This window comes from Orcinus orca, chromosome 1 (genome assembly GCF_937001465.1).
Source record: "Orcinus orca chromosome 1, mOrcOrc1.1, whole genome shotgun sequence".
Classification (NCBI taxonomy): Eukaryota; Metazoa; Chordata; class Mammalia; order Artiodactyla; family Delphinidae; genus Orcinus; species Orcinus orca.
The window spans coordinates 204,450,349-205,598,756 of NC_064559.1; the positions used below are offsets into that span (position 1 = coordinate 204,450,349).

General features: G+C 47.3%; 19 protein-coding genes, 5 long non-coding RNA genes, 2 other non-coding genes and 1 pseudogene across 106 annotated transcripts; 14 read left to right on the plus strand and 13 right to left on the minus strand.

Annotated features, from left to right (window-relative positions):
* The first annotated feature begins 13,048 nt into the window (after positions 1–13,048).
* Positions 13,049–17,142, plus strand: LOC125965099 (uncharacterized). 2 transcript variants are annotated; one of them, XR_007478601.1, is made up of 3 exons: positions 13,049–13,106; positions 13,209–13,391; positions 16,782–17,142. It is a non-coding gene; the product is annotated as an uncharacterized LOC125965099 (long non-coding RNA). The 2 variants fall into 2 exon arrangements; XR_007478602.1 differs by lacking the exon at positions 16,782–17,142 and adding an exon at positions 15,341–15,375.
* Positions 17,143–20,271: 3,129 nt separating this feature from the next.
* On the plus strand, positions 20,272–175,315 carry CASZ1 (castor zinc finger 1). Of its 22 annotated transcripts, XM_049712482.1 has the most exons (23): positions 26,798–26,955; positions 59,743–59,897; positions 108,513–108,564; positions 110,649–110,736; positions 120,755–120,793; positions 148,423–148,899; positions 151,862–152,696; positions 154,100–154,168; positions 156,088–156,178; positions 156,739–157,023; positions 157,968–158,140; positions 158,398–159,245; positions 161,691–161,826; positions 162,065–162,128; positions 163,453–163,607; positions 163,750–163,872; positions 164,833–165,171; positions 166,694–166,892; positions 167,680–167,851; positions 169,671–169,822; positions 169,994–170,135; positions 170,747–171,031; positions 172,835–175,315. In XM_049712482.1, the coding sequence occupies exons 5-23, from the start codon at positions 120,778–120,780 to the stop codon at positions 173,941–173,943; spliced, it is 5,670 nt and encodes a 1,889-aa protein (XP_049568439.1). In that variant the 5' UTR covers positions 26,798–26,955; positions 59,743–59,897; positions 108,513–108,564; positions 110,649–110,736; positions 120,755–120,777; the 3' UTR covers positions 173,944–175,315. The 22 variants fall into 22 exon arrangements, with proteins under 22 accessions (XP_049568406.1, XP_049568439.1, XP_049568384.1 ...); XM_049712449.1 differs by lacking the exons at positions 26,798–26,955; positions 110,649–110,736 and adding an exon at positions 20,272–20,407; XM_049712427.1 differs by lacking the exon at positions 110,649–110,736.
* A 278-nt stretch (positions 175,316–175,593) lies between these two features.
* PEX14 (peroxisomal biogenesis factor 14) lies at positions 175,594–316,035 on the minus strand. 7 transcript variants are annotated; one of them, XM_004272381.4, is made up of 9 exons: positions 315,941–316,034; positions 302,363–302,410; positions 267,664–267,748; positions 210,050–210,178; positions 193,211–193,296; positions 189,804–189,906; positions 188,544–188,641; positions 185,207–185,298; positions 175,594–183,447 (listed from the first exon to the last, which is right to left on the minus strand). In XM_004272381.4, the coding sequence occupies exons 1-9, from the start codon at positions 315,974–315,976 to the stop codon at positions 183,000–183,002; spliced, it is 1,125 nt and encodes a 374-aa protein (XP_004272429.1). In that variant the 5' UTR covers positions 315,977–316,034; the 3' UTR covers positions 175,594–182,999. The 7 variants fall into 7 exon arrangements, with proteins under 7 accessions (XP_004272429.1, XP_033288810.1, XP_033288808.1 ...); XM_033432919.2 differs by lacking the exon at positions 210,050–210,178 and having other exon boundaries at positions 315,941–316,035; XM_033432917.2 differs by lacking the exon at positions 302,363–302,410 and having other exon boundaries at positions 315,941–316,000.
* Positions 308,828–309,320, plus strand: LOC105748126 (60S ribosomal protein L32-like). The gene is given in 2 exon segments (XM_049716378.1): positions 308,828–309,168; positions 309,170–309,320. Coding segments are annotated over 2 exon segments (435 nt in total). The 3' UTR covers positions 309,264–309,320.
* A 1,226-nt stretch (positions 316,036–317,261) lies between the features above and the next one.
* LOC101282327 (40S ribosomal protein S4, X isoform-like) lies at positions 317,262–318,096 on the plus strand. Its single transcript, XM_004272380.3, has one exon. The coding sequence runs from the start codon at positions 317,295–317,297 to the stop codon at positions 318,084–318,086; it is 792 nt and encodes a 263-aa protein (XP_004272428.1). The 5' UTR covers positions 317,262–317,294; the 3' UTR covers positions 318,087–318,096.
* A 602-nt stretch (positions 318,097–318,698) lies between these two features.
* On the plus strand, positions 318,699–330,885 carry DFFA (DNA fragmentation factor subunit alpha). 2 transcript variants are annotated; one of them, XR_007478556.1, is made up of 6 exons: positions 318,699–318,894; positions 321,115–321,276; positions 323,108–323,250; positions 327,914–328,103; positions 328,324–328,863; positions 329,415–329,475. XR_007478556.1 is itself a non-coding variant. In XM_004272379.4 (6 exons), the coding sequence occupies exons 1-6, from the start codon at positions 318,756–318,758 to the stop codon at positions 329,625–329,627; spliced, it is 996 nt and encodes a 331-aa protein (XP_004272427.1). In that variant the 5' UTR covers positions 318,700–318,755; the 3' UTR covers positions 329,628–330,885. The 2 variants fall into 2 exon arrangements, 1 of the variants encoding a protein (XP_004272427.1); XM_004272379.4 differs by having other exon boundaries at positions 318,700–318,894; positions 328,324–328,472; positions 329,415–330,885.
* On the minus strand, positions 329,971–330,039 carry LOC117202402 (small nucleolar RNA SNORD77). The gene has a single exon (XR_004484741.1). It is a non-coding gene; the product is annotated as a small nucleolar RNA SNORD77 (small nucleolar RNA).
* Positions 330,886–336,205: 5,320 nt separating the features above from the next.
* Positions 336,206–337,844, minus strand: CORT (cortistatin; the record flags this gene model as incomplete). The annotated part of the gene is given in 4 exon segments (XM_049698213.1): positions 336,206–336,456; positions 336,459–336,489; positions 337,511–337,576; positions 337,578–337,844. Coding segments are annotated over 4 exon segments (549 nt in total), but the record flags the coding sequence as incomplete, so codon positions are not given.
* A 3,204-nt stretch (positions 337,845–341,048) lies between these two features.
* Positions 341,049–353,744, minus strand: CENPS (centromere protein S). Of its 4 annotated transcripts, XM_049712845.1 has the most exons (6): positions 353,104–353,431; positions 350,549–350,672; positions 349,733–349,766; positions 345,021–345,087; positions 343,189–343,362; positions 341,049–341,528 (listed from the first exon to the last, which is right to left on the minus strand). In XM_049712845.1, exons 1-5 carry the CDS (start codon positions 353,206–353,208, stop codon positions 343,222–343,224), a joined length of 471 nt encoding a protein of 156 aa, XP_049568802.1. In that variant the 5' UTR covers positions 353,209–353,431; the 3' UTR covers positions 341,049–341,528; positions 343,189–343,221. The 4 variants fall into 4 exon arrangements, with proteins under 4 accessions (XP_049568802.1, XP_004272426.2, XP_033288805.1 ...); XM_004272378.3 differs by lacking the exons at positions 341,049–341,528; positions 353,104–353,431 and adding an exon at positions 353,595–353,744 and having other exon boundaries at positions 342,932–343,362; XM_033432914.2 differs by lacking the exon at positions 341,049–341,528 and having other exon boundaries at positions 342,932–343,362; positions 353,027–353,420.
* On the plus strand, positions 353,417–372,821 carry LOC117202353 (uncharacterized). 2 transcript variants are annotated; one of them, XR_004484667.2, is made up of 4 exons: positions 353,417–353,600; positions 361,179–361,297; positions 372,434–372,612; positions 372,700–372,821. It is a non-coding gene; the product is annotated as an uncharacterized LOC117202353 (long non-coding RNA). The 2 variants fall into 2 exon arrangements; XR_007478596.1 differs by having other exon boundaries at positions 372,434–372,750.
* PGD (phosphogluconate dehydrogenase) lies at positions 361,338–376,686 on the minus strand. The gene is made up of 13 exons (XM_004272377.4): positions 376,542–376,686; positions 375,847–375,922; positions 374,969–375,148; positions 372,744–372,809; positions 372,041–372,159; positions 370,265–370,334; positions 367,278–367,412; positions 365,503–365,692; positions 363,146–363,276; positions 362,758–362,891; positions 362,238–362,337; positions 361,972–362,094; positions 361,338–361,874 (listed from the first exon to the last, which is right to left on the minus strand). Exons 1-13 carry the CDS (start codon positions 376,547–376,549, stop codon positions 361,755–361,757), a joined length of 1,452 nt encoding a protein of 483 aa, XP_004272425.1. The 5' UTR covers positions 376,550–376,686; the 3' UTR covers positions 361,338–361,754.
* Positions 376,687–387,321: 10,635 nt separating this feature from the next.
* KIF1B (kinesin family member 1B) lies at positions 387,322–535,668 on the minus strand. Of its 14 annotated transcripts, XM_049712534.1 has the most exons (51): positions 535,368–535,655; positions 520,296–520,476; positions 497,434–497,510; positions 496,511–496,690; positions 494,201–494,266; positions 490,494–490,672; positions 489,801–489,912; positions 486,380–486,457; positions 485,467–485,532; positions 484,745–484,762; positions 480,488–480,563; positions 476,420–476,498; positions 475,502–475,644; positions 474,383–474,424; positions 471,180–471,391; positions 461,702–461,781; positions 460,554–460,629; positions 457,215–457,294; positions 456,598–456,704; positions 455,728–455,811; positions 455,330–455,510; positions 455,132–455,204; positions 434,787–434,880; positions 433,514–433,662; positions 431,948–432,126; positions 431,655–431,792; positions 430,231–430,479; positions 422,768–422,886; positions 421,700–421,785; positions 421,225–421,354; positions 420,887–421,049; positions 418,122–418,212; positions 416,234–416,352; positions 415,521–415,576; positions 413,288–413,396; positions 411,834–411,900; positions 410,816–410,900; positions 408,033–408,138; positions 404,657–404,683; positions 401,406–401,520; positions 400,513–400,646; positions 399,002–399,063; positions 397,451–397,596; positions 397,025–397,264; positions 395,827–395,898; positions 394,689–394,810; positions 393,086–393,235; positions 392,539–392,731; positions 392,213–392,331; positions 391,609–391,651; positions 387,322–390,443 (listed from the first exon to the last, which is right to left on the minus strand). In XM_049712534.1, exons 2-50 carry the CDS (start codon positions 520,399–520,401, stop codon positions 391,609–391,611), a joined length of 5,478 nt encoding a protein of 1,825 aa, XP_049568491.1. In that variant the 5' UTR covers positions 520,402–520,476; positions 535,368–535,655; the 3' UTR covers positions 387,322–390,443. The 14 variants fall into 14 exon arrangements, with proteins under 14 accessions (XP_049568491.1, XP_033288793.1, XP_033288789.1 ...); XM_033432902.2 differs by having other exon boundaries at positions 387,322–391,651; positions 471,180–471,313; XM_033432898.2 differs by having other exon boundaries at positions 387,322–391,651.
* On the plus strand, positions 397,937–921,048 carry CLSTN1 (calsyntenin 1). 7 transcript variants are annotated; one of them, XM_049712594.1, is made up of 20 exons: positions 397,937–398,032; positions 879,413–879,470; positions 882,453–882,575; positions 894,197–894,226; positions 895,395–895,590; positions 896,930–897,138; positions 900,221–900,370; positions 900,484–900,669; positions 903,456–903,704; positions 904,044–904,165; positions 909,355–909,517; positions 913,139–913,195; positions 914,473–914,630; positions 915,693–915,841; positions 916,135–916,361; positions 916,847–917,017; positions 917,359–917,504; positions 918,546–918,681; positions 918,975–919,159; positions 919,492–921,048. In XM_049712594.1, the coding sequence occupies exons 1-20, from the start codon at positions 397,952–397,954 to the stop codon at positions 919,687–919,689; spliced, it is 2,994 nt and encodes a 997-aa protein (XP_049568551.1). In that variant the 5' UTR covers positions 397,937–397,951; the 3' UTR covers positions 919,690–921,048. The 7 variants fall into 7 exon arrangements, with proteins under 7 accessions (XP_049568551.1, XP_033288768.1, XP_049568557.1 ...); XM_033432877.2 differs by lacking the exons at positions 397,937–398,032; positions 879,413–879,470 and adding an exon at positions 843,476–843,808; XM_033432875.2 differs by lacking the exons at positions 397,937–398,032; positions 879,413–879,470 and adding an exon at positions 880,220–880,265.
* Positions 518,795–518,896, plus strand: LOC117202399 (U6 spliceosomal RNA). The gene has a single exon (XR_004484738.1). It is a non-coding gene; the product is annotated as a U6 spliceosomal RNA (small nuclear RNA).
* On the plus strand, positions 527,369–527,752 carry LOC117202351 (small nuclear ribonucleoprotein G-like). The gene has a single exon (XM_033432915.2). It carries the CDS (start codon positions 527,418–527,420, stop codon positions 527,604–527,606), a length of 189 nt encoding a protein of 62 aa, XP_033288806.1. The 5' UTR covers positions 527,369–527,417; the 3' UTR covers positions 527,607–527,752.
* UBE4B (ubiquitination factor E4B) lies at positions 560,511–671,782 on the minus strand. 4 transcript variants are annotated; one of them, XM_004272372.4, is made up of 29 exons: positions 671,069–671,738; positions 642,275–642,461; positions 635,830–635,965; positions 629,265–629,352; positions 628,065–628,209; positions 626,145–626,373; positions 625,264–625,680; positions 624,405–624,548; positions 617,509–617,650; positions 615,905–616,005; positions 614,799–614,913; positions 610,956–611,039; positions 608,325–608,381; positions 607,640–607,756; positions 607,447–607,545; positions 606,962–607,075; positions 604,917–605,115; positions 600,805–600,943; positions 592,645–592,744; positions 591,255–591,382; positions 586,816–586,914; positions 585,872–586,107; positions 579,842–579,968; positions 578,046–578,190; positions 573,840–573,974; positions 571,178–571,369; positions 563,358–563,532; positions 562,264–562,410; positions 560,511–561,931 (listed from the first exon to the last, which is right to left on the minus strand). In XM_004272372.4, exons 1-29 carry the CDS (start codon positions 671,090–671,092, stop codon positions 561,870–561,872), a joined length of 4,083 nt encoding a protein of 1,360 aa, XP_004272420.2. In that variant the 5' UTR covers positions 671,093–671,738; the 3' UTR covers positions 560,511–561,869. The 4 variants fall into 4 exon arrangements, with proteins under 4 accessions (XP_004272420.2, XP_049568536.1, XP_004272421.1 ...); XM_049712579.1 differs by lacking the exons at positions 642,275–642,461; positions 671,069–671,738 and adding an exon at positions 631,073–631,282 and having other exon boundaries at positions 635,830–635,968; XM_004272373.4 differs by lacking the exons at positions 624,405–624,548; positions 625,264–625,680 and having other exon boundaries at positions 671,069–671,782.
* LOC125965100 (uncharacterized) lies at positions 671,778–674,288 on the plus strand. Its single transcript, XR_007478603.1, has 2 exons — positions 671,778–672,052; positions 672,188–674,288. It is a non-coding gene; the product is annotated as an uncharacterized LOC125965100 (long non-coding RNA).
* Positions 691,800–710,331, minus strand: RBP7 (retinol binding protein 7). Of its 2 annotated transcripts, none has more exons than XM_004272371.3 (4): positions 710,180–710,331; positions 698,720–698,898; positions 698,503–698,604; positions 691,800–692,060 (listed from the first exon to the last, which is right to left on the minus strand). In XM_004272371.3, the coding sequence occupies exons 1-4, from the start codon at positions 710,250–710,252 to the stop codon at positions 692,010–692,012; spliced, it is 405 nt and encodes a 134-aa protein (XP_004272419.1). In that variant the 5' UTR covers positions 710,253–710,331; the 3' UTR covers positions 691,800–692,009. The 2 variants fall into 2 exon arrangements, with proteins under 2 accessions (XP_004272419.1, XP_049568790.1); XM_049712833.1 differs by lacking the exon at positions 710,180–710,331 and adding an exon at positions 709,401–710,160.
* On the minus strand, positions 716,870–739,088 carry NMNAT1 (nicotinamide nucleotide adenylyltransferase 1). Of its 2 annotated transcripts, none has more exons than XM_033432888.2 (6): positions 736,404–739,088; positions 735,924–736,046; positions 725,308–725,478; positions 723,074–723,257; positions 721,420–721,565; positions 716,870–720,691 (listed from the first exon to the last, which is right to left on the minus strand). In XM_033432888.2, exons 3-6 carry the CDS (start codon positions 725,420–725,422, stop codon positions 720,291–720,293), a joined length of 846 nt encoding a protein of 281 aa, XP_033288779.1. In that variant the 5' UTR covers positions 725,423–725,478; positions 735,924–736,046; positions 736,404–739,088; the 3' UTR covers positions 716,870–720,290. The 2 variants fall into 2 exon arrangements, with proteins under 2 accessions (XP_033288779.1, XP_049568690.1); XM_049712733.1 differs by having other exon boundaries at positions 736,346–739,088.
* On the plus strand, positions 744,471–765,231 carry LZIC (leucine zipper and CTNNBIP1 domain containing). Of its 4 annotated transcripts, XR_007478579.1 has the most exons (10): positions 744,485–744,688; positions 744,999–745,158; positions 749,109–749,213; positions 750,283–750,418; positions 750,753–750,851; positions 751,910–751,975; positions 752,505–752,603; positions 752,997–753,078; positions 753,573–753,755; positions 754,449–754,755. XR_007478579.1 is itself a non-coding variant. In XM_049712794.1 (9 exons), exons 3-9 carry the CDS (start codon positions 749,113–749,115, stop codon positions 765,208–765,210), a joined length of 618 nt encoding a protein of 205 aa, XP_049568751.1. In that variant the 5' UTR covers positions 744,471–744,688; positions 744,999–745,158; positions 749,109–749,112; the 3' UTR covers positions 765,211–765,231. The 4 variants fall into 4 exon arrangements, 3 of the variants coding, with proteins under 3 accessions (XP_049568751.1, XP_049568743.1, XP_033288786.1); XM_049712794.1 differs by lacking the exons at positions 753,573–753,755; positions 754,449–754,755 and adding an exon at positions 765,176–765,231 and having other exon boundaries at positions 744,471–744,688; XM_049712786.1 differs by lacking the exon at positions 754,449–754,755 and having other exon boundaries at positions 753,573–753,980.
* Positions 770,034–823,179, plus strand: CTNNBIP1 (catenin beta interacting protein 1). Of its 11 annotated transcripts, none has more exons than XM_049712814.1 (7): positions 770,237–770,419; positions 771,676–771,768; positions 785,031–785,200; positions 793,369–793,453; positions 804,587–804,705; positions 805,266–805,356; positions 820,782–823,179. In XM_049712814.1, exons 5-7 carry the CDS (start codon positions 804,610–804,612, stop codon positions 821,180–821,182), a joined length of 588 nt encoding a protein of 195 aa, XP_049568771.1. In that variant the 5' UTR covers positions 770,237–770,419; positions 771,676–771,768; positions 785,031–785,200; positions 793,369–793,453; positions 804,587–804,609; the 3' UTR covers positions 821,183–823,179. The 11 variants fall into 11 exon arrangements, with proteins under 11 accessions (XP_049568775.1, XP_004272417.1, XP_049568771.1 ...); XM_049712815.1 differs by lacking the exon at positions 771,676–771,768 and adding an exon at positions 792,575–792,805; XM_049712816.1 differs by lacking the exon at positions 785,031–785,200.
* LOC125965098 (uncharacterized) lies at positions 841,100–843,445 on the minus strand. Its single transcript, XR_007478600.1, has 2 exons — positions 842,943–843,445; positions 841,100–842,074 (listed from the first exon to the last, which is right to left on the minus strand). It is a non-coding gene; the product is annotated as an uncharacterized LOC125965098 (long non-coding RNA).
* PIK3CD (phosphatidylinositol-4,5-bisphosphate 3-kinase catalytic subunit delta) lies at positions 919,996–970,808 on the minus strand. 6 transcript variants are annotated; one of them, XM_004272367.4, is made up of 24 exons: positions 970,669–970,808; positions 948,675–948,793; positions 935,404–935,576; positions 932,534–932,762; positions 932,203–932,432; positions 931,606–931,785; positions 931,141–931,290; positions 930,583–930,672; positions 929,351–929,572; positions 928,539–928,635; positions 928,305–928,435; positions 927,763–927,813; positions 927,514–927,681; positions 927,301–927,422; positions 926,960–927,103; positions 926,685–926,784; positions 926,360–926,538; positions 926,153–926,265; positions 925,849–925,927; positions 925,137–925,304; positions 924,428–924,551; positions 924,085–924,230; positions 923,781–923,913; positions 919,996–923,130 (listed from the first exon to the last, which is right to left on the minus strand). In XM_004272367.4, exons 3-24 carry the CDS (start codon positions 935,542–935,544, stop codon positions 922,993–922,995), a joined length of 3,135 nt encoding a protein of 1,044 aa, XP_004272415.1. In that variant the 5' UTR covers positions 935,545–935,576; positions 948,675–948,793; positions 970,669–970,808; the 3' UTR covers positions 919,996–922,992. The 6 variants fall into 6 exon arrangements, with proteins under 6 accessions (XP_004272415.1, XP_033288765.1, XP_012389465.1 ...); XM_033432874.2 differs by lacking the exon at positions 927,763–927,813; XM_012534011.3 differs by having other exon boundaries at positions 927,514–927,813.
* An 18,698-nt stretch (positions 970,809–989,506) lies between these two features.
* On the plus strand, positions 989,507–993,709 carry LOC117202390 (uncharacterized). Its single transcript, XR_004484730.2, has 3 exons — positions 989,507–990,029; positions 991,220–991,407; positions 992,582–993,709. It is a non-coding gene; the product is annotated as an uncharacterized LOC117202390 (long non-coding RNA).
* A 17,238-nt stretch (positions 993,710–1,010,947) lies between these two features.
* Positions 1,010,948–1,035,489, minus strand: TMEM201 (transmembrane protein 201). Of its 4 annotated transcripts, none has more exons than XM_004272365.4 (11): positions 1,035,225–1,035,489; positions 1,028,270–1,028,390; positions 1,027,415–1,027,609; positions 1,026,012–1,026,188; positions 1,024,510–1,024,862; positions 1,023,822–1,024,025; positions 1,018,251–1,018,483; positions 1,016,098–1,016,169; positions 1,015,121–1,015,420; positions 1,014,172–1,014,309; positions 1,010,948–1,013,020 (listed from the first exon to the last, which is right to left on the minus strand). In XM_004272365.4, exons 1-11 carry the CDS (start codon positions 1,035,335–1,035,337, stop codon positions 1,012,923–1,012,925), a joined length of 2,004 nt encoding a protein of 667 aa, XP_004272413.1. In that variant the 5' UTR covers positions 1,035,338–1,035,489; the 3' UTR covers positions 1,010,948–1,012,922. The 4 variants fall into 4 exon arrangements, with proteins under 4 accessions (XP_004272413.1, XP_049568589.1, XP_049568591.1 ...); XM_049712632.1 differs by lacking the exon at positions 1,035,225–1,035,489 and adding an exon at positions 1,029,125–1,035,190; XM_049712634.1 differs by lacking the exons at positions 1,010,948–1,013,020; positions 1,014,172–1,014,309; positions 1,035,225–1,035,489 and adding exons at positions 1,014,325–1,014,505; positions 1,029,125–1,035,191.
* A 3,260-nt stretch (positions 1,035,490–1,038,749) lies between these two features.
* On the minus strand, positions 1,038,750–1,069,500 carry SLC25A33 (solute carrier family 25 member 33). Of its 3 annotated transcripts, XM_033432869.2 has the most exons (8): positions 1,069,197–1,069,500; positions 1,060,034–1,060,213; positions 1,057,673–1,057,792; positions 1,048,118–1,048,195; positions 1,045,877–1,045,977; positions 1,043,850–1,043,916; positions 1,040,655–1,040,935; positions 1,038,750–1,039,246 (listed from the first exon to the last, which is right to left on the minus strand). In XM_033432869.2, exons 1-8 carry the CDS (start codon positions 1,069,250–1,069,252, stop codon positions 1,039,044–1,039,046), a joined length of 1,086 nt encoding a protein of 361 aa, XP_033288760.1. In that variant the 5' UTR covers positions 1,069,253–1,069,500; the 3' UTR covers positions 1,038,750–1,039,043. The 3 variants fall into 3 exon arrangements, with proteins under 3 accessions (XP_033288760.1, XP_004272412.1, XP_049568666.1); XM_004272364.3 differs by lacking the exon at positions 1,057,673–1,057,792 and having other exon boundaries at positions 1,069,197–1,069,497; XM_049712709.1 differs by lacking the exons at positions 1,057,673–1,057,792; positions 1,060,034–1,060,213; positions 1,069,197–1,069,500 and adding an exon at positions 1,048,778–1,049,210.
* A 47,444-nt stretch (positions 1,069,501–1,116,944) lies between these two features.
* On the plus strand, positions 1,116,945–1,121,039 carry LOC101283159 (developmental pluripotency-associated protein 2-like; annotated as a pseudogene).
* Positions 1,121,040–1,148,408: the final 27,369 nt, after the last annotated feature.

The following is a 1,148,408-nucleotide window of genomic DNA, read 5'->3' on the forward strand; positions in this document are numbered from 1 at the left end:
ATGGAGGGGAGCAGAGGGGAACTGGGTGCTCCGGGGACAGATGCTGGGGGAGTCCCTGGCTGGGGTCCTCGGAAGTGGCATTCTTGGGGTCACTGAAACTTGAGAGGGGAAGAGAACAGCCGCGGAGTAGGGCAGCAGCATCTGGGAGGAGAGACTCTTACAGAGGGGAGGACCAGGGAGGAGAGAAGAAAGGGGGCAGGGAGGGACCGTTTGCAGCCAGAAGCCTGCGTCTGTGAGCGGGGCTGGTGGAATGAAAGATGGTGGTGGGCTCTGAAAATGTGTGTGTCAGCAGTGGGCAGACCCCACCAACACTTAGAGCTGCCAGGCAGGGAGGCGCTTTCAGGGCGAGTGGAGAGAGGGCCAAATAGCTGGGCCGAGCGATAAATCTCTGCAGAACCTACTCACGCCCCGAGAGCCCCGTCTCCTCCAGCCACCCCCAGGGGGCCGGGGATCTGGGGGCCCCCTCCGTCCGTCATTCTTCATCATCCCCTTGCCGTCACTGTCTCCCCAGGAACGTCCTTCATCCGGCCCGCAGGATTCATGTCACCCCATGGAGCGTGGGCTCCGTGCCACTGTACACTTCGGAGAATCATTAGCAGAAATCATTAGCTAGAATACAGCCTCCCCCATAAATCTCCCCTGCACCTGGATCGTTTGTCCTGCCTAATTTCCATCTCCCGAACTTTATGATTTGTCCCTTGTTTGATGAGCGCTTTTCCCATCAATTGTGCCGTAAGTGCTTGCAGAGAAAGACCCCCTGCACTGACCCCATCTCAGACGGACGGGCTTGGGCTCCCTGCCCTGCGTGCTGGGTGGAGCCCCCCCTCCCCAGCCCCCTCCTTGGCTCGTCCCTCAAAGGGCAGCTTAAAGATGCTGCGCCCGCAGCCTCCCTCAGAGATGCGAGGCAGAGCTGGGCCCAGAGTGTGGCTGGGATGATGAAGGGATAAAGGAGGTGGGAAGGGCCTGTGGCTGGCTGGTGTCGAGGGGAAAGAGTCCTGGGATAGGAGTCAAGAGGCTCGCATTTTCATCTCTGCCCTCAACTCGCTGTGTGACCTCAAGTATGTTGCGTTCCCCTCTCTGAGCCTCAGTTTCTTCATCTGACACATGAGGATAATGCTGCCCATCTTTCATGGTTATGGGGAGGGTGGAGGTCATTCATTCATTCATTCATTTGCTGATTATTCTCTCACTTGTGCTTTCACACATTCAAAAATCGTTCAGAAAGTTCATCCACTGTGGAAGCACTCATTGGACCCCTGCTGTGTACCAGGCCGCTCTGAGCGTGGACAGGATCAGCAAGAGCCTCACGAGCTGGCAGAGCTGGAAGAATCTTGATGGCTGAGAACCAGGGCCTTTGTGTCCAGGAGATGTGGGTTTTGAACCCTGGCTCTGATGCTGACTAGCTGTGTGACCTTGGGCAAGTCACTGGACCTCTCTGAGTCTCAATTCCCTCATCTGTAAAAAGGGGGTGAAATGAGTGACCGTATGGAGAGCACCTAACACACAGCACATGCTTGACACACGACGCCTGTTGCCATTGTTGTTGTGTTGCTATGAGGACATAGAGAGAGACAGCGGCTTTCCTAAGGCACGGAGGGAACTGGGAAATGCGAATGAGAGGATTTAGAGAAGTGTGAGGAAGGGACAGAAGCACGGGGCCAAGGGCTTTTGCCTGGGGAGGGAGTATTTCCTGCCTTACCTCATTGCCCAACTGATGCATTTAGAAATGTCAGATGAACCCCAGGAAAGGGGCTGAGAGGAGGTTAGACTGGAACTCAAATTTTTGCACCCTACAAAGAAGTCTGATCTCAGGGACTGTTCTCAGGAGGCCTTGGGGTCCCAAGGAGCTGCCTGCTCCCCAGGCTGGGGTGAAGATGTGGAGTCTGGGAAATTGAGAAACCCAGCCGGCGGTGCCTTCCCAAGGCAGATCTACAGATCTGGACGGCTTCCTGGCTGTGACGAGTGTACGTTTCAGTTTGGGGACACAGAGTTCAACCGTCCGCCCATGGGAGGGTGCTGGTAGTTCCATCAGGACCCATGGCAGGGGTGGGCCCTCTGGAGACAAAGCCGGTGAAGGGAGCACCTAGGACTGGTCCCCACCTGGAGGGCAGGGGAAGGCCCGGTCAGCACAGTGGTCACTGCTCCCGGCATTTGCCGGGATGCCCTTAACTCTCACTGTGGGTGGCGAGGGAGCCTAATGGTTGGGTGTATAAGTCATGTGGCCTCAGGAGAGTTGCTTAAACTCTCTGAGCCTCAGTTTCCGCCTTAAAAAAAAGGGATAATAATCTCACAGACTTCATAAGGTGGTTAGAAGATTATAAACCTCTTAGTTGGGCACCTGGCACATAGTAGGTGGTCAGTAAATGATGGTTATTGTCATCAGCCCATGTTGTGACCCTCTCTTTTGCTTTATCACCTTCTTACAAAATTACAAAGGGCAGGATTTTTATGCCCATTTTAAAGGTAGAGAAACTGAGGCCCAAAGTGGCTCAGAACGCACGTGATTTCAAGCAGCTGGTCGGTGGTAACATTGGGACTAGAACCCAGGCTTCCAGGGCATACGGTATCTGCCGCAATGTGTGAATTCCCAGGAGCTGAAAACAAAGAGCAGGGATTCAGACTCATCAACACACTCCCACAGGGGTGACTCACCTGGGAGAGGAGAGCCGGGATCTGCCCCAGCACATTTCTGCCCCCTGGCCTGACAGCAGCAGCCCTGCTGACCCGAGGGCCCGGGAAATGGGGGCTCAGAGGAGGAGGGGGTGGAAGGGGCCACACCACTTCCACCCACCTTGGCAGACCAGACCGTAGGGGCTTAGGTCGGCTGCTTCCTTCAGCCCAAGGGTCCCTGATGCTCTGAGGGCCTGAGCCCCAAAGGACACCCAGGGCAGTGCCCTCGCCCTGAGGGCAGGAGAGTGGAGCTGGGGGTGGGAGTGGGGCGTGGGTCTGAGGCGCCACAGGCTGGGAAGCAGCTTGCAGATTTTACAGGTCACATTATCTTTTATGGACATCCTAAAAAGAATGTCAGGCACTAGAGGGTTTTTTCCCTCTCCTCTCTCTCTCTCCCTCCTCTGATCACTGCACTCACCACTGCAGGATTTTTATTGCCGGCCTGGCCCCAAGGAGCTGGGCAGCCCACTAGTACCAGCTGAGCTCCGGGTCCGGGGCAAAGTTGGTTATCTCTTCCTGGAGTGGGTGGCTGGCTTCCAGGGCTTACGGTGGCATGGCTGGTGGTAACAGCACGCTCCCTCCCGCTTCAGACTGGAAAGGGCCCGTGCTTCCCCCGTCTAGCTAGGGCATCAACTAGACTTCCAAGTAGTCTCTCCCCGACTTCCCTCCACTTGTTTCTGCCCACAGGAGAATTCAGTCCACGGGGTGGGGCGCTAATTTGCCCTCGGCATCAGCTCTCTGGCTCTGCTTATCCCAGATTCAGGGGTGGAAGGCAGGGGCTTGGGTCCCCATGCAGGCCCTGCCTCCCTTCACCCTCTGCCAGATGGCTCAGTTTCTCCTTGGCCCCATCATTAATTGATCTTGACCCCAGAAAGAAGCCCAGCCCTTGAGGTCCCCAGAAACCAGCTATTGGGCCCAGAAGTCCTGCCGGGGCAGCCTCACCTCCCACACCTTTAAAATGGGTCGGATCCTTCAGCGCTCACTACCCCAAGGGCATTGTGTTTGGGGTTTTGGTTCCTTGCACTGGAGGAAAAAACACCATTCTGGAAGTGACAGGGAGAGGTCTAGAAGACAAGGGTATGTGTGTGGTGGGGCCAGGAGAAGGGCATTCATGGGCTCTTTGAGCCCATATGGAATGGTGGTTAGAAGCATTGATTTTGGGGTCCCAGTCCCACAACCTGCCATCTCTGAGCCACGATTTCCTCATCTATAAAATGGGGGTGATTATAATAGTCCATACGTCATAAGGTTGTTGGGGGGAAGTTACTGGGTTCACAGGGCCTGGCACATAGTACGTGCTCGATAAATGCTAATGGTCATAATTAGTGTGATTATTAATCAAGTCTGGGTACATCTGAGCTGCTGCTCTCTGTCTCTGGGGACTCCAGGCAAAGGGGACATGGGCTGACACGGCAGCGAGAGGCACTGAGGTGACACAGCAGGAAGAACTTCAGGCCATGATACCAGCAGCGAAGGGGACGGGGCGTGACGGCTGTTTCCTCCAAAACGGTTAAGAAAGAGAGACTCACCAAGACAGCAAGTACCGCCCAGGAAAATTAGGCAGCGGGCCTAATGAAAACCAGGCAGCGGGCCAAGTAAGAAAAGTGACCTTCCTCCTGTGTCCCCTTCCTCTCCCCTCTGAGCCTGGGGTGAGGTGGGGCAGGGTCTTTGCCTTCAGCTGGGTCTCAGGCTGGAGGTACCACTAGGACAGATGCTGAGGGGGGGGACGGGGACGTGGGGGGGGCAGGAAGACTGTGGGAAGATGGGATGGGACCAGATGAAGCTGGTCAACCAAATCTGGCCTTAGAGTCTGACAGGTTTTTGGGGCTCCTGGGACCCTAGAGAAACTCTAACACAAGCCCATCATTTTACCCACAAGGAAACGAAGACCCAGACTGGGGAGGAGGCTTGCACAGCAGGCAGGATCAGAGCCTGCCTTGACTCCGGCCTCCCTGGCTCTGGGCTTGGCCGGAGGAACTTAGCCCCAGTCCTTTGGACACCTGGCTTTCTCAGGCTGGGATAGCTCCATCATGGGGCACAAAGTCTCAAACCTTCTCCCCCAAAGTGCTGCTAAGGGCAGCCCCTCACCAGGGTTGCCTTGTGGTAAACCCTGGGACCCCCCCCCCTCAGTTTACAGAAGTATGATGTGCTATCCCATAATGGATCTGTGTTGCTTAAATAAAAGATAATTCTCTCCCCACCCCCCTCCTGCCAAATTTAAGAAAGAAATTGACATATTGAGATGACGTGCCAGGTTTATCCTGCGGCTTCACCTCCCCCCAACACAGGGCAATATCTCCCCCAGCTAGAGAAACTCAGGGTTCACTGATCCACTCTGGCCGCCAGCCCCTTGAGGACAGAATTTTGTCAGTTCTGTTCACTGCTGTGTCACCAGCACCCACAACAGTGCTTGGCACATAGTAGGTGCTCAATAAATAGGTGTTGCCTGAATGAATAAGCAAGGCTGTCCGGGGAGGCCTGCCGGAGGCAGTTACGTTCCAGCTGAAATCTGAGGAGGTGGAGAGAAAAGAGACAAGCCCTCAGGTCAGCGTGTGTGAAGGTCTTGAGTGAAGAGCCCAGAGTTTTTGAAGAGCAGAGATGATGCAAATGTGGCTGGAGTGTGCTGAGTGGGATGCAGTGAGGTGGAGGCTGTTCAACCCAGTCCCTCTCCTTCCTAGCTGTGACCTTGCACAAACTGTTGGTCCTCTCTGAGCCTCAGTTCCCTGACCTGTCAAATGGGATAATAAAAGGAGCTACCTCTGGGCTTCCCTGGTGGCGCAGTGGTTGAGAGTCCACCTCCCGATGCCGGGGATGCGGGTTCGTACCCCGGTCCGGGAAGATCCCACATGCTGCGGAGTGGCTGGGCCCGTGAGCCGTGGCCGCTGAGCCTGCGTGTCCGGAGCCTGTGCTCCGCAACGCGAGAGGCCACAGCAGTGAGAGGCCCGCGTACCGCAAAAAAAAAAAAAAAAAAGGAGCTACCTCATCAGGACTTGGGAGGACCCAGGGATCTATGCACAGGGCCAGCCCATGGCCAGGCCTGAATCCTCAGTGGCTCTAATAATAATAATTTAAAATTAAATTAATAATTAACAATAATAATAATTCCAACTACCACCAAGAAGCTCTGTTTTTCATTTTACACCATGCCCCACACCCCATCTCAAACCCAGGCTAAGCTGTAGCCTGGTGGGGTGCCCCCTTCTCACCCCTGCCCCGCCTGAAGGTCGGGCCTCCCCAAGGTTATCTCTGTTTTTCTCTGGATTCTGTGAAGTCGCACAGGTCACACTCCGGGGCTGAAAAGTGTTGCTTTTTATAGCCTTCCCTGATGGCAAGGAATGCCAGTGGGGCCCGTCCTGGGGAGTCCTGGTTCCTGGGCCGAGCTACTTCAGGGGGCTGGGGGCCCCGCAGCCATGCCGGCCTGACACCCCAGTGCTCTGAAGCCCTTCTAGGCCAGGCCCCCACCCCTGCCAGGTCACAGGGCCAGGGATGCTGTCCAAGAAGGTGGAAGTGCCCTGAACAGAGAGCCAGGACTCCCTGATTGCAACTCTGGTCTTGGGCAGGCCACTATCTGGCTCTAAAATTAACTTTCCCCACCTGTAAAATGGGACTATCAGGCCTTGCGTGCCTCCCATGGTGGTGAAGGGTGGGGAAGCTTTGGGGAGAATGGGGCAGAGGGTCAGCAGGTCCCAGGGCCAGGGCCCTGTGAGGGCAGGAGGGAGAGGCAGAGACCAGGGGAAAGGGAGGCAAAACAGTTACCATTTCAAAGGAGCTGGCGGGAGGACGGAGGAGTGATTCGGTGTGGCAGGCACTCCACCTCCTTCACCTCATGTAATCCTGAGCCTTGGAGGGGGCACAGCGATCAACATGACACATGGGAAAAGCGAGGCTGGCACGGCTGAAGTTGTTGGCCCAAGGTCACCTGGCTTATAAGTGGCAGAGGTGGGTCCGCACTCACATCTGTCCCTCCCTTTGGTCACTTCAGCAGGCCGCCCCTGGTGACAGCTGGCAGCAGAGAGGACCAGGTGCAGGACCGTGTCCCCACATGGGAGCCCCCAGCTTGCAGCGTTCCTGCCCCCTTGCTCCGCCAGGTCGCTCCTCTCCAGTCTCTGCATCCCCGCCTCTCCCAGGGCCCCCCCTGAGGAAGGGGCTTGGCTGCGGGGTCCTGGCCAGTGCCCCAAGAGCAGCTGAGGGCTTGCTCAGCAAGACCAATGCTGCCCTTTGCTTCTCCCCCACCCCTTCACCCCCGCCTCTGCCTCCTGCTCCTTCCTTTTAATCTGGTTCTTATCAAGGATGATAGCATTCAGCAATAATAAAACCCGGGTCCACTTTCTAACAGCTGATTGCCCCCACACCCTGATTCAGCGATAGGAAGCCTGTGTCTTGTGCTGGCCCAAGGAGACCTCCACGAAGCAACCACCCTGCCCCTAACCCATGCGACGTCTGCAGGGCACTTTGATCACTCCTGCCGCTGGCCGACTCCCTGGGTATCTTCTGGAGAGAGGATGCAGCCTCCCATCTCTTCAAGAATCTCAAAGTTGCTTCCTTTTCACCAGGACCCGCAGAGCGGGCTCTAGACCAACCTGCGGTGTCCATCTGTCCATCCCTCTTTCCAAAACACAGCACGTAACAGCTACCCTTATTGAGCACCTACTTTGTGCTAGGTTCTGTGGCAGTGTTTTTAGACATTTTCTCAAGGAATCATGAATAATAGGTATTATCCTTAATCCTGTTTTACTCAGCTATGAGCAAACTGAGGCTCAGAGAAGTCAAGTCCCTTGCCCCAGGTCACACAGCGGGTTAGGGGCTGAGTCAAGATTCAAACTCAAGACTACTGGACTCCAGGGTCCACACTATCAAGTGCCTTGCCTCCTGCCTCCTGTCTGTGCCCTGCCAGGTGCAGAGCACCTGCCAGGCAGCATCCTGTCCTCACACAACTTGGGGGGCCCTGCCCCAAGGGAAAGAGACCCGGGACCCTGCTCCTTTCCTCTCTGCCCTGAGGTCTGAGCTGGCAGGGCTGTGGGTAGGGGTTCCTGCTGTAGCCCAAGCCTGGGCCAGCTGCCAGGGCTGGGCTGGGGTGCCTGCACCCCATGAGGACCTTTGTCCCTTTAATAGGTCCTCCTTGGTACAGGACGTCCCAGGGTGGAGGGTGCATTCTGAGTGCCAGGCTTGGGCAAGCCCTGCCCAGGGCACTCCCCATGTTCTGGGGCTGGGGGCAGGGCACCCACGTCTTTGACTACAGGCATTGGTCTCCCTGCGCACAAGAACCGGGACTCCCAGTCGCCACCAGCCAGAGCAGGACTTAGGGGGTCCCAGGAATGGTGGTTACCAGATGGGCAGCCTGGATCTTTCTGAAATGAAATTCATAGACAGAACCCTCGCCCCCCAGGTTTGTGTGGTTGCCCCATCTGCCCCCACCCTGCTTTCAACTCCACACCCCTGCTCCTCCTACCTCTATCCTAGCCCCCAACATGCCTGGAAATTATCCCCCCTCCTCCCTGCCAACTTTTGAGCCTCCACGGTCTTCAAGGCCCTGCTCCTGACACCTCCCCCAGGAAGTCCTCTCTGACTGCTGCAGCTCACAGTAATCTCCCTTTCCCACCTGGAATTCACAAAGCCCTTATGTATAGGACACACACCAGCCTTCAGTTCTCTTCAATCCACACTGACTGAGCCCCTACCGTGCACCAAGCCCTGTGCTATACTTGACTGGGTGCAGGGGGAGAAAAACTTGTTAACACACAGTCCTGGCCTTGTGGGTGCACTCAGGCCTGTGGTGGGGGGATCACATCATACATTCCTGTAACACTTTGCTAAATAGCATGATCGCCCTGCCCGTGCCCCCCAGGTCCCCAGTTCTCTAGTCCCCAGGGGTGCAGGCTCCCCAAGCTTAGCCCTGGCAGCAGCCCAGAGTAGGTGCCCAATAGATACTGGCTGGATAAAGAATGAATGAATGAGCCAGTACCTGTGGGCTCACCTCATTTCCTCCCCTGGATGCTAAGCTGCTTGAGGGCAGGGACCAGGTGGTCTCACACTCAGGAATAGCAAGGGTTTCTGGAAGCTTAGAGGAGGGACATGTGACCAAGACTACAGCAGGTGGTCAGGAAAATGCTGTCTCATTTGAGACCTGACAACAGAGGGGTAGGGGCAGGGACCAGGCCAAAAGAGCATTCCCGAAAATGCCACGCCACAAGCAAAGGCCAGGGCCAAGACCACATGGCACTTTCGAGGGAAAGCAGAAGGCCAGTGTGTTGGGGCAGGGAGAGCCGAAGAGGAGAGAGCAGAGGGTGGCAGGGTCACACCTGGAGGGACCTTGTGAGTCACAGGAAGGAGTCTGGACCCCTGATGGCCTCAAATTCACTGCTACGTGGACAGCAGGTGGGCAGGACCAGCCTGGGGCCAGTGCCCTTTTAGGAGGCAGTTGCAGAATTCCAGGGGAGCCTGAGGGTGCCCAGATATACTGTTCCTCCTTCCTCAGCTCAGGGAGTCTGGGGCTCCCAGATCTTAGCCTCTGGGGACCGTTGGGGTTCATTCGGTCTTATCTTCAGTTGGGAACACTGAGGCCCAGAGCTGGGGAGAGCCTTGCCTGAGTTTGAGAACAAGCTGGGGTGAGAATCCAGGGCCCGGGTCTCAAGGCAGGGAGACCCCTCCCCACCATGGAGCAGGGAAGGGTGAGCCACCTAAGAAGGCAGGGGTCCACTGGGAGATACCTGCTCAGGTCACAGGCAGACAGTCTTGAGTGGTCCTGGCAAGACCAGAGCATTTAGAATGGTCCAGAACTCAGGGCTGAGGATGAAAAGAATCCTTCCAAACGGCAGGGGTTAGGCAGCAGCTGGAGGTCCAGGTTCTAGTATGATACAGGATCCTGAGCCTACAGAGCCCCCAGTCCTGGGGGGACCCCTGCCTGAGTCCTGAAGTAAGAAGGTTATTACTCTAACTGCAGGTGGTGACAGCAATGGCCACCCTCTGTCAAACAGCTCCTATGTGCCCGGCATTATTTCATTGAGCCCTCATGATAACCCTGTGAGGAGGTTGTGTTATTGCCCCATCTTACAGATGAAGAAACAGAGGCACAGACCAGTGATGTCATTCATGTGACAGCTGTGAGTCAGAGACTGGGGATATGAATCCAAGAGGCCTGACCCCAGAACCATCTCTTAATGCTGGAGGGTCAGCCCTGGTTATGCCCAGTAGAGAGTCAGGATTGGGTTCAAGACTGCTATTATGTGACCTTGAGCCACTGAACCTGCCTCTCCGAATCTGAGTTTCCTTTCCTCACTTCGCAGGACCTGAGGATGAGGACGAGAAGACCTCAAGTGGTTGCCGTGAGGACACAGGAGGTGTCTCATTTAAAGTGCCTGAAACACAGAGTGGGCTCGGGGAGCACCAGCCCTGGCCCTGCCTGGCCTCCGTTGGTTGCCTGCACCCCTCCCCAGGCACATTCAGTCTCTGCCCCACGCCCATCTGCGTGCCAAGCTGCCAGCCTTGGCAGGCGAACCAGGCCTGCCTCCTGTCCTCCTCCTCCTGTGCATCGTGGGGAAAGAGCTGGGCCCCTCCTGTGGGGCTGCCCTGGTGGGGGCTGGCCTCCTCCTCGATGGGGTTGGGGGAAAGGAGGTACCTGCACAAAAGGCAGCCACACTCTCTGAGGGCCCAAGAGTTCTGGAGAAAGGGGCAAAGCCCCCCTGCCCTCATTTCTCCAGCCCACTTCCTCAGCCCTTGATAAAGGTGTTTAATGAGCAAACACATGTTTGAAGAGAAGGCTCATTTCTGGGAAGAATCTGGTTCCCCCGAGATGCCAAACAGAAATTCTCTCTCTCACGTCCTCTGATTGGCCTTGGTTTTGATGTTGGTTCAGGTGAGTGCTCTGAACCTCAACTTCCCCATCTGTAAAATGGGAATGAGACTTCCTTCCTGGAGAGTTGGAAGGCTCCAATAAAAGCACCGTAATGCGATAGCTATTTTAACCTAACCAAATATTCTCCTGTCTCATTCAGCTCACAGTCCAAAGTCTCCCCTTTAGAGCACCTGGAGAAACTGAAGACCAACCCCAAGTTCCTGGGGGGTGGAAATGGGGAACAGAAGCCAGGTGTCCCAACTCTTGCTTCTGCCTGTCCTTGAGGTGACAGTGCCGAGATACCATCTCCCCTCCCAAGGGCCCAGAGGAATTTGGAAGGCAAAAAAAAACAACAAGTCCCAGGCCAATGTTTTTCATTTTTGTCCTGAACAATGCCGTTTCTGCCGTTTCTGATTGTTAAGCAAATATTGCAGGAGGCGGGCCCCAGAGCTGACGCAGGCTGGGATATTATCAGAGCTACAGCCCCAAGGCCCAGGGCCCTGACACCCACAGATTCTGCCTAGGACTCCAGGTGCCACTTTTGGCCCTTCCCGAGCCTAGCCACCTCTGAGGAGGGGGCTTCAGGGTCTGGGGTCCGAGGGAGTCCTGACTAGAGAGAAGGCTTTATGGAGAGCTGTTCTGTCCAGCACTGCCAGTTCTCCCCTCCCCCTCTCCAACCTCTGTAGGGCACAGGGGGTTTGACTGACTGTCCCAGTTTACTCTGGACTGTGGGGTTTCTCATGACCAGGGACTTTCAGTGCTAAAACTGAGACAGTCTCGAGTGAACCAGGATGATCGGTCACACTACAGGGTCAACGAATTGAGAGTCAAGTGGGCAGATTCCTTAAACGACGATGATGCTAACAATATCTGCTTGGACTACTCCCACCATTTACTGAGTGATTACTATGTGCCTGACACCCCACACAAGGTGCTTGACGTGTATCACCTCACGTATCTCCACAAACAGACCTGTGGAAAACTGTGAGTCCCATTGTACAGCTGAGAAAACTGAGTTGCAGGAGGTCACGCAGCTGTGAAGTGGCAGAATAGGGAGTCAAACCCAGCCTGGTTCCAAAGCCCTAGCTTTCAGTTACCCTCTGCCCCATGAGGTAGATGGACCTTGGCCAGCCACAGATGGTAAGACCAGGGTCAAGAGAGGTGGGGAGAGCCCAGCCTCAAGCTGGTGTTCCCTCAGTGAAGCCAGCTGTAGCGTGCCTCTGCCCATCAGTATCGGAAGGCCCGTTTGCCCCTTGGCCTAGCCCGGGAAGACACATTACAGCTGGCCTGGGGGGAAGAAGATGCCCCATTCTTGTCTCAGGGGCCCCAGAAACTGCCCCCAGTGCAGGAGGTCAGTGCCGCCCCTGAAACTTGGCCTTGTCTTGAGAGTCTGTTGCTGCATCCGACAACCCCAGGCTTGCTCACCATGGGACAGTCTCTTCCAGAGTCCCGGCTGAGTCAGGGTCCCAGAACTCCAGCCCCCGCAGGTTTCTGAGGACTGGAAGGCAGGGGTCAGCGCTGGACTGGACTTCGTTCTCACCAGAGGCCGGGCCTGGGACTTCCTGGGCAGCCCCCTCCTCTCTGTCCCCCTGTGCCTGGCTGATGCCTTGGTCTCCGTGGCAGGGAGGGCGCCGGGGCTCTGGGGGTCTGTTTGAGGTTTCCTCCAGCGGCTGGTGGCAGCGGGTACAGCTCACTAATTAATTAGCGCTTAAGTACTTAGCATCCTCCTGCATCGTGTCAAACGAGGATTTGAGTCTTAATTCCCCGTGTAGGTAACGGTGGGAATGTGTCGGGGAGAGCGGCCGGGACTTAGAGGAAACGCTTCCCCTGGCTTGGATGCTGGCTGGGAGCACTCATGATGCAGAGGGAAAAGACACCCACGGGGGCAGAGCTCCTGGACCCCCATACCTTCATCCACCCCTCACCTTATCCACCGTGGCATAGAGGGGTAACACACACAGACCCTGCAGCCACGCTGCTTGGGTTCACCTCCCAGCCCCCCCACCTACTACGTGTGTGCCCCTGAGGGAGTGACTTAATCCCCTTGAGTCTTGGTTTGCGTGTATGAAGGTGATGAAGGTGGTGACTACCCATCGGATTGCTGCAGACAGTAAACAAGCTAACTGGAATTCTGAAGAACGCAGCTGGCAGGTGGTAGGGCCCCCCCCCCCCATTAATAGGAACTATTTTCTTTCATTTATTCACTCGGTCATGCTTTTGTTTATCCCACAGACATTTATCAAGTGTCTACTATGTACCTGTCGGGCACAGGCCCAGGTGCTGGGGGACACAGAGCTGTCTTTCCACCTCTCTGACCACCTATGACATGGGGATGATGACAGACCCTGTCTATGAGGCTTAAATGAGACGCTGAAGGTCAAAGGCTGAGCCCCACCCACCTGTGGCTATTAGTGGGAGGGGCAGCAGCTGCCCCAGCAGAACGGGGCTGGGGACTGCAGAGCACACAGGATGGCACCCCCTCCTTGGCTCATGGCCCAGCATCGCTCACAGGACCCCCCTGGAAATGTGGCTCCACCTTTTGGCTGCCCAGGTCATACCCGAATGGAGGGCTCCCCCATTCAGTGCTAAGACTCAGGGACACCAGGTGAGGCTCTGAATGGGTCCTTGAAGGGGGAGCCACAGGGCAGGTAAGACCAAATCTTATTCTTCTTTTTCTAACACTTTTGGCCTGTTCACACTCCCTCAGCATCACCTGGAAAAGCTGGGCCCCAGAAATGGGCGGTTTCCACTGTTGCTGTCACAGAAGGGGCATTGGCGGGGTCTCCGGCGTGAGGCCCCTCTAATGATGGGCCTGCATGGGGCATCTCAGCCCCGCAGAGTGCCAGTTGACCATTCAAGGGTGCCGGAGGAGGCCCCAGGCCACACTTGTGTAAGTAAAAGTTATCTTCTAGGGATGGGGAGGAAGGGGTGGGGGGTAAGGCAGAGTAGAGGAATGGTAGAGGAAAGTGCTAGAAATTGAGTCTGAGGTTTTTAGACTGGCCACAGTCTAAAATGTGCTCTGCTCTGTGACCTGAAGAAAGCCACACAACCTCTCTGAGTTTTGATCTTCTCATGTGAAATGAGAATAACAATCCTGCAGGAGACAGCATCTCCAGCTGAGCGCTCTGTGAATTGGCATCAGGTCATAAAACTTCAGGGATTGTGTTATTTAGGTACCAGAATTGGCTAATGGTTCTACAGAAACCTTTTTCCATGGCAGAAACCTTTACAGGCAGAGCCTCAAATTCAGCCGTACCATCTATGGTCCTCATACCGAGTTTTGCCTGTAATAAAAATAATACGTGCCATTTATGCAGAGCCTACGATGTGCCAGGCTCTGTGCTAAGCGTGGGCATTCCTTAAGTCTCATCAACTCCTCACAATAGACCCACAAGCTGGGCACTCTTACCCCTTCTTACAGATGAGGGATCTGAGGATCAGCTTGGTTAAGTCACTTGCCTAAGATCTCCCAGCTAGTAAGTGGTAAAGCCAAGATTCAAACCCAAGTCAGCTGCACTTGACAGTCAGCAAACATTTGTTGAGTCAACAAATGAACAAATGCATGCATGTTTACAGAAAAATAGTTGGTTAGGGGAGAATGGATAGGATCTTCCTTTTTAGTGAAGCTATAAAGGCAGGGGCAGTGAGGAAAGAGTCCCCCATGGTTTTTGTCTGTCTTGAGCTATTACCTATTATTGCACAGAGCCCCTGAAGTATAAAAGAGATGGAAAAAAAAATCCCAGCCCAGAAGGAAGAGAGCAGCTCTAAGGACAATTTGAGTATTCACTGGTCTCTGTAGAGCGGCAGCTACACGCCAGGGACTCGGATGGGAACTAGGGATGCAGCCCTGGAGGGACCAGACATTGTCCTGCCTTCATGGTTCTTATGGCAACTGGCAATGGAGCCAGACTCGAGGGCCGTGTGGAAGATAACACAACTGGGACAGCAGATGGGGGGCTTGGGGGCAAACTAGGTCTCACCGCCTTTCTAAGCCTATTCTCCTCTGCGAAATGAAGAGCTTGAGAACTAGGGTGTTGTCTAATCACCTGGCCTTGCTTACATATTGAGACCCAGAGCCTGAAAGAAATGAGGTGGAGACAATAAAAAGCAGGAGGTTGGAAGAATGAAAGTCATACTAAAGTCTACAATCTGCTCCTGGACCCAAATGATAGCTCACGTCCAACGAGCACCCACCAGGAGCTGGGAACTGTGCTGAGACCTTCAACTATGTTATCGCACCTGATCCTCGCAACAACACTCAATAATTGAAAAGCTGAGGCTCAGAGAGGTCCCCTTGCCCAAGGTCAAACTTTCTAGTAAGTGGCAGAGTTGGGATTCAGACCCCAGGGTGTGTGACCGCAGAGGAGAAATGGCCAGTGTGAGCTCTACTTCCCCGAGTGAGCCTAGTCCTTGGGTTGCAAAAGCTCCCTGCAGTCTGACATCATACAGGGTGGTGGCACGGGACAAGTAGGGAGAGGGCAGGGGAAAGTTCCCAGCCTGGTAGCTGGCTTTCTATCTGCAAGGCTGCCTTAGCATGGGTGGCCCCATCCTTGAGACAACTGGAAGGAAGGAGAGAGGCTGAAATAGAAGAGCTTGGGAAACTCACTGTGCTCCAGGTTAATGACAGCTTGGAAAACCTCTCTGAAGGTTCCTGGCAATGTCCCTGTGGGAGCCAGCTCATGTATTTTAAGAAAACAAAAATCATTAAAGCAGTTAGGACTGTGGAGCGGCCATAAATGAAAAATATTGGTGGTTCGACAGTGTATCCCTAACAGCTGCAGAGTTCCTCTTGACGAGCCAGAACCCTGTCCAAGAAGTAAATCATTCTGTTTTCCCCAGATGGCTCTCCCTGAACCCATCTAGGATGTCTACCCCGAAGTTTTAAGTTGCCCACCTAGCTTGGGACCGACCGAGACTGTGGCCGCACCTAGCCAGGAAAGGACAGAGTATGGGCAGAGTTATGGAGGGAGCTGGGTCCCAGTTGGTAGCCGGAATGGGTGCCCAAGAGATCCAGCCCCAAGTCTTCCCTTCCTTTGCTTGGCAGCAGTCATAACCATACACCAAAAACACCTCACTTACTAGACATCCTGGTGGTAAATCTGTTACTTTGGCGCCTACCTGGCACTCAGTGGGTGCTTGTTGGTGGCAGGAACAAGTAAATGGTTTGGGCCATAGGCATGGCACCTGTCCCTTTGTCTGATGGGTGTTTTGTTTGCTTCCCTTTGCCCTGGTTCCCCACAGCAAAGAAGGTGCTATCACCCAGCCAATCTTTTCTTCCGCTTCCTTCTTCCTTTGGTGAGCCAACGAGAGGATCAGGAGAGAGGGGATTTAAAAGTGTTGGGGACCACCCCTGCCTCCCCGCCAGCCCGGGCCTGGACCCGGCCCAGACAGAGGGTCTGAGGCTGGAGGGAGGGTTACCAAGGTCCTAGCATAGCCCCCAGCCCCACATCCAGGGTGACTTCCAACAAAGCACCTGACCCCTCGCCACCTCCCCCTTCCCAGCTGGGAGACAGGGAGGGTGACATTGAACGCGGACTCTGGGGCGTCCTAAGGGTTAACTAATTAATGGTCGGAAAGTGCTTTGAAAAAATAAAGTGCTGGATAATGGGAAGGGCAATTATGTTGGGAGAAACTCCTAATTTGGCTGGAATTGATGTTAATGATAAAGTATCTGAAACATGTAGCACGCAAGCGTGATTGTATTTTATGTGACAGAGAGACACTCACACGCAGGGGACACGGAGAGCAGTTAATTTGGTTAAATAAAGTGAAAGATAAAAGGAACGCAGACGCCACGGAACTTGCTGTCTATCTGGACTTGGTGTAACACTTTGGAATTGGATCGGGCCCTTTGGCTCCTACTTATTTGTTTGTGATTGAAATAAATGGGGAAGTGCAGGGTTTATGGCTCAAAAAGAGCCCATGGAAAGCAGGCTCTGATTAGGAGGCCCCGAGCAGGCACAGGTTGCGTTCCCGGAAAGGAGCCAAGGTCTCCGACAGAGTCAAGGTGGGTGAGGATTGTTCCCACCGCACCCCGTCCTGCAGGCAGAAGCCTCGCCCACCGGAGCTGGGGGGAACTTAGAGGGCGGCTAGCGTAGCTCTCTCACCTTCCAGAGGGAGAAATTGAGACCTGGAAGAGGGAGAGGGAGTATTCATCGATACAGGAGTCAACGTTTATGGAGCACTTCTGTTTGCTGGGCCCTGTGATAAGGTGTTATGATCTCGTTTGATCCTCAAGGTAACCCTATAAGGTGGTACCATTTTCATCCCCATCTTACAGAGGAAGAAACGGATGCTCAGAGAAATAAAGCAACGTGCCCAAGGTCACACAGCCAGGAAGTGGTAGAGTAGGGAGTCGCAGGCAGCCTCAATCCGGGAGTGAAGCTCTGTGATTGTGACTTTTGGGCTAATCAAGCGCTCTCCACGTTCATGACTCTGCTCTCCTCGACTCCATCTGCTGAAGCAGGGAACCAGGACGAGGAAGTGGGCAGACTTCTGCCTCCATCCAGCAAGGACTGAGTGATGGGGCCTGCTGGCCTAGGACCCTCTTGGGAGGGTTTGAGCCATAGTTTGGGGCCTGAGAAGACAGCATGAGGTTGCCAGAGGGAAAAACAGGAACCTTGGTTTCTGGAAGGTCTGTGAGGTCCCCGCAGGTCCAGATTAGTATTCAGTATTTATAATATTTCCATAATGGTAAAACAAAAGAAAACAAGCAGAGAGAATGCATTTTTAATCACCAATCATTTCTCTTTGTTTGTTGTGAATGAACAGCGAGGTGAAATAGTATTCCATAATCACCCCATTCAAATTTTCCTCCCCACAAAGCACCGAGAAATCTCTAAATAAAATAAATAAACAAGCTAAGACCTTAAAATAAATCCCAGAGGGCAGAGTGCTACGTGTGGGTGATCACAGCTTCGGCAGACAAGAGCTCAGAGGTGGGGAAGGGATGACAAAGGGACAGGGGCCTTGTCAGTTACCTGCAATCAGAGGCCCAGGTCTAGGGGACCCACAGCAGGTTAAGCAAAGCAGATCAGGGGCTTCCCTGGTGGCACAGTGGTTAAGAATCCGCCTGCCAATGCAGGGGACACGGGTTCGAGCCCTGGTCTGGGAAGATCCCACATGCCGTGGAGCAACTAAGCCCGTGCGCCACAACTTCTGAGCCTGCACTCTAGAGCCCGTGAGTCACAACTCCTGAGCCCACGTACCACAACTACTGAAGCCTGCGCACCTAGAGCGTGTGCTCCGCAGCAAGAGAAGCCACCGCGATGAGAAGCCTGTGCACTGCAACGAAGAGTAGCCCCCGGCTCACTGCAACTAGAGAAAGCCCGTGTGCAGCAACGAAGACCCAACACAGTCAAAAAAATTAAAAAAAAAAAAAAAAAAAAGCAGATCAATGGTTTGAAGATCCGCACAGTGGAGTGGAGCTGGGACAGACTCCCCATCCTTCATCTCTTTGTCCTTATTATTCCTGAATCTTCTGGGCCTCATCCTCTTGCTGTAAACCACGGGAACTCCTGTCCCCTGCCCCCCTGGAACTTTACAACCTTCCATTCAAAAGGCTACCCATCCAGGGAATCTTCTCTGTACAGTGTCCACCTGCCCTCGGAGCTAGTTCGACCCTCTCAATTGATAGAGGAAGAAACCATAGCAAAGAGAGAATAGAAGGGACATACCCAAGGCCTTCCAGTAAGCTAGTGACAGAGCTGGACCTGGAACTCCAGGAGCTTGACTCCCTGTCAGGTCACCCTCATCTACCTGCACTTATCTCTAGGTGTCTTTGAGAAGTCTCCTATGTCACGAAAATTTTCTTCATGGGCTGTTCCCAATATTTTGTTGCACGCATCTCAGCATCTCCAGACCGTCAGGTTCTAGCAAGGTGCCTGGCACATGGGGCACTCATTCAGATGTTTGTTGGATATATGGATGGATGACTGGATGGGTGGATGGTTGGTTGGATGGATGGATGGGTGGGTGGGTGGATGGATGGATGGATGGAAGTTTGGATGGATGGACAGAAATTCGGAGGGATAGATGATTGGATGGATGCATGGATGGATAGATGAACAAATAAGAGGCTAAAGCTGATTGGTCCCCTCACTGGCCATTAGCTCTCACTAGATAGACAATGCTTATCATAGTGTAGTCTAGTTAATATCCGGGGTCCTGATGCCTTGAAATTATGTCTCCAACAATCCCCTGAAGGACCCAGGAAAAGAATCACCTTCTAACAAGCCAGAGCCCTTTCAGGTAGAATTTTGAGACAAAGCTCAAGGGCCAGGCAGACCCCCACTTTCAAGTGAGTCACGTGGTGGTAAAGAGCATTGGCCTGGGGTCGGGGGACCCAGGCTCTGCTCCCACTCTGCCACTAATTTGCTGCATGGTCATGGGTGAGTAAGTGACTTTCTCTCTCTGGGCCCCACTCTGAAATGTTCTCTGTTAAATGTTCTGGGCTCTGTGGACAAGTCAGCCAGAGCTTGGAAGAGCTCTACCTCTGGAGATCCTGTTTTGTAGCCTGCGCAGCCCCTCTCCCTCTGTTCCTAAGCCTTCCATGTTTAGGAGCACTGCTCAGCCCTCTCCGGCCTTTTCCCTGCTGGGGCAGTTGAAATGGGGGTAGCTCAAAGCATCAGGATATTCTCCAAGCCTGGCTGGTTATTCTGGCCATGGCCAAGCCTTACACTCCCTCTGAATCCTATTGAAAAAATAATAAAAAGGTAATAACTTTATCGTTACTGAACATTGGTTTGTCTTTTCTTTTTTTTTTTTAAGCCATGACCATAAATAACCAGCGCATTACCCTTCAGAGTGGACACACACATCTACAAAGGACCTGCCTCCCTGTATAGGCTGGGTCTCCCCCTGGTACACACCACACAACCACACACACACACACATCACACACGTAGATACTGCTCGTTCGCTTGACATTTTCTAAGCATCCCGCTAGATGCTGGGACTAATAATAACAATGGTTATTATGTGTGAATCCAGGCTAAGTGCTTTGCGTAAATGATCTCAATTAATTCTTCACTGTGAGGTAGATACTTATCTTGTTGCCATTTTAGAGACAGAGACACTGAGGCTGAGGGGGGTCAGGAACTTGCTCAAGGTCGTACAGCTAGTAAGTACCAGAGCTGGGACTTGAACCCATGTGACCCAATTAGAAATCCAGGCTCCAATATGCCAATTATTTAAACATAGATTTAAAAACCACACACACACATAATCTACTAAGATACATATAAAACAGTATGATTAGTGCTGTGACAGAGGAAACGGGGGCTGCGGGAACCCACATGGAAGCATCTAACCCAGTTTGGGGCAGAAGGACTTCAGGGAAGGCTCCCTGGAGGAGGTGATACTTGCTTTGGTCTTAATGGGTGAGTGGGAGGAGGACAAGTAAAGAAGGGGAAGAAAGGCCTTCTGGGAACAGCCTGGATGAAGGCCTGGAGGGGAGACCCAGCAGGGTATGTTTGGAGCTCTAAGCAGCTCCGTGTGGCTGGGGCAGAGGGTGTGTAAAGGTGTGACAGAGGGAGCGTTGAGAGGTGAGGCTGGAGAGCTGGGCAGGGCTGTCGCTCTCATCCGGGCCAGGTTGGCACAGCGGGACAGCCCTCCCCCACCCACAGTCAGCTACCTGGCACGCCTGTCCGTGTGACACGAGGGCCCCTCATCAGCAAAACAGCTCTTTCCTGCCTCCCCGGCCAGCCCCGCCCTCTGTGAGACACGGTGCCATGGGCGGCGGCCAGCACCTGCGCAGGTGCCAGTCGGGAGCCAGCATGGCCACTTCCGGAGTCTCACGGCGGGTTCCTTCTGCTCGTGGCCTGGCCACGCCAACCTCAGGCGGGATTGCATCCTGGGACAGAGCAGCACGGCCATGACTAGTCCAGTTTGCTTCTGCCCTCAGAGGTCTGTGCTGATTTCAGATCTGGGAGAGGTGGGAGGAAGGAGGAAGGGGCTGGGGCTGAGATATGGCCCCACGTGGTACGTGGCAGGAACCACCAGGCTCCGGGAGTGTGGCTTGTGCTCTGAGGACAGGTGGTCCCGTTGACTTCTCCATCACTTGGTTTCCCTTGTTCCACAGGGCTCTGGTGCCAGGCCTGCCCCTCCCTGACAGGCATGGGAGGGGGTAGGTATCGCCCATGGATCTTTTTTTTTTAAGAGATGATGTCAGCCGTCAGCCCTGCCCCTCACCTGGCTGTACTTCTCTGTATTCAGGTGTCTGCTGACAGCATGGGCATAATCTTCCAGTGTGCAAATAGAGCGCAGCTATACCTGCATAGACCCAGACCCTCCTTTAAAGGGATACGTGTCCCACAAATGTGTGCGCGCGTGCGCGCGAGCACACACACACACACACACACACACACACACACACACTCCCATACAGATAAAATCAGACACATACCTCACCACTTGCCATGAAAGACACTCCTATCCAAACACATCCTTAAATCTCCCAGGCAGACTTCTGGGGTGGGCTCAAAAAGATGTGCCTGGTGGATCTCACTTAGATTCATTCTTTTAATTTTTCAAGTCCAACTCAAACCCAAATACAGCACTCTCAGATTGTGGGTGTTTTGAAATTTTCTGCATTATATTTATATTTGTATGTTTCTGTGTTTCCTGAACTGTTAGCATTGAATGCGAATTACCCTTTTTTCCCCCCAGAAATGTAAAGCTATTTAAGAAATAGAGATGTTCAGAGGATATTAAAGCTGAAAGGGATAGAGAAGTCAGAGACTCTGGGATTAGGGAACATTCCCTAAAAGGAAAAAATTAGTCACCTGCAATTCTTTCTCGTTACCAGGTAAGGGTAAACATACATACCAAAAAAGTGAATTAATTAGAACCAACTCGAAAAAGGAAAAGGTTGAACCAGAGAGCAAAACAGCCTGTCCCTTGACAGGAGCTGGGTGAGAGCTCAGACAGGGAAATGAAAGGAGGTACAAAGTATGGATCCTGAACTCGGAAAACAGGTAGTGTTTATGGCATAGAAATCCCTAAGGCTCCTCTGTCCAGAGAGGTTTCTGGAAGGTGTGGGTGGAGAGGTAGGAGGGGGCAGGAGCTCATCCCGGTTGAGGCTGAAAGACGAAGATAGACCCCACCCCTCTGCCCCCAGGAGCTGAGCAGATGCCCTAGAAGCCTGGGCTCAAGTAGACGTTCTCGAAGCCCCCCAAGAATCTGTAACAGGGCTCTGCTCTCCACTCCAGCTCCCGGCTCCTAAGCATCTGTCCTTCTCATCTCTGCCCGAGGTGGTAGGTCTGAACAAGGCCGCTCAAACCTTGAAACAGCCCCTGCTTGTGGCCAGCAGGGTTCTAATAAGGATTCATTACTGGAATCACAGACTCTTTCACCCATTAAATTAACAGGGGTTTAAAAAAAAAAGAGTGAGAATGCCGAAGACTGGAGAGATGGGGCTGACTCACACACAGCTGGTCAGAGGGCAAGTTCATACACCTTCTGGGGAGGGGGCACTCTGGCAACGGGAGTCAAAGCTCTGAAATGCACGCTCGCTCTTTGACTCACAATTCCACTTTAAGGAATGTGCGTGATTATTTAGGGACAAGGATATTCATTAGCGCTCTTTATCATAATGAAATGAATTGGAAATGAGTTCGATGTTCAAAATTTCCAATAGTGGGGGACTGGTTAAGTAAATGGTGGTCAAGCTCTACCATGGGTCCACAAAACATCACGTTGCAGAAGAGTGTTTAATGACGTGAGAAAACCATGCTACGTACACATAGCCAGCCGGTTTAAAAAAACCCCAGAATGTTCAATGTGCTGACTTTATAAAACAAAGCAAAAAACAAACAAAGACCCTAGACTGGAAATACAACAAAATATCAACAGTGATTATCCATGGGTGGTGGGATTACAGACGATTAAAATATTTTCCTCCTGTTTATCTGTATTTTCTGAATTTTTTACAATAAACACGTATTATATATATTGTCAGAAACAAATAATCATGTACTTTGCAAAAAGAATGAGGGAATTTGGGGGTGGAAGGGCTTGTCAAATCTGTCAACTTGGATGGGATTTGGGAAAAAGCCCCTCTCTCATACTCCCTTCCCAGGACTCCCAAGGGAGACATATTAAAAAAAAAATGCACTCAGCTTTTTTTATTTTTAATTACAACTTGCCCAGTAATCACCATAATCACTTATCTTGGGCATTTGTTTAATTATTCAGTCACTAATAGTCACTGTGATGCCAGAACCATGAGAGGCCCAGTGAACTCGAAAAACACAGACCTCACCCAAGGAGGACCTCAAACCCAGGAGCAGCTTCGGAAAAAGGGAAACAAGTACATAGTCTGTAATTTTTAAATTTAAAAATAGTGATTGTTTGCCAGCACTGATTGAGTGCTTCATGTGTATAAAGCCTGGTGCTTGGTTCTGTGATTTCTTTGATTCCTTTTGTCTTTTATTAGATTGAAATAAGATTTATGGTTAAAAAGCAGATTTGTTCTACTTCCTTCCTCCTCCTCTCCCAATGCACTCACATTCAAGTTTCATCTCAGAGTAAAGGTAAAAATGCTTGTTGCACTCGGGTAAGCTGGGAAGTGAGGCTTTGGTCACCTCCCCATCCCTGCAACTGGTCCTGGGGGTAAAAAGCATCAGCTCTGGAGTCAGTCTAGTTCAGCCTTGGGAAAGTTATTCTCTGTGCCTTGGTTTCCTCATCCGTATAATGGGTATATTCATAACAGTAACCACCTGGTACAGTTGTTGTGATGATCTAATCAGATAATACGTACAAGTGTTTAGCGTGCTGCCTGGCACATAATAACCACTCGGTAAATAACAGCTATTGACGTACGATTAGGTGTTGCTTTCCATCACTGTAGAGGACCAGAAACCAAAAAACTGTGACCAGGAAGCCGAGCTGTGATTACTTTCAAGGCTGTCCCAGTCACACAGACTGAGACAGACTTAAATTTATTTGTTCAAAATCAATCATTGAGAGGCTCCTGGGTGCCAGGCACTGTGCTTGGCTCCTCGGCTCCCGCGACAAAGGCACAGACCCTAAGGCTCACAGTCTAGTGGGGAGGGACTTCCCTGGAGTCTTAGAAATGGGAGAGGCTCTTCATCACATGCAGCCCACCCGCAGGTAGGGGGCTAGAAGGATGGCCTCCATAGGGTCCTTAGTTGACCCCACCTCCCCTCCTGCCTGTGCAGCCTCCTCTGTTGAGGCACAAGTCACCAGAGCCATCTACTTCCCCACTGTCAACCCCTGGCCAAAAGCCAGGGAGTGGAAAACGCGGCAAAGCCACCATTTCAACTTGGCAACTCCTGGCGACTCCCAGGTCGTACCAGCTCCTCCTCCCTCCCCCAAACTTTGTCCTAGACACTTTCTACTCATTCTCCTACAGCTTACGTCCCTCAAGGGCAGGGACCGCAGAGGCTTATCTTGATTCACCCCAGAGAGCAAGGGCTTACTAGGTGCCAGGCTGAGGTGTGGAGGACACGAGGGGACACAGAACAAAGTCCCTGTCTCCAAGGAGCTCCCATTGTAGCAGGGGCAGCTGGACAGGAAATACGGAAACAAATGAATAAGCAAAATCTTTGTAGACGCTCAAACAGGGTAAAGTGAGAGAGAAAGGCTGGGAAGCTACTTTAGGGAGAAAGCCTCCCTGAGGAGGCGACATGCGAGCAGAGGCCTGAATGATGCAAGGAAGCAGCCGAAAGAAGGGCATTCTGGGCAGAGGGGACAAGTGCAAAGGCCCTGAGGTAGGGACAGGCTTGGTGATTTCCAGGACAGCAAGAAGCTAGTGTGTCGGGACAATGTGACCGAGGGGAGGGTAGAGGGAGGTGAGGTCCAAGGGCAGGCAGTGGTCAGATCTTGCTGACCATGGGAAAGAGTTTGTATTTTATTTTAGGGAGAGCTCAGGAAATGCTAAAATGAAGCAAATGAGGAAAAGACCATCTGATTTCAGTCCCTGCAAAGCGAGTTGGGTGTGGGGAACAAGGCACTAGAGGCTTTCGAGGCTGGGGCTACTTTTTGGGTGTGGTGCTTTCTCCCAGCCTTTTGCTTAGTTTTCGTTTTTTTTTGGGGGGGGGTGGTGGTTGGGAAAGGAAGAGGAGGCCTCCCTTCTCACCTCATGCCATCCCAGACTTGCCACTGTTTCCAGCTTCCCCCACCCCAGATGTGTTTTCTTCACAGGAGGTAGAAAGTCTCCTTGGCGGGGGTCGGGGGAGGATTGTGAAGCATCTGAGAAAAAATGGAGGGAAGAATAAATGTTTTAATGAAAGTGTGATGGGTGAGATGCAGCTGTTGGGGTGTGTGTGGGGGGGGCAGAGCCTTATAGTGGGAAAGGGGGGAGGGGAGAGACCAGCAAACTCCTCTACCAGCTTCTCAGAGGCAAGGCCTATTGGTTCTCTTTTTTTTTTTAAAGATTTAATTTTATTTATTTTTGGCTGTGTTGGGTCTTTGTTGCTGTGCGCGGGCTTTCTCTAGTTGCAGCGAGCAGGGGCTGCTCTTCGTTGTGGTACACGGGCTTCTCACTGCAGTGGCTTCTCTTGTTGCAGAGCACGGGCTGTAGAGCGCAGGCCCAGTAGTTGTGGCACACGGGCTTAGTTTTTCCACGGCATGTGAGATCTTCCCGGACCAGGGCTCGAACCCGTGTCCCCTGCATTGGCAGGCGGACTCTTAACCACTGCGCCACCAGGGAAGTCCCTTTTGGTTCATTTTTGTCTCCCCAGCCCCGGTGAGGATGTGCTCTTCACTGGAGCTCGGCAAATGCCTGGGGAATGAATGAATGAGTACAGGACTGTTGCTGGAGAAAAAACGGACAGAAGAGGAGAAGGAAGGGAGAGAGGGCAGGAAGAAATGAGGAGAGGGAACACTGGATGTCCCAAGGAGCGACGACAATTACTGGCATTTATCGATCACTGTCTTGGCCCAGGCACTTTTCCTGCATTAACTCATTTTAGCCTCTCAACACACCCGGGCAGTAGTACAATTATTATCCCCATTTTACTATTGAGGCAACCGACACACAGAGGGGTCAAATGCCTTACTCAAGGTTACCCAGCTGGTAAGTGGCTGGGGTCTGACCCCTAAGCCCAAGCTGTTAATCACGTCTTTACACTGTCCCAGGCGTGGAATGAGCCCAGAATCAAAAGTTAGAACACCGCTTCTCAGGTCATTACCCCTCACTAGTCCTGAGAGGCTTTGCTGAAACCTTGCAGATTAGGCCCCAAAGTCTACCAGCCTGCAACAGTGCTTACCAGCCTGTGGCATTTCCTCCGAGTTTAATGCATTCTGTTGAACACTTCTCAAAGCTGCTGGTCATACTTTCAATTTTTATTCATTTATTCAACGAGTCATTTAGCTATTTGTTTACTAGTGTGGTCAATTTCTCCTTATCTCATCATCAGAGTGTTTCCTCCTTGCTTTCAAGTCTATTTCCATTCTGTCCTTGTTCAGAAGGGAAAACAGGTACAGTGATTGGTCAGTCCTGGGATGGGCACTGGCCAGGCTGAGGAAGCCAGGACCAGAGCCATCGCTGCTGACCTCCAGGCTCAGCCTGGCGTGGCCACCTCAAACCTCCTGGGAGGTGGGCAGGGTGGGCAAAGGGAGAAAAGGGAGGTTGATCTCCAATGGAGTATGAAGGTCCCCCCTCAAAGAGGCCTTCTTTATCACCCGGGCAGGGGAAATTAGCTCTCCCAAGATACCCTTTATCCTATTGCCTTGTTTTATTTTCTTCATGATCCTTTCACTCTCTGAAATAATATTATTCTTTTGTTTTAATGTTCATTATCTGTACCCCCCCACCCCCCCGCCCCACGGCCCGAGGTTCATTCTTCATTGTTCACTTAAGGATTTATTTCTTGCACAATGGACTGAATGAAAAACTCCCTTGCAAAGAATAAGTGCAAAGCGGATATCAAAACAGTGAGGACATCACGTTCTTTTGGGTTCGACAGTTCTAACATTCTAACTTGCAGGAAAGAGCTAGTTCTTCAGAGGAAAAGTGGGAAGCAGACGGGCTCTCGGGGTTCAGAACAGGTGAAAAGTAACCCACTCCCGTCTCTCCTCTCTTGTCCCCCCCCGCCTTTGCTCCACTCATTCCGGGGTGGAGAAAGCTTCTCCAGCTGCAAAACGGAGCCGCGCGCTCAGATCTGCTCCGCAGGCCGCGTCTCGCCGCGCGCGCCCGCCGAGCTCCGCCGGGCGGTGGGTGGGAAGAAACCGGGAGGGGAAGGTCTGGGGGTGTGAGGGTGGAGCGGAGCCCGGCCCCGCGATCCGGCCCGGGTTTTGCTTGCCACCCACTCGCCCGCTCGGCCGCGGAGAATTCCTTAATCACAGCGGGCGAGAGCAGAGACTGGGAGCGAAAAATCCGGGATCCGGCAACTTTGGGTAGCGCATGCGCGCCCGCGGCGCTCCATCCCAAACACACACACATTTTTCCCCCGGACTTGGAAAGTCACCCAAAGCCGCCCCAAGTGCAGGTAAGAGACTCGGCGCTCCCTCCGCCGCGGCCCCCCCCACGCCCCTCAGCTCCGCGGGCCTCCCGGGGTGCTTCCCCGCCTCGCCCCCTGTCCGGGTGCAGCCCCCCCACCCCCGAGGCTGCCGGTTGCAGCCGGGAGCGGGCGAGCGAGCGAGCGAGAGAGCCAGCCAGCCAGCCAGCCAGCCTGCGAGCGGCGGCTGCCACCCAACTCCGGCCGTGCGGGAGGCAGGGGGCACGGAGGGCTGGCACCCGGGAGCGGGGCGGCGCGTCGCCCGCTGCGGCCAGGGAATGCCCAGCGCGCGGCTCCGGGGAAGGGGAGGGCTGCTGCTCCTGGGGGTCACTTACTCCAACTGAGGGGGCGGCGGGGTAAGGGAGAAGAGGGGGAGGTGCCAGGCGCGAGTGCAGGACTTTGCAAATAGGGTGGGGGCGCCCCCCGCGCTGCGGGCTCCGGGGGGGGCAGGTGCTCGCCAATACCCAGTAATCACTCCTTCCCCCTACGCTCCCCCCCTCAACCTCCCGAGCTGCAGGGGTTCGTGCGCTCTCCAGGGCAGAGAAGGAGGCAGGGGTGAGGGGCGCCTGGGGTGACTTTGCAAGACTTTGCTCAAGGGAAGGGGGTGGGTGGGGAACCCCTCCAGCCGACTCTTGTGCCCCAGTACGAGGGTGTAGGTGCTACCGGCAGAGGTAGGCAGTGTTCACTTAGGCGCGGGGTGCCAGGGGGTGCCTCCTGGTGGGAAAACGAAGGCAAAGGTTGCTTGGCTGGGGGGAGCGGCGCCCCCTTTTTCATTTGTGCCTGGGAAGTTTGTCTCAAGTGCGCTGCTCCGGGCGCGGCAAGTGGAACTCCTCACTGCCCCCCCCACCCCCACCCCAGCCTCTCCGGGTGCAGGGCTGGCAGTGCTGGGCACAGGGAGCCGGGATGCCGGCTCAGGGCCGTGTGACTGTCGGCCGGAGCCCGCCTGAGTCCCGGGAAAAGTTCGGGGGAGTTGCCGCGGTTGTCGTGTGCTCTGGGAGAGAAGTTGCGCCCGGGGACGTGGGATGCCCGGCTGGCGGGCCGGTGGGCGGGTGGAGCCGTGCACTCTCAGGGGGCTCGGTCGAGGTGGGCGAGGGTCTGGTGGGGTCTGTGCCCCCAAGGGTGGGCTGAGGGTGACCCCGGGGCTCAACAGTTGGGGAAAGGGAGCCCTGAATCCAGGGCGCACGGCTAAAATAGGCACCAGGCGGAGGACAGAGAATGGTAGCTTGTGGGAACACGGAGGGGCACCGAAGGGGAGAGGGCCGGGCTGCCTGGTCACTTGGGGTCGAGTTTCAGGGCACAGGAGCGCGTGGTGGCTGGTGGAGGAGTGTCGGGGAGCGGGGCTCCAGGGGGCGCACGGGAATGGGGGATCGACCGGACCGACAGTCCCGGGGCAGGGGGCCGAGTTGTGCGCCCGGGGTGAGCCGGCCGGGCGGAGCGGCGGCCGGTTTATTTTTACTCGGTGGCATTTGCAGAATGTGCAGCTGATGGCCGTCGGCCGCCAGGAAGTTTTACTTTCTGTTCTTTCTCTCTTTCCGAAGCCAGCGCGGCCGGCAGCGGACCGGCTGGGGAGCCGGGCCTGGGAGGGGAGGGGGCGGCCCTGGGTTGGCAAGGTATGGGCAGGGGCGCACTGGGGCGGCGGGCGGGGGCTGGCCGGGCGAGGGCGGCGGGCGGGCTCTGGGCCGCTGCAGCTTTTGGGCGAATGTCTGTCCCCAGCGTTGGAAGCTCCTCGGCGAGGGGAACAGGTGTATGCGCCGTCAATCACGGCGGGAGGGACACTTTGGGGGCGTAGATTAAGATAATAATAATAGATTTTTCTCTAGGGGGTGGGCGCAGATTCTTCCTACAAGTCATCCCCGACCCGGGTCCGGAGTTGGGGGAGGAATGGAGTGCCGAGGGAGGCAGGGGGACGCTTCACCCTTCCACACAAGTTTCTTTCTCCTGACCCGGCTTCAGCTTGGGAAGCGGGCCTTGGGTGCGGCGAGGACCTCCCTCCAGTCACGCTGGGGAGGGGGCGGGCGCGTGTGCGGTGTGTATGATTTGTCCACCAGCAAAGCAGCAAAAACACCCCTCCAACGTGCCTGGAGCTCCCCCAAACCCGGCTGGATCAAGGGGCAACCCGGGGTTATGCGTCGCTGCCCGGGCGGAGCCTGGGGCCACGACCCTCAGAGCGTGTGGTTGTCCCGCCAACACCCCGTACACTCAAAGAGATGGGGGCGGCGAGGGGGAAAAAGCCAGGATAATCGCCGGGCAAAGTTGGTAAATTTAGGGCGTCTCTAAGCTGGTACAGACGCGCGATGAGCGCGCGCGAGGAGACTGGAAAACAGATCGCCGGGTAAATTAGTGCGCCTGCCCGCCTACCCACCCCACGGCGCGCGCGCCCGCTCGCGCACACACACACACACACACACACGCTACACACATGCACCACACACACACACACACACACACACACACACACACACACACACACACACGTCGCCGTCCTAAAGGGAGCTGTCCGGGCTGAGCAGGAGCAGCTGCGCCGGGCGTGGTGAGGGGGGTAGTTGGTCCCCGGGGGCTGCGCCCGGGCTGCGCTCCACGTGCCCAGAGGGGGCGCTGGGCCGTTCGGCGCCCGAGCGCAAAGCTCCGGGTTTGCGCCCTGGTGGCGGCGAGGCGGTGCGTCCCGGGCGGGCGTCGCGTCCCGCGCCATCTCCGGCGACTTGCACTGCCTCCGCTGACGCCCAGCTGCTTTCCCACTTCCCAAACTTCGGCATTATGGTTTTCACCTCACTCGAGTTCTGAGACCCTCTCCAGGGCAGGGTGGGGAACTTTTCCCTTCCCGGCAGCGGCCACGGCCTCTCTGCCCGGAATCCGGCGAACTGGAGAAATTGACTCCCCCCACCTCCATCTTGTTAGCCACCTTAGAGGCGGTTAACGAGAGTTTATGGGGAATATTGTTGAACTTCAGTAATCAGGTTTCCAGCGATCTTATGCCTCCTGTTTAATTTATTAGACTAGTTATTTATTCTGTTGATGATAATCTGTTGCTGGTTTCTATGGAGATGTTAAACTGATCTCTTTCAGAAATCAAACTCCATATGCACTAAAACGTTTAAAGGGGCAGTATCTCTCTCCTTTTTCTTTTTCCCTGACTTTTGTTTTGTTTTGTTTTCTAGACTTTGCACCTTGCAGACACTTTGCGTCTTTCTCTGAGTCTCGGTGCATTTTATTTCCTTCTTACGAAGGAGAGAAGCCCGGAGACTCACGCTTTGTGGCAAGTACAGCTTATTATGGCTAGAAGAAAGCCAAGGCTTTGATCCCTAAGTTGCATCATCATTTAAAACAGATCATTTCACCACCACCCCCTTCTCCCCCATAATATAAGAGCAAAATTCTTTCAAGATCAAAGAGTTCAATCTAAAAAAAAAACAACAACAAACTGTTGTGAAAAAAAAGGAAGTCAGTCAAATGTGAACCTCTCCTATATATCTGCTCCCCTTGTGTTTAAAGAATTTTTTGCATAAGAAATACAAAACTTGTAGCTCAGCTAATTTTTCATACTTATTAATAGTTTATCTTGCCCCCCCACACACTTTTTTTAATTTAAAAAGAAGTTCAAAGTTAGATTTCTCTGCCTGCGGGGGTTGAGGTATATTTGCTTCTCTTTTAGATCCTGACCATCTGTTTTTGGAAAATTAGCCTCTGGGAAGAGGGGAAAAGGAGTTTTTACTCAAACCTAATGGAGTGCTTTAAATTTTTTAAAAATATTCTCACCCAAATATTTTAAAGTCTCAATTTTTCTACTTTTTAGAGGAATATCAGTAACCTCTGGTGTATGAGAGCATATCAACTTTTCATCCTTTTCCCTCTTCTCCTCTCCTCAGGTATTTTTCTGTAGACTTGTGACTTTGAGGGGGTGGGTACAGTGAATTAAGAAAGTAAAAAAAAAAAATTATCTTGGTTTGTGACACTCTGAAAAATTGCAAACCCACTCTGAACTCAGATATTTATCACGCTGACAGATATGATACAAAGCGATTGCATTTCCTAATGATCCTCTGGGACTGAGTTGTAGGTAAAACCATTTAATGCATTTTTAATATTAAAGTAAGGCCTGGGTTCCATTTTCTTGGAGGTGGGGGAGTGGATGTCCCTCTCTGGAACTGATGCTTTCTGAGTGTACTGTTTTGTTTTTCAGCTAGAGCCCACCACCTCCCACCCCTTCACATTTCCACTTACTTTGGGGAGGGATGAGCCGCACACAGGGCATTTGGCTTTTATAAATAAATTTGTATCTGGCCAGAAGATCCAATGCTAAATAAGAGCACACTTAAAAAAAAATAAAAAATAAATAAAAGAAAAAAACAAACCTCAGACTCCACCCCTGCTCTAGGAAATAAAACAGAGGCAATACTTGACTTTTTTTCTCCTTCTGCCGTCCTGGTTCTCTTTTATATTATTTTATTTTGGAAGAGGGTGGAGTGGTTGTTGCTTCTCAGCTCAGAGGAGAGAGGACCCGTTCCTGTTATTTCCCTCTCTGCTGTATTTTAAAAACGTGTTTGATTTGGATTGCAAACAGAACAGGCTTACCGGTAGAAAAGAGCACTGTGGCTTTAAACTCACGAGTTTGCATATTCTCCTTGTATCTTTCCCCTTTGCTAATTATTGTGTTGTTTTCAGAGCAAATATGTCATATCCATGGCGACCGGGCAGGTTTATTGTCTTTCTGAAGCAATAGCTCACATAAGTAATTAATGACTTTCTTTTTTTTCCTCTGGCTTAGGTTAAACAGATCATTCAAGGAAAGTCATATCTCTCTTCTCTCTTCTCTCTCTCTCTCTCTCTCTCTTTCTCTCTCTCTCTTTTTTAGCCCAGTGACATAAGAACATGAGTTAGAACAAGAAAATACTTTAACCAAGAAGTCAACAGCTTATTTTCCCCCATTTCTTTTAAAAGCTAAAGTGTCAGCTTTCAGACATATGAGGCTGTCATTCTTGCAGCCGAGAGCAGTGCAGTCCACGCGTGGGTTGGAAATCCATTTGAAGGTTGTACAGCAGGGGAAGTGCTGGCATGGGGGGAGTAACCTGAAGGAATTTGTTTTTGAGGTGGGGGGGAGGCGCTCCAAAATGAGTATTTCTCCTGTATTTAGCGGAATTTAATTAAATTGTGTACAGGAAGGAATTAATGAGTCGGTAGTAATGTCGTCGTCGTAGTCGTCGCCCCCCCCCACCCGCCCCCTTTTCCCAGTCTGGTTAATTGGAAAGACAGAGTTTTTCTTTTCAATTCACCTTGAACTTCAGCTTTCTCCAGCCTTTGTTTCAAGTGCTTTTTCCTAGAAAAGTACCTTTTGGAATCCCTTCTGGTTAGTGTTTCCAGTATTATAGTGGGGGGTTGTTTTTTCCCCTTAGACCTACACCTCAGAGCTGGTTTCTGCTTCTCAGGAATCAACAGCTATGATGGTTGATTATGACTTGGATTTTTAAACTTTTTTCTTTTTTTGGGGGGGGCAGCTTTTGAGGATGTAAAATGATATAGATGGCCCATCTCTCTTCTGTATCAGGGAGGGTAGAAGCAATGTTTTCCTTTAAAAAAAAAATCACCATTTATGTTCCACCCTTTTCAAATGGACCTTTTGCTAATAAGCCTTATGATGTCACCGGGTAACTTTAGAAATATCCTACGTGTCCAGCTGATATTCTCCAGCAGCCCCGCAACAGACATGCGTTAATTAGGCACATTTATATGCTGTTGCCCCTCTTTTTGAAATTTCAGGTGTAACCAAGGGTTTGTGTGTGTCCTTAAGAAAGGGGAATGAAATAAAGAGAAAAGCATTTATATTATATTTATACCTGGACACAATGAAAAAGGATAGTTCCCCCATCTGAAGTAAGTTAAAAAAGGCTGTGAGTCAACTGAATGAATCTTTAGGCTTTTGGCATTAAAAATAAAAATATAAAGCAGAAGAGAGATTTATTTGGTATCTGGTTTCTGAAGAGGAGAAGAGAAGGCCAGGCAAGTCTGATGCCGAGACTCCAGCGGACTTGTAATTGAGCCCGTAACCTCTTGATGTCTATATCAGAAAAACAGACACGAGCAGAGGGAACGGAGGAGAGGCAAACAAGCCTTGTAGAGGAGGGAGCTCAGGGGGAGATTCACAGAGAGAGAGAGAGAGAGAGATTTAATTTATAGACATTTTAAAAACCGTAATTTCATTAGGATCTGTTCTTCCCCTTCTCTGAAGGGCAGCCCGGCAGACCGATAAGGCCAGTCCCTCTGCCGGGATGCGTGGTGTGTGGGTGGGCGTGAACGTGGGCATCCTTTTCAGTTCCGAGGGAGCGTTTGTTTCCCTTCTGCCTACTTTCTGCTGGCTTCCTCATTTTGGAATTAAAAAATCCCAAATCGCCAAAAGTTAGCCGTGGCTTCTGGCTGCCTGGTGGTCTCCCCTGTGGGTGCCGCGCCGCTCCATGAGCGGGTCTGTCTGCTGCCTGGCCTTTGGCATCAGTGCGTCTTCCTTCTGTTGCCAGGTGTCCCGTGGTTCCAGCCACGTGAGACCACTGGAGAGGGTGGGCACCCCCATCGCTGCCCCCTTCAACTTCACCAAGTTAAGTTGCTGTGGTTCGGAGGCCGCGGTGTCGGGGGAGCCGGGGGGAAGCTAAAGCCTGTCGTAAATTCTGCAAAAATTAATCAACCATTTAAGAGCTGCCCGTTAACAAGGGTGTACAGGCAGGCCGGGCCTTCTCCTGTTCCCCCTGTTCAAAGTCCAGCAGAGCCAGGGTGGCCGGGACGGTGGGAAGGGAAGGGGGAGTTTGTGTTTTGTTTTTGTTTTTTTTATCTGAATAATTGAGAACAACTGGAGAGAGGGATTTGTTGAATATAAATCCTCAAGTGCCCTTGTTCCATATTGTTGGAATTTTTTTTTTTTCCTTTTGGTCTAGATTTGTCCTGTGTGTCTTTGGTGGAAAAGATACGTACAGAAAGAGAGCAAAGGAGGGGGATGGGGGGGAGAGAGAGAGAAAGAGAGGGAAGGATGGAGAAGAGAGAGAGGGAGACGTGTGGCTCCTTCGGAACTCATTATCATTCTTAATAAGTCTTAAGGAATAAGGGAGAGCATTGAGTGTAAATGCTGGGTAATCCTAACACTTCTCAAGGTGAGAGGAGTCTTGAGGACACAGAGAAAAGAGAGCGCAGAGGAGGGGGTGGGAGGGGGCCCAAGCAGCCCTGGGGGAGCGGCAGGCCCAGGGTCTGGGGGGCTCTGCAGGAGGCCTGGAAGCTGGGGTTGGGGACACCCAGAGGAGCCCCAGTGAGATGGTGTCAGAGATGACACTGGGGATCTCCAGGAGAGGGTGACTTGCTGGGACAAGGAGCAGGGGTGATGGGAACCTCTACCCTGGGCCCGCCCTGCTTTGGGTTGGGGTGGAGGCCAGGGGCCACAGGGCCTTTGCTCCGTCCTGGGCACGGTCTCCCCAGCCAGCTCAGCCCCTGCCCCCTGGCCTCGGGTTCCCGGAGGAGGCCCTGGGGTCTTGTCCTGCTCGTTCTGGCTCCCTTGCATTGTCTGCTCTGGGAAGCGGGAGGGACAGAGCAGCGGCCAGAGCTCAGCTCCGGACACTAGGTGGCTTAGAGGATCTTCGAGGTTTTCCAAGACGAGCAGCCACTGGCTTCCTCTCTCCTCCCCGTTGGTGGGCTCCGCTGTGCCCGTCCTCTGCCGGCTCAGGGCAGCCCTGGCTGACTGGCAGGAGGGCGAGTGGGCACGGGCCCAGGGGTCATGGCATGGCTCCTGCGGCCGGCGGTCCCAATGAGCAGCTTCCAGGCAAGGTGAGGAGGAGGCCAGGGGCAGCTTCCGTGGGGGGAAGGCAGCCGGTCAGGGCCACTTACAGGAGGGCCAGTTGGAGCTCAGCTCTGTGTTCTCTGCCACTTGGGCATGAGGCACTGCTGAGCCCATGGTGGGGGTGGAGGGCAGTCTCTGCTTCTTCCCCTTTTGAGTTCGTGTGCCCCCTTGGAGAATCCTCTTAATAAAAAAATCTCATAAGCATAAATACTGCTCATACTTGGAGGGGTTTCACAGGTCTTATAAACCCAACCAAGGACCCTCTAGGGTCCCTTGCTCTGGTGGACTTCTTTCCAATTCTCCAGGACTATAGTGGGGAGGGGGGCAGCGATGAGGCAAAATCAGTTCTCACCGCCACTACCACCGCTGCCGGCCTCAGTACCTGGCGAGCAGAGCCACGTCAAACTGTGACACCCACTGGGCCCCCGCAGGTGGATCAGGGCCAATGCTTAGGCGCCCATCTGAAGCACCACGCCTGATAGGTAGTTGCCCTTCTCTGGGCCAAAGGCCACCTCCCCCTCATCCGGCTGGCATTGTCTCGGGTTCCTGGGGTGTTTGAAGGGTCTTAGCCAAGGTCACGTCAGAACCACTGATTGTTTTCTCTAGGGACAGTGGTGGGCAGGGAGACACAATTCCGGTTTGACTTACTGTAGTCAGGTTTTGTGTGTGTGTGTGTGTGTTTAAACTCTTTTGGAGAGTAACTTCTGGGGAGCATGCAGAAGCGGGTGCGTGGGAGTTAGAGATGAAGGCTGATGACTGAGCTGGTGAAGCCTAGAGGGAGAGCAGGACGGGTTAATGGCGGGTGGATTCTGCTTTTCTGCTGTTTAAAAGCAGTAATGACCAAATTGCGTGCCCTGCGTGTGCCTTGCTGACGAGATTTACCGAAAGGAAGCTGCGCTGCCTCCCTGCTGCTGGTCTCGGGGGGGTGGGTAAGCCTGTGTATGTGTGTGTGTGTGTGTGTGTGTGTGTGTGTGTGTGTGTGTGTAAATGAGAAGACGGGTGGGGGAATTAGCTCTGCCAGGCTGGCACCCTTCCCCAGCACTAATTGCTGGCAGAGTACCCACGGGGGCTGTGCCAGCGTCTCCAGCTCTGCCCGCCCCCCTCGACCCCGGGGAGCTCAGCTGTACAGCTCGCTATGTGAGGGCCATTTCCGGGCCCACTAGTCCTGGAGGCTTCTTTGGGAATTTCAGGGAAATCTGATCCTTGGTGGGTGGGGTGACCATGGGCCAAGCCCCGGCATCCCTGGTCTGGCATGAGGGGACAGGGTAAGACTTAGGTGGTCCAGAGCTCCCCTGAGGTCTAGTTGTAAGCACCAGGAGACACCATTCCAGTTCTGATTCTGCAGTAAATCATCGTGTGGCCTTGGGCAAGTCATTTGACCTCTCTGAGCCTCAGTTTCTTCTCTTATCAAATGGCCTCTGACACTATTGCCCTCACAGGGTTGCCCTGACCGTCGGCTGGGCTTGTAGCTGTGAAAGTCCTTTGACATAATTAAGCGTGATGAAGAATTTATCATGGTCTCGTTGTCAAGTGCAGGGTGCCCCCCATGTCAGATGAGCCCGTTTTATATAATATGGTATTAGTCTCAAAGGGGACGCCTATGAATTCCATTCCAGAAAGCTTTGAGCCTGGATGTTGTGTGGTGCTGGGGTTGCATTTTTGTACCAGGTTGTGGGTTGATTCTTTTTTTGGGGGGGAGGGTGGTAAATAAGTTGTGTAATTCAGTCTTTAGAAAATGAACAGTTAAATGTATCAACCTGGATGAATCTCAAAAACACAATATTAAGCCCCAAAACAAGTCACAGAAATCGCTGGGAGCTTGGGGCTGAGTTGGGGGTGGGTGTTGCTTTTCAGGCAGTATGGGGGAGCCCATTCAGGATGTGCGGTGTGCTTAGCTGTTTTGAGCCATGGATTCAGTGAGGAGCTGTGTATATGGTAGATTACGCATTCTGGAGCCAGCTAGCTGGGGGGTCAAAGTTGTGCCCTTACATCGGTTACTTAACTAGCCTGTGCCTCAGTTTTCTCACCTGTAAAATGGGGATAACAGGACCTACCTCCTGGGGTTGGTGTGAGGATTAGATACGGTACGACGTGTAAAGTGTCTTCCAGACCCAGGTAGGGGTGAGTGTGGTCGTATCTGCTGCCCTCCAGGGAGTGCTGTGGATGGGAGCATGGGGCAGCCGCTCTCTATGTATCTGGGGGCTGGGACCCTGGTAGGGGTGGTGCACGATGGTGTTGGTTGGAAATTCTGAATTTTGTGTTTTACCTCTCTGGGCTGCCGTGGTATTTTTGGTGATGAATCAGAAGGGGATGAGAAGTAAGACTGTGCCCACTTTCAGAGTCAGAGCCCAAGTGGGGCAGGGGCCATTGGTCTCTCTTTTCCACTGTGGCCAGATTGGCTGTTCCTGGAGCTTGAGGGGTAGGGTGGGGGCAGACCCTGGGAACTCACTCCGGGTGCCGGTGGCCTCCACCTGTGTTCCTGTGGCCTGGGAGCCTAGTGCTGAAATCCGGGGGTCCCCGGGGTCCGTGAGTATGCAGAGGCTCTGCTGTGGTGGAGACATGTGGCTGGCAGAGGGTTAAGAGCTGCTGCTGGAGTCGGCCTGAGCCCGGTGTGAATTTTGTTTCTCTCAACTGGGCAAATGAATTCCTTTAATTCTTTGTTTGCATGTCTGTAAAATGGGAGTTGGAATTCCTGCCTTGTGAGAATTAGGTGAGAGGATAGTGATTGTAGCTGCCACGTGCTGAGGGTTGACGTCAAGCTTTCTTTCATGAACCGAGCTTAGCCCGGCGAGCAGCACACAGTAGGGACCACACAGTAGGGACCATGGGATAAGGATCAGATGATTAACAGACCAGCCTTGGGCCAAGCCTCAGGTGTGTCCCTGGATGACCTGGAGCTAACTGGAGTGCAGGAGGGCCTAGCCAGGGTAGCTGGGCAGGGGCGTCATGTGGATGGAGCCAAGGTTTAAGCCCACCCTTGGGTGATTCTGCTCTGGGGGGCACTCCCCAGGCATGAGTGGCAGTGGGGAGGGAAGGGCCCGGAGCAGAAACAGAGGAGGCCTGGCGGCAGTGACCTAAGGAGGCAAGGGCATGGGGGCTGTGAAGCAGGGAGCACTGGAGGGGCGAGGGGCACTTATGGAAGATGAGGTGTATGAAACTCCATGGGCCTCTCCCATTTCACTGTGCTATGCCCAAACACCCCGGTTCTTGTTTCACTATCTGAGATCTGGGAGCAGGTTAATTTCCATGACGAACTCCAGGCCACGTGCTCCGAGGATTTATCTAATTAAACTGATGCTTTTTTCTAAGAAAGAAAGAAAGGAGGAGAGGGAGGGAGAAAAGAAAGATAGGAAGAAAGCAAGGATGGGAGGGAGGGAGGAAAGGAGAGAGGGAAAAGAAATGGAGGAACAGAAGGAAGGAATGAGAGGGAGGGAAGAAGGGGAGGAAGGAAGGAAAGATAAGAAGGAAAGAAGGAAAGGAGGGAGGGAGACAGATTAGCTGGAGGCAGACCGGTGGTTTTTGAAAGGCCATGACAGAGTGGAGGAGGTACTTGGTGTTTATGGTGGGGGTCTTCCTGGTGGGCCAGGTTTCTGTCTTCGGTTACTTTTCATTTATTTCCAGCATAGCTCTTGGGCTGGGAAGGAAAGGGCTAGCTAGAGGGATTCTGGATGTGTACTGTTCACTACAGTAGCCACTAGCCCATGTGGCAATTTAGATTAAGTTAAATGAAAAATTCAGTTCTTCGGGAATTCACTGGAGGTCCAGCGGTTAGGATTCCGGGCTCTCACTGCCGAGGTCCCATGTTCCATCCCTGGTCGGGGGAACTAAAATCCCACAAGCCACGCGGCGTAGCCAAAAACAAAAATTCAGCTCTTCCACGAGCTAGCCACATTTCAAGTCCTCCACAGCATGCAGCACAGAGAAGGAACATTTCCGTCTCATAAAGTTCTATTGGACAGAAGGGTGCTTCCCTCAGAGCCTGGGCTAAACGGATGAGCCCCCAAGGGACAGCGATGGAGGTTGGTGATGGGCTGCTGGGATGTACCCACGTGTCAAAGGGACCTCCCTGTCTGGAGCCAAGGCCTCTGTCGTGCTGGGGCTGCCTTCTGTATAGATTCCACGCATGTTTCCTCTCTCCCAGGGCAGGTGGGGCTAGAGTTCAGCAGAACAGGGTTAAAATCCTTCTCCCACTTACTGTCTTTGTGACCTTGGGCAGGGGTCTTAACTCTCTGACCCTGTGGAATTGGGCTAACGGTGGATAGTACCCGTCTCATTGGGTCCTTGCGATCGTTAACTGAGCTGATGGGTGTCAGCACTTAGTCTAGTGCTGGGCACATAGCGAGCACTTGAGAAATGGGGACCACTCTTGTTATAATCATTATAATTATAGTTGTTGATATTATTTTCGTAATGATTATTGAATAGCTTTTGTGGCTGCTAAGTTCTTAGGGACACTGCTTGACCAAATGCTGATTTCTCCATAATCAACACTTTAAATGAGCCCCCTCCCAGACCCCTTTCTTCTGAGATCCCAGTTTGGATCCCTTCTTTCCATCTCTCCCCATCCCTCCTTTTTCCGGCACAAGGAAGAGCTGAAACTGCCCCAGAATTAACTCTTGCAGGCCTTTGTATTATACTTGTGAGTTAGACCCCCTACCCCTTCCAACACATGTATAAGCGTGCCCGTGTGTGTGTGTGTGTAACACACACACACACACACTCTTCTCCATGGGCCAAACTACAGTAAAAAAAAATAGTTCTGGGGGGAAAATAGGGGAGAGCAGATGTGGCCCTGACAGGGCTAGCTGGGTTGTTTGCGGGTGGAGGTGGGGTTGGTGGCCTCTGGGAGGGACGTGTGTGTTTATTCCTGGACATTGCCCAGTGCCCTGTGTGCTAATGTGGATCTGAAAAGTCCCCTGCATTGTGCAGGCTCCTTTCCCCGTGAAAAGGCAATTGAGTCAGTGAGTTCCGAATGGATTGGAGCTGACAGTAAATGAAAATCTGGCAGTGGGTAGAAAACAAGCTCCCCCGCCCGTACCCCCCACCTAACACACACTCGCTCTGCCCTCCCTAAACTCCCAGTGCTTGTTTGGTTTTGAGAGGGGGTTTGAAAATAATTGTGATTCCTTTTGGTGTGTATCAACATCATCAGCCGGGGTTCTGCTGCAGCCTCCTGCCCCCTTCTCCAGGGATGGCCTAGCCCTCTCCCCCAGGTTGCTGTAACCCCACCCCACCCCAAACTCCCCTTCGCCTCCGTGGCTCCGCCAGCGATCCCGAACGAGTTAAGGGCTGAATCAACTCTAGACCCAGCTGTACATTTCACTCTGGGTTCCTGAATGAAGCGATGTGCTGTGCTCAGCACGATTGGAGACTGTCTGCCTCGGGTGGCCCACCCGGCCCCCACCCTGCTGGGCTCCACCAGCTTCCATGGACCTGCTGCTGGCAGCTGGGAAGCCGGTGGCCCATGCTGCAGGGATCTTGTCTGGTGCCCTCCCCACGGCCAGCCTCCCATCAGAGACGTGCTTTAATTTGAAAAGAAAAGGTGCACCATTTGGAGTTGGCATCATCCCTGGTTTGCAAGGGAGGCTTGCGATTTTGAGGGTTCGTACGTGCCATGGGCCCTGCCCCCCCATATTTTCCGTCTCCACCATGTCCACACCGGTACATCAGCCAAAAGATATTTATTTCTACCTGGCTCTTGCCAATGGTCCCATGTCCCTAGACCCCCCACCCCCCTGCCGATTAAACGTTACCAAGAGCGCCAGGGAGGAAAATACTGCCGCCTCGCAAGGGCTCCTCCAGTCACCCCATATTTGTAAAATGGCATCTCTTTAGCCTGTCTTCTCTCGGTGGAGGTGTGGCATCTCTCCTCTTCCTGGGGGGCAAGAGGCAAGGAGAAGCACTCATTCTGGCAGAATTCCAGCCTGCTCTTTGGGGTGTATGTATCCCCCCATGGCTGGGGATGCCCCTCAGGAGCCCCCTTCTGGAAAAGGCCTGGTGGAGTGTCGTTACTTTAGCAGCTGTGCTGGGAGAGGCCCCCATGCGGAGGCACCAGAGAACGGTGGTCAGATGCACAGGTTCAGATCCCTAGTCCCTCATTTATTAGTGCTGTGACTTCAGGCGCCTCCCTAAAGGCTAGTGCCTATAGTATGGTGTTCCTACAAGGATGAAATGAAATAATGCCGGTAAGGCCCTTGTCACAAGGCCTGGCACATGGTGACAAAGGGGGGCTATTATTGCTACTATTATGGTTACTGCTCCATCCTCCCCATCTGTCATCAGGAAGGCAGGAGGGGGGAGGGCTCAGGCCTGTCCCTGTGTTCGGGCTCCAGGACACCCTAGGCCAGGCTGGAGCCGCGGCCCAGTGGCTGTGGCCCCTGGAATTTTGCTGAAGCATGCTTGCCAAACCAGCAAACCAAACGTGTTGGTCCAGTACGGAGCCCTGGAGGAAGCAGGGAGGAGGCTTGCCATGCCCAGGGCTGGACTCTTGGATCCGAAAGGTGGCAGCCCCTGGGCTGGCCTGGCCTGCCTGGCCCAGGGAGGAACGGCCTCCCAGACACTGGCACCATCTTGCTTCTCTTTGGCCTCTCCTCAGAGTTGGGAGCGTGGCCCCTGCTCTCCCCCAGGTGCAGGTGGCCTTTGCAGCCTGGCACCTGTTCCTGGAGGGCGGCTGCCAGCAAAGGTGCAAACCCGGGGATCACCCTCTGTGTCCTCTGGGTCCTTTGCACGAGGCCTGTTTGCTCCCAGAGGGACTCGCCTGGGCAGTCCTGGGGGAGGGGGTCAGAGAGGGGCTCGTCCTCTCATCCCAGAGCCCCCTTCCTCGCCCTCCAGGTGTGAGTCACAGGAGAGCCAGGACCAGCATCCTCAGATCTGTGTGCTGGGACCTTGCTGGGGGATGGGGCAAGGGGAGACACGTGAAAGGATGAAGGATGTGGAGGGAGTTGGGCAGGAGGTAAAGCGTCCTGCTTTTGTCTCCAAGGGTCAGCAAGCAAGCTGAGTTGGTTTTACATTTTCATTTTATTAAAAGAGGAAGGAAATAGACATTTACCGAGCACCAACTATGTGTCAGATGCTGTGCTGTGACTTTCTGTGGGATTGAAGGACACAGGCAGCTAGTGGTCCGATCCCCATTGTCCCAATCAGGAAATAAGACTCAGAGAGGTTAAGTAATTTACCTGAGTTCACCCTGCTGGTTAAAGGAGAATCGGAGTTTGAATGCAGGTTGATATGACTCTGACACGCATGCTTTTCTCCTTACACTGGGAAAATACAACCATTATTTTAAATGGTTTTTGAAAATACATGAAAGGAAAAAAATTCACCCATAATGGAACTATGGTAACACCACTTCATTTAGTATTTAGTGTTTTTCCTTCCTGTGTTTTTTTCCTTTGGTGACTGTATGTGTGTGTGTGTGTGTGTGTGTGTGTGTGTGTGTGTGTATGTATGTCATATACATTTTGCATAATTATAATCATAAGAGAATATCATTTGGGTTGAGACCCAGGGTGAGATGGGAGGGTCTCCTGAGCTGGGGCCGCTGGAGAGTGATTGATTCTCGGCAAAATGGAAACCTGGTTTTGGCCCGGAGCCATCTTTTCGGTAATGAGGTTCCTGAAGTTGCACTGGAGAAAGCAAACTGGGTGAATGGGGTGGTGAAAAAGGCCCCAGTATTCCCTCCTGGGTTGGTTTTGCTCAGTTAAGCGGTAGAATTTTCCTTTTAACTCACTTCCTTCTTGCTTTTGACAAATGGGAATATTTGTACCATTTTCCCGAATGACCTCCTCTCCTTGGGGTAATGAGAAAATGAAAGTCTCTGCTAAGTGCTTTGAGATATTCAGATATAAAAATGGAGAGCCGAGTGTTGTCATGGGCCTTTTGCTGCCAGGGCGCTTTATAAAGAGGAAGAGCAGTTTGGGCGTGGGTGGGGGTGAAGGTCAGCGTGGGGATGAAGGCCATTGCTAGAAGCAGCATCTCTCTGGGCCCGGGGGCCCGGGCGTTCAGGGCCCCGCACAGGATGGGCAGGGTTTCAGTGGAGCTCCCTCCACCTTCCTCCAGGTACACACTCCAAGTCCAGGCCCCCACGGTCAAGGTGATCTGGATCACTCAGGCAAAGCCCCCACCTTGGTTCGAATCATGTGGATAAATGATCCAGTTCAAGGAGAGGTCTTCCCCGGCCCTCTTCTCCCCATCTCGCCTCATAGCGTCAGCCCAAGAATAACACGGCAGAAGAAATACTGTCACCTATGCAAGTAATGATCCTGCAGATGATTTCAAAACGTGGAAAAATGTTTATTGAGTGAGTGAAAAAACAAAACAACGCATTGAAGGCCAAGTATTGTGAACGCCATGATAGAAACTATATAAAAATCGCAAATGCGTATGGACAAAGCTTGCAAGGTAATCCTTCGAAATGAAGATGATAGAGTGAGGGTGATGGGACGACGATGATTTGTTTTTTATTTCACAACATTTTCTTTAAATTCCCCCCATGACTAAAACCCAACAAAGCCAACGTGTCGGCCCAGTAGGGGGCCCAGTAGGGAGCCCTGGGGAGGGCGAGGGGGCGGGACAGAGCCAGGCAAGAGGACGCCTGCACCCACGGCTGTGCCAGCCACAGAAACCTATGAGATCTCCAGAAGCCGAGGCGTATCGGTGACTCAGACCTTCGTGTTATGCTGTTCAACAATAGCTTTTGTCCTTTGCCCAAAACCCTAGGCCAGTGTATTAAAAAAATATATATATATAAAATTATGAGATAGTTTGTACTTTCCTTACCAGCCTGTGCCAGCTTCGGGTGCTTTATTTATTCAAGGTGGGGAGGCAGGGAAGGCGGGGTGGGGTGGGGGGCAGACAAAAAGGAAAAGAAAAACAAGGTAGAACTCGGACAAGGCCCAAGAAACGTTTGAGCCTCAGCAACAAACTTTCTTTTGTTTCCCCAGTGGGGAGAAAAAAATAAGGAGGAAAAAATGCAGAGGACCAGTTTGAACCGAATAAAACGTCTCACGTTTTGTGCGTGGGGTTGCCTCTTGTAGGGGGTTTTGCCTTTTGTTTGTGGAACATGAAAGCTACTTCGTGACACTCATCTCTGGGCTAGAACTTGATGGGGGTGGGAGTGGAGGGACCCAGGCAGAAAGGGCTGGAGCAAGGACAGCCAGGTTGGGCTCTGGTGAACATGAACATTTCACTTGGCTGTTCTAGCCAGTCCTGCCCAACTGCCAACAACCTTTGCCCTCACTTCCGGTTGGGTTTAAAAGAAGGTTCCGACCTCCTGGTGTCCCAGAAGCAACTCAGTGCTAGTATTCAGAATTTCATGTGAATCAGGGGTGAGGACAAGTTTGCCTTGTACCAGTTTGGACCAGAATGTTCCTCCCAGTGTCCATTGGAAGACATTTTAAGAATAAGATTTAGGAAGAAAGACCTCGGGAGGAGAGAGTTGGGAATGGGTGTGTGTGTGTGTGTAGTTGTGTGTGTGTGAATGATTGTACGTGCGGTTGCATGTGTTGTACATGTGTAAAATTGTGTGTGAGTGATTGTATATGGTTGTGTGTAAGATTGTGTGAGTGATTTGTGTGAATGGTTGTGTGAAATTTTATGAATGTGTGTGACTGTGTATGTGAGATGGATTGTGTGTGAGAGAGATTGAATGATCGTGTAAGTAATTATATGTGCGGTTGTGTGATTGTGATATGATTGTGGGTGATTGTGATTGTGTGTACGTGTGTCCCCTTTAGTCTTAATCACTTTTTCCCCCAGGAGTAATAGCCAGGCCAGGTAAAGTTTATGGGGGCTTACATCTATTTTTTCCCATATTACCTTTTCCCCATTCCCCAAACCAGTTGTCCTAGTGAACCTCTCAGGCAGCCCGGACCCTGGGCTGATTGGCAATTCTTTCTTCAGAATTAGTTCAAAGGATTTTGTAGGAATAATCCAGGGTCTTTGGCAACAGGGTGACCAGTAAGAGAAGGAGGCTTGTGGGTTAAAGGCAGAGTCACAGCGGTCTGAGGTGGCCTGGCCTGGAACTCAGATGCCCCAGTCTGAGACCCTGATGAGGATCCCAGCGCTGTCGGCCTTATTCCAGGGCTCCCGTCTGCCCTTGCCGAGGCCACCTCGGAAGCGGATTTGCTGTCAAACCTCCGAGGCTACGTGGGCTTTAATGTGACTTCCTGATCTTTCGGTCCCTGTGACCATTCCCGAGAAGGCAGCACAGGGATGACTGTGTTTGTTTTACAGATGAAGAAACTGAGGCCCAGAGAGGGGAGGTACCTTGTCTAAGATCACACAGCTAGTCAGTGACAGATTTGGAACCAGGACTGAGTCTTTGTGCCACTTGGAAACTTGGTCATCTCTCCCGATGGCTCAGGGCAAGACTGACCAGTCCCCAAGGACAAGGAATCCTGCTTGCGTCCACTTACGGGAAACAAAGGGACCCTCCTGGTGGGTCAGACGCTCTGTGGCTGTGGTTGGGTGACTGGTCTTCTGGTTTCAGGGACTGTCTCTGCTGAGGAACGTGTGCTGGACGGTGAGACAGGATGAGGGGGTTCTAGCCCCACCTCTGTCACCCACAAGCAGCCACTTCCCAAGACCTCAGCTTTGCAGTCTATGGCTAGAGTAAGAGCCTGGACCCAGCGGTTCCTCGCCCCTTCCTACTTTTGGACGGCGGAGCTTCCTGCCACGATCCAGAGTCCCCAGCTGCGCCATGCAGCAAACCGCCTCCCACAACCTGTCCAACCAGAGATGCCAGTTTTCCCAGGGCTCCCGTGAGCTAGCTCCCTGCCCCTTTCTTGTGCCGGGGACAGTCTTTACAGGAGCATCAAGCAATGCCCCTGGCCCATGCCCTGTGCACCTGCTTACTTAACTGCATGTCTGAATGTGGCTCGTGTCAGAGCCCTTTGGTTTGAGTACTCAGAGGCCGAGACGTGCGAAAATTAAGAGCGGGGGAGAGAAGTGGTACCCTGTGACAAGAGGCAGCTGTGGTGAAAGGGGCAGGCGCCATGCCCGGGGTGAGCACCATCTGGGCGGGAGGCCTGGCTTCCAGCTGTGGTGGCTCCGGAAGGGCAGAGCCTGGGAGGGATGATTTTGAAGCCACTACTATGGAGATTAAGGGGATGAGAATGTAAATCTCAAGTAAAAAGGTAATTGAATGTAATAGCAAACACTGCTCGCTCTATGTTAATTTTAGCTCTTCCCCTGGATACAAGGCGCTGTATTAGTGTTTTATTACCATTTTGTTTGCACTAATAAAATAGTAAAATTTATTTCAAGGAAGTTGAAGGATGGTTTTACAATGCAAATTTGAAGAAATTGGACTTTTCATTTATGCCTCTGCTATTTTATACCCTGACGGGTGTAAATTAGCTACAGGGACCGAGCAGACCCCACTGATGGTGACTTGGGAGGCGGGAGCCCCGGCAGAGGTTCCAGACTAGCTTAGGGCGTAAAGCAGAATGCCCCGCAGAGAGGCTGGGGGGACATGGGGGGTATGACTGGGGGGGACGGGGTGGTGGGTGAGGGTGTGTCAGGCATGAGTGACAATGGTTGTCAGCAGACACGTCACACACTGAGCCTGCAGGGAGACACACGTGGCCTCAGACCTCAGGGCTGTGTCTTTCCTCTGTGCCCTTTGGCCCCCTTCCTGTCTTGACATTGAGCCTCAGTTAACCTGGTGAACCCCCAAGGGGTACTGAGCAACTTCTTTCCTCTGCTACTCAAAAGGAGGGGTAGTCCAGTCCCCACAACACCCTTTTTGAAGGGGCTGCAGGTTTAGGGGAGCCATGGGAATGTGAAAGAAAGACACTGAGCCTAAAAAGAGCCAGGGAAAGGGACCCAGGCCAGACATCAGTCTAGCAGAGACTCCCCGGCACAGTCCCCTTCTCCATTCTTCTTTCTGACCTGGGCATACTTGAGAAACTGGACGAAGGATGTTTTCAATAAGCCAGCATTTCTTCAAGTTGGACCAAATGGTAGTGTCCATGAACAAAAAAGGCTAGAGGACTGAATTTTTTTAAAAAAAAAAACAAGTTGTCTGAATTTTAGGGAACTGGATAATAGCACAGGAAGGTGGAGAAGGGAAGGAAAGGGATGATGAGAGAGATTCATTTTGAGTTTTGGGTAGAGAATTCAGGTTGGTTCTTGTTTTATCCAAACCGGTTTGTTTATCTCTGAAAAATTATCAGCAGCAATGGCCCAAAGCGCTGCATTGGGGGACCAGCTTCCAAAGGGTAGGGATCCGAACAAGTGTTCTAATGTCTGGCGAGGGCTGTAGCTTGTATTGCCCTGGGTTCTCTGGCTGGCTGCCTGGTGCGGGGGAAACGGCGAGCCAGTGACACTGGTTCCCAGCCCCAGCCCTAGGTCTTGTGGGGTTTTTCTCTATGTGTTTTCGCTCCTTGTTCGAGAGTGATGTGTGTGTGTGTGTCTGTGTGTGTGTGTCTGTGTGTGTGTGCGCGCATGAATGCGCATGTGTGTTTAATGCAAAGATTCAAACTGTTGATACTGGCAAGGCCAGAGTTGAAAAACTGGAGCGGAAATGGCGGCAGAAGACACTTGAGGCTTCCCTTGACTGCAGGTGGTGTGAGCTCTGGGTGTTAGCATTTGGCTCTTGGACTGCAGGGAACTTGGCACTGGGGCAGGGGAGGGTGGGCACAGGCTCCCAGCCTCTCCTGGTGGCTCCTCGAGGGCCTGCAGGCTCGCATTTGGAGCAGAGGGGTCTGCACTGACTTGGGTGGTGGGAAGTGTCTGAGGGTCAGGCCGGCCTCCAGCAGCAGGGCCAGCGTTCCGTGTGATTGTGTTTGGAGTAGAAAAGTTCTCCATCTGGGGCTCTTGGATCAAGGTGCTATGGAAGGCATTTCTTGGGGTCATGGGGTTTAGAGGATATTCAGAAGGCAAGGGACTCCAAACCTGGACCCATAACAGGCCAGGAACCTCTTCCTTCCCGCTGCTGGGAACACGGGAGGCCCTGTGGTTCTGAGGGGGCAGAGAGGGAGGGCCAGTGCTGGTGGAGATGGCCAGGACAGCTTTGAGAGTGTTGCTGAAAGAAACCAGAGATGAAAACATTTAAAAGTGGTGCATCTTTTAGCTTTGGAAATGGTTCCCGATTCTCTGAGAGCAGGGAGAGTGCATCAGGCAGGGGGGTTACACTTCAGGTAGATTTCAATCCAAAACTGTAATTACATCAAGGAGCAGATGGAAATGGGAAAAGAGGATTAGTGGCGTGGCCTGGTGGGCCTGGTGGTAGGGGTGGCAGGCTTGACCTCTGTGCTTGGATCACAGCAAAGGTGGTTTGCCCCGGACGACCCCGGGGAACAGCCTGGCTACCTCTTCTCTTCTGGTCTACTCTTCACTCTCCCTGAGCCATCTCTGGAGAGCCGGGTCCCCTCTGAGTAGCTCAGGGCTGCTTCCCACCCTCCCTGCTTCTTCTCAATGCCTGTTGTCACGTGTCAGCTCCAGCCTGGAGTAGAAGGAAGCGCCATTCTGATTGATGTGACATTCTTTTCGGCATGGGGTATATGTGTGCGTGTGCTGGGGAGGGGGTGACCCTAAAGGATACCAGCGGATTGCTCTCATGGGTGGCCAGTGAACCCTGGAAGCTAGGCCCCCACTTGCTGCTTTGTCCTGTTTGGTTTGGAGGAGCCTGTGGCCTGGGTTTCTCCTTTAGGTGGGAGAAAAGGCTGCCAGAACTCTTAGGTCTTTGACCCACAAGGCTCTGACTCTGCCTCTCATCCTGCTGAGCCCCCTGGGGTGTGACGGTGGCATTCCCAAGTACTGTGAACCCCCAGCTCACCTTTCTCTTCTCCCTGCCCCCCTGCCTTGCACCTGTCAGCTGTTTCATTGACTGTCTGGCTTGGCTGCCATCCATCCTATCCTCCCAGGCCAGCTCCTCCCTCCCTCCACCCCTCAGGCCTACACTGCCCCCCTTCCTGTCTCTGCCCACGTCTGTCTCTACCTGCCCGTCGCCGGCACACCTGAGAATCCGAGGCTGCCTAACGGAGTGTGGGGATGCTTCAGGGTGTTTACCAGACAGCCGGGATAAGGTATTAAATCCTGTTGCTGTCTTCCCAGGGCCAGGTTCCTCAGATGGTTTTCCAAATTCCTAATCTCAGTGCCCACATCCCTGCCCGGCCCCTGTTTGATGGGAGCCTTCCTTTCCGATTGAAGCTGAACCGAACAGGATCTGTCGTGAGGTTGGGTCTGGGTTCCCACCGGGGCGTGATGACATGGAGGTCCAGCCCCTTCCTCCCTGGAGGAAGGAGGTTCTTCCTTCCTCTCCTCCCTCCTTTCTTTGGGAATCTTAGGGAGTAGGAGTCAGGATTCTGCCACCAGGTGTTCTAGAGCCTTCTTGAGTGCCCCCCTCCCCTACCAGTGTGGTCATGAGGCAGGAGCAGGTAAATGACAGCCCTTCCTGAGCCCAGCGTTACAGTTCTTCCTGCTCGAAATAAAAATAGCCAGGGTGGGGTTTTGCCCACGGTACTGAACACCCTGACTTGCCCCAGAAGAGAGTCTGCAAAGCAAACCTGTTTCTCCACGGTGTCTCTGCGCTGTTTTGGGAGTGCTAAGAAGGAGGCGTGCTCCTGTCCGGTGCTCTGGGTGGACACCTGTCCTCATTAAGCTGGCCTGGCCTCTGGGGTGACAGGAGGGCTCAAATGTGCCCCAGTGAACAGCGACACTGAGGCTCCCCGTGGTATCCACTTGTGATGATGGGCAGAAGCAGCTTCCGGGGGTCTTCCCTTCTCTAGGACATCTGAGGCTTGTCTACCCTTCCTGGGATGGAGCAGGGAACTCTGTCCCCATCCTCAGCCTTCTCTCCCAGAAATTAGACCGAAAGAGGCAAATTAGCCTCCTTCACTGCCCCCTATCCCCCAAGCTGGGAACTTTCTGTGAGGGGTAGAGCACCCTTCAGGGGGTGCTTGGGACTGGTGGATGTGTCCTTGCTCTGAGCTGCCATGTGACCTGGACAGACCTTTCTAGTTTCGGCTTCTTTTTCTCTGGCGCTGTGTTCCCTCTTCCTTTTCCCTCCCGTGCCACCTCTCCTCCTTGCTCCAGGCAACCAGAGGTCTCTTGGGTTTCACAACACCGGGAGCTTCCCTCTCTCTCCAGGTCTCTATTCCTGCTCAGGCTCCAGGTGGCCGGCGACTCCACCCTCTTCCTGTTGCCTTGGCACTCAGCACTGCACTGGGCTTTCTTCCGTCTCCCTTCCCGAGCTTAGGGCACTGACAGGAGCAGAGGGATCTCTGGGACCCAGCAGAGCGGGGTTTGGCAGCAGTGAAGCAGGGCTGGGGCCAGAGCAAGGGGCACAGCGGCAGACTTCGCGCTGGGTCCTCAGCTAGGAGCCTATCAAGGCTTCTTCCGTGCTCATACAAGCCGGGGCTCCTGTAAGAGTCCCGGGTGCCAGGGTTCCTGGTGTTATTTCAGGGTATTCTTTTTCTAATATGTGTTGGGCAAGGACTAAGAAGTGGAGTAGAAAAAAAGGAGGGCAAAGAAAATCTGGAAGATGACATTTGCCACGAGGATGAGAAGGAGGAGGAGGGGTGGGGGAAGAGGTGAAATTAATTCATTAGCAAAACGTGTTTACTGGTTTTGCTTAGGCACCTCCATTTTAAAAGTCTACGTTTACAATAAGTCGCTAATTAAAATACAAAATTAAGCACCAGCTATGGTTTTTTTTCCCCTTACACTTTAACTGCATGATCTTTTGTGATGTAATTTCTGGAAACACCCAGTGTGCCTCACAGGGCTGACTGTTTGATAAACTAGAAGCACCTGAAACCAACCCCCCAAAATAAATATATAAATCCAGGGGGAACCTAAGGTAGATTGGAAATGACAGAGAACTGCAGACAGCACGGAACCAAAAATCCATAATAATAATAATAATAAAAACCTTCTAAGTAAGGACATTTATCCTGCCTACCCCGAAACCAGAACAATCTGTGCATCTCAGGGAAAATAAAAAGCTGAAATGGAAACCAGATCAAGTGGGGTAATGGCTCCCTGTCCCCCACCCTCCAGGTTAGGGCTATGGAAAAAAAGCAAAAACAACTCAGAATCCTCCCTGATTCCATTTCTAGCTGGGCTCAGTACTTGCTGGGCCTTTTTCTTTCATCATGGACTTTTCAAGGGGAGTTTCTTTTTTTTAAAAATAAATTTATTTATTTATTTTTGGTTGTGTTGGGTGTTCGTTGCTGCACACGCGCTTTCTCTGGTTGCGGTGAGTGGGGGCTACTCTTCGCTGCAGTATGCGGGCTTCTCATTGTGGTGGCTTCTCTTGTTGCGGAGCCCAGGCTCTAGGTGTGCAGGCTTCAGTAGTTGTGGTGCGCGGGCTCAGTAGTTGTGGCTCGTGGGCTCCAGAGCGCAGGCTCAGTAGTTGTGGCTCACAGGCTTAGTTGCTCCGCAGCATGTGGGATCTTCCTGGACCGGGGCTCGAACCCATGTCCCCTGCATTGGCAGGCGGATTCTAAACCACTGCGCCATCAGGGAAATCCCAAAGGGAATTTCTTCATCCCCCTTGTTCTGAACCAAGATGCAGTTCTAAGAGTGGGTGAATGGGGGCAATGACTGTCCCCCCTTGGGAAAAACAAGCGTCTCCGTGCCCACCGAGGGCAGACAGCATGTCCCAGGCTTGGTTGCTGGCCGAGCTCCTGGCTGTTCTAGAAGGTAGTGGGAAAGGGTGGTCCATGGTAAGAATGGTGTGTGTTGCCTTTTGCAGACAGCCCCATGGCCTGCTGCCTTCTTTAAGATGCAGACCTGGGTCATGATTGCAAAACTGCTGAGAAACCTGTCAGGAACTGACTCCAGGGTGGGGCTGGAAGGAAACTGGATCCCACTGGCAGCCTGGCTGCTGGAGGATCCTAGGCCCAGCATTGTCTGTGGGCCCGAGACCTCCTGAGTACCGGGCATCTGGGCAATAGGAGGGTCAGGGACAGAGGGGACCTGCGACCACACTGCCTTCTCCTTTCTCTGATCAAAAGCTAGAGGCCCAGCTGGCCAGGGGCCCCAGGAATCCCTTCATAAACTTCCCTCCTGGGGAGAAAGGATTTGCCTCTTTTTAAGGTCTTTTTTTAAAAAACTTGTTTTTCCTGATTGTAAGTCATGCTCATGGCTCATTGGAAAATACAAAAAACTGTGAAGAAAATAATTTTTAAACATGTAGTGTAGTTAAAAGTACAGGTTAGGTGAACAGAGTGACCTGGGTTTGAGCCCCAGCTTTGTCCCCCAGCGCTGTGACTCTGGGTAAGTTACTTAACATTGCTCAACCTCAGTTTCTTCATCTATAAAGTGGGGATAACGATCGTATGTATCTTGGAGGGTGGTGAGGATTCAGTGTGATGACCCATATGAAATATTGAGCACTGAGCCTGACACACAGCATACTTGAACAATTAACTATTTCTGTTATTGTAGTTAATAATGATTGTTCTACTGCCTTGGATAATAGGCTTTTAAATTTTTTATTAAGAATTTTTTTTTACATCGATGAAATTCTCTCTCTAAACCTGTGCTGTCCAATACAGTAGCCTCTAGGCACATGTGGCCATTTAAACTAAAATTAAAGAAAATTAAAAATTCAGCTCCACAGTCACACCTGCCACATTTCGAGTGCTGCATAGCCACACACGGCCAGTGGCTACCGTACTGGATAGCGTCGAAAGTTCTACTGGACAGCATTCTAAACGATAGAGTCATACGAGTTCTGTCTCCCCAGCTTCCTGCTTTCTGTACCTGTCTGTTAATGGCTGCATAGTGGTCCACGATATGGCTGAGTCACACTTCTTATTGGTTTCAGTCTTTGTTCCTGGGATGTTGGAGCATCCTCTGGGCTCTGATTGGGCCCTCTGGGGTCGCCCCTTCCGGCACTGGTGATGTGCCGCTCTCTGATTGGTGTCAGGCAGAAAGGCATTCTGGGAGGAGCAGGGCCTCACCTGCTGATTGGCTCCCAGTGGTGGCGCCAGGGCAAGGGGCGGGGCTCTGTTTTCCCCCAGTGGGCCCTGTCAGAGCAGGAGGGGGCTGCCCCCCTCAGCCCCCCGTGCGTCCCCTCAGGCTGGCTCATCCACACCCTTCACCTCACAGGGCAGAGACCAGGGAGAGGAGGGACGTGCTCGAGGTAGTAATAAGGAGTAATCATGATCCGTCGCCACTGACTCGAGGGTCCCAGGTGTTCCTAGGAGCACCCCCTGGGAACCCCCCAGGAGCGGGTGGCCTTTCTTGGTGGGGAGCGAATGCCATGGTCGGAGCTGGCCTGGCTCCTTGAGGCCGGTGCAGACCTCCAGGTCCTGGTGAGGGTCTTCAGGCTTCTGGAAGGGCCCTGACTGAAGAGGGTTGGGAGATTCGAGGGTGGGAGTGCCAGGGTCCCAGGTGGGGGGCAGCTCCAGAAAGACCCTGGAATGGTGGGTGACCATCCTGTGACTGGGGTTCGTAGAGTGAGCGTCGGGGTGCCGGGGTGCTGCCGGGGTGGTGGCCCAAGCCTCTCCTCCGGCTGGGTGGTTCACGGGCAAGGTGGCCAAGGGCAGACCTCTGGGTGAGGGGCTGTGGGCAGGGCCAGCTGGATAAGTAATCCCCGGGGCAGTGGGCAAGACAGATAGGGAGAGCCGAAACCGGACCTGCTGATGTGGCCCTTTCTGCTTGCAGCGGATCATAAAATATGGCTCAGATTTTCATTACGGGCTCTATCGATTATCTTCTGGGACGGATGAATTATAGAGAACATTAAAGTTTTTTAAAAAAGCAAGGGAGAGAGGAAATATCTGAATGAATTTGGGTGGTCGATGGCAGAAAGGGCTGAGCCACCAAGCCTGTGTGGCCTCTGTCTCCGAGCAGGGTGAGAGCCAGACAGCTCAGGGTAGGCAGCCTCTGACAGCAGCTCGCAGCCTCCCAGGCCTCCTGGGCCTCCGTGGGCCCGGCCTTGCAACAGGGGAGGCCTAGGCTCTCCTTGCCTGTGCCCTGTCCCCTCCAGGAATCTGCCTAAGTTCTTAGAAGGCAGACGCTTGGGTTGTTCACAGGTTTCTGACCCAGAAGTAGGACCTTTCCCAGGCTTTGGGCCTTCAGTGATGGGAGGTGGGCCCCAAACTCTGCTGCTTCCCCTCCAGGGCCTCCTGATTCTGGAGAGCATCTTTTGTCTCCTGGGGTCAGGACTGGGACAGGATCTCCTGAGGAATGTGGATACCTGAGCCTGTTGGCCATCTCAGCTTTCCCCTACTTCATGTTCCTTCCATCAGCAGTCACTGGCTTGGAAGATTTTCGTTTTCCTTTGTAAGCTTGGGAAAAACGCATCTGGGTTGCACTGCTGTGCATCTAAGTCCAGTCTGGAAAAAGAACCTCCTGGAAGCTCATCATTCCTCCCTTGCTTCCTCCCCACCCGCTTCCCTCTCCCTCTCCTTGCCGAGCAGCATGTTGCTCAGGTGTCGGACAGGCCTGGGTTCAAATCACTTCCCGGTGTGTGACCTTGGGTGGGTCACATCCCTCTCTGAGTCTTAGTTCCTCAACTGTCCAATTGGGATAATAAACTATCACATTGGATTCTTGTGATGATTACATGCATTAATGTATTAAGGTCCTTGGTACACAGCACTTAATAAATGTGAACTATTATTATTTTCCTCCTCTACAGGGGCAGAGGCTGGAAACCTTTCCCCCATTCTCTTCCTTTAGCCCTTTTGATTGATTTTATTTATTAAGTACTTACAGCACATACTATGTACCAGTTACTTTTCTCAGCATGCTACACATAATACATTATTTTATCCTCATAACCGTATGTAGGAGGCACTATTATTATCTCCATTTTATTGATGGGGAGACTGAGGCACAGAGAAGTTACAGTAGTCTGCCCAGGGTCACACAGCTTGTAAATGGCGGCTCATACCTGGCAGCCTGGCTCCCAAGCTCGTACACTAAACCACTAAACCACTGCTGTCCCAGTGATCTGGCGGGGTGGCATGTGTGTGCACACGAGTGTGTGTGTGCACACTTGAGTTCCAGCAGCCCTGCCCTGGTGATGGTCTCTGGCTGACCCTACTTCCTGACCCTCTGTACTAGACGTGGTTCCCTCAGCTCCTCAGTGACCCCAGCATTTGGGGGGGCCCTGTTCTGGGTGGAGCTTATGACCCCACGCCCACACTGCCCCCCTCCCCCTGGCTTTACCTAGGCTACTGTGAAAAGGTGGTGGTTTCCATGGATATCCGTCTGCCTCTGGTGACACGCCCTTTTTTGTATAACTCTCTTCCCTAGAGTTGATTGTTTTTGGCTCACAGCTCTAGAAACTCATCCAACAATTAAAAAGGGTGAGGGGTGGGGCAAAAAGGAGACAGACAGTAACTGTGGAGTGAGTGACACACAGGAGGGGCCTCTGGTGTGTGGGTTCCCTCTCTGGCCCCTGTCGGCAGCAGGACAGCACCGTAAGTGCAGACAGCCACATAACCAGCTGGCCCGGAGTTCCGCTGGCGGAGTTCTGAGAATTCACAACTCTACATGTTTCTTTCCATTGGAGCTGTGTTCTTGCCCCCTTGATTCCTCCCTCAGGAATCTAAAGGGGCCCATTCCCGGAGCCACGGTGGCCATCTCCAGAGGCCACTTGAAGCCATGAGATGCCAGCTTGGACCAATTTGAATATTTGCTGCCCTCGCTTTCGTTGTGTATGTGTTTGCCCTGTTTGTGTACCATCAAATACCTGCTGCGTTGGGCGTACCCATCGTAGGCTGTGTGAGATCACAGATGAAAAATGCAGTGAAAAACACTTTCGTGCCACAACACATCATGTAGGATTTTTGTATTAAGATGTGGTTTTTTTATTGTTGTTTTTTTTTTTCCCTTTTCCATACAGCCCTGAAGTTGGGCAATGTGCACGTCTGCGCTTTTGTTTTCACTCCAGGTGGTTTATGAAATCTGCTCATTAGGGCTCTGTCCTCTCCCCGCCCAGCCTGATCTTCTATCCCTTTATCCTCTCGGATGTAGATCTTCTCCTGCCACCACCACCCCCCACCGGGTCTTCTCGCCTTTGGGGAGATGATGGGTGCCACCCCGCCCCTCCCTCCCCCCATTGCACATTCATCCAGTGAAAAGCAGGGGATCTTGTGGCCCTGCTTCTCAGTCCTGCATCTTTGAGGCAGGTGTTCATTGCAGTAGGAGGTACCACTTTGGGGGAGGTAGCCGAAATCTCTGTGTACCGCCCCCCCCAGGTAAAGCCCCTTAGCTTACCCTTTGTCTGGAGAGAAGAAATAGAAGTTGTCCCGTGCCCACAGGGCCTCCTGACTTAGAGTGGCCCTCTCCCGACTGGCCGCTTGTCCTTATCCCATCAGGTGACAGCGCTGGGTGGCTCAGCCCCTTCTTTCGCCAGGAGGTCACGCCCACAGCTGGGACCCTGTTTACCAGGTGGATCCAGGGGTTCCTCCTGCGCACCAGGCGCGTCACCATAGGCCTCACCTCCCTCCAACCTGCTGCCCAGCCGGAAGCAAGTGCCTAAGCCTGGCCTTTGCCTTCCCTCTGGCTGTGATCTCTGAGTGCTTTTGCGTGGCTCTGAAGGATTTGATGGAGACCTGTTTGGAGGTCAGGAGAACTGAGATTCAGGAGGGGAAACAGCATGAGGTGTGGGTGGGTGCTGAGGTCATGGGTGGGGACGAAGAGGAACATTCAAGTGAGGTGGGCCTTGGAGTCCGTCAGCCCGAGTCCAGGCCTGGGCCCAGCACTTGCGAGCTGTGTGACCTTTGGCAAGTCCCTTCGTATCTCTGTGCCTGCCCTCCCTAATCTAGCCACAGGGATCATAATCCTTCCTACTTCGTGTTGTAAAGATTCCATGAGATCATACAGCACTCAGCATGCTGCTCGGCGAACAGAAGGCGTCCGGAAAAAGAATATCATTGCTTCTCACATAGGCCTATTGGCAGAGGGTGTGCCCTCCACTCCCAGCAGGTTCTCTGGCACATAGTAGGTGCTCAGTCAATCCTTACTGGGATCAGCTGGAGAAGGGTCAAGTAACCAAGCGGTCTCCTAGAACCTGAAAGTTATTAATTCATGGCGTTGATGGAGGAGTCGGGAGAGCCCAGGACACAGGTTGGGGCTTAGGGAAACTAAACAGAAGGGAGCGTGAAAATAGGTGATGAAGTTTTCTGTCAGAGGAGAGGGATGAAGCTGAGCCAGGCCCATCTGATTCTGACATGAAATCAGGAACTAGTTCAGTTTCACGAACACTTGCGCAGCACACCGTGGGCCAGCTGTTGTGCTAAATGCCGGGGATGCAACGATAATTAAGACCTGGTCTCTGCCCTTGAGGAGTCAAAAATCAATGGTGGAGACAGACTTGTGAACAAATGACTTTAGTCCAGTATGGATTTAAATGCCACAGGGAAGGCTGCATGAGGAGTAGAGGGGCATATGGGCCTGCTTGGGGTAGATTCTGGAAGGTTACCTTGAAGAGACTTGGAAGAAGAGGGTGCTGCTAGTCGAGAGCGTTTCTGGAGCACTCTTAGCGCCTTTCACGTCTCTTGTTGATCCCCCATGTCTGCTAGGCAGGAGGGAAGAAGGTGTTATCTCCACTGGACGGGCGAGGAGATGGGCCCTGGGGAGAGTACATGGCTTGTCCCAGGGCCTACAGTGACTTAAGCGGCAGAACTGGGACTCAGACCCCTATCTTCAGTGTTACTTCCGTGCCTGCGCCTGGCTTCTCACCCCTTCGCCCTGGAGCTGCTGGCCAGAGAGCTCCGTCCTTTGGGCTGTGCACCTGCTGACCAGGATTCTTGCTGCTGCCGTGGCCCTGGGGCCTGTGCTGTGGGAGGGCCCTGTCCACGGCAGGCCCTGTGGCCTGCGCCCTGGTTTGGTAACTGGGTCAGGCTGCTTGGTTGGGGACAGTCCTGGAGCAAGGCCGCACCCTGGCAGGGCTGGAGGGTGGCAGGAGTGAGGAGGATGGAGGAAAAGGAGGCCTGGCCGCACCCTTTATTCAGTTGTCCTTGATGCCAAAGCTGAGAAGGTCCCTCTGCCTTGGGCAGGCCCCTCGTCAGCTGGCGGAGGCCGGACAAGGGCCCCACCAGGGTCTGGAAGACTCTCTTCCCCTGTAACTGGAACCCCCTTCTGAACCAGTCATGTTCACCATTTATGTGTGGTCAGACTCTGGTCTTTCTAGCTCTTTGCCTTTTCTCTGGGGAAACGTGTGTGCCTGGACAGGGAGGAGTGTCAGCCGGCGGTATAAGCAGCTGGCTGTCAGGTAGGGTAGCGGTCATTCTGTGGGATGTGGGAGTGGAGCGCCCCGCCCCCGGCAGAAGTGTGTTCTGGGGGTGAGGATCTGTAGGTGATCACCCCTTCCTCCAGCTCAGAGATGTTTGGTCGGTGGGTGGGCTGCCCCGGGCATTAGGGATTCTGGACCAACAGTCAGGGGAGGGTCAGAGCCCAGAGGAATGAGTCTCCCAGTGGCCCTGAAGTTCCCATTAAAATGTTTTTTCCTCTTTTTTAAAGAAAAAAATATTCCCAAACTGGAAAACAAAGGAAATCCACTTCCCCCAAATCACACGAAACTCACATTAGGGGCCTGGCGGGAATCCATGGAAACCAGGAAACCCGCTGTTAACCCTGTGTGGTGCTAAGGGGTGGGGTGGGACCTGGGCTGCTCCAAGCCCGGGACCACTGTCGCAGGCCCTCCCCGATGCTTCTCCCAGGGAGCTGGTCTCGGTGGCACTGCCCAGAGCGGAGGTAGGGTGGAGCTGATGCTGGAAGCTCTGGCCTTCGAAGCACCAGCTCCCCCTTCCACTCATGGCCCAACCATGGGAGGCAAGAGAGGAGGGGTTCATGCACTCCAGGGAGGCCCCAGGGGATCCAGGGGCTGGGCCAAGTGGGAGAACCTGCCAGGCAGCTGCCCACACCGTGCCACACTGTGGAATCAGGGCCGAGCCCACTCACGGGCTTTGGGAATACACAGGCCAGGCGCTGTGGGTACTGCAGTGCCCCGGCAGAGGGGGAAGGAAAGGACTGGCGTTTCAGCCGCCACCTTCCCTCATGCCAGCCTTGTACACAGGGTGGGTGTGAGAGCAGACGGACAGCGCCCTTGGGGTTCCTGCAACCCACTCTCACATCCGTGAGGCTGGGACTCCAGGCCTGGGAGGTTGTGTGCCGAGTTTGGTGGCGGTGTGTCTGTGTTTGCACGCACGTGGGCTAATTTTTCTAAAAAGGCTGAAAATATTTACAGGTTTGAAGTTGAAACGCAAACAGGAAAAGCCCTTTAAAAAGTGAGTGTGGTGGATATTCAAAACAGGAATCACCATGGAAACACCACAATATTTGCTTAAATTGACACAAAGGTTGCCGGTAGCAGGGCACCAACTTTCTTTGGCCACGTTTTTTTGGCTCGACACCTATCAGAATGGAATCTCACCCTCTTTTCTTTTTTATGAGATGTAAGGGCACAGCACCAGAGTGGGGAGGGGGAAGGAAAGAGAAGTAGCCAAAATCACCGTCCTGGTAGCTGCAGGGACACCTGTTGATTCCATTTTTAGAGACTTCCCATAAGGCCATCAGGGGGTCATGGGAGCAGCTGGGAGCTGGTGGAGGGAAGGTCTGGAGGGAGCAGGAGGTTGGGGAGGCCAAGGGTTACTTTGGTTGCGTGGGTCTGATCTGGTTTCCAGTGTCAGCTTGATTCATTGTCAGGCTGACCTTTCACCTCAGGTGCCAAATCTAGGGTGTGATCACTCTGTTGTTACCTGGGGTGGCACCGGATTGGCCTATTTTTGTTCCTACCTGTTTGATTCTTTTATTAGGTGCGACGACTGCATAGCAGTTGGCTAATAATTGTGCAAAGGGTGCATTTGTTGTAGGGTCAGGCATGGCACGTACCACGGCAATGCCATCTGCAGATTGGTAGGCAAGGTCCAAGAATCTCTTACCTCGCTGGCCTGTTGCCGGGCAAGGTGTCTGAACCTTACCCTCCATTGTCCTTCTCTCTGAGTAGCTGTGTGGGTCTCAGTTGTAGCCTAATAATCTGTTTTCCTTTCTCCTTTTGGTAGGTAAACAGACCTCGCCGAGTGAAGGCAAAGACCCTCTCCAGCCCACCTGCCTTTCCCGCTGTGACGGCGTCGACCCGTCCTGTAGAAGGGGGTCCTGCAACTCTTGTGGCGTGTGTTGGAATGGACTTCGGACCCCGGCTTCTTGGGATGCAAAGGTAGCTGCTCCCCACTCCCAAGATGCCACTGGGAAACGTGGGCGGGAGCTGTGATTGACCAGGTCAGGGCTTCCTTCTTAGGGGAGGGACTGCGTAGGCCTTTCTCAGCGGTGGTAGCTTAGCCACCCCAAGTGAAAGTGAGAATTTGCAAGTTCGAGAAAAGAGCCGGGGCCTAGGAACAGGATATCTGCATTTGGGCCCTGGCTCTGTGGTCGATTCACTGCTTTTTCCCCTCTGGACCTCTGTTTTCCCACCTGTAAAATAAAGAGGTTGGAATAACTGACCCTGAAGAATCCTCCCAGCGTTACCATTGTATGACATTGAGCGGGGCCAGCAGTGTGCAGGTTCTCCGGGTGAGGCCTGTGCCCTGGCAGACACTGCTCCTGGAGCTACGTGTCAGGTCATTTCTGCACACCACCTCTGGGAACGGTAAGTCCAGCCTGTCTGTGTGTGCAGCGGCTCCTGCTCTGCTGTGAGCTCATGCATGACTTGCTGGGGCTCTCCTGGGGGCCCGCCAGCCCAGGCAGGACCCTCCTTAGAGAAGAGGCCACAGGTATCTTTTGACCCCGGCTCAGAAGTAGCCCTTGCTTAAGGCAAGTGCTTACACCTGGGGTGGGTAGCCTGTAGGGCTGGTACTGTCAGATATTTACCTACAGGTGTCAAACTTGGCAGTTCTTGGGGTGGAGGGTTGACACACAGCATGTGACTTACCATGTATTGATCATTAGTCAGTATTCTCTCAAGATCCGGAGGGAACCAGCCCAGAGGGGTTGGGTGTTGGTAAAGTTGACAGCGTCTTAGGGTGGGGGCTGAGGCTGAGGGCCGAGAGCGTGGCTGGGAGGGCAGGGCTGGGGGCTGCTTCTCTTGCGTGTGCCAGGCTGGAGTCTGCGGCCCCGCCTCACCCGCCTGTGCTCTCCCTCCCGTGCTCTCCCTCCATGGGCGCCAAGGGCAGACGTGTCCTGCCCCTCCCTCCAGTGGCCAAGTGCTGCAACTCTGGACTTTGAACTCGCAGGGAGGAAGCACTTGCAGAGATGTGTGCCTTGCTGCCCACTGGGGTGTGAGTGGTCCCCAGAGCTGCAGGCCTGGTCGTTTGGGGCCATGCCACCTCGGGAACTAGCAGAAGCCCTGGGTAAGGCCTAGAGATTTGCAAATCAGATGTAAATGTGGCGTTTGGTTGTGGTGGTGGAGCAACCACGTGTCTGAGACTCTTCTTCCTGGTGTCCAGAATGCGATCACCCTCCAGGAACTGGTCCATCCACATTTAAGATGTACGGCTGTTGTCCCCTGATGGCGATGGGGCCATGTAGGCTGTTGGTTGTGCAGCCCTCTGGCCGGGTCAGCACCGGCACCTGTACTTCTCTGCTCCTTCCCGGGCTCTTCTTGCTCCACCCTACTTCCCTGATGATCATGCGTCTTGGGATGGCAAGCCCACGCGTCTTTGAGCCTCTGGATGATCTCCCCAGCTCCCTGTACCCCGTGCGTGAGCAGGTTGCCAGAGTGCCTGTGGAGCCCCTTTCCAGGGGGCAGTGTTTGCTGGTTCTGTCCTCAGCGGCAGGCTTTTTGTTTTCTTCATTCCCTCGGCAAAACACGCCCATTAGTTTTTCCCTTTCTGAAGTTTCCACTCATGGTTGACTCCCAGGGGCCGTGCCAGCTGGGATTTGCACCCGGCATGGGGTATGGGCTCCCTGAGTCCTCTGGGACTCCTGCATCCTGACACCGGCCGTCTTGGGCTTGATAATGAAGCTTGGGAACTCAGAGGGCTCCAAGTGGGAATGTCATGGCCGAGCCCCTTCTCACTCACCCGGCCCTTTGGTCACAGGCTAGGATCCTGTGTGGCAGGGGTGACCCGTGGTCTCAGAGGTGGCCTGCCTCACCACACCAGAGTGTGGGCTTGGGGTAAGTCTGTGCTCAGGCCTGGTCTGCAGGCCTGATCCTGTCTGACTCAGATTCTCCCCACTTCTGGCTATGCCACAGAAGATCTGGTTCTGTTTATTCAATAGTTATGGAGGGCCTGGTGTCTTCCGATCACTAGGGATAGAGTGATAAGACGACCGGCTCTCATGGAGTTCTGGTTGGGTAAGCAGACAAAAAACCAACCCACAGAAAACAACAAGGAAATCATTAGTGCGGAATGGAAATGGATGCGGTGGTGGGAAGTGACTGGGCAGTCAGAGGAGGCTCCTTTGAGGAGGCGACAGTTAGCTGAGATGGAAGGATAGGAAGTGGATAGCCATCCGAAGAGCGGTGGAATATTTCAGCAGGGGAGAACTAGTCTGGAGGAGCTGAGGCTGAGAGCTCAGGGAGCTCAGGGGACAGAGAGAGGCCCCAGTGCTGGGAGGTGGATGGGGTGGGGCTGGGGTATGTAGGACATGATGTGCCAGGGGAAGTTGGGACTTTATTCTTTGGGTGACAGGCAGCTGCTGGAGGGTTTCAAGCAGGGAGGTGAAGTGATCTGATTTTGTTTTAAAAAGATGGCTGGGGCTGCCGTGGTGAGAACGGATTGGCGGCGGCACGGGCAGAAATGAGGAGGCAGCCGCCTGAGTGGGAGTCTGAATTCAGCCACTGGGTTAAATTCTGCGATGGGGCTTTTGGTGATTTTAGGAACCAAGTGGAACCTTTCTCTTCGCCCTGGGAATGTCCCACAGACAGGTTTTTGTTGTTGTTGTTCCTTTCCTCCATTTGACATCAGTAAAAGTGGCTGAGACAGAAGGGGGAAATGGGGAGAAGGGGGCAGGGTCCATGTGTGTTTAAAGGGAAAGTAAAGTGGTCTTGCTGATGGATTGAATGGGGGAAGAAGAGACAAGACCCCAGGGTGACTCTTGCCTTCCAGGCCCCCGATGCCTGGCCCTGCGTCTCCTCTCTCACCTGACAGTGCCAAGGGGAGAAGCACCACCCCGGGCGCTGTGCTGGTTGCTAAGAAAGCTTGCTGGAGGGCATTAGGCGCCCCTGGGTCAGCACCATGTGGAGGGAAGGCCCAAGGCCTGCTTGCACCTAGCACCGATTTCAGCAGGGACTTTCCAGCTCACTGTCCTTCTGGCCCTAAGATGCTGCACTGAAGACTGTTTCGTGCCTTTGCTCCACGGGTTCTGTGCTGGGTCTGAGGTTGGGCCTAGAAGCTCGTGTAGTTCCTCTCACTGTGGCTTTAAATATGATCTCTGTGCCTGGATGCACAGAACCTCAGCTGATCAGCTTTAAGAGCTGAAAAATGGGTTTGTCTAAGACCCCCTCACTTCCAGACGGCCAGCATAGTCTCCAGCCCCAGCTCATGGGCAGGGGTCCTGGCCGTCTCTCCACATGGAAAGTCTTTCCACAGTTCACAGTGTGAATTGCCGTAGGTACCTCATCAGACTTGACCTAGGCCACTGTCCCTTTTTCCAGGGTTCCTGAGCTGAGGCTCCACTCTCCTGGGTCCTGGTATCATCTGCTTGGGCCAGGACAAGGCAGGCAGTCCCAGCAGCGATGCTGTAACAGCCAAGCCATCCCCGACCCCCCTGGGTGGGTGCTGCGTAGCCCAGACAGCAACCAGAGCCTGGCTGGAGTGAGTGTGAAGCTGTCCCGGCCGGCTGTGGAGGCCCCAGTGAGGACTTGCCCATGCTGGCAACATATTCACAGCGATATGGGCCAGCTCAGCCCTCCAGGAAAGCTCTGGAGGCCTGACCTCCGGGGGGAGTGACAGGAGGGAGCAGAAGGGCAGGCTGGCGATGACGTCGTGCGGGGGGTGATGGGGATGTCCCAGACGCGCAGCTGGTGCCTCTGGCTCTAAGGGGGTGTCAACCAGTCTTCCTGGGTGTGTCTGCCGGCATCAAAACACTGGGCTGAGCCGTGGGGGAGGGTGCGTCTGGGTGGGCAGGCGTGTGTGTCCGTGCATGCATGGGAGGCTCTTCTGCTTTCTGCCTCCATGGCCTGCACTAGATCCGTGGCCTTCACTCCTAACTGGACTGGACAGTTCTAACTCCGTCCTCCAGGGCTTTGATCTGGTGTGGGGCCGGCCGCTCCAGAGCCTGAAGCTGGGGTGGAGGCGTGGAGGGGCGGCATCTGGAGAGGGCGGTGCTGGCTGAGGGGAGCGAGGGCCCCTGTCCTCCACCCCCCCGCCAGGTGACACCCTGGATCAGTGGACTCCAAGGTCATAGCCACTTTGTACTGGGCAGAGACGTGATGGGGAGATGGTGTGGGAAGAGTTACCGATCCTTCCAGCTTCTAATCTGGGTGAGGATTCTGCCTGGTGTTGCCGACATCCCTGCCTTGGGCCTCCTTCCCCAGGTCTCCATTGTGCCTCCCGCCTTCCTAGCAGCGTTGGAAGCCTCTGGGTTCCACCAGGCACAGACCCAAGGGGTGAGGGATTGGGCAAGGCTGGCAGCGCCTGCCCGCCTGGAGCTACCCAGGGTGATGCGCTCGCTCCGAAGGGGACAGCGGCCCATGGCTTTGGGAGGGTTAACATCTCGTGGACGAGGGGAGAAGCACTCTGCCCTGCCTCCGTCCTGTGACCTTGGAGCCTCCGCAGGAAGAACACGCTGGCGTTGGAGAAGCGACGGCAGGTTTTGCACACGAGGGGAGTCCCAGTGGCTGGGAACGCGTCGTCTTCTCTTGCAGATCTTCAGGTTCCCCCGTTCTGTCTTCTCCCAGTTTCCCTGGCCTCTCTGATTCTAGAATCCACCCAGGTATAGTCCTGGTCCGGGAGAAAGTCCTTCAGCCCAGAGGATACCACGCTGAGGCATGAGGCCGCCCCCCTGGGCCTCCCCACACCGTCAGCTGCTGGTTCTCTATTAAATCAGCCTTGGGGATGGTCCCCACCTTCTGCTCACCACCCAGTTTAGTCTGGTTTCTTGGCGCTTCAGGAGTAGGAGCCTTTTCTGACCCTGAGCCGCCTTCTGGTAGCCTGCGCTTGGGACCCCTGCGGCCCTGGGCGGTTGAGGGGAGGGAAGGTGTAATTAATCACTAGTTTCTTCTCCAGAAATGCTAATCGGGAAAAGCAATTAAAAGTAACTTTTTTCCCTTAGTAATCTGTGTTGAGAGCTGGTAATGAAGTTTAGGGCCGTTGTGACTCAAATATTTCAGCTTCACCGACTCAAGTCAAAACAATCCAAGCCTTGGAGTTTGCCAGCAGCAGAGCTGGGGCCGGGCAGCAGCTGGGAGCCCTGGTGTTCCCCCTTGTCACCGTCGTCCCACCCCGTGCTGTTTCCCGGGCAGAGAGAGTAGCAGTCCCAGCTGGTAGGGCAGGGTTGGGGTGGCAAGGAGTGGGTCCCCTAGGACATCCCTGGGAGGCCCAGAACGTGGAAATGCATCTAGGGGATGCTAGGACCAGGATGCAAGTAACACTTGGTGTGCTGCAGAGCCAGGGAAGGGTGGGCTCGAATAGCATTGTGGGGGAAAGGTGGGTGTCTGGGGAGCCCACTGAGGTCGGCCAGGGCTCAGCCACATGGGACTCAGAGCCAGAAGAGGTGGTGGTCCAGATCCTGACCTCTAACCTCCAGGCATTCGTTTTTCGTTTTCGTCTGTCAAGCATTACTGATGCTTGATGACACTACAAACCGGGTTGGAACTGCAGCAGTGAACCAACAAGGCAAGAATTCCTGCCCTTGTGGCATTAGCATTTTCGTGGAAGGAGGCAAATGATAAATGAGTTAAAGAAATAAAGTAGATGTTGGATGGGACGTGTGTCGGGGAGAAAATTGAAGCACGTTTGGGGGATAGAATAGAATAGGGAGTGTGCGTGGCGGTGGATGGCTCGTCAGCTTAGGTGTGGCATCTGGGGAGGGCGTCCCTGGGATGGTGACATTTGGGTAAGGACAGAAGGAAGTGAGGGAGCGAGCCACCCTAATTAATATCTGGGAGAAGAGGGTTCCTGTTGGGGAACAGCAAGTGTGAGCTCCCAGAGGCGAGAGCACCCCTGGCACGTTGGAGGACAGCAGGGAGGCTGGTGTGGCTGGAGTCGGGGAGATGTCGTGTGAGGTCAAGGGGGTCGGGCGGGGTGGCCCCCAGATCCTGCAGGCCTTGGAGCCATCGTGAGAACTCAGGCTTCTGCCCTGAGTGGAATGAGAAGCTTTTTGAAGAATTCTGAGTGACATGATCCGCTTGGGCACAAGCTCTTTATTAAAAAGCAAGACCACTGTGGCTGGCTGCTGCTCCCATGGGCCGCCTGCGCCCCTGTCCAGGTGCGTCTGCACGAACCCCCGAGCCCCCTCCGAGGTGCTCTCCTGAGCGGACGTGAGGAGCGCAGAGGGGCTGTCAGCAATCGCCTGCCCCAGCCCCGCCGGCCGCCACAGCCCCACCTCGGGGAGCAGTTCAGAAACGGGGTCTTGTCGCTTTAAGCCGCCCCCGGCCCGGCTTCCCTGGCCTGCTTTATCTGAAGTCCAAGCGTGTGTTGTTCCAGGACCGATCTGCTTTAGCTAATTAATAATCTGACAGGAGCCACCCAGGGGATTAGCCGCTGAGCCGAGCTCCACCAAGCCCCAGCAAACGAGTCCGGTACTCCTTGGGGACATGGAGGTGACTTTGGGGGGTGCAGGGAGAGGGGACCCCCACAGGTGAGCCATGGTGTTGGGCAGTGCAGTAGTGACCAGTGAAGGGAGAGGGCGGGTGGGGGACAGTTCTGCACAGGGCCCCTTGAAAGGAGACTGCTGTCTCGAGACGGGGGGGGGGCGGTCTCTGCCCCCTCGCTTCCAGTCCTGCTTGCCCACCAGAAACCGACCCCACCGGCCAGGTGCCACCTGCTGAGGAGTGGGAGAGCATTGCCCGATTTAGCGAATAAAAATACAGGATGCCCGGGGAGATCTGAGTTTCAGACAAACAGCAAATCATTTTCAGTGTAAGTATGTTCCATTTTCAGTGTAAGTATGTTCCATGTTCCATGTTTTGGACATACTTACACTAAAAAACGTATTCGCCGTTTATCTGAAATTCAGCGTTTGCCAGTGGTCCTGCGTTTTCTCAGGCAACTCTGAGCACCTAGGGCCAGAGGCTGTGGGACTCCCTCCCTGGAACAGCCTGGAGCTCCCTCTGGAAGAGGCAGAGCCCTTGGGGGGCTGCTTGGGGGCTTGGCAAGCAGGGTGGGGCTGTGGCACAACGACCCCCTCACCACGGCACTGGGAGAGGAGGCTGGAGCGAAGGTCAGCCACCTGCCAAAATCTCCAACCTCTGTTTGGGCCCAGGTGGCCCTTGACTGAGTGGAGTCCAAGTTCCCTCCAAAGGCACTGTGGTCCCCGGGCTGGGGAGCAAGTCCCAGGGCCACTTCCACCCGGTGAGGCTGGCGTCTGGGATCAGTCCGTGGCGTCTCCTGAGGTCGAGGCCTGAAGTCCCTGGGGTCGTCTGGGTTAGGTGGTCATCCGCTAACGGCATCTGCTCTGAGCCCAGGGAGAGGACGGAGGGATGGCTCCCTGTGTGGGAGGGGGCCAGGCCAGGTCAGGCACGAGGTCAGGGACAACAGCCTGCTCTGCAGGACCACCTCCATGTTGTGAGGCCTCGCGGCACTGACCAGAAATACCCGTCTGCCCACGTCTCTGAGCTACCTTCAAGGCTGCCAAGCAGCCCCTTGCCAGCTTCTTAGGGAGGGTGTGCTATCCACTGGAACTAGGCTGCCTGGGATGTCATTCCAGGGGTGGGGAGGGGTCTTTATTGGAAAATGTGATGGCATCCTTACTGCTCCCTCTCATGACCTCTCTCACCCGGGCTCCATTCCCACGGGTCAGAGAAGTCAGGGCAGCGAGAGGGGCCTGCTGCCAGCTGGTGGTAGTCCAGCCTCCTGCAGCCAAGGGGCCTGATGCCCAGGTGGGCACTGCCCCTGAGGTGCGAGCTCTGGCTCCCTCTGTGTTCTCTGGAAGTTAACAGCATCCTGTGTAGGGAGGTCTCTTCTCCCCCAGCCCCGGGCTGCCCTCCTCCCAGCCTTTCCCGGCACAGCCAGCTGGCGAGTCTTGTGGTGGGAGCAGAAGGGGGCTAGGGGTGCCGAGCCAGGGGGAACCTCTTCCGCTTCCCGAGCTCTCAGCCTCTTCCCCAGCGTGCCCCGCGGTTTGGCCCTGTTTCGCAAGCCGTCTGCTGCCCATGCTGCCTCTGACCGACATCGTTAGCATGGGTATTTATATTTCATTAACGACATTAAGCCCAAATGGCATTAAAAGCAAAGCTGGTGATAAATAGCTTATTAATAAACAGGGAGTGCTCCGTGCTGCCTGGCCTCTCCCAGCCCTGCATTAACCCTTGCTGCCCCAGATAAAGATGCTTCACCCCAAAGATCGTCCCTGTGAAGATGGGCCCGGAAGAGCCGGTCACCTGTCTGCGTTCTCCTGACAGCTCTGAGGTCAGTGCCTCATGGATCCTGGGCGGGCCAGTCTTGGGTCACTCGGGCTCACGAAACCTGGCCAGACCCCTCACAGCTTCTGATCAAATCATCATTACCCTGTCCTCACTAGTTTCGATTCTGGGCATAAAAAATTCAGGGAATGTGGCTTTCTGGGCTGTAAGCTCAGATCTTCCCCATTACTTTGTAGCGCTGTCTGAAAGGAAGCTTATAGAATATTTCGAATCAAAAAGAGTGATGCTTATGAAAATAACAACAACATCCATGATCTCAGTGAACGTGTCCTGAGCATAACTGCGAGCAGGCCTTCTGCCCATCACACCACACGCACCAGCTCCCGGCCACCCCGAGGGTCGTCCAGCTCAGGCTCATTTTTTACGTGGGAAAACCGACGCCCAGAAAAGTGAAGCAGGGTCACCAGCTAGAGCCCACGTCACACAACTGCTGGCACCGGGGCACAGGCTGCCGAGCGATGCTGGGCTCCAGTCACTGTGCAGTCTTCCCCGAAGCAGGACCTGTTGCAGAGGGCCATCCCGCCTCCTGGGCCTCGGACCTTCCAGGGCTTCCCAGCTGCGGCTCCAGCCTTGCTTGACTCCAACTCCTTGCCCTTGGGACCCCACTGCTCTGTTACTCTGCACCCCTGCCTGGGCGCAGTGTGCCTGCACAGGCTGGCCGTCTAGAGGGCACAGCCATGCACCTTGCAGGCCACCACCCCTCCTAGGACCTAGAGGTGCCAACAGAAAGCCAGTGGTGTGTCCGTGGTGCTGTAGAGGCCCCAGTAGGCTTCTGCTTCTGGTTGGAGCAGCTTCTATGCGATGCCCTCCTGCGGGGAGGGGGCACCGGCCAGGCCTTATTTGTTTGGGGTTTTAAGTTGGAGTCTCTTGGATGTAGAGCCATCTCTTAACATTTCCAAGAAATAGGGGCAGACTCAGCCCGGGGTCCCACCCGCACCGATCCCACCTCAGCTCCCTAACTGAACTGACTGAAGGCAGGAGGAGAAACTGGAACCTGTCTGAACTTCGGCCCCACCTAGAACTCTCAGTCCCGCGAGCCTGAACCAGGGTTCTCACGTCCTCCCTGCCCATCTGGGGCTGTCTGGGCCCAGGCCTGGCAGAAGGGGAGAAGGGGCTCTCTCGGGGTTTTGCAGCATAGAAGGGAAAGATGGAGGGGAGCCTGAGGGGAAGATGCCGCATGGTTCCAAGGGGAGGATGGCGGTAGAGGGCGCGTCGCTGGGACCATCTGGTTGTGTCTGGTGAGCACCTGGGGAGGATGGAGAGCTAATTAATTATCAGGACTCCTGCAGCCTCTGCCAGGGGCCTGGACTGCTGCTCTCCACACATTCCCAAGCTGGGAAGGAAGTTGGTGAGCAGAAGCCACAGGGCTTCTCATCCCAGAGGAATCCCACTTATCCCAACGGCTGGAAGTCTGACCACCCGCCGCAGAGCAAAGCAAGCAGGAGGGGAGCGGGCAGGGAGGCCCTTCCTGACTGACACGATAACTGGGACTGCCTCGGAAGGTCGGGTTCACTCCTGCTTCTCCTCCTGGGAAGACCTTCCAGCTTGCTGTGGCCGTGCAGGCCTCGGACATCCCAGCAGGGCATGGCAGGTGGCTGGGAATGGGGTCATGCTTGTCACCTACATTACACTTGGCGTACATTAAACCAGCGCCCAGAGAACCCAGTACAGAGCAACAGGGGAAAAGAGGTCAGCCAGGCCTGCCCCTGCCTAGATCTAGTGGTCAGACAGGAGAACTCGTTGGGAGAAATGTGTGATGGAGAGAGACAGACTTTGGAACCAGGCCGACCTGAGTTGCAGTCAGGCCCACCGTTCTGTAGATGTGTGGCCGTCACTTCACCACGCTTAGCCTCAGCGTCCTCCCCTGTAAAATGGGCACGGTAGTACCTTCTTTGCAGGAATGTCATCTCTAGAGTGCCTGTGACAGGGCCTGGGACCCTTAGATGCTGAATGAGGGATAGCTGCCCCCCTATTGCTGTTAGACCTACTCCTAATCTGTTGTGTTAAAGTTCTGTTTGAGAAAGGGGAGAGGAAATGGCTATAGAATACAGTGTATAATACAGCAGGGCATGGCCTGCCACTCTGACTGGGAGGCCAGTCCACTCAATGGGGATTCTGGAGTCTGTCCTCCTGTGCTCGGCTTGGAAGGGGCAGGAACAGAGGAGAGCCTGTGAAAGGGGAGCACAGTGTACCCCACTCTCAGCGAGTGCCCGTTCTAAAGGGGAGCCACATGTGGGTGTGACACTGGTTCCAGGCAGCTGTGGGGAGCAGGACAGGGGCCTTCAGCGTGGTTGCCCCTGCTGCCTCTGATGCCAGCTGTGGTGAAGCAGGGTCTCCCTCTCCCCCACTTGATCGTGCCCACTTGTAGTGCACTGGGCTTTGGTCGTGAGCCCACTTCACCATCCTGCCACCGTGAGAAGGCAAGGATCGGGACGCCAGCATCTGCTCCCTCCTTCACGTGGGCTGGGGTGTGTTCTCCTGGGCTCCTTCGCAGACTCTGGGTGGAATGCCTCCCTTCTGACACTGGGGCCTGGCCTTTGTTATGACATTAGTGGAGGCCACTGCTTCCGCCACATCTGGCACATGCTGGTCTTGGCACTTAGCAAGTTCCTCCCACATGTGGGATTTGATTGGCCCACTGGGTTCTGTCTGTATGAGAGGCAAGAGCATGGACAGGCCGCGACCTTCCCAAGCACAGCGTATCCTTTTCTTCCCAGCCCCACCCTTAGTCGAAGGTCACCTGTGTTCTTCAAAGGCCAGAGGCCGGACAGGGACTTGGGAGGGGGTCACGGAGTGGCTGGTGCCTCCTTGCTTTCCTTGCCTTGGTGGAGTGGCACAGCGGCCGGGGGTTTCGGTCACATGCCACCTGTCACCCAGAGGATTTCTGAGAGCGCACCTCTGGTTAGGAGGGTCCCTGCGGGGAGAAGCCTGCTTCGCCCACAGGATCTCAGAGCCACCCAACTCCACACGGGCCCAGGAGAGGGGCTGGGGAGGGGGTCGCAGCCTGAAGAGAGCTCCAGGGAGTGGGGAAAGTGCTGCTGAGTGGGAGGGTTGGTCCGTGGCCAAGGAGCTGGGCCTTGTGTCTTGATGGGCAGATCTTTGAGTGGGTCAAAGTCCACTCCAGACCCAAAGCTTTCTCCTTTCCTTGCTCCCTTGACTGCAGGGCTGGTAGAAACAGCTCACCTTCCCCTTGGCCCATGGCGCTCTGACCCCAGGCCAGGCTCCGTGGGCTGGAGCATAGGGAGGCCCTGGGAGAAGGACCCCAGACCTGGGCTGGCCCTTGCTTGGGGTGTACGGTGCCCTCTTGGCTCTGTGCCAGCCGCCACGGTGGGCAGTGCCCGCCTAGCACGCTGATGCCCGTCACAGGCAATGGTAGCCTTCATCTGAAGCCACTGGACTTGAGGGGAGGGAGGAGACCACATGCATATTCCTTCCTCGGGGAGCTTTCGCCTACTTTCATTTTCTTTTCGCCACTATTTTTTCTTGGGGTCTAATTAAAGACTTGGAGCCACTTACAGCCTGCGGTTGGCTTTTATTTGGGTCCTTGGCAATTACCTCCTGCCCTAAAATAAGTTTCGATGGAGCAGGGGTAGGAGTTATCTTTTTAGCCAAGTTCTCAGCTTTAATTTTGCCGTGTGTATGTGTGTATGCGCATGTGTGTGTGACGGAGTGTAAAGAGGCCTTTCCTTCGTCCCCTTTTCCAAATCCTGCCTCCTACCCCTCCTTCTCACTGTCCCCATCTCAAGTGTCCTGCGGCCAAGGCTGAGCCTGGACAGCAGGAACAGTATGTCCTCAGCATCGCCCTGCCTGGAGGCAGCACTGTGACAACAGGCAGGTCAGCTGCTGACTCTGTCCCAGTTTCTTCACCTGTGAACGGGGACAGCCGGGCTGGGCCCGCCAGAGGCTCCCCTGCTGTGCTGCTCTGGAAGGAGACCTCTTGCCACAGTGGAGTAGGTCATCCCTGGGGTGTGGGAAGCAACCACCAACGCCAACAGGCCGTGCTTTCCCCTGCCGGTCAGCACGCCGTGTATTTGGATAGCAGCGTGTAATCGTGTTCCCCAAGCTCTCTCCCCGCTTTACCCTCCTTGTCCTCCCGGCCACCCTGAGAGCAGCGTGATCACCCCCACTTTATAGACGAGGCTCCCTGCAACCAGAGATAATTAGTGGCTTTTCTGATGTCACTTGGCTTATAGGGGATAGAGCCTTGGGATTCAAACCCAGGTCCTCTGATCTTCCAAAACCCACCAGCTGCATAACCAGCTGCATAATCTGCGGGACCCAGTGCAAAATAAAAATGCAGGGCCCCTCTTTCTAAAATTAAGAATTTTACGATGGCAGCTGTAGGACATTGAACCAAGCACGTGCCCTTCTGAGCGTGGGGCCCTGTGTGACTGCGTGGATTGCCCACCCAGCAAGCTGGCCCTGCCCGCACCCCCTTGAATCCCCTTCACCTGTTTGCCTCTGTTCCCACCTGCCTGGTGAGGGGGCAGGGAAGTTACATAGGGGCCACCTGTGTTCTGTTTCCCTGGCCTCTGTGGCTTTTCCCTGCAGATGCAGTGCTCAGGTCCTCCCCGGTCTGGGCCTGTTGAGGAAGCACTGTACCTTAGCATGATACAGGCTTTCTGGGCTTCCCTGAGCCTCTTAGGGTCCTCTAGGCCTATTTAGGGCCGCCTGAGACTTTAGGTCAGTCAGAGGTGAGGAAATCAAAAAAAAGGACAAAGAGGATTTGGCAAGAACTCTCCTGGGGTGGAGGGTACAGATTTGGGGGGATCAATCCTTCCAGTCCCACTCAGGAATTCTACAAGGTCTACAAGGTCTCTGTCAAACTTAAGCGTCAGGTGACCTGCCGAAGTATCCAGGTCATGCAGGGTTCTAATTGCTGTGTATGGGGTAGAAGGTCAGGCAGCCATCCTTGGGCTAACCTTCCTAGCTGGCTGTTGGGGACTTGGAGTAGCCTCGGAATCTTGTGGGGTTCACAGAAGTTTCCCAACAATGGGTGGCTTGATGGAGCAAATGGCTGGGCGTGTGTCCATGGGTACACTGGCATATGTCTGCGTTCTGGTGAGGACACAGCTCTCTGTGTGCTGGACAGCTATTTAAATAAGAGCTGTCAGGCTCTTGCCAGCTTCCCTGGAAGGAGCAGCCTTTGCCTGCCCATCTCGGGACCACGGACCTTGTCAGTGCATGCCTGCCCTTCGTCTGTCCTGCTAAGAAGGAGAAGAAGCCTGGGTACCAAAGTCCTGGAGCTAATAGCACCCGACCCCCGGCTCTCCCTGCTCTTCTGCTTCCTTCTAGATTCTAGACCTTGGGTGAACTTCAGGATGAAATGTGTCCTAAAAGCCACAGCAGCTGTTTTTATAAGGGGGGGGGGATCAACTTTATCTAAAATGGGGGGGACGGGTGGGGGTGGGAATCCCATAGGCAGAAGTTCTGAGGCGCTTTGATCATAGGAGGGAGAGAGTGCCCGAGTTTCCAAGGACTGATTAGATGGCATGCCAAGTGTATTAAATTTTGCAGACATTTTAACAGCAATATGCTAGATAGTTGGGTGTCCCCTGAGGCAGCTGGATTTTTTATATCCTTCACAGAAGGTCGGAACCCTCTTCTGCCTGCCTCCGCCCTCCACCCCATGCTCCGTGCTTCTGTCTCCCTCTCACCCTCCCTTTCTTCGACAATTTTCCTTACTTCTTGCTCTCTGCTCATAGAGAAACGAAATGACACCTCTGGTCCCTGCCCAACAGAGGGCATTCCATCCCTCCTGCCCTCCTGTCAGGAGATAGGGGGTCTCCAGGGCAGGGGGTGGGTACGAATGGGGGACCTGATTTCTATTTTTTTCTTCCCTTTCCCCTTCCTTCTCCCATTTTGGAGACGGTCATAAGACCTTCTCCCTCCCTGCTTATTTTTATAGGAAAAAAAAGGCAGGAAAAGAATCCATCTGGCATATGAATAATTGAAATGGCTCAACTCTGTTCCTGTTGCTGCTGTTTCTTCTCAGCTCCCCCGGCCCCCAGCCCATCCCCCTGAGTGCGGGTCTCTGAGCAGAGGGTGTGCGGGCATTCTTAGAAGGTTCTCGGCAGAGGCCCGGGGCCCTCCTTAATCTCAAACCCTTTCTCCCCGTGAATCTCTAGGTGTGGGTGGGGGGCATTTGGACATGGGGTTGATTTTCCTTCTCGTGCGGACAGCCGGCCCCTGGCTAGAGTCTCTCCAAATACCACTCTAACTAGAATGGTTCCTTCGGCCCTTGGGCCTCAAGGGACAGCTTCCCCTGACCCTGATTTCCCCGAGGGTCCTCCTGGATTGTCCGGTTCCAAGCTCCTTTCCCCCGGTCCCCACCCCTGTGCCCTCGGCTTCAGCAGCCTGGGGGCTCCTGTTTGGGGCACTCAGGCCTCTGCGGGGCTCACTGCACCGCCGTCTTAGCACTGCCTCCAGGGGGCTGCTGCCAGCCCGCACACCGCGGCGCGAGCTCTAGCAGCTTGCTCAGAGGTCTCGAGCCCTCGCCCACCCACTCCCCTTCCTCTCCCGCCCCTCACCCTGCCCAGCCAAGGGCTTTCGCATTCTTCACTCTGTCTAACACAGCCTTTGGGTCCGGAGCCGCGAGAGCCAGAGATTTTTAAACTTCTTTCCACCGAGTTGGAAAGTTGGGAGAGTTGGGAGAAAGCACAGTGGTCGTAGGTTGGGGCAGGGGCAGGGGTGGGCAGGTAACGGACTCAGCCTGGCTAGAATCGGCTGCCCATTCCCCTTGCGGAGGCCGGACCAGCCGCACACAGAGCCACCATGTCCGGCCCGAGAATCCACTGTCTCTTTAAAACCATGTAGAGGAAGAACTTTAATGCATTAATTCTAGATGAAGATGGGTCTCCAGATGACAGGCTGATCCACGTTATTCCCCATAAGACAACTTCCCCTCTCTCCCCCTCCCCCTCCCACCTTCCCGCCCCCTCTGCCCAGCGCTTTGTCGTCATCCATGGCTTGTGGACGCTCACCCGGGGAATATGTGCATTACGTTCGAAAAGTCAGTACTTCTGTGTGTCTGTTTGGGACCTTATGTTTGTGTCACGTGTGAGGTATTGACGTGCAGCCGTGGGTCCTGTGGTTGTAAAGTGCTGTGAGCGAGTACGTATGCATTTCCGAATGGCCCTGGGGGGTGGGGGGAACGTGTGGGTCACTGCAAAGTGGTACGGGGCGTGGGGGGGGGGTCCCTTTCCCCGGAGCTTTCTGGGTCAGGCACATTAAGGCTCATAAAATGCCTCCGCAGAAAAAGGGTGTGAGCAGCACCGAAAACATTGGAGCTTTTCTGGGTTTGTAAAAAAAAAAAAAAAAAAAAAACAACTACCCACTAAGCAAAAAATAATGCAGATGAAATTCAAATCAGATTTGTTAATATATAACTATAGATGTGTGTGTGCATGTGTGTATATATGTCATTTATAAAGACTCCTACACATGTTGTAAAAGCTGCAAAATGTCTGGCATTCCAGGGCCTGGTACGAATAATTAGATATTTATATCCGATAAAACTGGTTTGATGGGGAAATCGTTTGCCTCCGTGCGGATTCTCAGTTGAGGACGAGTTTCGGTGGTTGGGTTTGGTTTTTTCCCCCCGACAGTAAAACCAGGCATTTGGCACCAACAAGTGTATTTCCCGTAAATACCTAAATCTCTCTTTTTCCACCGTGGGCTCTGCTAGATGAGCCCTGTCCTGCCAGCCCAGCACTGCTCTCCTCTCCTGCCTTTGCATTTTCGCTGGAGAAACGTGTGTGCGAAGCCCCCTCCCGTCACCCTGAGCCCGAGCTCCAGGCCTCGGATCGGGGAGTCAGAGCTTGTGCCCCTTGTGTCTGTCCCAAGTCCCCACCCTCCACCCACTGCCAGCCTCGGGGCCCACGCCAGCGGGTCTTCTCTCTTCTTGTCTTTGCCCTTTTTCCTCTGAACAGTTCCGTGGAGCGGGGCATCTGCTCTCGTTCCTTAAGGCCCAACCTAAGTACTTTTCTGATTTCTTTGATTACCTTCTACCCCCAGTTTTCAATTTGTCTCCCCGCTTGCCTGAGATCTGCTTGACCTCCTGGCCACTGCCTGCAGGGCCTCTACCGCAGTGTGGGTCGGCCCTGGGGAGCCAGTCTGCCTCCCTGCCCGGCTCGGGGAGACCCCCACCCCACCCTTGTTTCTCTTCCATCTGTTTCACAGTCGGGAACAGATGGAGCCAGAAGGAGCCGTGGATGGCTGTGCCCGCCCTCTCCCATTCTACGGATGGGGAGCTGAAGCCCCGAGTGGGGCAGCTGGGGTTCCTCATGCGTGGTAGAGGGCAAACTGGGGTGGGAGGCGCCGCCCCCTGACTTTCAGCTCGTGCTGGGAGTGTGGATGACACAGACCTCACCCTGCCCCTCGGCAACCGTTTCTCTGAGACTTGGACCAGTGGTCGCACCTCTCTGAGCCTTGCTTCTCTGTATTTGTGACTTGGAATTGGTCATTCTCGTCTGTACAGTCGCTGAGAAGAGTAAACGAACCAACACATGACAAGCTCCTAGGCCCTTCCCCATAAGTTGGTGGTGGTCGGTGTTTACCCTGATTGTAAAACGGCAACTCGCTGTGACCCAGGGCTGAGCCTCGCCCACGAAGGCGACACCCACGTGGCAGGATTGCCTTTGCCCTGCCCCTTTCTCCCTGTGAGAGGCCTGTCACCCTTTTGGGAGGAGCCCGGCTGGGATCAGAGCACCTTGCAGCTTCCCGGAGGTCAGGCCCTGAGTAACTTCAGCCAGGAAGGAAAGGCCGGGAACAGTGGAGGCAAAATGCATGTGCTGGAGTACTGAGGTCTAATCAGGAACTGTAACCCCAAAGAGAGGGCCCTGGGGAAGGGGAGGGGTGGACTGCAGCGCAGCTCAAGGGCTGGTGCCATTGTTCTGACAAAGGCCCTTCAGATCCAAGATCTGAAGTCTCCTGAAGGGTCTGTGGGAGGACAGAGTGGCCAAGAATGCTGGGAGAAGGGGGAATGGGCCCAGTGGGGGTGGGGGGCGCCCTCTGGAAAAGGTCTGTTAGCCCAAGTGGGAGCAGTGAGCTTAATTACAGAGCGGCGAATGCAGTGAAAATAGACAGCCCTCAATGTGCGGCTGGGGCTGCTGAGCTGGGCCACCCTGGCCACGCCAGCCACGCGCCCCCCCCAACTCCCCCCCCACCCCACTCTGGGGCCCGCCTGCCCTCCTGCACCCTCACCAAGGGCACTGTCCTCCCAGGCGGTTCAGGCCCCGGGGAGGATGTTCCCGCCAGTGGCACACACAGAACGGCCCCACGTGCTTCATCTGCACCCGCTCCAGAGAGCAGGAGTGACCGACCAGAAGCACACCCAACCAGATCGCACGCGTGCATCTCCCGCAGCTGTAGGTTTAACACACACTTTACACAGAGGGGATCGGCGCCTGGCCTGAAAATAAAAGCGCCCTTCAAAAGACTCTTGGGTGTCCTGTTTTTTTGTTGTTTTGTTCTGTCTTTCTTTCCTCTTTCCCCAAAATTAAAAAAGAAAAGAAAAAGAAAAACTCAACGAGAGGCAGAGCCTGAGCTTCCTATGACTGGCTCTCAGAGAAGCCAGTCAAATCTCCCCTTGTTGAGAACATTTTGACAGCATAAAATAGCTGCCGGAATGTGACTTTAGTGAAAAGTAAAAAAAAAAGAAAAAAAAAAAAAATCCTTCCTTCATGCATATGGAGTTTTTTGGAAAAAAAAATGGTATTTTAATGCTTTCTATTAAATTGGGACTAAAAGTGGTGTCTTAATTTGCATGCATTAGCATATTTGCATATAGATCACTGAAATGGTAGAAGAGAGAAGAGCCTTTAAATGAAAATTCTTTTAAAGGCACAGGCCTGCCTCCCTCTTCATCTCCCCCTGGGATTTATGCCTGATCTTTTCTTCTCACCTCCCACCCCACCCTCTGTGTCCTTGCTGTGAATGGACATGGACGGGAGAGTCAAGGCCCTAGTCTCTGGAGCCGGCTCAGGGCGGAGTCGAGGGGCTGAAGACAGCCCTGGTCCTTGGTCACCCCATGGCCTTGCAGCTCCCAGGGCAGGTAGGACCCCATGCAGGCCTGGCTGGGCTCCCTTGTGTCATGGCAGTGGCTCTGGAGGAGGGGCCTGTGTTCACAGCCAGCAGGCAGGTGGCCTCGTGCCCTTGGTCCTCTGCCAGCCATTGTCCTTCCTCCTCTCTTACCCCTCCCCAGGCCATGTTGATGCTGTACCAGCCTGCCAAGGGGCACTGTCCTGCTAGCCACTGGCCTGAGCCCTTGGCCACCTGGCACCAAAGGAAGGTCTGTGGGTACTCCTTCTGGCATCTTCCCCTGTGTCGGCTCTTGGGACTGAGACCTTCCCCATCCCCTTCCCACCTTCCTCAGCTGGAAGGCCCATTCACTTATCTCTGGTTCAAATGTCACCTCCTCAGAGGTTGCTGAGGTAGCCCCACCTCTCTCCTCTGTAACTCTATTACATCCCTTGTTTTATTGTCCTCTAGAACTCTTTAGTTGTTTAGCTATTTGTCTGGCCCCCTGAAGGCAGGGCATTTGGGTGGCTTTGCCTCTTTCACAGCTGTACACCTGGGACAATGTCTGGCACATGGTGGGGTTTAGGAACTAGTTGTTAAATGAGTGAGGGGGGCGGGGGCAGGACCCCTGTCAGGGCTGAGGCTGCCGCTGGAGTCACTGTCTGGCTGGACACAGTGCCCCCAGGTACTGAGCCCCAGCCTGCTTGGGATGCCCTCAGCCTGGCAGGAGGAGTGGAGGCCAGGAACTGGTCAGCGCCTTCCAGTCTGATCTGAGGCCCTAAAAGAGAGTGCGGCAGCTCACTCTTGTTCCTTTGGATGGTAGGTTGGAGCCAGGCCTGGCCCTGGAGGACAGGAGGCCAGGGTGGCTTGTATGTAACTTCCAGCCCAGGGGAACAGGGGTCCCCTTGTGGCAGCCTCAGGAACCCCAACGCTACAGCCAATGGAACTCCCTCTCTGGCACCCTTCCCCCAGGTGTAAGGCATTGGAGGCCCCCAGAAATTTCCGGGTGAGCAAAGGAGAGCCCCAGTATTCTGTAACGACGTCGCCTTTGCCAGCTGGCCCTGGTCTGGGGGGCAGGGTCCTAAGGAAACCCCATCTCTCTCTGCGTTGCGCAGGGGCCAGCCAGGGAAGTGAGGTCTGGCCGCTGGGCTCTGCACATCTCTACTTCACCGCCCTGGTCGGCTGGGCTTTCTGAAAGGCCCCTCCAGGCTGACGGCAGCCTCGGGCTCCATGCCCAGCCCAAGCAGGGAGGGACTAGGAGGGTGAGGGGGACGCCCAGGCTTGGAGCGGGGCTGTGCCTCTACCGCTAATGAAAATCGGAAACCAATTGAGCAGGACAAGGTGCCCAGCCAGCAGGTTGTGGGAACAAGGGGCCTAATGGATGTGGCTCGGGGGGAGCGGCGGGGGGGCGGTGTGGAGCGGATGCCTCATTGATTGCCCAGTGGCTATATTTATCCACCTTGGGTCTGTGGCCCCAGCAGCTGGATGGTGCAGGGATAAATAAATGGCCACTAAAATATTCATGAGCTGCACATGCACATCCGTGGTCAGGGGGACCACCAAGGGCCTTCTCTTCCTTCCTTCGCCCCATCTGCAGAAGCCTTTCAGGAAATTCCTCCCACCTGGGCCAGGTGAAGTGTGGCACAGCCCTGCTGGGCACTCAGCTGGCCCAGGGACCCTGAGGGAGCGCCTCCTACCCTGGGCTGGCTGCCGCTGCATACTGGCCCCTGCCTTTCCTTTGTCCCCACGTTTGCTCCCGTGCTCCCATGTCCCTGTCCCTTAGTGATGTATTGGGCATGTTGGGCCTTGCTGTTTGCTTGACACTCTGTGTCTCCACTAGGCCGTGTAGTCCTCAGGGACAAGTTTGTGGTTCATTGGTCCCTATCTCCCACATGGCCTGGCAAGGTGCCTGACACAGCCTTGAGAAGGCATTGCACAGGATGGGTAACAACTCAGAGGTGGCTTTGAATCTCAGCTCTGCCCTGTCTTCAAAAGTGACTTAACTTCCCTGGGACTCAGTTCCCTCATCTGCAAAATGGGACTAATAACAGAGTTGCTGGTGCTTCCTAAGTGTGGGCCTGGGACTGCCTGCATCAGATTCCCTGGTGGGGCAGGTTAAGAACTTGGATCCTGGGTCCCTCCAGATCCAGAACCAGAATCTCCGAAGCAGGGGCCTGAGGCCTCTACAGGTTTAGGGACCTTCTCCGGTGATTCGCTGCTCACTAAAGTTTGTAACTCCTGTTCTATTGCCTCACGATACCTGTGTCCGGGTAGCAAGCGGGGTTCTCCTCTGTGTTCTCCAGAACCCGAGAAATGGGGCCAGGAGCGTGAGGAGAGAGGCATGCTTCTGAAGCATTTACTGACCGGGGCTTCTGGTGAGGCTGCCTGGCCTGACCAAGCTGAATTTGGTCCAGTAGTGCTCCATGTCAGGGCCTAGAAGTGCTGCCAGCACTGCCCATCAGCGATGGGTGGCTGGGACCAGGGCAAGGGCATTTGGGGCACGTTCCACTTTCCAGCTGTGGCCTCTTCAGTATTCCCATGACTTGGGCAGGGTAGTGCCAGGCAGAGCCCCAGAGGGCCCAGGCATAGTGCTCTGTGGGGTCTCTTTCGCCTTTGGCTCTCTGCAATTCTTCCCCATTCAAGGAAGGCAGGTTCACAGTGACTTGCCCCTGGCTAGGAGGGAGTGAGGTCAGTAGTGTAGTTGCCTATCAGAGCTGGCTAGCCAGAAAAGCTCATCCTTCAGCCAGATGTGCCTGCCGCCACCTGAGGCCGTAAGCTGCTGCCCCTGGATACCCTGGGCACCTACAATGCACCCTGCCCACCTGGTGCAGCCCTGACCATGTGCTGTTTGCCTGTCATGGGGCAGGGGGCCTGTCCCCTGGTAGGCAGATGCCTGTGACTCAGAAACCATTTGACCCCATTTAACTGAAGAGAGCAGGGTTAAGCCGGCCATCTGTGGTGGGTTCTCTGAGGGCTCAGGGTACAGAAGCCGGGAGTCATTTGGGATGGGTGAAGGTAGAACTTCTGTCCCTGGCGCTAAGCTAAGAGGCGCCAGCCGCCGTCCCTCCTTCTTACGTGCCCACCCCCTCCCCCATCCGAAGTTTGATCCAAACAGAAGCAAACTTTGGGGACAGCCCTGGCGCTGCGTGGAGCCAGCTGCGCCTGAGAGTGGCAGCGGGAACAGAGGGAGGCAGCCCCGGCAGCCCTGGTGCCTGACTCCGCTGGTCCCCCGTCCCCTCCAAGAGCTCCCCATCCGCGCCCGAGCTTGCAGGCGCCTCTCTCGTCAGCTCAGAATGCAGCTTGGGGCCCGTGGCGGCTCAACCTTTCTCTCTCCCAGAGCCCCGGTCTAATCAACCCCTATAATTTATGCAGAAAATATGATTTATATTTAATTTCACCACACTTGCATTGTTAATTTGAGATGTAATTAACCCGTCGCCATGACAACTAATTTTGTGATGCCGTAAATTACCGCCGTCTTTTCATCAAAATTCAGTTACTTTGGCTCCTGTGTGCAATGTACTGATGCAATTAGGTTGCTAAGGGCAACTCAAAAGTGTTCAATTTCTTTTGTGCAACTGCAATGGGGTAGAAGCTCCCTTGCGTCCTCCCAGGGTCCCGTTGGCCGTGGGGCGGGGAGTTGGGGGTATGTGGCCCGCCCTGGAGGAATGCCCTTGGAAAGCCGGACTGGGTGGGCGCCTGCTGCCCCCCACTTCTTCCCCTCCCATCCTCTTCTCTCCTGTAATTATTTTTAAACAGTGACCCCTGGACACATGCTCCCCTTGCCCCCCACAGGACCCCAGGGCAGGCAAAGGGCCTCCCCTCCAAGACCCGGACCCTCTCTCTTACACTTTCCTGTCCCAAGCATTCTGGTGCTCCCGTTAGAAAAAGAGAGAAAACCACCTCGTCTTTCTTTTCTCCTGATGTCTAACTTGTTTATATAGGTCTTCCCTCTCTCTCTCTCTCTCTCTCTCTCTCTTTTTTCTTTATTTAAAACAAAAACCCTCTGTGTTGCTTTTGTCACGTTAATTCCCATTTTGCCAACACCAGGGGCCCAGGCAGACGAGTTACCAAGGAACACAAAATTTTAATTAGTGTATTTTAATCATTCAGGCTTTCCTAGCTAATCCACATGCCCTAGAGAATTCCCGAGATGCAGCTCTGCCCTGCTTTACCATTTATTGTTGAGTCTATTATAATTACTGTTAGCAGGTGGGGACTGGGAGATGTTTATTATGAGTTTTTCATCTTTAGTATAATTACCGAAAAAAAACAAAATAAAAAGATGTCGTTGTATTTTGTTTCCTAGAATTTTTTTTTCCAGGGGAGGGCATGGCCATGGGATTTCTTCCCCTGCTTCTTCCCAGGCAGGTGACTTGGAGTTTCTGTGCTGGAAGATACTCCTCAAGATCAGCACTGAGCCATGCTCAGCACCCCACAGGCTCAGGAGAGGTGGGCAGCGCCGCCTCTGCCTGTCATCTGCTGGACTAGGCTCTGGGGGTGGCCCTCCCCCTCTTCCCTATATATGTGGAGAGGGTCAGGGCTGAGGCTTATAGGGCCGGGGTCTATCAGTGCTCCTGCATTGCGCTGGCAGCTCCACCTAGTACGGGCTGGTCTGACCAGGGTGGACCTGTCAGGAGTGAGAATATAGCTTTGCATGGTTATAAATACAACATTTATTGAGTATTTAGTACGTGCCAGGCCCCATGTCATGCTCTTTACCTGCATTATTTTACTTAATCCCTCAGCAACCCTATGAGGCAGATACTAATAACATCTCTGATTTATAGAGGAGGGGGCCAACGTCAGGATCACAGAGCTAAGAAGTAGGATTCAAACCCAAGTCTGTCCCCGGAGCCCAGGCTCCGACTGCCTATACTTTACTGTCTCTTCTACTAGGTCCTCCAGATGCCACCTCTTCCCAGCAGCCTTCCCAGATTGCCCAAGACTGAGTTAGCATTCTCTCTCTGTGTTCCCACAGCTTCACAGTCCTAGCACCTCTCCCACTGTCCCCAGTTACTTCTCTAAGAGCAGAGACTAGTGAGGGCGGAGGGCTTCTGCCATCAACCTTGATGGACCCCTAGCATGTAATTTGGTGCCTGTACAAAGCCGGCTCTCAGTGCAGTCTGTGGGGTAGGAAGGCGTGCAGGTGTGTCTGGTAGGGTGCTGCACCCTGGGCCTCCACTTGGGGTGTCAGGTGGTAGGGACTCGATGTAGACATTCGGCTGGTTGGACGTCCAGAGATGCCCTCTTAGGTGCTGCCCTCAGCAGAAGCCACAGGGCCTGGGGGTCCCTGAGCTTCAACTCCCAGGAGGAAGGGATGACCTGGGGCCCCAGGTCAAGTCTGAGTGCTGTTCTGGGGACTCTGTGCACGAGATGAAAACACATAGCTTCCGCTTTCGCCTCCCCAGCCCTGGGGTCCTAGGCGTCCCTGGGAAGCCTGGCCTGCCCTTTCTTTTCTTTCTCCTCTTCAAGATAGTTTTCAAATGTCTTCCCCTCTCAGTGATGATTTTGAAGTTTTCCTGGAAAATTCCACATCTCTGCACTAGAGCCAAGCTTGGGGCTGAGGACCACTGGTTTTCCCAGGCAGAACAGAGCAAAGTGAGTTGGAGCTGGCCTTTGCTCATTTCCAGCCTGGTTGCCCACAGGGACCAGTGGGGGAAGATAATTAACATGTCCCTGGGAAGGGGCCCAGAGCATCCTGTGAATTGCACACTGGTGGCAAGAATCCCTGTTCGGCTCTAAATTCTTGGGCATCCCCTCCACCAGCTCCTCTTTACGTTCTGACGGGGCAGTGGGGCTCAGGCCCCCGTTACCTCTCCTACCTCCCTGGGCTGCCACCCCACGGGGTTAGGCCCTCTCAAGCCAAGGGCGAAACTGGCCGCCTCCTCTCACTCTCCCTCTGCTCCTCCAGGGCCTCTGGGTGGTTCCTTCAACATTTGCCAGTACCGTTTCACCCTGCCTCAGCCTTTGCCTTCTCCAGTCACCATCCTGCCCGCTCTTATATCTCTCGCCATAGGGTGTGATGTGTAATTCTCCTCAAATGTCCTGGCAGTGCTGAGCAGGCAGCCCTCACCCAGTCCAAGGCCAACTGCGAGGGCAGAGACTTATCCCTGCCGAGCCCTGCTCCACAGAGCCCAACAGTGGCGTACTCTCTGCCCTGTTTCTCCCTTTTCCCACTGCCCCAAGCCAGTGGTTCTCAAACTGTGGGTCCAGCACCCCTTTACACTCTTAAAAAGTACTGAGGATCCCAAATATGTGGGTTATTGCGATCGATACTTTCCATATTAGAAATTAAAACCCAGAAATTAAAAAAAAACGTATTTATCAATATTAATTCATTTAAAGGTAGTGAAATAACAAGGACTTGCAGCATAGGGAACTATATTCAGTATCTTGTAATAACCTATAATGGAAAAGAATCTGAAAAAGAATATATGTGTAGGGGCTTCCCTGGTGGCGCAGTGGTTGAGAGTCTGCCTGCCGATGCAGGGGACACGGGTTCGTGCCCTGGTCCGGGAAGATCCCACAAGCCGCGAAGCGGCTGGGCCCGTGAGCCATGGCCGCTGAGCCTGCGCGTCTGGAGCCTGTGCTCCGCAACGAGAGAGGCCACAACAGTGAGAGGCCCGCGTACCGAAAAAAAAAAAAGAATATATGTGTATATATGTGTGTGTGTGTGTGTGTGTGTGTGTGTATGTGTGTATATATATATAGCTGAATCACTTTGCCATACACCTGAAACTAACACAACGTTGTAAATTATACTTGAATTTTTTTTTTTAAATGTATTATTTTTATTTTTGGCTGCTTTGGGCCTTCGTTGCTGTGCGCGGGCTTTCTCTGGTTGCGGCGAGCGGGGGCTACTCTTCATTGCAGTGCGCAGGCTCTCATTGCAGTGGCTTCTCTTATTGCGGAGCACGGGCTCTAGGGGCACGGGCTTCAGTAGTTGTGGCTCGCAAGCGCTAGAGCGCAGGCTCAGTAGTTGTGGCGCACAGGCTTAGTTGCTCCGCGGCATGTGGGATCTTCCCAGGCCAGAGCTCGAACCCATGTCCCCTGCACTGGCAGGCAGATTCTTAACCACTGCGCCACCAGGGAAGCCCTATACTTGAATTTTTTTAGTGGTAAAAGAAAAGATAACAGTGATAAATCCATTACATGTTAACATTAAGAATATATTTTCATGAGAATATCTGCATTTTCCAAAACAAAATTTTAGTGAGAAGAGTGGCATCGCTTTATATATTTGCAAGTTTCTTTAATGTCTGATGTAACGGAGGACAGCTGGACTCTCAGATGTGCTTCTGCATTCAGTCCTTGCTGATGTATTGTCTACATCAGCCTATGAAGAAAATCCAGTTTCCCACAGCTGTGTAGTTGGATAAGAGAGGACTATTTTAATAGTCTTTGCAGATAATTGTGGATATTCTCCTTTGATACTACGCTAAAGCTCGCCAAGCGATAGTTTCTCAAAGGTTAGCTACAAGGTGGGATCTGAAACCACCTCAGTGAACTTTGTGTACTCTTACGTGAAAACCCATTGGTCTGTCTTGCACTTTGAATGAATCATTCCCGCATGCATGATGTTTTGTAACCTCTTGCATGGGTCATTTGGAAAATACTGGTTCACTGAGGAAAGCAGATCTTCCACATGTTGACACGTTTCATTACACAACATTTAAAAAAAAATGACGTTCATTACTGTCATCACCTGTCTCATCAGAAAAGTTGTTCAGTTTTAAGACACCGTCAGAGTCACAGTGGCAAATATTTTCCCAAAAGTCTGATTCTCACTTGAAAGCTCAGCTTAGCACCGGCAACAAATATTGTCAGTTTTTTACCCCCGCGAAGTGACAGTCTTACTATGTTCACTTTTGAGAAGATGTCTGCTGAATACTCACATCTGAAAAACCGTAGTTTTTCTGTCAGTTGCTCCTTCGAGTAAAGATAGGCTCTGTGAAGAGAGCAGCTAGTTCACCTCAGCCCAGTCACCCAAGTGCTTTCCTGGAGGCAAGCGTTAGACTGTGGGATGCAGCACGAGTGCTTTATGTGTATTTCCCTTTTCATCCCTCAGAATATTAAAAAGACACGTACTCAGGGGTCAGGATTTCATAAAAATTAACAATTTTTATAGCTTCATCAAGAACATTCTTAAGTGAATATGGCTTTTTTTTTTTTTTAAACTGGAAGTGTATGGCACTGAAGAACGCGGTGATTGCCATTGCTGCGCTGTGATCTGTGCTAGGGTGCCAGCCGTTTAACCCACCATCAATGCCAATGTCACCACAGCAGAAAAGGCAAATTGCATCTTAGTAGTATTACGAAAGGGTCTCGGGAACCCCAGAGGCCCGCAGACCACACTTTGAGGACCGCTACACTCTCTCCCTCTCTCTCTCTCTGGTCAGGGCCGGAGAAAAGCCTTTGCTCTGGTATTTGGTCTCTGTCCTCAGAAAGGCTAAGTTCTTGGCCTCGTTCAGCACCTCCTTCTGGCTGCTCTGGCCTCTGTCTGGGTGCAGGGCCCGTCAGGAGCTGCCATGGGGCGAGACAGCAGTGGGGTCCTTCCTCATGGGCGGCCTGGGAGAGGGGCAGGAACCAGCCGGCAGCCCGTTTCTGTGGACACCAGCCTCCTCCTGGCCCGTGGCCTGAGTCTCTCCTGCAGAGCCTTGTCCTCCCCCAGAAAACCCTCCCGCAGCCTCTGGCTCCATCAGGGCTCGGCCTGTCCTGAGCTTGGGCTCTGCGGGCCCCCGCCCCGCACGGCCCAGTTTCCTGTCGGCCACCTGCCTTCACGCCCAGGGCCGCGGAGGGGCAGGAGCCAGAGGCGGGCCTGCCGCCTCCCTCTGCTTCCCCACTCCGCTCCCCCAGCTGCCTCCCGGCCCCCCAGCATGGCAGCCTGTCCAAGACACTGGGTGTTGTCCCCTCGATCCGGGCACCCTGAGAGTGAGAGAAAATAGCTGTCCGGTGAGCGGTGGGGGAAGGCCTCTTGTTTTCACCTCTCAGCGGCTGGTTTCCCAACTTTCCCATCCCAGCTCCCGAGGAACAAAGGGCCTCCGGCCCCAGTGTGCTGGGCCGGGCCCAGCGAGGGGACTCACCAGCTACTCTTTATTGAGTCTTCAAGCGCCGGCCAGGCACTCCATTAAAAAGCCATTCCCCTTTGTGCTGCCCGGCCCCCAGCTGTCCCCCCTCTCATGTGACGGTCGGTCACAGTTGTAAAACAACAACACACAGAGTTGGCAACTAACGAGGCTTTTTTTCAAGCCAGGGTCTCCATGGCAACCCCTGTCAATCACCCCTCAGGAGCGCTTTAACCTGACCAAGAGGGGGAAATAAAAAATAAAAAATAAAAAAAAGCCAAGAAAGAAAGACTGGGAAAGAGAGCGAGAGGCCAGTAGACAACTGGGGAGGGAAACAATTCAGAAAGTTTCTGGGGTTTGCTTCATCAATTGGAGCACAAATGAAAATTTAATCAGTCGGATGGGATTGTCCCAGCGACCGGAGGGAAAGGATGTTCATTTTAATTTTTACATATAGTTTGCACGTTGCAACTCATTTTGCGAAGGCTTCTGGCGTTTTCCTGTGGTCCATAAAATGATGGAACGTGGTTGTCTGCGGGCAGAGTGGGAGGGAGGGAAGTCCTATGGGCTGTTATAGTGAATAGATGGTACCATGGGCCCAAACCCAGAGATGCCCAGTTCATGGCCTCAAGCCAGCGGGGAGAGCCATTCAGAGCCTGGCTGGAGTCCAGTAGAGTGTCTGAGTCCTTCCATGTGCAGCCCGCTGCCAGTGGGGATGGCCCGCAGTATGTGGTGGGCATGGTGCCAAGGGGACATTTGAGGGCCCCCATGCACCATGCCATGCGGGGCAGGAGTGGACATACCCCCGTGACGTGTCAGGGGGAGCCCAGAGTGACAGGCGATGGCGGGACCCCTTGTTCTTCATATGATGCCGTGCCAGCAGATGCCCACTCTGTGGGCACGTGGCATCCCGCCAGGGGTGAGTTCAACCTTCCACATGTTGGCATGGTGCCGGGGGCATGGAAAGCCTGAGCGTACCCCCCACCCCCTGGCACTCATACATGGTGTCTGGCCGCTAGCCAGAGGCTCCACAGGTTCTGAGGTCTGCACGGTCTGGGCATGGGCACGGTCTGGGCATGGCAGCGGGCAACCTGGCAGCTGCTGCCGGGCTCTCCTGAGAGCTCGGATCAGGAAGGAGGTGAAGGCCAGCTTCTCGGCCCAGCCCTCATTGCTCAGAGCTGCGGGCACCTGAAATTGAGAGCTCAGGCTCCTTTTCTCCATGGAAGCGTCGGGGGGACAGAGTTCCCATCATGGTTCACAGCACCTTGGGGGAGGTTTGTCTCACTCATGGAGTCAAGGAATCCGACTTGAGGCCTCAGGGGAGTAAGGAAGGGGACCCTAGAGCAGAACCTTTCAGAGAGCAGGCACTGGGATTGCGTCATCCCGGGCACTGTTGGGCCATGCTGCATCCCCAGGCCCTGGGGATAAAGGGGCTGAGATTCTTGAGTCTGTGAGTTTCTGGGAGGGTGGATTTTCTTCTGGGCTTCCAAGGCCTTGCATGAACCTGACACCCAGAATAGCAAACGGCAGGTAGTTGTGAATGGATAGATGGACGGATGACCCAGCCAGAGTAGGCATTTCCCCGGGCCACTTCCTGTCCTGAGGGCTGTAGACCAGGCTTGAAAGACATGGGGTCGTGGTCTTGCAGCCACTTCTCTGCCTTACACCCCGGTTGCCCAGCTTTGCCTGGCCCAGAGGTGCTGCTGGCCCCTCCCTCTCTCTGCCCGTGCTCTTCCGCTCCGCCCTCCCTGACGGGCCTCAGGCTTGACGTTGGCTCCCACAGGTGTCCCCGCTGCCCTCACTCAGCCCTCAGTCCTTCTCACTCGCGTGCTCGGAGGCTCTGTTCACTTCCAAAGCGAGTCAAGTCAAAACCTTTCCAGTGACGCTCCAGTCCTCCTCCCGGCCATCTACTCTCTCCTTTGTCCCTGCTTCGATGGCGGAGAAGCTGGCCTGAAGCCCCATCCGGTGCCGTTTAACGTGACATCTCAGTGGGTTGGCAGGGGCTGACTAACCCCCAGAACCCTTTGGCCCCAAGATGAGGAGAAGGCCAAGGACAGCCCCTGGTTTCAGGGCAGCCCTGTGCAGCCTCTCTGTGGCCTCCCTTCAGAGCCCTGGATCCCTGCTGGAGTGAGGACCCTCCAGGGACTGGAACGGCCTTGGCCGGGGCCCCATCTCTGCATCTCCTTCCCTGGGTGCTCTGGAAGCTCCTGCAGGAAAGGAATGCTAACACTCTGCTGCTGTAGTAAGCTGGCACGGTACCCAGGCCGGGGCCACTTAGTGCCAGAGCCTAGTAAAGACGCTGGCGAGGGCTTCGCTCCCCACGCCCGGAGTTTCCTCTGTCCAGATTGGCGTGCGGCCTTCAGCCGAGCCCAAGGCAGCACAGGGAAGAGGCGGCATCCTCGGCAGGCCCCAGCCTGGCCAGCCCGGAGGACCACACCGCCTCCCTCTAGCTCCAGCCAGAAGGACCACGATGGCAGTAAATATTCTGTAGCATTTTGTGAAAGGAGAAACAGGGTGTGAGGCGAGCCAGGGACCTGACTTCACCTCTCTGAGCCTCATTTCCTCCTAAGTAAAATGAGGATAAGAATAGTATATCTTCTTTACATGGTTTCTGTTACCGTTTAATGCCTGGGACAGGGTAAGTCCTCAAAAAATGTTAACAATTAATATGATTAGTATTAGTAGTCGTGGTGATAGTAGCTACCCCATAGGTGGGGGGTTTTGGGGTTTTTTTCTTTTAAGTTTACACATTTATTTATTCATTAATTTATTTGGTCGCTCCGGGTCTTAGTTGTGGCAGGTGGGCTCCTTAGTTGTAGCACACGAACTCTTAGTTGCGGCATGCATGTGGGATCTAGTTCCCCGACCAGGCATCAAACCGGGGCCCCCTGCGTTGGGAGCTCGGATTCTTATCCACTGCACCACCAGGAAGTCCCCCATAGGTGGTTTTGAGGTGTCAGTGAGACGATGCATGTACAGCACTGCATACATTGCCTGACATACGGTGAGCGCTCAGCAAATGTCAGCTGTCGTCGTTATTATTACTATTATCATTATTATTTCCTGGCGCGCTGAGGTGGAGCCTCACGCATGCCCTGAGCCTGCTGTTGCTACTGAGGGACCTGGGGATGCTGCCCTCTGCTGAGTCCTGCCTGTCCTTCTAGAATGTTCAGCAGGCCCCCTTGCCGCCACATTTACTCTCCAGCACCTGCCCTGGCTGTCTTACAGGCCCCCTGCCATCCCCTCCCCGCCCCATTGTCACTGTCACTCACGGGTCCAGGATTCCCCAGGCACCGCCCTTTTGGGGCTTCCTGGCAGAATGGGGTCCCCGGAACACTGCTTTTGCCTCCTACCCCAGCCTGGCCTCCCCCAGGCCTGGAATCGGACTGGCTATTGTAACATAGTAGCTGAATGAACTCCAGTTTCAAAGGTTAATATCAAAATCTGGAGTGGATTACCTAAAAATTACTTACAACACCATTAAAATTCTGAACTCTTTTTGTTGTGGCTATAAATTAATTTAAAATGTCAGGTTTTTTGAGAAATCCAATAAGAAATTGAGCCAACAGAGCAATCTGCAAACTGTCTGGCAAAGAGGAAAGTGTGTCTCTTCAATCGACAAGGAAAAATATGGAGCTTAACTGGAACCATATGGCTTAGGACTTGAGAGAAATCTGCTGGAGAGGGAGGGCGGGAGGGGGAGAAGGGAGGTGGGAGCTCAGCTGACAGCCACACACATGCAGCGCGAGGCCAGAGGGGAGCAGGGCCAGCGCTGCGGCGTTGGCGCGGCTGAGGGGCCTGGCAGGCGCCTGGCACACGGCCTACTTGGCCGTCCCCGTCCGCGGTCACCAGGCTGCCCCGGGCGGCGACTTGGTCCGTCCACCGTCTTAACACTTTCTCGCTGTGTCCATCCAGGGCTCCCTGGCCAGTTGGGAATCCAACTCCTTCCCCTGGGGGAGCCCAAGCCCCCTCCTTCCAGGGGAGCACGGGCATCAATGCCCCTGCCTGGGACAGCTACCTGCGTGTCTGAGGGGGCCGCCTCCCCTCAGCCCTCGGTGGGCTTCCTCCTGCCAACATGTGGTCCCCATTACTCCTGACTTCCCCCAGATTTACAACACATTAAGTAATTTGTAGGTTATTTCAACTTCAGTCTGCTAAAGTTGAGAAAATCAAAATTAAATTCAAACCACAAGGGAACTTCAAAGAAAGAGGAAGAGGAGGACGAAAAGCACACTCGAGTGCGTTCTCTTTCTCAGGTCCCGTGTGTCCCCTAATGTCATCCTTGGGGGCCTGCCTTCCTCTGTGCCTCCCCTCTCCCTACCAGAGGCCCCCACCTCTGGATTAGGGCAGTGTCCCAGATTGCCCCTCTGAGTGAGGGTGCAGAAGGCCAGGGGCGGCTGGAGGAGAAGCACCTCTAACTTGTAGCGCTCTCTCTGCTCCCGCTGCCCGAGCCCCCGCCCCTGCTGGTGGGGATAATCCGGAGCACCAAGGCCTGTCTGTTCCCTTTTCTGACCCATTTTGGGGGGAATCTACACCAGTGCTCTTCCAGCTCCCTGTGTGCCTGGGACAGCTGACAGCTGGTAGGTACCACCTGGCCCCCTTGGTTTAATAGCTCAGGTTACCTTATTTTGCTTTCTACCCTTTAAAACAGCCTTGTAAATAAGCAAACACTCAGTGCCAAGCACCTTCGGCACCTCGCCAGGCTGGTAAATATTTTAGTAGTGACTTGGTAACAGTTGTGCTCACTTTGATTTCCTCAGAAAGGTTCTTGGTGCTGGGGAGGGGCTGCGGCTCTGGGGTGTGATTGGCTGGTTATTTATAGTCCGGTGCTGACCACGTGGCCTTTGCTCTAACCCTGTGGATTGTATGCTGGGGTATTTTTAAAGCCGGTGTGGCGTTAGCTGGTGTGGCGTTGACGTTACACCCCTTTCCGCAAAGATGGGGGAACTCTTCCAGCTCTCTGAAAGTACCCCATGGAGAAAGAGCTCCGAGGTCCTGGATTTGGGAAACAGATTCTAGATGTGTCCCCACCCAGAACTGGAATGAACAGAGAGACTTGGGCAGGTGCAGGGTTGGGTGTGAGTTGGGGGCTGAGCCATGCTCACGTGGCTTGGACTTGGGGAGAACCCCAGGGTCCAGGGGAAGGAGGGCTTTGGAGTTGGGGTGCATGACGCTGAGGCAGCGCCCCCTGAGATGGCCCGAGTAAAGATGACTGTGAGAGCAGCCAGGTTGTGGGAGGGAATTAGGTGGCAATGCATCAGTGGGATGTGTTCTCTAGGCATCTGGTCCTGGAGGAGCCGTACCACGGGGAAGGAGGGCCAAGGAAGACTGAAGGAGGTAGAGAGCCTCCGATATGATGCCCTGGGGTCTGGGCCTTCCCTCTAAGCTGTGAAGGGGCCCCTGCAAAGCGCAGGGCCTCTCTGCCCAGTGCTAGGAAGCTGGTCTCACCCCACCCGACCTTGCTCACCACGCCTCCCATAGCCCGGGCTGCCCTGTGCTGCCCCAGGCTGGCACCAGGGGGAGGAGGAGGTAGTGGAGCGGGGGCGGGCATCTGGCTTTGATGGGCCACTGAGAGCCACAGCCACTTACTCCTCCGCTTTACGGGAGGTTTAGTGTACAGATGGGTTGGTTTTAAAGGGGCTCAAAATCATGGCACGCTGGGACCATCTCAATGTTCCCTGAACCCCAGTGCCCCATAGGTTGTGCTTGTGAGTGCCCACAGGTGGGCACAAGCTAAGTAGGAGTGCCTGCTCTCATTGGCTAACGGTGGCGAGGAAGGCTGAGGAAAATGGGTACTTCCGGGTTGCGTAAGACAGGCTCAGTGTTCCATGAGGACCCGTCTTCTGGTCCCACCCTGGGGGCGGGGCCTTCACACCTGGAGCTTACAGCCGGAGCACCGTTCAGCTGGCCAGCCAACCTGCTGCCACTCCCCAGCTGCCCACCCTTCCCCCTTTGGCTCCTGGCGCCATGATGCTCGCCTCCCGTCTGCACCCACACACACCCCATTGGTGCTCAGCCGCTGTGGGCGCGAGTCAGGTGAGCGGCAGACGGAGTGGTAGACCTGGCTCACCTCCTTCCCGGCGGGACTGGTGCCAGGGCTGCAGTCTTCCCGGAAGGCTTCCAAGCTCCCCCACATGGCATCCTGTTGAGCCTGTTCCTGGGGTGCGGGGGCAGGCCTTCTGGGGGGAGAGTGTCTGCCCTGTGCTGCCCTGGCGCCAGCTCTCCCTGGAGGCCGTGGTGGAGTTGCCAGAGGGAGACAGCTGGGCCAGGGCAGGAGATTGGGGACATCTGAGATGGGAGTCAGTGGGATGAGACCACCTTCCTGCCACCACCATGGCCCTGCTGGTGGCAGCCTCTGGCCCCTGGGCTGATGTGCACTGGTGTTCACTAGATCGCTGTTGCTTCGCTGACCTTCAGTGACTTTTCCTGAAAGATGCAGAGCCCTCACTGTGCCCTCAGCTGGGCCCAGCACCTACAGAGGAGCTCAGGGACCCCCGTGGCTCCTTGGCCTTGCCACACTGGTTCCCCAGCCCCCAGTTTTCAGTGTCTGGAATCTCTGGGGAGTTCCACAGGGGAGACAGGGAGGTAGAGAGGCCTTCTTTGAGCACCCAGAATGTTTGTGCTCAAGTGGTAAGGGATCAGCCTTCTAAGATACTAGGGCCCTAAGTCTGTGCCTTCCAGTCTCCTCTTGTCCGCTGGCCCCTGTGTAGAAAAGAAAGCTGCTTTAGCAAATCTTCTTCTGCCCCTCGGCCTTGAGTTTGGAGCTGTGTGGCACCCAGAACCCTCCTGTCCTAGGCCCAGTATCTTGAGCAAAACATATCTTTTCCAGTTCCCCCTTGGCTTTTGGGAACAAAGATATCCATCAACACTCACTCCCCTCCCCTCTCTCCCTAAAGGAGACCCCGTGGTCCTACTGAGGGTTCTGAGCTGCTCAGGGAGATGAGGCTGTGACAGTTGACCCACCCACTTCAGGGCAGTCATGGGGCCTGGGGGTGACATGCAGGTATCTGCCCAGCTGCAGTTGGTCCCTGGTCGTCTTCAAACATGTCCATAGAGTCCCTATGTCGTCTTAAGGAGAGGATGCCATGCCATGCCTCAGTTTCCCCAGGTGGCTTCTCTCAACAAGTGCTGCAAGGACCTCAAGGTGAAAGAGCAGGAGAAGGGAAGGAAGAGGCAGTGGGGGGCAGTAACCAACAGCACCCAGAGAGGCCTTCTCTCCTTCCTGGTGGGCCTCCACCTCCTAGCAGGTAGGAGCAGGCGGCAAAAAAGCAGTTGACCTGGAACGGGGCAGGAAGGTGTGTGAGCTGAGGCCTCCCCCAGCCTATCACATCCAGTGGAGACCAGGCCTCTTCCCTTCCGGTCTGAACATCGGCGCCTAAGTGGTGAAGTGCGTTGCAGGAAGGGAGATGAACTGGCAAGTTCTGTAGATGGTCGGGACCACCCGTGTGGGACCAAAACCAGTCAGAGCCTCCACCCTCATTGGCCCCAGAAACAGTTCTGGTGGGAGGGGCCACGCCTCCAGGTAGCTGGTCGCCCTGTTTCTCCTTGATGCCTCGTGGGTGAGTCCTGGTTTCAGGCTCCCTGAGAGCTGGGGATGGAGGAGATCATAGGAAAATGATGATATGTGACAATCAGTCACAGCAATTAGTGTTTTGGTTAACAGGCCTTTTTTGTTTTCTCTCACCCAGACAGAATGTCACAAATAAATCCTCTCCTGCATTTGCATATTAATTGGATCGGAGACGTCAAGCATCTTTCATTAAAGAAAATGATCTGCATATTTGGAGACATAAAATAGTTATTTTGATGGGTTTTTTTCCCTAAGATCAGGGGGTGGGGGAGGTAGGTGATGGGAGCAGTAGAAATTGAGGTAGAGTGAAGGCAAAGCCAGCCAGCCCTTCCATCTGGAGTTAACCCTGTGCAGCCTGGAGTTGATGGGCCAAGCTTGGGCAGAAGATCATTTATATGTAAATAAATCCAGGAGCCAGGGGCCCCCAGGCATCGAGTGGTTGCCCAGGGCCCAGGAGCCCAGCTTGGCCCTTGTACTAAAGGGGTCCCCACCGGCGTTGTGGGTGACGAGACGGGCTGCAGCCCCCACTGCTGTCCTGCAGGGAGTGGTCCAGTGCCCACCTGTGTCCTGGAGCTCTGGCTGGCTTTGCCCAGCTCTCCATCCCTCCTCTCTCAGCTTGACCCCTGGGTCAGCCCACTCTTCCCGCCTCCTGCTCTTCCTTTCCCCTCGGCTTACCCATCTGTGCCTACTTTCTGCACAGTCTCTGACCTTGGACTTCCCTGTGCCCTTCTCAGTCTTTGCCAGCCGTCATCCCTTTCCCCAGATGGAAGGTTTTCTGGGGGCAGCAGACACAAAGCCTGGAGTCATTATCACACACACTCGAAATAACCCAGAAAGCTGCTGGGCCCATATTAGGGCATGAGTCCCCATGGAAAGCTGAGTGAACGTATACTTTTGATAGGCAAATGTGACTGTCACAGGTCATCCTGGTTTCCCCTGCTGCCTTGAACTCTAGGCCCTCGTCGGCTGCTCTAGCCCGTGTGCCGGGCAAGGCCTCTTCTAGACATTTCTGAGCTTCCTCAGTCTCTCTGCCATCACCAGCTCCAAAGGCACAATCCCAGCTGCTGTATCCCAGTTAGAGGGGTGTTTAGGTGATGATGGTGATGATGGTGACGATGATGATGACAACTGCCACCACTTTTTGCGCATAGAAAATGTGTAGACACTTTGCTAAGAGCTTTGCACTCATTGTGTCCCCAGATGCTCACCCCAGTCTTCCGAGATCGGCACTATCTTTGCATACATTTGATGGATAAGGAAACTCGACCTCAGGGAGGCCAGATGACGTGCCTATCAATGTCCAGCGGGGTTCAGAACTTGCAGTCAGAGCCAAGCTCTTCACACCAGATTGCGGGGTCTCCGGCCATGGGGACCAGCGGGGGTCTGGCTCCTGGTTTGGTGGAAGCCAGCTATCGTTCTTGGCCATAAAGTCAGAGGACTTGCATTGAGACTCTCTCTGCACTTCTGCCTCCTCTCACCCCGCCAAGAAGCCCTGCCCATGTTCCCAAGATTTGCCTTTCCCTGAGGGGCGGGGAGCTGACTCCAGTGTGTTCTGTGGGCTGTTGGACGCTGGAGGTGCCCCTTCCAGGCCTGCCAGAATCCCCCGTGCTCTTTGTGCGCAGTTTGGCTTAGAATTTTGGTTCCAGTGCTGCTCCTTGCCTTGCAGCGCCACAGGCTCCTGGATGCATAGGGATTGGGCTGTACCCTAGGGCATGGCCCAAGTCCCTGGCTGAGCTGTGCATCTGCTCACCTGTGCCCACCCCCTTCCCCTGCCCCATGCCTTGCGGGTGGACCACCTCCTGCCTTGGGGTGGGCCTGGGCATTCCGTGGAAACTTGTTGGCTTGGTGCTACTGCCCCACAGCGCCATCACCTTGAACTTCAGGGTCCTTTCTCTTCTGTCACCTTCTTCCAGTAGCCACGGCACTTGGGCAGGAACACTTCCCGGGTCTAAGGGGAGAGCAGAAGCGTATGGTCAAAAGGAGTTTTCATTCAAAATGAATCAGTTTGGATTCCAGCCTGGCTGTGTTTCTAGCTGTGCACCTTGGGCAGGTCATCTCCCTTCTGTGAACCTCAGTTTCTTCCCTTGCAAAAAGGGGGCAGTCATTCCTGTGGGCAGGGTCTGAGAAGTGATCTGGCTCATCTATGTTGAGTTCCCAGCTGCCGGCCTGGGATAGAATAGGCCCCCGCAAATGCCAGCTGAGGGGCGTGTGACTCCCCAGGGAGTCAGGACTCTGGAAGGGTCTCCCGGGCTGGGGGACGGAGGTGACTGTTTCCCAAAGCATCTGACAGCTTGACCCCAGCGTGTTCCTTCCCATTCTCTGGACCTCGGCGACTTTGGCTGCATGTGCTTCTTGCAGGGGTGGTGGGAGGCCTAGTTGGTCCTCAAATTGGGGTCCTTGGAGAAGGTGCCCCAGGTGCCCTCATTGGGAAGCACACGGACAAGCCGGGCATTTATAGAGTGTGGGAGGGTCCTTGGGCAGCTGTACCTGTTTAATGCCAAGAAGCCAAGTTGGTTTAATATGATTGTAGCTGCTGCTTTGATAAATCAAAATAATTAAAAATAATCAATTTGATTCCTCAACCAACAGGCTGTGTGTGGGCCCAGGGGCTGGACTGACGAGCTAGGGCCGGGGATGGGGGAGGGGGCACCGGGACACAGGAAGGCCTGTCTTTGTATGGGGAGGTGGGCATGAGCTCTGCAATCAATTAAGGAAAGAGTCTTTCAGCAGAGCTGTTGGCCAGCCTGGGCTGGAGCCTCAGCTGGGCCTGCCGCTGGCTCTGTGGCCTCAGGCCAACCTCGATTTCCTCATCTGTCAAATGGGGTGATAGTTCCGCCCACCTTGCAGGGCCATGTGAGGAGTCAGGGCTTTGCTGAACCCGTGGTCAAGCGTGATGGGAACATCGGTCGGCCCCGGGCTGTGTGGGCATCAGGTGGCCCCTCTTGGCCCCGTCCTTGTACCCCGTGTGGATACTGCAGTGGCTGAAGCCACCAGACGTGTTCACAGCAGTGAGCAGCCCTGTAGGCCCAGCAGTTTACTGGGGGCTCCTCCTGCAGCTGCCGGGTGTTGTCCTAACACAGGACTGTGCTGTCTGTGAGGACATCCCCTGTTGCAGGGCGTGTCTACTGATTGCTCCCTCTGGTTCCGAGCTGGGGCAGGAAGCACATGCCACCTCCCTGTGGACCTGAACCCCTGGTCAGGGTGCCGGCGGCTCCGACGTGGGTGGGTGGGAGTTGGAGAGGGCAGCCCGCCCCTTGGCTTCCCCCACTCCCCACATCCTCCAGAGCCGTATTTGGTGTCTCATCCACAAGAGCCTGAGCAGCTGGAAATCTGAACCGAGTGGAGGGGGCAGGGGCTGGTGGGAAGGGAGGGACAGGGTGTCTGTCTCTTTAAATGCACTTTGTGTCCGTGTGATAAGGAATTTGACGGCTTTATCAGAAATACCAAAGCTTTATTTAGCAGGGTGAGGCTCACACCACTCAGCTCCACACAATCTGCTGATAAATTGCAAAAAAGAAAAAAACCCAACATCTCACCAACACCCAGCACAGCAAGAAAGGAAAGACGAGGCAGAAGGAAGGGCAGGAAAGCAGAGTTGGGAGTTCGGGGGGATTGTGGAGTTGTCGGGAGCGGGGCGGGTGCACTGAAACTGCAGGGACTTCCTTGAAAGGACTGATAGGCAGGCCGTCTTCTACTCTCCACCGGTGACCTTTGTAGATTTTTCTGTTATTAAGTAAAAAAGACGATAATTATTTTCAATCTTCTAGAGAAAGGGCTGATTACAGAGACGTGGCATTTATCTCCTGCTCCTGTCCCTCCAGCAGCCCAGCTCACCCAAGGCTCTAGGTGAATCCTTCAGGCTTCCAGGCTGGCTGTGCTGGTGAGGGCAGGGCCAGCCTTGGGATGGGTGGGGGGGGATGTTAGGCAGGGTGCAGGAGGGACCATCAGGGAGCGAGGGGCTGCCCCTCATTGCAGCTCTGAGGAAGGTGATCCCCACTCCGTACCGCATGGCCGTGGCCGAGGAAGCCGGGGAGGGGAGGGCGTGAGACAGCCTGTGTAGGACAGAACTCCATGCCCAGGGTGAGGTCTCCACCCGGGTCACCCAGGGGAAGCCGAGGAGCTGTGGCATGGCCCTGCCTACCTGCCACATTCCAGGACTTTCCTGCCAGTTGGGCGGCTCTGGGGGAGCGCCCCTACCCTGGCCACTCCAGCTTTCTTTTGCCTCTGGAGGGTCAACAGAATAGGAGAACGACATTCCCATTTCTGTTGTCCGCCTTGAGCCTTCTCTTTGCACCCCGTGTGTGTCTTCCTGCCCCCGCTCTGTCTGGAGGAGCCCCATCCCCTGATCTGGCCTCTGGTCAGCGAACAGGCTCAAGTGCCCCAGCCCTTGCTGTTCCCCTTGACTGTCCACACTGCTCCCCGTGCCCTCTGTTCCCCGGGAGTCTTTGGATGTGAACCAAACAAACTTAAGCTCACGGTCCCCCATCCACGCCCCTCTGAACGTGCTGTAAGGTTTTGCCTCCTCCGGCCAGCTTGCGCATATGATTTCCTCTGGAAACCAAGCCAGGCGTCAGCGCTCTGGGCCCACCCGAGAGCCGTGTGGAAGGGAAGCTGGGTGTTGGGCGTGGTGAGCAGTGGAGAAGGAGGCCCCTCTGCTTCCCCAGCGTCCTGGGGGCCTGCCCTCTGGCTGGCTGCACACGAGGGCTTCTCCTGGCCCAGCTGCCGGGCTCCCGTGCTCCTCACCGCTTTCAGATGGCTCCGCAGCCCGGCAGAGCCGGGGGCTTGGCGTCCTCACCGCAGGCCCTGCCCATGCCATGTTCAGGGCTGCTCCTGCTGTCCTCCTCCCCCCAGTGTTCCTCTTGGGGCCCCCCAGGCTCTGTTGAGGAAGGGAGGTCTCTGCCCAGAGGGGTGTCCCCGAGCACGGCCGAAGGGCCAAGGCTTTCCAGAACCCCTGAGCTGACCCCTCAAACAGGATGGAAGCTGGGCAAGGCCAGCGAATGCGTCAGGGGCAGTTAGGGTGACCCAAAGTCACCGAAGGGTGAGCAGAGTTTGAGAATAACTTTGCACCCTCTCCCGAGCCAGGGAGGTCTGAGCCTGTGCGCTCCCTAGAGGTGGCGAACCAGAGGGAGCGCCAGCCAAGGTGAGGCCAGCAGGCCTAGCGCTAGCGCTAGCGGCAGGTCAGCCTCACAGGAATTCCTTGGCTTTAGATAGTGGAGCAACAGGCTTAGCCCAGCTGCTCAGAGAGGGGAAATTCTGGGCGGAGAAACAGGGGAGCTTGGAGGAGAGGGTGGAGGCTGAGCTGGCCAGGGAAGGGCAGAGGGTGGAGGAAGCTGCAAAAAGGCAGCAACTGGGAGACAGACAGGAGGAGTAAATGGAAGTGACAGGGTCAGGCCAGACCTTTGTCCTGCAGCCTGATTAGAGAGTCTGCCCTGGATTTCTGAAACTTTGGGATGTTGTCGGACAAACTGGAGCTTAATTCTGTCAGAGCGCTGGGGAGATTAGAATTGACATCCTGGGAGCACATTCCTGGCTGGGCAGAAATCCAGCCCCCGCTGGGAAAAACCTGTGAAAGCATGGCCAGCCCAGTGGTGGTGGCAGGGGGTGCCCGTCGGCCCTAGTGGCCACTCCAGGCTCGTGGGTCGGAGCCAGGAGCCTTTGGAAGACTGGGCTGTGTCACTGGAAAGCTCTGGCCTAGTGGAAAGAATGGAGGCCCGGCAGAGCCACCTCTGAGTCTAAATCCTGGTTCTGGGCCTTTTCCTAGCTGTGTTGCCTTGGGAAGAAAGCTTCACTTTGTTGAGCCTCAGTTTTCTTGTCTGTAGAATGGGCCCACTAAGTGCCTTCTGGGTCCACTAAACCTTCCTTTCCTTTGAAGTGGGAGGCATAACCTTAGAGAGCCGAGAGGGATGGGTCAGACTTTTTCTTTTCTTTCTTTGTTTTTTTTGGCCTCGCTGCGTGGCTTGCGGGATCTTAGTTTCCTGACCAGGGACTGAACCCAGGCCCATGGCAGTGAAAGCGCCAAGTCCTAACCACTGGACCACCAGGGAATTCCCGGGCCAGACTTTTCTTCACGCTCCGCCGCAGCAGAGCCAGGGCCTGCTGTAGCACGATGAAGACTTCCCTCGCTGAGCTGCCTTTGCTGGTCAGGCAAACCCAGGGAGTGTCATCCCGACAGACTGCTCCAGCTCAGCATGTGGAAGCTTCCTGCCCCTTCACCAAGGGGGTCCCTTCCAGCAACCAGCCCACGTCAGCCATGAGAAGCCCGCAGGAATCCTTGGAGATGGCCGCATCCCTCTCGGAGAGTTCCCAGGAATCCCTGCTGAAGCTAAGTGAGCCCAAGGAAGCAACACAGGCCTGCTCCCCACCCCAAGAGACCAGCTTGGGGGACTGGAGTGAGGGCCTAGCATCGGAGCCCCAGAGCAGGCTGTTTCGAGAAGAACAGAGTACCCCTCCCCACTTCCCTCCTGATTCTAATGGCTTTCAAATATTGGTAAATATTTTGTCTAACGCAGGCTCTCATGGCAGAGAGCAAAGCTGTCTGCAGTTCAGGACCTACAAATTATTTATTAAAGATCTGAGATGCGGTGCAATTATGTGGAAAGAACCCAAAAAATTAAATAAATAAGTAACAAAATAAATAAATAACAACCATACTGGCCTCTTGAAGGCTTGGGGAGCTGCATACATGATTGCCGTCTTGATGAAATCCCCCCGGATGTAATGAGCTGATTTTCTGCTGTTAATATTGCATCTGCTGATGAAGGATTCGTTAGGATAATGGAACGAAGCTAAAATATAAATGACTCCCTGTCAAGAAGCAGCTTTTGTTTGTTGATCTCCTGACAGTTCCCGGGCCAAGGCAGGGGTTTCTGTGCGCACATGCATTCGGGAGCAGCTAGGAGGGCAGGCTGAGGGCTGGGAGGGCTGTCCCAGGGGCCTGGCTCCCTGGTTATCCTCAGCTTTTCCTGCAAGGTGGAACTCCCCGTCCTTGGGGAGCCTGAGAGCCCTGTGGGTAGGGAAGTCATTGACTCAGACCCTCTTTCCCCACGTGGGGGGCAGCGTGTTGCACTACGATGCCGGGCAGCAGCACAAGTTGTCTGGGGAGCCTGGCGGAGAGATGGGTGGAGTGGGCCGTGCGTGTTGGGATTCACACGCGAGAGGAGCCAAGCCGTGTGTGCGCAGAGGAACGGCCGCGCTGGGGAGACGGCATCGTGGGCTCTTGAGTGACGTGTGCCCCCGTCTCTGGAGGCACCCTAGCCTTCCCATGTTGTCTTTTTCTTCAGCGCATCTGTGAGGCCTAGGAACGCCTCGGGCGGGAGCGAATGCTGTTCTTGAGGACAGGAAGGAGAGGGGATCCGTCTGAAATTAGGGTGATTCACCTTCCGCCCCCTTGCTTGGCTCGTCTAATATTCATGCTGAGCTGCCACTTGGGAATAGCCTTCTGCTCGCCTGCTGCTGCTGCCTCTTCTCCTTCTTCTCCTTCTTCAGCTATATCACTTTACTTTATTGTGGTAAAATGCACATAACATAAAATTTACTGCTGTAACCATTGGAAACTGTACAATTCGGTGGCATTAAGTACATCCACAGTGTTGTGCAACCATCACCGATATCTGGTTCCAGAAGTTTTTCATCACCCCGAACAGAAACTCTGTACCCATTAGAAGTCCCTCCCTATTTCCCCCGTCCCCTGACAACCGCTAATCTGTGCTCCGTCTCTATGGCTTTGCCTATGCTGAATGTTTCATGTAAAGGGAATCGTATAATATGTGGTCTTTTGCATCTGCCTTCTTTCACTCAGCATAATGTTTTCAAGGTTCATCCGTGTTGTAACCCATATGAGAACTCCGTTCCTTTTCACGGCCGAATAATATTCCATTTTGTGGGGACCCCGTGTTGTTTATCCGTTCATCTGCGTTGTGTTCACCTTTTGGCTGTTGTGAGTGGAGTTGCTGCGCACATTCGTGTACAAGTTTTTGTTTGAGTCCCTGTTTTCCAATCTTTCGGGTATATACCTAGGAGTGGAATTGCTGGACCTCTCCCCAGTTTATTAAAGGCAGGGCCCCTGAAAGCTAGTAACAGGTAATATTTGTTGAGCACTTACTGTGTGACAGACCACAGTGCTGTGTGTTATTTCAGCGGGTCTTCACAACAACTGCAGAACGGAAGCTCCGTGAGGACTGTCTCTGGTTACCAGTGTTCTCCAGGTCTAGGACAGTACCCAGCATATAGTAGGTGTTCAAGGAAAATTACTGAATGAAATGCATTTGAGGTGGGGCTCATACCGCCCCCTCTTCAGTTGAAGAAGCTGAGGCCAAGAGAGGTTAAGCAGCCTGCCCCGGCAGACACCATGGAGAGTAAGTGGCAGAGGCAGGATTCAGACCTGGGTCTCACCTCCTCTGCAGTTCCTCATGTAAGCTCTGTATTTTCTCTTCCCCGGGCCTAGCACAGTGTCATGCGCACGGGACATACTCAGTGTGCGTCCTGACGATCACTGTGGAGCAGGGACGGGGAGCGATCTAAGCCAATGACATGGAGGAGGGCTGGGGAGGGCCCAGAGGAGGTGTTGTCCTTCCGTACATCTGTCTGATGGAACGCGCCGTCTGTCCAAGGAGGCACTGCCTCACCCACACCGAGCCCTGAGCTGCAAAGACCGCATTGGACGCACTGCTCCCAGCACCCCAGAGAAACCTTCTTGCCGACATCTTCGCCAGATCTGTTCCTCACCTTGACCTCCGAGGCCCTTAGACGGGGAAGAGCAAACCCAGCTGCTCACTTGGACCCCTCTTCCTGGGGACAGGATGGGTCCCACCAGGAAGATCTGAGCCACCTCCACCTGGAGTGGTCAGGCAGGGCCTCTGGGAGATGGAGGAGTTTCTTCCCCCTGTGGGGGCTCAGGAAAGGTGGGGAGGCTGGCCCTTCTCCTGCAGCCCAGAGAGAGTAAGGCACGGCCTCCCATCACAGTCCTAGCCCATGGCAGGGCCTGTCTCAGTTTCTGAGACGGGAAAAGAGAGAGGGCAAGCCAGGTGTGAGGACCACCCAGGGCAGCATCCAGTAAAGGCACTAAGGGCCTGGGCAGGGAAGGTGTGAGACCGAGAGAGCAAGCTAGAGGTGTTGGACCAGCAGAGGCTTCAGCCCCTGCAGGATGGGCGGGTCAGCTGGGTACCTCTCTGAGCCAGGACTTTCGAGAACAAGGTGGGAAAACCCCTTTCCTGCCCCCAAACTACTAGATCCTTCCTCTTGAGCCTATACAGGGTTTTAAGGAGTCTGGCCAAATTTCAGCCCAGACTGTGTTTGCAGACCACTGCCCGCCTCCTCAGAGCCAATCCGGAGGCCTGGCGCTGACCCCAGCTGTCCCCGGCCTGCGGGCGGCTGTTGGGCTCCTTCCCCTACATGGACAGACAACCTGCCCTGGCCGCCTCGGCCCCTCATTGTCTGCTAACCACTGTGTAGAAGTTTGGGGCTTCCTTTGACCTTTCCGTTGTGCCTGGTTATGCGGCGGCCACCGGGCTGACACGCTGGCCCTGGCGTCGTTGCCGGGGCAACAGCGCAGACCCTGCCCGTGGCCCTGAGCCCTCAGCACTTTCATTCTCTTTCTTTCTTTCCTCCTCTCTCTCCCTCTCCCTCTCTCTCTCTTTCTCTGTCTTTCTCCTTCTCACTCTCTCTCTTTTTTTTTTCTTCACTCTTTTAGCATGGTTTTCCTAAAAAGTTTTTTAATCAATCAAATTTGAGGCAGAAAATAGGTTTTGTCACGCCTGGTCCCGGGGTGGTTTGGCTCTCACTCAGGCTCCTGACAGCTCCTCAATGCAGGACGGAGGCCAAACAGAATATTTCTCGGGGAAAGTGCCCGTTTCCATGACACTGCCCCTTGTTGTCTGTGCTGCCCCCTCCTCAAGCTGCCCGCTGACACGGCCTCAGCCCTGTGAAAGGGCCCGGCCTGGAGACGGACGGGGTGTGTGCGGGTGCCGGAGGGGGCAGGAGACGGCATGGGGGGGCGGGGTAGATGGGCCGCGACAGCTGCCCCGAGCCTCCCCTCTGTGGCCTGCGAGGGCTGGGGAGCAGGTAGGGGCGGCAGGGCTGAGGAGCCTGGCTCGGTGCTGCGTAATCAGCTGAACCTCATAAATATGGAGCCGGGGAGCCCAGGGTGAGACGCGCGGAAGCCACATCCCGGATGGTCGGTGGCTCCAGCCAGAGGGGACTGCAGGCGGATGAGGCCTCTTCGGGTCCTGGTACGCTGGTCACAGCAGCCTCTTCACCCTTCCCTCTCCCCCTTCCCTCCTCGCCAGCCTTTCCCTCCACCACCACCCCCCCGCCCCGCGGCAGCCCCCTCCCTACCATCTTTGGCGCCCTTCCTGCCCTCCCTCACCTCCAGCACCTCCTGTGCCTCTGGTCCCCTCCAGCTCCCAGGCCCACAGTGCCCCACTCCGAGCTCCCTGCAGGCCCTCCGCGGCTTCCCTCTCTGCCCCGCTTTCCCTCTCCTCCTTCCCACGTCGCCCTTCCACCCTCTCCCCTCTCTTCTACTCTTCTTGTTCTCTTTTATAATTAATGATTAGTTTTAATTGGTTTGCTTAGGCAGCCTGACAGCAAATGAACAGAAGCCAGCCCAGGGCTGCCAGGCTCGGGTGAGAGACCACTGCACTTCCGAACCGGAACCGGCCGGGGGAAGGCAAGGGCAAGGCTGACCTGCAGACTCTGCCTCAGGCCCCGGCTGTCAGCGGGTGGGTCAGGCCACACCTGGGCTGGCGCAGTGGCCAATGGGAAGAAGGCGGGAGGCTCTTCACACACAGTCCGGGCTCTGGTCTGTCAGCTTTCTCTGCGTGCTTTGTTCTTAACTCTCCTCCTCATGTCCCCTCCATGTTCTCACTTATGTAAGACATTGTCCACATCTTCCGAGATTAGGGGCAGGTAAAAGGAGAGCAGGGACCCTGTCTTTAGACTGGGACAGGGCTTAATTCCGATCCCTCCCTGTGGACCTATGGGGTTAGCAGCTGGACACGTCTGGGCCAAGATCTTGCTTTGTCACATGGACAGGAGGGAGCAGGTAACAAGGCCCGTTGTCACTGTCACCTCAGCTGCCTGCCTACAGTCAGCTGCCACAGCCTGGAAGCCAAACAGACCCGGTTCTGTTTCTGATTTACCGTGTACCTCTGCATAGAGCTCAACCTCTTGGTCCTCAGTTTTCTGGTCAGAATACTTAGGTTGAAGAACATTGGATGAGTGCAGGATGGGTGGATGGGTGGACAGCTGGCGGAGAGTGGCTATGTTGGCCAGGATCCCTGAGCACGTTACTTCTGTTTCTTAGCCTGGAAGGGTTGCACTTAACTTCAGCCTTCCTAAGTGTTGGGGCTCCTGGTCTCCTCCGTGTTTCCCCCCCCAGCCTTGCAGAATCCTTCCTTAACTGCAGCAGCTTTCTGAGTCTCTGCCAGGCCCTGGGTGTGCCCAGTCACTCACTCACACAGGCCAGAACCAAAGAGCAGGAACAGTGAGAGGCAGAGAGTGACAGGGGAAGATGCCCGGGCAGGACGGAGAGAGAAAGTTGAACTTCTCAGGTCCCCACGGGGGCTCCAGAATCCACCCAGTGTCCCAGATCCCACCCAGAGACAGCCTCCCTGCTCCCGCCTGCCAGGCCGCCTGCCCCGGGGCCAGGTGAGGGGCAGGACCCCAGTTCACGTCCTGGTCCCCGCACGGTAAGCATCTCCGCCCTCCCCCTCCCTCCTCCACCCCCAGCCAACTCCTGGAAAGTTTCCTCCCAGATTGTTCTGTGTGATCAGATCTGCAAGTTGCTCTCTAAGCTTCTTGTCACATTTTGACTTAATGAAGTGCAACTGCTGAGGGATTTGGGTTCAGCGCTCCGGTCTCCCGCGCTCCCTTGTTGTCAGAAAACAGGGGTGGTTGGGGACGGCAACACCGCGCGGCGAGTCGTTATCATTCCGGTCAGTCTGTTTAACACAAAATTAAACAAAGAACTAATTAGTGCCTCATGAATTAATAAATGCACAGTTGCTGGGGAGGATGGGAGGGGAGAAAAAGGTGGTGGAAGGGAGATACTGGAGTTGTGGAGTTGGGGGGCTTTGGAGGTTCAAGGGAGGCTGGCCGGGGTGCCTTGAGAGATCTCAGGCGGGCGGGTGTGGGATGGACTGGACAGCGATGACGCCCCGCTGGGCCCCTGGGCGGGCTGGCTGGGCTGTGAGCTCTGACAGCCAAGCCTGCCCAGCGCCTCTCAGCGGAGGCCCAGGGTCTCTCTCCCTTGCCCCGTGGCCCAGCGCTGCTTGGCCTCCACTTCATCCAGCTCTCCTCTCCGACTGCTTGTTTTTTCCACTCTTCCCACCTCGGCCCCCTCTTCCATCTCAGCAGGGCTCCCCTTTCCTCTCTGCTGCCCCCTCTCTCTCTCCGCCCAGCTCTCTGCAGAATCTTAGCTTCCTACCATCTGGGTCAGATGGGCATCAGAGGCCCGTGGGGTCACCCCCCCAACTGCTCGATGCCCACCAGAGCCCGGTGTCCGGCAGGGTGGGCTCTGCCTCAGTGGGCACCCTCCGCCCAGGCAGCCCAGCAAAGGCAGCGAAAGCTGGCAGAGGACCCAGCCCTCCTTAGGAGGATGCGTCAAGTACAATTAGCATTATCTGTCTAAATATGTCCTGGGAACGGGAGGGCGGGTGGCGGGACTGGGTGGCATTCCCGGAGCCCCGTACAAGGTCACCTCACCTCTCACAATCCCCCCAATCTGATTTGGGGATTACACAGCCTAAGGAAATTGGTGTTATTCCTCTTGCATCATTGATAAGCCACAAAGGAGGGAGTAGGGAGAAAAAAACCCTAATAAGCAGAAAACCCTTCCCGAGTATGGGTGGAGCTCTGAAGGCCCACGGGGTGGGAGCGGGGCGGGCTTGGGCAAGGGCAGGTGGGCCCAGGTCAGCAGGCAGAGGGCTCCTTGGGTTTTCTGTCCACACGAGGCGTCTGTCCCATTTGAACCTAGCTCCCCAGACTCACGTGCCGGGCAGGAGGGCCTGGGCCTGGCAAGCTGGGCTGAGTCCTGTGTTGGCTAAAGTCCCCCTACCTTGCTGGGCCCTTTTCCCTCTCCCTACATGGGCCCCCAGCATGGCTTGTGACTCATCAGTAGGACCCCAGGGTGGAGGGTGCTGTCTGCAGCCTATTCCTGGGAGTTGAGGCTTCCTGGTGCCCTGGCCCCTGGTCCACCCTTGCCCCTCAGTCACCCATATGCTGTAGATTTTCAGGGGCCAAGGGAAGAGAGGGAGGGATGGGTGCGGCTCTATCCTGTCATTGTCCCCAGGCCCTGCTGCTCAGCCATTGCCGCTCCAGGGGAGCACCCCGACCCGCACACCCGCATCTCTGCCCCCATGGAGGTGTGTGCAGTGTGCTCTGACTTTTCTCTCTTTGGTTAGGGGTGCCCTGAGGACCATATTTCCACTGTGATCAGCCCCTGCTGCTTTCTGAATTTTTTCAAATTTTGGTCGGCACGTCCTTTCAGATGGGCCAAGATCAGTGCCCACTCCGCGCATCTGAATTTTTGACACCCTTGGCCACCCTGGAGCATCAGCCCCTTGGCCTGGGGGTGGCAGGGAGCCCTTGGGCACACACTGGGGAGTTGTACACGTCCTGCCTTGAAAGGCTAAGAGGCTCTTCTCTGTCCCTCCCCAGGATGAAGTGACGCCCCCACTGCGAGAGAGGAGCCTCTAGGACCCGCTACAAGGTAAGGCCTGAGCCCTTCCCTGATCCGTGGGTCCTTCCCCCCAGTGGTGACCACGCGCCTGGCACACGTGTCAACCTGGGCTGGGCCCAGTCGTGCCGAGCCCCCAGGGTGGGTCTGGAAGATGGAGACAGGGAATTGGAACCACACTGCCCATCTGAACCTGGCAGGAAAAGATGACCCCGGTAGAAGGGTCTCAGATTCGTTCTTAGGCTGGAAATGGGCTGGGGACCCATGGATCGCTGACTCTGGGCGTGGAATGTGTTCAAGGCAGCGTGAGGCAAAGGGGCATCTGTGGTGCCAGGGCTCAGCCGCCCGGCAGTGCCGTGCCCAGCTCTCCGCAGTGCTGTCTGCCCCCTGTGGCTGCTGCCAGCTCTCCCTGGAAGCTCTGCTTGTAGCTCGTGCTTGGGGAACCGCGTGGACTTGAAAGCCCTAGAAGTCCTGTCTCCTGGGAAGCTGCCGGCCCCGTGGCCTCCTCCTTCTTCCGTGGGAGGCTGGCAGGGAGAAGGCCCCGGGTCCTGAGCCCAGATCAGGCTGCTGCCCTTCCCTTCCCCAGGCACTGGGCTCCCCTGGCCTGGCCGGGCCTTCACAGGCTGTCTCAGTTCTCCGGTGGCTCGAGGAACCTCGGGGCCACCGGGCCTCGGCCCCAGGCAGCGCCGTGTCAGAGGTGACCGGTGGAACGCCAGTGTTATGTAAATAGCGGGGCCTACCCGGCGGGCGAGCTGGCTGGCTGCAGCCATCCATCATCCGTGCTCGGCGGGGCGGGGGACAGACACGGCACCGTGCGCCTGGCTCCAAACCTGTTTGTTTTCCCTTTGTCTCACGCATTTCGGGGGCCCGGCTGTGACCGGCTCTGGGTTTTGTCCTGCTGGCCCCCTCCCCCGGGAGGACGGGGGAGGGGAGGAGATTCGCGAGGCTCCCACCGCGGCATCCCTTTCGGACTTCAAAGGCTCCCCCAGCATTGTCTGTGCCGGCGGGCAGTGGCCCTGAAAACGTGATCAGAGGCGGCCGGTGTAGGGCAGGCCCGGCCCGCGCCCTGCGCTCTCACTGGGGCCTGTGGATTCCTCCCTTTGCCGCCAGCACCACCCTGGTTACAGCTCTGCTCCCCGGGCCTCTCTCCTCGCCTTTCTCTCCCCTGGCATCCCTTCTGGCCAGCCCGACCCTGCTGCTGCCCCACTCCCGTCCTCTCTTAGCCAGAGCTCAACACCTCTCTCCTGGCATCAAGACTCCTAGCATGTTGAGAGCTTCAACTCTCCGCCCCTTCATATCATCCCTGAGACTCTGAAGCACCGTGGAGGGCTTAGGATGCTGGGAGCTGGGATGGACCAGTTCCTGGACATCTGTTTCCCATCCAGTTCTTGTTCTCTTTCCCTTCTTTTTCTCCACCCTCTGCTGGTAATGAGAACCTGATTTCCTCCTGAGCCCTCTGCCCAGCCCTTCCTTCCACTTCTTGGCAAGGTTCAGATTGGCTACTTCTGTCCTGAAAGTCAGCCCCAAGTGCTTCCATTCTCTGGAGCAAGGCTTGGCAAAGTATGACCAGAGGGCCAAATTTGGCCCACTGCCTGTTTTTGTAAATAAAGTTTTATTGGAACACAGCCACATCCACTCATCTGCATATCAATTATGGCTGCTTTCACTCTATGATGGCAGAGGTGAGTAGCTACAACAGAGCACGTTTGGCCTGAAAAGCCTAGAATATTTATCTGGCCCTTTATAGGAAAAGTTTATTGTCTCTCCCTCTGGGGTTTCTGACTCCTGCCCTCTGCTCTTTTTTTTTTTTCCAGTGGTAAAATATACACACCATGAAATTTACCATTGTAACCATTTTTAAGTGTGCAGTTCCCTAGCATTAAGTACGTTCACAGTGCTGTGCAACCATCATCCTGCTCTGTGCTCGTGTCTTGCTCTGAGGGGCCCGGGCAGTTGTCAGGGAGCCCTGTCCCTGAGGTTGCGGGGCTGCTTGCAGTCCTGGTCCCTTTGGGGCTGCCCTTTCTCTCTCTACTCCTTGTAGGACCCCATCTCCTGCTCAGTCCCACCTACCTAGAAGTCCCGGCTTGTCCTCTCCTTGACAGCCACTGTTTCCTCAGATCTCTTGCTCCCGGCATCCAGGAGCCTTGTGTCTCCATCCTGTAGCCTTCAGCAAGTTCTCAGATCCGCAGTTTCCTCTTCTGCAAGGTGAGCAGAATATCTACTTTGCAGGGTTACTGGGACAAGCGAGTGAGTGAATGGGGCCGAAGGTGGCTAGCCCGGGGCCTGACAGGTAGGCAGCGCCTGCGTTCCCTCCTTCCTTCATTCCTGTTCACCTGCCAGAGCCTGGGTCTCCACCATGCATGTAGGAGCCAGCAGTCATCCCTAAGCAGGTTCCATGCAGTCCCCCACCCCTGCCCCGGGACCACTGAGTCCCTCACCTTGGAGAAGCTGAGGCTCCTCGCTTGACCGAGGGCCGTGGAAGAAAATGCCGCACGGGTGGTGGACTGGGAGTCACTGGAGTTCTCAGGTCGGTCCCGGGTCCTCCATGTCTGCTGCAGGGCCCTGGGAAGTCGCATAACCTCTCGAGCACCAGTTTCTCTATCTGTAAAACGGAGCCCTGACTACCACGCTCTCTGCTTTGTAGGCTTGTTGCAAGTACGAGCTAGGATGCATAGGGGAAAGCTGTGGGGTCTGCTGAGAGCAGAGCAAGCCAAGGGAAGAGTCTGGGTCTGAACTTGGGCCCATTCTGGGGCAATTGGGACCCACTCTGCAGTTCTGTGGAGAAGGCCCTGGACGTTACATGGTGGGCACACGCTCAGTACAGGGGCAGGGACCAAGGCTGCACATTACTAGCGCTGTGAGCTAATCTGGGAGCCAGGCTCCAAGCCCTAGAGGAAAGGCTGGCAGGGAGGGGGGAGGGGGGAGCGGGGAGCGGGAAGGAAATTGAAGCTGTGCAGCAGTCAGAGGTCTGAGACGAGCTGGGAGCCGGGTCCCCGCACAGCTCACTAGTTGCCCTTTCCTGCTGCTTCTGCTGCCGTCTCTCTTACTGTCCTCTTTTCGCGGGCTCCTGGCCTTTTGTAGATCTGTTTTCCCCTCCAAGCCTTCTCTCTGCATCCCATTAGTTTCTCTTCCTCTTCACCTTCCCACCGCCGTACTGCCACCCCCAACTCCACGGCGCTCTTTCTTTCTCCCTCTCTCTCCTTTTCATCTACTCCGAAGGCTTTCCTTTACTTCCTTGTCACCCTAATTGATTGCATTAACCTTTCAGCGTATTGGATTTCCTCGGCATCGTGCAGAGAGCCCTGCGCAATATGCTTATAATCTGAGCCATAATGGACAGTTTGCAGTCAACAAGCCCCTTCTCCCATCTCTGCCATCGCTCCCGTTGACATCTCTCTTGCCCAGGCCACCATGGCCACTTCCCCTGCCAGCAGGGGTGGGGCAGTGGAACAGGGCTGGGAGGAAGCAGGCAGAGCTTGGACCCACCAGTGGATTCCCGGCCTCTCCCCTCCTGGCTCTGCCCTTGGCCCTGCCTCTGTTTTTGCAAGCCCCCCAGGTCCTTGCCTTGTGAGTCTCTCTTCTCCTGGGACTCTCCGCCCGATGAGTGGCTGATGGAGCCAGCTTGGATTCAGCGAATAAGAGAGTCCCCTGTTTCCACCAAATGGTCCTCAGAGGAAACCTCGCTTTCCCGGGAGGCTTTAGGGAAGGGTGATGGTGACCACTTCCGGAGGTGGAGAGTAGCTGCGAGGAAGAGTCTGAGATCTCTGGGCTTGCCTGGCCCCTGAGCTAACCAGAGGCCTCTTTGGATCTTCTGGAAGCTGGGCCCACTCCTGGAAAGGTGTGGGAGTACAGAGGAGACAGAAAGAAGGGGATCTGCTGAAGGCAAGGGAAGAGAGACAAAGACCCTGCTGGGGCTGGCCTGGGTGCTCAGGGCAGCAGCGGCCCCTCCCACTGGGCGAGGAAGCAGACTCGTGGCCACATTTGGGCCCTGTCTCCTACACTGGTCCCAGGATTGTGTGATTGGGATCCTTGGTGGGCGATGTCTCAGTCTCTGTTTCTCATCTGATGCTTGTCAGTAGCTTTGAGCAGACCCCCCCTGGCTTTATCAAAGGAAGAGAGACGTGATCCTGGCAACAGGGCTGTAAGCCAGAGAGAGACCTCTACAGGGCAGGAGGGCTTGGCCTGACAGGAGACTGGCACAGGAGAGGGGAGGAAATGAGAGCTGGCTTCTCAGGTTGGTAAGAATGGGCTCCCTCTGGTGAGTTCCCAGATGGGCACCTGCTCGTCCAGCATCAGGCAGAGGAGCCAGCCCATGCCAGCTGCCTGGTCCTGGGATCTCAGTGAGTCCTGGCCCCGGAGGTCCTGGCCAGGGCTGCCAGCCCTCAGACCTGCAGCCCAGTCAGCTGAGTCTTCATTCATAACGGGATGGACATCAGGTTGAATACATTAGTGTCGGTCAGGCCAGAGGAGCGGGATGGAAGCCCCCCTTAGCCCTGGTGGTACTTCTTCTCTCCCGTACTGCTCTCTCTCTCCGCCCTCTGCACATCATCTTCTCCTTCTGACCAACCCCCCTCCTCCCATCGCTCCATCACTCCGAAGGGCAGGCTTTGGCAAGAGGGGGCCAGACCTAGGTTCTTCCCATCCTCTCCCAGTGATTTTGGGGGTGGGCAGAGGGCGCAGCAGGGAGAAACGAAGCAGCGAATTAAAGTTTGGTGATTGTCAGTGTCAGGAGAAGCTAAATAACCCTGTAACTAGTATGAAGGTGAATTCACGGTCTGCTGCACATGGAAAATATGAGTGCTCTGTGAGACGGGGAGAGTGAGCACAGAGTCGGCCTGCCACGGTGGGCAGCCTTCTCTCCAGGGACGTGGGCGGGGAGGCAGGAGGAGGGCCGTGCACTCTCCCATCCCTGCCAGGGAGCAGTCGCCCAGGAGCCTCGACCAAGTACTGGGGGCGGGCAGCTCAGCTGCTTGACAACCCGCTGGCCCGGCCCCAAGGCCCCAGGTAGACATTTGTAAGCCCCAGCAGTGTGAGTACATGGATACCAGCCCAGGCCCCAGGATGCCAGCCCATCCTCCGCGATCCATGTGAGTGACTGCTCGTGGATCCTTACTGAGCGTTACTCTGTGCCAGGCTATGAGCTCTGTCTGCCCTTATGACAGCTCGATGCAGTAAGTGCTGTTATCGTTCCCCCTTTTTATCCCCACTTTTTTATAACCACTTTATTGAGACATAATTCACATACCAAGTGTACAGTTCAGTGGTTTTCAGTATATTCCCAAGGTTGTGCCACCACCACCACTATCTAATTTTAGACTCTCTCCATCACCCCAGAAGGAAAGCCCGTACTCATTAGCAGTCACTCTCCATTCTCCCCTACCCTCAGCCCTCGGCAATCACTAATTATTATTGACTTTGATGCTGAGAAAATGGAGGCTCAGAGAGGGTCAGTGACTTGATTGAGGTTGCACAGCTGGTGAGAGATAGAGCTAGGGTTTGAACCCAGGTAGTGGGACTGCAGTGCCTGTGCTCCGTGAGGGACTGCCCGATGTCCTGGCTGCCTACCCCCACCACGTGCCCTACCAGATGTTTCTTACAGCATGGGCTCAGGCGTGTATGAGCACCATCCCGACACGTAGGCCCAGGTGGCAACACGCGTCTCTCTCCCCAGGTGTACTTGGGATTCCACATAGAAAAAGTCACACGCCTCAGAAGGACAGCCCACCTCCCCTCTTCCGCAGCCAAGCTCCTGGAAGGGAGGGCTGCCACACGAACTCGCAGCAGCAGGGGAGCCCAAGTGGCCAATGAGACCTAGGTGGTTTGGAGCTTTAAGATGAAAAATCCCCATTATCTCCTGTAGCTGATAATTGTAACTGAAATAAAATGCCAACATAACATTCCAGAAAAGGTCCCTGCCCAGGTTGGGGCCACAGGCTGGGCCGTGCCGCTGGGGGCAATGCAATGAGCTCAGTTCCCCGCATCACACTTGCTCTGTTTTTCCTTCTCTCTCTTTCCTTCTGTCTTTTTCTCACTCCCTCTGCTTCTGTCCTGTTTCTTCTCGCCTTTTTTCCCCCTGCCTGCCTCTTTCTTCTTCACATGTCCACTTTCTCACCCCAAAACTTTAACAAAACAAAACAAAACAAAACAACTATTTGTGACCACACTCTTGCACTTGCAAAATTTGGGAATTAATGTGAAACTGTTACTGCCTCTGATAAGAGATAAATACAAGGATGAGAGACAAAGGGAAAGGTAGAGAATGAGTCTGTTGGATTTGGTTTGGGGTTTTTTCCTCCTTCTTCTCTCTCCCTCCAAAGCGGAGGATCCGGCCGGGCCAGTTTGGATATTTATTAAGAAAAAGCCAAAGATAATTAACTTTTTTGTTTTTGTTTTGTTTGCGGGTGCCTCCCCTGCTGGCACTCCTGACTGCCTGGCAAATTAAACCTGCTCCCTGCTCCCTGGGTGCTGGGCTGCTGGCAGCTTGGCTGCTGGCAGCTCAGCCCCTGGCTGCCCTGAAACTGCCGGGCCCAGCGGCTGCCCACCCAGCCACCCACCTTGGGTTTCAGATCTAGGGTCCCTTTATGCTACCACCGGTGCCACCTCCCCAGGCTCTTCTGACTCCTAGAGCAGGCTTTAGAGTGGGGTAAGTGGCCTGCGGGTGCGGGTGCGGGGGGGGGGGGTGAGAGAGGAGGGGCTACCGTTGGGGTTATGGCCAGCACTTCCCTAAAAGGAGATGGGGGCAAAAGAGTGAGCTCTCCCGCGGGGCAAGGGTATTCCTTCTGGCCAGTTCAGCCGGTCAGCTTCCCAGAAGAGGGTAAGAACAAGGAATGAGCTAGAAGTACAGGGAGAGGCCAAATTTGGGCCATGTCCATCCCCAGCTCTTCTCTCAGGAGGCTGGTACACAGCCAGGACCCATGGCTCCTGGGAATGCTCTGGAGAAGGCTCGGGGCCACGGAACCCTCCCATGATGTCTGGCCACCCTCAACATCGGGTTCCGTCCTACTCCCACCTCTGACCCAGCCCAGGCCATCTGGGGGCCCGGCTGGGTGGTCAGAGAGCCAGCCACTGAGTAAGAAGCCGGCTGCCTCTGGTCTGCTGCTCTGAGGCCAAGCTGTGACCTGGGCCCGAGCCATGTCCACGGGCCAAGAAGGTAGCAGTTATAGACCTCACTCTCCGTGGGGTTCAAAGTTGAGGGCATCTTAGGAGCCAGGACAGCCAGTGAGGACGCGAGTCCTCTCTAGGGGCCAGCCCAGCTCCAGCTGCTTGGGGTTGGAGGTGTGCTTTGCCCCTCTGTTAAATTAATATGCCTCAGCCCCTCCCCTGACAGGCCCTCTCCTCTCCCCCTGGCTTCATCCTCAACCTGGCAAGGAGGCAGCGGTGTGCTGTCCCTCCAGGTGGGGAACCTGCTTTGGAGCTGGGCACAGAGAGTAGGGCATTTTCTGAGGATTTTGCTGGCTCCCCCTTTTTTTTCTCTGAAATATAAGGATGTGCAATTTTTTTGGTTTCAATTTAGCATTGGAGAATTTTATAATTTAGTAATTAAAATCTCTGATAGGCTTTAGAAATTGCGGCTAATTGAATTTAATGGGAAGATGATTTTCAATTTTATTTGATTACCGGGACCCCTGGCATCGGTATTTATGGGAAAAAAATGGGAAATGTGCTGTGTGGGCTAAGATGGCATAATTGAATTAGGGATAATCGGATTTCTCCGTCATGAATTTCACTATAATTTTCCTATAATTTTCCATTAGATATCTAGTTTACAAATATTCACAAAGAAATGAAGCTCTTTCGGAATGGAGATTGCTGGCTAACAGGATTACGGCGCTGAGCGTGCGGCCGTGCCAGCCCCTAGACCGCCATAATGCAATCCCTGTATCTGCCTTACGCTTAGCTCGAGCCTGGCCTCAGCCCCTCGCTCTGCCACCCACTTTGCTGTGCCTCTCTGCTCTTTGTTTCCTCTTCATCCCCGTTTACCCCCTGCCCCGATACCCACCCATCCGGGGCCCATGACCTCTCGTGCCCTACTGGCAGGCTATCCCATCCCCGCGCCATGGCATCTGGGCTCTGCCCTCCATGCCCACCATCCTTCCCATCCACAGTTTGCTCACTCAAGGCTCCCCCTGACCCCTCCCGCCGCCCGCCTGGGGAGTGCGCTCACACGCAGGCACACAGACTCCCCGCAGGTGCGAACATGCTTGCTCACATGTACCCGCAGTCGTCTGGCCAAGGCTCCTGTGTCCTGGCCTAGTCGCCTCAGAGGGAACCAGTTTATTGGGATCCTGGGGTGGGGTGCAGGAACAAAAGGAGCTTTGTTCAAGTTTATGTGAAAGTTACAAATTCAAAATGAGAGCAGATAAAGCATGAGATACCTGGTGTGTAAATAGGCTGGTGAGTGAGAAGGCCCCGGGCTCGGGAGGGAGAGAGACTGAGTGGGCAAACTGGGGATGCGAGGGCGCCGGGAGCCAGTGAGGGAAGGTTGTCCTGGGACAGCTGACAGGTTCCCCTGGACCCGTGTGAGGGGCCCGGTGGGTGGCATTGCTGGGCAGGGCTCCACGTTTCCCGTTGGAGGTGGGGTGTGAGAGGAGGAGCTGGTGGCTCTGGGCCCAGGGCCTCGAGACCAGGAGGAATTGTGGCACTGGGCTTTCCATTCCCCAGGCCCGAGGCACAGAAACCGTGGCCTGGCCTCAGGGTCGAAGAGGTGTTACCACATCAGGGCTCTCAAGGCAAAATGGGCCATAGACTCAGAGGTGGCAGGGTTCTGGGCCTTGGTATGAGTACGCACACGGAGAGAAAGAGAAATCGGGGGACCCCTCCATGACACGGCCTCAGCCTTCTCAAATCTCAAATCATAACATGCTAAGATGGCCTCATTTTCTGTGCCTCTCAGGAAGGCCCCTCGCTCGTGGGCAGAGCCTCTGAAGCCTGCAGTGGCTGACTGTGGCCATCGTCTTGGCAGAACTGAGGCTCTCCGGGCGGCTCACACCTCCCTCTACCACTGGCTGCGCTCGGCGAGCCCCTCTCGCCCGCCCTGCCTGTTCCGCCTTCCGTCCGGCTCTCTCAGTTCTATCCCTTCAGCCATTCCTCTCCAGCCTTTGTCCACCAGAGGCCCCCAAGTTATTGTGCAGCCAATCCTGTTGGTCCTGCGTGAGTGACTGGAAGGCATGCTCTCCCGTGCCCTGACCACCATCAGCAGAAGCCCAGAAGGACATTCAGAGGGAGCCCCTAGGCCGTGTGGGTCACATATGCAGGGAGCTCCCCATACGTGCACATTTCAGATGCACCCAGAAATCACCCTTCTACCCCTAGGTCTTCAGGCTTCCTTCTACATCCCAGTTGCTCAGATGGGGAAGCAGACACTTCAGGATTGGGATTTGGGTTTGACTGACTGCTGTTACAACCCAAAGCTGTAAGCCTTGCTTTGGGGAGTCATGGGTGGGAGAACCCAGCGGCATGTGTGTACCCCAGAGCAGTCCTGAACACTGCAGGGCCCTCTCTGAGATCCCACCTGGGGAGAAGCTCATGGTCCTTGCTGCCTGGTTGCTCGGTGCCAGCAGTTTTTGTACCAGCCTCTGGGGAGCACAGGGCTTGGTTTGTTTAAGGAGCTCTGCTCCCTTGTTCAGGGTTTTAGGACTGGGGGACACTCAGAGCTCCTGGGCCTCTCCAGCTACTCGTCCTCCATAGGCATGGGGCAGGTCTGAAGGGTAGAGGGTTGTGTGACAACCAGGAATGGGGGTTGCCAAGAAGGCAACAGGGAGAGCAGTCGAATGGGGGAGGGATGTTAATCTCCCTGTGAGGCCATTTGGAACTAAAGTGCAATTTAAAAAGTAAATAAGTAAATAAAGGGAGAAGAAAAATAAGGGGAAAGTGGGAAAAAGAGTAGATTGTTAACTCCCTTACTTGCCCCAAGGCCTCCCTGGGCCCTTCCCTTTGCAAAAGAGAAATATTGCAAAAATAGTCCAGTGCCATTTTGCTTAATGCTGCCAGAAGACCAGAGAAAAGAAAACCTGGGTTCTGGTCTCCTCCCCTCATTGAAGGCAGTGTGGCCTCCCCTGAAACAGGAGAGGGGAGGAAGGCAGCAGGGTGGCTGCAGAAGGGACAGACGGAGAGCTGGGGACAGTGAGATCCAGGTACTTCAGAAGCAAAACTGCCCACCTTCCTACTCGCCTGCCTCTTTCCTTGCCTCCTACCCAGTGGTTAACTTAGATGACTAAAATTTAAGGAATCTCAACATATCTGGCTGCAGCAGGGACATCTGGGGACCGAAAGATACACCTAAGTGCTTTCTCTGAGGGGAAAGGAGGGCAAGGAGAGAAGTTGCCCTGGTCCAGCGATGAACTGGCAGACAGGAAATGCGGCGATGTCAGAAGGGGCAGGTGGCAGGACGCTGGCTCCTTGGTTGAGGGTGTCTGTGCCCTGTCTGCCACGGCCCCGCATGGGAGGTGGCAGAGGCAAGAGGGCCGGTTGGCAGCCCAAGTGACAGCGCGGATCCGTGGTGGCGGCCCTCGGAGGACAGGCGGCCAAGGCAGGGTGAGGGAGGAAGGAGGTGCCGTCCCCACTGCGGGGCTGGGGGCGGAACTGCGGGGCAGCGGGAGGAGGAAGGCCTGGAGAGCAGTGATGTGGCGCGGAGCCGGGGTCCACCCGGAATCGGCGTGGGGGCGGGGGAGCCAGGGCTCATTTAAAGGCGAAGCCAAACCAAAGTGGCGCAGCCCTGGGGGTTCCCGCACTCGTGAAGCCTGCGGCGGGCACGGTGTGCGGAACAGCGCGAGGCCGATGCGAGTGTTCCCCGGGACACCCAGGCCCAAAGCCCCAGAGTCTTTCCTCTTCAGAGCTAAAAAACACCACCGCCAACAGCAACAGGAAGAGATTCAGGGATGGGGAGGAAACGAAACGCCTGGTACCAGCACCCAGAGCCCGGGGGGCGTACCAGGGCGCGCGGCTCGGTGGGCGCGACCCCGCGGCGCTCACACCTGCGCCCGCCGGCGCGGAAAAGTTTGCTCGGCTGCGCGCGCCGCGAGCCTTCGGCCGGCCGGCGCCGGGGAGTGAGTCCGCGCGGCCGCCATCGAGTCGCGCTCGGCGGGGCCGGAGCGCCGAGGAGAGCGTGCGAGCGCGCGCCCGCCCGCGGCGTCCGGCCAGAGTTGGCGCGGGGGAGCGAGCGCGGGCCGCAGGGTCCTCTCGGACCGCCGCGTCCCCCTCCCGCCTCCCCTCCCTCCAGTACCCGGGCGCCGAGTCCCCGCCTCCCTCCTCCGAAGTCTAAGGTTTGGGCAATCGCTGAGCCAATAAGGCTGGCCGCCCGGGCCGGTGCGCTGAGGCCGCGCGCACGAGCGTGAGGGAGCGGGCGCGGGGCGAGGGCGCGCGTGTGAGGAGCGCGCGCGCGCGCGCGAGGGGACGGGCGGAGGCGCGCCTGTAGGAGCGGGCGCGGGGCGGGCGAGCGCGAGCCCATTCACTCCAGCCTCCCGCGGGCGGGCGCGCGCGCGGGCGGGCCGAGCTCTGCTCTTTCACCTGCCGGGGCGGTGCGGGCTGGGCCGCGAGGAGGCGGTACCGCGGCCGCCCTGCCAATCACCTCGGCGCCTGGCAGCGCCCCCGGCCGCTCCCGCCCGCCCGCCCGCCTGCCCGCTCCCTCCTGCCAAACTGTTACCCTGAGTGTTACCGTCAGGAGCAATGACATCAGGGCTTTAAAACAACTTGTTATTCGGGGAGTAATCAGTCGCAATTAGGCATTAATTAAGTATTATGAAAGTTGATTATTTAAGTGAATTCGGCTTTCGACTCTCCGACTATGGTGAGTACCGGAGTGGGGCGGGGAGGGCAGGGGGCGCCGCCGCGGGGCTCCGACCCTGGCGCGGGGGCGGGGGCGGCGGGAGCGGGGCCGGGCGCGGGCAGGGGCGCCCCTCGGCCTCGGGGGCCGGCCGGGTCCCCCGACCCGGGCCGCGTCTATAAATAGTTTCTCTTTTAGTTTAATAAACTCGAGAGCAGAGAGGAGCTGCTTTGACTGTGCAGTGCCGGAGCGCCAGAGAGAGAGGGGCGGGAGGGAGAAACTTTCGCTCTCCCTCCGGGTCTCCCTTCTCATTTCTCCCCCAGGCCCGGGGACTTGACCGCCCCTCGATGGGGGAAGGGTGCGGAGAGCGGAGGGGGAAAGCTGGGGTGGGTAGTGGGGGGCACTGCGAGAGACTAAACAGATTTCTTTTCTTTCCTCTTCTTTTTTTGGCGTTCCTCGAAGAGTTTGGGACCAAAGAGAGGAGAATGGATCTTGGTACAGGTACCGGCCGGTGGGAACCAGGGGTGGCTCTTTCACTTTTCTTTCGGTTCTTTTACGGAAGTTATTATTTTTAGCCCAATGAGGTAGCAGCTGAGCGGGGCGCGGGGGGGTGCTGGTCTGGAGAGGGTCCGGTGCGGGCTGCGCTTCTTGCCTGGGTTTCTGGATCGTGAGGCTTCCGATGATATTATTGTTATTATTTGTTACTTGCTTAGGGACTGTGACTAATTTGATGCTTGTCATTGTGAAAGAAACTGGGGGAGAGGGAGCTGGGGGGCACACAGAGAGAGGATTTAGGGGGTTTTCGTGGGGTTTTTGTTTTTTGCTCTCCGTGTTTTTTGAACGGCTGCGTGTTTTTTCTGTTTCTTTTTTTTTTTCCTTCTCCAGCAAAGATCTCTGTGTATCTGGCTGTGGGGTGTGTGTTTTTATTTTTTTAGTGGGGGATGGTTTAGTTTTTGAAAGCAGCGTCCTGTTGGGAAAGGCGGTTAGTCTGGTTTCGGGGCGACTCTCTCAAGGTAAAGGAATTTAATTTATGTGGGACGAGGCTGTGTCGGGTGATCAAGCTGCTTATTATGGCCAATGAGTATTTTTCACCTGAGAATCCGTGGGATGAGGCGGCTGTTATCAGTTCAAAGTGAGGGCCCAGGACTCTCTCCCATCCCCCTTAGCCCCTACCTTGGGAGAGGGTAGACCAGACAAACTACTGAATTTGGACGTATGGGTTTTGGGGGGCCTAGCATGGCGCCGAGGTTAGGGTTCCACATAGCATAGTGCTGGCCTGGAGCAGAGTTTATGCTGAGATTTTGGTGTGTTATTGGTTTTAATCTAATTGTATTCAACATTTCTCTTCTCTTCCTATCTGAGGTTCCAGTCTGAGCCCAGAGTGAGGTTTACTTTACGTTCTTCAGGCTTTCCCTTAGCCCTCTGTACTGAAATGGAATTTTGACCAGGCCCCTCATCCTAGGCTGACAAGAGCGCTGTCTTCTTGCTAAATGTCTTTAAAAGAAGTCAGTGATAAACAGGTTCATAATTCATTGAGATTGATCTCTGAACCCTTCTGTTTCATTTATAGAAGGTGGTATGGGTGACTGTTAGAGTGGTTGTTTATAATGGCCCAAGTTCATGGCATTGCCCCTTGGGATCCATGGGCTGACATTTGACCTCCTGAAGTCAAAAGGGAGTGGGCAGAGAGGGCAGGAGGCAGCACTAGGGGGCCCAGGATGGGTGACAGGACATGGCAGCGGCTTTGGGAAGGAGAGAAGTGTGTTTGTTGGGGAAGGAATATTAATACTATGTCCAGCCAGGTGTGATCTTGGAGAATTTGATGTGGAGGTCCTGGGGACCTCTGTGCCGAGGAAAGATGCAACAACCCCTGCTGGACAAAGTGATTAAGGTGTCTAAGGCCACTGCTGCCACCCTGCCCCTCCCTGCCCTTCACTCCCACAGAGAGGCAGCCCCCCCCACCTCTAATCAGGTGTCTCATCGCCTCCCTCTCAGGCCCCACCCCCTTTCTTCAGAAATGCACCCCCCCCATCCCAGCTAAAAGCAGACTTTATAGATGGGCCGGTGGTGGTAATGCACCACCCCCTACCTGGGACAGGTGAGCCTCTGCTTGTGGGCAGGCACAGGGGACCTAGGCATTACTTGGCTGGAAGTCAGGCCCTCAGCTTCCTCCTTCTAACCCAGATGCCAACTGGAGCTGGAGTCCACCCTCCTGCCCTATTCCCACCTGCTGTTGGGGCACGACTCCAAAGCCCTTCTGTAGGGTATCCCCGACCGGAGAGAGGGCCTCCTGGGCCTGCAGGTGGCAGAACCTCTTGTAGCATCTCTCCCAGCACTTACTTCTCCCAGCCCTCTAGGGACAGGCTCTGGAAACTTTTCCTAGAAGTTAGAAGGGCCCCTGTGGTCAGCTCTGGTCCCTCCCGTAGCTGGAGCAGGGCCCTCCCAGCAGGACCCAGGCCTGGACTCTGGCCGCTCAGTGAGAGGAGGTCCAGGGTGTCAAAGTTCTGACTGTTTCCTGGAGAAGTCATCTGGTGATACCATCTCAGCTTTTTCTTTGAACTTGAAAGTTTCCCTTAATCTCAGAACTTCAGAAGAAAAGCACTTTTTCCCCTCTTCACAAAAAAAGGGAAGCAGGTGGGAGCTCTGAGATCCCCCTCTGCGCCTGTCTCTGGGCTCACTGCATGCTCATCTTTCCTCAACCTCTGGGATGTACTTCTGCACACAGCCAGGGCCAGGGGCCTCGTTTCTGGCCTGGACTCATTGCTGATGTGATGAGGGGCTCTCTTCTTTTGGGGGACCACAGGCAGCTTCTGCCGAGGACCTCTCTAGCACAGCACAAGGCTGGAGACACAGGGCCCAAAGGGTTGCTGGTACCAGGGGACCCAGTAAGCGTTGGGTCGTGGGTTAACATCACTCCGGGTCTAGGTTCTGAAGCATTACAGCCATAAGCAGTTCAGTGGTGGGAGAACCAGGGCTTCTCAGGAGGGGACAGCAGAACCTCAAGACCCTCAGGGGCCATGTGGACCCCTTTTCTTCCACCATAGTTCGGCCAAGGGCTGGATCAGTCTGGAGGTCTTGAGCAATAAAAAATGCCGATGTCGTCCTCATTCACCAGGCCCCGAGATGACAGCAAATTTACATTTTTTAATTAAACTAGCAGCCAGTTTTTATGAGAGGGGGTTGGGTTATGCAAATCAAATGGTTGTGTACGGAAGATTAGGAGAGTTTGGGAATAAATTCCACAAATGCTAATAAAAAAAAAAAAGGAAAGAGAAAGAAAGGGAGGGAGGGAGGAGAGAGAGGAAGAGAGGAGGACATAGTTCCATTAGGCCCTTTTAGAGTGATTTCCCTGGGGGAGGGAGTCAGGAGGGGGAAGGGAGGAGGCAGGAAGCTTTCAGACACAGGTAAATCCATGCTGCAGTTGGGAAGCTCCCCAGGATTAGGCCCCGCTAGGCTGATTCCTAGGCCCTGAAAAAAGCTGGAGGCCAGGGTGAGAAATGGCTTCGAAACAGCAGTAGAGCTTTGAAAAGGAACTTGCCCTTGATTCTTGAGGATCTGGTCGTAATTGCCCCCACTCTCCCTAGGGAGGTCTTGAGGAGAGGGGGAGGGGCCGTCCAGGGCTAGAGCTGTCCATCAGAGGATCCAGGGTAGGCTCTGCCAGGTAAAGGGCCAAACAGGCAAGAGAGCAAGTTCAAAGGGCTGACCAGGGACCACAGGGGGAGCCATGAGGGGCACCACTGCCCACTTGGCGCTGTGGCTGTAGCTGTGTTGTCAGGGTGAGTCAGGGGGAGGGATCAGTGCTGCTTACTGAGCCAGGCCTGCTTCTTTTTCCCTGGGATATGCTCTGCTGGGACTCCAGGCCTGGACCCCCTTACACTGCATACAGACCAACCCCACCCCCCGCACCCCACATTGTATCCTGGCCCCAGCCTCGGCTGTGGACGAGGCCAGGAATGATGGGGTCAAGGGAGCTGAGACATGTTGTCTTAGTAGCCTGGTTCTTGGAGTGGGATGTCCACATGATGGCCACGTGCTTCGCGGACACAACAGTCTCGAGGAGGGGAGAGGAAAGGCCGCAGACTTCTTCCAGGCAGTAGCTGACCCCAGAGAGCAAAGAATTTGCCTTCCCCAACCCAAAGTTGCTGCTCTGAGTGTCAGCCCACCTCCAGACCCTCAGGACTGCTGTGAGCCACCGGTTCAAGGCCAGGGCCTTGCCAGGAGTGGAGGCTTCTGGGAACCTTGCTGGCTCTGGTCACACTGGGGCCTGGGAAGGTTCTTGTGCTGTTTCTGGAGGAAGAGAGTCCATGCTGAGTTTGGGCCAGAGCAGGTTGTCCTCAGTTTTTCTTCCTCGAGCCTTTACTTGGCCAGGTACACCCACTCAACCAGTCTAAGCTGGGGCCAGTCCCTACGGTCAGGTTGGGCACTGGTTTTGCCAGTCTGCTGCAGGGGGTAGGTGCTTCGGTGCCGTCTTGGCAGGAAGGAGGAGTCGGAGCCAAGGACAGGATGGGCCGTCTCCGAACTTGCGAGCTTCCTGGTACCGTTCAGAGGCCGGCTGTGACGTTTGGGGGGCATGAGCGTTGGCTGACCTTTAAGGTCTCTGGTTGTCCGGCTCCCAACCTGATTTTACCGAGAGGGTTCAGTGGGGCATCTTGGGGGACGGGTTGAGTGGACGAGGTGAGAAGCACACGTTTGGACCTTCTCTTTGGAACAAAGCATTCGAGACAGGCAGCTCTGGTTTGTGAAGTGGCCCCTTGACCCAGCCCTGGCACTGGTTATAAGATACAGGAGCAAAACTCTGGATATAAGGCCTGCAGTAGCCATTCTCCAACAGGAGGCAGAGGCAGCGAGGGCAGGTCTGAAAGATCCCTAGAGGGACCCAGGGATAGACCTCTCCTGTCTAAGAAGGGCACTGGGTCCAGTTAGTCAGACCTCTCCGAGGGCTTCGCCGTCACTGCTGGTGTTCCCCCATCCCCCAGAGCCAGGGCATCGGGCTGAGTTGCAGCTTGGGTTTTACGATGGCAAAATAAAATAAATGGAGACACCTTTGGAGGGCTGGGTCACGGCGGCAGCATCTCCTCATTAAAGCTGCTGCCCCTGGCTCAAGTCCCTGGGCAGAGGATTGGGTGGGACCCAGGAGGCTGTGGGCCCAGGCTTCTCCTCTTCCTGGACCCTGCCGGGTTAGTGATGCACCTGCCCCCTCTGTCAGCCTCCTCTGCCTGGCCCACCGTTCTTAGAAGAGTCAGGCCATTTCTTTACCCCTGTTCCCCACCCTCGCTCTCCCACCCCAGGCCCCAAGGCTTGTCCTTTACACTGCCCTCCCTGAGCTGTTGCTTTTTTTTTTTTTTTTTGCGGTACGCAGGCCTCTCACTGCTGTGGCCTCTCCCGTTGCGGAGCACAGGCTCCGGACGCGCAGGCTCAGCGGCCGTGGCTCACGGGCCCAGCCGCTCCATGGCATGTGGGATCCTCCCAGACCGGGGCACAAACCCGCGTCCCCTGCATCGGCAGGCGGACTCTCAACCACTGCGTCACCAGGGAAGCCCCGCTGAGCTAGTTTTTAAACCCTGACCGCCCGGGCTGCTACCCCATCTCCTCTTGCCCCTCCTTTTCCTTCTCCTCCTCCTCCTCTTCAGGGGGGAAGGAAGTTGGTCTGTAGTAATGACAGCCTGTGGGTCCCCAAGGCAAGCAGCAGCTGTTCTGGGGTAGCTGGGCCAGAGTACAGCAGGAAGAGCAAGGAGCCAGGGAACAGGAGGAGGGCTGGTGGTCCCAGCGAGCGGAGGGGAGGAGGCTGCTTCTCTGGGATTGATTGGAAAAAGTGGCAACTTGGTGGTCCAGCGTTCACCCCTCTGGCTGCCTGACCACAGCATAGCATCCTCATACCCCAGACTCATCAGGACATATCGTGCCCTGAAGGGGAGGAAATCCCATGCAAGTAGTGAGGTCTGCAATTCAGTAAGCACTGGGGAGCACCCGCTGTAGGAGCTGCAGAAATGAAGGCCGCCTGGTCCTTCCCAAGTTTCTGGGGTCTGTCTGGTGGAGGGAGACAGGTGCGTTTATCTGTCGCACCAGGTGGGCGTGCTGGGGCCGAGAGCCCAGGGAGCTTTGTGAAGGAGTGGCCTTTGAACTTGACAAAGGATGGGAGGTATTGGGACAGATAGAGATAGACAAATGATGTTTCCTGTATCACCCACACCTTCTAGACTTCCACCAGCCTCTTCTCTCTACTGCCTTGTACTCCTCTCCTTCCTCCACCCCACAGCCCACCGCCCCTGGCTGCTTCCCATTGTGCAACCACAGTTTTCTGCCTCTTCTGGCCCAGGCCGCCCAGCTCCCTAAAGCCAGACCCTCCTGCCTACCTTCTTGCCCCTCCCCCTTTGCCACCTCACACCCAGTTGGCCCTGGAAAGAGACAAGAGATCAGAGGTTGGCTGGGGGCCTGCTGCTCTGAGCACCTGGTTATACCCATGACATTGGTGTGTCAGGGCGGCACTCAGGCTTCTGTACCCTGACCCAAGAGACCAAGGCCGGGAACCCTGCTTTCTTCTGCTACCGCTTTTTGTAATGGTGACCATATTAGAGTTAGCTCTGTGTTCACGTCTCCTCCGAGTGTGCGGTACAGAGCTGGTCTCGCGCCTTCCCACTGTGAGTGCTGGTGGAATTGATTGATTCATGGGCCTCTTCGCCAACTCCTCTCCAGCTTCTTAGTGGGGGCAGCAGGAGGCAGGCAGGAAACATTTGGTGATTCCCTTGGGACCTGGGCTTTTGCTCCTCGAGAGCTTTCTACGCCTGGTTTACAGGAAGGAGTGGGGCTGGGGTGAGGGATGACACGAAGGGGGAAAGTGGGCATAAGGATGAAGGTAGGCGTGAGTGGTTGGTGGGGGCCCCATTAGCTGCTAACCATGACCGGGTTTGGGGGCGGGGGGGTCTTGCCGTGAGGTCACACTTGCACACGCAGCCTCCTGCCCTGGAGGGGACGGGGGCAGTAGCCAGTGGGTGGTCCAGGACGTCGCTGTATCTCCTCCCGTGCCCGTCTCCCCACAGCAGACCTCGCTATGGCATGCTCCTCCTTTCTAGGTCCTGCTCACACTCCCAGGACCCCTCCAGCCGGGTACCCGCAGTGCAGGGAGTAAGGCCAGAGGAAGGGTGGCTCGTGCTGAGGCCTACCCCACGCTGCCAGGGCTTTGGGTCTCTGCCCCCTAGCATGGTGTTTGGGCTGCTCCTGAGCGGGCTGTGGGGTCTGTTCTTAGAGCTTCCCACGGGCTGCCTCCTGGGGGCTCTTCTGGACTCGCCGTCCTGGCCAGTGCCAAGGGGCCAAGGCAGAAGTGACGAGGGCCCCCTTGCAGCCTTCTGACCGGAGGCTTGCTGACAGCAGGTTGGTCCAGGATGTGGCTTCGGAGCCACACAGACACGTTGTGTGGCTCCAAAGACCAGGGATTCCCAGAGGAAAGCTTCCCGAGTTGGACCTTGACGTACGTTGGCCTTTTAGTATAGGGCTTTCTCCATGAACTAAGGGGCCCCTGGAGGTGGGGGGGGGGGGAGGGGAATATGCTGCGTGAGAGCAGGAGATGCATCGGGTGGGGGACTCCAGCCCAGTGAGAGAGCAGGAGGCATCCAGGAAGCCAGCAGGGAGTGAATTCTAGAACTTTGTGTCATCAGGAAGTGCATCTTCTCCTTGGCATCGCTCTTCCCTCCCTCGAGGCCCGTGCTGCCCTCCTTGCCACCCCTCAGCCAAAGAGCTCGAGGCCCAAGGCCAGCCGGGAGGGCTGCCTGGGAGATAGGGGAGCCTGGGGAGGGGTAGACCAGGTGTCCCACTGCCCGGCAGGGGGCACCCCACTGCATCTGCCCCAGTTCCAGGGACGGGGCCGTTGGTCCGGGGTCTGGTCCAAGCCTTCTGGCCAAGGGTGAGGGGAGGAGGAGCCTGCCCTCCCCACCCCCAGAGGTTCCTTGGCTGAGTTTGTTTTGCCAGGGTGACCTGTTTAATCATCTCATTTTCTGGTGCCCGTTTATTCCTTGTTTCCACGGTTACGGCCCCATTAAGGGGAGAAGCAATAAGGCAGTGAGTCAAACAGGTAATAAAAACATTAAAGCCCATGTGCACAGAGGAAGGGCGGGCGGGTGGGAAGGGGGCTCAGCGAGGTGAGACGGCCCAGAGAGAAGCAGAGGTAAGAGGCCGCCCGGCCTCGTCCTCCAGAGGCCACTGAGAGAGCTCCTGGCAGGAGGAAACAGAGGGCCGCTCCCCACGCCCCTGCCTCTGGGCTGCGCCCTTTGGGGGCCAAGACCCAGTACGAGCTTAGAGCCATCCCCAGCCCTTGGTCCCCTGGCAACAGGCTGTATGTTGGGAAGTAAAACAGGAAGGAGAAAAGTGAGAGCGACAAAAGCCTCCGCCAGGACTCTGGCCGGCTGGTTGTGTGACCTGTTCGCAGCCTCACACTGTGCGGGTGGGGGATGATTTCTGACACTGTTTCCAGCTCTAGAACTTTTTTCTGCCAACTTTATCAGAAAGCATATTTGTGGTGAGTGCTGCTAACAGGGCCAGTCTGGTGAGTAAATATTCCTGGTGTGGACAGCCCTGTGACCTTGAGAGGGAAGAGCTTGGCAGGGGGGCCAAGGGCATGTAGGGCGAAGAGGCCAAGTGGTCCCAGTGCTGGGTTGGGGGCCTTCCGAGGACGGGTAAGGGGGCCACCGGGGCTAGGTTTGTCCCCAGCAGCACGGGGAGCGACACTTAGCTCAGGCTGAGCAGGGTGACTCTCCCGTCGGGGCTGGGCCTGGAGCCCGTGGTGTTGCTCCCGGGGAGGACTGGCTGGCAGGTTCTCCTGTGGCTCCGTGAAGAGGCTGCCCTCTCTCCCTCCCTCTTGGAAGTGGAAGCTGAAAGGAAAGTCAGCCTCTGGCCCGGCCCCTCTGAGCCCAGGGCCACGTGCCTTGGGAGCCTCCTGAGCGTCCCTGCCCTTGAGGTTGACAAGTGAGCAGACTGGGTCAGTGGGGCTGACCGGAGGGGAGAGGGAGAGGCTGGCCAGGAAAAGCGGGGTCAGGTAGGAGCAGCGGGGCATGTAGGTACCTGAGCCACCTCCCCCGCCTGGTGGCTGAGAGGATGGCTCGGGGCCACCCTGTGGCCGGCGAGGACCGTCTTTCTTCTTCTCTCGGGTGTGTTGATCCTTTGCAAACTTGCAGAGGTCTGTGTATCCAGTTATTAATTTCAAAGTTGATTTCTGACTGGACAGGGAGAGAAGAAGGTCTGGGGAATGGGGGAAACCCTCTGGCTGGGAAGTGAGTCTTGGGAACAGGCCTAAATGAGTTAATATTCCGATCAAACAATTAAAAATAGAAAATGCTCCCACGGCACCAGCTGCTGAGGCTTTTCAGCGACTGTCACCAGTAGGTTCACGGGGCAGGTGGTGCCAGAGAGGAGTGTTTTCACAAACAGCAAATATCAGAGATGACGGTGTGCCCCCCACTTCCCTCCCAGGACCCAGGACAGTTGTTTAGGGGCTCCCAGTTCTCCTTGAACTCCCCTCCGGGGCCGGGAGCCAGGGGTCTGTGCAGCTTCAGGGCTGCCCTTCTCCTCTCCAGGGCCCGGCCGTGGCGGTGAAGTCATCACCAGATGCCTGGGTAATTGCTTTAAGAATCTAACTTAAAATAAGATGAAAACTTATATTCCTGGGTAAGGAGTAATTTCCCATCGAATAGTAAATTAATGAAAGGATTATACCAGCGGGCCTGGCCGGGAGGCCGTGCTCATCTGATAAATCCAAGTGGCTTGGACAGAACAGTTCTGGCCCAGGGGGCTCCCCTGGACCTCAGGCGAGGCCCTGCTTCCTGGCTCCTCTGGGGCTCTGGCCTGCTGAGTTGAGAGGACATGTTCCATGTATGCTCAGGGTCCCCTTCAATGACGGGGACCAGCTTTTCAAATCCCCAAAGTGGGAGGGGCTCCAGTCTGACCTCCCACCCCATGTGGGCAGTGCACCCAGGAGGTGGAGCGCTTCTCTTGACACCCAAGAAGGAGGGGCTTCGGGAGCAGTTTCCAGCTGTCACTCCATGTGGTCAGCAATGTAGTGACTGCCCGCCCTGGTTTGCCCAGGACTGGAAAGACCCATGGCCCGTGAACCCCCTCAAGCCTGGAGGCAGAAGGATGGGCTTATTGATGCAGCCCCTCCCTCAGGGTCCTGGCGAGCCCGAGCACCTGAACTAGAATAGTCTCAGCCCAGGATGGGTTACTTAACAACTGGCACCACCGAAAACCGCCTGGCTCCGGCTCCGTGGGCTGCGTTCAGCCAGGTGCATGTGGACTCGAGCGGGTGTGCACACACACCTCCCCAGGCACGACAGGCCACTGCCTGAAAACCTCTGCTGGGCATAGGAGAGGCCTTGCAGCTGAGGCCCCACTCCTCCCGACCCTGTTAACACTGAGCCCCCTCCCCCCGTAGTGGAAGGGGTGCAACATGCAGAATCATGACGGCAGAAACCCCGTGAGTTCACCCAGTGCCCTCCTTCCAAGAGACTCCAGGCACACCACACCTACTATCCATTTCTTCTCATCAATTCCCTCGGAGAAAGACACAGGGAGTTGTCCCGTTTCACCAGTGGGGAAACAGGAGGCCCAGAGACACTTAGGGATTTGTTCCCAAATGCAGGGAGACAGACCCAGAGTAGGGCTTCCCCAAGGACCGTTCCAGTGGCAGCGTGGAGTGGAGGCCACTTTCAGCCCTGGTTATTGACTGTGCTGCCTGGCCCACATCCCCGTCTCTGGGCTCCACCTATATCCCAGCTGTAAACATGTGGACGCATCCCCGGGCCTTCCCTGCGAGGTAAAAGGCAATTGTTGATGCAAATGCATTTTGAACTTTCTGGAGGGAGCCTCCTCTAAAAGCGTTCATTATTGCCTACCTCCTGAGAAAGGGGTGCTCCCGTCTGTTCGCAGGGAAGTAGCAAAGGGGAGTTGAAAAACATTCTGACTTGTTTCTGTAGAAATGGGAATGAATGGACTGGACAAAGCGTTCTTCAGGAAGAAAGTCTGAATGGACGGGCATTCTCCTGGGATGCATGTTTGTCAGATATGTTTCTGTGTAAGCATGGATTTTGTTGGAAGGAAAGATCGGGAGACCCTTGCAGCTCAGCTCACCACTGGCCCTCACTGCTTCTAGAAGTAACGGGGCTACCTGGGGAACTGTACAGGATCAACTTGCCGCTCTGCAGACAGCTAGCTGTCCCTGCATGGGGTTTGCGTCTGGGGGCTGTGTTGAGTTTGTGTAGGTGTCACCTGAGAGAGGACCAGCCCTTTGCCTGGTGTTAACCACACCATGCTTTCAGGGGTGGGGAACAGCCAGGTGTTCTTGGGAAGACACGTGCTGCTTGAGTGGCTTACTCCACCCTCCCACCCCAGAGGGAGGAATTATGGGGCAGTAGGACTGAGAATTCCTAGTCTAAACAACCTAGCAAAGCGTGCTCCGAGAGAGCGCCAAGCCAGAACCACAGATGGTGTGATCCAGGGTTGTAACGGGAAGGACGGTGGCTTTGAATGTTAGATGTTATGTGACAGTTGCTGTCCAAGCAGACAGATCGGTGAATTCCAGGCTGCAGGGATTCTGAGCGGGCCCTCCTTTATTTATCTTCTCTTCCACCCGAGGTGGGGGGACAGGAGTGGATTAGACAGAAAGGACAGGCAGCCCTAGAAAGGCAGGTGGAAGGAGCACGAGAAAGGTAGTCAGCCTGGGAGCACCCTGGCTCTGGCCACTTGAAACATACCATCCCGGGCCAGAGGTCCTAGCCCCTTGCTAGGACCATATGGGTCCCTTTCCTTGGCCTGCCTGATAGGAAGGGTCACTCTGGGGCTCCTGGGAGACCTTCAGATGGATGGCAAATGGAGCTCCTCCCTTGAGACGGAGGCGGGACCAAGAAGGAGATGGGGATGTTTTCTGTTTCCGGGTCCCTTGGGGGCCCAGGGGCAGATTGAGACCAGGCTCCTTGCAGGGAAGGTGTTAACAAACAGCAGGTGATTAAACATGACAAGCGGTGACATTTCTGTGCAGGGTTCTCAGTCCCGGCAATGCCAAGAATGAAGCTATAAACCCTGACATTTTGTGTTATGCACTGAGAGGTTTTTAATAGACCTTTCTCCCTCTTACCCAGTCAACTTCTCTTCCCCTCCCTCGCCTCCCCTCACTGTACCTGCTGCTCCCACAGAAACCTCCTGCCTCCCCATCCAGCCTGGCCTCCTGGAGCCTGCCTGGGCCCTCTGGCTCTGGGTGTCTCTGCAGGTCTCTGGCCTCTCCCTCCACTCGTCCTCAGGGCCCTTTCCCTGACTGCTGGGCTGGGCATTCACTGCCCTCCAAGTCTCTCCGTTTTCTTTGATCTTTCCTGTTGCCCCGTGCCCCCTCCCCCATCCTTCACTCCCTCACCTCCTTTTTTTGGGTCCTGATCTCACAGCCTCACCCTCTGCTGCGGCTGTCCCAGTTGTCTGCAATGGCAGGTGGCTGTCCCCGTGCCCTCTGTGTGTTAACATTTTCAGACGGACTTGATAGTGGGGGGAAGGGAGATCGTGGGGCTTGGGATGGGATTTTTCCCCCATCTTTTTTTCAATTTCCTTTTCTCCTTTTTTGGGACAGAGACAGGAGTAGCGGGAGAGAATTGCACTGTACTACAAACAGTTGCTGGATTTATTCAGCAAGGGCCTGGCCGGCAACAGTTGTTCCTCTCCCAGAGAAATGTGGGAACAACTGGGGCCTCTTTTGTTCTCCAGGCAGAGCCCTGCGAAGGGCATTTGGAGGTGAGCCTGAGGCCCAAGAGGGCCAAAGACCCAAGAGAAGGGGTTTCAGACTCAGTCCCACCCAGTCCTACCCTCGCAGATAGGAAAGGTCCTGGAGCTCCACAGGGCTTGGTAGAGAAGTCAGGCCACACCCCCAATCCCAGCTCTACCCCTTATGAACTTGAGAAGCACTTAGTTTTCTGTATCCGTTCAGTAAATATTTATTGGGTCAGGTGCTGTGCTAAAACAGTGGTCCCCTCCCGCAGATCTTGCAGTTTAGCTAAACAGAGGGGTCATTAACCAAGTTATATTACAGAAGTGCCATCTAAGGGAGCAGGGTGTGATGAGAGGGCAGAGGAAGGGGGCCCTGCAGTTTGCAGGGCTTCCCAGAAGAAGTAAAATTTCAACCGGGACCCCTGAGGGATGCATAGGAGGAGGGGTAGCCAGGCCCAAGTCGAAGGAGTGTTTCCTGAGTTGAAGGAGTGAGTGGGGCGAGAGGCAGGTGCTCCCGCGCCACAGGTGCTGGCTGGCAGGCCGGAGATGGGGGGGAACCTCACCACCCCACTGTGGCTGTGCCCCTTCGAGCTCTGGGCAGCTGACCCGGAACTTGCTCTGCCAGCCACCCTTCTACCAACTGGGCTGTCTGTGCCAGGCATGGTGCATCAGGGGCAGAGCCAGAAGTCAGCTCAGCTCTGCCCCAGGGGGAGGGAGAGTGACCAGGAAGTGTGTAAGTGCCCCCGAGGTCTGGGGCTGCTCCTGCCTTTCCTGGGCTCCCTAGCCTACTCTGCTGAGGACTCACGGAAGAGAGGGCAGGAGAGAGGATGCAGCCCTGCGTGGAGGGAAGAGTGGCTGGAGGAACAGGAGCCCAGCGGAGCCGCCCCCCTTTCCTTCTGCACCTGCTGGCCTCCCAGGCAGAGCCTGGGCCTGGACACCAGGAAGCCTTCCTGGAACTCACAGTTGGCCTCCCCTCTGTGCCCTCAGTGGCGTGGGGAATGCTTTGGAGCTGGTGTGTCTTCCCCATCAGAATCTGAGCTCCCTGATACCTGAAACCGTTCTCTCTGGATCCCTAGGGCCAGCGGGGACAGTGCCCATAAGGTACTTGGGATGTATTTGAGAAACTCAACTGACCCAGGAAGAGGAGGACTTGGGTTAAATAACCCTTAGGGCAAGATCCGCGAGGAGCCTGCAGACTGACCGTGGGTCCCTGGTGTCCAGGAAGACTGGCTCCAGGTTCAGGTCCAGGTTCAGCTACCTCACCCAAGCCCAGAATCCTTCAGCCATAGCGATGGGGCAGCCCTAAAGCCTGCTGCCTGGAAGGGCCTCACTGAGAGCTTCCAGAGTCAGACCCAGGACACCCCACCTCCATGCGGGTCCCCTGAGAGGGAGGACCAGGTTGGCTTCCTGTTCCCATAGAGGGTCTAGGGCAGGTTTCAGCCATAAATCCCCTTCCTCACCCCATCCCAGTCCTGCCTTCCTGCCAGACTTGGCCTGAGTCCCACATGCTACCCCTTGTCATCCAATTCCCAGCGTCCAGCCAGGATCCTGCGAAGGGCCCAGAGGCCCAGGCTCTCTTGGCCCTCAGCATCTCAGAGGGAGGGGGCGTGCCGAAAGGGGAGGCGAGGGGAGTCCCAGAGCCCGGACTTGGCCCTCTGCCCCTGTAGATCCGGAGCCAGGTTTTACTGTAATCCTTACATCCTGTTGCAGATCCTTAATCAGCTGGAGCCCAGGTTGGGCTGGACCCTGTGGTGACACTCAGGGCTGTAGCCTGGAAAACCTGAAGTGGAGCTTCCGGACTTGAGGTTGGGGGCTGTGAGGAGGAGGCGGAGGGAGAGAAGGGAGCTGGTGCAGGCACAGGATGTGGACAGAGCCCAGGCCTGCCACCCACCCGACCCAGGCTGGGGGTGGAGGAGCAGAGCAGCTGTTGCAGGCTGGGAATCGGGGATACGGGAGGATGAGCAGGGGCCCACATGGGGCCCCCTGGAGAACACGGGAGTCTGTGGGGGCCGCCATGTTGCCTGTTAGCACCATGGAGACAGCTGGCCCTGGAGTCGCTCTGATAGTGAGCAGGGCCTTAGCCAGGAAACAGCAGAGAGGTGACCCTGGATGATGTTGGTTCCAGGTGTCTTTACCTACTGGGCCTAAGTCCAAGGCTAGAAGTGGTCCTGCTCTGCTGGGAGCTCTGCCTCGTGAGGAGGGATGAGGCAGAGAGCCCAGGAGAACTGTCTGCCCTGGGTTGGGAGCAGCAGAGGCCCCTTAGCAGGGTAGCAGGATCCCAGGATCGTCCCTCCTTTTGCCAGGGGCAGCCCAACCCTGGCAGTCCAGCCCAGCTCTGCAGTCCCTGCATGAATCAGGGGAAGAGTTGGGGGCAGCGGGGGAGTGTACCCCTTCTAGACCTCACCCTCTTTCAGCCCAAGGAGCAAGGATGGAGGAGAATGAGGGGAAATGCACAGGTCAGAGATAGCCGTGGAGCGGAAGCCAGGAGTGGGCTGGCTGGCAGCGGGCGGGCACATGGGCGTCTGTCCTGCCAGGGGCCCAGGCTGGCTATGCAGACAGCCTCTTTTCTATATGGAAATGAAGAATTTAGGCTAATGGAGCTCAACCATCTCTAATTTTGCGATGGCAGGAGGATTTTGATTGAAAGTAATTAAGCAAGCTAGCTGTAAAATTAATTAAAGCAAAAGGGGGGGATTTTTTATTGGATTGGATAGCGATATAGCGTCTGTCAGGCGGGGGACGGATGGGGGTGACCTGAATCCTCTGCCCTCCCCCCTCCCACTCGGGACGTTTATGTCACTTTAATCTCCTTACAGCGGCTGCTGTGCATTTGTTTGAAATAATCAAGGAAATATGGTCAGAAATTGTCAGCTTTCAGATCTAATTTACCTGACGGCCCCTGCGCGAGCCGGCATGGCCCAGGGAGTGAGCGTGCGTGAGCGGGTGGGAGAGCCCGCGTGGGCACAGAGGACACGGGGCCCCCCTTCCCCCGGGCTCAGGCCCCCTCTGAGGGTGAGGGAAGGTGCTTCCTGGCCTGTGGGAAGCCCCGCCCTGGAATGGGCCCCGTCCCCCACCCACCTGCTGCCTCCCCCCTTGAGCCGTAGCCAGCTTTGGGTTTAGGGACTATAGGATCAGGGAGGTGACAGTAATTCCTTACTCCAGATGGCTGACAACTGCTAAACCCCTCCACCAGGGCCACAGTTTTAAAAATACTCCTAAATTAGGCCCCTCATGTCATCGTCATTGGCCTCAGCAAGGGGATTGTGGAGATGGGCTGTAGGGAGGGTGGGGTAGCAGTGTCATCCATGGCACCTCTCTGCCACCTGCTGCCATCCCCGCCTTCTTTCCTGGGGCTCCTGGAGGCTGTGCTTACCTACCCGGGGCCTGCCTCTCCCAGGCCCTTCCTCTAATCCCAGAATAGCGCTTGCCCTGTCTTCCCTTCAGGGCACAGCTCCCAAGCTCTGGGGGTCTCAGTCCCTGAAAGAGGAAGCCCCTCCCGCCAGCACCGGAGCGCCCTCCATGTGCCCAGGCTCTCCCTCCCACATGGTCAGCCCCGCACGTGTCCTACTCATTTCCGGGGGTAAGCCAGGTCATAGAGCCAGATGCCACCTGTGCTTCCCTGGGAGAGTTGAGGAGCCTGAGTCCCAGGCCCTGCACCCTCGGGGTGCTGGTTCAGAACCATTTGGGGTCCTTGCCCAGGTGGGCAAATGTGGGGCTTGAGGCCTCGCCAGCAGGGAATCCATGGGGTGTTTGGGGCTGATGGGCCCTGGAGCGGCCTCCAAGGTCACAGAAAATTCCCTTTTAAGACACAGACGTGGAGCAATTTGATCTGCTGGTCATGACAGGGCCTAGGTCAGGAAATGGGCCTCTGGATTTGCTTGGTCCTGACGTGTGAGTGACCTGGGCTTTCAACAAGCCTCTCAACCTCTCGGGCCTCAAACCCCTTCCAGTTCTAAAGTTCTGTACGGATCTAGGACAGCCACCACCCTGACAGCTGCCACCCGCAGGAGCTCCTTGTCCAGCCAGAGCTCCTTGCCATGCCATGGGGGTAGGGGAGAAGTTGGGGGTTCTGGAAACAGCAGATTAGGATGAGCAGCCTGCTCCCAGTTTGCCCACCTTAGAGCATACCAGTTAGAAGGCCTCTGTCCCCACCTGCCCTCCTTGGGGCCCCGCCTTCCGCCAGTCCTTCTCCCAACCCCCAGCACACCTTCCCTGCCCACCCCCCCAACCTTGGGCACCGTGCGGCTCAGTCAGCCTCCTCTGGCGAGGGCGTTGGAGCTCCTGTCGTTCTCCTTCGCAGCCTGGCTCCCGAGCAGAGCAGCTGGGTGCTTGGGAAGCATCGCCTGCCCCTTTCCTGAGCTCTCTCCGCCTGACCCTCTACCCTCCCCTCACCAAGGGTCCCTTATCTTGGGGCAGGGGGTGGAGCCCCAAAGAGCTCTGCCTGGAAAAGAGGGGAAGGAAAGCTGCTGGCTCTTCTCTATGTCTTTGAAGCAAAGTTTGTGCCCAGATCCCAGGTCCTTGGGGCCTTGTGCTCCCCTGGCCGGCTCTGCCTGCAGGGGCCTTGCTGTGAGGCAGTGGCATGGGCGGGCACCATGGAGGCCCAGCCAAAGCGAGTTCCTGCCCTCTGTGCCCACCAGCTGCCCAGGAACCAGATCCTAGGAGACACAAGGTTAGAGAGAGCCTCTGGCCTCAGCCCAGCGTCTCACCTCCACGCGTGGCTTGCAGCTGCTCACGTCAGCCCCTGCAGCTGTGATGTGGAGGAAAGAGCAGGGGGACCTGTGCCAGGGATCTGGTGGGGCTGCTTGCCTGGGCCAGGGGCTGGCTTCTGGACTTGACACTGGGCCAGGCTGCCAACGGCAGGCACCAGGGTAGAGGGAGGCTACGGCAGAACTAGGATCCCCAGGCAGGCCCGGGCAGGTTGGCACTGAGAGAGATGGGAGAAGGCCAAGAGGAAGGTGGAGGGCACCGGCATGGTCCTCGCGGTGTCCCTGTGTCACACCCTTTGCTCTGCCCTACTTGGGAGAACCTGAGTTGGGGATGCTATACTGAAAAAACACTTTTGGGAACTAATGTTCTGTGGTGAGGAGAGAACACTGACTGATTTTACAGAGGCTCTCCTTGGAGAGGAAGGACAGGCGAGGGCAGCAAGGCTGGCCATGGCTTCTGGGTTGCAAGGTCAGAGGACGGCCCTGGGAGAGCACCCCACCAACGTAGCCTATGACAGCTGGGGCCCAGGGAGTCTGGGAGAAGGAAGAAGTGAGAGGGCAGCTTGGGGAGCTGATAAGTCTAAGGCCAGCCCGGCGGTACCTTGGTGCCCATCACCTGGCTGGCGTGAGATAAAACACGTGCATTGTTTTGCCACTAAGCATTCCTGCTGTCCCTTCTTCTCTAGCCCCCAAGGCTTTGAGGGAAATGTACTGAGCGCACTGGCCTCGTCCAGGTGGAGCCCCTCCTTTCCCCGACGCTCCTCCCGGCCTCCCCCCACCCCTCCCCACCCCCCCACACCCAGTCCAGGTGTCTGAGCCTCTGGGTAGAACTTGTGCAGGGAGAACAGGAGAGGCGAAGGATGAGTGGCCTGGCCTGCTAGTTGCAGGGCATCCTGGCCTTAGGCCAGCCCCCCGGGCTCGGCTCCCTGTGGACCTTTGCAAAGGAGGACTCCACCAGTGGGGCCCACCTTGGCCTAGTGAGCTGGATGCTTCCCCCCTTCAGGTGGGGGCCAGCATTGGTTGGGCCATCTGCTCTCCCCCTCCCAGAGGATAGAGGGGCAGTCTTGTCCCCTGAGTCCCAACTCATGCTTATTAGTAGGGGCCAGTGGCTTGAGGAGAGTCCTCAGGGGTGTACACTGCACTGCCCCGGCCACGGGAGCAGGGAGAGGTACTTGCCCCACTGGGAGAGAAGCCCGGAGTGGCTGGCGTCCAGGCCCAGGAACCATTAACCGCAGGGTCTAGTGATGCCCATGGTGCCTGGGTACCCAGTGCCTCCCCCAGTCAGGTCCATGCCGGAGTTGGCTGGATGTGACCAGGGCACTGGGCTCCCAGAAGGTGCCTGGGGCCAAGCTAGACTCTGACATCGCAGAGCCTCCGCAACCTGGCTCGGCGGGCTTCCTGCCAGTGTCAGACCTCCTCTCCTGCTTCCACCGTGCCCACCCTGCTACCCCGGATCCCAGTGGGGCTGGTGGCCCCGTACAGACTCCAGAAGGGCTTCCCGGACCTCATCCCCTCCTTCCCGTCTGCCCTCAGTTTCTCACCCTCTAGGCCTGGAGTCTCCCCGACCCAATGCTGGCCCGGTCCTCCGTGCCCCCTGGCTTCTCAGTCGCATTTTGCTGCCAGCGCAGGGCACTGAAAAACTGCTGGCACTGCCAAAAACCCTGTGTGCGCTATGACTCCCCAAACATCCCTTTATTTTTATTGTTCTGTTAATTACTGTTTAAACTTTAATAAGTCACTTCATCAGGAGGGGGGACCTGCCGTGAGCTTTTCTGTGCAAACACGGGCCCGGGAGTGACTCGGGTGTAATATAACCCTTTATGCGATGTGGGAATGTTTAGATTGTAACAGAAACTTGTTATTTTAATGACAGTTGTGGGGGGGGGGGCTGTGCACTAAAGAGGAGGAGGGTGGGCGCAGCTCTGTTCCGCTTGCGTCCCACGAGGGCTGGGGGTGGCCTGGCCTTACCTGGGTGCTCCCGTGCTGCTGCCGCTGAGCGTCTAGGACACCTGGGCTGCCCACATTCAGGCTCCGGGAGAGGCTCCAGGGTGGCTCCAGGGTGAGAGAGGCTCGGGGGCTCCAGGGTGGGAGGGCCCAAGGAGAAAGTAGGGCTTTGTGGCAGGTGGGGAAGCAGGAGGATGCTGAGGGTCCCCAGATCCCTGGACGAAGGCAGGGCTGTGCAGGGCTGGACCAGCGCTTCCTGCTACCGAGGCGGGGACCCTGTCCACAGTCCCCATCCAGTGTGGTGGCAGGCACCATGCTGCACGGCTCTGGGCCAGACATGTCACCCCGTGTCCTCCTTTCAACAGCCCCGCATCTCAGGTGAGCACACCGATGTCCGGGGCAGGGATGTGACTGGCTTAAAGTGGGAGGCTTTTTAGAGGGCGGCCAAGTTCCTAATGTCAGTTTGTCTTATTTGGAAGCTGCCAAAGTCCAGCCGCCCAGGCGTGGCCTCAGCGGGCCGGGCGCTGTCCCGTAGTGGCAGGGAAGGGCCCACCTGGGAACCAGGGTCATCCCCCTCAGCCCTGGGACAGGGCTCACCCCTCAGGCCCCTCCACCTACCCCCCCAGCCCTCTCAGGAGGAGGGTGTACGAGGTGAAGGGGACATGGAAATAAGGATTGTCCCCAAGTCTGGGCACGGACCCTCTTCCTCACAAGGGCTTGGCTCCGTCTCAGGGCGGTAGGGGCTCGAGTCCAGGGTTGGGGTGATGGTGGCCAGGCCACCCCCTCTCGCTCTGGTGCCCCCGATCCTTTACACCCAGAGGCACTCCTGCCCCAGACCCACTTGCAAGGCAGGTGACCCCTGGAGAGGGATCCTTTCCCCAGCACCCGTGGGTCTCCTGCACGGACCCCAGGCCATCTGGGCCCAGTTTCCTACTTCATCTTCATTTGGTCCCTCTGTCTGACCATCCATCCACAGAGCTGAGCTCCTGCTCCGCGACAGCACTGGGTGGCAGAAATGACGAGTCCTGTGCTTGCCCTCAAGGGCCCACGCCTGTCTGGGGTTAGTGAAGGGGTGTCGGGGGAGAGCATGACCCAGGGGGCCTGGCCCCTGCCCAAGGCCGGGTGCTCCCAGGGCTCCGTCTGGTCCCTCCTCTCCCTCTTTGGCTGCATCCCACGAGGGCCCCTCCGCGCCTCCTTCCGGGCAGGGCCAGAGGTTCAGGGTCCCACTCCCTCACGCTGGAGACGGCAGCAGCCCCCCAGATGGCAGCGGCAGCGTGGGCCACGAATCGCTGAGGTTTTCCTTTTCCGAGCAGCGCGTTTCCCTAAATTGTCTTTGACTGCGTGCATGGGTAATGAAAGTTTATGCCCTTGTTAGAAGGACAGGCGGCCAGTTCCAGTTAGAACTGGGGCTCTCTGACGGCCAGCCTCCCCTCCAGCCCCCTCCCCCGAAGGAGAGAGAGCGCGAGCACAAGTGTGCGTGCGCGCACACCCTCCTCCCTGGTGGATAAGAAGGCTGTTACGGGATGGGAGAGGGGACGGGGGAAAAAAGAAAAAAAATTTTCCGTATTTGTGTAAGTTGCTTTAAAAGCATTTTATCATGTCATAAAAAAGGGAAAGTACTCTCAGAAATTGATCCTCTCCGCCAGCCCATTGGACAGAAGGACGTTGGGATGTTAATGGCCATCCTGCTCCAGGGTGGCTTATTAAAAAATTTATACATAAATGCTTAAAATTGCATAAATTATTTAAAAAAAAACCAACAAAGTGAGCAATCTGAATTCCCTCTTTTCCTCCCCTTCGCTCGGTCCCCCTGCTGTGTCCCCCCTTTTCCAGCCCCTCATTGCCCGCGCCCCATCCGCTCCCCAGGGTGTCCCCCCTTTCCTCCGCTTCCCACTACACCCCCAACACCGTCCGCCCTGCCCTCCTCCGGGGTTTCCCTGCCTCACCCACAAATTAGTGAAACAGCCAGCCCACCACCGAACACTCACATGCACACGCACTAATAAAAGCACCACTAATAATGGCCCAAATCGCGGAATTAAATATTAAGGCCAGAGGAGGCGGACGTGGAGCGGAGCTGCCGCCACCGTAGCCGAACTTGGAGCTGATGAGTGTGTCTCTCGCAGGCGTGGAATGTCACCCACACATCCTGGAGACTGGAGTGGGGAGTTTTATGATGGTTTTTCATTGATTTGTTTCCCCAGCGCAGCTGCCGACCTCTATTGAGGGACAAACATAATCAGCACTGACGCAAATTAGATGGTTATTCGTTTTGAAAATTGACAGAAAAACAATAAAAAAGATGAAATGCTCCCAAATCAATAGATATAATGAAATTCAAATAATCCGAGAGATGAGGTCTCCATGGCAACTGATAATGTGGAAAAGAAAACAATTTAATAAAGGACAGACACACTTTGAAAACAGATTGGGCCCAGGGAGGGGGGCGGGCTGGCGGGCGGAGGGCTGGAGCGCGGCTGGCGAGTGAAGGATCACTGTCCGTCCCAAGGACACCCGCCATAATTAAGCGAGGCTTTCGGCCCCAGAAAGTGCAGATTCAGGTTTTAATACACAAAATTATTTCAGGAGCAGTGAATCGGAAAGTCGTTTGTAATGACCTTCCTGAGAGGCCCGGGCGCAGGGCATGTTGGAGGCTGGGCAGCCGGCCGGCTGAGTTATGGCATATTTGTGTTTTTATAGTGCGGAGGGGAGGGGGTGGGGGGGAGGGGGGGAGAAGGTTAAACAGTATTTACAGCTCAGTTGTTTTCAGAGAGGAAAGAGAAATAGAGTTCATGGGGAGATGCAGTGGGCAGGCGGGCGGGTGAGCCGGGGAGGCCTCGGGGCGAGGCAGGAGAGGAGGTGGGCCTGGGCAGGTCTGCCACCCTCGGGCTGCCTGGCCTGGCCTTGGGGCCAGGCACCCCCAGGGGGATGCCAGGAGAGGCCGAGGGGCACCCAGGAGTGGCCTCTCCACCCCAGTTCCTAGTGGGGCCTTCTAGGACCAGGGCCTCTCTGGGGACGGGGTGAGAGCCTGTGTCCAAGCTCTGTGTGCCTCCAGCCACACCCACTCAAAGAGAAGGTGAGGCATTCCTGAGGCCGCTGCGGAAAGGTCGCCTTGCCTGGGCACCTCCAGGGCTCTGCACGGCAGCCGGCTGCTCCTCTGGACGGCGCTGCCCTTCTGGAGTCCTGTGCTGTGTGTCTGGGGTGCGCCCAGCCTTGGGCACGGCGGGCGAGGACCTGTCAGCGGCCTGCAGCTGACAGCCTCCCTGCCCCGTCCTTGGGCTCCACCTCCCTGCCCCCGGCGCACAGAAGGGGAAAGCCTGGTCCCTTGGGGTTTGGCAGAGGCAGGGGCCACAGAAGGGGAGGGGACCCTGCAGAGCCCCCTTGCCGCCCTCCAGAGCTGCTTGCCTGGGCAGGGCAGCTCAGGCACGGAGAGCCCGGCCCCGGGGGTTCACCCCTCCCTCAGGCTGTGTCCCCTTCAGGCTGCAGGAGCCACATTTGTGCGTTGTTATCATGACACACACAGCACAGCCGGTTTCCGGGCCGCTCTTCGTGTGCACGTGTGAGTATAATATGATTGTACAAATACAGAGACGCCCGAGCGTGTGTGCGTGCGCACGGTCTGTGTGTGCGTGTGCGTGCGTGTGTGTGTTTTAAATCTCCCCGGGGCGGTAACTCTTCTTCTCTCCCCTTCCTGTTTGGCTGTGACCTGGGGGAGATTGATGGCCAGCCTGTGCGGTGGATGCTAACAGTTCCTCTGATTTATAGAGTTACTTACGCTAAGTGAGGCCACTTAGACGCGTCTGGATAGTAAACCTTTTAACTGGACTAAAAAATCATAATAAATAAATAAACAAAGTGGGGCGAGGAGGGCCCCCAGCGGCTGGGCCCCCCGCTTCCCGACTTGGAGCTGTTGGGGACCAGGGGACCCAGCTGAGAGCCCTGAGGGGCAGTGGCCACTCCTCCCACCTGCAAAAACCAGGCATGGGATCGGGCCCAAGAGGGAAGGACACCCTTCTCCTCGGGGACAGGTCCTGGCTGGGGAGATGGGGTGGGAGCTGTTAAGATGGAGATGGGCTGTGTGGAGGGGGGGCCCTGAGGGAGCTCGTGGGGAGCAGGGCCGGAGCAGATGTCTCTAGGAACCCTTCCTTGCTTCCCAGACTCGCTGCTCCCGTGGCACCGAGACTTTTCACCGCAGTGATCACGCTTGTAATGACTTGAACGTCTGCCCCCTCGTCTAAACTGAACAGTCCGTCATGGCAGGAACCGGGACAGTCCGCCTGCTCATTTCATATCCTCAGAATTCAGCCCAGAGCCTGAACATGGGCGCAGCACCCCAGCACTGGGGCTTGTGGCCTGTCAGGTTCAAGTTCTTAGGGGCTGCAGGGAAGCTCCAACATTGCTGCCACCCTCGCTGGGAGGCTGTGGGAGGCATGTGTGGGGTCTCAGATGGTGAGACATCGGAGCCCAGCGGGAGTCCGGCTCTGGCACACCCTCTGGGTGACCGTGACAGTTGACAACCTCTGTGAGCTCTGCTTTCTCACCCGGAAACAGGGATAGGACAGCGGCCGTACGGGGACGCTGGGGGACCACTGAGGCGATGCTCTGAGTTGCCCAGCACTGGGCAACTTTAAACAGCTGGCTCAGAGGGTGCCAGCTGCCATGTTGCTCTAGGCAGTGTGGGCCAGGGCGGCCACCAGAGTGACCCAGCGGTGCCCACGGCCCCCGAGCCGCCTGGCAGCAGGCAGGAGGGCCCAGACCACCCCAACCCGAGGGGACGGGTGCCTGGCCCCTGCCTCACCACTTCTTGATATACAGCGGGCATTAGGCTGCCCAAAGGGGACACTGCATCCTTAGGAAGAAATATGTCCTCATTTTTCTTAAACACCGTTTCCACTGAGTGAAATGTTTAGAAGGGACACGCAGGGAGAACTTTATTTCCTACCAGGGAGTTCAGAGCCACCAGGCAGAGCCTATAAAGCACCCGGAGCCTGGTAGCTGACAGTCCGCCCGGCCCCAAAACACATTACTCACTGGTGGGGAGGGGCTGCCAGGCCTGCCCAGCCCCTGGGGACTAACCCCCACCCCCAAGGCAGGACAAGTGACTCTGAGGTACCCAGCCATGGGCAGTGGGCACTGGAGCCTCTGGTCCCCTTGAGCCAGGGCTGCCCAGGGCAGGGGAGGACCTGGCCCTGACCAGGCGAGGAAGTGGCCGTTCCAGCCACCCCCGTAGTCCCCAGGGATCAGGGATGAGGGGCCCAGGTGCAGCTACAGGATCCCCCCCCCTCCCTTGGAACTGGCAGGAGCCCCGGCCTTCCCCAGCCTTTGGAGGGAGTGATGAGATTCCTGCCATAGCGGGCCCTTCTCCCGAGGCCCTCCCTTCATTCGATTTCTGAAGCTGGCTGATTTACATATTTATAAATATCAGTAAATTATTTATTGTAGCAATCTGCTGCACCATTTTACCCATCACAGTTAACACTTTAGGGGGCTCCGTGTTATGGGAACCGGCAGTGAGGGTGAGGAGGAGGTGGGCAAGGAGGCCTGGGACTTCCTGGAGCCTTTGTGGGGACATGGTGGCGGCCCCGCACCTTGCTGAGCCCTGACCTTCATGAGCTCGGGCTCTGGAGTGTCTTCACGGCTCCAGGATCAGTCTCCTCCTCTGTCAGATGGGACGACGACAGTACCTGCCTCACGGGATCATAGTGAGAGGTCGTGAGCCAGCGTCCAACAGGCACAGGGACAGTCCAGTTCTCGCCCCTCCCTTTCTCCACCCTGAGCAGGACCCACTCAGCTTGGAGACAGAGCTGCCTGCCTGGGGGCTTGTTGCGTTTGGAGCCCTGGGAGGGGAGGCTCAGACTGTGGGAGCCGGCGAGGGGCCATTTGTTGCTGAGTAGGCAGCCTGCCCGCGGCCCAGCCCTGCAGCCTCTCCTGTCCCCTCCGCCTCTTCTGGGCCAGGTGTGGTTTCCTGGTCTAGGGGTCTCGTGCCCAGATGTGGCACCGCACTTGCCTGTTTGTCCCCTCCCAGGGCTCAGCTGCCTTTCCCCAGGTCCTTGACTGTCAGGCCCTGTGCTTGGCACAGACAAGCACCCTCTCTCATCTTACAGTCCTGCAGCCCTTTTCACGGGGAGAAAGCTCGACCAGGGCCCAGGGCTAGCGAGGGGCCGGAGCCAGGCCGTGAACTCACGACTGTCTGACCCCAAAAGCCAGGCCATACAGTGGTGCTGTGCCACCTCCCAGGGCTCGCCCTGGCCCACCCGGCATCACTGGGGCCCAAGGCAGGAGGCTGGGGGAGCCCTGGGCTGGCTGCCTGCGTGCAGATACTGACCCACTCCTCTCCCCAGGCCTGGCTGGGATCCCTGCAGCCGCCCCGCCCCTCGCCTCCTCTCTGGAGCCCGGCCCTGGGTGAGCAGTGCGGCAGCCCCCGCGCCTTCCCACCCTCCGGCCCAAGCCTGCCTCCTGGGCAGTATTGTTCCCAGAGGAAGTGTCCAGTGTAAATAGAGCAGCGGGCAGGCTGGTGGCGGGAAGGAGATGAAAGGGGCAGTGACAGGGCCGGGGACGGATGGCTTCCTCCCATTGAGGCCTGGCCACGGCGTTTATATTTTAGGGAAGAAAGTCAAGGGAATGTTTACATGGACGGGAGCCTGGGGTCAGACCACGAGGGGGGTAGTCTGCAGGTCCCAGGGCCCTGATGGAGGGGGAGGGGAGAAGGCCCCACAGGGTGGGCCAGAAGACGGGCGGGCAGGCACCTTGGACCTCAGCTCTTACACACACACCCCAGCTCGCAGCCCCAGACTCACACGCATCTGCACTTTGGAGTAAGGCCTGCTTCTGCCTCCTGCCCTGCACCCCAGGCCCACACCCCTTCTCCACCGCCACCCCTGGGACCAGCAGTAGAGTCAGAGGGAGGGCAACATCTGGAAGGCAGGTGGGCTGGGGCAGAGCAGCAGCTGGAGGGCAGGTGTAGGGGGCATGGGCGGAGCAAAGGGGCCTGCGGGCGGGGGGTGGGCCCTGGGTGCACAGCTGCATCGCAGCTGGCGGGGGCCCGTGAGGGACTGAGGCAGGCACACAGCCGAGATCAGGAGCGGGTGGGCGAGGCTGGGTGGGCCCAAGTGCCAGGAGGCTCCAGGATGGGTGGGGGCCCAGGGAGGGGGTGTCACCAGCAGCAAGTGCAGCCCTGGGAGCTTCTGCTTCCCTCTTCCTTGGGATAAATATTTATAGATTCATTTGCCGTCTGCCATACACACTTGGCTACTTACCTCCCGGTAAAAATAGAGCAGGCTCCCCACTCCCACCCTTCCCTTCTCCACCAGGGCCGGGGACAAAGGGGGCCAGGTGAGGCCAGCTCCCCATAGGCCTGCTGGAGGAAACTCGGTGTCACGGAGCCTGGCGGCTGGCCCTGAGGCCGGGTGGGATGGCACGATGAGGGGCCCCATCGCTGAGCTTTGAGAAGGAACCCATGACGATGCTTGGAGTTTTGGGTGTGGGCAGCACAGACTTGGAGATGCGGACACACGTGGGTAGCGTGGGCATCCAGCTAGGGGTGAGGGTGGGGCCCAGCAGAGCCAGGGCTGCAGGACTGGGGGAGCTGGGCTGGGCTGGGCTGGGATCCCTGGGCAGCTGGCTTCGAGTCAAGGGTCTGGGGCAGCTGGGCATCGTCCGTATCGGGGGGCAGCCATCTGTGTGTACAAGCCAAGTCTGCTTGTAGATGAGGTCCTGGCACAGGCGTGGCCGTCCCCGTCTGAGTAAGCCTCTCAGTGCGTTCCAGGCATGTGGGTTTTTAGGGTCTCGATCCGTTATAGTGAAGCCCCTTCTGACCATGGATCTGGGAGCAGAGTCCCCTTGCTCAGCCTTCTGACCTGTGTGGAGACTTGAGGGCCGCACGGAGGAGCCCTGCCTTGGGAGCATTCAGTGGGGCTCCCTGTGCACAGAGGGGGTGTAAGCCATGACTGTCTGCCATGGCCGCCGCCCGCCCCTGGTACCCCCTCGGGGTCTGGCGCACAGTAGGAGCTCACTGCGTGGATGGGTGGACAGACAGGATATACAAATAAACAGGTGGAGGTGTGTCCACTTCTGTTGGCCTTTGTGGCGGGTCCCAGGCTGTATGGTTAGTGGTCTTGCCATTTACCCCCCAGGACCCTGGGCGCCCCCGCTCAGCAGCCGTGAGGGAGGTGGCTAGCGCTGGGGCAGCCTAGTTAACAGTTCCCGGCCAGTTGCGTCGGGCTGTCGTGTTGAGGGATTAGGCCCCGTAACTGCAGCCTCTGGGCTTCCTGCTGGGGTTCTGAGGAATCCCAACCTGTCCCAGCTTCTCAGGGCTGGAAAGTGGACCTCGTGGGGCCAGCCAGGCCTTCCAGGGCAGCAGGAGCTGGCCGAGGCGGAGAAGGCGGAGCCAGGTCCTGTGGCATGTCTGTCCTGCCTCCTGGGGCCAAACAAGGGGAGGAAATGCTTCCAGAAGCCAGGTGCTGGGAAGAAGACTGCTCCTTGCGTTTAAAGAGTCATTCGTTCATTCATTCGTTTGCTCGTTTACAGAATATTCCTGAACCCCCTAGTATGCGCCAGGCTCTGAGGATAGAGCTCACGGTCTAGTGAGGGGACAAACACACCCTGGCCTTGGGACGGGGCGGTGGAACTGTCACTGGGGAGAGAGAGACCTCTGGCTTGGGGGATGCGGGGGCAGGGCGTCCGCCCCGGCTGTCGAGGTGGGTGGCCGGGCCTGGCACACACGCCTCTGACCCTTCTCCTCCATCCCTGCAGCTGAAGGCACCCGGTGCCCCGACCCGCCTGCAGGCAAGCCCGCGATGGCGGCCAAACGCAAAGGCGGCCTGAAGCTCAACGCCATCTGCGCCAAGCTGAGCCGCCAGGTGGTGGTGGAGAAGGGAGCGGAGGCCGAGGACAGCCCACTGCGGCCCCGGGACAAAGTGCGCAGTGGCCCTGAGGCGGGGGTGGCCCGGGCCCCCCGCAGCGAAGAGGACAAGAGGCGGGCGGTGATCGAGAAGTGGGTGAACGGGGAATACAGCGAGGAGCCGGCACCCACGCCCGTGCTGGGGCGGACTGCCCGGGAGGGTCTGGAGCTGCCACCCGAGGGCGTCTACATGGTGCAGCCCCAGGGCTGCAGCGACGAGGAAGACCACGGCGAGGAGCCCCCCAAGGGTGGCGGCGTCGTGGAGGAGAAGGACTCGGACGGGGCAGCCTCCAAGGATGATAGTGGCCCCAGTGCCAAGCAGGCTTCAGGTGGGTGTCTAAGCCCCGGACGGGACATAAGCCCACGAGGAGGGCGGCCCGGCGGGGAAGGAGTGGTTTGTGTGTCCACAGAGCGTGCCCTCTTCCCTCAGGGGCAGCAGGGGTGAGGAGGGAAGGGCCTGAGAAGGCAGCTTCCCAGACGTGTGAGCCGGGCTGGGGTGGGCTGCCGAACACACAGTGGGTCTTCAGGAAGCAGTGGATGGACGGATGGACTGGTGGACAGGCAGACGGATGGATGGAGGGACGGATGGACGGACGGCGTGTGGGTAGACGACTGTCCACACGCACCTGCGTAGGGAGGAGCCTACTGGGGGGCGCAGTACCTGGACATGCATGTGGGGAGCGACACCCAGCCGGCACATCCCGTTACACCCACCTGCCCCAGACGCGGTCCCCTGGCTGACGTCTCTCCCACGAGATGGCTAAGAGCTGGCCTTTCTGGTGTCTGCTTGGCCTTAGATGAGGAGCTCCTTCTGCTCTGGGGAGGGAGGGTGTCTCTGCTAGGACCGGAACTCTGGGCCTGGGGTCTTTTTTCAGCTCCCCAGCCTCATTCCCAGGCTGTGCCTGTGTCCCGAGCCTTCCCTGCCCGCTTCCCGATCCCCTTCCCCTGAAGCGAGGGGCGCATCTCCTCCCCACGCGGGGAGCCCTGCGCAGCCACATAATTATGCATATAAGATATAAACAGAGCTGTTTAATTATCCTTCGCCACATCAGTGACAGAGTAATTAACAAACATTGCAAGATCAATGAGGAAAAGTGTGACCTTCAGTTTCCTCTGATAGGAAAAGCCCTTGCCGTTCCCAGACGCAAGGTGATTGCGCTGGGCCTGAGGAGAGGGGAGGGACAGGGACAAGGGCCACTGTCCCTTCAGCGCCCCAGCACCTCCCGGGGGAGCAGAGAGCTAGGATGGCAGGAGGCAGGGCTAGAACTGCCAGTGGCCTCGTGGCTGCAGGCCTCGCCCCTCGGGTTTGAGGCCCAGTGGGACTGCAGGGTGACACCCAGGGTGGCCTGCTCAGCCCGGGCACTGGAGCCAGGCAGCCGGAGCCCAGGCTGCCCACCATGGGCTTGGGAATGCAGGCCTCTGGGCTGCCCCTGGGACCCCTGCCTGGCCCCCTCCCTGCTCTAAGCCGCCTGCCCTTCAGAGCCTTCTGTTTCTCTGCCATATATAGTGAGGGCTCAGCTGCCTCCAGCTATTTTTAGCCCCTTTCCCTGGTCCCTGAGCCACTGAATCTAGCAGCCAGGGCCCACTCCTCCCAGACTGGGTCCCCAACCCCAAGTAGCTTGAGGTCAGGACAGCAGCCCACCGGCCACCCCGCCCAGAGGAACAGCTGTCCGTCGGTTCCTTGAGTCGCTCTGCCCACCTTGTGTGCCAGGTGCTGCCTGTGACTGTCCTGTCTCCGCACCTGGCGCGTCCCGGTCCCCGCAGGACTACCCTCCTGCCTGTCCTCCCAGGAGCTCAGAGGCTCTTTCTACATGCTGCTAGCTTCTCTCTTGGGCCAGAGCCCAGCCCCGCTCTCAGACCACTTCCAGGTGTGGTTGGGAGGAAAGCCCTCCTCGGCTGCCCTGCTGGGTCCTGGTCCTCCCACCCCTGCTTCGGCCACGCCTTCCCCTGGCCGTGCTTTTAGGACCCCCAGCCTGGGGTCCTGCCGCTCTGTGTGCCTGGGTGTGCAGGCTCAGACATGAGTGGAGAGAACACGCATGTGCCCTGGGGCCCAGGTGAGTCCCACCCACCTGTGTGCACCCACTTCTGATTCAGGGGGTAGCACATAGTCGGTGTTCAGCGAGTGTTCTGTGCAGGAATGCGTGTGCTGGGGAGTCGCAGGCCTATTGTGGAGGAAGTTTGTGTGTGGAAGGAGTTCGTCTCCAGTGAACAGCGCCAGGCAGAACAGGGTCGTCTTGCCCCTGCCATCCTGAGACTCCTCTTGGGGAGCTGACTGTGGAGTGGGGAGTGGTTTGTGTGCACGTGTGTGTGTGTGGGCGGGGAAGGTCGCTAGGGCTGCGAGCTTGAGTGTGCACGTGTGCGTGCATGTCCCTGTGGGGAGGTTGCTTCGGGGGATTCTCCGTGTGCCCCACTGTGGACACAGTGGGGCGATAGATGGGCCAGACTCAGCCACTGCCTCTACGGCCTTGACTCTCCTCGGTGGCCCACCCTCGTGCGTGAGCACAAGTGACCAGAAGGTGGCAGGGAGGTTTGAAGGACTGTACGTCATAAGTCTTGGCTGGGGTGGGCGGGCCCTGAGGGAGTCTGAGTGAACACATCCGCAGGCTCTCTGCCCGTCGGCCCTGTCGTCTGGGGCCATCAGCAGCCTGGGGGGCCGGGAAGGGCCAAGAGGACAGGTCCTGAGGAGGCTTGGGGCGAGCCTCTCATCCTCCCAGGGATAAGGGGCCGCCTGTGTGTCCATTTGTGGGGGCCAGGGAGGGTCCTCCAGGCAGGCTCAGCCAGGCCTACCCCTGACCCCATCCCCAGTGGCTCCCTCAGCCCCTGGGGTCCCTCCTGACTGCCCAGCCCCTGGCTCACAGCCCTACCTGTCCCCAGCCCCCATTCCCACCCCCACCCTGGGAGGCAGGTTGGGATCTGGCCTTACTTCCAGTAAAATGACTTCTCCTTCATATTAGGCCAAGGCAAGAGAGCGGAGACATTTATGAAACTTTGTTTAATGTACTGAAAAGCCATCGGCCAGAACATTTAGGAAATTGATTTTCCTGGCATTGATGAACTCGTTTTATTTTACCCCAGTATTAATTACTTTTTTTTTAAACAAATTAATTTAAGAGTCGTAAAACCTAACAAGTGAGCCAAATGTCCATAGATCATGTCCCGCTCCACCCTTCCCCAGGCCGGCCCCCTCCCTCTGTGGGCAGGGCGGCGGCGGTGGGGGGCGGGGGGCGGGTCCTGTCCCTGGGCTACCCTGCTCCCTCCCAGAGGTGACGGCCCCTCTCCTCCCTGCCACAGGAGAGGCCTCCTCGCTGCGGGACTACGCGGCCTCCACCATGACCGAGTTCCTTGGCATGTTTGGCTATGATGACCAGAACACGAGGGACGAGCTGGCCGGGAAGATCAGCTTCGAGAAGCTGCATGCGGGCTCCACGCCAGAGGCGGCCACCTCCTCCGCGCTGCCCGCCTCCGAGGACGCCCTCAGCAAGCGGGCGCGGTTCTCCAAGTATGAGGAGTACATCCGCAAGCTCAAGGCCGGCGAGCAGCTGTCCTGGCCGGCCCACGGTACCACAGCCGAGGGGCGGGCCAGCAAGGAGGCCCTGGGCTCCCTGCCTGGCCTGCGGCTGCCCAGTAGCACCGCACACCTGGAGACCAAGGCCACCATCCTGCCCCTGCCCTCACACAGCAGTGTCCCCATGCAGGGCCTGGTGGCCCGTGCCTCCAAGTACGACTTCTTCATCCAGAAACTGAAGACGGGTGAGAACCTGCGGCCCCAGAACGGGAGCGCCTACAAGAAGCCGTCTAAGTACGACCTGGAGAACGTCAAGTACCTGCACCTCTTCAAACCCGGGGAGGGCAGCCCCGACATGGGAGGGGCCATCGCCTTCAAGACGGGCAAGGTGGGGCGCCCCTCCAAGTACGACGTCCGGGCCATCCAGAAGCCGGGCCCCGCCAAGGTTCCGCCCACCCCCAGCCTGGCTCCTGCACCCCTCGCCAGCGTGCCCACTGCTCCCAGTGCCCCCGGGCCAGGCCCTGAGCCACCTGCCTCCCTGCCTTTCAACACTCCCGAGTACCTGAAGTCAACCTTCTCCAAAACAGACTCCATCACCACGGGGACCGTCTCCACTGTCAAGTAAGGCGTGCACCACCCTCACTGCCAGCCCTGCACCCGGGACTGGAGTGGCCCGGAGGCCCACTTCCTGCCTCCGAAGCTCACACTTATGGACACACACACCCACACCTTATGCACATCCACTGTGCACCCAGATTCTCACACACATGCTTCCGCACACGCGTGCACGCGCACACACACACGCACACGCTCCTCTGCCTACATAATCGCTCAGGCTCAGTTCATGCACCCGCACACTATACATCTTGCTGTGCGCACACACGCTCTCACAGCGGGTACAGGCACACCTTGTTTTATTGCGCTTCGAAGATATTGCGTATTTTTACAGATTGAAGGTTTGTGGCAACCCTGCACTGTCGGATGACGGTCAGCAGTTTTTAGCAATAAAGCGTTTTTTATTTAAGGCATATGCATTGCTTTTTCAGACATAATGCTATTACACACTTAACAGACTACAGTGTAGTGTAAACGTAACTTTTCTATGCTCTGGGAAACCAAAAAAATTCGTGTGACTCGCTTTATTGCGATATTCACTTTATGGCGGTGGTCTGGAAGTGAACCTGCAGTATCTCCAGGGTCTGCCTGTACTTCTGTGCACGTGCTCATCTGCTAACACACATGCCACAGGCTACTGTAACCCCCATGTGCCCATGACAGGCTTTCTCTGCCTGCCACCGTGAGGGCCAGTTGCCGGCTTATGGTTGGCTGGGAAAGCCTTACTCTGGGCTGGGGTTTCTGGGTTCCAGGCTGGTGGCCAGGGCTCCCAGGCTCAGAGCCTGCGCCATGGGGAAGGCAGCGAGAGAAGGTAGGAGGCTGGGGTGGGGTGGGCACACCCAGCGCAAAGCCCTAGACCATGGCAAAATAACTGATGGATCAATGTGGGGGGCTGAGTGAGACCCTTCCCCTCAGCCATCCCTCCTGGAGGCGGGTCCAGAAACCTGGGAGTAGATCTAGGGAGCTGCCCTCGGCGTCGGGGAGGCCTTTCCGACCACCCAGCCACACTTGCTTGGTGCTGTTCCTGCACTTTCCCCTGGCTCCCTCCCCCGTGGTACCTGGTACCCCTCTTCAGCCAGCAGCATCCTGACTCTCTGTGTGCAAGGCGGCCAGGCCCCAGCTTCCCAGGCTTCCTATGCTGTTGGACTCTAGGTCAGATCCACGCCCAAGGTAGGGCCCTCCAGCCCTGCCAGCTGAAGACGGCCCAGCCCTTGCCAAAGGTGGGCTAATTGAACCTGTGCTAGTTTTCTGCCTAAGGACTTTTCCAGTCCCACCCTAAAGCGCCCAGAACACTACACAGTGAGCAGAGAAGGGCCAGGGCCCCAGGGCAGGGAGCTGCCCCCAGACGCTCTTGGGGCGTGAGGCCACCTCGTCTGCTAATCAGCTGTGCCCTGTGTGTCTCTCACCAGGAACGGATTGCCCACAGATAAACCAGCTGTCACTGAAGATGTAAACATTTACCAGAAATATATTGCCAGGTAGGCCCCTGGGGAGGAGACTGCCATGGAGAGAAGGTGGGTGGGGGCAGGAATGCCTGGGGACCATGGGACCATACGTCCATGTGACCACTAGTACCAAGGTGCCTGCTGCCTCCCCGCCCCCATGCATTCCTGCTTCCAAACCCTCCCCAGGCCTGCCCTCTGCCCCGTCTCAGAGCCCCCGCCCCCTTGATGTGGTCCAGGCCACATGCCCTTAAGCAGCTTGTACCCCAGGCAGGACTGGGGTACCTGAAAGGGCCCTAAGGCAGGGCCTGGCCACAGGTGAGTGCAGGTCCCCCCCTCCACAGCTCACTGTGGGCTTCCCTGGTGGCGCAGTGGTTAAGAATCCGCCCGCCAATGCAGGGGGCAAGGGTTCAAGCCCTGGTCCTGGAAGATCCCACATGCCGCGGAGCAACTAAGCCCACGCGCCACAACTACTGAGCCTGCACTCTAGAGCCCGTGCTCCGCAACAAGAGAAGCCACCGCAATGAGAAGCCCGCGCACCACAACAGAGTAGCCCCCGCTCACCACAACTAGAGAAAGCCCGTGTGCAGCAACGAAGACCCAACACAGCAAAAAATAAATAAATTCAATAAATGAATAAATAAATAAATAAATTTTAAAAAATTTTTTAAAAAGGCTCCACTTGGGGCCGGGTGGGTGGGGGGGGGTGGCAGGGGGGGTTGCAGGCCCCTGTGGAACGGTTGGGGATGAGAAGGGATGTGGGCAGGTGGCCTCAGTGTGCTCCCCCTCACCTGACTCCAGACCTGCCCCTTTACATCCTTAAGGCAGTGGGATTGGCAGGTGAAGAACCTTCAGATTCCCCCACCCACTCCACTCAGGCCCCCGGCACCCAGCCCCTGGGGATGCAGCACAAGGCCGGGGCTGTGCCCTGGCAGCCGTCTTTCTGTTGATCTCCCATAGTTTTGCTGTCGCTCTGTGTCTCCCTCCCCTGTCCCCCCCTGTCTTTTCAGCTTTGCTCTGCTCTCTTTATTATTATTATTACCATTATTAATAGTGCCTCAGCAGATGGCCCTTTTGGCAGCTTCAATATTTATTTGCAAGAGGTTCTCCCCTCATGAGGGGCTTCCCTCCTGCAGCCCCACACCACGTGCAGCACAGTGGGGCAGGCGGGCTGAGCCCACCACCTTGTCCACAGTTGTCACTGTCCCCGGTGGCCATCGTCCAGGCTGTGAGACCCCCGCCCTGGCAGCGTTGGGGCCTGGAGAAGGCCTGGGGTACTCTGGGAGGGCAGGTGGTGGCCAGGCAGCACGGGGCTCCTGGCTGCAGAGTTGGCCGGAGAGCGCGCTCCCTGCCACGGGAAGCCAAACAGATGCTGCGCTTTAAAAATTCATAACTCTTGGACTGTTTCAAGTGTCAGGAAAGCCCAGAACAGAGAGAGCCCTTTAACACCTCTTAGCAACAGAGCCCTGGGCTGGCGCAGCTGGAGTCCCCAGCACCTGGCCCAGCACTGAGTCAGGGGTGGGCGGGCAGCACCTGCAGAAACGGCAACTGGGCCACCTTGGGGGCTCATGCCTTCAGCATCCCATCCATCCCATCCCACCCCAGGGCTCTTCCCCTGACCCTGCTCTGGCTTCTGGCTTGGCCTAAATTCCTCCTCCCATCTTGGTGCCAGGCCTCTGTGCCCCACCTGGCACTCCCTCCCGGGGCAGATAAGGCTGGCTCTGCAGCTCAGTGGGTCTGGGATTCCCAGCGGCCCCGTCACTCGCCCTAGCCTTCTCAGCCTCTGCTCCTTCACCCCAGCAGACCACCTCTGCCCCTCCACATGTCCACCCAGGGCCCCTGAACCGCAACAGCAGTTCCCTGGATCAGGGGCACGGACTCTGCTCAGCCGCTCAGGCCGAAGGCCCTGGAGCTGGTATCCAGAGAGGCCTGAGCCCACCCCTTCTTCCCTGCAGGTTCTCAGGCAGTCAGCACTGTGGCCACATCCACTGCGCCTACCAGTACCGCGAGCACTACCACTGCCTCGACCCCGAGTGCAACTACCAGGTATGTCCCACGGGCACCAGTCCTGCTCCTGCGGGCTGGCACAGCAGTGGAGGGGCGTCTTGAAAGCAGGACGAGGTTACTCGGTTCTGCTTGGGCCACCTGCATTTGACTGGGGCAGGCAGAGAGCCCAGAAAAGCTCCCAGCCTGCTCTTGTTCCCAGATTGCTGCCCACGGGCTTCTACCTTATCTAATCGAGTCTTCCCAGTGTCCTTAAGAGGCTGGTATCACTGCCCCATTTTATAGATGGTTGTGTTGAGGTTCAGGCAGATCGGCCCTTACGTTCAAAGCCACCCTCCGGCAGGTGCAGAGCAGGTGAGCGAGAGGCGGAGGTGGGTGCGGGAGTTCTGCATGAGGCCACTGCCTCTGCCGCCCCAGGGAGCCCAGCTGGGCAGAGCCCACAGGTGGCAGTAGACAGAACGAGGTGTCACCTATCAGAGCTCCTCCCTGAGAGGCCTGGCCCGATTTATCTTCTCTGCTTCTGGGCCTGCTGACGGGGAGACTACGGGGAGGTCAGGGAAGGGTCTGTGGCTCTGGAACCTTTGGAACTGTTGCCTCCAAAGTCCAGGGTGCTGGCCTTGGGGCAGCCTGGGCTGCCTCGACCCAACAGGATGATTTGTAAGGAGACCGGAGGGCCCTGGGGCCAGGCCCAGCCTCCTGCCCACCAGGCCCTCTCCCGGCAGAGGTTCACGAGCAAGCAGGACGTGATCCGGCACTACAACATGCACAAGAAGCGGGACAACTCCCTGCAGCACGGCTTCATGCGCTTCAGCCCACTGGACGACTGCAGCGTCTACTACCACGGCTGCCACCTCAACGGGAAGAGCACCCACTACCACTGCATGCAGGTGCCCCGCCCTCCCCCTCCCCCACCCCCGAGGCAGGCCTGCCTCCGGCAGGGCCCCTCCCTTTGTCCCTTCCCAGGGCTGGACGGCCAGAGGAGAGAGGCCCAGGGGCTCAGGCTTGGGCAGTGTCCGGTGGGCCAGGGTGGGGCCTTCCCCATGGCCATACTTGGTGCGGGTGAAATTCAGCGAGCTGTTTATACAGACCGACATTTTTCAGCCTTTAACACCAAGAGCAGCATTGCAAATGGTTCCTGAGGAGGTTTTTGTTTAATTCTTTGTTTTAATGCCACGCAGAGTCTGGGCTTTTTCAAGGTGTCAGGTCTGGGGGGGAGCGACTTTCGTTTGCAAATAGCAGCCCTGCGCCTCCCCCGGTATTTGTCAGGGGGTTGTTATGGCCTCCGTGAAACAACCTGGGCCAGGAGGAGAGGGGGGCTCGCTCTCTGGGCTCTGAGATGGTGCAGACACTGGCACGGCCCAGCCCTCAAGAGTGTTCAGATTCCACTGGTTTTTACTCAATATGGCAACGTTGCCTGCCTTGGCCCAGCCAGGGTGGGGTAGGGAAGGCCCTGTGCCAGAAACTGTTCGCCAAACAAGTCCCCGGCCTACAGGTGACCGCCAGGCCCCAGGGTCCAGCCCTGCTCACCCCCGGGGGCTTCAGAGGTAGAGCCACAGACGGGGGACCCCCAAGCCACCTCCTGCAGGATGGGACTCCCACGCCTGTGTGGGGACGTATCCCGGGCTCTCTATGAGGACGACCCACGCCCAGCACGGGCCAGGCCCTGGGGGCCTGAGGGGTCGTCCTACCTTAACCTCGGTGCCCCCAGTCGGACGTTTGCAGGTGCCGAAGCTCCCCCGGGCAGGCTCAGCTGCGCCCAGCAGCACAGCCGCTCTGACTTCGCCAGGGTGCCTGGCCTCAGCTCCCCTGACTGCCACTCTGGCCCCTGCAGGTGGGCTGTAACAAGGTGTACACGAGCACGTCGGACGTGATGACCCACGAGAACTTCCATAAGAAGAACACCCAGCTCATCAACGACGGCTTCCAGCGCTTCCGAGCCACTGAGGACTGCGGCACGGCCGACTGCCAGTTCTACGGGCAGAAGACCACGCATTTCCACTGCAGGTGAGCGGGAGGCAGCCAGGGAGGCCTCCTGGCCCGGGGAGGGACGGCAGGCAGGGCACCAGGCCCGTGGGTGGCTCGGGGCCCCACCTCCTCAGGGGTGTAGGGACAGGAGCAGAGGGCTGCTCGGAGGCCCCGCCTTAGTTTCTGGCCTGGTCTTCCATCCAGAGGCCCATCCCTCCCAGGGCCACCGTGGGAGCAGGGCAGGGCCTCCCCCTGGCCCCGTGAGGCCCCATGACAGCCTCCCGATGTCCTGCCAGGCGCCCCGGCTGCACGTTCACCTTTAAGAACAAGTGTGACATCGAGAAGCACAAGAGCTACCACATCAAGGACGACGCCTACGCCAAGGATGGCTTCAAGAAGTTCTACAAGTACGAGGAGTGCAAGTACGAGGGCTGTGTGTACAGCAAGGCCACCAACCACTTCCACTGCATCCGCGCCGGCTGCGGCTTCACCTTCACCTCCACCAGCCAGATGACCTCCCACAAGCGCAAGCATGAGCGCCGGCACATCCGCGCCTCGGGCTCGGGCGTGCTGGGGCTGCCGCCCTCGCTGCTGGGCGCCAAGGACACGGAGCACGAGGAGTCCAGCAACGACGACCTGGTTGACTTCTCTGCCCTGAGCAGCAAGAACTCCAGCCTCAGCGCCTCCCCCACCAGCCAGCAGTCCTCCGCCTCCCTGGTCACCGCCACTGCCACCTCCGAGGCTGGGCCCAGTGCCACCAAGCCTCCCAACAGCAAGATCTCGGGGCTGCTGGCCCAGGGCCTGCCTGGCTCCATCCCCCTGGCGCTGGCCCTCTCCAGCTCGGGCCTGCCCAGCGCTGCGCCCTACTTCCCCATCCTTCCGGGCCGGGGCAGCACCTCCCTGCCTGTGGGTGCCCCCGGCCTCATGGGTACCATGTCGTCAGGGACGGCAGCCTCAGTAACCCCCGACACACCTGCTCTGGCTGCCTCGGGAGCTGGCGACTCGGCCGCCGCGGCAGCTGCCTCTGTCCCGGTGCCCCCTGCCTCCATCATGGAGAGGATCTCCGCGAGCAAGGGCCTCATCTCGCCCATGATGGCCCGGCTGGCTGCGGCCGCCCTCAAGCCCTCTGCCACCTTTGACCCAGGTGAGCAGGCTGGGCCCTGCCTGGGAAGCGAGCACCTCTCCAACCCCAGGAGCTCTCTGGCCTCGGTGCGGAGCCGAGCAGCGGGTGTTTGTTTGGCAGGAGTGTCTTCTGTTCCCTGCCCCCGAGACCCCTGCCCCCTTCTTTGCCTGGTCTCTGCCTCCATCCTCTTTATTTCCTATTCGGGGCCCCTCTTTCTGGCCCACCCGCCCCACGCAACTCATGTTTCTGTTTTTTTCATCTGTGAAGGGGAAGCAGTAGTCCCGGCCTCACGGGGTACCTGTGCATCCTGGGGCAACTGCTGGCTCCCCCAACCCTGCCATGTCACCCTGGACTAGTAGGGGCTCCCGCTAGTCCAGCCCCTAGTGGGAGCAGTCCCGGAGTCCCAGGCTTCCCTGGGACCTCTTCCAGGTGACTGGGAGGGCATGTGAGTCCAGCCAAGTGGCAGGGTGACCGCAGTACAGGGATGCTCAGGGGATTCGTGCCTGGACAGCCCGTCAAGGCCAAGGATGCCCTCCCAGGGTCTCCCTGTCCATCAGCGCTTTCCAGTCGCACTTTCTGTGGTAGTGGGAACGTGCTGTTCCGCACCGTCCAGTATGGTAGCCGCTGGTCACATGGCTGTTCAGTGCTTGAAATTGGCTAGCGTGACCCAGGACTTGGATTTCAACTGGAATTTCTTTCACTTGAGCCAGACCGGGCCGCTGGCGGCCATGTCAGAGTCGCCAAGTCACATCTGTGTCCCTCCACTGGCTCATCGTGGAGAGAGGTTCTCCTTTCTCCCAAGTTTTCTGCTCTTGAAAAAATTTTTTACTCTTTTTCTCCGGATTTTTTTTGGCTTTTCTGTTTCCCTCACTTCTCTCCCTCTGTTTTCCCCCATCCGGGTAATTAGCATCAGTCAAATCCTTTAGAAGAGTTCGGCTCACATCTGGGACGTGGCTCCCTTCCTTCCTTCCTTCGTTCCTTCCTTCCTTCCTTCCTTCCTTCCTTCCTTCATTCATTCATCAACCACTGGTGCTCACTGAGGGCAGCTTGCTGGTGGGCCAGGCACCAAGCCAGTGCTGGGAAGAAGACAGACAAACTCCTGCCTTGTGGAGCTGATGGAACAGTGTGGGGCATAGTCTGTCCCCAAGTATACCCCCTGGGAGGTGGCCAGGTCGAGACTTGGACCTCAACAGCTGGCTTCTGAGCCCGGGCACCCTGCTCCTCTGTGAGACTGTCTTGAAACCCGCCAAGACTGAGGGTCCCTGCAGCCCACCCAGGGCTCTGCGCAGTGCCCCCAGAGAGACCAGTGCTTGGCAGGAGGGTCAGAGCCCTGTTTCCCTAGGGACCCTGGGCAAGTGGCTTTGGGGAGCTCCTGGAATGTGGACTCTGAATTCTGAAAACTGAATATCATGTTCCCAGTGGGACGCTCCTATCAGCTGTGACCCACCTTCCACTCCAAGTGTGGGTGTCAGGCCTGACTGCCCAGGGCCGCGCGCCTCCGGTGAGGTGCCTGCAGGCTGGGGCCACGCTGGGCTCCATGGCCAGACTGTCAAGTACTTTCTTTTCTTTAGAAAAAGCTCCTTCCCCGAAAAGAAAGGTCAAGTGAAGGGAAGGGGGCCATTTCCCTTTATTTTTTAATAAAATGCCACTTGCTCTCTGTGAAGCAGCTCTCCATCAGCTGCAGCGCCTTGGGGCAGATTAATATTTCAGTCACTTGGGGATTGTGGGGAAAGGCTCGGTGGACATGTTCCTGTCAGCAACTTCTTTTGCCCTGTTCTGCTTGGCCTCCCGGATCCTCTGCCCGCTCAGCTCCAGCCTTTCCCCGCCATGCCTACACCCCGCCAGCTTCCCCCACCCACCCCATCCAGCCCAGCCTGGCCAGGGTGGGCCTCATATCCCTGCCCTGGACAGCTTGACGGGCGAGGTCACATAGTTTGAACCGCTCTGATTGGCTGTCAGCTTCCATAGCCCTGACACAGCAGATGCCCCTCCTGGGCATGCTCAGTGGAAGGCAGGGTTGTCGCCCCGGCAACAGTGGGGACGGGACCTGCGGAGGGGGCGCAGCTCCCAGTCTCGATCTGCCACTTTTCCTCAGCATTAACAGAGTCTTTAATAAAAGCCTAAGCGGCAGCTCCACAAATTGACTGTGACAGTCGGTGGAGAAGAGGAAGGGCCCCCGCCCCCGTCCCAGCCCCCTCCCCATCCTCCCGCCCTTCTCCTACAGGAGGCCCTGAGCCAGGACAACTTTGACATAATTTTGCAATAATTATCACTTGAAGAATTGCCACACAGGGGGAAGCGTCACAAGCCATCATGTCAGTGGGGAGGACCACTGACCAGCAGCCAGGGCTCCCCAGGGGCCCCAGCCCACCCGGCCCGCTGCCCTCCCTTCGGGGGGCTCCGGCTTGTGCCCATACGAAGCCCTCGGTCCCTCTAACACCATCTTCCCTCCCCCCTCCCCCATAGGAAATGGGCAGCAGGCCACCCCTGCCAGGTTCCCCCCAGCCCCGGTGAAGCAGGAGCCCGGTGAGAGTGCTGGCGCCCCAGGTCCCCACGAGGCCTCCCAGGACCGCAGTTTAGACCTGACTCTGAAGGAGCCCAGGTGAGGCGAGGCCCAGGCCTCCCAGCTCTGCCCCCCTGCAGGAGGCTCTGGGGACAGCACCCTCAGAGCCAGACTCCATGGGGCCAGGGGCCAACCCTTCCTGACAAGGGGTCATCCTCCTGCCCAGGCAGATGTAGCAGGCGGGGCCAGAGCCCCAGGGGCCGGCTGGGAGGGGTGAGTCTCTGGGGCCGGTCCCACGTACTGTCTGAGCTAAAGCCCCTTGGTTTGTGTGTTCCAGTAATGAATCAAATGGCCACGCAGTCCCGGCAAATTCATCTCTTTTATCCTCGCTTATGAATAAGGTAAGAACCATCCATCACACGCCTCCCATCCCCCCACCCCGAGAGATTAAAGCTGTGCTGGGGGGTGGGGGGATGTGTTTGTTTTTTAATGTTTTGCCTCTAATAAGATGAGTTTGTACCATTTAAATTTTGAGGCCATTTTTCATCGGATATAATTTCAGAGCCACTGCTTACAAATTAATTTAATGAACTGGCTGAAGAAATATATTCCAGCCTCTGACGCCCTTTCTCCCTTCGGATGGAGGGCTCCAAAAGCTCTTCCGGAGCCCTCTAACTTCTTTCAGTCCTGGTTATTCATTTTATTCATTTTATATATTTTTTTGTTTGTTTAAAAAGGTGGAGGGGGAGAGCAAAGCGGGAGCAAAGCGCCCATTTCCACTTTTCAGGTTGAGTAATGGTCTCGGACGCCTTCTGCAGAGGTCGCTCGAGAATATTTATTTTAAATAATGCAGGGTCTTTGTAAATTATACATCATCGCAAATATATTTTCCCCCTTCACATGATAAATTTGACTACAGCAAGATTAATTAGGTTACCGTACACAAGTGACTATTGAGGAGGGAGCTGGGCCTGGGCCGGACCCCACGGAGTGGGGCTCCTGCCGGGCCCATGGCCTCCCACTGGCCTCTGCCCGGTCGGTCGGTGCGCGTGCCCTCTGCCTTCCGCCCTCCCCTGCTCGCTCTCTTGCTCCCCTTTTCCGTCCTTGGGTCACTGCTCCCTGCGCCCCCTTGTTCCTTCCTGTCGGAGACCCACAGCCCACGTGGGTCGAGCCTTTCCGCGGACTCCCCGCCCCCTCCTCTGCCAGCAGCAGCGGCAGCGAGCCTGCCTCGGTCTCACTCCATGAGCCTCCTTCCCTCCCTCTCTGCTCCTCCTTTGTGTTCCTTCTCTTGTTCTCAAGGAATTTGTGAGGGTTTCCCCCCCACCCCCTTCCTCCTCCTCCTGCACTTCTTTTGAAAACCTGGCAGGAGAATAACCAGGGAGCCGCTTAGTCTGGGGAAAGCTGGGCTGGAGTGTGTGCCCGGAGTCTCGGCCTCCGATTGAGTGATGGCTCCTAGCAGCCCGGGGTTTGTGTGGCAGAGCCCCGGCAGCTCCACGGGGCCGGGGCAGCGCCGCAGGCCGCCCGCGGCAGCGTCCATTCAGTGAGGGCTCTTCCGTAGCCAGAGCCGCGTGGGGTCGGGCCTCCTCTCCTCTCGGCTGCCAGCACCGCGATGCTCTGGTCAGTTTGGAGAGGCCCGAGCGGCCCAGAGCTGCCACTCCTCCCAGGGCAGTCGGGTCAGGTGTCCTGAGGTCCCCGGCCTGAAGCACGGGCCTGTCCTCCTCGCAGATGTCTCAGGGCAATCCCAGCCTCGGCAGCCTGTTGAACATCAAGACAGAAGCGGAGGGGAGCCCCGCCGGGGAGTCCTCGCCCTTCCTGGGCAAGGCCGTGAAGGCGCTGGTTCAGGAGAAGCTGTCAGAGCCCTGGAAGGTCTACCTTCGCAGGTGAGGGGCTTGCCGTGTGAGCAAAGGGGGAGGGAAGGGCCACGCCCACTCGTCCCGGGGGCACGTGTTCCCCCCACGAGGCTGTTCCCCCAGCCTCGCCAGAGCGCCAGGGTCTCCTCTGAGCAGCCGGCCCCTCTGCCAGGTTTGGCACCAAGGACTTCTGCAACGCGCAGTGTGACTTCCTCCACAAGGCCCACTTCCACTGCGTGGTGGAGGAGTGCGGCGCGCTCTTCAGCACCCTGGACGGGGCCATCAAGCACGCCAAGTGAGTGGGGGTCCGGGGGCCCGTTTAAACCCAGCCCCACTTGTCCCAGCCTGGCTCGGGGGTGGGTGGGCCGGGGTGGGGCTAGGGGGTGCACAGGCCTCTAGCAGCCTTCCAAGCAGGACCCGTGTGCGGTTCCCACGAGACCTCAGAAGCTGAGCTGGCTTCTCAGAGGTGCTGCCCGGCAAAAGGCAGGCTTCCTCATCTCCCACTGGCTCAGCCCCCAGCTGGGTCCTCTGAGCCCACCCAGGCCCCGCCCCGAGTAAGAGCTGCTTCTCCCCACCGCCGGGCCCATGCAGCCGTCAGCCCTCCCTCCCACAGATGCTCCTGCAGAGGCAGCTGGAGAGGCCCAGCACTGACCCCGGCAGGGACCCTAAGTGAAGGCTTTTCCAAGCCACAGTACTGCATTTGTAGATTCTCTTTGACCTAAAAATAATGAAATTAATTTGTACAATTCGTTGAGCAGCAAGCCCAGCCGCCTACTGTAATTGAACCCAGAGCTGGTAAACGTTTACAGCAGATCTTCACCGCTTCCTAAGCCCCGGGTCAGGCTCTTCTCACTGCTTAGGCAGCCCCAGCTGCTGGTCTGAGACCCCCCCCCCCAACGCTTTTAAATGTCGGAGCCGGTTCTGGAAGGACAGGCTTCATGAGCCAGGACGTGCTGTACCCAACCCCGCCCCCCCCCCGAGTAGGGAGGAGCTAGGGACAGCACATCAGGAAGGTCACGAGTAGGAAGGTGTAGTTAGGGCAGAGCCAGGAGCCCAAGGTCAAGATCAGAGGACACAGCAGTGTGTTCTCAGTCCTTCCTTCCTGGTGGGAGGCCTCTGGCACCTGGCACTGAAGATGCGGTGGGGACACTGGGCCCCTAGGCTTGTGATGGGGTCATATGTAGGCAGGCAGGCAGGCGTGCCAGGGAAGGGCCTTCTCCTCCCGCACCTGAGACACCTCTCCTGTCTCTCGTAGCTTCCACTTCCGGACAGAGGGAGGAGCAGTGAAAGGAAATGTGGAGGCTTCCTTCCCGGCCTCAGCTGCTGAGACCAAACCTTCCTTGGCCCCCTCATCCCCTCCAGCGCCTCCCATCACCACGGCCACGGCTTCCTCTCTCGAGGGGCCCACTCCCAGCCTGGCCGCAGTGCCCTCCAGCCCCACCCTGCTCGCCTGGAAGCAGCTGGCTTCCACCATACCCCAGATGCCTCAGATTCCAGCGTCAGTGCCTCACCTGCCTACTTCGCCCTTGGCAACGACTTCTCTAGAAAACGCCAAGCCCCAGGTCAAACCCGGATTCCTCCAGTTCCAGGAGAAGTGAGTCCCTCGATGAGCCGGGAGCCCTGTGTCCCCCGTGTGTCTCGGGAGTAGGTGCTAGTAAGGGCAGCTGAGGAGGCCCTGCTCCTTCCCCTGCAGTAGCCCCGGCTGTCCCCAGCCTCTCTGGGACACGGTCACTGGGTGATGTCCTTCTAGCCAAAGTTGCTGCTGCTCAGACCTCACTGCCTATTCCCGGAGCAGGTGGCCGGGGTGGGGGGAGATGGTGGAGGTAGTGGCCACTGTTCCAGAGAGGCCACTGGTGACGCTGCGAGGACCAGCCTGGGTGGGCCAGGAGTGGCGGTCCTCGCCCGGCAAGGCGGGCTGCGTCTCCCTCCGGGTCCCCTTGTTGGTCTCTGTGGCTCACACCCATGGCTGAGTCTCTGCAGGGCAAGCAAAGTCATAGGTGGGCGGCGAGGGGGCTAGGCCCTCCTCTGGACCCCCCCCCACCCCGCCACCTGCACAACGGTCTGAGCTCTCAGGGGTGGAAGGGAGGGACCTTCATCGCTGGATGGTGGTGTCTCCCTGCGGCGAGAACGGTGACTCTGTATCATGATATGTGCGGCTTCCTGTTCTCAATAAAAGTAATAAATTGGACGTGAACACACACCGCCTGAGTGGCAGCTGTCCTCCCTCTCTGAGCACCTGGGGCTGGGCCCACGGCGTGGAAGGGGACCTGCGCTCCTCTCTGCCCCTTTCCCAGCTTCCCTTCCTCTGTTCACCTCCCCAAAGTGGCAGCCCTCTCAGCATCCCAGCCTTGGTTGGAGTTCCCAGCCCAGGTCCAGTGTGGATGTCGGGGGCGGCTGTGTTGTCAGCCAGGGCAGAAGCCAGGTGCAGCCCCTCCGCACCTGCCTGGAGCCTGGAAGGCAGAGCTCTGGAGCTAAGGCTGCTGCTCGGGGCAGGCCAGCCGTGGGGGCTCGCCCAGCACCCCTCCCCACCCCAGCCGCCCCACCACTCAGCTGGCTTGTAAGTTCTCTGAGTGGGTGGCAGCCCCGAGCCCCGAGCTGACCCTGGAAACCCCAGCAGCTGAGCCTCAGCAGGACCTGACGCCAGGCACACGTTCCCACTGGCCAAGGCCCCATGGTGGCAAAGCCTCCTGGTAGGGCTGCCCACCCATCTGCACCCTGTCAGTCGGCCACAGCCAGGGCACTGCCTATGCCACATCAGCCAGGCCTGGCAGCACCATCGCTCATTTTCATATCCAGTGATTGCGGCCATCCTTATCTGTAATCCTGGGGTGTGGCCACGGAAACTACGTGTCCCAGCATGCAGTGCTCTGGGCCGCCTGCATACCGCAGTCCCTTCGGCGCCCTCAGAGCTCTAAAAAGAAGGCAAGACTGCATGCTGGGATCTGTAGTCTCTGGCCGAATCGTCCTGCTGAGCAGGAGGGCAGCCCAGGGGCCATTCCTCTTGATTACACCACAGGGGAGTAGGGAGCGGAACCCCAACATGAGCAAATGTCAGGACACCGGCGGGGAGGGCACCAGGAATGTCAATGACCTTCTGGGCCGTGGTTTCATTCCAGCGATCCTTGCCTCGCAACGGACTGCAAGTATGCCAACAAGTTCCACTTCCACTGTCTCTTTGGGAACTGCAAGTACGTCTGCAAAACCTCCGGGAAGGCCGAGTCCCACTGCCTGGACCACATCAATCCCAACAACAACCTCGTGAACGTGCGAGACCAGTTTGCGTACTACTCCCTGCAGTGCCTCTGTCCCAACCAGGTCAGCAATGCGGGTGGGGTGGCCCCTGGGGTGGGGGCAGGGAGGCGCAGGGCCCCGGACCAGCTCCTCCTGGCCGAGGCTCCGTGTCTCACACCCTTTTGTAAGTGGCCTCCTCCAGAGTCTGGAAAGGATACCGTCTGCCCCTAGGTCCCTGGAGACCCCTAGGCAGGAGTTCAGCTTGGTGCTCTGTTGGTGAGGTCTGTCATTTCATCCTAACCCTCAATGATGCCTGTATGCCGGGCAGCCTCTGTGCACTTGGCATCCTTGTGCGCGTCCTGGAACAGCTATGCTCCCTTTCCCCAGAGGCCTAGGATTTTAAAATAGACCCATTAGACAGATAAAGAGATTGAACTGTCCGTGCCCCAGACAGTAAGGGCAGGTCAGCTTCATTATAAAGGCCTACTCCCAAGACTTGTAGGGGCTGCCTGGCAGAGCGCATTAAGAAGGAGTCTGAGCCTCCATCTGGGCACACGGAGGAGAGTGCTAGGATAGATTAGTGACGTCTGCCTAGGTCTGGGCACACAGACAAGAGTGCTCAGACAGATTAGTGATGTCTGTGCTGGGAGTGGGTTTAGAAAGAGATGGAAACAGTACCAGGTGGGATGTTTTAATCAAATGACAGAAGGGACTTACTGCTTTTTAACACGTGAAAGGTCTTTACACAGTTGTGTTTGCTGATTCTGAGCGTGGAAGGACGCACGCCTGCCACAGCCCTCTAGAGGGCTGGGGCAGGTGGAAGCTTAACGAAAGTCGCCTGCCCGGCCCTGACTCCTGTCCCTCCCTGCAGCACTGCGAGTTCCGGATGCGCGGGCACTACCACTGTCTCAGGACCGGCTGCTACTTTGTGACCAACATCACCACCAAGCTGCCGTGGCACATAAAGAAGCATGAGAAAGCTGAGCGGCGGGCAGCCAACGGATTCAAGTACTTCACCAAGCGTGAGGAGTGCAGCAGGCTAGGTACTGAAGGCCAGGGCTGGGGGGCAGGGAACTACAGCAGGTGGCAGGGCCACGGCTCTGGCGCCTGAGGCCCTGGGACCCACTTCTTGTCCCCGCACATCAGGCTCCATGTTTTTTTTCTGGAAAATGTCACGATATCACAGGCCAGGCATTGTCACCCCAGGAGAACAGGCAAAACCCCAAGAGCCTAGGAAAAGGGGTGAGGGTGACTCCCAGCACTGCACCCACCCCAGTGAAAACGCCCGGAGCCTCGTCTCTGGCACCCAGGCCTGGTTCTTTTTTCCTTTTCTTTTCAAGAGAGCCTTGAGGGTAAGTCTTAGGAGCTCCTGAAGCTACTCAAGTTTTATCCCAAATGGACCGTGGTTTGTTCATTCACTCACTCAGCAGACGTTCATGGAGGAGCAGCCGTGTGCCAGGCTCTGTGCTATTGCAGGAGGTGAGGGGTGGGTAGAAGTGGAAGCTATGGTCTTTTTCGAGCGTCCACTGTGGCCAGCACTGTACTTGGTGCTGGGGATCTGATGGGACCAGCAGGTACATTTGTGGGCTCAGCCCAGAGCATCTGTGACCTGGGGTGACCTGGAAGGAGGTGGCCACGGGGCAAGGAAGTGGCCTTGAGCTCAGGGGCAGGTGCCTCGGAGTTAACTCTGCTGCTGAGAGCTGAGCCCTTGGCAGGGAAGCTGCCCCCCAGCCCTGGAACAAGGCCTCCCCGAGGAGCTCGCTGGCCCCAGCTTGCCCTGGGGATGCTGTGGGGAGGGGGCTCCAGGACCAGCAGAGGGAGGCAGAGCCCATCCTCCCGCCTCAGGATGGAGCCACGCATTTGTGGGCCTGCAGACATGGGGCAGGAGTCTGCCCACGAGGAGACCGGAAGCCGGAAGGCAGGTGGGAGCCAGGCAGGCTGGGTGCAGACACCTGGGCTGCATGCAAGGCCTGCTGTGATTCAGGTGGTCATGGCAGCAGGGTCCAGGGGGAGCAGAGGTGGGGCCGCTGCCTGCAGCCGACCGGCCATTGCATAGGGGGAGGATGAGGCAGTCAAAAGTCAACCGCCAGAAAAGAACGGCAACAAACCTTTCCTTCAAGAATTAATTCAGAAATCATTAATGGCCTGAGAGAGGCCTGGGAATCACGGCAACAGATGTCAACCCTCGGTGGCCTGTGCTGTCCCTGGGCTCAGTTTACAGGTGTCAGGGGATTCCGCAGTTGCCGTTATTTACTCAGTTTGGGTGTTCTGGGTGGTAGCTGGGGCCAAAGCTGGGGGATGATATAAGACACCTGGCCGGCTCAGGCGCCATGGCAACGGGCAGGCCTTCACCTGCCCTCTGCTGATACCGTTTCAGTCCGGCTCGCTCTATTTGTTCTCCGCCCAGAGTAAAGCCGAGGTGGGGCGGGGCAGGGCAGAGGGCCAGCCGGCTCGCAGCCATCTTGACCTGGTCCAGGGGCAGGCAGCACCTGGGCTCCCCAGAGGAGATGTGGGGACAGGTGGCTTGCTGGGAGGTGGTTGATCTAGTGGACAGGGCATTAGGGTCCCCTGCCCTGAGGCAGGGGCCGGGGGCCAGCCTGCTGTTGTCCCGGGCGTGCAGGCTGGAGGCGAGAGCCAGGCTTTGGACAGCCAGGGGGCCTGGGACTTTCTGGGGTTGGGGTGAGAGGCTGCTAGAAGCCCTCCTTACGGGAACACCACCAATGGGGACGCGCCCTTCCCCCAGAAGCCATTTGCCTGGTTGGCCACGTAGGCCCATGCCCAGAACAGTGCCCGACACGCAGGGGGTGCCATGAGCACTGGCCGGCGGGGGAGGCTCACGGCCGAGCGGGGCTGTGTCCACAGGCTGCAAGTACAACCAGGTGAACAGCCACTTCCACTGCATCCGGGAGGGCTGCCAGTTCTCCTTCCTCCTCAAGCACCAGATGACCTCCCACGCCCGGAAGCACATGCGGAGGATGCTGGGGAAGAACTTCGATCGCGTGCCCTCCTCCCAGGTGAGCCTGGCGGGCAGGCTGCCCCTCCGCGACCCGGGGTGGCAAGAGGGCATCACTCGTGTCCCGCTCTTGCTTCCAGGTGGTGGGCCAGGCTGCCCAAAGCGACAGCCTGTCCCTGTGGGCAGCACAGCCCCCAGCCCAGCTTCCTCAGGGCCCCCCTCTTCCTTTCAGGGCCCCCCGAGCTTGATGGACACCGAGACGGACGAGTACATGGATTATACTGGCTGCAGCCCGGGCGCCGTGTCCTCTGAGTCCTCCACCATGGACCGAAGCTGCTCCAGCACCCCTGTGGGCAACGAGAGCACCGCAGCAGGTGAGCGGGGGCCCGGGGGCGCCAGCCTGGGACAGGCCCCTCCTTCCGAGGCCCAGCAGTGCTGGGTCCGGCTCAGGACAGGAGGTTCATGGTCAAGTGGCCTCAAAGGAGGACGGGCCAGGGTGTGGCAGCGCTGGCTGCTCTGTGGGACGTGGGTCCCCGCCTGCTGCCACCCTGCCCATCTCCCCGGCACTCTGCCCTCAGCTTCCGTTTCCAGGAGAGAACCCGGGCTTGAGCTGTGAGGTACAGAGTAAAGCAGCACAGCCCCCAGCCAGAGGGGCAGGTGGGCCCCGCCCAGCCCTGGTCCCTCTTATGGCCCCTCTGCCATTGTCCCCAGCACGGTCCCTGGGCCCCAGAGCGAGGTCCTCCGCGGGCTGGGCTCTGCCGCAGGCCCTGCGCAGCCCGCCGTGACCTCTCCCTGCACCGCCGCTCCCTCCCAGTCGCTCTGCTCTGCCCCCTCCTCCCCTCTCTTCTTCGTGGCATCTGTCTGCTCCTCCTCTGTCCACGGATTTTCATATCATACTCGCTTCTGCCATTGGGTCTCTCATTTTGGTTCTTTCTGTTTGTTCTTTGTTTTGGTTTTTTTTTCTGCTTTTCCCCGCCCTCTCCAGGCTGCCCGGCTCCTCCTCCTCCTGCCGCCGCCGCTGACGAGGCTGCCCGCGTGGCTCCGCAGCCCCCACTGACCCCATCCTTCTCTGCGGCCGTGCTGCGGGCGCCCCTCCCCTCCCTGCCATGCCTCTTTTCTCCACCCTGTCTCTCATACTCTCTGCTCAGTGCCTCTCTCGGAGCCACCCGGGGCCTGGCCCACCCCATCAGCAGCCCGCCCAGCTTCCCGCCCGTCACTGCCACTCCAACTCCAGTAAAAAGTGACGCCCCCCTAGTTCAGGACGCCGCAGGTAACTCACACATGTCTTCTCCACTGCTGTCTGTCACCCTGGCCGAGCCTCGAGGCCACGGTCCAGGACCTGACCCTTTTCTGTGGCCAGCTGGGTCAAGGACAGGGCCACTCTGCACCCCTCACAGCGCGGCCCGCGCCAAGACCAGAGAGCCTGGTCCCTGTCCCAAGGACAGTTCCTCTCAGCTCCTGCTCAGCACTGGGCAGGCCAGAACATCACTGCCAGGGCTCCCTGGGGTTCACCCCAGCTCAGGGACTGGCCAGAGCCCCAAGATGGCCATGCCCACCCCACTGCCCTAACCCTGCGGCAAGGCAGAGCCTGTCCTGCTCTGAGGACTTCACCCGGGGCAGAGATGTTCTTGGGAAAGCTGCTGGTGCCTGGGACCCGCCCAGGTTTGCAGGATCCTGACACCAGCCTGAACCCCCAGCCCCGGAGCCAAGCAGGAAGAGGCCCAGGCCGCGGGCAGTGCTCCACGGCAGAGGTGCCTCCCAGCCCCACCCTGTACCTGCCGCCCGGCAGGCACGGGACCTGCCCTCCCCTGCCCTTTGGTGCCGTCACCACCTTGGCTCTGCCTCTTCCTCCGTGCATTCTTACCTCACGTTCTGCCCGACTGCCAGGCACTGGGCCAGCCCAGGGGGATGGCAGGGACCAAGGCAGAGGGTTCCTCCTCAGGGAATTCAGCCCCTGTTCTGTCGCTTAACCAGCCAGAGCCCTGTGACCTCCGACCCAAAGCAGCCACTCCTCACCCACCCGGATCCCCAGGGCCCAGACCCTTCCTTGCCCCCTGCTGGGTACCCCAGCCCACCACAGTCCTCGTTCTCTCCACCTGCTGAGGCGGGGACTAGGTCTGCTCCCCAGACGGATGGGGCAGCAGGCTGGTGCCTGGGCTGAGCCTCCTCGGCAGGTTCTGGGAGGGCCGGGAGGGTCAGCGCGAGGGAGAAGCCCAGAGGGTGCCCACCCTGCACTCTGGAGAGGGCTGGGCCTGGGGCGTGGAGCAGGGAGTCCCAGGACGGTCACCCCTTCCCCAGCTGCCTGTGCAGAAAGGGAGTAACGGGAAGCACAACCACACAGTGGATTAAGTGGCCCTGGCAACGGGGCATCCTAAGCCCAGGAAGCAGTTGGGACCAGGATGGGGAGGGCACAGATGGAGCCCATCCGCTGGCCGAGCCCCTGCTCCAGTCCTGGCCCTGCAGCAGAGCTGCCCTCTCCCAGTCCACTGGGGGTGGGACACCCCAAGACCTGAAAGAACCTTCTGGTACCAAGGAGAAGGTGCGCCTTGGGGCGGGGAGTTACAACCCCCAACAGCCTCAGGGCGTGTGGCATCCCTGTTGCGAGTAGGCTGGTCCCAGGCGCAGACAGGCCGGCAGCCCGGGAAACTGGTTAGCCGGCCGGGAGAAGGAGCCGGCCTGTCCCTCATTAGAGGCGGGTGCGTGATGGCGTCCTGGCCCCCGTCCAACCTGGGTAATTACACTCTGCCGACCTAGATTCCCCCTTCAGCTTCAATTAGCGCCAGGACGTGTCCTCACTTCCCACCCACATCCCCCAGAGCTGCTTGCTCCGCCACCCACCAGGGCAGGCCAGTGCGGTCAGCCTGCAGATGCGGATGACGAAGGGGGAAGCCTGGGGCTCCCCAGCTATCCAGGGGGCAGAGGGGTGGTCATAGGAGAGGCCCCCAGAGCGACGGGAAGCGGAGTTGTCCCCGAGGGCGGCCCCCCCGCCCACCGCGCCGAGATCGGGGACCTCGCGTGGGTGTAATCCTGGGTAGGATGTGCACGTGGGCGCTGACCAAGCCCCCCTCCCCAGGGAACACCATCTCCATGCCGACAGCCTCCGGGGCCAAAAAGCGCTTCTGGATCATTGAGGACATGTCGCCGTTCGGCAAGCGGCGCAAGACGGCCTCCTCGCGCAAGATGCTGGACGAGGGCATGATGCTGGAGGGCTTCCGGCGCTTCGACCTCTACGAGGACTGCAAGGACGCGGCCTGCCAGTTCTCGCTCAAGGTCACCCACTACCACTGCACGCGCGAGAACTGCGGCTACAAGTTCTGCGGGCGCACGCACATGTACAAGCACGCGCAGCACCACGACCGCGTGGACAACCTCGTGCTGGACGACTTCAAGCGCTTCAAGGCCTCGCTCAGCTGCCACTTCGCCGACTGCCCTTTCTCGGGCACCAGCACGCACTTCCACTGCCTGCGCTGTCGCTTCCGCTGCACCGACAGCACCAAGGTCACGGCGCACCGCAAGCACCACGGCAAGCAGGACGTGATCAGCGCGGCGGGCTTCTGCCAGTTCAGCTCGAGCGCCGACTGCGCCGTGGCCGACTGCAAGTACAAGCTCAAGTGCTCGCACTTCCACTGCACCTACCCCGGCTGCCGCCACACGGTCGTGGGCATGTCGCAGATGGACTCGCACAAGCGCAAGCACGAGAAGCAGGAGCGCGGCGAGCCGCCCGCCGCCGCCTCCCCCGGCGCCGAGGGCCCCGCGCCCGGCCCGGCCGCCAGCCTGGACTGCGCGCCGCCGCCCGGCGCCGAGCCCGCCGCCGCCCTGCTCTTCCTGCCCGGCCCGGGGCGGGGTCCGGACGACGCGGGCGACCCCCGCCCGCCCGACGCCCCCGGGCCCCGCGCCGGCCCCGCCGCGCCCGGCCCCGCGGCCGGCGAGTCGTCGCAGGAGGACGACGAGGAGGAGCTGGAGCTGAACGAGGAGGAGGCGGACGACGACGAGGACGACGACGACGAGGACGACGAGGACGACGACGAGGACGACGACGACGACGAGGACCTGCGCACCGACTCGGAGGAGTCGCTCTCCGAGGCGGCGGCGGCGGGGCCGGGGTCGCGGAGCCTGGAGCTGGCGGCCCTCGGCGCTCCCGCGCCCCCCGGCCCCACGCCTGCCGCCGCCGCCTCCCCGTAGCCGCGGGGCCCGTGGCGCGTGGGGGGCCGGCCGCGCCCGGCGCCCTCGGGATCTTGCCGCTTTATTCTATTGTTATTATTATTATCAATTTTGTAAGAAACGGTATTTATATGTAAAGCTTCCCTTGTACAGAGCTAGGTGTTCGCCGCGCCCCGGCGTCGAGAGGCGCTCCGGGCCCGGGGCCGCCCCGCCGGTGCTTCCGGACCCCGAGTCCGTCTCAGGACAGAGGCGGGGGCCTCCCTCTGGTGCTCCGGGGCTGCCCCCGCGCCCGCCCGCCCCGCCCGCGCGGCAGCTGGGCGGCCGGAAGGACAGAGGCTGCCCGGGACCCTCCTCAGCCGCAGTTCGGGGATCTTCTTCAGGGAAATAGAAGGTGCTCTTGTCCGGGGTGGGAACGAGGGGCAGGAGGCCCGGAGGGCGAGGAGGGCGGCGACCCCGGGCGGCTGCCCCACGCGCCCTCCCCGCGCCGGACCCCGGGCCCCCCGAGCACGCCGGTGGGATTCCTCATTGCTCAGGGCTGGGACGGGCGCCGGGGGTCGCCGCGACCCCCGCCCCTCACCACCGGAGGCGGGCCGGCACCTGTGGCACCTGGCAGGGCCTCCCATTCGTGCAGCTAAGACCCTCCCTCCCGGTCCTGGGGGAGGGCGGGGCAGGAGGCATCCGGCGGGCGACACTACAGGGACCGCGGAGGGAACCTCCTGGACTCGGCAGAGCGGGGAGCTCCGGATCACTCTGCCCCCAGCGCGGGGCCTGGTCGGGGTGTCCGTCCCGAGGGCTGGGGCCTGGGAAGGGGTGCGTCTGCTCGCTGGTGCTGGGCTGCTGGGCCCGCAGGGCGTCTCTGCCACCCAGGTGGTGAGAACAGGAAGGATGCGACTGTTTGGGGCTTTAATAGTCAACATGGAAAAAAATACGAGAAAGTTGTACAGTATTTTTCCTGTAAAGGTTATTATTCTACATAGAACAAAAGAAGAAAAAAAAAAAAAAGCAGGCGGGCGGCTAGAGCGCAGACCGCCTCCGGACCAGCCCTGAGGTTGGAGACCCGAGTGCAATTGCTCACGTGGGGTTTTGTTTAGCGTTTAGAGGCCTTACCAGTTTGAGGCTGTCCGTCTTTACACTAGCACTGATGGGAGCTGCGTGATTCCAACTTTTAACTTGAATTTCGTAGAGACAAGAAAAAAGGACTGTTATTACTGATACAAGTTTGTAGTTAATTTAACATTTGAGTTTTTCTCTATTGGTTATGCGTGTGGCTTTATAGGGCTTTTTTCTTCCCAGTTTGTTTTATTAATTTCTTTGGGATACTTCTTTGCTGGTGCAACCCACCCGGATTTGGTTCCTTTTGCAAATCCCAGCCCCCCACCCCTGCCACCCTCCCTCAGCAATGAGCTCACCGAGCCCAGAGCCAGCCGGGGCCCACCTGGCAGGTACGTGCCCGGCCAATGGCTCTGAGGGCGACAGGGACGGAGGGCAGGCTGCCCAAGGCCGCTCCTGTGCATCTTCACTCCAGGCCGGGCCACCAGCCCTGTCTCAGGTTGGGCCCTGTGACATGGCCACAGGGAGAGCGAGAGGCCCAGCCTGGGGGAGGGGCCGTCACCCAGAGCCTCCTCCCCAGAGGTCTCCAAGGGGAGCCTGACCAGCTGCAGGGGGCAGTGGTTTACTTTTTTTTTCTTTCTTTCTTTTTTCTTTTCTTTTTTTTTTTTTTTTTTTTTTGGTCCTCTTGGCTGCCCACAGCCAGAAAGCCAGGACCATCTGAACTGGAGAGGGAGCAGGAGGGAGGAGTGGTCGGAAGGAGTGTACCTGATTCAACAGGAAACAAATGGTTTTCTAGAACAGCCCCTACCAGAGCCTCCTGAATTCTGTGGGCACCACGTGCTGCTGCTGAGCATTCGCCCAGACTTTGTGCCCGACCACAGAACCGGGGAGTCTGTGGAAGGAGTTTTGTAAAGGAAAAAAAAAAATTTTTTTTTCAATGTAGCAAAATCAAACAAAAAAAAGAAAAAAGAAAAAAAGAAGATGCCGACAGTGCGAAGTCTAGCCTTTTGTAACCTTCATATTGCACACTAGGACTATAAGCCATTGCTAGCTCATTTTGAATTTTAATGTGTAATTTTTGTTTTATTTTCTTTCTGTGGGGAAAACAATGCTTGATCCACCAATGCTCTTTTTAATGTTTTATAACTATGTATGTGTATATATATAAATATAAAATAATATGTATGCACATATGTGTGTATATATCTATATGTATATACATATATAGATATATAGAGATATATAGAGAGGTTTTGAGACGAAAACGCAGAACGTGAAAACCGAACTGAACAGCGTGTGCTCTGATTACTTGAATCTGGTCTCCTCGGCACCTGGTTATTAAGAACTGAATATTTTTCCACTTGAATTTAGTGCTATTAGAAATTTAATATATGTGTTTTATTTATTTGATTTTTTTTTTTTGCATGACTGATGCAAGGTTTGACATTTTCACTCAATAAAAACTGGAAAAAAAATCTATCAAGTTATCTTTTATTTTTAAAGTCAGTCCTGAGCGGCTGGCGGGGACCCAGCTGTGCAGGGTGGCAGGGCCACCATGGCCAGCCGGGCTCCATGTGCCAAGGCAGGGAGGGTGTCGGTCACCCTTCAGCCCTGGCAGGGAAGGGGGCAGACCGGGCTCACCCCTGGGAGGGGGCCACGTCCTCCTGGACAGATGGTGGGGGGCTTGGGCCCCGCCCGGCCTCCCACCTCAGCCCCGCCTGAAGGCCCCACAGAGGCTCAGGAGCCGCCTGGCACAGACGCCTCAGGCCTCCGGCAAGGGCTCCAGAGGCCCCCAGCCTGGCCGGCTCTCTCCCGGCGCAGCCAGGGCTACTGGGCAGGCGTTTGGCAAGGGTCATCCCTCTGCCTCCTCCCTCGGCTCCTTCCTCCTTCCTGCAGGGACCTGCCCGGGCTGGGAACGGCGTGTACCCGGATCCGATCCGGATGCTGGCTCGGCTCCTGCCCGGAGCACGCAGGGGCAGAGCCAGCGGGGGCCAATTCCTGGGTCCGTAGCCACCAGCCCCAGGCCTGCCCGAGTTGCCGAGCCCGGTGGCACCACGGCTGGGGCTCCCTCAGAAGCATGGGTGGCTCGAGCACTACGGCCAGGCCCCGTCCAGAGTGCAGGCCGCACATCTGCCCTGACGCTTCTAGATGGTGACGCCCTCCTCAGTAAACCTCCTCATCTGTGCCAGCTTGCCAGCCTTGCCCTGAGCTAACCTCCTTCCAGGTGGCCAGGTGGCCCAGGGCTCTGGGGAGGAGATGTGTGTGCTGGGCCCTGCACGCTCCACCGCCTCGCGGAGCATCTCACTGGATGTCACATCCCTGCAAGGAGCACACCCCTTTTTCCTGGGGAGGGACCGAGGGGCTGGGGAGGTGAAGTCCCACCAGCGGCGCCCCAGGTGTCACCGCCGGGACAGCAGGGGGCGCGAGCGGGTGCAGGGGCTGCACTGCTCCCCCGGGGCCCTGCTCAATGTCATTTCCACCACAAAAGCCTCTTTTCTAACCCAGGCCCCCCCAGCACAGAGGGCCCTTGCCTTTCTTCTTTCCTCCTGGCACGCAGCCCACAGGCTATTTACATAAATACGTTTGTAACAGACGCGAACATATATACTTTTTTCTGTCTCATTAAAATGTTCAAGTTGGAACTCGCCTATTGTTTGTGGATATCTCGATTCTGTTAAATAAAACAGTGACTAATTTATGGGATAAAACACAAGTTCAACAAATTAAAACCATTACTGGAGCTTCCCAGGCCCTCCCGCAGGGCCTGAGGGGAGGCAGGGAGCCAGGCCCAGAGCGCAGCCCTCCGCCGCCACTGGCTGGGTGGGTGGTGCTAACACAGGGCTCCCTCTGGGCACTGCTGCAGGGCCGGGGAGACCCCCAAGACTGTCCCCTTCCCAGCGGCCCCCAGGCCTTCTGGGGCCAGATGGACCTCAGCGGACCCATACGTGGTAAACAAGAGGCCCAGCTTAGCTGAGGGCAGGGCCAGCTTCCAGGCTCGGCTCAGGACAGGACGGGGCCCAGGGAAGGGGGCGCTGGGTCTCAGGGCAGCCCTCAGTCGAGCCTCAGGGAGATGAGGGCCTGTGACATGTAAGCACGCTGCACGCAGGCCAGCCCATAGCTCTCAGTCCCAGGCACTGCCCACTGAGACCGTGTCCCTGGAGCCCACTGCGACCCCAGGAGGGCGGGGCCCGCAGAGGCGGCGTGCCCCACCCCAGGGGTGCGGAGTGGCCCAGGCCGCACTGTGCTTGCTCCCTGTGGCTTGTTGGGCTTGGTAGGAATCGCGGTAAAACATGTTTTCACTCCGGAATTTAATTAGCTGTGGTGGTGTGATGCTCCTACACCCCAACTGGGGCAAATTCAAGAGTTTGGCAACCTCCTGGAGAGAGCCTGAATCCGCGCACAGGCTTGCGCTGAGCTCAGTCGCCTGCCCACCTCCCACACACCTGGTCCGGCTTGGGTGCGACCAGCAGCTGAGTCACCCAAGGGAGTTGGGCCTCGGCATTCACAACCCACCTGGACCCACCACACCAGGGCAGTGCCCTCCGGGGGGCGTGGACCGCATGTCCCATCACCCGGGGCACAGACAGCCTGTCGATCTGCTCGCCTCCATGAGAGGCGGCCTTGGCCCAGGGCACAGAGGTAGTGGAAGTGCTGCTGCCCCCAGGAAGGCCTCCAGGAAGCAGGGCCCTCGGACCAGCTGGAGTCCTGGGGACCTTGCCGGGATTGAACAGGGCCAGACCTGTGCCACCCTCGCCGGGAGGAGCCGCCCCACCCTCTGCATGGGGGCAGACAGGAAGCGCCTCCTAGGGGTGCACAGCCAGTGCAGGGCCAGACCCAGCGGCTTCTCTTCCTGTGAGCCCTGCACCCACGCCAGTCGGGGGAGACACCGGGACCTCGGAGAGTCCAAGGCTTTTTCCCCATCAAAGGGCCCCAAGGCCCTGCCCAGAGCCTCCCTGAGGCCTGGCTGCCACACCCTGGATCTACAGGGCGCCCTGGAACTAATGCCCTTGGAAACATCCTCCCAGAGCTGCTGGGCCGGGACGTGGAGGGCTGGGCACCTGAGTTTCCAAGATGTGTTTTAAAATGTGACCTCTTCACTATAAAGAAGATCCTCCCAGGATCTGTTGGGCAAGGAAAGGCTGCAGGCGTCCTCATGAAGTGATAATAAAATCTCATCTCCTCTTCCAGAGCAGTGTGAGCTTTAAAGTGCTTGATGGAAGTAAACTATTAAGGTTTGTTCACCATTCAGGGAAAAGCGCCCGACACGACACACGACACTCGACAGGACACTCGACACTCGGCTGGAGATTTAAACTCCTCTCTGAGTTAGAGCGTGTGCCTGGAGCCCAGGGCGGGGCTGGGGAGCCGGAGGTGGGGGGGGGGGTGAGGACGTGCCAGCTCTCGGTGGAGAACGTGGCAGTCACCCACCAGCACCGCGGGCACCCTGGAGGTGTCTGTCCCTGGCGGGGGGTGGCCAATCCCCGGGGTGGGAAACACCTGTGCAGCCTGAAGGAGCAGGGGCCAGGGAGGTGTCCGGGCAGGGAGGGGTCAGCCAGGACTGGGTCCACCCTCAGGTGAGCTGGAGCCACGGCAACCTTTGGGGTTTCACTGGCATCTCCTTGCCTGCTTTGTGTGGAGACTCTGACCCTCTTCTCTGGGTGCCTTGGCAGAAGCAACTTTAAGCAAACAGACGAAGAAACACTAAGGATTAAGTAAAGTCCTGAGAATCAGGTTGTCGGCCAGTCTCCTGCCGGCTCTCCCTCCGCCTCGGGCAGAACCGGTCTGGGTCTGGGGCAGGGGCGGTGTGAGGCGGGGTGAGGCTGGGGTAGAAGCTGAGCCTGGGGCAGGAAGGGACAGTCACCAGAAGAGAGGGAGGTCCTGGGCCAGGCCGAGGACCAGCACCTCGCTGCCCTGGCTGAGCACAGGGGGAGGCCAGGAGAGGCGCCTCCTAGAGAACCCCTCTCCTCCCACCTGGTGAGCCCCCCGAGGACACACGCTTCACTTTCAGTGAGACAGGCAAGTCACACAACACTGAAGAGGAACTTCCCGTTTTTATTAAGAGAGACGACGTGTGCACACCTGTGAACCGAGTGGAGGTGGGAGAGGAATTCTGTATCCTCTAGCCCCTTCAATAGCGACTGGATGTTTTAAACAGCTGATATGTGCGCCCACGGTATGAAAAAAGAGACCATTTACAAACTCAGCATCCCTTTCCCCCGACCCACAATGCTGCCCTTCCCCGCCAGGGTGTCGCAGGACACCGACCACCCGGCTCCTGCGGAAGGAGGCCGACCCGGCTGTGCAGGTAGAGCAGCAGCCTCGCCCGCTGCACTCCGGGGCGTCGCTTAGAGCAGGGCAGCTGGGGCTGCCTGAGGGAGGGCCCTGCCCAAGGCAGAGCCCGCGGACCTCCCGGGGCCAGCTGGGAGCCCTCGGGGGCCGGAGGGCCGTCCTGCAGCCTCTGAGCGCTGGGAGAGTTCTTTCTTAAAGACACTTTACAAAAATACTTTGTAATTGAGTTTAATAATCTTCCCCCTTCCAGAAAGGGCCTGACAGGCGCTGCCTGCTGCTCACTTCTGCCCCATTCCAAATATTTTTACCTTATTTGGATGAAATGCATTATTTTTCTAATGAAAGGCTTTTTTTTTCAAAGGGCTGTTTTCCCTCCGTCCAGCAGCTGCCTTTATTAGGCAGCACTCACGCCGTTTGGGGAGGGGTTTTTCCCTCCCTGGAATCGCGCCAGACTCTCTGTCCTCAAAAGCTGAAATCGGGCGCTCAGGACCCGCAGGGCAAAAGGCCCCCGGCCCAGGTTTTCATCCCTTTCTCCCGCAGTGAGTCCGGGGACCTGCGAGACAACCGACCCCCCAGGTTGGGGAAGACATACCCCACAAGGTCCCCCGAGTGCCCGCTGCCCTGCGCTAGCAGCTCTGGCTGCGTCTCCGTCCCAGGCTATCTGCCCTCTGCCCCCCTCCCCCCTGGCCCCGGCCCCAGTCTGGTCCCACTGCAGGAGGGACCTCTGCAAAGTTAGAGGCCGCAAGAAACAGTCACCAAGTAGAAGGGGACACCCTGAGACGGCCCACGCGGGACCCAGGCTTCCATTCCCCGAGGAGGGCAGAGCGGGGAAACCCCATCTCCGGCCCCCGAGGCCCAGGGGTGCTTCCAACCGAGCCACCAGCCCTCTCTCTGCCTGTCATCCCAGTCCGTCTGCCTGCCTGGCTCCCGGGCGCTGGGCTCCTCGTCCAGACCAGGCTGGGAGCCCCTGGGGATGGAGAAACCTGGCTTCTTCGGGGATGGCAAGAGGCAGAGGTGACTCAACAGCAGGGTGTGTGTGTGGGGGGGTCTCTGCTTGTCCCTAGGGAGCATGAGCCGGGACATCACGTGAGGTTATGAGCATCAAAGACAAAACCTGGGAAACCAGGCTGAAGGGCCGGATACTCAGAGTGTCAGGGCGAGGGCCCCCTGCCTGAGAGGCAGGAAGGAGTTTACCATGGGAGCCCAAAAAAGGGGCCTGGGCAGGAGGGGAAATGTTTTCTGAGACAAAACAGCCCCCATGCCAAGTCTCTCACCCTCGGCCAGCAGCTTCCTCCCTCCCCAGGGCCAGGCGGGTGGGAGGCCAGCGCTGCGCTCAGGAGGCCGAGGCCTCCCCGGGGGGTACATACCCGCTGCAGCTCCACCTCCGCGGTGGCCGGGGTGCCTGCACTTTGTCTCCAAAGCCCGTGTCTACACGAGGCACCGGACAGGACCAGGCCCTCTGACCCCCGCACACTGGGCCACAGCACTGGGGGCTCGAGGGAGCCGAGTGCTCCCGGGAAGGAGCGTCCCGTGCTGTTTTTCTGGGTTTAGCTAAATGCTGTGTGAAGGGTAAAGGGAGACAGGGAGGGTGAGAGGGAGACGAGACGGGGGAGGACGAGGGAACGAGACACACTCTCCTGGGAGCACATGCATCCATTTAAGGAAGGTGAGCTCATCACACTCCACACCAGGTCTATATACAGTAGCGTGAGGTCCCTTCCTCCTGGATCAGAACGTCGCCCTCCGGCAGCCACTCGGGACCGAGGATGAGACCCTCCAGCTGTGGGTGAGCGGCTGCGACACCTGCCTTAGGGGAGAGACTGGCCGAGGGAAGCAGGGGCTGCCCCCATCAGGCCCACCGCAGGGCTGCCGGGCGCCGCCCCCGCGGCCCCTCCCTGGGCCCACCTGGCGCAGCCTTGGCCGAGATCCACCCCTGGGCACGGGGTGCCGTGAGCAGACAGGAAGCCACAGGCAGGAATTAAATAGTGGCAACTCATATTTATTACAATTATATACAGTCGTATCTTATATTCTGAAACCTATACCTGATCACACAAAAGAACACATGTTTGGGGGGCAGGGCGGGGCAGGGGACAGACAGGAAGACCCTGTGCCTGGCTCCTAGTGGAGGTGGGACCACATCTCACCACGGCAGTAGCTGAGCCACGATGCGGCAAGCGAACGGTCGGGAGCAGCGTGATGTCGTGGGTGGCGGACGACCAGGCTGCAGCTGCGACGGGCACACAAGGTTGGCATCGTCTGGGCAGGGACTGGCTGGGGGGCCTGGGGGGCCTGGGAGGCCCCGCCCAGAGGGAAGCGCAGGGCCATTGCTTTGGGGATCACGAGAGTGCGGCCCCCTTGGTCACTGGTGAGAAGCAGTGAGGGAGCCGGGGCGGAGGGAAGGGACGGCAGACGCCAGGCCCCGCGGCTCCTCCTCCAGAGGGTCAGGAGTCAGGTAATAAAACTACCTCTTGTCATGCACGGCGTTAGGTTGGCTAAGACACCCAGCAGACACCCCTGGACGGGACGTCTGCCTGGGAGGGGGCTGGGGGGGCTTGCGCCCAGAGAGTTCGGAGCCCTCGGCCCGACATGAGAACAAGGTCAGAGGCCTGTCTGTCTGCGGTGGGCGGGGTGGACACGCTTCGGCCCTCACGCCGCCCAGGCCGGCGAGGCTGCGGAAGCCCTGCCCCCGCCCAGCTCAAGGCCACGTCCTGCACCTGGACCAGGACCCCGGCCACCTAGTCCCGTTCGCTTTCGTTGCTGGCGCCCTCGGGCCGCCGCAGCTTCTCCACCTGCTCGTTGATCTGCCCGTCCCCACCCCGGCGGTCCTCCCTCTGCACCCCCAGGCGGTCCTCCTCGTCCACGCGGCTCACGTCCTCGTCCTCCTCGTCGTCCTCGTCCCCTCTCTTCTCCTCCTCGCCCTGCACCTCCATCCTCACCTGGCCCTTGACGTCCACCACCCCCTCGCCCTCCTCCTGGGGGCCCAGCAGGTGGTACGTGGCCGTGGAGCCCTCAGGGCTGTGGCCCTCCTTCACGGGCGAGGACGACGTGGACTCGTTGCTGACGGGCGAGATGTCACTGCTGCTGTGGTGGTTCACGGCCGCGGGGCTGGAGGGTGACGGGGACTTGACCGGGATCTGCCAGGAGGGGATCTTCGGGGCCGACGGGGAAGGGGGGAACTGCCTCCTGGCCGAGGAAGGAGAAGACGGCAGGGTCACCCTCAGAAGAGCCGCACCCTCCCGACCCAGAGTGCTCACGGAGGCTGAGCAGCCACCCCAGCGCCACTGAGCAGGGGACAGGGCCAGGGGACAGGCTGGAGCTCCGCCGCCCACTCCCCCCTCCCCCCCTCCCCCTCCTCTGGAAATAAGGCCTCTTGGCCCGTTGAGGTGGGAGCGGCTGAGACAGAAGCCAGAGGCACCGGGGCTGCCTGCAGAGCCCCCGGTCCACTCAGGGTGCCTCCTGGGGTCCCCTCTGCCTGGGGCCAGGCCCGCTCTCCCTGGCAGCTGCTGGACACTTGGCTCTGGGGGCCCTGCCACCCCCTGGCGCCCGTTCCCTCCCGCCCTTACAGCACTGTCCCAGCCTCCAGCCCTGGGAGGGGCAGCGAGCAACAGTGGGGAGCCAGAAGCCTGGGAAGCCAAGGCCCCTGGGCCTCCACTCTCATTTGCCTGTGGCCTGGGCAAAGGCAGGGGGTGGGGGAGAGCCTGGCCACTGGTCTCGGGGTCAGAGACATCAGAACCAGAAGGGTAATGCTGGTGACCTAGCACTTTTCTAGAAAACCTCCGAGCTCAACACTTGACAGAAGAGCCAGTTCTCCCTCCCACTCCTGCATCCCTGCCCTGGGTCCTGGGCCAGCAGCCAGCCCAGCCCAGACCTGGGAAGTCAGGTCCGCTTGGCAAGGGCTTGGAAATCAAGCTCGAGGACAGGCAGGATCACCCCTGCCTGAGCTGGGAGAACAAAGGCCTGCCGCCTCCTGGGCTGCCCACCAGACCACCAGCTCTGGCCCAGGACAGCCCTTCCACCTCAGACCCTGCTACGCGGAGCACACAGTCGGGGCCTCGGCGTTCACCGTGTCCCCAGCAGACAGCCCTCTGGTGCCCCGAGCTCAGCCGTGCCTCTCTTAAGGCCACGCTCTTTTCCCCACAGACAGCCTGGAAGTGGGTGGCTTGGAGAACTGGGTCCTCTGGTTGGGACCACGAGACGCTGCCAGCCCCCATCACTGACCTGGAGTGAAGGCCCCCGCCTCGCTCAGCCCCCACTAACCCCCAGGGCGCCCTGCAGGAGGGGCGGCCCAGGACACAGGACTTTCAGTTTTAAAAAAAGACGGGCCCGGGCAAGCCTGGACAAGCTGGTCACCCTCCTATCAGGGCTGTGTTGGTGCTGTCCCTGCGGAGGGACAGCAGAGTGAGACCACAAGAGCCGGGGAGTGGGGAGGCGGGCACTGCGTCTGCCTCTGCCTTGAATCATAGGCTCTTCAAACTGAGCAGGAACAGAGACCCCTGGCCTGGCCCTCTGGGGGGGACCTTCTCTGGGACCAAGCTGTCACTGGGAGGTCCAGCCGGGGCTGAGGACGGGGAGGAGATGGCCCTATCTGGAGGGTAGGGATTCTCTCCTCTGCTCAAGGCCCTGCTTCTGGCTCCAGCTGCCCTTGACTGGGTCTTGACAGGACCAAGTGACTGTATCTCAAAACTCGTGGGCACTACAGGCTGTCACCCCTAGAGTGGAGAGGGAGGGGCCAACCGGGGAGGGAAGGTGGCAGTGCAAGAGATTCCCAAACTCAATGCCTGAATCATGCAGCTCAATCTGGGGTGGGATGCACAGGGGGCCCCCAGGGAGACGTGCCCCTCCCTTGCCCCCAATGGCTGGCGGCTGGATGGGCCCCAAGAGCTCCCTCCCCCAAGTCGAAGTCAGAGAGCAGAACAGAAGCCCGTGCCTTTTCAGCTCCTACCGATTTAAAAGAAGCCCTTTCAAGGAGTTAATTTCCGACTTGAGTTCATTGATGTTCTGGGACTCCAGGATCCAGTTGGTGGAAGTGGTGGCCTGAAAGTCACACAGGAGACAGAAGATCAGAGCAGCACCTCCTCCCACCCCTTGAAGCTCAGACTGCTGGGGTGGCAAGGAGGACCCCGGGGGGATTCCGTGTCCTGCATGCCAGCCAGGAACCTCCCTCGGTAGGGTTCTGCTGCAGCCCATTCAGGGGTCTGCCTGCCTGGATCTCTGTTTAAGTGACGACTCCCTTAGAACAAACACTCCCACAAGTCTACCTGGATAGCTGACTATATTAGGGAATCATGACATGCATTCAGGTGTGATAGTGGCAGCCTGGTTATGTAAAATAAAACATCAACAACAAAAGAGCCCTTATCTTTTATAGATACACACTGAAGTGTCTGAAGTATGAAATGATATGCTGTCTGGGATGTGCTTCAAAATCACCTGCGGGTAGGGGTATGGCAGGACGGCCCGAGGCAGCGGCTGCAGCTGTGTAGCCAGAACATGTGGGCTTGCTGTGCAGCCCCCCCATTTCCAGATGTATTTGAAACATTCCATTAAAACAAAACTATTAAGATAAATAAATTCCATCTCTACAACAACTACTCCCTCCACCTAAGTCCCTCTCCCTGCAGAGAGATCACACACACACACACACACACACACACACACACACACACACACACACACACACGGAAACTCTGGGGCTGGGACAGGCAGCCACCTCAACCACAGGTACCAGGAGCCTGGTACCTGGAGCCACCTTGAAGGGTCAAGGGAGATACCTGAGCACCTGCCTGGCCCATCCCCCAGCTCTACTCTCAATCATGCCCAGAAGGCAGGCTTCGCCCAGGATACCCTTCCCCACGCAGCTGTAACGTCAGGCCATGCACTGGGCCCCGCTATCTGCACAACCAGGAGTCGAGGGCCAGGCCGCCCATCTGCAGCTGCTCTTCAGGACGACCCTGAAGGTTCAGCAGGGAGAACGAAGATGTCCCGGAGCAGGGCCCACAGGGGAAGCAGCCACAGGAACCTCAGACAAACGTCACCCTTCCCCCGCACACCTTCCCCGCTGACACTGTTTTCTATATAAACTTCAAACGACCACACCTTTCTTTGGCAATCTTGCTGGGATAGATGGAGAGGAGGTCCCCCAAAGGGCAGCTGCCTCGGCCAAGCTGCCTGCGAAGCGTTTACGGGCCAGTCCCAGGTGTGATGGCCTCGGGTGCGCGGGCCTCTGCTTACGGGTACAAGGCCCCCGCTGCCTGCCACAGAACACCCGGGCCCTGAGTTCAGGAGAGTGTGGGGAGCCCCAGGCTGGCAGCGCGGAGGGGCCCCGCACATTCCCATCAGCCTGCGGGGCTCTAAGGTGGGGTGAGGGGTGCTGTGGGTCCTGCCTCGGCCGGCAGCCCCAGCCCGGCTCCACAGCGGGAAGCGCCCCCCGCGGGGGCTGCAGGCCTCAGGAAAGAAACCCCGGGCAGCCTCGGAACGAGCGCACACAGGCGCTCGGCCGCCCTCACACACATCCCCTTGGGGTCCCCACTCCAGACCACCAGACAGCGCAGACCCAGGAGCCACTGCTCTGGCCTCTCTGAGACCTTGAAAGCTATAGCAGCCCATTAACAAGGGAGCAATTTCCACTCACCGGCCTACAAAGGACTCAAATTTCCAAACGCATATGGTGCCAGATGCCAGGATTTAGAAATAAAATCTGACATCTGGGGCTTTTTAGCCAGTCTCTAAAAAACAGTTGTAGAAAACTCCCAGCCTTCAGTTTTATGTAGGTTTTTTAATTACTGAATGCTCTTCTTTTTAATTTTTTACAGTGCTGCAGTAGGGGTTTGGAAGCCAGATATAAAAACTTACATTACAGCTGAGAAAACACAGCTCTGAGTCTTTGGTTTATGGGGTAACCTAAGCCTTCACACAGATGGGTTTAGACACCAGTGAGCACGGCTTCAGCACAGCAGAGAATGAAAGGGGCTGGGGGCAGGCGCGGGGGCATCAGAAAAACAAGCACGAGACACCCTCAGAGGCGGCGCTCAACCACCAAACGCTACCCCGGGCCCCCCTCCCCTCCTAAAATGCAACATGTGGTCTTAATCTTAATGCTTAAGGTCTGAAAACAGTTTTCCAATTTCTGGAAAGGCTTCTGGCCACTGGCAGGCTGCCGCTCCAAAAGACAATGGAGGAGAGGTGGTCACAGGCCGTGACTGCCTCCTCAGCTGCTTTATGGGCCGCCCGCCCGCCCGCCCGCGGGGAGCGTGCACGGTGGCTGGCGGTGGCCACTGGCCTCCGTGGGTGGGGTACCCCATGAGAGGATTCTCGGGGACCCCCTTCACAAGAGCGCCGGCTCACACGGAGTCGCGCACTGGGGGTGGGGCTTCCTCTGGGAGAACTGCTCGGAGCAAGATCCTTTACAGCACGGCTGCGTGGAAGCAGCCAGAAAGCAACCCGGGAGGCCTTGGATGGAGTGGGGAGGGCAGTGGACGCCCTGGAGCCACTGGACCACTGTCTCCCGGGCCCAGTCTGTGTCGGGAACACCCTGTCACACACGCACAGAACCCAGACCCAAAGCCTGCCATCCTGGGGCTGACGGGAGCCAGGCTCTGTCCTCAGTGGGGACAGGCAACGAGGGAGGTGCGGTACAGCTCCTTCTTACAGACGAGGGAACAGCAAGTCGCTTGTCTGCAGTCACACAGGTAGCACGGGGCACAGGAGAGCCTGAACCCCAGTGGTCTGATCCTAGGGTCTGATGTTGCCAAGACAGCTCCAGATGTGCCAAGTGAGGCAAGGAAGCCGCCTCAGTCGACCCCAGGTGGGTCTACACTCCTCTGGGGGTTACCGGATCCCGAGGCCTGGGTTTGGAGAACCCACCCACGGCAGCATTTCAGCCCAGGGTCTGGGTACACTCCTCCCACCCTGTTCCCTGCAATCGCTCTTGGCAACGCCAGGACCTCTGACCTAACTTGTGGTGGAGACCATCCTGTGTCGACACCGGCCACCACCAGATCTGGGGCATGTGCTGCCACGGGAGGGCCACAGGCACAGAGCTGCTTTTCCTCCCTCCTGTTGGGAGGTGACACGGAGACAGAAAGGACAGCCTCCGTCACTGAATGCCACACCACCAGCACGGTGACCGCCTCCTGTCTCTACAAGGGCAGGGTCACCGGTGTCAGAAGAGACAACATCAGACCCCAGCGGATGCAGTGAACTGGGCACAAAGGATGGGAGTGAAGAGCCGTGCAGGGCAGACCCGGACCTAGAGGGACCAGAGGGTCAGGGACAAGTACCTTGGCTGTGGCCAGCTCGTGGGCGAGCTCCTGGACTTTCTGCTGCTGCTGAATCAGCAGCTCCTGGACAGAGGCTAAAGTCATCTGTAACTGAGTCACTGGGAGGAAAGAGCAGTTGCATCTCTGTTAAATGATACAGATCCTTCCTTCTGTCCACACACCTATAAGCTGCTGCATCTAGTTTATCTGCAGACATTCCCCCCGCCCCCGGCCCGTGCAATCCACATAATTCATCTGCACTCTGGGGCATCTACCTGCACTGTATCTAACCTCTAGTATTTCTACTTTATCTTTCTATTGTGCAGTTGTCCGTGGTCAACAGTATATCCGTCCAAAACCTCTCCCCTCTAATTATATCTGTTTATGATTCGCTTGGCTCTTGCAACTTCCATCCTGCCTGCATCCCCCATCTCCCGGGCCTCCCCACGCCACTACAGAACTCATGGCAAGTCCAATCCTGGGAGAGAGACATCTCAGTCCACAGCATCCCGGAGCGGTTACAAACTGCAAATCCCATTTCCTTACTGCTCCTTCCTATCCTCCCCACCCAACCCAGAGGCTGCTGGAGCTCCCGGCCCACCGTCAGCCTCCAAGGAGACATGCCAGCAGGGCACGTGCTCCAGAGGGTTTCCGAGGGCTTCACAAACATGCCCCCGAGGGACAGACTCCTGCCTGGGACAGGTGGCTCTCTAGTTTGCCAGAGTTTTTAGATTCAGAGGCTCCATCTAGTAAACAAGTTTATAAAGGAGAAAACCACCTCTGGCGCGACAGGTCCCAGCTAATCTGGGCCATCACTGGGGCACCGGGTAATGAACGTGAGCCCCGTGGAGTCGATGACAGAGGAGGTGGCCGGGGTCCCTGGAGCCGCAGTAATTACAGCCTCTCTTGACCCTGTGTTGGATTCTTAGAGGGAAGGGGGAAAATTGCTGAAAACCCCCCTGAAAACCTCATAGAAGCAGAAATTAAAAATGAACTTTACAGCCCTTAGAAAGGCTGTCATTTTATTCCCCTTATTAATATTCTGAGGTTGGGAGCCTTTCCGTAAAAACATAATTAATTGAGGCCGCGCCGACAGTAAACAAGCAATTTCAAATTAAACCGAAATGACGGCGGCTTCATTTGCAAATGTGAACAGATTCTCAGAGCAGATAAATGAAGTCACCACATAAAGTGGAGACGGAGGGGAGAGGGGAGGGGGCAAAGAAGGGGCTGCTCGGAGAAGGCTTTGAGGGGTGACTTGGTGGAGTCATTAATCTTTACCTGTCTGTGCCACGCTGCCACTCAGCTCTGAGAGACTCGCCTCCATCCTCTCCAGTTGCTTCCTGTCCTCCCGGCCGCCCATGATGAGGGGGAGCAGGTATTTCTGCGAGAAGCAGGGTGCACATGAGGAATGGGTACGTACTTGGGATACTCTTCAACAGTCTCTCAAATTCTGCCGACCAACTTTCTCTCCATCAACCCTGGGTTTCGGAAACCCTATGCCAACACCGTAAATGAACAAGACATCCGAAAATTATGAGGCTGTGATTACAACCACATAAAAAAAAAAAAAAAAAAAAAAAACCTCTGTCTGAATCAGGACCAGAACCAGGGAACAGGGACACAAAAAATCAATTTGACCCACTATGATGGAGCACTTTTTGGTTCTTTTAGATTTTTAAATGTTGCTATATACAATACTTGTGTCCAAAAATACTCAGAATTCTACTTTAAAAGTTGTATATCATAAAAATGCAAAAGGTTATCCAAGAAAGTGATACCACTGGTGGCTTCCAGGGGGGAGTGGGAGGGAAGTTTGCTGTACACTTTTCTGAACCTTTAACATTTTGAACCACGTGAATGAATTCTCCATTCGGAAACAAACAAGTAAAAATAAACAAAAAAATTATTCAAGAAACAAGATCAAAATCCACAATAGATTTGTGGGACCTTTGGCTCTTTCACTAGGAGGGGATAATAATATGGGTATTCCGAGGCTACCTAAGGAGGTCACACCCATTCTTCTTCGAAAAGCCTTGAATCCTCAGAACAAGCTTCCTTCAGATAAGAGTTAAATGCAGCCAGACTCTCCCAGAACTGAGACACGGGGCAGAAGGGGGAGCAAGGAGCAGAATCAGGAGACACTGACCGTGGGGGAAAAAGGAAGCTGATGCTGCAGGGCAATCTTGAATGTTCTGAGAATCTCGGAACATTCAGGAAGAAGGCAGACAGGGCGCAGCTGGTAACTGACTGCCTGCTTGGAAGTGTGAAGGGTTAGAGGTGGGCGGCAAGGTGCCCGCTGGGAGAGCTGGACGAAAGAACATGGGCTCCAAACTCCAAAAGCTCTGGACGTGGAGCCCCCCATCTTAGGAGCGTGAGACCAGTCACCAACTTTACTGGGGTGGTACCAGGGGTGGCAGAGTGCAAGCTTGGCAGGTGTAGTAACTGGCAGGTGTGACCAAAAGAGACTTTGGTTCTTACTCCATTCGGGACCCAGACAGGAAAAGATGGCAACTTCTCCATTAAGGCTTCTGTACTGGGGAAGGGAAAGGAGGTCTCTCACAAGGGGCCTGTCAGAGAACTCATTTCAAGAGCAGCTCCTAAGTGAAGATCACTATTTAGCATACATATAGAAGCATTTTCTATTTTGCAAAGTGCTTTTCAACCATCGTGTGAGTTATTACCCACAGCCGAGCCGAAACTCATAAAATGGAGCCTTACGTTCCAGGTTGAAAATTTCCAAAGTATAAAAGTCAAGAAATTCTTACACGTGTAATGGACTAAAAATTCCATTTCTAAGATCAAAAATGCTGAGGAAAGGAACACATACACTACCCCAGCCTAAATCTTTACATATTTATAAAACAAGATAACAGCTTACCTCTCCTTTTTGTTTTTTAATTTAGCAGATGTTTTTTAAATTCTCTTGTCACCATCGTGACTAATCTTCCAATGTCTCTTCTTCTTTTTTTTTTTTTTTTTTTTTTTTGCGGTACGTGGGCCTCTCACTGTTGTGGCCTCTCCCATTGCGGAGCACAGGCTCCAGACGCGCAGGCTCAGCAGTCGTGGCTCACAGACCCAGCCGCTCGGCGGCATGTGGGATCTTCCCGGACCGGGGCACGAACCCGTGTCCCCTGCATCGGCAGGCGGACTCTCAACCACTGCACCACCAGGGAAGCCCCAATGTCTCTTCTTTTTTAAAGCAGAGACTAAAGATCAGAGCTTCGTGGAAACAACTGATGATATCTCTGCTTTGCTCCAAGGGGAGCTATGCTTTCTGTCTCCACCAGATCATAGGCCGTCCAAGGGCAGCCATGTGACTATCAGGTACCGCTTAGTAGAGCTGGGACATTGATGTGAGAATCCTGTCTTAGCATATTCTTCTTCCTGGTGACTGTATGCAGTCAGTGGTTGGAAATAGACTTTCAGGACACAATGGCATCAGAGGGAGAAGTCCCAGGACCCAGAACATCTTGTTTCTGGATTTCTAATGTGGAGATTCCCAACTTCAAGAATAAATGTTACACTGAAAAGATTATATTCTGCTACAACTCTGTCATTAGCGTTTGCACTTAAGTGAAAAATTAAGAATCCCATAGTACAATGCTGAAACATGTTTCATGTGCTAAAATTAAACATGGGGGGACTTCCCTGGCGGTCTAGTGGTTAGGACTCCGTGCTTCCACTGTAGTGGGCACAGGTTTGATCCCGGGGAACTAGGATCTAGCAAGTTGTGTGGCGTGACCAAAAAAAAAAAAAAAAAAAAAGTTACAACATGAGTCTGGATAGTCATTCAGATTCTTTTTTAAAAATCTCCAAATCAGAGATGGAGTCGCAGGTGGCCTCAGAAGGAAAGGACCAGCAGAGAGTAAGTCCTCCAGCCACTCTTCTACCTTTTGTCTCTGGGGACCTACCCTGGCTCTGCATCTTCTAAAAAAGACTCAACTTGCTTCAAATCAAAGTTAGTAGCTGGTAATTAGTGTCTGATTAGTATCTGGTATCAAGGAAGTAAATGTTACTTCCTGCCTGCAGCTCCATTGTAAGCAATGAACTCTGGGATCCTGAGGGTTGACTACGTAGTCCATGAAAAACCCTAGGTCTACATGGATGCCAACACAATACATAGGGGGAAAAGGTAGATCCTGTAGATACGTTCGTACTGAGATTCTCAAGAGCGTGCAGAGCGCTTCCTGTGTTCTGGGCTCAGAGCACTTCCCAGGGGAGCAGTGACTCCTTTCAGCATCACAACAGCCTCGTAAGGTAGATACTATTGTTCCCATGTTACACACAGAACCGCTGAGCCTGCGGTCACACAGCTGCCAAGTGGTAGAGCCAGGATGCAACACAGGCAGCTGGGCTCCAGCGTTCATGCCCTTAACCACACGTCATTCTGTCTCTCAAAAAGGTCTGGCCTGCTAAGTGCCAGGCACTGTTCTAAGTACCTGATGTGGCTCATTGATCGACGGGGTCCCTGCTGCACAGGGACTTGGAGGGGAGATGCCGAGTCTAGCAGATGAGGCGGGTCTGAACCTGCCAAGCGCACCCACCCGGGTGGGAACAGGACCAGGACTTGACCTGGACGCCCCTCAGCGAGCGAGATCATCAGGGCGCTCGGCCTCTGCAGGCAGGCCCACTGCTGCCCCCGGGCTCAGGGCAGCGCCCAGGGGGTGCAGGGAGGGGCAGCTTACCTTGTAGAGCTGGTGAAAGCCAAACGCTATCCCTGCCATGATGATGGCCAAGGCGCTGTAATCTCTCCACCGGGAACCCGCAGGGCCTAAGGTCGGGGGAAAAGGCACGTCAGGAGAAGAGGCACTGGCGTCCCCCCTGAGGCAGGAAAGCACGTGGATTCAGGCCCCTCATCTCAGTCGGGGGGTGTGTCTCGTGCTCGGATGGGGGTGAGCATCAGGATGCGGCTGGGCTGCGCCTCCCTCCTCCTCCCAGGCCCTGGACTGCGCAGCTGCCATGGGCTGGTGTCTAGGCGGGCTGAGGCCCGGGGTGGGAGGCGGGCGGCAGAGGCGTTCTGAAGACCTAGGGCACGGGCCCCACTTCGAGGAATAAAGGATCCAGTGAGGCTGCCATGAGCACACCTAGGTGTGCACGAATACATGCCCACACACCCTCCTACATGAGCCTGGAGCCACCTCAGAGCAGGGCAAAGGCTGCATCACCTGTTTATTCAACTTGATGAAGCCCTGACAGGGTGGACGACAGTGCCGTAGGCACGGGTTACAGTGGTGGCGAGACCCCTGCCCTGTTCTGTTCTGCTCTCACATGGAGCCTGGTGGAGAGGAGGCAGCCTACCAACGACCGAACGAGGCGGCTCCAGATAGCAATTGAGAACACCGAACGGGACCAGGAGAGAGTGTGGATGGCAGGGCCTCGGTGGAGGAGGATGCCGAGACCTGTGCGGTCCCGGGCACGACGCTCCAGGCAGGGTACAAGGAAGTGCAAAGGCTGAGGCTGACCTGTGCTCAAGCAGACGGGGGAGCCCCTGGGCTTCACCCAGGGTGAGGGGGCTACTGCTGGCCAAGAGACAGCAAGAGCAGAGAGGGGAGTGGTGGGGGGAGCGGGGTGGGGGGAAGGTGGGAAAGGCTGGCCTGGCGGTGAGCACATACAAGGAACCTGGCCATCGTTTCACAAGCAGCGGGGTCACTGAAGGCTCTGAACCAGGGAGTGACGTGGTCACGGCTCTGTGTTCTGGGAGAACAACATCAGGGAGCACGGAGGGCAGCTACAGGTGCGAGGCCGCAGAGGCAAGAAAGCAGGGAGAGGCTACCGCAAGGGGCCTCCAAAGGCGAAAGGGACTGAGTCCAGGACGGACCGTCTCAGGGGATCCGGACACAGGCAGCTGGTCTTCATGTAGGGTCAGGCCCTTTGGAACACAGAGTCCCCTCCAAGCCCTGAATGAACTTCTAGTTCCAGAGGAGGAGAGGAGAATTTTCTACTTCATAACCTTCCCCATGAACTGTTTACAAGTGCTTTCATGCCCATAATCTGATGTGATGCCCAGCGATCCTGTCAGGCACACGGGAAAGCACGAGCTCCTTCTGGAACGTCTACCTGGAGCAGCCGCGTTCAGGCCACCCAGCTGCCTCCTCTCAAGGGACCGGCCACTGGGCAGGGGGCGGCGGGGGGTGGTGGTGGTGCGTGGGTCACTGTTTCCAGAACCATCAGTGGTGCAGGACACCACCAGTCTGTGGACTCAGACTAGGTGCCAGGACAGTGACCCAGAAGGCACCCACCCGAGGCACGCTGCTGCGACAAGGACCTGGTATCTGGAAGTGGATCTAAGAGAGAAGGTGAGGGAGGAAGAGCCACCACACTCCACACGCGGCCGGGCGCCTCATCTCCTCTGAGACGGACACCTGTGGCTCCAGCCGTCCCCCTCCCCTGGGCCTGCAGGTACTGGCCACGTCCTGGCGCTTCATGACCAAAGGAGAGCAGGAGAGGGGCGGTTCTTAAAGTCCTCGGCAGGACGTGAGCACATGGGGAGGAGGGGCTGCTGGCATGCAGTCTGATCGGGGATCCAAGTGGCAAAGACCTCCAAGGGGGCGAGGCGGACGCTCCCTCCTCCCTGAGCTGCTGAAGGGGGCTCTCAGGAGGCAGAGACAACGGTGATGGGAGAGCCTGGAAGAGTGTCTCTCCCTGGCCACCTGACCCTGCCCCGCCTGTGGATTCCACGTGAGTTTCCCAATGTGGCCCAGCCCAGGTCTCCTGCACAGACTGTGATCAACTCCCTTGTTGAGCTTACAGTTTTTGAATAGGTAATACACGCACATGGTCTAAACATCACGCAGCACACGTCAGTCTACTGCAAAGAGGCTTCCTCCACCACCAAGAACCACTGTGTTAAAAGTTTCTTCTTTACCCTGCAGAGAATTTTTATGCAAGTATGAGGCAACACACATGGGCATTATTTTCCTTCTCTTTCCCCCCATTTCTCATTCTTCTTTTTTGCTAAAGCTGCATAATATTCCATTAAACCAATTCCCTAATGATGGACATTTAGATGATTTCCAGTCTTTTCCTATTTCACACAACGCTGCCATCAGTGAGCGTGTACATATGGCATCTCATGTACATGTACAAGTCCATCTGTAAACGTGAACTCCTAGGAGGCTGGGCCAGAGCAGTCTGAGATAGCCTGCCAAACTGTCCTCCACGGGGGCTGAACCAGTTCATTCCCACATGTTTCCTCACAGCCACCCCAACATAATGGGTTAAGCACACGCACAGATTTCTGCCAGTACTAGAGCAAAGCAATAGTACCTCCCTCTAGCTTTAATTTGCATTTACCTTATTACAAGTGAGGACTGAGCAATCTTTTCATCTGCACCTCCTTTTTGGTATACTATATGTTCCCTACTTTTCTACTCAATTTCTTTATTAAATTTCCTCCCTCAATTCATGGAAACTTCTTATACAACAGGGAAATTCACCCTCTGTCTGTGAAAGGAGTTGTAAAAATTCTTCCTAGTATATTTTTCTTTTGACTCTGCTTATGGTCTGCTTTTTGTGGCACAGAGTGTTTTCACGTTTATGCAAACTTATCGATCTATTCTTTAACGGGTTCTGGGGTTTGGGTCACGGCGAGCCAAGACTCCCCACTCCTCTCCAGGGTTGCACAGTGACACTCAGGGTTCACGTCTACACACTGTCTCCAGAAGGGAGCTCTGCTCTTTGACCTGCAGTGAACACCCCCATCCGATGCGGAGTGACATAGAGAAGCGACCGCTGATCGTGAAATGGAAAACCCTGAGACCGCTGAGGTAGACCTTTCACTGTGACCCTGAGAAGCCAGGAGGCTCCAGGTCCCAAGCAGGCACCTCTCTCGGCTCAGCCTGCTCTGCTCTGACTGCCTTGATTCCAACATCTGGTGCAAGTTCATTTTTAGGAGGAAAAAGCAAAGACAGAGTAACCTTGCCACTTTTCTAAAGAGTCGCTGTGGATTGAAGCCCCACGCTGTTCCGTGGGGCTTCAATCCACACCCAGAACGTCCATCTGTGCTGCAAAAATCCCCAGAGAAAGTATTCAAAATGGGCACATGTCCAGAAAGTTCTACTCACCAGTGACTTCTCAAATACCCACTAAATATCTTACAGGAAAACAGTTGCAACTGGGCTGAAAACTGGACCAGAACCCAAAGTTTGCTGCATCCTTCTTCTTTCCTGCAAACACACAGTGCACGCCTTGAGAAGTGCAGCCTCTCGTTCCGGGTAACAGAGCCGAGGCTGAGCAGATGCTGGCAGGTCAGGGGTCCAAGAACCAGGACCCCTCCTACCACTGCTCCCCCCTCTCCGGAGCCTGACCTCCTCAAGCACCAAGAGACACCTGTGGCTCCCTGCCAGCCGCACCTTCACCCCTGCACTGCTCCTTGTTTCTGCCGTGCTCACGTTAAGAACGTTTTATTGCCCCCTGGTTTTCATTATTAATGAAAAGGGACCAGAATGATCTTTCCTAAAGTTCAGAGAGTCTATAAAGACAAGAAGCTGAAATGCCATTTTACTCATTTTGGAGATGTGTGATACAATCCTGTCTTGTGGCAAAATGAAAAAAGAGAAAAACTAAGACGGAGATAACCCTTATCCATGGCACGCCTTTCAAGGGGTACAGACCAGGGCAACTGAGAAAGCACTCGGCATGACCTCAAACTAGCTCAGACCCCAGCCACGACCACCTGGAGCCCTCCCCGCTGCCCACCCTGGGGCCAATTTTTTCTAAGCCCAGTGCAGACCCCCAATGAGGGAACCCAGGGCACCTCGGAGCTACAGCCTCTTGTCACTATGCTCCTGAATGTCCAGAAAATACAGTCAAGGGCAGAAAATAGGGCCAGTCGCTCTTCTGCTCCAGCTCAAAAGTAAGGGAAGTGGAATGAATGAGCTTTTCCAAAGCTTCAGAGCCTCTAGCCTGACAAAGACGCCCACCTGCAGACAAGGCAGACTGGGGGCCAAGCTGGCAAGAGGCCTGGTTCCACACCACCACCAGATGGTCCCAAAGACAGTTTTCTCTTCTCATCAAGCACAGACCATTTGACTGAAGGCGGCAGAGCTTTTCCTAGATTTAAAGAACCCAGGGACAGTGAACATTAATACATCAGTCATAACAGGTGTCTGTCAGCGAGTTTCTCAGAGACACCAGCATAGTAAAAATGAAAAGACTCAATAATTTTGACATTCTTAGGACAACAAGAGAAAAGGAAGAACTTGAGTGAAGTTTGGGAGGTGTACGGGCAGAGGAAAATGACTTAGAATACACAGAGAAGGGTTTAAGTAAAAAAGGCTGCCTTGAAATTGTGACATACAGAATGCGTTGCCTTGGGTGCCTGCCTACATTTTTCCACAGGCTTAGGAACAACAAGGTGAATAAACAAGTTTGTGAACTCACACCATTTACCCAGGCCTACCTGTCAGCATCACTGCATGAAGAGAATCAGTAATCTCACTCACAGGACAGCTTTTTTGACTTCTCTTGTGTTGCTAATAATTGTGGCAATTCAGTGCCCGGAATAATCTCTCTACATCTTGTCACTTGCCTATCTCGATGAGGTAGAAAAGAAAGACAACTCAAGTTTCATCAGATTTATTAAGGGTCTTAAAAGAGTTTCTAGCCCAAATCTCTCAATGGACAGATGCGGAACGAAGACTCTGAGATATTATGTACATGCCTGTAAGGTAACAGGTAGTTCATGCCAAATTAGAACCTGGGTCTTCTGAATCCCAAACTAGCACACTTTCCACTGTTACACATTTATCATCAAAGGACCTTTAAATGGTAGAACTCTACTGAAGTACCACTCTCTATACTTCTGGCCACTTAAATAAAAATTTACTGAAATCCCCAAAAAATGAAAAACAAAAAAAGAAGAACCCAGGGACAATGATATTTTTTACTGTCATTCAGATTCCAATTGTCTCCAGCACTCGCCCAACGGGCTTGACCTGCCAACTCGTCGAAAGGCCCAGCACTTTACCAGCACCGCATGGCTGGCCTCTCCTGAGGATGAACAGGCAGTCGACTGTGGCAGCATTTCTCATCCTGCAGAGCTGCGCATTTCTGGGACTGCCTTCACGTCTGAGGCTGCAACGAGGTCAGAGGTCAGACTACTGTAGGGAGAAGAACGTCAGGTTCCTTGGAACTCAACGCCTTCCTTGCCCCCTCAAGGACTCCATCAACTAGCCTGACCTCTGACAGTGTCCACAGGGCCTGCCTTCCCAAAAGGTTAGGGCTTCCGGTGAAGGACTCCATCAACTAGCCTGACCTCTGACAGTGTCCACAGGGCCTGCCTTCCCAAAAGGTTAGGGCTTCCGGTGAATCCATGGTATATGGCAGCCGCCTCAGGGGCAGGAAAGCTGAACCCTAGGGCTCCCTAACCCTTCACTGAACACCAACTAAACCAACATTACTCAGTTCCTTTATTTGTATCTCAACCTACCAAGAGAGTCTCACCTAGCAGGCGAGAACAGACATCACCAAATAAGGACACACATGTGGAGCAGGAATCGCGCACACAACACAGCATGAAACCACCGACTCAGGGCCTCTCGGACACCAAGGAAATCCCACAATCCAGTAAAGAGTCGTCAACAAAAGAGAGCTGAAAGCTGTCATGAAATCATCCTGCTGAGACAATCTGGATCCTGACAACAGGGAGATGCTATCAAGTCCTAGGGGAGGCTGGCAGCCTGAGCACAGGGCAGGGCAGTGGCAGGCACTGGGCAAGCCTAGCTGCGTTCCCCTCCAGGCTCTTCAAGGCTGGAGCCGTGACTCCACACAGCAGTAGCTTCTCAAATCATCCCATCAGCTTTGTTCGCAAGGCACGCTGAAAACTGAATGATAAGACAGGCTCATCCACAGTGAGGTACTGGAATAAAGCCAGTCTGCCAGATCACTGCTTGTTACAGGAAAGGACTGCCAGGCTAAATGCACAGGGAGACTGGTGCCCAGCTGAAAGGTACCACAGGCTGAGCTGTGGATGGCTGGCAGCGGCCAGAAAGACAAACCGACCCAGAGCACAGCAACTAGTAACAGAGCAGCTCTGCTCTGAACAGAAGCACCTGGGCAGCCTGGAAGGCAAAGGCACCACAGCAGCTCAACAGAAGTCACATTTGAAAACCGAAGGCCTGTCTTCACATGAACATCCTGTGAAAGACGATCTTTTCCACTTCTCATGGGCTGCAATGCTATCAGCAGTGTCATCTGTAGGCAGGAAGGACACTGAGAGGCATATCTATATCCTCACTCACAGACTAAAAAATATGAGCTCTAATTAAACTGTAAGAATTCAGAAGAGTCCAGAAATGGACCCATGCTTGTGTGGTCAACTGATTTTTGACAAAGAAGCCAAGGCAGTTCTATGAGAAAAGGATAATCTTCACAACAATTGTGCTGGGACAACTGGATATCTGTAGGGGGTAAAAAATGAACCTTGACCCTTTCCTTACACCATACATAAAATTTAACTCAAAATAGACCATACACCTAAACAAAAAAGAAAAAACTAAGAAAACAGAAAACACAGAAGAAAATCTTTGCAACCCTGGGGTAGGCAAACACATCCTAAGATACAAAAAGCATGAACCAGGGACTTCTCTGGCAGTCCAGTGGCTAAGACTTCGCCTTCCAATGCAGGGGGTGCAGGTTCGATCCCTGGTTGGGAGCTAAGATCCCACATGCCCCCCGGCCAAAAAACCAAAACATAAAACAGAAGCAATATTGTAACAAATTCAATAAAGACCTTAAAAAAATGGTCCACATCAAAAAATCTTTTAAAAACAAAACAAAACAAAAACAACCAAAAAAAGCAAGAACCATAAAAGGAAAAAAAAATGATAAAATGGACATCATCAAAATTTTAAGCTTTTGCTTTTCAAAAGGCACTGTCAAGAAAACATCTCCATAGGCTGGGAGAAAACATCTATAAAACATATATCTGATAAAGGACCTGTAACCAGAATATATAAAGACCTTTCACAACGTAATAATGAAAAGACAAACAAGGTGATTTTTAAAAGTGACACTTCACAAAAGTACATGAATGACCAATAAACACATGAAAATATGCTTGACATCACTAGTCATTAGAGAAACACAAATTAAAAGTACAGTGAGATTCTATTACCTACACATTAGACTGGTTAACTTAAAAACTTAAAAACTTAAAACTTAAAAACTGAGAATAACAAATGTTGACAAGGACGTGGAGCTACTGAAATTCTCACACATTGCTGACAGGAATGTAGAATGGCACAACCAGGAGACTTCCCTGGTAGTCCAGTGGTTAAGACTCTGCGCTTCCACTGCAGGGGGTGAGGGTTCGATCCCTGGTTGGGGAACTGGGATTCCCACATGCCTCGTGGCACAGCCAAAAAATAAAAATAATTTTTTTTAAAAGAATAATATAGAAAAAAAGTTAAAAAAAAAAGAAATGCCACAACCATTTTGGAAAATAGGTTTACAATATCTTACAAAGTTAAACATACACCTAACATGTGACTAAGGCATTCCACTCTCAAGTATTTACCTAAAAGAAAGGAAATATCTATGCATACAAAGACTTCTTGTACACGAATGTCATAGAAGCATTATTCATAATAGCCCCAAACTGGAAACAACCCAAACAGCCACCAATGGTCAATGGATAAACAAATTGTGAAATAACCATACATCAGAGTCACGGGAGTTAGCAAACTCTGCCCAGTTGGCCAAGTCCCACCTCATCCTGCTTTTTTTTCAGCTGTGAGCTCAGAATGGTTTTCATATTTTTAAAGGATGGTGGGGTGGGGGGGTATATGTGACAGAAATGTGTAGTTCACAAAGTCTAAAATATTTTCTACCTGGATCAATCTCAAAAGCATTACGTTAAGATACAAAAGAATATGTGCTGTATGATTCCATTCACATGAAATTTTAGTCTTTCGTTATAGTACATGAAACTATAGTATTGGTTACACGAGTTGAGTTACAGCATGTACAACTCATCAAAGTGTACACTTAAAATGGATTAATCTTATTGTATATAAATTATACTTCAAAAAAGCTGATTAGAGGGCTTCCCTGGTGGTGCAGTGGTTAAGAATCCTCCTACCAATGCAGGGGTCACGGGTTCGAGCCCTGGTCCGGGAAGATCCCACATGCCGTGGAGCAACTAAGCCCGTGCACCACAGCTACTGAGCCTGTGCTCTAGAGCCTGCGAGCCACAACTACTGAGCCCGTGTGCCACAGCTACTGAAGCCCACGCACCTAGAGCCCGTGCTCCGCAACAAGAGAAGCCACTGCAATGAGAAGCCCGCGCACTGCAACGAAGAGTAGCCCCCGCTCGCTGCAACTAGAGAAAGCCCGTGCGCAGCAATGAAGACCCAAAAATAAAATAAATTTTAAAAAAAAGCTGATAAGAAAAAATATTAAGAAGCCAGAAATATAGAACTGCCACATGAGCAAGCAATCACACTCCTAGATGGCTACCCAGGAGGAATGAGAACGTACGTCCACACACTTGCCCACACACACCCTCAGCAGCATGAGTCCTGTGGCCAAAACTGGAAACAACCTAAACGTCCACCAGCTGGTGAACTGACAGACAAAATGTGGCCCATCCATACAATGGAATACTAGTCAACAATAAAAAGGAAGGAAGTAGTGCTACATGATACAACATGGAGAACCTCAAAAACATGCTAAGTGAAAGAAGGAAGGTACAAGGGATCACATACTGTATGATTCCATTTACCTGAAATGCCCAGCAAAGGTAAATTTACAGTGGTGGAAAGTAGCTTAGTGGTTGCCTGGAGATGAGGTAAGATTAACAGTAAATGAGCAAAAAGGATCTTATTTGGAGAATGAAAGTGCTCTAAAACTGATAGATGAGTGCATCGTTCAGTAAAGTTATTAAAAATCATTTGATTGGACACTTGAAATGGGCGAGTTTGTGTGTAAAATATACTTCAATAGCTTAAAAAAATTTTTTAAATAAGGCTAGAAACAGACCCATGTATATATAAACAATTGCATTTTGATAAAGGGACACATAACTCACTGGGGACAGGATAATCTTTGAACATCTGGTGGTGGCACAAGGGGACAGCCATTAGGGAAAAATGAACCTTGACCTTCACATTACACCACACACAAAAGTTAACTGACAGTGAATCACAGATCTCAACATAAAAGCTAACACTATAAAACTTCAAGAAGAAAACACAGGGGAAAATCTCTCCAACCTTGGGGTAAGCAAAGGCTTCACAGGTAGGACACAAAAACCATGAATTGTTAAAAAAAAAAAAAAAAGATAAATGGATGTCATCAATTTTTAAATCTTTTGTTTTTCAGAAGGCAACGTAAAGCAAACGAAAAAGCTAGCCACAGACTGGGAGGAAATACTAACCATGCATACACCTGACAAAGAACTTGAATCTAGAATATATAAGAACTCTTCCAACTCAATAATAAGAAGATAATTTAAAAAGGACAAAGATTGGAACAGACACTTCACAAAAGAAGATATGTAAATGGGCAATAAGCACATAAAAAGATGCTCAACACTATTAGTCTTCACAGAAATGTAAACTCAAATGACTGAGTCTCCACTACACACACATTAAAGCTGCTAAAATTAAAAAGACTGAGAATACCAACCGTTAGAGAGGATATGTAGCAACCAGAACTCGGACGCTGCTGATGGGAATGTAAAATGGTACAACCACTTTGAAAAACAGGTTGGCAGTTTCCTATAAGGTGAAACTTACACTTAACCTCTGACCTAGCAATTCCACTCCTAGGCATTTACGCAAGAGAAATAAAAACAGACACAGACTTGTACACAAATGTTTAAAAGAGCTTTATTCGTAACAGCTCAATACTGGAAACAGCCCAAAGCCGGAAGCCCATCAACTGGTAAATGGATAACAAACCACAGTGCATCCTAACCATGGAATACAGCTCTGTGATAAAAAGGAGGCAACTTCTGATATGCACAACTTGGATGGAGCTCAAAAACATGATGCTGAGCGAAAGAAACCAGGCATGAGAGGGGACATACTGTACCATTCATGCAAAACCCTAGCAAAGATAAGTCTAAATGGGCAGCAACAGAAAGCAGACCAGGAGTTGCCCCAGCGTCAGGGCGGGTTGGCACTGGCTGGGAACAGGTCACGGGGAATCTTCTAGGGTGCCAGAAATGTTCTACAATGATGATGGCTACAGGGCAGTGTACACTTGTTAAAACTCAAATTGTATAACTAAAATGGATGCATTACTTTATGTAAAATACACCTCAGTAAAGCTGTTTTTTGTTGTTGTTTTTTTAAGTCTGTTCAGATTTTTTCTTTTTAAAAAAGACAGAGAGCTAAAAGAAGTCAGCAGTGACCGAGAACAGCACCCAGCAGGGTGGGTTCTAAGGTCTCTCTCTGCTCAGTTAAGCAGCTGAGACCAAGGGAAGAAGCAAGAGGTAAGATTTCTAATTCAACTTTTTAAAGGTACCCTGTATTATTTGATAGTTACAAAAGAATGTAATATTTAGATAAGTTACAAAAGATGATAATAAGATGCAATCCTAAACCCACCTACTTTACTGGTTAAAACTTTCCAAATACCATGGAAACTAGCCACATCTTCCTCTTCACTCAGAGGTAATCATTATCCTGAATTTAGTGTGAATTCAAACTTTCTATGGGATATAAAAGCTGGGAACGGGCTTCCCTGGTGGCGCAGTGGTTGAGAGTCCACCTGCCGATGCAGGGGACACGGGTTCGTGCCCCGGTCCGGGAAGATCCCACATGCTGCCGAGCAGCTGGGCCCGTGGGCCATGGCCAGTGGGCCTGCGCGTCCGGAGCCTGTGTTCCGCAACGGGAAAGGCCACAGCAATGAGAGGCCCGCGTACCGCAAAAAAAAAAAAAAAAGCTGGGAACATGCCCACCAGAACAAGGACTGCATTTCTCAGCCTTCTTGCTGACAGGTATGGCCGCGTGGTTGAGTTCCAGCCAATGGAGAGAAAGGGGAAGGGATGTGGGTGGTTTCCAGGAGGTGTCCTTAGAAGGTGACTTGCCCTTTCCCTTCCTTCTCCCTGTTCTTGCTTGTTGGACAGCAGAGAGGACAGCTGGTGCTGGAGCTGTCACACTGGAACACAAGCTGGATGCCAGCCAGGTGTGAGGGATGCATGGGTCCCTGAGGACCACAGGGCCAGTACGGCAGCCTGGACTATGTTTACTTAGAAAAAGAGTCCTTTGTTTTGTTTAAACCACTGTTATTTGTTGCAGAATCTTATACAACCAACACAGGCTGCACTGTCAGCACAGCCATGATCCTAGCTACCACCAACACCAAAGGCTCTTTCAATGGTCTAAGAAATCTAAGGTAAGGATGTTTCCACTCAGACTGTAATGCCTGCGCTCTTCAATATCCACACATGGCGTTTATTCGGCATCCACAAGGCATCACACTGGGCATTCCACAAAGCAAACAAAACGGACAGGTGCTGGCCCTTGACGAGCTGCTATTCCAAACCAGTCACATGGACAAAAGAAGAAAAGTACCATTGCCTCAAAATTAGAGAAATGTTTCCTTCATATACAAACCAGTAACTTTTATGTAGCAAAAAATGAGATTTGTGTGCTAAACCGACAGAGAAATGGAAGAGAGAGAGAGAGAGAGAGAGAGGGAGAGAGAAACGGGAGAGATTCTTCCCCGTTCAGTTCTTGGTGGGAACAGAGAGGCTGTTCACAGCGCCACCTCCGTTCACACTCACCTCCAGAGTCACTTACACCCTCCCCACCCCCAGCTTCTCAGTGTCTCCATGGACCTGCTTCCTCCAGAAGGCCTGGCCTGAGATCAGCACCCTGGGGGTTCCTTTGTTCTTAACTCCCGAAAGCTCTCACTATTCACACCATACAAGATGGCATGGGTTAGCTTTTGCTGTCCTACCCCAAGCATGGGGCTTCCCTCTACATTAAACCGGGGCTTCCTGAGGCAAGGCCTGTCCCCTACTTCTGCAGCCTGCTCCACACAGAGCACACAGGAGGCCTCACTGACTGGCTACCTTGGCATCAACCCCAAGAGTTGATGGTATTACTCGGCAGCCTGGCAATTCTCAAGCACACGTCCACCATCATTTATTCATTCAACAAGTGTTTCTGGAAAACCTGCTAAGTCAGAACCTCGGGCCATAGATTAAAAAAAAAGCCTCTGAGCTCAAGAAACTCACAGTTTAATAGGAAGTGAGTAAATATTTCAGTGTACTGTGGTGGCGAGCAGGGGGCTGATCAAGGCAAGGGGAACCTCCATCCCAGTTGGAATGGAGGCATTTGAAAGGGAGTTACGGGCAGAGCATCTGGACCCCTGTCGCATCCAGCGCACACCCAGCATGTCTTCTCTAATTCCCCACGCAGCATCTGCTCTGATGGTACAAATAATTTTAATATTAGTCTAAGAATAATACAGTTAAATAGGTAATACAGCCTCAAAAATAATTACACAATGCATTTCAAAGTAAAAAAGCCATGTGATTTTGACTGTCCTCCGTCAGGGAGATGACCTGGCGGCCAACTCCCCCGGGTTGTCTCTTCTGACACTCCTATCCCATGTTGCAGCCGCTCTGACCATCACATGGTCTCACGTCCATGTGGCTTTGCTTTAGCTTGGATGCTCCGGTCCATCCTGTCTGGTCACTGTACCAATCATGCCCCAGGTCCAGTTAGGCATCTCCTGCTCTCTGAGGTGCCCCTTCACCTTGTCTGTACCACCATCCTGGGCTGACCTCATAGCACTGCTGTGTTCCCTGAACTGTCTTTCCTACTGGACAGGAGGGCTGGAGAGAGAGACCAGCCAGGCCTTAATCGTCCCATCCCAGGGGTCCGGCACAGTGCCTGGCACACAGCAGGTATTCAGTAATCAACGCTCCCTCGGGGATCTAAGACAATCAAGGGAAAGTTTATGTTACTAACCAGGGCCAGAAGAGAAACAAACTGAGAAAGAGCACACAACACTCTCCCAGGGTTTCTAATGAAATGTCAAAGCCTTTCACCAACCTCAGACATGTACATCCTATTTTAAGAAGAGGCAACTGAAGCTGTAGGTCAGTCTTTGAAAAAGCCTAAATTGTTTACCAAAGACAGTGGCGGGGGGGAATATTTAAGCCTAAGAAAAATTATTATCATACAAAATTCACACTGGCCTTGCCTATATTTCAAAGCTACCTTGCTTTCTTGTCTCTCTGGAAGGAAAGAAGAAAAGTCATCTTAGAATGAATGAATCAGTCAAGCACTTACAAGGACTTTAGTTCAGGACTGTGTTAGGCTCTGCACATAGACACACACACTGATTCCTGCTTCAAAGTCGAACAAAAACAAACCAAAACGAGAAACAGAAGATGTCAAATTTCCTCTTGCATCCCGGCCTGACTTTTCCTGAGCTCTACCCGACTTTCTTTTAAGCCCTGACAACTCTGGTTTATTCTCACACCAGGTGACACCAAGCTTCCCCTGGTGTCAACCTCCTCCTACTTTCACAAAGCCTTCTCTGACTTCTCGAGCCTACATTAATTTTTCTCTTTTCTGTATTCCTGTGGAGTTTCTTGTCTGTATAATTAATTTTGGCATTAAATCACAATGTCTTATATTATTATCTTTTTCTTAAGAGTTTATCTTATCTCTCCCAGAGAGCCTGTAAGATTCTTAAAGATCATGTTTTGAATCTCTCATGATACTGTACTGAGCATACAGCAGGTTCTTAATAAACAGTGATGAACTGGTACCATTTCTGCTAGGTCTCCATGTTCTCTTTGCTGATGCTGGCATTCACTAACATCTCAAGGTCAACCACATTCACCAAAAAGCAGAGATATCATAAGAGGCACCGAGTGGGACACCTGCCACCAAGCAGGAGGGCGGGCAAGTCCAGAGGTGACGATCCCCGAGCACTGGCCTCCCAGGGGTGGTCTCGGAAAAGCCACCCTTCCTGGAGACATTAGCGTTTGGGGCTGAGCCCAGAAAATCCCATTTTCTAGGCTTGGGCTCAGAGATGGAATGTCCTTAAAAAGCCAAGAAATGGGAAGGAAAGGGCTGCCAGAGCTCCAGATGTAAAATCTGCAGGAACACACATCAATGGAGGCCATAAATCCCTCCCAGGACGCAGACAATGCCTCGGTGATAAGCATGCAGATTGCACACCTAGTTCAGAAACTCCCCTGAGTTTGCTTGTAATTAAGGGGGTTAGAAAGGTAAAAAAATATATATAAACCCAATTAATCATTTAAATACTTAAAGTCAGATTTTTTCCTCACTCCAGGATTAGTATATTTCATAACGCCAGAAGCAGACAGCCCTGGTTTTTACTGGGGTTCATTTTAGAGCATGTTTAAACTAGTCAGATTGAGTGATGCTTCCAGCAACTAATCGCATGTCAAATAAAAGATATTTTATGTAATAAATTACCGCTACAAGTAATTCAAATGTCATTTATCAGTTTTATTATCAGTCAGGCAAAGTCTTGTTTCTCTATATTAATCAAAATCAAGCTTTTTTTTTTTTTTGGAGTAGTTTTGACACCTCTTGGCAAAAGTACAGAAGTGAAGAGGTAGAGTCAACCCCAAGCTGAGAGGAGCGGGGTAACGGTACAAGAAGAATGAAGCTCGAGGGTGACAACTAAAAAACTCCAGGTATTTAAAATTACCATTACCATTGTTTTTATACTAGCGTCAAAGCAGGAAGGAGTCTGTCTCTAAGAAGATGTATTTTATTTTTAGGGCTGGGAGACTCTTAAAAATACTCCTACCTAAATACCTAAACGTGTAATGCTTCTTCTCAGAGAGATCTGGGCAGGAGAGTGATTTAAATGACTGACTCGCCCCTCCCAGACCCATTCTTTTGCCTCTTCAGAAAGACTAGCAGTTTAACCCTTAGTGCCCACTGAAAGCAGGCAAACGCATGATGCTTTAGGCCAACTCTGTGACCAACAGAACAATTTGTTCTGAGCAAGGAGTTTCCAAGTAGCGGAGAGACCTGTTTGGTATTAAGCCATGGAGGAAACAGCTGGAATAGAACAGATGTGCATTTTAGAAAATTCTGCACCCCAGCTGCCACTGCCCGTCCTCAACAAATCCCATCAAACCCTGGGCCCAAGGACACACCTGAAGAAAAAGTGTGGAGACTTAGCCTTTGGTTTAAAAGAAACACAGAGACTATGTTTAGTGACCCAAAGCAACACAATGGATAGAAAAGAACGTCAGCCAGGACTGAGAATGAGTCCCAGGCTGACAAATAGCTGCCACTGACTCAGCAGCCCCAGTACAAGGCTCATCACTGAGCACCGGTCTCAGAGGTCACACGACACCAGTGGTTTGTTAGACAAGGCGACCACGGATAGATCAGCTTGAGTTCGTGCTACCTGGCCTCACCCATTCAGCCTTTTCCAGAGAGCAAAAGAAAGGTGATATCTAAACGAGACCTGTGACACACAAAGCATATTCTAACCTACTGCCTGGCCCCCCGCGCTGTCTGTACGGAAGACTGCACTTCCCTAGCTGTGGGAAGGACGGCGAAGTGGGGGCCGGAAGGCGGTTCCAGGCCACGTGGTGGGGATCAAAACAAGTCTGGCATTTTAAACTGCGCCTTTTAAAATCTGATATCTGACACTTTAAAATCATGTTTTGAAAAAAAGAAAACTTCCGAGATAGACCATTAAAATGAAGACAATTACAGAAAAGGCATTTTGAAAGACAGCAGATCCAAGGCTGAAGTCTTATGTTAAACACACAAAACTGAGCAATTTTCCATTGCTTTGGAGTCAATTTTAACCTTTTTAGGTTTTTCATAAGTGACTTAAGGAAGGAGTTCTGCCTATATTTTGGAAGTGTACATTTATTACTAGCTTAAAGAAGCTTTATTGCTAAAAGTAGCTTTCATTTAAAAACAACAAAAACCTCTCACGGGTCATGTTCTCATGTAATAATTAAAAGCTGCATTCAAAAAGGACCTTCACATTTAATGTGAAATTCTCTAACAGATTGCCACTACATAAATATACATGGTATAGCCAGGACAAGGAAGGAAGGAAGGAAGAAAAGGAGGGTGGGGTGAGGAAGGCTAGCCTAAATCTACTAATATTAACTTTAAAAGATAAAACTAGGAGACAAGTTATTTCAGTGACCAAACAAGAATGCACCCATAAATCAGATGTTTATGTTCTTATTAGTGAAACAGTAACATGCAAAAAGCATTGATATAAGAAAACGGAAACTGAACCAATAAATACTTTTACAGATTCCTGCTTGAAACCAAAATCCTTGAAACAAGACAATAAACTCATTTATTCTGGTACCTTGAGTCTTAAAACCTCTGTCACATACTTAAAAGTTCGTCTAGAAGAGGATTTGGGTGTGTCACAGTCTTTTGGAAAAACCCAAGAGCCATCTCCTACTCCCAGTCCCCCACCCCCACCCCGCCACGCCTGCTGACTCTGGGAGACGTGAAGCGCTGCCCTTTGGCCAGAGTCCTGAATCCCAGTCAAGGTTAAAGCCAGAGTTTGAGCGGGTGACTTACTATATGGCTGCGAAATGAGGTGAGGGGGCTGGACAGGAACCACCTGTGTGGCTGGGCCCAAGGACGCAGGCTCATCGGCAGCCGTGCCCGACTGCTGGAAAGCCAAATCAATCTCTTCATCCGTCAGCCCTGGGGAAGAAGAGGACATAATTGCAGGTGAGTACCTTTTGCCACTGTCCATGGCTGCAACGAAATCATTTGAGAAAAGACCTTAGAGTCACAGGATGCCTAGCATCCTAGTAAGTTGCTTCCCCGATTTCGGATTCTCTGGAACCTCACTCAGCTGCAATTTAACCTTAAGCGACAGAATATTAGCCTCAACACTGCTTCCAAATGTGGCTCATTCAATTTCCTTAATTTATCCTTGAGTTTATTGCTGCTTTTGAAGTCTCTCAGTACTGCAATTCTCCATTCTTCCCCGAAAACAGATACCATCAAACTGCAAATGTGGCTCATTTTAATCCGTAATGGTGTTAAAAAAAAAAAAAAAAGGGGGAAAAACTAACAATAATGCATGAAAACAGACAGGGAAACAAAAAACTAATTATTGGGTGAGACAACTAATTAGTCTAGATCGTTTCTGAAGACGGGAATAATTTGCTTTATTTTATGACAAATGCAGAAATAAAAAGAAAAATCAGGACTGACTGTGATTAGTATGAATGGGATATAGAATGTAAAGAAGAAAATAAAACAAGAAAACAGATCAAAACAAGGCCAGGCCCAAACTTTCAGATGATTATTACTCTAGACTATCACAGGCTGCCTATATCGCCTTTGGCTAGTTTTTCTTTTTCCTTTTTTTAAAAAAATCCTCCCAACACTCTAAACCACAGTGCACTTGGGACATCAGGAAATTGCAGGGCGCCATCTGCAGTGGCTATGACATGTGGAGAGGCTTTGCCCAAGGAGGAATAAAAGGCAAGTGAAAAACCCAGGAAGACGTTTCCAGTGGGCGCACAGCTGGAATATTTCAACAGGTCGGAGGCAGACCAGGGACGCCGGCTCTGGGGGAAGAGGACGAGGGCACTGACCAATCCAAAGCATCTGCACGAGGAGTGGCGCACAGGTGTGAGAGAGACTTCCCCACAGGGCAGCTCTGTGTCGCAGGGGAAGCAGCCGTGTGCACGGAAATGCTCCAAGTGCTGCGACTGGGAGAAGCAGGTGGGAGGTCACTGCTAGTCTTTGCAAAAGAGCACTCTGGCCGGCCCGAGCTGTTCTGGGAATCCCGACATTCAGTCCAGCCACAACACAGAACTTTTAAACTAGAGCCGAGAGCTCGTCCACATCGGGCCGGCAGCTCTCCATCGGAGGTCCGCAGCATGGTCTATCTGTCCCTGGGGGAGGTGAAGTACAAGGAGGCTCTGAGGGTCAACATCTCCCGAAGCATGGTGCCTCGAGCTCTGTGCCAAGGGGCTAGCCGGCAGAGCCCATTAATGCTCTAAGCACAGCGCTGCCCCACACTACGCTGGCATGTGAGTTGGCTGCAGCCGCCCCTCAAACTCTTCATGCCCCACCACAAGTGGTCAAGGGAGAATTCCTGAACTATTCTAAATGGCCCTGGACCCTCTCTTCTCTCTGCACCGAGCACTTGAGGTCCCTCCCCACTTAACACCGCATCCCTTTCCCTCTTTGCCCTCAGCACATGACAGAGCCCGCCAGTGGTGGGCAAGGCCACACCTCCGTGGAGTCTCAGTGCTGCTGGGTCGCCCGAGCAAGCGCACCATCCTCTCAACAGACTGACGGGGCAGAGGAGAGGCTGGCAGGGGGCAAAGAGGATCATTTACTGGCGCTTGGCACCTTCAAATACAAGAGCTGAATTTGAATACGTGGGGCTAGCCAGGGGATGTTCCTCCTCCCTAAGCCCCCAGCTTGCTGCAAAAGGACCGCTTTACTGTGATGTCACCTCCCAAGGACAGGGGCAGGAGAGACAGATGAGCCGGGCAAACACAGAGAACACACTTCACTGAGCGAGCGCCTCCCAGGCTCCAGCCCGGGTACTGACTGCCAGTCACTCCTCGGTAGAAAGGGGAACCCCTTTCAGAGTTCTAGTAGGAAAGACACGGTTTTAACCAGTCATAATCAGCCATGAAAGAAGACAGTGGCACACGCGGCATCAGCACGAGCTACTGGTCACTGGTACACAATGGGACTTCATAAAGCTGGTGGTTCGTGTGCCTTGTCAGCCACTGGCTGCAAATGAGGATAATTTTCCCAAAAGGAGCATTCGGTTGCATTCTCATTTTCCCTTTTGGCTCTTTCAAATATAAACAAGTACCATAATGTTTAACGCTGGGGAAATATACAGCAAGTTACAGGCTGTGCTGCAGCCCTGAGAGCTGGAGCTGGTTAAAGGGACAGGACTCCCTGACCACTGTCCTGCCCTCTGGCCCTGAGCTTTTACGAAGCCTATTTTCCTAATAAAACATATCCCTTGCATTATTGCAGCCAAGCCCACTAGTGAAGCCCCGGTTTAAAGGGCATCAGCACTTCCTTCCAAGCTCTTGTTTTATACAGACCTTATCATTTGATGCTCTAAATTTACATTGGCTGGAATTCTGATATCCCTAGTTCTCTGGAGAGTCAGAATTTTGATTTAGTTACTGAACCACTTTTCTTCTTTTTTAAAAAAATAAGATTTTAACGATCTCACTGAATAAGATAATTTCAGAGCTGGGCCATTATCCTAGCCATTGCCCTTATTTAACAGATTAAAAAACAAAAAAACAAAACACTGAGGGCTAAGAAGGGTGAAAACTATGTCTCAAATCATACTAGTAAAACCCTGGTGATGCCAGATGAAACCCCAGCCCGGTGACTTCCCACTACAGCGCAGTTACAACACATCAAAATGATGCCTAAAGTCTTCAATCTTGTTAAAGAAAATATGAGGACTAATTTGTCTTCCCCCAGCCCCGCCCCCACCGGCACCCCATCCATAGGAAGAACCAGTGAATGCTGTTTTGGGGCTATCCCAAAACAACACAGGAACCTAACACCTGGGTCCTATTTGCAAATGACACCTGGACAACTTTTTGAACACTACCAGAGTGACAAGATAGAGCGACCTCATCTCCTTCTAATATTCTAATCAAATAAATCCAAAGGCCTCTCACAGACTGGTGCCTACGCTTCCCTTAGTGGCCTTTTCCTCTGGAGTGTCCCCAGCTTTGGGAAGATTGACTCTGCAAGACTCAAGTGATTCATCTGGGACTCACAGAGCCTGAGGTGGGGAGGAGTGTCATTCCTTTCAGGTATCTACCACTCACCAGCTCCTGGCGCTGAAAGGACCCTGCCTTTAGGGATGGGGTACTGCCTTAGGGCCCACACATAAGACAGCCAGGTTCTCACCCACCCCCACTGAGATAAACAGTGGAGAACTTCGATTGAGACCTTGCAGAATCCAAAAGGTTAAAAGGAATAATAAAGGAAACTGCCGATTGTAAGTGAATTATATTTGGCTCTGAAAGCTGAGGCACAGGCTATATTGTAAAAGGCAGCTCTTTGCGTTGTTTACCATCACCCTGACTAATGCAGACCTTTTTTTTGTTTTTGTTTTAAATAATCTCATGCAAATTAGACACACATACTTCCTTCCAGTTGATTGCTATCTGCAATCTAACCGCAGAGGGACTGAGCAAGGGCTGAGCAGAGGAGAGACAGGAGGAAAGGGTGTCACTGTCCTGTGGCAGGCAAACCTCCTCCCCTCCCATCCCTGACTCACATGTCCTTTAGCTGCTGCCTTTGGAAGAATGAGCCAATTTTAATAAAGCCTAAAATTTTCTTTTAGCACTAGCACTTTGCATTTAGATGTTCTCTCAGTAACTTGACCTCTGCTACTTGGTGATTCCAGGAGCTACCAGCCCCTCCCCCAGCCTGTGACACTGACAATTAAACTATGTTATTGATAGAGAGCAAAACTAAGGAAGTCCTGCTCGGTTATTCCATCCACTCACTAGCTTTACTCAAGAGGAGGAGAAACGGAAGAGGGGACTTGTCTGAGGTGAGCAGATGGAGCAGGACGCCTGCCTCTATCATTTCACCTTTAAGACCACAGCTGCCTGATCTGCAAAGCTGCGCTCAATTCAAAGCGAGCCGTGCAGACGAAGACCCGGAGCCAGGACGGACTGCTAGCTCCCTCGGTTCTCTGGAATCTACTTCTCCAAACAGTTCCCTTTCCCAGGAGACTGCCCCTGTGTAGATGCTGGGCCAAGGACTTCTCTTCCACCGCTTTCTCCAGGGTGGGATTCTTTTAAAAGAACAGAAACAAGAGAGCTACATTCTATTGATTAATAAAGCCCCGTGTTACTGCTGCAGCAGCTGAAGTCAACGGCCTCCGGGCTGCCACACCTGCTTATTTTTATCCTTCAGAAGATAAACAAAATTGTTTAAAGATTCCTATTAAAATGCAAACAGAACCAAACCAGTTGACTGTGTAAGCTGCAGCCAACTGGCTCACAGTGCCACTGGGTCCTTTCCCACCACTCAGCTCAGACAAACCGGGCACCGGGGAGGGCTGACTTTTTTCTGTGGGACTGGCGGTTCAAGAGCTTCTCAGAATAAGGAGCCTCAACTCTCTCCCCAGTGACCGCTGGGCACTGCCCCAGGGCCTGGCTCCATGCAGGGGGAGAAGAAAGAGAGATGACAGCAGACAGCAGTGTTCTCTGTATCCCTCAGGTCAAACAACCACCAGGACAGCAGGGTTAGGAATAGTTTGGATATAAGCAAGGTGATGAACGCCTGACAGCACCTTCCGGCCCAGTCCGAGTATTATAATAAAAATGTGGAGTCTGATGGGGACTAGGGAACAGGGCCAGAGGGCCAGTGGCAACGGGCAGCAGTTATGGGCTGGCCACTCGGCCGTCTTCCTCCCCCGCCCCATCGCAGTCCCTCTATTTACAGGACTTGGGAGATTCATCTGGGACGCAGGGAGACTGAGCACGGGTCACCTCTCTCGGAACACAGCTAGTTATCTACCCAGGCACTCTGGGAGGAGATGAGGCAGAGAAGACAGCTGGCTAAAAATACTCCCCAAATTAAAAGAAAAATCAACTCTCTCAGAAAAGGTTAGGGGAGGAGAAAGGGAAAAAGTATTTTTATTTTATTTTATTAACATTTTGTTGGAACGGTGGAGTACAATAAGGACTCTCAGAGCCTCTAAAAGTCGTTGGATGACCTGTAGACCCCTATTTCCCAGTGCCTTGTATAAAATTGAATTTTTTAAACATAAATTACACGTAATGACGACACTGTAAAAACTAACAGTAATGGAAAGCTGTGCTGTATTTCATTAGCCTGTATTATTCCGTGCCACCTGATCCAGCCGGGCCTTGTTTATGAGTTAGTGTGTTAGCAGATGCCGATGGAAGCATTTGCTTCGACCTTGCTCTTCTCATTGGGGCATGAAATTACGACGGCAGCACCTTGATATTACAGCCATAAATACAGTAAACTGCAAATTTAAGCCAACGGCTCCTATTGTCTCTGAACATAAAGCTGATCGGTATTTATTTAAAAGGAGAACAAAAAAAATATTATATATCACCTTGTTTATGAGGCCTCCCCCACCCACTTTCTTATCCCCTCCCCCCAGCCCCCCAACCTAATTCACTTGGTTAAAATATTAAGCAAATAAGCCAAATGCTTTCTTCTCTGCTGACTGACTATTCCCAAGCAGCAAAAACAGTTTTTGAGAAAACTAGTTCCAAATATCATCGCCCTGAATGGGTTTTTATAAAAATTGATCTGATGGTGGGGCCCGGTTCCCACCATCTTGATGTTGATACGTAAATTCAAGAACAAGACTTGACACTCTCCCCTCTCCTTAAATAAGGAAGCTCAAACAACAGGAGAAAAAGTTGCTGATGATGCCCTGAAACAGAATGTCCTCTCAGTATCCTTCTAAAAATCGTTAGACAGAAATGCTATTTCAAAAAGCAGTGGGGACTTCCCTGGTGGCACAGTGGTTAAGAGTCCGCCTGCCAATGCAGGGGACACGGGTTCGAGCCCTGGTCTGGGAAGATCCCACATGCCGCGGAGCAACTAAGCCCATCCTCACAACTGCTGAAGCCCATGCTCCGCAACAAGAGAAGCCACCGCAATGAGAAGCCTGCACACGGCAACGAAGCGTAGACCCCCGCTGGCCGCAACTAGAGAGAGCCCGCGTGCAGCAATGAAGACCCAACGCAGCCAATAAATAAATAATTTTAAAAAGGCAGCAAAACACTGCCTCCTGCCACCTAAGGAAAGAAAGATATCTAATCAAGAATATAATTCTCATCTCAACACAGAGAGCCGGGAACCTCTCATTAAAACTTGCACCAATCCCTCCTTATCCCAGGGGACCATAAAGACACTACATCCTTTAAATACATTAAATGTGCAAGAAAAATAAACACAAAGACAAAAGGACACTGGATATCACCCAGCCACGTGGAGTATAAATCACCGAGTAAAAAGCCAGCGCAAAATGTACTGCACTGCTAGCTCAGAGACTGAGCAACCAGCCAGGCTTGGTCCACCATCAGTCTAAAAGAGAAGGCAGCTCTGCTTTCCTAATGTCAGTGGGAGAGGATCTCTGTGCCGCTCAGAGAGGCAGAAGAGAGATGTAAACTCTCAGCCAAGTGCAAGTTCGCAGGTTTCAAAGGGTTAGTGGTGAAAATGGCAGAATATGAGCGGGCAAGCTCCGCAGCCACTACCAGTGAAGCGTGCAGAAGGACGATTTTAGCAGAGAACTAAATGCAAGTTCTAGGGAGCAGTTTTATTCCAAATCAGACAGGATGGGGTCACAGAAGCCAGGGCCCAGTACTATCAATGACATGGCCAAATCAACCAAGATCAAAAGTTTTTGCACATTTACTTCCAATACGTTACTCTACAAGGTAGACGGACTCCCTTGGAGCCCTAAATTATTTCAGCCACACTCATTCAGCTTAGCTCCTTCCGCATAAGGAGGAAACTTCCCTATAAAATTTATTGAGCTTCTCTGGGGAGTAGTATAACTGGTGAACAAGACAGAAGTGAGCTGCCCCTCTGTGTAACACAAATTGAGATCTCTCATGTGAAAGACTGGGAGGGTTTCCAATCAGCATCTGTGATGTCTATTTTTACATCTATAGTCTAAAGGTCTTTTTTTTTTTTCTTTTAATCCCTCTCTGCTAAATTAAAAACAAAAACAAAGAGGAGTTGCTCCTCATATTTGATCATCAATTCCAAGGCACGACAAACATTGCTGCCGGCTGTCCCGGACAGCAGCGTCTAACCCTACAGGGTCCTTGGCAACAGGCGGGGAAGTCAGCCCTTCCCACAGTGCAGTGAACAAGCCCTAGGGAAAGGAACGTGTCTTAAAGACTGAGGAGTAGGATAATCAGGAATCACTGCTACTTGAATGCCAAAGGCCAGGAAAGCCAAACATATGGTTGTACATATGTGGGAAAGCCAAGTAAATATATACCTTTAACTATACTTGAAACTTGCTCCTTTTAGAAGAGGCAGTGAAGTTTTTTTAAAGAAAAAGAAAAATTCACCTTTGACAACCAAAGTAATTCAGATCTGAAAGAAAAGTTGAAGCTCATCTAGTCTATCTCCTGTTCTTTTTGTTTTCCTTTCCTTCTGTTTTACAGATCAAGATAAGAGAACATGGAGAGGGGCAGTGACTTTACTCACAGCCATGGTGAGCCCAGGGGCAGAACCAGACTCCCAACACAGCGCTCTTTTTACTGCTCTGGAGGGATCACGAGAGGGTGGCCTGACACGCCTGCTCCCCACTCTGCTATCTGACACAGCACATTTTAAATAAGCAAACTCTTAGAACCAACAACCTCAAAGACAAGGAAAAACGAAAAGGACATATGGAACATGGGGAAAACTAGGTGAAGGGTACATGGGACCTCTGTGTTAAATAAAAGAATCTATGTATGCACAAACACATCTATGTAGTTGTGTGTACATGCATAAAATAAAGACAGACAAGAAACAGGTAATGCTGGTCCCAGATGGAGAGGAGACTGGTAGCTGGGGACACAGAGTGAAGGCAGACTTTTCACTGTATATTCTTAGGAACTGTGTCCCATGTGAACATATTTCTGATTCAAAAGAATAAATTAATTTTTAAGAACAAAGAAAATAAGTGGAGGGAGAAAAAAAACCTTAATCGTGAACAAAATCACTTAGAATGGTTATCCCCATTTTCTGGAAGAGAAAAACCAAGACAGAAATAGGTGCAGAGATGTACCCAGGAGCTGGGATTAGAATGACATCCGCAGTATCTAATTTCTTGCTTAACCCACTGTGGCTGTACCACCAGCAGCCAAGTACAAGGTGGCTTTTTTTTTTTTTAATTGTGTTTTTAAAAGGCAGGCATCTGTTCTATTTTGACACATCCTGGCTGCCCAAATGTTTCTTTCAGCTCTAAATATTTGCTTCACCAATGGAAATGTTTCCATCACTGCAACAAAACAAACATTTGCTTTGGGATGGTAGGGACAGCCATACGCCGTTTCATATGTTACTTGAAACAGCCTGATTTGGGAAACAACCCTACTGTAGGATGCAAACCTAGGTGGAGATTTTTGTTCTTTAAAGAAAACCCCATCACAAGAGTTCCATGCACCAAGGTACACTCTTTGTCACTTAGCTGAATGCTACAAAAGTCCAATGTTCGCGTGGGGTTTTCTTTTACATCTTGAATCTTAAACATATGATCAGAAGGTTTGTTATTTGGCATTCAACTTACTTCTTGAAGTTTTAAATTACCGTGCAGCTATCAGATTTTTTTTTAAAGTCCTCATATTAATCTGATATGAACACATTAAAACATGTTATGTTCTAATAGGTCAATACATTATTTTGTCACCGCCTATTTGCGTAGCTCCAATGAATCTGGTATTGGTTGCTATTGTCAACATTATTAGTGTAGAGATAAATATTAAGTACTCAACCACATCTATAAATATTTGAGTGCTTATTTTGCTAGGCAATGTGAGAGAGCCAAGACCTCATCTTCCCGACCTGTTAAATGGCAGCTTCCCTCTTCCCCCCCAATTTCTCCCATTGGATGAGTACTTTGTCTATCTTCTAAGTACAATATAACACATGTAATATTATGATATGCAGACATATGATATATAAAACACAGAAATATCTATTGATAAAAATAGCACGTCAACTACAGAAAACATGGAAAATAAAAGAAAGCATAGAGAAAAGTTAAAAATCACTCATCTTTCCACTCTCCAACCATAATAATAGCCAAAACTGACTAAGACCAAGTGTCAAAGAGTTTTAGGAGCTTTTCATTTTCTTTTCGCTGTGCCGTGCAGCTTGCAGGAACTTAGTTCTGCGACCAGGGATTGAACCCGGGCCACGACAGTGAAACCATCCTGAGTCCTAACCACGGGATAGGGAATTCCTGAGGAGCTTTTTACGTTTTTAACTCTGAATCCCAACACTACCCTTTGCAGGGCCATGGAGATGCACAACTCCAGGCCCCACATCACTGTGTTTGTGGCATCGTGGACCCATGCAGCTCATAACCCAAGTGGCCACAAGTGGCAACAGTGCTTTATTCTCCCCACCTCGCAGATGGGGAAGCGAGGCGCAAGGACAGTAAAGCCACTCCCCGAAGGTCCTGGTGCCGCGGGCAGGGAGCAGGCTTCAGAGCCCAAGTTCTTCCTCACAACTCCACACAACTCAAGAGGAAACAGTCCAAATCTCTGTTTCAGTTGAAAGGAACACTGATATCCCTGACCTCTAGCATATCACTCACATGTATTGGTCAAGTTATTAAGACTGAATTTTTTTCAAATTAAAAATGATTTTTGAATGAGAATACCCAAAGCTGGCGAGGGTGCTGTGGAAGAGCAAACTGAGCAGTTTCTAGAAGACAATTCGGCACTCGATCTCAAGAGTATTTAAAAGTGTTCAGACCCTTTGACGATTTTACTCCTAAGAAATAATAACATAACGTAGTATAAGACTAATATACAAAGATGGCTTGTCACCATATTTTGAATAACAGCAAAAAATTTGAACAACGTAAATGTCCAAAGAGAAATGATTAGACAAATTATGACATATTTCAGTAATGTAATATTATTCAAATGCTCACAGTCATATGGACAATTTTTGATGGCATGGGAAAATGCTTTTGATACATTAAGACATAAAAAAGCAGGTGTTGTTATATTCCTAGCATGATCTCAATTATAATTCATTTTTTAAAAAGCACAAAAGGAAGCAGTTTTGCATCATTTTTAACTTAATCTGAATTCAACTTATACACGTTCAGAAGGAAGGAGTGAAGGAAAAATGACACTATCAGCAGTGGAGAGGGGTCTACACTGTCATTCAACAAGTGCTGTGTCTTCAAGTAAGCATGAGACAGGAGGTCTGAATTTACTGTCCGCTCATCAGCTCATTCCCGCACACCCTGGCAGTCTGAGCACCCTGCTGCAGGGTGTTTTCTCCCCATACATCTTGGCACCCCTATGCAAAGCCAGCCATGTCATCTGGTGTCAAACCAAAGGTCTAGTTCACTGTGAAGGAAAATGTGGCTGCACTGGCCTTACTGAAAGGTAATACACCAGTCCCCTGCATCACATCTTTCTAAGGGATTTTGGACATTCTTTTAAAAATTAATATTTAATAGATATATTCCCATAGTACAATTCTGTATTCTAAAATGCAAAACAGTGAAAAGTTAAGTCTCCTTTCCACTCCTGTAACCAGGCCACCTAGTTATATCTTCCAGAGGCCACCACTGCTACTAGTTTCTTATATACCTTCTAAAGGTAGTCCATGAATATGAAAGTGCGTTCATATATTCATATATTTTATATATTATACATGCGTATGTATTTATGTGTATACATATATATTTCTAATACAAATAATAGCATGGTATAAATACTGCTCTACACCTTGCTATTTTTAATTACTATATCTTAGAGAGCATTCCATACTATTAGTATCTATAGAGCCCTCCCACTCTATTTAACAGCTATAAGGTAAGGTATTCCATCATATGGATGTACCACAACTTAACTTGTCCCTTATTGTACTTTTACTGTTATAAACAAAGCCCCAATACAAGGCCTTGTATGTGCCATTTGTACATGTGCAAGTATGTTCCTGGAAGTAGACTCAGATAGGTGCCGTTTAAATTTTGATAAATATTGACAAACTGCCCTTCTTAGAGGTTATTTCCCCTTACATTCCCACCAGTGTGTGCGTGTCTGTTTCCTACAACTTTGCCTACGTGATCTTATCAAAGTTTTTTATCTTTGTCATTCTGAAAGGTAAAAAGATGGTCTCACTGTAGTTTTATTTTTTTCTCACTGTAGTTTTAAATAAACATTTCTTGGTGTTCTATAAACATACAGAAAAGCATGCAAACATTAAGTGTACAGCTTAATGAATTTTCACACAGTGAAACATCCATGTAACTACCACTCAGATCAAAACTAGAACACCTTCAGGTGCATTCCTCTTGTTCCCTCCCAGTGGCCACTTAACTTCTAATACCACAGGTCAAGTTCACTTATTTTGGAACTTTATATAAATAGAATAACACAGGAAGCAGTCTTTTACAAAGGGCTTCTTTCACTCAACATTATGCTTGAGAGATTCATCCATGCTGTTGCACACAACCATGGTTCTTTCACTCTAACTACTGTGTAGTATTCTTATATAGGATAAGAATGAACCACAATTTATCTGTTTCTAGTTTTGAACAATCTATATAATTACTGCTGCCATCAAGATCCTTATACATATATTTTAGAGGGGAACTGCTGGACCATATGGGGTATGCATACTTTAACAGATACTGCCAACAGTTCCAAAGTGGTTACACCAACTCACACTTAGACCAAGAGTACATCCAACACCAAAGCTCCCAGTTTTTTCAATTTTAGCCATTCTGGTGGGTGTAAAGTGTTATCTCATTCTGATTTTAATTTGCATTTCTCTGTTGACTAATGAGGTTGAACATCTTTTTTTTTTATATTTACTGTCTTTATTGGGTACAGTGTCATATATATATATATGTATAATATTCATATACAACTATATAAATATGGTATATTTACCTATATATAATATGGAAAGTGTTAACTGTATTGTTAGAATCTTGATTGTTTCGTCTGTTTGTACTACCAATTATTGAGGATGATGTTTTAAAACTTTCCATTATGATAGATTTGTCTAGTTCTCCATTCAGTCTGTCCATTTTTGCTTTGGGTATATTGAAACTACGTTACTAGGGACATACATACATAGAAACGTTAAATCTTCCTGGTGGTTGACCATTCTGAAATTTCTTTATTTCTCACTCCATGTTTAAGTCTATCTTGTCTGATATTAGTACCAGGTTACTTTTGGTTAATGTTTGCATGGTATCTTTCCCCATCATTTTACTTTTTTAATCCTTTGTTTTTTCATTAAAGGTGTGTTTGATGAATGGAGCTTAGTTGTTTGGGTTTTTTTTTTTTTAATTCAATCTTGACAAGCTCTGCTTTTAATGGAATATTTAGTCTATTTACATTTAATGTAAATATTAAAATTTTAAAGTTTATATCTTTCATCTTACAATTCATTTTCCTTTTGACCCATTTAACGTCCTCTTTTCGTTCTTCTTGCCACCCTTTTAAAATTCAGTTTTTCCCTCTACTAGCTTGTAGTCGAGGTGGGTTTTGATGGATTTCTCCACCGTCAAGTTACTACCTTCCCTTCTGTAGTTGTTAGATAGCTTGGAGGCGGGAGATACTTGGCTATTTTTCTTCGAACTTTCACCCTCTAATTTTAGCACGTCAGTAGATGATCTTGTCTGCAGTGATAATTACTGTGGTATTTGATGGGGGACCCTCAATTTTTTTTTTTTTTTTTTTTTTTGGTAACGAAATAAATCACTAAGTATATTTAATGTCAATAGCCACACACATTTAACATCTACTGGTACTTATTTTCACTACCTGTTAGATGTGTATATCCTCCCAAGATGTACATGGACTATTTCAGCAAGTCTACATTGCTACAATATGCTGTGGTAAGTTACCTGGATATGAGAAATGGGGTTTCAGCGAAGCTATAAATAGAAGAATAACAGACTCTGTGAATATCAAGACATTCTACTGTGGCTCACTATAATAGTTTTCTATCAATCTTCAATGAGACAATAGTATAAAGCACTTTGTAAATTTTCAAGTGATTTAATATGTAAACTACAATTTGGTTATAGAATATAATTCAAAGTATACATGATTTTTCAAATTTAAAATATTGTTGTTACTTTGTCACATGGCTCAATGTGTTATGAATGAAAAGAACATTTTTCATCTGATAGGGACCCTCAATTTTTAAAAGTAAAAGGGGTCCTGAGACTAAGATGTGTAAGAAGCAGTGCCCTAGATATCACCGTACATCCTTGACTTACTGAAGTTCCAGATAAATGAGAAATTTACCACTTCATCAACAATTCTAATACTCAGAACACTTTCACTCCCTCCTACCACCTTTTGTGCTATTGCTATACATTTCAATCATACATGTATTTTAAACATTATTTTACACAGCCCATATTCATTTCATTTTGCCCTTTCACCAGCCTATATTAATTTCTCTTTGCCCTTCCTATATTTGTGTCTTCATGTAGGATCATTTTCTTTCTGACTGAAAATTCCATTAGTATTTCTTTCAGTGCAGGTGTGCTGGCAATGAATTCTCAGTTTTGTTTATCTAGAAATGTATCCTTCACTTTTGAAAAGTGTTCTATTGTGAAATAATTTCAGACTTAGAGAAAAAGTGCAAGAATAGTAGAAAGAACTCTCATATCTTTCACCCAGATTCTTCAAATCTTAAATTTATCACTTTGTACTATAATTCTCTATAAATCTGTCTATATAATTATTTTCCCTGAACTGTCTGAGACTAAGTTACAGACATGATGCCCCCTTTGCCCTAAATATTTCAGTATTCCTTTCCTGATTTGGGGGGGGGGAAGTACATGCTCGTACATAATCACAGTATAATTATCAAAATCAGGGAGTTAATATTGTCAAATTTATACCTGTAACTCAGACCTCTCCTCATACTAATGCATGTGTCCACCTGATACCGCCACCTGGATGTCTAGTAGCGATCTCAAGGTTAGTATGTCTAACACTGAGCTCCTAATCTTGCTCCACTAAACTGCACCATTCCTAGTTAATGGTAACTCCATCCTTCTAGTCACAACACCAAAAACCTTGGAGTTATCCTTAACTTCTGCTTCTCTTTCAGGCTCCGGATCTAACAAATCAGGATATTCCGTTGATTTACTTCCAAATAACAACCAGGGATCTGAGGACTTCTCCCAGCTTCGACCCCGGCTCTACAACTGTCCATTCTTAACACGGGCATCCAGGGTGATCCTGTTAAAGCTTAAATCAGATTATATCACTCTTCTGCTTAAAACCTTCTGATGATTTCTCATTTTACTAAAAGTAAAACTGAAGTTCTCACATGGATCAATACTCACTTCCTGTCAACGCTGTGACCTTACCTCTCACCACGACCCACCCACCTTGTCTACACACAAGCCTCCTTTCTGTTCCTAGAATTTGTCAGACACGCTCCTTCCTTAGGCTTTTGCACAAATGGTTCCCTTTTCCCAGAACTCTTTCTCCCCAGAAATCTGCATGGCTTGCTTCCTCATTTTCCTCACGTTTCATTTTAGCAGGGCCTTTCCAGAGCGCTCCATTTAAAACTGCAACCGTCCAAGAACTCGCTATTGCTCTTCCTCCTCTTAGATTCGACTTCCCTTTTGTTGTTGTTTGCTAAATGTTTATTTCTTTCTTTGGCTGTGCCGGGTCTTAGTTGCGGCATGCGGGATCTTTAGCTGTGGCATGTGGGATCTAGCTCCCTGACCAGGGATCAAACCCAGGCCCCCTAAATTGGGAGCGTGGAGTCTTAACCACTGGACCAATAGGGAAGTTCCTCGATTTACCTTTTATTCTACTTATTGCTGTCTCTCTTCTTCCCTGACATTACAATGTAAGCTCAATGCAGACAGGGATTTGAGGTGATTTTATGCACTGCTATATTCCCAGTACCTAGAACAGTGCTCGGGTTCTATTGGTACTTAGCAGATGTTCAATAAAACTATGTAGAAAGAATAAATAAATAGAAACCTGATATCCAAAACACATAAAAGTAATGCTGCTAAGGTTTTGGGAGAGCCAGGTAGAGCGTGGAGAAAACCCAGAGTCCCACCTTCTTGATCCCCTCTTTGCCCCTGAAGCATCTCTTTAGAACCTCCAAGGAGCCCCAGAAACCAGCGTACAAACTGTTGCCATATATTCACCCTGTGCTAAGGCACACTATTTTGTTCTTCAGCCCATGACATGCTTTGCACTCTCCAGTCTTCTGCCCCTGGGGCTCCACCCACTGCAGTAGCTTTCTCCCAGGGCTTCTCGGAGCTTGTCAGTTGTTCTGGGTTATCTCTTCCACCACCAGAGCTTTCTCTGATCACCCCAGCCAGAAGCATTTTTCTACAGTGATTACTATCTATATAATATTTCTCTGGTTGTCAAACACAGATGGCTTTCTAACCTTTCTTTTGTCTCATACAGTTTTCTAATGTTGCTGAACTTCACTGTCTGCCTTATTCATTGCAGTTTCCCCCGAAGCCTAAAACACTGACTGACTTGAAATGGGTACGCACTGAGTATCTGTTCATTGTGTAAGTGTAAATAAAGCATATTTGTTTTTAGCAGACTGCACATTTTTAGTAACTCTAAAGAGGTACTTGTAACAATTGGTGACAACCCTTTCTTTCTTTCTTTTGAAAAAGACTTATTTATAATAAAACTCATTATCACTTTTACCATTAACATTTAACATTATTTCTGAAGTTCTATCCCATGCAATAAGGCAGGACATAAAATTGAAATGTCTAAGAACTAGAAAGAAGGTCACAAAATAATCAACTGTAGACAATATGACTATATATCTAGAAAAATCAATCAAAACCATAAGAAGGTTTAATGAGATGGCTAGATACATATTTTTTAAAATTCAGAGATTGGTTAAAGATGGAGGAGCAGAAGGACATGCTCGCACTCCTTCTTGCGAGAGCACCAGAATCACAACTAAATGCTGAACAATCATCGACAGGAAGACACCGGAACTCACTAAAAAAGATACCCCACATCCGAAGACAAAGATGAAACCACAGTGAGATGGTAGGAGGGCCGCAATCACAATAAAATCAAATCCCATAACTGCTGGGTCGGTGACTCACAAACTGGAGAACACATACCACAGAAGTCCACCCGCTGGAGTGAAGGTGCTGAGAGCCCCACGTCAGGCTTCCCAACCTGAGGGGTCTGGCAACAGGAGGAGGAACTCCCAGAGAATCAGACTTTGAAGGCTAGCGGGATTTGACTGCAGGACTTCGACAGGACTGGGGGAAAAAGAGACTCCGTTCTTGGAGGGCACACACAAAGTAGCGTGTGCATCAGGACCCAGGGGACAGAGCAGTGACCCCACAGGAGACCGAACCAGACATACCTGCTAGTGTTGGAGGGTCTCCTGCAGAGGCGGGGGGTGGCTGTGTCTCACTGTGAGAACAAGGACGCTGGCAGCAGAAGTTCTGGGAAGTACTCCTTGGCATGAGCCCTCCCAGAGTCCGCCATTAGCCCCACCAGAGAGCCCGGGTAGGCTCCAGTGTTCGGTGGCCTCAGGCCAAACAACCAACAGGGAGGGAACCCAGCCCCACCCATCAGCAGACAAATGGATTAAAGTTTTACTGAGCTCTACACACCAGAGCAACAGCCAGCACTACCCACCACCAGTCCCTCTCATCAGGGAACTTGCACAAACCTCTTAGATAGCCTCATCAACCAGAGGAAAGACAGCAGAAGCAAGAAGAACTACAATCCAGCAGCCTGTGGAACAAAAGCCAAATTCACAGAAAGACAGACAAGATGAAAAGGCAGAGGGCTATGTACCAGATGAAGGAACAAGATAAAACCCAAGGAAAAACAACTGAATGAAGTGGAGATAGGCAACCTTCCAGAAAAAGAATTCAGAATAATGATAGTGAAGATGATCCAGGACCTCGGAAAAAGAATGGAGGCAAAGATCGAGAAGATGCAAGAAATGTTTAACAAAGACCTAGAAGAATTAAAGAACAAACTAACAGAAATGACCTATACAATAACTGAAACGAAAACTACACTAGAAGGAATCAATAGCAGAATAACTGAGGCAGAAGAACAGATAAGTGACCTGGAAGACAGAATGGTGGAATTCACTATGGCAGAACAGAATAAAGAAGAAAGAACGAAAAGAAATGAAGACAACCTAAGAGACCTTTGGGACAACATTAAACATAACAACATTCACATTATAGGGGTCCCAGAAGGAGAAGAGAGAGAGAAAGGACCAGAGAATGTATCTGAAGAGACTACAGTGGAAAACTCCCCTAACATGGGAAAGGAAATAGCCACCCAAGTCCAGGGAATGCAGAGAGTCCCACACAAGATAAACCCAAGGAGAAACATGCCGAGACACACAGTAATCAAAGTGGCAAAAATTAAAGACAAAGAGAAATTATTGAAAGCAGCAAGAGAAAAACGAAAAATAACATACAAGGGAACTCCCATAAGGTTAATAGCTGATTTCTCAGCAGAAACTCTACAAGCCAGAAGGGAGTGGCATAATATACTTAAAGTGATGAAAGGGAAGAACCTACAACCAAGATTACTCTACCCAGCAAGGATCTCATTCAGATTTGATGGAGAAATCAAAAGCTTTACAGACAAGCAAAAGCTAAGAGAATTCAGCAGCACCAAACCAGCTCTAAAACAAATGCTAAAGGATAGGCAGGAAACACAAGAGAAGAAAAGGACCTACAAAAACAAACCCAAAACAATAAAGAAAATGGTAACAGGAGCATACATATCGATAATTACCTTGAACGTGAATGGATTAAATGCTCCAACCAAAAGACACAGGCTCGCTGAATGGATACAAAAACAAGACCCATATATATGCTGTCTACAAGAGACCCACTTTAGACCAAGGGACGCATACAGACTGAAAGTGTGTGGATAGAAAAAGATATTCCATGGAAATCAAAAGAAAGCTGCAGTAGCAATACTCATATCTGATAAAATAGACTTTAAAATAAAGAACGTTACTAGAGACAAGGAAGGACACTACATCATGATCGAGAGATCAATCCAAGAAGAAGATATAACAATTATAAATATATATGCACCCAACATAGGAGCACCTCAATGCATAAGGCAACTGCTAATGGCCATAAAAGAGGAAATCGACAGTAACACAATAATAGTGGGGGACTTTAACACCTCACTTACACCAATGGACAGATCATCCAGACAGAAAATTAATAATGAAACACAAGCTTTCAATGACACAGCAGACCAGATAGATTTAATTGATATTTATAGGACATTCCATCCAAAAACAGCAGATTACACTTTCTTCTCAAGTGTGCACGGAACATTCTCCAGGATAGGTCGCATCTTGGGTCACAAATCAAGCCACAGTAAATTTAAGAAAATTGAAATTAAATCAAGCATCTTTTCTAATGACAATGCTATGAGATTAGAAATCAATTACAGGGAAAAAAATGTAAAAAACACAAACACATGGAGGCTAAACAATACGTTACTAAATAACCAAGAGATCACTGAAGAAATCAAAGAGGAAATCAAAAAATACCTAGAGACAAATGACAATGAAAACACGACGATCCAAAACCTATGGGATGCAGAAAAAGTAGTTCTAACAGGGAAGTTTATAGCAATACAATCCTACCTCAAGAAACAACAAACATCTCAAATTAACAATCTAACCTTACACCTAAAGGAACTAGAGAAAGAAGAACAAACAAAACCCAAAGTTAGTAGAAGGAAAGAAATCATAAAGATCAGAGCAGAAGTAAATAAAATAGAAACAAAGAAAACAATAGCAAAGATCAATAAAACTAAAAGCTGCTTCTTTGAGAAGATAAACAAAATTGATAGACAGATTCATCAAGAAAAAGAGGGAGAGGACTCAAATAAATAAAATTAGAAATGAAAAAGGAGAAGTTACAACAGACACTGCAGAAATACAAAGCATCCTAAGAGACTACTACAATCAACTCTATGCCAATAAAATGGACAACCTGGAGAAATGGACAAATTCTTAGAAAGGTATAACCTCCAGGACTGAACCAGGAAGAAAGAGAAAATATGAACAGACCAATCACAAGTAAAGAAACTGAAACTGAGATTAAAAATCTTACAACAAACAAAAGTCCAGGACCAAATGGCTTCACAGGTGAATGCTATCACACATTTAGAGAAAAGTTAACACCTATCCTTCTCAAACTCTTCCAAAAAACTGCAGAGGAAGGAACACTCCCAAACTCATTCTATGAGGCCACCATCACCCTGATACCAAAACCAGACAAAGATACTACAAAAAAAGAAAATTACAGACCAATATCACTGATGAATGTAGATGCAAAAATCCTCAACAAAATACTAGCAAACAGAATCCAACAACACATTAAAAGGATTATATACCATGATCAAGTGGAATTTATCCCAGGGAGGCAAGGATTCTTCAATATATGCAAATCAATCAATGTGATACACCATATTAAGAAACTGAAGAAGAAAAACCATATGATCATCTCAATAGATGCAGAAAAAACTTCTGACAAAATTCAACACCCATTTATGATAAAAACTCTCCAGAAAGTGGGCATAGAGGGAACCTACCTCAACCTAATAAAGGCCATATATGACAAACCCACAGCAAACATCATTCTCAATGGTGAAAAACTGAAAGCATTTCCTCTAAGATCAGGAACAAGACAAGGATGTCCACTATTATTCAACATGGTTTTGGAAGTCCCAGCCATAGCAATCAGAGAAGAAAAAGAAATAAAAGGAATACAAATTGGAAAAGAAGAAGTAAAACTGTCACGGTTTGCAGATGACATGATACTATACATAGAGAATCCTGAAGATGCCACCAGAAAACTACTAGAGGTAATCAATGAATTTGGTAAAGTTGTAGGATACAAAATTAATGCACAGAAATCTCCTGCATTCCTATACACTAATGATGAAAAATCTGAAAGAGAAATTAAGGAAACACTTTAACCATTTACCATTGCAAAAAAAAGAATAAAATACCTGGAATAAACCTACCTAGGGAGACAAAAGACCTGTATGCAGAAAACTATAAGACACTGATGAAAGAAATTAAAGATGATACCAACAGATGGAGAGATATACCATGTTCTTGGATTGGAAGAATCAATATTGTGAAAATGACTATACTACTCAAAGCAATCTACAGATTCAATGCAATCCCTATCAAATTACCAATGGCATTTTTTGTGGAACTAGAAGAAAATATCTTAAAATTTGTATGGAGACACAAAAGACTCCAAATATCCAAAGCGGTCTTGAGGGAATAAAACGGAGCTGGAGGAATCAGACTCCCTGACTTCAGACTATACTACAAAGCTACAGTAATCAAGACAATATGGTACTGGCACAAAAACAGAAACATACATCAATGGAACAAGACAGAAAGCCCAGAGATAAACCCACACACCTATGATCAACTAATCTGACAAAGGAGGCAAGGATATACGATGGAGAAAAGACAGTCTCTTCAATAAGTGGTGCTGGGAAAACTGGACAGCTACATGTAAAATAATGAAATTAGAATACTCCATAACACCATACACAAAAATAAACTCAAAATGGATTCGAGACCTAAATGTAAGACCAGACACTATAAAACTCTTAGAGGAAAACATAGGAAGAACACTCTTTGACATAAATCACAGCAAGATCTTTTTTGATCCACCTCCTAGAGTAATGGAAATAAAAACAAAAATAAACAAATGGGACCTAATGAAACTTAAAGCTTTTGCAAAGGAAACCATAAACAAGACGAAAAGACAACCCTCAGAATGGGAGAAAATATTTGCAAATGAATCAACGGACAAAGGATTAATCTCCAAAATATATAAACAGCTCATGCAGCTCAATATTAAAGAAACAAACAACCCAATCAGAAAATGGGCAGAAGACCTAAATAGACATTTCTCCAAAGAAGACATACAGATGGCCAATAAGCACATGAAAAGCTGCTCAACATCACTAATTATTAGAGAAATGCAAATCAAAACTACAGTGAGGTATCCCCTCACACTAGTCAGAATGGGCATCATCAGAAAATCTACAAACAACAAATGCTGGAGAGGGTGTGGAGAAAAGGGAACACTCTTGCACTGTTGGTGGGAATGTAAATTGATACAGCCACTATGGAGAACAGTATGGAGGTTCCTTAAAAAACTGAAAATAGAATTACCATATGACCCAGCAATCTCACTACTGGGCATATACCCAGAGAAAACCATAATTGAAAAAGACACATGCACCCCAATGTTCATTGCAGCACTATTTACAATAGCCAGGACATGGAAGCAACCTAAATACCCATAGACAGACGGATGGATAAAGAAGATGTGGTACATATATACAATGGAATATTACTCAACCATAAAAAAGGAACGAAATTGGGTCATTTGTAAAGACGTGGATGGACCTAGAGACTGTCATACAGAGTGAAGTAAGTCAGAAGGAGAAAAACAAATATTGTATATTAACGCATATATGTGAACCTAGAAAAATGGTACAGACAAACTGGTTTGCAGGGCAGAAACTGAGACACAGATGTAGAGAACAAACATACGGACACGAAGAGGGGGGGAACCGGCGGGGGTGGTGGTGGGGTGGTGTGATGAATCGGGAGATTGGGATTGACATGTATACACTGATATGTATAAAATGGATAACTAATAAGAACCTGCTGTATTAAAAAAAAAAAAAGAAAAAATTTTTTAATTAAATAATAATAATAAAATTCAGTAGCACTTCTATGCACTAGTAATAATTTAAAAGTAAAATGAAATTCCTTTCACAGTAGCAACAAATTTACTATGAAACAAAATTACTATGAATAATCTTAAAGTATGTTAGATGTATATAAAGAAAATCTTGCAAAGAGAAATAAAAGGATATGGAAATAAGGGGGAAAGCCCTCTCAAATTAATTTGAAAAGTTTGACACAATTCCAGTAAAAATCCCAATTATTTTAAATTTTCTCAAAAGTTTTAAAAGCTTATCTTGTATAAGCACATAAGAATGAACAAATAAGAATAATAAGGAATGTTTGGTACCTCATTCTGTCTCCTCTACTAGATATTTAGATATACTTCTTTGTATTTTTTTTTAAATTCGTTCCTCTAGGGATTACAATATGTATCCTTAACTCATCAGAGTCTACTCTGAACTAATACTGCACCTCTTTACATATTAAGAACCTTAAGACTATACATATTATATGTGCCAAATTGTATGCATTAATACATTTTATTAAGAATCAATTTCATTTACATTCTCTTCTTTGTGTTAGTGTTTTAATGTTCATCATAAATACATATATATGTGTGTGTTATAAATCCAGCAATATCTTGTTATTATTGCTTTTACGTAATTTAAGAATAAAAATTAAAACAGTGTTTTATAGCTACCACTGTATTTAATACTCCCCATGCTCTTTACTCCTTCAAGATCCAAATTTCCATCTGGTATTATTTTCTCTTCAGTATGAAGGTCTTCTACTGATATTTATTACAATAAATGTCTGCTGTCAACAACTTCTCTCAACTTTCACCTAAAAATATATTTCCTCTTCATGTTTGATTGATATTTTCGCTGTGTGCAGAATTCTAGGTTGACAGTTTTTTCTTTCAGCATTTTGAAGATACCATTCCATTGTTTACTGGGCTACATGCCTTCTGACTGTTAAGTCAGCCATCGTTCTGATCACTATTCCTTTTATCTTTATTTTTGGCTGCATTGGGTCTTCATTGCTGCGAGTGGGGGCTACTCTTCGCTGCAGTGTGTGGGCTTCTCATTACAGTGGCTTTTCTTGCTGGGGAGCATGGGCTCTAGGTGCGCAGGCTTCAGTAGTTGTGGCCCGTGGGCCCTAGAGCACACAGGTTTCAGTAGTTGCAGCACATGGGCTCAGTAGTTGTGGCTCGCGGGCTCTAGAGGGCAGGCTCAGTGGTGTGGCACTCGGGCTTAGTTGCTCCACAGCATGTGGGATCTTCCCAGACCAGGACTCAAACCCGTGTCCCCTGCACTGGCAGATGGATTCTTAACCACTGTGCCACCAGTGAAATCCCCTTCTTTATCTTTAGTATCCAGCAGTTTCACTATGATATACCTAGATGTAATTTTCTTTGTATTTATCCTGCTTGGGGTTGGCTGTGCTTCCTGGGTTGCTCTGTGTGTGCGTATGTTTTAATCAAAATTGGAAAATTTTCAGTCAACGTTCTTTGAATTTCTTTTCTGCCTCATTCTTCTCAACTTACGGGACTGCAATTACCCATATGTTAAGCAACTTGATATTGAGTCACAAGTCACTGAGGCACTGGTCCTATTTTTTCAATCTTTTTTCCTCTATGTACTTTAGTTTGGATGATTTCTATCAACCTGTCTTCAAGATCATTGATCCTTTCTTCTCTTGTGCCCAATCTGCTGTTAATCCCATCCAGTGAAAGTTCAGTGACAGGTCTGATATTCTTCAGTTCTAAGATTTCCACTTCATTCTCTTTATATCTTCCATATTTCTACAGCAACTCCCCACCTCTTCACCCTTTCATCCATTTTTTATGTATTTTTCAACATAATTTTTCATTTTTATTTTAAAGTATTTTTGTCTGTGCGTCTATTTCTATTGATTGACTTTTCACTCTGAAACAGTCACAGGTTCCTTTCTTCATCTTCACGTATCTAGTAAGTTTTTATTTTATACTGGACATTGTGGATTACAGGCTATAGAGGCTCTGAATTTTGTTTTCTCCTTCTAAAGCACTGAGGTTTATTATAGTAGGCAGTTAAATTGCTGGCAGATCACCTTGATCTGGGGTAGGTTCAGTTTTGTGCCTTATTTCTTTCTTTTCTGTGCTCAGTCCTAGGAAAAATGCCACAGCCGTACAATGTAGTGTTTGCTTCTAAGGGGTAGTCCTTCTGGGATTTTTTTTTTTTTTTTTTTTGTCTGCGTTGGGTCTTCGTTGCTGCATGTGGGCTTTCTCTAGTTGTGGTGAGCGGGGGTAACTCTTCATTGTGGTGCGCGGGCTTCTCTTGTTGCAGAGCACAGGCTCTAGGCATGCGGGCTTCAGTAGTTGTGGTGCACGGGCTTAGTTGCTGCACAGCATGTGGGATCTTCCCAGACCGGGGATGGAACCTGTGTCCCCTATACTGGCAGGCAGATTCTTAACCACTGCGCCACCAGGGAAGTCCCTACCCCTCTAACTTGATAAGACTCAAACTCTAAGCTGCTGGTTGTTCTCCTGTGCCTTCAAACAATGTTTTAAAATATTTTGCCCAGAATTTACATTTGTTATTGGTGGGAATATTAGTCTGATACAAGCTATTCAGTCAATACTGAAAGCCAGATCTCTAAATCAGAATAATTTTGAAAGAGAATGATAATGTGAGCCTTGTTCTTGTACATATTAAAATTGATGATAAAGATATAGCAATTAAAACACTGTGGCATATAGTGTAAGAACATATAGGTCAAAAAAAAACAAAAACCAAAATAGATATCCCTGAAAGGGAACTTGTTATATACTGTTAATATTAAGGAAGCAAAACAAAGAAAAGGGGAAAATTATTTATTTATTTGAAGAACTGTTTTGGGGTAAGTGATATTGAAAGGAATTTCATTTCATATCACTTCTTTAATTTCAGGACTAAAGAGTTGAATACAAAAATATAAACCATAAAAATTAAAATAAAATGTGGGTGAATATTAACTTATCACTGGGTTTGTATTTGTGGGTAAACTACTAAATCTCTCTTGAGAAAGAACCTAGTTTCTTTCTCAAATGCAAGAAGATGATAAAAAAAATACCTACCTCAAAAGGTTTTGTGATTAAATAAAATAAGGGCACTTAGCTCACTGCCTGACACATAATCAGCCCCCCACAAATGTTAGCTGTTGGTATTGTTACTGTAATTATTATTGTTTAATAATTATAAGGAAGGAATCTCTTTCATAAAAACAGAGGAAATATCAGAAGATTGATAGATTTGATTATGTGAAAATAATCACTTTTATATATTAAAAAACATAAAAGTCAAGGAACAATGGGGAAAGTGTTTACAAACATGACAAAGAATTAATATTCTTAATATATAAAGGGCATTTAAAAATCAGCAAGTAGAGCACTAATAGCCCAGTGGAAAATAAAGGATTGGATAAACATTTCTAAGAAAAAACAGACATATTTTAAAGCTTCAATTTTGTTATTAATCAAATAAATGCAAATTAAAACAATCTGAGAAAGTGGTCTTGTTGCTGTTTTGTTGCTTTTTAGAGACCAGACACATTTAGTATATTGAGACAGATACTTTCAGACCCTGGTAAAGGAATTAGTATGGCTATTCGGAAAACTAATGCTACGTAACCAGAGTCTTAAAAAGATCATACCCTGTGATTTAATACTTCACTTCAGGATTCTATTTTGAGGGAATATCAGACAGTGCTATTCGCCATTTTCCCCTAATTCTATAAATAAAAAATAAGAAAGAAAATAAATTAAGTACTCTCATCTCAAGAAGCTAGAAGAACATCAGAAAAATCCAAACAAAGTAGAGGAAAGGAATTCTGTTTAAGAGTGTTTTAAATTTTCCAAGTGGCCAAATTTTTCTTGTAGGGCTTCTTATTGTAAATTTTAGTTTTACTGCCTTATGATCAGAGAAGGGGAGTTACATGATTTCTGCCTTTTGGACTTCAAGATTTTTCTTTGTGGCCAATTTACGTAACTTTTTATAAATGTATCACGGGTACTGAAAAATTGAATATTCCCTGTTTTATTTAAGATTTTATATATATATGGAATGTTTATTAATGATGTCACCCAATTATTTCATATTCTTATTTACTTTTTGCCTTTTATTAAATTCTGAAGTGTGTTATTATCTTCAACTATGTGGTTTTAAATTCTTCTTATATTTCTTCTAATAGCTTTTGCCTTATATACTTAGAATATTTGTAATTGCATAAAGTTTCATGATTATGTCTTCTATATGGAGTGAACTTTGTAATGGTATAAACTGACCCTGCATTCTTAATATTTTCTAACCTGGAATTTCTGATCTGCCTAATATGAATACTGCCAACTCTGTTCCTTCTGGTTTGCACTTTGCTTGATACACCTTGCTCATCCCCTGCTTTCAACATTCCTATGTTCTTTTGGTTTAGGTGTATCTCTTATAAACAGCATAAAGCTGGTCTTTGTTTTTTCCTCAGGTTTTACTGAGTCTGGGATCTGTCTTTTAATAGGGGTTTATAAAAAATCCTATGAGTATTTGTGTTCACTGCCCCTAGTTTTATAGTTTGTTTGTTTTTCCTTTCCTGACCTTTGCTGATCTGATCATTTTTTCTTCCCTCTGAATGTGGCTTAAAAGTTCTAAATCCTATTTACCTCTAGTATAATAGTGATACACCCTAATTTTTTTAATTGCGATATAATAAACTTTAAGTATATAGCTTGAAGAATTTGTGCATATGAATACACTGTGTAACCACCACTCAGATTGAGATTCAAAACATTTCCCAGCACCCCATAAAGCAGCCCTTCCCATCTACACCCTCAAGATAACCACTGTGAGTCTGATCATCAACATTAGTTTTACCTGTTCTTGAACTTCATATAAATGTATGTATTCTTTTACATCTGGCTTCCTTAACAGAATTCTTTAAGATTCATCCATGTAGTGCTACAGACTGGTAATTTATCTTTTCTTTCTATGTAATATTCCATTGTGTGTCTATACCATGAATTACCCATTCTTCTGTTGATCGACATTTCCCCCTGGTTTTGGCTATTTTAAATAAAACTGCAACATACCTTCTTGCATGTTTTTTTTCCTGGTTATATACACTCATTGTCTTTGGGTCTATATCTAGTAATGGAATTGCTAGGGCATAGAACAAGCATATATTTAACTTTTGTGGAAAGTGCCAAACCATTTTTTCAAAGTGGCTGCACTCCCACCAGGGAAGCCCTGACATCACGTTTAACAGGGATTCATAAAAGCATTTCACTTACAGCCAAGCAAGGATGCTCACAAAAGCGTCACATTTATTTTTCACTTTTCTGTGCAATGTATGATGGTCACAGCTGCTCCACATTCACGTCAACACTTGATATTCTCAGTCTTTTTAATTTTAGCCATTCTGGTGGGTACACAGTGGTGACTTGCTGTGGTTTTAAATTAGATTACTCTGATGAGTAATGATGTTAGGAATCTTTTTATATGCTCATTAACCATTAAGAAATGTTCTTTATTAAAATACCTGTTCAAGTTTTTTGTATGCTTACAAAAATTAGGTTATTTGGCTTTTTCTTCCTGCTTTCATTCTTTATTTATTCCAGATATAAGACTTCTTTCAGATACCTATATTATGAATAACTTCTTCCAGTATAAGGTTTGTCCTTTCACTTTCTAACTATTATCTTTTCATGAATTGAAGTTTTTTATATTTTGATGTAACCTTTTTTTTTCCTTTTATGGTAGGGAGCTTTATGGCCTAATTAAGAAATCTTTGCTTACTTACCTCATGGTCATGAAGATATTCTGCTGTGTTTTCCTAGAAGCTTTATAGATTTACCTTTCTCGTTTATATATGTTGTGAGGTAAGGGTCAAAGTTAATTTTTCTCACATAAGTATTTGATTAGTCCAGTAACATTTTTCAGAGCAGTGGCACATTCTGTTAATTTATTTATTCATCAACATATAATTATAGAGAGCCTACTAAGTCAAACATTGTGCTGGAGTTGGAGATAAATCAGTGAACAGGATTAAAGCATCACTCTTGTCCTCATGGAATCCAGTGAGCAGTTTATTAACAAGTTGAGTCTGTCAGCTCTTAATTTCAGAAAATTCTTGATCTAAGGAAACAGCTGAGTAAAATCTCTTTAACTTATATCCAGTATCTAGCCACCTGACTGCACTAAATTAACTTGAAAACTCCATGTTCTATTTCATTTTTTCCCAAATATCCTACAGATTGATGGTGGTTGAGAGATAGAGCACAGATAAAACTCACTCCTTTTGGTATTTTTCTGATTATGAAAGCAATATTCAGAAATTGAAAACAACCGTTTAAATAGAGGAAAGGTGAAAAGAACCAGATGAGAAAAATCACCTACATGCCCACCATCTAGAAGCAATTAATATCTTGAACATAAAATGGGATCACACCATAGCTGGAGACTCTAAAGTTATACATACAGTGAAATTTTTATAGTCAAAATTGCTCTTGAAATTTCCTTTTAAGGAGACTTCCAGTTGGACATGGCAGCTTGAACACAAAGCTCTGATCCTGATTTTAACTCATCCTACATTAACATGCTAAAAGAGATTCATGCCCAGAGACCTTCCAATAAGTTTTTTAAGGCCTCTCTCTTAAATAACAGACAGTCAAGGAACACCAGACATTTGAGGGAAACCTTGGAATGACAACTGGAGTTCCAAGAACACAATAAAAAAGAACTCAGAGGAAACAGAAATTACTTAGAAAACAGAAGAAAATAATAATATTCTCAGAGAAAAAAGATGTTGCATTCCAAAAACAAGAACAGAATGCTAGAAAAAAAGGAACATTCTGAGAAAAAGACATCACAATTTACTGTAAATTAAATATCTCAGCAGAAAAAAGCTTTCAAGAGAACTACTGGAAGATAAAATTTTTAGAGGATAACTACTGGAAGGGACTGTCCACGAAATAGGGCAAAAAGAGACAAAAAGATGGAAAACAGGAAAGAAAAAGTTTTTTAAATATTTGAGGGTCAACCCAGGACACCTAACATCCAACTACCAGGAGTTCTAGGAAAACAGAACATAGAGCACAAAGGAGAGGAAATTATTTTTAAAATAATACAAAACTGAAGGATATGGATTTTCTAATGAAAGGGTCTACCAAGTGCCCAACACTGAATGGGGAAAAAAAAAAAGAAAACCTCCCTGATGCACATCACTGTGAAATCTCAGAATATGTAGAATAAAGATGAGAAGTAGGGACTTCCCTGGTGGTCCAATGGTTAAGAATCTGCCTTCCATTGCAGGGTACGTGGATTCGATCCCTGGTTGGGGAACTAAGATCCCACATGCTGCGGAGCAACTAAGCCCACATGCCGCAGTGGAGAATCCCGCAGGCCGCAACAAAGATTCCGCTAACCCCAACTGAGACCCGATGCAGCCAAAAATAAAATAAATAAATAAATTTTCAAAAAAGATGAGAAGTAAAGTTTTGAAAGGAAAATAAACAGTTCACATAGAAAGGATCAGGAATCTGAATGGCATCAGACTTCTCAGCAGCAACACTAAAAGATTAGAAGACAATAGACCGTACCCTCAAAATTCTGAAGAAGTATTATTTCCAATCTAAAATTCTAAACCCAGCCAACCTAAAAATGACATATGTAGGTAAATTAAGAACATTTTAAGAGATGCTAGATCTAGAAAAGTCTACCCCTCATGTACACCTTCATAGGAAGCTTCTTGAGGGATCTGTTCCACCAAACCAAAGAAGCAATCCAAGAAAGAACAATGAAAAGAAGCCAGAAAACAGGAAATCAATCACAGGGGAAAGAAACAAGGACTACCCAGAATAGTAGTGAAAGGATGACAGCTATACAGCACACCTAAAAAGCAAAAAGTTCAGACTGGAGCAGGAGGGCAAATGGCACCAAGAAAAAAAAAAATAAGTTACTTGATATCTTTGACTGTACTGAGGGAAATTTTACAGTTCTGGCAGGAAGTCTGAAAATTAATTAATAAATGGCAAGTACACAGAACACTAAGCAATCTGTCCCACCATCAAATAGTAAAAAAAAAAAAAAAAAAAGCTGAATATTTCCTTAATATGATGGGGGGGAGTGGTAAGGAGGGAGAGGAAGGGAAGGGACAAGGCGGGTGGAGAGAAAGAGAAGGAGAGACAGAGGGGGGTAAGCACTTGTATACATGTGAGTTAGCATCACCCTCCAAAGCTGACATCATGTTGACATCATCATGACATCAATTTACTTATTTTATTTTTTTTGGTTATGCTAGGTCTTTGTTGCTGCCTGCGGGCTTTCCCTAGTTGGGGCAAGTGGAGGCTACTCTTCCTTGTGGTGCGTGGGCTTCTCATTGTGGTGGCTTCTCTTGTTGCAGAGCACGGGCTCTAGGCACGTGGGCTTCAGTAGTTGTGGCTCACGAGCTCAGTAGTTGTGGCTCACAGACTCAGTAGTTGTGGCTCGTAGGCTCTAGAGCGCAGGCTCAGTAGTTGTGGCGCACAGGCTTAGTTGCTCCGCGGCATGTGGGATTGTCCCAGACCAGGGCTCGAACCTGTGTCCCCTGCTTCTTAACTTATGTCCCCGGATTCTTAACTACTGCGCCACCAGGGAAGCCCTGACATCATGTTTAACAGGGATTCATAAAAGCATTTCACTTACAGCCAAGCAAGGATGCTCACAAAAGCGTCACATTTATTTTTCACTTTTCTGGAGGTATTAGCTAATGCCATTGGACAAGAAAAGAAGAGATAGAAACAGTGGAAAAGAAGAGGTAAAATTATTATTTCCAAATAGCACCTGGAAAACTAATATGAATTAACTGAAAAAAGAAAAAAAAACCTATTATAAGCAATGTAAGTATTCTGCTAGGTGCCTACATTCAAAATTAATATATAAAAATCACCTTTGAATTTAAAAACTAGATGAAAGACATAATTAAAGAATAGATACTATTCAAAATAGCAACAAAAGACAAAACATCAAGATAGAAATTTCAAAATAAATGGGCAAGATCTGTATAAAGATACCAAGGAATACTAAAGAAAACCTGAATAATTGGAAAGGATTACCTTATTCTTATATAGGAAGTATCAATATTATAAAGATGTCATCTGTCTTGAATCAATATATAAACATAATGTGATTCCAATTTTTAAAACACCAAGTCTTTATTTTTCTTTTTTAACCGGGTAGGCTAGTTTTGAAAATTATACAGAAAGTAACGAACAAGAAGAGCCAAGAAAATTCTAAATAACTGAAAAGACAATGAGGGAAGATTAACTCTAACACATAATAAAACATGAGATAGTGTGACACTGGTACACAGTGACAAGCCAAACAGAGCAGATCCAAAGGAATCAAATGGAAACTCCATCACCGTAAAATGCACTAATTCAAATTAAGAACTCAGTAGATAGGTTTAACATCAAACTGGACGTAGCAGGAGAGAGTATTAGTAACTAGAATACAGGTCAGTAAAGAGAAAGAAGAGAAGGATGGACAATACAGCACAGAGCACAAAAGATATATGAAACATGGGAAAATGCTCTAATGTAATTAAAATTGGAGTCCAAGAAAGAGAAGAGAAAAGGAGCAAGACAGAAACAAGAGAAAGACGAAAGACATAATGGTCAATAACTTTATAAAACAAAAGGCAATCAAGCCACATATTCAAACGCTCTATGAAACTCTAGCAAGATAACTGCAAAGAAAACCACCTCAGGGAAAATCACAGTAAAACTGCTTAAAAAAAACTGAGAGGAAAAAAATTTTAAAGCAGCCAGAGAAGAAAAAGACATATTAACTTCAAGGGAGCAACAGTAAGACTGATGAATGACAGTGGAAGCCAGAAGATAATGAAATAACATATTTAAACTGCTGAAAGAAAATAACTGCCAGTCTAGAATTCTACGCCAGTAAGAATATATTTCCAAAGTGAAAGGATCAGAAAATCAGCATTCAGCAAGCTTCAGCATAACTGATATGAGGATTCAGCAATCTTCCTAATAATTAAGAATCATTAATGGATCCTAAAAAGGCTGAGTGAAAGTTGATGAAAAACAGGATATTTATATAGTTTCAAAGTATCTCTTCAAAAGACACTTATTAATTACAAAGGGAAAAATATAACTTTAGAGTGGAGAAATCTGAGAGATATCACCTCAACCAACAGATCAAAGTGAAATCACCAACAGTGGAACAAATCAGTGTCCTGTGCCTCCCGATACAATGTACTGAGAAAAACAGTATCACTTTTGTGGAATTCCTACAAAAAATACATGAACTAAATCTAGCCATGGGGAAACAGCAGACAAATCCAAACTGAGGTAAGGGTACAAAGCTAGCCTATATCCTACAAAAATGTCAAGGTCATAAAAGACAAAGAAAGTTCCAAGTTAAAAGAGGCTAGGGGCTTCCCTGGTGGCGCAGTGGTTGAGAGTCCGCCTGCCAATGCAGGGGACACGGGTTTGCGCCCCAGTCTGGGAAGATCGCACATGCCGCAGAGCAACTGGGCCCGTGAGCCATGGCTGCTGAGCCTGTGTGTCCGGAGCCTGTGTGTCCGGAGCCTGTGTGTCCGGAGCCTGTGCTCCACAGCGGGAGGGGCCACAACGGTGAGAGGCCCGCGTACCGCAAGAAAAAAAAAAAAAAAGTACAGTGAGGTACCACCTCATATCAGTCAGAATGGCCATCATTAAAAAGTCTACAAATAATTAATGCTGGAGGGGGTGTGGAGAAAAGAGAACCTTTCTACACTCTTAGTAGGAGTGTAAATTGGTGCAGCCAGTATGGAGAACAGTACGGAGGTTTCTCAAAAAACTAAAAATTGAGTTGCCATATGATCCAACAATCCCACTGCTGGGCACATATCCGGAGAAAACTACAATTCAAAAAGATACACACACCACAACGTTCATAGTAGCACTATTTACAATAGCCAAGACATGGAAGTAACCTAAACGTCCATCGACAGATGAATAGATAAAGAAGATGTGGTATGTGGGACTTCCCTGGTGGCACAGTGGTTAAGAATCCGCCTGCCAATGCAGGGGACACAGGCTCGAGCCCTGGTCCAGGAAGATCCCACATGCCACAGAGCAATTAAGCCCATGCACCACAGCTACTGAGCCTGAGCTCTAGAGCCCACGAGCCACATCTACCGAAGCCTGCGTGCCTAGAGCCCCTGCTCTGCAACAAGAGAAGCCACGAGAATGAGAAGACCTCACACCGCAATGAAGAGTAGCCCCCACTCACCGCAACTAGAGAAAGTCCACATGCAGCAACAAAGACCCGATGCAGCCAAAATTAATAAAATATAAATTTATTTAAAAAACACATTAAAAAAGATATGATATATATATATACAATGGAATACTACTCAGCCATAAAAAGAATGAAATAATGCAATAAGCCAGAAAGAGAAAAACAAATACCATATGATATCACTTATATGTGGAATCTAAAATATGATATGAATGAACTTATTTACAAAACAGAAACAGACACACAGATATAAAAAACAAACTTATGGGGCTTCCCTGGTGGCGCAGTGGTTGAGAATCCGCCTGCCAGTGCAGGGGACACGGGTTCAAGCTCTGGTGCAGGAGGATCCCACATGCCGTGGAGCAACTAAGCCCAGGTGCCACAACTACTGAGCCCGCACGCCTGGAGCCTGTGCTCCTGCAACAGGAGAGGCCACCACAAGGAGAAGTCCGCGCACAGTGATGAAGAGTGGCCCCCGCTTGCCGCAACTAGAGAGAGCCCGTGTGCAGCAATGAAGACCCAACGCAGCCAAAAATAAAAATAAATTAATTAAAAAAAACAAAAAACCCCCACAAACTTACGGTTACCAAAGGCGAAAGGGGGTGGAGGAGGGATAAATTAGGAGTTTGAGATTAGCAGATACACACTACTATATATTAAATAGATAAACAACGTCCTACTGTATAGCATAGGGAACTATATTCAACATCCTGTAGTAAACCAAAATGGAACAGAATATGAAAAAGAATACAGGTACACATAACTGAATCACTTTGCTATACATCAGAAACTAACACAACATTGTAAATCAACTATGCTTCCGTAAAAAAAAAGCCAGGGGTTGGGGGGGGAGGATGCATACTGTAATCTCTAGAGCAGTGGTTCTCAAACCCCTTCACAGTCTTAGAAAGTATTAAAGACCCCAAAGAACTTTAATTATGGCGTTTATTTTTTTAATTAATTTTTATTTGGAGTATAGGTGATTTACGATGTTGTGTTAGTTTCTGCTGTACAGCAAAGTGAATCAGTTATACATATACATATATCCACTCTTTTTTAGATTCTTTTCCCATACAGGTCATTATAGAGTATTGAGTAGAGTTCCCTGTGCTGTTCCGTAGGTTCTTATTATTTATCTATTTTATATACAGTAGTGTGTATATGTCAATCCCAATCTACCAATTTATCCCTCCCCCCACCCTTACCCCCTTGGTAACTGTAAGTTTGTTTTCTATATCTGTGACTATTTCTGTTTTGTAAATAGGTTGCAGGTATCATGACACTTCAACCCTAGTTACTTCAGCATATGTTTCTTAAGATAGGACATTCTCCCACATAACACCACCACACTATCCCACCTGAGAAAATTAATACTAAGTCCATAAGTCGTCTGATAAATATATTCTATACTTAAATTTCCCCAGTTGTCCCCAAATTTCTCTAGTAGCCTGTAATCAGGGGACAATTTGGGCTCATGCAGGGCATTTCATTGCTGTGTCTTTTACCTACAACTGTCCTCTTTCCTTTTTTTTTTTTACACTCTTTACACCTTTTATTATTTTTTTAACATCTTTATTGGAGTATAATTGTTTTACATTGTTGTGTTAGTTTCTGCTTTATAACAAAGTGAATCAGCTATACGTATACATATATCTCCATATCCCCTCCCTCTTGTGTCTCCCTCCCACCCTCCCTATCCCACCCCTCTAGGTGGTCACAAAGCACCAAGCTGATCTCCTTGTGCTATGCGGCTGCTTCCCACTAGCTATCTATTTTACATTTGGTAGTATGTATAGGTCAGTGCCACTCTCGCCCCCGTGTCCTTAAGTCCACTCTCTCTATGTCTGCATCTTTATTCCTGTCCTGCCCCAGGTTCTTCAGAACCTTTTTTTTTTTTTTTTTTTTTAGATTCCATATATATGTGTTAGCATACGGTTGCCCTCTTGCCTTTTCTTGTCTTACTTGTCATTGACTTTTTTGAGGAGGTCAGGTCAGTTGTTTTATAGAATACCATACATTTTGGATTTGTTTCACTGTTTCCTCTTGATAAGATTAAGAGTAAACATTTTTGGTGAGAATGCTTGGTAAGTAATGTTGTGTACTTATTACTGCATCACATCAGAAGGTGAGAAATGTCACATTCTTCTTATTGTTGATGAGGTGACTACCAGATCTCTCCATTGTAAAGGTATACTCTCCACTTTGTAATTAATAAGTAATCTGAGAAGTGCTTCTTTGAGATCATATTATCTTGTTAATCAACAACCTTTCATTCAGTGGTTTTAGCATCCACTGGAGATCCTTGCTTGAATCAGCTATGTCTTTGGCATTTTTAAATATTATGATTTTTCTAATTTTATGATTTCTTAAGCATTTATTATCAGTATCTTTAAAGAAGAGCTTTCTTACCTTCCCTCTTCTGTCTCTTGCTCTTCCTTTCTTTTGACTATCACTATATACTCTTTATTTCAGAGGGTTATCACACTTTTTTTTTTAAGGTTACACTCCATTTACAATTATTACAAAATACTGGCTGTATTCCCCTGTTGTGCAATACATCCTTGTAGGCTATCTTACACCCAACAGTTTGTATCTCCCACTCTCCCACCCCTTTATTGCTCCTCGCCCCTCCCCACCCCCCAGTAACCATTAATTTGTTCTCTAAGCCAGCAGTGAGACATTATTTGCCTTTTTCACTGTGTGGACATTTACAGTGATAGTGCAAAAGCAGTGGTAGGGAAAACTACTGGCTTCTCACTGTATTTTCTGTTCCTGTGCACTTGCAATTTAAAAAAAAAAGCCCATTTCACTTAAGATTGTCTTTGATGAAAGAGTAATGATTAATTTTATTAAACTTTGCCACTTGAGTATGCATCTTCATAATATTCTGTGTGACAGAATAAAGTACTTCCACTGTGTGCTGAAGTACAGTGGTGGGCCCGTACACACACCCAGACAAGCACTTGGGCGACTGTTTTGAGTTGAGCTGACCTAGCTGCTTTTTCCTTGGATACCAGTTTTACTTGAATGAGGGGCAGAGAAACTGTGATAAGTCAGACTTTAGTATTTGGAAGATACTTCCTCAAAACTGAACAAAGCGAGCCTACTGTTTCAAGGAAAACATACTGACAGTATTTGTCGTCAGTAATAAAATTAGAACTTTCAAATGAAATTAGAATTTTGGAAAACGTGTATCCACCACTGTGAGCTAGGCAGTTTCCCAATACTTAAAGAATTCTGATGAGATCGTGGTGATACTGAGGGTGCTTTTTTCTATCTTGTATAGAATGTGAACATTTGGAAGCCATGCATACCTTAGTGAACTCATATTTTCCTAAAATCAACGCAGGACTTTACAAAATTACACGAGTAAAATATACACTCAAAGTGCAAGACAGACCAAGGGATTTTAATGCAACAGGTTATACAAGTTTACTGATATGGTTTCAGATACCACATTGCATGGTATCTGAAGTGTGTGTGTGTGTGTGTGTGTGTGTGTGTGTGTGTGTGTGTGTGTGTGTGTGTAAGACAGTGAGAGACAGACAGAGAAAGCAAATGTGGCAAAATGTTAACTGAGAAACTGGAGAAAGGTATCTGGGTGCTCACTGCACCATTCAATTTTTCTGTAAATTTGAAGTTGTTCAAAATAAAAAGATGGAGATAAAAATGAGGTTGGAAAGAGTATAAGCAGTCAAGACTTTATCCTGTAAGAAATGAAAAACTACCCCAAGTTTCCGTGCGGGGAAGAGACGAGCTAAAAGCAGAGCTCGGATCTTACGATCTGGTGGCAATGCACAGAGGGGACCAGACGCGGCGAGAGTTCAAACACCCGTGCCCTACCCGCAACATGCCACTGCTCCGTTGTCACATAATCTGTGCCCTGAGGACACAGAGCTTGCCGTTAGTGTTAACTGTCCTCGAGACGGGGAGGTATCCACTTCTGTAGAACAAACAGTTACTTTGATGTCCCACAGTATTCATGTTTATGTGCTCTTTCAGACAAAAATGTGCCCTTTCCTACTCAGACCTTACACGGTTTGTAGGAAGGGCTGCAGTGGTGCAAGCAAACATGGCAGCTCCGATGATGAACCAGTGCCCCTATATTCTGCTCCCTGGTGGGGCTTTGTTTCACATGAGGAGCAGTGACTCTCAACATCTACTCATTAAGCTAAACTGGCCAAGTGACTTCTGGAAGCCACGTCCACTGTCAGCTTTTCTGCCTGAAAAAAGAGAAATAACGTTGACTTTCTCCTCTGATACAATGCCACTATGAGCATGTCAAACAATTTTGAGCAAAGAATAAATACTGGCCAATACAGGTGAAAAGAGAGTCCCATGGAGAACAAGAGCTTTGAAGAGTCTAGGGATCACGATGATTATTTCTCTTCTATTTCTTTTGTATTCCTATGCCCTTCACTTCTAAATTAATGCTTTGAAGAGAAGGAGGTAATGAAATCAGACCCATTTTACTCCTTGGGCACACATATTCAATTAATACTGTTCTAGAAGGCCCAGCCAAAATAATTATAAAGTCATGTAACACTGCAAGTGAGAAATATTACTATTTTTCACATGATATACTACTGAGAAGACCTAAAAGATCTGATAAGAACAATTAGGACTATTAAAGAGAAAACAATGATGACTTTTAAAAACAGAGACATCAATAGCTTTCCTGAATATTAGCAAAGATCTGTTAGAAAATATAATGAAAGTCAAGGTCCCACAGCAACAATAATAAATAAAAAATACTTAGAATTAAAGAAAATGCAAATTTGTGGTACCAGGGGGAAAAGGTGGGGGAGGGATAAATTGGGAGATTGGGATTGACATATACAGACTACTTTATGTGGAAGAGATAACTAATAAGAACCTAATGAATAGCACAGAAAACTCTATCCAATACTCTGTAAGGCCCTATTTGGGAATAGAATCTAAATAAGAGTGGATATATGTGTATGTAAAACTGACTCACTTTGCTATACAGCAGAAACTAACACAACATTGTAAATCAACTATATGCCAATAAAAAAATTAATTTAAAAAACTTTTTTAAATTTTAGGGACTTCCCTGGTGGCCCAGTGGTTAAGGCTCCGTGCTCCCAATGCAGGGCACTAGGGTTCGATCCCTGGTCAGGGAACTAGATCCAGTGTGCCGCAACTAAAGATCCTGCATGCTGCAACTAAAAAAAAAAAAAAAAAAAAAAAAAGAGAGAAAAGATCCACATGCCACAACTAAGACCCAGCGCAGCCGAATAAATAAATACATATTTTTAAAAATAAATATTTTAAAATAATTTTAAATAAAAATATTTAAATATTAAAAAATAAAGGAAATGCACAGCAACTATGCAAGAACTTTGTAAAATGTCACCAATGAAGAACAGGTTTTACTTTAAAGATACACCACATTCGTTGAGGGAAAGACTAACACACTGCAAAGATGGCAATTCTTTCCAAAGTCATTTCTATTTTGAATCACAATCAAAATTTCAAAAGATTTTATTTTTAATTGGCCATGAGTAGGGGTAGGGTGGGATAAAGAAGGACAAGAGGAGACGTGATAAAGTGATTCTAAAAATGAGTTTTAAAGTACACAAGAGCCAGAAAAGCCAGGAATATTCTAAAAAAGAACAATGAAGAAAGAGTACAACTTATAGTAACAGATAAAATGTGTCACAAATCTCTAGTAATAAAGACACTGCAGTATTAGCAAAACAAATAAAAAGTATATCAAAGAATGTCCTTGATCACACATCAGTATTTTTAAGAGTCTAGTACATGACAAGGGTGACAGGTGAAATGGGTAGGGGAAGACATAGATTGTTCAATGAATACTAGGATGACCAGGTTGGTCCCGAGGAAAAAACTGTTATATTCCTTGTTGCTCTACTAACAACAAAACAAATTCCATAAAAGAAAACTAAAACGATAAAAGAAACAAACAGGCAAGTATCTCTAAGCTCTTGAGGTCGGGAAGTTTCACTGCTTAACTGAAAGATGAAATCCTGAAAGCCAGCCGGCAGGACACCATGGAGCTGGAACTCATACTCAGAGCACTGACCTTAGGTGCTGAGGCTGGAAGCTGCGGCAGCCTCTTTAGGGGGCTGTTCAGCAAAGACAGGAAAATGAAAACAAGCCCATTTTCTTTTCCAACTCAAAGGATTTTACCCTATAAAGGTAATCCCAAAAAGTAAGAAAATACCCATTTCTCAAGGATATTAGAGAAGAGTTGTTATAATGGTGAAAAATGAAAATAACTCAGATGTCCATCACGGGGATGGGTTAAAATAAATTATGGTATATACCCTCAGCAGAATACCTGGCAGTGATCAAAACTGACAATAGAGATCTATACTTATGGATATGAAGTTATGTCTAAGACACAGCAGCAAGTGGAAAAAAACAAAAAGGATGGGAAGGCAAAACCCAGGGTGATTTCCTAAATGACTTAAGGTAGTTCCAACAAAAGCCAAAAGGTAGGGAGCTCTAAACCTCAGCTTCCAGATTTGCGCCTTCCCTCTGGCCCAAGCCACAGTCTCTTCCAGGTGACTCAGTCTCTCAGTCTATAAAATGGGGATAAAAAACACCAGAACCACTATCGTCCCCTCCACTGCCCCCAGGGTGCTCTGAGGATTAATCAGCTGGTATCTGTGAAGGGTGCTGCTGTACTGAGCTATTACAGAAAATTTTCCATCAGGCTCATTGGCTCTTCAAAGTTCTTAAGGAAAACTAAAGAAGTTTTCATGAAATGCCCCAAAGACAAGCAAGCCTGGTAATAATGAACCAGGAGAAACACTGGCAACCTCCCCTGCTCCCCCAGCCCCGAATCAGGCACTGAGGCAGAGTCGGGGTTTCATCAGCACTTCCCCAGGATGAGGTTAGTGCACAACATGCCTCTGGCCCAAGACGACAACTATCACACTGTAACCAGCATCCCCAGGGCTCCTTATTAGTATAGCAGAAACCCGTCCTGCCGTCACAGGGACCACAGAGACTGGGAGCCTAAAAGGATCACATGTGTCTCAGCACTCCCCCACCCCCCAAGTCACCAAAGAGCATATCCCCTAATGAGGGGCACAGGAACAGATGGGCAGGCTCCCCTCTGCCACGTGGCAGCCTATCCTGTGGAATTCCGACTGCAGCTGCCAAGCTCTGAGAATATCTAGAAAGAAAATGCAGCAGCTTCCAGAGGGGCAGGGCATGAACAATGCCCCAAACTCCAGCCAGGGGTACAGAAAGACAGAGGTTAAGCCACTAAAGCGTGCAGACAGGACACAGTGCCAATCTCTGTCATTCACATAAACCCCAACACTGCCTGACGGCATAAAAGGGACCCTGCCAACAGCAGTGAACACTGGCAGGGGACCCCTGTATGGAGAAGGTTGCCTGTGAGCCATCCCTTTTGCCCAGTGCTCTGCGAAATGTCCACCCTTCCCAAGTGCCAGCCCAACAAGCTGTAGTGCTTTGTCCTGGGGAGTCTGTGCCGTGCACTCTCGAAAATTATTCCACTTTCTTCCTTCCCCTAATTCCTGTGTCTCTCTTTCTCCGTCTGTCTCATCCTGTCTCTCAAATCTGTTCCTGTGAGTCCCAGAGGGCCAGAATGAAGCAAGCTCTACTATTCTGATGCAATGCCCAGCCACAGGTGACGCCGGGCTCTTCTGAAAAGCTAATGAACGGGCAACAGCAGCTTGTGTGCTTCTTGACAGCACACAGGTGCTGATAAATATCGACCTCCAGGGTATTCCCGGTAAACACAGCCCCAGCCCTGCACCCACACGAGCACGAGCACAAGCACACGCACACACACACACACACACACACGCACAGGCACACACTCACACCTTCCCAGCTCTGCTCTCGCACCTCAAAAACAAACTAGTTAACTATTCTCTTCCCTGAGGATTAGAGCTCTAATTTCAAACACACAGCTCCCTGGCTTGTCTCACACATACAGCATATTCTGATAGGTTAAATGCTGCCGTTTAATTACTGTAATGAGAGGTGCTTTTTTTGGGTTTCCTTAAAGATTGATTTTTCCCTGTCTTGTTTTACACTAAAAATCATTTTTAACATGTTTTTCTCTGTCATTTTCCCCATCCTTCTCCCCACTATGTACATAGGGAAGGAAGAAGGAGGAAGGCTCTTTAGGTCAATGTCTTGAAGACTCTACCAGAGGTGAATGGATAACAATACCAAAGGTCCAAACCATTCATTTTACATTTTTTTAAATTTAATATTTATTTAAAGTTTTTAATCATAATTTTTAAAAAGGCAGAAGGAAGAGGCGAAAGCCACCAAAGCAAACTGCTATAGCGAGGGTCTCAGCCAGAAATGGTCAATGAGAGACGAGGTAGGGCTGGTGTAAGTTGTTGGGGGAGGCAGTTAGTCCTGCAGGTGGTTTTAATGAGGAGGCGGGAGGGGTGAGGCCCAGAGATGCTCAGCATGTGCTTTAAAGCAGCCCCAAATCAAGCAAGGAGGCTGTTTTCCGTGGAAAGGCTAGACAAATGAGCAAGGCGCCTACAGAGAAGAAATCTGCTTTCAGATATACTTAAAAGTATACAACCTATATGCTTTTCGAAACTGCAGATCACAATTCAGTGTCAACACAAATAGACTTTGGCCCCAGGCATGGAACCGGATGGAGCTGCAAGGGCGTCTAAGGCCGCAGCCCTTGGGAAGGAAGACTTTTCCAGCTACAGTGCCTGAGAGCCCTATAGGAGAGCTGGACCGGCGCCAGAGGAGGAGACTGAAGAAGCAAAATGCTCTTCTCCACCCCTCTTACAGGTGTCTTGGAAATTAGTAACATTTCCCAGGAAGTCGTTTCATGTACTAACCAGATCTTTTTCACTCTCTCTCCTGTTGGAGCTTCTGACCGCTGGGGCTCTCTGCCTTAACTCCACACCTTTTTACCCCTCTGACTCATCGATCTGTGACAGTTAAGGTACCAAGAAGGCCACCTGCTACCAGAAAACCAAGGCGCCTGCAGGGTCAGGTCATTGTAACCACCATGTCATCCAGCGTGCGGGGAGCCCCTGGAGGCCACATCAGCAAAGCCACCTGTCACGAACGAAAAGATCAGAGGGAATACATACAAACATGACAGAAATGGACGAACTCAGAGAAGAGCAAATAAGGAGTAGGTGACGGGGGTGGGGGGGAGAAGGGGCTTTCAGGAGGATGTTTTCAGGGGCAAGTGGGAGCAGCAGCCCACGATGACCATGGTCCAATTCAGTGGGACCCTCTTCTTGGCAGGAGAGGCAGGTTTCACCAGGAAGCAGTGACAGGCTTCTCACCGAGAAGCCATTTCCAGATAAAATAACACTTGCTTCACAAATGCCATCTTCTCTTTCTTTAGAAAGTCTCAGATTTCAGTGAAACCTCTTAATGTCTATGGGGAGGGAGTAAGCCTACCAGTCACCCTGTGGAAGCAACTCTGAGAGCCAGGGGACCTACATGGCATAGCTTGACGATGACAGTGGCACAGACTGACTGTGGTGCTCCAGCCGCAGAATCCCTGGCCACATCACAGGGGTCTACAGGACTTCCCTTCCAGGCCTCCTTCCCTCATGCCATCTGACTCTGGGCCCAGTACTCTTCCCACTCTTTCACTTGCTCTCCTCCAGGCCAGCTCGCCAGGCCTGGATTCCTCCCTCTCCTTCATTCCTTGATTCTATTCAGCCACCAATTCCTGCAGATTCTACTTCCTCACTCTCCCTAATTCATCATCCTCTCCATCCTCACAACTGCCCTTCTCACCCGGATTCTTGCAGTGAACTCCTAACTGCCCACCCTACCCAAAGAGCAAGCTTCCTGAAACACAAATAGGATCCATTACTACACCACATAAAACTCTTCAATGGCTTCCCCGCTGTCCACACAATAAACTCCAAACCCTTGCGTTAACACATGTAAGTTCTGACCCTTGCCTACCTCTCCAACTTACCAGCCTGCTTCCTGATTCTCCGGATCACTTCTTCCTTGGAGATTACGTTCCCATCCCACCCTGGCATGGATTAAAGCCACCACCACTCCCCAAACCCTAAAGACTACTAATCCTCTTGGACTCCTATAAGGGTGCCCTCCTCATTTTTCAACGCTTCCCTGCTGGTCCTCCTCACCCACCACGAAACTGATCACTCCCTCTTCTGGGCCTCTATACCAATACCTATCACAGCCCCTGTAACATTTTATCACCCACCCTACACTTGTTTGCATACCACGGAATCTCACTAGACTTCTGATTTAAACCTTATTTTTGTAATTTCAGTGTTAGCATAAATGTTGGGACGTGAAGAAAATGTACATTTAATAAATGGTCAGTAAATGGATGGATGGATGGATGATTTTTCCACCGTATCATATTGCCTCTGTATGCAAAATTGTCTGGGAACCAGCAATTTATACAAACACATGTGTAGGTATGTAGATAATAGATATATGAAAAGGAGAGATAAACTCAAAGCAAATGATTCTAAACAGCAGATAACTTAAAAACTCTGACGTTTCACTTTAAATATGCACTACAACTTCCTGATTGTGCTTCTGTTAGACTAACATTAAAATTAGTTTGCCGCGTGATCCCACACTGGTTAGAGAGGGAGCAGAGCTACAGAGAAACGAAAACTGGTTTAAGATTAAACTTTTGCAATGAATATTCACAAGTGAATAGCTGAGAACTAACTGTACCTGTATACTCTTGGTTCAGCATGAAATCCTTTTAAACAAATACCTACCATTCCCTCAAAACAAACAGTAATTATGGTAAGTCCTTGTGAGCATTCAGCATACATGATATACATTAACTGCCCTGGAATCACCTGGAAATAATCTCAAGGCCAAACCTGTGCCACTGGGGCAAGGCTTCCTAATGTGCCAGACTCCAGCGTTCTGTGCGCTGACATCCGAACTGAGGGAGGTGAGCGCTGCTCTGTGGAGGTCCGACTCCTGAGAGTGGATCTTAAAGGTGAGGCTCGGCAGCTCAGGAGACAGTCGATTTAATCTGGTTAACATCGTAAAAAGGGACATTTCCACATGGACAGCAAGGACATGAATATCACGTGTGTATGGCAGAATTATAAACGCATTTTTGGCGAAATTCAATAAAGCTGATTCTACTGCATAAGGTCAGCAATTTACTATAAAAATGATATGATTGCAATTTTTAATATAACCCATGTATTTGCTGCAAGATGCTCTAGAAGATTGTGTAATGTAACCATTCGACCTCTCCGCCGTTGCAGAGATAGCCCTATTTACCCTTTCCTGTCCTGATAAAAGGCTCTGTACAGAACACCAGAGTCAACGGCATTCTCTAACAGAACCGTCCTCCACAAGCCCAGGCCTTCCTCTTCCCAAACATCGGGATGGACTCTCTGGGTTGTGCCCTTGTGGAAGGCAGCAAGAAGAAAACCTCCAGAACTAAATAAAACTAAAATTAAATTCATCTTCTATTCCTGATAATAGAAATGTCTATGAAATGGCATGGGCAAAATAATTTCATTTTTAATAATATGATTCTTCAGGGAGAGCACCCTGGTCCACATGAGCAGACGGTGCATTGAAATTCAATGACTCGGTGATGACAGAGACCCGTTCCTCAAATATGGTGGACTTCCGTAAATCTCCATGCTCACTTGCACATTTTTTGAGGAAATAACTTGGTTACTGTGAAGATTAAATGAGCAAATGCATGTGAGAATGCTTTTAAATTATAAAGCAGAATACATATGCTGGTGGTTATTATAAAGTCTGTATCTATCATCTCAGGCTTGCTTATAAATTACAGTAACTGTATTACTAAGTAGTTCCTACTGTCTCATCACCAAGTTCTCTGAGGGCATGGACCACTTGTGTCCCAACTGCACTTAGCACAGTGCTCAGCAGACAGCAGACTAGGAATGCATGGTAAATACAGCTGAACTTGGTAACTGATGATACAAAAGATTCCAGATTGGGGGATATGAAACTCCAACAGAACCTTTTTTTTTCCAATGGCATCTCCAGATGGAAGCTGCTGAGGGGTCCCTCTTCTTTTCACTCACAACTACAGTCCCAGCATGGGTTCCTAGATCAAGTCAACCTCCTTTCCTTCCTTGGCGTCTTTGAGCTGGCTCAAAGAATATTGGCTCCCAATATTCTCTGTCCTAGCACCTTGCTTACTTGTAACAATTTTGCACATTTCACATTTCTGGGGGAGTCTGTCTCTACCCCAGAATGCTGTTTTATTTACCATTATAGTTTCAGTCCCAGGACCAGCACAGTAAAAAAAAATATGCACTCAATAAATACTTGGATGGATGAACAAATGAATGGTAAAACTCTTTCAAAATCAGGTATTACAGGCTTCCAGAGAACAGTGCTATTTTCTGTTATTTTTATTTTGGTACTTAGTCTCCTCTTTCCAGGGCTGCGTAAAGGACAGCCTTTGAAAAAAAAAAAAAGTAAATACCAGAAATGAACTCAAAAGAGGTCATCATGAAACTCCGTATTTACTCTCTTCCAATTACATTCTGTACAAATTAGCTCCGTTTGTAAAAGTTAAACTGATTTTTTAAACTGCCTCTTCTTCAAACTCAACCTGTGTTCTTTCGGCCAAGACCCCAAAATTTGCAATTAGAATAATTTAATTGACAATTCTGTTTGTGACTCACAAAGCAGAAGAGGGTATGGCTTTGTTCTTCAGCTTCACAGGTTCACCACTGTTGGTGGCAAAATATTTTTCTTGTTGGTTAAGAGTACAGATCCAGCTTGAAGCCAAAAACAGAGTGCAAGAGAGTCCCATTCCTATGCACTGTAGGTTTCACTGAAAAGATGACATTTATGTGGTTGTGATATTTAATTTATCACCGGGGGTCATGATTTTTTTCCCCTGAAATGCCATGATAAGGAAAACTTCAACTTTATGAATGAAAGCCTTTGCAATCATTTAACAAACTGAAAATCTACACAAAATTTAAAGACCACCATACTGCTAAAGACAATCTACTCAACAATCTAATTACAGAAAGATTACTTTAAAGGGCTTTAAATCTAAAAAGAATCATTAACAGTAAGAGACTAGAGCACTCCCAAGTCTTCTGACTGATGAAAGGGGTGAGATCTGAGAAGACCAGCTCCTATCAGAATGTTTTAGAAACTCAAACACAGGTCTGTTTAAAGTTGGAATGGAAAAATCAGTACAGTCATTCAGTTCTTAGCGCAATTTAAATATAAGCTGGTGTGTGTGTGCATGTGTGTGTAAAAAGAGAGAGAGAGAGAGAGAACGAGAGCCCCATCACTCTACTTACTGAAGACCTTTAGTGAGTTACCTCTACTTCAAAAATGGAACGAACATAAAGCTGTTGACTGACCAACCCAGCCAAGTCTACAATGAAAAATACATTTAAAATAAGAGCACGCTGGGCTTCCCTGGTGACACAGTGGTTGAGAGTCCACCTGCCGATGCAGGGGACACGGGTTCGTGACCCGGTCTGGGAGGATCCCACATGCCGCGGAGCGGCTGGGCCCGTGAGCCATGGCCGCTGAGCCTGCGCGTCCGGAGCCTGTGCTCCACAACGGGAGAGGCCACAACAGTGAGAGGCCCGCGCACTGCAAAAAAAATAATAATAATAAATAAATAAAAATAAAATAAAAGCACGCTAACTTATGCTCCACAAATCACATACTCTAATACACACACAGCAGCAGCAGCAGATAAATTTATTTTTATAAGGCATAGACTCAAAAATGTAAATATAACAATGGATTAGTGAATGACTACTATCCAAAGTTAATTAAAAATCCTTCTAATTATCGTCCAATCAACATAAAATATTTTTCAGTAGATGGCCTTAAGTTCTACCTTGTGCTAAGTTTCAGAAGTCCCTCCCTACTTCCAACATTTTCCAGCAGCTCCAACAGACCCACGTCTCACGTAGTCCCTCTGGTGAAAACTCCCTTGCCTACCCTTAGCAGACAAATCTCATTAGAAGAACTTGCATCCCCAAGTGAGGCCAGAAAGGAGGGATAAGTATTCTTAAAATCATCTCAGAAGGCCAGTGGTGATACAGAACACATCAATATTTATCTCTGGAACAAACTGGAGATACATCACTACTGCTTTTCTTAACAATTAAAGGCCCAGCTCTTCTCGAAAACAACAAAAACAGTTAACTAAAAAAGTATCCTTTCCTCCTATATATACACAGTTTGCTCTGTGATGAATGAAATACTTTATATTTACACATAAACCACTGCCACCTGCTTCCAGACTGAAAACACAAACTCTCTTTTGGCTGACTCTTTCTGTTAGCATCGTTTGCAGCAAAATGAATGCTTCCCTCATTTTGTAGGCTGTTATCGAAACGGCTTGAAAAATACCAAGTTAAGCCTTCAGTAAGAAAGAGGCTTGTGATATAAATGTGCTGGTACCCTGTTTGGGGGCAATTATGTTGCATTTGTGAATCTTTTTTCTCCTATGGATTCCTCTGATAGCACTCAGCATCCACTCCCACCTCTTTCTAGTGGGACTTCTGATACCAGAGGCTGGAACACTAACAGCAACACTTCCCAGACTCCTCGGCTACTAGAACTCTGGCTGGGAATTAGGTGCACTCACAGGTGATTCAGAAAGTGGAAATGAGGCAAAAGACCTGTACGCGCTGCATTTGAGGTTGCAAACACCAGGACATTGTCAAGCAAATACTAGAAACACCAAGGTTTCCTACTACAGTGTCCAATCTCTAGCCTCCAGCTTCGTTCATGAGGGTCAAGAGGCAATTCTGTCAGAGGTAGAAGCTAAGTTCATATTCCAAAGTCCTGTCGCTGTTTTTACGGATGTCAGGACACAATGACTGCAGTGGTGGCAGCAGTGACTTCCTGATCTCTGGAACACAGCAAAACGGGTGTGCTCTTGAACTCAAAAGTTCCAAGTGGTAGCCTCCTAATTCCCTACTTTCCTGGCCAAGCAGAGGGAGCAGCTTTCCCAGCAAGTTAGTCCTTCAGTGTTCTGGAAGTCACTCCTGGAGGCGTGGCCTTGTGTCCGCTCCTCCGGCCCTTTCATAAGGGAGTAAATGCCTAACTTCTTACATTAAATTCCCCTCTGCTCAGAACTCCTAGAGGTTCCTGTTGCATGAATTTTTATGATACCAACAAGTTTACCTTTTTTTTTTTTTTTTTTTGCGGTACACGGGCCTCTCACTGTTGTGGCCTCTTCCGTTGCGGAGCACAGGCTCCGGACGCGCAGGCCCAGCGGCCATGGCTCACGGGCCCAGCCACTCTGCGACATGTGGGATCTTCCCGGACCGGGGCACGAACCCGTGTCCCCTGCATCGGCAAGCGGACTCTCAACCACTGCGCCACCAGGGAAGCCCGCAGGTTTAACTTTTAATAGCCAAAACCTGGAAGCAACTCAAATGTCCATCAACAGGTGAATGGACAAACTGTAGGATACCCAAACAAGGGGATACTACTCAGCAAGAAAAAGTAATGAACCACTAACACATGTAATAACATGGATGAATCTCAAAATAATCATGCTGAGTTAAAAACAAAAAAAGCCAGACCAAAAAAGGGAGACATACCACACAAGTCCATTTATATAAAGTTCTAGAAAATGCAAGCTAGTCTACAGTGAGAGAAAGCAGATCAGTGTTCGCCTGGGAACCAGAGTTATGGGGGGTGGCGGGAAGAAGAGAACAAAGGGGCATGAGGAAACATCTGGGGGGTGATCAGTATGTCCTTTTTTTTTTTTTTGCCACACCGCATGGCATGCAAGATCTTAGATCTCTGACCAGGGATCGAACCCGCACCCCCTGCAGTGGAAGCACGAAGTCTTAACCACTGGACCGCCAGGGAAGTCCCAGTGTGTTCATTTTCTTGATTACAACAATGGTTTCACAGGTACATATACATAGGTCAAGTTTTTTTAATTGTACAAATTAAATATGTATAGTTTATTGTATGTCAGTTACACATCAATAAAGCCTCTTAACACAATGTAACAACCCTGAGGGTCACCTACAGTCCCATCTCCTCACCTCACACATCCCATCTACTACTGAGCATGGCTTACTCTTTTTTTCTACCATGTCTGTGGTTCTGTCCTTCCTTTCCAGAAAGCAGATTGTATAGTTCAAAGAATTCTAGTCAGACGACTTGGTCCTAGTTCTATTTCTGCCATTAATTTGCACTACTTAACCTTTCTGTGCCTCAGTTTCCTCATCTGTAAAATGGGAGATTTAAATCATGTAGTCATTCATTCAACAAATATCTATTAACCTGCCTATAATCACGGAGAAGTTTACAGTGAAGAAGACATTAACTAATATATGTGTTTTGTAAACCACAAAGTTCTCTACATAAATATGTTGTCATTTCTATTTCCATTTCTACTGCTACTCTCCACACCTAACAAAGGACTTGGCAGGACCTTCCTTGTGGCTGGTCTTATTATCGGCAGGCCAATTCAGTTTAACTACAGAGCCCAGAGTAATGTCCTCAAATACAGTTTCAGTTTCAACCGGTTCAGAAAGTGTTCTCAACTATTATTTATAATATTGAGTTCTAACACTGGCTCCTTGCTCACTGCCCATCTCACCAACCTCGGTTCTCTTCTTTTTCGAGGACTCCATGGGCCAACCCAGCCAACTGCACACGTGTCTCTGCATGAGCCTCCCCTCGCTAATGATGCCCTTCCCACTCCTCTCCGACCATCTACACCCACTGCCTCCCTCAATGTCTAGGCCAAAACTGAGCTCTGCTGACCTAAGTAACTTTGAAAAAACAGTGTTTTCACTGGATTCAATAAGACTAAAGACAAAGGAACTGCATATAAACACTGTTTATATAAACACTAGAGTATTGGGTAAAGGCCTATGGGATGGCAATTCTGAAACCATTTTACAGGTATGTAGGATTGAACAAATAAACAAACTGTAGACTTAGGGAAAACTGATATCCTTTTGAAACTTTCCCCAGTAAGTGTCTTCTAACTCTCATCACCCAGTCACTCAACCCTCGTTCATGAGCCCCTGACCCAGGCTGCTATGTCGCTGCTGAGGATGCCAGGAGGGTGAGACGTGGTCACCCACCTTGAGGAGCTCACAGTCCTACCAAGCTTTATACTCCATGGCTCCCTCATCAGATTTTGCTGACTTCTGAGGTACTGCTATGTTTCATGGACAGACATAGATAGGGTTGATAAGCACTCAGCATCCATTCCCACCTCCCAAGGAGCTTCTCGTCTGTAAAACAAGTACCTCATTTTCCTTTCATGAAGCCCTAATGTAATAAATGGTACTCTGCACACACCAGGCACTGAATAAAGGCTGCCCACGTAACCTATGGCCCAGGACCCACACACATCCAACTACGACAAAAGAAAACTAAGCCATACAGTGGACCCTTGAACAACACGGGTTTGAACTGCGCAAGTCTACTTACATGCATATTTTTGTCAATACATACTACAGTACTACACAACCTGAGGAGGGCTGAATCCATGGATGCTGAACCTGGATACAGAGGGCAGACTACAGGACTTGAGCTTCCATGGATTCTGGTATCCCTGGCGGGTCCTGGAACCAATCCCTGCTTGGATACTGAGAGACGACAGTTAGCCCTCCATATCCAGTTTCACATCCACAGATTCAACCAACCATGGATGAAAAGTATTCGAGAAAAAAATTCCAGGAAGTTCCAAAAAGCAAAACTTGAATTTGCTGAACACAGGCAACTACATCATTTACATTGTATTGGGTATTATAAGTAAAATTAGAGATGATTTAAAGTATATGGGAGGATGTGTGTAGGGTATATGCAAATACTATGTTATTTTATATAAGGGACTTGAGTATCCTTGGATTTTGATATCCCTGGAGGTCCTGGAACCAACCCCCCATGGATACTGATGAATTGTACTTCATTTGAAAACAGGTACTAACTTTCAAGTTTCTGAAGCTTTCCATTTATTTGAATGTTTATTTTGAATCAAAAATTATATCTATGAGCCCATATCCCTTCAAAAAATGGGATTAAAAAAGGATTCTTCTAGAAAGAAAGCATTTTTCATGTAACCAGTGACCAGAATGTCCCCTCAGAATCCAAATCTGTGCTAAGTGTTAATAATAATTTGTTACACTGGTTTTTTTCTCTTATTAATTTCTGTCTACCTATAGCCATGTTTATATTAGAAAACAATTTTATTTTCTTGGGGGGGGACATGATCTCCTGAAATTTTAAGAAAATGCATATGCAAGAATATTCACTGAGGCACTGTTTGAAACAACAAAAGACAGGAATCAACCTGAATGTCCACTAACTTGGGACTGACTCAAACATTAATTATGATACAGGAAGACAATGGAATACTACACAGCCACTGATAAGAATGAAGCAAATCTGTATGTATTAATGTGGAATGAGTGCCAAGATACAATGACAAGCATAAGCTAAAGTGTGAAATATGCTACCACTGTATTTAAAAGGTGTTTATGTTAATAAATATTAACGTGCTTTTATATGGATAGATCTTTGGAATGATACACAAAAACTGTTCATAGCAGCATCCTCTGAGACAGAGGATGGTGGGGGCGACAGGAGCGAGAGATGACAGGAAGACTTCTTCTTCACTGTCTATCCTTCTTCGCTGTTTGAATTTTTGAAACCGTGTACATATCTTAACTTTTCAAAAAAAAAAAACCTTTAAAAATGATACTACTGTACATGAGGGTGTCGCTTTGCTCTTCTTTGTAATATTGTTCCAGGCACACAAGTTAAGAAAGGAAGAGCTATTCTTCATTTTCAGAGAAAAATCTCAAAACAACTCAGTAAATCTAAAAGAGCTGATTCCCCCTCCAAGCTCCTCAGTGCTACTGTCCCCTCATCGCAGGGTGAAGTGTAGAAACCCACTTGACTCAGCCGTCTGGTAGGGAGCACGTGCTACCAGCTCCCCCTCTGAATGGGGAAGCCACGATGTTCAGCTAGTCTGGCTGCTCTAGCTCTCATCCTGGATGCTGAGAAAAATCTGTGGAGTTAAGACAAGTTTGGATAACAAGGGGAGCAGGAAAATTGATGGGGGGAACACCAGTCAGTGTGATGAATAGGCTGGTCCAGAACAGCAGGTGACGGATATGCAGATGCAAGACTGGCAGGGAAGGAAGATTTCCGTTCACAACAGATGGATGGAGATGCTCAATCATCCTCGGGAACGCGTGCGGCCGCCACACACAGCCCTTTCTGCATCGGCTCCGGCAGCCCTCCCTTGCCTGCAGGGCACGGCCTCCCCGCCAGAGACCCCCTGCACTGGACCCACATCAGGGCAGGGCCAGGCCGGGCCAGGGGAGTGCAAGCGGGCAGCGTTTGAGGAAGATGCCACTCAACGGCAGGCTGAACTCTCGGGGACCAACTGCTAGTGGACTTCTTCCCCCGGCTTCCAAAAACACCTGCTTTGTCTCTCTCGGTAGCTCTCACTCCTGAGTAAGGCTTATATGGCCTCAGGGGCTGCCCAAGACGTAGTAATTCCAGTGTTAAAACCAGGACAGTCCTGGGTAAACCAGAACCAATGGTCGTCCTACTTACAGGCCACAGTCCTCCCCTTTTTCTCTCCCTCTTCATCATCAGTGAGGGAGAACCTAGATCGACCTAAGCTCCCAACTGAGCAGAAACCCCACATGGAGGGTCCCAGTTCCCTCCAGTCACCCAAAACTAGCAGAGAGCTAAGACACAGTAAAGAAAACTCGTCCAACCCTGTTCTTTTCTCAAAGAAAAGAACAGGAACGTCTCTTTAAAATGTCCATGATACACAAGGCTCGATGACTCCCGCAAATGCAGGAATGAATCCATATCTTGACGCCACAATCCACATCTCTTTAACAAAGAATCAGAAGGGCCCGACAGCCCCTCACAGAGCCAATACTGTTCTTTCCAGCTCAGCCACAGGAGTTTCTGAGGACGAGGAAACGCCGATCAAGCATGGGGTGGTGGCTGGCAAGCTCTTCGTCCCTCTTCCCCGCCCCCTCCCCGCTATCCGCTGGACCCAAGCTCTAGAAAAAACAGCGTTATAAAAATCCTCTGGCTTTACTAAGACACATTAAAGAATTAATTATAAAGCAAAGCTGAAGGAGAAAATTAATTTTAGAAACACATGAGGTTACAATATTTTTTTCCTGGAGATGGGGGAGGAAACACAGTTATTTTCGTTTTCATCCTGGGGGCACAAGCTGGGAGCTGTCCAGTCGATAACCTGGCCATCAGAACAAGGTTTGTAATTAAAAGGTCAGTGACCTGGAAAGCCAAGGCCCCACTCCCAGAGCTACTCAGTAATGATGGAGCTATTAAATTAAGACTGTTATGAAATCAATGCTAAAAAAGCTTTCATGGTAACGAGATTCCATTCAAGGACATGCAAACTACCTCATGAAATGGACGTAAATGATAAAAAAGAAAAGTAATAAAAGAGAGTTAAATTGAAATCTGTGTAAGAATTCACTCCCCCTTCAAATACTCCAGTGACAGAAGCCCTTCACCTCCACCCCACTACCAAGGTGAAGACCATCAGGTTTCCTCCTCAAGCTCATTTCCAGCAAGGAGGCAGTTTTGCTACTGGGGGTTCCGCTTCCAGGAACAGAAGAAAGATAAGATCTTGTTTCACCTTTTAGAATAAGAAAGCATGGTGGTGTGTTTTATTTGTTTCTTTTTCCTTCACCCTCCCCCCACCCCGGACTATTTATTAGATGAAGGAGAATACAGCCCTTTACTTATACACTTGAGAAGGGCACAATAAGCCAAAGGGTCAGCCAGCACCACCCAGGTGCTGAATTACACAAAAAAGCAGATGATGCTCAGCTTTTTTCTAGAACCCTGTTTGGCAACAGATGTATTAGAGGGGGCTAACAGACGACTCTGTCTTCTCCCCACCTCATCTACCTCTTTACCCGACACGAACAGGCATCGCTTCTACCCACCTTATACCCAGCCTGCCAAACGTGTCTGCAAGCAGACTGCCTCCTGCATTCTGTGGTCAGACAGGGTGTCAAGTCAACATAAGCCTACTGAAAACAATATCCAAACCTCTAGCTTTCTGGACTGACCCTACTGCTGTTTTTAAGTTACTCCAACCTCCTGGATTGCAGCCTGCTTAAAGCCCCAGATGTGATCCCTGCCTGGCAAGAACTGCTTCTATATATAGACCAGTTCTATGAGGGCTTACACCCCACACACAGGCCAATTATCTTCATGTGTGGTTGACTCTGCAGTTGATGTCATCTGCAGAATCAAGCGGTTGGAAGGAAAACAAAAACACTTATTCTAATACTCTGAAGGTGAACAGCTGCTTTGCTCTTGCATCCAAAAAATTCCCGATAAAAGAAAGAAATGTTGTAAATTACACAAACTGGCAGTAGAAGCTTCAAAGAAAATGATAAATGATTCTAATAACGTCATGTTTCTCATTAATGACTCCATGTTCAGACTTTAAAGCATCCAAAAGAGATCTCGAAGAAACAAAAACAAAAAAACACGAACACAAAAGACCCTTGCAAACCAATGCTCTTCCAACCCTATCCCATCCACTGTCCCCGGCCTTCCCAGCCCCAGACTCAGAGGGCACACATTTAACCTGTCAGTAACAGAGGGGACGAGGCCCCTGCTCGGGGCTGCGGGTTCACAATAAAACAACCTCAGCTGATGCGCCTAAAGTAACCCTCATTTTCCACTGAACTGACATGCACTACAGGGGCCTCAATTTCTATATTAAATATTAAATAATATTAAAAGAAAAACAAAATTGGATTTGCCTTTTCAGGAAAGAGATGTTTATTAAAAAAAAAAAAGAAAGAAAGAAAGAAAGTTGAGATTATAATTCAAGACAGTGCTCCAATGCAATTCCCCGAAGTGACATTCACTAGGAAAAGCCGAGACTACAGTAGCTGTGAGCTCGCCCGAAGGCAGCGCTCCAACCTACCAGTGCAACGGGTCCTGTGGGGAGACAGGACCGGAGGATGCCAGGACCTTGGTCCCGCCCCTCAAGACACGCTCCGTACCCCCAAAGACCAGTGAGCCAACTCCCTTTCCTTCCCAACTGCTGTCAGGGACAGGGCAGACGCGCTCCTTCACAACAGCCCCTCCTCCCTCAACCCAACCCATCAGCGATGGTGCCAAGCTCCGGGATCGTGTGTGCCTGACCCCAGGAACTGCCGGAAATGTGAAAAGTGAAGTTTAAAGCCACAGAGGGCTCTTCTTCCCCAGATGCCAATCAAACCTTGGAATCCTCTGCCCAGGAAAGGTCCTGCTAGAACTTACCCTATTGGGATGCAACTCGGAAGCAGGTGATTACTGACTGAAGCAGCATTTTAGAGGATAATGGAGATGGGTGATTAAGTCCAGTGACTCTAGGTTTGAGTGTGGGGTAAACTCTCTTTAGAAGAAGAAAGGTAGGATGTCTCTCCAGTTTCCTGCTGCCGAAAATTCTAAAAACTCTAGACCACATTAAGGGTTGGGAAGGAATTCTGCCCGCTCTGTACCAACAAATACCCATCTCCTTCAGGTCTTCGCTCCCATGTCACCCTCCCCGAGGAGACACCTTCTAATCACCCCACTGAGAAGTGCAACCCATTCCCACACAGCACTGGCTGCATCTGCCTTCTCCTGGTAGAACTGAAGCTCTGAGAGGGCAGGGATTTTGTCTGTTCTGTTCTCAGCGCAGCGTAAACACTCTTAGTTGAATTAATTAATTGATTGCTGTTTTTTGGCGGTTTTTTTAAGGAGCAACAAATAATAACTGTACAGAACAGTTTCTACAGTAATTATTAGCCAACTAAGTCAAAAGAAGTATTATTTGGCCCAGAGTTTCTCTCTCTTTTTTTCTCTCCCTCTCCCAGTCAGGGATTTATTAAAATTAAACAGATTAGATGGAGCTCCTGATATTCAAACTGCTCAGCAAAGCCTGCAGTGGGGAAGTGCCGAGCAAACACCAGAGACATTTGTCTCTAAATTGCTCTAAATACCTTCTGCAAATGAAATTCTAACCCAGCTGCGTTTGAGAGAAAATGAGGAATAACTGGTCATTGTCAGTGGAAGAGAAGATCAGGCAGTTATAATATTGCACAATATACTGGGGCGAAGGATCTCTCGGCAACCATAGATTTTGTCTCAGGTTACCCCGGGTAATCAGCACAGCTTTTAGGCTCAGCTTTCCCCAGCTTCAATGCTTTGATGAGAGAGCTGAAATCCCTAAGCTTTTATGATTAATTACTCCCCACAGGTACACATATTTCAAGGAAAAACTCTTTTACAGCATGATGGCTGCAGAGGGGGCCAGCCAACGCACTCCAAATTTTAATAATCTCCTAATCTCCTACTGATGGGGGCAAGCATCACGCCGCCAGGAAGCGCCCAGCACCCCTCATCATCAACTCAGTCACAGGGACCGGCCTTGAGACTGCCTCTAAACAGCTGCCTGTGAATGAAATGCTTGGGCTGATTCTGCCCAAATCCTGCGAGCACAGCTCTGGGACCAGGTTCTGTGGCATCACTTCAGTGGGATACCGTTGAGCAGACCTATGAAATACCACCAAACCACACTGTCTTCTATTCCAGCCACTAATGACTTAAAGCTCAAAACCCAGAATTTGGAGGCCGACATTCCAGTTCCTTAAGGAAAAAGAGTTTTGTTCAGTGGGGGTGGAGAAAACTCACTTCCCTCCCTCATGGTATTTAAGGGCCTTTAAACAACTTCCTAGCTTTCCAGAAAATTAAACGTTCAAAGAATGAAAAGTCAGATTTCTTTTTTTTGTTTGATTTGGGTTTTTTTTATATTTCTCAAAAAAAAGAAACATGTCCTAAATTTCAATAAAACCAAAATAGATTCTGTCTGCTTCGGACAATATTGAATTTGTCAAGATCCATTTCATACCTGCTTACAGAAATACCATAAAACCAGTAATTTACCACTTCAATCTGTACATCAGACTGACCCCAAGCTTGACCTTAACCTGACCTTGTGTAGTCATCTCATCTCCCTCGTCCTTCATTTCTTTCTTCCTCATTCTTTACTGAAGCAGCTGACCTCCTAACCTAAAGCCAGCCATTCTGCAGCCAGGGTCATTATCAGAAGAACAGACCAGAAAGCAGGAGTCCTCCCCAGTCTTATCCATGGGCCTCTTCTGCTGCTGAACGCAGCCTGTGCCGGGCTGTCCTGGGCTAAGTTGTTGGCCTTACGTCTGGTGCTCACAATTATTTGAATCCTACCACCTCTGCTCTACTGTAAGCAAAGAAGCTGCATCCTTACCAGGGGGCTCCCCTCACCCCCACCCGTACAACAGTGGGACAGCTATAGGAGATCATTCATCAATACTATGGCTTCCATCCGCCCTGCCCCCAGCCCCTCTGTGCAGGCCACTGCGCAAGGCCATGGGGAACCTGTACCTTTCTTCTTAAGGAATGCTCTCCTGGTTGCAAGTGGGCTATGGCGGACCCGAGAATTCTGTAGAAACTTCACTGCTGTGGCAATCTGGTAGGGGAGATAAAACAGAGAAGAAAAGTAAACGTCAGTAGTCTGCATTTCAAGATTAAAAATCCTACAAGTTTATCCCAGGTCCATAGAAATAAGCACAATACTGTGGTCAAATTAACCACTTATTTCTCACATTTAAAATCTGCTTAAATAAAAGACTATGTTGGTTCCCTACCTTCATTGGCTTCCTGTATCTGGTTCTATCAAATCTAATCCCCTCGGCCTAGCTTTTAAGAGCTGCAGTAATGTTTTCCTGTTCTCCCTGTTCAAGCTGATTCTTCACACTCCTCAGCAGGTAGCCCTCCCCTGGCCGTGCTTATCCACGTCCCGACACCTGTGCCCACACCATGCCCTTTTTCTAGAAGGCCTCCCTCTCCTGCCTCTACCTGTGTAAACATTACACACACAGCAGCAGCAGCACAGCCCTTCCACAGGCTGTGTTAACTCCTCGAAGCCTTCCCTAAATAAGCAATCATCTCTGGTCTCCCCACTCTCTTAAATTCTTCAGTGCTTACAGTGTGCACCATGTAACTGAAGACACAGTTGCACTGTCTTCTAATGTTCAGGCTGCTTCCCCAGCTACGCTGCTAGCGTCTGAAAGGAAGAGACCATGATGTAGAGACAGAGACTGGCAAAGCGCTGAGCGTACACTGGCTGGGAAGGCTTCTGTAAGACACAACACACAGAGCCACTCACACTGGTCCCTCTTATGCAATGGAGCTGAATTCTGAAGAGCCATCAAAGGATAAAGTTTGGGGTTTCATGGCTACAAGCTGGCAGACCGACAGATTATCTACCTACCTCTGGTAATGATATTATTTAATGAAATCTTCCTACGTACGAATGAGCCACGTAGGGGATGGAAGGGAAACTGTTGATGGTATTAACCTTCACATCACTCAGCACACACGAAGCATGTGCTTGCACGCCGCCTGTCTGCTCCCCACCCTGGACACTAAGTCCAACGGGTGGGAAATGCCAACCTGCCCCCCGATAGGAAAGGGGCCATTGTAAATGACTGGCATTATTTATCTCATCAAAACCAAAAGAATAAAAAAAAAAAAAACCAAAAGAATGATGTAGTCTCAAGGTACAGGTAAAGTCAACAGGCCCTGCAGTTCACTCATAAGTTGTTGAAAGAAAAAATTTCTAAGGGGCCAAATATAAGGAAATTTTCTAAGATCCTTCAAACTAAGGGCAGCAGTTGAACAGAGATTCAAACAGAAAGTACTGTGGCTATAAATTGAACACAAGTTACAAATCTCCTCTTCATATTTTATATGAATTTAATCTTGAGACCAGACAGACCTCTCTGGTAACAAAAGATAGGATAAATCAGAAAGAAAGAACTTCGGGGCAATTCTCTTATATACTTTCCCTGGGATCCCTCCATGGGAGGCTTGCCTCAGACCCTCTCCCTCAAGGACGGACTCAGGTACCCAGACTGGCAGATTTGGGCCTGTCAGTGATAAGACACACGAGTGCTCCTTGAGACTGGTTAGAATCTGTCCAACACTGCGAGTGTATTACCCACCATCATGAACTGCAGTGACAACCAACCAGTTCTGGACTAGAGAAAAATCGATGTTCAAGATTTTAGAACCCCAAAACTATATACGCACCCCCAAGCCCCTCGACCAGATCTCCTCAGGTTGCACCGAAATCAAGAAAAATCTGACAAACATCAACAAAATGGATGCGTTCTAACGAAGAGATGGGAAGGGGAAAGACAGAAGAGAGAAAAAGGAAAGGGAGTGGGGCGAAGGAGGGAACGGGAGAGGAGAAGAAGAAGAAGGCAGATGGACGAGCAGAGGAGATGGAACAGAAAGGAAGGCGGAAGAAAATGGAAAGGGGATAAGAGCGAAGGGGAAGTGGTGAAGGAGAAAAACAAGAGGAGGAGAGGCCTAGTCACAGTTACACCACCCCAGGCCCCGCGGGGTCAAGGCCAATCTGCACAGCTCAGATGCCTCGGGGTTAATTGTTCTTCACCTGGAGAAAAAGTACACCTTCAATGCACAAGACGATGACGGCATTTGTATCATGTGGCAGGCTCCACACGCCCTGGTACGTGTCCCAGGTGTCAGAGGAACTGTGGACAAGCAGGTCTTAAGCCAGAGATACTGACAGCACAGCTCCTGACATTCACCAGTAGAAGCGTAAACCTTTCCTCCCTCCTTCCAAAATTTTCCATGACAGAGAAAGATAACAGAATCCCACCACTAAAACGCACAGGTTTCACCTTGCTTTTTTAATACAGTCCTTGGTATATGCATTTCTGGTCAGAGAGCAAAGTTCTGATGGTTTTAATGGTGCACTCAATGCAGTGCTTGGCGCATTCCATCAATTTTTTTTAAAAATTGCATCTCTTATTTCTTTAAATACATTAATCAGCCTAGTGTAGGCAAAACGGATCCATCGGACAATGCAATAAACATGAATTATCATCTATCCAACACGCATAATGGCTTAAAAATACATAATAGCAGGTGTAGTTTAAATGATTAGTTATTACACCTGTGGTGGGTCTGATTCAATTGGGAAAAATCATGTTTAATAGGTTAAAAGGTTTAGATCACCATGCTTTCCTTAAAGTGGCTGTAGAGAGGGAATGATGGAGTGCTCTGTCATTAGTAATTCATTTAAGAAAAACGTGGGGGATAGAGCAAAGAACAGCATAAACGAGCGAATCCAATTTAAACATCAGGTAAAGTAGAAAACACCTTTTAAAAAAGCAATATAAATGAATTTGGAAGGGAGGTGAAATTGATGTGTTTATTTTAACGGGAATTTGACAAAGTCCTGGCACACTTCAAACTTGCAAAAATATGAACAATTTCTTTTAAAGTTTCCATTCACTAATTTCAAGCCATATAAAATAATACTGTCGAACACCTACATAAAGTATATTTGGGGCCTGTTTACATTCCTCTTGATCTTTGTTGGAAAAAGCAGGCGACAGGCGAATCACATATTTAACAGCACCGATATCACTATGCCAGATGTAAAAATATGAAGCATCCAAACCAACAGCCTCAACATAATGTGCTTCATAAGAAAGATGTCCAGATACAAAAACCCCTCTCCTTCCGCTAATTATTTCTTCTGCTACTCTTTACTCTTCTCCTCTCTTCCTGTAAGGACCTGGCACTTCAATAGGGCGGAAAAGGGACCGTCCAACGTAGAATTTTACAAGCCCTATGATTCGCACACAGACGGTAAAAGATTTCCCAAAACCTTTCCCCATACTGCAACGATTTGAACACTCTAGATAACTGACAGTGCCCTCGGTTTGCATCCTTCACTCGACTATTGTTGGACACTTTTCATTAACTTCATGAAGCAATTCAACTGACTCTTCCCTCTGCAGAGGTCCAACACACACAACACGCTTTTGTTGGGTGAAATGATGGGGTGCCTGCTGCCTGTCCTGTACTATCGTTTGATTTTCTAATTAGGATATGAATGTGACTAGTCATGGCTTATATTTGTGCCCAACTAAATTACACAAATTCAGGCCAAATCTTCCGCCTCAGTGTCAAAGATGTAAAACAGAAGCGGGAACTTTATTGCACACATTGTGGGAGTGCAGCAAGCCAGGGGAAATTCTGGTGCAAAGCACCTGATGCCGTTGTTGAAGCCACTTGCTGTTGAGTCCGTGATAAAAATGGAATTGGCCTTCCTTTCCCCTTCTCTTGCACTAAGAGAGTTCTTAATGAGCGCACGGTGAATTACCAGTAGCTGGTTTCATAAAAATAAAGATGACGGGGCTATCCTGGTGGCGCAGTGGTTGAGAGTCCACCTGCCGATGCAGGGGACATGGGTTCGTGCCCCGGTCCGGGAAGATCCCACATGCCGCAGAGCGGCTGGGCCCGTGAGCCATGGCCGCTGAGCCTGCGAGTCCGGAGCCTGTGCTTCGCAACAGGAGAGGCCACAGCAGTGAGAGGCCCGCGTACCGCCAAAGTAAATAAATAAATAAATAAATAAATAAATAAATGAGACGAACTCAGAAGAAAACAGAAGCAAAGTTTCTCATCACCCCTATTCCTGTGACCCTCTGTTCTGCCTTCCTCCCTCAAAAAGCAAAATAAAATAACCCTGTCACCATCAACTCCGCAATTTTAGGGAAATTTGCTAATTTTCACCATTCATCACTTAAAGCTAGAGATAAATCAAGGTGCAAAGAGGAGTAAATCCTCGCCTTTGCAGTGGTTACACTGGAGTGACTTCCAGTAACCCAAGAAAAAAGGAGGGGACTTCAGGTTGAAAAACACCTTTGGATCCAAGATGATTATGATTGGCCAATTGAGAGAGATCTGTGTTTGAGAGACCCGGATTTGTAACTGTATAAATCAATGGAATACAGGATACTCAGGGGCTATCTACGATGAACTATGTGCTGTTAAATGCGTCGTGTAGGGTAAGTAATCCCTGGTGAGAAGAAGCGAGGTTCCTGACAGTCCTCACTCAAGAGATGCTTCCTAGGTGTTTTCCACTCTCCTACAAAAGACCTGCACACTCTAATCTCCAGAATGCACACTGTATTTTCTGCACAAGGGGGACGGGAGAACAGAGCTTGCCTAATAACGAACCTGGGGTTGGAGGGAGCCTTGGCACTTTGCACCTGACACGTAAAACTGATGCACTGTCTCCAGTGACACATATTTGGAATGTCACCAGTTCCGGCACTCCTGTGTGCTACATACACATCTATCTCCTAAAAATGTGAGCATTCGTTAGCCATTTTAAAATACTAAAAATATTCAAAAATTAATGACACTAACAACCAAAGCCAAGTCCTTTTTAACCCAGACAGATCACAACTAGAGGGCAAAAGAAAATGACCAACACGCAGGTCCAAAACCCCATTCCAACACTGCAGAGCCACACGTGCGCATCTGAGAAGATTAAATTGCCCGTGAAAGGTTCCTACGCTCGTACTCTGAAGTAGATAGATACCCAGAATCCTGTTAACAAGCGTTAGACCAAAGCCAACTCAAGGTTTAACAAGGACTGACTATAAAAGCCGGGCAGTGCCTAGAATGAGAGACGCCTCTTCAAACAGAAATGCTGCGTTTTAGTAAGAAATCAGTACTCTGTCAGGAGTTCCCTGACAAATATGGTCATCAGTGGCACAAGGAAATAGTTGCAAAGCAGCTGTTAATCAGAGAAACACATCGTAGAACGCTGATGCTAGCACTCGTGAAAAAATGCAACGGGCTAATTATGAAGCTATATATCTCACTAAAGAGACCGTGTTCCTTGAGACTCCAGGCAAAGCACTCTTGGTTCCAGGGTTCTAGGACAACATAATTCTGGTTTTCTGCATCCAGAATTCTTTCTTATCTGCGGCTGACAGTCCCAGCCAGGCTCACCGTTGTTTCTCATTTCTACCTGCCCTCTTCCTAGGTAGGGAACAGGCTGGGGAGGGCAACCACCCTGAAGCAGGGGCATTCCCAACCCACATTCCAAGATCCTGCACGAATACATCCAAAAGGTGTCAGATCCTAAAGCAGAATAAGAGAAAACCTATGAGTATGCCAAAGAAATGTCAGAATCATCTTTCTAAGTGTGGCAGGAGAGCTGCCCCCAGCCGCCAAAATGAAAAGAAAAAAAAAAAAGGGAAGAAGGAGAGGAAGCAATAAACAGAATATAGAGACTGCTGCATTTGAAATCTCCAAGGGAGAAAGGGAGTCTGGCAGAAAGCTGCTCTCACAGTGTGAAATGCAACTCTGGGAAGCCGAGGGTCTAGCAGGCAGGTAAGAGGGGAAAGTTAATATGCAGAGGAAGGCTCGATCAGCCAAAATTCAATACGATCCTCTGCAAGGACAAGGAGGAACAAGGCTCCCCGAAACCAGACTCGTGGGAGTGGGGGGAGGGCACCACGCCCGCTCGGAGCACAGCCACTGGAATGGCAAGAGGGGAATAACCTTGAGCCGGCCGTGCCGAGGCGGCCGCAGCGCAGAGCCAAAGTGCCCCCTAGCCGTCACGCGAGCCCGAACGAAGTGTTTTCACTCGGGGAAAATGAAATGTTTTGCAAGATGAAACAGAATGAAAATTGAGGTTTTAGGTAATTACTAGTTGGCATTTACATATCACGGGCTGGTTCAACACCTATTCATTTTCCTCTTTTATTTTCAATTTTTTTAAATTGCTCATTAAAAATGAACAGATGACAGTGACAGGGATTTTTCCCCCCTCTTTCTCCTTCTCTGAGGGTTACAAAATCAAGATGTACTTTTCGCCCGTTTATCTACAATTAACACACACACACACACACACACACACACACACACACACAAAGGTATGTTTCATTTACATCAGAGGGGGAAAAGGACAGGGGAAAGTCAACAAAAGCCAGGAAGTTCAAAAATAAAGACAGTGAATTGTACTTGAGCCAGCCTCCTGCACCTGGGTGAGCAGTGAGCTAGCGAGAGCCCTGGTGCTCAAGGAGTTAACGGAAAGAGCCTCTCTTTCAACTTGGAATTTCCTGGGTTTTGTCATTGTATCCTTCCCATTGTTGATTTGGGTTACAACCCTATACTAATTAAGCTGTGGGCCCTAATTTCCTTTGTTTTACTTTCCTCTGTCCTTTTGTTTTTCACATTAAAGAAATAAAATATCTCTGGTAGAAGTGCACAGAGTTGACATGATAGAACACAATATTTGTTAAGGTCTATTGTGTAAATCTGCATGAATTCCACAGCATGCATTATTGACCCTAGTCTCTCTTAAAACACATTGATATACGCAGTAAAAGCCTTTATGAAGAGTGGCAACGTCATATGCACAACAACTACCCTTCCAAGTGAACTATCTCTGCGTGTAAATTTTTCTTCTTGGCCCTAGTTAAAAACATTGCATGAACTACTTGTCAGAATGTCATTGTTTTGTTATCTTATTAAACTAGTTCTTCCAGAAATGTATGTGGAAATAAAAAGCATCTTAAGCCAACAGGCACTATTTAATATCAAGTGACAGTGATTTTAGGGACACAAGGGTGACTTTGGAGAGTACTTTGGGTGCCAACTTGCAGCCCAAAGGAGCTGGTGCTTGAGTAGCAAAGCCTGACAAGCAGAGCTGCTGATGCAGAGGGCAACCGTAACTACGCCATGGAAAGCGCTGTAGTGCACATGCTTGCCATAGAGGAAATAAAAACCCTTGTTTCTGGGTTGAGAAGATCAAAGTTCCTTTTTAGGAAAGGTTGAGAAGGAAAAGGATTTTCTCCTTCAGGGAGAAAGAAAAGCAAATTTAAATGCCTGTCCCCATGCATCCCCACCTGAATTTAGATAGCAGCCCCTCTAATTTTTGATGCAACCAACAAAGCAGTTACCCAAAGAGGAGAGAAAAAAAGGATGACATTTGCCTTTTCCTTAGCTTTGAAATCCAACTGGCAGCAAATTGTTTGAAGTCCTGTTTAGAGAAGAAACCGTAATAGCCTCCACACTGAAAAGAGGAGGAAAATGCCATTATACACGGATCACGGTAGCAGTGACCTCGGCAGAGAAGGCAAACGAGCTGGCTGCAAGTTGGAGGGTGGCGGGCGTGCCAGGAACAAAAAGAAAAAGGTTTATGTGTGCCAGCACTGTGTGGCAAGAGTTGGGTGCTCGGTCCCAGGAGATACCAAGAAAAGGCAAGGAGTTCGATTTCCTAACACGGTGCCTTTCAACAGCGCGTTGACTGCTGCTTTTTCCAGTTTCCCTTGCTTTTGTATTTTCCATATTCTTCTAATTCCCCTGCACTGTTAAAGAGGAAGCAGAGAGCACCCAGGCTTCATGTTGTAAAATTAATGAAGGTGTCAAGCTGTTGAGCTGAATCACTCCAAAGGAATGTAATGACTCAGTGTCCAAGATGCTCCCTAGGAGGACTGTGAGCTCACTCAGTGGCAGTGGCTGGTGACTCCAACACTAAAAATATGTAGCAGACAGTGCCCAGGACCTTCCTAAAGATACCACTGCCTCTACTTCCTAGTCCCTTTCTCTCCACCACAAGTTGAATTTGATGCTTTCCGAAGGTTACTTCTCCCAAACTCCAGCACCTTCGCATGCTCAGCAGACGAAACTTCGGTTCCCACTTCTTCTGAAGCCAGGCCAGACAGAGATTGGTAAAGCTCTCTCTAAGCATATGCACTATTGAGATGTGGGATGATTAGGAAGGGGACGAAGATGGACAGTGACACCTTCACGTGTCAAGTTAACTGGGGGTTAGACGCTGAATAGATGACCACCAGGTGGTGCAGGGCGGGGTCCCTTCACGGTGGCTTGAGCACCTTCTGCTCTGAGGGCAACAAGATGGGCTCCTGGATTCCAAGGAAGATAAGCTCTGGATCAGGGAATTCTGTCTAGCATCACCCCACATAGAGCAAAAACCTAAAACTTTGAGGAGTCGCTAAATGACACTCCTACCAGACATCCTACAAGAAAGTTGGAGAAAGACTAAATGTTAAAAAATAGATTTGAATACCAAAAAAGTAGTAGTCACAGCTCAGAAACAGCTCGAATCCAAAAAGATAGCAAGAAAAAACTTGGAAATGACAAATGTGGGTAGCCTTTAAATCGTCTTCAGATCTCTAGAAAGCAGAAAAAAACAATTCTCTTTTCTCTCAAAAAAAACAATTTTCTCTCATTCTAGGCACTGCCCAGCTTTTATAGTCAGTCCGAACAATTAAGATCTGCTACTAAGAGAAGACCACCAAGTCCTGGTTCCTGCTATTATCTAAGATTCTTCTATGGCCTGAGGGAAAAACTAGAAGTACAAGTTCCAAAAGTATGATTCAGAATAGAGAGAAAGCTGGCACTCAAAAATCTTCAAATTTACAGTAAGATGACAGGAATTAGAAACTGTTTATTTTATTTTATTTATTTATTTTTTTGTGGTACACGGGCCTCTCACTGTCGCGGCCTCTCCCGTTGCGGAGCACAGGCTCCGCACGCGCAGGCCCAGCGGCCATGGCTCACGGGCCCAGCCGCTCCGTGGCATGTGGGATCTTCTGGGACCAGGGCACGAACCCGTGTCCCCTACATCGGGAGGCGGACTCCCAACTGCTGCACCACCAGATGAGGCCCTAGAAACTGTTTCTATTCAAACAGTCAAATGAAATCAGCTCCTCTCAGGGGAAAGTCGTCCTCTTCACCAAGCACACTGGCCCCTGGGAGTGCACAGGAACAGACCCTCTGCCAAGACAGTAAGATCAGGGGAACCAGCTCTGGCAGCAAGTGGGGTCACATCCGTTTGAAGTAAGCTGGTGGCCAGTTCAACTGTCTAAAAAAGGGTATCTAACATGGGTCAGGCCTCTCTCGCCGACTTCAAGAGTAACTCACCCACACGAGCGTAGCACAGAGAAGCAAGACAAGCCATGCCTCTGACACGGATGATGAATGAGTCATCGCTTTTTACACATCTTTCGGAGGCACTGAGATAAGGACTGTGGAACTGATTCTTGTACCCATTGTCAGATCTGTACCCACAGACTGTCTTTAGCACCAAGATGTAAATTTGAAAGAGAATCTAAATCAAGAGATATCAGTCCAGTTGCCTCCTCTGATAAACCCCAATTTAGAAATTTTTAGCTCAGCAAAAAAATCCGCTGCACACAGAAAGAATTAAATGGTAATCATCATGGCTTTGAACCATTCAGTAACCTTTCACTAAACACCATAAACATTCCTATCATCAACAACCACAGCTTCCAATAAACAAATACACTTTTAAAAATAAACGATTCAGGGCTTCCCAGGTGGCGCAGTGGTTGAGAGTCCGCCTGCCGATGCAGGGGACACGGGTTCGTGCCCCGGTCTGGGAGGATCCCACATGCCGCGGAGCGGCTGGGCCCGTGAGCCATGGCCGCTGAGCCTGTGCGTCCAGAGCCTGTGCTCCGCAACGGGAGAGGCCACAACAGTGAGAGGCCCGCGTGCCGCAAAGGAAAAGGAGAAAAAAATTAAAAAAAAATAAACGATTCAACAAAGGCCTATTAGACACCACTGCCATCTTGGCCATGAGGCTCTCAGTACAGGTCTCCTACCTCTAACAGGAAGATAAAAAGGAAGGTCTTTCTGCCCTCCATCTGATGTTCCTAGCAATCCTGGTCACCTAAAATGAGCATGTATTTTACTTACAATTAACGCAAAACTTAAAACAGTTTTCACCATTAAGCAAATCCGTCCTATTGAGCACCCCCTCCTCCTCTAAATCAATGGGAACTCATTTCTAATTCCTTCCAGCTCTGTCTGGGAAACAGACAGAGGTTCACTTTTTGTTATCAGAAGGATTAAGAATCACCATCTTGCTGTGCAATCTTCTTGATTCTCCACACCCCAATTGTGCTAGGGTGAAAGACTTTGAGATCACAAAAATCCCTACATCTCCTCAATTTGGCAAAAGCTTCCTGAGACATCACTCATGGTTTTCTGTTCACTGTCCTTTCTCTCTCTCTTCTTGCCTGTTTAAACACATGGACACAGAGTTATTAACTTTTACAGGAAAACCAAATAAAATAATGTCGAAGCAAAAATGCGGTGATGTCAGGCTGCAGCTAGCACCATTCATCTGTGGGAATCTGATTAGCGCTCTAGTGGCAGAGCTACCTGGAAAAGTGCTCACAATCAAATAAAAAAATGATACCAAAACATTAACCTGATGGCTAAAAACTCCACATTTAAACAGTTAAAGTAATAAAGGAGCTTTTATTGAGTATTTTTTATATTTCATTATGCCCCAAATTGACGAGGACTCCCGGATACATTTTCTAGACTTTCGGTTCCTCAAATCAAATGCTCTCTTGGACTTTTTTTTTTAAACTAAAAGGAAACAGCATTTCTTGTAAATTTGAATGAAAGGATTAAAGCTTCTCCTACAATATCAATATCAGCTTTGAGTGCAAACACAGCCAAACACTGCAACAAACAGAAGCCTTTTTTGGTTTATGTACTTTTAAAAATAAATAAATTTATTTATTTTTGGCCGTGTTGGGTCTTCGTTGCTGCGCACGGAACTTTCTCTAGTGCGGCAAGCAGGGGCTACTCTTAGTTGCGGTGTGTGGGCTTCTCATTGCAGAGCACGGGCTTTAGGCACGCGGGCTTCACTAGTTGTGGTACGTGGGCTCAGTAGTTGTGGCTCGCGGGCTCTAGAGTGCAGACTCAGTAGTTGTGGCGCACAGGCTTAGTTGCTCCACGGCATGTGGGATCTTGACGCACCAGGGCTCGAACCCGTGTCCCCTGCATTGGCAGGCGGATTCTTAACCACTGTGCCACCAGTGAAGCCCTGGTTTATGTACTTTAATCCTAAACCTGCCCACAGCCAGCAGAGAATTTTCCTCCATGATTTTACCTCACACAAACGCTCTATTTCCTCATTCACACACATTTTGCTCAAAGTTTGTAGGAAACAGGGACTTCCCTGGTGGTCCAGTGGTTAAGACTCCAAATTCCCAATGCAGGGGGCCTGGGTTTGATCCCTGGTCGGGGAACTAGATCCCACGTGCATGCCGCAACTAAGAGTTCGCATGCCACAACTAAAGACCCTGCGTGCTGCAACTAAGAACCAGTGCAGCCAAACAAATGTTCAAAGTTGGCAGGGAACAGAATGTGGCAGAGTGGCAGGGCAGAAAGCAGGCCGGGCCTCAAGAAACCTGCACACCGAGTCCAACCCTAACGCTATGTCCTCAAACCCGGCCCCTCACGCCCCGACTCTGTGCCTCAGCGTCCTTCATTTCTGTAAGATAAGGGCTTAAATAGATGGCCTTCTGGACCCTCCAAGCTGCATCATTTTATAATTTCCAGTTGACTCCAGCAGGCAGCCTATGATACCTAGGCCAGGGAAATGGGCAAGGGTCAAGGACCAGAACCAACCATTCGAGAGCTCGGCTCTCCAATCTCACCCAATCAAAAAAAGGAGACAACCAACAAAGAAGGAGAAGGAGAGAGGGAAAGAGAGAAGAAATCGCTGTTGTCAAAAAAGAAATGACAAATTCCACATATATTACACATAGCAAAGATTTATTCACACTACTTATTATTTATTTCGTATACAAGCTTAGTTAAATGGTGTCCAAATCACAGAAGATTAAAAACTGCAAATGAGAAAGGAGAATTGAGCCAGCTAGCAAGAGATACTCACAGACCAAAGACCAGATAGTGAAAAAAGCCTAGCAACAAATGTCAGGAGAGAATCGTCTATGAAAAGCAAACAGAAAACTCAAAAAGTTTATCAGTCCAGGGTCATTCGGCACAGATGGGGTCATTCAGAGGAGGGGCAAATACACAACAGATCTATATTTCAACAGGTTTTGAAAACAGAATCTACACTTCCAACACAATATAAACATGTACATCTAAAATGATGATACTGAGTCATCAGGATTGAATTATAGTCTACTCTGCCTAATAAAGCGAGAAAGCATATAACCCATTTTATGTAATTCCCAGCCAAAAGTTTTAAAGTGTTTTGTTTTGTTTTCATATGGATCTCGATGGCCATCGGGAAAATGTGGCTATCCAGAATGACTTATTGCAGGAGGGTGGCAGAGATGGTGGCTTCCCTGACCTGAACAAAAACAGTTTTTATTCAAGTTAGTTAAGAAGCAGGAAGCCAAAGATTAAATGATGAATAGTTACTAAGCATTCACTGGGTCCACACAGCACACCAGGCACTTAAAAAACCAAGAAGAACAAGCAAAGATGCTGCTTTTGCAGTTACAATCTAGAACAAGGAAAGCCATCCGGCCCCATACATGACCTAGGACTCCCCTCCTCAACAACCTTGACAAATGATCAGTGAGCCTCCACTCAAATGCTTATAATGAACAGAGAACTCACTCTCTTAAAAGATTATCAATTCATTTTCAGGAGTCCTTCTTTAAACTGAGTTGAAATCTGCTTTCCTGAACCTTCTATCCATTGACTCTAGTTTTCTGCAGGAGAATACTACTAACTGATCCACTTTTTGAAATAATGCTGGGTAAGGAATGAGGATAGGCCTCTGTCACTTGGCTATCTTTTCTATAAAAGCATTTCCCTTACTCTGCTTATTAACTAAATGTGAACACCCGTTTCACTGTATAACAGTTTCATGCTCTTAAGCTTGGTAATAGCAGCCTTGCCCTTTCTGGGAGAGCCAAGGCTACACCTGTAATGTCAGAATGCATTAGCAATAATAAAGGCCACAGTAATGCAAGAGACGACTTCATACACACGTCATTCCAGAATGGCTAAATTCAATCAAATATGGCCGTGCTTCCTACAATGCTATGATCACTAGGGCCAGCGCGTGTGACGTGGGCCCACTTACTGGAAGCCGCTGGAAAGAGAAAGTGAGCGCTCTGCTTTGAGACTATAATGGACAGAGTTTTTACCAGCCCGTAAGTGGTTTGGCATCCTTCTTTCCCAGGAATTACCTAGAAATTCATTTAACATCTAAAGACTACAAATGAACTTCAGAAGGCTAAAAGTACATGAAGAGAAGGGCAGCGGGGCTCGTATTCTCTCACCCTCATCTTAAAGATATATGATCCTGGGCTTCCCTGGTGGCGCAGTGGTTGAGAGTCCGCCTGCCGATGCAGGGGACGCGGGTTCGTGCCCCAGTCCGGGAGGATCCCACATGCCGCGGAGCGGCTGGGCCCGTGAGCCATGGCCGCTGGGTCTGCGCGTCCGGAGCCTGTGCTCCGCAGCGGGAGAGGCTGCAGCAGTGAGAGGCCCGCGTACCGCAAAGAAAAAAAAAAAAAAAGATATATGATCCTTATGGAGAGAAAAGTAAACTCCCAGAAGGTGGTAATCAAGAATCAAAGCCAGGGACTTCCCTGGTGGTACAGTGGTTAGGAATCCGCCTGCCAATGCAGGGGAGACGGGTTCAAGCCCTGGTCTGGGAAGATCCCACATACCGCGGAGCAACTAAGCCTGTGCACCACAACTGCTGAGCCTGCGCTCTAGAGCCCCCGAGCCACAACTACTGAGCCTGCGTGCCACAACTACTGAAGCCTGCGCGCCACAACTACTGAAGACTGTGCGCCTAGAGCCCGTGCTCTGCAACGAGAAGCCACCACAATGAGAAGCCCGCGCACCGCAACGAAGAGTAGCCCCCGCTCGCCACAACTAGAGAAAGCCCACGCACAGCAATGAAGACCCAACACAGCCAAAAATAAACAAATAAATTTATATATTTTTTAAAAAAAGAATCAAAGCCAAAGATGACCTGGTCTTAATTCTAACTCAGTCACTAACTTCTTCAGTAACTTTCAGAGAGTTGCTTACCTTTCCTGTTTCTGCTTCCTCATCTGTAAAATGGAACTATAACTGCATAGAGACTCACCAAAGTGTTACAAGGAATAATTAGTTAGCATTTATATAATACTTTTGATCTTCAAAGTAGCATTATTAGACTATAAAGTAGAGTAGACGTGGTTTGAAAAATCTTTTTAAAACCTAAAATAAAGTATGCAAGCAAATTCAGAGACGCAAAACAGGCTGACCTCATCTCCCAACAGCCAGATCTCTTTACCCCCATAGACAGCCATTTTCTGCCCTAATCTGTACTTGCATGTAGAGACAAAGGTATAAATCTTTTATTGGGAAAATTGGAGGAGGTGGAAAGAAGAGAGAAAGGAGAAAGAGAAGGTTAGAGGAGAGGCACTAAAGAAAACATAAAAGGGAAGAGAGATAAGAAGAGAGAAAAATAAGGGGCAAGGGGCTTCCCTGGTGGCACAGTGGTTAAGAACCACCTGCTAATTCACAGGACATGGGTTCAAGCCCTGGTCCGGGAAGATCACACATGCCATGGAGCAACTAAGCCCATGTGTCACAACTACTGAGCCTGCGCTCTAGATCCTGCGAGACACAACTACTGAGTCTGCATGCCACAACTACTGAAGCCCACGTGCCTAGAGCCTGTGCTCCGCAACAAGAGAAGCCACAGCAGTGAGAAGCCCGCACACCGCAACGAAGAGTGGCCCCCGCTCGCTGCAACTAGAGAAAGCCCGTGCACAGCAATGAAGACCCAACACAGCCAAAGATAAATAAATAAAACAAATTTTAAAAAAACTTTTTTAAGAAAGGAGGACAAGAAGGGAATAGAAAGCAGCAAGAAATAGAGAGGCAAATCCTAACCCCTAGAAGAAGAGCAAAAACAGGAAGAGAGGAAGAAAAACAAAGAGAAATGGAAAAGAAAACTTCATTAGGGAACAAATATAAAGTGTATCCTGTTTTCAGAGAAAAAAGAAGGTTAAATTTTTTTTAAGTTAATTAAAAAGAAAAAGCGGAGGACAAAGAGCAGAGGATAGAGAAAGAGAACATAAAGCTTTAAAGAGTATGTCTGGAAACCAGAAAGCTGGAAGGGAAATCATTAGCAAGTCCACAGTGCGTCTACAGTGATACTGCGTGGATCAATTCATTTAACGCTGCCCTGTACATTTACAGAAAAGTACCTCTGATATAATAAAGGCTCATAAACACGCAGAAATTGGGTTAGACCCGTTTCGAATTCCTGCCAAACAATGGTTCAGAAAAATGAAGCTTTATTTTAATTAGCTGGACTCATGAGTGATTTGATAACAGCAGATGCTGTCTGGATGCTTTCAGCTTGATGGGCTCCACATACATGAACTTAGAGTGGTTTTGATGCAATTAGGTGTTTCTTTCTGTTCCAATATGCCAGGCCCTAGGACCAAAACCTATGTGTAGCCCCTACATGTTACTGTATTTATCTACATGTTAATATTTCAAATCATGAAGATGAGAAAAGTGACCACATAATAGAAGTAGAAAAGTAGTTTTCAAAGTCACTGGTGAGTAGACGAAAATATTCTCGTGATGTATTTTTTCTTTCCACTGGGGAAAGAGAAGTTGGGTAGCTGAGAAAAAGCCACACAGGGCAGCATCGTATAGAAATATTTAAAGCCAAAGCTGAGACACAACAGACTGCGTACTTCCAGTTTTGCAATTCCAGTCCAGTGTTACGGCAAAGGATTAGCACGCTTAATGCACAGCCTGACCTGGGACTAAGTGGCCTTCAAAATGTTCTTTGTAATCAGGCATCCTATTATAACCCAGCTCACCGCTCCCTGAGACAGGCGGTGGTGTTCAGGACCACAACCCTGCAAGTCCAAGTATTTCCACCAGGTGCTTTCAAGCTGGGCATCTTACTGCCCCTCTCTCCCTTTTAAGCACTCTCTCTTCCAAAGAGCATTCTGTTTGCTTTTCCCCCAGCACTCACTGCCCTCTCTGCTAGGACCGCTTAGAATACCACCACCCACATGCACGGAGCTGCTAAAGGACCTGCATAAAGCCAGAGCGGCTTCCAGCATAGGTACTCACCTAATAGGAGGACCCGATCTGTTAATTTTCTGTCAGTTTGTCACAGCTGGCCTGAGAAGGGGAAGATTATGAGAAGGGGTGTAGGGAGAAAGCTCTCTACTAGGTGTGCCACTAGTCTTCCTGAAATTCTGAATCAGGCTTTCAAAATCGTTCACCCCCTGCTGAATGACAGGTAGTACAGAGGGTGGAAAAAGAGAGACGCCAGAGTTTTGACTGACTCCCTCGCACAGAAGCGGGGGGTGGGGGCACTTGAACCCCACGACTACCACTGCAAGCGCACAGGGAGAAACACACACCCCCTCACTCTCTCTCTGAGAGGACAAAACAGACATGATGACCTTCACACCAGCTCCCCTTCACTGGCGCTAACAAGCTGAGCACTGTAAATCAAGGATGAAATCCCTGTGCCAGGAAAGCAAAGGAGAAACATTTCTTCTGTAAAGAGCCCAAGGATGCTGCCTGCTTCTGAATCAGCATTTCAGGGCAAGTGTTTGGAAAGCAGGAAGCTCCATGCCAGCAACTGAAGGAAAAATATGTATTTATTATATATAGTAGGCCTTCTTCAAAAGTTATTTATTTCACAAAACCACTCTGCTAAATAGAGGTTTCAATCTAATTGGAACTGCAATCTGCATATTGTAAATGCACAAAATGACAGTCTTTGAGATTTTGTTCTCCTCCACAGTTTATGGGTTCACAATTAGTAGATTTCTCAACATACATACAAGAATGTAAGAGTACAGAGGAGTATCCTTTAAAATATATATAGGGACTTCCCTGGTGGCACAGTGGTTAAGAATCTGCCTGCCAATGCAAGGGACATGGGTTCGATGCCTGGTCTGGGAAGATCCCACATGCCGCGGAGCAACTAAGCCCATGCGCCACAACTACTGAGCCTGCGCTGTAGAGCCCGTGAGCCACAACTATTGAGCCCGTATGCCGCAACTACTGAAGCCCGCACACCTAGCACCCGTGCTCCGCAACAAGAGAAGCCACCGCAATGAGAAGCCCGTGCACCACAACGTAGAGTAGCCCCTGCTCACCGCAACTAGAGAAAAGCCTGTGCTCAGCAACACAGACCCAATGCAGCCAAAAATAAATAAATAAATAAATATTTTAATGCTTTAAAATATATATATTGTATAAAAAAATTTTTTTCAGCCCCTTGTATACCCCAGAGGAGGGGCAGAGGGTCCAAGCTGTGAAATGGGAGGATGCTTACAATACCTCCAAGGAGACAAAGCCAATCAGGGGAAAGGAGGCTGGTGGCAGCTGCCCGAGTGTTCAGGCACACAGGGCTTTGATGAGCCCCCATTCACCACTAGCCTTTTCTTTCCTTTCTCGGGGAGGCAAGGAGGGAATCCCTACTCATCCCAACTCTCTCCACTCCTATCCACATCCCAAATGAGCCATGGTTAATTAACAGAGATGCAAATAGTCACGGACTGAAATAAAGGTTTTTAACAGGAAGTAAAAGGAGACCTTATAAATCATACAGAAAAATAAAAAAGAAGAGGGAGAGAGAGAAAGTATCCAGAGCAAAAGGTCACACTACCAATAACTGAGGAAATGAAGAAGAAAAGGGACAGGTCAGGACTTCCCAAAAGGTCTAAAATTGTCTGCTTGTACCTCTGGGTTCACATCAAAAAGTGATTTATGACAGAGGAGACACTGTTCTGGGGAAGAGAAGTGGGTACCAAGATTCTGGAGTCCCATATGCGCCCGGGACTTATCTTCCTAGATTGCATCCAAATTAACCGTCTGCTCCCTGTTGCTCTCACTCACTTCAAGAAAAAAAAATTATTTAATTTTTTCAAACATTGCATCCCTAGAGCCCAAAGATATCCTTTGCTTCCTTAAAAACTAAGCATCTTCCAATTTACGGCAACTCCTTTCTGCCCTCCATACTCTGACAATGCCAGCCTCTCTGTCACAGGGTGTAACCTTCATTAAAAAAAAAAAAAAAACAGAGCTTCAGCTTCCCATTAAAAAAAAAAAAAAGATAGAAAGATAGGACGAATAAATATGGATTTGAAGGGGAATTCTGCCAAAACCCAAACCTCCCAAATCTGGTTCAGCCACATTCTTGCCCACAGCCTGTACTTCTCGGTGCCTCCCTGCATTTTTCAAAATGCAGCTGCACAGACCTCTTAAAATTCAGATTTCTAGCACCTATAATTACAGGGAGCTCGAGCCAGGCTCCTTTAATTAATGAACCTGACTCCTCTCTCTTCCGAGGAAATCTGCATAAGGGATATATCACAGGGGTGAACTGGCCCCTGATCAGTGCTATCTGCTCTCTCTGCCAGATGAGCCAGCACTGCACCTCCAACAGGAGCACGAAGTTGCCCCCACCCCGCCTCCACCATACAACCCGATCTGGCACAAGCCCATAATGCAGTTAAGGCCATAAGACATTTCTTGGAACTTAAGGGAAGAGAATGATGCTTTCCTGGGTGTGACCAGCCAAATCCAAAGAGAATGAGATTCTCCCCGGTTCAAATGCTCCCCTGATTTTACTCTCTTCCCTCTGCTGGGATGAAAAGCAGAGGGTGCAGGCAGAAGCCACTGTTCAAGGCTGGACAAGCAACAGAGGGAGTAGCCTGGGCTTCGAAAACTCTGGAAAAGAAATGAACACAACAAGCCTGGGATTGACATGCATCCCAAAGCTGAAACAAAACTGGTAAGAAAAGCCATGCCTCTTTAAAGCAAAACAGGTGGAAAGGGGTCATGATACTGAGGATACTGTTCACAGGTCTGGAGAAGAATTTGAGCACATCCCAAGGACGATATACTGACCACAAGAGCTGTTCCCAGGTGGTCCTCACTGATTCTTGATACTACTCCTTTCTAAGCCAATCCCTGATTAGCACTTTTTAAAGAACTGGTCTGCCTTCTGGCTGCTCTGGGCAGCACAGCCTAATGCTGTCTGTATCTGCTGCACGTGCCAGGACAGCCTATAGCCACTCTCCTGAAAGTGGGTAAAAGCTGGCTTGTAACCGTGTTCTCTGGAAAGGAGGCTGCCTTTGGCTATAACAAAGACTGGAAATGGTTGCAAACAAAGCCACAGATGCCAGAACAGACAAGGCCTGGGTCAAATCAAAACGACCCCAGGTAAAGTTTCAGTAGGAGATTTGAGATCCAGTAGAAGATGCCAATGGATTTGGCAATAATAAAAACAGGTTTGGTTCAGCCACTACCATCTGATAACTGTTTCTCAAGGGCCCCTCAGGCCCACAGCAAACCCAGTGGGGCAACAGTTGTTTTACTGACCAAATAAACATACCAATTCTACAGGTAAAGTTGTCAGACTATGTACCCAGTAACACACCTTCTGAGGTTTTCGCAGTTTCTCATTCGTGATTTGGGCTATAAAACGAGGCTAAGGAGCTACTGGAGAACATCACTGGGGTCAACCAATAAAAATTTGAGTTGTGTTGTCCTAGCTTCTTAGTTCTTCCCAGGGGACTTTACAGTGTAGGTGTCAAAAACTAAATTTGATCATTCTGTATTCTGCCAGGAAAGGAGGCTTCAACGTTCCAGTGACTTTCTGCTGCTGTGAATACAATTTCGGAAGAAAGGAGAAAAAAAAACAGTAACGTCAGTCTATCCAATGGTTAAACCCTCAGATTAAAGCAAGGCATGCTCACTGATGGCTGAGTGTAACTCCGTGCGCCTGTCTTGTTTCCTGGCACGGCGACCTGCCATCGTGATGGCCAACCCCCAGACGCTAACACCACACACCATCCCTGCTTTCCCACTAGATCTGGCTCCAAATCCATAAGCATATCCCAGCCTGGATCCACAGCCCTCGGTGCTGCAGTAGAGCTCCAGCCTGAGAACACGACTGACCGACTGACTGTAGGAGCCACTGCTTCCGTGTTTCCAAACCACAAGCAGCCAGAGCTGGGTGAAGGATTTTTTAATTTGGTTTGGTTTTCCAACCAAGACATTCTCAAAGTTCAATGTTCTTTGAAGTGGAAGCATTTAATTTTCGAACAAACAATTGGAAGCACAGGACCAGAGAAAACGCAGAATCGAGGACGAAGGTCAGGATACGCAAAAATAAGGAGCAGGGAGGTAGCTGAGTTCAGGAATGTCCAGGGAGTCTTGGCATGGGAGCTCACACCAGCTGGCCAGGCACTCTCTTTCCAGGGTGTCTCAAGGGGAAATCACCCATCGATCCTAGGACACACTGGTTCTAGGACCAATCCCTTACCTCAGAACAGCCTCTGCCTCACATTCCTGCTTGCGCTTTAATGTTTAAATTATTAAATGCATTAATGTATTTACATTATTCAAGTCTTATGTGCATTTTTCTAAGATAATTTATGTATAAGAGTTTGAATGTCCATGACTGTTAATGTCTACAACCCTTCCTGTTCATTATTGATTCTGGAAGAAAAAAAAAAAAGTCCGAGTTTTAATGCCTTATTTTTAATGTATTAAGAGTCTGAATAAGTGCATTCTCTTTCTTCTGTGATTTCATGCTTTAAGTAGTGCATTTATTAAACTGACACAGTAGGAACTGTGGCGAAGCCTGGCACGGCCCCACGCTGCGGGAGCCGCCAGCGGGAGAGGCGCGCCTGCTCCTCTGCCACCAGCGCTCGGCACTCTTCCCACCTCCGCGAGGCCGGGAGGGCGGCCGAATTTCGAATTTCGGGCGTGCAAGGAGATTTCTCTTCCACCTTTTTAAAGCTCTTGCCCAGGTCCTCTCTCCTTGGTAAGTGGGTTTCCAATTAAGGTTTTTCTGCTCATCGGAAGCCCTCCTCTGGTGTGCTCCAGCTGATATCCAAACAGAGCTCACGGTCAGCACACAATTTTCAAGAACAATCAAAATACCTAGCTTAGCATGGCAAAAACAGCCAACAAAACAACTACTTTTAAAGGGGGATCTCAAAATGCAAACATCTCAAACAAACGACACCTCCATTTAGGCAGAAAAACAACTTTCTTTTGAAATCCAGTTTCCCCAGCGTAACAGCCCTCTTTCAACTATAGACAATAGAGCGACAGTGACACCCAATGGCCTACAAGTTCATCCCAACTGAGCATTCCCCCGGCTCTCCCCGAGGTGGGTCTCAGGCCCAGAGTTCCTGTGCCAACATGGAAGCTAGAAGGAAGTATCAGCTACTCATCAAGAAGCTGAAGTGCTAATGGATAAATTTCTTGCCACTACATGGAACACACACACAGTATGTAATCATGCACGTGTGTACAAACAGCACATCAGAGCACACGTCAGTACTGTCTTTCCGGCGGGTGACGTGAGAACGTGCGTACATGCACACACACAGATGCACAATACGTGGACTCAGCCACACTGTACAAATCAACTTGGAGTGGGAGAAAAGATGCCAGACGTAGTTCACTGCCATTTCAGAATCTGACTCTGCCATTTCAAATGTCACATAGATATATACACACACACACATACACAACAAACTTATAATATGTATACGCTATATGGGTTTTTAATATACTTTCTCCTTTTTTTTTTTCCTGTTTCCTTTCTTTTTCTTCTTCTTTTCTTTTTTGGCTACTCATTACCATTCTTTAACTGTTACAATTTATATCAGCATATAATGTTAAATAATTACAGGGAGCCGAGCACACTCTAGTGAGGATATAAACGCGCTGTGGGAATCTACAGATTTAAACAAATAACACTCACAGCAGGGGGTGAGCGGATGAATTAGCATTAATATCTTGCCTGGGAGATCCCAGTGCACTGGTACTGCTTAAATACAGATCTTTTCTGTAACAGTCAGTATGACAGCTCCCAGCAACACGGCCCCTTTCCCTTTCCCAGTCAATATAGCAGCCAGTGAAAACAGAAACGTCCCTATAGCAATCAATATAGCAGCCAGCTAAAATAAACCCTTCCCTTTTAAGGGCTATATAATAGTCAGCTAAACGGAAGAATTGGCACCCCTGCTGGATAGCTCAGCAGAGAAGCCAAGGAATGAACAGGCTACAAGCACTAAACGATCCTTCTGCTCCTCCAAAAGGCCCTGCCCAGGAAGGGAGAAGACATCCATAGGTAGGCAACCCAGAGGGAGCCTGTGGAGAGACACTTGGCAGGCTGCTCCTGGTCCCAAGGAGTAAATGTGCAGGGCACCCCTAATTGAGGTTTAATTAATACGGCCAGAAACTCTAGAATCCTTGTTCAAACTGTCAGCTGGAACGAGGGAACATCTCTCTCCAGTGGGGAGTGAGAGTATCTTGATTTGAACCCCGCTTTGCCCCCGCCCTGCTCCCACCCTAGCCCCAGAAGGGAAGAGTATTAAGTTAACAGCCTGTGGTTTTCTATTTTCCTGCAGCAGGAATAGTGGTTGTGTCAGAAACAGACATTGAGCCAAGTGGGTGAAAACACAGCATTCTATGTTGAAAGCTGCCCTGCAGATTAACAGAACTCATGTTTAAAACTCACAGCCATCAAATTTATTAAATACTGTAATGATATCATATTTTCCCCCATTCACAGCATAGAAAATACTCTCCTTCCTTAGAGACATATAGGAAAGAAGTTTTCCTGCAACAGAATTCAGAGGATGGCTCACTCTGAAGGCCCAACTAGACCAAAGGCCTTTAAAAAAAGAAAAAGAAAAACAACAAGGAACATTTAAGAGAGGCTCCTGTGCATCTGAAGTAATTGTTCTTTTTCATTATAACTAGCTACTTCTAAAATTAGTTCAGTAAGATTTATGAATTTGATAAATGTGGAATATGACCACTGACACCAGTGCAGGTTTCCCACAAATACTCCTGAAGTTAATGCTGGGATTTGGTTATGCTCCAAAGCAGATGAACATCAGGGACCCACCCCACCTTCATTAAAATTCCACAATCTGTCTGCCATCCTTTTGAGTAAACCCACAGAGGGTCCCTGTTTCCCTGGCCAGGTGTTTATCACCCAATGATGTTCATGTCATCAATCAGGTGACTCAGTCAAGTGCCACAGTGTCAGAAACTGCAGGAAGAAAGATCCGACAAGTCCTAGTTTGAGAGCTCAAGTCCTTAAAAATTTAGATCCTGACACCCCACCTCAGCCGTGAGAATGCTCTCTTTTACTTCAGGAATTCCAGGTAAATGCCATCTTAGGAGAGAAAAAGGTTAATAAGATCAAGGCCCTCTCCTGGCAATCAACATTCTGTGTAGGAACCCTATAGGCCGTCCTAGAAAAGCCTAGCAAGCTTAGTCACACTGTGATCCTGGTACCCATTCAAGGGAGGAAATGGATACGTGGGGAGACCCACGATTTTGCAAAATGCAGTATCACAAAAAGTGAGTTCCTGTTACGATTTGACATGGCATTAGCTTCTAGAGCTGAAGCCAGTGAGTACTTTATAAAATTCAATGTACGTGGATGTTTCCATTTCTAAACCACACACAGAAACTGGGGGGGCGTAGACTCTCAATCTGATGGCAGTAAACCTGGAGAGAACTCATCACGATGTTAGCAGAGACTCCACTTCAACTACAGATGCCATCACGATCATCATCAAAGCAGTGGGCGGAGTGTGGGGGGTGTGCAGGGGAGAAAGAGGGAGAAAGAGAGACAAATGAAAGGGAAAATAATTATGAACGGGAAGGAGAAAAGAGAGACATGAAAGAAAAGATCACAGATAACAGAAGAGGTAACAAAATAAAAACAGAAAGACGAAAACCTTACTTTGGCATTTACAGTTTAAAGGTTTCAGGGCATTTTATGAAATGACAGTTGCAATAAAACAAACAGAATGGTGAGTCATCTGGTTTCCAACTTCTGAGTCAAAAGGGGCTGTTTCTAGACAAACTACAAAGCAGCACTGCTGCCTGCACACTTAACGATGCCTATCACAGCTACAGAACAGGATGTGGAGAGAGAGAACGGGGAGGTGGGAGTGAGCACTGTCTTTGCTGGTCTCAGTGTCCCTGTGAATAAAGACTGTCAAGATTTAAACCATAATAATGGAAAGGCTATAAAGGTCTCAGCCATAATGTTTCCTCTGATGTTCCCTTTCATAAAATGCCCGCTTTATGTTGCCTACGTGGCAATGGTACACTAAACATCTGCGTACCAGTGGGAATGCTGCACCCTAAGTTCCCAGCGGGCAGCAACTGGGCACTCCAGCCCCTTGGCTCACCATCACCATCTACATAAGTGAGCGCGCGCGGGCATGCACGCACGCACGCACGCACGCAGAGACACACACACACGCCACAAGCATGTGCTGAGTGCCTACTTCCTGCTAGGAGCTGAGGGATAAGGATGTGTGCCCACTGCATACAGGGTTCAGCAAGGGGCCTAGGTGCGAAATACCCAGGAAACAAACAAACAAAAAATGTATTCTGCTTGGAAATGTGGCCATACGGCACAGGGACTCCTTTGCCACTTTAGCACCTAGCAGCCCTACACAAGAGTTTGGCAGCCTAACAGTGAGACGTAACTTTTCCCCGTCCTGTGCCAGAGCAAAGTGGATAAGCTGGAATACAAATCAGATAAACGCTCAAAAAGGGGGCTGAACTGGGCACCCACAAAGACTTGCCTTTACTTGGACTTGGCAGACGAAACTATACAGAAAACCGCTGGTTTCAAGAGAATCTTATCTGTAGCCTGTCACCTAACCATTCTAGGCACCAGGGAGCCGCAAAGAAAACAGAAACAAAACCTCTCCCCGTTAATACTGTGTAGACATGACAAAGAGGCAGGAACTAAGAAAGGACAAGGTGGACGTGAAAACCACATGTAGGGATAAAATGAAGTTGAAATCTGTACATCAGGGAGACCGTGTGATGCAATTAGGGAAGCCAAGGTACAAAGTTAGGAAAGGACCAATCTGGTCAAGCCCAGGGGCAGATGCAGAATGATAACTCGAGTTTGCTGGGTAGGCAGCCAGTGCCAACCACAAACCATCACTGGGCTGTTTTCCCTGTTGATCTATAATTGGCGAGTCTGTGATAGAGCTACCAATTATCGTTAGACCCCCTGTATTTAGTTCACAGACAAAGGGAAGCAGGAGAGACCAGTTAGTAATGAGTAAGTAATGGCCACTAAAATACATCGTATTTTACTGAGCTGCTTTGGCAGGAAAAGCCATTCAGAAAATAAAAAGTGAAAGAATAAAATAAGCTAGAGAAACTCAATTTTCTTCTTCCTTCCTCCCAAAGCCACAGTTAGGATAAAATGAGGTTTGTGCGGGTTAATCCTTATGAGGTAAGAAAAAAATGATTAAATACATTAAAAAAATCAATTGTACATTAAACCAAATCCAGGAACTGCAAAAACAAACGCTGCAGCGTTCCTCCAACCGGTATTAGCTCTGCCGGTCTGGTCAGCAGGGGATACCCCACCAGCCGGAGCCCGCTGAGGTAAATGGAAGCTGAGCAGAGAGGAAGGGAGAAAAATGGAGCAGGGAGGGGCTGGGGAGGGGTGCGGAACCACAGACCTGGATTTCACTGGAATAAAGTTATTCCTAGACAGTACAAAGGAAGAAATAAAGTGTCTTATATAAATGGGGCTCTGGAGACCAGGCTGAATTCTTCAAAAATCCAATAGAAATAACAATAATGATAATCATCATCGTTTGATAAACAGAAGTTATAAACCACTTTGCTGTCAAATGATCTGCCACTATTTCTAGTTATTTCTTCTGTTCATTAGCAGATTCTATTAAGCACCATTTTTCAGAGAGACGACAGAGAGCAAGCTGGAGAGGTGAGGTTAGGAGGCGTGCCTTTGTCTCTGAGGAAAGCCACTCTCGGAGCCGGGATGGAAGCTCCCACCCTTCCCCAGCATGCCGGGGTCCTCAGGGTCCTCGGATGAAAGCCTGCAAGAAGGCAGAGCCTGGGAGCACTGGTCACCAGCTCCTCCCACGGTGGAGTCAGGACTGAGAAGTCTCAGCTAGTCCTAGATAAACCTCACAGGGCTGAAACGTCGCGGCCAATTTGCTTCTCCGTGTGTACTGCAAAACTCCGGTTCTGCCTGCAACCAGCCCTCCTCCTTTCTGTCCCCTGCTTCAGCCACACAACTGGAAGAAGACCTGAGAGTCAGGGCCACGGTGAAATATGCGCTTCTGGGATGGGGGTAGTCATTCGTTCACTTCAGCAAGGCACAAGCTGGCCATATGCATCTTGGGCCCCAAAGGCTAAAAGGATTGGCAAATCCAGAGTTTCCTCCTTAATGTGCTTATGAAATGAGTCATTTAGAATTGAAGAGAAACCTCCATAAGCCCGGCTTGGGAGTGGGGGTGGGGAAGGTTAAGGCACATGCTGACAGGAAGGACAGATGATCAACCACATGACAGTGGTGTTCCCAACAGAATAAAGGCCCGTGTCCACAGGGGAAAATTTCAAAACATCCAAACAGTATTAGAGTGGGTTATCAATGGCAACAAGTAAGATGTGACAAGATTTTACTCTCCTGAAGACATTCTCCTATCTTCAAAGCAAGTGACTTTTGCCGCCTTAATTCTGACAGTGAAGGATCTGTGGATGTTGATGGGGACAGAGATAAAGGATTTATCTGAGGGGGCAGAGAAAGCAGAGACGGAAGATCCTGAACACTGTGGTTTCTTATGTGGAGTCAAAAGCGGAGCGCTCAATTGTGGACCCTTCCCTCTGCCAGCAGGAGAGGGAACGATAAGCGGCTGCTGCCCCCTAGAAGCTACCAGGGACACAGCACCTTGCTCCACAGACAGAGATGAAAGATCCTATTATCTCGCCTCCATCCCGTAGCCTGTCATTAGTGAGGTACATGGGTGCAGAAACCTCCTCCAAGCACGAGGAGGCCCACATCACCTCTGATAAATTAATAGGTGCCTTTTCAACAGCAAAGATGCATACAAAAGACTCCAACCAGCCAGTGCGCATGAAGGCAGAGGCTTCAGAGGAAGCACAGGCTCACCAGGCAGCACCTGAACAAGCCAAAGCCCTCTCCCAGACTTCTGTGCTCTGCGAGGCGGGCACGCTGCCCCTGCCTGCCCTCCCACCCTGCTCAAGTCTGATGGAGAGAAGAGCTCAGCAGTGCGGGCGTTAGGGTTTATACATCCCAGCCCTGCCGCTGACTAGCTGTGGGAACCTGACTGCCCTGGGCTTGTTTCCTCACTGTAAACTGAGGAAGAGTGATCCTCGCCGGTTTGCTGGGATGAAACAAGATAACAAAAATAAGGAAACCAGCACGGAGGCCAGCACATTATATGGCAGAAGTCCTCCTGACCTATGTGATCAGAGCTAGCAATTGGTCAGTTAACTGAAAAATCAGTTAAAGCAGGGAATCATTAAAAACGGGGTCTTATCTACATACCTTAAACGTTTCACATTAACTTAAAACCTATAAACAAACCTGCGGTCATTTGCTAATCTTTTGATGTAGAGCCAAGACCTTCTCTTTGAGTGTGGGACCCACACGCCGGAGTTCCCAGACGTCTTTCTTGCATAAACTTCACCCGTAACACACCCTTCACAATTTCTAAAGCAAAGCGAGCCCTTAAAAGACATTAGCAAAGCAAACTGAAGTACAGAATACTTCTAGATTGTTAGGATCTTCCCCACTCACACCTAAAAAGACAGCAATCTTTTTAGCAGTTTGCATTTACCAAAACATTCAGCTTAGTTTTCACAGAACCCTCTTTTTACATTTATGTTTACAACATTTATAGATCACTCTGCTCACATTATATTTCACCTGTTTATAGCATATTTAACAAAATTGCCTAATTCGCTAACAAATCAACTGGCCCACGGGTTCAAGATAAGCTGACGTCCTCCTGGTCTGCAGAAGGGGTGTGGGTGTGGATGTGACCAGCCAGGAGCTGCCCAGTCAAGAGCACCCGGCACCATGACAGTGAAGCAGTTTCTAATGAAAGCTCTTGACACTTTCTCAAAAATATGTATTTATTGGTGCTGCCACTTCATTTCACAAGAGATCTGATATGAGTCAAAGAAAAGGATACAGCAAACAGAAGGTATGAGGAAAGGGAAAAAAAACGATGTTTAATGAATGCTGTTTACTCTCCCACTTCTCCATCAAAACCCATTTTCAGCAAACTGTGGAAAAACTAAACCATGTATATACGTATGATCAACTTGTGTGCCTGATTCTATCAGCAGCTCCTCCCCTCCAAGCTGGAGAAGGCAGCCCTGCCCCTGAAGATGCTCTTGCCATGGCCTGACTGGACCACAGTGGACACACAGAGAAAGGCCTCTTGGTGCTACCCCAGGGCACCACTCCGCAGACTCTTGTGAGCACAAGCAGGAGACCGGGGCCACCAGGGCCACCAAAGGCAAGAGGCCACAAAAGCGGCAGCACATCTTCTCCCTGACAGGGGCAATCTAGCCCCATCCAGGGGGGCCAGGAGACGGCTCCTGTCGGCCTCGGTGTCAGGGAGCACCCCACGCAGATTTACTACAAGCATCACTCAGCGTCGGCCCCATCTCTAGACTGTGCAGACAAACTCATAATGGCAGAGAGAAGATTTGTGGAGCAACAGGCATAAATCTTGGTTATAACTACAAACCATAAAAGAAAGGAGAACTGGGAGGGAAGGAGGGAGGGCCGCAATCACGTCCTTCTCCAAAGCACCACTTTATCTTCCCGCAGCTTCTCAGCGTAGAGTGGGGTTAACTACAAGAGGGGACTTTTCAAACCCAAATTGGTCTGCATGGTTTGACAATGGGCTAAAATATTTTAAATTGAAATTACCCTCAAAAGCAGAGGGCATACGGCTGCCCTAAGTATGACATTCAGTGCTTCACAAACTGGGGGCTCGTAAGGGATTTGCTGAGTTTGCCACATGGAATACCCACCTTTAGGTCACACTTTAAAAGCAGCTTTTGAGTAAAAATTCTTTCAAATAAGATAATGACTGATTTAAAACAACAGAAAACATTTTCAGAAGGTCACCCTGCCCAAATAAGAGCTCTATACATCCCATGCCCAGCCAACGCCTGGGTAGAACTCTGAGACTGTGTCTCCAGGACGAAAGGAAGAAAACGAAACCTCTTCTCAAAGAGGCTGGTGACAAGATGAAAAACCCAACTCCCCTGATCACTGTGGCTCTGAAAAAAGGCACTTGAGCGCTCAGCTCCCTGGTTCCCACTCCAGAATGAGGACACTGTTCAGTTATCCAATAGTCAGGGCCTCTGATTACAGAAACTACAGCAAGTATAAAGTATTACCACAAAAGCCAGAAACCCAAAACATAAACAAAGCTGAATAACAATCTCAAATTCCATTTCTCTAATTATTACTCCTAAGAGTTCAGATTCATCTAATAATTATTTGTAAAAGGACACCTTAAAACTGAAAAAACCACCTCTTCATTTACCTGAAGGAGGAAAGAACTGAAAGGCCACAGCCTCATCTACTCAACAAACCTTCTCAGTCTGTAATAGGAAGGACAGAGTAGGAAGAGGCAGTAATTTCAAAATCAGTAAGTAGCCTAGAGACTACAGAGAAGCCACCCAGAGACGGAATGAGGCTTTTCTCAAGTTCATCCATTTCAGCATTTAGTTCTCTCCAGTTTCCTCCCCCCATCTGCAGGACAGGCGGGAATCTCAGGCACCCTCCCGACAAGGGGTGCCAATGTTAAAAGAGCAGCGTTTTCCACAGGTGATGAGAGGAGAGTGGGGAAGGAGGAAAGCCAACATTTCCTCCTACCTAGGTGCCCAGGCCTCCAGCCCACAGCAGCATCCCAACGGAGGAGCACCACAAGCCCCACCCTCTGGCTGCTGACACTCGATTTAGCTTCCAAGTTTCTCACAGCAGCCATGAGGGGTGCCTCCTGCCTTTGGTACCATAAGTACCAAATCTGCAGATGATTCACTTTTTACAAATAAATAAATAGAGCATATTTAGGATTATCCCTATAATATCACCCCCAGTCACTGCTTCTAGGCAGACCCTGAGTGGGAAACAAGAGGTGGAGATTACAGTTCACTTCAGCAAACCTAACTCTGCTATACCCACAGAAATCAACCACTACAGACCCTTTAAATAATAATGCTTAATACTTTAGATTTGCCATATTTATTTATTCTTCCTGGAAAAATGACAATTTCCTGAAATCTCTAAGTGGCTAGTTTTATTATCCCTGTGCTTGTAAAACACTTTCATGAATACACTATTAAAATCAATTTTATTTCCCCACCAAGTGCTTTGAATTTTGTAAAATAAATGTATGTGTGTTACATGTTCTGGATATACACATACACACATATGTACATGAGTATATACACAAAGAAATGCATTGAGCGTGGGAATGTCATTCTTCAGAAATGTTTTGGTGGGGAAAAACATAAGAATCACCTATCCACAGTGAGCCCACCAACAAGTATACCCAAGTATCAATACTTGAACCACAAAAGATACAAATATAGGGGAGACTGTGCCAGAAGTACGTGTGAGAGGTCTCCAGGAGACAGGCAACCAGCCACGGCTCTCTTAAAGAGAAGCTCACAAACTAGCTCCCTGACTTCATCAAGATATTAACGGCCTTTTGATTACCAGCCTCTGGTTAACTGACTTAAAAACCAAAGAGGAAACCTTCGGTGTTCCAGGCATAAGGTGGATGAGCTCCCCAGAAGGGTGGAGATCAAACACGTGATGCAGAACCGCCCCCTCCCCCCTCAAGGTTCTGTCTTAGCCTCAGGGAGAAACCTGAGGATACATGATACTTCCGTACTTCAGATATGTGAAACCTAAAAAATTTAAAAAAAAAAAACGGGGCTTCCAGTGGCGCAGTGGTTGAGAGTCCGCCTGCCGATGCATGGTACACAGGTTCGTGCCCCGGTCTGGGAAGATCCCACATGCCGCGAAGCGGCTGGGCCCGTAAGCCATGGCCACTGAGCCTGAGCGTCCGGAGCCTGTGCTCTGCAACGGGAGAGGTCACAACAGTGAGAGGCCCGCGTACCGCAAAAAAAAAAAAAAAAAAAAAAAAATGGTACTCAGGGGAGGGTGGGGGGAATGGGTGAAAATGGTCAAAAGGAACAAACTTCCAGTTATAGAATACATAAGCCATGGGAACTCAATGTTTAAAAAAAAAAGAATTCAGCATACTAAAAATATTAATCCTAGGGAACGTGATAAAGTAGAATTACCATCATCATTTATAAAGGTACATTAATTGTAGTTTGGGATTATTTTGGTAGAGGGATGCTGGGAAAAGGATAGAAACAAAAAACAAAAACCAAAACCTATACCTACAGGTTAGAGGAAGAGAAGATTCATCCATTAGAAAGAAGTTGGTGTCAAAGAGCAAAACGCTGAAATTCTAGTTTAGCCCAAATCCATAAGTGTTGTATAAAGTAGGTAAGCAACAGTATTGCTGAATATTGAGGAGCTTGTTGTACTGAAACAAGGGAGCATATTTATTGCTGCTTCAAATACCCTAAACTCACATGACTAGAAGGACTCTCAAGACATTACTTAACCCGTTTCTGTATCCAAGCAAGAGAGGAACCGAGTTACTCCACGCAGACAACTGTCCACCCATTCTTACAGATCTATTGACTAGGCAGGACTTGATCCTGGCGGAACAGTGCAGGGACCGACCCAGAACCTCTGTGACAGCCCGAGCACATGCCCACACAGGTGATGAGAAATCATGGGTCTGTGGGAAACTGACAGAAGGTTCTGAACATGTCTGGGAGAAGCTAGAGGTCAGTACTCTGGAGCTTGCCCTGGGAGGCAAAGTTCAGAGAACAAAGTATAAAGAAAAAGTAATCAGCCGTTTTAACTCTGGCAAAGAGTTTTGTCATTTAACAATCAGAGAATTTCAACTGGGAGTTTACAGAATTTATCAAAATGAGTCTGTTTACCAATCACCAGCCCTGAGGACATCATGACATTATAGAGCAATTATCCCACTAATGTGGCCAGAGTTGCTGGGTTGGTTCTTTTGAGAGCGGAGGAGGATTGAAGGGGTAAGAGAAGGTACGTGCAGTGTCCCTATGCGGCTGGAATCAAGACCAGGGGATGGCTATGAACACAAATGTGTCAGTTAGAGACCACAAGACCATACTTATCAACTCAAAATCACAAGCCAGTTTTTATAGCCCAGAGAGGACAGATATGAAAATCAGGCCCTCCTTCCCTAGCAAATAGAGCAAAACAATGATGCAGACACCCAAATACATCCACCGAACAATGAAACTTGCACTGTACTGACTAGTCAATAGAGCCTCTTTTGTTGTAACTCACTTTTTTAATAAAGGGAAAAATTCTTCCAAAGTGCTCATCTAGTTCTGAAAACAAAGAACAAGATTATTTGCCTTCAGCATCCCATGCTTAGCCTTTTTAGTGTAGAGAACAGGCAGCTTCCATTAAGGAATTTTGTGGAAAATATGCACCCCACCCAGTTAAAAACAAAACCAAAAATAACTGAGCATGGTGCTCCCTCAACATTGGACTATCCTATTCCTCCAGACCTGGCTTCAAGTTTCACAAAAACCATCCCTAAGCACCCCCTACCCCCAGAGAACTCTTCCTTCTCTGAATAATGAGGGCTCTCTTATACTCCCAGCCAGGCAATTCTGCACCAAATTATATACAATTTTGTACTGTTTGCTAAAATTATATACAGCCTTGTGCTGTTTGCTAATTGTTTTGCATGTAACAAATGCATTTTCTTCCCCAAATGAAATATATAAATTACTTGGGAAGAAGGCTTAGCTTTATTCTTCAATTGTCTGTTCCTGAGCACCCAGGAGACAGCTAACACACACGGCCTGAGGAATCTCCCCTGGGAAGGTGTGACTTGGGCTGAATGCCTCAGGGCTTTCTGCGGGTGGGCGCTCCCATCCCATCACTTCTCTGGCACCCTATGACTCTCTCCAGCCTGCTGCCGGTTCACAGCAGCTCATCCTCTACCCCCGACCTACTACACAAGCCGTCACTAGCCCTCGGAGGCTTCTCTGCCTGGCACCCTCCCACTGCCACTCCCAAGAGGCAGAAGTAGCTCACACAAGACCATACAGCTCGGCTGGTGCCCTCATTTAATCAGGCTGCTGCAAACGGCTGACCAAAAGCAATAAGGGCATGACTGAGAGACTGTGGGAGTTTAATATAAAAAAATTAATAAAAAAAAAGAGGGGAAGAAGAAAGGGTCTACCTTTTAATAGGGCCCTAATTACACAACTCATAGGATCAACCCAAATGAGATGGGAGTTTATTTCAGGGTTTTTTTTTAATTATTGTTTTTATATATATATATAAATTGCTGCTATGTGTTTTCTTTCCTCTGAGCAATTATGCAGCAAGTACGTAAAGAGGGGAAAAAATATTAATTAAATATAAGGTAATTGTAGAGCTGGCCTTGAGAGAATGAGTCTGAACTCTGGACGATCGCAGGCTACTAGGGTTTGAAGACTGCTCGGGGCCTCCCAGAAAAGAAAGAAATAAAAATACAACCAACCAACAAGCAGATGCAGAGTACAGCAGGAAAAGACCAGTGCACAGAAACACTAGCAGAGCCAAGGGGCTGCAGGGCTCCAAGTACCCAGAAATCAGTGAGGCTGCCGATTGCCCAGGGCTCATTGCTTGAAAGAATGCCCAGAAGTTTATACAATCACGCCCCAAAAGATGGTCCAGCCACTCTTCTGGTGATCAGTAGTTAAATCCGTAGATTAAAATGTAAAAAGAGGGCTTCCCTGGTGGCGCAGTGGTTGAGAGTCCACCTGCCGATGCAGGGGACACGGGTTCGTGCCCTGGTCCGGGAAGATCCCACATGCCGCGGAGCGGCTGGGCCCGTGAGCCATGGCCACTGAGCCTGCGCGTCTGGAGCCTGTGCTCCGCAACGGGAGAGGCCACAACAGTGAGAAGCCCGCGTACAGAAAAAAAAAAATAGTATAAGCAGATAATGTTGGAAATGAGTATCACAAACCAAATTACTGACCAGGCAAAAATGGAACTCTCTCCCTTACCTGTTCTTCAAAGGCCACCTGAAGTGCCCTCACCCTGAGAAGCAGAATGGCTATTTCAGACAATCAAGCAGCTACTTGGTCAGGCCCAGCAACCTCGCTCCAGCTCAGCCTCCAAAGGTTTCAGGCATCCCACTAATTACCACTGATTCAAACAAGTAAAATGGTGCATCACCACACCTGGGGCAGCTGCTTTCCATTCCAGAAAAGACCAGGCTTTACTAAGGGGAGATCTCGCTAATCCCTGAGTGCCAGAAGAGGAATCAGAAGTTAGAGATCACTTGCGGGCTGTCTCCACAGAGCACCTACTCCTAAAGCGGCACTACTGATGCAAAACTATAGGAGCATAAGGTTTCTTGAAACTCAGTATTTTAATTATTAGAAAATTATACTATATATCATGGCTTCTTACCAGCGGCTCTCGAGGTGCCACATTTTCACTTCCTGGATTAGAGCTTGGCTGCAAAGAAAAATAAAAACAAAAGTAAGATCGCAGTGCCACCCAATGGACATCAAAAAAACCTAAGGTGTGCCATTCTCGAGCAACACACACAAACAACTACTTCTCATATTTCTCACCAGTTTTCCATACCGCAGAGTGTTCTGTGGTGGGTTACCTGTAAGAAGCAGCCCGAAGAAGAGCCTGAATTTGCCAGTGAACACGAAGAGACTGTTTCTGGGTTTACTGTCACGGCACCTCAAGAAGGCTGCATTTAGCTTAGGAGGGCTCTGGCAGCTGAGCAGCAGGGGCTGGGGACCATCACAAAATCCGCAGCAATAGGAGAAGTCCACAAAAGCCTTTAAGTGAAAGCCAAACTTCCCTTTTGCCGTGTCTCCCCCGCCACTGACCAGCGAGAGCAGAGCAAAAGTGGAGAACCAGATTCAGCCACAAGGGGGCCCCAGTTGGCCACGCTCAGCATTTTCTCTGGGCACCTATTTGGAGCCAAGGAAGCAGCAAACTATGGACACTGGTTCCTATTTATCACCTGTCACTGAGGATACCAATCCCCAGTAGTAAAGAAAGCCGAGTTTAAATCCGTTTTGTAAATAAGCTAGTGACAAGCTGACAGATAAGCAGAGCAACCCACAGCCAGGCAGCATGTGGCCCACTCGCCTGGCCCTAGTCTGTTTCCTTCTCTGGATCTCTCCCCTCACCCTCACACTTACCTTCAACCCTTGGCTGATCTGGCCAAAATTCAGAGAAAGGGAGAGAGAGAGACAGAGACAGACAGACTGGGAGGAAATCTACAAATCTCCAAAAGAAGGAAACAAGCAGCCTGAGAGAGTTATGATTAGTTTACCGTTACTGATGTTCAAACCAATTTCCAATTATCTACAGATAATATCCAGACAAATGAGCTAATCTGTGGGTCTCAGGAGCCAGCCTCCAAACTCCTCCCAGCTAGTCAGATGGCAAGTGCCGAGCCTCCTGGGAAAAAGGATAGAAGGTGGAAGAGAAGAAAGTCCAGTCCACAGAGGGTCCCCAAAGATTTCCTCATGCCCAATAGCTACCACACAGCGGGCACAGGGCCCAGTGACAAGGACTCTGCTCAAAGGACTCTATCTCCTCATTCAAGGTCCTGTCTCAAGAGCCCCTTCTTCTGCCAGGACAAGAAGGTCAGCCAGCATGAAACTAACTAGAAAGTCTCAGAGAACCTGAGCATGCTTTCCCTTCCTCCCTCCCCCACTGTCCCTCCCTCCTAAGGCTCCAAGCATCAGTAAGCTCATGCGTTCAGATCTCTAGCCCAGACACCTCTGAGTTCTACACCCAACTGCCTTCCTGCCTCCTCTTGGACTTAACAAAATCCCATAACAGATTCATAATCCTCTCCCTCCGCCATATTTGTACGCTTCCACTGTTCCCTGTCTGGGTGAATGTCACAACCTTCCACCAAAATACGCAAACTAGAATCCAAAAGGCCATCCCTGACAGCTCTTCCCCTCACTTGCCAGAGCAAGTCCTGCCAATACGCCTTCCTAAATATCCATGGAATCAATCATCCACTTCTCTCCATTTCTTCTGTCATCACTTAGGTCCAAGCTTCCAAAATCTCCTGCCTGGACCACTGCAATAGCCTTCTAATCAGCTCACGCACATCCACGCTGGCTCTCTTCTAATTCATTTTCCACACAGCAAACAGACTATCGCTTCAAAACGATAATCTGATCTCATCCACCCGCCCCAGTAAACATCAAAAACGCTAATACAGAAAAGCCCTCCCAGCTTGGCCACGCGTCTCCTCTGACTACATATTAGGTCTGCGTGGCACCACGAACCCCAGCTCTGCGCAGAACAGACATACTGGCCTTTGCTTCCTCTGTCAGTGGGACTTTACGCCAGGTATTCCCTCCCTTCCCTCTGACAATCTGATTCATCCTTCAAATTTCAGTTAAGTCACTTCTTTGGGGAAGCATTCCTTCTCTGACAGCCATGACACGATCAAATCTCCCTAATATACACTCACACCGTATACCTCTCCTTCAAGGGCTGGGCAGAACTGCAACTTTAAGTGTGTGATATTCCGATTGATGTTTGTGTCCCTCGCCAGACTATAAACTCCACATGGGCAGAAACTGTCTGTGTTTGCTCATCACTGTATCCCTGGGGCCTAGGACAGTATCAGGCACAGATTAGGCCTTCCATAGATATTTGCTGAATGAATGAATGGTCAATAAAGAGCAGAACAGATTTGGTTTGAATGGGTTATATAAAGTTCATTACCTTCCTGAGGGCTTCCTTCACTCCATTTGGTAAATACTAAGTGCTAACATTTATTTAGCTCCTTCTTCATTTCATTCTCATAATAAATGTATGAAATTATTGCTGATGAGGAAACTGAGGCAAGGGAGGTTAAATAACTTGCCCATGATGACTCAGGTAGTAACTGGTACTAACATGATTTGAGCCCTTCTACTTAATCAAAATAATCGAGTTTTGTTTAGACTACATTTTATTAAGCAACAACCTTAATACTACCCCATAAATAATAATGTAGGTTATTTGACTAGATGAAACAAACTAACACAAACAGCTTTAATATTTAGGAAGCCTGATTCTGATTTAAACCAAAACTTTCTTCCTGAGATACAACTAATCACTGAGGCATTATCTCCAAGGAACTTCCCTTAAAATTAGTTCATCCCCTGAATAGCTAATGTTTGCCAGAGGAAAAACTTTAAGCAATATACAGTACCAAGTAAGTCTCTTTCATCGTATACCCTTCTGTACCTTTCTAAACTGTGAGCCATGTAAATATATTATGCTTTAAAAAATTAAACACTAAAAAAATTTAAAAGGAAGCTTCCCTTTCATCCCAACAGCCTCCTCTTCCTTGGGGACACAGCACTGATGCTGGCTCCTTATATATTCTTCCAGGGATATTCAAGGCGTATAAGAAGCACACATGTGTGTGCATATCCCCACCAAGGAATTTAAACAGCAACACTCTCCAAATTCTTCAAACCTCAGCTTCACAGAGCCTTCTGGGGTCTCAGCACACCAAAGCCCAACCTCCAAACTCAATCTCGGAGGCTGCTTAGAAAGGAACAAGCATTTCCACACCCGTATTCCAACTCACGGTACTGTCCGAGGTCGGTTAGACCTTACTAGTGAACTCAGTGGACTTCTCGCCAATCTGGGAATTGCCCAATATGATTACATTCTAGATGATTCGCCAGCTCGCGTTGAAATACCTGTAATCTAAAATGGACCATCCCGATCTCCTGTCTGTGTCCTTTAGAAAACTATTTCTTCATGACCAAGACAGCCTTCATTCCTCTTTACTGCTCTGCAGTACTGATATCCTTGATAATACCATCTGAAATTCTTCATTATATAACTAGTTTATTATCTGTCTATCCTTTAAGTTCCTTGAAGGCAGGCACTTTACCACCTTAGTGAAGGCAGATCTTTAGCACTTAGAATGTCACTTGTACTCAATAAGTATGGGCTTAATTAATTTTTTTAATTAAAAAAATTAAACCAAAGGAACCACTTTATATACATAAGCCAAAATGAAGCAAGCAAAGGACCATAGCAGTGTCTTTCCCTGGAACATTTCACCTACAACAAACCACAAATCTGGCCACTCTCAAAGCAATGTCACGACCCAACGGTTCTCAACCCTGGGGCATAATCACCCCAACAAGGGCATTTAAAAATGTGTAGAGGTGTTTCTGGCTGTCACAGTGACCAGGGAGCAGGGAGTCCCATCAGCATTTAGAGGGCAGAGGCTTAGGAGGCTAAATGTCCTGCAATGGACACCATGAAGAACTATTCCATGCAAACACCAACAGGACCCCTGGGAGAATCCTGACCACTCCGCTTCCTCATGAGGAGGAGGAAGACAGACTCCCATCTTTTACATGATGCTGCTTCAAAAGAGGGCAAAGGGGGCTTCCCTGGTGGCGCAGTGGTTGAGAGTCCGCCTGCCGATGCGGGGGGCGCGGGTTCGTGCCGCGGTCCGGGAAGATCCCACATGCCGCGGAGCGGCTGGGCCCGTGAGCCATGGCCGCTGAGCCTGCACGTCCGGAGCCTGTGCTCCGCAACGGGAGAGGCCACAACAGTGAGAGGCCCGAGTACCGCAAAAAAAAAAAAAAGAGGGCAAAGGTCTGAGCGGGCAACTGCTTGTCAGAAGCTGAACTAAGCTCACACAGGTCCATGAGTCTCATCAGGCCAGCTTTTGTGAAAGTCCAATACTTCTCAAACACCTGCCCCTACATTGACCCCCTTCTAAGTGGTCAAGTCTATTTTCCAGCCTGAAACAAATCCCTACAAATTAAATTCCAACTTAATCCTGAAAACTCTTGACAGGGTGGTTTATGGTTTTAAAAATAATAATAGTAATAGTAAGGTTTAGAAATCACCAGCTGAGGATCCGCAGTCAGGATCCTCAGAGGCTGGAATGCAGAGAGCAGGCAGGGAGAAAAAGCATCAGAATGCTTTAAAAAATAAACAGGCAAACAAAAAAAGGCCACAGTGGCAGAGAGAGAAATGTGTCAGTTTGGTAGAGACAAAAGGCACTCTCACTCCTGCTGTCCAAGCACTGACCTTCCCCAGCCACGTGCTGACCTTGATGCACAGCAAAGGTCAACTGCACACACAGCTCAGATCTGAGCAACCAGAAAAACACTCAGTTCTAGGAGCGCTCATCCTATACCTGTCAGCGACTGTGTAGCTCTGGGTATGTCCTAGGCAAGATATGGCCTATAGTTCTTTGCCGGGAAGAATAAGATTCAATTCAACAAATGTTGTTGGAGAGGCACTGGTATAGTAGCAAGTGCATGACCTTTGGCATTAATAACTGAGGGGCTGTGGGTATACTGGTCAACCTCTCTGAACCACAGTTCCTCATCCACAGGAATAATGGGAATAATACCAACACCCCACATTCAGGATGAGATGAGGATCATGAAAGTTATATCATTCTTCTGCTCAAAATGAACCAATAGAGTCTGCCCTATGATGAAGTAATAGGGACCAGGTTTACCCTCCCACTGTAAACAACTAGAAAACTAAACAAAATAAATGACACCACTGTTTGTAGACACTGGACAGCAGGCAATACAGGACTTTGATTCCTGACAGAACAGAAACAAATTATAGGAGTCCTAAGACCACCCTGGCTTCTGACAGATTTCTGCACATTTCAGACCAAGGACCCAGGGTGGGGGCAGTGGTGGGAGGGGGGAATCCCAGCAGATCACAGCAACAGATTGAGGAAACAGACTGGAGTTCAGGGAGGCTAAGTCAGCTGAAAGGTGCAGGACAGAGTTCCAGAGAGGAGGGAGCTTTGCAGAAAGGGAGCTCCAGAAATCTGCACAGAGGTTTCCTTAAGTCTGTACTGAATATTAAAATGTGTACATGCATAGAATGACACTCCACGAGACTGAAAAAAGACTGATGAAGAAGCTGCAAGCTGAACAGTTCCCAGAACCCTCATAGGTCTCACAAGTCCCAAGCACCAGAGTGGAGCATTCTCCCTGCTCGATCAGGGCATTCAGTAGAGACCTGGAAGGGCCACATCTTGGTGGGGGGCGGGGGGGGGGGGTGTCAGATCACCCCTAGGATAAAAACGACCCTAGATCAGGACTTGAAAGAATCAGAATGAACCAAAAGTAACTTAATCACCCACCAGAACAAAACTCAACACTCTTTCAAGTAAGATCGCAATCCAGACCCTCAATGATGTAAAATTCACAGCACCCAGCACCTAATCAAAAATCTCAACATGTGTCAAGAAGCAGGAAACTGTGACCTATAATAATAAGAAAAATTAGAATAATTAGCAAACAAGAGCATTAAGACAGCGTCATAACTTTATTCAAGAATTTAACTCATTTAAAAAATACAAATATCAAATCATGTTGTACATCTGATATTAACATAATGTGGTATGTCGAGTAAACCTCAATAAATAAAAAAGAATTTAAAGGAAAACATGATCATAGTAAGGAGAGAAATGTGAGGTATAAAAAGAAAATAGAACTTCCAGAGATGAAAAAACATGTCTGAAATAAAAATTTCACTGAATGGTAATGACAATAGGTTAGATACTGCAGGAAAAAAAAGTGCACTTGAAAACATAGAAACTGAGCAAAATGAAGGACAGAGAGGGGGAAAGAAGACCAAAAAAAGAAAAATATTTGAAGAAATAATGGCTGAAAAATTTCCAAGTTTGATGAAAACTACAAACTCACAAAGAAGCTCAACACACTCCAAGCAGAACAAACACAAAAGTGACTAAGGTGCACCATAATCACGTGCTCAAAGTTCATGAAAAGGGGAAAATCCTTTAAGTAGCCAGAAAAAAATTAATCAAAATTAAGAATGACTTCAGACTTCTGAACAGCAACTGTGCAAGCCAAAAAAAATACAATGGAACAGTATCTTCAGCTCTTCCTTGGCCTGCCTACAGAGGTGGCAGCCACCACGGCCGCCCTCAAACCCCTCGTGAAGCTCAAGATTGTCAAAAAGACCAAGAAGTTCAACCCACACCAGTCAGACCGATATGTCAAAATTAAGCGGAACTGGCAGAAATCCAGAGGCACTGTGCGCAGGAAATTCAAGGGCCAGATCCTGATGCCCAACATTGGTTATGGGAGCAACAGGAAAACAAAGCTCATGCTGCCCAGTGGCTTCCGGAAGTTCCTGGTCCACAACTTCAAGGAGCTTGAAGGGCTGCTGATGTGAAACAAATCTTACTGTGCTGAGATTACTCCAAGAACTCAAAGCCACTGCGGAAAGAGCAGCCCCGCTGGCCATCAGAGTCGCCAATCCCAATGCCAGGCTGCACAGCAAAGAAAATGAATAGACAGGTCATGTGCACATTGTGTTTGTGTTGGAAAAAACAATAACAAAAACATAAAAACTCAGCCATCTGAGATTTTAAAAAAAATAGTATCTTTAAAATGCCCACAGAGGGTGGGGGGGAAGGTGGGGAGATACAACATGACTGTCAACCTAGAATTCTATATCCAATGAAAATATCTTTCAAAAATGAATACAAATTAAAGATTTTTTCAAAAGGAAAAAAAAAGCTAGAATTTGCCAACAGTATACTTGTACCACAAGAAATGTTAAAATGCTCCAATTATAAGGCAGAGATTGTCAGACTGGGTGGGGAGAAAATGCAAGATGGAGCTATAGGGCATCCCTGGTGGCACAGTGGTTGAGAGTCCGCCTGCCAATGCAGGGGACACGGGTTTGTGCCCCAGTCTGGGAGGATCCCACATGCCGCAGAGCAACTAGGCCTGTGAGCCATGGCCGCTGAGCCTGCGCGTCCAGAGCCTGTGCTCCACAACGGGAGAGGCCACAACAGTGAGAGGCCCGCATACCACAAAAAAAAAAAAAAAGACCTAAATGGAGACATATATCATTTTACGGAATTAGAGGATCAATACTGTTAAGATGTCAATTCTCCCCGAAACTGATCTATAGATTCCACACAATCCCAGTAAAAATCCCAGCAAGCTTTTTTGTAAGAACTGATAAACTGATTCTAAAATTTATATAGAGATGCAATGGACCAAAGCTAGAACAATTCTGAAAAAGAATAAGGTCAGAACACTTTACACTACCTGATTTCAAGATTTACTATAAAGCTACAGCATTCAAGATAGTACGATTGACCCTTGAACAACACAGTGGTTACGGGGGCTGACCCTCCGCACAGTCAAAAATCCACATGTAACTTTACAGTTAGCCCTCCATATCTATGGATTCAACCAACCATGAATTGTGTAGTACTGTAATATGTATTTGTTGAAAAAGAAATCCAAGTATAAGTGGACCCAGGCAGTTCAAACTCCTGTTGTTCAAGAGTCAACTGTATTTCCTTCACATTAGGAGAAACATAGATAAATGGAACAGAAGAGAGTCCAGAAATTAACCTACTATATACAATTTTTTTTATTTTTGACAAAGATGGCAAGATAATTCAATGGAGAAAGGGTAATCTGTTCAACAAATGATGCTGGAACAACTGATATCCATATGGGGAAAAAAAAAATTAACCTCAGCCTTTACCAATAAGCACATGAAAAGAGCTGCTTAATGTTATTTGTCAACACAGAAATGCGAATTAAAAGCACAGTGAAATACCACTACATACTCACTAGAATGGCTAAAATTAAAACAGACAGACAATACCAAGGGTTCATATGGATGTGGCGCAACTGGAATGCTCATACACTGCTGGTGGAATGAAAAATAGTACAACTTTGCAAAACACGTAAGCAATTTATTATAGAACTAAACATACACTTAGCATGTGACCCAGTAAATACACTCATAGGTATTTACCAAGAAAAATGAAAACATATGTATTCACAAACACACTTGAATATTTATAGTAGCCCCAAACTAGAACCAATCATGTGGGGGAAAGACTCTAATGTGACTGCCATGATCCCCACTTCCTGGTATTCATGCCCTTGTGTTGTCCCCTTGAGTGTGGGCAGAACTATGACTTGCTTCTGGCCAACAGAGTACAGTAACAGTGACAGAATGCATGTAATTACATGCATGTGGTTACAATATCTAAGACTGTAATGTCCACTTGCCTTTGAGGAAACAAGTGGCCATCCTGGGAAGACCCATGTGGCAAGAAACTGAGGGCAGGTCCTGGGTGACAGCCAGTCACAAAGAGAGGTCCTCAGCCTGAAGTCCATAAGGAACTAAATGCTGTCAATAACCACATGAGCTAGGAAGCAGATCCTTCCCCAGTCAGGACTCCGATGAGATCACAGCCCAGGCAGACACCTTGACTGCTGCCTTGTGAGACTCAGCTGAACTGTGTCCTGACTCCTGACCCACAGAAACTGTGAGACAATAAACATGTACTGCGTTAAGCTGCTAAATTTATAATAACACTGTTATGCAATAGGTAATTAATATAATCCAGATCCATCAAGTGGTGAACAGATCAACAAACTGTGGTATAGCTATACAATGGAATACTACCCACTAATAAAAAGTAATGAATTACTGAGACATACAATATAAATTTCACAAACATTATTATGAGCAAAAGTGAGACACAAAAGAATATTTACATTATGAATACATTCGTATGTAATCCTAGGAGAGACAAATATAATCTATAGTGATAAAAAGCAGTTCAGATTTCCTGAGGCCAAAGGCTAGGATTTACTGGGAAGCAAGGTAAGGGAACATTCAGCAATATGGGAATTGTTTTGATGCTGATTGTGGTGGTGGTTACACAGGTATATACATTTGTCAAAACTGACCACAACACATCTATTGGAATTCCACAGTAAAGTTTTTGGCCACAAAGACTTGGTCACTCAAAAAGCTATTAATCTATGGATTTTAAGTTAGGATAGGGGCAGCTTTGGGGGATTGGCTAGTAATGGGAGGGACGCCAAGGAGTCTTCTGAGATCCCAGTAACGCTTGATTTCTTGATCTGAGTACTGCTTACACAAGTGTGTGCTCACTCCGTGAAAATTCACCAAGCTGGACACATAATTGGTGTACTTTCTGGGTGTATGTTAAACAGCAGTAAAAAGTTTTAAAAAAATTTTAAAGGCTAGGGAGTCGTTCTAAATTAAAGCATACTAAAGAGACAAATCAATGCACTCCCTATTTCTTCATTGGATCCTGATTGTTTTTTTAAATTGGAGAATTTTGAATGTGGTATTAGTAAATAATATTTCATCAATACCAAACTTCTTGTGTGATAATGGTATTATGGTTATGTAGGAGAATAACCTTACTCTTACGAGAGACAAGATGAAGTATTCTAGGATGAAATATCATGATGTCTGTAACTTACTATCAAATCCTTCAAAAATATACATAAAGAGACTGAGATAAAGCTAATTCAGCAAAATGTAAACAGTGTATATTGGTGAAGTTTTCATGGGAGTTTTACAGGAGTTCTCTGTATTATTCTTTCAACTTTCCTATAAGTTGGAAACTTTTCAAAATAAAGAGTGAGGGGAAAAATGTCTTGTTTGAACTAGTTATTCAAGAGTTCAATAATCTTCCAAAACTGCATACAGAAACTTGGAGAAGGAAACCAACATTCACTGAGCACTTAATATGCACCACACACTCTTAACATCTGTGGCTTCAGTCAACCCTCAAATGGGATTATTATTACTCCCATTTTACAGAGAAGAAAACTGAGGTTCAGAGAGGTAGAGTGACAAGTCCAATAGTAAGTGAGTGCCGGAGTTCAAAGCAAAGTCTGTCAGGATACAAGGCCATGCTCTTCCACTCCGTAACATCTTTGCTGTACTCTTCTCCCTTCCCTGCCTCTGTGTTTTCTCAGTCCAAAATTTATTATATCCAGTGAACCTGAACAGATTAGAAATCTATGTTCCGTAATAATTCTCAATATTCAACAACCATTAAACAATCAGATTGAACCATGCTTCTGCCCTTCACTAAAGACAGAAAAACTGATGGGAAAGTACAAAAATAGGGATGACATTTCCCGTTCCTATGGGCCATAACATGTACAGACTAGAAGGGACTTTGATAAGAGATTAGCCATACAAAACCGAGTAATGTGGAATAAACAGGATAAGCAATAAATGCAATTCCAACAGACTGTTTTGAAGACAGCCTAAAAAGACTATACCATTATGAAAAAGAAAGTATATCGCTGAAATCTAAAAGGCACAAAGGATAGCTAGGATAAACACCAGCATTCAGCGTATTCCTTTAAATTTCAAGGAAATTACTTCCGAGCAAATAAAAAACCAACCTTAGTGGACTGGTGGTCAACATATGAAATTTCATATCCCAAAAAATGTTTTAATAGGGATTGAGAAAAGGCTTAGATGATTTGTAAGTGAAACTCCAGAGTTTACTGAATGGAATAATAATGGGTAACACACTGTGTCAGGCACTGTTCTAAAATAAGTTAATTCATTTAATCCTCAGAGCAATGCTATGAGATAGGCACTAGTATTATTCCTATTTTACAGATGGGGAAACTAAGACCAGAGAAGTTAACTAACTTGTCCAAGATCACACAGCTGGTAAGTAGTGGGGCTAGGATCCTAGCCAGTGGGGATGGCTCCAGAGTCCATACTTTTAACCATTGCTCTACACTGCCTTTCAAAGAAAGAAATTGTTGGTTATTTACCCTTAATCTTTCAAAATGAGAGATTGATGCCACACGGCCAACTAACAAACTTTCTATGAGAGACAGAATACTGCCTCAGTCCCAAAGGTGTGATGCGTTCTTCTCAGACACAAACCAGGTTTGGAGGAAATACCCAAACAGTTCATTCTTTCAGTTACACACTGCTTTACTGGAGAAATGGGAAACCCACGGATCAGGACTAGAAAATGAAATGAGAAGCAACTGCTAAAGTGAGTTGGTTTACTTTAAATGTGTGCATTTGGGGCTTCTCTGGGGGTGCAGTGGATAAGAATCTGCCTGCCAATGCAGGGGACCAAGGTTTGATCCCTGGCCCGGGAAGATCCCCCATGCCGCGAAGCAACTAAGCCCATGCGCCACAATACTGAGCCCGCGCTCTAGAGCCCGTGAGTCACAACTACTGAAGCCCGCGTGCCTCGAGCCTGTGCTCGGCAAGAAGAGAAGCCACCGCAATGAGAAGCCCGCGCACCGCAACCAAGAGTAGCCCCCGCTCGCCGCACTACAGAAAGACTGCGCGCAGCAGCGAAGACCCAACACAGCCAAAAATAAAACTTTAAAAAAAATTTTTTTTTATGTGTGCATTTGCAGCTTATTGTCAGTGACAGAATTTGGCGTAAAGCATTCAAGTTTTTTCCCAAGCTGCCAGCATTTTCTGATGCAATCCCATCTCTATCAGCTTTGGAAAGGAGGGCAAAGCAGCAGCAGAGTTGAAAACCAAACAAGTGCTGGCCCAGCCCCCTTAAGGAACCTAGATCCCTTGCACGTGTACAGAGAGGACAATTTCCAGAACCAAAGGAATCCTTGGGCACTACAAAGGCTCCGAGTGGCAGAATTTTTAGTAACCTTCACAGCACAGGCAAATTACATGCGCTGGCATCCTTTAATCCCAGCCTATGGGCATTCCTAACATGTAACAGCTCAGAGGAACCTAGATTCTAAGAAGCCTCAGCATTTCAGCAAGCTAAGCGGGTTAAGGCAGGAAAGGAGGGCCCACCCCACCACCAGGACACTCTCCACACTCCAGAATTTCCGACAGTGAGAAGACCAGAATCAGCCCTAGATATTTCTCACGTTTTACAATCTGGACATCTCTCTGAATCATTCACTCTGCTAACGGAAGCTGGTCTGGGGAACTCACAACTCCTCTATGTGCAATTCCTGTAACAGAATGATCATGAAGAATAAAAGAGTAATAAGAAACACTAAGCCATATTCTTCCAAGGAAGGAACTGAAATACCAGGAGGCCGCTGAGAAGTCCACAGGTGTTTCAAGCAGGTGAGAGATGAGTGATGAGGTCCAGGTTGAAACCAGTTTCTTCCTCCTCTGTCTAATCCTAACGAAACTTAAACATGTAGGGCTAACTAGTGGACTCACACGCAGCCGGGTTCAAACCCAGGCTTAATCAGGCAACTGATTTGCGGCGCGTTACAGACCCTGCAAAATGGCGGTTAATAGCCCGTACTTCATAAAGGTTGTAATGAGCATTAAACGAGATAATAAGCGTAATTTGTCCTCCGCATGACAGCACACACTCCGTAATTGTAAGGTACCGCTTACCCCATCCTCCTCACCTCAGCCCACCCCACCTTTGGACTACAAACGCCTACAGAGGCCTTAGCATCCACTGCTTCCTGACAGCAGACGGACAGGCAGGAGCACTGGTCCTCAAGGTCCCCCGACTGGAGTGGGATTCGGCTGAGTCTGTGGCTGAAAAGCTAGAGCCCCTGGCCAAGAAAACCTAACTCTGGGCAGCAAAGACGGATCACCAGCCCAAAGCTCGGTGGCGTCGGTTGATTACAGCGAGTCCACTTCCTACCAACGCACTGAGAGGGTCCAAGTACATTTCCCCCCCCTCCAACTTGGCAGGGGAAACGCAAAGGTGACTAAAGACGAAGAGGCTGGCAGCGGGGCCACCCAGAAGGCTGAGGCTGCGAGAGAGAAGAAACCCTGATGGAGTAAGGCCTACCCCGAGAGGGAAGGGCCGGAAACGATCCAGCCTCTCTCACCCCTCTCCTCAAGCAGGGGCCCTCGCAGCTCAAGCCTGGGGGGCCTCTCAAGGGTCCCGCCACCGACCTGGCCAAGCACAAGTGGGACCCGAGGGGCCGGCAGGCGGTAAGTGGGGGGGCCCTCGGGCGCCCCCGGGCCCCTGCTCGGGAATGTAGTCAAGGAGGGGTCACGCGGGGAGGGGCCGGGCGGCGAGGACCCGGGGAGGGGCGGGGCCCCGGAGGGGGCAAGAGGTCGGAGCCCCCGGCTTCCGAGGCTCAGGGTCCCCACCGGGCTCCCAGCCACCCGCCGAGCGCCCCCTCCAGCGGGGTCCCCGCCAGTACAGCGGGGCAGTCCCACTACCCTCACCTGGCTCGGCTGCTCTGCCTGCTCCGAAGACGCCATCTTTCTGAGGCCTGACTAGTCTATCGCCGCTGGGCGAGGCTTCTCCCAAGCACCCTCGCTCTCGCTCTCTCGCCCAGACTAAAGTAGCCGGAACTGAGCTGTCGATGGGGGACGCCCGGGGAGGAGAGGGGAGCTCCCACGTCCCCACACCGCTTACTGTTTCCATTAGGTCTCTGCTTTCCAGCAAGAACGATGCCTGTCCTTTTTGCTTTCTTATATGTATATTATACTTATTGAATTAAATCTCTGCCCATTTTCACAGTACCTTGGGCACATGTAGGGACACCCTAAGTATTTAATAAATGAACGAATGTGAAGAAACCTGGAAATAAATTAATTAACTGATGGTTCAGTCGGGTGCCTACCATTTGCCAGGCACTTCGGTAGCCGCGAGAAATAAAAAGATGCAAGACTCAACCCCTGCTCTCAAGTCTAGGCCAAATACACACACACACACACACACACACACACACACACACACACACACACAGACACACGCAATTACATCTTGGAGCTAGGAGTCTGATAACGGTATGCAGGTCTATTAGGAGAACTCGGAAGAGGGGGCTTTTTGGAGAGGAGAGGCTTCTACGAACCGTTTTCACTTTATAGCGGTTGAGTTGTTAGATTTTAAGCTAATTGTGAAATTATACGAAAGGGTTGCATACATTAGAACTATCAGTCAGTTACATTGCAGTTGTTTTTTGATCAATGATGGTGTATTCAAAAGGGTTGCCTCAGTTAACAATTCCTCCTACCAAACAATTTTACATGTCTTTTTCTCATAATATCTGATTTCCTTTAATAAACAAAATATGAAAGAGATTGACCCTGAATGAATACGGGCTGATAATTATTCCTTGTTTATATAGAATGCCCCCCCTTTTTTAAAAATTTTATTTATTTATTTATTTATGGCTGTGTTGGGTCTTCGTTTCTGTGCGAGGGCTTTCTCTAGTTGCGGCAAGTGGGGGCCACTCTTCATCGCGGTGCGCGGAGAATGCCCCTTTTTAAGCAAGGAAACTTTCTGATAATTTTTAAATTATTACTTTAATCTTAAATGTTAGTTTTTCAGGAGTGAAAAACACAGACTTTTCCATAAGTAACAGTATTAGAACAAAGACAAATATATTGTCAAGCAGCATCTAAACAATCTCAACAGTGATGTGGTTCGCATTTACCCTTTTGTCTCTGGTTTCTTTGAGACCTTAATGTTTAATCTAGTTATTTAAGCATTTCGTTCCGAGGTCCCAACCCAATTTGCAGAGCTGAAGCAGGGAATCGAAAGAGTGGAGCTATTTCCGTGCCTAGCACAGCCATGGCTTGTGGTCCCAAGAAGCACCTGAAGCGCGTAGCAGCTCCAAAGCATTGGATGCTGGATAAACTGACTGGTGTGTTTGCTCCTCGTCCATCTACCGGTCCCCACAATCTGAGGGAATGTCTCCCTCTAGTTATTTTCCTAAGGAACAGACTTAAATATGCCCTAACAGGAGATGAAGTAAAGAAGATCTGCATGCAGCGTTTCGTTAAGATTGATGGCAAGGTCCGCACTGATATAACCTACCCTGCTGGTTTTATGGATGTCATCAGCATTGACAAGACTGGAGAGAATTTTCGTCTGATCTATGACACCAAGGGTCGCTTTGCTGTTCATCGTATTACACCTGAGGAGGCCAAGTATAAGTTATGCAAAGTGAGAAAGGTCTTTATGGGGACAAAAGGAATCCCTCATCTGGTGACCCATGATGCTCGCACCATCCGCTACCCTGATACCCTCATCAAGGTGAATGACACCATTCAGATTGATTTGGAGACTGGCAAGATTACTGATTTCATCAAATTTGACACTGGTAACCTGTGCATGGTGACTGGAGGTGCTAACCTGGGAAGAATTGGTGTGATCACTAACCGGGAGAGACATCCTGGTTCTTTTGATGCAGTTCATGTGAAAGATGCCAACGGCAATAGCTTTGCCACGCAGCTCTCCAACATTTTTGTTATTGGCAAAGGCAACAAACCATGGATCTCTCTTCCTCGTGGAAAGGGTATCCGCCTTACCATTGCTGAGGAGAGAGACAAGAGACTGGCAGCCAAACAGAGCAGTGGATAAAATTATCTCTGACGTGATTGGGAAAGTCTTTGTACTTATAGATAATACTACATAATTAAAAGCCTCTTTAGTGTTAAAAAAAAGAGTGGAAATGTGCGAGTACCTTATGCTTCTCTGTTATGTTTTCAGCCAGACTGAAAGCTACACTCATCACTTTTTAAAACTGACTTCCTTCAGATCAGCGTGAAGGTTGGGACGTTTTATAGATTTGTTCAGGTTGGAAAGGAAAAACAAATTAACACAGTACAATGACACTGCTTTATGTATTAATATCTTGCATCTATCTATATATATAGAAAGGAGTGCTGTAACAATTCAAGGGAGTATACGGGCGTGTCCTTCATAATACAAAATAAATCCCTGTTGACCTCATTTTGAACGCGCGAATGCAACTCCTTAATATAAGGCAGAAAAAAAAAACACCTCCGGCGTCTGGATTGCGCGACCTAAGTCGGCTTTGAACCCACAGACTACAGCTCCCGGCATGCCCCCGGGGCCGCAGGGAATTAGCTGCAACTAGAACTACATCTCCCGGCGTGCCTTGGTCCCACGCGTGATTTGCTACAGCGAGAACTACATCTCCCGGCATGCCGTGGGGGTGGAGTTGGGTAGGACTCCCGCGCCCAGCCCCCCCTGACGTCCCCGCGTTGGTCAGGTCAGACCCTGAAGATGACGGAGGTGGTCGGGGGACCCAGCGTTCCAGAACCCAGCGAGATCCGGGCTCTAAAGCAGTGTCTCCTGTGTCGCAACCACAGCCGGGAACAGCACGGCGTGGCGGCCTCCTGCCTCGAGGAGCTGAGGAGCAAGGGTTGGCACGGGACGGGGGCGAGGACTTGGGGGGACGGGGGCGAGGACTTGGGGGGCCGGGGCCCGGGCTGAAGGGACCCGGGGAGAGGTGGGGATGTCCGGTGGGGCAAGGCGGGGTCAGGAGAGGCGACTTGGGGCTTCTTGTCTCTCGAGTGGAGCCTTGGAACAGAGATGACTCAGGTGGGTATGGCGACTTAGCAGTTTCATAGCGTTTTCCGGCACTTTAACTTAATTTATCTTGTGTGAGATTCATATGGTGGAGAGGCAGACGGGAAGCAATATGCGAATTAAGACAGACTCTACTTCGGTGCCTCGCCTCAGATGACTCAGATTTTGGATCGAACTCAGTCCACTGTATTTCTGCCACTCAGGCTCCCTAAGGTTGTACTGGGTCCCCCAGCTGAGCCTATGGCGGGGTGGGAGCGGGTTTCCACAGTCAGCTCTGGCAGGTACCTGTGCGGTAAAGAGGGAGCTGTTACCGACCATCCGGGAGGGCCAGACAAGGAACGTCTGTTGTGAGTGACCGAGCTGACAGAAATTCTGAGCCGCATACCGTTACTAGCTGCCTGACCTTGCACTTAACCATTTCTCCATCCCCAGTTTTCTCATCAGCAAAGTGGGTGTATTTCCAGCCCTGATCCACAGGATTGGGACTCTGGAAGGAGATGAGATATTCAAATGACTTACACGTTGCTGGCCTGTAGCAGTAAATTGCTTACCCAAAGAAGTTCTATTGGTTAAACGTGTGTGTCATCCCCGGGCATGTAGTGGACGTGTGTGTCAGCGTGTTCAGGGCTTCCTCCCAGGGTCACCAAGCCCCATAGATATCAGACAGATGTCTTTCAGAGATGCAGGCACAGCCAAAGCACTCTAAATGCTTTAGTGACATGGTTTTTGCCATATAAGTGTTTACATATTTTTTGCTTGGCATGAAGTTGCTTAAGTTTTAGTGCCCCATCCGTGCGGTGGCTGGATGCATTTGGCACAGAGGCTTATGTAAGTGCTTGTGTTTCTGGAGCTCGGCCTATACAAGGCTTGCTGTTCTATTTGGGTGGAAGACAGCATTGCCCAATGATCTTTGTAGTCTCTTGGCTACTTCTCTGCCTACTCTAGTCCCATGAGCATTTTAGGCATTGCCATTACTAAATGGGATGGTACAGACCTGCCCTGGACAAAGCCTCTTGCCCAGTGATCATAAAGATGAAAAGCTACCTTTACAAACTTCTGCCTTCTGCTTCTCTTATACTTTCCTATAGGTTAGTAAGGCTGCCAAGAAAGATACTGTGAGAACATAAAGTCATTTTTTTTTCTTTTTTATAATTTTCTTCTTCTCTTTTTCTTTTTTTTCTTTGTGACATTTGACACATGGGAGAATTTGAGTAGACCACTGAGGAAATGAATGAAAGACTGCTTGTTCTCAAGGAATCAAATCAGACTTTGGTTTGTTGTTCATCCAAGTAAAGGCTCAAGTGCATCCTAATGTGGGTGTAGAGTAGCTGGAAGAAAAACACATTTTCAAGAGCCAGACTGTGTGGGTTGAAATGCGGCTCTGCCACTTATTGTGTGACCTTGGGCAAATTACTTAACTTCTCTGAGCCTTGGGCTTGACATCCGTAAAAATGGGAGTAACAATAGTATCTGCGTTATAGGATTTTTAGGAGATTAAATGCTGTATGTGAAAAGCACTTAGTACAGTACCAGGGACATGGTAAGTGTTATATTAGTACTAGTGGTCATCATTATAGTTATTATAGTTATTATTACCAGGGATTTTTCTAGGCTCTGGGGGCATACTTTTTTTTAAAAATTTATTTTTGGCTGCACTGGGCCTTCGTTGCTGCGTGGGGGCTTTCTCTAGTTGAGGCAAGCGGGGGCTACTCTTCGCTGCGGTGCGCGGGCTTCTCATTGCAGTGGCTTGTCTTGTTGCGGAGCACAGGTTCTAGGCGTGCGGGTTTCAGTAGTTGCGGCACACGGGCTCAGCAGTTCTGGCTCGCAGGCTCTAGAGCACAGGCTCAGTAGTTGTGGCACATGGGCTTAGTTGCTCCGTGGCATGTGGGATCTTCTCGGACCAGGGCTCAAACCTGTGTCCCATGCATTGGCAGACAGATTCTTAACCACTGTGCCACCAGGGAAGTCCCGGGGCATACGTATTGAGAGTGCAAGGACAGATGTAATTTCCCTATGGATACTTGTCAATTACCAAATATTTTATTCCTCTCAGCTTGTGACATTCTGGCCATTGACAAGTCCCTGGCACCAGTCACCCTGGTCCTGGCAGAGGATGGCACCATAGTGGATGATGACGATTACTTCCTGTGTCTTCCTGCCAATACTAAGTTTGTGGCACTGGCTGGGAATGAGAAGTGGGCTTACAACAATTCAGGTAAGAAATGCTGGCCGTATATACTATATACCATCCATCATGATTTATTTTACTGCATAGGCACCTGGTTGCTGTTTGGTTGGCTGTTTTAAGCATTTATGCAGCAAACGTTTACTGAGCACCTTCTGTATACCAGAGCGGTGCTGGGTCTGGGGATGAAGATGAATGAGACGGGCTCAGTTCTCAAATAATTCACAGACCGACAGCAACTAAAACGCAGCAAGGGAGAGAGATCTGTGCTGCAGGTTGGGTCAGACTGTCTGGTCTGAATCCTGGCTCTGCCATTTACTAGCCATGTGACCTTGAGCAAATTATCTAACATTTCAGCCCCGTATTGAGATAATAATTACAGTACCTGTCTCCTAGCGTTGTTGTAAGGATACTAGAACATAGTACATATCAAGCCAGGGCTTCTCAACAGTCCTACTGACATTTTGGGCCGGAGAATTCTTTGTTGTGGGGTTGCTGTCCTGTGTCTTGCAGGATGTTTAGCAGCATCGCTGGCCTTTACCTGCTAGGTGTCAGTAGCATCTCCTCACCCTAATTGTGACAACCAAAAATGCCTCTAGACATTGTCAAATGTCTACTGGGGGTGGGACGGGCAAAATCACTCCCAGTTGAGAGCCACTGATAGAAAGCATTTAGATCTTACCTGGTACACAGTAAGACAAATAAATATTACCTGTCACCATCATTAGCATCATCCTCACTGGAAATACAAAGGGAACTAATATTGACGGGCAAGGATCAAAGACCTAAAGAAGTGTCTTGAGGAAAGTCCCTAGAGGAAGTCACCCTTCAGCGATGGCTTTCCCAGCCACCTTTGTACCTGGGCCCAAGGGACAGCGAACAGTGGCTGCAGCTGCTCCAGTCAAGGATAAGACCCATCCCCAAGCACAGGAGAAGTGCTGATGAGGATGAATGTTTTTGCATACAGAAGTAGAACACACCCACAGACACAAAGACTAACCTAGGGCTTCCTTGGTGGCGCAGTGGTTGAGAGTCCGCCCGCCGATGCGGGGGACGCGGGTTCGTGCCCCAGTCCGGGAGGATCCCACATGCCGTGGAGCGGCTGGGCCCGTGAGCCATGGCCGCTGGGCCTGCGCGTCCGGAGCCTGTGCTCTGTGACGGGAGAGGCCACAGCAGTGAGAGGCCCGCGTACTGCAAAAAAAAAAAAAAAAAAAAACTAACCTAAAGGGAAGTGTGACAGTATCCTGGGTATGCATAAGCATACATTGGATTTAAGTGGCTTTCTTCCATAAAAGAATACAGAGCAGTTTCACACAGAAATAAATGGAAAATGGGGACTTCCCCGGTGGTCCACTGGTAAAAAAAATCCACCTTCCAATGAAGGGGATGTGGGTTCGATCCCTGGTCAGGGAACTAAGGTCCCATATGCCACGGGGCAACTAAGCCCTCGTGCCACAGCTACTGAGCCTGCACGCCACAACTAGAGAGCCCACACGCCACAACTAGAGAGCCCACGTGCCACAAACTACAGAGCCCATGTGCTCTGGAGCCCACGCGCCACAACTAGAGAGAAGCCCACACACCGCAGCGAATGATCCCTCATGCCAAAGATCCCCGCATGCTGCAGCCAAAAAAAAAAAAAAGAAATGGAAGATGGAACAAGAGGGAAAATTAAGGTCCTAGATGGGGACTGGCTTCCCCATGAATCCCTGAGAAAAGGTGCTTCCTTCACCATCTAAATTATTCTAAGTGATCTGTCGGAAGGATGTGCCGACATCCTCGAGGTCTGAGTTGGAGGAGGAAGTGAAAACAGCACTTCCGGTTAATCTGACTCTGACGGGCATTTTCTCCCATGTATCAGATGGAGGTACGGCTTGGATTACCCAAGAGTCCTTTGACAGAGATGAAACAGACAGCGGGGCAGGGTTGAAGTGGAAGAATGTGGCCAGGCAGCTGAAAGAAGACCTGTCCAGCATCATCCTCCTGTCCGAGGAGGACCTCCAAGTAAGCCTCCTCCACAACCCATAGCCACGTTCCTCCAGCCTGTGCTTCCCCCAGCGCCTTAGTTGCCATGCATCCTGCCATAATGATTTCATTGCTTCTTAATTTTTAAGTAATTCTTAGATGACAACCAAGGTTCTTCATTTTCTAATTCTCTCACCTAGAGTAGGAAATTTTCACCCCTCACCCTGCATCAGAATCACCAGTGGAGCTTTTTAAAAACACAGACGCCAAGGCCCCACCTAGACCCATTTAGGCCCAAGGCGTGGGTCAAGGATGTACTGCTAAAGAATGCAGATTAAATCTTAGCTCCATCTCTATGACTTTGAACCGGCAACTTAGCCTCCCTGCTTATGTTTCCTCTCCAGTAGAACTAGGATAAAAATAGTATTGTTAACTCAAAAAAATATCTATTGAGCCCCTGTCCTCTGCCTGACACAGTTCTATGCACAGGGGTGCAATGGTGAACAAGCCAGACACAGTCCCTGCTCTAATGGAACTCAAGTCCTGGTGGAAGGAGGCAGACAAAATAAGCAGCATGTCAGACAGGGCAGTGTGCCAAGAGTGGCGGGAAGGCTCCTGGAAGGAGGCGACCTTGTGGTGATTTTTTACACTTGTATATTTATTGTGAATAAATCATATTAATGCTTTCACATGGTTCAAAATCCAAGAGGTATAGAAGGGTACACAGGTAGCCGGAAAGTGAGACAACCCAAATGTCCGTCAGCTGATAACTAGATAAATAAAATGTGGTATATCCAAACAAGGGACTATATTAGTCAGCCATAGAAAGGAATGGAGTATTAATACAGGCTACAGCATGGATAAAACCTGAAAGCATTACGCTAAGTGAAAGAAGCCAGACACGAAAGGCCACATGTTTTATGACTGCATTTATATGAAATGGCCAGAATACCCAAGTCCATAGAAATAGAAGGTAGATTAGTGGTTGCCTAGGGATGGGGTTGGTGGGGAGTTTTGAGGAGGAATAAGGAGGAACTACTAATGGGTACAGTTCTTTCTGGGTTGGTGAATATGTTCTAAGACTGATTGTGGTGGTGATTGCACTATCACAAGAAGACCACTAATTATACTGAAACCCACTGAATTATACATTTTATATGGGTGAATTGTATAGTATATTAACTATATCTCGATAAAGCTGGGTTTTTGGGGGGTTTTTTTGGCCACGGGGCATGTGGGATCTTAGTTCCCCGACCAGGAATTGAAGCCACGTCTCCTGCATTGGAAGCATGGAGTCTTAACCACTGGATTATCAGGGAAATCCCTCAATTAAGCTGTTTAGAAAAAAAAGGATATACAGGAAAAGTCTGACTCCTGCCTCCAGCCATCCAACTTCCCCTTCCTGGAGACAACCAATCTGTCAGTTTCCCATTCCAGAGATATTTTATATACAAACAAATACATAAGTGTTTTCACCTCCTCCCCTATATCACACAAGTGGAAGCATCTCTACTCTGTTTTATTTTTTTTTAATTTATTTATTTATATTTGGCTGTGTTGGGTCTTCGTTGCTGAGCGCAGGCTTTCTCTAGCTGCAGTGAGCGGGGGCCACTCCTCATTGTGGTGCGCGGGCTTCTCATTGCAGTGGCTTCTCGTTGCAGAGCATGGGCTCTAAGCGCACGGGCTTCAGTAGTTGTGGCACACGGGCTCAGTAGTTGTGGTTCCTGGGCTCTAGAGCACAGGCTCAGTAGTTGTGGCACATGGGCTTAGTTGCTCCACGGCATGTGGGATCTTCCCGGACCAGGGCTCAAACGTGTGACTCCTGCATTGGCAGGCAGATTCTTAACCACTGTGCCACCAGGGAAGCCCTCTGCTCTGTCTTAAAGAAAGATTTGGAAAGTATTCCAGATCAGTTTATAAAAGACATCCTCACCTCTTTTTCACCACTGCATAATATTCCATTTCATGTCTGTACCATGACTTATTTAATGAGACTCCCCCACTGGGGGACATGTGGGTGTCATCAGTCTTGCTCTTCTAGTCAGTGGTGCAAAAAGCTTAGATCAGTGTCATTTTTCACACATGCTTGTGCATAGAATAAATTCATAGAATTTAGTTGAGAAACATTGGCAGGTCCCAAGAGGAGACCCTGAAGGACAAGAGGAAGCTTGTCATGGAAAGGTTGGGGCCAGAGTGTTCCAGGCAGAGGGAGGGCAGGAGCAAGCTTGATTTTTTTTCTTTCTTGTTTTTTCTTTTTCTTATTTATTTATTTATTTATTTATTTTTGTGGTATGTGTGCCTCTCACTGTTGTGGCCTCTCCCTTTGCGGAGCACAGATTCCGGACACGCAGGCTCAGTGGCCATGGCTCACGGGCCTAGCCACTCCGCGGCACGTGGGATCTTCCCAGACCAGGGCACGAACCCGTGTCCCCTGCATCGGCAGGCGGACTCTCAACCACTGCGCCACCAGGGAAGCCCTGTTTTTTCTTTTTTATGAAACAGAAAGGGGGGACTTCCCTGGCGGTCCAGTGGTTAAGACTCTGCGCTTCCACTGCAGGGGGTGTAGGTTCGATCCCTGGTTGGGGAATTAAGATCCCACATGCCCTGTGGCGAAAAAAAAAAAGAAACAGAAAGGGGTCATGAGATCCCTTCCCATCCCAACAGACTAGTATATTATGATACCCCTAGAATAAGGAGCACAGCAGTCCTTACCAAAATAGGGATACCAGAATATCAGTGAGCCTGGCCCTGACAGCTAGGCTCCACAGGGAAGCTTAGGACAGGAGCTGGCAGAGGCTGGCCATGCGACAGGTAGAGGAAAGGTACCACCATCTCGGGGACCATGGGGAGTGAGAACAGATGGGAGGGAAGGGAGGAGCCCAGGGATCAATTACACAGCGTCCTGAGGATTAGAACTGACTGATCCTTGGGACGTTATTAACTGCTCTTGCCTCATTTTCCTAATCTGGTATGGTGGTGGTAATACTAGTACTTACCTCAGAAGGTTTGTACCTCTTGAATTTTGAGCCTTATGAATGTATATTAATACTACTTGTTCGAAAATTGATGCAATATGAAAGTTAAGGATAACTCATAAAGTCACCTCTTCAAAGAGGCCTTTCCCAATCTAGAGCAGCCCACCTCGTCACTTTCTGTCCTAAGCGTTTTACATCAATTTTCTCACTGATACATAGTAAGTGCTTGAGAAATGCAAACGCTTATTATTGCATTTCTTATTAAGCTCCATATTCTAATCTGCAGCTGAAGTTAGATTTACTCTCCAAGAATTTCAACAGTTTGATCTTTCTCTTATGAAGACTATTTTATTTTTTATTATTTTTTAAATTATTATTTTTTTAAATTTATTTTTGTCTGCCTTGGGTCTTCATTGCAAGCACGTGGGCTTTCTCTACTTGTGGCGAGCAGGGGCTACTCTTCGTTGCAGCGCACGGGCTTCTCATTGCGGTGGCTTCTCTTGTTGTGGAGCACGGGCTGTAGGTGCGCAGGCTTCAGTTGTGGCATGAGGGCTCAGTAGCTGTGGCGCACGGGCTTAGTTGCTCCACGACATATGGGATCTTCCCAGACAAGGGCTCGAACCCGTGTCCCCTGAATTGGCAGGCGGATTCGTAACCACTGCACCACCAGGGAAGCCCTGAAGACTATTTTTAATCTAATGCTGTATATGCCAAAAGATTGAGCCTTCTTAAGATCTAGGGTATGATAAGTGAGGTCTCCCTTATTTCACAGACTGAACACGTCATTTAAAAGCTGAGTAGTTTATATTTGAAAAATAGTCGTTCAAAGTACGAACATGTATAATAAAAATGTTTAACGTTAAAATCATCAGAAAGTGGGGCTTCCCTGGTGGCGCAGTGGTTGAGAGTCCGCCTGCCGATGCAGGGGACACGGGTTTGTGCCCCGGTCCAGGAAGATCCCACATGCGCGGAGCGGCTGGGCCCGTGAGCCAAGGCCGCTGGGCCTGCGCATCCGGAGCCTGTGCTCCACAGTGGGAGGGGCCCCAACAGTGAGAGGCCCGCGTACCGCAAAAAAAAAAAAAAAAAAATCATCAGAAAGACTTTTGCTTGAAATAGCCTCATACTGATTCATTGTACAAGTGATCATACACCTCCTCCTTTATATTCTGTACAATGTAGAATGGGTTATTTAATATCAGGATTTTGTTTTGTTTTAATTTTTATTTGGTGTATTGTTATTTACAATATTGTTTTAGTTTCTGCTGTACAGCAAAGTGAATCAGTTATACATATACATATATCCACTCTTTTTTAGATTCTTTTCCCAAATAGGTCATTATGGAGTATTGAGTAGAGTTCCCTGTGCTGTACAGTAGGTCATTATTAGTTATCTATTTTGTATATAGTAGTGTGTATATGTCAATCCCAGTCTCCCAGTTTACCCCTCCTCCCCCTTCCCCCCAGTAACCATAAGTTTGTTTTCTACATCTGTGACTCTATTTCTGTTTGTTTTGTTTTTAATAAGGCACTAAGGCAATATTTTCCTAATTTTTTCACCAGAGGAAAACTGAAAAAATTACATGCCTCTTTCCTGACTTTCAGGCAGCCATATTAGGTAACTTTGGGAACTAGATGTAATGAGTCTGCGAAATTGATGTATTTGAGAGCTATAACATCACGTTTAGAAAGTACTTTCCGATTTCTTAAAGTCCGTATTTGTTTGTCAGATGCTTATTGATGTCCCATGTTCAGAGCTGGCTCAGGAACTCAGCCAAAGTCGTGTCGCAGTCCAGGGGCTCCAGAACACCCTCCAGCAGGTCCTTGACCAGAGGGAGGAAGCCCGTCAGTCCAAGCAGCTCTTGGAGCTTTACCTCCGGGCTTTGGAGAAGGAGGGCAGCATCCTGTTGAAGCAGCAAGGTAGGATTCATCGGCTGGGGGAGTTACACTGAGAACTCAGTAGAGCCTCTCCTTGAGAGAGAGCCAGATGCTTACCATGTGGTCAAGAACAGTGAAACCACAGCTGCTGGCATCTTGAGATGACAGGCTTCTGTCTGCCCAGCTGCCTGCTCTGGCTGGATGTTGGTATGGCTGTATGTGTACATGGTGTGCTGATCTCTGTCTCACATCTGCTTTGCAGAGTCCAAAGCTGGCCTCGGTGATGAGAGGGATGCAGTTGACACGGGTATTGGAGAGAGCTCTTCCGAAACTGCACTTACGAGCCAGATCCTTAATGCGCTGAAGGAGAAACCCGCGCCAGAGCTGAGTTTGTCTAGTAAAGATTTGGAGGTGGGCGAGCACCAGGGACCCTGACCTTTGCAAGGAGAGGCTTGTATCAGGTTTTTTTCACCTCTGCAGACCTTGAATCATAGCTGTCAATTTGCCCATTATTATGCAAAGCATTTGCAAACATCTCATTTAATCCAAATCTTAAACAAAATGGGTGCCCTCCCTCAGATCATCAAACATTATTTTCTGATCCAAAGTAGGTAATGAAATGTCTGACCCCGACAGGGAGGAATAGCAGGACTCAGGCTTCTGAGATGCATCTGTCAGTGGTTGAAAAAGATCCATAGGCCATAGAAGCACATAAAATATCCTTGAGAGAGGCCCACTCGAGGGGATCATCTTGTGCCCTCAGACCAGGGAACTGGAGGCTTGATGAAGGGAACACATCAAAGTGGGTGCTCCTTCTTTCTTTCCTTTTTTTGGGGGGGGGGGATTTGCTGTAGCTTGTGTTTTTGTTTCATCAGTTGTTTCAGTTATTTTATTTTTATTTTATTTTATTTTTGGCCATGGCGAGTGGCATGTGGGATCCTAGTTCCCCGACCAGGGATAGAACCTGTGCCCCCTGCAGTGGGAGTGCAGAATCTTAACCACTGGGCTGCCAGGGAAGTCCCTGGGTGCTCCTTCTTATGCTTCACCCTTGCCCCTGTTCCCAGTACTTCCTTGGTGTAGCTAGAAGGGAAAGAAGCTGTACTGACTTGAGCTTGGCTAAATTTCCTGTGAGCGGAGGACTTTATTGTTGCTCCAAGTAAACTACTCTCTAGATGTCCTTTCCTGTTGGTGTTGTATGGTGAGAAGAGGCCTGTGACAATTGAATATGAAGGAGACCTGGCATTTCAGCATAAAGACATGACATAGACTGATATTGCCGATTCTCACCCCCCTAAAGAAAATTACGAGAGCAGCAGAGGTGCTGGTTCTTAATGGTTCTTACTCTTGCCGCAGTTGGTTGCCAAGGAGGACCCTAAAGCACTGGCTGTTGCTTTGAACTGGGACATAAAGAAGACGGAAGCTGTTCAACAGACCTGTAATCGGGAACTTAGCCTGCGCCTCCAGCAGGTACAGAGCTTGTATTCTCTGAGGAGCATTTCAGCAAGGAGGAGTTCGCTGCCTGGAGAAGTGCAGAATCCCAAACAAGCCAGACGAGACCCCACATAGCCGGCAGCCAGAAGCATGCCAAAGAAAACCAGTGTGACCAGTGTCAGTGTCAGTAAATACCTTCAGCCTAACCTTTGTAGCTCCCTACATACTCCTCTACCCCCTGCCTTCGAGAATGTTCTCCTGGAACAGGCTGGAAGACAGGCTTCATGCCCTTTCCAGAAAAGCTATTCCAGATCTCCACATGGACTCTCTGACCTATTTTGAACCATAGAGCTGCACCAGCAATATCCCACCTCCTCTAACTGCAAGTTCTTATGTTCTCTGACAGTAGTTGTAAAGGGCAGGGAAAAGAAATTGTCATATTTCAGACCCACTATTTTTTTTTTTAACTTTTTTTTTCTTCTACATCAGATAAATGGTATATCTCTTTCAAGATTCAATCTGTTGAACTATGCAACCATCATAGTAATAGACCCACTATTCTTATTCTAAAGATGGAACTGCAGAATTTTAAACACAAAATAACAGTAGAGAAGATGACATATCAGAGTGTTGATTATGGCCACAAACTTGTTTCTCAAGTTAAGGAATTTTTTCGTTTGTTTTAAAGGCACGTATTAAATTTGCAGACCATAGGGACATATGGAGAGTAATTCACCATTTCTAATATCTAATTCAGTATTGTGAAATTATATGCATTACCACAGTGAAACTTTTCAGTTTTCTAATGTGTTTTATCAGCAGGGGGTATAAAACGGTCATTAAATCAGTCTCCATGAGATATGACTCCAGGTCTCTCTGGGTGCAAAGCAGAGACTTCTGGTTTATATTCCCCGTTTCTGTACAAGCTTGTTCTTCGGATTTTGTAATCTACAATGCAGTCTCTTTGCAGGGAAAAGATAATTAGTTACTGACTTATTTGACTTACTTTTTAAGCATACTTAGAGGAAAACAGAATGCTATTAACAGATACATTGGCTAATTATTAAGTAAAGAAATATAACGATAAGTAAGTGCTAGGGCGAGGGAGAGGTACAGAAAACAAACAGAACAAAAAGAACTGTTTCCTTCTGCTGTGCCCTTCCTCAAGGAGGACTCAGACCTATGCAGCGTGCTCTTACTAATGCCTTATGTATTTGGTTCTCACTTATTAGCCCCAATATTTCTTTTTTAATAGCATATTTTATAATGCCTTCTTAATTATCCTTAAATGAAAGCCAGAGCTGATAACCTACCTATGTGCATACCTTCATCAACATAATACCCCCAAATGTAGTATTTCAGAAGAAATAAAGGAAAATAATTTCCAACAAAATGGTGTGTATCTCAGTGTCACTTTCTGGAGATGACCATACGAAAGGCACAATGAAGCTGTCAGATGCGTGTACTTACCCACTGAATTACTGTGAATCTGTTAAGAGGCAGCCAGGCGTGGTGTGTAGTGACCGTCAACTCAAATACCACAAGCAGCATTGCCCTTTATAATGGGATTTCCCAAAACAGTGATGTTCTGGACAGAGTAACACATCTATCCTCGATTTACAAGGTGGCTGCATTCTTGACAGATCCAGGGAACGTTAAAACTGGAAAAAATACTTTGTATTTACATATAAAAGAGAATTAGGTTTGGGGCTAATTTGGAAGAGGTTTTCATCCCTATGATGTATTTACATATAAAAGAGAATTAGGTTTGGGGCTAATTTGGAAGAGGTTTTCATCCCTATGAACATCCAGAATGACATATAAAAGTCAGGTGGGGGCGGGGCTTCCCTGGAGGTGCAGTGGTTGAGAGTCCGCCTGCCGATGCAGGGGACACAGGTTCGTGCCCTGGTCCGGGAAGATCCCACATGCCGCGGAGCGGCTGGGCCCGTGAGCCACGGCCACTGAGCCTGCAAGTCTGGAGCCTGTGCTCCGCAACGGGAGAGGCCACAACAGTGAGAGGCCCGTGTACCGCAAAAAAAAAAAAAAAAAAAAGGGTAGGGGGAAAAAAGTCACGTGGGATATGGGATGATTCTTCATTGTGTGGAACAGTCATGTGCTTTGCAGGAAGAGGAGCATCCTACATCCTACCCCACCCACTCAATGCCAGTAGCAACCTCCAGGTATTGAGGCAACTGAAAACAGCCCCACACATTTTCAGAATGCCCCTGGAGGGGTAGTAATGCCAGTTGAGGATTTTTATAGCAGTTTGTAGTCTGCTCTGTGCCAGCACCTACCACATTGGACCCTCAAAACTGAGTGAGCTAATAAGCAGGGCATGGCTTGTCGCCTCTCATTTTATGCATGAGCAAAGTTGTGCTCAGGGAGGGTCAATGACTTGCCTCATGTCACAAGGCTAATTGGAGGGCCAGGGTTCAAAGGCAGGTCTTCTGGTTCTAATTCCAGTGTTCTTTCTACTTATTTGTATTTTCTCTTAAGTCCACATAGTCTTTCCTACTCTACATCCAGATGACTGGTTTTGTTAATACCAGTGGAATAAGTTGGAGTCAGCTCCAACTGGAAAAGGCCTAATATGTCTGCAACATGACTGCCCAAAGATTTCTAACTGTAGTCACTGTGCTGGTGGTGTAAGAGAAGTAAATCAGCCTTGTGAACGCTGTGTAGTTAGCCCAGTAGTAAAGGAAGCCTGTATGCCAGAAATGATAGAATAGCATCTCTATTCACCAATTCTGTCAACATTTCCATCTTTGCCCTGCTGAATGAAAAATGTTTTCTTATTTCTGTCAAATACACAGTAGAGCTTTAGTTGACTGGCCTGGGTGTTGGTATTGGTCTTCTGTACTTGAAACAAACCCACCAAGCATCTCAGCTGCATAGGAGAGTGGAAAAAGAACTATGGGTTTTGGAGTGAGACAGACCGACGTTGAGTCTAACCTTATGGGACAGTAGTTTCCAAAAATGTAAGGTTAGCCTAAGGCCCCAAGATTAAAAGCATTAAATGAAGTTAAGTATGAGGAAGAGCATAGAACCCAGCACAGAGTCAGTGTAGGGAATGGTTCCCTTTCACCGCCCCAGGGCCAGAGATGGGGGCAGGAGCAAAGACCTTCCTTGGTCTGCAAACCCTAGACCAAATGTGGAGTGACAGTTATTTTGCCCCAGCTGCCACTTACCTTCCTTACACCACGGTGCCTCCAGGCCTTCTAGAATAGAAATGTAGCAGCACAGCAATATGTCTAAAAATAGGAGAGGAGAGAGAGAGCACGGCATGCCTGTTCTTATGTTAGGAGAAAAGAACGTCAAAGAAAGCAACTGGGACTAATGAACTCTACATTAGCCATATTCCATTCTTTCAACTCAAGTCAAATGTCGGTCCCCATTAGGCAATTGGCTTTGACAGGAGCTGTGCTAATTACCACTTACCAACCTTTAATTTCTGGGTAAAAGAAAAAGGAAAAAAACTAATGGATTTTTCATTTTCCAGAGAGAAAGGAATAAAATAATAGTCTTAAAAAATACATTAATTACAAGAATTACTAATGTACCTTTACTAACCAGATTTTTAAATTTCCTAATTATCTAGTCTTTTATTATCTTTTTTTTTTTTTTGCCTTCAGGGTTTTTTTCTTATTTTGTTGTATTTATAGGGTTTTGCCTTAAATTATTTTGGCTGTGTCTTATATTACTTGAGGTTTTTAAGTAATAAAGGGGAGGGGTGGAGTCCTCCATCCTATTTGGAAGCTTCCAATGAAGGGAACAGATTCACTCCTCCCCAGGAGCTGCATTAAATTTTCAGATTGCAGATCCTTAAAGTTAGCTGTTTGCTCAAACTAAGTCAGACAACACTTCCACAATTATAAGGAAGTGAACCAACAGGTTAATGCAGGGCTATGGGATTTTCTTCGGTATTTTCTAATATCATGTTACAAGAACTATCACCAAGAAAATTCTAGCTTTTTCTCCAGCTTACAGTTATTTTAATAAGACAAACACGTATCTGTTCACTTAACTATTTAATTATAAATAGAAAGGATAACTTCGTGTTAATTTTTATTAGGGTTATAAGAAGCTAGAAATAGTGGGTTGCCCAGCTGTGCTTTGCCTCTTCCTTCCTAGTCTAGAAACAGAAAACTTCTTTTTCAGAGCTAAATGACATTTCCTCTTCTGATTTGTTCAAAATCGAATCCCTGTCTCTATCGAAGAAGCTGCCGTTATTAAGATGTGGGTTATCCCTTCAGCAGGCGCTGTCAATTCAAGGTGTTTACGTATCTCCCATGAGCTTACTGGTCTGACTTTCCACTGAAATGGTTTGCTGTCAGCACTGACATATGAATACTATGAAAGGATTTCTGTCGAATGCTTATACCACATCAGTTCTTCCTTAGCAGTTAAGGATCTATTCTGGTGAAATACTGGAAATAAATGCAAGAGAATGAATTAGAAGCTGTCCAGGTCTTGATGTCCTAGATCTACACATTTGACTATATTGAACTACACAAAGGCAGACTTTAAGATGGTAGGAAATCAATCTAATTTACCCATTTTACCCTAATTTATTAATCATGAGCATTTTACTCTAGTCTGACATGCAGTTGACGCCAGTTAACATTTTATCAAGGCCACTGAACTAAGGTAGGCTTAAACTTGATGAATTTCCTGGCAGTGTCATTAGCATAGCTTCATTTCCTTCAGACATTACTTAGTTAAAAGTTACAGGGCCATCCCCGGTGGTCCAGTGGTTAAGACTCCGTGCTTCCACTGCAGGGTCACAGGTTCGATCCCTGGTCAGGGAACTAAGATCCCGCATGCTACACGGTGCGGCCAAAAAAAAAAAAAGTTACAATCTCCAGTCTTAAGAACTGTGTATGTATGACCCCAACTGAAACTGAAAAACAGTGAGCATGCTTTTCTTCTAGAAGAATCTTCAGTTCTGAAGGTTAGCTGGCCTTTCAGGCAGGCATCTTCCACCAGTGCACTGACCCGATTACTGGTCTCTGAAAGCTGCTGTGTTTGGAAATGTGGATGCTATTAAGGCACTTCCATCCCATTATACTTTACTCAGCTAGTAATTATGAATATGAGCTCAGCTCTGTGGAAAACAGAATGGAACGGTCAGCAGTCATACTCCGTGAGTCTGCTCCCCTTGTGTCCAGAGAAGAAAATATCACAATACCCTCCAGCCAGCCTTTGCTGGTTTTCCTGATAATAGCCCTGACCCTCAGAAACTTTCTGTAACTCCAGGTTTGAATCTCTAAGCTTCAAAGTTTAGCATCTGAAAAACCTCATGCTAGAAGTTTTCTTTAGAGTCTGTGATTCAAGAGCCATAAACAATATGTATAATCAAGGAAGGATTTCAGGGCTACAGGGGAGAACTGAAATTTGATTAGGGTTTGGAACTGAGCACTTGTTTACTCCTGCCTTCATCTCAGGGGACCCAGATGCTGGTCCACATGGGGCTCGACAGCCGCTCTGCATTATATCACACAGAAAGGAATCTCCCCCTCGTTTACCCACCATTCACTCACTTCTGTGGGAAATTACTGAGGAAAGGGAAAATATAACAATTATACACATATCAATACATATGCATCGGTCTCCAAATGAAGTCCGGATCCTGTGACTCTGGAAGTCCTTGTATTAGCAGTGGAGGCAATTAGGCTACAGGCTGGGCAGCAGCACTGCTCACTATGCTTGATCTGAAATAAGCCTGAAGCTCTCCTCCATAAAAAGAATTGTAACAAATTAATATTAACTAGTTAAAATTAGTACAGGTACTTTTTTTTTTTTGCGGTACGCGGGCCTCACTGCCGCGGCCTCTCCTGCTGCGGAGCACAGGCTCCGGACGCGCAAGCTCAGTGGCCATGGCTCACGGGCCTAGCTGCTCCGCGGCACTCAGGACCCTCCCGGACCGGGGCACGAACCCGTGTACCCTGCATCGGCAGGCGGATTCCCAACCACTGCGCCACCAGGGAAGCCCCAGTACAGGTACTTTTTAACAGCAGTTTCGAATGTAACTTTTATAAGCATGTCAACATGATGTTGTCTGCCTAATAGCGTGGCATTTGTTTTTAAATTAATTTTAGCTAAAACATGAGGAACAATCATTTTGTTCTTTGAGCACAATGTTAAAAATTGCTTTTAATATGAGGGGAAATATTGTTTAAATTAGACAGTTGTTTTTTTTTTTGTGGTACGCGGGCCTCTCACTGTTGTGGCCTCTCCCGTTGCGGAGCACAGGCTCCAGACACGCAGGCTCAGCGGCCATGGCTCACGGGCCCAGCCGCTCCGCGGCATGTGGGATCTTCCTGGACCGGGGCACGAACCCGCGTCCCCTGCATCGGCAGGCGGACTCTCAACCACTGCGCCACCAGGGAAGCCCTAAATTAGACAGTTTATATCAAAATAAATTGTAATGTTATTCTGAACACTTAAATATGTAGCTTTTAGCTATTTTAAATCAAAGCAAGGAAGACAAGGACAGAAACACCTCTAAGCACATAATGAAGGTGGAAGGAAAGTCCCATGGCTGCATTGACAATAACGGAAAAAGCCACAAAAATCTTTATCAAAAATACTCTCTTTGGGTTCCAAATTACTCAAGACACTCAGTATTGGGTGTTTTTGGAGTTTAAATAAAAACTACTTTTCAAATTACACGAGAAAGAGAAGACAACTGCATAAAGAAGAAAGATCACGGCTGATGAATACATTTTTATTCAGATCCATCCTTACACTTCTTTGCATGAGTAATTATGGGTGGGGTTTTATTTGCAGGAGGAGAAGGTCTTCCAGTAGAAATTCTTGCAGGGCGTTTCATCTCGGCAAGTGGACTGTTGGAGGGGCAGGACTTCCTGCCGTTTGGACACCTCCCTGGCTTCCCCTCCTAAAAAGGACACTGCCCTGGCCTGGGAGGCCCACTCATACCACCACACAAGGAAAGTCAACAGCTGTTTTTCTTTATTTCTGCCACTTCCTGTATATGCTTTTAAAAAGAAGCAGAGGACAAAGGAAAGACAAATCAACCACCTGGTTCAGCCAGCATTGAGATACATAATTCCTTAAAAAAAAAAATTCTCCAGAACAATAAATCACATTTCTATTTAAAGGATAAGTTAAGAGAACACCTTAACGAAATTGCTCTAATTAGAGAAAAGAAGTTGAAATTTTTCAATCAAGGAAACTCTGCTTGTTTTGCCCCTAATCTTGGCTGAGGTTCTTAATTAGAAGAGGTCAAGAAATCTATCATTTTCCCTGACAAGTGACTGGCAGCTAAGAAGCCCCCCAAGGTGGATCAGGCTAATTTAGCTTGGTTTTCCCATCTCTGGTCCTCCTCCTGGCTGTCCACAAATTGCTTTTCGAGAGAGATCAGCTTGAGACGTTATATTCTGGCTTTTCAAGCTCCTTAGAAAGCTTCTAGGAGTAATCTGATGATGAATGACTTGTCTGGAACTCATCTGATAAGTTCAGAGAAAAATCCATTTTTAATGGTCAACTTTATGTACTCTTTCTTGGAACTTTTTCAAAATGGGAAAAAGAGAAAAATAAGTCATGTCATGAAATCACAAATTCTCACAATGGAAAATGTAATGATGTCAATTAATCTGAGCCAGTGAGAACATGTGCTGTATATATAAATTAAGATTCCAGAAGTATGTGTGACTAATACCACAGTGGCAGCTCCATGACTGCACTGCAATAGACTGCTGTAATCACTAAATGTTTCAAAGACTAGCAGATGGAGACGGCTAGCTCGAAGAAGCTCCCCTTAGTTTCAGAGCTTTCTAACAAACTTCCTAACAACTGAAGGTAGACAAGAATCAATGGTCTATATGGACATCACGGCACAGGGCAGCTGAGGGGCACACTGCAGAGTCCAGCCCTGCAGTCTGTCCTGTACACACCCTGCCGTGGAGATGCTGGGGAATCCATAGGGGTGGCCAAATGTGCCAAGGAAAGAGACAGCCCACAAGTGGGTCAGCATGCGGCCGAGTCAGACTACTCACCCCACTGTCACGGCCGGCGAGGCCGCCCTCCAGGGGAAGGGCAGCGGCGGCAGGCAGAGGGGCGGCAGCATCCTCGGGCTGACTGGCACTTCTCTCCAGCCCTGCGGCTGCTCACCCTGCTTGGCAGCCCCGAAATCAGTGTGTTGTGGACTTGGGTCTCTTCTTTGGAGACCGGGGGTTATTTTAAGCTCAACCTGCAGCCGTGTTTTTGTATATATGCCTGTCTAAAGCCTGTACCCCCTCTTCCTTCACACTCAAGCAGTGACGCATAAGCCTGAGCAATCAGTGCCCACAAAAGTGCCTTCGGATTGGATTTAACCCCTTCATTAAAACCTCAGATCTCTTCCTGTGTTGAGAGTGGATTTGCTCCTACTTTAGAATGCAAAGTGCACTTGCCTCTGAAGAAGTTCTACCTCCTCATATTTATGCCCAAGCAAGCAGGAAGCCATGAGAAAACCAAGTGATTTAACATAATACAAAATTAGCCTTGGATAAGGAGCTTAAAATCTGCAATTTTGCCCACGTAAAAGTATGACTGAATCTGCTTGGGCAGAAGAAACAAGGCGACGGTGAGGGCTCAGGGAGCCGCTCAGCACCCACTGGTCTCCAAACCACAGGCAAGGGTGACCCGAGTGATGGTTCCCCAGCACCGCCTCCCCACCCAGCAGGCCACTGTCCTCTGGCCCAGGCCTTCCCGAACTGTGACGTGGACCCGAATCACCTTATTAAGATTAAAATGCATATTCTGATGTCGTGGGTACAAGGAGGAGCCGAGATCCCACAATTCTAATGAGCTGACACTAGAGTAACCAGTGCTTTTCATCTGCTGCTGGCCACTCACTAGTGGCTCATAAACTAGCACTTTTTTTTTTTTTTTTGTGGTACGCGGGCCTCTCACCGCTGTGGCCTCTCCCGTTGCGGAGCACAGGCTCTGGACGTGCAGGCTCAGCAGCCATGGCTCACGGGCCCAGCCGCTCCGCGGCATGTGGGATCTTCCCGGACCGGGGCACGAACCCGTGTCCCCTGCATCGGCAGGCGGACTCTCAACCACTGCGCCACCAGGGAAGCCCTAGCACTTTTTTTGAATGAAATAAAAATTAGAGGGCATCATGTTGAGTAAGGATAAATACTGCTGTGTGTGTGTGTGTGTGTGTGTGTATGTGTGTGTGTGTGTGTGTGTGTGTCTGTGTGTCTGTGTGTGTGTCTGTGTGTAGCGTAAAACGTACTTCTTACTGAATGCCCTGTACTTGACCAGCTCCTGGGGCTTCCTCTCCTCCTGAAGACAGTTCCACTGCTAAGAACTCCAGAACGTGAAGCCCTCTGTGCCGTGCCACCCCCTGGCTCCTCCGGATGGGTCCCAGGTTCAGAGTCACACAAACAAATGTGCAGACCCTCTTCACCTAACTGAGACAGCTAGGAAAATCCGAAACACCCACCACTAACCTACTAAGGTGACCGATGTCAAAGGCAAGGTTCTAAATGGAAGAAAGCAACCAAAGAACTGACAGCGCTTTCCAGAAGTGAACGCTGAAGCTTTCGGTTTTCCAAGAGCCTGGTTCACACCCCTTCACAAGGGAAATCTCAACCTTAAATTTCATTGCATCACAGGCTTGTTGTTTAAGATTCTAGGTAAAATCGGCACGGCACGATGACCCATGGATCATACGCTGCATATCGCCTAGTCCCTTTTTTGGTACCACAATAAATTTTTTGCCTAACTCCCACAAATGGCGTTAAAAATGTTCAGATATTCTTGCAGATGAGAAGGTCATGGCAGCTCAGCCAGCTTCTTATAGCCTTGCAGTATATTCCCAGGTTTTATCCAGTGGCCTCATTAAACACTGAGCGTCTGGCGTGTACCACCTAGAGGTACAAGAGAGCCACATCCTCCACCCTGACAGAGTTGTTACAGCCCCGCGAAGGGGCAGGATACACACTCTGCAAATGAGAGAAAAGTAAATTTTTGGTGCAAAGAGGGTTATGTGCTGCGGGTTGGAGAAGGCTTCATGTGATCTTATTACTGGCCGTTTTCAAGGAGATGGCAACATATCGTAGTACTTTAAGGTGACGGCTCTAGACTAAAATCCTGGTTTTGCCGTTGAATTAACTTTTCTAGGGCCTCGGGTTCCTCATCTATAAAATGGGGATAAAAACCGTACCTACTGCCTACCTCACAGAACTCTGTGAGGACCAAATAAGATCATGATAAGCACCTAACACAAGTAGAAAGCACAGAAGGCCCTCACGATAGGAACTGTTACTAAGAAGATACCCTAAATCCTTAGTCCGTCCTGCCCCACAGTATAAAGAAGAGCTCCCTGCCACAAAACGTTGGAAATCCCTGCTTAGAGCCATGAAACTCAAGCAAAGGCTCCACCTCACCACCCAGCACACCTCAGACCCGGGAACAAGTACTTGGGGGCGCCTGCCTGCCGTGTGTGCACAGCACTACACAAGGCACCCACCACCATCCACCACCCCAAAGCCTGCCCACAGGGAGCCGACGGTCTAATGTTTTATGCAAGAACGTGTGCTTCTGAAAAGAAGTACCATGGGAGCCGTGACTAAAGAACACAGTACCGCATGATTTCGAAAAAGGGAGATTGTTTATTCTAAAAGGCAGAAGTAGGACCTAGATAGAAGGTGTAAGACGACCTCTAAGGGTTCTTCACAGATTCTGCAATTCAGTAAAGGTAGTAATCGGGCCCTGATTACGCTTTCCCAGACACCTAGGTTTCAAGGTATCAGCTGTGTATGAGCCGGCGTAGACCTACCCCAGCGCATTCCAGCTGCTGCTGTGTGTAGAAGGGGATGCTCTGAAACTTCCCTGGATCGTTCATTGAGTAATAAAAAATTAACACAGGATCTTTTATTTCAATTTTTTTTGAGGAACTGGTGTAACAAGGAAGACAACAAACATTATAAATGTAAATTGCCCCAACTATGCTACCAGGCCACCTTTATGTCCAAGACATCTGCTGCTTTACATGGTCAATCATCTGGCTACGTGGTTAACAAATCCAGTTGAAGTTCAGATGAGCTTCCAGGACTCTGAGGAAGCAAGCCTGAGAGAGGGCCCTCTACCACTCCCTTCTGCCACTGTCAGCAAAGGTGGACTGGAAAGGATGGCTGACATCACACGGACATTCTGGAGTCACCTAAACCCTGATCAGAACGTGCGGTGGGCAAGAGGCAGCTCCTGAGAACTCAGGGAGTAGACTCAGCCATTCCGTACAAAGTCTGGCCACCCCTGTGTTATAATCCCCGAAAAATGTGTTATACTACCACTTGTCTAAACTATGAACAGGTCATACATAAATGTGCCAAATAAACCAAAAGATTACATGAACATCAAGTCAACTCTCTCATCTGGCTAGAAAACTTCATGTCAAAATACCCATGCCAGGCGGGAGGGGCCCTCTACAACCCTCTAATCAGGGACAGGACACCCAGGGTGCACACGGGTTCATCATTTCGAGTCATGTGTATTCTGAGTTTCTGGAGCTACAGAAATCTATAGAAACAAGATGCATTATAATGGTTCTACCAATTTCCTTTTATTGTCGCATGTAACATTGCTGCGAGAGGTATTAACTCTATTTCACTGATAAGAACACAAAGTTTCAGGAAGTCATACAGTGGGAGGGAGGGAGACACAAGAGGGAAGAGATATGGGAACATATGTATAACTGATTCACTTTGTTATAAAGCAGAAACTAACACACCATTGTAAACCAGTTATACTCCAATAAAGATGTTAAAAATAAATAAATAAACAAAACAAAATCAGCCATTCATAGCAAAAAAAAAAAAGAAAGTCATACAGCTATTAGAGTTGTGAAATCAGGATGCAAGTCTAGATTTGTCAACCTTTGAAAAGTCCACAGTATCTAGTCTCAAAACTCTCCTTGATGAGGTGTTTAAAGACAGCTTACCTGAAAATGAAACTGCTAACGTACAGATCTTTGGCTGGAATGTACTGTAAAGACGGAAGCCTTCATGATTCACATTTCTTTCACTGATGTGACACAAAGGTGTTACAATTATTATCTGAGACCAAATGATTGGTTATTTGAAGAACATGAAACCGTGAAGTTTGAATTCAACGCTTTACTATGACCATAGCTCAGCATCTCCTTTTGAGAGGTAGACTCTGGGGTATCTTTTGCTGATCATATCTGGGCATGGATGGTATAAATTCTATCCACCTTCACGCACCTTTTCTCTCTCACCCACTCTAGAGTCATCACTCCAAACGTGACTACCATCTCCATTGGTAAGTAGATCCTGGGCGGTTGGTTAACATCTTCAAGCTTCAGCTTGCTCATCAGTAAAAATGGGAATAAACAAAAAAACCCTGAAAAAGTTGTGAAGAAGAACTATATGGAACACCCAGGGCAGCAGCTGGCACACAAAAACGGCTCTGTAAGTGCCAGGCCCTCTTCTTTACTCCTGTCGCCCCAGCAGGGAAAAGGCATGCCCTGGACCCCTAATAAACCCCAAGGAGAAGACAGCAGACCTGGGACTCCTGGAAGCATCATCTCTCACAAACTAAAACAGAGGACACACAACTGAAGTGTTTTGGAGGAGGAGTCAGGTTTTCCTCTCAAGCAAAACTTCTGCCCAGTATAATTACAAAATAGCCAGACAAAAGTCACATAAACTGTGTTTCTGGAGAAAATCACCTTTAAAAAGTAAAAAGGACCATTTCCAAACACCCACCCTTTTACCTTGTGATCACAAGTGACGCGGGTTTAAAAAACAATACTGGAGGAAAAAAAAAAAAAACAATACCAAGAGGCTTCCCTGGTGGCATAGTGGTTAAGAATCTGCCTGCCAATGCAGGGGACACGGGTTCAAGCCCTGGTCCGGGAAGATCCCACATGCCGCGGAGCAACTAAGCCCATGCGCCACAACGACTGAGCCTGCGCTCTAGAGCCTGCGAGCCACAACTACCGAGCCCACGTGCCACAACTACTGAAGCCCGCAAGCCATAACTACTGAGCCACCACACCTAGAGCCCGTGCCCTGCAACAAGAGAAGCCCACGCACCACAACGAAGAGTAGCCCTGGCTCGCCACAACTAGAGAAAGCCTGCGCACAGCAACGAAGACCCAATGCAGCCGAAAATAAATAAATTAATTAATTTTAAAAACAATATTGGTAATCAAAAGAACTAAATAGGTAGTTCCCTGGTGGTCCAGTGGTTAGAACTCGGCACTTTCACTGCCATGGCCTGGGTTCAATCCCTGGTCAGGGAACTGAGATCCTGCATGCCACGCAGTGCAACCAAAAAAAAAAAAAAAAAAAAGGACTACATAAATATAGCTTTATTCATCTTTCAGGGACTGTCAGCCTAAAAAATTATATAAAAGAATGAAAAAATAACTATGATTTTTGCTTGAAAAAGTCAACGATATGTAATTGCTAACAAAATTTTATTAACTGCAATAGATACAATTTCCAATATATACCATTCAAACACACTTTTTTCATGTGCTTCAGTAAGACATGGGAGTATTTTGCTTAAGAGTTTCCAGTTCTCTTTTAAACCACCTTTTGCAGTCAGTGACTTGGAGAATACAGTACAAAAAGCCTCCAAGCCTTTTTTTTTTGGTAATCTCCACTTAATCCTTTCAAAACCCTTTGTTGGCAATACATGTTTTTAGTGGCTTTACCTGAAGGCTGCTTTTTCCAAATGGCGACAGACTTTAATTCTCACTTTCCGCTACACCAGCCTCTGCTGGCTCCACTGAATTTTTGTTTTCATCCTCTAACTTCTTTTTCTTCTTTGCTTTTCGTTCCAGGTTAAACTGAGCGATGTCTTCATTTTTCTCTGTGATGTATTTTAGCTATAAAAAATGTTTTTAACTACATTTTTATCTGGTTGTAAAGCCATTTATAAGCCTAAGGGGAGAAAAAAATCTACACCGTTTCCCAACCACTCCCACCCTGGGTTACATTCCTTAGAGTTAAAACACAGCTTCAAATTTTTTCTGGAAGAAGGAATCTTCAGAAGTCAACTGCCTGCTACATATCCTACCAAACAGGTAGGAGTTCCTTGAAAAATCAAAAGAATTAAAACTTGCAGCTTACAGAAGGCATGCCAATCACAAATATACTCTACAAAGCACACATATAGTCAACATGCCCCTAAATTTATCCAACTAAAATTATTGAGCAACTACTGTGTACCAGATACTAGAGATACAAGGGAAATAAGACAAGGTCCCTGCCCTCAGGGAAGATTTAGTCTAATGCACAAATTTAGCTGCAACTCTTCAGTAATAAGTTTCTGTCAGATAAAAAAATTAAGAATCCAAAATAAAAACAACATTCTGAAGTAGACAAATATGCACCCAATTAATAGTCTAAGATGACTTGCATTGACGATTCCTTGGCAAAAGGTGGAAATTGCTCACTGAAGCTGACCAAGTAAGCGTAATGACAGAGGATTTATGAGGAGAGAGAAATGTCTTTTCCACTGATACACGGCACCACAGGCGCCTGAGCTATTTTACTTAGGAATCATATCATCCTTAACCCTGACTTAAACTTTGGACAAATAATATTAGAAGAGCAGAGATAGAAAACAGCCCAGTGGAAACAGCACTAGATTCAGGGTTCAAAGGTTAAGGTTCAGCTGTCAACCAGAAAACTTCCTATTTAACTTTGGGAAGTTACTTAACTCCAGTAGCCTAGCCTGTAAAATGGGGCGATCTAGTCATGTTATTGAAAACCCTCAGAGGGTAGTTGTGAGCTTTAAATAATATATGTAAAATATTATCAATAAAAGTCCTGTGTAAACTGCCAAGTGCTACACAAGTTCATTCATTCAGCAACTACTCGTGAGCACCTACTGTGGGCCAGGCCCTATTGTAGGCACGGCAGATGGAGCAGAGAAGAAGGGGACAAAAATCCCTGCCCTCGTGGAGCTCACATTCTGGGGAGGAACGTGAAGTATTTTAACTGCTAGGATCAGACTAAGTCAGGAAACCTCACAGGTGTCCTGGATCTGCCATCAGCCACAGCTACTAGCCTGGGATCACAGCATCACCTGTAAAGTGAGGGCTTGGTCAAGATGATGTCTAGACTTCGTTGAAAAGACAATGTGCTCAATTTCCTGCACATGCCAGATGTACAGATACTCTTTCCATACCTGGCCCAACAGAACTGTGGGCACCGTAACGAAACTATCCCCATACACTCTGGCCGGCGACCTGTCTCTGACATCATGCTCCAAATGAAACATGGGACCAAAGTTTTGAGACATTACAAAAAAGGCAAATTATGAATGCAGAGAGCACTGATTAGAAAATTTCAAATTGGCTTAGTAAGATCCATCATAATGAAAGAAAGCCTATAAATTACGGGCAGGTCTGAACGGTTCAAGCATCTCTCGTTTTTAATGCAAGGTGCCCTGGGGAATCACTTCATGGCTGCAAGTGATTAATTGGGAATAATGTATTCTGATGGGAAAGGGGAGTGAGGAAAGAAATTCATCTCTCACCAGTGAATTACTCCTCCTGGCTAAGAGCTTCACATCTTCAGTGTTAATGGTGCTTCTTTTCGCATGTCTGTAGAAAGGGCAGAAACAATTCACCAAAATGTTTGGTATTATTTAAAGTTTTGATGAAACACAAAACTTCATGGCCAGACTTCACACCAGCAAGGATCTCTAAGTAGCCCATCTTTTCAGATTAAGGTCATTAAGCAACAGTGACACAAAAATGAGTGAAGTGACGAGCCAAGATACCAACTAAATAAAGAGACTGAGAGAAAGCAGAAGCCTATCTGTCCACCTCCACCTGAGGGCCAGCGTGCTTGGAGAATATGAGCAGGGAAAGGAGTGAGGGGTGTTAAACCCTTCCCAAATGGCCTGCTTGGTCACAATGGACACAGAGACCACCATACAAAAAGCAAGAAGGTCAGTGAAGCACCTTCAGTGAAAAGAGAATGACACAGAGCTCACGATACAAAGATCGTCTTTGCTTAAGCAGATGCTAAACAGAAGAACAGAGACTTTCCATGAAGCATGGCTTCACTTACACCAAGGTCCTAAAGCTCTTCTCCAAAGGCTACATTACAGGAAAAAGCTTGTGCAGGTGTCTCCTAATATCCCATTTCCCAACTAGGAGATAACGCATTCCCCCGACAATAGCCCAGTTAGAACAAAGAACGTCCTTTCAACTGGAGTCTGTCTCTTGCTCACAACATGGACTCAAGTTCTTGTTCCAGTCCTCCTATGTCTGCTTTAAAAGGTAATTTGAGATAATAAGCTCTATTCAATAATTTATTACTCTAATTACACCCTTTCTTGCCATTTCTAACTTCCTCCAAAAATAAGTAGGAACTTCGTAAGTAGGAATAAGGAGGAATCTTTGTATCCTTAATAACTATCCAAGTGGCCAGCACATAGTAAGTCCTCACTGTTGAGTTAAAGATAAAATCCCAGAAATTATACTCCATAATTTGGCCGTTAGTCTTTCACATCCTGCCAAGTGTGAAAATATCATGTGCCATCTCATCATGATTGACAGTACCTGCCTGTCCTGATATGATACCCATGTCAGAAGGTAGCTTCTAACTAGCCACCTGCAAGGACCAGAACAGAGGAAAGGGGGAAAAAAGTCAGACAGAAGGTGACAGAGCACTTCCCTGGTGGCACAGTGGTTAAGAATCCACCTGCCAAAGCAGGGGACACGAGTTCGAGCCCTGGTCCGGGAAGATCCCACATGCCGCGGAGCAACTAAGCCCACGCGCCACAACTGCTGAGCCTGTGCTCTAGAGCCCACGCGCCTAGAGCCCGTGCTCTTCAACAAGAGAAGTCACCACAATGGAAGCTGGCTCGCCGCAACTAGGAAAAGGCTGCACGCAGCAACGAAGACCCAAGGCAGCCAAAAATAAATAAATAAATTTTAAAAAAAAAAGGTGCTAAAATAGCAGCCACAAAGTATGAAGCCAATCCACAGGTTCCCTGGGTGCCATGGACACACCGTGGCCTTCATCTCTATCACACGATCAGGCTGCTCTGGCGGTACTACCGCCTTGGTAAAGTGCCATACAAGGAGCAGGTTCGACGAAGCAGCGCACTGAACTATTCACAGAGTAACACCAGCTCATCTGTTCATGAGAAGCATTTAGGAAACAGCAGTCAATCGTCTCTGCCACTCAGCTTGTCACCTGGTTTCTCTGCACCATATTCTTTATTCTTTTTTAAAAATATTTATTTATTTACTTACCTGGCTGTGCCGGGTCTTAATTGCGGCACACGGGATCTTCATTGTGGCACGCCAACTCATAGTTGCAGCGTGCCAACTCTCAGCTGTGGCATGTGGAATCCAGTTCCCCGACCAGGGATCAAACCTGGGCCCCCTGCATTGGGAGCGTGGAGCCCTGGCCACTGGACCACCAGAGAAGTCCCCTCTGCACCATGTTTTAATGTTACCACTTTCCCAGATGAAGGAGCAGGTATATCCTATGCCAGCCACTGCACATCAGAGATTCTCCTAAATCAAACCTCTGGCTCCAGAAAATTACTCTAGGGAACGTAACAAAGGGGTTTTCCATATAACACTTTTAGCAACACAGGTTTCAAAGATTATTCCCAAAATGTCCCTAGAATTTATTTACCGTAGAATATCGATCTTCTTCAAAATGTTTCATCTTTAACATGTTAACAATATTAAGTGACTAGAGATTTCAAAGCTAAATAAGGGAAATTCACAACTTAAATTGGGAGATGATCTTCCAAAGTTTACAGGTGACTTGAATGTATAGTATTTACAATTTAAATGCATTTTATTTCATAGAAACAATGTTACAAACACTGGTTAGGTTCCCAGCCTCCAAAGACTATTTAATATATAGCCAACCTGAAACAGTATGTATTTCAGACTTCTCAAACTGGGGTTATCATACAGTAGTTCTAAGGGCAGGGACTATGTGACAGGGAAAACTCAAAACCACAGGATAAAGTTGACCTTCTGGGAGCATCAATGTTATTCAGTGATAAACTTTAAAACAGGATTTTTTATATGAGAGCAAACTGGACTATTTTGAAAACGAATGTAAAATTAAGACAACAGATGAGTCTTCAAAGAAAATCTGTGCCTGTGTTTGCTCAGGGTCCTTGGGAGGACGTCTGAGGGAGGAGCCCTGGTGCACCCACGTGAGCACCGCAGAAGAGGCGGCATCTCCTAGTAAAGCCTCACTCAGAGAACATAGGCTGAAAGCCTTTACACAGACTCCTTTACTCAAAAGATGACGTCCTTCCTTGTGGAGCTGACAGTCTAAGTGATACCCACACACCACTCTGCCCCAGTGCCCAGCAAAAGGAAATGGACTTAACGTAACTATAAAAAACACAGGGACTCCCCTGGTGGCGCAGTGGTGAAGGCTCCGCGCTCCCAATGCTCGGGGCCCGGGTTTGATCCCTGGTCAGGGAACTAGATCCCACATGCGTGCCGCAAATAAGAATTCACATGCCACAACTAAGGAGCACACGTGCCACCACTAAAGAGCCCATGAGGCACAACTTAGGAGCATGCCTGCCGCAACTAAGACATGGCGCAACCAAATAAATAAAATAAAATAAAATAAAAAGACAATCATGGGAATGTAATGTACAGCACGATGACTATTAAAAAAAAAACTATAAAAAACACAGAGTACCTGAAAGCTTAATGTGTTACAATGCTAAATAGTTCTAATTTTATTTCTTTTTAAATTTTTTAAAATCTCTGTAGGTTTTTTTTTTTGGCTGTGCCGGGTCTTAGTTGTGGCACGCTGGATCTTCGTTGCCATGTGCAGGATCTTTTAGTTGCAGCATGTGGGATCTAGTTCCCTGAGGAGGGATCGAACCTAGGCCCCCTGCATTGGGAGTGCGGAGTCTTAACCACTGGACCACCAGGGAAGTCCCCTAATTTCATTTTTACTCCTAGTATTTAGAAGTATTTAAAGTTTCATTGTGTTTTCCCACAACTAACACAGAAGTAGCAAGGAAACTCACACCTGAGGGCTTGCTACAGGCATCTAGTGGGTAGAGGCCAGGGGTGCCACTAAACACACTAAAATGCACAGGACAGCCACCACCAGAACAAGGAATTATCCAGTCCAAAATGTCAATAGTGCTGAGGTGATCTGTACTGATAAACTCTATGTTCAAATCAAATAACCATTGTCTACTTATTTACATTTTTGTGTCTTCCTTTGTAGTATAGAGGGCTCATATTTAAAAAAAAAAAGGAAAAGAAATGGCAAGTAAAGGTAGTAAGTGTATTTCACAGGAGACTCAGAGTGGGGGTGGGCACGAGGCACAGGTAAGGGGCAACCACCTGAATTAACAATGATAAGCCATATAAGCTATCAGTATCCCATACATTATCCTTATCCCTTCTGGCCAAGTTGAAGATGCTAAGCGGTTTTTAGGGATTCATACACAGGAATAGGAAAGATTTAGAGCCTGCCCTCTGAGAACCTACTGCTTTAATTCATTCAGAATATTCATCGGAGAAAAAAAGAGCTAACAGGAGCAAGGTGAAAAGTATGGGGTGTGGGAGAGGCTGGCACCAAATCAGAAGTGGGAGCAAATTAGAAAGCTTTGGCCCTTTCAGGCCTTCCTCATTCAAATTGCTTCATGAAAGCAATTCGTTGCAATTGTTTTCAATTACCTGCAGTACTAATTGAAGAGAGGAGCATAAATCACCTGTAAAAGCTAACACTTTACCAGCTGAAAGTAAGTCACACACTTTTCAAGGAGCGTGTGTCTCACTTGTAACAAGCTCAGCAAATGCAGGGCTGACGGGCCATGGGGCTGTATTATCCTGACACCTGCAAGCTTCCCCGCGGAGCACGAAGCAGCCCAGCCCGGGCGCCCAGCCTCACGCCCCAGCGCTACACCACCTGCAGAAATGGCCTTAAAAGCACACACACTGTGCACAGAGTCCTGGAGACATGATTCATACCTTTTTAACCTGGAACTGAATAACTCTGGTTCCGTTAACAAAAAATACTTGGAAAGCTTCAAAAAATGCCAAATCAAGTCTGAATGGACAGTGATTAAAGCAGATGTTACATTCTTACAGAATCATGATTGGAGACTGAGCATCCACAAAACACAGGGGAAAAAAAAGCTAAAGCTCTCCTGAAATTCACCACCAGATGGGGCGTATCAATAGCATGTAAACAAACAAAGATCCCACAATCAAGCTCTCTACCCACCTTGCAAACATTTCAAGGTCTTTGGCAAAATTTTCTGAAAGAGAAAAAGAGATGTGCTTTAGCTACCCTACAGCAATTTTTTTTCAGCAGTGCTGCATGGCATGTGGGATCTTAGTTCCCTGACCAGGAATCGAACCCGTGCCCCCTGCTTTGGAAGCACAGAATCTTAACCACTGGCCCACCAGGGAAATCCACCCCCCACCTCAATCTTATTTCAGAGGGAGAAAAGTGAAATCTCAATGTCTACAGTAAGTACAGTGACTAATACAACAAATCCTTTTAAAGGTGAGAGGAGGCCCTTCAGGCAGGTCCATCACTGGATTCGTTATGACCTCCTTGCCTCCCTGGCCCCCTCCATCCTTCATTACAAGCCTTTGGTAATTATGGCTACACCTTTCCTTCCTAGAAGCTATCCCTAACTTTAAATTTTGCTACGAGTTAGGGCTTAGGAGGACATTAATCTCCTCTGAAGTCAAGCAAATACCAAGGCTGCAAATTCAACTGTCAAACTGTGGGTGATATAAAAAAGTTACAAAGCAATGAAATTTATTTCTAATGTTCCCGGCAGTTTAAAGCACAATAAAATAAAGGTGCTGATGCCCCCGTGTTAGGGTAACAGAAAGAAAAAACAATAGTTCTTTCCATAAGCTATCTGAACCTTACGGCCAATAAAAGAAACGTTTCACGAACGGTGTCCAATGATAATGTTCTGTCTGCTGGTAAGACATGCCATGGCACCCCACCCCCACACATTTCTCCCAGGCAAATCAACCTCTGGGCTTTCTGTACATCTACAGGAAGACCGTGGCTGCATACCGCACTGTTGAAAAGTCACCTCCGAAATCGCTGCAATGGTTTGTTTGCTGAACTGCATCTCTTTGTCCGACGCAACTTCCTCACAAAGACAGCCAACAGTGTAGTGAACCGCTGCCTTTAGCCTCTGAAGCAAAATCAAAACACTTCGTGGGTAAGATTGCAAACAAGAGCTTTTCACATCTTAAAAAATTAAGATTAGGAGAGGGTCTGCTCACCCTAATTCCTTCAGCACTTTCCATAATGGCTGAGTGAGTTTTCAACTGTACTAAAAAATTAATGGGGCCCTCTGGAGTGTGACTTGTAGAAACATTACTTTAATGTTAATGGTTATGATTTAGGTCAAGTAAAGGTAAGGAATTATGATGGCAATTCAGCAGGGAATGAAGGCAGACTGGTACTTGGGAGGCATCTATGTGACTTTACTCAGTTATTCCACATTTATGTGCCAAGTGCCTACTGCGTGAAGGCGTGTGCTAGGTGTCTGGGCAACACAATGAAAAAAGACAGGGATTTCTGCCCCCATATGGGGATTAATCAAGCAAATGCAAAAGGATCCCGTCCCTGTGCTTCAAGTCCTTGCCAGCCCCTGTCCTGCATGAGACAGGACGAATGATCAGGACAACACAGGGAAAGCCTCGTGAGGCTACATCGGACCCTCCTCTGATTTGCTGGTTTGCTAGCCCACCTCAACAGGACCCTCACTGCTCCTCAGCAACCCTTTCAGGTACTGGAAAACATACCTCTACCCATGCGGAGGAGTAAAGAAGCCAAACAAGCTAAGCCAAGGTCTCTGTCTCATGTGAATAAACTTGCTGAGCCCTGTGTGGGCTCCACCTGTGCTGGAAACAGAGCTGAAGTGGACATGGTGACAGCTGAACCCAAGACAGTATCAACTCTACCAGCAAATGTTCACGGTAGAAGCAAGATGAGGAGGAACTGCAAAAACACAAGTCCAGGACCCCAGAGTAGAGGCCAGGCAGATAAGCAAGGGACCTACGTTCCTTAGTTTCAGATGTCACAAGAGTAGGTAAGTAGAGGGCATTGGTGAGAGGAGACAAAGAGACCACCACTCTGGGAAGGATAAAAACCCTCCAAGGGATCTTTTGTAGGTATCTGTAGAGGTGAGGTTAGGGGCGCGGGAACAGGACAAGGGATCCTTCCGACTGCTCCAGAAGTTTTCTCTGCCGGCCCCTCCCCCCCACCTCCTGGAACGGGCTAAGTGCCTTCTTCGATGCTGAACACTGAGAGGCTAAATCTCTATCTAGACTCTAAACTCCTCGAGGGCAGGACCCTTCAAGTGTTGTTCACAGCTGTCCACCTAGTGGCAAGAACAGCTGGCTGAGTGAATGGCTGGATCCCCCCCGCCCCCCCACTGCATAGAGAACGAGGTTCAAATTTCTCAGTCCATCTTTGCAGCCTCACTCACTTACTCAGTAAGCGCTGTTTATTGAGAGCCACGCTCTGTACTAGGGGCTGAGAACACAAAACTGAAAAGGACAGTCCCTGCTCTCAAAGAGATTATCTCCCACCACACCTGTGCCATGAATGGACTCCTGGAAACCACCAATGTCATGAAACACAAAGAAGGTGGAGAACCCTTCCAGGGAAGACCGGAGCCAGGACCACTTGATGCAAGGCATGATCCCTGACTGGATCCTGGATGAAGAAAAAAGACCACTAAAGAACATCTTTGGGGGCTTCCCTGGTGGTGCAGTGGTTAAAAATCCACCTGCCAATGCAGGAGACACGGGTTCGAGTCCTGGTCCAGGAAGATCCCACCTGCCCCTGTGCCACAACTACTGAAGCCCGCGCACCTAGAGCCCGTGCTCCGCAACAAGAGAAGCCACTGCAGTGAGAAGCCCACGCACTGCAACAAAGAGTAGCCCACGCTCGCCGCAACTAAAGAAAGCCCGCACACAGCAACGAAGACCCAATGCAGCCAAAAATAAATAAATAGAAAAAAAAGAACATGTTTCGGACAACTGGGAGAAATTGAATATGGATTGACATTAGATCATAGTATTTTATCAATATCAAACTTCCTGAGTGTGATCAGAGATTATGTCACAGAATGCCCTTGTTCTTGGGAGAAGCATGCTGAAGTATTAAAATTTAAAGGTGAAGTGTCAAGTGTATTTAATTCTCAAATAATTCCGAAAAAAGGAGCAAGGGAGCAAATACAGCAAAACGTTAACCGGTGAATCGAGGTGAGGGGCATATGGGTGATGAATACATTATTCTTGCAACTTTTTCTTGAAGGCTTGAACTTCAAAATAAAGGAAGGGAGTGGGTAAACAGCGTCTGAACCTTAGAAGCTCATTCCCGTGTCTCTTCGGTTAATCCTCTCTGAGGCTGCCACCCTGGTTCTTGGTTTTCACCTCTTTACAACACTGTTCTCTCGATTCTGCCACGCGGTATTTATTCCGGTGCTGACTAAAGGACTGGATACCCATAACTATCCCGAAAACTGGTTATTACCCGATTGTCCATCTAGGAAAACTGAGTTTGGGCAGAGTCAACACAATCCTCCGGGCGGAGACGACATTCGAACCCACATCCGATGGGCTCGGGAGCCGGACGGCCTGGGGGTTTGCACCAGGGTCTGAGGCTTGTCTCCTCGCGGGCAGGACGGAGAGCGCACGGGTTACGGGAGCCAACATTTTCGAGCTTGTGCCGCGCGCCAGGCGCCTCACAACGACCCTGTCCGAGGAGACTGAGGCTGCCCCAAAGCCAGAGGGTCCCCGGCCGCCGGCCTCCGCAGAGCGCCGCAGGAACTTCCACGGACTCTCCTTTCTTGCGCCGCCGCCCGCACGCTCCAATCCGCGATACCATGGAAACCGCCTCCCAGCACCCCCCGCGGCAGCCGAGCCGGCCTAAGCGCAGGCGCTAGGCGACCGGAGCCGGCCCGAGCCGGCCCGCGCAGGCCCGAGCTCGCCTTCCGACCCCGGCACGAAGGCGAGGGCGGGCGGAGGCAGGGCCTTTTTCTCCCCTGCACAATCTAGACGCCGTCCTCCCCCAGCCCAGCCAAGACTGCATTCTCCGGTACCTGTTGGTAAGAGAATCGCTGCTGCTCCTCGGCCCCCTCCTCCTCCATCATCACCGCGGGCGGATCCTGGCAGGCGCGCGATGATAGACAGTGGCGGTGGCCGGGAAGGCCCAGTCGGATTTTCCCGCCGCGGCGCCGGGCGACGGGACGCGCGGGGGGCCAAAGCGCGAAGCTGCCTCCTGCCTCGCTCTCGGCCCCTAGCGGTGGCTCTGGGAAGGGCGCCTCGCAGCCTATCTGCTCCCGCCCCGCCCAAGCCGAGCTCCCCGGGGACCCCAGAGCCAGCTCTGCGCGGAGCACAGTGGGCAGCACCGGCTCCCGGGGTGGGGGTAGGGGGGCGGGGAGGGAGAGAGAGAGAGAGAGAGAAAAAACAGGGACAACGGTACACAACTCTGTATTGTAAGTTACATGCGGCTGTAACCTTGGTGTGCCTTGCAAAATCCAGTGTGGGTTTTTCTAATTCTGTAGTGTCACAAAGTCAGACCACGGATAAATGTTTGATTTCTATCCCCTTAAGCGAATAAGTTGCTCACCCCATTGCCATTGCCAAAGGAATATAGCTATGGCCCGAATGTTGGCTGATTTTCTTTTACGTTAAGAGTTAAGTGAAATAGGGGACTTCCCTGGGGGTCCAGTGGTTAAGACTCCACGCTTCCACTGCAGGGGCGCAGGCTCCATCCCTGGCCAGGGAACTAATAAGATCCTGCATACTGTGATGCGCGGCCAAAAAATTAAAAAAAAAAAAGTAAAGTGAAACCCAATGTTGGATCTTCACTGCTTTCAAACTTTCTTCAGTTACTTTCCTCCTTTGGAGCTTCACTCACACGTTGATGACATGAGTAAGGAACTTCTCTGCTGAGTCGAATAATAGTGTCAAGTACTGGAAAAGTTATTTCCTCAACTTGTGCTATTCATGAGGTAAAGGCTGCAGACACCATACACATTCAAGTTTAATCTGCATTATTAACATATTCCCCACTCACTTCCTTAAGTAAACAGTCAACAAGGAATTAATTTGTAGATCTGTAGATTTCCTTGGTGTAAATACTCCCACCATGGCCGATTTCAAGCCACCAATATGAGGAAACTGAACTCAGCATTTGTTACCAAACCAGGTTTGTGTGCCCCACAGGAGCAGCAGGCCAAACACGGAGACACAAGTTTGCAGCAGAGAGTTTGTTGACGAGGTCCTCATGGAAGGAGACAAGAGAACAAATCTCAGGCCCGCGTACCAGAAGGCCAGAGGCTTGAGATATTTATGGGATAAAGAAGTAGGGCGGTCTTAGGTGTGGGGAAAGGTGATCGGAGGCCGGGAAAAGGTGAGGCCGTCAGTGTTCTGCGCAGGCGCAGTTTTAGGGTCGGTGGTCCGAACTAGTTTTAGCTGGTCTGAACTGGGCAGGAGCCAACTCCAAAGTTCACAAAAACAAGCCCCCTGTTACTATAGTGACCCATACGTCAGAAGCGTTATCTATAAGGGTAGTTTAGAAGTCTGGTGATACATTACCTAGGCTATGTGAAGCTTGGAGGGGATGCAGTTAGAGAATGGAAAAACAAATAAGCAGGCTTCATCAGTAAAGGAGGCTGCAAGCAGAGGGGTTTCTAACAGCCGGTTCCCTTATCTGCTGTTCAGTAGGACACACTCAAGGATTTCTGTTAACCCTGTGGGGCACGGTCTCACACAGAGAAGAGATGCTGCACACCCACCAGTCAGACACAATAGGTGGAAATAACGTCAAGAACGTAGATGATAGAAAAATGTGCAATGGACGCACAGGCCCAGTGGCCATGGCTCACGGGCCCAGCCGGGGCACGAACCCGTGTCCCCTGCATCGGCAGGTGGACTCTCAACCACTGCGCCACCAGGGAAGCCCCACTACCTTTGTTTTTAATACAATTTATTTAAGCCCAAATTTACGGAACTTAATTCTTCATAATGGCTGTGTTTGTTTCTGATTTTCAGTAGTCCTGAAAATTTAGAAATCAACTCTCACTGTAGGAACTGGCCCTAGCACACTGCTGGCCTGGCACATAGTAAACACTTACTGAATCAAAGTTGAAAGAATGCATTGTAAAAAATAAATAAAAAAAGAATGTACTGTGTTGGAATCAGAGATGCAGACCTGAGTGCCCAGCTCGCTGAGTTCCAGTGAGAGCCCCAGAGCCGGGTGCACGGTGGGTGTTCACTGAATGTTTGTTGAGGATCTGACTCTCAGCAGCATCTCCATGAGTCCTGACAAAGTAGAGGCCCCCCGATTTTTTTAAAGAAATTTGACTTAGATATATGTACAGGTATCCCCTGCTTTTGAAAGTTTGCACTAAGCCACTGCACTTCTATGAAGTTCTACATTAGTATGGCAACGGCTTTTTTCTCGTAAAAATGAAAATTCTCTTTGGATTTCTTTCGGTTAGCAAAAGCAGGTACTAACGCAGGGCTTTCATAAAAGCAAAGTGGTGGAATGTGAACTTTCAGGAAGGGGGAAACCTGTGTATTTTCTAAAGCCTTATCGCAGTCATCAAGAGGAAAATCATATTTTTGGACCTCCTCACACTTCTTTCACAGTTTAGTGCTGTGTTTATTTTTAACTCACGTTGAGAGCCCCTAGAGGCCTTATCACATCCCAGTCTTTTCCTCTATTCCAGCACCTTCTCACTGCATGTTAAAATCATCTGGCTTTCCTGATGAATGAAACTACCAAAGAAAAGAAGGATGCTCAGAGTTTATTTGTGCTTAATTGGAAGAATATACAGGCACCCTCCCTCTTACTACCTCTCTGGTGGAAGTCAGGGATAAAGGAGAGAGAGACTGCAGGCGAAGCATCACACAGGAGTGCCTTTTGACTCCTGACCCCGCAGCTACCCCACATCTCAGCTGACGCCGAACTGCTGGGGGCTGAGGAGGCAGAGGTTCAACATGCAAAGTTATTAGGGAGTGGTTCGTTGCACAATCTAAGGTTTTTATTCTTCAGAATGATTTATGAAGGGTTCTTGGAAACACTAAACTCTAAGGCATTTAAATTGCCAGTTTATAGAATGAGGCCCTCTAGGACGTTACGTGAAAGAAAACAACTTGCAGACTAGTATGTACAGAACAATCTTATTTTTGTTTTTTTTTTAAAGAAAAGAGCATATGCATCTATATGGGGATGTGGGATATTTGAAAGGAATAGAAAAAGCTGCGAGGATACATGACAAATACAGTTAAATTCTGAGCAATGGGTTGAAGAGAAGGCAGATAAAGGCACTCAAGTTTTTCACTTTATATATTTCTGTATTCTGCATTTTTTTTTTTGGCTATGTTGGTCTTCATTGCTGCACGCGGGCTTTCTCTAGTTGCGGTGAGTGGGGCCTACTCTTCGTTGCAGTGCATGGGCTTTTGTTGCAGAGCATGGGCTCTAGGTGTGCGCGGGCTTCAGTAGTTGTGGCACACAGGCTTCAGTAGTTGTGGCTCGCAGGTTTTAGAGCGCAGGCTCAGTAGTTGTGGCACACGGGCTTAGTTGCTCCGCGGCATGTGTGATCTTCCTGGACCAGGGCTCGAACCCGTGTCTCCTGCATTGGCAGGCGGGTTCTTAACCACTGCGCCACCAGGGAAGCCCTGTATTCTGCATTTTTAAACGAACTCCAGCCCTCGGACCAGGCCTTGGGTTCAGAGCCCAGCCCCTCTCACAAACTTGGTGACCCTGAGCAAGTCAGAACCCCTCCAAGACTCAGTTCCCTCATTTATAAAGTGGGGATCATAGGACCAGCCTCGCAGAGCAGTTGTGAGGTTTAAATTGCCTCACATAAGTGTTTAAGAAGCAGTAACAATTATTTCCCAGGTAGCGTCTGTGCTTTTTACCTTGCAAGGTATCTCACTTTAAAGCAGCTGCTTCCCAGGCTGAAAGAGCATTATTCCAGTGACACGTGCAGAATACCCTAACCCTTTAGGATCTGAAGAGAGAGGTCAAGGGCTGAGGTATTATGTTACAGAAAATGGATGTACACTGACCTTCTGAACAACACGGGTTTGAAGTGCACGGGTCCACTTGCACAAGGGTTTTTCTCAGTACTAAATGCTACAGCACTACACGATATGCGGTGGGTCGAATCTTTGTGTGCCAAACCACACACTTGGAAGGCCCACTATAAATTATACGCAGATTTTCAACTGAGGGAGGGGGAAAGTGGGGATCAGCACCCCTACCTACCCACCTCTTTTTCAAGGGTCAACTGTGATTGGTTGGGACTATTTTCACAGGATGAAGAGCTGGCATATAAACTGGCCACTAGGTGTCAGCATTGCGCCGAGAAGGCCCTCTTGCCCCTTGGTTAACACTGAGCGCTGACTTGATCCTGGCTGTGCCTAGGTGCCCTGCCCTTGGAGGTGGGTGCTGTTACCCCCATTTTACATATGAGGGAAGAGTATCCCAGAGGTGAAAGGACTTTGTCAGAGGTTGAACTGCTAGGAGGTGGTAGAGCCCAGATTTGATTATGAGCAGCCTGGCTTCTGAGTCCACAGTCTTATCCTCTTCTCTTGTCCCACTGCCCTCACCATAAATAAGGCAAGGACACTGCAGGTTTCCTGAGCCCCTTCCAGCTGCATTAAATAGGGTCCCATAAATGTTTTATCATTTATTTTCCCTAAATTTGCATTGTAAAATGCTGATTCAGAACTCCATCTCCATCGGCTGTTATATGTATTCTAGGAGCTCATGAGGTCAGGACTTTCAAATTCTCTCACCTCTAAACAAATGGTTCCCAGCATGGTGCTTGGCACATAGTAGGTGTACAGTAAATCTGCCATCGTACACATTGAGCAGTAAGATAGTCTGATGATTAAGTGCATGGATTCTGGCACCAGATTGCCGGGGCTCAATTTTCAGTTCTGCAGGAGCTATGTGATCTTGGACAAGTTACTTCACATCCTTGGGCTTCATCTGTAAATTGGGGATAATGGTAGTACCTACTTCAGAGGCTGTTGTATTAAATGAGTAAACTTAAAATAGTGCCTGGGGGCTTCCCTGGTGGCGCAGCGGTTGAGAGTCTGCCTGCTGATGCAGGGGACACGGGTTCGTGCCTCGGTCCGGGAAGATCCCACATGCCACGGAGTGGCTCCGCAACGGGAGAGGCCACAACAGTGAGAAGCCCGCATACCGCAAAAACAACAACAAAAAAAACAAAAAACAGTGCCTGGGAGCTTCTCTGGTGGCACAGTGGTTAAGAATCCGCCTGCCAATGCAGCGGACACGGGTTTGATCCCTGGTCCAGGAAGATCCCATGTGCCACGGAGCAGCTAAACCTGTGCACCGCAACTACTGAGCCCACGCGTCTAGAGCCCGTGCCACCACACAGAGAAGCCCGCGCACTGCAACGAAGCGTAGCCACTGCTTGCTGCAACTAGAGAAAAGCCCGCATGCAGCAAGCAACAAAGACTCAACGCAGCCAAAAAAGAAAAAAATAAATTTTAAAAAAAAGTGCCTGGCACACACTCTGTTAGCTATTATTATATTCTTATATATTCCATAAATACTGTATGAGGCCCTCAGGAAAACCCCCAAATAGGGCCAGAGTTCCCAACTTCCCCATGTAACAAATCGTCCTTTTCCAGGGAAGCATACGTGGCAGATTATATTTGGGGGAAAAAAAAAAAATCTCCTGACCCACATGCTCTTCTAGAACTTTGCCACTCTGCCATCAAGAGGTAAAGCCTAGGGCTTCCCTGGTGGCGCAGTGGTTGAGAGTCCGCCTGCCGATGCAGGGGACATGGGTTCGTGCCCCGGTCCGGGAAGATCCCACATGCCGCGGAGCGGCTGGGCCCGTGAGCCATGGCCGCTGAGCCTGCGCGTCCGGAGCCTGTGCTCCGCAACGGGAGAGGCCACAACAGTGAGAGGCCCGCGTACCGCCAAAAAAAAAAAAAAAAAAAAAAGAGGTAAAGCCTAATACTCCTTCCCTTGAATTTAGAGAGCTTATGACTCACTTGTAACTGATATAATGTGGCTGAAATAATGTGGCTGTGTCACATCCATGGCTAGGTCTTAAAAGGCAATGTGGTATCCATTTTGTTAGCTGGAACACTCCCCTTTGGAGCCCTGGGCCACCAAGTAAGAAGTTTGCCTAGGCTAAGGCCACGTGGTGAGGCCACCGTGCACCTTTCCAGCTGGTAGCCCTAGCTGAGGTCCCAGCCAGCATCAACCACCCAATGAATGAAGGAGACAGACACCTCCAAGTGATCCCAGCCATGGAATCACCCCCAACTTTCAAGTCTTAGCTGAGACTCCAAGACATTGTGGAACAGAGACAAGCTGTCGCTCCTGTACCAACTTCCTGACTCTCAGAATTAGGAGAATGATAAAGATGGTGGTTATATCACACCACTGAGTTTGCGGTGGTTTGTTACTGGAACAGCACATCTATTACTAAACAGCGAACATGTCTGTGCTAACATACATACTAAACATAGTATATACATCCTGACGGTCTCTCTACCCCTCCTAAAAAAATGGCTCCACATGTGCCTCAAAGAAATGTAACACCTGTAAACCCCCTGCCTAAAACCTCTGCTGAGAGGTCCTGTCTGCTCCCTTGCCTGATCCATATGTCTTAACTCCACTGTGTCTCAAATGGAAGCAGAAAGAAAGCAGAAAGATAATAGGCCCACAGTCTCTGCCAAGGGAGGCCCTTTGCTGGAATGGCCACCAGACTGTCCCTGGGCAGTTAGGCTGGACAGGACCTGGCTGGGGGCAGAACCCGTCCGTGGCCACCTCTATCCACTTTCAGAATTGTTTGACCACCTCCCCTTCAGCAGGAAGTAATAGTCAACCTTAAATAGTATTCACTGTGTGGCAGACATTAATTTTTCAAATAAGTCACGGGATGTAAAGTTCCAAAGGCATGAAATCGTATATATAGTAAAAAAAAAAAAAAAAAAACTCCCTGTCAAGGACCTAGGCAAAGGACGGTTATATTCTTTTAGCGATAAAGGAGCTTCCGTTTATTTTGCCCTGTGCCATAATGGCCTCACCTGGTTGCTCATTAGAAATACAGAATGTGGGGCCCCACCCCAGACCTGCTGACTCAGAATCTGCCTTTTTTTCCCAAGATCCACCTCCTGGCAGGGTGGTGGTGAAGGGGTTATGGTGGTAGCGTATTCAGTTAAGATCTGTCTGTCGTTACTTGAGCACACAGAGGAGCCCTGCCAGGAACTTTTTGAGGGCCGGTTTCCAAAGTGAATTCACCAGTGAGTGCTGAGAAGTAACATTTGGTTTCTAACTCTCAGAAATGCCACTGCTTCAGGGACAGGCACACCTGAAGTGGTAATAATAATAATTACCACTTAAGTAGGTGCTTATTATGTGTCAAGTGTCGGTCTGTTTTTACTACGTGAATCTTCAAAATAACCTTAAGGAGGCAGGTACGATGATTATCCCCATTTTACAAATGAGAAGACTGAGGCCAGAGAGATTAAATAATTTGCCCGAAGTCATAAGCCTGTACACCCACCCCTTGACTACCTCTCCTCACCCTTCCCTCCAGAGTTAATCATTACCTAACTTTGCTGTTCCTGGTACTATTATTGAGGTCTTTTCTTTCTTTTCTTTTTTTTTTTTAAAGAAAACAAAGAGGAAAATATTTAAGAAGGCTAAATAAAGGAAGGAAATAAACTAATTCAAATGTAATGAAACTGGGTGCACATCCTTCTACCAATGAGGATATGGCTCAGTGTGGATAAGGTGAGAATATTTAAGAATCTGGAGAAGAAGCATAAATATGATTTTTTTCTTTTTTTTAAAATTTTTATTAAATAAAGGCAAAAGGGAATTCAGCTGCATGATACAAAGACTCCAGTTTGATCAAATTCCACAAAAACCTTTCCCACCTATGTGAGAAGAGCTCTGTCTCCCTAACCCACGGGGGACACGCGGGAAACACCGCCTCAGGGAGCTGGCTCTCGAGGTCGCGCACACGCTCAATTTCTGCTCCATCCCAAGAGGCGAGGGCAGAGGATGCGATGGTTCTCACAGATCTACTTTACAAATAAACTCGGGTTGACTCTTCAGAGGAGTCTCTTACGACACTTTATTTTCAAAGATCTGAGAAGAAAGTAGGGCAAAGGGCCATGTAAGCAGTGCTGTGTGGCAAGTGGAATGTACCGGTCTGTGGAGTCGTGGCGCGTTTAACAGAATCTCATCAGGCATTGTATGAAGACGAGGACACGCTGCCACCGTGGCCTGTCCAGTTGGTGTGGATAAACTGTCCTGGCTTGTTCAAGAGTTCATAGGTGTGAGCCCCAAAGTAATCGCGCTGAGCCTAGAAAACAAGAAATGGGTTGGTTATAGGACAGACGCAGGCACATGACCCGAGGTACCACCCAGGTTCATGTTCATCGCCTACTCCAAAAGCTCACCTGGATTAGGTTGGCTGGCAGCATCTTGTGTCTGTATCCATCGTAGAAGGAAAGAGCAGTGGTGAAGCAGGGCATGGGAATGCCTGTCTGGACACCAGTACTGACTGCCCGCCGCCAGGAGTCCTGAGCAAAAAAGTAAAGCCAACGACTAGTGATTTGCTCAAAGAAAAGACAACAGATTTTCATGCATAAATGAAAAAGCAGACCCCCCAGAGCAAAACTCACTAAGACAGAATTCCCGTACTACCCAGCTCTGGGCTACATACCTGGCAGTTTTCCACAGCTGACTTAAAGAAGTCATCTAGTAGTAGGTTCTGAAGTCCTGGGTTTCGATCAAATGCATCTTTTATCTTTCCCAGGAATACACTGAAATAATCAAGAGGGAAAAAAATCAATGAATCTTAACTAGCAGGCTGAACACCTGGCAGAAAGCAGGGGAAGTAAGTTGGAAGTTGACAGATACCCTCGCGAGGTACGAAGGCACCTGTCCCCCCATCCCCACCAGCTCGCTGTACGTGCCGTGAATACAGACAGCCCAGGTCCCGAGAGGTGAGGGCCAAGGGCACAACCATGCTCACAGAACTACTTTAGACGGGGAAGGATGGACACTCGAGTTAGAATAACTGACGTGCAGGAAGAAAGTGAGATGTGACACCTAAACCTGCCTGGTTGCCAACGTCCCAGCGAGAGGACTCAACTGTACCAGTTCCAGGGAAACCGTCCCCGAGAGCGCCCTAAGACCACAGCGCTCCCGCACGGCAGGTGGCAGGTGCCCCGACCACTCACCTCCTGATGATGCAGCCCCCCCTCCACATCAGGGCAATGCCACCATAGTTGAGGGTCCAGCCAAATTCAGTGGCTGCCTGTCTTAGCAGCATAAAGCCCTGAGCATAAGAGATGATCTTGGAAGCATAGAGCGCCTAAAGGAGGGCACAAAGACTCATCAGAACTGCGGCTGGCCCACGGCTGCCTAATCCCCGCCCCGCCCCGCCCGCCACACACACCCCCCTCCCCCGCCACCGCAGTGCAGTGCAGCTCTAACGAGGACACGGTTTAGGAAAGGCTGCATATCAGATCAACGGGCAAGGCTGGACAGACCCCACGTCCTCCCCGTGGCCTCAGGGTGTTCTCCCCGCCAGTCCCATCCCGCTGCCACTGCGGGGCGGCACCCCACCTTTCGAATGTCCTCCAGGAATGATTTCTTATCTCCTTCGAACTGGACCTTTTGAGGCCCCTTCAGCTTTTGGCTGGCTTGAATCCTCTCGTCCTTCAGAGATGATAAGCATCGAGCAAAGACCGCTTCTCCTACGTGGGGGGAGGGGGAGATAACAAGTCACCACAACTCACAGGCAGAACCGGAGGAGGAGCGCATACGAGCCAGAGAAGATGAGGGAAAAGAGCAATGCAGCACGATTTCCAGTTTTACCACGAGCGCAAAGTCTCAACCTTCGGCCGCAAAGCTAACCTGCATCAGAAAGAACTTTCATAAAAAGCTCTAACGGTTAATTTGAAAATGAAAACTCCAAGTCAGTCTCCAACATAAATACACATATTCAACCTCAAAGATCACCATGAACTTCAAAGGGGAATTTTAAGGGGAAAAAACGAAGAGCAAAACCACTATCATTAAGAATTACTCCGTGTTGGTCCTCCAGTAAAATTTCAGTTTCATTTGCGAGGACTTTAATTTATAAATGGTCACCAAAGACTTCATTGCTTTTCTTTTGAGGCACTAATACTCATCACTTTGAAACGAGTACACTGAGACTTCTCCCTTCAAAAAACTCCATTTTCTAATTCTTACAGTTTAGTTTTTGCTATGTCCATGGTCACCATTACAGTTTCACAATTTTACTTCATTTGAATAAAAAATATTTCAATATTTTTGGGGGGTGGGGGCTGTGCTGTGCAGCATGTGGGATCTTAGTTCCCCGACCAGGGCTTGGACCCGCATCTCTGTACTGGAAGGCGGATTCTTAACCACTGGACCGCCAGGGAAGTCCCCAATATGGTATTTTAATATTAAGATATTAGTATCTTAAAAATTATCACTTATAAATGCTTGCCCAGTTGACACTTTATATAATTAGAATAAATTAACCATTTTTTCCCCCAACAGACAGAATGAAGTAAAACCTTTGGGAACTAACAGAGGACTTTATTTCTCAGGAAAGGGTTCTGGCCATAAACTTGAGAGCAGGTGTCTCCCCGTCCTTGTCCTTGCCCGGCTCTCTGGGCGCCTGCAGTGCACACACAGGATGACTTAGCATTCTTAGGCGGAAGCTTCAGAAGACAAAAAGCAGGAAGAGGCGAGTGTGGCGTAACCCTCCGGGGGTTACCTAAAGATTAGCTGGAAGACTCATTTCCCCGTCAGTTCAACAAACAAGAATGGCACGCAGCCAGGGAGGAAGCCTGACTACCATCAGCTGGAAGGTAGGGTACAAAGTCTCCGAAACAAGAGAGCAGGATTCTTTTTGAGGCAGTGATGAATAAACTGCTCCCAGTTACTGTCCCCTTGGGCCCCTGCCCAGGGTAGCGCTCAGATTAGCTAAAAAGCAGTCAACTTCCTTCTCTGTAGAGCTGGACTAAGCAAACTGCTTCCCTCCTTACTGTGCCTGCAACTACCCAGTCCACTGTAAACACAGTCAGGCATAATTAACAGGAAACCAAAGGCAGGAGGAGACTAGAGAGGGAAAGGCAACCTATGTCTGGAAGAGTCAACAAGAAAACTTGTTTTATTACTGCAGGGGGAACCATTCTGCCAGGAGCAAAGATCAGCCTTCATTAAGCAGACCAGGAGCCTCCATTCTCCTTTTCCAATCTTGACAGAATGTATCTATTTTATTCTTAAAGAACCATCACGTAGTTTTGTTAATCCCCTTATTATTTTTGTTTTATTTCTGCTTTTTATTATTTCCTTCTCTCTACAACTTTTTGAGTTTGATGCTTAGCTCATTAAGACAAGATAAAAAACATGGATGGGAAGGATATACACTCACTTCAGGAAAGTAGTTTTCTTCTAAAAGAAAAAGGGGAAGGAACTTAGGAAAAGAATATTAAAGGACTGGAAATGCTTAGGTAATATTTTATTCCTCAAATATCTGAGAAAAAAACCTCAGCAAAATAGTAATAAATGTTGAGTACATAAACTTTTATTATTCTGTGAACTTTTGTATGAAAAATTCCATTACAGTTAGCTTCCCTATTAGAAAGATCTTAGGTCATTGACTATAATTTAATCACTAACGTTAAAATGATCCCCAAAGTCAAACTGGCTAAGACAGGTAGTAACTTTTGAATTTATCTCAAAGCTCACATGCTTGACAGAAGGATTATAAAGAAGAGATTCAACAGCAGCTTCAGCCTCTCTCACACTGTCAACTTATTCAAGGGCAGAAAGAGCAGACCACACTCGGAAAGCCGACTAGGGTTGAAGAGATTCTCTGAGAGATCTGGTAACTCTTAGTTGCCAGAAAGACACCAGGGTCAAAACAGTGAGATGAAAAGGTTCAATCCAAAGCTGAGTGTTACCGATGAGGGTGACGGGGACGCCGTACTCCAGGGCAGAGATGGCGGTCCACTTCCCGGTGCCCTTCTGCCCCGCGCTGTCCCTGATCTTTGGCAGCAGGTGTTCGCCATCAGTATCTTGGAACCTGAGAATATTGGCTGTGATCTCAATCAGGAATGAGTCCAGCTCTGTCTTATTCCATTCCTCAAAGGCCTGTGCGCAGGATGTGAAAGAAAACAATGTGGGAGAACCTAGGATTATACCGGAGATGCTCCCTTTCCCATGTAAATATTGACCGATGCTCACAACCTGCTCAACCCCTGAGGCTACCAGGCTCCTCTGCAGGACACCCGAACACTTCTGCCACCAGCTGAGTTTTATGCTAACCAACAGTCAGCTGCTTCTGATTTCAACCTGTTCATGCTGATTTTCTGGTCACCAGGCCAGTGCTTTCCTCAGAGCCAGGTGTCCCCTCACCTCGCTTGGGTTTTCGTACAGTCACTTTCCTTGATCACCCGATCTAGAGCAGCCTCTTCCTCCCGTTTACTTTTCTTTATAATAGTGATCACGAACAGGTTTTATATATTCAGTCATTACTGTCTATCTTTCCAAGGTCCATGAGGGCAGGGACTTTGTTTCTTCCATTAATATACCCCCAACATACAACAGTGCCCGGCACTCATATTATATAAACCAATTAAATATGAACACAAAAAGAAAAGCAATGTTTCTATGAAAACTAAGTCAAACTGTTTTGGAAAGAACAATAAAGGCAAGTTAGTGAAACAAAATAAGTGGGGATGATGCAATTTTTTTTTTTTTTGGCCACACCGCATGGCTTGTGGGATCTTAGTTCCCCAACCAGGGGTTGAACCCAGGCCCTTGGCAGTGAGAGTGCAGAGTCCTAACCACTGGACCACCAGGGAATTCCCAACACAAATTTTAAAATTAGGAGGGAAAAGAATGTAAAAAATCTGGAAGGATTCTGCACTGTGTGCCTCGAAAGTGTCTTTAAATCATGTTCCACTTGAAATAACTGAAACTACAAACTCTAGATGATAAGAAAGTTGATTAGAATGCTAATCAGCAGAGCCACACTTAAAAGAAGGACCTGGCTCTCCATGAAATGATGGGTGATTGAACGTATCTTCCTATAATTTCAGTTAAAATAAATGTTTGCCTAATGATGCTGAAGTATTTACAGAAAACAGTACAAATGTCTGCAGTTTACTTTGAAGTGTATTTTTTAAAAAAGATAAAACTAATAGACGAATGGACGATATTTGACAAAGTAAGCAGAGTAAAATGTTAATGGTAGAATCTAGGTTGTGTGTATGTAACTGATCACTGTCCAATTCTTTCAATTTTGTTGTATGTTTGAACATTTTCATAATAAAATGTTGGGGGAAATGCTATGTTTCCCAACTTTGACTACCTTTTTTTGAATAGCTGTCTAACAGCCAGTCCCACCTGGATCAGAAAAGCGAGCTTCTGCTGCACCTCCCACATGGGACCAACGGAGGATCAAACGAGACCAGGCAATTAAGTGACACAGGCCTGACATAGTCAGGGTCCCTGAGTGGGAGAGAGGATTACACCAAGAGTCTCTGGGAACTTCTGGCTTAGTGACTGGCTGTCAGATTTTATGGTCCTGTTACTGAGAGCTTCCCTTAGATTAGGCGGAGTCCATCCAGGCCACCAGAATGACCAAGGGAAAAAGAATGAGGAAGGACTTATCGTCACCAGCAAAGCCTTCTCACCAGAGCAGCGCTCCCCCCGCCCAGGGCCCAGGACTCACCTTTGCCATCTCCTTGTGCTCCATGCCCAGGACATCTTTCATCAGGTGGTAGGCCTCGCAGATGAGCTGCATGTCTCCGTACTCTATCCCGTTGTGCACCATCTTCACAAAGTGTCCTGCCCCCTCGTCCCCCACCTGTTAGAGCCACAAGCGCCAAGAGGCCTTCAGGGAGCCAGGAAATACACCAGAGAAGTCCACATCCAGTTCTTTGGCAAGGCTCCCTCCCCATACAAAAAAATAACAAATACGAACAAATATTTACAGTATTTTCAAAAGACGAATCATCATATAACAACTCAACACAAGCTTCAATCCAGCACGATGCTATTGTAAACTAACTCCAAATTCATTCCTTTAAAGGTTTTTCAAAATCCCCAAATTCACTGTGAAGTACCCACAGGTCTTTAGCCTACATTTTCCATTCTTTCTCCTTGTGATTAAAAGTAACTCCCCACTCCCCAGCCCCCTCCCACAAGTAAAAGGAGTCTTCTTTTCCCTGGTTATTTTTCTAGCAACCGCAGGTGAAAAGAAGCTGATTAAGTCACTTGTACTTTAAACAATATATAAATGTACTGTAGTTGTAATGGCCACCGAGAGATAAAATGACCTCAGATGCAAGGTCTGCCCTTGTAAGCCCAGAAATGTGTTCTTGCCAGGGTCCCACAACTGACAAGGTACTGATTTCTAATAAAGCTGGCAAGATGTATAAAATCAGAATACCAGTCTGTAAATTTATGATGAGAAATTTAACTATGTATCTTAATGGTTACAAGTGTTAGTCTGATCAACACATCCTGTCCCTGTGGACAAGCTACTTGGGAAGCCAGATTATCTGAAAACTGGTTGGAGGGCAAGGAGTCAGAACAAGGAGAGTTCTGCAGTCAGACACTCCCGTCACCATGACAGGGATATGCCTGCCGGTGGACCAGTGCTGGCAGCACTGCTGGGGTGGATGCTGTCACACTGCCACCCTGACATAGAGACTTCCTCTATCTACGTTTCCATTGCTGGCCTACCCTTTCTGTTTTTTTTTTTTTTAATTTATTTTGGCTCCTCGTTGCTGTGCGCGGGCTTTCTCTAGTTGCGGTGAGCGGGGGCTACTCTTCGTTGTGGTGCACGGGCTTCTCATCGCGGTGGCTTCTCTTGCTGCGGAGCATGGGCTCTAGGCGCGCGGGCTTCAGTAGTTGTGGCTCGCGAACTCTAGAGCGCAGGCTCAGTAGCTGTGGCACACAGGCTTAGCGGCTCTGCGCCATGTGGGATCTTCCCAGGCCAGGGCTCGAACCCATGTCCCCTGCATTGGCAGGCAGACTCCTAACCACTGTGCCACCAAGGAAGTCCCCCCTTTCTGATTTTGACACTTTCTTTGGCCATGAAGTAACATGGCCAATAATACCTTGCTTCACCCCTTCCTTCCTGTAACTTCAAAACTGAGCTAAGGGGTGCCTGCTTTTAGTATCTATACCAGTTTTTTCTTTTCAGTAACCTAAGAGTAAGGCTTGGGGTTATAGGAAGTCAACAGGAGTTGATCAAGATACACAGGCAAGTACTGTTAATTTCCTCATGATTTATGTCCTAAATGTATCTAAAAAGAAGTTACTGTCACTGTACTTTTTTTTTATTTTTTTACTGCAGCAGTGTATTGTTAAGGAACAAAAGCTCCCTTCCCAATCCTTCACACTAGTGAGAAAATTACTCGGTCTTCTAAATCACAGCACCAGCGTCTCTCAGCGCTAAGCAGGTTCTGACTGAACTCCGTGACCACTGGTTAAAATGTAAGGAGCGGCTTAGTCACCAGGCACTGTGAGGCCTGGGGGGAGGACTCCCCTCATCCCCCATGGGCCCAAGTCCTCATTTCTTCTCTACCTTTTATCTCATACAAAGCAAAACTAACATCATAAAAATGGCACGTAGAATAAAATTCAAGGGGATCAGGAGCTAAAGAGAACTTGGAGGTCATCCAGTCCAACCCCCATATTTGACAGGTGAGAAAACTGAAGCCCATGGAAGAAAATGACTTGCCTAATGTCACACTGCTAGTCAATGGAGAGCCAGAAAGACAACTCAGGTCTCCCCTGCCTAGTGTTTTTTTTTCCATCCATGGGATGGACTAAGGCTGTAACAAGGGATAAAATTTATTTTACCAGCAACATAAAATATACGGAGGGAAAGAATTTGCCTCGGCCTCCTTCGCATTCAGTGAGGGCAAAGAGCTGCAGCTTACTCTGTTCTAAGCACAGAATACCTACCCCAGGGAGCAAATTCCACTTTTGATTCTGACATTCTCTCTCTCTTCTTTTCCTCCCCTACCCCCTTGACATTCTTTCTTTCTTGTTCTTTTTGGGTTTTTTTGGCCACGCCATGCGGCTTGCGGGATCTTAGTTCCTCAAGCAGGGATTGAACCCAGGCCACGGCGGTGAGAGTGCAGAGTCCTAACCACTGGACCACCAGGCAACTCCCTTGACATCCTCTCTTTAGCCATGAAGTAACATGACGAAGAAAATCTTACTTCACCTCATCCTTCCTGTTCCTCTTTTTCTTTCTTTTTTTTTTTTGTGGTACGCGGGACTCTCACTGTTGTGGCCTCTCCCGTTGCGGAGCACAGGCTCCGGACGCGCAGGCTCAGTGGCCATGGCTCACGGGCCCAGCCGCTCCGCGGCACGTGGGATCTTCCCAGACCGGGGCACGAACCCGCATCCCCTGAATCGGCAGGCGGACTCTCAACCACTGCACCACCAGGGAAGCCCTTCCTGTTCCTTTTTTAAGGAATCCATATTTTAGATGAATTGACTGCTTTTAATATCAACCTCCAGTTAAGATACAAGGACATGTACAACTGATGCATTTTCGGCGTTGTCTGTGCTAGCGACGTAAACATTGAGGAGCTTATGTCACAAAGCAAACCGCTGGGACCATGGTGATCCTTGCTCTGCCCCTGGTCATGTCAGTGCCCATGGCGCCAAGTGGCTTCAGGGGGGCCCACAACGTACCCAGTCACAGCAGGGTTCTCCAGTCCCCACTTTTGCGGCGATGCCCTGGAAGATGGCCTTGATGTGGGGCCTGTAGGAAGGAAGTGGGTGGTTCAGCTGCTGACAAGGGGCCTGGGTCTTCACGAAATTCTCAAGGACTCCCCCCCGCCCCCCAGTTGTTTCCTTTCTAGCGGTCGGTGGAAATGCCCACAAAAAAGTAATGAATAAGCTAAGTCCTCAAGGTAAATCAGTCAGAGGCTGCGGACTATCTGATTTGAGACAGGAGACAAAAAGGCTGGGTGAGAGGGTCAGCAAAGTCCCGGAAGACATTTCTATCGCACTATCAGAAGCAGCTGTGATTCCAAGCCGTTCCTGTAGCGATTGCTTCTATCAATCTGGATGTATGTTATCAAGCACAGCAGGATTCTGGACAGAAAGAACCATGCAACGTTTCCAAGAGCTACATTCCTTATCATCCAGAGAAAAAGCAACTGTTGTTCATTCCTTCCCCGCCTCCCCTAGGCGCACAGAGTAACTCCTGACGCTGTTCCCTACTGTTCTCCTCACTTTTGACCAATAAAGCCTTCTTCACAAAAGGGTTTTGGTAAAGACACAAAACTTGACAGGGCTGCAAAGTGAACGCTCAGGAGGAGGGGGCTGGGGTGGCTACATCTTAAGCTTTTAGAGCTTCCCTGAACTTTGATTGTTTCAGGTAAAAGTACCATTTCTGCTTCTAACAGGTCAGTGTGAGAAAATGTATTAATGAGAACTAGAGCACCTCTGTATAGCAGACTTCTTCATGTGTATTGTCTGCATTTGTAACAGCCCACTTAGCGGTACCCCAAAATAAATATTTTTAAGTTTCTGAGAAGCAGGAAGGCCTTTATTTCTAGACTTTAACATACTGAAGAGAATCCCCAGACTTAATCATTAGGGAGGTAATTAAAAGACTAATCTTCCCCAGTCAACCCCTCACCTTTGGGGATTAGGTTTGATCACTCCTTACTTTAATGCCTAATATAAGTCTAGAATATTCGGAAACCAAACTCACTCGGAAAAGCGCGTTGCCTTCCCACGTCTCCCTCACAAGGATCCTTCCTTTTCTACTTCTTTCTCTTCTGCTCCATCTCTCTATCATCCTCTATCTGGCTTTCTCTCTTCCTGCAGTCTCAACAGCGGTGTTTCCTTCAGTCTACATTATGTATAATTAATTACTTGCATCTTTTCATTTTAATCCTCTATCCCGCTCATCACCCACAGCCTATGCTTTATACAGCCCTCCTGCTACATCATCACCAAAGCATCCCCCCTTCTGCAGCCAACCCTTCCTCTTATACACAACACAGTGAGCAGTGTAAAATTCGTTTTTTCCCCAGTCAAATAAAAATTTTCCACCTCATTCCCTGGACGAAAGAGGCCCTGTCTGACTTTGCCATTACTCACAATGATTAAATACACCATATATGAGTTGAAGAGGCAGACCTTACTCCTAAGTCCAGACAGTGCACAGGACATTATCTGAGCTGCCTCATTAAAGCCTCTGAACCCTTGAAGCCTATTTAGAACTTCCATTATTGGTACTAGAGGAAATAACAGAAGAAAAAAGGAAAGGAGGAACAGGCACACGCGTTATGTCAAAGCAAAAAAATGTATACATAAAAGAAATATTTCCAGCATCTCCCATCTCCAACACTCAGACTGCACAGAGGAGATCGGGTGGCAGAACTGCTCACAGCTCACCCGTTCTCTCACCTTGCGTCCCTGTGTCGACGCAAGGGTGGTGCCTTTGGTACTCACCAAGCCTCTTTGTTTCCTCCTGGCATAAGTGATGGGCCATACCGGGCCCCATCCTCTCCACCACTAACTCCACTCCCCACAAACAAGATTCCCTTGGCCTTGAGGTCTCGACACCGTCTCTACATGAGAGAAAAAGAATTTCGTCATGCTTCCCTAAAATCAGTTTCTCCCACTGAATGAGAAGAGGTACAAGACAGGTATGGCGATCCCACATTTGACTTAAATGACCCAAGGATCCACTAATAACCTGGTCATTCAGGAAATTTAATCCCCCTTCTGACTTACTAATCCCCTCTGTTTGGGAATTAAAAAAAAAAATCCATGGAAGTTTAATATGGCTACCCTGTCCTCAAAGGGAAATAATAAAGCTAAACATACATTCTCATTTTACAGGAAATGACCTTGTACATGAGACCATCAGCACAGTGGTGCTCACCCACATTGCACACTGATGTATCACGGAGCGGCTGGACAGGAAGGGAAGATTAAGCATAAACGCCCAGCCTGCCGTATCTAAGCAGCAGTCATTCTTTTCAGTTACGTGTGTGACTAATGAGAATCTCATCCATCAGGTATGTCTTAATGGCCAATCCCAAAAGAGCACCACAGAAAGACGTCTACTCTTCTGTCACATGTGCAATGCTGGTACTTTTTTCTAGAATGTTCTCAGAACCTGGAAGAATGTGGACTGAAAAATGCTTACCGTGGTATCCCTATATTCAGAATTTCCTCCATCGATGATGATGTCACCAGTGTCCAACAAGGGTACCTGTAACCAGACACCAGCATTAAGGCGGACCAAAAAAATAAAAGACAAAAATAAACATACCTTGACCAATTAAAGCAAACAAGAATTTATCCCAAATAAACCCTGTCTGAAAGTATACATATATTATTTAATCTTCAACAGTCCTCTCTGGGGCTACAGCTAGACCCTATTTAAAAGCTCAGGGCTATCAAACCCAGTCAGAACTCTCCACAACCGAAATAATCCTTTTTAACTAAGATTTTTACAACGAACAAAACCTACTTGGAAAGTTTTGTGTTTCCAATGTGTACCACCTGCCTGATATTTATTCCCAGATTGGATTAGCTCTAAAAGACCTATAAAATCTCTGCCTAGAACAGAGTAGGGGTCCAGTAAATATCAAATGGTTTTGTGTATGAATAAACAATTTGATCACCACCACTTGGAGATGGCAGCAAGAGACCAAGCCTTGAACAAGAGTATCTTCCTACGCCACACCAGTCAGGCTGGCTTTATTACTGCATTCATTATTCAGTCTCCCCCAACAAGGCTCCAGGTAACATTACTTAATATTGTCCTATGCTGAAGAGTACTCTACCATTTTTCAGTCCATTCTGTCTGTAGCTGACCATAGGCAGCTTGGCATCTTACTACACAAAGTCTGGTGTGTCCTTTATCACAACGTTCTTCCTTTCTAGGTCTTTTTTTTTTTTTTTTTTTTTAACGGTAGCATACTGGTTACAAATTCCTCTCCCTGTAGAAACAACCCCACTGGTAACATTACTCCTCTGGGAAAGGAATGTTCATCCCTTTCCTTTGTTTATTGTTACAACACTTCTCACAACAAAACATTTCTTCCAAATGGCCAATGCCTTGGTTTTTTCAGAGCTGATACTGTAGAACTGTTTTTCAGTATCGATGGGGTTGGCCAAAAAGTTCTTTCGGTTAATGAATACGTTGTTCAATAAAGTTCTTGGTGAAGATGAAAAATGTCTTTGCAGGGCACTGGCAATGAGGTTGTTTCCGTTTACTGATGGTGAGGGCAATCCTCCTGGTTAATACAGTGTGATCTTCCCCCAGAGGTATGTTGAGGAAAGGGGCCCTAGAGGCGTCCCCCCAGAAGCTTACAGCAACAGCGCTTTGACCAGGAGGTGCCGGGCACGCTCCCTGGGGAAAAGGCAGCTGTCCCTTCGGCCCCTCCTCTCCCACAGACACCCCAGTGGAGGAGTGGCCATCAGGCCTCCGGTGAGAACAAGCTGGGGAGAGTACAGATGGCGGTGACCACGAACAAATGGGTCCACTATCCCCTGGCCCTGAGGTGGCAGAAAGCCTAAATAAGGGGTCAGAATACAATGTGTCAAAGAACCAAGATCAGCACCTCTGTGACGCAAACGCCCCCTCAGCTGATGATCAGGGACCAGAACTGCACAGAGGCAGCCACCTACCACAGCACGGCCAGCACCACCCAGGTGCCTACTTTCTTCTTCCAAAAAAAGATACATTTGCTAGGACTCCCTAGGGGGATCTCTTGTCATTTATATTAAATGATACAACAATTTGAGAATTGTTGCTTTATAGGAATACTGAGAAAAATGAAATCTATTTCTAAATTTGGACAGTAAGGTTTAATAGTGACTAGCACTAAACATTCATAATACACAATCAAAACTATAAGTTTTTTTTTTTGAATATCAAAGATAGAGCTCACTGAGATTACTACTGTTTCTATTCTGGTTGATAATGAATTCATGGACGTGTCTCTTGCTGTCCTCAGAATTTTATATACTAACAATTACTACCACTTGAGGGTATGTTTTTACTTAATTGGTGCCAGTCAAGTTAACCAACACTGAGACTTTTAAGCAACATTTTGTCAGAACTGAGCAGATCATACCCAAAAATTGAAAAGGGACAAAATTTCTTAAGCAAAAAGAAGTGAGGGACTCCTCTGGGGATCCAGTGGTTAAGAATCCGCCTTCCAATGCAGGGGATGTGGGTTCGATCCCTGGTCGGAGAGCTAAGATCCCACATACCGCGAGGCAACTAAGCCTGCACGCTCTATAGCCTGCGCGCCAGAATGGGAGAGACCCGACGCGGCCAAAAAAAAAAAAAGAAGTGAAATAGCTAAAGGAAGGGAACGAGAGACGTTCGAGTAGCAGCGGGGAGAGAGCTGGCCTCACCAGTTTTTCAATGAAATCATCGACGGCCTGACCAGCCTTCACAAGCAGAATGATCCGCCGAGGCTTCTTCAGCTTGGAGACCATCTCCTCCAAGGAGTGAGCACCAACCACCTTGGTGCCCTTCGCCTCATTGGCCAAGAACTCGTCAACTTTGGAGACTGTCCTATTAAAAGCACAGACCTAGAAGGACAAAAGGCCTGATCAGGAGATCTGGGACATACAAGACCTTCAGACTGAGGACCAAGTGACAATGGAATGTCTATGCAGCCCAAGGTTTTGGGGAGGTAGGACCCTGATTCTACCTTTTCCCCACTCAAGTGCTGACTGATCACCATAAAGTTAATTTTAATAGGATGAAAAGGCAAAGAACTGAATATAGGCAAATGTCAACTGCCCAAAACTTATCAGGCTGGATAAGAGTCTGTCGCTGTTTGGTTAGGACTCAAATCTGGGAACAAGCTAGTTCCAGACTGTTATCTTCTGTCACTGATAATCCTGTATCTAAGCCAGTTTAGTATTCACACCCGAACGTTTCACCAGATCCCATTAGGCAATAAAGTCAGAAATCTATACTCCCAGCGGGAGTTCTCCTCCTTAGGATACCGACAGGTTTATTCAAGGCTGCAGAACTGACAGAACCTGCAGATACATTTAGCAGGACTCTCCTTCCTCAGAGAGCTGTGGAGCTGCCCCTCCCACACCCACATGCAAAGTGGTGCTTCTCAATCTCTTGCAAAAACGTCCTAAGCAGCAACAGGGCACATATAAAGAGAACCATGTTCCACGTTATATGGGTTCTTCGGAATCAGAACGGTCACCAGCACTCAGACTAAGGCAACAAGAATCCGTAAGGGAAGAGTGTGCCCCTCCTAACTTACCACAAAGCCGTGGTCGTTCATGTTCAAAATTAAGTTCTGGCCCATGACAGCCAGTCCAATCAGCGCAATATCCGCTCTAAAAGACGGGGAAAGGAACAAAGGAAACCGTCAGCTTCACTTAATTCATTCCAAGTCAGAAACCCTGAGCTTTCTAGCTTCTGCTGTGATTGATAACACGTCTTAACTTTCCTCTAACCCCCTCCTCCCTTTTGCACTTTAGACCCCGGGCTTGCAGCCTTCCGTGAAACTCGAGGCGGGCCACCCCGCTCTGCCACTTAACGGGTCCTCATGTTCTCGTGGGCCAACCAAGAGGGGGCCCGCAGGAGGGGGTCCACGGCACTAAGCCTCTTCTGCGCTCTATCCGAGCTGCTGACGACTCGTTCCAGGCCTCCCGTCTCCCACAGCCGGACCGTCCAGCAGCCCGGGCTTCCCGCGGCCACGCCTGTCCCCTCCCCTCGCGCCCTTCCTAGGAACCAGATCCGCCTGCGCCGCCGCGAGGGGCAGACGGGCTGGGTCCGAGAAAAGGCGAGGCCGCGGGGCTGGCTCGGGGTCTGGCGGCTCCCTGGAGGGCCGGGGCTCCAGGCGCCACGAGGCCGGGCTCAGAAGACCCCCGGGGCGAGGCGACGTCTGGGGCGACTCCGGCCTCCGCGTCGGCCCTCGGAAAGTTCCCCGGCCGCCCGCGGGCGGCCACTCACTGGGCCATGGCGGCGGCGGCGGCAGAGCAGGCTGGACCGAGGAGAACCGGCGAACAGCGAGCCGCAGCGCGGACGACCGGGACTGATTTCTTCTCCGGCTCGCCTCCCGAGGCCCAGGCCGCGGCTTTCCAGCGCCGGCCAATCGCAAGGAAGGGGCGGAGCCACGCGGCCACGCCATTGGTCCGCCCCGGCGCCTGTTAGACCACCCGAGGCAAATGGGCCCGCCCACCCCTAGGGCTGGCTCAGGAGAGCGCCGAGCACATCGATGCCATCTCCCCAGAGAGCGCGGGGGCGTGGCGCAGGCGCGGGACGAGGGGAAAGGCGGCGGGGGCCGGGCTCTGGCTCGGGGCAAAGGACGCGTAGGGCCTGGGCTGTGCGCCGCGGCTCGGTGCGGAAGGGTGGTGGCTCACGTCGGGCCGCGCTTTCTAATGTAGCGGGCACTTGACCGCCTGTTGTCCAAGGGTCCATCACTCTTTCCTCCCGTCGCTGCGGTGCACTCTGGGGTTGACGCGTGAAATTGACCCACCCGGGCAGGGTCCGAGGTGTATTCTTGTCCGTGGTCACGTGTGATGGGTGCCAGGAAATGTTGCTCCTCACCACGACCTTGTGTGGGACACCTTTTTCCAGGTGGAGAAACAGGCGCAGAGAGAGCAGGCGGGGAATGTCCTTGCTGGGGGCGATGGGGCCCGGCTTTGGAGGTCGTGTCACTGAACCCCTTCCCGTACAGCTGAGGAACCAGAGGCGCCGTGCTGGTGAATGGCGGTCCAGGGCATTAAATACGCATCTCCCACGTGCACGGTCCACAGTGCACGAGGCATCTTAACTCTCAGCCCTGAACCCTGCCGCCTCCAGTGCAGATGCTTGTGAACAAAGCTTAGCTCCTCCAGTGCGTTTTAGGCTTTTTGCTTTTGTGAATGCTTCATGTCACCTAACAGTGCCTTGCACATAGTAAGTGCTCAACACATGTTACATTACTAGAGTCACTGCAGCTAGTTAATGGCTAGTTAGTGGCCCAGTTGTGACTGATTCAAGGCCAAAGCTATTTCCATCACACCAATTGCACAGGTTACTTTGTAACATAGGTTTTAACAGATTCCGTTATAACTTCCATGTAAGCAAATGTCCCACTATAGCCGGGTTTTTTGTGTGTTAATTAAATCACAATATTTTTTAAGTGCAATTGTGGAATCTTACTCTGAAATTTAAAAGCGATGTCACAGTCCACTTTATCTAGTATGTAAGTATTCTACATTAGGGTTTCTCCACTAGAGACATTCTTTATGCAATTTGTTCTTTTCCTTGAGTTGCTTCCACATTTGCCTGTTTTGCACCAGCCAGACCTTACACTCCTGAGGGTATAGTTTTTCTTTTATTTTTTTATACTCCCATTGCCTGGCCCGACACTCATGAGCTGTGGATGACTCACTGCACAGATACCCGGGGCGGGGGGGTGGGCAAGCTTAGCACAGAACTTCCTCCTGTGGGCAAGGGAGGTCCCTGCCCCATGGGTTCCGTCCTTCACTTCTCTTGCGTCTGCTGCATGCAGAAATGTACAGCTATAAGCAAGCCTAATATTTATTTTAAAGCTGTAAGCGAGGTGCCCAGCTGCCCTCAGCACTTCCCTGAATGGGAAAGTGAGTAGGGAGATGTGAACTGATAAGCCAGGCAAGCCAGAGAGCAGGAGCTGACTGCCACCGCGAGCCCTGCACTGAGACCTGGGCCTTAATCCCAACTCTACCAAAACAGGGCACTCGGTAGCTTTGGATGAACCAGGCTGGCAGGAATCTTGGAGCTCTCCCACCCCGGTGTCCCCAAACTCCAGTGTGCAAGGAGGCTTATTAAATGTGAATTCTGATACCACAGGTCTGGGATAGGCCAGATGTGCATTTTATCAGGACCCCCCCAGGTGATTCTGAGTGCTGGAGGAAACAATTCTCAACGGGTGGTCAGGGGGCTTCCCTGGTGGCGCAGTGGTTAAGAATCCACCTGCCAATGCAGGGGACACGGGTTCGAGCCCTGGTCCTGGAAGATCCCACATGATGCAGAGCAACTAAACCCGTGTGCCACAACTACTGAGCCCGCGCACCTAGAGCCTGTGCTCCGCAACAACAGAAGCCACCGCAGTGAGAAGCCTGTGCACTGCAACGAAGAATAACCCACCCTCACCGCAACTAGAGAAAACCCGCACACAACAACGAAGACCCAACGCAGCTAAAAATAAATAAATTTTTTTTTTTTTAAAAAAAAAGGGGGGGTGGTCAGGACCTCTGGAAGCCCCTGCAGGGGAAGTGGAGACAAAGCTATTTCCATGGTACCAGTAAGACATTATTTGCCTTCTTCATTCTCCTTCTCTCACAAGAGTACAGTGGAGTTTTCCAGAGACTACATCACATGTGATACGGAACAGATCAAATGTAGCAGATAAGAGAATCCAGCTGTCTTAAGCTGTAGGACATTAGAGAGATTTACAAAATTGTCAAACAATTCCACTCATCTCGCTGCATTTCCTTTGTTTTGGGAAACTGTTATTCCAAAGTTTCTGTTTTAACTTTTAAAATGGTAAATAATCATAGACATAACTCACATAAACAAAAGCTGGGTCCTCAATAATTTTTAAGCGTGTAAAGGGGTCCTGACATCAACCAGGTTTGAGAGCCACTGATCTAGCCCAACTCATATTTTAGGGATGAGGAAATTGGGGCTCAGAGAGCCGTGACCTGCTGAGTCACATAGTGACAGACACTAGACTACCTTGTGGGATGGATTGGATGCTCTCCAAGTCCCTCTCAATAAAACCTGGGATTGGGAGACAGCCTCACTGGCCAGATAGTACGTTGTCCCAGAAGTCACATCAGATGGCTTCTCAAATGATCTGGAGTGTTTTTCTTGGAAGCTGCTTGCTGGAGAGGGAAAAGCAATGGGTTTTGGTGTCAACGCTGGCCTTAGCGGGCTCCAGTTCCATTTCTTTCTAACTGTGCAATTGGGGCAAGTTATCGAATCTCAGAGTTTCCTCATGTGTGAAATAGGAATGACAAAGATCTCACAGGGTAGCTCTAGGGTTAAATGAAGCCAGTGGGACTTGTGTCTAGTACTTAGTACTCATACATTAGTTTCTACCTTTTTTTATGAAAGGGACTCAGAAAGGAGAGACATAAACCATAGTGGAAAATAGGACTGACAAAAAATTTCTCCCAGCTTCCTTGTGAAAGCTTCTGGGGAGAGAGAGGTAGAAGAACACATTTGCAGCTTCTTGCCATGCTCCTGAGTAGTTCCCATAGATCAAGCTCAGCTGGTGCAAAAATGGTCCGTTACTTGAATTGTTTGCTGTTGGAAAAATTCCCACTTGACAACACGTGCATGCATTTCACAATATCTATCTTCCTGATCCAAACACATCATCCCAGGCGTCTTCTCCTCTTCCCCATAGTCATGACCTCTGTTCTACACCCCTTTAGGGCACCAGCACATCCTATTAAGAGTGCTTTTTTCTCCCCAGAGGATCCCAAAACAGTGTCTGGGAACATGCGCTCAGTCTGAGCTTGGTCCACAAGGCAGACCGATGTGACCAACTTGACCAGAGTGGTGAAACAGCCCTTTCTCTGCTAGATCTCCAGCCCAGATGATACATTTTACTTTCAAATGCAAGCACCACAGTCCCTTTTTTCACAATACACAACAGTGTGAGACAAGGACTCACCTCTGTCCTCTTCCCTTAGGCTATGTTACAGACACTGAATTACTTTCTGGTTCCACAAGAAGGCCTGGGTCACTGTTTTGCCTGCTGTTGTCCTTGTTACCTCCCACTGCCTTGCAGTCCTGGCTCACAGTTTCCTCTCTTTTCCCAGGATGACTTGGACGCCTCCCCTGATGTGCCCACAGCAGTGGGCTTGTCGCTGCCTTCGTTTCTATCTCCCTCACTGTGCCATCAATCCGAAAGGACAGGGACCATGTCTATCTCCTTCCTAAGTGTATTTCTATCACCTTCCGATGCTCTGCACATAACAGATGGCCACTAACTGTTGCTGTCCAATGACAGTTTTGTAAAAGGGGCACCATTCAAGCCAGTTGGTCTGGGACAGTCCTTGTTCACACCTGTCTTCTTGCATAGTTTTAATAGCAATCCTTTTCACTCTCAAAATTGTTCTGGCTTGAATGATAAATTATGTTGGTATGCTAGTTTAAAATGGTATTATTTCTTCATAGTATTGTACTTAAAGAAAAAAGATTTATTGAAGTATAATTTATATGCCAACGATTTCATACATTATAAAAGTGTACAGTTGGATGATTTTTAGTTAATTTATACTGCTGTGTAACCATCACCACAATCATTTTTTTTTTTTTTTTTGCGGTACGCGGGCCTCTCACCACTGTGGCCTCTCCCGCCGCGGAGCACAGGCTCCGGACGCGCAGGCCCAGCAGCCACGGCTCACGGGCCCAGCCGCTCCGCGGCATGTGGGATCCTCCCGGACCGGGACGCGAACCCACGTCCCCTGCATCGGCAGGCGGACTCCCAACCACTGCGCCACCAGGGAGGTCCCACAATCCTTTTTAGAATACTTGCATCACCCCCAAAGTTTCCAACACGCCAAAAGAGCCTGTTTGTAGTCAATCTCTGCTCCCACCCCAGCCCTAGAAACCTGTGATCTATTTAACGTCTGCACAGTTTTGCTTATTCCTAGAAATAACTGGAATAATACGTAATTTTTGTGTCTGGCTTCTTTCACTTAGCATAATGTTTTTGAGGCTTATCCATATCATTGTATTTATGAGTGGTACATTCCTTTCTATTGCTGAGTCATATTTCATTGTGCATAATTTTGTTTATCCTTTTATCTGTTGGCTATTTGGATTGTTCTAGGTTGGGCATTAAAATGTAATTAATTGGTTTGAACATTTATGCACAAATCATTGTGTGGGCATATGTTTTCATTTCTCTTGGGTAGATACTTGGGAGTGAAATTGCTGGGTTATATGCTAAGTGTATGTTTAACTTGTTAAGAACTGCTAATCTATTTTTGAAGTGGCTAGACCCTTTCCCACAAGCAGTGTACAAGGGTTCTAGTTTCTCCACATCCTCGCCAACGCTTGATACTATCTTTGTGATTACAGCCATCCTAGTGGGTGTGAAGTAGTATCTCATCGTGGTTTTAATTTGCATTTCCCTAACAAGGTTGAACACATTTTCAAGTGCTTACTAGCTACTCACATATCTTCTTTGGTGAGACCTCCATTCAGATCTTTTGCTTGTCCACTTAAAATAAATATTAGAATAGACTTATATTTATAGAAAAGTTGCTCAGTTCAGAAAGTTCCCTTATATAGCCCTCACCTAGTTTCCCCTATTGTTAGCAGCTTGACACTACCATGGTATATTTGTCATAACCAAGAGTTTAGTTTAACGCTATTAACTAAACTCCAGACTTATTATTACAAGTACCACTTTTCCACTAATGTACTTCTCCTGTTCTGCTTCCATCCAGAACATTATGTCATCATGTCTCTTTAGTTTCCTCTGATCTAGGAAAATTTATTGTCTTTTCTTATTTTTTATGACCTTAACAATTCTTAATTCTAGGTCCTTTGCCATTTCCATATCCATTTTAGAGTCCGTTTGTTAATTTCTACACAAAATGCCCCTAGGGTTTTACAGGGAGGGTGCTGAATCTATAGATTTTGGGGAGAACTGCCATCTCCACTGATTTAGATCTTCGCTTCAGCAACGTTTTGTAGTCTGAGTGTATAGGCTTTGCACTTCTTTCATTAGATGTATTCCAAAGCAACTTTTGTCTTACTGTGGATAGAACCTTCCTAATTTCATTTTCAGATTGTTCATTATTGGTATACAGAAACACCTAATGTATGTATGTTGATCTTCTGTTTGGAGACTTTGTTACCTGCAATCATGTCATCTGTGAGTAAACACAATTTTACTTCTTCCTTTCCAATCTGAATGCCTTTTGTTTTCTTTGCCAATGGTAGTGGCACTTTGATTGGGGTGTTCAGTCTATTTCACGTGTAATGTATACTGTCGATATGGTTGGATATACGGGTGCCATTTTGCTATGTTTTCTATGTCTCATGTCTTCCTTGTTCCTTTGTTCTCTTTTTACTGCTCTGTTGTGTTAATTTGTATGTGTATGTACTACCTTAATCCCTAGGTTGATTTTTTTCCCCTCTAGGTTGATTTTTTAACTAAATCTTGAGTTATTTTCTTAGTGGTTGTCTAGGGATTACAATATGCATCTTTAATGTATTACAATGTACTTCAGCTTCATATTGAACATTTCTGGTAAATATAGAAACTTTACTACAATATAGCTCCATTTTCTCGCTGTCCCTTTTTGCTATTACTGTCATGTATTTTTTTTATCTGTATATTGTAAGCCCAATAATATATGTTATAATTACTAGTTCAAACAATCTTAAATTTTTTTAAGAGAAAAAATATAAAGTGTCTTATATTTAATAATGCATTTATCATTCCAGAGATCTTCATTCTCTTTCAGAGACTGGATTTCGTAGTTCAGCCTTGTAGCAAATGAGAGAGACTCAGAATCAGAAAATGCAGAGTAGCTTCAAAGAGGGCAAACAGAGCAGCGCCTCCCCAGACGCCTGCCATCCTCCAGGGGCTAACAATCGACTGCAGGGCACCACCTGCCGTGTGTCCTGCTTCCTTCCCCATATCAAAATTAGCTAATGCCTATGAAAGTTCCTTGGGAATTTCAAGTACTGTATGATTTAAGATACCATTATTAATATTATCTAATTTGAAACAAGAAACTCAGCTCAGGGAATTTGACTTTCTCAGCTAATTAGGGGCAGAACTGAACTTTAACCCAAGTCGACTAGGGCCGAGCCCAGCACTCTTTCCTCATCAGATTAGCAGGCCATAATTATGCAAACTCACAGAGACATATTTTCACAGAGAAATTGGGTATATCTGTATGTTAGAGACATTTAGTTGGCTTTAAGTGGAAAGGTAAATTGAAATGAACTTTCAATCACTAGTTTGGGAGACCAAACAGCACTTGTAATAACTTTACAGGTAGAACTTTACACAATTGCTTTCTTCAAGATAGACTTTGTACCTCTCATAACTTTCAACTTTTCTGCAACTACTTCCTTTTTCTGTTAGGCTTGGTTACAAGGAAAACCTACTATCAGATTTTGCTGCAGGAACAAATTGATTGCTCTAGTCTGAGATTTGGCAAAGGAGAAATTATGCTGAGTCAATGTGACTAAACATCTGGACACACCCAAGTTACCACTGCAAAGCATCATTTTAGGCAAACATGTTTAAATATCTAATCAAACAGCCAATAATTCTTTCTTCTATTACTAATGGTACATGCTACACGGCCTTCTCATTTCTTTGTTAAAGTGCTAACAACCAGCAAAATATACTGCTTCCCAGCATGGTTGGAAAGCTACAGCAAACTGGCTTAAGGAGAGCAGGGCTGGGACAAAGGCAACTCTCCCCAGAGATGAATGGGGTAAAGCCAGGGCTGGCTGGGGCCAGAGCTTCATGCTGACCTTTAGTTTTTAGAAAACCCTCAAATTCTTGGCTTTTAATGCTTAAGTCAACTCACATTACTATTCATCTTCACAATTTTTTGCCTTGCTCTAATTCCCCAAATCCCAAATCAAAGCCTGGGCAGGAATTCTACAGAACAACCCTTCTCTGCAAACCTCCCAAGGCTGAATCCTTTGTTTGACTTACATAAGAGGGTGTGTAAGTAACATACTAGTTGGGATAGATTTGAAAATCCCAGCTCTGACACTCACTTGCTGTATAATTCCTGCAACTGAACTCAAATGGCTTGTTTGCAGAGTGGGTAGGAAGAGCGATTTTGAAAAAACCCAGAGATCATATGTTCTAAAGCCAGAGTGTACGCGTGTGATGTGCTCAGAAAAGCTAAAAATTTAAGACTGTGCAGAGACCAGAAGTTTTTCTCTTTTTTTTCGGCCACGCCACGCGACATGCGCGATCTTAGTTCCCCGACCAGTGATTGAATCCGCGTCTCCCGCAGTGGAAGTGCGGAGTCTTGTCCACTGGACATGAAAAATCAGATATAAAAGTAATGCATTAAATAAACATGTACTGTTCCAAGGGACCTCCTGATGTTCTATACTGTCAGCTTTGCAAGAGCCATGGCAACGACATGACCCTGGATGCGGCCCAGATATAAGGGACAACCCGCTTTATAAGAACTAATGCAGTTCAAACAAAAAGTCCAGTGCAGTTCAGGAAGACATGGCCTAGAGTTGACCAATGAGTCTCAGGGAAAAACCAATGACCAGGAGGACCCGCGAAGGCTCCTGTCACTTAGCTCTCTGCCTGGGTGCTGCCTACAACTTGGTGTCGCCTCCTGGTACCGCAGATAAACAGCACTGCTCCCCCAGGACCCAGGGCTGAACTCCCCTCTCATGCCCCTCCAAGCCCGCCGGCCACCTCCAGGGGATCACGCCAGCAAACTCTCTGTTCTGGTCTCGTCCCACCGCCAGGTTTTCCCTTCTAGTGCATTCATCCCCATCAGCAGACACACATGCTGGGCTATCGCCTTCCTTTAAAATAGAAACCTCTCCCTGACCCCTTGTCCCCCCCCCCCCACCCCGTATTACTCACTCAGCCTCTTCTCCCACTTTCCCTGGCACCTACTCTGGGTACGCTTTCTTCCGCACCACTCGTGAAGATGCTCTACTCGCCGACGACCTCGTCAGAGCACAGGCACTCCTGATGTCTCCTCCCATGTGAAGTGAGCTCTGTTACTGGAACATTCCTGCTTCCGCCAGCTCCTCACAGAGGGCCAGGAGAGAAACGAAACTGCCTGAGTTTGGGGGGAGCCCCTGGCATGGCCAGCCTGACCACTTCTTCCCTCTCTCTGGGGACCTCGGCTGCCATCAGGGAACCTCTTGGTTCACGTGGAAGCTTACGAGAAATGCAGGGTCTCAGGCCCCACCCGCGGCCTCCTCAGCCAGAATGTGCACCTAGTATGACCCACAGGGGAATCTTATGCACATTAAAGTTCACGATGCACTGCTCCCGGCCCTCTAGTTCTGAGGCTCGGTATCACGGAATTCATTTACCCACAGACAGAAGCCACATTCTCTAATCATAGCTTTAACAGTAACGAAGGTGATATTTCGATCTCCTATCTGCCTTATTCTTTTGTTTATTAGTTGGCTCTGAAACCGGGAGAAAGTGATGGCATTCACTGGCTCCCTCAAGCTTCCTAGACCTGTTGCCAAAACCTGCGGTCACTGCTCAGTTCTTATTTTAACCCGTCAGCTGCTCTTGACACGGCTATCACTTCCTCCATCTTCAAACACTTCCTTCACTTCACTGCCAAATACCACGCTCTCCTCACAGCCACTTCTCCTGGTCCCTCTGCTGTCGTCCTCTCTTCCTACTGCTCCAGGCCGCAGAGCCCTTGGTTCTCACAGCTACTCGCTCCCCGATCTCCCCACCTCTTGCCTTTATTGTCACCTTCATGGGTCAGTTTCCAAATGTGTCTCCAGCCCCCACCTCTCCCCCTGAATGCGACTGCCTCATGGACCACACATGCAGGTGAACACGGCCACAACCTAGTCCTCTGTTCAGAACCACCCTCAGCTCTTCTAGAACCTCCAGCCTCCTTCACCCTAGGGAACCACAAGGCCGTCCTGTTTGCTCAGACACACGTCCCGGGAGTTACCATCCTCCTTTCTCGACATGCGGTCCCTCGGTGGACTCTGAGTTCTAACAGTAAAATGTGTCCTGAATCTGGCCCTTCCTCCCCGAATCTACTGCTGCTAGTCCGAGCCTCCATCCTCCCCCCGGGACGCTGCGGCAACAACTTCCCGTTTGGCCCCCTTTCCTCCACGGGTCCCCCATCTCTACACACACAGGCTGCTCTCCACCCAGCCATCTGAATGGTCTTTTAAAACACTAGTAAGATCATGGGACTTATCTTCTCAAAATCCGCCCTTGGTTCCTTGCTATTTTGGAATCTTCTGAGGACACCGCTGCCTCAGGTACCTACTTACTCCATGTGGAGACCTCTTTGCCCAGGGATTTGCATGGCTTATCCGTTCTTTCATTCAGGAGTCTACTCAAATGTCATCTCCCAAAAGAGGCCTTCCCTGACCACACAATCTAAAAAGACGCTTTCTTCCCATCCCTTCTAATCTTTTATTCAGCTTTTCTTTGCTCTGTAACATTTTAAATTTGTATAACGAGTGTCTTCCCTCATTGGAATGGGAGGGCCCCGGGTATAGGGCCTGCTCTGTTCGCTGCTGAATCATCAGAACCCAGCGCTTGCCGGGGACAGGTGGGCCCTCAGACATGCCCTGGACGAACTGCTGCTTTTTGCCCGAATGCCGCTTCCCTTCCCTGCTTCCATTTCTCCCCCAAATACCCAGGACAGTGGTCCCTTCTCATTCTCTGCTCACAACAGGAACTTGTTAAATTGACACAGTGAAAATTTCAACCCTCCATCACCCACCCTACAACAACACTACAGAATCATTGGTAGGTATATAAACAGAGGCTTTAGGAGAAAAAAAAGGCGAATCTTCCACCTAAAATAGCCACTTCCCTAACCGGGAGGAAAAGTACTTTCTAAGAAACAGCATCACATTAGTTATAGAATAACTGCTGCTTTGCATTATCAGAAAGGAACATGTAGGTCATAGCATGGTGACATCTGTCCCAGAAGAGTAATATCTTTGCAAATCAAGAAAAATATTTGTGTAAATACCTTTCAAAGGGTGTAGGAATAAACGCACATCAAGAGCCTTCTGATGTACTGGTTGTACCTTTATTATTTTTGCCTCGTTCACTAATAGTTCCGTGATGCAAGGTTACCATACACAGTTAGATAATGTCTGCATTGCACATCTAAGGCTATACAGCAAAAGAACCAGAATTAGTACAAATACAAGAACTATATTTACATTCTGTATACTCAGGCTCCGAACATCAGATAATATTTACATAATAAAACATGAAAATGAGAATCTGAAATTAATAATGTACATTGTTGCTAAATGTGCTCAACTCCTTCCCTGGGGAGAGATCAGTTTGCAAAGTCTTGGTTCAAAAAGGCCACTTATGCTTCATGGGTTTTGTGCATGAGGATGGTGACAAGGGACTTGAAGTCTCACCGGACAAGTACTTCAGAGCCACAAAGTCTAAGACGACTCACAAGAAGGCTGATGGATTCCTCAGGTGAACTGATGCCAGAATACGCAGCATGAAAAAAATTAACTTGAAGACATGAAAACAACACACGACGGCCAGGGTTTGGCAAGAGACCAACCTCAACTCGGACATTCCGTCTGAGCACAAGCCGTTTTGGCTGAATTTTTAATGTGAAATTTGTATCAACCCTAACTTCTTCCTTTAAATGACTAGAGGCTTTCCTAAGATTTTATGGGGCTCGAACACAGGTTTCATAAATGGCCTTTTGGAACACAACAGCAGCAGATCATCTCTCAGCTGATATCTCCATTTACTAAGGAAGCACAAATCAATACATTCCTGCTACACAGTCATGGTCTGGCCACACACTTGGGTGAATCATCACTGGCCACAGTGGACAGCTGCAGTGCACACGAGTTAGAGTCCTATTTAAATACATTCAGCAAACCTTCTGAGAGCAGCAGCAAAATTAGTCTCTTTCTTTTTAAAGAGCAGGTTAACAATCACATTTTAAAAAGGGAACCAAAAGGTAAAATGAAGGACCCAAGTCAAACAAGAAATGAACAAGCCCTGATACTGTCCAGAAGAACCCTAGTGGAACCCAGACGAGGGAATGCCAAGTACCAGCAGGTGCTACACGCTAGGTCATCCTTGCTTTTCCAGTTCAATGTGCAATTAATTATAGCTGTATAAATATACAAATACCTTACAAAATTAAATATCCCTGTAAATTAGACAACAAGCAGCAGACAACAAAGTCTTTGCTTTGATATATGTGCCAGGAGAAGTCATTTTACTTTAGGTACCAAAAGATCTTCCACAATGGCTTCATTGATTCCTTCATCTTACAAGAGCTGAAAAATCTCACCCACAATTTGAGTAGTCGTAGTTGGGAAAAATCATTTCCCTCGACTTCCCTCACATTACCAAAACGTACTGGAATCCAAGTGCTCACCCAGCTGCCAAAAGCAGCCCTTCCCTGCGCTCGTGGCTGTGTGCGTGGGCTGGCAGACCCCGCAGAGCCCGGCCTGAGAGCTCAGTGACCCCCAGGCAGGCGCGGAGACAGGAGGCTGTGAGCACTGGTCTGGTGGAAGCTGTGAGGCCGTCTTTTGCTCTGGCGGGAGAAAGGAGGATGGGGGAGGGAGGGGAGGAGATGGCTACTCTAGCGCTCATTTCCCCTAAATTTGTATAAGTGTTCTTTCTTGCTTAATTATTATTTGCTCGTTTAAAGGTGTGCTTCAAGAAAAAAAAAAAAAGCAAACAAACCAACCCTTAAAAGGTGGTTTCCTTAAAGGTTTGAGTTCTTTCAACTTTCCTGACACTATGGCTTCCATGAAAGCCTCATAAATAATTCCTGCCATAAATTCTCTCTCAGAGCTTCAAAGTGGGGATGGACCTGCCTGGAAAGGGAACATCAATCCTGAAACTGCTCCAACTCCAATCTGTAAACAGACCCCTAGAGAAAGGGGCACCAGTGGGGGCTGTGTACCGGGGAGCCGCAGCCAAGGCCCCCACTGCCTCACAAGGCCTTCTCACCTCGGCCTCTTCTAGTGTCTGACATTCCAAAGCAAAGACTTTCCAAGCCAGTTTTGTTTAAGTTAGGATAAAAAACATCTTACTGTATCACTTGATTCTATCTCCCTCGGCTCCCCCCGGCCTCCTTTTGCCACAGACACGGGTCCTCCTATCAGACTCTGTAACAGCAGCAGCAGCCATGATTTAATTCGAAAAGTAACCTTCAAATCTCATCTTCGTTTCCCTGAAACTAGATTTAATTTCAGCCCAGGAAGCTGTCTCTAAGCACGGGCAGACCCTGGATTTGAGTGGACACTGGAAGGGCACATTGTGTCCATTAGACAAGAAACCTCTAACTACTTTAAAGTCTGAAGCACCATTTAGAAAACAAGTAACATTAGAGTTAGTGACCTATGTTTTAAGGAGAGGAAGAAAGTTAAAAAATCTACCATAGAATTTTTCTTGATCATTTTTCAGGTAAGGTCATAGCCTTTGATTTCTAGTCTTTCTTTTGTTAAGCTCTCCGTGACTCCCTTTTCCCCTCTTTGCAAAGCAATTATGATGAACGAAGCCAGGAGATGAGCCCCTCCAGGAAGGCAGAGGCAAGGGTCTGGGTGCTGGCGAGCCTGCCCAGCACCCATCCTGCTGAGCGCACGGGCCCTTCCCCTTTGCTACCTGAGAGTCAGCACCCTCGAGGCGGAGGACCCCCGGCGGAGGATCTCCACCAAGTGGCAGCAAGCAGATACCTTCCTGAACACCTGAAGGATGGATGGTCAGAGGTGTGAGCGAGGGCAGTAAAGGATGGTACAGAACAGCCCCACGTCAACTGGCAAAGCAACTGAAGTAACTGGAGGCCTTCTCTCCCATGTCATTCCTGTGACACTTACTGCAGCTGAAAGAGAAAGAGCATCTTCCACAATGGCCTCTGGAAGCAGGCGATCCTGTTCTGTCACAGAAGGAGGCTACCGGCAGTGAGCTCCTCCTTCCTCCTCTGGCAGTACTTCCACGCACGACGGAGATAACCAAGGAGGAGACAAATGACCAGGCCTGGGGCCAGGGTTCAGGTGGACCCTCTTCTCTGCCCGGCCAGGGTTCAGGTGGACCCTCTTCTCTGCCCCCAGGTGTCCTTTTGCTCTTAGTGGTGGCAGGAAGTCCGTTATAATTCTGGGGTCCAGAAAGCAAAGCCTGCCATGTTCACTTATCTATGAGCATAGGGAGACAAGCATCATTGAAAGTGTTTTCAATTTGACAAGGATCACTGAAAATGACCTCTGGATTCAGAGGGAGACATCCAAGTTTACACTTAAGAGTTCGATTTCTTTGATCAAAGGGAGCTACAACAATCACAAGGTCACTACCTGGCATTATCATAATCATAATGATGACAAAGACCATCAAGTTCATCACCAGATAGTGAAACACTCCCTCCTTGTGGGATATTTGTATATGACATCATGGCACTAATTCCAAACTGTACCACTGTCATTACTAACTCCAAGAACAGAACTGAGACTCTGAGAGAAGAGGCTCCCTCCCAGTGGAGACAAACAGCTCACAGGGGCCCTGCTGTGAGGAACTACAAGCATCCCACTGACCCCCACTGTCAGGCCCAAGTCCCACGGTCCTTTGAAATCCATCAGCGATAGCCTTGGCTCTTTCCTTCTTGTAAGGTCAACAGCAGCCACTGTCCCAAACCTGCTGAAAAGTCTCTTCCACTAAATGAAAATTACATAACTATGTTCTAAATAAGCCCTAATTTCAGAGAATATACTGTCCCATTTTTAAGCTCACTACAACCCTTTCCCTGAATGGAAAATGTAAGGATTAGTCATGGCAAAAAGAGACAGAAGGGGAAAAGGTTAAGTTTTTTCCTCTCAGGTTCTAAAAAAGACCAGATGTCTCTTCCTTTAGTCTCTAAGCCACCCAAGAAAAATTAAAATTATATCACAATGAAAAGAAAAAAGTATTATGTTGTCTTGAACAACAGACAGAGATATCCAAAGACAGAAGTACAGACATCAGAGGTGGTCATATGGGGACCTATCACACAAAAGGAAGCCAAAATTCACCAAAAAATAATTGGGAGATTCACTGGATCCCCTCTGGATTTTTGTTTTTTTGTTCGTTTTTCCCCCCCTTTTGTTAGGCCACATGCTTCTAACAAGATTCTCAGCACAGGAAAAAAGAAAAGAGTACAGAGCAATGGGGACGGGGGCCAGGAGCGACAGAAAAAGTGCTGGACGAGAAGGGACGAGCACTTAAGCCACAGGATCACACACAAGAATAACCATCAAGAATCACAAAGAGGAATGAGAGGTAACACTTTCTTTATCTCTCGGAAGGCGAGTGAGGGCGCTCAGCAGTCACCTAGTACTTCGGTTGGCTTGGGCATCTGCGGGAGAGTTTTGACCTGTGGGCAGAAAAGGGATCAGAGGATCAGACAGACGGCAGGACTGGAAAACTGGATCTGGGGCGCTTGCCCTCGCAGGTATTCCTCCTCTGTGCTCCCCTCCTTGCATGTCCTCCCATCCTGCACCGCAGGCCCGGGTCTCTAAGCCCCTGAACAAAGAGGCCGGCCAGTGGTCCTCCTCACTCTGGGGACCCTGGGACACAAGCCCCTCACAGGATCTGAGTCTGGATCATATGGCCGAATATTGGGAGACCGTTAAGGTTCTCACAATCTTCCCTTTACTCGGTCCCACAGACCCCAGCTGTAGACCCCTTAAGAATAAAAAGTCAAAGCAGGAGATTAACTGGGTACAAATGTGACCAGAGTCTCTTTAGCCATTCGGGACACCAGATGCCACCTTATGAGAAGCTGAGGCCTCATCGCCACCTTACAACCACACTTACACTCCTGTCCTTCCTCTATTTTAAACTTGTTTGCAACAAGACTTCCTTTTCTGTTTATGTTGACGTCCCTGGAACCAAAAACCAAGGAGAGGAAGCAAACACGGGAACAACTTCTTACCGTATTGTGCCAGCAAGGAGTGGGTTAAAGGCATATAACCAGTCGTTCATGTCTTTGTCATTGAGAGCCTGCAAAAGGACCCCACGGTGCTTTGTGCATACGGCAAAGGTGTTCGGTGTCTGAAAGAGACACAGGAAGATGAGAAAGTTACTATGGATACTGGACAATGGGGACCACCAGCCATATTCAGCGGGCACACGGCCCTTCACACTGAAGGTTCAGAGACACCAAATACAAAAGAGAGATTCCACACCACACGATGGAGTTCAGAACTCAACAGGGAAGGCTCTGCGTGGCAATGAAAAGCAAGAGAGGGCAGGACTGACCTTCACCATGGCCTGCTGGTCCTCACTGTATTCCACCTGCGCTGTGGACAAGTTAATGATGCCACGCTCCACCGGGTCTTTGTCACTGTTATAGATGAAGACATAGGGGCGACGGACCACGACAAAATGTTTAGCCCAGTTGCTGGAAAGTGGCTCCTTGAAATGCAGATATCCTTTCTTAGAGACCACTGAGCTGAAAAGGACAGTACAAGAGAGGTTAGTTTCTCACAAAAATAAAGTGATCATGAGGCGAGGGCCATCAAAACAGACCCAGGCCAAGTCCCTAGGCTGAACGAAACAGGCAAATGATCTACTTGGTCTAGAATCTTATCTGCTGAAGAAATGCAGCGAAAGAGCACAAAGCACCACCACCACATGCTGTGCCGGGTGGCGGTGATACACCTGGAGTGGAAACCCAACCAGCACTCTTTCACCCTGATTCCATTTGCATTAGACTGTAATGCAGACGTCATGTAGAAGAGCTGAAAGTAAATTCCTGCTAATTTGTCTTTTAATACCTGGCATCCCTGTGCAATATAGTACTCACCCTGGTCTAATTTCTTCAATATCTGGAACAAGATTGAGAAATTCATTTTTTCCTGCTCGGGCCAAGTAGGGCGTTTCCACAGTTGGGACAATCTGAAACTGTTCAAATTCTGGGCAGGGACTAGAGGCCTGGGAATTGGCTTCTGGGGTCCTTGAAAAGAGAGAGGTTAGGAAGAAAGGGGGTAACAGGTGCTTCAGTAAGGTCAATACACAACCTTCTCACCAGGAGGAACAATGCCTCTCCCTGAACACCAGGGATCTTGCAAACATCAGTTCCAGAGAGCTTGGCTAAGAAGACAAAGCTGGCGTCCGAAACGTAATCCCAAATTCACCTGGTGTCATCCTCCGGCAGTTACAAAGGAAACTCATCACTGATGACCACCAAGTCACTCAGTCTCTCTTCCTACCCTGACGCCCTCTCAACAGAAGGGTACTGAATATGAACGCCATTCCTCTATATGTTTCTATTTAGTCTCAAGGCCATACCTAGGGCGCCACCTAGGGCAGTGGTTCTCAAAGTGAGGTCCCTGATCAGCAGCATCAACTTCATCTGAAAACTTGCTGGAAATTCAAATTCTCAGGCTCCAACTCAGACATACAGAATTAGAAACTCTGAATGGGGTTCAGCCACCTGGGCTTTAACAAGCCTCCCAGGTGATGCTGATGCCACTGAAGTCTGAGGACCACTGCCTGAGGGGCTGGCAGAGCGAGCAAACACATGGGAAGAACCTGGGCCCCTGAACGGCTGTCTGGAGCAGAGCTGCTCCACCAACCAGGACCAGCTCTGAACTGATGTGAGAGAGATAATCCCCCACGCTCTGTATTGTTATCTTTGTAGAGCAGCTTAGTCTAATTAATTGCATTTCACCAATTCCAAAAAGCCCATTTTTCTCAAACTTTACCATTTCTCGAATTGGGATGCATCTTGTAATTGATGGCATGTCACATTTTAGTTGGCATTGCTTTTTCTTTTAGTGGCATATAAAAATAATGTCTTAGAGTTGATGGCATCCCAAATTCAGTTAAATTACCTGGTTGTGTTATTTTCTCCAGCCCACTGCCTCAGTGTTGATACAGGAAGATAGACAGCTGGATGATAACCAGGTGGGTTGTGACAGGTGAGCATAATGAATGGAGACAGGGCAAAGGAGACTGATGGCGCACTGCACAGCAGTGATTCTAATGATGAATTCGTGGAATCATTCATGGACTTCATCTCTATTCTTCTTACCTATATGCTTTCTTGTGTCATTAAAATATTTTTTCCAAAGTAGTTTCAAAATATTTTTCCCAGGATGGGGCTTCCTGTGTCTGATCTGACTGGGGAGACAATCAGGGGTGTGAATACAAGAACAAATCACGCAAAAGGGGACGAAGAAGAGGAGTCAGTGACTTGATGCAGAAAGTTAGTAAAACGTATGACGTTAAGAGACGTCAGCAGCATCTTCCCAGTCACTGTGACATCCAGAAAAGGCTCCCACATGTTTCCCAAGGCTGCCTAGGGGGACGGTGCTGCCCTCGGTTGAGAACCACTGAGCTAGCGGAAGGTTGGCATTTCCCTTGGTTCTTACATTAGCTTTTGTCAGTGAAATCTGGGTACTTACTTCTGATCCAAAGAGTTGCCCCTAGCATCTATCAAAGAGGGGCAGGTGGAGGAGGGAGTGAGGGTAGCACTGCTAAAACTGGACACAGAGGGATCCCGTCCGACTGGAGAGATATCAGACAACTGGAAGAAAACAGAACACAGCAAGTGAGATTCAGATGAACAAAACCACCTCTGCAGTAAGAAGCTTTGACAGCCAGTGACCTCACGTTCATAAATCCTCTTCTGTTTCAGGTCATTCAAGAAAACAATCCTTACGAATATTTTATGGCCAAAGTGTCAGAATAGGAATCAAGACATTTATAAAAGAGGCAAGGCTAGCTTTTTATATTTATAAAATATGTTTATATTTTATATTGCTACAGCTTCCTGCATTAACTAAATGACCCTATCTATATGTGCCGAGAACTAAGAACAACAGGCACTGTTCTAAGAATATGGCAGAGGCCCTGCCCTCCTGGAGCTTACACTTTAAGTGGAGAAGGCAGATAATAAACCAATCAACAAACACTTTAAGAAGTGTCAGGCAGGGATCAGTGCTACAGCAAAAAGTAAAGCAGAGAAGCAGGTTAAAAGGTTTCAGAGAGCTGCTGGCCTTACATAGGGTGGTTAAGGAAATCCGCTCCAAGGAGGCAACATCTGAGCAGAAAAATGAAATAAAGAAGTGAATCATGGGACTATCTGGAAGGTTATACTGGGAAAATGCACAGCCACTGTACACAACCTCAAGGCGGAAAGCTTGGAGTGTCTAGGGAATAGCAAAAAAGGTGAAGATGACCAGAACAGAGTGAATGATGCAGAAATTCTTTAAAGTGTTCACCTCACTCTTTGTTGAAGGCAACAAAATTTCATGCCACCAAGAACCTCAGGACTTCTTGTGCCTTGCCATATAATAATATATCACCCCCTGCAGAATACTCTTCTCCAAGGGATTCAGGGAAAAGCCCAAATGTTTCCCATCTCATAATTACTCTAAGAGACACAGAAGAATACTTTTATCTTCAGAAGTCAGTGTTCTGACTGAAAAATTAAATAAACGAAAGAGCGGATATGTCATACATCCTCACATGTAATGTTCTGCCCATCTCAAGCCACCTAAAAGCAGCAAAGCCTGAGGACAGGAAGTGAGAGCTGCTCACCTTGCAGCCACTGATGCTGCCGTGCACCTGGCCGAATTCTCGGTTGAAAGTGTGGGTGAGAAGTTGCAGGCACTAGGGAAGAGAGAGGGAAGAGTAAGTTTCAATGGTTAAACAAAGCCCGGGATTAAAGCAGGAAGGGAAATAACATGCCTACGACTCACAGTGGAGCTCAGGTGCTGCTCAAATAGCTCTAGAAATTAACTGAGTACATAGCAAGAGAAGCCTGGTACATGCCTAACAAAGACAATAAAATGAGTGGATAAAAAGCCATTCTCATGACTACAAAAGTGAATTACCGTAAACACCATAGTTTAAAGCGCTTAAGAATGCGACAGCATCCCTTTCATTCTCCATTTGCCCTGGTACTAAAAGGCATGGAGGTTTCTGGATGGACATACATTCCCAAATCAACTAGACGACCATTCGATTATTGAAAAGAACACAAAATCCCTCTTATTTCTATATTCCATTGTCAGCCAGTTGCCCAGACCCACATGCCTGGTGGTCACCCTCAACAACCTCTCTGCCCTCTCCTGCTGTTATCCAGGCAACAAGGAATGCGGATTCTACCTTCCAAACGTCTCTCCCGTGATTCCTCTTCATCCCACCCACCCCCGCCATAGTTAAAAACTTTACCGTTTCTCATCTGGATTACTGATATAAAGAATTCTTTCTGCCTCTAGCCTGTCTCTTCACCACAAGTCCATCCTCTTTACTGCTGCCAGAGAAATCTTCCTAAAACAAATACCTGTTTGAAACATTTCCAAGTCACTCCCGGGATATTCTGGACGCTTTCGTCCAGCACATAGGCTCTTCGTGATCTGGCCCTGCCCTATCTCTCCAACTCCATCTCCTGTCCCTCTCCTGCACGGATTCCCTCACACTGATCATGCAGGACGCCGCTGGCTCTCTCCTGCGCATCCTTCCAAGGTCAGTCCACGAGTACCCTCCTGGGCAGGCCTCTCCTCCGGCTCCCACAGCATTCTCGACCAAACCTCTATTGTAAGCTTGTCACCCCCTCGCCTGTCAACTTATTAAGGGTAGAAGTTAAGTCTCATTTACTTCTATATTCACAGTGTGAGCACAGGCCTTGAACAGAGGCCCTCAAAGAAAGATGAAAATGCAAGTGAAAAAAACAGAAACACCAGCTCACAGAGCCTCACGGGGGAAAATGCTCAGCAGAGGCAGGGAGCCACACCTTGGTAGCCAGCTCTTTCTCTCGATCCACCAGGCTTTCAATGTCTGTGGAGTCGTAGCCACTGCTCTCACTGGGTGTGATGGCACTTTCAAAGGTGGTGGTTGAGATCTGAGAGGAGATGCTGGTGGAGGTGCTGAGGGTCCCACTGCTGAGGCTGGGGGACAACGAGTCGCTCAGGGATGTGGGGATGCTGTCACCAAGTCTCTCACGGAGCAGCAGGAAGTGGCGGGTTTTCTCCACCTAAGAAGATCAACACTACAGCCTCAGCAAACACAAAGCTCATCAAGATCTTAATAAGCAAAATATTATGCCTCCATCATGATCGAAAACTGCAAAGCCAGGATCACAGACAGGAGGTGAGTGTAAGACTGATGCTGCGGGAATCTTGCCCGAGAGTTCACCTGTGCACCCTGTGCCCCAGCGTACCTCGTGCAGGAGCTCCAGCTTCTCCAAGTCCCACTGGTGCTCAAGGATGAGGCTGTCTCCACGAGGCCGCCAGCCTGCTAAGTTCTCTTCTCCCCGCACATATGCCACTGATGTATCCAAGATTTTCCTTCTCCTCCTCTGCATGCCTGAGATAAGAGGAAACAACTCGTTTTTCCAGAAAAACATCCAATTCCAATTTTAGCTCAAAATGACTTAATAATTCACATTATATGGCACACTGAGACAGTTTAGTCTCAAGATACATGGGATTTTGATTATTAATAAAAATTTATCCCTTTTGCCCCAAAGCAACTCTCTAAACTTCTTTTAAAAACTGAGTTTTATATTCTTTAATAATTATGAAGCTAGTAATGCCTCTTGAGAAAATGCTAGTTTTTTTTGTTGTTGTTGTTGTGGGTTTTTTTGCGGTACCTGGGCCTCTCACTGCTGTGGCCTCTCCCGTTGCGGAGCACAGGCTCCGGACGCGCAGGCTCAGCGGCCATGGCTCATGGGCCCAGCCGCTCCGCGGCATGTGGGATCCTCCCGGACCGGGGCACGAACCCGTGTCCCCTGCATCGGCAGGTGGGCTCTCAACCACTGTGCCACCAGGGAAGCCCCAATGCTAGTTATTATGTTAAGTGAAAATACAGAGATTAAATAGCCTGTACGCTATTGTTCTAAATATATAAAAATACATTCATGGGAAAAAAGTGGGAAAGATGTGAGCTACCTCACATTTGGTAGCTCAGTTAAGATGGTAGATGACAGACTGGTTTAGCCTCCATTATTTCCCAATAATTTTAAAAAATATTATGCTGGTTTCACATACAAGAGACATGAATTTACGTTAATTAAAAAATTTCTGAAGGAACTATCTAGACACTATAATTAGCTGCTATTGGGACTTGGATTCATACTCAAAGTTGTCTTTTTTTATCTCAATCTTACCTGTGGGCCTTGGCCTCTTTTCCACATATGTTCTCTAAACTGACTCAAATTTACATTAAATGTTTTTAAAAACCCTGACTTGTGTCCACGTTCCAGTTTACAAACATGGAAACATAGAGTGCTGTTGAAGGCCACCAAACTGGAGGAACAACAGCAGTTCAAGGAGACATTAAAAAGGACACAGAACAAGTTCAACTTGATAATTTGTCTTTCTAGAGCATAGGAAGTTCAAATTCTAGGTTGACAGCACCTGTAAAGTTATACTGTCAAGTTATCTTTGGGGTTAAGGTTGAGAGGGAAATGGTTCTGAAGTTTTCCAAGCCAAATTCACTCTAACACGCTTGAATGTGTTATAGTATTCCACAGCCCAGCAACATTTTGTCCCATACAGCTTTTATAACTGTATTGCATGTCATAAACCAAACAGTGCTGCAACTCAGAAAAAGGAAACTCCCACCACCACCACCACCAAAGTGGCTTGTAAAATGTAACTGGCTTCTCAAAAATGTATATCTATCCTACAGGGGTGGGGTAGATTTTTGATATAATGTACTCCAGTCAAATGCAAAGGTAACTATCACTTTCCTGATCCATAGAGCTTACCTGGACTACCTGTGTCTGCCATCTTGCATAAACTGAGTTCATAAATTCCAGTGACTCGATTTCTATTTGAATTAAAACAAATAAACAACTGCTTAATTTCATATAGCACAAAACCAGGAAAATCTCAATTCTCTCTGCTTAAAACACTGTCTCCTCCACTGGGTCTGCAATCCACCCTCAAATATAATTACAGACATTTCTTATCAGTCACTGTTCTTTTCCTGTTCTGAGCTTAAGAATAAAACTGAATGATAGACCCAGCAATCCCACTACTGGGGATATACCCTGAGAAAACCACAATTCAAAAAGAGTCATGTACCAAAATGTTCACTGCCGCTCTATTTACAATAGCCCAGAGATGGAAACAACCTAAGTGTCCATCATCGGATGAATGGATAAAGAAGATGTGGCACATATATACAATGGAATATTACTCAGCCATAAAAAGAAATGAAATTGAGCTATTTGTAATGAGGTGGATAGACCTAGAGTCTGTCATACAGAGTGAAGTAAGTCAGAAAGAGAGAGACAAATACCGTACGCTAACACAAATATATGGAATTTAAGAAAAAAAAATGTCATGAAGAACCTAGGGGTAAGACAGGAATAAAGACACAGACCTACTAGAGAACGGACTTGAGGATATGGGGAGGGGGAAGGGTAAGCTGTGACAAAGCGAGAGAGAGGCATGGACATATATACGCTACCAAACGTAAGGTAGATAGCTAGTGGGAAGCAGCCGCATAGCACAGGGAGATCAGCTCAGTGCTTTGTGATCGCCTGGAGGGGTGGGATTGGGAGGGAGGGAGGCGCAAGAGGGAAGAGATATGGGAACATATGTATATATATAACTGGTTCATTATGTTGTAAAGCAGAAACTAACACACCATTGTAAAGCTATTATACTCCAATAAAGATGTAAAAAAAAAAAGAAATTAGGAGTCACATATAAAAAATAAACTGAATGATAAACTAGAAGGTTTATAATAGAAATGTGAAGATTAAAATTTTGCCTTTTCTTACCACAAGAAAGAAAAGATGAGGGGGGAAAGGTCTGACTAGAATGAAATGATAAACATCAGTTTCTGGGGGGTGTGGTTAAGAAGGGGACTGACTCTTCTACTGTTTTAGTGATACTTAATTTTTAAGCCGGGTAGTGATGCACAGGTAGTCACTGTGTTATTCTTCATGTACATTCATATATCTTAAACATGAATAAATCTTAAAAAGGATAAAATCCCAATGGTATGGTAAGCTGTTAGAAATAATAATAATGACATTTAAAAAGAACATTTAGTCCCTACAAAATTTTCTGAGAAGTGTTCACAATGGAACATTCCTTCCTTCCCTCATTAACTCATCTGTTTATCAATATTTTATTAAATGCCAACATTCAAGTCACTGCACTCTGGTTTATAGGTTGTGAACTAACCCTGAAAACAGCAGCTAGAAGACTGCTGATTCTGTACAGGGTACACCAACTAGAAGCTAAACTTGTCTCAAAAACTTACGAGTCTGGTGACTTTGAATAGCCGCTGCCAAAGAGGCTGCGCAGTGAGCGTGGCGGCGAGATCTTGGCATCCCGGGAATAGAAGACCATGCACACATCCTTGGTGATGACAGCTGGCTGGATACAATGATCCAGCTGAAAGCAAACAGGAGTGGGCTCCGATTAAACACAGACAGAGCATCTGTGACCACAGTCTGGGCACTACTGTATTGGGAAAGCTGCTCCCAGATGTGGGGGGTGGAGGATTTCAGCTCTACTGATGATTTCAACAGCAAATCAGAAGATAATACGTGCAAGGTCAGGTGGTGTTGCTTGCAGATGCATTTATGTTTTTCAAAGTTTTTTTTCTGTAATAACGGCTAATATTTATTACTTGTTATATGCCAAGCACTGTTTGTTCTAAATCCTTTTCTGTGACCTCTCAACAACTTTCTGAGATAAATGCTATTATTATTACCCCTGTTTAAAAGACAAGGAAATTGAGGCACAGAGAGATGAAGTCACTTGTCCAAGGACATGAAGGCAGTAAGTGGCAGCACAGGGACTTGAACTCAGATAGGCTAGTTCCAGGGTCTGTGCTGTTAACCACTACTAGGCTCTGCCCACAACTACGAAGACAAGAGGTGGTGTTCTTAAAATCATACATTCTTTGAAGAATGGGAATTGGGCTGCTAAAGCTGTAATAAAAGTTATGTGACTTTCTGATTAACTAGAGACCAGGAACAGAAGTTAATATAACCAAAACAGTTAGCAAAGTATAATAAAATAACTTCACGATGTGCAGGGGGAAAGGAAGACAAAATCAGTCAAAGCTTTCCTCCCCATTTCCTGTTGTAACTTTCCCACTGTTCAGGGCTGGCTGTTCACGGCAACTCAAGTTGTGGGTCTTCTCACCTCCAGGTAGGCCGACAAGGTCATGTAGATCTTTTCCCCATAGGGTGTCACTCGGTTCAGAAGGAGGGAGTTATGGAGGGAGCTATCCCACACGGCCTCGAAACGATAGAAGGTCCTAAAGTCAAAAAGGCAAGAGGGAGTCATCCAGAAGAAGCTGAAGTCACCTTAGTCCAGCCACTGCCATTGTCAGTAATGCTGCAGAATCCCACACCGACCAGCATTTCCAACTTACCAAAGTCTAACGACAGAGCAGAACCTGTGCCTTCGAGGAGGGAAAGGCAGGCGCCCATGCTCTTGCCCCCCACCCATCGTCAAGGAACACTTAAGCTATGCTTTTTGTTTTTTGACAAGCCTGCTTCTCCTCCGCCTATAAACATAAAAATCAATTGAGATCAATTGAAGGGATTAAGATGAAAAGGAGAAATGAGTATCAACAGAAACTAAAACAGGAAAGAAAGACTAAGTAAGCTCCTCTGTCAGTCAGTGATGAGGGACGGAAGCAAAGATTCAGTCATTTGGAAGCTGCAGTCTTTGTATCTCGATCTCACTCTGCTGAGCCTCAGAAATGTCACAAACACATCTGGGAGGGTTCATGAAAGAAACAGTATAGAGAGACTTGTTTTAAATAGAAGAATAAGAGGTTATTCTTAGCTGACATTTCAGCAAAAGAGAATGATTTTTTACACCAGAGCTAGCCAACTACTACTTATCAGTTTTCCAAAAAATTCACATAAGAATCTTACATTCAAATAACTAGAAGCTTGATTATTTAATAAACACCCATAAACTGGTTTTTAAAGTTGCTTTAATATCTCTCTTCCCTCTTACTAGTAAAACACCATAGACCCTACTTGGCATTAAACCTTCCAGTTCAGCAAGTCTCACCTGAAGCACTGTCTTGAGTTCAACAGCAGTGTCACAGATCAACTCCCAACTCGACCCCCCGTGTCCCTCCCTCAGACCCCCGTTAGGACTGTTGGGGAAGACACTTCGTCCACCCCTTCAGAGTGAGCTTCCCATCACCACTAGCTCTCTGCACGTGTAATACACCCCACCCAATTCATCTAGAGTTCTGCACACCTTCTCCCCTGCCCAGTACGTTCCTCCTCACTCCTTCCCAAATGGTAATCTCACTGCAGCTATCTTTTCTAGGTGTCCCATGACAAATAGCTGGCATACCTTCTCTTTAAACACATCTCCATGCTTCTTTCTCCAGAAATAAACAGAGAAAACAATACTTAAATGAACTCCGTAACCACACCTCATCCTCTGAGTGCCAGCGTCTGAAGCCTGATTATTTCATCTTGTAGCTACTTCTAGATCTAAGTCTTCTTGAAGTACAGTTGACCCTTGAACAACAGGGTAAGTTAGGGGGCTGACCCTCCATGCAGTTAAAAATCTGTGTATAACTTACAGTCGGCCCTCGGTACCCGAGGTTTTGCCTCCACCGATTCAGCCAACTGTGGATCACGTAGTATTGTGGTACTTACTGCTGAAAACAATCCACACGCGAGCGGACCCGCGCAGTTCAAACCCGTGTTGTCCAAGGGCCTTCGGCTGTACGTGACACTCTCTCAGACATCTAGCTTTTGAGGCAGTGTGTATGGGTCAAGTAAATTCTCTACAAATACACCAAAGGAATACAGAGACAACTAACAGGACAAAGATGGACAAAGCAACAAAGAGACCCAAACAGCAACCACAACAAAGGATGACAGAAGCCCTTCCCCAGCTCCTGGGCTCACTGGGCTCAGCAGAGAACCCTTTATGCATCCACAAAGCTCTGTTTCGATCACATCTAAATTGTAATTTGGTTTAAGACAAATTCTAATATTGGGTGGTGAAATCCATTACTTCGGCAGAAGCCACTTGAGGGCCCTGTCCCTGAGACTGCTCTTCTATTGTGTCCCAGGGTCTGCCGAGGTGCCTGGAATGGGGCCTGCCTGTCGCACTGCAGGTCTGGACACCCCGTGCAGAGTGAAGCGAGGCCCCTCCTCAGGGCGAGGGCCCTGGAGACACTTGACAGCAACAAGCACTTCACTGCCGCCTGGAACCCGCCACTCATCAAGCTCCACGCCAGAACCTAAGCATCTCCTGCTGCCAGTAATCAGGGTTCAAGATTCCCTTTCCACTGAGGCAGATGTTTTGAATTTGTGTGAGAAAGCCTCTTCACATTTCTGTTTTCTGGTTTTCACTTAACCTAAAGAGGAAACTTCACTGGCAGAAACTTGGCTAACAGAAAAATTCTGACATCGCTAAAATCTCCCTGTACTGGGATGGAGGGAAAAAGGTGGGGTTTTTTGTTGTTTTGTTTGGTGCCTGGGAGTTACTGCAGCACATTCTTTTGAAATACTCACCAAGGGTGGCAACTCTTGGGAGGTGGTCATAAGAAATACAACCAAGACTGAAGAGAAATGTCAATGAAATCAAGCTAGCAAGAGAATTTGGAGTTAGAAACAGGGCCGAGTCCTGAGACATGCTGTCCTGTATGGCGCTAAGGTGGTCAGGATATAATCCCAAATGGATTTCTCAAGATGTTCTGGACAACGGCAGTGTGTGAGTATATGTATGTGTGTGTCTGTACGTGTGTGTGCGTATGTGTTGTGTGCGGTGTATGTGCATCTTTAAAAAAACACTTAGGCTAAATTATCATGTATCACTTCCTTCAGTTTTCTTCCCTAAATGAGACGAAGAGAGAGATGGGGGAAAATTTCCTTTACTACTGAACCAGGAACTTTTTCTTTTCCAAAAGCAGAAAATAAATAGATGAGACAAGCAGTCCTGACAGGAGAAAGAGAAATGTTTAAAAATAAAAAAAATATTTCTCACAGACTCAGCTACTCAAATAACTAAATCGGTCTCTACTACTACACAGGACAAAACGAAGAAAAAAGTGAACAATTATGCAAGCCTGAGATTCCTTATGAAATGAGGGGAGTAACATTCTACTTTGTAATGTGGAAGAGAAAAACTTGAAGGGGCATAGAATAAAATGGGCAAGTTTACTAAATGGAATGAGAAAATAATTAAGAACTCTACAAATTACTTAAGAGCCTACACGTGAAACTATACATGCATCAGAAAAACCCAGGGCACAAGGGTGCAGAATAAGGTCTTGCTCTATCTTAGGTGGGCGCAAGTTTACATGGCGGAAAACTATTAAATTAAAATAGCAGTCAAAGCTACATAAGACATAAAGCATCCTGATAAACTAGAATCTTTATGTGCAAAAAAAAGCAAACAGAAAATACCTAGGAATATCCTTATCAAGAAAGAGCCTGTAAAAACACAGAAAAAGCTTTTGTTAGTGCAGCAAAAGAAAAAAAAAAGGAAAAAAGAGAGGGAGAGAGAGAGAGGAGAGAGAAAAAAATATATATATAAAAACACAAGTTTGCTGATAAGCAAAAGTGAATTCAAGTGGACAAACAATTAACAGAGAATTCCATGGGACACAATTTGATAAAGGGCTTACAATGACATGGGTCCCTCTCCTGAGACGTTCAGTTAAGGAAATGCTGGGCACAGAAGGGAGAGTGGAGACCACCTCTATTAACATCCCTTTAGGAGGTGACTTACTATTGGAAATGGTAGGAAGTTGCTGTGGAGTTAAGGGAAAAACAAGTCAGTAGGTAACAGAAACGCAGGGCTGGGGAGAAAAGGAGTAATGGCCCTTGTCAGCTGCGCTCCACTATCAATATATCACAAGAGCCCTCTAATTACGTATGTAATACACCCAACTGGAGTTCTGTAAGTTCAACTTTAAACATTAAACCTTAGGCAAAAAGAACAAAAGCTCTCTTGACCAAACTCCATTTAGCCACTTACCAAATGAACTTATGCTCTCCACATCCCTACAATGTATAGACTGACGTCCATTTCTCATTGAACATTATTCTAAAATAAAGAGGTAGCTCATCGCCCAGAAAATTTGCTCCAAAGAGCCGAGTTTCATGCTTCTCAAGTGTCAGTACTACAAACCTGTTTATGTGGTTGTATTTGCTATTATAATTATCTAATTTAATTAAATATTAGATAAATCACTGAAACATGAGGGCAAAAAGAATTTTTGCTTAGTGTGAAACAAAACTAAGTGTGGAAACTTAGTGTGAAAAATAAATTGAACATTTAAAAAAGACTTGATAATGGTGAATTGTTTAAAAAACAGCTGTTAAGTTTGGGTGAGATCAATGTAAAAGAAAGAGGGAAATAAAATTTTGATGATATATGATAAAAAGTTTAAAGGATTTTGCACTTAGATTTTATTCATAGGTTTCTAGTTCCACCAAATTGAAAAAATAGGTGATGAATTATGGGTGTGGCTTTGCAAGAAAGACAGTCAGAAGTCTAATAAATGAGCCTACAATTAAAGAAAAGGCCTTGGCCCTATAGCAAGAGCTTGACAAATTAATGTACATTTATATACTTTAAGTTAAAACAAGTGTTTAAAGTCTGTATCTTCTTTTTAAAATTTTTATTTATTTATATTTTGGCTGTGTTAGGTCTTCGCTGCTGTGCGTGGGCTTTCTCTAGTTGTGGCAAGCAGGGGCTACTCTTCCTTGCAGTGCACGGACTTCTCATTGCGGTGGCTTCTCTTGTTGCGGAGCACGGGCTCTAGGCGCACGGGCTTCAGTAGTTGCGCAGGCTCAGTAGTTGTGGCGCATGGGCTTAGTTGCTCTGCGGCATGTGGGATCTTCCTGGACCAGGGCTCGAACCTGTGTCCCCTGCATTGGCAGGTGGATTCTTAACCACTGCGCCACCAGGGAAATTCCTCTTTTTATTACTCTTGACTTTAGCAATTTTTTTTTTTAACTTTTTTTTTTTTAACCTTTTCGGCTGTGTTGGGTCTTTGTTGCTGCATGCAGGCTTTCTCTAGGTGCGGCGAGCAGCAGTTACTCTTCATTGCAGTGCATGGGCTTCTCACCGTGGTGGCTTCTCTTGTTGTGGAGCACGGGCTCTAGGCACGTAGGCTTCAGCAGTTACAGCACACGGGCTCAGTAGTTGTGGCACGTGGGCTGTAGGCACGCAGGCTCCAGTATTTGCAGCACGTGGGCGCAGTAGTTGTGGCACACAGGTTTCGTTGCTCCGCGGCATGTGGGATCTTCCTGGACCAGGACTCACACCTGTGTCCCTTGCGTTGGCAGGTAGATTCTTAACTGCTGCGCCACCAGGGAAGTCCCAGCAACTTTTTTGATTAACTCTAAGCTTCTACTGGGAAAGATAAACTGCTTCTAACAAAGCCAAATTCATCTTCTACAGCATGTGACACGCTGCCGGACAGGAATCAAAGGACTTTTGAAGGTTACTCTAATGTAGGCAAGTTTAACATAACCAGCACTTCAACCAAACACCATTTTTCCCTGTTTTGCTAAGTACCATAGGGAAGTTTAAGATATATTTCTCATAGTTGCAAGGAAAATGTGGTGAATGCCAGCTGAATACTTGCTGTAAATGTCTGGCAGAAGAGGGAACGCTATGTGGGGTTAATGCTGACTTCAGAGAAATGGTATTGTTCAAGATTTTGCCCAGGAATAGGCCAAGGCGGGGGTCAAAGCACCCTACTTTACCTCTGCCACACCCCCTCCACATAGGTACACACCCTCTCACCCACCTTCCCTTTGTGTCCACAGCTTCTGCCAGCTCCTCTGACTGGCAAAAAGCAAACAGACATTTGTTTCCTTTTCCTCACTCCCATGCAAAACAGTAACACAAAGAAACAATGTAAAGAAATTAATCCTGGCCCGAACTTTTCATTTCTGCTTCTGCTTATTGTCTCATTTTTCCTCTCCCTCTTGCCAACACATGTGAGCAACTTTTTTAGGAACAGGCAGACCACAGAGAATTCCTGTAATTCGAAGGCTGAGTTCTGAGCCCACATTAGAACACACAGCCACTCCTGTTTCCTAGCCCTCACCACGTAGAGAAATGGGAGTCTCTGTGCACGATGACGGGACTCCTTTCCCAGGGAGGTAAAAGCGCCCCAGCAGATTTATTTCCAGTCTGACACGGGAATGTAGAATGGCTAGGTACTTTACGCATTGTCATCACTTGATTATAAAATGGAATTCTAAGGGAAACTAATTTAAAATAAAATTCATTATTTATAGCAGCCAATCTTAGTCAGAAGAGTTTATAATAATTTATTGCCTTTATGCATAAAGGAAAATGAAAAGCAGATACTGAGACTCCTTGAGCCGATACTGGCAGCAGCAAAGATGAACACAAGAGGGCTCACTATACCTTGGAGGGCATGCTCCCATGACACCCCAGGCCGAGAGGTCTTTCTCCACAGCAATCACTTCATAGGAAAACATTTAGTCTTAGCCGTAATTAATTTGTACTTTTAAACCCTTGGGTGGCATGCTGAGTTTTCTTTTTCTGCTTTTTCTCTGTCACTGTATTACATCTACTCAAACTCCCCAGGGGATAGAACATTTCCATTCTCTGGGGGTATCATCACATACAAGTACCTCCAATGATTTATGTTTTTATTTTTGAAGAGCAGGGCAGACAGGGGAGGAAATAGGGAACTTTGAAGTGAGAAGGGGAGAGTCATTAATGAACAAGGAATCTACAGTGAATCAATCAACCCCCCTAGGGCTGACTCACCACATTCCCCGGGTGCCCCACCTGCTAGAGTTGTGGGAAGACTTCAGGTACTTGGCAGAGATGATATTTAAGGAGAGGATGGCATCAACTGTGGCTTCGTCCACCTCAGCTTTATTCCGAATCCGGCCTGAGAGAAAGAAGAAAGAAACCAGAACATGGGTATGTTTAAAAACAAAGTGGTAGGACTTCCCTGCTGGCGCAGTGGTTAAGAATCCGCCTGCCAATACAGGGGACATGGGTTTGAGCCCTGGTCCAGGAAGATCCCATGTGCCGTGAAGCAACTAAGCCCGTGCGCCACAACTACTGAGCCTGCGCTCTAGAACCCGCGAGCCACAACTACTGAGCCTGCACTCTAGAGCCCGTGAGCCACAACTACCGAGCCCGCGTGCTGCAACTACTGAAGCCCGTGCACCTAGAGCCCGTGCTCCGCAAAAAGAGAAGCCACCGCAGTGAGAAGCCCGTGCACTGCAACGAAGAGTAACTGCCGCTCAACGCAACTAGAGAAAGCCCACGTGCAGCAACGAAGACCCAATGCAGCCAAAAATAAATAAATAAACAAATAAATTTATTTTTTTTAAAAAAATCTGCCTGCCAATGCAGGGGACATGGGTTCGAGCCCTGGTCCAGGAAGATCCCACATGCCGCAGAGCAACTAAGCCCTTGCGCCACAACTACTGAGCCTGCACTCTAGAGCCCGGGAGCCAGAACTACTGAAGCCCGTGTGCCTAGAGTCTGTGCTGTGCAACAAGAGAAGCCACTGCAGTGAGAGGCCCGCGCACCGCGATGAAGAGGAGCCCCCGCTCGCCACAACTAGAGAAAGCCTGCGCACAGCAACCAAGACCCAACACAGCCAAAAATAAATTAATTAATTATTTTTTAAAAAATCAACTGATTTTAATAAATAAATAGAAACAAAGCGGTAATTCATTAGGCCAAAAAGAGACTGTCAAATCTCTGTGTAATTTCAGGTGCCGGAAGCGTTGTTTGGTCAGTTATAATCCTACAGTCTAATTCTGTAATTCTTGGCCTTCCATTCTTCTCCATATTCTATCTCCCCTTTACATCCCACATTTAGCCAACGGTGAAAACTTACTCTTTGTTCAAAGAGCTTCTCATATATGTCTCAGCTTTAATTTCCAACATCACTGCCCTGCTCACGAAGGTCATCCCCTTCTGATCTCAGACATGGCAACAGCCACTTAACTGGTCTCCCTACTGCTCTCACGTCTCCCCCTTTCCAAGCCATTCCACACTCACCTTCTACAAACTTCTTAAGCCACAGCCTTCATTACACCACTTTCTTTTTCAAAATCTTACAATGCTGTTTTCAAATAACAGTAGGGGATGCAGCACTGCATAGAGGTTAAGAACACAGTCTCTGGAGCAGGACTGCCTGGGTTCAAATGTCAGCTCCAACACTAACTATCTGTGCGGCCGGGGCATATGCTCAACCTCTGAGCCTCACTTTCCTCACCTGTGAAGTGGGAATAACAATTCTTCCCTTATAAGATTGTTATGATCATATTATATGTTTGTTATGTTAAATAAACTAATATTTTTAGAGCATTCAGAAAAGCACCTGCCACATTTCATGTTTGTTATAAAAATAATAAGCCATAGGGTTATAGAGAAGCCTTAGTTAACTGCTGCCTCTGCACCCCACCCTTTCTGGTCAGAAAGCATCTCTCTTGTTTTATGTAATAATTAATCTTGAAAAGCTTGAAAACCACTGCCCCAGATAGGACAGAGTATAATCTTCCTTCCAGGCCTTCTTAATCTGGTCCACAGATATGCAAGGTGTTTATGGTTAGAATTCAGGAGGTCTGAACTGGACGGGAAAAAAGAATTACAACTTTATTTTCAGGAACCTCTAACTGAAATTTGCCTTTCCCTGCAATTATGAGGGGAGGGCACAAACCACAGGAGAATCAGCAGTACCCATACCTCTGTCCCCAGCAGAAATCACAGATGTTTTCATATCACACTAATGTGAAGTATCTTGACATTCATCACCACTTTGAAATGATAGAAATTAGACCTGCTGCTTATTGACCACATCATTGAAGAGCTTATGTTACAAATTTGTTTAGTAGTTTAACAATTGTATTTCAATATTAGTAGTTCCCTTTGTAGTCCTAAGTGCTTTATTTTCTACATTTAAAAACATAATTCTGAGGCTTCACCACTGCCAAAGGGGTCCATGGCAAAACTAGGTTCAGACCCCCTGCCTCGGGCTCTCGTTCTACAGCTTATGCTGTTTGGCCACTCTTTCCTCTCATGGTGCTTTAGTTTAGTCTCCCCACTCTGGCCACAGATTTCTAGCCATTTGCACGTTAGACATTGCTGACTCTAATTCCAAATGCTTGCAGAAAAACGAAACCCTCTAAGTTCTCTCAAATCTACTCAGATCATCTCCCACAAGCTAACCCAGTTCTCCTGGATCTTTTTTGTCGGCAACTCTTTTAGTACAGGTCTTTCAGTTGTTCTCATTTGGTACTCACTCATCAAACTGCTCTGTACATGCACACACGCTGTCTCCTCACTAGACCCCAAGCTCACAAGAGCAGACTTCTCTTAGGCCCTCTCACAGCCTCGGGCCCAGAACTGCTCCCACAGGCACTGAGAAAAACAATGGCAGGTTGAATAACTGATGAAGGGAGCTGGGAAACAAGAGTAGTTTCCAACTCAAGGACTCTCTTCTGACAGTCACGCTCTCCAGCGCAGCCTTCCGCACACTCCCTGTGCTCCGAACAGGGAGCAGTCACTCCGCTAAGGCCCGTCCTCAGCTGCTGGAACATACTCACCTCCCACCAGCTCGCGGACATCCTTCCAGTGGAGTTCACTCCCTTTCTCATGGATAATGGTTACTGTGATCCTTCGCTGGATGCCCTAGATAATGGAGCAGGGCTGCAATTTAGCTGGGACAATCTCTTATTTCCTCTTGTCTGTTGTTTTCTGGATTGTCTGATGGGCAGGAAGGGGAGGTATGGAGGGGGAGGGGAAATGCTGTCCACACTGCTATGCTGAACAAAGGGACACAGCTCAGGGACTGAGGAAGAGCCAGGTTCTGATATGGCTTTTAAGAACCGATGCCCAGATTGAAAGTCCCCGAGTGTGCCCATCTGGCTCATAAGCACTTTTGGGCACTGACTAAAGCTACTTTTGATTTGCCAAAGGGGGACCTACATTTCATGGCCAGATTTTTAGTCCACTGAAACCTTCATCTTCAATCTCCATTAAGAACTTTTGGCTGTGAAAGCAGGGTTTCCAAACATCACCAAGTGAAAATTGTATAAAATAACATGGAAGCTGCACAAATTACTATGTAACTGAACGACATAAAGTCTTTCAAGATAGCTCTTTTAAAATATATTTACGGGGCTTCCCTGGTGGCGCAGTGGTTGAGAGTCTGCCTGCCGATGTAGGGGACACGGGTTCGTGTCCTGGTCTGGGAGGATCCCACAATGCCGCGGAGCGGCTGGGCCCGTGAGCCATGGCCGTTGGGCCTGCGCGTCCGGAGCCTGTGCTCCACAACAGGAGAGGCCGCAACAGTGAGAGGCCCGTGTACCGCAAAAAAAAACCCCAAAAAAACCCCATATATATATATTTACACATAAAAGCCAGGGTATATATCAATAAATATAAGCCAAGGTTTGAGAAACATTAAGGAAAGGAGAAAAAAAAATGATGGGGCATTGTCCCCTGACCTCCAAATACCCTTGAAATGGAGATTAAAAAAAGCAGAGAAACAGAGAGTTATGTTTCTTATTCTAACTTTTTTGGTGTTCCCTTCTAAGCCCTCTTTTGCTCCTTCATTAGTACCTGGTGAAGCAAAAATGTCCCCTGGCAGGGCAAGCCTGCTGTATGGTCAACCACAGCTGGAATATACCTATAAAAACAGAAATGTAAAAGAAAGAAGTTAGACAGAATGCTTGTGCTAAGTGCAACTTCACCTGCAAGGTCCTCCCTGGTCACTCCAGCCCTCAGTGGTCTTTGTTTTCTAAACTCTGATCCCATGTCTTTCTCACCATCTGGGGTGGACATTTAATTGGACAGTCATATGCATTTAGTAAACCTTTCCACATATGTATGTCTCATCATCCTGACTAGACTGAAGTATTCCTAGGGCAGTAACATCTTTTGGCTCCAATCCCAGCTCTCTAACAGATATTTCCATAAATAACATATAACTGCAATGGCAAGTGTCAGGAGATAAGAAAGAGATAATTTCAGATTCTAGATCATTTTTTAAGAATCAGAAAGCAATTAACTCAGTAGAAACCATTTACTGTAACTACTGCTCCCTCATAATGCAAGTTATAATCACATTATAGATCTGTCTGTGGAAAGTCAAATTCCTCGAAGCAATGTCACTTCTGACAACTCTATATAGGATCGATAGAGCCAAACCTCACACACAGTAGGAACCCAATAAATGTTTTATGGAGGTGATCATAATGGTATTACCTAGCATTATAAATAGAGGATCATTAAGATAACATTTATCCCCTACCCTTTACACTAACTGATACAGCCCCTTGCCTCTGTTTCGGGAGAGGGATCTCTTTTGTATTTTTCAAAAGCATTTCTGAGACAACTATAAACAGTAATTACATTCGTCACTTAGTCTAACACAGCTCATACAGAGAGAGTAAGCTGATGCTGATCATTTTGATCTGGGCCAGTGGTCCTCAACTGGGGGTAATTTTGACCCCTAGGGGCCATCTGGCAATGTCTGTTGTCACAGCAGGAGGGGAGGTGCTACTGGCATCTTATGGGTAGAGGCCAGGGATGCAGCTAAATATCCTACAATGCACAGGACAACCCCCAAAAACAGAGAACCATCTGGCCCCAAGTAGTGAGAGGCTGAGAAACCTTGGTCTACAGAAACATTCTGTCCCCTAATCCCCTGACATATCGATATGCCTTTGGCCCTTTTATGTGCAACATGCTTCTGACTCCCTTTGCTTTGCTGCTGCTAAAACCCACTTTGCAGGTTGTCTTCCCTCATAGCAAAGCGCCATTCTTCATGATCTTGCTATTGCTAACAAGAAGGTACATTATCAAAAAAAAAAAAAGAAGGTACATTATCATACTAGACAGTTCTCTGACAAACATCTGATTCAAAGAATAATATAAAGACCCTCCCCACCCCAAATTCAGTTCAAAACTGGAATGTGACAATGTTCTGTGAACCCAAAGACGAGAGACTCAAAATTACATTTTCTAATTTTGGAAAAGTTGTCATATTTAAAAATTTATAAAGTTGGACTTACTCTCCTGTAGGCTCCAATTCACTGATCTCAAACCAAACCAGAAGATCGTACTTGCTCATGCTCTGGCCAAGGCTGGTTTTGCTCATGGTATTTAACTTGGTGGCTGGAACTTTTAAAAGTTTTTGGAAAATGTTAAAATTTGGTCCAAGTCTACTCAGCAAAGGTATAAGCTTCTCTAATGTCAGTCTTCAAGGACACACTTGGGAAAGGCAGCGAGAGTGAGGGGATAGATTTCAGTGCAGAAGAGCCAGAGAAACTTCACCGTCAACTATAGTAGTACCTCTAACTTCAGAGAACAAGGAAAACGGAAGAGTCAGCATCTTTTTCCCTCTCAACAAACTACCCAATGATGAGAAAACAGGTTTGATGCAGAGTAAATGTGCTCACAAAACCATTAAAAAACCTTCCTTAGACTCTCACATTTGCAGCATGCAGAGCACGGTAACAATGTGGGACAGGCAATGTGGGGCGAGCCTCGCTCATCACAGGGCCTCATCAAAGCTGCTGTGGCGGGAAAGACCCACCCTCCAACCCAGTGGTTCCTGAACCTCCCTGCACATGAGGGTCACCTGGGGATCTTAAAGATGGCCCAGGCCACACCGCCAGCCAATTAAATCACAGTCTCTAGGGGTGGGACTCAGCCCTCTGAGAGGTTTGAAGCCCCCCCAGGTGATTCTAATGTGTGGACAAGTTTGGAAGCCACTGGTCTCATCTGTAAATACAGGATTCTGTAAATGATCTCATGTTACCCATTTTCTTCAGATGTGAATTCCATATTCTTATCTGTACTGATGAAATATATTAGCCAAAACCCCCGTATTTTCAAGAATTTCAGATTCCACATGGTGGGCATTTTGAAACACTATGTAGAAATTCTGAAATCTTGGCAATACAAAGAGGGCTCTCTGCTCTGAACCTGGGAGCAGTGGTGTGAGTCCAGTGACTTGGGATCTAATTATCGCTCAACCACTAACTAGCTATGAAACTTTGGTTGAGTCACTTAACCTCTGGGAGTCTGTCTCCTCAACTAGAAAATGAAGATCATAATATCCTGCCTACTATCTAAAAAGATGTTGTGAGGATCCACGGACACAATGCATCTAAAGGGCCTGTGTGACTCATACAGCGCTATTCAGAGGCATGGCCTATCAGCATTGTTCACCCCAGCTGAATTCCAGGTAAGCTGGTGATGATGCTAGTCAAGAAGATAACAGGGGGTTAATGGCTCTGGTGGGCATCTGAGGGTCAGAAAGCAAAACTAGAGCATTACAAAAAGCCAGCTACCAGTAAAAAAATCCTTTAAAATTAAAAATACCATTGCAAAGAATCCACACCAACAAATATAAGGAGCCCCCCCACCCCCCCCACCCCCCTGGATGATGTGAAAGGGGCATAAATAGAGAAGGTGCTTCCTAAAAATCTCTCTGAAGGAAATGTGATATGATCTTGACAATGTGCTGAACTCTACATGCAGGTCAAGTAGCAAACAGAAACGTCGGTGTTTCATACATGGAGAGCCAGGCTTTAGGACCAGCCTCTGAGGATGGTTCTAAATCTAAGGCAGAGCTAATTTTAGCTACTAACCATCTCGTTTAGGTACCCTCTCGGTCTGGCGGCTGGGAACTGGCAGAAAGAGAAAAGGCGGCATTGGGTCAGCCTCATCCTGGAAGGTGGCAATGGCGGAGGATGCGAGCACACTGGCGTGCTCAGAAAATGTGTCCAACACATGCACATTCACATAGTCAGATATGAGAAACCGAATCAGCTCAATCTTTCTCTCATGGTCTGAAGGCAGGACGGAGGCAAGGAGCACAGAGGTGGAGAATGAGCACAGGGCGGGGTGGGAATGAGGCAAGTGGGCAACGAGGAAAAGGGATGAAAATAAACAAAGAAAAATCAGAACAGGATACATGAACATGCGGAATAAACGTAATATGCAAAGGAGTGCCCAGTCACCTGACAGTTAAAGGGAGTTACACACAAAGCAGAGAGATTTAGGAGCATGGAGCTTATCAAAATCTGCAGTAAGAAGACCACAGTATCGGCGGGGATATAGAGCCCTATTGTTTGGAACTTCTTATTTCCATCAGGAACCAACAATTCTCGTTCCTACTGGACACCGGAACACACAAGGATGCACAGAAGTGGAGTAGGAATTTGAATATGATTTTTTATCTGAAAAGTCACTCAGAATAAGAGATGTACATCATACAAAGAACGCAGCTGTGCTCACCTGGCTTGGATAGTGGCATGGGCGGAGGGAAGAATCGTCGAGATGGCTGGGGTGGACTGCAAAGGAAGACAAAAGTTCTTCAAGACTAAACAGTCCCATGCTGGTGTTAGTGGCGTGTTTAAATCCCCTTTAAAAATGGATCATTTGTACTTTCAACTCTGGTACCTTATCAGATATCAGATATAAACCCACACAGTAAAACTGAGGCTAAGACATTTTGATAAAAGTCCCCTTGTAAGTCAAAGCTAATAAATAAGAAAAATTTTTCTGTTAACAAGGACACTCTGCCATCATCCCGAAGTCCCCATCATTGTCCTCCTCCCCAATTTTGATGTCTCCACTTAGAGACACACGCTTCACAGTAGCTTTATGCTTCATAAAGTTCTGGGCGGTTAGGACCAATTATACACAACTTTCAGGTTATATCCCTTATCACCTCAACTTTCTATCCTATTCAAAGTCTCTTCCTACAAAAAGACAGTACTCAAGGTCACCTGGGCAAAACTCAGTTTGCTCTACCTACAGTTAGTGACTGGGTGGCTTAGAAGAAAGATGGTGATGTTTCTGAAATGGAAACATAGGGTAATATATAAAACTGTTATTTACCTATCTTAATTCCTCAAAAGATTTCTTCTTTTCCAGCAAGTGACAGTAACAACAATAACAACAACAATAATATCAATAACAAAAATCTTTGCTCATTCGGTCCAAACCTGTTAAGCTCCTGTCCTTGCAGGTGAAGTGGGTGCTGCTGATAATGCCCAAAGACTTCAAACACGATAGGCTTGGTTTTGATATAGTCCACAAATGATTCCGTCACCTCCACTGCAATCTAATAAGGAATAAAGGCAACCTAGATTAGCGAAAGATTTATTATAGGAAAATACACATTTTTGCTGCAAACAGCACTACAGCACTTTGAGTACCCAGTATGTGCTGGGAATTTTACTATGAAGGCCTCTCACACCAAAAGAGAGGGGCTCTTCTCTGGTTTTCGTTCTACAGTTAACTTCACCAAGCTTCAGGCATTCAACACCCTCCACTGTCTGCCCCAAATGACCTCTGGCCCCTCTGCTGCCCTTCACACAATGTTTGGACTCAATCTGCTGCTCCCTTCACCTGCTCTCTCCTCCACCGTGCCTGAGGGCTGGCCCAGGCTTCAGCCGTGCCTGGGAGGCCTTCCCACATCTCTGTACCTCTGTCATCCCTGTACTTCAAGGCCCAGCTCAAATGGCAACAACAGTATGAAAAACATGACTGCAGACTCTGTGCCAGGTACAGTGCCAAGCGTGACCCACCTTTTCTTATTTACACTACAGTCTTCAGGAAGTTCCCCCACCTCCTTTCTCTACAAAAACATCCACCCCCAACAAAGAATGTAGGTTAAAAGACTCTTCCCATTAGTAGAAATAACTCTCCCTTCTCTACTCCCGTTGCATTTAATGAATACCTTTCGAATGTTTCTATATCCTGTATCACTACAGTTTAAATATGCAATTATTTCCCCTATCATAATTCTAAGCTCTTCGGAGGCATAATCTACCCTGTGATCCATCTGAGCACCCCCCCGTGGCGTCAGACACAGTCCTTGTGCACAGGAGCCAATCAATATTTATCATATACAGGCATGCTCATATTTATACAATTAAACATCAAAAAGAAAACAGTGTGTTCTGTATTTGCTTGTTCCATTTCTGGAGTTGCCCTTTCCTCTCGCATTTTAGGGAGTGGGTTATGGTTGGCAAGAGAACAAGACTGTTCAAGCAGTAGTGAAGCTCCTGGATGCTAGAGCCACGTTTCCCTGGGTTCAAACCCCACCTCTGCCTCTTCCTAGCTTTGTAACCTTGGTGAGTGACTTCGAGTGCTCTCTGCCTCGGTAATCTCAACTATAACGTGGGGATTATGATAGTATATGGCATAAGAGTGAGGATTAAATGAATTAAGACACAAAAACACACCTATAACAATGACTGACACAAAATAAGCTCTCAGTGAATGTTAGCTATTGTAATGAGGATCACGACTTTTGAACAGAGTTGAGCAAATCTTTCTAGAAGAGGTAGAAGGTCTGTTTTCTTATTCCACTTATGAGAGAGTTGTAAGGGGCATTAGAGGGCTAATCATAGAATCAGCTGCAAGGAAACAGATTCTGAATCTTAATTTAGCTACAAAATGTATTTCTTAGTTTCTACATTAATTGCAACCAAATTATTTGTCTCTTATGGTGTAAAGAATAACATATTTAACAAAACTCATATGCAACATGCTTATTATTCTAGGAAGGAAACACTAAAACAACTCACTATATTCAAACTGACAAAGAATTTATTGGCAGACCAACCCCCAGGCTACTCACAGGCTCCACTGTAATTCAGAGAAGATGCTGCCTGCTCTGTCCACTGAGGATTAGCTCAGGGCCCTGGCCGCTCCCTCCACTGTCTGTTCTCATCACAGAGCTCCCCCTACACAGCAGCTTAGATTATCAACCTTCTTCAGCTGAGAAAGCCAAAGGGCCCCCACACATGACGACTGCCTCACCCCAGCTGCTTCAAGGTACCACAAACCCGCAAAACATTTGGCAAAAACGTCCACGTCACTCACATTCTGCACATGATAAAAGCCCAGAGGACTTCCTCTGCCATTGTTTTTGAGGGGTTCAGTGGAGAACGCTTCATCATGGCGATGCAAAAAGCTTAAGAGAAAAAAAAAAAGACCCGCGTGAATTTCGTATTAATGGTTTCATCAGGATCAGCTTGGATCCCACTGGAAAGTAGCACCTTACTTAAGTAGAGTTTTTAACTGAGTCAAGTTATTTACGTTTCCTTGTAGAGAACATTTTCCATATCACTCAGATGGCATTTTAGCTGTTATGTCAAAAATGACTGAAAAATCAACTAACCCTATCACTTAGCCTTGTGAATGTATGAACAGTGAACTCGGTGAGCTCCTATTCCCTTGTAAAAGTTTTTTACTGAAATAAAAATTGTGAAATCATTTTGTACAGAAAAGATTTGGCAGATTAAAGCTTCTATAAGGTAGTATCAAAGCCTGTGGACAGCATACTTGCCTGGGAGTCTAAGACCAGCTAGGAGGAGATTCAAATATCACCTCTTCCAGGAAAACTTCCCTGACTCACTCAAACAGTTCTATGTTCCCACAGCACTAGAGACCTATTTTTCTTCAACAGCAATGATATCATTGTTTGTAATAATGTACTTATTTGCTTGTCTCCCCAAAAGACAGTGTCTCCCAGAGGGCTCTAAATGTAGAAAATACTCCTGAAATATTTGAGTCAGTGGGCTATGTTGACTTATTCTCATAAATATGAGATTTTATTGTTCTCTCTCCCTCCCTATTATTAGTCTGACATAAAAAGAAGTGGAGAATTACAGAATACTCAATTCAAAGATTTACTGCCAGATAGAAATATGCACCAGAAGGACATCGCATACTCCTGCAAGAAAAAAATGGAAATAAGAGAATACTTTTTTTTTTCTGGCTGTGCCACGCGGCATGTGGGATCTTAGTTCCCCGACCAGGGTCTGCAGTGGAAGTGCGAAGTCTTAACCACTGGACCACCAGGGAAGTCCAAGAACACTTAGAGTAGGGGGTAAAAAGACCAGGATCATGAACTACCAGTCTTCCAAATTACACTTGACCTTTGAACAACACAGGTTTGAACTGCGTGGGTCCACTTATACGTGGATTTTTTTCCATAGTAAATACTAGGGTACTGCACAATCGGCAGTTGGTTGAATCCTTAGATGCGGAACTGCGGATATGGTGGAACCCTGGATACACAGTCGGATTTTTGACTGTGCGGAGGGTCAGTGTCCTAACTCCTGAGTTGCTCAAGGGTCAACTGTAATTCACTGAGTCCGAAGACAGTGGTGTACTTCTGCCAGGCATCCAAATCACTGATGCTACATACCGCTGTGGCACTATAGCACTCCACACTACGTGTACTCTCGTCTATTTTCTTTCTTCTCATTTTCTCCTTACCTCTCTCCCTTTCCTTCTCTTACTTCTTACTCCTTTTTTTCTTCCAATTTCTTCCTCTCCAGACCACACAGTGTACCTGCCAGAGGCGCCATGAGCATCAGCTGATCTCTGATCTACACTCCAACAAGGCTCTGCTTGGAGCACATACAAATATCCTGGGGTTCCACAGAGGTGACGCATGAAATCATTCACATTGCTCTACAGCTCTGTTTTCCCTATGCAGGCCAGATGAGAGCTGATAAAAACCTCAGAAGAACTTGAGTCTTCTTTCAGCATGAGTCAACATGCCCTTTCCTCCAGAGCTAATGCCAGGTGGAGATGCTACTCTCTTTTTAGGAGATTTTAGGACAGAAGTCAACATACCACTATTGCCATTTCAGATGTCAGTTAACCAAGTAGGTCTTTTCCACAAAATACATCAGTTACTAACTGAGGCTATTAGCAAAAACACATTAAATGGGCAAAACCTACACTGGACAGATACTATTTCATCAATTATAATTACAGCAAATGATATTAGCGGCTTACCATGTAATAATCACATTTAATTGAGGACTTGGCTAAAATCTATGTAAAAAGCAATGCTGCTTTAGGACCCCAGGGAAGGCTAAGGCACATACTGAGGGGAAATGAATGGCAGAAATCTAAAGCAGCCTTTTGGTGGCACCAGTGGCAAACTGTGGGCTTTAGGAATGGGGTGGCTCAGACTTGTACTGTGGCCCTTTCCAAGTACTGAAGACGTATTGATGTTTGGGGGTATTAAAACTTAAAGATTCTCCAAAAAACTGTTTTTGGAGGTCTTGAGACGAAAGTACCTAGAGCACAGAGCTCCAGAGGGTTATAGGATAGAAAATGCTTAGAAAGTGGATGAGAAATGAAACCTGTCACATCTTCTCTACGTACTTACTAGCTTTTTTTCAGTGGATGCAGAATTTTGCTGCTCTTTAAATGACTTACATTTTCCCTTTCCCAAGTATTAAATAAGCATAATTGGCGGTTGGATAATTCATTGTTTTCGTACTTGTTTATTAACGAGACATTTCAGCACGAAGAGCATTTAAAAAGACTAATAAGTAGGCTCATCTGGATCTGATCCTATACTCCTGGCAGAGCGGGACAGTCCAAAACCAAACCTTCTAGCAGGATATGTGGCCACACTCCTCCCCACAATGAACTGTTTCATTCCATTGTAGGTTTCCAGTTCTTACTCCCATCTTGAGTGAAGAAAGCATTTTATTTCAGTGGCTGGTAGTCATTTCTCTCTCAAGAGTGTACTACCTGGCAAGTGTTACATCGCTCTATAGTGCACAAAGGACATCATCCGGGGTAAGAGCCTAGGGAGGCAGAGCAAAGGGGCGGCTTACTTGAACTGACAGAAGATATCTGCATACTCTGGGAGGATTCCGCTGGCCTGCAACACTGTTACACGGAAAGTGAAGGCACTGCCCAGTTTCAGGTGGTTGCCAATCTCTTCAGAAAATCCTTCCATTACCATCTTACCATCCAGCAAAGTGCCTGACTTCAAATCTAAAGAGGGTCAAATGAACACACATATGGTTCAAGTAACACACAAAGCACCTTTTAGAGAGTAGAGTGTACCTTTCCATCCCTAGATGATAAAAGCAACTATCTTCCTTGACAATGGTCAGTATTTTTCCCTCTTTGAAAACATATGCAATCATAGTACACTCTGATTACACACCCAAGTCATTCATTCGATTGATTTCTTCTGGAGGAGTGATGACCTCAGAACTCTGACCCTGTCCTTCCACAATCCTCAGCTCCTCCAAGGATAGACCAGAACGGGTCATTGCAACCGAAGAAAAGTCACTCTGAAAACAAGGCAGGGGTAAGTAGATGATAAAGTAGTATGACAACATATTTTCCCCCCATTTCCGTAACTTATATTTATTTGCCCAACAAATAATAGTGACTGAAAAGTTATGTGGATTAAGAGCTGCCTGAGAAAAGGCAATACAACACAATATAAATGCTGGGCCTTTACCCTCACCTCGGTCATTGTTAGACATGTCCCATATTCTATTAACTATCCTGTGGTAACCTATACTTTTTAGTTCTAGGCAGAACTGCTCTCCAGTGCTGAACATCCTCCTTACAAAACCTGCCTACTTCCTTATCCTTCCACAAGGTTTTCCTCTTCCTGGCAGATTTCTCACCTGATTAAAGTACTCGTTATCAAAAGATATTTTAGCTGTTCCTGACTGTCGAATTCCAGAACCATAATCAGGAGCTTCTTCGTCCGCTAAGTAGAGGAAAAAAAAAAAAGAAAGAAAAAAAAAGCAAGGATGAGACTACATATGGGGACAAGGAGGAATGACTCCTATTGGATTACAATAATAAAAATATATAGGAAAGTAAAATAAAAATAAATAGGAGATAGTGGCCTTTAGGGTTCTCAAACTTTAATACAAGAGGAGACACTAAAGAACAAGTCTTTTGCATGAGAAAGAAAGAGACCAAAGCAGTAAAGTCAAATAGGCTGCTTCCAACTCTACTCAGGTAAACTTACCACCTCCTTAGCTCGAATGAAACTAATGAATAAAGGATTGGTTTCATTCTTGATGTTGTTCGAATGTCATACTTAGAAATACTGATCCCTTCACTTGACAAGATTATATTCAATAATACTCAATAAATATCTGAAAATATTAGACTGTACTTGTGAAGACCTCCATAGCTCAACGCTGGTGACTATCATGCATTTCCACGGGGAAAGGCTGAAAGAGGTCACTAAATATAGCACAGCAGTTGGAAACTAAAACAGAAACGTTACAGGAAACAGCCACATTCTTTCTTCAGAATGTAGGCTGGAGCTTGGAAAAAAGTATGAAGTGTCAACATCTTGATCCACACATTGCACAACAGCAGCCAAAGTACAGAAACGTCTAGCAGAAGTATCCTGACAGAAAATTAGGCAAGAAACCGTCTGAAAATCCTGTTATTTCTGAAGCAGTTAAGGTACATCATTTAAAATGCAAATGACTTTTATAAAGGTAACCCAAGGGTTGTTCTTCATGTTAAAGGAGATCCCTTTACCCCATTATTCCAAAACAGCAGTAGCCCAAACCAAACAGGATCTACTCGTGATACTTGGGAACAACAGCTAGAAAGGAAGCAATAAAGGCTTTCTTCAGTCTGCACTGAAGCGCGGCCCTTACGGAACGGGCCTCCTTTGTCTCGAGGCAGAGGACCCACGGCCCTCATTTCAGAAGAGGGGCGCCTACCTGCGATGGCCTGCACAGCCACACGGAGAAATCCCCGCACTTCGCCCTTCTCACTGACAACGGCCACCCTGTGAATCAGGGGCACGGGGTACAGCAGGTTGCTCAGGTAAACAAATGCTCTAGAGACAGAAACCAGGAGACAAACATCTGAGCATCCCACAGGTAGAGAAGGTGGCTTTCAGATTTACTGAGAATACCTTCATGAAACTGTGAGCTGGCTTCTGGGCCCTGTCTTAAGGTCACCTCTCTGTTCTGTACTCTCAGACTGCCTCCTGTTGCTTTTTCAGAATACATAACGTATAAACAAATGCAAATGCTTGGTAAAGCAGTGGAAAAGACCAACGTACACCAAATTACTCCCTATAAGAATTACTACCATAGGTAGAGTGACCACTGGAAGTAGACTTCCAAGATACTCCTCTACAAATACTGCTACGAGTGGGAAAAGGGAGCCCATTAAGGAGTTTAACCTTTTAATGTAACTAATTACAAAGAGGTTTTTGTTTTGTTTTCCCCAATAGCTAATACAGAAATCAGCAGACAAAAATGGTCAGAGAAATGTGACTGAAATACAGTCAATAACTCTAAAATGGATTTCAAGTCACAACATTGTGGGTCTTTATTTTTACCCTAAGAAATGACTATGATCTTTAGGCAGGGTGACTGACACATATGGGCAGAAAGGCCATGTAGCCAGAAATTTCTTTGTTAGTGAGCTTATAAGAGACTCTGGATGGACATCAAGATAAATGCTAAGGGAGAAGGAGACAGCTGATCCCTAAAGGGTTGCTTTTGCTTCTAGGGTTCAAAACTTTATTCAGAAATGCATATACACGAGGTAAGACCTAACATTTTTCAACTTCAAATGAACTAGCAAAGTCATATCACATTTGTTCTCTTTTTTTCTTCTTTCATTATTTTGTAGCTATTGATTTTTTTTAAGCAACACAAACTGGTGATCACAAAGCTTGGGTGTTCATTCCAATTAGTGGGTGGGAAATAGAATCTAGTTCCTACTATTATTCCTGTCTTCCCACTTGGTATATGCTGATCTTTGAAGACAAGACAAGACAAAGAGTAAACATTTGCATCAAGAAATCATACATAACTAAATGTGACACATGCAGGCATACCTCGTTTTATTGTGTTCCACTTTCTTGCGCTTTGCAGATATTGCATTTTTTACAAATTGAAGGTTTGTGGCAACCCTGTCTCCAGCAAGGCGCCATTTTTCCAACATTTGCTTGCTTCATGACTCTGTGTCACATTTTGGTAATTCTCACACTATTTCAAACTTTTTCTTTTTTTTTTTTTTTTTTATGGTCATCTGTCATCTTTGACGTTACGGTTGTAATTGTTTAGAGGTGCCACAAACCACAACCATACAAGACACTGAACTTAACCGATAAATGTGTGTTCTGACTGCTCCAACAGGCCTTTCCCCCGTCTCTCTCCCTCTCCTTGGGCCTCCCTATTTCCTGAGACACAACAATACTGAAATTAGGACAGTTAATAACCCTACAATGGCCTCTTAAGTGTTTAAGTGAAAGGAAGAGTCTCACGTCTCTTACCTGAACTCAAAAGTTAGAAATAACTAAGCTTAGTGAGGAAGGCATGTTGAAAGCTGAGACAGGCTGAAAGCAAGGCCTCTTGTGCCAGTCAGACAAGTTGTGACTGCAAAGGAAAAGCTCTTGAAGGAAATTAAAAGTGCTACTCCAGTGAATACACAAGTGATATAAGAAAGCAAAAAAGCCTTATTGATGATATAGAGAAAGTTTTAGTGGTCTGGATAGAAGATCAAAACAGCCACAACATTCCCTTAAGCCAAAGCCTAATCCAGAGCAAGGCTCTAACTGTCTTCAGTTCTATGAAGGCCAAGAGAGGTAAAGAAGCTACAGAAGAAAAGTTTGGAGCTATCAGAGGTTGGTTCATGATGTTTAAGGAAAGAAGTCGTCTCCATAACATAAAAGTGCAAAGGGAAGCAGAAGTGCTAATGTAGAAGCTGCAGCAAAGTATCCAGAAGTCCCAGCTAAGTTATTAATGAAGGTGGCTACACTGAATAAGAATTTCAGTGCAGATGAAACAGCCTTTTATTGGAGGAAGATGCCATCTAAGACTTTCAGAGCTAGAGGGAAGTAAATGTCTAGCTTCAAAGGACAGACTGACTTTCTTGTTAGGGGCTAATGCAACTAGTGACCTGTAGTTGAAGCCAATGATTGTTTACCATTCTGAAAATCTTAGGGCCTTTAAGAATTATGCTAAATCTACTCTGCCTGTTTTCTATAAATGAAACAACAAAGCCTAGATGACAGCACATCTGTTTACAACATGGTTTACTGAATATTTTAAGCCCACTGTTGAGACCGACTGCTCAGGGCAAAAAAAAAAAAAAAGAGCCCTTTCAAAATATTACTGCTCACTGACAATGCACCTGGTAACCCAAGAGCTCTGATGGAGATTAATATTTTCGTGCCTGTTAACACAACACGCATTCTGCAGCCCATGTGTCAAGGAGTAATTCTGACTTTCAAGTCTTGTTATTTAAGAAATACATTTTGAAAGGCTACAGCTGCCATAGACAGTGACTTCTTTGATGGATCTGGAAAGGATTGTAGGTGCCATTAGGAACATCTGTGATTTGTGGGAAGAGGTCAAAATATCATCAATATTAACAGGAGTTTGGAAGAAGTTGACTCCAACCCTCATGGATGACTTTGAGGGATTCAAGACTTCAGTGGAGAAAGTAAATGCAGACGCGGTAGAAATAGCAAGAGAACAAGAATTAGAAGTGGAGCCTGAAGATGGGACTGGATTACTATAGTCTCATGATAAAACTTTAATGGGTGAAGAGTTGCTTCTTATGGATGAGCAAAGAAAGTGGTTTCTTGAGATGGAATCTACTTCCAGTGAAGATGCTGGGAAATGACAACAAAGGATTTAAAATATTACATAAACACAGCTGATAAAGCAATGGCAGGGTCTGAGTGGACTGACTCCAATTTTGAAAGTTCTACTGTGGGTTAGATGCTATCGAACAGCAACCTCCACCAGCAAAAAGCCTGCTTCACTGAAGGCTCAGATGACGGCTAGCATATTCCTTTTAGCAGTAAAGTATTTTTTTTTTTTTTTTTTTTTTTTTTTTTGCGGTACACGGGCTTCTCACTGTTGTGGCCTCTCCCATTGTGGAGCACAGCCTCCGGACGCACAGGCTCAGCGGCCATGGCTCACGGGCTCAGCCACTCCGTGGCATGTGGGATCTTCCCGGACCGGGGCACGAACCCGAGTCCTCTGCATCGGCAGGCGGACTCCCAACCACTGCGCCACCAGGGAAGCCCAGTAAAGTATTTTTTAATTAAGGTACATACACTGGTTTTTTTAGACATAATGCTTTGCACGCTTAATAGACCAAATGTAATGTAAACATAACTTTAATATGCATTGGGAGAACAAAAAAGGCACGTGACTGGCTTTATAGCAATATTTGCTTTTATTGCAGTGGTCTGGAAACAAATCAGCAATATCTCCGAGGTATGCCTGCATGCATGTCTGCACCTTTTCCTGCTCTGAATCTACTTTAAAACAAAGAAAAGGAAGATGGAGCGGATTCTTGGGATTTCAACTCCAAGTAATGAAAACAATTCTGAAAATTGACAAAATACACCACAGAAAAACAAATGTTAATAAAACTGAAAGACCATAAATGAAACATGAATGAAAGTATAACAAAAATAATTGCAAGTGGACACTGAATCAGATCAAATGATGTCTACTTCCCTTTCAGTCTGCTCCAAAGGTGGGGGAGGGCAATGCTAAAAAAGAGGGATAAAGCTCCGTTGTACAAACATTTTTAAAAGAAAAGTCTAAAAAGGATTACAAACAAGAGTCTCAAACATCAACTACTGTGATAGAGTTTAAAGACTACGAATTTGGCATAAGGTACCAAATGGATAATTTCACTTTCAAAGTCAGCACACATACAGACCACCTTCATTTCTCACTGGCATTCCAGCCACTGCCCGCGTTCAATGCCTTGGCCATTAAAGAGCCATCGTATATGCTGTCTGCTGTCCTCTCTGAGCTCTTCTACCCACCTCATGCCTTTGATTTCACATCATATTCCAAATACCACTCTCTTATGACAGGTCCCCCTAGTGTTTTATGATCTCAGTAACACACAACTCCATCATTGCTATGATTTCCATTTATTTATGTAATTATTTGTCTGTCTCACCCACCAGACTGAAAACCCAGGAGGGCAGGAACCATGTCTGGTCAATAAATATCTGGTGTGTGTTAGTAGAGTGATTGAACATCTATGTACATAAGTGAATGGGAAAGTGATCTGTCCTCTATCTTTAAGTAGAAGTGGAAGATTTTTCCAGAAAAATGGGTTAAACCAGAGGTAGAGAAGCAAAGCCATTCAACTTTATATTAGGTTGATTTTTCAAAGCCATACTCATGATGGATATTAACTATATAGGACATGTTTAGATTCCTAACCATATTTAATTTGTATAGCTATTTTTATACTTAAAAGTAGCTACTCAAAAACAGGAACCCCTGTTTTTAATTACAATAAAGTACTGTTTGCACAAACGTTAAAGAAGAATCTCCGTTCTGTCTATGGCAACGGCTACTCCAAAAGTGGAAGGATAGGAAGTATTCTTGTAAATTTCCCTTTTTAGAAGAGAGAATTCTATAATTCAATGGCAGTGGCGTGTGCATCGGCACTGTGACTACACAACTGCACAGTCACTAGACAGCTCCTTGTCTTATTATTATAACACAGGCTTTGGTCCAAAATCAATGCTTTGGGCTCTATAAATGTTCTCGTTCTCTTACGAAGTTTTTTAAATTAGAATTTTTATAATTATTCTTCATTCTTGAGAATCCTTGTACCTTGACCTAGCAGACTGAAAGAGAACAGGGACGAGAGAGGGGAAGATGTAAAGGATGTATTAGCATAAAGTTCTATGAAGTTACATAAAAAGGGTAACAAATTCTGTCAACATAAAGATAATAAAAACCAGCATAATTATGATCAGTTACAGAAAGAATGTCAGTTCAGGTACTTAGGTCACAGAATAACCAGGAGACTTTTAACCCAGAACACTAGCCTAAATACATTACATTTCATCCCAAATGACGATGGATGATTCATAACATCCCAGCATGCCATAAGAGAATAGCTAAAGGGACAAGCTCTTTTAATTTTCATATAAAAATTCACCAGAGGCAGCCAAGGCCATGAATCAAAACCTATAAATGGAATTTTACAAAAAACTGGAAAATTTTATAAGTAAATTGTATTTGCAATTATGTGCTAATACGGGAAATCTAATCCCGTGAATCACAAAAACAGCACAGAAGTTACTCCTCTTACACAGAGAATGACTGGTACGTAACTGGGTGATGTTGCATTATTACAAATTGTTTGTAGGTAAGAAATGCAGTCGAGGGTGAAAATAAAGAGCTATCCTTCACTCTGCTGACTGCTATGATTTCACCTTCTCCCCTAATACTTTTCTTGCAAAGCAAAGTCAGTTTTAGAATCTGGGAACCCAAAGAAATGGAAAGGTCAATTCCTGAGCCACAGCTCCACAAATAATTTATTTGAAAATCAAAGTAGAGCTGATTGCCTTATACCTACACTTAAATCTGATATGATTAAAATGAGAGAAAATACATATATCTTAACACAGAGAATTTCCACATTACGTGGGATTTTCATACAACTGGCTCAAAATACAAATGCTTCTGAGTAGAATTCTGAGTAGAACCAGGATATTCATTTTGCTAGTGTGGATGAAAGAATACAAAAGATGAAAAAGATCTTTAATGCTTTTTCTTCTCCCTACCTAACTCTTCAGTTTATACTTCAGAACCTAACAGGTCTCCGTTTTAGTTGCTTGTCCTAAGTTAGGTCGGTGTTCTTTCCACCACACCACATAGGGTGAAGCTACCTATTCCTCATGTGTGATAATGTAGAACAAAGTGAGCAGCGTGAGAAGCTGCAAGACTGGCATCAGGACCAAGCAGTTTGTGGATAAAAACTTGATTCCAACTTCCGACCCTCTCAGAAGAGGACGGAAACAGCCATAAAGTAAGGAAAGCATTATGGTCCCATTATTTGTACACAGAAGTACCCTTCTCAATTTTAATATAAATCAGCTTCTCTGAAATTCTAAGCATCTATTCCTGGCAATACACCAGACAGTATTCATGGTTGTATAATCCTTTATATTTATTCATGGAAAAACTGAATAAATGCCCCTTTACCATTGTAAAACCCCAAGACTGTCTAATAGTACAGCCCACAGTCATAATTGAGGCTTTAATTTCTATCAAAAAGCTTTTCTTTTCCCCCTTTCCATAAAAGTGATCATCTTCTACATTATTTATTTAGTTCTCACCAGGTAATCAACACCATACTCTGAGCTAAGTTTTAGAACCTTGTGTCCCTAATGGGTCAGGAGACTCGCTGCACTTTCATAGTTTTAGATAACTGGTGCTTATCCACTAACACTAATATAATTTCCCTTATTTTTAAAGGGTTCAACAACATGTGGTTTTAATGCAGTGTTGAAATTAAATCAAAACATAGACATAATTTTTTGTTAATTCAGTGAGTGCTGCACTGTTGAATTTGTAATTAAAATTACTTCAGAATGAAGACTGGATATAGACAAAGACCCCAGTATTAGGAACATGTGCCTGAGAGCTCTGCATCACTGACAGATGGGGCCAGAGACAATGCCTTGGTTTGGTAAGCTGAACTTAACACAAAGCAGTGTCATGGAGCACTGAACAAATATCCATTGTTGATGGTTTCAACAGATAATTTTATGAGATTCATCATTATAATGCCTATAGGTAAAATCTTAGCACAAGCCAAAGATCTATGAAACTGGCCAAAGAAAGGCATCCATTTTAGTTAGACAAAGAGGAAACTTCACGCTCTTGAGTCTTTTCTGGACTCACAGACTAAGCAAGAAATAAACCTAACACTACTCCTGATTCCACTTCTGTCCTCGCGATTCCTGCTGATGCCACGAGTCCTTTCAGCCTAGCCTTGGACTTGCTCTGCTATCCTTCACACGTTGCCCTTTTGCTTTCTAGCTCACATTCCCACAAAGAGGAAACATCAGACACAATGACATTGTTCAACTCCGTAACAGTGTGACTCTTAGCTTTGATTATTTTCTCCTCTGGGGTCTCCCCCTTCAGAACAAAATTACAGGGCAGTTTGAGACAAGGAATCCTCCACGGAGAGTGTCCACACGCTGCCGCATGCCGTACCGAGTAGGCCAAGTACCTCACAGATGCTGCCTGAGGGCTCTCTCAGCCAGATCAGCGTGTCATGAATTGAACTGGCTAAAGCAAAATTGTCCAAAATTGCACAAGGAGCCTCTTTAGAGCAAGAGCTGGTCCCTTTTTGCCTTTCTCACTTTAACCTCACCAACCTTCCCACTAAAATGAACCATGGGGATCTGTCGTAAAACGGGTCATGCCCATCACTGAAGAGATCTGATCCCTCCTCCGTCCCTGCGTCAGAGCCGGTGTCATCCACGAATGCCTCATCATCAAAATCCTCCATCTCATCTTGCTGCTCGTCAGCCAGCTCAGTGATGTCGGAATCGGCCGTGGAAAAAGTGGGGGAGGGCGTGCGGTCAGCAAGGCGCTCATTCACACAGCCGTGGAAAATGGGGGCGCTAGACACCAGGTAAGATGCCGACGGACACAGCCAAGGAGAGAGGAATAGTTGGTTAAACAGGAAGCTACAGCTGCCAACAGGACAGAACCCACTGGGGAACCAAAACAACACAAGCAAGTGGAAAAGCAAAGGGATAAAATAAGCATAAATCATCTGGCTCAGGTGAAATGGAACAAGGACTGATCCTTGGAATGAGAAAAGCAAAGGAAATACATGAGTAGAATATCCGAGGTAAACAATGTGCTGTAAAACATTTAAGTTCTCCAGTTCACACAAAAAATCAGCAGCCAGGTCTCAAAGGAGCCACTCAATATTAGGTGAAATAATAAGGTTTAAATCTTTACTCCAATTCCCATGTCATCTCTGAGCAGAAAACAAAACAGATGAAATGGTATATGGCAAAGCAGGTATGTGCCTTGCTTGGGTAAGACGTGTTTGGCCAATTCATCTCTTTGAAAACGCTCTACTATCAGAGTAGACTGGAAAAGACTTACTTCATTTCTACAAAATACTATGACTTCAGCTCCACCTTTTAACCCAGTTCCTTTAAAACTGTTGGAAAGTTTTTGCAATTAGAAAATTTTTCAAATTCTGAAATCATTAAGGTGAAAACTTATACTTCTCTGCTTTAAAAATTCTAAACCTCTAAGAACGTGACTCACTATGGACTCACGTTAAATGCTGAAAGTAAAGTATACACAAAAAAGGCTCAGGTGGATTACTAAGGTGTGCAATTATTCACTCTTGGCAAAGACTAAAGTGAGATGAACTGCTTTAAAAATTAAAGTGAGGACAATCATGGAGAGACTGCAGTCTGATAAACTGGATGTCATACTGTGATTTTAAACTATGCAGGATACAGACACAGGTTTCCTTTTTCTTTTAAATCTATCTTGGTCAAGTGTAAGACATTTTGTGAATGAGCTGACAGGCAGGGAAGACTGTCAGTTACTGTGATTGAAAGTCTGAAACTTAAAAAAAATGTGCCTGTTGGGTAAAACTAAAGGGAAATATACCAAATGACACAGTGGCTGTGTATGAGTGGATAAGATTATAAATGGGGCTTTTTTGTACTTTTTCTTTAACTTCCTGTAATATCTGCTAAGCCTTTAAACAATTAAAATAAAACCATTCATTACCTGAAAAGAAGACACCAATAAAATCATTACTTACCTTCCTACAAGTTTGAACCAATGGAATCGATCATAAAATGGATCGCTGCCAGTCATGGTGGTTTCACTTTCATCTTGGGCGCTGGAGGCCATCTCACCTGCCCTGTCATACATCTCTCGCATCAAATCCAGCCTCTGCCTGTACAGTAACCATAAAGTGTGCTGGGTTAGTATCACAAGGTCACATCAAAATTTCATCTTGGAAGTATCTTCCATGTAAGATTTTAAAAAGCTGCTCCCACCATTTAATGATATTAAATAAGAATAAAGGCTTTATGCATGACATTTTCATACTTAAGTTTCGCCAAAGACCAATAATGTGTTGCTCCGTTTTTCAGATCCTGGACTTCTACGGCCACCACTGTACGAGGGAACGGTCTGTCTTCCTGAGTTTTTTCCATCTCAGTGGGAAGTAATTCAGGAGGCAAAGGGGAGTACAACGTGTCAGTCAGAAGAACAAACTGAAACTGCACCTAAATGGAAGGAAGAAACCATCGACAAACGGCCTTTCTGTTTTTAGCAAGTAAGTTTTGGAAACAAGGCAATATAATCACGCCTGATGGGAAGGAGGTCAAACAGCAGCACATGCTCAACAGCTTGTGATCAACTGAAAAAAGTGGCCACTTGTATATTAATCATTAAGCTATTTACAGACTTTGTTTTCCTAGCCTGGCACAGTGTTTTTGCACAACCTAAAATCTCAATAAATATACTTTGGTTGACTGAACGAAGACTTCTGTAGAGAACAAATGGTGGACCCAGGAGTGCACCCTCACCCACTAATGAGAGAGGGTGGAGGCATGCTAAGGTTTTCCATTTTAAATTCAGAGGATTACAACTATTACTCTTAAAACTGTTACCACAGGCTAAGTGCTTTGCATTCATCATGTCATTTATTTCTTGATACCACCCTATATTTTCACCAACTATTAATGAAATGCTATATACAGCTATAAGACAAAAAGATAGTCCCTGCCATCTTTTAGTCTATTTGAAGAGGGAAATAGTTAATAAATGATTACAAAATGAGATGGGGTTATGAATGAATAAGACGTCTTATCCCCATTTTACAGAACTAGAATATAGCCCTCGGAGAAGATAATGATTTTTCCCAAAGCCAGGCGGTCTGTGCTCTTACCTACTTCACAGTATTGCCCCTCCCACCCCGCCCCCTGTAAATCTTAGCCATCAGGAGACTGTTAAACCGTGGGACATAAAGAAGAATAAATCTAAGATGTGGTGTGATGTTTCAGTAATATTAATTACCACGTCTAGGCACTACTTCAGCACCTTCCATGCATTCACTCTCATCTCTCACAAAATCCCTGGGTGGCAGGCACTGTTGCCAAACCCATTTTGCAGGTGAGGGACTGGAGGCCTGGGGCTATTAGGGTCAAACAACTGGGAGAGCTGGGGTTGGAACCTGGCTGTCTGGGTGCAGAGTGTACGCGCCTGTCCATTACACAAAACTGCCTCTCAGACCCTAGAAGATGAGAGGGCACATAGGACTTAGAAGTGCCAACTTAATGGTAGAAAACTAAAAGAAAATTGAGATTTTCAGAAACCCAAGAGAAGTATTCTGCTACCAATATGTTTCTCTAGCTCCTGTCAGGAATACGGTCTCCTTGCTTGTAAAATAAGCTAGAAAACATGTTATTTTAAAATTTTCATTTAACAAATATTTAGTTAGTACCTACTATGTTCCAGGTACATATATTAAATACAGGCATATAGAAACCTGTTTCATAGCAAAAAGCTGCTGAGTTCACCCAAGGGAAAGGTTAGCTCAAGATGAGGACCATGAAGCCCACCAGGCTCAGCTCTGCCTCCAGATGGTCCATGTTCCCACACACTCCGTACCTTCTTCTTCAATTCCACACTGATGGCATTGGCCTCCTTCAGGTAAACGGCATTGCCCCAGAGTAAGTCCCTTAATGAGGTAAACTGGTGAGACTTCCACTTCCGGAAGGCCCACTGGGCCAGCTCAAATTCATGTTGTGTCCAAGGAACTGAAAGAGCAAACGAAGTATATTGAATGGTGATCTCATAACCATGTAGAAATTATATCCCTCCTCTACCTCATCTCTTTCATCAAGTATTTTCCAGTTTTCCTCCATTCTTTTTTAAGATACACCTTAATGTGTGGCTTATAATAAAGAAAAACCCCTAGTACGTTGTACAACTTCAAATATATCTATTTTTCTTTCTAGTATAGGAAAAAGAAGGTCATATTTCACATAGATATTTATTTTTTATTTTTAAATATTTATTTATTTATTTAGCCTGTGCCGGGTCTTAGTTGTAGCACGTGGGCTCTTTGTTGAGGCATGCGGGATCTTTAGTTGTGGCATACGGGACCTTTTTTTTCAGTTGTGGCATGCAGACTCTTAGTTGCGCGGACTCTTAAGTTGCGTGGATTCTTAGTTGCAGCATGCCTGCAGGATCTAGTTCCCCGACCAGGGATCGAACCCAGGCCCCCTGCATTGGGAGCATGGAGTCTTACCCACTGGACCACCAGGGAAGCCCCTCACATGGATATTTAAAAATAAAGAATTTAGTACATAAATTAAGAGTTCCTTCAAAGTTATTATGAAGGCTTGAGATTACTGAGAGGTTGGATAGAAAAATGAAATGTGATGAATGTTCATACTGCATTGTAAGGGAGTAACTAACCATTAAAGCCCTAATTCAACTAAGAAATTCTAGAAAACTTAAGACAGGTAGGCAGGACTAAGCAATGTGATTAGCAATCTGCCAGAAATAGCTTTAATGTACGCTGACATATTCCAAAGCCCTCACTCGGAAATCCCTGACATAAACCAGAAAATAAAACAGAGTATCTTAACAAAGATTAAGCTCTATATTTATTTGCAACATATATGTGAACTTCATATGTACAGTAATATGAGACAGTTTATATAAATTGCCCAACAGATTTCTATGGAGACTATGCTCAGATAGATGGCTTGTGTTCTAATAGACACTATGAGCCCCATCCCCACCTCACAGAGTACAGCCTGGATTCTCAGCATTGAGCATCTTTTAAATCATCTTTAAATCAGCTCAGTAATTTGACAGCACAGATCCGAAACATATATCAATAAAGAGGAAAGTTTCAGTCTCTATATTTCACCTTCTTCCTCCTCTTCTTCCTCTTCAGTTGTTTCTGCTGCCAGGGATCTCGTCTCCACCTGCTTCTGCAAGGCCTGCAATTTACTCTCATAATCCTGAACGAAAAGAAAGGAGATAACATGTAGGAGAGAGAGGACATAAGAAGGAAGGAAAAGAAAAAAGAAAGGAAGATTGGGGCAAGGTAGAGATTGCAAAAGACAAAGAAAAGAGAAGATTGAGGTAGGAAACAACAGTGAAAAGAAAGACATACAAAGAAATGCTTCAGAAAAAAGCCATAAAGCACACAAAATAGTCTGCAATGGGTAAATGCTTTAAAAGATCTTGTGTTCCACGGAATTTAACTGCAGTCTCTCTGTTTCTACTCCCTCAGACTCAAGAGTTCTGTACTTGGGGTTGTGGTAGAGGAGAGGGGGGATTTTGAAGGAAAAATGCATGTGTCCCTTAAATGTTAAAATACACTTAAATAGTATCTTTACACATCCAAGAATTCTGGAGAAAACAACACTGGAAAAGATTAAATTCACCAGTATTGCCAAGAGTTCTAATTATCTAACTGTTTGGATGGGGAAAAGAATTCAGACTGTAGACCCTGAAGCTCCCTATGGATGAAATATTACTATCTTTGCAGCTGTAGGATGAGTTTAGCCTTCAGGTAACCAAAAGATCACAGTGCTCTTAGGATTGAAATAATCTATATATTGCATTTATTTATTCGATAAATAAACTTTATTTCAAAATATATTATTATAATACAAAATGTATTACTATATTTCAAATCATATTCATCCTTCCTTCCTCCATCTTACTCCATGCAGTCTCAATTAGGGTGATATCAGTCCTAACAGGGAAAAAAAAGTGGTTCTTGGGGGATTAAAAAAAAAAAAAGTACTCTTTTTATGTATAAAGCACAAATATACATAGAGTATATAAACTGATATACTATATATCTGACATATTAAAATTGCATGGTGGAGAGAGATTCAGGAAAAAAAATGTCTAAAAAGGTTCCTTGGAGTGTTAAATGAAAAAAAAGCTTGTGTTTTTTGACAATAAAACAAGTTAAGAAAAAAGACCTTCACATAATACAACACCAAATCACAACATAAGCACAGCATTTTAAAAATATACTAGCAGGCTTCCTGCTTCCTGGGAGTGGGCCGATTCCAGGCTGTCATGGTTTAGGTATGACTATGTACTGTTTTCAAACAGAGCTCTCCAAGTCACAAATCAAATATTCCACGCATTACAGAAGACCACTGAAAGCCTCGCTAGCAAACCCCGTTACAAAAGGCGCTCCCAATGGCTATGCTAAGAGGGATGCAAATATTCTCTAGGCTCCAGTCATTTATCATTTAGTCTCACAAAGGAAGCTTTCTCTCTTTAGTGGAGCTGGCAGTGACCAAGAGCCAGGGAAACAGCTTTTTTTTTTTTTTTTTGTGGTACGTGGGCCTCTCACTGCTGTTGCCTATCCCGTTGCGGAGCACAGGCCCCGCGGCCATGGCTCACTGGCCTAGCCGCTCCGCAGCATGTGGGATCTTCCCGGACCGGGGCACGAACCCGTGTCCCCTGCATCGGCAGGCGGACTCTCAACCACTGCGCCACCAGGGAAGCCCCGAAACAGCTTTTTAAAGACATCTAAACACAATTTTTAGGAAACTATGTACTGTGGGAAAAATGAAAAATATAAAGTAGCAGGTAAAAAGACTGCGGTTTTGCTCCTGGCACCTGCTCTTATTAGTCTTATAATTCTGGGAAAGTTAATCCTTTCTACACCTCATTTTTGCCATCTTTAAAATGAAGATTTTAGTGTTCGACCTTGCCTACCACACAGGACTGCAGGAAGGACCAAATGACAAACCATTTAAAAACGCAAGTTAGGGGCTTCCCTGGTGGCGCAGTGGTTGAGAGTCCGCCTGCCGATGCAGGGGACACGGGTTCGTGCCCCAGTCCGGGAAGATCCCACATGCCGCGGAGCGGCTAGGCCCATGAACCATGGCCGCTGAGCCTGCGCTCCGCAACGGGAGAGGCCGCAACAATGAGAGGCCTGCGTACCACAAAAAAAAAAAAAAAAAAAAAAGCAAGTTCAAGTCCGCTTAAATGGTAACACACTATCAAAATGACAGGTAGTGTTTTTTTAAAGTTTCTTTTCTAAGTACACCTAGCCCCCAATTCTGGTTTCTAAATACCATTCCCCACTAAAAGGAACCAGGGTTCCTTGTGAAACTGACTGACTTCAGATCTGGAGCAAGGAAAATACAAGGTAACCCCAGAATATCTTGGGCCAGAAAGCATGGAGTACTCAAAGACCGATGGGACCATTTCAAAAGGACAAAGACTCCCATTGGCCAATAAATAATAATAACAGGAAAAGAATATACAGCACATTGAGTATGAAAAGAATCCATGAGCCCACAGTGATACTGAAAGAAGGAGAGAAAAAGGGAAAGCTCTTCTTTACCAAAAAACAAAACAAAAAGCCAGTTAATAAATGCAGAGGCAATGACAATTAGAAAATCACTACATTGCAACCCTAGATGCAGTAATTGAATCAGGCAAGGATCATTAATAAAAGCCAAAACAACTGAGCGAAAGGTGGATGGAAAACAGAATATTCACACAATCTCAAGAGCCTACTAACAAGGAGAAAGAGCTGGGAAACAACACATTAACTAAATTTATTAAACTTTATCATTACTGATAATAGAACAAATTGACATTTTATGTCTACTGATGTGAAGCAAATGGAAGTACACAATGTAACATTTATAGCATTCTTAACAAAAATGTTTACCCTAAATCTAATCTTGGGGAAACAATCAGACAAATTAGAATGTGGCCTAGACTCTTCAAAAATACCTGTGTAACAAAAGATAAAAGAACCATCAGAACCAAATGCAATCAATGAACCGTGACTGGATCTTGGATTAAAAAACATGCACACACACACTTCCAACAGTTATATTTTTCAGACAATTAGTGAAATTTGAAAATGACCTGTATTTTACATGATACTGAATCAGTATTAAATTTTTGGATGGGATAATGGTATTAAGAGAATGTCCTTGATTTTAGGAGATACATGTGTATTTAGGGGTAAAGTGACATTATAACTCACTTTCAAATGATTCAGGAAAAGTATATAAACATGGGTATACAAAGGTTCATTGTACTATTTGTTTTCAAAGTAAGAGGTTGGGGGTGTGGTTTCTACAAAACCTATGTTATTACATAGGATTCTTTCAGCAAAAAGAGAAAGACAGCTGATTTACGGAAAAAGCATCAGGTGGAAAAAAATGTTAATATCTTAGCTTGAGGATTTTGTTGTTTTTCATTTTTTCCCCAATTTCTAAATTACAGTAATATACACATAACATAAAATTTACCATGTTAACCACTTTTAAGGTATGAAATACGTTAATAACACTGTGCAACCATCACCACTATCCACACTCCAGAACTCTTCACCTTGTAAAACTAAAACTCTTTGTCCTTTAAATACTAACTCTCACCCCCGCAGCCCCTGGCAACCAGCATTCTACCTTCTGTCTCCACAGTTTTGACTACTCTAGGTATCTCATATAAATGGAATCATACAATTGTGACTTTTTGTGACTGGCTTATTTCTAAGGACTTCCTCAAGAATAGGTTTATAAGCTGGTCAAACTACCAATGAAAACAAAATCCTCAGATTCTGACAGTTAAAGTATAAGGGTGACTTTCCCTAAGGGCTGTGGTTGTGCTTTAGTGGCAGTAAAGCTGACATAAAAAGATGTTCCATAATGCTATAGACCTAAAACTTTAATTGCATTTTGACCAGGGAAAATTTCTATAAGCAGCTGGTAGTCCAAATGTCAACACCATTCTTGAATTGGCCTCTTCCCCAAACCAGGCTGCACATGAGCTTCCAACAAGGATATTCTGTATGCTACCAGAAAAACTCTAAGCCCTGGATTTTCCTACAACAAACGGATAAAGAGATTCAGATACTATTGTTCTGCTGATTTCATGGGGAAAACTAGGACCATTATGGAAAACACGCTCAAAAATAACATATTTTCCAGGAAACTTCCATGTTTATAAAAAGTCCCAACTAACTGAATATATGCTCTATATTTATAAAGGCACTGCACTGGCTGTTTCCTCTTCTAGAATGCTCTCTTCCACCCGACTATCCTTGTTTTTAAGCTCACTGTACTAGGAACTGTTCTTAATGTTTAACATGGATTGTTTCAATCATCCCAATAACCCTACGAAAATGCTACTATTTTATCCTCATGTTAAAAAAGAAAAAGGCTTAAAGAAATTAAGTAACTTTCCAAAGATCAAAATTAGCAAGTAGTAGAAATAGGATCTGAACCCAAGCAATTGGACTCAAAGCATGCTTTTTTTTTTAACCACTATCCATCCATTCATTTCATCAACAAATTAATACTTTTTTCACTCCTACTATGTGCCAGATGCTAGGAATACAGTGGTCAATAAGACAGGAGTCTCACTGGTAAGGGAGAGATGATAAACAGTAAACAGACACTGTACACACTAGGATTTCAGTAGAGAGTAGTATTGATACTATGAAGAAAGATAAAGAAAGGTAGCTTTCAGAGAGTAACAGAGAGAAGAGAGGAGTGGAGGAAGACTTTTAGATTAAGTGGTCAGGGAAGGTCTCTCCATAGAGATAACATTTAATCAGAGCTCTAAGCAAGCACTCTGAGATCTCTGGTGGGGGTTTATTCCAGTCAAATATAACAGCAAGTACAAAGGTCCTGGGATGGAAAGGAACTTGGTGTGTTTAAGGAAAAGCAAGAAAACCTGTGTGGTAGACTGGAGGAGTGAGAAGGGTTGGAGATGCAGTTGAGAAGTAGTCAGATAGGGACCAAGCTATGGACAGCCTTATAGGCCACGGGAAGGACTGTGGATTTTATTCTAAGGGAAGCCACTGGGTGGTGTAGAGCTGGGAAGTCCTGTGGTCTAGCACATGTTTTAAAAATACCACTCTCCACGGAGAATATAGCCTGCGGGCTTGGAAGCAAGGCCAGCAGTCATGAAGCTGTCCCTGCAGTTTCAAGGGAGATGGCAGTGGCCTGGTCCAGGGTATCAGCAGCAAAGGTGATGAAAAGAGAATGGAGCTGGGATATGTTTTACAGACAGAGGAAGTGTGTCCTACAGATGATGTGATCATGGGGTGTACTAAAAAAAGGGAAACTGAGGATCACCCTTGGATATTTGGTCTGAGCTAGCTGCCCTGGTTTAGATAGTTTAAATGTGAGATGCCAGTTAGCTTTCTGGATGGCAGGTCAGAGCTGTGCATCTATGTCCAGAGGTCAGGGGAATGGCCCAGGCTGGAGAGAGTACATCTGAGAGTCAGCAGAGAGGGAGGCAGGGCAGTGGTTTGCAGACAGACCGACTGCCTGAGACTGGACCTGGATCCCCACTTAGTAGCTGTGTGACAATGGGAAGGCATGTAAAATGGGAATAACAACACTTACTTTACAGAAGAGGGCTGTTGCGAGGCTTCAATAAGCTAATACATGTAAAATGTTTATTGGCCCAAGTACAGTTGACCCTTGAACAACACAGGGGTTGGGGCACTGACCATGCAGTCAAAAATCAGCGTGTAACTCTACAGTCGGCCCTCGGTTTCTGAGGTTCCACGTCCGCAGATTCAACCAACCGTGGATTGAGGAGTACTGCTGAACATGTGCACTGAAAAAAAATCCACATATAAGTGGACCCGTGCAGTTCAAACCCGTGTCTTTCAAGGGTCCACTGTAAATGCGCAACACACAGGAGGTGCTGTCTGCATCATCATCTGTGTGAACATGGAAATGCGTAAGGTCACCTGGTGGAACGAACAGATACGGAAAGAGCCAATGTCTGTGTCCACAGAGACCATGAAGGAACAGCCAGTGAGGTCAGAGGAAAATCAGGAGCCAAGAGAATAAGGTGTTCCAAGAAGTAAAGAGCAGGCAATGCATGTCAAATGCTAGACAGATTTAGTAAGATGAGGTCTGAGAAAACACCCTGGATTTGTCACCATGGACATTGCTGGTGACCCTAATCAGGGTGGCTTCAGTGGTGAGGTGGGAATGAGTCTGACCAGAGTGAGTTCAACTAAGAATGGGGAGAGGAAACAAGAAAAAGAAGGTGGACAAGTGGGAAAAAGTACAGAAAACGCTCTCAGGAGTATTTTTAGAAAAAGGAACAGAGAACTGCAGTGGCAGGTCACAGGGAACATGGAACTTTTTTATAACTGGTGAAATGACATGCTTGTAATGCTGACAGGAATAATGTGGAGGGAGAAAAACTGATGTTGTAAAAGAGAAGGGGTAAATGTTCAATAAGTCCCTCAGAAGACAGGATGAAGGGAACAAGGGCTGGGCTAAGACAGGAGCACAGACGGTTCTTCCACCAACAGGAGGGAAGGCCAAGTACGGTTTGGACGCAGACCTAGAAGTGGGAAGAAAAGGAAGTTTACTTCTGATTCCTTCTTTTTCTCAAAATGAAAATCATCAGCTGAGAGCAAGAAAAGGCCACCTTTTTTGTTCCCTGAGGCACCTGGTTGTAAACTTTCAGAGCACCCTGTATTTCTCCCTCAGGGCATTAGTCACAAATGTACTGTATAACCACTGGTGTGACTGTCTAATAGCTATCTCCTCCACAACTCTGTGAATTTCAGGAGGCCGGGGATCTGTCATTCACCACTGACCCACCAGCATCTGGCACTTATCTGTCTTCTAGATCAGATACACAGTCGTGTACTGATCTTCTAGTTAACAGTTCTCAAAAGTGACCATCTTTGAGGGGTTGGCAAATCTGCAGGCCAAATCCAGCCCACCATTTGATAAATACAGTAGTTTTATCAAAATATAGCCATGTCCATCCCTTTGCATATTGTCTATGGCTGCTTTTCTGCTACAACAGCAGAGCTGAGCAGTTTGACAGAGACCACGAGGCCCCCACAGCCTAAACTATTTACTCTCTGGCCCTTTACAGAAAAAGTTTGCCAATCCCTGTTCTAGACAGTGGTTCTCAAAGGTGGATTCTGATCTGGCAGCATCAGTGTCACTTGGGAACTTATGAGAAATACAGTTATCAGACCCTACCCCAGACCTCTTGCATCAGAAACTCTGGGGGTGGGACCAGCATTCTATGTTCTCACAAGCCCCTCAGGGGACTCTGATGCACACGACAGTTTGAGAACCACTCTTCTGGGTGATGTGTACAGACGAACAGTGAAGAAAACAAGACAGATAGGTGCTTATTCTAGGTGAGTTTACAGTCTCATGGAAGCACCAAGTAAGTGCACAGATAACCACAGGTTAGCATTATTATTAAACATGTGAGCTGCCCTGGGATAGGCTGCGGCAGGAAAAGGGGCTCGTGAGCACCGATCCGGAAGAGGAGCTCAGCACGAGGAGAAAGGATGCCAGTCCTGAGGAAGTGAACAGCCCAGAGGTGGAAACGAGCTTGGCAAGTTCAAACAACAAAAGTCCAAAGTGCTTGCTAGTAAGAGAATGTCAAGACTTAAAGTCAGAGAGACAGGCAAGAAGCCCAAACAGGGACAGCCTTGGAAGCTACGATAAGAGGTTCATATTTTAAAGTGCAATGGGAAGCCTCTGGAGGCCACTGGCACTGATTTTTGTTTTCAAAGGACGCTGCTGGTTGCTATGTGGACAATGGCGTACGGGGGTCAGGAACAGAAGTGAAGAGACCAGCTAGGAGGCTACTGTGGTACTACAGGTGAGACACGATGGTGCCACAACTAGGGCATCTCTGAGGAGGTGGCATTTAAGGTAAAATCAATGTCACAATTCTGGGTTTTCTGGTTAGGCTGTTTCTGACATTAGAGGCTTGGCTCATTTTGCTAATGCTGCCTTCTTCTTTTAATGGCAGATTATAATTAGCAAGCGATAGCTGGAAGGGAGATGTCCACGCCCCAGTTCTTGTCAACACCTTAATGTACTCACCACCAGCAGCACCATGCGGACACAGTCTCAGATCTATGCCTCCAGGGGTCTCGCAACACCTATTCTTAGACCTGTGCAGCTCCTATTTTCTCCCAATCTCTCAGTCCTATCTTGGTCTCATTAACTTTACTTTCCAAACATGGTCCAAGCAAGAGCCTTCTTCACCTTGTGGGATATATACACAGGGCTCATCCCCCTCCACGAACTGATTCACTGATTCTATCTCCAAATAATCTATCAGTCATTCCCTCCATCCTGTCCCCCCGCCTCTGTTTGGAAAGCATCGTTTCTCATTTAGTTCATCCAGCAACTTCCCAACTGCAGCACTGGGCTCTGAATTTGCCTCTATCCAACCCAAACTTTGGCCATTTCTAAAAGATGAATCTACGAATGCAATCTCCCTGTATAATACATGGTAGCTTCCGTCATGCTCAAGATAAAATCCGAAGTCCTTAGCATGCCATGATCTGGCCCCTGCCCCACCCCCCGCCAGGTCCCCCAAGTTACTCGCAGTTCCCTGGACCTGACACGTTTCCTCCTTCTCCCTGCCATTCTTCACTTGGATACATTTGCAGTTGTACTTTGGGACTCTGCTCTTGGCTCAGGGCTTCCTCTTTCAAAAACCTTTTCCCACTCTGCCCACACTCATCCTGTGCGCACAACTATCACTACACATATCATACTGCATTGGAATTGTCTGTACTGTCCTAGAAATGGTCAGGTCTTGGCAACTTTTCCACCAGGTTCTCCAACAGCAGAGAAATACAAAGTACCTGAAGGGAAAGGGTAAGAAGGCTGAAGCAAGGCAGTCCAAGCATTAACATTTCCCTTAAGTTCCAAATTTCATATTTAAAACTCATGTTAGGGAAAAAAAAAAAAAACCCATGTGGATTTTGTATTCTACTCCATTATGTATGATTATGTTGCTTTTCAACATAAAAAATAATGTCATGTCCAAATGTTCAATAAGACCGATGGTCCGCTCCAGAAAAATCTTCTGCTTTGTCCTGTTCACCTCTAACATATCACCAGTGCTCTGGGTGGAGAAAAGCAGTGGCTAAGGGAAAAAAGAAAAGCTAAACAGAGTTACTCAAAGCTTTCTAGAAATTTCATTTCTACCCATATGAAGTATACCATTTCATTTAAAGAAAACTGCAAATCAAAATTATATAGTTGAAAAAAACAGAAAATACAAGATAAACTCAAAGAAATCATAAAGGGATATCTGATATCCTCATCATCTTATAATATAAAAGGTTTTATTTAAGTAAAACGTAGCATAAAATAGGGATTAAAGACCTCATTTAAGATAGAATTTTGATAAATCAAAAAGGGTAACAAAAAGCAAAAGCTCTAAACAAATCAAGTTCATGTAGAAATATTTTTAAAAGGTATGGTTTGTAACCATCTTCAGGTGAAAGAGCAATAAATAAAAGTCAAGACCAGGTTTCATTAGCATCACTCTGTTTCACTTTCCCTCCTCCCACATCAGAGAGAAATCACACTCTTAAGAGATAATTTCAGTTTTTATTGAATGAGGACTTTATTTTTTAACATTACAAACTAACTCTCCCTTTCTGAAAAGGTAGATCTTACACTCAAAGACAATCTTCAAGCATTTTCTAAAAAGAAACTGAGGGAGAAATCCATAGTTCATTAACAAGAAGATTCACAACTTCTTTTTACAGTAATGATGGGAGGAAACCAATATACTTCACAACCTACATTGGTTCAAACTAAGTATCTAGAGCAGATTTTTAAATCTCAGAAAGATGACATAAAGTAGACAATTATGAAAACTGTTCATAATACAGAATTTGGCTCTAACAGTGCAGAACAAATGCTTGCTTTGCACTGCCCCTAAGAAGGCGTCTTCATTAAGGTACGCCAGGACTCAACAGCTTCCCCTGCTCCCAGTCCTTTGTACAAATCATTAAGGCAAGTCTACAAAGGACCAATAAGGCACAGGGGTATAGCAGCTGACGGGAGAAAACCTATGTAACTTCCTGTAGTCTGACAGCCTTTAATGCAGACATCGGTGTGACAAACCGTGTTCTGTCCTGTTTTGTTTTGTTTTTCTTCAGCATCAACCTACACCTAAAGCACAAGAGGTCACTTCAAGTCACTTCAATGGAATAAACAATTCCCATTCATTGCATTTTCCAGTGAAAAGAGAAGCACCAGAAAGAATTAGAAGCAAAACTAAAGGAAAAGCCCTTTGGTTTAGACTTATTAGATAAACAGAAGTCTTTAACTCTCCAAGGAATACCATAGTGTGTGGTTTGGTTTGTGAAACTGTACCAATTGATTAGGACTCTATTTCCATTATTGTCAGGTCATTATATAATTTCAATAGCACAAACTTTAAAAAAAAAATTTCACTATGATAATAGCTAGGGATATTTCAATAATACAATAATGGCTTAATGGTGACCATTTCCCTTTGGTCTTGTAGTATTTAAGCTTAGGGACAGATACTATCAAATTAAAAAAACAAATGAAGCAATGTAGGCTATACCAATCACAAAAGCATGGTACTAGTTACTTCTTCAGTGAAAGTCAATGAAGAAATTCCATTCACACAGTTATTTTCTAAGACAAGTATCTGCTCTGAAATGCATGAAGGGCAATCAAATCTTGGTTCATTTCTTTCTGGTCATCTGAAATTAAGGGCTACATTAGATATCTAAACATTTCAATAATCTGAGGGCGCCTGGATCAGCACATGAAGCACAAATACAAATCTAACTCTTTGGAATATCAGTGTGGGTATAGTGCCTACACAACCCACATTTGTAAATGAAATACTGTATTTCTTTTCATTCTACAGTGTCTCCTGATCACCAGGAGAAACTCACTCCCATTGTTTAGTGTGAAAGGGAGGTACCTGCCCATAATGACATTAAAAGGCCACCATAAAAATGAAAATATATAGCCCTATCCTATGTTATCTCAAGTTGGAAAATTGAAAGCCCACTTTTGCTACAGAGTTGAAAGCTGCGTTGTTATTTAGTTTTAGAAAATGAACTTTTTTGCAAGAAAGAAATAGATAACATAACTATGTCTAAGAAGAACAAAGAAGGACAAATGGGGTTTACACAAGATGCACTGAAGTGACTGATCTGAAGTACCCTACCAAGTATATTCAAACCACATGGTACAGGACACTGTCATCTCAATTAAGTCAACTCATTACAAACATCATTCAGTCAACCCATGACAGACATCACCCCTGTCTAATCTGCCATAAAACTTCAGCTGAAGACTAGGACTGCTCTAGCTATGAAAGCAAAAATAACCCCCAAAGTTAATTGGAAGCAACTTTCTGTGCATTATAAAAGCATTTTCTTAGAAGCAAAGAAAAAAAATACTATGATTAAAAATAATGTTCTAATAAAGAATAGTGCCTACACGCAAAGGAAAAAAACCCATGTAATCACAATCTTTAAGGCTTCCTTGAACATTAACTGCTATCCTGGATGTAATTTTTCACACCATCTGGAAGACAAGCGTTTGATAGGTGACTTAGCAATCTTCAACAACATGATGTCAGACAATCTCATAGACATCTCTGGCTCTTCACACCGCCTCTTTAAAAAGTTTCTGACAAGTTCAAGAGATGAAGGATGCAGAAAACTATTCTTTTCTTCCCATCAAAATCCATCTTTTTTAGTGGATTCTCCAGTGAGGCAAACTGAGACCACAACATAGTAAAATGAGGTATTGATACAATAACTGTTCATCAGGACTTCTCTTTCCTTGCTTGAGTATCTGTGAGGATCACTGCTGCTGACCAAAGAATAGTTTATTATACATCATCTCCTTTATTCTAAACCAAACCAAAGTTAACTTATTTCATTATTTCATCATCTACTGAAAATAAGTACACACAGCCAAATGCTGTAGCCTTCTCCCCATGTTCCATCTCTCCCCTCTCTCCACCAAATAACCTCCCTATAAACTTATACATACTGCTCAAAGAATCATACGAGTATTTTGTTGGTATTTCTGTTGGCAAGATATTGGTGAATAGTTCAGCGTCTCTCTGTGTATGTATGTGTGTGAGAAATGATATGTTAAACTTCAAAATGCGAACCACAAACAGAAATCCAGACAGATGCCAATTTAAAGATTTCAGTATTATGACAAAATTCATACATACACTGATGCAGTCAAAAGAAAAAAAACCCTACTGAATCAGTTCTATGTAAAATATAGAAGAGCAAGAAGATGTGGAAGTTCCACAGAAGATGCAAAGCTGTGTCCTATAAAATATGTCCAAAGACATTTAGCTCTGGTTTTTGAAAATTTCCATGATATTTAAAGAAAGAAACAGACATGGATAAGAAATCCAAAGCTGTGTTCACACAGTTGCATGTTATTATTTTTAAACTAATGTCTAACATTTATGGGGAAATAATAGACATTTAATGCTACATATCAAATTCCTCTTTTGAATGTTTGCATAAACCAAGAGGCAAGTCTTTCTGGATATCAGATAAATTTATAGGCATTGTAAAAACATAGCAAACTTACACTGAAACAAGACCAGTCTGTGTAAGTAAGTATATTATCTAGGCACCAAGAAAGGAGGAAAGTCTCAGAAAAATAAGGGAGGTCTCAATGTTTTGTCCAAAATTCCAGAAACTGCCCACTTATGGTATACAAACAAAAGGGAGGTGTCGAAACATTTACCAGTGTTTTATGTTTTAACAATATTAAAATCAGTTAATATTTTAGAAGCACAACATTATAATCATAACGCAAATACTAGGAACTCAAGGTCAAGGCTAGAACCAACCCAAATCATAAGCTACCATCGTCTGTTTCCTCCACCAAGGGTTCAAGTTTGTCCAGTAATTTATACTGTGGTTTCTCGACCAGCTTTGAGATTGGGTGCTGAGAACTGTCGCCTCATTCTCGGAGGTGTCACAAACTGGCTACAGTGGTTGGGTTTGTCAGTCTGCTTTTGACAGGAATTGGCTGCACTGCCCTCTAACTGACCTCCAGTGTTATAGTTACAGTAAGACTGACGATGTTGATGCATATGGCGCTTTGCCTGGAAAGTCTGCAGATCAGCGGTGGGGTGACCACTGTGGGAGTTTAGTGATTCTGAAGAAGCAGATGCCTGGCAGTGCACGCTTTTCGGTTGGCCATTATTGAGCGAGTTGCTTCTCCAGCGTAACTGAGGTGGCTGTTGTTGATTATTAATATGCTGCTTGCTAACTTGAATGTGATCTTGACTTCGAGTGCCCTGAGAGCCCCATGGTGACTGGGGATCCTTAGAAGCTGCTCTACTCCCCTTCTCTTGGTTCTCCTGTTTATTTCCTTTCCTTCCATCTTCATCTTTTGGAATTCTAAGCTCTATAACCTCATCTTCTGTTATGATGATATGTGTCCCGGGACTCCAAGAGTTTCTGTGTTTAGGGTTGCTCTTAAAGGGGAACCGGGGCTTCCGGTTCTCAGGAGGGATGAACCTATGAGGTACATTCTGCCGGCGAAGCTGCTTTGTTATCTCCTGCTGTTGCAGGTTCTTGAACCGAATTTGCTCCTGCCTCATCCAACGCAGACGTCCACGTCTAAAAGCTGGGTCTCCATTCATCAGCTGGGAAACACGCTCTTCTTTCCCAAGTTCTCCACTGTCTCCTTTACATACATCAATCTCAGACTTGCTACTGGCACCAGCTCCAACAGGTTCCTTTGCTTTGTGGTTTCCTTGGGTTTTCTGTTCCTGAGACCCAATCAGTGGCAAGACTTTCTCCATTTTGAGCATTTTATTTCTTAATACTTTTATCTCCTCATCTTTCATGTTATTTTGCTTTTTGACTTCTTGCAAAATGTCTTCCAGCTTGTCTATATGAACCTTGAGGTCATCCACATCAGTTCCTCCTTTACTACTGGCCATCATGTCTTCAATCTTCTCATCCCCTACACCAACCGTGTCCCAGACATCCCTGGCCACTGCCCTCCAGGAGTCCCGCTCGTTGGGGTCTTTCTTCCCATACATGGCACAAAGCTCTTTCATCTTAACAATGGCCAAGGCTTCAATCTCCTGCCTACTGTGCCTAAAATCGTTGAGAGCAACCTCATAGCATATCTCTTTTACAGCCTGTATCTTAAGATCTGAGATGGTGACCCACTTGGAATCTTTACTCAGGCGTCTTCTTTGGGGGATTTGATACATTTTAATTGGTTCTCGTTTCTTCCCACTGCTAGGGAGGCCACATTTTTTAACAATGGTTTGCAACTTGCTGGGAGGTAGCTTTTCTCTCAGAGAAGTAATCAGTTTCCAGCTCTCTTCACAGGACCTCTTGTCAGAATCGTCCCCGCTATCAGAATCCGCGTCCTTTGGAAAAACAAAATCAAAAAATGGCCCCAAAATAACCAAAATTAAAATGTAAAAAAGGAAAATCAAATCGAAGAAAAAGCAAGCAAAAAAGCCCTAATAAATTTAAAAACAAAATCCAAAAAACTAAAAAAAACAAACAAAAAAACCCTAAATGATGTGCAAGTCTATTAAGACATATGCTTATGTAGATTATTATTAATATAAAGATTTGCTTTTTTTTTTTTTCTAGTAACATTAATCCAAATTTCCACTTTCTGCCTTAAGTGATGAAATCTGCAATCAAATTTCTTAGGAGGACTGAAACAGTGAGAAACAGCCTCTCACTGTAAGGTCACATGAAGTTATTAACAAAACGTTGTGAAATAACATCTCCACTATCTCAAGAAAACGAAGTAAAACCTTTGCCCCATACATGCTAACACCCATGCAGCCACTTCCCCACATTTGCCTTGGTTATTGCTGTTGCTTCTTCCAGAAACTCTTTCCCCCATGAGTGAGCACAGATGCCATACAAGATGTGACGAGCAGGCGGATTAACAAAGGTTAGTAATGCTGTAGGATGCCACGTTTTGTTTAGCTTTACTAAAAAGAGCAGCCCTAGAAAAAAGTTAGAAGATGAGAAAGTAGAAAAAGCAGTCAAACAGGGATTATGTTAAAAATGCTAAGAATCCCTATTAGCAGACCATGTGAGGTTCTTATCAACCAAATTGGTTTTTTTCCTAGACGATAAGACAGTTCTGAAACTAGTCTTTCCATGAGCATATATCAGATTTGCTACTGTCTTGGGTCAGGTCAAATTGATCGATTTCATTTGTACAATTAAAGTTTGTTATCCAGAGAATAAGGATGCATAAAAAAGGATCTTCATAGTGGGTCTGCTACTTTGTTTTCCACACACTTAAAACAATAAATACCTCACCTCCAAAATTTTAGGAAACAAATCTCCAGAACATAAATTAAGCTAGGTAAATATACTTTCATTAAACATTATTCAAAATTCCCCAAGTAATACTTTAATAAATACAACTCAGAGACGTGTTCCATCTATGAAAACCCATGGTATTTCTAGTTTTTCGAGGAATATTACTTTAAGTTGACAACTCTTCCTATCAACACATAAAACACAAAGGTTATATTCTGCTTATGTACTCTGCTTATGGACCCAATTTAAAATGTTATCTCTCTCTGTCTTTCCAGCTGTCTTTGCCCCATTACCTCTTTTTCAAACAACTTTACTTAGGTCTAAAACAGCAGCCTGAATTCACAGCTAAGCAGTTTCAATGGCTATTTGGACAATAGCCAATTATTCTTAACTAACACAAGCAAATCTTGATAACATGGGTCTAACTGAAAGCAGTGTTGGACTTAGAACTCCCTATGACAGATAGGATTAAGGAAGAATTTCTATTCAGGAGATAAAAGTTCCTGGGAACGGGCTTCCCTGGTGGTGCAGTGGTTGAGAGTCCGCCTGCCGATGCAGGGGACGCAGGGAGCGGCTGGGCCCGTGAGCCATGGCCGCTGAGCCTGCGCGTCCGGAGCCTGTGCTCTGCAATGGGAGAGGCCACAACAATGAGAGGCCCGCGTACTGGAAAAAAAAAAAAAAAAAAGTTCCTAGGAAAAGAAACAACTCACTGGAGGAGTAGTTCAAGATAGTCTAGGAAATGAAAATATTCTTATTTAATAGTCTCTTTTACTTTGGCTATGATTACCAAAATTATCTCTAGGAAAGGGTTTAAAAAAAAAAAAGAGTTGAAACTGATAAATAGTATCTTGTTTTCTAGACCAAAGATTTCTATGTTTCTAGGTACAGTTACTTTCTAGGGAACAAAAAAATAACCTCTAACAATAATAATAATTTGGCCCCTGAATCTGGAGATGTTACTACTGATTTATATTATTTCTATTTGTCTATAAATGGTTACTAAACCATTTATAACCCCTACCTATTTGAAAATTTAGCAGCAAAAAGCAGATAAAGCTAAATTTACAGACTCTATACTATTTTTTTCTTTTTCTTTTTAAAATCTTAAGTGATAAAAAAGTGATAAAAGATGACATTAATAAATATTAGAGAAAAAAAAGTATGTCTGACTCCTAAAAAAGTTTTCTTGCAAATATGTATAAACTGAGTTTTTTTGTTTGTTTTTAATAAACTGAGTTTTATAGAACACAAATTCTCTCTGATTCTTCCTACATAATTAACTATCAGGTTTTTTCCTGGCTTCTTTTCTTTTCCTTTAAAAACTGCTTAATGATGAAATGAACACTACCTAGTTCAGGAAATATTCTAATCATTGCTTTAATGTCATACTTAAGAGAGAAAAGTTATGCCTTTAAACTCTAAAATAAAACATAACTAAATGAGTTTACATAAATCTAAAAGAACTCATCAAGTGGCCATAATTTTCTTTCTTTTTAAAATACTATCATATTGACTCTGTAGAATATGTTCTCCTTAAAGCTCAAACATATCACCCCCATCACATACTGACCATGATACTGAAAACTCTTGCAAAGCTTATGTGCCAAGATGCAAATCCTATCTCATGTCAAAAAAAAAAAAAAGAGAGATTTTAAGAAATTTAGATTCATTTATTACAGGGCTGGAAAAACTACTCAGATCTGTCCAATTCACATGTCACTAAATGATCCTTCTGCTTTCATTAAATACCAAATGCAAAGTGGGCCTCCTAAAGAGACTCTGCATGAAGATTATGCAAATAAAAGAGAGAAAATACCCAAAACACGTGTGAAAAAGCAAGCACAGAAAGGACCAGGCGTATAATCAAGCACTAACTATAAGAGAATATTCAGCAATGTAACAATGGGATGCATTTGGGGAATCATTGTAATAGAAAACTCATGAGCCTGAATTCCATTTTTTAATGCTGTTGTTATGCAAAAATAATTGTATATAATAAATATTAAATATTTACTGAATAATAATTCCTTTGTATCTTCTCAATGTATATCCATAGGGTACATTCAAAATATATCTGTTGGTTGACCAATATAGGGTCATAAAATTACATTTTTATTCAGTATTGTTAACTGTTAGGTATGCTTCAGGCTGAAGGGTTAGAAATCAACTCTTGAGGACAAGAACTTTAACTGGAGTAGAAAGCTGGACTTATGGGAGGAAAGCAACCTCTTTGCTTTAAAGGAGCTTATTTATTTATTTTTATCATCTTTATTGGAGTATAATTGCTTTACAATGGTGTGTTAGTTTCTGCTTTATAACAAAGTGAATCAGCTATACATATACATATATCGCCATATCTCCTCTCTCTTGTGTCTCCCTCCCACCCTCCCTTTTCCACCCCTCTAGGTGGTCACAAAGCACCGAGCTGATCTCCCTGTGCTATGAGGCTGCCTCTCACTAGCTATCTATTTTACATTTGGTAGTGTATATATAAGTACATGTCACTCTCTCACTTCGTCCCAGCTTACCCTTCCTCCTCCTCGTGTCCTCAAGTCCATTCTCTATGTCTGCGTCTTTATCCCTGTCCTGCCCCTAGGTTCTTCAGAACCTTTTTTTTTTTTTTTTTTTTTTAGATTCCATATATATGTGTTAGCATACGGTATTTATTTTTTTCTTTCTGACTTACTTCACTCTGTATGACAGACTCTAGGTCCATCCACCTCACTACAAATAACTCAATTTCGTTTCTTTGTATGGCTGAGTAATATTCCATTGTATATATGTGCCACACCTTCTTTATCCTTTCATCTGTTGATGGACACTTAGACTGCTTCCATGTCCTGGCTATTGTAAACAGAGCTTCAATGAACATTGTGGTTCCTGACTCTTTTTGAATTATGGTTTTCTCAGGATATATGCCCAGTAGTGAGATTGCTGGGTCGTACGGCACTTCTATTTTTAGTTTTTTAAGGAAGCTCTATACTGTTCTCCATAGTGGCTGTATCAATTTACATTCCCACCAACAGTGCAAGAGGGTTCCCTTTTTCTCCACACCCTCTCCAGCATTTATTGTTTGTAAACCTGATTACTTGCAAACTAAGTATGTCCTCTGGAAACTAAATATGTCCTAGAGACATTTACTTTCCCTTTCTTCAATGGTCACTGTCTTTATTTCACAGAATAGAATGATCACCAGCCATCACTATTCTCTTACACCTAGTTACTCAAAGGTTGGTCCTAGCCACACTGGCATCACCTGGGAGCTGTTTAGAAATGCAGAATCTCAGGTCCCACCCCAGACCTGCTGAGTCAGCATCAGCATTTTAATAAGACTCCCAAGTTGTTGAGAAGCACCGCTCTACTGGACAGAACACTGAAGCAAGTCAGAAGACTCAAGTTTAAGTTTAAGCCTCAGAACCATGACTTAACAGGTATTTAAGAGTGGGCAGCATTTTTTAGACGTGGCTTCCTCAACTATAAACTAGAGGCAATATTTGCCACTTTATTTACATATACAGCTTCCAAAGAGGGTTGTTTTGGGGATCAAAACAATGATGGATGTTAAAACTCTCTGTAAATTATAAAGCACTACACAAATACAAGGCACTATTATTAACAATAAATATAGCTTAATTTACCTGTTCTCATTTGATCACCCACAGACCATCAGAGGCATGATATTAGATTATACTACATTATTAAGATAAAAGGCTCCTTCATGTGTCACAAAGCTTTCAAGCCCCTAATCACATTGTAGCCAAACCCTTCTGTTTCCATTACAAACTAAATGCCAACTAGGCCTCCTAAAGAGACTCTACCTATAACACTGCTATGATCTTGCCCCAAACACTTGATTTATTCTTACAATCCATTCTTTTTTGGGCTTTACTATAATTTCCAAGATAACAAACTAACTGATTTATTTAACCCACTGCCAAGCCTGAGAACCAAGCAGCCCTGGAAAAGACTGCTTTTGCACAAGTCCTTGGCTTTTTTGGCCCACTCAGCAATAGCCTCTCTTCTCCAAAGCAGAGCACGGCTATCAGGCTGTGGTTTACATGCTGTTGTTTACACTCGGTATTCTACATGGTATATTTTATGCTAAGGGAAGAAACCAGTACCCCAGCTTTCTCCCTAATATCCCCTTATCTAAAAAGAAGTCCATGAATCTTAAAAAATGAGGAATTCCTAAACTGTATCACAGTGTCCAAAGGCTGTTATGCCTTTTTCTTATACATCAAATGAATGCCAAGAAGCTTCTTATAACCAGGGCTTTGTAAACCAAAACTGGATGACTTTAAAAAATAAAGTCTAACTAATTGGATAAACTTATTCATTCATGAGATTCAGTTTCTACAAAACAAAGAAAATCAACTAACATCATAAAATGCTATAGCCATTAGCATTATAAGCTGCAACCATAAACTGACTTTTTCAGCTGCTCAAACAAACCCTTTCTCAACCCAGAGAAACAAGGCTTCCCTCTCCTCTCGGAGTTGGGTGTGCAGCCTCTACTTCCACTGTCGCCCCATATGCCACGGAGACCCTTACTTAGGATTCAGACTCCATGCAGGGAACAGAAAAGGATTAACACATGCAACTGTGCAGCAACACTTTTAGACACAGTTTAACTTACAAAAAAAAAAAAGTCCACCCAGCACAAGAACAATCCCCAAGTCAGCCCAAGAGCAGAGAATTAGTACTATCAGGTGATCAGAAACAAAACCAAGGCAAACACCCACCAAATTCAATATTCAGAGTAATTATTATTAAAAGAACCACCACTGGTGCATACTCAAAAACCACTATCAAAAGGAAAAGGCTACTAGAAAAGCTCCCACTATTTCCTCAAAAAGCACTTGGTTTTGATAGAAGACTTGACTTTAAGACATAAGAGGCACAGAAGTAGTACCTTTAAGGACAGTTTTTCAGGCTAAGGCTACCAGGGGATGTAAGTTCCTTCTCCATGAAGGAAATGAGAGAATAGTGTATGGTATCAATGACAGGTGGAGAAGCAACTGGGCGAGTGCTCATCTGTGGAACAGGGAAGGTGTGATATGAAAGCAAGCTGCCCTTTTCCTAACAGAGGATTCAGGATGCACTCCTACCAGTCTCTGCTGCTCCAAGAGAAGATCTGCTTCTTCCTTCTCCTTTTTGTATAGGATCTCCATTTCCTGTAGCCTAGACGGAAAAGAGAAGCAAGAGAGGAAAGAATAAATTGCAAAATCACTGAGCTGTTTCATGAATTCTGCTATGTGTTTAAAAGAAATGAGAGTCACGTGGACCACATCACATTTGTACATTACCTTTTTTCCATCTCCTGTTTCATATCAATTCCTTGTTTTTCCAGAAGCTCTCTCTGGGCAAACGTCCAGTCCACAGGCTCAGAGGGGGTCTCAGCAGAAGGAGTCTTCTCCCGCTCAGCCCGTGCTTGCTCCGGGTGGTTAAAACGAAACACATGGTTTTTACCCATGATGATACGGTTTCCTAGCACAGAACAGAAACATGGATGAGAAATCATTTTTTAAATGTGTTGCATCTAGGTTAATAACCTAACTCTCCCTAATGCAAAAAGACAGCTTTTGGAGTTTTACAGGAACATAAATCCTAATGCTGACTATCACTTCAACCTTTAGATAAAGAATTAAAGAGCTGCTTGCACAAGCCCTGTGTTCTGAAGACTTCAAGCCTCTTCCAGTCTCACCTGAGCGCAGCTGAACAGGCTGGGCCACCCTTTTGCCATTTACGTAGGTTTCTGAACGTTCACAGGGCTCCAGGGTTACAATAACTAAGAGGAAAACAAACTAATGTTAGCATCACAGACCACTGGAAGAAAATAATGGAAAGCAGGTGAGGATTCAAGGTGACTAGAATAGATTCCTGCAACCAACCAAGTGGCTGAGTAGCTATATAATAGTTCATTTTAGGGTACCAGAACCAGGGCTGTGGCTCAGAAACATTTAAATGAATTTGACAAACTTCAGAAGAAGATAGGAAATGTTAGCTTCAGTGATATCTGACAGTTCAGTATATAAAAACGAAAACCATCAGAAATCTTAAGTATGAGATATAGGTAATAATCAGAAACCTAAGATCCAAAGCTAATATTTTGACTAAGGGAGGAATAAATTATACAACACAAAAGTACTATAAGATTGTTGTTGTTTTGTTAATAACCTGGACAAAAATCAAGGTGGACTTTTTCTTCCCTTTTAGGTAAAAATAAATTCTACTGCCTTAAGACCAGAGGTTCTTCAAATCTCCCACTACCCAGGATATTTGTTCCCTTCTTACTAGTCTATCAAATAATTAAGATTCAAGACCAAGCCTAATTGCCTATGTCCCGCTCAATTCTTGGCAGTAACAAAACGGCTCCTTTTGTCCAGGCTTTTTTCATGTAAAGTAGCTATGTCCATGCCTGCATTTATAAGCAGCCCAAGTTTCTCCATTTTCAAATATTAGATTGTAAAAGAAAGTATCACTGAAAGAAAGAGACAGGGAATACCAAGCCTTGGGGATTTCTCATCATATAGAATGAAAAGTTTGCTGAAAAAGTTAAGCCAAGAACTCTCACCATCCCCACTGTTGTTCCTCTCGCTCCGGAAGATACAATGCTCTTCTTTAATGTGAGCCCCACTCAGCACGATGTCCTGGCGCCGCTCAGCATCTGCTTGGCCAACCCTGAACACAAGGGAAAGTGTTTCCCAGGGAAATTCAGACACAAAAAGCACTACAAACAATGAGCCTCTTTCTCCCAACGAATATTCTTTGGTACATACAAAAAAGGTATTGCCTTTTTTTTAAATCAGAGGCTTTGAACTGCAAACTCTATTTTCATATATGGTCAACCTCCCTACACCAGAAAAAGCAACGAAGGGGCAAATGATACACCAAATAACTCACAGAGCATCATAAAAACATACAAGTGAACTACTCTCCTTAATGAATTCATATAAAATGTTAGGAGTGAAATTTTACTTACGGTCTGCTAGGAAAAAACTACACATTAATTGGTTCAGCTGGTTAAAACACTTAATTTGAGAAGAGTAGAGAGGATAGTTTAAACTATTTCAGACAAGAAAAACAGCAAATTAGTAAAAGAAATTTTTCACAAAACAACTTCCCTTTAGCTATTCAATCGTCCTAAGAGAAAAGAAAACATTAAGTGACCAAAAGAAGAAACAAATGTACCTTGTAATTCCATCTTTGATGTAATAAAGAAGGCATTCGGACATCAGTGGGTCCTCATTGAGGTTAACAAGATGTGGCGTCTGAAAAAGGTTACAGATGATCAATTTGGAGCAAGTACCACTGAGAGGGCTGTAAGAATGACAGGGACATACAGGAGGCTGATGGCTTCTTGGATTACCAGAGTGCCTAGAAGAGGGACTGCTTTCATTCCTAGTTGCAATTCCATAGTAAACAGAAAACACTCTCTGCAGGCCTCCCCAAACTACACTAATGCATTCTATTTAAAAACCTGAGTTCTGGGATAATGAACAAGATCCAATTCTTGATAAGGTCAAAGCATAGAGAACACAAAAGAAAAATTAGAGCAGGCTGATTCTCTGAATGGATTAATCATAATTTTTGTAAACACTTGGTCAAAAATCTTGAAAGACAGCAGAATTTGCCACCCCTAAACATGCCACTTTGACATACGGATTATTTTGAGCTATTAGGCACTTGAAAAACAGTACAGGCAGAGAGCGGCTTTCTCTGAATCCCCTTTCCTGCCTAAGCACGGATGGTCCAAAAGGAACTCAGCTGTCAGAAATCCCCTCCCAGGAGTCTCATCAACCAGGAGAGAAAACTAGAAATTGATACCACACCCAGACAAACTTTGTCACAAACTATCATTCCTCCCATCTACTCTTGAAGGGTCCCTTCATCTTTCCTAAAAGCCAATTATGCTCCCCTGAGAGGCCTACCTTCCCATCCCCTTTCCCTATTAGGATGGTATGTAAGCCAGAATTCTAAACCATCTCAGGGAGTTACTCATTTTTCCCTGGGTATCTCCCATGTATACATGTTAATTAACTTCTTTGTTTTTCTCTTGTTAATCTGTCTTTTATTACAGGGGTCTCAGCCAAGAATTCAGAAAGGTAGAGGAAAAATCATTTTTTGCCCCCTACAACCTCAAGAAATATTTAATTTTTCATTTACTTTATAAAAATGTTCCCACATCCCCTATCATTTCCCTTTATAATTTTTATCAGTTCTTCCATGGTCCCAGTTATTGTCTTTAGTTTGTTAGTTTTTATCTTAAAGAAGAAATTAAAATTACTGACATTCAGTAATACATCTTCTAAAAATCCTTTTCATCTAACTCTACTATTTCTAAAATCTTTTAAAAACCAACCTTCTTTGGTGAAAATACCCCACTGGAATCCAAAAATAAGTCACATGGTCTTGGGGTCAAAATCTACTCAAGACAGTGCCGGCAAATATAGAAAAATGAAAGAAGAGTCAGATGAGCAGGTTAAGGAAAGGGACTGCAAAAGATGATTTAAAAGAAATTAGGAAAACCTCTACATCCTTCCAACTAACATCTGTCTCTACAGTTAACAGCTTTGTTGGTTTGAGAAAGTCAAAGCCCTCTGTGGGCAGCATTCTTTAAAACCCATCATGAGACTGGCCTAAAGAAAACGGAACCTCAAGAACAGGTTGGTTTTTTTTTTTCCTTTTCCCTTAGAAGTAACTTTCTCCTAGTTTATTGAGATATGAATGACAAAGTCTGTATTTATTTAGGTAGTACAATGTCATTGTAAAATGTGTCAATTTGATACATATACACATTGTGCTATGATTACCACAATCAAGTTAACACATCAGAAACAGGTTGTAAAACTGAATTTGGATGTGATCAGTGGTGTATCCCTTCCTTTCCTGAAGAAGTCTAGAAAGTTAAATCAAGTAAGAATGCTTTGGAAACTGGGATCTCAGTTTGGAATTCTGTGCTGTTCGTAATACTTATAACACACAATACTTATTCAAGTTATTTATAATTCGTGTTAAATGCCATAATTTTACAAGTTGTTATAAAAATTTTCCTCACAGTTCGTAACATTGAAAGATGTTATAAAATACCTTTAGATATATGCAAAGGCACAATCTAAATTCTATCAAGCCTATAACTGCTAAAATATCTACAATCATACATAATATATCTGAATAAAATAATGTCTTACTGAAAAATCATTGACCTATGGCAATATAAACATATGAAATACTGTTATTATTGTTCCAGGTCTAAAATATATATCTATGGCTTCCCTGGCGGCGCAGTGGTTGAGAGTCCGCCTGCCGATGCAGGGGACGCAGGTTCGTGCCCCAGTCCGGGAAGATCCCACATGCCGCGGAGCGGCTGGGCCCGTGAGCTGTGGCCGCTGAGCCTGCACGTCCGGAGCCTGTGCTCCGCAACGGGAGAGGCCACAACAGTGAGAGGCCCGCGTACAGCAAAAAAAAAAAAAAAAATATATATATATATATATAAAATGTCTCTAAATCAATTTTCTTTGTTGAAAATAACACATCAGAATTTATAAAAAAGAAAAACCTAACCAGAGAATCCTAAAAAAAAACCACAGGACTATTTCATATCACATAAAATTAAAGTACCAGTTGAAAACTCCACACCCATTCCATGCTAACCTAGAGAGACCATTATCAGACCCTTGCATGAAGATGTTTAAGTATCCAATAGTTAATCTGAAATCATATGAAGTGAAGGACCATTTATTACTAGTATGAAATATATGCTTTGTACATCAATATATGTTCTATTACTGTCCTATAAATAAGCATACAAAATAATCATTTCATAATAGTTTTCCAATATCTAATAATAACTAAGAAGCAACTAAGCAGGGGGTGGGGTGGAGAAAAAGAAAGAAAAGACCTTGCTATTCTAATTAGCTAAAAATGTATCTACTACTTAACAACTATGACTAGGTAAGTAGGACAGTAACTACTGGAGTCATTAAAAAAAAAAAACAAACTGAGAAGGGAGCAGAGGAGGCTAGACGGATGAGGACAGGAGCTGCTTTACTCAGTCCAGTGGTTGTCTATCACACAAACTGTAAAAGCAAACTGAAGCAGTAGTTTTCTACACAAACCTGAACAGCTGAAACTGCTTCCAAAGAATTATAATTCAGGGTTGCTGGCATCTGTGGGGAAAACTACATAGAAAGAGTAGCCAAACTGAAGCAAGGTATGCAAGGTTAGGCTAGGAATTTTAGATAAAGCAACGATGAAGATGAGGAAACATACTGAATCATGACCAAAAGTTACAGATTTATACTGCCTTGGATTTTATTTTATAAACAGTAAATATTTCTGAAAGCATTTTAGAAACAGGTTGGCCTTGTATTGTAAGATGAAATCAAAAATATCAGAAATTAAGCCAAGTCTCAAGACTTAAAAGAAAAGGAAGAAGAGGAGCCAGCCCTGAAAGACATGAAGTGCCTCGTGACCAAGACAAACAAAAAGTGTTTCTGTTTGTTTAAGTTTCACAACATTGTTCCCTACCTTTTTAGGTGAGAAAACCCCCAGGGTTCCTCCATCTTCCCGAATGGCAACTCCCATCTCAGCCAACAAGGCCTCTCTAGAAAAAGCAACAAGCGTATCAGAATAACAATACCAAAATGTCAAGTAAGTCAGTCTAACTTGAATTGGAAAATAACGCAGAGCAAAAGCAACTGTCCATGTTTAAAGTCAGTAATACAAATGTGAAAGAATCTGCTTATCCCATCATTAATGAGAAATTATTTCTAAGAGAAATTGTATATTCAAAATAAAGTATGTTCTTGTCTTAGGTAAAGCTATATTCACCCAAATAAGAACTTTGTCACATCTGACTTTGGAGGTAGACAATAATTCATAAATATGTCTATTAATATAAAAAAAGGAAGAAAGGAATATTCCCTTAAGGCAATACATCCACTTCAAAGAACCATTCCTTAAAATCCAAGAAAGCAATCAGAAAGTAACTTTGATATAGGGAGTATTATCTATAAATGTGATTTTCTCAAATATCATGTTCCCATGACCACCATCATATTCATTCAACAATTCTAGCTTAAAATCTCTACAATAGAGAAGAAAATTGTTTCATACATTCACTTTACAAACACGTTAGCACTCACTTCTGCCTCATCTTCCATGAAGGAAGAAGATAGGAACTAACATTTTTTAAATGTATATTTATTCCAATAGCAAAAGTATTATTTTGGATTATGTTTATCTTTAGGGTAGAGAATTGGGAGGTTAAGATAAAATACAGATTTTGAAAGTTTGCAACTGAAACTACTTAACCTCTTACCAAAGAGGTTCTAGAAAACATAACTCTGAAAGTCAGTAATCAGAACAGCTTTTTTTTTATTTGTGCCTTTATCAAAGGCAGTCTTTTTGCAAATTAAAAACTCTTCAATATCTTCAATTTTTATATGGATCCCTAGCAACATGTAGTACAGTAACTAAGAACACGACTCCCTAGGGAACACGTGAATTTCACTTCAGAGTGTAAATTGGGCCATAAGTCCCATACGGGTTTGTTTGTTTTGTATTTGGGGAGGAAAGGTTCTTTGTTTTTAACTTCTATTTTATCTTTTCTTACTATAAAAGTAATCTAAATTCCTCAGAAAATTTAGAAACATTCCAGAGTTTAACTTCCTGACCTCTCCATTCTGATGGCCTCTGTTTTACGCAGCTTTTCTTCCCAGGTTTCGTTCAACTCTGCAATGATCTTCTCCGATTCCTAAGGAGGAAGTACACAGTTAAGCACCAAAGAGTCTTATAATTTAACATTCCGTGTCTAGGAAGAGCAGCAAGAAGCAGATGATGCCCTTTTGAGGATATGAGGCAGAATCTAATTCGATGAGGTGGGTTTTTTTCCCTTTCTTAATATGTAAAGAAAGAAATCAGCCCCAGATGTATTAATTCTCTTTAAGCCCTAATAAAAATAGCTTAATAGTGTGTGTGTGTATATGTGTGTGTGAGAGAGTGTGTGTGTAGAAGGAAAGGTAATATTAGCATCCCAAAATGCAAAGCATTGTTCCTGACAGCCACTGCTACAAAAGAAAAAAGCCCCCAATGATATTTGTTGCTTTTCTTGAAATTATTTATTTATTTGGTTGCGCTGGGTCTTTTTTTTTTTTTTTGGCTGCACTGGGTCTCCGCTGCTGCGCTTGGGCTTATTCTCTATTGCGGCGAGCGGGGGCCATTCCTCGCCGTGGTGTGCAGGCTTCTCATTGCGGTGGCTCCTCTTGTTGCGGAGCACGGTCTCTAGGCGCACGGGGTTCAGTAGCTGTGGCGCACGGGCTTAGCTGCTCCACGGCACGTGGGATCTTCCTGGACCAGAGCTCGAACCCGTGTCTCCTGCATTGGTAGGCAGATTCTTAACCTCTGCACCACCAGGGAAGCCCTGCGCTGGGTCTTAGTTGCGGCAGATGGGCTCCTTAGTTGCAGTTTGCCCGCTCCTTAGTTGTGGCACACAGCCTCCTTAGTTGTGGCATCCAAACTCCTAGTTGCGGCATGCATGTGGGATCTAGTTCCCTGACCAGGGATCACACCCGGGCCCCCTGCATTGGGAGATCAGAGCCTTAACCACTGCACCACCAGGGAAGTCCCTTCATTGTTTTTTGTTTCACTATAATTTCACCACAACACCACAACACTGACAGGGTTCAGAACATGCTCGCCCAAATATGGTATTATCTTGGCATACTGAATACTTTAAGCTGAGTGATTTAAGAAATGGTACAAGTAGGAAGGGCTCTCTGAGCCCCTCTTGAAGCAAGTCGTAAGACCCTCATGAGATGTAACCTCCCTACACCTGGAGGAATGGAGCATCCTTATTTCTCAAGATGAAGGAACACGAAGAATATGAACAGATAGGCCTTCATTAAGTTTCCCCAGTTTACTATAGGCAGACCTCGTTTTATTATACTTCACTTTATTGCACTTCTCAGGTATGGCATTTTTTACAAATTGAAAGTGTGTGGCAACCCTGCATCGAGCAAGTCTACCAGCGCCATTTTTCCAACAGTATTTGCTCACTTCGTGTCTCTTGTGTCACATTTTGGTAGTTCTTTTTTTTTTTTAATTTATTTTTATTTACTTTTGGCTGCATTGGGTCTTCATTGCTGTGCGTGGGCTTTCTCTAGTTGCGGCGAGTGGGGGCTACTCTTCATTGTGGTTTGCGGGTTTCTCATTGCAGTGGCTTCTCTTGTTGCAGAGCACAGGCTCTAGGTGCACAGGCTTCAGTAGTTGTGGCTCGCAGGCTCTAGAGCGTAGGCTCAGTAGTCGTTGCTCTGCAGCACGTGGGATCTTCCCGGACCAGGGCTCGAACGTGTGTCCCCTGCACTGGCAGGCGCATTCTTAATCACTGCGCCACCAGGGAAGCCCACATTTTGGTAATTCTTGCAATATTTCAAACATTTTCATTATTATTACATTTGTTATGGTGATATGTGATCAGTGATCTTTGATGTTACTACTACAATTTGCTGAAGGTTCAGATGATAACACTTTTTAGCAATAAAGTATTTTTAAATTAAGGGTTTTTTTTTGGACATAATGCTATTGCACACTTAATAGACTACAGTATAGTGTAAACTTAACTTTTATATGCACTGGGAGACCAAAAAATTTGTGTGACTCACTTTATTGTGATATTCACTTTACTGCGGTAGTCTGGAACTGAACCTGCAATACCTTCGAGGTGCCTATACTCTTAACTCACATCCCCCTTTGTTCAATCACATATTCCCACAACTTTTCACTCTTCACCAAACCCAGCATAAAAATGTTCATGTTTAACACTTCTTTGGGCCTTCATTTCCTTATGAAGTCTTCCGTGTCATGTAAACAAACACTAAATAAATTTGTAAGCTTTTCTCTTGTTTATCTGCCTTTTGTTAATCTGGGGCCCCAGCCAAGAACCTAGAAGGGTAGAAGGAAAGATATTTTTCCTCCCCTAGCATACAGTACCCCTCTGAACACAACCCAATTCCCTTTCCCAGAAAGGTTTAATATTAATCTCATATGAAGGCACGTAGCCACTAGAGTGACAATTTCCCAATCTCTTGCTGAGTGTTTATTATATGCCAGAAATATAAGAACTAAAACATGTTTCCTGATTTCAGGAGCTTACTGTATACCAGAGAGAGAAGGAAGTAACTGATCATTCATTCATGCAGTAATTATATATAACTGCATTACATGCCAAGCCCTGTTCTAGGCAACTAGAGATATGGCAGGAAACAAAATTCCTGCCCCTCATGGGGCTTATATTCTCGTAAAGAGACTCAGATAATCAATCCATTTTAATCAGTAAGTCAAGTATACAGTATGCCAGACAGTGATAAGAGCTTTGTAGAAAAATAAAGCAAAGAAAAGAGGAATGTAGGGGGAGGGGTGGGTGAGGGAGCAATCTGCAGTGGGGTTGTCAGGACAGAGCTCATTGACAAGGTTCTACATAGGCAGACACAAAGGAAGAGCATGGGTATGTGAGGGAATAGGTAGGAAATGCCTGGCACTTTCCAGGAACAACAGCATAGCTAGAGCAGCATGTTAGAGGATTGTGAATGGGAATGGTAGGAAAAAACAACAGGGCAGTGTGCTAAGTGCTACAACTGAAGTGTTCACAGGTCTGCTGGAGGGTGGATGAGTCAAGGCTGAGTGATACTCATACTGAGAATGAACTGACCAGGCAAAAAATGGAGGGAGAGGGGTACCAAAAAGGGAGTTAAGCACATGCAAAAAGCAGGAGAAAATGCTAGTCCTGGATACAAAATTAGAAAGTCAGATGACAATGATGATAATGATGATGAGATAATAGTAGTGGTAGTGATTCAGGATGAGAAGTTTTGACAGTTCACAAAATATTTCATGTATAATTCATTTACCGGGCTATTGTATGAAGCCTCTGAGATCCCAAAACATAACTATCTACATAGAAAGAAATTGTGAATATGTAATACAATAAACCCTGAGGCATCTGGCACTTGGTTTTCTGGAACGAGGCATGGTAGCATGTTAAAAAGCCGAGTTGGGCTTCCCTGGTGGCACAGTGGTTGAGAGTCCGCCTGCCGATGCAGGGGACGTGGGTTCGTGCCCCGGTCCGGGAAGATCCCACATGCCACGGAGCGGCTGGGCCCGTGAGCCATGGCTGCTGAGCCTGTGTGTCTAGAGCCTGTGCTCCGCAACGGGAGAGGCCACAACAGTGAGAGGCCCGCGTACCAAAAAAAAAAAAACAAAAAAAGCAGAGTAGGGCTTCCTTGGTGGCGCAGTGTTTAAGAATCTGCCTGCTAATGCAGGGGACACGGGTTTGAGCCCTGGTCCAGGAAGACCCCACATGCCATGGAGCAACTAAGCCCATGCGCCACAACTACTGAGCCTGTGCTCTAGAGCCTGTGAGCCACAACTACTGAAGCCTGTGTTCCTAGAGCCCACTCTCTGCAACAAGAGAAGCCACCGCAATGAGAACCGCAAACCGCAACGAAGAGTAGCCCCCGCTCGCCACAACTAGAGAAAAGCCCACGCACAGCAACAAAGACCCAACACAGCCAAAAATAAAAAAAATAAAAAAAAATAAAAAAGCCAAGTAAAGACTCAAGGAGTCAGAAGAAACAAACAGGAGAGCATGATGATGATGATGATGATGATGATGATGATGATGATGATGATGATGATGATGATGATGATGGAAGAGAAGAACAATAACAACAACAGGCTAAGCTAGACAAAGAGCAAAACTGATAAAAGTTAGAAAAGGCCTGGGCGTCAGTAAGGTGAATATAAAGGGGACCACGCAGCAGGTACTCAGAAATGAGTCGGTTACAAAGTGGGAGAAGCTAGAACGAGCCTGCAGCGGAAGGCAGGAAGGTAGAGACAAAATCGCCTAAACTGGCTCTCATCAACCCCCGAGCACACACATAGGCTGAAAGACTAAAACAGCCCCCTGAATGGCATCTCTACACAGTCCTCCAATAGGAATGAATAACATGCAGTGCATATGCCAACTCCACTGCTGAGTGAGGAACCAACAAGCCACTTTAGAGGGCCAGCAGCCAAGAAAAACCCATATGGTTACGGTAAGGAATGAGATAGCCAGGGAAGGAAGTGTGCCAGGTGCCGAGTGGTCAACAGCCTACCTCTAACATGCCACAAGTTATTCAACAACTGAAACAGGACAGCATTAAATGCTTCTGCAAATGACTATAAAAGGGCAAGTATATATAAGCTACCACCATAACCTACAAGATTTTAAGGCTTATTAAACACTGCTGGAGGGGGATGGGGGAGGGAAGCACCGGGAGTTTGGGATTAACAGATGCAAACTATTACATATAGGATAGATAAACAAGGTCCTACTGTATAGCACAAGGAACTACCTTCAATATCCTGTGATAAACCATAATGGAAAAGAATATAAAAAAAAGAATGTCTATGTGTGTATGGCTGAGTCACTCTGCTGTCCAGCAGAGACTGGCACAACACTGTAGATCAACTATACTTCAATTAAAAAATTCAATTAAATTAAAGACAGCTGGATAGAAACCTTTACACTCTAAAGTGACAACTTCAAAAACAAAGGCATAGGATAACAGGATGTCCAAACCACAGCACCGAGACTAGTGCTTATTATATATACTGTGGTCCACAAGCCACTCTGATATTAGTTATGAAATACAAACTGACCTTTGAGATACTTAAAATATTTTTTTCCTGGTTGGTTATCTTCAGAAAAAGAGTGTATCAGAGCAGAGATTAATCCGGCTGTAGTAAAGCTATTCTATTTTGGGGCAACTATAAACTCACCCCAAGGAAGCAAAGTTACTGTCTAGGAATCCTCTTACCATCTTGCTGCCAACTCTAATGTGACCTCTCTCTTTTTACTCACCACCTGGAGGGTAAATCAGAATATGAGCTCCTTGTAGAAAAGTTAATTAGTAAGCTGAGTAAGGTACAATATACTTTTCTTTTTCATTAGGGCTTAAAAGTTGCAACTTTTATGTTGTCTAGAAAGTTGCTTTCTTTTTTTAATTCTTTTAATTTATTTTTGGCTGCTTTGTTGCTGCACGCAGGCTTTCTCTAGTTGCAGCGAGCGGGGGCTACTCTTTCTTGTGGTGCGCGGGCTTCTCATTGCGGTGGCTTCTCCTGTTGTGCAGCACGGGCTCTAGGCGCAAGGGCTTCAGTAGCTGCAGCATGCGGGCTCAGTAGTTGTGGCACACAGGCTCTGAGGTGCATGGGCTCAGTAGTTGTAGCTCATGGACTCTAGAGTGCAGGCTCAGTAGTTGTGGTGTACGGGCTTGGTTGCTGGGCGGCATGTGGGATCTTCCCGGACCAGGGATCGAACCCGTGTCCCCTGCATTGGCAGGCGGATTCTTAACTACTGTGCCACCAGGGAAGTCCCTAGAAAGTTACTTTTTTAAACTCTGAAGAAACGTTAGAGAAAACAATATTGAGTGTCATTTAGCTAAACTTCAGTGCTGGAAAAAGCCATTTATTCCAGAAACATTCTAGAAATATAGAGACTGAGGACCACAGAAACTAAGTGATTATCCCGAGGCCCCACTTCTCCCTGAGCCAGGTCTATAGTTGGGTTTCCTGTGTTCTGTTTTCCAATTAAGGCAGAATCAACAGCCTTTAAAGAAAATATTCTACTAAGTAGCTCACCATAAATTAAGGAAGAGTGAGGAATATTCTTTCTTCAAGCCTGAATAACAAACTTAGTATAAATAAAATAGAGATGCCAACAGGAAGACAGTTTTCAGTCTGAGTCATCAACTTACTCTGCAGGCAGGCCTGGCATGCTGGTCTCCAGAGCTGCCCATACCTCATTCTAGAAACCTAATTTTAAGATTAAACTGAAATTGGGATTCATGCTTCAGAAATGAGGAGTCAAGAGGACACTCTTTAAGGGTCTTTCCTTCCTGCAGGTACTGTACATTAAAAAATTCTGAAAAAACAGAGTGACATCAGGAACATTTTTTTAAGCTCCAAGGAGTGTTGGGCTCAGGCGTCATTCACTTTGATCTCACATCATGTATTATCTAGCTATTTGTACAGCACTGGTTAATAACTATGTTCATAATGCTAAATACAATTTAATTACTTCATCATGATCCAGTTAAGGTGGCAGAGAAGTCCACAGAACAAGTCAGAAATATTTCCCCCCAAAAAATTACAGTTTAACTTGTGGTGTTTAAATAGTTAAACACTTGCTACATGGAACATTCCTTGAAGCCATCAGATGGGTTTTACTGCACTGAACGCAGCATGCGTCATAAGTGAGCTCCGAGTGTGGGGCCCTCGGGCGGCCTAGCACAGCATTTACCCTTGCATGCTTCTGTAATGGATATTTGTGGATATTTATAGTCTAAGCCTAAGCAGTGGCACTCACAGTACTGACACTGATGCCAGACTAATAAACACCAGAGGCACCACATAGTAACTGTAGCTACATATTTAAAATCTTATTAAGTCGGAATGCAAATCAAGGAGACAACATTTCAACTCAGTTTGAGCTGCAACTAAAAACTGAAAGCAATTACACTTTACTCTCTATTGCCAGAGGTTTGTGGAGGGCTCAAGATATTTATGATGGGGTAACATGGGTCTCTCCCATATGGAAACAGGCTATTCAATGAATTAAGCAATAGCAGCTCCCTATGTAAAAGTGTTCTACCAACTGATCATTTTTTTAAAGTTAAAAGTAAAGAGAAGCAAAGGGACATAAAATGTTAGGAAAATGAATTAACCTCCTGTATTACTGTTTTCCATTAGGTACAGTATTTTTCTCCTACAGTGTCATGTCTTAGGAATGCCACTTCTTCACACTCAACAATGAAACAGTCCAAAAATGAGAAATTCTCAGGCATTTCTATCATACAAACACTGCCTTGCCCTGTAAACACAAGATGTTATCTGCCTGCAGCATTAAAATGTAGGTCTGCCGACATGAACTCTCACCATTCACAAAATAGGAGTCGAACTAAGGCGCTTATGCTTCAGTAAACTACCATGCTGCATTAAAAAACAAGACTGAATGCAAAACCATAAAGAAACTATTTTCTAAAGCTAGGGAAAATGGAAGATGTCATTTAGGTTGGCTTAAAGGAGAACTAAAACAGAAATTTATTTTCTGATAAAAGCAATAGAGTTTTGTTTTGTTTCCGCTGGGAAGTAGGGAGATTGGGGGGAGCGTTCCTTGAATAATGGCAGTGTTATTCCCTAGAGACTATCTGGAAGATACAGGGCGACCTAATGCTTAAAAAGTCTGCTCCACATCTTGACTCCTAACATTCAACATTATTTTCAGTTGGTTCCACTTGGCAGTTGGGAAGAATTTTTTTTCCTACATCAAGATGTGTGTTAAAGGGAATGTAATCTCATTTGTACACTAAGGTAAGATTCAAAATAGTAAGATTCAAAATCCCCAAAGAAAAATAACATTTTATATTGAATAGTAAATGAAAGATTTCACTTTTCCTTTCCACAGAACCTCTGCATGTCCCCAGTGGCCTGAACAGAACCCTACACAGCAACTTTGCCTATCATGATAAAATACAGAAATAAAAGCCTTCTTGCATAGGGCTTCACGAACATCATTAGTAAAATTTCAAAGTCCATTTCACAATAGCAGAAATTATCCTTTCCTTTGCAAAATTTAATGAAAAGGTTTCTCACTCCCTGTCCCTCTGCCAGGTATTTTAGAATTTCACCCACTTTCCACTAACAAGTTCTGAAGGAAGAAACAAGATTACTTTTGTTTCTAAAGCACCTTATGTTAGAAGTGAGTGAAATGCCAAGGAAAAGGTAGGCTGATTAAGAAGCAGAAGCCCATTCTTCATATAAAATCTTTTTCAGCCTCACCTGCAAACCAAAATGAATGTTCTAGCACCTTCAATTATCAAGCTAAATTCCCTTTTAGCACAAAGGTTCAGCAAACCTTTTCCATCGTTAACCTATCAAAGTGTGTCACTATTCTCAACAGTCCTTGAATGAGCAGCCATGGTGGAGAACACTGAGTGCAATGTGAAGGGGACTGCACGCTCGGGGCAGGACTGCAACCCCCCAGCTCCTTAAAGTTTCTTTGCTCTCCTTGTTTTTCCTATCCAGTACTCTTTTTTTTTTTTAATTTAAGTTCTAAGCAGCTAGTGGGAAGCAGCCACATAGCACAGGGAGATCAGCTCAGTGCTCTGTGACCACCTAGAGGGGTGGGATAAGGAGGGTGGGAGGGAGACGCAAGAGGGAGGGGATATGGGGATACACGTATATGTACCCCAGTACTCTTGAATACAAAGGCCACAAGGTACGGATAGAACTATCATCCTGGAAATGACAAGCAGGGAAAGAAAAGGCATTTGTGTTGTTGTCACGGTGGTTTCAGGGATGGCACCACAGGTGACAACTGTCTGTTCTCACTGTAGTCACCAAGGGGGAAGGAAGAACCTACGAGTCAGAAGACTTTGCTGCTCCTAACGTTCGTATTCATGGAGAGAGACAGAAAGTACCTGACAGCGCCAGCAACAGGCTGGGAAAGCCAAGCCGGGTGCCACGGTGGGTGACCGGACATGCAGGACTCAAGTGTGCACACCAGCACTAACATCCGTGAGCCCATATGCACCAGCACAGGAGGGGGCGGCCCTTCCACAGCAGTGCTCCCAGGGCTTTCTGTGAACTTCCAGAAAATATCATTTCACGTGTCTCTGAATAAACCTGGTACAGCTACTCAAATGTGCAAACTTTCTTTTGATTATACATTTTACTAACAGAAGCAGGGGCCTATACAGAATTCCATCTTCAAAATAAACCAAATGTTTAATTAGTTTCCAGTGAAATTTCTAACTAAACAATTTCACTGTGACTTATAAACTACCTCAGAATTAATGGACATATCTACTTATCAGTTACTTTGCCTGGCCAGCTTACAATCTGCCTATGCATCCCTCCCTCCCATCCCTGCCGGGCCATGTCAGACTCAAGTATTCTGGTGAAAATTATCTTACAAAGCAGCAATTTCAGGACACTTATGAGAGTTAGAAATTTCTTCCATATGCTGAACCAGAATCTCAGTGATTTTTAGTCCTAACTCTGCCTTGTGGAGCTACACAGAATACCTTTCATTGAATCTGAGTTACTACTTACCTTTAGACGTTCAATGGCTTCCTCTCCTCCAGGTGTAGACATGATTCTCTCCTGAATACTGGTCACAGATGTTAAGCCCACCTGACTATTGAGTGAGCAGGAAGATGGAGATGAAGTAAGGGACCCCATGGATGCTGTGGAAAAATTGCCAGGACGTTGATTCTCAGAGGCTAGCAAGTACCTATGCTTATTGTTCTGAAAATCTTTCAGATCTGGGAGATAGAAAGAAGGGAAGGCAGAAAAAGTAGAAAAGAGGGAAAGGAGCAGGAGAAGAAAAAAGACAGGAAGGAACACCAGTGTAAGAAAGGACAGCATTAAAGCAGCAAGACCAAGACAAGTTATGATACAAAGACAAGTTATACTTGTTCTAGATGGCAGTTCTAAAACATGTCTGTCTTTAATACTGGTATTTTAGAAGTTAAGAACCGCTTCTGAATTTAGAAACTAAAAAATTCTAATGTGGGTTAACATTGTATCTGTTAGGGGGTAACCAGAGCCTCAAAGAATACAGCTCAGGCTCTCCCCCTAAACAGCCATGCTACATTCCTGTATTCCTTCTATGGCTCCAAATCTACAACGTCTTAGGTTTATACTACTCTTAAATCCCAGTAGTTTGTAACAGTAAGGGAAAAAAGATGATCATTTATTTATCAATATCAATACATATCAGTCTGGCCCAGTATGTATGTCATTCAGCAAAAATTCCCAAGAAAATGTTATGTTAGAACAAAAATCTGAGTGCTCAGTAGTGTTCTTTGTATGCTAAAAAGGATTTTTAAAATATGCCTTTTAAAAAAAGGAGAGGTAATCATAGCAATTATAGGGATCTTGTATAAGTCCTGGTTAAGAACTTAGGGTTGACTACCTCAACAGTGACGAACAATTAGCAAACTGTTGAATTTGGTGTAGCTTACATTCGTCTATTAGAGCAAGCAAAAATTAAGGCTGATTATCTGCTAATTTAAGTAAGGCTCCCACTTTGCCTAACCGAATAACCATGAGTCATTGGGGAGCTGAGTTCCTAGTATGGAATGCAAGTTTTAGGGACATACTTTCATTTACTAAGGTCTTTAATAGAACTCTAAGTTTTGCTTTTAAACTTAGTTTTGGTAAAAAGAGCCACAAACAACAAATTCATTAATTTGCTGTTTGTACTTTTCTTCATTAGTCATCTTTCTCAAATAGGCACCAGAGGAAATCCATAGGTATTGGTGCATTCCTATTTTTAAATCAGCTCATTTTTAAATGTAAGAAAATCTACACTGCTCAAAGTTCATATCAAAACTAAATAAGTTTTCCTTAAAGGATATAATATGAATCAACACAAAGAGTCAGAAGAAACATTATTAGCTCTCTCTGCGTCTACCCATGTGAATTTAATCAAAGCCAGTTCTTGAAGCCCCTTAAAACCAGCGGTTGCTTCAAGACAGTTTGAAAACCACCATCTGCAAATATAGAACATAGGAAAACAAGCAAGTTTTAAACGGGGGGTAGGAACTGGAGCAAAAAATTAGCCATCAGGTGATGGCAGCAAAGTGGGAAAGAATAGGATGGATGGAGTTTAGAAGGTCCAATTGACACATGCAAGCCCTAAAAGGCATTAAGGGTAGTGACTGAAACAGAAACTTAGAGGTAGTCAAGGCTGCTTTCCTGCACAGATACAGAATTAAAACTTAGTCATGCATAGCTTTCTGGGAGATTCCACAACTGCTCAGAAAAGAGTGAGGCAGCAAGCTGGCAGCAGCATCACCTGGAGCACAAAAGCAAGAACAAAGGGTGTCTTTCCCACACCAGTTATCAGTTGGCTTTGGAAATCTCAGACAGAGCTGTTCCAGTCCAAGAGTCACTCTGGATTAGGATGTTATAGTGCCTTCAAGGCTTAACCTCATCACAGCAGCCAGGGCTACCTTTGGTTTCTCCTATGTATTGCCTCACTGTCTACCAAGCCTTGTTACATGCCCTACTGTAGAAATAAATAAATCAATAAAAATCTAAAACTTAGCCCCCCAAAATCAAGTTTCTTCACTTATTCTAATAATTTCTTGATGAATTATCTTAAAAGGGTAAGAAATTACTTTCTTGCCAACATAATGACAGATATGCAGTGGGTAATGAGGTGTGATCCTTTTTATAAAATGTCCTCATTTCAAGCACACATTTTAGACACCCAAGTTTTTTTGTTGTTTTTTTTGCAGTACGCGGGCCTCTCACTGTTGTTGCCTTTCCCGTTGCGGAGCACAGGCTCCGGGCGCACAGGCTCAGCGGCCATGGCTCACGGGCCCAGCCGCTCCGCGGCATGTGGGATCTTCCTGGACCGGGGCACGAACCCGCGTCCCCTGCATCGGCAGGCGGACTCTCAACCACTGCCCCACCAGGGAAGCCCGACAGCCAAGTTTTTTAAAATTTAATTGGTAATTCATGAAAAAGGGAAAAAAATGTTTACCTAACCATCAAGTAAGCTGAGGCCCAAGATATGGAGGAAATCAACTTAGCATAAGCACAGGTGAGTGCTAATCCAACATTCACAAAGCTACTCAGTCATGGAGATTTGGCCAACTAGAAGTGACTGTTTTCAATTATATATACACTAAGGCTCAGAATTACACAGCTAATTTAAAAGGATTTTCCTAATAAATAATCAGGACCTGAAGGATCAAGAGGCCAAAAAAGGCGTAATATGATTAAAAACAAGGGCTCTGGGTTACACTACCCAGTCTGACCACAAAGAAACCACGGGATCTCATTTAGTGGCAAACTACCCACTCCAGGCAGCAGTGTCCTCCTTAGCAAAATGGAGCTCTGTCAGAGTCACTGACAGGACTAAAGAGATAATATATTCAAGATACCTAGAACAGGTCCTGGCACATTATAAACACTCAAAACATGGGAGCTGCTGTCATCACTATCATCATGTATGACTTTGGATTCAATTTAATCACATTTAAGTGGAAAAACTGAACAGTAGAAGCAGCAAGAGGTTTTTAAGCCTCTCAACTTTATTCAAGCCACAAACTGAAATCCAGCAAAACTTGCTTTGCTAATGGAAAAGGGCAAAAATAGGAACATTTCTGAATCTACAGTATGCTCTGTCTGGGATTTCTCTGTTAGGATGGCTGGCATGCAAAGCTCATTTTAAGGCTGATCCAGCAGAGGCAGATTAGCAAGTCAGAGTGCTGGAAACACCCAGTACATGAAATACACACATTTGCCTCCACTTCCAGAGTAATCATCGATCAATGGATCAGCTGAAGGTAAGCAAGAGGGAAAATACAAAAAGGGTCAAAGTTCAGGTTCAGCAATGACAGAGGGAACAGAGCAGTATTTGGCACTTGGGAAGGTGAAAAAATTGACACTTAGAATAATATATTATCATTTTACAAACTGTACGTATTCATTTAAACTTAGGTGCTAATCAGTAAGAAGAACTAAACTAGAAGAGGCCTTGAAAATCTTATTAGAATTGTAAACACTATAATATTAATCTGACACTCAAAAAATAAAAATATGCTTTATTAAATAAACCCATATACTATTCTACCTGAATGATCTAGTTAACTCACTTAGGAGAACTTCTGATTAGACATTATGTAGGCAGATCACTGAGGTTAAAAAAGATTCAATTTAAGACAACATTGTAAGACTCTCTGGAAGTCTAATTCTTGAACTTGACAGGAATTGGTTATTTTCCCCTTCATAAGTTCATAAGGAGTGAGTTGGGGGGCATTCAATCATTTTGTAGGGGGGAAACCACTCAAAGGTAAATCTTATCTGAAAGGTGACTGGAATAGTGGGTTTCTTACATATATATTACTACTACATTAATCTAGAGAAACCCATAACACAAAAACAAAAATTTTAAGTTAACAGTTTTATGAAGTGGTTAATTTCTCAGTGAGAATAAACTTAACATTCCAAATAAACTTCACTGCTGATCTAAAACAGAAATCTAATAAAAATACAAATAATGATATATTACGTTTTAAGAAGTAATTTCATGAGTTCAAACAGATACGCTGGTACATGGTACATAAAGGAATTCTAAGATCATTTTCAATGAGTTTTCTTTTTTTTTTTTTTTTTTTGGCCACAGGTCTTGCGGGATCTGTCCCCCAACCAGGGATTAAACCAGGCCATGGCAGTGAAAGCCCCAAATCCTAACCACTAAGCTACCAGGGAACTACTCTCAATGGGCTTTTTAAGAAGTTAAGAACAAACAAAAACCTCTTGCTTTACCATCTAGCTGCCTCAAGCTCCTTAACTCTAAGTTTAAGAGCCCTCGAGAGGAAAGGAATAGATTTTGCGTTGATCCTTAATTCACTTACTATCAATAATATCTCCCAACCCCTGAGCACGAAGAAGGTCCTTCAGCCGTGTCACCTCTTCCTTTAATTCACGAACCAGTTTGGCATTGGGGTCCTCATTGATAACAGCATTGCATTTAATTTGTTTTGCACGATCTGCATATCTAGATCCAAAAAGAAAACACATTTTTGCCATTCCTCAAATGCTCTACTTCTCATAAGTAACATACCATTATTTCTAAATCAAACAGCTTGAGTATTTACACATTTTATGAGCCTTAATAATAATACATTTGTAGAAAGCTTTACAGTACCTTATAAAGATGAGGAAAAAGTCTCCAATGAATTTAAGTGATTTCCCCAAGATCACAAAGGAAATAAATATCAAAGAGAGGACTCAAAACTAATTTATTAGACCATATAGTGTTTCTTCCATTATATCAAAAATGTCTTTAATGAGACAAGAGTTGAAAGTTCCAGATTAAAGTAATGGAACCTATTCATATATAAGACTACCCTACTAGTAAACATTCTGTCAGTAATTTTTAAAATATTACATGTACTCATAACTTTGTTACTTTTTATGATGTGAGCATTTCTATAATGACAAACATGAGAAGGGGACACTTCTTTTTACAGAAATAAATATTGTAAGAAATTTCTACTATTATCTAAAAGTTATCCAAAAATCTCACCAGAGCAAATTTAATATCTTTCCTATGAAAAAGTTCCTGCCTTTCTCAATGAAACTGAAAACTATAAACAGGTAAGCTCTATTATAATAAAAATCATTTTCCCCCATGTTTCCCCTGTTATGAGAGGGATGGATCATTGGTTACTCAAGCGACTACCCACATAGCATATGAAAATCCATGGCGTAACAAGATGACTTATGGTAGCACTGTGTTCTGTTTAGCTATTGAAATCAAACTGGAGTACCTCAGAGTGCTCAAAGTTTCATCATAGTTGATATCTGCTGGGCTCAGAGCAGCAACCATTGCAGTCCGAGAATTGCCACCTAAAAAGATGAATCATAATTATCTCAAACCATACTCATTTTAGAAAAACTTTTATTGAATGTGTCAAATCAGACAGCACAATCCCAGATCCCAAGATTTAATCAACAGATTTTTGGACTGCCCCCACGCCAGGCACTGTTATATGCACATCTTAGCATCTGGATGTACTGTGTCCAGTTTCCCTCTTCCCACTCCCATTAAGATCTCAGACACTCCACCAAGGCCATTCTTAGTGATGTCAAAGTCACTGGCAACATGGTCAGCACAACAGGCCATTCTCAGCCACTCCTTCTATCATCAACATGTGACACAGCTAATCACTACCTCCTTCTCATTAAGAATGAGGGAAAGGGGCTACAGGAACAGTGAATGAAGGGCAAAAAGGCCGGAAAACATCAACAAAGAGGAGTAAGGGTTGGTAATATCTAATTATGTGCATCAAAGGAGCATGGGGTTTTCAAAAAGGAAGAAGAAACAACAGTTTGAAGCAGGTGCGTGTGGTCACATAAACAACTACTTCACAGTTCATGTCCTGAAGTAAACGAGATTTGGGAGCAAACCCTGACTTAAAGGTGAGCAAATCCAGGGAAGTAGCCAAGATGGCGGAGCAGGAAGACCCTGAGCTCCCTTCTCCCACAGGCACACCAAAATTACAACTGTTTACAGAGCAGCTACTGATGAGAAAAAACAGAAGACTAGCAGAAAAGACCTTCTCCAACTAAGGAAGGAATCACGAGACAGGTAGGAGGGGCAGAGATGTGGGATAGTTAAGACCCACAGCCCTGGGTGGGCGACCCACAAATGGGAGGATAATTACAATTGCAGAGGTTCTCCCCAAAGAGCAAGGGGCCTGAGCCCCCCATCAGGCTACTGCACCAGGAAGATGAGCCCCCAGAACGTTTGGCTTTGAAGCCCAGCAGGGCTTACTTTTGGAACAGCCAGAAGGCTGTGGAAAACAGAGACTCCACTCTTAAAGGGCACACACAAAGTCTCACCCGCTCCAGGACCCAGGGCAGAAGCAGTAATCTGAAAGGAGCCTGGGTCAGACCCACATGCTGATCTTGGAGGACAAGAGGCAGAAGTGCACCCTGGGGACACAGACACAGACACTGGCAGCAGCCAATTTTGGGAGCTCGTTCTATCACAAGGACACTGGTACAGGCAAATCCCATTTTGGAATTCTCCCTCTAGCTTATTAGTGCTAGGACTGGCCCTGCCCACCAGCAGGTCTGCTGCCTTAAGACCCGCAGAACCCACAGCCACTCCGGGACCCAGCCCTGTCTACCAGAGGGCCCAAGACCCTGACCCGCACACCAGCACACTGGCACTAGCCCCAGGGACCCTGGGACCCAGCTCCACCCACCAGTGGGCCAGCACCAGCCTCAGAATCCCCTGGGCCCCAACCCTGCCCACCAGCAGGCCAACATCAGCCTTAAGACCCTCAGGGCCCTGCAGCCAGAGACCTGGGAACCCAGCTCTGTCCATCAGTGAGCTGGCACTAGCCCCGGAATGCCCTGGGCTCCAGTCCCACCTGCGACCAGGCCGATACCAGCTCTGAGACACCTTGGACCCTTCAGCCAGCTGCCCCAGGATCCAGCCCCACTCACCAGCATTGCCAACACCAGCTTTAGGACACTCCAGGCTCTGCAGCCAGCCCTGTCAGGAACTGGCCCTACCCACCAGCAAATCGACAACAGATCCAGGACCCCCAGCCCTGTAACCACCCACTCCAGAACCCAGCCCCACCCACCAATGTTTGGCAGCCTCCACACAAGGCAGGGCCTGGAAACCAACTGGACCGGGGGTCAGCCACGCCTACCAGACTTCCCACAGTAGTCAGCCTGCCACAAGAGAAGGACCCTCGCAGCCCAAATAGGAGGCACCCCTAGAGCATATAGCTCTGGTGACCAGAGGGAAGTGCATTGCTGGAATGCACAGGACGTCTCCTACAAAAGGCCACTTCTCCAAGGTCAGGACACATAACCAACCTACCAGATACACAAATAAAAACAGCAAACTAGGCAAAATGAGGCAACAGAGAAATATGTTCAAAACAAAGGAACAAGATAAAACCCCAGAACAACTAAGTGGAAACAGGCAATCTACCCAATAGAAAGTTCAAGGTAATGATTGTAAAGATGTTCAAAGAACTCGGGAGAAGACTGAATCAACAGAGTGAGAAGTCAGAAGTTTTTAACAAGAGTTAGAAAATATAAAGAAGAACCAGAAAAAGATGAAGAATAAGATAACTGAAATGACAAATACACTAGAAGGAATCAACAGATAAGATGATACAGAGGAATGGATCGGTGAGCTGGAAGATGGAATAGTGGAAATTACTAAAGCTGAACAGAAAAACGAATAAAAAGAAATGAGGACACTTTAAGAGACCTCTGGTACAACATCAAGTATACTAACATGACACGACAGGGGCTGCACGAGGAAAAGAGGGAGAGAACATATTTGAAGATATTAATAGATGAAAACTTCCCTAACCTGGGAAAGGAAAAAGACACCCAGGTCCAGGAAGCACAGAGAGTCTCAAACAGGATCAAGCCAGAGAGGACCACTCCAAGACACATTATAATTAAAATGGCAAAAATTAAAGATAAAGAGAGAATGTTAAAAGCAGCAAGGGAAAAGCAACAAGTTACTACAAGGGAATTCCCATAAGGCTATCAGCTGACTTTTCAGCAGAAACTCTCCAGAATAGAGTGGCATGATATATTTTAAATGATGAAAAGGAAAAACCTGTAACCAATAATACTCTACCTGGCAAGGCTTTCATTCAGATTTGACGGAGGTATCAAAAGTTTTACAGATAAGCAAAAGCTAAAGGAGTTCAGCACCACCAAACCAGTTTTACAAGAAATGTTAAAGGGACTTCTCTAAGTAAAAAAGAAAAGGCCACAACTAAAAAACATGAAAACTACGAAAGGAAAAATCTCATTGGTAAAGCCAAATATACAGTAAACGTAGTAAAGCCATGTATAAAGCAAGTAGGAAGGTTAACAGATAAAAGTAGTAAAATCATCTATATCCTCAATAAGTAATTAAGGGATACACAAACTAAGTGATGTAAAATATGATGCCAAAACATTAAACGTGAGGCTGGTGGGGGAGGGTGTGGGGGAGGGTGCGGTAAAAAGGCTGAGTTGTTAAAATGCATGAACTGAAGAGATCAGTAATTTACAATAATCCATATATACAGATTGCTATGTACAGTGTGGGAAATACAGTCAATAACTACAATAATATCTCTGTATGATAACACATCATAACTAGACTTGTGTGATGATCAGTTTGAAATGTATAGAAATACCAAATCACATTGTGTAATAGGAACTAACATAGTGCTGTAGGTCAACTATACTTCAAAAACAAATAAACAAACAAACTCACAGAAAAAGAGATCAGATTTGTGGTTACCAGAGGCAGGGGGTAGGGCAGAGGGGAAATTAGATGAAGGTGGTCCAAAGGTAGTACAAACTTCCAGTTATAAGATAAATAAGTACTAGGAATGTAATGTACAACATGATAAATATAATTAACACTGCACTATGTTATAAATGAAAGTTAAGAGAGTAAATCCTAAGAGTTCTCATCACAAGAAAAATTTTTTTCTATCTCTTTAATTTGTTTAATCTATATGAGATGATGGATGTTCACTAAACTTACTGTGATAATCATTTCATGATGTATGTAAGTCAAATCATTATGCTGTATGCCTTAAACTTATACAGTGCTGTATGTCAATTATATCTCAATAAAACCAGTAGGGAAAAAAAAACCAAAAAATTAAATTAAATTAAATTAAGGTGAGCAAATCCAACCAGCTTGAATCAAGAGAAAAACGAAAAAAGGAAAGAGCACTTAAGTTAGTAATAGAGATTTTTCTTCTCAAAAAACAGACATACACGACAATTAACCACAAAACATAATCAGTAAACAGCTTTAAAAAGATCCACACACTGGTGGATCAACATACCTAGATTTTCTCGAAGGAGCCAAGTAAGTACAGAATCTCTGTACGGAATAAAATCAGTTTTCTTCTTCTTCTTACTCTATTAAACAGAAAGAAATGGCCTTAGCTTCTCTTAGCGTTGTTAGAGAGGAATAATTCACACAAAAGGCAAACCAGTCTAAAATTCCCAAGTAAATTAAATTACAGTAGGATGTCATCACTGTTGAAATTTAACACTCACAGCTTCAGTTCTTCACAATACCCAAAGCTCATCCAATAAATAATTTTTTTATATTTTATTTTTAAAAATTTACAACATACACAGCAGTTTGGAGAGTAGCATAATGAGCTACCACATATCCATCATGCAGCTCCAACCATTATCAATTTTTTGCCAATCACTTTTCAATTATCACTCAAACACTTTTCTACATTTTTTCTTCCTGAATCGTTTTGGAGGAAACTGCAGACCCCATGCCCTTTTATCCCTAAACACTTCAGCAGATAAGGACATTCTCTTACACAGTCACAGTTCAAGGACCAAATTCAGGAAATTTAACACCAGTACAATACTATTATCTACCCTGTCTCGTGTAGGGCCTAAAGCAAATCCAACATTCTACCTAAATATACTTCAGGTGCACATCTCTAACAGAGAAGGACCTTATAAAAAAGAAAAAGTAACTATAAGACCATTCTCACACTTAGCAAAATTAACAGTAATTCCTTAATATCATCTAATACCCGATCCTCAAATAATAATTTTTACTTTTGCAGAGGGTCAAGAATGAATCCTGTGTGTTCCAGGTTGGATGTGTAGGAACAACTCATTTAGTTAATGAATTTACTTGGCCAACCACCAAATCAGCAAGTGGGATATTGCATATCTAGTAACTCTTGTATATTAATACACATTTGGTTTCTTTAAAAGGAAATTATGTTCAAAATAAATCCAACCATTAGAATTCGTACTCAAAGTGAAAAGGTCTAAGAAAGTGATGTAATTTGCTAATCTGGAGATTTAAAAAGACTGCAAGATAAAGTTTCTATATTTATCAAGAGTTTACTTGTTTGCTGTACACCTGAAACTAATATAACACTGTAAATCAACTATACTCCAATAAAAATTAAAAAAAAAAATAGTTTACTTGTACTGCTCTCTCCATGTCCCTTCTCATTATCACAGGATAAAGCAAAAAGCACCAACGCGAAGCCAGTGCTGAAATGGAGGAAATTACATCCTCTGAAAGTAAAAAACAATGCAAATGCTTGGTGTATAATAGCTACTCCAATATCTGCTGGCTGACTACTATGTCCTGACAGTTTAAGAAGCTACTAAGGGGACCTAGCGGGATGGGAAAGGGAGGGTAGGAGGGAGACGCAAGAGGGAGGGGATATGGGGATATATGTATACATACAGCTGATTCACTTTGTTATACAGCAGAAACTAACACAATTCTGTAAAGCAATTATACTCCAGTAAAGACGTTAAAAAAAAAAAAAGAAGCTACTAAAGGGAAAGCCAGAGTTCACTGATCAACATTTCCCCAGTAATAGGCAGTTTTATAATCCATTCCTGGTATAATCTGAGGTTACATTAAACTAAGGATGATCTACTTCGTGCTAAAGCATGGGTACTCAGAAAAATAGTACTAAGTAGCTGACTCTGGTTTGTTGAGGAGGAAAGGAAGTAGGCAAGTTGGCACTTGAATTCCATCTCATCATATATGTCCCCTACATCTCATCCCACTCCACCCACAGACATACGTTCCACCAATTACAAAGTCATTTTCCACAGCAGGTGCTATTTCTAAATTACACAGACCTTTAGCGAGAATTAACCATCTCAGTCATTCACAGCCGAGTGTGACTTTCATTCCACTATAAAATTCTTGGGGCCTGAAACCTCAGTTTATCCTTTCCGTTCCCCACTGCACCTAAACGCTCCACTTTGCCTGTGCTTAGTACTGAAAATGCTGCAAGATTTAAAGTATGCCAGTTACAGTGACTGCCAACAGTACTGTAAAAATAAGCAGTGTCAGATTCTAAAATGTTCTATTTTCACTTCTGTCAATTAGACTAAATTAAGAAGTAGTTAAATGAAGAAGCATAAATAGAACTTCAATCTTTTCCACTTGAAAATACCACAGAATTTTAGCCATTTCTTCTCTATTTGCTCTCATACAAATTAATCTCCTGTTCTCACATCCATAATGTTTTCAAAATAAGTTTTTTCAGTATTTACATAAAAAGCTTTACTTAGATCATTAACCTCTCTAAAAAGAAATACTACTAAGTATGGATGGTAATAATCCTGTTTCTCCCCTCAGCGGAAATAATAATACATCTTAATTCACCAAAATTCATGCCTGTTACATAAAAACTAAAATTTATTTCTGATCTATTACAGTTTATGACACAGATACAAAGTACTAAACTGGCCTTTATAAAACTGATTATAAAAAAATCATTTGCGGGCTTCCCTGGTGGCGCAGTGGTTGAGAGTCCGCCTGCCGATGCAGGGGATGCAGGTTCGTGCCCCGGTCCGGGAAGATCCCACATGCCGCGGAGCGGCTAGGCCCGTGAGCCATGGCCTCTGAGCCTGCGCGTCCGGAGCCTGTGTTCCGCAACGGGAGAGGCCACAACAGTGAGAGGCCCGCGTACCGCAAAAAAAAAAAAATCATTTGCAAAATTTTGTGGCATAGAGCAGTGTGGGAAATACATAGAAAACTAGGACTCTTCTTCTGGTTGATATGGGTGTGAACAGATAAGCAAATGGACAAGTTAGAATAATCACTAAATTTTAAGTCTTCACTGTTCTGGAACCCAGATTAGATATGTGAAGAATATCCACACATGTATAATATCAAATAAGAGAGAGATGTCTTAATCTAAGGCAGCTTTACAAAAATAAAAAACAGAAAACAGGGGCTTCTGGTGGCACAGAGGTTACGAATCCGCCTGCCAATGCAGGGGACACGGGTTCGAGCCCTGGCCAGGGAGGATCCCACATGCCGCGGAGCACCTAAGCCCGTGCACCACAACTACTGAGCCTGCACTCTAGAGCCCACGAGTCACAACTACTTAAGCCCATGTGCCTAGAGCCCGTGCTCTGCAACAAGAGAAGCCACTGCAATGAGAAGCCCACGCACTGCAATGAAGAGTAGCCCCCGCTCGCCGCAGCTAGAGAAAGCCTGCGTGAAGCAATGAAGACCCAATGCAGCAAAAAAAAAAATAAAACTAAAAAGAAAAAACAGAAAAAGAGCATTATGTTTTATTAATATTTTTGTAGAAGTAGAGAATACACAAATCTATACATTTAAAAATATTTCAATGCAGACACCGCCTCTATCCCTGATGTTACTCTTGTGATTCAGAACAAACTGTTAAAGTGCTCTATTATTTATGCTAAAGAGTAGTAATAAATTTTAGAATATCTGTGTAGAATTTAAGGAAAAGAAAAATCTATTGTATCTGGATTAATAAGGATGCAAATAATGTGTTTTGTAGATACAGTTAGAAATTTAACTTGATTCTAGAGCCTTCACTTTACGTATAATCAAACGTAGAAAAAATTTTTTTAATGATTAAATAATCCATGACTTTCCACGGTAGGAAACAAGATAATACAAAGAGGTTTAAAAAATATATACCAATAATTTCAAGAAGCCAGCTGGTTTTTTGTTTGTTTGTTTGTTTTTTGCGGTACATGGGTCTCTCACTGTTGTGGCCTCTCCCATTGCGGAACACAGGCTCCGGATGTGCAGGCTCAGCAGCCATGGCTCACGGGCCTAGCCGCTCCGTGGCATGTGGGATCTTCCCGGACCGGGGCATGAACCCGTGTCCCCTGCATCGGCAGGCGGACTCTCAACCACTGCGCCGCCAGGGAAGCCCCCCAGCTATGTTTTAGAATGGTACCCATAAGAAATTTCTTTGATTGCTCTTTAAGAGGTTTATAGGCGACTTCTTCAAGTGACAATCTTATAGATCGCTAGGAGAAGCACCATAAGATAACACAATATAGAAGCATCCTCAAATTTCTCTCTTGTTCCCTTATTCATTCTCCAAAGCACATCATGTTCCCTAAATTAATTTTGGTGTGTAGTCTCATGATTCATGGTCACCCTAAACAGTAATTCTAAATTCCAGAGCTAGAAAATAAATAACAAAAAGTTTTTTGAAGGTCCCATTCCTACTTAGGCCTCCATATATCCTGCTGAGGATTTAAAATCATCACAACTGATTATACAGCTAGTTCGTTTCTACCAAGCCCCACCATACCTTGCTGGTGCAATTATCCTACAGATGAAAGCATTTAAAAGAGAATGAAAACACAGGATAAGCCTCCAAATAGAAAATATTTTGTTTAAATTTTAAGTCACAAATTGAATATGACTCCTCAGAGACAAGCAAGAAAACACTTAATTCTTTTTAGGGATTCAAATGAGGTACTAAACTAAATTAAAGCATACAGTACCTAGTAGTTCCTTAGCTTCTAACCTAAATAATGAAGCCCCTTATACAAAAATTGTTTCAGCTTTAGTGTTCCATAGCTAAGGAATAAGAAAAAATAACACTATTTTAAAAAGTATATTATTGGCCCACAAATCAACAGCATTCACCAAGGCCAATTGCTCAAAATATTCTAAAATGTACAGTATCCTATCTAGAAAAGATCATATAGAAAAGAATATGTAATAAATGCTATACTTGGTTTTTATGAGAGATATAAAATAAGGCTCAAATAGTCAAACCTTAGGTCTTTGCAAAGACCTAGTTTTAATTCTAGCCTTTACAGATCTACATTTACTTTCATTCTCCTTAATCACTTTTATTTTCAGTACAAAGTGTGTTATACCCAGTATCTTATCTGAAAAGCTTTAAAAGGAGAAAGGCAAGATTATATAAAAGGACCAAGAGAACATCCTTCATAAGCCACCATAAAATATCGTCAAGTACATGTGTTGAACAAATTTTCTCATGCAATGAAGTATAACACTTACCACCTCTGCCAAGGCTGAAATGACTTTACCCAGAGTTGTAAGAGACTTATTAATATTTGCTCCTTCCTGAAATCAACACCAAACATAAAAGAATTATGATAATTTCTACTATTGCCACATCATATATAACACATAAAATACAATTAACCATATGCTAGCATTATTTGTTTATTTATGACCACAAGTTCTAAAAACCTCCTTTAACCCTCAATCTTTACTCCTCTCCACTTGTTGACATGCCAGGACCACATGCCTAACTCATAGACCTGAAGTATCGTCAAGATGTCCATGCTCCAAAAACTTACAGATGTAGCCTTCTTCCGACAACTCAATGACATGAGTTTATCTCTAGAAAACATATCTCTAGAAAACTCCATGCTTGTTCTCACATCTAGATCTTGTGTATTCTTTTCCCATTACTGTCCCTTACTTCCATCTAACCAAATTCTGACTGTTCCTCAAAATACAATTCAATTTTCACCTTGACCATGAAGTCCACCTTAACTATTATCATGTAATATATCTTTGCATTGAAGTTACAGATCAGAAGACAGAAAATTTTTTCTGTAAAATGTTTTGTGGGCCATGTGGTCTCTGCTGCAACTTCTCAACCTTATCACTATAGCACGAAAGCAGCCACAGACAATACACAAATAGATGTAGCTGTGTCCCAATAAAATTTTATTTACAAAAACAGGCAGTGGGCTGGATTTGGCCTACTGGCCATAGTTTGCTGACCTGTGTTATAGAATCTTTTTTTTTTGGCCGCGCTGCACAGCTTACGGGACCTTAATTCCCCGACCAGGAATTGAACCCGTGCCCTCAGCAGTGAAAGCGAGGAGTCCTAACCACTGGACCACCAGGGAATTCCCAAAGAACATTTATTGACTAGGCTATTTGGTAAGATAAATACCTTTAATCGAGTCCCTTTGGCACCAGTTGAATCAGCTCGTTCACTTCCCGCTAGATCCACCAAGCTGATTTTACTGACCTGGTAAAGAACAGTAACACTGGGGCAATTAAAAAATAAGCAAGGTAGAAGTAGAAAACATTTAGAGGCAAGAAATTAAAAGATTAAGTCATAGAGAACACTAAAAATATTAATTAGACCTCATACGTGGCATAAGAAGACAAACATACTGTAGTCAATTTAAAGAGCATGCAGGGGCTTCCCTGGTGGCACAGTGATTGAGAGTCTGCCTGCCGATTCAGGGGACACGGGTTCGTGCCCCGGTCCGGGAGGGTCCCACATGCCGCGGAGTGGCTGGGCCCGTGAGCCATGGCCGCTGAGCCTGCGCGTCCGGAGCCCGTGCTCCGCAACGGGAGAGGCCACAACAGTGAGAGGCCTGCGTACCGCAAAAAAATAAAAAATAAAAAAAATAAGGAGCATGCAAAAAAATTTCATGTCAATTATCTTGGTTTAAAAGAAGTAATTTTAGGATAAACACATTTTAAAATGATATGTCATAAAAATGTAAAAAACTCATTAACCCATTAAATGGCATATTAAAAATGAAGCTTCTAACAACTGGAACTCTCACACACTGCTGATGGGAATGTACAATTTTACAATCACTTTTGAAAGCAGTTTGGCAGATTCTTAAGAAACTAAATGTACACCTACCGTAAGACTCAACCATCCTACTCCTAGGTATCTTTTGTTGTTGTTTTTTATTCTTTTTTTTTTTAATTCTTTTTTTTTTGGCCACACCGTGTGGCATACAGGATCTTAGTTCGCCGACCAGGGATTGAACCCGCACCCCCTGCAGTAGAAGCGTGGATTCTTAACCACTGGACCACCAGGGAAGTCCCCTACTCCTAGGCATTTACCAAGAGAAACAAAAAACAAGTATGCACACAAAGACCTGTATACAAATGTTCATGGCATCTTCATCTGTAATGACCAAAAACTGTTCATTTAAATGACCATCAATAGATGAGGTAATGCCCAAACTGTGATCTATCTATACAATGGAATACTGATCAGCAATGAAAATGAGTGAACTATGGATACACACAACAATACAGATGAATCTCTAGATCATTATGCTAAGCTGAAAGAAGCTGGCAGAAAATAGTACGTACTATATGATTCTATTTATACAAAATTCTGGAGCGTGTTAACTAATCTATAGTGACAGAAATCAAATCAGGGATTGCCTGAGGATGAGAGTGGAAGAGATTACGAAGGGGCATAAGGCAACTTTTGGGAGTAATAGAAATTTTCATTATCTGAATTGTGGTACTGGTTTTACAGGTGTACAGGTAGTCCCCCCTTATCCACCGTTTCACTTTCCACAGTTTCAGTTACCTATGGTCAACGGCAGTCAGAAAATATTAAATGGAAAATTCCAGAAATGAACAATTCACAGGTTTTAAATTGTGTGTCATTCTAAGCAGCATGATAAAATCTCGCTCTATCCCAGTCCATGCCTGGGATGTGATCATCCCTTTGTCCAGCATATCCCAGTCCTTAGTCACTTAGTAGCTGGCTCAGTTACCAGACCAATTGTTGTATCACAGTGCTGGTGTTCAAGTGACCCTTATTTTACTTAATAATGGCCCCAAAGTGCAAGAGTAGTAATGCTGGTAATTCGGATATGCCAAAGAGAAGCCGTAAAGTGCTTCCTTTAAGTGTATGCTGAGGTTGCTCATATCTACGGTAACAATGAATCTTCTATTCATGAAATTGTGAAGAGGGAAAAAGAAATTCATGCTAGTTTTGCTGTTACACTTCAGGCTGCAAAAGTTATGGCCACAGTGTGTGATAACTGCTTAGTTAAGATGGAAAAGGCACTAAATTTTTACAATAAGATATTCTGAGAGTGAGAGAGACTACATTCACATATCAATATCACAGTATATTATTGTAATTGTTCTATTTTATTATTGTCATTAATCTCTTACTGTGCCTAATTTATAAATTAAACTTTATCCTAAATATAAATGTATGGGAAAAAAACAGTATATATAAGGTTTTGATACTATCTGCAGTTTCAGGCATTCACTGCAGGTCTTGGAATGTTATCTCCGGCAGATAAAGGGTGGGACTACTGTATATATATCTGATCCAATTTTATACTCTAAATATGTGTTGTTTGTTGCACTTCAATAACACCTCAATAAAGTTGTTTAAAAAAATTTTTTAAAGCTTCAGGAAAGTTTACAGAAAAGTATCCAAATCAGATTATCAAGGAAGCTATGGTTATGGGTTAATGTCATTATTTTTGTAGATTTAACATCAGGGAAGAAAAGAAAAAATTCTTTCACATAGCATGTTCCTTGGTGCCATTCAGACAAATACTGACTACTAAATGACATTAATATAGAACCTCTGGCTAGGCAGTGTCAAGTTATTTGATCACCTATATGAAGAGTGTATTTTGAAAAATAATCTTCAGCTGAAATGAACAAACAAGTCACCAACTAAAAGCTGATTTTAGTTTTTAGTGATATCAGCATCACAAAGTACTCAGTTTATAAGGCAAGATCTTTTATAACAGCCAGGACAATAAATCTAACTTCAGATTTAAAAATCCAGCTGCGTGCTACTTGGGAATGTAGGCAGAGTAGAAATCAACGTAAGTCTATTATTAATAGTAATAACAATAAAATTAACATTTATTGAGTGGCTACTCTGTGCCAGGCACTAGTAGATGCACTTACCCTATATTAATATTTACTCCTCTTCACCAGTCCTATGAGGTTAGAGAAACTGAGGCACAAAGACTAACTTGCCCAACATAACACTGCAGAAAAATGGCAGAGCTAAGATCTAAAGCAAGCAGTTTAATCCCGAAGTCTACTAAATTTAACCAACCACTGTAGAAAATGAGAAACTAACAAGCACAGGTATTTGACGAACATCAGAAATGCTGTGCAGTTATTTTTTTCCCAAGAATAAAATACATATTGTCTGCTTAACTGTTTGCTTAAACAGTTTAATTCCACAGTAACATTATCAGAGCTCAAAAAACTAAAATACACATACCAGAGAAGTTAACAAGGTAATTAAGAGATTCTAGTCAAGAAGAAAAGGAAGGATCTTCTTCCCCACAGAACTGCTTAACTCTATTGCATAGAGCAGTTTTTGAGACTCAAAAGTCTTGGATTGTTTTTTCTTAACCTTATTTTATATCTTGCAATTTCACTCAAGAACCCATGCTCAAAACTGGTTTAGAGTGGAATAAAAATGACTAGTGGAAAGTATAAAATACCCTTCATTAAGTAAAAGGGCAACTTTCTTCCCTTCCACAAAATCAGAAGGTAGCAGGAGGCACTTCTGAAAATCCCCATTCCACACAACTCAAGCCCAGACACTGAAGTTCTCCTACCTTCTCAGTGGAGAGGTTGGTTTCAGTATCATGTTTCTTCTGGGTGAAAACAATGGTAAACACAGCATGGGAACGGCTACTTGTTTCATTCATGTTGGTAGCTGCCACTGTCCTAAAAAAACATAAATGTGACCACATGACAATGGAATCCTTAGATGAATGTTAAAATGACAATAGCCTTCAAATTATAAGCATAATAATCACAAGCGACAGCTTTAAACTTATTCAGATTACAAGATTGTCACTTACACAAAATTGCTCTCAATATACCTTATCTGTGAACTTATCAAGTTACCTGCCAACTCCAAAGGCACCCCATCAGAATCATTCTTCATACTCCAGCTATACCTTTAGAAACCACCAAGGCATTTGATTTTTATTCTTTATTAGGTGCTCAGTTATTCTGGAATCAATTACTACCATAGGCATGTGATAACCAACATTTTACCACAACTTGATGAAAACCTAATAGTAAAACTTAAAGTTCTAACGTGTTTCAGCAGTGCATTGTTTGGATGAGAAGGATACCAAATATGTTGAGGACCCTGCTTCTCTAGCATAGCCAAAGGATCAGAGGACTCCACAGTGAAAGCAACTTTCATAGTTATAAATGTGGTCTCAAATCCTTAACCAGGAACAAAAGGCCTCAAAGTATACCAAAGACCTCAGTCATCAGTCTATTTCCTACCATACCTGGCTTTGTTCCCAGCATCCATGAGGTCAGCAATGTCTGTGTAGGAAGTTACTGCCAACTTTGACAGATCCTCCACATATGGGCCAAGAAGTGGATGTTCACGCACACGCAAGTTACCCTTGTTTTTTGGATTCAGCAAGTCTCGTACTCTTTCACAGTAAATTTCCATGTAGCTCACCTAGGAACATATTATTAAAGTGATTTAGAGGACTTGGAAAAAGATAAAAAGATTTTAAAATCTTTTTATCTTTTCACCTTTTATTAAAAGCTCTACAATTAGAGATCAGTAACCTTTACAATATGAAATAACAATTCCAGTCCCTTTTATTCTATTACCAGTAACATAGATACAACTGAGTAGGTTAGAACCAGCCTTCTGACTTTCTCAGGAAAGAAAAGGGGGTAAACAGGCTCTCTCAGCACACAATAGCTGCTACTTGTCTTAGGCAGAAAAAATATCATTTTTAGTAGTAACTTATCAGTTATTAGTGTTTTGGGTTTTTTTAATGCATGCTGTTGTCAATAATTGGGGATTACAATGAGGTTACTCCAAAAGCTTGGAAACAAGATTTCTATTAGTGTTAAAACCAAGGAACAACATCAATATTCCAGAGCAGGTTAGACAAAAGAGATCTGCGACTCATACTTTAAGTCTGGCCACATTGTGACCAAACATATATCTGTCAGAAGGGGTAAGCGTTGGTTAGTGTGGAACCTGATTGTTTGGGAGGACCTATCCAAGTCCCCTGGGGAAAGGGGAAGCCACAGACAGTACACTTCAGGAATTCTTGTCCCATCAGCAAGAACATTCCTATCATGGAAAGGGATGTATTAGACTATCATTTCTTCATCTGAAGCAACTGAACATTTAATTTGTCTAATCAACTCCTCTCCAATTCCATCCTCACCAAAAAAAACAACAGGGTTCCAATAGAGGTCTGCCCACAGGAGGATAATATACCAGTCTTGCTAATGTGAGTGTTCTGGTCAGGGTAATATTTATTCCTCATGGGAAAGTAACAAACCAACATGGTGGTTTCCTAACATCAGTCAGATGAGCTTCACTCAAGAGTCTGGCTTTGAAGGATCTACAAGATCAGACCTCTAAGCAACCAAGGCTCTGAAGTGGGAAAAATTCACCACAGTAAGCCTCATCACAATGCTTCCCTAGGAATAAAACACTTCTGTGTCACTGCGTTGTTCAAGCATACAATGTAACTCCTGCATTCTTCAAGTTTAAATTTCTAGAGAAACATTTTCAGAATATCTGAAATAAACCTATCTCCATTCCATTCTCTTTCAGTCTGCTCTGACTATATTTATACTGTATTTTAAAATCAGTTTTTAAAATACTGAAAACCCTCAAAAGATAATTGATCTATTACAAGAATAAAACAACAGGACAACAAATATTCTTTCTTAAAGCAGGTTATCCTACATGAGAAATTGAAATGGCAACTTTAATCATTCTCGTGTACTTAAAACTTGTACATACAATCCTGAATCCCAGGAAGATACTATATTTTCTTGGAAAACTTGCTGTCCCTTTTCACACAGGCATGGTACTAAGAGGACCCAAATAACCTGAGTAAGGTTGATGTGCTCTGTTACTTATTCTCTAATATGCAAATCCATCTAAAGACATCACTACTTCTGAACCAACCATCATAGACCCCACTTGGCAAATTCAATTCCCTGAGCACCATCAGCTTCTAGGCACTTTATAGGCACTTGGCATACATCAGTAAATAAGGATCCCTGCCCTAATGAGCTTATGATTCTAAAAGGGATACTGAAAATAAAAAACAAACATAAAAAATAAGTAAAATATTATAAAGTAGGGTAGAAGTGATGAATACTATAAAAAAAAAAAAAGAACAGAGCAAGAGAGGTCAGGAGTGCTGGGGTAGAGGGCAAGTTGCAAAATTAAATAAGGTGGTCATGGCAAGCCTCATTGAGAGGGTATGATTTGAGCAAAAGACTTGGAGGTGAAAACTTAGTCAAAAAGATACTGGGACTTCCCTGGTGGCAAAGACTCTGAAATCCCAATGCAGGGGGCCCAGGTTCAATCCCTGGTCAGGGAACAAGATCCCACACGCATGCCACAGTTAAGGAGCCTGCTTGCTGAAACTAAGGAGTCTGCCTGTCACAACTAAGACCCGGCGCAACTAAATAAATAAATATTAAAAAGAAAAAAAAAAAAAAAAAAGACAACCAGGAAAGAAAATTTCAGGCCAAAAGAAATGTAAATGAAAAGGCACTGAGGTAGGAATGTTCCTGGTGTATTCCAGAAACAGCAAAAAAAAAAAAGGCGGCCAGTGTGGCTGCAGCAGAGTAAATAAGGGAGAGAGGCAGGAGAGGAGGTAGAGGTCCCACCAATGTGAAGAACAACAAAGTTGTTGTTCACATTGGGATTAGGGATACACTGTGCACTCCAAATAAGCCTGTGAACTCTGAATAATATGAAAGAAAATGGCAGCTTCTTTTATTACCTATAAGCTCAAAAACTTCAATCACATTGTCACTCTCCCTATCCTTTGAATTTATTTAAAATTTATGATATTTTAATAAGAATGATTAATAAAGATCTACTGATTTTCATTTGCTATACATTTAATATTCAAAAAAGAATAGTTATAGGATGAGACAAGCTATTCAGAGAATTCATTTTAACAAAACATATTTTTAGAGCAGCACATTCCCCTTTTGGTACATCATAGTTACCAGGCAGAATTCTTTGAAATTTATACAACACTTTAAAGGTAAAGAAAAAACCCAAAGCAGCTAAGTGGATCAACTAAGAATTGCATAAGACCTATAGAAAGTCACAACATATACATTTTTAAAAATCTAGAAGTCACTTAAAAAACAGACTGATTTCTCAAAACAACAAGCTCATGTTAACAGAATGTTTTAATAACTTCAGCTACTATGAAACTGAATACCAAAAATGGGGATGTGTAAAACAACAGCTTCATAAAGCACTTGTACAAAAAAGTGGAAATGTTTATCAAATAAACTAACATATATAAATGTAATTCTACAGACCTCTTCTCAAAAGAACCAGGGTATATACACTGAATGGAGAATAACTTTCCAAGATTGTAAACAATTACAAAGGGGAGAAGAGGAGAAGAGATTTGATTACATATATTTTAAAAACTTATGCCTGTCAAAAGTCATTATTAATAATATTAAAGGGGGAAGAGTTCATGCAAATGAATAACAAAAACATTGCAATCCCAAAATATAAACAGGCATATACATAATTTACAAGATGTTCAATCACACTGCTAATCAAAGAAATTCTAATTTTAAAAGTGAGAAAATTTCCCTTATTAAATTGGCAAAGATTAAAAAATAAAATTACTAAACGATGACGAGGACACAGTGGGTGCTTACACCCTCCTGATGGAACAGAAAATTGGTATAGCCTTTCAAAAGGCCATTTGGCAATTCAAATGTACCATCTGACAACCAACATACATAAGAAGGAAATAACTGAAAATAAAGCCACAAACTTATGAACAAGGATTTAATTACAACATTCTTCATTATAACCAAAACTTAGAAATAGCCTCAAAGTACAGAATTGGGGCAATGGTTAAGTGATCTATAGCTCAGTCATAATTAGGAACCATTGAAAAGTAGCATTTGAGGGAATGGAGCACAGAGGACTCTGTTTTTAATCCACAGTTTTACGCACCTCTACAGAGTAAGACATTTCTTCGTTACAGTTGTCATTGATTTTCTCAAATAGTTCTTCACATAACTGTAGAAACAGAATGAGAGGCACGAAGAGCATAAATCAGAAGTACTACATTACCCATGCGTGCTAAAGGGATTAGCGAGATCCCCTTTCTCTTTTTTTCTCTAAATATTAATGGCATCAACATCAAAGGTAAATGCTTTGAATGAAATAAAAGGAAAGTTTTTAATACATTCTTCTCATCTAATCCCTATTGTCCCTCAACAGTATCACCTCAATAATGTTTCCTTAGAAAGAAAGCCACATATAGGGGAAGAGAAGGGATTATGTCTCTTCTATTGTTATGTCATTGATTTTACTTCATGTGAATTCAACTCTTCATATTATACTAGAATTAACTGTGACTCAACTATCAGTATTATAATTGTAGGAGTAAAACTACTATTAAACTGTATTTTGCACACTTATTTATCATGACATAAACTGTATTATATGTTCTGTTACTATATACATTGTAAATTCATACATATATGCATAGGGAGAATATACACTATTTGAAAAGAGTAATAAATAAAGGTATTTTTGAGAATAATTTTGACTCTATAAATTTTTCCCCTTTACCTCTGCCTTAAGATTCCAATCCCTTTTATGAGAGGCTGTTCCATTACACAGTGACATTTCTAACAGAAAACAATTTTTCTAGATCAGGAAAATTATAAAATTTCACTCTCCCTGTCCTTTGAATTTATTTAAAATATGTGATGTTTTGAATAAGAATAATTAAGAAAAATCCACTGAATTTTCGTTTGCTATATATTTAGTATTAAGGTAATCAATATACATTTGAAAAATGAACTATATGTTCATGAATCTCTAGAAGTCTAAATAGAATTTAAGATGGATTTTAAGTAGCAGTTTCTAAAACATAAGTCTTCTTAAAAATTCATGCTTTGACATTAAAACAAAATATTCAAAAATTCTACCAGAAAAGAGATACATATGTAACTATACAAGAATTCCAATAACAAATAAATTAAAGGAAATAGAAGGACTATTTAATATTACTTGCTATATCTACAAACAATTATTTTATTGTCAAAGAAGTTAATACATAGCAGTAAAAGCAAAGACTTAGACCTGTGCTTGGCACATTATGAGTGCTACATTTAATGTTTCCTCTAATTAGTATTATAATTATTACCATTACTATACACAAAGAAGGACAATTCCCAAATATATGTCTTAATACAGACATTACCTTTTACGTTTAAAAAAAAAAATAGGGACTTCCCTGGTGGTCCAGGGGGTGAGACTCCGTGCTCCCAATGCAGGGGGCCTGGGTTCAATCCCTGATTGGGGAACTAGATACGCATGCATTACGCAAATAAGAAGTCCGCGTACTGCAGCTAAAGATCCTTGCGTGCCGCAACTAAGACCTGGCACAGCCAAAATTTTAAAAAATATATTTGAGTGTGTGTGTGTGTGTGTGCATGCTAGTATGTTCATTTTTTCTGAAAATGTCCTAATCTTTATTAATAATAAGCATTTCAATTATATAGCTGAATTTAAAATTATAATCCAATAATCCATTCAAAAAAGTAGATATTGCTCCCTTATATATTTTATTTTCAGAATACAGCAATGGCCACACTAGGCCTATAGTAAAAGAACACTTTAAAATTAATCCCAAATATCATTAATAAAAGCAAACCATGTTCCTGTTACTAGCAAAAGAAGTTCTTCTTAAATGTACCTGTGTCATGACTTTTCTCCATTCCCAAACAATACAGAATCAAAAGACTAACTGCTCTTAAAAAAGAAAAAAACCTCAGACTGTTCAAGCTTTAAGTGATAGAATTAATTTAACAAGATAAAAGGAAAGGCAATCTAATAAGGCAATCAAAAAACAAAAACATATTCTTAAGAGGTGATCTATATATGAACTTGGGGGAAAAAATCAGACCAACAACACTCACCAGGTGTCCCCAGGATTCAGAACAGAGCCTGACACATACTATCACTTTTTAAAGAAGCTGATAACATTGTTCAAAAGATAAAGTAACATGGCATTGGATATACAGCAAAACCTTTACAAAAAGTCAACTTTCCCACCTTTAAAAACAGACATGAATACATATCAGTCTTTTCCATCAGACTGTTAGCTCCTCTCAGGGAAAGAGATTTATCTTTGTGCCTCGCATACAATAGTCCCTGAATAAATGTTTGCTAATAAAAATAATTGTTAATGCAATTGAGGACTAAGAGTAATAATGAACAGAGGTTTTTCATTCTTGTTTTTTTTTTTACCTGTGGAATGATGCCAGCCTGGCTTTCTTCTTGTTTACCCATCATTGTATAAGACTTCCCAGCACCAGTCTGCCCATAGGCAAAAATACAGACATTATATCCTTCAAAGGCATGTAAGAGCATTTCCTTTCCAATATCATTGTACACACGGTTTTGAGATGCAAAACAGGGATCTTCGGGCTGTAAGGATTAAAAGGAAAAATAAATGGCATTTTATTCATATTGTCTCCTATGCTTATTTGATTACTTCTATAATAAATAAAAGTGTTTGAAATCAGAATAATCACCTAAAATATATTTTTAAGTCCCTCCTACATATAGTTTATTTTTCCCATTAAATGCACACACACAGAGGCACTATTAGAGACATCCAGGCCAGCCATACATAAAAATATCTACATGAAATTATCTGACATGATTACATTTCATTTTACATAACCTTGAAAGTATTACTCTTCCATTCACAGGGAGCTCCAAGAAAATTTTAAGTGGAAAATGGGGCTGAAAGATCAAAGATCAAGTCCACATACAAAAATATTTCTTTTAATTCGCTCCAGGTGGTGTGGCTATTTCTCAATAAACATAGCTTTCAGTGAAGAATGTTTTCCATCCCCTTTCACAGGCTCTTCCCTTGGCAATTAGGCTTTGCAATAGTTTAAAACATCTCCTACTCTAACACAAAATAGGAAAAAAAGAACAAAAATGCGTAACAAAGAGATGCAGAAGCAAACTCTAGTTTAGGAACAATCCCTAGAAGCCAGTAAGATTTGGGATCCTATAATGAGTAAGGGGATACTGCAAAGGGTCTTACTCTTCATTTCCCTAGATGTTGGTAATCTTTGCTTTCCCTGTGGACCTGCAGGCTCTTTCAAAAGGTTTAAAACCCACACTGTTCTACCACGCTGCACCATGAGTACACTCACCGAGGTGTGAGACCAGTAGGAGTAGTCAAAGCTGAAGGACTTTGGAGCTTCCTTTGGGTTCTTTGGGTTAATAATACCTAGAGGATGAAAATGTTTTGATTTTATAAGTGACTCAGTTAAATGTTTTTTAGTTCAGCATGATGTTATACTGTAAACTCAAAACATCCAAATCAGTAAATTCATACTACTGAATCTGAATTGGGCAATTGAAAAACAAAAATAACACATTTTTAATAGGTAGGATCTATATAGAGAATTTGAAAAGAATCAGACCAACAACATTCACTAGATGCCACCAGAATTTACAACAGAGCTTGGAACATAGTAGGTGCTCAGTAAATGTCTTGTGACTGAATCCTAGGTAAGTTAGCAGACAAAATTTGGAAATGGACCATGTTACTATTTCAAGGTGCTTCATAAGGCTTGAAATATTTCAATATATCAGAAATAAAAATTAGAAAATTACTGAATTAATCCAACCACTATTTAAAACAAACACTTTTTAAAGATCCTATCATCTACTTAAGAAAAGCATTTAGGGGCTTCCCTGGTGGTGCAGTGGGTGAAAGTCCGCCTGCCGATGCGGGGGACACGGGTTCGTGCCCCGGTCCGGGAAGATCCACATGCTGCGGAGCGGCTGGGCCCGTGAGCCATGGCCGCTGAGCCTGCGCGTCCAGAGCCTGTGCTCCGCAACGGGAGAGGCCACAGCAGTGAGAGGCCCGCGTACCGCAAAAAAAAAAAAAAAGGAAGGATAGCTTTTGTGAAATCCACAATTGATAATAACTAATACGTAAGTTACTAGATATATGTATATACGTGTGTATATGTGTGTGCATGTATACACTAGAAACACAGACCTCTAAATCATCTGTAGAATGTCATAAACAGTAAAATTACTTTTGACTGAAAAGTATGAAGCCTCACTGTCCATATTAAAAGTGATTTCTCGGGACTTCCCTGGCGGTCCAGTGGTTAGGACTCCGTGCTTCCACCGCAGGGGCACGGGTTCGACCCCTGGTCGGGGAACTAAGATCCCGCATGCCACACGACATGGCCAAAAAATAAATAAAATTGTTTTTAAAAAGTGATTTCTCATGTGATTAACCCAGTCACATACTTCAGGGACTGACTGAATGCTGAGGCTTGGCCTCTCTTCCTCCCTCACACACACAAAGCTCTAGCACCTCATATTTCACACAGAATAGAATCATTGTAACATGTGGTCATGAAATCGCCTCAAAGCCCAGACCAACCAATCCACTTCTCTAAGGCAGGGCCACATCCCAAGCTATCTGAGATCAGGATTAAAAAATAAATCTGCCCCGGGCAGCTGTTGCTCAGGATACAAATAGCAACAGTTGCTACGGTGCTTAGCTCTCTCTCACTGGATTCCACGGGGTATGGCCACACCTATGTTCCAACCTCAAATGCTGACAGAGTATTAACAAGGCTCACACAGCACATAATCATGTGACAAGGAGACATGGTTCTAGAAAGAACATCTCCCCACACACAAATGGTAGCCTAAGCAAAGAAGTACACTTCTAAACAAAAGGCACTACCTACAAGATTTAAATAATAGCCAACATTCATGGAGCACTTACTCTGAGCTCTAAGTACTTTCTGTGCACAAACCTGTTTAATCCTCCCAACCACTCAATACGGCAGATGTTTTATTATCCCCATTTTATAAAGAAATCATCAAAAAGAGGTTAAGTAACTTACCCAAGGCTACAGAGCTAGCTAGTGGCGATTCAGGATGTGAGTTTGGAGTGTCTAGTTCCTGAGCCCAGTCACCCAACAATTAAATACTCCCTATATGCGGCGATCACCAAGGCAAACACGGTAAGGCATTTCTATGCATATGCATACATATGTGCATGTAAATGCACATTTATGACCACTGCCCCCCAAAACTGTATCACAGGCATTGCTCAGAACTCTCCTTACAACATCTGAAACTAGGAACTATGAGAATTATAGTTCCTAAAAGATGAAAGACCACACACAAACTCTACCAAGAAAACAGAAATTAGTGTCATACTTCGTGAACCAGATTCCAGGTTTCAGTGGCTCAGCAATGAGGACAATAACAATATATAGGGTATGACCTCTGAAGTAGACTTCATCACTCGAAACCACGGTTAAAATAAACACTTTCTAACCTTTAGGAAATCCGCTGTCATAAAACTTTTAAGCCGCATTTCATTAAATCTTTAGCTACTCACTGGTAGTACCAATTCTGCCAAGAACGATTTAAGAAAGGGCAAGTTTTCAGATCCTACTCCTTTGTTCCCTTTTCTCTAGTAAAGGAAAAGAAAAACTATGCCAGCGAGTAACTTCCTTGATTCACACGAAATCCTTTTCCTCTTCCTCAATATACCCTTCTCCCAGATCTTTGAAACTTCTGAAACTAATAAATTTTCCTAACTTCCATCTTCAAAACCAAGCTGCTTTTTATTTTTATCTATTTTTTTCTTTCCAGCTATTATTCATTCCACTCAGCACATGGATGCATGAATTCATTTAACAAACTTTTTTGGGGCACATTTGCTGTGTATTAAGTGTTAGATATACAAAGAAAGATAAGAAAGATACCACCTTTTTTCTTTTTTATTGAAGTAACATTGGTATATAACGTTAGATAACTTTCATGTGTACAACATTATATTTCTACTTCTGTATACACGATACCAAATTGCCTTTTAAATAACTGCCTCCAGGCAACAAAAATATCTTTAACATAAATAAGTAAATCAAAATATAATTTTAAAGAGCCATTTATATAAGTTATGTGAAACAAGATGAAATTTACCCACAATATTTAAAAGATTTTCATTCCTAAATGAAAGATATTTATATTAAAGACACCTTGGAAAAATGCAAAATTCAATATTCTTGTTACCAGACTTAGGGGGGGGAAGGTGTAAGCAGAAAGACTCAGAAGGTATGGGTCATTTCTATATGTTAGAATGGGTGGCAGTTACAGAGTTGTTTTATATTATTCTTTATATTTACATATACATTGTATTATCTTGACTATTTTAAATATTTACTAGCAAAAAATTTTTTTAACTCCAAAACTCTTCAAAGGAAAAAAACTTATAAGGATAAAATATTAATGACAGCGCTTGAGCACATCAGAAGCCCATGAACTCCACTATTACTTGCATGGACAATGAATTAATATTTTCATATGTGCGAAAGGATTTTTCTTTCTGAATAACAGCTGTGATCTCACGTCCTTTAACCCAACTAAGAAACAGGATGTTTCCAACCATTAATAAAAATGGGGAGGGGGGAGAGAGAACATGTAATAGAAAGGGTATAGGATTTGGAAACAAAGGACCAGCATCAGTAAGAACAATTAAGAAATATATTTAGATTTAGGGAATTCCCTGATGGTCCAGTGGTTAGGACTCTGAGCTTTCACTGCTGAGGACCCAGGTTCAATCCCTGGTTGGGAACTAAGATCTCACAAGGCACACAGCGCAACCAAAAAATATATATATATATCTATATATAGACAGATAGATAGATAGATAGATATAGATATATATAGATTTAGATTTTTCTGTGACCTTGGGTATTGCTACACTTTTGTGTCCCCTCTAAAACTGAGGTAAGGGACTTCCCTGGTGGTCCAGTGATTAAGACTCTGCGCTCCCAATGCAGGGGGCCCAGGTTCGATCCCTGGTCAGGGAACTAGATCCCGCATGGCACAACTAAGAGCTCGCATGCCGCAACTAAAAGATCCCGCATGCGGCAATGAAGATCCTGCGTGCCGCAACCAAGACCCAGCCAAACAAATAAATAGTTAAAAATAAAACTGAGGTAACACCTAGTTCACAGGATTAAATGAGTAAAGCACTATACAAATGTTAATTTTCAAAAACACGTATTTTATCTTGTTTTAAATTCCCCCAATGTTTGGTGGGTATGATAACCATATTCCGTGGTTTTTAAACCAAAGCAAGGAAAGTTCACTGATAAAATAAGCTAAAGCATAAGAATTCTACTTCTTGGCAAGAGTCAAAATACTACATTGGAGTCCTTTAGATGTGCCATCAAATCTCCGGTGCTCCTACCACATTAAAAATCCCTTCAGTACATGGACCATGTCTTACGGACCCTCTACACTGCCCTACACCAAACAGGCACTCAGATGAATGTGCTCCACAGGTCATGTGTAATTTTAATTTCATTAAATCTTGTACCATTTTCAGGAACCTAAAAGGAAAAACCAAAACAGTATATACCTATGCAATATATACATAAAATACCAGTAAATTTTATTAACTTTCACAGTAAGAATATAGAGAGAATTCTATCACCGAAAAGACTGGGCAATATTTAACATAGTGATTCTTGTATCAAAGTCAACTGAGCTAAAACACAGTGTGCAGGACTTCTAATTTGTCTCCCAGAAAGCATGCACATATGAATGGAATTCTAGTAATTAATGAATATGTTCAACATATAAACCATATTTTCACCAATGTAAAAGCTATTACAAACATTTATGCCTCCCAGGGTCAAGTGTTATCAGTGGACAGAGTTTGTCTCAGACAAATCAACACTTTTTCTTCAAGGAATGGACTCCTGGCATATCTTTGAGGACTAGCCAGAACATAACTCTATTTTAAGTGCTGTATACTTCATAGTGCTTTATTTCCTATAAAAATCATCATTTCATGCCACTTTTCAAGACCTCTTTTAAACTCCTTCTGCACCTGAGGCCTCTTCTTCTATCAAGATTTCTCTGGACACACAGTATACTCCACATCTGGACCCACCTCCACCAGCAATTCTCCACATCTGATCTACATTGTCAGTTCTACTTTCAAAATGTATCCAGAATCCCATGACTTCTCACCACCACCATCAGTACCACCCTGGTCAACTCACCATCTCTCTCGCCTGGACGACTGCAATACCTACTAACTGGGCTCCCCACTTTTCCCCTGAGCCCCTGAAAAGTCTCATCTCCACACTGTAGATAATGACCCTTCTCAGACGTAATCCGGATCACCTCCACGGCAAACCTCCAGCGAACCTTCCGATAATACACTGAACAAAACTCCACTCCCTCTGTGACCTCCTCTCCAAAGGTTCAATCTTTACTCTGATCCCACTGGCCTTCTTACTGAAGACACATTCTCATTTCAGGGTCTTTGTACTTACTGCTCTGCTGGGAATGCTTTCTCCCAGGTATCTGACTCGCCCACTCCTTAATTTCATACAGTTCTCTATTCAAACATCACCTTATCAGACAGCCCTTTTCTGACCATTTAATTTAAATCAGCATTCACTTCACTCTCCATCCTCTTACCCTGCCTTATTTTTCTTCATTGCTCTCATGACCACCTGACTTATTATATGAGTCACTAGAATGTAAGTTCCATGAGACCAGAACTTCTGTTTCATTCACGGTTCTATCCCCTAGCTCCCAGGACAGTGCCTGACATACAGCAGATACTCAATATATACCCGAAAAACTAATGAATATGTTAGTTTCATCTTTCCTTACAGACTGTCCCTTCTTTGTGGCTGGAAACCATGACCCCTCTTTCTATATCACTCACGGTACTGACTTCATAAGTAGGTGATGCTTATTTGTGAACTGGAATGTAGCTCTCTCAATACCACTTGCTTACTGAGTCTTTTCTCCCTGAGCAACCAACTAATTCAGCTTCTGGCAAGAATCATTAACCTCCGGGAAAGGAGGTACCTAAATTCCAGTCTAGAGAACAGAAATACAACTTCTAGGAAACAGCAGTAATAGGTAAACAGGGAACAAGAGGAAAGATTACCAGGTTTTAAATAGTACAGGCAAAAGAAGATGTGCTGATGGAGGTCAGCAGGAAGGGCAAGGATAAAGGAAAGTACATTGGGGGCAGAAGAGTGGAATAGGTACTAGAAATCCCTCTTCTTCCCCAGGTCTTTACAATTGTCTTTTACACTCTGCATTTCACAGGAAATATGGAATCTCATGGCAGACGGAGGTATCTTACCACATTAAAATCTGTTGCTGCAAAATTTTCTCCAGTGTCCCAGATATGACAAGCTTGCCTCGCATAACGATTCTTGTGTAGGTAGGAAACAAATTCTTGACCTCACACACAAGACACACACCCAAGAGGCACTGCCATATGGTAAAAACACCAAAAGACGTAAATAGATGCTAATGTTCTCAGCATTCATCTTTCCAAGTAGTTCCCCTGAAACATACATTCAATTAGAAGGGTGAGGTGCTCAGCACCTGGCTCAATGCCCAGCACAGAGCAGGGATTATACAGGAACTGGTTGAATCACTGTTGAATATCACAGCTACAACCAGGATGGTGCATCACTCAAAGCCCAGATGTTACAACAACATCCATCTGGACAAGTCCATGTTCCTGATCTTTCTGCCTATCTTCCAGTAGTCCCTGCCCCTTTGCCCTGTGTACTTGTACTCCATGAGCTCCCAAGTCTGAAATAATGCTAGTTTCCACGCTGACATTACTCTTTCTCAAAGGAAGGGTTATCACAAAAGATCCCAAGATCCTATTTTAAGAAAGGAAAAGTTAAGAGCCCTTTATTCACTGGGCACATTTACTGAGCACATTTATTAAGCACAAACTATGTACCAGGCACTGGGTTAGGGATACAATGGCAAGCAAAAGAGTTATTTCCACCCTTCTAGAGCTCAGAGTCAATGGAGGAGACAGACATATAATCACACAAAATAAATACATGCTTTCAAATTATGGTAAGATCCATGCTAGATAAGCATGGGGTCCTATAAGAACATATAAACAGAAACATATAAAAGGAAACATATATAAAAGAGGCAATTTTTTAGTCAGTAAACTCTGATTTGGTGAAAGAGAAGGGGGAGCTGAAGGATAAGTAGGAGATAGCTAAGGAAAGCCTAGTGATAATAATATCAGCCAACACCTACTGAATGCTTACTATGTTCCAAGCACTGTGCTAAAGCATTACATGTACACACTCATTTAATCCACAAAATAACCTCACGTTGCATCATCTCCATTTTACACTTGGAGCGCCTGAGTTGTCCAAGGCCAGAGCCTGAACTGAAATTTGGACCATCTGGCTCCAAGGCCAGAGCCCACTGGGCAATGTGTATCCCAGGCCAGGGAACTGCATTAGGAAGCCCTGGGGCAAAAAGAAGGACGTGAAACCCAGGCACTGGTTTGACAGGTGTAGCTCAAATGCAGTGAGCAGCAAAGGGTAGAAAAGCACTAAATCTCAGGGTCGTGGACAGACCTCAAGGAGCTGGTGAACCCCTGAGCAGTGAGAAGCCACTGGAGTGGCTTGACTACAGTGATGGATGGACTAAAGCATGGAGACTGGATTGGAGGAAAGCATGAATGGAAGTGTGGAGACCAATTACACAGAACACAACCACTACTGCAGAACATCTTTGCCATTTACATAATGCCTCCCATGAGAACTGCATCTGGCATCAGAAATCCATGAGTTTCAAGTCTGTGGCATTTGTCGGGGCCAGGAGAAAGAAAGGTCCATTCCTATATCAAAAGCATTGTGTTTCTCGATCCAAAACTGAATTTTGTCTTACAATTTGACCCAATATTCAATGATCAAAACCTGAGTTGATCTAGAAAATATTTCTAGAAGACATTATTAAATATTTTAGCAGTGAAGAAAATAGAATACTGTAGAGGCTTTGATCTAACTCCACCCTAAGTATCCAATATTATCCTAGGGTCCATCTATAAACTCAGCACATAACAATCAGTAAGCCTCAGTTTTCTTATCTGTAAAATGGGTACAACAATAATAGTGCCTACCTTTATAGAACTTGTTAGGAGGATTAATCACTAATCGATGTCAAGAGTTTTAGCTCAGGACCTAGCACAAAGTAAATACTCAAAATATTCTTTCATTTAGCAAATACTTGGGTGCCTACCATGCCCCAGGCCTGAAGGTATCTAGTGAAAAAACAGTCCCTGCCTTGAAGGAGCTTACATTCTAATCAGGAAGTCAGATAATTAACTAATAGAGATAGTACAACCTGGAAGAAAAATAAAGAAGACTTAGGAGATATAACGGTGACAATGGAGGTAGCAGGAGTGACTCTTTTAGATAAGAGTGGGCAGGCTGCCACATCTGAGCAGGTACCTGCATGACATTTAGGGCCCAGCAAGACCACCAGTGTTGCCAAAGGAGTAAACTATAATGGCATGTGAAGTCAGAGGGCTAGCCAGAGGCCAAATTCTCTGGGGCCTGTGGCCAAGGTGAGGGTTTTTAGTTATATTCTAAAAGTGATAGGAAGCCAACAAAGGACTTGAAGCACAAGCTGACATAATCTGATTTACATTTCTAGAATATGACTCTGGCTACTACATAGGAACAAAAGCAGAAACAGAAAGATAGGAAGCTACTGGAGTGTTCTTGGACTAGAGTAGAAACGATAAAAAGTAACCAGATTTAGGAGAGACTGTGAAAGCAGAGACAACAAGACTGACTTACTGATGAATTACAGGTGGCCTGTAAGAAAAAGAAGAGTGACCCCAATATTTTTGGTCTGAGAAACTAAAGAATGGGTAAGAATGAATGAAGAGCCACTTTAGTTGGGCAAGGAGGGGAAATCAGTTCTGTTGAAGACACGCTGAGTTTGAGATACTTCTTAGGCCTTTAAGTAGAGTTAAATTAGCAGCCGGGTAGACAAGTGTGGAGTTGTACAAAGGGGTGCAGGCTGGAGAAATGAATTTGGGAGTCATTGTCACCTCAATGACATTTAAAGCCTTGAGCCTAGATGAAATCACTTAGGAGTGTGTCTTCCCTATAGACAGAAAAGAGATCAAAGAGGAGAGACAAGGTCCTGGTGTACTTTTAACACAGGAGGAAAGGAAGAACAGAGAATGGCCTGGGAGGAAGGAAGGCAATCAGGAGAGCATGGGGTCCTGAGAGCCAAGAGACAAAGGAAATCAAGCTATGTTAGCTACTATCATAACCACCTTCTGGACTCCCAAGAGGAAGAGTCTTTGTCAGGCTATCACTTGACTTCCCCATAACTCACTCTGGCTCATCCTCACCTCTGGGCCTTGGTTCCCATCACCATCCAGATCTCATCTGGTTTCCAGGCTGTTTTCTTAACTCTCCCTTCATAAATCAGAAAGGCAGCCTCGATCTGATTGTATCTTTTCCCAGGTCCACAGGGCAGGGGACCTTGAGTTTATCCTCTCCCTGCACCTTGCATACCTTTCCCCTTGTGCCTTCAGACTTTTTATTCTTTATGCTGTAGCTGACATTCCTTACCTTAGGAGAGCCGGAGAAGAATGAAGAACAGGACAGCACCTTTCACGTAAAGGCTTGAAGACCCTTATTCAAGATCAATGGAATGCCTTTAAAATGACTCCCCATAAAATGTTCCATAGGCTTTAGTTTACTGATGAACCGCAAGACCATCTTCTCTTTCTTAGAGTGCCTTCAAGTCAAAATTAGCCTTACAAAGTCTGCGAAGTCCCCCAACTTTACCCCCCTTTTTCCTGGCCTTCTTTACAACTTTGTTACTCCAGCATCAAGATGCAGAAATAATGTTTTAATTACTAAGTCCTAGAAAACAAGGCAGTCAAAACAAGATTTGTACTTAAAAGCCCTTTTATTCTCCAGAATAAATTCGTTTATCTAATATCTCAAAGTCTCTATGCAGCAATTACACTGTTGTTGGCAAACTATTAAAGATTTTGCCTGCAACTACAATTAACATATCATCGTGGCAACAGTGTAACTTTATATTAACTTTTCTCTGATGGCATGTTTTAAGCTTGTTAAAAATACCAGTGATATCTTCGGCACAAACTTCCTCTTCAAAAACTTTCTACTATATCCAAATTTAAGAAAAATGGCACACGATTATTTTATATACCATTTATATTCCACAACCATAAAGCCAAGCCCCAGAAGCATCCTCTCCCCTACTTAGAATAATATATTGCCGAAAATATATTAAAATGGCATAAAGCATATTGTCATAAAGTAGATTTGAGCAAAAGATCTACAATCATAAAATTTCTTGATCTTTTAAAATAACAAAATTAGATTCTAAATCTTATAAAACAGGATAAATGTACTATATGCATTCACTATACAACTGACCCTTGAACAACATAGGTTTGAACTGTGTGGGTCCACTTATATGTGGATTTTTTCAAAAGTGAATAGTACAGTACTACACGATCTAGGGCTAGTTGAATCCATGGATGCAGAACCGCAGATACAAAGGGTCGATTATAGATTATAGGTGGATTTTAAACTGTGCAGAGGGTCGGCATTCCTAACCGCCTTGATGTTCAAGGGTCAACTATATACTCAATCCCAGAGTATTGAACATTCAAATGGAAGAAAAGAAGAAAAAAATCTACCAACTCTGTAGTGTCACACTGTCATCAAGTGAGTATAAAATAAATATGCTAGCTACAATAAACGTTAAACAAACTCTCAATTAACAATTCTGCTCTTCCTAAGCAAATTTTGAATGATTCTGAAGGGAGATGACAGGGAAGGTCCAGCTTTTCTTTAAGTTAAGTGGTACAAAGATGTCTCAACTAATAATAATGCCCTTTTTATTAATAATTTCCCTGAATCAAAAAAGGACATCAAGATAAATTTTAACCTAACAGTTAAATTCTAAATAGACACAGGCGTTCAGTCTTATTACACGGAACAGTAAAACTTAATATTTTGAGAAGCAATATACACAGGTCAGAGATTAAGAGTCAGAGCTCTGACCAAAACAGACACATTGATCAATGGAACACAATACAGAGCCCAGAAATAAACCCACACACCTATGGTCAATTAATCTTCGACAGAGGAGGCAAGAATATACAATGGAGAAAAGACAGTCTCTTCGGCAAGTGGTGCTGGGAAAGCCGGACAGCCGCATGTAAATCAATGAAGTTAGAACATACGCGCACACCATACACAAAAATAAACTCAAAAATGTTTAAAGACTTAAATATAAGATAGGACACCATAAAACTCCTAGAAGAGATCATAGGCAAAACATTCTCTGACATAAATCATAGCAATGTTTCCTTAGGTCAGTCTCCCAAGGCAATAGAAACAAAAGCAAAAATAAACAAATGGGACCTAATCAAGCTTAAAAGCTTTTGCACAGCAAAGGAAACCATAAACAAAACGAAAAGACAACCTATAGACTGGGAGAAAATATTTGCAAACGATGCAACCGACAAGGGATTAATTTCCAAAATATACAAATAGCTCATACAACTCAATAACAAAAAAACAAACAACCCAATCCAAAAATGGGCAGAAGACCTAAATAGACATTTCTCCAAAGACATACAGATGGCCAAAAGGCACATGAAAAGATGTTCAATATCACTATTAGAGAAATGCAACTCAAAACTATAATGAGGTATCACCTCACACCAGTCAGATCATCCATCATTAAAAAGTCTACAAATAGTAAATGCTGGAGAGGGTGTGGAGAAAAGGGAACCGTCGTACATCGTTGGTGGGAATGTAAATTGGTACAGCCACTGTGGAAAACAGTATGGAAGTTCCTTTGAAAACTAAAAATATAGTTGCCATATGATCTAGCAATCCCACTCCTGGGCATTATCTGGAGAAAACTCTAATTCAGAAAGATACATGCATCCCTATGTTCATAGCAGCCCTATTTACAACAGCCAAGACATGGAAGCAACCTAAGTGTCCATCAACAGATGAATGGATAAAAGATGTGGTATGTATATACACACACACACACACACACACAATGGAATGCTACTCAGCCATAAAAAAAAAAAGAAATAATGCCATTTGCTGCAACATGGATGGACCTAGAGATATCATTCTAAGTGAAGCCAGAAAGAGAAAGACAAATACCATATGATATCACTTATATGTGGAATCTAAAATACGACACAAATGTACTTATTTACAAAACAGACTCACAGACATGGCAAACAAACTTATGGTTACCAAAGTGGAAAAGGTGTGGGGGAGGGATAAATGAGGAGTTTGGGATTGGCAGATACAAAAAAAAGAATGAGGGCTCTGGAGCCAGACAGCACCAGTTCATTTTCTAGTTCTCTCAATCCTAGATGTGTGACCCCAGGCAAGTTAGCCAGTATTTATGCCCTCATCTGTGAAATGGGGAAAATAAGAGTATCTGCCATAGGACTGTTGTGAGGATTACATGAGTTAAAGTCTGTAAGCGTCTAATTGTGGCTGGCATAGCTTAAGTGTTTATTATTGTTGTCTTGTCGTTACCTACTAATCGCAGTGGTTTTCCCCCAACTAAAAGGCAATTTAAAAAGTAAAAGCTGATTTTGTTTTCCCCTTCACCCATTTTGCCTTCTCAATTTTATTCACAGTTACAAAAGGAACTCTAGTATCAGACCAGAACAATGTCACAGGGAAACAGCAATTGTAGTTAAATCATTTCCTCTTTACGTAGCTTCTGCTAATTCTGGCAGTACAGTTTTCTGTTCTGCCAAAACAAAAGAGGCTTCCCAGACATTCCCCACCTTTCCTGGCCCTGCCCCTCAGTTATTTAGATACCTCTCCTAATACCTTCATAATGGTCATCACACTGCTTTGATTACTTATCTCTAAGATGAAACTAAAAACACTCTGAGCCCCTGGTGGCCTCCCAGCCTATTTTTGCTGAGTTAACAAAAATCTAATTTCCCACATATGCCCTCAAAAACCTAATTTCATACTTCTTATTCTTACCACCTATATGAACAAAGCACTCATCCCTAAACAGTACAACCAAGAACAGTTTTTAGCCCACTAGAAATGTTTGTTCATAAAATAAGCACGTTGTTGATATACTACAAAAAATTAAGTCTGTGAACACCAACTTCGCCTACTATAAAATCGGCACGAGTAGCCCCTTTCGCTGTCTCTCTAACCACACTCCAGACTTTGTGAGCTCCCACTGCAAGTGCTTCACACTTCACTGGGCAACTACCAAAAGCTATCAGCACTGTGTTGTTGGCACAGACTTTCAAAAATGAACTCCAAAACAACCCTTGAGAATTGCAAAGAAGGCATTTAAAACAAACAAACAAACAAACAAAACTGGGCATGGTTGCTTTCCCCTTTGAAAAAAGCAACAAATGTACATATAAAGGCCACATGAAGTACAGTCTGGATTTAATCAAGGCAACCTCAAAAGACTAAAACAGTAAGATGCAAAGCAGCAGGTTTCCTACAAGATTTTTTTCAGTCTTCTCTCTTGGCCGTTTCAGAATCCAGATGTGAAAACAACTTATTTAGGTAATTGAAGAAGTTTGAATTATACACTATAATAAAAAGCAGTTCCAAACACACAATACCAAAGGCCCCCTCCTTTAGTGACAGGTTCAACTGTTTCTGCCTATACATTTATATTCCCATTGAAAATAATGATTTAGGTACCAAAACTAACCACAAAAAACAATTTCACAAATAACTTTCAAATACCATCCTACGCGGACACCCAATTCCATTTGATCCTCACAACAACCTAGGAATAGAGAGCTGGGTAGGCATTAGCAACATCTCCATTTAATAAATGGAGAGGCTAAGGCTCAAGTATTTGATAACAGAGGATGAGCTAAATAATGTATGATTCATAACTACAATACAGCCACTAAAATCATGTTCCTGAAGACTACTTTAGACTTGGGAATATTTACCCACTGCATTACTAAGGGAAAGACCAAGGAGGCTACAGAGGTTTGGCAAAGGGAGAAGGGAGGTCCCTGCACAGACTTCAGCTTTTGTTCTGAGTGAAACGGGAACCATCTGAGAGTTTAGAGCAAAAAAGTAATCTGACTTCCATTCTAAAAGGATGGAGAACAGATTACTAGAGGGCAAGGGCTGAAGCAAGGAGACTTGTAAGGAGGCTACTGTAGGTGGTGGCAGTAAAGGAGGTGGAAAGTAAGATTCTGGGTATACTCTAAGGCAGAGCCTACAGGGCTTTATGATGGATAGAGGATAAGAGAGAGAGTCAAGGATGTTTTACGATTTTTGTCCTGAGCAACTACAAAGGTAGAGTTGCCTTTAACTGAGTTGAGGGAGAATGCAGGGGAGCAAGAATTCAAGAGGATATATCAGATATTCAGTTTTGGACATTCCAAGTTTAAGATGTTTATTTAGACAAGCAGGTAAGAGGTGCCAGATAGACGGCTGCATAAACTGCCTTCTAAAAACAATTCCTGGGACTTCCCTGGTGGTCCAGTGGCTAAAATTCCGTGCTCCCAATGCAGGGGGCCCGGGTTTGATCCCTGGTCAGGGAACCAGATCCCGCATGCCGCAACTAAGACCCGGTGCAGCCAAATAAATAATTTTTTTAATAAATAGGTAAAAAATAAAAACAATTCCTTCCCCACTTGTGAGGGGCTTACTTTTTTTTTTTTTTTGCAGTACGCGGGTCTCTCACTGTTGTGGCCTCTCCCGTTGCGGAGCACAGGCTCCGGACGCGCAGGCTCAGCGGCCATGGCTCACGGGCCCAGCCTCTCCGCGGCATGTGGGATCTTCCTGAACCAGGGCACGAACCCGTGTCCCCTGCATCGGCAGGCAGACTTTCAACCACTGCGCCACCAGGGAAGCCCAGAGGGTTTACATTCTTTACAGCAGTCCTAAGAAGTGGTTTTAAGGCTCAAGTGTCTGATAATGGGTGATGAGCTAAATAAATTATGGTTCATAAATCCAACAGAATACTATATAATCATTAAAATCATGATCTTGAAGAATACTTTAAAAAATGTGCTCAGGGGGCTTCCCTGGTGGCACAGTGGTTGAGAGTCCGCCTGCCGATGCAGGGGACACGGGTTCGTGCCCCGGTCCAGGAAGATCCCACATGCCGCGGAGCGGCTGGGCCCGCGAGCCATGGCCGCTGAGCCTGTGCGTCCGGAGCCTGTGCTCTGCAACGGGAGAGGCCACAACAGTGAGAGGCCTGCATACCGCAAAAAAAAAAAAAAAAAATGTGCTCAATAAGTTAATGGTAAATGAATTTATCTCATCTAGAAGAGGGTGCAATCTAATGCCCTTCTTTAAGACCATAAACTTTATCCCAGTAGAAGAAAAACGTAAGAAACAGAGAGGGATACATTCCAGAATGTCAGCTTAGTTAAGGTGCCATATGAGAAGTCATTAAATACCAAGGAAAATTGTGAGAAGGCCACTGACAGTGCAAGATCTGGACCTTCCCTTTATCAACCCATTCCAAAGTCATTCTAAAGGACAAAATTGGTTTCAATCAATTCCAACTGAGTAAACATAGTATCATTTCAGGGGCACCTTTATTTCCCCACCCCAGCACACATACACAGACCCCTCTCATTGCTATAGCTTCAAGTCCTGATTACAGGAAAAGTGTTTTGTGTCAAAATTTTTTAAAAGTTTAATGCCACGGGTACCCAAGCTGATTTCAATATATTTTACTGAACTCTTCTTCCTGTGCTGTAAAAGCCTCTTCACCTTCTTGTTGCTTATCTTCCTACATTCCAGTGACTAAATGAGTGTCATTTAACCAAGGTGGACATGTAAGCATTCCTCTCTTTGGAAAAAGAAGTCAAAAAGTGGTTCGAGGGCTTCCCTGGTGGCGCAGTCGTTGAGAGTCTGCCTGCCGATGCAGGGGACGCGGGTTCGTGCCCCGGTCCGGGAAGATCCTACATGCCGCGGAGCAGCTGGGCCCGTGAGCCATGGCCACTGAACCTGCGCGTCCGGAGCCTGTGCTCTGCGACGGGAGAGGCCACAACAGTGAGAGGCCCACATAACGCAAAAAAAAAAAAAAAAAGTGGTTCGAAGGTTTCAGAAAGAGGGGACAGGAGGCAAATTTCGTGGACTTGTGCTTATCATATGGTATGCCCTGGTCACTGGTCTAAATAGGCCTGGGTGCACAGCATCTCAATTTGCAAGATTAAGACTGTTTTTTCCCTTTGCTTTTATGCTTTTTTAATTAAATGTTTAGTAGATATACTTATAAAATATATGTAGAGTTTAAACAGCAACAATAAACAAAACCCCAGGTACCCACCAGCGCATTACAGAACATGACTCTCACCTCTGTAGCTCCACTGTATGACCCTCCCAGATTTCTTTGCCCACCATCTCTCCACTGAGGCCTGCAGAATTTCTTCATAGTTTTACCCTATGTCTTTTTATGGAGTAAAGAATACAGAGAACAGTTTTGTATGTTCTTAAATTTATATAAATAAAATACATCAACTGCTTTTCCAACTTGCTTATATAGCTACAGTTTATGATTTCCGTGTGTGTGTGTGTGTGTGTGTGTGTACGCAGTAATTCCTCTCTTCTTTGCTATGTACTATTATGTAAATATACCATGATTTATTTATCCATTCCCCTGCTGATGGATACTGGGGGTTATTTCCAGTTTTGGACTCTAAGAAAAATAGTGCTGTTAGGAGTTTAAATGCCAAAACATTCAGCAGTTTTAGTGACTCTCAGTGAAATTCATGACATTGGTAGAGGTTACTGAGAGATGAATGACTTGGGCATGAGTGAGATATACAGTTCACCAAATGAATCTTAACGAAGGGTAGGTAAAAAACAAAACAAAAAACTGCACACTGCATCTCTATGGTTAGAGCACATGGTGTCGAGGTGAAGAAGTAGTAGCTGAAAAGCTGTCCTTATCCTACTCCTCCAGCCACACTGTGAAGCACTTTGGGTGTTGTATTATGGAGTTTACACCTTAGTCTGACCTAATCATGTCCTGGCTTATCCTGAAAAGACTTAAGCAGATATTTTCATGCTAGGCTAGTGCTTCTTAAACCTTTTTGGGGACAGAGCTCTCTTTAAAACGTGCTGAAGCCGGGACTACCCTGGTGGCACAGTGGTTAAGAATCCACCTGCCAATGCAGGGGACACGGGTTCGAGCCCTGGTTCGGGAAGATCCCACATGCCGCGGAGCAACTAAGCCCGTGTGCCACAACTACTGAGCCTGTGCTCTAGAGCCCACGAGCCAAAACTGCTCAAGCCCTTGAGGCTAGAGCCAATGCCCCGTAACGAGAGAAGCCACCGCAATGAGAAGCCCGCGCACCGCAACCAAGACTGGCCCCCGCTCACCACAACTAGAGAAAGCCCGCACACAGCAACGAAGACCCAACACAGCCAAAATTAAAAAAATTTTAAATGTACTGAAGCCAAGACATGGAAGCAACCTAAATGTCCATCAACAGACGGATGGATAAAGAATATGAAAAAGAATATATATGTAACACAACACTGTAAATCAACTACACTTCAATAAAAAATATATGTATGAATTTTAAAAATCATATTGAATGTGATTACCGTCTCCCTAGGAATATGCATGAAACATATTTTGCATATAATTTCAAAGGGCTCCCATATTGATAGACACTCAGAAGTCTAACCATAGACGCCAGTAAAAGAAACTCAGACTACAATGCAAGTGCGAATTAGGTAACACTAAAGAGAGAAGAAAACTAAAGACTAACAAGAAAAGACGGGAATACATAATTACACAGATGCTAACCACTTAACCTAATTGGAACAACAACAATAAAAATCCATCAAAATGCAGCAGTAGGCTGCAGTAAAGAGGTAAAAATGGAGGTAACTTTTCTTGCCCTCTTATTTTCCAGAATGTTCACAAAGATAGTTTATATGCATTTACATTTATTTTCATGTAGCTATATTAATTTATGCTAGAAAAAACATACAGATTTATAAGAATTCCTTTCAAAAGTCTTCCTTTCCAAACTCCATTTTGTCCCTGTGTTCCCCCATCCCAAATTTTCATTAATGGACATGAAGTCATTCTTTGTACCAGCTGTGATGTGCAGCATTTGGTTTAGAAATGCACAAGTGCGAATGAAAGAGCCTTTTAAAATATACAATGTAAGCAATTAGCAGAAAAAACAACAACAACAGGATTTCTTTTATCCCACTTAATACCTGGGCATAGGGAAAAAAAAAAAGATCCTAAACTAAGGAAGATTAATAAAAATATGAAGGAGACTTACCAAAGGATTAGAGACTGATTCCTATGGTTAAAGACAAAGCAAAAGATCACAATTTAATCACCAGAAGGAATGTGTGAGAACTTACTGTTTTTCAGAGGGGAATTTATGCAGTTTCAAAGTCTCCAGATTTACACACATAACGTAACCATAAATGTGAGCAGAGCATTAATTTTGTCCCATTTTCCTTTTTTAAAGTAATTAGACAATAAAAAATGCTTCCAAAGTGGGAGAAACTTGGAATATAATGGGATATTATTAAACAAAGCTATTTGTATGCACTCTGGTCTCCCAAATCTCAAGACAGTAACATTTGTCTGTGCCATAGAAAACACTCCCTCTGAGACCAGAAAGTGCTTGAATAAAACTGCCACTACTCAGTTTTCAAATCTAGCACATTCCCTAAAGTACTCTTCACCACCCTCTTCTACTTTTTCATGAGACCTTATGGCAGGAACATTCCATTGCATTCCGTCTGCAATCAGCCATAATCCCTGTGAGCAGAGTCCAGGCCAGCTTGCCAGCATAGCAGTCTTTTAATGCAGCTAACACATGTGGCTACAGAAAATTCATTTCAGTTTTTCCAACAATTCTAGGTTCAAAATCCATGCTCTATCCCAATCTTAAGCCCAATTTTTTAAAAACAAGCCATTAATACTTTCTAAACATAACAAGTTGGCTCACTTAAAATCTCTCAAAAGTTATTTGGATTACATATTAGTCAAATTACTAAAAAACTGCCGTATAAAATTGTAAACAGAAATAGAAAACAGCAGAAAACTGAAAACGCCAAAATTCTAGAGGAAAAAGTCTCCGATACAATTAGCTAATTAGCTTTCCAAAAACAAACACCTTTCAAAGAAACCAAAATTACCCCAAACTTTCTGAACCATGACAAAGCATTCAGCTAGAAAACTAACACTACTTTTTCTAAGGCTGATTCATCTAATGAGGACTTCTGTTTCAGGAGGCTAATATTATTTTAAAAGTCACAAATTTCTCCTGGTGAATGTTTAAGCGAAGAGGCAATGTGTTATAGCCAGATGAGGCTAGGAGTACCAATCTAGATATAACACTTATAAGTCCTAATAAGCTACAATTCTGAAACTTTCCCCAAACATATGGGATGTTTAGTTTAATCCTCAAGGTCAAGTTGAAATACCCTCCGATCATCTATGAATTTTACATGTGCCCTTTGCCAAACTCACATCTGCACTTTTTTAAAACCCTTTTTTATGGCAAGTATCACTTTGATCATTTTTACTTTATATTGAGGTTATTTTGGTATGTCTTGTCTCCCCTACCACAAACTTTAACTCCTTAAGGGCAGGGTCCTAAGGTACATGCAACTCTGTGATCCCTAGAGACTCACATTACAGCAGACTCTCAAAAGAGGAAGAAAAAGACATAGGGCAAGACAGAGCAGAGCCACTCAGCCTGCTGTCTAGAAAGGCTGTAGACAAAATATGATGGAAAAATCATTGGTAGTTCAGCACTGTGCTTAAGGTGGTCCACAGACTGGTTTTCGTAGTACTAGTACAATAAGCCCAGGCCTAGTCTAACCATATTAATTACTTCTAATAAAAACCAGGCATCTCTTCATTAATATTTCCTCAAAAGACATAAATATTTTCAGTAATTCTGGAGAGATCTTTGGGGAAAATAAACAAGAATGAGTAAATAGAACTTAGCATCCTCCCAAACTCCAAAATTTATGGCCCTATCCTTAGAAAATGTTCAACTAGGAATCTTATTTTCTTCTTCAGTTTGCTGTCTACTACAAGTGAAGACATCTGAAATCCTTCATTCAGAATGAATATCACATTTGGATAATTTTACTTTTTTCCCCTAACCTGACATTATTTTCTATACAATCAAAATAATAAGGTCAGAAAGAGAGCCACATATCTTAGATACAATGAGGTCTAACATTTTTTTTTATTAGCCATCAATAATCTCAGTGAGCTCTTAATCCAGATGATCAAACACTAGCAGTCAGAAAATTAAGCAGACCCAGATCCATTTCACATAACTATCCAGAACTATAGAAAATCTTAATTTTGCTACACACTCTAATAGTTTTATTCTCCTGAATAGTCAATAGATTAGTTTTTTTTATATTGGTTTAGTACTTAGCATACCATTATACATATAGTAGATACTTGTTAATAAAATCCTATTAACTTATATGGATATTCTCTCATGTTAAAATCTCAAAAAGAAAAAAAAAACATCTTTTACAAGATATAAACATGAATAGTTTTACTCAGGTGTTTAAAATATACAATGCAGGGGACTTCCCTGGTGGCACAGTGGTTAGGACTCTGCGCTCCCAATGTGGGGTACCCGGGTTCGATGCCAGGTCAGGGAACTAGATCCCACATGCATGCCGCAACTAAGAGTTCGCATGCCACAACTAAGGAGCCAGAGAGCCGCAACTAAGGAGCCAGTGAGCCACAACTAAGGAGCCCACCTGCCACAACTAAGGAACCAGCGAGCTGCAACTAAGGAGCCTGCCTGCCACAACTAAGACCTGGTGCAACCAAATAAATTAATTAATTTAAAAAAAATAAAATATACAATGCAGTCAAGACTGTAAAATAAGTTACTATTATACCTTACCACTAATTAAAAGGAAAAAAACTACCTTAGAAAAAGATAATCCTGTTTAAACTATCTCTTGAAGGAAATCTAACACACGTTACTTCTAGGGAGAGGAACTGGTTGACTACGTGATGGGGTGACAGGAATGTTTGTACTGTACACTCTTTGTACATTTTGGATTTCATACCCTCTGAATGTTTTACCTATTCACAAAAATAAATCAAAACTGGGGTGAAATTAACGTAATGCTATTTGACCTTGACAATGAATATAAACTTATAACCCATTTAAGATGTGGGCATTCTAAAATGATCTGTCATCAAGAAAAAATGTTAATATTATTTTTTGTACTAATAAACATTTTCCATTTATTTTTATTATATGATAAAGTGATTTTTGCATTCGTGGATATGGCCTTTTAATACTCACTTTCTCCTTAAAAGTTTTTAGTTTAAGATTTCCAACCCTATAAAGAAAGTAGCAACACCCCAACCATTAATGAAAATCCATCTCCATGACACTGGGGATTCCTGGATAGTTCAACATGCAAAACAGAGAAAAGTATTTCTTTCTGGAATCAATTCTGGCTCCCGATCCAGGATTTCCTAACGTCCGCACTTTAAAAGAACTTGTGATACACACCATCATATTTAGAGGCAACACCAGCAGTCAAAAATGCCTCCATACTAAGTTATAGTTAAATGCATTTTTCAGGAAGAAACAAGGGGCTCAATAATCAGGTTAGTGTGCTCACTTCAGCAGCACCTATACTAAAACTGGAACGATACAGAGAAGCTTAGCAAGGCCCCATGCAAGTTTTTAGTTATACTGTGTAAAACTTAATTCTTAAAATGAAACACAAATGATAACATAGCTTGAATGAGTGACATTTAGGAATATAAACATTTGTTAGAGAACAATACTGAATTTTGCATCTCTTTTTACAATTATTCATAGGATATATAATTCATAGAATCACTGGCACAACTGACAAAGAAATGTAAAGCACAAACAGTGGTACAGCAGTTTAGACTCCTACTTTTGAATCTTTTTTTAAAAAATAAAATGTTGTGAGTCCTATTTAGCAAGTTCAGAAAAGTATGTAAGCAACAGAAGGTTCAAAGTTGTATATGAGGAATCTATATCAAAAAATAAACGGCGAACTCACAGTAACAGAGAATGATAGCTGAGGAGTGGGGGAAAAAAGGAGATTCTGATCAAAGGGTACAAACTTTCAGTTATAAGATAAGTTCTGGAGACCTAATGTGCAGCATGGTGACTATGGTTAATAATGATGTACTGTCTATGTAAAATTTGCTGAGAGAGTAGATCTCAAGTGTTCTTACCACAAAATAAAAGGTAACTATGAGACATGATGGATATATTAGATTTTGCTAATCATTTCACAATGTATAAACATATCAAAGCACCACACTGTAGACCTTAAATATATATAGTTTTATTTCCCACTGGGAGAATCCTCTACACAAAACACTGGCCCGCAAATAGATGACATCAGCATGTTTCCTCAACAACTCAACATTAACTTGTATCTATCTGAAAGAACAACAATTCGGCTTCATCACAAAGTTATAGGTTTTAAAACAGTAGAACCTACATCTATTTTAAGTAATAGTTTGCCTACAGATCCATATCAAGTAACTAATTCAAGTACCAAAAACCCCTTCAATTTTGAAGGGGCTTCAAATGAGCTTCAGTCATTTTTCACCTAAGCAACTATATAGGGAAACAAGCTAGGAAGCAATGACTGAAAATTTTTAGTAATAACTTACAAGTTTACTATCTGTTTTAGCTATATCTGTTGTTCAACTCAAAGAACCATTGTAAGGAAGCAGAGTAAGTGTGAAGACCATCTTGGCAAGCTCAAGTGCTTTTAAAATCAAGAAAGCAAAGTAATCTCGGAGGCTCAACAGGTATATTTCACAGCATCATTTACTAAAAATCACTGCTTACACCTTTACTATCCTTAAGATTTCAACTTAATAACACTAACTAAATTCGTTCAGTTCTCTAGGGACTTCTCAATTGTAGAGAAGAAAATAAATAGTCCATATTTAAATATGCTACAGCAAATATCACAGGGGAAAAACATTCAATGGATCATTCAGAACAGCAAAGTTCAAAGTGTTAATAGCCAAATGTTCATTTATTCTGATCACAGCAAGCAGGAAAAGGGGGAAGGATAGGAAAATGAGACAGAGTTGATAGAACACAACATGAACTCACTGGTTGAGTTGCCCTGCATCTGAATGATGCACTTGGATTCTTTGCTGGTCTCTCGAGAATTGAAGGGCCGCACACGGACAGCCACCTTCACTGAGGCTCCCGACATTCTGATGGTCTTGTTATATATATGCAGTCCAGAAATAAAGAATCAAATCTTCTTATGAAATTATGTTCAAGTTTCCTTTAAAAAAGAAAAAATGATTCATACAAGATAGTCAGAATTAAAGAAAGCATGGGCTAACTTGAGCATACGAGCCATTATCTTAGTACTATTTGTTTCCATTTCTAAAAACCTCATCCCTTTTCTTCCCTATAAATCTTATATTCTCAACCGTAAATTATCAGATAGAAAATAAAGACTGTAATTTGTTTTCCTGTTCCATTATCTCTTTACCATGCCTAAAAAGTCCCTAGACTTAATAATAAAAAATTTAACTGCAAAGTAACAAACGTCTTCCTTGCTCTCTGTTTTTCTGGATCAGTCTTCAATAATATATGAAAAAAACCCAAAATGTTTATTTGTTAAAGAGGGTTCCTTACACAAGTAACTTGCCATCTGCAAAACAACTTATTACTTGTCTTTAAAGAAATGCACTGAACTTTTTATATCTTAATTTCAGTTTGAAACATCCAGTTACATGATGTATATTTAAACAGCAAAAGGACAAAGATAAGCTCTAGCTAGCTTCTTTAACTATAGATATCCTGGGATTCCTTTAACTCCTATGAACCCTTTCATATGTATCTCATTTGGCCCTTACAACCATCCTGTACAATAAGCAGAGGTTTCAGAAGACCCAAGTTCTATCCTCTGACTCACGGCAGAATCAAATCACTATATTTCACTTTTGAATGAAGCCACAGGGAAAAATGTGAACATTTTTTAGAGGAATAGTTTCCCTCCCAACAGAACAAAACGAACACTATTCTGTGAAAATAACCCACATAAGTAATTTCCACAAGAAACAACAGATCTCAATCTGTACTCTATCTGTTATATAAACATCTTCAAGAAGAACTGAACAAAAGAAAAAACTAAGAAAGAAAAATACTTATGGGTCCAATTACCAGGGAACTCCAACAGAACTTAAACCTGTCCAATTTTTTTCCACATAATTAAGTAAAGGTTAGGAATGCTAACCTCCAGCTGAACAACTACTAATTCTTTCCACAGGAAAAGGCAAAAATAAATACTCTATCTTATTTTCTAACAGCACTATCACTATTTGAAATGCTTGTTTTTTGGACCATGTCTATTGTCTGTCTCTCACACCACCACCAGAATGCTCAGAGACCTTGTTTGCCAGCACTTAAAACAGTATCTGATGAAAGAGCTCACTACATGTTTGCTGAAGGACTGAGTTAATGAATTATATTTCCCAATTGTGAGAATTATCTGTTCAAGTCCTCTACCTGGTTTACTGACTTTTTTAATTTGTGTTTCAAATGATTACAGTATTTATTGATATTAATCTTTTTATATTTGCTGCAATGTTTTTTCCAGTCTGTTTCACATTTTATTTTACAATAAACAGATGGTTCTTTTTTTAATACATCAAACATTTATTTTAATCACATTTATTAAATGAAAGCTTAGAGTTATTAACCCTTCCAGTCGATACAGCATGACCTATAGTCAATAGTTGAATACTTTGCCAAAAGAGAATGAATGAAGCATTTGCAAAAAGCAAGACACACAACACATTTCAACCCCCCCGAGTCCACTTTAATATACAGCCATCATCTCAACACTCAGTATGTCCCATTATCTTCTCCCCGAAACGAGCAACCTCTGCCAATCTTCCCATTTCTATCTGGACCCATACCATAAATCTTAGAGTCATCTTTGCTTCCTTCTCTTTGAATCCTTTCGTTAGTGCTAACATTATTAATGAAATACCATATGAAAACTTTTAAAACATAAATTTCCATTCTTCTATCCCCTCCTTCCTCTCATTTCCATTGCCCTAACCTTAATCCATGTCCTTACTACCTCATGCCTAGGGCACTTGCAATAAAGAAACTAATCTTTGAGCTTTTAGATTTAATCCAATAGTCCTTAAATGGGGGGAGAGGAGCAGGATTTGCACAAAACAATCACACAGGGGTCTTTTGAAAAGCAAATGAGCCTAGCCACCCCCCTTTTGAGATAGGGCCCAGGTATGGGTTGTTTTGTTTTATTCATTTTCTAAAGATTATGTTGTAAACCTCCAGCTGAGAACTCTACTCAACTGCTTAACCCTACTGCAATATTAACCCTTCTAAAGCATGACTTTCTTTTTTTTTAAAGACTACATCTTTTTTTTTTTTTTTTTTTTACTTATTTATTTTGGCCGCGCCACGCGGCATGTAGGATCCTAGTTCCCAAACCAGGGATTGAACCCGCGCCGCCTACATTGGAAGTGCGGAGTCTTATAAATCACTGGACCACCAGGGAAGCCCCCTAAAGCATGACTTTCAATTTCACTTCCAAACCCAAGAACCTTTTCTTACTCCCCAGCACTTACAAGATCAGTCAAGGTACTCTGTATTCTAGTCAAGCTCCTTTACTATTCCACACACATTCTTTCACACCTTCTAACAATTTCCCCCCTACAACAGATCTATGAATCTTCATTTTCTCCTCTACTTGATGGCCCAGCTCCAGTCTTAACTCTTCCAAATGACTACCCAAACATTCCAGGAATCACTGGTATTTCCTACAGCACTTACAGTCCCAAACACATTGTGAGAACACTGTTATCACTTTACACGACTATATTCTAGCTTGTATGTTCTTTAATAGCTTCCCAAAGTGAATATCCTATTCCTTCAAAAATCTCTTTGAACTTGGGTTCCTTGAAAAAGTGGCTAATTCCAAGTCTGGGCAAGAAATTTCAAGATGATTCTGGGACATCTTAGTATGACCACAAGCAAGAAATCAAAGACTAATATGGGGTCATGGCAAAAAGACACAAGTGCCAACTTAAAGGAGCTCCCACTGGACAAAGATGGGATAATTGGAGCATAAAAATACATACATACATACAAACACACTGCATATGGACTGAAAAACATTAAATATATAAATTCATGAGTTCATAACGATACTTTCAAAAACCTCATTATTCTGAAAACTGGCAAATAAAACAAAAGAACAGAGCATGCGTACAGTCTGTGTATCCTGTATAAACTATATTCCAGGACAGTCAAATAGACAACGAGGACAAGCTCTTCTTTACAGAAAAAGTCTGACTAATAAATGCAGAAGAAATGACAGAATTAGAATGTCACCAATTCCCAACCCTACTAACATAAAGGTTCTCTGCATCATCACTATCTACTAAAAAAGCCTTAAACGAAAGGTTGGTTGATAAGGGAACATTATATTGTATGATTTAGGCTGACAAAATCTGAACCAAATGATCATCAATCTTAACATCACTAAAAGTGGGGCACGTAGGTGGCCTATGCCTCCTGATGTGCTGCAGTAGGAAACACACGGCACCAGCTAGTAAATATTATCCCACTCCCCTTAAAAAAAAAAAAAAACTGATAGAATCAAGCCTCAGTTTATAGGACATATAGGGAGCAAAGAAACAATTTAAATGATACCTAGAAGATACAATCAGCCAAACCCAGAATACAGAAAAATCTACAGTTCAAGTCACCCAGTTTCTTCAATTAAATAGCATGATTTGGGGGAGAGGGGTGGTAATAAAAGAGACTTAAATGTTGACAATTAATGAATATTGTAGATATGTAAATTTTAAAAAAAGAAAACTTTCTTCTTTTGTGTTCTATTCGGGGCCTACCAAAATGTTCAATGCTGCTAACTAACTTACAAACCGACAACAAAGGCTGAAACCTCCTTGCTAAGCTTTAGATTATAAAGTACTATTTAGATATAAAGTACTAGGAGCCGAAATACCAACCTCTTTACTATTTAAAGTCCCCCACACATATACTTTTCAATAGTTGTTTCACTCTTCTACCCAGCTAGCCTCCTGGCATACCATTCAACCTAACACACCCAAAGCCCAAACATCTCTCCACCTCCCCCAGCTCTTCCACCTCTTTTCTATTTCTTTTAATGTTCTCACCATTTTCCTGTTCCCACACAGGCCAAAAAGCTTGTTTCCTCTATCCATCTAATCAACTGCCAAATTACATGGCTTCCACCTATAAAAATCTCTCTCCATTTCTACCACTGCCATACCATCCCTTTTACACCTTCAATACATCTCACCCAAGACCGTTAATCATCTTAACCACTTTTTCTCTTTCTTCCTCCTACCCCAACCATACTACACAATACTGCCATTTTCATATATTCCATCCATACTATGCAATGCTGCCAGATTCACACTCCTAACGCACAGGTCTCTTCATATCACTGTCCAGTTTCTCTACTGTCTACCAAGCAATGACTGAACTCCTCACCAGTGGCTCTCAATGTGTTCTGTAACATAAACCACCTATTTTTGTGTGTGTGTGTGGTACGCGGGCCTCTCAGTGTTGTGGCCTCTCCCGTTGCGGAGCACAGGCTCCGAACGCGCAGGCTCTGGACGCACAGGCTCAGCGGCCATGGCCCATGGGCCCAGCCGCCCCGCGGCATGCGGGATCCTCCTGGTCCGGGGAACGAACCCGTGTCCCCTGCATCGGCAGACGGACTCTCAACCACTGCACCACCAGGGAAGCCCAAACCACCTATTTTTACAAGCCCACAAAACACTGCCTTCCATCCACTTTCCTTAACAACCACCCACCAGAGGGTTTCCTGAAAGCATCTCGTGTTTTTCTGTCCCTGTGCCTTTGCTCCAATGCTCCTTCTACCTACCCTTCCTCCTCTCCTGTTCTTCTCAAAATCCAACTTTTCTTCCAGGACCTTCTCATATGCTACTCATTTCTAAAGCTTTCATAGATTCTCCCCACCTTGCAAACCAAATGCAAATCCTTCTCCATTTAATACTTCTCAACTCATTGACCTTACCTAGGGCAAAATGAGTTATTTGTTTTTCTTTTTTTTAAAAATAAATTTATTTATTTTATTTATTTTGTTTTTGGCTGTGTTGGGTCTTCATTGCTGCGCGTGGCATTTCTCTAATTGTGGTGAGTGGGGGCTACTCTTCTTTGTGGTGCATGGCCTTATTGCGGTGGCTTCTCTTGTTGCGGAGCACGGGCTCTAGGCACGTGGGCTTCAGTAGTTGCAGCACGCAGGCTCAGTAGTTGTGGCTCACAGACTCTAGAGCGCAGGCTCAGTAGTTGTGGCACACGGGCTTAGCTGCTCAGTGGCATGTGGGATCTTCCCGGACCAGGGCTCGAACCCGTGTCCCCTGCATTGGCAGGCAGATTCTTAACCACTACGCTACCAAGGGAGCCCTGTTTTCCTTATCTCTGCTGTAAATTTTAAGTTCCTTGAGGACAAGACAGAATTTTAGTCACGCTTTTAGTCATTCTTCTTTGTAAGTGATAGGTATATTTTTAAATTACTTTCCCAAAACAACCTGAACCTAAGTACATTTTTTTTTTCTGATTTAACTGTCCTGTGGTAAAACTGCAACCATCTTCACAAGTGAGTTAAAATTTTATACAGTAACAAGAAACTACAGTTAAGTGGACTACAGAAAGTGTTACTTTGTTACTTCCCTAAAACTACAAAGAGTATCTCTTTTATAATGGATGTCCATCAAAGAATTACAGTTTCAAAACTCCCTGATCTTTTTAAAAAATTACCAATTATATAAATCCGAAATCAAGTTTAAATTCCAGTGAGAAACAATAATTACAGAATATTTTTAAGAAGTTATAGGAAAACAATAAAAATTATAATACATCTTCCAAGTTTCATAGAGCCAAAGGCAGGTAGGAAAGGTAACCATGCATACTCTAAATCACCTACACAGCCTCAGTTCTAGGCTGTTCCTCTGACCAGTTTTCCTTCCTTATGACACGATTAGAAGCATTAGGAAAATGGAATGGAGCAAAAATTCCAGAAGCCTTCACTAACAGTAAAGGGATAATAAAACCTTCAGATCTAATTCACTTGAATTTTTCTAAATTTTTGCACAGTTGCTTAACTTTGACCTTGTGCAATTCTCTCTTGCCCTCAGAGGCACTCTGGATTATTAGGAGCCTAAGGAGAAGACTAAACGACTTCTCAGCAAAGTGAAAAAACAAGAATGAAATAATCTTAGATTTTTGGTTGGTTGGGTTTTGTAATATCCCTTTTTTATAGAAAACAGCCAGGGTTATATTCCTAAAACAGAGGTCAATGCATGTCATTCCCTCTCCTTAAAAGCATTCAGTTGGTTTCCATGGCCTCAGAACACAACCTAAAAATTCATGAGCCTCCACAATCCAACCTCCTTCCCCAGTCTGTTTTCACTGCCCAACTTTAAGCCTTCTCCACCAAGCACCTCTTACTACACCAAGCATGTGATGCTTGGAAGCTCACTCTCCCTTCTAACCTATTACAAGTCCATATCTTTTCTTTTTTTTTTTGCGGTACGTGGGCCTCTCACTGTTGTGGCCTCTCCCATTGCGGAGCACAGGCTCCGGACGCGCAGGCTCAGCGGCCATGGCTCACGGGCCCAGCCGCTCCACGGCATGTGGGATCTTCCCGGACCGGGGCACGAACCCGTGTCCCCTGCATCGGCAGGCGGACTCTCAACCACTGCGCCACCAGGGAAGCCCCTACAAGTCCGTATCTTTTGAGGACAAGGTCAACTGTCACCATGAAGCAGGAAGCATTAAGTCATACGTTCCTTAACATCCCCCTTTCTAAGCTAAAAGTCATACCTTCTTTCTCTTTGCTCCCTAAAAATGTTGTGTTGATTCCTCATTTTTCTACTTATTTCATTCTGCCCTACGTTGCAGTCAGTAGTTTACTTAACTCTCATACATTGATACTTTATTCAGTACATGTCTGTCACAACTGAAAACATAATTTAACCAAGAAATTCAGTCTTTTAAATTCAACATTCACACAATTTGCTATATCCCCGCAAATTTACAATATCAACAAGCAGTCTATTTAAAAGATAATCTTTTCTAGTGAATTACATTTTAAAGAATGAATTAGGGGTGAGGGACAACTCGAATTCCGTTTGGAGGCATCTTTGAGCTCGTCAAGTAGACATCATGAGCAAAGCTCACACTCCAGACTTGAAGAAATTTATGGACAAGAAGTTATCATTGAAATTAAATGGTGGCAGACATGTCCAAGAAATACTGAGGGGATTTGATCCCTTTATGAATCTTGCGATAGATGAATGTGTGGAGATGGCAACTAGTAGGCAACAGAACAATATTGGAATGGTGGTAATATGAGAAAACAGCATCATCATGTTAGAAGCCTTGGAACGAGTATAAACAATGGCTGTCTTCACCAGAGAAATCAACTGCTTCCACATGTCCCCTCTCCACATTTTACTATGATGAAAATTGGATCGTGTACATTTTCTTACTGAACTTTTTTGTTAAATTTCTGTAATAGTCAAAAAAAAAAAAAAAAAAAAAAGAATGAATTAGGGAATTCCTGGCAGTCCAGTGGTTAGGACTCGGTGCTTTCACTGCCGAGGGCCCAGGTTCAATCCTTGGTCAGGGAACTAAGATCCCACAAACCTTGCAGCATAACCAAAAAAAAAAAAAAGAATGAATTATAAGAAAGAATAAATGTATACTCCAAAATAAATATCTGTAGCTAATGAGCCCGTTTTGAGAGGGTGTGAAAATTTCCTTGTTATTATTAAAGTTTTGCATCTCTTGGCCTAATACTCTCCTTGAGGACCAAGCAGGCTTTAGGATCCAATATTCTGTGTCACTCACCATGCCTATACTGACAAAATGGCCCCCAAAATGTGAGAATTCATTTTTGTGTGTGTATGAATTTTGTGTGTGTATGTATGTCTATTCTTGGTCTTTGACTCTGTGGATAAAAATCAGCCATGAGCCAAGCTGTGAAAGCTCAAAAGGGATCACATGTTAGAAAAACCTCTTTCTGCATTCTAACCCAATGCCAAGAATCAGACTGCACAGGAAGTTTCCTGACAGATCAGATTTTCAATCTCAAATGAGATTACACTAGCTCAGTCAGGCTCCCCAACTGTTTTAACCACTATAGAAAATAACCTGAAACAATTTTTAGATTTATTAGACACATGTCTTCCTGTCACTGCAATTAAGAAATCAAGAACCTTCCTTTTTACTGGTGACATGCTTTTATTCTCAAAAACGAAGAAGTACATCCAGAAACAACAGCTCCTATGGCCTAAGGCTTAAAATAAACCACTCTAAAGTTTTTCATTGTTTTCTTATCTTTCACTGTTTGGATGGTTAATACTAAGCTCTGTCTAGTAAGTCAATTCATTTTACTATTTGAAGCCACATCCTATAATTTTCTTTTAGCAGATCCACTGGGAGCTCTGCCACCCAAAACCCAATATTCCACTGAAGCTCTTCTATTGTCAAAGTGGATGACAACAGCTACTCCTGGAATTGTCCAGGTTAAAATGAACTCAGCTCGGCTATGATGTAGAAATGGAAGTTTCAGTCAGAGCTTAATTCAAATTTGGTATGAGGCAAGGTTCTTTCTGAAATCTGCCTGTGACCGCACCTACCTGCCTGGTAGGTAGCTCACTAGCTGGGCAAGAACACAGGTCAGACTTTTCCATGTGTCAACAATGTGTCAATCTTGCCACATGATAAACCAGTACCCAAAGCTTAATAGGTATGTTTTCATTGAGATGACAACACAATACAAGTATTCCAGGTTCTCACCAGGGTTATTAAATAATGAGTTTTCTGCTGGGATACTCAGACTTATCTTTACATAAAGTTATATACGTGAACCACGTTAGTCATATCCTTCATAGAAAAGACTTAAGTTATATTTTAATGTTGTATTCTCAGTGCGGAAAGCAGGTGGATTACTTTTTTAAATAGGTCTTTGAAGAACATTTCTTCCTTTTACTTAAAGACCTGCTGAAAACACTTAGTACATATATCTTTCTATCAGGGTGTCTATAACACTTTTCTCTTAGAATTTCTTTAGAATTCATTACCAGAAAAATAGTTCCTCTTGACAAATCATTAGCTTTCTTTTACCAGAATGAAAAGTGTATAATTTCTCTTTCCCTTTTTATCTTGACTTTCAAAAGTTTCAAAACTAAGTTACAATAACCACACTATACAAACTTACACATATACAAATTGTTGTAATTTGTATATTTACTTTTTCCTCCTGTCACATACATTTTTGTTTCTTCTCCATGTTTAACAGCCTCACCGTATATATAGTATTGTGGTAAGCTGCTCAAAACCTTTTTAAAAGCAGTAAGTGATATAAATTATAACTATATAAAACTTTCCTGTAATAGCCTAATCTGCTATTTATTTTAACACTGAAAATACATTATGTAGTCAAAATTCTAGTTCTTAAAAACAAAGTAAGCCTTTAAAAGTTATACAAAAATTTGTGTTGAATGAATGATAGCCACATGAATGGCCAGAAAAGCACGAGGCCCAGGAGACTGCAACCAGCCCCACAAAACAGAAGCAGACAAAGGAGGGAGTGAAGTGAGCAACAATTTCAATACAGCACAGGCGTGAAGCGTGCCCCCCCAACCCCCCCCCCCGCATCAGCAACAAAGGCTGGAAACCAGAGCATGAGCAGTGTTGGTGAAGTGGGGGGATCACTGCAGCTAGTCTGTGGTGGGCTGAGGAGTAATTAGGAGGCAAGGAATTGGAAATGCAAGTATCCTCACTGTTTCCAGAAGCTGGCTGTGAGGACAGGAGAGACAGCCAGGAGGGAACAGGGATGAAGCAGGAATTTTTCTCCTCCCACCCCATTGTATTAATACGAAAGACTTGGATGTTTCTATCCTTTATTCAGCAGCTACTTATGAGGTGCCTACAATGTAACAGGCAGTTCCAGGAGTCTGGGATAAATCAGTGAACAAAACAGATAAACATCCTTGCCATGGAGGAGTTTTCCTTCTAGTAGGGGAGAGGGGACATTAAAATAATAACAAGTTATTACACAGAATATTCGGTGATTATAAGCGTTATGAAGGAGGAAAAGTACAACAAAGTCGGGGGGCTCAGGAGTGTGGTTGGAAGGGGTGCCATGCAGGTGCCATAAATGAGGTCAAAATAGGCCTGTTGAGGTAGTGAGGTTTAAGCAAAGACCTGAAGAGGTAAAGGAATTAGCCAAGCAGATTTCAGGGAAAGAGTGTTCCAAGCGGAAGAATCAGAGCAAAGGCCCTATTGTGGGACTGCGCCTTCTGTGTTCAAGGAACTGTGTGTGGGGAAACAGCGAAAGAGGGAAAGAAAAGTAGCCAATACAGCAAGTCCCCAGAGATTAGAAAAGGCAGTGATATACAAAACAAGCCAAGGGGTTAGCTGAAGTCAGACAGAGTAACCTTTCCCTTGAGACTGGAGGAAAGAGGGTAAGAAAGAAGGCAGAATGTGAGCGTTTGGCGTGGGGTGGGGGACAGCAGAGCCAAGGACCTCACTATGGAGAGCGAGGGTAGTCTGAATTGTTTTCTAATTATGGTAGGAAGGAAGGCCTCAGAAGTTTTCAGTATTTTCTCAGAAAAGATGCCTGCTTGGTACATGATTATGTGATGAAGCAAATGAGGCTGTGTTCTGGCTCCTGCAGAATTATTTCATGCTAATACAGCAGGCAAGATTGTCGAAGCAGGTACTGCTGTGGTTGGTATTCAGAGTTGCTGTATCCAAGGAATGTATTTTCTCAGAAAAATAACATAAAATCAGGACTTGCTTTTAACTTCAGAGAAGAGACAATTAGATCAAACCTATCAATTCATTCAATGTCAGAAGGCTATAAAGATTTATGGGCACAGGGAGATCAGCTCAGGGCTTTGTGACCACTTAGAGGGGTGGGGTAGGGAGGGTGGGAGGGAGACGCAAGAGGGAGGAGATATGGGGATATATGTATACGTATAGCTGATTCACTTTGTTATACAGCAGAAACTAACACAACATTGTAAAGCAATTATACTCCAATAAAGATGTTTAAAAAAAAAAAAAGAAGGCAGAGAAGTTTGTAAGCAAAGGAAGGGGAAGTGGGGGAATTCACGCCTTTTCTTTCCTATGAGGCTATAGGTAAGGTTTATGCCAAGTATGGGGCAGTGAGGAGGCCTAACTAAAACGGTCAAGATTTTTGAAAAGCCAGTGTGGAGAACGGGTGAGGGAACCGAGCAGAAATGCTTTGACAGACACCAAAGACAGACTCAGGGGAAACCTAAAACTACACATCAACTGTGGTACCCATCCCCAGCACTGTGTGAGGTTTCTCCATGACACAGAGGAAAAAGGGAGGCTACCGATGATAGGAATGATGCAAGGCTGGCATCGGCACGGTGGGTCTTGCAGAACAATACAGAAGAATTAAAAACAAGTGCTAGTAAGAAAATGGCTGAGACAATGCACCCAGAAATCACAGTGGAGAAAAGGAAGACAAAGAAGTAAAATCTGAAAAGGGCCAATGGACCAAAGACTTGAGGTGGGAGAACACACAGCAAGAGACTACTAAAGTGAGAGCTGTAAATTATCATAATTGAAGGTCTGAAGGTGATGACATGTTAGAAGATATGGTCACAATACTGAATTACTGGAACAGAATGAAGCCAACGTTTGCTTGAGCTGAAGTCAAGGAATTTTAAAGTTAAGAGTAGTTATAAAGGAAGATCAGCATAGTGGTCACTTACTACTTCTAGTGACCCTGGGGAAGTCATTTAGCCTCTGTTTCAGTTTCTTCATCTGTAAAATGGGGATAACTGTATCTATTTTATATGGTTGTTATAAAGATTAAGTTAGTGAGTAAATATAAAGTGGTTAGAAAAGAGCCTGGCACATAGAAAGAGCTCAATATGAGTAAGCTATTTTATTATTGTTGTGGTTGTTTATACAGTCACGGACGTCTGCCAGGATGATGTCAGAAATTCGGATGGAAGGGAGAAGTAAGCCAAGTCGTCAAACAGAGCAATGGTAGGTGAAGGTGTTGCTGAATGATACACTTTGGCGTAAAAAATGTGATATCATATGTAAAAAAATTCTAAAATCTATCAGACATTTACAATCTTGTGACTTAAAACATATATACAAACCACTACAAAACAATAACAAAAGTACCAATCGAGTATTAGATAGTTAAGTATTATATGGCAATACACAGAGGGAAGAGGCTCTGACTGAAAATCATTGAAACCACCATGGCAAGGGCAGCAATACACTAAACTGTACTACAACAGAAAGGAGTTGGAGTTAACTTGATCTTACCATATCCATAGGCACATGGTAAAGTGAAACTTCCTTGAGAGTAAAGAACTAAATCTCTACACACACTCTTAATTAACTGGTAATGAATGTCGTAGAAGTGAGCATAAACGAATTACTGGGCCATTAATCGAAAAGTCCAACTCAGAAGTCCAAAGAACCCTTGGCAGGTTTTTGCTATTACAGTCACATCTGTTTCATTTATCTTCTACTGATGAGCTGCACGAAAAAAATGTTCTAAATATGTATTTATTCACACTCTTTTATGAACTCCAGAAATTCACCAGTATCTGTACCAACAAGGCCATCTTTTAAAGAGAACTACATGAAGTAGATATGCTATACCTTTCCCTTCAGAGCCTTGTGAAATTACGTCACATCAGTGTACAAGACCAAAGGGATATGCTTACTCCTGGAAAAGACCTGCTGTGATCAGCAGCCTGGGAAGGGGGTTTACAAACAAGGCAGGGGCACTTTGTTGTCCTTTACTTTGTACCCAGGACAAGACCAAAGCAGGATGTGAGCTAGAAAGCTTTGGCCTTGGAGAGACTCTGTTGGCACTCTTCTTGGCAGTTTATTCCCTGCACATATTCAAAGTGGGAAAGAGAAAAGAGAGAAAAAAGGAAAACTGCATTCATATCTGGTCTTGAAAAGGAAAGTTTGCTTGGAAGCTGTACTTAATTGGATAAACTTTGGAAAAACATTCATCAGAGCAGAGCTGCACAGACTCACAAAATCTTGCCTCCAAATCAGACTCACAATCAGGTCTGATTTTACCAAATGCTGAAATTATGTTTAACCACAATTCTTCAGATCTTTTCTACTAATAAAGTCAATGTCAAAATTCAAATCTTAGAAATATTCCTTAATTGGGGCATGGAATTTAAAAACAGACATTCTGTATTTCTCGCATGTTAACACAATGCAAAAACCACTAATTTCTGTTGAAGCCATGTTTGATTCAACCAAGTTTTAAAAGGAAAACTTAATGATAAAATAAAAAATAAAGTGTTAAGACTTTTCTTAGAAACCTTATCTGAAAATGTTTAAGCAGTTCAACTTTAGTTACAGGAATTTATTCATTAAGAAATGGAGTTTGAACGAAAGCGAAGGGCACAAAGAAGGCGGGCATGCCATTCTCCAGGACTTTTCCACATCTAGGATGTAGGAAAAGACAGATTTATAGGCTCACACTGAACTCTTATTGATCATATCCAGATCTTTTTTACAACGCCAACATGTGTGCAATCTTCATATTCCATCCTTAACCTGTACATTACCAATTTCACTTGTCTCATAATCCAACAGCTATACCAAGTTAATTAGGGAGCATCACCTCGCTTCTTAGAGAACACAAGATTTTATTATGACTAAGCTAAGTTGACAAAATGCCAGCCTTTATATAAAATATCCACCATGATATCACCTCTTAAGAGCTATTCAAATCCAATCACCATACTTTCATGGGGCTCAGACAGACCCATCTAAGACACAAAACATGTTCAGTATCAGCAGAACAGCTGCCTAGAACAGTAAGAGATATGTGAGCAAGGGATCTGTTGACAATCTAATTTCAGCTACCTCGAGATTCCACAAAGATGACAACCTGCGGCCTCAGAAATACTGCTGCAAGCTTCTACCATCATCAGAATATTCCAGTTTACTTCACCTCTGCATCTCAGCTACTCTGAACATCTATCCACCCGACACAACATACTAATTCCAGGCCTCCATCCTGATAAACTGGCCTTAGCAATCCTCAGAGCTGCCTCTGTACAAGTCAGGCATCGTCATCCCTTCTGTGTCCATAGCACTGGTCATAGAAGACGAACACAGAAACCCATCATTTCACCCCAACAAGAATGGAATCTTGAAGGCACTCTGCCCTGGAACCTCAATTAGCAATTCACCAAGGAGAAAAAGTGATTTTGGAGTTCCATTCTGGTTTTAGGGCCCGGAATGTTTTGTGTGGCACGAACAATGACTGGCTCGCTGGAGCAACCTCCCAACCCCCCCAGTTTGGCTGTGGTGCGGCCCGTCACCCTGAAAGATGCCAGGGCTGTCACTCGGTGCCTTCCAGCAACCGGACCTGGCTCCTAAAGGATTCGTCAGATCATCCTCCCAATATGGCTGCTAGAGTAATCCCGGGCTGCCTATCGCCGAGACCACACCAGCCTCCCCACGGCTGGCCAGCATCCAACAAGCCCCCTCCCTTCCCACCGCGCCCCTCCTCTCCAGTCCTTGCGCCATCGGCTCCCCCCTCCCACGCGATACCCGCTCCTGCCTTCATCTGGCAAAAGGGCCCAACCACATTCCTAGCCGAAGCCCCGATGCCAACCAAAACCGGGGAGAGGGGATGGGGGGAAATAATAAAGGGTAGCTTCAAGACGGAGCAGAGCCGCAGTATGCGCAGAGAGCCCGGCGAACGGGCCGACAGCGGCGGCTCGGCTGACCTCTGGGCACGGCCGGAGCCTGGCGGCTCAGGGGTAGCGGAGGGCTGGTGCGGGGCGCTGCGGGGGACCCGGCAGGCCGCTGGACCCAAGCCTGGGGCTCGCGGGAACGGTCCCCCACCCCCGAGGCCAAGGCTCCCCAACCCCGCCCCGCCCCACCCCACCCCACCCGTTGCCCCGGTGGGGCAGCGCCCTCAGTACTCGCGGCTCCGGCCCGGCTCGGAGCTTCCCCCGCTCGGACCCCGCCGGCCCCTGAGCCGGCCGCCCCTCCCCCCGGGCGGCCCCCTCCTCAGGCCGGCGGCGAAGCGCCCACCGCCGCCCTCCCCGCCCCCCGCCTTACCTCAGCCGCGCTGCGGACAGACGGACGGGCGGGCGGGCCGGCCAGTTCAGCAAGCGCCGCGGCCCGCGGGGGCGCGGGGAGCCCGGCACCGACGCTCCTCAGCGCGAGCAGCGGCCGCCGAGAGCCGCAGGGCGCCGCTCGGCAGCCCCATCACGCATCGGGCCAGCCCCGCACCGAGGGCCGCGGCGGGCGGAGGGTGGGAGCGCGGGAGACCGGGGCGCGGCGAAGGGCCGGCGGTGGCGGCTTCGGCGGTCGGGGAGAGGCTCGGCCTCTCGCTGGCACCTCCCAAGACCGCCGCCGTCTGACTGCCCCGCGCCGGTCCTTGCGAAGCTCCGCCTGCAGCCGCCGGCGCCGAACACCGCCCGGAGCCCTGCCGCCGCGCGTCACCTCCGCCCGCCCCGGCGCCCGCAACTGACGCGGGCAGCGACCAATAGGGGTGCAGAGCTTGGGGTGGCCGGCCAATCGCAGGAGAAGCAGGAGAAGGGATGCGGCGGGGAGAGGCGGAGACTGCGGGGCGCCTCCTGGTGGCTTAGAAGCCGGAGGGGGTGCGGGGGTGCGGCGTGGGCGAAGGCTGTGCCCGGAGTCCCCTCCAGGTTGACCCCCAAAGGGCGTAAGTCGGCAGCAGGCGCGCCGGGCTAACCCGATCATCCGCCTTGTAAGCGGACAAAGCAAGCCTAAGTGGGGCGGGGCTGTGGGGGCCAGAGGAGCAGAGACGACTGTGAGAGGCGGCCGAGTGTGGACTCATTGTCCGTCTGGAAAACATCTCACGCGTTGAAGCCGCCGAACGCGGCGCAGTCGGATCGGAGCTGAAACACGCAAAGGGAAGAGTGTATGATCCCGCAGAAAGCCTCCCGGCCTATTCTTATCGAGCCCGATCACAGCACCTCCCACACGCCACCTTGGGAGAAAAGGCCGAATGAGTAATGGAAAAGCATGACTTAGTGGGCTTTCAACTTGTCTCCTTGGGAGACCGAGTAAGGGCCGCGAGTAAAAGAACAAAATGCTTTGTATCGCCCCGAGTTAACCGACCGAGCTCGCCTTTGAGAGATGCCCTTGAAGGAGGGTTATTGGAATTCAGAAACCCGGAGAACACAAGCGCTCTGGTAGCGATTTTTAAAAATCAGGTTTAGATTCAGCTCAAAAGAAAAAGCCCACAACTGTTCATGAGAGGTACAATTCAGTACTTAACAAAATATTAATTCAGCGGTAATATGTGAAATTATCATGCCAAGCATCACTATTTTATAAGGTTGTGAAATGCTTTTGATTTACTAGCAGAAATTTAAAGTAAAATCGGATTTTCCCCCTGAATTCAATACAGTATAGGATGTAAAAAGCCTTCTTTATAAGCATAGACTCTAAAACATCAAAATTAAGTTTCTACACTAATAATTTTGGAAGATTTCCACCCGCGCTAAAGTCCTCATACTCGCCATCCAGTCAACATCTATTGAACATTTCTCATTTCATTTAGAATTTAATCTTCACCTATCCACAAAAGGATTTGACATAGCTTACACTGAAGCATTCAAACAATAAAACTATATAGCATTAAAGTAGGAGTAAAGTTAATAATTTTTTAAATAATAAAAGGCTGTATGGTGGGGGCACTGTCTGAATAAGGGGAACACATAGAAAGAGAAAATAATATTAAAAACCAGAGTCAAGGGCTTCCCTGGTGGTGCAGTGGTTAAGAATCCGCCTGCCAATGCAGGGGACACGGGTTTGAGCCCTGGTCCAGGAAGATCCCACGTGCCGCGGAGCAACTAAGCCCGTGCGCCACAACTACTGAGCCTGCGCTCTAGAGCCCATGAGCCACAACTAGTGAGCTCGTGTGCTGCAACTACTGAAGCCCGTGTACTGCAACTACTGAAGCCTAGAGCCTGTGCTCCACAATAAGAGAAGCCACCGCAATGAGAAGCCCACGCACCGCAACGAAGAGTAGCCCCCACTCGCCGCAACTAGAAAAAGCCCGCGTGCAGCAACAAAGACCCAATGCAGCCAAAAATAAAATAAATAAAATAAATAAATTTATTTAAAATAAAAAAAAAACAGAGTCAAGAGAGCACAAAACCCAGAACAAAACCCACTGAGCACAAAACCCAGCTCCTAGCTTCCTAAAAATAAAATAAATAAATTTATTTAAAATTAAAAAAAAAAAAACCAGAGTCAATGGAGCACAAAACCCAGCACAAAACCCACTGAGCACAAAACCCAGCTCCTAGCTTCCTAAAGGCCAACACAAAAATGAGCTTACAATGAGTTAATAAACAGAAGCTCATCAATTCATCAGTAGAAACCAACTTTTTCCTTAAAAAAAGAGCTCTTTGCATAAGTACTCTGATAAGCACCATGGAGAGTTACAAAACCTTGATGGTAGTTAATATTGTTTGAGCTCTCAATGGAGCTCAAATTAAAAAGAATCTAAAACAGTGAAGGGAATGTGGTGGTAATCATCCCTAGACAAATTAAGCAAAAGCACACAGAGAAGGGTCAATAGAGGCAGATTAGACTGTTCTAGGTTTCAAGATGAAAATAGCCTGGTCTGCATAAGCATTTTGCCCCTCTGACAGATGAAGTCACTCTGCAGAGCTCTTCAGTTTCTCAGATTACAGATTTTGTACAAAGGCACCTCTCTAAAGTCAGAAAGTACTAGAAAATTGAATTTAGCCATGGCCCAGTAGAGTTATCCCTAGAATACAAGGAAAGAACACCAAAATATTTATTAATGTGATGCACACAGCCATGCTACCACAACTAATAAGGTTTCTGGATACAAGATCAATATACAAAAATCCAAAGTGCTCTTTTTCGTTAGGAATAGACGTGATATAAAACGATTCTGTTAAAAATAGCAATAAAACTATTAAACTTTTAAGGATAAGTTGACAAAAGATGAGCAAGACCCATATGGAAAAAAGTTATACAACTGTATTGTTGAAACACATTAAAGAAGACCTAAATAAATAGAGGTACTGTATTCTTTATTTGGGGGCAGGAAGAAAATATTATAAAGATGTCAGTTCTTTTTTTTTTTTTTTTTTTTTTTTTTTTTGGCTGCATTGGGTCTTCGTTGCTGCATGCGGGCTTTCTCTAGTTGTGGCGAGCGGGGACTACTCTAAGTTGCAGTGTGCGGGCTTCTCATTGCGGTGCCTTCTCCTTGCAGAGCACGGGCTCTAGGCACGTGGGCTTCAGTAGTTGCAGCACACGGGCTCACTAGCTGTGGCTCATGGGCTCTAGAGCGCAGGCTCAGTAGTTGTGGCACATGGGTTTAGCTGCCCTGCGGCATGTGGGATCTTCCCAGACCAGGGATCGAAACTGTGCCCCTTGCATTGGCAGGTGGATTCTTAACCACTGGACCATCAGGGAAGTCCTATAATTTCAGTGAATATTTCAACAGGATTTTTCATGGAATTTGACAAGGTGATGGTAAAATTCAAATGGTAAATCTATTCCATGTTCATTTTGAAAAAATCATATGCTAGAACAAATCCAAGAATATCCATGGCAATTTTGAAGAATGAGGTGTGGGGATTTGCCCATAAGTTAGCAAGATTTTCTGTAACATCATACTAATTAGAATTCTGTTGCATTGGCACAAGAATATACAAATACAGAAATGGAACAGAATAGAGTCTAGAAACAGACCACGTGCATATGGGAATATAACATATGACAGCATTGGCATTACAAAGCAATGGAGAAATGATAAACTATAAATGATAATAACTGATGTGGAAAAATTGCTTAACTATATGGTAAAATATGTGATCCTTACATCACACCAAACAAAAAATAAGTCTCAGGTAGACTGAAAGCCTAAATCAGAAAAACAAAACTGGGCTTCCCTGGTGGTGCAGTGGTTAAGAATCTGCCTGCCAATGCAGGGGACACGGGTTTGAACCCTGGTCCAGGAAGATCCCACATGCCGCGGAGCGCCTAAGCCTGGGCACCACAACTACTGAGCCTGCGCCCTAGAGCCTGCGAGCCACAACTACTGAACCCATGTGCCACAGCTACTGAAGTCCATGCGTCTAGAGCCCGTGCTCTGCAACAAAGAGAAGCCACCACAATGAGAAGCTCGCGCACTGCAACGAACAGTAGTCCCCGCTCGCCGCAGCTAGAGAAAGCCCACGCACAGCAATGAAGACCCAATACAGCCAAAAATAAAATAAATAAAATAAAAGAAATTAATTTAAAAAAAAGAAAAGCAAAACTGTAAATGGTTTAGTAGGAAATATAAAATATTTTTATGACCTTGAGATAAAAGAGAAAAAAGTATTATTAATCACAAAGGACTGATGAATTTGACTATAATTTTTAGAAAACACTTCTATATAACAAAAGATATCATAAAACAAAGCAAACAACAAACCATAGATTGGAAAAATATATTTGCAACACATTTCACCAATGAAGCATTCAGAATATATAAAGAAATTCAATCAATTTACAATAATACAAATCAGTATGAAAATATAAACAACCTAGCAGGAAAAAAATGTGCAAAAGGTTACGAGTAGAAAATTCACAGAGGGGAATTCCCTGGCAGTCCAGTGGTTAGGACTCGGTGCTTTCACTACCAAGGGCCGAGGTTCAATACCTGGTCAGGGAACTAAGATCAGCCACAAAAAAAAAAAAAAAAAAAGAAAGAAAGAAAGAAAGAAAAGAGAATTCACAGAGGAAGTTATGAAAAGACACCTAACTCACTGGAAATGAGATAGCATACCACATCCATCTAATTGCCAGAAATAAAAAGCGAAACAATACCAAGTTATGTCAGGGAGTGAAATGGCCCGACTTCGTTAACAACCAGGCAAAGAGAAGATGAGCATATTCCTCTAACCCAGCAATTCCTCCTCCATTGTATACCCTAGAGAATCTCTTGCATAGACAGATAAGAAAACAGATACAAGAATGGTGTTTGCAATATTGTTTGTAATAGGGAAACATGGAAATATCCATCAGGAGGAGGATGGATGAATAAACTGTGATGCAGTCATAGAACAGAATAGTACATGGCAGTAAAAATGAATGATCCAAAAAAAAAAAAAAAGAATGATCCAGAGCTACTTTTCTTTTCTTTTTTGGCTGTGCCTCGTGGCTTGCAGGATCTTATTTCCCTGAGCAGGGATTGAACCCGTGGCCCCAACAGTGAAAGTGCTGAGTCCTAACCACTGGACCACCCAGGAACTCCCAAGAGCTACATTTAACAGCACACCTTCAGCAGTCAGGGCCCAGTCAGGAAACAGAAACCGTGACAGTTGTTACAAACACAGCAGATTTAATAGGTGAAATGGTTATCCAGATGCCCCCAGGCTCAAAGAGAAAAAAAAAGGAGAAGGGATGATAACTCAGAGACTAGAAACTGTAGGAAGGTGCTACACCCATAAGCATTGGGAGAACAAAAAGGAGGAGGGGGTGTTACCAAAGCTAGGAGACTTGAGGGAGGAGGGGCCAGGACTGGAGCTGGGGATGAAAAGCAGGGGCTGCTGCATCAGCAGAAAGCACCAGAAGAAAGGAAAGAGCAAAAATGAAAGAAAAACCATGACTTCTCTCATCTCAATACCTCTTACTGGCAGAACCCAAAGGGAAATCAACTGGCAAAGGAGCTTGAGAAATACAGACTACAGAAGGGTGGGTACAGGGCTGAGAAACAATAGGTAAATACCCAGCACAATGAAGCTGAGCAAAAAAAAAAAAAAAAAAAAAATTATGTGTGCCGTATAATGTCATTTATATATAAAGTTTGAAAACATGCAGAAGAACACTATACTATATAGTCCTATATGTAGTGTATATAGGACTATATTCATGTACAGTCGAAAACATGGGTGAGAATGATAATCACCAAATTCAGAATATAGGTTATCCCAAGAGAGAGAAAAGAAAGGAAGCAGGACACAAGAAACATCAACTCCATCTGTAATATTTTATTTCTTGGGAAAATAAATGATCCGAGGATGGGAATGTTGATGGAGTTGGGTGTGGATACGTGGGTGGGTATCTTTGTGCTAGTCTCTATCCTGTACTGCCTGTTACAAAATATTTCATCATTTAAGAACGATATTTGTCCTAAGGCATCCCAGCTCTGATCCCGCCAGTAATCCTCTGCAGTCTGGGTCAGCAGCTGGATCAGAGAGACTGACCAGTGGCAGCTGGACAAAGCATGAAGGGCTGAGTGGGCGGGAGACCATAATCCTCTCTCTGACCTGGTTTTAAGATGCGCTGGTCTCACAGCCTGCTATGTAAAAGGCCACCACATCTTGGCCAAACAGTTGGGCTTCCTGACTCAGAGTCTGTATTCATTCAAAGCTGCTGCATGGGGAATTCCCTGAGAGGGGGGTCCAGTGGTTAGGTCCTCACGCTTCCACTGCAGGGGCCACGGATTCGATCCCTGGTTGGGGAACTAAGATCCCGCATGCCACACGGTATGGCAAAAAACAACAACAACAACAGCAAAATAACTGCCGCATGCCACCACTTGCACTGACAATAATGTAGGAAGAGCTCATTTTCATTTCTGGGAGAACTAAGACTGCAGTCCTCTGCAGAATTATCCGTGTCCATAAAGAGAATTATTTTCTGGTTATTTTAACCTAGATCAGGTAACACATGTACTTAAGTCTTGGATCATATTGAACATTTAAAAATAGAAACTGCTTATATTTTTGGACATAGGAGGTCGCCATGTTGAAGTAGAAAAGATCTGGGTCTTTTTGTTTGTTTGTTTTGTGTGTGTGTGTGTGTGTGTGTGTGTGTGTCTTTTATTTATTTATTTTTTAATATTTATTTATTTACTTGGCTGTGACGAGTCTTAGTTGCGGTGTGTGGGACCTTCGCTGCGGCAGGCGGGATCTTTAGTTGCGGCATACATGCAGGATCTAGTTCCCCGACGGGGGATCGAACCGGGACCCCCTGCCCTGGGAGCATGGAGTCCCAGCCGTTGGATCACCAGGGAAGTCCCCAGATCTGTTTTTTTATACAAAGTCCTTGTAAATATTAATTAGTTAACATCTATTTGATATGAGTACGTGTGTACAGATTGTATTAAACACTGTATTAAATAACAATTTAGAGCTCAAGATAAATCAATAAGTGCTCTTTTTTTTTTTCCAGTGAATACTTCGATAGAATGCAGTCTGGTTTAACTCCTTAATATTAATATACAGTGACACCACTTATGCTGAGGTTATTTGGAATCAGAGAATCAAAACAGGAAAATATTTTAGAACTGGTTAGCCCGCTTCATCAGGAAACCGATGAGCACAGAAAGCCTTTTAGTTTGCAGAGGACTAATTTTTTTTGATGGCTTCAACTACCCAGAATCCAGAAGGAAGGAAAAGAAAACCAACCAAAATAGATGTTTTAAAACTCAAACATCTTATTCACTGGAAATTTCCTCAGGCCCGCGTTAAATACCTCTTTACTTATGTTGCGCCACTAATACTTTTTTTTTTAAGTTTTTTTTTTGTTGTGGACCATTTTTAAAGTCTTCATTGAATTTGTTACAGTACTGCTTCTGTTGTTTATGTTTTGGTTTTTTGGCCACGAGGCATGTGGGATCCTCGCTCCCCAACAAGGGATTGAACCCGCACACCCTGCATTGGAAGGTGAAGTCTTAACCACCGGACCGCCAGGGAAGTCCCCTGCACCACTAATTCTAACAAGTTCCACTGCCTGAATTTTTAGCTAATGAGATCAGTGGAACAAATTGGAAAGGGGGGATTGCAACGCTAGAAGTGAAGCTTACTACAACAAGGACTAAAATTTTAAAAGCACACGTAAGATCTCAAAAAACCTGGCTGCCTCATAACGCTTGGATCCAAATGACTTTTAGCTATCTCCAAAAACCAAACTAATACAAAAACTGAATTCTGGTATTGTCTAGAATAGTCAAAATCATACTGCAGGATATAAACACAATTCTGGAAAAGTAACTTCAAAAACATGTCGAGTAGGGCAAAAGTGACACCTTTGAAAATAAGTTTCTAGTCTTCTAGACAGCCCTGAAAAGAAAAAAGTCTCCGCCTGGACCACATTCTCTAAAGTTGTTAAAGGCAGTAGCAAAATCAATTGGTGTCATTTCCCCCCCTTTTTCTCCAATGCTCAATTCATTTAAATATAAAATGAATATCAGTTTAACAAGTAATATATACAACACAATGCAGGTTAGCACAATTGCTATGATCACCCTGGCCCTGAGGACGACACAGTAAATGCCAAAAAAAATCCATGCAGAAGTAATGAATCAAGAACCAAGCACCAGGGCTTCCCTGGTGGTGCAGTGGTTGAGAGTCCGCCTGCCGATGCAGGGGACACGGGTTCGTGCCCCGGTCCGGGAAGATCCCACATGCCGCGGAGCGGCTGGGCCCGTGAGCCATGGCCGCTGAGCCTGTGCTCTGCAACGGGAGAGGCTGTACCAGTGAGAGGCCCCAAAAAAAGAACGAAGCACCAATATTTTTGTAGACTAAAAGAAATGGGAAATTTTAATTTGGTGTGTTCTCTTAGTTCCCAATGATGAGTGCAAGATTTTGTTTTAATCACCTGCTGGCTCTTTGCAAAAACAGTCAGCAGTGATCAATATGTCTGGCTTTTCCCCTGGTCCTAACTGGGGACCCATCATTTCAGCCAAATAAGAATCTTCTGCATAGATTCTCCTCTTCTGAATTGCAGTTTACGTATAATTTTTCTGTAACAAGCATTTTTACTAATTAGGCACAACCTTGTATCAATTAACTTTGGTCTTAAAGCCATGATTAAAGAAACCAAGTTGTTGTTTCTGGCAATCGCTGTGCCAGTGACAGATGGCCCTAGAACACATGGGAAGAAGATGGTGCCTGAAATGGGCTCCCTACAGCTCCAGAGACATGCCAGCTGCCAGGAGGGGTCCTTAGGACACAAGAATGGGGACACTCCAGGCAAAACGGAGAGCTGGGAGCATGATGTCCAGGTGAATGGGGCTCAGCAGAGTCATGATATGTAAGATGACCCCTTCAAATCCATCATTCCCAAATCCCCATTCCAAGGAGACTATCCTGAAGACATAGCTTGGCCCAAAGCTCCAGCTTTCAGACAGTGCCTCCTGGGAACTGCACTTTGTTACCCTTGTTTAGAGCACAACCACTTGAGATGAATATATAATTCCTGCTGAGAGAAAGCATGCAAAGAGGAAGTAGAGAGGGGTAGAGAGCACCTGGCCTTTACAATCCAACTGTTTGGATTCTAATTCTGTCACTTGCCATGTGCCCTTGAGCACATAACCCTTGGTTTCCTTATCTCTAAAATAGGAGTGAAGATAATACCTAATTCACTCTTTACATTGTATGAATCAAATCAGAGTATGAGTGTAGGGAATTCCCTGGCGGTCCAGTGGTTAGGACTCAGCACCTTCACTGCTGAGTGTCAGGGTTCAATCCCTGGTCAGGGAACTAAATTCCTGCAAGCTGCGTGGCGTGGCCCAAAAAAAAAAAAAAGTGTGAGTGTAAAGCACACTGTCCAGTGCACTGTCATATTCATAATAATAAAGCCATAGTCTCATCGAGTCAAAAACAAGCTCATTGACTCTTTCTTCTCTCTTCCTCTAAGTGAGCTTATTTCTCCTTTCCCTTGTTTCTGTATCTACTGATTACAGTCACAATATCTAAAATGTTTTGATGAAATACACCTGCTTCATCCAAGCTATGGGATCGTGAGCAAGTCAATATCTCTAGAATTCAGTTTTTCGTTTTTTTGTGGTTTTTTTTTTTTGCGGTACGCGGGCCTCTCACTGTTGTGGCCTCTCCCGCTGTGGAGCACAGGCTCCGGACGCGCAGGCTCAGCGACCATGGCTCACGGGCGCAGTCGCTCCGCGGCATGTGGGATCTTCCCGGACCGGAACACAAACCCGCGTCCCCTGCATTGGCAGGCGGACTGTCAACCACTGCGCCACCAGGGAAGCCCTAGACTTCAGTTTTTGATCATTAAGTAAGGCGATTAGAGTAGATGAGTTCTAAAGAACTTTCGGTTCTAATATCTTGGCCTTCTGTACTTACTGGATTTTTTCCTTCCTCTCCAGAGAGACCAAGAGTTTAAACAGATGGTAATGATGGTGGTGCCAGTGATGATAGCAGTTGGTATTTATTGAGCATTTACTATAAAGCAAGAACTGTATTAAGCACTCCACATTATCTCACTTGATCTTCACAACAGTCTATAAAACAGGTACTCTTCTTGTTGCAAATTCATATATAAGGAAACTCAGAGAAGTTGTGGAGACTGGTAAATGGCCTCCTAACGGTACCAGGTCCCAATCCCTGGAAACTGTAAGTATTACCTTATATGGAAACAGGGTCTTTGTAGATATAAATTTAGTATTTTGAGGCCAGGAGACTATCCTAGATTATCAAAAATGGGCCCTAAATGCAAGCATGTGTATCCTTATAAGAGGAAGGCAGAGGGAGATTTGACTACACATACAGAAGTGAGGAAAAAGAAAAAAGGGACTTCCCTGGCGGTCCAGTGGTAAAGACTCTGAGCATCCAACGCAGGGGATGTGGGTTCGATCCCTGGTCAGGGAACTAACTAAGATCCCACATGCCTTGCGCGTGGTGCAGCAAAAAAAAAAAAAAAAAAAAAAAGTGGGGAAGGCAGTCTGGCCACAGAGGCAGAGACTGGAGCGATGCAGTCACTCCAGCAGTCTCCCCAAGCTGGAAGAGGCAAGAGCCTCCAGAAGCAGCATGGCCCGGCCAGTGCTTTGATTTTTCAGCCCAGTGATACAGATTTCAGAATTCTGGCCTCCAGAAATGCGAGATCATAAAATTCTCTTATTCTAAGCCAACTAGTTTGTGGTAATTTGTTATAGCGGCCACAGAAAACTCATACAGAGATTAAGTAATTTATTCATGGTCATGGTTAATAAGTGGTGAGAGAGTCAGGATTCAAATCCATGAACATCTGGCCCCAAACACTACGCTCTTCAGCACAGCACGGTCCACCCTTTATAATACATAAAACAGACAGACACTGACAAAGTACTAACTATCAAAAAAGGAAGAAGCAGAAAAATTGGAATTCCATCAAAAGCAGGGTAGCATTCTGGCTGATTCAACCAAATCCATTCTCTCTACCGCAAACATCTCAGCTTTAGAAGCATGACTTTAAAAGTTCATTCTCCCACACACTTTACATCGAAATTAGGTCATACCTGCATCACAGCCAAGAATGTGTGCACTTCAACGAGAAGAAAAGATTTGTAAAAGGAGAAAAGATGATACATTTAGTTTATAGCTAAAGAGTTTACTTGGCAGAAATTTCAGCCTCTTAGTCCACAGTTGGCAATCAGAGAAGCAGAAGCTACTTATCTTTTGAAAAGGTTTGTTTCCTTTTTTCTCCTTCAACTGGGACTCTGTCTTCAATTTTCTCAATGAAAATGAGTAAGGGCTATAAGAACTGGATTTTTTATTCCCCTCTCTTGCTACCTTCCTGACTGTTGGAGTTCCCAGGCAAATCAGCTAATGGGAAAGTTAGGATTGGGGGTTTGAATTTAATCTTAATCTGCAAATGAGCCTACATTTTTCTCTGTAGGAACAAGACCTTCATCTCTTAACACTCATTAAACTTCTAGTTTATACTCTGAGCCTCTTATAGTCATCAGTGTGTGTCCCCAAATCCACCAACTTGATTCATCTTACCTCCTTTCCCCCTTCTTTTGGCCATTTAAATGAATATGCACAAAGTTTTGAGATAAGTGGTCAGAATAGCAGGGTGGTCTGCAATGCTCTAAATTAAATGTTGTTCTCGACCCAGATTTATGGGCACAAAGCAGTAAGCGTGCAGAGAACTGAGGATGAGGTCCCCTTGGCTGCCATAGTATTTCTCAATCATCCTAAAGAAGTCAACTGGAAAAGAAAAATGTTTTCGCATTACTAACAGCCTCAGTACGTTGTGGTTTGAAAGGATGATAGAGCACAGCCTTTAAGGCGTCTCTAAGGAAGAAGGTAAGCATTTAGATCTACGATATTTATATAAACAGCTGACTCTGTACTTAGAGCTCAAAATTAACCCTATTTATTCATAATGTGCTTTTCTTTATAAGAGCTCAAAGTCTTTTTTTTTTAAAAGCCATTACATCAGCCATTTCTTTCCATCCATGTAATGTTGAAAGGTAACACGCTCATTTCACAAGGACACTGAAAGCTACAGAAATAATCGCCAAAGGCTATCAACCCACCAGTGAAGTGAGCAGAGAGGCCTGCAGACAAGACAAGCTCTGACAACAGCACATTCTGTCTGTCTGTCTGTCTCTGTCTCTTTCACACACACACACACACACACGCACACACACACCTTGCACTGAAAGAACTTCAAGGTGTCACGGGGTTGGAGATACCATGTTTTCATTTTTGTTTTTTAATCACAATCCAGCCTGCCTGTCCGCTTTCTACCTTTCAATTAGTGGCAATTTATCCAACGTGCTTAGATTTCAACAAGACAGCATAAATAATTTAAACCACCATAAAAAGTGATACACGACACAAGAGGACAGAAGATTTAAAGGAGACGGTCTTCTGGAAAAGAGCATCACCAACGTTCCTTTTTTCAGCCCAGGATCCCCAGGGTTTCAAAACAACTGAAGCAAAGCTCTTGCCCATGTTTCTTTATTTTTTGATACAAAATACTCCAAAGAGTACCTTACAGGGAGAAATAGGCGAGTCTCAGTGTTTTCAATTAGCACCTGTGTAGTTGCAGGCAAGTAATATAACCCCTCTGAATCTCCGTTCCTTCATCTGTAGGATGAGATGGATAATCCAGTCAGCCCTCTGTACATGCAGATGTGGAACCCGTGGACAAGGACGGCCGGCTGCACTGCACCGTTTTATATAAGGGACTTGAGCATCTGTGGATTTTGGTATCTGTGGGAGTTCTGGAGCCAGTCCCCTGCAGATACCGAGGGACAACTGTAGTATCTACCGCAAGGGTTCTTGGGTGAATTAGATGAGGCTGTAATCTACACCACTGAACCCAGCCATGGAGCGCCCTGAAGAGAGATTGAGGAAGAGACTGAGAAACTATACAAAACCTGAGAAATCTGTGAGGAGACACAAGGTAGTTATGCTCTGGGATAGGAGGTGATGGCAGCCTGACCCCCTTCTCCTGTTCCCTTCCCCTCCTCTATGCCCAAGGGACCAGGTGATTATAACCACAGTAAGAGCAGTGCTGGGGAAGAGGTACAAGAAGTTTTCTTTTTTTTTTTTTGGCCGTACCATGCGGCTTGCAGGATCTTGGTCCCCTGACCAGGGATTGAACCCTCACCCTGGCAGTGAAAGCACTGAGTCCTAACCACTGGACAACCAGGGAATTCCAACAAGAAGTTTTCTTGAAGGGCAGTGTGACCTGTTGGGATGACAAATGGGGACTCATGAGACCTATAATGTAATGCCACCAACTTTACCCTCTGAGATGCACCCCCCAACATACACACACACACACACACACACACACACACACACACACACACATACACTCACTCACCAGGAGGGCACAGACCAGGGCCTGAGCTTTAGCCCTGCTCACTACACATTACCATTACCATCCAGGTAACTTAGAGTGTCCAAAGGAATATGAGCTCATGAGAAAATAACTATACATTTAAGAAGCAAAACAGCTATAACATAAATCAGAGACCATAAGCTGAACAACTTACATCAGAGGAAGCAGAATTAATGGACTAAGACACACAAAAAAATTCCAATAAGCATAATAAATATCTTCAAAGAGATAGGCTATGGGTAATAAGTAATGAAATAAGCAGTTATTTTAAAAAACGAATTGGAGATACAGGGTCCAACAGGAAAATGCATACGGAGAAGGAATTAGCGAGTCAGAAGATAAGACTGAGAAACTCCACTAGAAGACACCAAGAAGGGACTAACAGGGGAAACATTTAGAAAATATGTGTATAGGTATATACATAGAGAGTGAGAAAAAGAGAAATGGCATCATAAGTTATAATGCTAAATCACTGATTTATACGATATAGTGACTTTGAAAATTGGCATCTCAAATACAGAGGAAAAGTCAGTGAGGAAGTTACTAAAACCAGAAAAAGGTATTATAAGAAAGAAAAACTATAAACCAATATAAATATTGATTATATTAGATATAGATATAGATAGATGTAAAAACTCAACAAAATTTTAGCAAATTGAGTCAAACAATATATGAAAAAAATAATACATGACGTCCTAGTGGGATTTCTCCCAGGATGGCAAGGTTTAACATTCAAAAATTAATCAGTGTAATTCATCACATTAACAGCCTAAAAAAAACCCAAACTATATTAACATCTCAATAGACGCAGAAAATGCATTTGACAAAAATCCAAGATCCAAAAATCCAGCATCAAATGGACCCTGAAACATATTCAAGAATGTTCATAGCTACATTATTAATAGTAGTTCCAAACTGGAGCTACAAGTCTCTGTCAACAGTAAAATAGATAAAGAATATTTTGGTATATTTAAACAATGAAATATATATAGCAATGAAAATGAATGAATCATAGGTAATGCAGCAGTACTGACTACACTCATTCTTATGACGTAATATTGATCACGAAAAGTCAGATTTAACTATATTAAATTAAATATATTAATATAGGGACTTCCCTGGTGGCGCAGTGGTTGAGAATCCACCTGCCAATGCAGGGGACACGGGTTCGATCCCTGGTCCGGGAAGATCCCACATGCCATGGAGCAACTAAGCCCGTGCGCCACAACTACTGAGCCCGCATGCCACAACTACTGAAGCCCATTAACCTAGAACCCGTACTCTGCAACAAGAGAAGCCACAGCAATGAGAAGCCTGTGCACCAAAACGAAGAGTAGCCCCCGCTCGCTGCAACTAGAGAAAGCCCGTGCACAGCAACAAAGACCCAACACAGTCAAAAATAAATTAAATTAATTAATTTTTTTTTTTTCGGTACGCGGGCCTCTCAGTGTTGTGGCCTCTCCCGTTGCGGAGCACAGGCTCCGGACGCGCAGGCTCAGCGGCCATGGCTCACGGGCCCAGCCGCTCCGCGGCATGTGGGATCTTCCCGGACCGGGGCACAAACCCGCGTCCCCTGCATCGGCAGGCGGACTCTCAACCACTGCACCACCAGGGAAGCCCCTAAATTAATTAATTTTAAAAAATAAAATAAAATGAACAAAATGAAGCAACTGAGTTTCCCTGCCTCAATTTACTCTTGTTTCAGTCTTCCGCTTGTAAGTAAATGGCAACTGCATCTCTCAAGCTGTTCAAGCTGAAAATTTAGGGCCAAATTTAATCCCCTTTTTTCTCTCATTCTCACATCCAGGCAATCGACAAATCTTTTGACTGTACCTTCAAAATATTTTCAGAATCTCCACACTTCACAGCTCTGCTGCTACTGCCTGGCCTAAGCCTCCCATCATTCGTTCCTGAATTGCTGCAATAGCCTTCCACTGGGTGCCCTCATTTCTTTGTTTTTACACTTGCCGTCCCCTTTTCAATCTGTTTTCCACAGTAGCCAGAGTTGATAACATGAATGAGTGTTGGGTGGTGTCACTCTTCTGCTCACACCTTTCAATACAAATCGCTCTCACTCAAGGTGAAAGCATAGTCCTTGCAATGGCCTATCATGTGTAGCCACCATCTCTCCAGCCCTCTCAGTTTCTCTAACCTCATCTCCTACTACTCACAGCCTTGCTTACTTCCCTCCAGTACACTTGCCTCCTCGCTGTTCCTTAAACGTACCAAGAGAACTCCAGCCGTAGCTTCTGCATTTGTATGAAATGGACCACTCTTCCCACAGATCTCTGCAGGCCCCTCTACATTACTTGCAAGATTTTTTTCTTTTTGGCTGCGTGGCTCATGGAATCCTAGCTCCCTGACCAGGGATCGGACTTGGTCCCCCTGCAGAGGAAGCGCCGAGTCCTAACCATTGGACTGCCAGGTAATTCCCTGCTTTCAAGATTTTTAAATGATACTTTTTCAGAGACACCTTCCCTAACCACCTCCCAAAAGGGTCTCTCATATACTGCTGGTGAGAAGGTAAATGGTACATCCCCATATATAGCAAAATTGGAATTTTATATACTCTTTGATCATCTAATTCCATTGCTAGGAATATATCTTTTTTTTTTAAATTTATTTATTTTTGGCTGCGTTGGGTCTTCGTCGCTGCGCGCAGGCTTTCTCCAGTTGCGGCGAGCAGGGGCCACTCTTCGCTGTGGTACGCGGGCTTCTCTCGTTGTGGAGCATGGGCTCCAGGCACGCGGGCTTCAGTAGCTGCAGCACACGGGCTCAGTAGGTGTGGCTTGCGGGCTCTAGAGCGCAGGCTCAGCTGTTGTGGCCCATGGGCTTAGTTGCTCCGCGGCATGTGGGATCCTCCAGGACCGGGGCTCGAACCCGTGTCCCCTGCACTGGCAGGCGGATTCTTAACCACTGCGCCACCAGGGAAGCCCAGGAATATATCTTAACATATGTTTGCATGCATACAACGATGTATTTACAAGGTAGTTCACTGCTGCACTGCTTGAGGTAACCCAGACTGCAATCAGCCTAAGTGCTATCAATAGATGACTTAGTGATAATAGAATATTTGTGCTGCTGGAAGAAAAAAAGAAGGATTCCAAGGTATATTTTACATGGAAAAAAGCAAGAAGCAGGCAGTGTAGTACTACCATTTCTGTTGGAAAAGAAAACTGGTAACAGCAGTGGGAGGGATATTGGGAGGCTGGAGGACTGGGGTGGAAATGAGGAGGCAGGTACTTCTTGTATTTTGAACTGTTTGTACATATTTCTTTTTCTTTTTCTTTTTCTTTTTTCTGGCTGCTCCACCTGGCTTGCAGGATCTTAGTTTCCAAACCAGGGATTGAACCCTCGCCCTTAGCAGCGAAAGCGTGGAGTCCTAACCACTGGACCACCAGGGAATTCCCTGTACATATTTCTTATTCAGAAGATTAAATTAGGGACTTCCCTGGCGGTCCAGTGTTTAAGACTTTGCCTTCCAATGCAGGGGGTGCGGGTTCGATCCCTGGTTGGGGAGCTGAGATCCCATATGCCTCTCCGCCAGAAAACCAAAACATAAAACAGAAGCAATATTGTAACAAATTCAATAAAGACTTTAAAAATGGTTCACATAAAAAAAAAAGACTTAAAAGAAAGATTAAATTAAAAAATGTAAAGTCCTGAAATCACATTCATGGTTTTGAAACTTGAAAAAGCTGGTCATTGCTCAACACTGTGAATACACTAAACACCACTGAATTTTTTTAAATTTTAATTAATTAATTAATTAATTTGGCTGCGTTGGGTCTTCGTTGCTGTGCACGGGCTTTCTCTAGTTGTGGCGAGCGGGGGCTACTCTTCGTTGCAATACGCGGCTTCTCACTTGCGGTGGCTTCTCTTGTTGTGGAGCACGGGCTCTAGGCGCACGGGCTTAAGTAGCTGTGGCATGTGGGCTCAGTAGTTGTGGCTCGTGGGCTCTAGAGCGCAGACTCAGTAGTTGTGGCACGTGGGCTTAGTTGCTCCGTGGCATGTGGGATCTTCCCGGAGCAGGGCTCAAACCCGTGTCCCCTGCATTGGCAGGCGGATTCTTCACTGCACCACCAGGGAAGTCCAACACCACTGAATTTTAAACATTAAGATGGTTAATTATATTGTATACTAACGCATGTATGTGGAATCTAGAAAAATCGTACAGATGAACCATTTTGCAAGGCAGAAATAGAGACACAGGTGTAGAGAACAAGCGTATGGACAGCAAGGGGGGAAAGCGGGGGGTGGGGGTGATGAATTGGGAGACTGGGATTGACATATACACACTAATATGTATAAAATAGATAATTAATAAGAACCTGCTGTATAGCACAGGGAACTCCACTGTACAGTAGAAACTAACACAACATTGTAAAACAACTGTAACCCAATGAAAATAAAAGATGGTTAATTGTATGTTATGTGAATTTTACCTCTAAAAATCCATAAACAAAAATATAGGTAGAGGGCTTCCCTGGTGGCGCAGTGGTTGAGAGTCTGCCTGCCGATGCAGGGGACACGGGCTTGTGCCCCGGTCCGTGAAGATCCCACATGCCGCAGAGTGGCTGGGCCCGTGAGCCATGGCCGCTGAGCCTGCACGTCCGGAGCCTGTTCTCTGCAACGGGAGAGGCCACAACACTGAGAGGCCCGTGTACAACAACAACAACAACAACAACAACAACTATATATATATATATATATATATATATATATAGGTAGATATAACAGAACTTCCACTCAAAAAAACAAGATTACAACAAATTTATCAGAGTGATAACAGATTGGCGGAAGATATTCCCAACCTCTAAAACTGACTAGGGAGTAAATTCTAGAAAATACAAAAGAATGCCTACAAAACAGCAAGAAAAGGGGCAGGAAAACACAGAATTGTCATTTTACAGAAGGGGGAAAACTGTGTGGATGATTGCATTTTCTAAGATGGCTCAATGAGATCTCCCATGCACATGCTGTTTTGTTTTGGTTTTTTCTTAATAGTTATTTATTTATTTAGCTGCGCCGTATCTTCGTTGCGGCGTGCAGGCTCTTTTAGTTGTGGCATGTGGGATCTAGTTCCCTTACAAGGTATCAAACCCAGGCCCCCTGCACTGGGAGCATGGAGTCTTAACCACTGGACCACCAGGGAAGTCCCCCACATGTTGTTTTTAAAATGTGGCACTGGAATTCCCCACATTGAGAGGTGGGGTCTGTGTTCCTTCCCCTTGAACCTGGGCAGGACTGCGACTGTATATGACTTTCGAGGCTGCTAGGTCATAAAAAACCAACTTCTGCTGGGTCCTCTTGGGGTGCTAGCTCTTAGAACCTGGTATGTGAAGCCAAAAGCCCCAGGGAGGCCATGTGTAGGTGCTCCAGCCAACAGTCCCAGTTGGGTCCCAGCCAACAGTCCCAGTTGGGTCCCAGCCAACAGCCAGATGTGAATGAGGAAGCCTTTACAATGACTCCAGCCTCAGCCACTATGATTGTAATGGCCTAAGAGACCCTGAGTGAGAACTGCCTTGTTGAGCTCAGGCCAGCCCAGAACCATGATAGATGATCATTAAATAATAACTAATGTTTTAAGCCATTAAATCTGTTTAGCAGCAAGATTTAGGTCTTGGAAGTGGGTGCGATTGTAACCAAGCCTAAATTACAGGGCATTGGCTTTGGGACTGAATGGCAGGCAGAAGACATTGAGGTGACTTTAGTGAGGCCTACAGGGCATCTAAGAGGCTTTAAAGCAAAGTGAGTAAATGTTATCGGAAGCTGGAGGAAAGGGAACGCTTTCTATGGAGTGGTGGAAATTTTGGCAACTCTGTCATCTGTGGTAATGTGAAGAGAAGAAATATACCTAGTGAACTCAATGACCAAGGTAAGGAAATTTCAAGGCAGGAATAATGAATGTGTCACTTGACTTCTCATTGCCTATGGAAGAACGGCTTCTGGGCAGAAATCAAACAGAGACCACTGTCAGGTAAACGTCTAAAGATGAGGTCAAGAACATGACTGTAAAATCCTTTCTTGAGATCTCAGAAAGATTTAAGGGTTTCACAAGAAATTCAAAATAGAGAAGAGTCTCTCATGAAGACATTTGTGGTTGTGGCTTTTGTCTGGAAGAGTAAACCCAAGAAGATTCATAGAAAACCCACACAATTTTTTAAGAGAACTGTTCTGAGGAAAGTACCTCCAGCTTAAATGAAAAGGGACAGAAAAAGTACAGCATGAAAAGAGACTCTGGAACCCAATCTCTTCACAAGCAGGAAAGAAATGAGGAAGGGTACTTAGTTGCAATTCAGTTTTCCTGTGGAAAAGAAAGAAAAGATTCAGAGGCAGAAACCAAGAGTCCAGAAGATGGAAGTGAGAGCCTTTGTGAACAATTCACAGGCTGTAGGATTGATCCCCGAACAAGGAACTGGCAACACACGCCTAACTGGATTTCCGAATTACTATGGACCAGTGACTCATGCGTGTTCCCAGTTGCCAACTTTTTGAACAGGAGCGTCTATAATGGTTTTTCTACGCCTGGCCCATCATTATATGCTCTCCATGTGTGGAGATAACTTTTATCTTTAGTTCACATATCTTTGGGTCCAGAGGAATAGCACTCGATGGTACCCAAAGAATCAGATCTGAGGAGGCTCATCTATACCTAGGCGTGCTTTGAAGGACGAGACAATGGACTTCAAGATGATGTCATAATGGGATGAAATTTGGGAGTCTTAGAGGAAGGGATGTACTAGGAAGAGTGTAAATTGTTACTAGAGAGGGAATATGGCAGATCTTATTTTGCAGGATGGCCAGAACAACATCTCCCATCCCAGATGCTCTTCTTACAGTGTGACGTTAATGTCTTCCCATCATGAGGTTGGGCTGTTTGTTCTTTCCCCTTAAATCCAGGTGGGCTCGTGACTAAGGCAGAAGGGCCCCTATGTTACTTCCAAACCTGAGTTGTAAAAGGCAACACAGCTTCTGTCTGGTCTTTGCGGGTGCTTGCTCTTGGGACCTCCAGAATTGTGGGAGATAAAATCACTGTTATTGTATCAAGCCACTAAATTTGGGGGTATTTTGTTATGCAGCGATAGATAACTGACGCAACTGGAATGACAAACAAATATATGAAGAGATCATTCATTCAACAAACATACTGAGCATTTACTCTGTGCTAGGCACTCTTCTAGGTGCTGGGGATACATAACAGACTAAAATCTCTGCCCTCATGGGGCATACATTCTAGTGGGGAGAAACAGATTGTAATCAAGAAAATAGTATATACAGACTGTTAGATAATGATGCTATCTCTTAGAATGCTAAGGAGAAAATGCAAAGAAAGGGACTAGCAAAGCATAGCAAAAGTGGGTGAATGAATTGCAGTTTTAAAAAAGAGTGAACAGGGACTTCCCTGGTGGCGCAGTGGTTAAGAATCTGCCTGCCAATGCAGGGGACACAAACTCAAGCCCTGGTCCGGGAAGATCACACATGCTGTGGAGCAACTAAGCCCGTGTGCCACAACTACTGAGCCTGCGCTCTGGAGCCCGCAAGCCACAACTAATGAGCCCGCATGCCACAGCTGCTGAGGCCCGTGCGCCTGGAGCCCGTGCTCTGCAACGAGATGCCACTGCAATGAGAAGCCTGCGCACCGCAATGAAGAGTAGCCCCACTCGCCACAACTAGAGAAAGCCCGCGCGCAGCAACAAAAACCCAACGCAGCCAAAAATAAATAAATTCATAAAAAATAAATAAATAAAAAGAGTGAACAAGGAAGGGCTCGAAAAGGTGAATTTTTTGTTTGTTTGTTTTTGGCCACACCGTGCGGCATGTGGGATCTTAGTTCCCCGACAAAGGATTGAACCTTTGTCCCCTGCAGGGGAAGCTTGGAGTCTTAACCACTAGACTGCCAGGGAAGTTCCTGATTTTTGAGTAAAGACCTCAAGCAAATAAGGGAGTGAGTGATCTATGTATTTCTCTGTGGGAAGAAGATTCCTTGTAGAGGGAGCCACAAGTACCAGGGACCTAGGAGGGGTGAAGAGCGTGCCTACAGTTTAAGGAGGACCATGAGCCCAGGGTGGCTTAATGGTTGGAGTTAGGGGAGGTTACAGGATATGAGGTCAAAGAGATAATGTGGTGGGTGGGTACTGCCTTCTAGGCCAGTGTAAGGGCTTCTTTTATTCTGAGGGGATTAGGAAGCCACTGGAGGGTTTTGAGCAGAGAAGTGACATAACCTTAGTTAAGTTTTAACAAGACTGTTTCAGCTGCTGTTTTGAGAAAGGACGAGGGACGAACAGGGAGACCAGTCATGATGCTGTTGAAATAATCTAGAACACCGCTAATGATGACTCAGACCAATAACAGCAGTGGACCTGGTGAGAAGCAGTTGAATTCTGGGTCTATTTTATAGGCAGAGCTGAGAAATTTGTGGGCAGACTGAATAGGAAAAGGGTAAAACAGGAGTAAAGGATGACCCCAAAGTTTTGAACTGAGTGACAAAACTGGAAGGACAGAGTTGACATTTACTGTGATGGGGAGACTAAGAGGATCAGGTTTGGGGTGAAATATAAGGAACTTGATTTAGATATGTGAATTCCAAGGGTCTTTTAGACATTTGAGGTGTCCAGTGTCTGCAGTACAGGAGGGAGGTATGGGCTGGAGATACAAATTTGGGGGTCAACAGTGAGTGTCTGATATTGAAAGCTGTGAGACTGAAGTTATTTAACCATTTAAAATGAGAGTTGAATGGAGAACATTATGGAGGTTCCTTAAAAAACTAAAACTAGAATTACCATATGATACAGCAATCCCACTACTGGGCATATACCCTGAGAAAACCGTAATTCAAAAAGACACATGCACCCCTATGTTCATTGCAGCACTATTTACAATAGCCAGGTCATGCAACCTAAATGCCCATTGACAGATGAATGGATAAAGAAGATGTGGTACATATAGACAATGGAATATTACTCAGCCATAAAAAGGAACGAAATTGGGTCATTTGCAGAGACGTGGATGGACCTAGAGACGGTCATACAGAGTGAAGTAAGTCAGAAAGAGAAAAACAAGTATCGTATATCAACGCATATATGTGGAATCTAGAAAAATGGTACAGATGAACCAGTTTGCAAGGCAGAAACAGAGACACGGATATAGAGAACAAATGTATGGACACCAAGGGGGAAAAGCGGGGGGGAATGGTGATGGTGGTGGGATGAATTGGGATTGACATATATATACTAATATGTATGAAACAGATAATAAGAACCTGCTGTATAAAAAACTTTAAAAAATAAAATGAGGGTTGAGTCTAGAGTTGACCCCAAGGCCAAAGTGCCTTCTGGAATGCTATGCTGCTTCTCCATATCTCCTTTGCCATTATGAACTTGGACCATTCTGGAATATAGTTGGCCCTCTGTATATGCGGGTTCCACATCCAGATTAAACCAGCCATGGTTTGAAGACTCCAGAAAGTTCCAGAAAGGCAAAACTTGAATTCGTCGCCCGCTATCAACTATTTACATTGTATTTACAACTATTTACACTGCATTAGATATTATAAGTAATCTAGAGATGATTTAAAGTACATGGGAAGGTTATAAGCAAACACTACACCATTTTATATAAGGAACTCGAGCATCTGCAGATTTTGATATCTCTTGGGGTCCTGGAACCAACCTCCTGCAGATACTGAGGGACCACTGAACTGCCACACAGCAGGAGTGGTGAAGGGATCACAGCCTGAAGCCCAGATGGCCTAGATTCATATGCCACTTCCCTGTCCCCTTTACACAACTGTTGAGGAGATAACAAATTAATATATGAGAGTGGCTTGCACATAGAAAATGCTCACAAAATGCACATTTATCAACCAAGGGTGATTTCCTCAGCCCAATGCCAGCTGATCCAAACATCAAGCTCATACTATGGATGTTTCCTTCAATCAAAAAGTTACCTTGGGGGCTTCCCTGGTGGCGCAGTGGTTGAGAGTCCGCCTGCCGATGCAGGGGACACGGGTTCGTGCCCTGGTCTGAGAAGATCCCACGTGCCACGGGGCGGCTGGACCTGTGAGCCATGGCCACTGAGCCTGCGCGTCCGGAGCCTGTGCTCCTCAACGGGAGAGGCCACACAGTGAGAGGCTCGCGTACCGCAAAAAAAAAAAAAAAAAAAAAAAAAAAAAGTTACCTACTCAGATAGGGCCTATTTATCTCCCCTTAGCACCTCAACACAACACTGTGAAATTCACTATTTTATGTACCAAACCCAAAGGTTACAAAATGTGAACAAAATAACGTGCTCGGCTATTTTTTTTAAAGATATTCTTATCAACTCCGTTTAAAAACCCACACAATAGTGAGTCACAAGACGACTAAGAAGCTATTTTAATCATCTTTCTCTTCAGGATCATTTCTCTTCTGCTCTTCTGATTCTCAGATCCTCCTTCCTGTTTGGCCATCTTCCTTGTAGCCAAGGCCTACTTTTAAAATATTTTGGAACTTACTTTAATATCCATAATTCACAGAATGAAGGCAGTCACAAGTTTCTATACAATAGCAAGCCTTAGACTCTAAAAATAGAAATAGCAAACATCTTCCCCCTAGAGACAGTACAAGTAGGAATGCCCTAGCCGGCAGAAGGTCCTTCAAACCTCCGAATTCTGAATTTTCAAAATGATGAGTACATCTGAAGGGGTAAAGCAGCATCTTATTACATTCATGGGGAAAGAGTGAGGCATGCAAATAACACGACAGAACCTGTGCCTGAACCTGATAAACCTCTGCAGAGTTTATCTTCTGGATAGAGAGGAGAGAAACAATACACATGCATGACATGGAGAAACAAAACTGGCAATAGAAGCCAATAAACATCATTAACTGTATAGGCATAAATGTATATAAACTTGGTAAAAAATAAATTAACAATTATCTGCACAGTGGGATTACAGGTGACTTTGGCTTTCTTTTACCTATATTGTCTAAAATTGTTGTTAACAGGAATACATTATATTTTTTGGAAAAAGGAAAAAGTTGATTTAGTCCAAATGTGCTCAAGAGTAGTGGCTGAGGGCATGGACTCTGGAGCCTGGACACCTGCTCTTCCACTAATTGGCCAGGTGACCTTGAGCAAGTGACCTAACCTCTCCACATCCCACACCCTGACCTGCTGGAAAAAAAACAAAGATGATTGTACCATCTTAGAGAACGAAATCGTAAATGTAAAGGCCTTGGCATAGGTTGGCACACAGTAAATGCTGCAGAAACGCTTGCTCTTATTACATGAGCTGGTAGGTTTCATCAACTGCAGTACCTAAGATAATGTTCATGAGATGGGCTGAACTTGAGCAAAAATTTTCAAGGTCAGGGAAAATATATTTGCAATAGGGTAACCACCTGAGAACTGAAGAGACTGAACATGACAAAGCTCAACCCCCTTGAACAAGCAAACAGTGACACAAGAACCAACTGGAGCATCAAGACTGACACAATAGGAAAGTTTTATTTTAAAAACAGCAACTCCTAATTGGCTCCAGGAAAGATCATGTACCACATGCCAACACATCTGGCTCTTGGTCTTCACCCACCCCTTTGTTTTCCACAAAAAGAAGAGACTCAAAGAAGATTCCTTCTGAATGTGTATCACCATTTATTGTAGTTTGCGTTAGGAACTGAACAGAGGACATTTGTCTGTGGAGCGGGAAAGAAAGGAAAAGAAAAAGAAAGTATGTTTTTGTAGACTTAATTTCTTCAAAACACTTTATGGTTTCAAATTCTTTTTTACCCCAAAGGAGATTCAAGAATCCGAGTATGGTTAAGTAGGGAGCAGTAATACAAAAAATCTTGTGTGTGTGTGTGTGTGTGTGTGTGTGTGTGTGTGCGTGTGTGTGCGTGTGTGTGTGTGTGTGTGTATGTTTTTCTTTGTGTGTGTTTTTACAAGCAGATGTACTTCCACATTTCTTGCACCCCTTTTTTGCTTTGGTAAGGCCAAGCCCCACAGGACACATCATACAAACGACCCCTGCCTTGAACTCACAGACTCAAGGGTTGAGGAATTTATTTACCCTCGCAGGATAACTATAAAGGTTTCCAACTGTCACATAGCATTAAAAATAACCCAACCCCCCCCAAACCGTAAGACGCGAAATCCTGATACACTTAAATGCTTCCTTTGCTGCAGCTGTTCCTCAGATTCCTAATCGTGGACTCACTACAAGGACCAGAGCAACAGGATTCTCTTCATTTTGTTTAGAATAAAAAAAAATTTTAAGGGACATTTCAAAATAATAAAAAAAAAAAAACTGAAATTCAAATTCTGAAAATATCTTGCCTTTTTTATTAATCATGTCATCTAACACCAATTAAAAAAACAAATATGTGAATATGATATAAAAATACGATCCCAGGATTAACACTTTGTTGCAGGCACAGTTATCTCACAGAATAAATGTTTGGAGGGCCAGGGAAAAGAGTTTATTTTTGTTTTTGCTTCTCTTAAAAAAAATCCACAGCAGTGCAAGTAGGATCAGGATGGGGCCGGCGGGGGGAAGAGTCTTAGCAGCAAAATGTCCAAGGTTCTCTAATCACAATCAAAACCAACGGATACTGGATTTAGGAAAAAAAAAAAAAAAAAAAAAAAGGGATGAAGGGGATGCTGCCCAGACCCATTCGTCATCAATCACTAAAAGACTTCCGTAGCAAAAGCCCCAAATTGTGACATATGAAGGACGTGCTCTATTACACAAGCAATCATAAAACGTATCCCTCAAGCTTTTGACCACGTCTGTCACTTAAATATATGTACAGGAATTGGGCTCCTCTTCTTACTCATGTCCTTTCCGGTCTCCGCTGTTTGGTCACTCTGGGTAGGCTCTTGGTGTGTTTTGCCACTTCTGGCCTCCAACGTGTGAACAGCATTTGCACCACCGATGCTGCTCCTGCCGGCCTCGGCTGTTTCTCGCAGAGCGTGGGCAAGGGGGATGGTTTAATGATCATTGTTCTGCTTCTCTCTCATCCAGGCATGAATCTGTTCTTTCAGTTCTGGCACTGAGAAAAGAAAGGAAAGAATTAATACCCCAGACGGGAGGGCTCTTCCTGAGAGATGATGCTTGTAGTTCTGTATAAAAGGAAAGAAAAGGCAATTCATCCCCTCACTGAACTGAAGGCTGAAGAAGAAATAGGACATGAAAAGTAAGAACTGGAATTCTGTAGTGAAAAAGAGCCAAGAATGTTTTATGTCTTGTCCATTAGGTGTCAGAAACCATGTAGTGTCTGGATTTGTTAAATTTCCCCCTTTAGACTACTCTCTGATGCACGATTTTGGCCTCACTGCTCGGTACAGGTGCAGGCACTGCAGTTCGAGCCATGCCCTCCTCTACCTGGCTCCAGCATGCTCTCTGTCAGCGTCTGTCGGTTGAAGGGGTCCGTGGGGGAGTTCAGCAAGTGCCGCAGGATGATGGAGCGGTCCATGATGGTGCCAGAGGGCAGCCGCACGGGGTCAGTCATCAGGGTGTCCATCAGAGGGTCTACAGAGACAGAGCAAAGCAAACTCTGATCTAACAATAGAGCCTAAAACTGAAAAAGAAAACAGAGTCCCTCCTATCAGTGAAAAATATAACCATAGGAAACAGCAACCAAACGGCCCCTACCAGGCCCCCAGGTTTAGGAGGAAATCAGCATTAGATAAAGGCATACACTTCACCTTTTGTAGAGGGGAAGCACCCTTTTGTCAGCTACTGCTGGGAGGAAAGAACAGACAAAAAAGACAGCAGGACAGACAGGCCCTCCCGAGCTGTATGGCGAAGGTGGCAGGCTAGAATCAACCTTTCCTCTTAGGACTACTCAGAATTCTTTGAAAACATGAGTCCCCACTTGCAAAGGCAAGATTGACCTTAGAATCTTCAGGGTTGTTATCTGGTTTGAAATCAGGCTGAGGACTTTTTTCCCCTGTAATTTATAATATGAACTAAAGGTAGATAAACAGAATTTCAACTTCTGACCAGTGTCTCAAAAAGCAATGAGAGGGGGCTTCCCTGGCGGTGCAGTGGTTAAGAATCCGCCTGCCAATGCAGGGGACACGGGTTTGAGCCCTGGTCCGGGAAGATCCCACATGCCGCGGAGCAACTAAGCCCTTGCGCCATAACTACTGAGCCTGTGCTCTAGAGCCCGCGAGCCACAACTACTGAGCCCACGTGCCACAACTACTGAAGCCCACGCGCCTAGAGCCCGTGCTCCGCAACAAGAGAAGCCACTGCAACGAGAAGCCCACGCGCCACAACGAAGAGTAGCCCCCACTCGCCGTAACTAGAGAAAGCCCATGCACAGCAACGAAGACCCAAGGCAGCCAAAAATAAAATAAATTAAATTAAAAAAAAAAAAAGTAATGAGAGCACAGAACGTCCTCTTCTAATGTTACATGTTTCAAGTTAACTCAAATCAAAGAATTCCACGTGAAAACAGCGGGCCCACTCGCCTCTGAACTCGTCTGGGGCGTCACTGTAGTCGATTTCTGCACGCGCGTTCCTGGCCACGATCTCCTCCACCTTCTCAGCCAGAAGTTTAAACTTCTCTATCGCTATTGTGGATTTGATCCCTGCCTTCCGCATCTTCGAAATAACTTCTTCAAACAATTCTTTGCTGTAGGATCTCTGAAAATGAGGAAAGACACTGTGAGACGTAAATATATTTTAAGTGGAAAAAAGCAAGCTGCAGAAAATACCCAAAGCATCATCTGTTTTCTAAAAAAGCCCTAAAATTCTAATGTACATATATAAATACTTTGACATGGCTATAAATACATAAAGACTGGGCTAGTACGCACCAAACTGTACAAGGCCTCTGGAAAGGGCTTCAGGATTGAGGCAAATGAGGGGAATTTTTAAAAGTTTTAATTACTTTTATAGCAAGCATCCATTTCTCTTAAAATTTAAATATTAAAAAGAGAAGGAAATATTAAAAAGAGAAGGACTGAAAGTCTACTTCAGTCCTTGCCAGGCACTGAGCCCTAGCAGCCTATGAGAGGAGGTGGAAATTTCAGTTCTTTTCCCTAAAGGTAAACATGGTGAACACAACCCAATATAGTTCATAATCAACAAGCGCGTTCTCCCATTCCCTGTCAATCCTTATTTAAGATCTCTCAGTTCAACGCTGTTAAATGTCAGGGGCTCTACTGACGGGAGCAGACAGGGTTTATGCCTGTGAGAGTGGGAGGGCTGGTCTACACGGCAAGCGCCCACCAAAGACCCAGGCAAGCCTGGGTTTCAATCCTGGCTTTACCATCTACCTGCTGTGTGGTCTTAGAGAAAGCTCTAACTCTCCTGAGCCCCAGTTTCCTCAGGTGTAAAATGGGGGTAGTAACACCTACCCCACAGGTGCCTAATTTATATAAATCACTGCCATTTCAAAATATCAAAGTATATCGTATTTTGCATTTACGGCAAAATCACTGAACGCTTGTCACTTTAGTGACAGTGATGCAAATGGAGGAGGGGAATGACTAAATCTGAAACTCTGAATGATAGGACCATAATCTGTGACCTGTGATTTCTAAACGAGGATTCACATGAACATCATGGGATGAACTCATCTCAATACTTGTGTTCCCTTAGAAGGCTGGAATGAAAGTCCTCAGTCTTTCTTCGGTTCTTTTTTAACTTCAGTTTCTAAATAAGTGCACATGCTCACTTTCTCTCTCCACACACCACGCCCCTTATTTAATCCATGCAACTCAGGGGAAAAGAGAGGAGAGGACAAAAAGCCAGCAGGGCACTTGGGCCTGGCAATAATCCTTTAAAATAATTTGAAAAGTTCAGAGAGCCTCGGTTATAGTTTTCTGAAACTAAATTACTACATTAGGTCAACAGATACTTTATTTGGTGTCTACTTATTATGAGCCAGGTAAGCTACAGTCCCCGTCCCTTTGGGAAGAGGCACAGGGGATAAATGGCCAAAGGGTTATGGTGAGATGTTGGAAGGGCAAAAACGCACAGGGTGGGTGCTGCTATCCACACTACTGAGACGATTCACCTTGAACTTCTCTGTGTAAACAAGTAGTCGTTCTTAGCCCATTTACTATTCTCGAAAATATCACCCACTCTATTTCTCAAAAGATGATTGAGTTTTTAACCAACTGACTTCTGCCTGCTGTTAAGTCAACTTCTAAGATAGAGCAGTGGAGTGAGCATTATCAGAAATCAAAGGGTAGGGACTTCCCTGGTGGGGCAGTGGTTAAGAATCCGCCTGCCAATGCAAGGGACATGGGTTCGAGCCCTGGTCCGGAAAGATCCCACATGCTGCGGAGCAACTAAGCCCATGCACCACAACTACTGAGCCCACGCTCTAGAGCCCGTGTGCCACAACTGTTGAAGCCCACGTGCCTAGAGCCCATGCTCCGCAACAAGAGAAGCCACCGCAATGAGAAACCTGCACACCGCAACAAAGAGTAGCCCCCGCTCGCCGCAACTAGAGAAAGCCTGTGAGTAGCAATCAAGACCCAGCACAGCCAAAAAAACCGAAATAAGAAATCAAAGGATACTTATGATAAGGGGACATGGCACTCAGTTTCAAAGAGCAGTGGTGCCAATGAATCGACCAAATACAGATTACTGAGCTGCTGCTTCAAGTTCAGTGTGGATGGTGTCAGAGAGGAAGCAAAGATGTTGTGGTTTATTTTTGGCTGTGCTGGGTCTTGGTTGTTGTGTGCGGGCTTTCTCTAGTTGCGGCAAGTGGGGGCTATGCTTTGTTGTAGCGCACGGACTTATTGTGGTGGCTACTCTCGTTGTGGAGCACAGGCTCCAGGCGCGCGGGCTTCAGTAGTTGCAGCACATGGGGCCCAGAGCGCACGGGCTTCAGTAGTTGTGGCGCGTGGGCTCAACAGTTGCAGTTTGCGAGCTCTAGAGCACACGGGCTCAGTAGTTGCGGCTTGTGGGCTCTAGAATGCGGGCTCAGTAGTTGTGGCGCCTGGGCTTAGTTGCTCCGCGGCATGTGGGATCTTCCCAGCCCAGGGCTTGAACCCATGTCCCCTGCATTGGCAGGCAGTTTCTTTTTTTTTTTTTTTGCAGTACGCGGGCCTCTCACTGTTGTGGTCTCTCCCATTGTGGAGCACAGGCTCCAGACGCGCAGGCTCAGCGGCCATGGCTCACGGGCCCAGCCGCTCCGCGGCATGTGGGATCTTCCTGGACCGGGGCACGAACCCGTGTCCCCTGCATCGGCAGGCGGACTCTCAACCACTGTGCCACCAGGGAAGCCCAGGCTGATTCTTAACTACTGGACCACCAGGGGAGTCCCAAGATGTTGTTCTTGACCTCAAGGATCTTACAGAATGGCTACAGAACTTAAACATAAAAATATCTGCAAACCATGTATCTGACAAAGGTCTAGTATCCAGAATATATAAAGAACTCACACAGAATATATAAAGAACAAAACAGAAAGAATCCAATTTAAAAAATGGATAGGGGCTTCCCTGGTGGCACAGTGGTTAAGAATCCACCTGCCGGGCTTTCCTGGTGGCGCAATGGTTGAGAGTCCGCCTGCCGATGCAGGGGACGTGGGTTCATGCCCCTGTCTGGGAGGATCCCGCATGCCGCGGAGCAGCTGGGCCCGTGAGCCATGGCTGCTGAGCCTGCGCGTCTGGAGCCCGTGCTCCGCAACGGGAGAGGCCACAGCAGTGAGAGGCCCGCGTACCAAAAAAAAAAAAAGAAGAATCCACCTGCCAATGGAGAGGACACAGGTTTGAGCCCTAGTCCAGGAAGATTCCCACATGCCGTGGAGCAACTAATAAGCCCATGCACCACAACTACTGAAGCCCGGGAGCCTAGAGCCCGTGCTCCGCAACAAGAGAAGCCACCGCAATGAGAAGCCCACACACTGCAACAAAAAGTAGCCCCCGCTTGACGCAACTAAAGAAAGACCGCATGCAGCAATGAAGACCTAATGCAGCCAAAAATAAATAAATAAGATAAAAAATGGATGAAGGGGAGTTCTCTGGTGGTCCAGTGGTTAGGACTCGTGCTTTCACTACTGAGGGTCTGGGTTGAATCCCTGGTCAGGGAACTAAAATCCCACAAAGCTGCTGGGTGCGGCCAAAGAAAAAGAAAAAGAAAAAGATGAAGGATCGAACAGACATTTCTTCAAAAAAGGTATACAAATGGCCAGCAAGTACACGAAAAGATGTTCAACAGCATTTGTCATTAGGGAAATGCAAATCAAAACCACAGTGAAATACAACTTTACTCCCACTAGGGTGGCTATTTAAAAATAAAAAAACAAAACAGAAAATAGCAAGTGTTGGCGAGGATGTGGAGAAATTAGAACCTTCGTACACTGCTGGTGGGAATGCTAAACATAGAATTACCATATGACTCAGAAATTCTACTCCTAAGTATATCCCAAAGAATTGAAAATAGGTATTCAAACACTTTTACATGAACGTTCACAGGATACTATTTATAACAGCCAAAAGGTGGAAACAATTCAAATGTCCATCAATGGATGAATGAACAAACAAACCATGGTATAGCCATATAATGAAACATTAAGCCGTAAAAAGGAATAAGGTATTGATACGTGATATAACATGAATGAACCTCGAAAGCATGCTACATGAAAGAAGCCAGGCACAAAAGGTTATACACTGTATGATTCCATTTACATGAAATATTCAGAACAGGCTAACAGATAAATGTAAAAATAGGTAAAATAAAGACAGAAAGCAGTTTAGTGGTTGCCAGGAGCTGGGGTGAGGACGAAGGGACACTGACTGCTTAATGGGTACGGGATTTCCTTGTGGGGGTGATTAGAGGTGATGGTTGTACAATACTGTGAATGTACTAAATGCCACTGAATTACACACTTCAACATGGTTAATTTTATGTTATGTGAATTTCACCTCAAAAGAAAAGGAAGGCTGCAGGACTTCCTTGGTGGCGCAGTGGTTAAGAATCCGCCTGCCAATGCAGGGGACATGGGTTTGAGTCCTGGTCTGGGAAGATCCTACATGCTGCGGAGCAATGAAGCCCGTGTGCCACAACTACTCAGCCTGTGCTCTAGAGCCCGCGAGCCACAACTACTGAAGCCCACACACCTAGAGCCCGTGCTCTGCAACAAGGGAAGCCACCACAATGAGAAGCCTGCACACCGCAACGAAGAGTAGCCCCCGCTCGCTGCAACTAGACAAAGCCTGCGTGCAGCAATGAAGACCCAACACAGCCAAATAAACAAATAAATAAATTTATTAAAAAAAAAAAAAAAGGAACGCTGCATAGGAAAAGTGAGATTTCACATGGGCTCTTTTTTTTTTTTTAATTTTTATGGTTGCGTCGGGTCTTAGTTGCGGCATGAGGGATCTTCGTTGAGGAATGCGGGATCTTTCACTGAGGCATGCGGGATCTTTCACTGCAGTGCGTGGGCTTCTCTTTAGTTGTGGTGCGCGGGTTCCAGAGCGCAAGGACTCTGTAGTTTGTGGCACGCGGGCTCTCTCGTTGAGGCACGCGAGTTCAGTTGTTGTGGCGCGCGAGCTTAGCTGCCCCGCAGCATGTGGGATCTTGGATCCCCAACCAGGGATTGAACCTGTGGTCCCTGCATTAGAAGGGATTCTTTACCGCTGGACCACCAGGGAAATCCCAAGATTTTTTTTTTCCTTTTTTTTTTTTCATTTTTTAAAAGTCTTTATTGAATTTGTTACAATATTGCTTCTGTTTTATGTTTTGGTTTTTTGGCCAGGAGCCATGTGGGATCTTAGCTCCCTGACCAGGGATCGAACCCACACCCCCGCACTGGAAGGCGAAGTCTTAATCACTGGACCACCAGGAAGTCCCCATTACATGGGCTCTTTACTACTATTGTTGTTTAATGGAACATGGTGTGAACAGACAGCGCTCCATGAACAACAGATCTGCCGTCCATCTGCCCGGAAACCACAGGCAGACTTGGCCCTCAGTGCAGCTCACTGTGTCAGGCTAAGACCTCTCTCTCTCCTGGGCTCCAGGGACAACTGTCCTGTCGCACTTCCTCTCTGACGAGGGGCTCTCTCCTCAGGCCTGTGAGTGTGAGGCTCAGGGCTCCTCGCGCTGGGGCCTTCTGTCACCTCTCCCGGGCACCTGTCTTCCGCCCGCTCTCGGTGCACAGGAGAGAAGGCTCTCAGTTTCTTCCCTTGCTCGGCTGCTGTTTTTTTCCTCCTCTGTCTTCCCAGGAAAACAAGACATACCAGACGGAACCAGAGCGAAGCAAGAGCGCTGCTCCCAAGGGAGAAGATGAAATTCCACCACCTCCCTGGAGCTTTCTAGTCTTCCACCCTTCCACCCCCAGCCCCCCCAGCCCCTCTTCCGAAACAATCCAGTGGGCAGGCTCCTCATCAGCTTACAGCCCATATAAATGGAAAGTGTTCAACAATGAAGACAAACGCCACACTGTACAAGGCAGCAGAGAAACCACTGCAAAAGTGTTTTTCTCTCCACTGTGCCGCTGGCACTTGTGTGCCTGCTTCACGTGTCTGCAAGAACAGGGCTATTTAGACATTCGAGAAGACCCATGTGTCACTGCGCAGAAACCACTGCCTGTGACTCAAGCCACGTGCCACCACAGGCCACCACCTGTGCCACCACCACAGTCCATAGGCATTACCAGGCAGTGTGGACGTTTTGTTGGTCACCAAGGAAAGGCAGCTGGAAGCACTCGGAAACACTCCTTTGTCACCCACTTGGTTTGCACCGTCTCAGTGGGTGTGCTGTGCTCATGCACACTGCAAACTTTATGTTACATGTTATAACCGCTTGCGACGTGGCAGCCACAGCAAGACCTACCAGGAGAAGAGGGAGCAGGCTAAACGACCCTTCTGAGTCCCTGACAGTGAAAGCAGAGGAGGCCCCGGGCACTCCTCACACCCGATCTCTGGCTGGGCCGGAGAGGCCCAGCTCCAGCCGGCCTGCTGCCCAAGCAGACGACCTGACCTTGCCTGGGGAGCGTTTCCATTTCCTGTCCCTCTTAAGGCTACCGCTTATCTTCCATTTCTCAATATGTGTAGCATCATACAGTCGTAGGCTAGAAAATCATTTTAGCATCTACCCAAAGTAACTGCAAACACCTAACCTGCTCTTTTAACGCGACTTTTTATGGAAAAACTGCTTTAGACATATGTGGTTTTTTCCATTGCAGGTGCTTTGTCAAGACCACATCTCTTGCTTTATCCAAAAGTACCCATGTATGAGAATTATGTCTCAATAAAGCTGTTATTGAAAAATAAAAAGTACCTACAATTCCCCTATTTTGACCTTTGGATGAGATATAAGTAAAGAACCTTCTGGAATGCCTAGTGATGGTTACCCTGAGATGTGAGTTAATACTTGGATAAATAATGTGAACAAAGATGCGGAGGCTGAAACGGACATGGCACTTTGGGGGCATTTTAAGTGGAGAGCAGAGAAGCTGAGAACATGGGCTCAGGGCCAAACTGCCAGGTGGGAGTCCTGCCTCTGCCTCACATCAACTGTGCAGCTCGTTAACCTCCGTGTGCCTCCCTGAAAAGCAAGGAATCCAACTAAACCTCAATCGTAGGATCCTGTGAGGATTACAAGTGAAAACATGAAAAGTGGCTAAAACTTGATGTGTGGTTAATAACACCAGTTATTATAACGCTGAAGATGCTGCAGGACACAGGACCGTGGAGGGAGGGGAAGCCCTTCATGAGATACTGAAAAATTAAACATCGAGGCCGGACAGGGGCCGCTTGGACTAAATTGGTAGCTGTGGAAATGAAAACCACAAAATGGATACAATCAGAGGGACGCAAGGAATAAAGACGGGAAGAATGTAAAGATAACGTACACGGTTTGAAACCTGGAACCACCGAAATAATGGCAGCACTGAAGCTGTTATTAAATCTCCTTCTCGGGAAGAAGATTTGGATTCCCTGCGAAAACCAGGCTCTTTCTGGAAATGTAACCGATTTGTCGAGTGAGGCCCTTAGCAAGATGGGTACAAACTCAACTGGAGACGGATCTGAGAGCCAAATCTGCTCTTTACGCCCAAAGGAAAACAACTGAGTCACATCCATTTACACCAGACAAGTTCCCCTTGCCACTGTGGCCATTATTTCTATTTACATAGTAAAAACTTCTCAAACCACGTTTTGAAAAGTGTCACCTTCCTTGATTTCAAGTGGGGAAAATCCAAGAACAGATGGATATGTAATCGCGCAGGGTCTGCCGGGAAATCCACAGGGAAGCAAACTCAAGTCACCCACTTCAGGAGCCTGAACTCCAGGCTCCCTCTGAAACTGTTCCCTTGGGCACTAACCTGGTCGTCAGCAATGGCTTTAGCGAACCGGGCACAGTCCAGCTGCAAGTAAATATCCGTCAGTTGGTCCAACAGCTTCTTTGGTTCAAAGCCGTATTTCTCAGGGTTTTCCACTTTCAGGTCACGGCACTTAGGACCACAGAGTTGCTGAAGATTAAAGTTCAGCATCGCAGCCAATCGGGGTCCGAGTTCCTAGGAAATCACGGGATAATAGGACAATTCATGCTGTTGAGACAAGCAAGAAGGACCCAAACCTCCCATTTCAGTGGAGGAACAGGAATTGGCAGGCTCAATCTTCAAAGAATCCCTTATATGTGCTATATCATACGCTGAAGAAGGACATTCCATTCAAACTTTTCTTTACTCTCCATTTCTAATCCAGTAATTCTAATACTTCATAGAATGTTGCATGCTGATGGAATATTTATAAATACCAAAAAGGCAACATTTTCATTAAATTCATGCTTTAATTATAAAAACAAGGATCACTTCGAATTTGTTAATAGGTAAAAGAGGGAAACTATTCATAATTCCATCATCATCACACGTGTCATGAAAGTTTCTGGAGTATGCTCTTTCAGCCATCATTTTATGCATTCTTTTTCTATAAATTTCAAGTCCCTGACAGTTCAGGCAATATGCACTATTCTTATTTATTTATCAGATGCAAAGAGTGAAGAAATATAAAAGAGGTAGAAGATAAAATTTATGTCTTGAATAGTTTTAAATCTAGCCAGTGAGACAAGACAAACTTAAATTAAACAACTAAAAACTAATTATGAAATAATATGCTATAACCCCACAAGGTGACACAGTACCTACTACAGGTGGGCATACATTGCTTTAAGCAAACCTGAAATAGGAAAACCTGGCTTATAGAGTATTAAACACCGGCCATAAAAAATGAGCTGTGAAAGCTTCTCTTTAAGTAACAAGGTTTTCATTAAATTTCATGACTGGATTTATACAAATTCAACTTAAATTTGGCTTCTAAAGGACCTGCTTTTGCACAAAGTAAAAAGTACTCCTGTATTTAATTGTTGAGAAACTGTGAGGTAAAGGAGGGATAAGAATAGGATATAATTGGTAATTTTTTTTTTTCCTGAAGTGGGAGAGTTTTGTGTTAACCAGCAAAGAAGGTGAAAACAGTGCAGCAAAGGAAAAGGAAAGATCAAAGCAGGCACAGGCAAAGGCTGGGGGGCAGAAGACTGTGACCCAGGTGTATGGAGAGCTCAGATCAAAGAGTAGGTCTTGAAAAACATTAATTTTAATTGACATGAAAATAATAGACCTAGCTTTCAATAATGTCCTTTACAAAAAATGAAGAATTTAGAACTAAAAATAGGCTTTATGATAATTTAGTCTCAAGCAATTTTTATAGTTTCTGACCTTCTGAACAATCAAAGAGCACTGCCATCGAGTAGTTGAACATAAAATAAAACATGACTTAGAGCAGGGATTGGCAAACTGCTAGCTGCGAGACATATCTGGCCTGATGCCTCACTTCATGGAGTTTTATTGGAACACAGCAACAGCATAGCTAGCAGCTGCAACAGAGGCCATGTGGCCTACAGTGCCTAAACTATTTACTGTCTGGCCTTCATAGAAAAAGTTTAAAGAAGTCCATTGCAAACCTTTAAGGGAAGCAAGTGTCTGAAGTACCTTATCTAAATGAGTTGAGTGTTCTTACGCTTTCAGTGATGCACTGTTTTGCTTCATGTTCTGCTGCTCTGGCACTGAAATCTATTTATGAAGAGACATGAAATGTAAAGGGGACAGAGGAGGGGGCTCATCTCTTGAGTTGCACGTAGGACAGGGTGTAGTGATAATGATGGAGGTGAGAGTAAACAGGGAAACTGGAGGAGACGTGGAGTAAAATTATATCCCACTGTAAACTTGTCTCCATGTGGGCAAGTCACTACCAAATCTCAGGCCCCTTTCTTGCCTTCCTCACTATCCTGGCCCCGGCCCCACCATAAGACTTCCAAACTCTGTGTGTGTGTTTGCGTGCGTGTGTGCGTGCGTGCGTGCGTGCGTGCGTGCCTGTGTGTGTGTGTGTGTGTGTGTGTGTGTGTGTGTTGCGGGGGATTGTTGAAGAGAAGCAGAGATCTTCATTTATGTCCCTCAGTTTCGATTTCAGAAACAGGATCCCGGTCTCATCAATCAAGTCATGGCCAAACAATCTGGCTACCTTTGACCTATCATAAACCCTAATTATGGCTCTCATTAACCTTTGGTTTCCTGAGTGTAACAAACCTACACTGAAGAGAACCAAAGATCTTATACACTATCAATTATTTCTACTTAATATAGTCTCATTTCCAATTGATGTCACCTATACTTTTCCTATAAATAAAATACTGGAGTCGATGATGACAAAAATACATCACAGCTTCAACATTAATAATCCAATGTGCTGTCTCAGCAGAAAGTGATATAAGTTATCTTGGAAGTGACCTTTGGCAGACTTCAGACTATCGATAGAATGTTGTGTGTATCGATTAGCATAACTGGGAACAAAATCAGTAACAGAATCTCACCGATCGGTGACTGTGGTGCTGAAACACCCAGGATTTCAACAACTACTCTATTTAGTTATAAGTGATAGACTCTGAATGTGGAATCCAACAGACAAAACAAATACCCCCAAGGTTCTACTCACAGGTCTGAGGAATGGCTTCTGGACCTGCTTGGTGAGGATATGGAACATGTCCACGGTTTCTGTCGCCAGGGCAAGATACGAGCGTGAAACGCGCTCATCCTGAGCGAGCTGGGACTGGCGGGCCTGCTGCTGATCCTGGGGAACAGTGAACAGATGCCAGACACATCTCAGTACAGTGAGCAGATCAGCAAACGCCAAGTGTGAAAGAAAAATACAGTCAGCTCATAACTGGGGAAGTACAGAATACAGCCAACATACTTAGGGAATGATACAACAACCTGTACAGCAAACCTCCCAGATAACTGGGGTTTATTCCTTTTGCCATCGGATGTCTTAGGGCTTTGAATAAGGGGACCTTGGCACATGACTTAACTTACATGAGACTCAGTTTCCTCAATGATAAAAGAACTCACCATCAGCTTCTATGCAGGATGCAATAAATGATTCTTACATCCTGCCTGATACACGTGCTAATAAAGGATATTCACCTTCCTCAATAACAACGTCTGCGTAGTCATCGTTATTTTGAAAACCACAGGCGTGCTGCACTATCACACTGGCCTATAGGTTTCGCCACAACACCAAGGGCCTGTAGATTGCTCAGCTTTTGAATTTTGTCTCTCCACATCGGTTAGGCTGTCAACCTCTACAACTGTCAGCATGCTTGCCTCTGGTGCCATCCTCCTCCTTCTACTCTGCCATAGGCTGGGAAACAAGACAATAAAGTGTGTTTGACTCATGGGTAAAATAAGGTGGAATCTACTGAAGGCTCTGTGATAGACCAAATACAGAAACATCAGTACGGGCTTAAATTCCTACATCTGCTCAGAGGCCTGTTTACTTTACCTTGGGGGAGGGGAAACAGCTAGAACAGCTGATGTAGCCACACGAGTGCCCCCTGGGTAAGTGCCCGGTGGAGATCCCGCACCAGTGCTGGGTGACCTGCCCACCGCCCTTCGGTCAGGAACGAAAGGCTAAAGCAGGGAGAGCAGGGAGAGCAAGGTGAGAACCACCTCACTGTGTGTGTGGGTGTCACATTCATTCATCAATCGTGTGATCCAGCCCCTTCCACAGGCCAGGCCTCCTTTAGGTCCTGGAGATGAAGCACAGAACGTGACCAAGAAGGCTCCCTACCTCATGGAATTTAGACGCTAGTTAGGGAGATAAGCAATAAACAGACACCCACCCAGATACAGATAAGTCCAATAACGATGAAGAAAAATAAAGCCGGGCTGGGGTGGCTGGGGTGGCGGCAGGGTAAGAGTGTGCTGGGGCTGGGGTGCTAGTCTGGAAAGGGTGGTCAGGGAAGGCCTCTCTGAGGAGGTAACATTTAAGCAGGTATCTGAAGGAAGTGAGTCAGCAAGATCCAGGGGAAAAGCACTCAGGGCTCAGGGAACAGCAAGTGCAAAGGCCCTGCTGTTCGGTGGAAGATCAAGGAGGCGAGTGGGGGCAGGGTAGCATGAGCGAAGAGGAAGGGCGGGGCCGAGACTGCAGTGCCCTCCAGGCCCAGAGTGTGAGAATTCGGGAAGCCTGGAAGGTCTCTGAGCAGAGCAGGGATGAGAGGCTGACAGATTTTAACACCATCCTGCTGGAATGCACATGGGCAAGGGTGGAGGCTGAAACCAAATGGGGGGCTACTCCGGTAATGCAGGTTAAGAGACGGTAGTGAGCTGGAGGTGGGGGAAGAGGTCAGATAACAAACATACTTTAGGACAGAGCCCAGGGGCCTTTGCTGGGAGAGAGAGGAATCAAGGAAGACTCCAGAAGGTGCTGAGCCAGAGCAATGAGCAGAATGCGGTCGGCACTTCCTGCGACAGGGCAGTCTGGAGAGGAGATCTGGGGGACGACATCAAGGGCTCAGTTTTGGACAAGTCAGGTTTGAGATCCTATTAGACCACTGGGCAGGGGCAGGTCAACAGCTGGTTATGTAAGCCTGAATCAGGAGTGAGCCGAGCTGGGGAGGCACATTTTGGAGTTGTTAGAATATAGACAGCTAAAGCCTTGGAATAGATGAGATCAGCTAGCAGTGATTTTCAACTGGGGGCATCAGGCCACGTGTGGGAATGTTTCCGGTTGCATGGTGACCCAGGGTCGGAGGGAAACATCACTGGCATTAAATGGGCACGAGCTAGAGATGCTAAAGGTCCTGCAGTGCCCGGGACCTTGTCCCATAGCAAAGAATTACTCTTACAGCAAAACTCCAACCAGCATCCTCACCGTGAAACACACGACCTAGGGAGCAAGTGTGTAGAGAGAAGAGAAGCCTGAGAGCTGAGCACCTGGGAGGACCAGGCGGGGAGGCAGGAGGCAGGAAGTGACTCCAAAGTCAAGCAGACCTGATTCTGAAGGAGCATTGTTTTAGGGATTATTTATGCCCTTTTCCATCCATTGACCCAGAAAAATCAATAGTATCTGCTCAGTCGCCTCATAAACAAATGCTATTATTATAAGCACTGACTCTGGACGAGGTAATGTGCCACAGACCCGCATCCCAACATCGACAACGTAAGCTGGTCCAACATTAGCATCATGAGTGACATAAAGAGGTGTTACAGGAGTGGGGAGAAAGGTGAGACTTTGCAGCTCCACTGATGGGGCAGGTCAGCCGTGAGGGAGTATTTGGACAAGACGTCCCTCAAAGAATGGGTAAGATTTTAATACGTAAGAGTAGAATGTACAGCATTTTGGACAGAAGTGTCTCAAGGCAAACAAAGCAATAGGGGCTGCACATCCTGAACACTTTCTCTGGGCTGGTCATGAACTACGTCCTCACCATCTGTCTCTCCCCACAACTTTCCCACAAGGCAAGAACTATCTCTGACTTACGGGCTAGGAAACAGCGAGGAAGAACTGTTAATGTGCGGCAGTGACAGTTCTCAAACCCAGGTCCCCTGGACCCCGAAGCTGGGGCTCTTGCAACTACAGCTCATCTGTTTCCCCGGCATGTTCTGCAAAGGCCGGGGGACTGGACCAGATTCGAGCTGACGGACTGTGACAAGGGGTAAGCATGGGAGGATGTCTTAGAGCCACCCTGGGGAGCCTCAGGCCTGGGGGTGACGCCGCCCCATGGGAAACGGAGAGCGGCAGGAGGAGGGTTTTGGAGGCATAGGAGCGAAACAGTTTAAGATGTGTTTAGAAATGCATATGAGGCTGGTGGGTAGGATGAACGCCATCGAAAGGCTGCCAGTACAGTGCCGAGGGAAAAGATGACGACCACTGCGCCACCTCATGAATACAATTAGAGGGCCTCAAGGAGCGTGGTGGCGTGGACACCGGAGAAATCCAGCATCCACGGACTCTGCGCAAAGCCCCCCAGAAGGTTTAAGTTTGTAGTTGAAGCATGTTGGCTACAGTAAGACGTAAAATTCTCATCAAAGCTGCAGGAATACTTGGAATGAAAGCCTTCCCTAAGTGTGCTTCGACATTCTACGTTTAAGAGAGTTTTGACTCCACAGCTTTGGAACAACCTCAGTACTATCTTCATCTCGAGAATGCTGCTGCGAGTAAAGAAAAAGCAGTCCTCCCAGCTTTCCGGAAAGCAGTTCTGATTTTGAACCTAACAAAACCAGGAGCAGAACTAAGCAATATATGAAGTCACCAATAGCTGCGAAGGGCCTAATAACTGACCGGGGAATCGTCTAAATGGTGGCAATCAATGTCAGGAGAGGGCAGTGTGCTGTCACTGGCACAGCAGGAATTTCTCATGGAACCTGGCAAAACAGACCTCTTTTCTGTTTATAACTGAACATAAAAACCAAGATGTACTGAGAGGAAAAACACCCCATCAGAGCCCTCCTGAGTCAGTCACACAGATGTCCAAAGAAGATCATGCGAACAAACCGAATTCCTGACTAGCAGACAGAGTTCTAGAGATTCATTTCCTAGTTACTTTCCTACATCTTAACATATTCCAACAATAAAAGCTCTTCCCCAAAACAGCCCTTGAAAGTTAAAAAGGCAGAGAGAGTTTTCAGGACAAAGACTTCTCACCTCATTTCCTAACTTTAGGTCAAGTGTTTAAGGGTTCTCCTACCCCAAACCTGGGCTCTAACTTCACAGAAGCCCACAGGTGGGACGGTAACAAGTACCGACAAGTCTGTCGGACCTAAGCCTTCAGACCCAGATGCAGCCCCCAAAGCAGGGCTCTGCCTGGGGCCAAGGCTGCTTCCCTGCGATGCTGTCCCATCACCTGGACCGTGTCCTCACCCGGGGCAGCTGGTCCCACTGTTCTTTGTTCTTCATCTCTTCTTGCACTTCGTGGATCCGCTTCAAAGACTCCAGGCTTTCATCGAGCAAAAATGTTGTGTCGTTTATCAGCATGTTTATATAGCGGACAAACTGCTTCCCGGAACTAAAAAGGCAATTACACGGTACATGGTCACACATTTCCCTGGAGCGGAGGTGCAGCTCTGGTGCTGCAGCCCCACATCTCCTGAGACCTTGTTATTCTTCTGTATTAATTGATAAGCTCATTCCACTGATGTGCTACAGCCACCCTGCACGGTTCCCGAGAGCCAAGTCCTAACATTCTAGAGTTCTGCGAGCAAATTCCCTTGGTAGCTCAAATTTGGCAACACTGGTGGTATTTACACCCTGGACGACCAGCAAATGCTGATTTTTCTCCCCCTCCAGAGAGTGGATTTACCAGCACTCCCCAGCTCATTCCCTCAATAATTTTAAGTAGAGAAAACACTCTTCCAGACTAGAAAAGAAAATATGCTTAAACTCCCCAACATATAAGGAAAGCACAAATACCCACATATAAGAGATAAGAGAACTTCCGATACAGTTCTTTATTATAAAGAAAGACAGGTTGAAGAAAAAGTGGAAGCTGTAATTCTGATAAAGTAGGATATTAACATACTTTATGGAAACAGAAGCTTCCAATCCCTGGAACTGTCCTGCATATCCTATTATAATGGAGGGACTTGCTGGTGAGCTGAGATGGCTTGGCCCACCTGTTAGACTCTGTATCTGCCAGATTAGTAGAGAAAAGAGGAGCTACACTTCAGGATCTACTGCTGGGTGACCAGAGGGCAGTGAGCCCATGCCGGGGGTGCGGGGAAGAGAAGTTCCTGTGAACAAGGGCAGGATTTCAGGAACATGGATTTCAGGAACATGGCAAGTTCAGGATGAACTCTCCAGGCAGATGAAGCTGTGGGCCTGCCTGGTCTCCTAAGCTCATGCCAAGCTTTTTTTGTTGGAATGTAATTCTGATGACAAGAGCAGTTCATGGAGATAACTAAATTAAAGAGGTTACTCTGCAGAAAGGTGTCTAGCAAATGGCTACTCCACTGGTCACACTTATACTGTTGACTAGTAACTCAGTAAACAAGTGACAGCTAGGCTTGACCAAAGACTGAACATGGGTTGCAAAAGATCCAAGGAGATGCGATAAAATCTCTTCTGAAGAATAATTCAAGAGTTCAATATTTTCACCTACCTTTCTATCTGAAGCACTTTTCTTTTTAAAGTAACTTAGATGGAATTACTAATGTCCAGGTTTAAGTAGTCACCGAAATTTCAGGTTGGTAATGAAAAGCCCTTAATCAAGGTCTAGGGCCTCACTACAAAGAACGTCACTTCAAGTGACAGCCTTATCCTATCTGCTTCTGAATCTGAAGTTCTCCTTACATTTCTAACTCTAAAGCTTGGTATCATATTCAAGAGCACTGTAAGATCTCATTTCAGGCATTCTGCAAATTCATTTAATACTGTACTCAGGAAACACCAAAAAACACATCATTTCAGAATAGTTATAGATTCTTTCTCTACGTATACCATGCCCACAGTATCTTGAAAAATCTAAAGTTCAGCAATGTCTGTCAAGCACAGAGATTTAGATAACCCTACTCACATTTAGCAGTACCATCTGGAAAACTTAAGGGAGGCTGAGACCAAGCAAACAGTCAACAAGAACCCAGCTGTGAAAGTTTTTACGCGGCCACTCTACCTGTGATTTGCAAGAGAGCAAGCTGTGACATTAGGGGCCCAATACTCACTTGAACTCCTCCATAAAGGTGCCATGGTGAGCTATATTTTGCCAAAGGCTTTTAAAAATGGTGCTAATATGATAGCGAATGGTGAACTTGTCATAGAACTCGCTGGTGGCTCCGGTATGCTCAACATCTAAAGAAGAAAGACAAGGGACTGAAGCATATGTACTTTCTTCCCTTCCTAAAAGCAGTTATTGCTGCTACAATGTCATTGAATGAATAATACAAATCTGCAAAATCACAGATGTGATAAAATCTTGTCTATATCTCACATGGAAGGCAGAAGAGAAATTACGAGGTGGTTTTGAAGACAAAAGTTTCACAACCAAGGTCTGGCAATGACACAATAACAAAAGGAACTGGGCTGGGAAAATAGCTTGGCAACACCCATGACCAGAATCTGAATTCTCATAACTCCCCCAATTTTCTTACTAATTTATAGAAATTCCATAGAACTTTAAATGAGTATCCCTGAGCAGGAAAAAAATTGGGTTAAGTTTTATTAAGGGCCACATACCTACTAAATGTGACTATTATTTTAACTACTTTTGTATAATTGATGTTCTAAAAGTAGAGAAAAGCATAGTAAATCTCTATGTACTCATCATTCATTTACCAATTACCATCATCCATGTATCTTTTTACATGGAACAAAGATCAAACTTAGTTATCCAAAAGACAAACAGCTTAAGCATGAGAAATTCCTGAATTCATGACAAATCTTAAAAAGAAGGAAAACTGTCAGGTAAAGACAGTACGACTCAAAGAAAAGATAAAAGGCACCCTATAAATGCTGGTGGGGATGAACAGACAATTTTACAAAATGTATCACCAAGCCATCAGTATGCCCATCTTTCTGACCCACCAATTCTATTCAAGAAAACACATGTTCAAAGACTGATCTCCAAGGATACTCATTAAAGTACTATTTATATGAAAAGAATATAAATAATCCAAGTGCCCAACAGAGAACCCAAAAAGGTATTTGTGATATATTAAGTGAAAACCATAGGCTACCAAACAAAATATACAGTTTGGGTCCAATCATATTAAAAAATACACACACACTCACACACATGATGTACAAATTGACTCGAAAGATACAGAGCAAAATGTTAACAGATTCTCTCTGAGTGCAGAGATTATCAATGATTTTTATTTTCTTTTTTGCTATTTTCTATATTTGCCAATGAACAGTTTCTTGGGATTAAAAAGGAAAGTAGTTATTTAAAGATAAAAGGAATAAGCTAAGACCTACGGTAAAAAGATCTAAAAGCACTTACATATATTCATTAGGTCAACCTTTCTTTAAGCTGAACTAAGTGTCATTTTATTAACTGTATAAAAATGTGAACTAAAGCGTGGAGGGCTGATTCAGCAGAGTCCACAGGAGAAGAACACCGGGGGCTGACAAAGCCTGGTCAAGGCTCTAAATGGCTCATAACACCTGTACTGTATCCTGAACAGAGCAGAGGCTAAGTAATGACCGTTAACTTACTACCCATCAATATACATCTCTCCCAACATTAAAAGAAAATTCATTCCTAATGTTCCCTCAAAACTGCATCAGCCCAAGTTCTAATTCTCAAGTCCTAGTTCTGAGAGGCCTGCAATGAACTATCCCTGGTAGTTGCTCCCCCGTCATGAGTCTTCTGGCTTGATTCACTAGGCTGCTCAGGCTTCAGGGCCTTTACACTTGCTGTCCTCACTGTCTGCACACTGTGGCTGAGATCTGCTTATTGTCCCCTCTTGGGTCTCATTTTCAACATTACTCCAAAGTCATCTCCTCAGAGACCTCCCCTGACTATGCTTCTTAAAGCAGCACCAGGCCTTCCTCTCACACTCACTCTCTGGAATTACCTCATTTATGGGTTCAGTGTCTGTCTCCCAGCTAGGGTGCCTGACTGGTGATGGCGGGGATTTGGGGTCCTCACCGCTAGGCCCTGGCAGCAACACCAAAGCTGACCCGCAGTAGGAGCTCCGTACGTATTTGTTGAATTAGAGATCGAATCTACTTGGGCTAACGCTGGCTTTGCTGATTCAGATCAGCGTGGGGAAGAGAACAGTCTTGAAGGTAAGTCTTGGTTATCAGTGTTCTTCCTGGTTCTGAGTAGCCAAGTTTTGAGAGCTGGTCCTTAAGGCACTGACTGCTGTGGTACAAATAAAATACTCTTATTTTTGAAACTCAGTTTTATTTTTGGAACAAACATTTGATCTTAAGTATTGTCTAAGCTAGAATACCCTCTCTGGGGTGTAAAAGAGGAGACTGTTCCAGAGATCAATCTCTAATTCATGTCTGAGAGTCAGCCGTGCTCAGGAGCCAGGACCTCAGTCAGCAGGACTTAACATAGATTTGATGGACACGTGGGGAGTGTCCACCACGCCCGCGGCAGGGCTCCCTTGGCGCAGGGCCCGTGGTAACTGGAGGAGCACCTGTGCTAATGCCCGGCTGCTGAGGCCGCTGCCACTCACTGGCTGTTTACCTTCAGCAAGCTTCTTGACCTTTCTAAGCTACAGTTTCCTCATTCGTAAAATGGAGATATTTATAGCACCCATCTTGAGGACTGCTGTGTGGATTTAGTGAAAGGATTAGTAAATGTTCAATAAGCAGTGGCTATTATTAGCATGGGTATCATCTAATACCCATGGACCACCACAGAGGTGGCCCAGGGCCAGAGGGCACACTGCTTGGTGGCAAGGGGGAAAGGAAAAACAACACCCGCCCACCAGCTCCTGGAATCTTACCGGTGGGGGGCCCCCCAGGCCCAGCACTGGTCTCACAGGCAAGAGGCCCAGCCCTGTTCTTTATATCAGAGCCACAGTGACAGGCCCAGGGCACTAACTGAGTACAAAATGCACTTAACTAAAAAATTTTTTTTTAATACTAACAATGCATGTTTACTGTAGAATAATTAAGATGTTCAGATAATTAAAAAAAAACCCCAAACTACCCACAGTTCTACCATTCATAAATAACCAATTCACTGTTAATATTTTGGCGTATACTCTCCCATACTTTTTTCTGTAATATATATATGTGTACCAAAACGTGGTCATACTTGACATATTGTTCCATTACATGGCATTTTCTTTACTTTTTATTACTTAACCACGTACTGTAAATAACACACTATTTTTCATGGTTCCCATAGACCCACCGTATGGATACACTATAATTTACTTAACTGACCCACAACTGGCAGGAATTTAGGTTGTTTTTAATACTCTCACTGTACCGCATTATAAATACTAACACAGTGAATGCTGTTATAAACACTTACAGACATTTATATTTATTCCCACAGAATCGATTACTATGAATGAAGTTTACATGTAAGAGGGTGTACTCATTATTTAGCTGCTGTCTCTCAGCCCCACATCCACCAATTTTTTTATTTAAAAGACATTTATTTATTTATTTATTTATTTGGTCGCGCCGGGTCTTAGTTGCGGCACTGGGCTCCTTAGTTGCGGCATGTAACTCTTAGGTGCAGCATGCACGTGGGATCTAGTTCCCTGACCAGGGATCGAACCTGGACCCTTGCATTGGGAGGACGGAGTCTTAACCACTGGGCCACCAGGGAGGTCCCCCCAAATCCACCCTTTATACTTGGCTTTGTGATACTGACGCTGGGACTCTTAAGTTTCCCTTTGCCGGCTGGCCCCCTGTTAGGCTCGCCAACAGGGGGCGCTGCAGGGGAGCTGGAAAACTGAAGAAGGTACTTGGACCTCTGTTGGCTTGCTGCTCCCATCATGGACTCTCCCAGCCCAGCAGCAGCAGCTGGCTTGTTTCCAGCTTTGTTCCACACTCGCAGGACCAGGAATCCCACATGCCCTCAGAGACACCAGCACCAGCTGGCCAGCATGCTTCCTCAGGTCTGGGTCCCAGTTCTGTCTAAGCACTAATTTGAGGCACTAGAATCCCATAACCCCAGCCTTTTCCCTTGGTTCCCCCAGTCCTAGGGACAGATGATGGCTGCTCCCTGCACCGACAATCTGTACTACCCCAGTGTTCCTTATTTGCCTTTTCTGTCTTCCACTACCTATTTCACCAGTTCCTTATGTTAAATTCTCTCTCTTAAACTAACCAGCAGGTTATCCTAACTGGGCCTTGACTGATATGGAAGATAAAAGGCTTTGGTGTGGACTGTCAATTTGCCTTCCAGAAAGGCTTTACCAACTTACATTCTTAAGAGAGTTTCATAGCACTAATTCTACACACGAGCTACAGAGGAGATGAAACAGACTTGCAGGTTCGTTTATTTCCCTACAACCATATTAGCACTAGGTATTCCCATCTTAAAAATAAATTTAACAGGTGAAAAGAGGTACCTCATCATTATTTTAAGAAATGCAGAATTACCTTCAATTCAGGTAAGCCTGACAGGTGCAAGGGACCATACAAGGTCCCGTCCTGTACACGGGTGATGTACCACTTGTACCTGGAATGGCCCGTGGTCCTCTCCTACCAGGGCTGAGAGGTAAGAGGAGGACAGGAGAGCCAAGCGGGGGCCTTTTACCCAGGAGTGTTCTGCTGTTGCCAAGGTGAGCATGTTAACAAAACTTCAAGAGGCCTGCATACTTGTTTAGGTTTAAGAGGATATAGGCAGGCTTGGGGAAGGAGAGAATCTCCTAGTAGGTGACATAAGATAATAGTGACAAAGGGGAAAGGAGGTAGACAGGTTCTTGAGCCTCAGAAGCACACAGAGAGAGATGTCAGCACCAGCCCAAAACAAGCAGGAGCAGGTCTTGGTCTACAGGGAAGGGGTGGTTGCCACTGAACACAGAGGAATCCTCAAACCGCTGCTGCCGCCGTGAACAACAATGGACTGTGCTCCGGGAGGCTGGTGTTTCTTCTAAGAGCATGGCGAGTACATTCTGCTAAATGGGTGCTCAGAACGTGCTAGGTTCAATAGAAGATAAGAAGACAGACAAGGGCTTCCCTGATGGCGCGGTGGTTAAGAATCCACCTGCCAATGCAGGGGACACAGGTTCGAGCCCTGGTCCGGGAAGATCCCACATGCCGTGGAACCACTAAGCCCACATGCCACAACTACTGAGCCTGCACGATCCACAACTACTGAGCCCACAAGCCACAACTACTGAGCCCACATGCCACAACTACTGAAGTCCGTGTGCCTAGAGCTTGTGCTCCGCAACAAGAGAAGCCACTGCAATGAGAAGCCCGCACACCGCAATGAAGAATAGCCCCCGCTTGCCGCAGCTAGAGAAAGCCTGCGCGCAGCAACGAACACCCAACACAGCCAAAAATAAATAAATAAATAAATAAATAAATAAAAAGAAGACAGACAACACACTTCCTTTCCTGAGAAATATACAAACTGGAGGGAAAATGTTCCATCTGTATAATCCTGTGCCTTTGGTAGAGAACAGGTGAATGCGTCCCCTAAGTAATGGGCTTTATGAAAACACATTTGCAGTTCAAAAGCCAAATTAAAAATGAAAATTTGGAATACAATTCAACCAGAAGAGGAAGACCTCCTTGCAGAGTGCCTGATACATTCTCAGTTTTGTTCACCAGTGTCGCCTAGCACCTAGAACAGTGCCTGGCAAATAGTAGGCATTGGATGAATGTACAGAATTAGTCAATGAGTGACTCTCAGAGATCCTGATTCTGTCGGTTTGAGTGGAATCTCCAAGAATAAGCATTTTTAACAAGCTCCTGGTTTTACCCAGTTTTGAAACTCTGGGTTATAGGACAGTGTTGCGAAACTAATGTTGTAAGTTAAAAGCTAAAATGACCCAGGTAGTTTCAGATAAAAACACCAACTTGATCTCAGTGTTACCTATCTGACTTTCAATGGATCTCACTGAATCATCAGGGACTAGTATATAGAGTGGTCAGTGTAATATTTCCACAACTCAGGGGAAAAATAACCAACAGTTTATGCTCTGCTGGCAGCGTATTAGTGGGTCATACTTAAGCCGATGTCAGAATATTAGGTAACAGGTTTAGAACAAATTCAACCACTGGCTTTAGACGACCTTGCCCACCTGTACACATCAGGAACCTACCTGTATAAAACTTCATCAGGGAAGGGACCAACAGCTTGGTGGAGAGAGGATGGTTCTCAATCATTTCAAAAAACTTCTGGGTCCGTGGCTGAACAGCAGGGTTAGTCATAAACATGACTTCTACGAGTTTGGCCACCAGATATGGATTTCGGATGTAGTTCTGGTTACACAACATCACAACGAGGAACATCACAATATCCTGAGTACAGGGCTCATAAAGCACCTGAGGAGAGTATCTGAAGAGAGGTGAGAGGAACAGGTAGTAAAGCTCTGAGAAAACACGGGTGGATGCTGGTGTCATTAGGCAAGGAAGGGGACGAATAGGTCTAGGAGCCAGGACACGGAATTCCCTTTAACTTGCTGAGTTTAAGGTGACTATCCCCATTACAACTAGGTAGATTTAAACCCATTGCGTCTATTGGCCATAGCATGTTATATTAACTTATGTTTTAGAAAATAAACCAAAGGTATGATTAAATCATAGGTGAATTTTACAAAAGACCTTCACGACCAAAAAGACTTTAAAAAATATTTTGATGGAGCTGTTTTCATTTTTTCAAAGTTCAAATATTGGTTATACACTCAACATATTTCTTTGTAAGCATTCTCTAATTTTACAATTGAGAAAAATTTTGGTACAAAATATAGAGGTGGGTATTTCTGGCTTTTGAATGTTCACTCAGATATTTATAAACGGTTTTCTCCTTGTTTCTCAGACACACAATTCGACTCACTTTTCATAGAGCACATTATTACCAGCACTGTTAATCCTCCTCTGTCTTGAGTTATTACTGGAATTGGCTGGATGCCACAGCCGGATTTATTTTTCCAGTCTCCAGGCAGCATTCGGTTAAAGCAGTGGCATAAGATGGAGGTTCATAATATAATGTACATATTAAATATAAACACATATTAGAACTATGTAATATGGGAATGGGACTTACTGTACAATAAAAAATAAAAATTCAGCAACATCTTCTACATAAAACTCAGGCAATGCTGCAAATACCTTGGGGACATCTGCACTTAAAGGCAGCGTGATGCTGTCAAAGAGAAAAAGTACGGGTTACAAAATGAAATCATGACACATCAAACTACAAGGAATATTATACTACCAACACAAGTAAGTGTTTCACTTGGAAAAAGCTCTCATTCTATAACAGAACTATGTAAAAAGTGCACAGGCAAAGAAACTACAACCAGAAATGAACAGGGAATAATGAAGACAGGGATAGGCTAGGGTGGACGTGAAACATTTTCGTTTTTCCTTTCCTTGATTTCTTGATTTTTATTTATTGCATTAAGATTAATGCAATAAATGTGAAGGAAATAAAAGGGTCATGTTTGGTCATTTTATGGAACTCAAACTGTTTGAGACAACAGAGTTACACATGTACTTTAAATACTATTGGGTTGGCCAAAAAGTGCCTTCGGTTTTTAAGTAAAAATAAAAGACACATTTTTCATTTTCACCAAGAACTTTATTGAACAACGTCTTCACCCTTTTGATCCACTACCTTCTGCCATTTTTCATGCAACTTCATAATTCCGTCTTCCCAAAACTTTTTATCTTTTTGAGCAAAGAACTGTTCCAGGTGCCTTTTACCGTCTTCCAGGGAATTGAAATTTTTTCCATTAAGAGAATTTTGTAAAGACCGAAATAAATTCAAATCCAAAGGTGCAATGTCTGGTGAATACGGCAGATGAATCAGAACTTCCCAGCCAAGCTGTAACAGTTTTTGTCTGGTCATCAAAGAAACATGCGGTCTTGCGTTATCCTGATGGAAGATTATGCGTTTTCTGTTGACTAATTCCGCACGTTTTTTGTTGAGTGCTGCTTTCAGTTGATCTAACTGGGAGCAGTACTTGTTGGAATTAATCGTTTGGTTTTCCAGAAGGAGCTCATGATAGAGGACTCCCTTCCAGTCCCACCATATACACAACATCACCTTCTTTGGATGAAGACCGGCCTTTGGTGTAGTTGGTGGTGGTCCATTTTGCTTCCCCACGATCTCTTCCATTCCACATTACTGCACAGTATCCACTTTGCATTGCCCGTCACAATTTGTTTTAAAAACGGAACATTTTCATTACATTTAAGTAGAGAATGGCATTCGGAAATACAGTCAAGAAGGTTTTTTTTGCTTAACTTATGTGGAATCCAAACATCAAAGCAATTAACATAACCAAGTTGGTGCAAATGATTTCCAACGCTTGATTTGGATATTTTGAGTATGCGGCTATCTCTCACGTGGTATAACATTGATTGTTCTCAGTTAATGTCTTGATTTGATCTCTATCAACTTCAACTGGTCTATCCGACCGGGAGTGTCATCCAGTGAGAAATCTCCAGCACGAATCTTCGCAAACCACTTCTGACAACATTCGATCAGTCACAGCACCTTCTCCATAAACTGCACAAATCTTTTTTTGCGTTTCAGCTGCGTTTTTACCTTTCTTGAAATAATAAAGCATGATATGCTGAAAATGTGACTTTTTTCCTTCCATCTTCAATATTAAAATGGCTACACAAAAATTCACCAATTCTGATGTCTTTTTTTAAATGCACGCTGATATGACAGCTGTCACATACAACCTAACAAAATTGTTTCGAATGAAGTTAAAGACAACTAAGTGCTACTAGAGCCATCTTACGGAAAAAACTGAACGAACCTTTTGGCCAACCCAATATTTTCCACTCCTGCAGGGGGCTTGGGCCAACCTCACCAACATTGGTGATCCTGAGATTTCATAATAACCATAAAATAATAACAAATAAAACAAAAATGGCTGCCTGGAGGAGCTGTCCAGGTGATGATAAAGAGATCAAGAATGTTCTCAGCTCATTCTCTGAATTTGCTAGGGATTTGCCTGGACCCAGTGTCTAGGGGGACCTAATATCCTGTTAACTCCAGCGTTTAGCTTCCAATTTCCTTTTCTATCAATCAAAGATTTTATAGCCAATTTTCCAAGAATATAAAATGGGAAACAGTCTCTTCAGCAAGTGATGCTGGGAAAGTTGGAGAGCTGCATGTAAATCAATGAAATTAGAACACTCCCTCACTCCATGAAAAAAAATAAACTCAAAATGTCTTAAAGACCTAAACATAAGACATGACACCATAAAATCCTAGAAGAGAGCATAGGCAAAGCATTCTCTGATATAAATCATACCAATGTTTTCTTAGGTCAGTCTCCCAAGGCAATAGAAATAAAAACAAAAATAAACAAATGGGACCTAATCAAATTTACAAGCTTTTGCACAGCAAAGGAAACCATAAAAAACAAATGAAAAGACAACCTATGGAATGGGAGAAAAGTATCTGCAAATGATGTGACAGACAAGGGCTTAATCTCCAAAATATACAAACTCATACAACTCAACAACAACAAAAATCAAACAACACAATTGAAAAATGGGCAGAAGACCTTAATAGACACTTCTCCAAAGAAGACATACAGATGGCCAGTAGACACATGAAAAGATGTTCATCATTGCTAATTATTAGAGAAATGCAAATCAAAACTACAATGAGGTACCACCTCACAAAGATCAGAATGGCCATCATGAAAAAGTCTACAAATAACAAATGCTGGAGAGGGTGTAAAGAAAAGGGAACCCTCCTACGCTGCTGGTGGGAATGTAAGTTGGTGCAGCCACTGTGGAGAACAGTATGAAGATTCCTCAAAAAACTAAAAATAGAATCACCATATGATCCAGCAATCCCACTCCTGGGCATATACCTGGACAAAACTATAATTCAAAAAGATACATGCACCCCTATGTTCACAGCAGCACTATTCACGATAGCCAAGTCATAGAAAAAACCTAAATGTTCATTGACAGATGAATGGATAAAGAAGATGTGGTACATATATATACAGTGGAATACTACTTAGCCATAAAAAAGAACAAAATAATGCCATTTGCAGCAACATGGATGCAACTAGAGATTATCATGCTAAGTGAAGGAAGTCAGAAAGAGAAAGACAAATACCATATGGTATCACTCATACGTGGAATCTAAAACATGGCACAAATGAACCCATCTACAAAACAGAAACAGACTCACTGGCATAGAGAACAGACTTGTGGTTGCCAAGGGGGAGGGGTTTGGGGGAAGGAAGGATTGGGAGTGTGGGATTAGCAGATGTAAACTATTAAATATAGGATGGATAAACAACAAGGTCCTACTGTATAAACACAGGGAACTATATTCACTATCCTGTGATAAACCATAATGGAAAAGAATATTAAAAAAGAAAAGAATGTCTATATATGAGTAACTGAGTCACTTTGCTGTACAGCAGAGACTGGCACAACACTGTAAATCAACTCTACTTCAATTAAAAAAAATAAAGAAAAGCGAGGCTTCCCTGGTGGCGCAGTGGTAAGAATCCGCCTGCCAATGCAGGGGACACGGGTTAGAGCCCTGGTCCGGGACGATCCCACATGCCACAGAGCAACTAAGTCCGTGTGTCACAACTACTGAGCCTGCGCTCTAGAGCCTGTGAGCCACAACTACTGAGCCCACATGCCACAACTACTGAAACCCGCGCGCCTAGAGCCCGTGCTGCACAACAAGAGAAGCCACTTCAATGAGAAGCCCGTGCACCGCAACGAAGAGTAGCCCCCTCTCGTGGCAACTAGAGAAAGCCCGCGTGCAGCAACGAAGACCCAATGCAGCCAAAATTAACTAACTAACTAAATAAATAAAAGCAAAAACAAAAAAAACCCCAGAACAACAACAAAAAACCCTGAAGATTTTATAGTCAATTTTTAAAAAGCACTATGTCAAAATTAATAATTTAATAGGTGTTGACAGTCCCTTATTACTGTAACTAATTCCAAGGAAAATATTTACTTACTTATTTATTTTTTTCCCCAGGCCGCGCCATGCGGCATATGGGGATCTTAGTTTCCCAACCAGGGGTCGAACCCATGTCCCCTGCATTGGGAGTGTGGAGTCTTAACCACTGGACTGCCAGAGAAGTCCCCGAAAATATTTATTAATACTACTACTTTCGGGCTTCCCTGGTGGTGCAGTGGTTGAGAGTCCGCCTGCCGATGCAGGGGACACGGGTTCGTGCCCCGGTCCGGGAAGATCCCACATGCTGCGGAGCGGCTGGGCCCGTTAGCTGTGGCCACTGAGCCTGCGCGTCCAGAGCCTGTGCTCCGCAACGGGAGAGGCCATAACGGTGAGAGGCTCATGCAACCAAAAAAAAAAAAAAAAAAAAAAATTACTACTTTCTATATAAGTACAACCTGGAAATGAATTCTTAATAACGTAAGGGTCTTGTCTTAGGTATTGGCTTTGAAGAACAATAAAGACAACACAGCCTGGGGAGTGCAGCCGGCGTGAAGAGGACAGAGCACACTCACTCGGGATAGGCAGGGTCCAGGATGCGGAGCAGCAGCTGAATGAGAAGGCCGTAAAAATTCAGACATCTTCTCAGGAAGCTCTCGTCAAGTAAACCAGCATCAGCACAGGCCTTGCATCGTACCAGTTTCTGCGGAAGCAGGTATGTCCCCACCCATAGATTAGTTGGTGGCTAAGTGCCTGCAGCGTGGTTGGGCAGGGAATGGGCAAGGAGATGGGAAACCTAGGCGCTAGGGCTTCAAGAGCTTCCTTGCTAACTGCCTGTAAGATGCTGGTCATGTCTCAAGAGCTTTCTCTTTCTCTGTTCTAAGAGAAAGAAAAGGCATGCCATGCGAATCACTGGGCACAGAACCTAGCACACAGTTAGTGCTGAAAAAGGTTAGGCTGTCACTGCCATATTCAAATAACCTGATGGGGGAGGCCCTTCGGAAGTCAGGGATGGTTACTGAGAAGAGCCAGACAAATCCGCATCTCAGTGCCAGGTCAGCGCTGAAAAGCTGCTCTTGGGCAAAATGCTTGTCCACCAAGGGTATGATACCCCCCCAGAGTATCGCTGTGAGTTTAAACACACACGTGAGCACACAGTGCATATAAACAGTTTACAGGCTTCTTGAAACCTATCTCTGGAGTGCTTAGGGGGTCTATAGACCCCAGAAAAGAGCCCCCAGCTTTTTCAGCATCTCAAAGAGGTCTACTGTATAGATAAATAAAACTGAAACCTTAACTTGTACCAGAAATCTAAGTCAGGTAAAATGTCTACACATCATCCTACTAATCAAGAAAAAACACGACCAGCTAACACTCAGCTTTGTAATGTGAACATAAAAATGCATAAATGAAAAATGCATAAATTTGCTGTCTGTGCTTCCCTTGTATAACCTTAGCTAGCATTTGTTCCCAGCTATGTCTCATAAGCAGAAATCTTCCCATCTGCAGTTAGGTTCTATATGATGGATCATTTTCAATTAAACGAACAATGAGGGGCAAAGCAAAGAGATCTTTCCACTACCACAAATCCAGTTTGTCAAACATCATGAAAATGCGTGGCTGGGCAAACTGGAGTTGTGTGTGTTTTGAGGTGCGGGGGTGAGGGTTAGCAGATGGGGAGGATCTTGCACAAGGCAAGGAAAGGGAGGTGATGTTCAACTGAGGATGATAAAATCCATCAAGAATTCATATTGTCATTGGCATAGGCATAGGCATTTTCTGTCCTGAGATTTAAATATACATAGAAACTATCCACAAGTTTTTAAATGTACCATTTTTATCTTGGGGGGAAGAGAATAATGAGACAAACTGAAGACATTAAACTGCTCATTCAAGGCGCATATTCTGGTGGGAAAATTACTATTATGAGGCTGGTGTATAATTATCCCAATTAATGATACAAACCTTAAGCTGAGTTTTGCAGCGCTTCAGCATTTCACGGTGTCTAGCTGCCAGTGGGGAGTCTTTCCATTGGCTTTCATTGTTTTTCAAATCTTCCACAGTTCTGAAAGTGAAGACTAACAGTCAAATGAAAGAAGACACAGAGATCCATCACCCACCTTATCTGTTCATTTTCACCATGTCACTGACTCTCAGACACATGTTCCCTCTCTCCCCCCATGTCAGCATCACCAAACTCAGTGGCAAGTTATGGCTAAATTGGCAGTATTTTTCTTTCTTACTGATTCCCAACATAACGATGTCTTAAAGTGGATGGCATTTTAGATTTGATGAAATACAGTAATCATTACTTTTGGAAGGACGTACATTGTTCCCTGTTTTTCTGGGAGGGAGAAAATGCAAGGTTCCCATGCCTACTCAATTACCCAAAACAAAAGGCTACTTTACTAAGGGCACTTTTCCTTCTGCTTGGAATGCTCTTCTCTGAGGTTACCTTTGCGACTTGCTCCTTCACTCCCTTCAGGTATCTCCTCAAATATCACCTGTCAGACAGGTAAAGCCTTCCCTGATCATGTAATATGCTGCATATTTTAAAGACTGGCTCACTTAACACTATGTCAACCCTTTCTATCTATCAAAACATTGTGTAGGAAACTAGGGGGCAATAACTTCTTTAAAAGTACATTTCCTAGCGACTTCCCTGGTGGTGCAGCGGTTAAGAATCTGCCTACCAATGCAGGGGACACGGGTTCGAGCCCTGGTCCGGGAAGATCCCACATGCCATGGAGCAGCTAAGCCCGTGTGCCACAACTACTGAGCCTGCTCTCTAGAACCCGCGAGCCACAACTACTGAGCCTGCGTGCCACAACTACTGAAGCCCACGCACCTAGAGGCCTGTGCTCTGCAATAAGAGAAGCCACCACAAGAAGCCCGTGCACGACAACGAAGAGCAGCCCCCGCTCGCCGCAACTAGAGAAAGCCCGTGCGCAGCAACAAAGACCCAACACAGCCAAAGATAAATTAATTAAATAAATAAATTAAACAAAAACAAAAACTACATTTCCTTGATTCCCTTGCTGCCAGCATTTCTGCACATGACCTAGCTTCCACCAAGAGGTGAGCCCTCACGGAAGGCAGAAGTGAATATAGTGAAGTGACAGCCACATGGTTCTTCTGGAAGCACAGTGTTGATGGGTTTTGCTTGAAGCACTGGCAGAGGCTGAACCCTGAAGCAGCTTTTTCCTGCCAGGCCAGGTTCGAAGAAGAGCTCTGGGAGTCCTCTTTTCCAGGCGTGCCAGTGATTCAATAAACCAAATAGTAGCCTTAATTATCCCCTTGCTGCTTATCTCAGATGAAGTGGATTCCTCTGTCTACAACTGGAACATGAATAATGGTAGACAGAATAATGCTCCGCCCCACCGCCCCACAGGAAGATGTCACAGCTTAATCCCCAGAACCTGTGAATATGTTACCTTACATGGCAAAAGGAAACTTGCAGATGTGATTAAGGGTATGGAGTCTAAGACGGGCCCATATGTCTGGGTGGGCCCAATGTCATCTCAGGGTCCTTCTAAGAGAGAGAGGGAGTCAGAGTAAGAGAAAGAGTTGTGACAAGTGAAGCAGAGATCAGAGGGAGGGAGAGCTGAAGATGCGATGGTGCTGATTTTGAAAAGAGAGGAAGGGGGCTGTGAACCAAGGAATGTAGGGGGTCTCCAGCAGCTGGAACAGGCAGAGAAAGAGATCCTTCCCTAGAGCCTCAGAAGGAATGCAGCCTTGATTTTAGGACTTCTGACCACCAGAACCCTAAGGTAATAATTTTTGTTGTTTTAACTCACGAAGGTCGTGGTAATCTGTTGCAGTAGCAAAAGGAAACTAACATAATGACCTATATGCTTATTGGCAAGAAGAGGTTACAGGTAACAGGCCCTTCAGAAAAATGGGCCTTTGGGATTAGTTCTTCGACTGGGCTGGTTTGAAAGTGGTGAAGGGGACTTCCAGTGGTCCAGTGGGTAAGACTCCACGCTCCCAATGCATGGGGCCTGGGTTCGATCCGTGGTTGGAGAACTAGATCCCGCATGCCACAACTAAGATCCCGTGTGCCACAACTAAGACCCGGTGCAGCCAAAATAAATAAATAAAAATAAATACTAAAAAAAAAAAAAAAAAAAAAAAAGCAAGCGGTGAAGATTCAGTTAGCATGTGAGGGCATAAAACTGGTAGCCCAGGTTCTCAGTGGAAAAACAGCTGCATAAACGATCACCAGTGACCTCCTGGAGTGAAGAGATGGTGTGGCTACTTGTAACTATGCTGGAAAGCTCACAGAAGAAAATGACAGGCTCCAGATTTTAAAATCTCGCCTCAAGAACAAGCCAATGAGTCAGGGAGTTTCTAAGACGACCATAAAGAAGCAGAGTCTGGTCCTATAAAGCACCAAATTATAACATAGACTGAATCCATAACCTCACTGGATCTCTTATCTAAATGTCAGAGCAAAGACTGGGACTCCAAGAATTCAAATGGAGGAGTTCAGGAGAACCAAAGTACCCAAATCCCTAAATCCCCTGAGCCTCGTCTGACAGCAGAAGCAGCTCCTGCAGTGATTGTAGCTCAGATGGTCAAATTGCAGGATGATGCCATTTCCCTTAGGTCCCAACCCATCATACGTCATTGCTTCCAGAACCGAAACTGGAGTGAGATCAATCACTGTCCTTATGGGCCAATTACAAAGCCATATGCAGGAAAAGCACACATTTGAAGAAAAAAGAAAGACCAAGATTTGCTAACATGTTATATTAGCTTCCTATTGCTGCTGTAACAAATCATCACAAACTTACTGGCTTGCAGCAACACAATTATAGTCTTAGAGTTCCAGAGGTCAGGAGCCTAAAATGGGTCAGCAGGGGATGCATTCCTTCTGGAGGCTCTAGGGAGAGTGTTTCCTTGCCCTTTCCAGCTTCTAGAGGGAGCCTGCATTCCTTGGCTTGTGGACCCACATCACTCTGATGTCTGCTTCTGTCATCACATTTTCCTTTCTCACTCTGACCTTCTTGCCTCCCTCTTAAAAGGACCCTTGTGATACATTGGGTCCACCCAGATAGTCTAGGAAAACCTCTCCATCTCAAGATCCTACAATTAATCACATCTGCAAAGTCTCTTTTACCATGTAAGGTAACACATTCACAAGTTCTGGGCACTAGGACATGAACATCTTTGCCGCACCACTATTCTACCTACTATGTATGTAGTGAAGAAATGTGGCAGTATGTGTGGAACAGATTCTGAAGATGCTTGATCACCAAGAGAGGAACATGCTAACACACTCCTAAGTGGGGATAAATTCATTGACATGAATACAACGACCAGAGTCTCTGTTTTCAACCTTATCCTGAGTATCTGGGAGGGGCTCTAACTGTGTGCCCACCTGGTTGACTAAAACCTAGAATTGAAGTTGAGTTGTTAGGAATTCCTTGATATAAATTCAGAGGAAGGAATCCAAAATATAAGAAGCTTGGAATATTAATATAGATTTACCACATATGACTAGCTCAGAAAACCACCCTCTCAAAACACACACATATCCCAACTGTGTCCTGGAAGATACTTCTTTTATTTTCTTAATCTGACTTCAGCCAGATGTACTTTTATTTATTTAATTAGTTTTTTTATTTAAAAAATTTATTTATTTTTGGCTGCATTGGGTCTTCACTGCTGCACGCGGGCTTTCTCTAGTTGCGGCGAGCGGGGGCTACTCTTTGTTGTGGTGCGCAGGCTTCTCATTGCAGTGGCTTCTCTTGTTGTGGAGCATGGGCTCTAGGTGTGCGGGCTCAGTAGTTGTGGCTTGGAGGCTGTAGAGCACAGAATCAGTAGTTGTGGCACACGGGCTTAGTTGCCACGGACTACAGGCTTAGCTGCTCCGCAGCATGTGGGATCTTCCTGGATCAGGGCTTGAACCCGTGTCCCCTGCATTGGCGGGCAGATTCTTAACCACTGCGCCACCAGGGAAGCCCTGGAAGATACCTCTTGTATCACCGCACTGAAAAATACACAGGTGAGGGGAACACCAACATCTCTGAAAGGCACCAACCCTCACTGCAGGCTGGGAGTGAAGATGGCAGATGGTGCCATTGACATGTATCCTCCGAAGTCAGTGGGAATGATGGGACCACAGGACGGCATCCACTCCAGGATGAAGGAACAGACAAATCAGAGTTGGAAATTTTTATAAGCCTCTCAATAACTGATATTATAAGCTGATAAAATCAGCAGACATAAGGAAAATTTGAACAAAAGATAAACAAACTTAAACGATATATGTGAAATACTGCAAAAAGCAATATAGCAAGCGGATTCTTTTCTTTTCTTCTTTTTTTTTGGTTGCGTGGCACGTGGGATTTTAGTTCCCTGACCAGGGACTGAACCGAGGTCCTCGGCAGTCAGAGTGCAGAGTCCTAACCACTGGACTGCCAGGGAACTCCTGTGCGCTCATTTCCGCTATGGAACATTTATTAATTTAAATGTTAGCTACAAAGCAAATCTCAATAAAGTTCAAAGAACACAAATCAGAATATGTCTTCTGACAATGGAATTTAGCTAGAAATCAGTAACAAAGGATAAATGAACAAATCCCCCCAAGAATCTGGAATTTAAGCACCCCATCTTTATATAATCCACAAGTCAAGTAAGAAATAATAAAAATTAGAATATATTTTGAACGGAACAATAAAATATGACATACCAAAAGGTGCTCAAGATCACTAACTATTAAGGAAATGCAAATCAAAACCACAATGAGATATCACCTCATACCTGTTAGAATGGCCACTATCAAAAAGATAAGAAATAAGTGTTGGTAAGAATGTAGAGAAAAGGGAAGCCCCGTGCATTGTTGGTGGCAATGTAAACTGGTACAACCACTATGGAAAACAGTATGGATATTCTGCAAAAAATTAAAATTAAAACTACCGTATGATCCAGCAATTCCACTTCTGGGTATTTAGCCCCACGAAAACAAAAATGAAAAGATATATGCACCCCCATGTTCATTGCAACATTATTTACAATAGCCAAGATAGAGAAACAATCTAAGTGTCCACCAACAGATGAATGGAAAAAGAAATGTCTCACACACACAGACACACACACACAGAGGAATATTTTTCGGCCATAAAAAAGAATGAAATTCTGCCACTGGTAACAACATGGATGGACCTTGAGGGCATTATGCTAAGTGAAATAAGTCGGACAGTGAAAAATACCATATAATCTCACTTATGTATGGAATCCTAAAAAAACAAACAAAAACCCAAAATACCAAGTTCAAAGACACAGAGAAGATGACTGGTGGCTGCCAGAGGTGGGGGAGTGGGGTGGACAAAATAGGTCAAGGGAGTCAAAAGGTACACAAACTACCAGTTATAAAATAAGTAAGTCATGGGGATGTAATATACAACATGGTGACTACAGTTAATAATACTGTACTGTGTATTTGAAAGTTGCTGAGAGAGATCCTAAAAGTTCTCATCACAAGAAAAAAATATGTACGGTGACAGATGTTAATTAGACTTATTGTGGTGACCATTTTGCAATATATGCAAACATCAAATCATTATGTTGTATACCTGAAACCAACATAATGTTATACGTCTATTATACCTCAGTAAAAAAGATGACCTACTAAAAATGAGGGATGCAGCTAAAGCCATACTTAGAGGGAAACTAAACAGCCTTAAATGCATATATAAGAAAGGGCTAAAAAATGAATGATTTAAATATCAACCTCAAAAAGCAATAGAAACATCAACAAAAAGCAAATTAAACTAAAAGGAAATAATAAAGGCCCTACAGACACAAAAGTGATAAAAAGAGGATACTATGAACAACTTTATACCGAAAAGTTTTGAAACTTTACATACCATGGGAAAACTGGCACAAGATGAAATGAAAATCTAAACAGGCCAATATCTATTAACAATAAAATACATAATTTAAAAAACTTCCCACATAGAAAACTCTAAGCCCAGACAACTTCATCAATGTTTCCAAACATTTAAGGAAGAAATAATTCTTACACAATAAACTCCTCAAAAAATATAAAAAGAGGGAACACTCCACAACTGATTCTATGTGGCAAGAATAATGTTGATAACAAAATTTGAGAAGGACTTAACAAGAAATGAAAATCATAGGTCAATCTTTCTTTTGAATATAGACTCAAAACTCCGAAACAGAATATTAGCAAATTGAATATCCAATGAGATTTAAAAGCAATAATATAGAGTTGAGTTTATTTCAAGAATATAAGGGAACTTCCCTGGTGGTCCAGTGGTAAAGAATCCACCTTCCAATGCAGGGGACGCGGGTTCGATCCTTGGTCAGGGAACTAAGAGCCCACATGCCATGGGGCAACTAAGCCTGCGTGCTACAACTACTGAGCCTGCATGCCTGAACTAGAGAGCTCACACACTCTGGAGCCTGCGCTCCACAACTACAGAGAGAAAACCTACACGCCACAACTAGAGGAAAGCCCAAGAACTGCAACAAAAGATCCTGCATGCCTCAACAAAGATCCCACGTGCCACAACTAAGACCCAACACAGTCAAGAATAAAATAAATAAAATAATAATAATAATTAAAAAAGAATGTAAGATTGGTTTGATATCAGAAAGCCAGTTGATGTAATTCAACCATATTAATAGAATAAAGGGGAAAAAAATCTGATCTCCTCAACAGAGATGGAAAAAGATTTTAATAAAATTCAATTCCTGTTGAGAACAAAAAACTTGTAGAAAATAATCACCTAAAAGGGAATTTCCTTAATCTGATAATAGAGGATGTCTAAAAAACTTCCCCCCATTAACTGAAATAAGAAAGAAATTTTAATAAAGTTATCAATACTTCTACTCAAGACTGTAGTAGAAATTGTAGCCAGGGCAGTAAGGCATGAAAAAGAAAATTATGAGGGCTTCCCTGGTGGCGCAGTGGTTGAGAATCTGCCTGCTAATGCAGGGGACACGGATTCGAGCCCTGGTCTGGGAAGATCCCACACGCCGCGGAGCAACTGGGCCCGTGAGCCACAGCTACTGAGCCTGCGCTCCGCAACAAGAGAGGCCGCGATAGTGAGAGGCCCTTGCACCGCGATGAAGAGTGGCCCCTGCTTGCCACAACTAGAGAAAGCCCTCGCACAGAAATGAAGACCCAACACAGCCAAAAAAATAAATAAATAAACAAATGTGGGGTCTAAAAAAAAAAAAAAAGGAAAAGAATTTAAAATTAATCAATACAATCATAAATAGCATGTAGGTCAAATAATAAAGCATAATTAAAATTAGAAAAATAAGAAAAAGAAAAAAGAAAATTATGAGAAAAAAAGAAAACTGTCATCATTTACAGACAACATGATTACATGTAGAAAAAAAAATATTAAGAAATCTACCAGGCAGTTATTACAATTATTAAGTGATTTGATTCTATTTTAATTCAAGGTAGATATAGATATGACACATTTTCTATCATACTCAGACTACACCACTCCTGGACCAAATGGTGTTAAGTGGCTACTCCATTATTATTGCAGATGACCTGTTCAAAAAAATGTTTGCCTCCTATTCCTGTGACCTTTGTTTGCAGGTGCTGGTACATGGGGAGAAATGCTTAGATTAAGAAAAACAACAATGGTGCTAATGAATAGGAAACTGAGGCTACTATCTGGCCCTTTTAGACTTCTTATGCCACAGGACAATGTGCAAAAAAAGTGAATTACATGTTGGTGGGAGTAAATGACCTTGTTTATTAAGGGAAATCAGAGTTACTGTTTCACAGTCCAGGGAAAGAGGGGTATGTCTGGAACCCAAGAAATCCTTTAAAGTGCCTCCTGATATTACGGTGCCCAGTGGAAAAAGTTAATGGAAGTCTCAACCACATACCAAGTGTTGAGAACTCTAGAAATCAAAGTTTGGGTCACTTCACCATGTAAAGAACTCTGGCCAATCAAGGAACATGGATGTAGTAGCAGAGGCAGTACCCTATGTACCCCTCACATTCAAATCTACTGGCAGTACCCTATGTACCCGTCACATTCAAATCTACTGGTCACAAGGGAACTGCCTGCTTGTGAGAACAAGTGGTGACTCAGGCAACCTCAGGACATGGCATCATGCACATACCTGTTGAGCTCCCGTATGGCCCGGAGTCTGCGGATGTAGCGTCGGCAACCCGGCAGAATTGAGAGATGGTGGGCGTGCAGGGTAAGGAAGAAGCATTCCGTAGGGAATTTCGGCTCAGAAAACGGAGATTGATCTCCATCTAGGAAAAAGAACAAAATCCCCGAAATAAAATCTATCACATGACTATATCAGAGGAAAAGCACAATTAAGAAGACAAAATTACACTTGTATTTTCAAGAAGTTTAAGGACACTTTTTTTTTTTTTTTTTGTGGTACTCAGGCCTCTCACTGTTGTGGCCTCTCCCGTTGCGGAGCACAGGCTCTGGATGTGCAGGCTCCGTGGCCATGGCTCACAGGCCCAGCCGCTCCACGGCATGTGGGATCTTCCCGGACTGGGGCATGAACCCACGTCCCCTGCATCGGCAGGCGGACTCTCAACCACTGTGCCACTAGGGAAGCCCCCAAGGACACTTTTAAAAAATTAGAATTAATGGGACTTCCCTGGTGGTACAGTGGTTAAGAATCCGCCTGCCAAGGCAGGGGACACGGGTTTGATCCCTGGTCCAGGAAGATCCCACATGCTGAGGAGCAACTAAGCTCGTGTGCCACAACTACTGAGCCTGTGCTCTAGACACCACAAGCCACAACTACTGAGCCCACGTGCCCCAACTACTGAAGCCTGCGCACCTAGAGCCCATGCTCTGCAACAAGAGAAGCCACTGCAGTGAGAAGCCCGCGCACTGCAACGAAGAGTAGCCCCCGCTTGCTGCAACTAGAGAAAGCCCACGCGCAACAGCGAAGACCCAAAGCAGCCAAAATAAATAAATAAATTTATATTAAAAAAATTAGGCTTAGGTAATGTTATAAGAAAAACAGACTTCCTCTGAGCTCCATGTGTGATCAGATACTCTGCCCCATCTAATTAAATGTTTATACAAATGTACACCAACAATCTTCGGTGATGTGTCTTCCTGGTGTATTTTATAGAATCATTTCTACTATTCAAACATCATTGTTAAACCTCAAAATGGTATTAGATTATGTAAATAAGCTACAGATTCCATAGCCATTTCCCTACTGTTGGACATATTTGTTGTTTCTAATTTTCCTCTATTAGAAACAGTGCTGGGAGGATCTATGTATAACAAGTTACTCCCTCACCCCCTCTCCTTTGCCAGCTTTGGGAGCATATTCTGGGAAGTGGAATTATTGAGAAAGACAGTATTACAGATTTTTGTTATGAATCACCAGAATTCACTTTAGATAAACTAAATTAATTGATAAAATGCCATCTATTTATTTACAAACTTATATTCTATCTTATCACTCTGTTTTTGAATAATTTATAGTTATAGAACGTTAATTTGAATTTCTTTCAATTTGTACCTAATTCCTACAAATATGTATATTTTTCCCTACATTTTATTTGACATATACTATTTATATTTTTTCCCCCCAAACAAAAGACAACTGTTTCTTGGTAGAATTTAGTTTTGGTCTTACACATTTATAACTGTTCTGCATTTTGAATATGATTTTATCAATTATGTGACACATATTTTCTCCCATTCTTTTATTTTACATATTCATTTTCTCTCCCTCTATAAAAAGTATGTTTATATATTAAGATATATATATTATCTCTGATGATATTTTCCATTTCTTAAATCATTAAAAATTTCTCTCTCTTTTATGGCTGGGTCAAATCCTCTGTTCGGCTTTTTCGTGCCAGGGAAGGATGGAATCTCTACATTACTCCATAAATAATTTTATAATGTTTAAAACTAAATGTCATATGGTTTTTATGTTTGTCATTAAGTAACATGTTTAAAAAAAATTTTTTTTTAGGAGTTTATTAATTAATTAATTAATTTTTGCTGTGTTGGGTCTTCGTTTCTGTGCGAGGGCTTTCTCTAGTTGTGGCAAGCGGGGGCCACTCGTCATCGCGGTGCGCAGGCCTCTCACTATCGCGGCCTCTCTTGTTGCGGAGCACAGGCTCCAGACGCGCAGGCTCAGTAGTTGTGGCTCACGGGCCTAGTTGCTCCGCGGCATGTGGGATCCTCCCAGACCAGGGCTCGAACCCGTGTCCCCTGCATTAGCAGGCAGATTCTCAACCACTGCGCCACCAGGGAAACCCCTTAAAATTTTTTACATTGAAGTATAGTTGCTTTAATAACATGCTTTATAATATAGAGAAAAAGATCCATAATCATAACACCTTCAAAATATTCATATTTTTATTGCATCAATTCATCAAGATCTATGAGAGATTTCATGAGAATTTTAACTGGCATATATAAAACCTACATAATAACTAAGTCATTGCTATCATTTCTATTGTATACACATATATATTTAAACCCAGAACAGCACATTTCCTCCCATTTGTTCTACGTATCTATTTGATGTTGGCTAATCCAAAAGAGAACTTCTTTTTTTATTGTATTAATTTTTATTGCATATCTCTAGCTTATAAATGTATTTCTAGAGAAGTAGTAACAATTTGTGAGGAGTCATTAGCATCCAAACAAAATAAATTTTTCTATTTTTCCTAGACTCTGTAAACTCTAACTTCTCACCTGGTGCAGCTGAGAACCACCCCTCCACATAAGCTGGATGTGGCTCACTTGGGTGAATGAATAGCATTCCCAGTACTGACAGATTCTCAGGGATTGTAACAAAACAAAGAAATGGAAAAGCAGAAAAGTCTTTTTTTTTTTTTTTTTTTTGTGGTACGCGGGCCTCTCACTGCTGTGGCCTCTCCCGTTGCGGAGCACAGGCTCCGGACGCGCAGGCTCAGCGGCCATGGCTCACGGGCCCAGCCGCTCTGCGGCATATGGGATGTCCCTGGACCAGGGTACGAACCCGTGCCCCCTGCATCGGCAGGCGGACTCTCAACCACTGAGCCACCAGGGAAGCCCAGAAAGTCATTATTTTCCTTCACTGAGGAATCACTTTCAAACCCAGTATTTTGCAACATAAAATATGTACCCATTTCTCTTGGATTTCTACTTTTCTGTTTTCCTGATCACCGGTCTCTCAGATACATTTTATTCGTCACAAGCTTCCCTTTGCCTGTGTCTTTCCTTCTTTTCTGCCTTCTCCATCTATACTCCTTTGCATTCTCTCCCTCTGCCCCTCTGGACCTCTCTGTCACGACTGCGTTTAGCCGGGAAAGCAGCTGTGGTCAAGCAGGGTAGGCTCTCTTCTTCCTCTCCTACAGGCCCTCCCTCTGGAAGGGCCCTTCCTCAGAAAGCGTCTTCCTTAGCTCCAGCCGTCCTCTGGGCAGCCTGTTCTTTAGGGGACCCCCTTGACCTTCTCCACAAACCCTCTAACTACCCCTAACCCTGGCTGGCCTGGCCCCAGGAGCCCAGATCCTAATTCTGGAGCCTGGCTTATCAGAAATCAGGTCGCCTGAGAGGAACAGAAATACCCTAAAGAATGAGGTTGCTTCCCTCACTACTGCCAAGTAAGAAAAAGTGGAACCGAACTAAACACCGGGAAGGATGGACCCAGATCAGGGAGTGTGGTGGAGCAGACAGAGCCCTGGGCTCGGCTCAGCACACCTGAGCCGCAGTTGCAACTCGCTGATTGACAGGCTAGGTGAGCTGGGCACTTTCTGGAGCCTCAGTCTCCTTATATTTAACGAGTAAGACAGTAGCGTTGCTATTAAGATGTTTATTAAAGTTCTCCTCCTGATAATCCCAAAACAGTCTGATGTAGCAGCTTTAGGGGGAGAGGAGTCAATGAAAACTGGCACTGATGATGGAGAACAGGAACAGGGCAAGAAGGAGCCCCAGGGGTGGGGGTGGGACGCTGGGAGGTGACAGACAGGGACGCTGTAGCTGGTGTCAGATTCACACTGTGGGATGATGCTGAGTCCAAATGGGTCCTTCTGTTAGAATGTGTATCTACTCTACTTTTTGTAATTAAAAGAAAATAGAAGAACTGCTTCCCTGGTGGTCCAGTGGTTACAACTCCATGCTTCCGATGCAGGGGCGTGGGTTCGATCCCTGGTCTGGGAACTAAGATCCCACGTGCCACGTGGGGCAACCAAAAAAAAATAATAAAAGAAGGGCAGCTTTTAACGACCTAATGAACACGTCACTCACAAAGTTCAGTCAGCCAGTCATTCACGTCCTCCATCGTTGCATTCACTCTCGTCTCATCGCTGGGAAGAGTAATCCGACACCTCGGGTGGAATATGTACGTGGGGTCGACCGTCTCTAACTTGATCTTTGTGCTTAGCTGCTGCAGCACCCAAAGGAAATTCAGCATCAATCCGTCCGTAGATACCAATCTATCATCCGTCTGTGAAAGAGAAAAGTATTTAAAATCATGATCTGAACAGAAATTCTGGCACAAGCGTACAGAAAGGAGAGCAAACTTTCATCCTGAAGTCAGCGAGGGGACACCTATAGCACCAGCATCGTCACTCTACTGGCAGGTGCGATTTGTTGAGTGTTAACCATACGTGAAGGGTTTTCTCTCACTGAATCTCCACAATAGCCCTTAGAATTGAATGATACTGTTATTCACATTTTACAGAGGAGGAAACTAAGGCTCAGAGAATTTAAGTGATTTGCCTAAGATCCTCAAAATCAGTAAGCAGAAATGCAATAAATGCTATTTCCTTTCTCTTCTTTATTTCCCCTCAGAAGCATCGGAACAACTCGTTTCACAGTTACCACTTGACTAACAGCTTCTCTGGCTGACAGCAATAGCATAATCCTGCTCTAAGAATACAACAATTCTGGGAATTCCCTGGAGGTCCAGTGGTTGGGACGCCGTGCTTTCACTGCCCAGGGCCTGGGTTCAATCCCTGGTTGGGGATCCTGTAAACCGTGTGGCACAGCCAAAAAAAAAAAGACCATAATTCTAATAAAGATAGTTAACATCGGTGGAGTGCTCACCACGTACTGGGCATGATTCTAACAGCTTTATATACACTAAGTCCACGAGTCAGGTACTATTATTATCCCCACTTGGCAACAAGGAAATGGAGGCACAGAGAAGCAACTGTCTACGTCCTACTGCCGGCAAACAGTGGAACCCCAGTTGGAAATCCAGGCAGTCTAATACCACGTGCATGCTCTTCTCTCTGCTTTTTCTTCTGAGTAGAAATGTCACATCGCTCATTAATAATATAGCAAGGGAGCGTCCCTGGTGGCGCAGTGGTTGAGAATCCGCGTGCCAATGTAGGGGACACGGGTTTGAGTTCTGGTCCGGGAAGATCCCACATGCCGTGGAATAACTAAGCCCGTGTGTCACAACTACTGAGCCCGCATGCCTGGAGGCCGTGCTCCGCAACAAGAGAAGCCACCGCAATTAGAAGCCCGCGCACCACAAGGAAGAGCAGCGCCCGCTCACCGCAACTAGAGAAAAGCCCACGTGCAGCAACAAAGACCCAATGCAGCCAAAAATAAATAAATTTATTATTAATAATAATAATAATATAGCAAGGATGCCCTTTTAACTTTTCCATGCCGGTAAAGTGGTCCCAGCCACTAGCCTCCCCCATCAGGAACATCGCACCTTGTACCTGGTCTCCTCGGGTTGGCTCCTGTACCCCCTCCTCCCATTAGCCCATCCTCCACACAGCAGACTTGGTGATTTCCTTCCCGAAAACCCTCCAGTGGCTCCTCATGACACTTCTTACAACATCAGCTCAACCTGATGGAGCCTCTGCCCACCCCTCCAGCCCATGACCCGCCGGTTTCCTTCCTGTTCACTATCCTCCAGCCATGAAAGCCTGCACGTGGGGCTCGTTCCAAAGCTGGTTCACTCCCACCTTCGTGTTTCACACGTATCTAGAAAGTTCTTTTCTCAGCCTTGTGATGGCTGGCTCTTTCTTATCAGTCAGGCCTCTGATCAAATGTCTCCTCCTTGAACACTCCCATGCCTTCCTTCTGGTGCCTCCATGGTTACTTTCAAGTCCTCTACCTTGCTTCACTGGCTTCATCGATTCTAGAATTAAACATTTACATGTCTACTCATCTACCCTATAGAACATAAGCTCCACAAAGGCAGGAAGCTTGTCTATCTTGTTCAACACTGTATCTCCATTTCCTAGCACAATGTCTGGTAGGTTCTGAATAAGTATGACTTAGATGAATGAATTTAATGAATAAGTAAAAGCAGTCTTCAGGAATCCTACCTGCATCTGTGCTTTCTTCATATTGGCATTGACGACAGCTGCCATGTAACCAAGAGCAGCCTCCCGGGTTTCTCCGTTTAACAAAATACTATGCAGAATCTTGAAAAGCTCTTGCTGAAATTTATTTTATAAGGGAAGAAAAAAATTAAAACTTTGTTTAAGAAATTATTCTTTTGACTTTACAAAAAGCTAAACTCCTTCCCACTTTTTCTCCTCTCCCACATCCACTCATTTTAGAAGAACCTGACTACAAGGATAGAAGAAAAGTCCATATTCAACTGTATTAAGATGATCAGCATGAAAGCAGAATGTGGAGTGGAAGAGGGGAGTAGTTATAGTTTTAATAAAATAGCCTTTGCTATTTCCTTTCCAGGACAGGGGCCCAATTACCTTAATCACACTATAATGAGCCTATAATTGTGCTGCTTTTAACTTTCAGAACTGAAAACACATTCATCCTTTGGATTCATTTTCTCAACACCTACCCTTCCCAGCTCCAAGTAATGCTGCAGTGATTGGCTCACCACACGAGTGTTTTCCAGGGTAATGGCAGGCCCTGAGAAATATTTTTCAACCACTTTTGCCTGGAAAGAGAAAGCAAAAATTCAACGTATAATATACATTTGGGGAAGAATCTGAACATAAGAGCAGCAAAGTGCAAAGGGCCGCTGTACTTACATCATCTTCTGCAAAGACTGAGAAGCTAAAGAAAGCCCCCAAGTACGAGAGTCTCTGCAGCTCCCGCCCAGAGCCAGGGCTTAATGATTTAGGCAACCACAAAGGCAAAGAAGCAACCTAGGAAAAAACAGAAGAGGCAAGTCAAGCTGCTAAATCAGCAAGTGATGTAAAAATGAGACAAAAAGAATTCTCGGCAGGTGACCTGTTCAGCTGGTTCTTAGCCACCAGCAAAATGCCTGACATTTAACATCCAAAAACACAAGGTCACAAATATGTCAGGATGCCTGTCCACTTTTTCTCATTTCAGATGAAGGAAAGCACTCCAGGTCCGCTACATTTTTACAAGATATACTTTTAATTTCCATGTTTCATGATAATATTTGATATCATGCAAATGAAGTATTCCTATACCACCAAAGGACTCAAGGAAACGTTTCCAATAGGACCTGTTGTACTAGCTGTACAATACTTATCTCCCGAAAATCACAAAAGAGAAGTGAATAATGTCATTCCCGGAAATAACGTAGGTGACAACAATGTAACAGTTGAGAGCCACCCACATGTATTACTCACATCTGCATCTCAACGTCCTCCAAGAGACATTTTTCAGATACTGTTACTTAAGGAATATCTTCTGTGTTACATGTTCACTGAAAATGTGCAAGTCCATTAGGGTGGCACTTACCAAATTGCACACAGGGTGTGTCTTTCCAAACTTGGTTTCACAGAGCTCACCTAAAGCCTAGAAACAAGATCAGAAAGGGCCATTTAAATGTATTTCATCCTAAACTGACCACCATGGGTAACATCAAGACATAGCTTTAATGCTGCTATAAATAGGTATGCATTCCCAACAAAGCACAAATAGCTTCACTGCTTTTCTGATGAATAAACTAGTACATGTGCGTTGTAAAAAACTTCCGGTAAAACAGAAATATAAAATGAAACTACAAGTCGCTCATAAACTTCACCCTCATTAACCTCTATTGATATTTTGCCCAAGAGCTTTCTAGACATATTTTTGTACATATACACACAGAGGTAAATGAGTGTATTCTTACAATAAATGATTTTTTCATTTAACATCTTTCTATACCAGAAAGATATGCTTCATAAACTTGAGATGGCTAGTCTCGCCAGTATCAAACAGGACTATAAATAATTAAAATTTAATAAGCGACCAAATTCAAAATATATTTAAAGGTATTCCTTGGTTTCAAGATCCCTGTTTTGAGAACCTCAAAGTTTTCCATCGGCGCTCCAATCGTTCTCGAGTTAAGACAATCAGGAAATATAGTTCTTAGGCACATAAAAAGCGTTTACCATGGCCATGGTAATACAGTCAAACACTATTTTAACAGTGAATTTAATTTCCTCTGTGATTTGGATGTTGCTATGGGAGTTGCTAAAACAGCTGCTGGAAGCTTTTGAGTCCATGCATTCAGGCACTGACACATCTGAGAAGCCGCTGAGGCTCAGAGAGCCACTGAGAAGGAAACATTCTCCCTGCTCAGCACCAGGGCTCCCAAACTCAGCTGCACATTAGGATCACCTGGGCAGCCTCTGAAAGCCCCATGCCAGGCCACGCCCTCACCACATCCTCAACGAATTAAGTCACAGCTTTGGAGAGCCAGGCAGAGGTACTTTCTACAGATCCCCAGGTGATTCCAAGGTATGGCAAAGTTGGGATCCACTGACCTAGAGGATAATCATGCTTCTTTCTGATTTTAGCTCCAACGGTCTTCCGCTTCCTGCCTTAAATTATTGCCCTTTCTCTCAGTGCACTCCCTTTGCTGCACAAGCATCAATAATGGTACAAAATAAAACTATTGTCTATCATAATGGAGGCCTTTGTCTTTTGACCCAGAAGAACACTTTGTTGATATCTGACACTAAAAGCTCCTTACTGAATCATCAAGCTAATTCAAACCACAAGAGAAAAGCCAACAATTCCAGGAGGGAATATTTATATAATACAGTGATAATTAATATACACTAAGAGATTTCATCACTGAACTCAAATAATCAGATTTTTCCACTTCTTTTTATGTGCCAGAGACAGAACAATGCACAAGGATTAATAGAATTTCATTAGGAATGGGAATAACATGTGCACTAGGAAGAACCCCGACATAAATTCATTCAAAATTATTTTTAAAACTAAGACTTCCTGCTTCACCTTCTATTTAACTGGCTTTAATGTTTAAAACATTAATTAATGTTTTCATGTTTAACTTTAATATTTAGCCTTTTAGCTCAGTTTTGATTTTCTGAAACAGATAAATACACCTCTGTGTTTGCACTGATTGTAATTATCTGACTGTATCGTTGTGGTCCTGATTTTTGCCTTGAGGAGAGGCACCTTATCTCATGAGCTCCTGGCTCCTCTGTGTGTGTCACACTTGAGGCGCTCAGGAAGCAGTGAATTAATGGTAAGATGGAATCAAGTTAGCAGAATGAGTAAAAGGAACATGGGCAGCAAAACATCCATTTAACCAAGGCTTCAATTTACACAAGGTCGTGTTTATACAGAGTCAACTAATTTCATGTTTTGATATTTTTCCTTCATACTTTTAGAATGAAAAATATTCAGTAATACTTCAAAGTATTTTTCTCCCAAAATTTTAAAGCAGCAAGGTCAGAGAAGAAAACAGCCTCTTATTTTCTTTCTGGTTCCAATATTTCCACAACTCTGAAGACCCTTGGTGAGAATCTAGCCAATAGTTCTGTTCACAATTTATGCTTCCTCTAAGTGCCTGGAGGAGCTGAGCAAATTTGTGTTTTCCAAGTAAAGCCTGAAGTGAAGTGTACAGCCTCAGGAAACGGGGAAGATGAACAAGAAAAGCACTGTGCAATTTTCTGTGCAAAGTCACTATGTAAAGACAAAATTGTGTTCCTTTTCTTAATCTAACTCTGCCTTCTTTATTTGCATTTGTCACAGTTCTTTTGTTTTGTTTTGTTTTAAATTAACAAAATTTCACCCCAAATATGGTATGCTCATTGCTAGGACAATCAAGGAGGAGACCACCAATGATTATTGTTTTCATAAGCTATAGAATAAGGCAAAGTACATTTTAATGACTGTATCACTGACTCCTGTCTAAGGCTCGGATGGTGAAATATGTACCGCGCTGCTAACTGTCTTCACTGATGCATCTCACTGCACACCAAACACTCTGCATGGCCAACGCAATGATTTCATGTTTTAAGTTTGAAAACAAGGTTGATCATGGACCTGAAAGAAAAGTGTATGTTAAAATCATCTGGAAGAAAAACATCTACTGAATGTGTTACAAGGAAAAGAATAAAGTTTTACCATGAGGGGGTATTTAAAGTAGTCGCTGTCGAGGGAGCACTCTTTGGCAGCGAGAGCCAGGCCTTGTAAAATGGGGATAAAGATCTACAAGAAAAAAAAATCAGAAATATAAGTTAAAGAAAATTTAAGAACAGGAGGCATGTGAAATAAAGTGCCGAATCTGCAAAGTCCAGGCACTTGCACTGCTTGCCCAAGGAAAAGCTGTTTTGCATACACAGGAGCCTAGAATCCAGCCACAGGGTGTTGCTTTGTCCTTTCACAAGGCTGACCGTAAAGTAAGGCAGCTGAATTCTCCAGAAGTAATAGGTTTTGGTGAACCCTAAAACTCTGACAAGACTCCCCGTGATTCAACAGAAACTCACAGATGTGGAGCCTGCTGCAGGACTCTCCCGGGCTCCTTGCTCTAATCAAATAAATTACTCTAACCTGCATATCACAGCAACGAGTATGTTTCTGATTACCAAGCACCTATAACCTGTAAAGAAATTGGACTAAATGTTCCAATATCTGCTCAATTCTATTAACATTTTAAGAAATTTTTTGTTGCCACCCCTACACCTACACCTTTAATTCTTTCCATCTTTCCTCGTTTACTTCGAAGAGAACAAAAAAAATAGACCAATAATGGATATTATTAGTATCTTAACTTGAATTATGTAGAACAAAGAGATGGCTGGTAAATGTTGAAACTGAAAAAGAAAACTTCATCAGGATGCCTTACCTCCATATATGGTGTGATTAATACAACAACCTGATGTCAGGGCCTAAGGGCACTCAAATTTACGTTTACAAGCTCACCATTAATATCAGGGCACAGGAACACTGCAGAATCTGCTCAGCACAGCTCATGTTTAAATTTCACAGTGTACTCACTGAGCAGCACATTTAGGGAGCTGGTTGGGATTCAAGACTAATAACATTAAGCTGAGAATGTTGTAAACAACAGCTGACAGTCTGAATGCCAACAAGTTGAAAAAGGGAGTGTTCTAAAAAGCTACTAGAAAACCTGAAAAATTCTCTTTCCTACTAATTTCATCCCATTGTATGGAACACCTTTGTCATTTAAGGAGCACAGTATTAAAAAGGTGCCCTGCATTACAAAGTGTATTAGAGTGTCTTGAGATATCAACACAGCTCTTGAAGAGATCCTTCTAGTTCTCGCAACCCAAGCAATCAGGGTAGAAGTAATGTGCTTTCGTAAGCTAGCTAAAAATGGAGAGGAAATGCTTAGGTGTAGGGGTGGGAAATGCCCAAACTGCAATCGAGGGAAAAACAGTAGTTCCAGAATCACCAAAAGATAAATTTCACAATTGATCATCTAGAAAAATCTCTTAAGCATTTTTTTCAGGAACGCTATAAAGTAAAACTTCTTTAGAGTTATCCTCTTTTGCAAGTAGGGTTTAAATTATAATAAGCAGACAAAATATTACTAAACGTAATACTTTTCAAATATCGAACATTATACTGTTTGTGTGACTTACACGTTTTTAAAATAATTTTATTTTCAAATAAATACCTCCCAGCACCGATAAAAAATGCTCCAAGTGTTCATCTCCAATTCTAAATTCTAACTACTATTTATTGCTGTTTATTTATCTATGAACATCTCAAACTTTAATTAAAGGAAGACTGAAATTTCTCTCAAAAGGTTTAATCATTCAAATCTGCCACATTATTAAGACAAAAGGTAAAATGCTGTTTTTCAGTTCAGCAACTCCACTGCACTCATCATTTCTCTTGAGGAAACATGGTGACACGTAAGAAAAGACAAGGGATCAGAATTCTGTGATTAAAAATAAACAGATAGGGCTTCCCTGGTGGCGCAGTGGTTCGGAGTCCGCCTGCCAACGCAGCGGACACAGGTTCGAGCCCTGGTCCGGGAGGATCCCACATGCTGTGGAGCAACAAAGCCCGTGCACCACAACTACTGAAGCCTGTGCTCCACAACTACTGAAGCCCGTGTGCCTAAAGCCCATGCTCCACAACAAGAGAAGCCACCGCAGAGAAGCCCGCGCACCACAACGAAGAGTAGCTCCCACTGGCAGCAACTAGAGAAAGCCCACGCACAGCAACGAAGACCTAACGCAGCCAAAAAATAAATAAGGTGAAATAAATAAATTTAAAATATAAAAACAAAAAAACACACATAGAGGTCATTTCATAGCCTCTATGTAAGTTTCTTTATGAATAAAATAGGCATAACATACTTTTTTAGCTGATCTCCAGGCTTTCATACAGGTAAAGCTACTCTGGTTCCTCAAGTGATGTCTTTTTGAGTAGAAGTATTCTACTTTATGTATATTACACATATAATATAGTGTATCACTTAAACCTTACAAGACAGTTATATATTTTCATCAGAGTTCACTTAATTTTCTAGAGAAGAAAAGCTCACTATAATGCCTAAAATATTCCTATAAGTCAGTAAGACCATCATCTAAGATGAGCAGTTGATAAATTCCAAATACAGAATACACAACACTGACTGGGATTTTCACTCCTGGATGCTTCTTTTACTAATATTTTGAAAACTGCTGAAAACACAGTTTCTGAGAATTCAAAGGCCTCAATATGAACAGTTAAAAATAGTATTAGGTATAAAAACAGATTAGGGATCTCCCTGGTGGCGCAGTGGTTAAGAATCTGCCTGCCAATGCAGGGGACACGGGTTCGAGCCCTGGTCCAGGAAGATCCCACATGCCGCAGAGCAACTAAGCCCATGCGCCACAACTACTGAGACTGCACTCTAGAGCCCATGAGCCACAACTACTGAGCCCACGCACTGCAACTATTGAAGCCCGTGTGCTGCAACTACTGAAGCCCGCATGCCTAGAGCCAATGCTCCGCAACAAGAGAAGCCACTGCAATGAGAAGCCTGCGCACCGCAATGAAGAGTAGCCCCCGTTCGCCAAAATTAGAGAAAGTCCGTGCGTAGCAACGAAGACCCAAAGCAGCCATAAATAAAAAAACAAACAGAGTTTTTAAAAAAACAGATTAAAAGGAATCATATCATTTGTAGCTATTGCCTCTATTATTCTTTCTAGAAACAAAAAAAGAGATTATCAGACAACAAATTGTAAGAAAATGTCATTAGCATCCTTTCATCATGGGAAACAGCTGTGTTAAAGTTGTTGTGGCAAAGTGCTTACTTTACAACACAGGCCACAGAACAGTAATCAAAATTCATGCCAAGGTTTTACCTTGGAAGAAATCTTTAAGACTAACTTTTTTAGTTGTTATTATTATTATTAAGTTTTATTATTAAATATTACATATCTGCATTTTCACTTGCCTTTACACAATGGGATATCAAAAATGTACGGATACTTAATGAATGAAGTAATCAGTAAGATCTGAGACTTCATTCCCGGTCTAGTGGTGAGAAGACAATGGTTTTATGTGACCTGCAAACTGCAGCTGAGCTAATTTGGTCTTTGATTTATTAATCTCCTTTTTGTGAACTCAGAGAACTAATTTTCAACACTACTTATCTGGCAAATGTATATCACGTCTTATGCTACCTCTTGGTAGTGTGTTAAGAGCTTCTTAAAATCAAAGACAGGGCCTTATATTTCTTCTACTCTCCCAAAACATTTAGCACAGACCATGTTTAAAATACCTGATGCTTGACTGATTAGTTGAAATGTACACATGATTTGAACAATGCAGCTGTCAATCTGATTTCCTCAGGACAGGAATCTCGGGGAGCTCTCTCTGAGCAAATGACATGCGCATGTTCAAATTCAGGAACCAAAGTTTTCAATATATGGTGTCTTTAGAAATCTAGCTCGGCAGGGAAGCTCCTAATCCAGCAGTTTCAGTAGCAAACGCACAAAACCTTACCTGCTTGAACACTTCTTCATCCTGGTGAGTGGTTCTCACCAGTTCTTGAATAAAGCCGTATGGGAGATTCCTACACAGCATGTACGGCACCAGGAAGGACGGCTGCTGCAGGGACCTGCAGACCCACGAAAGTCAAGGGCTCTGATGAATCAACTTGTCACCGTGTAACAACAGAACATACAGAATGTCATGTAGCTGACAATCACAGGTCAAGCTTCAAATTTCCCAAATAATCCACACAACAAGTCAATCGTTTTAGGCAAAAGATCACCTTTCTCATTGTTAAGATAATCACTTTGGGGGCTTTTCAGTGAGAAACCATAGAAGGTTTGAAAGGATCCATCTTTGCCTCCATATAGCCCTTGAAAAATAAAGCATTAGAAAAACCAAAGTATTATATGTCTCTTTTACTTATTTATTTATGCCTCATCCAATGGGGGAAAAAAAGATTAGCAGTGGCTGAAGACTTTTTTAAGCTCTTATTAATTTTAACCATGGAACAGTGTTTAAGTTTTAGTACATGTGCATTATTTTCCTTTTTTTTTTTCCTGACAAATTTCAAAAATGGTTATGGTAAGGTCATCCAGCATGAATAAATCTTGAACTTTGTCATTTTTCCTTCAGATGTTTTTTCACAAGAGAAATGAAATACAGAAATACTCTTTTATCAAACCTGAAACCTTTATGGGACCCTCTGAACAAAAATTAATAATGTAGTACACTTCGGGTGATTCCCATGTTACCTATTCCACCACTATTCTTTATTATTGAATAACAGAAATTGATTATATGATACATGGACAGTGATGATCTACACATTTTTTTCAAGTATCTATACTGCTTTCAAGCAGCTGCTTTTAAACTGAATTACTAATTTCCTGCCCTGAAGTCAACATATTTCAACCACAGTCTATCTCAATAAACCACACAGAGTATTTTATTTTCATAGTATTTTAGAGAAAAAAAGGGACCTCAGAAACCATCTAGTCAACCACTCATTTCATGGGTAAGGAAGTGAGTTATCCAACGTGGTGCAGAATGGCTGGGCAGCCTGATAGAGAGGGCCCTCTCCCTGCTAACAGCAAGCACATATTGGTTTTTCATACCTTGGTTGTGTGAGGGACCCTTGTAGTACTAATGCAGTATGGGATATGCACTGTGAGCGGATGTTGCTCAGAAGCTGGCTGACTGCTGGCTGGCTGCACATCTGCAAAGAAAGGTAGAGGTTAGGTCTACAAAGACAAACAAAATAATCCCATACAGTTGAAAACTGACAAGAGTCAGAAGAGATCAATCTGCAGGAAATGGCACCCTTTTCTCTTCCTTTACCGATGATGAACAAACTAGAGTAACTGTATCATCCAAGTATAATGTCTCCGCTAAAATCTACAATTAGAGAAGAGAGAAGCAGAAGCTGCAGGTGACCACGTGGGGATTTCAGAGATATGCCCACTCTCTTTGATTTTGCTAAGGTTAAGTGCAGCAAACCCCAAGAAGCCCTTCACAAATATGAAGCTAACAGGTTGACAACCGGATTAGTTTCCAGTGGAAAACCAGAACTAGAAAATGAAATTGGGGTGGTGGGGATAAATTGGGAGATTGGGATTGACATATACACACTACTATATATACAATAGATAACTAATAAGGACCTACTGAATAGCACAGGGGAACTCTACTTAGTACTCTGCAACGGCCTGTATGGGAAAAGAATCTTAAAAAAAAAAAGAGTGGATATTTGTATATGTATAACTGATTCACTTTGCTGTGTACCTGAAACTAACACAACATTGTAAATCAACTATACTCCAATAAAAACTTAAAAAAAAAAAAAAGAAATAGGAATGAAATGTGATAATAATAAAGTAACTCAGCATGAAATAGAAGAAAAAGTGCAGCTTGCTGAGTTTAAACCCAGTTTTGCAATTTATTATTTATGTGATTCTGGACAATTACAGGTATCCCTCGCTTTTTGAAAGTTCACTTTACGCCACTTGGCTTTTAGGAAAGACCGAGGTTAGTATGTACTTGATCTCTCTGAGGTTCATTTGCTTATTAACACAACGGAAAAAAATAATACTTATACCACACAGGACCACACTGGACTAATGAACAACTGTGAGAATGAGACCTAGCCAAGTGTCTGGCAGTCTAGGCGCTCCATAAATGTTGGTTATTATGATTACGACAGACTAGGAGAGAAATCATCAGGGCCGTGTAAGTCGCTGGTGGCAGTGGCACTTGGCCCTGTCACTTCTTCCCTCTACTAGGATGTGAGTTCCATGAGGACTGGGATCCTCGTCTGTCTGGTTCACTGATCCACCCCCAGCTTCTAACACAGTGCCTGACCCATAGTAGATGCTCAATAACCACTTTACTGATTGAATACATGAGTGAATGCTCATTAGGGGGTCAAAAACCAATTATTTATCCACCACATAACCAGGTTTTTGTGGGGGTTTTAAAATGAATCCATTTCGGGCTTCCCTGGTGGCGCAGTGGTTGAGAGTCCACCTGCCGATGCAGGGGACACGGGTTCGTGCCCCGGTCCAGGAGGATCCCACGTGCCGTGGAGCGGCTGGGCCCGTGAGCCATGGCCGCTGAGCCTGCGCGTCCGGAGCCTGTGCTCCACAAACAGGAGAGGCCACAGCAGTGAGAGGCCCATGTACTGAAGAAAAAAAAAAAAAAAAAAGAATCCATTTCATGTTACCTTCGGTGCTTTTTTTTCCTCTATTCCAACTCGGTCAAAACACTCGATGAGGTAGTTCAGCATATCTGTCTCTTTGCACGTCTCAATGGTGAAATGGTCGCTGTAGGAATCCCAAGTACTTGCCCCACCAGAGGCTCCAAAACTTTGGAGAAAAGAAGAATGGATGACTTTTACCTGTTCTCAATAAATCACGTTTGATAGAGTTCGCACTTCTGCAGAAAGCCCGTTAGGGTCCCCACGCCCAGAACAAAGCACAGACACCCATGCAGCCGAGGCTGGAGCGGACTGCTTGTTTCACCTGCTCCAAGTCCAACAATAGCAATTTTTAGTAAACATTTTATTGACCTAAGAAGAAAGTCTGTCCAGAAACCCAACATCTTATCTTCTTGGGAACAGCACCAGGAGGACTCTAAGAATTGCTACTGAGCACTGGGCATTTGAAGGGATACCACACGTATGTAAATCCAACTGGCCAGCTGCAATTAGGCAGGCTTGGAGGTTAAAGCCAGCCTACGCTATTACGTAATCGAAGTCTTTAGGAGGGAAGTTACAAGGGACTAACAAAACATCCCTCTTCCTAACTTCTAGCACAGATCTTAAAAGCCTTCATCCAGCATTCGGCAACAGGACCAGGGCTTAGGAAAACCGTCCAGTTAGAAGGAGACACGAAAAATATGTTACAAACACAAATTTTCCAAAATGTTTGCCAAAAGGGACAAAGTAGTATAGTGAAAACAAAACAAAAACCTTGCACTAGGAGTATCCAAATTTGCGTTCTATTCCCATCCCTACTGCTTACTTGTTACCTGAACCCAGAACTTCATCTCATCTGCAGTGAGGGTTCAATAAAATCATGTGGAGGTGCTTTGTAAAATATAAGCAGGATACAACGTGAGGCACTGTTATTATTAGTAACAACTATTCCCTGAGACCATTATCACAAGGGTTAGGTGTTAGGAAATCAAAGTTTAGATTAACCATCAATAGGTCAAATACCAAATCTGATGTTTAACTCACAAATTTGATAAGACATAAAAGATACAAAAAGATTAATCATGGCATAGGAAGAGGTCAGGAATTATGAAATGAAGACAAATGAAAAAATATAAACTTAGCAAAAAAAAAAAAATTTACATGTGAAAGATGATAAAGGCAGGGAAGAATATCAGGAACTTGAGATACCCATCCCTACTTCAGCCTGGGGCAGAGAGGAGCTAGAAACTAAAAGAAGAATTAAGATATTAATGATACGTTATGCAGATAGATGCATAGATACACAAAAGTAATTTTGGAATATATACATAACTGACCTTAGAATTTTAGAAGAATACACATAATTGACCTTGGAATGAAAGTATGATATTAGAGTATTTCAATTTAAAAAGATGAAAACAATAGCAAGGCTTTAAATCCAAGGCTCTCAGGCCAGAGTCTCGTAAACCTGAATTCTTACAACTTACTTACTACATAGGTCTGACAGAAGGGAAGGGAGGAGGGGAGGCTGAGAAGCAGTCAAAGGCACAAGGCACGGCTTCCCTGGTGGCGCAGTGGTTGAGAATCTGCCTGCTAATGCAGGGGACACGGGTTCGAGCCCTGGTCTGGGAAGATCCCACATGCCGCGCAGCAACTAGGCCCGTGGGCCACAACTACTGAGCCTGCGCGTCTGGAGCCTGTGCTCCGCAACAAGACAGGCCGCAACAATGAGAGGCCCACGCACCGCGATGAAGAGTGGCCCCTGCTTGCCACAACTAGAGAAAGCCCTCGCACAGAAACGAAGACCCAACACAGCCCAAAATAAATAAATATATTAAAAAAAAAAAAAAAAAAAAGCACAAGGCAGCCAACGCCCTCCTGACTGGGCAGGTAATGGAGCCACCCACAAAGTGCCTCACCAGAGACAAAGATGGGCAGCCCAGGGTGGGACACCTCAAAAAACCAAAAACAATTCTTGTGTCTTCACACCACTTAAATTTTGGACTACAGTTCATGGTATGGTAAGATCTGTTATCTGTTAATTGACCTGACAACAGAAAGATGAGGACTGTAATGAAGAAAAGGAAAAAAACAAAACAAAACATAAGAACAAAACCGAAAAACCCACCCATAAATATAAGTAGTGTGGTGAATCCCCAGAAGGAGACAGGGGAGAAAGATATTTGGCTTTACCTGCCACGATCCCGCTCTCAAGCTATCTGCTATCCCTCCCTCTTCCATCTGAGGTTAGTGACTCAGGGACTATATTCACTGCACTTCCCAAAGATGAAATTTGCTAACACAGGCTTATAACTATACACAGTTAAGGTTAAAGTCCCTTTGAAAAGCTCTCACAGATGACACTGAAAATAGATCTTCCTCGTGTTTAAAATGAAGTATTTAAACTATACATTTCCTTGATAATAAGCCCCATCTTTCTCACATTTTTACACCTCTGGAATGGAAAGCATCTGATATTTGATGCCAATAGGTCCTTGCCAGTTGCAAGGAGTCAGTCTGATGCTGTGCCTGTGAACGACTGTGGGAAGTCAACGCGCTTAGCTGGTGGCTGCTGATGCACTGACACTGGGTTCCATTCTCAGCCAAAATGTCCCCTTTCATTTTAACTTAGATCTGAACACCTCAAAGTCAACCGAAATGCCTTCACGAGCATTTCGCAAAGGCATGAAAAATGACAGGGTGTGTACGAGACCGCCAGGCAAGGCAATGAGAGACACTCAGAATGTATAAGAGAAGTTTCAAAGATAAAAGACGTTGATGTATGCTGTGATCATCTGTCAGGGACCAAACAACACTTCCAAGTGACTTTCAAGAGAAGAGAAAGAAAGAAAGAAAAGAAACGTAAGTTTAACTAAACAGAAAACATAGAATAAACCCTAGTGTTCGTCAATATGCTTCCAAATTATAAGATCAGTCCTAAGGGTGCCGAAGTAGATCATGAGCACAGGTATGCAAAGCGGCCAGTGTCACCAGGGATGTGCATGATTGTCAGTGGTCAAAACCGGTTTATAAGGATCTCTAGGTTTGAACTCAAAGAGCTGAACTCAAATTTTGAATGTGATACTGAAGGAGCAAGGGGTGTACAGTTTATATGCATTAAATTTATGCTATCAATGGACATTTTTAACTGTTTTAAAATAGTATTTCATTTTTTTCCTGAAGAAGTTGTTATGAAATTCATGATGCTTTTACAACCGTAACATGGAATGTGACACTGGAAATATGTCATGTTTAAGTCCTAAGAGTATCTATAAAATTATACCTCCCTTGGGAGAACATGTGAACCATTTTCTGATAACGACATCAACAATCCAACTGAATAATTTAATTACTTCACATATTGGAAATACAGCTGAATCCTTCTGAAAACACAATGAAAATATTTCTGGGGATTTATACATGCATCAGATCTGTGCAAATTGAGTCCCATTTTAAATGTACCAAGAAAACTTGTTTCTTAAAAGGATTCCATCGCAGTTTCCGTTCTTCTATTATGGGAATAATCACCCTATTTTATTACTTTTTTAGATGCAGACTTTGTAATGGTATATTTTCTAGATGCAAGGCAAAGGCAGAGCTGGGCAGGGTCAAGCCATGTACATTCCCTGAACAAATGTCTGCACTGTCGAAGGTCCTGGGGACAGTACACTGAATCAAACAGATAAAGACCTTGTTATATGCCAACCACATTACAGAGAGAAGACAATTAAAAACAAAAATAGTATAGAAGTGCTTTAAGTGCTATGAAGGAAAAGAAAGGCAGAGTACGGGTGACAGAAAGGGGCAGGAAGAGTGTGTGAGTGTGATTGTGAGTGTGTGTGTGTGTGTACATGTGGGATGCACTGTCTTGCAGGCCAGGGTGAGAGGCTTTGGGTCTTACTCTGTGGGAGAAGGGAAATCACTGGAGGGTTTGGGGGACAGACATGGCAGAAAGATTTCCTTTCGACCATCTCTGTTGCTTCATCTCCAAATAGTGATGGTCAGCAGAAATAAGAGGGGAAAGGTCAATGCTTTCCCCTATTTGCTAGTTTTCTCTTTCTCTATTCACATAGGCTCAGGACTTGCAAGATTTGATCTCCTTCACTGAAATATCTGAGCAGTGAGAAGAAGAACCCAATAAACGAAAGAAAAACTTCTTTCTAGTCCTCAACTTCCTAGGAAACAATCAGAAAACGTTTCCGCAGAATAATTCCTTTGTTATATTTATTACAAAGATAACTCTCACTTCACTCATTTCCATTCCTGCAGGAAGTAGTTCCTTATAATTCTCATAGCTTTTTTCACAGAGCACTACGAAACAGTCTAGAAGGAATGTTTTTGCCTTTCTTAAATTAACCCTTATTATCACCACTATAAATAATTAACATAGGAATGTATGTCCTAACTACTTCACAAAAGATGTACAACCCATCGATTCCACTGGGCAAGCACAAAGGGAGACAGAAACAAGCCCCCTTGACTGCTGCTTCTATGACATTGATCTTACCAGGCGAGAAGTGGGTGTTAAAAGTGCTTACTTCAAAGTAAATAAAATTCTAAGATCAATTAGAAAAGGGGAAAGAAAAAAACTCTTCACCGACTGCCCAAATTAATCAGCTTTTTCTGCTACTTCTTGGTTCTGACACTACGTGCATTCTCAAGTTCTTCTCTATTTGTTTAATCAGTTATATATGAATACGCCCTGTCCTTCTACATTCTTTTTGATATAGATTCTGATATAGATTCAGAATCTGTAATTTCTAAAACTTGGACAGATCAGATTTCATTTGAACAGCCAGCAAAGGACCTGCCAGCTGACTGGAGTGGAATTTTGTAATTAAGGAGTAAAATGTTGGCACTTTCTTGCCAAGGAACTGAGTAGATGTGTAAACTCTGGGCAGCGAAATAACTCGTAAGGAATGAGAACAACACAAGTCCCACTGGGCAAAGATGGAGAAGCCAGAGGCAGCTGGGTACGGTGGGAGGAATGTGAGTTCTGGACTCAGGCTCTGCCTCGTACTAGTTGTGTGACTAACCTCCCTGTACCCACGTTTCCTGGCAGTAACTAGGGGCGGTGCTGTGAGGATTCGAGTGATAACGTAGGTTGAGAGCTGACACAGTACCCGGCAGGTGATGCTCATAACTATTCGCAGCTACGAGTACATAATCGGTAAGATTTATTTCTCCTTATCAAGTCTAGATCTGAGACAAGGTTGGGATGTTATAAGTCTAGAGCGGAGTCAGTAAAAGCAGCATACAATTCTGGTATCTTTGTTAGAGGAAGCTGGAATTCAACAGGCCCGGGAGAGACAGCGTTTCTCCCACAGATAGCTTACAGTAAAACAGATAATAAAGCACTTTTTTCAGGTACAGAAATTGATTCCTGACAAGGATGTCTGCTGCATTACTATCGTCATGGATGAGGACTTTATCTACATGAAAAAGACACTTCTATCTGTGGGAAATTTACTTGAGAAACAGTGATACAACGTTCAACCTAATACAAATATTGACCTTCCTGAATCAATATTCGACATTGCACCAACACCCCTCTCTCTTTATATACCCTCTAATGATTCTTCTGAACACCGACGAATTGAATGCAGTGTACCTCACTCCTGCGGCTGTCTCTATTTATAGCCTGGAGCTATTTTTGAACACTGCTGGGCACAAATATCAACTTGGTACAGAGGAAACTTCAATTTAAGAGCAAAATTGTAAGACAATGAGTGGGAGGGTTAGAAAGACGGGGTTATTATATTTTCTTGTTCAAAGTCACCTAGAAGACCCAAGCGGTCTCTTTCACTCGGTTTTCAGGGGTGAACATTCAGCAACATCATGAGCTATGCTTTAGCCTCTGCTGCCATTCCACAGGCCGTCTAAACAAATACGGTTTGGCTTTACCAAGGCCAAGGAGGTGAATGATTAGCAAAATTTAAGATTAGAAGTGAAAGCAGCGGGACTTCCCTGGTGGCGCAGTGGTTAAGAATCCGCCTGCCAATGCAGGGGACACGGGTTCGAGCCCTGGTCCAGGAAGATCCCACATGCCGCGGATCAACTAAGCCCGTGTGCCACAACTACTGAGCCTACGCTCTAGAGCCCGTGAGCCACAACTACTGAGCCTGCGTGCCACAACTACTGAAGCCTGCAAGCCTAGAGCCCATGCTCCGCAACAAGAGAAGCCACCACAATGAGAAGTCCGCAAGCGGCAATGAAGAATAGCCCCCGCTTGCTGCAACTAGAGAAAGCCAGAATGCAGCAATGAAGACCCAACACAGCCAACAATAAATAAATAAAATTTAAAACATTTATTGAAAGAAAAAAAAAAAAAGAAGTGAAAGCAGCATCACAGTTGTACCAGACAGTATGACCCCACATGCTCTTCAGTGGACTGCCCGGAGTGAGCTGGAGGGACACACTCACACACACACACACACAAGTTCCAGCCCCTCTGCCATTCCTAACTAGCAGCAATCCATGCAACTGTACATAAGAGAACATGCCTCCCAGAGTAGATTTTGCTCACACCTGGCAGCTCCTAAGAATACTCTTCCAACAGATAAATGGAGGGCCTCTCATTTTAGATCTTAGGGTGGGTGAACTGAATGATGACTGATCTTTAATCTTTGATCTTAACGATGACTGATCCTGTTCATGTTCTTGACAAATGATTACATGTAAGTTTTTCTCCAAACTTGTCAGGCAACAACTATGAAATTTTTTTCTATGTACCACTTTACCCCATGAGAAGGTCCTGATGCTTTAGTACATGCAAAGTTTCTCACATCTTGACTTTTCAGGCCACCTGGAGTCATTTGACCCTATCCTGTTTGGATTCAAAGCACACCTCTAATTAAGACTTATAAAAGTTAGTTCCTAAGCACCTAGGCACATGCAGGGGTAAGACTCCATTCCTCTGATACCTGGACCCAAACTGGACACAAGAAAACTCATCACCACCACCACCACCTTCATCATCACCATCATCATCATCTTCTTCTCCATCTTCATCACTACTGTCCCCAGAAAGTGCGAGGAAGAGGAAGGAGAAAGGACTGTCGTACATACTACCGTAACAAAAGCAAAAAAAGTCATCAGGGAACAAAGGAAAACAGAGAGGAGGAAAGCTTTTACAATTGCTGGCCTTTTAATGAAATCTTACGCTACAAGTTTTGTCTACTGACATGCAGAAAAATAATTCACCTAAATTATATAAAGGCATAGGAACCCTTGAGGGGTGGAGGGCGCGGATTAATGGAGTCACGATACTGCTTCTTTCTAAGGGGCTGAAAACAAAGTGTCAAGGCATAACCACTTGCCAGAGGTAAGGGATCTGCTCTCTCAACCCCTTGGTCTGACTGTATTTCAACTATGATTAGCAACAGTACGAAACGTGGAAAAGTGGTCCTGTGAGCCCCAACTCTCAAATACAAGCTGGCCAGTCTCTGAAATTCATTTGTCAGGAGGCATGACATGTGCACTCGATTTCAAACACCAAGTGACTTCTTTTTATTTTGTGCAGGAAGGAGGAAGAGTGAGGGGGAAGAAGGGAAGAAAGGGTCTCACCATCAAGCAACCCATACTTTCTGATGTGACTGAAGCCTGGCTGGGCGTGGACTCGGGGCACGAGTCTACCGAACCAGTTAGACACGCGGGTTAATGACCCCAAACAGAGAAACACAGGTAACCGAGGTCAGTGCCACACGACAGTTCTTCCAAACCGTGTTAATCTCCTCTCCCTGCACTGCAAACACGCACCCGACTCTCCTGCTGCATAGATACCTAGGAGAGCTCCTTAGGGAGGAGGGCCGTCTGCTCATGGCACCCGCACCGGATGAGGCGGACAGTAAAGGTGGCCCCGCGCCGGTGGGTCTCTGTCGGGAGGAGCTGGCGGGCACGGCTTGAGGGCTACTAGCTGGGGTGGGCAGGCCTGGGGAGCTCGACAGGATGGAGCTGCCCGAGGACCGCGGGGCAGGAGAAGATGACGACCCCCAGGGGTGGGTGACAGTGTAGGGCCGGTACCGCGGAGACGAGGGCTGGCTTCCCGCAGGTGTCCCTGCAGCTGCGCCGTGAGGACTGAGGGAAGCGGGAGGAGTGGACGCCTGGCTGGCTGCCTGGGACGGGGGGGCCAGAGGCAGACTCATCATTGGCACAGAGCTCCAGACACTCATGCTGGGAGCTGGGCTAGTCTCATAGAGGCTAAACGAGTTGAGAAAGGGAGGAAAGGAGAGAAAATTGAAGAAAAGCTTGAGATAAATAACTAAAATGGAAAATATCATGTTTTTAAAGAATAGTATAATTGCACTTCATATCTCTAAGCGTTCAAGTATAGAGATCTTTTAGAGACTCACCTAAATAACTGTAAGTAGACTGCCGCACTGATTTAGAGGCTATACTTATAATATGAGAAAGCCTTCTTTCCAGAGAATAATATACTATACACAGTCATTTGTTCCTAAAACTTAACTTACCAGTAGCCTAACCATGGAAAGCCACAGAGACCCAAGTGGAAGAGACAATATCTCCTCAATGAGTCAATCCATCCCCCAAACACAATACATGTCATAATCTGCATGACAGGCCCACAAATGAACATTCCCTTCTCTTACATACTTCCTGGCTATTTTACCACCAATGACATGTGCAAAAAGAACCACACCGACCTAGATAAAGAGCTGGCACCGAAGGAACCCACGCTGCAGAACATGGGGCTTGTTCCTGGATTGGAGCCGGTATTTAGCATGAGATTTCTGTCTGGTGACCGAGCTGCCGCTGCAATTGGCTGGGATGTGGCTGTCAGACTGGCAAATGGGTTTTCATCTCTAGTCTGAGTGGACATCATTAGCACTTCCATTAAAATCTGGCCAATCAAGTCCTTAAAATCAGAGAACACTGTTGGAAAGGCAGAATAAAGAAGAGGTTACACATGGTTCTTCATACACACAGTCCTTGAATAAGCCAAAGTGAACCAGAGAAGTTCGATGTGGTATCTTGGGTTGGATTCTGGAACAGTAGAAGGACGTCAGTAGAAAACCTGGTGAAATCCAAACAAGGTCTGGAGTTTAGTGAACAGTAAGATCTTAGTTCTGACAAATATACTATGGTTATGTAAGATGTTAACATTAGGGAAAACTGCGTGAAGTGTATATAGGAACTCCCTGCACTATCTCTAGAACTTTTGGTAAATCTAAAATTATTCCAAAACAGAAAGCTTATTAGAAAAAAACAAAAAAGAACTGGAGCCCAGCTGATGAGAGTCACTGCTGATATATATTAACTATAAAAAGAAGCTACTCCCAACTACAGAGGTTAGTTTATCACACTAGAAATGCAAACTGGGTTACTATTTCTTCACCTCTGTATGTTTATATAGTTAAACTGTTAAGTACAAAGTTCAAAGTATTTTATGAAGGGTCTAATATTTAGTCACCACCTGCCTTTCTGGAGCAGACTCTTGTCTTCTAGCTTCCTTCTTATTCTTTGCAGTTCCCAACTGCTTTACTGTAGGTCTTTAGATATATTTTAAATATTACTAAATAAATAAAATGTCTAACCCATGTAAATCTTATCTGATTTGTTATTAAAAATTACCACTTATATATGTACTGGACAGATTTAAGAATCTTAACAGTTACAATAATTACAAGTGGCAGGGTTTTGAAACTCATGGTTGCTAAGCTCATCTCTATAACCAGAGTTAAGAAGATCTCAGTGAAGTCAGAAGTAAACTGTCCATCCACCAGGAACACAGAGGACTCATGCGCGCACGCATGTCTGTCATGGAAGACAAGCAGCAGAGAAAAGGGAATGCAATCTCCTTGATGTTCATTCACTCATTTAAAATGTATCTACTGAGGGATTATTAAGTGCAGGCACTGGGAATACATCAGTGAGCAAAACAGACAAAAATTCCTGCCATCAGGGAGGTTATATACTAGTGATACGTAGAAGAACACTCTGGCGCACTTCCCCTCCCTCTTCTGTTCTCGAAATGACTGCTGTAGAGAAAAGTGAGTGTGCCCTGTAATGCTGGTATCTTGCTAAGAGTTTTATTACTTTGCTGTAAGTGTGGTTTAGTGTAGCCTCTTAAAATAGAATCCTGTAAACACTGCAAAATATCAACATGTGCTATCTTGCTAAGCAGTTTAATCAAGCCGATTTACTCCACTGTCTCCATATGACCCGGGAGGCACTTACAGCAGGCATAGGCCATCCAGAGCGCCTCTCTCAGGATCCCCGGAGACTACCCAGTATACTCCTGCCCAGAGTATAAGAGGCACTAATGCTCTCTCTAAGCACCTTCTTATTGCAAAGGAAAAAACTTCAACCCTGAGACAGTAGAGACCATTAACTTATTTATACGGTTTTCTTTTAGAGAAATCATAAAAGTAAAAAAAAAATTTATCAATAAGATAGGTGGAAAGTAGCCAAACAGCAGTGTCCTCATCAAGAAGTATCCCTGTAATCAAAAATACAACTGCAAAGCAAGACAATGAATGTGGATAGGAGGGAAAGACAAAAGATTTTTCATCCTGGTTTTCTATTAAGGGCTCTGAAATAAGACAGCTGAGCTTGATTCCTACCTTCTTTTGGGTTCTGCTTAAATTGTGCAGAAAGAGAAGAAAGAAAGATGACATCTCTGTCCCGGTCCTTCCAGGAGACACGGAAGATCTTACAGACCAGCTGTAAGGCCTGTTCTTCAGACACTTCAGAACCTGATGAAGGCTCCTTGTGAGGAAGAAGATTTGAGGGTTAATTTCAAGTAGTAGGAGGTGTGAGTTAGACTTTAATAGAAATACCTAATTCTGATTTAATTTTTTACAAATGAGGATATTTTAGAAATGCATAAAACTATTCACCTACTGATTTAGGGAAAAATAAACTTGCTACTATGACTTCAAGGTTACAACATGTAGGTCTCACGAGCTTACAACGCAAGTCTATGGGGTGGGTGGAGTATAAACCAGCAGGATTGTTATCAGGAATTGCCAAGGAAGACAGTGATAAAGGATGTACATATATCCCATTTATTTACTTTTCTGAATGCTAAAAGACCAGGTTGACATTCTAGGTATACAACCAATTTTTCTCTAGAAATGCTTCCAGAATTCAATGTTTTTCACTACTTTCCATCACAGAAAGTATCATATATGAAAGAACTTTGTAAACACTCAAAACCTATACAAAATAAAGCACTGCACCACCAGGAGGCTACAGCCCAGCTTCTAATAATGTTGCTGAACACCAATAATTTACTGAACAGAAAGTGATGCAATTATCTCTACCAGTTCTACACCATGACACACACCAAAAACCCAAAAAATCCTTTTTCTAAATATAGGGAACTAAGGCTCAGATGATAACAAAATATAAAAGCCTCCTGTTTCCTCACATTCTTGCTTCAATTCCCAGTCATTTCCCTCAGAATACAACCAAAGATGTGATGACCTACTTGCTTAAGCAATTAAAGACAGACAGAAAAAAATTCAAATTAGCTCTAAATTATTTGCTAACATTTACTGAAAAAAACATGGACCTGAAACAAAGATAACTGAAGGATTTTTATCAGGTAAAAGGACTGAGTTATACTTCCACTAATAAGGGTGATCAAGGCTACCCACTTTTTCTGAAAATAGTAAAAGAAAAAACCCAGTCAACTAAATAGGATCTGCTGGTTTGGGGTGGCATTCTCTCATGGACTTTACAGATACAAGACATGAAGCAGTGTTTATTTATATTACCTGTAACTAAAAACAGAAGCAAGGGCTTCATCTCTTACCAACCTTATCGCTGAGGCTCCTTTTTTCTCTTCGGTCATTTTCATCAACTTCCATATTTTCAATTCCTGAATCCACATCCACCTGGGACATGCTTTAAGTATAAAAGACAATCAGTCTTTCACCTTAGATAAATCCACCCAATGTCATAGCTACTGGTTGAGGAAAAGTTTTTGTTTTTTGTGGTTTTTTTTTTTGGCCGTGCCACATGGCTTAAAGGACCTTAGTTCCCCGACCAGGGATTCAACCTGTGCCCTCAGCACTGAAAGCACCAAGTCCTAACCATGGGACCGCCAGGGAATTCCCTGGGGAAAAGTTTTAAACTATCAATCAAAATCAGTCAGGAAAGCAAAATAATAAAGGTTCATCTTTTTTCTCATTAATTTTTAAGAGCTCTTCATATATTAGGATATAAACATTCTATCATTCTTGTTGAAAATATTTTTCCCAAGTTGTCATTTCCTTAGGCTCACTTTCAAAAATAATAATAATATTGTTGGAAATATTTTCCTCAAGTTGTTATTTTCTTAGGCTCACTTTCAAAAACAAAAATTAAGAGCAGGTTTTCTATACATACTATTTCTAAATGATATACAATCAATCAGAGCCTGATTACAAAATCTGGTGAAGTACATATATTATTTCCCCCACATTAAATAACTGTCCCAGCACCACTTATTGAAAAGACCATCCTTTTCAACACCAATATGAAATCACCTACGTCATATGTCCAACCGTCATACGTGTGCAGGTCTCCTTCTGGATACTCATTGCTGTTCCATTAGACAATCTGTCTGTCCCTGAGCCAATACCACTGTGTTGTACTTACTACGACTTCACAATAAACCTTGCTATATGCTAGGTCAACGCCTCTACCTTATTCTTCTACGTCAGGAGAGTCTTGGCCATTCTTGGCCCTTTGCTCTTCCACACGTACTTAAGAATCAGCTTGACGGGTTCCTTAAAACTCCTGTTGGGATTTTGACTAGAATTTCACTGACTCTATAGATCAAACTGGGAAGAAAAGACCTCGTTATGTTACTGATCTATCCATGGACAAGGTACCTCTCTCCAAGTATTTAAGGTCTTCTTTCAATAAACTTTGATAATTTCCTCCCTAAGTCTTCCACTTCTTTTGCTAAATTTATCCTTAGGCACCATATATATATATATATATATATATATATATATATTTTTTTTTTTTTTGGCTGTGTTGGGTCTTTGCTGCTGCGTGCGGGCTTTCTCTAGTTGTGACAAGGGGGGGCTACTCTTTGTTGTGGTGCGCGGCCTTCTCATTGCGGTGGCTTCTCTTGTTGCGGAGCATGGACTCTAGGCGTGCGGGCTTGCTTCAGTAGTTGTGGCTCACGGGCTCTAGAGCCCACGCTCAGTAGTTGTGGCACACGGGCTTAGTTGATCCGCGGCATGTGGGATCTTCCCGGACCAGGGCTCGAACCCGTGTCCCTTGCATTGGGAGGCGGATTCTTAACCACTGCGCCACCAGGGAAGGCCAGCACCAAATATTTTTAAATAAAATTGTGAATGGGCCTTTTTAAAAGTTAAGTTTTCTAATTTGTTGCGAGTACATAGTAATGTAACTGACTTTAGACACAGACCTCTTATAAGCTACTTGTTTCCTTATACACTGGGCTTATAAGGCAATCATTTTATCTCCAAATAATAACTGTTTTGTTTCTTTCACTCCAATCCTAACTTGCTTTACTGCAGTGGGTAGGATCCCATGTTGAATAGAAGCAGAAACAGCACTCATCCTTTTTTTATTCCTGATTTTAAAGAGAATGCTTCTAATTTCTTACCACTGAGTATGAGAGCTGCTGTGGTTTTTTGGTAGATGTCCTTTATATTAGTGAGAATAAGAGGCTATGTTGTAGTAACACATACACTCTGCAATCTTAGAGGCTTCACACTATAAGGGTTTGTTTCTTGCCTCCGCAAAGTTTGACGAGTGAAGCAACCTTACGCCATCTTTAATCTATGCCGTCTGCAATATACAGCCTCCAAGGTCACTAGAGCAAGAGAAGAGAGGGATGGAGGAGGATCATCGGCTCAACTGCCTTCACCTAAAAGTGACACATGTCACTTCCATTCACAAGTCTACTGGACAGAACTAGTTAATTGGCCCCAATCTAATGGCAAAGGAGACTGGAAAGGCAGGGGAGCCTGTGGAATATTTGGTGAACTCTGTCTCTGCCCTACAGTTTAAGGATACAACTTTCTGTCTCCTGTTTGCTAAGATTTTTACCATGAATCAATGTTGAATTGTATCAAACCTTTGCAACTTCCAAGATTATATGGCTTTTCTATTTAATATATAATGTAGTGAATAATATTTATAGATTTTCTAATGTTAAAGCACCTTTGCATTCTTAAGATAAACCCAAGTTGGTCATGTTATATTATTTTTTTTAACTAATCTTTTAGTTGAAATATACAGAAATGTGCATACATGATGTGTTTGGCTGAATAGTTTCACAAAGGAAACATACTAATGTAACCGACACCCAGATCAAGCAACAGAACATTACCAGCACCCCAAAAGTCCCCCTCATGACCCTTTCAATCACTACTACGCTAGCCCACAGTAACTGCTCTCCTGGCATCTAGCCCCATAGATGTTTTGTCTTCTTTTTATGTGCTGCAGTATTTGATTTGCCAATATCTTCAGACTTTTGCAAGTATGTTCATAAGCATGATTACCACGTAATTAATTTTCTTCTTTTACGTTATTCTTGTCTGGTTTTGTACATTAAGGTCATATTAGTCTCGTAAACTGATTTGGTAAGTTTAAAAATTACCTGAAAAATGTGTGTAAAGTTGGAATGCTGGAATTACCTATAAAATCATATAAGAAACGTGCTTTCTTTGGAAAATTTTAAAATACTGATTCAATTTATTTCACTTTTTTTGATTATTCAGGTTCTCTCTTTTTTCTTGAGTCAATTTTGGGAGAATGTGTTTTTCTAGGAATTTTTCATCCAAATTTTGAAATTTATGTGCATCCTGCATATTTACATTTTTTGCAGAATTCTTTTTCAGTAACAAGTATTACTGAGTGCCCGTTCTATGCAGGCATTGTTCCAGGTGTCTGAGATGCCAACAAACAAACAGACAAAAAAATCCCTGCATCATGGAGCTCCATTCTAGTTAAAGGGAGAAAGATAATAAACAATAAACAAAGCATATAGTATATGATAAATGCTATGGAAAAATTAAAGAAAACAGAGCAGGAAAAAGGCAATTGAGAGGGCAGGGCTTTCCCCCTTTTAAATGGGGTGACCTCACTGAATGCTATCTGGGCAAAAATATGAAGGAGGTTAGCCATGCACATATCCAGAGGAAAAGTATTCCAAGAAAAGGGGTTTTATTCCCGATATTTATTTATATTCTTTTTCCATTTTTAATGTATTATATATAGCTTTATATTCTCTTTAAGAAGCACATTAGCTGCAACACACAAATGATGATATGTAATATTTGTTATTGTTCAGTTCTAGATACTTCCAAATTTCCATTATGATTTCTTCTTTGACTTGTATTTAGAAGCATGATCTGTTTTTAAAATTTCCAAATTCATGATGGGTTTTTAAAAGATTTTTTTACCTTATATAATTATCTAAGCTAATGTTAGAAAACGTGATCTGTATGATTCTGACTCCTGAAACCTCTGGGTCAATGGATTTTATCAGAAAAGAATGTGTATTCTCCAACTGCAGAGTGCCAAATTCTGTATCTTTCAATTTGATCAAACTTGTTAGCTGTGTTGTTTAATTTGTCCATATGCTTACTGATGTTTATTCTCTTTGCTCTATTGATGACTGAAGAAGACATGTTAAAAACCTCCCATTATGATTATGTCTGTGTCAATTTCCTCTAGTTCTATCAAGATTTGCCTTATTTCATGTTGTTATTACATTACTAAGTGCATATACTTTGGAAACTGTTATATCCTACTGGTAAACTAAACACTTATCACTGTACAGTGCTTATTTCTAGTAATACTTTGTGGCAAAGTCTAATTTATTAATATACTTTCCCCAATTTTCTTTTGTTTAGTATTTTTGCCCGGCATATATTTTTCCCTTTCTTTTATTTTCAAACTTTCTCTAACCTAATGTTTCAGGTATGCCTTCAGTAAACAAGAATAAAGCTGTGTTCTATTTTGTTTTTAATCCAACCTGACGTTTCACTGTGATTTACTGTGATTACTGACGTATTTTCATTTCTTTTAACCATCTTATTTTGTGCTGTTTGCCTTTTTTAAAATCTGTGTTTCTTTCTTCCCTTTCTTTGAATTGACTTAAACCCCCTCCCTACCCACCCCAATTCCATATTTTCCCTTTGCTGGTTTGAAAATAAACTCTTTCTATTCTTTCAGTGGTTACCCTTGAAACTTCATCAAGTATTCTTAACTCAAAATCTAAAAGTTGGCCACTGTCTTCACCCCTCTCCCAAGCATACAGATCACTCCCCTTCCGGCTTACCTGCCACTGCTGTTCAGTATGTTAGATCTACCTGATGATCTACTTCTCTCCCCTATACTATTTCATAAACTGTTATTACTGTCTTACACCATCAGTGTTTAGGGTTACCACATATTTAATATTTTCTTGACTCATCTTTTCTTCTTGCATCTCAGACATTAGTCCTGAGACCATTTTCCTTCGTCTTAAACTGCATCTGTTAAAAGTTCGGGTCTTCTGGTGGCAGACTATCAGGTTGTTCTAGTTTGTTTTTTAAATCTATAAATGTCTTTATTTCACCCATGCTCTTAAAAGGTAGTTCCACAAGGGCACATAATTCCCAGCTGACAGTTACTTTCTCTCAGCACTTAATGCTACTTCCACCATCCTCTGGCCTCCATCACTGAGACATCTATCTAACTATTGTTCTTTTGTAGATAATCTCTCATTTCTCTCCGGCTGCTTTAAGCGTCTTTGTCTTTGGTGTTCTGCAATTTTACTATAAAATGTCTGGATATGAATTTCTCTTTGTTTAATCTGCTCGTGAGTTGTTGGGCTTCCTGATCTGAGGATTCATAACATTTATCAACTCCAGAAAAATCCTCAGCCATTTATCTTTTTGATAATGGCTTCCAAACCAGCAGAGGAAAAAACATGGAATAAGGAGAAGGGTGGGGAATCTCCCAGTCTGCCTATTCTCTCCTTTTGACATTTCTATTAGATATATATTGGATCTGTGTCCTCTATATTTCTAAATACCCTTCATATTTTTCAGTTCTTTTTCTCTTTGTGGTACACCCTGGATAAGTTCTTCAGCTCTATCATTCCATTTGTTAATTTCTCTTTAGTTATTTTAATCCACTGTTTATTATTTTCATTTCTAGAAATTCTATTTGGTTCTTTTTCAAATGTGCTTGGTTGTTTTTATAGTTGCTTATACCTTATTCATATTTTCCATACTCTTAAATTTATTTAAACATACAAATTTTACATTCTGTATTTCATCATTCCAAACCCCAAAAACATCTAGGTGAATAATTCTGTTGTTATTGATTCTACAGATTCTTCTTACTCATGGTGGCTTTTTCTAGCGTGCTTTAATTTTTGACCATCAGTTCATATTTCTTGGAAATTTTTCTAAGGACATTTTCTAAAGACTTGGATGATTTATGTTTATATCTGCTAGATGCCTAAAGACACTAAAGAGTCCATTGTCTATGACAGTTCTTAGCCTGAGATTTTTCAGACTACCACGATAGTGTAAATTTAGGTTCTAAACCCATGTGAAAGTTACCCACTGGCCAAGAAATTGCAGAGTTGACTTGATTTTTAAAAATTCATCCACTCAGAGCAAAGGTAATAAGAACACAATTGTTTTTACTCTATGGGGTTGATTTTTTTCTACTTGATCTTCTTCCTGGAAGTGTAGTCCTTTCTGAATTCTTGCCTAATGCGGGGTAACCCCTGACCTGGCTCCTCACCCCAACCCACCAAGTGCACGACACCCCAGTATCCTAACACACACAGAAAATGGTATCTGTCTGGCCCACTGACATAAACAGAGGGGGCTGCTTGAGGGCAAAGGAGCCAGGCCCTGGAGGTCTGGCTGCCCAAGGAGTACTCAACCCTCCAGCGACTCTGTTATCTTGTCACAGCACACCTGCAACACAGGAAGGCTCTGCTCCAAGACACCCTGATCCTCATGGAGCTCCTAGAATATGGGGCTTACCTGCCTATACCCTTCCAAACTTTTAAAATTTCACCAAGCAGTAAATCTTTGCAGAAATTTTTAGGGGCTGACCTATGCTTGCCAACTTTGCATTTACAAAATAAAGACATTAAAAAAAATTTTTTTTTACCACCTATACCATTATTTCATAAAAGACATTCCAACACCAAAAACAAAAAAAGGTATACAGAACATTTCAGAATAAAACAAAGACCTTTCAATTTATTATATTTAGCTCTGATTTGCTAAGGACTGCCATGGATCTCTGGGCTGGCATTTGAGACCACTGGACTAGAGATTAAAGTGAATGGATCTTTCCCTTTCCAACAACAAAGCAGCTTACTGGAAAACTGGCTTACTTTACCTTTTTTCACAAGAGACTCCATCGATATCCATGCTCTGGGAACGTGAGAGAGACTGAGATTGTGTTTCAAGGCTATTGGAGGGCGAGCTGCTGAGAGAACTGACTCCTTCACTGCTCTGGCTTCGATGGGCTACTCCTAACCAGAAGAGACATGAAAGGTGAAGTCTCATGTGAGATAACGTCAAAGCTATTTGTAACGGCCACAGTAAACACACAGAATCGGCATTCACACCATCATTACAGTTGGCAACCGAGGACTTTCTATCAGAATATTACACTGAAGGTTGAAGGAACATTAAAATCATAGGAATGTTAGCAAGAAATCATAATTTATCAACAGATATCACATGAGGTCAGTTACAGAGCTACGTCTGATACCTAAAACTAACTCATCACCTTCTCTTTCACTAATTCAAACTATGGTCCCTGAGTACAAATCAGCTTCCAAGACAGTCCAGAAATATCCTTGAAATGTACCAAAAATAAGATACCTTAGTGAATGGATAGAGAGACAGACAGATGGAGAGATGTATGATAAAACAAATACAGTAAAATGTTAATAGTAGAATCTAGGTGATGCGTATATAAGCATTCACTGCAAAATTCTTTCTACTTCTCTGTATGCTTAGAATTTTCATAATAAGATGTCGAATAGATCCATCTAAGCCATGTCCTTAAATACAGATCAATCCATTTATTAACTGAAGATCTTATCTTGTGATAGTTTGGGGAAAACAAAAATCCTGACATCATCCTTGCCCTCACAGAGACCACAGTGTAGCGAACCACCGCCAGGTACACAGGGACACAGTGTTTCTAGTAATGTCTTCAAAACCATCTTTTTCATAGAATTTTAAAAATTACTTTAACTCTATGAATATCTTTCTATAAAAAAGAAAAGTTTACCCAGGCATTTTCAAGTACTTAAAAAATATATACCTATGTTGCTGAAAGGAAAATGGCTCATATATTTTAAAAAGCAAAACAACACAATTTGAGTTATCACTTGTAGCTGAAACAACTATCAAGTGGAGGAAACTTTAACCCTCCCAGCATCCCAAGAAAATCCACTTGCCACCCTTTCAAGTCTCTCTTCGTTGAACACTTTATCCATGCCTGACAGCAGGTTTTAACATAGACCTGTTTGGTTTTTTTTTTTAATTTTTAATTTTTTTTTGGCTGTGCTGGGTCTTTGTCGCTGCACACGGGCCCTCTCTAGTTGCGGCGAGCGGGGGCTACTCTTTGTTGCGGTACGTGGGCTCCTCATTGCTGTGGCTTCTCTGGTTGCAGAGCACGGGCTCTAGAGTGTGTGGACTTCAGTAGCTGCAGCATGCAGGCTCAGTAGTTGCGGTGTGTGGGTTCTAGGGCACGCGGGCTTCAGTCGTTGTGGCGTGGGATCCGTAGTTGTGGCTCACTGGCTCTAGAGAGCAGGCTCAGTAGTTGTGGCACACGGGTTTAGCTGCTCCGCGGCATGTGGGAATCTTCCCGGACCAGGGATCGAACCTGTGACCCTGGCATTGGTAGGCAGATTCTTAACCACTGCACCACCAGGGAAGTCCCAGACCTGTTTATTAAACTTTTGCAGGACTCAGGAGGGAAAGAGAAACTAAATTTTTACTATTCATAAGTAGATTAAAGTAAAATACCAAAAGCATTTGATATAGTGAGAATTTTGAAATAAGCTTAGAGAAGACAGTAAAACTTTAAATCATCAATTCCAGTGTAACCCAAAATAAGTCCTCAATAAATATTTATTGAAGGAGTAAATAACAGAGCATCAACAATGTCCTGAAGAGAATATCATTTTACCTACCACACTGAAAGGACTGACAACTTTTTAATAAAATAATAAAGTTCAACAATTTTTATGGGATATCAATTTAGCAGCTTTTAAATCTCCACCTTGTAAAAACCAGTTCTAAAATTAAATTGATAATTACAATAAGTTGTTTAAGTAACTATACTTGTAACATAGGGTGCTCTGCTATACTATGTATACAATAACCCTATAGTAATAGAGTGCCAGAGTATATCATATAGTATAATATACTGTATTTGCAATATTTTTATAAGACGACAAGAATATCATCTGAATTCTTTTTTTCCTCAACCCTCCATATGATCTTCACAAGGCTCAAGTGGGGCAATTCTCCCCAGAATTTATTATGTCTACCAGTGTTCCCCAATCTCTACACACCATCTAGAATCTAGGAGGGACCCCACTTCTTTCTTTTTATTTATTTATTTGGCTGTGTTGGGTCTTCGTTGATGCATGCAGGCTTTCTCTAGTTGCAGCGAGCCGGGGCTACTCCTTCGTTGCGGTACACGGGCCTCTCATTGCAGCAGCTTCTCCTGTTGCACAGCACGGGCTCTAGGCGTGTGGGCCTCAGCAGTTGTGGCACGCAGGCTCAGCAGCTGTAGCGCACGGGCTTAGTTGCTCCACGGCATGTGGGATCTTCCCGGACCAGGGCTCAAACCCATGTACCCTGCATTGGCAGGCAGACTCCCAGTCACTGAGCCACCAGGGAAGCCCTCCACTTCTTTCTTAAACTTAAAAAAAACGGAGGGTCTCTTTGACTTTATCTAGAATCGATATAAATTAAATACTGTAACTAAAATCAAATCAAAACAACAGAACAAAATATCACTTTGGGGACTCCCCTGGTGGTGAAGTGGTTAAGAATCCACCTGCCAATGCAGAGGACACGGGTTCGAGCCCTAGTCCGGGAAGATCCCACATGCTGCAGAGCAACTAAGCCCATGTGCCACAACTACTGAGCCTGCGCTCTAGAGCCCGTGTGCCACAACTACTGAAGCCCGCGCCCCTGGAGCCCGTGCTCCGCAACAAGAGAAGCCACCGCAATGAGAAGCCCGCGCACCACAACGAAGCGTAGCCGCTCGCCGCAACTAGAGAAAGCCCACGCACAGCAACGAAGACCCAACGCAGCCAATAAGTAAACAAATTAAATTAAAAAGAAAAAAAAGAAGCTGGGACTAGATGGGAGAAACAACTTGTAGGACTCACTACAGCTTCAGTTACTTTAACTGAAAGTTACTTGTAACTGAAAGCATCTCAATTTAGAAGGCTGCCAGGTGACTGCCAAGTCACTCCCGGATGAGGACCTCCTTCCCATGGGTGGCAGCCCACCCAGTATTTGTCTCTGTTAGAAAGCACATCATTCTGGAACAGAAGCCGTCCCTTCATGCTCAATGGATAATGAAGCTACCCACTGGCCCTATTTTTACCATCTAGGACCAAAGGAGGCAAGCATAAGCCGGCCTCCTCCTCATGATGTTTCACACTGTTTTCATGGAAAGCTATCACAACCGCCTGAGATTTCTTTTGTTTGAACTACACATGCCTATGTTGTTTTGGTCATTTGCTCTTCCAATCCACTTACTGATCAACAGATCTTTCTTCGGTGCCTACCACGTGGCATGCACTGTTAAGGCACTGGGCACGCAGCAGTGAATAAAATGGACACAAGTCCCTGTCCCGCAGAACTTATACTCTAGCAGAGGAAGCAGAGAAAACAGGATATACAAGTAATATACATGCTATGTCAGCTGGTGACAGGAGCTCAAAGAAAAAGTGTCTATGTCAGATAGAGGTTGCACTTTTATACAAGGTGGCCAGAGAAGGCCTTTTTAAAAAAAAATTATTTATTCATCTCTAGTCGCAGTGAGCAGGGGCTACTCTTCGTTGCGGTGCGTGGGCCTCTCACTATTGCGGCCTCTCTTGTTGCGGAGCACAGGCTCAGTAGCTGTGGCTCACGGGCCCAGTTGCTCTGCGGCATGTGGGATCCTTCCAGCCCAGGGCTCAAACCCGTGTCCCCCGCACTGGCAGGCAGACTCTCAACCACTGCGCCACCAGGGAAGCCCCAGAGAAGGCCTTTTTGAGAAAGTGACATGTGGATAAACAACTGAAGAGCTGAACAAAAAAGACATGTGGACTTTAGCGTAGGAGAATTCTAGGCGAAGAAATAGCAAATAAAAAGGCCCCCACTAGGTACCATGCCTGGAATGTTCCAGGAACAGAGAGGAAGCCAGTATGGCTGGAGCAGAGGGCGCAAGAAGGGCAGTGAGAGAGGAGGGCAGGGCCGGGGCAGGGCCAGGTCACACATGGCCCCGGGTCGAGGTGAGGACTCTGACTTTCATTCTGAGTGAGGCCGGGAGCTAACAGAAAATGATATGACCTGTCTTACGAGGGGTTCGTTTTCTATTTTGTTTTGTTTAAACTTGTTTATTTAATAGATCCCTAAAAATCTGTTTATCCAACCTGCCAAGAGCATGGCTAATAATATCTACCTATTTATGATTATGAATAATGATGATTATATGAGAAACACAATCGGGACTTAACAGCAGAGAGGCGCACTGCCAAGAACTAACCATTCAGAGTCGCCCGAGTCTGTTGGTTTGTGATAGTAACTATCCTGCTTGCTGTAAAAAATAACGCTGCTGTCATACAATGCTGTACTTATGCTTTAGTGGGAGCCAGTATGGCTCTACACTGAGAACAGACTGAGGTGAAGCAAGGGTAGGCATGGAGAGACCAGTCTGGAGCCCACTCCAGTAATCCAGGCAAGATATGCTAGTGCCTTGAACCTGGAGAGGTGGTGAGATGAGAAGAGATGGTGAGAATCGGGTCTGGTTCTAAATTTTGCTGATAGACCTAGAGCTGGGGTCGGCAAGCTACAGTCCACAGGCCACTCTTACCTATTTTTGTAAATACAGTTTTATTGGAACACAGCAATGATCATTAGTTCATCATATATTGCCTATGGCTGCTTTTGTGCTACGGGGCAGAGAAGAATATTTGTGACAGAGACTGCACAGCCTGCAGAGCCAAAAATATTTACTATCTGGCCCTTTAGAGAAAGAGTGTGCTGACCCCCGATCTAGAATATGAGGTAAAAAGAAGAGAGAATGTTTTAGGCTTAAGTAACCAGAAAAAAAAAAGTTGTCATTTATTGAGAAGGGGTCCTAGGAAAAGACAAGATGTAAGGAAATATCAGGAGCTCGATTTTGGACGTGTTACCTGTGAGATGTGTAGTAGATGATGCGTGGGTCTGAGGTTCAAACGACAGGTCTGAGCTGGAGATATAAACTTAGGCATCATCAGATTAGAAATACCAACTAAACCCAGGAAGCTGGATAAAATCAATAAGAGAATAAGCATAGACGGAGAGGACAAGAGGTTAACTGAGTCCTGGAACCCTGACACTTCGAAGCCAGGGAAACGAAAAAGACTCATACAAAGAGCTAAGAATGGAGACAGGACGAACACCAGGAGTGTGATGCTCCGGAGCGAACAGACACCTCAAGGAGAATAAGGCCAAACCCACAGTGAACGGGGCTGACAAGTCAGATCAGACAGTGACTCAGAGCGGACCACGGAAGGCCTCACCTGACGGGATTCGACTCAGCAGAGGTACAAGGACAGAAGGAGGAGACTGAGGACAGGCAACTCTTTCCAGAAGTTCTGTTGTGAAGGGGTGCAGAGATGTGGGGTGGAAGCCGGCAGGGTATATGAGATCAAGAGAGTTCCTTTCTATTTACTCCCAAGAGGGGAGAAAGAACAGCATGCACAATGGCTGTTGAAAGAAAAAATAAAAGGTTTCCACTTGAGATGGAAAACCAGATGAAGCAGGAGAGAGACAGGAACTGTTGGAACAAAGGCTCTGGGTAGGTGAGAGGAGATGGGATCCGCGGCGCAGCCTGCAGTTAGGGCAGGGACAGTTCAAGCCCAACAAGAACTGGCCACATATTCGAGTAGGTGGGTGGAGGCATGACCGAAGTTTAAGGAGGTAAGTTCCCTTCATTTTGACCATTAGTTTAATCTTGCATTTTCAGATTATTTTATCTTAAAAAAAAAGCATCAACCAAACTCATGAAATCAACAGAACCAAATTTAGTCTTAATCTCCTTGCCACCAGAGATAAAGACCTGACCCTGTTTGAAAAAAAAGATGAAAGCTGGGCTTCCCTGGTAGCGCAGTGGTTGAGAGTCCGTCGCCAATGCAGGGGACACGGGTTCGTGCCCCGGTCCGGGAGGATCCCACATGCCGCTGAGCGGCTGGGCCCGTGAGCCGTGGCCTGAGCTGAGCCTGCGCGTCCGGAGCCTGTGCTCCGCAACGGGAGAGGCCACAACAGCGAGAGGCCCGCGTACCGCAAAAAAACAAAAAAAAAAGATGAAAGCTATAGAAAGGAAAACAAGTAGCTTCAACAGATCACTATCAAAATGAATAGACATTAACAAAACACACTCTAATGATCTTAATCTTTAAACTACTGCTTGCAGGATTTTAAAAAGTTGCTGTTCAATTCAGCAATTGTTCAATTCATTTTATGTTGCTGTGGAAACGCCACAACTGTAAGCATTAAGAGCAAGCTTACAGTTGTGGGAACGATAAATGTGTCCCAGGTGTGAAGGCAAGGCTTACCTGATGCACCTATGGGGGAGGTAGCTGGGGTCATGTTGTGGACATTGAGACCAAGACTCTGGGACGGGCCTGGGGCTGAGGCTGCTACAGGAGGCCCCGGAGGGCTCTCCCTCTGGGGAGAGGTGAGCGGGGTGTTTGGCTGGGAGGTCTGTCCACCAGCAAGTCGTGCCAGGCGCCTCCGTCGGATCTACAATGAGAGCGAAAGGGCATTTCATAACTGAACAGCAGAAACACAATTCTGCCGAAGAACAACAACGTTAATGTTATCAATAAGCATATTAGAACTTGACAACTAAATACGCCTTGAGAAAAAAGCACTCATTCGAGACAAGTGATAACTCTGTGTACCAGTATTTTTATAAGCTACCACCTCACATTTTAAAAACTGAATCTTTTTTTTTTTTTTTGGCCACACCACACAGCTTGTGGGATCTTAGTTCCCTGATCAGGGACTGAACCCAGGCCCTCGGCAGTGAGAGCTCGGAGTCCTAACCACTGGACCACCAGGGAAGTCCCTAAAACCTGCATTGTAATCACCTTACCACCTCTGTTTACTGAATCTTCTTGAGTGACACTGTGAATTTGTAATAAGCATACAACACTTTTAAACACACTAAAGCTTGTTGTTATTGTAATAAAACTATATAAATTTGGTCATATTAATAGGTAGGATATGAAATAAATATGTCACTGAAACAGTGAAATTAACAAGTTATATTAGGACAAATTTTACTCTCACTTTCAAGAACAAAATGATTAGATTTTTCTTACTTAATTTCAATAAAAACATAATCAACAACTTCCTCCTTATAATGACATCTCAGAGTTATGAAGTGATTACAAGTATGTACCACAAAATCCCGGTGGATCACAGAAATGTTTTCCCCACATTTTGATAGTCACTAATTCATAACCAGGCAAAAAACTGAGCACCTGCCCTCCCAGGCAGTGGGCATACGCAACAATTACGATAAGGCGTCTGGCTCTAAGTAGGCATCAAAGAAGCAAACCAACTAGGTTGCTCACACTCTTTCCGTTACGAATAAGTTAGATGAAAAAGTTAAATTACGACAAATGCTAACGGGGACGGACCTCATCTGAACTAAGAACCTATTTGCCATATTCTAACATTGTTGGAAATCTGCTCCTTCTATTGTTCAGACAAGAACATCCTGATTCTTGACCCCAAAGTTCAGAAGCCCCTCCCTGTGCCCCTGCTGTAAATACATCTATCGATGAATTTATACAAAATCCTGAAGTTGTTTGGTCACAAAAAAAAAAAAACTTGTATAAATTATTTACTATTGTGATTAGATCTACACAAAGTTGTCTTTTCACTGTCTTGTGTTTTGTTAACGTGAAATTAAATTGTAGTTATAAGTAAAAGTTGGCTGCCTAGGGAACAATAACTGTATATTCAGTTTAACAGAAATAAAAGAATATGTGTCTTAAAAAAAAAAAAACACCTCACTGAAAGAAGCTAACAAGTCGTTCTCTCAGGAATACTTCATTGGGGGGGGCGGGGGAGGGGGACGGACCAGGAACACCACCCCCAACCTGTTCCCAACGCAATTATCAAGCCAGAGACCCAGGGTCTGTGTTCCCAGCTTCTCTGCTGCCCTTCACCTCCTCAAACATAGACAATTTACCACCAAGTCCTGTTCCTTCTGCTGGAGTACACCCTCCCCGCTCAGCTCCTCTGCCACCACCCTCTCTCACCAGGACCTCTGCAAAAGCTTCCTAATGGATACGCCTGGGTCCACTCTGGCCTGGTGAGGGTAGAGGCCCCATCCGCCTTTCTTTAAACACTTTCAAAGCTTTAGATTTCTGAAATGCAAATCAAAACCACAATGAGCTAATACCTCACACCCATTAGGATGGCTACTATCAAAAAAACAATCAAAAACCCATAAAATAACAACTATTAGCAAGGGTGTAGAGAAACTGGAACCCCTGTACACTGTTGTTGGGAATGTAAAATGGTGCAGCCGCTATGGAAAACAGTATGGCAGTTCCTTAAGAAATTAAACATAGAATTACCATATGATCCAGTAATTCCATTCATAGGTATATACCCAAAAGACCTGAAAGCAGGGACTCAAACATGTATTTGTTTACCCATGTTCATAGTAAAATTATTTCCAAAAGCCAAAAGGTGGAAGCAACCCAAATGTCTATTAATAGATAAATAAAATGTGCTCTAAACATAAATGGAATATTATTCAACCTTAAAAAGGAAATTCTGACTGCAACACAATGAGCCCCAAGCACTTTATGCTAAGTGAAATAAGGCACTCACAAAAAGACAAATACTGTATGATTCCACTTACATGAGGCACCTAGACTAGCCAAATTTCATAGAGGCAGAAAGTAGAATGGTGGTTGCCAAGAGCTAGGGAGATTTTTTTTTAATCTAAGTATAGAATAAAATCCTAAATGATAAGAAAGCATGTATCACCTAGATTCCTCTGCAACCCATTCCCCACACAGCAATCACAGTAATTCTTTAAAAACACAAATCACGAGGCTTCCCTGGTGGCGCAGTGGTGACGAATCCGCCTGTCAATGCAGGCGACACGGGTTCGAGCCCTGGTCCGGGAAGATCCTACGTGCTGCGGAGCAACTAAGCCCGTGCGCCACAACTACTGAGCCTGCACTCTAGAGCCCACAGCCACAACTACTGAAGCCTGCGTGCCACAACTACTGAAGCCCACGCACCTAGAGCCTGTGCTCCACAACAAGAGAAGCCACCGCAATGAGAAGCCCATGCACCGCAGGGAAGAGTAGCCCCCACTCGCCACAAATAGAGAGAGCCTGCGCACAGCAACAAAGACCTAACATAGCCAAAAATAAATAAATAAATAAATAAATAAAAAGAAAAGCCAGACATGAAAAAGCAAACACTGCATGATTCCATTTTGATAAATTTCAAAAACAAGAAAAACTAAACTGTAACATTAGTCAGGATAGTGGTTACCTTTGGCAGGGGGTGCGGGGGTACAGGGAGGATGGCTGGGGGAGGCATGAGCGGGTGTCTCCGGTGCTGGTAATGGTCTTTTGTCTTTTTTAACGAGATGCTAGTTTCACAGGTGTGTCCGCCCTGTGACAATTCATTGGGTTGTATACTTACAACTGTGGGTAGTGAGTTCACGGGTGTTCATCATATTAATCTTCATAACTTATACGTTAAATAGTCTTTTACATGTTTCAAATAGGATATAATTTTTTTTTTTCTTTTTTTTTTTTTGCCATGGCTCACAGGCCCAGCCGTTCCGTGGCATGTGGGATCTTCCCAGACCGGGGCACGAACCTGTGTCCCCTGCATCAGCAGGCGGATTCTCAACTACTGTGCCACCAGGGAAGCCCCAAATAGGATATAATTTTAAAAAATAAATCCTACTTATCCCTCAAGGCCCACTGGAAATGCTACAGTCTTTATGAGGATTCTCCATTTTTTTTTAATTTAGTGTAAATTAAAATACCTTACACAAACACTGTGCTTACTACCTGATACTGAAATTAAGGCAGTTATTTTCACTTTAAAATGTGTTTGTGTATACACACCAATACAACGGAAGAGACTTTAAATTTTCAAGGAAACCAGCATTTGGGGATTTGCTAGAAGTTAAGTTTCATTACTTTAGAGGCAGCTAAACTTAAGAGCCCGTGCTTGACTTGAAATTCAAATGCAACCTTTACTACTAACTCACTACCTAAGTGGGTTCAAGACAAGTCGCCTGACCTTTCTGGGCTTCCAGATACGAATCTGTACAATGGGGATAAACAGTGCCTTCCTCAGAGAATTGTGAGAAAACTACCACTTTGCCCTGTTCTCTAATTCATTTTATGTTCACGGCTCTTAACTGACCTACTACATATGTGATGTTTCTTTTTTTTTTTAATTAATTAATTTATTTATTTTTTAGCTGCATTGGGTCTTCGTTGCTGTGTGTTGCTGGGCTTTCTCTTGTTGCGGTGAGCGGGGGCTACTCTTCATTGAGGCGCGCGGGCTTCTCATTGCAGTGACTTCTCTTTTTGCGGAGCATGGGCTCTAGGCACGTGGGATTCACTAGCTGTGACACGCGGGCTCAGTAGTTGTGCCTCATGGGCTGTAGAGCGCAGGCTCAGTAGTCGGGGCGCATGGGCTTAGTTGCTCCGCGGCATGTGAGATCTTCCCGGACCAGGGCTCGAACCCGTGCCCCCTGCACTGGCAGGCGGATTCTTAACCACTGCGCCACCAGGAAAGCCCTGTGATGTTCCTTTGTGTATTGCTTGTTCACCATCCCCCTACTTTAAGTTTCTTCAGGCCCGGGCTTTTCTCAGTTTTTTCTCTGATGGCTCATCTGTGCCTAGAAGAGTGCCTGGCACATAGTAGGTGCTCTTTAAATATGTGCTGAATGAATTAAAGAATAAATGAAAACTATCAGAAAATGCATTGCACGTAAAATTTACTGTTTAGGGAATGATAATATTACCTTTGAAAAAGCACACATTGCTTTTGAAAAAAATATGAAGCCACTTTAAATCTGGGTGCCGGGCTTCCCTGGTGGTGCAGTGGTTGAGGGTCCGCCTGCCGACGCAGGGGACACGGGTTCGTGCCCCGGTCCGGGAAGATCCCACATGCCGCAGAGCAGCTGGGCCCGTGGGCCATGGCCGCTGAGCCTGTGCGTCCGGAGCCTGTGCTCCGCAACGGGAGAGGCCACAGCGGTGAAAGGCCCGCGTACCGCGGAAAAAAAAACCCAAAAAACTGGGTGCCAAGTTCAGCCTGAGATGTTACATTCAGATGTCCTCCTCAGTGATATAAACATAGAATAAATGTCCTGACTCACTGTAATACGGGCTTGAAGGAAATTTTCCAAGAAGAAAGATTTCCACCGTGCTGGGATTCCCTAATCCCTCCCCACCACCACTCCACAAACACAGGTTTAAAAAAAAGAATAAGAATCAAGACTTTGTGAAATATACTGTGGACCAGGAAGGGAGATGGAGGAGTGGAGTAAGGAAAAGAGACAGGTCCACGCATAACATGAGCTGGTAGGAGGAGACTGGCAGAACCTGTCCTGACCCCCCATCTTAAAAACCTGCTGGGAAGGGAAGAAACAGCCATGGATGGGGCAGTGCTCTGGGCGGCCCCGCTGCAATGCTCTCAGTAGAAGACAGTGCCCTTCAGTGGACTGACCACTTTCCACCATGGTGGTGGCTCTGAACTGGCCTAGCAGCCTGAGGACCCTGGGAATTTCTGGACTGGAGACTCAAGAGAATGGCTTTGAGCAATCGCAGGTATGAAGGCCTACCTAATTAATTTGACTATTAAGAGACGTGACCTCACTTTCATCACAAGCAAAACGTATGAGACACAAACTAAAAATAGTCCCAACACACCAAAGTATTATTAAACGTTCTCCTCTTTGCCTACTCTATACATAAGCAGGTAAGACCGGTAGAATGTCTTTTAAGTTAAGCGGAAGTCCTTTTTAAAAGAACTGTCTTCCTAGATGTCACAGAGAGTAAAAAACCAAGAGCATAAAAAAGGAACTTCCAATTCCTCAACTTACGACCTAACCACAACTCAAACCCAAACATACTGATCATGAAATCTCATTCCTAGAGTTTTTCTTGTCTTGACTGTTTCAGTTCTTATTTCACAAATGACATTAAAATAGGGGTTTCCCGGGAATTCCCTGATGGTCCAGTGGTTAGGGCTCAGTGCTTTCACTGCTGTGGGCCTGGCTTCCACTGCAGGGGGCACAGGTTCAATCCTTGGTCGGGGAACTAAGATCCTGCAAGCCACACGGTACAGCTGAAAAAATAATAATAATAGAATTTTAAAAGGATAAAAAATAAATAAAATAGAGGTTTCCCTGGAATTGTTTTATCTTGATGCAGCATTTCCTACCCTCACGTTTCTGACTAACTAAAAATAGATTCAAAACAGCCTCTGTTCAAAACAGCAAGGGCCACTGTGGTGACATGAGGCAGAAGCTAAGACAGGATGGGCCAAACTGATCCTCCTATTTTTAGCGTTTGTGTGGGGAAAAATAAATCCAAAAGGCACTGTTTTAAATTTAGTAAACAGTCATTCTACAAAAGCATCTTACTTTTCCAAATTATTAAATTCTAAAATATTAAATTCTAACATAAAGAAAAACATTTTCAAATATTTACTCTTTGGGATGGTGTCCTTCTAGAGATATCTCCTGTTTTGATTATTATTGTAGGTTTTATTTTCTTTTTTAATAGCTGGTCATATCTAAAAGTTATTAAATGCTATGACAATTTCACAATATGCCTATATCTAAGCCCAACAATATAACTCAAAGTAAATACATTCAAATCTGAACACCACAGCTCTGAGATCTAAAATTCACAAGTTTCCTTTTTAAAATTCACAATTTTAAATTAATTTTCACTTAAAGCTCCAAAAGTCTTGTCACTTAAATCCCCCCCATTTAAAAAGAATATATTAAACTCAGTCTATCACTGTCACCCTATATACATGAGGCCAAAAATATGAAAAAATGCTTTTTCTTTAAATCCTAACATTATAGCAAGAAGTGACAAGAGTTTAAGTCAAAGATTTCAGCTGAACACAAGTACATGTCTCCTTACTTCTCAATACAATCCTATAATCTCCTCTCCTGCAAAGAGGAAGTGAATACGGCACTCAGATAATAAAGTTTTCTAGGTTAGTCACTGACGATTATTGATACTTTGGGAGGCTGCTGCAAACTCTAAGACAAAAAAAAATTAACATTAATATGATTAACACTTACCAAACCCTTATCATGTCTCAAATGCTGGTTCTAAGGGCTTCACGTATATAAACTTAGTTAATAATCCAAAGAGACGGCACATTTATTTTCCCATTTTATAGATGAGAAAGCTGAACTCAAGAGAGGCTAAGTGACTTGCTCAAGGTCACACAGCTAGAAAGCCAAAGAGTAGCCACTCTAACTCCAGAGGGTACAGTCTTACCCAAACCCCATTGATCTTTTACAGAAGAAAACCCCCTCTGAAGCTGCAGTGTCTTGCAGATGGAGGCAGCCTTACTTCCCTGATGACACAGTGCTTGTGCACTATCAGTTACAAATAAAGGAATTTATGCATAGAATGTTGGTATTTCAGATACTGTATTTATATTCTAACAACATTAGAATATTAGAAATATCCCTCTTTGATGACTGTGTATTCTGAAACAAAGAAAATTTCCATTTTCTTGTTTAAAATATACAGAGTATCGATAAATAAAACAGGAAAAAAATGACACTTTATGAACATAATCTTGCCCCCCAAATTCAGTCCTTTGTTGGTTTTTTTGTCTACTTTGCACCAGTCACGGTAGCAGGCACTAAAAGTAAGACAACACTGGGGTCATAAGCTCTATCCTTAAGGACTTCCAGATCCACTGTGGAAAGACATAGAAGAAAATCAACAATTATGATACAGCAAAATAAGGTCTGCACAAGATATAATAAGAGTAGAAAAGACACAAAGGAGAAGAGTGCAACTCTTCTCCTTTGATAATGGATGTCTGGGGCATCCATTATCACTTCATAGGGAGGTTACACATACACACATACATATATAATACATACATACGGAGCTTAGTCATGCCATATATATATATTTTTTTTTTGCGGTACGCGGGCCTCTCACTGTTGTGGCCTCTCCCGTTGCAGAGCACAGGCTCCGGACGCGCAGGCTCAGCGGCCATGGCTCACGGGTCCAGCCGCTCCGTGGCATGTGGGATCCTCCCGGACCGGGGCACAAACCCGTGTCCCCTGCATCGGCAGGCGGACTCTCAACCACTGCGCCACCAAGGAAGCCCAGTCATGCCATATCTTTTAAAGAAAACAATGTGTTTCCTATTCAGATATCTCCTGCTCTTAAAAGAAGGTATATTTTTAAGTTATATGTATTTTACCACAGTATTTTTTTAATTGAATTGAAAAAGCAGGTTGCAAAAGGGCACACACTGTGATTCCATTTGGGTATACTTACATTACAATAGGTGTTAGTGCAAATGAAAATGGCAATGATACATAATAAATTTCTATTTTTGCCCGTCTTCCTTCTCCTTTCACACAATTTCTGATGAAGAGAATGAAACTATTATTATCTCCTAGTATGTCTATAAAATCTGAAAACATTCAGATGCAAGGGCTGTGCTGCTCCAAATCGTCCTCACTCCAAGGACCCAGGATGACAAAGCAGCCTCTACAGGGAACACTCCCACTTGTCAAGGCAGAGGGAGAGGAGCGTGCGCACTGGGTGCCGGCCCAGAAGGGACCTATTCGTTTCTGCTCACATCTCATTGGCCAAAACAAGTCACATGGCCACACCTGCAGCCAGTGGGGCTGAGAAACATAACCTTCCGCCAGGAAGGGGCAGGGAATATCTTGACAATAAAACAGTCTAGTGCAGCAGAGGCTCTTTTCCCTTCAGCACACACGCTGTCCAGGTGTTAGGGGTCACTTCCTGTACCGCTGCCTCTTTCTCCCTAGCACACTCCTCTCTAAGACAACTGCCCAGCATCCCCTCCTCAGGTCTTTGCTCAAATGCTACCTTCTTCGTGAGGCCTTCCCTGGCCACCTCCTGTCCCCCATCTCTGCTTTATGGTTCTCTGTACTTTCAAACAGTTCAGTCAAAACCAACATGTACGTTTACGTATGTATGTTTACATGCACACACACACACACACACTTACATACTAAGTGAATACGGAACAAGGCAACGCTAACACACGATGAATCCATCCAGGTGACTTGATCAATCTTTCTGCAGATTTGAACATTTTCAGAATAAAAACTTGAGAGAAAAATTATACCTACCAGCCCACCCGGCTTGGCTTTTCTCTAGCCGTGTTCAGCTGCACACAGTAGGCATGAAGTGGGAGCAGCCAGGGTTGCCCATGAGTATGAGACAGTGAGACAGAGGGAAGGTAATGCACAGTGTGTACAAGGGGCGATTACAATGAAGCACAAACCCAAGACAAAGGAAGCCCTGGCAGCGTTCTGATTCCAGGTTCCAGTTCCTTCCCGTGACCCAGCTATCTTGCTGTCCCTGGGCTCAGAAGCAGGACCCCTGTACCCTTAAAATAAATCCTATTTTTGCTTAAGCTGGATAAGCTGCTGTATTACTTACTGTGTACATGTTTATAAATCCTCAATTCCCCAAAGACATGATCAATAGTTTGTGCACAGAATAACACCTGGCTTTTGTCACTATTAGGTTTTCAGGACTCAAAATCACTTTCGCTAACTATAGTAAGTCATTTCTGAATCGGCCCAAAGAGTAATCTTGAAAGTCAAGCAACATACAAATTCTACAACAGAACACGCTGTGCACGTTACCTGACTAGAGTTTCTTCCTCAGGACAGGTAGGACTCAGCAAGCAAAGGGACACAGGAGCACTGGCAACGGTGGGGAGGCTTTGTGAGAGCACACAGTGTTTAGGGAATTCTGGGCTGCTTGTTAAAGATGCGTGTGAATGGCCAAAGCAAGACACAAGGCAGGAAAGACAGGCTGGGGCAAGCCCATGGTGAGCTCTGAATACCATCCTAAGGCTGAACTTTTTCATGACGTCAAGGAAGAGATTTTGAAGGAGTGACTGGGTCAGATTTATCTTTTAAAACACATCACTCTAGTTACCATGTGGAGAATGGACTAAGGCAGGACAAAGCAAGCCTGGGCAAGGGGGACGCTGCAAGCGACAGTTCCAGGGATATTTAATGTGTATAATCAACAGAACTCGGTCATTATTTTGGAAGTGAGATGTGAGGAAGGGTGGAGAGTCTAGGTTTCGGGCCAGGATACCCAAGTGGATGGTAAAATTCCTAAAACTGAGAATACAGAGGGAGGGGTTTTTACGAAGAGAAGATGAGTCATGATTAGACTACTGGGTATGAGATGCCTGTAAGAATATCTCAACAGAAATGCCCTACAGGCAGCTGACATTTATTTTATTTATGGTTATCATTTCCTTGTTCTAACAAGGATCGAAAATGATTAACAAAAAAACCACATAAAATACATTTTTAATTTAACTTAATTAAGTTAAAATCAAATATTGATAGATAAGGAAACTAGGACAGAAATAAGATGATGACAGAAAAAATCAGATAAAGCCAGAAGGGAGATTAGTACACATTATGCCTGTAGTTTACCAACACAGTATGTGAGTGACAACTCATATCACATACTCAGTATCGGCAGATGCTAACGCCAAAATATGACTCAGAGGAAGCAATCCAGTTTAGAGTGGCCCCAATGAGGAAGGAGGGCCTTGCCCCACCTTTGTGGCCTGGCTTGATTTTAGGATAGACTTCAGAGTACTAAGGGCACGGATTCAAAATCTGAGGGTCACGAGGATCTCCAGTTTTCATAAGATTTGTAAAGAGGTCCCTGACTCAGAACAGATTAAAAAGCACTTTCTCAGGGAATGAATGGGCTGCATATCCTTCACTCGATCCCCCATAAACATGTGCCCTCAACAGATCTCCTAGTGAGCACTGAGCTGAAGCAAGTTTTAGTGGCCCTCCAGTGATACCCCAAAGCAGAGCCGTGTGTAGAAGTATAGCTGCTGAGAAGACATGCACCCTCACTGTCTGCCAGGCTGGGGCAGCTGGAGATCTGGGTCCAGATCGCAGGCAGGAGATACGAACTTGCAAGTCATCAGTACCAACACTTACATGGCAGATAACTCTAGGTACCAAGAGCAGAAATTTGCTATCTAGTTCACATCCATCTCCTGAGGCCTGCAGAATCGAGCATGGACCACAGGAGCATTAAATAAGTACCTGGAGAATAAATAAGTGAAGGCCTAGTAAAAGGGTATTCATTCGTGCATGCATTCATTCATTCACCAGATATACCTTGAAGGTAGGGAATGAAGGGATTCGAGAGTAGAATCCTGAGAAACATCATCATTTAAGGTATAGAGGAAAGAGCAGTCTGTGATGGAGACAGAAAAGAAAGAAAGAAGTCAAGAAAAGCTGTATCCCCATGATATCCAAAGGAAGAGACTTTGAAAAGAAGAAGTGGTCACCATGGTCAAAATCCAAAGAGAGGTTAAATAACACATTCTGAAAAGTGCCAAGGGATTTGTCAATCAGGTGGTCTTAGCAAGAGCAATCTAAGTGGAAAGATGAAGGAAAAAGCCTCCCCAAAAAGCACAGGAAAGGAGGGGGGACTGAAAAATGAGTGGGGATAAGAGATCTACCCTTGTAAGAGCCTAGTCTGTGAAAGCAGAGCCAAGGGATCAAGTGACAGCAAGAGGGGAATGCAGGGCTAGAGGTGGCATCTTGTTTTTCGAACCAGAGTGAACTGGACATTTTATTAATCAAAGCTTGTAATGTTCAAGAGGGAGGACGCTAGATAGAGCAGAGGTACAAAGGTAGGAAACAGCAGAGTATGCAAAGTATATACACACTGAGAAAATCTGGGAAGGCAATCCCCCCGCCAAATTAACAATGGTTCTCTCTGGATAACAGGTTTACAGGTAATTCTTGCTTTTCTCTTTATTCCTGATTATGGAAGTCTTCGACAATGAATCATGCAGAATTCAGTGAATCTATACTACTGAATTTATAATCAGAAAAAAATAATTTTAAACGAAGAGGGTAGGTTAGAAAAATTTCTAAAATCAATTTCCAAAAATCTATGACTCTAGAGGGACAAAAAAAAAATATGTTAGAAGGTTTAGTTGTGGGGGGAAAATACCTAACCTAGAAAAAATAGTGGAATAGTGGAAGCAAGTATATACACCAGAATGTAAACTACAGGTACCCCTGGATGGTGAGATTCTGAACAAAGATTTTGCTTCTACCTTCTGTTTCCTATTTTTATTTTTGCCTCATAATACAATGAACCTAAAGTACATTTAATTGTAGAATCTGCAGTTCTCTATCCTTCCTTTAATGGCAAGTCATAAAAGGGAGGTATCAGAAGAAAGGAACAGACAGCTGGCCGCATTCCTGTGACTGTGCACTGTAAGTTGTAACACATGAATTTAACAGCTCAACGAGCCCAGATCCCATACTCCAAATAAAGGACCAAGCCCTCCTATCAGCTGAAACCTGCCACAGGACACACAAAGCACAGCAGAGAAAGACAACAGTAGACCAGTCATGTCACCTCTGCAATCTGTCTTCCAATCATTTTCTGCTTCTCTTTCCAGATTACCCACCCAACTCAATAAATGTTTACTCAAAGCTACAAGAAGCCTGCTTTCTCTACTGCATTTCCTCTCCAAAGGATATGATGACCACATTCACGACTGACTCCCAGATTAAAACCTTAAAGCATCAGTGCGTTTCCCAAACACTCCTCCCCAGCCCAAACGTGTCACACACAGCAGGGGGACCATGGATCCCAGCAGTGCACTCCAGGTGCTCCTGTCTAATTTTAACAGAGCCCCTTCCGCTCTCGGAAGAGTCCTGGTTTGGACACGACCATTTCGTGGTCACTTGCTATCTGTCTCACTGTCCTGCGTTCAGCACCCCTGGGCTGGTGCCCCCTCTATTCCAGCACCTGTCTTTACCCACATCCACTCAGTTGCCTGCCAGGCTCCCCTTCCCTTCCCTGCGAAAGGAATGCAGACAAGGTAAGTTATCCGACTTCCTCCATGAGTACTTTTCTAGTTGAGTAAACCTCTCAAAAATAAAGTACAAAATTCTTACAGAGGCCAAGTTCCAGCAGTCGGTGGCAAAATACACAATTTTCAAACTAACTGTCTTTTGAACTCTACTACCCTGGCTGCTTTACCATAGGACACTCACACCTATGTAACTAGTCTAACCACCAACCCCACAGTCTGGCTCACGACAAAGAAATGATTTTATTGTCATTAGAAAAGAGACTATAAACTGTTTTGTCTCAGGGAGAAAAAAGGTTTGACCCTTAGTAATTCTCCAATGCCAGGCAGTGATTACAGGGTTTTTCATTACATGGAGTTTTATAAAGTCCAACAAAAATGACTGATGTCAATATTTTCTGCATCTGATCAATAGTATGGAGAACCCTGGGTATGTGTTAGGTATGTGCCTAAGCACGTTCTGCCAGAGGGAGAGGGCTAAGAACCAAAGGCATAAGATGCCTGATCATCCAAAGTACTTTCTTGAGTCACCCTGTAACACTGAAAATATTAGTTAATAGTATTACTTCAAATTAAAATAATAAACGGCTTATAACAATACTTATTCTAGACTCTTCATCAACATTTGATATTAGAGCAATTTTTTTAAAAAAGCATTCCGCTTGAAAGTAAAACAAGGGGGAAAAAAAGAGGAAGTAAAACAAGAGACCAAGTGCAGTGGGTGAGCGATTGCTGCGCCAGGTGCCGTCTTCACAGCCTTCAACGGGACGAACGAGCTCTCCTGGGGCCAGCTCTGGGTCAAAATCCCAGCTGTACCCATTTCCAGCTGTGTTACCTCTCTGGGTCTTGGTTTCCCCATTTGGAAGCAGGTGATGATATAAATATCACTCATCTTGCAAGACAGTCATCAGAGATTAAGGTAACGCAACACATGACCTGGGCCGGTCTCTCTTTATGGGCGTATGGCCTACCTTCCCGCGGCGCCGCACAAGGAGAGCAGGGATCTGGCCTATCGTGCTCACCGCCACAGCCCAAGCAACGACAGCAATGCCTACAGCAGAGAGCACTCGGTAGATATCTGCTGAACAAACCAAGCGCCCACCTGACACACAGTAAACAGTCATTGTTTTTTTGTAGCTTCAGCCTCCAAGTTTCCACCATCCTTGTGCTCTGTCCACCTCCCTTTTAGGCTCAGACGCTGTTTTCCTTTGGCTCAGGGCTCTGTTTCACCCAAACGGTATGAATAAACAGCACAGCTATATCAGATCTGTGAAAAACATCGGATCTATTAGCCGACTGTGAAACTAGGAGAAACCACTAGAATCAAGAGCCTAACATTATAGAGCAGAGAAACAGCCTGAGGGTAGGATCATTTTAACTAGATCTGATTTTTAAAAAATGATTCTTACAGGGCTTCCCTGGTGGCCCTTAAATAGACGAGCCTACAGACCAAGTAGCAGCTACTTCTGACACTCTCTCACAGAATGGTTCCTGGTCACTTAAGAATGACCGAGTGAAACAGGCAGTATTAGACATTTTAAAGAATTTCCTGAAGCCCAGCTATGGGGAAAGAGTTTTTAAATTGACTCACAAAATAATTATTGCTGAAACAAAAGTGTAAATTCTTCTGGGGCAGGGTTCGTGCGTTTTCTCTAATCTCTACCAAAGGTCTACATTCACACCAACTCTGAACACTCCAACGCCAATATTCTAGCAGATCTATATAGCAGGGCTGGGGAAAGCGGGCTCTTTCAGAGGGAGAAAACACTGACTTCTGGCCATTTCCTGTCCATATATATATATATTTTTTTGCGGTACGCGGGCCTCTCACTGTTGTGGCCTCTCCCGTTGCGGAGCACAGGCTCCGGACGCGCAGGCTCAGCGGCCATGGCTCACGGGCCCAGCCGCTCCGCGGCATGTGGGATCCTCCCGGGCCGGGGCACGAACCCATGTCCATTGCATCAGCAGGTGGACTCTCAACCACTGTGCCACCAGGGAAGCCCCATCATGTTCTTGATATGAATAAAGGTTTCCTTCCTAACATGGATCATTAATGTTTAAGTTCCTCCTACAGGTTAAGCATCATCCCAAATGCCACTCAGCCCTTTTTAAAAACAGAAATGGCAATACTTTCATATAAATATCTCGTTCCAGTACGGGTCAATGTGCTTTGTTACCTGTCCACATTAACATCAAGAAAGACAAAGAGGGACTTCCCAAAAAGTCCGTGCTCCGCAACAAGAGAAGCCACCACAATGAGAAGCCCGCGCACCGCAACAAAGAGTAGCCCCCGCTTGCCACAACTAGAGAAAGCCCACACACAGCAACGAAGACCCAATGCAGCCAAAATTAAATAAACAAATTTAATTTAAAAAAACTTACCAAAAAAAAAGACTAAGAGGTGTCTAATGGGACACTTTCACAAGCATATTTTCCACTTGGCATTCACTAAAATTCTCCCACTCACAAGCCATTCTAATCATAACATCTCAAGGCAAAAGACTGCTTTATCCGCATTTCCCTAGACCAGAAATCACCAAACTATTCGAGTGTGAGGACATTTATACAAAGTAAAAAAGAACAAACACACAAAAGCCCCTGCAGATGACCATCCCATCTGCCCCAAGTTGGCCTTGAAAGAAAAAAAATTGGGCACTCCTGTGATGGAACTCCACAGAAATGATGTCTGGTCTGTATTTATCATAACTAAAAGGCTAACTAACATAAAAGTGGAAAGCTAATTAATTAATTAATGTTCACCAAACATAAACATATATATGCTGTCATACGGTAGCATCCTAAAACAAAAATGTCGTAAATGACACTCTAAACATCTACTCTACATAACTGATGTTCAAAGCTCAAAGGGGCTATACATTTTTTTCTCTGTGTAGATTGAATGTTAACATTTTTTAACTGGCCCACAAAATAATTATTGCTGAAACCAAAGTGTAAATTCCTCTGGGAGATCTATATACAGTAAGGTAAAAGGGTTTTGCTATTGCTTTTTAGCATTTAAAATTTTTCCTTCATCTTGCCTCAAAATTTTTTTTAATTAATTAACTAATTAATTTTAAAAAAATAAAAGGGACTTCCCTGGCGGTCCAGTGGTTAAGACTCCGCACTTCCACTGCAGGGGACAAAGGTTCGATCCCTGGTTGGGGAACTAAAATCCTGCATGCGCATGGCGTGGCCAAAAAAAAAAAAACTTTACTACCTGCTTTTTTCTAAATATTCATATCCCTCAATAGCCTAAACAGGATAATTTTATGGGTAAATTAAATCACACATAAAAAGTTCTACTCAGTAGATTATAAAGGTTGCTAGATATTTTTTAATTTTCCACCAATTTTCATTTCCCTCTCAGAAATAAGTTTTTCCCACCAGGGCATTCATATATACAGAATTTTTCCATCTCTAACATTAAATGTACTTTATTATTTTTGAAAATGAGAAATCTGTATATGATTATTTTGGGTCAATCATAATACCTGATTGGCCAGCACAAAGAAGTATTTACAGATAAGCACCAATAATATAGAAAACTAGCTGTTGGATAACACTTTTTAATCAAAAATTTTTAAAATTTTAAAACACGAGTTATAGTTTTAAATACAACAATCCATAATTCATGAAAACAAGTGTTTATACTATAAAAATATGACCAATGTATTTGATAAAATACAAAAGAGGTTTCATTGAGATTGGAGAAATAAGATATGCAACATGAAAACGATAATATGGAAGTAAATGCCTCTATGTAAAAATATTGATTAAAAAAAAAAGTGAATCTGGGCTTCCCTGGTAGCGCAGTGGTTGAGAGTCCGCCTGCCGATGCAGGGGACGCGGGTTCGTGCCCCGGTCGGAGAAGATCCCACATGCCGTGGAGCGGCTGGTCCCGTGAGCCATGGCCGCTGAGCCTGCGCGTCCGAAGCCTGTGCTCCGCAATGGGAGAGGTCACAACAGTGAGAGGCCCGCGTAAAAAAAAATACACACACACACACACAAAAAGTGAATCTATTTGATGAAGTTTAATGAGTTATCCAAAGATTCAATATTGTGTATAAGTAGAAACTTGTTAAAAATTTCAAGAAATTCTCTTAATGACATGGCATTAGAGTCAGACACATATCAATATTTTTTCCATTAAAACCTGAACATCGGTCTTTGATGAGCTTTCATACGGTTTTCTATAAGCTTGGTTCTAACCAAACGCTCTCCAGACATATACCCACCTGTACAGAGAAAGTCAGTGACAAACAAGGACCAGCTACAGGATTTGTGGGGCCTGGGGCCTAATAAAAATGCAGGGCCTCTTTCTCAAATGTATTAAAAATTTCAAGACAGCAACAGCAGAGCATTAGACCAAGTGTGGGGCACTTCTGACTGCAGGTCACATGTCTGCGAAGCCAGCCCTGGCGACAAGTATAGACAGAGGTCTGACCAAAGACCCTGACCTAATATGACCCTAGAAGAGTGCCTAGCAGATGACAGATGTGCATGATGATTTGTTTGGAAATCCGAGGAGTTCAGCTCCCAAAAAGACCCATAAAAGCAAAGGGCCATCCATCTCATCTAGGCAGAAAATTTAACTAATTACCATGACACTATTACACATCTAGAATCTATGCCAAACACTGACAGGGAGCAAAGAAACAATGTGCACTGAATACATTTCACAAAGTTTAATTAGAAAGTTAATTAAGTCAAGGCCAGATATTCTCAATACTAGGACCCAAAAGAGACCTCTTTGCCCAGCCTGACTACTGTTTTCAAATGATGCTAAAGATACGGCAGCTGGTAAGCAGTTCGCACAGTGTCATCCCATTCAGAGATTCTCCTTCTCCAGCCCTGCAGGAGGGGACAGTCCCTTCAGAAGACAAAACACGTCATCTGACTTGAGCAGACTGAATCACCTCGTGTTTTGGGTTTTGGTCCTGATACGCAGCGTGTTTCTCCTGTCTGCACAGTTCCCTTCCTTTCAAACTTCCTCGCTCTTCCTTCACCCCCTTAGTACATGCAGGCCACCTGATCACTCCAGATTTTAGGAAAAAGGAAGAGGAGGTGTGCCAAGTGATAACAATGTGGCTTCACACAAAAGATGGCAGCTGGGTGAGAAGAGACTTTAGGAAGCTTAAGGGGCTGTGGGAGAGGATTCCAACCCAACCTTTCACACAAGCCCCAGCCTGTTTGCTACCTTAACAAGTAAGAGACCTCCTTTTATGCTCTCCGCATCGTTATGTGCAAAGGGCTCGGTAGGTGCTATATGAGCACCAACTAAAATTCTTACCATGTACAACTTAATCTTACTCTGGAAAAGAGAGCTAATTTGTCCCAGGAAGGGACATATGAGAGCTAATATGTCCCTACATGCTCTGCACTGCACTCAGCACTTTATGTATCACTGCAATTACTATGAAGAACAATGCCACGGACAGGTATGCAGACCCCCATTTTACAAGTGAGGAAACTGAGGCTCAGAAAGTACTTTGCCTGGGGTCATCCCATTGGTTGGTCCACCTAAAACCCAGGTACATCTGACTCTGAGTTACAGCTCTGACAATAATGTTTCTTTCCAGTGCCTACCTTAACCTAACTAATGTAATTTTACGTAGTAACAGCAAAAACAAAACAAAAAACAATTGCAGCACAAGAACCGGGAGTCACGGAAAGACGCCTTGTAGTCAATTCGTGGACTCACCGTGGGGCACCCTGTGTCAAGCCCCGTGCTAAGAGATGGATTAAAAACAGTGAAAACACGAATAATCAGGGCTTATGCTGCAGTAGGAGATACGCCAAACAAATAGACAATTCCAACCAGTGTGACTAATATCAGGATAGGAGAAGCGATTTTAATGAAACACCTTTTCTGTTCTTCCTATTTCTCCTCAACTCCTCCTCCTCCAGCTTCTGCTCACTTACTGGTTTAGGAGCGTTTGGGGTTACACAGTTGGCTGTGCTCGATAATCACATGGCAAAACCTTTCAGACCCACAAACACCCACCAATATCAGAGATTTTTTCACCATCTCCAATGCTTCTTCAGTGCTTCTAAGAATTTTACAATCAATTTCAAAGAGTGAAGGTAACAGAGTTTGCCCAGAGTAAGAAATAACTGAAACATTTATCCTCACCACAGATTTTTCTAATGTCAAAAATTCTGATCATCTTTACAGACTAACTCAAGTCCTCCCAGAGCCCTTCCCAGATTTCCCCAGTCAGGATTCACTGCTCCATCAACTGTACTCCTTTACTTAAATATCTATTTCAGCCCTTGAACTCTACTTGGAGTTGGCTGTGTTCCTGTCTCCCCATTGCAGTACGAGCTCACTGAAGGTGAAGACCAGGTCTCACTCATATTTGAGACGGTATCTCCACACATGTACCCCCAATACCCAGCAGAGAGTAAACATCCCACATATATTTGCTGAAACTACACAAACAAAATTAATATTTTATCATATACCTATTTGCCACTCTTTCTTAAATGTTTTAAAGATTAACTGTAGTATGATTCAGTGTGCCCAGATTATGGTTCAAAATTTACACTTGGAACTCTTCAGGCCCCAAACACCCTGTTAGGAATAATATACAAATCTACCTCCACACCTTTACTTCCTACCTCGGGAAAGAGAGGAACAGAGTAAAGAGTAAATATTTATTGAATGAATAAAGGAATTAGTGATCATAATAGGAAATGGTAAAAGATAAAATTTAAAAGGATATGTTCTGGGACGTCCCTAGTGGCACAGTGGTTAAGAATCCACCTGCCAATGCGGGGGACACAGGTTCAAGCCCCTGGTCCGGGAAGATCCCACATGCCGTGGAGCAACTAAGCCCGTGCGCCACAACTACTGAGCCTGCGCTCTAGAACCTGTGAGACACAACTACTGAGCCCACACGCCTAAAGCCCGTGCTCCGCAACAAGAGAAGCCACTGCAATGAGAAGCCCGCGCACTGCAACGAAGAGTAGCCCCTGCTCGCCGCAACTAGAGAAAGCCCGCACGCAGCAACAAAGCCCCAACGCAGCCATAAATAAATAAATAAATAGATAGATATGTTCGCCAAATATCTTCTTCCCACTTTTTAAACCCATGGCTTCACAGTGTATGGATGGCTCCCCAGTATACCCCTGGAGCTGACACCTCACTCTGAGCTATGTACTCTCCCATCCCGTTCTGTCTTACTCTGTCTTGAACCTATTCAGCAATGAAATTGGTCTTGTTAAGGTCACTAATGACCTCCACGTTGCCAAATCCCATCGTTGAGTCTTGGTCTTCCTTTAATTTACTTTACTGGCATTCAACAGAGCTGAACACTGCCCTCCGTCATGAAACACTTTCTTCTCCTGGACACCAGAACTCCAGGCTCTCTTGTCTTTCCTTCTATCTCAGTGGCTATCCCTTGTCAGTTCTTTTCTGGGTCCTCTTTTTTTTTCTCTTTATTAATTAATTTATTTTTATTTTATTTTTGGCTGTGTTGGGTCTTTGTTGCTGCGCCTGGGCTTTCTCTAGTTATGGCGAGCAGGGGCTTCTCATCGGGGTGGCTTCTCTTGTTGCAGAGCACGGGCTCTAGGAACACAGGCTCAGTAGTTGTGGCTTGCGGGCTCTAGAGCACAGGCTCAGTAGTTGTGGCGCACGGGCTTAGCTGCTCCGCGGCATGTGGGATCTTCCCGGACCAGGGCTCGAACCCGTGTCCCCTGCATTGGCAAGTGGATTCTTAACCACTGCACCACCAGCGAAGCCATCTGGGTCCTCTTTCCTTTCCATCTCTAAATGCTGGAGAGGCTCAAGGCTCAGTCCTCTGACCTCCACTCTTCTAGCTGGGCTCACTCCCTAGGTCATCTGTCCATTCCCATGATTTTAAATATACTGACAACGTCCTGATTGGTATCCCCAACCCCAGCCTTCTTCCTGAACTGCAAGCCCAACATACATCCAACAACCTACTTAACATCTCCAAGTGGACAAATAATAAACAATATAACAAGAATATGATCAAAACAGATAGCTTAATTTCTCCCTCTAATCTCCTCTTTCAGTGTTCCCCACCTCAGTACAGAACAACTCCATTTTTCAAACTGTGAAGGCTAAAACTCTTGGCATCACTGTGGTAGAGATAGCTAGTTGCTTCCTCCTCCTATACATTCAGCCACCCTTGCATTTGGTTATGGCCACGTGACTGAGTTCTGGCCAAGGAGGTGTAAGCAATGATGTGTGACATCTCTGATCATGCCCTTGACAGACGGGAACATGTCCTCCCCTTTGGTCCCTGAGGACTGGAATGCAGATGTGCGTGTAGGCACTGGAGCAGCCATCTTGGACTACAAGCTAGATGCCTCATACAGAGGATAACACAGCACTAAACAGAACTGGCTCCCTAGTGATCATGGAATTATTAAACCGGCTCTCAACCACTTACCCAGATTTTTACTTAAAAGAAATATAAGCTTCTATCTTATTTAAACAATTATTATTTTGGATATCTCTGCTGTAGCAATCAAACCAATACCTTAACTAATATACAGAATTTGGAACCTGGAAGTAATCAACCTAAACAGAATGTAAATACATGGCAGTGTTTTAGGGCTCAGCATGGGCACAGATATTGCAGGATGGAAGGCTGGTAACCTTGTTAGGCCACAATAAAACGTTTGGTAAAACCTGTGACACCTCAGAAAATAGCCTGCATGCCTACACGGCCTACAATTCTAGGGGAACTGGTTGAACAATTCGGAATTTGGGTGCCTATTGGCTTCTTCCCACTTTAAGCAAGAAGTTCCACAAGAATGAGACAGACTCAAGCTGCAGTTTGCCGATTTGCCTGCAGAGAGAAAAGGGAAAACAGGTCTGCCTAAGGCACGTCCACAGTCTAGTCTAAGTTTGCTCAGAGTCTGGTAATTTGGGGATCAGGTAGGGTTGAAAAAGCCAACTCCTTCAGGCTCCTGAAAGAAACAAGCTGGAGACACTGTTCAGCCCCAGGAAGGGGATATTCTCCAATGACCTGGCCCCAAAGGACTGATTCAGGAACTCCCACCACTGCCAAGGCAGGGAGACCCCCTACCACAGCCTGGCAGGAGCTGACAATGGCTGTGGACCAGTGAGGGATCTGTACTCCCCATTCTTCCCTTTTCGAAATGGTAGTTATTTCCGTGATTCTATCCTACTCCACCACAGCACATGGTGGGGCGTGGGCGCAGGGAGGGAACAGCAGCTGATAACCTGCATTTTAATCTAAAGGTTCCTGGATGGTATATCACCCAGAGATTCTGGACTCAACTGAAGGTTGCCTCTTTAGGAAAGCAGAGCGTGTGTTTTAGGTTTCGGAAGAAGGGTTTGAACAGAACAGCCTTGACTGTACTCCCCTTCTAACGTGAGAGAGCTTTTAGATGAGCATACAGCTACCCAGTAAGAACTGCAGTTCTCAGCTTCCCAGCCAGGAGCCGTGGCCACGTGACTTAGGTTCTGGCCAATGGGAGGTGAGCAGAAGTGAGTGATCTGTGCAACTTCCAAGCTGTGCCATTAACGAGGAGCATGACTTCTCCTTCCCCTCTCCTCTCGTCCCTCTGGCTACAGTGCAGACAGACGTGGACCAAAAGATGGATGCCATACGTTAGGAGAGTTGGTACAACAGGACAGAAGGCGCCTGGGCCCCTAATGAGCGCGGAGCTGCCACAGCAGCCCCAGCCTCCTACCCAGACTTCTATTTAGAGAGAAATAAACATCTATCTGGTTTAAGCAGCTGCTATTTCGTGTCGTGCTATTTCAACTGTTACAACGGTCCACTCGATGACATCCCAGCTCAGATGGCCATTCTTGACTCCACTCCACATCCATCCCATCACCCAATCCTATTGGCTCTACCCACCAAAATATCTGACCATCCTCTATCTGACCTTTTCTCACCTTCTCCACTACAAACCCTGGTCCTGGGACTCCTGCACTGGCCTCCTAACCTTTCTCTCCATTTTCACTCTTTCCCCCTTTATCTATTCTCTTCACAGCAGCCACAGTGATTCTTTTAAAACATAAATCAGGGACTTCCCTGGTGGTCCAGTGGTTAAGACTCCACGCTCCCAATGCAGGGGGCCCGGATTCGATCCCTGGTCAGGAAACTAGACCCCACATGCCACAACTAAGACCCGGCGCAGCCAAATAAACTAATTAATTAATAAATTTAAAAAAAAACATAATTCAGAATGTAAGCCCCATGCAGGCAAGGATTTCTGCCTGTATTGTTCATTCATATATCCTCATGATCTAAAACAAAGCTGGGCATATACCATATGTCATCAAATACAAAATGTCACTGACTGTAAACTGCACCGTTGTTTTTTGCACCACCAAGACAAAAAACTACTGTCCATTAAACCACAACAAAATACCTTAACAACAGACCAGGCCAGAGTAGTAATCAGTTACACCAGCCTCTCATTGCTTTGAAATTTCTTTCTGAGAAGGTGGAGTGTCTCTGACCTTCAATTGCATTGCCTGGGTGTGAAAGGCAGTCCTTCTAACTGTATGTTCAATTTCAAAATGTGACACAGCTTCAGAGACTTGTGGATTTCTGCCTTTCTACGGCTCCCTAATGCACTTGGTTGCTGCTTTGCAATAAAATATGAAATTGTGGTCATTCTTTCACCAACATTTTCTTTGTTTCCTTTACTAATATCAAATTGAGACCCCACTGCTATTTCCATTTCTCTCTGCATACAAAGTAACATATGCTTTCACTGCTAATCAAAGTGTAATTTGGGGGGAGGCATTTAAAATAGCAACTATATTTATCATGCACAGCATTTAATTGAAGGTACAACAACATGAACAGGTATAACCAGGTTTACACATAAACAGGAAATGACAACTTTCACAACTACCACGTGGCCAACCGTGATTACACCAAGAAGCATCCCAATTTCAAAGATGTGAAAATGTGAAGTAAAAAAAAAAAAGGGTGGGGCACCTCAGAATTGATTGAAAGTCACCTCCTAAAATTGCACACACTCCTCGCATTGCTCTCCATCCCTTTATAGCCTATTTTATTTTCCTCCGTGGCACTGTCACCAAATGACATCTTATGTGTATGTATTTGTTTATCACGTCTCCTCCCACTAGAAAGGAGCTCCATGCAAGCAAGGCTCGTGTGGTGTCTGATGCGCAGCAAGTAAACAGCAAGTATCACTGAAGGAGCTGCTACAGAAGCTCTCTCCACCTGGACACACCACAAGTACCTTCTGAGAAAATGCATTCTGTGCCAAGCACAGGCCTGAAGACCCAAGGACCCGTTGTCAGAAGTCTTCCTGTCTTTTTCCCCTAAAAGAGTAGAGGGCTATTTGATAAGCTCCACTCTTAGCAATAACGAGGGCTTCCACTTCCCATCTCAAGCGGGACAATAAAAATGCTGCAACCATTACATCTGGCTGAGATTATTCCTATTTTGGAGGTAGTTTAGCAAAGGGATTAAGAACTCTGGGATCAGACTCTGGATTAGAATCCAGGTTCTACCACTTCCTCGTTGTCCACCTTTTGGCAAGTTAATTTCTATCAGCCTCAACTTTTAAATCTGTAAAACGGGGCTATTAATACCAACCTTGCTGAGCAAGTTAAGTGCTTAGCACATATTAAGAGCTTCATAAATATCAACTATTATCATTACCATTCTCTGTTTCTTGGCTAAAATGAACAAAAAGGAGTGGAGAAGGGGCCTGGGAGGCAACATCCCACTCTCCTTCCAGGCTTGAGGAAGGAGAATCCTGGTTATCAAGTGAGCGTTAGCAATGATCTACTGGAAAAAAAGTGAGCTTAGGTCCTGAGGCCTGTTACAAAGAAAGAAAAGGTCAGAGATGGAGATGTTAAGAGCAGAAAGGCCAGGGCTGGCGCCTCTATGTCAGCTCATCTCTCAGTGGTCCAAAGGAACAAATCTGCTTTCTCCAAAATCTGCTCCTTGTCTGGAATTCCTTCTCTCTCCTCCAATGAAACCAAGGAGTCATCTTTTTCTTTCTTCCCCTGCGTCCACCTCTTTCACATCAAACTTATCATCAGAAGTGGGTTAACTTAGATCCTCAATATTTCTGATGTCTGCTCTCCTCCGTTCCCACTGCCAAGGCCTTGCCTGAGACTCCACTGCCTTGGTTCCCATAGCAACAGCAGCCACCTTCTTCCTATCCACCTTCGACACCCTTGCCAGTTATCTTTCGAATCCCTTAAAATCCCTCAAAGGCTTCTGATAGTCTTACTGAGAAAGTTCAAACTCCTAAGCATTTCTGAAAACCCTCGGAGACCTGGTGCCTGTCTGCCTGCGGCCACTCCCCCAGGCAAATCCTGTCTCCAGTCCCACTACTTCTTGTGGTTTCCTGAGCTCCCCAGTTTCACAGCCGGTTTCAAGAGCCCTTCGCATAAGCATCGCTTTTTCTTGAAAGTTTTCGCTAAGACGCTAAGCCAACAGGGCTCCCTTCTTGTTTTTCTTACTGTCTTGTGCATAGGTCCACAACAGCTCTTAGCACCCTGTATTGTAATTGCTGGACTCCTAGCTATCTCTATCTCTACCCATCCCCTAACCCCAGTTAAATAATTTCTTTAAGAAAAAGACTGTGTTTCTCCTAACCTACCTAACACATTGCTGGAAATGCACAGCATCTTTTGTTTTTAACATCTTTATTGGAGTTTAATTGCTTTACAATGGTGTGTTAGTTTCTGCTTTATAACAAAGTGAATCAGCTATACATATACATACATCCCCATATCTCCTCCTTCTTGCGTCTCCCTCCCACCCTCCCTATCCCACCCCTCTAGGTGGTCACAAAGCAACAGCATCTTTTTTTTTTTAATTTTAATTTTTATTTTTTGCGGTATGCGGTCCTCTCACTGTTGTGGCCTCTCCCGTTGCGGAGCACAGGCTCCGGACGAGCACAGGCTCAGCGGCCATGGCTCACGGGCCCAGTCGCTCCGCAGCATGTGGGATCCTCCCGGACCGGGGCACGAACCCGTGTCCCCTGCATCGGCAGGCGGACTCTCAACCACTGCGCCACCAGGGAAGCCCCAACAGCATCTTTTTAAAAAACGTTTGCTGAGTGAATGATTTTGGAGGGGTGTGATGAGAGTCAGCACCAAAAAGACTAGAAACTTGATCACATCATGAATGAATTCATAAAAAACAACACTTTTACAGAAAAACTATGCAGATCAAGCATGTTAGTAGGATATTTATATAGAAGCTGTGGTGAATTTATTGGCAGTTGTTGGGCAGTAAAATACAGTAAAAAGAGCTTTTAGATCAGGAACCCTGGGTTTGAATTCCAATTCTGTCACTTCTAAGCCAGGGCACTATGGACTTAACCTAATTCTCAGCTGCTTCACCTATAAAACAAGGAAAATTTAAGGAACTGCTGGACTGCACTGTTTTATCAAATGAGACAATGGTTGTAAAATGCCTGGCACAGAGCAGGTTTCTAAGACTGCTAATAAATGTTGGTCCCTTTCCACTGAAAAAACACTGCTAAAATGTCCAAGGTCATATATTCTGCATTTGGGAAGGAAGACAACTTCTAAAACCTTGACCACACCCTGAATCCCAGCCAGCCCTCTTGAAGATGAACTAGGTCATACAGATTTTGCAAAAAAAAAAAAGAAAATCATTTCAATGAAAACACATCATCACCATAGTTGAAAACCAGTTTAAAATACCTGCCCTACTCAGAGCATCATTTTGGTATAAAAAAAAAAACAAAAAAACACATGAGCAGGGTACAGAATGAATGCAATGTAAATAATGATGCCTTGAAATGCAGGCTCCTGAAGAGAATAAACGTAGTCATGGATCTGCTCTATACAGCAAAGGGCTCATTGTAATGTGCTATATAAACAGCACTGAAGTTAAAGAAATACTCTACTTAGAAAGCACAAGAGAAGAAAAGTACAAGAATTCAAGGTGATCTATAAGAGGGACCAAAAAGTACCCATAATGTAAAATCTTCTAAAGCTACTACCCTGGTTATAGCAGGCTCTATTTTTCATGGACTACATTTTCATATATTTTCATTTTGCTAAAATATGAAACTCTGTCATACCTAATTTAGATTGAAAGATCAATGTCTTGATTGTTTACACCCTGAGATACATGTTTGAGTTTTCAATAATATAAATTATTATTTTCTAACCAAATAAATGTCAACTACCCTATCTGTGACACAAGTTTCCACCAATAGAGTAACAATAAGGCAAAAGTTCTGGAAATGTCTCTGTTGAGAACTGTTCACCTAATCCCAGAATTACAGGAAATGGATTAAAAAAAACTTAAGCTTCTTCCCCATAAAATATTTGTTTTAGATTATGCTGAGAGTAAAATTACCAGTTATTGAACTGTCCCTTTGTGTTCAGGCCAACTAATTTGTTGAACATAATTTTATATTGATCTTATATTAATGAATTTAATTTTTCACATTTATTTTAATATTTTGTTGACCTTGAAAAATGTCTATCTCCTCCACAATGATTATATTTGTTCCATATATGGTAAAAAAAAAAAAAAAGTTAATACCTTCCTCAAGGACTGGATAAAGTGAAGAGCTACAGTTCAGATTATACAGTTCTTTAACTGGTCTGTATGCTTTAATGGTTTTCTTAGTGAAAACTCAAGTATGTAAAAACTTCTAAACCAGGAACAATTTAAAGAATGTCAAGAAAAAAAGTAATTTCTGGAGGTAAAAAACTCACTAAAAAACTCTCTGCCTTAAGAGAAATGATCCACTAGCATTAATGTTAAAGAAAAAAGGGGGTGCACTTTAAAAAAACTACACAAAACAAAGTGCCTCTAAGAGGATCTCTTGATAGTTCCTACCTGAATCAAAGAAATTGTTCAATATTCTTCTAATTTAAGATTACACTATTGATGTATTTAGAAAACAAAATCAGTAACAAAGAATGGGCAATCCTGACTTTCCAAAAAGCCAGGTATCAAAACCAACAAAATTATTTGCTTCCTTTCCTATGTGACCCTTAACCCACCACTTGCCTGCCTCATCTCTGGAGAATTTTAGTCCCTAGGTAAATATACTGACTGCTCTGCAGCTAAAACTGAAGCATGGAAGTTTTACAGTACAACCAACCTGATGGATGACTACTTTCATAATACTGTAGAGAAGTTTTACATGAACTGTGGAAGAAATGGTAGGTGGAAGAGAATGAGGCCAGCAGGGGTCCTGAAAGGGAAGCTCCCTATTTGTAAAAAAAAAAGAAGGGAAAAGTCAACAGAGTCACAGGAAAATCCTGGTACCCTAAATGCCACTTTTTCTTATTATTATTAAATAATCTTGAAAACATCAAGAAGGGGATCTGTAAGACTCCTTTCAGAAATGATAATAGGGGGAATTTTCAAAGTCATTTGCTTCCATTTGCTTCCTGTTCAGTGTCTGTTACAGCAGAACACAAATTTGAAAGGGGCAAAAACTAGAAAAAGGCATAATGAAAGAGGAGTATACCAGAAGCCATTAGTGGTCTGTTAAATTGCTAGAATTTAACTGTAATTCACGAAGCTATTGAGAAGATGCATATTTTGTTAAATATCAAAGAATCTGTCTGTAGACCACCCCCAAACACATATGTAATGTTTAATTAACTTATACAGTGAAATGCCACACATACTTGGGATTTCAAATCCTTTAAAAACATACACCTATACATTATGATTCCTCCCAAAATTATTCTTTAGATCTCTGCAGTAAGGCGCGCGCGCGCACACGCACATGCGCGAGCGCGCGCGTACACACACACACACACACAACACACACACACACACACACACACACACACACACACACACACACACACACACACACACACACACACACACACACACACACACACACACACACACACACACACACACACACACACCCTTGATGTAAATCTAGCCCTTTTTGCTTAAATACCCTGAAGGAAAGAATGAAAGCCTCAGTATGCTCTCCTCTTCTTTAGACCCTAAAAGAAGAGTCGAAAAGAGGCAAATGGAGTTCAGGATGGAAAAAGAAGGCAAAGGAATACAAGAGAATGCAACCGGAGACCCTCTGAGGGACTCATTTAATTCTTAGAAAATGTCATCTCCATTCCTGCCCAAAGGCCAGGCACCACTGGCGCAATATCAACCCTATCCAAAGCGCCAAAGAGTTGCCAACTAATCTCCCAAGGTGTCCCCCAACCTCCTCACCTCATCAGCGCTCAGCTCCTCCATCGCTTTCCTCTTAATGGTGAAAGGCGTTAAGGAGAGATCTTCTGTTCTTTGAGACCAGGGCGGGAGGAGAGTGGAAGGTGTCTATCGGGCTGTCTGGTCCCCCGAATGGGGGAGGTTTCAGAACTGCATAGTCAGAGGTTAAAAAATAAGAACATGAGAGGCAGTGAAATGCCTTGGCGTCGGTCACTCCAATTGCCCCAGAGACTCCTACAGCTGCTTACGCCACGAGCAGCCTCCTTTGACCGCCACTGCTGCTGCTACAGGGTTACCGTAAGGCGCCACTTTTTACCCTCTGCTTCCCAGGTTACCCAGACTAGGGAGCTCGGTCTCCAGCTCTCCTCGTGCCCGGAGCCTACTGTGTCTTCGTGGTGGTGGCGCGGCAGCTGCGCTTCCTCCAGCAGATCGTGCTCTCCTTCCAACCCTTTCCCCCTGGCGGGAAGTGTTCAACTGCAGAGTGGGTGCCCCGAGGCAAGGCGACCCCAGAGCCGCCCAGGCAGAGCCCAGCACTGAGGAGGGAAGCTCCTCCCCTCCCAAAGCAGGCCGGCCACGCCCCGCCTCCACGCCGGAGCCTGGGCAAGGGGGAGGGGGAGGACCGAACTCGCGATGTTCTGGCTGGAAGAGTAAATCCTCCTACCCCTCCACCCCTACTCTTACCCCCTCGCCCCACCAAGTATTATTCATCAAAACAACAGGGCGGCCATCTTTGAAAGGGATCACGTGACCCCGTCAGACAGGCGGGGTTTCTGGCCCCAGGACGAGGCAGCCAATGGGCCGCGGGCGTCGCGCGGCCGATTTCCTCTCTCCTGAGTCTCCTCCCGCCTCCGCCCCACCCTCTCCCCGGCCGCCGCGCGGGGCGGGGGGAGGGGCGAGCGGGGCCGCCGGCGGACCGGCCGAGCGCGGGGGGCGGGGCGGAGAGTTGCCATGGCGACGGCACGGGAGCGGTGCGCGGGCCCGGCCCAGGTAGGTTCCCGGGAGGGCCACGTGGGCGGGTGATGGCGGAGGCCGCGGGGCACGGGGCCTGCAGACAACGGGAAGATTGGCCAGAAGGGGACTCCCGCCCGCGACCCGGGCCCACAGCGCCTCCGTTGTTCCCAGGCTTTTCTCTTTAGCGGCTCACAAACGCCTCTCGACTGTCCACGATGCCGCCCAAACGAACTAAAAGAAACGGAAAACGTCTCCTTTCTGCGATGAGCGTTCTCTACCAGCCTGACCGCTCACATTCTGCAAAACCTTTCTACGTAGACTCTTCCTCCTCCGCAAGGAAAGCCCATTTGGAAGAAAACTTTAACACAAGCAGAACTTCATTTCATTTCACTTTGTTCTTTTAGAGAGATAATTTCTGATTTTTTTTTAAGTGTGTTCCAAATTTGAAAGTATAAATGGGTTTGAGACCCAGAAAACTTTGAAGTGCATACACAAACACAAGGGAGACTTGTGGAGCCAAGGAAAAGAAACCATCGTCCTCACCTGGACAAGAATACAAAAAAAATTTTAATTGAAATGTGTGTGATCAAAACATCATATTAGTTTTAACGTGTACAGCATAATGATTTGACATACGTATATATTGGGAAATGATTACCACAATATGTTAACACCCATCACCATACATACTTGTTTTTTTGTTTTTTGTTTTTCTTGGAATGAGCACTTTAAAGAGTTATTCGCTTAGCAACTTTAAAATATATGATACAGTATTGTTGACTATAGTCCCAATGCTGTACATGACACCCACAGGACTTCTTATAACTGAGTTTGTACCTTTTGACCACCTTCACCATTTTGCCCACGCACTATCCCCCTCTGGCAACCACAAATCTGTTCTCTGAAGAATGCAAATATTTTATAATATACAAGTCTAAACAGTGGTCAATGTTTAACAGTGTCATGAAATTCCAGATTTTGCCACCTACGAAGAATGTAATGTATGGGATGGTTTACTTAACCATAATATTACAGATTGCATTCCAGAATTAAAAGTCACAATTTTTTTTTCCTGCTACTTACTTAAAATAGTAACCTGACAACCAGATATGTAAGGAATTTGTAAGTAAAATTAGACCACTGCTGGCTTTACATATTATCTGCTCTCCAGGAAAGGAATTCTGTGTAAGCCAGAATTTAGACGCCTGTTGACATTGATATCAGTACATTTACTTCTTTTTTTAAACGTGGTCATTGCCATGTAATTCGTATTCCATACAATTCACCCATTTAAAGTGTACGATGGTTGTAGAATATTCACAGTTATCAACCATCATCACTAATTCCAGAACATTTCATCACCCCAGAAAGAAACCCTGTACCTGTTAACAGTCACTCCCCATTCTCCCCTCCCCTCCCCTCCCTCTGGGCAACCACTAATCTACTTTCTGTCTCTACCAGTGGAATCCTACTCTATGTGGCTTTTTGTGTCCAGCTGCTTTTATTTAGCATATGTTTTCAAAGTTTATCCATGCTGCAGTATGTATCAGTACTTCATTTCTTTAATGCCGAACAATATTCCATTGTATGGATATACCACATTTTGTTTATTCATTCATCAGCTAATGGACATTTGGGTTGTTTCCACTATTTGGTTATTATGAATAATGCTGCTATCAATATTTATGTGTAAGTTTTTGTGTGGACATTTGTTTTAATTTCTCTTGGATATATACCTAGGAGGAGAATTTCTGGGTTTTATGTTTAACTTTTCAAGCAACTGAAAAACTGTTTTCCAAAGTGCCACACCATTGTACATTCCACCAGCAACATATGAGGGTTCCAATTTCTCCAATCCTCACCAACACTTGTTAGTATCTCTTTTTTAGAATAGTCACACTAGTAGATGTGAAGTGGTATCTCATTGCAGCTTTGTGTTTTCATTCCTCTGAGGGCTAACAATATTGAGCATCTTTTCATGTATTTATTAGTTATTTGTATATCTTTGGACAAATATCTGTCCAAATCCTTTGTTCATTTTTTAATTGGTTATTTGTCTTTTTATTTTTGAGTTGTAAGAGTTCTTTATATACTCTGGATATTAGTCCCTTAACAAACATGTAATTTATAAATATCTTTCCCATTCTGTGGGTTGTCATTTCACTTTCTTGATAGTATCATTTGCAGCACAAATTTTTTTATTTTGATGTAGTCCAATTTCTTTCTTTTGTCATTTGTGCTTTTGATGTAATACATTCACTTTTACAAGGCATATTGAATCATTTATTATTTCTCTTAGTCAGTTTTTGCTGCTATAACAATACCATAGACTGAGTGGCTTATAAGCAATAGAAATTTATTTCTTAGTTCTGGAGACTCAAAGTCAGAGGTCAGGGTGCCAGCATGATCAGATCTGGTGAACTCCCTCTTCCAGGTGGCTTGTACTAGCTTCTGCTGGTATCCTCACATGACTGTGAACGGAGAGCAAGCAAGCTCTCTAGAAACTCTCATAAGGGCACTGATCTCATTTGAGTGCCTCACCCTTATGACCTCATCTATTCCTAATTATCTCTGCAAAGTAATGCCATCACATGGGGAGGGTGTCAACACATGAATTTGCAGGAGACACAAACATTCCATCTGTAACAATATTCAAATATTATAGGAAATATCCTTCCCATTTTGTGGCTGGAGAAAGTGAAACTATGAATATTAAATGGCCTGCCCCAAGTCAAATGGGAAAATGATTAGAAGTCTTGCTTCCCCTGAATTCTTTCCCTATCACACAAATATCTCTGTCTATACATCACAGGAATACAATATCTAGAACAAAATGGGTATTCGAAAAATGTAAGATAAAGTACTGATTGTATGCTTGTTTGCTGAGTAGTGATATTGTGAAAATGCCACAGTATTTTATTCACCATAGATTCCATGTCCAATCTAGCTTTAACCTTTTATGATTTATGACATTTGGATTTTCTGACATAGAATTCACTTTTAAAGCTGTCTCACTATTTTAAGACTAAGAAATACAGGGATTTTTTTTACCATTTGCGTGACAACTCCACTCCCTTTCTTTTTCTTCAACTCCAAAGTACTCTTTCTGCAAATATAATGAATTTTGTAAAATCACAACAATTAAAAGTGAACTCTCTTTAGCCATGTACTGTATTTCCCATGGTCTTTTACAGGATGAATCCCTCTAATATGTTTTTTAGTGCCTTTTACAGTTGTGTTTTAAACTGCCCAAGTGCTGGAGTACCTACCACTTCCCTTAGGGGAAGCTTTCCCACAAAATCGTAAATAAGAGTATCTCAGAGGTGTTCATGATACTTAGCTCATTGTTTTGCTCAGTTTCTTCCATCTTCCGTCTTCTAAAGGGGGCATTATATTACCCCCTTTAGATCATGCAAAATAATCTGTCTGCCTCATTTGGGAACTACCAAGCATCAAGGCCCAAGACAAATTAGTTCTCAGAATTACCTAGAAGTTAGCAAAAGTACTTTTTATTACTAGTAACAGATAAAGGAGGAGAACAAACTGAAACGTGACTGAAAATAAAAGTATACTTTGGGCAGATTTTGTTATTTTATAAGGGGAAAGGAGTTTTTGTGGGGTTTTTTTCACTTGAAAGTAAAAATAGGGACTTCCCTGGTGGCGCAGTGGTTAAGAATCCGCCTGCCAATGCAGGGGACACGGGTTCAAGCCCTGGCCCGGGAAGATCCCACATGCCACAGAGCAACTAAGCCCGTATGCCACAACTACTGAGCCTGCGCTCTAGAGCCCACGGGCCACAACTGCTGAGCCCGCATGCCACAACTACTGAAGCCCGCATGCCTAGAGCCCATGCTCCGCAACAGGAGAAGCCACTGCAATGAGAAGCCCATGAACCGCAATGAAGGGTAGCCCCCGCTCTCAGCAACTAGAGAAAGCCCCCGCGCAGCAATGAAGACCCAACACAGCCAAGAATAAATAAATAAAATAGTCTTTAGAAAAAGTAAAAAATAGCCTACTAGTCAATTAAAAGGCATTTGTGAAGGTAAATTCTAGAACTTATAATCTTTTAGGATAGCTTTTATTCAAGTGCCAGGATATAGAGAGTTCACTGGACCAAAATTTGTCTTCCTGATGATCTACAAAGCTACCTACATCTATAAGTACAGTATATTCTGTTTTCTCTTCTGCCATCAGAGGTCAGCCCCTGCACCTGGACCCTGGATTCCTTCCCCTCCCACCTTCTTAAGGACTTTGGTCCAGAATTTATCCTTTTTCTTTTGCATCATCATTTTCTTTCTCCCCACTGGACACATTTCTGCTCTAGGAACGCTAACTTTAAAAACCCCTACCTTGACCTTACATCTTCTTTGGGCTATGCCTCCTTTACTTGCTTCCCTTCACAGCAAAACATCTCAAAAGACATTTTGCATATTATTTCCGCTACTTCCCTTATTCCTCAGTCCAGTCTATCCTCTGTCTGTGCCATTCTGAGAAAATTCTCTTGTTGAGATCGCCAATGATCTCCATCTAGCCAAGACCAGTTCCATTTTTTGTATCCAGTATTTATCAGCCTTCTCAGCAGCATTCAGTACAGTTGAGCACTTTTGAAACACGTTCCCCTATATTGCCTTTCATTGAGGCCACACTCCCTTGGGTTTCCTCTTGCCTCACTGGAAGCTCTTCCTCAGGTTCATTTGCTGCCTCCTTCACCCAAGTTTTTTTTTTTTTCTTTTTTTTTTTTTCACCCAAGTTTTAAATATTGTAGAGCTGCAGGCTCAGTGCTGAGTCCTCTTCTCTCTGCCAACATGATAAGTGCTATAGATTAAAGTAAGTCCAAGAAGGAGAATAATGCTGGAGATTGGTGTTTCCGTTTTAAAGAGGGTGGTCATACAAATGAATCTGTATACAAAACAGAAACTGAGTCACAGGTGTAGAAAACAAACTTATGGTTACCAAGGAGGAAAGGAGTGGGGGGGGGGATAAATTGGGAGATTGGGATTGACATATACACACTACTATATATAAAAAATAACTAATAAGAACCTACTGTATAGCACAGGGAAATTTATTCAGTGCTCTGTAATGACCTATACGGGAATGGAGTCTAGAAGAGAGTGGGTATATGTATATGTATGGCTGATTCACTTTGCTGTACAGCAGAAATTAACACAACATTGTAAATCAACTATACTCCAATAAAAAAATTAACTAAAAAAATAAATAAAGGGGACTTTCCTGGTGGCATAGTGGTTAAGAATCCGCCTGCCAATGCAGGGGACACGGGTTCGAGCCCTGGGCTGGGAAGATCCCACATGCCGCAGAGCAACTAAGCCTGCACGCCACAACTACTGAGCCTGCGCTCTAGAGCCCGTGAGCCACAAGTACTGAGGCCGCGTGCTGCAAATACTGAAGCCCGGGTGCCTAGAGTCCGTGCTCCGCAGCAAGAGAAGCCACCACAATGAGATGCCTGTGTACCGCAATGAAGAGTAGCCCCCACTCGCCCCAACCAGAGGAAGCCCCACGCAGCAACAAAGACCCAGTGCAGCCAAAAATAAATTAATTAATTTAAATTCAAATAAATAAGTAAAAGGAACTTCTCTGGTGGTCCAGTGGCTAAGACTCCATGCTCCCAATGCAGGGGGCCCAGGTTCAATCCCTGGTCAGAGAACTAAATCCCACATGCCTCAAAGAGTTCATGTGCCACAACTGAAGATCCCGTGTGCTGCAACTAAGACCTGGTACAGCCAAATATATATATATATATATACACACACACACACACACACATATATATATATATATAGAGAGAGAGAGAGAGAGAGAGAGAGAGAGGGAGAGAGAGTGGTCAGAGAAGACCTAACTCAGCAAGTAGCATTTGAAGAAAGACCTGAAGGGACAGAGGAAGTGAGCCAGGTGGATATCAGTGGGAGAGCATATGAGGAGCAGAGGGAATAGAAGGCCCTGAGTCAGGAATAGGCCTGGCAGGTGGCCAGTGTGGCTGAAGCAGGATGAATGTTAGGGAAAGTAGAAAGTAATGTCTGTGGCTTTCTACCCTAAGATGGGAGCTGTTGGAGCATTCTGAACAGAGGAGTGATCTAATCCCTCCGAGGTTTTAAAAGGATCACTCTCTCGATGCTACATTGAAGACAGACAGTAGGGAATAAGAGTAGAAGCGCAGAGACCAGTCAGGTTCTCACCTCTTGGCTCAGTGATCCAGGTGAGAGGTGCTGAGGGCTCGACAAGATAGCAGCAAGCAAGGTAGGGAGAAGTGATGGGCTTCTGGTTATATTTTGAAGAAATAGCAAACAGAATTTGCGAGTGGAGGGTGAGAATGAAAAAAATGAGAGAAGTCAAGGATGACTCCAAGTGTTGGTAGAAAGAGAAGTTGTGATTCATTGAGATGGGGAGGACTATGGGTGGAGCAGACTCTGAGGGGAAGATAAGGAGCTCAGTTTGGTGCATGGTAAGTCTAAGATATCTACTAGACTTTGAAGTAAAGATGTCAAGTAGATGGCTGCACATATAGTGCTGGAGTTTAGGAGAGAGGTCCAGACTAGAGACATCAGTTGAGCAACTTTGGTGCATGGGTGAAAATTTGAAGTCATGAGATGGGATGAGTGATTAGAAGAAGCAAGGAGGAGGAAAGGAATCAGCAAGGGAGACTGACAATGGCTGGCCTGCAGGTGGAGGAAAACCAGGAGACGGTGGTGTCTGTGACCAAAGTCAAGTGAACAAAGTGTTGAAAGAAAGAGTTAATGATCAGCTGTTTCAAATGCTGTCAACAGATGACTTAAGATGAAGACGGAGATTGTCCATTGAATTTAGCAACAAGCAGCTCTTCGGTGACCTTCAGAACAGTTTTGGTGGATTGATGGGGCAGGAAACTGATCTAGGTATGTATAAGAAAGAATAAAGGAATAGACAACTCTCTCAAGCCGTTTTATGGCAAAAAAGAGCAAAGAAATGGGAGAGTAGTTGGAGGGAGAAGTGGGTAAAACTGTTTTGTTTTTCATATTGGGAGAAATAATAGTATATCTTGTATGTTAATGGAAATTATCAGTTGAGAGGGAAATTTTTGAATATTTAGGGAAAAGTAGATTCTGTATACTATTGATGTCTTCTTTAAATCCTTTACCTTCTAAGAAGTATATTCTTTTTCTTTTTTTTTTTTTTTTTTTGCAGTACGCGGGCCTCTCACTGCTGTGGCCTCCCCCGTTGCGGAGCACAGGCTCCGGACGCGCAGGCTCAGCGGCCATGGCTCACGGGCCCAGCCGCTCCACGGCATGTGGGATCTTCCCGGACCGGGGCACGAACCCATGTCCCCTGCATCGGCAGGCGGACTCTCAACCACTGCGCCACCAGGGAAGCCCTAAGAAGTATATTCTTATCTTATAAATTGGAAAAGTGTATTTCCTCTTGAAAGGAAAATAATAGCAAGATATTTTTCTTACATAAATCTTGTTTGCTATTGCTGTTAGCAATTTTCTAGATTTTTAACCTTCTTCTTGCCTAAAATGATACAGCACGCCTGCCAAAGAATGCCTACTGCTTTATGAGGCCATGTTAATCATTAGATGTTGTTTCTGGCTAGAATCACAGGTAATGTCTGTGACTGACTTAATGTCTCTAAAAGTTAACTATCTGAAATTTATGTATTCTGACTCTTACTTGGGCTTAGGATTCAGAATTCTGCTTGCTTGGAGTAGAATTTGATTTTTATAGGATTACATTGTTATGCCTAATGTCTGGGGTTGCTTGATACACTCAGCAGATGTGGTCACCAAACCCAGGAAAGAAAACCAGTACTGCTGACTCACTCTGTCATCTGTTCGTGCATTTGGTACCACTTATTGAAAGCCTATGATGGGGGAGTTTCCTGGTGGCCTAGTGGTTAGGATTACGGGCTTTCAATGCTGTGGCCCAGGTTCAATCTCTGGTGAGGGAACTGAGATCCCACAAGCACATGCAAAAAAAAAAGTAGGAAAAAGAAAAAAAAAAAGCCTATCGTGGGCAAAGCAGTATACAAGCTACAAAGACAAACTGGTGAATAAGACATGCTAAGTATTCTCCTATCCATAAGATGCCTTACAGTCAAGGAGAGACATAAAACAGACACACAACTTTCCTGGGCATATATCCGGAGAAAACTCTAATTCAAAAAGATACATGTAGCCCAATGTTCCTTGCAGCACTATTTACAATAGCTAAGACATGGAAGCAACCTAAATGTCCATCAATAGATGAGTGGCTAAAGAAGATGTGGTACATATATATACAATGGAATATTACTCAGCCATAAAAAAAGAATGAAATAATGCCATTTGCAGCAACATGGATGGACCTAGAGATTATCATACTAAGTGAAGTAAGTCAGACAGAGAAAGACAAATATCATCTGATATTGCTTATATGTGGAATCTAAAAACAAAAAGTTATTGTACAAATGAACTTATTTACAAAACAGAAATGGACCCACAGACATAGAAAACAAATTTATGGTTACCAAAGGGGAAAGGCAGGAGGGATAAATTAGGAGGTTGGGATTAACACATACACTATTTCATACTATATATGAAATATATATATATATATTTATATATATATGTATATATATATACATATATATATATGAAATATATATATTTCATACTACATATGAGATAGATAACCAACAAGGACTTATTCATAGCATGGGGAACTATACCCAATATTATACTCAATATTTTGTAATAACCTATAAGGGAGAAGAATATGAAGAAGAATATATATATAGCTGAATCACTGTGCTGTACACCTGAAACTAACACAACATTGTAAATCAACTATACTTCAATAAAATTAAAAACAAAAAAACAAACCCCAAAACACGTATACAACTATAATACATTGTAGAAAGTGTAAAGTGCTGTAAAAGAAATTCCAAGTGGGAATTCCCTCGAAGTCCAGTGGTTAGGACTCTGCAGTTTCAGTGCGGAGGGCCTGTGTTTTGTCCCTGGTTGGGGAACTAAGATCCTACAAGCCATGCAGCACAGCCAAAAAAAAGAAATTCCAGGAAAGCACAGAGGAACTCAAAGGATAAAGAGATTATTACTTGTTTGGAGGACATTGCTCTGACTCACCGAAGCAGGCAGGTATTCTGAGAGAAATCTACCCAACAGCCTTCCTTCCAATGATCTCAACTAATGTCAGTATTTCCCCGCATTTTAAAACATGATAATTCATTTTTATAATCCCCTGAAAAGCAGGAACATCTTGACCCCACTTTCATTTTATAGCCAAATGAACTGACTCCATCTCTTTTTGTTAAAAAAATTCTATTAATGTTATATGTACTTAAAATGTAATATTAGAAGAGTTTCCTTTAATTTTTAAAACCTAATGAACAGTTGCATTTGAATAAAAATAAGATTTATTATGTTTTTAATCAGATGAATACTCACAAACTCATCTTCTATATTTCCTCATTAAGTGAAAAGTATTATCGGCAGAAAACTACCTACCTCTTGGCTATATTTTCATCATAAGTCTCCTACATTCCTTCTCTCTCTCTCCTCTTAGAAAAAAATTGATAAATGTGTCAGTGAGCATAAGAAAGGAACATGATGGAAGACACCACCTCACACGGGAGTAAGTCAGTCACACCAGATTCAAGGGGTTCAGAAAAAGATTTTTTAAATTTTTGTTTAAAAAAGGGAGTTGGGAGACTTCCCTGTGGTGCAGTGGTTAAGAATCTGCCTGCCAATGCAGGGCACATGGGCTCGATCCCTGGCCCATGAAGATCCACATGCCGCGAAGCAACTAAGCCCGTGTGCCACAACTACTGAGCCTGTGCTCTAGAGCCCACGTGCCACAACTACTGAAGCCTGGGTGCCTACAGCCCGTGCTCCGCAGCAAGAGAAACCACTGCAATGAGAAGCCTGCACACAACAACGAAGAGTAGCCCCCGCTTGCCGCAACTAGAGAAAGCCCGCGTGCAGCAACGAAGACCCAACGCAGCCCAAAATAATAATAAATAAATTTTAAAAAATAAAAGAAATTAAAAATAAATAAAAATAAACATGACATACAGAGTGGAAGTCCTGGATTGATGGATTTCATTTATTTATTTGGTCATATTTGCGTTCCTCACCATGTTTCTGTATTGAGAACATATGTGTCGTTTTATCATTATCAATATCTGGGTAAGTAATATAAACTGAGGAAAATGGGAATTCCCTGGGAGTCCAGTGGTTAGGACTCAGCGCTTTCACTGCAGTGGCCAGGGTTCAATCCCTGGTCTGGGAACTAAGATTCCACAAGCTGCGCAGCGTGGCCTAAATAAATAAATAAATAAACTGAAGCAAAGAGTCCAGGAGAAATTGGCTCCGTCCATAAATGGAATTTATCGATTTACATAACTGCAAAGTCCAGAGCAGATTTTCAGGTCATGTTTGTTCCAGAGACTCGACAGTGGACCCAAGGTTCTTGATTCTCTCTGTTTTCTGCAGTAGCTGCCTGCTCCTCTGGAGGGCTTCCTTCACGGTGTGCTGGTGGCCCCCAGGATGGGTTATACTTCCTCATCCAAGCCTTGTAAGGAAGAGATTGTCTTTTCCCATCCTTCCCAGCTAGAATCCTGAAACCCGCTCACATTAGACCACTTGGACAACATGTAACCAAAACAAACAAACAAGCACTAATTGATTTAGTCTGGGTCACATGTTTCACTTCTAGAGCTGGGGTGGAGTTAACTTCAGCAGAACCAAATCGAATCTCCCTGAGCAAAAAAAAAATCCCATTATCCGGGCTTCCCTGGTGGCGCAGTGGTTGAGAGTCCGCCTGCCGATGCAGGGGACACGGGGTCGTGCCCCGGTCCGGGAAGATCTCACATGCCGCGGAGCGGCTGGGACCGTGAGCCATGGCCGCTGAGCCTGCGCATCCGGAGCCTGTGCTCCGCAACGGGAGAGAACACAACAGTGAGAGGCCTGCGTACCGCAAAAAAAAAAAAAAAAAAAAAAAAAAACCCATTATCCACCCCACTAGTTAGAAAGCTAAATGACAGGGACTTCCCCAGCAGTCCAGTGGTTAACAATCGGCTCTTTCAATGCAGGGGCGTGGGATCGATCCCTGGTAGGGGAACTAAGATCCCACATGTGTGGTGTGGCCAAAAAAAAAAAAAAAAGAAGAGATAAATGGCAGCGTCTCCTGAGAAATAAGTGACTAAGTAAATAGTCTTGTTGCTATTTTAGATAATACCAGTACCAGGGATGGATCTAGGTTTTGTAGTATCTAAAACATAAACAATTTCGGAGGTCTTCTTTAAGAAAAAGAATACAAAATGAGTCTCAAATGTGAATTTCAAGAATCAGAAAAATAACAGTTTGATTAACTGCCCCTAAATAAATTTTATCTGCAACATACTCATTGTCTCTTCATATGATAATTTCATAATATAATTTTTTAGAGAGATTTTAAAAAGTAAACTAATCTTTCCTCTATCGTGGTTGACCTAAATCTACTTTTTATTACTGATAGCTTAGGAAAGTTTCTTTTAGCTTCACAACTCATTATAGTAAGGATATTACATTATTGGTAAGGATAGGTAAATGTTAGGACTGTTTTTAAACTTGGGGCTGTTTCTTTTTCTTTGGCCTGCGGGATCTTATTTCCCTGATCAGAGATCAAACCCACGCCCCCGGCCGTGGAAGCCCAGAGTCTTAACCACTGGACTGCCAGGGAAGTCCCTTGGGGCTATTTTTATGAAATTTCAGACATGATCTGGGATATTTCAGAAAGTCATAAGTTTTCTTTTTTTTTCGCGGTAGGCGGGCCTCTCACTGTTGTGGCCTCTCCCGTTGCGGAGCACAGCCTCCGGACGCGCAGGCTCAGAGGCCATGGCTCGCTGGCCCAGCCACTCCGCGGCATGTGGGATCTTCCCGGACCGGGGCACGAATCCGTGTCCCCCGCATCGGCAGGCAGACTCTCAATTACTGCGCCACCAGGGAAGCCCTGAGCATCATAAATTTTCTTATGCTGTGATTAACAGTAACACTCTGAATTGAGGACTCACAATCACCAGTTTGCTTTTGCCTTCATCATGGTGTCTTATGTTTCATATTAACTCCATCAGTGTCAGTATTTTATGTAAACTAGCCAGAAATTTAAATCTTTTGACTCACCCCCTTTCTTTTTTTAACATTTATTTTATTCAAGTATAGTTCATTTACAACGTTGTGTTAATTTCTGCTGTACAGCAAAGTGATTCAGTTATAAATATATACATTCTTTTTCATATTTTTTCCATTATGGTTTATCACAGGATATTGCATATAGTTTCCCATGCTATATAGTAGAACCTTGTTCTTTATCCATTCTATATATAATAGTTTACAATCTGCTAATCCCAAACTCCCAATCCATCCCTCCTCCACACCCTTCCCTCAGGGCAACCACAAGTCCTTCCTATGTCTGGACTCACTCCCTTTCTTTTTTTTAAATTAATTAATTAAATTTTGGCTTCCTTGCTGCGAGCAAGTGGGCTTTCTCCAGTTGTGGCAAGCGGGGGCTACTCTTCGTTGCAGTGTGCAGGCTTCTAATTGCAGTGGCTTCTCTTTGTTGCAGAGCACAGACCTTAGGCGCGGGCGCGCACGCGCACGCGCACGGGCTTAAGTAGTTGTGGTGTGTGGGCTCAGTAGTTGTGCCTCCTGGGCTCTAGAGCGCAGGCTCAGTAGTTGTGGTGCATGGGCTTAGTTGCTCCGCGGCATGTGGGATCTTCCCAGACCAGGACTCACACCCACGTCCCCTGCATTGGCAGGCGGATTCTTAACCACTGCGCTACCAGGGAAGTCCCTCCCTTTCTTAATTGGGTTATCAAACAATTCAAGAAACTATTCATTACACTTATGTAAAATTTATCCTTATAATGAACTACTGCTTTGGGTATGACCTTTAAAAAAATTTTTTTTGTTACAATTCACTGCTTAATGTTAGAATCATTTATATGGAATTTATCATTGACTTTTTATGACTTTTGTTTCATATTTTCAGGACCTAGTACCACTTGGTGAACCTCTCCAAATGTCTGCTGACTTGAATCCAATCTAAGCAATTGTGATAAAATGCGTGTAATAGTTAACTATAGTAAATCACCATGAAGATGGCCTCTTGCATTTTAAAATGACAGAGGGATACTTTGCATATCATATTTTCTCACTTGTTTTACGGAACCATGCCAAAATGTCTTTCCAAAATACAATTAAAGCAGTGAGGCATAATTAAAAATATATATTTGGTCTTTGCCTTTGATTCCTGGCACAGAGGTCCAAAAACTCTTGGAGTTTCCTGAGTGATAGGAGTGTCTTTGTCATTCATAAGGGGCGACTGCAGATCACGCTTGAGTTTGTCCTAATGAGACAGCTTAGGGTGTTCCCCCCCTCCAAATAGCCTCAGAATGGGGACTGGTCACCAGAAAGACCAAGCACTTTATTAGAGGGTGGGAACCCTCTGTCCAGCCTACCAGCCTCCGGGAGAAGAAGGGGGACTGGAGATTGAGTTCTATAAAAACCTTTGAACAATGAGGCTCAGGAGAGCTTCCAAATTGGTGAACACATCGAGACGTTGGGAGGGTGGAGGACCCAGAGAGGACATGGAAACTCCATGTCCCCCCACCCTTGCCTTATGCAGCTCTTCCTTTCGCTGTCCCTGAATTGTATCCTTTATGATAAACCAGTAACGGGAAGTAAAGCTCTGTGAGTCATTCCAACAAGTTATTGAACTTGAGGGAACTGTCATGGGAACAAAGAAGGCCACTTACTGTACAACTCGATTTATATAAAAAAATCCAGAATAGGCCATTCCATAGGGATAGAAAGTAGATTAATGGTTTCCAGGGGCTGTGGGGAAAGGGTTGACTGCTAATGGGTAAGGGATTTCCGTCTGAGGTAATAAAAAAGTTCCAGAATTAGACAGTGGCGATGGTTATACAACACTGTGACTGTACTTACTGTCATTGAATTGTACATTTTAAAATAGTTCAAGTGGTAAACTTTGTTATGTGTAAATTACCACAATTTTTAAAAATGCACCCATTAGGATGGCTATTATCAAAAAGCCAGAAAACACATGTTGGTAAGAATGTGGAGAAATTGGAACCCTTGTGCAATTTGGTGAAATGGCACAGTTGCTGTGGTACACAGTTGGCCGTTCCTCAAAAAGTTAAACACAGGATTACCACGTGACCCAGAAATTCCACTTGTGTATATACTCAAAAGAGTTGAAAGCAGGGACTCGAATGGATATTTGTACACCTGTGTCCACAGCAGCATTATTCACAATAGCCAAAAGGTGGAAGCAACTCAAATGTCCATTGCCAGATGAATGGATACACAAAATGTGGTCTATCCATACAATACAATGGAGTATTAGCCTTTAAAGGGAAGAAAATTCTAACACAGGCTACAGCATGGATGAACCTTGAAGACGTATGCTGCGTAAAATTTGCCACGCTCAAAAGGACAAATATACGATTCCACACAGGTGAATAGTCAAATTCATAGAAACAGAAGGTAGAATGGAGGTTGCCACCGGCTGGGAGGAAGTGGAATGGAGAGTTGTTTCGTGGGGACAGAGTTGCAGTTTGGGAAAATGAAAAAATTCTGGAGATGCATGGTGGTGATGGCTGCACAACAATGTGACTGTACTTAATGCCACTGAACTGCACTCTTAAAAATGGTTAAAATGGTAAATTTTATGTTATGTATAGTTTACCATAATTTTTTAAAAACACTAAAAACTAAAAAAAAGAAAGAAAAGGAGAGAAAAGAAAAGAAAAAGAAAGGAAAAGAAAAGAAAAGAGAAAGAGCAAGGGCCCTCTTTCCTTCCCCAGAGGGCCCCGCGAGAAGAGGATGCAAGGCTCGTCCAGAAGAGGGCGCGTCGGGTCCCCGTGCTCCTCCGCAGCATCCGGGGCTACCCAAGAGGGGTCACTCCACCCCAACTTCCCTTAACTTCAAATCTGGGGCAGGGTGTGGCGGGGGGCGGCGGTGACGCGGGGGCGGGGTTCCCCTCTTTCTCGGGCTGTCCGGCCCCTTCCCCGTGTTTGGGTGGCGCAGACGGTGCCCCTCTGAAGCGCGCGCCACTCCCTGGAAAGCTCCTGTCTTTCCAGAAGGCTTCCTCTGCTTCCTAGGCTGGCAGAGCTCGCGTTCGGAGGAATCCCCTATTTTATTCTATTTTATCTATTTCATTGTTGCTCTCACAGGATGGCCAGCAATAACTTTGGGGAACAAACAGCCTCAGCGCGTCACCCTCCCACACATCAGGCTCCTGCAGCGCGCGCAGCGCGCTCCGCGTGGACACGGCTACCCGCCCCTTCCTCCCAGGGACGCGTAGCAGCTGCTCCCAGAGCCGCCCAGAAAAATCCGCATAGCCCTGCCCCGGTGGACGTCTCCTGATTGAAACAAAAACTCCGTCGTGGAGGATTCTGAACTCTTCATAACTGGAGCCAAACTAGCACCATAGGCAGCTGTATACCAGTCTTTTCCTTGGTGAATGAGAAGAATTTTAATTTCTAACGCGTAAAACTTTTAATAAAATGCCCGAAGAAACAGACATCTGCAGGGGTAATGGGATGAAGGGTCAAACTAAAACCACTCCTATCTTGATTTGGTAGGTTGCCTAAGTGGGGAATGTTTTTTAAAAAGAAATGTTTCCTAGACATAAGGTGAGAGGAAGGAGGAGAAAACAAGGAGAAACGCAGAGAACTAGGGGCTTCCCCGGTGGTGTAGTGGTTAAGAATCCGCCTGCCAATGCAGGGGACACGGGTTGGAGCCCTGGTCTGGGAAGATCCCACATGCTGTGGAGCAACTAAGGCCGCGTGCCACAACTACTGAGCCCGCGTGCCACAACTTCTGAGCCCGCGTGCCACAACTACTGAAGCCCATGCACCCAGAGCCTGGGCTCCGAAACAAGAGAAACCACCGCGATGAGAAGCCCGAGCACTGCAAGGAAGAGTAGCCCCCGCTCACTGCAACTAGAGAAGCCCTGCGGGCGGCAACAAAGACCCAATGCAGACAAAGAAAATTAGAAAAGAAAAAAGAAAAAAAAAGGCAGAGAACTACTGCTTATTACTTATAAGTTATATAAGGGAGGAATGGAGGAGAGCCAGCCATTCTGGAGCTGGTGCACTTGCAGGTGGAGGTAGACAGGTTCACGGCTTTGCTAAGAGTGATGCTCTTCTCCTGTGACCTGAGAGTCTCATAACTTGGTTCGAAGAACTGAATAGATACATAAATAAATAAATGCTCTATACCCTGAACTGAAGTGGATAGATCCACGTACTGCTGAGCAGCGGTCTAACAGATAAGATTGCTCAAAGTCCCCTGGCTCTGCGAAAGGCCAACCTCATCTCCTCCCACTCTCAGCCCTGCTCCAGCTGCCTCCTGGCTGCACCTCCAGAACGTCAGACATCCTTTCACTTCAGGCCCTTTGCACTGGTCCTCTTGCCCCCCAGCTCTCCACAAAGCTTATTTCCTTGTTTTATGACTCTGACTAAATATCACACTTTCCAGAGATTTTTCTTAACCATCTTGCTTAAAAGGGCACCAGCAACATCCTGTTTTCTCTATTCCCCTTCCCTATATATATTTTTTTTTGATAGCACTTGCCACTGTATGTTTAACATATATATTACCTATCTCCTCCCTTTGGTTCATGAAGGGAACAATTTTTCACTTTTTTCACTGCTAAATTCCAGGAATTAGCATGGTCCTGGGGAAAGCAGGTCCTTCATGTTTGTTTTCTTTTTTGTTTTGCTTTGTTTTTTGGCTTCACTGCACTGCCTGTGGGATCTTACTTCCCAGACCAGGGACTGAACCCAGGGCCACGGCAATGAAAGTGCCGAGTCCTAACCCACTGGACCGCCAGAGAAGTCCCCCCATATTTGGATAAATTAATAAATGCTGATAAAACTTTGCCTTCCCACTGGAGCCTATTGTTTCAAATTGCCCCAAAGCAATGCAGTTATGTTAGGAGATTTCTAAAAAGGGGTGGTCTCACAGCCCACAGCCTCCAATTTGGGTTACTCACTACATAATTCTCAAATCTGACTGGGTCTGCAACCTCAGCCAATCCACCTACTGCCTGATTCTATCCTGAAACAATCTTGTGTTCTTTCTTTTTGGTGGGATCACAATATCTAATTGGATCAACAACTGTCTTCTGACTTCATTTGACTCCAAAGTCACCACTTTTAAGGTCAAACTAATAACTTGGTTTCTGTTATTTATGTCGACTGAAAAAAAAAAAAGCACAGCCTAAAAGCTGAGAATTATGTTTTATTCAGCAGACTTACTGAGGACTTAAGCCCAGGAGCCAGCCTCTCAGATAGCTCCAAAGACTTAAGGGAGAAGCCGGAATATATAAGAGTTTTTGCAACAAAAACCAGGTAGTCAGAACATCAAAAGATTACTGTTACAGAAAAAAAACAGGGTCTTCCCTGACGGTCCAGTGGTAAAGAATCTGCCTTCCAATGCAGGGGACGCAGGTTCGAGCCCTGGTCCGGGAAGATCTCACATGCCGCAGGGCAACTAAGCCCGTGCGCTGCAACTACTCAGCCTGCATGCCTCAAACTACAGAGCCCACACACTCCAGAGCAGGTGCACCACAACTAGAGAGAAGCCTGCGTGCCACAAAGAAGAGCTCGAGTGCTGCAACTAAGACCCAATGCAGTCAAAAAATAAATAAAAATAGGGCTTCCCTGGTGGCGCAGGGGTTGACAGTCCGCCTGCCGATGCAGGGGACACGGGTTTGTGACCCGGTCCGGGAGGATCCCACATGCCGCGGAGCGGCTGGGCCGTGAGCCATGGCTGCTGAGCCTGCGTGTCCGGAGCCTGTGCTCCGCAACGGGAGAGGCCACAACAGTGAGAGGCCTGCATACCGCAAAAAAGAAAAAAAAAAAAAAAAATATATATATATATATATATATAAAAGAAATTTAAAAATAAATAAAAATAAATAAAATAAATAAATACGAAAAACAAAACAGACATCTCAAGTTAATGAATTTAGCACTTTTCTATGTATGGGAAGATGCAAGAGTCTGGGCCCATTGAAATAATTCCTTTGATATGCACCTTAGCTATCTAAGGCCAGTATCCTATTTTTCTCCATCCTGGGTCCCCTGAGGGTGCAAAGTTGGAGGCTGCCGCAGTGGCTGGTGGCTTGATGGCTGCAACATTCTTGGTTTACAGATATGGCAGGCCACATTTTTTGTCCACACTTAAAACAAGAGCTATATCTGATACTCACACTTTAACTTCCTATAGATTTCTGACATCACCAGCAGATGGTAAGCTCCTACAGGCACAGACCTTCCTCTGTTGTCCACGGAATCCCTAAAGCCCAGCTTAGAGCCTAGCACGTGGTGAGTACTCAGTGGCCATGAGTCCTTCCCTGACTTGCCTTATCATCTGGCATAGACTCTATGGTCCGTAAATTCCATCCATCTCGCCAAGTTGCTCCCCTCCAAGACTCCCTGAAACTACCACCACATCCCTTCTGCTTCTCACTGTCTGTACCCCTTCGCCTCTGCTGGTTCCAAAACCCTTCGCATGCTGCTTCAGTACCAGTTGTGCTGCTAAACCATCCTCACCAAGATGGCAAAATCCTGCACCTCGCCTTATGGATAACTTGGGCATCTCAGAGAGCACTGAACCCTCCCTCAAGCCTGAACGTTTCCTTCCTTTGCTTTCCTGATGCCTCCCTGTTTTTCCCACCCCTCTGGTCCTGGGGCTGTGGGGTTTGTACCTCGGGTTTCTCTCTTCTCACTTTAAACATAATGTCCCAGACAGTCTCCTCCATATGTGTAGTTTATATGCTCGACAACTTGTGCGTGTCTCCGGACCCATCTATCCATTGTCTCCTGGCAGCCTGGCTTTCACCTGGCACAGGCACCTCAGAATCTGAAGTTCTGACTCCACTCCCTTCTTCTGCTTGTGCTACCTTCTTTCTGATGGGCCTTACCCTTCCTATAGCAGCCTGAGACAAAAGAGAGCACCTCCCTTGATTCTACCCTCTGCCAGCATCCCTAGATCTCATCCATCGCCTTGGACTATAGATTCTGCCTCCTTAATAATTGGTTACTTCTCTCCAGTCCCAGGAGTCCTTTTCCCGTATTTGAGACCTGGGCTCCAGGTGATCCTGAATGACGTCACCTCACACTGTGATTTCCACCAGGCTTTCCAAACTGCCTCCTGATTCGCATCCCCCAGCCACAATCTTTCATCCCTCTGCATTCAGAGTTACTCCTCTGAAACAACCTAATTGTGCATATCTGCTTAATACCCATCACCATCTTTTATTACCTTGGGGACAAAAATCTCACCTCTTTACCCTAGCATTCAAGATTCTTCATGGTAGGGCCCGACTGTCATGTCAGTTTCGCCTGCCGTCTCTCCCCCCGCCACCCCACCCAATGCACCCTAAGCTGCAGCTATAGCAATCTTTTCAGTTCTTCAAACATCCCTTCAACTTTTGCCTAGAATGCTTCCTGCTTACCTATGCTTCAGGTCCCAGCTTAAGGATCACCTCCAGAAATACCCCAGACCCCTGCCACCACTTGCCCATCCCCAGATGTCAGGTTTGCCCCTCCTGAGCTCTCACAGCTGCCTATACTTCTCACCACTGTTCAGACTGTTTGTTTCCTCCATTTTCCTCAGTAGACCTGGAAGACGGGAATTAAAACTTGTTCATTGGTGTGTCAGTGGTGTGCCTAGAAGGCTTCCAAATATTTCTGAAAATAAGGAGATATGCTAAATTTAGAAGGAAAACATCATAATCATTGGACAGGTTTATTGAAGCTGAGAAGTTTTCTCACAATCCAAATGGCTTCTGGTACAGGATGTGTGACACCTTTCTGACCACAAGGCCCCATCCACCAAACCAGGACAGATCAACACCTGTTTATCCTGGAATATAATTCAGCATTAAGATACTGCCACATGTGGACTCTGCGGCTGGATACAGATCAAGCTCTCTGGAACGTCTGTTTGCACACTTGGCCTTCACAGAACATTTCCTAGGGGCAGGGAGGAAGGGAAGACGAAAGAAGATGAGTTGGCATGTGGTCTATTACTATTAGTCACAACACTTCTGACACCAGGTACGCGGTGTCTTTTCCAATCCCATGTCTCCAACCCTCTGACGCCAAACTGGATGGTCAAGAATTTTTCTTTTTTTAAAGTTTCACTTTTACTTGTATCTTTCTTTCTCTTTTTTAAAAAATATTTATTTATTTAGTTGCACCGGGTCTTAGTTGTGGCAGGCAGACTCCTTAGTTGCAGCATGTGGGCTCCTTAGTTGTGGCATGCATGTGGGATCTAGTTCCCTGACCAGGGATTGAACCCAGGCCCACTGCATTGGGAGTGCGGAGTCTTATCCACTGCTGGAATGGCCAAGAATTTACTTCAGTTCTGATACTGAGGACCAGAGCTAGTGCAGACCCCACAGGTCAAGGGCTTAGTCTCATGAGATTGCCCTTATTTCAGACATCAGTCACAAGTCCCAGGCCACCTATACTTCTGACCGAACAACTGTAAATTGGGGATTCCCACAACCCCCTCCCCTCAGGTTCAATACTTTGCCAGAATGGCTCACAGAAACACTCTTTACTTGTACTTACAGATTTATTGTAAAGGATGCAACTCAGGAAGAGCCAAACGGAAGAGATGCACAGGACAAGGTATCGCCGGGGGCGGGGCGGGGGGGGGGGCGTTTGGCAGGGCGGGCAGAGCTCCAGGAGGGCTACCCTTCCAGCACTTCTATGTCTTTACCAACCAGGAAGCTCTCTGAACCCCCTTACGTAGGGGTTTTTATGGAGGTTTCATTACACAGGTATGATAGCTTAAATCACTGGTCATTGCTCATTAACTTAATCTCCAGATCCTCTTCCCTCACCCAAGCTCAGGGGCTGTGCTGAGAGTTCCAGCTTTCTAATCCGGCCTTGATCTTTCTTGGGACCAGCCCCCATATCCTGAAGCTATCTAGGGTCCCCAGCCACCAGTCAGCTCATTAGCACACAGAAGACACTCTCATAACTCTGAGATTCCAGGGGTTTTAGGAACCAGGTACAAAGACCAAATATTTATTCATGTATGTATGTTTGTATGTATGTATACTCTATTTTTTTGGAATTTTTGAATTTTATCTTATTTATTTTTTTATACATCAGGTTCTTATTAGTTATCCATTTTACACATATTAGTGTATACATGTCAATCCCAATCTCCCAATTCATCACCCCCACCCCTGCCACTTTCCCCCCTTGGTGTCCATACGTTTGTTCTCTACATCTGTGCCTCAATTTCTGCCCTGCAAACTGGTTCATCTGTACCATTTTTCTAGGTTCCACATACATGCGTTAGTATACGATATTTGTTTTTCTCTTTCTGACTTACTTCACTCTGTATGACAGTCTCTAGATCCATCCACGTCTCTACAAATGACCCAATTTTGTTCCTTTTTATGGCTGAGTAATAGTCCACTGTATATATGTACCACATCTTCTTTATCCATTCGTCTGTCAATGGGCATTTAGGTTGCTTCCATGACCTGGCTATTGTAAATAGCGCTGCAATGAACATTGGGGTGCATGTGTCTTTTTGACTTATAGTTTCTCTGGGTATATGCCAGTAGTGGGATTGCTGGGTCATATGGTAATTCTGTTTTTAGTTTTTTAACTAAAAATACTCCATACTGTTCTCCATAGTGGCTGTATCAATTTACATTCCCACCAACAGTGAAAGAGGGTTCCCTTTTCTCCACACCCTCTCCAGCATTTGTTATTTGTAGATTTTCTGATGATGCCCGTTCTAACTGGTATGAGGGGATACCTCATTGTACTTTGGATTTGCATTTCTCTAATAATTAGTGAAGTTGAGCAGCTTTTCATGTGCTTCTTGGCCATCTGTATGTCTTCTTTGGAGAAATGTCTATTTAGGTCTTCTGCCAATTTTCTGATTGGGTTGTTTGTTTGTTTAATACTGAGCTGCATGAGCTGTTTATATATTTTGGAGATTAATCCTTTGTCCGTTGATTCATTTGCAAATATTTTCTCCCATTCTGAGGGTTGTCTTTTTGTCTTGTTTGTAGTTTCCTCTGCTTTGCAAAAGCTTTGAAGTTTCATTAGGTCCCATTCGTTTATTTTTGTTTTTATTTCCATTATTCTAGGAGGTGTATCAAAAAAGATCTTGCTGTGATTTATGTCAAAGAGTGTTCTTCCTATGTCTTCCACTAAGAGTTTTATAGTGTCTGGTCTTACATTTAGGTCTCTAATCTATGTTGAGTTCATTTTTGTGTGTGGTGCTAGGGAGTGTTCTAATTTCATTCTTTTACATGTAGCTGTCCAGTTTTCCCAACACCACTTATTGAAGAGACTGTCTTTTCTCCATTGTATATCTTCGCCTCCTTTTTCATAGATTAATTGACCATAGGTGTGTGGGTTTATCTCTGGGTTTTCTATCCTGTTCCATATATCTATATTTCTGTTTTTGTGCCAGTACCATATTGTCTTGATTACTGTAGCTTTGTAGTATAGTCTGAAGTCAGGGAGTCTGATTCCTCCAGCTCCATTTTTTCCCCTCAAGACCGCTTTGGCTATTTGGGGTCTTTTGTGTCTCCATACAAATTTTAAGATTTTTTGTTCTAGTTCTGTAAAAAATGCCACTGGTAATTTGATAGAGATTGCATTGAATCTGTAGATTGCTTTGGGTAGTATAGTCATTTGAACAATATTGACTCTTCCATTCCAAGAACATGGTATATCTCTCCATCTGTTTGTGTCATCTTTGAGTTCTTTCATCAGTGTCTTATAGTTTTCTATACAGGTACAGGTCTTTTACCTCCTTAGGTAGGTTTATTCCTAGGTATTTTATTCTTTTTGTTGCAGTGGTGAATGGGATTGTTCAAATATTTATTTTTATTGTATCACAGCTTGTAAGAATCATCCCAAGAGTATCCATAGAGCAAGGGTCCTTCTATCCTCTGCTTTGGCAGAGTTCTTGGCTATGCCAAAGAAGGATGCATGCAATTTGAACATTACTTCTTACAGCCAACTAATCTGAATCCTCAAACAAATTTGTGTTTTCTTTGTAGGTTCATGTTACATTTTTGTGATGGCAAGTTTCTTTTTCTTTTTCTTTTTTTTGCAAGTTTCTTAACTTTGTTTTTATTGCCAGAAGAGTGTGAGATTTGTCAATCTAAGAATCAAAATATCTTCAATGTCTTTGTAATCAAAGACTCCCCAGACTCTCAAATACCACCCAAATCCAACTTTAAGATGAGTGCTCTCATTTTGTTTTCATGGATCTCACCTAGATTTCACATGTATGTTGAGACTTAAAAAAACAGAGTTGGAAGCACCCATTCTTGTCAGACTTAGATTTGAATCTCTACTCTGCAACCTTGGGGAATTTCTAAATCTCAGTCTCTTCATTTGTAAATGGGAAAAATAGTGTCCCTTTCACAGGACTGTCTTGAAGACTAAGTGAGAAAATGCACTCAAAGGATTTAGCTAAGTAATCACACGCAAAATCATCACTCAAAAACTGTAAGCCAGGGCTTCCCTGGTGGTGCAGTGGTTAAGAAACTGCCTGCCAATGCAGGGGACGTGGGTTTGAGCCCTGGTCTGGGAAGATCCCACATGCCGCGGAGCAACTAAGCCTGTTCGCCACAACTACTGAGCCTGCGGCTCTACAGCCCATGAGCCACAACTGCTGAGCCCACATGCCACAGCTACTGAAGCCCGTGAGCCTAGAACCCGTGCTCCACAACAAGAAAAGCCACCGCAACAAGAAGCCTGTGCACCACAACAAAGAGTAGTTGCTCACTGCAACTAGAGAAAGCCTGTGCTCCGCAACGAAGACCCAATGCAGCCACAAATAAATAAATAAATTTTTTTTTTTTTTTTAAAAATGTAAGCCATTGTAACATACCTGTATGGCAGGAAGAAATTCTCATTTTAAAAGCCATAATTAAGCCTTTATGTACAATTTTATACCCTCTAGATTATATTGAGAAATTATTGATTAGGTTGAGCTATAATTTGTATGGTTTTTAAGTGCTGGTGGCATAAGAAATTGATATACCCTTTTGGAAGCGAGTAAGGCAACAAAGTAGCAGGAGGCAATGATGTCTCTGACAACACTGATCCTCTCGCAAAAAATTCTGTTTATATGAATTTAAGAAATAGCTGAGGGCTTCCCTGGTGGCGCAGTGGTTGAGAGGTCGCCTACCGACGCAGGGGACGCGGGTTCATGCCCTGGTCCGGGAAGATCCCACATGCCGCGGAGCGGCTGGGCCCGTGCACCATGGCCGCTGAGCCTGCATGTCTGGAGCCTGTGCTCCGCAACAGGAGAGGCCACAACAGTGAGAGGCTCACATACCGCAAAAAAAAAAAAAAAAAAAAAAAGCTGAAAACACCCTGAAATATTCCTGGACATTGAAATTAAAAAAATGTTTTACTAATATGAGAGTTCATGAACCTGATGGAATATTATGCAGCCAGTTTGCTACGTTATTATATGTATTCAATTTATACATGATGAATTCAATAGGGAAATTATTTAGAAACCTGGAATATGTTTTTCTATTGAATGAAAAGGAAGAATATTCTAACAGACTGGATGGTAAGATACCAAACTGAAAACAGTGAGTTGGGATGATAGGATTGCTGGGCATGGTTTCCTGTTTAGCATTTTCTTTAATAATCTCATCAAAAATAAGAACACTCAACAAGAAAATACAAACAACCCTATCAAAATAATGGGCAGAAGACCTAAATATACATTTCTCCAAAGAAGACATACAAATGGCCAATAGGCACATGAAAAGATGCTCAATATCGCTAATTATTAGAGAAATGCAAATCAAAATTACAATGAGGTACCAGCTCACACCAGTCAGAATGACCAGCATTAAAAAGTCTAAAAATAACATATGCTGGAGAGGGTGTGGAGAAAAGGGAGCCCTCCTACACTGTTGGTGGGAATGTCAATTGGTGCAGCCACTATGGAGAACAGTATGCAGGTTCCTTAAAAAAAGTAAAAATAGAATTGCCATATGACCCAGCAATCCCACTACTGGGCATATACCCAGAGAAAACCATACTTCAAAAAGACACATGCACCCCAATGTTCACTGCAGTACTGTTTACAATAGCCAGGTCATGGAAGCAACCTAAATGCCCATCGACAGATGAATGGATAAAGAAGGTGTGGTACATATATACAATGGAATATTACTCAGCCATGAAAAGGAACGATATTGGGTCATTTGTAGAGATGTGGGTGGGCCTAGAGACTGTGAAGCAAGTGAGAAAGAGAAAAACAAGTATATATTAACGCATATATGTGGAATCTAGAAAAATCGTACAGTTGAACTGGTTTGCAAGGCAGAAATAGAGACACAGATGTAGAGAACAAATGTATGGACACCAAGGGGGGAAAGCAGGGGTGGGGGTGGGGTGAAATGAATTGGGAGATTGGGATTGACATGTATATACACTAATATGTATAAAATAGATAATAAGAAGCTGCTGTATAAAAAATAATAATAATAAATTAATAAATACAAAAAAACCCCAAAGAATTACCATATGATCCAGCAATCCCACTCCTGAGCATATACCCAGACAAAACTATAATTCAAAAAGATACATGCACCCTTATGTTCATAGCAGCATTATTCACAATAGCCAAGACATGGAAACAATCTAAATGTCCACTGACAGATGAATGGATAAAGAAGATACGATACACACACACACACACACACACACACACACACACACACACACACACGATGGAATACTACTCAGCCATAAAAAAGAACAAAATAATGCCATTTGCAGTAACATGGATGCAACTAGAGATTATCATACTATGTGAAGTAAGTCAGACAGAGAAAAACAAATATCATATGACATCACTCATATGTGGAATCTAAAATATGATACAAATGAACCTATTTATGAAGCACAAACAGACTCACAGACATAGAGACCAGACTTTTGGTTGCCAAGGGCGGGGGAGGGAAGGGATGGACTGGGAGTTTGGGGTTAGTAGATGCAAACTATTACATATAGAATGGATGGACCACAAGGTCCTACTGTATGGCACAGGGAACTATACTCAATGTCCTGGGATAAACCATAATAGAAAAGAATATAAAAAAGAATATAGGGCTTCCCTGGTGGCGCAGTGGTTGAGAGTCCGCCTGCTGATGCAGGGGACATGGGTTCGTGCCCCGGTCCGGGAAGATCCTACATGCTGTGGAGCGGCTGGGCCCATGAGCCATGGCCGCTGAGCCTGAGCGTCCGGAGCCTGTGCTCCGCAATGGGAGGGACCACAACAGTGAGAGGCCCGAGTAACATAACTGAGTCACTGCTGTACAGCAGAAATTAACACATTGTAAATCAACTATATTTCAATAAAATTAAAAAAAGAACAAAACAGGGCAAGTACCAGGTGGAGTTGGTCCCCTTCAATCCAATGGGTCCAGCCTCTGTTCTTCTTTTGCCCCTTCTGCACACAGGTGAGTCTGTCATTGTCCCAGATGACCAAGCTCTGCATGAGGGATGGGAGAAAATACTGGTTTGCTCTAGCAACATCCTCAGGTATTACTAGGGAAGGTGCCAAGGTAACCTTGCAAAACTAAAAGCCTACGTCATTTAATTTTTACCTTGCATTTTCTGTTATCCAGGCCTTTGTTATCCTCATCAAATTCTTCTCCAACTTTAAATTTCACAAGGTAGTTCCTGAAGCTGCTGTTCGTGTGGATGGTAAAAGAATCCCCATTCTGCTCAATCACTTTCTGTGGTTTCAGCAGCCTGGCTATCTTACGCGTGGCAAAGTCAATATCTTAAAAATAAGTTTTTAGAAAGAAAAGAAGACATTTCAACATTTCCTTGAGATGCAAAGACTAAGAATTTGGCAGCTGTCCTCAAAATCATTGCATTTGATGGCTAGTCTTGCTTTTACAACTTCAGTGTCGTCTCCTGACAAAATTGGATCTACAGGGTCAGCTATCCTGGCAAATCTCCTTCCAGAGGCTGATTAAAAATCTTGAACAGGGCTTCCCTGGTGGCGCAGTGGTTGAGAGTCCGCCTGCCGATGCAGGGGACACGGGTTCGTGCCGGTCCGGTAAGATCCCACATGCCGCGGAGCGGCTGGGCCCGTGAGCCGTGGCCGCTGGGCCTGTGCGTCCGGAGCCTGTGCTCCACAACGGGAGAGGCCACAACAGTGAGAGGCCCGCATACCGCAAAAAAAAAAAAAAAAAAAATCTTGAACAGCTTTCAGGGAAAGTTCATTTGGTTGGCTGTGCGTTAGGTGATGGATTTGAAGCTGGGCATGGCAAAGACAGTTCTGGGAATCCCCTCTGAGGTTGACAAGAGGACAAGGAAGCCAAGGGGACTGGGCTCAGGCCCCAATCCAGCCTCAGTCACAGATGCCTTTTTCTGCTTTATACATTTACACTTCCAGTTAAGACAGCATTTGAACAGTTTCTGAACACAGGGAAAAAAAACAAAACAAAACAAAGCACCTCTAACAAAAAAGAAAAACAAACAGGGAATTCCCTGGCAGTCCAGTGGTTAGGACTCGGCGTTTTTACTGCCAAGAGCCTGGGTTCGATCCCTGGTCGGGGAACTAAGATCCTGCAAGCTGTGTGGTGCAGCCAAACAAAAACTTAATAATTTACATTTTTTTTTAATTTTAAAAATTAAAACAAGAAAAAAATTAAAATGAAAAAAGAGGAAATAAAGCACCTCAAAAACCATTGTAATCATGCAAATACTACTATACATTGAGAAATCTTTAATAAGCTTTAAAAGAGTCACACACCAAAACATGGAACACTGAGACGATCAGCATTTTGGTATAGACAGCTCCCATTAAGTGGCTATCAACCCATTAGGTACTAGAGGTAAGGGTTGCTATTTTATTTTATTTATTTTATTTATTTATTTTCAATATCTTTATTGGAGTATAATTGTTTTACAATGGTGTGTTAGTTTCTGCTTTATAACAAAGTGAATCAGCTATTCATATACATATATCCCCAAATCTCCTCCCTCTTGTGTCTCCCTCCCACCCTCCCTATCCCACCCCTCTAGGTGGTCACAAAGCACCGAGCTGATCTCCCTGTGCTATGCGGCTGCTTCCCACTAGCGATCTATTTTACATTTGGTAGTGTATGTATGTCCGTGCCACTCTCTCACTTCGTCCCAGCTAGGGGCAGGACAGGAATAAAGACGCAGATGTAGAGAATGGACTTGAGGACACAGGGTTGCTATCTTAAATAGGGAAGCCAAGTGCCATTTCAGCCAGAGCTGAGGGAGATGACGAAGTGAGCTGTAAGCTGTGCAGATTTGGGGGGAAAGAAGTGTAAGACAGAGGTCACAAGGATCCCAGGAAGGGCGTGCCAGATGGTCTCAGGAACACCCAGGAGCCTGGGGTGGCTGGAGCAGAATGAGGGAGATTGAGGAGGAGGAGGAGACCTAGAGCTGAGATGCGAGGGGACAGTAAGGACCATCGGGCTTCAACCCAGAGCAAGATGGAGTCAGCTGGGAGCCACTGGAATGTTTAGAGCAGGTGACACGATCTGACATGATCTGACATGATCAGGCAGTCACAGCGATATGCTGGCTCGTCACCCTGGACAATTCTATGAGTCACAGGGCATGGTTCTCCTATTTAGGGACTGTCCTATTACGTAGAATAAAGTTTTAGGAATCTTCATCGCAGAGACTTGCGTACCTCACTGCAGGTAGCTTGGTCCCAGAGTTGACCCCTGTTTTAATTTGTTTGCCTAACAGATTCGGTTTTTCCTGACACGACTGCCATTTGCAGTTAGCTGTGTTTAGCTGTGCTTCTCGGGGCCAGGTGCCTCATACTTCCATTTCCAGCCTAGAAAACGTGGCCAAGCCCTGAGTAGGGGTCCTTCAGCATCTCATTAGCCCCCACCCATTTCTTTTGTCTTCTTAAAAATTTTTTCTCTTTTTTTGGCCTCGCCACGTGGCTTGCGGGATCCTGGTTCTGTGAACAGGGATTGAACCTGGGCAGTGACAGCGCAGAGTCCTAACCACTGGACTGCCAAGGAATTCCCAGTCCCAGCCATTTCTAAGCTCAATGATAGTATAAATGTTTTGGAATGAAATAATGCCATTTGCAGCAACATGGATGGACCTAGAGATTATCATACTAAGTGAAGTAAGTCAGAAAGAGAAAGACAAATACCATATAATATCACTTATATGTGGAATCTAAAATATAAATATCTACGAAACAGAAACAGACTCACAGACATAGACTCACACCCCTCTTGTGGCTGGCAAGAGGGGTGGAGTGGGGGAGGGAAGGATTGGGAGTTTGGGATTAGCAGATGCAAACTATTATATATAGGATGGATCAACAACAAGGTCCTACTGTATAGCACAGGGAACTATATTCAATAACCTGTGATAAACCATAATGGAAAAGAATATGAAAAAGAATACAAACGTATAACTCAATCACTGTTTTACAGCAGAAATCAACACAACATTGTAAATCAACTATACTTCAATAAAATTTTTTTTTAGTTTTTTTAACCTAGAACTCAAGTTTTTAGCATGAAATGCAAATGATCCAGTCTTTACTTGTTTTCAGCAATGTTTAAACATTGAGGCTAAACCCTTAAAATATTTATCTGATTATTAAAATGACCAAGCCAAATTTAAAATAGTTATCACAGACTTTCCTTAAACCCTATTCTGTATGTGGAACAAAAACAAACAAGAGGGCTTCCCTGGTGGCACAGTGGTTAAGAATCCGCCTGCCAATGCAGGGGACATGGGTTCGAGCCCTGGTCCGGGAAGATCCCACATGCCGCAGAGCAACTAAACCCGTGTGCCACAACTACTGAGCCCGTGCTCTAGAGCCTGTGAGCCACAACTACTGAGACTGCGCTCTAGAGCCCGCGAGCCACAACTACTGAGCCTGCATGCCACAACTACTGAAGCCCACCCGCCTGGAGCTCATGCTCCACAAGAGAAGCCATTGCAATGAAAAGCCCGCACACCTCAACGAAGAGTAGCCCCCACTCACCGCAACTAGAGAAAGCCTGCGTGCAGCAATGAAGACCCAACACAGCCAAAAATAAATAAATTCAAACAAACAAACAAAAGCAAACAAACAAGAATCCAAACTTTAGATAATTACATCAGTTATGCTTTTACCCTCAGTGAGATGATTTGTTGCTAGTAAATTTATAATTAGTACTACTGTTAGTGAAAGCTCGGCCTCTCTGCGCACCGGCGCCTAATCAAATCCAGGAGACACAGTTTTGGGTGAAGTAGAAAAGGAGAGCTTTATTGCTTTGCCAGGCAAAGGGGCACACAACGGGCTTCGGCCTCGAAAAACTGTGTGTCCCAACCCCAGAGGATTTGATGAAGGGTTTTATAACAGTGGTTCAAAGGCGGGGAAGTCTCTGACAAGATTAGGGTGCGAGCAGGGCTTGCGCTTCCTTAATCTCATCTCATGTGGTCATCTCCTCATCTTAATGAGCTTCCCTGGTCCCTTTAATCTTGCCTCAGGTGGTTTCTTGGCTGCAACTTCTTGATTAGCAACTGTTGGAAATCCGCCCCTTGGAACTCAGGGAAGGTCATGGAGGCTGGAGTCTTGCCTGTAAGAAATGGTAGACAGGGAGCTCCCTGGTGGCGCAGTGGAATCCACCTGCCAACGCAGGGGACACGGGTTCGAGCCCTGGTCCGGGAAGATCCCACGTGCAGCGGAGCAGCTAAGCCCGTGCGCCACAACTACTGAGCCTGCGTGCTGCAACTACTGAAGCCCACCTGCCTAGAGCTTATGCTCCATAAGAGAAGCCACTGCAGTGAGAAGCCCGTGTACCTCAACGAAGAGTAGCCCCCGCTCACCGCAACTAGAGAAAGCCTGCGCACAGCAACGAAGACCCAACACAGCCAAAAATAAATAAATAAATAAATAAATTTAAAAAACCGGTGGACAGGGACTTCCCTGGTGGTCCAGTGGTTAAGAACCTGCCTTCCAATGCAGGGTACTCAGGTTTGATTCCTGGTTGGGGAAATAAGATCCCACATGCTGTGGGGCATCTAAGCCCCCACACCACAACTAGAGAGGAGCCCGCAAGCCGCCACTAGAGAAGCCTGTGCCACAACAAAAGATCCTGCGTGCTGCAACTAAGACCCGACACAGCCAAATAAATAAATATTTTCAAAAAAGAAGAAGAAATGGTGGACAAAAGAAGGCCTCCGTGCACAGGCCGCACTCGGTTTCACTACCACATTGTAAGATTGTCACTTAACAGATTTGCAGTTGCAAGGTTGGCCTTTTTAAAGATCAAAATTTAAATTAGCTTAAGTTCTGGTCATTTTCTGCCAGGTCTACACTTACCATGACCTCAGTGGCCAAATGGCTTTAGTGCTCATAAGGCTTTTGTCCAGGTCAAACCATGCTTTTCCACACCATTAGATTTTTAAGTAGGAAACAAGACATTCCAGCAGGAGAAGGAAACAATCTAAAGGATGCACATCCTATTACAAGGATGTGTGTGAGCATACACATTTTAGGGCAGGATCTCAAAGAGGCCAACACAAACATTTACTTTCCTAAACTTCATCTGTTCACATTAACCCTTCATCCCAAAGCCACTTCTAATCTTGAGGCAATGTGGGTCTTGGAGCCAAGAGATACTGGCTTTAAATCCAGTTTATGTGGTAACCTTGGACAAGCTGGTAACATCCCTGCCTTCTCATGTGCAAGAGATTAAAGGAGAGTCCAGACAAGATGGTCAAGCCCTTGCAGGCATTAGCACAGCATTCTTTCCTGCCTAGAGCTTCACACCTTGGGTCTTCCTTTGCTATTGTGGGGTCCACCAAGAACTCCCAAATCCAGAGCTAGCTCCTCCAGTCTTTAGAACCCAAGCAAACTTTCTTCAATGTCCAAAGGACAAATTGCCTTTCTTCTCCCTGCAATTTGGCAGAAGCTAGGAAAGTGCAATATCAGAGCCATGTTGGGGAGTTGCAGGATCAGCCCTAGTCAGAAAGGAGTAATTTTCCCCCTCAAAAGAGATGCTGGGGGACTTCCCTGGTGGCGCAGTGGTTAAGAATCTGCCTGCCAATGCAGGGGACACGGGTTCGAGCCCTGGTCTGGGAAGATCCCACATGCCGCGGAGCAACTAAGCCTGTGTGCCACAACTACTGAGCCTGCACTCTAGAGTTCGTGAGCCACAACCACTGAAGCCCGTGTGCCTAGAGCCCGTGCTCCGCAACAATAGAAGCCACCGCGATGAGAAGACTGCGCACCACAATGAAGAGTAGCCCCTGCTCGCTGCAACTAGAGAAAGCCCGTGTGCAGCAACGAAGACCAAGTGCAGCCAAAAATAAATAAATAGATACATTTATAAAAGAAAAAACAACCATAAACATTTTTAAAGGGAGAATCATTTGGGGAGGGGGTCAGAGTCTTTGCTCTCTTCCACTGTGTGCAGACTTTCAGGGTGGTGTTCTAGGAATCTTGTGCTCAGTCTGAAGTTACCATCATCCACCTGGGTGGAGACCTTAGTTCCCGCATAAGAACTCAAGCATAAGAACTCTGAGATGCTCGTCACTGAATGTTCTTTATCAGATTGTTATGTATATTCCTTGAGGAGGAACAAGGACCCTGCCCCAAGGCTGCACTATTGTTTCTTGACTGCTCCTCCTTTGTTTCTGCACTCCCTACTTTCCCTGATAAGCAACTTGAATCTTACCTTTGGAACTCAGGGAAGGTCAAGGAAACTGAATGAAGCCTACTTCCTACAAATAAGAAAGGAGGGACACAGAAAGGATTTGTACCCATGAGGGCCCCACAGGATTCTACTCAGTTTCAGAATCACCTAAGAATCTGGTTGAATGCAGATACTGATTCCATAGATCCAGGATCTGGGATGAGGCACAAGTGTCTGCATTCTCAGGAGTTCTGCTGGTCCTTGAGTAACAAGATCCTACAATCATCTGGATCTGGGCCCCTATTTTGCCCAGGAAAAATGCATTGACCCTGGAGTCTATGTTTTTACATGTGGAAGGCAGAAGAGAGTGTTTGCCACACCAATAGCCATGTGTGCCAAATCATTTTCTTCCCAGGGTTTTGGCAACTGGCAATAGGTTTTAGGCTGATTTCAGCTATTGTATAAAATGCTAATGTAAGCAGATAGGTTAGGGGGTCCCCCAGAGAAAGAGAACCAGGCATGGCTTTCTTGACATAAGGGAAACCATTTTTGGCCTTGCCATTTTTATTTTTTTGGTGTTGCCTTTTATTTTTATTTTAGTTTAGTTTAGTTTTTGGCCATGCCGTGTGGTATGTGGGGTCTTAGTTCCCCAGGGATTGAACCCACGCCCCCTGCATTGGAAGCACAGAGTTTTAATCGCTGGACCGCCAGGGAAGTCCCGTGGCCTAGCCATTTTGTGATCTAAGCCTGGCCATAATGAGTGCCCTTAAGCAGGTCTTAGTAATGCAGGAACAAAGGAAAAGCCGTCAAGAAAAAATAGTTCAGCAATAAAACAGAGTCCTACTTCCGTAAGCAGCTATTTTGCCCCTTTCCTGCTTGCCTATTTCTGTTCCCCTTAAACCTTAATTATGACAATGACATCACTAGGTAACATTTAACCTAACTCCTGACTTATACCCTACTAAATGTCCACAGTGCCTTGCCTAACCTGTTGATTCTTTCCATAGATTAAAAGAAGTAGGAATGAAGAATTAAGTAAAGAATGACTAGTTTTCTACCCCCAGCAACTCCCTGAGCAAATTTACAGGCAGACCACACAGGCAAAATAGCATCCAAAGGGAGATCAGGAGAAGTCAGCAGGTTTGCAAGCAATGGAAAAATGACGAAGAATCTGACCTCCTACCTTAATAATTAACTGAGATTTTTTCCCCCTTTTTCCCTTTAAAAACTTTCATGGCTGAGCATAATCTTTGGAGTTGGTTTTGGGACGTGAGTCCAACTTCTCCCCAGATTGCCAGCTTTTCTGATTAAAGCGACTTCCCTTTCTACCAACACTTGCCTCTTTAGTATTGGCTTTTGAGCAGGAGAAGCGGAACCTGAGTTTGGTAACAATTCCTCCTCAAGGAATATACAGAACAATCTGATACAGTCTTAGTTCCACAGGAACTAAGGCCCCCACCCAGGTGGAGGATATGATGGTGTTAACCCTCCTGAGTTGAATCAACTAAAGCTTGGACTCTGCCCAATTCTATGCTGAATTCTCCTCTGCTCAAACCCCTTCATGAATATGCATATACCCTTAGCTTAAAACTTCACCAATTTTGCTATTCAGGGAGACAGTGCTTTGGGAAAGATCCACAGTGTTGTCCTTACTTGCTGCAAGAAATAATAAGTCCTTTCTTCTCCTGATCTTTGGCTTGGTTGTGTCTTTTGGCTGGACACCCACCAAGAGGTGAACCCAGATTTCAGGTAACACTAAGAGATCCCTTGGTTTGTATTTTAGACACTCTAGAATATCGAATGTGATCCAACCACCTCTAACAGATGGGGAATCTAAATGAACTCAGAGGTTATATGACTTTGATTCTATTACCAACAATCACCAGCTAGTTATCTGGGTTTCCAGTTTGGTGGTCTGTTATACTAACTAGTCTCTACTCCAGCATCCTTAGCACACTTATATTTCTTTTGGGAAACAGACTGCAAATAACAGTTGATGTGTTGTCTGGATCTAGTATCTTTCTGGAACCCGAACCAAATGTAAAAAAAGGAGTAGTGAGGCAGGATATTGACTCAATACTCTATGGCTTAATCCTTTGTGAAATGGGTTGGATGATAAATGAATATAGCTAATGTAAATAACTAGCTTCTGTTGGCCTCTAGGATCTAATACAGTGGCAGATAATTGATAAGCTTCTACTGAAATCACGAAAACAGAAAGTATCAAACAAGGGGTCATAGCAGAGCGTAAAGAAAAGCAAGACAGTATTGGGGACAGGTGAAGGATTCCATGAATACACATTTGAAAAACACTAATTGCAACACTCAGAAGGCTCCTTTGTGATACGTTACAGGCTTAACAAAAGATGTCTTTGCACACTTGAAATGTTGACCCCTGACTCCATTCCCTATTTTCTTCTCTAAGAAATTTGCTCTAAAAGCCATGGAGGGCCTTCCCTGGTGGTGCAGTGGTAAAGAATCCACCTTCCAATGCTGGGGACGTGGGTCGATCCCTGGTCGGTGAACTAAGATCCCACATGCCACGGGGCAACTAAGCCCACACGCCGTAACTACTGAGTTTGCGTGCCTCAGCGAGAGAGCCCCCCTGCTGCAAACTACAAAGCCCAGGCCCTCTGGAGCCTGTGCGCCACAACTAGAGAGAGAAAACCTGCATGCCACAACTAGAGAGAAGCCTGTGTGCTGCAACAAAGAGCCCGTACCACAACGAAAGATCCCGCATGCCGCAACTGACCCAATGCAGCCGAATAAATAAACGCCAGCCATGGAAATGGTTAAAGAGAAAGAGCATAGCAAGGCAAAATTCAAAGCCATCCCCTGGTCTTTAGCACGTTATCCTCCGTAAAAAAGCCAGATACTAGCCAGAGAAACCAGGGAAGAAAGCACTTACGGTAACATGTCGCCACTAATTTGGGGGTGAGGAGATAAGTACATTTTCAGGATTTACTGCTTTTGGGAAAAGTCATCATTAATTCCTTCTTATGAATGGGAAAGAGAGGAAATGAGATTCAGGTGAAGGTAGAATATGCCACCCTTAAATGTGCCACTTTGTCATACTGACTATTTTGAAATGAAGATGATTGGGAAGCAGATAGAAGAAAAACTCTCTGCCCTTCCCCCAGAAGCAGGACATAATTGTGTAAATGTGTCCCCCCTCTCTCTGTACCAGGTCGGACAGAAGTTAGGGAGACAACACTAGATTCCTATCAGCCTAGAGATGGCATCAGATTTTACATAATAGACTTTACGAACTAGCTCTCATTTTCCATTAGTTCCTTCATGTATTTATCTTCCCACAATTTGCCACCCCTAGAAAGTCAAAGCCCTTTTCTTTGTCTTGTCACTCTTTGCTGAGATGCCACATAACCAAGTTCTAACCACTCTGAGATGCTCATCACTGAATGTTCCTGTGTGTATTCACCATGCATGTGCTAACAAACTTCTCTTCGTTCATGTCTTGTTACTCTTTTTTAAAACAATTAATTAATTAATTTTTGGCTGCATTGGGTCTTCGTTGCAGTGCTCGTGCTTCTCACTGTGGTGGCTTCTCTTGTTGTGGAGCATGGGCTCTAGGTGCGTGGGTTTTAGTAGTTGTGGCACGTGGGCTTCAGTAGTTGTGGCTCGCGGGCTCTAGAGCTCAGGCTCAGTAGTTGTGGCGCACAGGTTTAGCTGCTCCGCGGCTTGTGGGATCTTCCTGGACTAGGGCTCGCACCCATCTCCCCTGCATTGGCAGGCGGATTCTTAACCACTGGGCCACCAGGGAAGTCCCTACTCTGTCTTTTTTAGTCTAATTAACAGGGCTCCAGCCAATGAACTTAAGATGGGTAGAGGAAAAATACTTTTTCCTTGCCTATGAGGTTTTGTGTCAGTATGAATCAGATTTAGCTTGAGAAGTTCCAGACTTCCCTACTTAGTGTGAGAAAGGGAGGGGAGAATCTTACCATAGGCTGGGAGATCTTAAAAACACACAGGAGCCTTAGAACCGTACGTTTCAAAGTGGTTAAAATGGCCGATTTTATGTTATATTTATTTTAGCACAATTAAAAGAAAAAAGAAATAAAATGGATCCCCCTGCTCTCAGTTTACAGATGGGGAAACTGAGGCCCAGGTCAGATAATGAGGAGGCGGAGCCAGAGCAGTCCCCAGGCCCCTAGACTCCCAGCAACTCTGGCCCAACTGTCAATAGCGCCACTGATGGGTGTCATTTAGGCGAAAGTGCTTGGCACAGAGTAGGTGCTCAGAACTATCAAGTCTGAAGAATTAAACTAAGGGCAGGACGAACTAAGAATCGGCACGGAAGGGAGGCGTTCTACAGTCCCGGCAGGAAATAAACTCTTGAGGCCCCGCCGGCCCCCTACGCACCTGGAGGCCCCCGCTTTCCCTTCCCTCCGCGCCTAGAGCGCCGGAGCCCAAGCCGGGCAGGGGGCGGTGGAAGCGACCCCCCACAGACGGCCACCCACAGTCCTCCCGGCTGGAATTGGGCCCCGGGGTAGGGGGGGACGGGGTAGTGGCCTCTGAGGGGTCTGGGTTTCTTGACCCTCCTCAAGCCCTCGAGGGAAGGAGAAGCCAGAAAACTGAAGATTTCAAACGTAGCTCCCGAACTCCACCGGGCACCAGTCACCTGGGGGCGCAGGCGCGGCCGGAGACCGGCTGGGGAAGGTCCTCTGGGGCCCGGGAATCCGCGTCCCGGACCAGCTCCAGGTGATGTTGATGCGGCCGGCCGGGACCTCCCCGGGACGGCCATTGGGCTCGGGGAATCCCAGAGCCGCCGCCCGGAGCCTCGCGTTCAAGCGGCTGCGCAGCGAGGTTCTCTCGGGAGGGGCTTCGGGCCGGGGCGCCCCCTCACCCGGATGGACCCCCATCGTGTCCCCGAGCCTCCCAGCGAGGTGGGCCCATGCCACCCGCGCCCCCTCCTGCTTGGAAGTCCGCGATAGGACAGGAGCCTCGGCCGCGGGGTAGAGACGCACGGGGCACCGGCGGACACACGGAAGGGCAGGTAGAGAGACTTGCGGACGGGGGAGAAAGAAGGACGGGGAACGGGTGGGCGGACGGGGGACAGGAGGAAGGACGGGAGGGACCGGGACATGGGCAGACGGGTGGGGGGGCAAGGGGATGGGGGAGACCGAAGGATGGGGGGACAGGCAGACCGACTGGAGGACTGGCAGACGAACGGGGGTGGGAGTCCGACGGTCAGACGGACGGACAGCGAGACGGAGGATGGACGGGGGTGGGGAAGCGGGGTAACCGGCGGATCCTCAGGCAGACGGGGGGACGGAAGGACGGACGGACAAGGGTGAGGGGAGACAGGGAGACTGACCCACAGGACAGCCCGGCCTCCTCCGCCCTGACCCGGACGCGCGGCCGGAGCCCGAGGCCCCCGCACGGCCCCCCCGGCCCTACCTAGGGCCAGCATGTAGCCCTCCAAGTTGTCGCTGCTGAGCAGGTTCCAGGTGCCGCTGAGGTCGGCGGGCATGGCGGGGCTGGGGGTGGCACTGGCGGTGGGCGGTGGGGACTCGGGAGGTAAATGTGTGGCCGGGGAGGTGGGGCCTCCGGGAAGCCCGCCCCACTCTTGGCCTCCTTCGCCACGCGCTCCTGGATTTCTGCTACCTCCCTTTTGGAGATAACTCAGTTTTCCTTTGGGCTTCCTCCTCTCTGCTTTAACTCCAAACCGTGATCACAGCCACACTGTTTTCTCTGCCTACACGTTACTAACCAAGGGAGCTCCTTCAAAGGCATGGCATTGATTACTGTGTCAGCTGCAAATAATATACCAATAAATCCAACTCCAGTGGTCTCAATAAATTGGGGGTTATTTTCCTTACCTATCAAGCAGCCCTGGGATAAGCAGTTGCGGGTGATGATACGGCAGCTCCATTGTCACGGAAGTGGCACCTCTGTGATTCTCCCAGCTCTGTGATTCCTGCCGGTCACCTCACTGTGATGAGTTGGCTGCTGGGTTTCCAGCCGGAACATCCACATTCCGCGAAAGAAGGGGTAGAGCACCACTTGCCATTATCCCTTCATCAGATTTCTGTTTACCCTCATTGGCCCAAACTGTGTCTTATGCTACTTCTAACTGCAAGGGAGCCTGGGGAATCTAGTATCTAGTCCTTAGCCTTGTCAGTACAGAAAGGCCAAAGAGTAAGGTGTTGGGAATGTGGGCTAACCTATAATAGCCACAAACACCCTGTCTATAGGCTGGCTCCAAGACTTACCTGTCCATTTCTTTTCTTTTATTTCTATTTTTTAAAAAAATGTTATTGGAGTATAGTTGATTTACAATGTTGTGTTAGTTTCAGGTATACAGCTTATCTGTCCATTTCTGATCTCTCCCGTGAGCTCCAGACTCAAGTATATTAATAGCCAACATTTATTGAGTGATTACTATGTGTATTATCATTTATCACAAAATCCTACCTCTCCAATAGTTACTTTAGTATCTCCATTTGACAGAGACAAAACCTGAGACACAGAGAGGTTAAGTAACTTGCCCAAGTTCATACAGTTGGTGGAAGAGTCTGGATTCGATCTCAGGCAGCCTGACTCCAGAGCTCATGTATCACCTCTCACTGCTTAAGATGCCTCTCGGGACTTCCCTGGTGGTGCAGCAGTTAAGAATCCGCCTGCCAATGCAGGGGACACGGGTTCGATCCCTGGTCCGGGAAGATCCCACATGCCGTGGAGCAACTAAGCCCGTGCGCCACAACTATTGAATCTGTGCTCTAGAGCCCGCGAGCCACAACTACTGAAGCCCACACGCCTAGAACCTGTGCTCCGCAACGAGAAGCCACCGCAATGAGAAGCCTGCATACCACAACGAAGAGTAGCCCCCGCTCTCTGCAACTAGAGAAAGCCCGCACAGCAACAAAGACCCAATGCAGCCAAAAATAAATAATACATTTATTTTAAAAAAAAAGAATGCCTCTCGATGTCTCCCCTTGGATGACTTAAAGGCGTTTGAATGTAACATATACAAGGCAGAAAGCATAAAACAAAATTATTCCTTGGCTTTCCTCATCTCCATAAATTGTACCACTAGTCACCCGGTTGCTTAAGCCCAAAGCCCATTTAGACACTGGATTTCTCCCTTCTCTGCTCACCCATATCCAATCCATCAGCAAATCCTGTTGGTTCTTCCAACCTAACCCAAGCCACCATCCTGTCTTGCCTCTTCCTGGACTTGCTGCTTCAACTCCTGACCCCACCAAACCATTCTCCATCCTGCAGTCTGGCAAGCTTTTGAGAAATGTAATTCAGATCTTATCACTCTCAGGCTTAAAATGTTCAGTGTTCAGTGTTGTTCCATTTTTCGTAAGAGGAAATTGCACTCCCTCCCATGGTTCCTAAAGCCATTTCTGATTAGGTTCCTGGATACTTCTCCAACATCATCACACTCTGTCTCCCTCGACTCAGCAACTCCAATCATACCAGTTTTGTTGTGGTGGTGATTCTGTGCAGAGGTCAAACCCTTTCTTTCTTCACAGTCTTTGTATACAGTGTTCCCTCTTCCTGGGAGGTTTTTCCTCCTGGTTTTTGCATGGTTAGCTCCTCTGGCTTCCAGTTCAAAAGTCACTATTAGGGAAATAGTCATTTTTAACCATGCTCTTCATGGAGAAGAATTTTCCCTAAACACCCTGTGGTTTTTTTTTTCAAACCCTATTTCTTCCTCATGGAGGTGGAATGAGTTACCTGGTTGGGGGAAACCAGGGTGACCACCCATTACGGTTTCCCCAAGACTGAAGGAGTCCCAGGGCATGGAACTTTCATTACTAAAACTGGAAAAGTTCTAGGAAAACTGGAATGAGTTGCTTGCCCTACGGACAACAGCCATTGAAGAATTTTATCCACTAGGTAGAGTTAGTCTATCGAATATTGTAAACACAGATTCTCAGTATTTTCTTCTCCCTTTTGACACGGACTTGAGGGTGTGTCTATTTCACAGACCTGAACTTTCTCTCAGATAGACTGCCTAGACTGGGGGAGTTAGCATATAATTTATTCTTGCCACTCCCAACTCAATGGCTTAAAATAATACAAATCATTAACTGGCTCACAAATCTGCAATCTGGGGAGGGCTCACAGGGCATGGCTCATCTCAGCTCCATGTGGCATTAGCTGGGGTAACTTGACTCCAGTTGGGAGGGCTAGAGAAGCCACTTCCCAAATGGATCCATCTCATGGCTATCTGTTGGCTGGGAGCCCAGCCAGGCCTGTAGGCTGGGGGCCAGGTTCCTTTCCATCTGGGCCTCTCCATGGGCTGCTTGGGCTCCCTCAAGCAGGGATAGCTGGGCTCTAAGAGGGAGCATCCCAAGAGAACCAGGAAGATGCTGTACCATCTTGACCTAGTCTGAGAAGTCATATAACATCACTTCCACCAGAGTCCAAGGCCCACTCTGATTCAAAGGGAGGGAACACGGACCTCATCCCTCAATGTCACACTGTAAAAGGAGCACGTGAGATGGGAGATTCTCATAATAGCCAGCTTGGAAAACACCATCTGTCACAGTTACCAATCCCTCTTTTGACCCTCACACGAAGCTACAACTCCTAACCTGGACTTTATCAGTCATGAGGGTGCTATTTTGGGAATTCCCGGTGGTCCAGTGGTTAGGACTCGGCACTTTCACTGCCGGGGCCCTGGTTTGATCCCTGGTTGGGGAACTAAGATACCACAAGCCTCGAGGTGTGGCAAAAAAGGTGCTATTTTGGTTCTCCACTTATTGTTTCTTTTGTCTTATTTTTCCATTAGTTTAGAAGTTGAACAGAGAAATATTTGGATCTCTTCAAAAATCTGAGTCACCTTTTCAGAACAGCCTTCTGATATACATTTACTCTGTATCACATCTCTGCTTATATCCTTCATAATTATCATAATCCATAATCATCTTTTCTTGCTTTGTTTACTGACTACCTTTTTCATTAAGATGTCAAGGGCAGAGACCATGTTCATCTTATTCACCTCTATAGTATCCCCAGTGCCTAGTACAGTGCCTGGCAAGTGCTTAATAAATGTTTGTTGAATGAATGGCTATGACCTTTCCAAAGGAGAAATACCATTTTCATTGAGGAAACCATAGTGGCACTGCCCTGCTCAGATGAGGGTATTGATTCTCATAAGTATGAAACATTGATTCCTTTGGTGGAACATGACAGGATGATATCAAGTCCTGGGATTAGATATACTTTGCCACGTAAAGGGCACAGAACTAAGAACTCTGACCAGATTTCTGGAGCATGAAACCTGTTTAAATTCCAGATGACTAAAGGAACAGGACATGGAGAAATCACATTTCCTTCCTATCCTTAAAATCTGATTGTTCTAAATGTTGGCCTGAAAATGAAAGTCACAGAAATAAACTAATAATAGTTCTAGCAATTGTGCTGGTTGGTATGGCTTTTGGCCAGCTTGAGCAAGGGCCATCTATTAGGGAGAGGGTTGAATTTTAGTTGAAGTGGACATAGCCTGGACTTGCCCATGGGAAGAGGAATCATTTTCTCCTCTGCAATTTCAAGCTCTTTCTTCTAGACTAAGACCAAAGTTATCTCTCGAAAGGAAAGAGAAAGTTATCTGGCCAAATTTGAGCCCTTTCTTTCCTTCTGTTTGATACTGGCAAAGTAAACCATAAAATTAGAGCCAAGATGAGGTCCTAAGCTTGTGTACAAGCACTGCTTCTCCTAGACAGTAATGGATGGGAATGATGAGGGACACTTGATGGAGTCTGATACTGGTCCAGCAAAGAATGGTGTGGACAGTAGTAAACTTCACCCTATCCATACCTCCCCTCCCTAACGCAGGAGGCAACACCGTCAGGGAGCTCGGTGCAGTTCCAGGGATAAGACCTGGATACACAGGGGTTCGTTATACTTTTATCACTAAACCTATGTCTGAAAATTTCCCTAATGTTTTAAAATGTAATTGTTGTCATGATACTCACTGGTTTGGAAAAACTTATCGGGCAGTTTAACTTGATTTGGGACACACTGTCTGCTGTATCATTCAGACTTGTAAGACGCTTGAGGCAGAAATGGATCAGAATCCCAGCACTGAAGTCCCCTCAGCGGGAGGAGGGCCATCGTCCCTCAGGAGGAGACACAACAGAGAATGGGAATTCCCACCATGTGCCGGCGCCACTGCAGCAGGCCCGAAACCCTACCTGGACCCTTCCAAGCTCCCCTCCTATGAGCCACCACATCCCACCCCACACGCCTGGCCTCGGTCAGGCTGGTTTCCTTGCTAAAGCCCATAGTCACACGCCTGTTCTTCTCCATAACTCCTCTTAGGTTGTTCCTCCTGCCTGAAGTTGCTGGAGTTGGAAAAAAAAACAGACCAGAAACAGGACTCCTCAAATTTCAGATAAGTGACAAATAGTTTGTAGTATAAGGAGCTCCACCTGGAACACCCTCTGTCCTGGTTTCCTGATTACAGGACCTCTGGGCACTCATTTTGAGGAAGTCTTCAGGAGTGGCTCTGGAGACTTCCCTGCTGACGCTCCAAATGCAGCATTTCTCTGCCCGCCCTCCCTAACTGCAAGCAGCCTGGCGACAGAGGCTGATGACAGGTGCTGAAGGGTGCTCCCTTTAGCACCTCAAGTGATGAGTGTTCCGAGAACTACTTCCTGGTCATGCAGAAGGGTGGGGACAGGTGGCAGCTCAGAGTGGTGAGAAGCCAGTGTGAGTGGCAACTCTCCATCAGGGCTACAACATTTCAGAGCCGGAAGGGGCCTCAAAAATCATTGTTTTGGGGGCTTCCCTGGAGGTCCAGTGGTTAAGAATCCGTGCTGCCAATGCAGGGGACTCAGGTTCGATCCCTGGTCCGGGAACTAGGATCCCACAAGCCTTGCAGTGCGGCCAAAAAAAAAACCACAAAAAAACATCACTTTTCTTTACAGAAAGGGAATCTGAGAGACAAGTGACTGCCCCCATAGGCTGACCGACATGCCTGGAGCTAGAAACCCGCCTCCCAGGCAGAAGCTTCTTCTGCTGACTCACAGGCAACAGGGCTGCAGGGTGATGTTCTGGTACCAGCATGGGCAGCTGGGTGCCCTTCTTCCTCTTTTTGTTGATTAAGAGTGAACTGTTGCTCATACCCCTCCTTCCTCTGACTGGGCATTCACTGCCCCAGTTCCAAGGAAATGCTAACACTGGGCGAGTTCAACTTAGTCCATCTGTATGGACTGAACACATCAGACATCACCATCAGACTACCATACTGTTGAAAGTTTTATTTCTTTGTATTTATCCACTTTGGGTGAATGCAAATTTCAAGATTTGACTAAAACCTCATTCTTTGAAAAGTAATACATTACACAAGGAGTAAAGAGGTTAAGAGCACAGGTTCTGAAGACAAACTGCTCGTTCAAGCTTCAGTTTTGCCATTCACACCAGTCACCTAATTGTGCCCATTTCCCTTATGATATAAGGCACATGTTAGCACATGCCGGGCCCAATTATTAAGTGCTCAATAAGTGCTGACATTATTAAGTTCAAACAGCACCACTGGTGAACTAGGTACAGATTTTAGAGATGGATACTGTCTATGCCTTCTCATAGTTAGGTGGACGCTATGGTGAACATTTTAGATCAAGAGGCCTTTGGGAGTAATTATGAGAATGGTGGAGGAATGGATGTCCCGTGGCACCCAGAAATAAATGTCAAAGGAGCCCATTTCATAATATAGCAACTTCCGGGCCCCCAGAGAAGTGACTTGGAGAGGGTGGGGTAAGGATGACAGCAGCCCCACCACTGCTGTGCATGCTGACCTTGGGGGGATGCTTCCTTCTACCCTGTAGTGAGATACTCAAGGGGGCAGGAAAAGAAAGAGCATCCTTTGACCCAGGAGATGAGGCTAAATCACCCCCTTGGCTCAATCGCACTAGGCATCAGTGCCCCAGTTCCAAGGAACTGCTAACAAGTGCTGTTCACACTTGTCCACTTACCAGGCAAACAACAACACAGATCTCCCCATATGCTGTAGGCGCAACTGAATGAAGCTGCAGTAAAGGACTTCTACTGAACGTTCTTTTGCTGCTTCAAATTAGACAAGGTAAGAGGTAAGGGAGTACAACACATAAAAAACACCAGCATCAAACAAAACACCAGCTCTACACACTTCCTAAACTCTTAAATTCACATTACAAGAGCCAAGTATGAAAAAGGTATGGTAGGGAACAAACAATGGCATTTTTCCCCTCTTCCTCAACAGAAGCCACAACAGTTACTGATATTTATTCCCTTGTGAAATTCATTGTCTTATTTCATTATCCAAAGAGGAAGTTCTGTCCTTAAGGATACCCTAAACTATGTTATTACCTTGTGGCATTAGCAGCATCCTGGTACTGGGACAAAAAGGCAAGCAGCTCCTTCCATATACAAAGTTGTTGATCCATAAATAGCACAACAATGGGATCATTTCACTGTTACCAGGTCTCCTGGGAGGGTCCCCACATGCCTTACCCAGTGGGCCCTGAGGTCAATATACTCACAGCTAAGCAGACTGTGAGCACTTCTAGGCAGGAAGGCATCAAAGTAGAAAAGAAGTTTCTAGCACTGGAAACTTCCTGCAGTTCACACACAGTTCATATAAACTAAGTGTAGTTTTCCAGGAGAAGAAATCAAAGTTACATTTTGATAACTTCATCTGTTTCTCGATTGTTATTTTTCAGTACTGCTACAATTCTTAAACTCCGAAAAGCTGAGGAGTGGAAGAATGATCCTCACCTCTACAATCTGAGATTATAACCTTGCATTTGTTCAGCAGATAAGAGACTGAAGCTATTGGGTGCCAGGCTTTGCTCTCCTCCGTCTTTGAGAAGTCGGCCTGTTGACTTCATAAGAATAAGCCACGAGCTGTAGAATTTACATTTGCCAAGTTTATTTAACATTTTCCTTTTTTAAATGGTGGCTTCAGATCTGACTATCTAACTGCACAGGTATAAGTACATTTTTTTCTCCTACAGAGGTATAAATCCTTTAGAGTGGTGTAGGTATGAAATGTAAATTATTAGATGTAGGTATGTAAAGGTAAATTATTCTACTTTCTTCTTTTAAAATTATTATTATTATTTTGGGGGGCTGCGTCAGGTCCTTGTTGCTGCGCGTGGGCTTTCTCTAGTTGCGGCGAACGGGGGCTACTCTTCACTGCCATGCACGGGCTTCTCACTGCGGTGGCTTCTCTTGTTGTGGAGCACGGGCTCTAGGGCACACGGGCTTCAATAGTTGTGGCACGAGGGCTCAGTAGTTGTGGCGCACGGGCTTAGTTGCTACGCGGCATGTGGGATCTTCCCAGACCAGGGCTCGAACCCGTGTCCCCTGCATTGGCAGGTGGATTCTTAACCACTGTGCCACCAGGGAAGTCCCTATTCTACTTTCATTAGAAATTTAACTTTAGTCCTCTTTCTATCACAGAGTGATTTTCATGAACCATAAAACTATTCTAGAAAAAGCTATTTCTGGTCTTTTTGTTTTATTAATTGGTAAAACTTCCACAAAATTTTAATCAGTAGCAAACCATATAACAAGTTTGTGTTTTTAACATAACGTTATGACTTCAATTATTATTTGAGTGTTCTACTTTGGGTAAAGTTCCTACAAAAGGACAAGAAGAGAAAAAGTATAAGAAAACAGACTCTTTTTCTGCTTAAATCCACAAATGGCAGGTTCACAGTGGGCTGGAATAGAACCAGCAGGGGTCTTCAGAAACTCGAGAGTTTTAGATTGAGGCTGTGGAGATTTCTTCCACAAGCCACTCATCAGGAACCAAAATTCTGAGCTAAAGGAACTGCTGGGGGGCTTTCCTGGTGGTGCAGTGGTTGAGAATCTGCCTGCCAATGCTGGGGACACGGGTTCGAGCCCTGGTCCGGGAAGATCCTACATGCCACGGAGCAACTAAGCCCATGTGGCACAACTACTGAGCCGGTGCTCTACAGCCTGTGTGCCGCAACTACTGAGCCCACATACCACAACTACTGAAGTCTGCGCGGCTAGAGCCCGTGCTCCGCAACAAGAGAAGCCACCACAATGAGAAGCCCGCGCACCACAATGAAGAGTAGCCCCCGCTCCGCTGCAACTAGAGAAAGCCCGCGCACAGCAACGAAGACCCAACGCAGCCACAAAAAGAAAGAGGAACTGCTGGGCTGGTCCAGTGTGGCATTTCTCGTGTCCTTTCACCATCTGATTAAGCTACCAGTAAAGGCTAAGAGCATTCACACCTCACAAAATCCTTGAGTGAGATCTCTCATTCTCTGTGGTTCTCTCTGCGTCAGGTTAGCACGACATCCCTTCTATACAGAGATGGCAGATGGCCAGGGCTGGACCAGGAGCCACAACAGGGCTGTGCTAAGAGAATCTGTGCATAACGTGGGGAAGGCAGAGGCTCCCTGCCTCTCGTGGGCATCAGAAACACCCGTGTACCTTTCTAAACATTCCAGGGCTTGGACCCCTCTCCCTGCCTCTACAGGTGGGGCTGCAGTTAAGCGTGCCTAGCAAAGCTTCACTGGCCTTCTGATGTGTGCTGGAGAGAACCAGCTCCTGGCGTAGTTTCTGCCAGGACTTCACAGCCGGTATTTTGCACAGCTGGAGATGACTGATCAGTGATGCATTTTACAAGATCACTATTTTAAGAATTCTTCGGCCACCCTGAGTGAGCGCTGCCCAGGAAAAAAGGCATGCATAAAATGTTCGTTCCTTTCGTAACTAAAATTAGGATCTTAAATGGTCTCTTTACTTTTCACACTTTACTTCTCTTTCTGTGGTAAAGCCAGGATGTCTTTTTTGAATTCTTTTTGTAGTTAGTTTGATTGAATGTTCTTCTACAAGGTTCTTCTACAATTAGTTCTGCTACACATCTCTTGTTTTAAAGATAAAGAGGGGACTTCCCTGGTGGTGCAGTGGTTAAGAATCCACCTACCAATGCAGGGGACACGGTTCGAGCCCTGGTCCGGGAAGATCCCACATGCCACAGAGCAACTAAGCCCACGTGCCACAACTACTGAAGCCTACGCTCTAGAGCCCGCGAGCCACAACTGCTGAAGCCCACGTGCCACAACTACTGAAGCCCACACGCCTAGAGCCCGTGCTCTGCAACGAGAAGCCACCACAATGAGAAGCCCACGCACCGCAACGTAGAGTAGCCCCAGCTTGACGCAACTAGAGAAAGCCCGTGCACAGCAACGAAGACCCAATGCAGCCAAAGATAAATAAATAAATTTATAATAATAATAAAAAATAAAGATAAAGGGATTTGTATATTAAATGTTCTTCTACAATTAGCTCTGCTACTAATCTCTTGTTTTAAAGATAAAGGGATTTGTATATTCCTAAAAAAAAAATTGAAATCATTCACCTTAGTAACTTCTGATAAAGATAAACCTGATTTTAAATTACTACTGATTTTTACCAACCTTTTAAACTTTAATTTATTAAAGAGGATCACAATTCCTTCCCCCATTTACTAACACCCACACTGTTTCAAATTCCCAAAAGGAAAGTCCACAATACCATGCTGGAGAATTTCTCATGTGTCAGCTTCTGCAGTTTTTCTCTGCAAAGGAGCTAGGATCACCCCAACATTCCTCTCCTCACTCTCGGAGCTATACAAACTATGCTTCTCAATATATTCCTGGACAAGGTCTGGTACCAAGTAGCGAATGCTCTGGCCCCTTCTGAGGGCTCGCCGGATCTTTGTGGATGAGATGTCATTGGTGATCCATTCATTCACCAGGTGAATGTTGTTCTGGTGTTTCCACAGCACGTCGGATTCATAGATGAATTTCTGAGCATCATTTCCAGCCCGAGTAATACATATAAGCCCATAGTCTCCCACGATTTTGGTGATATCCTCACCCTTCCACAGATTGGGCACACCAAAGGACTCCAAGAGATCTGCTCCACACAGCAACTTCACCTTTGGCACACCTGGGAAGGAGAAGAAAACAGAGCTTCAGGGTTTGCCTTTTTTTCTTTTTTTAAAAAAATATTTATTTATTTATTTGGTCGTGTCGGGTCTTAGTTGTGGCAGGCGGGCTTCTTCGCTGCAGCTTGCAGGCTCCTTAGTTGTGGCATACAAACTCTTAGTTGCGGCATGCATCTGGGATCTAGTTCCTGGACCAGGGATCGAACCCAGGCCCCCTGCATTAGGAGTGCAGAGTCTTAACCACTGCGCCACCAGGGAAGTCCCAGGGTTTGCCTTTTTAATAACGCTCTGCATCAAAATGAATGCGTATGTGTGTTCTTCTGGCTAGAGGGTTCATAGTTTCTATCACATTCAGATTCTCTAAAAAGAGATCCAGGATCCCTCAAAAGTTAAGGTTGACCTCCTGCAGGATAAATAAGCTCAGGGTGCCTCTGACTCTCCCCTCCTTCCATCATAAAACTAACAAGGGGTGGGGAATTCCCTGGTGGCCTGGTGGTTAGGATTCCGGGTTTCCAATGCCATGGCCTGAGTTCAATCCCTGGTCGGGGAACTGAGATCCCGCAAGTTGTGCAGTGCAGCAAAAGGGGAAAAAAAAAAGAAAAGAAAACTGACAAGGGGCATTTTCCAGGCACCCACACATACTGAATATGAAAGTAAAATACAAAGGGGGCTTGCTCAGCTCTAGAGTCTTAACAGCTATCATTGGTAAGTCCTGGCAAAACATACAGACCTTTTGTTTTTGTTTGCTCTAGTGATTTCTTTTGACTACAATCTTGTCTTTGTTCAGCCCACTTCCTCTTCCGTCCAGGCCTTTCCAGTACAGGTGAGCCCTGCTGCTGATCACAGCTACTGGCTTCCAGCTTCTCTTGATGGTGTCTATAAAGCAACAAAGCAATAGAACATTTCTCTTTCTCACTATGCTCAACCGAAACGTCATCCCTCTGGAGATGCCTAAGAGCCTCTGATGCAATGTTAAAGGTTGGGAGCTGGGCTTCCCTGGTGGCGCAGTGGTTGGGAATCCGCCTGCCAATGCAGGGGACATGGGTTTGTGCCCCGGTCTGGGAAGATCCCACATGCCGCGGAGCGGCTAGGCCCCTGAGCCATGGCGGCTGAGCCTGCGCGTCTGGAGCCTAGGCCCGCATACCGCAAAAAAAAAAAAAAAAAAAAAAAGGTTGGGAGCTGTTAAACACATTTAACCACAGGTACGATGCCCAACTACTCAGAATGGATGCCTTCGAACACATAGTACTGCTGGGTCAGAACGGATGCTGGCTAGGATATGGCATGGCAGCCCTGGGCTCTGGCTGTCAAGAATGGAAAGCAAGGAAAATCCTGGGAGCACAGCAAATGGTAGCTATTACTATTCTAAGCTGTATGTGTCTGTGTCATAAAAACAAGCATTAACATTGATTACAGAAAGTAAGTCCCCTAAATACCAATGAGGTCCCTTCTGAGAGCACGTTCATAAGTCCAACAAAGTTGGACTTTGTTGTTCTTAAGTCCAACAAAGTTAGCCTAGGTACCCAACTAACACAATCGGCTATATAGTACTGTACTGTAATAGGTTTATAATACTTTTCACACAAATAATACATAAAAAGCAAACAAGTATATACTGGACCCCGACAAGTAATCTCTTACCATGTCAGCGTGGTGGCCAGACCCTATAGACTGGGACAGTTTAAGAGCAGCATCGTTGGCAGCAGAAGCAGGAACAGTTTCCTGACTCCAACTGCAGTTAAGGAGGCATGACCTTGAAACAAGCCACCACTTCTACTCTTCCAGCCCTTTCAACATTTCTGCATGAGCACCTAAAATCCCTTTCTGCTTAAAATGCTCAGAGTGGTTTCTATTTCCTATCATAAGCCTAACTGATATGGTTAGAACCAGAAGGTTCGAACCCTAAGAACAGACATTAGACAGGTTTTTCCAAAAGTCCTGGTGTTTTATACTCAAGAGAACATTCAGCAATAATTAGATGTTACTCACTCTGGTTTCTGAACCCTTAAACTGGAGCTGTTTCAGCGTTCTGAGCATGGCGATTTGTGACAACGCCCATATGCTGTCAGGGAAGCAGCTCCCAAAACCAGCTCTCTCCGTGATCAAGCATCATGGCTTCTCTTCCTTAAATTACCTGCCTCTCTCTTTTATACTTAAGAAGACTGACCACAGTAACATCATCTTACAACTTTACCTTTCTCACTTGGGGCACAGACAGGCCAGGTGTGCTTCCTCTATTCTTTAATAGGGATATACAGTTAACAAGTGTGCAAACATCTCAAAACACAGTGACAGCCATAAAGGCTGAGCACCACCCACACCCTGTTACCATGTGATAACCTCACACAGCAATGGCATGGCAAAGCTGACTGCACCATGGATACCTTAGCACCGTGGCAGTCTCTATCCAATCCTGTTGAAGACTTTCCCATGTATCAACTTCCAACCATTTTGAGTTCTTGGTGGCGAGTTCTGCCATGATAACTCGGTGATGGGCAGAGATGAGTCCTTTCTTCTTATATGCATCGCCGACGGGAGAAATTATGCCTTTGATAACTTCATATTTCCCTGGGTAAAGAAGCAGATTTGATATGAGGTATTATAACAAATTAGATTTTATGCACAGGAAATATCATCAATATGGTTTCATAATCACAGATTTCCCCCCTCCTCCTTTTTTCACAGGGATCCAGGTTTATTTATTTACTTTTAATTGTGGTAAAATATACATAAAATTTACCATTTAAGCTATTTTAAGTGTACAGTACTGTGACATGTTGTACGACCATCACCACTGTCCATCTCCAGAACTCTTTCAACTTCCCCAAGTGAAATTTCTGTACCCATCAAACACTGACTCCCCATTCCTCAGCAGTTTAAATTTTGATTGATGTTGCCAAACTGCCTTGTAAAAAGCCTTAATCTATTTGTGTACACAGGAGCCCATTCCTTCCCAACACCTGATATTTGACATTATCAAGTTTCAAAACTTGTGTCAATGTGATGGGAAGAATATATCTCATTTTTTATTTTAGTTCCCTGATCATTAGTGAGTTTGGACACCCATCCACCTATCAGCACACAGCATGATCACTTATGTAACAAAACAAAATAAATCTGTGTGTATGTAGGGGAGAAAAAGTTTTCCTCGACCCTCTTAGGGTCCCTGGCGGGGTGTGAAACTGACAAAGATAGATTAACAGGAGAAAAGCATACAAATTTACATAATGTAAGATTTATGTGACACGGGAGCCTTCATAAGGAAATGAAGACTCCAAGAAACAGTTAAACCTAAGTACAGTAAGTCCCCTACATATGAACCTTCGAGTTGCGAACTTTCAAAGATGTGAACGTGTGTTCGCATGTCCAATCACATAAGTTAGTTAACATGTCTGGCGTACACTGTCACGTGCACCGCATCCTCTACAAGTGGTTGTGCTTTTGTGTACTTTACTGTACAGTACTGTAAGGGTACAGTAGTATAGTATCTTTATTTCTAGCTAGATTTGCAAGAGGACGACTTCACTGAACTCCTTGCTGTGCAACACAAGGAGCTTACTAATGAAGCTGTGATGGAATTGGAGGCCCAGAGAAAGGACAAAGAGAGAGGAGAGGAAGAAGTAACTGAAGAGATTCACGACTCAGGAAATGGCAAGGGGATTTTCTTTATTTGAGGCGGCACTGTTAGTTATTGAGGCATAGGACCTGAACATAGAACGGTACACGAAGGTTGCAGCAGCCGTTCAGAATGCAATCCAGGGCTACCAAGTCATCTATGATGAGAAAAAAAGAGCTACTACCTAGATTGTTTTTTCAAGACGGTAGATGGAATTGAATCCAACAAGGAACCAAGGAACCAGAACCTGTGCCATCAGCATCAGGCGTGAGTGACATTGCAGCTCACCCTCCGTCTCCTGTTGCTGACGATCCTTCAGCTCTACCATCTCCCACCTCCTCTCCCTCCTCCAGTCAGTAACTCTTCTTGCCTGTTCACTCGATGCCAGCCCCTGTATGCCAGCTGTTGTCCTGTACTACTGTTTTTCAAGGTACTGTACTGTAAGATTAAAAATGTTTTATTTTTTGTGTTTGCTTGTTTTTTATGTATTATTTGTGTGAAAAGTATTATAAACCCATTACAGTACAGTACTATATAGCCAATTGTGCTAGTTGGGTACCTAGGCTAACTCTGTTGAACTTACAAACAAATTGGACTTATGAACTCACTCTTGGAACGGAACTTGTTCTATATAAGGGACTTACTGTATTTTTATGCTAGATTAGATGAAGGGTAAACAGTCATGGCGGAATACGATAGGGCAAAGAGTACAAGGTAAGTGTAGAAAACTCAGGGGAATTTACTAAAGAATGTTTGCTTGACTTCCCTTTGTCTTCAGAGATAAGGATGCTCCTTTTCTCCGGGTTTAGGGAGAGCACCTCTCACGTGAACGTTTTACGATCTGCTTCAGGGAAGAGGGGTGGAGGGAGGAGGCCAGAGTGACCTTCCTGCCTCTGCTGTTTTATCAAAGTCCTTCCGCTTAAAATATCCAATATGCCAAAGTGCTGTATTGTAGGGCAGTGCATCCTGAACCCCATCATTGCTTTTGGCTACTCTTCCTACCTGTTCCATTCATGTAGTCCCTGGCCAGCTCAAATAGCCTGAGGTGCATATTGGTGATAGGATTAAAGGAACCACAAGCAAGGAGAACCACTTCTGTCTTCTCTGAGTTTTCCATGCTGAGAATTTGAAGTTGTAGATCTAAATGGAAAACTCTGACACCTCTCTTATTGTCTACAAAGGAAAAAGAAAGTAAGTTCAGTTACAGGGCTTCTGATGTCTTTCCATGTTCTCATTCCAAAGAGGTGGAATAAATAGTTAGCTTCACTGACTATGCTGGGTGAATTGCAAAAATGGCCCCTTTTCTCCATCCTTCCTTTTCAATGTGAATTTGCAGCTCTTACCATAAAGGGATGGAATCTCCTTCGCACCCTTTGTGACTTGCTTTGGCCCAAACAATGTGGCACATGGGAAAGTGTTCCCATTCTGAGCCTAGGCCTTCGAGGTGTTGTACACTCCCACTCTCTTTTGGACTCCTGCCCCTGACCTGAAAACAAACCCAGGCTAGCCTGCTGGAGGATGACAGAACTTGCAGGAGAGAGCTGGTACTCCGGCTGACAGACAGCTAACCATCAGCTATGTGGTTGAGGCCATCCTATACCATCCAAACCCCAGACAATCTGCTTAGATGCACGAGCAAGTCCAGGTGAGATTAGCTGAGCCTGGATCAGATCAGCAAACCCACAAGCTGAGCCTAGACTCATGAGCAAAAATGAATGTTTGTTTTGCAACTGCACTATTGTGGCCGGGTTAACAGATACAATGACATTATCATCCACCAAATATAACTCCCCAACAACCCGTCCTTCAAAACCGTATTTTGCCTCTTAGTCAACATGGTCATGTTATCACTTTCAACTGAGTAACAGTTTACAACGGACAAACTCTTTTCCATATCAGTTATTCCATTTGATCCTTCCATAACCCTAATGAAGTAATGCAAGGCAACTGAGTTTAAAATTTTATTAAAAATTTTTTATTAGGGCTTCCCTGGTGGCGCAGTGGTTAAGAATCCACCTGCCAATGCAGGTTCGAGCCCTGGTCTGGGAAGATCCCACATGCTGCGGAGCAACTAAGCCCATGCGCCACAACTACTGAGTATGCGCTCTAGAGCCCATGAGCCACAACTACCGAACCTGTGTGCCGCAACTACTGAAGTCCACGCACCTAGAGCCCACGAGCCACAACTATTGAGCCCACATGCTGCAACTACTGAAGCCCACGCGCCTAGAGCCCGTGCTCCGCAAAAAGAGAAGCCACCACAATGAGAAGCCCGCGCACCGCAATGAAGAGTAGCCCCCGCTCACTGCAACTATAGAAAGCCCGTGGGCAGCAACGAAGACCCAACGCAGCCAAAAAATAAATTAAACAAATTAAAAAAAATTTTTTTTAATTAAACGAATTCACGTATATAGATTTGAAATCGTAGGGTGACAAAAGGCCCATAATGGAAGCAACAGTCATTGGCCATATCTCACCCACCAACCCCTCCAACCAAGTCCCTAAGAGGTGACCACTTTTAACTTTTTCAGCTATTTCTTCTGGTCGAATCTATCGTAATTCTATATTATGTGCTTATAATATTATTTCTTAATTTATTCAAAGAGTGTCTATTTACTTTCTCTCATGATCAAAGAAAATTAGCTCATACACCCCCATTACACTCAGGCTATATACTTGGGAAGTTTGGGAGAGAGTCGTGAGGGTGTATGAGAGCTAATCCTCATAGATTATGTATAGGGGGGAGAGATAGAGAGAATCTCTAGTCTATGCTGAAAGTCACCTTCTCCCACAATTCTGAAGGCATTGCTTCTAGACTGCAGTGCTAACAGTGAGAAATCCAAAGTCACTTCCAGTAATTCTGATCCTTTTAATGTGGCTTATATTATTTCTCCCTTGAAGCTTACGAGAACTCTGTCCCCAAATGTTATGAAATTTTACAGTGATGTTCTCCAGTGTGGCTCTATTTTCATCTATTGTGCTGGGCCCTGAGCAGGCCCTTTCAATCTCAGAACTCATAACCTGCAGTTCTATAAAATGTCCTTGAGTTATTTCATGGATGATTTTCTACCTTCCATTTTCTCTGTTCTCTTTGGAAATGCCTAAGAGTTAGAGCTGAAGCACCGGGACTGGTCTTCCAATTTTCTTACCCTTTCTCTTCTCTTTTCCATCTCTTACCTTCATGCTCTAATTTCTAAATATCCTCAAATTCATCCTCCAATCCACCTATTGAGGTTTTCATTTCTGCTATTATATTCAGTTTTTTTTTTTTTTTCCTTTGGGCCACATCTCAAGGTTTTCAGTATCTTAGTTCCCCGACCAGGAATCGAACCTGGGCCCTCGGCAGTGAAAGTGCTGAGTCCTAACCACTGGACTGCCAGGGAATTCCCAATACTCAATGTTTTAGACCTTTGTCCTCTGAATGTTACTTTTTATGGTATTCTGTTCTTGTTTCACCAATGCATTATGCTCTCTTATTTCTCTACCAATATTAATGATACATTTTATATTGCCTTCAAAGAGCTGATAGGAAGTTCTAAGTGGGTAGGTAGGGCTTCTGCACAGTGGGTTTCATTGTATGGTAACTTGGCTGTATTACAGGTCTTTCTCCTGGGATTGGTCAGCGTCCATAAAAAAAGTATCCTCCAACCTCCTGCCTATATAGCATAACAGCTACAAACCCCTGCTCTGAAATCAGGCTGTCCAGGTTCACACCACAGCTCCAATACTTACATGAGCTGGATGACCTTGGGCAACCTAACCTTCCTTTTGCCCCAGTTTTTCTGTCTTAAAACAGAGAAAATAATATTACCTACCTCATGATTATTGTGAGAATTAAATGAGACAATACACATATGCTACATAAAGCTGCTTTTGGCAAGTAACAAACACACTATGAATATAGCAATTATTTATGTTGCATATCATGTTGCTGTAATTCAACTCCTTTTTTTAAAAAAATTATTTATTTATTTATTTATGGCTGCGTTGGGTCTTCATTGCTACACGCGGGCTTTCTCTAGTTGCAGCAAGAGGGGGCTACTCTTTGTTGCGGTGCACGGGCTTCTCATTGCGGTGGCTTCTCTTGTTGCGGAGCACAGATTCTAGACGCAGAGGCTTCAGTAGTTGTGGCTCACGGGCTCTAGAGCACAGGCTCAGGAGTTGTGGCACATGGGCTTAGTTGCTCCGTGGCATATGGGATCTTCCCGGACCAGGGATTGAACCCTTGTCCCCTGCATTGGCAGGTGGATTCTTAACCACTGCGCCACCAGGAAAGTCCCTCAACTCTTTTTGATCTTCAAAAGAAATTTATTTCAAATGGTTCAATCAACTATTATTACTCTACTGAATCTGTTTTTTCATGGAGGCTTTTTTCCTGAAATTCTTTCTCTAATCTGGGCTGAAAATCTCTAACCCATTGTGCATCTGTCATTCTGAAATATGACATTTCACCTCTCTCCTAAGGGAGATCCCCTATTTCTTAGAACCATGTCATTGTCTTTCTTGTTTTTCTTCCTAATTTTTCTGGAGCATATCCTCAAATAGCTTCATAATAAAGGGCAAATGGGAGATAAAATAAATGTCTTTATTCTTCCTTAACTGAGAGAATTCTAGGCTGCAATTTTCTTTTAAAATTATGAATGCATTCTTCATTGTTTTCTGGCACCGAACACTGCTGTTGAAAGTCTGGTGCTATTCTGATTCTTGTTCCTTTTCATGTAACCTGCTTTGTCTTTTTGGAAGATCTGAAGCATGTTCTTTTTATCCCAAATGCCATAATGATGCATCATAGTGGGGGTCTTTTTCATTCATTGTGCTGGGACTCAGTGAAGCTGTCTATCTCCAACTCAAAGCACTCAGTTCTTTAATAAACACTCCCTATTAACTATCAATAAATAAAATACTTTCAGGAGTTCCCCGGATGCCAAATTGCTCAAAGTGTTTTGGGAACTTTTAGGGAATCACCTGTAGAGCCTGAAGTATTTTTATAATTAAAGTTGAAACATAACGAATGACAATAAAGAAACCAACATTTGGGAATTCCCTGGCAGTCCAGTGGTTAGGACTCTGAGCTCTCACTGCTGAGGGCATGGGTTCAATCCCTGGTCAGGGAATTATGATCCCACAAGCCTCATGGCGTGGCCAAAAAAAAAAAAAGTAAACTAACATTTATATGATACTTTCTAACTTACAAACTACTTTTCATGCACATTATAATTTAATTCTCACCATAAAAGAACAAAAAATGGCCAGACATTTAGTTTGTTCTGAATAATAACCTATTGTTAGATATTTAGTTTTTCTAGTTAATCATCTATCATTGGTCATTTAGATTTATCTAATTTTTCACTATTACAAACATCTCGAAGAAATAATAAGTTGAGAATGAGTTGGAAATTAAGGCTATAAAACATCTCACTGTGTACCTGTAAGCCTTGCCAACACTCAGAAGACCTGTATCAGGACCGTTTATTTGTAGCCCAATTGTGTTCAGACCCAATTGTTAGTCTGATCAACTTACTTTTGCTCAGATTTTATGCTCGCGTGAGACAAAGTTAGTGAGTGGCAGAACCAGGGCTAGAATTTAGGTTTCCTGACTCCTAGGTTCTCTCTCACCAAAAAGAAAAATTCGAGATAAATTGGAGCTGTGTAGATTGGAAATGAGCCCTTCTGGCTGAAGAGTTGCGGAATGTGAACTTCAGTTCCTTAGACAACAGGAAACTTTGACGGTTTCTGAGCAATGGAGTGACAACAGGGTTCTAGAAAAACAATGCTCTAGAAAAACAATGCTCTAGAAAAATAAGGTGACAAGAGTCTTTAAAAATCCTTATATGGTTGTATGATCTTGACCTGATCACTTAATTCTGTGTCTTAAGTTTCCTCAACTGTAAAATAGAGATCATGATATGTTACGGCAAAGTGCTTATGACAGTGCCTGATGCATTGTCAAACAGCTACCAAATAAATGATAGCTGTTATTTGTGAGGAAAGTGATAATACTGATGATGGTGATGCTATTGGATTAACTGGAAGGGGCAAAACGATAGGAAGGCCAGTTACAAAGTAATGAAAGCTTCAATTTAAGTACAGTCAGTGGGAATGGAAATTAGGAAACATTTATTCAATAAATACTTGAGGTCTACTCCAAACAGTGGCAGGGATCACAGGGACACTGCTAATTGTTAATAGGAAATAAAGGAGAGAAGAGTCAATAATGCTCCACACAGCATTAAAAAAATGAGTTCACTGGTTAGAATGATTTAAATGTCCTACCTTTCAATTATCATCCCAAGGATGATACCAGGATTCACTTGGGGCTTGTTCCCCCCCCCACTCCTTATCTGCCCCCCCAATTCCCATGCAAAGTACCTGTGGTATTACGGAGTGGCCCTGGGCCCACAGGGAAATCAGGGTATCTGGCCAGCTACTGAGCATGCTCTCAAGGACCATGGTGGAGGGGCTTGATTCAGCTGGATTCCAGCGTCAGTTCCAGCCCCACCCATCTCGAGTTTCAGGTACCACTCCCCAGGGGGACTAAGCTGTGAGCTGAAGAACAGTAAGCTTGAGAGCAGGAGGTGCAGATCCCCTGGGAGCTGCTGGCTGTGCAGGGAAGGATGGAACAAAGAGCTTGAAGCCCCTCCCTGACCTTGGGGGCGAGCTCAGGTTTCCAGGTCCTCCCCAAGGGAAGGGGTGGGGAAGGGGTTGGGGCAAGCTGATCTCTCAGCTTAAAGGAAGCTTTCTCTCTTTTCACATTCATGACCTGTCTCAAATATCCAGCTCAGTTCTATTAATTCACTGTTAGCACAGCCAGCTTTAGACTTTAGATCCTCAAAGCCATAGAAGAATTAGGTTACAGCGAGCTTCTATCTATCATAGCTTAGAGTGGCTTTCAAAGAACAAGGATCTGACCCTCTCCATTGGAGAGTACTTCCTCCGAATCCCCGAAGGGTTCGTGTGGAGGGAAGGGGGCCTCGGCAGGTGAAGAATGAGTGTAGAGGAGGTTTGGAAGCTCTAACGGGACTGTTCTGGGTCTTCCTTGCCTTTTGCTCCAGGTGCTCAAGGACCAGGGCCACCATGATTCACTTCTGTCTGGCTCATACAGCCTATCACTTGCACTGCTGGCTGCCAAGATCTCATCAGCTCAGGCTGTAAGTGCCCCTCGTCAGCCCACTGTGGCAAAAAGTTCATTTCTTCCTGAGGCTGGCCTGAGGTTGAAGTAAAATTTATTTTCAACTTTAAAATCACTGACTTGAAGTTTCAAAAACATTGATGTGTAAACATTAATGAAACATTTTGTAAACATTAAGTCAGTTTTTAAAACATTAACTTAAAAAAAAAACTGTTTGGCTTTTCTTGTCACACTTCAGAATGCTCAATATAATTAAATCTATTTTGACCGACTGTTAATGCAATTGACTTGACAACTTCTCAGATTTACACCTCTAAAGCGACACTATTCCTTTTAAAATAGTAACCTTAAACATGTAACCATATTCTAGTTCTAACAATGTGCCATTGCTTTAGTCTGGGGGTATATATATATATATATTTTTTTTTTTTTTTTTTTTGCGGTACGCAGGCCTCTCACTGTTGTGACCTCTCCCGTTGCGGAGCACAGGCTCCAGATGCGCAGGCTCAGCGGCCATGGCTCACAGGCCCAGCCGCTCCGCGGCATGTGGGATCCTCCCGGACTGGGGCACGAACCCAGTCCCCTGAATTGGCAGGCGGACTCTCAACCACTGCACCACCAGGGAAGCCCTGGGGGTATATTTTGAAATTGCTTTTTGTTTTGAGTACCTTCACTGGGGGTAAATCTTTGTCTTTGGAGGGGAGATTTAATTTCTACAAATACCCTAAAGTCATTCGGTGCTAAATCCAATTAATAAAATAAATGAAGGTGAATAACAGTTTACAGTAAAGAGGTAGAACTATTAGTTAAGGAATAAGATTTTCCTACATGTGTGGAAACTATGTAAGTGTAATCTCAAAAGAATTTCAAAATTGAGCGGTAACCACAGACCTCATTTGGTTGTGTAAGTTGTGGTAGGTACGTTAACTCACTCAGTGTGAACCATCTGGCTGGGGGGAGAGCGAGCACAGTACAGGGCCACAGGGTCCTAACCATGCTGTAGCTCACCCTCTGCTGTAGCTCTACTGCTCGCTACTACTAGGTGTTTGTCCTCAGACTAGACATTTAATGTTTCTGAGCCTCGGTTTCCTCATTTATAAAATGGGAAACCACAGTCCCATTTCATAGGATTGTGTGCATATTAAATGAGAAAGTGAATAAAAAATGTGACACATTTGTCTACTAATTATGAATATTAATAATTCTTACTATTGCTTGTGGGTTGTCTTATGGCATTAACTTACAGCCATGGTAAAGAAACGAAGGTTCTCAGGGACTTCTCTGGTGGTCCAGTGGCTAAGGCTCCATGCTCCCAATGCAGGGTGCCCAGGTTCGATCCTGGTCAGGGAACTAGATCCCACATGCTGCAACTAAAGATCCCGCATGCCGCAACTAAGACCCAGCACAGCCACAGTAACTAAATAAATAAACAAATAAATAAGAAAGCAAGGTTCTCAAGACTCCTTAGAGACCAGTAATCACAGTGATATAGTAGGAGCTCAATAAATGGTTACTATTATTCTTACTAAAGTATTATTAGACATAATTTTGCTGTAATGGGATGGATCTTAGTTCATCTTTGCTATGTTTAAAACTTTTATTTCTGTGGTTTGATGTAACATTCTCGTGAAACAGAACTTGAATTTGGTTTCTTGAGGGCATTTTATCACTGAAAAAGTAATGTATCATGTAACTCACTGTGTCCCATGCAGCCAAGTGACAGTGTTCCTGTTTGGGATCACCATTCTGACCCTCCAGTTCTATGTTCTGCTGAAGTAAGTTCTTTCTCCAGCCAACCCCCTCCCCTGGCAGCTCAGCATGCACGTCTTACCTGTGGAGATGGCTCGGGTGCCCTCTGCCATTCCTGTTATGTGTTTAATTGCAGCCTGCCCCATTGTTTTGCCCCTATTATCAATCGTAGTCACCTGTTTCACCTCTTCGAAGAGTCAAAAATCTCAGTACAGCCAGGAGAGCTGGGATTTGGGCAGATTGAGTTTAACTTTTAGTCAACAGTTATTTCTTCTAGTATAAGAAGTCGTCAAATGGGAAACAACGAGAGCACCGACGTTTCAATTTATAAATTCCCTAGAGAGCAGTCCCAACAGCCTAGCATTAGCTAACTTCTGCAAGGCTGAGGGTGACACAGGCACACTCAACCAGATTATGACCTGACCTGTTATTTCAGATTCTATGCTGGAAAGTAGTTTTGGCTGAAAAAGGCAGTTAATACCTTTTTCGGGCAAACGAGGCAAATGCAATTTGATACATTCAAAATCAACTGCAGTTCTAAAAATCCTAAAAAAAAATCTGAAAACTTAAGTGATGGGGAAGGAATGGAAACCGTGACACTCCTTGTAATTAGCCTAACTCAAACTTGCCAGCTTCTACTATAAGAGGTTTGTGTGTGGTAGGGCATATTTCCTTACTCCAGAATTTCCACAAAATGCTTTTTCACCAAAATATCAAATTAACATGAATTAGAAAAATGGTAAACATTATTTGTCCACCAATTAAGATATTAGTAACTCTTAATAATATTTTTATTAATGCTAGCATTAATTAATTTGCAGTCACAGTAAAGTAACCAAGGTTCTTAAGAGGAGTGAGTTGCCTGGAGCCAAATGAACCTAGTGCCACAATTAGAATTCAAGGATCAGGGCCTTCTGGTGTTACACTAACAGCGTGGATTTCTTCTAATAAGTAATCAATTTATGTATGACCCAGGGTATTGATTTTTAGGCCCAGATCTTCTCGATACTGCAGTCAACCTCTCCTCACCAACCTGGTTGGTAATATCATCTTTACTTTCTTCACAATTGGTAAGTGTGCAGTCATTCTGTCAGGCACTTTTAAGTGTCTACTATTTGCCAGACACTACTAGAATAAAAACGGGTAGAATAGGACTTCTTGCTCTTCAAGAGCTCAAAGACCGAAACCTAAGAAGAAATTCACATTTAGAATTCAGGTGAAGGGAATTCTTCTTTTTGGTTTTAGTTTTTGGCCATGCCGCACGGCAGGCGGGATCTTAGTACCCCAACCAGGGATCGAACCCGTGCCCCACTGCAGTGGAAGTACAGAATCTTAACCACTGGACCGCCAGGGAAGTCCCTGAAGTGAATTCTTAAAAAGTTCCTTAGTATCTCTTTTAGTCATCCTACAACTTGAATATGAACCCAAATTAAATTAAATACTAATGTTTTGTTTTGATGTTATAAAATTCTTTACAGTTATAAAAATATCAGATTTATCCACTCATTCACTAAATAGTTACTAAGGAGATGATATAGGTAGAAAAACAGGGACCTCAACTAATTGAAGTCAAAAAATGATACAGAAGAGTTGGACTCTGAAATGTGCTGAAGTTTTAGGAACACCTTAAACTAGTATATTTTACTTATATTTTCCTTTGTATGTACTTTTAAGAGTGATGTGAACTTTAAATTAAGACTATGTCTAAATTTTTATAAAGTGAAAAAAGTTATTGGATGCCTTTAACATGGTTCTAGAAAGAGCCTCCAGAGAATTCCCTGGTGGGAGGCCAGCTCAAACAGTAATCCCACAACAGCAGGAGCCACTTCTTCTCTCTGACCTTCCTTGCCCTCATTTCTAAAATGGAGATAAAAATACCTGCTTCACAGTTTTGCTGTAAGGTTTAAATGAAATAATGGGGGAATTAAAAAAAAAACTGTCACAGTTATTATCACTAGCATTGCCGATAGTAAGCACATGACCTCGATCAAAGGAAAACCTTAGCCTGGCTAGGTTTTGAGCACTTTTGTTCCACAATAGATACATGAGGAAACACCTTCTATTTAGGGTCTGCATTCAAGAGTATACTTCTGAATGAAATAATGCCATTTTGCAGCAACTATATGATATCACTTATATGTGGAATCTAAAATATGATACAAATGAGTATATCTACAAAACAGAAATAGGCTCACAGACATACAGAACAGACTTGTGGTTGCCAAGGAGAAGGGGGAGTGGGGGAGGGAAGGATTGGGAGTTTGGGGTTAGCAGATGCAAACTATTATATATAGGATGGATCAACAACAAGGAACTATAATCAATATCCTGTGATAAACCATCATGGAAAAGAACTTGAAACAAATATATGTATAACTGACTCACTTTGCTATACAGTAGAAATTAACAAGACATTGTAAATCAACTATACTTCAATAAAAAAAAAAAGAGAAATGTATTTCTGAGATAATTCAACCCAGTAAACTGAGGCTGTTCTGCTGTCCTTTTAGGTTTTACCGTGCTGCTTACTCAGATGGAACCGGTCCCACAGGCACTAAAGAGGATGTTTTCTGTATTTGGTGTGGGGTCCTTCAGTGAAGGAGTCTGCACCGTAGTGTTAACATTTTTGGCAACCGACTGTGTACGTTCTTAAATACTGAATTTCCAAAGGCTCATCTTAACCTGAAAGCTTGGCTGTATACAATGCACCATTAGTCCTCAACATTTATTTTCTACTTACACTAGGAATAGAGATGGAGAGATAGAACTCCTCAGTAGACACATCACAGTTAAAACATTTCAACAGGGAAAGTTTAAAAATTCCATGAGAGATTTTTCTTTTTGTAGAGTGAAGTCTGCTTTACTAGAATTAAAAAAAAAAAAGTTAAGACATTAATCAACAGTGGTAGGAACTGCTGGACGGGGTTGGCACATTAAGCAGCGAGCTTTCCATCTCCCGCTAAGTTGGTGCCTTTGTTTAAACCCTTTCAGCAAAAACATTTAAAATATGTATTGCAATTAAAAGACAAGTATTCCTAACAGTTCTTTCTTCCTCCCAAATATAGGAAAAAAGGACTCCTGAACTTTACTACTTGTCTGTGATGCTTTCAGTAAGCAGCGTGGTTTCTACAGGTAAGCAAAAACTTCCCAAGTAACCCATACCTATTTAAAGGCTTAACCAGTCCTTCAAGGGAAGTAAATGCTCAGGTAGGATTCTTACATTGCAAGGGGAATGTATAGCTCCTCTTAAGGCAGGAGCTCCAAGAAGCTGCAGAGTTTTAAAAGCAAAGAAAAAGCAGAGAGGGTTAGAATGGGATATAAAAAGCCATCCTTCTCACATTATTTCCACTCCATTTAATTAGATCCCATTCTTTATCCTACAGTGTTTTGCTCAAGCCTGGGGCTGACTTGGCTGGCCAGTGTAACCTGTCAAAGGCCAGATGCTAAATCAACAGTCTGAAGCTGACATCTGAGCCTTGCTGGTCCCCTGCCTTAGATATATGTCTTGGCAGGTTAAGCCTTTTCCAGCAGCCTTGTCATCTGACTACTGCCAGCAAACATGTGACCATCTCCACCCTGCCACTCCTAGATGAAGTGGGGTCAGCTGAACATCAGAGCCACGACAACAAGAAGCACAGCAAAACCAGTCACTGGGAAGAAATTTGTCAGGTGACAACATTAATGAGCACTGACAATGGATAAAAAGGAATCGTTCAACCAAAATCACTGGGTCGATATCACAAGCAAATTCAGCCCCAGTAAGGATCTCCTATTAGATACTTTCAAGATCATTAGTACTTTGACTTTCTGAACCTCCTTTTCTGTTTCAGTGAAGTTAGTAGCATCAGCTGGATGGCCACTATAAAAGTATTGAGAAGGAAAAAGAAAAATATAGATCTTAGTAATGAACAAAGGTCTAGTTTCAAAAGAACACAGTGATCCAGAGTGTATATTTGAACAAGGTCAATCTATCACTTCTTTAAAAGTGCAGCGGGAGATTTTAGAGTAAAACTCATCACGATCTCCCCTACCTGGGCTACACCAATCTCTTGCATCATGACAGTCAACTGCTGTCTAGAGAAAATAGCCAACTGACCTGCATGATGTTGTCTTTTGACTTGTTCTGTGTGTATGCACAGATTCTGAGGGATTTTAAGTAGTAGCTAGATACTCACAGATGCTCTCAAAGTCTTTAGTAAGTGGAGATAATGCCATTTCTTGAGGGGAAGAACAGTATCTCTTGGCAGAAGGAACAAGTTTAATACAAACATCTCGCAACACATCTATGACAGACACAGATCTTCACAAATGGGAATGATTGTTTTCCATCTGCTTCTCTGTTCAGGTGATACTTGCTGCAGGGGAAGTTACCCACCAACACACTATCCATCCACCACACTGACATTTTCTGAGCACCTTTCACATTCCAGGCATAGCGCTAAAACTTAGGAGTTAGAAACGCAAGTAACTCATAGGTTAACAGTGAAATCCCCTGAAATAATTCTTTTACTATGGGTAACAGAAACTATTTAAAAGTAACACAGCCTTTTACATTCTCTAGACCTCATTAACCAAATATCAACATGTCAGATGAATGTCAACTTATCTCAAGATAGGATTTTTATCAGAAGTTTCTTTTTTTCTGAACTATCTTGCCCCTCACCCCCAAACCTGATCTACTTGAAGATCTCAGCTGATGACAAACCCATCCTCCCAGTTGCTACAGTCAAGTACCTCAAATCATCCTAAATGCATTGTTTTTCTTTTCCCACACCCCATCAGGAAGTCCTAATGGCTTCACCTTCAAAATACATACAGAATCCAACCATTTTTCGCTAGTTGGAAATTTTTAACTGACTTTTCTAAATGCAAGAGGCTGCTTCTTAAGACCAAGGCTTCTTGGTACTTCTTTTTTTAAAAACTAATTTATTCATTTGGTTGCTCCGGGTCTTAGTAGCAGCAGGTGGGCTTGCAGGCTCCTTAGTTGCAGCACATGTGCTCCTTAGTTGTGGCTCCAGGGCTCCTTAGTTGCGGCACACGGGTCCCTTAGTTGTGGCATGTGAACTCTTAGTTGCAGTATGCATGTGGGACCTAGTTCCCTGACCAGGGGTCGAACCCGGGCCCCCAGTATTGGGAGCGTGGAGTCTAACCCACTGCGTCACCAGGGAAGTCCCTGCTTGGTACTTCTGTGTCTTGAAATTATGCAACATTCTTAACGTAACTCCAGAAAACGAAATTCTGTTTCTTAATTGATAAGCATAACTTGAAGCAAAATTTAACCAGCACCTTAACCCATAACCTATAAAACTGAATTTTCATGCACATTTATGCTTTTATCATTTCCTCCAAAACCAACTCACCAGAGTTAATTTCATTAAGAAACATTTATTTTATGCTACCAATATCGTATGAAATACAAAGCATGCTCTTTCTCCACACAGGTGAAAAGTATAAAATTTTAAACTGCTATTTTTTAGCCCCTCATAACTTAGACAGCCATGATCAGCAATCGTCCCTCATAGACTGACAACACTTTCTGCTATAACCCATGTTTGCTCCGAGTGGAAAACTTTTGCTGAGCAACTTCATGGGGGATGCTTTGTTTTAGCGGTTCTCAATCTGGGACCTGGGCTTCAGAGGTACAAAGTCTCTGAAGTTGTAAGCAAAATGTTGGGCATGTGCACCTATGAGCAACTTTCTGGGAGAATGTAAAAGGAAGTTTGAGAAAATAAAAACATTAAGCATTACACTCATTAAATTTACTATAAGAAAAAAAATACTTGATGTTTGACATCCACTACTCTCCATTTAAAATTTAAAAAACAGGGCTTCCCTGGTGGCGCAGTGGTTGAGAGTCCGCCTGCCAATGCAGGGGACACGGGTTCGTGCCCTGGTCCGGGAAGATCCCACATGCCGTGGAGAGGCTGGGCCCGTGAGCCACGGCCACTGAGCCTGCGTGTCCGGAGCCTGTGCTCCGCAACGGGAGAGGACACAACAGTGAGAGGCCTGCGTACCGCAAAAAAAAAAAAAAAAAAAAAAAAAATTTAAAGTTAGTCTTCACACTACTTTTTCCACAGCTGCTAAACCCTAGAAGTGAAAACTTTCTAATTACTAATTGAATTGAATTGAATATTGAATTTCTAAATGCTCACCTAATCTGAAAGCTTGGGTATATTCAATATACCATTAGTCTTCAATATATACTTTCTACTTAGATTAAAATTAAATATATGTAAAAATGGAATTCCTAATTAGACATATGTCATAGTTAAACATTTCACTGGAGAAAGGTCAAAAAATTCCACAAAGAATTCTCTTCCTTTTTCTACTTTACTATAATTTTTTCTAAGTTAATATGGAACTGTTGGAAGATTGTTTTAGGGTGTCCCCATGCTCAGAGTTTGGATTTTATCCTGTAGGGAATGGGGATGTTTTAGAGGGCTTAAATAGGGAGTAATATATCAATGCACTTTAGAAATAATTCTCAGGACTTCCCTGGTGGCACAGTGGTTAAGAATCCTCCTGCCAAGGCAGGGGACGTGGGGTTGAGCCCTGGTCCGGGAAGATCCCACATGCCGCAAGCAATGAAGCCCATGCGCCACAACTACTGAGCCTGCGCTCTAGGGCCCGTGAGCCACAACTACTGAGCCCATGTGCCACAACTACGTAAGCCCACGTGCCTAGAGCCCGTGCTCCGCAACAGGAGAGGCCACTGCTCACTGCAACTAGAGGAAGCCCATGCGCAGCAACGAAGACCCAACAGTCAAAAATAAAAACAAATAAATAACTTTATTTTTTAAAAATGCATTCGTATAATGGCATATTAAATAATGGGGCTATGAGTAAAACAAAGTAAGGCAAGAGGATAAGGAGTGTTGGAATTCTAAATAGGGTGGTCAGGAAAGGCCTCACCATGTGACATTTGAGCAAAGAATTAAAGGAGACAAGGGAGTGAGCCATGCAGACACCTAAAGGAAAAATGTTCTAAGCAAAGGAAACAATGCAAAAGCCCTGAGGCAGAAGCAGGCCTGCCCAGTTCCAGGATCTCCAGCGAGATCAGAAGGGCTGAGCAGGAGTTAACAGAGGGAAGGAGTTTTGGTAGATGTCATCAGCGGTAAAAGGGAGCCACTGCAGGGTTTCTGAGCAGAGGAGTGACATGACCAAACATATTTTCAAAGGATCTCTCTGGCTGCTAAAGCCGACAACAGAATGTAGGGGGAAATAGGGTGGAAGAAAGGAGACCAGATGGGAAGGTACTGCTGTAACCCGGGTGAGAGATGATGCTGACATGGACCAGGGTGGTAGCAGTGGAAGTGGTGAGAAGTCATTCGATTCTAGATATATTATAAAGGTAGAGCCAATGTGATTTGCTGATGGATGGAATGTGTGCTGCGAGAGAAAGAGGAGTCAAGAATGACTCCAAAAATTTTTGGCTTAAGCAACTAAAAAACTAGAGTTACCTTTAACTGAGAAGAGAAAGATGGTCATGGAATAGGTTTAGGGAAGAAGATCAGTAGTTCAGCTTATAAAGAAGTTAAGTTTGGGATGTCTATTAAATATGCAAACAGTGGTGTTAAGTAGGTAACGCAGAACAGAGCCCAGGTCAGGGGAGAGGACAAGAGATTTACTAGATTTGGGGTCATCTGCATACAGATGGTATTTAAAGTCGTAAGACTGGATGACATTACCAAGAGAGTGAGTGAGACAGAATGCAACAGCAGTGTGGGCATCACCGGGGAACTGGTTAGAAATACACAACCACAGGCCCTACCCTAGGTCTACTGAATCAAAATTTGCATCTTAACAAGATCCCCAGGTGATGTGTATACATCTTAAAGTTTGTAAAGCTCCACTGGTCCCGGTGAGAGATAATGAAGGGTAATAACAGGAGGGATGGTGTCAAGGGTTTACAAGTAGATGAGCTGAGTGAATGGAGGAGGGAAGGAGGTGAAGGGAGATTTCTGACTTAAGAGACCACTTAGATGGTGTGCCGAGAGTCAACAGAGAGTATTAGGGGAAGCACAGGTTGGGAGGTATGAAGGGAAAGCATAAAGAGACACACTACGGTTTTAAAGGTGCTGCTGAACTTGAGGTATACACAGGACATCCGAGTAGGGAGATCTAGTAGGTGGACAGAAAAAGAGAGAGACTAGAACCTGGCAGTAAAACCCAGAGACACTAAAGACTACCTTCAAGGAGATATCACGGTTAAAAGAAGGCTGTTTATTTTATTTGATTTTTTTTTTGAAGAACAGAATTAGAATGTTGGTTGGTTGAGGGAAAAGCACAATTAGGAAGCCACACAGCCTGCAAGAAAGCTAATAATTGATGGAAAAAGGTCCCTAAGGAGGCCACAAAGAAAGGATTTTTTTTTAAGAAAGGATTTTAGGTACAAATTAAGAGCATAGCTTAAAAATAATGAGGAGAAATGAAAACATACATCTACACAAAGAATTGTATGGTTTGGCTTTATACGTAATAGCCAAAAGCTGGAAACAACTCAAATGTTAATCAAGAAATGAATGAATGAATGAAGTTTATTATTAGCTCAAATAATGGAATACTACTGAGCAATAAAAAGGAAGAAACTACTCATACAAATAACATGGATGAATCTGAAGAGACATTATTTTGAGTGAAAGAAGCCAGATACAAAAAAGAACACGCTATATGATTCCAGTTATATGAAATTCTAGAAAAGAATTTATAATGACAGAAGACAGATCAGTGGTTGCCTGGGGCGGGGGAAACTGACAACAGAAGGGCAGAAAGCTTCAGGGTTCCTGCTATGGAATCCTTATTTTTTCTCCTGTGCTCTTCACTGAATGGCAATACATTCACCCATTCTCTTTGGATGGGCTTGTTTCTCAAAAATAAATATCCAGTTATACTAATGTAACTATAATGATGGTGACAACTATAACAGTAACATTCATTGAGTTCTTCCTGTGTGCCAAGCAATATACTAAGCACTCACGTGATTCTTACAACACTCCAATGAAGTAGGTACTATTATTCTCTCTTCTTTTCCCTAACATATGAGGAAACTTAAGCTGAAAGAGGTTGATTAACTTGTTCAAGATCTCACAGCCTGTGTAACAACCTTGACTCTAAAAGTTCATGCTCTTAACCGTTACACAAGATTTACAATGGTACGTTATCTACTCGTAGACATTAGAAAGAGGTCCACGCATTCAGAGTGCCTTTGGCTCATGGTACTTCTTTTTTTTTTAGATGTTGGGGGTAGGAGTTTATTAATTAATTTATTTATTTTTGCTGTGTTGCGTCTTCGTTTCTGTGCGAGGGCTTTCTCTAGTTGTGGCAAGCGGGGGCCACTCTTCATCGCGGTGCGCGGGCCTCTCACTATCGCGGCCTCTCTCGTTGCGGAGCACGGGCTCCAGACGCGCAGGCTCAGTAGTTGTGGCTCACGGGCCTAGTTGCTCCGCGGCACGTGGGATCCTCCCAGACCAGGGCTCGAACCCGTGTCCCCTGCATTAGCAGGCAGACTCTCAACCACTGTGCCACCAAGGAAGCCCCATGGTACTTCTTATTAGCCACTCAAGTTTCATCTGCCCCTGCATATTCCCTACCTAGTTGGAGCAGCTAGTGCTCTCTGGACTCCCATCCCAAGTCCAAGTTGAGGTGTCCTAAACCTTCCCAGCTGCCAAGTAGTATTTATCTGGTTTTCCAGTTATGACTCCCAGTTCTGAGGTTTTCTTCCCCAATGCTCTCTCCTGTGACTACCTACCTTTCATTCATCTTTTCCCAACATCTTCTCTTCCCTCCCTATTTCCCCTCCAGGCTTGTATTCTATTTTTGTTTGAGAACTGGAACCCAAACCAATTTCTCTTGTCTATGCACTAGGAATACCTTTTCATTGTCCATTAGCTCTAAAGAGAACTCAAAGGTATGTAAGAATACTCTCAGTATAGAACCGCTGACTCAGATTGTCACCGAGAAACAGCACGCAAATACAACGCACGTATGGTGAGGCCTTTCCTCCACCACTTCTAAGACTGTACACACTAAAACCAACATAAATGCCTAAATAGAACACCTTATTATCATCATCAAAATTAGGGGATGAACACAGTGAGAAAATGTTTATTCAGCAAGTTCTTCCAATGATGAAAGAAGTATATTTTCCAGTTTTGTTCTGTGTGGCACTGGCCATAACTATTTGTCATTGAGAGTTCGATATTCCACAAAAACGTTGACGCTTCCACACATATTCACATGTCAAAAATTAGAGTTAATTATATTAACATGACAGCCACTTACTTTTACAAAGCAAATTCTATGAATCTGAAGCGTTTTGCGAGGTAGGCTATTGGAACCATTCCAACTGGTGTGTCAACAGTCTTCTCTAAGTTGGACTTAGAAGAGTGGTTTCACATGCAAATTGTAACTCTAAGAAACAATTTACGGTGATAAATTAAGACATTCTATGATTGGACAAACAATTCATTCTGGTGGAGTTCTACGGTAATCTTGGAAGTTTGTCCTGGGTGGCTGAAATATAATTAACTTTAAAGACAACACCTGAGAAACAATTTCGCCGTAAACCCTGATGTCGTCTTGTGGACTAATGACTTCAAGGAGATGGGCTGGGAACATGTGAAAATGTTTTAATTTTCTGAGTAACTTCTAGACTGTTGCCAACAGCTAGCAGTCTCTCCTCAAGAGGAGTGAGTGTCCCGATTCCAGGAACATGGATCTAGTCTTTTATAGATTTGGAAATTACGGATTTCAGAAAAAAGAAAAGTGCCCCGCCAAGCCCAAGAAGCCTCTAGAAAAGGATTTTTTCCCCCAGGGTGCACTCACTTGTTCCAGAGGCAAATTTACCGAGGTTTTCGGTTCCACAGAGAGAAACAGAAACAATGAAGGGGCAAGACTCCCTGTTCCAAACTTGAATGTGACCTAGCTTCAGGGACAGTTGTACCTTACCCTCAAAGACCCTAAGCAGTCCTGAGCTGACTCCACCAGAGACGGGTTTTTCAAGAGCTCTGGGAGGTGACTTACCTCCTCCTCAGGGCGGACCAGCCCGAGCTCTCCGAGAGACGCTCCGCAGCCCGGACGCTAATGAGGGTAACACCCGCGGCCGCGCCCTCATTGGCTCCAGGAGGCCGGAAGTGCGTGCGTCTGACGGAAGTGCTCCTCTTCTACGCGTCCGCCGAGCGGGGCCCCTCAGGTAGGCGGGGCCCCTGGCTCCGAACTCTGGGACCGAGTGGTGGGTGGAGGCGGAGAAGGGACCCCGAGGGCCTGAGGAGGTGGTTCGGTTTCTGGTCGGGAAAAGCGGAAGAGTTTCGGAGGCAGCGGATTCCCGGCGACCTCTGGTGGCAGTCGGGCCTAGTCGAGCCGGCCGCCGCACTATCCAAATGCGGGAGCTTCATGTTCCCCGGTGGGAGATGGGATTTGGGGCTGTGATCGGGGCTGCTCCCTGACCGCTGACTCCCTGTCCGGATGGTTGAGGTCCAGACGCTGCTCACTTCCAGCCGGGAAAATGTATGCGCTCCTTTTCCGTGGTTTTGGATATGACAACTTCTTCCAGGCAGATCCGGGTGCGGGGTTTTCCTGAGTAACACTCTCGGCCTCACTAGAAAAAAACCTCAGAAAGACTGCCAGAGGCACAGTCGCAAGAGAAAACGGGTTTCTCCCCCTCCTCCACACCCCCTCCCGCCCCTATGATGTCGTCCTAGAAAGAGAGGGTGTGTTTCAGTTGCAGGCTGCCCAAGTGGCAGTTACTGGGACTGCTTTAGGTATACGTTTATGTATAGTAAATAAAACCACTTTTTAATGGTTTCCCTTTTCCCAGCCAGCTCCACCCCCAGGTGGTTTGAACTTTGAGCCTCTTATAGTCCTGATGAACAGTTTCGCTTTCCTCAAGTTTAAGACACTTGGAACTTCAAGAATTGGAGGTTTATGCAATTTGAGACCGGTCCACACTGAGCAGAGTTCAGAGGATTAAGAGACAGGTGAGCATGAATGAGTACCTTAATTCTCAAAAATTAAGTTTTTGGGCTTCCCTGGTGGCGCAGTGGTTAAGAGTCCCCCTGCCGATGCAGGGGACACGGGTTCGTGCCCCGGTCCGGGAAGATCCCACGTGCAGCGGGGCGGCTGGGCCCATGAGCCATGGCCGCTGAGCCTGCGCGTCCGGAGCCTGTGCTCCACAACGGGAGAGGCCACAGCAGTGAGAGGCCCGTGTACTGCAAAAAAAAAAAAAAAAAAAAAACTTACAGTTTTTGAAGAATAATTTTGCAGTTTCGGTAAAAGGTGCACCACCTTTATTGAATACTAGGTGGTGCCCGTGAGTTAATCTTTCTGGGATAAATCTCAAATAATGTAGCATGAGGGTAAGGTTTTTAAAGCATCTTCATCTTCTCTGAAATTCATTTAGAATAGCTTTACCTCCTTACAGTATGTTGTGCCTTTATACAGTTCATTCAGTTATCGAATATGTAGTCTGTATTAAGTGCTGAAGAGGCTAAGAAAGGAATCAGACCCATTTCTGCTCTCAGTTTACAGTCTGGAGAGGAAGACAGACAAATAAACAACAAGCTATGATGAAATCACATATAATTCAAGGCAGACATAGTGTTAAATGGAGACTAAGACGTAGAATGCCGTGGCAAAAGCAATCAATTATCATTATTCATTTACCATTTATTTATTCAATACCTTCTATCTGCCCAGCATTGTGCTAGACGCTGGTGTATAAAGAAAATGTAAAATCCCTACTCTCAAATAACTCACAATGTAGTGATTGGGAGGGAACCAAGGAAGGCATTATGGAGAAGGTGAAACTTGACCTTGAAGGATGGATGACTTGGCCTTGATAAGTAGAAGAAAATGCAGGCTCAAAAGAGAAGGATGAGGACTTCCCTGGTGGCGCAGTGGTTAAGAATCCGCCTGCCAATGCAGGGGACACAGGCTCGATCCCTGGTTCAGAAGATCCCATATGGTGCGGAGCAACCAAGCCTGTGCGCCACAACTACTGAGCCTGCACTCTAGAGCCTGCACGCCACAACTACTGAGCCCGAGTGCCTAGAGCCCGTGCTCCGCAACAAGAGAAGCCACCGTAATGAGAAGCCCACGCACCGCAATGAAGAGTAGCCCCCACTCGCCACAACTAGAGTATGCCCGTGCACAGCAACAAAGACCCAACGCAGCAAAAAAAAATAAGTAAAATTTTTTTTTTTTTTTTTTTTTTTTGCAGTACGCAGGCCTCTCACTGTTGTGGCCTCTCCCGTTGCGGAGCACAGGCTCCGGACGCGCAGGCTCAGTGGTCATGGCTCACAGGCCTAGCCGTTCCGCAGCATGTGGGATCTTCCTGGACCAGGGCACAAACCCACGTCCCCTGCATCGGCAGGCGGACTCTCAACCACTGCGCCACCACGGAAGCCCTACCCAGTCTTTTTTTTTTAAAAAAAAAAAGAGAAGGATGAGCTTCTTCTCTGTCCCTTTAATCTTGCCTCAGGTAGTTTCTTGGCTACTCCTCCCTTGATTAGCAGCTATTCAGAATCCACCAGTTGGAACTCAGGGAAGGTCTCGAAGGCTGGAGTCTTACCTGTAAGAAATGGTGGACAGGGAGTTCCCTGGTGGCACAGTGGTTAAGAACCTGCCTGCCAGTGCAGGGGACACGGGTTCGATCCCTGGTCCAGAAGATCTCACATGCCGAGGAGCAACTAAAGCTGTGTGCCACAACTACGGAGCCTGTGCTCTAGACCCCATGAGCCACAACTACTGAAGCCCGTGCTCCACAATGAAGAGAAGCCACCGCAATGAGAAGCCGGGGAACCCCAACAAAGAGTAGCCCCTGCTCGCAACAACTAGAGAAAGTCGGTGTGCAGCAATGAAGACCCAACACAGCCAAAAATAAATAAATTTTTTTTAAAAAGAAATTGTAATAACAAAAACCTTATTTCTGATATTAACAAAAAATACAAGATATCTAAGAACACCCAGTGTTTAAAGCCTTTGTGAATAAAATAATACTTTTTTTTAAACTAGAGATCATAAAAGAAAGCTTTGATAAGTGGAGAGATATATTGCTTGATTGGAAGTTTCAAATTTTAAGGATACAGATTTTCTCCATATTAATTTTAATGTAACCCCTGTCAAAATTTCAACTGAGGGACTTCCCTGGTGGTACAGTGGTTAAGAATTCGCCTGCCAACGCAGGGGACACTGGTTCGAGCCCTGGTCCGGGAAGATCTCGCCCATGCACTACAGCTACTGAAGCCCGCGTGCCTAGAGCCCATGCTCCACAACAAGAGAAGCCACCGCAGTGAGAAGCCCATGCATTGCAACAAAAGGTAGCCCCTGCTCGCCACAACTAGAGAAAGCCTGCGTGCAGCAACGAAGATCCAATGAAGCCCAAAATAAATCAATAAAATAAAATTAAAAAATTTCAATTGAATTTTTTTTGGAATTTGTCAAAATGATTCTTAAATTCATCTAGAAGGGAAAATGTACAAGTATAGTCAAGAATTTTGGGGAAAAAAAACAATAATAGAGCCAACTCCTTATCAGTCATCAGTATACACCAGCTCTAAAGCTATAATAATTAAAATAGTAAAGTAATGCCTTAGGACCAGAATATTATCAATGAAACAGACTTGAGTCTGTTTCTATTGAGTCTCAATTAAAGGTAGCATAAATAAATACTAGTAAACAGTGTTGGGGCAGTTGGCTATCCATTTGAAAGAAAATAAAAGTTAGATCCCTACTTCACAGAATTAACAAAAAAATAGTATATTTTTGGGAATTCCTTGGCAGTCCAGTGGTTAGGACTTGGTGCTCTCACTGCCATGGGCCCGGGTTCAGTCCCTGGTCAGGGAACTAAGATCCCACAAGCCCCACGGTGCAGCCAAAAACAAAAACAAAATAGTATATTTTAAAAAATCTTGAGATGGTCAGGACTTGCTTTCATGGGACACAAAACTAAGAAAACATAGAGGAGAACATAGGTTTGGCCATTAAAAATAATAATTTACCATAACAAAAAATGCCATAAATAAAATTTAAAGCCAGGAGACAAGAGATAATATTTGCAACATAATTGCAAGGACTTTATATCCATGTTATATAAATCAGTAAGAGAAAGATAATCCAGTAGAAAAATGGGCACATTTCCAAAGAAGAAATTCACATCAAAAGTTGTTCATTGGGTTTCCCTGGTGGCGCAGTGGTTGAGAGTCCGCCTGCCGATTCAGGGGACACGGGTTCGTGACCCGGTCCGGGAGGATCTCACATGCCACGGAGCGGCTGGGCCCGTGAGCCATGGCCGCTGAGCCTGCGCATCCGGAGCCTGTGCTCCGCACCGGGAGAGGCCACATCAGTGAGAGGCTCGCGTACCACAAAAAAAAAAAAAAAAAGTTGTTCATGCCCACAAGTCATTAGGTAAATGCACCTAAAGACCAATAAGATAATACTAGGAGTATTCTGAGTCCTGGAGTGTACTTATTAAGAATGAAAAAGAATGTTAAAATGAATCTTGTAAAGCAGAGTCACGCCTGATCTGTTTCTTTATAAATCTGTATTTTCATCTATCAAATATGTTTAAAGTAAGATAGACTAATAGTTAAGACTTCTAATTAATTTGTGAATTCAATTAAGAAGACTCCCAGGCATTTTTGTGGGGTGTTACTACTATATGTGTTTCACCTTTTATATATAAATTGAGATTTTTTTTTTGCACGACAATCTTCCCCACACCTGTAGCTCAGAAAGAGTATAGCCAATTTTTTTTTGGCTGTACCACGCAGCATGCGGGATCTTAGTTCCTAGACCAAGGATCGAACCAGCACCCCCTGCAGGGTAACCGCAGAGTCTTAACTACTGTATTGCCAGGGAAGTCCCCACCACTTTTTTTTGTGTGTGTGTGTGTATAGCCTACTTTAAATTGCTTTATTGTTCTACTTAGTAAAATGGCATCCAGAGGAAAGACAGAGACAAGCAAATTAAAGCAGAACTTAGAAGAACAGTTGGATAGACTAATGCAGCAATTACAGGACCTGGAGGAATGCAGGTAATAGTATAATTGTGTGCTGCTATGCTGTAAAATGGCTTTTGTCTCCTGCAGCTAGATTATAAGCTCCATGTGTGCAGGCCCATGTGTGATTTTGGTTTCCCCTGTAGTGTGCTTCACAGTGCTTTGTCTGCTGGAGAAATAAACTCAGTACTGGCTTTGGAGTTAAAAAGGCTGGAATACTGAAAGTATTTAGATTAATTTCAAAGTGAATGTGAACTTGGGCTAAATATTTAACCACCTTAAGTTTCCATTTCCTTGAGTATGAAATGGAAATAATAACACCCATCTTGTCTTCAGTATTTGAAGTAGCCCTGCCTGGTATCAAGCTGAGAAGGTACTGCTTGAACTTCTGGTGTGTCTTCAGCCTTAACTGCTCAAAGAAATAAGACTGCTCATTGCCTTTTTAACAACCTGGAAAGACTATTGTAACTATTGCAGATGAGGGAACAACACCATGCTTGGCCCAAAGCAGGCACTAGATAAATGGGAGCTGTTTTGTAGTAAATGTTTAATAAATGGCTTGTTTGGAGTACTCAGATGGCAAGTACTGCATTGCTGTTGTATTTCAAGGTGCATAAAATTTTACCTACCATTAATGATGATGGTAATAATAACAGCTATTTATTAAGTACCTATTATATGCCAAGTACTTTCCATATTTCATTTAATGCTCATAGCAACCCTATAAAGTAAGTACTATGATTATCTACAGCTTATACAATAGATAAAAAAAACTCAGACTTGGCTAGTCAAATATCTTGCCCAAGGTTATACCATTAATTCAGAGACTGCTTAAAAGGAAGTTATTATGTGGTTTGTTTGTTAAGTATGTCTCATTTTGGTTTAAAAAAAAAATAAGAAAGTTTAATTGTCAGAATTGCAGGAAAACGCCCACACTAATGTCTGAACACATCCATCATTAGTATTTTGATATTTCCTTTCAGCCTTTTTCCCCCAGGATATTTTTTGTATATATATGTATCTGAAGTCTTAGTGTATAAATACTACGATTGTTTTTTTCTTTTGGAACTCTATATTTTTCTATATTATGTTCACTGTACTTCAGAGAGGAACTTGATACAGATGAATATGAAGAAACCAAAAAAGAAACTCTGGAACAACTAAGTGAATTTAATGATTCACTAAAGAAAATTATGTCTGGAAATATGACTTTGGTTGATGAACTAAGTGGAATGCAACTGGTAAGCATAATTTACTTACATTGGTGACACAGTTTGGTTTTTGTTGTTGTTTTTTTCCAGTAAGTATATTTAAGATAGAAAATGTACCCTTTTTGGGGTTTAACTTCTAGAGGAATGTCTACTTATGGATAAAACAGCATTTGCTTCCAGATCTTCATCTAGTTATATATTTGACTCCAGTGACATGCATAGAAATAGCAAATGGATACTAAAGTTGTAATACTGTTTGAGGAACAAAGAAGACCTATTAAGAATTGAAGACCTATCAATCAAATATTGTAATATCTGCTTTGTTGGACTATTTTGGTTAGTTTTCACCTTCTTGTATTTCTAGGCTATCCAGGCAGCTATCAGCCAGGCCTTTAAAACCCCAGAGGTCATCAGATTGTTTGCAAAGAAACAACCAGGTCAGCTTCGGACAAGGTTAGCAGAGGTAAAGTTTCTTTAAATTGATCCAGTCCCTGTATATATTTCTTTTCTCAGCCCAAGAATTTGCTCATTATGTTATTCTAAAGTTTAAAAATTGGTCATTTGAAAATGTACAACACCAAGAGTGAACCCTAGGGACTTCCTTGGCAGTCCAGTGGTTAATACTCTGTGCTCCCAGTGAAGGGGGCCCGGGTTCAATCCCTGGTCAGGGAACTATATCCTGCGTGCCGCAACTAAAAGAGCCCGCACGCCGCAACGAAGACCCGGCGGAGCCAAATAAATAAATAAATAAATAATTTAAAAAAATAAATTAATTACATTTAAAAAACAAAAAGAGTGAACCCTAACGTAAAGTATGGACTTTGGGTGATTACGATGTGTCAGTGTAGGTTCATCAGTTGGAACAAATGTACCACTCTGGTGGGGATGTTTATAATGGGGATACTATGCATGAGTGAGGGCAAGGGGTATATGAGGAATCTCTGTACCATTTGCTCAATTTACTGTGAACCTAAAACTGCTCTAAAAGATAGTCTATTTCAAAAAACTAGTCAGTTGACTTTAAAGCCACAACCCACAACTAGGTTTCTGACAAAATTAGTCCTTTGAGCAGTTGTTGTTGATAACAAATAGAGGTTTAACCAGCATATGGCAGTTTAAATTGCTACTGACTGCTTCTGCTACAACTCCACATTTAAAGTTTTACTATTTATTTCTGGAGCTCTGAATTGAAATCCCATCTAGCATTCATTAGCAGCCATGCTTTATGCATGTGTGGCCTTTCCCATCTAAGAATTTCAAACATCTTTATAAACCTGACACTTGAGGAAGTCTGTTTATAGACTTGAATATAGTTAAGACATTAATAAGTTATTTGCAGCCATTGGTAACTTAATAGCATAGTGGTTAAGAGCATGGATTTGGATCAAACTGTTTGGATTTGTACCCCTGTTCTACTGTGGACGTATGTGACGTTGGGGAAGTTATTTTCTTCAACCTCTTTTTTTTTTTTTTCTTCTTTTTTCTTTCTTCGGCCGCACCATGCGGTATGTGGGATCTTAGTTCCCCGACCAGGGATCGAACCCGCGTCCCCTGCATTGGAAGGCGGATTCTTTACTACTGGACCACCAGGGAAGTCCTTCTTTAACCTTTTTTTGTGCCTGTTTCCCCATTTGTAAAAAGGCAGTAATGATAGTCCCTACCTCTTATGGTTGTTATGAGGTTTAAATGGAGTAAAATGTGTAAAGCACATAGAATAGTACCAAAGCATAGTACATGCTATCAATGTTTCTGGTGGTAGAGGTGATATTTAACCAAAGTTCCAGGAGATCTGTTACCAGTTGTCTCATTCAGGCCTTTAGACCACACTTCAGTTTAATGAAATAGAGTTCTTAGAGGATAGCTCCTCTTTAAAGAAGCTATTGACCTACTAATTCCTCAGTAGAGTTTATAACTAAGACAATGGTTATGATTAGTATCAAGATTTATTAGAACTGTGTAATAACATTTCTATCATGTTTGCCTTGAGTTGTTTCTATAGTTCTTTATAATATTAATTGGTAGAGGACCTTTTCTTTAAAAAGTACATTTGAAAAGCTTGATTTTATGCAAAGAATGCTTTTAACTTAAATACCATATGCTTTGCATTCATCTATTACAGATGGATAGAGATCTCATGGTAGGAAAGCTGGAAAGAGACCTGTATACTCAGCAGAAAGTGGAGATACTAACAGCTCTCAGGAAACTTGGAGAGAAGGTACTTGTATTTAATTTAATATATTAGGTATAAAGAAAAAGTGTGAAGTATTTGGTATAGAATTTCTTGATCTGTGATTTAGTTTGTGGTCCTAAGACTTTTTTTTTTTTTTTTTTTTTGCGGTATGCGAGCCTCTCACTGTTGTGGCCTCTCCGGTGCGGAGCACAGGCTCCGGACGCACAGGCTCAGCAGCCATGGCTCATGGGCCCAGCTGCTCCGTGGCCTGTGGGATCTTCCCAGACCGGAGCACGAACCCGTGTCCCCTGCATCGGCAGGCGGACTCTCAACCACTGCGCCACCAGGGAAGCCCCTAAGACATTCTTAACAGTGATTCCTAGAGCCACTTTGTTCACATTTGAACTCAGTCCTTTGGGTTTTGTTCTGTTTGTTTAGCTGACTGCAGATGACGAGGCCTTCTTGTCAGCAAACGCAGGTGCTATACTCAGCCAGTTTGAGAAAGTCTCTACAGACCTTGGTGAGTACCCTCGTATTTCTGAAAGCTGGACATGAATTACTGCTCTAGATTGACAGATGGCACGGGTGAGATAAAATGATGGCCTTTTCTTGAGTTTAGAGGTGAAACCAGAATTGTTTTCTTTATAAACCGCTTTTTAATGGGTTTGTTTTCCAATACTATTTAATTAAAAATAATCAAATTAATATAGCCTAATGCTTTAAAATATTTCAGCTAAATGTAAATATAAAAGTAAACTAAAATGTTACATGTTCTATTTCATACCCTAATTAAAGTAAGTATTTGTAACCAATAAATTGCCCTATGTGGCTTAGTTGTTTGTGCAGGGAAGGAAATTGTCGTGGCAGTGGGGAGGGTCAGGGATAATGCGCTGATAATAAAAACTCGTTTCATTTTCTGTTTTATCATCTACGTGATAGATTTTCCTCTCTTTACCTGGAACTATAAATGCATTTGAAATGACATTTCTGTTTATTATGTGTCTTTCTCCTTAGGCTCTGGCGACAAAGTTCTTGCTTTGGCAAGTTTTGAGGTTGAAAAAACAAAAAAATGACATGGTGTGAAAACTTAGGACATTGATCGCATTCTTTTTGTAAATGGCATTTTTCTTCCGGGGATTCTGAGTCATGGCAAAGAAGTCAAGAGATTCATGAAGTGTATTAATAACCTAAGAAAAGGTGACAGAAAAACATACTTAAGGCTTTTGTTTATGCCCTTCGTCATTGTGCTTTGTGTAGGGGTACCCACTTCTGTGATCCTGGACTTGTTGGGATGGAGGGGCTCACTGGACCTTATTCATTATGATTTGTCTGTTTAAGAGAAAACAAAATAGTGTCTCTGCCTGTCTTTATTGAGCCTCATTGTTTTTAGATGCTGGTAGTAAATGAAAAGATGTGAACTGATGATTCTTTTCTGCTCATAATTTATCCCCACTTGTTGGAGTAAATAATGTAGCAACATCAACAGACCTCATACGTGTTCACAGAACTTTAGAGTTCTGAGTGATCTTAGAATCATTTTCATTTTACAAACAAGGAAAGTAAGGCTCAGAAAGAGCAAGTGACTTTCTTAAAGTCACATTAGAGACAGAGCTGGGAATAAGACTTGGGTTTCCTGTCAGTTTAGTGTCCATTGAGTTTTATTTCTTTATTTTGTGCTGCTTTTAAAAAATAATTCCCACATATCGGTATAAGTCCGTATTTATGAAAATTCAATGTCCCCAAAAAAGTTGTCACTGAGTGACCATTCCCCAGCCCGTAAGCTCTCAGTATGAATGGTGCCCATTGTGTCTCTGAGTTTTGAGCTTGGAACAATGGGAGCCCTGTTGAGAGTCTCCTGAAGTAACTTAACCTCCTGCGTTGTTTCACCAGGGAAGCAATTGGAAGTGGCAGCTCGAGGCCCTCCCTGTGTGTGACCTCTTTGCTGAAACCCAGAGGGTGGTGACTGTAAACTACTATTTACTCTTCAGTTTTGGGAGAAACACAGAATAAGTTATGAGAAGAAGCCGGTTTCTCTCCTGAGTGTCTATGTCTCTCTGCATGCTCAGATATATAGATTTTTCCCATATGCATGTACGTCACCTTATTTCCTAGGCTCTGGCCACTTTATATTCTTTCACATTTTTCTCAATATTCTTTTTCTTTAGACTTTATACAAATTAAAAACATTTTTAAAGCTTCTTGTGTACTGTAAACTCTACTAGGTGCTCTGCCAACTGGACAAATTAGGGGACCTCAGCTACATTAATGCCTTATTTGGAACTTTTAATGGGTAATTTTTTATATATTGGTTTATGATGGTCACAAACTCGTTAAATTGTGACAAACTAAGAAAAAGCAAATTACCTGTTATTCATCTAGGGCTTTATGGTCAATCACCATTATTTCATTATTCTGTGTGTTTTTTTTAACCAAAGTGAAATTCACATGACCATTTAAAATTCATCATTTTAAAGCGTGCAGTTCAATGGCATTCAGTACATTCACAGTGTTGTGCAATGACCACCATTATCTAGTTGCAAAACATTTTCATCCCCCCCAAAGGAGACCCCATACTTACTAAGCAGTCATTCCCTCCTCCTTCCAGTCCTCTAGCGACCAGTAATCTACTCCTCTCCATGGATTTACCTACTCAGGGTATTTCATATAAATGGGATCATATAGTATGTGACCTTTTGTGCCTGGCTTCTTTCACTTAGCGTAATATTTTTTAGTTTAATCCACATCGTAGTGTGTATCAGTACTTTGTTCGTTCTAATGGCTGAAAATATTCCCTTGAGTGGATACCACTTTGTGTTTATCCATTTATCTCTTGATGAACATTTGGGTTTTTTCCACTTTTTGGCTATTGTGAATAGTGCTGCCGTTATGAACGTTAGTGCCTAAGTATTTGTTTAAATATCCCTTTTCAATTCTTTTGGGTATATACCTAGGAACAGAATTACTGTTTGGGTTTTGTTTTAATTCATAGCAAGATTCCCTTCCAGTAGTAGTAAGACAAGGAAAATTAGGAATATTTTATATTTGAAAGAGGCCTAAATGAATCTGGAGTCCTTAATTTTGGTTTCCCTTAAACTTTCTGTAAGACTAACCTCAGTGAAATATTTTGTCATTAATCACATTAATATATTCATTTTGTAAGTGATGACTAGTACTTAATTTAAAATTAACCTTCGTTTCAAAGTGACCAGGTTTGCAGTGCCTAGCAAGACACTGTCAGTCATGGCCGTGTGACCTTTGGTAGATGACAATATATATATATATTTTTGGTGACAATATTTTTTGAGCCTCATTTTCCTCATCTGTTCAGTGGGGATCATAGGAGCTAACTACTACATAGGATTACCGTGCATTCCCCTCTCTTTCTTAATGTAGAAAGCTTTACATTGGGGTTAATCCACAATTTAATAGTTTTTTCAAGGGCCATATGATATGTTTATCACAAATTTGGTAACTTAGAAAAATAATTTGAAAAGTCTATACAACTATAGTTATTAAATGACTTGTAAACTATGTTCATGTTATGTTCATATTTTGCTATATTTAATCTTCTAGTTTTTTAGACCTCTTGGGAGGTCTCAGACTGCAATAACTAATGCTAAGGCAGCTTTTTGACATCCTTGGGTCAAGCTAATATTTTAAGGGAAAGAATTCCTGCATTTTTCAAAGAACTGGGGTTGCCGCAGAAATAAATTCCAATGATCAAGTGTCCAACCTGGCTGTTTAATGAAATCTAATAATTTAAAACAATTTCTCTTTCAGTGTTTTGCTTTGTTTTTATCCTGTGAGTGTTAAGTTAGGTAGAGGAAGAAATCAAGCAGTAGAATGAGTTGTTTCCAGGAACGAGTTGGAGTTGGGACAGATGGGTTGTTAACTTTGGTCGATAGGCCTTTTATTGAAGACACTCAGCCAAAGAATGGTCATCTTAGGCAAAATAAAAGACTGTGCAAATCCACCATTGGAATAGTATCTTATTACAGTGACCGGTGGATAGTTTGAAATTATTACAGAAAAAATAAACCCAGACCATTTTGCCTAGAGCTTTTCAATCACTTTCCTGTCCACTTTTTTTTCTTGTCTTTTCATTACTAAGACCAAAGAACACTCTTCTTTGCCTCTCAAATTGTTTTTCAGCATTAATATGTAAATTAAAACTGTCAGCACTCCCACAGACCCCCGTGAACAAGCTGTATAATTGCTTCCAGTCTGTGTGGCCCTGGAATTGAAAAGATTTAGAAACTGGGGAAACTAGTACTTAATATTTTCATTAAGTTGCAAAAAGCAGGTTAGAAATATGGCTCTACTAGATATCACCCTAGAATATGGCCTTTTGACATCCTCACTCATTTTCTTTTTGAAAGCCCCTCTCTCTGCTCACACTATTAGCAAGGTGGAAAGACTGTAATGCTGAAAGGGCCTCAAACACAAGGGGTTAGTGACATTCTTAAGAGCTTACAATGCAAAGTCCATGCTGTTCCAAGCAGAGGACCAGGAAAGTTGAGTGGTTTGAGGCTGTCAGTTGGTAGCTTCCTAACGCTTGGTTGTTTTCCTCTGAGAGCATCACATTCCTTACAGCCTCAGACAATGGACTACGATTAAAAATAAACAAGTAGGGCTTCCCTGGTGGTTCCCTGGTGGCGCAGTGGTTGAGAGTCCGCCTGCCGATGCAGGGGACACGGGTTCATACCCTGGTCCGGGAGGATACCACATGCTGAGGAGCGGCTGGGCCTGTGAGCCATGGCCGCTGAGCCTGCGTGTCGGGAGAGGCCACAACAGTGAGAGGCCCGTGTACCGCAAAATAAAATAAACAAGTAAAAAATATTTTCTATAAAGGAGGTCAAGGAGAACCACCAATTTCCTTTTGAGTTAAGAAAGAAGACAGGGACTTCCCTGGTGGTGCAGTGGTTAAGAATCCACCTGCCAATGCAGGGGACACGGGTTTGAGCCCTGGTCCAGGAAGATCCCACATGCGGAGCAACTAAGCCCGTGCGCCACAACTACTGAGCCTGAGCTCTAGAGCCCACGAGTCACAACTACTGAGCCTGCGTGCCACAACTACTGAAGCCCGTGCACTTAGAGCCTGTTCTCCGCAACAAGAGAAGCCACTGCAATGGGAAGCCCGCACACCACAAAGAAGAGTAGCCCCCACTTGCTGCAACTAGAGAAAGCCTGTGCGCAGCAATGGAGACCCAACGCAGCCAAAAATTAATTAATTAAAAAACAAAAAGAGGAAGATAATGCTAGTAAGAGTCTTTTCTAAGATTATGCATCAGTCACAGGTCCTCTGTCCTCAGCTTCTGGCAACTGTGACTGAACTTCTGAAGCCTTCCCACAAGAACCTCTGATTTTGTGTTTCAGTCATAATTTCAATACCTGGTTTAAGAGTTTAAGTTATTGTAATTATGTCTGTTCATTCTAAAATGTCTTAGTTCAAGTACTATTTTTTTGTTGCTGCTAAATTGTCATATATATAAGAAGAGTTCAGTGATTTTTTTGGCTTGTATGAAAACCTGATTCTTTTAGGCCTGGCCTTATTCCTGCAATACTCGTAAACCAGGCAGGCCAAGTTGAAAACTGAGGCAGTGACCCTCGATGATAATTTAAAAAATAGGTAATCTAGGTAAAAGTAAATATTTGGCCTGGATTAGGTTGTAAGTGATTGTCTTAATCCTATGGTTGACCATGTTCTTAGAAAATGTGGTGTTTATTCATCTTTAAAAAAAATTTTTTTTTTCGACAATGCCACTCGGCATGCAGGATTTTAGTTCCCTGTCCAGGGATCAACTGCACGCCCCCCTGCAGTGGAAGTGCCGAGTCCTAACCACTGGACCACCATGGAAGTCCCTTAAAAAAATTTTTTTTTAACTTAGCACCTCAAATTTTACGTCACGTTTATTCTAGGTCTTGGTAAATTATACCTTAGATTTGGTTTTTAAAGCTCTGAGCTTGTAAATCAACTATACTTCAATAAAAATAAATAAAAATTTTTAAAAAAGATAGCAGCCTGTAGGAGGCAATAAATCTGGCACCCTATATCAATGCTTGGAAGAGAGTCACCCACCGATCAGGAAAGTCCACTTTAAATTCATAGAAGCAAGAAATAAACTTCCATTGTGTTTGAACCACCAAAACAAACAAGACCTCTGAGCTTATACTCATTTATTTAAATATTTTGTTTCATATTTACTCAGGAGAGGAGCATTTGTAATTTTCGAGCAAACAGGCAAAATCTCAGCCCCTTAGCCTCAGCCTCGTGGCATTTCTTTTCATCCTGTCTTCCAGAACTATGAGTGGTTTATTCCTCTGCAAGAAAATACCATGAGCAAGAGTCCAAATAAAAGAGTACGTGAGACATACCTAAATCTACTTTCCATTCTCAGGAAGGAAAATGTGAACTCTGTCTTTAACTTGTGAGCCTGGAGCAGAAATGAGGGATGTGAGTGTGTGCTCATTCATGTGTGTGCCTCTCTTCTGGGAACCTGACTGCTCCCACAGTACTCTTACGACCTCCCACGGTGCTGCTCTTGCCAGAGAGGGAGGTTGATTGTGCCAGGTTAATTTTGTTACAATGAAGGCACTGGACAAATTGTGTACACTAGACCCTTTTACTTTGAAAAACTCAAAATGTGCTTTCCCTGGTGGGGATTAGGTCTTGAAAATGAAGAGAATGGGTTTTAGAAAAATCTTAACAACAATTACTATGTGGAAGCAAGGAAAGCTTCTGTCTGCTACCTCTTCTGATTGTGATGTCATTTATTCTTTCATCAGGCATTTATTGAGTGCTGAGATACGCCAGACACATTACTTGGCTCTTTTTGGTTAAATTTTCTAAAATGGATATTGAATAGAGTCCTTTTATTAAAAAAATAAGACTCTTAAGTGTTTATATGGTTAATAGAAGTTTAGATATCCGGCTGCATCACCAAGAGGTTTATTTCACAATGATAAAATGTGTTTTAAATAGACCTACCCCTCCCTCCAAATTTGTCACTCCATCATAGTTAGCTGGATCCTTAGAAACATTATTTCAGATGTGTATTCACATATTATAAGGAAGATTACACTGGGAAATAATTCTGATCTGTACAATTTGATCTAAATGATCTCTTTCATCTATAATTTTTTACCTCATTTTAAAATCAATCTTGTAGGAAATTCCCTGGCGGTCCAGTGGTTAGGACTTGGCGCTTTCACTGCTGTGGGCCTGGGTTCAATCTCTGGTCGGGGAATTAAGATCCTTCAAGCCATGCAAAGTGGCAAAAAAATTAAAAAATAAAATAAAATCAGTATTGTAAAATGCATATCTCACTAAAATACACTTGACCCTTGAACAACACGGGGGTTGGGGGTGCCCACCCTCTGCGCAGTTGAAAATTCATGTACAATTTGACAGCCCTTGGTATCTGCGGTTCCACATCCATGGATTCAAACAACCACAGGTTGTGTAGTACTGTAGTATGTATTTAGTGAAAGAAATCGGTATAAATTGACCCACACATGCAAACCCATGTTGTTCAAGAGTCATCTGTATTTATGTTATTAAGTCATTTTGGAGAATATTAAATGGAAAGAAAGTGGGAATACTCCTGTAGGGGAGGAAAGATCTCTTTCCTCTTTTTGTGTTCTTAACTGGGACCCCTATAACAGAGGCAGATTAACAAGAGAAAAGCATACACATGTATTCACTGTAAGTGTTATGTGACATGGGAACCTTCATAAGGAAATGAAGACCCAGAGAAACTGTTAAATCTGAGTGCTTGTATGCTAGATTTGATGAAGGGTGGAAAGTCGTGGGAAAATGAGATAGAACAAAGGTGAGCTAAGTGTAAGAAACTGAGGGAAACTTAGCTAGATCTGTTTGTTCCCATTCCTTTCTGTCTCTTCTTTGAAGGTAAGAATGTTCCTTCCTTCCAGGTACTGGGGAGGGCACCTCTCACATGAGGGTTTTATGACCTGCTTCAAGGGAAGGTCGAAAGTCCTTACTACTCATGCCATTTCTCAAGTTCCATCAGCTTAAAATAGTCAATATGCCAAGGTGCCATATCATGGGGTGGTGTGTCCCCTGAACCCTGTCACTACATTTCTAATCCTAATTGTGCCACTCTTTTATACTTAATTTTGGTCTCATTTTGTCAAGTCACCTTCCAAATATTCATGTAGATATTTTGTGAAGAATAGTTATTAAATGGTTAAATGGCTTTGAAACTACAGTGTAAGGAACTGTACAAAATTAAATAATGCCACTTTCATTAAAATATTTAAAATCTTAAAATATACATTTTAAGAATACTAAATAAAATAGAGGCGTTGTGTTTGGTTTGACAAAGGGAAGCTTGTGTTCATATCTAGATATTTGAAATAACAGGAAATTAAGATCATAAAATATATTAACTAGGAGTACCTAATGTGGGGAAAAGCCTACAATTCTGTTTCTCCTGTCTTTTCGTTTCCTGGATGTGAGATTAATTTACTTTTAAATTTCCTTTAATGACATAACTTGTGCTAAAGAGATCTTATAATAACCCAAGACATCCTAGTGAAAGGATGTTATTGGGTTTGTGGGAATTTGTGTGTTAATATTACAGTCTGTCTCAGCAGGGTGTCATTAGCAGCAGAAATGGAAGGCAAATTAAAACTAGTCCTTTTATCTTTTCCAGACACTGCAGCCCCTTTAGCATGCTGTTTCTATATGTCTTCTCTGAAAAGAAATTAAATGGAAATTGCGTGCTCAAAGTTGTTTTAAAGTCACAAGTGTCACCTGTATGCTTGCTTAAGGACTCCCTGCCTCCTCTTCTCTGTGAGCATGTCTTCTGCTTTCCTGAGAAAGCTTTTCTACTTATTAGTAAAATAAGTGTCCCTTTCTGTTCTGTCTGTACTTAGCCACCAATTAGTAAGATGGGTAGAAATGCTCCCATGCTGAGCATCCTGCTGGGGGCATGGAAGAGGCTGACACTACTTCATGATGTGAGCTATATGAGTGCCTTTTTATCTCCCAGGAGAGGTTCTCAATAGGTTTGGTCTGCCCCCTGGAGCCTGTAGCTATTTTAGTCTAACTACTCATTAAAGTCAATCTAAGATATTGCTAAAGCCTTTGGATTCTTCAAGTGCATTGCCTCCACTCGAATTCAGCTAAAAATAGTTCACTTTCACTCCCCAGAGCTGCTTCCAAGTTACATGAACTCTCCCCTCAGCCTCACACTCCACCAAAAATATTGATGTCCACAGCAAGACTAGCTTCTTATTAAAGACCCAGGACTATGGCTGTGAATGCATTCCTAACTGCAAGAATGGAAGAAAAGAATGAATCCCAGTTAAAGCTAAGCCCAAGAATGTGAGATAAATCAGGACTTTGGGGGGGAAAACGGATTTGTTTTCCTCCCAAATAATAAATTTTTTAAAAAAGAAAAGAAAAATAAATGCAAAAAACCCCACCCCCCCAAACAATAAATTAAATCTAAAAATTGATGAGAGTACATAGCACTGTGCCAGACTCATGCATCATAAATTGAATGCCTGCTGTGCCATTCTAAGCTGATAATTCTAAGCTGATAATATTATACAGTTTTATATTCTGTCCGGTAAAGGCTTTGGGAAAATTAAAGCAATTGTTTGGGGGCTAAAGCAAGGTGGGTTAGGATGAAGAAAGCAACAGACTACCATGTATTTATTCTCCATCAAGAATGGAAAATGCCTTGATGATAGCTGCTTTGATATATTGGAGTATTACTCAACAATTATTTATTCAGACCTTCCTCCCTTGAGGTGGAATATACTTCCTTATCCCGCTGTTTGGGGCCTGGCAATTAGACTGAATTTGACAAATGGGCTGTTTATGGATATGACTCCTGGAGAGGTCTGCAATGTGCTTCCACAGTTTGTCTTGGTACTCTTGCTCTGCCGTTCATCATAAGAGGAATGTGCCCTTTGTGGCCTCTGGTTCAAGGAGAATGAGGACACATGGAGCAGACTTAATCCCAATCTACAGCTAAACCCTGTTGATCCCGGCCTGACCCAGCAGAGTCACAGTCAACCCACAGCCTGAAGTATACCCACACCAGGCAATTTGCAGACCCCTGAACAAAAACCACAAATGCTTGTTAAGCCACTGAGTTTCGAGGTGGTTTTTTTATGCAGCAGTCACTTGCTAATACGCCGTTCTTATCCCACTTTAGTTCATTCTCCTTGCAAAAGCCATAGTCATCTATTTAAATACAAATCCAACGATGTCATATCCTTGTTTAAACCTTTTGGTGGTTCTCATTACTTTTGGGGATAAATACTGAATGTTTAGCATGACCTATGAAGTCCTGTATGATAGGGGCCTGACCTCTTTCCCCATCACTCTGCACTCCAGCCACCCGGCCTTCTCTCACAGTAGTTTGATCTCACCATCCTCTCTTGCTTCCTCATGGCCTTTTTATGGGCTGGTCCCACTGTGTGCTATCCTCTTCTCCCCACTCTTTGCTTAGTTAACTCCTACTTATACCTCAAGTGTGAGCTTAAATATTATTTTCCCAGGGAAACTCTCCCTGACCCTAATGCAAGGTTAGGTTCCCAATTATATGGTTTCAGAGCCCATTGTGTTTCAGCTTTTGGCACTTAACTATAATTGCAATGAATTATTCAGGTGTATAATTCATTGGTGTATGTCTTATCCATCATGAGGGCAAGGACAGTATGTGTCTGATTTGCTGCTTTATCCCCTGCCTCGCACAATGACATGCGATTGGCTAAAGAGACTATGCTTGAACAAAAGCCAGGGGATACATAATAGTTCACGTGTGAAACGTTGATGAAATTCTGAATCAGTTCAAATGAAAGGTCCCGTAAGAACTTAGAGGAAGGTAGTGTGAATATTGGAACAAGGTCAGAAAAAGACACCTGCAAAGAAAACACAGTCTCTTGTTAGTCACAGAGCCAGGTTAGTTACAGTAATAATGAGCGTTAGATCTCTAAATGTTATTGAATTAGAAATGAAAACTCCGATTGTAAGAGGAAATGTCATTAGCTGCCAGGGGATTGACAATTTGGAAAGGTTGCACTGTAGAACTACCAGTTAGTTTCAAACAAGTGGAGATTGTCCAAGAATTTAAAAGTAAGATCAAACTGTGCCTTTTTTGAGCTCTTAACTTTTTTGAGCTCTTAACTTTTTAAAATAGTGTCACAGCTTATGTAATAGGAAGAAACCGTTCTAGGTATCCTGATATATACGAAGAAAAAGTAAAACCTACGAGGAATGACACGACGTTTGTAATTTGAAGTGAAAATCTCACGAAGGTTTTAGTACAAAGCACAAAGAAAAGAAAATCAAGGTGGATGGAGCTTCAAGCGTTAGACTTCCAGTGCCCTTAGTGTATATGAGCAAGAAAGATGCATCTCGAGGGGAGACTTGGGACTCACAACCTCAGGGTTCACTGGAGCCTACGAAGACCTGGCTGAGCCTCGTCCTGTCACTCCCTGGCCTGCACATGCCATCACAGAGGGCAGCCTGTGGAAGCCATTTCATTTTCATATTACAGTTTTTCAGCAATGTATACAAATGTAGCCTAAGTTGCCTTTTTTCTTTTTAAGGGAAAAAAGTGGTAGAGGATTTTTAAAAATTCCTTAGCTGTTAAGTATCTTGGTCTATTTCCCTTGGCTCTATAGCTTGAGTGAATTAAAATGATTTCGACAGAGGATTCTAGAGTGCAGCTTCTTTTATTTTCCTTTTGCCGCCTGTGTTGACTCTCATGTTCTTTGCTTAAATAATTAATAATCATTAGTATCTGTTAAGCAGCGTGTGGGAGAAGAGTGGATAATCTGGGATCCCAGGACATTTGCACTATGCCTGTCCCCTTTGCATAAGCTTTCATGTGAGGCTCTTCATTAGCTGGCACCAGGGTGTAGATTTGCTGCCCTCAGCCTGTACTGTTTATTAACTATAAAAAAAGAGCCCCATCTGATTCACAACCAGCTGGGGGCAAGTACTGCTGATGGGAAGTAATTTCCTAGAAGAGCAGTAATGAAGAAAGTGAGGGGAGTGGTGTGTGCAGAAAACAAAGCCACAAAGTTCATTTAGATTGAGCAACCTCTGCTGGACCAAAATGCAAAATCTAAGTGTCTGTCACATCTCTGCAAAGCCCGACCTCAGTCTTACAAATAGCAAGTAGCTAAACATATAGATGTGGAACAGGAGGGTTTATACTCTCAGGTAGGTTTGAAAATTTCTACTCTTAGAACAGTGAAGGGTAGGAGCAAAGCTACAAATATTTAATAACAGGCAAAGCTACAAATATTTAATAACAAATATTTAAAAACAGGGCCTGTTATTAAAGGAAGGAATTGCTTGTCAGGAATGGTCTTTTCAGTCTCACCTAAATACACTGGTAACATTTCAATATCTACAGATATGAAATGCATTCGTTTGTGCAGGGGGGAAAGATAGCTGTTCTGTCATTTATTACCAGAGAGTAGAGACTCTTTGCTTTTAGGGATGGTAATTTTTTATGCTTAATTAGACGATAACCAGCTGGAAATAAAAAGGTGATACTGTGCTTAAAGACTAATAGGCTGAATATTTGGATCCAAATTGAGGCCTTATGTTGGTTTGTCTTTACTAGGTGAACATTTGAGGCTCAGAAAGTACACTTATTAGGCATGTTGGTGGGGCTTCCCTGGTGGCGCAGTGGTTAAGAATCCGCCTGCCAAGGCAGGGGACACGGAGTTCGAGCTCTGGTCTGGGAAGATCCCACATGCTGCGGAACAACTAAACCCATGCACCACAACTACCGAGCCTGCGCTCTAGAGCCTGCGAGCCACAACTCTTGAAGCCCACGCGCCTAGAGCCTGTGCTCCGCAATAAGACAAGCCACCACAATGAGAAGCCCGCCCACCGCAATGAAGAGTAGCCCCCGCTCACTGCAACTAGAGAAAGCCTGCACGCAGCAATGAAGACCCAATGCAGCCAAAAATAAATTAAAAAAAAAAAAAAGACGTGTTGGTCTGTCAAAACACTCAGCCAAAGAAGTGAATAATTATTTCTTTATGTTGTTCCCAAGCACAGTACAAACAAGGTTCCGTGATGTAGGGAGCATGTACGTATCAGATGCTGTAGAAACCAACACTCTAGGGACGGGTTGGCGGCGAGCCAGATGTTCAAAGCTGCACATACCCCACTCATGACACAAAATATGTATATCCACTGCTCTACAAAATGCTTTCATCATTGTGTTAATAATTCCTTATTATCTCCAAAGTAAACTTAAATGACAGTCACTTGCCAAGGTGAAAGAGGAAAATGGCACACGACCGCGGCATGCTTTGTCTGCTGCGTGCTTAGCCTCCTGTCTCCTGCGTCACTGTCTATCCTCAGAGAAGTTAGAGTTGTATCGCATGTAAACAGGATGACAAATATAGGGACCGAGGGGCTTCCCTGGTGGTGTACTGGTTGAGAGTCCGCCTGCCGATGCAGGGGACACGGGTTCGTGCCCCGGTCCGGGAAGATACCACATGCCGCGGAGCGGCTGGCCCCGTGAGCCATGGCCGCTGAGCCTGCGCGTCCGGAGCCTGTGCTCTGCAACGGGAGAGGCCACAACAGTGAGAGGCCCGCGTACCGCAAAAAAACAAAAAAACATAGAGACCGATGCAAAAGACAATTTTTCGAACTTTCTATATAATTGGAAGTTATTAGTGTTTAAAATTTGGTTTTCAAAACACAAAAAGAATTGGTTCTTATTTTTTCTTTACTAAAAAAAAAATCTCTTCTTTATTCAGTACAATGTCTTTTCCTTTCTCTCCCATTCTCACCTTGTACCTGCTCCACTTGTAGGCAGGAGGCCCTCTTATAGGGTAAAATTTGAGGACCACTGTTGCCATAACTACTTCAAAATAGCTTTCCTTCCCTGCAGCCTGCTGTGGCTCCACTGTTGTTTCATACTTGGCCTGAATATTTTACTGTTAGAGTTATCCCTTTGATACAGAGGATAGAGATTTTTTTTCCTCCAGAAAGCAGCTATTTAAAGATACATATATGTCTGGGAGCACAGAGAGGCCCTCCCCAAAGCTGAAAGGGTAAAATATAGAATCATAAATTTATTGAGTGAAGCGTGAAAAAAGGGTTGGTAGCATTGGAGTTGCGGGTGGAGATGGGGAAATAGGAGTGGCTATCAATGGGAGGGAAAGTCCTGGGTTCAGTCTTTACACATTTATTTATTCATGCAGTATTTGTTGAGCATCTACACTGCCAGCTACTATACTAGGTGGGAGTGGTTCACAGTGACCTCGTTGCCCTCCTGGAATTTATGGCCATGTTGGGACTGGGGCTGGCTTAGCATAGGTAAAGAAAAGTCTCCTTGAGTTTGGGATTAGCAGATACAAACTACTATATATAAAATAGATAAACAAGGTCCTACTGTATAGCACAGGGAACTATGTTCAATATGCTGTAATAAACCATAAAAGAAAAGAATATGAAAAAGAATATGTATATATATGTTAAACTGAATCATTGTGCTGTACATCAGAAACTAACACAACATTGTAAATCAACTACACTTCAGTAAAAGGAAGAGAAATGGTACTCATATGTACCAAAGCACAAAGAAGTATCCTGTGATCAAGGAATAGGGAGAGGGCCTGTGTGTGGTGGAAGCTCAGTTGGCAAAGGTAGTTCAAGGTCAGGCTGGAGCCAGATCATGCAAGGCCTTGTAGCCATGCTAAAGATTTTGAACTTCATCAGGAAAACAAAGAGGAGTCGTTGAATAGCAGAGGTGTGACAAGATCAGTACATTTTAAGAAGATCCCTCTAGCTGCTGTGTGGGCAATGGATTGACGGTGTTAGGGAAAGCCTGAATGAGGGCACACTTGGAAGTTAGTGCTGGAGTCATGGTGAGGGCTGATGATGGGTTAAACTGGAGCAGAATAGTGGAGAGGGTGGGAAGAGGGGAGATTCAAGGTATGGTCTGAGGGTGGAAACAACATGGACTGAACGTGAGGGATAAAGGAGAGCGTGGTGTCAAGGATACTCTTAAGTTTCTGGTATAAGCAACTTGGTGGAGTGGCGCCAGCTGTTGACAGAGGAAAGGCAGATTTGGGGACCTATTAAGTGTGAGATGGTTTGTGCAGAATTGGTGCAAGGTCTACTGAAACCATGGAACATACCATGATAGGTTCTCTCCCTTTCACTTTCCTTCCCTCCAAATCTTGGTCTCTGTGTCTGTCCAGTAACATTGCCTCATTCCTTCAGAATTTTCCATGGGATGGGTGGAGGATGATGCTAACATTTTTGAGGTCACATCCTTACAGCTCTTGATCCAACAGGAAAGAAAGAACTTCCCTTCATTTCCAATTCAGAAAGTTTCAGAGAAGGACTCCAATTGGCTCCGCTCAGGTCACATCCTCTTCTTAGCCAATGGTCAAGAGAACGCAGCACTTAAATTGATCAAGCTTGGGTTCACGTCTCCACTGTTTGCTTTTTTTGTGGAGGGGAAAGGGTAGAATACTATAGTTGGTAACCTCATCAGCACCTCTGGTGGGTAGACGGTGGGAAGGAGCAGTTCCCCAAAGGGCAGAGGCAGTGCTGGGCTGTCAGAACTAACAGATGTTTCCTGCCTCCTAAGCCTTCAGTGTTTCATTCTGCGTTAATCCTGCAGTAATACTGCTATCTAGAAATGCAGAATTTTCCAACTCTGAGCTGATGGGGTAGTTAAGGGCCTGGCTATGTTGATGAACTTATTGTAATTTTGAACTATAAAAACACTGTATTTATGAAAATTTTGAAAAAAGGAAAAAAGCATCCACTATTTCACACTGACACCTTTTCATTTTGTGCATTCCTTTCCCACATTTTTCCTTAAGCATATACCTTTCTTTTTTCCCTTCTTGCATGTGGGAATCTCAGTTCCCTGGTCTCATTTCCCCAACCAGGGATCAAACCCGTGCCCCCTGCAATGGAAGCGTGGAGTCTTAACCGCTGGGCCACCAGGGAAGTCCCTTAATTCATTTGTTTATTATTTTTTAAAATATTTATTTATTTATTTATTTTGGTTGCGCTGGCGGGCGCCTTAGTTGCGGCTTGCCGGGCTCCTTAGTTGCGGCTTGCCGGCTCCCTAGCTGTGGCATGCAAACTTTTAGTTGCGGCATGCACGTGGGATCTAGCTCCCCGACCAGGGATGGAACCTCTGGCTCCCTGCACTGGAAGCTTGGAGTCCCAACCACTCTGCCACCAGGGAAGTCCCAATTCATTTGTTTAAACATCAATATTTACATGAAAATAACTTGAATATGTAAGTTTGTTGTATTGGTATGCGCTGGGAAACTTGAGGGACAAGCTTGTAACTGTATTGCAAAATATTGCTTGAGCTCTTGTTATGGGCCTGGTAGTCTGGAAGCTGATGGAGATACAGACATCATTAAAATCTATTTCTGGCCTTTAAAAGTTCATAATCTCATGACTTTTGATAAAATTAAAGTATTCCTCAATTGTAATTAAAAAGTTATTAAATCAAAAGAGCAATATGGACATTGGAGGATATAAATACAGTAAAAAAAAAAAGTATCTTGTATCCTTGCATAGGGAAGGGAAAGAAAAGTGAGGGGAGTGGAAGAGGATGGGACAGAAAAGGAGTGAAAAGGCTGGGGAAAGCGGGGCAGTAAGGCCTCTAAACTGTGGTTAGTGTCACCCCATGCAATTGTTAAGTTAAATGTTGAAAGTGAGACCACACTTGAAGACACGCGTCCCTTTAAAAGGGAAGGTGGGTGTTCAGAGCAATTCTCATTTTGCCTAAAAGGGGCTGTTTCTCTCTATACTCTCTCCAGACAGAGCCAGATTAGCAGACATAGTCAGACTTCCTATAGAAACATTTTAATCAAGGTCACCCTTCTCCCCAGAAAAAGGCACTCACTACCAATACAAACAGTATTCTAAGTTTAACCCACAGAGGACCATCCCTGGGCTCTCTGGGCTCGGTGGATCCAGGTTAGACAGGCCCCCAGTTCAAGAGTCGGCCTAAAGGTAGCAATACTCCCAGCTCCAAGACTCAGGAAGACCACTCCTCTAAATGTTTTGCAACCTCGTCCATTTCAGATTTTTCAGGGGTCCTGGGTAAATCGGTCTCACCAAGGATTCCGCCCCATCTGGCTGCTCCCATTTTTAAACACAGACCCGTGCGTGGGAGAGGCCATTATTTTTACGGGATCACTGTGCTTCTGGAGCAGCTAGGGACAGGCAGAGTTGCTTTACCGCAACGCCGGGTCCATCCATAACCCGGGCTCCGCCCTCAGGCCGCCTCCTCATCCGAGCCCCCGCCCCTCCTCCCCTGCCAACCCCCGACCCGCTCCACCCCTTTGCTCTGAGAGCCGCTCGGCCACTGCCCGCGACCGGGTTCCACCTGCCCATCTCGTGGCTCCGCCCCGGGGCCACTGGTCCCGCCCCCTTCGAGGGGCCCAATGAGCGTGCCCGAGCACTCCTCAGCCCCCCCACTCAACTGGAATCCCCGCCCTCTGTCCGATTTAACCAATGAGAGCCACAGGGTGTTCCTGGCCACTCCCACCACATCATCAGGTCACGCCCCCGGCGCCCGGCCCCCCCGGGGCGTTGCCGTGGCCGCGCCTCCGCCGCCCGAGCGGAGCCAGATGCCGCCCCCTCCGCCGGTCCCTCCCCCGGCGGCCTGGCACCTCCCTCTCTCCCCGCCGCGGTGACTCACTGAACGGGAGGCGGAGGCTGAGGCGGTTGCTCCCGTTGCTGCTGCTGTTGCTGCTGCTGCTGCCCCCGCGGCTGCTCGGGCTGTGCGCGCCCCGGAACAGGCCGCCGCGCGCCGCTCTCGGACCCGCAGCCCCCGCCCGCCCGGCCGGGTCGGGCGGCCCAGGTAAGCGCCGAGGCCGGCCCTCGCCCTCAGCGCCTGGGCCCGCGCCGCGCCGGGGCTCGGGGGAGCCGCCGGCCCTTTGTCTCTCGGGGAGGGGCCGTGGAGGGCGCCCCCGGCCCCGCTCGGACCCACCAGCCGGACCCCCGGCACGGCGCCCTGGTCTGGGCCGGGCCTCCTGCCCCACCTGGCCCCCGCTGCTCCTGCCACTCGCCGCCCCCGCGACAGACCACCATCCAGCGGTCCTCAACCCCCCTTACCCCGGGGGTCGCCTCCACAGGTGTCCGAGCCATCCACTCTGTTGCTCACCCCACCGCGTTGGCGGGGTTGTCACCGTCTGTCGGCACTCCAGGTCCCGTGCCCTCTTGTGTCTTCCCTCACCTGCGCCCTGCTCTCAGCATCCTGACCCTCTGTATAGAGCCCTCCCATATTTTCCCAAACTAAATGCTGCCAAGATCTGGTCACTGATCCACGGTTCCTCTCCCTAGTCTGGTTGAACTGTCGTGTCCCCATCCCACCTCTCCTAGTGAGTGTTCCTAGACGGTGCACATTGTAGGCATACATCTCACCTGTATGGCAGGCGTGTGTATGTGAACCTGCAAGATTAACCACTCAGAGCCCCAGACTGCACTTCTCGCCTCCTTTCCATCATCCCCACCCCGACCACTTTCCTTTTTCTTGAACCTGGTAACCGAGACACTTAGGTCTGATACCCAACCTCTGTTAGGCCCCGCATGCCTGCCTCTCTCGTGTGTGCTGAACTTGTCTGAGCAGTACCTGCTGTCAGGTTAGCCCCTGGGAAGGCCCAGGAGGCCTGTGTTGGCCGCAGATGAAGAGTTTTATGAATAATGAGATGTGAGGCTGGCAGCACCTCCTATCTGAGAATCTAAGTACACTATAGCTGTTAATTACTTTGTCTCCTGTCACTCACACTACTTAGGGAAGTGTGCCTGGCCGACGGCTGGGTAAATTGAGGCACAGGGTGTGTGGGCAAGGGACCTGGAGGCAAGTCAGAGTTTGTCCTGAGGTTCTGCTCCCAAGTATCTTGGCTCTTAGCTCCCTGCTACAACTACTGGGCTCTAGTTCCTGGCTTTAGACTCTAAGTGATACTGATCTCTTGGGCCATTAAAGTGTCCAGAGAGACCAAGTTTCCTTTGATTTAAAGCAGGACTTTGAATTATAAATAAAGGTGCTGGCTGTTAAATGCCAGTGTGTCATTCATGGTTTCCTGGTGGAGTGAGTGGTCCTTGTGTATGTGTCAGGCAGCATTCCAAGCACCGGGGGCTACAGTGGTGAAGAGAGACACAGCCCCTGCCCTCCTGTAGCTGACCTTCTGAAGAGGAGGGATTAAACAAGTAAGTGGACAAAATAATTTTAGTCATGGTAAGTGCTGTGAAGGTGGGAAGAGCCAGTTTGGATTTTATTCCAAGTGCAGTTAGAAACCACAGGTGGATTTTAAGTAAAGAGGTGATAAGATCTGATTTGTTTTCAGAGATCATTCTGGCTGCTCTATTGAGACTGGATTGTAAGGAGCAGGGATACTAATTGGGAGACAGACTGTTGCCGCTTCCGGTCAAGGGGTGATGGTGGCTTGGACCAGAGTAGGGGTAGCAGAAGTGAATAGGTAAAACCAGTCTGCTCCCCCTGAGAGAGGCTCAGAGCTTTAAAGCAAAACTTCAGGGAACACCGACTTCGAGTTATACTTCTGGCAGAGAATTTCTAGACCTGACCAAGCTCAGGTTTAACTCAGCAAACCTTACTCAGCACCTGCTGTGGGCCAGGTACTGTGCTAAACTCTAGAGATACTGATGTGACCAGGGTGAATAGGGAGCAGTCTCCACGTTCTAACAAGGTGCTCACAGAAACGTCACCCACCCCCTCCTTGAGGGAAGAGGGTTTGTAGGCTTAAAAATCAGTTCGAGGTGGAGGAGGGCAGAACACACTGGGCTTCATTCCCATATCCGGCTGCATTATTTAAATGAGAGCGTTATTGCCCTGCCTCTGCTGTAGGATGTTGCCCAAAGATATTGGGACTGATCTCATGGTGGGTGGGAGAGCAGCTCAGTGGCCGTGAACTTGAACCATTAACCAGAATAAAACTTGATCTCCACGTTGCTCCAAGTCTGGGCTGTCAGAACACATCCGAGCTATAAAGGACCGTGGGGCCAGGCCCCTCTTACGGTTGGGCACCTGTGGTCCCTAGAGAGTGAGTAACTCTTTTGAAATCCCATAGCTGTTTGTACATTTGCTAATGGTATCCGTCACTTTCTACCTCTCAGCTTCGTATGCACTTGCATGACCCTAAGCTTTCTGAGGCCAGGGTCTCTATTGGATTCAGCTTTTCCATCCCTCACAGCATCTAGATCCTGCCCCAAAAGTACACTCATCAAGTACGAGTTGACTTGCCTGGGTGTCTCACAGCACCTAAAACTAGAGCCCAGGAACCCTGACCCTGTCCATGTCTTTTCATTAGATTCCTCCTCAACCAGAGTATACCACGGGGGTCAACCCAGCAGACTCCATGTCACTGAGCTCACAGCCCTTCCTTGATGGGTCTGCTCTCTCTCCAGCTCTGCCTACAAGGAACAGCTGCTGAGGGTGCTGACCAAGTAGTTACTCGACACTCGGCAGATAGGAAGCATAGCTCTTAATCAGAGCATGGACTTCATACCAAGACTATCTGGGTTTGGGTCTTGGTTCTGCCATCATGAGCTTCATGACCTTCAGCAAGTAACTTAACCTCTCTGTGCCTCAGTTTCCCCATCTATAAAATATTAATACTTCATGGAGTTGTTGGGAGGCTTAAATTAAGTAATACCTATTAGATGCTTAGAACAGCACTGAGCACCTTGGTATGGCTTGGTTGAAGTAGTAGCTGTTATTTCACCATTTTTTTAATCTGATTTTTATCTCCCATCAGAATTTAAGCTCTTTTAGGGCAGAGATTTTGTCTTTTTTTTTTTTTTGGTCTACAGTTAGACTTTGTAGGCACGCAATAAATATTTCTTAAATTGTATGGCTTATTGAACACCTACTGTGTGCCAGGCACTGTTGTAGATGCTGGGGATATAGCCAAGAAGAAGATCACCAAGTTGCGTGATCTAATGAAGTTTACATTCTAGTGGGAGAGACAGACGGTAAACAAGTACACAAGTGAACAAAATAATGTAGGATGGTGAAAAGAGATGCACGGAGAATAAAACAGGGCAATGAGATGGAGAGTGCCTGGGTCATAATTTTAGCAAGCTCTGAGGAGGTAACTTTGAATGGAGACCCTGCGGATGGGCAGAGGACAGTAGAAGCAAGCAGCCTATGGCGGCTGGAGTGTACAAGAAGCCTATGGCGGCTGGAGTGTACTGAGTGAGGAGGTGGCAGGAGTGGGGTCTGTGGCCACAGTGAGGAGTTTGGATTTTACTCTTCAATTCTGAACAGTGGGAGGTCAGTGCACAGGAACCTTTCCTGGGGGTCCATCCTAGGAGAAAGACCCGGACGATTGGAAGAGCAGTGAGCAGGCTCTCCTTGTCCTGGGAAGGCTTTTGGAGGCCATCAGTGTTGCATTTATTCCCCTCAGGTTTCTCATGTCTCTGACCTAGGTACCCAGGAGATGTGGGATCCATCAGCTAACTTAAGGAAGTTCCAGGTGTGTGTGTCTGTGTGTCCTGCAGATTCCATCAAGCCACGTTTCTCCCCTGAGTATGTAGGTAATTGGTCAATGTTTCTTGAGTTGAATGAATGAGCATCGCCAGCTCTTAGCATCTTGTCCTGTACAGTGGCTTGTCCTGTTCTCTGCATAAGGAAAAGCTTCTTGTCATGGTAGTGACTCTGGCGTAACCTTGGAGTTTTGCTGCTGTTCTTATGTGCATCAGGGACCCCCACATACCTGTATGTCACAGTGTCTTCACAGTGTCTTGTTTTGTTTTGTTTTTTCGGCTGCACCGCTCAGCTTGCAGGATCTTAGTTTCCTGGCCAGGGATTGAACCAGGCCCTTGGCAGTGAGAGCATGAGAGTCCTAACCCCTGGACCACCGGGGAATTCCCTGTCACAGTGTCTTTGTTGGAAGTGTACCAATATTGACTGGGCAGCTTTCCTCCCCCCCCGACCCCATCCCCATTTCTCTACCAGTCCCCTGCTGAGTACCACCAGGCCACACTGTCACCTCTGAACACTTCCTGTATCATTATTTGATCTACACTCCTGCACATCACTTGATCCAAGTATGGTGGTACCTAGAAAGCATTGGCTGTCTTTAGTCTGGGCTGAGTGGAGTTGGGAAGCTCAGCAGAAATGGAGTTTCAAACCCAGGAGTTCAACTCACCAGGAATCCAAAGTTGGCCTCTTCAGACTGAGGGCAGTTGGCCAGCCTTTCAAATCCTCACTCAGGCATCCCCTTGTCTGTCAGTGTCCGTGATGCCAACCTGCTCTGCTAACCTTGAGAGGCCAGTGAGAGTTGGTAGGAATCAAATAGGACTTTTGTGCTGCAAGTCACTCTCAGGGTTCTGGCGTATTTCAGTGGCCGAATCGGAAATGCTTGTTAGCCACGTGTTGCCTGTCTCCTTGTAAAAACTAAACCCGGAGTGGGTGCAACCTTTTTCTCTTGTTACTGTTGTTCTTTTTTTTGTTTTTGTTTTTTTTCATTATGAGAGTGATGCGTACTCATTTAGAAAATGAATGATGACATTTTCTGTACTTTTTCTCACTTAGTCGTCACTGTAGTTTCTAAGTAGCATTATTACCATTTTGCATATTCAGAAGCTGAGGCCTGGAAAGGTTAAGTACAATAAGCTGTTTGAAGTGAAGATAGTTGGGAACAAAGTCAAGATTCAGACCCAGTTGGGGGGACTCCTGTGTGTGAGTTCTGGACACCATATTAGATGCTGCCTTGCAGCAGAAACAACAGAGAAGAAAAGACATCTCCCTTAAGCCCAGCGTGGATGACATTGTGAGGGTGCCCAGAGTTAGCGCACTGGCTGCTGCAAAGAGTTTGAATCCTGTGCCTTTTCCCTGTCTCATCTGACCTTGGGCAAACTAAGTCACCTCCCTTTGCCTTACTTTCCTCAATTGTAAATGGGGATAATGATCCTTGTGCCTTAATAGCTCCCAGGGGCATTGTGATGTTTGGGCCAAAGTGCTTTTGAACTTCTTTTATGAAAGGGCACTGAGCCCCAACTGCTTATACTCTGTCATTAAAGACCTATTATGTCCTGATCCTCCGCAGAGCCTTGTTAAAGGGGGAAGACAACAGCCCCCAGAGGGAAAGGTGTCCTTCTGTGGGGGGGTTTCCTCCTTCCGAAGTTTCTTAAGGATTGAAGGTCATGAAAGTTTCTCCATTTTTCATGTTCATGTTGTTCTGTAGAAGCTTCTGGAAGCAGCATGTAAACTGTGCATCGTAACAGGTTCGAGGACCGTTGATGGCAGGGCAGAGAAGGGGGTTATAGGGCTTGGTTTCTAATCCCGGCCGTGATGTCTTTGTAATATAAACCAAGAACACAGAGATAGCAAGAGGTGATGACTATCTTCCATTCATCCTTCCTTTCCTCCTTCCTCCTAATAACTCACTGATTCAAGTAATAAATATTTACTGAACTTTTATTACGATCTGGGCCCCATGGTAGGCCCTGGGAATACTGTGGTGAGCAGGGTAGAATTAGTTCTTATCGTACAAATCTTAGAGTCTAGGGCCAAGAGGCTTACTATCTAGTTGGGAGTCGTGTGACTAAAGCACGAACATGTTGGTGAGTGTTTTGAACTCTCAGGAGGAGAGTCAGGATATAATTTCCAGATGTCCACATCAGCCGCATGGGTACCTGCCCTGGACGGACATTACATTACGGTGGAGGGTTGGGTTTGGCTTCCCAGAAGAGCAGGGGAAGAGTTAGTAGATTGGAGCCCTTGTGTGTCACACTTAACAAAAGCTGTGCTAGTGTGGGTGTCTGTAGAAACAGTTAGCACCTTGGCAGTCCCAGTTAGTAAGAACTACGTTTCCACTTAAAAGCTTATTAACCCTTTGTTACCCGAGTTCAAGTCAGGGAAGAACGATCATGGCATTGAGCTCTTTCCACAGTTTTTTTTTCAAATAAAATTTATTTATTTATTTATTTATTTTTGGCTCTGTTGGGTCTTCGTTGCTGCGCGTGGGCTTTTCTCTAGTTGCGGCGAGCGGGGGCTGCTCTTCGTTGCTGTGCGTGGGCTTCTCATTGCGGTGGCTTCTCTTGTTGCAGAGCACGGGCTCTAGGCGTGCGGGCTTCAGTAGCTGTGGCACGTGGGCTCCGTAGTTGTGGTGCACGGGCATAGTTGCTCTGCGGCATGTGGAATCTTCCCGGACCAGGGCTCAAACCCATGTTCCCAGCATTGGCAGGCGGATTCTTAGCCACTGCGCCACCAGGGAAGTCCCCACAGCTTTCTGAAGTTATGCCATCAATCCAGTGCCTATCTTATGAGAAGACCATCAGTGCTTGTCTCCCCGGAATTCCCTGCCTGCCTGACAGGTCTCCCTTGGCCAACTTTGGAAAGCAGGCATACGGAGGCAGGCAGGCTGTGGGGCTGGCTGCATCGGTGCTCTCGGCATGATGCCAGGGACACCTCTGTCTGTGAGCCCCCATTGGGGTCAGTTTATGCAGAGTGGGGTGGGGGAGGGTTCTTTCTTCCCCAGGTCTGCCCAGCCACAGGCCTCAGGATCCCTCCAAAGAGTGCGGTCAGGGAGGCCCAGCAGTTTCTGCAAAAGCACCCAGTGTTCTTCCACTAGCCCTCAGGCCAGAGCTGGGGTGGAGAGGGCACAGGGCTGGCAGAGGTGCCTGCCCACATCCAGAGTGAGAGGAAGGTGCCAGGACAGGGCTCCGCTCCCGGGCAATGTTACTTTCACCAGCCCCTGCAGTGTCACTACCTTCCTGGTGCTGACCAGGTGCCCCTTCAGTCTGGAGGGCCTCAGAACCATCCAGCATCTGATCAGGAGGAAAAGGCCAGTCTGGCGAGGAGACCAGGTCACTCAGTGCCCCTGGGCTTGTTTTTGTGCGGTCGGAGCCCACGGTGCTGCCGGTTCAGCTGGGAGAATGTGACCCACTTCCATCTTCTCTCCCACGTGGAGAGCTGGGTGGGAGGCTTTTGGAGACCAGCTCCAATTAAGGCTTTACCAGCCTGAGTATCTCCTGAGTATCCAGCCCACATGTTTCCTGCTGCTGGAATCCTGTGGTCCGTGTCCCTGAACTGAATAACAACTCCAAAACAGATGAAGTTACCGCCTTGTCGTTCTGCAGTTCCGGCTTCCACAAGTGGGGCTTCCTTCGGGGGTCAGGGTCCCTTTTGGATTCAGACACCTTTCACAGTGTGGGCCCCACCCTTGTTCTCCCAGCTAAATCACCTGGCGAACCAGGGGCCCAGTTTCCAAAGAGATGGGTTAGCCTTGACCTCCCTGCCCAGACCAAGGCCTCCCCGCCCCCTGCCCCAGGCAGCCCTGGCTTCCGACAGACCGATCCATCCTGACCCTTGTCCTCACAGTATGTCCTTCTGCTCAGGAATATGAACTAAAATGTGTTTCGGACCCTCTAGGTTTCTTCCATTCTCTCCAGGTAGAGAGCATTTGAATGATTTTCCATTTATAATTTTATGTTTCTCCTGCGGCGCGGGGCTGGGGGGAGGGGCGTTGGAGGAAGACAGTTTAAACACACGAGGCTGTGGGTGCTGCCGAGATGATCTGGAGATTTTAAATGGTAAGGGGGTAGTTCTGAGCCCCTGAATGATGCAGTCTTACTTACTAAGGAAGGAGCAGAGGTGATAGAGAAACCGCCAAGGTCAGGTCCGCTGAGCTGTGATCTCAGACCTCTGTGAGCGCCGTTTCCCACTATGTGCTCCACAGCCGATCGCTGGAGTTGCAGGAAGATGGGGTGCTGGTGATTTTTAGGGGGAGCACGGTGGGGCCTACAGGCTGGTAAGCTGGCTTACGGGTGTCTCTCCAGAGCCCTGGCTCTACTTTCCTGCGTAGAACAGCCTTCCGGAGCTTACGGTGGGATGTGGTGGGGCAGAGTCAGCCAGCACAGGGGCAGAGTCCTTCATCCCTACCCCAGGGAAGCTGCTGCTGCCACCCGAGAGCCATCACTTTACGTCTGCTCCGGGACTGGCTGTCCACCCTCACCTCCCGTCTCCGAGGAAGAGAAGAGCTCTCGCAGGCCTGTGAGCGATGGTGGCAGAGCTTGGGTGCTCAACAGCAGCCACGGCACTGGACTGGCTGGCTGGGCAACCAGCCACCAAAGTGGAGGAAGATCTTTTATTCTCCTCTTCTGACCCCATTCCACGTCCTTTAAAAAATATACCGTTGGGATTTTTTGGAGTAGGTAATATATACATAGTACAGAACTCAAAAGGCTAATTGTTGAAAACTAAGTCTTCCTCCCTCCCTGAAAGAGACGCCTCGAAAAAGACACCTGTTAGTGGATGTCTTGTGCATCTTAACCAGAGACCTCCTACACACGTACAAGTGCATCAGGTACGCGCTGACTGCACACGTGCCCGACGTGCACTATTTTTTTTCCACACTGTAATACACACTGTCATGCACCTTACTTTTTTCACTTCACGGTAAGTACTGGAACTCATTCTGTTCCACCATCATCATCATCATCATTTGGCTAATACTGCTTCACTTCCCCTGTGCTGGGTATTGTTAAAAGTGCTTTGCTTATGTTAATGCGTTTATTCCTCACAACAAACCTGTGAACTAAGGACTGTTATTGTCCACAGTTTGCAGATGAGCAAACTGAGGCACAGAGCCATTAAGTTAATGTCTGAGGTCATTTACAGCTACCCCACTCCTTTTAATGGTTCCCTGGCATTCTTTTGATTGGTTATACTTATACTGAGCGATTTGAAAGCAAGTTGTGGACTTCCCTCGTGGCGCAGTGGTTAAGAATCCGCCTGCCAATACAGGGGACACGGGTTTGAGCCCTGGTCCGGGAAGATCCCACATGCCACGGAGCAACTAAGCCCATGTGCCGCAACTACTGAGCCTGCACTCTAGAGCCACAAGCCACAACTACTGAGCCCGTGTGCCACAACTACTGAAGCCCATGCTCCTAGAGCCCGTGCTCCGCAACAAGAGAAGCCACCGCAGTGAGAAGCCTGCGCACAGCAACGAAGACCCAATGCAGCCAAAAATAAATTTATTTTTTTAAAAAAAGAAAGCTGAAGAGCTGCCCTTATTAAAAAAAAAAAAGCAAGTTGCAGGTATCAGATACTTTGCATCTCCTAAGGCCATGCTCCGACATTATCCCAATACTATTTTCAGCCCCAAGGAATTTACTATTGACCCAGCAGTGTTCTCTGATATACAGCCCACATCCAACTTTCCCAACCACGCCCCTCACTTTGGCCTGCACCAGTTTTTAATCTGGGATCCAGCTGAAGATCTCAACTTCACTAGGTTCCCAAGCTCTTTCCTCTCCCTTAGCCTAGAGTGTTCACTAGCTTTTCTTTGTCTATCACGACATTAACATTTTTTAAAGTCCAGGACTATTGACTATTAGTCTGGTTTTCCTTAGAATTGGAGTAAAGGTGAACATTTTGGTGAGAAATGATTGTAGCTGACGTTGTCCACGTCCCATTGGAGGCACACAATGCCAACCTGCCCCGCTTCTGGTGAGGCTGGGTTTGTGGATCACTCAGTTATGGAGCAAAGTTTTAAAAGTACAAAATAGTAAGTATATTAAAAGAAAACAGTGGGAGAAGGAAATAATATGAAATGAAATCTGTAAGTTATAAAATAAAAGATGTTAAAATCTGATTACATAAAAATCAAAACTCTACATGGATAAAATAATATAATTGAAAGAACAATGACAAATTGGGGAAATACGTGTAACAAATATCACAGCCATAGGACAAACTGCCTTAATATATAAAGAGCACTTGTAGATCAACAAGAAGAAGACTGCCAACCCAAGAAAGAAATGGGCAAACAACATAACAGATTGCTCTTAATGATCTGAAATGATGCTCTATTTCCTCATCAGGAAATGCAAATTAAAACTATAATGATATACCACTTCCCACCTATCAGATTAGCAACAAATCAACTTCTGCCAAGGTATGGGGGAAAACAGGTGTTCTTGCACCATTTTGGGGGGCACATAAAAGGTCACCATGTCCATGGAGGGCAACTTGGCAAAATATTAAACATTTAAACACATGTACACTTTGCTGTAGCAACAAAGACTGTAGGGATTTATCCTATAGACAGACAAAAGCATAAAGATACATGTAGGGGTTTCCCTGGTGGCGCAGTGGTTGAGAGTCCGCTTGCCGATGCAGGGGACACGGGTTCATGCCCTGGTCTGGGAAGATCCCACATGCCGCAGAGCGACTAGGCCCGTGAGCCATGGCTGCTGAGCCTGTACGTCCGGAGCCTGTGCTCCGCAATGGGAGAGGCCACAACAGTGAGAGGCCTGCGTACCGCAAAAAAAAAAAAAAAAAAAAAAAAAAAAGATACATGTAGGAAAATACTGCTTCTTAATAGCAATGAAAGAGAGGGAGTTCCCTGGTGCTCTAGTGGTTAAGATTCGGCACTTTCGGGACTTCCCTGGCAGTTCAGTGGCTAAGACTCCATGCTCCCAATGCAGGGAGCCTGAGTCGATTCCTGGTCAGAGAACTAAGATCCTGCATGCATGCCGCAACTGAAGATCCCACGTGCCACAACTAAGACCTGGAGCAGCCAAATAAATAAATTAAAAAAAAAAAAAAGATTCGGCACTTTCACTGCTGTGGCCCAGGTTCAATCCCTGGTCGGGGAACTGAGCTCCTGCAGCCAAAAAAAAAAAAAAAAAAATTTGGCTTCCTTGGTGGCACAGTGGTTAAGAATCTGCCTGCCAATGCAGGGGACATGGGTTCGAGCCCTGGTCCAGGAAGATCCCACATGCTGTGGAGCAACTAAGCCTGTGCACCACAACTACTGAGCCTGCATACTGCAACTACTGAAGCCCATGCTCCGCAGCAAGAGAAGTCACCAGAATGAGAAGCCTGCACACCACAACGAAGAGTAGTCCCCACTCACCACAACTAGAGAAAGCCCACGCGCAGCAGCAAAGACCCAGCACAGCCAAAAATAAATAAATAAAATAAATGTTAAAAAATATTCAAAAACAATAATAAAAGACAGAAAATTTAAGTGCTCAGCAACTTGTTAAAAAAAATTCTTTTTTTTTTTTTTTGGCTGCATTGGGTCTTCGTTGCTGTGCATGAGTTTTCTCTAGTTGTGGTGAGCGGGGGCTACTCTTTGTTGCAGTGCACAGGCTTCTCATTGCGGTGGCTTCTCTTGCTGCAGAGCATGGGCTCTAGGCGCCCAGGCTTCAGTAGTTGTGGCACATGGTCTCAGTAGTTGTGGCTCGTGGGCTCTAGAGTGCAGGCTCGGTAGTTGTGGCGCATGGGCTTAGTTGCTCCGCGGTATGTGGGATCTTCCGGACCGGATCGAACCCGTGTCCCCTGCATTGGCAGGCGGATTCTTAACCACTGTGCCACCAGGGAAGTCCTGGAACTTCTTTTTTGGGTGAGTTATTCTATTTGGGACTTGGAAGTCTTATGACTGAGTATCTTTCTGGCAGACTTACATGACTTTTCTAGAAGCAGGTAAGAACCAGTGCATTGGTGCCTATATTTTCTGTTTTTGTTTTGTTTTAACATTGTGTCATGTGCTCCAGGTAAATTTGCAAGGAAGTTTAGTTCTCTGAGACTTAAAGTCTTAATCCTCAGGAATACCATCAAACTAATGTGTAGTGTAACTAACCTCTCTCTCTCCCGAACCTCCATATAAGCTTTTTCCTCTCAACTGAGAGTTTTTGCAGGAGGTCAGATTTTGCTTGCATTTTGTGGATATGGGCTTGTGAAAGGTCCTGGGTTTCATTTTATGAAATTTGACAGTCTGAGGTGAATAGCTGGCCTGTAAAACCAGGAGTCTTTTTGCCAGGGGAGCGCTCGCAGGCCAGTTTTGCTGGGAGCTGCTTCTCCCTCTCTGTGACTTGGTGACTAATGGTTTCATGGCTTTCGGGGTGGAGGATGTCATTACAAATGGATGATGGGGCTTTGGCTTCTGAACTGGATTATCTGGGCATGCTGAGTGGGTGGGGAGCAGAATATGCCATCCCAAAATATACCACTTTGGCATATTGATTATTTTGAATTATAGTTTCCTGAGAAACAGCCAGTGCAAGAAGGGCCCTCTGACCCTCCTTTATCCCCCTGAAAGCAGGAAATAAATCTCCCATATGAAAGGTACCTTCCCTGTACCAGGGGGTAGAAGGCATCCTTATCACCAGAGACAGGGGATTCAAGGCTGAGAAGGCTGTATAAACAAACCTTGTTACTTCCTCACTAATTTACTACCCTAAGCCCAAGCTTCTTTGTCTTGTCAATTCTTCACAAATTTATCGTTTCTTTGTCTAAAAGATATAAAAGATGCCTGCTCTGGTCACTTCTTCAAGCCACATATCTTTGGGGCTCCCATATGTACGAAATTAAATTTGTTTTTCTCTTGTTAATGTCTCCTGTCAATTTAATTATTAGACCAACCAAAGACCTTAAAGGGAAGAAGGGAAAAGTTTTCCTCCCCTACACTGGTCTGGGTGTTTGTGTGCAGCCCCCTGGGATTGGGGGTAGTTTCTTTCTTAGAGCTTTTACACAGCCCCTAAGGCCTCCCATCCATTTCTGTCCACTCTCCTGAGCTCTTCCACGGTGGCCCTGGCCCTGAGCAGGTGACTGTGGGTGGATTCCTGCTGTTTGGGGCGCTGTGTTTTCCCGTCTCCTCAGAGCCTGTGCATTTTCCCTGATCCCTCCCTTCCCCTCCAGCCTCCAGCGTCATTGTCTCCAGACTGGATGAGTTTTGTGACCCATCAGAAGTTCTCATCTTCATGCTACTTCCCCAGCAAGTTAATGGAATGAACACATGTAGATTCTGAAGTTGCCTCTGTTTAAAATCTTTTTTATTTTGATTATTAGCTTGTTAAACATTTAGGGAGGAAGGAAACTGAGTGTTCAGCAGCCTCTTAGGGGGAGGTTTCCTTCTTCCTTGGATTATTTTTTGTTCTGAGGTGGCTGGAGGGAAAGGAGAGGGAAGGTCACGGCCTGTGTCACGGAGCAGAAGCAGTTATCCAAACAAACAAACAGTGTGGCTTATGTGACATGAGGGTGTAATGAATGCTTGCAGTGTATTGCAATAGTATGGATATGTGTTCGAGGTAAACAAACATAGCTTTATTTTTATGCAAATTAACACGTACCTGTACGCTGAAAGCCTATAGGAAAGAGGAGGCAGTAATCCTAAAACTTATGTTCTTAAGAGTTTATGAGAAGCTTCACCCAGGAAGCCAGGCCTGGGGCCTCTCAGCTGGGTCCTGAGGACAGCCATCCCCAGAGCTGGGCAGTGAGGAGTGGGCTGGCTCTGGAGGCCACCCCAGGGAGACTGAGCCCTTGCCCTGCGAGCAGCCCAATTGGTTTCAGGACCTAATTCTCGCAACAGGAAGCTGGAGGCCTTTCTGGCCCCATTCTGAGGGGATACAGTGAGCCTGGTCCGGGAAACTTATTTATTTGAACCAGTTATAGGAGACTTCAACGGAGGGAAGGGATGGAGGGATAGTGGGGGCAGAGCTGGAGAGGGCAGTGGTCCTTGAGCAGCCCACCTGCTGGCAGGCATCGGAAGACCTGGGCCGCCTTATCTGGGCCTGCCCCTGAGAACAAGGCTTGTCCCCTTCGGCAGGAGGCTGGTGTGAACGAGCCCATCTGGCTCTGAGTGAAGGGACCTTATGTAGCTCCTGATAAATAAACAGCACTGTGTCAGTTTTTCCCCTTCCTCTTTAAAAAAAAAAACAGCCCCGCCACCAAAAAACAACAACTTTTAAATTTCCCAATTTAATTAACGTTTTAAATGGTGACCCTGCAAGAGTTGGCCTAGCTGTGGGCGGTGGGGTTGATGGAGCTTCCGTGGGTTAAAATTTCCATTCTGGCCTCTTTCTCTGGAGGTGACCCAAGGTCAGTGAAACCTGGCCAGGCTCCTTCCCTGGGATTATTAGGCTTGGAACTGGTCCTTCCGGCCCCAATTTGACTTCAGCCTGATCCCTAAGAAGGCTGACCAGCAATGCAGATTGAGTTTTCCCTTTGAGGGGGGGGTGGTGGGTTGTCAGCACGCTGGGGGCATCTCAGATGTTGATCTAGGTCGCAGGAGAGAAAAGGTGTCCTTCTGCCACCAGCCTGCACAGGTGAGCTTTTGACACTGCCAGGTGCCGCTCAGCCCGCGGTGAAGGCCGTCCAGCTCGAGAGAGCCTGCCTAGGAGTGGGAGGCGGTGCTTGCACCCGCTCAAGCGCTGGGAGTGCCTGCCCTTACATCCACTCATAAATAGACAAGGGCTCTGGAGTCTGCATTACCCACCCCCTTGGAACCTGCAAGAGGCCAAAGGTCAGACTGAATCAGAGGAAAATCCAGAGCCGGATTTTGTAGGCGCACTGGTTCCTGATTTCAGGTCTCAGGCTCCGGCTTGGCCAGGTTCCAGGGCTCCAGCTGTTCTCTGGGAAGGAAAAAAGAATCTCTTTTTAAATTAGGTCAGAAGATGCCTTTCTTTCCTTCTGTCCTTGTCCCCCTACTGTGCAGGGATACAACCGCCACCTGCACGTCCCTCGGTAAGAACTACAGAGCTTAAGGACTTCGCCCGGGATCTGAGTGTCTCAGTGCAGCCGAGGAAACTTCCCCCGGCTCCGTGTTCCCTTCCTGTTTGCATTGTGCTGGCTGAACCGCGGAGGCTGTCAGAGCAGGCCTGCCAGGTACTCTTGCTTAGCTGTAAAAAGGACTTGAAGAGACAGTGAGCTCTGGGTGACCTTTTCTACCAATCAGGCCAAAATCACAGGATAAAATTTTTTTTAACCAGAAGTTTTTGCTTTTATTATTATTATTATTGGCCGTGCCGCATGCGGGATCTTAGTTCCCTGACCCGGGATCGAACCCGGGCCCCCTGCAGTGGAAGCGCAGAGTCTTAACCAGTGGACCACCAGGGAAGTCCCCAGAAGTTTTAAACAGACGCCTTTTACCAATCCAGTTACATCAACATTTATAGTCTGTACATGCAGGCTCCTTCAGTTCCTTGATGTCTTAGGTTCTCTGAGGTGAGGACATTCTGAGGCTGGGGGCTTCCTTCGTGGTTCCCAGGTGAATCTGAAATCTGTTCATTCACTTAACTGTGCATGGGACTCCAGATGTGACTGACAGCAGCAGGAACCCACCAGATTCCTCAGCACAGAGCCTACGGTCTTCAAGCTTTTCGAGGGTCCACAAAAATACTGGAGACCTGAAAAGAAAAAGTATCTGCTCCCTCTACTCATAGGAGTTATATGAGAATTCTATTTAATGAGAGATATGGGTCCATTTATTTATTTGTTTATTTGGCTGCACCGGGTCTTAGTTGCGACATGCAGGATCTTTAGTTGTGGCACGCGGGATGTAGTTCCCTGACCAGGGACCGCACCTGGGCCCCCTGCATTGGCAGCACGGAGTCTTAACCACTGGACCGCCAGGGAGGTCCCTGGGTCCATTTTAATATGTCTGTGAGAATAAGGCTGCCTGGGCCCACGAAGGACTTAAACCACCCTGTGGCCTGCCCTCAGAGAGCTTCCAGTTTGGAGGTGGAAATAGAGGCACAGACACACAGGTGCAGTGCTTGTGCAGTGCTTTGAGTAGAGGAAATTTGGGTGAGTGTGCAAACACAGGCTTCAAAAAGGTAACGATTGAACAGTGAACAGTAAATAGGGAGGAACATTCTAGGCTGAGGGTACAGCAGATGTGAAGGCCGGAGGTGCTGAATGAGCCTGGTGCAAGTGGTAATGAAGGTGGCCACCCGGCAGGGCTTCTCATCCTCGGCACTATGGCCGTGGGGCTGGGGGGACGGGGCGCGTCCTGTGCACTGTAGGTGGTTCTTCCCAGGAGCATCCTCCCAGTTGTGACAATCAAAAATCCTCCTTTCTCCAGACATTGCCAAGTGCCCCCATCTGAGAACCAGCGCCAAGCAGGGACCATGGTGGATGGCCAGGGGCTGCTTGCCCGCCCCTGCCCGAGGGTGCAGTGGAGGGAGCCCCTTCCTGTCTAGCGTGCGGGTTTGTGCCTGCCCCCATGTCCTCTGGTTTGTGTGACGCTCTATGTGCAAGAGTGGCTGGCAGGCTCTCTCCGAGGGGAGTCAGGCCACGGAAAGGAAGGTGCACCCCGAAGCCCCCTCCCCAGGCTGGCTGGTTTTCTGTGTTGATGCCTTTCCCCCTGTTGTCTGGGCAGCCAGGCAGGGTGGCTGCGCTCTGGATGTTGGGCGGCTTTGAATGATGTCATGTGGATTTGATTTTAATGCTTCGAGAAGTTCACCAAAGGGCCTTCATCAGAGCGGCTCACACCTGGAAGAGAAAGTGCCCTGTTGCTGTGAAGGGGCAGGTGGCAGCTCTGAGGTAGGAGGTGTTGGGAGGGTGGGTGTTGAGAGTTCCGGAATCTCCTGTGCAGCAGACCTGCGGCCGGGGAGGAGGGCCTATTGGTGTCTGGGCTTCCCAGCTGCTCCCCCGCAGATGAGGGCCGCCCTGGGGCCTCCAGAGCAACTGAAGCCTCTCCTGCTGCGACCCCACTTCCCAGGGGCTTTTTAGTGTTTTCTTGACCTTTAATTTTGATTTCAAATCTACAGAAAACTTGGAATAGTGCAGTGAACACACCTGTGCCCTTTACCTGGATTCACCAGTGTTAACCTTTGCCGTATTTGCGCACGTACTGTCTCTGTTCATACTCACACTCACACATACACATACACACACTAACACATGCATATACACATACACGCTCACACACATACACATAAACACTCACACACGTACACACTAACAAACGCATATACACAGACACAAACACGCACATATACACATATACACGTAAACACATTCACACACATACACACACACAAGCACACTCATACACGTATACACACTAACACAAACACATGCATATACACATACAAGCTCACACACATGTACACATACACACAAACACTCACATACGCATATACACATACTAACACAAACACATACATATACACGTACACATGTATACACACACATAAACATACACATATACACATACACATATATACACATACACACACATAAACACATACACACTAACACAAGCACACACACATACACACATGCATAAACACACATACACACACAACACATACATATACACATACACGCTCACACACACATACACACATACACAATAACACATACATATACACATACACGCTCACACACACATATACACATGCACACTAATACAAACACACACACATATACACATACACACATATACATACAACACACACATACACACTGATATATACATACACACTCACATATACATGCTCGCACATATACTCACACACATGCATACATATACACACACACTCACACACACACTTTTTTTCCAGAACCATTTCAGAGTAAGTTGCAAGCATTGAGACATTTCACCCTTAAATACTCAGCCTGTATCTCTCAAGAACCAGGATATTTTCCAATGTATCCACAATATATTCATCACATTCAACACATATAACATTGATACACTACTAATATCTAATAAATACTCCCTATTAAATTTTCTCCAGTTGCCCAATAGCAGCCTATGACTCCCTCACCTCTCCCCTCCCTGGATTCCATCAAGAACCATTCCCTGTATTTAGTTCTTATACTGCCTTATTTCATGTTCTGATTAGCAGTTATTTTGGGTTCTGACTTGTCTTTTCCCTGTAAAGTGGGTTTTCATTTCAATTTCAGTTAAAATGGCTAATGGGACTTCCCTGGCAGTCCAGTGGTTAGGACTCTGTGCTTCCAGTGCAGGGGGCACAGGTTTGATCCCTGGTTGGGGAACTAAGATCCCACATGCCATGGGGCGTGGCCAAAAAAATAAAATAAAATAAAATAAAATGGCTAATGTTTCTATCAGCTTCTGAACTGGACGGGGCTGATAGGATGGAGAGAAAGCGTGGATTTTCAAATCCAGGCTTGTCACCTGTTAGCTCCATGGCCTTGAGCAGGTTACTTATCTTCTCTGAGCGTTGGTTGTCTCATCTATAAAATGAGAATAATTCCTGCCTTGCAGGCTTGTCGTGAGGACCCCATGTGCTGAACAGGCCTGACATTGTGCCTGGCCCTTAGGAATGCTCTCGCAACCACAGTAATTATCACTGTTGTTCTGCAACTTCACCTGGCTTCACAGAGCAGGAAGGAGCTTTGGGGCAGGCTGGAATTTGGGTTGGTGACCTCAGGACAAATTCCTTATCCCAAGCTCATCACCTAAGAATGGTGCTGTGTCCTGAGCGGCAGAGCCGTCATTACACCTGTTTTGCTCCTGCTGGTGGAGTGCGGTTCAAGAACACTGAGCCTGGGTCTGGATGGAGGAGGCCAAAATGTGGAATTTATTTATTAAGGTGGTTGCTCACGAGGCCCTAGAGTCCGGGAGGTTGCGGTTTAATTACTGAGAGTGGAGCTTGTGGAAGTTCTCTCTGGTGCCCCAGCTTTGATGTCGCTGGGGAACCTGAGGTGCCACCCCAAGTGGGACTCTCAGCCCGGGCTGCAGATGAGGCTCAGGGCTGCCTTCCTCTGCTGAGCGCGTTTCTGTCCACTTACTTGTTTACTGGAGAGCAGTGTACCATGGTGGGGGGGAGCCTGGGCGTTCTGGGTTCGAATCCTGCCCCAGAACGGACTAGGACGGGCTGGCTGGGTGAGCATAGACTAGTGCCCTCATTTGTAAAACCTTATAGGGATGCTTGTTGCAGAGACTGAATGATTCATATACGTGGAGGGTTCAGAACAGCGCCCGGCCAACAGCGAGCCAGAATGTATGTCAGCTGTTTCTTTAAAGCAGTGTTCTCACCTGGGGGGGACTTTACCCCCCAGGGAGCACGTGGCAAAGTCTGGAGACATGCTTGGTTGTCACAACCAAGGGGGAGGTGCTTTGGGCTGGTAGAGCCCAGGGATGCTGCTAAATAACCTCCCATGGGTGGCACAGTCACCGCAACAGAGAAGTATCCAGTCCAGAATGTCACTAGTGCTGAGGTTGAGAAACCAAGCATTCCGGGCAGCACGTGGAACATGGAAGGAGGTCGTGTTCCTCACCACCCCCACCCTTATCCTTCCTTTGATCTGCTCCCCTCCCCCTCCTCCCCTCGCTGGTGTCCCTCCCACTGTGCCCAGGGCCCCAGTCCAGCTTCCCCAGGCTTCCCCTGGCTCACCTGCTCACCTGACCACTGACACCTCCTTTTCCTCTCAGCCAGCTTGGTTTTTTATCAGAGTTCCTATCTCCGTCCTCCTTACTAGGTTATTTACCCACTGATTACTTCTCGTTTATTTCATTTTGTCTGTTCTCCCTTCTCCCTAGAATGTACATAGGGACTTTGGCCTGTTTTTGCACTGCTGTATCCCAGTCCCAGTAAGTGCTCAGAACGTCTGTTGATTGCATGGATGAATGCGTTCCCCAAGGCCACACGGCTGGTACGTGACATGCCAGGATGTCAGTTCTTCGCCGTCACCCATGTCGCTCCTTCTTCCCAAAGTGCCCCCCCAGCCCCCTGCCCCATCCAGCGCAGCATCTCCTAGAAGTGCCCCAGACGTTTCCCGGATCTGGTCAGTTACCACGTTCTGACTCCGTCTCCAGAACGCTTTGTGGATGTGCACGGTGATACCGACTTCATCTGAAGGACGAGCCTGCTCTGTTTCCACCCAGGGGCTTCTCCGTGGCCCTGGGAGCCCAGCCCCAGCTGTTGGCCTGTCCTCAGGGCCGTCACCAGCAGACCGGCAGCTGGCACGTCACACTCACACCCCCTCCCGCAGCCGCAGTGCAGTCCAGGCTCCGACACTGCTCCTGTCCCGCAGTTCCACCTGCCGAAGTGTCCCAAGCCCTCCCACCCTCACCGTCCCTTCTCCGTCACCCCGCAGCCCAAGCCCGGCCCTCACCTGGCCCAGCAGGGACCTGCCCTCCAGCTTCTCTCCATCTCTCCTCACACCGCAGCCCTCACGCCACAGCCACAGGGGTCTCAGGCTTTACCCGACTCTCCCGCTTGAACCTCTCCTCACCCCCCCCGAGACCCATGTGGTCCAGTACCTTGAGCCCCCTCACCTGCCTCCCTGGCCTCAGCTACACCTTCTTCCTCCAGTTTTCCCAAAGGCCCAGTCTCTTCCTGTTTGAGGACCTTTACGTGTGTGTGTGTGTGTGTGTGTGTGTGTGTGTGTCCCCCAACCCAGCTCCTCCTGACCTGAGTAACAGCTCAGAAGTCACCTCCAAGGGTGCCTGCCCCCAGGGCGAGGTCAGACTCCCAGCTGCGCGTCCTAGGGCACCTTGCACTTACCATCCCCGACCCCTGACCCCCATCATTTATCACCATCTGAGGCTCTGTTTACCAGGGTGTGACTTGATTCAAGCCTGTCTCCCCTGCTCACTGGGAGTCATTATCACAAGCATGCTCGCCTGTGTATCCTCAATGCCCAGCACAGGGCCTGGCATATAATAAACAGATGCTCAGTAATTGTTTGTTCAAAGAATGTCTGTTCCCTCTGCCTGCAGCGCGCTTCCCCATCTTCTCTACCAGCAAACTCCTTTTATTCATCCTTCAAGACCCAGTTTCAGGGTCTTCTGCTAGGAGCTGGTCCCTCCCCTTCCTCTGTGTTGCCACAGAGCTTTGCACATCCCCTTACTCTGCCACTTAACTACACTGGGTCGAGGCCCTGGGTTTTTTCCTCTCACCTCTGAGCTGCTCAGGGGGAGGTGCTGGGCACGGCATGTTACGTGCAGTTGGCACTCTTGGAAGTGTTTGTGTTTTTAACCTGACCTATCTTTTTGGTTCATTGTTACATATTATTTGTGTTGTTTTCCATTTGCCTTGTGCAGTGTGGTTTCCTCAGCCATTCTGGAAGCTCCTGGAAGGCAGGCTTAGTGTCACAGCCCCACCTTTGTATCTCCTGCTTCCTGAGCCTGACACAGGGCTGTGTTCACCTAGAGAGGTTTTATTCTAGTAAATCTTTCCTGAGTCCATGTCATGTCTACTTAAGGTTACGGTCCCCTTGGCAGTTGAGAGCACTTGACATCCTTGCCCTCATTCTGGACTGGCTAGATAGTTGGTGGCACCCGATGCAGGACCCCTTGTTAAACGAGTTATTCAGAATTGTAAGACGGCAACAGGAGAGCATTAAACCAAGAGTAGGGCCCTTATGAGTGCTCGGACCTGTGCTGGTGCCCAGGCCTCATACTCATGAAGCCAGCCCTCATCTCCTTGCATCCTCCGAGGGAGGACACGGTAGAGGTCCCGATTTCCTTTTGACCAGTGGCAAACTGGAGGGCTCAGAGGGCAGTGACTGACCTCAGGTTGCACAGCTGACCATCGACAGAGTAGAACGGGAAACAGAGTCCAGCTCCGGAAGCGTGCTCACTGTCTCCACCGGCTCTGGGGCCCCAGGCGCTTTGGTCCTCGGTTTCCTCCTCTGTAAATTGGGAACATTGACCTGATCATCGGGTGGCAAATGGAACAGCTGGTGTGAGTCCCCAGATGGTCCCATCAGGAGCCACCACATCCCATAGGCGCCCTCTCCTTCAAGTCATGAAGCCAAGGTTCCTCTCTGTTTCTTGGACAGTCCGAGCCCTGTAGACAGTAGTAGGCTAATTGGCTGTTGGGGTAGTTGGAAAATTAAAGCCCCTCAGAAGTGGGAGAAGGTTGTCTCTTTTCATCTCTTTTTGAAGGAATGTGGGGACTTGGGTAGAAGGTTCCCCAGGGATCCTTGGTATTTCAGTGCTTTGATGTCTAGAGGAATAAAAGAGCAATTAATCGTTGTAAATGTCTTTCCCGTAGGGTAGGCTGAGGGTGGCAGGGGTGGCAGTGGCGGGTGACTGCTCTTCCATCCCAGGGCCATCACTGGTCTAAGGGCTCTGCAGACCAGAGACCCAGGGTCAGAGCAGCGTCTCCCTGTCGGGGAGGCTTCTGAATCTCACTTCCTCTGGAAAGCACGTTTTCCTCAGCCTCTTGGGTGGGTGAGTAGCAGAGATTGCTGAAGACAGATGGGTTGCAGAGCTCCCCTTGGTCCCCTAGAATAGGTTTCTCAATTATCCAAAGACATCTGTCCTCACCGCAGGGCTGAGAGCCAGGAGTCCACCTTTAAACCAAGTGCTCTGAGGCCCACACGCCGCAGTGGAGGGGTGGCCGGGCTGCCACGGGCAGGCGAGACTCCGGCCCCCCTGCCTGCACCTCCACCCACCATTAGCAGCCTCCCTCCTGCCTGGTCAACCTGCAGAGGACCCAGACGATGAGGGTGTGTGTGGAAGGCCAAAGAAGAGAAGAGAATGTTCTCTGATTCCTAGAAGAGGTGTGTTTGGGGCAAGCACACCTGTGGCCAGGCTAGTAGGTTTTAAATTATCTGAATCTGTGGGGTGTGTGTGTGTGTGTGTGTGTGTGTGTATGTAAACTTATGTTTCCATATACAACTACAGATGTTCCCCAGGCACACAAACACCATGCAAGTCTGAGCACAAAGTGGGCGGAGCGCCGAGGTAGCTGTGCCTGGCTTGTCGTGTTGTTTGGTGGGTGGGATGCCTTCTCGGGCAGGTGCAGGACTTGCCCATCAGCTGCCCGGAAGTGATTCATTCTGGTCCTCGAGATCTCCCAGCGCGGCTCTCAGTCGGCCTCGGTGACTAACCCAAGGGGAGGAGGGTGTGTAGTGACCTGCTTTGGCAGGAAATGACAGTGCATAGCTGCAGCCAGCACCTTATCCCAGGGTGCTGGTGCAAGTTTCTGGGCTGGCCAGACACAGATATTTCTAGACCGTGCAGGGCCCTTGGCCACAAGCTTCCCGCCATCTGCCTATATCCCACAGCACTGGCCGTGGCTCCTCCTGGCTCCTCCCGTGACCTGGGTTCTGTGTTTCCACAGGGCTGCACCTTCCTCCTTCTCCCCGGCCACAACCTGCCCGTCACAGTTGAGCACGTGTTTTCTTGAAGGTGATTTCCAGAAGCAGGTAAGGACCCCAGGGGAAGGACGTCTGGTAGAGTGGCCATAGAACGGCGTTGAGGAGAGGGCCTTGGGTACTGGCTCTAGGGCTGACCATGAAGCTAGCACATCTCATATCCTTTCTTCATCGTCCCTGATAATGCTCATTGCTTCAGCTGTGTGGGTTCTTAATAGTGAGCATTGTGGTTCTGCTGATGTCTTTTAGGCTGTTAAGATGTGTAAGGTCTGAATTAATATTTTATATAAGCTCTGTGAGTCACACAGTTATATGGCACTGTATTTTCATGCAATGTAAACATTGTACAGATGAAAATGTACATTTTAAAACATGAACATCTAAAATATATCACATTTTTTTTTAAATGGACAAAAGTCAAGTGCTGGGACCCATGGGGGAGAGGTGGCTTGTGTACCTATAGGCGCCCCCTGTTGTCTGGCCAAGCCTGAGGTCAGGCAGCATTTACAAGCAGGTGGTAGACCACCCTGGGTATAAACGTATATTCCAATTTACATAAGTGTGGGTGTTAAACAGCATTAGCTTTAAGTTTATAAATAAAAAGGAGTGCAGGTGGCTGTGTTTGTATTTGGGCGCCCCACCCCACCCCCCCTGCCTGTCAAAGGGAGGCCAGCTTTCAAAGTCATTTATCAGAATGGGTCTGACTTCTGCATGTCCTGCTCTCTGGGTCTTTCCTGCCCTACCTCCCAATTCTTCCAAAGTGAGATCAGCTGTTTCCAAGCTGGAGCTCATGTGCATAGAGATTAGGTCCCTCTAATCTCTGGGCAGGAACGTGGTATCTTACGGATGACCTCGATGCCTCCCAGAAAATGTGGTGCGGCCTTCCAGGCCACGAGCCACATTTGTCACTTTGTAAGCACCCTTCCCAGTGGTTGGGAACCCCTTCCTGACTGTCTTTTACCTACCAACCTTCCTTCAACAGAGATGCAGGCTCAGAACCAACAGAAGTGTGTAGAAGGTGTGTGTGTGGGGGTGAATGCATCCGTGTGTCTGCAGTGAATGTATGGAACTCAGTTTCTCTGAAGTGCATTTGTCCCAATCAGGTGTGATTTTCTGGAATCACGCCCACTTTCGCGTAAGCCGTGGATATCTGTGACACAGCATCCACTTAGCCACAAGCCTCTCCCCTCGCCTTTCGTTTGCATAGTTGATAGTTGCCTGTTTCTTTCCATTTTCTATGTTTTGGCTCATGTATGCCTTTCCCTGTTTAGCTTCCAGAATGTTATATCTTAAGAGAGGGAGCAGGTCTGTCTCTGACTTGGGCAGTTAACACTGAGGGATTTTCTTAGGATTTAGGATGGAAGCTCCACCATCTTAGGCGGTGGTGTGTTTGTGGGGTCGCCAGGAGACCATACGTGAGAAGCAGCATTACCTTACCTTCAGCTCTCACAGCTGAGGACTGAATGAATAATTATTGTGTCCAAATTCTTTGCAGTTTGGACTTAGGTAATTTAAACACATTTTAGTGGAGACCAGTTCTTGATCCCTACAGGGAAGAATAAGAATTCTCAAGTGAAGTTAATCTGATGTATGTCAAAACTGTGATGAAAACTTAACCACATGTTCGCTTGGATAGGCACCAAACTCAAACGCACTGTAATACACTTGCAGCATTACCAGCGACTGAAAGGTCGTTGTTGTTTGGGTTGATTGTGGTTGATTCTCTTCAATTATTTCCTTCACATTGGCACCCTTGATGCAGCTTCTGTTTCGGACAGAATTATGTAAACAGGTCCCAATGTTCCCGTCCATCAGGATTGGAGTGTGGAGGGCAGGAACACGTGTTCACGCCGCCGTCGGCCCTGACCCATTCCTGGGTGTTCTCTCTGTCAGGCAGCAGGGTGGAGTCAGCTCAAACTAGAGCTCGAAGAATCCTAGAAGACCAGCAGTTTTAGGAAGGGCAGGAGTCCTCCCAAGGCAAGCAGTAACAGTTTAAGAACTGGTCTCTGCCAGGGAAGTGTGAACAGGGAGTGACCTGGCCCCAAAGACCCATTCAGACACCAGCGACACCCCAGGCCCACGGCTGGGTGTGTGAGACCCCCTGGTAATCACAGTGTGAGCGTGGTGGGTCCCCGGGGATAGTGGAGCTACAGTGGAACAGAACCGGTCCGTACGTGACGCCAAGGGTAGGATTGTTGGGAGGAGCAAAGTTCTGTGAAATAGACCCCGTGTAAAATGATTGAGACGGGCACCCACACACACTCCTGTGGGTTCTGAGCCTTCATACCTCTGTTGGAGGAAGCTTGGGTGGTCAGGAAAGGACAGTGAGGAAGGGGCTCTCAATCTCTGTGAAGCCAGCGTCCCGAGGTCCTGGGACACACAGCAAAACCAGAGACATATCCTTGCCTGGTAGAGCTGGCCCCTAAATGGGGGGATAGAGCTTGCTCTGGGACCCAGGACTGGGGGTGGTTTGTGACAGTAGGACCACTATGAAGCCTTGAACCAGAAGCGCCGTTGGGGAGCTTGTGTTGGGGGCCGAGGGGGTGGGGGATGAGGGGGCAGTAGTACGGAGGTAGGGGAGCGGGTGGGTGTGGCCCTGGGGCTCTGGTTCTTTTGTGTGTGGCGACACCTAGTGGCCAATCCCTTGACTTCCACAAGGAGAGGGCCAACTGACCATTAGCCCTTGGACACAGGACAGACTCAGAAGACTTTTACCCCTGGAAGCCCTAATTCCCAATTTGAAGTCTTCATGGAGCATTTCAGATGACCTCGGAGAACACGACAGCCCAAGGCACACAAAATACTCAGGAATGAGAGTCTTTGGAAAAGCTAAATTTGGTTATGGAGACTGGATTAGGGACTTGTATTTGACCGTAAGTGATGTGGAGATGGTAGGGGGTGGAAGCCCAGACCCCACAGGCTGTCTGGGTTCTCTCTTCAGCCAACTGGGCCAGGGCTGAAGGAAGACGGGGCAAGCGAAGCAGCCACGGCCCCGGCCCTCCAGCAGGTGCAGGAAGACAGTGAGTGAGCACCCCGGCAGGTGCTCTATGAAGCGGACAAGGGACTTCCCTGGTGGTCCAGTGGTTAAGATTCCATGCTCCCAATGCAGGGGGCACGGGTTCAGTCCCTGGTCGGGGAACTAAAATCTGCATGCCGCATGGTGTGGCCTAAAAAAAGAAACAAAAGAAGAAGAAACTGGGATGTGATGGGACCACGTGCCCAAGAGGGCCTGGGTGGGGCGCACGACCTACCGCGGTCATGCAGTCAGGAAAGGCTCCCCAGGAAGGCATCTAAGCGAGCGGAAAAGAAGCCAGTTCCAGCCTGGGGACCCGAGTGCAAAGGCTGCTGGGGAGGAGCTTCTTGGCAGGTCCTAGAAACAAACTGGGGGCCAGCTAGACAGAGGGGAGGAGTGGGAGCGAGAGGCAGAGCCAGCCATGTGGGATCCTGGCAAGGGCGTGAAGCGTATCCTGGGGTAGGTTGGAGTGGGGAGAAATGTCATCCATTCTGGCTTTTAAAAAGATCATTCCAGTTAGGTAGCCTCATCCACCAGAGGGCAGACGGCAGAAGCAAGAAGAACTACAATCCTGCAGCGTGTGGAACAAAAACCACATTCACAGAAAGGCAGACAAGATGAAAAGGCAGAGGGCTATGTAACAGATGAAGGAACAAGATAAAACCCCAGGAAAAACAACTGAATGAAGTGGAGATAGGCAACCTTCCAGAAAAAGAATTCAGAATAATGATAGTGAAGATGATCCAGGACCTCGGAAAAAGAATGGAGGCAAAGATCGAGAAGATGCAAGAAATGTTTAACAAAGACCTAGAAGAATTAAAGAAGAAACAAACAGAAATGACCAATACAATAACTGAAAAGAAAACTACACTAGAAGGAATCAATAGCAGAAGAACGGGTAAGTGACCTGGAAGACAGAATGCTAGAATTCACTGCTGCGGAACAGAATGAAGAAAAAAGAATGAAAAGAGGGCTTCCCTGGTGGCGCAGTGGTTGAGAGTCCGCCTGCCGATGCAATGGACACGGGTTCGTGCCCCGGTCCGGGAGGATCCCATATGCCGCAGAGCGGCTGGGCCCGTGAGCCGTGGCCGCTGAGCCTGTGCGTTTGAAGCCTGTGCTCCGCAACGGGAGAGGCCACAACAGTGAGAGGCCCGCGTAGCAAAAAAAAAAAAAAAAAAGAATGAAAAGAAATGAAGACAGCCTAAGAGACCTCTGGGACAAATTAAACGCAACAACATTCACATTATAGGGGTCCCAGAAGGAGAAGAGAGAGAGAAAGGACCAGAGAAAATATTTCAAGAGATTATAGTCAAAAACTTCCCTAACATGGGAAAGGAAATAGCCACCCAAGTCCAGGAAGTGCAACGAGTCCCATACAGGATAAACCCAAGGAGAAACATGCCGAGACACATAGTAATCAAATTGGCAAAAATTAAAGACAAAGAAAAATTATTGAAAGCAGCAAGAGAAAAACGACAAATAACATACAAGGGAACTCCCATAAGGTTAACAGCTGACTTCTCAGCAGAAATTCTACAAGCTAGAAGGGAGTGCCATGATATACTTAAAGTGATGAAAGGGAAGAACCTACAACCAAGATTACTGTACCTGGCAAGGATCTCATTCAGTTTCGATGGAGAAATCAAAAGCTTTACAGACAAGCAAAAGCTAAGAGAATTCAGCACCACCAAACCAGCTCTACAACAAATGCTACAGGAACTTCTCTAAGTGGGAAACACGAGAAGAAAAGGACCTACAAAAACAAACCCAAAACAATTAAGACAATGGTCATAGGAACATACATATCGATAATTACCTTAAACGTGAATGGATTAAATGCTCCAACCAAAAGACAAGGAGCAAATCAGACTCGCTGAATGGATACAAAAACAAGACCCAGGGCTTCCCTGGTGGCGCAGTTGTTGGGGGTCTGCCTGCCGATGCAGGGGACGCGGGTTCGTGTCCCGGTCCGGGAGGATCCCACATGCCATGGAGCGGCTGGGCCCGTGAGCCATGGCCGCTGAGACTGCGCATCCAGAGCCTGTGCTCTGCAGCAAGAGAGGCCAGAGCAGTGAGAGGCCCGCGTACCGCAAAAAAAAAAAAAAAAAAAAAAAAAAAACCCACAAGACTCATATATATGCTGCCTACCAGAGACGCACTTCAGACCTAGGGACACATACAGACTGAAAGTGAGGGGATGGAAAAAGATATTCCATGCAAATAGAAATCAAAAGAAAGCTCGAGTAGCAATACTCATATCAGATAAAATAGACTTTAAAATAAAGAAGCTTACAAGAGACAAGGAAGGACACTACATAATGATCAAGGGATCAATCCAAGAAGAAGATATAACAATTATAAATATATATGCAACCAACATAGGAGCACCTCAATACATAAGGCAAGTGCTAACAGCTATAAAAGAGAAAATCAACAGTAACACAATAATAGTGGGGGACTTTAACACCTCACTTACACCAATAGACAGATCATCCAAAATGAAAATAAATAAGGAAACAGAAGCTTTAAATGACACAATAGACCAGATAGATTTAATTGATATTTATAGGACATTCCGTCCAAAAACAGCAGATTACACTTTCTTCTCAAGTGCGCACGGAACATTCTCCAGGATAGATCACATCTTGGGTCACAAATCAAGCCTCAGTAAATTTAAGAAAATTGAAATCATATCAAGCATCTTTTCTGACCACAATGCTATGAGATTAGACATGAATTACAGGGGGAAAAAAATGTAAAAATCACAAACACATGGAGGCTAAACAATACATTACTAAATAACCAAGAGATCACTGAAGAAATCAAAGAGGAAATTAAAAAATACCTAGAGACAAATGACAATGAAAACATGACGATCCAAAACCGATGGGATGCAGCAAAAGCAGTTCTAAAAGGGAAGTTTATAGCTATACAAGCCTACCTCAAGAAACAAGAAAACTCTCAAATAAACAATCTAACCTTACACCTAAAGGAACTAGAGAAAGAAGAACAAACAAAACCCAAAGTTAGCAGAAGGAAAGAAATCATAAAGATCAGAGCAGAAATAAATGAAATAGAAACAAAGAAAACAATAGCAAAGATCAATAAAACTAAAAGCTGGTTCTTTGAGAAGATAAACAAAATTGACAAACCATTAGCCAGACTCATCAAGAGAAAGAGGGGGCTTCCCTGGTAGCGCAGTGGTTAAGAATCCGCTTGCCAGTGCAGGGGATGCAGGTCCGTGCCCTGGTCTGGGAAGATCCCACATGCCGCGGAGCAACTAAGCCCGTGCACCACAACTACTGAGTCTGCGCTCTAGAGCCCACGAGCCACAAATACTGAGCCTGCGTGCCACAACTACTGAAGCCCAGGCACCTAGAGCCCGTGCTCCGCAATGAGAGAAGCCACTGCAATGAGAAGCCCACACACCACAACAAAGAGTAGCCCCCACTCGCCACAACTAGAGAAAGCCTGCGTGCAGCAACGAAGACCCAACATAGCCAAAAATAAATAAATAAAATAAATTTATAAAAAAGAAAAAGAGGGAGAGGACTCAAATCAATAAAATTAGAAATGAAAAAGGAGAAGTTACAACAGACACCGCAGAAATACAAAGCATCCTAAGAGACTACTACAGGCAACTCTATGCCAATAAATTGGACAACCTGGAAGAAATGGAAAAATTCTTAGAAAGGTATAACCGTTCAAGACTGAACCAGGAAGAAACAGAAATATGAACAGACCAATCACAAGTAATGAAATTGAAACTGTGATTAAAAATCTTCCAACAAACTGTGATTAAAAATCTTCCAACAAACAAAGCCATGACCAGATGGCTTCACAGGTGAATTCTGTAAAACATTTAGAGAAGAGCTAACACCCATCCTTCTCAAACTCTTCCAAAAAATTGCAGAGGATGGAACACTCCCAAACTCATTCTATGAGGCCACCATTACCCTGTTACCAAAACCAGACAAAGATACTACAAAAAAAGAAAATTACAGACCAGTATCACTGATGAATATAGATGCAAAAATCCTCAACAAAATACTAGCAAACAGAATCTAACAACACATTAAAAGGATCATACACCATGATCAAGTGGGATTTATCCCAGGGATGCAAGGATTCTTCAATATACGGAAATCAATCAATGTGATACACCATATTAACAAATGGAAGAATAAAAACCATATGATCATATCAATAGATACAGAAAAAGCTTTTGACAAAATTCAACACCCGTTTATGATAAAAACTCTCCAGAAAGTAGGCATAGAGGGAACCTACCTCAACATAATAAAGGCCATATATGACAAACCCAGAGCAAACATCGTTCTCAATGGTGAAAAACTGAAAGCATTTCCTCTAAGATCAGGAACAAGACAATGATGCCACTCTCACCACTCTTATTCAACATAGTTTTGGAAGTCCTAGCCGTGGCAATCAGAGAAGAAAAAGAAATAAAAGGAATACAAATTGGAAAAGAAGAAATAAAACTGTCACTGTTTGCAGATGACATGATACTATACATAGAGAATCCTTAAAATGCCACCAGAAAACTACTAGAGCTAATCAATGAATTTGGTAAAGTTGCAGGATACAAAATTAATGCACAGAAATCTCTTGCATTCCTATGCATTAATGATGAAAAATCTGAAAGAGAAATTAAGGAAACACTTCCATTTACCATTGCAACAAAAAGAATAAAATACCTAGGAATAAACCTACCTAGGGAGACAAAAGACCTGTATGCAGAAAACTATAAGACACTGATGAAATAAATTAAAGATGATACCAACAGCTGGAGAGATATACCATGTTCTTGGATTGGAAGAATCAATATTGTGAAAATGACTCTACTACCCAAAGCAATCTACAGATTCAGTGCAATCCCTATCAAACTACCAATGGCATTTTTTACAGAACTAGAACAAAAAATCTTCAAATTTGAATGGAGACACAAAAGACCCCGAATAGCCAAAGCAGTCTTGAGGGGAAAAAATGGAGCTGGAGGAATCAGACTCCCTGACTTCAGACTGTACTACAAAGCTACAGTAATCAAGACAATATGGTACTGGCACAAAAACAGAAATATAGATCAATGGAACAAGATAGAAAGCCCAGAGATAAACCCATGCACCTATGGTCAACTAATCTATGACAAAGGAGGCAAGGATATATATACAATGGAGAAAAGACAGTCACTTCAATAAGTGGTGCTGGGAAAACTGGACAGGTACATGTAAAAGAATGAAATTAGAACACTCCCTAACCCATACACAAAAATAAACTCAAAATGGGTTCGCGACCTAAATGTAAGACCAGACACTATAAAACTCTTAGAGGAAAACATAAGCAGAACAGTCTTTGACATAAATCACAGCAAGATCTTTTTTGATCCACCTCCTAGAGTAATGGAAATAAAAACAAAGATAAACACATGGGACCTAACGAAACTTCAAAGCTTTTGCACAGCAAAGGAAACCATAAACAAGATGAAAAAACAACCCTCAGAATGGGAGAAAATATTTGCAAACGAATCAATGGACAAAGGATTAATCTCCAAAATATATAAACAGCTAATGCAGCTCAATATTAAAGAAACAACCCAATCCAAAAATGGGCAGAAGACCTAAATAGACATTTCTCCAAAGAAGACATACAGATGGGCAAGAGGCACATGACAGGATGCTCAACATCACTAATTATTAGAGAAATGCAAATCAAAACTACAGTGAGGTATCACCTCACACTAGTCAGAATGGGCATCATCAGAAAATCTACAAACAACAAATGCTGGAGAGGGTGTGGAGAAAAGGGAACCCTCTTTCACTGTTGGTGGGAATGTAAATTGATACAGCCACTATGGAGAACAATATGGAGTTTCCTTAAAAAAGTAAAATAGAATTACCATATGATCCAGCAATCCCACTACTGGGCATATACCCAGAGAAAACCATAATTCAAAAAGACACATGCACCCCAATGTTCACTGCAGCACTATTTACAATAGCCAGGTCATGGAAGCAACCTAAATGCCCATCCACAGACGAATGGATAAAGAAGTTGTGGTGGGCTTCCATGGTGGCGCAGTGGTTGAGAGTCTGCCTGCCGATGCAGGGGACATGGGTTCGTGCCCCGGTCTGGGAAGATACCACATGCCGTGGAGCAGCTAGGACCGTGAGCCATGGCCGCTGAGCCTGCACGTCCGGAGCCTGTGCTCCGCAACAGGAGAGGCCACAACAGTGAGAGGCCTGCATACTGCAAAAAAAAAAAAAAAAAAAAGAAGTTGTGGTACATATATACAATGGAATATTACTCAGCCATAAAAAGGAACGGAATTGAGTCATTTGTTGAGACGTGGATGGATCTAGAGACTGTCATACAGAGTGAAGTATGTCAGAAAGAGAAAAACAAATATCGTATACTAACGCATGTATGTGGAACCTAGAAAAATGGTACAGATGAACCGGTTTACAGGGCAGAAGTTGAGACACAGATGTAGAGAACAAACTTTTCCCCCCAAGGGGGGAAAGCCACAGCGGGGTGGGGATGGTGGTGTGCTGAATTGGGTGGTTGGGATGGACAGGTATATACTGATGTGTATAAAATTGATGACTAATAAGAACCTGCTGTATAAAAAAATAAATAAAATAAAATAAAAAAATTAAAAAAGAGCACACAACTTATAAAAAAAATAAATAAATAAAAATTAAAAAAATAAAAAATCATTCCGGCTACTTGCGCTGGGTGGTGGAGTGGAAGGAAGTGAGAAGGGGTGGACAGGAGGAGGAGTGATCCCCCAGAACCGAGCCTCTCCACTCAGCTGTGCTGGGAACTGAGGGCTGTCCGCTGCGCTCGTGCACCTGGCCCCAGGGGACGGCTGGCTGCCTCTCACCAGAGGTCATTCTGCAGGCAGCTCACCCCTCCTTCCTGGTTACCAGTGTTAATTAGACCCTTTTCTGAACCAGGAGGAGGTGACAGGATAGCAGACAGTAGAAGAGGGAGCCTGGGCTTTGGTGGTGGAAAGGAAGGCCCTGTAAGTAGACGGCACTGCATTGAGTGCACAGCTGCATTGCTACGCAATACACATTTTGCCCTATTGTGCAGGCTTTTAGGGCCGGAGCCCCTGTTAGCTTCTGGGGACTGAGCGGTTGACAGGAGCCTCCAGGGAGGCTGCTGCCCAGGGCTCTGGCGCCTTTCTGAGTCTGCCCTTCACCTGGGAGAGCCTGCTGGTCCAAGGCTGGCTGGCCCCTGAGGGATGGATGGTGTGAGGAGTGTCCTTGGCCCGCAAGCCTGGCTCCCTTGGTCCTCCGAGCGCAGCTCCTTGGCACCAGGGCTGCCAGGGCTCCACCCCCACCAGCTGCTGCGTTATTTCTGACTCATCCAGGAGTTACAAGTGTGTAACCCAAACCCCTCCACACCCGGCTTCCTCCCCCCCAGCTCCTCCTGGAGGGAGGAAACCCTGGGACTTCTCTCCTGGGACCTTTCTGCAGGTCGGGTCCCTGCTGCACCTGGACGCAGCTGCCGCGTGCAGGAGCCACCCTGTGACAGGTGGGTGGGCTTGTGAGGGTGGCGGCAGCGAGCCCGGGCAGGTGTGTGTGCCCGCAGCCCCGGGCTCGCCGTCCCCATCGAGGGACTCCTTGGAGCCCAGCCCAGGAGGCAGCCTCTTGAACTCGTCAGGGACTTTTGCAGAGGGAGCTGTCTTGGTGTTTGGGGGCTGGGTACTGATCCCATGGCTTCTCCAGCTACAGGCCCCAGCCGGCTGCCTCTGATCATGTCACTTTGCTCCTCATGGAAGTTGCTGGCTTTGAAAGACGGGGACACTTTGGGTTTCATGCAGCACATCTCCTGGGCTCTTAGCAGGAGCCTTGCTGAGGGGTGGCTGGAAGGTAGAGCTGGCAAGAAGTCTGGGTCAGCTCAGCCACCTGGGCCTGACAGCTCCACACACAGAGGGGGCTGGCCACCAGTGCCTGCTCCGGGGAGATCCCTGCTCAGTCTGGCTGTCGGGCCAGCAGGCGTGAGGGAGGAACGGGCAGCTCGCCACCTGCTCTGGGCTCTCAGAAACGAGCCCCTGATGCAACATGGGCGGCCTGACAACTTGTGCCGGTATGCGGGTGTGTCTCGTCCTGACACCGCCCCACCCCATGCTTCTCCTCGCTCTGCAGGAGTCCCCAGAGCTGGCCAGGGCATGAACCGCGAGGGGGCCCCCGGGAAGAGTCCGGAGGAGATGTACATTCAGCAGAAGGTCCGAGTGCTGCTCATGCTGAGGAAGATGGGCTCCAACGTGAGTGCCTTCGGGGCGTCGAGCAGCAGGTCTCCCAGGGAGGGTGCCTGATGCCGGCGGGCAGAGGGGCTGTGACCACCTTCTGTAGCAGCTGTGGTCTGGGGATGGGGATGCCAGGCCTCTGGCTTGGCTGTGGCTAATTCAGGCTCCCGGGCACAGGCACCAGCATGTCCAGTTTGGCATGGCACTCCCTGTGCCATGTTTGGGCCAAGTGGGTGAGGGTCCTAAAGGCCCTGACCTTCCTTTCCTCCCCTCTACCGGGAGTCTTCTCTTCCGGTGGTGACCGGCGGGCAGGACAGCCACCGAGAGGGCAGCAGATGTGCAGTGGCCCTTCTCAACAGGAGAGGGAGGGGCTCCCCAAGCAGGGCCTGCCCTATGCTGGAATCCCCGTCCCCTATCTGATCCCGGTGCGAAGGCCTGTGGGCCCCATGGACCAAGTTTTAGGGGTGGGAGCAGAGGGGGGAGGGTGCTCACCCTGGAACTAGAAGGTCAGTTCGCAACAACAGAGGCCCAGGGAGCGGGTGCGGGCCACCCTTCACCCAGCCCTCTCGCCCCTGCAGCTGACGCCCAGCGAGGAGGAGTTCCTGCGCACCTACGCGGGGGTGGTCAGCAGCCAGCTCAGCCAGCTGCCCCAGCACTCCATCGACCAGGGTGAGTCCATTGACCAGGGAGAGTCGAGGGCCCGCGTGGCCAGCGACAGCAAGTTGTGGTTCCTTTAGAAAGCGTAGCTCCAGCCCTTCCAGATGGGTGGTCCACGAGAGAGAGATTTCGGGGCGGCAGCTCCCTCACCCTCAGAGCTGAGCCCCAGCTGGCGGCAGCGTCTAGACGTGGAGCCTGCAGAGCCTCCAGAGCCTCCAGGCCGGTCCCTTCTCCTTCCCCAGCTGGGAGCCAAGGACCCAATCAGGTAATGGGGGGGATCCCTTTCTAGGCCTGGGGGAGGAAGAGGAAGAAATGGAGGTGTCTGGGGGCCCCATAGCTGCAGAGGCTCTGGTGGTTGCATTTCTTCAGCCTTTGCCTGCCCCTGCCCCCCGCCCCCGAGTACCCTGTTCAGGGACAAGGAAACCACCCTTGTGTGCAGGGGCCTGCTCTAGGTGCGGGCTGCACAGTGGCTGCTGTGTTCCTGGCTGTGCCCAGGAAGGTGGCCCCAGTGGTCCTGGAGGTCTCCGTGTGCCCAAGGGAGCTATTTCTCTTTTGAGTACCCTCAGCCAGTTGTAATAATGGTAGTGGATAACACTGAGTGTTTATTGTCTAGCAGGCTTGAGCTGCCAGCTGTATTACTTCTACTTAGCAGGCAAGGAAACGGGGGTTCTGAAGCAATAAGCCACTGCAGCCAGTTCCTGGGGGGCCCAGGATGCAAACCTGCAGCCCGATTGCAGAGCTGGGTTTGTCTCTGTCTGTCCTGGAGCTGCAGGAAGCTGCTGGGCACTTAATGGGCTCTCCCTTTCTGGAAGCCTTATCCTGACCCTGTAGCCCAGGACCCTGACCACCAATTTCCAATTGCTTGGAATTCTTGGCTGTTGAATTGTGCAGCCGGTGACCTGTCTGGTGTGAGCGGGCTCCCAGGAGCAGAGTGCTGATGGGCGTGTTTGCTGATCCCTGAGGCCGGGGAGGTGAGCAGACCTGGCACACGGGACTGCTTTTCCTGAGGCTGCCCTTGTTCTCCTGGATGTCACACGCCGGGCTCTGCCCTGGCGCAGGACCCGGTTCCCGAGCTCTGACGCTGGGTGTGACCCAGCCTGTGCGCCCAAGTCAGCAGAAATGTAGAGGGTGTTCCCGTGGCCCCAGCAGCTCCCGGGGACAGCCTCTCGCCCGGGCCACCCTCGTGCCGCACCCTGTCTGCGCCAGCTGGGCTGTCAGCCACCGCTGGGGAGGAGATAAGGGGTGTGGAGTCTGCCCCCCCACCCCGTCCTGGGATATTTCTTCTGGGAGAGGTCTTTTCTCCTCCAGGGCTGATCTGGGTTTTAGCGTGGGTCCCTCTCCCCTGCTCCCCAACCGCATTCACTTGAAACCCTCAGGCTTCTGAGTCCCTGGGGCATCACCTTTTCTCCCAGCCTGGTCTTGGGTCACTGGGTTAACCTGAATTTGAGCTGCAGGGGTAAGAATGCCTCTAAGTAGAAAGCTGTTAATGGGAAAAAAATCAAAAGAAGCTATAGAACTGTCAGTATAGAAAACACCACCATATACACTCCCTACCCCCTGCCCATATTCACACACGCACGAATGTATGTGTATAGAGCAAAAGAAGCTGAAAGAATATTTACCAGGTTGTTTAGAGAAAATTTTGATGGAGGGTGGAACCACATAAGGGACTTTGACTTTCCAAGTCACACAGTTTTTTGTAAAACTAATTTTTTTTAACATTGCGCATACATTTCTTTTACAATAAGGGAAGTTTTTTTTTAGATTCTGAATGGCTTTTTTGGTTTCCTATTTTTCTTTTTCTTTTTTTTTTAATTGAAGTATAGTTGATTTACAATGTTGTGTTAATTTCTACTCTACAGCAAAGTGATTTAGTTTTACATATATACATACATTCTTTTTTTAAATATTCTTTTCCATTATGGTTTCTCATAGGATATTGAATATAGTTCTCTGTGCTGTACTGTAGGACCTTGTTGTTTAAAGGGGAAGTTTTAAAAAGTGTTTTTAAGAGAACTCTTTTTGTCTTGCTCAGCTAAACCAACAACTGAAAATAAAAATGAGCTCTGCTGAGTTATTTAAGGCAGTCACGGTGACCTCACCTGGCCTGAAACTGCTGAGCAGTCAGGAGTGAGCCGTGGGCCTGTGGGTGTGATTTCGTGGCCCTGGAATCCGGGCCCTCCTGGGTGTGGGGCGTCCACAGACAGACAGGCTGGCCTTGGGTACTTCTCTCCGGGAAGCAGGCTCCTGGGAGTGAACCTGGAGCTGGGTGAGAATCTCTGGGGAGATGGTTCTCTGCTGCTGGGCTGCCCTTCAGTCTGCCCCTCGCCCCACAGTCACCTCCAGCGACAAGCCTCACAGGCTTACTGTATTTTCTTTGTGCCAACAAAACAGCAAGCAGTCCAGTCTCTCCCACTATGGAGGTTCAAGCCTGAGAGCAGGACCCTACATTTCTGCCCACACCATGGGGCCAAATGGGGCTTTGATAACATTCTAGCCTGCCCACCTTCCCCGTTGGCAGAGCCGACCTCAGCTGATGCCACAGGGCATGTTGCTGTCAGAGTCTCAGGTGCCACCCGGGTGGCAAGAGCCCTGGATCATTGCTTCCAGTGCTCAGGACCCCAGCATGAAAGGCCCAGAAAGGCCTAGGAGCATTCGGGGTGATGGGCGGGACCGTCCCGTAGAAGCCTGGTGTGAGCACCTCCTGCCACTAGGCGGCACTGTCTCTCAGCAAATGCCTGTGCGCTGCTCCGCCGGCTCCCGCAACTCTGACCTGTGCTGTTCCAGCTGCCCTCAGTAGGGGGCCTGAGGCCGCCCCATCAATGGGTCAGCGCTTGGCCATCCGTCCCGGGGTCCTGCCCACCACCTTGGACCCGCACACGCTTCCCCTCTGGGGCTGGAGGGGTCTGGTACCGGGAGCACTGCTTGCCCTCCCCAGACCCAGGTAGGAGAGCAGCAAGCTGGGCATCCCTCAGCCCACGCCTCCCGGCCGCCCCCCATCCCATTCTTCCCTCGGTGAACACGTGTTCAGTATCTGCTGGGTCCAGGTAGGTGCTGGAGACCCTGGTGCACGGGCCTGCACCATAGCGCCTCACCAAATGGTTCCAGGAGAGGGCCCCAGAGGCCCCCCAGTACTGCACTGGACAGTGGGTAGACCTGCCTGGGCTGTGCTGTTCCAAGACCACCCTCGAAAGCCTCCTTCTGGAAGCCCTCCTTTCCCTCCCTTGTCTTCCATGAGACCCCCCCCCTCTCCCCCCTCCCCCATTTTCTGCTTCTCTCTGCTCACTGCCTCCCACCCCCCGCCCCCCCAGTGCCTCCTTTCCCCTCACCATGGTCATGCTGGTGTTCTCCATATTTTGTCCTCTCCTCTCAGTGTCACACGCTCTCCCTGGGAGGTCACATCACTCCCGTGACTCCCAGCAGAGCTCTGGTCGATGCCTTCCAAATACACCCCCTCAGCCCAGACCCCCTGCTGACCCCCAGATTGATGCGCGCTCTCTACTGGCCGTCTGGCCGCACACGCCCCACATTCAGCACGTTCAGGGTCGTAACCTCTCCCCGCCCCGGGATCTGTGCTCCCGCCTGTATTCTCTGTCGTGAGGATGTGCCACCCCATGAACCCAGTGTCCTGGGGACCAGCCACTGACTCCTGTCTTCCCCAGGTACCTAGGAGGTTACCAGGTCCTCTTGATTCTCCCGCCTTAATGCTCCTCGCATCTGCTTTGTCTTCTCCATCTTGGTTTGAACCCGCATTTTGGTCTGAGCCCATGTTAATTCTTGTCTCGATCACCACAAACAGCCCCTAACTGGCACTTTGACTTCTCGTCTTGCCCTCTCCGTGCACTTTCTACCCTGTACCCAGAGTGAGTATCGAAGGCTACATCAGCGGGTCTCTTCCCGACTTAAAATCTTTCAGTGGCTTTCTACTGCCTTGAGGATAAAATCCAAACCCCTTAGCGTGATGAGCAGGACCCCTGCCCACCCGACACCAGGACCTCATGCTCCACAAACAGCCACAGTGAATGGCTTTCAGCTCCCATCTCAGGCCTCGTGCGTTCACGCCTTTCCGTCCCTGCATTTGCCTCTCGGCTGCCAGGAGCCCAGCCCTGAGCCCACCCCCTCCCCTGCCTCCCACAGGCAGGGGCCAGGCCCTCCTGTGATCCCCACCGCACACGTGTACCTCAGCCCTGCTACTCCCCATACTGTCTCCTGGTCCATCTCTTGACCAACTCTGAGCCCCTTGTGGCTTCCCTCTTTGTATTTGTGGGGCTGGGCCCCCCAGAGCGCCAGCATGTTCTTGGGTGAATGAATGGACCAGGCTCTGGGTCTGGGAGCCCATAGTCCCCCGAAAAGGCAGGAACATGGAGCGCTTGTCTCCTGGTCCCCAGGGTGGCCAAGCAGACCCGACATCCTCGCTGGACTGACTTTGAACCAAAGGCAATCATTGCTTCTCTGGGAAGGTCGCCTTGCTGAGAAGCCCCAGCTTGAGGCTCGGGGGCGGAGAGCAGTAGCTTCCAAAGCAGGCTCAACAGAATGCTGAGTTCGTGCCTTTCTTATTGTCAGTGCTGTTCTCTCCATAACATATGTCGATCGTTTTTCCTGGCTATGAAAGAATGCATAGTCATTGTGGAAAGTCATTGGGAAAGACAAACAGCAGAAAAGCTTAGAGGATTGACTCCTACCGTGTAGCTAGAATCACTATTCCCTTGCATTAATTTCCCAGCAGACTTTTTTAAAAAATATGCATGTATTTTCATTTTCAGAGTTGAGACCATACAGTGTAAACGTTGTAATATCCATTTTAACATCCATGTTTTCACTTATGATAATTTTACCATGTCCTCAAACGATTTTCAAGAAAACATTTTAGCAGTCACGTGATATGCAGCCATGTGGCTGTGCTATCATTTTTTGACCGATCCTTTACCTTTTTTTGTTTGTGGCTGCGCCGGGGCTTAGTTGCGGCACGTGGGATCTTTAGTTGCGGCGCATGAACTCTTAGTTGCGGCGTGCATGTGGGATCTAGTTCCCCGACCAGGGATCGAACCCAGGCCCCCTGCATCGGGAGTGAGGAGTCTTACCCACGGGACCACCAGGGAAGTCCCCTGATCCTTTACTACTCAACATTTGTTTTTCATTTTTGCTATTGATTATAATTAATTTAATTTATCGAGCTCCTCCTATGTGCCAGGTTCCATGTCAGGTAGCATTAAAGTTATCCCAGAGAATCCTCATGACAGCCCTGTGAGGCAGCCACTGTCACAGGCCCACTTTCACGATGAGAAAACAGGCCCTGAGGGGTTGAGTAAGGTGCTCAAGGTCATAGAACGGGTCATGTGGGTCCAGGGTGTGGTAAACAAAGACCGTCTAGGAGTGGCTTACAGGCCATGTGCATTTTTAAGCAGAACAGTGTTTTACCAGAGGAGCAGGTGTGCTGTAGGGAGTTAGCATGGTATTTCAGGAGGGCATGAGAAAATTGGAAGGATTTCCTGCTGCCTTCTTTTTCTGGGCCTTTCACCTCCAGGTGCCTTTGAACGTGCTGGTTCTGTTTGAGCTCCAGGTCTCTCTCTGCCCCAGCACCACATCGGGGACGGATGCGGCGAGTGCCAGTTCCAGGCCCCTGGTACACTTGGCAAAGGCCTCCTCATGGCCAGTCGCCTGCAGAACTACCATCCTCGAGTCATGCTTCGTATAGACCTTTGTCCAGCCGTCCTGGGGCTGGAGGGACCCTGTCTTGATGTGGCCCATTTTGTTAAGGAAGCCCTCGTCCTTTCTCTTCCCCTCTTTCTGGCCCTGGAGCCCAGGGCCCAGGCCCTGGCACGCTGGCTCCCCAGGCCTGTTCCAGCCTCTGTCTGATCACACTCTTTCTCGAAGAGACTTTCCAGGGAAGGTCCCCAGCCTGAGCCAGCTGGGCGGTCCCAGGGCTCTTCCGGCTTTCCCCTGCGGAAGCCAAGGCTGCAGGCTCAGGGTCCGCTGCCAGCAAGCCTAAAATAGGTCATTTGGTCTCAGGGTTACACTGAGAACCTTGTTAAAATAGCTGTGGTCATGGGCAACCCAGCAGGGAGCCAGCGGCCCAAGGAGAGGGCCCACCCAGTGCACGGCTCTTCCAGGGACCAAGCAAGCTCACCCCTATGCTCATCACCCCACTTGACCCTCTCAGCGGCCCTCGAGTGGGGTGCTGGCACAATCTCTGTTTTACAGCCAGCATTCTTCCTGGAATCCCTTCCCACACTATCTGGCCTCTGCTCTTTCCCTTCCTCTGCCGCCCTCTCTGCCCTTCCAGGGTCGGCCCGCTTCCCTCCTCTGGCTCCTGGACTGCCTGCGGATCTTTCCTTCCCTGTAGCGGTTATCACATCAGGTCAGGAGCCCCGAGGGGCCAGGGTCCGTGCTGTGCTCGCAGTCTCACATTTCCCCGTGGTCCAGCTCTGGCACAGAGTGGGGTCTGTCAGATCCCTGTGTAGACCGAGGCTCCCCCTCTGTGCGGACCAGCTGCCGGGGTCCCGGGACCCCCATCTGCTCACGTGCGGCTCTGAGGCTTCTCTCCCAGAGGCTCCAGGTGACAACCAACTCTGGACTGAAATTACTGTCAGGCCCCGGGAGAATTCCAGTCAGTGGGATGGGAAGCTAATCTTTTTAAACTTTAATCAACACTTTCATGAGAATTACCTGTAACCTAATAATAATAAAATTGAACCCAAAAATCTCATATACATTGAATCCGACTGAAAAATCAACCAGAAGGCCTTGGTACATGATAACTTGTGTCACGGAAAAAGAATAAAAAATACCCCACGTTGAGGGGGATGAATTGGGAGATTGGGATATACACTACTGACACCATATATACCACTATATATACACTATTGATACCATGTATCAAATAGGTAACTAATGAGAACCTGCTGTATAGCACAGGGAACTCTACTCAATACTCTTCGGTGACCTAAATGGGAAGGAAATCCAAAAAAGAGGGGAGATATATATACGATGGTTGATTCACTTTGCTGCACAGCAGAAACTGACACAGCATTGTAAAGCAACTATACTCCAATAAAAATTAATTGAAATAAATAACCCCAAGAAAGGGAAAGAGCTGAAGAGCAGAGCTGGTCGCTCAGTTCGGCCTCTGGTTCCGGCCGGTGAAGGGCTGCCTTGACCTTCCTTTACCAACGTGATGGGTGCTATTGTGTAGAGCTGAGAGCAGGGGCCTCCAAGCCCCTGTGCACCTCTGCTCCCACTCCTGACACCCAGAAGAGGCAGACCTCTGTCCCGGGGAAGAGCATCAAGGCCAGTTGGGCCAGCGATGGCACTGTCCTGTTCACAGTAGCCCATTGATCTGGGTGCCAGGCGACCGCCCCCGGCCTCGAGTTGCCAGCGCAGCAGGGCAGATGGAAACACGGGCAAACACGTAAAGAATTTTGGGGGCAGATCACAGGATGACTGACCCTGAGGGAAGGGAACCCCCCTAGAAAGCCCCAGAGGTAGGATGTGTGTGCTGGGCTCAGTGGGGTATGGGGGGGTGAGGTGGGTTTGGGGCACGTGGGACTAGAGCAGAGCAGGTGTACTAGAACCCTGAGGGGTAACCCCACAAGATGCTGTTTGTGATGCTTTATGCTGTGGACATTATCCAGGTCAGTCAGATGGGCAGGATACGTGTGTTTTGCAGGTGAGGAAACGCAGGTGGATGTGCAGGGACTTGCCCAGTATCGCACGGGTAGGCAGGGGTCAGACCCAGGTCCAGGTACCGTGATCCACCAAGGGAGCCCAAGCCTGGGGAGGTGCTCGTTGGTCTGTCAGGAGGCCCAGGACCCCTGCCAGGAGCCGCCTCCCACCTGGGCCCAGGTACCACCAAGCCTGGAGCCTGCCTTGGCTGCTGAGACCTTGGCGACCAGTGTCGTGCTGTCTCTGGGTAAAAGCCATCGTCTGGGAGCTTTGGGTGGCAGAGCTGAGCTGTATAGCAGCCCTGGGCTCCTAGGCTACGGCTGCTAAAAGCAGCACGTGCCGCCAGGCAGGTTTGGGGCTGTCTGGAGGGAGACCTAGTCCAGGATGGTGCCCGAGTTTCACCCCCGTGGAGACGTTTGCCCTTGTAGGAGTGTCTGGGACCTGTTTTCCTGGGAGCCTCGCTGCCTGGCTCATCTCCCCAGAGCCAGTAGCTGAGCCGTGCAGTTTTCGGGTAGGTGGGTAGCCGAGTAGCAGATGCTGGTGGGTATGCACAGCAAGAAAGTGAGCTCAGGGGGCAAAGAGGAAGCACCAAAGCCGAAAACCACGTGGTCAGACAAGGGGCAGACGTCGGGAATGGGAATCATTCCCTGGACGCTTTGGTGCGTGTGGCCGTGTTTCCTCTCCAGCCGGTCAGCCGTGTGCGTGGAGGATACGGAGTTTTCCAGGCCCCAGTCATTTGCCCTCATTGGGAGGGTGTTAGGCCCATTAGGAGGTCAGGAGGCTGAGATGCCCGAGCCCAGCATGGAGTAGTTGTGCTCAGCTCCGGCCAGGGATGGGCGTGAGGCTTTCAGAGAGGCTGGGGTGCTGCCGCCCTTGCAGGAGCCCATGACCCTGCATCGGGTGACGTGGGTGTCCCCACTTATGGCTGGTGCTGGTGCTGGGAGTCCCCGCCTTTTCTCTGGTGACATCTGTACCGGGCTGTGTCCTGAACTGTGGGGCACCGGGGCTGGAAGGCTTTGGAAGCTGGCCCAGGCTTTTGTTACCTTGTGTTGGTTTCCCGGGGAGGGTCTACTCTCAGGGCTGTTGCCTCTCTCCAGCCACCTGTGAGCATCCACTCCTCCCGGCTGGACTCTGCAGGAGCTGGAAGAGCTCTCCGCAGCCTGTCCCCCCGCAGCCAGGCGCTTTGCTGAGCTGTAGGCTGGACCAGCACGGTTAGCACATCCCTGCTGCCCGAGGAGGCTTCATCCCTTCCTTCCGCTGCCTGGTCTCTCTCTCCGCGGGGTCCCTCCTGGAGAGGGGGTGGTGGTGGTGTCTGGAGCAGTCCTCGTCCGCCCTGGAGCCAGGCCCAGCTCCATGTGAGCTCCAGGGTCTGTGCCTTTCCTGGAAAAGGGCAAAGGGCTCCACTAGGATGTCTCCGGCCAGGTCTGAGAAATAGCGGCCGGGTGTACCCTTACTCCGTCCATCACCTTAGGGCTGCAGCCATCTCCCTGTTCCTCTTTCCTGTTTTTTCTCATTCCTGGGCCTTTCTCCAAACCACACTGCTCCCTGCCCGCTGTGCCCCAGCACCCTGTAGTGAGCTGGCTTCCCGATGGCAGCATGCTGGTTCCCTTCGGTGAGCGGGACGTGGGCTGAGGGTGGTGCTGGTGTGTGGAGCCTGGGCTGGGCTTGTGATTCTGCTGGTGTGAATTCATCCTGAGCTTGCAAACAGACCAGTGACCCCATTGTCTGTCTCCCGCCCCCAGCTAGGGGCCAGCCTCCCTTTTCTAAGCTCCTGAATATTTGTCATTTTTCTCTCCCCAGTCACTTGACTGGACTCCATTAAAGGGGCAGAGCTGGCACGGGCCGTGGGGTGGGATGGCCCCCTCGGTGCCCTGCCCTGGTTCAGAGAGCTGTGCCCTCTCCAGCACCTTGGCCCTGCTCCCCGTGGCAGGGGAGCCATGGGACTAGGGGGGCACCTGGCAGAACAGTAGGCGGGGGCAGGGGGTGGGCGTCTGGGCTCCTCCCAGGTTGGTCTTCTGGATTCCATGTTGAATTTTCTCCAAGATACCCCAGGGCTGCTCTGGTGTTGCTTTATAAATCCTGGGTCTTGGTTCCATTCTAATGGGAGCAGATGGATTACTGCAGTCTCTGCCAGGAGGCCTGAGCAGCCCCAGTGCTCAGGGTAACTGGAGCAGGACCGATACTTCCTTTTCCTAATAGAAAACGACAAAACATGTAGTGTAGCTTGGTCTTCGGAGTCTGCGTCGGGTCCTCCCTCTGCCTCTGATTCACTGAGTTGCTTCATCTCTCTGAGCGTCAGGCTCCTCACCTGTAACGATTCGTCCTGTATCACTGTGTTAGATGCTGTGGTCAGTGAGGGCCTGGGGAGGTGATTTTACACAGACTGGCATGAAGTGCGAGAGCTGTGAGCAGAGCATTGAGGCAAAGGAAACCGCAGGTGCAAAGGTCCTGGGTTGCAAGTGCCTGTGCCTGAAGAACAGCCAGGAGCCCATGTGGCTGGAGCGGAGCGGGGTGTGGGAGGAGGCATATAAAAAGGGGTGAAAAGACAGCGAGAGGCCAGATCATGGTGGGTCTTGAAGCCACGGTGTGGAGTTTGGAGTTTCCCTTGAGTATGATGAGAAATCTTACAATAAACCACCTTTGGAGAGTTTTGAGCAAAGGAGTGGCAGGATCTGACTCATAGTTTTAAGAACTTCCTTCTGACTGCTATGTGGAGAATGGACCCTCGGGGTCCAGAGAGGGGAGATCCGGGAAAAGAGGGTACAGGAGGCTAGTGAGAGGGGTAGTGGTGGCCTGGACCAGAGTGGTAGTAGGGGAAATGGTAATGTATTCAGGATACATTTTAAAAGCACAGCCAGCGGGATTTGCTGATGTGTTATACGTGGAGTGTGTGTGTGAGACAGGGAATCGGGAATACCCCAGGGTTTTTGACCTGAGCAACCAGGGGATGGAGGTGCCATGGGCTGAGATGGGGCAGGCTGCAGGTGGGGCAGGCGTGGGGCTGCACCATTTGACATTCCACCAGCAAAGTCTGAGGGTTCAAATTTCTCCACATCCTTGCTAATGCTTGTTATTGTCTGTCTTTTTGATTCCAGCTGTCCATTGGGTATGAAGTGGTGTCTCATTGTGGTTTTGATTTGCATTTCCATAATGACTGATGATGTTGAGCGTCTTTTCATGCCCTTGTTGACCATTCATATATCTTTTCTGGAGAAATGTCTATTCGAGTTCTTGGCCCATTTAAAAAATTGAGTTGTTTGACTTTTTATTATTATTGAATTGTGTTACTTATATATTCTAGATAGGAGTCCCTTACCAGATATATGATTTGCAGATATCTTCTCCCATTCTGTAGGTTGTCTTTTCAATTTTTTTGATAGTGTTTTTTGAAGCATAAAAGCTTTTAACTTTGGGGGCTTCCCTGGTGGTCCAGTGGTTAAGACTCCACGCTTCCAATGAAGGGGGTGCGGGTTTGATTCCTGGTCGGGGAACTAAGATCCCACATGCGGCGTGGCCAAATTGTGGGGAGGAAAAAAAAAAAGAAAAAAAGGCTTTTAACTTTGATAAAGCCCAATTTATTTATTTTTTTCTTTCGTTGATGGTGCTTTGGGTGTCATATCTAAGAAACCATTTCCTAACCCAAGACCACGAAGATTTACTCCTGTGTTTTCTTCTAAGAGTTTCATAACTTCAGCTCTTATATTTAGGTCATTCCTCCATTTTGAGTTAATTTTTGTATATGGTGCAAGGTAAGGGTTCAGCTTCATCTTTTACATGGGAGTATATCTCGTTGTCCCAGTACCATTTGTTCAGTTCTTTCCCATTGAACCCTCGGCACCTTTGTCAAAACTTAATTGACCATAAATGGGAAGGTTGATTTCCAGCTTCTCAATTCTATTCCATTGATCTATGCCAATTTCCACCCAAACTTGTTTACAGTAGCTTTGTAGTAAGTTTTGAAATTCAAAAGTGTGGGTCCAACCTTGTTCTTTTTTCTCAAGATTGTTTTGGCTCTTCTGCATCCTTTGCGTTTCCATATGAATTTTAGGAGCAGGTTGTCAGTTTCTGCAAGAAAGGCAGCGGGGATTTGATAGAAATTGTGTTGAATTTCATCCGGCGATGTTTTAAGACATTGATGTTTTGTTCTTTTTAGAGTCCAAATTTCATACTTCATTTGTTAAATTTATTCCTAAGTATTTTATTATTTTTGCTGCTACTGTAAATGAAATTGTTTTCTTAATTTCATTTTCAGATTAGTCATTTCTAGTTTATAGAAATACAAATGATTTTTGTACATTGACCTTATATCCTGCAACTTAAACTTGTTTATTAGTTCTAATAGTCTTTTAGTGGCTTCCTTAGGATTTTCTATATGTAAGATCCATGTCATCTACAAATATAGTTTTATCAATACTTCTTTCCAATTTGGATGCCTTTTATTTCTTTTTCTTGCCAAATTGCCCTGGATAGAAACCTTCAACACAGTATTGAATAGAAATGGTGAGAGTGGACATTGTTTTCTTGTTCCTAATCTTGAAGGGGGAGAGCTTTCAATCTTTCACCATTAAGTATGATAATAACTGTGGGTTTTTAGTAAATGCCCTTTATCAGATTGAGGAAGTTCACTTTTATTCCTAGTGTGTTGGGTGTTTTTATCATGAAGGGGTATTGAATTTTGCCAGATGTGTTTTCTATGTCTATTCAGATGATTATATGGTTTTTGTCCTTTTTTCTATTGATAGGATATATTACATTAATTGATTTTTGGATATTAAACCAACCTTGCATTCCTGGGATAAATGTCACTTGGTCAGAGTAAAAAATCCTTTTTATATGTTGATGTATTCCATTTGCTAGTATTTTGTGAGTATTTTTGCATATCATAGGTATTATGAATATCTATATTCATAAGAGAGACTGGTCTGTAGTTCTCTTTCCTTGCGATGTCTTCATCTGGTTTTGGCTTTATCTTTTAATGGGTCAGAGAGTGTGGAACAGGAGAGACTGATCATCTTCTCCCCTCCTGTGCTCATGGTATCTGGTGGGAAAGGACAAACAGAAAGGACAAACTCTGAACCCAAGTCCAGACAGCGTCAGCAGAGGTACCAGTGGGGTGGACCAGCCTTGTCGGTAAAACAGGATAGTAAACCTAGCTGACGGCGCAGAGGCGGTGGGCTCGGCCTGCTGGCTTCCTTGTAACATCTTCCTGTTGTGAGTCCTGCGTTTCCAGGACAGTGAGAGCATCTGAGGAACCCCCACATCCTAGCCTTTAAGGGAGAAGGAGGGACCATGAGGGTTAACCTTGGAGACCCCTCCTGGCTCTCAGGCTCTAAGAGCTTGAATCTTAATAACTAACTAAGCAGCTCACCCTCCCTGTTAGGTAACTGGCCCAAGTTCCATGGAAAAGAGGAAAGGGAAGGGCAGCATCCTCGCCCAGAGGCCTGTGAGCTCAGGTCAGGCCCTTGTTGAATGATGAGTACCAGGCCAGCCAGTGATAAGGACAGGTCAGACAATGCTCTGGAAGAGCCTGCCCCCGCTCGGGCCCCAAAGGAAAGCAGATCCCTGGTGGTGAGGCCTGGAAAACAGCAAGTCCTTTAGGAACAGAACAGAGTACGGATGGGCAGCAGCTCTGTGGGCCCTTTCCGCACCCAGCTAGCAGCAGAGTGGGAGGCTCTATAAATGGGAGCTGCAGATTCCTAGCCTTCCCCACCCCAGCCAGGGATGGGGCCACCAGCTGGCGTTGCAGCACTGCCTCAGGTGTCTTGCTAAATAGTTGTTGGAGTCCCTGCATGACCTTGAGGAGGTGACTTCTTTCTCCACCTCTCAGGGTGTAGCCCAGCTACACACACTGGGCAGCCCCCGAGTCTGGGCTCCTCCAAGGAGCCAGTGGCCATTCCCTCTGCAGACTCACTCTTCCTTCCTGGGGCAGCTGGTGCTATTTTTGTGCCTGCAGCTCAGCACAGAGGCCCAAGGTCCCTTCGAGAAAGCCCACGAGACAGGCAAGGAAAGAAGTGAGTGGGCTGTCCCTGTTCATTGCATCTTTTGCTCACAAGTCCCCTTTCGTGGTCTCTCTTCAGCCCCCTCCTGCTCAGCGAGCTGGAGAGGCGGCACTCGGGAAAAGCCGGCATCTGTTAGGTAACCAGCTCAGCTGCCGTGCAGGGTATGATGTAACCTTGGATTCTGTGGTTGCTAGGAAAATTCTGCCGCAGTGGTATTGCGTGGTCCGAGGACTGAGGCGAGAACAGAATGTTCCCGGGACGACAGGGGAAGGACTGGTAGGGCTTCCCAAGCAAAGGAGCCCAATCCCAAGAAGTCGGATGATTTGAGCTCCTTTCTAGAAGCTCGTTCCCCTTTGCAGGAATAGAGGTTGTACTGGTAACAGCAGAACCCCATCAAGGCAGATGGGGCATGTGTGGCACGGTTACTCCCCTGTGTAGCACCTTGGCCCTCTGGTGCCCCAAACCGAAGGACACGCCTGTAATGTTACATCCTTGTGGACGGGCCCTCCTTCTACAGCACCCATGCCTGCGTGCCTCCTCCGTGTGGCAGGGCAGTTAGGAAGGAGGTCAGGACGAGGCTGCCAGTGGGAAGGGGTGACTCCCTGTGGCGTGGACGGAGGTGGCCGACACCACGCCCCGGGGTGGGGGCCGGCCGTGGTGGCGTCCTGCCCTCTCCCTGACTCCGTTTCACATGTCCGCCGCCCCACCGCGCCCCGCTGCCCGCGCGCCCCTCAGTGGCCTTTCCTGTTTCTGCTGCTCCGATCCCCCTCCCCGGGAAGAAGTCCTCCAGCGGAACAGAAGAGAAGTTTGTCTAAAAGGCCATGGGCAACTGACTGTTACTTCACGTTCAGGGTGCTACCAAGAACGATCCTTTAGAGAAAGGGGAGAGCGGGACTTCCCTGGGGGTCCAGTGGTTAAGACTCCGTGTTTCCACTGCAGGGGGCACGGGTTTGATCCCTGGTTGGGGAACTAAGATCCTATATGCTGTGCAGCCAAAAAAAAAAGGGGGGGGGGCAGGGGGAAAGGGGAGAAAGTGGCAGGGCCCAGGCAGGGTCCGGGCCCAGGAGGTGGGGTGGGACCTGCAGGTCACCTCACCTGCCCTGCAGGGTCTGCCACTCAGTCCTTCCTGCCCAGCAGCTTCAGGTGGGGGAGGCAGGTCAGCATTTCAGGCTCTTTCCCTCCTTCCTGCCTTTTCTGGCTGCATGTCAGAGCCTGTCTTATGGAAAACAAGACAAAGGAAGTGATTTCATGAGTGCCTGGACCAGAATCCTCAAATCCACCATTAAAAATAACAACAAAAAGATTATGGCCATTATCTGTCTCCATGGGAGCCGGGCCGACCACGGGCTGGAAATGGGCCTGGCCGCGCTCCCCTGAGCAGGTGCTGGGTTTGGGCAAAGAGGACTGGCTGTTAGGAATTATGAGCAAGATCCTCCAGAGGGATCAAAACAAGAGTCTTAAGAAGGAAGAGAGAGGTTCCCAAGGGCCCCCGGCTTTGGTGACCTTGGAGCAAGGGTCACAAGCAGAGCCCTGCTCCAGGACAGCAGCCTGGGTTCTTGGCACGCTCACCTCTTCACCGTGTAGCCTTGAGCAAGCCCCTGAGCCTCGCCCCTGCGGCCTGCAGCCCACAGCCGTGCAGCAGGGTTGCTGGCCTACCCTGGCCAGGCTGTAGGGGAGGCCCAGGCCCAGAGGGGAGGTGGGCTCCCCCAGAAGCACTTTGTTCTCGGAAAGCACCCCGCTACAGTGGACTGACTGACACTGCATCGGGGGCCGCAGCCTCCTCGCCTTGTCCCAGGTTGCAGCCCAGGGCCAGAGGACCATCCAGCAGCAATTCTTTCGCCCTGGTCTGCAGGTGCAGAGGATGTGGTGATGGCGTTTTCCAGGTCGGAGACGGAGGACCGGAGGCAGTAGCTGCAAACCCCTTGGAATACCCTGGAGGCTGGCAAAGGCCAGGAGATCTGTGTGGACCTCACCGGCTGAGTGGCAGAGGGTCACCTTCCCTACCCCGACCCCCTCACCCCACCCCTTCCCGTCCCGCCCCACGGCCACTCAGAATCCTCCAGGGAGACACCAGTGGTGCAGTTACGATTGGCTTAAAGGGACGGACTCATGATTGGCTGCGGGAAGAAACCTTTTTATTTTTAAATCTCGACCAACGCAAACCTTTTTATTTCTGACTCTTATTTAAAAAAAAAAAAAATGCGCCTCGGTGTATGGCTTCTCAGGAAGCTCTCCGAGCTCTGGTGCTTTATTTCGGTCACTTTTTAGGAATGTGAAGAGGTCCGATTGGCTGCTTAAACTGGAAAAGGATTTTGATTGGCTGGCTAATGGGAAACGGTTTTTTTTTCTTTGGCTGCAGGTGTTCTGCTGATGGCAACAGCTCCTCTCTTTTGAATGTTGAAAACAGGGTTTGGGACGTTGGTTGTTATATTTGACTTGAAAAAAGAAAGAAAGAAAGAAACCAAGTGCGCTTTGCAATATTTATTACACAAAGAGCTTGCTGCTGCTGCTTTGACGTGTTTTTTGTTTGTGTTTGCATTTGATTGGCTTTCGATATGTGTGTTTGGTTTCCCATTGGCTCACCCATGACTCCTGTTGCCATGGGCTGCCCACCCCCTGCTGCGTGCGGGCCCTCTCCAGCCCGGGGGTCCACCTAGAGGGTGCTTTTGCTTTAATGACCACACCAGGCTCCGTCAGCGAGGGGACCCCTAGGACGCCAAGCAGGGCCCCCAGCTGGAAAACAGGGCCCCAAGGAGGTTTGTGTTGTCCTGATCCAGCCTGCCCGCGCTGAGCCATTCCCTCCACATTCAACTTCCTGAGGCCTCATGGTGGGGGCTCCTCTTATAAGGGGCAGGAGCTGCTCCCAGCTCTGAGACCCCGAAACATAGCAGAGGTCTCTGCCCGAGAGCCCAGAACCCCCACAAAGGCCCCAGCTTGGCTCACAAGGCCCAGGAGGCCTTTGGCGCGAAACGCACCCTCCCACCTCCCCCAGCCTCCTCCCGAGGTGTGTGCTGCCAGCGCAGTGGGTCCTGACCAGCCCTGGGAGCTCTCTCATCCGAGGCCGTGCCCTTCACTGCACTGCCTTCAGAAGGGTCTCTCTCCGCAGCAGCCTGGAAGGGACAGTGTCATTATTTATGAAGTGCCCACTGGGACCGCTGGCTGGGTCTTCAGTGAGCGAGTGCCACCCGGCTGGCCCTCAACCCCGCCCCCAGAAAGACATTGCAGAGCAGTGGTCTTTGAAGGGCTGCAGGAGCCCCAAGTCTTCCCACCTGCCCTCCTCCCCCTGGAGGCGGCCTGTCCTGCTCCCTGCATCTCTCGCGGGAGTGGAATCTGGGTGGGGAGTTGGAGGAAGATGCGGGCCTGGGGAGGGGAAGCCTCCCCACGCCCCCGCCGCGACCTCCCACCCCCATCCCGGAGGTAGTAGGTGGCTGAGGTCTCCTTCTCACCCCAGGTACCCAGAGCCAGGAGAAGACGCTCAGGGCCAAACTTCCCCCTTCTCGGGGCTTGGGGCTGTCGTGGAGCAAGGGAGCTGAACGCCAGCGTGTCCCGGGCCCCAGCCCCCGGGAGCCCCATGGCCCCGTGGCCGTTCACACTGTGCTCTGAGCTTCCTCTGAGCCTTGCCCCAGCGGAGGACTTGACACGACCTAGACACCCCATCCTCCTACACACAGGGGCCCCCCGCCCTGGCTAGCTGGCCATTAGTCTGAAAAGGCCGTTGATCCCCAGGGGACAAGGACTGTGGACCCCAGCAGGGGCCTGAGAGCATCCTCCTCCAGGGGGGGCAGTGCGTGTACACACACATGTGTGTCTGTACTCGTTCCCAGCTCAGTGGCCCGCAGCTCCAGCTGAGCCCCTGGGGAAAGGTGAGTTTTGTTCAGTCTCCCCCCACCACCCAGGTTGTAACATCTGTTATCAGCTGTCTTTGCCAGTGTTGCCGGCTGGCCCCTCTCCTTGTACCTGTAGCCCCCGTCAAGGGTCCGAGTCCTGGCTGATGGTGTGTTCCTGCCCCAGTCTGTCCTTGTCAGGGTCATGGGCCTCCCTCTTGTAACTTGCGATGGCCCTGATCTGTCTCATCTTCTGCAGAAGAAAAGTGGAAATGTTGCTGTGGCTTCGTATTTCAACTAAAAATATTTCTGTTGAAGAAAATAATTAACAATAAAGATTTTTAATAGTTTGGCTCATGAGCTGATTTCCCCGCATCACGTGGACTCTGCTGCTGGGGCCCGCCCTCCCCGAGGAGGGGCGAAAACACCATGTTTGCTAGTTGAATTGTCTATGACCTGGAGTGGAGCCGGGGGTTTGGGAGAATTCCCAGATCTACCCACCCCAGCTGACACGTCTGTAGGAAGGGTGAGCCCCCCTTTTGACCTGGAGGTTCCCAGTATTGTCCTAGTTGGGCTAAGGTCAGTAATCCTCAGACGTGGCCTCCCCACTCCATGCTCTCAAGCAGACACTGAGCACCCCGTCTATCCAGACACCCCAACATCCTGTGTGATGGCAGTGGTCTTAGAATGCTTGTAACAAAAGTCCAAACAGACTATCCATCCGTCCATCGTCCCAGAAACAAGATCCGTTGGTGTTTGGCTGTATATTCAAGTTCGGAAGCTAAAGTCATTTCTGCTTGAGGAATTTTTGCTTTGGAAGCATTTTCTAGAATTTTTCATTTCCACCCTTCATCGTCCCATTTTAGGTCTTTATTTATTTTTTTTCTGCTTACATGGACTCAGTCCTTCTATTTCCTTTTCAAAGAGTTTCCCTGGGTGCTGAATGCTATGAGGTTTATAGAACATGGGGACTGACGGCACAATCGACAAAATTAAATCTTAGGGTTGGAAGAGATGTTGGAGGTTGTCTGGCAGCCCATGTAGTAGCCAGATGTGTGAGTCCCCTCTGAAGCATCTCAGAAAGGGCTTGTCTGGCCTTTGCTTGAATACCCTGTAGGACTGGGGAACTCACTACCTCACAAGACAGCCCATTCTACCTTCAGGTAATTTATGCGCAGCCTTATATTGAGTTGGTCTGCCCTTCTCTGTAACTTCCTTTTCCAGGAAGGAAATTACAGTTCTTGAGAGAAAGACAAAAAAAGACAGCTGTGTTAGCCAAAAGCTACGTGTCAAGGGACTCATGTTAGGGAAATGATGTATAGAATCTCCCCACCCCCAGCCGGTGTTCTGAGTGGCACTGTCGGTAGCTAACCTTGGACTTAAACAGCTCCTCTAAGCTGGGCCATCGTGCAGAGGGAGGGGTTGGCTGGCCCGGATACCACCTGCCCAGCCCCCAGAAGAGAGCCTGGCACTGGAGCCGGGAGGGAGGAGTCTCCCAGCGCTGTCTGATGGGAATTAGGCTACTTCAGCAGGGGAAGGGGGAACACTGTGGGGGCAGGCCTGGGTCTCCCGGGGTCTGTCAGCCCACACAGCAGGCAACCTTCTGGGTCCACCTTCCTAGGTACAGGGGCAGGGGCCAGCAAAGACCCGGACCTCAGGCTTGGGACTGCTGAGGCCTGAGACAGCTGGGGGCCAGGCTGAGCCTGGGGGAGGCCAGGGTGGGCTGAGGAGGGAGGCAGGGCACCTGCACTTGCTGGTGTTTCCCAGGCCTGGGGGGAGGGTGGTGGAGAATGAATGAAGCCTTCTCCCTGGCCCCGCAGTGAATAGCACCTGTGAGTGCTATCCAGGCTGCTCCTGCCTTTGAACAGGGCCCTTTGTGACAGGGAAAACGATCCCTCCTGGGCACCTGGTTCAGTGGTGGCGGCTTCCGGAGCAGGGGAGTTCGCTGTGCCCCAGGGGACCGCCCCCCCCATCACCCACCGGCCCCGCCCTCGCAGTCTCTTTCCCTCCCCCCCTCCTCCTCTCTCTGTCTCTCTGGCTCGCTCGCTCTCTCCTGGCTGCCCACTCCTGTTTTGGAGGATGAGCTACGCCTAGACTATCCTGAGGCCATGGTTAGAAAACACTTCTGGCAGTTACCCGGTGGTCTAGTGGTTAGGATTTCAGGCTTTCACTGCTGTGGCCCGGGTTCAATCCCTGCTTCGGGACTGAGATCCTGCCAACCACCCCCCCCAACAACAAAAAAAACAAAACCAAAAACACTCCTCCATCCAATGAAGCAACTTTCTCTTCTGGGGCAATGAGTGGTGTTTACAAGACTTGGGGGCTTGGGGCACCATGACTGCTAGTCCTAATTTAAAGAAAGTCCTCATCAAAGGACAAGGGCAGTAAAATGCCTTTTGAATACAGCTAGTGCATCGCTTTGGCTTGGAACTGAGCCTCACGGACGGTTTCCGAGCGGCGGGGGCGGAGAAGTCAGGGAAGGAGGAGAGTGTGCAGCAGGTGGCCGCCTTGTTGGCACACCTGTGGGAGCCCCGCCGCACCTGCACAGCCCCAGAGCCTCTGAGAGTTTCCTCCTCTGGGCCCTCGGCCTTGGCCATGGAAGGAGGTGGGTTTTCGCAAACATCTTTTATGCAGGTGACACCCGCATAAAGGATTGTTTTTTTTAATCTTTTGGCCGCACGGTGTGTGGGATCCTAGTTCCCCGACCAGGGATCGAACCTGCGCCCCCTGCATTGGCAGCATGGAGGCTTAACCACTGCACCGCCAGGGAAGTCCTGGTGTCCCAGTCTTAATAACACAGTGAATGTGTCTTGGGTGGGTGTTATGTGTGTACAGGTGCGTAGTACTTTATGTACACCATCTTCAGTCATGTGTGAGCTAAGTATGTTATTATCCCCATTTTACAGATGAGGAAGTGGGGGTTACCTAGTTTGCTAAAGGTCGGCATGGTACAGCCGGAACTTGGACCCAGGTTGTCTGACCCCAGACTGCATGCGTATAGCCACTACTTCCAGCTTTGACAGGAGGGGGCGGGTTGGGACTGGGGTAAATCCTGTGTCGCCAGGCAGCCCAGTACCTTTTCCCCAGGGCCATTCTGGTGCTTGCCCTTGTTCTCCAAACCCTGTTGTGTGCGACTCTAGTAGGTTGTTAACAGGTATTTGTCAGGCAGGTTAACCCATTGCTGGGTCCTCGGTTCAGCCCTCATCTCCAGGATGAAGCTGCTGTCCCAACTTGTCCATTCTGACGCGTGCTTCTCGCCTTTCACCCATTCTGAGGCCTCCTCGTGCGGACCTGGCAGTTCTCCAGGCTAAGCTGGTTTCTCTAGCATAAGTTCCTCTTCCACTTTGCCCTAACTCTTCCTGTTCACAGCCCCCCGCCAGCACCTGGCAGTCCAACCTTGAAGCACACCCGTGTCCAAGTGAGGGCAGCGGGAGAGCTCTGAATCTGGGGACAATGGGCCGGGTTTGTGACCCTCTGTACCTTTGGGCAGGTCTCAGCCTGATTTTTCTCATCTATAAAATGGCAATAATAATAGAAACTAGTGGACCTTTGACAAACTACATGAAAATGCTTTGAGCCCAATAAAGCCCTGGACAAACATGGTTCTCTCCTGACCTCATTTTATGCTGTTTACTCCCATAGTATAAATCATTACGTCTTTATGTCTTTGGGGGCTGGGGAGACATTAAGTGTCCACAGCAAGAATTCTGAAGGCCACCTGGTGGGATTGAAGCAGCTGTGTGACTTGGGCCAAATTACCCACCACTGGAAAGACAGAATAAAGCAGAGCATCGATTCTATAAGGCTGTTGCTGAGAATGAACGAGATAATGCACGTGACAAGTTTGGCCGCGTGACCCGCCCACAGTGGGTGGTCAGCACATGCGGTCATCATTCAGTCACCGTGACGGTGTCCTCCACCCCCATATTCCCTGCGTATAAGTCACGCAGAGCAAGGCCTTGTCTGCAGCTCCCGGCCGTGCGTGGGGGGAACAAGCCTCAGGTCCGATCAGGTGCTTGTTGAATGCTTTTCTGATGAGGATGAAAGAGCTGAGAGGCTCCCTTGTTGAGGCCAGAGCTGCCTCCTGCTTCCGCCCCCCAGGGCCTCTCCCTCTGCTAAGCAGCTTTGCACGCAGGAAGAGCTGTAATTGGAGCAGAGTCCCTCAGCCTTCCGGAGCCCACAGAGCTGAGGGGGGTCCCCCAGATGGACCTTGTCATGGCTGGACAGGCAGGGAGAGGCCTCTCGGAGCCTGGGGGTGGGCCATTCTGCCAGGGTTCCAAGGACCCTCCCGCTCACTGGCTTGTGCTTCAACTCCAAATAGAATCCGAGGCAGCCAGGGAAGGGGATAAAATTAAACCCTTGATCATGATCAAGTGGTTAAAGAAAAGCCTATCCCAGCCGGAGATTCCTTCCCACAGCGGCTGGCTCCGCCTGAGAGCAGACCGAAGATGGAGCCGCTGGCTACTAGCGCCCAGCCCCCTCTGCCCCTCCTCCCTCATCAGAGATCCCCCCACGCCCCACCCCCCAGGCCTGAGGTCCCCCAGCCAGAGCTGTGGAGTGGAGCAAAGCCCCCGTCAGTCCCCGGGGTGGCCGCTGGCAGGGGAGGCCCTCCCGGACGCTGGACTCAGGAGCTGCACAGACCCGGGTTCAAACCCAGGCTCTGCCAGTTACCAGCTGCGTGACCCAGACGAGTCACTGAAGGGCGCCAAGCCTCTGCTTCCTACTCTGGAACGTGCCTCCTGGGCTGTGGTCTGGATGCAGTGCGTGGACACCAGCAGTGGCGGGCCCAGGGTGGGCCACCCGGGAGCAGCCTGCCTGGGGTCGGGCACGTGTTTGTTCACTAGACGGAATTTCAAAACAGTAAAACTGGCTAAAGTTCTGGTCCACTTTTTTTTTTTCTTTTTGTCTGCACGCACCAGCAACTTGACCTCCCCTCAGGTGGCCTCTTCTGAGCAGGCCACACTCAAGACTCTGGCTGAGATGCCACCGAGGTGATGGGCCTCCCAGGCCCGGCTCCGGGGCCCTCCATGCACTTCCCTGCCCTCAGGGCCACTGTGGGCAGCGCAGGGACAGCCTCCTGTCCTCACCTGCAGCCCGGCCTGTTGAAGGCGGCGGCAAGCAAGAGGTGATGGCTGAGCCGCTGGCACCTGGCAGCCTAGCCCGTGAGAGGAGGAGGCCTGAGCTGTACCTTGGCCGGGAGCTGGGACGCTGGGAGAGGAAACAGTGAGGCAGTAAAACTAGCCCTTGTTTCCCAAAGCCTGCGCTCCCTCCCGTGTCCTGGCTCACAAGAGAAACACCCACCGCCCCAGGGAGCCAGAGGCCCAGGCCCGGGCATGGGGAAGGGGCCCGGATGAGGGGGCGGCCGACAGTGGCACCAGCCTCACCCTCAGCTGTTTCCACAGACCCTCCCAACGCTCTGACGGTGCCCAAGGCAGCCTCTGCCAGGCCTCCCTGGCCTGGCGTGGCCCCTCTTGGCCAGGCCTGCTGTGCAGTCCCTGCTGTGCGCCCTCAGAAACACTCTGCGCCCCTCACCCCCAGACTCCAGCCCAGAGGAGGCCGGTGGAGGCCGGAGGCGGGGGGCTGGCTGCCCCTGCCCACCCACCCCTTTCTCAGCCAGACTGCCCCTGCCCGCTTGCCCCCCTGGGAAACTGGTCCAGCATCCCAGGGGAAGGTGGTCTGTGGGCTTTCCTCTGGCTGAGTCACCCGCCCATAGCACATCCGAAACTGCTGAGGCCGCAGGGAGGCCATGCCCTGGGAGTGGCAGCCTGGACTCTGGCCCCTCAAGGTTTCTGTCTAGAACCTTCCTTGGTGGCTCCCACAGGTGCCCCTAGCTCAGGTGGCCAGCTGCAGAGGGGAGCCCTGAGACCTCTGGCTGGCCCCCCGGACCTCTCCAGACTTCCAGGGAGTTAACCCGGCCCAGCTGCCCCAGCTGGGCCCCTGAAACACCGGCTGAGGACCTCCTGCGTGTGAGCTGGAAGGTGGCGGGTGATGAGAGGGACCCAGCCGTGCGCTGTGGAGACGGAGGAGGCCGCCCGGGCAGGCTGATCTGGAGACACGCCACAGTGTCCTGGGAGGGAGCAAAACCCTTGTCACGGAGGAGGTGGACTCAGGCCTGTTGCCAGGAGCCCAGGCAGTCAGAAGGGTCCCTCGGAGCTCCGGCACCTGCCTGTGGGGCTGTCCTCCTTGCCTGTTGTGTGGCCCAGGGGGCGGGGCGGGGTATCAGGGCAGGGCAGTGGCAGAAGCCTGCGGGTCCCCTGGGGTCGCTGGTCCCTGGCTTTTCTCCGGCAGCCAGACCCAGAGGGGGCAGCTGGAGGAGCCCGGGAAACTGCTTCTGAAGGAGAAAGCGTCTGGGGGGCGATGCGCCGGGGCAAGCCCGGGAGTTCAGGCTGGAGCCGGGCAGTTGCCGGAGAGCTGGCAACGCACCCTCACCGCCCTGGCCCGCCTGGCGGATTCCTGCTGCCGCTGCTGGATGGGCAGCTGCCAGCACTAGCTCGGGCCTGCTCTGGCCGCCCCCTCTCCAGGCTGTGTGATCTATTCAGGGCCCAAGCATTTGTCCTGGGGGACTAGGAGGGTGAGAGGGGGTGTCCTAGTGCCCTGTCCCTCCTCTGAGACGTTGGGAGGACGAGCTCATGCTTGTATGTGGAGGGCACCAGCAGCTTATGAGATTAAGCTCTTAAAGGTCATTAGGCAGAAGAGGAGGCTGGGGCAGGGTGGGGAGGGGGTGGGGCATCGCCGAGAGAGCACTGGACCGCACCTAGGGTCTGAGCGCTGTACCTCCCTCTGCCACTAACCTGGAGTGATTCCATCCCATGTGTCTGAGCCTCAGTTTCCCACCTGTGAAGCAGGGGCTTGTAGGAGTCATTGGTGCCGCTCCCCAAACACTCCCGAGCGCTCCCTTCCAGGCACACAAAAGGATTGTGTCCCCCTCCCCCTCTTTTTTCAGTTAAGCGTGGCCCTGACTTGCTTTGGCCAATGCAACGTGGGCAGAAGTGCTGGGCCATTTCAGGGGGAGGCTTTAAGAGCTGCTTGGTAATGTTCCAGAGGTGTCTGGCCTATGAGCCTGGGCCCTGGCAGAGCCCTTGTGCCAGTCTACCACTGAGGAAAGAAGTGTGTTGTTGTTTTGTGCCCTGAGGGTCTTGGGCCTGTTTGTTTCGGCAGCATCACCTGGCCTCTCCTGACCGCTAGATAGCACCGGTGATCTCGAGCCTTTGAGGCTCAGTGGCATTCTGACTCTTGCTGTATCAGAGAAGGCTCTGTTCTGCTCACCGCCCAAGGGCTCCCCTGAAACCGTGTGTCTGGGAGCTGCTTGCCTTTCTGGTACCCGAGAAAGCACAAGTAAGGCTGCCCGCATTCCCACCCTGTACCCTGCAAGGCCATGGCTGCCCTTTGCACGCAGGATAAAAATCTCCCCTCCCTTGGGTAGGCAGCCCAAGGCCCTGGTGACCTGGCTCCTGCTAACCTCTGACCTCATCTCCTGCCACACTTCCCTGCCCTCCACACCCAGCCCCTTGTCTCCTCTCATCACCCAGACACGCTGAGCCTGCCCCCATCTCAGGGCTCGTGTGCTGGCTCTTCTCTCTACCTGCAGTTCTTCTCCACATGGCTGAATCCTCAGTTTTCAGATGTCAGCTCAAGTGTCACTCCCTGTCTTAGTCTGTTCAGGCTGCTACAACAAAATATCACAGACCGGGTGGCTTATAAGCAACAGAAATTTATTTCTCACAGTTCTGGAGGCTGCAAGTCCAAGATCAGGGTGCCAGCATGGTCAGGTTCTGGTCTCACCAGCCCTCATGGTGTCCTCACGAGGTGGAAGGGAGGAGGGAACTCTGTGGGGTCTCTTTTTTTTTTTTTTTTTTTTGCTGTACGTGGGCCTCTCACTGTCGTGGCCTCTCCCGTTGCGGAGCACAGGCTCTGGACGCGCAGGCTCAGCGGCCATGGCTCACGGGCCTAGTTGCTCCGCAGCATGTGGGATCTTCCCGGACTGGGGCACGAACCCATGTCCCCTGCATCGGCAGGCAGGCGGACTCTCAACCACTGCGCCACCAGGGAAGCCCTGTGGGGTCTCTTTTATAAAAGCACTAATCCCATTCATGAGGCCTCCACCCTCGTGACCTAATCACCTCCCAAAAGCCCCACCTCCTAACACCATCACATTGGATGTTAGGATTGCAACATATGAATTTTTGGGGGTGGGGGTGGGGCACAAACATTCAGACCATAGCACCCCCTTGAAGGGGCTTCACTGACCACCCTATATTGCTTTCTCCTCCCTGACATGCTCTATCCCATTTTTCCGTTTATTTTCTTTATCTGAAAAAGCCTTATTTATGAATTTCTTCCTTTGCTTGTTTATCTCTCATTCCTCCCACTAGAAGGTAAGCTCGTGGGAACAGGAACCTCATCTGACTTCTGCACTGCTATGTCTCCAGTACCTGACATATTGTAGCCTCTCAATAAAGATTTGTTAAATGAATGAATAACCTTGACCTTGAAATAGCTTCCTCTGCTGGGCCCTCTGTGACCCACAGATACAGTGACTCTATTTTCTGAACAAAAACAAAGAAACTTGGGACCTACAGAGAGAAGGACATGGTCTGTTTCTCTGGCTGAGGCCTCAGGGCACGTTTCAGGGGGGCTGGGCCCTGACACCTGTGTGGCAACCCATACCCACAGCCCTGTTGGGCCTGTCTTGGCTGGTAAAGCAACCCCAGGCTCAGGGACGTGCAGTGGTCACAACCTTCTGACTTGAAGGCAGCAGAAACCCATCTCCAACTGGATCCCGTCGCTGGGGAGGCTCTGGGGGTAAGTTTGTAGGATGAACGCAGTTGCTGCAGGAACCAGGGCCTCAGGGACTGGAACTGGAGACTCACTGCTTTTGAGGGGATTCTCCTCTTCTAGGTCCATCGCTGCTTGTTTCTGCTTCACCATTTGGTCTTATCATCTCCTTTCAGACTGACCTCCTCCTACAGCAGCCTCAGTGCCCCAAACAATCCCAGGGCAGTGTCTGATTGGCCCTGCTTGGGTAATGTGCCACCTTTGGACCAATCACAGTTGCTGGGGCCTTAGCCATGTCCCCTTCCTGTGACCGGGGTGGGACAGGCTCTTGAGAGCATCATCGCCACCAGGGCCACATGCAGAACAGCAGTGGTGCCTAAAGGGAATGATGCTGTGTGGTCGGGGACAAGCCGTCCACCACTGGGCTCTGGTGCTGGCTGAACCCCAGGTGGTGAGAAATCCCACGGTGACATCAATCCTGGGTGCTCAGCTAACCTGCCACGGGGGTAGGAAGAGGACCTGCCCCTTGAGATCAGGGTTTTCTTCTTCCACATGTAGACCTGGTTTTGCCATCCTAGAGCAGCACTGTGGTGTCATGTAGCCCCTACCTAGGATGGCAGGTGTCCCACAAGAGTAAAAGAAGGCCGGAAAATGCTACATGCTATACACATTCTTTTGGAGAGTCGCAGTATACTAAAGGTTCTGAGGAGTCCTGCAATAAAGACATCCATTTCATTTAGCTTTTCATCTAGCTTTTCCCTCACCTATTGGAACACAGAACTCAAGTCCTGAGCCCTGCTGCTTATGGGTTGTGTGTGATTTCTCCAAGCTTCAGTTTCCCCACCTGTGAACTGAGTGATAATACCAACCCCCACAGGGTGGTTTCAAGTGTGGAATGGAAACAGGTCTTTGGTAAGTATCTTGTGAGCCTGAAAGCGCTGTGCAGACACCTGACTATTTTCCGGTTTAACCCGGGAAATAACACATACTCTGTTTACCTTACAAGGTAAGTAATCCTGAGTCATTAAGATTAGGGGATGACAAAGGGAAAGGAGGTGACGCATCCAGGATTGGCCAGACAGGTGACTAATCAGAGGTGGGTGCAGAGGAATTCCAACAGCAGTGCTGTGGAGACTAAAGGCTCGGGGGCCAGGAGAACAGAGGCCACAGTGATGGGAAACCCTGGGAAGAGGTGCTGGGCAGGAGGGAGGTGCTGGCTATCACTGCTGAGTCTTTCTCAAGCCTTCTAATCAGACAGCATCACTGGTGTCCACTCCCCGAGCCTTCCTTGTCTCCCATGGGGAACTCTGCATAGGATAGAGGTGGGTCTATGAGTTTGCTTGGGCTGCCTTAACAAACACCATAAGTGACTTAAGAGAAATTCATCTTCTAGGGAAGTCCCTGGTGGTCCAGAGGTTAGGACTCCATGCTTCCACTGCAGGGGGCATGGGTTTGATCCTTGGTCGGGAACTAAGATCCTGCAGGCCATGTGGTGCAGCCAAAAAAAAAGAAAGGATGAAATTCATTTTCTCACAGTTCTGGAGGCTGGATGAAGGTGTTGGCAGTGTTGGTCCTGCTGAGGACTGTGAAGGAGAGATCTGCTCCAGGTCTCTCTCCTTGGCTTGTAGATAGCTGTCTTCTCCCATGTCTCTTCACATCATCCATCTTCCCTCTTCGTGGCTACATTTCCCCTTTGTATGAGGACAGCAGTCATATTGGATTAGGGCCCACCCACAGTGACATCATTTTAACTTGGTTACTTCTGTCGAGACCCACCCCCTCCACATAAGGTCACATTCTGAGTTACTAAGAGTTAAGACTTAAACATAACGAACTTTGGAGAGACACATTCTACCCATAGTGGTGGGCATTCTCCCGAGTGGGAGTCTCCCTCCATCTCACCAGCCCAACTCCTTGGCCAGAAGCATGTGGATTGTGGCCTCCTGGCAGAGAGATGGAGCCCGTAATTGTGTTAATTGCCACAATACCAAATCTGCAATTAATATGCCGTGGGAACACTGAGCAAATGGACTAATAGCACATAATTGGACCTAAACTATACCCTCAGCAGGGCCGTGCGGCTGCGCTCTGCTGTTTATGCTCCTTTTCAAATTAGCAAAGACGAGCAAATTAACATCCGTTTCCCCTTCACCCTGCTCCGAGGGGAGCTGGGGGGGAAACTCGGGGAGGGGGGATGCTTGGCAGGCACCCTAGTTGGAGCCCGTCCAGAGCCAGGCACCAGGCTGGCCTTTGGAGCTGTGGGCAGGATGAGGGTGTTGAAGGAGTGAGGAATCCAGAGCTTTCCACAAGTCCTGACACGGGGGCTTTGGCTGACCCCCCCCCCCCCCAACTAGGATGGCAGAGAGTCTGGTGACTAGGGCATGACTCACATGCAAGTGGCAGCTGTTTGGGGCCTGGGGCAGGATGGGTTCGGCTTTGGAAACTTGAGGCCTGGTGCTGGGATCTCTCGTCCTTATTCCTGAGGTGGTGGTCAAGTCCGGGGACAGATGGCAACCCTCCTCAGAAGGGCAGATACAAGCTCCTCTGCCCTTTCCGCACGCAGGCGGCCTTGTGTTTCCTCAGCCCCAGGGACAGCTTTCTGGAGCCTCCTCTGCCCGTGCTTGCCTCCTTCAGCTGCAAGGTGCCCTGCTCGGGCCTGCTGGCAGCCAGCCGGAGCTTCTATCCTAACACGTGGCACCCCCGGCCCAGCCAGCGCCCTGCAGAGCCTCCACCTCCCCCACCCACCGCCGCGCGTCTGGGGCTCCCTGTGCTCATACTTGGCCGCCCGTCTGCTTCTTCCTTCCTTCTAGCTCCCAGGTCTTGCCCCAGGGACACAGGAATGGACTGAGCCTGTGGCCTGCGGTTCAGGTAGTCTTTCCTCGCCCATCTATCCGGGCTCCTAGCTGGGCTTGTGGGGGACCAGGGTGGGAGTCGGATTAACAGACTCCTCAGCTGGCCCCCTCCCCTCCCCTCCAGGCCACTAGGGTGCCCCTGCCCCCCAGGGCCTGGGTGGAGGGCGAGGGAGGCCCTTCTCGCTCCAGCGCCTTCCTGAAATTTGCTTGTCTGCCTTTCCCAGGCTGTGCTGGGCCTCCTGCCTGGCTCCTGCTAAGCCAGCCACAGCAGGGCTCATTGAGAATTCTTGGGTCCTCTCTGCGGTTGGTCCGTGCGTTGGTGTCGGGGAGACTGTCTGCCTCTGACAGTCAGCTTCCTCATTTGCATCCCCTAAATCAATGCCTTCAGATGCTGGAAGCCCAGCGCAGCAACTGAGGCCAGCAGGGGAGAGGAGAAAGGGCTTCCTGCTGCCCCTTGAGGCCCAGGGGTGACTGGAAACAAGAGGCCCTAAGGGAGGGCACAAAGGGGCGGCAGCAGAAGCCCCTCCCTAGGCCTCCCCTGGTCCCTCCTGCCTGCCGAACAGGGAAGGGGGCAGCACCTGCCCTGTGGCTTTGCTGTGATCTTCTGGGCCCTGAAGATGCCTAGGGCTCTGACCCAGTGCCAATCCTGACCATGCATCCACCATACCAGGAGCTCCCAGAGCTGCAAGAGGTATTGGACAGGATGGAGGTCAGCCAAGCAGTTCTCCCGTCCGGATGCCCCTCTGACTTTTCCTGGTGTTGCAGAAACTCTCACCATCAGAGCAGTTTCTGGGAGCTAGTGATGTTGTCGGTAAGAGCTTCAGCTTACGGCCAGACAGATATAGCTCAGCTCTACCACTGAGCTTTGTGACCTTGGGGCAAATTACTTGACTTTTCTCAGCCCCAGCGTCCTCCTCTGTAAAAGCATGATAATCATGGTATTCACTGCGTGTGATCGCTGCCAGCGTTGAAATCAGACAATGCACAGAATGCTTCTTGCACAGCAAACGCTCGCCATGTGAGTCATGCTCGTTATTTCTTGATTTCTGGGGGTGATTAATCCCTGCTACACAGATGAGGAAGGAGGGGAAAAAGGTATCCCTGAGCAATTAAATGAACGGGAGCCTTGAAGGAGCCAGAGTTTCTGAAATCGGGCTCTTGATTTTTATTGTCATTTGCTGGTCCAGGAAAAAACACAAAAATGCCAGAGGAACCTCTGCTAATTCTATGCTGCACGGTCTTGGCAAGTCACTCAACCTCTCTGAACTCCTGCTTCCCATCAGTTAAATAAAAACCCCTATGAGGGAGGTTGCTGTGAGTCCCAAACGCATCAGATGCCCTTGAGAAAGGAAGTATGCTAAACAGATGCAAAATCTAAAGGGCTGCATGAAAGTAGTTATTATAACCATCATCAACTCCTTAGACATCTCAAGTACACTCATATACACCATCAGCACCATCGTCATCATCGTGGGAGCAGTTACCACTAACTGAGCATCTAATATGTCTCAGACTGAGCTAAACTCTTCATATGCATTCTCTCACTTGATCCGCACAATAATCTAAAGGAGGTATGGGACTTCCTTGGCGGTCCAGTGGTTAAGACTCCGAGCGTCCATTGCAGGGGGCACAGGTTTGATCCCTGGTCGGGGAACTAAGATCCTGCATGCTGCATGTCGTGGCCAAAAAAAAATCTAAAGGAGGTTGATGATGATGACGATGGTGATGATGACCATTTTACAGATGAGGAAACTGAAGCTCAGAGTATCTAGGTTGTCTGGTCTTTTCTGCTAGTAATCGGAACCCAGGTATATCTGAAGTAAGACCGTGTGAGTAAGTCAACCTTCCCATTTTTTTTAACCACTTATTCTGCAACCTCCCTCGTAATTCTAGGAAATATGATGGAGCTACGGATAGAACCCAAGTTTGGTGCTGTTTCCACTGTGCCCAAACAGTGGCCGTGTTTCCTCTGGGCAGTTTCTGCCCTCGCCTTTCCCTCCTCCCTGGAAACCCAGTCTAGTCCTTTCCATCAGCGTGTTGTATGCAGACAGGGCACATCATATTTGGCTTGTGTGCCCTCAGAGGGACCACGTTTGCCCATATGTGGTGTGTGTGTATAGCGTATTGGGTGTATGATTGGTGCTGCAGAATAAAATAGCCACCCCTCCTCTCGGGCTTCCCTGGTGGCGCAGTGGTTGAGAGTCCGCCTGCCGATGCAGGGGACACGGGTTCGTGCCCCGGTCCGGGAGGATCCCACATGCAGCGGAGAGGCTGGGCCTGTGAGCCGTGGCTGCTGGGTCTGCGCGTCCGGTACCTGTGCTCCGCAACGGGAGAGGCCATGGCGGTGAAAGGCCCTCGTACCGCCAAAAAAAAAAAAAAAAAAAAAAAGCCACCCCTCCTCTCCATGGCGCAGAAGTGAGTGGCACGCGTGCATCCCCTGGCAGCCCATCCAAAGAGAGGAGAAAAGGCTGTGTGTTAACTTTGGGAGTGAGGATAAGCAGGAAAGCTCAATCTCTGTCACTTTTGGGGGTGCAAAAGTGAGCTGCGTGGCTTCTGTGTCAAGGTGAGTTTTCCTTTCCTGGAAAATTTCACCAGCCAGAGATAGCCGATGCTTCATGTGTGGGAATTCCTGGTTCCTTTGCAAGTGGAGAGCTATAGAAAGCTTTGGAGAGAGTCTAACCCAAACCCATGCGCCCCAAGCCGAGTCTCTGGAGACCACAGGAATGCCCCTTCCTAAGTCAGGGTTTCTGCCACTTCCAGAGAGACGTAAAGCCCCGAGCCATGGACAGAAATGAATAATGATAACAGCTGATGTCGTGCGTGGGTTCCTCTATCCCTCACATCCACCCAGGGAGGTGGGCACTGACTTATCTCCATGTTACAGATGGAGATACAGAGATTGGAGAGGTAGAGAACCTTACCCAAGGCCACAGAGGGAGAAACCAGTACAACTGGCAAAAATACAAAAAGGCTCACTGCCTCACTCTTTGTAAAAGCAAAAGACTTGAAACAACACATCATTAGGGAACTGATGAAATAAACTCCAGTGTGTCCGCAGGAAGGAAAACTCTTTCTCTACTCACAACACCTCTTTTTTTAAAAATTTTACTTTTGGCTGCATTGGGTCTTTGCTGCTGTGCGCAGGCTTTCTCTAGTTGCAGCGAGCGGGGGCTACTTTTCGTTGCGGTGCGCGGGCTTCTCATCATGGTGGCTTCTCTTGTTGCAGAGCATGGGCTCTAGGCTTAGTGGGCTTCAGTAGTTGTGGCTCACGGGCTCAGCAGCCATGGCTCACGGGCCTAGCCGCTCTGCGGCACGTGGGATCTTCCCAGACCGGGGCATGAACCCGTGTCCCCTGCATCGGCAGGCGGACTCTCAACCACTGTGCCACCAGGGAAGTCCCCTCTACTCACAACACTTCTGACACCAAATGTGTGGGTCTTCCACACCAAAAATTCTCTGATTCTCTGTGGACATCAACTGGGTGTCCTACAAATGAACTTAATCTACTAATTACCTAGAGTTAGTGCAGACCCCACGAGTTAGGGCTCAGCCCCACCTGCCTCTACTTCTTTTGCAAATCGCAGGTAGTGGGTCCCCAGGTTACCCACACTTGTCTGATCTGGCTGTGACCCTCCCCTTCAGTTTCAATAATTTGATATAATGACCCACAGAACTCGAGGAAACACCCGACTTCCCTTTCCCAGTTTATTATAAAGGATATTATAAAGGATCCAAATGAACAGCTAGATGGAAACGTCCCTAGATCAAGATCTGGAAAGGTCCCGAGTACAGGAGCTGCTTTCTGTCCCTGTGCAGTTGGGGTGCATCACTCTCTCAGCAAGTGGGTATGTTCAATGGCCCAGAAGTTCGCCGAATCCTGTAGTTCAGGGATTTTTATGGAGGCCCTATTATGTAGGCATGATTGATTATTAACTCAATCTCCAGCCCCCTTCTTCTCCCTGAGGTTGGGGCAGAGTGGGGCTGAAATTTCCAAGCTTCTAATCACGGCTTGGTCTTTCTGGTGACTGGCCCTCATCCTGAAACTATCCAGGAGCCCACCAAGAGTCACCTCATTAGAACAAAAGATGCTCCTATCACCCAGGAAATTCCAAGGGATTTAGGAGCTCTGTGCTAGGATCTGGGGACAAAGGCCAAATATGGATTTCTTATTATATTACAATATTATGCCACACGAGGGAGTACTACGCATCTGTGAAAAGGAATGAAGACTCTGTTTGTATACTGAGATGGAACCATCTCCAGGATATTTTACTAAGTGAAAAAAATCAAGATGCAGAACACCTGGTGCGATATGCTGCTTTCCCCCCCCCCCCACCCCCCGTCGCACTGCATGGTATGGGGGATATTAGTTCACTGACCAGGGATCGAACCCGTGCCCCCTGCAGTGGAAGTGCAGAGTCTTAATCGCTGGGCTGCCGGGGAAGTCCCGTGATAGGCTGCTTTTTATCTAGGAAAGGGAGAGACATATCTAAATATTCACTTGCATTAAAAAAAATTCCCACAATAGAAGGATAAGCCAAAAAAGACAAAATGGTCATCTTCAAGGGGAGGAGGGGACAGGAAGGAAGAGACAGGAATGGAACTAGACTCCTCTGAGCATCTTGCTTTCTAGATTTGACTTTGGACCCATGCCAATATTTAATATAATCCTATAAGATTAAATGGAGGGACTTCCCTGGTGGCGCAATGCAGGGGACATGGGTTTGAGCCCTGGTCCGGGAAGATCCCACAGGCCGTGGAGCAACTAAGCCCGCGCACCACAACTACTGAGCCTGCGCTCTAGAGCCCGTGAGCCACAACTACTGAGCCCACGTGATACAACTACTAGAGTGCCACGCGCCTAGAGCCCATGCTCCACAACAAGAGAAGCCACCACACTAAGAAGCCCGCGCAATGCAACGAAGAGTAGCCCCCGCTCGCTGCAACTAGAGAAAGCCCGTGCGCAGCAACGAAAACCCAGGGTAGCCAAAAATAAATAAATTAAAAAAAAAGATTAAATGGAAATATTATAAAAGGGAAGGAAGCGGACAGATATGGGTTTCACCCAGGTTTGTCCCACCAGAGTTCCTGCTCTTAAGCACACGTCGTCTCGTCCCTCATTAATTACCCCTTCTAACGGCAATGGAGTGACCTGGCCAGGCCACCAGAAGGCAGTGATGGGGCCAGACCTCCTGGCTTCCAGGGCCTCGGGAAACCCTGGTGGTGGTGCTGGGGCTGTGGTTTTAGTCCTATCTGTCGCTCTCATCAAGATTCTCACAACCTTCTCCCACGCAGCCCTGAAGTGGGTTTTCCCCCAAGAACATCATTAGGAGAGCGGCCACAACGATGGCTTGCCTGCCTCCAGCTTCGGTTCCACAAACACTGGCCGAGCAGCACATGCTGTGTTAATAGTAATAACCCGCCTACCAGAGAAGGACTCGGCCTTCTGGCAAAGAGCCTTCCTGCATAAGCCTTCATTTCATCCGTTTCTACTCTGGACTTGGGAATGAACAATCCGGTGAGGAACCCCAGCCTGGATGAGGAATGCCTCCCAGGACCTCGGACAGCTGGAGGGTCTGACGTGAAGAGGCAGGCTGGCTCCAAGTTGTGGGATCCCGTGCAGGGCTTTTTTTTTTTGCATCTTGGGCGTAATTTCCTGTAGGGAGAAGGCATCGTTTGGGCTCAGACATGAAATTGAATCCCAGGTGTCCTTCTTTCTGGCAATGAGCTGAGCAAATTTTACATTTTCTCATCTGGAACCATAAAAGTACCTTCTGGAAAGAGTTGCTGGAGGCATAAGTAATATGTCACTTCCAGGTAGAAAGCTTAGGCTATTGTTATTAGCAAAAGCCATTTCAAAAGATGTGGCACCATGGAAATTCTGTGTCCTCTCTACTTACTGCACAGACGGGCTGACTATACGTTCAAAAGATCAAGTCTTCCTTGCCTGGCTGACAAAGCCACCGGCTCAACCTCCCAGTCGCCGCCTAAGGATGGGCCTGGGTGGTGCCTCATTTCCCCCGCTCCAGGGCTCCCAGAGCTGCTGCTGAGTCAGCAGCTGGCTTGGCTCAGGCAAGGACCCTCTCTGCTACCCATAGCCTCAGCTTGGATCGATCCCCATCTCAGGGCCATTTTGAGGATTAACTACTCCATCACGTGGAGACCTCTGAAAAGTGCCAATATGCTGAGGCTATCGTCAGGCCAACCAGAGACTGAGTTCACTGGTTTCCCTGGCTTCCAACACACTCAAGCTGAGCCTTGCAGCTGGACTAACTGTCCTATGGGCAATATCTCAGCGTGTGCAGGTTGCACTGAGCTCTGGGGCCGCCTGCCTGCCCACCTGCCGCTGGACCTGCTTAGATCTATCTCTCTGTTTCTCTAAGGGACAGAGTGGGTGAGAAGATAAAGGGATCAGGATTCCAGACACCAAAGAGCTTCAGTTTGTGTTGCTTATAGAACTGAATACATTTTCCCTCTTGGCATCAGCCTATTGACTCAAAACATAGTTCTGAGATTATGCCTTTCTGATTTTATGTTTTGTAAATCTCCAAGGTCCCTGGAAACCTACAGGCTATGTTTTTTACTCTCTGAGATGTGATCTGCATGATAATAATAAAAAACTAACTCAGCAATTCATTTAGTTCGAGTGTTTATTGAGGACCTACTGTATGTTCAGCAGTACGCTAGGAGCTCGAAGGAAAAGAAGAAACTACCATAGGTTTAGACCTATTGTATATTAGTCTCTAGGAGGCACTTTAATTGCATCATCTCATTTAATTCTCACAACTCTGGGAAATAGGTATCATTATCCCATTTCACAGGTGAGGAAAGAGATTCAGAAGGTTCTGTAACTTGTCCAAGGTCATTCGTAGTAGCAGAAGCCAGAATTCCTATCCAGTGCTGTCTGACTGTACCATCTGGGTCCTTCCCACTAGAATAGTGTGGAGAAGAAGAGGACACATGTGGAGTAGTCAATCAACAGCACAAAGTAGCAGATTACGAAGCCTGGATTGTTGGGTTAAGAGCATGTGGGTTTGGGGAGCGAGGGCCTGATAGTCCAGAGGACTTCCTGGAGGAGGCAGCCCAGAAAGTGCACTGGTAGGACCTGAGGCTCAGGGCAAAGGTTGGGGATGGTGTACTATGTGATGCTGCCCCTGGGAAGGAATGAACTTGAACTCAGAGAGTGGTGAGACAGTGGGCCCTGAGGTCAGCTGGGTGGGGCCCAGGCATGAGGGGTGGGAAGCCCAGCAGAGCTGTCTGGGCCTGATGAGGTGGCAGCAGGGAGCCACTGGGAACCAGGAAGGCCCGGAAGCAACAGCAACACCCGGAGAGGATGACTGCAGTGCTGGAGAGAAGGAGTGGGGGGCATGGCTTGGAGATGGCAAATGGGGGGCCAGGCAGGTGCCTGGGGGAGGGGTCTATCCAAGGGAGTCTAGTCCTCTTGGACTCAGGGGCGGGATGGGCAGGGGGATGAGATGTGGAGTCTTCAGGCTTTGGTGGAGGATGATTTTGAGGGACAAAGGACAGGGAAGAGCATATTCCATCGCAGACTGCTTTGAAACTCCCTCCAAGGTCACATCACACCTCTGTTCACTGCTGTCCAAGGTCTTCCTGTGGCCTGTAGGATTAGGTCCAAATCCCTCATCCTGACATTTAAGGCACCTCACAATGGCTTCGATCTACCTTTCTGGGCTCTTCACCCACTACTCTCCTAAATAAGTCCTCTGCTCTCCACAAACTGAGTGACTCATTCTCCTCCCAGCCTCCCAGGCTGCCTGCCCACCCTCCCTCACCCCATCCCAAGCTGGTCTCGACAAAGCCGTCTCCACAAAGCCCACCAGCCGGTTAGACCCTCTCAGCAAACAGGGCCAAGGGCAATCACTGTGCGGTGAATCACCTTTGATAGCTCTTCCAGCAGAGTCTTGAATAATTAACATTTTATCGTTTAACCTTTGCTGTGGGTGTCTCCTTAATGCCAGCCCTGTCCTTGAGGGCTGATCTTTTTACAGTATTTGTTTCAACTAGGGAAGTCATTTCTCCTGAGTTTCCTTCTCTGCAAAATGAAGCCAATAAAGTCGGCTCATAGGGCACAGTGCCTGGCACTCAGGAGACCATCCATGACTGTCCTGGTCCTTTCCTCTAGTGTGAGGCGCCCCCAGGGGTCGGGGGGAGGTAGGGACCCCAGGACAGGAAGAAAAGAGGAGGACCCAAGAGCCCTGAAGGGACCCTTCTTCATCCATTTGGATTTCTGCATTTCTAAGGGACCGTTAGCATCACACTAAGATCTAGAAAGGGTCACCTGCACAACCCGCCTTTAAAAAGCCACAGACGGATTTCTTCAGCAAATGGAGGAATCCTGAGTTACAAATTCAGGACGGACTTGGAACAAGCAAGCTCCCTCCCAGCGCTGGAACCGCTGCAGCACGTGCTGCGCAGCCCTTGATTGTTTACAAAGCGCGTTTCGCTGACCTCGTCTCCTTGAATACCTTTCACGACCCCGCAAGCTCCCTCTCATCACCGCCACTTGGCAGAAGAGGGCACCGACGTTCTGGGAGGCGACGTGACTTGCTCCAAGTGGCGCAGGGTGTTGGCGCTCAGCGGCCCTGGGCTGCACCCTCCAGCGGGGTCTGCACTCCTTGGGGTGGGGTTGGGAAGGGGAGAAAGGGGAGGCACGGGCCCCAGGGTAGCTCTCGCTCGGCTCCGGGGCCTGTGAGCGCGCGTGGGGATGAGCAGTTGATGCCCTCGGCTGCGGCAGCTGACAGGGGGGTGCAGCCCCCGGATCCTCTCCCAGCCTCTCTCGGGCCCAAATCCCCGGCGCGGCCCCGCGGGCGCGCGCTGCAGGCCCCGCCGGCGGGTTCGTAGGCCCGCGCGCCCCGCCCCCACCCCACGCCCCGCGCGCTCCCCGGGGCGCCGCGCGCGCGCCTCGCCGTCGCTCCCCTCCCCACCCCGCCGTCGCTCCCCTCCCCGCCCCTCCCGCCGCCACCCCGCCCCCGGCCGGGTACCCTCGCCGGACCCGAGAGAGAGCGCCGCCGCCATCTTAGTTGCTGCCTCTGCCTCCAGCGAAGCGCTTCCTGCGCCGAGGGGAGGGCGCCCGCGGCCCGAGCGCGCGGCCCAGCGTCACGGCGGCGGCGCCTCCTCGGACCCTGGTGCTCGCCGCAGCGCCAAGCAGCCGGCCTCGGGCCACGAGAGCCCCGCTCGGCGCCCCGCGCGCGTCCCTGCCGCTCCCGCCTGGGGCGGGCCGCAGCGCCGGGAGCCGGAGCGATGCTGCGCCGCCCTGCTCCCGCGCTGGCCCCGGCCGCCTGGCTGCTGCTGGCCGGGCTGCTGTGCGGCGGCGGGGTCTGGGCCGCGCGAGGTAAGCGTCGGGGCCGGGTAGGGACGCGGGGGCTGAGCGCCGGGAGCCGGGTCGGGACGCGGGGTTCGGGGCCCGGCGCGCGGCTCTGGGTCGCGGTGCAAGAGGCTGTGGACGCGCGCTGCAGGCGCCGGGGGGAAGCTGGCCGCCCCCATCGCACCCGCGCCGGGTTGGTAGCTGCGCGGATCTGGGGGGACGTGCAGAAGGGCCGAAGTGTCGGTCAGTCTTCCTCGGCAGCGCCCGCAGGCTGGGGAGGCATCCCTGGGGTGAGATACCGGGTACGTGTGTTGTGTGCCGAGATGTGCATCAGGCCGGGTTTGCACGCACAATTTTTGGTGTGTGCTTACATAAGAGCCCACTTCTCCGCATCCTTTCCCCAGATCCCGATTATCTGCTGCTGCTCTACCGCGGACGCGGCGTCTGCGCCCTTTTCCGCCTCCTTCCAGGGTCTTTTAAACGTGTTTTCGAACGAGCCGAGGCTGAAACTTCTGGCTCCCCTCCCACCTTTTCACCCAAAGGTGAAATTGTGATGAGGTTTACGACCGTCGTCTCACCCGGTGTCAGAAATCTTCCTCTCCTCCACCCCCGACGCCTTGGTGCAGTTTTTCTGACAGTAATTTAGGTCGTGCAAAAACGAGAAACCCCTCTTTGATTCCTTAGGGCCGAAATTATTTTATGGTTACTTGGCCAAAACATATTACTTAGTGAATCGATTGTTTTGTTGTTGTTTTAACCTTCAACCGCTTAATCTTTTCAGCGTTACACGCTCTCTGATATTGACTGATCTTGCCAAGGAAAAGCTTACGCATTGCAGATATATGCTTCCGAGTGGCTCTTGGAATCATAAACATTTTCCTCGGCCTTGGAGCAAAGTAATCTAGGTGTAGTCTATAGAGTGCTTGGATCTATCCTTCTGATTTTTTAAATCAGAAATTTTGAGAGAGGGAGGGTTGATGGAAGGCCGAATGAAATGGTCATATTTCAATTTAGCAAAGCTTTTAAAATAATTATCATTTTCTCTTTCTGGGCATGACATATCAAGAGAGGTATGGTGTTCACAAATTAAAGGGCAGGAGAGGCAAGTGCATGTTTTGTTGTATGTTCCTTTCTTCACATCCAGGATGATAAACTTTGAATACTTCTTTCATTTATTTCATTTCTAACATTCTTTTGACTCTGTCAAATTCAGGTCTCAGTCACTAAGTAGCTAATTGTTCTCAGTTTGATTTTACATCAAGGTAAGTTTGAAATGTTCTTTCCAGATGTGGGATGGAGGTCTCTAAGTCTAATAGATCCAAGAAAAAATGTCAAAGTTTGCTTCTTTTGGGGAAAACCCACACAGCTTAAAAATATGTGCTTGGATTGGGTATTTTGGGAACAGTTCAAGTATATTTAGTTTAGTCAGTGATAATATTTCTTGTTAAAATCCACATTTTCTTAAGTTTGTCCATTCACCTGCATTTGGTGTTCATGATTGAATTAGCAAATGGGCTAATTAATTAGTCCATTAGCATTAATGAAGATTTCAGCTATCAAATGTCTTCATTATGGCGGACTAACAGAAATCTTATGTGAAAGACGTGTTGAGGGCTTGAGTCCTTTGTAATTTGCTAACTTTCCCTAAGCTTTTCTTGGTGCATTTATAATGCTTAAGAATCTTAGTCTTCCAAATAAAAACACATTTTAAACATCAGTTATTCTATTGCATTTGTTGTTTTTTTTCCAGCTTGCAGGTTAGAAAAACGTCTCATGAATGTTCCATGAAATGCTAATAAAACGATTTCATTTTGAGATGTTACAAATAAATTTTGTATTTAAATAGGCAGTTTGTGGGGACACTTTCTGTGGGCTAATTGTAAAAGATGATCATTTCAATTAATACCTGAATTTTTAATCCTGCAAAACAGTGTGACATTAGTAACTGCTGTTCATTCATACTGTAGCTACCTCTAAAAATAATGGGGGAAAGATAACGTATAAACAAGGAGAGAATGTGAGGTTTTGTAATATAAATTCCATTGTGACTATTAATTCGTTGTTTTATGGAGAACCCTAAATTTCACTTTAATTGTAGCTGTAGTTCTCAAAAAACATCAAGTAAACCAAAACATTAGGAGAAATTTCCTTGGCATGCCCTGTACTGCCTTCCTTCTCTCCAGTCCATCAGTGATCGGGAAATAGAAAACTGAAATAGAGAAAATAGAAAGCTTATATGAATATTAAATAAAAATAAATGCAATCTTGTAATGCGTTTCAAAACCAATAGATAACATTCACTGTTACTTTTCTGTTTGCGCACAAACTTCTCAGTGGAGCCTCTCCTCACCATCCTGGTTGAAATTTCATCTCTCGGAACCCCTGAATCCTCCCTCCCCTGCTTCACTTTTTCTTTTCTCCATAGCACTTACCCCATTCTAACACGCTCTGTTATTTACTTATTCTGTTTATTGCCTGTCTCCCCTCACTGGAACATATGCCCCAAAGTGGAAGGGTATTTTGGTCTGTGTTGTTCACATATGTATCCGCACACAGTAGGCACTCAGTGTTTTGTGAATGAATGTATAACTCTGTTCCAGTTTAGGCAGCGTAGTGTCTTTACATCCTAATTTTTACCTGACAGATAAGTGTTACGTACTGAGAAAAGCATTACAGACAGAGTATAAAGGAACTTGAATTCTACAACACGGATATAAGACTTCATTAGTAGGTAATTTTTCAAGGATTCATTATGTTGATTGCAGCATTGGAGTATTAGATCATAAAAGTCTGTATCAGCCTTTGACGGCTATAGCTCTGTGGCTACCACTTCGAGTTCATTTTTCAAAAAAACTGTAATTCTCAGCTTTTTGGGAAAGCTTAATTTCTTACCTTGTTTTTCACAAGCAACTTTGAGGAAAAATAATTTTATTGTAGACCTAAATATTACACTTAATTTAACATTTTTATTGCTGAAAGTAAATTTATTTCACGAGACCTATAACTGCTAAAGAAATAATAAAGTATTAATAATCCTGAATGTATTCCGATTTAAGAGCCGTGACTCGATTAACTGGAACCCTCAGTTAACTGGAGTCCAGCTTTTGGCTGCATCCTACTCTCAGGAAAAAAAACATAAAACCAAACAGTTTCCTAGAAATTCTTTTTAAAAAGGAAGTTTTAGGCATTCATATCATACATTATCTGGGTCAGTACTATTTGATTTTTGAGCCAAAAAAAGCAGTTAATTAAGTTTTAGGTATGAGGAATATGACCAATAAATGAATTTTTAATGAAATGTGATAACATTTTTGTGTTGGAATTAGAAAATGCTATAATTCCATGATACTAGTTTTAGGACTTGGTTAAGCTTACTCAGCCAATTCTTAACATTTAAGATGAGGAACCTGAGGGATATTAAATATTTAAGACATGAAAGAAAAGGATTGAATTTTTTTCGTTACTGCTTTCTAAGATAGGAAAATGTAATTTTTTGGATAGAGTTTTCGCTTATAAGAGTTGAAACAAAATAGGAGATTCGGTTATTCTGAAAATCATTGAGTCTTATTTCTCACCCCTTCTGATTAATTGAGGTTTTAGATCATTACGTTCTTAAAAATATACTTTGGTCATGATTTGGTAAGAGCAGAGGTACTTAAGAAATTTATCTTTTATAATTGAAATTTAAGGTATTGATTTGTGATATTAGATTTTTAGTAGAGCTGTTCTATCTCCAGAATGTAGATTCAAAGTTGGTGGAAATGATTTATGCAGTGTCATGTTCTTGCACTGTTTAAAAAACCCCAAACCCTCACAAGTGACATTTTGACACCAGTAGAGGCTATGCAAAGGCCAGAGTTAGGAACCTTCAGACTATGACAGTCCTGCCCTGCCCGCATGTCAGCCTGATGCAAGGTGCCCGTTTTTCCATAGAGTCACCACCACCTAGGAGTTGGGACACAGCATCCAGTTGTCCCCTATTTGATAGATCCTTTCTTCCCTATGTTTTAGAGAGATTTTTGTTCATTTTCTCATTCAGCTGTAGGATGATATTAGATTAAAAACTTCCACAAGATATGTTGCTAAGGCTTTTTTATTTTTAAAGTTCTAGGCAAAGATTCAATTACTTCAAAGTCATGGAATTTAGAACTTCTTAAAAAGCAATAAGATACATCTGAAAGTTAACTTCCTTCTATTCCAGAACCCCATTGAGAAGTATGCAGTGGCATGGTAGAAGAAGAACTGTGTGTTTCTTTTTTACCTTTGGTCGAGCATGAATTTTTTTTTCCTGGAATTTTTCTTTGCAGCAGTTATGTCTGAATTTTATTTTATTTTTTATTATTTTGGCTGCGTTGGGTCTTCATTGCTGTGCGCGGGCTTTCTCTAGTTGCGGGGGGGGGGCTACTCTTCATTGTGGTACGCGGGCTTCTCATTGTGGTGGCTTCTCTTGTTGCAGAGCACGGGCTCTAGGCACGCGGACTTCAGTAGTTGTGGCTCGCGAGCTCTAGAGCGCAGGCTTAGTAGTTGTGGTGTGGTGCACAGGCTTGGTTGCTCTGCAGCATGTGGGATCTTCCCGGACCAGGGCTCGAACCTGTGTCCCCTGCATTGGCAGGTGGTTTCTTAATCACTGTGCCACCAGGGAAGCCCATGAATATGTTTTGAACCAGTCTCATTCTCTCGTGACAAGAACTGTCCTATCAAGTCCGCTACTCTTCAAGTCTACCTTGATCTGTACTTTCTGGAACTTACTGTTTTAGGGCAAAAGAAGACTTTCCTGCATCCAGTCTTTTTTAATTTGAAAAACAGATTTATTGAAATATAATTCACATACCATAAAATTCACCCTTTTAAAGTATGCAGTTCAGTGATTTTAGTATATTCACAGAGTTGTGCACCCATCACCAATATCTAACTGCAGCACATTTTCATCACCCCCAAAAGAAACCCCATATCCCTTAGGAATCACTCCAAATTCCCCTGGCAACCATTAATCTACTTTCTATCTCTATGGATTTGCCTGTTTTGGACATTTCATATCAGTGGAATCATTATAATATGTGGCCTTTGTGACTAGCTTCTTTCAATTAGCATGATGTTTTCAGGATTTATCCATGTTGTAGTGGGTATCAGTGCCTCATTCCGTCTTATAGCTGAATAATATTTGCTATAGACTGAATGTTTGTGTCCCTCCAGAATTCATATGTTGAAACCTAATCCCCAATGTGATGGTATTTTGAGGTGGGGGCTTTGGGGAGGTGATTAGGTCATGAGGGTGGAGCCCTCACGAATGGGATCGTGCCCCTGTGCAAGAGACCCCAGAGAGCTCCCTTGCCTCTTCTGCCACCGGCGGATACAATGGGAAGATGGCTATGAACCAGGAAATGGGCACTCACCAGACACTGCATCTGCTGGCACCTTGATCTTGGGTTTCCCAGCCTCCAGGACTGTGAGAAATACATTTCTGTTGTTTATTAGCCACCCAGTCTATGGTATTTTGTTATAGAGCCCAGAGAGACTAAGACAATATTCCATACTATGTGGATAGACCACGTTTTATATATCCATGCATCAGTTGATGGACATTTGGGTTGTTTTCCACTTCGTGGCTACTATGAATAATGCTGCTGTGAACATGCATGTTCAGTTCTCTTGGACATATATTTGTGTGGACATACATTTTCAGTTCTCTTGGGTGTATAACTGGAGTGGAATTGCTGAGTCTTATAACTCTATGTTTAACATTTTGAGGAGGTACCAAACTGTTTTCCAGAGGAGCTGCACCATTCTACATTCACTCTTGACCTCCATAATCACTGCCAGGAGCATCTTTTTAATTAGATACATATATCACAGTTGTCTAAGTGTTTTCTTATGACATTTCTAAGCTGCTGATTTTTTTTCCTGCTCTCGGGATAAATTGGCATTTCATCCAACCAACTCCTTCCTTCACCCCTATCTCCCATATCATTTCTACCCAGGACATTAGACTTTGAGTTGAAAGGAGCTTTGAAAGGTCTGTCCTCTGCACTTAAGTAGCCTTCCCTGTAAAAGAGACGTTTCTTCACACGTCCCTGACAATTGATCATTCAGCCTGGGCACTTGCTAGCTCACAAAGAAACCGTTTTCTTCAAAACATTGTTTGGGACTTCAGTCAGCTTTCCTTAGGACTAAATCTTATCAATCCCTCAAACCTTTGCAGGCACCCAGCCATGCAGCTCTTTGTTTTTGTCACCTCTCACTTGAAGAAAGGCTGAGAGCATCTGTGGCCAAGTGTCCATCCCCCAGGCCCTGATTTCTGCCTGTGGTCTGAGGGATGAGCTAGTACAATGCTGCAGACCCAGTGATTGGGGGACACCCTAGTCACAGCAGAGTAAATATCTAGGGCTTAACTTTATGAAAGGAATTGTAAGAAACACTAGAATTCTTAAACTATGACTAGTTTAGAAATGACATTTCTTCATTCATTACATTTTTGTTAATACTAATTGGCTAAAAAGTACTTTGTTAAAGTAAATTGGTTTGTCTGGTCCTTTGATTTATTCTTTAATTAAACCGTTTGTTATTTACCCAATCTTCAATTCATAGTATAAAACACTTAGAAATGTCTTTAGATTGAAAGTGAATTTTAAAACAGTAAAAATGAATGTCATCTTTAATACCTGCTTAAAGTATAGTGAAGACATATTTATTCTGAGCTCTTCCTAAATCTTAAAAGTATTAATACAGTACTTTCATTTTAAGGACCACCAAGAAAAAAAAAATTGAAGGTCATAAACTCAAATTGTAGATAGTGTAAAACTTGAGTGATTTGTATGAGGTTGTCTAATAAGTGAGTTTTAAAGAGCAAAATTTATTCCATCTGAAATGCAGAATCCAGTCACATTTCATTTTGTGTATCTCAGACGTAGTTAATGATGAATATTGATAGGACCAGCTGCGTAGTCAAAGTGTGGGGCTCCTTTGTTCAAAAATTATTGGGAATTTCAAGATGGCAGCAGAGCATTAAACCAGGCATGGGGCCCGGCACACCCAGGAAACTGGTCCTGAGTCTTGATAGACTTAATGTGGCCAGAGTATTAATAGATTGTGGGCCTGACTCTGAGATTTTAGCCAGAGCCCTGGGTCCTCTGGGCACCTCTCAGATGAAGCAGCTGAGGCCCAGCCCTCCTCAGCGGCACCTCCCCACTGATGCAGCCCCCTCCCGCCACTGCAAGACTTATTCACTGGTGGCCTCGGGGCGGAGACTGCACACTCTGCTCTGTCCCCCAGCACCTGGCGAAGGACAGAGCATACTCAGTTCACAATAGACAATGCGAGCACATGGGAGGTAGAGGCTAATTGAGGAACAGGGTAGCTTTTGACTTGGGGGATTAAAGCCTTTCTGTCAAGCAGATTATATTTACCTTTAAAGAGCCTTGACTAATTCATGCCAGTTTCCTATTACTCGTGGAATTAGTAACAAGGATAACAAATAATTAAAATTCTTGGGTAATCCCTACTCTTTCTTTTTGCCATGCATTTCACGTGTTTATCAGAGTAGCTAGTAAGTAGCAAAAGGCACTGGCCTGAATTTAATTTTCTCCCCAGGACGCTCTCACTTTGGGCCACAGTCATGAAGAAAGGTGGGAGGACTGTAAGGTAGGCAGCAGCCATTCTCAGCCTTTGAGCGCCTCATCTGCTAGTGCTGTGTTAATGGTAGGGTCCCTTGATAATCCCTCAGCCTGAATTATAAAGCCCCAAGTTGGCAACGTTTCTGATCTTGCTTCTGAGTTGTTTGTAAATATCCATTAATATCTGCACATGATTCCTGAATACAGCACTTTCATTTGGCAGGGGTTTTAAAAAGTCCATGCCCGGGCTTCCCTGGTGGCAAAGTGGTTGAGAGTCCGCCTGCTGATGCAGGGGACGCGGGTTCGTGCCCCGGTCTGGGAAGATCCCACATGCCGCAGAGCGGCTGGGCCCGTGAGCCATGGCCGCTGAGCCTGCGCGTCCGGAGCCTGTGCTCCGCAACAGGAGAGGCCACAACAGTGAGAGGCCCGCGTACTGCAAAAAAACAAACAAAAAGTCCATGCCCAAGTGTACGAAGCCTTCTCGCTTAATTAAGGGAAGCCATTTGTATCTTAGAAACATTCAAAGCCTAGAATGGAAAATGAATTAAATGCTTTTTTATATGAAATCTGACATTTTAAAACCTTTTCTAATCGGAGGAAGATGTACCAGTGGGATAATTTAGTAACATAGCCTCTCCCCCAATTGTGACTTCAATTAATAATAACTGCAACATTAATACTTGTTTGATGAAGTGTTTTAGAAAGGTCATAAGTGCCAGTAATTAATATATTTGCTTATTCAGTTAATAAAGTTTGCTGACCCTATTTTTTTCTAGAATTAGTCCTTTCTGAGTATTGAAAGGTTTGATATATTTATCACTACTTTTAAAAAGTAATGCATAAGGCAAGTATGTCTTCACTGCACTTTTTTCTTTTCTATGAAAATGGTGTATGCTTATGTGGTTTTCAGTTCTGATGGACAGAGTGAACCAGGGGCAATGAGAAAGCAAACATGGGCCACTCAGGCCAGGCTTCGGTTGTTTAAGCCTGAAGGGAGAAGGCTAAAAGTGTTTCCTGAAGTTTCTGTTTTATCTAGAAACTCATCTCAGGGGTATAGGAGAGCTGGTGGGGATTTGGAGCAGAAGCTTTGCCTTGGAATAGAGCAGTCCTGACTGTACCTGCTTATCTTTTGGAAAACCCAAGTGCAGACAGGTAAACTGAGGCAAGCTGGTGCAGTGGGCGGTGGTGGAACCCTGGCGCCTGAGGAAACCCCCAGTGGTGGCTAACAAAAGTCAGTCCGTGTCTAGTTCTGGTCAGATTGAAATCTTGTCTCCTGAAATGCTCAGGCACATTTTATTCCTCTGAGCTCAGGTTGCCTGGGTCAGGGGAACTCAGCCCAGGTGAGACTACCCCAGCTCTGTGCTGTCTTCAGCTGCCTTAACCTGGCTTTGTCTTGATGTCTTGTTTCCTGGGACCCATTTCTGATTCCCAGATGACCTGAAAAGGCAATTCATATCACTCTATTAGGAATTCAGATTGGAACTCAAGTTATGTTTTCCCCTGGAAACATTGTTACAAACTGCTTAAAGCTCCAAAAGTGATGGTCAGAAACCAGTTTACTCATTACGAGTTGAAAATCAGGCAAATATGCAGTAAAACACAGCCCACACACAGCATTATAATATTAATCATTATATAAACCAACGAAAGGCTGGTTCCCATTTTGTGGTAAGTAGGTCTTCGAGTAGTACAGCAGCTTCAAAGAATGTGTGAGGCATGCTGGCTTAGGCGTGGAATGAAGAGGAGCCTCCAGGAAGAGAAAGGTCGAGGGACTACAAGCCCGATGATCTGAGTGACCCAGCCTGTGCGAGGAAACCGAGGGAGTGAGGCCTGTTCATGGCGACCCCAAAAACGAAAGAGAGGCAGCGGAAGAGAGGAGACCCGGGCCAGCAAGCCCCCTGGCACCCAGGTGGCAGCACTGCCTGGGGTGGCCGGGGTGGAGGAGAGGCAGGGGTGTAGGAGGCCCTCAGCAGGCAGAGTGTCAGCCACACCAGGAACTGCCTGTACGTGCAGGTTGCCCCTTCAAGAGAATACTCACTGATGTGCATCGTTTAAACGAATGACTTACGGTCCGATGTACTGAATGTTTTTCATCAAAGAAAATTTTACTTAAGAATTGCTATTTAAAACCTTTCCGGGGCTTCCCTGGTGGCGCAGTGGTTAAGAATCCGCCTGCCAATGCAGGGGACACGGGTTCGAGCCCTGGTCCGGGAAGATCCCACATGCTGCGGAGCAACTAAGCCCCTGCGCCACAACTACTGAGCCCGCGCTGTAGAGCCTGCAAGCCACAACTACTGAGCCTGCCTGCTACAACTACTGAAGCCCACGTGCCTAGAGCCTGTGCTCTGCAACAAGAGAAGCCACTGCAGTGAGCAGCCAGTGCACTGCAACGAAGAGTAGCCCCTGCTCGTCGCAACTAGAGAAAGCTTGCACGCAGCAGTGAAGACCCAGTGCAACCATAAATGAATGAATGAATGAATGGAATTGTAATGGTAGGGTTCGTTTAAAATAAAACCTTTCCTTGGGGGACTTCCCTGGTGGTCCAGTGGTTAAGACTCCACACTCCCAGTGCAGGGGGCTCATAGTTCGATCCCTGGTCAGGGAACTAGATCCCACATGCATGTTGCAGCTAAGACCCGCTGCAGCCAAATACATAAGTATTTTTAAAAAGTAAATAAAACCTTTCCTTGGGACTTTCCTGGCATTCCAGTGGTTAGGACCCCGTGCTTCCACTGCAGGGGGTGCAGGTTCAATCCCTGGCTGGGGAATTAAGATCCCGCGTGCTATGCAGTGTGGCCAAAATAAATAAATAATAAAACCTTTCCTTGAAGTTTTCAAGTCCCTGAATCTATATGAATTAAATTTATACCTTTGTAGAATTACTTTACTAAAGCAAATGTAAAAAAATGTATTTGACATAACCCCCCAAATTCTCAATTGGATCTGTAGGTGTCATTTACTAGAGGTCATCCTTTCTAGATAATGGTGACATGGTGATTTCTAACAGTAACGATAAAGGATCAGTTGTAGGCTTCCTCTTCAAACTGTTATATAGGATACGTTGATTGCTAAGGCAGTGCTTCCCTAAGGATGTTACGTGGATAGGTGTTACTTGGTAAAAGGTGTCTGTTGGTCACCTAAGTTTGGGAAATGCTGTTAAACAGGTTTCGTTACTGTAGGACTTCTCAGAACGTTTAGCGCAGTCGTGCATGTTGAAGAATCGCTGCGCAGGGGTATAATCCGCATTTATCCAGGTGGTTGACCACGGGCCCTTCCTGGAGCGCGTTGTGGCACTCGTGTTCCATAGGACACACTTTGGGACACGCTCCTCCAGACTGTCCCCCCACCCACCGTAATGCAATTTAGTACAAAAAAGAAAAAGTTAAAATGACCGAAAATACTGCCTTTGAGATCCTTAGTCTTAACACTTTTGTACGTATCTCTAGTTTTTTTCCCCATTGTAAAAATTTACCTACGTAGCCAAAGTTTTAAACAAAATGAGATTATTTTATTCAGAGTGTTTCATAACTCTCTCATAACTCTCAGTTCATTAAACATTTGTCCTGGGTATGGTGGGTATAGTAATCCATTAGAGGGATATAGTGCGATCTATTTAACTAGTCCTTTAGGATTTCCAGACTGTTTAGACTCAGGATCCCCATGCTCTCAGAAATTACTGAGGACCTCAAAGAGCTTGTGTTTATGTGGGTTTTATCTATCAATATTACTCTATTAGAAATTAAACTGAGAACCTATTAAAATATTTAATTATTAATTTAAAGTAGCAGTAATAACTCATTAGATGGTAACAACATATTTTTGATTAAAAATAACAACATATTCCAAAACAAAAAACAACTTAGTAAGAAGATTGGCATTGCTTTACATTTTTGTTATCTCTTAATGTGGGCTTAAGAGAAGGCAGTGGGATTCTTTTTATTTTTTTTTGGTGGGGGCTGTGTTGGGTCTGCGTTGCTGTGCACGGGCTTTTCTGTAATTGTGGCGAGCGGGGGCTACTCTTCATTGTGGTGCACGGGCTTCTCATTGCGGTGGCTTCTCTTGTTGCAGAGCACCTGATCTAGGCGCCTGGGCTTCAGTAGTTACAGCACGTGGGCTCAGTAGTTGTGGCTCGCGGGCTCTAGAGCGCAGGCTCAGTAGTTGTGGCGCACGGGCTTAGTTGCTCCGCAGCATGTGGGATCTTCTTGGACCAGGGATTGAACCCGTGTCCCCTGCATTGGCAGGCGGATTCTTAACCACAGGCAGTGGGATTCTGCATTCAGCCTGTTGCTGCCTGATGATTGGTTGAAGTAGGTGAAGAAAATCTGGCCTCACAAAGACATGTAGCTGGAAAAGGGAGGCTTGGGGACCGCCCCCCCCCTCCCCGCAAGAGTCTTCAGACCACATTCTGATAACTGCTGCTCTAGGGCAGTGGTTGATGGCAATGTCAAAATACAGTTGGGGAATATGTCAACAGTATTTTCCTTCTAAATAATACTTGAAGCAGCAAAGCAAAGCTTGCAAATGATGTACTTAAAAAAAGAGAGTAATGAGAGTTAATTCACTTATTCCTATAATCCTGTCTCTTATTTACGTTGTCACTTGCTTTCTTGAGTGCGGAAGATGGGATTGGAGTTACAGCCCTCATTATAGACCTGGATTTGCCTATTGTGTGCAGCACATTCCACAGCCAGTGAGGGACTCTTATAAGTGGGCAGTCAGTATTGAATCAGCATCTTGTGTGCCTGTGGATTATGTTGGTTTCCTTTTTAATTTCACTGTAGGACACGTTTTTAATGAGGGAGAAGGCAAGAATAGGTGACAAAGTATAAGCAGATGTTAAAATCAGATTTATTTGGGCTTTTTCTTTGGTAGTGTACAATTACTCATTAGTATTTTCTGTAGGATGAGATCTGGGAAAAAATTGTCTTTTAAAAGAAAATTCAATACTTAAAAAAAGAGATTGCTATCTTTGTTTTTCCTCACATTATGGCCCTTTTGAGACCTTTACGTGGCTGATTTTATGGTAAAAATGTTTTTTATAACTACCACAGTAGAAGAAGTCTGATTTATTTTCCTGAAAAATCTTTTGGTGTTTTCTCAGAATCTGGAGTAAGTTGTGCTTGGGCACGTACGTGTCCTGTTTGTCTTGGTGGGGAATGGTTGGTTGTTTTTGCATTTCCCTTGGTGACCAGGGAGCTAGTTCTCAGCTAGACTACATTCCATAAATTCGGTTTCCTCTCGAGAGGTCGCCTCCCCTTTTATGATAAAGTCCTTTACTTTGAATATCTGGCAGTTTGCCTTCCCACTTAAATAATGTCTGGTTACTTGAATATCATTGCATTAGAACGTTCAGTACTTTTAAACCACTAAATTTAAAAAAAAATCTCCTAATCTATCTTAAAAAATCAGTTTCTGCATTAATATGGCTAGAATTCTAGAAAGGAAGGTATTTTAGAAATCTAATTTCATTTCGTTTAATCAGCCCATTTTACCATAGAGGAAACAAGTGAAGTTGTTATTGTTATTGTCAGTATGATATTTTTATAGCTCAGAATGTGAAAAGTAGGAAACATAGTGGAGACCAGCCAAGAGTATCTTTAACCCTGTTTCTTTCTATAATAAATAATATTCAGAAAGCATAAATTTGGGTGATTTGTTATGAACCTTTCATGTGCAGTTGAGTCAGGGTCGATGATAAAGTTGGAGTAGAGTTTTAAAAATTCTGAAGAAAGGGTACATTGTATTGACAAAGTTACATTTTTAAATTTTGTATCACTTTTTTATGCAAATGTCTCAGAAATCTGCACACTGTGCTGGAATCAGTTTTGGATTTGACAAGAGCTTTAGAAATGATCTCGTGCAGCTTTGGATGTGATCCTCTCTGTCTGAGCACTGACATCAGTTGACCAGTCCCCGCTGGAACTCGTCTAATCGGGGAACTCCTTGCATTTTGGAGGGCAGCCTTCATTGTCAGAAAGACCTTGGTGTTCTGCCTCTGGATCCCCACAGAATAAGCGCTGGCACCCTAGGAGTGTCGTGGAATGGCGAAGAACGTGGATTCTCTAGCCAACTCTGGTTCACATCCCAGCTCTGCTATTCCCTTATTTGCCTTTTACAGAGGAAGAAACTCAGGCACACAGAGATTAAGGAGCCTGTTGGTGTTTATATGTTTAACCCTTATATGTTTAACCCTATAAGATTAAACAGATTTTGTCAATGTTTAGAACACTAGAGTATACCTTATGTGTTTGCTGTTTTATTAACTCAAATCCATAGAACTCTCCCCTCCCTTTTTAAAACTTGAGGTGAAATTCCCATAGGATAAAATGAACATAGCATTTTTAAAAATGAATAAACATTTTTGGTTATATTTTAATGGATGCAAAGAGAATGTATAACAAGTATGCCATGTGGAGAGTTAACAGTGGCCTTGCAGATAAGCCTAGAGGTTTTTGTCACCCTGAACTCCAACGTGAATAGCATTTGCTATAAAATAAATGAAGTCAGCCTTCTTCAGTATTGACCCAACCTAAGTGATTATTATTACTGCATCTCATTAGCCTTCAGTTGAGCCAGAAAGTCTCTTCTGCCTGAACATTTGAGTCTGGAACCCTTCCCTTTTAGCCTTAACTCACAACCTGAATGTATCTCTATTCATTGTCTGCTCCAGAGCTTCTTGAACTTTCTTTGTTCACAGTACCTTGGGTGCATCAGTAACCTTTTCACAGAGCCTTCAAGCTAAAAAGAAATGCCAAGCAATTCTGTTTAATTAACTCCTTAGGTCCAAACAGCTTAATATTTATATCCTAACATCTTAAGATTTATATCCTAATAACTTAGTAGCTGTTTAAAAAACACAAAGAAATTGAAAGAAAAAATAATATAATAATACTTTTAATTCATCTTAAAATAATCACAGGAACTTACTCATGGGATATGAGCTCCTGTTGAGCACAGCAACGACTTCTCAAAGCTTGAAGTGAGGTCGGACATGGATGCCCTCTTTTCTATTCCGTGTTGATTTTCACAGGCCACTTCCTTGGGTCACAGCAACTGCTAAAAACTCAGCCTTGCAAAGCTGTGACACCATAAAAAGGAATGCATTGCAGTCTAATGTTGAGCTGTGAACTACCTCGAACTAGCAGTTTGTCTGGTACCTGACAGACTCAAAGTATCACTTGTTGCCTTCAAATTTAAAATAACCTATGTTTCCCCTGTACGTTTGCAGGGACGCCTTGGTGCATAAGTTTAGGGAACATGGATCTGCTTAGAAGCACAGAATTAATTAAATGCTAAGATGCTTCGAGAATCCACTGCATTCAAAAAAATAATAAAAATTAATAAACTATATATTTTAGAACAGTTTTAGGTTCATAGAAAAATTGAGTGGAAAGTACAGAGAGTTTCCTTATATCCCAGTCCCCATACATGTACAGCCTCCCCCATTATTAATATCCTGCACCATAGGGTATGTCTATTTCAATTGAGGAACATTGACACAGCGTCAATGTCCATAGTTTAAGGTTCACTCTTAGTGTTGTGCATTCTGTGATTTTTGACAAATGTATGATGACGTGTATCTACCATTGTAGTATCATACCAAGTAATTTCAGAGGTGGCCGGTTGGTGTGGCTCACGAACAACCTCTTCAGTACAACTTGATTGAAGGTCAAGTTGGTTCGTCTGGCCAGAAACCTGTACAGCTTGACCAACAGCTTTAAGTAGGTGTCCTGGCTCTTGGGCTCCTTGCGTCGAACGTTTCGGTCCTTGTGGCGGATCAACTCCCATGATGGCGCCTCCTCCTTAGCCAGGTCCGGAAAGCATCCCTTTACTTTTAATCTATATGTGTCTTTATATGTAAAGTGGGGGTCTTGTTTTTTTTTTTTCCCCCTAATCTGACAATCTCTTTTAATTGGTCTATTTAGACCTTTCATGTTTAAGGCGATTGTTGATATAGTTGGTTTAATATCTATCATACTTGTTACTGTTTGCTGTTTGTTGAGCTTGCTCTTTGTTCCTCTCTATGTTTTCCATGTTTTTTTGCCTTTTTTGTGGTGGTAATGAGTATTTTATATGACTCCATTTTCTCTCTCTTCTTAGCATATCAATTATACTTCTTTTTCGTACTTTTTTTCATGGTTGCCCTAGAGTTTCCACTGGATATTTACAACTAATCTAAGTCCACTTTCAGATAACACTATTACTGCTTCACAGGTAGGGCAAGTACGTTTTAATGACAAAATATTCCTGATTCTTCCCTCCTATCCCTTGTATCATTGTTGTCATTGAGTCAGTTATATACATAAGCCTTCAAGAACATATATATGCACATAAGTATACAGTATCAAGTACATTGTTGCTGTTATTATTTTTAACAAACTTATGTGTTAGATGAATTAAGAATAAGAAAAAATAAAAATAAGAAAAATATTTTATCCTCACTTATTCATACTCCAGTGCTCTTCTTTATGTAGATCTGAGTTTCTGACATGATTTTCCTTCTTACTCGCAACAGATTCCCTCAATTTTTGTTTGTCTGAGAAAGTCTTTAATTCTTCCTCAATTTTGAAGGATAATTTTGCAGGGAACAGAATTCTAGGCTGGCATTTTTTTTTTTTTCTCAACACTTTAAATATTTCACTTTGTTCTCTTCTTGCTTGTATGGGTTCTGAGAAGTCAGATGTAATTCTTATATTTGCTCCTTGGTAGGTAAGGTATTTTTCCCCACTCTGGCTTCTTTCAAGATTTTTTCTTTAACTTTGATTTTCTGCAGTTTGAATATGATATGCCTAGGTGTAGTTTTTGTTTGTTTGTTTTGCATTTATCCTGGTAGGTGTTCTCTGAGCTTCTTAGATCTGTGGTTTGGTGTCTGACATTCCTTTGAGGGCAGTTCTTTCATTGTTGCTTCACTCTGTTCCTTCCTTCTCCTTCAGGTATTCCCATTTATGCATATGTTATACCTCTTGTAGTTGTACAAGTTCCCACAGTTGTTGGATTTTCTGTTCTGGGTTTTTTGTTTTGTTTTGTTTTTCAGTCTCTTCTCTCTTTGCTTTTCAGTTTTGGTAGTTTCTGTTGTCATATCCTCAGGCTCAAAGAGCGTTTCCTCAGCTGTGTTCAGTCTCCTAATGAGCCCATCAGAGGCATTCTTCATTTCTGTTAGAGTTCTTGATCTCTAGCATTTCTTTTTTATTCTTTCTTAGAACTTTCATCTGTTTACATTATCCCTCTGTTCTTGCATGTTTTTCCATTAAAGCTCTTACCATATTAATCATAGTTTTGTTTTTTTTTTTAATTCCTGGTCTGATAATTCCTGCTTTCCTACCATATGTGACTCTGGTTCTGATGCTTGTTCAGTCGCTTAAAAGTGTGTTTTTGCTTTTTGGTATGCCTTGTAATTTGTTTGTTTGTTTTTCCTTGTGGCTTGTGGGATCTTAGTTCCCCAACCAGGGCTTGAACCCAGGCCATGGCAATGAAAGCACTGAGTCCTAACCACTGGACTGCCAGGGATCCCCTGCCTTGCAATTTTTTGTTGCAAAGGTGGACATGATGTACTGGGTGGAAGGAACTGTGGTAAAGCAGCCTTCAGTGATACAGCAGTAAAGCTGTGGGAGAGTCAGTGTTCTAGAGTCCTGTGATTAGGTTCTGGTCTTTCAGTGAACCTGTGCCCTTGGTCTGTGAACTCCACCAGGGCTTCTCACGCCCCCTCCCATCCTTAAGCGGGACAGGATAGCTAGAGTGGGCTGGATTTGTGTATTTCCCTTCCCCCAAGTAGGTTAGGCTCTGATACAACCCCAGCAGGTTAGTTAGGCTCTGGTTAAATAGCTAACCTGTTTAGAAGAACAGAATGCTCTGGCTTATTTCAGAATGGTTCCTTTTCCCCTCCCCCTGCTGGAGGCACAAGGGGACTTTTCCCCTGATATTCACTGTAAGGACCTGGCAGGGCTCCTGGAGGTAAAACAAAAGTGTGGGGGACCCCGGGTGACTGGATCCCCCTGGAGGTTTTAGCCCTCAGAGTTGTCCATGGTAGCCTCCAGCAATTCATCAGTTTACAGTTTGCATTTTCCTCCCCTGGCACTGGTTTCCTGGAGGATTCTGACCATGGGTTTCTGGTCTGGTAAGTTGTGATTCTCTGTGTAGTTCTGCTGTCTGTGTCTGCCATTTTGGGGGCAGCAGTTTGCCCTGGGACCTCACTTCTCTGATGGATCTAAGAAGAGTTGTTGATGTTTCAGTTCAGCTTTTCCCTGGTTAGCATGGAGTGATGACTTTTTTTTCTCAATATATTAAACATTTTAAAAATTTTATTTATTTTTGGCTGCACTGGGGCTTTGTTGCTGCGCATGGGCTTTCTCTAGTTGCGGCGAGCGGGGGCTACTCTTTGTTGCGGTGTGTGGGCTTCTCGTTGCAGTGCCTTCTCTTGTTGCAGAGCACGGGCTCTAGGTGTGTGGGCTTCAGTAGTTGTGGCGCATGGGCTCTAGCGCGCAGGCTCAGTAGTTGTGGCGTATGGGCTTAGTTGCTCCGTGGCATGTGGGATCTTCCCGGACCAGGGATCGAACCCGTGTCCCCTGCATTGGCAGGTGGATTCTTAACCACTGCACCACCAGGGAAGCCCCAGAGTGGTGACTTCTAAGCTCCTTACATGCTGGACCAGAAACCGCGAATTCTCAACATAACATTTTAAAGTGTGTTGGTAGTATAGTCACAGTGTTGTGTAGCCACCACCTCTGGGTAGTTCCAAAACATTTCATCACCCCAAAGAAAACCTTATATCCTTTAAACAGTCACTCCCCATTCACCTCTCCCCACAGTCCCTGGCAGGCACTCCTCTGCTTTCTGTCTCTATGGATTTAATTATTGTGAATATTTCATGTAAGTGGATTTAATTATTCTGAATATTTCATGAGACCTTTTATGTATGACTTCTTTCACTTAACGTAATGTTTTTGAGGTTCATCCCCATTGCAGCATGTATCAGTACTTCATTCCTTTTTATGGGTGAATAATATTCCACCATATGTATGTACCACATTTTGTTTATCCATTCACCTGTTGATGGACATTTTGGATTGTTTCCACCTATTAGCTGTCATGAATAGCACTGTTATGAATATGCACACATGGGTCATTGTTTGAGTACCTGTTTTAAATTCTTAGGGGTTTATACCTAGCAGTGGGATTATAGGGTCATATGGTAATTTTGTTTAATTTATTGAGGAACCACCGAACAGTGGCTGAACCGTTTTGCATCCCCACCCACAAGGGGAGTTACCATCCCCTCCCCTCCCGACACCAACTTTTTATATACCAACTTGTTCTTCATGTGATGTATTTCCAAAATCTCTCTGCCAGCCTGCCTGGTTTCTTTGCCCTTGGGTGCTCCATGGTGTAGACACCACCTTTCAGACAGGGCAGAAGGCTTAATAGAGTTCCACACACAGGAGCAGAGTTGGGGTGGCATGTAGCTAGTACCCCTTGTCCAAGCTTCTCAGCTGCCCCCTCACACCAACTTTATTAACCTGACCCCCAGGACCCCCCACTTTGGTGCTGAACCCTAATCGGATGCTCTGCACTGGTGCAGGTGTTCACATTCGTCTTCATTACACTTCTTGCTGCATGTGACCCGCCTCTCCATGCTGTCAGGTAGTTTTGAATCCTGACTCCACAGTTTCTATCTGTCCATTCTAACTTCTTGTGATTTTCAACTTTGATATAAAGGATGAAGAGCACCACCCAAGAATGGGCCTTTGAAAGATGACCAGAGTCTGGTCCAGGTTTCCTGGGTGCATTATTCAGTGACCGTTTGGGATGGCCATTGTAAATCCACCCACTTTTATTTCCATTCAGTTTCCATCTTGCCACTCAAAAGGAAATGAAGAGAGGCCTCCTCAAATGCCTTTTCAAGGTTTAATACACTATTGCTAGAGTTTCAAATGGGTCTTGGTAAGGAAAGTTTTTATCAAGGCACTTTGGAAATAGAAGCCGATGTTATTTCTCCAGCTTTCCTGTGACTTTCCTAATAACCCTCTCAAAAGAGAAAATGTTTAATAATACCTTGTTCTTGTGAATAAGGTCACCAGCTCTTCGTGATTTTTCTTTCCTTCTCTAAAGGCACAGAAACCAGTCTAGAATTTTTTCCATGGTCAATGCCAAACTCATTGAAGTATAGCTAAAAATGTCCATCTTCTTCCCATTCTTGAACCAGGTTATCATCTTTCACAGACTCCTTAAATATCAACCATAGTATGGGAATTCCCTGGCGGGCCAGTGGTTAGGACTCTGTGCTTCCACTGCAGGGGGCCTGGGTTTGATCCCTGGTCGGGGAACTAGGATCCCACAAGCCGTGTGGCACGGACAAAAATTTAAAAAAAAAAAAAAAGGTCAGCCACAGTGTAGGTTTGACATTCTTCCCCGCCCCCGCCACCCCTGCAATTCTATCTATAAGTTTTCTCAATGTTCTGGGGTTTGAAACATCCAGAATAACTTAGGGGAATTATGTCCTTGTCGTCTTCCTTCATGTCTCATCATTATATTGATTCTGCTCTTCTTTTTTAAAAAAATATTTATGTGTTTTATTTATTTATTACGCTGCGCCAGGTCTTAGCCGTGGCACTCGGGATCTTTTAGTTGTGGCACGTGGGATCTAGTTCCCTGACCAGGGCTCAAACCCGGGCCCCCTGCGCTGGGAGCGCAGGGTCTAAACCGCTGGACCTTCAGGGAAGTCCCGATTCTGCTCTTCTTCGTGTAAATGTGCTTCTTGAGAGACTCAGTGGAAAAATAAGATTGAGCTGTTTCATTTTCTGTGTTGATCACAAAACCTTTACATTTATTTTAAATAGGGTAAGAATTCTATGGAAAAGCATTTATCTTGTTATCGTTGGTATTGTAGGAACGTAAGTTAATAAAGGAGCAAAAAATCGGGGAGCAAGGACAGGATTTTTATATTTTTGCGGTCAGCTGTTGTGTTTTTTAGGCAATTCTAGTCAACTTATGACAGTACTTTGGGTAACAGCTGTTAAGAATGTTGTATTGATAGTGAATGTCAGAAGGTCTTGAACACTGTGTGGCCTTTTCTGAACTATATATGATAAAGTTTTCCATTGTATATGAAGGTCAGGAGACTAAAAAAACACAACAGAACTTGGAAATTGCCACCGGACTATTATGTTACGATTCAGGACAGCGCCCTGTCCTATTTTAATTCAAGACAAATGTGATACGATAAGAAAGAAAAGGGCAAACCCGGCCTGTATTTTCTGGTAACATAGCAAAAAAAGGAAATTTAAGGAAATCATGACAGGTACTTTTTTGCATAGCTAGATTTCTGATTGACTTGCGTTGTAAGCGTTAATTGAAAAATGGATGTGTACAGATCACCGACTTGAAATGCTCTAACAGTGGTTTGGCAGTAGATTTGTTCCTGCCATGCTGTATATTTAATTCTGTAGGAAACTGCATAAAAATATATGTCCTCTGAATAACTTCCATGCACTTAAGATATGAACTGAGAGGTGTTAAAGGGCTCTGTTCCAAAAATATTTTCCTCCACCAGCTGGCAGGGTGCCTGCGTTTCTTACCTTAGTTTCTACTTTTGTATTAAATCATTGAAATCCTTGGCACAGTGCAAGTGTGGCTATCTTGTCATTATCCTTCATTTGCACCCAACTCAAATTAGTTTCTCAGACTAGCAGGCCAGTCCTAGCAGGATTGTGAGGAAGTAGAAAGTTGGAGCAGGTGAGTTTAGATTTGGTACAAATGAAGAGGTCAGGAAAATCTGGAAGCACACACTGACGGGGGTGGCTGCGGGGTGGGGAGCGAGGCAGGTGTGTACGTTGGTAACCCTGCGTGTGCAGAAAGGCAGTGGAGTGACCTGAAGATAAAGTTCACAATTTTGCATGGCATTGCCTGTGAGAAATGCTGTATATTACGTCTCAGCGAATTAAGTCATGCATGAGATGCTTTTGCTTAAGGAGGGCTCTTGTGCTAAGACAAAACCAGTGGCCATAGGTGGTACCAGTTGTAAGTATCCTAGAAGAGCGAATCCAAAGACAGCTGCCTCCCAAAATAGCTCTCTGGGGGTGGGGATCAGGTGGGGTAGGGGTGCGTACAGAGGGCAGGAAAGCATATAAGAGAGCAAAAGTGGAAATTGCCCAGTTTCTCTTAAAGAGAACTCTCCGAATGCCTCTATTCATGAGCCTCACACGATTCGTTCGTGCATTGTTGGGGAGTGCAGCAGAATCTCCTGGAGAATGTCCCGTTCCAAACCTGCCCAACCCCAGGTCAGTCTGACTGGCTCAGATTCCAGGGTGCAGCCCAGGAGACAAGGTCTGGAAGATGCGGCCCGCACCCTGGTTATGGAGCACTGCTGTGGTGCATGAAGTCAGTGTATTCCTTGCCCTCTGTGGTTTGAGCTCCCCTCATCTGTTAGGATACAAATTTTAAGAAGTCCCTCCAGTTTCCCACCTCTTCTTCCTGTCACAAACCCGCATTCTGAGATATCTCAATAATCATGCACGAATAGTCACCACCAGAGGGAACAGAGCATGAGAAAAGCTCATAGGGGGCTTCCCTGCTGGCGCAGTGGTTGAGAGTCCGCCTGCCTGCCGATGCAGGGGACACGGGTTCGTGCCCCGGTCCGGGAAGATCCCACATGCCGTGGAGCGGCTGGGCCCGTGAGCCATGGCCGCTGAGCCTGCGCGTCCGGAGCCTGTGCTCCGCAACGGGAGAGGCCATGACAGTGAGAGGCCCGCATACCGTGGAAAAAAAAAAAAAAAAGAAAAGCTCATAGGGCCCCCTGAACCTAACCCGAGCACCCACCACGCTGGTCAGAGAAGATCCCCAGGTTCCCTGGGGATGTCACCCTGCAGACCGCCCACCTGTGGGGTATTGTGGGACTCGGGCCAGGTGCCTCCTCCGTTCCCAGGGATGCTGCAGCTGAAGGCAGGGCTCCCCGCACAAGGGGCTGCAGAGTATTCATGACCAGGACCCTGGAGGAATCCTGTGAGCCCAGAGCACTTCCGCCTGGACCCCTCCCAGTGCAAACACTGAGGGAGATCCCTGACTTCCCAGAAGTTTGAGGACTGTCTGCCCTGTGCATCTCGCCCATCACCTGGAACTTCTGGAGGAGTCGGGCAAGAGCTTTTGCTGTTGGAAATTGTGTTGCAGCTGAACACGAGGCTCCCACGCTGGAGTGGCTGTTGCGTCACGTTTGTGACATTCAAGAGAGGCTCTCAGCATGTGGGATAGTTGTCCATGAAGCTCAGGAGACAACAATGGAACACAGGCATTATTATAGTTAGACCTGCGGGTTATGTTTTAGGTTGGTACCTGGCCTGTTCATGTGATGGGGTAAATCTCAATATTGAGTAAAACAGAATTTGATTAGAAAAGTAATTGATTTCACTTCTTGTTACGGAAGTGTTTCCATTTGCTTACTAGAAAATCTGTGAATGTGATATTGTTACTTTGGAGAGTTAAATCCAACTTACTTTGAAAATCAGAGTGCTAGAAAAATGAGATAATGGGCAGCTGAAGGGTAGGTAGCCTCATGTTTATTTATTTATTTATTTATTCATTTATTTATTTGGCAATGCTGTGCGGCATGTGGGATCTTATTAGCTCCCTGACCGGGGATCGAACCTGTGCTCCCTGCATTGGAAGTGCGGAGTCTTAACCACTGGACCACCAGGGAAGTCCCTAGGTAGCCTATTTAAATGTTAAGAAAATATTTGTTGGAGGCTGCTTTAAAATATTCACATTTTCCTGATAATTGTGAGTAAAATATGCTAAATACCTCCCTTAATGGCTTCGGATCGGTTATTATACTGTGTTGTGGATGGTACATGTAGATCTTCATGGACCCATCTAGAGAGCAGACCTGGAACTTGTTTAAAGAAGGATATCCTTATTCTATTGCCTATCCATCCATCTGCCCATCTGCCCACCCACCCACCCAGTTTCCTTTTCATCTTTCTCATAACAGTGAAGTAAGAATGTTTAATTATGTAACCTCCTGACTAGTGTAACAAAGATGCTTTTCTGTAAAATTAATTAGGGGAACAAGATGGAAGCAGCCCTCTTGGAAGTTATTTTTTTTTATTATTCTCAATAAAAGCGTAAGGCTTCTGTCTTTATCACTTGGGCTTTTCACCATTATTCAAAGCATACTCTATCATTTCAGCTTCAGATTAACTTCTTTATTACTTTCAGCCTCTCTGTGTCACTAGCCTTTACTTTCTTTAAAAATGCGGCAAGTGTCTTTCCTAATTTGTATTAATTCCTTGGCTCTCTCCTGGGGTCATGTGGGGAAGTTTCCATGAACTTGTTTTTTTTTTTTTTTTCCCCCCGGACGCGCAGGCTCAGCGGCCATGGCTCACGGGCCCAGCCGCCCCGCGGCATGTGGGATCTTCCCGGACTGGGGCACGACCCCGTGTCCCCTGCATCGGCAGGCGGACTCACAAAGTTTTTTTGTTTTTTTTTTTGCGGTACGCGGGCCTCTCACAGCCGCGGCCCCTCCCGTTGCGGAGCACAGGCTCTGGACGCGCAGGCTCAGCGGCCATGGCTCACGGGCCCAGCCGCTCCGCGGCATGTGGGATCCTCCCGGACCGGGGCACGAACCCGCGTCCCTTGCATCGGCAGGCGGACTCTCAACCACTGCGCCACCAGGGAGGCCCTCCATGAACAATTAAGATATTGCTGCTGAAGACTGTGAAATACAAGTACAATTTGAGAACCACAAGCATAAAAGAAATGTAGTTTTACACTTTGATTTCTAGTTACATCAAGGTGCTAGGTGAAGACGCCAGGTTTCTGAGGGTCAGCTGATAGAGATTTCACTGTGTTTGGGAACAGTGATTCTTACCTGGACTGGTGTCAGCAGTCGTATGAAGCCCCTAAAACCTCCCGCCATGTGTCACGTGTGTTTTCGCATTTTTACCTTGGGAGGGGGTTCGTGGCTTTCATTAGATTCTCAAAATTGAGTCCACGATCTGAAAAGGTCCTGAACGTTGTTTTAGGAGGACCTGCCTCTTTACTAACAGACCTTCAGTTATTTGTCTCTTAGGTGTGTGGGGATGCTATGTTTAAGCCAGATTTAATATCAGAAATTCCACTTGGCTTTTTATTAATCCTAATTTTTTAAAAGCACATTTGAGATCATCACACCCTGATTGCTCAAAAACAGCATCGTGACTGTTGCTGTCTCCGGCCCCATTGTGTACCTACATCTTTTAGGAAATCAGTCTCAGTGGAGAGTAAAATTGAGCATATACAGTGCCCGGCACATAGTCAGTGCTCAGGAAGTAAGTGTTGTATTTGATGTTGAATCTACAGAACTAGATCTATTCAAGCCAGTAGAATTTTCAGGTCAGAACAGAAGCAAATTGAAATATATTGATGAAAAAATTTTTAATGACAGTCTCAATAAACAAATACAAAGTAAAATTCCTCTGTACAACATCAGGAAATCAAATCCAACAGTATATCAATACAAAAAAAAATTATACACCATGACCAAATGGGATTTATTCTATGTGCACAAGGCTGTTTCAGCATTAAAGAATCAGTAATCCACCATATCAACAGGTTAAAAAAAATCATGATCATATAAATCAATGCAGAAATAGCATTTGACAAAATCCAACACTCGTTCATGGTAAAAACTCCAGCAAGTTAGGAATAGAGGGGAACTCTCTCAACCTGATAACATCTACAAAAAAACCTACTTAAATAAACATACTTAATGGTGAAACAAAAATTGGGAGGTTGTGGAAACCATGAAAGCTTTATTGTTTAAGGGTGATCAATGGTTTAAAGTTTTTTTCTTTCATAGCAGTCAAATTCATGATGAAACATCACAGACAGAGAGGTGTATTGAGTTAAATTATTTGAGATACCAAAACAGATTAGTATGAATCCTGACTGGGTATTTGATGATATTAAGTAATTACTGTGAATTTTTAGGTGATAGTGCCATTATGGTTGGTTTCCAAAAGAGTCATCTTTTAGAGATGTATGTTGAGGTATTGAGGGGTGAAGTTATATGATGTCTGGGATATGTGTCAAAATATTTGAAATTGGTGATAGGAATGGGGGTGTATAAATCGAACAAGATTGGCCCTTTGTTGATAATTGTAGTGGTTGAGTCATGGTTCCATGGGGTTCGTTATTCTAGTCTGTACTTTTATATCACATAATATAAAAAGATAAAATTACATGATATAGAACTTGTTTCGTCTCACCCATTAGGATGGCTGCTATCAAAACCCAGAAAGTAACAAGTGTTGGTGAGTATGCGGAGAAATTGGAACCTGTGCACTGCTGGTGGGAATGTAAAATGATGCAGCCACTATGGGAAACAGGATGGCAGTTCCTCAAAAAATTAAAAATAGAATTACTGTATGATCCATCAATCCCACTTCCGTGTATGTAGCCAAAAGAATTGAAAGCAGGGTCTCGATACATGTACACACATGTTCATGACAGCATTATTCACAGTAGCCAAAAGATGGCAGCAACCCAAGTGCCCATTGATGGATGAATGGATAAACAAAATGTGGTATATACATACAGTGGAATATTATTCAGCCTTAAAAAGGAAGGGAATTCTGACACATGCTATATAACATCAGTGAACCTCAAGGACATTATGCCGATTGAAACAAATCAGTCATAAAAGGACAAATATCTGATTATGTGAGATCCCTAGAGTAGTCAAATTCATAAGAGACAGAAAGTAGACTGGTATTTGCTGGGGGCTGGAATGACGAGGGTGCAGAATCATTGTTCAATGGGGACAGAGTTCCAGTTTTGCAGGATGAAAACAGTTCTGGAGATGAATGTACTTAATGCCATCGAGCGGTACACTGAAAAAGGTTAAGATGGTAAATTTTAAGTTGTGTATTTTACAACAATTTAAAAAATTTGGAATTTGGAGGAATAAATAGAAGGCTCCCTTTAAGCTTGGAAAAGTTGGAATTGTAGAAAATGTAATTTTGCTCCCTATGAATGAATTCTTTTGCAGCATGTACTTAAAACTTGTCAACCATCACATAAGCTGTACGGGGGGCAGGGAGTGTTCTCTTCGCTATTATTTCCTCAGCACTTAGAAGACTACCTGGGGCTCAATAAAGATGGATGGATGGGATGATGGATGGATGGATGGACGGTGCATAGCTGGATGATGGATGGATGGACTGTGGATGGATGGATGATGGATGGACGGTGGATGGATGGATGATGGATGGATGGACGGTGCATAGCTGGATGATGGATGGATGGATGGGATGATGGATGGATGGACGGTGGATGGATGGACGGTGGATGGATGGATGATGGATGGGTGGACAGTGGACAGATGGGTGATGGATAGATGGATGGTGGATGGGTGGGTGATGGATGGATGGACGATGGATGATGGATGGATGGACTGTGGATAGAAGGAAGGGAAAAGAAAGAAGCGCCTTTTGCTGGATTCTCCCCAGGCTGTCATCTCCTTAACTGTCAGTCCAGGATGGGAACAGCTGTCCCATCAGCCATGTGCTATGGAAGCCTAGACACCAAACCACAGTCTTGGGTCAGCCCCTTCAGCCATTTACTGTTTCTTATCTTGTCCTGACGTCTTTTACTGATTTCTCTGATTCCATTCTTGCCCCTTCCTGTCACCTCCAGCCTGAGGCAGGCGGTCTTCCCTCAGGCGCCCCATCAGGTCTCTCCTTTGCTTCCATCTGCATTGGCTCCCCCCATTCACATTGATGTAACACACATAAATTATAGAATTATAAAATACACAAACTATAGAAAATAATTCAGATTACTTTTGAAGTCCTCAAATGATTTTAATGTGGAAGACCTTGGTTTTCCTTAAGGTGGTGGATCTAAGTCAGTGGCTCTAGGGCAGCTGGGGAGGGTGTTTGCCCCCAGTGGAGTCTTGGCAGAGTCTGGAGACATTTTTGGTTGTCACAGCTGGGGAGGTGCTACTGGCATCTAGTGGATCGAGGCCAGGGATTCTGCTAACCATCCTGCAGTGCACAGAATGGGCCACACCTGAAAAGTATCTGGTTCAGAATATCAGCGGTGCTGAGGTTGAGAAACCCTGATCTAAACAATATCTAATGCATATAGATTTTTCCAACACTTTGACATTAAATTTATTTGGGATTGCGATGAAGAGGCCCTTAAGCCTGCTTACAGAATTTGTCTAGAGATTCTTTGGACATGTTCAGTTTTAATTATTTATTTATTTAAAAAATATTTTATTGGAGTGTAGTTGATTTACACTGTTGTGTATCTGTTGTACAGCAAAGTAAATCAGTTATACATATACCCACTCTTTTTAAAATTCTTTTCCCACATAGGTCATTACAGAATATTGAGTAGAGTTCCCTGTGCTATACAGTAGGTCCTTATTAGTTATCTATTTTATATATAGTAGTGTGCATATGTCAATCCCAATCTTCCAATTTATTCCCTTCCCCCATTTTACCCTGGTAACCATGTTTGTTTTTACATCTGTGACTCTATTTCTGTTTTGTAAATAAGTTCATTTGTACCATTTTTTTAGATTCCACATACAAGTACATGTCAAAGACATGTCAAATATCATGTCAAAGACATGATATTTCATGTCAAAGACATGATATTTGTCTTTGACTTACTTCACTCAGTATGACAGTCTCTGGGTCCATCCATGTTGCTGTAAATGGCATTATTTCGTTCTTTTTTTATGGCTGAGTAATATTCCATTGTATATATACACTGCATCTTCTTTATTCATTCTTCTGTCAGTGGACATTTAGGTTGCTTCCATGTCCTGGCTATTGTAAATAGTGCTGCAGTGAACATTGGGGTGCATGTATCTTTTCAAATTATGGTTTTCTCCAGGGAAGTATTCAGTTTTAGAAAAAATTAAGAGTAATACAAAATATATTTTACAAAGTCAGAGGAAACTAATGCTGTATTAGCTAAAACCATTACCAGGAATAACCTCAGCTGAAAAGGAGAGCTGTGTATAAATTTCATGCAGTGTAACTTTGGTTGATTAAAAAGTTTCCTTTTTTGGTTAAAAAAAAAAGTGCCAGGTGTTTTTGGTTTGCTTTTTGTTTTATACTTAACAGTATCACTCTGTATAATGCTACTTCTCTCTTTTCTTTTGCCAAATAAAGAGGATAAAATGAGGCCAATGCAGGGTCTGAGGCTGTAGGGAATCTCCTTTTGCTGTAGGTTGTATTCAGAAAGATGATGATAGGGAGGTTGTCATGGAAACACCTCCTGAGTCTCCTAAACTCTGGTCTTTCTGCCTTCGCAGTTATTTCTAAAACATAGCTATTGCTTTTGATTAACTTATCAGCAAGTATTTGTTGAACGCCCGTGTGTCAGGCATAGAGTGGGCCCTTCAATTACCTCATTTATAATCCTCCAAACAAAGTTATGGAAGGTGGTCTCATCCCCCACTTAGGATGAAGAAGTAGGCACAGGATGGTTAAATAATCTGCCCCTAGTTACAGCGGGAGTGAGAAACAGAATTTATTCATTAACTAAGTTCTGTCTGATCCCAAAGTTCTTGCCTTTTCTACCAGACCACATTGTTTATAGCTTTTAACAGCTTCTTATTGTCTAAAGAATTGAGAGAGCTCATTGGTGTAGCACAGAAGAGGGATGCTCCCCATGTTACCCTAAAATCACAGACCAAGCCCCCGTCCAGCTGTACCTCCTTATACGCTTAGAGCCATGCGTTCATCACAGTCTTGCTAGTCCCAGAATGAGCCACATCTTTCTCTTTCTACCTTATATGTATTTTTTATAACTATTTTTAAATCGAAGTATAATTTACAATGTTGTGTTAGTTTCAGGTATACAGCAAAGTGATTCAGTTATATATATGTGTGTGTGTATGTGTGTGTCTATATATATATATATGTGTGTTCTTTTTCAGATTCTTTTCCATTATAAGTTATTAAAAGATATTGAATATAGTTCCCTGTGCTATATAGTAGGCCCTTGTTGTTTATCTATTTTATATATAGTAGTGTGTATCTGTTAATCCCAAGCTCCTGATTTATCTCTCCCCTCTTTCCCCTTTGGTGTAACCATAAGTTTGTTTTCTATGTCTGTGAATCTATTTCTGTTTTATAAGTTCATTTGTATAATTTTTTAAGATTCCACATATAAGCGATAGCATATGATACTTGTCTTTGTCTTACTTCACTTAATATGATAATCTCTAGGTTCATCTATGTTGCTGCAAATGGCATGATTTCATTCTTTTTTATGGCTGAGTAATATTCCATTGTATATATACACCACATCTTTATCCATTCACATATCCATGGACATTTAGGTTGCTTCCATGTCTTGGCTATTGTAAATAGTGGCCCTGTGAACATTGATATGCCTGTATCTTTTCGAATTAGAGTTTTCTCCAGATATATGCCCAGGAGTGGGATTGCCGGATCATATGGCAACTCTCTTTTTAGCTTTTTAAGAAACGCTTATATGTATTCGTATTCTGTTTAAAATGCTCCCTCGCAGCTGAGAAACCTCGCTTACCCTTTTAGGGGTGTCCCTGGGGCGGTCTCCACTTGTGCTTCTGGCAGTCCCTAGAGTTGACCTCAGATATTTCCAGCTCTCTTTCCAGACACGTAGAATGGCACTCCCCCACCCTGGGGAATTTGGGTGAGGCTGTGTGACTAGTTCTGGCCATGAATTAGGAGCAAAAGTGACTTGTGTCCCTTTTGGGTGGAAGGTTCGGCTCCCACCGGGAGACCCTCCAGAGCTCTCTCTTTCCCTCTGGCAAGGGGCGTGGCCACATTTGGGATGGTGGCTCCTTGGTCATCTTGGTCCCTGCTGATTGGTGAAGTTCCTGGCACACCTCATAACCCCTTAGTTGTAGCCACATCATTTAGAATGTAGACGGTCTTTGACATGTTTGTGTTCTCCAGAGATTGTGCCACGATTCCCCGAGAGCCCAGCACCTTGCCGTGTGCTTACGCATAGCAGGTGTTCAGGGAAGATCTCTTGGAACAAACTCCAAGTCAGTGGTGATGTGAAGCTGAAAGGACCTTTGATGTTAAGCTGCTTTGAAGAATCAGGGATGGTCAGCTCTGAATAAGAGTATTCAACCGGGACAGTACTGAGAGAGTCCCAGAGAATGTATGCCTTTTTATATTTTGCTTTGGGCCCTGTGAATATTTTATTATAGTTTTCGAGAAAAAAATCGGCTGGAGATTTTATACGCATATAATTTAAGACACTTTTCTATACATATCATCTTTAACAAAGGGCCTGCTGACTCAGATTACATTCTGCTCCTTTGGTAAGTAAAGAGCTAGATTTTTAATCGAAGCCCGGTAATTTGCAGCATGGAATCGGAGGCACCTGTCGCCACCTAGTGTCAGTGTTCCTTAATTGCAGATTGAGGTTAAACACTGAATCTGCAAACAAAACATGGAACAGCATCTAAGATATACCAGCAAAATGCCTATAATCCCTTAAAACTAAGTCACCTGTCATTATTTTTTATGATATCAATATTGGCCCGATATGACCAAGCTAAGTGTTCTGGAATGCGGAGGGGCAAACTGGATTGATGTCAAGGCCACTGCACACAGGCTTTGGAACCGCCTTGCCTGAGTCTGTGATTTGTGTGTCCTGGGTAAGGGGCCATCCTCTCTTTAGTCCAGAGAGTTGGGATGTACTTAGGGAGATGAAAGTTTTATATTTCAAGTTAATCCTGAAATTGACTCTTACATTCTTTTCATTTTGATTTTTAAATTGGTGGCCGTTTCTAATGATTAAAGTCTACCACAGCCACCGAAACTAGCCGTGTCCTAAAATGATAGGTGTGTTCCCCAGGTATAGCCTACATTTATAGGGTTGATTGCTAGCCTTGTTACTTTGATAGGGATGCATTGAATCTGTAGACTGCCTTGGATAGTAGAGTCATTTTGTCAATATTGAATCCTCCAATCCGAGAACATGGTATGTCTCTCCATCTTGTTTGTGTCATCTTCAATTTCTTTCATCAGTGTCTTTTAGTTTTCTGAGTACAGGTCTTTTGCCTCCTTAGGTAGGTTTATTCCTAGGTATTTTATTCTTTTTGATGCAATGGTAGATGGGAGTGTTTCCCTAATTTCTCTTTCTGTTCTTTTGTTGTTAGTGTATAGAAATGCAACAGATTTCTGTGTATTAATTTTGTATCCAGCAACTTTACCAAATTCATTGATGAGCTCTAGTAGTTTCCTGGTAGCGTCTTCAGGATTTTCTACGTATAGTATCATGTCATCTGCAAACAGTGACAGTGTTACTTCTTTTCCAATTTGGATTCCTTTTATTTCTTTTTCTTCTCTGATTGCCGTGGCTAGGACTTCCAATACAATAAGAGTGGCGAGAGTGGACATTCTTGTCTTGTTCCTGATCTTAGTGGAAATGCTTTCAGTTTTTCACCATTGAGCATGATGTTTGCTGTGGGTGTGGGTTTGTCATATATGGCCTTTATTATGTGGCGGTAGGTTCCCTCTGTGCCCACTTTCTGGAGAGGTGGGTTTTTTTAAATTTATTTTTATTTATTTTTGGCTGTGTTGGGTCTTCACTGCTGTGCGTGGGCTTTCTCTAGTTGTGGCGAGTGGGGGCTACTCTTTGTTGTGGTGCACAGGCTTCACTGTGGTGGCTTCTTTTGTTGCGGAGCATGGGCTCTAGGCGTGCGGGCTTCAGTAGTTGTGGCACGCAGGATCAGTAGTTGTGGCTCACAGGCCCTAGAGCGCAGGCTCAGTAGTTGTGGCACACGGGCTTCGTTGCTCCGCGGCATATGGGATCTTCCCGGACCAGGGCTTGAACCCGTGTCCCGTGCATTGGCAGGCGGATTCTTAACCACTGCACCACCAGGGAAGCCCTCTGGAGAGTTTTTATCATAAATGGGTGTTGAATTTTATCAAAAGCTTTGTCTGCATCTACTGAGATGATCATATGGTTTAGCCTTGCTATTCAGTGATTTTGGTTAATGCTATGCCATTCAAAACTTAGTTGGCTTTTTTATGATCTAGAATGTAATGAAATGAATTGGGTAAAGACTCTGAACATGGGTGACCTGCTCCTAGACTTATGGCCTGTAGTCTCATGTCTTTCTTTATGACTTTTTTTGGATGATTACAGGAACGTCAGTCATTTGTTTCCATAAATGTTTTATAATGCCAATTGAATGTGATGAAATATTAAAAATATCATTTATTAAATATTTAAAAGCTCAGTCAATGGAACTGGCCAAATCTCTTCATTCTACTCTCAGCTCCAGGAGCAATTTAGAAATTTTGAGTTATAAAATTAGAATAGTGGGGAAAAATAAAAGAACGGGGACCAGCTATTCAATTATTATTCCCCTTGAACCATTAGCCATTTTCAGCTGCAGGCCTTTCCATTAGGGTAGGCAGAAATGCATCACAGGTTTTCTGCAATTCGCTTTGCCTAATATTTTTACTTTCCTACTAGGCTAAATAAATCCACTTAGTTTAAGTCTCAGGGGTTTTATGGACTCACATATTGGAATAGTCTTCTTCAGTTTTATTTGATGTGCTTATAATTTTATTAATAAAATCTTAAACGTGAAAATAAATTGGAATTGAATATTGCTGTTAATAGTACATTATCAATAGTGAATTGAACTAATAGCCTCTCTGTTTCAAAATTAGTGACAAACAGCGGAGGTTTTGGAGTTTTCTTTGATGGTCTTTTTTTTTTTCACCACTCACACACACACTGTATTTTATTTTTACAAGAGATAAATAAACTGACGCCAAGCATTGTAAATGGATGACCACTACAGAATCAACAATGATTGCAATTACCAAACACGAAACACGCTCATACTATGTCATAATATTGACATTCAGTCCAGGAATCCTCCACTGTAACAGCTCCTTTACTTTTGGAGTACTTTCTTTAAAATGGCCTGTTTATCTGTATTAGGTCTGTAACTCCAGGCAGTGTTCCAGCCTTTCTCGTAGGATAGTTTAACAAGGCCTGGAGAGGACGGAACTTTCAGCAGTTAGGGAAAACATTCAACCTGATTGCAAAGCGAGGCTCTTTTCTGTGCTCACTGGAGCCCTCTCAGCTCAAAGGCTGCAGCCAGCTGTGCGGCCCGTGCAGAGTACTGTGCCAGTTAACTTACCACTGTCCTGGGCGGTATTTCAGAAGGAGAAGGGCAGGTGTACCACAACCAGCTGAACTCTCTCCACCAAACCTCTTGTCCCGGGAGCAGCTCTTGTGAGGGGAGATGTTTTCCAGAGGCACTATAAACTTTTGGCCCTTGTGACCTGGATTTGGGCTCAGCTTACTTTCCAGGCAGACCCCTCGGTATTTTGATGTATGCGATGCCTCGGATTCTTGTCTCCTTTGCTTAGAACATCCACCTTCCAGAAACAAAAAATAAAAAAACATCTTCCCAATGTCTGAAACACCAAATTGTACCTTTTTTTTTTTTTTTTTAAAATCCTCAGCACCAAAACTTTCTTCTCTGTGAGAGAATTTATAAACCAGGGCACTGATTTTATCTGTACTCTACATGGGGTTCCTTATATACTCACTTACCAGCTAGTTCCTGAGGAGTGAGATGCTATTGTGGCCCGAGGTACTGGGAATTAGCAGAGAACAAAGGTCACACCCTCCTGGAATCTCTGGTTTTGTACCGGTCTGTGTGCAGGAGAAGTAACAACGCAACCCCCTTGTGGCATCTACTGAGCACCCGACACTGTCCTGAGTATTTTACACATGACTGGTTTGATCACACAGGAACCTACCAGGTGGGTACTGTTGCTGTCCCCAGTTTACGGGTGAGGAAACTGAGGCCAAGGGAAGCCAGGTAATCTGCCCCACGTCCCAGGCTGACTGCCTGTGGTCGGGAGGAGTAGCAGAGAAAAGAAGAAGGAAGTGGGGGGCTAGGGGGCAGAGCAGCAGATGCAGTTATAACTGGAGGAGGAAACATTTGAAGAGGCCTGAAGCGAGGGACCTTGTCAGGGCATTTGAGAGGTCAAAGCTATTTTATTTTATTATTATTATTTTTTTGCGGTACGCGGGCCTCTCACTGTTGTGGCCTCTCCCGCCGCGGAGCACAGGCTCCGGACGCGCAGGCTCAGCGGCCACGGCTCACGGGCCCAGCCGCTCCGCGGCATGTGGGATCTTCCCGGACCGGGGCACGAACCCGTGTCCCCTGCATCGGCAGGCAGACTCCCAACCACTGCACCACCAGGGGAGCCCTCAAAGCTATTTTAATTATATTAAGATATGACTTGCCTTTTCCTCATTTTCTCATGAGTGTGCAGCGGAGTTCTCTAGAGGCTGCATGTGTTATAAGCAGCATATTGGCTGCAGGAGTGGCGGTGAGAACCCAGCTGTCTTCTACTAAGCCAGAAGGTGAAAGGGTTTGCAAAAGTGTAAAACATTGCCAGTCTTCTTAGTAAACTCTGTTTTAAAAAATAGTTATTTTCATTAAAATATTATGATAACTTACAGTGGGTTTTTTTTTTAATGACTTAATAAATACTAACATTTTTCTTAGTTTTAACTTCCAGCACAGTAAATACTGATAGATAGATGGGCCCCACCTAAGCCAAAGCTGTTTGGGGTCCTCAGTACCTTTGGTGTAGACAGGTTCTGAGAGCACAGGCCTGTGTGAGAAGCGGTCCCCCAGCCACCGTGGGAAGGAAGAGTCAGTGCAGGAGGCAAGGATGAAGCGGTTACTTGGCTTTTGTAGTAGATCTAAGTGGGCAGCAGAGAGGATGAGAAATGGCTGCGTCTGGGTTTATTTTGTGGGTGTGGATTTTTAAAGAATGTGGAAAAATACCCGTAACATAAGATTTCCCATTGTAACCTTTTTTTTTTTTTGTGGTACGCGGGCGTCTCACTGCCGTGGCCTCTCCCATTGCAGAGCACAGGCTCCGGACGCGCAGGCTCAGCGACCATGGCTCACGGGCCCAGCCGCTCTGCGGCATGTGGGATCCTCCCGGACCGGTGCACGAACCCGTGTCCCCTGCATCGGCAGGCGGACCCTCAACCACTGCACCACCAGGGAGGCCCTGTAACCATTTTTAAGTGTGCAAGTCAGTAGTTTTGAGTTTGTTCTTTCATACTGTTGTGCAACCAACTCCTGGAACTCTTTTCGTCTTGCAAAACCGAAACTCTCTACCCTTTAACCCACTCCCCGTGGGTCTGGGTTTACTTTGAAAATGAAGGCGGAAGGATTTGCTCTTGGCTTGGGTGCAGCGTGTGTAAAATGTCTGGTGGATGCGTCATTAAGCAGAGAGATGGTAGCTTTTTTTTCCGCCTTGCAGACATAGGCCTACACACGTCTGCCCGTTCGGGATTTCACATGTGAGCGCACTGCTCCTCCAATAGGTCACGAGGGAGTTAAGTGCAGGTGAGGCTCAGGTGCTTCTGACCCTCACCTTCTCCCATCATCACATAACAGCAAAAAAAGTAGTATCACATCATGGTCACATTGTATTAAAGATGGTTAAACATTTAAATTTATTTTCAGTTACTTCTGGGTTGACTTAAACTTACGGAAGAGAATCTGGGTAGTTAATTCAAGAAATAGGCACCAACTATGTGGAAATAAAGTTTCGTAACATCCCTTTTAATCAGATCAGCTTCAGGAGTGGTTCCCGTGGTTAACTACATAGCCTGAGGTTATAATGTGAACATTCAGAAGGTGACAGTAAAAGGAAAATGGAAAGGTTCCAACTGTGAGATGAGCCCAAAACAAGCTGGTGGAGATAGGAACCCGGGGAGGGGCTTGGTGGCCACAACCAGGGAAAGTCGCAGCACAGACCCCCACTGGGGGCAAAGCCCGGGGCAGAACGAAATGGACAGAAACTACGAATTCATTTTCTCAGGTAAGCAGACTGCCAGAGCAGATGTTCCTACCTTAAAAACAAAAGTAACAGTGCTAGTGCCTAATTGAGTAGGAAAAACACTTCTCCAATTATCTACCCCAGCCCTGTGGGTTGTGGGGTGTCCCTGGTTCATAAAAGAGGAAATTGAGATCAGGAGAGGTCAGTTATATGCTCCAGGTCACGCAGCAAATAACAGAGGAGAGCTGGACTCTGAGTGCAGGCTGGCCCAATCCCAAAGGGGTGGTGGTTTTGTTTTTTTTTTTTTTGGCTGCGCTGGGTCTTCGTTGCTGCGCGCGGGCTTTCTCTAGTTGTGGCGAGCGGGGGCTACTCTTCGTTGCGGTGCACGGGCTTCTCATTGCGGTGGCTTCTCTTGTTGCGGAGCACGGGCTTTAGGCGCGGGGGCTTCAGTAGTTGTAGCACGCGGGCTCGGTAGTTGTGGCTCGCGGGCTCTGGAGCGCAGGCTCAGTAGTTGTGGCGCACGGGCTTAGTTGCTCCGCAGCATGTGGGATCTTCCCGGAGCAGGGCTCGAACCGGTGTTTCCTGCATTGGCACGTGGATTCTTAACCACTGTGCCACCAGGGAAATCCCGAAAGGGGTTTTTTCTTGAACACTGCGTTTTCAGTCAAGTTTTTCAGAAATTTTGCATTTTCTTTTCTTTTTTTCTTTTTTTTTTTTACGGTACGCGGGCCTCTCACTGTTGTGGCCTCTCCCGTTGCGGAGCAGAGGCTCCGGACGCGCAGGCTCAGCGGCCATGGCTCATGGGTCCAGTCGCTCCGCGGCATGTGGGATCTTCCCAGACCGGGGCACGAACCCGTGTCCCCTGCATCGTCAGGCGGACTCTCAACCACTGCGCCACCAGGGAAGCCCTCATTTTCTTTTAATACCTCATATTTGTAATTTTATATTCATAAGTCTTGTTTCACCTCTTTTATGTTTTTGTTTGTAATGCTAATTTAAATAAATAATGTATTATTATTGTTATAAAGAAATAACATTTTTAAATTGAAATATAGTTGATTTACAATATTAGTTTCAGGTGTACAACATAGTGGTTCAGTATTTTTTAGATTACACTCCTTTAAAGATTACACTTCTAGGGACTTCCCTGATGGTGCAGTAGTTAAGAATCTGTCTGCCAATGCAGGGGACACGGGTTTGAGCCCTGGTCGGGGAAGATCCCACATGCTGTGGAGCAACTAAGCTCGTGTGCCGCAACTGCTGAGCCTGTGCTCTAGAGCCCGCGAGCCGCAACTGCTGAGCCCGTGCTCCACCATGAGAAGCCACCGCAGTGAGAAGCCTATGCACCGCAACGAAGAATAGCCCCTGCTTGCCACAACTAGAGAGAGCCTGCACACAGCAACGAAGACCCCAAAGCAGCCAAAAATAAATAAATAAACTTAAAAACATAAAAAATAAATAAAGTTTTACCTAATAAAGGCTATATTTCTCTGTGCCGTACAATATATTCTTGTTGCGTATCTATTTTATACGTAGTAGTTTGTATGTCTTTAAAAAGATTTTTTTTTGAAGTATGGTTGATTTACAATGTGTTAGTTTCTGGTATACAGCAAAGTGATTCTGTCTTTTTATATATGTATATAAAATGTGTATATATATATTCTTTTATATATATATTCTTTATATATTAGGTTGGCCAAGAAGTTCATTCGGGGTTTTCCATAACATCTTACAGAAAAATCCATACAAACTTTTTGTCCAACCAAATATATTATTCTTTCTCAGATTCTTTTCCATTATAGTTTATTAGAAGATACTGAATATAGTTCCGTGTGCTATGCAGTAGGACCTTGCTTAGTTTGTATCTCTTAATCCAAGAAACAACATATTTTATTTGTAACTTTTCTAAGAGAGGCAGAAAACAGAGATAGTAAGATATGATACCGTCCATAACCATCAGTCTTTTTTCTTTCTTTCAATTTCTAGAGCAATTTATTTCTTATTTTTGGTTGCTTCATGGCCTCAGATAATTTCTACATCACTTTAGAATTTCATCCCATTTGGGCATTGATACCAAACTTGGCCACAAAAAATAGCAGCGTGGCCTTCCGAACTCATGAGAGTTATATTGTTTTAATAATGGATGTGTGTCTTCAAAAGCAGTCGAGTTGAAAATAATAATTCTAACCTGGCCTGTGTCCTTTCTGCTTTTTCTGTTTTTGAACACAGTCAACAAGCACAAGCCGTGGCTGGAGCCCACGTATCACGGCTTAGTTACGGAGAGTGACAGCACCGTGCTCCTCGACCCGCCACTGATCGCCCTGGACAAAGATGCACCTCTGCGCTTTGCAGGTACCAGCGTGTCTTTGTTCACTCCCCATGAACTTGGGCTTGTGGGAAGCATTTCACACATCCCCTTTGGGTTGTTTCTGAGCCTTTCTGAGAATGTCTTGATAGCGAAGGGTTGTGTGTGGCCCCCACGCACCATTTTTTTTTCCTTTTAATTTTAAGAGTTGGGGTACCTGACCCCCCCCCAAAAGCCGGTACTTGTTGAAAAGCAAAATATTTAATTGCATCACTGCGTTCCTTGTCTGGATGTAACCAGAGAGAGAGCATCTAGACCAGTGCATCTCAAACTTCAGCATTCATGCAGAGCACAGGGATTGTGTTAAAATGCAACCTTAAAAAAAAAAAATGCAAGTTTAGATACAGTGGGTCTGGGAGGACCTGGGATTCTGCCTTTCTAACCTGTTCCCTGGTGCTACTGGTCCATGCACGGCGAGGATCTAGGTAATTACGGCTCAAGATTTTCCTTGCACTGCCTAGGTTTCAGTTACCTGAAAAGACTTATTTAAAGACATTGAGCAATCTTTTATAAATGAATTCTTTGGGCTTAGATTTTACTTTCAGTAAATTTTTAACGTGAGTTACTTCATAAGATTGTCAGCTAAGTGTTTATAGGGACAAATCTCTAGGGTTGCTTTGGAGATTTGCTGCTTTGCCAGCATTCAGTAGCACTTTGCAAATCAGAACTGTCCTTGCTTTACGTCGGGGCCATAGTAACTTCCTTAACTGGTGGAGGAACGGGCTGCTTCACCCTTTCTTTGTCAGAATTGACTGTCAATTCTGATAGTCAGAATTGACGTCGCGAAGTTAATTTTTAAAGAGCAGTTTCTGCATGATGTTTCTCCAGAACAAAATTTCTGTTTGTTCTGTTTGCCTCGGGACAAATGAGAAAAATTCAGTAGCTCTTGTAGATCATTCCGTACGTTAAATTTCGTATGGTAAATGGCGGCAGTGATGTGAGGCTGCCTCTGAAGAGCTATTTAAAAAATGAATTTGTTCTTCTTTCCGTTCAAGTGCCACATCCCATTTCCAGGAAAGTAACCCGAGAAGCAGCTTATGGTATTGGAGTCAGTTCCAGTTAGTTTTACTTGTTTATTGGTTTTTAGACAGAAATCCAGTTAGATGGATGGTAGAGGAAGCGCTCTGTGCTAGGCGTACAGTGTCTGTCTGGTAGCCAAGGGGATTTTTTTGTTTGTTTGTTCCCCCCCACCCCCGATTTAAAATCATTTTTAGCATTGCCTAGTGGTTTCCTCTGTGAATAGCTAGATTTTTGAGTGTTTGCATATACATATATACACACACTTTGCATGCAACACCTTTGGTTATTATATGCAGTTCCTCCTTATGGGTGTGATGTTTCAGTGCCTTGTAAATAACCTTGATGGGCTTATCTAGCTCATGTTTCTGAGGGGACTTGTACATCTCTGAAATCTCACACATTCTGAGAAGTGACTGCTGTCAGGAGTTTTGTATTTACTCCCCCAGGCCTCTCTTTATGAATTCTCATCTGTGTCCAGTCCTGTTGCTGGTGGAGCTCTGTCCCATTACATCACTCGTGATATATAACACTTATAAAGCGTTTTGTGTCCCAGGCACTGTTGTAAGTGCTTTACAAATACGCATTTGTGTTTAATCCACAGCAACCTTTTGAGGTAAGTATGCTTCCTGCCACCCCTGTTTTAAAAAAAGAGGAAGCCGAGGCACAGAGCTGCTAACTTTGCTCTGGGTCACACAGCTAGTGTGTGGCAGAGGCCAGATTCCAGCCCAGGCAGGATGGCTCTTCGCTCTGGTGCTGTATGTGGCACCACAGGAAGGTACAAAGGAAGGGAAGTAGGAAATGAAATGTACAGTGAATGCTAACTTTGAAGTCATATTAATAAAGTTACTTAGTTTTTCTTTCTCGTTGGATTTAATTTTATTGGGTCATTTATCAAAACTTAATGTATTACTGTGAATGAAATAGTACTGATAAAGTTTTGTGTTTTTAGAGATTCTCAGGTATTTTTTTATTGGTGTGCCAAAGTTACATATTGGGATTTTAAAAAACGATATAGAGAAGCACTTTAGAGCCAAGTATAGTGGTGACTTGATTGTAGTTGCCGTAGTGGACAGAAAAAGTAAGCATTTTCCTTCTGGAGATTGTCACAGGGGAGCACAGTTGCTCTTATATTCTATTTTTAAAAATACAATTCATGTACCATAATGTATGCAGTTGTTAAAGTGTACAGTTCACTGGTTTTTAGTATATTCATAAGATTGTCCAGCCATCAGCCACTGGCTAGTTCCACAACATTTCATCTCCCCCAGAAGAAGCCCTTGCACCTGCTAGCAATCACTCCCCTTGGCCACCACTAGTCTACTCCTTGTTTATGGGTTTGCCTTTTCTGGGTATTTCATATAAAGACAACATGTGGCTTTTTGTGACTAGCGTCTTTCACTTAGCATGATGATTTGAAGGTTCACCCGTGTTGTGGCATGCCCTTCATTCCTTTTTATTGCCAAATAATATTTCGATGTACGGATGGACCACATTTCATTCATTCGTCCATCAGTAATGGGCATCAGAATTGTTTCCACTTTGTGGTGATTGTGAATAATGCTGCTGTGAACATTCGTGTACGAGTTTCTGTGTGGACATCAGTTTTCAGTTCTCTTGGCTATACACCCAGGGGTGGAACTGATGCTCATCTACTCTTCCTGAAGCATGGTCCTCATCCTACCAAAGTGAGTAGCTGCACAGTCCAGGGAAGGGAACACCTGTCTCCTTCCCTCTTCTGTTGCCATGGTACCCATCCAACTACCCATCCAGCTGCTATACAGAACACTGCCCCCACGAGGCTGTAGCAGACGGGTACGTAGGAAAACAGACCCTAGAGCCAGCAGCCTGTGCTTGAATCCTGGCTCTGAAACTTACTGGCTGTGTGGCTTTGGGCAAATTACGTAAAATCTCTGTGCCTCACTTTTCATCTCTTGTAAAATGAGGATAATATCACATACCTTACAGGGTTTGGGGAATATTAACTTATTTATGTATAAATATGAAGAGCTTAAAACAATGCCTGCTGTGTAGTAGGTACTGTGTACAGTGTTTGCTGCTGCTGTTATGAATCTTTTAAAAATATTTCTTTACTTAATGTTCTGTGAGAACTGTTTTTCCATCTTTCTCTAGTAGTCTTCATAGTGTTCCATTTTCTCACTGATTTCTTAAATAACTTTTGTGTAAAGCAGAGGCTAGGTCTGGAGCCTTATTTTGATCTTAGGTTGGTTTTGGTGGCAACGTTGAGTTTATTTTGACACCATGATGATGGTGGTGGTGGAGGCAGCGGGCACATCTGACATTTATTGAGCTCTTCAGCGTGGCCAAGGGTGTTCTCAGGGCTCTGCACAGTTACTCTGTCTGATTCCTTCCAGCAATCTCACGCGGTGGGTACTCTCATGCCCCCATTTTCCATATGAAGAAACGCAGACTCAGAGCATGCCCAGCAGCAGCATGGCTACTGTATTCTCCATTTAATCCCTGGTCCCTAGACCAGCACCTGGGACTAGTTGACACTTCCATAGATATTTGTAGAAGGAACGAGTGAGTTTGCCCAAGATTGCACAGCTCACAAACAGCCGCGCTGCCTTCGAGCCAGGCGGTCAGACTGCAGCGTGATTCTTAGTTTCACCGGGTCAGCTCTCGTGATATTGACTTCACCACGTTGTAAACATTCTGGTCCACAGTCTCATCCCATCACAGGACCTGTGTGTGGGTAACCACCGGAGATTACTCATGCAGCCTCCGAAATAAATACCTGTGTAATGTGGGAAGCCTGGTCACCAAAGTGTGTTGTAAGTTGTCACTCATCAGACATTCATGTGAAGCCCACAGGGTCTGGCCCACATTGTTTTATTGGGGGTAAAACTAAGAGAATAAAGTCTTGCTGTTTGTCATGTATTTTAGGAAATCGAAACGACTCAATTCCTTATTCAGCCCCTTTTCCTTAATCTGCTTGAAAGCCTGAGTAGAGGTGAGGGTAAGAACGTGTATTGTATGTTTTATATATTTAATGGGGAGCTAAAAGCTGGGACCACTTCACAGGCCACGTTGTTGCTGTTTTGACGGTTACCCCTTCTTCACTGCCTGTATCGGAAGCTGAACACCCTGCACTCCCCACCCCCCTCCCCCCCTTTTTTTTTTTTTTTTTTGCGGTACGTGGGCCTCTCACTGTTGTGGCCTCTCCCGTTGGCGGAGCACAGGCTCCGGACGCGCAGGCCCAGCGGCCATGGCTCACGGGCCCAGCCGCTCCGCGGCATGTGGGATCCTCCTGGACCGGGGCACGAACCCGTGTCCCCTGCATCGGCAGGCGGACTCTCAACCACTGCGCCACCAGGGAAGCCCCCCGTCCCCCTTTTTGAAGCTCTTCCCTTTAGTAGGTGGTTCCAGAAGCATTCTTTTTCCTGCCTTCCTAGACTGAGTACAGACATTCTACAAGATTAGTTAAAACAATTACGATACGAATGGAATCCAAAAGAAATTTCAGGGTGAGAACGGGAAGTTTACTTTTGTTGATGTTAGAACCAGCTCAGATCTGTGCTACTTTTCGCCATAGGGCTTCATGACCACACGTCTGCCCAGTTTTGCTTTTTCAGCGTGTGCAGCTGGGCTGGCATTGTGTTTGCAGCAATGAGTTGGATGTGTTAGGTTAAGCCACATGAAAATGCCATTTTTGTATGTTGAAAATGTCAAAATATTTGAAAAAATGGAATGTCAGAAAATTTATGTGATTCAGCCTAGCGTAAGGCAATAATCAGTTGAGTAGCAGTTTTAACTAGGTAAGGATCCAGATGTCAGGACAGAAACTTCTTATTAACAGTTACTGACTAGAGTGAACTCATGTTGGATGCATTTGCCTCCAGGAAAGGTTTGAGATCAATAATCATTAGATATGAGGTAGCTTTGCTAAGTCTTCCAGAGAATGCAAAAAAGCATTTCTCAAAACACTGATCATCTAGGTGGGAAGGCAAAACCAGCATTGTCAGAGAGTTAAGCAGGGTTGCCAGGATGTTTATAGTTCAGTGTCAGGTGAGAGAGGCAGAGCGGTGTGGACTGGAGTTCATGAAAAGGCAAGGTGATGGGGGTTAAAAAAGGAAAGGGGGGCTTCCCCGGTGGTGCAGTGGTTGAGAATCTGCCTGCCAATGCAGGGGACACGGACTCGAGCCCTGGTCTGGGAGGACCCCAAATGCCACAGAGCGGCCGGGCCCATGAGCCACAACTACTGAGCCTGCGCGTCTGGAGCCTGTGCTCCGCAACAAGAGAGGCCGCGATAGTGAGAGGCCCGCGCACCGCGATGAAGCGTGGCCCCCGCTTGCCGCAACTAGAGAAAGCCCTCGCACAGAAATGAAGGACTCAACACAGCCAAAAATAAATAAATAAATTAAAAAAAAAAAAAAAGGAAAGGAGGTGATTTCCAAAGGTAGGCTTGAGCTCCTGTCAAGGATGGGAAGGAGGTCCAAGGGCAGTGAAGGGCGGAGGGGAGGCTGGGGCAGAGGTGGGAGCTGGCAGGGCTTCCAAAGAGGTGGGTGAATAGTTAGCTCGTGTGGCTTGTGGAGGAGCAGAGGGTTGGAAGTGAGCTCAGGGCTGCACGGTTTCTGTTGTTAAGTTGAATGGACGGGGTGTTACCTTGCACGTGGTTTTCTAATCAAGTTTGTGTCCTGACATTGGATCCATACTTATTTAAAACGGCTACTCAGCTGATTACTGCCTTATACCAGGCTGAATCACATAAAATTTCTGACATTCCATTTTCTCAAATATTTTGACATTTTCAACATACAAAAATGGCGTATTCATGGGGCTTAACCTAATACATTCATCTAGATGGTCCTGGGGCCCATCCGTTGAGTGCAGGTTCCCCTGTTCTACTCTTGCCTGTGTGCGTCTGTACTTGCAGGAGCACAGTTGAAATCTGTAACCAGCCCGTGAGGTTTGGAAACCACTGATGGGCCAGTCTCTCAAGTACGCACTGCAGCCCATCTGCATTGGAGCCACCTGGCAGTGCTTATTGGATTACTGAGCTCTGCCTCAGAGCTGCTGAGTCAGAAGTTCTGGGAATGGGACTTGGCAGACTACATTTTCAGCGAGCTTCTGAGGCAGTTCTTGGCACACTGAAATTTGAGAACCATTGCGGTAGTCTGAGGAGCTTGGAGGACGTAACCCTTGGGTGTATGCTTTTTGTACTTTTAAGGTATCTTGAAAACCTGTTCTGATTAGAGCCACGCGTGAGCTTGTTCTAGAAACAAGCCTGGACCAGTAAACAAGTCAAAAGTCGCCATAAAATAAGAGTCAGCCTGGATGTCCAGCTGGTGGGTGTGGAGAGACGCCAAGGAGAGAGAAGTGGGTTAGGGAGGAGAGTTGGATTAGCGGGGACGTTGTAGTGGACACTTGCTGCTCAGGAAATGTCCCTTTTCCCTTAACAGCCCCTGGTCTCTTTCCTGTCGGGTCCAGGTAGGTGGCTCTACAGCCCATCACCCTGCTTTCCCCAGCCAGGCACACGCATGAGCCTAGCAGGGCCGACCAGATGCTCCCTCTTGGGATGTGAATATTGAGCAGAGGGACAAAGGCGCTGATACCAGGTGTGGTCACATTCATTCCTGTCCAGACCATTTTGCTCTGGGACTGTTGTGGCTCCTCTTTGCTGGTCTCTCAAGCTGCCTTGGTTTCTGACAGTTTCCTAAGTCCCTTTCTCTGGCCTGCAGTCAATTCCATGAGTTCCCAGTGGCTCTTCAGTGAAGGCCCTTTCGCTGAGTTAGCTGGAATGGATATCTGTTGTCACCAGAGGACCCTAAGTGGGTTTTTTTTTTTTTTTCTTTTTCCCCCGCGTCACGGCTTGTGGGATCTCAATTCCCTGACCAGGGACCAAACCTGCTTTCCCCTGCAGTGAAAGCGTGGAGTCCTAACCACTGGACCTCCAGGGGCTTCCCCAAGCCCTAAGCGTTGGAGTGGCGCCCATGATCTCCATTAGCAGTGTGGTGTGAGGGCAGGACGGCACCAGAGCTGGTGAGGCTGCAGGAGAGGCTCTAGAGACACCCCTCTCATTTGGGGAAGAGTTTGAGACCAAATTCAGATTTGGAAGAAGATGGAGAAAGAATGCCAGGCCAGCCAGAAACCAAAGGGACAGAAGAGAAAACACTCGGCCAAGAACCTGGATGCAGCTGGATGGCGAGAAGTCCTATCTCTACTTTGCTGGGTTCACCCATTGTTATATTTTTATGTTTTGCTTTTTAAAAATTCTTTTGACTATTTTAGATGATCTAAAGGGAATGAAGAGTGGAGAGAGACAGGGGAGGGTTTGGTGCATTCTGAGGCCATCACAGCTAGAGGGGTCGTCCAGGAAACCTGGTGGGGCATTTCAGATATGACGGGATTCATCTAGCGGAGCAATGGTACGTGGTCTGGATTGAGTGGGAAGGAACAGGACAGAAAGAAAACAATACGAGAGTTGATTTTGAGGGGTCCTTCTTTGCTGAGGTTGGGAGAAGGCTGAGTCTGGGAGAGCAGCCTGAGGATGCAGAGGGCAGAGGTGCACTTTCTGTGTCATCACCATGGTACAGCTCCACCTGATACATGCGGCTCCCACGTAACCACACATATGTAACGATCATACATGTGTCACTAGAACTGTACGCACAAGTGTGAAGGAGAGGGGAGAAGAATGAATCAACGACCACTTGAAAGTTTAGAAAGATCAGCTCCCAGGAGAATTATTGACAGAAATTGGTCCCTGGTTTGGAGGAGGAAAATCATAAACTGAACGAGAGGCAGTAGGATACTCCCTATGAAAATATCCAAGGGATTATTGTTCATTTTGTTGGCTGTGTAATGTGATTGTAGTTATGTTAAAGAGAAAGGTCTTTATCTGCATCCAGTGAATGTTGTATGGATGAAAGAGATTAATGTGGGGCTTTAAAATCCTCCAACAAACAAACAAGCGAGAAGTTTGCTTGGGATAAACAGGCCGAACACCTTTTTCGTGAATCTCCTCCTCTTTTCTCTGCACCTCAGTTCCCTAAAGGGCACCATCAGCTGAAAACCCGGGCGTTCCTCCCAACCCTCTCACTCTCTCTGCCCAGTGGGCTGCAAAGTCCTGTCCATCCTCCTGAAATCCCTTAAATATTTCCTGCTGACACCGCCTTAGTCTAGCCCTCATCAGATCTCATCTGAAATACTGCAGTCGCTTTCACTCATTCACTCGCCCCTCGCCTGTTCCAGTCGGATCCGTCTTCCTCATTAGAATTGGGGTCCCCGGTTGGACGAGTAGATGGACCCCGAGAAATGCGTGTACTGGCCAGTGTGCAGACGATGGCTTAGAAGACCCAGCAGAGACACGAAGGCCACGCAGGTGGTACGGAAAGCCCAGGTCTGCCCGGGGTGAACTTCATGCTGCTCCTGTTGCATCAGGCTGCCAGCCGGCGAGATGGTTTTTAAATCATTCCAGGCAAAAGGCCCCAGTTGACCTAGCTGTGTAATGAGCACCGTGGATCTGAGGCACCAGGTCCTAATGATGTAGCCCATTTGAGAGTGACTTAGGTACAATCGGTGGGGTATGTGGCGAAGGTAACACATGTACGTTTTTGCTGTTCTCGTTGTAAATAGTTCCTGTCTTCTAGAGAGCAGCCTGGAAATACATGAGTTTCAGAATAACGTCTATTCTTAGATTTGATAATCATCTGTTTGAGGTGTTATTCCGTAACAAATCGTGGTAGAGGCACGTGTTCAAAGCGCAAGTACAACCCCCCATTCCTCCCTCCGGACCTTCCTTCCATGGTTTCTCCCCATGTCGGCTGAAGGCAACTTCATCCTTTGCAGTTTCTCACTCAGAATCCCTCAGCCTTGGCCTTACTTTCAAAACCCATCTGACCACTTCCCAGCGTCCCGTGTCCTCCCTGCTGTGTCCTTCAGCATCTCTGCCTGGGTCACTCCAGCGTCCACCTTTGCCCTCTGACAGACGTATTTTCGGCACAGCAGTCAGATGGATTCTTTCAGACTATGAGCCATATTTATTTATTTCTCTGCTCAGAACTCTCCAGTCATGCCCTCCTCACTTGGGGGAGAAGCAGCAATTGTGTAGTAGCTGCCGTAGCTTCAGGTTGCTTGTCTGTATCTCACCTCATCTTTTGTTCTCCCCTGTGCTCAGCCACTGAGCAGCGCACGCCTCCTTGTTCCTGAGCCGGGCCAGGCCCAGGTCTGCCTCGGGACCTTTGCACTCACTGTTCCCTCTCTGTGGAACTCTTCCCCAGATGAGCATGTGGTTTGCTCCCTTAGTTTCCTCTGGTTTCTACTCTGACGTTACCTTATCAATGCAGCCTTCCCCGGACACCTGAAGTATCGACTGGAAACACCCCGGTGCTTTCCTACCCTCGGAGACCTCCCTCCCCCTCCTCCTAGCCTGATAGCCTGAAGGAGTGACTGAGGGAGTTTCAGCTTTTGGCAAACAGTTCCACTCTCCTCATAATCTCAGAAACAGCTTCAAGGACATTGCCTGAATGATGAGTGTCTTTAAACTCTTACTCAGCAATGCACCAAGTAGGCGGCATCACCCAGGTCAGACGCTTCGTCCCAGGGTCTTAAATCTCACTTCCCTACACAGCCGCCTTGTCGGCAAAGCACGTGCCGTCGCGGTGAGCGATGTGGGGCGGCCTCACCGTTTCCTCTTCGGAACAGCAAACTCCAAGTCAAAAACCGAGACGTTACCTGTGAATTCAAGCAGGGCAACCTGATTTACCTTAACGTGTACAATGCTGTGTTGGTACCTTAACGTGTACTATGCTGTGTTGGTACCTTAATGTGTACTACGCTGTGTTAGGATACACCCGAAAAGTGTGAATGCAAGCTAGTGACCTAGCGTTCTGGAAAACAGTTGGACGCAGCTGGTACCCAGCAGTTGTGCTCATGGTGGATTCCAGAGCAGTGATCAGCCAGCCTTTCTGTCAAAAGCTGGTAGTGAGATTTCGAGGCTTTGCAGCCTACAGGGTCTCTTTGGCAGTGACCCAACTGTGCCACTATCGGGGGAGGGGAAAGCAGCCCTAGACAAGACATTAGTAGGTCTGTGTCCTGATAAAACATTACTTGTGGACACTGAAGTTTGAATTTCATGTAATTTTCTCGTGTCCTGAAGTGATACACAGGAGCCATTTTCAGCTCGCAGGCCCTGGCTGGACTTGACCTGCGGGTTTGCCCCCACCACTCTGAGCAGTGCTGTCCCGTAGAGCTTGTGATGGTGGTGGGATTCCCTGTCCACGTCTCCATTCAGTAGTTACTAGTCACGTGTGCCCGTTGAGCCCTTGAAATGCAGCCACTGCGACCGAGGAACTGAGTTTTTAATATCTCGCACTAAAATATGAATTTTAGTTCAATTTTTAGCAGCCCCATGTGGCTAGTGGCTCCGGTACGGGGCAGCACAGATCTGGAGAGAGCCTGTGTATGTGCCCAGGAAGCAGGACAGAAGGACCCACCGTAGCCTTGTTCATACACAGCAAAACACTGGAGTTACGGTGTGTTCACACAATGGGAAATAATTACAGTGACAGCAGACGTTCGCGGAGCGCTTTCTTTGTGCCGGGCAATGTTTTAAGCGCTTATGTTTTAACTCGCTGGGTTCTCCCTGTGCGTGCTGGTGAGAGGGAGTGAACTATGTGACTGCATATGCCAACGAGGACGAAGGCATCTCAGACACGCACGGTTGGAAAAGGTCGAGTGAAAAAGCACGTCACAAAAATCGCGCACCATATGACGGCCATTTTTTGAAACTCAAAAATAAACAAAATGAAACAACACTGTTGAGGGATATGCAAATATGTGGTAAAACCATTAAAAAAAAACCCACAAAAAACAGGGAATTGAGGCTGTGTAACCTCTGGTTGGAGGGACGGTTTCCCCGGCAAGGCCACGCTGCGTCCGGGGAGAGGGACTCCTGATCGTCTCGTTTCTGCTCCGTAGGGGTCGCAGGGTGAGGTGAGCAGGATTTATATTGACTTGGGAGAAGAGCTCTTTTCACAAAATAAAAGCCATGATCGTTGTAGCATCGCTACAGTTACTACCGAATCTGGTTTCAGTTCGCATTTAAGTATATGTTGCATTAGAAGAGAGCTTTGTGTTTGTTGCCTTGGTTGGGTACTTTAGGTGAGAACACATTGTTATTCAGCTCAAGAACAAAGGGTTAAAGTAAAACCCTTTCCTCCAACTGTTCTGTTAAATCTAAGGACCAGTTGAAAGTTACCATCTAGCCACTGAGAACTTAGCTTGAAAATGAAAATCCGAAAACTGTAAAATAACAACTAGACTTACTTAGAAACCGTTATCATCAAAGCAGTCATGGAGAGAAAAATCCTCATGACACCTGAGGGTGTGAGGAGACTTTATAGCGGTATTTCATCACTAGGCTAGTGTAATCTGTGGTAAGTTGGATTCATAGAGATGTTTTGTTACTGAAGATGCAGTTCTGCTAAAGCTGGCTACTGAATTTGTTGTTAAATTATGTCAAGCTTTTCTGTGTAATATGTGCATCTTTGACTTTTTTTTTTTCCTTATTGTTTCGGCTTCCTTCTTTCCTGTATTACTGACATGGGTTTATCTTTTCTCCCTTTAGAGAGTTTTGAGGTGACAGTCACCAAAGAAGGTGATAAAGGGTTCTTTCTATGCCTCTTATGAACATTAACCCACTAACTTTGTTTATAAAATTGGGAATCAGCCCTTAAACAGAAGAAACTGTCATGTTCTCTTACCCCTATTTATTCTCCTACTTTATTTCTATTTTTAAGTATATTGATGGAAATTGTATGTAACCAGACCCTTGGTTAGAAATATCTGGAAATCAGACATCCATTTGAACTATATGGATAATCCTGTTCCTTTTTTTAAAATTGGATTTAAGGGATTCACTTTGTAACCATTTTCTACTAGTTGTAATTTTGGAAGAGTTCAGTTTTATTTTTATGTGAAATATACTCTGTGAAGTTTTATACATACATCAAAGTATTTATATATATTCTCCCATGGGCCAGAATGGAAACCTAGGTTTTAACTCCTAAATAAGCTTGTAGACCAACTTGGATGTGCTTACGTTCCCAGGCAGGCTTCTTTTTCAGGTCTGATAGGATAAAGTCCGAAACAAGGCAAGTCTAGCAAATCCCTCCCGAGAATGGAAACTGTATCTTAATTGTAGCTGATAGCTGTTGAAATGGATGCCTGAAAAGTTGGTATTTCTACCGTTTTCTCATTCAGTAGTTTGTTTTGATTCCCTAATTTTAGCCAGGCTCATTGCACAGGAAGACTTGTTTCTTCGATATATATATATTTTTTTGACAGACTTTCTGTAATAATGGTGCTGAACCTATGCCTCACTGCTTCTTCCTCTCTCAACACTTAACTGTGCCTTCTAGCCTCCTCTCTGGTCCAAATCAAAATAGCTACCCAGCCCTCCCAGGAAGCTGGGCAGTCTCCGTGTTATCAGGCCTTGGCTGTTTGCTAATGAAACTACTTTGCCCTGGAGCTCTCTTAAGTACTCCTGTGAAATGCCTGTCTATATTTTTTCTCTTTCTCTTTTGTATTCCTGCATGAATGGATGCAAAGTTTAAACAAGTTGCTTGGAAAGCCAGAACATGCTCCTTTTTACTAAAGCCCCAGAACTTACCCCCTGTCCAAGCACAAGTGCCCTGGCTTTGTTCACAGACCCCCTAAAGCCCTGGCTGCCAAATTGTCGTTGTTTATTTTCTTTGGGGGAGGAGGGGAGTGTGCCCGTTGTTTGTGTGGCGGAAACTCTAACCCGTGCTGTTTTGACTCCCTAGGTGAGATTTGTGGATTTAAAATTCATGGGCAGAATGTCCCCTTTGATGCAGTAGTGGTGGATAAATCCACTGGCGAGGGAATCATTCGCTCAAAAGAGAAACTGGACTGTGAACTCCAGAAGGACTACACATTCACCATCCAGGCCTACGACTGCGGGAAGGGGCCTGACGGGGCCAACGTGAAAAAGTCTCATAAGTAAGTGAGCTGGACAGAGAGCGTGTGTGTGTAAGGAAAGTGGTGACAGTTGCCGCTGCCCCAAGACTTCTTGTTTTTGAAACATGAGGCAGAGGCTAGTTCCCAATTGTCCCCAGTGAGATTGTAAGCTCTTTGAGGGCAGGTATCCTGTTTACCCTTGTGTATGGCTCCCAGCAAGTGCCTGGCACATAGTAGGTGTTGAATACATGAGTAATTTTATCCCACCAGATACTCTAGTAAAGAATCTAGGGCCTTACATTGAAAATTCAAAAAGCCTACTTTTACCCAGAGGAAGGTATTTTGTTGTTACGTTTATCTTTTTTTTTTCTGTAAATTTAAAGGGCATGAAACACTTTTGAGCTGGTGGAAGAGAGCTGGCTTCTGCACCCCATCCTGGGTGTGTTCACATCGTTCCTGCCAGTTGAGAACTACTGGTGTAACGGAGAAGATTGAACAAGACTTGGATTTAGCCTTTTTCTAGTCTTTTCTCCGCCACTTACTAGCCCTTCGACATTAGGCAAATTTAATTTTGTCGTTTCTCCTTAGTGTATTGGCTAAGGAAGGAGGACACATAGGTGAGGTGAGGTCGTGTAACCCATTGTGAGGGTCAGGATGGACGGGTAGCACTGGGGTGTGGAGGGTCTTGGTGAGCAGTGGGAGTGCTGCATGCCTCATCCTTTTTACAAAATGTGATATTATCATTTTCCCTGAAAAAGACCTCATTTCAGTCAGGGACCTTGTCTGATTCAGAAACATACCCTGGTCAGTAGCACGTGAGACTGACCGTTTTCTGTTTGTAGCCTGGTCTGATGATGCCCTAGTTTTCTTGTGCCCGGGCTGGGGAGATGGGACATGGAACCAGGAAGGGCAAGTAGAGGTCCTTGATTTGTTGGGTCAGCAGTGGATGCTATCCCAGCAGTGGGTTCCTGATGGTCTCTATTCCTTAGAAGCAGGGCAGAACTTGTTTTAATGCTCATAATTTCCCATCTTCTATCTGTACTTCTTAACCCTTCTTCCTAATTTTTTTCCAGATTTTGCAACAAAACATTTTTAACTTTTTTTTTTCTTTTAACTTTTTGATTGGAGAGCAAACAGACGTCTAATATAGTTTATCTCCCTTCTGCCAGCCCTGCCACACGTTGTCAAGAAAATCCCAAGTCTCTTATTTCATATTACTGCCTTTGTACCAGCTCTCTTACTCGCTAGGACTTGGAAGAATCAACCAGATTCCTATTTTAACTTTAAAAGTTAAAGGAAATTTAAGAATAGGGCGGAATTTTATTCTTGGGGTAAAAAAACAAGCAAAACACACAGCCTTTCTCCTTCCCCCTTCTTCCAGAGCCACTGTCCATATTCAGGTGAACGACGTGAACGAGTATGCACCTGTATTCAAGGAGAAGTCCTACAAAGCCACGGTGGTAGAGGGGAAGCAGTACGACAGCATCCTGAGGGTGGAGGCAGTGGACGCAGACTGCTCCCCCCAGTTCAGCCAGATTTGCAGCTATGAGATTGTCACCCCGGATGTGCCATTTGCTGTCGACAAAGATGGTGAGCACCCAGGAGCGTTCTTTCCTCACTGCGGGGGAGATGGGGTAGGCAGCCCCTCTGTGCCAATCGGCTTCTAACCCAAACTTTGTCTGCACTTCGGTGAAACTCACAGTTAGTCCATTCAGGCTGCTCTAACAAAATACCATAGACCTGGGGGGCCGGAACAGCAGGCACTTACTTTTCACGGTTCTGGAGGCTGAGAAGTCCAAGATCAAGGTGCCGAACGTCAGTGAGGACCTGCTTCTTGCTGTGTCCTCTCGTGGCAGGGAGAAAGCTCTAGTCTCTTTCTCTTGTAAGGACCCTCATGACCTCGTCTAAACCTCATCACCTCCCAGAGGCCCCACCTCCTACTGCCATCACATTGAGAGTCAACAGTTCAACATAAGAATTCGGGGGAACACACACATTCAGTCCGTAGCAAGACCTAACTTGGTGTGTCTGTCTCACATTTAAGTTGTTTTGTTTTTTAGTTAAAGTGTAGTTGATTTACAGTGTTGTGTTAGTTTCAGGCATACTGCAAAGTGATTCAGTTTTATATATATATATATATTTTTTTTTTTCAGATTCTTTTCCCTTATGTTTTATTACAAAATATTGACTGTAGTTCCTGTGCTATGCAGTAGGTCCTTGTTGGTTATCTTTTTTTTTTTTAACTTTTTTTTTTAATTAATTAATTTATTTTTGGCTGCTCTGGGACTTTGTTGCTGTGTGTGGGCTTTCTCTAGTTGTGGTGAGCAGGGGCTACTCTTCATTGCAGTGCGCAGGCTTCTCATTGCGGTGGCTTCTCTTGTTGTGGAGCACGGGCTCTAGGCACGCAGGCTTCAGTAGTTGTGGCACGTGGGCTCAGTAGTTGTGGCTCACGGGCTCTAGAGCGCAGGCTCAGTAGTTGTGGCACATGGGCTTAGTTGCTCCGTGGCACGTGGGATCTTCCCGGACCAGGGCTTAAACCCTTGCCCCCCGCACTGGCAGGCTGATTCTTAATCACTGGGCCATGAGGGAAGCCCTGTTTTATATATAGTAGTGTGTATATGTTTATCCCAATCTCCTAATTTATTTCCCCCCCTTCCCCTTTGGTAACCATAAGTTTGTTTTCTATGTCTATGGGTCTATTTCTGTTTTGTATGTAAGTTCATTTGTATAATTTTTTTAAACATTCCACATTTAAGGCATACCATGATGTTTGTCTTTCTCTGTCTGGCTTACTTCACTTAGTATGATAACTGGTAGGTCCATCCATGTTGCTGCAAATGGCATTATTTCATTCTTTTTTATGGCTGAGTAATATTCCTTTGTATACATATACCACATATTTATCCATTCATCTGTCAATGGACATTTAGGTTGCTTCCATGTCCTGGCTATTGTAAACGGTGTTGCAATGAACATTGGGGTGCACTGTATCTTTTTGAATTGTGGTTTTCTCCAGATATATGCCCAGGAGTAGGATTGCTGGATCATATGGTAGCTCTATTTTTAGTTTTTTAAGGACCCTCCATACTGTTCTCCACAGTGGCTGCACCAATTTACATTCCCAGCAACAGTGTAGGAGGGTTCCCTTTTCTCCACACCCTCTCCAGTGTTTATTATTTGTAGACTTTTTGATGATGGCCATTCTGACTGGTGTGAGGTGATACCTCATTGTAGTTTTGATTTGCATTTCTCTAATAAATAGCAATGTTGAGCATCTTTTCATGCATGTACGTTTTGGCCATCTGTGTCTTTGGAGAAGTGTCTATTTAGGTCATGTTTAAGTTTTTACTCTGTCCCCTGAAAGCCTCTTTTCTGGCACCAAATCTTGTGTTCTCTTGTAGGGTGATCCTCTATTTCCTTTCCCACCAAAATCTAATAAAAATCCCCCACCTAAGGTGTTTTTATTTTTTTATCTCCCTACCTTTCAGTCAGCGTGCATCCGAATGAGACTGCCTCTTAGTAAGTTTCGTTTTCTGTTCTCCATCAGATTTGGCTTTTCTGCCTCGTCTTGAAGATGAAGGTTGATACCTCATTGCCAGACACCCCGCCATCCTTAGTAACTGACTAGAATTAACTTATTCTGGAGCGCTGCTTCTTTATTAGGTTATGGCTTCTTGATGATGCTATGGTGTCTCCATTGTTAATGCATAGTCCAGAATCTTCGATGAAATGATGGACATTGCAAACACTTTGCAGACATTTGCACTCACGTTCAAAAAGCAGGCTTCTGTTCTACTGGCTGAGGGTAGGAAATCTCTCTCTAACAAAGTAAATCTTTTAGCAAGAAGTATTTAATGCAGCTCCATCTTGTATTTTTATAAATTTATTTATTTATTTGTTTTTGTTTCTGGCTGTGTTGGGTCTTCGTTGCTGCGTGCCAGCTTTCTCTAGTTGCGGCGAGCAGGGGCTACTCTTCATTGTGGTGCGCCGGCTTCTCATTGCAGTGGCTTCTCTTGTTGCGGAGCACGGGCTCTAGGTGCACAGGCTTCGGTAGTTGTGGCACGTGAGCTTTAGAGCGCAGGCTTAGTAGTTGTGGCGCACGGGCTTAGTTGCTCCGTGGCATGTGGGATCTTCCTGGACCAGGGCTCGAACCTGTGTCCCCTGCATCGGCAGGCGGATTCTTAACTACTGCGCCACCAGGGAAGCCCTCCATCTTGTATTTAATATTTGAAATACTTGAATTATTTTGTCTCTTTTATTCTCTTACATGTTAACTATTAAATCTTAAATATAAAACCAAATACAACTATAAGAGTAAATGGAGGCTGAATTCTATAGGCTCATTCCTCTGCTTAAATAATCCTTCAAGGTGGATTTAGTGTGCGTTCAAGCTCAGGAAAGCATGAATGTTAATTACCTCAAGCATCAGTTTATTTCTGTGTCAGTGTTTCCAGGGCTGAAACACGTGCATTTTGTGTTTCGGCATAGGACGACAGAAGTCAAAAACAGTGGGTTTAAAAATAATCGGGGGGAAAAAATATATATATGTATATGAATCACTTTGCTGTACACCTGAAACTGACATAATCAACTCTACGTTAATTAAAAAAGAAAGTCAGAAGAGAGAAGCAGAATGGGTTTGGGTTCTCACTGTTGTTTTTCCTCTTGGAAGGTTATATTAAAAACACAGAGAAGCTGAACTCCAGGAAAGAGCAACAGTACAAGCTGACAGTCACGGCCTACGACTGCGGGAAGAAGAGGGCAACAGAGGATGCTTTGGTGAAGATCAGCATCAAGCCCACCTGCACCCCTGGGTGGCAAGGTGAGCCTCACTGTCTCTCTGCTGCTGTCACACCTGCTCTGAAAATCTGTTCACCACGGAGACCTAACAGGAGTTTTCTTCCCCCCCCGCCGTCTGTGTGTGGGCCCACACAGGATGGAACAAGAGGGTCGAGTACGAGCCTGGCACTGGTGCTTTGGCGCTCTTCCCAAACATCCACCTGGAGACATGTGGTGAATCGGTGGCCTCAGTGCAGGTGACGGTGGAGCTGGAGACCAGCCACATAGGGAAGGGCTGTGACCGCGACACCTACTCCGAGAAGTCCCTCCACCGGCTCTGTGGTAAGGAGGCGAGAGAGGGACCCTGAACCCCTAAAAGTCTGTTCAGAAGAGTGTGTGTGTGTGTCTGTGCATTTTAAGAACCACTGATTTGAAGCAAGTATTTCTCTAACATGCATTGAGAATCATCAAAATAGGCATTCTATAAGTGGAGTGAGCTCTTTTTTTGCTCACTTTTAAATCCCAAACTTTTTCTTTTTTTTTTTTTTGCGGTACGCGGGCCTCTCACTGTTGTGGCCTCTCCCATTGTGGAGCACAGGCTCCGGACGCGCAGGCTCAGCGGCCATGGCTCACGGGCCCAGCCGCTCCGCGGCATGTGGGATCCTCCTGGACCGGGGCACGAACCTGTGTCCCCTTCATCGGCAGGCGGATGGAGTGAGATTTAAATGAAATGAGACGTTTATGTAAGGACTGAAGGAAAAAAAAAACTATAGGTAATGCAATAGCTTTTGGCAAACGTGAAGTAGAAAATGGAAACTAAGGAAACCTGCATCAAATTTATAGTCTATGTCCCACAAACAAGGTGTGGAGCAGCTGAGAGACAGAATGATCGCAGATCTGACCCAAGGCTAGTTCTCCATCTTCACCGTCAGTTTGGATATTTTCCTGGTCTGTCTGAATGAGGTAAAGGTGAGGTATGGATGCCTCTTGGGGAAGATGCTGAGGAGGAATGTTCCGCTTGGCCGGTGGTAAAACACCAGTAACTTCAGTGGCGTCTTGATGCTCGGAAGGGCCTTTCGTAGGGAGCATTTTCCAGTACTCGTCTGTCTTTTCACTAAGTGATAATGACAGTCAGATTTAGGCAACCAGTTTTCTTTCATAATTGGAAATTGTCATATGAAGAATAAGCAAAAGGGAAAAAGTATATTCTCTGTGGCTCATCCTGATTCTGAATCCAAATATTCATAATCATGTACCTAAATGTATGTAAGTAAAGAGGTCTGGAATATTTCCTGTTTTATACTATGTAAGTATAGTGTAAAAAACGTACTTTCTCGTAATGCCATTATTTTTTATGGTATTAAATGAACATTCTCTCAGCAGAACAGTTTAAAGGTAGAAAGAATTTTCTATTTGAGTGCTTACTGTAAGCTAGGTCCTTCCACATGTGTTATTTCATTTAATCTTCCCATCAGGCCTACAAAGGTGGTAGCATTGGCCTCGTCTTTACAGAAGAATTAGTTGAGACCGAGGGAGGCTGAGTCGCTTGCCCAAGGTCACACTTTTAGGAAGTGGCCGAGCTGGGATTTGGACCAAGATCGTATGATACTCAAAAGACCAGGCTGTCCCAGCCAAGTCATGCTGCCCCTAGGAATAGAGAAGTCAAGGGCCCAGTGGCTGCAAAATCTTCTGTGGATGAATTTAAAAGAAAATCGAGCCTGGCAACGTGTAACAAAAGTTGTGAAAATGTTTCATGTTCTTTGGCTTAGTATCCCATTTCTAGGAGTTTATCCTAAGGGAATAATCATGGAGACACACAAAAGTCCTCGTCAAGGCAAGGTTTGTCACAGAGAAAAAATAGGGACAACTCCATGTGCACAGGACAGATCAGTTAAATATATCACAGCACAAATTCTATACAGTGAAATGCTATTCAGACATTTTAAATTATGCTGTAAAGAATATTACTGGGAATATATGTAGGTATTACATAGCAGGACTCCATTTTTATAATATATTCATATTATACATATTTTATGACATATATTCATACGTATTATACATATTTTAATAATATGTGTACATTCATAAAGAAAGGACTGGAAGTGTTTATACCCAAATGTTAATAGTGGGTATGTTGGGGTGGGATCACAAGTAATGCTTCTTTTTTTTTCTCTTTTCTTTATTTTTTTATTGAAGTATAGTTGCTGTACAACATAGTGATTCACAGTTTTTAAAGGTTATACTCCTCTTTTTTCTTCCTTTAAAAAAAAATCCATGGTTATTATTTATGGATCTTTTTAATAATAAAAACCCTTATTTTTGAGGAAAAGTAAACTGGAACTAGCAAACTGTATAACCATTAAGATAAAAGTGGTACCTTAATACATGCACCCCAGTGTTCATAGCAGCACTGTTTATAATAACCAAGACATGGAACTCACCTGACTGTCCATTGACAGATGAATGGGTAAAGAAGATATGTATATATATATATATATATGTGTGTGTGTGTGTGTATATATGTATACACACACGCGTGCGCGTGCACACACACACACACAGTGGAATATTACTCAGCCATAAGAAAGAATGAAATATTGCCATTTGCAGCAACATGGGTGGACCTAGAGATTATCATATTAAGTGAAGTAAGTCAGACAAAGACAGTTATCATGTGCTATCACTTATATGTGGAATCTAAAAAAAATTATACAAATGAACTGATTTGTAAATCAGAAATAGACTCACAGACATAGGAAACAAACTATGGTTACCAAAGGTGGGGAGAGGAGGGATAAATGAGGACTTTGGGATAAATATATACACACTACCATATATAAAATAGATAAACAAGGACCTACTGTATAGCACAGGGAGCTATACTCAATATCTTGTACTAACCTATAACAGAAGAGAATGTAAAAAAAAGAATATATATATTTATATATGTATGTATAACTGAATCACTTTGCTCTGCACCTGAAACTAACACAACATTGTAAATCAACTCTAGTTCAATTTAAAAAAAACAAAAAAACAAAGACAGTACCTTAGTGTGGCTTTGAAATGCTTATCCCATTTGAGTTCGTCGCATGATGCATAGTGAGTGTCTCCATGTTGCTTAGGCGCTGCGTCTGGCACAGCTGAGCTGCTCCCTTCCCCGGGCGGCTCCTTGAACTGGACCATCGGCCTCCCCACTGACAATGGCCACGACAGCGACCAGGTCTTCGAGTTCAATGGCACTCAAGGGGTGAGGGTCCCAGATGGCGTCGTTTCCGTCAACCCCAAGGAGCCTTTTACGATCTCTGTGTGGATGAGGCACGGGCCGTTTGGCAGGAAGAAGGAGACGGTCCTTTGCAGCTCAGACAAAACAGGTGGGTGAGCTTCGCTGTAAGGGGCGTCCGCTGTAGCGGTGCCTGGAGGTGGGCACCTTATTCTAACCCTAAAGGCTCCCACATGCTCTTGGTGACACACGTTGTTCTGTGCTCAAGACACTGCACTGGTCTCTGGGCGTTTGCTAGCTTTACTCAGTGGATTGGGCCCCTCTTCTCAGTAAAGCCCAAGCGTAGTTTTTCCTAAACCCTGCCTTGGCCCACCGTGGAGAGTTCACCCGTGCTGATAAAACTGTGTCTTCAAGATCCATTCAAGAAATAGCTTTTAGTTCTCCTTTGGGTCTTAAGTCGGCAGTTTACTAGTAGAATTACTCTTCGCAGATATGAACCGACACCATTATTCACTCTATGTCCACGGCTGCCGGCTTATTTTCCTCCTCCGTCAGGATCCTTCAGAAGAGAAGAAATACAAACCTGCAGAATTCCACTGGAAGTTGAATCAGGTGAGTGCATGGAAAACTCACTGCTCTGGGTGTTCTTCAGAGAGATTAAACGGGCACTGCGACCGTGAACAGGACCGGCTGTTTATGGGCAGGGTTTATTTACGATTTTATGATTTCTGTGTCTGTGGCTAATAGGACAGCAAATTAAATCCACTGAACTCCTTGTTACTGAAAGCCTAAGTTTGTTTTTTTACCTGTACGTGTTTTATACATAAAATATTAATACAGGCGTACCTCATTTTATTGCACTCCACAGATAATTGCAGTTTTTATAAATTGAAGGCTTGTGGCAACCCTGCCTTGTCAGATGATGTTAGCATTTTTTAGCAGTATTTTTTAATGAAGGTATGTACACTGTTATTTTTTAGACATAACGCAGTTGCACACTTAATAGACCACAGTATAGTGTAAACATAAATGTATATGCACTGGGAAACGAAAATAAATTCGTAAGACTCGCTTTATTGTGGTACTCGATTTATTGGTATGGTCTGGAACCAAACCTGTGATATCTCCAAGGTGTGCCTGTATAAAGAAATGATATGTTTCAAATCCCAAATATCGTGTTATAATTTATTGAGATAAGCCAGCACTTGCTTCAAAATTGGGATTGAGGTCCTTGTATTTGTTTATTATTTAAGGCCTTGCCTCCCAAGTTGTGCCAAGGACCCTGGGTGCCTCAGCAGATTCGGGGGTGCGATGGGATATTTTAAATATTCAAGGAACCAGCAATCTTGACATCTTTCAGGCACCACATGAACTGTTAGCTCGTGGGAATTTATAGTTTCAACATTAGAGCACATTATACTTCTTGTGATGATGTCATATCTTTGCAAAGCTGATTTCCTAACAGTTGCTGTGATAAAAATCAAGTGTCATGTGCAAAGAATCAATGTGTTACAGGAAATGAGGAGATGCTGTAAACTGAGAAAGCCTTTTCATTAAAATCACAGCAGCTCATTTCCTCTTGTGAGTTAGAGTTGGGGCAAGAAGGAAACCTGAGCTTAATTTATTTGCCTCGTGGAGTTTGTGGATAAGAGCTGACATAGTGTTATATGTGCCTGTAGTTGGTAAAATATAACATTGTCTGACACAGTTACAAGATAGATACATAAGAGCACATATGAGAAAGGAAAGAAGTATGTGATGGTGGAAAGATGAAGTGACTGTCAAGTTGGCAGTGTTCATCTCTTACTGGTGTAATTTTTATTTACATAGATCATTTCTTTCTCGGAAACTTTTGTCATCAGTTTTTTCAAGAAACTAAGAAAGGTATCATACAGAAAAAAATGTTGCAATGTAGGTAGACATTTTAGGTATAGTTCTGTTTTAGTAACCACAGTCTACACTTAGATATTCAGTTTCTTCTGATGACATGTTTTAGAAAGTTTATCGTGGAAAATTTCACACATAGGTAAAGGTGGACAGATTAGTGTAAGGAACAACTCCACACACCCTGGCTTCAATAATTATCAGCTCTTGGTCAACCTTGTTTCATTGTTACCTCCACTATTAAGAAATTTTGTTCAAATTGTCTCATAGACGTTTTCGTGTTTACAAATTTGTCTGTTTGAATCAGGATCCAAATAAGGGGCCATACATGGGGATTGGCTGATAGACCTTTTGAGTTTATTTTAATCTGTAGATTTTCCTCTTCTCTCTTGGAGTTTCTTTGGTGACAGAACATGTGCTGTCTCTCTGTGCTGTCATTTACCACACTCCTCTCTCTTCCTTATACCCTGTAAATTGGGACTGGGCTGTAAAGGCTTGATCAGAATGGGGTTTGCATGTTTCTGATCTGTTTAAGCTCCGTCGGGTTGTTTCTCTTTGTGATTTAAGCAGCCGTCAGTGGTCAGTGTCACCACCCTTGTGGCACTTGATCTCTGGTCACTTGGGTCATAGGAAGTGTGTTCTCAGGAAGGGCTCATGGAAACAGTTAATTCATGAGTTCTTACGTGTTGTTTTAATAGTTTGTCTGTGGCCTTTATACTGAAGGTCACTTTGGCTGGATATAACATCTCTGGCTCCGAGATAAGATTTCCAAGAACAGAAAATCTGTCTCTCCATTGAGTTCTGATGTAAAATGTTGCTGTTAAAATCTGACAACAGCTTGATTTTCTTTCCTTTATAAAACACTCAGTCTTGGGCTTCCCTGGTGGCGCAGTGGTTGAGAGTCCGCCTGCCGATGCAGGGGACACGGGTTCGTGCCCCAGTCCGGGAAGATCCCACATGCCGTGGAGCGGCTGGGCCCGTGAGCCATGGCCGCTGAGCCTGCGCGTCCGGAGCCTGTGCTCCGCAACGGGAGAGGCCACAACAGTGAGAGGCCCGCATACCGCAAAAAAATAAAAGAAAAGAAAAACACTCAGTCTTTTTGTTTGGATGACCATGGGATGTGTGGGTTTTTTTTTTTTCCTTCTTCTTCTTTTCTTTAAGGTCATTTAATTTTACAGATATGTCTTGGTTGTCTTAGGTCTGTTTTCCCAAATATGTGGTATGCCTTTTAGTATCTAGTTTCAAACGTTTTGGTATTTCAGGAAAGTTTTTGTTCTAGTTTTTAGTATTCTCTTCTATTGCTTTGGTTTTCCTCTCTGGGGACTCCTCTTATCTTTTGTCAATATTCTTTACCTGTTTTCTGTATCTTTCCCTTTTGTTTAAATCATTCCTGTGCTTTGTCACCTCATTTTTGAGTTGCTCTAATTACAAACTATGTTCTTCTGTTTTGTCATTTTCCTCATGTCTTTTAGCGTGTTTTGAAATAACAGATTATCATTTTCATCTCTTTTGTTAGGTATGTCTTTCAGGTATGGTTTCATTATCTGAAGGGAGGTTATTCCCTTTGGTTGTCTTTTTTTTTTCTTTTAAAAACTTTCTGGGATTGAGTCGTGATCATGTTTCCCCCCTCAATTTTACATGAAATTAGCTTTCCTACACTTTGAAAAGCATGACTTTTTTTTTTTTCCCTAGCTTTAGGGTTTGATCTCTCCCTTCTGTTGTTTTCATAAAGTATTTTTTTAAAAATGTGGCTTCGCACACTCTGGTATCACCTGGATCAGAAGCCCTGTTGCTTTCCTCCCCCCGACTTGTTTCAGCATTCATGTAGTCACTTGTCCCCAGTATTGTCGTGGGTGTTGTCTGGGGTTTGGGGTTTTACTACCCTAATCACCGTGTTTTCAAGGAAATTAAAAAATGATACTAATTCTACTCTCTTCTCAGAATATGCTCATGGTATTTCCCAAGAAACCCATACTATTTTAAAAACTGGGGGTGTAATATAAATTACTTTCTGAAGCAGCATATATTATAGAACTTGTTTTAAATAAAGAAACTAAAATTAAGATCTTATCTGTCTCAAAAGTGAATTACTGTGCAGTGTCTTTTTGTTGTTGTTGTTTTTGTTTTTTCGGTACGCGGGCCTCTCATTGCTGTGGCCTCTCCCGCTGCGGAGCACAGGTTCCGGACGCGCAGGCCCAGCGGCCATGGCTCACGGGCCCAGCCGCTCCGCGGCATGTGGGATCCTCCCGGACCGGGACACGAACCCGTGTCCCCTGCATCGGCAGGCGGACTCTCAACCACTGCGCCGCCAGGGAAGCCCTGTGCAATTTCTTTATTTAGAAATATGTGATTATACATTTATACACACATACATTATGCGTATATAAGAAACATATATACGATATTAGAGATTTGAATTTTTTCCTCAGACTTACCAAGAGCAGCTGCTTTTCTTTGGGGATAATCTTTGGTCATTTCTTCATTTATTTTGATGTTTCTGGTCTGTTTTAGCTCTTGATTTCTCCTTGGTTCAGTTTCTTAGAATTTAAAGGTAAATTGGGCAAGCTTTTTATTTATTTATTATTTCTAAATATTTATTTTTGGCTGCGTCGGGTCTTAGTTGCGGCACGCGAGCTATTCGTTGCGGCACGTGGGCTTCTCTCTAGTTGTGATGCAGGGGCTTCTCTCTAGTTGCGGTGTGCGGGCTCAGTAGTTGTGGTGTGCGGGCTTAGTTGCCCTGCTGCGTGTGGGATCTTAGTTCCCCAATCAGGGATCAAACTCACGTCCCCTGCATTGGAAGGCAGATTTCTTAACCACTGGACCATACAGGGAAGTCCCTGGGCAGGCTTTTTAAAAATACAGTTTTAGAAATTTCATCCCATAGCGTCTCCTTCTCTGCCTGTCCCTGTTCTTGCATGTCTGCCTCTTCCTCTAAAGCCAGAAATCAGGGAATGCCAGACCAGCCAGGCCTTGGAGACTGCAGACCAGCACCCCACGTGACAACAGGGGAGATACTGGGGAGCTGCTCCTTCATGATAGGAGAGGAGCTCAGTTGAATTTGGCCATCTGAGCTGTATGTTCGTATTTATTTAGACCATCACCTTTGAACCGGAAAAGAAAGCACATGTGCTGTAGTGGGCCTTGTTCAGAAACTGGAGGCATTTTTCATTTAAAAAAAAATATTTATTTATTTATTTTTGGCTGTGTTGGGTCTTCGTTGCTGCACACGGGCTTTCTCTAGTTGCGGTGAGCAGGGGCTACTCTTCGTTGTGGTGCGTGGGCTCTCATTGCGGTGGCTTCTCTTGTTGCAGAGCACGGGCTCTAGGTGCGCGGGCTTCAGTAGTTGCAGCACGTGGGCTCAGTAGTTGTGGCCGCGGGCTCTAGAGCGCAGGCTCAGTAGTTGTGGTGCACGGGCTTAGTTGCTCCGTGGCATGTGGGATCTTCCCAGACCAGGGCTCGAACCGTGGCCCCTGCATTGGCGGGCGGATTCTTAACCACCGCGCCACAGTGGTTAATGTGGAAGTGCCACGTTTTTCATTTTGATCCAGAAAAGGAATGGCCAGCCCCCTGGGTGGCGTCCATCCTGCTGATACTAGAATTTCCTGGTGTCATGCTCTTGGCAGAAGGGAATCGGGCAGCTCCCTGTCTGGGGTCCTGTCACATGACGAATGAGTAGCGCCCCCAAGTCTGAAGCGTCCTAGAGATGGTAATGTCACCTTGACCTTTTGGGGTGAGATGCAGTGGGATGAGACGTATTTTGTTGTTGTCATTTTAAGTCTTTTCCTTTTTAGGAAGACAGAGTTTCATTCTGGGTGACTTGTTCTCGTGTCCAGTTATGTCGCTCTCATGGCTGCGTCTTTGGGTGAGAGGGAAGGTGGACGTTTCACACTTAACCACCCACCCCCTTGGCCTTGTAGGTCTGTGACGAGGAATGGCATCACTATGTCCTCAACGTGGAAATCCCAAACGTGACTCTTTATGTGGACGGCGTCTCTCACAAGCCCTTCTCTGTGACTGAAGACTACCCGCTTCATGCGTCCAAGATCGAAACCCAGCTTATGGTTGGAGCTTGCTGGCAAGGTAACGGTCGTCGGCACCCCGTCCCCTCCAGGCTTTGAGAATTCAGTACTTCTTCTCTGCTCTGTTGGTGGAAACAGGCTCCTCTCAGAGTCTCACATCCCTTACTGTCCTCTCCTTTCTCTTTTCATTCCTTTGCCTGGTGTAGCCTTTCTGGGGGGGGCACGGCTGCTGCCAGGCTCCAGGAGGGCTCTATTTACGATGCTTGATGAAGGCGTTAAAGGATGGGAACTCCTTTCCCGGGGGTCCAGGAAGAGATATGCAGAGGGAGAGTGTCATTGAGGACCTTGTTTATAAATTATTTATGAATTAACCTGTTCGTTGGAAAGTTTACAAAAACAGAGAGGCAACCGTCAGGCACAGACACGTGAGTTGCTCCGGCCAGGAGGGCTCGTCAGAGTGATTAGCACTTGATAACCTGGCGGGAGCACCTTCAGTGAGGACTGGGGGAGAGTCCGTGGCCGTCTCTGCTGGAAGACCAGGACGGGATGTGATGACAGCCACCAGCGAGACGATACCTTTTATTCTTGTTTTCTGAGTGGCAGGCTGTGTGCCAATGGCTTCACATACATTATCTCATTAATCCTAATAATATGTTTGCGGGGCAGCAGCTCTTTTTATCCCTATTTCATAGCTGAAAAACCGGGGCTCAGAGAAGTAGTGAGCTGTGTTACCAGCTGGTTACGTGGTGCTAGGATTTGAACCACTGGAGCCAGTGCACTCAGGCCCAGTGTTCTGACCCACCAAACCAGGGGTGCTACCCTTTTCTGTGCCACGGAGTCCTTTGGTGGTCTGTGAAGGCTGTGGACCTTTCTCAGGATAATTTCTTATTAGTCTGTGAAACAAAATAAAATACATAGGATTTCAAAGGCGACCAATTAAACTGAAATACAGTTGTCAAAGTACTAAAAGGATAAATTTGTAAAGTAGTAACACCTGTGCCGCTTTATTAACTCACGAAGATCAGGCGCCTCCGTTAACTTCCGGGAGGCAGAGCAGGAGGGGCTTGGTAACCATGCTGTGTACCTACAGCAGAGCAGCTGGTAGGACATGATACCTGGCGGCGCAGTCATAGTTTCTTCTAATACTCCTGTGATTTGCAGCTGACATTTATAACCAAAGGGAAAACTAAATTTTAGAAGTTAGTAAAAATTAAGCATGTGATTTTTCCCAGACCCCTTGGTCTGCTCTCAAGGTTCATGGGCTCCAACTTTGCCCCCCCCAACTTTGCCCATGACTGTGTGTTGTGTTACTTCAGGGCGTCATCATCACTACATGTACCTGCTAAATAGGCCTTCTTTTTCCTTCCCTTTGGAAACATTATACCTTGAGTTAGGTTAGAAATTTGTGAAAGAGCCTAAATGCCAAGACAGTTTTGCTGCTTTTAGGAGAATTTGAATTTCATAATTTTCCTGCAGATCCTTCCATATGAAAAAGAATAAGACAGTATTTCACAGTGAACTTCTTCAGGAAATTCCCAGATTTATTACTGGTGACAGTCCATCTGTGAGAAAGTAGAACGTGAGACCAAGGAATGTGGAATAAATTATTAGAAAGTTTTTAGTTGTTACGCTTAAAATTTCAGGAAGCTTATAGTTGTTACTCTTCAAATTTTAGTTCAAACTTCCTTCCCAAATTAAACAATAATTTCTGAGTAATGATTTGAAAAATAAGAATAAGAATACAAGGGACTTCCCTGGATGTCCAGTGGTTAAGACTCTGCGCTTCCACTGATCCCTGGTCAGGGAACTAAGTAAGATCCCACATGCTGCATGGCGCGGCCAAAAAAAACAAAGAATAAGAACACAAGTGTGGGGACTTCCCTGATGGCGCAGTGGTTAAGAATCCTCCTGCCAGTGTAGGGGACACAGGTTTGAGCCCTGGTCTGGGAAGATCCCACATGCTGCGGAGCAGCTAAGCCCGTGCGCCACAACTACTGAGCCTGCGCTCTAGAGCCTGCAAGCCACAACTCCTGAGCCTGCGTGCTGCAACTACTGAAGTCTGCGCGCCTAGAGCCCGTGCTCTGCAGCAAGAGAAGCCACCGCAGTGAGAAGCCTGTGCACCACAACCAAGAGCAGCCCCCGCTCGCCACAAGTAGAGAAAGCCTGTGTGCAGCCACAAAAACCCAACGCAGCCATAAATAAATAAATAAAAAGTTTTAAAAAGGCATGATATTTACATATTAAAAGAATACAAGTGTGAACCTAAATGTTATTTTGTATTCTGAAAACTTTGTTCCATGGGTTAAAATACCCCACCCCCACCCCCACCCCCCAGTCCCACCCTGCCTTCCTCTTCATGTCACAGTGTCTCTGCCATCAGATGGCAATCAGTTTTCATCCTTTCTCACCTCTTTCTACCTCAGCCCTCTCAGCATCCTCAGCCAGAAGAATCTGCCTATAAATTTCCAAACCAAACACAAGTTTTAAAAATTTTAGTTAATGGGGGAAGAAGATCTCCTTTCTTCCTTTCAGGGGATTTGAAGTCCCTTTCCCTTCAAGTTCACTGTGGGGAGCCTGGGCTGGAGGCCCGCTTCATGGGATCAACGGAAACGTCAGTTGTAACTGTGTGTTAGGGGGACGTGGGAGCCGTGTGGGCTCCGGGGCTCAGCTGTGCACACCTGGCCTCGTCCCCATGTGGCCGCAGCAGGAAAGGTGGTGAGGCCTGCGCCGTGGGGTGGGGCGGGGAGAGGGAAGCAGTGCACCCACCGCGTGGTCTGGAGGGTGGAAATTCTGTCCCCCGTCGCTGGGCGGGTGCCTCGACCCAGAACGCTGGGCGGGAACCACAGCCAATGTCCCCAGGCCCATCACCGATTATGTTTCTCTGGGTGAGTTCCTTAACCTCCGACTCTCCCTTTCTGTTCAGAAAAACTGGTTAAAAATGCCTTCTTTCGTCTGTCACTTGGATGTGAGTGACATCCAAGTGTGAACCGATGTGAACTCCTTTTGAGCTTTCAAAAAAGACATACATGTTCACTACACACCAGGCTTTGGACGCTGACACGTGTCTTCCCCATTAAAAAGGCCGGCGCTGTGGTCCAGGGTGGGTGCCTTTTGCACCAGGTACGTCTCTGCCGTCAGCGCCAGCTGCCACCTCCCAGTGTCCTGCCTGGACAGGTTGAGGAGATCAGTGAATTCAGTGCACAGCTGTTACTCATCTCATTTTGAATCTGACCTGTGTTTTGGCAAGGAGGCTGCCGGAAGGTGGAATAAAAGAATGGAAAGAGATAAACGATAAGGTCCTACTGTGTAGCCCAGAGAACTACAATATATTCAATATCATGTGATAAACCATAATGGAAAAGAATATGAAAAAGAATATATATATGTATAATTGAATCGCTTTGCTGTAAAATTAACACAATATTGTAAATCAACTGTACTTAAATAAAATAAATTAAAAAAAAAATAAAGAATGGAAAGAAGCTCGGGAGTGGTAAATATCCCTTTGGGAAAAGGTGATCAAGTACAGTTTTCATTCAGGTGTGGAGTGTGTCCCCAGGAGGGATGGGAGGGCAATTTTTCTCTTTGTATTTGGTAGCTTTTCAAAACTAATTTTCAAGGTCCAGTTTGAAGAGCCTAACCTCTTGGTCCTTTTTCTATTGTCTGTCTTGCTTTTCTACAGAGTATTCAGGAGTTGAAAATGACAATGAAACTGAGCCTGTGCCTATGGCCTCTGCAGGTTGCTGGACTTCCTTGCCTACGGTTCACTATTGTGTTTCATTTAAAGACGAGACATCCATTCATTGTGCATTTCGCATGAGACACCCAAGTTGCATTTTGGTCCCAGGCACTCTTTGAGCTGCTGCTTTGCCTTACGCTACCCCACTGCATCATGGGATTTCCCTTTTCTGCCCATTCTGATCCCAGTTGAAGTGAGAACAAATGACTCATTAATGCAATGTACTAATGGGAGGTTTTTCTTTTCCTCATCAAATGTTACCCATCCCACTGCGTGAGGCGCCCCGCTGAAATCTCACAGGCTGAGTTTGGTTGGGAGGTCACCTCCTGCTTCTCGTGTGTCTGAACCAGGAGACAGGAGAAGACTCATGGCTAGATATTCCGTCCTGACTGATAATAAGTTTTAAATAATGTTTCTTAGAAATCTCGGTCCCTAGTGACGATTCAGTATCTAACGTCCCTTATCCGGAGCCAGGCATGCCGCTGACAATTGGTCTCTCCTCCTCCTCCAGTGTAAGAACAGGGTTTAGTACCTCCTGGTTTTGGCTCCTTGTTACAGGCTGTCAAGGGCCACCTTCTGGCTTTTTCTTGTAACATCTTCACTCTTCCCAGTTATCCTCAGTAGTAGGAGACAGGCACACTGGGACTCAACAAAATAGCCCGGACTTGATACTAGGCTTTGTGCAGGGTAGGATTTTAGCATTCCTTTTATCTTTCTACTTCTGCCTGTGTACGTTCATCCCCAAGTTTGTGTGTATTCCCCAAGTGTGCTCAGTTAGAAAAAGCAGCCCAGGGGAATTACCTGGCGGTCCAATGGTTAGGACTTGGCGCTTTCAGTGCAGGGACCGGGGTTTGATCCCTGGTCGCGGTGCAGCCAAAAAAAAAGAAAAGAAAAAAAAAGAAACCCAGCGCCGGATCCAGGCAGTGGTTGAAGAGGCTGGCGCTGGTAGGACATCACTTGTGTACCATGATGACGGGTGCAGCGAGGGCCACCCTTACCAGGAAGTGGCCGCGTGTGTGGGGACACTCACGGGACCTCTTGGCTTCTGGGGAGGGACCCCCAGCTCCTCTCTTCTCCGGGCCACGTGCATGACCATAAACCATTTAATTTCCTCATTGTGCTTCCATGTCGATTGCAAGGCTAACAGGATCTGGTAGGAACTAACCCGCATGTCCACCCATCAGGCTGCCACCACCGGTAACATCACATTGAAAAGTGAAGCAGGAGGCCCTGGGCTGCACTCACAACTTCTGCTTTTCCACCCCTGTGTTCTGCAGGTGGTGACCTGCACATGACTCAGTTTTTCCGAGGTAATCTGGCTGGCCTGACGATCCGTTCCGGGAAGCTCACAGATAAAAAAGTGATTGACTGTCTGTATACCTGCAAAGAGGGGCTAGACCTGCACATCCCCGAAGGCAGCGGCAGCGGTGTCAAGGTAACACCAGCACCCACGACTTCCTCAGGCACAGGTGCGGAGGCTGTTGGCGTAAGGACCAACGGTGATTGGTCCTGAGCTGCCTTTACTCACAGCATCTCCGACACTACACGTGTGGGGTGTCTTTCTCACACCAGTTCTCCAGCTCCTGGACCCCGACTCCCCAGGCGTCCTGTAATCCAGTTCAGTCCTGACGCTAAGTGGGCACCAGGCCCCACTGCCCCCCACATGCCTGCTCCTCTGGTACCAGCTGCAAGGATCTGGGCCTCTGGTACCCACACTTGGCTGATAAAAGTCGAGGGTTCCCACAATCCCTCACCCTTTTCAGGTTCAATAATTTGCTAGAACTGCTCAGAAAACAGTTCACTTACTATTACTGGTTTATCATGAAGGATACAACTCAGGAACAAGCAGGTGGAAGGGAGGCCCAGGGCCAGGAGTGGAGGAGGGTGCACGGGCCTTCCACGCCCCCTCCAGGTGCACCACCTTCCCGGCACCTCGCTGTGTCCACCAGCCCAGAAGCACTCCAGACCCTGTCGTTGAGAAGTTTTTGTGGAGGGTCTGTTATGTAGGTATGATTGACCAAATCATTGACCACTGTTGATTGATTAACTCAATCTCCAGTCTCTGTCCCCTCCCCAGAGTTTAGGGGTGAGGCTGAAGGTCCAGTGTAATCACGTGGTTGGTTTCTTTGGCAACCAGTCCGCATCCAAGAGTCACCTCATTAAGGTAAATTCTGGGGGCGGCTGAAAGGGGCTTATTAGGAATGAAAAAAGATGCCCCTGTCCGTCAGGAAATTCCAGAAGTTTTAGGAGCTCTGTGCCAGAAACCAGGGACAAAGACCAAATATATATGTATTATGTCACAGATCTGTCTGTGCCTTAGATATTTACCATCATATAATAGGATCACAGTCACTGGAATTATGTGAGCTTTTCTTCTCCAAGTCACCAATTCGAATCAGTCCCAAGCTAATCCTCTTCGTCAGAGTGTTTGTGGTTTCAGCGTCTTGCCGTTAGAACCTTATTCTGTTCCTGTCTCTCTGTTTTGGTGCCATTTCAGATCCAAGCCAGCCCCAGTCAGTCAGTGTTGACCTTGGAGGGAGAGGACGTAGCGGAGTTGGATAAGGCCATGCAGCACATTTCCTACCTGAATTCACGACAGTTCCCCACACCCGGGATCCGAAGACTCAAAATCACCAGCGTGGTCAAGTACGTGCTGACTTTTAACAATAAACCTGTCTTTGCTCAGTGACCCTTGAGAAGAAAATGTGTGTATTTAGGTTTTTAAGTCAACCCAGCCTCCCTTCTGTAAGGAAAGGTGATCTGTCCCTCGTTACCAGAAAGTTTAAGTGACGTTTGGAAGCACATTCTGGGAGCGGCCGGCGTCTTGTCCGCCAGGTGGTCGTGGATTCCTGTGGTCCGCCTCCGAGCGCCTTTGTCCGTGTGGCTTGAGAAGCCGCCCCTTGAAGCCCTGACCCTTCCGTCCCCTTCCTTGTCGGCAGGTGTTTCAACGAGGCCGCCTGCCTCTCAGTCCCCGCGTCGGATGGCTACGTGATGGTTCTGCAGCCGGAAGAGCCCAAGATCAGTCTGAGTGGCATCCACCATTTCGCCCGAGCGGCTTCCGAATTTGAAAGCGCGGAGGGGGTTTTCCTTTTCCCCGAGCTTCGGATCATCAGCACCATCACGAGAGAGGTGGAGCCCGAAGGAGAAGGGGACGAGGACCCCACAGGTGACAGCCTAGACCCGTCGCCCAGAAGTGGGCGGCTGAAACCCCCCTGCTGCTGCTTATTCCTTGGCCCTTTTCCTCTGTGATTTTGTAGACCTGAATGTTTTAATGCTGTTCTTGGGTCTGCTTCTGGAGTCGGACCCGTGGGCCAGAGCTCATTATGATCTTTGGAAACCCACCTAGAGGGTCCTTTCATCTTTTTTCCAGCTTGACGTCAGTATCTGGGATGGCTCTTGTGGGGTGAGAGGGCAGGGGTTGCTGCTGTGGGGGTGCTCCTGCTGGCTGGCCCCCCATTCTCGGGCCTTCCTGGTGGCCAGTCCTCCTAGACACATAAAGCACCCCCAATTCTTGAAAATGACTGTCCCGTACCTCCATCCGTGGTCCCTAAAAGGCCTCTGTGAGTTGGAGGATGAGCAGACAGGCTGTCGCTGTGAGCACCTCCCTGGGCTCCACAGCCTCTGCTATTTCCGGTTGGGCCATTTTTGCAGTTCAAGAGTCACTGGTGTCAGAGGAGATTGTCCACGACCTAGACACCTGCGAGGTCACGGTGGAGGGAGAGGAACTGAACCGAGAGCAGGAGAGCCTAGAAGTGGACACGGCCCGCCTGCAGCAGAAGGGCATCGAAGTGAGCAGCTCTGACCTGGGTGTGGTCTTCACAGGTGAGAGGCCAGACCCCAGACTGGGAGAGTGAAGGCTCAGAGCTCAGCACCCACCTCCTCCCAGCTCAGCAACTGGAGAGAGAGTCCTGGAGGAGGTGGGAAAGGATGAGTGGTGGCCACGCACCTTCTCCCAGACGGGAAGGGGAGCACAGCTCTGCCTGGTGTCCAGTCCTCATAACGGGTGGAAGTTTGGGCGTGTGTGGTACCTGCCCCTCATCAGGGGACGACGCCCCCGCAGTTGGCAAGCCAGACGCGCGGCCGGGTGGCTCTGGGGCCCGCCTGCAGCCTGCCTTCGCCCTCGGCCCGTGTCCCTAAGCTCAGCCCTGCTGTCTTCCCCGCAGGTGTCGACACCATGGCTAGCTACGAGGAGGTCTTGCACCTCCTGCGCTACCGGAACTGGCACACCAGGTCCTTGCTTGACCGGAAGTTCAAGCTCGTCTGCTCCGAGCTGAATGGTCGCTACGTCAGCAACGAGTTCCAGGTGGAGGTGGGTGCCGGGCTGTGCTGAGCAGGGCAGCAGCGTGGTGACCGGGTGCCTCGCTCACGGCCCTGATGTTTGCCAATGCCGATTTTTAGAGCATTCGTGGTGGCAACTGTTTAGGTTCATCCTGGGGTGGGTTGCCTTTCCCAGCCGGGGGACTGCTCCCCATTAGACCTGCAGAGGTTTGGGGGGACAGGTTATACACGGGGTGGGCTGGGGCCCAGCACGGTGCCCCCCCTTCACAGGCTGCCTTAGCCTGAGAGTCAGAGGGGCCTCTGGAGGGAGGCGGTCAGGACCGAGTGGCGGTCTGTGCCTCGGGCTGAGGGGCAAGGTTGTTTCTTGAGATTTGACACTGCTTTCACCGGGGGAGCCGGGGCTTCGTTGCAGATGGCTGGCCCTGCCGTGAATAGATCCTTGGCGCAGGGCGAGGGTTGCCGCCAGCACCGGCAGGGCTGCTCTCCACTGAACGTGGTCGTGGGGACTTAGGCCGCAATGGCCAGAGGGCACTCGTCCTGCTGGGACACCTTTCGTATCAGTCGGAGCTTCTGTGCCCTGGAGAAATGGACCCAAAGTTACTCTCAGCAATTGAACGCTTCCGTTGTGACCCCGTAGCAGCAGAATTAAACTCCCAGGGCTGAAGAGCCCATGAGTGTTTTCTTTGAGCCGAAGGGTAGCAGATTTGAAAGGAAATAAAGGCTCTGATTTGTGCTCTCTTTCACGTGGCTGTAGCTTTGGGAAAAGAGGGGCAATGTGGTGTGCCCGGGCTTCTCGAACCACCCGTGGTGAAGGGCCAGTGGTGGTGCTGTGTCTTCTCCAGTCTGTGGTGGATGAATTATTTTATTAGATACAATAAAAGTGAGCTATTCCAACAGCAGAATGTTCTTGGCTGTGTGACAGCGTCACGTGGTCACAGCAGCCTCCCTGGCCGCTTCTGTTCTTCTCTCTGCCCGCCAGCACCGGTCCAGGGCCCACTTCGGTGGTGCTGGTCAAGTGCATGTCCACTCCATCCGCGGACACATTCAGGCTGCCCTTGTGTCTCCGCTGCAGGTGAACGTCATCCACACGGCCAACCCCGTGGAGCACGCCAGCCACATGGCCGCGCAGCCGCAGTTCGTCCACCCCGAGCACCGCTCCTTCATTGACCTCTCAGGTCACAACCTGGCCAACCCCCACCCGTTCGCAGGTAGGCCTGGGACGCCCCTCCCCGGCTCCTGCCGTGAGCTCAGCCCCCCTCTTCCCCCACCGCCGCTCAGAACAGCCACCAGCGGCCTGGCTGTTATTCCACGTCACACGAGGAAACCGGAGCATGGACGGGGCGGTGGGGGCCCGAACCCAGACTTGAACCCGTGCTGAGCCTTTTCTCGGAGCTCCTCCCGTTCTCTGGGGGTGGACGGAGCAAGCAGTGGAGGCCGAGGGCACACGGCGGGCCGGGTCGGGTCTCGTCATCACAGCCGTCCTGTCTCCTCTCCCCCGCAGTCGTCCCCAGCACCGCAACCGTCGTCATCGTGGTGTGCGTCAGCTTCCTGGTTTTCATGATCATCCTGGGAGTGTTCCGGATCCGGGCTGCTCACCAGAGGACCATGCGGGACCAGGACAGCGGCAAAGAGAACGAGATGGATTGGGACGACTCTGCCCTGACCATCACCGTGAACCCCATGGAGGTAGGCGAGGGCGGTGACGCCCCGACTGAGAACCCCTGCAGGCCAGGGCCCCAGGGAAGCTCAGCTAACCATCAAGCTCACATGCTCTGCGTGGTCCGCACCATGACCCCGCGTGGGCAAACTGAGGCCTGCGGGGGCCTGCTTTAGGGTCACGGTCCGGCTGTGGCTGGTGCCCGGAGCTGTGCTTCCCTTCGTCTTTGGTGAGGAGCCTAGTCCAGCCCCTCTTGCTGGGTCGTGGGATGTGGCTTCCAGCCGGTGGACAAACCCTGGGTCACCAGCTGGGGCGGGGGAGGGGCTGGATTCATCGCCTGGTCGCCGTGTCTCTCTGTCAGACATACGAGGACCAGCACAGCAGCGAGGAAGAGGAGGAGGAGGAGGAGGAGGAGGAGAGCGACGCCGGGGACGAGGAGGATGACATCACCAGCGCCGAGTCGGAGAGCAGCGAGGAGGAGGGGGTGGAGCCCGGCGACCGGCAGACTGTGAGCCGGCAGCAGCAGCTGGAGTGGGACGACTCCACCCTCAGCTACTGAGCCGCGGCCGTGCCCGCCCGCCGTCGCCTTCTTTCCTGCTTCAGGAGGCTTTGCTGTCATCCCTGTGCCCACCCCAAGGGTCCACGATGTACAGAGTCATCCTGGCCAGTAGGTCTGCAGAGCCTCCCCGTCGCCGATCTCCGCCCACGCTTGGTGTATAGGGCCATAGGCTCCCCCTTGCTCCCTCCCTTCGTCCGCCCTGCTCGCTCTTAAGTTATGTGAGGAGCTGACGCTCGCTCTGTGGCTGATGTCAACTCCAGAAAAGCTGCAGTGACTGGACTCCTTGACAGAGGGTTAGAGTTGCTCACTCCTACCTGGTAGTCCTCTTCTTTTTTTTTTTTTAAAAAAAAAGTTTTTATTTTTTCCAAACTAGTGCATGTATAAAATGGCAGAATGGGGTTAATATGTAGATGATGAACTGACTTTTTAATATTTTGTAAATAAATTGGGATTCCTCGTGTCTTTTGTGCTAGCATAATCCGGGGCTGGATGCAAAGTGGAGCGGAGACACTGAGCGTGGGAGGGCAGGGACCAGAGACCCTGCCCATCCCACCCCGCCCCCCACCCCACCCCAAGATGAGGAGAAAGGAGCACAGACATTGATCTGCTGCCCGGCAGGAGGGGACCGGATCCGGGACCCCTCTTTGGAGGCTGGAAACGGCCAGGTCTTTTCTTTGGGATTCTACCCATTGAGGGCTGTGGGGAGCTGGGGTCCCTGGCCATGTTTGCTCCCTTCTTCAAGGACTGGCATTTCCTCATGCAGGAACCTGGACTCAGGTGCAGCCTTGGGGTCCATACTGAATAGATGCAGGTTTCCTTGCCGGTGAGAGTATGTTTCGATCATGTGGATGGTGCAGACCCTCTGACCGCTTGGTCTGGAGACAGCAACAGGCCTGGGGGATCCGTACTCAGAACCTGGCGGAAATGACGCCCAATGGCCTGAAGGCAGTGCTCGATTCCCCGAGCACCTGCGCCCCTCCTCCCCAGAGCCCCCGGGGGGTGAAACCATGCCCAGTAGGTGGTGAAGGGAGAGAACCGCAGTCAGGAGCAAAAACCCCTACAGCACGTGGTTTCTAATTTACGTGTAAATTTTTAGATTTCTAAAACTGGGGGAAAATAATTTTGAACACTGTTCTGTGATCATAACTGCTAGTTTCGAGGACACTGCCAGCTGTCCTGTGTCGTGTGTGGCCACCCCTCCATGTACTGTCACCGTCGCTGTTTAGACCATGGATAGACGCTAACGCGTAGACGGGACCCTCCGCGCTGTCTGTAGCCGCCGTGGTATCACTTTTCAGATGTGTATATTGATGATAGGTCAGAAAGTGTATACATACAATAAAGTCTGTTCTAACTCCAGTGGGAGAGCGGTTTGTTTTTGGTCTTGTTTTCATCTTAATCCTGCATCCTCTTGTTTCTTTCTGAGCCAAGAACATAACATACCAAGGATTTTATTTCTTTTAATCTGTTTTTTAACCTCTCATTTCAAGGTTTCAGACTGTTGAACCTACATCAGTTACGCTGAACTCACCTTTCCCATACAGAAACATCAAATGATTTAAAAAAAATAGAAAATACTCTTCTCGTCAGGCACACAGGCCATGCACGCAACCGGCTGTTGCTGTGTATATGCAGTGTGCTGCCCACACCACGAAGCACAGACTCGTCCAAATAAATAACAAGTAGACATACACTCGGCTTTTCCTATTTCCAAACAGGTGGATGGGTCTGATGAATTCAGCACTTAGTTGGGAACCAGAGTCTGGTCAGTGGGGCTCTGTGGGTGGCATGGATTGCTATGGGCAGTGCCTCTCGGCCACCTCTCGTGAACCAAGAAACAGAGTTGGCACCTGGACTCTTCTGGAAGCCGTGCACCAGGCTGCTGACAGGGCAGCTACTTCTGGCTCTGCTGAGCCGTGCAAAGCCTTTTGAGAGGTAAGTGGTGTCGCCCCTGTGGGTCCCGAGTCAGCTGCTAATACATGAAGCTCACCTGTGGGCTTCCAGAAGCCCAGGTTCTTAGCCCCATCTCCAGAGTTGGCTCCAGAAGGCTGAGGGAGGCCCGGGAACCTGCATTTCTCGAGCTCCTCAGACGCACCTAAGGCTGAGCCTGAATCATTTCAAGCTAAGTACCGTCAGAGGAAAAGATGCCACCACACCCCTAACTCTCACGCTTCTGCTGCCTGGGTACTGGGAGCAGGTTCTCAAAGGTGAGCGTTGTGGAGAGGAGATCAGGTCTTTCATGACCTAAAACCTGCTTTAGGAGGAGGGAGGTTACATACAATTGCACAAAGTACTCGCACCTGCTTGTGTCTTGATCCATGACCAGGATGAGCTAAATCAAGCTCAGACCTTTTTAATGTGTCTCGAGGACCAGCGTGCACTATATGTGATGGGCGCTGGGGCCTCTCTCCCGAGCCGTAGAGGTTCAGTAAAGTAGTCTGGCTATTTTTTTTCTCACCCGCAAACAAAATCACTTTACAGCAGAGATGAATTTCCGTACCCAGGAGTCGCTTTAAAAGTGGAAAGCAGGGCTTCCCTAGTGGTGCAGTGGTTGGGAGTCTGCCTGCCAATGCAGGGGACACGGGTTCGTGCCCCGGTCCGGGAGGATCTGACATGCCGCGGAGCGGCTGGGCCCGTGAGCCATGGCCGCTGAGCCTGCGCGTCCGGAGCCTGTGCTCCGCAACGGGAGAGGCCATAACAGTAAGAGGCCCACGTACCGCAAAAAAAAAAAAAAAAAAAAAAGTGGAAAGCAATCATCCCTGAATCTAGAGGGTACCCAGGCCTCCTCTGGGGGCTGCCCAGAACTCAGTCAGTGGAGGGCACGCAGGTGGAGGGGGTGAACAGGCGTGGGTGCCCTGTCTGGACAGCAGGTACCGGGTCACTGCCAGGCACCAGGACCGGTGTAGCACGGCAGGAGCCTGGGGAGGAGGCAGCTCCCGGACGGGAGAATCATCTCTGCCGGCTCCAGACCCACCAGCTGGAAGACTTGAGGTCACAGATCCTCGGCGAGATGCGGCCTCGAGGTGCCGGGTTCACAGTGTCTTCCCATCAAAGCCCAGGGCTTGGATGGGGAAGTGGGAGGAGGTGCCCCTCCCCACATTAGGGTACATTTCCATGTATGGCTGTTTAGTTCCCGAAACATTTCAAGTCATAAATAAATAACCAGTGTAAACAAAAGGCAGTTGTGTAGGTTCTTTCCCAAGGATGCCGTCCAGCCTTTCAGGTCCCGGAGGGTGGCCGAGGGTGCCCGGCTCCCAAGACTGACAGCTTGGTTGTCTCCAGGCCCAGGGCTTGGACGGGCTGCTATTGCCTGTTATCTTTGGACACGTTGTGGGCCAGCCAGTTCACTTTGGTTTTCCAGCTCTCCCGGAGGGCTTCGTTAAACTTCACCCGGAAGTGCTTTAGAGCCTCCTCCTCCGTCTTCCCCAATGCCAGAGAATCCTGAGGCAAGATGGAAGCAATGGGCGTCCCACGGAGGGGCCTGGGCCCTGCTCAGCAGGGAGCCCCGTCTCCCTGCACCTCCACCCTCTCTGGGCAGGTAACGCTCCCTCCTAAGAGAACTGCACCAGGGGAGCCAGGAGGGCGCCACCCAACACCTCCCCCAGGAAGAGCTCTTTGTTCCGACCCCAACCAAGGCGGCCCCTGCCCCGCCCCATCCTCAAAATAAGATGCCAACTTGAGCCCGGAGGTCTTGGCCCCAAAGGCAGGCGGCTTGGCCTTCTCCACTGGAAGCTGGCAAGAGGAAGAAGGGAGGGAGCAGCTTCTTCCCAGGAACTCGGGGGCCATGGCCCCCCCACCTCAGTCCCCGCCCCAGCGTCTCATAAACTGAAAAGACGCAGGAAGGAAAGACAGTTTTTAACCATGGAGGGAACCCTCTTGTACAAGTGGAAACGCCCGCAGCCTGCGGAGGACGGGAGGGTGGGCCAGAGCCGGTGGCTTCCTGCCAGACCCGGGTCCCAGGCCGGTGTGAACACACACGAGTCAGGAGGGCCCTGTGGGTCCACCACGCTCGGGGGTTGGGGGGGGTGGTGCCTCGAGGAGTCTGGGGCTCCCTGGTCTCCTGCCTGGCGGGGCCCTGCCCTGGCGTTTACCTTGAGGTACTGGATGTCTTTGGAGCAGCTGAGCTCAGGCAGGCCTGCCGCCCGCATGAGGGCAAAGAGGTGGAGAAAGAGCAGCCCGTGGCGCCGCAGGATGGTGTAGGCCCTTTCACAGTAGCCCCGGAACCTGTAGTGGGAGGTCAGGGAGCGGGCCCTGGGTCCTCCCGTCCCCCCGCACCCCAGCCAGCCGGCCAGCCCGCCCTCATCCTGGAAGGAGCCGTGCCCACAAAGCCCCAGCGTCCTCTGACTGACCGCCCCCGGCACCAAGGGGCATCTCGGGGGTCTGAGGCACCCTCACCTTTCAAATTTCTCACTATTATTCGTCTTCCCCTGCTGGATCACGTGCACAAAGTCATAGGTGAGGATGAACGGGACTCGCTCACGGTTGATTCCAAACTTGGTCTTGAAATTCCCCAGAAAGTGGCCGAAATCAATGTGGAACAGCTGAGGGGAGGGAAGAGCAAAGACCCAAAAGGAGTCAAGAAGGAGGGTGCCTCACCCAGAGGAGCCTGGGGAGGGAGAGGGAGCTGGAAGGGCTTGGATAGGGGGCTCTGCCAGCAGCCGTGTGCAGAGCAGAACGGCCAGCGGGCCAGCACCGGGCGGCAGGCACCATGCTCACGGCAGCCCCACACCACCCCTACCTGCCCGTTCTCCCGGATCATGATGTTGTCGCTGTGCCGATCGCCGATGCCCAGCACGTATGTGGCCACACAGTAGCCAGCGCAGGAGAGGGTGAACTCCTCAATGGCTCGATCCAGGGCCTCCCTGGGGGGCAGGGATGGAAACCACGGCCACACCATTTTGCAGCTTCTTCTACCAAGAGGTGGTGTCTATGTCCCCTGCCCTTGAATCTGGCCTTGTGACTTGCTTGGACCAACAGAACATGGAGGAAGTGATGCTGGGCACCTTCCAGAGCCTGGGCCTTAAGACGCCTTGCAGTTCCTGAACCTCCCCTACTGTCATGGAAGGAAACTGAGGCTAGAATGTGAGGCCACGTGGAGAGAAGCCCCAGACGTGCAATCCTCCAGGCCCAGTCAAACTACCAGGTGAGAGCAGTTGTGTGAGTGATTAAAGCAGAAGAACCACTCAGCTGAGCCAGCTCAAGCTGCAGATTTGTGGTTTAGGCCCCTAAGTTCGGGCTGGTTGTTATGCGGCAATAACTAACTGATACATGTGGGAACAGAGACCTGACCCACTCCCCCACCCCCCCACCCCACAGCATCTATGGGATGGCCCTCAGCTGAGCCAAGAAGCCACAGAGACAGTCAAGGTCCCTCCTCCTTGCCTTTGATTCCCGAGGTCTGCCTCTTGGGAAGGAGAGGGCATCTGTCCCTTGGGCCTGAAACCTACCCAGGGTTCTTGGACTTGAGCCAGTTGAGCAGAGCATCCTTGTTGAAGGCAGCCGTGGCCGCCATGTTGCTCTTGTTCAGCTGGATGTTGGCGATGGTGTCTGAGTGAAGCACCACCTCGATGAGGCCTGTGTGGTCCCCGGTGGAGAGGCAGCCGTAAGGGGTCATCCTAGCCAGGTGGGAGGAGGGGCAGGTGGACACAGTGGTCAAGGGCTGTCCCAGGGGCTTCTTGACCCCGAGGAGCTTAACCCAAAAAGGCTGCAGGAGATGCTACTCAAGTTGCTGAAAAAAGGAGGCAGGTACTAGGGGCGAGCCCTTGACTCCCAGGGCTCCAGGGAAGGTTCCTTGGAGAGGCCACACCAGCACCCAAGATGCAGAGAGGAAGAGTCGGCACCGTGGCTGAACTCATGTTTGCTCAGAAAGAAAAATCCAGGTGTCTTGGAAGATGATGGGGCAGGAAGCCAGGGATGCTGGAGGCAAAGGGACCAATGGAGGGAGACAGTGCAAAGGGCCAGGGCTGGCCTTCTCCACCCTCATCCTGCGGCCCTATCGCCTCCCTGACCCCAAGTTTCAAACTGGTCCCTGCTCTTCTTAGAAGAGCCAGTCTTTTTTCCAGCTGGGGTGGTAATGTCAGCTTTGACAGGGGACCCCTCCGACGGGGTATGGTCCTAAGCCTGGTGCAGGCACAAGTGGATGACGGGAGGGCCTCTAACCTCAGGTCCAAGCCCTCCTGCTTCCACAGAACGTCCATCAGCTGGATCATCTGCAGGGTCAGCATGTCCTGGCGGAGGTCTGTGCAGCCGCCCCCGGGGAGGAAAGGCATGAGTTTCTGGTGGGTTCTCCAATCCCAGCCATGCCCAGGCCCCGGAGTCCCAAGACTCTGTGTTTTCGTCAGCTCGCCCTCCAGGAGATCTGCCCCTGGCCCCCACTGCAAGGTGTCCCCGCCGAGGGTAGCATGGCAGGGCGAGGGGAAGCCAAGGCCTCAGCGGGTCCCTGCCCGGGGCCCAGCCTGCTCACCGTCCCCGTTCTTAAAGATGATGCCCACGGTGCCATCGCTGCCCGCCTCCTCATTGCTGTACAGGACCCACAGGGGCTTCATCTTGGAGTCCATGAAGGTGCACTGCTCCACGCTGCCGGACCAGACAGCAGTCAGCAGCGGGCCCTCCTCGGGGCCTGCGGGGAGGGGAGGAGGTGGGGAGGCCCCGGCTGGGGCCTGGGGCTCACCAGACTTCGGCCAGCAGGGTGCTGGGGTCGAGCGGGGACTGCAGGTGGGAGAGGGCCTCCAGGTAGGTCTCCTGGCGCATGCACAGGTGCATCAGCTCCTTGGTCTGGGGCTTGGTGGTCTTCTGGGAGCTCACTTTGACGACGTCGTTCAGGGCTTTCAGCTTGCTCAGCGCCTCCCCCTGGCCAGGAGGATGGGAGGGCAGCGTGGGCCGGCTGGGAGAGGCAGGCTCCGAGCCTCGGCCTGGCCCACGCGGTTCTACAGGGGTCGGGGCAACTCTGCCCCAAAGCAGAGCCCAGGCAGGGGTGCGGGGGCCCCGAGCCTCACCTGCTTCATCAGGACCTTCATGTGATGGGTGCTGCCCCTGCAGTAGGCCTCCATGATGAGGCCGAAGCGCAGGGCCACCGAGGGCACGTGCATCTCGGAGCTGGAGGGAGGAAGAAGGGGCTGAGCCTCGCCTCGCCAGGCGGGGCCACACAGCCCCTCCCAGACCGGCAGGACCCAGCCACCGAGGACACCCTGGCTGGGCTGGCTGGCGGAGACGCGAGGCCCGCAGGCAAGAGGCCCCTCCTCCCCGTGGCCTTCCAGGTGAGTGCAGCTACCGCAGGTGCCAGAAGAGGAAGTGGCCGATCTTGCGATTGGCCAGGGCCCGGTCCAGCAGGAATTTGGTCAGCTCGCAGTCGAGGTAGGACTCGTACTTGAGCACCTGCACCAGCTGCAGCAGGTACTGGAAAAGCTCGTCGTCCCTGCAGAGAAGGGAGGCTGGCTGGGGCTGGGAGCTTCACGGCTCGGGAGAGGGTCTGCAGCTGGCGAGGGGGCAGGGTAGGGGCGGGAGGCCAGCCTCACCTGAGCAGGCCCCCAGGAGAGGTCCCCAGCCAGTGGCTAGACCCGGGCCATTGGGGCAAAGCCGCCCTCTGAAGATGAGGAAGCCCGCGGGACTCACGTCAGTTTCCGCAGGGACTTGATGGCAAAGGAGCCCACGTGGCGGTCAGGGAAGCTGAAGTCCAGCAGCTCCAGGGCGCTCAGGACGGGCAGCTCGGGCCAGGAGCACAGCAGGTAGAGCATCTGGGGGGTGCCGGTGGTCAGGGCAGGGGGCGCAGGCTGCGGTCTGGCTCCAGACTCTGCCCCCTCCCCCGGCCCCGGCCCTGCCGCCCACCTGGGCCACGTCCTCGTGCTTGTTCCACTTGGTGACCAGCAGCAACCGGGCCAGCGCCTCGGGGAAGTGCTCCTGGATCTCGTGCCGCATCTTCCACACCAGGTCCTTCTCGTGCTCGTATAGCTCCCCGGACCCCCGGCGCTCCAGGATCTCCCGCAGCTGCAGCTGCTGAGGGGCACAGGTGGAGGTGGGGGGGCGGTGAGGGCTGCAGCCAGGTCCACGCCCCACCGCCCACAGCCCCCAGCTCACCTCCTCCTCCGTGAAGCGCCCGTGCTCCCCATGCCGCCCCAGCTCTAGGATCTGCAAGAGCGACCCTGCTGTCAGCGGCAACCCCGGGGCCTGGGCCAGCCTGGCCTGCGGGGCCCCCGGGGCGGGCGTCAACACCTCGGCACTGCTGACTTTGTGTGCCAGTGACTCTCAGTGGTGGGGACTCTCCCGCGTGCTGCAGGGCGTTTAGCAGCATCCCTGACCTCCGCCCATGAGATGCCAGGCGCATCTCTCCCACTAGTTGTGACAACCAAAAATGCCTTTGGACATTGCCCAAAGTCCCCTGGGGGGCAAAGCGGCCCCCGGTTGAGAATCACTGCTCTAGGACACATGAGGATTCCAGAGAGTCAAGGAAGCCCCCAAGCGTGTGTGGGCACCCAGCTCCCAGCCTGGGCAACTCACGGGGTGCAGGGACCATGTCCTGGGGAGCCCCAGAGGCAGGGTCAGGACAGTTAACCTTTAGCTTCGAGGTTTCTGGGCAGGGTGGGTCCTGGACCCCAAATGGCGAGGGCCCCCTCACTGACCTTGTCCAGGGCAGGGTAGTATACAGGGTGGGGGGCCACCTCAGGGAGAAAGATGACCAGGGCGGCTGCGCTCTCAGTGTTGGGGTTACTCCGCACGGTCCCACAGGGGTTCAGTAGCTCCCCTTTCTCGTCTGGATACAAGGACAGACGGAGTTGCAAGGGGAATGTCATCACGTGTGGGACCCACCTCCCCAATCCCCTGGCCTCTGCCTCTCCCTCCTGGCCTGGGCCAACCTGGGACGGAGGGCCACATGTAGAGGCAGCGCTCGCCGGTCTTGAGCTGGTTCTTGTAATCAAACAGCATGAGGTTGGCCCAGGCGATGGGGCAGTCCTGGGAGAGAAACCGGGCAGGTCACAGCCAGCCGCCAGAAAGCCTCCGTTTGCTCACCTGCAGGATGGGCCCAGCCAGACCATGCTTCCCACCCTTGCCCAGACTCCCTGTGAAGCAGCTGGCAGAGTCAGTCACCCCTCGACTCCCTTCTGCTCCCGGATGCATCCCACTCTCGGCTTCTTGAGAAAGCTTCAAACAAACCACATAGGCCCTAGGGAGCTGGCCCAGCTCAGCTACGAGTGAGTCAGGGTGGCTCGGTGGTCAGTCACATCCTGGGCCCAGTGACTCAGTGCTCGACCACCACTCTGTCTCCAACTGGCTGCTGACTCAGGCCACCCCGCCCCCTGCAAGGACACTGCATTTGTCCTTCCAGGGCAGGGAGCTCCCTCCAGGTTCCCACAAGGACCAAAGGCCCAGGCCCAGATATTCCGAGTCACTGTGCTCATAAGCCCAGGAACCCAGCACCATCACATGGCAGGCAGGGGTGGTGGCTAGCGTGCGTGCGCGTGCGTGCGTGCGTGCGTGCGTGTGTGTGTGTGTGTGTTGTGTGCGCACGCGCGGTGTGGAGAGGCTGGGGTTCACAGGCCCTCCTGGACCCCATCCCCAGGCTGCGTGCCAGCTGAGATGCTGGGAACGGGATGAGCAGTGGCCCCGGGGCGGGCTGCGGGACTGGACTGGGCCCATCACGGAGTGCCTCCCGACCGGCCCCACCCACCGCCTTCTTGGACTTCTTCTTGGTGGAGCGAGCCTTCTTGGCCTTCTCGATCACGGCGTAGAGCGCAAAGCAGAGGCGGGCCATGCGCGGTAGGTCACAGATGTTGATGTCGAACTCCAGCCGCTGCTTCCACACAGGCTCTGAGCACACGCTCACCTCCGAGCTGGACACCGTCTTGCACAGCGTCTCGTTGCCGTGGAAGAGGCCGGCCTGCACCACCAGCTGGGGAAGGCACGGTGCGGGTGGCAGGCAGCAGAGGCGCAGACTCCCTCTCCCGCCCGGGTGTCCCTCCCACCTAAGCCTCGAATCTCCTCCTGAAAGGTCCTCATTTCACGTGGGTCTGAACCCTCCCCCGCCAGGTGCTTGAAGGTGGTCCGGAAAAGGGAGGGCTGGCTGCCTGAGGGGGAGGTGTGGTCCTGGGGGGAAGGGGAGGGCGGCGTGGGCTGTGCTCCCCACTGACTGCGGGACCCTGGGGCGTGTTGGCTCCCTGCTCTGGGCCTCAGTTTCCCCATCAGGGCTCGGGAACTCCAGGGGCCCTTCTAGCTTAAGCACCCAAGGCTGCCCCCGCTGCTCAGAAGGGGCATGAGCGCCCGTAGGCAGGGAAGGACTTAATGCCGCCTGCACATCTCGCCCTGCCTCCTCATGGCCCGGCCAGAAAGCTGGCCCATGCAGCCCTCCAGGATTCATCCATGGGAGCCCACGCCTGCCCTGCTTGTGAAATTACCCCAACCAAAAAGTGCTCCCCAAAGAGCCCTGACCTCCTTGGACCCGGGTTTCCCCGTCCTGCAAATGGGACAAGAAAACCTGCACCTCACAGGGCCGTCCTGAGGCCAGAGGAGGTGGGCGTGTGAACGACCCAGAGGTGGCCGTGGCCTTGGCCCCGGCCCAGCTGGAGCGGCTCCCCTTCTGCGCCTGTCACCTCCCAGGCTCTGCGGTTCCTCTATCCCTGGGCTGGGCCTGGCCCCACTACCTCCACCAAAGTCAATACCCAGAACTCGCTGGGCCCGGTTTCTCTGAATTGTCCTCTCTGGCCGGCTGGCCTGCTCCCCTCCCCCCTTCCTGTTTTGAAGCAGCTCATCACCACCCCCGGCAGGGATGCTGGGTAATGTGGTCAGGTGGCTTTCGTGTGACACCCCCCTCCTTCTTCCTCCGCCACCTCTCCAGGCCACAGCCACCGTGTTTGTGCAAAAAACACGCACTCCCCGGGCCCTTCCCGGCCCAGGAGCCCCTACCTTCATCCGCTCATCGGCATTCACTTTGCTGCCCTGGATCAGCTCGATGCAGAAAGGCTGTTCCAGGGACCACAGGGACACCGAGGCGGGCTGGGCGGGGTGGAGGGGAGAAGCGGGGGCGTTAAAGCAGGGGAATTCAGGGGAGGCTTGCGCTCCCGGCCGCTGCCGGGGCGCGTGGCCACCGCGGCGGCAAGGCTGTTGCAGATTCCTGCCCGCAACGCCATCCTTTACCAGAAAACCTGCCGTGCAGGCGCCCCAGGGGGCCCAAGACCACCCCCCTCCGCCCCCGAGCCCTGCAGGGCATGGAGTTCTGCCTACAGCACGGGAGACAGGAGGGGCAGGCAGCCAAGCGCCAGGCCTGGAGGCTGCCCCAGGAGTCCAGCCAGGAGTCCACCCCAGCCCAGAGGCCCAACTCTCAATCCCGAGCAACCAGAAGGCATGAGACAAGGGACCCCTGGACCTATGGCTGGTCCAGGGCGATGCCCAATAGGCACCAGGGCTGGACCTCAGGTGGGAAGGAGGGCTGCAGGGGAGGGTAAGTGCAGGGCGCCAGCTCACCTTCTTCAGAGGAATGGGGGGCGGTTTGGCGCGTGGCTTTTGGACTTGGGGGGCGGGGTTGCTCTGCTCATCCCGCATGGCGAGGATGGAAGAGGAGTGCACCATGGTCAGGTGGGGGGTCAGCCCGCTGTGCAGGCAGCTGCAGATGTACTGAGATGGGGGGTGGGGTGAGTGGCTCCACTGTTCCCTGGACGACCGGCTACCCAGGGATGCCCCACGCTGGCCGCTGCCCACGCCAGGCCTTCTGGGGCCTCTCCTGCTGGCCCTTCCTGCCCCCGCCCACCTCCCTGTGCTCACGGGGAGAGCCAGCCCAGCAAGGGCGCACTCTCACCGTGACCCCCAAGGTCTGGCTTGTCGGGCTCGAGAGGGGCCGAGGACCAGCTCCCGCCCCCCCGCCGCCCCAACCCAGGCCCCAGGCCAGGACTGCAGGGAACCCAGGAACCCCTCCCGGACCCCAGGCCTCACCTGGAACTGGCAGAGGGGGTGGCTGCCGTACAGGTACTCGTGCTTCCCGTTCACCTGCAGTGTGTAGTCCTCGGGCTGCTCTACCAGCGGCTGCCGGAACACCGTGGCCTTCTTCCGGAGCGCGCAGGCCATCAGTGCCAGGGGCACATCCTTGGTGGACACCTGGAAGGTGAAGCTCTCCTAGGGGGAGGAGGGAGGGTCAGTTCTCCACGCCTGCGAAGAGCCCACGGGGTTCTGGGGCACAGCGGGTGGGCTGGCCCGTCTGCAAGTATTAGGCGCCCCTCGCCCCCTGAATGTGAGCTCCACGACGGCAGGCTCTGAGGATGGCACGTGGCCGACACCAGGAAATACCTGTTGGATGCGTGAGTGGACCGAGGACCAAAGCCTCTTGGTCACTCTGCCTTGTGGAACTCGCCGGGTGGGACGTTTGGCCAAGCCCCTCGTATGCAATGGATACCCTACAAATACCACCCGATGTTGCTGGGAGGAGGATGAACTGGGGAGGCTGGTGGGTGACCGGGAGTCTCACGGGGAAGTGTCCCCCGTGGACACGGCAGCCTGCATGCAGCACACGGGCCGGCGTGAGCCACCGCTCACCTCGCTGCCCTCGAACTTGACGTTGACGAGCAGGGCCCGGTTGGGGACGCGCAGGGTGCCCGGCCCCCAGCTCCGCGCCGAGGGCTCCAGCTGCAGGGGGAAGCTGTACTGCAGCCAGGCCTCCCAGCCCAGCTGCTGCCGGTGCGCGGCCACCTCCTCGCAGAACTGGCGCATCTTGGCTCGGAAGTCATTCACCTCCGGGTCTTGCAAGGAGTCAAACTCGTGGAGGCCTGAGGGGCAGGGGAGCCGGGTCAGCGTGGGGCTCGGGGGCGGGGCGGGGGCGGGGGGGCAGGCCCGGTGGAGGTGGGACGGCCTGGCCTCGGCAGGGCACCTTTGCCGATGAGCAAGCTGATCTGCGAGTTGATGAGCTTCTTCACCCGGTCACCCTCGCGGGCCACCAGGCGCAGGACGGGCAGGAAGGGCTGGATGTCGCACAGCCGCCGCTGCTCGTCCTCCAGCTCCTGCTGCTCCGCGGTCTGGTTGACGCAGGTGAACACGTAGGCCTCGGGGTCACTGAGCATGTGGAACAGCGGCTCATACTGGGCTCGGTGCCACAACACCTGGAAGGGAAGTGGCCGGTCAGCTCCTCCCCTACGGTGGGCGGGGCCCCAGGGAGCCGGGAGGCGGGTGGAGGCTGGTCTCACGACCCTGACAAGGGGGCAAAGGCAAGATCCCAGGACCACTACTCTCTCCGTCCCTTGAGCATTGACCACAGGGTCACTGGGAGTCGCCGTCCCTGCCCTTCTACGAACGGGGCCAGGTAGGCTCTAAACCTGGAGCAGAGCGGTGGGTCCTACGGTCTCCCCTGTAGGCTACCCTGAGGGATGGCCATCCAGACTTGACCTCCAGGCACCAAGCGAATCGTTCCTGGTTCATCACCCTGGTCTTTAAATGATGGCAAGTAATTCAGAAAAGTTTCACACACCGAGGGGGCCATAAACGCCTCCGCGGGCTGTGTCCAGTACGTGGCCTCGGGGTGAGGAGTCCCCAGGGATCACAGGAGCGCCACTGGAGCACCAAGTGTTAGTGCAAAGGTGCTCACCGCTGAGTCACAGAGAAGATGGAAAAGGAGAACAGCTCTATTTTTCTTCCACGGGGGATGGATAATTACGTTCCATCAATGCAAACGGATAGCACAGGCGTGTGACCCAGAATCTAAGGATACCTGTACCAATGCACACAGGGCTCCCACATACAGCATTAAGTGGGAAAAGACCCCAAGCTATAGAACAGCAGTTGTAATTCAAGCTCATTCCCATAAAAACGATGATAAACGTATGAACTACTGCAAGCTACAGTCTGCCAAGTTACTGCAAGATAGACGCACCCATTCACTTACACACCGTCTATGGCTGCTTCAGGCCTACAACGGCAGAGTTGAGTAGTTGTGACAAACACCATATGACCAGCAAAGCCTAGAATATTAACTGTCTGGTCCCTGGTATAAATTAAAATATTAAGAAATTGAAACTGGGGACTTCCCTGACGGTCCAGTGGCTAACACTTTGCCTTCCGATGCAGGGGGTGAGTTCGATCCCTGGTCGGGGAACTAAGATCCCACATGCCTCTCGACCAAAAAATATAAAAACATAAAAACAGAAGCAGTACTGTAACAAATTCAACAAAGACTTTAAAAATGGTCCACATCAAAAAAAATCTTAAAAAAAAAAAAAGAAATTGAAATTGAACTGGGATATGAGGTGAGACTGCTGAGACCGATGTGTTTTATATTTCTGTGGTATTTGGAAGTTTAATAATATGCATGTAGAGCCCTGTGAGGAAAAAGATTAAAATGATATTTACACAAGATTAATAACATGAAAAGGATGTTACAATGTTAACTCAGAAAAAAGAAATAAAAATTCATAATCAGAGCTATCACCAAAAAACACTACATAGAAAAGAAAATAGGAAACAGCCAAAGTGTTAACTGTGCTTGTCTCATACGGCTGGATCATGGGTAATTTTTTCCTTCTACTTTTTCTTATTCTCCTAAATTTCAATGTGTCCATAGTACTTTTGAAATGGAAAAAAAGAAATTTCATTTTTAAAGAAACACCCAGGAAGGGAAGATTAAAACACAAAACAAAACAAAACAAAACTCAAGTATGGTCCATTGCTTCTCTCCTTTTTTTTCTGCTCCCAAGTATAGCTTTTCAAATTCCGGGCTAAGGCCTTGTCCTCTGCCATGACCCATTAAATCCCACACTTTGCAAGTGGGATAAGCCCTTTGAAAGGTCACAAGACAAGATGTACCAAATACCATCCAGATATTTCATCCTTTGACTCAGTAATCCACGATGAAAATTATTCAACAAAGCCAAAAACCATTTGCAAAGATGATGTTGACTATGATGACAGCTCTGAAGACAAAAGACCGGGAGAACTCAAGCGGCCATGCATGGGGTGTGGTTTCAAACGTGATGGCACAGTCATGGAGAGGATGAAAGTTCACCCTGGGAACCAGCACCCTGAAGCTTTCACAGGAATCTAGGAAGGGTAAACGTGCCATGATAAAGGCGGGAGCTGAATTTGGAAAGCTAGGTGGATTTCAACTGTGAGTTTTTAAACAATTCTTGGACATTATTTTTATCTTTTAATTTTTTTTTTTTTTTTTGGCCGCGCCACACTGCTTGCGGGATCTTAGTTCCCTGACCAGGGCTTGAACCTGGGCCCCGGGCAGTGAAAGCGTGGAGTCCTAACCACTGAACTTCCAGGGAATTCCCATATCTTTTTTTTTTTTTAATTTACTTGTTTTATAATTTATTTTATTTTTTAAGATTTTTGGCTGTGTTGGGTCTTCGTTGCTGTGTGCGGGCTTTCTCTAGGTGCCACGAGTGGGGGCTACTCTTCGTTGCGATGCGCGTGCTTCTCATTGTGGTGGCTTCTCTTGTTACAGAGCACGGGCTCTAGGTGCGCGGGCTTCAGCTGTGACTCGCGGGCTCTAGAGCTCAGGCTCAGTAGTTGTGGCGCACGGGCTTAGTTGCTCCGTGGCATGTGGGATCTTCCTGGACCAGGGCTCGAACCAATGTCCCCTGCATTGGCAGGCGGATTCTTAACAACTGTGCCACTAGGGAAGCCCCCCCCCCATATCTTTTAAAATTCATAGCTGAGGATCTCAAATCTGAGAGTTGCAGAGTCCATCTGTCTGCTTCTCTGAGTTCCAAGCTCTGAGAACTAGTTTTAAGGTCAAGATCGTACCTTCTTGATGGTGCTGAGGTTGGCATTTCGGGACACAGGGAAGTTCAGATAGACCCCCGTGGGCAGCAAGAAATCAACAGCCACGCTCTGATTCTCCTCCTTGGTCCAGAATTCCATGGGGCAGTCAACCCCGGGGGGCATCCTGCTCTTTTAATTCTCGGATACCAATCGTCCTGCAAAGGAAGCAAAGGCAAAGTGAGGCCCTAAGGTGTGCTGGCTGAGTCCTTTAGTAGGACCCTTTGGAAAACAGGATTTCAGCACTTTTGTCAGCAGGAAGCTTGGGATGGAGTCCCAGCCGGGAGGTGGCTTGTGCCTCCTGCTGCCCCAGGCCACTGTCTAGGCTGAGCTGCAGGCACTCCGTCTGCATCCTTCACGGCGGTGCCCCCAGTTTAAACCACCAACAAACCCATGCCAAGTCATTTTTTCTCAGGAACACACACACGTGGGAGACCTCACCATGGCCACCAGCCGGCAAAGATGGAAAATGGCAGGATCACTGGGCAGACAACCCCAGACTTGAGAGGGAGCGAAGGCCGACGTTCTTTGAAACTTTTTGACCAGAAACCAAATGGCTTGAAAATGGCTTTAGCCATCAAACAAGCTGTTGAACTATCTCAGCCATACCAAACCCACTGCCCGGTAAGTAACAAAATGTTACAGACACAATAAGAGGTCTTTGAGTCTCTCTCCCACTCAGGGTTACCACCACCTGGATTCTGGTTGTTTATAGTTTCCATGCATGTTTTTATCCTTTTATTATACTAAAATGTGTCCACAAACAATTCCTGATATTTTTCCATGCTTTAAAGCATTGTATGATTACTGAGTCTTCTGCCCTTGTTTTTGCCACTCAACGCTGCAATCTAGATTTATCCATGCTGATACATGTAGCTCTAGTTCATTCATTTTAACTCTTGGGAGATATTTCACTGTGTAAGTACACCACAATTTATTTACCCCCCTCTCTTGCTAAGGGACCTCAAGGTTTGTGTCTATCATGTTGGTTATTACAAATGATGCTGCAACGTATATTCTTGCACACATCTCCTTGTGTACAAGTGAGAGTCTTGGTGAACACTGTCTAAGAGAAATATGATGTGAGCCACACGTGGAATGTCAAAGGTACCAGTAGCCACATTTTTAAAAAGTAAAAAGACACAGATAAAATTCAGTTAGTAATCTATTTTATTTAACTCAATATATCCAAACTATGGTCATTTCAATGTTATCAGTACAGAAAAATTACAAGATAGTTTACATTTTTTTGGTGCTAAGTCTTTGAAATCTGGTGTGTATTTTACACTTACAGGACAATTCGGACGCTAGGTTTTCATCAGAAGTATTTCATCTTATGTAGATTTCATACAATTAACAGGTTAAAAAAGTAGGTTCACAGACTCAAGTTGTTCCAAATATACTAAAAAGTTTTCCAATAACCAAATCGAGTATGAATTCTTATGTTTAAATGAATTAAAATTAAATAAAATGTTTAAAAATTCCATTCCTCAATCATACTGTCCACATTTCAAGTGCTCAAGAAATACATGTGGCTGGTGGCTGCCATACTGGGCAGTGCAGGTAGAGGGTATATGCCTAGGAGTGGAACTGTCAGATCATACGTATAACCTACGACAGGTATAACCATATCCTTAACTTTTTAATCTCCGTATCTTTGCCAGCACTTGGTACTGTCAAATTTACTCATTTCTGCCAATCTGGTGGGCGTGAAATGCTCTCTTGTTTTAATTTGCATTTCTCTGATTATCCATAAAATGTTTACCTTCTGCAAATATCCAGCTTATAAACTTTGCCCATTTTTTCTGTGGGGTTGTCTTTTTCTTACTGCTTTGCAGGGTTTCTTACATTCTCTAGATTCAGTTCTTTTGTTGCTTGAGTGAGTTGGCAATATCTGATTTGAGTCATCTTTTCACTTTGTTTATGTGTCTTGTTAAGGAGCAGAAGTTTTGAATGTTGATGTAGGCAAATCTTTTTCCTTCATGTTTTATCATTTTTATTCTTTAGACAAATACTTCCTTACCCTAGGGTCACATCCTCCGAGATTTAAGTGACTTTTTAAAATAGTTGAAAGGAAGTGTTTAGTTTGAGAGAGCTGTTCTTCTGGTGGCTCTGCCAGCTGGCTCCAGGCCTCACCCTCAGTTAGATGCAGAAGCTGCTCTAAGCAGCAGGGCAGCATGTCACCCTGTGCTACCATGTTACCACTGTTGGGATCCACTTCCTCTGGTTGTAAAACCACATCCTACTTTGGGTTCCTCTTTCTGAGAACGGCCAGGACAAAGGCTTTTTTTTTTTGACTCAGAATGTGGAGGACAGTCAGGAATTCTGGAAAATCCATTTACAGTGCTTTGGCCAAGCTCAGGAAGGCATCTTTGGCCACTCAGTCCTGAGGCTAAGATGAGCGCATGCAGCAGGAACTCCCCAGGACTCTAGCCAAAGGGGTGGATGGGGTACCTCAGTGCTGTGGAAACGAAGCCTTCGACTACACTCGTCCATCTGGGATGCAGGGAAACACGTTGATATTAAAAACTCATTCCTAAAAGAGGAAGGCTCAGGATAGTGTGGGCAGGACAGAATCAAATACCAGAGAGGGGACAGGAGAAGGATGGGAATTCTTTCCCTCTCTGTGGGCCCAGGACCCAGGATGCAGCTGCTAACAAGCCCCAGCTCTCCATGAAGCCCAGACCTGTCGCTCTCAGTATGTATGGGACACAGATGTCAGCTAATCCCGAGGCTTTAGAACTGCTCCAAGAATGCGGATTGGTACAACCACTTTGGAAAACTGTTTAGCAGTATCTACTAGAGGTGAACACATATGCCCTACGACCCAGCAATTAATTCCAGAAATGCCAGCACAGGTGCGCCAGAAGAAGCATACAAGAGTCTAGCACCGCTATTCCTAGTAGCCCCCAAACAGAAACTTCCCAAGTGCTCATCAGCAGTAGAATGGAAAAATAAACTGTGGTTTCCTCTCCCGATGGAATGTTATGTTAGCAGTGAGAGTGGATGATCTATCAATTCAACAATATAAATGAATCTCACACATATAAGGCTGAGAGAGAGACGTCAGGCACAGAAGAGTATGTGCTCAAGGTCCCATTTATATGGAGAACAAGCGCTGGCAGAACTAGTCTATGTTGGCAGAAGAAGAGATAGGGGTTACCTCGGGTGGAAGGCAGTTTACCCTGGGGGAGAGCGGCACAGGGGTGCTGGTAACTTTCGGTTTCTTGATCTGGGAGCTGGGGACCTTCCACAAACTCAGTCCAAGTGGCTCAGATGGGTTGACTTCTCTCCTGGCTCCCGGAGTGGCCTGAGACCCAGGCCCAGCCTTTCAGAGCCCTGCATTTCCCCTGGCCACAGGGACTGGGTTGGAAGCAGGAACGGGACGTAGCCCCAGCCAACTGTCATACCTCTCTGGCTACAGTGATTCTAGGATGGACATGTGACTATGAAGTCAATCCCACGGGTTTTGACATCTGGACTTCTCTGGGGACTTTCTCCTGGGAGAACAGAAAAGACAGAATATCTACCAGGAGCTGCTGGTGACCACCCGCTGCTCTGAGGGGTGGAACCCGAGAAAGGACCAACGTGGAGGAAAGCAGAGCTCAATATGGAAAGTGAAGCAGGGTCCCGAGGACAGCCTTTGATTCCCTGGATCCAGCCATGCCTGAAGCTACACTCTACCTCTAGAATTTTCAGTTCTATCAGCCAAAAAACCCGCCCCAGCCCCGCCTTTTTGTTGTTAACTTAGAGCAGTTTGAGTTGGATTTTCTATCACTTGCAGCTGAAAGTATTTATTTCCATTAATAGAGCAGCACATTCCATTTTTGGAAGCTTCTAGTGTTAGAAATTTCTTCCCTTGGACACTGGCCCACCTCTAAGAGCCAGCCCTGTCCTTTGTGCTGCCACCTAGAGGCACACGGAGTCGTTATCTGACGGCTCTTCTGCTGCATGGTGGCCCCAGCACCTCTTTTCTCCCTACAGAGCAGATTTAGACTCTTGCCGAAGTTTGGCACGCCAAGAAAACAAGATGCTCCAGATGGGGCCCGGCAGGCCAATGGTAGGAGAACGTTCTAGTCACCAAACTCCCATTTGTTTGCCCTAAAAGGGTATCAGGCTCCCCTCCCCCGCCTCCGCTTCCCACCGAAAGTGCTTTGGTGGCCACATCACCAAGTTCGCTGGCTGCCAACCCTCCAGACACTTCTCACAGTAAGCCAGGATCTCCCAGTCTGTACAGGAACACTAACTTCCTGAATCTAGACGCAGGAACTCACAATTATTCTCGGTAATTTCATCTCATGGAAATAATCAGCACTCATGTATTATTGGATTTGACATTTTGTATATATCACTTAACCTGAGATATTTTAGTTTATTCGACTCGTATTTATTAAGTGTCAGGAAGCGTGCGAGGTGCTGGGAACACAGTGGTGAATGAGACAAAGGGTCCCTCCCCAGAAGGCGCTTACACACCAGTAGGGGAGACACAGTAGACAAGAAGGATGTTCCCGCGTTGTATCAATGCGGTGAAGGACAGAGTGTCTAGTGACGATGTGATGGAGGACAGCAGAGGGGCTACTGCATATAGGGAGGCCGAGAAAGGCCCCTCTGAGGGGAGGACACTGGGGCAGAGGGCCAGGGTGAGCCATCGCGTCCTGAGCCGACAGAAGGCGGGCCCTTGCCGCTGGAGCGTAGGGGAGGGTGGGGGATGAGATGGGCTGAGGAGGTCAGCAGGGACCAGTCCTGCAGAGCCTTTACAGGGGAAGCACCTGGCTTTCACTCTAGGAGCGATGCAGTGAGTGCACAGCCCTAGAGGGTTTTAGGAAAGGGAGCCACCAGATCCTATTTGCATCTGAAATGATGCTGAGGAGCAAGGATAACAGGCAGGTTTGGGCTTGGGAGACGGCATGGCTGGTGGATATTTACAGAGATGGCAAAGTGTAAGGGAGAAACAGATTTGCAGGGAACTGAAACAGCAAGAGCTCCATTTCAGACATATTGAATCTGAGCTGCTTACTGAACATCCCAATGGAGACAGCCAAGGGGCAGCGTCCCAGGTTGCAGCTCAGGGAAGAGGTCTTAGGGGTCACAGAGATATCATTTGGGATCAGTAGACGGCACACACATGTGGAGCCATGGGGCCAGGAAGGTAAGTAAGGGTCACGACCACCCTCAAGGCACTAAAGTGGGATGGACCAAAGAAGAACCAGGAACAATCCTTCTCACTCTGTCATCCAGAATCTTGAGAGAGGCTTCCTCTGTCCGTCCACATCTGAATCGTTAATAAAATAGTAAAGAAAACTGGGCAAGAAGGAGCTCGCTTCCTTTCACCTTCCCACTTCCGGCCCGCACGCTCCACAGAAGAGCTGCGCGGCAGCAGAGTCATCCTGGCCGGGGCGGGGGGCGGGGGGGGGGCGCCGGGGGTCTCTGTCACCAGCCCTCTGCGAGCTGTTCCTAGACATTCCCAGGTAGATGCACCTTCTCTGGCCTGAGGTTGAAGAACAGTTTCTCAGCTGTGAAGGTCTGAGGGGTCTGACCTCCTGAGTCCTGAGCGGCCGGCAGAGGAGTTTCTCTAAAGATTTCGATACAAGGACATCTGCCACCACCATCCTTCCCCACTGGCAGCAGGGAACGCCTCAGGGGGCCCTAAGTTATTTCTAAGGGAAAAGGGCAAGCAAGGGATGTAGAATCCCACAAATGCTTCTTCGGGACTAGGAGTGACCTTGCAGCCCACAGAGTCCCCCTGGGCTGGCAGACCAGCTGGCTGATGGCTTGTCCCAAGCTCAGGACTGCAGAAGGATCCCTTTCATTCCTGTTGAAACGCCACCATTTTGGGGCTCTGAGCTGGCGTCTCCCGAGTCTGTTAGACTTCTGCCTCTTTCCAGCAGCCGTCACAAATGTGGCTGACACACTGACCGGGAGATGCTGCCCAGCTTTTGTCAATGTAAAGACAGGCTTTTTGGTGCCTGGGGAACAATCACATACCCTGGGGAACAGCTTCCCAAGGGAACACATGAGTCACTCTCAGCAGGGGACAGGCAGTGGGAAAAGAAGGGAAGTTGTGTCTTGCTTGTCTGAGCGATAAACATCCTCCTCCCTGAGGGGACGCCCTGGGCAAAACATGCCCTGTACCTTCCGATGTTATCCTAAAGCAAGAGTCTAGAGGTCCCCCTGGACGGCTCCTATGAACCTGTATAGAGAGAGATGTTCGTGTCCTTAACCTGAGGACAAAACATCTGTCCAATGCCCGGATTTCAGAGCCCAAAGTTACAACCTAGTTAGCCCAAGGGAAGGAGCCTCAGTCACAGAAAGTTGTAGAAGGTAGTTACGCACACAGTCTAAGTATCTACCATCCACCCAGGCTGGGAGGATGCGAGACCAGCAGCCATGTGACAAGGGGCAGGGGGCCACAGGGGCCGGCCTTCCACATCACGCTGAACAGAGCAGAGTTCACACTGGGCCTCTTGACCCGGGTTTATTTCCAGGACTTCTCGGCCTCAAAAAGTCCTTCTAATCAAGTGCTGTTTCCGGTCAGTCTCCCACGGAGAATGAAATGAACACTTTTCCTGTTGCCCAACTTAGATGGAAAGTGAGAGCAAGTGAGCGCTTCAGAAGCAGAGCAGAAGATGCTTTACCTGGAGGGCCACCACCTGCTGAATCTCCTGGATGTTTACCCCGAAGGAGCTTTCCAGAAACCACCACCCTGCTCTGGCGGCCAGGAGATCCTTCAACCACCACATCCTCCTGGAGACCCTCAGGAAAAAGAATGAGGGGCCCCTCCTTGACCCAGAAGGCTGAAGGTCCCAAGTCCTATTCATTCATTCACTCGCTCATTCATTCATTCAGCAAATATTGATTTGATCGCCTTCTATGTGTCCATCAGGGAATGAGACAGGCACCATCCCTGCTCTTACAGAGTTTTTAGTCTAACGGGAAAAGACAAAAAAAGAAAGAAACAACTGAATAAACAAGATGATTTCAGAGAGTATAGGATTAGAATGTGATAAAACAGGTTTGCAGGGAGCATCTTCTTTGGATGGCAGGTCAGGTAAGGGTCCTCAGGTGAGATATTGCAGATGAGGCCCAAATGACGAGAAGGATCCAGGAAAGATCTATGAGGTAGGGTTCCAGGCAGCTGGAACGGGAAGTGCAAAGGCCCTGAGGCAGAAGACCAGGTAATGGGAGTCACAGCAGAAGGGGAGACTGGGGAGAGACAATGTGGCTGATCCTGCAGGGCCTTGGAGCCTCCGGGAGGAGCCAGGCTTTGTCACCACTGCAGTGGGAAGTCACTGGGGGGTTTTAAGCAGGGGACGGAGATGGCCTGATTTTATGCTTTACAAAGAAGCCTGCTTTGGCTGCTGTGAGGAAAATGGAAGGAAGGGAGGCAAGAATGGAGCGGGGAAAGTAATGAGGCCAGGGCCCCAGGTCAGAGCTGGCAGAGCAGATGAATGAGGGAAGGCGTTGGGCCCTACAGGCCACGAAACACCCCAATCCTCTGCTCTTAAGGAGCTGAGGAACAGGCATCCCAGCAGCCCAGCCTTGAAGCCTGCAGCCTTCACCTTCTTGAAGAGAATGAAGCCATAGGCCAGAGGGAAATGCATGGCCCAGGGCCCTCAACAGGTACAGTTTTAGGATAGATGTGCTATTCTTCCAAGATACAAATGCTTTCTTTTTTTTGTTTGTTTTTGTTTTGGTCCAGGCAAGTAGGACATCCTGAAGACCACCCCAGGAAGAGAAAGGACGGGCTTGTTTGGAGGGCTGTCTGACACCCCAGCTCCTGCCACCTGGAGAAAAAGAGGTCAGAGGGGTGAAGGATGGGATTGGACAAAATAACAAAGTCACGTGACACCGTGCAGAAGAAGGCGTCCCAGTGTCTGCTTGGAAGGTAAGCTGAGGACATGAACTACCTTATTCCCTGGTTTCCTATTCTACCCACTTCTGCCTCCCTCACTTCTTTTTTTTTTCCTTCTTCTTCTTCCTTTTTTTTTTTTTCATTCTCTCCCATTTTAAATGTGTCTCCTTTGAGTCCATATTATTCAATAGGACAGTAACTTCTAATTTGAATATTTTAAAAAGGAAAAAAATCCTCAGTGGGGGAAAACCAAGACAGACGTCAGAGAAGGAGATGTGTAGGTCTTTGGAAATTCTGTTCTATATGGGAAAAAAAGAGAGAGAGAGAGACTGACTCCTGCTACTGCCATCAGAAAAAAAAAATGAGCCAACTACCCTACAAAAAGTTCTATCCCTATGATCTCCTATGATGCTCGTTCATGGTGCACCCAGGGGGGCCTTGGGCCTGAAACCATGCAGGGTCCCTCAATACTACACAGCAAAATCAAGAGAAAGATCCATGGCCTCATATCTGGTAATTTGGGGAATCTGGAAACTGTCTTAAGGAAGCATTTCAAAAGTGAAAAAGAAAAAGCTATATGCACAAAGATATGGATTGTAGTATTATCTGTGAAACTCATAAATCAAAAACAATAAAGAAATGTCTAAGTAAATGATAACACGAGCAACAAGAGTGAATGTAGTCATTAGAATGACACGGCACTGCAAATACTCCCCACATTAAATGAAACCAATAATGCACATATAGTTACCATGGCAACATGTGTTTGTGGACAAAACATTTCAGAAAGCATAGAGAAAATGAAAACAGCTATATGATGAGTGGATGTGGCCATCATACTACTGACTTTTAAATTTTAATATCTGTGAAAGTTTTGCAAGCACATAATTTTAAAAATTAATTAAAACTAAAATGCTTGCAGCAAAAACTGAGCAGTCCCTTGACATCCACATCCAAACCAACCACCCCCAATTTCAGTTGTACCTTTTGCATTTATCTCTGCATTTCTAAAGAACAGGTTTATACTGATATTTCTTGATCTTCAACTTTTAACTTTTTACCTGAGAAGATGAGTTTGTGCTTTCCTTCACATACACACATGCATGGATCCTCTCCCCCATTTCCTGGATATAGTTACGTGATCACTTTCTGTTAATCAAACTTTAGTTCTTACATTATTATAACCATGTAAATATTGTTCAAAGCTAAGCCACATCCTATACTATGGTTTCCTTTCTTGTTCAACTTTTTGTTACTCCTACCGTTGCCTCGTTTTTAATTTTCTTTGCTTTCTATGTGTGAACATGTAATTCTTCCTCAAACTCTCTAACAGCACTACAAAATCCTTATAATACAGCAAATATGTCAGATAATCCATCAGCTCCATTTTTTTCTTAGAGATTCCTCCTGGGGCCCTCAGCCATCTTGCTCCAAATTGGGCTGGCTGCTCTCTAGACCAGCTGCACAACTGTGATATTGGAACTTCTCTTCACTATCATTATGGGAATTCCCTTCACCTTCTCTCTACCAGTCAGGGTTCTTGGTTGCAAGTAAAGAAGCTGACTCTCACTGATTAAGCAGGGAAGGAGCTGACAGGTTGTCTGACATATTTGCTGCATTGCGAGGGGTTTAATAGTTCTGTTGGAGAGTTTGAGGAAGAATTAGTGATTAGTCCATTGAAAACAAAGCAAATAAAAATATGAGGCAACAAGCAAAGCAATTAAAAACATGAGGCAACTATCAACTCCAGGAAAAACAAAAGTTGAACAAGAAAGGAAATATAACTGTACTACACCATGTGGACTCCATGATACAGGATCATGTCTGATGGCAAAATTGCTGGTATTGCCACTGAGTACTGGGTGCTACCTTGTACCTCTGCCACTTCTGTGCCAAGAACTCAACCTTGAAGCCCATCCCCGCTATCACCACCATAACCATGGAAACAACACACGTTTCATCCCTCTCTTCTCTGTCAAAATATAACATAGGTACATTTCATCAGTGGAGCCCACATCACAGGTGCTGGCTGCAGGGGAGGCTTGGAAGAGAGTACTTTTCAGTTTCCATGGTGGGGTAGGTGTTTTTTTCCCTCCCCACTCCCAAGGCTCATAGTAAGACAACAGCTGAAATACAGAAAGTCGTCTGGTGGCTGAGCCAAGTGAGAAACAAGAGACAACTGCATATTGTACCACTCGTTCCTCTTTCTTGGTTTACTCTCTCATTTTAGTAGAACACATCCTCTAGTAGCTTCCTTGAAAAGGGATACAAAGAGTGTGTGTGTGTGTGTGAAGTTTTTGAAAAATTACATGTCTGAAAAAGGTCTTCATCCTATTATTTTGCTTGAATGATGATTACAGAATTCTGGGTTGGGAATTAATTTCCCTCTGTAATTTGAAAGAGTTGCTCCACTGTCTTGTAGCTCCTGGTGTTGATTTTGTAAAGTCCAACGCCATTCCGTGCTCTGATCTTCTGTATGTGGCCCCTTTTCCCTGCGCTGGCTTTTAGTAACTTCTATCTCTGGACTTTTGGAAGTTCATGTTAATGTCCCATAGAATATCTTTTACTTTGATGTAGTGTATCTTTTTAAAAATATATATTTATTTATTTTTATTTTTGGCTGCATTGGGTCTTCATTGAGGCACGCAGAATCTTTTTGTTGCGGTGCGTGGGCTCTTCGTTGTGGTGCATGGGCTTCTCTCTAGTTGTAGCGTGTGGGTTTTCTCTCTCTAGTTGTGGCACGTGGGCTCCAGAGCGCGTGGGCTCTGTAGTTGCGGCACGCGGGCACTCTAGTTGAAGCGCACGGGCTCAGTAGTTGTGGTGCGTGTGCTTAGTTGCCCCGCGGCACGTGGGATCTTAGTTCCCTGACCAGGGATTGAACCCGCGTCCCCTGCATTGGAAGGCAGATTCTTTACCACTGGACCAGCGGGTAAGTCCCTGATGTACTGTATCTTATTATTCATTGGGCTGAGTGCTACACAGAGATTCTTAATGCAAACTCTTGAGTTCTAGATTTTTTTTTCCTGGAGTTTAATAACTTTTCCTTCTCCATTTCTCTCCCTTGAGCTCCTATGAGATGGATACTGGGCCTCCCAAACTGCTCTAATTTTCTTATCTTCTCTTTCTTATTTTCCGTCCCTCAAGTCTTTCTGTCTTACTTTCTAGAAATTCATTGTTCAATCTTCTAACTCTATTCTATTGAAGTTTCTACTTCCACTAGCCTAGTTTTGATATCCAAGAGCTTATTATTGTTTTATAAATATGCCTTTTTTAAAAACAACCATGTTTATGACTTCTGGGTCTCTGTCTTTCATGTTAGAGGACTCATTCGGCATGTGACGATCCAGGCTGCCCATTCAAATTTAAGAGAGAGGCACTGAAAGGTGCTTGTGCAGGGCCGGTTGCTTGGTAGGTGTTGCTGAGAAGTAGCGTTTTTTCATGAGGTTGGGTTCCTTAGAGAGAAGTTCAAGGCCCCTGCCTGGAGGATGGGTAGAAGCTAGGCTGCCATGTTCCAGGAACCAGCTTGGAGAGGGTCTGTCTATTCAGCATGCAAACTTTCACTGAATCTTCCTGTTCTCAATATAGAGCCTCCCCTGCCTTCTGCTGCTCTGGTTCAATACTGCCTGCAGGAAACTAGCCATCTTCTGCTGGTGGAGGAGGGAGCTGCCTGGCTACGTGGCCTGAGAGAGGGGTCTGTGGCTCTAACACACACTTTAAACCAATATTCCTGCTTCCAGCCCCGCTCCCTGCCCCCATTGTTGGGAACACTCTGTGGCCCCCATTCTTTAGCCTTTGGTGGGTCGTGTGTACAAGCCAGCTTGCTTCCCTCACAGCCAGGACATTCAACATTCTAAGCTTTGCTTTTCTTTCACCCACTTGCTTCCCATCTTTCAAAAGTTTTGCTCATATCCCTCCCCCTCTATCATCATTTTCTGTTTTCTTAAGGATTTATACCTTTTTATTCCTCTACTCTCATTTTAGTGGGCTTTTGAAACAGAGCAGAGATAAACACATGCATTCAGTTATGTTTTTGTGGAAGTTCATGATAATATTTACCAAGAAATAAAAATCAAGTTTCCAAAGATACACACGCAGAAGACTCCCCAGGGAGGATACTCCAACAAGGAAACAATGGTTCTTTCGGGAGGGGGGTAGGATTATAGAAGAGTGATGCTTGTAATTTTTTTGTATTTTGTAAACTTCCGACAGTAAATAGGTATCCTTTACAAATCAAAAAGTAGGAGAGTTAAAAATCATGATTTAAAGGCATATTCTGAAACACAAATCAAGATAGTGTAAACAGGTGCGTAGCAGAAAAAGAAACTCTCATTCCTCTACACAGGTCTACATAATCCATGGTTTTCGCCTATGTGCCAGGGAGTCCTGGGGTTCCACAGAAGCACCCCAAGGCCTTCAGAGGGTGGCAGGAGTAGGACAGCTGCTCAGTGGGAGGAGTTCTGGGCCAGTCTCTACTTGTACCACAGTGGCACTCTTTTAATCTGCTTTAGAGGTTAAAATTCTGCTTAATACTTTGATCTTTTTAAAGAGGTCCACACTAACAAAGAAGTTTGGAAAGTACCAATGAAGACCTAGAAAAAATGAGGTGGGGTGGGGGAAAGCCTCCAAGGATGACATCATGTAACCTCGTGCCCTACCTGAACCATCAGAAATGACAGTAGCTGCTCGAGCAACTGTATAAGGAAGATGGTGCTGGGCACCCACAGAATACATATGTACCCACACAGCTTGCAAACGGGACAAATCTGCACACTTGCTAATCACACCCAGCTGCCCCCAGATACCAAAGGCAGGTGTTCAGCGAAGTCTCAGTCAGTGTCAGTCTCTGACCTCAATTTCTTCATCTGCACAATGAAGGGACTACATTCAGCTTGCAAGCTAATGTCCCAGAAGTTCCAGGGAGCATCCTCTTACTGATCCAGTGACTGCCAACTCTCTAGAGAAACAGAATGTCCCCACCTAAGGACTCCTTGAGAAGCAATATCAAGTTATGAAAATCCAATCCACTTCCTTCGGAAGAAGGTTTTAATTTTTCTCGCACCAAATAGGTCAGCCCAGCTCTATCATGAACGCAGCAAGTCAAATACCAAATGCTGCAGTTTAATAATGGGCTCCAGGGCTCCTCGGAGCACAGCCATCCCTTCCTTCCCAGGTAGCAGCATCCCTCTCTTGGGAAGCTGGCTGGGGTCTAGTTCACATCCCCCTTCATAGGCTCTGAGCACAAATTTGGGTCACTCTCTTCCTTTTAGCATTCTAGTCCTAAAGAGAAGTTCTCCTCTGGCTAGATAGTCAGGGAGGGTGGATTCCATTCAAATTCTTAACCTATCTACAAAATAACATCTCCTCTTCCCCCCCGCCCCACACTTGTTTCCTTTGCCCAACCTACCTCTCTGGAATGGTCCAAGAAAGACCAGCAGCAAAGGTCCCTCTGCCTGGCAGATTAAAGATGCTTTGGGATCAATGAGCGTCATTCCGCCCTTGCCTGACTCTGAGCTCCTTATCTGTCTGAAAAAAAAGAAAAGAAAAGAAAAAGAAAGAGAAAGAAAGAAATCTTTAAAAAGAGAAAGTCTCAGAAAACTTCTGTGCATTCTCTTAGAGGACTTTAGCTCAAAAGCAACTGTCTCACCAAGGTTTCCTTTTTGCAAACCAGTCACATTGTACTTAATGGGCCTTTTTCACCATCTGTGTCAATGCCATCCCCAGCTCCCTTTGGTGGTACTGAAGCAAACCACAGGAACATTTCCAGTGCCTGAAGCAGGAATTCATATACGTACAGATGACTCAGATCATTTTTAGAGTTGTTTGTTGTTTTGTTTGGTGTTTGAAAGCAAAGTAAGTGATCTGAGTCAAGCCTGGGTTCAAGTTCCATTCAATGGCTGCAAAAAGCAGGTCTGTGAACTTGAGGGTCCCCATTCGAGACCCAAATTGCATCATAAAGGAAGATTCATCCCTGCTTGCTGGAGATGAAAAGGAAGGGTGTGTGGGGAGGGGTCGGCCCACTCACTGCCGCTGTGGTGCTTCTTTCCCTACTGTGGGCGGCTCCTGGAAATAATCTGACCCCAGAGACAGAAAGACACCTGAGTTCTGGGAGCCCAGGCGGCTGGGTTCCAGCAGCAGGACCTGCCACCCCCTCAACTTCCCCCCAGCTACCTGCACAGCAGGATTCTCCTGCCTGGAACCCACTGGGCTCCTGAAGAGCAGGAAACCTAAACCACTGGTTTCTCCATGAGACAAAAAGCCCAGTCCTAGGAAGCCGTTGGAAAAGGTGTCATTCCAAGAAGACATTTCCCAAGGTCCAAGCTGGAATTCACCCGGCTGCCAGCCTAATCCCTGGAAGGATACCCCACGGACCCTGCTGCAGGAGCCCAGGAACATGGGCTTGGATGGTCTCTCCATTTAGCATCCAGGTGAGAGGATGGCAAGGCACTTCCCAAAGCACTGTCACCAGAGAAACGGGAGGTCAGCGACAAGAGCTAAGAAAGAAATAACTTCCATTCTGACCAAGGGAGTTAATTAACAAGAGGACAAAAAACAACAGCTCAGTCACAGGGAAATGAGACAGGATCGTAGAGAAAGCACTTTCGAAACGAGGAAAGACGAAGCAAAAAAAGTGATGGAGCCGAGAGAATGAAAGATAAGAGAAAAATTAGTCCTTAGGAATTCAGGTCAGGAAATACGGAGCCGGGACAGAATTCACAAGAGGGGGCGAGGGAGGACGTCTTTTGCTCTGGCCCTCACGCTGGCCGGGACCTCAGGAGCTGGGTCTACCGCCCTCTAGCCCTCTGGGTTCAAGGGCAAAGCTTTGGGAGGCAACGCTAGGAATGGCCAGAGCGCAGGATGCTCGGTCCCGAATCGGGGGCAGGGGGAGGGGAGGGCGCGCGCGGCAACTGCTCGGTCCCTGACAAGTAAACAGCTTTCCCCGAACAGGCGCGCGTCCTCGTCCGGAGCCCGGCTGAGGGCCCTGCTCATTCCCATCTAGGGCGGTAGCGGGACACCCCGGATTCCCGGCCCCACGGAGGCATAAAAGGGATGCAATGAGATCAGAAAAGGAGGGTATGAATAAGCCCACACCAGAGAATCACAACGCGAGAGCGGCCCGCTGCCTCGGCCTCCCCAACGGGGTTCGGTCCGCCCCGGGAACGCGCCTCCTCCTCCGGACCCCACGCGCCCCCGGTCCCCGGATCTCCCCTGGCGGACAAAGCCCGGCGCTGGGCGGGGCGTGGCGGGGCGTGGCGGGGCGTGCGCTGTGGGGGGGCACTGGGACCCCGCAGACGCCCGCACAGGTGGGCTCCGTACCGGGTGTCGATGCCGGGGGCGGGGCCCGGTCTCCCTGGAGACGGTTGCCCAGGGGACGCGGCGGGCGGGTCCCGGAGCGACGGGAGGGCGCGAGCCTCTGGGCGGCGGCGCGGAGCCCCGGGGGCCTGAGGGCAGGCCCGCGGTGCGGAGCGGGTGAGCGGGGCATCCGCGGAGGGGCGCGGTCCTGGGCGGGGTCCGGACAACAGGGCGACGCGGGCAGGGCCAGGGGGCGGGGCGTCCCCGGGGTTGGGGCGGGGCCAGCGGTGGCGCGGGCACCGTCGGCAAATTCTCACAGCCCCAGCCAGGCGAAGCTCTGGAGAGCAGGCGTCCGCTGCGCAACTCGTGGACGCCGCTGCAAATCCTCCCGGACCCCCGCTGCTCCCTGCTGGCGGGTGGGGTTGCGCATGGAGTCGGGAACCTCAGCCGCCGCTGGACCCCGGACGGCTTGCGCACGCTGGCCTTGGCCCCCCCTTCGGCCTTGTAACCAGAGGATAGAAAATGCCACCTGCCAAGTGAGCCAGGGCCGGTCGTCCGCCTGCTTTCCTCTCCCGGGTTCCCAGGGAATCACCAGAAAGGGCGGGGCAAGGGACCAGTGTCACTTGTCAGGAGCCGGGGTCACCCGAGTAACTGGCCGGCCCTGGCTCTGTGCTCAAATCCAGTGTGCGGGCTGTTCCCCAGCCGCTGGGCCTCCCTCTCCATCGGAGTTTACCTCACATGTCGGATTTAGAAAATAAATGGGTTAACCCGGGACTTTCACGATACACCTATTCATTACAATGAACTGTGCGTGCTGGCATAGCGTGCGTGCAATAGCGCGGTCATCCCCCTGCACTTTGCTCCAGTTTTCATCCAGGCATCACACTGTAAAGTGGGTATTGTTCTCCCTTGGGTTGTAAATGAAGCCGAAGCTCAGAGGGCAAGGAACTCACACACACACAGACACACACACGTCCGCACCCAATCCCACAGCCTCTTAGCAGCAGAGCTAGCTTTGGAAGCACTTTGGACTGGTACCGGGCCCACACGCTTCTTGCCCTGCAACGTCCCAGGTCCCCTCGAATGTTCTTTCGGGTCCACAGCCGGACTTCAACCTGTGTCACAGTGGAGCGCAAGAGGAGGAGGGGAGTGCGAGGTTCAGAGTGACCCCAGAAGGACCCCACCCGAGCGGGGCAGACGTGGGGCAGAACAAAGTGGCCTGAGGCACAGCCCTCGGTGGTCCCAACTGCTCCGCATGTCTCCGCCTCCAGCCAGTGTTCCAGGTGAGGCGCCCAAGGCAGGGCCCGCCCATCCGGCCCCAAGAGCCTCCCTCCGCCCCAGCGTCGCCTAGAGCCTGCGAAGAGGGCAGGAGAAAAACTCAGCCAGGAGCTCCCGGGAATGTTGAAAAAGCCTGGGATGCGCAGACCAGGCGGCCCGGCCGTGGGAGGTCGCGGGACCCTCGGTGAGCTCTGCGTCGCCAACCCCAGCACCCCTGTCAGGGCCGGGGTTCCGGGCGCCCCGGCCACCTCGAGGAGAAGAGAGAGGGGGTTCAGGATGGGAGGATCCCCCTCCGTATCCCATCCCCGGATGTCACACACACACAAAAACACACACTAGCATGCACGTTCACACACACACACGCACTCGGGTAAATTGACACAATGACGCACGAAGTCACACACTCCCGCACAAGTACTCAGACACAGAGACCGAAGATACACACACAATTACTCTATGTAAACACACAATGACACAGACGCCGAGACCACAGACACACACGCACTCGTGCGCATTCACACTCAACCTCACTCTCTACCCGCACAGCGCAGCGGGCTTTGCACTTTGCCGACCATCTCTGGAGAAGGCGGAGCCTGGCCACTGGGTGGGAACCGCCCCGCACCCAACCCAGCGCTCCACCGGCTGGCTTCCTCCACCTCCACCTTCACTCCCGGGGACGCTGGCGGCTCGAACCCGGACTCAGCCCGGGTAGGGAGGGGTACCTCGTGGGGGTGGGGGGAGGCAGGACCGCCCTTGACCCACAGGAAGGGGATTTCCCGGGATGAAAAATAAGCCTCAGGGTCACAGCTGGACCTTGGATGGGCAGACAGAGGCTAGGAGGGGTTCTCTGACTGCCATCCTGACTGGGGAGGGGTTGTATCCCTAACAACCCCCAACCAGGAAGGGATAACGACCCCACAGGGCCAAGCCACCAAAGAGATTTTCCAAGGGGCAGACAGGCTTTGGCTGTTCCCATCTCCATAGGCGGCCCCAGGCCCCCCATCCTGCAGACTTCCTTTCTCTCCAGCCTGGGTCTGGTTGAAAGTCAAGCTCAAAGACAAGGTCCCCATTAGCACTGTTCAAATTGGGGTATTATTCTCCTCTGGAGCCAAGAGAAAAACCCAAGATTCTTTGAAATGGCAAAAGCCACAGAAGTCATCCTGTGTGTATTCACAGATGTACTGGAACTGCACTGACAAATTCCCAAAAGATACATAATGTAATCAGTTGTTTGGGAGAGAATTAAGTGAATTAATACAGACACATGGAAAGTCTCTATAACAGTGCCCGGTGTGTATACTAACCACTCAGAAGTGTTTGCTCTCACAGATGGGAAACAGACACAAAGAGATGCAGCAACCTGGCAGAGAGGGAAGAAAAATCCAAGTCTCCTGATCTCCTCCTTCCAAGCTAAGGGATCTTAAGTCCTTTTTGAAATAATAGTGAGGGTATAAAGAAATTAGTTTAGTGGATAAATAAATTAGTTTCACCATTGTTAGAAAGAATAGGGCAATTAGATTCCCAGTCCTCTACTAGCGCCTGCCAGAAGCAGCTCCCGAGCTTGAGGCAAGAAATCCGAAGAGCCTCTGCTCGCACCCATGAGAACCCTTGGTACATTGAACAGACCTGTAAGAGGGGAGTTGATCTGCTCCATGAGGCACTCCTTCTCCCCATCCTGACATTTCCACGTGAGCTCGCTGTGATGAAATGTCAGCTTCCCTCTGCTGCCCACCGATATCCCAGCCTCCAACCTTCCTGGAATTCTGCTTGGCTCTTCGAATTCAAACCTGGCACTCAGCATTGCAGGGGGTCAGAATGTGAAAACCCTAAATACGCCACTTTGGCATATTGATTATTTTGAATTAAAAGGAGTTGATAAACAGCCAGTGCACAAAGGACACTCTGAACCTTCTTTATCCCCTAAAAGCAGGAAGTGAATCTCCCATGTGAAAGGGATCTTCCCTGTTCCAGGAGGTAGAAGGCATCCCTAACCACCAGAGACAGGGAGTTTAGGGCCAAGGAGGCTGTGCAAACAAACCCGGTTAACTTTAAAAAAAAAAAAAAATTAATTAATTAATTTTTGGCTGCGTTGGGTCTTCATTGCTGCTCTCAGGGCTTTCTCTAGTTGCGGAGAGCAGGGGCTACTCTTCCTTGCAGTGCGCGGGCTTCTCATTGTGGTGGCTTCTCTTGTTGTGGAGCATGGGTTCTAGGCATGTGGGCTTCAGTAGTTGTGGCTCACGGGCTCAATTGCTCAGTTGCTCCGTGGCACGTGGCATCTTTCTGCACCAGGGCTTGAACCCATATCCCCTGCATTGGCAGGCGGATTCTTAACCACTGCGCTACCAGGGAAGTCCCAAACCTCATTAACGTCTTCACCATCTTACTACCCCTAGCCCAAACCCCTTGTCTTGTCAATTCTTCACAAATTAATTGTTTGTCTAAAAGAGACAAAAGCTTTCTGCTCTGGTGACTTCTTTGAGGCTCACATCTTTGGGGGGCTTCCATACATATGTATGTGTTTAAATTTGTTATTCTCCTGTTAATCTATCTTTTTACTACAGGGCAGGTGTGGGGAGGCCTCCGCCAAGAACTTAGAAGGGTAGAAGGAAAATCATTTTTCTTTTTCTATAGCATTTTTAGGTGTGGTCAGATAAGATTAAGCTGAGCAGGGACAAGACTAAAAAGGCTACAGTTGAAAAAAAAAAGATGAAACTAACAACAACCAAAAAAACAAACAGTTAAATGTTTGTTTTAAGTTCTATTGGGAAAAACAGAAGACTCTGAAGAATAATCCTCCTCAAAGGCGGAAGACAGTTACCACAGTTATTCACATAATTCCCCTGTCCTTCTGTTCCCTTGATCTTTTTACTCTCAAGGCACAAGGATGAGGAAACCTAATTACAGGAGTGTCTGGCTCCTGCTTGCCTGTCATCTTTACATATTTTCATTAATCTTTGAGACTCTCACCCCCAGGTAACTCAAAAAGTGGCTCATCTGTAGTTAAAAAGCAAAGTTAATTAGAATCTGGGGCTTCCTCTTTTCTTTTGCTAATTCCCCAAGCTTAGACCAAAAAAGGCTGTCGGAACTGAGGCTTCCAGAGTTTGTGATCTGGGGGTGGGGGAGGGGAGGCACAGATTTCAAAAGTGATGCTCATGTCTGCGATGCAACCTGTCAACCCAAAAGCGTGCGTGTTTGCAGGGAATCTCCCCAAGAAAGGTAGGAGCGCCAGCCCTGGAGTTAGATCTGCCTTTGGATGAGTGTCCTAATCTCTCCAGAGCCATATCCTCCCCTGTAAAAGAAGAGCCACCAGACATCACCGACTTGGCCAGTAGAGGTAAGGAGCCATGGGACAGCACAGGTAGGGGGCTACCAGCCGGGCCTCACGGTGGGGCACCTGGTTATATCCTGCATTCCACCACGGCTTCCTGTGAGTCTTAGGTTTCCAATTCTAGCATGTGATCCTTGTGGGAGGACATGATGTCTTAGACTTTTTTATACATTTTAGAGAAGAAAAGCTATTCCTCTGTTTCTGGAAAAGGTCAATTGTGAATTTTTATTCTGAGAAAATTAGAGTAAGGGGATAAAAAGGGTGCCTGGAACATCAGGGGACCGTGTGAATCACACATCAAAGCTCGTGAAAGATACCCTGGGGGACTCGGGAAACTGACCTTCTAGAATCTCCTTGGGAAAACCTCTAGATGTGTTTGAGAAGCTGTTGAGGGTAAGGAAATTCAACTAAGGGCTAGGAAATTTTTAAAAGTTGGGTCCAAACGTGAAGAAGGTAAAAAGAATGAATCTGGCAATATTAGACTAAACATATTTACTAAGCTGCAGCTTAAAGATCATTTAGTTAAGACGGGGGGCAGGGGGCTTATGTAAGTCACACAATCACAGCAGTCAGTACCTGGGAGATACCAAAGTGGACAGCACCTAGTGGCAGGGCAGGAATAAAGACGCAGACGTAGAGAATGGACTCGAGGACACGGGGCGGGGCGGGGAAGGGGAAGCTGGGATGAAGTGAGAGAGTAGCGTGGACATATATACACTACCAAATGTAAAATGGATGGCTAGTGGGAAGCTGCTGCGTAGCACAAGATCAACTCGATGCTTTGTGATGACCTAGAGGGATGGGATAGGGAGGGTGGGAGGGAGGCTCAAGACGGAGGGGATATGGGGATATATGAATACATACAGCTGATTCACTTTGTTGTACAGCAGAAACTAACACAACATTGTAAAGCATTTATACTCCGATAAAGGTGTGGAAAAAAAAAGTGGGCAGCAGCAGAGGGAACGGCATCTAACATGTTCTGGCCCATACAACATGGCAGTCATCATGCTAAATGTTTTTACATTTATCATGAAGGCTTTAAAACATGGTGGCCAATTCTCATAGAAAAGGCATCTATGTCTCCTCCCCTGAAATCTGGGTGGGCTTTTGACTTCCTTGACTAAGAGAGTATAGCAGGAGTGGTGCTAAGTGACTTGAGAGTTTAGGTCATAAAAGGTCATACAGCTTCCACTTTGGTCTGGAACCAAGCACCAATGCTTGTTGTTAGAGTTCTGGCATCAAGAAAGTGTGACCCAGAGCCGCCATGCTGTGAGGAAGCCCAAAGCCAGAAAGAGAAGCCAGTGTAGGCACTCAGGCTGGCAGTCCCATCTGGGCCCAGCCTTTGAGTCATCCCTGCCCAGGCAACTAGACAAGTGAAGAAACTTCCAGGTGATTCCAGCACCCCCCAACCCCATGTTCAAGTAATCCGCAGCCCTTCGAGAGTCTTCCCTGCTGACCCCAGACACCACAGAACACAGCCAAGCTGTCCTGTCCAGCCCTGTCTGAGTGCCTGGCCCATGGAATCCATGCCCATAATAAAAACACTTGTTACTTTATATCTCTAAGTTTGGTGTAGTTTGTGCAGCAGTACATACCTGGGACTTTATCTCATCAAACCATCAAAAGAACCCCACAAAGTAGGTATTATCATCATCTCCTTAAGGAAACTGAGGCCCAAGACTTACCCAAAGTTACACAATAAGTGGCAGAGCAGGGATCAGAACCCACATCTACCAACAACTAAAACTGCTTCTAACGATGAATCATCCACCTCCTGTAGGGCACAAGGTCGATTTTTTTTTTTTTTTTTTTTTTTTTGCGGTACGCGGGCCTCTCACCGTTGCAGCCTCTCCCGTTGCGGAGCACAGGCTCTGGACGCACAGACTCAGCGGCCATGGCTCACAGGCCCAGCCGCTCCGCGGCATGCGGGATCCTCCCGGACCGGGGCACGAACCCGTGTCCCCTGCATTGGCAGGCGGACTCTCAACCACTGCGCCACCAGGGAAGCCCTAGGGTCGATTTTTTTATGCATGATATATGCCCATTTTATCATGACCCAGTCCTGCCCCTCAAGACAATCTTATGGACCACTTGGAAAAGGAAGGGTCTCCGGAGACTCTGTTAGATGATGTGACCCAGTGCCCTGGTGGGAAGTGGTCAAAACCACCGGGATGAGTCCTGGGCCTGTTCTAGTCAATAATACCCTTCTTGACAATGGGAATGAAAGGAAATGCAAAAACTGGCTCACCCATTCAATAGAAATGCAAACAGAATTCACAAATACCTGGAAAAAGAATCTGTAAAAATTATTCTAACAGAGGTGGGTAAATCTGGTACAATCAAGTTCAAGGCTATATATAATTACATGTCAAGCTCCCTAATTACAAATACAGAGTAGGGGGAGAGGGAAGAGGCCTCAATAGAGCATGGAGCCCAGAGAACTCAGAGCTGACCCAAAGCTCATTCAGAGGCAGCACTGTAAGCCCTTCATGAACGAGCCCGCTGCGTCCTGGATCTCATAAGGACCATTCTCTATATGAAACTATACCTAGGTACTTGCCCTTCTTGGTAGTCACACCTTTGTGCAGCTCCCCCACCCACATTATAGCAGGGTTGTGACCAAAAGAATATGGCAGAGTGATGCCAGGTCACCTTTTAGATTAGGTTATAAAAGACCGTAGGGCTTCGGTCTTGGGCAATCTTTGTCTCTTTCTCTCATCTATTTTTTTTTTCTCTTTTCTCTTTCTCTCATCTTTAACTCTGGGCTAAGCCAGCAGCCATGTTGTAAGGACACTCAAGCTGCTCTATGAAGAAGCCAGCCTACATGGCAAGGAACTAACACATCCAAACCTTGGCAGGTACCTCCAGCCACATACACCTGCAGCCCCAGCTGCTCCCAGATTCTGACCCAAAGAAACGGAGATGGTAAGTGTTTGTTGTTTAAGCTAAGTTCTGGGATAACTTGTAACACAGCAGGAGATAACTAATACACTAAAGGCTGCCGTGTTCCTTGCTGTGTGGCCCAGCACCTGCTCCAGGCTTAGTATAGCAGAGGCTCCATCCGATACCTGTGACTGAATAAACAGTCAGTGCAAACAACTCCTCCACTGTAATTATGAGTCAGGCACGTTCCTAAAGAATCAGCAACAGACCGAGTGAAAGAAGCCGACCACAGAAGACCAGGTCCTGTGTGATTCGACGTGTATGAAATGTCCAGAACAGGCAAGTCCATAGAAACAGAAAGTAGACCAGTGGTTGTCTAGGGCAGCGGGGGTTGGGAAGAACTGGAGAGTGGCTGCTAGTGAGTACAAGGTTTCGTTTTTGAGTGATGAACATGTTCTAGAATAGATTATGGGGATGGTTGCACAATTCTGTAAGTATATTAAGAAACCACTGAATTGTGTACCTTGAATGAATTTTATGGCATGTGAATTATATCTCAATAAAGCTTGTTGTGTTAGAAAAGGGGGAGAGGAGGGCCTCCTTGGTGGCGCAGTGGTTAAGAATCCGCCTGCCAACGCAGGGGACCCGGGTTCGAGCCCTGGTCCGGGAAGATCCCACATGCCACGGAGCAACTAAGCCCATGTGCCACAACTACTGAGCCTGCGCTCCAGAGCCCACGAGCCACAACTACTGGAGCCTGCGCGCTACCACTACTGAAGCCCCCGCGCCTAGAGCCCGTGCTCCACAAGAGAAGCCACCGTGATGAGAAGCCCGCGCACCGCAAGGAAGAGTAGTCCCCGCTCACAGCAACCAGAGAAAGCCCACGCGCAGCAACGAAGACCCAACACAGCCAAAAATAAATAAATAAATACATAAATAATAAATAATTTGAAAAAAAGAAGAAAAGGGGGAGAGGAAACCAGGCGAGGTCACTGTCCAAAATGGGAAGTGGCACCAGAGGAGGCTGGTTCCCCACAGGACTGGGAAAAGCCTTGGGATTCTCAGAAGTGGAGGGGCCCCCCCATGCCTGGAGCAGAGAACATGCTAAGGTCTCAGGGAGGCTAACCAATGCCTCAGGCACCATGGGGTGGGGTGGTCTACGCCAGCCCACCCACTCAGTGAAAGGGGGTCTGTGTGTTCATCATACAGGGTCTCAAGCCGCCTGGAGCCCAACATGCAAGGCCTGGACATGTCCCTGACTTCCCATCCCTCAGAGACCATTCCACCCACCCATGGTCGACACCCAGCTCTCCTGGGCTGGCTTGTCGACCTACCCAAGCCAAGGCCCTTCACGCAGAAGCGGGCGGGGGGAGGCCCACAAACCCACAGGATGCAACTCTCCCAAAGGACAGGCGGGCTCCGCAAATGAACCGATCCTACAGGGGAGTCACCCAATGATGCAGGAAAGCCGGTCCTGGCTGAAATCCCCCAAAAGGAGCAGTGAATTTAGGGCAAAGAAAAGGACTTAAACGACACAGAGCACACTTGTACGTCGTATCTAAGAGGGTGGTCAAGACTGGAAGCAGAAACCGCTTCAAAGCAGACTTGGAACAAGTGTGTCTCACAGAGGCCTTGGGGTGGTCAGAATCTTCCATCTCTCTCTGGCCTCTGAGGTTGGTTTCGGAGTCAGAGTCTCACAATGTGAAGGAGCCAGCGGTCGGACCCAAACAGCTCTTCACTGCACCCTCCCAGAGTCTAGGGTGAGCCTGGGGGCCCGGGGAACCTAATGAAAGTATACACACAAATGTTCTCCTAGGAACATTTTCTGGGGAGAAGGGCTGAGATTTTTCAGTGGATTTTCCTTTCTTTTTTCTTCTTTTAATTTGCGGCATGCGGGATCTTTAGTTGCGGCATGTGAACTCTTTAGTTGCAGCCTGAGAGATCTAGTTCCCTGACCAGGGATCGGACCCGGGCCCCCTGCATTGGGAGCACGGAGCCTTCGCCACTGGACCACCAGGGAAGTCCCAGCAGATTTTCAAAAGGATTTAAAATCTGAAAAAGGTTAGAAACCATTGAGTGGTGGATTTCTAAGGCAGGTGGGTGATAGATTTTTTTTTTCTTCCTTTGGCAAATCTGTATTTTTAACAAACTTTTCATAAGTAGCTTGTATTGATTCTGTACAATTAAATCTATATAGTATACACACACACACACTTATAAAACATATAGCACATATATTAAAAACATGCGCATGCATATTCTAGGAAAATCACAGCCTATGATACCCGGAAGATGTAGACCACCCCAATCTCAAGGCCCCCAAGAAATTAATATCCTTTAAAGCTACAAACTCGACTTCCTCTCTTCTCTCCTGATCCCAAATAAGTCACACACACACACACACACACACACACACACACACACACACACGCGCACACTCAGGGTGGCAATGGAGATGGGTGTCCCTCATAAGGGTCCCAGCTACTCGGCAGTTTACTCCATTCTCCTGGGTGCCCCCTCCCCAGGCTCAGCCCCCAGCCTCCTTCTCCACGCAGCCATGGGCTTACATGTCCTTCTCTCCTGTTGTCATGAAACCCTAGATCTGCAGACAACCTGTAGGCCTTGGGGATGACAGAGAACTCTGAACATCTCATTCCATCAGCCATCACCTGGTCCATCTCTCCATGGCAGGTGCCCCCGAGCCTCTTCCTTCCACTCCCAGGTCTCCAGGCTGCTCCTGCCCTGGGAGCCTCTGGGATAAGTTCAGAACAACAGCCTCTTCATCAGTTATCAGGCCCATCTTTGGGGCTACAGCAAGCAGCTCCCATCACTGAGCACCTACCACGATGAGGCACATTTTAGGTGCCTTATGTCCATTTTCGAATTTAATGATCACAAGTGGCCCTGAAGGCAGGCCCTCTGTGTCACAAAGGATGAGGGTGAGGCTCAAGGAGGTTACGCTGCACAGCTAGTGATGGGATAGGCAGAGCTGAACCAGGTTGACTCCAGAGCCCTGCTCTTACCAGTGTACCACACTGCCTCTCCTGGGTCAGTGCAAAGGAACCAGACTGGGGCCACTGGTCAAGAAGACACCTGAGTCCCAATGCCCTGACTGTGTCACCCATTAGCTTGAGGACCCTTAGGTGGACTTCCCACAGAAGGTTCAAGAGTTGGGAAAGGAAGCAGTTGAGATTTCAGAGGCCAGGCCCTGCTTCCTCTGGACAGAGGGGGAGAATGGGCACCATCTGGGCAGGCTGGGGCCACGCTGGGTACCGGAAGCTGCATCCTCCTGGTACTTCTCTGTAGAGGAACAGATCCCAGGAAGACGCTCCACCAGAGACAAAGGACCAGCAAGAAGAGAAAGGCTGCCTGGACCCCAGCTCCTCTGCACAGCCAATGGACTCCCGGAGGCCTCAGCCCTCCTCCCGCCTGGGATCCAGATTCCCCTGCCCCAAATAAATGCTTCCTCCTGGGAAATAGGTGGCCACATATGGAGACAGTACAGGACAGGGGTTAGGAACAGGCCCTGCCACTTCCTCAGGCAACCCAGGAAGTGCCTAGGTAATACCTAAGCACTTCCTGGGTCATACCTACGGAAGTTACTAAACCTTTCTGTGCCTCAGTTCCCCCTTCTGTAAAACAGAGATCGCAATAGTGCCTAAAAGAATAAATTCGTATTTTCAAAGTGCCCAGAACCCTGCCTAGCAGAGTGGGGGGCTACAGAAGTGTCTGCGTTGTTATTATTACTAGACAAAAGACAGCAAGTTAGAGCAATGAAGGTGGCAATTCAGAGCTGGCCAATAGCAAGGTTCATTAGCACAAATGCTGCTGACGGGATCTGCAGGAAAAGAAACTGGTGTGAAAGGCCTCCCTTCTAGAGCTTGCTGTGCTCATCTCAGAGTGAGGGGCTGGCGTCGTTGAGATGGGAGCTCTAAGTCAGACCCCGCCTCTCGCCCAGGCTCTGTGATTCCGACGTCTTACCTGACCTCTCCCTCGCAGAATCGGGGGAACTGTGCTCTGCATTTGCTCTTGAAGACATCCTGACCACTCATGCTGACCACCCGGGGTGCCAGGCTGCCAGGTCCTGGTCTCTGCAAGAGCTGGCTGTGATTGTGCCCAGATACACCCACGCCAGCTGGTCACCTTGGTCATGACACAACATGGTAAGTGGATAAGTGGAAGAAATCGGGTGTGAAAAAAGAGCTGTTTCCGTGAAGACGGAGCTGACTGCTTTAGAAATAATAAAGACAAGCCACTAAAACAAAAGCTTCCGTTGAATGAGACTGAGCAAAGCAACTGTAAAAGATAGCAGGGAGGGACTTCCCTGGTGGTCCCGTGGTTAAGACTCCACACTCCCAATACAGGGGGCCCAGGTTCGATCCCTGGTCAGGGAACTAGATCCCGTGTGCCGCAACTAAGACCCGGTGCAGACAAATAAATAAATAAATATTTAAAAAAGAGAGAGAGATAGGGGAGAAGAAGAAAAATGGACAAGGTCGATACGCCTCATATAAGAATGATGAACCGATCAAACAAAAGCTCTTGGCCTGACATCAGTACATCAACGTACATCGATGTTTTAAGTTAAAATAAAATGCTTAGATTCGAGGTGTAGCATGTTAATTAGCTACGTAAACCAAAGTTGCAGTTACTCAACCAATGAATCACGTAGGATAAAAGGGCTCTTATGAAGCCAGACATTTCTTGTCACACTTGCGTCTAATCTAATCGCTATTTTGCCTTAATCTATGTTTTTCAAACTATAGTTGAAGGCACTGGGCTGGGAGTAGCGGAAGCCACAGGAAAAACATAAACATCTTCCCAGAGCATGCATCTGACTCAAGTAAGGGAGGAATAGTCCTCATAGCAAAACAAACACGGATTATCGTGGAATAGAATGTAAAATTAATGTTAGTGTTAAAAATAAAACTTGAAGCTTCAAAGCAAGGTCACGGTTGGGGTGGGTTGCTGCAGGCTAGGGTCGGAATCCCATCTCCTCTGGCAGGAAGAGCGGGTGGGAAAGTTGGAGAAGCACAGTCCGTGAGGGTCAAGGTCACTGCCAGCTGCCCAGCCATCTTCCCACAAACCTGCAGCACAAGGGCTTCTGGGACAGCTGCCTCCAGAGCAGCTTGCCCACTTGGGCATCCCCGTCCCGCCGCTGCAGCTTGCAGGTGACAGGGCCAAGCCAGAGCCCACTGCCATGGCCAAGGCCACTTGATGGCAGACCTCACCAGAAGACCTCACCTCCACCCTCCTCAGCCCTGTCCTCCAAGCTCCTTCAGACCTCGAAGGGTTAGAAAAAGCTGGAAAAACTAAACCTTCTGGTTTGGGCACATCTGAGAAGAGCAGGCTGATAACGAAGGACAAAGCGATCCCAACCTTTATCTGGAACATGGCGGTAGGTATTTGTTAATACACACCCCGTGCATTCCAAAAAGATCATTCATGGGAGGGTCAAATAAGATAGCGGTTGAATAAACCTTAGCATGCAAGCAAACCTCAATGACTTACGACAAAGATACCTGTCATTTAAAATCCATTCACTCCTACAGCGTGGGCGGCAAAGACTCATTCACCCACTGGCAAAAACAGCAACCCTTGGATGCCCATTACCAACGACAGGTTTTTCCTTATTTCTAATCCTCACGACAATCCCGTAAAAGAGCTATTGTTATCCCAATTTTCAGGAGAAAACCTGGAGGCTCAGAGAGGTTAAGCAACTCGTCCGGGTCACTGTGTGTTAGGGGTCAAAGCCAAGATCCGAACTTCTGTCCACTTTTAAAGCTCGACTTTTTTTTTTTTTTTTTAATTGGCTGAGTGGCACATGGGACCTTAGTTCCCTGACCAGGGATCGAACCCGTGCCCTCTGCAGTGGACGCACCGAGTCTTAAGCACCGGACCGCCAGGGAAGCCCCAAAGTTCTTGCTTTAGACGCGAACATAAGGCTTCCTTTCTACCCATTCTCAAAACACTGTGCCTCCCGCTGGAAATATAAAGCCACACACATCTTACGAAGCTGCCGCATATTAGATGTGCTGCTGCACTTAATTTAAAAACAGACCACGCTTCATCACTGGTTTCCCAATGACAGTAGATGACCTGTAGTATCCAAATATTCGTCACACCACACAATAGGGAAAAAAGATTCATGACCCGGTGAGCCAGCTTTTGGACCCAAGGGCCATCAGAAACAGGAGGTGTGGCTTTGCTCACCTTTTCATTGGCTCTGAACATGAGAAATGTTTTTTAATTGAGTTTTTTGAGAGGGGCAGATAAAGGGGAAAGTTAGGGTTTTTTGGTGTGTTTTTTCCCCTTAGAAGAAATTTCTCATGAAGCTGTTTATTTGAGACCAAGACCCTGGTTTTATTAACTTCCTCCTCAGACACAGATCAGCAGCAAAGAGGAAAATGCATGCATTAAGCGTGGATAAATAATCTGTGTGCTGGACTTACATCCCCCCTCACCTGAGGCTACCTGATGCCCACTTGAGAGGAGCACGGAGGCCTCTTTACTCCGAGGGGCTGCAAAAGCCTGCTTCATGGGCAGCAACCCAAGCTGGTGCCAAAGCCCCCAGAGTCCCACACCTGAAACACCTGCCTCAGTTTCCCAAACTGCAAGAAGGAGCATCAGGATGCGGACGCAGAACGCTCACCAAGATGAATTCTGGGCTCCACCATTTGTAAGTCTCCACCCCCACTTCCACGACATGGAGGCAACAGGGCCGTAGAGCATAGATGGCTGGGCAGTCCTGCAGCCCCTCACAGCCCCGCCTTTCAGCGAGGTTAAGCATCACCTGCCATCGGTTCATGTATTTGCCCCAGGGAGGCTCACACCCAAATGCAGCCAGCCAGACAGCCGGCGAAAGGATCCGTTTCGACAGAGAGGGGCTGTCAGCTTCCTCCTGGGATCGGCTACCTTTACAGCAGAAGAATGGATCCCTTTGCCTTAAGTGTAAACCGTCTCTCCTTGCAGAAACAAGGTGAATCGTGAGAGTGAATGGGGACTTGTTAAATTAAAATAATGATAATAATGAAGACAGCTAGTGTTTACTGAGTATCAGCTATGTGCTAGGTGATGTTCATTATCTAGTTTATCTCACTTAATCCTTAACACAACCCTAAGAATAGGTCCCTTGAGCTTCACTTTATAGAAGAGGAAACCGAGGATCAGAGAAGGTAAGTAATCTACTCAAGGTCACACAGCAGGGTTGTGGAGAAACCACAGTTTAAATTCCAGAGTTCCATCCAATTCCAGAGTTCAAGGGTTTAACTACTGTATTACACTGCAGCAAACCGCGTGCTGTACATGCAACTAGCAACCAAAACGAAAGCTATTCAGTCTCATTGCAAAAACAAACAAACAAACCAAAAAAAAAAAAAAAACAGAAAGAAAACAAAGCACATTTAAGATGACTACCTTTTAGGCCTATTAGTAAAACATTTTTTTCCAGTATTATTTTAAATGCCAGCAAGAGTGTCATGAAACTATTATATATTACTGGGATAAACTGGTCCCATCTTTCTTGGAAAAACATTTAGCTTCAGGAGCCATAAAAATGGTCAATGCCAGGGCTTCCCTGGTGGCGCAGTGGTTGAGAGTTCGCCTGCCGAAGCAGGGGACGCGGGTTCGTGCCCCGGTCCGGGAAGATCCCACATGCCGTGGAGCGGCTGGGCCCGTGAGCCATGGCCGCTGAGCCTCTGCGTCCGGAGCCTGTGCTCCGCAACAGGAGAGGCCACAACTGTGAGAGGCCCGCGTACCGCAAAAAAAAAAAAAGGTCAATGCCTTTAATGTGATAATTTGTGAAAACTCAGATACCTGAAAATATCCGTTACAGTATTTCAAAAGTGGTGTGTGTGTGTGTGTGTGTGTCTGGAAGCAACATAAATGTCCCACAATAGAGGATGACCAAGAAAATGATGGTGTCCCTGCATTATGACACTTATACTGCCAATAAAAGGGCGGCCAGGTGATGAAGCAATGTGGAAAAATGCTAATGTGCCCATGTTAAGTGAAAAAGCACGTTACAGAAGCACATGCTTTGCCCCTCAAAAAATTAAGTGTAGGATTACCATATAAGCCAACAATTACACTTCTGGCTATATATGCAAAAGAATTCAAAGCAAGGACCCAAACAGGCATCTGTATATCCAAGTTCAAAGTGGCATTATTCACAATAACCCCAAAGTGGAAGCAACCCAAGTGTTCTTTTTTTTTTTTTTAATGCGTCACACGGGCCTCTCACTGCCGTGGCCCCTCCCATTGCAGAGCACAGGCTCAGCGGCCATGGCTCACGGGCCCGGCCGCTCCGCGGCACGCGGGATCCTCCAGGCCAGGGCACGAACCCGCGTCCCCCGCATTGCAGGTGGACTCTCAACCACTGCGCCACCAGGGAAGCCCCCAAGTGTTCATTGATAGATGACTGGATAAGCAAAATGTGGTCCATCCATACAATGGAATATTATTCAGCCCCAAAAAAGAGGGGGATCCTGACACATGCTGCAACGTGGATGAATCTAGAGGCTATTATGCTAAGTGAAAGGAGTCAGTCACAAAAGGACAAATACTGTGCAATTCCACTTAAATACCAAGAGTAGTCAAATTCAGAGACAGGAAGTTGAATGGTGGTTGCCAGGGGCTGGGTGGAAAGGGGTATAGGGAACTAGGGTTTAAGGGGTAAAGGGTTTCAATTTTGCAAGACAAGAAAATTCTGGAGATGGATGGTAGGGATGGTTCATAACAAGGTGAACGTACGTCAAAATAGTAAATTAGATATATATTTTACCACAATTGAAACATAAAAATTAAGATAAAAAAGCACGTGCCTGCTAGTCACAATTAAAAATGCACATTTTTAAAAAGGAAAAGATACCCAAATTGGCAGTGGCTACGTTGGGATAGTGGGAAAACAATAAATCACTTACAGATCACCTTCTACACACCAGCTCCTTTACAGACGTTATGTGTTTCACTGTGTACCTGGCACTTTACAAATGAATATATGAAATCTTTAAGACTGCCGGTAACACTGCTATTTCAATGTTACAACTGGGGATTCTGAGGCTCGCAATTTCCCCCAAAGAGAAAGAAACAGAAGCGAACTGAAATACCACGTTAGAAACAGCCACACCCATCACTCCCAACACTCTCCCTCTCGGCTCAGAAAGTAGGTGGGCTTGGAAAGCACCCATTTCTAGGAGAAGCTCAGAGAGCCTTCTCTGAATGGGTGAGGTCACCACTTCCGCGGCGGGAGCGGAGGGTTCTCCTGCACACCAAGCTGGTGCAACGCCAACCTCAGGCCCCAGGGACCGGGCCGACCCCAAGGGAGGGGAGAGTGGGCCATATTTTGGAATGACCCAAAGAAAGTCAGTGTTTGTCTGCAAGGAGAGAGTGAGGAGGGAGGTTCCTGGGCTTTCAAATTTTTTTTTTTTTCCATCTTGAAATTGGCAGCATTTCTGATATGATTGCAGGGGATTTCCACCAACCAAATAGAAAATTCAGTTTTAGCATTCACTGTAAGGAGAGAGGAGTTTTGCAACCTTTGTCATTTACGAAACACTGGCAGTGGCACCAAGACGAGAATGTTGACGAGAATGTTTTCCTCCCTCTCAAACCAGTCAGGCTCCAGCCATCCTAGGCTGGTGGTTAATGACCACACGCGTCTCACTCCCAGACAGCCCGGCACTGACACTCCCTGACCCGCCCAGAGCACGGCCCTCCGGACCTGCCCCTCCCACAGCTTGGCTGGGAAACGTGTTGGTCCCCTGGAGAGTGACTGAAAGAGCTCTTCTGAGGTCCCACGGTAAGGAAACATTTGATGGGGCCCCAAGCCCCACGGTCAGACCCACAGAAGCAGCTGGAGGGAGGAAACTGCTCTGTAAACAAAAATGGTTTTGAAAAATAAGCCAGCCAAAGGGGAATTGCTTCATAAGTTGCACATTCACTTCTCCCTTTAACTGTGCAATTGAAGAAAAACAAGGTGAAGCAGGAACCAACCCCTCACATCCCCCCATTCACCCCCGCCCCCCACCACGATTTCCCTCGACCAGGCACGAAGTCTAACCGGGTCTGAAGCTGGTCTCTATTTGTGGATTGTCTGTGCCGGGTAAGGTCCCCCTGGGGCTGGTACCCGCCCTGCCTGCCTGCCTTGTTGTTAGCACAGCCCCTTGGCCCGCCCCCCTCACCCCCCACCGGGGATCGCGGTAAACACTTGCTAAACGTAAAAAAGCAAGAGAAAGGATGGAGCCCGCAGCATCGTGCAAAGGTATGCTTTACGTACCCTCCCCGGGCACGGACCAAGGCTGCAGAAATGCAGCTTATCCTGCTGGAAAGGGGCATCGGCATGGCCGGGAGGGCCTCTGGGGCGGTTGCCCTAATTCCAGAAACAGCTATATTCGCAGAGCGGCCAGCGTCGCTTCCAAACATGGGTGGAGAAGGTGAGGGGAGTGGAGCTCAGAAGGAGGTAAGCTTGGCTGTCTTTAGAGCTGGCAACTAACAACTAGGTTTTGAGAGCACACCCCACCTCCCACCCAATCCCCACACTCCAGGGTGTCTTCCATTACTTTGGTGAAAGCACCGAAAGAGAACCAACCTCAGCATGTGCCAGGCAGTGCCCTCATGAACCAGGGTGGACGGAATCTCAGTCAGGAAATCAAGCCACAGCAGGGCATGGAAAGGCTAAAGGGTTGGCAATTTCTGCTCTAGAGAGAGCAGAGAAAGCTCTGTTCCTGTCTCCTTGTGTTTGGTGACGGCCTGCTAAATCAGAAGAATCTTCGTCCCCACTTGTCACATCAATCAAACCGGGTGGGTAACGGTAGAAGGGTTTTACAGGAGAGTATCCAGGTGGCTCCGAAAGGACACCCCGAGTCCCCCGTCCCCACAACAAGAGAACTACTAGCAAACTTCTCCTTCATCTGCAAGCAGCTACACCATCAGATGATTAAACGCTTGGCATCTGAAAGAACCGGGATTCTGGATCAGCTAATTGTAAACGTGTGGGTCGGGAAGTTATTTAACTTTTCTGAGCCTTCGTTTCCTCCGGTGAAAATGGAGACATCATTCAGCTCCTATGGTTAACCAAAAGCCACCTGTAAAAACAGTCAATTCTTTGGAGGGGAAGAGTCCCCTGTGGTACCATTCACTTGACAAGAACACCAAGGCACTGTCAGTCACTCCAGGGGTGTGCACCCCTTCGGGAAGTGCTCAGTGGGATCAGTCCTCGGTTTCAAAGTCCCTTTGGAGCAGTGAACCTTTCCCTCCGAGATTCCTGGGGAAGGAACCCGCTCCCGGCCCCAAGGCACAACAGCCCCGCACACACGCGTGACCGTGCAGGAAATTTCTGAGGGTGGCGGCCACTGGGGCTCTGCAGGAGCCCGGGGGAAGAAGCCCCACTTGATGGTACGGTGGGGTTCGAGACCCCGCAGGTCCCTCCTTCCAGGGGACACCTGAACGAAGTGAAAGCTGCTCAATCATCCGAGGGCGCCAGAGCGCTCCATCTGCAAACTGGGGGGATCCCAAGGGTGCTGTGCGAGAACCCGGTACGTGGGCCGCCCCAGGACGCCCCCCACTCCACTCCGACCCCGGAAATCCCATCCCCACTCGCTTCCCCTCTGGGAGCGCGCTTTTCGGGGCCTCCTATCAGTCCTCTCCTGGCCCCCTGGACCTCCATCTCCCCACCAGAGCAGGGCGCAGACGGCAAAGCAGTGTCCCCCATCCTGGTCCCCAAGAAAGTTCTCCCTGTTCCCCTCTCCTCGATCTCAAAGAAAGGGGTGCAGAAGACGAAGCCTAAATAAAAACAGGAAACTCGATTTAAAAAAAAAAAAGAAGGCGGCTCATTCAGGCTGAATTACGGGTAAGAGTATTTAAAAGAAGAAAGAAAAAAAGAGTCCGGAAATGCAAAGCTGAAGGCGGTTTTGCCGCCGTAACCCGGGCCCAGCCGCAGATCCGGGGGCTGATCTCCGCCGCGCGGCTGCAGTAAACACGCGGTGAGCGGCGCCCGCGGCCGGAGCCCGGCCGGGGTGGGCCGGAGAGGGACCGGCCGCGCGTCCACGCGCCCGGCAACGTCCTCGCCGGCCGCTCTCCAGCCCAGGGCCCCGCTCACCAGAGCTGGGGAGGGCGCGCCGGGCCAGGGCGCCGGGGACGTGTGCGCACCCCTCTCCCCACCGCTCGACGGGAGCAGGGGTCGGCACCGCCGTTAAGGAGAGTAGCCTGCACCCCGCGGCGCGGCCGGGGCGCCCTAGGGTGCCGCTCGCCAGCGCCCGGGACAGGGCGCACGCGGCTGAGCGCTGTCCGTCTCCCCGCGCCTCGGCGGGTGCACGCGAGGCCGCAAAGCCGCTGGGAGCGCAGCCCGTCCCGCTCCGCGGGGCAAGCAGTCCAGGCGCAGGGGAGCTGTGCGCACCCCTCTCGGCGGACGCTCAGGGGGCGGCCCCGACCCCGCGCACAGCCTTGGCCCAGGTCCCGGGCTCGCTGGACGCGGGCGGGCGCACAGAGCCGGGGCGCACGGGCTGTACGCGCCGGGAGAAGTCCGCAAGCCGGTCCCGCGGCTCCCCGAGGTCCCCCGAAGTCCCCGGCCCCGGTCGTCTCCCCCACCTCCCAGACGCAGCCTGAGGCGAGCGCTTACCGGTCCCGGCGCGGCTGGCAGGGGCTGGGGCGGCTCGGGCCGGCGGCCGCTGGGAGCGACGGCGCTGGGCGCGAGTGAGCCTCGAGGGAGGGAGGCGGGGCGCGGTAGGGGCGCCCCGCCTGCTGACAGCCCGCATACTCCACTTCCCACTTTGTTTCCTTTTTACTTGCAACAGGAAAAACAACAGGTCCTCCTGCAGCTTCTTCTGCCGCTGCGCCCTCCCCTCCCGCCCTCCAAGTCCCCACCCCGTCTGCGGTTGGAGGGGCATCCTTCCAGGGCCTCTGGAAGCTGCACCTTGACCTTCTTCAAAACAAGTTTATATGTATTTATATATAAAAGAAAACAACCAAATAAAGGTCCTAAGAGCCCATAAGAGCCCCACGCCTTCCACATTCACACACTAAAGAATTTCAACAGTGGCCAGAGAAAAGCGGGAGGCAGCCAGGAGCGCCCCCAAAGCCAAGTGCAGGGAACTGGGCAGGAGGGAGGGTAAGTGGGGCGGAGCTTGGAGCTCAAAGTCCCACTCCGCTCAGCCCTGGAGGGAAACGGTGGCCTCCAGGCTTTGATGGGTAGAGAGCATGGGGGTTGGGGGCCAGCGCGCCACCCCCCCACCCCCGCCGCGCCCCGCCCCAGATTACAGTAGTGGCTTCAGATCCTTCTAGGATGTGATGGGGGATGAGCCAGTCAATAGCTTAATCAAATGACTTAAAGGACCCTCCCCAACCCAGCCTGCGAGGTAAAGCACCTGTTTGGTTCCCTTGGACAGATGAAGACACTGAGGCTTGGGGAGGGGCTCTTTCTATCCAAGAGATTCCCTGGCCTCTCAGGACCGTCTCGGGTTCAGTGCTGGCTACAGCAACGGAAGGAGCAGGCGGTTCTGTGTCTAGACAGGAAAGAGGAGAGAATTTGGGCAAGATGAGTGGGTTACTAAGTGGTCCCAGTTTTCTAAGATCTAGGATGCAGGCTCTGATCTCTCAACTGGATGATACCTGTGGAGGAACCAGGAGGGACCGTGGGTCTCTTTGGCAGAGAATGTTGGGTCTGTCCCCAGGAGTGTACATCCTTCCCAACAGAACATCTGAGGCTCACAGCCTCACTCCTACCCCAGGCCAGGACCACTCCAGGGCGATACTGTCAAAAGCTGGAAGAGAAATGGACATTTCAGAGAGAAAATCTGATGGCAGGTTTGGATGTTTCCAAACATCTGTCCTAGCCCTGCTTTTGCCTGGTTGTAATTTAAACACTGCTTGCTGGTTTTCAGAGCTGGTTGTAAGAAACAGTCAGATCAGGAACGCTTTTGCATCATCCAAAGGAGCTCTTCGTTGAATACGTATTTGCTGACCGCCAGTCAGATCATGCTTTGTAATATGCAAGACGGGAGACCTGCCAAGTGCTCAGATGTGCTTCACACGCTGTTATCTCTGATCTCGACAATAGCCTCCCAAGGCTATTGTCTATTGCCCAAGGCTATTGGCTATTGGCTATCATCCCCACTTGAGAGATACGAAAACTGAGGCTCAGGAAGGTTGAATCCGTTCGAGGGGCCACACAGTCAGTGTCTAACTGCTTCCAGATCCTCGATTCTTTGCCCATGCCACACGGCTTATGCCCCAGTCCAAGAAGTTTCACTTTCCTGAAACCCCAATGCCCTTCCTTTTAGAGACCAAACCGTAAGACTTATTCCCCTCTTTTGCCTGGGGTACCAGGAAAGTCAAGCTAACTGTGGCAACAAGTATGGTCAATATGGCCCCTCAAGTTCCCAGTAGACTTCTGCCTTTCTCTCTACAATTTCTGATCTCTCTTTCTCACTTTATTTTTAACTGTTGTCATGTGTGTTTTGGAGGAAGCTACTTCAAGTTCCTTTTGAATTGTAAGTGAAATGGGCCCGCCAAGGTGGAGAATTTATAGCAGTCCTAGAAGAAAAGTGGCACTTGGGCTGTAGGGAAGTCAACACGTGTTACTCCCGTGACCTCCTGACTGGGAAAGACTTTGGCCCCATTTTATGGAAGGGAAAAGAGACCTTGGGTATTAAGGGGGCAGCTGGTCGGTGGAGAACGGCTCGGATGGACAGGAGGCACCCCGCGGGCCTCTCAGAGGAGCACACAGAGCCCTCCAGACCAGTTTCCTTCTGGGCCTGCCACCTTGTCCTGCAGAAGTTCCCCCTCCAAAAGCCAAGCCAGCCTCCACAGCTTCTCACGGATGCAGTAAGCAGCTCTGCTCTGTTCGACCTTGAGTGCTTTCACCACCGCCACCCACACATGCCCGCAGCAGGGTTAACTCAGTGCAGCCGGAGCCAAGATGAGCACCTGGCTGCAGGGGGACAAGTGAGGAGCTCACTTCCTCAGCTCCTCCACAACGGGCTCCAGACACTTGCCTCCATGCCCCATCCTGGCACGAAGCCCACTTTGCCGAGGGGCCTTTCCTTCCAGGCAGGGCAAAAATTATCCAGCTCAAACCCTTGCCCATTTGCCTTGGCCAAGGAAAGTGTGGTGAAGATTCACAATTAAGAGCACCTTCCCTGCAGCCAAAGTGCCTGGCACGGCCACTGTGGAGCTGTGTGACCTCAGGTGAGTGGCTTAAGCTCTCTGTGCCTCCATTTCCTCATCTGAAAAACAAGGATGCTGATAATGGCTTTCAACGTTTAGAATTGTTGTTAGGATTAAATGAGTTAATACATGTAAAGTGCTCCTAAGGATACCTGACACAGAGTGAACCCCCAGAAAATGGTAGTTATTGGGTTATTCCAGATCAGCATCTTTGTGCTTTGTGGGATGGGGTGTTTCTGCTCTAGGACAATATTTTTCAATAGCAGTGACAGCAGGTTGTGACGTATTAACACATTAGTGTACTGGAAATCCACTCAGCAGGTCAAGTTTATAAAAATGCAACAGAATAAACAATACCAGATTGTATTCCACGTAGTAAGGGTGGTATCCCTCCCTGAGGCTTTTTGTCCCATTTATAGGTATGTGTGGGTGACCATTAAGTCAAGATGTAAAATGCATCCTCACTGCAGGTCCCTGTCAGCGCAACGAGAAAGCTGCTGCCTTCTGGGGACAACAACATAACGGTGGTGGCAATGGAAGGGCAGTGCAGATGGGTGGAGAACTCGGCCAAGGTCAGGCTTGATTCCTGGAAAGTCTGACTTTTGAGGACACAGGTTCCAGCGAGTGCAGAGAGATGGCCGGGGGGGATACCTGAGGAAGAGAAGCTGGGGCTCCAGGCTGTGCCTGCCATGTGGGGAATGACCCGGGGGTGGATGGTTTGTGCCCTCGCACTTCATTCACCTCAGGTCAGAGCTGGACCGAAGGGCCCAGGAAGACCCAGACAAGCCAGAGGTGGCCCAGATGAACCTGGCTCCTGTGGGACCAGGGCTGAACTGATGGGGACTGAGTTTCTGGGCCCACCTGGATGAGAGCTCCAAACAGAAATCGAGTTATCCTTTTTGTAAAACACGCACACTCGGGGGCTTCCCTGGTGGCGCAGTGGTTGAGAGTCCGCCTGCCAATTCAGGGGACACGGGTTTGAGCCCTGGTCCAGGAAGATCCCACATGCCGCGGAGCAAATAAGCCCGTGCGCCACAACTACTGAAGCCCACGCGCCTAGAGCCCGAGCTCCGCAACAAGAGAAGCCACCGCAATGAGAAGCCCGCGCGCCGCAACGAAGAGTAGACCCCGCTCGCCGCAACTAGAGAAAGCCTAAGTGCAGCAACGAATACCCAACACAGCCAAAAATAAATAAAAAATTAAATCTTAAAAAAAAAACCCAGGGCTTCCCTGGTGGCGCAGTGGTTGGGAGTCCGCCTGCCGATGCAGGGGACGCGGGTTCGTGCCCCGGTCCGGGAGGATCCCGCATGCCGTGGAGCGGCTGGGCCCGTGAGCCATGGCCGCTGGACCTATGCGTCCGGAGCCTGTGCTCCGCAGCGGGAGAGGCCACAGCAGTGAGAGGCCCGCGTACCGCAAAAAAAAAAAAAGAAAAGAAAAAAACCCCAAAACACTCACACTCAAAACCCAGGCTGCCTGGGTTCAAATCCCAGCCGTGCAAGCCTGGGGAGGTCACTTCAGCACCTCCTGACCCTGCGCTGGGGAGGGTTCCCTGAGCGGATGATCCTGCCTCGAGCACAGTCAATGCTCCAGAAACAGCAGCTGGCTTTAAACAAATCCTCTAAAGCTCTTCCTCGTCTAGGGTGTGGGGGAAATGTGGAAAGGGGACGGGGGGAGGAGCGGGGTTTGGGGTCATAAGGCTGGATCCAGCCCCCGCACCTCCACACACCGGGGTTGACCCAGGTTTTGCAACACTGATTCATTTGGCAAGTTCCGGGCTTTGGGATATAGCACTGTATGAGCCAAAGACCTGCCCTCCTGGGGCTTACACTCCAGTGAGAAGAGAAACTATGAAGAATGAAAATAGGATACAGTGTCATGAAGTACTAAGTGCTGCAAAGAAATATTCAGCAGGTTAGGAGGGGAGAGGGGTGGGGGAGGGGACACTGGAGGTCAGGACCTTCCAGCAGAGCAAGGATCTGAAGGAGGGGAGGGAAGGACCTGCTGGATGGAAGGGAATCCCCGCTGGAGGGAACAGGCCAGTGCAAAGGTGCTGAGCACGTTGGAGGACCAGGAAGGAGGCCAGGGAGGCTGGAGGTGAGGTGGGTGCAAACAGCAAAGGGAAGGATCTGGGGAGGGGCAGTGGGATATTTGGGATTTGGCTGAAAGAGTGATGAGAAGCAGAGGGAGGGTTCTAAGCTGAGCTGGGCTGTGATTTACATGTTAAAAAGTCTACAATATACACGTATATACTTCCTTGCTCTGCCAACCCTAAAGTTCTAGAAACAGTAACCCCCAAGAAGCAACGAGCACACAGCCAGCACCCAGATCTGGGTCTCTAATCCCACTCTGCTCAATAAAAAGACCAGGACTCCTTGGAGAAATGGCTGATTCTTTGATGAGGACAGGAAATAGACAAGATGAGCCTGGAGCATCTTACAGTGCCAGAAAGAGAAGAACACAGCAAAAACAAAACGAAACGCCACAGTGATGGGGTTAGGGACACGGCAGTGAACTGAACAGGCTTCTAATGGCCAGTGAGGGGACAGTTTGAGCAACAAAATAAGGCATTATTGGATTAGAACCCAAGGTATAAAATCTGTACCCAGCTCTTTCCCTATGGACATATTATGGGGTGTTAATAATCAGCCATGAGACTACAGCCCTCAGGAGAGTGTAACTTTCCTGCAGAGCTACAGCCGTTTGCCTGGAGCGTTGCCACCTTAAAAGATTAATTCACATCTCCCATATTATTAACACTACAGCTGTAAACTTCTAAGAAACAAATGAATACTTCTACAACATAAATCTGGGAAGAGAAATTAGGAAATTAAATTTAAAACTGGTAGTATTTAGGGCTTCCCTGGTGGCGCAGTGGTTGAGAGTCCGCCTGCCGATGCAGGGGACGCGGGTTTGTGCCCCGGTCCGGGAAGATCCCACATGCCGCGGAGCGGCTGGGCCCGTGGGCCATGGCCGCTGAGCCTGCGCGTCCCGAGCCTGTGCTCCGCAACGGGAGAGGCCACAACAGTGAGAGGCCCGCGTACCACAAAAACAAAACAACTAATAGTATTTAAATCATAATAAGCAGGAAAGATTGAGAATTTAAATTCTTTGAAGGCAGAGATCATTTTTTATTTATCTTTACTATCAGAACAGTTGTCATTATATTTAATTCAATAAATTATTTTTAAAGTGAATGACAAAAAAAAAGAGCCCAAGGTATAAAATAAATATCTGTGAGTCCAGACTGATATAAGTAAATGATTGAATAAATAAATAAACAAGGGAGACTAATCTCCTGCACAGAAGAACACCAGATAATTTGGGAAGAGGCTTCACCTGCCCTCACGTAGGAGGAGCTGAACTCAGCACCCCTTCAGTGTAGGCTTGTGACTTCTTCCAAAGAGGACACAAGGGAAGGAGGGACAAAGGTGGACTTCCCAGTGGGGACGCCTGGCAGCCACCACCACAGCCAGGTGATCAAGGTTCCCATCATCAGTGGTAAGTATGTTGACAGCAGGCACCCTTGATGTGATGTGACGAGAATGACACTTTGCTCTGTGGTCTTCCCCACAAGAGCCCATAAACACTAGTCTAGTCATGAGAAAAAAACAAAAAAACAAAACCCAAACCACCACGCAAACCCAAATGAGGGAACGGTCTACAAAAATACCTGACCAGCCCTCCTCATAACTGTCAAGATTATCAAAGACGAGGAAAATCTGAGAAACTGTTGCAGCCAAGAGCAGCCTAAGGTGACATGACAACAAAATGTCATGTGGTGTTCTGGCTGGGATCTCGGAACAGAAAAGGGACATTAGGTAAAAACTAAGGTAATCTGGATGAAGTATGAACTTTAGTTAATAGTCATGTACTTGTGACAAAAGTACCATCGCAATGTAAGATGTTAGCAATGGAGAAACTAGGTGTGGAATATATGAGAACTCCCTATGCTATCTTTGCAACTTCTCTGTAAATCTGAAACTACTCTAAAATCTAAAATTTATTTATGGGACTTCCCTGGAGGTCCAGTGGTTAAGACTCCACGCTTCCAATGCATGGAGCATGGGTTTGATCCCTGGTCGGGGAACTGAGATCCCACATGCCATGTGCCGCGGCCAAAAAATAAATAAATTTGCAAATTTTTATTTAAAGAAAAAATATTAGAATGATGCCGGGGGGATGCGGGGAAGGACCAGGCTGAATGCCTTGGGGCCAGGAAGGATGTGCAGAAAACAAGGGCATCGTGTTAAAAGCCTGGAGTACAATGATTTAGGCGGTTAGCCGGAGTCACAGAATGGGAGGGGGTGCAGCACAGAAGGTTCAGAGGCAAGGCCTTTATTCTCTGGCCCTGGAGACTCAGCCCGTGGGGTCTGATGGGGCTGGGGGTTGGGTATTCTGGAACCTTCTCTTCTGGGAGCCCTGAGACCTAGACCTGCTCCCACATCGTCCAGTCTGTCTCCTCCTCTGTAAAATGATAATAAAAAGTTGTGATGCCAACTTCAGAGAGCTTGCGAGACTAAAAAGACATGTTTCAGTGAAAGTGGTCTGGAGAAGGACAACGCTTTGCAAATAGGGTGCAGAAGAGGCAGTGCTGGATGGAGCTGGGCCTTGCTCTCCCCCGACGACATCTCGGTACACACTTTACCCCCTACTCTAAAAGCTTCTATCTACCTAGAACATGCCGCTCTAGATAGCTATCTTTAAAGGCACCCATTCTCAGGAGCACTGTCATGTGAAACGCTAAAAACCTCAATGAGAAAGCATCCAACTGGGTTCTTTTCCCACAGACAGAAAAAGCATCAGTAAGAGAAGGACAGAGGAAGATTCGAGACAGACAAGAGGAGGACACAGAGACAGGAATGGGAGAGGGCCACGTGAAGACGGAGGCAGAGATTGGAAGGATGTGGCCACCAGCTGAAGGCCTCCTGCAGCCACCAGATGCTGGAAGAGGCCAGGAAGGAATCTCTCCTAGAGTCTACGGAGGGGGCGGCCCTGCTGACACCTTGAGTTTGAACTTCTGGAAGGAAGAAACTGAGGCAGTGCCTTGGGTAACTGGCCAAGGTCACCCAGTTGGCAGGTGGGATTAGCGGACCCGGTGTGCCTAGGTCAATAGCTTCACCACTAGGTGGCAGCCTTCCTATGACCCTGAAGTCAGATGACCCGGAGGGTGTGGAGTCTATCAGACAAGCAGCAGCAGTAAGTTGGCCCATGAACCCAAAGTGAGAGGAAGAAAATGTGTCACCTCAGCATTGTGGAGGGTCTTCCCCTTGGACAGAACTGTCCAGAGGAAGGCATGGTCCATCCACTGAATGGAATAGTATGCAGCCATTGAAAATGTGATTCTGAAGACCTGGGGCATCATGGGAAGTGATCCCATCACGAAGTGAAAAGGGCTCAATGCAGAATTGCCTCTGTGCTGGGTTCCCACAGCATAAGTGCCCCATACACGCACGTGTGTAGCAGGAGGTGACTTAGAACAGTGAAAGCTGTGTGGGAGGAGGGTGACAGATGTTTTTCTTTCTGTTTCATTTTCTAGTCACACTTTGCCAAATGTGTAATAAAAATGCAAAAATGTAAAACTTGATTTCCTCTCCCCAAGTCAGAGCTAATGCCTCTAACCGCTCTTTACATCAGGACATTAGATGAGCCATTGTTCCATCCTGCCTGGGCTCCAATCATATTGTACTGCAGCCAGATAGATGGTCACGTGTCTGCAAATGAGGCACAGGGGTGACCCTGTACAGGGATGAGCCCCCAGGAGAAGGACTCATTTGGGAATGCAGGTGGCATCCGGGAACTCTGTCAGTGGATAGCAGGTCTTCAGCCAATGGGAGCTCCAATCCGGGGAGGCACCAGATGACAAGGGCACCACGCTCTTGGGATGTGTGTCCAGCTCCTTTCTCTAGAAGCACTCCCCCCCAGTGCATCCCCGTGGCTATGTTGCAGTCTTGGTCAGGTGTGCTTGCCTTTGAGCCTGCCCAGGTTGATGGAACCAGGGGTGGTCGCCTGGTGCCAGGTTTGCCAAGTAGTGATCTTCCCCAGAATATGGGTTAAGAACTAGAACAGTGTTTCTTCAGGTACGTGGAGCCTGGGCGCTGTAACATGTGAGCTGGGGAGCTGTGCGGCCTCTTATGCCCATCGAAAGGACGCAAGAGGGGAATTCTTTAGTGATCCCGTGGTTAAGACTCCGTACTTCCAACGCACGGGACGAAGGTTCGATCCCTGGTCGGGGAGCTAAGATCCCACGTGCTGCGCGGCACGGCCAAAAAAAAAAAAAAAGAGGACTAAAGAAATCAGAGAGTCTGCTGTGCAGAGCAACGGAGGTTGAGAGAAGATTGTGAGGCAGGTGCATGCAGGGCAAGAGAGGATCACAGACAAGAGACAGGATTCGGGACAACTTTACAGCTCTCGGTCCGTGCATCTTTTTCAGGTCCCATTGCGTTCTTACCCTTGGGTTCTTCTGAAAGCCCCCTGCACCCTTAAGCCTTCCTCCCATATGCTGCTCAAAATCTGGACGCGTTTCCTAGAGCTGCTGTAACAAATTACCACAATCTGGGCGGTCTAAAACAACAGAAATGTATTCTTTCACAGTTCCGGAGGATAGAAGTTCGAAATCGAGGTGTTGGCAGGGTGGATTCCCTCCAGAAGTTCTGAGGGAGAATCTATTCCAGGCCTCTCTCTTATCCTCTGGGGGCTGCCTGCAACCCTTAGCATCCAACAGCTGGTACACGCATCACCCTAATCTCTACCCCTGTCTTCAAAGGGTATTCTCCCTACGCATCTGTGTCTTTGTCCGAATTTCCCTCTTCTTATAAAGACACCCTCGTCCAGCATGACCTCATCTTAACTCATTAGATCTGCAAAAACCTATTTCCAATTAAGGTCACATTCTGAGGTTCCAGGTGGGCATGAATTTTAGGAGGACAATAGTCCACCCAGGACAAAGTCTTTTGACTTAGGTTCTGTCATTTGAAACAAACAAACAAATCCCAATTAATATAGAAATTGGTATCAGAAGGGGGGTGTTGAAACAAACAGCTTTTCAAAGAAAGTATTGAAACTAGATATCTTTTTAAAAAATTTTATTGAAGTGTAGTTGATTTAAAATGTTATGTTAATTTCTTCTGTACAGCAGACTCTAATATATATATATACTATATATATATATAATATATATATATTCTTTTTCATATTCTTTTCCGTTATGGTTTGTCACAGGATTTTTTTAATAGATCTTTATTGGAGTATAATTGCTTCACAATACTGTGTTAGTTTCTGTTGCACAGCAAAGCGAATCAGCCATAAGCATACAGGTCCCCATATCCCCTCCCTCTTGAGCCTCCCTCCCACCTTCCCTATCCCACCCCTCTAAGTCGTCGCAAAGCACCGAGCTGATCTCCCTGTGTTATGCTGCCGCTTCCTACTAGCTATCTATTTTACATTTGGTAGTGTATATATATCAATGCTACTCTCACTTAGCCCCAGCTTCCCCTCCCTGCCCCATGTCCTCAAGGCCATTCTCTGTGTCTGCGACTTTATTCCTGCCCTGCCACTAGGTTCATCAGTACCATTTTTTTTAGATTCCATATATATGTGTTAGCATATGGTATTTGTTTTTCTCTTTCTGACTTACTTCACTCTGTATGACAGACTCTAGGTCCATCCACCTCACTACAAATAACTCAGTTTCATTTCTTTTTATGGCTGAGTAATATTCCATTGTATACATGTGTCACATCTTCTTTATCCATTCATCTGTCGATGGACACTTAGGTTGCTTCCATGTCCTGGCTATTGTAAATAGAGCTGCAATGAACATTGTGGTACATGACTCTTTTTGAATTATGGTTTTCTCAGGGTATATGCCCAGTAGTGGGATTGATGGGTCATATGGTAGTTCTAGTTTTAAGTTTTTAAGGAACCTCCATACTGCTCTCCATAGTGGCTGTATCAATTTACATTCCCACCAACAGTGCAAGAGGGTTCCCTTTTCACCACACCCTTTCCAACATTTATTGTTTCTAGATTTTTTGATAATGGCCATTCTGACCAGCGTGAGGTGATATACCTCATTGTAGTTTTGATTTGCATTTCTCTAATAATTAGTAATGTTGAGCATCTTTTCATGTGCTTCTTGGCCATCTGTATGTCTTCCTTGGTGAAATGTCTATATAGGTCTTCTGCCCATTTCTTAACTGGATTGCTTGTTTTTTTGATATTGAGCTCCATGAGCTGTTTGTATATTTTGGAGATTAGTCCTTTGTCTGTTGTTTCATTTGCAAATATTTTCTCCCATTCTGAGATTTGTCTCTTTGTCTTGCTTATGGTTTCCTTTGCTGTGCAAAAGCTTTTAAGTTTAATTAAGTCCCATTTGTTTATTTTTGTTTTTATTTCCGTTACTCTAGGAGGTGGGTCAAAAAAGATCTTGCTGTGGTTTATGTCAGAGTGTTTTTCCTATGTTTTCCTCTAAGAGCTTTAGAGTGTCTGCTCTTACATTTAAGTCTTTAATCCATTTGGAGTTTATTTTTGTGTATGTTGTTAGGGAGTGTTCTAATTTCATTCTTTTACATGTAGCTGTCCAGTTTTCCCAGCACCACTTATTGAAGAGATTGTCTTTTCTGCACTGTATGTTCTTGCCTCCTTTGTTGTAAATTAGGTGCCCATATGTGTGTGGGTTTATCTCTGGGCATTCTATCTTGTACCATTGATCTATATTTCTGCTTTTGTCTTGATTACTGTAGCTTAGTGGTATGGTTTGAAGTCGGGGAGCCTGATTTCTCCAACTCCGTTTTTCTTTCTCAAGATTGCCTTGGCTATTCGGGGTCTTTTGCATTTCCATACGAATTGTAAAATTTTTTGTTCTAATTCTGTGAAGAATGCCATTGGTAGTTTGATAGGGATTGCGTTGAATCTGTAGATTGCTTTGGGTAGTATGGTCATTTTCACAATATTGATTCTTCCAATCCAAGAACATGGTATATTTCTCCATCTATTTATGTCATCTTTGATTTCTTTCATCAGTGTTTTATAGTTTTCTGAGTACAAGTCTTTCGCCTCCTTAGGCAGGTTTATTCCTAGGTATTTTATTCTTTTTGTTGCAATGGTAAATGGGAGTGTTTCCTTAATTTCTCTTTCTTATTTCTCATTGTTGGTGTATAGGAATGCCAGCGATTTCTGTGCATTAATCTTGTATCCTGCAACTTTACCAAATTCACTGATTAGCTCTAGTAGTTTTCTGGTGGCATCTTTAGGATTCTCTATGTATAGTATCATGTCATCAGCAAACAGTGACAGTTTTACTCTTCTTTTCCAATTTGTATTCCTTTTATTTCTTTTTCTTCTCTGATTGCCGTGGCTAGGACTTCCAAAACTATGTTAAATAAGAGTGGTGAGAGTGGACATCCTTGTCTTGTTCCTGATCTTAGTGGAAATGCTTTCAGTTTTTCACCATTGAGTATGATGTTTGCTGTGGATTTGTCATATATGACCTTTATTATGTTGAGGTAGTTTCCCTCTATGCCCATTTTCTGGAGAGTTTTTATCATAAATGGGTGTTGAATTTTGTCAGAAGCTTTTTCTGCATCTATTGAGATGATCATATGGTTTTTATTCTTCAATTTGTTGATATGGTATATCACATTGATTGATTTGTGTATATTGAAGAATCCTTGCATCCCTGGGATAAAACCCCACTTGATCATGGTGTATGATCCTTTTAATGTGCTGTTGGATTCTGTTTGCTAGTATTTTGTTCAGGATTTTTGCATCTGTGTTCATCAGTGATATCAGTCTATAATTTTCTTTTTTTGTGATATCTTTTTCTGGTTTTGGTATCAGGGTGATGGTGGCTTCGTAGAATGAATTTGGGAGTGTTCCTCCCTCTGCAATTTTTTGAAAGAGTTTGAGAAGGATTGGTGTTAACTCTTCTCTAAATGTTTGATAGAATTTTTGATAGAACCTGTGAAGCCATCTGGTCCTGAACTTCTGTTTGTTGGAAGATTTTTAATTACAGTTTCAATTTCATTACTTGTGATAGGTCTGTTTATATTTTCTAATTCTTCCTGGTTCAGTCTTGGAAAGTTGTACCTTTCCAAGAATTTGTCCATTATTCGTGGTTGTCCATTTTATTGGCATATCGTTGTTTGTTGTAGTCTCTTATAATCCTTTGTATTTCTGCAGTGTCAGTTGTGATTTCTCCTTTTTCATTTCTAATTTTATTGATTTGCGTCCTCCCTTTTTTTTCTTGATGAGTCTGGCTAAGGGTTTATCAATTTTGTTTATCTCCTCAGAGAACCAGCTTTTAGTTTTATGATCTTTGCTATTGTTTTCTTCGTTTCTATTTCATTTATTTCTGCTCTGATCTTTATGATTTCTTTCCTTCTACTAACTTTGGGTTTTCTTTGTTCTTCTTTCTCTAGTTGTTTTAAGTGTAGGGTTAGATTGTTTATTTGAGATTTTTCTTGTTTCTTGATGTGAGATTGTGTTGCTCTAAACTTCCCTCTTAGAACTGCTTTTGCTGTGTCCCATAGGTTTTGGGTCATCGTGTTTTTGTTGTCATTTGTTTCTATGTATTTTAAAATTTTTTCTTTGATTTCTTCAGTGATCTCTTGGTTATTTAGTAGTGCACTGTTTAGCCTCCATGTATTTGTGTTTTTTTACAGTTTTTTTCCTGTAATTGATTTCCAGTCTCATAGCGTTGTGGTCAGAAAAGTTCCTTGATACGATTTCAATTTTCTTAAATTTACTGAGGCTTGATTTGTGACCCAAGGTGTGATCTATCCTGGAGAATGTTCCATGTGCACTTGAGAAGAAAGTGTATTCTGCCACTTTTGGGTGGAATGTTCTATAAATATCAATTAGATCTATCTGGTCTATTGTATTTATTTATTTATTCTGTCTTATTGATTTTCTGTTTGGATGATGTGTCCATTGGTGTAAGTGGGGTGTTAAAGTCCCCCACTATTATTGTGTTACTGTTGATTTCTCCTTTCATGGTTGTTAGCATTTGCCTTATGTATTGAGGTGCTCCTATGTTGGGTGCATAAACATTTATAATTGTTATAGTTTTTTCTTGGATTGGTTCCTTGATCATTATGTAGTGTCCTTCCTTATCTCTTGTAACAGTCTTTATTTTAAAGTCTATTTTATCTGATACGAGTATTGCTACTCCAGCTTTCTTTTGATTTCCATTTGCATGGAATATCTTTTTCCACCCCCCCCCCTTCACTTTCAGTCTGTATGTTTCCCTAGATCTGAAGTGGGTCTCTTGTAGACAGCATATATATGGGTCTTGCTTTTGTATCAATTCAGCCAGTCTGTGTCTTTTGGTTGGGGCGTTTAATCCATTTACATTCAAGGTTATTATTGATATGTATGTTCCTATTACCATTTTCTTAATTGTTTTGGGTTTGTTTTTGTGGGTCTTTTTCTTCTCTTGTGTTTCCTGCTTAGAGAAGTTTCTTTAGCATTTGTTGCAAAGCTGGTTTGGTGGTGCTGAAGTCTCTTAGCTTTTGCTTGCCTGAAAAGCTTTTGATTCCTCCATTGAATCTGAATGAGATCCTTGCTGGGTAGAGTAATCTTGGTCGTAGGTTTTCTCTTTCATCACTTTAAGTGTATCCTGCCACTCCCTTCTGGCCTGCGGAGTTTCCACTGAAAAATCAGCCGGTAACCTTATGGGATTCCTTTGTATGTTATTTTGTGTTTTTCCCTTGCTGCTTTTAATATTTTTTCTTTGAAGTTAATTTTTGTTAGTTTGATTAATGTGTCTTGGTGTGTTTCTCCTAGGGATTATCCTGTGGGACTCTCTGTGCTTCCTGGACTTGGGTGACTATTTCCTTCCCCATGTTAGGGAACTTTTCAACTATAATCTCTTTAAATATTTTCTCAGACCGTTTCTTTTTCTCTTCTTCTTCTGGGACCCCTGTCATTCGAATGTTGGTGTGTTTAGTGTTGTCCCAGAGTCTCTGAGATTGTCTTCAATTCTTTTCATTCTTTTTTCTTTATTCTGCTCCTCAGCAGTTATTTCTGCTTTTTTGTCTTACAGCTCACTTATTCGTTCTTCTCCCTCCGTTATTCTTTATGGATTCCTTCTAGGGTGTTTTTCACTTCAGTTATTGTGTTGTTCATCTCTGTTTGTTTGTTCTTTAGTTCTTCTAGGTCCTTGTTAAACATTTCTTGTATTTTCTCAATCCATGCCTGCATTCTACTTCTGAGATTCTGGATCATCTTTACTATCATTCCTCTGAATTCTTTTTCAGGTAGATTGCCTATTTCCTCTTCATTTATTTGGTCTTGTAGGTTTTTACCTTGCTCCTTCATCTGTGATGTAATTTTTTGCCGTCTCATTTTTTTTTGATGAGTTGGATTGTGTTCCTGTCTTACTGGTTGTTTGATCTGAGGCTTCCAACGCCAGGGTTTGTAGCCTATTGGGTAGAGCTGGATCTTGGTGCTGAAATGAGGAACCCCATGAGACCTCACTCCAATGAATATTCTTTGGAGTCTGAGGTTCTCTGTTAGTCCAGTGGTTCGGACTCAGAGCTCCCACCGCAGGAGCTTCGGCCAGACCCAGGGCTCGTGAACCAAGATCCCGCAAGCCGCTGGTTCACTCTGGGGCTCCTTCCGTCTCCTTGGGCGTCCGAGTCCCCCACCAGCGGCCAGCAGGTGCCCCAATTGTAGGGAGACACTAACTCCACGTCTTCCCACACCACCATCTTGACTCTGCCTGCAGGATACTTTTTGAAACATTTTTTTGGGGGCCATGCCTCACAGCTTGCGGGATCTTAGTTCCCCGACCGGGGATCAAACCCAGGCCCCCAGCAGTGGAAGCACAGAGTCCTAACCACTGGACTGCCAGGGAAGTTCCCTGTCACAGGATATTGAATATTGAAACTAGGTGACCTGAGGTAGAGTGAGGGGCAGTGAGGGTTCCTTATCCTGGGACAGGACACCAGCAGGTCTAGGTACGTGGTAACAGATCAGTTAAATTACTTTCAATGGGACTTCCCCAGTGGTGCAGTGGTTAAGAATCTGCCTGCCAATGCAGGGGACATGGGTTCGAGCCCTGGTCTGGGAAGATCCCACATGCCTTGGAGCAACTAAGCCTGTGTGCCACAACTACTGAGCCTGTGCTCTAGAGCCTGAGAGCCACAACTACTGAGCCCGCACGTCACAACTACTGAGCCTGTGCTATAGAGCCCACGAGCCACAACTACTGAGCCCATGTGCTGCAACTACTGAAGCCCGCACGCCGTAGGGCCTGTGCTCCACAACAAGAGAAGCCACCACAATGAGAAGCCCACGCACTGCAACAAGGAGTTGCTCCCGCTCAAAGCAACTAGAGAAAGCCCGTGCGCAGCAACAAAGACCTGACGCAGCCAAAAATAAATAAATACATAAATTTATTTAAAAAAATTACTTTCAATGGTCTCATGTGGCCCAGAACATGTACCAATCAAGGCTGATACTTCAGGAAACTTGGTAGCAAAAGGTCCAGGCTGCCAGTCTGTGCGTTACTTCTAGCTGTCTTCAGAAGGTGCTACAAGATGAGTTCAATTCTGTTCAGTTCTGTTCAGTTCTGCTCAAGATCAGGAAAAAGAAGGGCAAATATCTAAGTCTGTCAAGGGAAATGCTTTTCTCCTATAGCTGGTGACTACCCAGGGTCTGCTAATCATGCACCTGCTCTAAGCGGCAGCCACATTCTCTGTCTCACCCTGTTTCTAACGCTCAGGGAGCACTGAACAGAAAAGGCAGCGAGCTTAGCGGTTGGAATGGGGCTATCTGGGAAGAGCCACAGGAGTGGACAACCCTTAACCTCTGGTCTCTCTAAAGCCTCCTTTTGTCAAGTGGCCAGAGGGCAGGCAGGGGTAACATCCCAAGAGAATTTAGAGAAAAAGTCTTCTTTCCACCCCAAGTCAGATGATGATTCCTCTTCTCATCTTTAGGCTAAAAGAAGAAACTGGCCACCATGCTTGCTGCTAAGAAACCCCAGCCCTGGGGCACGGCCCAGCCTAAGGCTGAGTATTGAACTGGGCAGGATTTCATGGAATTGGATATTAGTAAATGACGCGACCCAAAGTAAAACCGACAGGCAACCAACTAGGATTTTATGGGGGTTGAAACTCCAGGAAACCCTAAAACTTGGAAGTTGGGGCTTGTGATGTCTTACCCTCTGGGCGTTTCCCAGGCCCAAGTACTGGCACCAACAAGAAGCAGGCTGCCGGGGCAGCTGCATCCTCTTCTAGAAAAAGCCATCCCAAGAACCTCTCAAGGGCAGGCCTGAAAGACTCTAGACAAGGGGTCTCTTCCCAGTGGGCAGAACCTGGGGCAGCCACACTTGCCAACAGAGGAGCCGAGGTAGGTAACCAGCAGAGCAAACCCCACGTGATAGCTTATTCCTAAAGTTTCATTTACTGTGCCCGTCTAGAAGGCCATGCTGTGTGCTCTGTATGGAGTTTCCCTTTTTTGCTCTACAGATCAAGTACGGTAGGGGAGGTTAAATTGATCATTTAGTCTATCAATCGAGGGGGATCCTTAGGGGCCACCGCAGAGGAGATTCCGCAGAAATAGAGGGGGGTGGGGATCAGCTGGAGACGGCAGCTCTGAGGACGGAGCCCTGGGCGCAATGGTTTGACAGGGCTTGGATTGCCTCGCATTTGGCGTGGGGGGCGAAGCATCTGTGGTTGAGTTTGTGGTGTCAAGGTTAAGCAAGGGCAACTGGAACGGAGATGTCTGGGGAAAGCCGAAGGAGAACAGCAAGGCTGTGGGTACTGGGCAGGACAGACCGCCTATCCAGCCCCCTTTTCTGGTCACCCTCCCTTGTGTGGTCATGAGGACAGGCAACTCGGAACAGAAACTTGACCACTAGCCATAGCTCTCTGGGCCAGAAGGGAGGCCTTGATCCAAGAGAGGAGAGTCAACTCCTTCTCCGGAAATGGGCTTGGGACCTGGAAATGGTTCTCTTTGGGTGAAGGGATCCAGGATCCATCAGCTTGGCAGGTGCGATGCAGGTGGGCAAATGGGAACAAGCCAGCAGCGCTGAGAGAGTGTCCAGGGCTGTCTGGTCCCATCACCCCAAAGCTGGGCTGCGTCTCTGGGTCCCATGGGCACATCCTATACATCGGCCATGGAGTCCCCTTTCCTCTTGGAGGTGCACATCCTGTACATTGGCCATGGAGTCCCCTTTCCTCTTGGAGCTAACAGCGCTGATTTCTGATTCTCGGAACCACACATATGGTGGGACAGCGACCTATACTGGAGTATCCGGTGAGGCTGAGGTTCGAGAACACAGTAGACGTGGGGAACCAAGGGAGCCGACACAGCTAGCCCCCCAGGGTTGCGGGCTGCCCTCCATGCTGTACCATGAGCTGTGACTTGCGGCTCCAGAGCAGCCCGGGCTCTCTCTCTGACTCTGGGCCTTTGCTCGTGCTGTTCCCCTTGCCTGGAGCACCCTTCCCCGCTCCCCCTTCTGCCCCTACCCCATACTTTATTTGCCTGGCTACTCAGCACAGGTGTTACCCACCTGGCTCCCTTGCCCAGAGCGGGTCCCCATCTTTACTCCAGGCTGTGCCGTCCCCACTGCAGACTTGGTCTGCTCGACCGTGACTGCCTGTGTGCTCAGCTGCTCCCTGGGGTCAGGGGCTCTGCACGGACCTGACCTGGCTCCCCGGCCCTGAGCTCTGTGTCGGGCACCAGAGACTGTTGCAAGTGAGTCTGTAGAAATGCTGAATGAATCGGATGAATGAATGGCACAGTCACGGCCAGACAAGTCAGGCTTTGCCCAGGAGAAGGGTCAGGGGACTGTAGCCAAGGGAGAGGAAAGTTCTGGTCCCAGCCAGTATGGAAACCGCTCTTTCATTTCCTTCCAGCAGGAACCTGACACCCAGTGACACTGAAACTGGAGGCTCAGAGGCCTAACAGCCTCAGGGAGGCAGGGAGGCTGGACTCACCTTTCAGAGTGGCCCCCCCACCCCTCATATCACCAGAGATGTGGCTTCAGCCTGGTTCAGTCCATCCCTAGGTCCTGCCCCAAGCGTAGGAACAAATGCTGTTTCCCATTTGAGGATGAGGACGTAGGAACCCCTGCTCCTCCCATCAGGCGGGCTCCTAGCCTCCCCCCACCAGCCTCCCAGGTTCTAGCATCCTGTCTACGCTGAGCGGCAGCCCACGGAGTCCAGAGCTTGTAGCTGGGGGGCAGGGCATGCCCCGCGCACCCCTCTCTCTGGCTTCCCCAGGTTGCCTTCCCAGGCAGGCCTCTGCCTTCACCCCACCACCCACCAGCTCGCCCTGATGAAAGAGCAATGGTGCAAAATTCGTTGGGGAGAAAAACAGGAAGTGGAGCTGGAGAGCAAGGCTGCAGAAGCACTACCCAGCGGAGACCGTGGCAGCCCCCTTCCACCCGCAGTCTTACAGGAAAGTGGTGAGCGGGCAGCCCCCGCCTGAGCATGGGAGTGCGGTGGGGAGAATCCAGAAAGAACCCTTTGCCCAGGAGGGGCTTTTTTTTAGACCAAACATCACACCTGCATCCCGCATTTTACATCTTTTCTCACCTTTTTTTTTTTTTTTTTTTGGCCGTACGCGGGCCTCTCACTGCTGTGGCCCCTCCCGTTGCGGAGCACAGGCTCCAGACGCGCAGGCTCAGCGGCCATGGCTCACGGGCCCAGCCGCTCCGCGGCATGTGGGATCTTCCCGGACCGGGGCACGAACCCGCGTCCCCTGCATCGGCAGGCGGACTCCCAACCGCTGCGCCACCAGGGAAGCCCCTTCTCTCACCTTCTGATAACAACTCCTCAAGGATGGTAACTTTACCCCATTTTGCAGGTAAGCAAAGAAACCCAGAGAAGTGAAGTGACTTGGTGGAGGCCACACAGCCTTTCCCACGGCTGGGCCATGGCCCCTTGACTCTTTCTCAGACTTCGATTCCTGTTTGTGGTGTGTTTTTGTTCTGGGCCTGTGAGTGCGCAGTGGGTGAGGGGAGGAGGGGAGGGGAGGGCCGTTTCTGGCTCCTGCATCTCAGCACATCTGAGCTGGTGGGAAGAATGGGGGCGGGGCCGGCAGCTGAGGGCAACCCTTGAGGTTCTGGTTCCTGGAATGTGTGAGCTGGGAGGACCAGGAGAGGAGAAGGGGGGCGTCAGGGAGGGGAAGGCACCCAGATGACAGCCTGAGAGGGAGGGCACCGCCCCCCCCAAATCCAAAATCAGGTGTTTATGACCTCAGCGGGCCCACGGTCCAAAGGACTCAGAACTTCAGGTGAGGTCAGAGCTCGCTTTCCCTCGCAGGCCTGGAACTTGGGGTAGCCCCAATTCTTCCTGAAGCATCTGAGAAGCATCATCAGAACGGGGCCCCAGGGGAAAGAGGCGGGACTCCAGGTGGCCTGAGCAGCGAGGTGATGGGGTGGGGAGGGTACCCCGCAAAGGCCGCTCCCCATCCGGGCCCGAGGCCTCACCTTGACCCCAGCTCTCCCCGACCCCAGGGTCGTGAAGCCCACCTCACCCTGCTTGCCCTGCCCCAGGACAGACCCCGGCGGGCAAACGGGGGCTTCTGGGGACCCTCCCCACTGAGTCCCCATCCCCAAGCCTCTCGCTGGCCTGGCCCCCCCGAGACCTTGACCCCCGGGGCCTCCCCTGTGCTTTAGCCCCCTGTGCCGCACCCACCTGCTTCCTGGCCACCCCCCTACCTCCAGCTGCTGCTGGGCTTCCCCCCAACATTCCACAGAGCTCTCCCGCCCCTGCGGAAGGCACTGCCGCCCCGCGGTCCCTGAGGTGGGGACCGTGGCGTCGTGCTGTGGCCTTCGCTCGCTGCCACACGCCACCGAGCGACCTCTGCCGCGACAGGGGCCCCTTTCCCAGAAGCGTCTGCGGCTGTGAGACCACACGGAGCCGTGTGCTGTCCCCGTGGGCAAGCAAGACAGGCTCCCGCCCTCAGCATCAAAGGCGGTCCCTCCTCCCCCTGGCCCCTGGGGGGAGCTGCCCCCCTCAGCAGCACCCAGGGGCCTCCTTTCCTCTGTGCAGGGGCCTCGGCCTCCGGTCCCCAGCCACTCCCATGTGAGAGGATGCTGTGAGAATGGGCTGGTACAGGAGAGTGCTTAGAACAGCGCCTGGCCCTCAGGGAGAGCGCAGTAGACGTTTCTTACCATCATCCTCTATTTACTCCTCACAACAAGCCCCTGAAGTCTCAGCATTATGCTCCTGTTTAACAGGTGAGAAAACCGAGGCGGAGAGAGGGGAAGCCACGTGCGGCACGAAGGGGCTGATCAGGGGTTTGAACCTAAGTCTGTTGGAAGCTGTGCTCGCAGTCACTGTACCTGGGGTTTTCCAGCCTCCCCTGGCTTAGGGGCCAGCTCTGGATGCGCACACGCTGCACACACACACACACACACACACCCCCCAGCTTTGGATGCGCACACACACATCAGCTTTGGATGCACACCCGCTGCACACACACACACACACACACACCCCAGCCTTGGATGTGTACACACACTGCACACACACCCTAGCTTTGGATGTGTACACACACTGCACACACACACTGCACCCAAACACACACACTCCTGTGCCGCTCCCACCCCCACAGGAGGGCTGGATGGGATGCGAGGCTGCACCCCGACAAAGAGGCTAAGGTGGAGCCCGGAGCGGAGCCTGCCGGCTGCCCACCGCCTTCTCCCCCGGCTCCCGCTGCCCCAGCCTCTGGGCCTCCTGTTTGGGCTTCAGGGGAGCACGGGCGCCACCTTGTGGCAATTTTGGGTTAACGCCACCTCTGTCCCAGCCGCGCCTCGCTGCGCTCAGCCCGTGCTCCCTGCGGCCGGTCGGGTTAAGTGCGTGGTGATTCTGCTAAGCTAATAAATTATAAGACAGGGAATTCACCTTCCTTTCTACCCAGCTCCCTCCAGGGATGGGAAAATGAGCAACCCCTGTGTTGCTGTGCCTGGGCTGCTGGTGGTTTGGGGCAGATACTGTGCGCCCCAGTATATTGTGTACTTCCCCAAACTTCTTGTTCTTTTCTCAATTCCTGTGCGCAAGGGGCAGGTTATTCCAGAGGCGCTTTCCCGGCTTAGCTTGGAGCCGGCGGCTCAGCCCAGCTCTTGCCTCTTCCCGTTGCTCAGCTCCCGTGCCTGGGGCGCCCGGCTGCAGCTCCTTCCTGGGCTTTCCTCCCAAGCTCCCCGCTGATTCTGCAGCAGCCTGGTGGCCTCTCTACCTGGGCACGCGGCAGTCACCTCCAAGGAATCTGCCCCCAGCCCGACTTCCCATCAACCTGCCCTCATCCTGCATTCCCTTCCTGCTTTGGTGAAAGTTGTCCCACCCTTACCGCCCCCGCAGTGGCCTAAGCAGAAACCTGCCTCACCGTCCACTTCTCTCCTCTGCCACATGCAGGTGTCACCGTCGAGGGCCAGGGGGCTACAGGTTTCATTCACTCATTCGACACGTTGTCAGATGCCACCAAACACGGTCCTACGTCCTGAGGATACAGGGTGATCAACGAATGTCCCCACCCTTGAGGACATTCAAAGGGTGGGCGGTTTGGGGGGAGGGGAGGGGCAGATGCTACAGGAAAAAACAATACCTTGCAAGGCAGTATGCGCTATGCAGAAGAAAGCAGGGTATGGGGCCGCCATCGCCAGACCCCCAGGTGCCCTCCTCACCCTGCTTGGGCTCCAAACCACACATCAGGAGGCTGCTGCCCTGCCCGGCCTCCCTCGCTCACCGTGGAGCTCCCCAGCCTCTGGGATTGGGGAGGGGAGGAGTGTGAAGCTGGGGGCACAGCAGGCTGGCTCCCACCTCCCCCTGGCCCAGGCCTCTTGGCTGAAGCTGGTTTGAGCCAGTTTCTTTCACTTTATCACCTTGAACATTTCACTGGAACCTTCTAAATGCAGCTTATTTTTTTAAATAGATTTATTTATTTACTTTGGCTGCGTTGGGTCTTCGTTTTTGCGTGCGGGCTTTCTCTAGTTGCGGCGAGCGGGGGCTTCTCTTGTTGCGGAGCATGGGCTTGTCATTGCAGTGGCTTCTCTTGTTGCGGAGCACGGGCTCTAGGCGCACGGGCTTCAGTAGTTGGGTCACGCGGGCTCGGTAGTTGTGGCTCGGGGACTCTAGAGCGCAGGCTCAGTAGTTGTGGCACACGGGCTTAGTTGCTCTGCGGCATGTGGGATCTTCCCGGACCTGGGCTCGAACCCGTGTCCCCTGCATTGGCAGGCGGATTCTTAACCACTGCGCCACCAGGGAAGTCCATAACTGCAGCTTCTTTCCTCTAACCCGTGTTCCCTCCTGTCCCAGCCAGATCCTATTTCCAGAAGACTTCATTGCTCTACAGGCTAACTAGGCAAAGACAAAGGTCTGGAAAGTTCCAGGGTCCTGAGCGGGAGTGATCATAACCAGTGCTTACCAAGTACCAGGCACTGCTCTAAGCAATCCTCACCCAGTTAACTCACTCAGGTCTCACAATGGTCCTTCACGCAGCCTCTACTGGGATTTTCACAGCACAGGGGAAAGGTGGGGGGGGGGCAGACAGGGGGCTAAGGTGATGGACAGGCCGGGATCCAGACCCCCTGGGCCTGACTTGGTCCAGAAGCTGAAGGGCCCCGTGTTGCTGGATGGCACAGGAGGACGGGTGCTGGCAGGATCCGTGTGTAACGTGCAAAGGGGAAACGTACAAAGGGAAACTAAGAATTTCCAGGCGGCTTTTCAAGCAGAGCATGAAACCGAGCATCAGGCCTCTGATCACACTGGTCGGACTCCCAGGAAGAGGGCGTGGTGGTAAAAAGAGACAGGAGGACCTTGGCTCAGGCCCTTAAGAAAGGGAGATCCAGGGTGGGTTGTCGTAGGTGATGCTTGTGCTGCTGCCTTTGCCTTCCCACGGGGACCCCCCCTCCCCAGTCTTCCAGGGGCCCCTTGTTGAGACTAGAAAGGTCCTCTGGGTCCTGGACCCAGAAAGCAGGGGCAGGGGTGCAGCCCCACACGAGAGAGGGGCGTTAGATGTTTCCCGCTGCCTTTGACATGATCCCTCCTCCCTGTCCAAATCCCCTTCTCTGAACTCAAAATCACCAGAAGCCAGGGGGAGTCTGGTATCAGGACCAACAGCTTCCTCCCACCCACCCCTTCTCCCCACCCTAGGTCATTGGGGAGGGACATTTAAAATGTGCAGGGGAAACTAAAGATCCCGCAAGCGGCAGCGAAGACCTCTTGTGTCCCTGCATGCCGCAACAAAGACCCGGCACAACCAAATACATACATATGTACATACATAGGGACTTCCCTGGTGGCGCAGTGGTTAAGAATCCGCCTGCCCATGCAGGGGACATGGGTTCGAGCCCTGGTCCGGGAAGATCCCACATGCTGCGGAGCAACTAACGACTACTGAAGTCCTCGGGCTCAAGGGCCCGCCTGCCGCAACTACTGAGCCCGCGTGCCGCAACTACAGAAGCCTGCACGCCTAGAGCCCGTGCTCTGCGATAAGAGAAGCCACCGCAATGAGAAAACCCATGAGCGGCAACGAAGACCCAACGCAGCCATAAATAAATAAATAAATATTTTTAAAAAAGGTGCGGGAGTTGTGTTCCGAGCATCCCTTACACACACAGGGCTCGCTGTAACTCATCTTCCATTTAGCGAAGCTGCTTCCTTTAATGAAGCCTGCCGCTCAACAGCAGGGGTTGCTTTGAAAAAGTTAACGGCACCAAAGATGAAAAAGTGTGCCGTCCTCAGGATCGTGTGGAAGAATATTTAATGGAAAGGGAAAATGCTCAAGATGTGAGACATTTTTTTAAAAGCTGTCTTAAAAAAACAAAACCAGCATGCCCAGCATGATCCCAATTTTGTTAAACAAATAGACACATTTTCCCTCATTTATTCCTTCCACCAACATCTCTCGAAAGAGGAGCCTCCTGTGAGCCAAGCCGACCCTGCGGGGGTGGGGGTGGGGGACGGGTGTGAGGAAACCGAGCTGCTCCAGCCTCACAGGTGAGCCTCAGGCTTGGCTGCCAGAAGAAAGTCCCAGGGGCTACGGGAAGGTTTGAAGGCTTCCTGGAGGACGTGGCACTGGAAGGAAAAGCTGCAGGACTGAGAGCTGGGCAGAAAGGGTGAGGGAGACCCAGAGGCAGCAGAGAGCTCACCAGTTTGGGAACGAGCCAGATAGATCCCAAGCAGTGCTCGGGGCTGAATCGGGGGTCCTGACCAGGACAGATGGGGCCCCGTGAGCCACCAGAACGGGAGTCACCCAAGGGCCTGGGTCCATCCAGCTCCTGCCCATGACACACAGTCTCACAAAGGAGATAAAAATGGGTGGGAATAATGGGAATGGTCAGGGAAGACCCCTCTGAGGAGGTGATGTCTGAGCAGAGACCTCTAGGAAGAGTGCGGAGAGAGTCGTCCAGGCAGGAAGTGCCACGTGTCTGCGGGTGGAGGCCTGCAGGTGGGAGGGGCCTGAGATACTCCAGGAGCTGCAGAAAAATCATGGCGCTGGAGCAGGGCTGCCCCCGGTGTGCAGGGACCCCAGCAGGTGTTTACGCGGCTCCTGTCTGCATAGACAATTCGGAGGAATCCAGAATCAGCGTGGCGTCACCATCCTTGCAGCCCAATCTCGTGCAACCTCCCGAAGCAATGCCCCGCTGGCCGGTGGGAGCCGCCCTCTACCAGGCTCCCTCCCGGGCTGACTGCGTAGGTGTGAAGACCTGAACTCCTTGAAGCGTCTGAGGGGTTAAGTGTCCCACCTAAATGACAATTCTGGCCCCTGTTGGTCCCGGACACCCAGGAAGATGCTCTTTGAGGAAGGGGATCCAAAGTTTGGGGCACCCTTGAGGCATGGGGCCTGCAGTCCCTGTACCCCCTTGTCTGGGCCTAAGGGTGGTACTGAGGTGGAGGGTGGGTGGAGAGCCAGGGAGCCAGGGACGGGGCAGGGGGAGGGAGGCAGGGCCGAGGGGGGTGGGCCTGCAGGGACTTGAAGCTAAGAACACAGGGAAGCCAGCCCTGAGTGTCCCCCGCACCCTTTGGGTCCCAGGCATCGCGGAGCCACGAACAAGCCCGTCCCCACCCCTCTCTCCAAGAGCCGTAGTCCAGTCCCTCGCTGCACAGGCAGGACCAGTGAATGCAATGAAGTCCCGCCCCTGGGTTTTCGGGGTCTCCTGAGCAGCTGTCGCCAGGTTCCAGAGTGGGCCGTGTGGGGTCTTCTCAGTGCAGGACAGGAGGCGGAGCCCCTCCTCACCTCTTCCCTCCTGGGAGTTAGCGGAGCAGCCCTCTCCTCAAACCTCTCCCTGGCGTGGGCCCCGCTGAAGGCAGAGGCCCCGAGGTGCCCTCTCTGCAGCCCCCGCTTGCCTGCCTGACCTTCTAGGGCGCTCAGCACCCAATGAACAAGCGAACAAATGTGGCCGCCTTGACGGAGTGTCTGCTCCTCCCTGGTCCCCCCGGGCTCCTGCCTACCGCCATGAAACACCATGATGTGGCAACAACGCCCACAGGTTAGGAGACCCAGAGACCTTGTGCACGTTGCCCAAGCCCACCTGGTTGATAAGGGGCAGAGAGGAGATTTGAGCCCAAATTTACCTGGTGACCAAGTAACAACACCAACCAACCTTCCTCGTGGGTCAACCCCATGCACCTAGCACTGCGTGGCTTCTGACCCACTGCAAGGTGTCTAAGCCTCACCCTAGCTCTGGCGGCGGCCGGGGTGGGGGCGGTCCGGATTCACCATCTCACAGCCACAGGGGTGTCCAGAGAGCCCTCCATTATCAAACCCATGAGTCATTCTGCAGGAGAATGTGTGGCTTGCAGGCAAAGCGTGAGGGGGATGGGCGGTGGGTGGGGAATCCAGATCATAGCCTCACCTCAGTTCAGGTCAGAGATTTAGCCAAGTGAGTTTGTACCAGACTTCAACACTTGCCGTTTTCAGAGTTTTGGGGGCTTTGGAACGGACAATAAGGGATTGTGAGTCTGTCCTGCCCCCATTTTATTGATGACAAAACTGAGGTCGATACAAAAAGGATCCAACTTTACGTGGGAGTTGGCTGAGTTGGAATTTATGTACTTTTTTTCTTGGTGATTATGGGTCAGAGGTCGGCCATGCTGCGCGGCTTGCAGGATCTAAGTTCCCCGATCAGGGATTGAACCCAGGTCCTGGCAGTGAGAGCACGGAGTCCTAACCACTGGACCAGCAGGGAATTCCCTGAGTTGGGATTTAAATCAGGCCGTGTTGTCAGTTTTTCTGCTCTCCTGCCCCCCGACCCTCATGCCCAACCCAGTAACTATGTAACAAGCACCTTTATACTACAGACTCAATCTTATAGCAGCCCGAAGAGGTAGAAAACAGGTCCCCAGTTTTTTCCAGGAGGGGCCTGAGTCTCAGGAGAGGAATTAATGTATCCAAGGTGAGCGAGCCAGGTAGAGGCAGAATTTCACCCAGTTCTGCCCACTACAAGCCCACGTTGTTTCCACGGCTAGATTTTATCCTGGATATACGTGTACAAGTTGCAAGAGAACAAATGCTTGGAAACACACATAGTGTACGGAAGGATACAAGAAATCCTCTTCCCCAGGGACCACCATGGCTGCTAGTCTGGTATGAGTTCCTTCCTGGCAGGAGGGGCTACAGAATGGCAGGGCCCTGTGCTAAATTAAACCATGGGGCCCTTTGTTCAAAAAAGATGAAGAATTTCAAGATGCTGACAGCAGAGCATTAAACCAAGTGGAGCACGGAGCCTTTCTGCACATGGGGCTGTGAGCCACTGCATGGGTCTCACACCCAGGAAGCCGGCTCTGCTTCCTGCTTTGCCTCTTAAATACACTCCTAAGGAGGTGCAGGCCTTTAGATATATACAAGAAGGCAATCTATGGTACATGTTACTCTGCAACCTGCTTTCCTCATTCATGAAGAATAACAAGTCACCCTACACACCAGCTCCTGTGCTAAGCACTTTATATGCTTATCTCATTTTCAATGCTGTGAGGTAGGTATTACAGGATATAGAATAAACGATTGCTATCCCCATTGTACAGATGAGAGACTGGAGGCACAGGTCCAAGTGATTTGTCCAAGGTCACAGTGTAAGTGGAAGATGGAGGATTCGCAGACAGGTGGTTGGATCTGGAGTTTGCCCACCTAACCTCTCCCTGATCATACCTGACGCATGGGCTCTGTCCGATTTCCAGGTCAGCACGCACAGAGCTCTCTCTCTCCTTCCTTTTAGGAGCTGCCCGACACTCCAGTGGATGGAAATGCGCCATATTTATCTGATCAGCCCCCGATGATGGACATGCATGTTACTTCCAATTTTTTTTTATTGAAGTATAGTTGATTTACAATATTGTGTTAGTTTCAGGTGTACAGCACAGCGATTCGGTTATATATATATATTTAATATATATATTACATATATTTTATATACATATATATACTCTTCTTCAGAGTCCCTTCCCTTATAGGTTATTACAAAATATAGTTTCCTGTGCTATACAGTAGGTCCTTGCTGGTTGTCTATTTTATATACAGTAGTGTCTATATGTTAACCCTAACCTCTTAATTTATCCCTCCCCCTCCCCCCCTGCTTCCAATTTCTTGATCATAAACCCAGCAGCGACCCTCCTTGGCCCCTACCTCTGCCAATTTCTGGAGAAAGACTGTTTCCACATTGTAGGCCAGGGGCTTGCGAGCTGAGCTGAGCCCCAGACAGTGGGAATGGAAGGTCCTCAGCAGCACGGGATGGCAGTGTCGGGGAGATGTTTCAGTTGGAACATCCAGGCTGAGAAGGAGCGAGCGGCAGGTCCAGGTGTGAAGAATGTCTTGGCAGGTGTTGCGGAAGCTTCAGGGCCCTCAGGGGGAGGCTGGCACAGGGGCTGGGGGCCGGCATGTGCCACGTGACAAAAATCACAGGGGCCCCGTCTCGGATTCTCAGTGGGTGAATCTGGGCTCAACTTCCTGCTCACCCTGAGGCTGCCCCAGCATCAATCCCCCATGATCCCTTGCAACCTGAGACACACACTGATAAAAAGAAACCAGCCCCCAGTGTGGGGAGGGCAGCCTCTCATGGGGTATTCCCATAGAGACACCAGGGAGGCCTCTGTATGAGTATCCTCCAGTTGCTGTAACAAGTTACAGCAAATTTAGTGGCTTCAAACAACACACGTTTGTTGTCTTACAGGTCTGTGGGCAAAATGTGCGACATGGGTCTCCCTGGGCTACAGTCAAGGTTTTGAGAAGCTGTGTCGCTTCTGGAGGCTCTAGGTGAGAATCTGCTTCCTCGCCTTTTCTTCCAGCTCTGTTTGACTCTAACAGGTCCCGGGAATTAGGATATAGATTTCTTTGGGAGTCATTCTTCTGCAGGCCTCCATCTCCTTTTAATGAATCTCACCCACATGAAAAATTGGAACCACTTACCTGAGACACTGAAAGAGTTGTTTGTTTGTTTTTCTTACACGCCCTTCTTTTTTTAAAAAAAATAAACTTTTTTTTTAAATAAACTTTTTAAAGATATAATTTACGTACTGCTAACGACATCCATTTACAGTGTCCCATTGGCTGAGTTTTGGCAAACGTATTCACCCCAGAAACATTGTCTCTGTCAGGATGAAGAACATTCCCATCACCCCCAAAGATTCCTGGGGCCCCTCCATATCAATCCTTCCCTCCACTGCAGTCTCAGGCAGCCACTGATCTGTTCTGTTTTTAATCATCACTATGGATTAGTTTGCATTTCCCAGAATTTTACAAAAATGGGCTCATACTGTAGTATTGCTTTGTATCCAGCATCTTTCCCTTCACATAATGATTTTGATACTCATTCTTGTTTTTGGTTGTATCAGTAGTTCGTTCCTTTTTGCCAAGTACCATTCCATTTTGGGGATATGTCACATTTCGTTTCTCCAGTCATCTAGTAATGGATATTTGAGTTGTTTCTAGTTTTGTCTATTGTGAATAAAGCTGCTTCGAAATTTCATGTACAAGTCTTTTTGTCACATATGTTTTCAATTCTCTTGGGTGTGTTTCTAGGAGTAGACTTGCTGGGTCATTTGGTGACTCTATGATTAACATTGAAATGTTTGAGGGTTCCAGTTTCTCCAAATTCTCATCAATACTTGTTACTGTGTGTCTTTTTTTGCTACGGCCATCCTAGGTGTGAAGTAAGATCTCGCTGTGGTTTGGATTTGCATTTCTCTAATGACTAAACGGGGGAGGGGTGAATGCCGATGGGCACAGGGTTTCTTTTTGGGATGATGAAAATGTTCTATAATTAGATAGTGATGATACTTATACAATGCTGTGAATTTACTAAAAATCACTGAATTGTACACTTTAAGATGATGAATTTTATAGTACGTAAATTATGTCTCAATAAAGACATTATTTTTTTTTAATTTTTTTTTTTTGCGGTACGCGGGCCTCTCACTGTTGTGGCCTCTCCCGTTGCGGAGCACAGGCTCCGGACGCACAGGCTCAGCGGCCACGGCTCACGGACCCAGCCGCTCCGCGGCATGTGGTATCCCCCCAGACCGGGGCACGAACTCGCGTCCCCTGCATCAGCAGGCAGACTCTCAACCACTGCGCCACCAGGGAAGCCCAAGACATTATTAAAAATAGAAGACTAGTATATAGAGTATAGACAGAGTATATATCATAGACATTCATAAACTTTCAGTGACCTATAGGGTTTTTCCAATTATTAGACACAGCCCAATTCTAGGAACCAATAATGTCCTTAAAGTGAGGCAGAGAAGCCCCTAGTTCCTTCATTCCCTACCCCAACTTGGACATATTCTGGTTCTCTGCACCAGACTATGAAGAAAGGATCTCAGTTTGACAGCGTTTGGGCTACTGCAGTGATCCTCAATCTTGTGTCTACATTAGAATAACCTGGGGAACTTTTAACTTTTTCAACTTTATATTGAACTATGTCATCTGTATTAGTTTGCTACTGCTGCCATAACAAAATATCACTGACTGGGTCGCTTAAACAACAGAAATTTATTGTCTCACATTTCTGGAAGCTGGAAATCCAAGATCAAGGTGTCAGCAGGTTTGCTTTCTCCTGAGGCCTCTCTCCTTGGCTTGCAGACGACCACCTCCTTGCTGTGTCCCCACGTGGTCTTTCCTCTGTGCACATGCGTCCCTGGTGTCTTTCTCTCTTCTTAAAAGGACACCAGTCCTATTGGCTTAGGACTCTATTCTTATGACTTCATTTAACCTTAATTACCTCCTTAAAGGGGCTATCTCCAAATACAGTCACATCGAGGGTTAGGGCTCAACGTATGAATTTTAGGGGCACACGGTTCAGTCCACAACATCAATCATACAGGAAGCACAGAAATCCTAAGTGTACAGCTTGGTACGTTTTCACAAGCCACACCAATGGCATCCAGCTTAAGAAGTAGAACATTACAAGCACCCAGAGCCTCACCCCTCCAGGCCCCCTTCTAGGTACTTCCCATCCCTCAAAAGAGTAACTGATACCAAAACAAACTCGGGTCTGCTCACCCGACGCACAGGAAAGCCAGTCTACTGATTGTGCGCTGTGGTGAAGGAAAGTACAGCGTTTAGTGCAAGGTGCCCAACATGCGGCCAAGCAAGGAGAACAGGCAGCTCGTGCTCAAAAGACCCGGACTCCCCAGTGGCTTTTGGGGAAGGGATTTTAAAGGCAAGGTGAGGGAGAAGGTCGCGGGGTGTCTGATCAGTTTGTGGACATTCTTCTGATGGGTTGGTGGTAAGGCAACCGGGTGGTATTTTGGGAGGCGGCATCATCACCCTTCTGGTTCCAACTGGTCTGGGGTCTACGTGTTGTGGTCAGCAAGAGGTTAACTTCTTCCACCTGGTGGGGGTCTTAGAATCCGCAAAACAGCTCAAAGGACATGGCTCATGACATTATCTACAGCCCTTGAGGAGGAACGGAAGGTCCTTGACTTTGTTTTACGGCTAAACTATTATTATTTTGTCTTGCTTGACAGTTTTCTTTTGTTTCTGCATTTTCTCACTTCTCTGATTAAATCTGCTCTTTGGAACTCAGAGAAGACTTAGGAGGCTAAAGCTTTTGTATAAACAAGAGGCCGGAGGGGGACACTGGGGTCTGTCCCCAGGAAGACCGCACAGGGTCCTGCTTAGTTTTATAACCACTATTGTGATTCTAACCTTATAGATTATTGTTGTCTGACTTTGAACTTTTTATATATGTATTCATTTGTGTCTGTCTTCTTTCATTCAATGTTGTGTTATAAGTCCATCCATGTTGTTGCATAGCAAAAATCTGCTCATTTCATTGCTGAGTCAATGTCCACATGTGTCAATGTCCACGTTTGCTGTAATTTTTTATCCATTCTACTGTAGATGGACGTTTGGTTCGTTTCCTGTTTTGGGTCCTGTGGTAACTGCAGGAGAGCAAATAGGGACTACGCTAAATAAAGATCAACCTCTGAGAATCTAACAGGTGAAGGAATCAGACTTTTATTGAGCACCTACTATTGCCAAGCATCTTCATATAGATTATTGCACTTGTTTATCTCTCCTTCCTCTGGGTCCCCAAGCTGCTTTGTTTGGAACTCTTGCGTTTATCTGTCTCCTTGTATTCCACCCCCCTCCCCCAAGCTCAGTTAGCTCATCAGGGGACTTCCTTGGTGGCCCAGTGGATAAGACTCTGCGCTCCCAATGCAGGGGGCCCGGGGTTCAGTCCCTGGTCAGGGAACTAGATCCCACATGCATGCCGCAACTAAGAGTTTGCATGCCACAACAAAGGAGCCCATGTCCTGCAACTAAGGAGCCCGCCTGCTGCAACTAAGACCCAGTGCAACCAAATAAGAAAAATAAATAAATAAATAAATAGGCTCATCAGAATCTTTGGGGGTGGGAGCCGTCATCAGCATTTTTAAAAGTTTTCCAGGGGATTCCAATATCCTGCCAAGGTTGAGAATCAGTGAGTTAACCTCAAAATTTTAGGGCTATGTGTTACTAAGGCAGGGCAGTTCCAGCAGGCCTGTGGGCGTCACTTCGGTGGCCTTGGTGAGCCCTGCATCAGGTAGTGGGTTATAAACACCAGCCTGGGATCAGAAGGAAGATTGGGGGCCGTGGGGAGCAGGTGGTGCCTCCTGGAAATGCCCTCAGGATCCCTTCTCCTGGTAACAGACTATGAGCAACATCTTTGGAGCACCACACCCTTGGGCACTTGCTGGAAATGCAGATTCCTGGGTCCCTCCGAAGATCTAAGGTTCAGTCTTTTAATGAGTCCCGTGAACACAAAAGTTTGAAAACCACTGATTTAAAAAGTTGACAAGTTCAGGATCTGGAAGCCAGAGCATGCATAAGATCCCTGCTGATGTTCTGTGTTATCATGGGGAGAGGCAGTGCCTCAGTTTCCTCATCTGTAAAATGGGTCTTATGATCTCTAAGGTTGTTTCCTGCAAAAGGCTCTGGTCAAATTTGAACTGAGTCTGAATTAGTTAAAAGTTGAAAGCTTTTAAGTTGCCATCAAGTGCTATGCTGATACCTTTAAAAAGATACTAATTTCAAAAACTTAGCTGGTGTGTTTCTACTGATGAGTTAGGGACCAAGTGAAAGATTAGGGATGTTTATTAGGGGAAGAATGCATAAGAAAAATAACTAAAGCAACCGTCCCATTAAGCAGTGTTATTGTAATGGCCAAGGATTCCCCCAAGTTCTGTAAATAAATTTTTTAAAATAAACTTTTTATTTTGGAACAATTTTATTTCTCCTAAATTAAAAAAATATTTGAAGTGAAGTACTTTAAAAAATTAATTAATTAATTAATTTAGGCTGTGCCACATCTTAGTTGCGGCATGTAGGATCTTTTAGTTGTGGCATATGCACTTCTTAGTTGTGGCATGCTTGTGGGATCTAGTTCCCCAACCAGGGATCGAACCCTGCATTGGGAACGGAGAGTCTTACCTGCTGGACCGCCAGGGAAGTCCCTGGAACAATTTTAGATGTACAGAAAAGTTGGTACAAAGAGTTTCTGTATACCCCACATCTAGCTTCCCCTATTGCTAGCACCTTGCATAATTATGGTACAATCTTCACAACGAATGAACTGATATCACTACTAGAAAAACTCTATAATAAGGTTTTGTTTTTAAATAGGTTAATATTTTGGAAATCCATACCAATTCCATGTATTCTCGTGACTTTGTGGGGAAAAAATACAGCTGACAAGCAACTTCGGGCTGGTTACTGCTTACTCAGCATGGAAGCAGAAAATGGGACCTGCTGATTTGGTCTCTTTCTACACTGCTCGGTTGTGCCTGCGGTCACTTGGGGCCATTTCCACCAGCCCTTCTATAAGGTCATCAGCTAATGCAGTTGCTGAATTGGCAGTGTGGAGTGAAGGGGCCAAATAAAAGTGAAATATTCAATCCAACTCCCCCACCCTTTTTGCTATTTATAAGGTCAAAATAGAGATCCATGTCCCTCAGGCTCCACCACAGTGAATTTGGGAGCTGCAAGTTCATGACAAGCTGTCAGTGTCCCTGAAAACAGAAAACCAAATCTCTAGAAAAAATCCCAACTCAGCAAACCTCTCAGCAGCTGCAGGGAGGCCTCAAGGTCATAAAATGCCTTGACCAGTGATAGATGGCCGCCCCATACTAGGCCTGGCAATAAAATCAACTTCAGAAAACCGCAAACTTTTCCTTAAACCAATTAGTCTTCCTGCATTATGTCTACAGCAAGTTGAAAGGGGAAATCATGCATCTCCTCACCGGAAGGCAGCATGAGCAGTTCTTGGGGAATGTTCTGGCGATCTGGTGGGCAGGTGAGAGCTATGCTATGTGGACTTGTGCTAATACGTATAATTTAGATGGATTAACTTGGAAAGGTCCACTAGCATTAAAAGGAAGAGTTCAGGTTGTTTAAAGAAATTCTATAACGTTCACCAAGTGGCCCCAGCAGCGATGCCCTGACACACAGGCTGCCCGATGCTAGCTAAGGTGCCACAGGCAGTGAGGAAACCCCTACGTATGTATTGTTATTAATTTCCACACGCGATTCAAGCTAAGTAGCAAATCATTCAGCTAAGTAGAGGAAAACACCAAACACAGAAAATGCTGCTATGCTCATAAATCTTGGACTCAGATCTTGGTTCTCCAAAAATTGAACAACTTTTAGTTAAAAAAAAAAAAAAATCACCACCAGAAAACTCTTTCCACCTTCAGAATTGAGGGGAACAGTGAAAGGACCCCAGCAAAATTTTACCTGCACGTTTAGCCCTGGGTAGTTAGGCTACTTAATGCACTGAGTGGGGTAGGTAAACCCCCTGGGACTCACACCCAAAATTGCTTTCTGTGGGACTTCACTGGCAGTCCAGTGGTTGAGACTCCTGCACTTCCACTGCAGGGGGCACGGGTTCAATACCTGGTCAGGGAACTAAGATCCCACATGCCCCACCATGTGGCCAAAAACAAACAAACAAAACCCCCAAACAAAAACCAAACCGAAACAAAATTGCTTTGTTTAACCCCAAAAACATATAGTAGAAGTGTCACCATTTCTGCCCCAGGGGACTGTTTCTTTGACATTGCATATGATTTTCTGGGCAGCAAGGGCAGAGCCGAAACCCAGCATCCCAGTCGGTTTGAGTTTTCCCCTTCAAATCCCAGGGCTTGGGCCCAGTGGGAGACTGTCCACTCTAAGCATGGTTACTTGTCCTTACTTGGTTTAGAAGGGGAAGGACAAATATCCCCAGAGTCAGCTGCAGCTTCATCCCTGGTCCTGTCCAGGTCCAAAGCCAGCAGCTCTGCCCATCGCCGCTGCCCACAGTCTGCTCGTGCCCCTGAGGTAGGAGGTTCCATCCCTGGGGTAGTGGATGGAACAGCCAGAGCTCGTGTCCCCACCTCTGAGGTGCGGCCTCCGGGCTGGGTGGTGGACCTGTTGTCCCTGTGAGGTCCCTCCCCACGGCCCCCAGATCCAGCCTGGCCCCTTTGCCTTTGTTGGGGTGAGGGCAGGTTGGCGGGGTCACACCAGGCCAGATATTCGCAAATGCCCATCTGCATCCTCCCCATGAAGACTCTGCCTGGACTTCCCTGGTGTCACAGTGGTTAAGAATCCGCCTGCCAATGCAGGGGACACAGGTTCGAGCCCGGGTCCGGGAAGATCCCACATGCCAGGGAGCAACTAAGCCCGTGCGCAGCAACGAAGACCCAAAGCTACTGAGCCTGCGCTCTAGAGCGTGCGAGCCACAACTACTGAGCCCTCGCACCACAACTACTTAAGCCCGTGCGCCTAGAGCCCGTGCTCCACAGCAAGAGAAGCCACCGCAATGAGAAGCCCCTGCGCCGCAACGAAGAGTAGCCCCCGCTCGCCGCAACTAGAGAAAGCCCGTGCGCAGCAACGAAGACCCAAAGCAGCCAAAATTAAATAAATACATAAATTTATTTTTAAAAAATGGAAAAAAAAAAAGATTCTGCCTACCCCGACCCCCAGCCTTAAACCACACAGGAGACCTCACCTGTGAGTGTGGGTGGCAGACACTTTCCTCCAGACGATCCAAGAAGACAAAACTCCTAAATCAGACCCATTCCCCAGTGACTCCCAGTACGAGGTTAGAGGTGGGCTTCTCTCCCGCACCTCCCGCAGCCTGGCTCTCACAGGGACCCTTTAGCATCCTGGTTCAGCTCAGAGAGGAGGGTCAGAGCTTGTGTCTCTCAAGCCTGAAGCGTCACCACACCTGCAGGACCCCTTCTCGACAGTGGCTTCTGCCACCTTCTGCCTTCACCTCCCCCCATCGTGAGCAGCCCTCCCCACCTACTCCAGGGTCATGGCTTCCTAGGTGGGAAGGGGCTTTGGATGTCTCCTGGCCTCTGTTGTCCTACCTGCCCTCCAGGTCCGTGAAAGACCCTCCAAAGGGGCTCTGAAGCCTAGCATCTGACACTCTCCCCCTGGCTTCAGGGAGCCCTAAGTGTGTGTCCTTCCCGACACCTCTCCTTGGAGTCGAGACCCGGACATACCTGCATGCTGGCAGCCTAATGGACATTTCATTCATTATTCATTCAGGCATCAACAGCTAATGAGCCTCAACTCCAAGCCAAGTTCTCTGCTCTCGTGGAAATTATGTTCTGCAGGGAGAGGCAGCCGAGGAAGTAATCTCAGTGGGCAACCACCACTTGTCACTCATGGAAGAAACCGTACGATATTGAGAGAAGAGGGGCCATTCAGAGCGGGCCTCTCAAGGCGGCCTTTTAGTGGGGCCTGAAGCTGTGCAGTCAGAGGAGGATAGCTCCAGGCAGGGGCACAGGTCTCCAAAGGACCCCATGCAAATGCCCAGCCTATGCTCTGCCCCTGCTACCACGCTAGTTTCCCTAGGTCGGGAGGGACCCCTTCAGCCAGCCAATTGTGCTCACTAAAAACCCAGGGGTCAACCTGGACACTCCTCTGCCCCTATCTCCAATCACCAAGTCCTGTGGGTTGCCCCTGGAACCTGACAGTGTCGCTCTGCCTCCATCCCATCCCAGCTGCCATTTTCTCTCTCCTGAATCATGTAGCAGCACCCCTCCCCACTCCCAATGGTGCCCTGGTTTCGTTCCTGTGCTCTTCCTACCCATACTCACTGTTCTGATAAATCATCTTTTAGAAATGCACGTTTGCTGGGACTTCCCTGGCGGTCCAGTGGTTAAGACTCCGTGCTCCCACTGCAGGGGGCACGGGTTTGATCCCTGGCCGGGGAACTAGGATCCTGCATACCGCGTGGCACGGCCAAAAAATTAAAAAAAAGCACATTTGCTCCTGTCCCTCCTTTGCTTATACTCGACACTGGCTTTCCCTTTGTTTTTTTTTTGTTTTGCGGTACGTGGGCCTACTCACTGTTGTGGCCTCTCCCGTTGCGGAGCACAGGCTCCGGACGCGCAGGCCCAGCAGCCATGGCTCACGGGCCCAGCCGCTCCGCGGCATGTGGGATCCTCCCGGACCGGGGCACAAACCCGCATCCCCCGCACTGGCAGGCGGACTCCCAACCACTGCGCCACCAGGGAAGCCCTCCCTTTGTTTTTAGGATGAAATCTGAAATCCCTGATGTGCCCCTCATGGTACCCTTTGTGGGTGGCTTCTGCTCTCCTCCTGGGCTCACCTGGAGCTACTTGCACACTCCCTCCCTGGGTTCCTGCCGCACTAACCTTTCGATTCCTTGAAAGCCACCCCAGGGCCTTTGCATAAGCACTTACTCCCACTTACAGTGATACGTCTCATCTTGCCTTAGTTACATCTCCAAACTCAAGGGGCCGTGACCCATGACCTCACAGCTCTTTCAGGTGTGTAATTATGTACTGGGTACTTACCTAAGCCCACCCTCCTGCTCCAGGTAGGCTCTGGGGGGCAGGGGCATCTCTGTTCTGCCCACCATTGTAGCCCCAGTGCCTAGCACAGCCTGGCACATGCTAGGGGCACCACAATAATTATCGTGGAAATCTGGCTGGCAGTGGATGAAGATGCTGCGGAAATCCTGGATCTCTCGCCTCCTTCACTGTGATCCAGCTCGCTCTCACCTGCCAGACCCTTCGGGGACGGAGGGCAGCTTTCCCCACTTCTACCCCCTGCGGCAAAACGTCCTCAGAGCTGCTACCACAGAAAGCATTTTGCAGCAGTGGAGCCACTCCGGACCCCTCACACATCCTCTAATGGGGGGCTTCTGACTCTGATCGCCCCTTAGACCCTTCTAAGGAGGTCATCATCTAGGTCCTTCAGCTCTTGTTGCACAGAGGGGTCCAGGCATCACACGGTTGGTAAGGTAGCTAGTATGCTAGCAGCAATTTACAAAACTTTTTCTTTTTAATCTGCAGAACTTTTTTCTGACATACAACCCAAGTGGAGCCCAGCACTTGAAAATTGAGCTTCTCTGCTAGACATGGTGCTGGGCACCCTGCTTACTGCCCTTCATCCTCCACCAAGTCCCTCCCTGGAGCCTGAGGTGGGGCGGGAACCATCTCTTTACAAATGTGACCAGAACTTCGATCTGATCTTTCCACCCCACCACATAAGCTGTCTGGTAACCAGGTGCAGATTTCCAAAGCAAAAGCCAGCTCCAGATTTTTGAAAAAACAAACAAAAAACAACTCATCATTTTCTGTAGCTTTCTAGAATGCAACCAGGCAACACATATAAAAAGCTTCAGAATCCTGAAAACCTTTGAATTATCCTAAGAAAAGTCTTCAGTACAGAAGACGTAGGTTCCTACAAGACGCTTACTGCTGTCCCAATTATAAAAGCAGGGAGAAATGATAAGCCTTCTAGATGCTCAGCAGTAAGGGAAGGTAAAATTACCTGCTTGTGCTCATGGGGAAGGCAGCCTTTAAGAGGGACGAGAAGTCACACTTGATATGGAAATAGGCCCATGATGGTGTAAAGTGAGAAGTAAAGTGACAAAACGTTGTGGACAGAAAGATCCCACTTTCGTAAAAGAAAAGAAAAAAAAAAGAAGATATGTATGTAGAAGAAAAGGCTGGATACCAATATTTTAATTGTGGGATTATGAGTCATTTTTTTTTTGCTCACTTGTATTTCTAGATTTTCTACAATAAACGTATTTCCCTTTTATAAGAAAACAACAGGACTTCCTTGGTGGCCCAGTGGTTAAGAATCCGCCTTCCAATGCAGGGGAACACGGGTTTTGATCTCTGGTCAGAGAACTAAGATCCCACATGCCATGGGGCAACTAAGCCCGCACACCGCAACTACTGAGCCCGCAGGCCACAACTAGAGAGAAGCCCGCATGGCACAGTGAAGAGCCCGCGCGCTGCAACGGAAGATCCCGTGTGCCGCAACTAAGACCCAATGCAGCCAAATAAATAAATATTAAAAAAAGAAAAGAAAAAAAAAACAGATGACATTAGTAAGATAATAACAGACACACCTAAAGGAAGAAATCCCTCACAGAAACAACTGTGTTTGAGCCTCCCCGCGGCCCCCTCAGCTGGGTTTCCTCTTCCCAGCACAGGGCTGGGTGTGAGCCCTGAGCAAGGGGACCCGCGTGATTTTTAAGGGAGCCTCTGGTTCTTCCTGGGCAGGCACCTCGCAGGCTCAACGGAGGAGAGGGCTCCTAAGAAGTGGGCCCTTTGGCCCCCTGAGGTCACAGCCTCATGGGACATCACACCCCTGAGGTCAGTGAACTCAGGGTGTTTGTGGCTCCACCTGCAGGCAGCTTGGTCCTGCTGCCCCAGAAGGTCGGCTGTGACCTGAGTGCGGTCGGAGTGAGCAGTCCAGCCCCATCCCTTCCCATCTGCCCCGCTGGCCTCAGGGAGCCAAGCACCCACCACCCACCCTCCCCATGGGTGCTGGGCCCGAACGATGCCCTCTGCATCGTGTGGTGCTTTAATTATCCCCAGCTCAGCCCTGGATGGTGGGCTTGTTACTTCACAGCATCAAAATGAAGCCCATAAAAATGCAGACTCCGCAGTCACCAGGCAGCCTGGGCCCAGAACCTGTGCTGGGACGCTTAGGACGCTGGCCCGCTGGTTGGGACGGGATCTCGCAGAGAGACGGCTAAGCCCCTGCTCACGCTGTTTGCCCAGAGCCTCCCGTCTCTGCTCAGCAGACTCTGGTTCACCCTCCCGCCGCCCAGGCCCGTCCAGGCCCGTCCAGGCCGATAACGTCCTGTTCAAACCCTTCAGTCCTTCTGGGGACACTGCCACTCAGAACCCACCACCCCGGGCTCTGTATCCAAGAAACAAGAGAGTGAAATCACTTCCACGGCAGCCCGGGCTCCCCTGCCGCCGCCCCGGCCCCAATCCAAGGCCTGGGCTGCCCAGAGAGAATAAAGACGAGACAGACTGAGGTATAGTTCAAAGGTTGGTATCTTTTTTGGTTTCCTTTTTTTTTGCTTTTGTAAAGAAAAATAAGGTTGTGTTTTTTGTTTGAAAGAAAACATAAGTCAGCCCCCTCCCCGCCCAGCCTCTCCCCTGCCCCTGGGGGGGCGCTAGGACCACCGGCCCTGGGCAGGAGGGGCCAGGCGGGCCCAGGCGCGAGAGGAGGGGGCTGGGCACTCAGTCAGGGCTTCCTCAGAGCCAGAGAGGAAGGGTATTCGGGAATGGAATTTGGCTTGGTTAGGCAAACAGTAAAATTAAAAAACTCGACGGCCACGCCCATGGTACGAATGGAGGCCAAGAGGCACCACCTCCGAGTTGGAACCATCTCTGGCAGCTGGAGTCTGGGACGTGGCGTGGCCCCTGGCCCCCAATCCCCCTCGTTCTGGGGTGAGGGGTAGGGCAGGAAACAGTAGCTCTCAGGAGTGGGGGGATGTCAGAGCAACCTCCTTCCCCACATGGTAAAAAAAAATTACTAAAAAAGCACCCAAAGCTTAATAAAACTAAACCTCCCCGGCAGGGAGGACTGGGGGCATCCTGCTTCCCAGCAGAACGCCTTGCCTGGCAAAAATGTGTAGAAAAATAAAATTAAACTTTATCCCTGAATGACAGAGTGAAGACCCTTCCCCTGCCGTCATGAGCCTCCCCACATGAGTCTCAGAATTCACAGAGGCTGCTGCTTCCTCCTGAAGTGGCACGAACGCGTGCACTGACACACGCACGAGTGTGCACGCACACACGCACACACACACACACACACACAGCCCCACACCTGCATCCAGGGCCCAGGGCAGCGGGACGGGGATTCTGACACCCACAGGCAGTCTCTCATTCCTCACGGCATCTTGAGGGTCCCTGTGCCAGACTGAGACCCACCCTTCCTCTTCTCGGGGGCAGGATGGGACCCCAGCACAAGGGCAGGTGTAGGGGGCAGACCTGCCGTATCGGTCGGAAGGGCAGTGGCAGGACCAAGGGGCGTGGGGTAGGAAGCAGGCTGGCCACAGTGGCCTGGAGACAGAGGTCGCGCTGAGCCCACCGCGACAGCAGAATGCTGAGGGTGGGCGTGAGGGTCCAGTCTCATCAGAGACCTGCAGGCTGAGGGGGTCAAACAAGGCCCCTGTGGACAGTGCATGAGGGAGGGGCCTGGAAACGGGGCGGGGCGGGGCGGGCCCTGGGTAGTGCTCTCACGGCTGCAGGGCTGCTGCCAGGGAAGGTCACCAGAGGTAATAAAATGGGGACACAAGCAGGGAGAAGTGAGTCTGGGGGGTGGTGCTTACATGAGTCCAATTGGGCCCCTGAGACCCAGGAACTCTGAGGGGCCCTGGGCAGGAAACTCACCTGCCCGCCCAGGAGAGCCAGAGGGAAGGCGTAGCCCACAGCCCACAGGAAGGGGCAGGACAACGGCAAAAGATGCCGGCCCTCAACGGGGCCTGCCAGGGGAGGTTTATCCTCCACCCGGCTGGAGACCTCCCCTCCCTCCTCCCCCAGGGAGCCTGAGGCGGCCCACGGGACAGAGGGGTACAGTACGAAGATGTAATCACAGCCCGCGGCTGCGGGCTCAGGGCCACAGCTCCTGATCCCGTCACAGCAGTCGTGGCGTTCCCGCCAGGCAGGGCTGGATGGTGGGGAGGGACCCCAGGGTCATGCAGCCCCTCGGGGACCCCTGGCTTCAGGATCAGAGTGTCAGCACCAAACACACAACTGATGTCAGCCAAAGAGGTGGGCGGGGAGGGCTGGGACCCCCAAGACCATGCCCAGCCCCGCAGTCTGTTAGGTGGGGAGAAGGCTTCCGGGAACAGGGCTCCCTCTGGCGAGGTCCAGGGCCCTGGAGAAAAGGGCGGAGGCGGCAGCCCCTCGAGGAGGGCTGAGGCCGGCAGTGGTGGAAGCGGCATGCACCTGGGCGCACCCTCCGAGATTCTCTGGGTGCCGGGAGGCTGCGGACCGCGGGTCAGCGCAGGCTCTGGTACAGGTAGGCCGAGGTGAAGAGGGCATTGACAGTCAAGCTCACGGCCAGGAGGCCCCGGATCAGCGAGGGGGCTAAACGACCTTCCAGAGAGAAAACGAGAGACCTGTGAGCAATGTGGGGCTGAGGCCCCACCCCCAGGGAGGCTCTCCAGGGCTGAGGCCCCGCCCCCAGGGGAGGTGCTCCTAGACTGAGGCCCCACCCCAGTTCTTTCGGGGCACCCAGACGCCTCCCCATCTGAAAAGACCCAGGAACGTGGGGTCACTTAGTTAGAGTCTGACTCCTTTTTTTTTTTTCGGCTGTGCCCCGCAGCTTGTGGGATGTTACTTCTCTGACCAGGTATTGAACCCGGGCCCTCAGCAGTGGAAGCGGAGTGCTGACCACTGGACCACCAGGGAATTCCCAAGTCCTGACTCCTTGAAGATGCCTCTCTTCCTGACCCTGTGCCACCAGGCAGGTCCCGGGCTAGGGTGGTACACACCTGCACCTTGCCATGGGGTACACCAGCTTTACAGACAGGACAGGACGAGTACCCTGCCCAGGCCTCAAAGGCGGTAAGCTGCTGACTGGGGTCCCCCACCCCAAGCTGATGCTGCTGGGTCACATCCCAGACCCCACCTGATTTGGGAGCAGCGCCCATTTCCAGGAAAATCCTGTCAACATACACGTCTCCCACCCACCTGGAGGGGGCACCAGGAGCCGACCGCTGGGCTTTACACTGAACTGGGATCTGACGTCACAGCCCGCCCCCATCCCACAAGCAGAGGAGCCAGGATTTGAACCCAGGCAACTCAGTGCCCTGCACAGCCTGCAGCCTCTGCCCTGGCCCCAGGGCGCCCACGCTGCCACCCTCCAGGGGAACTTTCTCCAAATGTGAAAGTGTTCTGTATCTGTTCTGTCCAGTCAAGCAGCCACAGGCCACACGCGGCAGTGGAGCGCCTGCAATGCGGCTGGTGCAGCTAAGCAAGTAGATTTTTATTGTTACATTTTAACTGTTAGATGTAAAGAGCCGCCTGTGGCCAGAGGCTCCTGTAAGAGCGCAGATCAGACCCGAATCTGAGTGGGGATGCTGCCACAGACGGGGCCCAGGAGGCCTCGGGTGGGCCGTCTCACCCTCTTCTGTCACCCAAGAGCCCTCGAGGGGCTGTTCTCGGACAGCTCTCAGGAGGCGGCTGCAGACCCGGAGACCCCGCGCTACCCTGCCCCCCTCCCGCACATCACACGGGGTGCAGACCTCGCCAGGTGGGGGCCTCCTCCGCGCACCCTCTGGTGGTGGTGTCCACCACACAGGAGGACGACCGGGACGAGTCGTCCTCTTTCTTGATAGAGCGGCTGCTGCACGTGCTGCCCCCCTCCGGCGCTGACTTCATGTCTGCAGGGATAAGGGGCGTTTCAGTGGGAGCTCATGGCTCACCCCCAGGGACAGACGCGGGGCAGCTCCACCTCCAATCCCAGGATGGTCCTCAGACGTGACTGGCCAGCCAGCCCTGCCGGTCCCAACTTGCTCGGCCCGCCCCAGGCAGTGGGCAGTGGGAGACCAGGTCCTCATTCAGGTCCTGTCTGTGTAGCTGCCGTGAAGGGAGCTGGCTTTAGATCAGGAGCAACAAACTCAAACACCGCCAGGCGGTAGAAGACGACGGCCACAAGCGAGGCTGTGGAGGGGGCAGGTCGGTGGGGCAGGGAGTGGCAGAGGCTGGGGCGTGGGACCTCAGCCTGCCCTTCTACCTGTCTGGCCCAGCGTGGCCAGATCTTCTGATATAATACGAGACACAGGAAATCCACACATTCATGTGAAAGTTCTAGATTTTAAAGGTTGAGGCCTAATTTTAAAAATTCTAAAATGCTTTGCGGAAAAACTTCATTTGAGCAAAACAAAAACATCTGCAACCAGATGCAGCCTGATGCATTTCTGACCATCCCAAGGGACAGAGGAGCCTCCAGATCAATTGCAAGAGAAGAAAATAAAATCAGCCAGAAAAGGGCAACGTCCTGGAGGGTTCAAGGTCACCAGAAGCCAGGCCAGCCAGGCCAGGGACTTGGGAGAGTGGCCACACAGTCAGATAAGAGCCAGGACAGGCCCCGTGTGACCTCCTGACGGTGTCCCCACCGCTGCACACTGACCAGAGGCCTCCCATGGCCCGCTGGGCTCTCCTGCCTCCGAGAGGGCGGTCAGAGGGCCGTACCCACGGTGTGCTTCGTGTCCCGCGCCGGCTGCCTCTGTGGGATGGCGGGCGGCTCGATGGTGAAGAGGCTGCCGTTGCGGGGCGAGTGTTCGTCGGAGCTGCTGGGGGTGTTAGGGGCCTCCCCGGGGGGCGACGGGAACAGCAGCAGCTTCTGCCCCTTCAGGTTGAGCCGGGCAGGGCTGATAAGGGGCCTGCGGTGGCGCAGGGAGCCAGAGCTGGAGGCCACGGAGCCAGCCACGGAGGGCGCTGGGGAAGGGACGGGGGAGGAGGGGCAGCTCCCCGACAGCAGAGAGAAGTAATCTGGAGGGTGGGAGGGTGACAGAAACAAAGATGACAACATCGTGTCAATGTCTGCTCTGGTTATAGGACTGGCTGTCGTCCTGGGGCTCTTTCCTGTATTGACCCAGGGAGAAAGGCGAGGCTGGGCCTAGACTGGGGGGCAGAAGGGAGCCCTACTGAGGACTGAGGTAGGAGGGGCCTGCACCCCACCAGGCACCCGAGAGAGGGGAGAGGATCCCGGAGCCTCAGCCATGCCCCCTCTGCCCCCTTCCCCCTGACTTCTATCCAAAGCCCCTGGTTCCTCCCTCAGCTGAGAGCAAGGCCCGGGGAGAAACCAACCCTGGAGACCTGAGGTCAGCGACCCTGAGCCCCGCTGACGCTGGCACCCCCAGTGCCGCCTCCCTCCGTCACCACTGTAAGGACAGCAGCATCGCAGCTGATCCTAGAAACTCTCACGCCCACTTCCCGGAAGAGGAGACTGAGGCACAGGGCGTGAAGCACTTGCCCAGGGCTGCACAGCTGGGAGGCACAGGGTTGGGGTTTGAACGTGACCCCCTCTGGGGGCCCGTCTGACCCCAAAGCTCACGCTCAATGCGGCTGCCGTCCCGCCCTGCACACGCTCTGGAAACGCCGGCCCACGCGCTGCCCTGCCTCAGGCGGCTTCCCGGTCACTCCTCTTGGCGTTCTGTCCTCCTCACCTGAAACCGGAACCTCTCTGGATCGGGACACCTGAGACGGTGGGCGGCTCCCACTGAACAGATACCCTGAGTCTGGAGAGGAAAGAGAAAGGCAACACAGGTCCCTGCGGAGACAGGGCCCTGGCTCCAGCCCCCTCCCCCCCTCGCTCTGCCTAGACCGTCACCGTGTGGAGTTTTCACGAGGGCACGTTCCCGCCTCGCGGATGAGGAGGCCGAAGCCCACAGCAGGCCGCACGGGAGGTCGCGTCCCGGTACCTGACCTGCGCCTCCTTTGCTTCGGCCGTTCGGAGCCCTGCCCTGCTCCACTAACCCGTCGCCTGACCCCCTGCGCTGGGCCTTGGTGCGCAGAGCCCGCTGCCCCTCCCTCAGCCGAGTGCGCCCCAAGGGCAGGGGCTCCATCTCACGAGCCCCTGGGTCCCCCGAGTGCCCCGCTGACAGCCGAGCGTGGAGAGAGCCGGCGGCCTCCACGCGCCCGCGTGGGGGCTGCTGCCCCACTGCCCCAAGGGCTCTGAGGGGTCCGTCGGCCACAGAGCCCCGCCTGCCCCTTCCACCCACCGGTCCGGGGACACAGACCCAGGTCAACCCCCAAGTGACTGTGTGAGGATGGCCACGTGGCCCAAGCACAGCCGGAGTCCTTTCGAGAACTGGGGAGGGGCCTTCCTGCTGGGGCTGAGCTGCAGGGACGCAGGGGTGAGGCCTGCAGCGAGAGGTGCAGAGGCCAGCAGAGCAGAGAGAGAGAGACGGGAAGATGGACCTGGTACTGCGCCCGCGCCCCGGACCACCAGGGCCTCCTGACACCTGAGCCAAGGACCCGCTCCAGCAACGGAGACTCCGGGATCCCACCCTGAGACCAGCCTGCGTTCCACAGAACTGCTCTGCCACCCTCGGGGCAGGGGGCCTCCTGAGCCCTTGCCTCGGGCCTCCCAGGGCAACCCGGAGGCTGCCTGTTGACACAGAGAACACTCTTCTGGGGAAGGGCCCAGCTTCCGGGCCCTCCAGGTCCCTGGGTCCAGGGCATTCCATGTCCACTCTGCTCCCCTCCCCCCGGCTCCAGCTGCTGTTCACGGAGGGCCCGCAGAGGCCCTGTCCGTCAGCCCCAAGGCCTGAGCTGGGATTCGCCGGCCACGGGCTCAGGAACTCTGCTGAACAGCCATTTCCAGAGGAGGGCAGGCGGCAGCCACCCTCCGCCAGCAACACGGCTCACATTCGGTGACACAGGAGTCCCTGGAGTCCAGGTCTCCGTACCGCTCGGGGCTCTCACCCCTTCAATCCCAGCCTGAAGGCCTCAAACACTACCCACCGCTCAGCTCACGAGCTGTGTCCAGCGAGCCGTGTCTCCTGCACTGTGGCCCACCCTCTACCTACGAGGACGCTGGACTGCACACAGCAGACGCTGGGCGAGTCCCGGAGGGAAACAGGTCCAGAGGGGTGTCGGACTGGAGGGGGAGCCCCCTGCTTGGGGGAGCTGCTCAGGGGCTCAGAGACACTGCACGTCAGCAAGCCCGGCTTAACCAAGATGCCGCCCACCTTCCTAGAGGCTGGATCCTGCCGCGCAGCCCCGCACCCCAGGCCGCACCCCGAGGGTGAAGCAAACCCCGTGGGCACCGGGTGGCTTCCCAAGGTGAGGAGGGTCGTCACAGAAGACCCTGCTGGGGAAGGGGAGGGATGAGACAAAGCCTCCGGTGACAGGGACCAGGTGCTGGTCACTCCGGGGCTCCATAAATGTAGCAGACCTGAACCGAATCCCTGCCCTGTGGACCACACAGAAAGGCCAGGGGCAAAATTCCCAGTCTCCAGTGTCTCAGAACAACGGCAGTTAATAATAACGGTGAGAACGGTGATAAAAGACAGAACCCCACGGGAGGGGACATGGACCCACCGGACGCCTAAGCACTTTAAATCCACCACCCGGTTTAACCCTCACGACCACCCAGAGTGGGTTCCACCACTGGCCTCAATTTTGAGGGCAACTGAGGCTCAGCATGGTTAAGCCCGTTGGCTAAGGCAGCCCATGAGTGGACACAGCAGGGTCTGAACCCAGTTCCGCCCGTCTCTAAGCAGAAGCACCACCACCCACCCCGGGCTCAGCCAGAGTCCCCGAGCCTGGCTGCCCCCAGCCCCGTGCTGCCCACCACGGCCCGAGCGCCACTTACCTGCTCGCGTCAGAGAGGGGATGGTTCCCAGTGAGAGGGCCCGGCTGAGGCGGCCGGGCAGCGAGGAGGGCGAGGCCCGGCGGGGAGACCGGAACAGCTGCTGGTTGGCAAGTGGCAGGAAGCCGGGCGGGGCGGGGATGAACAGAGCCGGCGAGGGGCCTGCGACGCTTCGGCAGGGGACGGCCAGGCTGGGGCTGGCGGGGAAGAGGCCGGCAGAGTCTCCCGGGAAGTACCTGTGAGAGAGAGCCCAGCGGGCATGGGAGAGGGGACTGGGTCAGCCCCGGGGGCCCCCGGAGCGGCCTCCGCACGGCGGGCCCCCTCCCCTCCCACGGTGCGAGGTGGGGCACGAGTCGGGGTCCCAGAGGAGGCGTGTGTTAGTTGCAGCAGAAAAGCAGTCCGACCACATTCACGCCATTAGGAGCGGGTGGCTGGGAGGCGCCAGCGTGACCCACCCCTCCCAGCATGCCCCCTCCGATCCCCTCAGCCTCACAGCAAACTAGGTCCACTACGAGTCTCGGTATTAAAGTGACACTGTCGCCCTCACCAGCCTCACGCCAACCCTTCACCTCGAAGCAAAAAACGCCCAGCCCTGCGCTGGCCGCTCAATTGGGCCGACGGCCTTGGGCTCCTCCGCGCCGCTACCCGCTTGGTGCCCAGAGCCTCCCGGCAGCGGCCGAGCTCGGGGAGCCCCTGCTCCCCAGGGCCCGACCCTGGGAGTCCTGCCGCTGCCCTCTGGTCTCAGACACTCCTCGAAAGCCCCTGGAAGAGCGGGGCGGAAGGCAGCCAAGCTTGGGAATCTCTGGGAAGAGGCTCTGGCCGGACACCAACTTGAACTTAGAAAGACCCGTAACGATCGCAAGGCTGCCCGAAAGACGGAAGGTGACAGTGTCTCTTTAACTCGAGAACGGTACAGATCACACGACAGGACCCGGTGGCCCCAAGCCAGAATGTCAACCATGCTTCTGATTAAGGCAACCGATTACGGAGGGGGAGGGACAGAGACAGTTAATACGTGATTAGTCCGCCGTCTGGACGGAGCTGCGGGAGGTCCAGCCTTACCTCGGTCCCCAAGGGACAACTGAGCCCATGGATAATGTGCCGACGGACGGGCAGGCTGGCTCAGTCCCTGCAGCAGAGCCGGGGGGCTGCCTAAGGTACCCACCCCGTGCCCACCACGACCTTGAGCTTGGGGCACCGCTGGCCAATATCTCCACGCCACTGATTTCCCTATTTCTCATCCCTGCCCCTCTCTTTAAACAAGTTTTATGAGGAAAGTGTGGGGTCAGCTGACGCCCTCCTGGAGAATCGCGTGGCCTCCTTAAAGCCTTCCAAAGCACCAGGAAACCACCTGGACTTCAGAACCAAAGCCGGGGCCCAGTGTCTGGGGGACACGGGGAAATCAAGCAAATCTACGGCAGAGTCTGGGCAACCTGGCTGGCCCCAGGCTGGACGCGCCTGCATTCCACCCGCTGACCCATCCTGCCTAAGCCTGTCTGACCCCTACACCTCCTTTCCCCCAAAACGCCTGCGGAAGGTTCTGCCTCTAAATACAAGATACGATTTTGTGCTGTCATTTTAGAATGACATACCGTTTGGCAGGACAGGCGACCTTGACGAGTGGCCTGCAAGGTGGGGGGACACTCAGCACGACAGTGAAGGGCGGTGAAGGTGCGCTGGGACCTTTGGCCAACTCGCTCCAATCACGCACAAAGCCCCGCCCCCTGCTGGGGCCTGCACCTCCCAGAGGACCCCGTCTGCCCTGTGCAGGAGCAGCCTCATGAGGGCGGGGCACGTGGGCCATGGGGGCGGGCACGCCCGGGCCATTCCAGCGGGCGGCAGTGCGACTCTGCCTGCGCTGGGCTTCCTGTGCCGCCCCACCGGGCAGCCCACAGGCCAGGCCAGGCCGCGAGTCGGCCGAGGGCCACCTGCAGTAATCGGCAAGTAAGAGGAGAGGGTCCAAGTCGGGCTGCAGGTTTCAGAGGCGGCCAGCTGGGCCCAGGAGAAGCTGGGTCTTCTCAGCCCTTTCCTACGCTTCCCAGATCCTGCTCACACCTGGCGCTGCCCCAGAGCTTATAACCTGAGTCTCTCATCCGCCCGGTACAGGTGCTTTCCCAATCTCTGATGCTACTAAAAATGGTGGCGCCGAGGGGGAGACGGTTCTGTGGTCTGACCCTCTCACTGGGACATGCAGTGGCATCACTCAACTAGCAGATCCTTGTGAAGCGCCAAGCGTGAGCCCTTGTCCTGGTTCCGCAGAAGACAGGCCCCAGGAGGCCCCTGTCAAAGGAGCCCCATCTCCGCCAGGCTCCCGAGCGCTGCACGGGGACCGACACTTCCTCTGGCGAGGCCCGCCCAGACCGCCTGTGCCTTCAAATCCCATCTCAGAGAGGCCCCGGCCTGGATCCAAGTCTGTGTGTCCGCTGGGACACAGGGGCTCCAGCGAGGGGGCGGGCGGCTGGCTGCACTGCCTCCCATCTGACACTGAGGGGGACCTTTGATTTTCCAAGCCAACCCCAGGCCAAGCCGGGAACAGGAGAGAGGACTGCATTTTAAGCAGCAGTTTATGGAGACGAGGAGAAGCACGAGCCAGCAGGGCGCCCGAGGATGGTGGGCCCTGAGCCACTTGGTGCCCACGCTGCCAGCTCCCAAACCTGGCTCTGGTGGGCACCCCCGTCCCCCGAAGCCCCCGCCCCCGGCACAGAAGCCTCTGAAGGAACGTGAAAGAAAAAAACCAGAAAAGACGTGGTGCCTGACGCCCACCGGTCAAAGCAGGGCCCCGGAGGCATTTATTGAAAATACAGCATCAAAAACACTACATCTATGGCCGGGAGTTGCGGTTACAGTAATTGGAGGATCACTAGACAATCATCCACGTCTGCACAAGAGAGGACGGGACACTCGGTGACAGCTGCAGGCAGAAGGGACACGGGCCCCTCCCGGCGGGCTCCTGGGCAAGCGTTACGAGTGAGCCTGCTCGGCCTGGGGCGGGGACCCCAGAGCTGGAGGGAGAAGACGGCCCCTTGATCCCAGATGGTCTGACTGTCGTCCCCAGCGGAGGGGAGAGAGGCCCCAAGCAGGGCCGACACGTTCCCAGGTAATAAGCCACGATCCCAGTGGTGCCCGCACTTCCTCAGCTGTCGCCAGTAATGTCGGAAGGTGCTGGAATACGCTCTATGTAATGAAACTTTAAGGGACAGGTGGGTGATTTTAAAACATCACACCAAACACTAAAGAGGCCAGGAAGCCTTCCTCGATGAGCTCCATCTCAGTGACATGAAGGTGTCTTTCCGCCCCCACTAGAGGGCAGGAGCGACATCTGCTCAGCAGGCTCCTGGCCAGCAAGAGAGCTGGTTAGGGTTGTTATAAATAATTTAACTTAAATACACACGTACACACAGATGTCCTGCTTCTACTCAACACCAAGAAAAACAGTAATTAGCATCGCGCTGCCAGCTTCCTTGAGAACGGGAGATTCCAGAGGGCAGGGCATGCACAGCCAACAGACACTGGCTCCCTGCCTGGCGCCCGCCGCGCCTTCTCCCCGAGGCCGGCGGCCGGCCAGCCCACTCCCCCTCTGCCTCGCCAGCGCCCTTCCATCTCACGCTCCACCCGGGCACTCCCCACCCGGCCGCCGAGGGGTGAGTGGCGAGGGGTGGCCGCCTCGGAGCCCGAGAACCCGAGGACGGAGGGGCCTGGGCACGACTCCTGTTCCCCGGGGGCTCTGCGAGGGGCCTGAGCCGGGCACGCTCCACCTGCCCCTCAGGCTCAGCCAGCTGGCCGCCCTTTCCTGAGTGTGACCCGCACACGCGTGTGATCCGCTCTTGCCTTCCCTGGGCTCCCATGTGTACAGCGGAGGGGCTGGCGCACTTGGGGCCACACCTGGAGGGGGCTCGTGCCTGCAGTGAGGAGTTGCAGGACCCAGGGCCCTGGAGGGGCGCACGGCCTTGGTCCAGCCTCCCGCCACGGCCCTGGGAGGGCAGCCCCCAGGCTGGGAACTGCCTCCAAACGTGGACGGCACGTCAGCCTCCAGAGCACATCCACACCAAGGTCAGCACTCAGGGGCCCTGGAGAGGGGTCCAGCTCTCCACCCACAGGCAGTAAACAGGCTGGCACAGCAGGGCCTGGCCCAGGGAGAGCAAGGCTGAAGCCCTGTGCGGTCTGCGGCTGCCCTACAGGGAAGTGGGAAGCAGGAGCTGTGGTGCCCTCCCTGAGGGGCTCTAGGGGCCAGGAGGAGGGCAGTGACAGGCCAGAGAGGGACAAGGTGACAATGACCTGGTGTCATGGGCCTGCGTGTCCCTTGGGCTCCTTACTCCATGCTAACCTTGGGCAGTTGGGACATTTCCCAGGCATCATACTGGAGGAAGGGGGTGAGAGGAGGAAACTGGGGACACCCCTGGTATGGGGGGGAAGGGAACAGGGCCAACGAGAGCAGTTCAGGTCCCGTGCTGCCTGCCAATCAGGGCCGCCTCAGCCCAGGAAGCCTGAACCCCAGTCCCTGCAGGGAATGAGTGGAGGGCTTGGCCATAACGGTTGGGGTCCTGCCTTTCGAGGGCAGAACGCAGGGGCTTCCCAGGAGAGTGGGCAGAGTGTGTGTGCCCAGGTTCTGCCTATCTGGCTCACAGTGGTGACCAAAAGATAGAGAAGTAAAGGAGAGAGTATTTAGACCTTAGACCTCCCCCCAGCCTGGGCCAATTCTCACCACGGCCTGGCTGTTAAGATACCTGCTGACCACAGGAGAGGCAGGATTTCCTCCCGTCCACCTTGAGAAAGGCCTCCCCCCACACACTCATGGTCAAGGCCTGTCTGGGCCTAAGAACTGCACTCTCCATTCCTGGGGAAGGAGGCTGAGGGATAACAGGGTCTCAGAGCAGGGAACCCAGGGGGCAGCCCTGTCTCCTCCTGGTTTCACCAGCTCCACGGGGCTTACAGGGCAACGGGCAGGACCAAAGGGACAGACCAGAGAAGCGACGGTGGGACGAGGTAGGGGACTCTGCTCTGGCCCCGGCTCAGCACCACCTGCCCATGCCAAGCAGCCCACGTGGTCAGGCCATGCGGCCAGGGCCCACCCTGCAGCCACCACCACCAACCCATGTCGGGGGCCCAGAGGCGGGGCAAGGTGAGAGGAGAAGCAGGCAGCAGGCCTGCAACCCTCTTCCCGTGGTGTCAGAGCCAGGAAAAGGGCCGTGGCCAGTGTGGGGTGCCTGGAGCTGCCAGCAGGAAGCCACGGGTCAGAGGCAGGCAGCATGGGCGCTGCCCGTGTTCCAGGCTCAGGACGGTGAGGGGGTCTTTGGCCAGAGAGGTGGAGGCAGTGAGCAGCTAGAGAGCACTCGGTGGGCTGGGGGCCTGGGCTGGGGAATGGCTTGGTGGAGCCAGAAAGGAAAGGGGGGCAGGCCTGACTCCTCGGGGAAGTGGAGGGGCTGGGCCAGGACCGGGGGCCCTAGGCTGGGCGGGGCCGGAAGTGAGGCAGGTAAGAAAGATGCAAGACAGAGGGGCACTGTCTGCGCTGCGGGCAAAGCCCTGGGCCTGTCCGTCCGTCTGTCCTCCCCCCGCAGTCACTGCTGCTTCTCTGACCTTCGGGGCCGGAATCTCCGTGGGCCCGTCGCCTTCCTCGTGGCCACGGCTGCTGTGAAGCCCACCAGGCAGCACAGGGACGTGGTGCTGAACTTGAGCGTGTCCAGCCAGCTGGGCGAGGCAGCCTGCAGGTACTGCTCGGCCAGGTGCAGCGCCAGCAGCAGGGCCCACAGGCCAGTGGAGAAGGCGTCGATCCTCCGGAGCCTGCGGGGAGAGCGGGAGTGAGGGCCCAGCGAGGCGGGATAAGGCGACCCCTCCCACTCTGCCACCTTCATCCACCCCCAGCCCTGCTCAGAGGACAGAACCCAGGACCATGAGGAGAGCGTGGGCCTCTGAATGCCGCTTCCAACAGTTACAGGCCGCATGACTCCGAGTCAGTGCTTCTCTGAGCCTCAGTGTTCTAGTCTGTACGATGGGGCTAAGAAACCTCCCTCAGAGTCACTGGGAGATGATGTGGACACCGTTCGGTACAGGGTCTGCAACCGCACGGGGAAGCAGAGCAAAGGCCCAAGGGCGCCCACTCGACCCTCCAACAGCCCGTGAGCCAGGTTATCGTCAGCCGACTGTGCAGATGAGGAGTCTGAGGTGGAGCAGCGAGGCGGTGTGGCCCCAGTGGCCCCTCAGAGCCCCGCCCCTCCAGCCTGGAGCTTTGCTCCCACCATGCCCCGCCCGCCTGCCCCCCACGCACCTGAGGCGGCCGGCCAGCAGCATGGCCAGCAGGCAGGTGAGCAGGCCCAGCCCCACGACGCCCATCTGGTGGCTCTGCCCAAAGGCCCAGGCCTCATGCAGCTTCTCCGCCGCATGCTTGGGCAGCAGGCCCAGCAGCTGCCGCCAGCCCTCGGCCCCAGGGGCTGTGCTGTTGTCAGGCGGGGCCGAGCCATTGCTACCAGGTGGCAGGGCCGGGGGCAGGGGCGCCCCTGGGGCAAAAGGGTTGCTGGTGCCGTACAGCGCGGTGGTCAGCAGGAAGGCGCAGGCCAGGAAGGCGAGGGCTCGGAGCACGATGACCTGGAGCGGGGCCTTCACCACGGACGAGCAGAAGCTCTGAGGGAGGGAGGGAGGGAGAGACTGGTCGGCAAGAGAGACAGAGCCACCGACACCCATCCTGGTGCCCACTCTGTGCACGGGGGTCTGGCTGGGGCCCACCTGCCGAAGAACCCACCAGTTCCTGATGATCAGAGACGCCCTAAATTCTCACACCCTCTTGGCTTTGTTTCTGGTTCACCACTGGGTCCCATTACTCTGTCTCACTTCTGGGCCGTCACCCCACTGCGAGCTCCTGTGTGGGGAAGAGCTGTGCTGCCACATTCTCTACAGAAATCCTTTTGAAGTGATGGTGACCTCTTCTTTCAAGTACGTTTTTTTCAATCGTTTTCAAATTCTCATAAAAAATTCCTATTGCGGCTCTAACTGGAATTGTAATAAGTATACAGATAACTCTGGCCAAAATTAAGCTTAAAAAAACAGCAGTAAGTTGTTCAGTCTGGGAACACGGTGGAGAGGAGGAAAGCAAGGGTCAGAGCATCCCACTGTGCAAGTGGGCGTGTGGCTGGCGCGTGGCTGTGTGGTCGGGGGCCTGGCTGCAGACTGGAAACCACACACCAACCAGTCAGCGAGATGGCCACAACCAGAGGGCACCTCCGGGGACCCAGGGGGTGGGTGGGAGTTTCTTTGGGGAGGATGGATTTTACTTCTAAACCCACTTGCTACTTATATCACATTTTTTTAAGCCAGGACATTCCAGCATCTGAGTACAGTGATAAAAATGAACAATGGTTTTAGCCAGCCAGTCCTGGGCTCAAATCCTGGTGACACCACACACCAGGTACGTGGCCCTCTGCGAGTGACTTAACCTCCCCAAGTCTGGTTTCCGTGGCGCCTTGGAGAGCACCCACCACGAAGGCGCTGGGAGGAACCCACACAGGTGTTGGCAGGTGCCCAGGCTCAGCAGGGCAGCTCAGAAACCCCTGTCACGCACGCAAATAACTAACATTCTCCTTAGGACCGCTGCTCCGCTCTGTGTCTGGGGACAGGTTGGGATGTGGCCCCACGGGACAGTTGCTGCCCCAGGGAAAAAGGGCCTCAGCTCTGCAGAGCTGCCCCCCAGTCACTGGCCCTGCCCTCTGGGAAGGGGTTTCCTGCACAGACCCCAGGGCTGGGATGCCTGGAGTGCCCCATGGACGCCCCTCGGACCTGCGTGTGCGTCTGGTCGGCCTCCCGGCACTTGAACTGGTGGCTGAGCAGCAGGGCGCGCAGCTGGCGGTTCTGGTGCTTGATGTAGTGCTCGACGGCCGCCTGGCACGGCCGGCACAGCTTGTACATCTGCTCCAGGTGGTGCCGGTACACCTCGATCTCCTCGTCATATCTGCCCTGCGGAGGGAGACAGAGGCTCAGGGTCTCCAGGGGGCGACCGTGTGCAAGTCGTCCCCAATCTGCACCTGCTTCCCCCGCTGCCCAACAGGACAAACGGCTGGGAATAAGGGCCCCCCAGAGGCCGGGACACAGCAGGGCCCTCAGCTGACAGCAGACACTCCAGCCAATTCTGTCGCTCCGAAGGACGCACGTTGAGGCCAGAGTCTGGGACGTGGCCCCTGCTTCAGGCCCTGCTCCCGGACTCCAGAGCTCCAGGAAGGCAGGTGACCCACGGGGGAAGGTAGCTCTGGGCTGACACCACCTGGACGCGGGCAGATGGACAACCCAGAGGTGGGGCTGCCTCCGCCCTTAAGCCCAGTGGTCTAGAAGACACCGGAGAGCCCCTGGCCGGGCCAGGGCCCTAGCAGAAACCAAAGGGCCTTTACGTTTCAGGAACAGCCCAGGAGACTCGAGTCCCCTCCCACCCCTCCTCCCCCAAGAGACGCAGCAACACGCCCCTCCCTCCCTGCTTCCAGGGGAGGGCGGGAGGGTTATCAGTTTCATCTCTTGCTGGGACTGAATGTGCCAGAAGAGGTGCCCTGGCTGCCTCATCGCACATGCCTGCCCTTCTCTCTGCAGCCTCCCTGCCTCTCCCCTCCCAGCCCCAGCTCACCTCCATTTCCCTCCCTCCCCCACTCCCAGGCTGGGCCTTGGGAAAGTCAGTGTCTCTGGGCTTCAGCTGGGATTTTCTCCTGAGGTCACGGAACCCCCAGACTGGGTGAGGTGACACCAGCTAGATGACAAGGCTGCTGGGCTCCACGGTGGACCCGGGGGAGGCAAAGCCCTAACACCAAGCCTCTCGGCAGCACCTGTGTCCCCTCCTCTCCCACAAGCCGGGACATCGTCCACCAACTCCAGAGCAAACTGCCCGCCAGCCAGTGGCTAAGACTGACTCAGAGGGACACGGACAGGATGGTCCAACAGGGCCCCAAGCTGGAGCCCAAGGACCCTACCTCCCCCTACCCAGGGACAAAGCCCTCTGGGCTGGCAGGAGCTGGGCTTTCCACGATGCTCCCAGGCTTGGGGCCCCCAGAGCAGTGACATGAGACAGAAAGAGCGAGAAGCGAATGGCAGCTGAGATGGACTAGATCACACACGCGGAACACAGGGCCAGCACGGGGCTGGGGTGAGGAGGGGCCTCCCCTCCACTGCTCGAACCCCCAGCCCCTCCCACACCCGCTCACCTCGTCGCGCGGCGAGAAGGCGGCCAGTTGCTTGATCTTGGTGGTCTGGTGGTGACTGCACCGCCGGCACAGCAGCACCTGGCTGCTCACCCACTGCGGGGGCTGCATGGGGGCTCGGGGGCCGGGCGCCCCGCTCACCACGTGGTTCAGGTGCTCCAGGTACTGGGCGGGGATCGGCTTGTTGTAGTCGCCGTTCTGGGGGGGGAGGAGGACTTGAGTCAGGGGGAGCCCCTCCCTACGGGCAAGAGCCTCCCCACGGGTTCGGGCCAGGCGCCGGACGGAGGGCCCGCGTGCCCACACTCCACGGAAGTGGACCGCTAACACTCCCTTGCTCTACGTGCAACGCAGAAGCTCTTCTTCCAAAAAAACTTCATGGGAACCCCCAACACAGGCGATACGCTGAGGGTGCAGCCTGGACCCCGCCCCCTGCCCACACTGCCGCCTGGTGTCCCTCCTCAGGACCCAACAGGGGCTGGCACAGGGGTCGGCAAACTCTGGCGATGGGCTGGCTGCCCACGTCTGTGAGTAAAGCTTTCCTGGGCTTATTCACAGCCACACGCGCTCACACGTCTGTGGAGGCTCTGCAGTGCCGAGTGGTCGCAAGAGACCGTGCGGCCTGCAAAGCCTGAACCCCTCACTGCCCGGCCCGCAGAGAGCCTGCCGACCCCGGCCTGGGGCAAGGCAGAGACTGGGCTTCAGAGCCAGAAAGACCTGGGTCTGAACCCAAACCTGCCAGTTTCAGAGCTGGGACTTTGCACAAGTCACCCTAGCTGCCCGAGCCTGTCTGCTCCTCCTCAAAGGAGGGGCCCGGGGTCAGGGCCCAGGGCCCGCAGGTCCTGGATGGGAGGGCCGCACCTCCTGGAAGCCGTTGTACTGTTCGCAGTGGGGGCAGTCCCAGCAGTTGCGGTTCCCATAGGGCACCACCGTGTCCTGGTTGCAGAACCAGCAGTTGACGACGGTGTGTGTCGGCTTCATCCTGTGGAGGAGCAGAGTGGAATCAGCGGGAAGACCTCCGTACCCATGCGACAGGAGACCAGGGAGAGCGTGTGGGAAGCGGGATGGGGACCCCAAGCTGGGGATGCAGGCAGGCGGAGGAGGACAGGACGCTGTGTGTCCAACGGCAGGACCTGGGCTTCTCCTTGGCCTCTGAGGCCAAGCCTCCCCCGAGCTGGAGAGGCACCAAGAACCCAGGGCCAGCCAGGCCCGGGGCCGACAGGGACCAGGCTCTAGGACCACCCTCCACCCCCGCAAGGCCCGCAGACCTGGGCCTGTTCCCAGGATGCGGAAACGGTGCTCCCTGGGGAGTTTCCAGATGGAAGGCACCTCCTGGGCTTCACAGAAGTCCCCAGGAGGGCGAGGGCCAAGGAGGCCAAGGGGTAGGGACTGCAGAAGGCTGCTCAGCCTGGGGCCACCCCTCCCCAGCAGGGGGACAGGACAGGCTGGCCATAGTGGCCCTTGCCGGCCACATGTGTGCTGACAGGTGGGGTGTGAAGGATAATCCCGGCCCAGACACCGACGGATCTGTGCTCTAGGGCCGTCCATCCATCTCCCTGGCTGTTGGGGGGGTGTGTGTCGAGGGGGTTGGGGAATGGACATGGCAACTACCAAGCAAACCCCTCTAGTCCCAAGAATCTAAAACAATGTGGGCAACAGGTGGCAGCTGCTTGAACCCTGGGGTCCTGGCCTTGCCACTCCTGTCTCCCTACTCACCCCCAGAGTCCACCTCCAGCTCTGGGGGTGCCGCCTGGGCCTTCGCTGGGATGGGCAGCCATACCACACACGGACACCCCTACTGTCCACAGGACAGCACGGCCCCAACCTTCTGCGAGCCAGAGCCCCCGGCTCTGCCACCTTCTCCTCTCCCAGCCTCGGCCCGCATCTGCAAAGTGGGAGCGATCACAGAACCAGGGCATGTGCGTGTTACAAGGACCCAATGACACAAGACACGTAAAGGTGCTTCGCGACGCAGGGCGCTGGCTGTCACTACCCTGTCCCCGGGACTGTCAGGGGCCTGGAAGAAAGGCTGGCTCCCCGGGAAGCAGAGCTGCTGCTTCTGACACTGCTGATGCTTCCTGGCCTTGCCCTTCCACTGACCATGGGCAGGTTACTAGAGTTCTCCAAGCCTCAGTCTTCTCACCTGTCGACTGGGGACAAGACATGTCAAGTGTGGGAAGCGCTTACAGTGCCCAGCTAAATACCCAATAAATGACAGCTTACATGGGGAGGGCAGGGGAGGGGAGGAGAAAGCCCGGACAGAGACAAGGACATGAAACCAGACCTTGCAGGGAAGGGTCCCAGGGTCCACAGAGGGCACCTGCAGCTCCAGTTCAGGCCAAGGCCCTCAGAATGGCCGACAAGGGACCGCACGTCTTCAGCATCACTGAACCAGAGGGCAAGGCCCAGAAACAGCAGCACTGGGCAGCGCGGCCCGTGGTCATGGTGTGGCCTTTGGGGAAAGTCCTTTCTTTATCTGGCCAAGGGGGATAATGATAATCTCTGCCCACAAAAGGCTGCCAAGGGGCTCGGATGGAAGGCACCTCCTGGGCTTCACAGAAGTCTCCACCCCAGGAGAGCGGCTGCCACCTGTCGCCCACATTGTTTTAGATCCTTGGAACTGGAGGCGTTTGCTTGGTAGTTGCCACGTCCATTCCCCAAATGAGGGAATTCAGGAAAGCGCTGAGCTGGGCAGGTGATCAGCGGAGGCATTTTGACAGCTTCACTGGGCTTCAGGCAAAGAGCAGTGGAAGGAGGCGGCTAGCGGTATGGGAACCTGCTCTGCTGAGAAGCCGGCACTTGGCTTTCTCTTTGTTAATCTGTATCTGCTTTACAGGCTTCTCTGTTAGAGTGCACAGTGGTGCGTCCAAAGGGGTGATGAGGCAGGCCGGAAAACCTCTCCCCTCTGCCCCCAGGTCCTGCTGTCCTCGTGATGGGTCCCTCTGCCCCCTTCACCCCAGAAGCTCACCGCACCACACCCCGCCTCTGGAAAGAAGCCAGCAGGAGAGCTGGCAGCCCACGAATAAAGAGAGATGGGAAGGGAATAAAGACGACCGGTGGCAGGCGAGCAGGAACTGAAGCTTTGGGCCAGGGGGCCAGGCACGAAGCCCCTCCCACCCAGGAAGTCATCATTTCTACCCTGAACCTCCAGCTCTGTTGCTAGGGAAGTGAGCCTGGCCTGGAAGGAGGTGGCAGGAAGGGGAGGCTGGGGATACGTCCTGGTCCCTGGGCCAGCGGCTCTGGCTTGGTAATCCCTGCCCAGGGTTGGCGGGGTGAGGGTCCTCTCTCGTGGACAGGGCAGCTGCCTGCCACCTTGGCCAGATGGGGTCCCCGCGCCAGGAAGTCACCTCCCACAGCTCCCAAGGGGTGAGCCCTGAAAGCGCGTGCCGGCCTGTGAGCGGCAGACGGACCAGCAAAGCTACGGGGAGCTGGGTATGAATGTCAGCTCCCCAAGCACCAGCGCCGCTGCCGCCTGCCGGAAGCGCCACGCGTCAGACACGTGGATGAAGTGACTCACATTCGCGGGCTGCGCTTGACGGCTGACCTCACAGCTCGTACGTACTGTCCCCACAGCCACGGCGCGGGCCTGGCCTCTGGGCCTGCACCCACCTCTACCAGGCCTGACGCAGGAGCCCTTGGGTCAGCCTATTCTGCGCCCACTTAGTTGGGGTTCTCTGCTGCTCAGGGAAAAGCCCCTCCAGCCCGCTCCCCTCCTACCCCTCACCCACTTCTCCCGCAAGGCAACAACCTCCATCCCCAGTGAGGCTCTGGGTCAAACCACTTTTCGTGGTGGACGAGATCTGAGGGGACAAGACAGAATGTCCCTGTGACACAGGCAGCAGCAAGTTAGGTGGGTCCAGGCCAGGCCACCTCAGGTGGAAGGTTGGGCCCCAGAGGGTGAGCGGCCGGGAGGGTCTGGAAGGTACTCACCCAGCTCCTGCTACCTGTGTGCTGAGCTCTCTCAGGCTCTGCGGGGGTTGGAGGAGGCCTGAGGCAGCCAAGGGCAGGATGGGCCCCTGGGGGGAGCCAGGGGCAGCTGCATGCTCTGGAACCGTCCCTCCACAAGCCCCAAACCCACAATGGGGAAGAAAAGATGAACACAGGACCCCAACAATGGTATCACCCCCTCAGCCCCACACACGGACAGTTAGTTACAACAGAGCTCGTGCCCTGGCATCCCGCCGTGCCCTACAGGTCTGGTGGGAGCGGGGGGTGTCAGTTCTAGCCCACCACTGGCCCACCTCTCTGAGGGCTGCAGCTCCAGGCCCTCGGTCCAGGACCCTGCCAGGGGGTGGGCACCTGCTGTGAGCCCAGCACTGTGCCACATGGAAGAGACACTGATGGGGATCAGTCCCTGTTGGGGGGCGGGGGGGTGCTCAGAATCTGGGGGAGGCCCATGCTTCCACCAGTCTCCGCCAGGCCCTGAGAAGTTCCCCGAGAGGGTATGGCACACAGCCTGTGACCCTGGGCACCACGTGCTGGCCTGGCGGGGTCTGGAAGATGGTCTCTGAGAGTCAGGCTGGTTCCCTTGGGGGCCGAGAGGTCAGCCTCCAGCAGGGCCCCGAGGGGATCCCAGGACAGGTTCATAGGCGAGGGGTCCTTGTCGGACCCCACACGGCTCCTCACTTGCTCCTCTGTGCCCTGAGTGTTGTCCGATCCACCAGAGAGAATCCAAGGAGCAGGCTCCTGGGCAGCGGGACAGCGGCACCAATGTGCAGCTCAGTGCCACCAGGACCCAGCGGGCCTCCAGCCGCCCGCGCCAGCCTCAAGGTGAATCACACTTAGGCCCACAGCAGTCCAGCCAACACCAAGACAGAAAGCCCGGATCCGCCCTCGGTGGACCACACCGGTCCCTCAGCACAGCGCTGGCTGGGCACACGCTGGATCGCAGGGAGGCAGAGATGAGCGAGGCTCTCCACTCCTGACCCGGACACAAGGACGAGAACAACGACCTCACAGGGCAGCTGGTGACAGGTGCAATAGGAGAGAGCCAACAAGTGGTGCATTTGCCGTCACCCTCAAGAACGGGTTTGCCGGCCAGCAAGGCAAATGAGCAGGTGGCCCTCAAACAGATGGACTGCGGGCAAGGGGGGCACCACCCGGCATGCGTGCGGAGAGCAGGGTCCCCCCAGCCAGAGTGCGCAGCACCAGGAGAGCCTGGCAAGAGGTGAGCGGGAACCAGGGACCCTGGACGCCAGGCCGGGGCTTAACTCTTTTACCTGGGAGGCTGCATCCTCTCTGTTCCCAAACACCAGAAAGTGGACAATCCGATAACCACCTACGGGGGCCTCCAGAGGTCTTGAGTAGGGATGTGATGGCAGGAGATGGATATGATGGCAAGCGGCAGAGCCTGGGGGTGGGAGTTTGGGTGGGGGAGGCACAGGAAGCCACCAAGACTGCCTGGGTACAGGGCGCGCCAGCCTGGGGAAGTGTAATTGGGGCTTCCACCTGGCCTCCTATGGGTGCAGAGTGACAGCCAAGTTGCTCAGTGAGGACCCAGAGCACGAGGCTTGGTTAGGAGCTGAAGGGCCAGAGTGAGGCAGGGCTCTGCCGTTTAGCAACTTGGTGTCATAGGGCAGGAAGCCCAATCTCCCTGGGCCTCTGTTTCCTCATCTGTAGAATGGGGCCAACAGCAGCTCCTGCCCCACGCCAGGTCATAACACACAGTCCAGTCAAGAGGACTCGGCGGGTGGGAAGCCAGGGTTGGCCCTGCCGGGGGCTCTGGGTATCGCAGCCCTTCAGAGAAGCGGGCTCTTCCCCCTGCTCCCCGGCCGATCCTCCGTCCAGGTCCCTCCATCGCTGTGCTGAGCCCCCAAACACCCAGCCGGCCAAGTCCATTTCCAGAAACAACTCTCCTCACATGCCCTCCCCAGGGTCATTCTAAACCCACGCTGTGGCCAAAGCCATTCCTCACTGTCACTATTTCCCCCACAGAGGAGAAGGGCTCAGCCTGGTCTTGCTTCTGAATCGTGACAGTGGCTAATTTATGACCCCCAGACAAAAGCCAGCGCTCTGGTAGAATCTCAGAGCCTCCTGGGAAAGGGCTGGTCCTTCTCAATCAAAAGGTCCCAATGCCACACCACGACTCTGGTGTCACGCCACACTGGTGCCCTCCTGGCTCCCCTCGAAGCAGCTCACCCAACACTGCACCAAGGCCTCAGACTCCTGTCTCCGGGAGCGGGAAAGCTGTGGCTGCCAGCCCAGGTGGGGAGACGGGACCCCCAGGAACAGCGGCAGCACAAGACGGGAGCTTGAGGCACAGTGAGCAAACCCAGTGCGAATCTAGCCACACCAACACAAGTGAGAGCTGCAAAGCCTGGACACAAGACCCGGCCCAGGCTCTGGTCCTTGGGCTGACATTCCCTGCCCCCGGTTAACTGGGAGGCAAACCGGGCTCTGGACACACCTCTGCCGTCGACACGCTCTGGGAATCTGAGCAACAGCAGGCGGCATGCACCTCTGCACCTCCGTTCCCTCGTGCATAAGATAACTGGTTTGAACCAGCTGGTCCGGCAAGCCCCTCCAGCTTCCAAATTTTGGGCAGAAGCTGGGACACGCAGAGCTGTGCGTTGTCAGGGACCCCTGAGGCCACTCCCTCCTCAGCCTGCCAGTCTGGCTCATCCTGCAGACACAGCTGATGTCCCTCCTACCCCTTCCTCCCCCAGGAAGCCTGTGACTCAGTCGCCCTCACTTCTTTTCCCTTTGGGTGACAAGCAGTACACGGTGGTGGCTAAGGAAGAACAGACATGCCTTCCATGTTCAAGTCCCAGCTCCCCCACTTGCTGCCGAGTGACCGTGGGCAAGTTCCTTCGCTTCTCCCACCTAAGAGCTGCACTTCCACATCCCCTGCTGAAGCTACAAGCCCACCCATTCTGTCTCCAGAATGTTCTCACAACCCCACCTTTCTCCCCTATCCCCTGGGAAGGTGGATCAAGTGGGTTGACAGTGGGGCTGCCCCTGAGGTCCTCCTGAAGCAAGAGGCCATTAAGCTTTTATCCCTGACCATGGAGACCAGCTGTGCACAGTGGGGTCAGCATGATCTCGGAGCCAGGGTCGGGGGTGGGGAGCCGCCACTGAACCCGCTGGGCAGCCCAGCCCGGTTTAAACACCTCTGAAGTATGTCAGGCTTGCCTGCTCTTGGAGGCTGTGGAGCCCGGGGGTCAGGGATGCAGGCTCCAGGGTCAGGATACTTCAGCTCACACCCTGACTCGTCTAATTAATAACAATTTATGTAGCTCTTTTGTCCCTCAGCTTCTCTAGACAGAGCAGGGGTTGTGACTCTGAAATGGGCTTATGTGAGATTAGAACAACGCCCGAGACAGCGTATGCGGCTCAGAAACTACCGGCCGGTGTTCACGCGACCCAACGTGCCCCTGAGGACCAGGGATCGGGGCTCAAGACGGAAAGGAGCAACGCCCGACCCCCGCTCGACTCTCCCGCAGGGTTTGGGGGCCCTGCAGACCCTGCAGCTGGGCCAGCGCAGATCTCCGCGGGGGAGGAAGTTCGTACGTCAAGCGCTGGCTGTCCCCGCCCGCCCCACATTCCTGGGGTCCCCCAACCCACTCCTCAGCCGCTTCCCGACTGGGGATCCCCAGTCCGGTTTTCCTTCCGGGGGCGGGGCGTGCACAGTGGGTCTCGGCGCGGGGACACACGGGCCGGGCCCCACCGCCGCGCCGCGGCCTCGCCGCGCTCACGGACAGCGAGGCGCGGGCGGCCCCGGAGCCGGCGGGCTTGGGAGGACAGCGGACGGAGGGCGGGTGCAGGGGCAGGGGCGCGGGCGTGATACTAGCCGGCCGCGTGGGCCGCGCGCACTCACCTCCGTGCGATCCGGTAGAGCAGCACGCCGGCGGCGGCGCACGCCGTGACCCCCAGGCCGCCGGCCAGGCCGGCCGTTGGGTAGCGGGCCAGCAGCGCGCTCATTCCCTCCATGGCTCCTGGCGCGGGCGATGGGCTGTGGGCAGCGGCAGGCGGCAGGCGGTAGGCGGCGGCGGTGGCGCTGGCGGCTGGGCCGAGGGCCGCGGGCGGGACGCGGAGCGGCGGCGCGCGCCTCCTCCCGCCGTGACCTTCGCCGCTTTGTAGCCGGCGCGGGCCCGCCCCCTGACTCGGCGCGCTCCCGCCGCGCAGCCAATCGGAGCGTGGGGCGAGCCTGGTGGGCGGGGCGCCGGCGGAAGTCGCCGTACCGGCCAGAGCGCGCCCTCCCGCGGCCGGAGGGGGGAGGTGGCGCGGGGCGCGGGGCGCGGGGCCCGGCCCGGCCCTTCTCTGCTCCTGCTTCGCTCGCCCGGCGCCCCAACTTCAGCATCCTGGGCTAATAAGTCTTTCCCCGGCTAGTCCTGTCTTCCCAACGCCTAGCCAAACCGGGCCTATGCGCGCGACGCTGTTTTACGGCAAGTCGGAGCTTCTTAAGCCGCTTCCACTGAAGCCACTCCAATGGTCAAAAAATTAGTTTGCAGAAACATGAACCCCGCCCACTCCTGCCATAGGGAGGAAGGTAACTAGATCATGGGACAGCCATGCTACGGAACGTAATTCAACTATTAGAATGTCAGAGCTATAGGTATTGGCCTAGAGGGATGAAACACTTAAAAAAAAAAGCAACATGCACATTAATTTTGATAATACCTAAGTTTGAATAAACTCCTATAATATGTGTATGTTTATTGGAACAGACAATGGTTAACATTGAACTGCAAACAGCTACCTCGGGGGGGTGAAGATTCACTTCATGAAAGTGTTTTAGTATTATTGGTTTGTGCTAAATTACTTTTATAACTTAAAAAAAAAGAAGCTCAAGTTGGGAATATTTGTATTTAATTCCGCAATATCTATTTCAGTGTTTCACAACTATTCGTGTTTTTTGAGGTCAACATTAGAATCCTTACCGTCCTGGACAGTGATGGGTGATTTAGCAGCAAATGTTTCCTGTTTCCTGTTGCTGGTTAATCTGTCCCACATCCTAGTCCTGTGCCTTCACCAGGAACTGCAGACAAGGGAACAGGGCACGAAGCCTGGGCAGTGATGAGAGTCTGCCTGGACGCTCCACTTTCTTGTAAGTTAAGTGTCAGAGTAGAGGCTTTCCTTTGCTTCATTTCTGCTTTCACCACGAATGAATGAATAGCAGTGAAGCTTCCCTTCAAAATGTGAGGCGTTGTATTTAAGCACCATTCTCTTTCCAAGGAAGATTGTCTGCAGAACGTCCCACTCAAAGGAAGGGCTCTGTGATCTATGTGGACAAAGAATGCACCCAACAGTTCTGTCCTGGGCATGGCTAGAAGCTCACCTTGACTGGGGTGGAATCGTAAGCCTTAAGTGAATTGAATGGAATGGTTTGCTGTACCTTAGCTTCAGAGTCAGATCATTGCGTAGGCTCGGATGCCCCTTCCACCTTACATTCATCTACTCAGCAAGCAGCACAAACCCATGATTGGTCCAGTTTACTACTTATCTCTGGCGAGCCAGGCAAGCCTCAGAGCCTCTCTCATTTGTAAAATGTGCATGATGGTAATACGTGCCTCACAAGTTTGTCAGAATTAATTTAAATGAGAAAGTAAGTAACACCTTGCACAGTGCATGGCACACACGGATAAGCAACGAGGGTTTAAAAAGTCTTATACGTATGACTACTGAAAAATGGTGAAATGTCAGTGACTAAGCTTGTGGAAAAGAGAGAAATCAATCATGGGATTTTTCCATTAACAGCTCAGTGATATATACCACTTTAAAATCCAGTAAGCCCCTTTATAGAGGAAGCATCACTTTCTTCCTGCTTGTTCTCTTCCTACTTCTGGTACTCAACGTTTCTTTCATTTCAATGCCCTGTTGCAGAAGCAGAGAACTAAATTATACCAGCTTAATATCAAACTTATTACCTCAAGAATGTATAAGTGAAAATTATTTCCAAATAATTCTCATACCCAACTAGTGAATATTAAGCAACCTAACTTTTGACCTTCATATTAGATAAAATCTAGAGGAAAAATTCAGGCTTTCGTATGAACATTAAAATAGGAAGGTGTTGCTAAGTGCCACTATTAACCAGTGAAAATGAGCTTCTGGAATAGAAATATCTTTGCTGTCACGCATTGTAGAATCACTGAAGTTTGACTAAAGTCATTTATTTTGACTTCCATTTAGTGTTGACAGTTGTAGCAAATTATGCTAGAGGGCTCAAAAACACCAACCAACCTCCTTTATGACCAAAGGTGAAGAGAATTAAACTCAATTGTATTTCAATTTGAAAATAACCTCTTCTCATTCCTACCAGAGTATCTGCCACTGAATCTGATGTGACAGTGCATCAGTGATTAGAATCAAGTATCTTTCTAGATATTCAGATTGAAAAATAACCTTAATGTACAGTATATGCAAATTCCAGTGGAAGAGTTCATGGGAAGACCATCTATCTTACCTGCCTTCTGTCTTATTATCTTTCTGTCCTTTATTAAATTTCCTTTAAAAATGAGGGGGGGTTTAAAACTCTGGTGATTTCTCATTTCTAGGATTTTAACTTTTTAACCTTAAATTCTAGGGTATTTAAACAACACCAATGCCTCCTCTCAGAATAAAAGAGCACTCCCCTAGGGGTGGGCAGTCAACCGTGCTCCCTGCCCCTCTTCTCCAGTGGTGGAGCCCCGAGAACAGGGCTGCAGACGCGCCATGTTCCACACTTACAGCTGACTCGGGAGGCTGCCCTCTGACACTCTCACAAGGGACCTGGGCTTGACTAGGCTGAACTGGGGCAAGTACATCCAGGGCCAAGGTAATTGGTAAACTATTCTTTAAAACTCTTGCCTTTGGGCTTCCCTGGTGGCGCAGTGGTTGAGAGTCCGCCTGCTGATGCAGGGGACACGGGTTCGTGTCCCGGTCCGGGAGGATCCCACATGCTGTGGAGCGGCTGGGCCTGTGAGCCATGGCCGCTGAGCCTGTGCTCCGCAACGGGAGAGGCCACAACAGTGAGAGGCCCGCGTAACGCAAAACAAACAAAAAAAACTCTTGCCTTTGGTTCAAACTGGGGATAGAGGATAACTTCTGGAAAAGGTTTATAGTTTAAAATATTTAGTGTCAGGAAGCTGTACTTATTTTTTTAAACTCAGCAGCCGGAGAGCTTCAATGATCAATCTGTGGGAGGTTTCTGGAGACTAGCTGGGGAGTCTGTCCTGGTCTGCCCTGTGCCATCAAGATGTGGCGCTTCCTACCGGTCCCGCAGTGCAGGATCTTAGTCAGACTAGAAAACAACTGTACCTTGACTTGATAGTTTTTCTCTGCGTTTCTAGGCTTATGCTTCACTGAAGTCCTTAGCTACAGTTTACCCTATGGGCGGACATAAAAGAGGACACAAAACAAATTTATACTTAAATACCATGATTTAATTTACTGGCTGCTTTATCCTGAATTCTCTTAAGTTAAAACAAAACAAAACAAAAACAACCAAAAGTTATAATTAACTGTTAACGTTAATGAAAATAAACCTTCCAGAAAGCATGAATCCAAAAGGAAATGTCCAACAGGTGACACAAGCCAGATATTCTACGGCCTTTCCTGTTTCGGTCTCAAACATTCTACACATCAATGGAAAAAAAAAAAAAAATTCTCTAGAGTTTCTCAGTTTTATTCTTCTAGACCACAATTTTATGGTCTGTTACTGAGCATGGTCTTCTAACAGGTACACAATTAACTCATAGGTAGACAACACAATGGCAGTATTTGGTATCTGCCGGATGAGCTGGGCAAAGAGTCCTCTATAAAAGGCCAGGTAGCCTTCTTCCCGGAAGACCAGCCGAGCAGTCTGGACAAAAGACTTGTACTTGGTGCCCTCCTCCCGGAGCCGTGTCCTTATGACTTCTGCAGAGAGAAACACACATTTCAGGCTACAGATGAACTGTACTTCCAAGCAATATGTGCAGAGAACGCGAAGCACACAGCTTTACAAACGTTAACGTACAGTTATGGCTCTTTGCCATCTCAGCTCTATTTGGTTGGGGTAGTCACAGAGAGACAATGAAAAGTTCTTTTCAGAACATTTTCTAACTCTGGGAATTGGTCAATTAGGGAATTGGTCAATTGTCCCAAGACTGATGTATACATACAAAAGCACCAAATAACTTCTAGGGGTTTAAAAAATAAGCTTAGTTTGAATGGGACTCAATTTTAAGATAGTTTACAGTTTTCTACTCTCAGTGAAGTAAACACTGTCATTTCCCTGGAGGTGTATTTGTATCACGTATGGTGACATCTCCAACAAAACTTTCTTTCCATGTACTCCCCAACTTTCTCCTCCTACCAGGATCCTTCTCCACTCCGTCCAGCCTCCTCCTTTTTCATACCCTTGCCCACCTGGCCCTGCCTCACCCTGGCACCCACAGCATGACACCTGTGACTGCCTGTCAAGCGGACTTCAGGGCACGTGACCCGGGAAGCACCAACCCCCTCTCTGCAAGCCCGTGGGGCTGCCCGGTGCCCCAGCACATGACGGGGACTCAATGACCTGTGAGAAGTTGACCATGTGCATTTGTCACAGCTGACAGTGCAGCGGGTGTTTGCAAACAAAACCTGTTTTTCATGGCACAATAAAATAAGCTGTTTTTTTTTCTTTTAAAAATAGTTCAGTAGGGGCTTCCCTGGTGGCGCAGTGGTTGAGAGTCCGCCTGCCAATGCAGGGGACACGGGTTCGTGCCCCGGTCTGGGAAGATCCCACATGCCGTGGAGTGGCTGGGCCCGTGAGCCATGGCCGCTGAGCCTGTGCGTCCGGAGTCTGTGCTCCTCAACAGGAGAGGCCACAACAGTGAGAGGCCCACGTACCGCAAAAAAAAAAAAAAAAAATAGTTCAGTAGAACATTAGGTCTATTATTAATTCCTTAAAAGGTAAACTTACCCAAAGTAGTTTTCCTCAGCACTCCATTCAAAATGGAAGCTGAAATTTTTTTTAAAGCTTGGCTCCTACATCATTTTTTTAAATTGAGGAATTTTAAATAAAATCCAGATTTTTGGCTTCTTTGGAAACATCAGAAGTTCCACAACCCAGGGCCCACATTCCACACAGCCGAGTTTTGGCCACAATCTGCCGCAGCCAAGTAAAGCGGAGCTCCCCCTGCCCGCGTGAGCTGCATACGTGAGCTGAAGCCAGCCGAGCTGGGCTCAGCTACCCTGTCACCTGCAGGTGCTTGCACGTCCACCTGAGCTACGGAGGTCTGGATACACTGACACAAACTGATGGCTATTTTCCTGCTCCGGAAGGAAAAGCAAAACCTACCATGGGGGTAAGCAACACAGGAAGCACAGCCCTTGGAAAGAGCAGCAGCTGCCATAAGTCCAAAAAAGTTTGTGGAGTTTTTCTCAGTCCCATTTGTAGAAGAGGCTAAGGGAGCTTCTTTCAGATACTTCTTCAAATTTTCATAAATAGCAAAACAGATGATGGTTTCTGAAATTCCAGCGTACGAGGCAGTTAGTCCCCTGTAGAAACCACGAATGCCTTCCGTCTGGTAAACATAGCGAGCACACTGGAGCGTGTTCATCTGCTTGGAGCCTCTCACTCTGCACAAAGGAGACCAACGGGAGGCCGTTACGACAACACGCTCAGGAGCCCGCCTGCTGCACCGAGTCACAAAGATTAGCTAAAGAGAAATTGCATGGTGGGTGCCACAGTCTTCCCTGGTCTGTGGTTGGCTGAGCCCGGCCTGCTGTGAGGCCAGGCCCATCAGCCGGGACACCCGACAGGCCCACAGGATGGGACATGCACCTGTACTGGGTCACAGACTCGTGCTCAGGGTCTTCGATCTACTTTTGGAAAGAGCTATATGGAAGGTGTTCATCACAGAGGAAAATACGACTGCAACAGAATCAAAACAATCCCAACGTCTACACATGGGGACAGATACGTAAACCGTGGTACATATACTAGATTAAAACAGTTGTGAAGGCAGTCAGATGTGGGGAAGTGCTGGACAAAATTACACGTAAAGTATAATTGCGATTACTGTACACATATGCTTTAAGAAAATACTGAAGGAAAAACTCCCCAACATTCCGACAGGGTGGTGAGCGTGAGTATTCTTTCTTATCGTTCTAGTCTCCAAAGGGTGTATTTTGATTCCATTATTTCTACATTTGTAAAATTATAAACAGAATAGACTCTACAATAACTAAAAAGCCTTCGGCCTGGATGCTCCTACCCCACGACAGGAAGTTTTCATAAACCGCCGGGATACAAACAGAATCCCAGGACTGGACAGTGTTCACACTGGGCGCACGTGGGAGGCCCCCTGTGGGGCAGCAGACCAGTGTCCTGGGCCCCCCAGCCCCACCCCCTACCTGGTGTGACCTTTGTGACACAAACGCCAAGCACCTCGCTCCCCTGCTTAACACCCTCTCGGGCAGGGCTCCTTGACCATGGCACTATAGGTATTTGGGGCCAGGTAATTCTCCGCTGGGGGCGGGCCTATGCGTTGTAGAATATCTAGCAGCAGCCCTGGCCTCCACCCACTAGATGCCACCTAAGTCGTGAGAGAGAAAGACATCTCCAGACATTGCCAAATATCCTCTAACGGAGGACAGACAGGCCCCCTGAACCACTGCTGCCTCAAAATAAAGCCGAGTCCAAACGCCCATTCCTCCCCAGGGCTTTTAAGGATGTGGCCCTCTCTTTTGGCTTCTCCCGTCTTATCTCCCTGCACCTCCCTCCTTCTCCAGCATATCTGCATGCAGGACACACCCCTTCTTTCTGCTGCTCGGAATGAACAATGCTTTCTTGCCTTCAGATTTTCTGCACAGCAGATTCCCTGCCTGAGGCACCTTCACACCCGCCGCTGCCCACCGGCTATCCAGTAGATGGGAGGGTGGATGCCACAAGAGCCCCTCCCTGGCTGCACGTCCTGCCCAGACTGCATTAAGGACCCTCCAGGGTCCTGGAGCACCTCAGGCCTCTTATCCCACCAGCCTAGAATTCTCTTTATTTTCTGTGAAGCTGTGAGCTTCTGGAAGGCAAGGCCCATGTCTTATTCCCTGCTGTTTCTGCTGTGACTAGTTGCACAGGAAGCATGCAACAAATACTCATTGTTGAGGGCTATGTTAACAGAGCCCACACAAACACGGCTTTCAAATGTCCTAAGCACGGGTCATTTCCAGCCAGATTTAAAAGAATGCATATAAAGGAAGGCTCTCAGCTGACTCATGCATTTATCCGCTGCTAAACAGAAGTGACATTAGGACACTGTATGCACACCTGGAACTGGGAGCAATTGCCAAAGGTTTCCAGGAGAGGACACTGGTCTGCAGCTTGCAGGACAAGGTGTTCTTGAGGGACAAGAAGGGGAAACGGGATTCCTGGTGAGGGGACGGCAGATTCAGGGAGATGGAAGCATGAGAGCACATGACATTTTTAGAAAATTGCAAAGGACCTTGAATGTTAAGCTGAGGAGTGAGGATTTGACCCTGAGAGTAACTGACATTCATCGAAGGATTCTGAGCAAGCAATCTATTCAAAATGATTAGACCTGATGCATTTTAGAAGGTTCTTTCAGACAGAATGGATTAGGGGAAACACAGAATCAAAGACCAATTCAGAGGCTATGGGGGTCACTGAAGAGAAAAAACAAGCTAAGGCAGACCCCAGCTCCACTTCCAGGGGGCGCACTTGCTCGCTCTCTCCCCTGCTTTCTTTACTGGGTAGCTTAAGGTTAGACTGGACTAGCTGGAAGTTTCCAGCGCCCCACACAACGTTTCTAGGCAACCTAGTAACAGAAGGGCTCTTAGAATCCTATCACAAAGCATCATTTACCATCTTCACTAACTTGAAATTACGGTAGTTATGGGGCTGCTCTTTGATCTTGTTATTTAATGTGTTAAAGAATTATATTACTATATTGCAATTAAAAAAAAACCCCACTGATAATTGTATTTCAATAATTGGTTTTCACTCTTTTAAAAATATTGTTCTAAAAAGCACCTGCAGCCTTCACCAGAGACTGCCAAGAGAACCCACAGCATGAAAAATCCCAAGAATCCCTGGCTAGTCTCAGCACAGGAATCTCGGATATCTGAGGGCCTCGGAGATTAGAATGCCCCTTCTGAGACCAGGGGCGTTTGCTGTTCTGCCCTTCCTGGCATCTTCCCACTTGAAAGAGAGGCCACCTGGAGGAGAGCCCGCAGCACTCCAACTTGGGGGCGGTGGGGTCATCCAGGAGCAGAGACCCACCGACTACCCTGTAGATCAGGGGCCACAACTGAGCGAACTTCGACACCCCCTTGTGTGTTATTTCTGTTGGCCTTTGTCTCCCCACAAGGCTTGGCAGTATCAACCTCAAGACAAAAGGGGTTTCTACATATGCTTATATTCAGACAAAACAAGGATGGGGATGGCTAAGGACGATCTCACTCCACAGCTGGAACTGGTGGAAGAAAAAAAGCCCTAAGAATTCTTATATTAAGGAAGGAACAATTAACAACTTACTTCCGTTCTAGCTGCATCCGGGTTTTAACCATCCATATAGGATTCATTAAGGAATTTGTGACAAAAGCTGGAAGAAAAAAAGAATAGAAAATGTTATCAGTGAACAGAGTCAATGCTTATTAAAGCTGTCTATTCCATGTGATAAACTTTGAAATCAGGCTTTCAATGGCTTAATAATAAAAACGGATGGTAGGAAGCAGTTATATTTCCATACTACAGATGGAAGCTATAGTCCCCTAAAATGTAACATCTACTGGTATGTAGGACCTAACATATATCTATTTTCTAGAGCCCTGTCTAGTCCATTCAGCCGCTAGGTGGTGCTGTTGATATTCCTGTTAATGTGGTTCCATTGGTAAATATATACGAAACTATTCTAAAACTCAATTGAAAGGTTCAGGTTCAGAAATAAATTGTTTTAAAAAGTTGCTGATCTTATCCAAAAGGGTACCTGATATATAACTTAAAATAGAAGAAACTAAATCTCCATTTACCTGAATCCAAACTTCAACATTTTAATACCTGACCATTTTAGGAAATCAAAGTTTTAAGACTGATCTGCCTATAGTAACCATTTTTAAAGTAAGTCTTCTCCATCTTAATATTGTTAATCATTCCAGGCCAACCAAAAAAGCAGTATTGACCTGACACGCAGTGAGTCCTCCGGAATACCTCATCCCCTCCACAGCCTAAGTAGATTGATTAGATAATAGGACCCTAGATAGTGGTTTAAAAATCTCCCTCCACAGATGAACAACAAGGACCTACTGTACAGCACAGGGAACTATATTCAATATCTTATAATAAACCATAATGGAAAAGAAACTGAAAAAGAATATATATGTGTGTGTGTATATACATAAGAAACTAATCACTCTGCTGTACACCTGAAACAAAACTTTGTAAATCAACTATACTAGAATTATAAAAAAAACCCAAAAAACTGAATGTTACCAGGAAGGAGGAAAAAAAACAAAACAAAAAACAATAACAGCAACATTAGCTCCTTAAAACAGCAAATTAAAGACTTCATTAAAAAAAAAAAATCTCCCTCCAGGTCTGTTTTATTTACCAAGGTTCCTCTATGTTAATTTTGCAAAAGTTACAAAACTGGGGCACAGCCTTTCGCGTATGGCTAACTCCCTATCGGCCTTGGCAGTGAAGCCTGGCCTCCTCTGAACCCCACGCACTCCTCTCAGGCTCCGTATTCTGTAAAACACCTTTCTTGTTGTGAAGCAGCTCTGCTAATGTCATTTCCCATTTGGGGTCCAGAAATTATTATCCGTAACTACTCAGATGGATTACTAATACTTTTATTTGGAGTAACAGGGACAAGACTGATATGTACAACTTGGAGGGTAGAAAGTTTTCATAAAATGCCAATTTAATTCTCTAAAACACCCTTCTATTTAAATAGACATAAAATTTACATCGAAAAAGACACAGTCTTCTCTCAGCAATCTACATGTCCATGTTTTTGCCAAGTATTTCCTGGGGAAAAAATCCTTTTGTGAATTTTCCATGGTAGGTGGAATGATTCCCTCAAAAAAGAACAGAAGCTACCTAATCTATCACTGATCCTACTGCAAGAATCCCGCTACAAGCCCTGAGCCCTCATCATAGAATCCAACTGTTAAGGACAGAAGTGCCAACTGTACTCAGGGTAGGCTAGACACCGTCGGGAGCCACAGAAAAAGCAGCTCGAACTTTAGAAAATAATGTAATAAAAAGGCATGAAAACACATTAATATTCCTTTAAAAGATACATCACACTAACCAGTAGCATGCATGAGAACATGTCAATTTTGAGGGAGAATAAAAAGCTTCAGGGTAAAAGGAAACGGAAGCAAGTTACAAACCGCTCTCAAACACTCATGTTTTATCACTTCTAACATAAAGCTTTAGGAAAATGATTTTAGATGCAAAAGAAGCAGAGACCTAATTTCTAATTCCTGGAGAAAGCTGTTTGGTACAACACATGCTTTAGGAAAGTGAGCAACTCATCTCCACTCACTACGGTAACATACCTGCAGAGCCAGCTGAGAAAATGTGCACAGTATTGCTATTAGGCACGAAAATGCCATTGAACTGCTCTTTGGCTTTGGAGTAGCATGCAAAGTACACAGCCCTGTTAGAACAAAGAGAGAATGCTATCAAGACATTGGTTCGACGCTATATAATATGTATGTCCTTCCACAACCCCTGAAAAATTTAGCAATATGGGAAAGAGGTTAACATGTAACCGAAAGCTTGACCTTATCTGTGCTAAAAACCAAAACTTGTTGCAGGCATCTTCAGGAAGCTCCTGATTGGCCCTCCAGAAAGTACTCAATGATGACGGGAGTGCCCAAAACAACTGAGGAAAATGAGGTTTTGGTAATATACATACAAAGTCCGTTTACAGTCTTCATCCTGGATGAATGCCAATCCTTTTAAGCACCAACATATACCACAACTGTTAAAATTTATAATACATTTCTAAAACATACCACACCTGTCCTGCCTTACACCAAAATGAGTATGTCAGATGTACTGTGAACTTTATTCCTGATGACTCAGGATCACATAGGAACATGTATGGTGGCACACGTGTTTTCATCAAGTGCACCCTCCACTGACGTGCTCTCAGCCCCAAAAAGGGACCGCTGGGGGTGGCGGGTGCCCCACCTTGGCTCTCCGGTCTTCTCTGCCTCTGTCTGCTTCCCCGCTTCTGTCTCCTCTCCTGTTGGGGCTGGAGGGCAGAGCCTGGCTGTGATTTTCCCTGCTTCTTCACCAGCAATGTCAGGGAAAATGCTTTTTTTCAGCTGGCCCATGGATCAATTATAGAATGTATTTTTCAACTTAGGATCCTGACTACATATCATGAATGTGTTATAAAACAGTCTTTCGTTTTTTTCTAGGTCCCAACTGTTCTAAATGGGTGTGGTGGCCAGGACTCTATATCAGATTGACAGGTGTTACCAAATTAGCACTGTCCACAAGTAGATCTGACTCCATTTTAAAAATTTACTACATATATGCAGTATGTTTGCCTTCTCTTAACAATGCATACCTCATATAACCTCACAGACTAGTATTTTCTATATTTTCAATAGATTATGCACATAACCTACAGAATTCCAAAGGAACAAAAGGATTTAATAAGAATCTGCATTTTTTTATTGGCGTATAATTGCTTTACAATGTTGTGTTAGTTTCTGCTGTACAATGAAGTAAATCAGCTATATGTATACCTATATCCCCTCCCTCTTGGACCTCTGCATTTTTACAACATCCTCAGGAGATCTGCGTATAAACTGGAGCACTGATATGCAAGTATTCTAGAAGCTTTTAGTCTTAACTTTGTATAAAACAAAATTCTCATTTTTGTTATAAAGATGAATTTTGCTTAAAGTCTATTCAAGTACTATGTGGATTCACATAAGTGACCCTTGTCACTGTGCTCCCCCTCCCAGGAGGTAATTTCTAGAAGCAGTTTCTTACCTACTTTTCACAGATAAGCTGCTATGCACACACACACGCAGAGACATTCACTTTCATATCCACACACGCCTATCCTCTGTATCAGCACTGTCGAAAAGAACTTTCTGCAGAGATGGAAATGTTCTATACCTATGTTCTCCAATGCAGGAGCCACTAGCTACATATGAATGCTAAGTAACTTGAAATGTGGCTGGTGAGACCAAGGAACTGAATTTTTAATTTTAATTGATTTAAGTAGCCCCACATGACCAGGGGCTACTGCATTGGGACAATGCAGCTTGATATATTCAAATAAGCTTTAAAGAGAATTAAACCTTGTAACACAAATAAGAATGTTTTAAATAAAGTAAGCTTGGAAGCCTTTAAAATTGCTTTAGATCAGTGCTTCCAAGTGCATATGAATCACCTGTGGGTTTTGGCAGAATGCAAATTCTGATGCAGGTCTGGGGTGTGGTCTGAGATCGAGTAGTTTTAACAAGCTCCTAGGTGATGCCAATGCTGCTGACCACACGCCATCCTTAGTGTAGCAAACACTCAGAGAAGACACCACGTGACGGGAGCAGAATAATTCTCAACTTAAGAATACAATAACTAAGAATCTCTTTCTCGCGCACACACTGAAAGACATGCCAACAGTTATCACTACTTCTATATGTCAGATGCACTTTGGCAAATCCCCCACAGAAAAAGAAACTAGACATCTAGCGGTATTGCCCCTCCAGTAAGAAAGGACTCAGGGTATTAGATACTGTATGCAGTGAGCTAGCTGAAGGATTAATGCTTACCTTGATGGTGCAACTCCAACCAAATTTGGACCCAAGCCTCTAAAAAGTGACTTTGGTCCTTCCTTCTCCAAGATCGACCTGAATAACGAGAAAAGATGTATCTTTAAAAACCTTAGGCAAGGCCTGTGCAAAATGATAAGGGTTCAGCCTTCACATTAGCTCCCTGAATAAAGAACAGAATGTTTACAAAACCCCAGGGTCTTATCTGATTATATTACAATACAAAATCAGAAGACTGATGAATACTGCTTTCATTACTACAGTGAAAAAACATGCTTCAAAATCTCCCTTGTTCAGGCAGGAGCAAGGTGTTCAGGGTTTGCACTACCCACCAACATCCTAGGAAGGGAGAAAGCAGCAAAGGAAATGATGTCCTTGTTATGACAAGATTGTTATGACAAGATTCACTGAGAAACAGGTTGAGAAATTTCTTCGGATGGTATTTCTTTTGGATTTATTCCTTATTTCTAACCTATCTTCTAGATCTTTACCCATTACAGGAGAGCCCTAAACAGGGAAATGAGGAACAGAAGAATCCAGTAACTTTCATGGGACGATGACTGCTCTTTAAAGCTAACGCTTAGTATCTCAGGTTCAAAGAGAATACTGTGCCTGCTTTTTCTTTAAAAACTTTTTTACTGTGGTACATAAATTTTTTACCATTTTCCATTTTTAAGTGTATAGTTCAGTGGCAATAAGTACATTCACACTGTTGTACAACCATCCCAGCATCCATCTCCAGAACTTTTTCATCTTCTCAAACAGATTCCAGAGATGGCCTCATCCACCAGAGGGCAGACAGCAGAAGCAAGAACTACAATTCTGCAGCCTGTGGAACAAAAACCACATTCAGAGAAAGACAGACAAGATGAAAAGGCAGAGGGCTATGTACCAGATGAAGGAACAAGATAAAACCCCAGATAAACAACTAAACGAAGTGGAGATAGGCAACCTTCCAGAAAAAGAATTCAGAATAATGATAGTGAAGATGATCCAGGACCTCGGAAAAAGAATGGAGGCAAAGATCGAGAAGATGCAAGAAATGTTTAACAGAGACCTAGAAGAATTAAAGAACAAACAAACAGAGATGAACAATACAATAACTGAAACGAAAACTACACTAGAAGGAATCAATAAGAGAATAACTGAGGCAGAAGAACGGATAAGTGACCTGGAAGACAGAATGGTGGAACTCACTGCTGCAGAACAGAATAAAGAAAAAAGAATGAAAAGAAATAAAGACAGCCTAAGAGACCTCTGGGACAACATTAAACACACCAACATTCACATTATAGGGGTCCCAGAAGGAGAAGAGAGAGACAAAGGACCGGAGAAAATATTTGAAGAGGTTATAGAGGAAAACTTCCCTAACATGGGCAAGGAAATAGCCACCCAAGTCCAGGAAGCGCCGAGAGTCCTATACAGGAGAAACCCAAGGAGAAACACGCTGAGACACATAGTAATCAAACTGGCAAAAATTAAAGAAAAATTATTGAAAGCAGCAAGGGAAAAACGCCAAATAACATACAAGGGAACTCCCGTAAGGTTAACAGCTGATTTCTCAGCAGAAACTCTACAAGCCAGAAGGGAGTGGCATGACATATTTACAGTGATGAAAGGGAAGAACCTACCTACAACCAAGATTACTCTACCCGGCAAGGATCTCATTCAGATTTGATGGAGAAATCAAAAGCTTTACAGACAAGTAAAAGCTAAAAGAATTCAGCACCACCAAACCAGCTCTACAACAAATACTAAAGGAACTTCTCTAAGTGGGAAACACAAGAGAAGAAAAGGACCTACAAAAACAAACCCAAAACAATTAAGAAAATGGTAATAGGAACATACATATCGATAATTACCTTAAACGTGAATGGATTAAATGCTCCAACCAAAAGACACAGGCTTGCTGAACGGATACAAAAACAAGACCCATATATATACTGTCTACAAGAGACCCACTTCAGACCTAGGGACACATACAGACTGAAGGTGAGGGGATGGAAAAAGATATTCCACACAAATGGAAATCAAAAGAAAGCTGGAATAGCAATACTCATATCGATAAAATAGTCTTTAAAATAAAGAATGTTACGAGAGACAAGGATCCCTACATAATGATCAAGGGGTCAATCCAAGAAGAAGATATAACAATTATAAATATATATGCACCCAACATAGGAGCACCTCAATACATAAGGCAACTGTTAACAGCTATAAAAGAGGAAATTAACAGTAACACAATAATAGTGGGGGACTTTAACACCTCACTTACACCAACGGACAGATCACCCAAACAGAAAATAAATAAGGAAACAAAAGCTTTCAATGACACAACAGACCAGATAGATTTAATTGATATTTATAGGACATTCCATCCAAAAACAGCAGATTACACTTTCTTCTCAAGTGCGCACAGAACATTCTCCAGGATAGATCACATCTTGGGTCACAAATCAAGCCTCAGTAAATTTAACAAAATTGAAATCACATCAAGCATCTTTTCTGACCACAGTGCTATGAGATTAGAAATCAATTACAGGGAAAAAGTGTAAAAAACACAAACACATGGAGGCTAAACAATATGTTACTAAATAACCGAGATCACTGAAGAAATCAAAGAGGAAATCAAAAAATACCTAGAGACAAATGACAATGAAAACACGACAATCCAAAACCTATGGGATGCAGCAAAAGCAGTTCTAAGAGGGAAGTTTATAGCAATGCAATCCTACCTCAAGAAACAACAAACATCTCAAATAAACAATCTAACCTTACACCTAAAGGAACTAGAGAAAGAACAAAACCCAAAGTTAATAAATGGAAAGAAATCATAAAGATCAGAGCAGAAATAAATGAAATAAAAACAAAGAAAACAATAGCAAAGATCAATAAAACTAAAAGCTGTTTCTGAGAAGATAAACAAAATTGATAAACCATTAGCCAGACTCATCAAGAAAAAGAGGAAGAGGACTCAAATCAATAAAATTAGAAATGAAAAAGAAGAAGTTACAACATACACCACAGAAATACAAAGCATCCTAAGAGACTACTACAAGCAACTCTATGCCAATAAAATGGACAACCTGGAAGAAATGGACAAATTCTTAGAAAGGTATAACCTTCCAAGACTGAACCAGGAAGAAATAGAAAGTATGAACAGACCAATCACAAGTAATGAAATTGAACCTGTGATTAAAAATCTTCCAACAAACAAAAGTCCAGGACCAGATGGCTTCACAGGTAAATTCTATCAAACATTTAGAGAAGAGCTAACACCCATCCTTCTCAAACTCTTCCAAAAAATTGCAGAGGAAGGAACACTCCCAAACTCATTCTATGAGGCCACCATCACCCTGATACCAAAACCAGACAAAGATACTACAAAATAGAAAATTACAGACCAAAATCACTGATGAATATAGATGCAAAAATCCTCAACAAAATACGAGCAAACAGAATCCAACAACACATTAAAAGGATCATACACCATGATCAAGTGGGACTTATCCCAGGGATGCAAGGATTCAATATATGCAAATCAATCAATGTGAGACACCATATTAACTGAAGAAAAACCATATGATCATCTCAATAGATGCAGAAAAAGCTTTTGACAAAATTCAACACCCATTTATGATAAAAGCTCTCCAGAAAGTGGGCATAGAGGAAACCTACCTCAACATAATAAAGGCCATATTTGACAAGCCCACAGCAAACATCATTCTCAATGGTGAAAAGCTGAAAGCATTTCCTCTAAGATCAGGAACAAGACAAGGATGTCCACTCTCACCACTATTATCCAACATAGTTTTGGAAGTCCTAGCCACGGCAATCAGAGAAGAAAAAGGAATACAAATTAGAAAAGAAGAAGTAAAACTGTCACTGTTTGCAGATGACATGACACTATGCATAGAGAATCCTAAAGATGCCACCCGAAAACTACTAGAGCTAATCAATGAACTTGGTAAAGTTGCAGGATACAAAATTAATGCACAGAAATCTCTTGCATTCCTATACACTAATGATGAAAAATCTGAAGGAGAAATTAAGGAAACACTCCCATTTACCACTGCAACAAAAAGAATAAAATACCTAGGAATAAACCTACCTAGGGAAACAAAAGACCTGTATGCCGAAAACTATAAGACACTGATGAAAGAAATTAAAGATGATACCAACAGATGGAGAGATATACCATGTTCTTGGATTGGAAGAATCAATATTGTGAAAATGACTATACTACCCAAAGCAGTCTACAGATTCAGTGCAATCCCTGTCAAATTACCAATGGCATTTTTTACAGAACTAGAACAAAAAATCTTAAAATTTGTATGGAGACACGAAAGACCCCGAATAGCCAAAGCGGTCTTGAGGGAAAAAAACGGACCTGGAGGAATCAGACTCCCTGACCTCAGACTATACTACAAAGCTACAGTAATCAAGACAATATGGTACTGGCACAAAAACAGAAATATAGATCAATGGAACAGGATAGAAAGCCCAGAGATAAACCCATGCACCTGTGGTCAACTAATCTATCAAAGAAGGCAAGGATATACAATGGAGAAAAGACAGTCTCTTCAATAAGTGGTGCTGGGAAAACTGGACAGCCACATGTAAAAGAATGAAACTAGAACACTCCCTAACACCATACACAAAAATAAACTCAAAATGGATTAGAGACCTAAACGTAAGACTGGACACTATAAAACTCTTAGAAGAAAACAGGAAGAACAGTCTTTGACATAAATCACAGCAAGATCTTTTTTGATCCACCTCCCAGAGTAATGGAAATAAAAACAAAAATAAACAAATGGGTCCTAAAGAAACATAAGTTTTTGCATAGCAAAGGAAACTACAAACAAGATGAAAGGACAATCCTCAGAATGGGAGAAAATATTTGCAAATTACAGACAAAGGATTAATCTCCAAAATATATAAACAGCTCATGCAGCTCAATATTAAAAAAACAAACAACCCAATCAAAAAATGGGCAGAAGACCTAAACAGACATTTCTCCAAAGAAGACGTACAGATGGCCAAGAAGCACATGAAAAGCTGCTCAACATCACTAATTATTAGAGAAATGCAAATCAAAACTACAATGAGGTATCACCTCATACCAGTTAGAATGGGCATCATCAGAAAATCTACAAACAAATGCTGGAGAGGGTGTGGAGAAAAGGGAACCCTCTTTCACTGTTGATGGGAATGTAAATTGATACAGCCATTATGGAGAACAGTATGGAGGTTCCTTAAAAAACTAAAAATAAAATTACCATATGACCCAGCAATCCCATTACTGGGCATATACCCAGAGAAAACCATAATTGAAAAACACACATGCACCCCAATGTTCACTGCAGCACTATTTACAATAGCCAGGACATGGAAGCAACCTAAGTGTCCATCGACAGATGAATGGATAAAGATGTGGCACATACATACAATGGAATATTACTCAGCCATAAAAAGGAATGAAATTGGGTCATCTGTAGAGACATGGATGGATCTAGAGACTGTCATACAGAGTGAAGTAAGTCAGAAAGAGAAAAACCAATATCGTATATTAACGCATATATGTGGAACTTAGAAAAATGGTACAGATGAACTGGTTTGCAGGGCAGAAATTGAGACACAGATGTAGAGAACAAACGTATAGACACCAAGGGAGGAAAGTGGCGGGGGTGTGATGAATTGGGAGATTGGGATTGAGATGTATACACTAATATGTATAAAATGGATAACTAATAAGAACCTGCTGTATTAAAAAAATAAATAAAATAAAATTCAAACAGATTCCATACCCAGTAAACACTAACTCTCCATCCCCCCACCCCAGCCCTGGCAACCACCCTTCTATTTTCTGTCTCTATGAATTTGACTGCTCTAGGGATCTCATACAAGTAGAATCCTACAGTATCTGTCCTTTTCTGACTGGCTTCTTTCACTCAGCACAGTGTCATTAAGGTTCATCTATGTTATAGCATGTGTCAGAATTTCCTTCTTTTTAAGGCTAAATTATAAGTCCATTATATGGATGCCCCACATGTTGCTCACCCTTGGGCTGCTTCTGCCTTTTGGCTACTATGAACGTGAGTGTCCAAGTATCTGTTCAGGTCCTGGGGCAACTAAGCCCATGCGCCACAACTACTGAGCTGGCGCGCCTCAACTAGAGAGCCTGCATGACACAAACTACAGAGCCCACATGCTCTGGAACCTGCGCGCCACAACTAGACAAGAGAAAACCCTCAAGCCACAACTAGAGAGAAGCCCGCACACTACAACAAACATCTGGCGTGCCACAATTAAGACCCGACACAGCCAAAAAATAAATAAATAAATAATAAATCTTAAAAAAAAAAGTAGGTTAAGTGAAAGGAGCTGGACACAAAAGGCCATATGCTGTATGATTTCATTTAGATGAAATATCCATGAGACAAATCTATATAGACAGAAGGAAGATTAGCAGTTGGTTGTCTAGGGCTGGGGTCCTAGGGATGGGGAGTGACTGCAAACAGGTTAGGGGACTCTTATAGTGGGGATGAAAACGTTCTAGAATTGTTGTGATGGGTGCACAAAACTCTGAACATACTACAACAGGAGAACTGTGTGCTCTAAGTGGGCACATTGTATGGCATGTAGATTACATCTTAATAAAGCAGTTAAACAAACAAAAAAAACCCAGAAAGCCTCACTGAAAAAGTTCTTGAAAACAGAAGACATATTTGTAGGAACAGAGTTTTAAAACAAAATTTAACCCTTGTGCTAAATCAATCGCTTAACAATAGATAAATGATAAAACTGGAATATAGACTGTAGTTAAAAAGCAGTACATCAGTATTAAATTTCCTGAATTTGAAAACTGTACTGTGGTTTTAAGAGAATATCCTTTTTGTAGGAAATAAATGCTAAAGAATTAAGGGTAAAGGGACATAATGCAATGTAACCTATTTTCAAATGGTTCAGGAAAAAAAACCTGTATGTATATAGAGCAAAAACAAATAAGCAAATGTGGCAAAATGTTAAAGACAAGTGACCTGAGGTAGAGTATATAAGCAAGTTATTTGTACTGTTCCTGTAACTTTTCTGTAAGTTAGAAATAATTTAAAAAAAAAAGTTCTTAAAAAAAAGCTATAGGTCATAGGTTATAAAAATACTGAACTCATGTTTGTAGCCCACAAAGCCACGAAACAAGGGTTGGGGTAAAGACAATTCGTGGGTTTCTGTAAACCTAACACTCCAAATGAAGGACACGGAGTTTCAGTGCATTTTCACACTGGCCAAAACCAAGCCATTTGGTCCTTAATACAGGCATCAGAGTTTAGTGTTTTCAACTTTAAATACTTTACTGTTACTCTTTCTCAAAACAGGACTGGGCTTTTAAAAAGCCAGGCTCTCTCAACCAAAACTTCTCTCAAATAACACCCTGAAGTGACCTACACCTTATAGTATAGCATGTAAAAGATTTCAAACGGTCAACACATTCAACATTTTTTAAAGTTCAGACTCCATCTTTGGTCCCCACGAATGTTCACCGTGCAGCCGGCCCAGGGGTCACCTACACACAATTAAGGGAATCTCTGGCTCCAGGGAGCTGGGAGCCGCTCATCTATAATGCAGTAGGGAACGCATGTCCTCAAGTGACTCAGGCCTTTTAAGAACTGCAGAAAGGCTGTCTCCATAGTTACGCATATTAACAGTGGGCAAAAAGTCAAATCTGTTACATAATTCAAACTGCTAACCTAGCTGGATGTTTACAAAACTTTTCTGGAACAATCAAGTGCCTACTATAAATGGTACTCCTCAGCTTGTTAGGACTCAGACTAATTTTCCCACAGTCATAGAAACTTTCATTTAGGAAAGAAATGCAGAAAGAAATTAGAGTCTCGTTTGGAGCGTTTCATTCTCTTCACTATTTTAGATCATACTATGCATACCACAGACCAATCCAGGACAAAGCTCTCATCTGAACCCATCAGTGTTTAAAAGAGAAACGGGGCTTCCCTGGTGGTGCAGTGGTTGAGAGTCCGCCTGCCGATGCAGGGGCGCGGGTTCGTGCCCCGGTCTGGGAGGATCCCGCGTGCCGCGGAGCGGCTGGGCCCATGAGCCGTGGCCGCTGAGCCTGCGCGTCCGGAGCCTGTGCTCCGCGGCTGGAGAGGCCACTGCAGTGAGAGGCCCGCGTACCGCAAAAAAAAAAAAAAAGAGAAACGACCTCACTAACATATTACTTTTCAAAGAGGTACTTCAAAAAACAAAAATAAAGTAACCTGAAGTAGTTTAAAGAACAGGAGTTCTGATTAGGAAAAAAAAAGACTAAGTCCTAAGACATTTTAAGGCAGATGCCTGAATAAAAGGATTATTAATTACCCCTTGGTAAATTTAATATTGAGAGCCTAATTGTTTTAACATCTGCCTTTTTTCTTTTTAAGTAACTATATTCAAAACATAAAGGTAATTGATGCTCCATTGGAGAATATTTTTTCTCTGATAGGTTAACCTAACACGAGACACAAGCAAACACTGATTTGTACTTTGAAAAATAAACTTCCTGTACACAAATTCTGTTGTCTGCTAAGTCTTTAAATGCAGTACTTCTTGGGCTTCCCTGGTGGCATAGTGGTTAAGAATCCGCCTGCCAATGCAGGGGACACGGATTTGAGCCCTGGTCCGGGAAGATCCCACATGCCGCAGAGCAATTAAGCTCGTGCGCCACAACTACTGAACCTGCACTCTAGAGCCCGTGAGCTACAACTACTGAGCCCGCGTGCCACAACTACTGAAGCCCATGTGCCTAGAGCCCGTGCTCCGCAACAAGGGAAGCCCGCACACCACAACGAAGAGTAGCCCCTGCTTGCCGCAACGGTAGAAAGCCTGCATGCAGCAACCAAGACCCAACGCAGCCAAAAATAAAAATAAATTAAATAAATAAATAAAAAGAAGTTAAAAAAAAAAAAAGATAAATGCAGTGCTTCTTGGAAGAGTAAGACTAATAATAAGCAGCTTACTTTTAAATGAATAATCATCTGATAAACCCAATGGCTTCTAAAACTGTGAACAGACAACCTTGATGGGCTTTGTGGCATAGAGAAAAGGCCTGGATCTCTGTCCTGGTTTACTATTTCCTAGATAAGGAGCTGGCTCTGCCCTAGCCTAGGGGTGATAAGGGGAAGAATCAGAAAGCAGTCCAACGAGCCAGATGAGCCAGGAGGGTGGTGGTAAAGTGAAAAGCAGTCACCTTCCATTAAAGCATCCTAAAAGATATGCTGCTTATGCTGGTACACTGTCTGATGTAAGTACTGGGTAACAGACTGCTTTCAGAACTGATTAACAGGAAATGACATACATCTGCCCCGAAGAGCAAGTGTGCTTTCTCCAGATGAGAATTATGTAGTATGAGAGTCCCCTTTTTGCCTTGGCTACCAAGAAACTCAATTATAATTCTTATGTTTCAAAAGTACAGAAAGTATGTATTATGATAGCAGCTAATATTTATTATTTACACAGTGGGGGGAGGACTGTGTGTTAAGCTCTTTATATTCAGTATCTTACTGATGCGCCATGTTCTGTTTGTCCTGAATTCTTGCTGTGTGACAGGCAGCATTCTCAGTGCTCGGGGGTACCTCGGGGGTCAAAACAAACCGAAGTCCCTGCCTCTGAGGTACTTCCGTTCTGGTGGGGGCAGGGAGAGAAAAGAAACAATATAAATAAGTAAACTACACTGTGTGTTGGATAGAGGTGAGTGCTGTGGATAGAAATAAAGCAGGAAGGAGGCACAGGGCCTGATGGAAGGGCTCAGTTTTCAACAGCATGGTCACTGCAAGGCCTTCCCGCAAAGGTGACAACTGAGGGCCAGCCATGCAGATAATGTCCAGTAGAAAGGCCCTGATGTGGAATGTTCCAGAGTTCCCAGTCTTTTAAAGGGACAGGAGGAGGCTGATGTAGCCGAAAGGTTCGGGAGGGGAAATACGAGGAGGTGAAGCCAGGGAAGTAATGGGAGGGGTGGGTGACAGGGGTGCTGAGACCGGCAGGCCCCGGAGGTAGCTTTGGCTTTTACTGGCGGGTGGGGCATGGGCCTTGGAGGCATCTGGGCAGAAGTTTCTCCGCTGCTCCTGAGGATGGAGCAGGGGGCAAGGTCTCTCACCAGACCACTTAGGAAAATGGGTTGTCTTGCGTGCGGTGTGGGCACTGTTCATGTGTTTTAAAAGATGGAGAGGTTCTTCTTCCCCTTTGGTTTACATTTTAGTAAACAATTGTCCTAATTGGGGAAAAACATACATGGAGAGAGATTTATTGGAGATAGAGAGACAGAGGTACTGGGGGCGCAGAACACGCATCCTGAAACACTTGAACTAGAGAAGCAGTCCCATTTACCTTATGGGCTTGGCGCCGGTGACACCCTCAACTTCCGGGCAAGAGTTCCCAGTTACAGTAAGTAGATGAATCCACTAGTCATGAGTTGTTGGCAAGCATGTAAGAGGAAGTTCACCTTGGATGTTAGCAGAATTGGCAAATTACTTGTTTCACTAGGTCCAAAGCATCTTAAGTTCCTCAGAAGAAAGGCGTCATTTGAGACACTGCTAGTGACTACACTTATAAAAAGGCGAACCGAGATGGGGTGTCTTCAGAGCCATGTTTTTGGAGGAAACGGGCTTGTCTCTCTCCTTACTGAGAGCAAAAGCGTGCCTCCCATCTCTGTGCTTCCGCCTTCCCTGCGCCTGCCCCTAACTTTCTGCCTTTTGTGCCTCCCCAACATTTCTCAGCGTTCAATTAAAAAAAAAAAAAAAAAGATTCTCCTCGAGTCTTGGGTAGCAGCCGCCTCTTTCCCGAGTTGGGTTTCTGACTCTCCCACTTGGGACCTTGCCCTCGGCAGCTGGCCCTGCCGCCCAGTCTTGCCCGAGCTTGGACGCACCCTCGTACGTGTGTTTGGCATGGGTGCCTGAGTGACTCAGAAGTCGGCTTTACAAACAAAACGTACCTAAAAATAAATTAAGTGCTTTCCAATCCATTCTGCCTTATCTAAAATGTGACAGAATTCTGCCCAAAGTGCAAAGCGTTGTGGTTATTACGACAGAGCACTTCCACTGTACTGCATCTTTTTCTAACACTTTCCCAATTAAACATGCACACTCATACACAGCTGTGTCTCTCTTGAACCCATGCTCTCCCAATGATCAGTGCTAGAGTTCTGAATATCAGTGTAGTCAAATTCAACTATCATTTACTGAACATCTCTTTTAAAGCACAAGGCCCCAAGCTAAAACGCAGACATTGCCAAGCGCTCTTCTGAATTACTGATTTTGCCTTACACATAGAGACTGATGAGCCAAATTTGACCTAAGAATATTTAGCTACTTTGTAAACAAATGAGATATTTTAATGCAGTAAAAATAATAAATTAGGCAGATAGCCTAGGTATGAAACAAAAATTTTAAAGACCGTTTTACTAAATATATACTTCAACTTTTCTATAAATGTAAAATTATTTCCAAATAAAAAGTAAAAAATTGCAACATTTTATTTCCATATTACTTCCTCTTAAAATATTCACAACCCTCCTCTTGTGTAATTTAAAAAATTTTAATTTCACCACCACCTCCGAGCCTCTCGCTAGCCCTCAGAAGATTTGGGGCAAGAGCAACACATTGATGCAACAGTTTAAAGATGGATGTTGGGTTTGCTTTGTTAGGTTTACTTTAACTGTCCTTGGACGTTGATCACGTGCACACAGGGAGCCCTCAGGCCAAGAGAGCAAGGTCAAAGTTCAAAGGTATTGGTACAGAAACCTAATTCTTAAATTTGGACAAAGCCTGTACAAACAGAACATTCCATCCGATGGGCCTGATAAACATTCTGCATTGACAGTGGGGGCGGGGGGCTGGGGGTAGGAGTTGGAACCGCCACTGAACTTACTTCAGAACCTGTAAGAGTCCAGGCGTCACTGACGTCGGTCTCACCATCCCAGCTCCGCTGATGGTCCCCAGATGAACCTGAGGATAATAGACTGTCCGAAGAGCTAATCTTGAAGACTGCAACCTCGTCTTAATGACTTCTAGTGGACAAGTGAAAATAGCACCAACCGTGCCTCCACACCTGTAAGAGAAGAAATCACAACAGGATCAGAAAAGCTATACTGTTCTGTACACAGATGAAATGGGAAACTGAACTTTTCTCTGTTAAAAAAAAAAAAAAGGTACCTATGTTCATCTCATAATTAGAGCATACCAAGAGTTTAAAAAAAAATTAGTCGAAATCCCAGCAGCTTAAAAAGATAACCACTGTTAGTTAACACGGTAGTACATCCTTTAGGGCTTTTCATTAGTGGTTTTTCAATCTCACATATTTTTCTTCTTATCTAGATATCGTGAATGTCTTTCCACGTCAATAGACACCTACGCCACCATTTGTAATGATTGCATACTATTCCTCTCTATCAGTGTAAAATATTTTAACCTATTTCCTACTGTTAGACATTCATGTCATTTCCAATTTCACTCTCATGTTGCAATGAATATTCTAGAGAATGCATCTTTTCACAGTGAAACAAAATAGTTATTCAGGTAATGCTACTATTTTGAAAATCAGTGTTTATTACAACCCAGATTTTCATTAAAATCTGATTAATCTGGACTCCGTTGAAAATCAAACTAAAGCTTACTTTTTAATCATTAAGTCCTTGTGTTTCCCTCAGTCAGAACTAATCAATTCATCCTCTGAGATTTCATTAGATGCACTGTCTCTGTGGGTCAGCGTTCCCCAAACTACCCTTTACAATTTGTTCATATTGAAATATTACCTGAACTTAAAATTTAAATATTTTTCACCTATTTATCCTAGAATACCTACTTTCATCTTTTCTTAAACAATAATATCCACGAAACTGCACGTCTGATGGGCTGGTTCTAGGTAACAATGTCCTGTACCATCTAAAGCCACCCCCATACCACCAGCGACACAGGTTCTACTCTTTGGAAAACACTGAAGATCAGGACCTGCGTTGTATTCACCTTTGTATCCCTGGCATTAAAACGCACAGGTTCGGGACTCCTCTAGTGGTTAAGATTCCGCACTCCCGATGCAGGGGGCCTGGGTTCGATCCCTGGCCAGGGAACTAGATCCCACATGCATGCCACAACTAAGAGTTTGCGTGCCACAACTAAGAAGCCCGCGTGCCGCAACTAAAGAGCCCACCTGCCACAACTAACACCCAAGTGCAACCAAATAAATATTTTAAAAAAAGAGCCATGTGCTTGAAAAACAGTATAACATTTTAAACAATGGAAAACTTACAAGCTCCAGAGTAAGATAAAGAAATATCTGAAGTCAATAACCTGACTTCATGTCGCTGAAAAAAAATAAAAATAAAAAAATAAACAGAGCTTTGGGTAAATTCTTTCAACAGAAAGTCAGAAAGTTCCAATACGACACGGGTCAACCACCTTTGGTTTGTCCCCAGGTCAGCACTGCTCCTTACCTCGGCCAACTGTCATCCACACCAACGCCACCGATCAGAGGATGGGCTGCCGGACGGTGCCTGCTAACAAAGCGAACGCCCAGCGATAGCGAGCCGGGCACCTCCTGGGGATGGTGGGCCACACTCACTCCACAGCCACCGTTCTACACATTACACACCGTGCCCAGGGCAGGGGTGGGGTGGTGAAAAGGTCTTGGCCTCCTTCAGGGCAAGCTGAGGCTCTCCAGGTGCCTCTCCCACAAGAGGGATGAGGCAGCCTCGCAGCATCGCGGGGAACAACTAAAAACTGGGAAAGCACTGCCAGCTGTAAACTCAGTAGCTAAGCCCTTCCTCATCTACCAGGAAAAAAAATCTTAGATGAAAAATACCCAAAGGACTTTTGTTTTTTTTCTTGGCTGCACGGCTGGGCATGCAGGTTGGCATGCGGGATCTTAGTTCCCTGACCAGGGATCGAACCCATGCCCCCCGCACTGGGAGTGCGGAGTCTAAACCACTGGACTGCCAGGAAGTCCCCCCAAAGGATATTTTAAATCATTAAGCTGTGTTGGATAAAAATTCACGAAAATACTCTTAATTAGAAGACAAGTTCTGACATTAAACTAAATTGTCCAAAGAAGATTCTTCCTGAAATTTAAGACATTTCACAGCAGAATTTTAAACGTTAATCTTTCAGTTCAACTGCTTTTTCTTTCTTCACGAACCACATGTACTGGACATTCATCAGTCTGAGGAGATAACATCATATGAATCAAAACACTGCCTTCTCTAGATTGGCTTTCCAAATTTTCTAGAGATATTTAGTCAAGTTGAGTCCAAAGCACTTCAGAGTACAACAAATTATATTCTTTGTAGGAAAAAAACGTCCTGTCAATTCTCAATTCTTCAATGCAAAGACCTTCAATATTAGCCCGGCCCCTCACCCGGTCAACTAGCTGGGATGAAGCCCCATCCACCCTGACTCTGCAGAAGGCATTAACGGAGCTTTTCAGGAATCTCCATTCAGAGACGGTGTAGACCTCCGCTCTGTTGGCCAGTCCTCCCTGGCACTGCTTTTCAGCTGTGCTCCACCGAATCCTGCCTCTCCTACCCTTGCAGCTGTTCAGATTCAGTCTCATGAACACACTGAGGGGACTTGGTCTGCTCTTCCGTCTTTTTTTTTCTTCCCTTCCTTTTAGGGCTCTCTGGGCACGAGGACTGGGAGAGAAGCAGTCTTATGTAAATGGTCCAGGTCTAGCTGTGGGTCCACCTGGCCATGTGTTACGTACATTGGTGGCCTCAGAGAACGTTATGAGTCAGTGTAAATGGTGTGCAGGCCTCCCTGGGGTGGCGCTCAATCTCCCCAAGAGCCCCGACACTGAGAACCCCTGTATTCAGCCCACCAGCAGTCCAGCCCCCAATCTCCTTTTGGCCTAACTTGGCCTGGGAACCTTGCAGGCAGCACTAGGTGTCCTTCCTTCCTCTGGTCCCCATGCTTCTTGACACCAAGCCAATGGAACCCACTAGTGTCCTTCCACACCCACCATGAAGCAACAAGACTGGCACTGGGTAGGAAGTCAGCCCTACGTCCTTCCCAAGCACACCACACTGCCCCTTCTCATGCTGCTGGCATGGGCCGATAATGCAGCAGCCTCCCACCTTCAGGACGCCTCTGGACACAGAGCAAGGTGCCCATCTCTCAGCCTCACAACCTCCCTCAATCTATAGACCAGTAGGGGCTGGTGACAGGGAAGGGGACAGTGACGGGAAAAGCCTCTCTCAACACTCCAAACGCCACGATGCTGACAACCATAAGCTTTCTGCTCTGCATATACAGCCTGGGGTGCAGCGGTCAATGGCAGTCAGGCAAATTCTGCCACCTCCTGCTAAGTCGTGGAGTAGGTTCAGCTGAGGGTCCTGGTAGCCAATGCTCAGAAGGCAGGAAAAGTCACATTCGACATTGAGTTTCATGGTGACGCGGTCCTGGCATCACACAGTCAGGAAACTGACTAATTCTGATTGGATACCCATATCCTGGACCACTAAAATATGCTAAGTACTCTCCTGAATCACCATCCTGCCACGTTGCTGCTTGTTCAGCAGTTAAATTACACATGTCTCAAAGCAGCCACAAGAGGTAGTTGTTCTCTGAAACCTATTTGCCTAATTTTCTTAAAAAAAAACCCATTACCTGTATTTTTCTGCACCTTTTTCATCTTTTACTACTTGTTCCTTCCCCTTCCCCTCATTCTCTACCTTCTCTCATTCTCCCGGCCCAGAACTGAAGTCCTGTGTTTATTACATAAAGATGTATTTAACTGTCTACCTTTACCCACATAGAGCTTGCTTGTTTCTTCCTCCTGTGGATCAGACTCCTCCCCTCCACTTTACAGCAGAGCAGAACTGGACTATTACTACTACAGTATGTACACTACATTAATCTACAATCTTTATGTGATCAGAGACAAAATTTTTAAATTATGTACACAAATTTTTACCTTTTAACTCTGAGTTTCAAGCAACAAGGAAGATTTTAAAACCTAGATGTTTTCAACAAGAAGCTGTTTTCTATATACTCACTCATTTTAGACACTAAAGCCAAGACCAAGATGCTCTTTATTATAATTGCTACCCAACTGATAGTAAACTGGTTTCCAGACTCACAGCTTATACATTAACTACAATATGGATTCTATTAACTAATAATATGGCCAGACACCCTGTGATCCCAATCTTTGGAGCTTTGGTAATTTCCTCCTTTTCATCTGCTACCTCTATTGTCACTACTTGAAAAAAAAGAGTGCCTCTTTATACACAATTATCTGGAATGTTTTATTTGAATACCTAGCATAGGGCTCAGAAGATTTTGATTATGCAAATTCTGTATTCACTCAGTAAAAGCAAACCGCATATTTTTTGATGCAGGTAACTACCCTTTAGATGCCATTTTCTATATTCTACCTCATTTAGAAAAAAAAATCTGAAACAGCACCCGAATAAAAAGACTCTGTAGGCTTCCCTGGTGGCGCAGTGGTCAAGAATCCACCTGCCAATGCACGGGACATGGGTTCGAGCCCTGGTTCGGGAAGATCTCACATGCCATGGAGCAACTAAGCCCATGGGCCACAACTACTGAGCCTGTGCTCTAGAGCCTGCAAGCCACAACTACTGAGCCCACGAGCCACAACTACTGAGCCCTGTGCCACAACTACTGAGCTTGCATGCCATAACCACCGAGCCTGCGCGCCTAGAGCCCGTGCTCCGCAACAAGAGAAGCCATTGCAATGAGAAGCCCGCACACTGCAACGAAGCGTAGCCCCCACTCTCCGCAACTAGAGAAAGCCCTCGTGCGGCAACGAAGAGCCAACACAGTCAAAACTAACTAAATAAAATAAAAAAATTTATTTAAAAAAACCTCTACAGTACCTGCTGAATCTGAAGAGAATCATTATCTTTCACAAACACACAAATCCAAAATAATATTACCTTATGCCAATTCAGTTTCAGCAAATCTTACTACAGAACCATGTTCATAATTCACAAATAAAGTACTGCTTTTCTTTATTTGGGACAATTTAACAGGCCACATCAATTAGTTACTCATTAAACAAGTATCTCTAACATGTGGGGTGGGCAGTGTACTTAGGATGGACCAGTGAAGAAAACAGACACGGGTGCTACCCTCATGAAGCTTAAATTCTAGCAGGAATCTTTCATCCAAACACAATAAATTTTTTAAAAATGTCACATATATGAAATACACTGGATGAAATCAAAGTTAATTTATAGCCTTAATACATTTATATAAGCCTTATATAAGATAAATGGGCACACTATATCAAAACTTCTTTCATCACTGCAAATAAATCTTGCATCTTCTCTACATCGTTCCTTAGCAGATATATTAACATGTGTCTAACACTTCAAAACTAACCATTAGCTGATACAGATTAAATCGGCAGGGACAAGGACAGTATAGGAGTACACCAGGTGACAGCTGTCTGTAATGGGGGGAAGTACTGAATTATGAACATTATCTTAGGTTACATATTTTAAAAACCTTAAAGACATACCGTATCCCCATTAAAATACATTTTAAAGGCTATGTAAGTACATTTAATGACAAAACCATGCCATAAAAATAAGACTTAATGCAATATTATCGAGGCCATCAACCTCTAATCTAAGAGCAGCTTAGCACAGCTATTTCAGGTGCTGAGTACTCTCCTGAATCGCCACCCTGCCACGTTGGTTGCTTGTTCAGCAGACGAAGGACGTCACTAACACTACACGCACAACCAGAATTCCCAAGTCATTTGATAGGGAAAGTTTAAGAAGAGATTTTTCTCAACAGACATAAGGCCTAGACACAGAAGGGCCACTTCGGAGGATTTCAGTGTTTCTCTTAATGGTCTGGTTTAAACAGTAGAAAAGGAATGATAGGTTTACAAAAAAATTTGTTTAGGTTTTTTGTTTTGACAACAATACTACCCAGATTTGGGGATAGGAGGAGAGAAAGCAGAAAACAGCAGAATTCCTAAAAATACTAAAAATCGACATCAAATGAATGAGGTTCCCTCACACAGAAGCAAACCACCCTAAGAGATGGCTTATGAAGATGCTGGTAGCTAGCAAAAGCCTTAAAAATGTGTTTTGACTCAGCAATTGTACTTCTAATGGTTTATCCTAAGGAAGTAATCAGACAACTACACAGGTACACATAAGGATGTCCAGTTTATAAAGGCAAAAAATTAGCAATGAAAGATCAGAAAGAAATTATGTAATCAGAATAAATTAGGTAGCCCTGTCATAAATCACTGTAAGAGCCTCCCTGAATTCCTGTCACTGGGCTTGGAAACTATTTACCTTCTTCACTGCAACCACAGAACAGTAACGATTGATTAGGAGTACACTCAGAGAATTCACTACCATGCTGCCATCAAAACCCAACATATTTCTAAGGAGGAAGCAATGTATAAAGAATGGGAGCCTATTTTATTTTTTGTGGTACGCGGGCCTCTCACTGTTGTAGCCTCTCCCGTTGCGGAGCACAGGCTCCGGACGCGCAGGCTCAGTGGCCATGGCTCACGGGCCCAGCCGCTCTGCAGCATGTAGGATCTTCCCGGACCGGGGCACGAACCCGTGTCCCCTGCATCGGCAGGCGGACTCTCAACCACTGCGCCACCAGGGAAGCCCGGGAGCCTATTTTAAAATTAACTACGAAATGACATTTGGTGCACATACACACACAGACCTGATTCTTAAGTGCTTATTTCTAGGTGTTGGTTTGTGGGTGTTTCTCCTCCAGTTCTCTTCTTTCTTAAAAGGCAACACTATATTAAAAAGATAACTATTACAGGTTAACTTAGGAGTATTTTTGCCTTGCAAAGAACACATAAAACTGCTTAAAAATTTTTAAAGAAATTTAAAAGACAGTGAGTTATTTTGGGTGTAGTTTTTACTTTCCAGGATCTAAAATTAATTTTCAACTATTCATAAGCCTGTTATACCTGATAAAAAAATTTACTCAGTATCATGAATTAGTTATAGCATTAAACTTGTTTGATGTTAGTTTCCAATGGCTATTCAATAATCAGGAGAAATGTCACAGAGCACCCCTTAAAAAGCAGGGGCTCTGCCTCCTTTTCAAAGAAAGTACTCAGTTCTTTGGAAAGAGGCCAGCTTAACAGTGGAAACTAGTTACTTGGAGCAAAGCAACACAGCCCTCTACCACACAGGGGGGGACCACTGCACCACTGATTTTCACTGCATGACACACCCATTTGATACTTAGCTCCTTTAATGATCTTCCCTAAAAGAAATGGAAGTAGTATATTTTAGGCTAGTGGGAATGAGTCGAAATCCAATTAGTTACTCTGAAAGCATCCTTTTCGAAGATTTATTTTCTTTCTTGAATATCTGCAAGGAATCCCAAACTGCTAATGAAGGAAAGGAAACCTATTAAATACAATAGCCCCAGGCACCCCTCTAATAAACTCCAAGTTTTAATCAGTCCAGAGCTGTGCTGGCTCCTGCAGTTTTCCTCCATCACAAGGTAAGAGGCTGGTGCTCCGGGAGGGGAATCAGCACCCAGAGGGCACTGTGAAGGGCGTGTAGGGAGATTCATGTCGACAGGGGAATCAATTACCAAGCAAGCCTCACAGAGGCTGCTCCAGAGCAAGTAACTCTCCCAGTTCGCAATACAAGAATTTTTTTAAAGACCACCTCACTTAAAAACTGCAAATCAAAATCACTGAGTATAAAATCATTAAAAAGAAAATGATTAGCTATCCTTCTTAGCTTGAGAAATGACTTAAATAACATTGTCAACTTGTTTAAAATTCCCCACAATGACAAATTAATGTACTGTCTTAATTTAGGAATCCCTCCCCAAACCTTGTGTTACTCTCAAAGTAAATATCAAGGGGGAGATGAAGCAAAAGGAGGGGGATTGATAGGGAAGAGGTGAATGAGAAATCGTTCCTGTGTATGAAGAACCACCAATTTTCTGACCGGAGAAACAACGTAACTGGGTAACCCACTACGATAAAAAGCACAGAGCGCTCAGGAACACTTTCATCATGGTCATTTTTGCAAATAAATTCTCAACCATTACTTGTTTGTAATAAGGAACATATCTGGGTAGTAACTAAAACACTAAGCTGCAACTAAAATACACAAATCAAGATAATAATCCAGGATAAATTCTACTTTATGCAGAATGTCCTACACTTAAAAATGGCTGTGCCAGGCCTGTGAGGTCCTCAAATAAGACTCCAAACATCTAGAAGACTCCAAAAGGACCCAAAGGTTGTATTAAAAGAAAGCAAATTACTAATACAAAACATTTTTACTTTTATTTTCTGAAAGAAACAAAAACAACAGCTCCCTTCCTAACCCCCTACCACCCCACCTCCCTAAAAATACGTTGCCTCCACTGAAAAAATTCAAGGTGCCATGACGATTAAGCTAATGATACTTCAAAACAGGGCACATCTTAGATTTAATGTTGTTTCTGACGTTGGACGCTTCAACCAGCAGGTGAGAAGCATTTCAGCACACTTTCCCGACTCCACTTAGTCCCGAGGTCCCCCATCAGCTCTCCCACAGGTTGTTGACCGCTGCATCACGGTTCACTAGCACTTTCCAGGCCCCTGCTGATGCCCAATACCGGCAGCCCTCTCGACCATCTGAACTCGCCCCTGCGCTACCCTGAGGGACTCCCGGGCCAAACTAAGCATCCCCAAGACCGCCCAGAGCCTTCGGGAAAAGGCCCAGGAGGAGAATCTAGGCAGAGGGTCGTTAAGTGCAGCATGGCCTGGCAGGACCGCCCCCGAGTGACACTCGTCAGACCAGCCACTAACTGTTTAAAAGGAGAAAAAGCTGGAGGTGCCGTGGGGATGGGGGTGGGCGTGGGCGTGGGCGCGGCGCACGCGGCGTAAAATCACCCTCTGGGGATGCGGCCAGGAGGTGGGACAGGCCCTGCTCCCCCCGGGGCTCCCCACCACCCCCACGCCGGGACTTCCTCTTTCGGCAGGCGGAGCTTCAGCCCCGGGAGGGCCGGTAACCGGCCCCGGCGCACCGAGGGCGCGGCGCGGGGGCGCGGAGTCGGGCCGGGACACTCACCCGCCGGCGAAGAGGTGTAGCAACGTGTTCTCCTTCTGCTGACTGCCCGTCGCCATGGCCGCGCCGGCTCCGCGGCCCGGAGCCGCCGGGTGCCGCGGGCTCGAGGCGGCTTGACGGATGCACGAGGTGGCCTCTCCGCTCTCCCGGTTGTCCTCAGGCGGCCGCCGGCACCGCCTCCATGCGCGCGCGCCCCCACGACTGGTTCCCTCGGCCCGCGCCCTCTGCCGCGTGGCCACAGGCGCCTCACCTGCCTCTGCGGCGCGAGCCCGGCAGTCAGCGGGAGCCCAACGGCCAGCGGGAGCCCGGCGCGCCACTGTCACGTGCGGGGGCCGGGCCGTGACGTCACTCGGCGGCGCGGGCCCGGGGCTGTGCGCGGCGGGGGTGTGGACCCGGATCCCGCATGCCCATTGGCTGGCGGGCGGACATGGGCGGGGAGACTGCCTGAGCCAATGCGCGTGAAGCGAGAACCGGCCAAGGCTGCCTAGTCCCTGATGAGGGAGGTACAGAAACGGGGTCTTCGTTGAGCGTTGTGAGACCCTGCGCCTGGCCTTTTTTCCTTTTTTTAGTCAAGTTTACTTTGTGATACGCTGTGTAAAAAAGTATATAAATTACATATGACATCTCACAGCTCTGTATTCATCGCCCAGTTTAGGGGAAAAACAAGATCCAAATAGCCTTAACCCCCAGTGTACCCGTGGTATCATTTTGTGTATCTTTGATTTTTCTAGAAATAGCATTATATGCTGCGATACGGTTTTTGGCCTCTTTTCTGATCATCTCCAGCCCAGATTTCTGAGCTTCTGTATCCGAGCTGCTTCTCTGTTTGTATGTCCTTGGGTCACCGTCAAACTCAGCCTGGCAACTTCTTAACTCCAAGTCTGGACACACAGGCCTTCCTTGGCCCCCCTTGCAGCACACTCAACCACACGACTCTGCTTAATTTCCTCACATAGGCTTCTGCAGTTACTTTGTTGTTTTATTTGTGTAAACTGTCCTTCCGCCCCTGGAGTGTAAGCTTCAGGATTGCAGGGACTTTGTTTCTTTTGTTCACGGTTTTTCCTGACAAGGTATCTCCCACTAGCAATGCCCAAGAAACGAATGAATAAATGTCCTGAACAGAACTCGTGACTTAATTCTTCCCCTCCCCCAAACCTGTCTGCTTCTTGTATTTCCTGTCCTGGAAGATGGTGACACCACCATCTGCACAGTCACCAACGCCAGAAACTTTCCTGTTACTTTGGACTCTTCTATCTCTCCCCTACCCCCCCACCCCCAGTCCACCTGGCACTTCTGTTTCCTGGAATTCTCCCAAAGTATCCCCCTCTCTGTGCTCCTTCCACTGGTGCTGCTGGTTTCAAGTCCTCATGTCTCTTGTAACAAAACTCTTCTACCTGCTCTCACAGGCCAACCCTTGAGTCTGTCGGCCTCCACTCTCACCCCTCTCCAGAGGCACCAGGTACAGAATATACCAACACTTTGTCTTCAGTCTCCCAGAGCTGCTAAAAGCAGTACCTTGACCAGACCAAGCTGCTAGATGTCCTGTGTGTAAACACAACAAGAGCTTGAGCAGAAGGGAAATTGTGTGCAAACACAGGAGCTAGGTATTTGATTGCTGGGAGGACTCTTTAAAAACAGCTCTTAGGAGCAGTCACCCAAAATACAAACACAGTGAATGCTGTATATTAAAGCCATTACTGCCCCTGGGAAGGGGGAAAGCCATACTAGTGCTCCATATTTGGGGAAAAAGAAGGAAGGAAGGAAATGAGGGAGGCAGGGAAAAAAGAAAGGTTTTTCTTCATGCTTCCTGGATCTCCCAAATCCCTTGATTCAGTTGCTCAGAAAGTCAGTGCTGGTTTTAGCTGAAGACGATTTATGAGGCATGAGTAGAAACAGGAGAGAGTAATGCAACCCTATTAACCAGGAGGGAGCTGTTCCCATCCGGGTGGGATTCTAAACCCAAGGAGATTCCATCCTTGGAGCACAGCCCTCCATCTTGGCTGTGCTCCCGTAGAGGTGTCTGAGACTGGGACCCAGGCTTCTCACACCACAGCAGCACCCTGCCCCGTCCTTCTTTCCCTAAGGACTGTCAGTCTAGGCTGTGCTGGACACATAAACAGGCTTCCCCATCCCCTTGTTAATAGTAATGCTGCCTTCATGTTAAGAGTTTTTGCAAGGTCTTTCATGTATTTATCTCATTGGATACTCACACTCTTTGGCAGCCCTGTTGTTTTCCTTCCCTTTTTATGGATAAGCAGGATAGAATTGCCCAAGGTCACACATCTAGTTAGTGGCTGATGCAACAATCTTTCATGCCTCCCTGCCTTGGAACATGCTGTTGCTTAGGATGTCCCCTTCCTCCATAGGCCAGACTCCTCTGGACCTTTTCTGAGACCAGCTCAGAAGTCACCTTCTCTGTGAAGCTTCCCCCTGCTTGCCTGGGGAAATGGAGTGCTTTTTTCTCCTCTCCCTCGCGGCTCAGCCGAGGGACTGTGGCTGTGGTAACCAGGCCATGTTGCTGTGCCGTGTGGCAATGAGCTGGACCAGCATTCATTCCCTGACGTATGTATTGGTGGGAGAGAAGACTGGGACATTTTCAGAGGGAAGTCTGGACATTTCTGACAAAATGTTGAAAAGCATATATTGTTTGATCCCCATGTCAAGGAAGCTATCTGATTCATTCATTCATTCAAGACATTTTTATTGAGTATCGACTCTGTGCAGAAAAAGCATTTGACAAAACAGGATACCCATTCCTGAAAAGAGTTCTTAGCAAACTGGAGCAAGGAATTCCTCTACTTGCTGAAGGGTGTCACAATAAACCTACAGCTGACATCATAATTAATGGCATAAGACTGCATGCCTGCCCCCCTAAGATTGGCAACAAGGAAAGATGTCTGCTCTTGCCATTTATTCAACATGGTACTAGAGGTCGTAGTCAGTGCAATGAGGCAAGAAAAAGAAATAAAAAGCATAAAGATTGGAAAGGAAGAATCATAACTGTCTTTAGTCATAGGTGATGTAATAGTTTACTAGGAAATCCTAAGGAATCTATATAACAATTGCTAGAACTAATTAGTAAATTTAGCAAGCTCAAAGGAGACAAGGTCAATATACAAAAAAAGAAATACTTCTTTTGCTAGCTGCAAACAGTGTGAATATGAAGTTTAAAAATATTTGTCTTACAATAGTATCAGAAAACCCCAACAATAACAACAAAGAAGCCGGACATAAAGGAGTACCCGATTCTATGTATGAAATTCTAGAAAAGGCAAAACTAATCTACAGTGACAGAGAACATATCAGTAGGTGCCTGGGGCTCGGGCTGAGCCTGGGGCTGGGAAGGGGATTAACTACAAAGAGGCCAGAGGAACTTCTTGGGGTGATGAAAGTGTTCTGTATTCTGGTCAGGGTATACACACTTGTCAAAACTCATTAAAACTTACTCTTAAAATGGGTGCATTTTATTGTATGTAAATTATATCTCAATAATATTCATTAAAAAGAAAAAAGTAAGGCAGACTACATAACTGCATATGTGTACATCATATCAAGTTTAGAAATGTGGAAGGACACAGACAGATAGTTACACCCGGAGATCCACTTAGGCATTGCTTAGTTTCAGACGTGGACGGCTCCCAGACTTGGTGGGGTCTGGAGGAGAGACTTGCTTGGGTTTTTGGTAACCAAACCTGAGGTTTTGGTTTTGAAGGTCCTGAGCCTTCCTGCTGACCTGTTACCAGTTTCTTTTTGCTTTCTTCTTCTGACAGCTGGCTGTCAGACCTTTAATTGCTTCTTTAATCCTTGTTTTTCTGCAAAAGGGACACTATTGGGAAAACATCCCACTACCCATCTCCCACCCCCAGGGCCTGAGATTTCATTTCTTTGCGGAGATTCGTAAGGAGCATTTCAGGTTCGCAGAGTCTAAGGCTGGGTCAGGGACAAGTTTCTCCTGAGGGGTCCCCACATCTCAGGAGATGCTGAAAGGCCTGTGCCTGCCTGGGGGCTGGAGGGAAGCAGGGGCAGGTGGTGTGACTGGGGGCAAAGGACACAGGCCAGCAGCCTCTCTCCCTCCTTTCCTTTCTCTTTACCAGACTCAGCCTGAGCCGGGTTTCTGGTTACAGTCCTAATGAGGCTCTGCAGGCCAAGCCTTCTCATTAATGAAAGGTTGTGTTGTTCTGGCTCCTGCAAGGATAAGCCTCTGCCAGTGGGTCTCCCTCTCCTTGTCCACAGGCTGGAACCTGTTTTTCCAAATGTTTTGTGAGCTCGTTATTCCCGACCCCACGTTTTCCTGACCGTTTCTTAGAAGGAAAGCACCTTCGGTAAAATGTAAATTCTCGGAGGCCCAGACTTGTGCTTCTGCTATATTTTGAATAAAGCTTGGGACTTGACTGGACAGTCTGTCCGGCTGGGCAGGCGCTGCCGGGGTGGATAATGCCCTTTTTCTTCCCTCCTCCCTCCCTCCCACTCCTCCCTTTGTCCTGACTTCTGAGAGGCAGTGGAATATAGCACTGTGTCACCCAACTGCCAAGTTACTCAGTCTTCCCATGCCTCAGTCACCCGACTTGTTCAACCAGGGTAGTTATGGTATGTACTTCAAAGTGAAGATTAATAATAATAATTCTGCTGACACTGAGTATGTGCTACATGCTGTCCTAAGTCCTTCTAGGACACTTTCAGTTGGAACTATGACTGTATCCCCATTTATTATGTCATGGGGTGGGGGGAGGTCATCACACAGCAGGCCTTGCTAATAAGTGACAGAGCTGGGATTTGAACAAAGGGAATGTGCTTAACCACCCAGCTACGTGGTCTGAGGTAGGACACATGAAGAGCTTAGAGCCCTACCCATGATCAATACTGAATACACAGTAGTTATGACCAGGATTCTCACCAGGTATCTATTTGCATCCATTGAAATGCACAAGAACTGTCATTTCCAATTTAAAAGAGCAGAGAAGGCTGGAGAGAAGGGTTAAGGACGTGTGTAACCCTAAAAGAAGAGAGAACGGTTATTTACTGATCACCTGCTATATGCCAGCCTTGTGCAGAGGATGCTATAAACACAACCCCTTATCCAAAACGCTGGGGTGTGTGTCACAAGTCAGAGCTATTCTGATGATTTTAGAAACACTGGACGGTGCATACACTGCATGCTAGATGACACCCCAGGCCCAGGGCAGCACTCCATCCTCAAGCACAGAACAGTTCTGGATAGTCACACCGTGTGGGATTAAAAAACACCGTGTAAACAGCTTCAGGATCCAGCAAGGTCAGAGTTCGCCGCCACATGAGGTGGCTCCAGGTCAGGTTCTGCTGCCGAGGGAGTTAGCTTCCAATTTGCGGGGCTTTCTGCATTTTAGGATGGTGGATGAGGGATTGTGGAGGAGTGGTTCACTTCATCCTCCCATCAAGCCTGGGAGGTGGGTATTATCCCACCAGGGCAGCCAGGCTGAGGACTTTGCCTGAGGTCACAGAGCCCTGAGACAATGGCAAGAGCATTCCCGCTAGCCAGGTCCAGTGCTATCTCATTTAATCCTCCCAACAAGCCACGACCTCTTATTATACCCATTTTGCAGCTGAGCAAACTCAGCTTAGGGGAGGTTAAGCAAGCTACCCTGCCTGCAGAATGGGAGTGCTTTACCACCAAGTGGTGGCAAAGGTTAACCATACCCACCTAGAGTCAGGCCATGTGGGTTCAAGTTCCAGAACTTTGGGCAAGTCACTTAACCTCTCTGAGCATCTGTTCCCCTACTCTAAAGAGGAGATAGATACTAACGGTGCTTGCCTCTCGGGGTTGTGGAGAGGATTACATAAGCTAATTGTGCCTTGGCCAGAGAAACTGCCAGTAAACATAAGTCTCATTATTATCATGCTTTTTGGCTCCCCAGCCCCTTGATATGGGTTTAAGCTACACTGACTGGGGAGGGCAAGTTGGCAAGGCTGTTGGGTGAGAGACTTTGAGAAGCGGGGTCTGGGTTTTTGTCCACAAGGTGGGGCCTTGAACTGGGGATAGGCCCCTTGCTCTCCTCAACCCGGTACCCAGTGCTGACTGTGCTGACCTCTGAGGGATGCTGGGCCAGGAGCATCAGCGTGGATGCAGCCATCCCACAGGGAGAGGCAACGGTGTCTAGACCCAAAGCAGCTTCCAACCACTGAGGCGGTTGGGGCTGAGCAGGAGAGAGAAACAGGGCAGACACTTCTCATTCATTCGTTCATGCATTCATGCAACAAATACTGATTTGCCCACTTCTCTGTTGCAAACCTGAGCCTGGCACACGGCATCCTTAGTGGATGAATTTTATAGGGTCCTGCATGCCTGGGGCTTCAGTCTCTTGGAGACCTGAAGACTGACCTGGAATGAACCAGGTTAAAAGGAGGGGGGAGAATGGCCCATGGAGGAAGAGCAGCAGGGGCAAAGGGCCTGAGGCCTGGAGAGAAAACAAGTCCCATGGGGCTGGAGAATGGCAGGGAGAGAGGGCAGCCAGGTCAGACCAATAAAGCCCAGGATTTTGCACTTTATCCTGGGGGGAATGGGAAGCCACTGAAGGGTGGTGGTTTCAAAAGGGCAGTGGTACGACCTGAGAAGACGTCTGAAGAAGATGCTTCTGGCTGCTGTGTGGTCAAAGAATTGGTTGGTGGAAGATTAGAATCAGAGAGATGTTTGGATGGTGCAGAAAAGAAAAGAGTGGTAGCCTAGAGCAGGGTCAGGACATAGGGAGCGGAGGAAAGGGCTGTGCATTTATTTAGATGACAGACCATGTAAAGGATGGCTGTGAGGTGGGGATACAGACCGTGGTCCCTGTGGCAGACAGCTGGTTTTCTGAGCCCACGTATAATGGAGTGGGGGGCACTCCTGTTACAGCCTTCGGCTGGCGGGAGCATGGCTTCCTCTACCTCCTTCCTCCAACTTGATGACTGTCACGCTGGGCTCTCCTGGCCTAGCCTGAACCAGTTATGATTTTAAAGTGGGGGCCCAGGGACTTCCCTGGCGGTCCAGTGGTTAGGACTCAGCACTTTCATTGCTGTGGCCCCGGGGTTCGATCCCTGGTCGGGGAACTAAGATCCCGCAAGCCGCGCAGCAGGGCCAAAAAAAAAAAAAAAAAAAATTGTGGGCCCAACGTAGATGGCCTAGAGCCAGGGTGCTCGTGCCACCTCCAACGCTGATGATGGCGGATGTCAGAGCCCAGTGACGACCCCAGTGTTCCCCTTCACCCTGCTCCGAAAACCACCCACCCGTGTAAGCAAAACAGGAGAAAGGCACTGAGGATCTGCCTCGGGGAAGCTGGGTGGAGAAGGGCTCTTTTTCTTGGGGCAGCTTCAACTCAGTTGTACCTGACAGAACTGGGGGAAATCACAGCTCTCTCTGGCTTTCTGTAGGACCACAGGGGAGTTGGTAGACAGGGGACATGAGAGAAGGGGTGGAGTCCCGGTGAGTCCCTGCAGACGTGCAGGAGGGCACAGGTGCCTGTGTGTCCTGGGTCTGTCCTTCAGGCTCTGATGGCTGACTTCTCAATGGGCTTCTTTCCTGGGCTGCCTGGCCCAGGGAGGGGGAACCAGGGCACCAGGGTTTGAAGGCTTCATTAGCTCTTGGCAATTATCCCATGTTTGCTGTCCTCCCAGGGGGAGCTGGCTCTGGTTGCAGGCCTGGCAGCCCCCCAGTCTAAGTGGGGCAGAGCTGGGCTGCTGTTACCCTGGGCCCAGGTCAAGGGAGGGGGCAGGTGTACAAAAGGGAGCCAGAATCCTAGTAGCCTTTATAGAGCACCTGTGCCTGTATTAACTCACTCAGCTGTCCCAACAACCCCGTGAGGGGAGAATGTTATTCTTGTCCCTATTTTACAGATGAGGACACTGAGGCACAGAGGCTTTGAACCAGTGTGGTTGGGCTCCAGACTCTATGTTCCAACCTCCCAGGACTGGATTAGGGGCTCTCAGGGGAATGCATAGTTATTCCTTCTCCCTGATCTGTAAGCCACCTTGCCATCGATCACCCCTCTTTGTGCTGATTTGTAAATCTATTACTAGTGAAGGGAGAGGAAGGCAGGGGTAGGGAAAGAAGACAAGCTGGGTTCTCATTACCAGAGGGCTTTGGCTGCCATGGCCATGGCCATGAGCATCAAAGCTAATGATAGCCGAGCATGTCACTGTGTGCTCTGCCACTTACGGGCTGTGTGACCTGCAGTGAACCTGACTTTCCTCTTTTATAAAAAGATGCTTAAAATGCTTACTTCATCGGGGTGTTCAGAATCTCCCCAACACACACCCTCTCTCAGAGTTAGAAGTGGTCCCTCCTGCTTCCTTGGGACTCAGCCCACTCCTTCCTTGTAGCTCTCCCACTAAACTGTGGGGTCCAGGACAGGGACAGGTCGTTCCCAACACCAGCATGCGAGGGCACTGGGGGAGTGTAGTTGGATTATTGATAAATAAAGTAAGTCATGTGCCCCACAGTAATTTTACAGATGGGGAAACTGAGGCTTAGAGACGTTGCATCTCGATAGCTCTACAGATTGTAAGGGACAGAAATAACAGGAGACCTGAGTCTTATCATTCCCGATTCCATGGGATCCCGATGCCCGTCACTGAGGGCTACGTGCTGGGTGGTTGACAGAGTGTTTTAAATGTGGTCCCTACCGCTCAAAGACAGCCAAGCCACCCAATGTTGTGATTGGGGGCCAAACCCTCTCTCTAGGTGACGTCATCAAGTTCCAAGACTTAAAAAACCATCCATATGACATTCGTGTTGACTCCCAATTTCTATCTGCAGCTCCACCCTTTCCCTAGATTTGTTCTGGAATATCCACCTACTTGACACTTCCAGATGGGGATTGAATAGGCAGGTGGGGATGAACATTGACAAAGCCCGTCTACTGATTCCTCAGCCCATCCTCCCCAGCCCACCTCACCTGCCCCACTGGATGGTCTCCATCAGAAGGACATCGCCACCCACGTGTTGCTTTCTAGGCCTGGAATCAGTTCAGGACTTAATGGAGTCACTGAATCATGAAAAGTCTGATTTTTTTTTCTTTTTTCACAGCTTCTAGCTGAATTCCTTCTGATCTGAGCGCTAGGGACTCAGGTAAGAACAAGAAGTGGTCCCCACCCATCATGGAGCTCAAATTCCATTAGGCAAGACCATCAATAAACAAAGGAACAAATGGTACAATAAACTATAACCTCGTGTCCAATGCCACGAAGGAAGTAAGTGGAACACTGTGATGGTAAATGCTTTAAGTATCTAACATTTCCTTTGGAGAGGGTGGTCAGGGAAGGCCTGTCTGCAGAAGTGGCATTAGGCTAGATGTGGAAGATGCAAAGGAGCTAGACATGTAAGGACCTGGGGTGAGTGTCCCCACCAGCGATATAGCAGATGCAAAGGCCCTGAGGTGGGAGTGAGCTTGGATTGTGTGAGAAGCTGGAAGAAGGAGGCCTATGTGGCTGGGGGCTGGTGAGCAGGGGAGGGGAGATGCCAGGGGATGGAGAGGTAGGTCCTCACCAGGCCAGGCAGGCTGTGTGCACAGACATGGACTCCAACCTTCAGGACCTGTTTTTACCCCACCCCCCACCCCCTCCCCCCGAGTCTGGGGATTGGTTTGCAGCAACTTACGTTCTGAATACATCCTAGTTCACGTGCCGAAACTTCACCGATTCAAGCCCCGTAAGTCTGTAGCAGTGCAGACATGGCTGAATCACACAGCCAGGGAGGAACAGGCTCGCAAAGCAAACCAACCGTGTTTACAAGTTTGTAAAGGGGATGGTGACAGGGACGCCGCGGGACCCTCAAGGCCCGTCACTCCTTGGTCCCAGAGCCTCTGTTTCTGGAAATACGGCTGATTTGAGGTCCCCAAAACACCCTTTGCTACAAAACTCCTCCAAATCCAAGACGAGACACAAAGGATAATGTTTAGAACACAAAACCAAGTTATTCTCTGTGTTTATTTTTAATTGTAGTAATATAGACATCACACGATTTACCATTTTAACCTTTTTCAAGAATACAGTTCAGTGGCGTTAAATACATTCACCTTGTTGTACAACCATCGCCCCCATCCATCTCTAGAACTATTTCATCCTCCCAAACAGAAATTCTGTCCCCTCTAAACATTATCTTTCCATTCCTCCCAGAGCCGCTGGCAACCACCCTTCTACTTTCTGTCTATGGATTTGACTGCTCGAAGTCCTTCCTATACGTGGAATCCTACACTATTTGTCTTCTTCTGACTGGCTTATTTCACTCAGCATCATGTCCTCAGGGTTTGTCCATGTTGTTTTTGTCGGTCCTTCCTTTTTTTTTTTTTTTTTAAAGATTTATTTATTTATTTTAGGCTGCGTCGGGTCTTAGTTGTGGCACGCAGGATCTTTCATTGTGGCACGCGGCCTTCTCTCTAGTTCTGGCGTTTGGGTTTTCTCTCTCTAGTTGTAGCGTGGGCTCCAGAGCGCGTGGGCTCTGTAGTTGGAGGCACGCGGGCTCTAGTTGTGGTGCGAGCTCTGTAGTTGTGGTGTGCGGACTTAGTTGCCCCATGGCATGTGAGATCTTAGTTCCCTGACCAGGGATCGAACCGGTGTCCCCTGCATTGGAAGGTGGATTCTTTACCACTGGACCCCCAGGGCAGTCCCAGTCCTTCCTTTTTAAGGCTGAACAATATGGTACCATACTTTATTTACCCATTATGCGTCACCTGGGTTGCTTCCACCTTTTGGCTTTTGTGAATAAGACTGTTCTGAATGTGGGTGTATAAATAAATGTCTGTTTAGGATTGCAGACAGCTTTCAGTTCTTTTGGGTATTCCACAGAAGTGGAATTGCTGGATCATGTGGTTGTTCTATTTTTAATTATTTGAGGAACTGCCATATTGTCTCCCATAAAACTTCGAGAAATTATTCCAGGGGGTCTATGGAGAGGGAATCACGACTACCCTTCAGTTGTTGGCTGAACTTTGTAGCCAGGATGTTTGGCATGAGGAGACTGAAGGAATAAGGGTGCAGGGGCCCCTCCAGGGCCCAGAGCTTCTGTGAAGGTGGATTTTAACATAACTGCCAGCAAAGACAGGTGAAGAAACGTGTCTGTCCATCTGGACTCAGGAGGAAAGCAAAAAGAAGCTCCTCTGAAAATTTGTGGACTTCCCTGGTGGTGCAGTCGTTAAGAATCCACCTGACAATGCAGGGGACAAGGGTTCGAGCCCTGGTCAGGGAACTAAGATGCTGAGGAGCAACTAAGCCCGTGCCCCACAACTACTGAGCCCGCGAGCCACAACTACTGAGCCTGCGCTCTAGAGCCCGTGAGCCACACTACTGAGCCCTCGAGCCACAATTACTGAGCCTGCACTCTAGAGCCTGCAAGCCACAACTCCTGAGCCCACGTGCCACACCTACTGAAGCCCGCACACCTAGAGCCCGTGCTCCACAACGAGAGAAGCCACCGCAATGAGAAGCCCGCGCACCGCAACGAAGAGTAGCACCTGCTCACCGCAACTAGAGAAAAGCCTGCGTGCAGCAACGAAGACCCAATGTAGCTAAAAATAAATAAGTAAATAAACTTATTTTTTTAAAAAGACAATTTGTGCCCACAGGCCCGCCTTCATGTGAGTCTGGGTTTTGAAGTTATACCGCCTTGGTGACCCAGAAAGACCCCAGGGCCTGTGAGAAAGCCCGGCTGTGGGCAGCTGGTGGGGCACATGGTCCCAGGCTGGGCAGGGTGGTGAGTGGAGGGAGGGAGGGTAAGCAGGTGCCAACGAGCTGTTACCACCGCGGGGATGTGGAGCCAGACCCCACGGGGCCCCAGGGAGGCGGAGTGGACGCAGCTCAGGACGTCCCCGAGGGGGCTGGGGGCTGGGCGTCTCTCCCTCAGATTTGCTCCTGGGCGACCAGCTCCTGGTTCCCTCCGACCGTGTGTGTCCCCGGCCCGGGCATGTCCTCGTGGAGGATTCGGGAAGCCACTGGGGCTTGCCTGGGAGGTGTCCGCCATGACTCTGGGGCTGGCTGAGGGGATGCAGGCGGATGCCTGAAAACACTTAATCCATTAAGTTAAATAGTCCAGGGAGCAGGGTTGGGGGCGTCTAGCAGAAGGCCTACGCCCTCAACCATGGCTCTGCAGGATTTCCATCCTAAGGCGCAAGCTGAGTGTGAACTCAAAACCACCATTTCAAAGCACAATCAGGACTTCCCTGGCCGTCCAGTGGTTAAGACTCTGTGCTTCCACCGCAGGGGACGCGGGTTCGATCCCTGCTGGGGGAACTAAGATCCTGCGTGCCCTGCATCTAGGCCAAAGAAAAAAGCACAGTCTACCCCGGGAGTGTTCCCAGATTCTTCTGCCGCGTGACACTCTTTCATGCCCCCATGCCTTTGTATATGCTGTGCCCTCAGCCTGGGACTCTTTCTCCTTTCCCTGCTGTAGGTTTACCTTCTCCCCGACCCAAGCATCCTTCCCCTCTGCACCCCTAGGACACCTCAGCCAGATGTCCCATTTGTTTACATTTGTCTTTCCTGCCTTAGCGTTGACTGCCCAGCCGGTGGCCAGCCCAGGAAGTACACGTGAAGTGAGTAGATAACAGAGTGGTGAAAGGTACTGCCCCGCCCAGACCTCCCTCTCATCCCCTTGTCAAGGGTGAGTCTTGCTATGGAAAAGTTGGTCAACTTAGTTTCAGTAACCCTGTGTCTGTGAATATAATAACACTTAATTCTTTAAAACAGTCTGTGAATTTGAGACCAGGTCTCCCTTGAAAGTGTGGATATCTATGTTTTTGTCTTTGTTTTAAATTGAGGTGAGATTCACCTCCCGTTCAGTGTAGAGTGAGGTTTTTTGAATTTATCTTATTGAAGTATAGTTGATTTACAATGTTGTGTTAATTTCTGCTGTACGGTAAAATGATTCAGTTATACGTATGTACATATATATATACATTCTTTTCCATTATGGTTTATCACTGGATATTGAATATCATTCTCTGTGCTATCCAGTAGGGCCTCGTTGTTTATGCATAGAGTGAGGTTTTAAATGTGTCTCTTGGTTTGGGGCATGCACTGGCCAACTCGCTGCTGCTTCCTTTCCTTCTCTGTTTGTCCATCCCTGGGAGACCAGCTGGTCCTGGCAGTGGTCCCGGGAACTTGCTGTACTGTGAGGTTGGAGATGTTTCCTTCCTCCGGCTCTGCCCTCTCTCTCCAAAGGCCTTCCCCTGGGGGAGGATAGGGGGGCTCAGCTGATGCTCTAGGATAAGCCTGGGGTTGCCAGCATTTCTTAGGCAACCACAGGGCCAGGCCAGTCTTCCAACAGAGGAGCAGAGCCAGCACTTCAACCCTGGTTGTTAGGGACACCGTGCAGGGACTTGGCCCCATCTGTGCCCTCACAGGGGACCCCACAGTCATGGATCACATTTCCATCTGCAGAATTTTAGAATCAGATTGGTCACAAGTCACAGGTCTTGAGTGAGGAGTAAACTGGGAAAGTGAATTTAAGTGAATGTTTTCATTCCAGAATCAGCTTCCCAGGAGGAGCCGGAGGTGGGGGTACCTATCCTGCAGAAACACTCCTATCTTTTTTTTTTTTCTTACTTTCTTTTTTTTTTGGCCATGTCGTGCAGCATGTGGGATCCTACTTCCCCGACCGGTGTTCCCTGCAGTGGAAGCGCAGAGATCTAACCACTGGACTGCTAGGGAAGTCCCGCCATCTTTTTCTTTTTTAACTGACGTATGGTTGATTTACAATGTTGTGTTAGTTTCTGCTGTACAGCAAAGTGATTCTTTTATATGTATATATGTATATATATATATACACACACACATTCTGTTTTTAGTATTCTTTTCCATTATGGTTTATCAAAGGCTATTGAATATAGTTCCCTGTGCTATACAGTAGGACCTTGTTGTTTATCCATTCTCTGCATAATAGTTTGCATCTGCTAATCCCAAACTACCAATCCATCCCTCCCTTGTCCTCCCTCCTTGGCAACCACAAGTCTGTTCTCTATGTCTGTGAGTCTGTTTCTGTTTTGTAGACAAGTTCATTTGTGTCATATTTTAGATTCCACATATAAGTGATATCATATAGTATTTGTTTTTCTCTTTCTGACTTACTTCACTTTGTGTGATAATCTCTAGTTGCATCCATGTTGCTGCAAGTGACATTATTTCATTCTTTTTTACGGCTGAGTAGTTTTCCATTGTATCTATAGGTCACACGTTCTTTATCCATTCATCTGTCGATGGACATTTAGGTTGTTTCCATGTCTTGGCGATTGTGAATCATAGAAACAGCCCCATCTTAGCTTTGATTTTTGTAGCTCAGATATGACATCAAGAATCATATCCGTCAACAAGGACTGAAACAGAGGAACCCTGATGAATCAGTTAGACTCGGGGTCATCTTATTATACATCTGGCTCGATGAATTTTTTTTTAATTAGAATAAGGGTCCTCAAACTATAGCCTGTAGGTCTGTTTTTGTATGTCTCGGAAGCTAAGAATGGTTTTTACATTTTTACTATTTTTTAAAATTTATTAAGAAATAAATAAATTTTTTGGTCATGCCATGTGGGATCTTAGTTCCCTGACCAGGGATTGAACCCGTGCCCCCTGCACTGGGAACGTGGAGTCCGAACCACTGGATCATCAGGGAAAGCCCTGGTTTTTACATTTTTTAAGGATTGGGAAAGAAGCACCAGAAGAATCATATTTCGTGACAGGTGAAAACTATAGAAATTTAAATTTCTGTGTTCTTAAAGTTTTGGTGGGGCACAGCCATGCCCATTCATTTACATATTGCTTGTGTGCTTTCCCTACGAAGGCAGAGCCATGTAATAGAGACATAGATGGGATGGCTGCAAAGCTGAAGTTACTCTTTGGCACTTTGCAGAAGGTTCACTGAGCCTTGGGTTGGGATATTGGCGATAAAGGAGTTCATGATGCTGCCGCACCCAGTAAAACGCCCCACTACTGAGCATTCCTTGCATATCGAAGGACAGACGAAGGACTGGATGGAGTGAGTGAGCACAAAGATCACTCGGTCTCACGTGGAGACCATTCCCAGATCCAGGTTGCACCAATGTCAAGGCCTGAAAGAGGACGTGGTGGTCATGGCCCCCTGGAAACCCACACGCTTCTGGAGAATGAAGGTTAATGCCAGCATGATGAGACTCAGGGCATCAGGAGACTGCCCCCTGGCCAGCCACCCAGGAACCCACCCACTCTACTCAGGAATTCACCCCTCCCCTCCAAGTGGGTGTCAATGCCACTCCCTCTTCTCAAATGTCAGGTTACCTAATGTCTTAGTCTGCTTGGGCTGCCTGAACAAAATACCAGACTGGGTGGCTTCAACCACAGAAATTAATTTTCTCATAGTTCTGAAGGCTGGAAGTCCAAGATCAAGGTGCCGGAAGTTTGGTTTCTCCTGAGGCCTCTCTCCTTGGCTTGCAGACAGCCGCCATCTCCCTGTGTCCTCCCTCACCTGGTTTTCCCTCCCTGGTGTCTCCCTCTCTTCTTAGGAAGACACCAGTCCCATTGGATGAGAGCCCATCCGTATGACCTCACTCAATCTTAATCACATCTTTAAAGGCCCTGACTGCAAATACAGTCACATTCGGAGGTCCTAGGAGTTAGGACTTCTAAAACTGAGTCCATCTCAAACCGAGTTCTCCTGCCAAGTTTATGATTAACCTCTTTTTCCAAAACTTTATTCTCTTTCTCATCCTGTCCCCTGTTACCCTCAGGATTGAGGAGTATCTAAGAAAATGGGGATTGAAAGTAAGCAGGACCCTCCGGGGTCCTATTGGGTACAACAGCCCATCTGTGTCCCGTTTCTTTTTTGTAGAAAAAAGACTTTAGTCTCCTAGGCTTCCCCGCCCGGAGTTTCAAAGAGCAGATCCAGCAGTTAATGATCATAACAATACAGTTACAACAGGACTCCTAGTTCCTCCTGAAGAGACAGAGATAACAATCTGATGCACACCTTTGAGTTGTTCTGCAGAAACTAAGACTCCCACCTAGTGGAGGACGATGACGGCCTGCTAATCGCAGGCACTAGACCCCAGACTGGCTGGACCCAGAGGTTGCTGATTGAGATTCTGGAAACATCTCCCTATCACCTCACCACCAACCAGTCAGAAGAAGGTGCATGAGCTGATCAGGCAACCTACCCCCTAACTCTGTCTTTAAAAACCCTTGCCTATAAGCCATTAGAGTTTGAGTCTTTTAATCATGAACTGCCCTTTCTCCTTGGTGCCCTGAAAATAAACCTTTCTTTGCTTCAAACTCTCTGACATTTTGGCTTGTTTGGTCCCACTGTTAGTCAGGCGCATGGATTTGGGTTCGACAATAACTTCAACATATGAATTTGGGGGGACACAGTTGACTCCATGACACTTTATTTTCTTCTTTTTTTTGTTTGTTTTGCCGTACGCGGGCCTCTCACTGTTGTGGCCTCTCCCGTTGCAGAGCACAAGCTCCGGATGCGCAGGCTTAGTGGCCATGGCTCACGGGCCCAGCCGCTCCGCGGCATGTGGGATCTTCCCGGACCGCGGCACAAACCCGTGTCCCCTGCATCGGCAGGCGGACTCCCAACCACTGCGCCACCAGGGAAGCCCTCTTCTTTTTTTTAAATGGTAGCATGCCATACTTATTCTTTTTTTAAAAAATTAATTTATTTTATTTGGCTGCATCGGGTCTTAGTTTTGGCATGCAGGACCTTTTGCTGTGGCGCACAGGCTTTTTGTTGCAGACGTGTGGGCTTCTCTATTTGTGGTGCGGGCTTCTCTCGCGCGTGGGCTCTAGAGCGCTTGGGCTCAATAGTTGAGATGCGTGGGCTTCGTTGCCCAACGGCATGTGGGGTCTTAGTTCCCTGACCAGGGATCGAACCCACGCCCCCTGCATTGGAAGGTAGATTCTTAACCACTGGACCAGCGGGGAAGTCCCCGGACACTTAATTTTCTTTAAATCAAAGTGTATCTGCTCTGGGGCTGGGTCATGCAGTACGGAAGGGAAATTCATTATCAGGCTTTACTGCAGCTCCGCCGTCCTGCTTTCCCACCTTCGGAGATGCTGAGGGTCCTCTCAGGCCATTGAGACGTTGGGGCAGGACTCTCGGAACTTCTGGCCTCATTGGTCGCTGCTGCTCTGCCCTCCGTCCTAGCTGCCCACTTCTGGATGAAGCTGGGAGGCCCAGTCCCACCTGGTCCCCACATCCTCCAGGTGGTTGTTCCACTTGGGCCCCCAAGGACACAGGCCGGCCCTCAGTCTGCCCTTTCCCTGCCTGCCACTCCCTCAGCTCCCGGCTGCAGACAATTCAACTCTTTTTGGAGACTAAAATACCTCTGAACTTTGTCCCAGAGCAGAGAATTCTGAGCGTCCAGCCCCAGAGCCCAGTCGGTATGTCCTAAGGTGGCAAAAGGGAGAGAGTCACAGATAGTTGCGTTTTTTTCTTTTCCAAGAGTAGGGAGGCAAAATGCTCGTATCCCATAGTTTAGTAGATGACGTCAGCACATTCAAGCTCTCTGCCCTCCGCTGGGTGTTCTCCCAGCAATGGCCTCTGCAAACCTCCTCTTTGCTCGGACTCCACTCCCCCCCCCCCCTTCCCGGCCCCTAAAAGACGCCAGCTTGTCTGCAAAGGGAAAACAGATGACGGGCTGCTGCCTTGAACTCCCGTGGCTTCCTGCCAGGGACCCATGCACACGGCACCATCCCTTCTCCCCTCCTTCCTGGGAGGTGGAAGGGGGTGGGGCCCAAAGCTCCCACAGCCCCTCCAGCTCCATCCCGGTCCCCTCTTATACGTTGTGGCTTTGTTTTCAAATAGACCTTTTATGTTTAGAATCGTTTATGATTTACAGGAAAGTATACAGAGTGTTCCCATACACAGCCCTCCCACCCAGTTATACATTATTATTAACTAAAGTCCATACTCTATTCAGATTTCCTTAGTTTTTTCCTAATGTCCTTCTTCTGTTCCAGGATCCCACCCAGAACATCACATGACATTTCATTGTCATGTCACCTTAGGCTGCTCTTGGCTGTGACAGTTTCTCAGACTTTCCTTGTCTTTGATAATCTTGACAGTTTGGGGAAGTGCGGGTCAGGTGTTTCTGTAGACTATCCCTCGTTCTGGGTTTGTGTGGTGGTTTTTGTTTTTTCCTCATGACTAGACTGGTGTTTACGGGCTCTTGGGAGGAAGACCACACAGGCAAAATGCAATTCTCGTCACGTCATATCGAGGGTGTCTGCTGCCAACATATCAGCTGACTGAGGTGATGTCTGTGAAGTTCTTTCTTGTCCTCCTTCCATACTGTGCTCCTTGGAAGAAGGCACTAGGTGCAGCCCCTACTTAGTGGGTGGGGAGTCACGCTTCACATCCTTGAGGGGGTCGATATATATATTTTTTAATTGGAGTATAGTTGCTTTACAATGTTGTGTTAGTTTCTGCTGTACAGCAAAGTGAATCAGCTATACGTGTACCTATCTCCCCTCTATTTTGGAGTTCCTTCCCATTTAGGTCACCACAGAGCACTGAGTGGAGTTCCTTGTGCTATAAGGAGGTCCTCATTAGTTATCTGTTTTATTCATAGTTGTGTATATATGTCAGTCCCAGTACCCCAGTTCATCCCATCCCCTGAAGGGTCAATATTTACTTCAATTATTTAGAATTTTCTGTACGGGAGATTTCTCTCCCCCATTTATTTGCTTATTCAATCATTTATTTGTATCAGTGTAGACTCATAGATATTTACTTTATTCTTCGAGTTGTTATCAAATACATTATTTTTTGTTCAAATTGTTCCAACGTTTGCCACTGGGGGCTCTTTTGTTGGCTTTGTTTTGGGAGCACTTCCTTCCTGGCTTTACAAGGTGCTCCAGGCTCCTCCCCCAGGCTAGAATCAGCCACTTCTCCAAGGAGCCCTGGTGTCTGTTACTGAGGAACGGGCTTAGGAATCCAGGTCTGGGTGCTGTGTGTGCTCCCTGCTATGTGGGTGTCGTTGCTTCCAGCCCTCTCAAGGGACAAAACTGGAAATGTATGTGTAAATATAAGAAACCTGTGTATAGACACGTACTTAGGATTTCTGTGTTTACGCATCTATATTGATATAAGCTAAACACGAGTCCCTACTGACGTCTCCAGCCCTAAAGCAGTACCACGTGGTTCATTCTAGCCTCGCCTTGGCTTATCTGTAACTTCCCTCTCTGACTGGGAGAGACCAGGCTCCCACCACCCGTCATCCCTTTACTTGTTTATTTATCCGTGAGGTTCAGGGTTGTTAGCCTGTTTACCATGAGAAACGACTCTATCAGCAAGAGCACAGTGCTACGTGCAGCCCCTTTTGTCTGAAGACCCTGTCTAAAGTCTTATGGTTGCCACTCATTCCCAAAGTTGCTTAGGTAACTTTAGATCAGCACCTCTTCTCACCCACCTCCTTCAGGGAGGTTATGTCACTTTTCTAACGCAGTTAGATTCTCTTCTCACAGTCTGCATTCCATGCTGTCATCCCTCAACCTCCTAACTGAGTTTTTAAAAATTTGCCTCCATTAAGGTACTCTGTGCTGGGGGCTTGACAATGGGCAATGTCACACGTCCACCATCACAGTTTCATACAAAACGGTTTCACCCCCCCCCACAAATCCCCTGTGCTTCACCTATTCAGCCCTCCTTCCTACCCTTGGCAAGCACTGATCAGTTTTCCATCTCCATCTTCTGCATTTTATTTATTTATTTTATGTTATTGTCTTTTCATAGCTTTATAGCTCATTTTCTTTTTTAAAAATTTTTTTATTGGAGTATAGTTGATTTACAATGTTGTGTTAGTTTCAGGTATACAGCAAAGTGAATCAGATATATATATATATCTCCACTCACTTTTAGATTCTTTTCCCATATAGGTCATTACAGAGTATTGAGTAGAGTTCCCTGTGCTATATAGAGTAGGTCCTTATTAGTTATCTATTTTATATAGAGTAGTGTGTATATGTCCATCCCAATCTCCCAGTTTATCCCTCCCTCCCTTACCCCCTGGTAACCATAACTTTGTTTTCTACATCTGTAACTCTACTTCTGTTTTGTAGATAAGTTCATTTGTACCCCTTTTTTAGAGTCTACATGTAAGTGATGTCATATGATATATGTCTCTGTCTGACTTACTTCACTCAGTATGACAATCTCTAGGTCCATCCATGTTGCTGCAAATGGCATTGTTTTGTTCTTTTTTCCATCTTCTGCATTTTAACTGAATCGATTTTCTCCATGGGCTCCTGCCCACCAGCATTTAGCATCTTTGAAAACCCTTCTCTCCGATCACCTTGGGTATCTCCCACTACAGCATCACCTGTCATCTCCCTTTCACAGCCAAACTCTGTATTTGCCCTCAGCCTGACTTCTCTCTTCGCCACGGAAACTGCTCCTGCCAAGGTCCCCAATGGCTTCCTTGTTGCTAAACCCAGAGGGCCCTGCATCTCCTCTGTGGTCACCTCCTGGGGCTGGAAGCCTGGACCACCCTTCTCACTCTGCGGTGTCTCTCCTTGGTGACTCATTCCCTCTCTGGGTGCTAATAAGCTTCCACGTGGACCCCTCCCGCCTGAACTTGTTTGAACATCAGCTCCTCCAGATCTCCACTGGACCTCCCGCTCAGATGTTCTCACAGGTGCCTCCAGCACAGCAGGACCCAAACCAACCTCTGTTTCTGCTACCCTCCATGAGACAAGAAGAAATCATCATAAAGTGGGGAACAGACAAAAAAAAAAATCGATCCAGAAAAAAAAATTTTTTTATTTTATTTAAAAATTATTTATTTATTTGGCTATGCGGCATGCGGGATCTTAGTTCTCCGACCAGGGATTGAACCCGTGCCCCCTGCACTGGGAACATGGAGTCCGAGCCACTGGACCATCAGGGAAAACCCTGGTTTTTACATTTTTACATCCTAACCACTGGTCCGCCAGGGAATTCCCAGCATTAAAAAATTAACCAGCAGGACTTCCCTGCTGGTGGTGAAGAATCCGCCTTCCAATGCAGGGGATGCGGGTTTGATCCCTGGTCGGGGAACTGAGATGCCACATGCCGCGGGGCAACTAAGCCCACGCGCCACAACTAGAGACAAGCCCTCGCGCTGCAATGAAGAGACCGCGTGCTGCATCTAAGACCCGACGCAGCCAAAAAAAAAAAAAAAGAATAAATATTAAAAAAAAAAAAATTAACCAGCTGCCCAGCAGGCAGTTTCCTAGTGCTCTTTTCCCCACACTTGGCTGCAGGCTCTCTGACCTCGCACCACCGTCGCTGTGGGAGACGTGGGAGCAGCGGAGGCATTTCCGGCAGACTTTTCTACAATAAGTTCACATATACCGACTTGACCATAAGCTGTATAAATATTCTCCACCAAACTCAACTCATCTTCCCCTGACCAGATCCCCAAACATGGTTTGCAGCCACTGTAATGTCCCCTGACAGGAGGGGAGGAGAGTTGGAGGGAAAGCCTGAATGGAAAGAAGCCGTGTTTAACTAATTGCAGTTAAATATCTCACTTTTGCAAATATTTGACCACAAGAGGACCATTGCTAGGGTCCTTGATGCTTCAGTCACCTCCACCTCTGTGTCAAGCCATTGAAGGATTTATAACCCACGCTTTCTTAGTGCTGCAGGCTAGACAGTGCGTGTGGCTCTCTTAAGGGCATTTGTACATCTTCTGGCTGGTGATTTCAAAAGGAAAGCAACATTTAAAAAACTTGCAGTTGGTGCTGCAGCCAGGAGTCAGTGCTGTGCCTCTGAGGTGGGAGAGCCAACTTCAGGACACTGGTCCACAAGAGACCTCCCAGCTCCACGTAATATCAAACAGCAAAAATCTCCGAGAGATCTCCATCTCAACGCCAGCACCCAGCTTCACTCAACGACCAGCAAGCTACAGTGCTGGACATCCTATGCCAAACAACTAGCAAGACAGGAACACAACCCCACCCATTAGCAGAGAGGCTGCCCAAAATCATAATAAGTCTACAGACACCCCAAAGCACACCACCAGACGTGGACCTGCCCACCAGAAAGACAAGCCTCATCCACCAGAACACAGGCACTAGTACCCTCCACCAGGAAGCCGACACAACCCACTGAACCAACCTTAGCCACTGGGGACAGACACAAAAAACAACAGGAACTACGAACCTTCAGCCTGCAAAAAAGGAGACCACAAACACAGTAAGATAAGCAAAATGAAAAGACAGAAAAACACACAGCAGAGGAAGGAGCAAGATAAAAACCCACCAGACCTAACAAATGAAGAGGAAATAGGCAGTCTACCGGAAAAAGAATTCAGAATAATGATAGTAAGGTTGATCCGAAATCTTGGAGATAGAATGGACAATAGAATGGACAAAATGCAAGAATCAGTTAACAAGGACCTAGAAGAACTAAAGATGAAACAAGCAACGATGAACAACACAATAAATGAAATTAAAAGTACTCTAGATGGGATCAATAGCAGAATAACTGAGGCAGAAGAACGGATAAGTGACCTGGAAGATAAAATAGTGGAAATAACTACTGCAGAGCAGAATAAAGAAAAAAGAATGAAAAGAACTGAGGACAGTCTCAGAGACCTCTGGGACAACATTAAACGCACCAACATTCGAATTATAGGGGTTCCAGAAGAAGAAGAGAAAAAGAAAGGGACTGAGAAAATATTTGAAGAGATTATAGTTGAAAACTTCCCTAATATGGGAAAGGAAATAGTTAATCAAGTCCAGGAAGCACAGAGAGTCCCATACAGGATAAATCCAAGGAGAAATACGCCAAGACACATATTAATCAAACTGTCAAAAATTAAATACAAAGAAAACATATTAAAAGCAGCAAGGGAAAAACAACAAATAACACACAAGGGAATCCCCATAAGGTTAACAGCTGATCTTTCAGCAGAAACTCTGCAAGCCAGAAGGGAGTGGCAGGACATATTGAAAGTGTTGAAGGAGAAAAACCTGCAACCAAGATTACTCTACCCAGCAAGGATCTCATTCAGATTTGATGGAGAAATTAAAACCTTTGCAGACAAGCAAAAGCTGAGAGAGTTCAGCACCACCAAACCAGCTCTACAACAACTGCTAAAGGAACTTCTCTAGGCAAGAAACACAAAAGAAGGAAAAGACCTACAATAACAAACCCCAAACAATTAAGAAAATGGGAATGGGAACACACATATCGAAAATTACCTTAAATGTAAATGGACTAAATGCTCCCACCAAAAGACACAGATTGGCTGAATGGATACAAAAACAAGACCCATATATTTGCTGTCTACAAGAGACCCACTTCAGACCTAGAGACACATACAGACTGAAAGTAAGGGGATGGAAAAAGGTATTTCATGCAAATGGAAACCAAAAGAAAGCTGGAGTAGCAATTCTCATATAAGTTATATATATATATATGTAGTTTGCTTGAGTGCAGTGTTTTTTGTTTTCTGTACTGAATTCATTAGCATGGGTCGGTATAAAATTTAGCATAGGTCAATATGTAATTTGTAAACTAATAAGGTCTTAAAAGTGAGGAATTAAGTCTTTTAAATTTAATTATTTATTGTAAAGAGCAGAATAGCATACATAAACAGGTGCCTAAGGAAAACTTGTATTCTAATATGGAACTCTCATGAACACCTTTTTTTTTTTTCTTCTAACGGTATGATAGTAGGCCATTTGATTATTTTTATGGCTTTAACTTTACAACAATGAAATATTCGTAAATTTTAAAAAGTATTTTTCTTTATTTGATGCGGGTGGGATACTGGAGAAATGAAAGGTCAAACATCTATTGAGGAATCCATACTTGTCTATATATTGTGTACTTTTATCTCAAGAACTGATTTAAAATTCCTAAAAGGATGCTATAATAAGTTATTATGCCATTTTACAGACTGAATTAAGTGAATTTCAGGGAGGTATGAAACTTGCCTAAGGCTATCCAGCTACCAAGCGGTAGAAGTGAGAATTAAATCCAGGTATACCTATAAAAAAAAAAAAAAAAAAAAAAAAAAGAAGGCAAGGGCAGCACCAGGGTATGGGGTTGTTAGTTTTATAGGGGTGAGTAATTTCATACGCTGATGAGTGGGAGGAGTATTCCAGCTATTTTGGGGAAGGGGTGGGGATTTCTAGGAATTGAGCCACCGCCCACTTTTTGACCTTTATGGTCATCCTTGGAACTGTCGTGGCACCTGTGGGTGTGTCGCTTAGCTTGCTGATGTGTTACAATGAGTGTATACTGAGGCTCAAGGTCTAGTGGAAGTAGACTCGTCTGCCATCTTGGACCTATTTTGTTCTAATCAGTTTATGTTGTGTCCTTGGGCTATGTAATTCTTTTAAAGGTTGTGCCCTGCCCCCTTTCCTCCTGTTTCATATTGAATATATAATATTTACCAGAAAAAAAAAAAAAAAAAGAAATGTCAGTAGAAACGTCTAAGACTGAAATACAAAGAGAAAAAAGAATGAAAAAAACAGAACAGAATATCCAAGAACTATGGGATAATTACAAAATGTGTAATAAATGCACAGGACAAATATTAGGAGAGAAGAGAAAGAAAGGAGCAGAAGAAATATTTAATGTAATAATGACTGCAAATGTTCTCAAACTAATGGAAGACACCAAACCACAGATCCAGGAATCTCAGAGAACACCAAGCAGGATAGATACAAAAAAAAAAAAAAAAAAAAACCTATTCCTAGGCATATCATACTCAAACTGCAGAAAATCAAAGACAAAGGAAAAATCGTGAAAGTAGCCAGAGGAACAAAAATCCTGACCTGTAGAGGACCAAGGATAAGAACTACATCAGACTTCTCTTCAGAAACTATACAAGCAAGAAGGAAGTGTAATGAAATATTTAAAGTATCAAAAGAAGAATCCCAGGAACTGAGAATTCTGTATCTAGAGAAATTACACTTCAAAATTGAAAGAAAAAAAAAAAAAAAAAACTTGCATACATGAATATTCATAGCAGCATATTCATAATAGCCAAACGGCATAAAGATCTAAACGTCCATCAACTGATGAATGGATAAACGAAATGTGGTCCATCCACGCCATGGAACGTTACTCAGCGTAAAAAGGAATGAAGTGCTGAGACAGACTACGGCATGAATGAATCTTGAAAACATTAAGCTATGGGAAAGAAACCAGACACAAAAGGCCACGTATTATGTGATTCCATTGATATGAAATGTCCAGAACAGGCAAATCTATAGCCAGAAAGAAAAGACTAGTGGTTGTCACTGGCTGAGGGGAGGGAGAATTAGGGGGTGATGGCTAAGGGGTTAGGGGGGATGAACATGTTCTAAAATTGATTGTGGAGATGATTGCACAAGTCTGTGACTATACTAAAAACCATTGAATTGTACACTTTAGATGGCTGAATTGTATGCTATGTGAACTACAGTTTAATGAAGCTGTTACAAAACAAAACAAACAAAACCATACCCTTATCGATTGCTTTAAGGTGATACTCCACTGAGATTAGTCACACTCACGGTGAATTCTCAGGCTGACTCAGGGTTACTTTCATGACAGCGCCAACTGCGGCTTCAGGCTGACTCAGGACCTGCCAAAGAGGCTTATTCAAAGGTGCCCAGATCTGTCCTTACACAGGAGCTGGCCATGCACACCTGTGAAGCCTCGTAGGCTGTGGGTCCCAGAGGTGGAGAAGGTCATGCACAAAGAAAACAGTCACGGTCGTTTCACCTTTGGACCCTCGCCTCCCTCTGCTCTAAGACATGAATTGGGATTGGAATGGGGGACAGTTTTGCAAGTGACAGAATTTTAGCCTCGTCTGCAGGACTGTGGCCCTGTCTCGGGGCAGGGACCACTTTCTGATGCCAGATCAAATGTGATTACAGCAGCAGGGTTAGGAAATAGCAAAGCAGCCAAAGAAATCAGTTCCAGAAGCTAATCTGAGAGGGAGTGTCACGTGTACAGAGTCACACGCATCTGTTCTCAATGAGAGTGACTTGTCACGGGGGAAGCAGGGGGAGGCCAGGTGGCTTTTCAGAGCAATTACTAAGAATTCGCTCTCCCTCCATTTCCAGCTCTACCTGCAGACCTGTTGGCCTTGCTTGTAACCTCTCAGCACGTCGGTGGGGAATCTGGACGCTCCGTGTTTCCTGGTGCCCGGTTCCCCCCGTCCACCACCGGCGGGCATTGAAGGAGCTGGTTTATCTTCCCTTTCACCATGAACTCATGTGGGGTGTTAGGCCCCGTGGTGGGTTGAATGGTGCCCTCCCTTCCCCAAAACATAGGTCCACCCAGAACCTGTGGACGTGACCTTATCTGGAAAAAAAGGATCTTTGCAGATGTAATTAAAAATCTCTACTTGAGATCATCCTGGATTATCTGTCATTGGCCCTAAATCTAATAACTGGTATTCTCACAGAAGACAGTAGGAGGAGAAGGTCGTGAGGAACAGAGGCAGAGACTGAGGTGGGGCAGCCACAAGGCAAGGAAGGCCTGGAGCTACTGGAAGCTGTTGGAGGCCAGGAAGTTTCGTCCCCTAGAGCCCTTGGAGGGAGCCAGGTCCTGCTGACACCTTGATTTCAGACTCTGCCTCTGGAACTGTGAGAGAGTACATTTCTGTTGTTTTCCACCACCCAGTTGGTAGACATTTGTTATGGCCGCCCCAGGAAATTAATACAGTCCTGAGTCTCTGTTCTTCATCTGTAAGGTATATTAAAATAGAGCGGCCTTCGCCATGTGTCAGGGACTATGTAGGCTAAGCCTTAACCTACTTACACCATCTAATCCCTGGAATAACCTGCACGGCGGACACTAGTATTCTGCTTCGCGCACGCGGGAGGGAGATGCGGTGGGAGGCGGTGATCGGGCCGTGGCCAGGCAGGGGCCTGCTCTGCGGTCAACTCCCCCAGGGCTCTTGCCCTTGGCTCCCTAATACTCAAAAGAGCACTGGGAATCTAATTCAGAGAGCCTCTGGCCTGGCCTCTCCCTGAGATCTGCCATTCTGGCACCAGCTAGCACTGCAGGAACCTGAGGGGCATGGGGTGGGGGGTGGGGGGGATTAAAGGGTTAAACCCAAACCTCAGCGGCCAGGCCTTGGAAGTGGTCCTGGGGGTCATCTACTGCCCTGCTCAGAAGGTCCTCTCCTCGGCAGCTCTCCCCACCCCTAAAGTACCCTAGTCAGGAGAGGGATGCTTAGTCAGGCTGGGAGCCAGAGGTCAGACCCGGAAGTGGCCCCAGAGAGCATCCTCTCTTTGTACAGGGAGACACTGAGTCTAAGCTGGATGGTGACAGGCAGGTTGGCCTGTTGCTTCCTTTTGGTGTGTGTAAGCGGGAGTGATGGCAAGATGTTGACAGCTTGGCAGGGCACAGCCAGGCCCCGTGAGAAGGGACAGTGCCCACGGGACAATGGGCTCACTGAGACCCCCCGAGGGTGGCGACCCCTCGTCCCTGCACACAGCCACAGCTTCTAAGCCCGACGGCTCTTAGGAGTCTGCCCCCGTGCACCCCTCCTCTCGCATCCTTTCGCCCTGGAAGAAAGCAACACGGGTTGTTAAAACACATTCAAAAAGAGTCATGTACCAAAATGTTCATTGCAGCTCTATTTACAATAGCCTGGAGCTGGAAGCAACCTAAGGGCCCATCATCGGATGAATGGATAAAGAAGATGTGGCACATATATACAATGGAATATTACTCAGAATAAAGAGAAATGAAATTGAGCTATTTCTAATGAAATGGATAGACCTAGAGTCTGTCATACAGAGTGAAGTAAGTCAGAATGAAAAAGACAAATACCGTATGCTAACACATATATATGGAATTTAAGAGAAAAAAAATGTCATGAAGAACCTAGGGGTAAGACAGGAATAAAGACACAGACCTACTGGAGATCGGACTTGAGGATATGGGGAGGGGGAAGGGTGAGCTGTGACAGGGCGAGAGAGAGGCATGGACATATATACACTACCAAACGTAAGGTAGATAGCTAGTGGGAAGCAGCCGCATGGCACAGGGATATCGGCTCGGTGCTTTGTGACCGCCTGGAGGGGTGGGATAGGGAGGGTGGGAGGGAGGGAGACGCAAGAGGGAAGAGATATGGGAACATATGTATATGTATAACCGATTCACTTTGTTATAAAGCAGAAACTAACACACCATTGTAAAGCAATTATACCCCAATAAAGATGTTAAAAAAAAACAACCACATTTCATAATAAACACGTTTGGGTCCCAGGCTGCGGGGCTCTGAGGGACACTCGTTCAAAAGGCAAGTAACATTAGCCCCGTGACCTTTCCCACGCTGGCTGGCTGGGAGCCTGTCTACTTGTGGGACCAGAGCAAGTGCACCCATGAAAGTCACCTGAGCCGCCTTCTGCCACTCCCTCCTTCTCTAGCAGCAAATAACAGCTCGCTGATGCCACGGGTGCCAGCCGAGACCCAGGCGGGACGGCCTGTACGCGCTGGCTCCAGGGCTGGGGCCACGCCACAGTTATTTATAAGCTCCGGCTGCCGCCAGCCCTCCTGGATCAGAGCGGTTTGTTTGAGTCTCTGGTGCCAAGTGTTTTCCTGTTTCTCTTTCTCCAACGAGAATCTGAACCTGACCATCGCCAGGGAAACCCAGAATCAATCACTGGATCAATACTTTCTGTCATCCACTGTCAAGGCCTCGAAGGTCCAGATGTGTGGTTTGTCTTCCACTCTCCCCCAGGACAACAGTGGGGCTGTGGGCATGGTGGGGGGGCCCCAAGAGCATCTGCCTGGAATTTGTCCTCCACTGTGTCCTTTTCAGAGCTTCGTTGTTATTTGCAAAGTGGACTGACATCCCCGAAGAACGGGCGTCCAGAACGTTCGCACACTGTAGGGCTCAGGGCTGTGCTGTGACTTCCACGGGCCCTGAGAACTTCTGCTTTCCTGGGTCCCTTCCTTCATTAAAATTGTTTTAAGATATATTTTATAAGTGCATTGGTATAAAGACAAACATAATTCAGGCTGGATTTGCCGCTATACATTCATTACTAATATATTCACTTTTTTTCTTCCGATTTTGTAAAGTAATTAAAACAGGTGTGTGGTCTCCTAAAGGTCCCGGAGCCCGGTGCCTCTTGCTGGGCCTCCATCCCACTGCTGTTTTATTCTTTGACGGTCACCCGTATCCGGGTTTATGTGCTAAGCGATTTACATGCAAAGTCCTATTTCTACTCCGCAAGAGGCCCGTGGGGTGGGTGGGTAGCCTCGCTGCCCCAAACCCACAGATGTGGAGGCTGAGAAATGAGATGACTGGTCCAAGGTCACGCACAGCTGGAGCTGAACCCATTGCTCACCACACCCACAGCCTTGTTCTCGATCTCCATGCTAGATGCCTCTTCACCCACACTTGACTTTGAAAAGTTTACACGCCCACAGCTCATGGTAAAAGCCACACACAGCTGCCTGGAGGCCTCCATTAATCAGTAGCCACTCGTACCTGGCCCAGTGGGAGCCACCAGGAGCAGAAAGTCCAGAACAGGGGGAAGCCCAGGGCTGAGGCTGCGTCTGGAGCCATGCTCTCCCCTCCCCCTCCTTCCCTCGACTTCCCTGGGCCCAGCGTCCTCAGTGTTGTTCAGAACCCGAGGCAGCTGGCTTCCTCCAGCCTCGGCTACCTCAGGCCCAGGGCCATTGCCCTGTGAAAGTTCGTAAAAGGCATCCCTTCCTCAAGACCCTTGATTGTCAAGAAACTGGTGCACTAAACATACAAATCTATGATGTCCAGCGTGCCCGTGATGTGAATGGTACCCCCTTTGATGTGCGATGTGCACATCCCGCCCAACTGTACAGGGTGGCCCTGTCCGGGCTCCCAATGCCCAGTGCCACTGAGCGCTTTCAAGGATGCTTAAAATGATGCTTCTCTAGTCTTGGGAGAAGGCTGGAGATTAAAGTGCTTGCAGCAGAAAGGAGGGGGACTGGGGAAGGTCTCATGCTGGCACCAGAGGGAGAATTGGGGGGATGCAGTTGGAGCTGAAAGCAGAAGCCCAGGCTGCCTGGTGGGACATGGTGGCCACACAGGGACCAGCATTACACTCTCCTAGGGAGTTGTACTTGGGGTCAGGAATATCCAGTAGCGTGAACCAAAGGTGGGCCTGGAGCATGCATCAAATGCTATAAAAGCAAAGACCAAGGGGCAATTAAGTCTGCCTGAGCAGAAAGGACAGCCAAGAAACGATTCACGAAATAGAAAACATTTGAGCTGAGTTTTGCAGGATGAATAGGAGTTTGCTGCACCAAGAATCCAGGAAGAAGTTTCTTTTTTGGCTGTGGCTCGTGGGATTTTAGTTCCCCAACAGGGACTGAACCCAGCTACAGCAGTGAAAGCGCCGAGTCCTTAACCACTGGACCGCCAGGGAATTCCCCAGGAAGAACATTTAAAAAGGTGAGTAGAAGAGAAGGAACAGAGAGGCTGGAGACTGCAGAGCTTCCAAAGACCCCTGTGTCACCCTTGTTCTGGCACTGACTCCCCAACTGTGTTACAGGGGTTGGTTTACTCACATCTCTTTCCCACAGCACTGAAGGCTCCTGAGAGCAGGGACCGGGTCTAGTTCGCCTTGTATTGCAGAACCAAGCTTAGGGCCCGGCATAAAGGGGCTCTTGGTAATTATGTACAGGACGAATGCACCACCCATTGATTTATTGTCTGTTGTAGCCAGAGTTTAAGGGGCCGGGAACTGGAGTGGGGAGGTAAGAGGAAGCAAGGCTGAAAAGGCCAGCTGGGGACATTGTGTGGGCCTAGGGGCTCGGCCACGGAGCCTGTGTTTCACCACGTAGAGTCAACAGAAGGACGATCCAGACCTGCTAGGCCCCTGATCTGTCGCCTAAGGTTTGGGGTGGCTTCCAGTTCAAGTGGGCAGAGCCCTGAGATAGCAGAGGAGAGAGGAGGAAAGTGTCAGGATTGTGGGCTCCTGGCCATATCTACTTGCTCTAAAAAGTTGGAAACTGAGGGAAGGAGGGAGTTCTCCAAATGAGAGGCATGAGTCAGGACGAGCATTGCAATCTCACGCATCAACTTTATTGGGGTGGGCGGGTGTGGTAGCACTTGAGATGCATAACCTGTCACAGGGCTAGTGCATAACATTATTCGCTCAACACCATGACCGAATGGGATTTATGCCAGGTATGTAAGGCTGATTCTACATTCAAATATCAGTGAATGTAATCTATCACATCAACAGCGTAAAGAAGAAAAATCACATGATCATATCAATAGATGCAGAAAAAGCATTTGACAAAATCCAACACTCATTCATGACTAAAACTCTCCGCAAACTAGGAAGAGGGGAACTTCTTCAACCTCATAAAAAAATCTACAAAAAAACTACAGCTAGCATCATACTTTTTTTAAATGTATTTTTAAAAATTTATTTTTGGCTGTGTTGGGTCTTTGTTGCTGCACGCGGGCTTTCTCTAGTTGTGGAGAGCAGGGGCTACTCTTCGTTGCGGTGTGCGGGGCTTCTCACTGCGGTGGCTTCTCCTGTTGCGGAGCACGGACTCTAGGCACGTGGGCTTCAGTAGTTGTGGCTCGCGGGCTCTAGAGCGCAGGCTCAGCAGTTGTGGTGCACGGGCTTAGTTGCTCCGCGGCGTGGGGGATCTTCCCCGACCAGGGATTGAACCTGTGTCCCCTGCATTGGCAGGCGGATTCTTATCCCCTGTGCCCCCAGGGAAGTCCCAAGACTATGGGAAACTTAAATGTATGTTAGTAAGTGACAGAAGCCAATCTGAAAAGGTTACATACTTTATGATTCCAACTACATATATGACATTCTGGGTAAAGGCAAAACTGTGGAGATGGTAAAGGGTCAGTGGTTGCCAGGGGATGGGGAGAGAGAGGGATTAATAGGAGGAGCCCAGAGGATTTTTAGGCCATCAAACTGCTCTGTATGCCACTCCAATGATGGATACCTGTCCTTACACATTCCTCAAAACCCATAGAATGTACACCGCCAAGAATGAACTGCACAGTCAGGTATGAACTTTGGGTGATGACGTGTCAACGTAGGTTCATTGACTGTAGCCACAGTACCACTTGGTGGTGGATGGTGGTAGTGGAGGAGGCTGTGAGTATGAGGGGGCAGGGGGTAAATGGGAAATCTCTGAACTTTCCCCTCAATTTTGCTGTGACCCTAAACCTGTTCTAAAATATAAAGTCCATTAAAAAATTATTCACTGGGCTTCCCTGGTGGCGCAGTGGTTGAGAGTCCGCCTGCTGATGCAGGGGACACGGGTTCGTGCCCCGGTCCGGGAAGATACCACATGCCGCGGAGCGGCTGGGCCCGTGAGCCATGGCCGCTGAGCCTGCGCTCCGCAACGGGAGAGGCCACAGCAGTGAGAAGCCCGCGTACCGCAAAAAAAAAAAAAAAAAAAAAAAATTCACTGAGCCAAAAAACCCCTCACCCTGGTCATCAGCCCCTGAGCTGGGAGTGGAAGGAAAGCTGGGGCTCACAGGAGAAGGGCCCCCAGGAGAGGCTGTCTAGAGAGGCGAAGGACCGCCGTTGTCCCACATCCATGCCTACCCGGGTCATCGTCATCTCCCCAGGCCTCATCAGCCTTGGAGGGGACACTTGAGGTGCCAACGGTGACCATAAAACAGGGGCTGGGTGGAGACTTCCCTGGCGGTCCAGTGGTTAACACTCCACGCATCTACTGCAGGGGGCGTGGGTTCGATCCCTGGTCGGGGAACTAAGATCCCACATGCCGCGCAGCCGACAACAGCAGCAGCAGCAGCAAAAATAAAACACAAGGGCAGGGTGGTTTCCCACCTGTGGGCAGACTGCGTCTGGGCTCCAGTCCTGCTTCACCACTTTTCAGCAGGGAAACTTGCCAAGTCTGTGGCTGTCTGTAACATGGCGATGGCACCCCCCTTGGGCGTCGGTGAAGATTACCGAGGTGACACGGGTGGATGGCCCGGGGTTGACAGTTGGACAGCAGTGGCGGGAGGGCATTGTTGGCGGGAGGGAATTGTCAGTTCCCCGAGTTCCTGCTGGCTCCGCTGCGCCGCCTGGTGGCCGCATCGGGAGCGGCCGCTCTGGCCGTCTCTTGGCCACACTCGCCCCTGCAGCTGCCTGCAGCTTGCTTTGCCAGCGGTTTATGACGTACTAATCAAGGTCCCCAAAGGTGGCCATGCTGAGTTTTCTCCCAGCTTCCTCTTCTCGGGTCCTGGGGTCGCCATCCCCAGGCCAGGACTGGTGGATGCTTGCAGGATTCTGCTCTAAACCCTTTCACACACACATAACCATAACCCGGATGGAGACCCTAACCCTGGTCCTCTATCTCCGCCTACCCCATGGCCCTTGGGCTCTCCCAGGACACATCCGCAGAGGTGGAAGGAGACAACCCCTTCCCCTCTGGAAAGCCCACACCAGCCCTGGACAGCCCACCCCACTAAGGCGGACTGCTAGGGCTGGGTATACAGACAGGTCCTCCCTTGGGACCCTCCCTCAAGGGGCAGGAAGTCCAGAGAAGGGCCCTGCCACCTGGTTGTTGAGGGACGCTGAGTGCCAGCACTTGGAGGGGATTTCCCCACTCCCATCTTCTCCAGCAACCACAAATAAGGATAAAAATTGGCAAAGTACGTGTTTCAGATTCCCAGATTGATGGGACTACTGGTTAACTCATGAAAGGAAGAAATTAAGAGAAAATGATAATGTACTGGTGAAGTAATTGATCGGTCATTAGGGGAAAATTCTAGATTCCACTTTAAAAAACCCTATTAGTAACGTGTTTGTAAGGAAAAGTATTTATTTATTTAAACATTTATTTAAAAAATTTTTTTTTAAATGTCATGAAGAACCTAGGGGTGAAACGGGAATAAAGACACAGACCTACTAGAGAATGGACTTGAGGATATGGGGAGGGGGAAGGGTAAGCTGTGACAAAGTGAGGGAGTGGCATGGACATATATACACTACCAAGCGTAAAACAGATAGCTAGTGGGAAGCAGCCGCATAGCACAGGAAGATCAGTTCGGTGCTTTGTGACCACCTAGAGGGGTGGGATAAGGAGGGTGGGAGAGAGGGAGACGCAAGAGGAAAGAGATATGGGAACATATGTATATCTGATTCACTTTGTTATAAAGCAGAAACTAACACACCATTGTAAAGCAATTATACTCCAATAAAGATGTAAAAAAAGAGATAAAAAAATAAAAAATTTTAAATGTTATTATTTTTTAAATTAAATTAATTTATTTTTGACTGTGTTGGGTCTTTGTTGCTGCGCGTGGGCTTTCTCTAGTTGCGGTGAGTGGGGGCTGCTCTTCGTTGCGGTGCGCGGGCTTCTCATTGCGGTGGCTTCTCTTGTTGCGGAGCACGGGGTCTAGGTGCGTAGGCTTCAGTAGTTGTGGCTTGTGAGCTCTAGAGCACAGGCTCAGTAGTTGTGGCGCACGGGCTTAGTTGCTCCGCGGCATGTGGGATCTTCCTGGACCAGGGCTCGAACATGTGTCCCCTGCATCAGCAGGCGGATTCTTAACCACTGTGCCACCAGGGAAGTCCCGGAAAAGTATTTATTAATAACATCTTTCTGGATTATTTTCTGGTGCTGTCCTCAGTTGACTGAAGGCAACTTTCATGTCAATGTGCCCTCAGCTCTAGCCCAGCTAAAGAGCCACCCTCAAGCCCTCTGATGAGGGAGCCCTGGAGCCCCACCCACCTGGCCATTAGTATCTTAGTAAAGGTACCCATCCCAGGACATCCTAAGTGTGATTGGATTCTGGAGGAAACTGGCAAGGGGCACAGGTCTGTTGACCAGAAGCTGAATGGAGGTCCCCCAACCGCCGCCACTGCTGGGAGAGCAGAGTGGGAACCACGGGGGAGGAGGGGAGAACACTGTGTGTCGTGTGTCCATTTGGGGTTTTGGTCTGGACCTGAGCCGGTTGTGAAATCAGGACATCTGAGCCATGTTTATCTAAATTTCAAAGGGCCAAGTTGGCCCAAAATGACATCTGAATCGGTCACAATATTTAAAATCACTGATGTTGCCTTGGATATCAGAGTGCTGCCAGCAAACAGGCTGTGTGACGGGGCCACCAGGGCTGGAGGATGGCCGACTGTTCTGGAAGGAGAACAGAGGAGGGCCTCCGAGCTCAGGGAAGAGGGGCAGCTAAGAGAGAGAGGTCCAGGGCTCCCTGTGTAGACTGGGGCCAGCCTGGGAACCGAGCGGGGGCCTCACCTGCCCAGACCTGGACTCAGGATCTCAGAGATCCTTGTATTTCTCACCGCCTGCTTCACAGGCTTGGAAATCTCAGAAGGACTTGGACAAATTTTAGGTTCTGGTCATTTGAAAGACATCAATTGTGTGGTATTTGTCAGTTTTCTCTGACAGAGTATCAGGTGTATTTTCTGTCTTAAAAATCGTTTTTCTACGATAAAAGTAATAGAGCTACAGAGAGCTGGGAAAACTGGGACAGAAAAGCAAATAAAACTGTAGCTCCAACCACAACCACGGTCGGCATGCGGCCATTCCCTCTGTTTGTGAACACGGCTGCAATCCCAGGCCACTTGCAAATCTAAATTATGTGTTAAAATAGAAAAACACTGAGAGAGTAGGTCTTAAGTGGTCTCACCACCACCACTCACCCCCCCCAACATAACTATGTGAAGTGATGGATGTGTTAATTAGCTTGATTATGGTAATCATTTCACAACGTATACGTATATCAAATCTTTTTGTTGTACATTTAACGTATATAATTTTTTGTCAATTATGCCTCAATAAAGCTGGAAAAAATAGAAGAGCAGTTTTCTTCAACAAATAAGATGCAAGATGAACAGGGAGCCTATAACCTTTTTATCTAAAAGAAATTTAAATGTCAGACCAACCAAACTTAGTGGATCCTGATTCAGTCTGTTTAAAAAAAAAAACAAATATTTTTGGCATTGAGGAGACTATTGATAATAGGACACTAGTAATTTAATTATGTTGAAGATTTTTTTTTTAGGTGTGATAGTATTGTGATGAGATTAAAAAGAGTCTATCTTTCATGCATTCAGAAATATTTACAGATGGAATATTATGCTCTCTGGGATTTGGTTTAAAATAATACAGCTGGGGCTTCCCTGATGGTGCAGGGGTTGGGAATCCGCCTGCCAGTGCAGGGGACACGGGTTCGAGCCCTGGTCTGGGACGATCCCGCGTGCCGCGGAGCGGCTGGGCCCATGCACCACAACTACTGAGCCTGCACTCTGGAGCCCACAGCTACAGCTACTGAGCTCACGTGCCACAACTACTGAAGCCCGCATGCCTAGAGCCCATGCTCCACAACAGGAGAGGCCACCGCAATGAGAAGCCCGTGCACCAGAAGGAAGAGTGGCCCCCACTCACCACAACTAGAGAAAGCCCGCACGCAGCAGCGAAGACCCAATGCAGCCAAAAATAAATAAATAAAAAAATAAAAAATAAATAAAAACAAGAAAAGATAGTTTGGGTATTTAAAAAAAATAATAATACAGTTGGAGGGAGTGGACGGAGGTCAAGACAAAGTGAGGATGAGACTGGCCACATGTTGGTAATTGTTGAAGCAGAGTTGTGGCTACGTAGGGGTTCGTTAGACTATTTCTTTATTTTAAAAATGTTTGCAATTCTCTATAATAAACGCCCATAATAAAAAGGATTTAAATTTTTTTAAAAGGGTCACACAGGGGCTAGAACTGACCTTCTTTGGGTGCAAAGGGACTCAGACACCAAGAGGTACCCCTGTGGGCCAGGCTCTTCAGACTGGTCCAGCCGCCAGCTCCCTCCGTATGCCCGTCTCTAAGGCTCAGTCCCCAGTGTCCACCAGGGGGCGGCTGAGACCACGTGAATTGACCCAGAGCAGAGGGGCTGGACAGGTCCTCCTGGCTCTTTTCTCCACCTCCTGTGAGATGTGCTGAGATTTGACTCCTCCGTGGGGGAAAGTTTGGGCACAAACCTAAGAGATGTGCATGAAGGCAAGGCGAGGACCGAGAGTGCAGGAATGTTGCTGAAAACTTGTAGATGAAAACTGGGCTTTCCTGCTGCTTTCTTCAGAGAACTTTATTTTGTTGGCTTCTGTCCCAGAGTTTCTCCAGTCTCCCTTGTGGGTTTTTTTTACACAATTGTTTTGGGGGGTATAATTTACATATCATACGGATCGCCCACTTAAAGTGTACAATGCAGTCTTTTTTAGTATATTCAAAGATATGTGAAACTATCACCTCCTACAGTGTTAGTTCTTTTTTAAATCACTTTAAAAGGAAACCATATATGGTTTAGTTATCCCCCGACTATCTTCCCATCCCCTGTCCCCAGCCCTAAGTCACCATCAATCTACTTTCCGTCTGTAGATTTCTCTACGCTGGACATCCCCTTGTGGTTTTGATGAACGAGGAGGCTTTTTTCTCTCCCACCCTGGAAATGAGAGCATCACGGGACACCCCAGGGGCCTCCTGCCCCTCCCTCAGCGAGCTTGGTCCAGAACATGGAAGCTGCAGGTTGCCATGATACTCTCTAGACTGGTCGATAAAACTGGCTTCTCTAAAATTAGAGTCTAAAGAGGTTGGGGTCCACTGGATCACACCCACCCCATACACACATGTGTGCACACACAAAGAATTAGAGAAGGGTGATGAGCAGTTACAGTTCAAAAAGACTCTGACTGCCCTCATACATGGTTAGGGGATTGTACAACGGCGCAGCCCCTGTGGAAAATGAGCTGGCAGTTCCTCAAAAACGTAAAGTCACCACAAGACCCAGCAATTCCCAGACTAGGTTTACACCCAAGAGAATTGAAAACATAGGTCTGCACAAAGAACTCGTACACAGATGTTCATAGAAGCATTATGCACAATAGCCAGAAAGTGGAGACAACCCAAATGTCTACCAACAACATACAAGGTAGTATAGCCGTCCTGAATACTATTCAGCCATAAAAAGCAACGAAGTGCTGATTCACGAGTGAACCCTGAAAACACGATGCTCAGTGAGAGAAGCCAGGCACAAAAGGCCACGTGGTGTGTGGTTCCACCGATAGGAAATGAGCTGAATGAGCAAACTCACAGAGACAGCAAGTAGATTAGTGGTGCCTGGGTTGGGGGAGGGGGAGTAGAAGTGACTGCCCATGGGGGTGGGGTTTCTTTTTGGGGTGATGAAAATGTTCTGGAGTCAGATAGTGGTGACGGTTGTGCAACATTGTGAATAGGCTCAAAACCAGTGAATTACACACTTTAGAATGGTTAAAATGGTGAGAGAAAAAAAAGACTGGACCTGGGGGGCCGTCTTTCACCCAGGTGGGCAGAAGGTCTGAGGTTTCCTTCTAGAACTGGGGTGCACAGCGAGATCTGGAACGTTCCCAGTCTCAGGCTCCGGGCTGCTGTTGCCCTCACCGCTCCCCTGAAATGGCTCTTGGGTCACGGGTGATGCTCCCCTGGTTTTCTCCTGCTTCTCTGGTGGCTGCTTCTCAGTTCCCCCTGCTGGTCCCTCCTCCTCTGCCAGCTGGCAATGCTGGTGTGCCCTACACCCAGCCCTTGGACCCCTGCTCTTCTGGTCACCCCCAAGTGCCTCCCAGCCATCAGTCCGGCCCGAACTGTCCCCTGACTCCAGACGGCCCCATCCACCTGCCTCTCCATCTTGCCGAGTTGCCCAACAGGAAGTTCAAACCTAACTTCTGCAAATCCACTTCTTCCCTCCCCACCCCAACCGGCTCCTGACCCCTGTGACCTGCACTCCATCCTGCCAGTTGCCCAGTCCAAAGACATCGGGGTCATCCCTGGCTCTTTCTCTCACACTCAACATCCAACCTGTCTGGAAATCCTTTCAGTTCTACGTGACATGAGAAGATGTTCCGGATGTGACTGTTCTCACTATCTCCCCTCGCCCGATTGCTGTAATAACCCCCTATGGAGTCTCCCTTTTGCCCTTCTAGAATCTTCTGAACACAGCAGCCACACTGATCCTTTTAACCATAAATCGGATCATGTTTCTTCTCAAAACCTCCTGCGGCCCCCATTTCACTCAGAGAAAAAGCTGAAGTTTGTACAAGGTTCACAGGACCCTCTTTGATCAGACCCCTTGTGTGGGCCAAATAACAGCGCCCCAAAAGATGGCCATGTCCTATCCCCTGGGACCGGTGAATATGTCACCTTACCTGGGAAAAGGGTCTATTGATGATGTGATCAAGTGAAGGATCTTGAGAGGAGGAGATCATCCTGGATTATCTGGGTGGGCCCTAAGTATGGTTTCAAGTGTCCTTATAAGACGGAAGCAGAGGGAGATTTGACCCCAGAAGAGGAGAAGCCTCTGTGACCACAGAGGCAGAAGTGGAGGGGCCATGAGCCAGGGAATGCGGGCGGCCTCTGGAAGCTGGAAGATGCAGGAACAGACTGCCCGGGAGCCTCCTGCGGGAACCAACCCTCCCCACACTTTGATTTTACCCCATAGGACTTGTTTTGGACTTCTGACCTCAGGGCACCACAGGAAAATAAATTACTGATGTGTCAAGCCACTAAGTTTGTGATGATTTGCTACAGCAGCATCAGAAAACAAATACACCCTCCTCATCTCTTTGACCTCATGGCCTAGTCCCTGCTCCCCCCCTTCTCATGGTGCCTCCAATTGGTCAGGCACTTGCTGGCCTTGGGGTGTTTGCTCTGGCTGACCTCTCTGCTGGGAACACCCCCAAATGAACCCATGGCCAGCTGTCTCACCTCGAGTCCTGAGAAAAGCCACCTTCTCCAGGAGGCCCACACTGACCACTCTGTTTAAAAAGGCAGCCCACCCCCTCCTTCCACCCCGAGCACTTCCAAAATCCTTTCCTTGCTCTGCTTTTCATAGCACTTACAGGTATCACTTTGAGCACAGCATGCCAGTGACTTAGTAGCCAAAGCCAGGTACCACTGATGATGAGCTTCCAAAGTGATAAAGCATAGAACTTAGAGCATGATTTGCACGTGCGTGTGGAAAAGACCCGGAGAGGATGGAATGAAGACACCACCAGGGATGGTCTCCAGGTGGTGGTATTCTAGATGACTGCTGCAGTCCGTAAACTTTCCTATATTTTCAAAAATTTCTGCCAAAGCTTAAAAAGTACCATTTTCATTTTTTTATTATGGAAAATGGTGAGCATATGCAGAAGTGGACAGAATATCATATGCATCTCTACTCACCTGTCAGCCAGCGTCTGCCATGGTCAGCTCATGGCCAGTCCTGTTCTGCCCACATCTCCACTCACTCCTCCGCATATCCCCATCCTGTATTATTCTGAAGCAGATCTCGGCCATCATACTGTCTACAAATGACAAGACCCCCCGAGGCTAACTCCGCTTCGTTGCTGTAAGGAAAACGCCTGGGCCTCCATCGTATCTTGGAGGGCAGAATGGGCAAATGGGCAGTACGAGATCATATCAGGTTCCCTTCTAGCCACTTTACCCAGTGAAGGATGGTAGAGCTGTTGTGTCCGCCAAGAGGGGTCTGCAATGCCAGCCTGGAGCCCCATTTAATTTTCATTTATTGTGGTAAAATACACATGACATGAAGTGTACCATTTAAATCATTTTAAGGTGTATACTTCAGTGGCATTAAATACATTCACCGTGTTGTGCAACCATGACCGTTATTTAGTTCCTGACCTTTATCATCACCCCAGAAGGAGCCCCCACCCATTAAGCAGCCACTTCTGGTTCCTTCTTCCCTGCAGCCCCTGGAAATCACTTGTCTGCCTTCTGTCTTTATAGATTTACCTATTCTGGACATTTCTTTTCTTTTTTTTTTTTTAATGAAAAAAAGAACTTAAAAAAAAATTTTTTTTGGCCACGCCGCGTGGCTTGCGGGATCTTAGTTCCCCGACCGGGGATTGAACCTGTGGCCCCTGCCGTGGAAGTCCAGAGTCCTAACCACTGGCTCACCAGGGAATTCCCTCTGGACATAAATAAAATAGAATCATAGAATATGTGGCCCTTTGGGTCTGATTTCTTTCACTGAGCACGTTTACAAGGTTCACCCGGGCTGCGGCGTGTGCCAGCGTTTCGTTCCTTTTTATGGCCGAGTGACAATCCATTGCCTGGCTGCGCCACCCTGTGTTCATCCAGTCGTCTGTCTACGGACACGTGGGTGGTTTCCACCTTGTGTGAATAGTGCTGCTGTGAACACTCGTGTCCAAGTTTGTTTCATGTATTTAATATTAAAGGGGTAAATGTGAAGGCCTGCCTGGAAGAACCAAACACCACGTGCTCAAGCACAGGACAGTTCTGGGCCCCGAATCTGGAGTTTCCTGCATTCTCATCTCATCAAGGACCGACGGTGCGATGCAGTTCTTGGGCAAGTAGATGCACGAGTGCAGCCATTGGAGTATCTTTTGCTCAGCTTGGATCAGAGACCAGAAGCGCATTGGCTGTTTACTGTTGGAGGTAGAGCAGTGTCTGGAGAACAAGTCCCTCTTTTTTTTTTTTTTTTGCGGTACGCGGGCCTCTCACTGCTGTGGCCTCTCCCGTTGCGGAGCACAGGCTCCGGACGCGCAGGCTCAGCGGCCATGGCTCACGGGCCCAGCCGCTCCACGGCATGTGGGATCTTCCCGGACCGGGGCACGAACCCATGTCCCCTGCATCGGCAGGTGGACCCTCAACCACTGCGCCACCAGGGAAGCCCGAACAAGTCCCTCTTTACCAGAAGTACCAGCTCCACGGTGTCCCGGCTGATCGGCCACAGCCATTGAGGCATTATGGGTTCCACAGGAAAGGTGAGGCCTTGGGTTCAAATTCCAGTCCGGCTGCTTCCCGACTGTATGGCCAAGTTTGTTACTTAACCCGTCCAACCCTAGTGTCCACTCCCTATATTGGAAACCCTCTAGGATTGTTGCTTCAGAGGAAATAAGATAATGTGGCCAAGCCCTCCGGCGTTACCTGCCACATGGAAGATGCTCCACGGACATTTGCAGGGGCCCTGGGATGCAGGAACGACCAGCAGAGGCGGCTGGCGCGGGCGCAGGGCTCCAGGATTACCTGCTGAGCCCCACGGCTTTGTTCCTCAGGTTGAAAGTGCTTTAGGCAGAAACAGATCATAACACAGAGCAGTTTCCTCTTACAGCTTGATGAAGAGGATCCAGGGAGAGCAGGAAAGCAGGCTGGGAGTGGGGAGAAAGCCCACGCTCAGATAGAGCATGTGATACCACGAGTATCGCAAATATGCTCGATGCAGCCAAAATCGTGTCTGCAGTCAGGCTGATGAGAAGTCCTTGCACAAAAATAGCACCTTGGAGATAAGAGGACGTTTCTTATTGGGAGAATTTGCTTTTGGGTCTTCACATGGAGAGTGCACTGGCGACCCTGGAGGGAATTTTGAGGAGAAAAGGCAATAAAAGTGATGAAGAGGCTGGAGGGCCTGATTATGAGCAAAGATGAAACGACAGCTTGGCCGTAGCACAGATTTTGGGGAGACACGGCCTCATCTGGCAGATGTGAAGGGTCCCAGATGGAAGGAGAGGTTGGGAAAGTCTGGGAGGATGTAAGTAGGAGTAAGGGTGTGATACTATGAAAAGAAAGTGATAGGCTGTGGATCAAGATGATTTCTGGGCAAAGAGCCTGTTTAGGAGAATAATAGGATCCCAAGGGCCGTAGACATGCTCCAGGGCTTGATACAGCTAACATTTGACAAGATTAAAGTCTTAGAAGCTGCTCTGTTGGAAGTGGCCACCTCCTCCCCAACTCAGATGTTTCATCTCCAGGCCCCTTGTCTCTTTCACGAGTTTGGAAATGCCGTGTGGGTTTGCAGCCCAGGTCTTCAGGGTGGTGGGCAGGGCTCTGGCCTGTGAACACAGGCTTAGAAGAGAGCTTAGCAAAGAGAAGCAGATGCGTGAGCCGGCTGGAGAGCATCTCTATCCACACGGGGAGCGAAGGATGGATGGAGGACCAGATGAAGGGGATGCTGTTGGAACCCCAGGGTAAGCAAGCAATGCCCTTCCGGCCTCAGGTCTGAGCCGAGCACACACTGGGCTGGTCGCTCCCAGGCCAGTCTCTGATTTCTATGGCTCCTCTGCCCACGGGGTCATGATGCCTCCACGTTTCCGGCTGACAAGTCACTTGCATGCCTATTACCTCCTTTATTATTGTTACTACTTGAAGCTGACCTTCAGAGCGGCAGAAGTGTTCGCATCATCTCTGGTCCCCCGATTCGCTGATGAGGAAATTGAGGCCCGCAGAGAACAAGTGACTTGATCAGAGGCAGCCAGCGCTCCCAGGCCTTGCACGTATGACGCGGAGACCACAGCGCATGACTTCATGCCCGTGACACCTACGAGGGTGACGCTTCGCTGAACTCCAGAAGGTTGCCTCTGGGAGGAGAAGTGGGTGGCTGTGGGTGGACAGGGGTTGGAGAGAGGTTTACTGTATTCCCCTTGCGTACATTAAAATTTTTTAAAAAATATATTTATTATTTTTTGGCCACACCACATGACTTGCGGGATCTTAGTTCCCCGACCAGGGATCGAACCCGGGCCCCAGCAGTGAAAGGGCTGAGTCCTAACCACTGGACCGCCAGGGAAGTCCCCCCTTGTATACATTTTAAATTCGAGGCCATATACATGTAGTACTTATTGAAAAATAATATTTACAAGAAAGAAAGAAGGAGGGGACTAGGGTACCTGGGACAAAGGTGCTCCCTTTCTGGTGGAGCAGCTGACCTCAGAGAGTGTGATCAGGAAGGCCAGAGTCAGGAATTTGAGTTCTATCATGGCTATAGCTGTGTGGCCTTGGGCAAGCTACTTAACCTCCCTGGGCCTTTGTTTCTCAGGCCCTACCTCAGGGCTCTCCTGAGGGGCAATGAGTGAGGCGCTTCAGTGGTGCCTGGCAGACAGACCCCTCTTAAGATCATGTACTCGTCCATGGAGATGGGCGCCACGGGAGGGCTCTGAGCAGAGGCGTGACTTGCCCGAGAGCTTATGCTGTCACAGGGTCCCTCTGGCTGCTGTGTGAAGGGGGGTCAAGCAGAGACCAGGGAGAGAGGAGACCAGTTAAGAGGCTTTGCCTCCATCCAGGTGAGAGGCCAGTGGCTGGGGCCAGCAGGAGCAGTGAAGGTGGTGAATGTATTTTGAGAGTCTGGCCAATAGGATTTTCTGATGGATTACACAGGGGCTGTGAGAGGAAGAGAGGGCTCAGGAGCGACCCCAGGGTTTTGGGGCATGGCACCTGAGATGGGGAAGCCCGTGAGAGGAGCAGGTGTGGGGCATGGAAGCCTCGAGATGCCTGCCCCATATCCACCTGGAGATATGAGTGGGAAGCTGATGGCCTTAAAGCCCTGACGTGGGGTGAGCTCACAGAAGGTGTGAGGGTGGATGGAGAAAAGAAGAGCCCAGGCCTGGGCCCTGGGGACCAACAACCTTAGGGACTAGGAGAGGAGGGGGAGGGGGAGGGGGAAGGACAAGGGGAAGGGGAAGAGGAAGGCTGAATTTTTCCTACAAGCCTTTATTGAGCACCTACCATGTTCCAAGCCCCGTGGAGGCCCTGGGATGGGGATGGAAAGCCCAGGCTCTGCACTTAGGAGCTTCCAGGCTGATGCCTGAGGCCAAGGAGCAAACCGCTGTCCTCAGACTTGGCATCAACCGCACCGGGGCCCAGTTTTGCGGCTCAAGCAATAAAGAGAAGGGCATCTAAACCCGACTGTGTATTGAGAGAGGCTTCCCAGAAGTGGAATGCTTGAACTGGGCCTTGAAAACAATCAAGCGGGGCTTCCCTGGTGGCGCAGTGGTTGACAGTCCGCCTGCCGATGTCGGGGACACGGGTTCGTGCCCTGGTTCGGGAAGATCCCACATGCCGCGGAGCGGCTGGGCCCGTGAGCCATGGCCGCTGGGCCTGCGCATCCGGAGCCTGTGCTCCGCAGCGGGAGAGGCCACAAGAGTGAGAGGCCCGCGTACCGCAAAAAAAAAAAAAAAAAATCAAGCGTAGGAAAGGGAGGAAGAATGATCCAGAAGAGCCCACAAGAGAGGTGTGAACTGAGAACCGCAGATGTTATGTGGGGTCCGTGGGGTTCCAGGGGGCCCTAACTGGCGGAGTGTGAGAAGCCTCGTGCTTGCGTTTGATCCCAAGGGCTGTGCAGCCACCACGTCAGGGGTCGTTGGCCAAATCCAGCTACAACCTGTTTTTGTACAACCTGAAGACTAACGGTGGTTTTCACCTTTTTAAACGCTTAGGAGGGAAAAAAAGCAAAAGAAGAATGCTATTTCATGACACGTGAAAATAACATGAAGTTCAAATGTCAGTGTTCATAAATAAAGTTTTACTGGGACAAGCCAAGCCCGTCCTTATGTACTGAACAAGGCAAAGCAGTTGTGGCAGAGTGATGGTCTCATCTGGGTGGCGGGACCTGTGGACTTAAACAGCGGGTTGTCTTGTCCTTTACAGGACGATTGTGGGGCTTTGGGATGACAGACGTGGTGAAGAAGACAGAAGTCGGGCCCTGGTGGAGTTTCCATCTGGGTGAGGCTGTCCCAATCCAGAAGGTGCCCCTTTCTGAGAGCAGAGACCATTTGGAACATGATCCACCCCGCTTCTAGAATTTCACGTGTCCATTTTCCCAGGAGAGAGTCAGCTCTCACGAGGGAGGCTGCAAGCTCCTAGCCGGGCCGCCCTCTCAGGCTCCCTCCCAAACCCCTGGGAGAGGTGATGAGGCCGCCGGGGCCTCGGAATGTTCTCTCCGGCTGGCATTCACGTGGCGGTCAGCGGTCCAGGCGGAAGGGACTGCACGGGTCCTGGAGCTTCCTCTCGGAGCCCATCCCCCCTCACTGGTAGAAGGAGAGGCCCTTTACCCAGTGTCAGGTTTCATTGTGTTGCTTTTCCTTCAAAAACAAACAGTTCATTCAAGTTGAATGGGGGTGTAAAACCTTGTTCTGAGGGGTGGGAGGCCACCTCCTGCTCTGCACTGCGCGGACCCATGTGGCTCCTGGAGTCCACCCCTGACGGCTGGTGGACAGAGACAGAGCTCTCCAGCCTGAGAGCCCTACAGCCCTGCGTGGAGCCCTCAGCTCGGCTGACCTCTGACCTCAGAGTCATCTAGATCCTGGTGGGCTGGTAAGAGCAGGGCCACAGCCAGACTGCTGGGGTACAAAGAGCACTCTGCCACTTAGCAGCTGTGTGACTTTGGGCAACTCAACCTCTCTGTGCCCTGTGCCCCCCAGCTTCCATAAAATATGGTTATAATAATACCGACCCCACAAAGCTCTTATGAGAATGAAATGGCTTGGTGTTTGTCCTTAGAACAACGCCTGGCACCGAAGGCTCTGTAAGTTCTTGTCACATAAACTAAATCAAGGAGGGCGAGAGCCTCGGAGGGACCCCGGCTCTCTCATTCTCTCCCAGGGCCCAGAGCACTCTGTCACTGTGCTCTTCCTGCACTTAGCAAATATGTTTTGTTTTTGGCATGCTGCACGTCTTGCGGGATCTTAGTTCCCCTACCAGAGGTTGAACCCGGGCCCTTGGCAGTGAAATTGTAGAGTCCTAACCACTGGACTGCCAGGGGTTTCCTGGACACTCAGCTATTTTTAACTCATATTACTGTTATTGGGTCCAGGGTGGGCACTGCACCCCACACACTACCTAGCACAGCATCTGGTTCATAGTGGCTCTGGATGAAGGCTTAATAAATGAATAAGTGAATGAAACATCCCTCTTCTCCCACATGAATAGACTGTTCTGGAAAAATGAATACTTAAGAAGCAACCTTTGACTCCCGGGGCAGCTGGGTCCTGTGCTCATCCGCCGGGGCAGCTGGGTCTGGCTGGGAGCTTGTAGGATCACTGAGTGACCCTGGAGGGGAGTACAAGGGCCATGCAGGTGCTCCAAATGCAGGCAGCTATCTGGTGAATGGCTTGGCTTCTCAGAGGATGAGGCTTCCAGTGTGCCCGGTCCTGACCTGCTGACCGCAGGAGAGGAGAAGCCAAGAGTGGGTTCCCCAATACCTGCCAGAACAGTGGGACCCATTCTCCCTGAGTGAGTCCTAGGATGGGCCGGGTCATTAGAATTCTAGGGCCCAGGTGTGCAGTTGGTCCAGGGAAGTTAGACCAGCAGTTGTAGGAGGCACGAAGTGTCCAGAGAGGCAACATTTTTTTTTTAAATGTCATTTCTACAAATATATAGACTTCCTTTTATTTTTTTAAATAATTTTATTTTTATACTATTTGGAATACTGTGCATTTTAAATTTATTTATTTATTTATTTATTTATGGCTGTGTTGGGTCTTCGTTTCTGTGCGAGGGCTTTCTCTAGTTGTGGCAAGCGGGGCCCCCTCTTCATCGCTGTGCGCGGACCTCTCACTATCGCGGCCTCTCTTGTTGTGGAGCACAGGCTCCAGACGCGCAGGCTCAGTAGTTGTGGCTCACGGGCCTAGTTGCTCTGCGGCATGTGGGATCCTCCCAGACCAGGGCTCGAACCCGTGTCCCCTGCATTGGCAGGCAGATTCTCAACCACTGCGCCACCAGGGAAGCCCCAGAGAGGCAACTTTTACTCCCTGACAGGTAAGTGGAGGGACTGGTGGGGGAAGGAAACCACTGCGAACCAGCTAAAGTTGCCTATTATTGAGGCATCTTCATCCTTTGACTCAGGATAGCCAGTTCCCAATGTCCCCGGTACCCAGCTCAGCCCCACCCCACCTGTTCACACCTTAAGCGGCATCCAGAGGGGGGGGTCCCTTCTGGGACACCCAGAAACAAGGAAAGGCGTGCCTGGCAGGCTCCTAGCCCCACCCTGACACTGTCACCTCCCAACGCCCCTCTCTGCTCACGGAGGCTCAGACATTGCATTGAAGTGCATGGAGCCAGCTAGCCCGAGGCAGGCAGAGGCCTGACATGATTGCCTGGGCCGGTCGGCAGATCAGTCATCGGTGAGGAAGCGGGGACGACAGGTGACCCCCTCTGACAGCCTCCGGGCTCTCACATTTAAAGACATGATTGTGGCCGCTACGAAAAGCCTTAGACAGGCTTTGGGTGGCATCGAAGGGCCTGATCTGGATCATCCCAGGCTGGGGGAGAGATCTCCGCGCTCCCCCGGCCTCAACAGTAGGAGTCAGAGGCCTTCCTGTGAGCGGATCCCATCTCTCCGCATTCTCGCCTTCCCCCAACCATGGCGGGGGTGGGTGGCTCCAGGGAGAGGAGGGCTCCAGAGTCCGATCTCAGCCAAAACAAAGACCAACCACTGAAATATTAGACATTGCATCCTTTTTTGTTTTTCAGAATCTGAATTTTTATTTTTTTATTAATTAATTTTTATTGCAGTATAGTTGCTTTCCAATGTTGTGTTAGCGTCTACCGCACAGCAAAATGAATCAGCCACACATACATATATCCCCTCCCTTTTGGGTTTCCCTCCCGTTTAGGACACCACAGTGCATTAAGTAGAGTGCCCTGTGTTATACGGTATGTTCCCATCAGTTCTCTATTTTATACGTAGTAGTAATAGTGTATAGTGTCAATCCCAATCTCCCAGCTCCTCCCACCTCACCCTCCCTTCGCCCTTGGTATCCATACATTTGTTTTCTATGTCTGTGTCTCTATTAGACGTTGCATCCTTAAGTACAGGACAGAACAGAGCTGACGCTTGCCTGGATGAAAGCATAAATTTAAATCTTGGGGAAAAACTTGGGAAATAAACTTTCTTTGAAAGCAGTTCAGGGACCTCCCTGGTGGTCCAGTAGTAAAGAATCCGCCTTCCAATGCAGGGGATGCGAGTTGGATCCCTGGTCGGGAAACTAAGATCCCACATGCCTCAGGGCAACAAAGAGCCCGCACCACCGCATCGAGAGGTCCTGCAGGCCTCAGCGAATACCCCACATGCCGCAACTAAGACCCGATGCAGCCAAAAAAATAAAGGAAAAAAAAAAATAAAGCAGTTCAGCCTCACTGTGGCCCAAGCACTGTACTGTCAGCAGAGTCAGGCACACACTTGGCCCTGGAGGATCCCTGTTTGGGTGGGGGGGGGGTGGGGTGGAGACCAGACTTGGGCAGATAATGAACAACAATGTGTGGGCAAGATCTGTGACTGAACCACAACTCAGGGCTGTGTGGAGCCCGGGGGACACGCCTTTCTGCTGGAGGAGAGGTGGGACACTGAGTCAGGGAAGGCTTGTTGGAGGAGATCATGCCTGAATCAAGTGATAAGGGAAGAGTAAGTGTTTGGGAGTCGGGTGGGGGTGATGAGAGCATTCTGGACAGAAGAGACAGAAAGAGCAGAGACCCTAAGGCAGGAAAAGCATTGTGTGTGTGTGTGTGTGTGTGTGTGTGTGTATGAACTGTGTGGCTGGCATATTAAATGAGGAGGGGGTGTTACAAGGGATGAAGGAAGAAGGAGACAGGGCTGCATCAGGAAGACTGTATGTTCCTTGCTAAGGAGTTGCATTTTATTTCATAAAGGATGGGAGTATGCAAAGGCAGGTGAGTGAAATGCCACATGTACTGTTTGGGTCCCTTTTAGTTGCGTATTACAGAAACCCAGTTCCAATCAGCCCTGATCACAACAGGATGCGATCGACTTTCAAAAGTGAAATGTTTTGAGGATAGTGCTACCTTCAGGCAGAGTTGGATCCAGGTGCTCAGACAATGTGGACAAGAACCAGCCTCCCGCTGAAACCGACTAATGTATAATTAAAATAATTTATAATTAAAATTTAAAAATCTATAATTATAATTAAAATTTATTAGTCATTATAATGACTAATTTATAATTAAAATAACACCCAGGTTTCTGTTCTTGGTCTTCTTATTCCTCTCTGTCCTAGGCCATACCTGTTCGATCACATGTTTGCCTAATTAATAAGGAGTAGCGAAGGTCATGGGCCTTGAGCCGCAGCTTTCCAATAAGCATTGCCGTTTATGTGATGTTCTGGGATATCTTCCAGGTCAAGATGACCTGTACAGACTATGTTGACACAGATGCCCCCGGTTCACAGACCACAGGTTCAAAGACACATAGACCACAGCTGATTAAGATGATTAACCCCAGCTCCTTTGTTCTTCGCCTTTAGAAATCCCTAACTCAGAGACCAAGTTGGAGTGGATCTGAGACTTGTCTCCCGTTCCCTTGCTTGGCACCCTGCAACAAAATCCTTGCTTTGTTGCAAACGCCCACCCTCAGTTTGGCTTTCTTTGCTTCGGACACACGAGCCCTTTGCGCGGATTCAGTGCTTTGTCTCTGCTTTCCTTCAGGTGCGTTTCTTTCCCAGGTGGGCACTCCTTCCATGGTGACAAAGGTGGCTGCCGGCAGCCTCAGTCTCCCATTCTGCTGATTCAGTGAGCCAAGCAGAGAAGCCGCTTGCTCCAGAAGTCCTGTGGCTGCTCTCATTGGGGGAGATCGAGTCACAAGCCCATCCCTGAACCAATCACGCTGACTGATTTGCCAGGTTTGAGTCATGCGCCCGCCCCTGCACGCAGCGGGTGGGCAGCCAAGTGGACTTAGGCGAGCTGTGGGGTGGCTTCCCCAAAGTGAAATATGGTCGCTGCGATCAGAAGAGGGGGAAATGGAGCACTGGGCAGCTACGAACAACAGATGTCTAGTTTCATGTTGTATGACTCCATTTATACGAAACGTCCAGAACAGGTAAATCCAGAGACAGAAGGCAGATTGGTGGTTGCCAGGGGCTGGGAGGAGGGGTAACGGGAGTGATGGTGGTTTAATGGGCAGGGGGTTTCCTTTTGATGTGATAAAAATGTTTTGGAACCAAATAGAGGTGGTGTTTGCCCAGCACTGTGAATGTACTAACTGCCACTGAGTTGTTCACTTTATAGTGGTTCATTTTATGTTATGTGAATCCCACCTCAATAAAAAATTGTTTAAAAACCCCAGAAAAATGGCATACCCAAATTACGAGAAGAATTTCTTTCGAGAGGCATTAGATGAAGAAAGTGTGACTCTTACATTGGTTCCAGTTACTGAGGGAATTGTTGAAGACCGTCAAAGGGAACCAGGTGTTTCTTCAACTTCACAAGTCAACCTGGAGGGACCTCCCTGGTGGACCAGTGGGTGAGACTCCACGCTCCCAATGCAGGGGGTCCGGGTTCAATCCCTGGTCAGGGAACTAGATCCCGCACGCACGCCGCAACTAAGAAGAAGTCCGCGTGCCGCAACTAAGAAGTCTGCATGCCGCAACTAAATGATCCCACGGGCCACAACGAAGATCCCATGTGCCACAACTAAGACCGGGCACAGCCAAAATAAATAAATAAACAAAAATATAAAAAAAGAAGTCAGTGTGGAGCCACTGAATACAGATGATCAAGCTCATTCTCCTGAAACAAGCGAAGGGTTCAAGGCTTGCCCCAAATCTAGTTGTAGTAAACCAGTTTATCTCTTGCCGACCATGATGCCTCCAATTAATAAAGTGAGTTGGGACGCCTTATGGAACTGTACCGATGGCCAGAAAATAGGGGTTTATCTGAGACTCCAGAAACATGCTTATCCCAAAAAGAATCAGTATATTCCTCAATCATCACAGGAGTCCAGATTGCAGTCACGTTCAAGGAAACGCGAGATGGTGACCAACAGAACAAGTGTTCGGAAAAGTAGGATGAGGGAGAGCAGGAAAGGACTACTGTGGGTGGAGTGATAACTTCAGCTCAGGAAGCCATGTTGGCAGCATGGTCAAGAATTGCTGCAAGAACGTTCAGCCCAAGGCTGTGAATTCACAGCCCCTTCCCACCTCCGTTGAGTCCCTTCTGCCGCAAGCCTCAGCTGTCCAGTGGTGTGTGGTCCCTGGCAGACCGCTCTTGGCAGACACAGAAGGTTGGGCTCGCCTGCAGTTCCGTGCAGGTCAGGCCTGGGTGCCTGACACTCCCTGGGGGATGATCTCTCTCTTTATGTTCCCTGCCTGCACTTTCCCATCCCCAGACCTAGAAGATAATATGTTATACCCTGAATGTGCTAAGAGGAATAAGAAAATTATGAAAAGATAAATTGCAATGGGGAAGAGGAAGGAACTTGGTTTGGACATACCAGCATCATTGCTTTTAGATGGTCCCTGTCGGGAATTCCCCGGTGGTCCAGTGGTTATGACTCGGTGCTTTCACTGCACAGCCAAAAAAAAAAAAAAAGGAAGTTAAAGAAAAAAAGGGGGGCTTCCCTGGTGGCGCAGTGGTTGAGAGTCCGCCTGCCGATGTAGGGGACACGGGTTCGTGCCCCGGTCCGGGAAGATCCCACATGCCGCAGAGCGGCTGGGCCCGTGAGCCGTGGCCACTGAGCCTGCATGTCCGGAGCCTGTGCTCCGCAACGGGAGAGGCCACGACAGTGAGAGGCCCTCGTACCGCAAAAAAAAAAAAAAGAAAAAAAAGAAAAAAAGGAACATAGATGGTCCATGTCTTAATACAAAATAAAAGGTTACCAGAGGGGAAGGGGGAAGGGTGGGTGAAATCGGCAAAGGGGCGTGATTGTATGGTAATAATGGTAACTAGACTTATTGTGGTCTATTATTTTGTAGTGTACACAAATTTCGAATTACGCTGTTGTACATCTGTAACATAATGTTATATACTAATTTTACCTCAATTAAAAAAATGTTTGTTAGAAACAAACAAACGAACCCCAAACACAGTGGATGTCTACTCTCCAGGCATCCTGGGATGCTTCCTTATTTCACAGAGCCGCCTGGATGGTGCGACTCCTTTCTTTCCTTTTTCCCCTGTTCTTTCCCTTCTTAAATCTCAGAGGGTTTGGGACTTGCAGTGAATTTTAAGCCAGAGGTGATTCTGGGTGTGGCCACCGGCAGAGCCACTGCCCACTGCAGTGGCCCTGGAGACCTGGATGGTTGGTCCAAAAGCTGAGCTCATGTCTTTTCATGAGACCTGGTACAGAGGCCTCTAGTGAGAGGCCAAGGACGTCTTGTTCACCAGCTGTACCTGTTTTCCTCCCCGCTTTGGGTGGTGGACAGGAGCTGTACTCCGTAGGGTACGAGGCTGCAGCTCCAATTGGCCGGGAAGACTTGGATGCCGATTTCCATCATCGCTTGGCCCTGAGGATGCACGGATGATGCCGCTATGAAAGGGCTGGTTTGGGGAAAAGCTATTGGCGCTGGAATTGTAAAGGGGAAAGAGGGTTTTGGCTCATTCTCTGGGCCTTTCCAAATCCTCCATGCTGGGGTTTGGGCAGAGCCCAGAGCTGCCTTGGGGCTCTCCCAGAATGAGCTTGCATTAGCTCCTTCAGGCATGGGAGTTTGAATCCAAACACTCCTCCTTGGGTTGCTCGGCACCAGCTGGCTGTGGCGGGATGAGGCCCTCTGCTCCCTGGCAGGCCTGGCCCTCTGGGCTCATCTGGCACAGGCACGGGGAGCGGTCGCTCTGGCTGAGCTGTGCTCCCTGCTCCTGCCTTGAGCTGTGACGGGCTGATCTCAACCCCAGGGTCTGATCTCAGTGATGCTTCGGGGCTTCTCAGGTCATGGTTTTGGACCCGCCTGGATCACCTGTACCTGGTCATCTGGGGTTTAGCGTCCTGTTTACAATGCAGATCCAGCTGACTGGGTCAGAACCTCTGAGAGGGATTTTACAAACTCCGTTTGGGGATTTGTTCACCAGCTGAAGTTAGAGAGTGACTGGAGGATGGGACTATGTTTTGCTCCCAAAAGCTGAGGATTTCCTACTTGCTTTACCTCCTGCCTGGACGTGCAGGTTAGGAATTCTTGCAGATGCTGGGCTCCAGCAGAAATATTACAGTGGGTCCTGGGGCCATGGGGCCTGAGTTTGAATCCTGACTCCGCTCTGTCACTTTCCAGCTGGGGGACTCCGGACCAACCACCTTGCTTCACTGGTCCCCGGTTTCCTCATCTCTAAAAAGGGGTCCCTCAGGAATTCCCTGGTGGTCCAGTGGTTAGGACTCCGTGTTCTCATTGCTGAGGGCCCGGGTTCGATCCCTGGTGGGGGAACTAATATTCCACAAACCGCACAGTGTAGGCAGAAAGTAAAAAAATAAAAAAACTAAAAAGGCGGCTCTCGAAATTCTTGTCCACCCAGGCCCTCTGAATATGACCTTATTTGGAACCAGGGTCCTTGCCTATGTCATTTGTTAAGGACCCCCAGATGACATCAGCCTGGATTTAGGGTGGACCCTAAGTCTGATGACTGGTGTCCTTGTAAGAAAAGGAGAGGAGGGGACTTCCCTGGTGGTGCAGTGGTTAAGAATCTGCCTGCCAATTCAGGGGACACGGGTTTGAGCCCTGGTCTGGGAAGATCCCACACGCCATGGAGCAACTAAGCCCGTGTGCCACAACTACTGAGCCTGTGTGCTGCAACTACTGAAGCCTGTGCACCCTATAGCACATGCTCCGCAACAAGAGAAGCCACTGCCGTGAGAAGGCCGCGCACCGCAACGAAGAGTAGCCCCCGCTGGCCGCAACTAGAGAAAGCCCGTGCGCAGCAACGAAGACCCAACGCAGCCCCAAAATAAAATTAATTAATTAATTAATTTAAAAAAGAAAGAAAGAAAAGGAGAGGAGGACACACGGAGATATACACAGAGTGGAAAAGGCCATGTGAAGACAAGGCAGAGAGGGGAGTGATGTGGCCATAACCCAGGAAGGCCTGGAGCCCCCAGAGCTGGAGGAAGTCAGAGAGGATTCTCCCCAACAGCCTTCAGAGAGAGCATGGGCTGCCAATACTTGGATTTCCAGCCTCCGGCCTCCTGAACTGTGAGAGAAAGAATTTCTGTTCTTTTAAACCACCCTGTTTATGGTCATTTGTAGTGGGCACCCTAGGAAACAAAAACACTGCCTCAAAGGACAGCCATCACCTAGAACATCTGACACACAGCATACAGAAGGGGCTCAATCACTGTGTAGACGGAACAGCAGAGAGCTCAGTAAATTTTCAGGGAGCAGCCCGTGGCTCTGGAGAGGACCAACCAGTCAAAAGGAGCATGCCCAGTGTGTCCGGGCTGGCCCTGCCGGTACACTGCCTCACTCCACTCCCTCCTGGCTTCCAGAGGCTGGAGCCTGGGCAGGGAGCCGGGAGGGGACAGCACCAAGGAGAGGGCCGGGAAGGGCAGCCCTGGCCCAGGGCGAGGAATGCCCCCGCCCCTCGAATCATGGCATGCGGGCCAGTGGCTGCCTGCTGACATATCACACCCCAGGGGCAAGACAGTGGTGACCTAATGCTGGTGTCAAACACTCAGGGCCCCTCCCAGCACCGCCCTCATGCTTCAACGTTGCCCAGAGGGAGCTGTCCCCACCCCACCCCTGCCCAAGCTTGTGTGCTCTTCCCTCCCTTGCACACACAGCAGGACAAGCAGACTGCCTGAGCCAGGACTCCAGTGGAGGTTTATTATTTGGATGCTTCGGAATGGGCGAGGCGAACAGTTTCCACTTCCCCGAGGGCAGCCGCATCGTAAATCCTGGAATACGCACTGCACATCTGCCACAGCTGCCCGGGGAGCGTGTGATGGGATGAGCTTCGCAGGGACTGTTCCTGGGGCTGGAGTCCCACTCTCTCTCTCACCTCTGTCTATAAAAATCATGGCCTACAGATGGGGAAACTGAGGCCCAGAGCTGCTAAGGACCTGTCATACACCTCCAAGTCAAAGAGCTTCTTGGCAACAGAGCCGGGATTGGAATGGAGAACTTATCTTGGGCAAAGTTTTGTTCTACTTCCTGGACCAGGGTTGTCATCTTCTCGGCCACTGCTGCTAATCTCAGCTCACCCGCTCCTGGGTCCTGGAGGTGCTCCCACGCCCACCCCGCCCCCGAGTCACGGCATGGTGGCTTCTGGGCTCTAGAAACAGCTCTTATTTTCTTGGCCCTCACCTTCTGAAAGTGAGTATATCTTACCTTCAGCAGTGACTTTAGCTCCATGAATTTCCTCCGTGCCCACCCCACCTTCAGAGAGAAAGTTTTCCCGAGGCTCTGGATTGGGGTTCTTGGCCTCTGTATCACCACACGACCGTGAGCAAGGATTTTAGGACAGTCTGTCGAGACCGTGCATCTAGTATGGTGAAGGGTCCCTGAGTATCCGGGACACACGCGGCCCCTAACCTGTGCTCCGTTCCCCAGGAGAGAGCTCCATGCTTCTCTGCTGGTGAGCCAAGTCCAGGTCCTCGCAAGGGCTTTGACAGGCATCTGGAACACCGGGCAGGGCCACTTAGAGCTCCCCAAGGCTTCTGCTTGTTTATTTTACCATCATAACCTGAAGCCAATATTTAAGCATTACCAAGGCAACAGCCGAAATCTCCCAGCCCTTGGCCCCCGGCCAGCCCCACATGGAGGGGACAAGGGTAGGAGGGGAGAAAGGAAAATGAGTCAACCTTCCCCCCACCCCCCCGACCACCTGGGAAAACAGTGACCCAAAAAACAGATCCCAGCTTCTCTTACAGGGTAACTGTTCTTTTCGGGGGGCCTACGACTCGGCGCTTTTCACACAACAGGAAGAGAATAGAGCAAGGCTCTACCCCGATATTTTATTTTGTTTTTGCCATTATGGTTGGAAACGAGAGGTTCTTCCAACATTTATTGAAGCATAATGTGCGTGAGGAAAGTGGACAAGTTATAAAGGTACAATTTTTTTTCTGCAAAGTGAACTCTCCCTTTCACCAGCACCCCAACAAGAGCAGCCCCCCCAAAGGTCCCCTGTCCCCTCGTCACTATACCCCCAGGGTGACCATGATCCTAGCGGATCACAGTTTTGCCTGTTTTTGTACTTCACATAGAGGGAAGTGTACGCTATGTTGCATCTTGGGTTGAAGCCAACAGCATGTTTAGGTTCTAGGAGGTTCCCGTGGCCCTTCTCACCACCATTCCGGGGAAGAGAGAACGCAGAGGAGGAGAAGACACCTTCCCTGTCCCGCAGGCCATGTGGGTGTCAGGAGAGGGACGGAGAGCATGTAGAGAACGGGGCGGGGGTGGTCTGATATTAGAAAGAAGCCGCAGTATCCTTTTCCCTTGTGCTGTGGATCTCGAGTCTCCACCCGACGTGCATGATGGGAGAAAGGAGGGGGCCGCGGGGTCACAACAAAGCCTGCCCAGTGGGTCTCCAGAGCCCCATTCCCAGAAGTCCTCGTGTCTCGTGGCAGGACGCTGGGGGCACCCACATCCTCTTTACTGTCCAGTGAACCTCTCCACTGCAGGGCTGGCTCTGATCGCCTTCGTTCTTATGCCTGGTCGGGGCAGGGCAGGGATAACCCTAACCTGTGTGTCTTGGTGGGGTTGGCAGTCCTGGGCTCAGTACCCCTGTGTAGCCCCTGCTGCCACGCGGATTTCACTCTCTGTCCCGGGATCGAGGAGGGGGTTCTTTTTTTCTGTCTCTCTCTCTCTTTCTTATTCGGGGGTGTCAGCTTGCGGGATTTTAGTTCCCCAGCCAGGGATTGAACCCGGACCCCCTGCAGTGGAAGTGCGGAAGCCTAACCACTGGACCGCCAGGGGAGTCCCGAGGAGGGGTTTATTTTCTGGGTGCTTCACATCCCTCGGGCCAGTGAGTATCTGCAGAGAAGGACCAGTTTTCAACATTTCCAGGCCATCACAGACTGCTGCCTTTGTGAAATACAATAGCCATGACACAGGTGAGAAAAAGAAATGCGAGAAATAAAAGCCATCCAAAGTACAAGCTCCCACTTCTTTTCTTATCCTTAGACTCAATGGTCACAAAATCGCATCTCACAAGATCTAACAGGACAAACCTAACGAGGGGCAAAAGGAACGTAGAAATTTCTGAGTGCTGACGCTCGATTTCTATACTTATTCTGTGGGTTGTGGGCACGCTGTTCGCTGACCGACGCAGGTCTGTGGGCCACACTTGGAGCAGCCTTGCCTTAGACCGCCCTCTGCCCCGCCCTGGGCTGACCTGGAGTGGTCCCTGCTGTTTGCGTCTGCCTGGGGCCCCCTTCCCAGCTCCTTGCAGGTCCCGTCCTCTTCCTATTCCCGTGTATGTTGCTTTAGCGGAAGTAAAAGAGAGAGAAGCCTCTGCCCACCTTGTATGAGCCCCGAGCGCAGAAGCCTTGCTCTTTTCAGTTTCTTACAGATCCTTAGGAATCGCACCTTGTTTCTTTTGGCACCTCGTGGCTTCTCTGCCTTAGATGTGGGACAGGTTTCCTCTGGGGCTGGGTTGGAATACTGCACTGCAGACATGAAGACGGTGCCGCACCCCGATTTCCCTGTGCTTCCCCCTCCCCCAACCCACTGTATCCTGGCAGCCCGATGTCACCCTCCGGGAGATGCTGAGGGCATGGGAAGGGGGTTGCTGGAAGGGGTACGGGGCATCTCTGCCCCTTCCTTGCTTAAGAGTCTCCGTCCTGTGGTTCAATCCTGAGCCCGCACGTCCTGGGCTTTTCCTTGAGGGAACGCTCTCAGGATCCAAGTGGGCTGGCAGCTTCATCCCGGCTGAGGTCACCACCAGGGACGTAGCCACGCCCTCCGCCCACTTCGTCCTCGGTATTCCCGCAGGAGATCCGTGGTCTCGGCTCCTTTCGCTCAGGGGCGTCTCCGAGGTTGCTCATCGTCCGTCACCGTTGCGGAGGGACAGCTTCCCTGTGACCAGCCACGGTGTGACCGGCCCCTCCAGAGGGCAGCCCACGTGACCTCTGTGGCTCTAAGAGCCCCCAGCCTCATCTGGCCAGAGTGTCATGGGTACGTGTGGGATGGTGAGGAGGGAGGAGTGCGTTTTCTACCTGCGATTGGTTTTATTGGGGCTTCTTTTGGGACAGATGGGCTCAGTGAGGACCCAGTAAGCCCAGCCAGAGACACATGCAGAACCAGTGGCACTGGGATTTACGAGCTGTCACCGGTCCTGCTGTGTACAAGCCTTCCTGCCTTTCCCTTTCCTCTCCTCATTTTTCTGCTTTTTTTTCCTTTTAAACCCTGGCTGCATATTTTCTCTAAACCAAACCATCTGTTTACTAGCTTTTCTAAGCAGTAATAAAGACAGCAGAGACCTGAGAGCCCCTTGGGTCCAGGAACCTTCTCTGGCTGTCCCCAGGTGGCCCAAGGAAGGAGTTAAGTGCCCCAGAGTGGGCCCTGGAGGTCGCGTGTCCGGCAGGGTCCTTTCCTTTCTACCTGAAGTTGCCCGTGCAAAGCAGTGTCTCCTTGGAAAGGGGCGGTGTCTGCCTCTCCACTGCCGCCTTTTGCAGTCGATCACAGGACAGTGGGGTCACCTGCCCGCGGCAAGCTGCCTGCTGGATGTGGACGAAGCTGGAGCAGAGGCGCTGGGCAGTGAGGCTGCTGGGCCATCCGGGCTTCCCGGGCGCCAAGTTCTCTCCGAGGGAATGTACTGAGTTACCAGGATGGGTGAGCCCAGGAAAACATTTCGACAACAATGCCGAGCGCCTAGGTGACAGAGGAAAAAAAAAAGAGGAGTCTGTCTGGGAACAGATTTCGGCCCTCACATCCAAGGCATTAGTAATTCAAGCAGCAGTGAGTGTCATATTTACTTGGGAAAGTATGGAAAGTCAAATAACAATGTTCTCTTTACAGCTTTCATCATCGGCTTGCTGGGTTCCCAGTGCAGTCAGCCACCTGATCATAAACAGGGGTGCGCTCTGCCATCTGGCAGCAAGGGTGAGCGTGCTGCTGGCAGCTGGGACCCAGGCCCCTCAGTGCCAGGTGGACTCCACCCCCAGGCCTGGTGTCAGCCGCGCGGCCCCTGGAAGCCCAGAATGTCCCCCCCAGGCACTGTTGTCAGGATGCACCACCGCACACCACTTGGACTAGGAAGCGGCCGGGGATGGCGGTGCTGACAGCACCATGTCTGGCCCAGCAAGCTGGCCGGAGGAAAGATGAAATCTTAGGTCAAAAAACCTCCACTTTTTTGTGTTATGTCATGTCATCATTATTATTTTTTTGGCCGTACGGCACGGCTTTTGGGATCTTAGTTCCCCGACCAGGGATCGAACCCGGGCAGTGAAAGCACTGGGTCCTAACCACTGGACTGCCAGGGAATTCCCTCGTGATATGTTTTTTGTTGGGAGAGAAGGATGGAAAGTGAGAGGGAGGGTGACCAACCATCCCGGTTTATCTGGGACTGAGAGGGTTCCAGGCTACAGGACTTTATGTTCTAAAACTGGGATAAGCCGGTCACCTTGGTGGAGGAGATGTTCACAGCAGGAAAAGGCGCAGGCTTCAACGTCAGCATTCATGGTTTGCCCCTAACTCACTATTTGCAAAATGGGGTAAACTCCCCGGGGTTTATCTATAAAAAGGAGAGACTGACTATTAGGGGAGGAACAAGCTCAGCTCTTTACAGGCAGGGTAGATAACCTGACAGGGAAGGGGGCAGGTCTGGGGACACAGGTGGCCTGTGGGATGGTGAGACCAAGGAGACCTGGAAAAGAGGCTCCTCCCCTCAGCCAGCCCATCACCTCCAGGCAAAATGCGGGCCCTGGGCTGCCAGACATCTGATTTTTTAAAGAATTTTTTGTGAAAATTCCCAAATTCTGAAATGTTGGCTCACAAATTAAGGACATCCTGTATAGGCCGCACAAACACCTCCGGTTGCCAAGTTGGCCTCTGGGCAACCAGTTTGCAACCTCTTCGCTACACAATTTCTAAGTTTCCCGTCAGTTCTAAAGTTCAATGATTTTATTTAACCAGCCAGCCGTCCCCTCAGTTAACCGGAAACGAATCACATGGTTTACTTTGAGTGAGATATATAAGCAGATATATGTGTTACAAAAGCTGATTCCAGGGGGTTCATTCTAAAAAGCGTTTTCTCCAAAGGAGGCATTATGCTTCCAGAAAAATCTCAAGGGAAAGTATTGCAAGCAGCAGTAGTAGCTGTTGGATTGGGCTCTAAAGGAAAGGGTGGAGAAATTCCACCAGTTAGCGTTAAAGTTGGAGATAAAGTTCTACTAGAATGTGGAGGCACCAAAGTCGTTCTAGATGACAAGGATTACTTCTTATTTGGAGATGGTGACGTTCTTGGAAAATATGTGGACTGAAATACTTCACTATTGAAGTGGCAACATGTGAGGGTGCCCATTCCACTGAAGTTCTGAAATCTTTTCATCGTGTAAATAATTTCCATGTTTCTTATAATGAACTAATGATTTTTTTTTTAAAGAGGTTTCTGCAAACTTTCCAAGTTGGTCTACCTCTCCGTTGATTTAGATGCTGTGGATCAATATTGTTAAGATGTCTGTTATAACCTAGATGAACCTGGGGAACAATCTGCTCCGTGAAAGAAGCCTGACACAAAAGGTCACATGTTGTATGATTCCATTGATAGGAAATATCCAGAAGAAGCAAATTCATAGAGACAGAAAGTTGATTAGTGGTTGCCTGGGGGGAAGGAGCGATGGGAATTAACTGCTAATGGGTACAGGGTTTCCTTTTGGGGTGATGAAAACGTGATAGTGGTGATGGTTACACAATGTCGTGAGCATACTAAAAACCACCGAACAGTACACTTTAAAATGGTGAACTTTATGGTATGTAAATTATATCTTAATTTAAAATATACTGTCAAGTTTTTAATTCTCAGATTGGTCTGTAGATTGTCAATCTCAGTCAAAGTTCCAGCAGGCTTTTTTGGGGTAGAACTTGACAAACTGATTCTAGAATTCAAATGGAAGTGCAGTGGACTTAGAATAGCCAAAACAACTTTGCAAATGAAGGGCAAAGGAGGAGGTCTCACACCACCTGATTTTAAGCCTTGTAAAGCTACAGTAATCAAGACAGTGTGGTATTAGCATAAAGACAAATAGATCAATGAAGCAGAATAGAGAGCCCAGAAATAGACCCAAACAAACACGGACAACAGATTTTCAACAAAGGTTCAAAGGCAATTCAATGGAAAAAGGAGAGTCGTTTTAACAAATGCTCTGGAAAAACTGGATATCCATATGCCAAAAAAAAAAAAAAAAAAAAGAAAAGAAGAACCTTGATCCATACCTTGCATCATGTAAAAATATTAACCCCAAACAGACTTAAATGTAAAACTTAAAACTATAAACTTCTAGAAGAAAACACAGGAGAAAACCCTGTAATCTTGGGTTAGGCAAAGATTTCTTAGATATGTCACCAAAAGCACAACCCATAAAATAACAAAAAATTGAGCTTATCCAGATTTAAAAGTTCTATTTTTTTTGAAAGACACTGTTAGAGACTGAAGACAAGCCACAGACTGGTCGAAAATATTTACAAATCATATGTCTGATAAAATATATAAAGAACTTTCAGAAGTTAAGAAAAGAACCCATTAAAAAAGGGGTGAAATATTTGAACAAATAAATAATGCTTATTTTGTTTAATAAGCTTGTATTTTTGGATGGTCAATAAGCCTATGAGAAAATGCTAAAATCATTACTCATTAGGGAAGTGCAAATTAAAACCACTGAGATAATGGCTACACACCTATTAGAATGGCTAAAATTAAAAAGACTGACCATGCCGAGTGATGGAGATGTGGAGCCACTGGAACTCTCATATATTTCTGGTGGGAATGAAAAATAGTACAACCACGTTGGAAGATAGTTTGGCAGTTTTAAAAAAAGTTAAACATACGCCAGCCTTGGGCTTCCCTGGTGGCGCAGTGGTTGAGAGTCCGCCTGCCGATGCAGGGGATGCAGGTTTGTGCCCCGGTCCGGGAGGATCCCACATGCCACGGAGCAGCTGGGCCCGTAAGCCATGGCCACTGAGCCTGCGTGTCTGGAGCCTGTGCTCCGCAGCGGGAGAGGCCACAGCGGTGAGAGGCCCGCGTACCGCAAGAAAGAAAAAAAACAAAAAAAAATACACCAGCCTTATGACCCAGCCATTCGACTCCTAAGAATTTATCCAAAGGAAAAGGAAATATATGTCCATACAAAAACAAACGTTCACAGCAGCATCATTTATAATAATCAAAAACTGGAAACAACCTGGGCCTCCATCAACAGGCGAGTGGATAAATTAATTGTGTATCCGTACAATGAGATATTGCTCAACGATAAAAAAATGAACTAGTGATACATGCAAAAGCATAGATGAATTTCAAAATAATGATGCCTCATGAAGAAAGAAAAAAACCCACACATACTTATATTAATTTGTTAGGGCTGCCATAACAAAGTACCACAGACTGTGTGGCTTAAACAACAGCAATTTATTTTCTCACATCTCTGGAGGCTGGAAGTCTGAGATCATAGCATTGGCAAGTCTGGTTTCTTCCCAGGCTTCTCTCCTTGGCTTATAGATGGACCTCCTTCTGGTGTCCTCACATGGTCATCCCTGTGTGTGTGTTTGTATTCTGATCTCCTCTTCTTATAAGGACACCAGTCATATTGGATTAGGGCCCTCTAATGACCTCATTTTAACTTAATTACCTCTTAAAGACACTATTTCCCAGTTTTCTATTTTACATTTGTTCAATTTTTATGTTTTAATATATTTTTTGAATGGCCGCACCGTGTGGCATGCGGGGTCCTAGTTCCCCAGCCAGGGATGAATCTGCATCCCCTCCAGTGGAAGCATGGAATCTTAACCACTGGACCGCCAGGGAAATCCCCCTGAGGTCATGGTGGTCAGGAGTTCACCATATGAATTTGGGAAGGGGGGTACAATTCATTCCACAAAATACCGTATGATTGTTTTTATGTAAAAGTCTAGAAAATGCAAGCCAATCTATAGTGACAGATCAGTGGCTGCCTGGGGATGGGGGAGCAGAAGCGGTAGGAGGAAGAACTAACAAGGGGCCTGAGGAAACTTTTTGGCATGATGGATATGTTCATTAGCTTGATTGTGGAGGTGTTTCCATGAATGTATACGTATGTCAAAGGTTTTCAAATTGTACACTTTAACTATGTGCTGTGTATTGTGTGTCAGTTATATCTTAATCAAGCTATTTTTTTTAAAAAAAATCAATTTCAGGGGTTTAATTTTCAAAGGCAGTCTCCTCCAAGTGTCCTGGGCTTGGTTTACTTCCAGCTCTGTCCTGTCCACGGCTGTCTACCACAACCCTGATGGTTGAGAGGGTCTCGCCCTGCAGCTCACCCCCTCTCAAGCCATGCTCCACGTCACATGCTTTCCTGCAGCCCACGCTGGCCTTTCCATCCCTCACACAGACCAAGCACCTTCCTCCCCCAGAGAGGATGCTGCCTCCAAAGCCCACATGCTCGCCTCTTCCTCCTGCTCCAGGTCTCAGCGTCAACCTCTGCTTTTGCGATCCCACTCCTGGGCATATATCCGGAGAAAGCCATAATCTGAAAAGATACTTGCACCCCCAGTTCACTGCAGCACTATTTACAATAGCCAGGACATGGCAGCAACCTAAGTGTCCATCGATGGAGGAATGGATAAAGAAGATGTGGTACATACATACAATGGAATATTACTCAGTCATAAAAAAGAACGAAATACTACCATCTGCAGCGACATGGACGGACCTAGAGATTGTCATGCTGAGGGAAGTAAGTCAGACAGACGAAGACAAATATCATATGATATTGCTTATATGTGGGATCTAAAAAAAATGGTACAAATGAACTTGTTTACAAAACACAAAGAGACCCACAGACGTAAAAAACAAATTTATGGTTACCAGGGGGGACTGGGTGGGGATAAATTGGGAGATTGGGATTGACATATACACACTACTATATATAAAATAGATAACTAATAAGGACCTACTGTATAGCACAGGGAACCCTACTCAATACTCTGTAATGACCTATATGGGAATAGAATCTAAAAAAGAGTGGATATATGTTGTATAAATGATTCACTTTGCTGTACAGAAGAAACTAACACAACATTGTAAATCAACTATACTCCAATAAAAATTAATTTAAAATATATAATAATCTCTAGGTCAAACACACAAATAAACCTCTGTCCTTGGCAGAATTATAAAAATGCCCTTCCCCATCCTATGTCCTAAACCCTGGAAGCTGTGAATATGAGGGGACATCACATCACTCCTGCTGTTGTGCGATGTTCTACGACACAGCTGACCTTAAGGTGGGAAGACACGAGACCTTAAAAGCAGAGTGCTTTCTCCAGCTGGTGACAGAAGAAGTCGAGGGCTGCAAGGTACGAGGAAGGCTGGATACTACCGTTGCTTTGAAGATAGAGGGGTCACGTGAGAAGGAATGTGGGTGCCGCAGAGCTGCTGAGAGTAACCAACCCTTTGCTGACACCAGCCAGAAGATAGTACCTCAGTCCTTGCTTTTGTTTTGTTTTGGCTGAACCACGGGGCTCGCAGGATCTTAGTTACCAGACCAGGGATCGAACCCGTGGTGCCTGCAGTGGAAGTGCAGAGTCCTAACTATTTGACCACCAGGGAATTCCCATCTCAGTCCTTGCTATAGACTAAATGTTTGTGTTCCCCCAAATTCAGATGTTGAAACCTAGTCCCCAGTGTGGTGGTGTTTGGAGGTGGGGCCTTAGGGAGGTGATTAGGTCGGGAGGGTGGAGGCCTCAGGGATGGGATTAGTGCCCTTATAAAAGAGACCCCCGAGAGCTCCCTGACCCACTTCTGCCATGTGAGGACACAGCCAGAAGAGAGCTGTCTACGAACAAGGAAGTGGCCTCTCCCAAGACCCTGAATCTGCTGGCACCTTGATCTTGGACTTCCCAGTTTCCAGAACAGTGAGAAGTAGATGTTTGTTGTGTAAGCCGCCCAGTCTATGGTATTCTGTTACAGCAGCTCCAACAGGATAAGACAGAGTCCTATGGCTGCAAGAAACTGGATTCTGTGAACAACTGGAATGTGCTTGGAAGTGGATTCTTTCTGAGAGCTTTCAGGGAAGACCCCAGCCCAGGCGACACCTTGATTTTGGCCGTGTGAGACCCTAAGCATAGAACCCAGGTGAGCCCAACCAGACTTCTGACCTACAGAACTGAGAGCGAATAAATGGGTATTGTTCTAAACTGTTGAATTTGCGGTAACTTGTTATGGCAGCAAAACTAATCTACCTCCTCAGAGGGAATTCCCTGACCATCCTGTCTGAAGCAGCCCACCCCTACCCCCGGCCATCCAACACCTTTGTAACTTTCATTCCTCTGTTACCTTCAAAGAAATAATTTTGTCTGCTTCGTCTGACTCTCTCTGCCACACTACAACTTAGCCCAGGAAGGGAAAGACACTGTCTATTTTGTTCGCCTGTGGATCTGGGGCACCCAGCCCCCAGGCCTGACCTGCAACTGGCCCTTAATTAGTGCTAGTGAGGGGCGGAGGGAGGGATACTTGAGGAGTTGGGGATTAACTGCTACACACTACTATATATAAAATAGATAAGCAACAAGGACCTACTGTACCGCACAGGGAACTATATTCAATATCTTGTAGTAACTTAGAGCAGAAAAGAATCTGAAAAAGAATGCATATATATATGTGTAACTGAATCACTCTGCTGTACACCTGAAACTAACACAACACTGTAAATCAGCTATACCCCATTTAAAAAAATATTAGTGAACGGATGAGCGATCCTTGAAGATGGTGCATCCTAGCTGACCAGGAAAGTCAGATGATCTTCCCTGCTCCCTTCTTTCTAAGGGATGACATTATAACGTGCCAAATCGAATTAGCATATTTCTCAGCAAAAGTTAAAACAAAATGGGATTTTTAAAAAGTATTACCATTAATTTCATCTACAAAGCAGCCAGTTAGCCAACTTTCTTAGCTAAAATTGAAATTTAACCCTGGTACTTGTTTAGAATCTTTCTGGAGAGGTCCAGTGATTCTGTTATTGTTTTGCCAGACATGACTGACCAACTCTTAGATGTAACGTGACTAGGGGTGGAAACAGCCTGGATAGGGGTGGAAACAGCCTGGAAGTTCCTGGAAAGATTAAACATAGAATTTCCATATAATCCAGCAATTCCACTCTTTGGTGTCTACCCAAGAGAAATGAAAACCTATGTGTAAACAAAATTGTGTTCACAAATGTTCATAGCAGCATTACTCATAATAGCCAAAAATTAGAAACAACCCAAACGACCATCGATTGGTGAATGGATAAATAAAATGTGGTATGTCCATGCAATGGAAAATTATTCATACCTAAAAAGAAATGAAGTAATGATGTATGCTACAACATGGATGAACCTTGAAATATTAACTAAAGAAGCCAGATACAAAAAGCAGAATATTGTACGATCCCGTTGATACGAAGTGTCCAAAACAGGCAAATTCATGGAGACAGAGAGTAGATTAGTGGCTTTCTAGGGCTAGAGGGGATGGGAGGATTGGGGATGATGGCTAAAGAGTGCAGGGTTTCCTTTTAGGGTGATACAAATGTTTTGAAATGGACTGTAGTGATGGTTACACAACTCTGTGAATATACTAAAAACCACAGCATTGTATAACTTTAAAAGGGTGAATTATATTGTGTGTGAATTATATCTCAATAAAAAATGTATATGTCACAAAACTAAGAATAAGAAAAAAGTGAATAGGGGTGAGAGCTGTAGACATCACAAAGATGAAGAATGGATTGGGACTTCCCTGGTGGTCCACTGGTTAAGACTCTGTGCTCCCAATGCAGGGAGCACGGTTTCCTTCCCTGGTTGGGGAGCTAAGATATCCCACATGCCACATGGCCCCAAAAAAAAGAATGGATGGGGCTTCCCTGGTGGCGCAGTGGTTGAGAGTCCGCCTGCCGATGCAGGGGACGCGGGTTCGTGCCCCAGTCCGGGAAGATCCCACATGCCGCGGAGCGGCTGGGCCCGTGAGCCATGGCCGCTGAGCCTGCATGTCCGGAGCCTGTGCTCCGCAACGGGAGAGGCCACAACGGTGAGAGGCCCACGTACAGCAAAAAAAAAAAAAGAATGGATGGACACATCAGAGGGAGGAAGGGAGTGTGGAGGCCTCTTCCCCCCAAGCCCAAGTCCCTCCTTGGAGGGCAGACTCCCCCCAGCACCACCACCAAGGCTCTGAATCTGAGACAGCTTTTGCTTTCCTGCTCCCCTGAAAGGACAAGGATGTTTTCAAGTTTGCTCATTGGTGTTCTTGTACTTCCAGAAAAAAAAACTATCTGAAATCTGGCATGTATATGCAAGCTTCAGACTGTCTCTAGTGGGGCCCATAATGTTGTGAAGGAATCTTTTGAGTTTGTTTCTCAGGGTCCCTTCTGGGCCTTCCTAGAGCTCAGACTCAAGGACCTTCAAACCCTCTGCAGGAGGTGGGCGCCGGCCTCCTCCACGTGTCAGGGTCCACTGAAGCCCCTCTTGCCTGGCTCTGAGTCTGTGGCCAATCCCTCCAAGGAATATCAGAATGCTTGGAAGGAGCTCAGCTTCCAAATAACACATATGGCGGAGAGAGAAATTCCTGTTGGATCCCCGGTGACTCGCGGTTCACGCCCAGATCCCCTGATTAACGCTGCGCAGCCACATATGTTATTTACGGGAATCAGATCATCCGCCCCTGAATGGAATCTCGGTCTGGGACCTGGAAACGCCAGGCGTGTAAATCTGAGCCTGGAGAGACTCTTGCAGCATCGGGGCTGCGTCCAGAGCTCACTCCCTATAACTTCCTCTAGGCTGTAACTGGGGCCCGGAAAGCACAGAATCCATCTTCTTTGGCCTTTCGCAAACTTTTCCACTTGACCCAGAAGACGAGTCCTGGTGTTGGGTTGTTCCGAGAACAGGCCCTTTCACAAGCTTGTGGCTTTTGTTTTGAATCTTCCCTGGGAATTTCTGTAATCATATCTGACAAGTGTGCTCTGATCCCAGATGGACAGAGAAGCTTGGTTCAACTTGGAGGCTTCCTGGTGTCTGCCCGGTCCTTCCTTATCTTGGAGGAAAACCCTGGGGCCCCAGTAGTGACAGCTGGCCGGTTATGGCTTCCTTGCCTGAGTCCTGTGGTCAGCGTTTGGGACCACGAGGCCTGGACCCCTCAGCCATCTGGCTTTCCGTGATCTCAGCCCCTCCATGGTCTGTGTATCTCCCCTGGGATAAACACTTCCCTCCCCACTTGGCCAAAATCTCAATTAGGTCTTCCAAGATTGAACCACGTCAGCTCCACTCTGCCCGAGGATGCAGACTCCGAAGGGCCACAGGCAAAACTAGTCATCTTGGGTTTTTCACAAAGGTGGGGAGATGTTGGGCCTTAGGAGAAGGAGGCCCGAGTCCACGGGTGCCCACTCTGGGCGCTCGGGAGGGACGTTTTGATCCGCTCTCGCCAGAGGGCGCCACACTCCTTTACTGCTCCCCTGGTCTCGCTTCCAGATTTCAGAGGCCCAGGAAAGTGGGTGGGCGTGCCTTCCAGATTCTCACAATCACCATTTTGCAAACTACTCACGGCATCAAGGTTGCCTCTTGGGGAGCCTGACGATTTTATGAGAGAAAACTCAGTGGACCTGACAAGGGCTCTTCGATCAAATGACCAACTTTTGTACTGAACAACAGACTGCAAACGGGGTTTTCTTCTTCGTTTCCGTTCCATTTAATGACTCAAAAATAATTTCCCCCTTTCCCAAGGACAGCATCAACCCCATTTGGGATCTTCAGTGGTAAAGAGATCTGAAAAAAGTACATCTGAAAAAATGGAGACTTTCTCTAAGAAGAGCCTGTTTACAGACCTGTCGATCTTGGCTGCAGCTGCTACGCCGAGGAACTACACCAAGACATTTTCCTTCTTGGTGCTGTTGGTCGTTCTAAGGAGACCAGGACGGAAGCGCTCAGCCACACAGGGGGTGGGCCACGGTCCTCGGCCAGGGGTGCCAGGGGAGGGTGTCCAAGGACAGACTCTCCATTGTCACAGTACTCCCTGTGATGGGCCCCATGCGTGAAAGCTGCTCAGAACACTATCTGGGGGAGCCCAGCCCAGGAGTCCTTGGAGAGGGATCTCAACTCTCCCACCAGGTGAGCGAAGGGAGGGGGTCGTACCACAAAACGGTGTGTGTGCACCTGTGTGAGCGCCTGTGTGTGCAAAAGTCACAAGGATGCAATCCGGGGTGGTCCCTCCCCCCCTCCCCCCACCCCATTCTGCCCATCAGTGCAGTTTGCATTCGGGCAGCAGAAGCGAGGCCCTAGAGCAGTCAACGTTCTTGGCCTGGGGGTCTGTGTTGTTTCTATTTCCGCAGGTGGCCGGTCTCACTGTGCCTCTTCCACCCATGGGTGTTTCTGGCCTCACTGGGCTCCATGTCGCTGATAATACAGGTGGCTTTCCCACCTGATCCCCACCCACCTGCTCCAGGGAGCCCGGAACGTTGGGGAGGGCGGCCCAGGAGGCATCACAATCTAATACTTTAATTGCAGAGCCCCCAGGCCGCTCCTGGGATGGCTGGGGGCCCTGGATGGGAAAAGCAGCTCTGGTTTCAAACAGGGCCTCTACAGGTCAGCTTGGCCCTTGGTCCCCTGGGATCTGTGTTCTGGCCACCACCGGCCCGGATGGGACCGGCCTCTGTGCACACACGCCATGTCCCTGAGCCTAGTTTGAGCAAGCTTTTGCCCTGGGACATTTTTACAACAGAGATTTCATGTGGTGATTGTTGCGGGGCTGGGGGTGTGGAGAGAAAAGGAAGCTCGGTCTCTTTCCCAGAAAGAAGTCAGAAAAACTTGTTTCTCCCCCGCAGGCCTTCCTTCTGGAGCTCTCCCTGCAGAGGGCCTCGCTTGCCAGTGCCAAGCTGGGCGATGGAGAGGTGCCCTCAAGTTCATGGCCTCCCAGAGCCATTGTTTTCCTTTTTAATTGGAAGGACTTAATGTTTCTGACTTCTTGCTTTGCCAAGTAAGAACTTTAAGGGCAACAGACACATACTATTCTTTTTTTTTTTTTTTTTTTTTTAATTTGGCTGCATTGCGCCACTGGCGGGGATGTTAGTTCCCCGACCAGGGATTGAACCCGTGCCCTCGGCTGTGAGAGCAAGGAGTCCTAACCGCTGGACCACCAGGGAAGTCCCTATTCTGATCATTTAAAAAAATATTTTTTCATCTTTATTGGAGTATAATTGCTTTACAATAGTGTGTTAGTTTCTGCTGTACAACAAAGTGAATCAGCTACACGTATACATATATCCCCATATCCCCTCCCTCTTGAGCTTCCCTCCCCGCCTCCCGATCCCACCCCTCTAGGTGGTCACAAAGCATCAAGCTGATCTCCCTGTGCTATGCAGCTCCTTCCCACTAGCCATCCATTTTACATTTGGTAGTGTATATATGTCCATGCCACTCTCTCACTTCGTCCCAGCTTCCCCTCCCCACCCACTGTGTCCTCAAGTCCTCTCTTTATGTCTGCATCTTTATTCCTGCCCTGCCACTAGGTTCATCAGTACCAGTTTTTTAGATTCCATATATATGCGTTAGCATGCGGTATTTGTTTTTCCCTTTCTGACTTACTTCACTCTGTATGACAGACTCTAGGTCCATCCACCTCACTACAAATAACTCAATTTCGTTCCTTTTTGTGGCTGAGTAATATTCCATTGTATATATGTGCCACGGCTTCTCTATCCATTCATCTGTCGATGGACATTTAGGTTGCTTCCATGTCCTGGCTATTGTAAATAGTGCTGCAATGGACATTGGGATGCATGTGTCTTTTTGAATTATGGTTTTCTCTGGGTATATGCCCAGTAGTGGAATTGCTGGGTCATATGTTAGTTCTATTTTTAGTTTTTTAAGGAATCTCCATACTGTTCTCCATAGTGGCTGTATCAATTTACGTTACCACGAACAGGGCAGGAGGGCTCCCTTTTCTCCACACCCTCTCCAGCACTTATTGTTTCTAGGTTTTTTGATGATGGTCATTCTGCCCAATGTGAGGCGATACCTCATTGTGGTTTTGATTTGCATTTCTCTAATGATTAGTGATGCTGAGCTGATCATTTCTGAAACAGAAAGCTCTTCCCAAGGAATCGTTTACTCTTAGAATGAATGACCAACGGGTGGCCTTTTTTTTTTTTTTTGGCTGCACCACATGGCATGTGGGATCTTAGTTCCTGGACCAGGGATCGAACCCATGCCCCCTGCAGCGGAAACATGGCGTCTTAACCACTGGACCGCCAGGGAAGCCCTTTAAATGGCCTTTAAATGAAATGTAGGTTTGCTTTATGAAAAACTTGCCACCTTTGCCCTGGTGTTTTTGCATTTCCCTGCTCATCTGTGACCTGTCCTCAGGGCCCAGCAAGCCCTGCAGACCTGGGGCCTCTCTCTTACTGTCCTCTTCTACCTTGGGTCCTGTGTCTGCCTCTGGTGGGATTGGCACTGCTTTGTCACAAAGACACTTACTTGCATTGTAGCCTTTTGCACGTCTCTGCGTGCTTGTCCTAGTGCATGTCTCTAAGGCTCCTCCAAAGTGGCCTCATAACCTTGAATCATGGTGGGTGGGGGCGCTGCTCAGAGTGGCTGGACCGGTGGCACCCAGCTCGTGTGTTTCCTTGCTTCCTCTGCTAAGCCCTGGCCAAGCCAAATGGACACGGGACAGAAATATATAAGTGAGGGGGGAAAAGTCTGGATTTACATTGAAAACCTTTGAAGCATTCCAAGAAGAAACCAAGAGTTTGAGTCAGACATCGAAGGGTCGGGAACATACCAGAACTTTCAGCAAGTTCCCAATCCCTCTAAGACAAGGCACACTGAGAATCTGACACCCCCTGGGGGCTGAGGACCAGGTGCTGCCCCTGGAGATGTTCTCTGCTGAGCACGGCCCACACCTGCTGGTCCAGAGCATTCTCCAGCCCTGGCCTTGGTGCTGCCGGGCACTTCTTGTTCACAGCTCGGGTAGCTGCCTCTCGGCTTCTTCTACTTCATCCATTTAAAACTTATAAAGCACCGAGCTGATCTCCCTGCGCTATGCGGCTGCTTCCCACTAGTTTGGTAGTGGTGGGATAGGGAGGGTGGGAGGGAGGGAGACACAAGAGGGAAGAGATATGGGAACATATGTATATGTATAACTGATTCACTTTGTTATAAAGCAGAAACGAACACACCATTGTAAAGCAATGATACTCTAATAAAGATGTAAAAAAAAACCAAACTTATATTTTCTCCTTCCTCCAAACGGCTTCTCTTTCCACCTTCCCCATTTCGTCATCGCCCTTCCCCACTCTCCCTCATCCCCAGAGCTGATCCAGCCAGCCCCTCCTCTTCCCTCCATCAGCTCCATCTCGGAAAACCAATTAGCTGCCCTGGAGTGTTAATTCTTCCCATACGAGGTCATGGGGAAGAGCGCTTTTCCCGTCCTGTCTGCTCCCAGCACCACGGGCACGTTTCACCTCTGCTTTCTACACTTTATACAGTGTGGCCACCCATGGAACATGTGATTAAATACCGAGTCAAAGAGCTCTAGGTTAAGTCTTTTTTCCTGCTAAAGAAAAAATTATTCAATGACAGTTGTTGAAGACGGGAAAGCAGACTTTATTCAAAGGGGGGCCATGGCGATGGGCACAGGGACCCCTGCAGTGGGGTCTTGCAGTGGGAGAGAGATTGGTCTCAGCTCTGAACACAGCGCAGGCAGGTGGGGATTAACAGCCAAGGAGCAGGGGTGGGGTCGGTGGGTGGAAAATTCCTAAGAGGAAACCTCAGGGTTTAGGGGAGTTCTGGCTAAACGAACCTCAGAGGATTCTTGCTGGAAACAGGCCAGGGTGGGCAGACAGCCCTGGGGGCTAGTGGGGCATAAGAAACTGATCAGATAGCAAGGGCTGGGGGCTCTTGCTGAGCTGACTTAGCAGGGTTCTTGCTAAAACTGGCTTTTACAAGGAAGGGCACAGATGGACCTAGAAGGTTCAGGAGTCTGAAAAAATTTGGTCAAGCAAAGAATCTTTGTCGTTTTCCAACATTTGCCCCAAGGACAGTTCTTATTTTTCTTGTCCCCTATGGTGCCAGGTATAAACTAAATCACACGGCTGCTCCATCATGCTGTGATATGGGAAAAATGACTTTCTTACCTTATGGGACCAGCATTCTTCTTAGGGAACAAAAGGTCTTTGTTTACGAAAGTACACCACTAAAGGGTGAAAGGTGAAGCGGTCAGAGTTCGCAGGAAAGGAGACCAAGAAACCAAACCAAACCCCAAACACCTTAAACTATCCCGCATAGTCAAAGAACAGGCACTTGGGAAGAGAGAGAAGGGGAGAAGCCTGGAGGGAGAGTAAGAAGCAAGAAGCGGGGGGAGCAGAACTGGCTTACGGTTGTTTAAGAACAAGCAGAAGGCTAACACTCCGTTTCAAGTTGTTAGCGTTTGTAAACTTGCTTCAACTCCCCAAACCTTCAGCCAGAGCACACAGGAGTGTCTTTTGTTGTTGTTATGGTTATTACTTGGGTTTCAAATAGAAGGCCTGAGGCCACACCCATGCCAGGGTGGATGCCAAGGTGGAGATAAAGCAACAGGCAGAATCAGAGCGGAGGCAGGGCAGAGCTGGACTGTGGGGCAGAGAAGTGAGATGGGAAGAAACCTTGGGGAGGCTTGGACCCGCCTAAGGGGCTGGAGGGGACGGTGCCTGCAGCCGCCATCGGCGCCCAGCGCATCTGCCTGGACTCATCTCATGGATGGTCTGCACACATTACCTCCAGACAGGGGTGTAGATTGGTGAGTCTGCTCTTTCAACAGGCATTTATGCTGTACCAGCTGTGCCAGGCATGGTGCCACCAGAGACACAGGAGGAACTTGCCCACAGATCCACAGTTTCCCCTGCTCCCTGGAATAATGACCGCTTCCCGGCTTAGAAAGCTTTGCCAGCTCCTCCTGCCTGAAGGCGAAGTTGGCATTAGTGCGCATTCCTGGGCATGGACAGTGACCCTTTTCGGCCCAGCCCTGCTCACCTGTTCAGCCTTCGCCTCCGAAATCCCTCAGGAAGCCCCTCTCCCCTCAGGTCACGTCTGATTTCTGGATGTTCCCAGAATGCACCAGGTCAGGCTGCAAAACCTCCACACCCTGAATTCTATTCCTTCCTCCCTGGACCTTTCCTGTCCATCCCACCAGGCCAGGTTAGCAGTCATGGCCTTGTGGTCCTCCCTGACCACTCCTTCCCCTCTCCCCACCCCATCTCCATTCCCCAAGGCCCAGCAGTCTCCATCACGTTGGTGTCTGTGTTCCCGAGGCGCTCTCAGCAGGCAGAGGTGGACCACATCATCACGGTTTACTTTCACAAGGTCTCCCCTCCTGGACTGTAACGAGGAGAGGGGCCTGTCTTACTCACCTCAGGGCCTACCCGGCACCTGGTGCCCCACCAGCACCTGCTGAATTGAACTGTCTAGGCAGCAAGGCTGAGAGGTCTTTTCACCTGAGGATCCCGAGGACTTTCCCCAGCGTTGAGAAGGCAAGGAACACCAACTATGGCTGCAGCCCGCCCTCTGGCTAATTTTCATCCAACTCCCGGTATAAACAGCTTCCTTTCCCCCTATCAGAAACCACCTGCTCCCACTAGCTGCTCTCATGTAGCAGCGCTATAAATATCCAGCTGGATCTAGCCTGCCTTGGCCCAGGGGCCCAGAGGACTCGGAGAGAGCCAGCACCGAGCGAGATGAGGGCAGCGGGGGTGAAGACGCAGAAATTGCCCAATCTCATGCTTTTTGCACCTCTGGACACAGGCTGACGACGCTTCCCACATGGGCTTGGAAACCCCCGTGGTATCCCTGGGAATTCGACAGAGACAGATAAACATCAGCTACTCCTGGTCTGGTGGTTTTCAACACACTGTCTGCCGCGTCTCTCACCGGCTGAGACACAGCTTGGAACTCGATTTGAGGCCACCCTCCCAATTCCAGCGGGATTCTTGCAGGATGGGAAATGATACGGCTTTGGAAGGAGTTGCTTTTCAAGCACATTTAAAACGGAACTGTGTAACTCTATGCTCCTTGAAGCTACTTTTTACTTTTAATAAACCAAAGGTCTCAATTCCACACGTTATTGTGCTCTAAAACCTACACAGATTGCCAAGGAGGGAGAAAGGAGTTTAGCGTTTGGGAGAAGAGACCTGGGAAATGTTTGGGTTCTGCCTAAACACACAAATCATCTGCAGGCGTCACGCACCATGTTTGTGAAAACGAGGTGCGGCGCTGATGGGGTTTGTGGGTGCAGCAGAGTGAAACTCTCTTCTTTAGTTTCCAGGGCCCCTCCCACGCTTCCTGGGGGGCTGGTTTCTCTCTAGCCACCGCCACCCCCCTCCCCAGGGCAATCTCTGCAGCTCTGTGACCTTCCAGCAGCCGGTGGATGGCAGAAAGTCTTCTGGTAATTTCAAGTCCACAGGGTCTCTGTGCAACATGGATGTATAGAGGTTGCATTTCTTCCCACTCAGCTCCAGAACTCCGCGCCCCGCCAGCAGCCTGCGGTGGGAGATGGCAGAGGTGCCCTTCTCGAAGTTCCCCCTGTGTTTAGGCTGGGGTCTCCAGAGGACGGATAGGAGACAGAGATATATATTTACCCTAAAGAACTGACCGTCACGGATCATGCAGGTGGAGCCGTTCAAGATCTGCAGACAGCAAGCTGGAGACTGAGGAGAGCTGAAGCCGTGAGTCCCAGTGCGAGCGTGAGTCCAAAGGCAGGAGCAGATGATGTCCCAGCTGGAAGACAGTCGGGCAGAGAGGGAACTTTCTTTCTTACTCAGGCCTTCAATGGATAGGATGAGGCCCACTCACGGGTTGGGGGGAGGGCAATCGGCTTCAGTCAGTCTACGGACTCACATGCTAATCTCGTCCACAAACACCTTCACAGACACACCCAGAAATAACGTTTGGCCCAGTATTTAGGCCCCCCGTGGCCTAGTCAAATTGACATATAAAATGAACCCTCACACTGGGTTTCTCCGCATTTTCTGTCTACTCTCTTCCCTCCCACTCACTGGGCCCCTCCAGGGTGAAGTGATTGGGGCCCCCATGTAATCAGCCATTGCCTCCTTTGGCCACTCAAAGCTGTGACGGGCTTTGGGGTTTCTTGGAGACTCCCCATGAGCTGGGGGATTGGCTCACATGTGGCTCCCTCGAGGGGGATGGAGACTTGCTCAGCCAGTGTTTTAGCCTCATGGCTCAGCCCCTTTCCGCCGGCAGCCCTCTGGGGCCAGCTCTGCTCCATGGGAAAACCAGGGGTGGGACTCTCCCTAATTGTGCAGCCACCTCTCCTGTAATGACTTTAGGGCCTCTTTCTTTCTTTGGCTGTGTCAGGTCTTAGTTGTGGCACACGGGATCTTTGTTGTGGTGCGTGGGCTTCTCTCTAGTTGCGGCACTCGGCCTCCTGAGCACACGGGCTCAGTGGTTGCGGCGTGCGGGCTTAACTGCCCCGAGGCATGTGGGATCTTGGTTCCCCATCCAGGGATCGAACCCGAGTCCCCTGCGCTAGAAGGCAGATTCTTAACCATTGGACCACCAAGGAAGTCCCAACTTTAGGGCTTCTTGCTGTTAAGATTTCTCGGGCACATGACAGACACCAGTTGTCTGGTCCCCCAAACTACTGGGCACGTATGTCAGCCCTGTGAATGGCCTCCTCAAAGTCCTCCATACTAGGCCCCCTCCTCTCGTCCACAGCTGGGGCCACAGCGTCCAACAACTACCTTTAAAGAAATCATCTAATTTCCAATCTCTCCCTCTAGGCCTTGCCACCTCCAACCCGTGGGTGGTCACAGCCCTGCAGGCCATGCAGACGTGGTCTAGTGCCTCCTTGCAACATGAGAGTAGTTGGGACCTACTGGTACTGCCTCAGGACCTTCGCCAGAGTTGAAACAGAATCATTTTTTAACATCTTGTTCCATTCGTATTAGCTGAGGGTAGTAGGCCAGCAGTTAATTTTAATAGTGCAGCTTGTCTTCTTTGGATTAATGATGTTCCAGGCATTTCTGATGGCCTGTGATGGCCATAGTTACACCCAGGGGAGAGAAGGTTGGCAGCTAGAGTAGCTTTTGTGCACTAGGCTACCTGCGGCTTCAGAGAGTTGGTTGGTCACCTCATGGTCATGATTGGCTGCTGCCGCTCCAGGAATCATGCCCACTGTCAAGGCAGGGAGAAGGGGAAGGGGCATCACCAGTTCTATCCACCTCATAGAAGAAAAGCAAAACCTCTTGCAGAGGGCCTCCAGAAGACATCCATGCCCCTGTCCTTTGGTAGAACTGGGCCAGGTGCATTTGGCTCTTGCAGCCTGAGTTGAGGTAGACAAGGGAGGAGGGGGCTGGGAGTGGTAACTTGTTAGCCACAGTGAGTCAGTGTCTGTCTCACTGAGCAGCCCACCTCAGCCAAGATGGTAACTGAGCTCGGGAAAACCTTTTCCATCATCATCGCCATCCTCCTTCCCCTAATTGTCAAATATTAATGGGCTCTCATGAATGATGCTGTGTGGACTAGACACACGACATATATGTAAATTAGATTTTGTTCTCAAGGGGCTCATCGTGGTTCTTGTGTAGTCCCTACGTAGGCAGACACAGAAACATTACACTTTTTACTGTCGCTGTCGATGTTAATAAGCCATGGTGGTATTTCAACCTTGGCTCAAGAAAACTCAGATGTTACCAAATGACCTGGATGTACTGGGATGGACTCAAGGCATGAAAATGTGTATCAAACCATTAGGATGGGGGCTTCCCTGGTGGCGCAGTGGTTGGGAGTCCACCTGCCAATGCAGGAGACGTGGGTTTGAGCCCTGGTTTGGGAGGATCCCACATGCCGTGGAACAATTAGGCCCGTGTGCCCCAACTACTGGGTCTGTGCTCTAGAGCCCGTGAGCCACAGCTGCTGAGCCCACATGCCACAACTACTGAAGCCCGCGCGCCTAGAGCCCATGCTCCGCAACAAAGAGTAGCCCCCGCTCGCTGCAACTGGAGAAAGTCCATGCGCAGAAACGAAGACCGAACGAAGCCAAAATAAATAAATAAATAAATAAAACATCATTTAGGGAAAAAAAAACCATTAGGGCAGAAGAGGGAAGTTTTCTGCAACTCCTGATAAAAATTTGGATGTAGTCTTAATATCTGTTTTCTTTCATGGAAATTTTAGTTTGCAGTTGGTTCTATGTAGACATTTCCAGATAGACTTGTTGTATAGGCTGTAAGCAGTTAAATTTCTGGTCTAAAATTAGTTTTTCAGTTGGATTTCTCTAAGGGATCAAATGATTACCTGAAAGTAGGCTGGCTGTGCTTCCAGGCTAGCTCAGTGCTTTTAATTAATTTACTACCTCAGTTCACTAAATCTTGTCCCTTGGGCCTAAAATAGCTTCAAAGTTACCAGATTCAGTGATGGTGGAGACACTTTGGCACCAGTAAGAATCTGGCTGATAAGGTGCTAAGAGCCTGTCAGAGCCACTCATGATGACATTATAGGTTTGGAAGTGGGTGTCCTCCCCACTTAAATCAGGACAACCAGTCAGAGGTAGGAGTCAGAGAAAATGAGATTGGGATGCTAGTGTCATTATTCTTATGAACCTGTTTGTAGGACATGGCTTGGGTGTGTGGGCCAGTGGGCTTGCTGATGTCACCTTCCTGAATTGGACCTGCTGATTTACACAGGCTGGCTGAGAGCTGAC

What these genes read in the sequence shown, in the direction of transcription:
- CTNNBIP1 (XM_049712814.1), top strand. Translation starts at nt 804,610, where the DNA reads ATGAACCGCGAGGGGGCCCCCGGGAAGAGTCCGGAGGAGATGTACATT. An exon ending in TGAGGAAGATGGGCTCCAAC is followed by an intron (nt 804,706 to 805,265) that starts GTGAGTGCCTTC and finishes TCGCCCCTGCAG; the next exon opens with CTGACGCCCAGCGAGGAGGA. An exon ending in CCAGCACTCCATCGACCAGG is followed by an intron (nt 805,357 to 820,781) that starts GTGAGTCCATTG and finishes CGGGGGCCGCAG; the next exon opens with CCTCCTCGCCTTGTCCCAGG.
- PGD (XM_004272377.4), bottom strand. An exon ending in CTGAATATAGGGATACCACG is followed by an intron (nt 372,160 to 372,743) that starts GTAAGCATTTTT and finishes TCTCTCATGTAG; the next exon opens with AGACGGTGTCGAGACCTCAA. An exon ending in TGCCAGCCAACCTAATCCAG is followed by an intron (nt 361,875 to 361,971) that starts GTGAGCTTTTGG and finishes CTTGTTTTCTAG; the next exon opens with GCTCAGCGCGATTACTTTGG.
- PEX14 (XM_012533969.3), bottom strand. Translation starts at nt 281,372, where the DNA reads ATGGCTCACGGGCCCAGCCGCTCCGCGGCATGTGGGATCCTCCCGGAC. An exon ending in CATATATCTTTAAGATGAGG is followed by an intron (nt 267,749 to 281,231) that starts GTGAGAGAATAC and finishes CTCCCCTACCAG; the next exon opens with ATTGCCACAGCAGTGAAGTT. An exon ending in CCTCATTTCGCAGCCATATA is followed by an intron (nt 193,297 to 210,049) that starts GTAAGTCACCCG and finishes CCCCGACCTTAG; the next exon opens with GCCCTGCGGGTTCCCGGTGG.
- CLSTN1 (XM_049712594.1), top strand. Translation starts at nt 397,952, where the DNA reads ATGGCTCATGGGCCCAGCCGCTCCGCGGCATGTGGGATCCTCCCGGAC. An exon ending in GGTGACAGTCACCAAAGAAG is followed by an intron (nt 894,227 to 895,394) that starts GTGATAAAGGGT and finishes TTGACTCCCTAG; the next exon opens with GTGAGATTTGTGGATTTAAA. An exon ending in CAACCCCCACCCGTTCGCAG is followed by an intron (nt 918,682 to 918,974) that starts GTAGGCCTGGGA and finishes TCTCCCCCGCAG; the next exon opens with TCGTCCCCAGCACCGCAACC.
- CENPS (XM_049712845.1), bottom strand. Translation starts at nt 353,208, where the DNA reads ATGTTGGCTCCCGTAACCCGTGCGCTCTCCGTCCTGCCCGCGAGGAGA. An exon ending in GGCTCCCGAGCCCATCGGAT is followed by an intron (nt 350,673 to 353,103) that starts GTGGGTTCGAAT and finishes ATTTTGCTTCAG; the next exon opens with AGGCTAAAGGCAGCGGTTCA. An exon ending in CCAGGAGGAGTAATTCACTG is followed by an intron (nt 343,363 to 345,020) that starts GTGAGAGATGAA and finishes CATTTTTTATAG; the next exon opens with CTAAAATACATCACAGAGAA.
- CASZ1 (XM_049712419.1), top strand. Translation starts at nt 120,268, where the DNA reads ATGAAAGTTGATTATTTAAGTGAATTCGGCTTTCGACTCTCCGACTAT. An exon ending in CTTTCGACTCTCCGACTATG is followed by an intron (nt 120,317 to 120,754) that starts GTGAGTACCGGA and finishes CGTTCCTCGAAG; the next exon opens with AGTTTGGGACCAAAGAGAGG. An exon ending in CAACGAGAGCACCGCAGCAG is followed by an intron (nt 170,136 to 170,746) that starts GTGAGCGGGGGC and finishes CGCCCTCTCCAG; the next exon opens with GCTGCCCGGCTCCTCCTCCT.
- TMEM201 (XM_049712632.1), bottom strand. Translation starts at nt 1,029,327, where the DNA reads ATGCCCTGGTTCTGTGATCGCTCCCACTTTGCAGATGCGGGCCGAGGC. An exon ending in AGTACAACGGCTTCCAGGAG is followed by an intron (nt 1,027,610 to 1,028,269) that starts GTGCGGCCCTCC and finishes CTCCCCCCCCAG; the next exon opens with AACGGCGACTACAACAAGCC. An exon ending in CCTTCTCGCCGCGCGACGAG is followed by an intron (nt 1,026,189 to 1,027,414) that starts GTGAGCGGGTGT and finishes CTCCCTCCGCAG; the next exon opens with GGCAGATATGACGAGGAGAT.
- LOC117202351 (XM_033432915.2), top strand. Translation starts at nt 527,418, where the DNA reads ATGAGCAAAGCTCACACTCCAGACTTGAAGAAATTTATGGACAAGAAG.
- LZIC (XM_049712786.1), top strand. Translation starts at nt 749,113, where the DNA reads ATGGCATCCAGAGGAAAGACAGAGACAAGCAAATTAAAGCAGAACTTA. An exon ending in TTCGGACAAGGTTAGCAGAG is followed by an intron (nt 750,852 to 751,909) that starts GTAAAGTTTCTT and finishes GTGGGATCTTAG; the next exon opens with TTCCCCGACCAGGGATCGAA. An exon ending in GAAAGTCTCTACAGACCTTG is followed by an intron (nt 753,079 to 753,572) that starts GTGAGTACCCTC and finishes CTTTCTCCTTAG; the next exon opens with GCTCTGGCGACAAAGTTCTT.
- SLC25A33 (XM_033432869.2), bottom strand. Translation starts at nt 1,069,252, where the DNA reads ATGGCGACGGGCAGTCAGCAGAAGGAGAACACGTTGCTACACCTCTTC. An exon ending in CGGATGCAGCTAGAACGGAA is followed by an intron (nt 1,040,936 to 1,043,849) that starts GTAAGTTGTTAA and finishes TCCTTTGTGCAG; the next exon opens with AGTGAGAGGCTCCAAGCAGA. An exon ending in CTGTGTTGCTTACCCCCATG is followed by an intron (nt 1,039,247 to 1,040,654) that starts GTAGGTTTTGCT and finishes TTCTCTCTGCAG; the next exon opens with AAGTCATAAGGACACGGCTC.
- PIK3CD (XM_012534011.3), bottom strand. Translation starts at nt 935,544, where the DNA reads ATGCCCCCCGGGGTTGACTGCCCCATGGAATTCTGGACCAAGGAGGAG. An exon ending in TTCCTCTTCTGGCACCTGCG is followed by an intron (nt 926,785 to 926,959) that starts GTAGCTGCACTC and finishes TCCTCCCTCCAG; the next exon opens with CTCCGAGATGCACGTGCCCT. An exon ending in TGATCCGGGAGAACGGGCAG is followed by an intron (nt 924,231 to 924,427) that starts GTAGGGGTGGTG and finishes CCCTCCCCTCAG; the next exon opens with CTGTTCCACATTGATTTCGG.
- UBE4B (XM_004272372.4), bottom strand. Translation starts at nt 671,092, where the DNA reads ATGGAGGAGCTGAGCGCTGATGAG. An exon ending in ACTTTAAATACCCCCTCATG is followed by an intron (nt 608,382 to 610,955) that starts GTAAAACTTTAT and finishes TCTTGTTTCTAG; the next exon opens with GCTTTAGGTGAGCTCTGTGA. An exon ending in CTGGACCCTGCCTATCCCGA is followed by an intron (nt 586,915 to 591,254) that starts GTGAGTGTGCTC and finishes TCTCTTTGACAG; the next exon opens with CATCACGCTGCCTTTAAGTG.
- DFFA (XM_004272379.4), top strand. Translation starts at nt 318,756, where the DNA reads ATGACGGAGGTGGTCGGGGGACCCAGCGTTCCAGAACCCAGCGAGATC. An exon ending in CATCCTGTTGAAGCAGCAAG is followed by an intron (nt 328,104 to 328,323) that starts GTAGGATTCATC and finishes TCTGCTTTGCAG; the next exon opens with AGTCCAAAGCTGGCCTCGGT. An exon ending in TGTCTAGTAAAGATTTGGAG is followed by an intron (nt 328,473 to 329,414) that starts GTGGGCGAGCAC and finishes CTCTTGCCGCAG; the next exon opens with TTGGTTGCCAAGGAGGACCC.
- RBP7 (XM_049712833.1), bottom strand. Translation starts at nt 709,641, where the DNA reads ATGGGGGTCCATCCGGGTGAGGGGGCGCCCCGGCCCGAAGCCCCTCCC. An exon ending in TGGATAACAGAAAATGCAAG is followed by an intron (nt 698,605 to 698,719) that starts GTAAAAATTAAA and finishes TCCCTCATGCAG; the next exon opens with AGCTTGGTCATCTGGGACAA. An exon ending in AAGGGGACCAACTCCACCTG is followed by an intron (nt 692,061 to 698,502) that starts GTACTTGCCCTG and finishes CCCTGCCCCTAG; the next exon opens with GAAATGTTCTGTGAAGGCCA.
- KIF1B (XM_049712534.1), bottom strand. Translation starts at nt 520,401, where the DNA reads ATGTCGGGAGCCTCAGTGAAGGTGGCTGTCCGTGTGCGGCCCTTCAAT. An exon ending in AGGCTGGCATCATTCCACAG is followed by an intron (nt 494,267 to 496,510) that starts GTAAAAAAAAAA and finishes CTGTTTCTACAG; the next exon opens with TTATGTGAAGAACTATTTGA. An exon ending in GAGGCCATCAGAATGGAGAG is followed by an intron (nt 460,630 to 461,701) that starts GTCAGGAAGTTA and finishes TGCTTTTTCTAG; the next exon opens with AGAGGCCTTGTTGGCTGAGA.
- NMNAT1 (XM_033432888.2), bottom strand. Translation starts at nt 725,422, where the DNA reads ATGGAAAACTCAGAGAAGACAGAAGTGGTTCTCCTTGCTTGTGGTTCC. An exon ending in GGACTACATGAATGGAACAG is followed by an intron (nt 723,258 to 725,307) that starts GTAGGAAGAGTA and finishes TTCTTTACCCAG; the next exon opens with GGAAATATGAAGTTATCAAA. An exon ending in GAGACTGCCACGGTGCTAAG is followed by an intron (nt 721,566 to 723,073) that starts GTATCCATGGTG and finishes GTTGCTTTATAG; the next exon opens with ACACCATCAAGAGAAGCTGG.
- LOC101282327 (XM_004272380.3), top strand. Translation starts at nt 317,295, where the DNA reads ATGGCTTGTGGTCCCAAGAAGCACCTGAAGCGCGTAGCAGCTCCAAAG.